At 38.7% G+C, this 914,539-nt stretch overlaps 7 protein-coding genes and 3 long non-coding RNA genes across 48 annotated transcripts; 4 read left to right on the top strand and 6 right to left on the bottom strand.

The window, feature by feature from the left end:
* The first annotated feature begins 16,430 nt into the window (after window positions 1–16,430).
* On the top strand, window positions 16,431–18,145 carry POU4F2 (POU class 4 homeobox 2). Its single transcript, XM_031588910.1, has 2 exons — window positions 16,431–16,736; window positions 17,119–18,145. The coding sequence occupies exons 1-2, from the start codon at window positions 16,431–16,433 to the stop codon at window positions 18,064–18,066; spliced, it is 1,254 nt and encodes a 417-aa protein (XP_031444770.1). The 3' UTR covers window positions 18,067–18,145.
* Window positions 18,146–27,972: 9,827 nt separating this feature from the next.
* TTC29 (tetratricopeptide repeat domain 29) lies at window positions 27,973–394,015 on the bottom strand. Of its 16 annotated transcripts, none has more exons than XM_090138569.1 (16): window positions 393,698–394,015; window positions 343,584–343,654; window positions 303,482–303,524; window positions 215,176–215,431; window positions 185,322–185,428; window positions 146,428–146,524; window positions 142,147–142,230; window positions 127,719–127,942; window positions 117,541–117,726; window positions 100,209–100,421; window positions 98,842–98,927; window positions 82,228–82,319; window positions 76,806–76,929; window positions 73,699–73,930; window positions 28,611–28,701; window positions 27,973–28,216 (listed from the first exon to the last, which is right to left on the bottom strand). In XM_090138569.1, coding segments are annotated over exons 6-16 (1,425 nt in total). In that variant the 5' UTR covers window positions 146,520–146,524; window positions 185,322–185,428; window positions 215,176–215,431; window positions 303,482–303,524; window positions 343,584–343,654; window positions 393,698–394,015; the 3' UTR covers window positions 27,973–28,215. The 16 variants fall into 16 exon arrangements, 15 of the variants coding, with proteins under 15 accessions (XP_089994695.1, XP_089994692.1, XP_089994690.1 ...); XM_090138566.1 differs by lacking the exon at window positions 185,322–185,428 and adding an exon at window positions 166,952–167,129 and having other exon boundaries at window positions 393,698–394,014; XM_090138564.1 differs by lacking the exon at window positions 185,322–185,428 and having other exon boundaries at window positions 393,698–394,014.
* On the top strand, window positions 342,208–371,354 carry EDNRA (endothelin receptor type A). The gene is made up of 8 exons (XM_031588880.2): window positions 342,208–342,551; window positions 344,948–345,418; window positions 355,080–355,207; window positions 361,879–362,077; window positions 365,789–365,941; window positions 368,006–368,139; window positions 368,507–368,615; window positions 370,310–371,354. The coding sequence occupies exons 2-8, from the start codon at window positions 345,017–345,019 to the stop codon at window positions 370,448–370,450; spliced, it is 1,266 nt and encodes a 421-aa protein (XP_031444740.2). The 5' UTR covers window positions 342,208–342,551; window positions 344,948–345,016; the 3' UTR covers window positions 370,451–371,354.
* Window positions 393,942–404,457, top strand: TMEM184C (transmembrane protein 184C). The gene is made up of 10 exons (XM_031588879.2): window positions 393,942–394,402; window positions 394,854–394,984; window positions 395,082–395,118; window positions 397,405–397,610; window positions 398,408–398,482; window positions 399,389–399,482; window positions 400,619–400,731; window positions 401,531–401,630; window positions 402,046–402,217; window positions 402,677–404,457. Exons 1-10 carry the CDS (start codon window positions 394,286–394,288, stop codon window positions 402,967–402,969), a joined length of 1,338 nt encoding a protein of 445 aa, XP_031444739.1. The 5' UTR covers window positions 393,942–394,285; the 3' UTR covers window positions 402,970–404,457.
* Window positions 404,458–405,365: 908 nt separating this feature from the next.
* Window positions 405,366–425,020, bottom strand: PRMT9 (protein arginine methyltransferase 9). 7 transcript variants are annotated; one of them, XM_031588870.2, is made up of 15 exons: window positions 424,931–425,020; window positions 423,430–423,523; window positions 420,850–420,901; window positions 420,125–420,333; window positions 419,483–419,631; window positions 417,961–418,197; window positions 417,131–417,298; window positions 415,459–415,561; window positions 414,905–415,011; window positions 412,424–412,616; window positions 409,773–409,956; window positions 407,809–408,520; window positions 406,935–407,088; window positions 406,355–406,477; window positions 405,366–406,179 (listed from the first exon to the last, which is right to left on the bottom strand). In XM_031588870.2, exons 4-15 carry the CDS (start codon window positions 420,305–420,307, stop codon window positions 405,964–405,966), a joined length of 2,529 nt encoding a protein of 842 aa, XP_031444730.2. In that variant the 5' UTR covers window positions 420,308–420,333; window positions 420,850–420,901; window positions 423,430–423,523; window positions 424,931–425,020; the 3' UTR covers window positions 405,366–405,963. The 7 variants fall into 7 exon arrangements, with proteins under 7 accessions (XP_031444730.2, XP_031444732.2, XP_089994683.1 ...); XM_031588872.2 differs by lacking the exons at window positions 423,430–423,523; window positions 424,931–425,020 and adding an exon at window positions 421,291–421,363; XM_090138557.1 differs by lacking the exons at window positions 423,430–423,523; window positions 424,931–425,020 and adding an exon at window positions 421,247–421,338 and having other exon boundaries at window positions 420,835–420,901.
* A 40-nt stretch (window positions 425,021–425,060) lies between these two features.
* Window positions 425,061–560,840, top strand: ARHGAP10 (Rho GTPase activating protein 10). Of its 3 annotated transcripts, XM_031588874.2 has the most exons (23): window positions 425,061–425,342; window positions 462,911–463,006; window positions 463,105–463,166; window positions 475,253–475,324; window positions 479,404–479,505; window positions 482,016–482,126; window positions 483,611–483,715; window positions 486,727–486,856; window positions 487,268–487,374; window positions 488,669–488,763; window positions 491,807–491,888; window positions 492,979–493,021; window positions 494,265–494,330; window positions 499,734–499,808; window positions 507,005–507,092; window positions 508,470–508,528; window positions 510,626–510,731; window positions 511,357–511,516; window positions 524,927–525,077; window positions 540,297–540,459; window positions 550,512–550,643; window positions 551,392–551,483; window positions 560,060–560,840. In XM_031588874.2, the coding sequence occupies exons 1-23, from the start codon at window positions 425,189–425,191 to the stop codon at window positions 560,146–560,148; spliced, it is 2,340 nt and encodes a 779-aa protein (XP_031444734.1). In that variant the 5' UTR covers window positions 425,061–425,188; the 3' UTR covers window positions 560,149–560,840. The 3 variants fall into 3 exon arrangements, with proteins under 3 accessions (XP_031444734.1, XP_089994686.1, XP_089994687.1); XM_090138560.1 differs by lacking the exon at window positions 475,253–475,324; XM_090138561.1 differs by lacking the exon at window positions 499,734–499,808.
* LOC149918036 (uncharacterized) lies at window positions 471,135–477,483 on the bottom strand. Its single transcript, XR_016465779.1, has 3 exons — window positions 476,748–477,483; window positions 473,203–473,307; window positions 471,135–471,458 (listed from the first exon to the last, which is right to left on the bottom strand). It is a non-coding gene; the product is annotated as an uncharacterized LOC149918036 (long non-coding RNA).
* Window positions 560,841–568,128: 7,288 nt separating the features above from the next.
* On the bottom strand, window positions 568,129–766,262 carry NR3C2 (nuclear receptor subfamily 3 group C member 2). Of its 7 annotated transcripts, none has more exons than XM_031588882.2 (9): window positions 765,759–766,262; window positions 760,958–762,719; window positions 653,985–654,124; window positions 621,246–621,362; window positions 597,959–598,297; window positions 597,410–597,554; window positions 581,509–581,639; window positions 577,508–577,665; window positions 568,129–568,809 (listed from the first exon to the last, which is right to left on the bottom strand). In XM_031588882.2, the coding sequence occupies exons 2-9, from the start codon at window positions 762,715–762,717 to the stop codon at window positions 568,654–568,656; spliced, it is 2,946 nt and encodes a 981-aa protein (XP_031444742.2). In that variant the 5' UTR covers window positions 762,718–762,719; window positions 765,759–766,262; the 3' UTR covers window positions 568,129–568,653. The 7 variants fall into 7 exon arrangements, with proteins under 7 accessions (XP_031444742.2, XP_089994677.1, XP_089994678.1 ...); XM_090138551.1 differs by lacking the exon at window positions 765,759–766,262 and adding an exon at window positions 765,609–765,722; XM_090138552.1 differs by lacking the exon at window positions 765,759–766,262 and adding an exon at window positions 764,723–764,829.
* Window positions 766,263–786,551: 20,289 nt separating this feature from the next.
* Window positions 786,552–795,462, bottom strand: LOC116226135 (uncharacterized). 2 transcript variants are annotated; one of them, XR_016466308.1, is made up of 5 exons: window positions 795,428–795,462; window positions 794,897–795,040; window positions 791,778–792,082; window positions 788,547–788,689; window positions 786,552–786,840 (listed from the first exon to the last, which is right to left on the bottom strand). It is a non-coding gene; the product is annotated as an uncharacterized LOC116226135 (long non-coding RNA). The 2 variants fall into 2 exon arrangements; XR_004166244.2 differs by lacking the exons at window positions 786,552–786,840; window positions 788,547–788,689 and having other exon boundaries at window positions 789,167–792,082.
* A 95,723-nt stretch (window positions 795,463–891,185) lies between these two features.
* On the bottom strand, window positions 891,186–914,071 carry LOC116226136 (uncharacterized). Of its 9 annotated transcripts, none has more exons than XR_016465774.1 (11): window positions 913,876–914,071; window positions 909,927–909,979; window positions 909,205–909,372; window positions 902,995–903,146; window positions 901,644–901,799; window positions 899,865–899,974; window positions 899,056–899,151; window positions 898,852–898,980; window positions 895,130–895,397; window positions 891,679–891,911; window positions 891,186–891,552 (listed from the first exon to the last, which is right to left on the bottom strand). It is a non-coding gene; the product is annotated as an uncharacterized LOC116226136 (long non-coding RNA). The 9 variants fall into 9 exon arrangements; XR_016465772.1 differs by lacking the exons at window positions 891,186–891,552; window positions 891,679–891,911 and adding exons at window positions 893,047–894,343; window positions 897,626–897,674 and having other exon boundaries at window positions 913,876–914,068; XR_016465773.1 differs by lacking the exons at window positions 891,186–891,552; window positions 891,679–891,911 and adding exons at window positions 893,047–894,343; window positions 897,626–897,674 and having other exon boundaries at window positions 895,130–895,392; window positions 913,876–914,067.
* Between the last annotated feature and the right edge of the window lie 468 nt (window positions 914,072–914,539).

Genomic DNA, 914,539 nt, shown 5'->3' with positions numbered 1-914,539 from the left:
CCCCGAGAGATGTCAAGGAATCTCCTTAGTTTTTCCCAGATCTTCCAATCTGACTTCAGACTATGGTACCTGTTGCTTCATGTTTCTTTGTTCATGATTTGTGATGTCACTGCCGTGTCCTGTCCAACCGTCCACTGGCCCAGATAAGAGCCAAGTGCAGGTCTGTGCTGAGCTCTGATCGCAGCCAGTTTTGATATTCGGGAAAATAAAGCCTCAAGACCAATGTGATGTACAATAGAAAGATACAGGTATAGACATATCCTTTATCCTTGCAAATTCACTTTTGTTGACCTACTTTGAACATCAAACCACATTCATAAATTACAGCTTGACCATTCACTCCTTGCCAGCCACCGTGAATTTCCCTCTGCAGGATGGGAACCAAGAAGTTTGTTATAGATTTTAAGGTATAGATTTACAAAAGCATGTTTTGCCTGCCCTCCTCTTAATAAACCAAGCCATCCCAAGTGCCAGGAAGTACAGGAGCTTGTGGTAATCTAGCCTGATGGTGCAGCTATTTCCCTACATCAAAGTAAATTCGACAAGGAATGTGGAAAAAAAAAAAAAAAAAGACTGAGAAGCATCCCGACAGGAAGATCTGTGCATGTGCTGAGTCAGTCCTGGGAGCCTTTGTTCCCTGTGGCACCACACTTCTCTGCGGTGCTGCAGCTGGGAAACTCCTTGCTTTTTTCCTAAACTTTTGTCTATACCAAGGTGGAGAATTTGGACTGCAAGGCTTTTTCACACCATCAGATGTGCAAGCATAAATCCAAACGTGCTTGCACTGCAAACAAGCAACTGCAGTACATGTGCAAAGAACGGGCCTCGCTTTAGTAGAGCGCTGATTCATACAGCTGAAAATTCAGACTTCAGTACACATGAGGACCACCAGGCCAAAGCTGCCAGGTGTTTGCCCCTTGGCAGCACACCAAATCGAATCGAAATCCAAACTCCTCTGCGGCTTCCAGCAGACATCATCAACAGCCCTGTCCTAGAGACACACGAGAGACCGCCTGGATATACCAGGCCCCATCTACTGGGGAGATCGGGTCCACTCCTGCATCTCCCCTCAAAAGTTTCAGAGCTAAGTGGAAAACTTATCTCAAATATGAAAGCAAGTTAAAAAAAAAAAAAAAGTAACAAGTGGAATCAGGCAGGGAGATTAATACGCTAATTAATGAGGAAAAAATATAAACAGAAAGGAGGAGATTCTTTAAAAACTATTTAATAACAAACCAGCTTCTGTACAGATATTCTATCTGTCAATACAAAAAAAAAAAAATCACAGTGCTGACAACCCTTCATCCCACAATCTGCGGCATTAATAAATGATGAAGCGTTAAAAAACTGGGACACTTTGTGCCTATAACAATATCACATGAGGACAAGGGAATAAAGCTGAAACAAAACAAAGGACACGATGGCGTGTTGCTGGCAAATAATTATATAAGTGAAAAACAAAACCTCAGAAGCAAATACAGTATGCCCCCCCAGTCATCAAACAGAAGAAAAACATGACTGCCTCTTTTTCTTCTGATCGGTAATCAGATCCAGATTTGAAAGTCAGCACCTCGAATCACTCAGTGTGATTAAAGTTTTGGATGCAGTCATTATTCCAGCAGCATCCAGCCCAAGCTGCTAAGTTAAACAAAGACAGAGGGGAGATGGGATGGAAGCGAACATTTAAAGTGAAGTTGAGGTAGAGTTTTGGGGTACACCAAAGACACAACTTAAAGGGAAAGCCCTTTAAATCTCTAATTCCTACAGTGTTTCAACAGCACGAATCAGATTTCACCAAAGGTTTCCAAGCAGCATCCCTGCTGCTGGCCATCTCTGAAGCTTGTGCCACACAAGTCATCCAAGGGGAATTTCAAGTCGCTCTTTCAACGCCTCTCATCCAAGCTCCCCGGTTTTGCTTCACGCAAGCAGCTTACATGCCAAAGCCTCGTGCTGTAGCAAGCATGGGAAGGGACTCTTCTTTGTAAGTGCAAGCAAGTCATAAAACACAGACAAGAAATTAGAAACAAGAACAGCAGATGAATGCAAGGAGGGATCGTCTTGTTATGTAGGCTGGGCTGAAAAATTGAAGCCTGAGGAGGCTGTATTAGGTAGGGCCCTCCGTTTCCTTTATAGAACATGCATTAAGAAGAGTTCTGCCTTGATCCCTTCAGGAAGCGGGAGAGTTACAACGGTGCCTTTTCCCTGGGAGCGTTTCTAAGCTTTCCTCACAGGAAGCTTTCCTTGTGGTGAATTCTCAAGTAGATCAAATGTAAAGGCAAATCCCAATTCAGAATTAATTGGCACATGTTTTTTCTTTTTTTTTTTTTTTCCAGGAGATGGAGGGATATCAAATTCCTTCTGTGTAGACGAACTCACAGCATTCCTGCAATCTCAGATTTGAGGGACCTGTATCTGACTTTGTAAGAACGTGTAAGACTGCAAGCACTAAGCCTGCAGGAAAATATATCTTCCTGGTTTTGCCGCTCCACTCTGCTGTTCAGATGCTTCCCAGTCTGTTGTCCACAACCCCATTTACTCCAGAATTTTCCAGAAGCGGCCTCAGTTTCCCTCAGTTTTGTTGTAGTTACGGGTGTGGTGTCACAGAGCAAGCTGTGCCTGGCACTAAGCAGCCCCAACACCCCTGTATGCTCAGAGCCAGATGATCAACGCTGTTAGGAACCTCCCTGTTCTAGGAGTCAAGAGTAATACCTCACTCGGTAGCACATTTAGACCCAAGTTCATAAACACCACATCCTTATCTTCTATCACTTTATGACAAAAAGTGAAGGTGTTCCTACGATGGTGGACCACCATCCCCTCAAGCCACGATTCTGCTCTGACAAAGGACTTATTTTAAGAATGGGGGGGGGAGGGGATGCGAAGCATTGCAGCACATGCACTGCATAAGTACCACCACTTACTTACCCAGACAGGTATTCACTTTTCATCTGCCATCCAGCAGCTATCTGTGCATATAGCAAGCTTCATCTGAGTCACACAGTAATAATCACTGCTTATATACAAGATCCCTTGTGTACTGTATATTAATGTCTGGCTGGTAATTTAATGGCACCTCTAGGCATAAACAAAAGTTTATTAAAACAGTAAGTAAAATGTTCCTGAAGACTGGCCTGCACTTCTAATTTTCTACTCCGTATTCCAAAATACAGAGCAGCCTTTTTATGCAAAAAGAAGGCTACGGAGTTAACACCAAGTAGCAGCGTTTTGCGCAAGTTAGACACAGCATGGCCCAGAGCAATAGGATACTTCATTTATATTAACAACCCTTTCTTTTCTTATCATCTCAAACAACCGCCACCAAACAAAACCTTGGATTACTAGAAAACATGCGCAACGCAAGAAAGGAGCAGCATGTCGATTACAGCACAGAACCCAGGCACTTGGCAGTCCTTGGCCAGGCAGCTGAGGCCTGGAGTCCCTGCCAGCAGCTGGCAGTGCCCTCTGTAGTTAAGAGCAGGCTGTGCTGAGCCTTCCCCATGCACACATCCTCCTTCGCACAAGATGCACGCGCCACAAATTTCGGTGTTTCAAAGACAAAAAAGTTTTGCGCTTTATTAATGATAAAAGCTTGAGCTTAATAAAAGGCACATATCATGCACTTCAGCTTTACTGCACATTTACATGCTAAGCAGAAACAGCCTGTTCTAAGGACTACAGCACTTCCAGCTCCCAGATGGTGACACGCCCCATTCCCACACCAAAACACCACCCGCTGGTGCTCCATCTCCCTGAACACTTTTGTTTCTACGGCAAGGAATCTCAAACACTCAGGCAACACAGAAGGCAGCCAGATATGCTCCCGTGCCATCCACCTGCACGACCAGAGCACATACAGATGTTGCCAAGTCATTGCTTAGAACCCTGAAGCATCTGTCATAACCTAGAGCACTTGCCCGCTTGTCAAACCAAGTCACACACAGGCATCTGAGAAGTCTCTTGCAAACAGCACCAAAGGAAGAGAACGACTGCAGGTGCTGCAGAGGAAAATCTCCTAGAAAAATAAGTCATTTAACGCCTGTGTAGTATAGAAATCTGCTTTTTTGTTGGTGGTGGTGCACTCCTCGGTGTTGAACGCAAACCAGCTTTTTATCTTCAGAGCACGGTTTCCTCATTCTCGACAGATCATAATGAAAACAGATTTGCTACCGCCCTACTAGCTATAACCTGCAGAGCTTGGCGCCTCAGTTTATTTATAATGCTTTAACCCGTAACAAATAGACTCTCCCACCTTTCACCATCTTCTTGAAGATTAGATGTCGAAGCACACAACACCACGTGTAGGAACAGAAGCCTCACACACGTACCTGGTTTCTTCCGTTCGTCAGAAATTGCTGGCACCGATCGTGCAAAAGGAGGCAGAAGGCTCGGTGCCAGGGGTCATTATAGCCCTGGTGCCTGCTTTGTGGTATTTCACAGCTACCATTAAAGACCGGGCAATATATTAGTCTTTGATAAAACGGCTGGCTGATATCGACGCAAGATAAAACAATGCCACAAAATATTCAGGCACAATGGAATACTCATACGAATAGGAGGTCGCAGGATCTAGCCCAGAAAATAAAATTAGGCAAACTCACGCTGCTGTTAGTGGCTTGCCATGGCAGCACGTCCCCCAAATCCTCGAAGAGATCGAGCAGTCTTCTGTGCAGGAGCAGAATTTGCATTCAAACCATTCCTTCACGAAGGATATTCGTTATAAAGCTCTACTTTCCAGGTCTCATATCTCCAACAGAGGAGGATGGCTGCATAGGACCCTCACCCTTCAAGGGGACTATTCCTCACCGTTTTCATCTCCATATTGTGATTTAATGCCACAGTTCCACGCTACGCTTGGACAAACTTTTAAGGTGATGCGGCTTACCCTTAGTTAGAAGACCTATGACCTTAAATCATATGCGACAGCCTCATTTAATAGCAGATATATAATCCGTGCCACGACAGCAACCCACTGACTACTTCTTTCCTGTTCCTGAAGTGAAGAATGATGTTGGTCAGAGTCTGGAAGCTTTGCATATTCATACTTACCACAGTTGTTAAATGTTTGAAAATTCAGGTAATGAGCAGGCTGCCTTTGTACTGCTTGGGGGTTTGCTATTCTCGTAATATCTCTACAGAAACCATTCTATCGAGTCAGGGTTTTTTTCCCCTCAAATTGAATTAACACTTGTACATTGAAGTTTTCAACATCACCCATAAGATTTTTCTGCTTGTCAAAAGAATCTGCACGGTCTCTAACCATGAATAAAAATGATTTTGGATATCATCTTTATTTCAAGTTTTATTTCTTGGGATTAATTTAATTGATTGTGCTGGTGGCTTGTTAAGCAGCTGCTGAAATAAACAGACCATTTGTCTTTCTGTGTAAACATATGGGTACCTGGTTTAATTATAGTTCGTGCTAGTGCTGGGAGGGGGAAAAAAAAAAAACAAACACAAAAACAGAAAAGAACACCCCCTGTTTTCCAGAGTGATATCGTACATCGGTAGTTGGAGGGATTTTCTCGTAAGAACAAATTTGTCTCCTTTTCCTCTAGCTGATTTTAGTAATTCTTTTATCCTATCCATGATTTTCTTCTATGTGTCTAATGAACTTATTTTCTGCGTGCATCCACAAGAAAAAGACATTCCTGTTTTATCCTTTCCTGATATAACTCTGAGTAGCCACATAAATCTCTCCTTCAATACAATTTTCATTTTACGCTTTGCAGACCTAATCTTGATTTGTGTCTATTAAAACCACATTAACCTTGTTTTATGGCTGTATAACAGATCAGTCTAACCTGAGAACTTCACATAAAATCAAAGGAGGTGTATTCCACTGGATTTTAAACACATTTTTCCTTTTCCCAGATGATTCTAATGAAGAAGATTGCCAACATAAATAATATTAATTAAAAAACCAACAAACCAATGGTTGCAAATAATTCTTTCTTGACACTTTTTTTCTTGCAAGGGTTATTTAGTTTCTTTAAAATCTTTAGACACCAAGATTTTCTTGGTGATACACATTATGCAAGCAATAACTCACGGACTTAAGTGAGAGATAAGACAAGGAGAAGTAACTGGAGACTGCAGCGCTGAAGCTAAAGCAGGCAAGAGAAAGTCATTGCTGTAATAAGACACAGGAAACTCAGAGACCCAAAAAATCAGTTATCAATAACCTTTTAATGCTCAGGTAAGCACCACCCGTAGCAATAAACATTCGCGATGCAAATGAAGTAGTAATAAACAGCGCGTAGCTTTGCCTGAACAGTGGGACTCTACATAAACAAGACCTACCTTACCCACGGCCTCGGCTCTTTCCTCTCCGCTTTCCCTCTCCAACCAGACCATGTCGCCAGATTTCTGTCGCAAGCCATAAAAGTACCAACAGGAGGGGGGGACAGCATTGGTCAAGGTAAACGCTTCTGGACCGGCTCATTTGGAGGCCAGCAGAAGACCTTGGAAAGAGAAGAATACGCTTTATTTCACAGGAAACGCTTGGCCACGAGCTTGAACCTAACCAATACTCCCTTTCTCCCACGTCTCCTGATGCTACATTGCTTCTAAAAACCAAGCCGTGCCGTAGCAGGCATACAGCTGCATACCTGCCTATGTGGGCGACCAGACTTCAACGCTCAGAAGTGAGCTCGGGCTCTGGTCCTCAGAAGGGCTGCAGGGCAGGATGGCCACACATTCTACTTCTCTGCTGCCCGGTGACACGCCAGGCTTGGAAGGCAAACCGAAGGTCTGCTTTTAAATGATATATGGATGAAAACCCTACTTTGAGTAAATAGAATTTGACATGAGTTAATTTGTCACTAAACTGCTAAAAATTCAGATAAACAACTAAGATGAGACAGTAACCCCACCATTGGCGCAGCTTGCTGAAGGCAGCTATTCGTCTAATAACACACAAACTGTTCTGATTTTCTCGTATCGGTTTATAATTTGGGGGCTATCTTGGGATATCCTATTTTTACTCTTAACGAAGGAACATACGAATTCTAATCAGTTTGGAAATCTCTAGAGTCCAAAGGGAATTTGCATTTCTGCATAAAGAAGGGCTGGATACAGAGGAATAAGATGGGGATGATTAGGATTATACAGAATCAGGTAGGATGCTGCCACGGTCAGTTGCGCCCCAGGATTTAGCACAGTTACCTTTTCTCCCTCTTCTGGAACAAGGCCAGCGGTAATTAGACGTTATAATGAGCAGGTGAGCAAGATGTTGGAATTCAGAGCAGAGCAGTGAACTTGTTTTTCCTCACCTTCAGTGGCGTATTTCTGCCCTCCTTCTTCATCTTTTCGCTGTTTTGTAGTTTGTGTCAAACAAGCCTCGTTCTCCTCATTACAGACAAAAATCTTTGCTTGTCAAAGTGCTGAGAGAGCTAATTCTCATGGTTCTCACTTGTTACAGAGGCCTCCTGCCAAAGAAGCCATTTGGCTTAAAACACAGCAAACAGCCTCTCCTCCTCTCTCCCACAGCTCACTTCAAGAAGCCTGTTTTCATAAACACCGCATCTTGTCGGCACTGAACAGCGCAACTTGAAGTTGCCATATCAAATACACTTACGGAAGGCAGCAACAAAGAAATACCTCGACAGACTAATGATGACCTCCCACAAGCAAGGCGCTTAGGAGGCTCACTCGTTTCCCTGCTTTGCATCTTAAAAAGTAACAGCTGAGCGGTGCGATTGCCAGGCGTACCTGTCCTTTTTGTCATGGAAATAAAAAAAATCAGACACCATCGGCAGTAGAAGTGGAGATGTCGTTGTCGAGCTGCGAACCAGGCAGCTTGGGGACAAATACAACTTAAAGCCAGCTAAGTAATAGCCTCTTACACAGTCCGTGTGAGCAAGGGAGCTATTCAGAAATAACTAATGCCTATTTTGTAGGTCCGTACAATTCTTAGTGCAAGCGGAGGGGGCGGAAAACGCCTCGTGGCAGTAACTTAGAAGTTCACAGGCGCGTGGTCTTACAGTGAGGTCGTCAAGATCATCATTGCTCGGCCCAAACACTGTAGGCAAAGTGAAGATCCCTCATTGAGTTTGATCTGTTCTTACAAGCCCCACATCTGAGCAGAAAGCCCCAGTAGGAAAAGTGAGGAGCGAAGTGTTGGCTCTGTTCAAGTTAATAGGTGAAAAAAAGTCACAAAGTCCTGACCTTGAGGAAATTCCATTAACGTTGCTGGAAGTAGCAGAGCCCTACACATCTCTGCAGAAGAACCTCTGTGTTTGAATGACTGAATGTCCCACGGTTACACACCCCCACCAAACGAACAGCTGACGATTCCTTCTGTCAAGGAAGAAATGCATTGTTGGACAAAACTGACGCTGACACCCCTTGGGCTCCTCCGCACCAAGGGAATGAGCAAAGACGCTCAAAACAGATGCAAATCAGACTTTTGCTCAGAGATCAGGACTCACCCTTAAAAAAGGAAGATGGTAAGGATCGTCCTAAGCAGCAAACAGCTATCCTGCATTAACAGGGAACAAAACAACTAAAATGATGCTGAACCAAGCGATGATTTAAACAGTTCCATTCTCAGCACCCAAGGCATTTTTAATAACAAAAAGTATGTCTGGAAACAAAAGTTAGGAAGATTTTTGTAGGTGTCTGTTAACGTGACCAAACTCCAACACTTTCTTTGGAGCCGATGACAGGGATATGCCCTTGAAGCTTCTCATTGGAGTCTTCCAAAATTCCTAGCTTTGTTTTTATTTTATTTTTTTAATTTTCCCTGCCTAGATCTCCCTCTATCTTACAAAGCTGCACAGACCGCTACTTACTCATCGCTGTGCTTGATTAACATGCAGTTCATGTTTTCACCTGTGTTGTATGTTTTGCAACCATGAAATATGGATCTAAGATCCAAAAGATATGAGAGCGTAAGGAACCTTTCAGATGCACATGCTTGTGGAGAAAAACACACCAGGCATGAGAGCACTGCTGCACTGTTGTCTGTGACCTACAATAGCTTCTCATATAACAAATTGTTTCAGGTGATATGTTAGAATGAGTAGAGAGCTCTTTCAGCATTTTCATCGCGTTCTGCTAAAATCCCAGGTCTGACAGTGTATCTTGACAAGCGAGTCCACATGAAATATGTTGCTAATTATTTATACACCTCTTCAAAGGCTCGGCACTTCTACTTGCACTTCTTGCTACTCCTACCTACCCAGGCCCTACAGCTGTTTTTCAATCACTGAACTGAAACCCTTAGAGTAACAAGTTTATAATAGAGGTTCATAAACTCGGCGGTGATTAACAGCATGGGTTAATCAAATGAGTGTAGAACAGGCTTTCCCCCCTTTTCTTTAAAGAGAACTGGCCCCAAGTGTTTTTTCCCTTATTACTACGCAGAAATAATTTTGCAATTAACTTTTACTTACTGGTGTCACAGCAGGCTCTGCGGAGCCCCAGCAGAAGCAAGTATCACTGTGCTTCGCAGCCCCTGGCCACGCTGGAGCCATCTCCCTGCAGAGGCGACACTACAGCACAGCCGTGGGAGTTCAGTGATGCCCAGGCATCCCTTGGCATTACTTGGTTCCTTATGAGAACCAGCTGTGCCAGGCCTGCCCACAGCCAAACCTGCTATGGCAAACCTCCAGCGAGCTCTGCTCAGGAGCTGTTGCCGAATTCAGCTACTCGTGACTAAAATCTCACAGGTCACCAGGCAACAGCAGAAGAGGTGCCCCGCTATCACTATGGCAGCACCCCAAACTCTCAAAAGCTTGGAGCCAGGAAGATGTTGCAGCCATAAAACTGTCTTTTAATGGCTCCTCTCTAAACCCTGAGTATACCTTGCTTGTCTGCCTCTAACCACGGCATTTCTGTCCAGAGTTTTCTGGAGTGGGATTTTGAAACAAATCAGGCTGAAATTGCAATGCAATTCAGTTCTGATGCAGAAAAAAAGAAAACTCCTAGAATGAGTTAGTTAAGAACAGGGATAAAAAAAAAAAACACAAAAAACTTCTGAGCCAGAACTGAAACGTTTACCATTTGTTTTGTCTCATCCTGTCAGTACTATTTTCTTGCAATACTTGCTTCTGGAAATAACTATCAGCTGTCAATCAATTCAGTAGGTTTTGCTTCCTGCTATCCTAATCACTGCACACACGTTGTTTTTTTTGCTGTCATTTAGCCAAATCTACAGGTTCTCCTCAGAAGCACATACTTTCTGCTAGCATCCTGCAATGTGATGCCACCATCCTTCACCTGATACTGTTCTTCACAGATGATGACAAAGTAGGGGCAGGAAAACAAACTCATTTGCACATAAACTGTAAGTAGGCTTCAAGCACATTCCAAACAGCTCAGTTTTGGCACTCTGAAGTAGACATAGATAATTCAGGCCAAAAATTCTTCTCTTTCAGAGAATATTTATGCTTGGACACATTTCAGAAACACAGTGTAAAAACAAATAAGTGAGAGAAGACAGACTGAATTTCTCATTTTTATCCTCTCCAGAACTGTGGGGGTATTTTACTCAGACAGTGACGCTTCCCCTTCTCTGCTTGCACTTGCATGACACACGCACCAAGCAAGGTGCAAGCAAAATTCCTACTTTCACACCAGAAAAAGAAACCACCCAGTTTATCACAGAACCTTGATATAACACAAGACATCACACCATACAACACCGGGAACACAGAACAACACAAAAAGAGCCACAAAGATACAGAATAAAACTGAAACCAGGTATCACCAAGCATACACCTCTGTGAAGGAGCAGCTCCTGCCTGCCTCTAAACCCTCACCTCATCGGGCACAGCAGCATTCTCCCTAGGCCCCACAAAACGGTAGATAGAGGCAGCTCAGGGGCAGCAAGCTGCCAGCATGCATAGCTTCTACAGGGCAGGCAGCAGTGCCTCACTGGGCCCTAATTAAGCCATCACACAGCTGTGGGCACTCACAGCAGATGAGGTTTAATGCTTGTGAAAAAAAAAAAATAATAATATAAACATTATAATTAAAGTGACAGATACTCATAAAAACAAAACAAAATAATAGAATAAAAATAATAAAAACATTTTGTCTTCTTTAAGACTGGACTGTATGGGCCCAGTGAGCACGTTTGCAGAAGCAGGCAAGCACCCTGGCAGCTCGAGTCATTGTGCCAAAAGTGCTGGCATATTTTGGAGAGCATTGCTAATGATGTGCAGTAACAAATATGCACAGTTCTGGAAAATGTGCTGGACTGCATCAGAAAAACAGACATTTTGTTCGGGCAAGTGCTGTTGAGATTAGCAATCTGTAATTCCATGCTGCATTTGCTATTTACATATTTATAAACGTGCACAGACGTGCACAGGTGAATGATGTAATCTTAAAAACTACACAGTCTTTGTGCTGTTTCTGGTCAAAACAGGAAGCGAAGCAGTTCAGCGCTAGTTTAGTTTTTCCCACTTCAGTGAAACGTTTGAAGGTGTATGTGCATATAGGGACTTTTCTGGGCAAGTGCCTCCACGTATATTTACATGGAACAATTTCATTGTGCCTGGTGTTAGAGGTAAAGCTCCCACGGGGCTGCCTGGTTGCTCTCAGCAAGAGCCTGGGTGCTGGAATCACGGCGCTGTCTCAGCGCTGTGGGAGAGGCGTAGTAATGTCCTACCTGGTGATTCCAATGGGAGGCGTTGGTGAGAACTACGGTGGTGTTACACGGAACATCTCAGCCACAGAAAAGGGCTAGGGGAACAAGCATAGCCAAGCAAGATTTGAGAGAACAAGTTTCACCCCCCAAAAAAAACAACAACAAAAAATCACGGTAGAAAACCCAAACCAAAACAACAACTGCTACCAAAATGAACCAGGGAAGTCTGAGCAGCTGAGCCAACGCCCAGCACAGTGGAAAGGAGAGAAGAGGAATTCAAACTTACTTTGAAAACAGGGCTGAGGAAGATGGAGGACATTTAACAACTGGAAGAGATGACCCTGTCAGCTGAGGACTCGTCAATGTTTAATGGCCACCCAGGAAAAAAAAAAAAAAAGAAAAAGACAGGAAGGTTTTTTTTGAACTATTACAAGTCCTGATGGACAGCTGCAGTGCAAGAAGCATCTCTGGCTGCATCAGGTGTGCTCTGAGCACTCCCTTTTACTTTGCTCCACTGACACTGCACACGCAGAGACAGGAAGGAACTTTGTGCCTCTCTAAATGGATGTGTTTGGAATATGAGTTGTGATAACTCATCTACATCAAGTGAAAATAATGAAAATAATTAACAATGGGTATTCTAACGTACCATGGTTTTGTGTAGATCTGCAAGAATAGAGTCCTGACATCTATCTGCCTTGAATTATGGAATTTCTTTTTAATGATCTGTGAGATTTTAATGTTTTCAATACAAGGAGCGACTTGGGAGGAGGCTGAAATGGCTATCTGTGGGGTAAGTAGGTTCCCTGAGAGATCTGAATTTGAGTTTCTTATCTGTTTTCATAGCCTAATGCTTTCTTTCCCTCTGGAAGCTACTTTATGTCTGCGGATTCTCTTCTCTATGGTTTTGCCTTTGTCCAAAAGGAGAAGGAGATGAGTTTGCCCCAGGTTTGGTGGCTCGGATTTCACAGAGCGCTTGGTAAGCCGGTGTGTCTCAAAAACCTCAAACTGAAAGGCAGATGAAGTGATGGCCTTGCAGCATGCCGGGGACCTCGAGCTACGAAGCATGCAGCGGAAGGCTGAATCAGAGTGGATGTGTAGGCAGGACTTTTGTGCAGCAATGCAGGAAGCCAAACAGTGATGGGTGACGCTGGCACCGGCTGCCACCGAACAGCATGGGGTGGCCGGGGCGGGAGAGCAGCAGTGCTGCCGGGTTGGGTCAGGAGTGGAAAAGGCCTCGAAGGTGCCCTCCAGGAGTGTTGGAAGAGCCCGGGGGCCGGGAGGGCATTCCTGCTTTCCTGCTGGGCAATCTCGGCCGGGCTCTGCTCAGCAGTCTGCTCACATCCCGCTCACGCGGAGAATACCCAGCTTCCTTTGTCTAAAGTGTTGAGTGGTTATGAATAGTAAGGATAGACTATCTGTAATTATTTTTAAATAATTAATGGTTTTGTTAGATCCCTTCACTTTTACATTAGGTTTCTGTTAATGTAAGTTAAATCAAAATGTACTTCAGTTTCCAGGCAGCTCCCAAATGTATTTTTCATTCTTTCATAACATTACTTCAAGCACTCGATGAGGTGTCTGTGACCAAGTCGACTCCCGAGCCGGCAGCCTCCTGTCCTCAGCACCTCGGAGAGAGCCCCGTCGGGCGGCCGTTCCTCGGGGGGCGATAAGGCAAAGCGGCGGATTCCCTCGCGGCTGCCGGGTGCCACCCCCTGGGCGTGACAAGGACCTCGGCGGCCCCAGGGCTGCCCCTAAGGGCGAGGGGCGAGCCAACCCGGAGCCCCCCTCCCGTCCCGCCGCCCCCTGCCCGTGCGGAGCTAAACGCGCTCGTTCAACACAAACGCCGCTAAAACTGCCGGGATAAATTATGCAGAGGGATTTCAGGATTTCTTTCAAGTAATTAAGTTTCGATTTCTTGCGTTTATTTCAGTGCCAGGAAGCACGGGGCGCCGCGGATGGCAAAAAGTCTCCATTGATCGTTCCGGGCTGGAAGTTTGATTTCGTGATCGGACCCGGAGAGGGGCGGGGGAGGCTGCGGGGACCCCCGCCGGGTGTGTGGACGGCGGGCCGGGAGGGGCGGCGGCGGGGCCGGGGCTGTCCGCACAGCGCAGCCCCGCGGAGGCGGCCGGGCCGGGCGCTGCCCCGCACCGAGATGGGGTGCGTTGCGAGCGTAGCCCGCATCCGAACGAATGAAAAATTCATGGGGCGCATTAGGTTCGGTAAAATATGAATGCGCGGCTTTAAATTTTAATCGTAAATCAGAACGCGGATACATGAGAGGCGACAGGGATTTCTCCTCAGGTGTCCGCGCGGGTCAGGCTGGGGGCGTGAGCTGGGGGAGATCTCCCTTCCTTTAGGGCCCGCGGCTCCGGGGGCTGCCGGCCGGCTCCTGCCCCCGCCCCCTGGCTCCGTCCCGCCGCGGGGCGGGGGGCAGCGGGCACCGCTGTGCGTCTCTCTCTGAAAGAAAAAATAAGAGAAAAATCACAATTGAAAGCCACAAAACCAATCGTTCCAAAAATGCGACCGCGGTGCCGCGGGCAAAGAGAGACCCGCGCTGAGCGGCGGGCGGAGACCGCGCGCTGTGACCGGGACGGGGGGCGGGGGGGGGGGGGAGGGAGCGGGGCGGTGTCCCCACGGGGGCCGTGCGGGCTCTCCGCGCTGCGGTGCCGCCGCAGGCGGGGGGGGGCAGGGGGGATGCGGAGAGAGCCGCTCCGTGCGCCCCGAGCCCGTCCGGCTCCGTCCCGACCGCGTGGGGCGGCGGCGGTGCGCGGCGGTTTGCGGAGAGCTGTCAGGTGCGATTACGATCCAGATTAATTCATATTAACGATATGCATCCTCCGCGCTCCCATGTGACGGCATACATTAGAACAACTATTGCAAGTAATTAAACTCAATGCGGGAGGGGTTAAAGATACGTCGTGGGGAGATTTTATTGCGATGGAACTCCTCGTCAATGTTGAGCCGGAGCGCGAGGCGCGCAGAGCCCTTTCCTCGAGGCCGCCTTCCCCCGGACCGCCCGGCGGAGCGAGGTACTTCTGCCCCTTTCTTTGCTTCTTCCCGGAAAGCGGGGGGTCTCGCCGCAGGGCTCTGGGCACGGCGAGGGCCGAGCTGCGGCCGGGGCTCCTGCGCGGCTCTGCGCGGCTCTGCGCGGGCCGTGGGTGGCAGCGCCCGGAGCCCCGCGGAGCCCGAGCGGTTCTCGGTGGAGTTTTGTCGGGCGTCGGAACGGCTCGGCGGTTTGGGCTGATGAGCCGAGCAGAAAGGCTTCTGAAGATTAAGCAAATTGGACAACCCTCGTTAATTAGAACATAATTTAAAGTTTGAAATGATATCACTCACGAAGTCGCCTAATTAGCATGGCGGCGTGTTAATGGCCTGCTGAGACGCGGGGCTGCGGCGTGAGCTCCTCGAAGGCTCCCAAGAAAATCCTCTTTCCTGTGTTGTCATTAATAAAAGATTTCTATAGACTTCAGCCTTTCAACGGTGACACACAATTTATAGTACACACAATGCATTAGCCCATAGTGCCGCTCGATTTTTTTACTATTATGAAAACTAATAAATTCGTCAAGCTGAATTAAGCATACAAATCAGATGAGGCATAACAGATTACATATTGAAGCGCGGTGTCTCCCGAGCCTAAATGAAATTTCAATCTAATAATTCCTTCCTGGCCCGGCCGTAATTTGTTTAGAGATGTTGTTCTACTTCTTTCCAAGCGCTATTCGCACCATAATTAAATGATACTCAAGCTTTTAACTTTGATTTATTTCATTTCTCCGAGCCGGCGACAGTGAGAGCTGATACAATGCAATTTTTTTCTATTTCCCTTAAAATTACCAACTCTGCTGTTTAGGTGAGAAATTAAACACCTAAGCACTTATGTTAACCTTCCTTCGGCAAAGTAAAATTCCTGGAAGCAGACCCGGCCGCCTCGCGGACCTCCTAGCTCCTTTTCCTCCCCCTTTCCCTTTCCCCTTCGGACGCGGAGCCCTGTGGGACCCCATCCGGCCCCGGGTCAGATCCGGCCGCCGCCCCGCGCCTCCCCCTGAGCCCTCGTGAGAAGAGCCCCGGCGGGCGGCTCTGGGCCCGCGGGCTCGTTTGGAGCCCGGACGGCACTTTTCCTTCCGTTTCCTTTTATTTTTTCCTTTTCCTTTCTTTTTTTTCCTTTATTTATTTATTTATTTATTTTAGGTCTGATTTGGGGCGAGGGGGGAGCGCTTTTCCTTTTTCTTTTTTTCATTTTCTTTTTTTTCGTTTCTCCTTTTTTTCTTTTCCCTCTCCTTTTTCGTTTTTTTTTCCCTCCCTCCCCTCGGAGGGAGGCGGCGGGGCGCGGCGCGGGGGTGGGCGCGGGGGCTGCGGGGGGCGGGCGGGGAGCGGCGGAGGAGGGGGCCGGGGCGAGCGGGCGGGCGCGTAGGGCCCTTGGCGGAGCCGGGCCGTAGTGACAGGCGGGAGGGGAGGGACGGAGGGGAGAGAGTAAAACCCAGCGGCGCGGCGGCGGGGAGGGCACTCGGCGAGCGGCGAGGGCCGGCGCCGGAGAGGAGACGGCGGCGGACGGCGGCGAGCGCGCGGGCGGAGGGCGGGAGGCACCCGCGCAACCCCCGCGCAACCCCGGCGCGACTCCCGCGCGCCGCCGGCTTCCCGGAGCCGCCAATCCCGGCCGCGTGCTGCCCGGCGGGGCTCGGGCGGGAGGCCGGGGGCCGAGCGGGGCTTTTCGCATTTTTCCTTCCGCCGGGGGAGGGGGGGCCGGGAAGGCGGGGGGACTCCCGCGGCTTTTCCGGGGGGTCCGGGCCCCCCGGCCCCGCGCCGCCGCCCTCCTCCCGCGGGCGGCACGATGATGTCCCTGAGCAGCAAGCAGCCCTTCGGCCTCCCCCACGGCGGCGGCGGCGGCGGCGGCGGCGGCAGCGGCGGCGGCGGCGGCCTCCACGAAACCAAGTACTCGGCCCTGCACAGCGCCTCGCCCTGCCCCTCGGCCGCCGCCCCCGCCGCCAGCTCCCCCGGCGGCACCGGCACCGGCGGCACCGCCGGACGCGGCTCCGGCTCCGGCTCCGGCCCCGGCGGCGGAGGCTCGGGCTCGGGCTCCGGCTCCGGCGGCGGCGGCGCGGAGGCGATGCGGCGGGGCTGTCTGCCCGCCCCTCCGGTAGGTGCCCGCCGCCCGCCGCCCGCTTTAAGGGAACCCCCGGCGGCCCCGCGCCCGCTGATGATTTTTTCATGGCCGCGCAGCGAATCGCCCGGCCCGAGCGGTGCGTGCGCGGCTCCCGCCGCCCGTATGAATTTTGATGACCCGGGTGCGGCGTGGCCGGGCGCTGCCGCGCGGCCGTGTGCAAGCTCCTCGCGTTCCTCTCCCCTCTCCCCCCTTTTCTCTTTCCCTCTCTCTCTCTGTCCTTTTTTTTTTTTTTTTTTTTTTTTTTCGCCGGGATTTCTCTCTTAACATGCGGGGAAGGTCGTAGCGGCGCGGCGGAGCGCGCGGGGAGGCGAATTCCCCGCTGAGCGTTATGTGCGCCTTCTATTTGCAATTGCAGAGCAATATATTCGGCGGTCTGGACGAGAGCCTGCTGGCCCGCGCCGAAGCCCTGGCAGCCGTGGACATCGTCTCTCCCGGCAAGAGCCACCACCCGCACCCGCCGCACCACAGCCCCTTCAAGCCGGACGCCACGTACCACACCATGAACGCCATCCCCTGCACGTCGGCCGCCTCCTCCTCGTCGGTGCCCATCTCGCACCCGTCCGCGCTGGCGGGCGCCCACCACCACCACCATCACCACCACCACCACCACCACCCGCAGCCGCACCAGGCGCTGGAGGGGGAACTCTTGGAGCACCTGACGCCGGGGCTGGCGCTGGGCGCGATGGCGGCCCCCGACGGCGCCGTCGTTTCCTCGGCGCCGGGCCACGCTCCGCACATGGCGGGGATGGCCCCCATGCACCCCGCGGCGCTGGGCATGGCCCACGCGCACGGGCTGCCGGCCCACATGGGCTGCGTGAGCGACGTGGACGCCGACCCGCGCGACCTGGAGGCGTTCGCCGAGCGCTTCAAGCAGCGCCGCATCAAGCTGGGGGTGACCCAGGCCGACGTGGGCTCGGCGCTGGCCAACCTGAAGATCCCGGGCGTGGGCTCGCTCAGCCAGAGCACCATCTGCCGCTTCGAGTCGCTGACGCTGTCGCACAACAACATGATCGCCCTCAAGCCCATCCTGCAGGCCTGGCTGGAGGAGGCCGAGAAGTCGCACCGCGAGAAGCTGGCCAAGCCCGAGCTCTTCAGCGGCGCCGAGAAGAAGCGCAAGCGGACCTCCATCGCCGCCCCCGAGAAGCGTTCGCTCGAGGCCTATTTCGCGCTGCAGCCGCGACCCTCCTCCGAGAAGATCGCCGCCATCGCCGAGAAGCTCGACCTCAAGAAGAACGTGGTGCGCGTCTGGTTCTGCAACCAGCGCCAGAAGCAGAAGCGCATGAAGTACTCCGCGGGCATCTGAGCGCGGCCCGGCGCTGCGGCTCCGCGGGACGAGGAGAGGAGGAGAGGGGGAGGCGGCCGCCGGGCCGCAGCCGGAGGTACCGCGGGTTCGCCCCGCCGCGCCCGGGGCCTCGGGACGGGGACTGCCGGCGGGAGCCGCGAGAGACGTCTCTAAAGTATTTTCATTTAGATAAGAATAATAATGATAAAAAGAAAAAAAAAAAAAAAACACAAAGGCAGGCTTTTCTGCATTTACACTGCGAATTATAAATATATATATATATATTTTTACTGTGGTTCCTGCCCCCGCCCGCCCCGAAGTTGTGACGCTGAGGGAAGAGCCGCTCCGCCGCTCCTCGGAGCCGCCGGTAGATTGCCGCCCGACAACCCCTGTAAATTATTGATTTCTCTCGCTGGCAACTTCATTCCGTGTTCATTCCAATTAATTACACCTCCTCCATCTAAGTCTTGAGAACCGTAAAAAAAAAAAAAAAAAAAGAAACAAAAAGAAAGAAAAAAAAAGAAAAAAAATTTGCTTAGTGAGAATCAAACATTTTGTGTTGGTAGCATCGATGAACGTGAGCTTTCCTCCCCCGCCCTTCCCTCTGTAAATTCCCACCCGAGATTCCGCTTTGGTTCTCCGCGGGCGGCCGTCCCCGCAGCGCCGTGCGGGCTCGGTCCCGTCCGGGTACCCGCGGGGCTCCGCTCCGCGCCCCGCATCGCATCGCACCGCGGCGGTGCCCGCCCGGCTCGCTCCCTCCGCTCTCCACCTATCGATTACCCTATTTCTTTGCTCCGCCGGTCGGTTCGGTGTTTATTTATTTATCTATCGCCTTTCATCGCAATGCTTTTACACGGAGGAAAGCCCCCTTTTTTCCGGAGGTCTCTTTGGAGCAAAGCCGCGGTTCCGTCGGCACGGAGGGCAGCGAGCAGCGCCCGCCCGTCCGGCCCCGTCCCCGCACCGCCTGCGGGGAGCGCCCGTGGAACGGGGCCGCTCGGAGCCCCGCGTTGTGTACACTCCCCGCTTTCGTTGGCTGGTTATTTTGATTTATTGATTTATTTATTTATTTTGTTAATAGGAGGTTTATTTATTCTAGTAATGTACCGAGTTATTTTTCAATGGTGTTGGATCGTCTTTCATTAAAAAAAAAACCAAAAAGATGCTCGCGTTTTGTTCCTTGGTGCGACGCGGGCGCTGCTCGGCTTCTGCTCCCTTCACCGTTCGGTCCGGCAGCACCGCGGACAGCTCCGCACCGAGGGGGAGAGCGGGGAGAGGGAGAGCTTTCTGGAGGCTCAAAAAGAGAGAGAGAGAAAAAAAAAAACAAAATACTTTAAAAAAAAAAAAAAGAAAGAAAAAAAAAAATTAGAACGGAAAAGAAAGGGAAAAACAAAAAACAAAAAAAAAATGGAGCGGAAAAGGAATTTGAAAAAAAAAAAAAAAAGAAAGAAAGAAAGAAAAAGAAACAAAGTGGTTTCGCGCCGCGGTGCTCACAAGAGCCGGGAGATCAGGCACAAACCGCCATGAAATATTCATCTCTCCGCTCCCCGCCGGCTCCTGCTGCACGGCCACGGGCACTGCCAGGGGGCCCCGCGCCCCCGCCCCGCCCCGCTCCCCCCAACGCCCGCCCGCCCCGAGGGTTCCCGGGGTCGGGGGGCGGAGGCGGTGGGCCCGGGGCTGCCCCCGCCGGACGACGAGCCCCGGAGGGCCCGGGATGGGGTGACCGGAACCGCGCCGTGGGAGTCGGCAGAAAGCCCTCGGATTGTCTCCAAATTATCCCCAAAATCGTTCGCAAAGCGAGCGCACAGCGCGGAACGCGCAGCCCCCGAACTTCCGCCTCGCCCTCCTAAATGAGCCATTCACTTAAAGGCTATTAGGGGCGAATTAATAAATTACACAGCGAATTATTAAATCCAGATAATTACAAGGAATAAGTAAGTAATCATTAGTTATCTCAGCTAATTACTGTGGGTCAGAGCGAGCGGGAGTGTGAAATCCTCCTCGGGAATTGAAATTAACTCTGCGCAGCGCGTCCCTGCGTGACAGCCCGGCTGCGGGCACAGCTCCCGCAGCTCCTGCTCCCCGACTCGGAGAGAAGGGAAACGCGGCCAGGCGGCGGTGCGCTGGCGGGGAACCGCTCGGAGAGCGGCCGCGGTGGGTTTGGGTTTTACCTTTCGCTGCCCGGGAATGAGCTCTGCGCTCTCCCACGTGAAAACCGGGGCGCGGGGCTCCGTCCCGCGCAGGTTGGGAGGATGTGGGAGGAGGGGAGGCTGAGGGCAGCGGGGCGGAGGGCCGCGGGCGCTTTGTTTTGGGAGACAATGCCCCGACGAGCCCCTGCCCTCCCTCCGGGCTTCCACCAGCTCTCTCCGGGGCCGCCTCCCCCTTCCCCCTCTACCCGCGTTTCCTCCGGGTACAGCTTTGGTGGCGGCTGGGGCTGCCCCCGGCGGGGCCTCTGCGTGCGCAGGGTGGAAGAGATCCGCGCTCCTCCGCCTTTATCCGCCGCGCGGAGGCGGGCAGCCTCCCCGGTCCCCTCGCCCCAGCCCGGGATGGTGATTAAACATTAATGACGCCGGGGAGTAGCGGGGCTCAGACTGGGGACGGCGGCACGGAATATTTTAACTGTACGCTCGCACCGAGTGTCTGCCTTCAAAGACGTGACTGCTTTTAATCTCGAATTAGAAAACCACGGACCCGAAATTAAATAGCGGCCCCCTCCTCCTCCACCCCTCCCCCTCGCTGCCCCGCACCGCTCGCACCCCACGCGCCTCTCGGGGCTCCGGTTACACCGCCGTCAATATCGGATGGCTACGATAGGGTGCGGGACTGCGGGGCTCGGGGATTTTTTCTTTTTCCTTTTTTTTTTTTTTTTTTTTTTTTTAATAGGGTTAATGCAATATTAATTGCTCGGAGCTGCTATAAGAACGCGCCGCGTTTTCCCAGGAACAAATCGATGGAGCGCGGCGCGGCGCGGCGGGAGGAGGCGGAGGCGCGGCCCCGGGGCCGCCCGGGTGAGTACCGGTCCCGTCGGGGCTGAGCGCGGAGCGGGGCGGTGCGGGGGAGGCCGGGGAGCGGGGCTGTGGGACGGGGCTGCGTGTGTGCGCGAAGGTTTTTCTCTCTAAATCCCCGCCCTGGCGGGTGGGGGAGACGGGGTGGAGGCGCGACGCCCCCCCTTTGTTGTCGCTGTTGTTCTGCCAGGTGACCCCCCGCGGTGCTCGCAGCGCAGCGCAAAGCAGGAGGGAGCCGGCCCTATCTCGGCGCGCCCCGCACAGGTAACGCTGCTCGGGAGGCCGGGTCGGGGGGGGGGATCCCCGAGGAACCCCCGCGTGGCTGTGATCGGGCCCTCCTACCGGGAGGATGTGGGCCAGAGTCGGGACCCGCCGTCACTTGTTGCAAAAAAACAAACAAACAAAAGCCCAACAACCCAAATAATGGGAAAAAAAAAAAAAAAAAAAAAAGAAGGATCCCATCCCCAACTCAATCCCAGCTCCGGGAGGAAAGCGGCGCGCTCCGGAAAGGCGCTTCCAGGGCTGCACGGCTCCATCCCGCAGCTCCTGCCCTGAGCGTATCCTGGCTCGCAGCTGTGCCCGGCCCGGCTGCTGCTTCCCTCCTCCTCCTCCTCTTCCTCGTCCCGCAGCCCCGCCGGGCACGCTCGGGACGGGAGCGGGCGCGGGGCGCGGGACACGCGCAGTTTGCGCGCTCCGTCCGGCGGCCTCGGCGTTCGGCAGCGCCTCGCCTCCCCGTTTGTGCAGAGCGGGATCATTTACATAAAGTCCTTAAGGCAAATAACTGTTGGGGCTCTAATTTATATCTGATCGAAAATTAGCCGTCATTATGCGCTCCATTAGCAGCGTCTTTAATGTGCTTCTAAGCACCATTTGTCAAGCGGCTTGTTAATATCCTTCAAGTCTTTAAAGTCGAGAGCTCATTAAAGAGTGCGCTCTGTTATTGATGTAATTTAGATGAGTTCGGAGGAGCAGCGCCGCGGACAACCTGGGGGAGCGGCAGCAGCCGGGCCCCTCCACCCCCCGGCGGCTGCGCCCCTCGCGGCGCGGGGCGGAGCGGGGGCTCCCCCGGCCGGGGCGCGGCGACCCCGCTCCGGTACGGGCGGGCACGGCCGCGATCCTCCCCCCCCAGCCCCGCGCCGTCGGCCCCGGGCGGGAGCCGTACAGCGGTAATGAGAGCGCCGGGGGCGGGCGTCATTAACGGGGAGGCGGCGGGGAACCACCCGCGGCCACCGGGTGCCGATCCCAGCGTGCTGCCTTGGGGCGGGGGCACCCGGCTCGGTCCTCTCCTCCCCGCGGTGACCCCGCGCCGCAGGTCACACCGCCGACCCGCGGAGCGGCCCCGGGCGGGCACTGCGGGGACGGGGCGGGCGCCCGCTGCGCTCTCTGGGACGTGGGGATGGGGATTCACCCGGAGGCAGCTGTTCAGGTGTTCTCATGTAATACGCACCTCTGTGTTAGACTCAGTTCGACGGCTGGAGGCTGAGCTGTGCTGGTGGAGGTGTCTCCTTGTTTCAGAGACATTTAGTCTCGAGCGCTTTGATCCAAAGGCTCAACTTGTTGTGGCATATTTATGTGTCTGACATTTTCCTTCGCTCCTTTATTTCTTTATTTATTTTTGCAAAACACAGTCATTACGAGGTTCTGGGAAAGAAAACGTGCCGGCCCCGCTTCTGCCGTGCACTGCAACGGGCCCTCAAGTTGCAGGCTCCAAGAGCAGGGGCAATGCACAGGAAAGGGATGGATTCCTTGGAGCGTGCGTGTGTGTGTGTTTGATACCGTGTGCCAGGGACTCTCAGTGGTACCACAGTGCTGCTTGGTGTGCCCAGAACAGCCGAGAGGCTGGCCCACGCCGCTGGCCACCTTCCAGCAATGAAATTGCTGCCACTGGGGTCGGATGAGGAGCTGAAGCGAAGCAGCTGGAGCAGGGGTCCACTCTGCCACCAGCAGCACCTGCAGAAAGCTGAATTCGTGATGTGCAAAAGGACACGGGCAGTGGGATATGCCCAGCACACACCGCCTCGTCCCAACCCCCCCCAAGGAAGGGCAGTTCTCCCAGCTGTAGCTCAGCCTGCCCCGGTGGCTGCAGCAGGAAGACTGAGCAGCGGTGGGTTCATGGCTTTTAGCTGGGTTCTGTGGTGTCAAATCAGGCACAAAGTCTGACTGATGCTTTTCCCGGGGATGGAGCATTAATAAAACCTCTTGCCTGGGGCAGGTGTGCATGTGATTTTCTGCCTTCTCCCTTGTGTGGGATGCACATGGAGTCTGCCCCTCTGTCAGCTGCCTTGCTGCACACGATCTGTGGGGATGTGCTCCTGTTTAAGCCCTTTCCTGCTCTGCTCCATTAGTTTCATGGAGCCGGGTTTCAAATGCATGCCGGGGAGACACAGAGATGCATGGCCACAGCCCCCAGTGTGACTCCAGGACCCATCTCAAGGCCCCGAGCAGGAAGCACTAACACTGACCGCTCCGTCCTGTCCCCAGCCTCTCTTCTCCCTTCCTCACCTTCCATACAGTCCCCCTTTGTTCTGGGCTCTGCCTTTGCCCACAAGACCTAGCTGCTGGTGTCAGCTGCTGGGCCTCACTGGGAAATGGCCTGACCAGAGGAAAAGGCACTGGCTCTGTGCTTTGTGCTGGACGGTCCTTAAACTGCCGAAGAATCTAAAAAGAATCATCAAGGTTGGAAAGGACCACTAAGATCACCTAGTCCAACCACCAACCTGTCCCCATCATGCCCGCTAAACCATGTCCCTCAGTACCACATCCACACGTTTCTTAACCCTCGCCAGGGACAGTGACTCCACCACCTCCCTGGGCAGCCTGTTCCAATGCTTTACCACTTTTTCTGTGAGTAAATGTTTTCTAACATCCAGCTGGAACTCCCCCCGTGCAGCTTGAAGCCGTTGCCTCTCATCCTATTGCCGTAACCGGGGAGAGGAGGCCGACCCCCACCTCACCACAACCTCCTTTCAGGCAGTTGTAAAGAGTGATAAGGTCTCCCCTGAGCCTCCTTCTCTCCAGACTGAATAATCCCAGCTCCCTCAGTCACTCCTCATAAGGCTTGTGCTTAAGATGCTCCACAGCTTCATTGCCCTCCTCTGGATATGTTCCATGGCCTCAATGTCTTTCTTGTAGCGACCCAGCTTGGGTAGAGAAAGAAGGAAGCCCTTTAGCACATAATGGTACACTGCACTGAAGGAGGAAACCCACCTGCAGGTACAAGAAAAAGGAGCAATACAATGATTTGAGTGGTTTGTTACCAGGTCCAGCTTTCTAGGAAGAAGGTGCTGCTCCGTCTTTCCTCACATCACTCAAAGACCGCATCAGCTGCAATTGCCCATCTAAACTAAATACATGGGATTGTGGCCTTTTCCATATCACATCTGTGTGGCCAGTTTTTCCGTCGTGCATCATTCAGTCATGTTGGGACAATTTGTTCAATAATGTAGAGGCACTTCATCACAAAACAGCATTTGAGGTGATTTATGGTTTGGTCTTTTAGCAGCACACCTGTAAATTGCTATAAATAATGCTAACCCCTATTAAAGAGACATCAGGGTGCCCTCCAGTTAATGGGGAGGCAGTTGTGCATGATGTTGGATGAGAGCATCACCGGTTTATGGCTGATATTCAGCTCTGTGAGTGTGCCCCTTAAGCAGACCTGGAGGTGAAGGTCCTGGTTTCTGAAGGGCAGAACCTGCAGGCATTCAGCTGCACCCTGCTATACAGGGATCGATGGCATCCTGGGCTCCGTGCCTTCATTTTTCCGAGGGCATAATGTAACTTGTACTAATCAGCTGCCTGCAGCAAAGCTTAATTACAAATAGCTCAGCACAGATGATCTTCTCAGCTATACCAAGTCTTCATTCAGCACCATGCAAGATTACAGTGAAGGAAGGCCACAAAGAAATGCAGGTAGACCAAAATCCCACTTAATGCAGAACAAATTCATCCCCAAAGGCTTCCGACTCCTGAAAGCCAGTGGGCAAACCAGCTAGGAAAATCAGCACAGCTACACAGAGCAGGTCCACCTCCCATACGCACGCAACCAGCGAGTTGTGTTCCTTCTCAGCAGTATGGAACAGTTTCACCTTTCCTAGCAACACAACAGCCCAAATGTCATTTTTTAAATGCAGCAATAGCAGATGTGAGTTAAGTGTGAAAAGAGGATCGGCCTCCTGACCAAGGACTCAGCCATGATAAAATGGGAGGATCTCTGTCCAGAAATAGGTGAGTGATCACTATGCAGGGATGCAAAAGAACAGCCAGAGACAGCAGAACCACTTTAAACTACAAAACAAACTTACTTGGCTCACAGAACGCTTACGACTCACACGTCAAAGGTGCTGAAGATAACCGAGAGGTAGAAATTCAGAATCCCTGGTCTGCGACGGGGAGGCTGAATTTGTGAGGGGGAACCAGGGGGTCCAGGCCCCCTCCACCCTGCCATGGATAAATACAGCCATCCCCAGGTTGCTACAGCTGCTCCAGTGCTCCGAGAGACACCTGCTGTATGGCAGAACCCTGAGGGCTGTCACTCGGGGTGTGGAAGCCCACTTCAGTCCTGACAAGCTCATTGCATGCAGCTCAGGAGCCTGCCCTTGGTTTCGCTGCTCTCCCAGCTGATGAAGACGGCGATATATTTCCAGCATCTTTTTCCTCTGAAAAAAAATAGTCAACTCAGCTCCCACTCCCAGTCTTGAAGATATTTCACTCCTGTCTGATATTAAGAAATGTGCAACAGGGACTGCAGAAATGAATCACATCATCTGATGGTGAGATTAAACCCAGCAGCTTTCGGATGAAACGCATCGTCTCACTGATGGAAACACAGTAGCTCCCTACAGCAGGATGGAGGACTTGGGGAGAACACAGGCGGTGACTAAGGAAAGCATGCTTCTTGCAAATATGTTTGTTTAGCTTTTTATTCTTTTATTTCAGATGCGCTCTCAGCTTAGTTTTTATCTCCTTCGGCAGAGGTGGATTTGGAAAGCAATTCTCTAGGCAGGTTCCACAGTCCTGTGATTCTAAACGCAGGAAGAAAGAGGAAAAAAAACCTAGAAACTGAATCAGGTGAGTGGCCACAACCAGCAGCACCTACAGCAGCAGCAGCTGGATGCTGCCTGTTAGTGCTGCATTTCAGAATGACAGGAAGGATTCAAGGTGCCATAAATCCTGGCATCTTTCTGCACAACTGTCCCCATCTCGGGCGGTTGTTCAGCCATTTCTGCCAAATGCACTGCAAAATGCAAATGCTCTGGTGATAGTGCCCTGCCACAACAGAGGCTGGAAATGGGTGATGTAAATGCAAAAGCTCTCATTCATCAAATATTCTAATATCTAATACAAAGCTCCTCTGAGAGCAACACGGCTTGGTGGATATAAAAGCTCTCCGCAGTTCAGAACGCAAAAGTTGAAGGGGCTGCTGTGAAAGAGCAGGAGTCAGAAGTCAGGTGATCCTGAACCTCCCTTATCACAAACACTTTTCATCTGCACTGTGAGCACGGCACCAGCTGACCTGCCCAGAGAGCACACAGTGATGTCGCGTGGAAAGAGAGCAGCTGATTTCCTGATTCAGCCGAGCTGAGGAGCCGGGAGGCAGAGAGCTCTTATGAAAGAGAACGAGAGAAAATAACAGCAGACACTGCTTTGGGGAGAGCTCCTGCAGGATGTTTTTAGAAACGTAGCTAAGTCCAGATTCAAGTAATCCAAATGCCAACAGAGATCCTGTGGCCAGATGGAGCAGTGCGTTCACAAGTCCCTCAAGAAGATGGGGCTGCAATGCTCCGCGACAGAATAGGTCAGTGCTGGGGGTAGCAGCCTTTCAGAGCTACTGTACCTCTTCATATGAGATTGTTCAGTCAGGAAAGCTGGTATTTCAAGAAGCTACCTCCCAGGGACAAGGCCTACCTCTCAGTTCAAAGCTGAGCAGGAGCCAGGAGCTGTTGCTGCTCCCCTCCTAAGTGCGGTAAGTCCCCAGACCAGACTCCTGGGTCTTCCACATGCTGCTGAAGGTCTGGTTTTTGCTGTCTTTCCGTCTCCCCATACTACAGATGGCCCATCTACAGAGCTGACGTGGAGACTGGATAGCTGCTAGAAATTTAGACTTTTTCCCCTCTGTCTGATTACAAAGAATGGAGTGATTCTTCCAGGGCTGCACGCGCACATCATCTCCCAGAGTCTTCAGGTAGGGACTCACTCTGCTTAGGTCTCATCCAGATCAGCCGTGCCTGGAAGCTGCTCTAGTCTCAAGGCTGTCTGACACATCTGTGTCAAAAGAAGACTCAGACATGGAAATATTCATTAACAAGTTTTATTTGTCTTCAAGAAACAGCACATAAATTCTATTCACCTATGGGCATGAGTGTGGAAAATATAGAGGTATTATAGAGATACACTATCAAACAAGACACCATTTTGGAAAAAAAATACTTCAAGATATACCTTATTAATGGTTAGAAAACATGCTTTTCATAATTATCAACACAATCCTTCCTGAGGACAATATTTCCCTCTGCTAGGAATCAGTAGCCAATGCCATCAGATACGTGCACAGTGAAACCTACCAAAATCCAAAAGCAGCTTTCATTTCCAGGTCTCAGATACCACACCTCATTACACAGATTTTAAATGCATCAGCATTACCACTTCAGAACAGTTCAGAGACTGATCTGCTATAATACGTTTGGCAAGTCTTTGTTTTGATACAGTCTGCAAGGAGTAGAATGGCCACATGCTTGGAGTCTATTTTATCTGAATGGGGCGATAATTTGTGAGTAAAAGAAGATATCCAGACATTTAGAAAGTGATCTTCCAGCACACTGAGAACCTTGGGTTCCCATGCACTTCAGCAGGCATATAGGATGCCTGCTATCTCAACACTTTGAAAAACAGTAAGTGACACAAACAACAAGCACGTTGCTCTATGTTACTCTTTCCTTTTGCATTTATTTCAATGACAGTAGCTATTTTTGATATAAATGTGGAGCCACACATATGACATTGGTCATATAAGGACTTAGAGCTAACAGATATTTATACTGCAACAACGTGCTCCTACTTAAACAACAAAACTTCCACCAGCGTTTTCACTTTGTTGCCTGAGTTTCCGGAGATCTTCCTGAACTCACGACGTTCACCTATCAGCTTTGCTGTAAGTAAGCAGGTGTTTTCTATAGTGAAAAATAAGAAATAACAAAGGGAAAGTGTTGTAAGCTTATGCGCACTGCTTGTATGCATACCTACCTATTTTATGTCTGACTTCAGCATCTAGTTAACAGATTTGCTTCTGTCTCAAAGGCTTATTTCTGTAAATTAAAAGCAACTACATGATCAAAAGCAATTGAATTCTAAAACCAGGGAAAACAGTAAAAAAATAAGAAAAAAAAAGTGAAGGAAACGCAAATTTGCTTACTTACGAGCAGGAAAAATATTGTTATTTAGGCACAGGACAACAGTTGATGTGCAGTTGGCTGCCAAAATCTGGTTAAATTTTGGTACCAATGACATTTTGTGAAAAATCACAATGTTGTTAAAAAGAACATGGATTAAGAGCAAATACTGTACCAGGAACGATCTAGAATTGGGGTCTCTGGAAGAGATTCACAGGGGCTCGTTTCTGGAGGAGGCTCACATGGGCTTGTTTCTCTACCGAGCTCTGTTATTAAAAACAAACAAACAAAAACATGTTAGTTTTTCAGGCTCACAATATTCCTATTAACGGTAGTAGCTTAGAAAGTTGATTTCAAAAATATGTAACCAAGTAGAAAGTCACAAGAGAGGGTAAGCCTGGACAACAAGTGAGGTGAGCCACGTAAAATACAGACTCTGAATCACACTACTGATGGGACCTTCTTTTCTTCTGGCACTCCAGAGCATTGGCTCTCAGAGTGGGGCTGGTTTTGTGGGACACGTCCAGGTGGGAACACCTGGAGAGCCAACAACCAAGATGTATCTGGGGGGTGACATCAAAGACAGCACTGAAAGATGGCATGGCAGCCAGAGGACTGTCTAGGACAAAAGTGCAGAAGGCAGAACAGGGTGAGGAATTTGGATAAGAAAGGCTGCCATCTCTGAGCAGTGTACTCCTAATGGGACATAGTCAAAACAGCAGCTGGCTGCAAGGCAATTGCTCGATTCCACCATTACTGCCAGCCAGACGCTTCCCTTGACCCCACGGCCTGTGATCCTCAGCCCTTGCTCCATTCCTGCACCAAACTCCCGCTTCTGGGCTGAGGTTCCTGCCCTGTTCCCAGTGACCCCCAGCAGCACACCTCCCTCTGCTTAGTTACAGCCATGCCATCCCTGGGGGACTGGATCCTGTTTGGGAAACTACTGATGGGTTCACATCCTGAAACAAACAAAGTGCACGTATATCTAGTCCGTTACTGACACGTATTCATCAAATTTGTTCTCAAAGCCTACTGATGAAGGCTCTTTCACAACGTTTTGAATCTCTCTGGTTCAGCGCTTCACAGTGTTATAGCCCAGTTTCTTCCCTACTACCGAGGAGAAATATTTATTGCAAGAAAAGCTGATCTCTTTTCTTGTTCTACTTTTGATAGACGTGAATTAAAAAGAAATGCTGTTCTCTTTCACAACAACTTATTAGTCATTTAAGGACTATTTTCCTTCCTCTAATCATAATAATTATTATTTTTAAAGGATAAGCAAATGCAGTCTCCTGAATATTTCTCTTCTAACCTCTGCATTATTCTTAGCTGGATCCCTTTTATTTGTCTCTATCTTTTTGCAGTGTGATGTCTAAAACTGGACTCTGCCTTACAGGCAGTGGTTCCTACATAGCACCCTAATTTAATGCATTTCCAAAATATTTATACTGTTGCAACGGAGATAGAAAGCAACATTCAATGCAAAGTTTGGAATAGGTGTAAACTATGTCTCAAAACTCAACAAAGTTTATATTTTGTTATATCATGGGCTTTTATTATGCATAATTTTTAACTAGAACTTCACCCATACTCGTATGCAAATAAGAATGGGATAAATACATGTATGATGATTATCTGAGAATTAGCATAAGTTATCAGATGAAATCTCATTTTGTACCAGGGCAATACCTTAGAGGTTCGCTCAGTATTTAGCCACGTAGTTATTCAGGTAACATCTTCTGAAACCACTCCTGAAGTACATCAATGGCAATACTTTTGCCAGCATAATATGTGGGAAAAAAAAAAAAAAAAATCGAACAAAACACCAAAATCCAATCCAATCCATCAACCAACCAACCAACTCTAACTGAATACAAAGATCTCCGTATCTCAACCATGAAAGACTGATGCAAGAGTGGTGTGTAACTCAAACCAAAAATGTGATTACATGCATAAAGGATAGACGTATTCATAATGAAATACACATGAAAGTGTGTCTCTATCAGTGACGTATCTTCCATAAACGGATGCATACAAAGAAACAGCGGAGAGGTGCACGTGATAGATGGGGAATTATAGCAGAAATTGCTATTCTCACGCACCCTTCGGCCTTTTGCCTTTGCACTTGGACACCAAACTGTTACTGCCTGATTAACAGTTCTACCCTCTCAGTAAATACGAAGCATATCAAGGATAACTGATGGAATACTGAGCCATAAATGTTTTCTTGGCAGTTTTCTGCTATTTGGGGACAATAAAAACATCTCATATTCATAATGGTAATACATGTATACCACCACAGCTCACACCATCAAGCATTCTCCTTCTATCTCTTCGTGTTGGGTAAAATGCAGAGATAAACATTAATATGTATTAATAGTACGTAAATATAATTAATCATAATAGGATGTTCTTGACACACTATCAGTGCTGTTGATAAAACATAATTAAAATTGTCTGGTCAAATCTTTAGTGCAACTAGAATTGGCATCTCTGTTGTTTTTGCTGTTTGCGTGTGTCTGTGTAGAGACTGCTATACTTCTAAAAACCTTGTTATTTCATTATGTTCCTAGGAGAACAGCTAAGCAGAACCCTAAGTCCTTCTCAGAATATAATTAGTGAGAAGTCACAGAAAATAATAAAAGCCTCAGCTACAAAGACTTAAGCTACGATGATCAACGACTTAGAGGACAGGACATTATAGGCAACCTAATCTCAAAAGGTTATAAATAAAATGGACAACACCTGCGTTGCTGAGATCGAGGGCTCATGAGATGAGAAAACACTCAGAACCAGAACTCTACTGAAAAGCTCCACAAACTGAGGAAGTGAGCTGAAAATTCTTTGAAAAAAGAGTAAGGCAACATTTTGAGGAGACGACAAGAAAAGCAAGAATGAGAGTAACATGCAGAAGGTGATGCAGAAACCATTTTTCACCATTTCTTCCAATAAAAGAATGAAGTAAGATATAACAAAAGCAGCGGCTGGTGGGCTTGAAGACAGAGTAGAAGTTCTTTGTGCGTGGCTGACACATTGGTGGAACTCCTTGCTGCAGTGTGCAAAGGATTCCTAACGGCTGTGGGCTCAAGTGACATTGCATACAAACAGGAGGAAGTCTATGTCCTCCCCTGCTTATTCCCTGTAGCTCAAGAGGCATAAAATTTTAAAATACAATGCTTCAAAAGTCAGCAATGTGTTTTTTTACATACATATAGGTACGTATGCATGCAACAAAACATTTGCAGATGCTGTTAATGTGAGCGAACTTTTACTATTCTGTATAAGCAAGAGAAGTCATTTAAAGCAATACCGTGTTTTTGTTACATCTCTTTTCCTTTGATGCAATGGATTTCATGTATTCAGGGTTGCTATTACCTAACACTGTATTTTTGTCCCAGAAGGGAGGGAGAGAAAGAAAATTTCACTGTACCCTTTATACCCTCGCTGTGATTTGATGGGTATGGTACATTATCATGCCAGCGTAATGCAAGTGATGAGCAGTGATCCATTATTGTCATTAAAAAATTACTTGCGTTTTTAAAGGTCGTGCAGCTGTTTTCAGTTATATAATCTGTAGTATGATGTAATGAGGTAGGAATAAAACTGCAGGAGCAAATAATAGGACAGCCAACAACATAGGCACGTCCCACCCTTGCAGAAGGTTTTCCTGTTTTTTCTGTCTCAATAAGCTGAGAGTGATGCAACGATTGTTTTAAGAGCTGTCTGGGCCCACATGTTTAGCCACGCATGCTGACTAGGTTCTCTTGAAAGGAAGGCAGTTGTACTCGGAGGTTTTATGAATATAAAGATTAATGAATTTGTACAATTTGGGCATGCAAAGCATATTTATCAGGCGTATTCCATTTAGCATAAGCAGTAAACCATATATAAGGGTTGTGTCAAAGTTTACTGAATAGGGCCCTTGGTAGCTAATGCTACATTTCTCCAACAAATCAAAGGTATTGTTCTATGCTCACATGAATATACAGTGGCCATTACCTTAAATTTAAAACTCACTGTGAGCAGCAAACACACTGTGGGGATATGAAGGCCATATTGTATCAGTGGAGTCTGCAGAGATTTTCTTCATATGGCCTCGCCTGGTTGAAATATATGTTGCAGTTGAAAGCTAAAGGGATTACTTTTGAATAGTCATCACAAAGGTTGATTATATTCGTATATCATTTAGCTGGACCCTGCAGGCTATTATTCCATTAGCTGTGCTGGCCCTGCACTGTCAAAAAGTTGATCATATAATGCAAAAAGGTTACATGCTCTGTTAAGGTATGTGAAGCAACTTGAAATAGTAATCTTTTAAGAGCACTGCAGCTTTGTACTTGAAAGTAGATTGCTTTTAAAATAAAAATGTGCAAAATGGAATACATACAGTAATCCTACCTCTGTTTTCTTTTTTTCCCCTGTTTTGAATAGGCCGTGTGTGATTCGAGTAAGCTAATTGTGCCAAATTAGATGTTGGCTATAAAGTATTTTTCAGCCTCAGACCCAAAGAACATCACCACCATATAGCTGTGTCTTTAAGTGAAACACCTACTGAAATTACCTTTCTGGTGAAAAAGATTTGCTGATGATATTTCCCTTGCACATACAAACACACACACACACACACATTTTCTTTCACTGCTTAATAAAATGAATCTTCAGACAGTTCCATTATGTGGATGCCTTAATATTATTTTATGCTAAAACACGGACAGCACATTAGATTGAAAGCATCTTACTGTTCCACAAGGCAGAGTAATCACGGGCTATCCCTAGACAGTAAATGCTCCCACTGGGGAAACAACGCAAACAGCACAGGCTAATGAATCACAGTCATTACTAATCACAGGCATTCGTAGGAGCCACGTGTAAAAGAGATGAGCTCTCTGGATTAGAAAGGTTAGAAGGTGGGACTGAGAAAAGGACGGATCATCCAATTGCATTTTAGAGTAAGTTTAGGGATGGGCTTTTGCTTCAGTGCAATTGTGCCTGTGCTAGCATCAGTCTTTGCAAGCAGGCAGATGGAGAGAAAAAATTTAGTCAGCTTGGTTCACTTGGCTTTCAGATCCTTGTAGGACAGTTTGGCAAAGATAAATAAAGGCATGCAAACAAGACCCTCAGGGCTCATGGCCCAGCTAGGAATGAAACCGCTTCTTTTATCAGACGAAGTTGTTTAATCGAAATTGTAAAAGCTAGAGTTGGTCCTCTTTTCAGTATATCATGCGCATTTTTTACAGCAACGAATGAATCTTTATGAGTACGAATGAGAGATTTAAATGAACTACAGGAGGCATATTGAACAGGTGGGTTTTTCTGAAAAAAGGGCTTTATAGGCGGGTAGGTTTATGAATGAGAAACGGAATTTATTGTAGGCTATTTTAAAGAGCCTACTTAGACTACGGCAACCTGTGGAAGGGATTTTTATGCTTGGATAAGAAATTTAAGTGGGAATGTGATTTTTTTCCCCTCCTAATAAGTTCTGTCATTTACTTCCTCATATTCAGTCACCCTCAGACAAGTTACTCTTCCTCTTATGTGGCAATACAACATAGCGGCATCTTCTTCACAAACCATTTGTTGAGTATACACTTTAAATAACAACTCTAGCATGTCAGATTTTTTACTTGTAGGCCATCAAAAATGTATTTTCTCAAAGCCAAAATAAGACAGTGTATTTTTCCTATATGGATGTTAGAGTTAAGTCACGAGAATTATACGGAAATTAGGGTGACACAGAAAAATCATCTTTGGAAAACTGCCATCGAGATGGTCATTTCAAATGAAGAACTCTCAGAAAAATAGCTGCCAATCTTTAGTTAGTAGTTTTACCAAATTTTCAAATTTCATATGAAATCCAAACTATGAGTTTAAATTTCAATACAGCATCTCGCCTCTGGCTATATTCCAGACCAAATTTGGGAGAAACTAAGGAAGCTGTTTCAGATTTACAATGTTTAAGCCTTCTCAATCTAAGGCAAAGTTTTCAAAGCAGGCTGAAAGTCTGTCCAGCTGGTTAAACAAAGTTTCCACAGTGCTGAGGAGATTTGCCAGAAGACCAAGAGAAAGACTTCTTTGCTTTCACCCCTCAAGATCACAGCTGGAACCCACTTGTTCCTTCCTAAAGACTGGATAAGCCCTGGGAGAAGTCCCTGGGACAACAAAGCTCTGAGCAAAGTGAAGGCCCTCAGTCTTGTGGCAGATGCCAACTGAGCCCTGCCTGTGCTGAGGAGCTGGCGAGGAAAGAAAATAAAGGCAGCATAAAAACACTGCCACTACTTCTATCTCTGCTGAGAATAGTGAGCCACCACCAAAGTGAGAGTCCAAAAGCTACTCAGAACTCCTTATGAAACTCAATCCTTATCTTGCTCGTAGAAGTGGTATTTCATATTCCTGTAGAATTTCTGCCACCTTTTTTGGAAGATATTTCTTTATACAGAAATGTGCACATCTTAATGATATACACACAGACATTATAATACACATCTTCAGAGTTATGAATTAAATCTAAACTCACTGCAAAAGGCAAAGAAAAGGATAGTGGACTGATGTTTGAGACAATATAATAGTTATAACGAAGGAAGTCTATCTGTGCTCAGTATTTATGCAGAATTACCACTGCTAAGTTCATTTTAAAGAAAAGCAACGTTTAACAGGTACTCCCTAAATGAGTAAAATACAATTCAACATAGATTTCAGACACAGCAACGACTCTAAGGTGAAGTCACCCAAGTCAGTACACTGAGAAATTCTCACTGCCTTCCCCCACATACTTGTTCCAAAGGCCAATTAAAAACTGCAAGACAAGGTAGCAGGACAGTTCATGACTGTCCTTTTTATAAACACCATCTACCCACTGAGCAAAATAGGAGGAGCTCAGTGTGTGATATTTATTTCTGAATATGCAGCCTGACGCATCTTCAAAGGATCTGGCTATTAGAAAGCACCTAGCACCCCTTTCTCTGAAATTCAGGCTCCTCAAAGGTGTCCCAAAGGGAGGCAAAGCTCAGGTTACTTAAACACTTCCACCTGCTTAATTACGTGCCTTTGGCATACTGAAGTTCAAATACAGTTCTGGATGTCTCTGATTAGAGCTATCTATGATTTTAATTCTTTTTCCTCTTACCTCTGTATTTTGACATGAGTGCTGTATGTAATTTTGTTGAGGATCTCCCATTCTGCAGATCTCATTCTCTACATTCTAGTTTGGTGCTGTCTCTGAAGGATTACCTAAATCTTCTACAGCTATATGTAAGAGTACTTTTTAATGGTTGAGACTTTATTTCAGCATCTCCAGTGACTGCTCTGCCTAGTGCCTCACAAACTCTTTACTATTTGAGGCCTCATTAAAGCATGTGGTTTTTTTTTTTTTTTTCCCTTCTCTATCTCCATGAGAAACTGTCCTCCAAGAGCTTAGCCAAAGGTATCTTCTGGGTACAGAAACACCAAGCCAGTGAAGCAGAGAAAATCTCGCAATGCATCTGCTACAGAAAAAGCGAGGATGCCAGGGACACTTTTTTCTCCCTATTTGACTTCAGCTTTACATACACTAACTCATCTTAGGCATGAGCACATCCTCTCAGGCTGAGGAAATGTAGGGGAAGCATCTGGAAGGGTATGTTTTTTAAAAGAAGATACAAATTCCCTCATGGAAGTATCCATTTTCTTGTCACTGGGGCTTTCTGGAGATAAAATCATTCCCTGCAACAGCTAAAGTCCTCCTCTAAGACTGACACAATGTGCTCCTACTTCTCTCTTAAAAAGTGTCTCTCTAACTTCAAGCAGAAACCCATACGTAGGTGAAGGCAATCACTAAGCGCACAACGTTCTTGGAGCAGATCAATGCATACAAGGGTAGAAATAATTGAATTGAATTGCTTTTCCACAAATTCCCCATTATTGTGAAGATGCCCTCAGAAAGGTGGTAGAGCAGCTACTTGTTGTGGAAGCCTTGGCTGCTGCCCAGGCAGAAGTGTGCTGCTAGGAAGCTAGACAGGAGACAAGGCCTCTCTCCCTTCCTTCTAGTCCAGCCCAAAGGCTGCTTTGCCTACTTTCTGAATTTTGTGTGGAGGCATTCTTCAGACTGCCTCCCATGCTGCCCATAAATATCCATCAAACTACCACATTACCCTCATACGCTCTATTGCAAAAGGCTCAAACAACGTATATATATTTTAATATTAATCACACAGCTCTCATCAAGGCAACACCTTTCTCTGCAGCTGAGCATCGTCATAGTTTCATACTGCCCTTTGTTTGTAGCATCACTGCAGAATATCCAACTCAAATGAAGCCCAACTATCATCCAAGTCTACAGTACCACTGTACTACAAATAAGAAATAATGAAGCTGCTGGAAGTTAAGGTCTATATTTATGCAGAGTCCTTGCATTTATATATGGCAACGTGGATATAACATATGTGAGATATCTCTCATGTATGGTTGCACAGTGTCCCGTCAACAAAAAACTTTCCCCATCGGTTTTCTTTGCTGATTTTACCAGCAGAGTGAGATCAGGTCTAATTCTCTTTCCCAGATGTTGGGAACAGCTGGACCAACAAATTGTTGGTCAAAGCAATGTTGAGTGTTCGGTTTCTCTCTCTCAGTTTTTGGATTTATGGCCATGTTCTTTCAGATAGCATGGGACAACTTGAAAGGCTCGTCTTCTTGTCTCCTTACAGACAAGTAGAGATCTTCAGCTTTCAGACCAGTCATCTGGTTCTTTTGATGAGAAATAGATTCACATGAAAAAAAGATTATGCTGAAAAATGGAAATGGATTTTTCTGCTTTATTAGCAGTCAGTCTAAGACTTGTGAGCTACTTTGGAAAGTTATAGAACCAGAGAGATTTTTAAGAATGTGTAAGTAGAAGCCAGAAGTTAAAAATAAATGCTCTGGCTACTCTGGGCCGGATACTAAAGTCAAACAACCCCTGAAGTCAGCATGGTTAGGCCAGCAATGCCAGATTGTTTCAAAACAGATCTTTTTTAAAAAAATATTTTACTTCAGTAGCTTCAAATTCACTCTGAATTATGCCATACTAATCAATGCAGAGCTTAGAAACATCCACCAGACAAACTCAAGCCCTCCTAAAGTAAAAGATATCACCCTGACCCTCCAATCTCCGACTGACGAGTGGTGAGTCCAGGATGAAAAGCACTGAGTGACACTGGCTGCATGGCAGAGACTTAGAGTGCTATAGGGAAAAATGGGTGGAGGGAGAACAGAGACAGACAACCAAATTTCATCCAGACCTTTCCCCCAAAATCACAGTGCAAAGGGAGAAGAGGAATCAGTTCTTTCTCTATTGCTGCCATAGGTCAGATTGTTGAGGGAAAGATTTCATTGACAGCCCAGTCCCTCTCAAAGGGACTGGTGGAAGTAGTGGCAGACACAACTTCATTTGCCATTCCTGCCAGTTTGAAGTGCCTTCCTAGAGGGTGTCATAGAAGTCATACAAAGCTCAGGTTTAAGAAAGGAATTTTTCCCCATGGCACAGATCTGAGATGGACTCTCACAGACTTTTTCCTCATTTATTTATTTATTTATTCCTCCTGGTACCTATTCTCATAATGAGATGTGTTTTGTAACTGACCATTTCTGCAACACTAAATAAAGTGAACGTGGTACTTGAGATGATACCAACCTACTACCGTCCTGGGAACCCTCTCTCTGCCTGTGCCATCGTACCTTTTCTGGGGCAGAGTGAGGCACCTCCAGAGATCGCCACTTCAGCACGCACAGAGGAGCGAGGAGGTCACAACAAAGCTGCTAAGCAGGCGACAGTGGGTTGGCAGCATTGGAGAAGTTTCCTTGCCTGACCGCAAAGCTCTCCGGCAAACTGCTTGCCGTGGCTCTATTTAATTCTTAATCTTTGCTTCTCTGTTTAATTCCTAGCTGCTTGGAAGGCTTGTTGTAACAAAGCAGTTAAAAAAAAACATCTGTATGTACTGTCAGGCCTCCCCAAAGAGCACTAACTTGACACGTGGGCCATGACAGCTGGGCTTGGACTACTAAGAAACCTAATCCAGGGTTTCCATCATCTCAGTTGTTGCCTTTCTTTCATTAGTGTTTGACTCAGCCCCTAATGGATTCAGCTTTATAAGATCAGAAAAGAGGAAAGAAAGCAATTTATTCATGTTTCACTGGAGCTCACAAAAGACATGAAATTTCTCTAAAAATGCAAATTATTTTGTGCCACACAAGTGAGATTGGGCAGCTAAAGCTCTTAGAGGAAGGCTCTTTCCCAGGGCTAATGTATTTATACCCTGTGATTGAACAAATCAATTTCTTTATTATCACGTCTCTTTCTTTTTTTTTTCCTTCACAAGAATGTAAGGAAAGGTATACGAGCATCCTTTTTAATTCTAAGAAAATTGATTATGCGTGTTAATTTTGTTTTCAATCCCAGACATACCAAAAAACCACTATAAACATATGTAGCAGAAATCAATCTCTCTTAAGCATCAAGATGCTAAAAACAAGGATTTAGTAAGAATCCAAGATGTAAAAGACTAATGTACAAACTAAGCCCTTATTTATGTAATGTGCCTTTATACAAGCTCGATATAAACCTGAAAGAAACTATTTCACGAGAGCAGAAATGGTTTACTTGCACTGCATCAAAAATGACCCCATAAGACCTCCTTTACTGAGATAGCCCAGATATTTAATGTGAACATATGTTTTTAAAGGATTTCCTGTCTTATGTCCAGTCATTCTTGTTAATTCATGGGACAGCATACTGCAGATGTGCTCTTTTTTTATGTTACATAAAGCAAAAATTACATTTAACAAGTGTAAGGTTGGTCATAAAAAATAAATAAAAATATACTCTTAAAAGCTGGGAAATCAAAAAGTGAGGCTATCAGTCATTATTATTGAGAAGGGCGAGGACAATGTGAAATAAAACTTGCACATCTATGAACAGACCTTCCTAAAATGACAGCACTTGGCTGTTATTTCACATTCTCTATAGGTTGCTTTCATCAGCCCAATATTTCTTTCTTTAGGGGAAGCTGCAGTACACTTTTACACAAGGTGTCCTTTTTGGTCACTGACCTAAATTTCAATAGTAATTAAATTAAACATTTTTGAACTACTCACAGGTTTGTGTAATTGAAAAAACTGAAAACAAAGTCAATATTGTTTTTTGAGTGTTGTAGTTCCAGTTAAGACCTCTAACTACGTATTTGTTTTAACAGGAGTATTCTTCATTAATAAGTGTTTAAAACACAAATAATATATTTTACAATAATTAGTTTCCTAATAATAATCCAAATCTGCATATATATCTGTGCATCTTAGTGGTACGTATGCCAATTTTACCATTATTAGTGGTATTTATTCTGCATGGCATTCGTCCCTCCAGAGGGCAAAGGAAATAAGCAATATTCTTAAAAAAAAAAAAAAAAAAAAGAATGCTCTCTTCCATTTTTTGATTGATACAAAAGATGCCCATCATATATATATATATATATAAAAGTTTTTATATAAGTTTTATATATTTATATGTATACTTTTCAATCCAACCTCTAATCCCCACCAAGCATCTTCTCAAATTTGCATAAGATGGCATAGTCAAATATTTCCTGGAAGAGGTTTCTAGTTAGAGCTACTCTTAGAAAAGTAGAACAGTTTAAATGCAAGGCATGGAATCAGAATGGCTTTTGAGGCAGCAAGGTTCGATTTCCTTTTACCGGTGCACAGAAGACAGATAGAAAAGTTGCTCCTTCAGACTACTCATCACCATTTGACACCGTCCAACTGTACAGCCTCACCTCAACAAGATGGATGAAGTTCACAGTAACGCATAAACCAAGAATAAAACTTGAACAATCTGAATCTTTCCCAAAAGCACAATCCCAGCAACAGCCCTGTTATTTGCAATGTTCCACCGGGATTAATTCTGCTTTTACTCTTCCGTAACATCAGGGTGCGGCCACAAAGAAGGGTCAGATTAGATAGTATCAAATACCAGCAATGTGTGAGTGACTCACACAGACCAAGAGACTCTGAGGCATTCTGAAGGCCTTGTTTTGATGCATTATTTATAACGTTATTGCTAATGTTACCTGATTCAGGCCAGAACAACTACACCCATTGAGACACATCTTCACATCAGCTACAACACTTCTAAATTTTGGGCAGTCTTTCTTACTATTCATTATTCTAGATACCTATGGGGAATTCAGAAAGGAGAAGATTTCCGCTTTCTTCCAGGACACTGTCAGCTAGAAGAACACTAACTAAATTCAGCTTTTAAATAAGGATAGACTTCTCATGCACATCTTTTTATATATATTTACATTCACATTACTGTTAGCAATGGCAAAAAAAAAAAAAAACAAAAAAAACCAATGAACAACAGCTTCGCTATTAGTTATTATGTGGAACGGTTTTGTATGAAATTGATTTTCCTGTCTCATAGGGAAAACATGTTACAGAGAACAATATTTAAAGCTCAGTTCCCTGGGAGTTTTTAAGTAATGCTGTAACAAAACAGAGTATTTTATTATAACTTCCTCTGAAGTTTAATTCCAAAAACAAAGAAAAGATTTACAGACACGGACTACCGGCACTGGCATTTCAAAAATAACTTCAGTAGAGAAGCTTGAATTATGAGATATGGGAGATTTACACTAATCAATCAGAATCTGTTTATGGTCAATCACACGACTAAGACGATGCTAATTAATTATTTTAAAATTAATATGTTTTCTAAGGAAATATCTATCCAACCAAATCAAAGACACATGCAAATTAGCGTGTGCTGCATCACTGCCAAACAGTCATTGAGATGTGGGCTCAATCTGGACTGCAGAACTTTGCAAGTCTCTTCATTAATCACTGGGTGGCCTATTAATGGTATCTGAAACACAGTGAACTCAACACAATGTTGTCTCTACATCTGGATATTCTCTATGAAAATTTGGGTCAAGATTTTTACATTGCACTCACCACTAAGGGTTCCATCTCTCCCCAGCTATACTAAGATTACAGTTGAACTTCACTCCTAAAGATGTTATTTAAAAAACAAACTAACAAACTAACAACAACAACAACAACAAAAACTAACAAGAACCTCTGCTGTCTTAAAACAGACTTTAGAGAGAAAAGATGATAGAACTTCCATTGCAATTTCTTCAAAGATGAAGTGTCATGCTATTTTACAGTGAGAATAATGTGAGAAATCTTTTGAAAAAACACAACTACTATTTACTGTCTATATGGTTTGGGGATGTTTGAAGCAAGAATTTTGTCCAGTGTGAAAAGACCTTACCCCAGAAGGTTAACGAGGACAATGCTGTTAAGACAGAAGAAGTCAGTATCTTGAATAAAAGGGAGTGATGAAGGGAATAATAAGCTTATCTCCCAAAACTGAATGAGGCATCAAGAAATGCTTGAGATATTGAGATATTATTTTAAAGTTTGTGAACTTAAATTTGTGTCCAAGTATTAAGTCCTACCTTAGCAAAAGTTTATTTAATGCTTTATTTCAAAAGATTCTTCAACTTGTCACTATCTTTAATTCCTGGCCTACATCTACCAGTGAGCAGCTCACAAACATCTATTCACGTCATCATAATCCTTTAATTTGAAAAGGTCTTCTAACTTGGTCTTTATTCATTAGTATGTCCACAGGTGCTCACAATCACATGTGTATACAACCATTTCTGCTAATCATGGTGTGACTTGGAAGGGACACTATATTTCTTCGCATGCAGAACTTACAACAGCAAGCTTAAAGGGATGTCTCTCTGGTTGGTTTACTTCTTTATTTTTATTCTTTAATTATTAAGTTACAGTGCTACTTAACTAACTTGAGAGCAAAGACACCTTATAGCTTCAGACCCAGCCTTAACCAACACAAAAGGTTATGGAATATCAATCTAAGGTTACGTCTCAACATGCCGCAGAGGACGTGCCACATCTTCTGAAGTTTTCAAAACACGCCAAGGGTATTCTGGGATTCCTTTACAAATAGCAGATCACACAACCAACCAAAAAAAGTGACTGAAGGATCACAAACTGAATTTATAATTTCTTTCAAAGTCTTCCTTGCCTCTTTTTGGGTGACAAGGACAACATTCAGAAGATACAAATCTTTCCTTCTTTGATCACTGATGGTTTTCTACGGTTTCACTACACTCAAGCACTCCAAACTCCTCTTCTAGGATAGCTTCTCTGAACAATTTCCTCTATTTGTTTTCTCAAAGAGGTTCAAATTTTTCCTCCACTGGCTAATCAATAACTAATGCAATAGTACTTGCCTAAGTTGGCAGACAACATAAAGCAACGTTTCTTGAAGAGCAAGCCGCTTCTTCCTATCCTAATTTGATTAGGACGTTATCTCTGTACCAAAGAACAACATTTTGTTATCAGGACTAACTTTGCTTCTGATTATTTAGCTGCAGCTGTGAGAAAAGGACTGAGGGTAAAGACTCAAGTCCCTCTGAGGAAAGAAATGCAGAAAAAAGATGGAAGAAAACCCCGAAGACAGCAAAAACGTGAACAGAAGAGCAAAGGAAGGAAGTGTGGAAATGGTAATGAAGAACAGAGCAATTTTTTTTTCTTCCAAACAAGAAATGAATAAGGCTATATATTGAAGAAACAATAAGTCACAATGTATTTAGTTACCACGTAAGGATGTACTCCACCACTTATTACTGTGAAGACTTCCCCTGGACTTCCAACATGTAAGAAGCCACAGAAGTCTCCAAAATATAGCTCTTAATTGAAAGCAAAAATGGAGCCTCCGTATTCTCACTTGCTTGTCAGAAATCCCCTTGGATAGCACAGACAAACACAGCTGTTGAGCAATTGCTCTCTATCCTCATTTGCCACTGATACAGAAGCCTGCTCCCTGTTACAATCTAAGAACACTATCACTGTGCCTACAATACCCAATGACTACCCTGTTCTAACCTTAATGTTAACTTTCACATTACCAAGATACTGGAGACAATTTGCTAAAATATAAGAGCTGAACGATATCAGGATGTTGGCATGATGACTTGATCCATTGCCTCATTTTATGAAGACAAAAATGAGCAGATTTCAGGATCCACATCTCCACAGACTGCACTTATTCCCATTTCTATCTGTGTTCTTACAATGCAATAGGTAGAATAAGTATATCTGCATGCTTCTTCTAAATATTTTTTCTGTTAAAAAAAAAAAAAAAAAGAAGACAGAAGGAATACTAAAGTAATGAAAGATAACAGCAGAAAGGCTAAATGCATTCCTAGAATTGTATTTATTAAGGAAGACCTCCAGCAGAGATCTCTATCAGCATCTCTGCTTCCTAGATAAGCACGAGAGAAACAGTTTCAGACTGAGATCCCAGTGGAAGCGTGTGAGAGCAAACTGAGAAAAGAATCTGGAAATAAAATGGTATTTGCTTAAAAGGTTTAAAGGACACAAACATAGGTATTACTTAAATTAGCCTCTATACCAACATAATACAACGTACTGAACTAGATGTCAATGAAAAACAAGAATATTCTGTGGGAGGAGGGACCAGTAAAAATCAAAATCCCACACGAGACATATTAGCTTCAACTATAGTAATGGATTTAAGGATAGATAGGTGATTTAAAATGTTATAAGATATCAAGATAAGGTTTGTAGAGGTCTCACGAGGTTATTTTTCTTTTGAGGAATGAATGATGATCTGGCTGAATATTATCTGGCCAATTAGATTCCCAAAATGCATCAGATATTTTCTCTGGGTTAATAACTGCTTAAAAGTAGTAAATAAAGATAAGAATATATGGACTGATATTTCACTCTGAAGACAAATCAGTAGCAAATTCTAGAGTGATCTATAGCAAACAGCCAAGTGACAGAATCTGCAGCTGATAAATGATAACACAGGGAAATAAAAATCACAAAGAACTGCAAAAAGATTTCGTAACTGGGCAGTAGTGTACCACATAAAATTTGGTGTTGATAAATTTTAAATTAATGCACATGTGGAAAACAGTCTTTTATGCACAGGGAGATTGCAAGCATTAGCTTGACAGAAAGATGACTGACAGGATATAAAGAGATGCACATGCTCTCCTATGTTTTCACACGAAGATAGGGGAAATTGTGACTTGCTGTTTCTCATGGAACAAAAATTGAGTAGCAAGAACTGAAACTTCATAACAATGGGCTTAGAAGAGACTCAAGAAAGCTTTTTTTTCCTTCCATTTGATTCTAACATCAAATGATAGAATTGGGCCTTGAAATTCACTGCATCGAGATGCCTTAGCTGCCAAAGTTACGCAATAGTTCAAAATACACAGGAGAAATTCATGGACGATACAAAAAACCTATTAAACAGTGGTATCTACATTCAAGCTCTGTGTCAGGAAGTCCCTAACTTGCGGGTTGTCAAAAATGTGGAGATGTTACCAGACAGAAGTATTACTATCATCTTTTCCTCCCTTTTCCTCATCTGTTAGCCACCATTAGACAGATACCAAACTAGATGGAGCTTTGATTTAGCTTACTACTGTATTTTTTCTTCCAGTATGCTACTACTAGTAAAGCAGGATCATTCCTGGAGACTAGAGAAGGGTTAAGATACAAAAATCTAAATAGAAATGCTTCCAATTGTTCACCGTTTGAAGCCAGACTTAATTTACCCCTGCTGTACACGATGCCAGGTTTTCCTTACTCTCTAAACATGGTATTTTTAGCCATTAAAACTCATTATATTAATATTTACGTTTTCTGAGCATTAACGTCTCTTTGGCTTTCATTTAAAAGCTAATAACAAACGATGGCACACAAGTGCTGATCTTTCCAAGATATCAATGGCTCTTTTAACTTGCAAAAAAACCACTAATTCTATCTGCTATGCTAATGTAAAGAGACAGAGAAGATTTTCTTTCAGAGAAGATCCCTTGCTACATACACTGAAATTGGGAACTCAGTACTTTGTTACCAAAAGTCCCAACCCAAGCACCGATGTTCAAAGCCAGGAGTACCATTTCTTACAGCAAGTGAAGTTTACCGGCTAGTCTTCAGCTTGCAGATCATCTGCAGCAGCCCTGTGGGAGGATAGCTTTTATAAATAAAATATTTGTGAACAGCGGTAGACACAGTACTATTACCAAGTCCAAAAAAAGATATCAAAGGGCACTGTTGCATGTGTTGAGCAACAAGCCTGTGTTCCTACCTGCCTCCCTCCGAAATGTTGTATACTTCTGCAGTATGCCCAGAAAGAAAGAATTTTTAAGGTAGTTTAGAATACAGTGCAGGACACATTTTTTAAAGCTGGTGATATTATTTTGTGCATACGTGAAATAAATATTGTCCACCAAATTAACTATAATTGTTCCTGTTTTTACATATTTTTTGACTGGAGATGCATTCTGAAGTCATTGCTTAGGCTCTAACTCACTTTCCCTTTGGGACAATGAAAGGCTAGGAGAAAGGCTGACAAATCCTTTTAAAAATGAGGATAAATGGCTCAAATTTGGCAAACTCCTGTGTGCAAGACTCAACGCACACAAAGGATCTAGCTCAAGCTCCTGGCAGGGACCTGAAGCAACTGTGGAAGGACCACAGAGAATAGCAGTAGGAAGAAAGAAGTCCACAGGAAAACAAATTAAGCTCTAGACTGGCTGGAAAGTTGGTGATGTACATCTTTGTGCTTTCAAGCTATGTATATCTATCCATAGTCCTATTTTATGAGGGAGTTGGATCCATTAAGGAAGCACTGGTCGACGAGGCCATGAGAAATGGTGCACAGGAAAGATTTTTAATTAAAATATACTGAAGATTGTGCAGTAGTTTGCTATGCATTTTGAGGCTAAGCAATGCTAGAACTGTCTAAATGACTTGGGAATCCCCATGCAATTTCCCATTTTTGTGGTTTAAGCCTGATCCCTAAGCATTCACTGCAGAAGTGGGGAAGAATTAGGTAGGTATAGCTTTCATGTTTTCTCTCATCATGCAAAATGCTAAAGACTTCAGGATTCGTGTTATAATAAGGCATTGAGAAGTCTTATTTCTGTGGTATTCTCTCTAGTACCAAACAATGTATTGAAATTGGTGTTTGAATGAAGTATCTCTTGGGTTGGAAAAAAAATAATGATACACTAGAAATCTGTAGAAATGCATAAAAGCAAGCTTGTCAAAATACATCATCCAGTGTAAGGACATGCCAGCAATGAGTCCAAAAAACAAGCAGTAAAACAATTTGATATACAATTTTAGTTCAAAATTGCACATCAAAATTGCAAAACAAAAAGACAATTACACTGAGTTGATTCATGTGAAAAGCACGGATGATCCAAGAGCATGCTTTGAGATTAAATGTTACTAGCAGATCCACACATTTTTTTTTTTTAATCTGACAGGATTTTTAGTCTTTTAAAGTACTGTTACTGCATCACAGCCCAAACCTTCAGAGATGCTATCCTGGTGATAAATACATACACCTTCACTGATCTTGTTTCCTTCCATTTAATTACATTAGCTTAAAGAAAATACAATGAAATATAATTGGGCCTCGATTTTGCACAATCATTAAACATAAGTCTTATGAGAAGCAGTAATTTACAACAAAATTTTATGGCAATCTCTTCAATTTGTGTAATCCTCCATGTAAATAGAGATCGTTGATAACCAATACATTTGCATGCAGACCTGGGCCAGAGTTCTCAAAGAATCTCCAGATCTCATGAAGTTATCAAGGTCAGTATTTTAAAAAAAATTCTGGAAAGTTTTTCTTGCTGGACTAAAGGGACAGGTGCTCAAATTCCTTCCCAACACTTATTGTCCACAACTGAGCATGACAGAATTGTGTGAGAAGGACTGGACACGAGCGTCCCATAAGGATGTGATTTTTAAATTACTTATTTGAGGAAAGTGCCTACCTTAAGCTCCCCGGAAAAGAGTTCCCACCTATTTCTGAGCATAAAATGTATGCTGACAAGGCTATCTCTATTCTTTGTGGCTTCAATGGATACATTTCTCTCGAACAGGCTCTGCCCATTCTCTAGTAATGAACATTTTTAGAACAAATCTATTTCAGCAAGCTTCCAATGCTGATTTTATTCCCCGCTTATTATTCACTGTTGAAATGGTAGCTACACAGAATATTCCTGGATTACATTATTCAAGCTGGGGGTCGAAGCCGCCTTGTATTCCTTTGGGTAGGTTATGGGATTTGGAGAAGACTTAAGCTGAGCATCAACCCTAAACATTTTTTTTTTTTTTTAATAAACAGATTTGTGTCTGTTGTTCCCCTTTCACTTACTCTATCTATGGTGTAGTGTAGTATACATAATTTAAATAACCAGGGAATCTCTCTGGGCTCAAAACCACCTGCTGGCTTATATTAGCTAATTAATGGTGATTTATCCAAGTTACTAATTCAAGTGGAGCTGATTGCCTTCAGGAATTTTGTGAACGTTGTAAGAATTCTGATTATAATTATGCTTATTTGATGGGCAGTCTACTTAAAATACTTTAACTGATTTTTAACTATGCCAAATAAATGTTTTGGTGCCGTTTCTTACTTGAGAGCACGTATTTAGGTAGTTTGTTAACTTTGCTATTCAATTTTATCTATGTCTTCCTCCTTGTCATATTCCCTTTTATATTAAGGTTTATTTGCCTAGCTTTGAAACAATGACTGTTTGAAAAATAGTACTGATCTTGAACCTGCAGAACTTAATCATTTTCACAAAAACTAATATAGCAGATTCATTTTAGCCAAACTTCTCTGTTATGTTGGCCCGATTCCCAGGGCCTTAAAGTGTGAATTTAATGGTGGAATGATGTCTGAAGTAAGAATATAATAGAAACCTCTCAGCAGTACATCTATTGGATCAGTGCAATTTCTTTCTCTCTACTGGTCTCAATGTCTCTTACGGCAATCTACTCTGCAGACAGTAAAGGAGGCTACTTTTCTCTTTTACTGTGATCCCAGTGCTACTTATACTAAACAAAGAATCAACTCCCTCGATAAGGTATACAGTAGACATTTGTTAAACACATAATCCTAGAGGAAAGTTATTAACAAATTTATTCTTTAGCTATGAATTTAATAGGATAATACTACAAGGCCTATTCTGAAGACCGGAAAATAAAGTTATTACATCCTGTCCATATGATTATTGTTTTATAATATTTGGGGCGAAGGTGGTTTTTTCCTCAACCACTGTCAGCTGCTAAAAATGAGAATGAATGTTCTAAATTTTCTAGGAAGTAAGGAAAGCCTGGTGACAGACATGTCAGCTTCCAGCACGCATTTGTAGGTGAAAATTTAACAGAATAAAATAATTCACCAAACTGAAGCAGTTGTTTCCAAAGCAACTCATGGATGAGAAGTTCTATCAGTTTTCTATCAATGTGACTCTGCGTGACCCAATGTAAACGTGCTCTTACGGTTTCTTCTTTACACAAACCCTTCTGACAAAGCCTTACAACTTATGATGATATGAAAGAAACTGTAAATAAGCCTCATGGAATAAAGCCACAGTTAACTTCCTTTGAAAAAAAAAGTATTTAAGAGTTATAATTTATAGTACCTGTAGAAATGGAGTACTACATTTGGGCATTTAGTGCCACACCTTTGATCAAAAACCAGGAAGCATAAGATAATAAAGATAAAAAAACCAAAAAACAACAGTCTTGGAACTTTTGATTAGAATTGCCCGTACAAGTATCATTTTTGACAGATAATTTTCTTATATACCCTTTCAAAACCTTCAAGAATACACAGATATCATTCTCTCCCTAGGCTTCATAAAAATAAAGCGTGTTTCCTTTGAGTAAAGGGTAACTGTCTCAAATTGCTTTAAATATTTAGGTATTACATCATTGCCTACATATAAATAGTCAATATTAAAGAGAACTGACCTTAGATTTCAATAAGCTCTTTTCTCTTCTTGAATAATGACACATTAAGACATGAATTAGTGAATAACTGTTCTTTTCAGTGATTATTTAAGAAACAAGAAAAAAATATATATCAGAAATAACATAGAATCATAGAATCAACAAGGTTGGAGAGTTTCCAAAATTTTGAAAACAAATCAGTGGCTAGGAGGGAAATAAACTCCTGCCTCACATTGCACAAATCTCAGTGCCTTGGCATCCCCAGTTAATTGCTTTATTTTTTTCTGATAGTCTGAATTCTTGCTGTATTGCCAAGTGTTGTTTGGTGTGAAAATCAAACTCCACCATTTTTATCCAAGTTAAGCTGCCCTTTACTGTTAGGTTTTTAATCTTTGAATGGTGCTAAATGAAATGAAACAGGAAATTTCAAAGTAATTTTCCTTACCGCTCATTCATTACAATGATCTTACTGTTCTGCAAAAAGGGAAACGGTGGGCAGAGCTGTTACCATTCACTTCTGCAGTTGAACTACTTCATCCACATCAGAGTACAAGCTACTGAGCTTTATTTATCTTCTACTGGACAACAACTAATTCTACTGCTAGTTTTTGTTTTACTATAAATACACACCTTTTTTGGCAGAAAAGACAAAGCCATCTCTCCCTACACTTTCTCCACAATTTTTTATCTCTTAATTCTCCTTTCTCCCTTGATGTTCTGGTCTCTCTGATCTCTGTTCATCGCTCTCATATACAACTGTATAACCTCACACTCACAAAAGCTTTAGGACAAACCAGGCCTCATTCTTCATTTCCAGAAGGCTTGCATTCCTTTGAAAATCAAAAGCTAAGCAATTCCGTGGTCTTCTTTTAGACCCGTTTATCAATGATGTTCTGCAGGACTTGCATTATGACTATACAAATTCAACGACAACATCAGTGAATCAAGCCTGTAAACACTTCATCTACAAGATTTTGTAACCATGAAGCACACGTAAAATACATGGGCTGCTCCAAAAATAATGCCTCCTACTTTATTATGTTGGCCCACGGCGTCTGCTGCCATGGTGGTATGGCAGTAGAGGCTGAACCTTTCCACCAATATCCCATTCCATGCTGTTGCTGTGTAGCAGGTGGCAGCAGAGGGGCAGTCTGGCAAAATGCCGTCTGTCACGCAAGTGGGTATGAAGCAAAGGAGTAGAATTGTATTCCTCCACGTGGAGAAAATGGTACCTATTGACATTCCCGGAAGCTTACTGAATGTTTATGGAGATCGAATAGTGGATGTAAAAACAGAGAGGCATTGGGTGGTGCATTTCAGCAGTGGTGACAGCAGTGTGAAAGACAAACCACGTTTCAGACAGCCGTGCTGATTTTGTTGAGAGCAGTGTGCAGGCTCTTGTTCATCACTGGTGAAAATGCACAGTTAGTGGTGGTTACTACGTTAAAAACAGTACTTTGTAGCTGAGAATTTGCTTTTTTGCATAGTGTTATTGTGCTGTTTGTATACACCATAGTTTCCATTTAAATAAATAGGTTATTTCTGGAGTGACCTACATAAAAAACAAGGTATTCTTTGTCACATTATGTCACATATAAAGCACCGCATCAATTGTTCCACTCAATTGCTAGCAGTGGACATCTGAATTTTGCTTAATATGATAACATCATGCTCAGTTTTACTGTCTGATAAAAAGGTCTTACTTTTCAGCAGCTAATTGACAAAAGCGTAAGCAGCTAAACTTTGGAAAACACAAGATAGATGATGTACCTGTATTTTGATCGCCACCACTAAGAACGAAAGCAAGAAATGAAGTACAAGTTGCACACAATAACCTCAAAGTTTGCAGCCTTCCACGTTCTGAGCATGTTACTGCAACACGTATGGCATTGTGGCATATAGAAAATTCTTATTGATAGCCCCTATCATTTTATCCTTCTCTCAGATTCTACCCCACAAAAATGAATATTTTGATTTATTAGGTTAAATATTTTGCTGAAAATCCACTGTAGAATGGGATGAAATTATCCCCATATCTCTAACTCCACTGCAACCACTAAAACTAAATAGAGCTGGAATTAAAATCCCTGAGTATGGGATGAACCAAACTGATCTGCTGTAGGATATGTTTTATTTAGGCTTTATTCACATTTAAAACATCTATAACAGTTTGGTATTTTGAACACAGACTATACTTCAGAAATTAACTACACAGCTTTGGACATATTAATTATTACTATTTTTTGAAGACTTTCTTGAGAGAAAGCACACGAACTCATAGCTACCGTCTCGTGCAGCGTACTTATTAAAAAGAGCACATTCCTGTAGCCCAGAGGGCTGACAGCTTCCTCCAAAGTCATACTGCTGCTCCAAGCTAACCTCCAGGGGCTACTCGAGAGCAATGCAATCTTCATCCTCTCCCACTGAGTCTGAACATATCACATCCACTACAGCCTCAACCTCAGCTATCCTGAGAAGTGTTATTCCTAAGGTGGCTGCTGAACTCCACTTCTGATGAAGAGGCACTCCGACTAAGCAATGAAGTAAAAACTATTACTCTCAAAACATTTTGAACAGTGTAAAGATAAATAAGAACATGGATTCAGTACGGCTGAGGGCTTTTTTTCTTCCTGTTCAGACACAGGTAACATTTGTTCCCATTACATTCGTGACTTTTTAATCTCACATGATGAAAATATAACAAAGAAACAGAACTGCCAAACTCTGAGCCTCACGACACGGAATGCTTGCAGGCGGCACTGAAGAACAAAAATGCACTGAACAAATTCAGTTCAAAAGGACCTATCATGTCCTGAGGTACAGCTAGCTTGTTGTTGTCTGTTAAAAGTGGCATAAAAATCTTTGGGGAATTTTTCCTCCAAAGATAGTATTTCTCTAGTTTGCTAGATACACTGTTTTACTGCGCAGGAACACCTTCTTTGACTTTAAGTTCAGCCTTGGGCTGGTGTCACTTATCTTTGTTTGCAAAAAGCCTTCATATTTGATTGATGCATTTATTAAGTCAAACTCTGAACCAACTTCCATCTTTCTATAGCCCTTTTCCTCTCCTCTTCTTCCCCCAGAATGTAAGTGTGCACACAGTTACAATGCTTGTAGGAAACCGGTAAAAACTACAAACACTATAATCATAAAGGAGTGATCTCTCAATGCACTTTTCAAATACTGCTCTGAATTTCAAATCTACAGAAATTTCTTCAGACCAAAAGATGCTTAAGATTTTTAAAATAATATTTTGAAACATAAATTACATGTTATACTTGCTTACTTGACCTTCAAGTTTACGTAAGTTTATTTGGTTATAGACTACTGGTTATAGCCAGCAGAGGGAGAAAAGATAGAATCATAGAATCATAGAATCGCTCAGGTTGGAAAAGACCTTAAAGCTCATCAAGTCCAACCACAACCTAACCATACTACCCTAACTCTAACAACCCTCTGCTAAATCATGTCTCTGAGAAAAGAGATTGCAGACCAAAAGAATTTCTATTAAATTCATCATAAGTTGTTACCCACAACTGAAGATCAAAAATGGGTTATAGTAAAACAGAAACATTTTTAATGAGAATAATATTATATCAAAAGTCATAAGGACATTTTCTTGCATAGAAAACATTTAACAAGAAAATACATTGCTTGGTTTGTATCAACCAATTGACACAAGCATTTCAATCACGGCATGTGCTCATCTTTGGTTGCCAATTACCAGTGGCTCTAGGACTCAAAAAAAGGATATTTCACTTTGGAGTAATATTAAAACCATAATCATACAGCACATTATTTAGAAAACATAGCAAGCTGAGATCGATTTTTCTGAAATATACCAACAAGAAGAAAGTGGGAAATAACATCCTGCCCAAATTCTTACTTCTAAGCTATTCATGATACTCACACCGCTACTGAAGTCCATTTAGACACATTTTAAAAGGATTTGTGATAAATGGGGGATGCCGCATTCAGATTTTCTGAAATAACTTCTACAAAAGAGTTAGCAGTTTCAGTGCCCCTCACAACACCAGGACAGGGCATAAAGATGTTGTAGAAAGCATTCAGTAGTTGCACCTTTCTCATAGGGTTTTTTTTCCTACCATTTGCAGAAAAAAACCAAACGCATTCACCAGTGCATGCACACATACATACAACTATCTATCGCTCAAATTTTGCTTGTAACGAAACCTCTCATGAAAAACCCTGAAGAATATACCGATTCACTACTAGACACCCTACCTCCCACACTTTCTGGCCAAAACTGTCCATATTATCCTTTAGATTCTATGCAAAGATGATGTTGAAGACACTGTGTTCTGCCGATCCCTTAAGACAGGCTTTTCACTTTTTATACGTGTGTCCCAGGGAACAGCAAAAAGGGAAGTTGCCTATTTAGAATACATAAGTTCGCTTGAGGATTTGCATTGGAAAATGTACCCGAGGGTAAAAAAGAAGAAAAGCAAAACAAGAAGTCAAACCTCCAAAACCTGCCTAGTCAGTATGTTCACGAAAGTGCCATTAATAGCAAGAGAACATGAGGTCATGTATATGGCTTAAGCCCCAAGGAGCTGCTGCTCTGGAAGAAGACACAGATAGAAGCTCAAAATGACTGCATTTACTCCCTGTAGTCCCAGCAACCCAGAGCCTGACACAGCAAAAAGAAAAAAACAAACGAGTTGGGCAGGAAAGTGAGCAAAGGATGTACGGCAGTTAAAGCAGGCTGACAAGGTGGGTTTGCTGCTCTAGCCAGAGAGAAGGCATGGGCAGTGGGAGGAGGAAAGAGCATAAACTGCAGCTCTGAACTGTAATCCCTGAAGGTGAAAGCGGATTTCACTCTTCAGGTCTTTGTAGCCTTCTTTCACATTAAACCTGAATGTGAAATTGAATCCAGGCTCTTCAGCAAAAAGGCCAAACTGAATATTTCTGCTGTAAGAATCTGCAGGATGACAAAATTCAGTTCTTTGGTAGCTTCAGAATGGTTTCTGCAGTGGACAAGAAGAGGGATGAGAAGAAAGAACTGGAGAGTCTCCAAGGTGGAAAGGATGAGGAAATGAAAGGAGGTGGGAGAGCAGTATCCATCCCTTAGTAATACTCATTCTCCTTAAGTTAAGGCATGAATGAATAAAAATTAGAAAGAATAAAACAATCACACATCATCTTAATGGCAACTCATAAGAAACTGAAATGTGACTTCGGCAGACATCACACAGTCAATTCCTTAAACGATTACAAACTGTTTCCCTGTGGTTGATCAGAATCATCCTTCTAGTTAACTGCACTTTTTTTCTGGCCCACTAATTTTACTTGAACCTACCATGGAAAAAGAGTAAGGATGATGATTTAATTTCTCCCGTTCTTCCAATTCTACTTTTTGGGTCTTCCCTTGGTCTCTTCTGTGGATACAGAAGCCAAAAATCTACCATTTATCTTTCAGTCATTCATAACTTTTAGTTTTTGTTCAATCTTACTGAATTCTTTATACAGCTTGTCTGCATACTTCATAGAGCACAATAACCAGAAACGCTGCAATAATAAGTCGAGACCTTTCATACCCTCGTAAGAGGTTTGCAGTTGTTAAAACAAACTGACATTTGGTTCTGGTTCAGTTTGGGATTTAGTGCAAGACTATTTCTGTTGTTTGTTTCTTTCCTCCACATCAAAATTGGCACTCACTCCCTTTTTATAACTATGCACTAGATTATTCTTGTTTATATACAGACACACACGTTAAGAACATTACAGCACGTCTCCCAATTTGTCAAGATCCTTTTGAACTGCAATCCATGAACGTGAATGCTTATGTTCCCTCCCTGATTTGTGTGATCTGCAAAGGTAATAAGCATACTCTCTATTCTGGCCTCCAGATAAGGAATGAAAATTCTGTATAGCACAGACTTGGATCCCTGTAAAAGCACATGCTAAACAGACTTATATTTTAACACCAATTACAAAGAGATTTTTATAGTCTGTTTGCTTGTGAAAAAAAAAATATATATATTATTCACCCACATGATAGTATTCATGTAGGCTGCGCTTTCTTATTTATTCATGAGCATGGCTTATTTTAGGTGAAAAATTTCAGACAGGCTGTGGCTTTTATATATACTTTTGCTTTTTAATTTCTTTGCCCAGAAGCCTCATTGATTGTTTTGGTTTGACAAAACTTGTTTCTGAGAAATCCATTTCGGTTGCCACAAGTTTCCTTGTATTCTCTTAGCTATCTATAAAACGCTGGATTGTATGCTCCAGTATTTTTCCAAGGCAGGACTTAAAGTTGACCTGCCTAAAATACCTCTGCTCCTCCTCTTTCCCTTTCGGAAAACACACTTCACTTTGGTCTTTTTCCAATTACTCTGGAACCTGACATAACCTCCATGAGTTTTCAAAAACAGCAAAATGGCCTTAAGAATGTTCCTGCCAGCTATTTAAGTGTAGGACGAAGCTTCTCAGGGCCATCTGATTTGAAGATTCAGCTCCTCCAGGTACTCCCCAGCCTACTTTCTCCTGATCTAGCCCCAGATCTCACTCTTTTGTGGCTGAGAAAAACTCTGGTTGCGACATGATCCCAGCTGACCCTTTCAGTGAAGATTAAAGCAAAAAAAAAAAAAAAAAAAAAAAAAAGCATTAAAGCACGCTGACCTCCTCTAGGTCACCTATTAAGAGTTTCTCCCCTCTGTTGTAAAGCAAACTAATACTCTTCCCGATCTTCCTCTGGCTAATAATGCTCTAACAGTTTGTTATCCTTGATGTCCCTTGCTAACTGCATCTCAGAACACAAGTCTTTTATTCTCTGCTACATGTTTTACTTTCTCCATCACGCTGCAGTCCATGTGATTTTAAAGAAAGCCCAACACGGGTATTCTGGCACATGAAAGGAGATTTTCTTCTTAGCTGCAATAACATATGCACTTCTGCATGAAAAATGTCATACTGTTATCAATTTTTCAGTATTAGCAGAAACAGAGGTATCATATAAACAATGCTTTAATCATTTATTGATCGGTGCTTTAACATTATCTGACTCTGCAAAAATCACAACTAGATGACTAGAACGTCTCCTGAACATCACTGTTTTATTTATATTAGACGTTGCAACGCTGCTGATTTTGTAGACTTCAGTTTAGGGATGAAAATAGGTGATAAGAAGCAAATCAACTGGAAAGAAAACATTATCAAAATTAAATATGTCAGCACTGGGCTTTTGGTGTGTTTCTTAGTGGAGCTATTGAGAGGTGGGTGTAACTGAAACAATTCCCCCAGGGCCTGGCAACAGCAAGGGCACTGGCTGGGCTCTGCGGTTTCAGAAAGCACGAGGGAGAAAGGGGAGGGAAGACTCTGGAAGGGGGATAAGAGGGAAATGTTATGAAGGGAGATGACTGCCATGGCAAGTGAGAATAAGAGAGAGGGAGAGGATGACAAATATTTTGCTACCTCCAGGGCCTGAAAGAGCTCCTGGTACCTCCGTCCTCCCAATGTGAAATTTATTACTTAAGTCCCAGAAATTATTTTTTCTCTTCTCCAAAATATGTGTGAAAAAAGTCAATAAGCACAAACGAAGCAGAAAAAGAAAAAAAAAAAAAACCCCACAGAAAACCCCACCACAACCCAGCAACAACAAAACAATAGGCTGTAGCCCTTTAAAGCTTATTTAAATCTTTCAGCTGAACTGCTTCTGGTATTGGAGTCTACTACTGATCCTTACCACAGCGAAACTATTCCTATGGTCGGGGGCAAAAATTGCAAATGTGTTTCCTATTTATGCCTGTATCAAAATAAACTGGATCAATTTTTCTGCACTTTTCACGGATGTAATATGAAATGATGAAGAAAAGGTTCCAAAAGAGATTATTTCTGTTTATCTCAAGTTGGAAAGAAAACAAATTAATAATTTGCAAACCAGCCAGAAAGCAACCTTGAAATGCCTCTGGTCATCAATTGTCGTAAGAAAGGAAAAAGAAAATGCAAAGAGAAAACCAGGGGTTACATTTTACAATCAAGAAAAGAACAGCTTCTGCATAGGAGAAATGTTTGTTTTATACTCTGCGTAGATGCTGTTCAAGCAAAATTCTCAGTATATTAATATAAACTGTCTGAAAATATTCAACATGATTTTATAAGCCCAGCAAAAACAAAACAAAGGGAAGCGTGACGTTTGTGGGCTTTTTCCTCCAGCACAGCCATGCAAGCTGAGCTGGGAAACCGTGATGGAAATATTAGAGCTGTTGTGCCTGAAAAAACGCAGTGATCATTTCATTCTTTCTGTCTTTTAATGCTCCAGGGTTTTGGAGACGAATAGGAGCAATAAGTTCACTTTGCAGAATTAATGCTGTAATTCTTTATCATAAGAGCAGAGCATTACCTCAATCTGATTTTTCTACAAAATGGTTCAAAGTCTATTTTTAATGATGGCCCTAATTTGTTAACACCTTTTAAATTATTAATCCCCTTTATATTCAAGTAGTTATTGCATGTCATAACAATGTATCTATGCAGGGAAATTTAATAGTATTTTCTGCATGTCAAGAAAAGGCTTGTTCTGCAAAATGCTATTAAAACTGATAATGAGCTAAATATTTGCCATAGCAAACAGTGAAATTACTATATCAATCAACTTTGGGTTCTCTTATTCAATAAACAAAATTTAACCTATTAACTTTGCCTAATTTTAGGCAGCAAAATGCTTGTTTTCAGGCATATCTTGCCTTTGACTTCATATCTTTATCATCTGATAACTACATTTTCCTGGCCAATTAAGCCATTGCTCTGAATCAGATGTAGTAATATAAACATTCTATTCTGTCTTGAATGCAACCGTATTACTAAACCTGAATGCGATTTTCACTGAGCAATCTTGGACCAGATTTTAAGGCACACATACATATATCACAGTGAAATGATAAACTGTGTTCCCAAAGACTCCTTTCACAACACAGAAAAAGAAAAATAAAATAAAATTCAGGGGATTTTTAAGAAAGTCAAAGAGTAAAATAAAACCTTATGTTACACATCTCCAGCTCTTCAGTCTGTGTGGCAGGATGTTTGTGTTAATATTTTAAGAAAATAACTTCAAAACTATAAAAACTACATGCTAACATCACGACTGGCAGGCACAGGGGGAAAAACATCCTCTCTCACGAGCATCCAAGAGATGCATCTGCATGCCGAGTGAATGCCTAACATCCGATTCAGAGAGAAAAGAGGCTGCGTCTCTGCAGAGAACACGAGCTGAACCGGTTTAGGGCGTAAAAGGAGCCTTGCCTCAGCAGTCTGCTGTTGTGCGATGCTCCTGCTCACGCCTAAGTAGCTGTATGCTCCCCTGCTTTTGTCAGTGCAAATTGCTGTGCGATCAAGAGGGAGCAAAGCGCACCCTCTAGAGGCTGAAGGAGACCCCGGGCACGGCTGCAAGTCACCAGCACCTCGGCCTCCCCATCCCGGCTGTATGCGGCCCCGGACCGCCTCTAGCAAACAGAACGTCGAGCGACAGTCACGAGACACGTGTTAAAAACACCAGTTTTGCACTGGGGTCTCGATGGTAGAACACCAGCAAGGAATGCTCCCTTCTTATATTTTATGTCCTGCCGCACCTTGTTGCTGCTAAAACACGCGAGAAAGAATCCTCATTTAATTTGAGGGCAAGAATACTAAGAGGCTATTTTTTGTCTGCATAAATTGCACGAAGAGTTGACTTACAAGTACCAAAATTACTCACAGAACAATACTGTCACGAGTTAATTCTCTTACACTTGGCTCTCCGATAAAGTACTCTGTTAATTAAGAAATATTTCTCTATTAAAGATCTTATTATTCCTGGTGATTAATAAAACTGGTGCTTTCTAAAAGGGTACTAAGGAGTGGTCACAACTGTATGTAACATCCTAAGCTCCTTCATGAGTTTCTCTGGTTTTCAAGGCAGACCTCATTTTCATGCACAAGTATGCAATTGCTATTCACATAAAAAACTGCACTTGGTGTAACCAAGGCTGAGTACACAGCAGGATTTTGTGTGTAAAAACAATTAAATGATAGCAGCAATTACTCCACCAGGGAACATAGCAAAACTGGGAAATTCTGAATTACCTTAAGGTTAAGTGAAAAAGAATCTCATTTACAGGAGGATCGCTGTTGAAAGTTCAGAAACAGTCCCACTGACATGCAACGTGTAAAAAACTACCATTAGAGCCAACCCAACCCTCTGAGGCAGCTGTAATGAACGAGCCAGTGGCAACCACTGTGGACAGTTCTTTGGGCCAACATTCTATGTGATTTTTATTGGCTAACACTGATTTGATAACCACACTTTCAGCATATAAAAGGCTAATTTCTCTAGTCTGAGATCTTAACAATATGGTATATAGCAAAGCAAACACGAAAGAACCTGATGGGTCTCAAGTACATATGAGAACTGGGCAATTGCCATATATGTGGTTTTTTGTTTTTTGTTTTTTTTTTTGTGTGTGTGTGTATGCAGCCTGAATAACTGCACTGAAATCAGTCAATAAAGACAGCCCTGGAATAAGGAAAGAACTGTGAAGAGCCAGAAAGAATCCAGAGAGTGAACTTAGTGGAAAAGAAAATAAAAATATTAAAAAAAAGCCAACCATCCAAGATCCCAATTACCATAAACCATCAGTTATCCATTCTGACAGAAGGACCTGTAATTCAGTAGATGGAATTAAAACCTAAGTTTCACCTAATTCTTGCAGCGAATGTTTCAGCTCCTCAATGTGGTAGAATCGCAATTAAAACATCACTGCTGGAAGGAAGGAAACTATTTTTATTTATTTATTTTAAACCACAAAACTGTAGAGCACAGTCCTTCAGTCTGCTAAATAACAATCACTTCAGAAACTCCTAAACTCTCATCTTATTCAGAGACTGATTCTCAGGTGTATAGGAAATCTCTGCCTAGTTTAAATAAAACGTAACACTCTTCTTGATCAGACCATGAAGTTTTGAGTACACTGTAGTTACAAGATCAGAAAAGAAAAAATTCCCCTTATCTAAATGCAAGTGTTTATGTCTGATATTAGCAGGTCCCATACGTTTATCCTTGGATACAATCATCTGAAAATGCGTGAGTATTCAGTGCCTCTCTAGTCATGATGATTATGAGAACTTAACCACAAAGGTCAGGTTTTCAGAAATCAGAATAGACACATTGTCCATTATTGAGTGACAATAGACAAAGTTTATAGACAATTTCCTTTTTGTCAGGAACAACCCTCTCCAAACACACATGGTAGCATCTCACAGTAAAAATAAACAGCACAACAGTGTGCATCTCTGCAGTTCTTGGTGTACATATAAAGGAGGGGGAAAAAAAAAACCATCATTTTCTCAAAAGAGAGACCATCCATCAGTCTGGAGCAGAGTGAGGTGACTGAGATTGGCTGAAGAAAATCAAGCAGACATTTATCTCACGTGGAGTGAAAGAACATGTTAAAGATCAACTAACTGCCTGGCTGCAGTTACTTCCACAGACTACTCCTTCTGCTCAACTATGACGAAGCCATTTTCCTAAAGTAGTGTCTCCTCGAGAGGAATGCTTGCTGGATGAAGTTTGAGTGGGTTTTATTGACGATTTGATCTATCTGAAGCTTGATGCTTTTTATACTGGAATGTCATCCCTTAGTTATAACTTCTTCAGAGGACACAAGTATAGATAACCTGAGACATTATTCACAAAAGCATTTTATGCAAACAGTAGCCTTGCCAGCTCCTAGAAGCTTCTCTGTAGGATGCAGTAGTTTACTAAGGGAGGCATTCATAGTTAAATCTTGGCATAGGAAATGGAAGTGACTTTTAGAAAAGAATTTGACTTGAGAACCTGGACTAGGGAACTGTTGTAGAAGAGACTACTAGAAGGGCTCCAAGGCCAGAAAAAAAGTAAAAAAACTCTAAGTTGCCATAAGAAGAAAAAAAACCCCACTGATTGATGAGAAGGAAGTAAAAGCATGTGATAAGAGCTCAAAAGACAATTCATTTGGCTTGCAAATATGTTTTGTTTTCTCTTTACAGAAGAGGCAAAATGGGACACAGTACAGTCTGAAGAGAATCAAGAGCTGTGAAGGCACACTGCAGTACTGTAATTTTATTTAATTAAGGATATGGATTTAATTACTGAACTCTGAACCTGGACAAAATCAGTATATTGTTTCTGAGGTATGTAAACACAGGCTAGGATAAATAAAAGACTGTTCAGATTTCATATCCGGGGCTTTAGAAGAAACATCTTCAATCATAAGAAAGTATCTACAGCACTTCTTTTTAGTTCAGTTTCATCTCTGCCAAGACATGAAATATGAGTGGATTAACTCAACAAGATGAATTCAGAAATTTGGCCGCTTTTCTGCTTTAGGAACTTCTTTAAAAGGGAGAGTCCTGAATTATGTAAGAGACATTGAATAACAAAGTTTCCCGGCACTTAGTGAGACCATTTGAGAATAAGCAGGATCCATTCCCTCTGCATCCGTTTATTTCTTGCTGGTGAAACCCCTCTTCTTCCCATTCTTTTATGGAATGGACAGCTGTCTACTGATTACTGTGCTCAGATGACTGATATGGACTAGTCCTATTGGGTAATATAACTGGAAAATACATAAAAAGAAAACAGGATCCTTGCATCTGCCTTCCCCCAAAAGGCACGCTTGTAAAAAGGAACTACATTCTTTCATATCTAATCAAATATCCTGAGTATGTAACCCTAATAGACTTTCCAGAAATCACCACATTATTTTTCTAATCCCCAGCACATCAGAAAATTCCTTTTTTCAAGGTAACTGCAAAGCTAGAGAGAATAAATTTAATGTTCTTACTGGATAGAACAGATACTGAGTTTGAAACACAGAAAAAAAAATATATTTGTGCAGAATATATATATTTTTTCCTGTATCATTTTACCCTTTATAACTGACTGCTCGTGAATGCTTTGGAAAGTTCATCACCAGATATTTTCTAAGGCAAGACAAACTTCTCTTGGATATGAAAAATACTCCTGCCTTGGGGCTGGAGTAGATGACTGCTTAACATCCCTTCCATTACTGTTTTCTATGATCCTGTGTTTATTGTTCTGGCTCATTAAATTCCAGTTCTGGAAGTGACTAGAAGTGATACTGCCAAGGTGATTTGGGTATCCTCAAATTAACCCCACAGGCTTTGGCACTGAGAAATGGAAAGACAGCCAACTGCTCTTTCCATTTTCCCTAGTCTGCCTCTTGATCCTACCAATTGGCATCCTGTCAAAGTAAGACTGAACTTGTAAATCTCTGTGTTTAAATGAATCAAAGTCCCATCATTATGTTAGAACCAGATAATTTAATGAAGATTATATCTATGTAGAAACTGAGTGCAGCTTTGATTGTCCTATCCAAATACGTCTAGAGTAACCAAAACCATTGTCCTGTCACTTCATCATATTCAACCCTTACATTCTGGGCATTTGCATCTTCACAAGAGGTTTAGATAACAGCTTTCTCCATGAGAAGATTATTTTTTCCACTTGATGGATCCAACTGAGGACAAATGTTTTGCTAAAATTGTTGTTAATATGCACTAAAACAAAGCTAGAGAGCACACACACAGAGGTAGTTGGAAGGTGTTTTATAATATATGATAACAAATAAATTGAGTGAAAATGAATGGTAATTATATTAATAAGCGTAAATGAAAATATAATACAGCTGGAATCAGACAACGAAGTAGCAGACTCCTTACTTGGCTTACAGTTCCAAAGGAAGCAACACATTTGCTTCTGTATCAGCCTTACCACCTGAACTCGGCTTCAGCTGTCCCTGCTCAGGTACAGATAAACTGTTAGAGGGTAAGAGCTCCAAATAGAAAGCTAAGGCCACACTGTGTGCTACCATGGACCTACTGAGTCAGTGCAAACTGTGTGTTTTAAAATAAAATCATTAAAAGAAAATTTAAAAATATATATACATATAGCCTTAGGACATGGAGCCTACAAAACAAAAATAATAATAATAATAAAAAAATCCCATTCACTAGTAAAAAAACGCAACAACAACAACAACCAAAAACATCACACAAAACAAACCAACCGATCAGACAACAACAACAAAAAACCTTTTAAACACTGATCAAAGCTTAGGGCTGCCTCAGAACCTCCCAGAAAACAGAACCTGGTGAGAGGAATTGATGCCGGCACATTTTGTTGCAGTCCACAACAATGTACACCTATCTATCTACATCTACAGAATATATACATACATACACACATGTGCATGTATACACACACCAGATTTCTTACTTAAACGGGGGGAAATAATCTGAGATTATCACTTATTCTCTCTTCAATCAAAGGCTAAAAGGCATTCATCGCTGACTTCGTCCACTTGCCAATTGTTGACAGCTGTCAATACAGGGATTTGATTTCTTTATCCAAGCATCACAAACACTACATTAGGATCTTCAGAGAGAGATCGTGACTGTGAGAGCTGCAGTTTCACTGCCCCAACTCAATTACTGCATTCTTGAACTGCAATGTATTCATTTGCGGGCACTGGGGCAGCCAGTGGGAGGGTATTGATTGGAGTATAATGTCATGTGTAGCAGGGAGAGTAAGATGAAAAGTGTTTTCTGCTTAATGGCTGGTATTAAGTAGGTGGGAACGGCTTCTAATTAGCCAACAATTGCCGCGTTTCCCAGTTTCCCTCCTTTCCCTCCTCCTGTCGGTCACCAGCTGCCAATCTCCCTCTCCTTTTCCCTTTTTGTGTGGAGTTCATTGCACACTGCAGTGAAAGCCTTTGTTTAAAAAAGAGGGCTCCCAGGGTCTCATCTGCCAGGGTACAGCTTGCTGCCTGCGATGAGTAGCAACTGTCAGTTTATTTTATCTCAACCTTTTCATCATTCTGCTGAAACTGGTCGAGTGAAACCACCTGAGAGACCTGAGGATTCAGTACCTACAAGTCATTAGCCAGGACTGCTCAGTCTCTCCCCACACAGCAAGTCAACTGAACACTGCTTAAAATGTAGTCCACTTTAACCCCGTATTTTCCTACTCTGTGCAGCTTCCTGATTTTGAAGTCCAAGATCGTTCCTTAAATGTGATACAAGCATAACCAGCAAGTAATTTAATTTTCTGTGCTTCGCAACAAAAATACTCAAGGATCACTCTTCAGAAATACAAAATGTAATGTGCTAAATTCCATTTATTAGAATACCCTTAATCTGAACCTCCTTCTTACCCAAACCAAGTTAATCCCCCAGCATGAATGTCATACCCAGCAACTCTCCTGATTATTTGAACCCCTGCTTACTTAAAAAGTGTTGATAATGCATCAGATGAAAGGGACAGATTCCTCTCTCAGTTACATCTCATAGTTATATTGTGTAAATCCCAAAAAATCAACAAGATTTTTTGGATGTAATAAGTTTTACTATATTGATAGCATTTCCTTCTCTTTGCCATCTAGATTCTCTCTCTTCATGGACATACATATACACACATACTCAGCCACCTTCCAAAGACATAATGGAATTGCAACATAATCATTAAAAGCAAAGTACACAACAGAATTATTTTGTTTTGGATCAAAACCAAATAAAATTTACATAAACGAATTTCCAAAGTTATCAGCCTGAACAATCTTTCTCTGTGATCATGGCTAACTTGTTGCAGTCATTACTACCAGTTTTAATATAGCAGCCAAAACATTGCTTTTCCCCATGTAAACAATGAGCTCGTTCAAAGCACGCAAGAGATTATAAGAACATAGAATTTATTATTTTCTAATATTTCAGTTGATTTCCTGATGCTCAAAATAATCAATGTTTAATCTGAATTCTTTTCTGGCTTCAGCATAATCATACGTACTCGAATGAATAGCAACAAAATAAAAAATGATTGTCTTTGTTCTTACTCTCAGAACTAAGACTACCAGCGAGGGTAAGGTCACTTCTGGGGAATGACGCATCTGAAGACTGAAACATTCTGGAGTCAAAGAATGAGGCTCCACATGACCCTAAAGTGATATTTTCCAAAGATACAAGGAAAAGAGAAGGTTGCAAGAGTTGCACTCAGGATAAGAAATAAAGGGATAGCCTAGAACTACCAACACTGTGCAGTAGATATTCCACTTCCCACCTGGTTTTGATCAACTAAAACATGGATTTTCATTGGCAGTAACTACTGGGGAGCTTCTACACCTCAGACTCCTTGGGTATACAAAAGAATCACAGGAAGGCTACTATACAAAATATTACCCCTACATTTTTCAGGTTCCATTTTATATCAGCAATGGGTTGAATGCACAGTACTGTTACTTAGAAGCTCCAGTGAGATGTGTAGACATAGACAGCTAGATGTCTATGCAGTGTTGATAGGATTTGTAAATAGCAGGCAGTATGAAATGCACCTTCAAAAAAAAAAAAAAAAAAAAAAAGAAGAGATGGTTGGAGTATCTCCTTTCATAGATATTAAATTCAGCATATAAATAAGCACAAGGTTTAGATAAAGCAGGTGCTGGTCACTAACTGTTCCCATTTCAAAACCTACTGCAGAAGATTAATTTCCCATATGAGGTGATACTGCTTACACTATGTTGGACTAACATCCATAGCAACTACACTTCTAAATTATGCCAGAATTTTTAGGAAAAATGAATTGTATTAAAACATTGTAGCAACCATGCAAAAATATGAAAAAAAATGTTGATTCAAAACAATTTTGCATTGGACTACCCTAATCTATTACTCCCACGTTTAGCAATATCAGCATTATAAAGTAGTAGCAACTATTGTGTCCAAAGTGATGTACTTCAATGACATACTACAGAAAACACGGTACATTTACTTTACTCTGTTGCAAGACTTATATGAACCCTTAAATGGGAAGGGTTCTGTATCACAGATAATATTGAATGCTTAACTGAGTGAAGAGAAACAGGTGGATGAGCCAGGGGGAATGGTCATCTACGTTAGTATTTATTTGGATCTTTAAGCTAATTAATCACTTAGTTGTACACTTAAATGTAGCCAATCCATTTGCACAGGAGGTTAAGATCTCTTTATGGGATATTTTGATACTTCACCATTTTCTATTAACCAACTTACCAAGATGCTCAATATGAAGTGTGATTCTTTCCAAAGAATTCTCAGATCATAAAGTAATAAAAATGCAAAGCATGAAGAACAGTGCCAAAACAGTAAGTATGGGAAAACTGACACACCACTCTTAAACAAATCTATTGATTCTGCAGGAAGCTCAAGAGAGATACCTTATAAGGTACAGATTGAGATGCTGCCTACTGAGTATAGAGCTAACTTACTCATGTTCCTTAAACACTGACTGCAAACACAAACAAAATTGGGGTTCAGAATGAAGGTGAGGAGCCAAAAAGGGAGAAAGATTTACAATACAGAAGTAAAGAATAGGAGAGAAAACAAAGGAGAAATAGGGCACAGAACTGGCAGGGAAGGAGTAAAGATAAAAGGAAAAGAACTGCTTCAGAAACTATTCACAAAAAAAAATAAATAAATAAATCACAAAACACAGATTACAGAAAAGAAAAAGTAGAGGTGGATTTATAGGCAAAAGATGTACAGTTTTGCAAATCCACCAATTGTGGAAGTACAGTGTTTTGCTTTATTGAATAGATTGGCTTATTCTAAAGGTAAATAATTTTCAATCCTATCTTCAGATCACAGTCTGACTGAATAAAGCAGTTTGTTACTTAAATATATGATGAACATGAAAGGATACGCCTAAGCAGGGACAGCCATCTTAGAGGAAAACAAACAAACAAACAAAAAAACAGCCACCAAAACAAAACATAAATAAATAGATGCAGAAAAGAAAAGAAAGCTGTCTTTGGAGACCAAGGAGAAAGGAGGTGTTTGATACACTAACTGTGACACCTGACATGACCTAAGGTTTCTGTTGCAGAAAATATGCACTGAGCAGTTTCTTTGTCTTGGCTTTGATTCTGTGTCCAGAGATTGTTGGCAGTTTTTGGTAAGAATGGGTTTGCAGCAGAGAACCCCTCTCATTTTGGCCTGAGGTCAGTTTCTCTCAGCTGGCATGTTTGCAGATAGCAGCAATAAAAGGTTCTTAATGAAGTCTAAATGACAACAATCTTCTCAGTATTAAACAGAAAATGTGAAAAGTCTGCTCTTTGGTCCTTTCTGAGGATCAATTTTCCCTTCTGAGAACAAGAACATGAAGTCAGAAGAGACATCTCTGTTCACACTTACTGTAAAGGACTGGGGCCAGTGATGGCACACGTGGAGAAGCAGAAGCCCCAGGGCCACATCAAAGTATGCCAATCAGCTATTCCTTCTTGGTCCTGCAACTAGCTGGGGACTGCCAGAGCACTGCAGCTGCCATCAATTTCACTTCAAGATTCTTCTCTTTGTAGGTACCTTTCTTACTTTCTGGACTGCGAGCAAATCTAAAAGTTCTAGGTATATCAAAAACAAGGGTATCTCCAGAAGTGATTTAATGCGGCTGGGCAAGAGCTGCACTTCTTTTGTACCACTGAAGCGTTCTGCAGGATCAAAACAGAACTGAGCTCCTGCCTTGAGGATTTTCACTTTTTAAATTGGTAAGGAATTAAATTTTTGATAGCAGTACTGTGAAGCTACACTAGTTCAGTGCATAAATCTACACTAAAGGGTCTGACAATATACAGTAGTTTCAACACCACTTTCAGTGTTTGTTTTCCATAGGAAATAACTATCCACCTTATTTAGAGAACCATTTTCTGCTGATCTAGAAAGCTTGCCTTAGAAAACACAGCTGGATGCCAAAAACATTTAACACAAGGATGCCTCTAACCTAAATGCATGGTGAGATTTAGATGCTTCCATAGAAAGTATCAGATGGCAGAAAAATTCAGAAGAGACATCCAAATTCTGCTCTGGTTGAGATGCTCTTATGTAAGTGCAGGTGACAAGGACACGCACAGTCACATCAGACAGAATGATAGTGAATTTTTTAAGTTATAACACCACTCAGATGTGCAAGAACTGCCAACTCCTCAGCAAAGACCATGAAGACATTTCTCCTAACATATTCTGCAAACCCTCTTCTGAAATCTGGTACTGCTCATCCACAGACCTGGCCTAGGGCCAATCCTCTGTGGAAATTACCAGTTATTGTTTATAAAGAAGTCACAGGACAAAAACCACACAGCGCCTAAGTACGAAACACAATAATAGTGACTTGCAGTGTTACCCTGCATTTCTAACTGCTGTATTTTTCCAGAAGTGAGTAAATTATTTTATTTGATAACTTGCACAAAAGCATGCAGAAGGAATCCTCTGAATTCCTGTAGGGAACACTAATGTGTTTGAGCCACTTCTGAAGCACACTTACTAAGATCTGAGCCTTTGTGTCTCTTGCACAAAGACAGGTTTGGAGCCTGTACTTGGTCACACACTCCCATTCCATTATTTAAAAATCACAGTTCTTATTTAAAAATGTGAACAATTCATGTTCAGAAGTAGTTTCTGAGAAAACATCAAAACCTGTCCCTAAAATCCTCTTTTTCTTTATTTTTGGTCATGCTAACAATATGTGCTGAACAACCAAATAAACTCTATTCCTGCAACTCTGTACTGACATAAATCATAAGCACATGGGCCACGAAGCAGAGCCCACTAGGGATTCTAGTTCCAGGGTCTTGCACATCAAGCGCATGACTGAGAGGACAGAGGGACCCAGAAATTCATCAGAAGGCACAGGCATCTTCACCATGTTCAAAATGAGGATCTGAATCAATTCTGCCTTATGGCAGTGAATAAGAAGAAAACTGATCTACCCAAAAGTTAGTCCAGCTTCTTCACTGACAGCATGTATATTTAATTACCTTTAGTCAACAATTAGTTACAAAACTCACTAACATACTACTAAGTGGAAGCACTGTATGAGAACTCATTAAACGTGCAGGTTAATTCAGTCACCACACAAGCTTATATATCTGTCTTCTGTAAATGCAAACTACAGAACTGCACATATAAGTACTTATATAGTATGCAATAAGTCAGCCAAGCAACAAAAAAACACAAGAAGAGTGACTCTGAGGGAGTGCAGGCACGTGCACAATTCTGGGAGTCCCACAGCAGTACCAGGATATACCAGAGTTCATGACAGAGCTTCAGATTTGGAATACGCAGTGAAAGGAATCTCCTAGCACAAGCCTCTACCTTTTCATTGACATCATATAAGAACAGTTCACAGGATGCCTATCTGCGTTAAGGTATGAAGACGTGTTGTTTTTGTAGGTTAGAAAAGATATGGTGCAATTCCCTTTCTCTTAAGTGTTCTCACATCAACAAACCTGCTACCACTGATGAACATGCACTAGATAGAAAAAGTACAATTTATTATGCAAGGTACTTTAGGAAATCAAAACCATTTTTCATTAGGAAATACAAGTATTAAGTAACATCATTTACTGATGGAGGGAAGCCAGGATTTGAAATGTTAGAGGTATTCCTGGAATTAGTGTACTCTAGAAAGAAGAGACAGTAAAAAAAAAAAGCAGTTCTTTACATTATGTAGCAGACTGCTCTACTGCTGGACAGTATTATCACAATGGCCCATAAATTACATAGCCGCGGTATAAGTTACAATAGAGAAATTTTAACAGAATTTGTTTAGTGCAATCTTTCACCTTACATCTCACTTCTGATTTTACGACCCTTTAGGGATAATCCTTTATTAATGACGATCGAAGTCACAGATAAGCGCAATCTAAAATTAATCTGGCAAGGTCTCCATTCTTCACCACGTTAATTTTATTTCAGCCACATCTTTTAAGAATGTGAAAAGATAGGATGACAACTCGACTTCTTACATGACAAAAAGGACCCGTGCGTATTATAGAATGCACTATTTCTTACATCTGTGAGAGCGGGAGAAAGAATATTAAGGGAGTACGTATTTGGGAGTATGGCAGAAAGCTCATTTCACTGCATTTTCTAAGCTAGTTTTAGCTGTGCATACATTTTGGATCACACTGAAGGCTGCTCAGATATAGAATGCTAGAAATAGTTCAGATCATGTTGAAAAATGGAAGCGTTAATGGGACAAGATATTTCTATTGATCACAAGACTTCACAATTGATGGTGGTAGTGAGACAATGATTTGTGCTGTGAACGTGCTATTATAAAACAAACAAAAACGTACTAACAAAAAACCACACAGAAAATCCTATACTAAAACATGTTAATTTTGTGAAGTTGCATTTTCTAAAATTCAATACATGTAAATACAAATTTTGGTTGAAAGCACATAACATTTCTCAAGAAAACAACAGAAGAATTTTTAGTATGAGGAAAATAAAATATGTGACCTTCAATCCTACTCCTAAAAATGCCTACATGATTTTGGGCTTCCAAGGTCTCTTGCTGAAGCATAGCCCTGCCAGATGCAATGACCTGGATCAGGTGTTGCCACACTCACAGAAAACACAATTCCTGAGCAGCATTACATGTAATCAATATCCAAAATTTGATGGAAAATTTTCCTGCCTTCAAATTCTTTGTGTGTTGCACTCCCTTTCTGAAGGCAACAAGTCAGGAGATTAGTTATCAAGAGGCCTGAGGAACACTTTCTCTTCAGACAATAAAGTGGTTTCCTTTTTTGGGCTTTAACATGGAGTCACAAGAATTTTTACCTCCCAATTTTGCTGATAGTTATTTTGCATACTTTTGACAAAACAAAGACTAAAAAAACCCCCACATTTGTTCTTGCAGTGGCATCCCACAATGGCATAAACTCTTACAAGTGAAGTCAGCTGTCTGAATCAAATACAGGAGATAGAAACACATTCACCTTTGCATTTATGAACATGCTTTTTTGACAATCACATCCCTTTTTTCCGCAGCAACTTTGGTCAAAACATCTATTTTATTAATTACTCAATTTACCTCAACCTTGGTTACAGTTTTCATGCTTCGTTACTGGAATGATTGATTCAGAAAATATGTCTTTGCTGGAAGATGTGAGGTGTCTGACAGTACTTGGATTTAAATGTTATCGTTCTTCCGCCAGCCTAATTATTTCTTTTGCTAAGAAACTACAGAAACTACTTTTATTTTTTCTTTTTTTTTTGGTCCATAGAAAAATATATCCACTCAGATCAGTTAGAAATGAAAACTTATTACCTTCCTTCTTCCTTTCATTAAATTCCCCTGCGGATTAAGAACTAGTACTGTATCTTGTCTTGAGAGTTTTATCCTCAAAAAGACTGAGAAAAATCTAGCAGATTATCAATGCTGAGCTGTTTGAAAGAGCAAGAAATACTGTTCTATTATCGCAGCAGGAATTTCCAAAGCGGTAAGTTCATCATAGGATGCACAGACATTCTGCTGGATGATAGAATAAAGGCTGTACCTGGAACTCAAAGCTGGTGAATCCTAATGCTGAAAAGGTGCCAGCTCGTGTTTTGCCAGAGAAAAATATTAACAACGTAATGCCAGCTCTAACTAGAGATTTGGCACACAAAACATGAAGAGTGTTACAGACGGTGCTGACAGTGTGACACTATGTTTTTCTGGATGTAATCTGGGTATCTTGAGAGTAAGCTTGGAGCACTAATGAGAAAAATGATATTGAACTGGAAGAGCTGTTAAATATGCAGTAGCCACAGGGTTCCTAGAGTTTACTGGAACTAAAATGAAAATTGTAATGCCATCAATAACACTGTAAACTAGGTAGAAATGCTGAAGGTAAAGAATCTCAGCAGGCAAAGCTTGTTTCTGCTACCATGCTTGCCAGGACATAAAGAGCTTCTCTAATAACTCTCTTTTTATCCCTGAAGTCTTGTTAAAGAGAAGCAAGAAACTTGAGCTTAAAGGAACACACACATTTCAGGATATAAATGAACATCACAACTGGCTAGAGAAAACTGTGTAAAAACTGAATGGAAAACCACGTAGGTGCAAGAAGTAAAGCACATACTGAAGATACAAAGATTGTTCTATTTCTTCCTGCCCCCATGTTTTATTTTTTGCTGTTGACACTGCTGACTTTTGTTGGCAGTGTATCTCTTTACTGCAGATACAGCTAATGATTCTCATATGAAACACATGCTAAGTTGCTTGACATCGAGTTCTTTTACCATCTCTGCTGACATTCCTGTCATCTTCGCTACATTCTGCACTGAAGGTCTAAAAATTCACCTCTTTGCAGAAGACATGAACAAGCTGACTCTGCCAGCTAAAATTTGTTTCTGATTACGATGCTGGGTATTCACTTATCAAAGAAAGAAAACCATAAATATACATAAAAGGACATTGAAAAAGAAATGCACTGTCATTAAGGAGGAACTGTCCTATTAGCATCACTAGAAAACTAAACAGTTCTTAACTCTTCTGCATGTCAGTGAATGTCCTTGTCTCACAGCTCTCTTTTATTTCCAGCATCTGATGTCCTGACACCTATGAAACCACGAATTACCAGGCTACTGACTATTTTTTCTCTATATGCAATTAATTACCAAAGCTATTCTTAACTTTTCCTATTCTATGAAAGAAAAAATTACAGAAGAAAGACAATGAAGAAAGACAGAGAAGCAGTTGTTTGCTTTTGAGAATATGAGAATAAGGGGAATTCTGGACACAGTATTTATGAACAGTAACTCTGGAACTCCAAACTTCCATTGCGAATTTGCCCTGGCAGATCTCTCTTTCCACTTCACTCAAGATTCACAAGTATACAGAGAAGAAAATTTCAAACAAGTAGATTTCTCTCTTTCTTCCTCAATGCAATACAGTTTACTTGTAAACTGATAATGGATAATTCAGTTTGTCTTGTATTTATATATACTACAGGGGGAAAAAAAAGACAATGAAAATTTTGCCAGTGAAGAAAGAAGCCTACTCCACACAAAGTTCTTCCCTCTTCTGTATCTGAGACAATGAAACGTGGAAGACAAATCACAGAGTTTTTCCTCCTCTCCACAATGTTGCTTACATACTAGGATAACAAAAATAAAACAGAAAGCTCTTCTGAATTCATTACGATGTGAACGATGCTAAGCAGAACATACTCCTTACTTTGGATAGCAGGAAATTTATTTTTGGATGTACCTAAAGAATTGACTGCAAATTAAGACTTTTTTCTTCTTAAGTATAAAACCATGGCATTTGACTAGACTTAGAGACCAGCTTACCCAGAACTGTGATGCTTTGGAAAAAACAGCACAGAAAAAGTTATCTTCCATAGCAACTACCGCTATCTGTTTCTCTCTGCTATACTGTCTTTAAACCTATTTAATTCTGTCTTTAAAATAAGCACACAAAGGAGAAAATCTAACCTTCATTCAACACAAGGGTAATCCAATAGGGTTAAACATAAGAAATAATTTAATAAAACTCTACAAGAAAAATGACTTAACCACTGAGGACAATACAGCACTAATGTGCTTCATAACCAATGTCTTACCGACTGTGAGAGGGTCAGCGCACATGTCGCTTCTGTTCTCCTTCCATGCCAGCAAGTACTTGAGGCTGATGGGATCTTCTGCTTCTATATGGCTGTTAAATGCCACCATCAGTTTATGAGCCTTTGCAATGCCACAATAAGTCCTTGTTTCATTAACTAAGGACAAATTATTTAAAGTGTTTGCTGCCTCAAAAGCCTGAGTGAAATATTCAAGAGCTTTGTCATAATTCCCCTAGCAAAGGAGAAAAAAAAAAAGAATAAAAACAATTGTAAAAAACCACTTGCAGTCACCTGTATATTACCTTGTTATTAGAACCTGCTCCCCTTGCACCTGCGAGATTTTGCAGCTGAGAGGCCAACTCATAGAATGATTCATGGCACAGTATTAAGAAAATCACTCTCCCTTGCAGTTTTATTTTTAAAATACAGAAAAGAATGCTCATTTCTTTATCAGGACCTGGATCATTTTTAGTTGCCTGGATATTATTTTGAACATGCAAATCATTGTTCCAGTGTGAAGTATTAATACCAATTTCAGCCAGGCCAATTAGGAATTATCACCATTGTTTCATTTCACTGTCATACCTGCAGGAGGAAAAGTCCTAATTTACAACTGGGATAATAAATTTTAGAAAAGAAATATTTAAAAGGAAAAAAAAACAACAACAAACGAGGCTAATGAAGCAGTGAACACAAAGCAACAGAAAGAACAGAAATGAAAGCCTACAGATTTATGGGAGGAAAAGTTTGTATGCTCAAAGACATTTATTCCTAATTAAACAAAAAGAGAAATAGTAGGAAGGAAAAATGTGTCAGCCATTCCTAAATAGAGAAAATCCAAAGATTTTATCTGTTTATCTGAACCGTGCAGAAACCCAAAATGCATTAATCCAGTAAAAAGGAGCTGGTCTGCATTTCTGGTCTAGCATTAGGTGGAATGGTTGGTGGCCCTGCGTGTGGCAGGGGGGTTGGAGATTCATGATCCTTGAGGTCCCTTCCAACCCTGGCAATTCTGTGATTCTGTGATAAACTACAGCAGATAACACAAAGGCTGCTCCAAAAATAATGCCTCCTATTTTATTATGTTGGCTCACAACATCAGAGGCAGCTGCTGGTGGGATGGTAGTAGAGGCTGAACCTTCCTACCAGTATTTGACTACATGTTGTTGCTGTGTGATAGAAGGCAGCAGAGGGGCAGTCTGACAACGTGGCATCTGACGTGGAAATGCTTATGAAGCAAAAGTGTGACACTGAATTCCTCTATGTGGAAGTAAATGGCACCTACTAACATTCATCTACATTTGCTCAACATTGTTAGAGACCAAACAGCAGATGTGTGCACAGTGAAGTGGTGGGTGATGCATTTCAACAGAGGGACAGAGATTTGGAAGATGCCCATACTTATTTTGGTGAGAGTGAGACGCAGGCTCCTCGTTCACTGGTAAAAACACATAGCTAATGGCAGTGACTATTTTGAAAAATAGTGTTTTGTAGCTGAGAATTTGCTCTATCCAATAGTGTTATTTTGCTCTTTATATCTGTTGCCTGGAAATAAACAGGAGGCATTACTTTCAGAGTGACCTACGTACCTTGAGAAGAGTTAGAAAAGTATAAAAGCTTTTTTTTTTTTTTTTAAATGTAAAGTTTAGAAAGAAAACTGAACTTCCTGACCAAGCAGGAATGAAGAAAATAGTAAATGAATGTAATTATATAGAAAAAGATAAGTTATTTGTACTGATAGCTCTCTCCCCTCAGTGGATCACTTGTGATGGAAATCCTGACCTCAGGCCTACAAAGAAGAAATTATGATATTTTTCTGAGCAAAATAAACCAAAAAAGAAGTCAAGAAACAAGTTAAAGGAAAAAAAAAATCTTGGGAGCAAGTCATTATGTTCATCTCTTACCTGATATTGAAAGAACTAGTTCTGGCTATTGCCAGAGCTAGACAAATTCTGTCCATTATTCAAATTAGCTATAGCTGGCCTGCTCCATGGAAGGTGCCTTCCAGCTCTCCAGTTTGTGAAGAATTCTGCTGCCCTGATGCTACAAACTGACCTGACTGAAACTATGATCAGAGATGTCTTATCCTGTCACTCTCTACTTGTTATAGTAAGATTGGAATTCCTTTCTGCATTGTAGAGACCAGAAGTACAGCCTACTTTCATACTTGTTGATCTTGATCCTGCTTTTGCGGATCAAGATTTATGTGACTGCTAAAGGCTGTCTGAAATGTTAAAAAAAGAAGAAAGGAAAGAAGGAAGATAAATTCCTGCTTAAATACAACAGGACAGCAAAATTAGGCATATCAGCACTCAGTAATGAATAAAGAATAATCAACCTGTTTAAAGAATTTCTGCCAAAGTTTGGCAACAGAAACACTTAAGAGCTAGAAAGCATGAGGTTTACAGCATATGCCTGTGTACCTACATATATACAAGCTGAAAACTTCAGTATTTTACTAGTAACATGTAAGGTGCTGTTCAGAAATATCCAGCATGATTTAGAAGGGGTATTCCTGTGTTTAGTAAAAGTGTTTCCTAATTTCTGCACTGTCCAGCCTGCTGAGCAAATTCATAGACTGGCACGTGGCTCAGAAATAAGGCACCTCAGAAGACCTTAGGGACCCCAGTAAAGGGAATTCTTTGTTGCACTTAGCTTAGCACTGTCTCTCACTGCCCATCCTCTGATTTAAACGGGCCAAATTGGAGCCATCGGTTGGATGGAACGTATAGAATTGAAAGCCCTTGTATTATCGATACTAACCTTTGGCAAAATATTTCACCCATTTCATAAATTTGGTTGAGAGAATGTAAAGAAGAAGTCAAGCTCAGATTAAAAACTGCACGTTAATAAGCAATGTAATATATATTCATATTTTAAAAGCACAACATTTAATGTATAATAAAATTTCAGTTGTGTTAACTGATGGCTCTTTAAGAACATGTATGGCCCCAGCTGTGATTTGGATCTGTAATTCTCACAACACTGAAAGGTTTTTCTGATCTGAATTTGGACTTTCCATTTACCTACTGTAGAACAATACCCCATGTATTAAATATGGTGTGAAACATTCACCTTACCCAAAACTTAAGGCATATTTTACTTACTCTTTCATTGTAAATGTTGCCGATCAACACACATGCATCCACCACACTTTGGCTTAGATGAGCATTCTCAGCATCCTTCTTAAACTCTTCCAAACGCGTAAGACTTTCAGCCGCTTTTCCCTGACTGAAGCAAAGGACAAGGGACAGAATTAAATATTCATCCAGATGGTGCCTCCAAATGCTGAGGATCTATGCCCCTGTTCCTCTTTATGTTATGATGATTCATCTGCTTTGTGGTAAAACTTAGACTGTAGATGGTTGCTTTGAAACTTCCTGTACCGAGACCAGTCCACGCAGAACATCTGAAGGCAGAATCAGACCTTTTTGAGTGAAAAAAAAACAACAACCAAACTTCTTCAGAAAACTGTGCCCTATTTTAAGGACAGTAGTTAAAATGCTGTTGATAATTTTGCAGGGTTTTTAGAATTTCCATTTATTAAATCTCTATTTATTTTTTTTTCCATCTGAGCAGCTGATAATATTTTCAAAACAATTGGAGCTCACATTCTGACAAGGGGAGAAAGCAGGAATGCTAGCTTGCCTAGCTTGGCTTTTCCTTACCACTTCTTGCTACACAACCCTGGCAATACAGCAGCAGCTCTATAATGGTGCTGTCTCTTAATGCTGGGGATGACTTTTCGTGATCACAACACTGCACTTTGGCTGGGTGGATCAAAGGTTGCTGGAGACACACAGGCAAACCTATAAACTGTGAATTGCAGGTGTCACCTCCAAATCCCAGTGAGATCAGAGAAACCTGAGGTCACAGCTGAATCTAAGTTGAAAATTGGCTAATGTAGATTGGCAATAACACTTGCAGATTCCCATGTTATTATTATTATTTTTTTTTTAATAAAGCCGGTCTTATTAACAACATCAGATCTCTACCATATGGTTACAAGGTATAATAGACATCTAGGTTTTCTTGTGAGTAAGGTATTATGCTCTTTTTCCCTTTAAGGCTGAAGTGTTACTGCAGCTGACCTCAGTCTGAGCCATGAACTTGAGCCACTAATGTAGGAGTACAGCATGTTAAATGTCAAGCTACCAAGCAAGACAGAAAATGCCGTCCCTTAATTAAGAAACCCACAGAAACAGAAATTTCTGTACGTGATAAAGAACTATGATTTATTTTCTATTTTAAAACACCTTCAAGTGATATTCCTGCCGTAAGTGACTGACGAGGTTTCATCTATGTTTTGGCTTTTACTGCAAACCACATTAGTGATCTGTGCTTTCAAATTCCAGCACGAGTCTGCAATTCTCTGCCTTATAAAATGAAGTAATTATAATAGGGTAGAGTCTTCCACTGGAGAGGGAACGTAGTAAAGCATCACAGCAAATTTACAATTTTTCAGTGATCTCTATGTCACTGAAAAGGGCCAGACTCCTACAAAAGGATGCTAAAACAATGGAAACTAGCATATTTGAAATGTTCATGTACATACTTTAAAGTAAAGCTTAGTAGTCAGTCAGCAGAGCTGAATTTAATACCATTTCCTAATCTGAGTATTTTAATGAGAATATTAAACGTACTAAAAACATATGCCAAATGTCAAAACATTACTAAATTTTAGACTTAGAAACCTCTTTTTTAACCTATGTTTTTTCCAAGGAAGAGAAAATTGAGTGTATCCCAACAGAAATCCAGCATATGATTTATATAAGTTAAAGGACAAGGTTAAAGTGTTAGACAAATATTAATTCCAGTTTTTCTAGTTTTCTATATGCAGTGCACAGGTGCAACTTGAAGAGCATATTATATGATACAATCATTAAATCCATTCAACCAGACCTTTGAGAGTTAAAAACATATATTCTGAGGAAAAGGACTCCTCGGTCCAAGGAATGAGAATGAAACAGTGCAGAATATTTGTGTATCAAGGTGATTCCAGTTTCCAATTGGGAAAACAGGACTGTTAACACCCACATCCCCTGACAACTGTCCAATTATGTATATCACACTTGGCCTACTGTTTGCAGTAGAAGTAATCAATAAAGGATGTGGTTGAGTGAACATAGATTTTGGTTGAACCAATGCATGAAAACTTAATCATTTACTCAGAGTGGAGAAATCAAATAGAGCAGGGATGAAACAGCCACTGAGGGGTTTGTTGATTGTGCCACCAAGTTTGTGGGCTAGAGGCTGAAAGTAATAAAGCAAATGGAATCAGTGACAGGAGAAAATGTAAAAAGGGTTTCTTAATTTCATGAATTGATAGAAATGTTTTGATGTATTTTTGGTCATTTTTTTGTATTTCACATAAAAATCTATGTTCCGTGTATAGAAAATATAAAAATTGTTAGGGCATATAATATCTTGCAAGCAAGCAGAAATCAATTTGACACATACTAGAAAGAAAGATGGTTCTCAGTGTTAGGACTTCACATATGCCAACTAGCAGCCAGTCGGTACAGTCAACAATTTTTTCAAGGAAGTACTTTTAAAAGCACTACAGCTTGAGGTATGTAAAGTATGGTAGAAGGATTACTGAAGCACTTCATCCTGCACATGACCTGATAACATGATAAACAGTCTTTCTTGCTCAAAGTTCTAATATTTCATAGTTCCTTCAAAAATCGACATGTTATTTTTTACAGCCATATACTTTCTCTCTCCTTAGACATCACCTTCCTAAATGCATAAAATGCAATTTCCTAAAGATATAGTCATTCATGATCCCACAGAACAGTTATGATGACTTCAGCAGAAGAGATTACACATCTACAGCAACTCATTTTCCAGTTTCATGCTAAAATGCCCTATGAGATTTTTACTCCTATTAGACTTTTATGAAAATATGCACCTTTTATAGGATTGCTCATGTGATTGAATTGGATGTATAAATCATGCGTCCACAAGAAGTCATTACCATGGTGGACACTGGCAGAATAAGTCAAGAACATGATGCTATTATGTCAGATATTTCCCTGGAAAATGACATGCCTAAATGCAGATGATAAAGATTTTCTGTTTCCTATGGTCTGTGGAAACATCTGTAGCAAAGATTTCAAAAAAATTTCGAAAGCTATAGACAATTTCTGAGCCATAAGGGAGGGCTCTGCCTCTTTCTCCAATATGTCACAAGGCTTTCAGTACAGACTCTCACAGACATTAAGATTATAATGCACTGTTTCAGAAGCTAGAGAAATACAGTCATTTCTTTTTTTTTTCAAAGGCATTATCCATCAAGTTTAAAATGACTTGCACTAGTCTGGGTAAGGCTAAAAAAACCCCACAAAACAGATAGTGATCAAGTTGAGTCTCGAGACTGCTACCAAAAGTAATTATTTGTGCATTCATCCAATATTTTCTGAATTTACCAGACATAGACTTCTTTGTTATATCAAGCAAATATCCAAAAGTTCAGTATGAAAGTAAACAAAACTTGTATTTTTTCTAAATTAACAATTTAATAGCCTCTCTTTACATTAGCTTTTTCTACATAACATTGCACTGTTATTTCATGCCTTCTCCTCCAAGTCAAGTACCAAGGAAGAACGTGCAGAACTGGACCAGCCCAAACTTTTTTATGAAAAGTACTGCTGCTGAGTTTTGAAAAGTAAGCTTGCCTGAAATATCATTTGTCATCCTGGTTTACAGAAATTTTTCTATTAGGGAGCAACACATAGCAAAAATGCATTTAAACAGAAGGACTTGCTTAAGACAAAGATCACAGAGCCACAGAATAGTTAAGGTTGGAAGAGATGGATATCAAGTCCATCTGCCAGGCTCAGAACAGGGTCAAATAGAAGAAGATTGTGTCCTGGGGGTTTTGAATAATTTTTGAAGGTTGTTTTGATCCAACAACCTTTCTAGACTACCTGTTTCAGCATTCATCCTCACAATAATTTTTTTTTGTGCGTTTAAGTGGACTCTCATGTATTTCAATTTGTGATCATTGCCTTCTGTCCTGTCAGCAAGTACCACTGAGAAGAGCCTGGCTCTGTCTTCTTTACTGCTGTTTGAGAGATATTGATTAGATCCCCTTTGAGCCTTCTCTTCCACGGCTGAAGCATCCCAGCTCTCTCAGCCTCTCCTCCCAGCACAGATGCTCCAATCTATCATCTTTACAGCTCTTTTCTGGTCTTGGTCCACTGTGCTCAAGTCTCTCTTGCACTGAGAGATGGAGCATATACGGTGCTCCTGAGGCAACCTCACCAGTGCTGAGTAGAGGTGCAGGATCACATCCCTTGACCTACTGGCAATGCTCTCTGTAATGCAGGTTGTTTTTGCCATGACTCGACATTGCTGGCTTCTTGGGCTACTTGGCTCAGGATCTCTTGTTCACTAGAAAACCCAGGCTCTTCTCTGCCAAGCTGCTTTCCCTCCAGTCAGTCCACAGCCTATACTGGTGCCTGGGGATATTCCTTCCAGGGTACAGGACTTTGCTTTTCCCTCTCCTGAACTTCACAAGACTCCCATTAGTCCTTTTCTGCAGAGAGGCTAGATCTGTTTGAATGGTAACACGACCATGTGGTATATCATCTACCTCTCCTCAGTTCTATATTAACCACAAACATGCTGATGGTGCACTTGGTCACATCATCCAGGTTGTTAACAAAGGTACTAATCAGTATTGGTGCTAATATCAACCTCTGGTGTCCTAGGTCTACTGCTTGTGACTGGCCTCCCACTGGGCTTCACACTAAATACATGTAGGTGCTTTTGTTCCAGAGTATCTAAAACAGAAAAAGGAAATCAATATGCATTTTCTAGGTATGCCCTCTTGGCTGTCATAGGCCACTTTTTACCCAGACTACTGCTTTTTGTAAATTCAAGGAAGTCATGAATGCTCTTGAGAGCTCAGACACCTCACTTCTACTGTCTCACTGTATCACGGTAGCCAATTATGTAAAATTCAGTCATAGCAATAGCTGGCGTACAAGCAACAACATCTTTTGCAGTTAAGCTTACACAGGTTTTGAAGATGGGACCTGATCTTTTAAGTCTGTTTCATGGCTTTTTGAATGTCTTATCCTGTGTGCTTTTTTAGAATGTTCAGAATATGAACAACAAACTGTATCAGAGTGATGAAGCATACTATATTCTTAGAGTTTTTCTATCTTTTTTAGCCTGAAAAATATGCCTGGATTCCAGTTCTTCAGCAAGACCTTTCCCAATTTTGTGGGAAAAAAAAGAAAGAAAACAAAAAAAAAGATGAAAAAAAGCCCTCAAATTATGGGGGTCGGAGGGGGAAGCATAAATCTGTTTATAGGTACAGAAAAGCTTTGGATCATACCTTAAAAAAAAATTGTAAGAGTCTAAAATAACTTTCAATGAAAGGGTCACTTACTGCAAGAAGGGCGCCGCTTAAAATTTAAGCAGTCAGTAATGGGAAGCGACAGACCTCTAACAATTTAAGTCTTTCACAGTTGAATGAATCTGCACTGACAGCCAGACAAGGATGTGCTAACCTACCTTACCAGGATCTTGTCTATAGCTTCATATGCTCTTCTTAGGCCTGCAGAATCACACAGTGCTGTGAAGATTTTTATAGAGGTGTTCAAAATCTGTGAAACAGAAAAATAAAATCCAATAAATACAATGCTATGGATTTCTTTCTTTCTTTCTTTCTTTCTTTCTTTCTTTCTTTCTTTCTTTTTTTTGGGGGGGAAGGCAGGATGTGTGTGCGTGCGTGCAATCCTTGTGCTCATATAAAATGCAAAATTAAAGTTTTCCCATATTTGCATTTCTTTTTTAATTAGTTGCAATAGAAACAAGTTTTTGATCATCACTCACAGTTGTTTGAAATTACATAATAACTACAAACTGAAAAGATCAAACTTGTATTTAAATATCCCCGTTTTGGAGCTTTGCAAAAAACAAAGAGATGTTACCAGATTCACAATTTAAATTTCCTTACTCACAATTTAAAATATTTCAAAAATATGTGCTTTCATGAATTTCTATGAATCAATACATTAAGACGATGCCCTTCGTATTCACAGAGTTTTAGAAAATACATTCAAATACAATTTATTTATTTTTCTTTCTTTAAAGTATCACTATGAGAACTTTTTTAGTACAATTCAAGTGCATAAGAATTGAATAAATTACAGCTTACATGTTTAAGCAAGGATTGACTTAAAATACTGTAGAAAATTTTGTTATACTTATGACTAATTATTCATGCACACAGCAACCTGTTAATATTGGGATATGCTCTTTCATCGTGACCTCTCTCATAACTGAGGGCTTACAGCAACTGCACAAAAACATATGATCTTAATTTAATTTAACACTGACATCACCTGTATTGCATAATTTCTCTTTTCAACCTTTTTTTTTTTTCCAATGGTGGCGAAGGGAGAATGCATATGAAATTAAATCCTGTTCTTTCCTTCTTCTCTCTTTGTTGCTTGACCCAACCTATTACACACATGAGAACACAGGAAATCTCCGAAGACTATCTATGGAAATCCTTTTTGCACATTTCCAAGAAAGGAGTAGTGAATGTCATTTACCAGCTTCGAAGGGGGATGGGAGATGCACAGGGACATGTGACAGTAGCCTGCGTGCCCCAAGATGCCTATTTATGGTAAAGTAAAAGATAGGGCACTTCCTATAAAGACTGCGTCCCCTGTCACTGGCAAAGTGCGTGGTTCAAAAGAATACAGCTTGTGTGTGCTAACCCTATGTTGTTTCTACTGCACAACTTTCCTAGCTCTTGAAGGAGCTTTAATACACATAGATGTATTGCTAGACAAGGCTCTTATTTTCCAGTTACGGACGCTCTGTGCACCAAATGTGCAGCTTACTAATGTACAACATGCTCCTTATCTTTCCTCACGTACTTATCAAAGTTGTGTTCTGATGTTGTACATCAGCACTGCATCCTATACTTGAAGGTCATTCTCAATTGAGTTATTGATGCATATGATATGACAAAAAAAGTGAAGGCACTACTGTTATGAACTTGTCACATCAGTTCAGAACTCACCCTAAACTGGATGCATAAGCATAGCTGTGAAAGCCTGCAGTCTGTCCTCCAGATAATCCAGGCTGGGAACCAAGAAAGAATTCTTGGTGCTGCATTTTTAGCTCAGGGGATCTGCAACATTTGTTGAAGTAACAGTGCCCATGTCAATAAGCCTGCCATGATAGCATCAGGTTTCTAAAATTTTATGTACTGGACTGAAAATCACCACCACTTCAAACTAACCTCTGTGTTATTAAACTAGGCCACAGGGCCTCCAGTGGTTCCTATCTAGCACTGAAAGGTTACTTACGTGCCCAAGGCTTAGGCTGCTATGCTGTTTTTTCTGTCAAAGATATCACAAAACCTAAAAAGTACAGATGAAAGCCAAGAAAAAGCCATAGCCAGAGCAGATCAAATAAAAGGTCAGCTCATTACATCTCTGCAAAAAGAGCATCTGCTAAAAAGAAACATTACATCTGCTAAAAAGAAGCAAGTAAGTAAATAAATGAAGTCTTTTTTCTTTTTTTAATTAGGAACATTAATTTTAAATCCAAGATCTTCAAAAATCGTACGTTTCATTCTAAACAGAGATGAAATAAAAATAATTAAATCATCTTGGGGAAAGAAATATTGACAGATTTCGATAGAAAATATATTAAAAAATATTCTACGTCTGCATTTCAAATAACTCCTCCAGCTTCAGGTACTTGGTGGGGACACAGAAAGGGACACTTTTGTGACGGTAAGAAACTATTCCCCTCTATGCTACAGTTGCCCAGGATCCACTTATGTGGGTTATGTAAAAAAAAGGACCTCCTCACCTATGGTTAGTGCTTCTTTTTCAACATTCAAGATAGGAAAAGAAGGGGAGGTAGAGCGGAATAAAACACTGAATTAATATGTTAACATTAGAGACTCCTGTAATTATAGTACAATTTTAATTATCATTTAAAATGAAGAAAATTACAGATCTTTCATGATGATGAATCAAATGGAATTGACACGGTGATTGCTGCCGGAATTTGTAAACAGCCTGAAAACACGAAATGGACAGTACAATGTCCTGGTTTATTTTCAAGGCATATTAACAACCAGTTAATCCATTTGTATTCCTATGAATACCATATAAAAAAAGACATGCTTGTGGTAAGACTTCAGTCAGAGTGGGCATGGCTGGGTCATTCACCTGCTAGTACTCTGATAAGAGGATAAATATTGGGAAGAATGACCATCCAGACTGCATGGAATTTACATGTGGAAACAGGTCTTTCATTTTAGCCAATCTGTGCAGAAGACAGCATCATTCAAGGAAGAGATGGAAGATGTCAATAACTAGTGCTGGACACATAAATCTGCAGTTTTGTTGTGTTTGTGATCTTATGGAATACAACTACCATTACACAAAGGATGGAAAAATTGATTTAGACTGCAGAACAAAAATCTGCTTGTTAAGGGAACACACTTCTGCTCCAGTATTTAATGGTAAATATTGTACATTAAAATTTCATCTTGGTAATTTTTCTCCTGGTAAGGAAATGCAAATAAAAATTGTGTAAAGAAATACTGAATGGGACTATATAAGAATCTGTATTATTAATATACATTTAAAATAGTGGGCTTGGGCATTATACAAATCTAGCTGATTTGCCTTTTCAAAAAGTCAGAGTTTGCAGAGATTTAGAGTTACTGAAGGAGCAATACATATTTATTTATTTACTTATTTTCTATGTACCAAGAGTTTTGAGAAAAGATGCTCTTGCAACAATTTTATCCTGATGATGCTAGGTTCAAGCATCGTTGTAAAATTTCTGTACTGTTTCAAAGAGTACTTCATATTCCAACCAATGTGTGGGAAAATTTCACGGTATATGAACTTGAACAAATAAAAATAATGTATGGTTTGACTTAGAAAAAGTAAGGTAAGACTAACAAAATAAAGACTATTAAAGCTGCAATGATTACGTTCACAAATTAGGTTTTTGGCCCTCTGTGAGCATGCAGAAGGACTGTCTCAAAAAATAAAAACTGTCTCTTAAAAAATGAAGTGAAAATCAAAATCCAATACAGAAATGAAGACTGAGTTTCAGTAACTTGTCCTCCTGGGTTCGGAGAAGTGGTAGATTGAAGACTTCAACAGATCACTGTTCAAAGCACCATCCACTATTATCTCGTTGTATATTGGGAAAAAAAAAGGGGTGAAAAATTATTTTTTATCACTCCAAAATGGAAATTAAAATATCTGAAGTAGCATTGTATGATTGTTTTGTTTTCTTTTTTCATAGCAGCTGCATTTGGGTGCATCTGGAAGGAGGATAGCTACTATGGAAGCAGCAGTTTGATTACAGAATCAGCAACTCCTGTTTCTTTTCAACTTTACCATGGCTACAATTTGTCACAGCACAGAAATAAAGCAAAATAACAAGGGTAAATTCCCAAAGTAGGTCCTGTTTGTGGCATAGCTCTCACACTAATTCTGTACATAGTGATGAATTACACGTTTGCCTCCTTAGCTAAGAAAAACACCAGTCAGATCTCACACCTAGATTTGCTTTTCCGTTATTTCAGCATTCTGCCATGCGACCCTCCTGGGGTTATGCCATTAACACCATCCACTCTCCCAGATCTGCCTGTTTCCAAAATCTCATCTTTTAAAATTTTGTTGTTGCTGTTGTCACACCTGCATTCCTTTTGTATATACAGAGACACATTACACATCTCATTGCTACACACTGTAGATTAACAAAATAGGACATAGGCTTCGCTAAACCTCAATGTGTACATCTGGGGATAATGGATGAAAGAGTAAAAATTGAAGGTATGAATTTATGTTGAATAAAGAATGCCTATCCAAGTCAACATAAGATTAATGTTACTGGCAGTACTTTATCATTTGACTAAAAAACATTACTCTGACAAAAACATGATGGGATAATATTGATTTATAATACTGTAACTTTAAAAAACACAAAACCACAGTTCAGCTCTCAGCTTTGGCACTTGATATTATTGTCAAACTTTATTGGAAAGACATTTATTTTGATTTCTGAAAATCTAACAGTGTTTAGCCATTTCACAGCTGGTGAACAGTAAAGATGCTTCTGCCTCATTTACAGATCTTGAACATGAATCAGACAATCAACCGCAACATTAGTCAAAGAGAACACTAGCTAATGATTTCTGACAGGCACTGCAGTAGCAGGCCAGGGCCCAGCCTGGGTAGCAGCATCTGACAATATTTTTTTCTAGAGCCAACAATAGATGTTGGAAGATAGAAAATGCAATCAAGTAATGCCGGCCTTGTACCACTTAGTACCCCATATATTTTCAGAAAGAAAACACACTACGCTAACAGTCACCAAATAATCTTTTCCATACCATTCAGTGGAAATAAAAAAACAATACTGTCATATGCATAGGCATTTTCCAGTTCAGTGAACTCCGTCCCACAGCTCCCCAATAAATGCATATTTAAAAATAAAATGGATACTTTTTAGTAGCTCATGCTGCAACTCTGATAATTCATTTGCTGTAGATCATGAGAAAAATCAATCAGAGTCACAGAGTTACCTTTCCCATCTTCTGTTATGCTGAATTCACCACAGGGGCTAAACTGCAAAGCTTTTGGAGCTTGAAGTGCTCGTAACAGAAAAGACCTATGCATCCATTCCACTAACCTCACTTTCACTAACCTCAATTACAAGGAGAATCCATAGACATACAGGTATTCTACAGGATTACTTTCTTCATGTTTTTGAGCTTGAGAATGCAAATTTCCTCTTGAAACTGCCATTTTTCCTATAAAAGTGACATCTACTGTACAAGAGGTAGACAACATTTTAATAAAAGAATAACAGTCTAATTTAAAAGAATTGTTCTCCCTAATTTTTTTTTTCTGTTCTTTTTTTTTTTTTTTTTTTTGGGATCAATGTTTACCCCTTAACCAGTAATATACTGAATTAGATTACATTTTGATAACATTTCAATACCAGTGCAGCCCTTATTACCATAATTCAAGTGGGTACATGCCTGTGGCAATTCTGAGTAAGAACAAAGAAGATTTTCACAATGCAAATTTGGATGTATTCTTAGTTTGGACAAAACACTGCTGTGCAAGAGGTTGAACAGCAGTAAGAAAATTGTATTGCTCGTTTAATATATTGATCATAGCAGAGCTTATTGATCCCAGGAAAACAATACACAAACATCAACCGAATGGCAGACCTTGCCTTGTTAAATGCTAACTGTACTTGGGCATAATGAGCATCTAGAAGTAGTATGATATTCAGGTTGTATGCTCACAGTTAAGACATACTAATACTGGATGCCATGCTGAAGAATGAGGGAGTAGTCCCTGAATTGCTGGAATTGCTCTCGCTAGAGCACAGGCTTTTGGTAAGAGGTGGCTATTATTAAGGTGCTGTGTGGATAACACTGCTGGAGAAGTAGTTGCCCCTTCCACTCCTCTCCTGTTATACTTGGCAAGCAAGTGCAATATTTACCTTCATGCTCTATGAACTTGCACGGCAATGCTAGCTTCAAGTTATTCCTGTCTATATTTGCTTGGAGCATTAACGCCCTGGGGAGATAGATTAATGTTTCACTTATTTCTTAACAGTCTATCAGGACAGAATCTAGATTCTTTTCTGGTCTAAAGCGTTTCTCGTATACTTTACGTAACGTTCAGAATATAGGTGTTTTGCTTCAATTCTGAATGGAAGATATGTAAATAAAAACAACCCATTAAAAAACTTCATTTCCACAGAACCATTTCTACTTTCTATTGGATTTCATGAGGTCAGGAGTTCACTCTCAGTGCTTGGTTTTTCTGCATAGCAAGCTTCAAAACCAGGAAATGTACAGATGATTGAATAAATGCTAACTTCTGTCCTTATTCTTATTTCTTTGCTATTAGCTTCTGTATTACTGTTGTTAATTCTGGCCTTCTGCACCACTAACAGTGAAATTCTCATTCTCTGTAACTACAACTTTTGTAGAAATGCAGTCATCATTCTGTTATTTAGCACACCTCAAAAGGATTTTATTAAAATTAAAATAATAATTTAAAAAAATAAGCCAGTTCAGAGCAAAAACCTATGCAAATGTCAAAGCCAGGTATTTAAATTTCTAATTATTGTACAATTCAAAATCTTTACTGCAAAAGACATTACCCTAGTAAAGGTTGTCGTAGCCTTCATTTGTAATGTTTTTCCAAACCAGCCACTGTTGGCATATTTTTTCAAAATAAAGCGTGGCTTAACAGTCTGGAGTGAAGAAGCTTCATCTGTTACCCTTTAACAGCAATATAAGAGGAAAATACAGTTTATGTATCCTTTCCATCCTGACAGATGTGACAATAGCTGGAAACACTACGCCTGCCAAGAGCTTTTATCAAGTATGTTATAACAACTAGTAATAAGTGTAAATAATAAATGGCCACGATCTTATGGGAAACGGTGGCAATACTAAACAATTTTTGGTGCTTGCTGATGGGAGTCTGCTAGTCTTGGAATTCCCTGGCTTCCCAGTAGAGTTTTGGCTTGACAATAAACAACAGTTTAATACTTGATCTAATCCCAGCCAGGAGGTAAGTTCAACAGCAAGCTTTTGCAGATGTTCACATCCAATAATCTATCCATAATTGATGAAACAGGGAGGTCAGATGTAATGGTTGCTACTATTCCAGCAACAAATAAATGGTTATTGACAAAACAAGCCAGTGTGGCGCTGAGTGCCGAGCAGTGACAAGCATGAAACAGTGCTGAGACAGAAGTAGCGATGTGAATACAGCCCTTCATCTTGAGAATTCCTCAATATGATGTGTGGCATGAGGGCCACTCTGACACATAAGCAGATGGAGTTGACTCATAAAGGAAAAATGAGATTCTGCAACAACATAAAAGACAAAGGCGGAGGCAGAGAAAGAATCAAGGAGAAAGGGTTGGACAAGATTGGAAATTTGGGTAAGTGCAACTATGTGAATTGTTCAGAAATGTTTTTGTATAGTATCACTGGGATCCAGATGTCTGGATTGCTTTTATCACACTGTCGTGTCTACATGAATGTACCACGCTGTCAGATTGCTGTAGCCTCCTAAGACCTCACTAACCATACTGTATGCATGTGCATGCTTCGATGCTCATTACTTTTTAGACAGAGGATCTATAAATGTTCTCCTTCATGCTCAATAATATATATTTAGTCTACTCATTAAAGGATATTTTTAACTACGAAAGTTCTCCTAGCCAAAAGCAAACATACAAATCCTTAGATTTGCATAACACAGTGGAAAAAATTGCAGAGATAAACAAGAAGGTATTAAAAAATGTCTGTCAGTTAAAAACTTATTTTTCTGTATAAATACGTGGAAGTAAGGGAAAAGTTCTCAATCAGATGAAAACCTGATTTTTTTTTTGAATTTTAACCCATGTGAGAAATGTAGTAAAAGAATTAATGGACTGTTTTTATTGACTGAATAAAATTTGAATCATTTACATGCAGACATTCACTTGAAATCTTTTGCATCCATTTCAGTGCTAAAAGATAGTATTTTTACAATTTTTACTATGCAATATTCTAATATGAAAAACGGCAGAATGAAATGGTGGCCATTATTGCTACATGTAGTCATAAAAAGATTTCAGGCAGAAATATTTTAAATATTAATATTACTAAAATCACTTAAAGCACAAAGGAATGTTAAATCGATTTATTTAGAAGTACAATTTATTTCACACTTTGCTACCAATTCTTTTGATCAGTTCTGCAATAATACATAAGCTGAAAGAAAAACAGCAAACAAATTGCTTCTAATAATGAAGCAGCAAGCTCTAGGTTTCACACAGGGAAATTTCAGGGTTTTAACTTCTTGGGTTATTTATCTATCAAAGGGTAAGTTTTAATTTCTGTAAGGTGAATGAATCAAGACCTCGATTTGATGGTTCTGATCATGCAAAGTTGTTAATCATTTGCTACATCTGATTATTTGAGTCTGAAGTCAACGGGAAAAATCACATTGAAATTTAAACATGTATTTATTAAGTAAATTGCCGTAACTTGAACTATACCAACATGAGAAACCAATTTAATTTTAAAAGCCTTACTTTATAGAATTTTTTAAAAGCCTGTTCATTTCAGCTAAACCATATGAAGGAAAACAAAGCCTTGTACATTATGAATATATTTGCATTTAAGAATTGAAATTCCCAAGTTTGTACAACATGGGTACAAGTGCTCCATTTCTCAAAACATATAAGCAGCCTGACTTCTGTAAGTTTATTATCTAATAGAATTAAAAATTTCTTTTAGATTTTTTCACCCATTTGCTGCAGCCCTGGCTGTAAATATATGTAAATACACTAATAGACACACTACTGAAAAGTTCTTGTTTCTCAGACATTATAGACTACAAATTTAGATGTGATGCAATTTTCCCTTGATTATAACAGTCGTCAGGTTCCTAAGTTTAGCACACCTAAGCTAGAAATTCCATAAAGTCTAAAGTAGATGAAGTAAACAACCTCTATAACATCTTTCTAACATACAATTTTAGTGCTTTGTCTTCTTTGTTCCTATTCTTTGGGAATAAAACAGATGAAAATGTGTATATCAACAGTTATATATTAAAAAAAAAAAAAAGCTAACCTAGAAAAAAGTTTCAACATAGTGAGTAGAAAATGCTTGCATAAATCCCATCTTTTAAGTTACAGTAGACAGCAGTTAGAGTTTTAGAAAAACCTCAGCAGGACAAATGGACTAGTTTTTAATGGTTCTATGTCCACGTGGAGGCCAGTCACAAGAGGTGCTCCCCAGGGTTCCACTGGCCCTCTCCAACATTTTTATCAGAGGAATTGAGTGCACCCTCAGCAAGTCTGCTGATGACATCAAGCCGAGTTGTGCAGTTCACACAACAGGAAGGGGGGAAGCAATCCAGAGGGACCTGGACAGGCTCGAAAAGTGGGCCCATGTGAACCCCATGAGGTTCGTCAAGGTGTTGCCCTTGGGTCAATGCAATCCTAGATAAGAATACAGTCTGGGAGAAGAACTTATTGAGAGCAGCCCTGTAGAGAAGGACTTGAGAGTCCTGACGGATGTAAAGCTTGACCTGAGCCAGCAGTACGCTCTTGCAGCCCAGAAGGCCAACTAGGAAGAAATTTTTTACTTAGGGGATGGTGAGGTGCTGGAACAGGTTGCCCAGAGAGGTTGTGGATGCCCCATCTCTGGAGGTGTTCAAGGCCAGGTAGGATGGGTTCAGCCTGATCTGGTCGGTGGCAGCCCTGCCCATGGCACATAGGTTGGAACTGGATGATCTCTGAGATCCCCTCCAACCTAAGCCATTCTATGATTCTGTGATCTGTAGCCTCATATCTCATATCTGGCTTGTACCTTGCCTGGGAAATCAAAAGGATAAGCCATCTCCACAGGAGATATCCAGCCAGCTATCCCAAAATAGTATAGTCAAAGCAAAGGCTCCACTTGTTCCCCATAACTACCAACTGCTCTGCTCTCAATGTCTTGGTTAAAAATGGATGCAAAAACATTCATTTGCAGAGAAATTTGAGGAGTTTTTATAGTTTTGTCCTCAACATTTGAACGTGCTCACTATGTCAGATCCCAGTGAACCCCCAGTAAGTGAATTTTGCTACTTTTGAGTCCAGACATAGTAACTAGCTATAAGTTTTTGAAGACATTTGGAGTCTTATGAATACTTCTCTTGATATTATGGCAATACCTATTATTATTATTTACATGCTTCAGCATGTCAATTCTTACTGATGTTGCACTCTAGCCCCTTCCAGTCCTTCTGCAAACTCACGTGGTGTTTGTGTGTGCATGCATGTACACAGGTGCATGTGTGTATAATGTAGTAATAAAATTTGCCATTTCATAATGGATATCCTGTTGCAAAATCTTACAAAAAACAGAGTTGTAAGATTGCTAAATGCTATGATTTCTAAATTCAGGACTTTTAATATGTGTATTTTGAATAAGGCTACATAAACCTTATAAATATACATAAATCTAGCAATTTTCATACCATTTTGGAATTGAAAACAAACACAAAAATTCATGTCCTCCACATATAGCTCCCCAAATTGGGGTTTTAAATTCATATTCACATTCCTGAGAGCAGCGGTGGAAACACGGTCTTAAAATTTGGAAAAGGTCTTACAGATTTATTTAATGGAATGTGCAGTCAAATCTTCAGCTCAATGTCTTCTTGCTCTTTTGGGGTGTACGCATGATTACATTTGAAATCATAGCAGCTGACATAAAAATCCACACATTTATGGCATTTTGGTAGTCAGTCCTAGAGAATGTGAGACTCTTGAAGAATAAGGTTAACATCAATAACTCATTATTGCATTCATTGTTGCTATGGCAAAACATGGAAAACATGGAAATAATCTGAAAATCGTCTGATTGGCTTGTAATGCATGAAGTAACAGATTTTTTTGTTTGTTTTTTCTTTTTCTTGTTCCTTATGCTCTATGATTGCTGTGTAACTCAGCTGTTGTAATTCTGCAGCAGCACTGCATTTAAGAGTGTTTTCTCACAAAGTGTATTCTTACTGCACATCTATCTTGACAGAAATCCAGTTTACTGAGGGGAGCTATTCTGATGCCATTAACCAAGCAAAATGTAATTTGAAGAACAGGCTCAGAAGGAAAATAATACCATGTTCCAAGGCAATTATGGTGGACATCATATAACCAAGGTGCCAATTTGTGTGGTATACAGAAAGGTACTGAAGGAAAACAATGTCATTACATCTCAGAACTACTGGGTATATTTTTTATTCAAGTTTTCAAGAAACTGGCTCAAATAGGAAAATGATTATCTAGAATATACCAATGGAAGAAATCCTTCCTTGACTAAGAGACTGACTTTCATATCCAAAATAAGGTTAGGTCTTTCTTCCTCTTTAAAAATTAAGTGCGAAATGAACAGCAAAGAATTAATTGAACGATCTGACATTCACTTTCTCTCTGAATTTTCACATCTTATTTAGTATTCTCAGCTCAGACTGTTATTTCACAGAATCATAGAATCACAGAATTGTAGGGGTTGGAAGGGACCTCCAGAGATCATCAAGTCCAACCCCCCTGCCAAAGCAGGTTCCCTACACCAGGTCGCACAAGTAGGCATCCAGGCGGGTCTTGAATATCTCCAGAGAAGGAGACTCCACAACCTCCCTGGGCAGCCTGTTCCAGTGATATTATCCAGTTATTTCTTACTTCTATAAGCATTTGAGGCAAAGTATTTTGTCAGGGTAACTTTTAGTACCAGTACTAATTGTTCCCATAGAATTGTGTTTGTCAGAGAATCACAGAAAATCACATAATTGCAGGGGTTGGAAGGGACCTCAAGAGATCAGGCTAAAGCAGGCTCCCAGCAATAGGTTGCACAGGTAGGCATCCAGACAGGTCTTGAATATCTCCATAGAAGGAGACTCTGTAGCCTGACTCTGGGCGGCCTGATCCAGTGCTCCATCACCCTTACCATAAAGAAGTTCTTCCTTATGTTAGTATAGAGCTTCCTATGTTCAAGTTTTAGCCCATTGCTCCTTGTCCTATTGCTACACACCACTGAAAAGTGCATGGCCTCATTCATTTGCCTTCCACCTCCCTTAGATATTTATAAACGTTGATCAGATTCCCTCTCAGTCTTTTTCCCAGGCTGAACAGAGTTATTCAGCCCTTTATCATCTTAGTTGTCTCCTTCTAGGAGATCCCTGTCTTTTTTGAACCAGGGAGCCCAGAACTGGACACAGTATTCTAAATGTGGCCTCACGAGGGCAGGGATGTTCATCCCATCAATGTGTGGCAGCAGTGGGACCTCCCAGAAAAAATAAATTAAATTAGTTGCAAAATTGGCTCACTAGCCCCAGACCTTCAATAAGAAAACCTTTCTCAGTATATAATCCGTTGTCAGAGTCAAGATCAGTCAGAAGTGCTTACAGTAAAGATTGACTCAGGTTTTTGTCTGATCTTCTATTCCTTAGCTAAGAAAAATACAGATTTTCTATTCAAGCACAGTTTTAATAAAAATTTTAAACCTGCTCCAATAAAAGTGAAGCCTCTAGGAATTTTGAGGTTCTTATTCTAGCATTTCTTAAACTTGTACATGACCCCATTTTCTATGCTGAGAAAGTTATGCCCCATCAGAATGGCTAAATATCAATTACAAATGAATAAGGCTTGATGAAAAAAAAAGGAAGTTTGAAATCATTTCAATTCAATACTATCTTTTGATGTGTTTTGTGAGCCCCCACATAAGTGTTTCTGCAGTGAAAACAGTGAAAGCTTAAATAGCAACTTGGATTTCTATCCAGACACTGCTTGCAGAAGTGTGCCTTGAAGTTCAGTCTCCTACTAATGCAATAGGGTAGTAAGCAAACCTCAGAGAAATTATGCTCACTCTTTTAAATCATCTTCTACAACACATGGGAAAAAAAGAGTATAATGTAGTCTACTTTTTTGAACTCTCTTACTAGTTAGGACCCTCCTTGAGTTGTAAACTCATATAGAAATATGGCTATTATTTATATAATTAAGAATAATAGATACAATCAGATAAAATTTACTGTGTATACTAACTTTAGCATATCTGCCTTCCAAGTACATTTACTTACATTTTCTCTACTTGCATGAGTTAAAATTTTCAGGTTTTTTAGATACAGATTTTTTCAGAAATTAACATTATGGTCATAAATCACCTCTGATTACTTTAATAGGGTCATTTTGAATGTGAAGATGCCTTTATAAGTTCATAAATTTTCTTGATAATTTTATGCCTGTGGCTTGTATACCATAATTCTGACAATTGATGCACATGGCATTATGTCATAAATTACCACATTTATTTTGGCATGAGTTGCAGCTCAAGAACACTGCTCCTATTATTTAAATATGTAACATAACTGAGGTGCAGATATCCAAAATAAAGGAACATTTGAAAGAAACAAACGCTCAGAAAGGTGTAGGAGCTGGAATTTTCCTGATAATCTGAGATGCAATTAATTGAAAGACCCCCTGATGTCCAAGATTTGAAGTATTCTTAAAAGCCCAGTATATTAAAAAATCCCACGTTGAGAATTAGATTACAATGCCTTATGTAAGATTTTGAATGACATACAATTGTGTCAGTTAATATTTCGCTTGTAATGTACGTCTTAAGAAAAAACAAGCAGCAACTTTCACTTCAAAATTAGTCTAGATGGAGAAATTTCACTGAAAAAAAAAATCTATAATGCTTGAGATAAAATGTGTGTATTAGGAACTATTAATATTTCGTGTCATATTTGGGGGAAATCTAATAATCTTTGTTATAATCTGGATGATAATGAAAAATATTATGAACCTACTATGCTGACGTTTAACATAATTAGTTCTCAGGCTTTTAAACTTGCACATCTTTATGTTTTTACACCTAAGTAGGTCCACTGAAATCCATCAAAGGTATCAAATAAAATTAAATCAATTTATACAGATTATGCGCCAGATGAAATTATGTTAGATTATTCACCAAGTGCCTAGCAAACAAAAAATCCTTCTCCAACAAATACAGTCCATTCAATACAAAGTGACTGCACAGTTTTGATATAATAGGCTGCGGCTCAATCATTTCAACCTTTAATTACTGCATCAGATAATGAATATTTTGAACATATGCTTCTCCACTCTAGAAGATGTGAATGAAAGAGAAACAAGTTTATATGCATGCTACTGTGTGTGTGCTGGGGGAGGGAGTAGCACGCTCAGCAGCAAAAGGAACCAAGTGGCAACAATTGGAGGAAATGGTATCTGTAACAGCTGCTCCTTTCAGATTCCCCTAGAAGGAGACTGCCTGAGGTGAACCAGAGCACAAAAGGATAAAGAAGATGAAAACTGATGCAAAGCAGGAAAATAACTGCTGAGACCCCTGAGTCTACACCCGAGTAGTCCCAAGCTGTGTGGCAAGACCTCTTTAGCATGCTACAGAAGCTGGTGATGAACTACATATTACCATGAGGCAAACTGGCTCCTAGCAGTATTGTCTGCATGTTATGTGTAATGATAACCAGTGGTCCTCTGGGAATGGGATGCAATGATTTCATCTCTGTAAGCATCTGAGCTCCCCTTGGATACAGAGACCATTAAACTGAGAACAGAAGGGTAAATTTTAGGCAATGATTTCTAATTGGAGAGTGGAGACAACTTGCGTTCAACAGCACTGACAACCACTGATATTTTACTGCTCTCTGTACTGACGATTACTAAGGACAAAAGGAACTAAAATGTTACCACTTTTTCTCAGTCCCATAATGCACAATACATTTTCTGAATGAAAGTTCTTCATAGGTTTGTTATGCAATCTCATTGGAGATGTCAATATTTTAGGAATCTTTACTTATTCTGTAAAGTATTAATATTTTCATTAAAGATAAAATACCATCTCATGCTCTAAAAGAATTTATCCATTTATGTTTTGTATTACGGATAATTTATTTCCCCTTTAATTAAAACATATACTGCTTTCCATACCTGTCAGGTGTTTTTGTAAGATTAAAGGTACAACTCTTTATGTTAAATTTTAATTAATTTTTAAATTAATAGGAGTACATTACAAAATTGAAGGTACCAGAACCTTCCTCAAAAAAAAAAAAACAAAAACCAAAAAACCCCAAAAAACAAACCCCAAAACCCAAAACAAACAACAACAACAACAAAACCAATACTGCATGTAACAAAAAGAAATGAAACTTCCAAATGATTTTTGTAACTTTTTGGCAGAAGACATGGGGGAGCAATACAGGGAAAGAAGTAACTATAAAATTTAAGCAAAATGGACCCTGAGGAAACAATGCCAGAATATCTAATATTTTTGATGTTTTCAAGGGTAGTTTGATCCTTTTTATAATACAGAGACTATATAGTCTTGTTCATTAATAAGTTTTTACTGTGATGGAGAGATCAAAGGCACATGTGGGCTTTGTTTAGCTGATTTATTTGTCTTGCTGCTCGACATCATCCACACAACTTATTCTGACTCTCAGAAACTTAACAACAAAAAATGTTCAGGTAAAAATGTCTTTATGCTTGTTAGTCAAAAACCAATGCAGATGAAACTTCAGCACAAAACAACTCTAGCCTAATCTGTTATACTGAACATTATCATGTTCAGCAGCAGACTACAGCTGAGTAAGAGCAGACTTTTTGGCTTCTGACTAGAAATTCACTGTCTACAACATAAACATCCTACTTTCCAGAAAGAGTTTGATTTAGACAGAAGAAAAGCCAATCAGCATTGAAGAATTACATATAGATGGTCCAAACCTTTTGGAAAAATCGTATCATGAATCACTGAAAACACATAAAAGTGTATTTCAAAAAAAAACCTAGAACACACCCTACACCACAGGAGCAAAGCAAGCTACGGGGAAATTCATAATCAGTTCACTCCACGACCTCTATTGGCCTCTCTGAGAAAGATGAACTACCACAACCAAAACCACAAGGAATGCTTTCTATACAATTTACTCATTAATGAAATCCTGAGTAATTCCACAGATAAAGGAAGAAACTAAAATAGAAACAGTAATTTTCCAAATGAGTAACAGCAATAATCATAGACAAAACAAATATGTTTTCCCCACATTTTTAGAGGGTCACTGAAGACTGTGACCCCTCTGATGACAGACAAATCAAGCTGTTGCTTATCTTTCTTTTCCTGCTGACCTATGAAGAAGTGGAGAAACACTCCTTACCCACTTGTCACATGTAGAATTTGCACTGTCTCTGAATGATTACATATGGGAGGCTCAAGGGAAAAATGAAAAGTGGAGCCTGAACTCATGCATCATCAGAAGAGATTATACCAGCACTATAGCTTTTCACATCAAAAGCAATTCATATTTCTTCCACATATTCTGAAAAACTTAACAGTTGGACTGACAGTTTAATTGTTGCTCACAAATACACTGTATCAAACAAATTTCAAAAATAGCTTGCTTTTTTAAAAAAGGAAAAAAATCATAACCAAATAAAACCTAAATAAAACTAGGCAAAATTGCTTTATATGCACATAAAGAGAAAGCCTCTGAGAAAGCTAAAGCAATGTTAAAATAAACTTACTGATAATGCTGTCTTCTCTTCTCCAGCAAAATGATACACTAAACTTAAGCAATATGCAGCTTCTCCTTCCATCTTCTTATCACCTCCTACAGAAAGGATTACAGCTACAGTTACCAGTATAGTCTTAACAAAATGACATAAGCAGGGACAAACCTTGCAGGTTATTAAACAACATGTAGATGCTTATATACTGCTGTAAGTTTTTCCTTTCCCTTACCTTTGTCATTTATCTTTTTTTCCAAAAAGGATCTGCTTCTATTTAAACAGAAGCAGATTAAAATTAGAGGGTAGGGGTTTAAACAAAGTTCAACAAGACTGCTCAACATAGTCAGAGAAAATGTCTTAAAGTAAGTAATGCAGAACAATCAGCTTAATGTTCTGAAATGTTCTCCGTCATGAATTGTTTAATAGAACTCTGTTCTCACATTAGAACATACAAGGACCCTTTCTTTGTCTCTAGAAAATAAAATATATAATGCATCCTAAAATACAAACAAACTATATTGACCTGCATACTTGGACATCAAGAGAGAACTGTCAGTGGGCCAGGCTGAGAGATCTGGGACATTTCAGCTGATGGAAGAGAGAGCTCAGGCAAAGGATCTCATTAATGTGTTCAGAAGTCTGATGGAAGTGTACAAAGAAGGCTCTTCTAAGTGGTTGTCAGTGACAGGACAAGGGGCAGTTGGCACAGATTGTAATTCCATCTGAACGCAACAATACTTTCCTACTGTGAGGGAGGTCAAACAATGGAAAACTCGGGGTTTTTATGGTGTTTCCACCTGCAGAGTTGGTCAAAACTTGACTGGATGCTGTCCTAGGCAACCTGCTCTAGCTGACTGTGAAAGGGATGGGACTTGATCTCCCTAGGTCTCTACCTCAGCTGTTCTGCAATTCTGTAATTTTCTTCCTTCGGGTTTCAAAGTATTTATACATAGTAAGACATAAAGATGAAATCTTACTTACTTACGATAGAAAACTGCTCTTTGCAATTGTTAAGTATGTAAAACGTAAAACAGTCATCCAGCAGACAATATCATTCAAAAATTGCAAAATCAACAATGACTTGCTAACCAAAATCTCACTTGCTGGTTATGGGTTTCCTGTTTTATACCATTACTTTCACTAGAGTGTTTTTTTTTGTTTTTTTTTTGGAGATGAAGCTTTCAGAAATCTCAAAGATTCTTTGTTGTCAGCAAGAAGGCCTTCCTGTTTTAGTGAGACCTGGAAGTACGAATAGCAATTTTCTTTGACTTCCATAGGAAATAATCACTCAGTTTAACTCTTCACAATTTCCACTTTACTCTTCAGAAAATCATAGCATGCCCATCAAATAAAAGTACATGAAAATGTTATTTTATACGTACCATTTTTTGCCATTCTGATAGCTTTTATTAATGTTTTGATGGCCTGCTGTCGTTCTTTGTTTTCTAGCATCTTGTCTGCTTGTAATATATAAATTCTCCATAGGTGCTCACATGCCAGTGAATTGTAAGTGTGGCCTGTCTCATCCTTCCACGTTGAACCTTCTGTTAGCTGGTAAAATGCTTCATAATGCTCAGCAGCCTTCATGATGTGACCTGAAACATTTCATTCATAACTGCAACCAGTGTAATCAACAACATTTTGATAAGTTATTAGTGTGTCATTTTCTTACTAGAAAGCCAATTGTGTCTCAATCCATTCACAGATTTTTAAACAATTTTCAGTATCTAACTTAGAAATCATCGGAAAAATTAACATAAATATTGTATTTTTAACTTTTCGCATTCTAAATTAGCTTTCTTTGTGGATTCACAGTGTTGGGGGCATATGATCTAAAAGATGCTACGTTAAAATTTTCTAGAAAATGATCTGTTGAAGGTTCATTAAAATTACCTGTATGGATCTTATATTAAAAAAAAAAAACAACCAACCAACCAACCAACCAAACTGGCATGCATGGATAAACAATCACAGTTTAAAATGTTCATCTAATTTTTTTTTCCTTAATGAAAATGCCAAAATATTTGGAGAGTAGAATGGAGAATAAATGTATCAAAACTACAAAACAACGTATTTCTCAAATAAAAGAATTGATGAAAATAATTATTATGGAAAGAAAGAATTCAAGAATTCTTACTAGGTCAGCTCTGGAGAGTAGATGTGGTGAGATTAGTGAAAGAGCAAGAACCACTAATACACTGAGTATTGAGCCTGATCTTCAAACCTAAGTGACTCAAAAATCTTTCAGGGAAAAGTTCACTTGAAGACGCAAGTAGTTCCTCCTTCAACCCCTAGCTTCAGCTAGCTTTTTATATGTAGTACATCTAGGCTTTCTGGACAACAGAAATTCAAAGCCCCATGCAAGAACTGAAAAATTTTCTGTTTACATAATATGTTACGGAAAAACTACTAGGAAGCAGATAAGCTAAGACTCAATATATGAAACATATCCTGTACACAGTACATTGTTTTTGCAAAGAATATTCTACAGTAGAAACGCAAAGGTGACATTTATTTAACCAGTTTGTTTGTTTGTGATAGAGGAGCTCTGTCCTATAGATCATTAACACATCAATTATTATTTGTATTAAAAGCTGTAACAAATGATGAAGTTATATGTGTTTGCACTTTACATCTCTTCTGGAATGTGATCTCTAAGAAATGATTACAGTTTTACAGACTTTTTAAAGTGTTGCATTCAGATTACTAAAAGAACTAGGAAGAATTAAGAAAGAAGGAAGGAAGGAGAGAGTTATTTTCTATTGGAAAGGAAGGAAGAGAGAGAAGGTTAGAGAATGGCCTGCTTTAAGCACTGTAAGGCAAAACAGAAGCTAACTTCCTGGACCCACAGCCAACCAAAGGCAGTAGAACAGTTATGATAGATTTCTCTTATTAAGCTTAATTTAGGTTTGTCTTTGCATATGTTACCCTTTTATAACCATGCTTTCGACTCTGTAATATAAAACGTAACCTTTAGCTTTAATAAAATTAAACTTATTTTCATATTAAGCTTTTCTGTTGATTGAAATGAACTCAACTAAGATTGACAAGCACAAGAAAGTTGACGTTCAAAAAAGCAATTTTAATTCAACTTACATAACTGTCACAGAAAAATCATTTTAAGACTGCAACCTGCAACCATGTAAGAGTCCCAGAGGACACAAGAAAAACACTAAAGACTGAAATGCAGATGGAAAGGAGGACATCCTACAGCAGGCATTATTTGATTCCACCATTGCTGAGGACAGGTATTGGAGAGATGGCCCAAAACGTGGTTAAGAGTCTTTTATTGCCACAGTAGCTAGAAGACCTCCTAAGCAGACAGGAAAACACGTACACATTCTTAACAAAATAACACATGCTTGACATAAGACTGTAAAAACAGAAATGCAAAGTGAAATTATCATCATCAAAAACTTAAAGGATTCAACGATAGTAAATGTAGCAGGAAATAGACATGTAGACTTACTAAACCCAAATCAAAACCTTCATTGTAAAGAGATTTCCAAATTTTGTTTGGGTTTCTGTCTATCCAGCTAACTTCTTAAGGCAAATAAAACTCAGAAATCAATAGAATTGGAATTATCCAAGTTGCTAAACACAGATTTTAGATACTAATCGTAAAAGTTAGTGTTGTTTTAACAAAGAATGGAAAGATGGACTTAGGTTTAATTTTAATAGCTAGATCTGGCATTTTATCCACTTGGATACTCACAAAACAGAGTCCTCACTGGAACTCTTCCAAGTCTACATACAAATGGATTGTCCTTTTTAAAGGATATTGCCATACATTTGTGCTCCAGTTTCACTACATGTGTAATGGATTCTCTAGAATAAAAGAGTTTGATTCACTTATAACACAAAAACTTCTAATAGGAATGGGAAGCAGAAAACTCATGGTGAAGAGAAAACACCTCGGCCTGTAATCTGAAACTGAACACAGTAACTTCCTTGTAAGACTCTTAAATATAATCTCTTGGAGGGATGCAACATTCTTGTTAACTACACTCACATTCCTTGGGCATCCCTCAGAACTATTGTTTAGATTATGAGAACTATCAGATACGTTAATTTCTGCCCATGCTCCCCCACTTGCAGCATCCCCTTGAGAAAGTTTCTGTCAGACTGGAAATTGGACTCATATATTCCATATATCCCACAGTTCTTAAGAGTTGACCTAACCACAAGAGCTTTGACCTGGCATTCTTTTTGCCAGATCTCAGCGAAACCTCTTTAGAGAACAATCCATCTACGTCAAGCTTCAAAAAAGCGGTATTTTCTTTCATGGTAGTATGCAAATGGAACAATAGTAAAACACATTTGGTTTCATTGAACTAACCAGAAAGCCTGTAAAGGAAAAAGATAACTCAATTTGGTTACAGAAACACCAAAAAGAAGATGCCGAGGGAAAAACAAAACAAAACAAAACCACAACACAAATAATTTTAAAAATAGCTGCCAAAACTCCCTAAGCAAGAGAGAGAAGGAGCCTGAAAGTCCTTACATGGCTGGAAAATTCCTAACTGAAGACTTTTTCAAGCAGTACACAGTACACAGATTTCTCAGATTTATGGAAGGTAAAACATTTTAGATTTTGAAATGCATTCCTCCATCAGAATTACCTGAAATCCCTCCTACTTAATGGAAAATGACATATCAGACTATTTCTTTAATCCATAATGTTTATGTGAACTTCAAAGGCTTGTGGGAAAATACTGTCTTCAGGAGGATAGTGGGTTTATTCACTCTGATGAGTTGGTTCACTTGGAATTGCTTTCAACAGTGAATTCTGATTTTTAAACACATAATTACTGTAATTTTTAGAAACATGAAGAAGTAGATGCTATTTAAAAATCTTGAAAAGAACTGGCGGAGTAAGACAATTATAGAACATTGCTGACTATTGCTGACTATTTAAGAATATTTTAGTGGAAAGGCAGAGTTTTAAATGGCTTTTGTTGCTAAATGAAAAAAAAGAGCAAAATTAGAATAAAAGGAGTAGGAAAATAATCTCAAATAGTTTGTAGAGGTATATAATTTATATCTCTAAGACTTCAAAGAGAACATCTAGAAGGTGTTTCTAATATGATCATAGTTGAAAAATCTACTCACCAAATGTTACACAAAAGAAGCATGCCTATTTTCAGTTAACAACATTAACAGCAATTACATATTTCTTCTTCCCAGTGCCATACACTATAGACTAAATGGATATAAAAAAATCTTTGATAACTTTTCCTCTTTTGTAAAAGGAATCAAAAATCAGAGACGAAATTCCTACAACATATCTACTATTGCTGCTAAAGTGTTACAGTTCAGTGGAACTTAGGGCGTAACAAAAAGTAACTATCAGCAATAGTCTAATCATTTTATTTTGCCACATTATAATATGGCTAGTAAAGAATCAGTTTTAAACAATTATATGAGTAAAAAAGACATTACTCCGCCACTATCAAATTTTGGAAATAATGCAACAACTATTGGTGTATGAACAAAGATTTGTGCTACAGTTTTGACTGAGCTGAGTTACTTAGAAGTAATAAAAAAATAGATCTCTTCATTCAAGCAAAAGAACTCGATGTAATTTTGTAAATTCTGAAGGGAAATGTTTTCATGTTATCTAAAATTTCCTCTACAATTCCCTTTTCTAATACCCACTCAAGAAGCATATATTTGTTATGTCAAAATAGATATTTTGGACAAATTTCAGCCAAAAGGTTGACTACTACTTTGCATGTTGGGATTTTTTTTTTTTTTTTTTTTTTTTTTTTTTGAGTAGAAAGATTGACTAGATATTAACACAAATGGGTTTAAATGTGAAGCTGCCATAAAAGCAGGCACATAAATGTAATTCTCCCAGCCGCTATTTTGATGCACATTTTTGATTCCATGAATATTTTATGAAATGGCCCAAACTAAAGCCATATAACATTCCTGCATTACTGATGCTTGCGCCCGTAAGCTACAAACATTAGAGGCATGATTGAGTGCATTAAAATGAACTCATTCAGCAGTGCATTGATTACTTGAGAGAGAAAGGAAAAAAAGAGAAGTTACTCTCACTTAAGAAAACAGCACACCAACATGAAGTTTTCAACACAGAAATTAAAGGTAGCAGATTTGAATAATATTGCATTTAATAAATGAATGCACTGCAAAACCGTCTGGAATTCCTTACATACAATGCTGACATTAATTAGGTGAGATGTTAATTAGGTCCACAGATTGCTTCCAGTAGCGTACAGGTAATTTAAAATGCCACAATCTGCTAAATGCACTGACTGACCTGTTCTAGTGCCATGTCTCAGCAGCGCTCAGAGAGCACCTAATGATTTCTTTTTCTACCAGCTTGTACATTTACCGATGAAAATCATGCCATGGAAACTGTTGCCAAAGAAGTCACTGGGCTGTTAGCTGCACTAGTATGCCTTCAGAAAGCACATTGATCCTAAATTGTAAACATTTGTTGAGGACTCTAGAAAATAGTCCACTTTAGCTTTAAACAAGAAAGGAAAGGAACAATCAAGTTCACAATAAAATTCTGGCATGCTTTAGTCTAAAATTAGGACATCTTTCACCATATCATGTGGACTTACAATCTACTACCAGTAATAGCTAATGATAGCAAAAAGGAAAAAAAGTCATTACCATTTTAAAGATACAGGTCTACATTTCAGTTTAACTGCTTGAACTATTTGTATTATTTTTATTACCTACATTCAGTTACGATAATTACGCACTATTCAGGCTGAAGTAGTTAAAAATCTTGCATTGTGGCCTTCCAGGACTTGAAGGGAGTGTATAAACAGGAGAGGGAAACAACTGTTTACATGAGTGGATAGTGATAGGACAAGGGAGAACGGTTTTAAACTGAGACAGGGGAGGTTTAGGTTAGATATTAGGAGGAAGTTTTTCACACAGGGGGTGGTGACGCACTGGAACAGGTTGCCCAAGGAGGCTGTGGATGCCCCATCCCTGGAGGCATTCAAGGCCAGGCTGGATGTGGCTCTGGGCAGCCTGGTCTGGTGGTTGGCAACCCTGCATGAAACTACATGATCATTGTCCTTTTCAACCCATTCTATGTTTCTATGATATGATATGATCCCAAATTGAGCCACAGTGTACAGAGCTTAGAAGCCTTCAACAGGGGCAGACCGGGAGGTGGAAGAGAAAGCTCACATGAATTATTAGAAAAAGCACTTATTCAGTAAATAGTTGAATCACCGTGTACTTCTGAGGTAAAATAAGTTGTACAGAAGTCACTGAGAACCCAAGCTTATGGAGAAGTCTGCAAAAGCGAGACAAAAATATAAGAAGAAGATTTAAGATAATTTTGCTCTTCTATACTTGTACAAGGTCTCTCTAAAACACATCTGATCATCAGATACAAACCAGGGCAAGCACTTTGAAGGTAAAGTTATTTGCATCTACAGGTATTTACATCAACAGAAGCTTTATAACATTTGCTGGAAAGAAGGCACAGGAAATTTGAGCCAAACAAGGTGGGCAATTCAAAAGAATACTGTAATGGACATGTTGGCTCATCATGGTGTGTTCTGACCACTTTTCCAGTTTGAAAATACACTGGAAGATCTCTCCCAAGAGTATAAGAAGCTCAAGATAACTGAAAGGCTGCCAGAGCCATACTACCATTGAGGCTTGGAAGTAAGGAGATGCAAGGAAAGTTGAGCATCACATAGCCTCAATACAGCCTTGGTGTACTGCAATGCAAAAACACAGTATTTTATGCTTCCTTGCCTGCACTAAAAACTACAGGGCATTGGTATTGCAGTTGAAAGAATGATATATTGCTTCTGCCAATATTAGTTAAGCGAGTATCTGTTGTCTAAAAAGAAAAATAAAATCACAGAAATTCAATGAGATCTAGATCTAAACCTAGATCTAGCTCTAAATCTACTTGCCTTTGAAGGTCACATACCTATACCTATACAAAGCAGTGGGCAGTGCACATTATGATATTTTCACACTTGGGCTGGCCACAATATCATAAAATTGAAGAATGGTTTGATTTGAAAGGAACCTTTTTAAAGACCAGTGAGTTCTAGCCCTCCAGCCATGAGGAAGGGATATGCTCCAATAGACCAAGATGCCCAGCCCCATATTATCTGGCCTTGAACACTTACAGGGATGGGGCATTTACAGCTCCTCTGGACAGCATGTTCTAGTGCCTCACCACCCTCACAGTAAAAAAATTCTTTCTAATATATTACCTAAATCTACCCTATCTCAGATTAAGACTGTTATCCCTTGTCCTATCCCTACATTCCCTGATAAAGAGAACCTCCCCAGCTTTCCTGGAGGCCCCCTTTAGGTGATGGATGGCCACAGTAACATCTCTCACAAGCCTTCTCTTCTTCACACTGATCAACCACAACTCTCAGTCTGTCTTCAAAGGAGAGGTGCTCCAGCCCCCTGACCATCCTTATGGCCCTTCTCTGGAACACCTCTAAGAATTCCTTGTCTTTCTTATGCTGGGAATCCCAGAGCTGAATTCAGTACTGCTGACAGGGTCTTACAGTAGTGGAACAGAGGTGGAAAGTCACCTTCCTAGAGATGCTAGCTATACTTTTGTTGTATAATATTATAGCACATTATCACATTACGATATAAAAAATGCTTTAAAAACTTGTTGCTTAAAGAGCTGAAACATCTCACAAGCTAGGGACAACACTAGTATCCGTGATTGCTTGAACGTTTGCCCCCTAATCCTTTTTCCCCTGCTGCTGCTATGAAAGCTGCTAAGAAGAAAGGGTCTCCCCCAGGCAGCTGAAATGACAGCTGCTTTGGGGATAGTTTACTGTGGACCAGCAAGAGAAAAGCCTGGAATTAACTGAAGGGTACATTACCAGAAGGAGAGCTGTTCTGAAAAAACTTCTTGTTCTCAAAAGAAAGCATAAGAAGTACAAGAGGAACAGGTACTGTTGTAGAGGTGCCAGGAACAAGTGTCTTCTAGACTTTCTTCCAATTAGTACATCAGCCACTGTACCCTCAAAATTCTCAGTTGGCTACAGGCCTTCTTAAGTTCCCTCTGGCTCTACATAAAACCTCTCTCAGATTTTCTATGAGACACATGGCTTCTCTCTGGATCTATTGCCACAGCTCACAGTAACTCTACAAAGAAAATCTAGTGTCAATCATATGATTTCTCCCATGCACTCAAATGCTTTCCTCAGTTTAAATAATTTTTTTAGTGATTAGATTTTGTTCAGATTCTACCTTCCGACTTTCCACAGCTTCCAATAATAATATCAGGTGCAATGTTCAGTGCTCTATCATGGAGATAGAGTTGGTTGGACTAATGACCTCCTACAGACTCTTCAAACTTGAAGTATATCATGCTCTGGAGTACAAGGTATGTTTTTATTAATAGTTTTGAGTGTTTGTTTTACACATGAATTCTACATATTGCTGTAATGGCTGTGGAAATGCAGTCCCACTGACAACAGCATTACTGTCAGAAGCTCTTTGTCCCAGAGAAGGGACATTTCCTCTAACGATTATTAAAAGGTAACACTGCCTCCAGGAAAGTTTATCTAATATGATGGCAATTGCTGGTTCAGCTGCAGTAATCCAAGACCTTGCAAAGCTTTAAAGTAAAAAAATTCTGTTAGCGAGTGGGCAGCTTGGAATGAACCTTCATCTCAGTACTACTCATTAAGCAGTAAATAATTAAAATACTCTGGAAAAGACAGGTAAAATACAAGCAGCAATGTCAGTAATAGACATGAAAGGGAAGAGAGGGAAAAAGAATTTAAAAAAGCAAAGAAATAATTCATTTGAAGTTTTAATAAAGTTTCATTTGCAGTCTTGTTTAAAGATATATCAGACTTTAGGGAAGTAACCTAATTACATTTTTATTCTAAGTTCTATTCAAAGACCCTAGACTTTGAATCTTTAACACAGATCAAACATAGTATAATTTACTCATGGCTATCAATACTTTAAAATGATCTCTTCATTAAAGGCCATAATCATCTGGGCATGCACATAAAGCAACATTCGATACAAAAAAACATAAATAAAGAGCTTGATTCTTATAGATGTGTATATACACACAGAACATGAGTTACACATTATATTCAAGTGCACTTAAAATGTTTTTTCAAAACTATTTCTCACAGTGTTCAAGATAAACAACAGCAACACTTGAGTAATTTTAAGAATTACATGAAATTGAACTTTACAATCACCAAATACCTACAAACAGAAACTAACATTTTTTATTTATTTTTTGCTGTACGTCAGAAAACTTCTATGGTAAGCAGAAATTACAGAGATTGGAATTAGCAGTATAGCAGTGCAGTGAGTATTTTGAAAAGCTTCTCATTACAAGGAAAGAATACAGATTTGTCCTTAGGTGTTATATGAAATGAAATTCCCCACTCAAAGAATTTGCAGGGGGAAGTTGTAGTGCTGGTGAAAGAGTTAAGGAGGTTTTTAACAAATGAACTCATTTTTTTCCTAATGTAAATAATATTACTTCTTCCTGGAGTTTAATAATAAGCCTCAATTTAAATCAACTGAAGGAGAAGGATGAAGAAATTTTCACAGTAGGTTTTTTTTCTGAAGCGAAAATAAGAACCCTACAGAACTTACCCAGAGTTTTCTTATTCAAAACATCTTCATTGCCTGCCAACACTTCTTTAAAAACAGAAAAAAATTAAGTATACAAGGAATATTTTTTTAAATCAATTCAACAGGTCTCTTTTTTGCTTTCCAGTTAAATCTTCAGAAGCTTCTCTCAGACTTTAATAGTATACTAATTTGAACTGAAAACATATGTAATTTCCATAACAGTCATACAATACAGTACATGCCAGTTAAATACTAGCAATGATCCCATAATAAAATATTATTTATATGGGAACTCCATCTGCACTTGCATGCGTATGAGCTCTATTATTTAATAAAGCTTTTAAATCTGCCCTTCCCAGGAATCTATCTGGATTTATGGCTGCTTCTCTCTGCCACTGAGTGACAGAGAAAAGCGTCATATCTGAAGGCTTTATCTCCTAGCAATTTGCTACTTCAACCTTTTAAATTATGCTCTACAATCAACCTTTTCCTGGCTAACTCATGTGTTCAATTCTTAAACAATCACACAATAAAATAACTTTGTGAAATACTGTAAATGCAGAATAACAAAAGTTTTGTTCAGTTCATATGATGAAAAATATATGATGGAAATTATTAAAATGGATATGATTAAAGTCAATCAAATTTGATCATTTAATCAAATGATTACAGTCAAATTGGACATGCAGAATTATATTTCCATTAAGGAAACATTTCTTTCTGTCTCTCATTTTCCCTGATATAGATATTCTTTTAAAGTGTATGTTTCTACATGAACTTCAATATATACAAAGACAAAGGAACAGGATTTGGAGACGTGTGTAAGTTTTCAGAACTGAACTAATTCTAAATTCCTTTTTGTGAAAGAGTTGTTGGGAATAAACAATCACAACTAGGAATAAACCATGTGAGTTAGCAGTTTGGGAAGTGCAAACAGAGTGGGGGTATCACGACAGATCAATGGTATTCGATTACTATTTGATATGGTTTCTTACATAAAGAGAAATTAAAATAATCAGTTGAAACATCCTACGTGATTTCTATGAACAATGAACACTCCAAAAGTCATTTTTGGTTAGTCTACAAATGCGCCTATGTGATCTTTTAGTTCACCCTAGATCTGGGGTGAACCTTAATTTGGTAAAAAATTGCACACTAAATTCTTTCCAGATTTTGGAAAATGATTAGTTTGAGAACAGAGATAGATCCAAACTAAGCTGACAAAAGGACAGGCAGGAATCTGCTGTATATGTTCCAGAGGGCAGCCAACTTTTTGGCCAGTTGGCAGCCAAGCACTGGCCAGTCAACAGTATGGTGACATATACCTTTCAATTTTATCACAGTGCACAGTGAATTTTACCAAGGGCAGGTGTTATAGAAGCAAAAAACAAGTCTAGAGTAGACCACCCTGTATAAACATAGATAAAGTGGTGATTTCTAACTCAAAGTTATATTATAGTCTAAATTTCTAGACCTGCCATTATTTTGTCCATTGTCCTTTTTTGACTGATGCTCAGGGTTCCTATTTAAAAAAAATAAAAATTACGTTGGTTTTCAGTGTACATTATTAGAAATCTTTCTATAAAAATAAAAAAATGGAGAAAGAAGATTCTGAGAATGATCTTTTTCTCAAAAATCACAAACTTACCTGGCTATCATTTTAAAATAAAAAAGTTGCTTATGAAAAGAGAACTCTAACACAGATGCCTGAAAGGATGAAACCAAAAAGCCCTTTTTTAGATGAGTGGCTGTTTTGGCTTTTATATCTGAAAAGAGAAATGGGATCAATTTTAGATTTCTCTCCTCCAGTGTCAGACCTGAACCTGTGAACACGCCAGTATGGACTTCCAGATACTGGCTATGCACGTGATAGTGGAAGCATAACATTAAATAGGTAGGCTGGACAGTTTATCAGATGCAGTGGTAGCAAAAGTTTTGCATTCCATGTATCCCTACATAAGAAACTTATCACTTCACTAACACTGCCCCACTGGTTTATTTTATTTACCAGCTGTTTCTAATTTTGCAATCAGATTATAAACATGCACTCTTCATTTCTGTTATACAATACAATGAGAATTCGTTGTTCAAGTGCATTTGGCAGACTTCAACACAGATAAAGGTATGCAGTTTTATTAATGTAAAAGGTGAATGTAGACCACCCATCCCATAGTTGAATTTTATTCTGGATATTCTTAGCAGTGTACTAGCCAGAGACACTACATCATGATATAATTAATGTCACAAAATGGACTCAAAAAAAGGATAAGAAATTTCATGAGATTTTTTCTTAGTTTTGCCTCTAGTAAGCTTTTTTAGTGCCTCACTTAGCAATATTAATATTCTTTTTATATATTTTTAAATCTGAATATAAATCATTTCTGCCTAAGGACAAACCAATTGAGGAAATTTCGCTTAAACTTGTATATTTCCTCTGAGTAGATACTCATGAATGTATGCTGAATTTCTATCAATTATTTACACGTTATGTTTTTTAATTGAAAAACATTTGCCATAAACAATTCAAAATACAAAATAAACAGTTACTTAGCAATGGATTACGTATGACCTACTATGAACAAGAAAACAATCCGTTTAGACATCCTGTGTTCCAAAGAAAAAGATGCTAGGAATTCAAGACATTGTCACCCAAATACACCCAGTAATTAATGCTTAAACTTCAGAAATTTGACTCAAATGTCATTTAAGCTCAACAGAAGTTTCCCCGCAGCTTTTACAATGCCTTGATTAAAACTTTTATTTTCAATAGTATGGTGAAATAATAGGAAGAATCTTACTCCTTGGTCTTCATCTAGATTGTGATAGTCTGCAAGAATCTCATTTTTTCCCCTTACAACAAATTAATTACATTTCTTTATCAATTCTCCTGTGTTTAGTAGGCCTTTCAATCAAAAAAGTCTATGTTAAGTTCTAATATTCAAAACAGGCTGCATTTTATCCTTGATTACATATAGAAAAATTATACCTGTCTCATGAATTAGATACAATTTATTATTTTATGGGGAGGTGGGTGTAGCAGGAGATGAGAAGTATTCAACTCCAGCAAAACATTGCCCTGACTGGAAAGCAGCAGGAGCTTAGCACAGTTGATAATCAAGGTAGAATTAGATCTAGACAGAACACTTAAAAAAGCCCCTCCATTAATTTGTAGAATATGGTAGATATTTTAAATGTCTAAACTTATTTTAGAGAGGACTAAGGAGACCTTGATCAGGAATTCTTTAAGATTTGCAATCTAAAACATATAAAGAAAGACAAAGTAACGTTTATGGATTAGCTGAATTCTATAGGAATCAGCACTGAGATATCATCTAACAGCTTTGCATGCTGTGCCTTTCTTTTAGTAGTTCTGTCTGTCTTTAGTCTTCCTGATCTTTCAGCATTTCAGAAGTATTACCTCCACTTTTGTTGATCCTTATGTGGTAGCAGAACATAAATCTGATGACTAATTCAATCACCACTACACAAAGAGATTAGCAGCATAATTTTCACACATCTCACAGTTCTTGTACCAGAGGATAGGCTGTTTCTGGCATGGCACTGATTTACATTTGGAATTTGTTGGGGCAGTTTTATTCATTGGACTGCGCTGTGAAACTTACCACGCTCCCTTAAAACTAGTTATTCAAATGTATTCAGAAATATCTCCTTGTACTTCAAAGAACGGGTATGGGAAGGTCAGTCTATTCTAGTAAATGGTCTTATTCTTGAAATAAGCATGGCTGAGTGAAAGCTGCCTGTTAGGAAACCTTGCAACACTCCTAACTGTCCAGCTGTGCCTATGAATAATTGCAAATGGCATGAGCTAAAAGCATGTGCAGGACTATAAGCACCATTTTGGCACTATCCTGTGCTCCTGTGCCCACAGACACCTCTGGACATTGTTTGATTTGCTAATACAGGAAATGACCCGTGACCTCTGAGTGTCTACTTTCACTGGTAAAGTCTGAAGAGCAAGTGTTGATACCCTTGCACCATTTGAGGGTGGGAGGATAGATATTTATACTAAGGATATAGAAGTAATTTTTCTTCGTTTCCTCCAGAATTCTGGATTCTTCTTGCCCTGCTTTCTCACAGAGTATATACCCCTAATTAACCTCTTTGCAAAGGTGTGCCTTGAAGAAAGAGCACTTATGCATCAGTATTAGAAAAAAGCCATCAGATATGCTCATTAGTTATCTTCAAGCTTGTCTCACAAAGGCAGAATTGCTTGACACAGAGATTAGTATCTGTACTACTGGCTTTAAAGAACAGGCTATGTACATCCATATATACACATTGCTATACATCTATGTACACTAAAATACACAAACACTTGCAGCGGCCTTGATGGCTGCTTTTAAAACAAGCACTTGTTCAGAAGTCTGTTTTCATTACGTTTTTAAATATAAACACATTCCAATTTTGTTATAAACTATTTGAATAACTCCTACAAGTACAAATACCTTGTTTCCTTTGAGTTGCATTTGTTACTCATGATAATTACCTGAAACTTATAAAGCACGTATTGAAGTTCTGCATCATATCATACATGATAAGCATTTAATACAAAACAGAAAATACTCAAATATTGTAATGATGAGCACTGGTAATGTAAAAATGCATGTGAATTAGCCATGATGTTTATCAATACACTCACTCTGTTTCTTCTGTAAGACACAATAGTGAAAAACTGTAGTAAACGCAGTTTGTAATTAACTTAGCAGAATTTACACTAATATGGCAGAACTATCACAGTTGGGTCCTCAGACTATAATAATCTCTGATATGTGGGAAAAAAGAAACAGTTATAATGATGATTCTGCTTATTACTTCTAAAAACACATTCAAAACAGAGGAATATATATATCTATACAAAATTTATTTTGTTTAACTGAGATTCTGCTACAATGCCTATCTGGATGACAAATAATGCTGGATTTAATGAGACAAAACATACGAATATGAATTGCCTCTTCAGTGTGTATGAAGTGACATCATGGTGTTTAATTGCTATGTGAGAAAATGACTAGTAACCAAAGTAATAAAACAATGAAATATCAGCTCCCTGAGGAAAGACAAACTGCGGGGTGAGTACAGCTGATTGAAAAGTATCATAATGTGAATTCTTCTACAACAGTCTCTCATTCTGGTAGCTCATAAACAGAGAGAACTTACTCTACAAATGCAGTTTTTTAAAGAACTAAAAATCTCATTCTGCAAAGAACAGCCACTGAAATCAAATGTGCTCCAAAGACAGTCTTCCATTTGTATCTGTAGCAGATTGCTCAGGTGTTACTGTTTTTATACTTTTAAGCATATATGCATAGCTTCCTTTCACAAGTAACAAAAGCAGACATTCATGTGTTCGTGCTTTTAGATATAAATATCCTGTACCAGTTCCCTCACCCAACCCTGTCAGACTAACACCTCATTCTGTTAAAATTTTCCTATTTTCAACAACTGCACTATTAATAAATAGAGTTAATATAGATATGAAGAATTAAATCAGTTGAAAATATCATGCAAAAATTAGGCATCATTCACACACATATACACACAAACAAGCATTCTCATAGACTTTCAATACTTACAAATATTTGCCACATTTATATATGTACACATAGACATTCCTGTATACATATATTCATGTACACATACACCTACACATATGTATCTGTTCTTGTATATATCCCCACAGATAGCAGGCATGTGACTCATTCAGTTCACAGTCAAATCAGATTACACCACTATAAATAACTGAAGAAAAAAAAACAGATAATTTACAAGCAATATCTATTCGTTTTAATATAAAAAGCAACGTGTTCAGAATTTTACTTCTAACACCATTAATACTCATGTAATTTTATTCAATCCTGTACAAACCCCAACTCAGCATCTGCTCTTACACTTTTTCAGCAGTCCAGACTTAAGATTTAATTTTTCGCTCTTCAAAAATATGAAGTGCAAGGAAAACATCTGCTGTCTTTTTCTCTGTGATTCCTCAAAGCAAATTCTATGCCTACTCCATGCTTCTTCATTTTTTTTTCACCTGTCTCTGTGGAAATAAAATATTTGCAAAAGACAGACCCTACAGATTCACTGGAGCTTTACCCCATCCAGTGAAGAATGCAACTCGTTTTCTTCCTCCTTACCACTGTTAATAAGAAGCCTCTCTTCTGGAAGTTTCTAATATTTTACAGCAGGAAAATGAAATTTCTCCTCCACTGAACATCTCAAAGCGTGTTGCATAACTTTACTTATTATGCTTTTGCAATGGAACCAAAGGCTTAAAGATTTTTAAGTATTCAACAACTTTTGCTTAACACATCATAAAAGGAGGAAATATTGAAAAAAAATGTTGGCAGTGTGTGCCAGTCACAATCAGTATGATTCTTTGAAGATAGATAGGAATGTTTGCTTTTATGTTTCTTCTTAAAATTTTATTTTTCAGTAACTGAAGGACGGGATGAAAAGGTTACCAATAAATCCAGCAACTTCAATCGTTTTATTCTATTGAGGATCAGATAACCTAATTAAGCATTTTTCACTCAAAATGAAAATGACTTGGTCATGACTGGCTGGGTTTTAAGCAAGTGTTATCTGCTGGGACGCCAGATTCCTGCAATAAAGCTGGAATAATCAAACAGAGTATTTCCAAAATTTTAGGGAAAAAAAACCCACACCCCATGAGAATGTACAATAACCAAAACCAATACATGAAGAGTGAATGTCAACAGAGCAAACTTCTATTTAAGCTAGTGAAGTTTTTCTCATTGTCATAACTTGCTTGTAAAGCATTAAGGAAGCACAGTTCACCTGTAATTACTGTCAGGTGAGGAATTGTTTGGGAAAGCCCTACGGTTGGGAAGTCCTATGCAAACATTAGTTATCACAAGTTCAGTGTCAGAATAAAACATCATACTCAAAAATGCAAATATTTACACAATAGTAATATTTGTAAGAAAAGAAATCATATTTTACCTGTTACTGGAGCATGAATTCAAATTTTAAAGCTTAGTTGAGCTCTGGTTGTGGCAGGCAAAAAAAAAATATTACAGGTTCAGAAGAAAAGAATGCGAATGACACAAGGAAATACTGAGTGAGGTGGGATTTTTTAGCTTTATGGGGAAATGGGGGAAAAAAATCATGACAAAGGCTTTCCAACAACAGCAAAAAGGTTGGAGAGTTCATGTTGCATGTCCAGGCTTTTGCTGGAAAATGAGGCCATTGTTCAAAATGTAACCATTTTGTCAGGTTCTATTTTTATTTTTCTATGAAGTTACTAGAATTGCCTTATTTTCACACAACATTTCAGTTTCTGTTAATCTAAAAAAAGCCACTCTAGCTGAGAAGTCAACCACAAGATTTTCTCAGAGTTGGAATATTTTCAACCCACAAGGTAAAATTTATAAACAAGAACATAATGGCCATGTAAGTCACATATTTGAATGAGTGGTTAGCAGTTCAGTACACTCAGGAACTAGAACTGAAAGAATTTATTCAGTTACTTGGGGCTCACTCACTGATTTTCTTCCCACAGAATGAGAAGATTTGATAGAAATGTAGGAATTTTTTTCTCATGTATATCCTGCTGTACACAATGAAAGCTGTCTGCCACGAAAGGTAATGTGTTTTTAAAAAAGCATGTAAAAGAAGTTACATCAATTAGTATCTAATATTATATATGCACACTATATATAGGACAGAGACACATGGGGAAATGGAGTTTAAGCGGAAGCAAACAACCCTATGGCAGTGATTTGTGGTCTGAAGCAGTATTATCAGTTTCCTGACAAAAACAAGCAAAAAGATGCAAGGTTGAACAAAAAGAACCTTTGTGGAAAAAGAATGCTTCCTTTAAAGTTACATTTTGCTTTTCAACTGGCTGTAGATGGAAAGAAAGCAAAGGAAACAAGTCTATGAATAATTATAGACTTTATTGTCTTTGTATTTGCTGCTCCAGAAACTACAATTGCAGCAGCTTTGAAACTTCTTATAAATTACAGTTGCAAACTAATTTACAATGAGATTATGTGCCCTGTAACAAAATATAAATGACAAAACATGATTGTCTCAATGCTGATACAATGTAGCATTATGATCACAGTGACTCACCTTGTTCCTCATTGATAAGGCCCATATACGCGTGTGCTTGCGCTTGCCTTTTCCCACCATCAGTTTTTATTAGTTGAGCAGTGTTAAAGCATTGTTCGTAAAAGTAATTCCTTAACTGTTTCTCCTCAGAGTCATCGAAGCAGCAGGCCATGTTAAGTTGGTTATCATAAACTTCTTCAGAGTGTCCTTTAAAAACAAATAATAGTGAAAATGCTAATTTTCATCGGCTTTCACGAATCTCACAGCAATAGCCGTATAATGAAAATGAAGGGCTATTAATTCACCCAGAATTCAAACACTATCAAGTTCTCCTACATATTCAGTCAAGGAAATGTAAGGAGAAAATGATAACCTACAAAATTAGGCATAAATGAAAACTTGATCTATATAAACTACAACAGTTTGCTATTGTTTTTGTATACAAAACCAAAAATTCAATCAATAAAACACAAAGAACCTCTATAAGACATTGACAAGTTGAAAGAAAGAAGCCAGAGTGAGCAAAAAACCTCACACATTCAGTCTCTACTGGGGAGGTATTTGAACTGGTGAGACCTCAAAGATACCGGGAGCTTTCAAAACAGATCTAACGTAGCAACTTATGATGGAGACAAAGAACCAAAAAGAACACCCTGCAAGCACTACCCTTTAATTTTATACCATTTAAAACATTTAAAGTAATGCTAACAAGAAATGCTTTCAGTTTTCTATCTACATTATCGTTTTTTAAAACCTTAACACTCTTACATATCAACTGAAATTTTAACTTTTGGCATGAAGAAATCCACCAAGGTATTGAGCTCAGAACAAACCTGGGAAGCAGGGGAGCTTAAAGTCCTAGATCTCCTTTAGGTCTAAAGAAAAAACATATTCAGTTGGCATTCTGTATGTCTCATCACCTAGCTAAATGAATACACACTATCCCTAACATTTATAAATACACTGCAAATCCCAATTCTAAATAGCATTACGGAATGATCAACAAATGCATTATTCACAATTCAAAATTACAAAATGAGATTATCTATGTAAATTACCTCTGTCACAAGAGCACATTAAAAAAAGAACATGCACAAAAACACAGGAGGTTATTCAAAAACCCTATTAATTTGGATTACAGATCTAAAACTCACCTAACAACTTGTCATATTGATTCTCCCTAGGGTTGTTTGAAAAATATATTCCCTACACGATGACAAAGAATCTATGAGATAACAAAGTGTTATAACAAAGAGATAACCAAGAATCTATAGATTTCATAACTAAATTTACTACTGGCAAAACTAAACTAATTTTATTTCCAAACTCTGCTTATGTTAGTTGAGAATACAAATAATTATGATTTCCTACTGTGTTTGTGGCCCTGAACTGAGAATAAGCCAAATAGTATGCTCTTAAAAGAATTTTCATGTAGTTGGGTAAAGAAGGAGTTAAGGACTGAAGTGCTGCAGCAGGTAAAAGAATGTTTGGATAGGCTAGATGTGTGAACAGAGCTGCTCTGCTTTCAGGAGTTCTGCAATTTCTAAGCTTTGCTCAACAATAGAGAAAAAAGAGAAAAGAAAAAGCTCTCTTACACATGATACAGAACAACACAGAAATCAACACAGAAAAAAGCATGTAATTTCAACACAGCTCTCACTCAAAGCTCAGATCTTTTCTAAGTATTTTAGAACAGGGATGCTGTATCAAAACACTTTGATTAAAGGATGCCATTAAATTTCTTTCCTTTCTTACTTTCTTCCCTTCTTCCCTTCTTTCTTTCTTTCTTTTTTAATCTATGAGAAAGCTTGGGGAAAATCCAACTTCCAAAAGGGACTAATTTCTGACTGTAAATTCTGGCATTTATAAGTCACTAGCATTGTTTAGAACAAAGAGCAGTAATTACTCAAAAAAGTACTTTGCTTGCATCTCTAAACTGCACACATCTCCACTCCAGTATGTTCTGTCTCAAAATTTTGAATGATACAGATACTGCTTGGCTATGATTTATTTCAGCCCAACTTAAACATCTGTTGTGGCATAAGAGAACACTTGAAGATTATCTCAAATGTAGAAAGCAGAGGTTCCCACCACGATTACAAGCAATGAATCAAATAACGACTTAGAAATATGAAAACTAAATTTGATCACTAACTGAATCTATGGAAATAATATACATTAGGTGTTGTTTACAGTTGAATGAACATAACTTAGAAGTTCGAAGATATATGCAAATAGTTACAATAGGACAGTAAGAAGAAAGAGAATGGGACTGTCATTGGGGAAGAATGCTAAACACTGATTTGTTGCCTTCGAAACATTTGCTACAAAGTATCAAGGCACTAATGCTACATAAAATTATGCAGATAACTTCAGGTAGTGCCCTACAAATCTCAAGAGATGGTACCGACCTGAGGCGGGCTATTGCCACTGCCACAGCTTTGATTGAATGAACTTTAATGTGACCCTCTGATGACTATCCTGCTGGTGAATAACAATGAGAAGTGCACAAAGACAACCATTTCTCTGTAATAGTCTTGGACAGTGGCTGACCAGGTATGCTGGTGTCACAATAAAATAAACCCCAAAGATAGATGTTTAAAAGCCATATTCTCTTTGGGATTCAAAGTCTCTCTGATTTACAAATCAAGAAATTCATTGATATTGTTCTGACAGAGGTATAGCCAGCATGTCAGACTTAGTCAAAGTGAACTTTCATCTCCTCAGGAGAAGAAAAATATTAGAATAGATAAACACAGTCTTCTATAAAGTCTCCCATAGGTACTTCAGTCATTAAAGTTTTGACCTCTCTGACTTCGTACAGTAAATTCTCTACATCTGTTAATAGAATACACGTGGAGAAATCTTTATATATCCATTGATATATTAAAAAATTATATATACATATATATATAAAATACCACCTATCACAGAGAGAATGACACAACTGAAATATGATACCAAATGAATAGAAAGAAAAGTCTGAGACACACACAATTGTGAAGCAGCTCCTGCAAGACAAATTCTTGTTTTAAAATGAGAAAAATAGAAGAAAGCATAGAGATAAAAGTTCAAATGCTGATTCTAGTAATATTTCAAAAATTACTTTTACTCCAAAACCAATGGAAGCTGAATTCAGATTTCCCAGAGTATTTAGGATACAGGATTGAAATAATGCTGCAAAGATGAGCAGAATGGTTACCCAAAATGGCAGCTAAGCAGAACAAACAGAACTCCGTGGAGCAGATGATACTGAAGCTTGATACTCTGTGGTTGAAATGGGACTGGGAACACATCTTATGTACAATTATCCAATGTAACGTTTTTTGTTTTTTTTTTTTTTCCATTTCAAATTACCAAATTTAAGGCAGTAATATTTCATATGAATTCTGTTCACTTGAGCATTTGTTTGTAGTTTTTTTTTTTCCTTAATTTTATCAAACAAGTATTGTTATGTTATATTATAGAATTTATTTTGCACTTTCAAAAATGTTTTTACAACAAAATATAAAATACAGAAAATTGGCTTATTTTATTTTATTTGATTTGGACTTTTCAAAATATTTTACTTTCATCATCGTTTACAATTGAAAATTAGGTATGTACTTAAGGAAAGTATTTCTATCAAATTTTACTGAGGTCTTTTTGTTAAACAGATTTTAAAAAATCCCTTCCACTTGAGTTTAAACATAAAACCCTACATGTTACGCACGTATAGGGTTTCCTGCTCTGCATCAGAATCTCTTCACATACTCTCTCTCCCTGTGACGCTAAAGCCACAGTCCTTGGATAAGTCCACTGCGTAAAACGTCGGTTTGTACATGGACTGTCATCAGGAACCTTTGGCAAGCAAAGGTATGCATGGAGCAGAGGGTAATTCAGGTGCATGGCCTGCACACTGGTGTTCGGCTATTCATCAACTGAACAGTGCCATGCTCAGAGACAGAAAGGCGGAGGCTGGGTATGCCAATCCCAACAGACTCAGACTGAGGAGTTAAGTACTACTGCTGCCACGGCTGTATCATCTGCTTTTTGACAGAATGCAGTAAAAGAAAGGAAAAGAAGTACTACAGTGACTTTTAGAGAGGAGATGAAAACAACATCCTGAGGAGATCCTGGCTTGGTATTTTCCCTGAAGAAGAAAAAACACTCTTCTTGCTAACAGAAAACAAAACTTGCACTTCAGAAACTCACCTTTAAAATATAGGTATCAGAAGGAATTTTTTAACATCTATCTCTGTCCAAATATTTTCTACTGAAGGAACTACCAGTCAGTCCTTTGTTCCTGCCAGGCAAAGGTCATGTGGAAACTATTCAACAGCTGGTAACACTCATCTTCCAGTTCAGTTACTTGTTTTTAGCGAGTATGGCTGAATTATAGCTGACCACTCATCCTTGAAGACATATCAAGGAGTGCCTTAAGATCACTGGAGTCACAAGGAGTCATTTTTTATGTCAGAATGAGACACCATTAGTACTGGAAGTTTCATTTTTCTCTTGCCTGAGAGATCAATACCGGGGACTCAGTAGCAAGAAGACAGCTGATGTCATGAAGAGTTCACATTCAGAAACATCCAGGATGAAGGCTGTTGAGCCAATAAGGAGTATCAACAGCAAAAGAATGATGCTACAGTCAGTTTATTTCTACCTCAATTCATACACAGCAAAGAATCAGTCCCATTTGCTTGCTCGGGACAACCATGCCTTTACACTTGCAGCTAGGAACATTTTTCCAAAAAGCTTAGCCGTAAGCTGCACTCACTGAACTAATATACACAAATGCAAATGAAGAAAGGGCACTATGGGGTAACACAGACACCAGCAAATTGCACGCATAGCTTCCATTTCATAGATATTAGGTAGCAGGACAAACAGGGTTAACACCTTCCCTCCACCACTAAGTACATGAACAGAATATATTCAGAGTACAATCTGTGCAAAGGTGCTAAGAAATAATCTGGATACGCATTTGCCATATATGGATAAAGTTCTCTAGTAATAGTAACATGAGGCAATTCAACTGGTCATTTGTGACACCAATGGGGGACTCCAAGCCAACAAAATAAAAACATACTACTTCAATTAGAGGCACTGAGGCACAATTTAAAACACAGAAATGCAACTTCTGCTGAAGTCAGCTGGCAACATTTTGAGAAGTCTTGGCATCATTCCAGGGAAGGATCCTTTCACTTTTAAAAGTTAGTAATAATAAGTTATAGCTAGTCACTCCATTGTTCTCTAGCAACTACTACATTTTTTTTCCTGTGAACAGTATGAAGTAGAGAAGGACAAACCTGCGTCAGAAAACAAAAAGCATTCCTTTGCCCGTTCCCTCAAAACCAAACAAAAATTATCTCCTCCTTGAAAATATTAAAGGAACTTTTCCTTCTTTCTTTTTTCTTCCCCCCCCCCCCAACACAACATGGGTAATAAGGTTATCACATTTTTTTTCTAGACTAGCCTAAGGCATACGTGAAATCTTATAGAAAAATTTTTCCTTGTAAAATGCTAAATTCTGTTTTTGACCTTCAGTTCCTCAAACATAGAAAGGATTTCTAGTGTTAACACACCAAATGTTCTCATCAAATGTGATTCATACTTCTTCATGTAGTTTATGAAGCACCTTTTGCAGTGAGAACAAACACTAATTCACATTGACAAAAGTTTGCTCTGTACTGAAGTGAGGAAAAAGAGCTAAGCTAGCACTTCCTTCTAATTCTTTGTCTTTGATATTCTCTAGAACAAGGGTCAGCAGCCTGTAGCACATGCACAGATTTAACATTTGGCATATCACAAAGGTTGCACGGGGTCTAAGAAAAGCAACAGCTTCTGGGTCATAATGCTGACTCTCCAGGAGCTGCCCCAGTGATCAGCTAACAAGCTGTGTCTCGCCCCTTGGAAAGCATATTCACACTGAATGTTAGCTCAATGCACTGGCTCTGTCACAGGGAACAGAGTCACCTGCTACTACAGTGCCTGCTGCTGACTGATACGTTGCAGCCACTGAACAGTGGGACTTCCCTTGGTTTTGCTCCCCTGCTCCAGCAAAGTAAAGTCAATGTCTGAGAGGTATCTTCCTTTAAGAATTCTTGAGTTGTACCTTGACTTGCTTTGTCTGGAAGGAGAATGCAACACAGGTAACCAACCACGCTAGCAAGCACTGATCATAGGCTCTTTGTGGTTTACATTACATTACAGCACAGGTAAGGATTCAGTTTGGGTTCAAACCTCCATTCAATAAGCAATTCAGATGTAATCCAAGGAGCTGACCTCCCTCTGAAATACCAGATTGATGCTTTATGGTACAATCCGTGTACTGCCATTCTTCTCGTAGGCTCAGTGCTAACCAACTTACAAAACTGGAGCTATACAATAGTTAGAGGAGATGACTAAAAGAAGTGGCTTCGCCCAATGAGCCCAATAGATCCAAAAACCAAATTTGCAATGCATTTTAAAACAATAAGAGACTGTAGCAGCCAGGTAACGATTTAAAGAATCACTTACATTCTTCAGGTAAAATGCATGCAAAGAGCACATTAAAGCTATTGTAAGTATTTTTGTCTGAGGAACACCAACATCCATCATTATAATAAGCTGTTCTCCCAGGCATACATTAATCTGGGTGTTAAAAAATTCCAAAAGGTAAGCAAAGGACTTGGGTGTTTTTCCTTTGTTACTATTTTTCCTTATGACCCACCCAAACACACACAGATAAATTTTATCTGGGGTCTTAGATAGACGAAACGGACAAAATTAACACTATTTAGCTGTGCCTATGTAGGATATGGACATCATTTGTTCTAAGGATGCCAGCAGCCAAAGGTTTTCAGTTGGCAGTCCTCACTGTCAGTCTGGAATGGGACTATGGTTTCCAAAACTTCCTCTTGCTAACACACAGAACAGAACTGAGTGGGTGCTAGGGAGCTACGTCTCTTCAAAGGGATTGCAACATCAACCCCAGGGACAATTATACCTTCCCATGAAATTAGTCTGGCAACAGGGCATTCAATTCAACAGCCTCGAGATATATATTTTTCTTACTGACAAAAACAACATTTATCAGGGTATGCAACATTATCATGTTATACAACAGATGCTAAGCTATGTAGATTACTTTGGCATATATCCTATGTTCTTCTTTAAAACACCCTAAAAGTATATTATTCATACTTACTTAAATAGGTAAATCATGTTTTTATTTTTAAACTACTGATATCAAAACTAGTAGAAAGAAAGACTGGTGCTTGATAATGAAGGAATTTCAAAGAATAATTGGAAACAACTGTATTCTGAAAACATTTACATTGCTTGCATCAAGGAAGACCAAAGAGGAATGCAGTATCACCAATATTTCTGCCAGATATTTTCCTTTTTTATTGTTATTTATTTATTTATTTATTTATTTTTAATAATGCTGTACTTAAGGCAGAATAACCAGCTTTTCTTTTCTTTTCTTTTCTTTTCTTTTTTTTTTTTTTTGAGAAGATGCAAGGATTCATGTTTTTTATTTTTAAATACTTGGAAAGTATTCAAATGCAATGGCAATGAGATAAAGTTAGAAAAACAGCTTTTGCAAGCAGTATAATACCAGTTTAAAAGAAAGACTACTGTATGATTTGCTGTTCCATTGAAATGCAGTTCCACTAGAAATGAGAACTGAGAGAATGCTCACTGGTGTATCTGAAGGTAAATGGTTTGTATAACACAACACTGGTAAATAAACAATCATGATTTTCAAATGCAGAAGTAACGAAATTAATTGCTCTTTGAGATTAGCCTCCACATCATAATGGACTGCTTTGATTAATTCTGCCCAAGCAAACAATTTAATTGCAACATCGTAGCATCAGTAATTACAATCAATCAGGAAAAGAAAACATCAACATATTCCACCAATAAGTATGGGAAGTGGATGAACGAATGCCTAACTTTTGCTCTGCACTGTGCTAACAGCTCTAAAATGCTGAACTTAGGAGCAGCAGATCTAATTGAAATTCACACTGAGACAGCTACACTCTGTGGCACAAAAATATCAGGTGAAAAAACTAAAGAAAAAATGGGAAAACTTTTTACTAAGATAAGCTATGTTTCATTTTTGTCTTGCCACTTCCAGTTCAAAAACAATCCTCTTGTGAAGTTAAAATTAATAAAAAGATTACAAGTCAAAGTTGTTTGTCATACTTACTAACTCAGCACAAGTGGAGCTCGGGATGCTGTATCTGAGACAGGTAAATTTTCAGCTAGTATAATGTTAGTGACATCAGCTACACTGCGTTAGTCCCACACCTCACTGCCACAAATATCACTTCAAGCATTTTAAGCTTGAATTGTGGTGGCTGAGGAGCAAACAGCAGGTCAGCTGCTGTTCCAACTGCTACACTGCAGTAAATTCCAGCTAAAGGATGAACTGAACCGTGGTACAGTTTTTAAATGTTTTCAACTGAAGTTGTCATAAGATCATAAGCCAGAGCTCCGAGCAATTTGATTAGAATCAGAGAGAAACTGGATTAGTGGAACTCCTGAATTAGTATTTGATGAGCTGTGTAATTCATACGTTACATTCACAGCACTACTAGCTGTAACATGTATGAGTCAACATCCATCCCCTCATGTGCCATAGCTCTGGCCTCACATGAAATGCAGATTTGTGTCAAGGTTTATACTGAAACTAGTGAAAAATCAGATCTCTCACCATTCCACAATCACAGAATTCATTAATGATTTGCTGCTGAAACATTTGTCAGCTCCGTTGATAGGTTCTCATTACTTAGCTTTCATTTTAACCAACTTCAACAGGTAACATTTGGAGATACTCCCTTCCAGAGGCAAGACTCCATCAGTCAGTCAGTTGGCAGCATCCTGTCTCTCGTGGAACCCAGCACACAACGAATGCCAAGTTCAGTGAGAGAAAGGCCTCTGCCTTTCACTGGGCAGAGCCTGAATTTACTTCTCTGGGAGGATACTTGCCAACTCTTTTGGCACGTACCAGTTAGTAACACTAGAGAAAATCTTGCACAGAAGGAAAGCAAAGTACTCTCCCCTCAAGCAGCTTCAGGAAGCACACTCATCCAGATATTCCAAATCCACTACTTTTGAACACCAGCATAAAGGCAGAATGCTTATGTATGTCAGGCTAGTCTCAGTGTAAAATTTCTCTTTCATACTCCTGCAAACTACAGAGGTGCCTGTTCAGGTTTTAGTCATACTCAGAAAAACCTGAAGATACCTTTCTATCATGTACTGGTTAGACTTCCTGTCTAGGATTACAGTCAATTAAATAAACACATATTTTGCCTTTAAAGTCAGCATAAACATTTTAAATTAACTTTTTTTTTTTTTTTTTTTTTTTTTAGTGCTGAAAGCTTTTGTTATTGCTGTTTTTCCTTTTAAAATGAAGTGTTCTAAGTTTCAGTAAGAAAGCTTGGGTCTCAAACTCTCAAGCTTTATTTTACATTTTTCTCTTTGTAATGATGAAAATACAACTTGAAACAAGCCAGATATAATGAAATCAGCTCTGCTGTGAGACAGGATTGTAGTTTTACCTGCTTCCTTCCCTACAATTATTCCAAAGGAAAAAGACAAAGTAAGTTATATCACCATTTCTAGCAAAACAAAATGATGAAGAAGAGTGCTTAGTAAACAGTAGGCAATAGAGAAAATACAGTAATCTGGAGTTACATCTTCACTAATATCTAGTAATTCACAGGTGACATATTACAGCTACGTGATGTATTTTATTTGACACGTTCACAGTCTTTTTAAGGTCAGTCACAAATCCAAACAGTTAGCAGACAGAGTATTTAATAAAATCAAATTTATACAACTATTACCGTGAGAAGCAGCGTTTCACCTATTAATTTTTTTTCTAATACAAAACCAGCTAGTCAAATCAATACAGGAAGAAAAGCAATAAATAATGAAGTTACGAGAAAATGTTTGAGATGTTATCAAAGCTATAAATATACAAAACATTTCTGATGATGTTATAACGCACTCCACACGTTTTTACCTTCCCCCCCACTCCTGATATCTGCAGCTCCTAATCATTTATTCTATAAATACGGCTTAGTTGACTAAGGCTGAAATGTGCTAAGATGCAGTAACGTTTCAAATTCATACATGAAACAATTTGGAAGCTTCCCCCAGGCATTCGCGGCTGCGGCTCCCGCTGCTCTGCTACCCACAATCCCCCCATTTACCTGCTCGCTGGGCTGCCTCAGCCCTGGTCAGGAAGTGGTAAAGCTGATCCAGCTTTTCAGGCTGCTCCTCCAGGGACTGCCGCTGCCATATGGCTGACCCAGGCCCTGCAGCCTCCCTCAAGGCATTCCACTTCTGTATCAGAGTGAAGAGCTCGGAGAAGGACTTGTGATAACCCTGTCGCAGCATGTCTATGCAGATGTTCTCCTTGTATGAATTCCTGTTACTGGGAATAAGACAGACAGATTTTAAGCCTTTAAACCCATATTCTCTTCTCCACCTTACCAAATAAGTACGGATATTAAAACAGCTTTCAAGACCAGACCTCTGCAGATCACCAGCAGGGAACGTTTTTTTCTTTCCTCCTCTCAAAAAGCATTCTGCCAAAACACAATTACAAATATCCCCCCCTAGGGAAGTGAACGTGGCAGTATTAAATAAATACCCAAATATATTTTGCAAACATGCTCAAAATGTACTGGTTTCCTTTAGCTGGTACTGGTAAAAAAATAAAAAAATAAAAAAAATTAATAGGCTGACTGATGGGAAAAATACATGTTTACATTAGTTTATGAAAACACAATAAACTCTTAGTTTGCTTTAAAACAGTGCACAGGGAAAAATGAAGCACATTCCACATGTCAAAAAAAAAAAAAAGTGTATGTTAAATAGTTTTGCTGCAGGATATAATGCCTTGGTTTAAAATGTCGAACAAATGCTATGCCAGAAACACAATCATTAGATATTATTTTGCTTCTCTTTAGCATAGAATTTCGGCTGGGACTGGTTTACTCCCTAATTTTAGAATCAAAGGATGCAATGATGAATTTATATCCAAGTTATCCCATTCATAAATTCTGATAAAATATACATATCAAAAAATTGCATAATGAAATAGTCTCAAGAGGTAACACGTCTTTTTAGGTATTATTTATGGAAATAATCCAAACATTTCTTTTATGTGGCATGAAACAATTATTGTGTCCCATCCTGGAGAAAGCTATGAGTCCAATGGGACCACCTGCATCACTGAAGTACAGATCTAAATGTCTGCAGAAGTAGGTCTCCAGTTTGAGAAAACAAATCCCTGTCCCAGCGAAATGACAGGGGCCTAGATATGGTAATTTTATTTTGCAGATTCCATTCAAGTTTTCAATATGTTTTTAAAATTGTCTTTTCAGATGAGATTCTATTTAAGCACAAATTCTCAGAGGCTATAAAATAAATATGGAATTTTGAAAACCAAGATTTACAGAGTATGCGAGAAATTCAGATGATCTCCCACTGAACAATAGCCCAATGAGACCAATTGTCCTAGCCTACAAAGAGCTACTGTAGCATTTTTTAATGGAATTTATATAAAAATATCTTAACTAGATGTCAATAAAGTAAATGGAAACGTAAGGCATGATAAGTAAACAATCTGCATTATTTCATGTTCAGTACCATTAAAATAAATCTATTAATTACTATGTAGAGTCACATTAATCCTGCATACGTATTTACACTTGTGTAGCAGAACTTAAAACAAAAACATTACACAACTCTAAAAGATACGTGAGGACTTAAACTACAGTTCTAAATTTATTTGTGTTTATGTTTTGTTAAGATTGAAAACACATACTATCCACAAATATAAAAGAAAACACATAACTCTTCCTTACCAGAAAACATTCGCAACATTTATCTTCAAAAACTGAAAAGAGAAATATCTTTAAACATTTATACTTCTGTGTGCCAAAACATTTCTGGTACATCCCATGTTCACAGTATGCAGCCTCAGAATATGGCATAGTTGTTATATTCATATGGCGCAATTTATTTTTTACATTGTATACATAAGATTTATTCTTTTTAAATTTCTATCTAAGCATCTAAAAAAATGAAGAAGATCTCTAAGTAAAAAATTTCCACCACCGTTCAAAGGATGAGAACTGTATCTTCTAGTAATAGGATTCCACAACAATGGAATAAAGTCTGTATAGCAGACATACATCTGCACATCTGTATTTATCTACATTCTGTGGTCTGTATATTATATCTGCATGCATGTCTTAGATGATTGTACGTAGAAGAAGAAATTAGCTGCTGAAACATATTAATAGTAACTAAATAAAATATTGGTCCGCTCATTTTTAGCACTTACTCCCCAGTACCAATATTTGAATCAACAGAAAAACTGTGCATTTTACCTGATATCAAAGCACATTTTCTGCAAAAGACAGTGTTATTAACAAGTGAACAGGGGAAAACAAACAAACAAAAATGCTGGAAAACAGGTCTGTCCTAAAAAATTAGTTTTACTATTCTTTTAATGCAAACCCATGCCAATTAATTAAGAGATTCAGATAGTGGTTAAGATGCCAAATTTATGGAATGCATAAAGAGGACTGCACTGGCAACATACAAGCAATGAGACTACCTACTACTGTACAGCCATTCAGATTTTAGAGGCACGAGGATGTAAGTTGTCTCCCAAAGTTATAAAATCATGGAATCGCTCAGGTTGGAAAAGACCTTAAAGCTCATCGAGTCCAACCACAACCTAACCATACTACCCGAACTCTAACAACCCTCTGCTAAATCATGTCCCTGAGAGCCACATCCAAATGGTTTTTAAACACATCCAGGGATGGTGACTCAACCACTTCCCTTTGGAGCCTATTCCAGTGCTTAACAGCCCTTTGTCTACAGAAGTTTTGCCTGATATCCAAAAAGCAAAATACTATATTTGTTTCCTTTAAAAAATTTAGTACATAAGATGTGTGACTGATAATACACAAAGTATGGATAAAGGGCAGAAATGAATGATATGGGGATGAACGTTATGGGTGAAACCTCCTGAATCAGAGCTTGGCACAGTAACAAATTCTGAAGTTGTTTCAGTTCTTTTAGTGGTTCCAGACAAAAATCCTCTCCAGAAAGCAGTGCTTTTAGCCAGAATGGTGCAGGTGACAGAAGTGAAGGTGAACTTTTCATGGTACCTTGAAATAAACCATACACTGTCAATAATCAACGTGCTCTTCCTACTGTTTCCTCTAATATCACACAGCGTGTAAAGTGAGATACATTGCTGCAGATAACTTTGTTCTTAGCATCAATATCAAAAACTGATACCTAATTAGATGTCCACGATTTATTTTCTAAAATCCAGCTGTTAACTTTATGTTTCCTTGCATCAATAAGCCAGCTTATGCTAAGCCTTTTGGTTTTCTATTTGATACATTAATTACGATACCTGAAGAAATAGAGAAGTTTACTTTACTTTATCGCACCCACCCGATTTTAGGCTTCTTTCGAACAATTATGTTACTCGGAGAAGGAAAATGAAAGGAGACTGCCCTTTTATTTGGTTGAAGCGGAGACGTTCAGGAGGTTTAATGGTCTCTGGGGGCATCTACTGGAAATGTGGAAAACTGCAGTCACGACGCGTTAATCACGCCGCTGTCAGAGCGACGAGGCACGGCCGCAGAACAAAGGGAAGAGCCGCCCCGCGAGCAGCCAGAGCAGCGACTTTACGTTTAAAGCAGAGAACAGTGATTCTGTTTCTAATCTAAATCGGATTTTTTTTTTTTTTTTTCCTGAATCCATTTCGATCGACAGATGATACTTAACACACAGACGACGCTGGGAACCCACTGCTCACCTGCCCATACGCTGGTCTCCGTCGATGTCATCAGATGTTTATTTATGCAGGTCGGGTCACACAGTGACGTGAGGTCCACTTAGCGATCTGGTTGGGTACTATACACTTGGCATACGTGCTGTTACTGCGATGCAGTATTTTATAGCTACTTAGATAATTTTCTTTTACGGACTTCTTTTATTATTGTCGTTGCTATTCTAAAACTATCCGGAGTAGCCCTGAGGAAACTGATTTGAGCACAGAAGCCTGATTCTAATTTGTATTTGCTAGTGCAAAAATCAGAAATGCCCATCTTTAGCGGAGCTGATGAAACAACACTGCTGCTGCAATCTCAGGCATCTGCTGGTACCGTACTGTTACAGGATTCTTAAGTAATGCTTGGAGATTGGGAGTGCCATCCTTTAACTGCTAGTCCTGTGGCACTCTGCCCTTCACAGAGAGAAAAGGAGACAGAAATTAAGAGGCCAAGAGACAGGAGTTGGTAATAATCAGAACAGTCAACATGTCAGAGCAGAATTTGGTACCGTGAGCTTACATCTCCAGGCCTCCTGCCTAGAGTGGTCAGTGGCAAACATGCAAAATAGATACAGAAGGCTACAGTTAAGTCACCATCCCTGGATGTGTTTATAAACTGTTTGTATGTAGTGCTCAGGGACATGATTTAGCGGAGAGTTGTTAGAGTTAAGGTAGTATGGTCAGGTTGGGGTTGGACTTGATGAGCTTTAAAGTCTTTTCTAACCTGAGCAATTCTATGATTCTAGTTTTTTTTTTTTTTTTTTTTTTTTTTTAACAAGGTTTGTATCTTTAAGTTTGTGAGGATTGAATTAGTAGTGCAGGTTCGTGGCAGCTGCTGAGTACAATACAAGCATATGTAACAATCTCATTTTCTAAAGCAGAAAATGGGATGGATTAAACAATGAGAGTATTTAAAATTGAAATGCATTAACAGTTTCAAATAATTATTACACCAATAATTGTAATGTTTATAATTGTATTTCATTCTTTTTTTTTTTGCCTTCTGGATCTGGAAAGTCAATGATGGATAAAAATGTCTTAGAATTGGATCACAAAATTAACAAAAAATAACCTAGAAATATTTTCTTAAATGTATTTAAACAGATACCAGTATTTATTTTTCTCATTTCTAATTGTACAAGAAAAACAAAATCACATGAGTATATGAATACTTAGTTACTTTGTGTTCAACCTATATGCAAACACACAGAGTAAACAAGGGCATATCAGTTCCCACAGTGAAATCTGGAAAATATGTACATTAAGTAAAACCAATTGTATTACACAAAACACAAAAGACAAGCATGCTCAAAGAGTCTCTACTGTCAGGCTGCTCTGCCTAGGAATCAAAAGAGCAATTACTATTTAATTAAAGTTGGACCAAAAAATGTAATGCTTTTGTAACTCTGGCAGTGACCCACCTGTGAAGCAGTTAACACTTTTGCAGGGCATTGCTGAAGATGAAAAGCACTTATTCAGATATATAGTAAATAGGGATGCTGAAAGATTTCAGTGGTTCAGCTTCAGTGATGATCAGGGCTACAGTGTTACAAAGCCATGTACTTACACTGTTGAAATTTACATTGCCATGTGCTTAGGGTGCAATCCACCAAAGTTATGTACACATCTAATTTGAAAAATACACCCAGGTGGACTGAGCATCTGAGTTTAGTGGGAAAAATTAAATATGCTAAGTGCTTTGGTGAGCCAAGCCCTCAGTGCTCAACAAACTTTCCTTACATGCTGCTAACGATACAGAGCTATTTAACTGAAACTGGGCACAACCCTCTTTAATCCTAGCTTAAGGACTGTCTGCTTAAATACTTCTAATGAAATATGGTAATCTCATTTAAGAAAAATATGAAAGTACGATAAATGCTATTAAGTAGTAATAGACAGTAGCATGAGCATTTTTGATTACTAAATTGGAGAAATACATGATATTGGGGCTGGGTGCACATTTTTAAATCCCAAATTATGAAGACGAAATAGCTGATGTCCTACAATTAAAAGCAACAAATTAAGCATTATAAGAAGAGCTCCCTACTCTGAAGAGTAAATAAAAAACATTCCATGACAAATTATGCATACCAGGAGAGAGGAACATTTCCTTGGAACTGACTTATGCAAAAATTCCAGTATATATATATATATATATTTTAATAGGAAAAGGTTTATGGAGGTATGCATTCAGAACTGTTAATGTAAAGAAGAAAATAAAGTGTATCAAAAAATAAAGTACATAGCTACTCCGTACCGTATATACATATAGGCATAATAACTTTCAGCATATGTAGTTCAGTATTTTTCATCTGTTGGCTCACAGTCTGACTGCTGTCAAGCTACACTTTAAACTAAGTCATGCAATCAAAAGTGGATGCATAACCTGTCAGTAAGAGCCCGCAAAGAACACAGATTGGACTCACTTCCTTTTGTTCAAAGCCACGCTGCCACTTTAATACTACATAAAATGAAAAATTAATCAATTATAAACATCAAAGGATGACACAGAAGAAGTATTTTAAAATGAATGTAAGTACTGTAATAATTAAGAATTCTAATTAGCACAGAAAATGGAAATACAAATTTAGCCCTGAAATTCTGGGACATTGTTTTCCTAAACATAAATGCAATGAAAGCAACTAAAAGAAAAAAAGCATCACCCTCGTCAAAACATTTTTCATACAACAGCATACACACCTGCAACCATTAGCTTTCATTTAAAACGTAATTAAAAAAAAGCACATTACACTCATTAATCTCTCTGCTTATCTTTCTAAATTAATTATGTTCGTTAACAAGAAGTAATTCCAACCATATCTTATGGACTGTTATTTATCAAAGTGAAGTATTTCTTAACTTTCCCCTTTTATTCCAGAGCTGATTTAAGGGACAGAAAGCCAGGAACTTCTGCAGATTTCTTCTGTAGTGTGTAAAATTACCTTAGAAAGAGATAATGATAACTATTTTCTTGCTAGAGCCGATGCATTGAATTATCATGAAGCAGTATACAAGGCTATTCATTTATTATCATACTACTGCTATCAACAATTCCCAGAGCATTTTTGCATTTGCTTATGATAACCCACTCAAGCATCCATCAGAACTTACCTGGTAGTCTAAAGACAAATAAATAAAGATGAAGAAAGAGGGAAAGAAAATCAAGGATTTCAGAAATTCAGAATGATTCACTGAGAGAATTATTAGGAAGTCATGATTGCACCAAGGCAAATGAGACTGACTTTCGTTATTTCAAATTCTTTGTATGTTAGAGATGCCTTTCCATCTTTGTGGAACGCTTTAAAAATAGACATCAGTTGTGTATAGCTTGTACATTATCTTCAGTACTAAATATTGTTGAACTATGGAGAAATGAAAGCACCAGAAAACCGTAAGACCAAACTTAGTAAAAACAACAAGTTACATAAAAAAGAAATACTTCAGCTCACTGTGTTCTTCTTTATTAAAGTATGTCATGTATTTTATCTTTGCAAGAGTTTGATGAGTTTTTGCAAGTAAAATTCTGTTTCCTCTATACTTGCTAATAGTCATGAGAATCTGTAGTTTGCACCTTCCCATTAAAAATGTATTGTATTTTTTGAAATTATTCACCCCGCCTTTTATCCAGATCATGTCTTTGAAAGGAGGAAGTAGATAATAAATGGAATAATTCATGATTTCCCATTAAATATGAAACTTTCTTTTGCAGAGTTTAGAAAATGAAGTTCTACATAATGTACAGAAGTTGATTAGAACTTTTTTTTTAACCTTTTCAAGAAAAACCTTTCACATTACACAAATGTACAAAGAAGTTTCTTTACGAAAGGCAAACCATTCACTTCCCGCACTGTTCTGTAGATCGGTACCTAATTACACTAAATCATATGTTTATCAGGCCTGAAATTCAGAGAGATCGTTCATCTGACCAAAAGAATGTGTCTCTAAGTACTAAAATCTCTTTTTGAAAGTTGTTCAATAAACATTGAATCCTGGTCACGACAAGTAAGATTCTTAGAAATTATTCAGATAGAAAAAAAAAATACATATTTAAATAATATTGTGAAAGCAATGGCAAAGAACTTTAAAATTTATCATCTAGCTCAATAAGTAACTTGTGCCATCTCCCTTTCCACAAGCAACATTTCAGCAGGGAGTTTGGGGGAGAGAGCCTTAATTTAAAATTTCTTTTACTATGAAAAGCTACGTTTGTGGTTTTGAATTATATTTTCCCATAGTTTTTAGTGTTTAAAAATGAAGAATAACTCTTGTAAAATGTAAATGGGTTGACACAACATTTGACTAGTTCTCATCCTGTCTAATGTGACCAAAGAAGTTCAAAACGTGGGGTCACATCCAAAGATTGATATCAGCAAGAACAGTAAAAACTTCCTAGGTTCTGAATATGAAAGGCAAAGAATTTTTGCTGCTTTCTTTTGCTGCTTGGAGCTCTCGCTCCATATTCATAGCATTGTACACAGAAAGAATCCAATGTGTGCATCACTATAGCCAAATATTGTACAACTAAGGACTGAAACACAAGGAGAAAGAAGAATCTGAGGCTGTGTTAGCTGATCTGTGTATAAAGTCTCCCTTTGCAAGTTTTTTAGTAATAAAATGTGCCCCCCCTCCCTCCTTGGCTTAGCCTTCCACTAACAAAATATTTTCACTTGCCCTTGTTCTTAGAATTGTCCCTATCCACTGAGATCTTTACCCCTCATAGTGTTTTTCAGGGGGATCCGTAACAAAATTGCCGAATCTAAATTGTGTGTGCCCATGTTTGGAAGCCCCTGTAAAGATCTCAGTTGTTTTTTTTTTTTTTTTTAAAAAAAAAAGAACTTGACAATACAACAAAATGAAAAAGAGCCCCAAATCCATTTGTTTAGGAGAAGATAAAATGGGTGAACTACGATGACTTTCAAAGTGATAGCAACTAAAAAAATTCGGATTAAGTGAAGACCCAATCAGTTATTCGTATTAACTTTCCTTAAAGAACTGGTTCATTAACACGCACACAAAATAGAATAAAGACAAATGCAGATGCAAAGCTAAAATTCAATCCAGTGGTCAAGATCAGAACAAGCCCAGTCTGACAGAAGAGCTGAGGAGGTTATGATGAAAATAAAAAAATAATCTTCAAACTAGAAGGGCTCCTCTCCAACAGCCTGCAAATCCCATTCTCCTCTCTTAGCAGACTCTCTGAATCATACTGGCCTCTATTCAGGTGATAAAGTTCCTTCCTCTTTAGTCTTGAGGACAGACAGGGTTAAATATCCAGAGACCAACTGGGAAAGACATAGGAAAAAAATCTTTTATTTCTTCAAATTTACCTTGAACACTTGAAAATAATCACATCTTTCTTCACTCAGCCTAGCTGAGACTGATATTGAAAATAGCAGGAACTTGGGAAAGGGAAAGGATAGTTAATATTTTTTCCCTTCTAATTCCCTCAATGAAAAATAGAATAATATTACATTATGTGGCACTAATCTACGTTTTAAGATGGATGCCAGGTCATTTTTGTTTAGAACTTGTCAACTTCTTGTCAGATCGCTGCCTCAGAAATTAATGAATGCACATTCCCTAGTCTTCTTCTATCTGATCTATTTTACAGTTTTCAAAATGCAATCATTCTTCAGTGTGGGGTTCAGTTGACAAAGTCTATGTATCTGCAACTGAGCTGGTCAGCCAGAGCTCACTATACAGGCAGTGGAGAGAAACAGCTACTTCAAAAGTACAGTTCACTTTATTCTAGAGCAGTTGTCTGAAGACTCAAAGAGGGGGTTCACCTAAGTAAATGATTTATTCTTACTTATTTCCATTGATTATATGGGGTGATTAACCTAGTCAGTTGAATTAAATTTATGTGAAATCCCCTTTGCACTTCTTTGCAGAGCAGGACAAAGGTTTGTAGAAGAAAAGAGTTACCATATTCACTATTCATCATTCCTACAGAAAAAAAAAAAAAAAAGTATATATATATATTTCAGGTTTCTTATACTGAGAAGCTGTCTTCCTCAGGAAACACCACTTTTCGATAGTGGCTGGAAGAAGAAAAAAAAAAAAAAGGTGTAAGTCTGACTAACACTACCTCACTCCTCGTAGCTCAGTGCAGGAGATGGAAATCATTTGACTGGAAAAATCACAAATCCTGTAATTTAAGAGGAATGTTTACTACTCTCCTGCCTTTGAAATTATCACAGATCTTTCTGATAAAATATGAAATCGCAGAGGAATAATTTCAAAGTTTTAAGGACCCACACAGTCTAGTGGAAAATTCCAGTGTCACATCTCATTAGAAAAAGAGAAGCAAAATACTGTCTTTTACTTCTAACACTGTGAATCTCTGCTTCATAGGAAGAAATCCAAGAACTTGGAGGATACCGAGGGTCCTGCTCTTAATACAAAAGCTGCCGAATATGAAAATGCTCTCACTTTCATAGGGAAAACCTTGCAGAAATCTATGAGGAATGAGACATTCACCTGTATACAATCTGCAGTGCTCTTCCCAACTACTGAATTGGCTGGCTCGCAATTGTGCTGGCAACATCTTATCAGAGAATGAATGCCTTTTCCTTTTGTTGATCCAATTAATCTTTAAATGGACCAGTCTTTGGTGAATTCCTAGCTTAACAATTCGCTATATCTCAAAAACATCTGACCCAATGTATACATGATAATCCTGTCTCCTCTCTGAAAAAGTCATCAGAGCACATCTTCACTGAGGTAGATTTATCAAGGTAAGCTCAACCACTCACGAGACAGAAAACAAATACTACAGTTTTTGCTCAAGTAGGTTAGCCAGTACCTTCTCTGTATAATTTAGCTGTCTTCTGACTACCAATGAGTCTCAAGTGAGGACACGACAAGTCTAATCCCATCAGCTGATTCACAGAAATACACCTAGTGAAATCAGTAATGCGACATTTTTTGTTACTACTAAGCAAAGCTATTTCTCTCATCAGAAAGATTTAAGAGTATCTCTTTCTAGTCTTTAAATTTTCTTTTTTTTTTTTTTTGGTTAAAATGGTTTTCTCCAGATGGTTTCATTTGTATGAAAAGGAGAGAGCTGTTACTTGATCTTTCTGGCCCTGACAAAAAAGATTAGGAGACAGCAATGACGTTATCAAATTCTGGACCATTCTAGGCTCCAATTTCATTTGAACATTCAGTCCTGGAATCAATCCTTTGATGGAAAATGGCTTACTTCATAGTTCGTTATGAACTTTACAGTCATAAGGACAAATTTTAATTTTTACTGCAAACTAATTTTGAGCCATTAATGATTTGGTGAGTCGAGACAAAGAACAGTATCAGGGGAAGCACCATAAAGGCCAGTGGTCAGCCAACCTCGTAAGCTCACAAAATCCTGTGGCATGAAACCAGTCACATTCTGCATTAATGGGAATCTTCCTTCTCTCAACCCCTGCTCCCTCCCTTCTATTTCCAGCTTCTCACACAACACTACTTCTGATTTCAGGTTACTGTCTTAGGGAAGAAAACAAAACAAAATTAAGGAAAAAAAAAAAATCAATATATTGTTTTGATATAATTAAAGGACTGCTTTCCTTTAGCACTGTCTATCACATCACTGGGGGACAAAAAATTACTTATGAAAATCTCTGCATTTTTCCACACACACACACACACAAAAAGAAGTAAGTTATAACAATAGCAGATTTCAGGAATTTTTCTTAGTTGCTAACTTTGGAACAGAGTATACAGAAAAATGTATAACAGAAAAATGACTGCAACCTTTTTTTTTCTCTTCAACTACAAAGAAAGCAGGTTGTCTTATTTTAAAAGGATAATGTGTAGGATACAATTTTAGGAAATAATTTTGAAGAATATTGCTCTCATAAATGTGACACTACCCTTAAACTCGTGTATTTAAGAGGTGATAAAATTGTCATCTAATAGTCAGTGGAAAAAAAAATAAAAGGATGTTTAACATTAAGCAGGATAGTCACTGAAATGGTGTTTTGTCAAATAATAACTAGCAATACAGAGGCTAATTTAATAACCCATTAGTAAACAATAATTATTAAATTACATAGGAACAACAGTTTACCTGTAAATATCATCCACTGAAAAATTACAGTAAGGAAAGTAATCTTGGTTGCAGTGTTATTAGTAGTACACTGGCTGATTGTTTTCACCTACAAATTGCAAAGATGATTCCCATCCTTGTACCCTAGTAATTGTCAGTAGAGTGAATGCCAGACTCACAACTTGTGATTTGAGAATCCATTGATCAGCACATCTTGCCACTAATGAATACATATTTAAACATACAGTACTGGTATGTGCATAACTGCTGCCAGCACAGCTGCAAATCTCTGTAGAAGTATTTGTTTTAGTTAAAAAAAAGTAAATTTCTTTTTAAAATCTTGGTATTTTGTCGATCCAATTACATGACACCATTGCACTGGCTAAAACTGGGGGCTTTCTGCTCTGATTTTGAAACACTTTCAGTGTTAAATCTTCTGGAGAAAACAAACCAAGCCAAACAGAAATAAGAAAACAATCTTTGTTATATGCTATTCAAAATTTAAACAAGATTTATTTAGGGAATAGATTTTCAGTATCTCAACAAATGCATGGGTATTCAGCCAGTAAGAGAAAGCTATCCTGTCCTTACAGAAGTGGTGCTTTACTTTTGGAATGAAAGAAATATTTTGATATTACGCAACATATTATAAGCCATTTCTCACACTTTTAAAATAAAAAATATTTTGTCTGCTGAGGCACACAAAGCATAACACTGATTTCAGTAATATCACTATAGCATTGCTTTTCTTTCAAATTTGCTTAAAATTAAGTTTGATGCACTTGCTGCTCTTACAATTACATTATCCCAGTAGTAATGTAACTGTGTAGCTGCTAGGTCGTTAACTTAAGTGATTGTATACATTTATGGACATTACTCAAGAATTATACATCACAGAAATTTTGTAACTACGGTTAAAAAACCTGAAATTCTCAGAGTAGCTAAAAATATAGGGTATGAATATATATATTTTCAGAAAGGTACCAAATCTGCCTACAAATAAAGCAGAAAATATATGATATTTCAGCTTTAATCTTTGAGATTTTCTAACTTTGCAAAACAGCACATTACAAAATACTGAGGAAACCATTATAAAGGCTTTTGCCTAGGCAATGCAGAACAGATGTTAAAATTCTCATTTAATTGTAGGTTTCCTTGCTGGTTTTCTTTTCTACAAACTCCTTCAGAGTTTGTGTGTGAAAAGAGAAATATCATAGGATTTTTTTAAAGTTACATTTATTTGTAATTTTAGCACCAGTAAAAGGCTGATGTGATCAAATCAGAGCTGTAACATGCGCTTTGAAGCCCAAAGGTCTTCCTTCCTGAAGCATCAGTAACTGTTCCACATCAGCCACAAGTACTCAGAGCATTAACATGGTCCTTCTCTCCACTGCTTCTAAATAATTTTCCTGTCACTGCCACACTGCTGGATCCCACAGACTGCAACAGCATCTCTTTAATAGAAAGGAAGGAAAAGTCTGAACTTTGCAGTCTTTCAGATGATGATCTGATATTAAGGTCCTGCACAGTCCCATCACTGAACCAACTTCTTGTTTATCATCTTTCAACCTGATCCTAATGCAAATCAAAGAAATGAGGGTTGAGTTTGCTTTAAAAAGATTGTTCTCCTACATCACCTGACCAGATAAATGGCATTTTTTATACCGTCAGTCAGAATGCTTATTAGCCAGATTATGTTATCATAAAAAATGAAGGTGACTCAGGGGTATTGTAGAAAAAGAAAGCAAGTCCACTGGCTGAGTATTACATGGTAGGGCTTTAGGACGCCGCTAAAGTTATTGCCCCTAAATTTAAACCTTGTAATTTTCTAGATTTTCATTTGAAAGTGTCTTACAGAAGTTTTGCATGTACATTCTTAGGTTAGAAAGAAGAGAAGCATTTTGCCTGTTTGGTCAAATTCCAATCTGGTTAATAGAATTTTTTTTTTTTTTTTTTTTTTTTCCCATGCTGCTAGCGTGATCTTGCAATATTAATTGTTAAGGTGCCTAGAGTCCTTATATATGCATCTTTTTATTATTTAAATATTGAAATAAATAAATCATCTCACTTAAGCAACCAGCAATTCAGATTTGTAAGAATTCTTTCATTAATTTTGATGGTGCTGAACCCTAGATCTGTTCTAAGTCTCCAGAAAAATAATTCAGTCAGTAGACTCTCGTAATGTCTAAGTATAAATACCTCAGCTGTAAGAACTCAAAAGTTATCTAGATATTTCTCATTCACTGGGTTTTTAAATATCTAATGATGTTTCAAATGCTACACCGTAGAAGTCAGCAGTTGAGCGTGGCTAAATAATAATTCAAAATTACAAGAACGTATACGTATATATACTAAGCTTGCACCCCAGAGGAAATATTTCACAGAGGTTCAGGGAAAAAAAAAAAAAGGAGGGAAGGAGGAGGGGAAAGAGCAAAATTTCAAATATAATTACTGACACAATCTTAACTATAGTGTTGCAAACATGATGTAATACCTTGGTAAATACACAAATTAATAAAGCCAAGGAGTTAAATGCTTTGATACGTTTAAGATCAGGAGAAATGATCCATCATTATTTAATATCAGCTTCAATTTTTAAATGCCAAGTTCCACTAAAAAGGGTAGGGCCTAGGGAACTTGAAATTTAAATGATTATGACGACTAGAAACAAAGGAAACAATAAACTTATGGATGTTAAAATGCCTTGAAAAAGCCAACTTACGCCGCAGCTTCTTGTTTTGACAACCCTTTGATATTCTTCGCCAAATAATCATCTATGCCATCTTTGTCTTTGATCAAATGAATCCTAAATTTAAATGAAAAAAATTAAAAGAAACACTGTGAGCTGCTAACACAGACTTCCACGGCATGTATAATATATTAGCATTGCCAAGTAGAGCTAAATACTGAAATATTGACAAAGTAATGTTTTCTGTAAACACATACAAATATCTTTTTAATTTTTTGGTCTTCAGCCATTTCAAATCCTTATTTCTGCAAGAAATTAGAATTGGTTTGGCTTTCAAGGACTGAGTTACATGATATTTCTGTCTAAATCAGAAGTTGTATATTAGCTGAATAACTGATAAAGCCATCAATATCTGAACTGCTTTCTGAACCAGAATCATTTCGTTTTTTGCATTATCAGTATGGACCAACGTGGTCTAAGCTATTGTGCATTTAAAATTAAAAAAAAAAAAAAGTCCTAAACCCAACTCAAACATATACACTTTCCTTAGTGCAATGTATACTTTTAAGTCTGTTCTCTGCTGCCCACAATTTGAGCAGCACGTTACAAAAAGAGGTCCAACAAAGAGGTAATACACAAGGCACTGAAAGAAATGGGAATATTCCTATACATTTATTAGTGCAAAAATTTGATTTCGAATTTGAACCATACTTCATTTCACATTTCATTTAAGCCAGCATTGCTACTCTGAGACAGAGGAGATGCCTTGAATTTTAAAGGATGATATGCACTTGCTGACCATAAAGCCTATTCAAACAGATTCTTATAACCCAGCTACAGACGACATTATCTTCATAAAAGTAATGTGATTTTTTTTTTTTTTCCCTTTAAAAAACGACAAAGATTGTCTGGTTATCATTCAAAGATAAAAGAAATTCAACATCAGTGTTCCACATAAATCTGTAACTTTCTCTTTCTCTGCCTGTATGATAGTGCTGACTTTTGTTACAGGTATGAGAGTCAGTTCTTTTCATAATGTTAGCTAATATAAGCATCGTACTCTTCACTGCTCTGAGAATACCAGACACTTTCTGAAATTCATTTAAATGAAAACAAAATAGCTAAGCAACCTAGAGATATTTTGACGTGTCTGAATTTCAAACAATATAATAGTGAAAACCTGTGGCACAAACAGAGCATTGAAATTTGTTCCCAAGTTTACTGTTACTGATATACACCAACAGAAGCTTGTGCTTTCCCACAGCACGTAACAGAATTGCTGCTGACCACCGAAAATACACACTTTATGGATATTACCATAAAAATTCAGTGAAAATCAATGCCAATGTTTCATCAGTATCAAAATTTTCATAGAAAAACAGTCACAATTTAGGAAGACGAGCAGTGTCATTAGGAAAAAGAAGATAAGGCAGTTATTATAGATTTTAAACTGATGTAAACTGTATTTTGAGACACAATAGGTTTATATCACTTAACAAAATATATTTAAAAAGCAGTATCTTTGGATCATTAAATGTGAGCGATTCAGAAAACACACCCACACGTAAGGCAGATCTTTGTACCTTAAGGCTGCAAAAATGAGCCTTCTTTACCTCATAAGCACAGAAAGAAAACAGCAGATATAGATGGGAAAAAAAATAAAAGGTCCAGACCCCCAGAGCAAAACGTTCATCTACAAGATACAAATTTCTAGGCATCACTGTCACCTCTCTGCAATATAATCTACACTGCAGTTAAAAACAAGCTCAAATTGGAATAAAGGAAAGCCTGATGCCTTCTTACTGTCTTCTCAAAGATATTTAAATACTGAAAAATCGGGAAAAAAAGCCCCACAAAATCATATACAATCTAAACTATCATCTGCCATGCAGTCAGTATATAAAGTTCTGAATTCTAACAGGGAATAACTTTCACACTTACAAAACAAACAAAAAGATGAACAGGAGAAAACAAACACCTGCAGCCAAGGGGAAAAAAAGAACAGAAGCAACAACTTGCAAACCAATTAGTTTACAGAAGCCCTGCAGTATCCTGAGTATTGAACTGATGGAATTACACTGGAAGAAATGTAAGTTACTGAAAATAACAAATAATTAGCTCATTCTGGCTGCTATTGTCAATGATATTAATACAGGAACAACACAGACAAGACAAGCAGATGATACATAGAAACAAAAAATAGCAGAAATTTCCATTACCTCAAACAATCATTACTTAAAATGTTGTTCTATGTGTTACATGCAATGAAGATTAAAAAGAAATATAATTGATAACAACTGACACTATGACTTAGAATGGATGTTATTTCTAACAGAGAAGTAAGCTAAGGATGGTACTGGCTAAGAAGCATCATTTTTATTCTTCCAGAAGTTGTCACTTGCTTTTTCCAAACAGTTGTAGCCTTATTTCTCCAGCGTTTCAATGATGACTCGTGATATTTCATAAATAGTTTATATGAGGTGTTCTTCACCTATAAATTGAATCCTATTTAATTTTAAAGCACTCCCTTATTAAAAACAAATATATTTTAATCCGATCGGCAGTTACCCACAGTTAGCTTTTGACACCATTTATTTCTAATAACTATTTCTGTTACCAGTTTACACAGCAAAATAGCTACAGATTTTGATCAGAAACAGACTTCAAGATAAATACAACTGGCTTTTTAATCAAAGAACAGTACAAAGTCGCATAAAGCATGAAGGACCAAACAGATTCTCACATAACTCTCTATCCTCACTGCATATTCTGTTCAGTTTTTTCAGCATTTTCTATCAAAGAAAATGGCAGAGCTTGTCTTGCTTTAATCACGAGGCACCTGCAGCATCATCCACACCATTACAGAATCACACGTTTCTTCTTTGCAGACAGACACAACATCATACAGGAGTGAAGGAGAATGATCTTTTAGAACGTGACACTCCCCAAATAAAGGAGAGAAGCAATCCTATCTTGGGTAAGTTCTCCCACAGTGGACCAAAGGTTGCTCCAAAAGTAATGCCTCCTATTCATTTCCATGGAAACACTACCCGATGGACCAACTTCTCAGCCACAAGCCACTATTTTTCAACACTGTCACCACCATTAGTTATGTATTTTTGCCAGTGATGAACAAGAGCCTGCATGCTGTGCTCATACAAATCTGTACCTGCAGAGGTGACCCACTGCTGCTGTCACCACTGCTGAAGCGCACCACCCAACATTTTTTGGTCTCCATAAACATTCAGCAAGCATCAATAAATGTCAGTGGTTTGTCTCAGAGAGGAATTCAGTGACACACCTTTGCTTCACACACACTTCCATGTCAGATGCCATTATGTCAGACTGCCCCTCTGCTGCCATCTGTCACATGGCAACAACACAGATTGGGAGATTGGTGGGAAGGTTCACCCCCTACCAACATCTGCCTCTGACATCATGGGCCAACACAAGAAAACTGAAGGCATTACTTTCAGAGCAGCCCTCATAATTAATGGAAAAATTGGTGGCTGCAGAACATTGCTCCAGCCATACCAATTTAATTTGTATTTTAAAAAATGTTTTAAGGCACACATCATTGCATTCTATCAATCTGCTGGTATGGGCCCCCCTCAGAAAGCCTGATTAAAGTAGTCAAAATTCTATCTGAAATAAATGGAATTGAGGAAAAATAACATAAGTTTCCAGGACTACAATTAGTAATGAGAGACTATTAAACAGACTTGTTCTATAAAGTTATGGGGCTGGAGAGCAACTAGGAGTATTCACTGAAGGAGACAGAAAAGTATAGATAACTAATAATAGGAAGAGAAATGGAAACTGACTGGAAATTCATGAAGGCACACATAGGAATATAGCTTGAAAGGATTATGGCACTGTATTTTATACTCCAGGTACTAACTACAAGATAATATTGTTGTTTTCAGGCAGTTTTATTCATTGTATTTTGAGAGATGCCAGACTATTTTTTGTTGGAATGAAAAAAAGACCATTTTAAAAAATCCAAATAGGTACATTTTCATTAACTTCCATTTTATCAATGCAAGACAATACCTACTAATCAGAAATAATTTCCTACAGCTTCTGAAGGTGCTTTGAAAAAATAGGATGAAACATCTACCTTAAACAGAATGCATTTCCTCTTTTTTTTTTCCTCTTAACAACAAAACTTTCCTAGGATAAAATTTTCTACTTTCTTATTTTTGCATTTTGAAATGCTGCAACAAATTGAAAATAATTCATCAAATTGTCACATAAGATTGAAGCTATTCACAGTAAAAATAATCATATTTTGAAAGAAAAAAAGGCACATACCTGGCAAAACCTAATGGTGGGCAAATCGTCGGCTCTTCAAACCTGGGATGCCATGGTGGGCTTTGAATGATTTCTTGAGGCAACACTTTCATTTCAACTAAAACAAGCAAACAAAACCCCAATTATTTGAAATAATGTTTTCACAATGATCTTGTTTCCTTTTTGCCACTTCCCAGTTAAATCTTTTATTTTCCATGCATCACATATAATACTGCCCTCCAGTTCCACACAAATCTGTTTGGGCCTCAGCATGGCTTCATGAGGACGCAATGCGTAGGAATGGATACGACCTTAAGGTCAGTAGTTTTCTTTCTTTCATTGGAGTGCTTTTAATCTACATAGAAACAACAGTGCAGGCATCTTACTTGCACGTAATTCCCCATGCTTCCTCAAGCTAGGTATGTCCAAATGTTAATAATCTATGCAGGTACATAAGGTGAAGAAATGATTGAACGTACAATGTGCAATACTACAAAAGGCAGTGAATTAATGTTCAAAATAATACATAATTGTCCCAGTAACAAGCATGTGAGTAGAAAAATCCAAGTAATTTTATACACGCAACATAGGATTTTACTTAAAACAAAAGCAGAAAGCCCCACAGTTATGTAGAATTGTCTAGCTTGTCATTTTGAAGTACATAAATGCTAATAGGACTTCTTTGTCATAGAGAGCTACTGTGTTTTTTCCCCAAGTATTCAGCCTGCACTTCCTACCATTAAAGTTTCAGCTGCCAGTTCCTTCATTTTGCATGTCTGTGATCTGAGGACGTTAGCAGCAGGAGCACCCTCACTTTTAAATTTGGTTTAATGTAGGTATTGCATGCCCTGCTGGTAGGCCTCAAGGCAGAAACTTTTAATAGGGACAGGAAAATAGAATATAAGGGGGGGGAGGAGAAGAGGAAAGGAGAGTAAGAAGTTAACTATTTGCTGCATTTAGTGGAAGAAAATTCTTTTTGTGGGAACGGAGTGATAGATACAAATCAATTTGATGATTGGTATCAGAAGAATATTTTATTTAAAAGCCTTTCTGTGAATGAAAGCCATTTCACTGATGAAGTATTTTGTTACATTTATTATGAAGCTTTTTTCTTTTAATTTTTTAAAATTGTTACTTAGAATGGAATAGCAATAAACTATGGATTGAAAGGATGTCAGAATATGGTTAGTTCCTCTGAGTCACTCTTTTAGCGCTTGTAGTACTAAATTTGTTACAAAGAAAAAGAAAACATTAAAGTAAACCAACTTACAATTGGAGGCAGCACCATTTTACACAGGTGTATCATTGGGGAAAAAAAAAAAACATTACAAAACTAAAAGCAAAGTCTACAACAAGCACTGGTATCTCATCAGTGTAGAAAACCACACTTGTTACAGAAAGTGCAGATTTGCATCCAGAAGCAACACAGAAAGGGAGATCTCTGCTGAGGAAGATGCTATTCAGTGAGGAACGGTAAATAAACTTCATACCAACATCGGAGCCCAGAGAAGAGGCAAAGCTCGCTGCAAGCCCCTTACTTTTGGAGCACGTGTCACTACAGCCTCTCAGTCTGGCAAGCAGGAGGGCTGACTGCGGGCAGCGGTGGGACAGGGCAGGCAGGGGGCTCAGAAGCACCGAGCCAGGAGCGGCTGCACCACCACAAGCTCCGGCTGGCTTAACTGGCTACGAGACCGGTGCGTTCATTTTTCCCCCTAGCTCATTAACCACCTGCGTACCCGAAGCCTTTTCCTATAACGCTGCTTCAGCCCCCCCGAAAAAAAGCGCCGGAACTCGCCTAACGCACGAACGTCCACCGCAGCACGGCGGATAGCGGCCGTTTGGCCGCGGCCCCCCCCGGCGAAATGGCGGACCCGCCCCGCAAGGACGGCGAGGGAGGAGAAGGGGTCGAAGGGGTCGCGGACGGCGCGTCCCCTCGCGTCGCACCTGAAAAGCAGCGGCGCGGAGCCCCCATCCCGAGCACGGCGCGGCGGCCCTGCAGCCTTTTGGTGCCGACGCTCCCGGCCCAGCCATGGCAACGGGGGCGGGCGGTGCCGAAGGTGGTAGCGAGCGGTGAGAGGCTGCCCAGAGAGCGACTAAGCCTGAGTTTAGACCTTATAAGCTCCGGAAGATGCGCGAACCCAGCGCAGCTGAAGGTTTTTAACGTTAACTCGTCTCGAACTAAAGGGTCACAGCTGTGAACAAGTTTTATTTTCTTTCAGGACCTTTTCAGACGGTCCTTCAGGTCTATCGAGTAATAAAAACCAGAAAGCATATAAGCCCAGATTTAATCTAAGTGAGTGGCGCAGAGATTTTAGGATTGTGGAAAACTCTATCACTGTCTATGGTGCAAGCCTGATGTCTGTAACAAAAGAGCTCTTATACTGATCAGCTAGAGAGTCCAACAGCTTACAGGAAACAGAACTAGTGAGAAGGAACCAACAAAGGTTTTTTTTAATATGAAAAAGATATCCATAATCAGGATATCAAAGAATACAAAGAGCACCGGTTTTACAGAAGCTTCCATTCCACTGCTGGAAACTTGTCACCAGTGGAAGAGGTCATTTTGTAGCACTGATTTGACCCAGTTTTTATTGCTAAAACTGTTTGGAAAACTGGCACGTCAAAATCAATTGTTATAATCTATTTTGGAAGGATCAAGTGGACAGAAAGCACTTCAAAGATGGCATTACCTGTTTCTGAGTTGATGGCAATCGGAAGCACACGATCTTGAATGTTTATGGGTCAGTGTTCTAACAGATAAGCCAGAAATTGACAGGGTACTTAGCTATCAAATCACACTAGAGAACAGCATGACCCATACCTTAACTGTCTACAACATATAGGGAAAACACTCCTTTACCATGATGAATTTCACATGCTGGAGATCTCATACTGCTGGTGTTAAAAAGTACGAGGAATTTCAAAACACTTTAAGTGTCAGTTTCCTAACTTAAGAAATGTTGCACCCAATGGAAGGAAATTCTATATTAGACCTCATCTAGACAAATAAAAAGGAATTGAGCACAGAACTTAAACTAGTCATAGCTTAGATATAACTGATAATTATTTGATCACATTTGTTACTTGCAAACAGAACTAAATCCAAACCAATAATATATATGCTTCATGTGTTGGAAGGCATAATTATATAAAGGCGAAGGCCACTGTAAGATGTCTGCTGGGAGAATATTAATTGGAAACTGTGTAAGGATGTTAGCCAAGATACTCCTAAAGGCATCATCCTGTGACGAAGGAATACATTTGCCAAACAGACAGGGATAGATTACAAAGAAAACATCTACAAAACAGAAGATATCTGGTATAATAGATGTGCATTGTAAGTTAGAAATTGTAGAAAGTGACTGTGGGTTGCAAGAGGCTTAAAGGGAATAAATAAATAATATACAACAGTTAAACTGAAGAAAATCTAAGTTGCTTTTTTCTTTTTTTTTTTTTTTCTTCTCAAGTGTAGAAAATGAGAAATGGTCTAAATGATGAAACGTCCCTATTAAGTGATGAAGATGTCAACTTTAACCATGACAAACTTGGGAAGTTAAAACACAGAAATGAGGAATGTGAGGGTGGCAGCCCTGAGCATGCTACCAGGCACCAATCAGTGTACAAAGATGTACAGAGTACACAAAAAGTACAAAACACAGTGCAGGCTGCTGTGGGCTGCAGGTGGAGATCTGACAGGATGATGGAACAGGATAATCTCTAAAATACCCAGGTTTTCTTCAATCAATATTCTTCCTGCTCCCAGTCCAGGACAAGGGATAAAAAGAGGTCAACAGGGAGATTCTTCAACTCTGTGAGACCTTGCATGGCATAGTGAGCTAGGTACTGATTTGAATGATCTTTAACCAAAAGTTTGCTGTGGGACTAGTGTTATTTTTCATACCAAATAAAATACACAAAATCTTCAAAAAAGCAGAAAATTTCTGCAGACAAATCCTGTAAGGTTTTACAATCAATATTTCTAAACAAAGTTTTATTTTTTGTGTGTGTGAACTCTTTTTAAATCAAATAACCAGAAACCTGCTGCCTCTCAAAACAGATAATCTTTCCAAAAATAAATTAATACTTCCTATGCACCTTTTCCTTACACGTGAGATGTAAACTGCATTTCTACCTTCCTGATAATCACATGCAAGAGAAATATGTAGGTAGTACTACTTACAGGTAGTAATCATAGGCCAAAACCAGAAATGGTTTTCTCTTGCATACAAAAGGAGCCATTTCCTGAGGTACATTATAAGGCTTTTCTTTCATAGTAGATTCTTCAAGACTGCTTATACGTTTTACTCCATCTGTAAGTGATACTCTTCTTGTTTCTTTAGAGATGAGCATGAGGGATTTTTGGACCAAATCGCTAGCATGGAGCCCAGTTCTGCCATGTGTTGATCAGCTTCTTTGTCAGCAGGCAATGGTGCTGCCACAACACTTGTTAGTCAGATGCTAGCACAGAGCTAGCACCTGAATACACAAGCAGGGTAACCACATCATAAATAGGGCCCTAATAAGATTCTTTTACACAAGTCTTGCCTTTCATTGCAAGGAAGGCTGTTCCAGGCAAGACCTAGTACTGCTTTCTCAACGAATGACTTTCGAATATAAAAGTTACGTTTCCCATAAGAGCCATCACTTTTAATTTTGGAGTTGTACTGTGTGGCTAGTCTGGATGATCTGCCTCTGATTTTTCTCTTCATGGCAAATATACATTTACATCTGGATAAGTAGAATCACATTGGCTAGAGATTTCCAGTGTTCTTCTAACGTAGCGCTTACATACTGTTTAAGCAGCCTCAGTATTGTCTCTACATCACGTATTTTTTTCCCAGCTTTTGGTTTGAGTGATGAGATGGAGACAGCAGTGCCGACAAAGATCAAACAAACTTATAGTGTAAAAGTTACTGTAAGGATCACTAGTCTTGCTATTCATTATATACACATTATGCATCAATATACTAGATCACTGCCAAGTTCTGCTGCTGGTACAATAGGCTTAGGAAAGATTCAAATATTTGAAAGAGAATGTAAGTCTCCAAAATCTTTGTTTCACATTCCTTGTCATGTTTCATCTTACTGTAGCTTGTTAGCTGGTCCTTCAATCGAAGTCTTCTGAAGTAATATTAGAGCTAAAGGATTAAATATTATAAGCCATTTCTTTATCAGGCTTTCAATTTCTCTCTGTTTAGAGAATTTAAATAGTATAGTGGAAAACTAAACAAAAATAAGACTGTGTTAACACTGCTCTAACACATTGGTGAGCATTTATTTATATATGTGGTTTTATTCACTTCAAAGAAAAGCATTCATATTGCTAACAACTTGCTAACATAAGTAGCAACCCTCCAAAGGTTAGCTCTAAAGAAACAGGTCTAAGGGCTGATACAGTTAAGAGGAAGATAAATAAAAATATAATTATGTTTTGCCAACAAGCAATGGTTATTTCAGGAACAATCCTGTGTAAATGCTTATGAATGTATGGAACGTATCTGGGTAGGAATTAGGTATTAGGAGTACAGATGCACATCAAAAACTGAGCAGATATATACACACTTTATATATATAAAGTAGCATTTCCTCAACCTTGAAGTAAAGTCTGGAAGGGGCAGAAGTTTCTCTTCATAAAGTGTTACTGTTCTGCATGCCTAGAAATTTGAGTTTTCCGTGATTCAAAAGTGTGATTATTTGTATTCCTGGAAGTACCAGAGATACCGCCCTTCAATTTTATGACTGTTGGAAATGAGAATAGAATTCACAGCAGCCTAAAAAATCTCTGTAGTATCTAAACCAGTATTTCCTTAACCTGAGACATTTGTAGGAAAAAATCAGAGTTGGCACTACACAAAGATTTTATTGGCATTTGTTTGAGATCATCCTATATACTTATTCACAAATGACAGAGCAGTGATGCAAGCATCACTGTTTTCTAAAATTCATGCTGTTAAGTCTTCCATGCCATGCCATTGTTGGTCCTATATTCTACATGCGATACAGTGAAAACTGCCCCAGCATGCTGTTTTGTTCTCTCTTCTCACCCCCATCCAGCCCCCCAACACTTTGTGTACCTGAAAGATATCCCTTAACATCTGATCCTGGTTCTGTAGTTACGTTTACCTATTTCAGATACTCTTATTTATACTCTTTCAGGTATACCTCGGATGGACTTTCAACTACTGAAACATTTGTAGCATTACCAATTGAATTTACTTCATCTATCTAGAAATATCTGTGTGAGAAGTTGATCAAACTACATCACCAACTTGGCTCATAACTTTTTTCATCAGCATAACAGTATCTATGTGACATGCAGCTTATCATCATGAATTATGGGGGAAAGGATAAACAACCCATTAAGAAATTAAAGGCCCACAAAGGTGCAGTTTGATAAAGGATAAAAAAACCCCACAGGGTACATATAATAAGATCTCTCCCCTGAAGAGTGATTGTTATCTTTCTTTCATGAACGTCAAAGACCTGGAGCTTCTCAGTGCCTCAGGCAAGCGAGTTTGAAGGTCTCCTTCATGACTGAATAGAAAATAGTAATCAGAATTTACTTCAAGACTATTTATTCTGTAGAGCATTTAAAAAAATACTTCATGTGTAGAACTGATATTAATAACTGATAGAAACAGCCACCTTATTATGAAACTCTACTGCATTTATTGCATTCAGTGTGTCATTATCTATTTAATCTAGATTATGTTGCTTTTTTTTTTTTTTTCCATGGAACAGTGGGCTAAATAGCTCTGCTTGATACTGTTATTCCCATTTAATTTGTGCAGTCTTCAGTCAGTAATAAATGAAAGCCTCCGTAAAAGAAGAGTGACTTACAGATAAAGATATCCGTGCAACCCCAGGAGAAATAAGTTATTATTAAATGTTTTCATTCCCTAAGACAAAATATACAGACAATATCCTTAATGTATTGTAGCTAATAAATTATGCCCTCTTTATACTAATAAAAGGGAGTAGTATTTACAGTCTTTCAGCGTCCTCTGAGTGAATTTCTTGATTGTATGCATGGTATGACTAGTCATTGAGCCAGGGCCTAACCAAATCAAAGGAGAAGCAGTCAAAAAGAATGACTTAAGTGATGGCAATAGAAACATCTTGCACAGTTATCTCCCTTTTCTGATCGATCACACTAAAATTGGTGGAAAAAATCATTTGACATTGCCTTCATTGTGCTGAAGAATATATACACATATGTTCCCCAGTAAGTTGCATCTCTGAAGTTTTGCATTTATTTGTATTGTTATTGAGCTCCTTCCATTAATGTTTTCCAGTTCTGGTCACATCCATTGATCATCTCTCATCTTAAACTAGGTTGTAAGCAGTGACACAGACAAGTAATAGCATATTATTTATAGATAACATTTCATAATGCAGCTCAGCCCAGTGGGCACTACAGTAGTGGAAATGATAAATAACAATATGTTAGCTGCATAGAACAAACGTCTTTGGAGATGTGAAATTTTCTTTCTAGCTGACTTCAGGAATGCTGTCAGTGACAGCCAGCATTGCCTTTGGCCTCCTCCCTCTCAGCCTGTGATTTATGTGAGGCGTTCAGGTGGGAAAGCACCCAGGAGTCTTACCTACATTTTAAATGCTTACCAACCGAGATTCATAACATTAAAGTAGCTGAAGTGAAAAAGACATGTGAAGTTAGCATCTAGGATAAAAATCTGGTGGTGTTGTTACAGTCCTAAGAGTTTAAGTGTATCATGCTAGAGATAGTTGAAATCCTTGGGGGCAGGAGGTCTGTGGATTAATGGATGTTTTTCTCCTCTGTAAATTCCTTTGTGTCTGTAAGGCTAAGAGGTGCTGCTCCGTAGGCAAAGCAGAACTTTAAGCTGAACTTTGGAAACTGCTTTGGAGATGAAAAGCGCTATGGAAACATATACTTCCACTCCAGGTACTTACGAGTACTTAACCTTCAAATGGAAATTAAAGTCATACAGTGTGAAAAAAGCATTGCATGATATAAATGTAATTTCATATTAGTATCTGTACCAAATTTGTCTGTGTAAGTTTCTCATGTACTGGGTTGTTGTTATCAACCAGCCACAAAAGTGATACTGAAATTCTAATGGAATTTTAACATCTCCTCTAAGTGACATGAATATAGGCTTCATTTATTAATTGTAGCTGATTAGCCACAAGGCAAACATTTAATTAAACCTTGGGAGACAATAACATTGCACATAAATTATCTATTTAAGAGCACATAGGTCTTTATATTTCATTAAAAATTGTTTAACCAATATCTACACATCTTAAGCTCAATCTGTGTTTGTGCAGATTTAAAACCAGGAAATCCCCCAGTGCATTGCTGTTTTTTTTTCCAGACATTTATTTCTTGATGCTTTCTGATTTGTATTTACTTACCACTTGTTCATGCTGCTTTCCCGATTAGCGAGACTGTCACTCAAGTTGTGGATTAACTATTAATTAAAGAAGTCCAACCAAATTATTTACTTTCTAAGTAACTTCAGAACACTCTAAAAAGTACAAATAGGTGTTCATAGGACTGTTAAAAGTTAAAAAAAAAAAAAAAAAAAAAAAAATCAAAAGAAATACAATGCAGCTATAATTCAAAGCAGAATTCTTCGATATATTTTTGTTCCTATGCAGCTGTTTTCTATTCTGAAATGAAAATGGCATTTCTGAAAATCAGATGGTGTGCTGCCATAAGAATTTGAATTATTTAATAAATTAGTACTATTAGGCATTAAAATAAAATACTGATTCTTGTAACAGATGTCCTTGAAAGAAATTGCCCAGCTTAAGATAATGAAGTCCACCAAGGAAGCCAATATGAGGCCCTCCACTATCCCAAGCCAGCCTCCTAGACTTCAGGTGTTCTGTTTTTGGAAAAGTGTTTCATTTCAGGTTCAGAAAGCAAAGGAAACACCAGCTAGAATCAATTATCAAATAAAAGTAGGCAGACAAAAAAAATCTGAAATAGAGTAGATTTGCAAACTGTCTGTATGTCTGTGAAGTTAAATGTAGGTTACTCCATTCATGTACAAAGATATTTAGATGGCAAATGGAAACTAGCTGCTGTGAAGCATACCACATTCATATATAATTAAAGCACCCAAGAGTAAAATAGTGATGCACAATAGGTGACAACTGATAAAAACAAGGAAAGAAGTAAAAAACAGGATAGAAAACCCTGGGGATTATAGAGAATATCTAATACTGGCTGAAGATCCTACAACAACTGTGTCCAAATTAACAGATACATAAAAATATTAACAGAACTGCCAGAGCCTGCAAATGCAGTGAGAGAGATCTTGCCAACATACAGAGCTTCTCAGGCAAATCAGGTTGCAGCATTTCTTGGAAGAATTATTTCACTCATTTGCTATGGATCTGCCCCCAAAAAACCCATTCAGATTGTCCAAACCCTGCCTTTTTTTCTGAGAGCTTATCTACTCAAATAACACCTTTTGGAAAGTGAAATTGACGACATTGGCTGGCAGTGACAGTTTAGGAGTATAAATCCTAGAAAAGATATATTGCTGTGTAAACAGATGAACTTGGATTTGTGTGTAGTTGCAGCAGGCTTTAACGCAAGTGCCTTTGTTCTGTAGTGGTCTTGTGGCCAAAACCATTAAGTTCTTTTCTAAATGCAAAACAGGAGTTTGTATGAGAAAATTAATTATGATTTAGGCTCTGGGAAAGCACATTTATTGAGAAGAAGTTTTCTTGGCATGGATTCTTCTTACACACATACAGGATTTTCACACCAGAATTTCCTTGCTATATCTAGACAATCAATTGCCCTCAAATATATAGACTTTCTGAATTCTAAGTGCCTCAGCCCCAGAAAGACGACAGGATAAAGCTAATAGCTCCTCTCTTGGGCAATCCTAATCTTTGCTACAGTTATGTCATAACATTGTTACTCTGTAGCTCCATCCTAGATGTTGCTAGATACACACAATTAATGACTCTTTGTTTGAACAATGTTATTTAAACAGTTTCATCTAAATACATTGCATCTCTGTCTAATAACAAGGTAAACTGAAATTCCAGTTCAGTAATATCTCTCAGCTGGGAGGTGGGTTGAGGCAGTTTCCAAGATAATTTGAGCTTACTACAAGAAAGATTAGGTCTGTAATAAAATTCAACATTGTCTCCTGCTGGATGATGTGCTGTGATGTCAGCATCCACGTGGCTTTGATTTTGGAGTTAAGAGGCACTTCTGGTCTCCACAACCCAGCACTCAGCCGGAATGTACCTGTGCCTCTGCTTGTTGAAGGAGCTGGGAAAGCCAACAACATCCCAAAATAAGGAAAGTCTCACAGCCAGAGGTACTCAGTCTCATGAGGGAAAGGGTTTGGGTGCTTGTTTGAGCTTACAGGGTTTAGTACATCTTTTCTCAATTTTCTGCAAATTAATTGGCATAGGTTCATAAAGTATGGCAGTGGAGAAACTCGATGACTGAAGAGTGTGAAAGACATCGCACAGATCCTAAAACTGATAATCCCTGATTTTAACACCATGAAGAGCCAAACAAAAAAAGTGACGCTCATAACTGGATTGTTTTCAAGCAGATATTACTAAATATCAGTGATTCTCCTTCCTCCCTTGTGCTTAGGGTTTTCTTTCAAGTACTGGTGTTCCTCTCTCCCATTTACAGCTAACTTGTTGTTATTCAGACTCACAACTAAGTGAGTCTTTTTCCTACAGGAACAGGTCTCCCTCCCTCACCCCCCTCTTTCTTTTCCCCACCTCCTTTTCCACTCCTTCCTAGTGGACTTCACTCAGTAAGTTTACATCACCTTTTGAACAGGGACAAAATTCAATATCCACATCCACAGGAAGCCAGCAGAACTGGAGGGACACAGAGACTTTGGAAATTTTGTACGCAGCACATTTTACTGCTTTATGGCACAGCCATGCCCATAGGGAAGTGCGAGATCAACACTTCTGTGGTGCTGCTATGAACACCTGACTTTTGTTTTGGTTTCAGAAGTAACAATCACTAAAGTAATCAACTAGGAATTACTTTTTTCCATCCTGGAAAAGATGTACTCAAGGTCCATCCATCTCTAATAACTTTTTTTTTAGTGCACATCACCTGCTTTTCCACTTAAGTTTTGTACCTTAAATCATTTCGCATCTTTCCTGCACACATATCCACAGTGTTTGGTCAGTATTTTCTTTCAGGTATCTTAAGAGGTACAAAGAGCTGATATCAGGTGTCAGTTTGCATATCCTTTTTTGATTTCAGCCTTGTGCTCTGATTCAGGCATTCCCACTGCTTATTCCAGTTACACCTTTTGAACTTCCTGTTGCTGTATAAATAATTGGATACCTTGCTCCATCTTTTTCTACATGGAGTAAATGTGCTGCTCCTGGCTTGTAAGTACAGTCTACAGTCAGACCTTATGCAGTATTTATGCATGTCTTTCCAGAAAGATTATTTTGATGTTAATTTAGGCCACTTAAGAGCAGTCAGCCATCACTAGTAAATTAAAACCTGTAAACGTATCAGATCTATTATGGCATATTTTTCAAAATGGTGACAACTAACAACTAAATGATGTGTGACTAACACATCAGCCCCCACCCTGCCCATCACAAACACTTCTCAAATCCTGTCAGTGACATTCAAGTTTGCAATTTTTATGGTTTCATTTCTGTGAACTTTCCCAGGGTTCTACTATTTATGAAGTGGAAAATACCTCAGGAAGGTTGGGGTTGATGTAAAATGTAACAGTAAGAGAAAAGATCGTTAGACACACAACTTTCTCTACTTTGTTTGCCAGAAATTTGCAGGCACAACTAGTAGATAATTTGAAATTTGATTCAATATATTATTTGGTAAAGACCACCGAGTATAACATTTCAAAACAGTTTCAGCATTATGGATCGAAATACCATTTTTAATTGCCCCAGTGGAATAATCAGAAGTTGTACATTATCCTGTTACCGCAGCATTAGTAAAAGGAAGCAAATAGTGGCCATGGAATAAAGTGTTAAAGTTCTGTGTTTATTTTCAAGTGACATCATTGATACAGCAAAGCAAATAACTCTAGTAATGTGGACATGCAAACCTCTCAGTTTGTTTTACTTTTTTCACAATTATGTATTATTCATGTTGTATTAGTACACGCACTGTTTATTTCCCTAATTGTAACAAGCACTTAATTAATTACACTATAACCTCTTAAATCTACAGGCCAACTGTTGCGTCTTCAGTTAATATTTTAAAGTCTCATCTTTTTCCATTTTTCCTCGTGTCTTTGATGTTTTGTTTCTTACCCTTCTTGTTTGGGTTCTCTGTGGAATAGTCTCAGAATAATCCTGCAGTTCTCTTTTATGACTGAAACTTTGCATTTTAACAGTTATCTGGAGATACTTTTTTCCTTGTGAAATATCAGTTTTAATAACAAGAAAAGAAAAATGCCATAAATCTGCACTAACCACATAAAGCTGAAGTCTCTGAGAGACTGATTAACATTGAGACTCTACACAGGTTTTTCAATAATTAGAGGATGTGCTTGCATGGAGCCATGACTGCGCTGGCCTTGATGCCATTTCCCAGGGCAGACAGCAATTATTACAGCCCACAGTAAATTTCCTACATTCTCTGCCTCCAGCCACTGAAGATCTTTTTGGAGTAAAGGTCTCTTAATTTTCCACACTCTTGTCATCAGCTTAGATTAGTAATGCGTTCTGCTTATTTTCATCAGCTGGTTTAGAAATAACTGACAACTGCTTTTCTGCTGCAGTATTTTCTCTACGCTGGAAGTGATCAGGATCATAGCTTTAATTATACGAACGTGCCAGATAACAGTCGTAGCATTTTCAGCAGGGCATCTAGAACCAAACTGTTTCCACTACATTTGGGCTCGAGTGAGTAGCCCCCACTCAGCACTGACTGCCTTTCTGGTGCAGATTATATTTATTTATTGTTCTCAGATTTTACCACTTCCATGTTTCACAGATGAATTATTAATTGCGGTGGAGATCTCCTTCTTCAACCCTGAATTTTACTGTGATAAAACAACACAAAAAACCTCATCTAACGTAACATTAATTACCATAATATATAATTAGGGCAAGCCTAAAAAACAACAGCTCGTTAAAATTAAGCGCTTCTATTACTCTTTCATTATACAAGTGTACAATCAATAGGAGTACAAAGGTTAAGCTTAGTAAAACTATCACGATGAAAAGATAATCAAAATAAATGGGAATGCCCACCAGTGTTGCAGGCTCATAGCAAACTCCACAAAGAGCAATCTCCAGAAAGAGAACCTTCCTCTATCGTAGTCAGCACTTAAATGGGGTCTAGGAGAGGGGGAGCTCCACCCCTTCTGATAGCACAGGTGAATTGCCTTCACCTGTGCTACTGCGGTTGACTCATTGCTTGCCTCAGGTGGTCAATCAGTGGTTCAGGCCATGATCAACAGTTCCCATACAGCAAGCGAGAATGTGCCAGAGTTGTTAGTAGAGAGAAGATGTCTGTACGGCTTTTTGTAAAAAAAACCATTGGGCTGAGCTGTGTAAATTATAAGAGATATTGCTATTTCCTGAAGAGCTCAAATCCCTCTTGAAGAACTGTTAGATTTACAGCGTGCTTTTACACTGTTTGGACAGTTGGTTTCTCTCCTTGTCACCTGGCATACTTTATAATTTGCCTTTACATATGATGTTATCAGTTCACACTAAGATTCTCCATGATGTCTTATCTAGATGTACTAAAGAAATTTTTAAACAAGAGATTTCAAACACTCACAGGCTCTGTTGTAATAGACTGTGGGCACTTTCAGTACAGTACTCTAGCTCTGCCTGAGCCCACTCTCGCAACCACAGAATTTGAACCCTGGCTTATGTCAGTTAGACTTCAGCTTTAGAAAATCTTAAAGTGTCTATGAGTGAATGTGGTGTGTCTGCACTACTGTGGCTTGGATATCCTATCAACACATATGCATAAGTTTGCCCGAAGCAACTAACCACCACCACCAAGATACCTTACTAGGGAGTCATGCAGGCTGGGCGCAATGGAGGCAGACAGTAAGAGCTGAACAACTAAAAGTGATCTCCAGATATCACTAAGATTGAAAAAGACCTCTGAGATCTAGTCCAACCTTCAGCCCATTGCCACCATGCCCAATAAATTAGTACCAAGAGAGGGATGATCATCTTCCTAGTCCTGCCTGTTACACTATTTCTAATACTAGCCAGGATGCCATTGGCCTTCTTGGTCCCCATGATCAGCTGGCTCTTAACTAACACCCTCAGATCCTTTTCCTTTATGCAGCTTTCCAGCCACTATGTGCCATCCCTTAGCGATTTATGAAGTTGTTGTAACTAAAGTGCAGGATTGGCATCCTCAGAAGAGTGGAATATACCATTATTGATTAGAAAAATGATTATAAAATCTTTAGAAGAAGAAGTGTGTGGAAGCTGAGGAAAACTTTTCAGGAAAAAAAAGGAGAGGGAGAGAAAGATTGAAATGGGAGATATGAAACAGGTAACTCAGAGAAATAAAAAAAAAAAAGAAAGAAAGAAAAAAAGAAGAGATTGGGAATCAGGAAATGAGAAAAGTAAAAAAAAATGAAGATAATATAATGTGAAGAAAAGAAGGCATAACCAACAACAGTGGAAGAAAGTAATTAAAAACCATTGAGTAAACTTCTGGAGAGAATACAGATCAAAAACATTGCCAGGTCAGGTATTGGCTGAGAAAAAAAAAAGAAAAAGAAAAAGAAAAAGAATGAAAATGCAAGTACAACTGAATAGCTGGTGGACTGATACCAGTGTTAACAAGTATAGCATCTGGCAGTTTTGAAGAAATGGTGAGATGTCTAGGACAAAGCTGACATGTAAACAGACTTTTCAGTCTCAGCTAGTTTCAGTAGGATAAGTTTGAGTTACGAGGTGGGAATACCCTGATGATGGGAATGTCTTCTTACTGCTATATCTATTCCACATGTTGAAGAGATTCTCAGTCACACAACATTTAGAAAGAGTAACAATTTATTCTGACATTTCTCTTATGAGAACCTAAAGTATCCTATTACTATATCTTCTCAGCTGCAAAATGCATTAATAGCAATGGCTGTGGTTTCTGAATTTGGTACTGGAGAAATTGTGCCCTATTAGAAAAACCCACTGATGTTTCTTTTTCATCCTTTTCTAGATTAAACTTGAGGAAGGGGAAGCAGACTGAAATGGAGAAGAGAGCTCTTCCCAAGCAGCCTCAGAATGAGAAACTTAAAATACTGCATCCAGCAGAGGTGAGAAGAAAGATACAATACTAGATGAAGAGGAGGCTCCAGAGTTGTATGGCTTGGAGCTGATGTTTCCCATACTGTATTGTGAGAGCTTAGATGAAGGAGTGGCAGATGCTGGTAGAAGAAATTCCAGTGGAGAAGGAAATCTGAGCAGGCAGATAGACCTAGAGATGAAGAGAGGATTTCTGTTTAAGAGTCCTTATGTGAAATACTGGTGTGATAAATATTTTTGTAAGAAAACTCATTACACTGTATGTTTCTTGAAGGTCACTTGCTGTAGAATACTATCAATTATGCCTATTTAGCATAGTATTAAGCAGAAAAAAATAAATGTGATGTTGATAATGAATTCCAGCAAGTACTCAAACCTAGTAGCCAGATCTGTAGCTTCTAAGCAGTGGCTGCTTAGGCCAGGTCTTCAAACCTGTTTCGACAGGGATAAAGAGAATTCAAAAGAGGCCCTATAAATCTCATGTCTTAGCATGATGTTAGCATCAGTGGAAATCCAGCAAATGCAGATGTAGTCTATTTGTTCCTGCAAGAGATGGGATAGGCTGAGCTGCAGGTGACTGGGTAAGGTGGCACAGATAGATCCCACTTTGCCCAGGGTCTCAAATGATATTCCACCCTTTGTTGCAGGTGGAAGGAACTTGTTCTGTGGTACCACATTGCCCCAGACTTTATGCCTCCAAGCTGTCACTGAAAGTTTCTGTACTGCAAGTTCTTCCCCTAGGTTTAAAATGTTTACATAACTATATTTTCAAAAATTGAGCCCACACAGGAATTTAAGTCCACATTGCATAAACATTCTCCTCATTTAGTCCATAACAGTGTTAGTTGGTATTCTGTACTTTTAAATTTCGTGCCACTGAAATCAGTCCAGCCTTCATCTTCTCCTTTAGGACATTGAGATCCTTCTCTGTACTTAAAACTTCATCTTTACTTTGAATCATTTATTCCTAATTGAAAAGACCATTTCTGAGAATCTTAAATATTGTTTCTTCTCTCATCATTATATTACGAACATTACATACAGCCTCTTTGTAGCTTAGCTATTTCTCCTTCAATACAGTATATCACCATCATTCACTTTCAGCGAATTCCCTCCGCACTTTCTTTGTAATAAGCTACACCATGTAGCACTACATTAGGCTGGGTTCCAAAGTGCAGAGAGGAAATCATTAGCATTTCATTTGTCTAGAAAGAACATTGGTCATCTTACCAAAGACAAATATTAGACATTAACCTGACACGCATTTCTGTAATTACAGGCAGTATGCTTCACAGCTTTGTGTATATATATTCCAAATTCCAGTGGCTCATAACTTTTAAATTAAAAATACTTTTAAAAATAGCAAATTAGTAATGTTCAGAAATGGGGGCTAGATTCTCAGCTAACACACAACATTTCTTCGCCATTTTTTTTTGCCAGATGAAAACATGGCCTATGACCTCCTTTCATTTATTTCATGGTTTGGTAGAAAAATAAACATTTTGAGTTAATGAGGTTTTTAGATTTAATCGCTAAATAAATTAGATGAGGAAAAGAAATGTTTCTGAGTTTAGAGTATTAGAAAATGATTTTAGAAAATACAACATTTTAATTTCAGAACAGTTCATAGTTCATTGCTTTGTAATTCAATTTTGTAATTGTTGAGATCATAATTAATAATACAATACTTAAGAAAGAGGTGTTCTAAACAGATCAGCACATATATGTGCATGCTTTACATATACATAATAAGTCTAGCAGGTTATCACCATACTGCATTGTAGATTTTAATAGAATTTTTTAAAGGAATAAACATTTTTATTTGGGAAAAACAATAGAAAAAACCACAAATGGCTTAATATTCAATCATAGATGTGTATTCTGCTTTGGACAGGGGTGAGACTTCACATAAGTGCTTTGGTGCATGAGCTCACAGTAACTTGAAGTGTGTGAAAGAAATCTCCAATGAGTGAGACTCATAATTCTGCACTATGAGATGTCATCTGCTCTTTTAGAGGTCAGAGACAAGCTACCACAGAGACAAGATAGCAGTTTCTGCCCGATTTGGCAGTGGTTGTGATACTTTTATGAGGATAAATAAGTGATATTACACAAATAGTGCAGAAAATGTTTTAGTCAAGAATTATGATATTACAATTTGGTATTTTGGGGTAAAAATAATTATGAAGAAATTATTCGACCATACTTAGAACTCCTTCAGAATACTGAATGAGACTGTCGCAAAAGAGTTCCTCTCTTGTATGTGGTAAGATAAAGAAATATACTCATTGAAGACAACGAAAATACAATTGCTCCAAAGATCCCAGGAGAAGGAACGTGTGGATTCCTGCCTTGTGAAGCTTGTGCTGCACCCTCCCTTCTGAGCTGTTCCCACTGCTAGCTGGGTTTAGCTAACCAGGGATGCTGGCACGTAGTAATGAAGTTATGTCTTTATTATACTGCATAGACAGCTGCTCTGAAGTTAGCATGATATGGGATTCCAAGAAGTTTATTTATTTTAAAGCAAAACAGATAATGATAGAGTTTGATGTTAGAACTGATAAAACAGACTATCTAAATAGGCTCTTTCAAAAATATGGGCAGGAAAGAAAACAATACACCAGGGTAAAGCAGCACTCAAGACAGATTGATCAGAAGGAGCAGAGAAAGATATAGTTAGAGCTGAGGAATGAATAAATTCTCAATCTGTTTAGTATTATTCATATTGGAAAAGTATGGCTGTCAGTAACAAGATTGCTCTGAACACTTGTAGAAAATAAGGTGATCAAGGTCATATTTGAGACACTAGAGAAGCATCCAGATGAAAGTAGCTGAGTATTTGTCAACAGGAGAAACAGACAAAATGCCAAAAAGATAGAGGTGGGGAGGAGATATCCTATCACATATTTGGGCTGGTTATATTTTTCAAATTAGACATGAATTTTAAGTTCACCCCCAAAAATACACGCAGAAGACTTAAAAACTGCAAATAAAACTTGATGGAAAAGCATGTTACATTTCTTGTGTTATAAGATGTACTCCTTCAAAGATTTCCTATCTAAAACATACTGTCTATGGATGTTCTCAGTATAACTTCCACACTTTGTTTTCCTCAGTTTACCAGCCACAATCATTTCAACGCTGTAGGTACTGTCTAATGGAAACAATTATATTCTTTTTGTTTCAGACATCATTTCAACAACAGGAAGCAAAATTCAGATCCAAGAATGCTTTTTTGTTAGTGATGTTGCCAAAAGCACAAAGAATGCTGTCAGCCTCTCCCAGGGCACTGCAAGTCAACACTTTATAGCATTCTCTTCTGTGCAATGTCAGACGCTGGGACTGGCTACCTGCTACCCACTGACACTGTGCTGGAGCAAAGGAGCTACAGTGAGTGTGCACCACAAGCACTTGGACTTTGGATAAATACATGCAAGCAGCTTGTGGTGTCTTGTGCTTTACTTGTTTTTATGAGTAAAGTCCCCCCCCCCACAATTACAACAAAGCACTTGTGTTGCTGTTTTCACCAGAGATAACTCTTTATGTCAGACTGACATAATCTCTGTAGAACATAGACGTTTGGAGTGCTTTTATGAGCTGTCTAAAAAGATCCGGGCATTTTGCCCACGGTTTTGTTCATGAGAAGTTTTCGTTCCAATTCGTACTTTTTTTAAAACAAAAGTGATTAATTTTATAAATACCCGTAAGTCATTACCAAAATACTTCCAGCACACCAACAAACTAAATTAAAAATGAGTAACAATTTAATAGTACTTATACAATGAGCTCTCTAAAGTCCTTAGTGATGAGCTAGAATAAAAGCGCCCTTAAGATGCTCAAGAAAGATGTTGAGAAGTGACTAGAAAGTATAAACCCACTTCAAAATAAATAGGTCCTCACAATGCTACAGTCAAATCTGACAAACGCAGAAGAAACACAGATGAAGAAGGGACCTTTCGGAAGGTGGATCAAAAAGTCTAGTTATCTGACTCTTCCCAACCACAGCATTTAAAATCCTTCAAATTTTTAAAAGTAAGACTATAGTTCATTATTTGTAGCATGTTAGAGAGCTTGCTTTTTATTCCTTACAGATGCTTTAGGGTGCTAAATTTGTTACTACCTCCTGTAATTGTATTGAGAGCCTTATTTATGTCTATTTTTCTAAGGTACTAAGGATTAAATGCAGGATGATCTGTAGTTCATATATTTTATTAATTTAATCAACTTCAGCAATTTAATTTAAAATTCTGGGTTACATTAAACTTTTTTTTTTTTTTTTTTTTTTTTCCCAGGCTTCTTTCTTAGCATTTTATTAACTCTGTGAATTTAGGAACAACTTTAATTAAGAAAGTTTAATTAAGAAAGCCTCCATGTTTAAGAAAAGAAATAAATCACCTCACTCTTGAAAATTTTATTGACAACTTGCTAAAGAAACAAAAACAAATAGCAAGAGGCCGTAAATTGTGTGCATATTAATATTTTTGCATACATCATAATAATATTTTAACTAAGTGAGTTCCTTACTGCTTGGATTTGTGTTATTGTGTTTTTAACAGAAAGGGACTTCTAAAGGGTAGATCAGACAGACAGAAAAGACAACAATATTACGGGATCCAATGAGGTTCATTTTTAGTGTTGCTTGTACACATTAATTTTATAACCTGTGTGTATCTGTGGGTCTTCAATTCTTTTTTCTTTTTCTTTTCTTTTTTTTTTTTTTAATTGAGTCCCATACTTTTAAGGGTAACAGTTATTGATGAGATTATTAAGACATTTTCCTTAGCAGCTGCTGCCATTCACACGAAGCTCAGTTCTGCTTCAGGATATGGCAGCCTCCAATGTTTAGTTAAATGCCTCTTGGCCACACAAGGGCATGGTCTAATTCATATTAAGTGACTTACAACAAACCTCTTTGTAACGTTTTGTCAACAGCCGCATTTATTTTTTTTTTCTAGTTTTAAAACTGTAACAACTCTTACCTCTAAGTGACTGTTCAGGTCATACATCTTTTTGTTGCCTGAGTGAAGGAGCATAATCTTTGAACTGTTTCTTTGTGTCTGTTCTCTGCTCTCAGCTTAAATGAGATTATGTTTAAGACAGTTATAAAATGCTGCTTCTTTCCTTTTTTTTTAAAAAAAAATTTGATAGCAGGAACATTCTGAATCTTTCTTATTAAAATAATATCTGAAAAAAAAATCTGTTTAATATATTACAGCAATCTGTCTTGCTGATGAAAATCACTCAAAGACTCCATAATGTGTCACACTATGTTTTAATTTCATACCTCATGGTTTTATATGACTGAGAGCATGGTGGACTGGACATACATACAGGGCATTCAGGATTTGCCAGGGTACTAGTACTGTGTACGTAGTCCTCCTGTTCTCTCTGGCATTCCCCCCACAAATCTATCCTTGGATCTGTGCATAATCATCTAGTTGTCCAAGGGCAGGGAACAGCTTCTGGAATAGAAAGGGTTAATAAGCTCGGAAGAGTGGACTAAAAGAAGAAAAGTTAGAGGCCACTGTGACCATTGCTAGCATAAAAAAAATGTCCAAGTAAGGATTGCTCACTTTCTTTTTAAGGCAAAAATGGGAAAGAAGAATTTCTTACAAGCATTAATGTAATCCTCTTTGTGTTTCATAGCCTTTGGGCCCAAACAAACAAATTGCATTTGTGATATTTTTCACAATGCACACCTTACAATAAGGTTTCCTTAATGCATTAGCTCGTGTATTCAAGTCTCAGCGTTCTTTATGAAAGATGTGAATACTAAAAAAAACCAACAAATTCCTAAAAAACTGACTGAGGCTAGTTTAGTGTACAAAGTTTATCATTGTTTAAAAAGATTAAGAAATAAACCTCATTCTTTTAAAAATCTCATAAATTGGAGGATATTTTTTGCAACATTCACTTTTGACCCTACTGCAGTTTCCAGACAGAAATTTATTTTGAAAGGATTAATAAAGATGACCTCTGGCATATTCTATTATTGTCATCACTGTATGCTGTTACATAGCACAGTACCACCTTAATTTATTTATTTCTATGTTGTTTTTTTTTTTACTGATAAGAATGTAGAGTGTGCATAAGATCAGTACCCCAGCTTTCTTAAGGAAAACATATATATATGAAGTAGTGTATGCAGTTTATCTCTGCTATTTCTGGACTGGCCCAACTTTATACAAGCTTAATTGCATTATTTTATTATTTGCATTCTATTTTGTTATTTAGTAAGCTCCTAGTTGGCATGAGAAATAATGAGAAGGCTTTCAGTATGCACATTAATGCAGGATTTTTTTTGCTGGCTGACATTTCCCATAGACCCACTGTACAAGTGTCATCTAGGAAAATAATATTTGTCACATATGTATTAGCAGGAGGAGTGAAGTAAAAAAAAATTAAACAAACCCAAGTCATTGTGCATTTTTTCTGTTTTCTTTTTTAAATGGAGAAGCTACATTTCTTACACTATTGCTAATATTGCACAAGTGACAGTAGAAACCACTTCATTACTGACCACTTTGGCAGTAGGTGGTCAGAGCTTTGACAGAACAATCAGTGCAAGTGGTCATCTCATAGTAAGCAATTCCGTTTGAGCCTGGAGATTTGAAAGGAGGATCAGATATGAAATATTAGGCCTTTTCCAGTGCTCCATCATCTCACTGAGATTTAAATAAAAATCTGGGAAGTGAAACAAGTTGAGAGTTCTTTGGATTATTTGAGTAACAAACCAAGTAAGCAAAGAATTACTGCTTTGGGCCCAGCAGGGCACTTGCCTGCCAGTCTTCCTGTGCACAGCAAAACAACTGGTAGATGGTAAAATCATCCTTACAGCAAAATGTTCTTATAAGTGATTTTTAAAAAAATATTTTATATCTGCCAGTTTATGTATCTCAGTGTGTTGCCACAAGTCTCTTAAACACAAAATCCACCAACTGCAATCTCTTCAAATCCTCTCCTCAGTCATCAGCTGCAGTGGAAGAAAACTGCCTAGGGATTAAGTCGATATCACCCATCTATCTTTTCCGATGGAAACTATCAGGGATAAGAAGTATCCCTAAATCTGATTCATTTTGTGGTGAATTTGAGAGAATTTTTCAGCCTGGCATGAAATACGAACATTCCTGCATTATAGCAGAATTAAGATTTTACAGCGATTAAGATTTCTACAACCAGAAGAAAAATACCACAACTTCTGAGCATCTTCCTAGTGTAAATGACTGATATTCAAAGTGAATGTGAATTATTTTACTCTGAACAGAGATGATCCAAATTGTGTACAAGCAACTCTACTTTCAAAACATCCAAATAAGACATGATTGAGTCAGCTTTGTTGCCAGGAAGATACCTTTCTTCTCTCTTTTCCACATCTCTTGCTTCCCAGGCTGTGCTTTTAATCTGACAAGTCTCTCATCTCAAAGGAACTAGCCTTCAGTTTGATGCTTCAAAACCTTCCCAGGCCTCATCCAAACAGATCCAACAGCTTGGACAACACTGAGGGTTAGAGATGAAACACTGTCCAGTGGAGACCATGTTTCCACCTGTCCTTCTCTATCCAGACAGAGTGCTTAACCTATATAGTCACCTGGATGATGAGGCCCTTTATGCTTAGCACTGTCTCTGGATAGTTTACTACACAGTAATTCTATTAAAGTTTCATCCTTTTGTTTCAGTAATTTTTTCAAAGAATAATTCATTATTAAATAATCAGTCCCTTCTCTCTATAATCAATTCAATTAAGGTACAGGAGGTATATTCATAAAGATATCCTCCAACAAAACCAGAAATAACATCTAATATTTGAAAGATTAGGCCAGCTAGCAAAACCATAAATACGAAAGGTTTTCAAACTTCTCATATATACTACACACCAAAGGCAAAGAAATGCAAGTGCTATTCCACTTACTAAAGAAAATTGTTTCATCTTGTTGCAACTATATATTGCAAATAGAACATATACTCCTCTGTTTAAAACAGCCCTTTTGACTAGCAGAAAAGCCCACATCAGATCAGTGTGACAGGTCTTTTCTCAAGGACCTTTCGGCCATTGCCTCCCACATAAAACTATGGCTCTAATCTTCAAACACCAGCCCTTCTCTCTCTCCTTCTTGTCAGTTTTCTTTGTTCCCTTCACATTTCCATCTAATAACATCACAGTTCCCATACTGCTACCTGATTGTTCCACTTCAGTCATTTTTAATGCTGCTTATTACCACTATTTATTTACTGAAGACTTCTTGTGACTAATTCGTTTGCATAACTCCGTGTTTCAAAGTAACACTATTTCTATTTCTATTTCTATTTCTATTTATTTTTAGGCTTTTTTGTGTTATACAGTCCGCTGTACTCACTGTAACTTTGTAGTCACATGATGAATGAACAGGCCATTTCAACAAAACAATGCACTTCTCCGTATTTCTATAAAATAAGACTACTGTATATGGAAGCTGTGATAGATCCAGATTTGCCAAGATCCCTATGTTGGGTTGCAGAGAGACTTAAACTGGGATGTAACGGCAAATAGAAGCTTTCCTCCAGCAGTTTAATAGAACCAAGGTTCATGCAAAAGCCAGTTTCACTAAGTCTTACTACATATAATGCAGCTGGGCAGTGGCACCAACTGCCTGGCAGTCTCCCAGAGGCCATGCGTGGACTGAATAATTCCGTCCCAACAAACCCTCACATCAGCCTTCTGTGCAGATAACTTGGGACTGTGCCATCTACGACCTTTCAGCACAGCATTAAAGCACGTTGTCAGAGTTCCCCGGAACGATTCCTTCTGTTCGTGCAGGGACTCCAGAAACCTCAAATCCTTTTCAGTTTCCCCCACTTCCCTGCACATTATGCATGGTTCTTTTCTTCCTCATTTCTTAATCCTATATAGTGCAAGCAAAGATGTAGAGTATTTGGTGGTTGTATTTTTTTAATATGCTGTGCCTAATGAGAACATAAATTCCTGTGTGTATGTTACAGAGTGTTTTGTGTAATGCCAATCATTCCTTTGACTTTACTGCCATACTTGGGGGAAAAAAGTTTCTGATTAATGAGACTTTTCACCCATGTGAGCAAAAACTGAAGAGATGGCATTTAAACCCAGTGTGTTGCAGAGGCAGGCAGAAGAAAGAATATAGCATTAATGTGTTAGATGTATAGCTTATCACGTAAGTGAAACAGTGCAGGAATATTCTTGCTTTACTCCTTAGTTTTTGTACAGTATTTGCATTTACTGAAAATAATTTTAGAAGTATGGATAAAGCAGGTATATTTAAAATAAAAAAACTAATCCATGTGCATAAGCATGTGCGTCAATGACACAAGGAGAAGCACTTTATGAAACCATATTTTAACTTCGTAAAATACAAATGAAAACTGTATATTAATTCTCTATGCTCTCCTGTACTCATGTTTTATTAACTTTTTAATATTACTGTGTATCATGCTAGCATGTAATACTCTTCCAAATAAGGTACTGTTTTTAGTTAGTTTATGAAAATAAATGAGCATTGCAGATTGGCAGTTTGTTTTTTAATGGAAGCACATAACGTTTTTTTCTGTTACTCCCCCATTGTTTCAAGGGTATTGTATTGCACCATGAAGATTCTTTCAGCTTTCTTCTGATGAAGTTGTGGATTACTTTTAATTTAACTTGATATCTAAAGAGTTTTAAATTCATTTTTACACTCGCTCCCAAATTCTAACCTCATTTGGAGTAATAAGATTCTCAGTAATTTTTCTGAATGCTTCTGTTACAAAGTACAGGGATGACATACCCCTCCTCCGCCTCATTCCCTTCCTGACTAGAATTTTATCAGAGTACAAATGTTAGGAAACTCAATGAAAATACAGTTTAATGCAGCCAGTTAAATTGCCTGGGAGGAAACAGTGAATACAGCTTTCTTAAAGCCTTTCCCCTCAGGCCATTAACTAAGAAACTGGTCAGTAACTGCTGGTAACAAACCATTTTGGAGGGATTATTGCTATTACCAGTATTCAGTGGTTTATGGCTACATTTTGTTAAAGACATTAGGAACTGTTACACGGATGGGCCCACAGTATTGGAAAAATGATTCTTTTCCCTTGTGATTAACAACAGTTTTTTTTCCCAGTCAAGAAAGATGTCTTGAGTGTGCACAGTGGATTCATTACTTGTCATATCTCTCTATGCTGTAAAATAGGCTTTTCATTACGGTCAGGATTCAAATGAAAAGACTGAAAATATAACACTGATTTCTGGGAAAGCGTGATTAATGTAGAAACTAGATTTTAACTGTTTCAAAGAGTTTTAGCTGTCATTGAGGACTGGCTGGTGGAGAAATACACATTCTGTTCCTATGAATAACCGTTTCTTGGTGAAGGAATCAGTGCTACTGCAACAATAAACAAGGGGACAGATTTCATTTTATATAACGATGCATTGCAAATTTAGGTGCAAGAAAGCAGTTTTGATCAGTACGTTTCCAGCACTCCACAGTTAGCTTGGTATCCTAATTATTACAATTTGCATAATCCAAAGTATTTGCAAGGATGGGTCAGGTCAGCCTTATCATAATGGAAAGCGCAGAATCGTAGGAAGTTCAGCCTGGTAATTAGGAAAAGTTCTGTGGAGCTCCAAAAATCTTTCTTTTGTTCTTTTTTTTTAAGGAACTCCATCTAAGAAGATATTTTGACAGCTTAGTTGTATAAATGATACTGTTGAGTTAGAATACAGATTGCAAACGTGTTATTTGCATGAAAAATGTGTTTTTCACTCTACCCTATCCCCATATCTTTTAATTTTTTTAAAAAAACATAGATCAGAACATATCATTAGCTATGCTTCTTACTGAACCTGACTTTTCTCAAGAAATTTACATCTTTCTCTCATTTTCTGTTAAGGTTTCTTACCCTGTTTTCTCACCTAAAGAATTATAATGAGGTAGAGTGAATGAGATCTATGGGGAAAGCAGTGGACCTAGAGACTAAAGGTAAAAGGATGATTGATGGTATGAAATTACCATAAAAGTACAATCAGGATCAGATTTTAAAATGAATTTTTAAGCAGCCTAAGAGATACTCTTTGATTTGTAGTCTGGTGGAATGGATAATGTCTCATTCAGTGGATAAAGTTTCTCACTGTGTGACTTGAGCTTTTTCTGATCTTTCTGACTGGGAGTAAAATGGAACCAAAGCCTAAAGTGGTTTTTAATGCTGAAAATATCAAACACAATATTCTTAATGTCAAAACCTAGGCATAGCAGGTGAAAAAAGAAAAATAAATATAAGAAAATTATAGAGTCGGTATTATTGTGTTAGATAAAGAAGCTATCTTCCTAAGTACCCTCTTGATCTATAAAGCATTTTAAGTGCAAGAAGGAAAGGGTCAGATCTTTATGTTGATCTCTATGTTGATTTTTAAACAGCTTAATATTATTTAAAAAAAATTTAAAGGCAGTAAATCCTATCAAATATTAAAATATGAGACAAACACTATAAGTTATGCCTATTTGAGCACCACAAAAGTCTTGTGAGCCTTCTATAACAAACAATTTACATTGCTTTTGCTCTCAGTGGGTCAGTTAAAACTTTTCCTATGTAACTGCAAGTATTAGAATAAATTTAGAAAAGTTTTAAATTGAAATTAAGACATTTATTTTTCTAATTTAATATGTTCCCATGAAGCAACTCATTGGCTCTGAAGGACTCATGTTAGAAAGAAATATGCTGTCAACATTCTTCTTTAAACAAAATTTTTGCAACTGTGAATTCTTGTGGTTTTTTTCTCCCATTAGTCTCCGATTTTATTTATTCAGAGTTGAGAGGGTTTAAATATGATGTTAACATTTTAAAATTGGATTTTTTTTTGGTATGCTAATTCACTCTTCTTTGAAGTAAGAAAATATATATATATATATATATATATATATATATATATATATATATATATATAATTTACTTTCTACTATATACTTAATAAAGAAGGATGTATATACCACTTATCATACAACCTGAAAGGTTTCCATTTATTACATGCATACGTTATTTTATGGCTATGTATCATGATATTAAAATTAGAGACAATATTTTTAAATAGTTTAGCATTATAAAATAACCTAAGATTTCCAACAGTTGCTTTTTATGACAGTTTCCATTTTTTTCCCTCCTACTGACAGTTCCCATAATGACTTTAATCATATAGTCTGGAAATGGAGCAGGTTACTGAACAGCAACAAACTCACTGGTCAATGTCGGTGTCACTTTTCTGGGAGCAGGACTTTTTGAGCATCAAGGAACTAATTTTAACAGCCTGCTGGAAAAGTGTTAAGTGCATTAACTCCCTGTCAATCACATTTTTAGCATGCTGGCCAAATTATTATTATTTGGCTCGAGACATTCTATTGAAACTTATTTGTATGGTATTCTTATCTGTGTACCTTATGTGACTAATGATGATTGTTTATGGAGAGCTGCCTGTCCAATTATTTTTGAAGGAACACAAGAATGCAGAATGACTGGAAGCATCAGGTTTTTGCCAGAGAATGCCTCAGGTAAGAGGAGAATGGCTAGAGGCTATAAGGAATCACAAGAGACAAGTCAGAGTCGTAAATTGGGAAACTGACATATCTCATCTAATATACTTGCTAACTAGGCCTTTAAAAACCTTGACATTTAACTAAGTTTGTGGAAAAGTTATAGATTTTGTCCTTTTCTATTGGCTATAACTCATTAGTACGATGAACGGAGGTGTTTATAATCATTACCAGCATTAGCAGACTAGTGTACAGGATCATTTAGAGATCTAGTTAAGCACCTAACAACTGTTCAGTTGTTTATGTAGGTTGTACCTTTTTCAAAGCCAAGTCAGTCAAAAATGATATTGCAAGTTATTTACCCTTTTGGTACTTCAGTGTATGAAATGGGATGAAAGACTGCTGGTATTCAGCTGAGGCATTTAAATAATGCTTTGGAAGTCCTGGCCTGCTTAGAACAGATTGCAATCTTTACTGTAAAACAGAAATTTCTGATGGTTTTGAGAGAAAAGGTACCATAAAACCAAACTTTGCACAGAATGGTGCCTATTAACTGAAATTGATTTAAAGACATTAGGAAATAAACAGCAAAGTAAACTTAGTCGTTACCCAGTAACGTTTCAAGAATTTTTTTTTTGTAATTAGATACATACTCTGCCTTGAGTCTGATACTCAATTTTAATTTCTACAGACCCTCATCTAGGTGAAAATATCTGATTTTTGTGTAAAAAAAATAAAATGAAAATCAAGCCACAGCATTCTATGAAGTGAACAACAAAAGCAACTCATTGCAGTAGGAAAAGTGATCACAAAGAGGCAGGAGGAGGCACTGTAGCACAATGTCTATCACATGGCAAACGCTATTTTTTTCCTATTTTGCTTAGCTAAAGAACTAATTTAAAAGCTATATACTTAGCAAGTAAGCATTTCTATGCTTAGAAATTGTTATAATTATTCAAAAAACAGGGAACATGTGGAGGGAGTCAATGAGGGTGGGGGAGAGCTGGCAGGAGCTGTTAGGGATTGTTTTCCCAGGGCAGGAAACTGAAATTCAGTAGGAAATGGCATTTTGACAAGCACTTTGTATTTCCACCCCAAATGGAATCTTGCTCATTTAGTGGAACTGGAAATCAGTTATTTGAGACAAAAGGCCCATCTTAATCTTACATGTGAGCAAATGTATTGACTATTACAGGATTCGAGTTAACTCCTCCTGCACTAAAAAATCATTACTTTTACCTAATGTTCTTTGGAACATGAATAAATTATACTGTAACATATTACAGTAGGAGAGAAAATGACTACTGCTGTTGAGGTTGTGTGACGTTTTCCATGCTACCCCCAGTTTCAACAGCTCTCAACTTTCTGAGAACTTCTGGCTGCCAGGTAAAATTTTCTTAGTTTATGCTTCTGCTGGATGAAAATTTGGTTTTGAAAGTTTGAGGGACTGCTTCCATTATTTCTGAATATGCATGAATAAAAACACATAGCCCATTATGCAAGCGTTCTTTGTTCCCTCTGCAGTGTTCTGTTGTAAAAAGGAAGGGCAAAAGAGGTATCATTTTACATGAACTTGCAGACAGCAAATAAATAATTGCACTTCTATATTTGAATAGCTTAGTTATTTTTGAAAATAGTGAAAATCTTAGAGAAATTTCCATTTTTGTTCAGTGTGCTGCCGTGTTCCTTTAGCTCTTCGTCCTCAGGAAAGTTTCTTTAGTACACCTCTAGCCTGTTTTTTATGTGATAATCACATGAAAACATATTAATATAATGTTTTTAAATGGTGGTTCATGATCTACAGTTACTTGGTAATATTTTCACTGATCTGACCTTGCTCAGGACTGTAGGCTGGGTTGTACACACGTAAGAGTTTGGATGTAGTGGAATGAAATCACATACATAGTTTCGGCTCCATTAAAGATGCACCAAGTAATCCCATCACGAATCTAATCTCTAGAGGAAAACGTTCAGATGGCATGTTTGTTTTCTCCCGGTTCGTAGAATGCAGTATCAAATTAATTAAAGAAATAACCATGTTGAACCTTGAGAATACATCAATCCTTGGGAAGAAATAAAAAGAAAACCTGACTTTTAAAATGGTGGTCCCACCATCTTCAGTTTCACAATTGTGGCAGGCATGTTCACAGAGGTAGCAGACTCCTAAATGTTAGGATTTACACTAGAAATGTGACTTCAAATTATTCCCAGCCAGTGTGGAAATTGCAAGCATATAATAGCACTCATTTTCTACTGAAAAACAATAAAATATTTTAACAAACTGCCTGTGCAGGACTAGAATGACCGTAGAAGTTATTTGGCATATAAATGTTTAGGTAAGAAAGATAATAATTCCTGTCTCAAGATACTGCAAATTAGCCCAAAACCAGGCAGAATAGGCTTGAATGTATGTAGAAGTGTCTGAGTGTGCTACTGGTCCCTCTAAAATTCCCTTACTTTTTTTGTGAACAGAGCACAAGAGTTAAGTGAACACAACTGTGAAACTTTCAGGCACTGTGTTCCCTAGTCTACAGATAGACCGTAAACCGTATCATAACTTTACTATGAAAAGAAATGTACAGCAGTAAATACGCAATAGATGAGTCTGTTGTTTCTGCCATAGTGGTTTCTGTCAGTAGTACTCTAAAAAGATTTTAGCAGATTTTGCAACTTGCTCTCAATTCCTTCTGTTAGAGAATAATACTTCTCCTATCACTGGAGCCTCGACACGAAGAACCTTTAGTTCTTGGTCAGTGTAATTTCTCTATCTTCTCCTAGATAGTGGGCAGAAGAATAAAGGAAATGATATCCCAAACATACCTGACTTCCCTGCTTTTTTCATTATAGTAACATCTCATAGAATCAAAGAATCCTTAGAGTTGGATGGGACCTCACAAGACCATCTAGTCCAATTTCCCTGCAATGAACAGGGTCACCTGCAGCTAGATCATGTTGCCCAAAGCCTGATCCATCCTGGCCTTAAAAGTCTCCAGGGACAAGGCATCAATCACGTCACTGGACAACCTCTCTCGGTGCCTCACCACCCTCACTGTAAAAGACCTTTTCCTTACATCTAACCTAAATCTACCCTCTTTGAACTTAAAACCATTTCCCCTTGTTCTGTCATCACAGACACTGCTCAAGAGTCTGTGCGTTTCTTGCCTGTAGCTCTCCTTTTGATACTAAAAGGCCACTATCAGGTCACCTCGGAGCCTTTTCTTTTCAAGGCAGAAAAGCCCCAGCTCTTCATCATCATGCTTCCTAGGTATACCATAAGTTGTGGTTAGACCTTCTCCACACATCATTGTCTTTCACTAGCCTGAAATGAATGTTATTATTTTATTTTGGTGTCATTCAGTTGGTGTTTTATCTCTGTTTCCTCATAGCTTCTGGTATCATTATAGACCAGCATGTATTAAGAGGTGTTTTTTGGTAGACATTCAGTCTAAAATTACATGGAAACAAAAGGCTTGGGCATGATTTCTACTTGTTACGATTCTTCTTTTCTCACTGGTAAAATTGTTTTACTGGAGTGGAGGCACAGCTGTCTTAATTAGCCACTACCTGAGGATCTACCTAATATATCTTGTTCCAGAATTATTTTGTAGCACTTGTACCCTGCTTTCTATTGTTTAATTGATAGGCAAAAGTGAGTAGAAGTTAACTATATGCTGTAATAGCAGCAGTAAGTTGAAAATGAGATATGAAATATTTTTGCTTCACTATGAGGTATGGTATGTTATTGAGAAATCTGCAAAGAAAGTTACTATGAGATACATACAGCATGAGAGCTAAATTTTAAAAGAGCTTTTTCTGGAGTGGTGTTCGTACAAATCCTCCAGTAGAAAGCACAGTTAATAGAACAACAGCTCAGTACATTCAAATACTATGTGTGTCTAAGTCCACTAAATGCACAGGGCTGCCCATATTGTTCTCAGATTGGTGGTTCTGTCCAGCACGCAGGCTTAGCACCATGCACGTAACAGCTGCTGAGTTCAGGGGAGCCCCTACACATAAGTACACCTCTTTTGGCTTTAAAATTTCTTTCTTTTTTTTTTTTTTTTTCATCAGATCTGAGGCATGCATGACCGGACATGAACACAATAGTTATAGAGAAGAAACTGGAAAAGTTCGTATATTTGTTGAATTTTTACCAAAACAACACTTGTGGACACACTTCCATTTCCATTTTCCTGTCTTAATAGAATCTGTAAGAAGGCAATAATGAGGTGTGGCCTGGTCTGTGTAGGTTTTCACTGATCTGTTAAATATGAACACTTAAGAGATCCAGCAGCCAGCAGCTGCCTGTGTCTCCAACATCCACACACACAGAAGCAGACCTGATGGGTTGATGTGGAATGGGTAAATGGAAAGAAAGTGCTGGAAGCTGGATTGGACTCTGTGCCACCCATTTTCTTCCCCAGCAGTGCCACTCTGCTATTTTTAATTATTTTGGGCAAGGAGATTCATGGAGCAAAATCATTTTTCCTTTTGTCTTGTGGAGGTCTGAACTGTGAATCTGGTGCAAGGAGAAATATATGAGCGGATAGACAGAAGGTTCAAGACTGGAATTACAGCTGAAATGGAAAATAAGAAAGGAAGTCATCTAAGGAATTGAAGACAAAGCCTTTGGACACGCCAGCAACAACAAAGGATTCTCCCTTATAGTAAAGGATCATGACTAGGCAGGAGGCAATAGATAACCTACCAAATCTATCCCCATAGCAATTTCTGTTATTTAATGTTATGGATAGTTTGCTTCAATGCATGACACACATGATATTTGTTATTATATGTCTTGGTCTTGATCCACTTGAGACAGGGAACAATTTTGCTGAAGTCAAACAACGTATTTTAAATTATATATGTATTATTATTAAGAGGTTGGACCAGATGATCTTGAATATACCTTCCAACACAAATCATTCTGTGACTGTCTACTGAGTTACCTTTAATTAGTTCTTTATGTTCCCTTGCAGTTTCAGGGCCATTTCAGTCTGTATTGGTATAACATATTAAGCTGATCAATGAAAAAGTTGAAGTTGTACTGACAAATTCCTTCTAAACATATGTCTTCTGTTCTGCATTTAGGTGTAGCATATAAGGTCTTTGACCTTATGTCTTTTACAGCATTTTTTTATTTTCTGCATATCCAGAACATAAATCAGTATTTCTGATATGCAGCTAATACCATATGTTAAAAAAAAAACAACCTGCATTTGATTTATCTTACAAGTGCAGTCCTTACCTAGAGAATCTTCAGGGATAGCAATGTCAAGCTGGTTCTATTTTCCTGACTCTGTCACCAGCTTGCAGGATAATTCTAGTTACATAATACTTGGTGTCTTAGTTTACTTATCTGTTGGTCTTGGATAATATCTTTCAATTTATTTGTAAATAAATAAGAATATCTACAGAAATAGATATAATTTCTGATGGAATGAATTATGCTTGAAACCCAAAGTATTTAAGTATGGGCAACATCCTTTACTGTATGAACGAGGTCATCAGGCTAAATACAATACATAAGCCCACTATGTAGATGAAAGCATTAATTTGGGTTGATAAATCTAGGCTTGATCATCTAAAGTAACAATGTTGAACATAATACTTTTTGAATAACACACAAATACTATCGTAATGCTGAAGATAAGAAACATTCAATTCTCCTCACTGTGTTTGACCTATCTCACTGTACCCTTGGTACATGTGCAAATAATCTGTCAGGTTTACAAAAGGGTATATTCCTAATTTTACTGGTGAAAAAAAAGTTTTAATAGCATTTCTTTTTGAAAATAATACTTTCATTTCTGACATTTCTGTTAGATTCACGTCCATTTTACTGAACTGATGTTCTTCCAACAGCCTGTTATTTTCTCTTTCCCATTTATTGCTAAATGTATTCCCATTAATTGCTAACGTAGCCCCAAGATCCACTGTAACTGTGTCTCAAATTATCCTTAGCTGCATTATTTAGATTAGAATAGCACTTAGTAATTTGTGCAATTTTATTTCTAGCAACACTTCTTTGATTCTTAAAAAAACAGTTATGTCTTTAAAACTCTCCTTCACACAGTTTTCCTTCACACAGTTATATTTACCATTCACTTTTTCAAAATTAGTATTTTCCTAAATCTTGTCTGGAGCTTCCTGTCAACCCTCAATTTACATTTTTCTAAAGCTCCTCCCTCAAAAACAACAACAAAAATATTACTACGCCCATACTATCAAGAAACCAGGTGTTACCTGTTCCTCAGGATGATCTACACTAGCAAACAATGGAAACTACTTTAAAACACGTTTGAGCCTGTGAATATCAGGCTCAAAAGAAACTTCCCACCAACATCCGTCTTTTTTAAGCAAGAATGCCCCATTTATCCACATTTATCAACAGGAACTGAAGAACAATAAAATTATTTACTCTGACTCCTACAGACAGGTTATGATAGAACCAAGACAGAGCCTGAATTCCCTGGTCTTGCTAGAAAGCTTTAACCACATGTCAGACAGAATTGCTAACTGAAGGTATATAAAATCAGTAATGCCTCTTTTCTTTCATTACTTGATATGGAAAAGAACAGTTTGTCTTACTTTTACGTTCTACTTCTTATTTTCAATGTCTATAAAAGTCTCTCTTAAATAGTATAGTTTTTGGGGTGTCTGTTCATATTCAGGTTGACTTTTTGGAGGACAGGCAATTTTTTGAATGGAAAGATGCCACTCAGTTTTAGCAGTGGCAGGTGTCAGTGCATCTCTGCTTTGCACAGTTTGCTTGCAACTCTCACTAAGGTTGTGTAGATCTATCAGAAGAACAGAGCTGGAGAGGTAGTGTTGACAGTTGCAAAGCTCCTTCTGTTTCATTATTTGTGAGTAGAAAATGTTTTCTCCTGCCTAGTATTGCTAGTGCCCTTCATTGGATTCTGGACTAATTAAAATAAGAAAATTGTTTTTCAAAACAATTGGTGAGTCTATAAATAAAACATAACCTAACTGCAAAGTTATTACAGTAGGGAATTACCACACTGCCATATTCATTACAGTACACAAAAAGATCCACGTTTGTAAATTTATTTTACTAGTTCATTGGTTTGGTTGCTCTCTCATGCAACTCTTCAGACTCTAAAAGTATCGTGTTTGGGTCCTAAATCTTCAAGTTATAATCCAGGTTTTAATACTGACTATAAAACTTCTGATGATATACATTGTCTCTGCTAAATACAAATTCACTTACTAGAAAATTCTTCAATTTCAAATATTGGAAGACTTCAATTGTCTGAGCAGAAAGAAGTAAATAAAAGTGAAAGCTAAAGAAGGGAGGAAAGCTGAAAGAGCTTTTAAGCTCTCTAACTAAGGGGGCTGGAACTGCATGATTTTTAAGGTCCCTTTCAACCCAATTACATGATTCTGTAATTAAGCAAAGCTGATAGGTTTGTTGGGGCTAGATGTTATCTTAAACGTCCTTGGGAGTTCTGATATGGTCAGCACTGGTGAGTATATATAGCAATTGTGTATGCACATGATGTCCTGCAGAAACAGAGAGGAGCTTGTAGCTCACCAGTACATTTATTTAAGGCACTAGCAGATTAATGGAATATCACTATAATTATCTACATGGAGGACAGGACACAACTCAATATTTTGTGAAGCCTCTTATGCTAAATTCTCTTGTGTCACTACCGACAAGCAGATGAGCACTGTAACACACCCTTGGTCAAGGCCAACCCATCATCTTTTGGTGGAATAGATTTTATGCTGTGCTATCATGAGATGCTGTGATTGTTATCCAGGGTCACTTGAGACAGATCTTCTGTGTGATTCTTAGAAATATGCAAATAGTTGTCTCACCAAAAGTATTTTTGGTATCTGAGTTCTGCTCTTTTGTGTCTTTCTGACTGCTGTTCTTATCATGAGTAGAGTTCATGAGAGTAGATGAGAAAAGTCACTGACAACAACAGATTCTTTAATGATGTTGGTCTTGCTATCCTCTATCGGGTTGGTAATTAGCAACTGAATCTACAATTGCCATATTGCCATAGCTCCTATGAAATGATGAGCTGATGGGTAGCTGAAGAGTATCATCATTCATAATCTCCTAAAGATTGAGAAATGGTCTGCTTAGCTGGGGTGTTGTTACAGATTTTATTCTTGAGTTGGCCCAACTGAAATAGGAGACTTTGCAAATGTGCAGAGAGCAACCTGGTACCTGTGTCATTCTACACATTTGTAGGCCTGTACCTACTGAAAGCATAACTGAAGAACACGAAAGGACAGAAAATATAAATATCACCTTTATAACAAATGCTAATTAAAAATAGAGAAAAATGTAAACTGCATCTCTTCTCTGTTGCTTTCTTCCCAATATAAATGCTTTTTTTTTCTTCTTCTTTTTTTTTTTTTTCTGGTCTTTGTAATGTCAGATTATTAAAAAGCTGCAGCAAGTTTTTATTTCTTTCTCACTGAAATGGAGCAGTTATATTTAGCATTAGGTAACTACAGTGAAAATATACATTATCCTTAACATACACTTTACAGTTAGAAGGAGGAAGTAACTGCTAAAAGCTGCATGCAATACCAGACAACTGTGGTGCTTTAACTGTTTCCCTTTTCTATATCTCTTCTGAAGTATTTAAAAGATTTCACTGGTCCTTGTTGCCATGAGACTAAGCATGCTGAAAATTTTCTATGCATAATCAGTATTTAATGTTTTACTGTTAAACAGCAACAGTCAAATCAGCCCTTCTGGCTTCTGTATGTGAAAACCATAATAACAAACAACTTTAGAATTAGACCCTTCAGAATAGATTTTTGTCACTGTAACAATCACTTGAATTATTGTCTGAGAATTCTTCCTTTTCTTGGTAGAATTTTAGTAAAGCAGAAGGCAACAACTGGAACTTCATTTGAGCCAATCTGCAGCTATACTAGTGTTCAATTATGTTAGTAACCAATGTATTGACTAAAACTCTAGAAAACACCTTTGTGACGACCCGCTGGAGTGAAGAGGTTCTCACACAAAATATGATAACTATTAAATATATTATAAGAATTTGTGCTGGATTTGTATTTAACAACTTGACTGGAACTTTTTAATGAAAACACACCAAATGGATTTAAAATAAGTGATTTGAAATCCAGGGAGGTTGTGGATGCCCCATCCCTGGAGGCATTCAAGCCAGGCTGGATGCAGCTCTGGGCAGCCTGGTCTAGTGGTTGGCAACGTTGCCCATAGCATGGGGTTGAAACTAGATGATCATTATTGTCCTTTTCAACCTAGCCATTCTATGATTAATTCTATGATTCTATATTATTTTTTCTGGGCTGCTTGTCACCCTCATGTCAATCCAATCTGATGAACCCCCAAGGAAAGCAAAGGTAAATTGTATAAAGAGATGGTGTAAAGAGCCTAACACAGTGAGATCTCTGACAGCCCTATGATTATTGAGCTCACTGTCCCGTGGGGCTGCTGGGACCTGGGATTGCATGTGCCATTTAAAATCACCAGGCACAGGTATGTGGGTTCCACTAGGCCAGATTCATTCAAGGAATCACTTTCCCACAGGCAGTGAATAGATACGGGTGAATGTTGATAATTAACTGTAGTTCACACCTCAACGCAATTAACACTTTTTCATTTGAATGAGCAACATTTTTAATGTGAAGAGGTTACTGTGCGATCACATTTTTATTTCATACTTATTGCCATATGCTCTATGTTTTGTTCTTTTAAATACTGTTAATATTCTCTTTGACTATATCATATACAATAGCACATCTGCCTTTTGATTTATAAAATATGCTTATGAGACCAAAAACATGTATGGTATTAAAATACATTAGACAAACTGAGCCAATGTCAATTATAAGAATTCTCAAAAAATTCCATTTATGGGCTCAACAAAGTCTCTTCAAAAAGATCAACCCTGAAGCTTCTTGGGGAACAATCTGGGGCTGTTTTGGTCAGCGGGGAGCTGAACTCTGAGCTCCCACTGCTCACTGCAATTCATAGCTGCCTAAATAGCTTTATAATTCAAGAATTTCATCTCATCTGAAGCGTCAAAGTAGAATACAAATAGAGAAGTGACCTATAATCAGTAACTCAAGCCATGAAACTCATGTATTTGGAAACAATCTGGGAATCATTGCAAGCTTTCTAGTGAACAAGCAAGCAACTACATTCTGGATTACTTGAAGAGACACCAAATTTAGCTTGGCTTGAGTGCATTACAGGGCGGAGATAAATCTCCAAAAGGAAAACATATACCTTTCTTTCCCAAGTACATGTCTGAGAAAAACACCAGTGGATCCTCATATTACTGTCTGTCCACTAAAAACACTAAAAATTATAGTTTTCACACATTTCCAGGAAAAAAAAAAAAAAAAGAAAAAGTATTTTTCATCATGTATATTTTACCAGGAATCCTTTTCCCTATAGTTAGGGGAAAAACTCCAGCAAACATCAGAATGTTTGTTGGCTCTCTAAACTGCAATTCATAGTTTCAACACAGTATTTAATGACTTAATGACTTAAATGTCACTTAAATAAAAGTTTCAGTTAGTTTTCAATGAAGATTTTTATGAAGAAGAAAGCAATTTCTGCTAATTAGAAGTTTGAAAAAGATACCATTCAACTAAGGCAACACAAGATACTTCATAATTACAATAATGAGAATTACTCATTTCTATTCAAATCTATTCAATTCCAGGCACATTTCTTATAGAACTGATATATAGACAACAACCCTTTGTTGCTGTCATTTGATGATATCTCTAGCTCCAAGGATTCTCTGCATACGCTGTACAATAGCTTTACTTTACTGAAAAGGAAGGAAAGCTACAGAAAGATATGCAGTACACTATGAATAGGAGAAAAGAGATTTTTAGATTTTTCTGCATTTTCTTTGTGAGTCTGCACTGGTAGTGTTCACGTTAACTTAATTTTGTGATTCTGCTTCTTTAGTAAATATTCAGTCCTGCTACAAAAGATGATTAGCGGCTGTGTTGGCAGAAAAAGCTTCAGCATTCTTTTTTTATATTTACATTCTGCTGTTAGACATTTCAGATAGCATTCAAGGAATGTGCACTTTAAAAGAAATGCACTTCAAGCACAGAGATTCTTACTGCTGTAGGAGCAGTGCCTTCACTTACATCACTGGAATGTACAACTAGTTTCTGATGATGAAGATGAGAATCATGAGGCCTGGTTCCTTGCAGGCTCACAGCCACATTCACTTATTCATCAGCAATAAAAGGTCCTGCATACAAAGATAGGATATGCTTCCATCATACTCTATCTTTTACCCACGTAAAAGACAGCTAAACAAGAAGACCTATATAGGATCAGCCAATGGTACAATAAAAAGAGCCAACTTATAACATAAATCTCCATTCAAATATTTCTAAATGGGTACCTATGCTCATCCAGCATCTTTTATGAATACGTGTGTTTCAAGAAAGACACCATGAAAGCAATTGCTGATTGCCGTATTGCTACAGATAAACTCATCCTGCCTCCTGTCTGCAACTATCAGAAATGTTTACCAAACATGGGCACTGTCCACAAGATCCAGAGCCACAGAAATGTACTTGAGAAGAATATATAACCTGAGCATTGGTTAATCTAAACATTTGGATGAATTAGAAGATAGAATATTTGCCCAAAAGAAAATTTTGACATATGAGAATTTGTGCCTTAAACCAGAATAAGAAGATACCATTTCAGTTCTACTACTAAATTCTCCCAAGCCTAGGGGAGAAAAGATTTTGAACAATTAAACATAATATAACAAAACAATATAAGAACAGTCTTCAAAAATAAAGTATTGAAGTTTTAAATGAAACATGATACTTAACGTTACTAAAATTTCTAAGTATACGCTGAAAGAATAACTTGGTTTAATTTGTTTTCATTGGAAAAAATAAATAAGGCATTCCTACAAAATACATCATATGTCTTTCGTTATCTTTTCCAACAGAAGTTTGTTGAAGTTTTCTGTCACTGTATGCTGGCCTTTGTAGTGTTCAGCAAACCTGAAACATTCAGAATCAGAAACCTTCTCTTTGTTCCTGTAATCTGTTATCCTAGGAGCTCTTTGTGCACTGGCTAGCATGAAGTGATCTTGGCCTACAGCTACTGCACAGCATAACAATGCAAGTAACAAATTTAAGAGATTTTTATTTTTAAGTATCAATAATTTGAAGATGGAAAAGTAAAGCAGGAATAGATCAGACTAATATTCAAAATGACACCTTGTTACTCACAGCTGTTCTCACAGAATCTTATAATTGTTTTGAACTGGAAAGGATCTTTAACGTCCAGGTGGCCCAACCCCCCTGCAATGAACAGGGACATCTACAGCCAAATCAGGTTGCTCAGAACCCTATCCAGCCTGACCTTGAATGTCTCCAGGAAAGGGGCATACACCATCTCTCTGGGCAATCTGCTCCAGTACTTTGCTACCCTGGAAATGGTAACAAAGCAGAACTGATCTTTTCCCTTGTCATTTAAGGAGGCTTCAAAGTTTCTCACTGGAGTTTCTTCTGCCAACATACACATGCATACACAATATCTAAATTAAAAACCAAAAAATTAAACAGTGAAGAATTGATCAGAAAGACCTTTACAGAAAGCATAGATGTTCCCCAGTTCTTTGCTTGGTAAACTGCTTCTAGAGTTCCTGAGGAAGAATCATCAATATAACCCCAAGAGACCAAATGACACCTTAGTGACTGGCTATTTATCACACTTTTGTCAGGAAAATTTGTACTCAAAGCATAACAAATGGTTCTTGAATTTGTAATATCTAATTCATGTGGTATAACTAACTGCTCAGTGATATATTAATGTCAATCTCAGTTAAACTGGTCTAATTTTGTTCCAGTTGCTACCAGAAATGAATGTTACCCATACAAACTCTACTCATTTTGAATGCATTGAATATAATGCAGTTACCTTCCAAAACCAATTTAAGATGGTTTTAATATACATAAATGTTACTGTTTTAACTTCCACCAGCCCTTTAGCTAGCGAGGAATTATACCATTAAGATTAACAAAAGCACATTTTAAAGCTTTTCTCTTCAGATCTATCAGTGTAAGAACATAGCATAAAGGTGTGAATCTTTAAGTGAGGGCAGCTTCTAATACAATGCAGTAAAGTAGAGAAGAATGCTGCAGTTTGAGAGAAGGAGAGAGAAAATGGTCGAAGCAAATTTTATTGAAAAATAAGCAAAAAATGGCCTGAAATGGTAGTATGCTTGCTGACTTTTCTAAGACATTCTGGTTCATATCTGTTTACAGACTTGTGTCATAAACTGAATAAAGAACATATATTTGGGAAAGTAAACTTTCTGAAGGAAAGGACCAGGAAATATATCCCATGCAGGGGAAATTGATATAGGCAAGGAATGAGGAACACCTGCAGAGAAGAAAGTGGGAGTCATGAAGAAGAACTCAAAGGCTTAAAAAGAGACAGTAAGATACGTAGCATGAAAGGGAAAAGAGAACTCTTAGGGGACAGGACAGACCAAGGACTCAGAATGAAGGACATGATTGAGAAGAAGGAGACAAGAAGCATAGCCAAAGGTTGTTTCAGTTGAATGTAAAAAGGAGGCAAATCTCAAAAAAATATGAACATTCAAAGGTTCCCATGATTGTTTTTTAATCAAGATTCTTAGGTAGAACATGGTTCTGAAAGCAAGTGTGAACTATGGGCTGCCTGCAGGATGCCAAGTTAGATGTAATTGCCCTATCACACAGAGGCTCCCTTAAGAAGATTCTGTGTGATCTGGTGTAGACATGAAATTTCTACCTAAAAGAATTTCCCAGTCTTGAAGTTGCTAAGTCAAATTAGAGATATAAATGAAGCAAAAGGTTCTCTTTTTTGTAAGATTTAAAAGTGGCAGGACAATTTCTTTCAGTGCTGTTGGCATTTAGATAAGCTCAAATCACGTTCACAGTCATTGAGATCTTGGGTTTTTTCTGGCTTGCAGATAGATGGAAACTGTTGAAGAGAAGTCTTAATTTTGAAAAATGGGACTTGTATATATATATATGTTTTAAGTAACTTGAAATAATAGTACTGAGATACCTGAATTTTTCTGCCTTGGGCAAATATTACTTCTGAGCCTTCTGTAATGCTTTAAATACATGCACAATGTTTCAGAACTGACCTTTTAGCTTAAAGATCAGGTTAATACACATATCCACAACCGTGCAGCCTCCTGACAAGTTTAGGACTACTAAATGTCATTATGATTTTCTAAAGATTATGAAGAAAATTTAATCTCTTCTTTAACCTTAAAATCATCCCTTCCACAAAACAAAAGATTTCCCAAGGAATTATGTTACAACTTCCTATGACTCATGCCCTAATTCATGGGGTCTCCTATTATATAGTGAGCTCACTATGGTTTGTAGGATATGAGAAACTGCCCCCCGAAGAAAAGGTCAGGCCCTGTTTCACTATATGAAAGAAAATAAATTGACTGCAGCTAGAACACTGAGATGTGAAAGTAAATTCTTAGAATCTTTGTTTTAACATGAAGAAACTCAACAGCGACACCCAAACTCCTGTCAGTGTGATTTCAGGAATTATGATACCACTTCAGAAATGTTCTATGCAGCCTTCATTTCCCTGCAATTACCATCCCTACTGTTTCAGAAACAATCTCCAAGGCTTTTCTGCATAACTCATTTGCATGCTTGCTGGCCTAATATGTTACCTGTTATGGATGCATATTCCCTCAATATCTCAGTTTGTGAATGATTACTCACTGAAAGAGGTTTCACAGATTGTTGATCACAGTTTGCAAATGCTGTTTACAATCAGTGAGGGCATAGAGATTACAGGAATTGCCACCATGTATTAAGTGAAACACAGAAACGCATTACGCTCATTCTACTACGAACACGATGCAGCACTAAGCAGCTTCCCTGCCCCACCTCCTGAAGACAAGTTAATTTTGTTTTCATTTTATATTACGTTTCAGGGAACACATAATGTCTTTCACAGCACATAATATGTTTATCTCACAAAGATTTACAGAGTAAGAGCCAAGCAGTGATGTGGCTGCTCCTGTAAATGTGCCAGAGTAGGTAAAGAAAATTTACATTGTCTCTCTAAACAAATTTGGATTTTTGCAGGCATGTGAACAGGTCCCAGTGGATCACACATTTGCCACTAAACTTTACATGCCAGCCTTACATGTTTCCATTCTGGGTTCATGTCCACACAGAAGAATCATTTAAACTAGCTGAGTTTTTCCCAGTTTGGAATGGGAGGGAATTGTGCATGGTGCTGCCAGGCAGAAGATTATATCTTCTTTTTGGTGGAGATTTCAGGCTCTTCAGAGAGCCTGTGGTTGTGGCTGTCACTCTCTGCCACACTCAGAGGCTTTTTTTATTGTCCCTGTCAGTTAGCAGCCCAAGGTTACTGCCAGCTCTCTGTCAGTGCTTTGATTTTTGTCAGCTATGGCCAGGTCCTTTTAGTTATCTGCTATCTTTTCAGCTTTGTTCAGCCTGAGCTCTACTTGTCTACTAATTAGCTCTTTGGAGATTTCCCTTTTAAAACTCACTATCACAGAGGACAGGAACCGTTCAAAAGTTTTGTGCTTCATAGAAATTCCATATTCATCCACATCCCATACAGCCATCTTTTTAAAATTAAAAGTGGCAGGTCAGGCCAATTTAAGGTATATAAGCAGCACAGCCTGTAAAAAGATACCTTTAGGTTCTTGATCAGGTATGTAGATGAATGACAGAAAAAGAAAAAAGGTTTCCACTGAAAGGACCAAGGTGTACAAATAAAAAAGAAACTATCATTCTGTGTAACATATTCTCATTTTCTTTAGCTTCTGGTGTGCAAATATTGTGCTAGCTGAATATAAAAGTAGCACAACTTTAGGGTACAAAAAAAAAACCACACTGTAACAACATCAAGAGTGGTCTTACATCAAGGAGGGCCCTGAGGATGTCTTTGTTGTCAACTTCAGAAGAAAAGAGAGGAACAGAAGAGGAAACTGGCAGAAGGAATAGATGCCAAAGAGAACTCAAAGGATTAGGTCCGGGTGAGGTGATCGGTATTCGAAAACAGTCTGCCTTCTGGCTCTGATCTAAGGGAATAGGCTGGCAGCAAAGCCAGAGGGCATAACAGCACAAACACACCTTCAGCACACTGCTGGAGGCTTGCCTCAGTGCCTTAAAAATTGTGGTAGCAATTAGAAATAAAGGTATATAGGAGCAATAGGCGAAAGTGTTCTATTTATGAATAAAAGTCCTCTTTTTACATAATACTCGGTCTACTCATATCTTTTTTTTTTTTTTTTTTTACTTCTTTTTTTTGCCACTTAGTACGTTTTTCTTGTGGTATCTCATCGATGCTGTAAGTTGCGCCTACATTGCACTTACACAGTGTTAATGCCTGGAAGATGAAAGTAAAAACCTTTGAATATATTAATGTTATAACACAGATGTCTTACTTTTTATACTCTTTTTTTAGAAATATGGTGTGGTTAATAATGATGCAGATTGTGCTGGATGGATGAGCAGATGAAACAGGGGAATACAGATTAAATAAAAATTTCTTCAAAGCTTACGTTTGCTTCATAATTTAACTTCTGTACTTGTCATGATAGCAGTAGTGAGGTGCAACCATGCATAATCACATTGTTCTAAAATATCCTGGTGAAACAGAACAAACCTAATCTAAACAGCACTGCCACACTTGTTCAGCTAACTGGAAAAAGAGTAATTAGGAATTGTCAGCTCAGTTCCATGGTTGATGATAATCAGAAATCTAAGGTTTCAATAAAAAGTATACAAAACAGCACTGCAGTTGAGAATCAAACATTTCCTACTGAAGGCAAGGCTGCAGAGATGCCATTGACTAACACATCCAGACCTCCTTTTCTGACCTACCACCTCATGCAATTTTCTCCTGAGCTCATATTTTTTCTTTTGCTCCAAATACTATAAAGAAATGTAGAATTGACAACTTCAGTTTTAATGGGGAAAGCTCCCTTATTCTCAGACAACTGCTGCTAGCTTGAGTGATGTTTGGCCACTGTGTGCTAACCAAGCAACCAGGCTTGCAGCTGGGAGCTGCTCTTGCTCTTCAGAGCTCAGTTTTTCAGTGAACCAGGCATTCCAACAACAAATGGCTAGAGGTCCTTGTTCCACAAACTTATTACACGGGGTCCTTCTCTCCCAGACTGACAAAATAACAAATATTCAATTGTTACTTGTGGTTTATATCTTTAGACTTTTTGGTTTCTCTTAAAACCGTATCAGAATTTTTCTGCTAAACTGATTCTGAGAACTTTATGCATTTTTCTATTCTTTGCAGGCTGAAAAGTTCACACATCCTACTACAATGCTGTAATTCTACAGCTCTCAATGTTGGATATATACTGTAATCCTTCTGCTGTTGGATTAACCCAAATTAGGGCATATTAGTGGCATAAATATAACAGTCATTTTAGTTGCATGCATTGAAAGCATTTTGAAGCCATTTCTATTAGCTTTAAGAAGTTCTGGCTTTTCTTAAAAATATCATTCTCGTTCAGGTTGGATATTTGGAAAAAATTTGTATCTTACAGAATGGTCATGTGTTGGAATGGGCTGTCAAGGAAGATGGTTGAGTCACCATCCCTGGAGGTGTTCAAGAAAAGTGTAGACAGGGTTTAGTGGCATTATATTCATGGTAGGTGGACAGTTGGAATGAATGATCTTGGAAGTCTTTTCCAACCTTGGTGACTCTATGGTTCTTTGGTTTTTAAATTGATTCTCAATCTTAGAATTGTAATATTTAATTGGTTGAATTTTGGTTTACAAAAGCCAATACGTGATTTCCTTAATTCAATTCCAGCAGGTTTGGTATAAAATATCTGGTGTACTTTCTGTAAAAGCTAGAGCCTAGACACTTTATCAGTGATACTGAATTATTTGTTCATGCCTACTTTCAGAATCCAGCACATTTAACACAAGAGCTGGTCACTTGCTCCAAGATTTACGTACTGTCACATTAAGTTGAAGCACTCATATCTGCATTGCACCTCTGTTCAACTGACACCTTGAATGTTTTGAAATAATTTGATTCAGATAATCTACAGATATTTGTAATTTCTTCGTCTCTCCTTTCTTGGTAAGAAGATGACATGCTTTGGGTTTGGACAGCTGCTGCATTGCCTATGTTTTCCAGGCAAAGCCTATATTCACAAAGGACAGCAAGTGACCACCATATTTCAAGGTTGCCAATCCTTACTCCTTTTGTTCTTCCCTTTATTTACACTTCTGCTTTCTCCCTGAAGTAGGAGAATTTTGTAGACACAACGTTCCTCAATTTTCTGCTAACCGCAAATTAACACACCTGTACATGCTGATCACTCAGGTGTTTATCCCACGGAGTCCCCTTAGCATATTTGGCTGATAGCATTAATATTCTTTTCCAGTAAATTTAATCCAAATTGTCTGCCTCACCCACCCATTTCTACTCTTTGCTGTGCAGAGTAGGGTAATTGCTTGCTTAATACAAACTGCACAGTTGTGAGACAACCTGTACTTTTGCCAACTTGAATATTATTTCCTCAATTGCAGGAATATATTACTGAGCTCATTTCAGTACCATCTTGTATAAATGAATTGCTCTATGCAAATGCACTTAGTCACTTTATCACCAGCTATCATGTTGCTTATCCAGCTGAAGAGCTGTCTCTTAACAATCTTCTCTCACTTGCTTATACTAGAGGCATTTTATGCATCTGTTGAGTCATTTTATCTAGTTTCAGTACTGACAGACACTACAGTTCTTAAATCTCTCGAATCTCTTAATAGCTTTGTTCTAAGATGCATATTTTGCACTTTGATTTTATTTCTTCTGTTTACTTCACAGATAGTTTGTCCTATTACAATAAATGAGTAGAGCAGTATTTTAGCTGGTCAAAAATTGGGTGAGGATTCACACAATAGGATGATTACCAGTGCATTTGTAGTATGCTTGGGAATTTCCTGAGAAATGCTTCTTTAGTTTGGCACCTGCAGATTGGCTGTACTGGACAGTTATGGAAAGAAGAGATTCTCTCTATTTTTTTCCCCAAGAACGTACACTAGAAGCACACTATCGTAGCCATCAAAGCAATCATTTCATCCTGAAACTGCTTCTGGGCTTCTAGGAAAGGAGGCTGCTAATGGAGAGTTCTGGAGAATCCTATACATCATCTCTGGCCTTAGTGAATTTAAAAAGTACCCCTCTCTCCTCAAAAAAAAAAAAAAAAAGAAAAAAGAAAAAAAGAAAAAAAAGTCTGAGACAGTCCAAGCACAAAGTTCTCTTTCTGCTATCTTGAGACTGCTTAATATCAAGACTAGAAAGGATATGATAGAAATGCTACTGAAACATGGCAGAAATTAGATTTAGCTAACAGCAAAAAACAATGATGGGTGCATTATCACCCTTTTTTTTCCTCATATCCATCATACCCTCCATGAGCAGGCATGTATTTCTGCACAGAGGTATACCGTGTTTCATGTCTGTGTATGAAATAATAGGCCTGAATACGCCACTCAAGGTTCCTGAAGCCTATGACTTCAGCACAATCACCGCTTTTGTTGAAATAAATTTCTAATATTTTTGGCCATCAAGAAAATTTTCAGCATATGATCTAAAATCACTGATGCCTTCCTGAGTTTGCAGAGAACCATGTTAACACTTGTTTGAGAGAAAAGCAGGCTAATTCATCTATTGTTTCAAGCAGCAGGCAAATCCCATCCGAGCGGGAGAACAGAACTGCCCCTCAGAAGGAGAGAGGACCCAGATTATTGTTCTCCTAGAAACAATGCTGCTCTTTGGGAAATGGAAATTGAAGGCAACTGCTCCAGAAGCTGTGGTCATCTTTACCCCGAGCATGTACAAACATGGAACTACGTGGCCAGGGCCTGCTTCCCAAGAACTGCATTAAGTAGAAGCGAGAGTATTTCTCAGGGCTTCAAAAATACTGAAATCTCCCAAATCCATTTTTTTGAGGGATGTAAGTATTAACATCCTTAACTTTACAGAGAGGCAAAGTCAAGACAGAAGTTTTGACTAAACATTTGCATGTGGTCCCCAGTGTGGGTCCTTTGCATTCTGGATGCCCAGGTTTCTATTTCATCCTACTGTGCTTCATCCAAAAGTTGCTACAGCTATGGCTCAGATTGAGCTGTGACAATATTCAGTGTCACAGAAAATTGAATTCAAATTATTTCAGGTAAAAGTCCAAGTGTTAAAGGTTTTAGTACAAGAAACTGGACTCTAAGCACCTGAACCAGGTCACTGAGTTTTGATTTCCTCTAGCTCAGCACTCCTGCACCAGGAATTCACAGCACTGCCACAGTGCATCCATGTGAGTGCAAAAAATCTACAGGAAAGGCCAAAGGGCAAACAGCCACTGCATAAATGCTTTGAAAGCCAGTCTCTGAAGTGATAAATGGCTATGGGGACATCTACAGTCTTTCAGACAGATAAGAGTTTGCTTTGCTCATTCTCTGAGCTGATCAGGCATGGATTACTGCATGTTGAAATCCTGCAGCAAAGGCTGGTGCTGCGATGAACCTAGAGGCAGCAAGCCTTGCAGTGTGAATGACCATTACAGTAATGCTTTTATTTGGCTTCAGCTGCTCCAGTCTGCAGGCAGACCCCCTTCTCATCCTGTTGCAAAGGCTTTACAGACATATCCTAAATAGCAGCTGTTGCACTGTTCCCTCAGAAACTCAGAAATATAATGCTACAGAAGCCTATCTTCCTCCTCTCATTGTGAGTTTCGCACATTTTTGTCTGCACTGAATCATTTTTATGTTCTGTTCATCTTTTAAAAAATGAATATTTTATTTTATTTTTTGAAGAATGAAGCCGCTCTGCAAGGTGAAGAAGGCGCAGCAGGAGTTTAGGAAGCCTGGGACTCTTTCACGTCACCATTTTTTCCCAGCTGTGAGTGCAGCAAAATAATTGAGATTCTTGTAATTAATAAAATATGAAATCTGTGCAACTTCTTACTTGGTGTACACAATGATGGATTAAAAATGGTGCTTTGCCTGGTTTGTACTACAAAAAAAGAATGGCATATTTTCCTTTTTTAAAGCAGTTAAAAAGAGTCCCTCAGTAAATACAGTATGTTCAATTAACAGGTTTTATCTCCTAAGTCAGTCAGACAGATGCTATTCACTGGCACTGTGCAGCACACAATGCTTTCAAAGTTTTGTCTTGGCTGATTTGCTAAGGAAGGGAGGGAGTCTTTCCACATTTTTGAAATGGCAGCAAGAATTGAAAAGCTCAACAGTGGCATTAGGAAGCCCCTACACCAGACCAAAGGATGCAATGTAACTTGAAATGGAGGCCTCTACACCTGCTTCATTTTGGACTTGCTTTAGAAGTCAGTTGTGCTCTAACGTTTACAGAAAGCTTACAGAGATGGCTGTGAGGTTAGTAGAGAGTTGCAGCTCCATTTAGCAGTTGTCTACGTATGCTCAAGGGTGATCCTTGTGTTCTTTTTTCCTGCCCTTGCCATCTAGGTCTTTCCTCCCTTCTGTTTTATTTCTTATCTCACCCAGTGAAGCTGGGCAGATGCCCAACTGTTCTAGCAGGGCCCAGTGACTTCATAAGTTTTTCTCTAGAGCATAGAAGTCGTCCTCTGGGAAAGAATAAGACATCAGTTAAACCCCCTGTCTGCTGCTGCTCTCTCACTTCACCAATGGAGACGCTATTAAGATAAACACAACTGTTTGTAATGAAGCTCCTGTGGCTGTGCTAGTTGTAATGGAATTGAGTTTATAACTCCAGATGTAGTTTTCTGTTTATATCTTTTAGCAGCGCTTGTGACTAGTGGGAGGACTAGCAGATCCCTAATCAATAGTACTATTTTATAACAACTAAAGCACGATTACTGTCCTGGTGATATCTAGCAGTCAGGGATGAAAACAAAGATGATCAGAGATGGTTATACAGAAGATATTGAATTTCGGTCGAAATGAGGGAAGAAGAAAGGAATACAAGCAAATAGAAGATAATCCCAAGCTAGTTGCAAATAACTCACAGAAGATACACAGATGGAAAAGTAAAAAAACAGACAAGTGAAACATAAGAAAATCAACGTGATTTATGCATATTATACCTGGGTTATACTCTTGTCCTAAAAAGGCACAAGCTGGTTTCATGTCCCAAGGGACTGATGTATTTGTCTGACAGCTGGCAGAAGGTAGCAGAGGGGCCATGGGGAACAGGGTTGTTGGCATGACAGCGTCCCACGAGCAAGCTGTGCACTGCAATGAAACTGGCCCTGGTCTGGCCTCTAGCTCTTGGGTGTTGTTTTACACCCTGAGAACAGCAGTGGTCAGAACAAACTTGCACACGAGCCTGGAAGTGAACCTTACTTCAGGAACGAATAACGAATTGTCAGAAGTACTCCATGTGTACTCTCCAGTGGAGAGCAGAGAATAATGCCTTATTTTACTATTTCTCAGCAAAACTGCCAAGACCTCATGATCCAGAGCACATCAAGGCATCATGACAATCTGCAGATCTGAGCAGAGGTGGAAGGGATCTCCAAAAGTACAGGAATTAAAAGCATTGTTTGACAACTAGTCATTCGAAATGAACAAAATGAAATGCCAACTATTAACTCTCTGCAGCTCTCATTTGGGCAGGCAGACTGGCGGTTGTTTACATTCTGGCAATTGCTAAATTTTGTAAAGCTAGTTAGACTTGTGGTCACCATAATTCTTATGAAGTTAAATATTGCCTAGAACTCATTTGCAGAAAGCAACCAACTTGTTTTTATTAGAAATACCATGACCACCCCTAGAACAGCCTCACAGCAAGCTGTGGTTTCAGAGAGGAAGGGCTGCCACACATTTTCCCTCTTGCCTCATCACTGAACCCATCACTGCAGCCTTCTGCCAGCACAGGTGTGTCAGGGAGAACGTGGTGACCGCAAGCTTTGATTACAGCAAACAATGAGTTGGCAGCACAAGCCATTTGTGTAGCCAAAATCTCTTCTAACTCTGCTCCTATCAGCCAGGAATACAGTGTTAAAACTAAGAGGGGGTGTATTTTGATTGCTTTTATGGTTTTGGTTTTTCCACAGACAAAGCATCCTCACTTAGAACACTTTCAATATAGGCTTAATTTTTTCTTAGCTTAGAAGTAACCTGGAAGAATGTATGTGGAAGCCTACTTTATTTGTTGTGCATTCCTTCTGTGGGAAGCATTGTTTGCACGGTTGTGAACTGCCTGACCTTAATCACCGAGGTGAGGTGCTTTCAGCTTGGAAAATTTGTAAGCAGTGGAGTTAGGCACCTCTCTGATGAATTGAATGTTCTATCCATCATCGTTTAAATCAATTCTGTTTTCATAGTTTGTTTCACAGGTCTATATTAGTCCCCTAGTTCTCCAGCTGCTCTCACATTCTAGAAAGCATTTTACATGCACCAGTGCAAACTCAGGGAAGGAACGCATCTACATTGACAAATACTATATAACACAGTCCAACACCATGCGATTGTTCCCTTTCCAAATCCCAGAATACATACACAGTTGCCATGTCCAAAGTCACCTTTTTAGAATTTCATTGCAATTCATTCCTATCTTCTCAAATGACTTCAGTTTTGTTTTGTTTTTATTTTTATTTTTTAATGGCACTAGAAATATTTCATTACCTACTTTGTGATTTAACCTGCTTCTAGATCAACAGATAAATGGAATATAGAACACTCAGCCTAACATTAATTCCGAATTAAACACAGTCCATCCTATGGCTCAAACAGAGAACTTGTGCGTTTGATAAGAGGACTGACCTTTTCTGTCAAGCAGAAAAGCATGGAGGGATTTACATGTGTATGTATGTTATGTTGCCTGAGACAATTAACTCATGAAGAGGAAAAAAAAAAAAAAAGCATAATCAAAGCACACAGTTTTTTCATTATTCGGTACAAAATTACAGTCAACATGACTTGTGATTGCACTTTTGCCCCTTCTCAATGGTTTCCTAATCATCACTAACTCAGGAAGAAAGGGATTTCTGAGAGAGGAAAGGATCGAATCACTTTCAAACTAGAAAAACAAACAAACACAAAAGAACTCAACACTCTTCAATTAATGTAGAAAATGGAAAAAGACCTTGCTGTCTTCCATCTGCATATCTTCCTGATGACAATGGTATATTTTCCTGGACATCATAGCAACGTGCTAAGGATGGCAATAGAGTTCTCTGCTTAAACATACAGATATCAAGGTTTTACTATCTTCCATGTTCATTTTTGGTAGATTTCTACTATAAAAAACATTTTTGTCTCGCAAACAATGGAATGAAATATGAGAAGGGTGAAAAGTATAATTAATACCAAGTAGGATGTGAAAAAACGCAACTTCCCCGTGCCAGAGAAGTGATGAGTTCCTACCTGGTCCCTTTTGGGCTAAGCTGTTTGATCAGCTTCCCTCAGTCTCTGTGGATGTCCTTATACCAGTCTAATTGAAGGACCCCTGTTCTCTTTTTATTTTTGCTCTATGAAAAATGCATTGGAGATGTCTTATAATGAACTTTGATATGGTGAAATGATAATAATGTCCTAATTATATATAAAAATGTAATTACACTTGCTACTATTATAGAAAAACTCCCTTTATAATGAAGTGTTATGTTAGAAAAAAAGATTTCATTATAGGCAGATTCCCTTACTTGTTAATTTGGCCTGTGATTCATCGCTTTAATATTAAAAAAAAATTCTCTCTAAGTTACTTTTGATGTTTCTCATTTATGGTTCATTTCTCTGCTCTGGCACCTTAAGATGCCAAAATTACAAACTTATTTAAGATATACTTTAAAATGTACTAGTTTTTAAAAATGAAGGTGGGAAAAGAAAGGCTAAGAGCCTTTTTTCTGGTAAAAAATACTTGGTAATAGAACAGAGCCAGGTTAAATAGGCATGGCTGTGTTCTTGCTGACCAATCACATTTACTGTTAAAACCCTTTTTCTCAATACATCATTAAAGAAAGGCAGTATCAAATACTTAAAATTGCTAGTGAAAGTAAGTAAGATACTGAAATAGCCCGTTTGCAATGGACAGTTTGATGAGAGAAGCATCCAGCCACTGGGGAAATTTGCAACAAAGTGATTGGTCCCAAACAAAAGCTGAGCAAAAAAGAAATTTTTGTAATGGGAAACAGCATTTCCCAATCCCAAATATTACATGTCTGTAAGATGACAGAATGCTCTACTAAACTCTACTAAACTACATTGTCACTGCAAAGAAACATAGAAACATTTCCTATGATTTTTTTTCCCACTGAAAAAAAAACAACAAATGTTTAATAAAGCAAACAATGCAGCTTATATCATCTTTCCAAGTACAGAGCTTCATTTTTCTATTTTTACAGAAGTCCCTGCCCCTGTACATTCTCACTTTCCTCCTCTTCAATATATGCAAGGTGGCAACACTAAAGAGAACCTTTCCCACTAACCAGCAGCTTGCAGGGTTCCAGCCTTTGCTGGATTGGAAAATAGATCTGCTCTTGCTCCCTTCACATACACATGTGGAGAACTAGCTTGTAGCTCTCTTCATGGTTCACATCCACATCTGCCTTTTCTAGTCTTATATATATATATATATGTTCTGAAGATCCATCTTTTTGTGGGCTTGGTTGTGCCTTGCAATCTAGTTTTATCTGTGTTAATCACAAATTCTGGATGATATTTTCCTGGCCCATGATAATTAGATAGATTGGATGGTTCAAATAATTGGAACAAAATTTAAATCTCTAATGTTAAGAAAAAAAAAACTAACAAAGGACACATGGAACAAAAATCAGGGCATTATAATTAAAAAAAAAATTTTCATCTGTTTTATCCTGCTAATATGATAAGCTGTATTAAAAAAAAAAAAAAAAAAAAAAAGTATACTAGCAAAACCTGCAACAAAAAGACACCCTCTTGCCCTAAGAGAAGTTAGTGTGGGACAGAAATGGGCAGTTGTTAAAACAGTGTCCCTGGAGATGGGATGACTCTTCTGTGCTGAATGACATCACTGACTGTTACTCCAAAGGAGGCTGTACCCTACCATTAGAGGACTACAGTGCTAATCAAGATTGTTTCCTCTGTGGTTAGAAAATTCACATTTTACAAATTATTCCTACATGCAAAATGGAAAATATATTTAATAGAAAAAAGAAAAACATGTTTAAAACTGGCTTTGACTGGTTGGTGTAGATGTATGCTAATGCATTTTTGTCTATAATGTATTAAAAAGTCCTGACCAAAACATTTGGCACCTCTAGCGCCAAATTCTATATTCAGAATTCTATATTCAGAAATTCAGATTCAAATTCTATATTCAAAACAATGCTCCTAATGAGTTCTTACAGCAGCCTTTTGTAATACAACTTACTGAATAGCTGCTTTGCAGTCAGTGAGATTCTTAACTTAGTGTGAATTTAAGCTAATGTAACTGATTTCATGAAATAACTTAAAGGACTCTCTGGAAATCTGAGAAAGGAATATGTCCATTGTCATAGAACAAGTCACCAGGAGACACTAGAAAGAGACAACAACAGGGTGGCTGCAATTCCAGGTGTCCCAAAAGAATAGCAGGCTCTTCTTCCATTCAGAAAAACAAATAAATGTGAGTAACCTACTTTCAAAATCAGCACAAGCATTTGCATGTCTGATGGCCTAAGTTTTGAGGATATTTTTGTTTTTGCAGTAAGAAGGTCGGGATATATATAATTAAAGAAAATGGGGATCAGCTTGAGAGATGGTACTGAATGTAAGCATTCCTAATCTGTTGTGTTGTATAGCACTATTCTCCCTTCAGAAGAAAAAAACAAACAAGTGAGACATAAGGAGGGACAAAAAAATAGAGCAACAGATGCAGTCTGCAGTAGAGCAGCAAGTGTGGTTGCAGGAGATGCAATCCAGTGCACTACCAGAGTGCAGAAATCCCCTACTTTTCTTCTCCTTTGTCAGAGGAGCACTCGTGAATAACTGCAAGTGAAGCACAAAGTGGCATCGAAACTGATTTTACATCGGAAAACTACTTACATATTTAATTACAAAAAAAAAAAAATAATAATATGAAGACATACTTTATTCCGTCCCCTTTCAGCATTGGAAAGAATATATTTGGGTTCCTCTGATGTTTTGATGGAGAGGACATTTCTGGAGTGTTATTTCTGATCACATTAAAGTTATTCGCAGATGAGTGCTGCGTTTTCTGCTTGGTTAAAACCACAGTGAAGCACTTTGTTAAACTTGATTGTGTCCCACTTCTGGTGGTGCAATTTCTGACCCTGAGCAGATATCCAGAGGTGGGGAAGTCCTCACTGACAGTCACATTACTCAGACCCTTGCAGGGATCATCCCACCTCAACACACCCACCTGGTAGCTGAGCTGTTGGGGCTGTAGCAGTTCTACTGGGCTAGTGGCTACAGGCATCAATGAGCTTTAAAAACTAATTTACTGACGCTACTTCTGGCCGTCTAAGGTGCTGATGTCGACACACTAGGCATGTGTTCTTTCTGTTAGCAAAGCTTCCCTCACACAGCAGAGTAACCACTGTGATTTCTGACAGAAGGCACACCTTTGAAGGCTTTAAGATCCTTGCAGCCTTTAAAAATTTCATTCTAAGCTAGCCAGTTGCAAGATATTTCAAAAGCTTAAGCTTCCCATGATCAAAGGCACTCCTGAATAACACTATTATGTTCTCCTCCTCAAATCCTGTCTACTTGGAAATGTTGGTGAGGAATTCAGCAATTTCTTACTTCCTCTAGTGAAGCATATTGAAACATGCAAACTGCATGCATTTAACTCCTCAACAGTGTCATGTTCTGTTGACGTACATCTAAAGATCTGACAATGCACAGCAATATTTTTAGAAAAAACCGACTGCTGTTTATTCCATCATCTAACTTAGCAGAAAATTATCAGTGTTTAGTAATACCTCCGTATGGTAGAAAAACACATTGTTGCCACTGTGTCTTCACACACCTTGAAAGGAGTACCTCTCTGAAAATAAATCTGGGGACAATACTTTCAGCCTTTGACAACATTTGCTAATTCAGTTTTGCTTGCTGTCTTATCTGTTAAGATAGGCTGTACTCAGACAGCTATTTGTAGGTGCCAGTTGATTCACATTATACATTATAGAAACCAGTTGTCCATTCACATTGCTCACATCCTAAGTTTTGTCAAAAATTAATGCTATTAGTGATGAGTCTGTGGTAAGCCACATAGCTTCCCACCGATGCTTTATCCATACGGTGTTCTAACTAATTTATTTTTTAATTTTTATTATTTTATTTGGGGAGGCTTAAATAAATTAGCAAAGACTTAGAAACAAAAGAATCATGAGCAAGCTTCTCTGCATCCCCATGTCCTTCATATCATAGGCACAAGCAAATGCAGAAATACAGCAAAAGCAGAAATGTTTCAAAAAAATCTTATCAGCAAAACTCAATTCTGTTCCACAGCTTGTTTTCAACAAGACCGCTCCTTTGAACATTGGTGAGAAGCTTGCTATTTGCAATAAAGATGTTTATGTATTAACAGGAAAGCCAAGTATATACATACAGTTTCTATCATTCAAAAGCTTTTCAGTCTGTCTGCACTGGATCAGACCTGCGTTCTATAAAGTTCAGTTTTCAAAAATGTACTCCAAAATATTTAGCCAGTTGATTTATCACACTTCAAAGCATACACTCGCTGTAACATTCTTAAAATACTCTCGACTAAATACCCTTTTCTACTTACTATGTACTACAGGCTAAACACATTTGTCCTGAAATTTAGTTTTGCTGAGATCAATGGGATTTCTGCCAGAGATGCCAGTGGATCTTAACTTACATTTTATATTTATGCAACAGTTTGGATTTGCACCAATTTATTACTGCATCTAATAACAGGATCAAAATAAACAGGGGAGTTTTTAACATTCTGAAACAAGCTGAAATTATTGAAGTACATTCTCTGTACTACCAATAGAGACCATATTTTTAATAAAATGAAAGCGAGAAACAACGTATCCTTCCTAACCAAACCATGGAAGAGTCATGAGAAGAAGTCCTAAGGACTACAGGATTGTTCTGTTACCCAGCTGCAATTCTTGGAAAAGTTGATCAGGAATAAATGCAGGGTAGAACTAGACATTTGGCATCCTAAAGAAAAACTTTTATTTCAGGTGTAGAATGAAGTAAAAAATTAGTTAAAAGAAATAAATCAGTGGCATAACTTATCCAATATGCTATTCCTTACTGCAACAAAGCTGGCCCAAAGACATAACGATTGGCTGTTTTCTGTGTCAGTGTCCTTCGTGGGGCCTTTTCTGTCACTATCAGACTATCTCAGGCAGACAATCTTTGTCTCACTGTTCCCCTTTTTATTTAACATAATTTATGTCATATAAACTATTTTCTCCCTCTTTTTTACACGAAACGTTACTGAACATGATTAATGATGTAATTTGTCTGCAAAATCTACATGATTACATAATCCTTGTTGTAAGAGAAATACAAATTCTCCTCTTGCATGAAAAAGAGAAAAGGAATGGGAGAAAAAACAGTATACTATATCCTACTGTTTTGCTGTAATTCCTACCTGTTGGCTCGAGTTGGAAGAACAGCAAGCACATGAAAGCAGGAGCTGTTCCCTCCAAGGAAACGAGATACCAGGAAAGCAACCAGCCAGACCCAGCTTGCTTTCTTACACTGGTCTGTGACCTACCGCTACCTATTTACATTTTGCTGTAGTCTAAGCCTTGATCCTGGCTTTTAACTCCTTTGTTTCCCCAAGAATAATAATTTTAATATTACCAAGTATAAGCAACTGTGGCCACCTCTGAAGTCAAACTTGAAAAAACACACCTTCTTTTGAAAGGATGAGGAAGTCAAAAGTGTAATATTTGCCTGAGTGCCAGAGCTATTTTCTTAACTTTAATTCCACTTCAAATAAATCCCACATCCTCCATTCTTAAGAAAAATTAGAAGAAAATTCCTATCCTATTGGCCTCCTCAAGAAATAATACACAACACCTGGCAAAAGACAGTTTGCAGCTTAAATTTCCTGGATTCTCTTTCCAGAGAATCATGGAATCATTTCATACAGATCACTTCCAGCCCTCACCAACCACCATGGACTGAACAGTATACATTGCTAAGCTCTAACAACACAAACAGAAAAAAGCATGCAGTTTCTTGGGAAGTGGGGGCAACTTCAATAAGCTCTGTGAGACAGCTCAGTTCATTTTTTAAGTCCTTACAAGTCTAAACACTGCCAATGAATAGAAATGACCTAGCTGTGGCAGATCTAAGTCAGCTTTTACTTTCACGGTGTGTCAAAACTTGCAAGAAATATGTCAGACCATGTCTGCCAGGGGATGCAGAAGATGTCTCGTGAACCGCATGCTTGAGGTTGTTAAAGTGAAAAAAAAAAAACTTGGGAGGTCATAAGCAGAAGCAACAGTGCAGCAGGCAGTCACACACACAGCTCCAAAAATAAAGTGTGGTGGTCAGTACTGGCAAGTCAGAGATGCTTTCACACACTGTGGCTCTGAAGTAGCACCCTCTTCATAGCAGCACTAATGAACTCCCCCTCTCTCATTGACTTTAATGTCACATCCAAAAGAGTCACCTGGCCTGTGGGTGTATAATGATTGTGATACTCACTTCAGAGAATCACTTGTTTTACAAGAAGTCTATTAAGCTACGCTTGGAGTTATTAAAACTGCTCACAAAGTGATGTCCTCTTCAGCTTGATTAGGGGCAGTTTGCAAATAATTCAGGTGTGATTTATATCTCAACAGACAGCTGGGAAAATCATGCAGAAAAAAACAACCCAACCATAAAAAGCACCTAAATAGAACATTATTTAACCATAGCAAAACAAATGAGAAATTACGTGGTCAAGGAAGAAAAATAAAGAAAAAAAAAAATTGGGAATGAGTGGGAAAGTTGCCGTACAGTCACATCTTGAAAGAGAAGAAACAGCAAGAATCACTATGATAGACACTGCTAATACAGCAGCTCCTGCATTTAATCATAAATCTGCAGTGTCCAAGCAAGGCAAACTGCTTCTGCTGGCAGTAAATCAAGAAGTCAGTCAGGTCTGCATAGTTCTGCTGACTTCTGAATGGCTTTGCATTGGTTATTCAATTTTAATTGCTTCAGTGGAAGAGAATTCTTTCTGAAATGCTGACTTCATGATGAAGGTGGAGACTGGGGAGGAGGAGATGTCCCAGGTACACACTATTCCCCAAACTAAGATTTTTATTAGTGAGGTAATCTCTTGCAGACTTTCACAGAACTCTTTTTGTAAAAAAAAAAAAAAAAAAAAGAAAGAAAAAAAAAAAGAAAAAGCTATCAACATGTCTGCAATAGATTGGAATGTCAACTACTTTTAGCAAGAGAAATGTTATAAAAGACATGCATTCCACCCAGTAACCGTACAGACCACAGAGTCACTCCACAGCAATGTGTCACAAACAGCAATATTCAGCTAATTCACTGATCCTGGCTTTTAAAATTTTCTTAATTTTGTGTACTACTTATTAAAATTACAGCAGCTTGAGTCCTAGTCTTTGGGGAATGTCTGCAAGACATTTTAGTGTCTGATTCTTCAAGTACCTCATTAGGATGATGAAAAGCCCCATGATGAAGGGACAGTGCCATGCTTGAAGAACTAGGGGTTCCTGCTGTCTTGAATAATTAACAAGTCAATATTTAGTGGACTGTTCCTGCCTGCCTACAGCAGGTGGTACCCCACTGCCTTTCACTTGGAAAACATCTGCTTGCTCTGAGCCTCCCCAGAGCTTGCTACAGTCATTTGTTCGATTTAAGACAGACACTGTCATTATTCCATGCAGCACTTCACAGAAATATTTCCTACTAAATGCTTGAACCATCTGAGCTGCACTAGGCAGGCTGCAGGCCTCATTAATAATGCATCCATGCTTATCAATAGATTTAGACAACTGGTATTTAGAAGCTTCTTCAGAAGGAGTGGTTTCTTTTCACACCAGTTAGCTTCATTCTGCCAGCTCCTTGATGTAGATATTACATCCAACTGAGTTCTGAAAGGCTGAGGTGCTAAAATCGTATTTGAGCTGCTCCTTTGCTTTGGAGCATCACTTGACTGATGAAACTCTTAAGATCAACACTTGTGTTGCATTAGTTCCTGTTGATTTCTGAATTTTAGAGGAGGCAAGATTACATTTCTACAAAAACTGCTTTAAATTTGTGGAAGTTCTGGGTTTACATTCTCAACAAATCCAGTTCCTAGAAGCACTTATCTGGACTTGGCTTACATACGAGAGTAGGTTCAGCATGAGTTACCTTAAAATTTGTTGGGGAGTGGTAACCACTTTTATCAAAGCACTCATGATACCAAGAACAGAATGAAAGATATCAAGCTCTGATCAAACGGTAGCATGGACAAAGTAGCTATTTGTCAATTTAATGCATAGACAAGGAAAACAAAGGTAAGATCCCCCTGGTGCGTGGGTGGGTTGAGCACACTTAAATACCTGTGCTATGATTATAATAAAAGAGATGCTTAAATCCCTTCTGGTTCTTCCTTCCTTTAAATCAGGGTTGCCCTGCATCATCTCAGAAATGAGTCCCACAAACTTCACATGGGTTTATGGAGGACAGTTTTCTTGTTTGATGGGCCAATTTTATTTGCTAGCCATAAACAATTTTTTCCTTTCCTTTCCTTTCCTTTTTTTTTTTTTTTTTTTTTTTAAATGAAGTAGCCAAGTGTTAGAAAAGCTTATAATATTCAGATTTCATCTACACTGTCACCCTTCTTAAAAGTTTACTGAAGTTGCTTTCAGCTTTGTTGCTTCTTAACAACAACTCCTCGTTGGCACGAGGAGAAGGGAATGTTACTGCAATTTCTGCATATTCCTTTTGAGATACTCATCTCTACCTGCTATGAGCAATGCACTCAGCAGTGTTCTTTTAAAGACCTGGAATCCTTCCTGGTTTCAGACCTCCAGTCTTCAGCCAGAACAGGGAAGTGAATCTACATAATTTTCTTAGAGTTGGGCATTTGCTAATTAATGGCTCTGAGATTAGGAAGATAAGGAGCCTTGTCACTGACTTTCTCTTGCTTGTCCTAATTGCTTTGTTCTTCATGATAGGAAGTTTTAAAATTTATTTTCCCCCTCCCAACTACAGTAATGAAATAAATCAGAATTTAGCAGAAAGCATGGAGATATTAATATACAAAAGCAATGGACAAAGTTTGTTGTCAGGTTAATTGCAGACTGTTTACACTACAGGTTGGTTTCAGTGTAGAATTGCTGGTTGCTAATAAAATAATCACAAATCACTTTGTGTTTCTTTGGATCAGGAAGATTCACTGTGCATGCAGAGATGAATCTCACACACACAGATTAGACTGAATATTCCTAACAGAGTTACTGTGCACACAGAGAAGAATTGAGTGTGAACAGCTCTCAGTTGCCCCTGATACAGTTTCTTTAATTGTCTGGGATGCTGAAAATTTAGGACCAAGTCCTACACGTAGCAATGTGAGAAATGCCCAACTGGCACCAGAATTGGATGTTATTTGAACACTGTACTGTGTGTCCAAACAATCACTTACTGAAGTGTTGACACTGGCTCTCAACTGAAGGCTGCTACAGTCAGGCTCGGCATTAGATCAAATTTGTGGGAAACTAGTGTTTGTCCAAAGAAGGCAGAAATAGGCTTTAATGATTAGGATGACTTTCACACTACGAACAGGGGAAGCCAAGCTGCAGCTGTACTTACAAAAGAGGTTCCCCTCTCAATTATCTGTCAAAAACTGAACATGAAAAACAGTTCAGCGATGCTCCATGGACAAAAGTGTGATATGGGAAATAACGTAACAGTTTTTACAAACCATATTTTCTTCAATAGATTTATGAAAAAAAAAAAAATCCATGAGAAATGAAATTATTTCATTTAAAACCCTTCTAACTCATTTGAATTCCACAACGGATACTTTTCATAGTAACACAAACTAGAGGAAATGGATTGGACACTCATGACAAAGAAAGTAGAAGCTAAGAAGAGGCAAAAAGCAAGAAATCATGTATGGGCCTCTATTTTCACAAAATCAGTGCCTCTAAACTGTCAGGAGAAAAGGACAACTGTGCTGCAGCAGCACATGGGAATAGCGCCAATCTTCATACTTGAGCCTGAAGATGGAGAACATTTTCAAAATGAGCCTGGTTTTCATCAGGACAGTACAATTACTGCCCAACCACATGAAATTATTTCACCCTCAGGTGATTACTTTGATTTTTCTGTCTACCACCAAATCAGAATCGAAACACTAATCTTTCACAGTTTCTTACTTTCTTGTTTCATGCACAGTTTATATATATATATATATGAAGAAAACGAAAGAAAAGAAACCAATAAAATAAAGATGGTTTAATAATTTTTAAGGAGATTTTAAATGATACTCACTTTATCAAGGCTGATGAAAATGACAGTAGTGTCAGAGGGTAACAGGTTGCTAATAAATACAATAGTTTAGCAAAGTGCTATGCTTGTCATGGAAAAATATATTTTGAGAAAAATAATAGTACTGTAATTCATTTCTGAAAGCTACAGAGACTTCTCAGATGAGGAATGCAGTTATTAAAGGCAAAGGCACACAATATGTTGTAATGAAATGGTTGTACTACACACTTCATTAAACCCTTTGTGAGCCATCTGGGAAATTCCAGCTCTCTCCTCTCAGAAAGAAGGTTTTACACGCTTGGATCGCTAGAGGGAGCACACGGAGCAATAGTGGCACACAGCACCACACCGCTCCGGTGGCTCCAGCCTGCAAAGTTGAGCATGGCAAAAATTGACCAGGGGAACACTGGAACGTGTGCTTATTCTTCTTTTGCAAGAAGCGTGCGTAAAGGATTCTTTGAGTAAGACCTGAACGCAGCTATCAAACATCCATTGACACAGCAATGCTCGCGTCCTCTCTGAGCGATGGAGTTGGGAGAAGCTGACAGAGTGTGTTGCATGTGTCCGTTGCGAGAAAAATTGCTGTCATACGTGATGCTGAAAAGCTTAAAAATTCAGAGAGCACAGCAGGGAGTCTTCCAGAAAGATTCAAAGAACTGATATGTTTTGGATGTGTTGACTGTTTGATTCACAGTATTTAAAAGGAAGAAAATTGGATTGTTTCTTTTTTCTGACTGAAGTCAGAAAAATAAAAGGGAAGAAACAGACAAATTTTATATAAACCTTGGAGAAGTGGGAGCTAAGAAAAGGGTGAACTGCAGATGTACTGGAATAACTATATTTGCACGCTTATGTCAAAAGCTCATTATTGGTGTAAAAAAGCTATAGAATAAAACCCTAACTATGTGCTTTAACATTATGAGAAGCACTGTCCAAATAATTGCATTTATAGTGCACATTTTATAGCTTTAGTTCCCTCCAATCCACTATTCCTTCTAGATGAGCCACAGAAGCTATGCTATACTGCAGAGAGAAGAAGCAAAGCAGAAGCTGCCCTCATATCACAGAAGCAAGCCAGTGAACGGCTGAAGAGCCACATCTTCAATAGAATTTAGAGCCATGCAGTCAGCATGAGGTACAGACCCAGCAGTCCGTGAAGCAAACACAAACATATTGTTGTATAAGTTGTAAGAAATAAAGTTTTATATTATTAGTGAAAAAATTCCATGTTCAATCTTTATCAAAGCCTGCAGCTTATTAACTTCAGTGTATTCCCTCAACTAGAATTACAGTATGCTAACTTGAATAACCGTAGCATAAGACACAGACTGAAATTTTAAATGAACGCTTTTACTGGCATTTATAAAGCTGGCTTCTTAGAGTAATTGCAATAGCAGTTACCTCTGGCCACATCCATGGACTCATGCTCAAAAGGCCCCTGTGGGCATCTATAGCACCCAGCAACAGAAGTGCACCATCTGGTACCCCCAGGCATCACTCAAATAATTCTGCATCGAGCCCAGGGAAACTTTGAGCAAAGCCTGACTACAGCTTGAGTGAATCCTACTGTCTGCTTCTTGGTGGGTGCAACAGTGCTGTTGCATGCTGACACTCCACACTGAGCACTACGCATATGCACATAAAACAAAGTATTCAAAATACGTCATAAAAATATGTACACACACACACATATATATAGTAAAACATCCCATCTCTTTCTCTCTGTGTGCATAATTTGTAATTAAATATATATATGCAATACTAATTCTGAAGTACATAAAAATTGATAAACCGTTCAGTCACAAATCCACGGTAAGACAAAGGAAACACAACTCGTAAGGTTGCCTACATAACCTTCATTTTCTCCATGAAATGGCAGTTTGCTACAATCCTAAATGTCGTGATCATCTCTCTTTTCCCTATAAAATCATTGCCTCATTTAGCAAATGTTTACATATTAAATACTATTCACGGAATGGATCATTCCAAACCTTATATTCACATGCTCTACATTCCTGCACTGGGAGGAAAATCACTGATTTTTATGTCTCCAGGTCTCCAGGTTTTACAGTGAGATTGCATGTATTTTCACATACAAAGCCTCCACCAGCTGAAACAACATTATTATTATTCTTCCTTCATAGACAACTAAAAGCTAGATAGATTAAAGTCAAATACCCACTAATTTTCTGAACAACACTGAGACTGAAATAAATCCTGTGGCAGTAAATTCCTTGTGGCAGAGTTAACCTTGGTTAACTCTTGAGACCATTTACTATCTCCTCTATGCTTTTTCTTTTTGTCATTCTGAAACTTTCTCCTGATTTTGTGAAATATCTTCCAAATGAGGCGGTAAGAGAGGTAGAAGTTCTACATACACAAGTCTTGTCTTGCCCCTTTTTCCTGAACACTGTTCTTCTCGGCTGTGGCTGAGAGTCCAGTCCACACAAAATCCAATTTATTCCACATCTGTTGCTAGCAGCCAAACTATTTAGGCTCCTCCCACTTGCAAGTGCAAATATGCATCCTGCTCAAACCAAATTAGCTTAGCTTCAAGCAGGTTATTGTTCTCAGGGATGAGAACAAATGAAAGCCACACTGCAGAGAAATCTCTGAATGGTGAGCCAGAGAGCTTATAGGTCAGCGTTTTCATTGATATTCCACTAGCAAATTAAACAAGCCCCCTCAGGGGTTCATTACTATCCATCGGCTTAGATTTTGGAGTAGGGAGAAAGCACAAGGAAGTAGTGGTATTACAGCACCTCTTGGAGCACTTCTCAGTACTTATGGAGTGGGTTTGCCTGTTCCGCTGGTTTGCAACACCATCACACATCCCTCTGCTTAATGTGTATGCACTCCTCAGAAAAGACTGAGCAGAACTTAGCCGCCCCTGTTCAATTTCTGTTTGTGAAGCTAAAAAACTCTGTATACAAGCAAACGACAAAATCAAGTTTAGCACAGCTTTTGGCCACTCTCTCTTCAGTTCTCTACCTCCATTGCATACTTCTTCCTTCTAACCTATTCCCTATGGACTGCATTCTTTCTTTCAACATACAGTTTATGATGTCTCTCCTTCCTAGGAGATTTGCATTCATACCTACCAGTGTCATGTTACTCGTTGATAAAACTTAGATTCTAAGTTACTACATGCCTCTTCCATTTCAAATTTGTTGGCCTACTAGCACTACGGTGTTGTTGTTGTTTTTATGTCCAGCCCCCTTAGATCTTGCTGCTCAGTGAATCTACACATAAGTCATCTTTTGCTGGTTCACTGTTTTTTGGTTAAAAACACACACATACACACACACATACAGATATATATTAGGAAACCATAAAATCAGAGAAGTGCAAAAGAGAGCAACAGCACCCAGGGAGAACTGATTATTATTCTTCTCAGCCTATTGAAAAATTTTAAGTTTTCTGACAGCAATTAAATGCAGATAATACCAATACTGCCTGATGGCACAATGCATTGAGAAAGACAAATCTCAGTCAACATAGCATCAACCCCTTTTCTCCCACATCCATGCCTAAACTTCTGGTCTTCCCAGGAATATATTTCAATAAGATAAGAAAATAATATTAATTGATGTAAAGCTTAAAGTCTTGAGCATATAAACCAAGTGTACAAGGGAAGAACTTTTTCTTCAATCTAAGGAACACTAATGCATTTTTTTTAAGCATTAGAAGAAAAGATTCTTTTAATGTGTGAAATCCACATTTCAGGCTTCTGAAATCAGAAAATGCCTGCAGTTTTGCAAAGCCTGGAAGCTCTTTGTGGTATTTTCCATCCTTGTTCCACTTGTCCTAAAAGCACTTGCTTTGACATCCCCTACTGCAGGTGCCACCACACACACTCACAGGCAAGAGGGCACAGCCTGGGCCTTCTTATGCTGAGATGTGAAAAATCAATTGAATCCCAGCAGATGGAATCACTGGTGCAGAAAGTGACTAAACACCAACAGTTATTCTGTAATACCAAAGCTTTGTTAGAGGAAACTGCAAATATACGCTATGATTAAAAAAATAAAAGAAAGGAAAAAGAAAAAAAAAGGTGATTATGTTCAGAATAACTCTCTGCATGGTATTTTTTTTTCTGGATCTCTGTCCTTCTACAGAAATGCTAGTCACTGGTAAATTAAGAGTTTCTCTCCAAATATTTTTCTATTCACCAATAACACGCAGATACAGGATTTGATGTGATTTGATAAGCACCAATACATGGCACTATCATATTGCAACAGTGGAACATTCAGAATATTTCCATTCCCTTACCATTATTTATGATTTTAAAATAGGCAGAAGTGAGAGCAGAGTCCATGCATACTGTGACAGGAAACACGTTTTGTATTTTTACTCCAAACTTTTGTGATTCTACATACTATACATTTATTTTACTAAATATTGTCTAATTATTACATTGTGCACAGTACCTATGCACAGCTTAAACCTGGATTTGCATAAATTCAGTGTCTCCTCTTTCTTTCTATTTTTTCCTATCATTCTTTGTATTTTATGCTGGTTCTGTCAGCATCTCCTCACCTTTCTCTACCATTCTTTGTTTCTCTCTTTCAGTTCACATATTTCCTTATACATTTGTGCTAACATCCAGCTGAGCTTCAGAGAAGAATTTTTTAGCGTACTCTCTGTTTGTGTCAGTCCTATTATAACGTACTCAAGATGATATATTATACTTGAAAGCTTCTGGTATAGAAATAAAGAAGTCATATTAGCTATTCCCAAAAGAATGTTAATCACAATCCTTCAATCACAATGATAATCATATTCGTATATGGAAAAAAAAATCTTTCTATGGTTGAGCGTAGGAATAGATGTCAGAAGATACATGTTCTCTTCTTAGCTTTCACACAAACATCTTGTGGTCGTAAGGAAACTGATTTTGTTTTCTAGTTTAACTGTCAAAATACATGAATAATACCGGCCTACTTGATTGGGTGACACTTGATTCAGCTAATGTTTGTAAAGGCTTTCAAAACATCAACTATGCCAGGCTAAAGAGGTACAGAGTATTATTAGCTGTCAATTATGTTTTATAGAAAATGCTGTGGGTGATCATTCATCCTACTAGTAAATTTGTAGAAAGAAGAAAAACAGAAAAATGGAAGAAAGAGGAAGAAAAGCAAACACTGGTTTGAAACAGAATATATTGGAGCCAGTGCACAACTAACTTTTGCATAAAATCCTCTGAGCCTGCACAAACACTACTCACCCAAAGCTCGAAGCCAAAATTTATGTGCACAGACAGACGAGTAAAAATGAAACTTTACGGTTTTAAATTCTCCAGCTCTTTGCGTAAACTCCATGCCTTAAGTATGCTGATGCTAATGGTATGAGGTCAATTAACTTTGATCTACAATGACAAGAGCACAAGCTCCCTAATTTACTGGAAAGAATAAACTTCCAGCAACCCTGAACACTCCCCGTGCTCCACCGTGTGTGCTTCCTACCAGGCTTATAATTGAGCACACTCTAGCGGTCTCTAGCATGCTCAGAAAGCTGTGCATACAAAAGTACAGGCAAACAAGACAAATGAGTTTGTGCATTTAACTCCGTAATGTGACACTGTGGACAGCTCACCTTGGTTTGAGAATTACTGGCCTAAAGACTGATGTCATATGATATTTGCAAATTCTACTACATTCTGTAGCTTGCTTGGCAGTGAGGTTGTATACCGCTCTAGAAATCAGCCATGGTAATTTATGGAGAAAAGTGCATGTCACTTGATTAACCAATTTGAGATCATAATTTCCTTTCTAACGGCCTTTCCTTGGCAACAGGAAAACAAAAGAAAATTAAAGCTGATAAGGCTGTTCTAATAATGTCAGAAGTTGGCATTCTTTATCAGTCTTTAACTTGAAAGCAGCTCTTGTCAGAATACTGATAAAGGCATCATAGGAATATTGCTTTTCATCTGTGTGGCATATAAATCAATGATCGAAAAAAAAAATCATTATATACGTTTGTTTTCTTTTTTTAAAAAACGGATACAAAAGAAGCCATCTTGTGTATGTTTTATATTCATCTCTGACAAAGTTAGTTACACCATTTATCTGAGTGCTCACTCATGGCTGAAACTGCTCTCTCCTACCCGTTATAACACTGACCCCGTTTAGAGGGCACATCACAAACAGATGCACTGAAATCAGTAGCCTTTTCCAGGGTGTGAGCTGACATAATGGGCAGCTTTCCCTTCCCTTGGGAACAACCACTCTCTTTACCTCTAGGACAAATGACCTGTAGGAGAGGCAGCCAGGGCTAGACACTCTATTTCCTTATAAATGCCAGATCAGATCATAACACATTACTGTGATTTACTGCGTTAATGACCACGCGCTTCGATTTGCAGGGAAAGCATGAAAATGTATCAGACTGAAGTCAAGCTCCCTGCATGTCACAGTACACTTTCTAGGCAGGCATGTTACTTTCAAAACTTCACTTTCTCTTAGTAAACAGCTTTGAATTTCACAGTTGTAGACACACTAAGCCACTTACATTATCGATAAACAAGGCTTACCTTGGAGCAATCGGGATCTGTTGAAATGGTGTAAACTACTTTTTTTTTTCTTTCCACATCACGGAAAGTCAGTTTTCAGCTCTCGAGGGGGCTCCAGTGAGATTCTTCATTTTTTTTTCTTTTTTTCTTTTTCCCCTGTGAGCAGGTCCTTGTTGCTTATGGTGGGCAAATGCCAGCAGCTTTATATCCTTTCTCAGAAGTACAAGGCTCCACCTCGCTCCTCCATATTTCTGAGAGTGGAGAAGGATTACTGAGCCTAAGAAGAAAAAAAGAAAAACAAATCTTTTTCAGGCTTCAGTGAATCAGAAAAAGGGAAATAGAACAGAAATACTTCAGAGAAAAAAAAAAAAAAACAACAAAATCATCTGTGGAAACAATTAAAGGGAAATTAAGAAAGACAAAAAGTGAAGAAGGAAAATAAAGATCAAATGATAAAATAGGAGACAGAGAAAAGACAACGGAATCAAAAGAGATTAGAAACAAGAAAAAGAGAATTTTAGTAATAAAAGAGTACTGAAAGTACAAGTATTTTGATGCATTTATTAAGATTACCAGAAGTAGGAGAAAAAAAAAGTTAAATATTCGCTGTAATTAGAAAGCTTCCTGAAGGAGAAAAAAAGGAAAAGAAGAAATATAGAAAATCAGAAAGAGAATACTTGTCGGGGGGGGGGGGGGGGGGGGGGGGGAGCAAATAGAGAGACAAACATTAAATAACATAAAGACATGAACTTTCACACTGGATAGCAATTCAACCACCCAGATCTGAACTGTCAGAACTACCAAATACTCAGTTCACGTCAGGCCATGAAGTACTAAAAGTACACTGAAGTAAGCAAAACATTCCTACCACAAAACAAACTGTTAGGAGTAGAGAGCAAAGTGGAACAGTATATCAGGTCCCCACAAAATAGATTTTCTGAGTTGAAATTCTCAGAAAGTCTATGGAGTTGTATCCTCATGCTACACAGGAAAGTAAGAAAAGTGCTATCACAAGATTATATGTTTTCCCTAGTGCAGCATTTAAACACATTCCTCAATCTAGAAAAACAAGCAACTGCTTTGCTAAATTAGGAGTAAAAGTATAACAGTTCATTTTTGTTAATGGATGTTTATCCACAAGTCTAAGATTTTTCTGATCAGATGCCCTGATTCTTTGAAATCTTAGCCCTCGACTGTTTCCAGTAACTCTGCTCACCTGAAATATTCTAACAAACAGTATCTGAACTCAAGTTACCCATTGCAAAGACCTAGGAGAAGAGCTGCCAGGGCAGCAGACCAGGCTGATCTGCTTCCTGCACCAAGGTTATTAGTGTCCTGTTTACTGTGCTTTTATCTGTGCTTGTCCTCTAAAGTAGATGAATTTAAATCACATTTTTATCTTTTGCTATTTGAAAGTCCTTCAGTTAGTTTCCATCTTAAGAAAACGTTCTAATGAAGTTCATTGTATTTTATATAAAAGTGCTGTAAGTAAGAGCAGATGGAGAAATAGAACAGCTTTGGTAAAGCTAGATATAGTTAGCTCAGTTTAGCTGGCTAAGCCTCCGATTTTCCAGCACAGAAAAAAGGAGTCAAAACAAAACTTTTCCAGATGTTACTTTTTTAATTAGCAAAGCAAACAAAAGTCGATAATGATGTTTTCTCCATGGGCAGTGCATGATATAAACGGCAAAGCAAGAGCAGCTCTGAAAACAAACTCTTATCTGATGTAAGCAGCTTTTTATACAATATCTCACAAGAGCTTTTCAAAACGATGTATGCCATTACCAGATAACAAATTATCAAAGCCTTGTGGTTTTGTTTCATTTTCACCATGAAGAGTTGCACTTACTCCCTCTTCTGCCTATTGTTTTCATGTTTGCATGGAAAATTCCCTTTAATCATATTTATACAGACCAAAAGGTTACCTTCAATTTTTAGGAATTCTACATAAAGTTCCTGATAAACAAACAAAGAAAGAAAAAAGTCACAAATAGGTTTAGAAACATCAAACAAGAGAAGTTTCAATTTACATTAAATTCAAAGTGAATTTAATGTAAAAATTGCAGATGCTTGGAATTATTTTTTCTGCTATGATTACTTTCAAATAAATGTTCCTTTCTTTCCTTTAGAAGTTCTCACTTTTCAAAAAGGAACATCATGTCAGAAATCAGTTCATATATCTCAGGAGAAGGATGCCAAAATGCATATGTCTGTATGTCTATGTCAGAAGAGTTAGAAGCTAGAGTTTTATATAGAGGTATACTCATGTATATACACTTAAGTTTACGAGCATTTGGGTCCTGCAATCAAAATTAGGGTATGGGCACAACCCCTTTCCCCTCTTCCACACAATACCCCGTGTCTGGTTTTGAGTAACACGATTACTCTCCCCTAGAGGCTGCAGGAAAGAGATCCAGGAGCAATGCATGAGGAGGAGTGCAGAATATAGATCAGTCTTTGCTAAGTTTATCTTTGAGTTGAGTGGCATGTTAGACAAACTGCAGAAGTACATATTTTCCAGACAACAGATTGCCATCATCTGCTTCCCAAGCATCTCCACAACAACTGCTTTCAGGCATCTTGATGGATAAGAAATTCCTTTAAACACATTTAAGGGCAAGGCACTGAAGCAGGTAGGTCAGGGGAAGACAAAGATCTACAGGTTGGATATTTCAGCCCTATGTAAAAGAAAGAAAACCTATGCTTAAAGAAAACCTATGCTTACCCACATTCTTGGTAAATTACCAGGTCTCACATTGTTTTGCAAGGTTTGTTCCATTCTAACCATTTGCATCTAATCTAGTGTGCTATCCTTGATACTTCTGATATGAAACTAATTGCCATTTACCATTTTACAGTGAAGTTACATCTGATTGAACACAACTAGTGTTATTTATATTGGTAATAGCTTAGTACTTTGCAAGAGCTTTTCAGCTTGAATTGTTTACTGTTATTTTAAGAAGAACAGATGCAAATGTTTTATTCCAACTTCATGTCGATAGCGTTTAAACAGAAGTATAAAAAAATAGCCAAGTAACAAAAAAGAGTAACTAAAGGGGAATTTTTTTCTAAGCCAAAGATACATCTACTAAGCTTCTTATATGGTATCTTAAACATTCATGCTAATCATGTCAGTCTTATTTATTTTATTTTTTAAAGACTTTGTCTTTTGTTGAAGCAATATTTATGCAGGTAAGCTGTGAAAAATAAGTGCCAGAATGTCTCAAACTATGGATGATTTGCTTATGTAATCTAGTACAAATAGGTTTCAGTTGCATTTTTTCCACTGTTTCTACATTTGGTAGTATGCAAAACTTCATACTAGTGATTTTTCACTTGCAAGCCTGCATATACATAAACACATTGACAAGAATGAGTTATTTCAGAAAATTAGACTTCCAGTGTTTTGTTTTCACAACAGAGGGAGCTCTGAGACACATGGGCTGGAGACCCATTATAAAGAGACAGTTTCTCAACTATTGAACCACATACCTTTTGTTCGCTCTACAACATGATACAAAGGTGATCCTCTAAATTAAACATGTATAAAGCAGCAGTGATAGTAGCTGAGCTGAATTAGGCTAAGTATCCACATGAACCTATGGAAATGCATGTTTCATAGCTGTGGACAAAGATAATGGCATGCAAGGAACTGCTATTGCAGAAAATGATGTAGCCTTTCATCCTTAATAACCAAATAAAAAATGGGAAGTCAGTACTTGGGAGCTACTCTTGCAAGCAGATCCCCAGGAAACAAGGTTCCCTACAGATTTGTCCTTGATCTTAAAGCTTAACGTGAAACATTTATATGCACGTAGAACCTGGCCAGAAGACGTGGGAAGGCACTTTTATCACACTGGCTGTATTTCTTTCTTAAATAATAGATTTCCTCTTCCTCCCACCCCTCTTCTGGAAACGGAATACACGCTCAATAATGTTTCTGTGCCTTTTTATTATTATTATTTTAATAGTTTCAGAACGACCAGGCAGTTTTGAAAGCTGTTAATACCCCCCAAACTGATGCTCAGTTGCACTGCAGTTTTAGAAGGCAAAAATCGGTAGTCAAAGTAAGGTAGATGTTAATTGAACGAGAAATTCAAATGCAAGGTAAAGAAAGAAATAAAGATTACTAATATTAATTGCATTTCTTTGACATACCTTTCTTTGACATACAGGCATGTGGATAAGCGATGCACAGACTAATTTGATTTAGCATAACTACTTAACAGTCAGTTCAACTACACGTAACTACGTGAACTATTGCCAGCTTCACAGTGATCGACTCACCTGGGTAATAGGCAGGAGGAGTTAATGTGTCATACATACAATATGAAGTAAACCTCTGCATACTACATCATTTATATCTTTGTGAGCATACTTCAAACTAGTCTTGGTTTTGTCTAAATCCTCAAGTATCAGTTATATATACAAACTTCCATAACAGCACCAGAAAGCAAACTCTAAGAACCTTTTTCCACTGAAGCCAATGGGAAAACGCACACTGACAAATGACAAACAGCTTAGTGCAATGCTTATTCACCTTTGATATAAATGAAAAACATGAAAGAGGATTTCCACATGGCTTTTAAATTTTTTTCAGTGTTTCTATATATATATTACTAAAAATAAATCCCCAGATATATTCTTCATTAAGACAAACATCTGTTGAATGCATAAGATATGAAAATAAAGCCTTTTTTTTTTAAACGCAAGACAACCCTTTACATCTTTTTTGAAAAGAAAAAAAGCTCTGTTTTTGCCTCAGCTTTGGAAATAAGCCCAGACTTCCACTGAGAGCAAACCAGAAAAAAAAAAAATTCATAGCCAGATAATTTATAACTTAAAACTGTAATTTGAGTTATCAGTTCATTTGAATTCCTGACTGCGGCTCTATTGCTACAGCGGTGCTAAGGTTTTTTTTCTGTAGTTTAAATGTACAAGAACATACATTTAAAGACATACTATGAAAGAGGTTAGGGTCTTGCTATCTGTACCTTAACATTCATCCCTGTTTCAGGATTTCCAGGGATTTAAGAACTTTAAAAGAATCGCAAGAACAGGAGGAAAAACAGCTGGAGAGACTGCAGACTGCATACAAACCAGGCAGTAACAAATGCACTTTGGTCCAAAGGAATCAAATAAGGAAACATTAGAACATTCCACTGTCATTTTCACTTCGTGCTACATCAAAATCTTAGCTGTAAGGTGTAACATTAGGACTTGAAATGAGAAAAAGGAACAGCGCTCTTCCTCTGCAACAGAAATAGAACATGAAATACCTAAAAACATTTGGGGCTACCACAGCTGTTTTAACAGCACGCATATCTCCAGTTGATTTTTCTACATTTGCACATGTGTAGAAGAATAACAAATATTCTTCTTTTTCACCTTCCCCTGTGTGAGGGTGCATTGTTTCCAGTTAACAATTTGGAACCTGAGGCACGGTAAATCTTCTGCACAAGCCAGTGGGAAATCAGCGCTCCCCTTTGTGCTCTCTCTGATGCTTTGAAAGTCTTTAAGAGCTCTTGTCGATTTCTCTTCTCTGCTCAGCAAGAAAATTCAGAAAAAAATCAGCAGAAGTGCAGTCACTTGTTTTGACTTAGACAGCTCTGAGTTCAGGCAGATTAAACCACCGATATGAGCACGGCAACTGTGAGCAAGTCACTGCAACTGTAGGTATTGCTGCACCTGGTCAGCCTGTGCATGCTGCTACGTTCCTTATGGAAGCAAATGAAGAAATGCTTTGGAATGAAATTCAAAAAAGCCCAGCACAATGAGCAGGGAAGCCACCGCATTTTATATCAAATTTTTTGTTTTATATCAAATAAAGGGAAGCAAGCATGGCCCCAGCTCAGAGCACTACAGCTTAGGAACCGGGCACTCTTCTGAGCCGCGGATCTAAATCCATTCAAGCACCCTGGACAAGAACTGTAGTCACCAGATAGCTGAACAGACAGCAGCACTCATTTTCCTCCCTCACCTACTTTGCAGAGCCTAAGGATGGCACAAGAAGGAGCACAGAGCTTGGGACAGGCATGGAAGACTCCAACGTTACGAGTTTTGAGATGCATCTTCCCTTTGATGTCTCACTTAAGGCAGTTCAGATCTTAGTCAGACAACAGAGCTTTAAATGTCCAGGGCACACGCACAGAAACTGGGCAAGTCCAGCACTTTCAGCACAGCAGGATTACTTACTCCAAAGAGCTGAAGAGCAACTGGCAATGGTATTCTGCCTCTGCACCCAGCAGCCTGTTAACCACAAGGGACTACAGAAGATAGACAACTTGTGACCAAATTGTTCATTTGGGGCTCAGCCTAACTCCTGGGCTAACTCAACCTCTTTGTGACCCTGGGCAAGTTGCATATCAGTTTCTCAATCATTCAGCCATAAAGTGGGAATTAAGAGTGCTCCCATGTTTCCTTACCATCTGCCATATCTATTTTCATTGTAAACATTGGGCAGCAGATGTCTACTATTATTCAGAGACCTGGGCCAGACAGGATCAGAACACCTTCTCATATGACCTCCTGCATTCCAGAGGCTATTATGTGCAGCGACAAAACACTGTGGGGACAACTAGGGTTTCCAGGTGCTTTTCCAACAGAAGAGAAATGACAATGTTAACTCATTCAGACACAGTCTACCTTCCTCTACATGCCCAAAACACTGGACCGTTTAGAATTTAAGTAATTCATTCTTACTTTAGTAAAGCTAGCAGACTTCTGTGTTTCTTCCTAATTTTGAAAGTTGATTCATAAAATTGCTTTTTAAAATTGAATAAATTACTGAAAAATCTCAAAATCATTAGGATATTACAAAGACAAGTCAGACTTGGATACCTCAGCTCCTAAACTGCTACTGTTATGTTTTAGTGCACATATTTTTAGTGAAATTATATCTAAATTAAGCACGATACAGCTTTAAGAAAAAACTAATTCAGAAAATCAATTAGACTGTCTGGTCATGAAGCATAAAAACACATAACTCAGGCTTCCTTAGAATAGCCTACCCCACTTATCAATGTCTAAATACTGTAGAACTTATCCAAGCAAAGTACAAATAATTTCATTGTTGTTGTAAGTGAAGAAACAATGAGGAACTCAAGCTTAACCAAATTAGTCCTTGACTTCCATGCACTTTCTCTCCTCAGGGACTATTTCTGCATTCTTTAGGTTTATAATTGCATATTTAAATGGCATTCAATATAAAGAGGAGAGGATAAAATTCAGCTTAATGGGAATTAAGTTTACTCCTAATTTCTGCTGATATGAAAAAGAAAACTGCTCAACCCTAAGTAGTAGCAAAATTTTTACATCTTATGTCTTGGAGTAGAAGAAAATAGCGCAAAAGAAAATAGTGCAGCAAGAAATGCATATAAATACTCTGACATCAGCTCTTTATTCAGTTTGTAATTGCATTACCCATGGTCATCATATCAGCTCTCAGAAAAACACTGTGATATTGAAAAATGCAGTGACTCACATTGTTTCTACCCAAGTGTGTTGTGTGTGCGCGTGCGTGCGTTTCCTCAGGCTTTCCAACCCTTGTTTAGAAGCTATGATCATCTCAGTGTCAAAATTCAATTTATCAAATCCAATATATATGAAGGGAATGAAACATAAGGGCTTGCAGCATGTAAGTGTTCAAACAAGATGATTTGATCATCCCCTCTGGAGTTCAAATCCATGATTCTATTACATCTAGTACTGAGGTGAATGAGCTAGAAGATATGCTGTCCACTTTCTGTCTCATAGTAATTCAGCCAAGCTGATTTGGCCACAAAATTCAACACAGACTTGAACACACTCCTTTCTCATTCAACAGCAATGTATCTTCTCCAAAAACTTTCAGAAACTGAGAACTTCTTTCAAGTGTACTAAAAAAAAAAGCAAGTAAAGATCATCCAATCTGAAGATAAGACCTACCTAATTGAAATACAGACAGGAAAATAACTCTGCCTGGGGGGAGATTACATTCAGGAAAATAACCCACAATTAAAGGCTGCAAGACTAGAAAAGACCCTGTTAACACAGGCTGAGAAGAAGGAAACTGGTACTGTAAGTGGAAGAAATTAAGAGTGGGAGCAGAGGAACAGCATGGCATTACCCAGTCTAAGAGCCTGACATCAGAAATAATCAGGAGGTCAACAGGAAACTTGTAGGTTTTTAATTGATATCAGCTCATGTAAACTCACTCTGGAGAGCACTGGTTTCACAGAACAGCAAATTAAGTAAAATTGAACCAAGAGTGAACTGGGAGATTGGACAGGGAGAAAAGGCAGCTGCAAACAATGAAGGGAGACAAAATGAGAGATTCAGAGAAGAATATTGGATGGGTGGAACAGAGGCAGTAAAGAGGTTGAGACAGAATACTGAAGAAGGGAAATGAGGAGGGAAAAAAAAGGACAGAAAGATTGGGTCTTTGGTGATCTGATCAATCAGCCAAGACTTCTCTCCCTGGGAGCTGGGAAAGTTTCTGTATTTCCAGCAACAAGTTAGGGAATCCAGGGAATTCACATCCCTTCTTCCTTTCTACTGACAATCAGTATAAAAAAAGTAAGTTTGTGCTAGCACTGTCAATTACACAGCTCAAGTAGCAGATGTTGGGTGGTTCCTGAAATTGCTGTCTTGCTGATGACCCCTGTGGGTGTTATGATTCCATAAAACATGTAGTTTTGTGTGTTTTTAGTTTGTTTTTCTAAAAACCTAGGGAATAGCACAAAATATTAAAAAATTAATGTCTTTATTGCAAACATAATCACAATTATAAATGCCTGTATTGTCTTAACGTGCTCTCTGCTGTGCTTAGTCCCTGTGATGTACATTACAGTGATCTCAGCTGTATGGCCAAGATAACTACTGCCCTTATAATCTGTCTCTTTTTTTTTAATAACTCATAAGACAGGTGGCAGATTAATGAGAGCACTGTAGGGAGGAAAAATAGATATTCCTAGGGCCAAGGCAGTTGAATGCTGCCTGAAGAATGAGGTCCTCTGTCTGCTTCTGTGCATAATGCAATGCTGGACTCTGAACAGAAACCTTCACTAATGGGATGATGATCAAATCTCTCACATTTTACACGTCCCATTTGAAATGTCTGGCCAAGTTTACTGAGTGCTCACAGTTGCAGCCAAAGTTCAATGTATTATAACGTTTTTCTGAAAACCTAATATGGTATAAAAATGCTTTGAGATGCATTTTCAAGACATCTCAGTGTGACCACCAAAATTAAGGCCGGCTTTGGGCCTTTGTATTACAACACTTCCTTTGTTACACAGTAACATTTCTTGATTTTTTTATGGGTACTGTAAAGTATTGCAAAAGTGTCCTGAAAGATTACCAACTCAGTCATCATAAGAGAATACAAACAATACAAAGACACAATATCTCTGATTAGTAAAGTAAAGACCACTGCAGCTGAGGATGAAAGCCGTGGTAGAAATAAGTAGCATGTGTTTGAATACATAAATACTATGCTTTTCTATGCCTGTAGAAAGAAAAAAACACAGGATGTACAGATGATGTTAAACATAATGTGTGCTTGACTTTATGGCCTTAATAAAGCTTTGTTAGCCCAGATTTTTGAGCACAAAATGCAGTAGAAAATCTCATATATATAGTTTTCAAGAACGCATAGTGAAGAGCCCAAACCAAAAGACGCTGTGTCACAATTCACTTAACGGTTTGGAAAAAGGTATAACCCGATGTTACTTTACAGCCAGCTGCGACGTGAAGCTCTGCCGAGGATCGGGGCTGGATTCCCGGGCAGGGCTGCACAGAGCAGCGGTGACACGGAGCCGCGGTGCCATCTAGCGGGCGATGGAGCGGAGCGAAACGCTCGTTCCCGCAGGGGAAAGTGGCCGGTTGGCACACTGCTTGCTCTCACACCCCCATCAGATCAAGGTAACGACCGGTTCCGCGTGCTTTAGGGGACGGATACATAGCCGATTTTAAAGCATCCTCAATTTTGGCCGTGGACGCCGATTTAAAGCGGCAAACTAACAGCTCTCCAACCAGCATACCTATGTATACAGTCACAGAATTGCTCAGGTTGGAAAAGATGTTAAAGCTCATCAAGTCCAACCACAGCCTAACCATACTAACTAACTCTAACAACCCTCTGCTAAATCATGTCCCTGAGCACCACATCCAAACGGCATTTAAACACATCCAGGGATGGTGACTCAACCACCTCTCTGGGGAGCCTATTCCAGTGCTTAACAACCCTTTCTGTAAAGAAGTTTTTCCTGATATCCAACCTAAACTTACCCTTAAACACCATTTTCCGTGCCTCTGGGAAGTTTCATTCAGCCAAGGAAACCTGCCACAGAAGTGCCAAGGCCAAACAGTTTGAACCTGGCAAGTATTTATCAGTTGAAAAAAGTGCCTTACAAGTGAGAGTGCTGAGCAAACACACACAGATCATGCTGCCTCTTCTTAGTGTAGCTCTCCAGAACTTACATAGGCTATACAAAGAGATCAAAATCAAAAATGCTCTGCTTTGCAGTCCAAATGTTTTATTATACCCATGCAATCTGAAGTTTCAAGTCAATAAATATTTTCCTAAAGCTAAGTCCTACTTGAAACACCTTTTAAAAAAAGGAAAATGTAAGTGCATGCCAAGAACCTTCTGAGGATTCACTGACCCCATTAGTACCTGAGATCAAGTCCTCAGGAATTACTATATACAAAATTTCTTTAGCTGCAATCGAACTTTTACTTTGTGAGCAAAAGACCCTTATGTTTATTTGACATCCACAAAGCCAGTAAAGCTTCTCTTGCTTTTATTTTCCAGACATTTATGCTGTCACATGAATCAGTAAAAGGCAAATGTGGCTGTGGTGGTTCAAGTCATAACCACACATAGCTACTAGCCCTGCTTTGCATCTTGCCAAACCTATTGTTCCCAAATCTGATTTTTGTGAAGTGGATACACTTTATACCATCAGTGCTTGAAGCTAAAATGCTAGGCTTCAGGCTGCAGCAACTGAGACCCAAGCACTTCCTTCCTGCAGCTTTGCAGGTGGAAACCTCCCACAGAGAAGCAGCACAGATGACTGGAGGCTGAGAACAGGGCCAAGAACCGCATCAGCATTTACTGGGAGTTGCCTCATGTCAGAGAAGTTTAGTGAGATTTTTACACACACCCACATGGCTTGCTCTATTCTAGCAGTTGGCAGAGAGAGAGGAAGGGGTTTAAGAAAATTGCATAATGTGCTTGGAAAACAAACATTGCAAATTCTATTACAAGGCCTCTCTATAAACACCTCAATTTGATCAGGTTTAACATCTACTTTGCAAGTACTATCATTTTCTGACTATACAACTGTTTTTCTTAAAAGCACTCAAGGAGACCCAAGTGTAAGATTTTCAAATATTGCTGAGTTGCTTATATGACACAACTAGCAGATTTCTTAAACACAGATTACAGTGAGCGCTCATACACACAGAGCTGTGCGTATCTGGTGACAGAACTGTGGAAAAAACATAGCAACATGAAAACCAGAGGATACCATAACAGTGAAACTTTTTCTTCTCCTCCTAAAAACTAATAGTAATACTAAAGCACGTGTTGAGTAGCAGCAGTTTGCCCACATGCCAGAGGAAAATCACACAAGCCAAGTCTTCTAAGCGAAGAGAAAAAACAGCCCTTTGGGTAACTGAACACTTTGTCCTGGCATACGCGTTGAGAGTTGTTATTCTTCTCCTCTGTGACTACAGTAATCTTGCATGCCTGCTCACCCTTCTGAGGTCCATGCAAGAATCTATTTTTAATGGTGGGATAACAGTGCTGGTGCATCATGACACATGGCCTCTTACTGGAAACATTCCTTGATTTACTAGCAACAGAATGAGCAGATGACGTATCCTCTGAGAATAAGAAATACATTTCTTAAGAGGAAATAGAAAAAAGAAAAAGTGAAGTCTTTAGATGCCTATAAACGTGCAAAACAACAACAACAACTAAAAAAGGAGTAAGTCTATTTTGAATGTGATTATCCTCAATTACGGAGAAGTATTAGAGTAAAGAGCAAGCTAAAGACCAAAAGTATCTATCAACTCTGTTGCATCAGCTCTTGGATACTCTAATTGAGATAAAAAGGGTAGACTTTTCAAAGTGAAAACTATTTGTAGCTACAAAAATCAAAGCCAAGGCAACAAATATAGTAGGTATCTTACAAAATACAAAAATCTCACTCACAAGATGCCCACCATCACATAGGAAGTTCACAAAACTGCTAGTATAAATTCAGAAAGAAAATTTAACCATAAGTTTGAGCGTTTTCCTCCCTGCAATCCATCAGGAAGATATCTTCACAGAACTAAAATAATAATAATCCTACATAGATATCAGCTGACAGATTTTTGTATCTTCCACAACTTTCTCTTTTCCATTCCCTTGAGTGCTGTATCGGTCAACACATCTCAAAGTCCACACATCCCCTTATCAACTAATGTACATGGCATCCCCTTGCCAGCAGATCATCTACTTTGAAGCATGTATTATTTATTTTGGAAATTTGATAAATTGTGTTTTTTGGCTCTCAGCACTTCTAAGTTTGGGAACAGCTTTATTTACCATGAACTGTGAGTAAAACTTCTATGAAAATGCGTAGAAGGTCTCCTGGAAGAGAGCTGCGCAATGCTGCTAGTGAAATGGTTGTAGACAATTTCTAATAATAAGAACAACTTGAGCTAACAAACTCAAGAGTAAGCTGCACCAGTGCTGATATGACTGGAGTGTTTGTCATGCCCACTGATAACTGAAATCTATTTATACACTTCAATGTAAAGACCATACACTCTGTGCTGAACCTCAGAGAGAGAGAGAATAAATACAAAGCTAAAAGTAGTCTTGTCCTTTTAAAATGTTACTGTCAGGTCACACAATCACTTACAAGGTGCTCTTCCTAGAGTTTAAGCAAGTCAAAGGAGATTCACATCATTCCCATGACAGAGAATGCTTCTGGGCATTCACATCTCACCCAATGGAAAAGTTACAGTAAACTGCAAGGTCAGCAGGAAACTCTTACTGTAGCTTCTTAAGGGCTATGTCACAGCAATTACACAAGTGTAGTTACTCCCGTGTGGTATTCCCTCCTGAAACATCTCAGTATGGGTTATCTACTGCATTTGGAGCTGGCTGTCAGAGGAAACTGCCATTCAAATAGTAGCAATAAATGAATTGCTTTGCAGAGGCCCGTGTCTCATGACAAAGGAGGCTGTTGCTTAGAAAGAGCAGACTATCATTATAGATACCAGGTTCTTATAGTCATTGCTATAAGGTGTGCCAAATTAAAGAACACCCTATATGGTAAATTCCAGAAGTTAACAAGTCTTCCTCAGTCCTTTAGTCTAATGCAAAGTATGTATTTCCTTGTCTTCAGTGGAAAACATTTATCTGGGGAGTTCACATTATAACAGTCACTACGAGTATGGAAAGTATTTTGCCTCAGTTTGAAGATAATATTTTCATCAAAGAACCATTTTTCTAAGGAAAACTAGAAAAGACTTCTGCTTAACTCAGTGTAGGCAGCCCCAAAGACAGTACCAATGGTTTCTGCATGCAAACTATTTAGGCTATATGAGAACACCCGGCAGGACATTAAGATTTTTCAGGCTAAGAACTTGAAGCTCCCAGGGATTTGCTGCAGTTTTTATTTCACCAGTTATTCAGTGCTGTTTGTTTGGGTTCTGCTGTTTTCTTTTCAGCTTGTTGTTCAAAGCTATCAAATATAGATCACTTTAAGGAACCTCTTGCCTGCAACGTTTTTTTCCCCCCAGATGAATTTGATAATCTTTATTTTGGAATAAGGACTGTACCTCTGAAAGGTGGTACATGACCAAAACCATGGAAGGTCTTGACCACACATGGATTTTATCTATTAGGTGCAATCACAGTGAATGCCCATCTGTACAGCTCAAAGTTCAGTCAGAAAACATTCAGCTCTCTACTTCAGCTTTAATTCTGCCCACACCTTCAAAGAACTGTTAGCAAGAAAGTGGAAGAACAAGATTCAAATGAACATGGAAAGACTAAGGGCAGGAAAAGTTTTAGAATGATATAAGCTTTCAGGACACAAGGGTAGGATTCAGGATAGCTGATGCTTTGCAGGAGTATCAGCACTGGACTTATCTGCATGTTAGAGGCTGTTGAACTTCAGGCTTTTCCAAGGAAGACAGGAGAGAAGCCTGGGGGGTGGTTGACTGGGGATTCCCAAGCTAGTCTGTTGGTATCTCTGCATTCCTGACTGGGGGTATATACTATATCCCTAGAATTAAGTTGCTGCTTATCTTTTAACCTATACTTTCTGGTGTTAGCAGTAATTCATTAATGGTTTTTCAGGTATCAAGAGAACACTCTGATTTTCCTTTACCTGGTTTGAAAAGATTTATCTTTCACAGATTTCTTCTTTTTACTTATTTATCAACTTATGATTGCCCCCAGTTAATCATCATGACTGAACAGACATTTTAAATGTCATTGTTACTGTTGATACTTCTCTGTTTATCCAGTTAACAAAACGATAACTGTCAGTGTCACCAGAATTTATAAGTGGGTCACAGCGTCACATTTTTCTCTGAACAGACCCAGAGAACACTCTGGATATCTGTCCTCAACAGTTTTAAACTGTCCTCTGGCATTAGTTTGGCTCTCTCCATGCTTTTTTTTTTTTTTTTTTTAAACTCAGACCAACTTTTTCCAGTCATCCAAAAGAATCTCCAGTAAAAACAGGCAAGTCATGAGTTGATGTTATTTATATTTTGGAGGTTAAACAAGCATTTTTATTTATTACAAATAAAGGGCCAGTTCCACAGCTAGAGTAAATCAGTGTAGTTCCTACGCTGATTGTAATGGAGCTTGGTGATTGAACCTAAACTTTGTCTCACGTGCTTTAAGAGGCTGTGCGTACATCCCGATGAAAAAAAAAGGGCTTAAGACTTATTTATTTTAAATTACAGAAATAACTCACTTTTAGTCAGCTATGTTTTCCTTCTTCCACATCCCAATTTAGGTCAGGATTTTACACCCTTGTTTAAGGAGTCCCCAAATTATTGCAGGTGCACACGAACTTGCAAGTTTTAAAATAGCAGACACTGACAGACTGACAGTGAACATGAGATATTACTACGAAAGGGTAGCATATGAGAAGACAGTGGTTTACAGTAACTTCACAGATTAATATGTGGCCAATTGTAAGGAATCAGGTTCCACTTGGACTCTCTTGCAAGTGAAGTGAAGTGGATTTAATGTTCACTACTGCAAGATTTCTATTAGTTTATTTTTACTTCAGTTTTGTCTAATATTTTGTTATGGAAACAATTCCTTCTACCTGATGTCTGCTCAGAATGAACCCTCATGTAATATATTTTCCAGATCAAATTTTCCATAAACATTAAAATAACTTAATTGGACTGCTACTGCAGAGTTCTGCTGGATAAGATCAGGCAATAATAAAAGAAGGAAGCCTGAATCAAGGATTCCAGGAAATGAAAAGATTAATTTTCCCCATGAGCATGAAAATCTTCGGAGAAAGTAGAAGCATTCTACAGGAAAACATCACTTCTTCCACTATTCCCCTCACATTAGGAGGAAATTCTTAGCAACAGCAGCTGTATACCATTTACTGAAAAATGCCCCTTTCCAAGGCCAGTGGTTTTGTTTGTTTTCAACAAACGCTTAATCCCTTTCCAATAAAGTTTCAGAGAGCATAAATCAAGATAGGTTCATGAAAGCGTTTTGTACAAATTTACGACATTCAAGGATTTTCCCCCTAGCATGAAGTTGTTGGCCAGACTTATTCATTGTTTGCCAATGAGCACTCTGGATATTACTGTATTTGTTTGGTCACTGGCCTAATAATCCTATTTCACCCATACTACCAATGTGAGCACAACAAAAAAGATAAATTTGTTTATCCAGGATAACAGAACACAATTCTAGAAGTTGTAGGAACAGGGAAGAACTGCATGTGCAAAAAGGAAAAGGTGGCACATAAACAAACTATTGAAAGAGAGATATAAAGCTGGAAATTTTAAAAAGTTTCTAACAATTTAAACAATGATGAACTGATACAAAAAGCCCTAGTCGCTTGGGAAGATAATGAAAGGACAAAATCACAATGTATTTTTCACATGAAAAACATTTGCAAGAGAGTAAAAGCTAAGGATTTTCTGTGAGTATTTTTCAATTCCTGAAAAGGACCGTGAAGACAAGACGAAAAAGCAAGATCAAACAACAACATATTTAAAAACATGTCTTTATATGTCAGATCAAATAAAGTCTAGCTATAATGGAAATGACAGAAGGTAGTTCTCACAGCCCAGACTGGCAAGATTTAGGCAAGAGTTAAGTGATTTAGCCTGTATTGTTTTTCCCTGGTGACTGAATGCAAAGCTGGGTTTGGTTACTGCCTGCTTGACAGAGTTGGAAATAGGCAGCAAAAGGAAAGTTCATGAAGAAATTAGAGAATACTGTAATACTGTATCAGTCACACAGTTCGTGAGAGAGGATTAGTTTTGGGGGATGAAGGCTGATTAGAACAAGACTTGAAAGTAAGAGCAGTTTCCTGCAAAATTTATCTTTCCCAATAGAAATTGTAAGTAGTATTAAAGAAGTTACTATACATACATGTATACATACACATGCATACATATACATACATTATGCATGGTCGTGAATGGTGGTGAATGAAGTTAAATCCAGTTGGCAATCACTCATGATTAGTGTTCCTCAGGGGATGGTACTGGGGCCTGTCATATCTTCATTGACAACCTGCATGAAGGCACTGAGTGCACCCTCAGTAAATATGCAGATGACACCAAATTGGAAGGAAGCGTCAACCTGCTTGAAGGTAGAAAGCCCTACAGAAGGAACTGGACAGGCTGGATCACTGGGCTGAGGCCAATGGGATGAAGTTCAACAAGATTCAGTACTCAGTCCTACACTATGCCCACTACAACCCCAGGCAATGTTACAGTTTTAGGGCACGGTGTCTAGAAGACTGTATGGAAGAAATGGACCTGGGTGTGTTGGTCAACATTTGGCTGAACATGAGCTAGAGTGTGTCCAGGTGGCCGAGAAGGCCAAAGGCACCCTGGCTTGTATCAGAAATAGTGTTGCCAGCAGTAGCAAGGAGGTGATCATCCCTTGGTAGTCAGCCCTAGTGAGACTGCACTGTGTTCTGTTTCAGGCCACTCAGTACAAGGAAGACAGAGAAGGGCAACAAAGTTGGTGAGGGTCTGGAGCAGAAGTCTTCCGAGGAGTGGCTGACGGCACTGGGATTGATTAGTCAGGAGAAGAGGAGGTTTGGGGGAGACCTGTCTACAACTCTCTGAAAGGAGGTTACGGAGAGGTGGGGGTTGGCCTCTTCTCCCATGTAATGAGTAATAGGACTAGAGGGAATGGCCTCAAGCTGAGTCAAGAGAGATTCAGGTTGGACATTAGGAATTTTCTTTTTCCCTGAAAGAGTAGTGAGGTGCTAGAATGGGCTGCCCAGGGAGGTGGTGGAGTTACTGTCCCTGGAAGTGTTCAAGAAATGTTTAGATGTTGTGCTGAGAGCTGTGGTTTAGAGGGAAATATTGGTGACAGTAGGATTGGATGATCTTGGAGGTCTTTTCCAACTTTGGTGATTCCATAATTCTATAATTCTAATGAATCTCTAAATTCAGTTAATTTCCAAGTAGACTGAAGTGTCAAGAACCAACATTGTTGACTTGGTCCATATGAATTCTTACGATACAATTCCACAGAAACCAACTACACTTGCAGTGGATTTCTTTAAAGCACACAGCCCATTCCCTGTTCTATTAACTTGGACTGGTCACAAGATTGGAATTAATTGCTTTAGTATCTTGCCAGATAAATAAAGGAAGGCTTACTAGCCCAAAGAACTCAAGTCTAAGAATTCATACAAAGTCAACTGGAATTAGTTGTTTTTGCCACTGCATGTTTACATGCACATTCCTTTAGCTGCTAATAGGGCTTTGTCAGAGATTTCAGGGTGCGTGCTCTATTAGTTTGTACATTTTGAATTCTCTACTGTCCTATTTGACAAGAGAAAGGGGAACCATTTAAAACAAAAAATGGGGTAGGTATAGATTAGAAATAAGGAAGAAATTCTTTCATGATGAGAATAGTGAAACACTAAAATAAGTTACCTAGTGAAGCTGTGGTTGCCCCATCGACGGGATCAGGGACTCCAGGGCCAGGCTGGATGAGGCTTTCAGCAATCTAGTGGGAGGTGTTCCTGCACATGGCTGAGGGGTTGCAACAAATAGTCCTTATGGTCCCTTCCAAATCAAATAATTTTATGACTCTACTACACAGGGAAATAAAACAAAACATAACATACTTTACATATATTACTACTTTTTTTTTTTTTTTTTTAAATAAGCAGCTGCAATTGCTAAATCTTCCATAAGTATAATTCTATTTAACTGACATTGTCTATCTAGATTTTACTTTTGCTCTCATGGGCCTTCTTAATGCTTTTCTAGCAACTAATTCTAGAGTGAGGGCCTGGAATTAAATTCCTGGCATATCTGGCTGCCAGCTGACACACGTAACTTTTTGGATGGCAGGTATCTTTTTAGATTGCTCTACTCTGTTGTTGAAAACTTGTTTTGATCTATTTCCTGCATTTACTTACTTGGAAGAAGGCCATCATCCTTCCTGAAAAAAGAACTAAAGATGGAAGAAGAGCTCCTAAAACCGGAAAATTCTGAAAATAATGCCTGGAAAAATCTTTCAGAATGGAGCACTGGTCTTTGTTTAGAATAAGTGCATTCTGGTTGTTACTTATCTGGCCAGAATTTATGTGTTGAACCTGAAAATGCTATAAAGTCAGAGGAACTATCTGTACCTTATAAGGTAAGAATGATTATACTTTTTTAATGATCATGAGAAATTGGGAAAATGTTTTGTAAGTGGTATGAAATTTATCAGAAATGCCACAGGGACTAAATTAATAGCCACAAAATGTGCTGGATTAGAGCTAACATGACTAAAGGGCACTTTAGTTAAAAGGGTGTTCAGTAAATAATGAACTACAAGAATTTGTACTTCCCATTAGGATATACGAGCAATACAAGTGAAACCTGCAAGACAAAACTATTTCTGCTCTCTCAGCATAGTTGAGGCCTCATTTCTGGGCACGTGTACCAGTTGGTGACATTTCAGATGATAATCACTGATGAAAAAACACAATTTAGGAAACGTAACTCTGGAAAAAAGCATCCTGTAAAACATGGAAAAGAGAACTGAGTAAAGACAAAATAATTTTCCACAATGCAGAAAAGCTGCAGCAAATAAGAAGAGATTAATTTGTTTGCCACTGGCAGAAAGGACAAGAAATAGTAGGCTTCCACTGACATAAAACAGAGTTTCTGACATCAGAATAGACAACAGAAGAGTTGTCAGAAACGATGTAGGCACTGCAGACTGCCTTGACTGTGATTTCACGAGGTCTGCTCCTAAACTGTTTTCAGAAAAATTAAAGGAGTACTTACTATATCTTTAGATGAGTGAAAAGCCCTAAGAAAATAAGATTGGCTGCCTGCCTGACCTAACATACACTGAGCTTTGTATCAAAATTCTTCCAATCTGCAATTCAACAAACTTCACCAAAGTGTTTAAGTGTCTTCTGAGTGTTAGGCACACATTCTTGCACAAGAACTTGACAAGTAAGGAAGGATCAATTTAGGCATGTAATTCCTACAAAGGCAGGATATTTCATAACATATTTCTGAGGGGAAAAAGCCAAACCTGAAACTAACATAAAATCCTAGCAAACAATGGTGTTTTAACTTTCTTTTTTCCCCCTCCTTTTTGCAGTTTCTGCCTCCACATAATGGGAAAGGAAATGAAAACTGTAGCAAATAAAGAAAATCACAGCTCTTTCTTAATTCCTCATACACATACTTAAAAAGAGGGTGTGTGTGGGAGGAACATAAACATGCTAAATCCTTTACATTCCCCTTTGCTCCGTATACTCCATCGAAAAATCAGAGTTCAAATGAAACACGAGAAGCTTTAACACAAATAGAGGAAATCTCAAGAAGTGTCAGAGATTGTTGTGGGAAAGAAGACAGAGCGAGTTTAAAAGGCCTTCCTGTGTGCATCAGCCATGTTAACATCCACAGATTAATTACAGTACCTGCCCTGGACTTTAAGAACATATACGCTAGTAACCCGTACCTGTCTTTTAAATAAATAGGAGTGGTTTTAATCTGTGCCACTTAAAAAAGTCACACAGTTTTATCACTATTTATTTGTGAAGTCAGGACTGAATCGCTCTGTATGAGTTGGCTACCACACCTCAGACAAAAATGAACAATGATCATGCATACTTTGACTACAGAATGCTTCCAGAAATCATCTTGAAGGTCAGTGGAAGATGAAGCAGGTTGTCTGTTACTTCTGTTGGAAAAATGTGTCAGAAAACAGGAGTAAAATGCTGAATTTAACAACTGCATAGTATTGCTCCTTAAAACTCAGTTACATAAAACATTGTGAGAAAACCAAAGCAAACCTCCTCCCTATAGCAAAATTTCTGATTCTAATAACATAGAATACAAGTTCATACCTAACATTATAGAAGAAGTCATGGCTCAAAGAAAAATCCAAATTATTCTCTGGAATCAGAACAGATAGAGAAGTCATCCAGGAAAATAAGTGTGGACTCCAGTCTGTGGTGAAATCAAATTCTAGCAAAGAACTTTGAGGTTGAGTTGACCACCTAAATAGCTTACTGGAAAAACTTTTGTCAAGTTCATCTTCAACTATGTGTTATGAAATTGAGTACTGCAGTATGCTTACCAGGTTGAACAAATCAACTATTTCTTTAATGGAGTTACTTTTAAAAATGTTAAATAAATTACACCTTCCCTTTCACATTAATTTTTCTCAGGTTCTTTTTAAAATAAAATGCTCATGTTGGACTATGACAGCTGGAATAGAAATGTCTCTGACAGAAATTTGGCTTTCTTGCCTGTGGGCAAAATATGAAATTGCTAAATTGAAATGGACCAGAGAATGGATGGTAAAACTCATCTGTGGAACTTTTTCTAATAACAAACATTTGTCCCGTGACACGTATTTTAAGTAACAGTATATGACAAGGTGTTACAGTGCTACTGTGGGGTTCACAAGCATTCTGCTGACTGAGTCTGAAGACCAAATACTTTTGCTACCCAATATCATAGTTCCATATTACATATAAAATCAATATAGTTCCTCTATGATGATTAGAGCTCAGTAGCTTTGTAATCTCTCTTCATTTAATCTTTCTTCTCTATTCATTCAAGTGTACCTGATGGAACAATCCCTTTAACATTCATATTGTTTGTCTCTCAAGTGTATTGACTGTTTGAATCTAAACTGGTCAAATTATTTTTGGAAGTGCATGGCAATATAACAAGATAGCTTACAATGGTGCTGCAGGCGAAAAGTCTGACAATTTTACTCCCAGCTACAGAAAATCTGTCAAGAAATCTAAGCTCACAATAAAATCGAAAAGAAATCAGCACGGTAATGAAAATATTTAAGCAAACTCTTCTATTTCATGTCAGGACACACTCACCCCTTCTCTCGTTTTTCATTTTCATTGCTATTCGCCTCAGTGTTATGACTGTATTCCTTGTATAAGATATAAAGGAATGGGACCATCTTATTCCAGCTCCCTAAAAGACTGGGTTGAATCCAAGTCACATCAAATACTATCCCAAAATATGAACTAAACAGGAACTTGAAATGAGTTCAGATTTTTACTATGACCAAAGATTCCTATAATGTGGAAAATATTGTATATTTCCAGTTAAGCAGAGATTGATACAGATTTCTTGAGCACAGAAGACCTATCCATTTATAAAAAAATCACCTTGGAACTAGAGCTGGGGGAGACATGCTACTAAATATGGGCTAAAATACAGGGCTAGATATTTAAGTATGCTGGATCAATTTCAGATTTCTTTAGAAATAAGAAGTTGCCAACTGTCGTTCTTGTGAGGAGTCAATCTTTTCCTCACTAGGAAAAATAGCAGACAGTTATAAAGCTTGCAGTTACATATGCTACTGCATATGTGATTCTGAGGTGCGTCACTACAGCTCATAAAATCATTTACTATCCATTTCTTGGCATCTTGAAGTACACTATGCAAATTCATTGCACAAATGTCAAAACACTCATCAGGTGATGCAATATTGAATTGTTTTCATTACCCCTGGTTGCTCTCAAACTCCAATTACTGTATGTCTTTACATTTTAATTATTTTTAAATAAAAATGAGTCTGCTAATATACAGTATCATTGCAGCTGTGATGGCTTGAAGATGATTCACAGCAGAGGGAATGATAGCACCTTCAACGTAAGTGCAATCAATACGGTTGGAAAGAAAAGTATGCAAAGTTTTGGGCACTGAAGCCCATTGTCCAATAACAGCTTTTTCTAACAGTAGCAGTTGTTGTAATTAACAATATTTGTACACAAAAGCCTTGCCTCAGCTTTTCTGGAAATTACATTAAGAAGCCATAACCTAGCCACTCGTGGAGAAAGGCTGATAACTGTCTTTGTTACACAGGAAAACAAACAAACAAAAAAACACTAAAAATCACCTCTGATTTGAAGACCACTGATTTTACATGTTTGTGCTAAATTCACTAGCTGTCCCAAATCACTGCACTATTGCTCAGAAGGAAGAATTTTTCTCTGAGTCATGACTTCTTCTATAATATTAAGTCTGAACTTTATGTTATTAGAATCAGAAACTTTATTATAGGGAGAAGGTTTTGCTTTGCTTTTCTCATAGTGTTTTACGTAACTGAGTTTTAATGCAGTTGATAAATTCAGCATTTTACTCCTGTTTTCTGATGCATTTTTCCAACAGAACTAACAGACATGTTTCACCTACTACCAACCTTCACCATGATTCCTGGAAGCATTCTGTAGTCAAAGTATGCATGATCATTGTTCATCTTTGTCTGATATATGGCAGCCAACTCGTACAGAACAATTCAGAGCTCCACAACCAACTGTTGTTTCTGGAACTGTTTACTCAACACAGTTGAAAATTTTCTTCAGCTTTGGCTCGTTCTGCAATTTCTGTCTTGAGCCATAAACACTGTGATCTTTGGGGGCTTACAAAGCAGAAGTAGCCTTAAAAAATCTGGGCAATGTGCCAAAAATTTTTAGCTTTGTTGAACTGTGGCAGAAGGTTAAGCATTTCACACAGTTTTGTTCCTCCCTTCCCCCAGCTTGTCTTGCACTTAAAGGGCTCTGTCAAGAAAAGAAGTAACTTCATAACGGGATGGATGGAAAAATTTCCAGCCATTTCAGTAATGATTTTGCTGGAAATCTGGAACAAATGCTAACTTCAATCTTCCTCTGCTTAAAAGAAATAAGTATATTTAACACACGTTGAAGTGTCTTAATTACATATGGTCAATTTTTATTTTTATTTATTTATTTATTATTTTGGTATGGCCTGCTAGAAGAAGTCTAACGTCAGCTTTATGCCCTCTGAGAATTGAAGAGCAGCAAGTGAGCTGCTCATGCTGAGGGGCAGGAATTGCAGATTTTACTTGTATGAAGGATGAATTGTTTCCAAAAAGTACTAATGCACACATCATATGCTACAAGCACGTTTCCAGATAAGCATTCAAATATGCTCAAATTTACTTGTATTTTTTTTTTTAAAACAAAAAAGCCTTGTGAAAGCAAAAGTCCATCACTTAAGAACCTAGAGAAAGAAAAAAAAAATGCAAACTAATGAAAATTATTGTTTGAAAGCCCTAGGCTGTATTGTCCCATTGATTTTTAAGAAAAAAACCAATAACATCTCCTTTCTGAAGTACTCCAAATGAAATCTTCCTGCAGAGAACCCTCTAGGTGGACATAGTGACTTTGACTTTAAGTCCCATTGCGATTCACAGAAATTTTGCTAATCGGTCCGTAACTGAGCAGACACATTAGGAAAAAAGGCATAGTAGTATATAACAGTGTTGATTTCTTTTGATAAGTGTTACCTTATTTATGATTACACTTTAATATGCTCTCATACATGTGCTCTGGTGTGTTTTGTGGTGGAAAAAAGGCATTTCCACTGAGAGGCCTTTTGCTAGGTCCCTCGGTTAAGGATACTTTATTAAGAGACATGAACAGTTGACTGCATTTTTTCAAGACATAGAATTCCTGAATTAGCCAAATATTAATTCATACGGTCCCTTTAATTTCTAAAAAGTTCAGCTAGCAAATTCCTAGATATTTTTATGTTGCAATTTTGAATGAGAAAATTATGTACTCATCAGTGAAAAAAATCAAATATGCGTGTTCTTGCCTTGAAAACACATGCAGAGAAAGGGAAAATTAGATGTGTTCTGTCAAAGTAAAGAAAGAACCAAAATCTAAGGCCAGGTCCACATTTTTTTTCACCTCTTCACATTTGGAATTTGGATTTTTAATCTTTCAGACTTATCAGTAGCCTGTAGCAGAGCTAGGAACAGTTGCATTAGTAGGAATTCACTTTTTATATATTTTTTAAAGAATAAGAATAAATTGTAGCACCAACATTATGCAGATTATAACATCATCATTTCTAGCATAAGCTAGGATGGATGGGAATGACCTGCTGAGTTCTGCTGCCAGAAAAGCACTATGTGAAAGAACAGAAGCGTGCATTCTTGCCAGGGAGTTAGTGGGACAGAAGTGGATGGTTGGAGGATGCTCATATGCAGAGTAGGGAACCTACTATAGAAGGTGGGTTGGACAAGCTGATCTCCAGAGGTCACTTCTGACCCCTACAATTCTGTGATTCTGCATGCCAGTGAAGCTGCAACTCAATCTGCCTTTAACCAACATGTTTGAATCTGCTGGCCAAGCTTTGTGTACTCCCACTTCCTCAGTCTTACATCTTTTCACTTTCCTCTGCTGGCAGTTCTCAGTAAAATGTAATATGTTCTTTTCTGGGCTGAGAGCCCAGTCAACATATTAATATTTTTACCCCTGTGTGCAGCCCTTCTGAAGTCCCATATGGTATGTTTTTCAAACCAGTGCCAAATTTCAAACCACAGTGCTGAAAATTCCTCCAGAAGTGTTTTTATTTCTTCATTTCTCAATTTCACCTTTCCATAAATATTCAGTAAGCAAGGGCATGCCTTGGTGCTTTGGCTCAAAGGGAATATTTTCATTTATATCAGTAAGAGGACACATGATTGTATGCAGAACATTTACAATGAACTGTTAGCTCTGAGCAGTAGAAGTTAGAGGCAAAAATATTTCTATTAAGTAAGCCATTTAGTGGTGTAACAGCCTCTAGCTTTAATGGAGCTAAGCGATATTCCCTACTTCATGCATCTCCTACAGTATTATTCCTAACACCACATTTCTTTTCATTCACTCACAATTTATCTCTGGCTGCAATGTCTCTGAAAGTGCCAGTCTTTCATTGATCATGTACAGTATAGTGGAGTAACTGTTTTGTGTTCCTGTTTCAACACTAATATTCAATACAAAGGCATGGATCAGCACCAAATCCTCACTGGCAGCCCCTGCAGAGTAGTTTATTCAATTATACGTCACAAAAAATGCTTGTGTCTTCCTCAGGCCAGTTCCTAAAACTCCATGAAACTTACTTAAATACTCTGGAGATGAGCTATTCCTAATAATTTAGGAACTAATTAGAGGTCAGACCCTAAAAACAATTATACAAAATAAATATATTATTTATAGCAACAGAGCCATATAATAGCTATATAAAATACAATATGAAATGAACAATAAAACTGTGCGGTGCTCCCTCACTCCATCCCTTTTATTTTTAATAAGGATTGGCACATTTGATCTTAATATAGCTTTAGACTATATAGAAAATTCTGATATTCCCATTTCCCTGAGGCTCACTTCTTCAGCTTTATCGAAGCATAAATACCTATAATTGTGGCATTTCAAAAATTAAAGCCATTGATGAGGAAATCAGAGCAAACACATTTTAATGCAATTGCTTTAAAAGTATTTTGGAGAGGTGGAAAAAAGGAATGAGTCACTTATGAGAAAGACTGAACTACCATATAAGTTGTCTCAAAGCAGCTGGAGATTCTCTGACGCAAAAAGCTGAGCATTCATGCTAATGAAAACCAGTCATTAGACAGTTACTAGACACTAAAATCTAACTAACTGTGTTATAGCCAGTTAATACCATTGAGTAAGCTAAGAAATTCATAACATACATAAGCAATTAACCTGAATATCATGGTCTTAAGTATATTGAGCAAACGCAACATTTGTACATTCCTGATGCCTCCACTAAAGCAGCAAAACTTACAGTGGCATTAACAAGGAGTACACTGCTTATTTTCACTAGAAAGGTTTGCCATAAGCACATTCTGTTCTGATTTGCATATGTATGGTTCCAGTTATATCCAACAAAAAAAGTTAAGTACACATAACAGACAACAATTAGGTGCAGCAAATAAAGCCTTTCTCAATATCACTGCTAACAGATGAACAGACAGCAAAGGGATGCAGAACTTGGGCAAATGCTAGACAACAAACTGAAGTTTCCTGCTTAGGTCTGTCCTGTGCTTGCTAGGCAGTGTTCTTGCTAACTCAATTGCTCCCGGGGTGCCATGCAGATGCTCTGCACACGTGCTCAGGTGCAGAGATTAGGCAGACTGCTACCTAAACAGGGCCTGTACCATTTCTTATGCAAAAAAAAACCCATCTAAATTATAAATCAGCGTGATCCGGCCCTTCACAATATTAGGGTGATCGCCACATACAGAACAGAATAACAATGAGAAAATTCACTCAAGAAGTTGAAAACGCAGAACCAGTGCTGCCCTTATCTCAGGGGGCACAGATACAGACCTCCTACATCCCAGACATAGAGTTGAAGAGGACTCTCAAAGTATATGAGTCGTGCAGTGCACCTACAGCCTTGTGCTCTTGCTGGCATGGATGTCAGGGAAGCATTACCCCATACTGTGTGTAACCATGACATTAACCTGATGAGCAAAGTTCTATTTTTCCTGTCCATCCTAAATTCAGTCCAGCTTGTTGATTTTACCTCTCACCTTGTCTGCTATCAAAGACTTTTATTTTGACAAGTCATAGACTTTTCTTGAAAAGTCATCACCACACCTTATCTTTTCTGTTGTTGTTGTTATTATTTTAGGGAATGAGCCCAAATAGAATGAAGTCTTTTGACACACAGCTAAATATGCCTTTCATTCAGACTGTGCAGTCACACCAAAGCTATTAGGTCACTTATCTTGACCAGAAAGCCCACAGGGAATGATCACTGTGTTAAATATATAAGGATTCTACTCCTGTAGTTTTCAAGCTCCTATTTTTCTCATGGTGCTATCTATCCTAATTTCAACATAACGGCAGAAGGAAAAGCAGCATCAAGTCTTCTTGGATAGAGAAAGCAACCAAATACCATAATTGTACAGAGATGTTTATCCAATTACTGTTTCAAAGTTAAAAATAAAAAATTAAACCTCATAAAAGGAATAAGCAACACACAACAAACAGATCAAAGCAGGAAATCCCAACCACGTATATTCTGTGTATCATTTTGCAGTGTATCCTGCAGGAAATGCAGCCTGCCTCATCACTTTGGCAGTTCACCGATCTTGGTTCCACTGAAGAGGAAGCTTTGGAGACTAGGATTTTCTTATCTTTTCAGCTTTCTTTTTGTTTAACACTCCCTTTAGTGAGCTAGACATGGAATGTTTACCTTATATTCAATCATTTGAATGGATATATCAGAATGAGAAAAGGTTACTCAAACACTTCTATGTAGATGGAACAAAACTTGAAATTAAATGTAAAGAGTCTTCTTTGGAAGTAACGTTTTTTGATGGCTAGCATAATTTAAGAGGAAAAGGTCTGTTAACTCTAACAAGAAGAACCTCCTCCCACTGTTCTCCACCCGCAGAAGAAAAAAAGAGAAAAAGATCAGACACACACAAAAAAAAACAACAAAAAACCCAAACCACATAAACCAACCAAACAAAACCCACGACCCACAAAGAAAACACACGAAAACTCCATCATTCTTCATTCATCTTGCACCACAGGTAATTCTTAATGCATTTTTGTACTCTTTCACAGAAAGCACAAGAAGAGATTATAACCTTATAGCCTGTTTTCTCCCTATATCTATTTGGAACTAAACTTCGAAGATAATCTGTACACAAGGGACATCTGATGATGATTACAAAAAAATTACTGATAAAACATTTATTTAAAAGGTATTTTGGCTTATTCTATGTGAATATCCATTTCTTCAGGCAGTCTAGACCAATACAAGGCAAACATTCTTCAAGAGCCAGCCAACAAATTGTTTAGTGACACCAGAGGTTCATCACCAGATTGCAACATTCAGTATTCATCCATGAAGCGTGTCTTCTCTCATGGCACTTCCTTCTGGACTCTGCAAAATTGCTGAGTCTTCTCCTTCAAAAGCATTTCACTGTTTCTGTTAAGGGGACAATTAACTGGAACTATTACACAGCAACTGGTGAGCTGAGGTGTTTTGTCCTGACACAATCAGATGCTGTATATCACAGTATTTTTCTTATTTCAATATGACTGTTCTGCATTCTGACACACATATTTTTCTTGGACATCTGCTATGTCTCATTCCTTCCTTATCCTAAGGGCAGGAACATACTTTCATGTGTCTAATATGAATTGTCTCTAGGCCTTATCACAACATAAACAGCCCACGAGGGCAGTGAACACTGCTGAAAGAAGTGTTCCTATAAGTCACAGCTCTCTCAGTGTTAATGTATCATTTCCATCTAATCAGTCCTCTGACAATACTTTTTACTAAGAAAAGGAAATCACTCTATCCAGTGGAGGTCTCAGTGGTCTTTTAATCCTCTGAGATTTACTTCTGAGTTAAATAATCTACTTTTTAAAAAAATTAAAAATGCTAATATTTTCTTGAAAATTATCCTGAATGCTGCAGACTATTAATAATTATAAAGATAATTTTATCTTTAATAAACAATCAACTACATTTTTTCTGAGATTTTGGAATTTTTACCCACTATTATACAAAGGTAACTAGCCCTTTAAAGATGGCTACTAAAAGTCTTCAAACATTCAAAACTTGCACTAAAAATACTAAAACAAGCAATTATTTTGGGGGAGTTTTACTTCGGGTTTTCCAGTTAGATATTTATGTATCCTTCAGTAACATGATATTTCCACACTGTCTACCAGTGCAAACTTGGGATAGCATTGCACACACATTTGTACAACCTTCCAAGGTTGGAAATCTGTCTCTCAACTTGTGCTATTACAGAAAGCAGAATAAAATGATAAAATCGCACTGGTGAAGTAAAGCACTACTAGTTGTCTTCTTCAGATTTTTTAGGACTTCAAGCCATAACCGTACTAGGAATTCTGCCTGGGAAAACTGAAGCTCCAAGTTAGTCACTGCTTTTATTATCTCAGAGCTGAGGAGTGAATCCCATCGGTATTGTTAAGGCTTTAAAAACCGTTTTCTTTGCAAGTAGCTGGCTATAAAATTTGCAGGGAAGTCAATCAACTTTCATAGCCGGCAGTCAAAATTAGTTGAAAGCCAGTGAAAACAAATACTTCAAGGTTTTACTTAGACTAAAGTCAGAACTGCCTAACGTCCTCAAGACACAAGGAAGAACAACCATCATCCCCTCATATCTTGTCTGTTACATGAAGGAAGGCTTTGCTGATCCTTCCTCAGAAGCAGCAGCATTTGGATCTGTGAGTTGCCAACTCATTCAACTATTCTGAGTCACATTTAGAAGAACTGTTAATGCTATAAATATAAGGTACTTACTGAAATCAATTTCCAAGCATGTTTTAGATCTACTTGCACTGCTTAGTGGCTGCACACAGCTTAGTAATCAGTGCAAGACCAGGTAAGCAACTCCACGTATTTATTCTCAGAGCAACGAGCCAAGACCAAACAGCTCTAGTTTTCTTCATACCAGTGAACCACACCGATGCCTATTGCTAATATCAGGCAAAAAGTAGATCCAGGTTTTTCCAGGTATTAGCACATAGATGGAAAGGCAAGAAGAGCTTTCATGTTCCCCAAACACCTAGTTTTGTACAGAAAGCAGCAACACAAGCTGCTTCCTCATGCCCATGAAAAAAAAAATAAAGTAAGTTCCCCTCACCCCTGCAGTATATATGCATGCAACTTCTGGTTTGATGTCAGACTACATCACGTACCTACAAATCAGTCTGTCAGATCAGAAGCTGTCTCTGTAATCTCATACGCACAGTTTCCACTTAAAACAGGTACATTACCCTTAGAGCACTGAGCTACAAGTAAAAAGATTGTTCACGCTCACAGCCTGCACACCAACCATGCAAAAACTTCCTTATCTTTTCAATTTGAGCTGTTTTCCTTCTACTCCTTAATGCCATGACAGAACAGACCAATTTTTAGAGTGATGAAAACAACTTGAAAATTAATCAGTCATGCACAGGACATTCAGTATTTAACTGTATGGTTTTCTTTAGACATGCTTCCCTGCCTCGGCTAACAGGTCAAAGTTATTCAGCTTAGATTAAGACAGAATTTGATGTTACTTTCTGATATAAAACTATAAACCGAGGTGTTCAAACATGGATTTACAACTTCTACGCTACAAATTGTACAGTTACAGGGCAAGATGATAAAGCTTTCTGGAAGAGGAATGGCTACAGGACTTATTTGACAGTAAGGACTGTGATATTCACTACACAGAACAAAAGAAGACTTATGTTACACCATTTCCAGATGTATGACTGGATGATGCAAATGCATGGGATTGCAAAAGGAATTCAAAATAATTTACAGAGAATAACAAGACCAATAATTTCAAATTCTTCTAGTTCATCCTGAGCCCTGAAAATCATGATCCTGCTGTGCAATTCTTTTTGTGGCTAGTGACCTGTAAGACTACTTTGTCTTCAGCAGTGCGCATTTCCTACAACTGCACTGTCCTTGGGTGGCTTCTCTCTGTCATCCACAAAGTTATCAAGGAACTAGTCACTTGTTTTTCAGGCAGAATGAAAGTGATTTAATTTGCATGAGATTCTGAATTCATTTTATGCCATCAGATTAAAAATCCAAACATTCCAGCTATAGAAGAGAGAAGAATTGTGCAATGCCACAAATGCATTCCTTCTGGGAAGGGTTAAGAAGCACAATAAATATAAACTTGGCTATTGGTGTCTTTATCAATCACCTGAAATGATCCAGGCCAAGAGTCAAAACTCCATTACAAACATGTGAGGAAATAGAATCCCAGGATAATTTAGGCTCGGACAGAAATTTAGCAATTGTCTGATAGGCTCCAAGCATCTCAGAGCAGGATCCACTTCAAAGTTAAAATAAGTTGCCAAAAGTTATAATGTGGAAAACTCAGAATACCTCCAAGGATGCAGACTCCATAACCTCTCTGGCAAGCTTTTCAGTATTTGGCCACTTTCTCTGTAAAAGTATTAATTGAGTACTTAATCAGAATTTCTCCTGATGCAACTTATGTTCATTACACTTGGTCTTTCACCGTGATCATCAAGAGCCTTGCTCTGCCTTCTCTATCCTTTCCCATTGGACAGCTGAAGACTGCAGCAAGATCCTCCCTTGTCCCTACATTTTAGAACAAGGTGTTTCTTCTAGAAATATAAAGAATTCATCGTAACATATTCAAAGGAGAAACATCAATACAGAGCTTAAAAATTACAGCTGATACAACTAACTTGGTTTGGGGTGTTTTGTTTTGGTTTTTTTTTTTTTGGTTAATTAAGAAGGATAGAAATTTTGACTGGTTATCATACAACAGTAATAGAAGTATATACCATAGTATATGAGAACCAGTAAGCTGTTATGCAGTGCATTGGGTTTGCTCACAGACATAGATTATATCAATTTGATGAAGCGACTGCACTCATTAACTTAGTTTATCGTAAGCATTCTCTTAGTATTATCTCAGTATTACATTCCTTACCTTGACAGAGCTTTGATGTTCATGTCTAGCCAGGTCAGATAAGAGATGATGCTACCTTATCTGAAAAATCACAGACTACTTTAAAGCCTTCTTTAATAAGTAGGATTTAAAAACAGTTCATTTGGCTCTCATAAGTTTTCTGCTACAGGAAAAAGAATGTTATTGAGTTATACACACCCATAATAAGAGACAACAGCTGGAGTATGTTTTACTAGAGATATAATCCAGCAAGAATACTTAAAGTCCAGTGCTTGACCTAAGTAAGGGAGTGTCCTTGTAAAGGAAAAAGATTTAGCTCAAATGTTTGAGATAGGCAAACATTTCAAGTGTTCCATTAAGACTTCAAGACCTGCACTTCTTTGTCTAAGTTCAAAGTAAACTTCATTGAACTCAAATAACAGTCTTGTTTTTTTTTTTCCTTAATTTTAAGAGAGTCTTCTGTGGAAATGAGACTCAATCAGCATAAAGCAATAGCATATGCAAATGTGTACTTTAATGCATGTAAATATATTCACTGAGACATAAGGAAAAGTTTCGGAATCTTGTTCCCATCCCAGCTATTACTATACACAGTTATTACTATACAAGGTAGCAATAGGAGAGACATACAGGAAGCATCCCCTAATATAAGATGGTATTATCTATGAATTTTGACACCTTTGCCAGAAAATATTTTTAAGGACTACAGAATTTACTCAACCTAAAAATACGTAACACATTAATCCAGAACACTTGCATGTTTCTAAGCAAGCTAAAGTAAGATACAACAATACCATCTATATATATACTCATTGCTTTTCTGATGCAAAAATGCTGGAAGAGTTAAACTTTCCTGAAGATTGAACTTTCCTGACTGGAAGCAGCAATGAAATAGATTTCACAAATCACAAAATTATTGCTTATCTTTGGCCAAACCTTACTATGGATCTACACAGCACAACTCTCCACAACAAAGACCAAATTCTATTTTCAATTCTATGTTTTTTTAATGAACATTAAGTATTTAAAAAATAATAATTAAAAAAAACCTGTAGCCAAAATCAACAATAGAGAACTTCATACTATGTCTATAAATGTTATTACAGTTTCTGACATGAACAAGGCTATCTAAACAGCTTTCCTTCCCTAGCCTTTTTTAGATTTTAAGATTTTATGCTTTCAAAACAGATACTCTTCATTGCTTTAATTTCTAATGATTTTTATAAAATTCAAGAGAGGTAGTGGTAGCATCATTCTTACTATAATACAAGAGAAATCTCAAACTTGTTCATATAAATATTGATCTTGATTACGTGATTTTGTTGAAGTTCTCTCATTTTTATCTAGGTCTCTAGATCAAATTCCACCTTTTCACTTGCACTGCTTTTCAACACTCTTTGATCATTTCGTTCCTTATCTTTATGGTTTTTTTGCAGAGTCGTGGCTGAGACCCAAGAGCTTGATATCCACTGAGCTACTGCTTTCAAGCAATCACTTGTATAAATTGTTGCCAGTATACGTAACCTCCTCGTCCAGCTGAACTCAAGATCAGCTGTCAGCAACCAAATCAACTAAATTCAAGCAGCAAAGACTGGAATTAATGGTTGGAAGATCTAATATTCAGGCTTTTTTTCTTTACACTGTCACTGAATTCAAACCTTATGCCTTAAAAGATCACCTGTAATTTATGACACGACACTCAAATATTTACAGCCTCCCAAGGGTGGGGGGAAACAACAGTATTTGTTTTGCCGTATCTGCATTCAGGTTGAATGCTAACATTTCCAAATCTGAAAGCCATAGAAATGCACAAAACTACATCAAGATGACTTATTACACCTCCTTCACTTCAAAATCTTGCTTTGTCTTCCAGCTAAAATAATTCATGCTCAAACACTGCCTAACTTTAACTCAAGTATGAACTCTCAACGAGGATTTCAAACTCTCCTGCAATAATGAACAGACACATTAAAACAGTCCTTTCATTTGGAAAGATGCCCCTTCCAATTAGTGCTCAGGTCATCTACTGAAGTATTACATCAGAACATGATCTGTTAGAGTACATACGATCTTTCAGTTTCATTTGAGAAATGTGTACTCACACACCTTGTTAACTTGCTGTTTGGAATATTTTAAATACTGAAGCATGCACAACAATTTTAGCATTTATTGTTTAGTCAGGTCTTCTCTAAGACATGCAGGTCATTCTCTTTTCAATTTCTCCCAAAGGAGTGCCTTAGTATGAAAATAAAGTTCTCTTCCAGGAAAAAAACAAGGAGAGGAAAAAAAAAAAATAAATACACACACACACACACACACACACACAACCCCACATTGTTTAAACTACATCATCAAATACATGAGTTTACACATAAATTTAGCAAAACTAAGGCAATTATAGACTAGAAGTAACTACATGAGACTTGAAACATCCAGAAAGCCTTTACAAAACATCCGTACAGCATTTTCTCCACAAAGCGCTACATGTTTTGTCAAGTACCTGTTGACTTATGGTAATACGCAAACAAACACCCCCAAAAAAGAGCAGTGCAGACACTCTAAGGAAATACTGCTGACACCTACACAAAAATTGAATAAAGTAGAAAAGCGGGAAGCAGAACATTCAGTCTTTCCTCGCACTTCTATCAATTTTTAATCTAGGATATGTACAGAAGGGATGATGTATGGTCACAAAAACCAACTTTCCAACCAAACAAATCAACCTTCTCTAATTTATGAAGATGTTAAATGAATGCCAGGGTATGCTCAAAGGAAAGATGATAATAGAGAATCCTCGTTGAGGATTTCTTGTGGACTCTTGAACTCAATTTATAGTTTTGGATATTCAAAGTGTATTTCATGACAGGATTTAATTTGGCATGATTAAACACGTCAGTCAGTCTGAACAGGCAGTAAAATCTAGGTTTAACTGCTAGTGAACAGATATCACTCCAGTCAGGGCAGCTACCTTTAAATAAATAAAAAAAAAACACAATGTTTTACTTCTAAAGTTCACAACCATATTTCAGAAGAAAGACCTTGCGTGCTTTCTTCCAGCTCACATCCCTGGAAACAATCTATTTTCCACACAGACACAAACTTGCTTCCAGCTCAAGTAATTTTACTCCACCCTTGGATTTATTTGTGAGGTCTCAACAACACGCTAACTTTATCCACATCATCTTTGCTTAGCTCAGAAGACAGAGCTTCTTTTCCTCTGCACCAGTGAGCAGTTACGTCCTAGCTCAATATTTGAAGAGTTGGAATTTGGTAGAGGCCTGTTTAAGAAACAGCACCTCAAACTCATGTTTTTTCTTTCTCTTAATTGAAAATACAAAGATCAAGTTCAGTCTGGGCCTATGTAGGTATAGAATATTGGGAATATCCAAGGCAAATAACTCTAATCTGGCTAGCAGACAAAACATGTTTTAAGTTCTGTATTTCAGCTATGTACTCATGAAGAAGGCTCAGAGCTTTCTTATGGTTTGGGGTGCCTCTATAGAAGTATTTACTGTGCTTGCTCATTTTCAGAGTCTTCTATACCTTGACAAATGAAGGGGAAAAACAACAGTTTTGGTATTTACAGTGAACCAATAGATTTCTTCACAAGCCAGAAACAAACTGAGAAAAGACAAAAAGAAATTCTGTTGAATCCTGAGATCAAAGTGAGTCTTAGGGACAAAAAAATGGCAAACAACATTATTTTACAGTGCTTGTTTCCTAGATAGAAAGGGTAACTTCTTTTCCTCCTTCACCATGCAGGAAGAGAGCATCAAGGATTCACTATCACCAAGCAGTTTGTCACAGGAGATGCATTCCCACCATTCACATCAGGGATATTGGTCCATTTGCTGGACTGATACTGGCCTAAGTCCGTATGGAGGTGGTGGGTATCTTTTTTTAATGTGTTTTTCTTTTTCTTTTTTTTTTTTTTTTTTTTTTGGTTTGGTTTGGTTAACAATCAAAAGCGTTAGGTAAACAATACATCGTAGCTGACATTCAGATCAATCAGCAGCCATAGGCTTGGAGAATTGTATAAATTTCAAGCTTCAGAGATTTTTTGCTTTTTCTGTTTTGTCTGGAGGCAGTCCTTTTTTCATAGATTTGATTATATTTCAGATCTTTTATATTCATTAGTATAAACCAGCACACGGGAGCAGAGATGAGAATTATCCCTCATTCTTTTATTTTATTAGTTTAAGCAATATTTAATTTTTGAAGGCACATTCATATACTACTTCAAAACATTGAAGTCAAATCTGCGCGTTAATTTCATGAAGTCTTTTTCCAACATCTGATGCAGTAATAAACTGATACAGAAAACATGTTCTTGAGTCATCCCAGCAGCTGCAGTCCACACTGCCACTGGCTCTCATCTATACCAGAGATTTCACTTCACGCTTCTTCCTCTTCAGGGCTCCCTCTGTGATAACCTTTACGATACTGGCATAACAAGAATTGACTGATCTAACTGGAGAAACTTCAGTGAGATGGCTAACCTCAGTTTATGCTATTTTTTTTTCCTGTAATTCTTTCTCTGTCCCTCTAGGTACATTCATAGTGCACACGTGGCCCTCCTGATTGAGCAAGATATATCAGGTAGAAGTCAGTTTTTAAATGTTAGTTGTCATAAGGGTAGATATATGCGAGCTGTGTCACAGAGATGTTCCTATCTTTTTCCAGCGTGTAGAAATCATTTAATTTTTACTGAATGGTTCTGTTCTTTTTTCAATCAGTTCCATCTATTCAGAGTGTAAAAAACCATCTATTGTTGGTGCAATGACAGGGATGGTCTGGGGGCAGGAATGATATCTGGGACTAGCATGGGCCAAGTGCTTGTTAAGCTACTCTTGTAAGTGAAGAAAAATATTTGAGTTGAGGTTGAGATTTGTGAGATTTTCTTGCCAGCAACATCAGCTAAAGAGGCTCTTTCCCTGTCTATCCCACTTTCTCCTTCTCCTAGTGTTCTCCTCCAAACCACTTATCACCATTACATCGCTATTTGGGAGGCCATTTTATAAACCAGGTTGGAGAGGTGGTCTGGCTTGAAACACCATACATATCATTTCATCCATCCCATTCCCCGTATACATAACTCTAAAACGAGTTCTGTTCCCTGACATTGTTCACACTGCAGCCATAGTACAGAATTTGTGGAATTATTTTCCCACCCACCTCCCCTAGAACTTCCCTTAAATTTCATTATTTCCAGTTCCAAATGGCATATCCAAAAATCCCTCTCTTTTTCCTAGTTGCTCAGTCCTGCCAAATGACAGGAAGCAGAACTATTTACTACCTTTATCTACAAGTCTTTCCTCAATAAGAATAGGAAAAAAAGGCACAATAATAATAATAATAATAATAATAATAATAATAATAAATCAATGCTCACAAGCACACACAAACCCTACAACAAAACAACCACAGAATAAATCCCTCAAAAGAACCCCATCCAAACATAAAGTCTCTCTAGAGCTTTACTTCCAGTGCAAAGTCATCCTCTAAATGCCAACTAGAAGATGTTTACTTTTCAGTTTTATAACATGGGGAGGCACCTTATCAGCTGTCAATAATGGCTGGCTGAAAAGTATGCACATTAATCCCCAAATGTATCCTTTTTTTCTAGCCACAGCAGGTTATATACATATATTCACACTGGGTACCTATGGATATTGCTAACTATATGCGGCGATATGGCTGCAGGCCAGAATGTTAGGTATGCTTTGCATGGGACTTGGGTCATTTGAGCCACTCTAGAGATATCAATGGGCCAATTTCACACTTGAACTAGTCATCTTGATTTCCTTTGGAATGAACTGATGAAACAGGCACAGCTAACATACAGTTCATTTCATCCCACAGGAGATATCCACCCCATACTAATACACTTTGTTCATAGATTTACATTTATAGAATGGGCCCACGTTGATGACTCCGAGGGGTGGACATGGTCAGACAAGAACATGAACCTAGGCTGCTAGCCTCCATATTCAGAGCACAAGCGGCACTGAGCTGATCTTAGATGAGCAAGTACCACTATCAAGATCTCTGGAATCCTACAAGCATACAAATATTTATCTGTCTACCTTGTTGCACTCACCCTCATCTTTCCTTTCTGATTTCTTCTCAATTATTTACTCCCCTAGAACAATCCATTTTTCCTCCAGTCTCAAAACTTGGTACCAGAAGCTATATCAATGGCTTTTTAAGAGCACACGGCATTCCATGATCTTACTCTCTCAACAAAAGCGTATAAAAATTCATGAAATACTAAACATACATTTAGGCTTTTGTTTCTTTCCCTCTCCTATCCTAATAAAAAGTCAACAGTTTCTGCAACTTAGTTTCAGATCAGCATTTTTTGCCTGGTCTAGAACAACATAAGGACTTCATATTCTACTGTGAGATGTAGAAACCGTTTTATTCCTTCTCTTGCAATGGTGATCACAATGCAATTCAACAGATGGATAGTTGTCCTTCTATTGCTTCCCTTTCCCACTCTTTGCCCTTTCTGAACTCCCATTTGAAGATGGCTTGTCAACATCCTGCTTGCCTGGACCATTGATCTTGCCCCAGGATGTGTACTCCATTTCCCCATCTGTCAGATTTCTCAATTTCTAGCCATTTCCTCTCCACTATTCCCATAACAACCCATTTTTGCCTTTGGCCTTACACTGTCTCCTCTCCTTTGAGTACTTCTTTATTTTTCTTCTCTGGCTATGTTTTCTTTTTTCCATTTCAAGCCAGAGGGCAAATGAGCAGTGACCTCTGTAGCTGGCACCAGGACCTCTCCTGTGGCTAGAGAGGAGCCAGCTCCCCGTGCGAGAGGCAGCCAAGTCTCCCTCCCAGGGGAGAATATTCACCTCCCCACCCAGCAGCAGTCCCCTCCACTGAGATGCTGAACCAAGTTAAATTTAGATATTGATTAATCCTCTGTTTTTCCTCTTTTCTTCTGGGGAAACCTATGGCCTTTTTCTGTGAAGTGCCAATTTCTTCAGGAGGACAAAGTGGTTCTTTCTCTACATTTTTATCCCTAAAGTACAAACAATATCTAGAACAATCCCATAAAAAATTCAGTTTCTCAGACTAAATAAATGGAACAATAATGTGAGTTAAAAACTCAAATTTAAGTGTCTAAGTTGCAGCAGAGATGTACCAGAAAAGCCACAACAGGTAAAGCCTATCAATTAATTTTTTGCATATCTTGCAGCAAATACCTGCATTAGTTTCACTAATTATATGTTTGAAAACTTATGTTCCTGCTTCTCAGCTATGCTGCCCTTGTGCTGTTTACAAGCCCAGGAAGCTTAAAGCACCCAAAACAATCAATCACATGGCAAAATTTTCCTTTCTCATGATGATTCAAGATTAAAATTGAAGGTGGTCTGGCCTGACTTGTACAGCTTGTGTTTAAATCCATCTGTGAAATTGCTGTCATAATCCTGCATTTATTCCGCTGCCCTACACCAAGTTGCACAGCATTCTTTATGGCAGTTACTTACATCTGACTCCTTCCTGCTGTGTTGTACTGGCCCTGGCAGGGCCTCAGTACATGTTCCAGGCAACAGTGACCATTACCCCATAAAATGAATTGGAACAAAGATTCAGAAGTTGATTGTGTCCAAAACTGCCAATGCAGGAAAAGCATGCACCAATATTTTAGTTAGGCTTTTTGTTTGACATTCTAAATCCATATCAAGCACAGGAAGATGTTGATTCTGTTGTGGTGGTTGGCTTCAAAGACCTTTTTGATTTAAATAGAAAATTGAGACAACCATATTTCAAGGCCTTTGGCTCTCTCCAGGTTTGCTGTTTTTTTCTAACACGGCAAGATCTTTCATTTCGAGGTTAATTTTGACTTCACCAAGCAAACACGGGTCACAGTGACATGCAGTGTTAGAGGCAGCCAGCTTCACGTGAACAGTTCTATAAATTATCTGCCTTATTCTGTCCCCGATTTGCCTCTTTCTCTGCAGTGTCATAATCTAACTGATTAGGACATGATAAATTCAGCAGCTACCAGGCAAACAATTACAAGGACTTTGCATGGCAGATGATTTTTGAGAATAGATTATATCTGATAAACATAAAAATGTCAGCTCAATCCCTGTAAAAGAGAGTGATGAATGGCATATCTGCAGTGCATGGTGCTGGCTTTCTGTCACAGGAATGTCATACTTCCCTTTGCTGGTATCGTGATAAGCCTGCCTATGTTTAGCAGCTTTTGCCAGCAGGCTGTGAGCAACCAGAGCTGCTATTTGACATATCGAGTGTCCTGTCAGCACAAAATGTGTTTAATTGGCCTTAAATGTACCATTAATGTTAGAGCCACAAGTGAATAGAGGTAATTTCTGGGAAATGGTGTGGTGGGAGGTTAAAGAGAAATAAAATACTGTAAATTAAATGATGAATTGGACTGAAGAAGCTCACACACGGATCTCACTGTAGCACTTTAAAAATGAGAAACAGAGTCCATGCTTTTACTGATGTTGTTAAAGAATCCTGTGGGATTTATAGTTTCCAATTTGTGGAAAATGAAGTTTACCAGAACAGAGAACCTTAGAAACCAAGTTTAAAAGACAAAACAAGACAGACACTAGTTTTCTCTACAGAAAAACTGTCCTAGAAAAAAAAAAAAAACAAAACAGAAAATTCTGCACTGTTAGCCAAAGAATTGCAAAGAAGTGATTTGAAACAAAAGCACCCTGAGATGTTTGATGAAACATTTTCTTTAAAGCTGCTTACTGTAGCTTAAAGACATGGGGGGGTACGATCTGAATATGATCTGAATGTGATTTGCACCCTGAAGAGTTAATTCCTCTGGAATTGTCAGCTATTGACATCTTACTGCCAAGGTCAATACCTCAAAACAAAACAATCTGCCCACACCCTCTGCCCCTAAACCAAGTACAGCAATACGAATGAAGATATAAGATAAAAAAATTTACTGCAGTTCTCCCCCGTTGGTCAGATGTGAAGAGATATCAGAAAATTTTATAAAAGATTAGTAACTCTGCTTAGTAAATCCCGTTTGAATCAAGTAAAGCTTTCCAAAGAAATTAATCAATTCAAATGAAAATCTATTTTTTGATGATCAAGATGGATTTTTACAGTGCCTTATTTTGATATTCACAGAGCATAGGTTTTCCATTTTTGAAACGAACCCTATTTTACGTTTATTAAAATAAAATGTTCTTTGGCAAAAGTTTGAGAGCATCAAGTGACCCAAATCCTTCTTTCTCCAGATTCTGGTTCCAGAATGTTAGAAAACTACCTTCACCACAATTCAGGCATTAAAGCCAATCTGCAAACTGTTGGTTTTTTTTGTTTGGTTGTTTTTTTCTTTTTGTTTAAAAAAAAAAAAGAATTCTTGCCAATTGTAACTTGTGGTCAGTAACTTCTAAGTATGGGGAAATAAGAGAGGGGCCTATAAACTTGAGAATTTCTCCTTAGAGAAATGATAAGGAACAATAATCAGAGGGACAACAAAAATGCACAATGTAATATTCCCTGCTGTGTTTAAAAACAAAGCAACAAGTACAAAACATTAAACATAGTGCCAGATTGTGCCGATTGCTACTTGGATACAAATTCAAAACCTTAGTACTAAAAGTAAAATGCACAATAAATTAAATAGTGCTGTTCACAGCTAAACGAAGTGTTTTAACTGAAGTTATATGTTTGAAACCATTTCCCCTTGTCCTATCACCATAGACTCTGCTAAAAAGTCTGTCCCTTTCTTTCTTATCGTCCTCCTGTAGGTACCAAAAGGCCACTCTCAGGTCTCCCTGGATCCTTCTCTTCTCCAGGCTGAACAGCCCCAGCTCTCAGCCCATCTTTGATGGAGATGGTGTTCCATCCCTTGGATCATTTTTGTGAGCTTCCTCTAGACACGCTCCAACAGGTCCACATCTCTCCTGTACTGCAAACTCAACATCTGGATGCAGTACTCCAGGTGAGGCCTCACCAGTGCAGCGTAGATTGGTACGATCACCTCCCTGAACCTGCTGGCCACACTTCTTTTGATGCAGCCCAGGATATGGCTGATTTTCTGGGCTGCAAGGCCATGATGCTGGCTCACATCCAGCCTGCTAACCACCAGTACCACCAGGTCCTTTTTGGCAGGGCTGTGCTAAATCCTTTCATTCCCCAGCTTGTATTGGTAACAGGGGATGCCTCAACTCAGGTGCAAGACCTTGTACTTGGCTTTGTTCAACTTCATAAGGTTCTCCTCGGCCCACTGCTCAAGCCTGTCTGGATGTCATCCCATTCCTTGGACATCTCAACCACACCCCACAGGTTTGGCTTTCAAGACTCAAAAAATCATCAATTTATGTTTGCAAGACCATTTTCAGTTTATATAAATATATCACTTGCAAATTTCAAAATGGAATGAATAGAGTTGCAATCAGATACTCAACTAAAAAACCTGATCATGTCTCTTTACCAGACTTTCACAGTCTCTGTCTTAGAAGAGGAAAACACGCTTCACTTCACAATCACACCTTATTCATATCATTGCTTTTTAGAAGTACACACATTTTGAACAATTACTGTCAAGGATGAACTACAGGAAGAGTGAAATTTCATCAAAAATCTCTGATGAACATCTTGAGATCTCATTAAGAATTGCAACCACTGACATAGAACCAGACTGGTACTTTAGTTTCACAAAAACAAGGTCAAATAACCCACTGGTTTTATGTTTTTATTCTTCTCTTTCTCTTTAAAAAAAAATGTTTTAAGAAAAATATTTTCAATTAAAATGTTTTGTTACTTATATATTAACTATACTATATTTGCAAGCTATATTTGCAATATATTATATTTTGCAAGCTCAGAAAGTAAAGCCTCCTATTTTTTTAGGTTCCATAAGATCAGAGGTAGATATTGGTGTTATGGCCGTAGAGCTGAACCTTCCCGCCTATATCCCATTCCGTGCTGTTGCTGTGTGACAGATGGCAGCAGAAAGGCAGTCTAACAAAATGGCTTCTGACATGGATGTGCATATGAAGGAAAGGCATATGACAGAAAATAGCACCCATTCACATTCATTGATGCTTACTGAAAGTTTTTGGAGACCAAATAGTGGATGCAAGCACAGTGAAGCAGTGGGTGATTTATTTCAGCAGTGGTGGCACCAGGTAACCTTTGCTAGTGCAGATTGTTATGAGCATAGCACCAATCACTAAGTTGAATAATATTGTTTTATGGCTGAGAATTTGCTCTATCAAGAAGTATTATTGTGTTATTTGTATCTGTTGTTTCCATGAAAATACATAGGAGGCATTACTTTTGGAGCAACCTACGTATATGTGCTCCAAGACAATTTCTTTTCATTAAATGCAACCCAGACAAGCCAAAAGGTTGGATGCCCTTGGGGAACACACTACAGTCAAGTCATGCTCCTTCACTTAGATGGTTTACCTTCTCATTATAAATGTCGGTCCCAGATCTCACAGCCTTTCCTCGTAAGATGAAATGGCCCCTATAGCCATCTTTGTTGCCCTCTACTGGATTCTCTAAAAGTTTCATATCTTTCACGAACTGAGGAGCCCAGAACCAGACACAGTACTCCAGATGTGGCCTCACCAGGGGCAGAGTAGAGCAGGAGCATCACTCCCTCAGCCTGCTGGCTGCACTCCTCTTGACTCAGCCCAGGATACTGTTGATCATCCTGGCCACAAGGATGCAGTGCTGGCTTGTGGCCAATCTATTCTCCACCTGGACACCCAGGTCCTTCTCCACAGATTTCTTTTCCATCAGGGCAGCCCCTAACCTGAAGCAGTTATTCTTTTCCAAGTGCAGGACTCTACACTTACTCTAGTTCAACCTCATAATGTTCCTCTCCACTCAACTCTCCTGCCTGCCCAGGGCAGCACATCCTTTTGATGCATCAGCCACTCCTCCCAGGTTTCCATCATTAGCAAACTTGCTGAAGGTGCACCCTATCCCATCCCATCAAATTTTTGGACCAAAGTTTTTATCACTTTTAGATGCTCTATTGATAGAGAGACATTGAAGAATATGGACACTGTGTCTATAAAATCCACTTTTTACCAACTTTAATGCTATTTGACAACTTCCCTCTTGCTCCAACCAGTGTGTTTTTCTCCACAGATATTTCTGCAAAGGCTTTAAAATAAATCCACAGCTCTGCATTCTGACCCTTTGGAATGTGCTGAGTGCTTTAGCAAAAAAAAAAAAAAAAAAAAAAAGCAACCAAACAAACAAAAAAAACCTGCATGAAACTACACTGAGTGCTGATCTGTTTCTTCTTTAACTGAAGTTTTTTGATTTCTGGCCAATCAAATGGAATAGCACTAATGCTTAGCTGTTTGGCTTCTGAACAGGCTACCATACCAATTGCCATCATCTCCTTAATATCAGTGTAAGTGATAAATCTCTTTCTTTAATCAGCACTGGATATTGCCCTTAAATCAGAAATAAGAGTAAGTTCTTGCAAATACTATGTTCTTCCTCTGAAAACAATAGCTCTAGAGTTTGCATTGTTTCATTTTTTTTCTTTCCTCAATCTGTTTCTTCAATGCCCCCAAACCAACAAGCTGAGTTTTCCCCATGGGCAACTGATGGTTTTAAGTGGACTGTTCAGCAGCTGTGCCCTGCTGACTGCCCTATTGATTGGTTTCTCACATGTCTCTTAATAGGTTTATTGATATTTTGGATTCATTTTGTTCCAATTTTTGTCAATCTCCACATTTTCACAGTCAGGTTCCCTTTTGTTTGAGGAATGGATGCAATTAGTCCAGCTCTTAAAAGTCATGTTGTTGTTTTTTTTTTCCACTAATGGCTTAGTCATCAGCCTTATCTACCCAGGCTCTTTTCTAATTCTTCTGGGTTTTTTTTTTTTGTGTGTTTGTATTTAGAAAAAGAGTTCCAGTCAGGTAGGTTCACCTATTAAAGACAAGATCTGTAAATTATCAAGTAGGTTCTGAATGTAAGTAACTTGGTAGCAACTTCTCTCTAAACTAGTTGTTTAGTTTTTGTTTTTTTTTTCCTGAAGATCTCTTAGCTTGCTAAGGTGATAATGCCATGTCCCACACCAGCCTGGAGAATGCAGAGCACACTGTTGATCTTGGCTGGACTATCCTACTACAACCACTGTATAGTTTGGATTCGACACCTTCTGACTTCCATCTGTTCAGGTCAATTAAAGACTGACTGTGTGGTAGAATTCCTAGCAACCACACCATCATACCAGCTGTGAAACTGTGGGTCACCTCCAATGGTGTGGATTTTTACTAGCACAGCATGCAGGCTCTTGTTCATCACTGACAAAAATCCATAGTTAGTGGTGGTGGCTATGCTGAAAAACAGTATTTTGTAGCTGACAATTTGCTGAATCAACTAGTGTCATAGTGCTCTTTGTTGTAGTTTCCAAGGTAATAAATAGGAGGCAATACTTTTGGAGCAACCTAGATACACATGCCTTTGTGCTCAGTCACTAAGCAGGAAACAATGCAGGGCTGTCTCTTAGAGCAGGCCACAACAAAAGTCAGAAATCTAATAGTAGCAAATCTTTTCCTACGCGATCCCCTTCCCCAAATCTTACAGCTTTTACAATTGCCAATAAATACTCATGATGATAAATATAAATCATATTCCTTATACTAGTATCCCTCATGCTTCTCAGACAACTTTTAATCTGCTTTTAAAGTAAATGTGAAGTAAATTCTTCAGCAGAGGCACTGCTTAACATCTTGCACAATGCAAGCCAAACTCTAAGGCCTTTTGTTTGTAAAGCAAAATTAAAGTATATCTGAAAATAGTATTTCTTCAGGTGTTCCAAAAAGTTGCGGATGCTAATACTTTTCTTTTTTAAAATAAATATCTAGAAAATTGGTCTATTTACATATTAAGATTATACATTAAGATTTTTCAACTTCTGCCTCAGCTGGAATCAAGGTTATGTCTGCCTTTTGTTTACCCAGCAGGAGGATAAATGAAGGGTTCTTGGCTGGCTGAGGATTACAGAAATAACAGAAAGACCTCATAAAAACAGATATCATTCTGTCTCATACTTGTAGCTCTGCAAACCTGAAGTTTGGCAGCACATGTTGTGGTTAAATCTTCCTTATTTGGGAGAAAAAGAAACAATAATATTAAAAAAAAAAAAATTGAGAGAGAAGTAGTGTTCTGTAAAAAGACTTCAGATAAGCTAAATGAGGCATGTATTAACTGGGCAAGAACTAAACTGATGGTTTACTAACTGCTCCTTCCAACAGAAGAGTTTGAACCCTCTGAAATGTATTTAGACATCTAGAGTACCTGAACACAGAGTGCTCAGACTTCCTCCTTCAGATACCCGGAGTGCTAGGTCTGCACAGGCAGGAACTCTCCTGCTCCAGCTCATCTGCAGCTCTTCTCTTGCAAGCCAGGAAGGAGGAAATACCAGTTACCAGTCAGCGTGGAGCTGCATTTTCCTGAAAGACTCAATGTCCCAAAGTGCACCAGAAGTGCAAATAAATAAGACTCAATGTGTTCACAATTTCTGTCATGCTGGAAAAATACCTGTCATTTCATAAAGCCTAGTCCTCAGAAGAATCATGGGATTAAAAAGGGCCTCCAGAAGTCACCTGGGCTGCCTCTATGCTATGAGGTAAAATGGGTTACACCCATGTCATTTCTGGGCAACAACTGCTTTACCTGTTTTCATGACAATCTGCATCTTGGATATTAAAACCCGAACTCGAGTGGAAAGCAGAGATAAAGATACCGATTAAAAAAAAAAAAAAAAAAAAGAACAAAACACCCACAAACCTGCAGCTATCATGAGAAGCACTGAATTGAGGAAGCTCGAAAGAGAAAGCATACAACTGAGTACCTTCTGTTGCAGTGAAAAGGACCCACAATGATGCCAGCACCTTACATTATCAAATACATGGCAAAAATACTGTATTCTTCACAATGTAAGCCTTAACTGTAGATAAGAAGACTTTAGGAAATTGTGATTGAGCAGCTGCACAGACTATACACATACTAAGACAGTAAGAAATTTACTACAGCCCTTCTCCCTGTTTTTTATTCCTATTTTCTCGCCTATGCAGATTGTTTGAGGGCTTAGTTTCAGGATATATGAATGGTATATCGAGTTTGAGGTGCAAGTTTCATATATGAAAGTATATTATCCCAAAACAGTGTAAGTGCAATGGTACTGTGCAACAATTATACAATGTAGATGGGTTTTTTTTGTTGTTGTTCTCATTAAGAGGCAAGAACAGATTCTTTTATTCTGTCCAAGGCTGTTTCAAATCATTTATCTTTGCATAGTACAATTTGACATGAGTCCAAAATAAGCCATAAAAGCTAGCTACAAAAATAATGCAAGAAGAGAAAGTTTCTGCACTCAAAAAGTGGTAAAAGATTTAAACTGATACATTCCTAACTAAAAAATTTCAAGAGTCACAGCGTAAACTTTTCACTTAGCTGGAACAAATAATGAGAAAGGAATCAACTGCAATATCTGCAAGAGATAATTCTACATGAATTCTGTTTTGACTTCTCAGTAAGAAGTTAATTTGCAGTTCTGCAGTCTTTATGAAGTGAAAACTTTTCCTGACAAATTTTCCGAAGTTCTGCTAAAAATTTTTAAAAACCAGACTCAGTCATACAGGATACAAGACATTTGAAAATTGAGAGTGAAACATGAAATAAATGAATTAGGAATAATTTTGTATTCCCACTCGTTCATAGCATAATTTCTGAATTTGAATGATTTCTCACAATTCATGTTTTTTAGTATATTGATGAATTGTTATGTGGAAAATTGCCTTTCTTTAGTGACGTTTGTACTGATATTGAAGTAAGTGTCAAGAAAGTAACCTATCCTATCTCACTCTCCTTTCTCCCTCAACAGACAAACCAAAACAGAAAAAACCACAAAGATAAAATCATAAGACAAGTCTGTGGCTTCAGGTCACACTTGTTAAGCACACGAAATATGTTTTAAATCCATGTCATTAGCATAAGGGCAGCTTGCAGCTGGCAGCCTTGTTGAGTCAAAGACAAAAAAATTTCAGCTGGTACCTGAATCCTAAACTATATTGCTTTGGACGCACATTATCACTATTATCACACAAAGATTGACTGTCTCTAGGAATGGATTTGAGCAACAAAACGATCAGGTTTTTAAATAACTCACCCATAGGAAAAAAAAAACAACAAAAAAACAACAGCAATAGTTTTCAATACTCTTGCAGAATAAGCACTTAGTGTGAAGTTGCCTATACTCCCAAGCACTTTCATTCAGCGCCTTTAGGAAATAATACAGCATGGTACCTTGCTTCAGCAGGTGAGGTTGGGGCATTAGGAAAGATTTTAATCTCTCCACCTGTGCTTGTCCCATTCCCACATGGTGATGTTTTTTTTTTCTTTACGACTCATACTGCCTCAGTATTGCCAGTTGAAGCTCCTCACCAAATTTGGCTTCTTATCTCCACATTTTATTGCTGCTGCCCTGTGATCCTAGTTTGGTGTCTTCAGGAGATACAGGGAGGCTGAAAATAGTTAGCAAAGCTCTGGAAAATCACTGAAGAAGGAGCCTTGGTAAAACAGACACAGGGTTCTTGAAGTGATTTATTTATGCACATTTGCCTGCAGCAATCAGCTTGTACACAAAGAAAGCATGACCAGAAGAGACTTAAGGACTGAATGCTTTTTATATTCACACAGGATAGAATAGAGCTAGAGCATCTACTTTTATTATTATTGTTATTAAGAGCAAAAGATCTTCTGAAAAGGCAACTAACTCATAGTGTGTTCATTTTTGAGTCCACAGTCCTTTTGGTTAAACTGAACACACTGAAATAAGCACCAGTTCAGCCTATCCCCCAATCCCAGTTAGCTAGACTTGTGGTTTTTGTTATGCAAGAATACTAAGTGCTATTGCAGCATCAAAAGAGAAATTTGGAACAGATTTTCTTAAGTGTTTCTAATGCATCTAATGCTTTCTCTGATAAAACAGGAACGGTTATTTCTTAAACACACAGAAGTGAACAGATGCACACAAATGTTTACATGCAACTTGAAGGAGAAAAAAATTACATCATTCCCTAATTGCTTTCAAAACCCACAAATTACCCTAAGTGTCATTGTAAACAGATCTGATTCTGAATGCCTTCATAAGGTCAAAGTTCAGTTGTGTACTCTAGTTAATTCACTGTGTCATAAAACTTGAGATCAAACACTATTTAGAATGATAGAAGCAAGAGCCAAGAAAGAAAACTATGTATTACAACTCTTGATAAAGGATACAGTAATGCATCAAATGGAAGAGTCCACCATATATTTATTTCTGAAGAGCCTGGAAGCAATTATGAAAGCTGAAAAGCTGTGGTTTTAACAAATGGGGGAAATTACTACATACCAAAAATATCCAAATCCATGATTTAAGGATATTAAGTAAACCACACATTTGATTACAATTGCTCTACACAAAAGATTGTCAAGAGTATTTGAGAAAAGCAAATGTAGAAACTAAATAGAAAAAAAGAAGTTGCATGCCTTACTAATAAACAAAAGAAATGGTAGAGGTCTGGAGAGGCTCCTAGCAATGAGTTACATCATTTACTGCAATGTTTGACTAAACTTCAGATGGACCACAGTCCATCTGAGTGCAGAATGTTCTTTTTAAAATATTAGCAAGTCAATAGTGGGCTCCAAATGAAAAGGAAGGGTTCATCATTAGCCATCCCTTCTGTTCCTCTCCTTTCATTACAACAAAAGGCTGTTTCAATTAGAGCCATGCAGAGTCTCTGTACTGAGTTTGGTTCCAAGTCTTTTATACAATGCCAGCATCTCCAGGGATTAGCTTCCCTGCAGGCCAAGGCTCTCCCACTGGTGGGACTGAAGCTAGCTTGGGTCACGCTGTGCTTGCCATTACACCCTTTGGCTCTCTAGTACTGTTCTCAGTGATGAGCCTGATCTGACCTCTTTGCAGTGACTTAGGCTCTGCAGCCTCCATCCCTTTAACACTAGACTGGTTATTGCAATCCAGCAGAAATGCATCCCCTTGGCAGCCCCTTTTCTGACTTCTGAGGGAACTCTGCAATTTGAGCACGTATGTAATATTCCATGGTTAACCTCACCCTTCTGCCTCCCACCTCCTGTCTTTCAGACATTTTAAACACAGAAGATCTAAATGCAATTGTCACCATTCAAGAGCTTAATAAAGAAGCTAAAGGGAAACTAGCTCTTCATTTTTAATAGATACACTGACCTAAAGATATCAAGCCTGTTTAAAGAAGACTATTAATTCACCAAAGCTCTGCGTACTTAGTTATCTTATACAGCACAGACAAATCAGCTAACTCACAGGCATAAAATGGATTGGAAGGGGCATACTGCGTAGAAGCAAAAAATACATGAGATGCAAAATCATGACAGTGCAGCGTTAGCAATCATCTTCATTCTTGGAATTAATTCAGTACACTTCATCTAGGAGCCAAGATATGACACCTAAAATCGACTGCATTTTCTAACAGCCATATATAAAATATTGTCTGTGAATTGATTTAATTCTAGTTTCACCTGCAATTCAGTGCAGTATTCTATACATGGCTGGCAAAAAAATAAGTAGGATCCAAGCTAAATAGCAAATGTCTGTAAACTGCTGGGTGCTTATAGAGCAACAGAAACAGTCATTCCATCCATTGCTAAGTACAATAAATGTGGCTGATGAAAATCCACAAGGCAATAAGCTTTAGTATGTAGACACCAGTATCTCCTGCTCAATGTCGTGATTAATGCACGCACCCTTAGACAATAGTCTCAAAGAATACACTACTTTGACATGAGTATGTTGGTATGTAAATTTTACTGCACTAAATATTATGATGTTTATTAGTATACATCAAGCTCTGACAATTGGATGTATCAGGCTGGAAGAGCTAACATTGTTTGTGTTCTTATATATATATTTTGCTAAAACCAAACCTCTGCTTTCCCTTGTTAGAGTATTTAGCAAAATTTAGACCTAGCATCAAAGCTCAAACCAAAGCATTCAAAACTTGATTTTGTTTTATTGAAACTGTTGAGATGATTTTTTTTTCCCCTCTTACTCTGGAAAATTAGCAAGCCCTAAGTCTTTCAGTCTTAAAAGCTTCCTTTGACCTCTGCCTGAGAAGGTCCAATGTTATTTTCAGTACACACTGGAAATTTTTAGGCACGTCACTCATCTACAAAAATGGTGTCTCCTACTCACCCCTTTTAAGTCTCTTTGCAAACAACAATTTCCCCTGCCACAGCCATTCCACAGAAAGATCCTGGCAGTGTCTCAGATGAAAAAGCTGGATCTAATTAAGGTAAGGAGCTGGACCCACACCATTGGCTGGGACAGCAGCTAAACATGCCATACTTGAGAGCGTGGAGATGTTGGAGCACTGGAATCCACTTCTGACCATATTTGCAGACTCCACCTATGATCTGTAAAGCCTGCTTCCCCCTCAAAAATAAAACTCAGCTAGATACACAGATATTTATCTAGCATAGCTAACACACCTACTTCAGTTCCTACCTAGAGGGCCTTGTTTTTTGCTCTTCAAAAAAACCTAACAGCTTTTCTACCTTCAGACAATTGCTACAATAATTTTTGCTGCTCCAAGTTTAAGCCAAAAGCTAGAAAATAGTATATTTTACAGTTATACAGTAATATCATTTCATTAACATTAGCGCTGTTCAATTGAGGCAGAAAAGTCCATGCTAAAGAAAGCACAACATTATGTACATACACAATATATAACTCTAAGCCTACTGACATGTATTCGGAGACCTCAGTCATAAGATCATATGCCTAGTACCTACTACTATACTTCATCTAGTTTAATATCTTATTCCCATTTGGGAGCTCAGGACTGGAGACAAACTGATTTATCCCAGGCCACACAGGATTACTGTACCAAAGATGCACATAGAACTCAATACTTACAATATCTTATTTTCTATACATCTGTTGTGAACCTAATGAGGTTCAACAAGGCCAAGCACAAGGTGCTGCACTTGGGCTGGGACAATCTCAAGTATTTATAGAGACTGGGGAAAGAACCCCTTCAGAGCAGCCCTGCAGAGAAGGACGTGGTGGTCCCGGTGATGAGAAGCTGGACACGAGTCAGCAGTGTGGGCTTGCAGCCCAGAAGGCCAAGTGTGTTCTGGGCTGCATTGAAAAAGGAGTGACCTGCAGAGAGGGAGGTGACTGTCCCCCTCTACTCGGCTCTTGTGTGGCCCCATGTGGAGTACTGCATCCATGCCTGGGGCCCCCAGGACAAAAAAGATGCAGAGCTCTTGGAATGGATCCGGAGGAAGGCCACTAAGATGATCAGAGGGCTGGAGCACCTCTCTTACAAAGAAAGGTTGAGAGAACTGGGCTCGTTTAGCTTGGAGAAGAGAAGGCTCTTGGTAGACCTCATTGTGGCTTTCCAATACTTGAAGGGGGCATATAAACAGGAGAGGGAATGGCTGTTTATGAGAGTGGATAGTGATAGGACAAGGGGAAACGGTCTCAAAATGAGACAGGGGAGATTTAGGTTAGATGTTAGGAGGAAATTTTTCACTCAGAGCATGGTGACACATTGGAACAGGTTGACCAGAAATGTTGTGGATGCCCCACCCCTGGAGGTACTCAAGGTCAGGCTGGATGTGACTCTGGGCAGCCTGTTCTGGTGGTTGGCAACCCTGCACATAGCAGGGGGTTGAAACTAGATGATTTTTGAGCTCCTTTTCAACCCAGGCCATTCTATAATTCTATGTTATATCTAACACATTGCATGCAGCCTTTTTTCCTAAAACAGAATTCAATAAAAATAATAATAATTCTCAAAGGAACTTCACAAATGCAAAGCTCTTGAAAAAGCTTTCACGTTATTCACAGAATTCTGGATATAGTTGCACTATTTGTCATTGAGGATTAGTACGATCAGCCAAACAAGTAAATATACCATTAGCAGCAGAACTAATAAGCGTCATTTAAAAAATAATAAACCTTGTAACCCAAATTTCTAGTTCTGCAAAATGATACACATCCCCAATTCTAGTTCACTTTGCTCTCCAAGAATCAAATAGTTGTATCAATTCAATTGAATTTGTATTTAGAAGATGTTACGCTAGAACATCTTACTTTCTGTTTTAGTGTGTGCAAGAACAACTATAAATGAGCCCGTGGTTTCTGCAGGAGCAGCCTGGAGATTCATGCAGCATTCCTCTGATTTAGGTGTCATTTTCTCCCCACATCCACAGTACTTACTACTTAAAGAAAGGGATGGTGTTGCTTACAGACTGACAGCAAGGGGTATCTTTGTTAAGAACGCTTGCAAAATTGCATGAGGAGGACTAAGATTTCTACATCTTGTACAAATATGAAAATATGCTAGTTCATTATTCATTTTTGCTTTGTTTGTAGCAGAAATAGGCTATAGGATAGACCTAAGGGTAAACTGTGATGGAGCTGCTGGAGAGGTCCCAGTGACCCTCTTCCTGCTAAAAGCAGCACTCTACTCTATCCGTAGCTAGCTGAGACAAAGGAATACATTGCAGAGCATGTGAGCACACACAGAAGGAAGAAATTATTCCTTTTTTTTTTTTTTTTCCTCTTACAGAAAGTTATTATAATAAGAAAGTAACAGTGTAACTGCAAACCCTAAAAACTAAGCTACAGGCACTTTAAGATACACAACGAAATACATTAATACACAGAAACTTATTCCTATTCCAGCAAAATAATGTAAACAAAACTATGAAATAGATATACTAAAATTTAAAGCAAAGCAGTGATTGAAGCAGGGGGAAAACATGCCACAGTTTTGCAATAGCTATTATATTCTGAAGAAAACAAAGAGAGATGAAATGAAAGAAAAATGAATAATTAAAAAAATGGTTCTTAATTTGCTTCATCCTGACTTTTCTCAATTTTATTCATACTTGAGAGAGGATTACAATTCATACTCCTCCATTCTAAAGACAAATCAAAATATGACACCTCCCCACCTCTGGTAAGTTACCAAAGCTTTTCCTTTAAAGGAGTAAAGATGTTTTTGAAAAAACAGTCTTCCTTACACTAAAGACCTAATTGAAATCATATGGCATGACCTGAGGCAAAATGTTAATTAAAACCACTCTACATTCATTTTCCAAGCAAAGTTCTTTTGTTTGACTTTTATAGATTAATTTGACACACTCTATTGCTTTGCCTGGAAAGTTCTAGGGTTGTTTTTTTTGTTTGTTTGTTTATACTGTACAAAGCATGAAATTATTGTACTTTTTGCTTAGTTCTTTCTAACTGCATGAAATTGAGTAACATTCTGAGACATATTTGTAATATGATAAAGGCCAGAAGTGACATATGAAAAACATGTGGGTATTTCTATTTGCCTGCACAAAAAGAAACATACTGAAGAAACATGCAAACACCATTCCAATAGCTAATTCATATTTTTTTCTCAGTGCCCCTGTACTATTATGCATATAGTATATGCAGTATAGTACAGCACCATTACAGCATATATATAATTATACAGCACATACACATGTTTCTGATGGCAAATCAGACACTAAAGTGCAACTCGTATTAACTCATCAAATCACCACCAACAGAAATGATCCTCTACTTCTAACACACGAGAAAGCAAGCTATACCTTCCAAGGCTTTAGAGAAAATCCACTCCAAATTCAGCACACTAAAACTACTACTCTTAAGCCACACAGCCTTTTTTCTCTCCTTTTTAATAGAAGGATGTAATATCCTAACAGTGAGACCACTGAGAATCAGATCTATTCTTATTACACATTCTTCTGAACTCCTATGCTTAAACAGAATATTACCAACATCAAAAGTACAGAAAATTCTCTCTTCCCTTTTTGACATCCAGAAAGATTTCCTTGTATCTAATTTCAGAAGCACCCAAAAATCAGCAACAAAATTATCCAAAATAGAATAACTCCAAACATTCCTACCCTCTGGAGGGTAATAGATAGTGAAACTTGAACAGACCATTTTTATTTTCAGTAAAACTTTGCTGCTTTCTCTTTCTTAATGCATTGCACACCAAAGGAAACATAATTTGAGAAGACCAAACTAAAGTAGTAAAAGCAACATTGAAAAAATTCAAAAATATTGCAGGGGAATCATCCACACAAAATAACTATTGATACCACACAAACTTACTAAACTATTAAGATATTACTAAGTATACATTACATACCATTGAGAAAAATCTGCTGGCTGTAGAACCCTCACTGTACCAAGCTGCTTCCCTTCCTCTGGAGAAGGAAGAAAGGGCTTCTCCCACACTGCCCTCTGAGCACAGGTGGGAACAATACTCCTCAGATGCAAAGCCATCAGCTGATAGGGGAAGTGTAGGAGGCTATAGGAGAAAAGTGGTTTCTGCTGAAATGTCTTTATAGAGGAAAAGTTGGGTTGGGGAAAGATCATGGGACTGCCTTCAAGGAAAATCTTTGCTTAGAGATTTAGACTTTGGCAAATGGAGTGTCTTTTAAACACCTTTAGTGGTGTATAGACATATGTAAAAAATAAACCAGATTAAAGCTTTTGCTCAGGCTATCCCTTCCTTCAAATTTTGGTTCAGAAAAATGAATGAACATTAATTGAAAATGTCCTTTTTAAGTCCTCCTTCCATATTAATTTCAAATCAAATAGCTCCTCAAAGTGCAGCTATATAATCAAATAATTAAGTTGAAAGTTAAGACTGTAAACATTTTAAATTTTACAAATTATATAAAGGAATTAGTAAGAAGTACAGTTTTTTTCTAGACACTGAACAATTAAAAATTAGGGTGGGTATCATAATTTTGTAATTTGTAATATTTTTTTTCTCTTCAGGTAGACTAATCTCCAAGATCCAAATAAAATTTCTTATATTAGCTTCCACTGCTCCTTTCCTTCTATCTTCTATGAGGGCTGCTCCGAAAGGTATGCTTCCATTTAATTATATTGGTCCTTGATGTCAGAGGTGGGTGTTGGTGCTATGGCAGTAGAGGTTGAATCTTCCCACCAATACCCCATTGCATTTTGTTGCCATGCAAGAAATGGCAGCAGAGGGACAGTCTGACAAAATGGTATTTGACATGGAAGTGCGTATGAAGTAAAGGACTGTCACTGAATTCCTCCATGTGGAAAAAGTGGCATCCATTGACATTCATCAACAATTGCTGAACATTTCTGGAGACCAAACAGAGAATGTCAGCACAGTAAGATGGTAGGTGGTATATTTCAGCAGTGGTGGCTGCAATATAAAAGTTAAGCCATGTTACAGATGGCCACAAACAGCTGTTACACCATGAAATTAAAAGCATCTCCCTCAGCTCATCCATATGTATCAGCAGTTTACAACCAGAGAACTGTGTACTGAGCTGAACATCAGCTTCAGTGCATTGAAAGTATTGGGATATTGCAAACTTGAACCAATAGAAGGCTGAAGGTGACAGTTTCCTGAATCATATGGTTACCAGTGACAAGATGTGATGTTACTACTACAACTCAGAGTCAAAACAGTAGTTCACGGAGTGGTGAACATGAATTCTCCATCAAAGAAAATGTTCAAGACATAGCCCTCAGCAGGCACAATGATGCACACTGTCTTTTATGATAGGAAAGGAATGATCTTTCTGGATTTCCTGAAACCCAGACAAACCATCAACTCAGACTGCTACATTATGACACTAAGATGAAGGCTCAAACTTCCAGAGTCAGGCCAAAGAAGAAGATGCTTCTCATTGTACACAACAATGCCAGACCCCATACCAGTATGAAACAGTGTAGAGCACTGCAAATCTTGGCTGGACTGTCCCACCATAGCCATTGTATAGTCCAGATTAGGCACCTTCTGATTTCCTTTTGCTTAGCCTGAGAAAAGATGAGGTGTGTTCACTTAATTTGTTTTCCTAACAAGGATGCTGCCATAGCAGCCATGAAACAGTGGGCCACCTCCACTGGTGCAGATTTTTACAAGCATGGCATCACTGGCAAAAATTCATAGCTACTGGTAGTGACTGTGTTGAAAAATACAATTTTGTAACTGAGAATTTGCTTTATCAAACATTTTTATTCTGCTCTGTGTATTTGCTGTAGTTTCCATGGAAAAAATACGAGGTATTTACTACTTGCAAGCTCAGTTCTTCGTCAGCCTGCCATATTCCTTAAAAGAATAAAGCAAGCTGGAGACACAATCTTCTACTGTTGTCCTACAGTTGATCTCATTCTGCTACTCCAGGAAGTGAAACATGAGAAAATATGGATTTCCTTTAAAAGTAAGATACTGTATAGAAATGTGTAGTAAATACAAATTATTTCTTAAACTATTCCCGTTTCCATATAACATAAGTTTTCAAATTATGACAGACTCTTCAGAAAACAAATCTGCAAATTGTGAAAGCCTTTCCATCATTATTTGCAACTAATCATTTCTAAATAATATAGAAATTTCCCGTTCTTGGCCTGAAATTTTCATAAAGAAAACCTTACCTTATAAAGTTAAAAAGTTAAAATATCATTTGGAGCATGAACTGAGACAGCACTATGTAAGGAAATATAAATGGAAGAATATCTGCTACTAGAAACAAGTAACCCAACCAGGTGTTCAATAAGGAGAAGACAGACCAAACAGGAAGGTAACATAAGAGTCAGCAAACAACTCCCTGAAAGATCTTTAAATCTCTGTTAACTATCCCAACTGAGCTGTGTGCAGCTCTGGAAACTAAAATGGCTTTCTTCCCTCGTATTAAAACTCCTGAACCTTATCCTGTGCTCTAAAAAAACACCATCCGTGACATCTTAGAATATATGAATGGCCATACTATTTCAGATGAAGAGTATACCTTGCCAAGTATAATCTTGCAGCTTCCAAGCAGAAGGATCTCAGGGCATTTTCCGAGCTTGTTTTGTTCCTTCTTCTTTCCTTTTTATACCAAATCCTATATTCAGAACGTTTCCAGATTCTGATGTTTCCTCCTTCGATATCCACTAGACTTGTTCATAAAGCTTGATGTCCACCATGCTGATTCAGTTTCATTGATACAAAATCCTCTTGCCTCCATTTCTTAACAACAATATTGGTACAGTGCAACTAAAATAGAGCCACAAAGATACTAGGAAGGAGAACAAATTAACAGGAACCACAGGTAGATGTTGAGGTCAAACAGCAGAACTCCTGCTCAGCCCAGACACTCTGGGCTCCAGCGTATGGCTGGCACAGATTGAGCCCTCAGGGACCACTACTGCCAAACTCCCATAGAGACTGTATAATAGGAAATTTTCAGAGGATTGTGATACAGCCAAATTTAAACAGATTTCTGACCCCAGGCTCCCAATCAGATGACTATAAGATTTTTTCCAACCATTGGCTAAACAATATGTTTTGCCTTAACCTTGTTCTTTGAATACTGAAAGCATCCCAAAGTAATCAGCCTAAGGCTGATGCTAGTTATTAAGAATTCAGGTCCAAATTTTGCAGTTTTGCAAGTTGTATTCTACTATGAGAAAGGTCTCCTGAAGGAATGCATTAGGCAGCTTTAATAACAGGCAGCTCTGTCAGCTTCACCCATAACAACTTTTAGCAATAATAAGAATCTTATCTTTTGTTTTCTTAGATAAAGACCATCTTGTTTTGTTTTGTGTTTTGTTATGTGAAATTGCAAATGGTTTATGCAGGCACTTCTAGATTAACTGCAATCCAAGATTTCAATGCAAATCTTTTCTGATCTAAATTAAAATAAAACCACTAGGTTTGTTTTAAGTGCATTTTTAACAGCCTACTTGGTTGCAGCAGTTCCTGAGTGCCCTTAGGATGGTATAGTACAATAGTACTGTTTCTGTCCAATTTCCATAAGGAATTATGAACTCAAGAAATTTTAAGCATTGAGAAAAGTATGGAAGATATTTTGTTTAGGTTTCTCTCTCTTTGTAATAGATTCAAGGAGAGAGAAGCATTTCTCTTGGACACTTAGAATTACAACTACCATTTCCTTCCTTCTCCTTAGAGCAACACACGTTGACTTCTCTTCATTTTAAGGTAGTTGGCTGACACAATTCAAATTTAATTACTCTTTCTGCATGATAAGCTCCAGTCTTGTGAGCAAATATGTCTTGCTTTCAAGGTTGGCTAGACAGCAGCAGAGTAATAAAGACCTTTCAACCCCTGGTGCAGCCTGTAGCTTTTGAATCTTTCTAAATGACAAAAACAGCCTTTTCTATCACAGAACTTTCTCATAACATCATTATTAAATAGACACCTAATCCCTAAAAACCTACAAACCTAATCAACTGGCTGCCAATTATAATGACTTCTGCTGTCAGAATAGCACGATGTGAAACCCAAGCAAGTAAATGGCAGTGTTGATGGCTTTCAAATTAAGATTTACTAGGCAAGGATGTGAATTGTCACAGACATTCTAAATACACTGTAGTTTCTCTCCCACTGAGTAAGATTTTCCTATCTCTGAATGGTTGTAGTAATCTAATTTGTGTAAGTAGTGGATACAAATTCCAGACAGCAAATTCTGACAGGGTAATTTGTGCTATATATATATATGTATATATATATGTATGTATATGTATATATGTAATTTGTGCTGTATATACATATATATATGTACAATGCACTACTTCCCTGCTCAGATTCTAATTAATACAGTAGTATTTAAGAAGATGAGAATTCTTTGAGTTTTTACTTCTCAACAGCACCTAAAAATGTAATTTTCTATACTCTGATTTGTCTTTGGATAACTCTCCACTACTGAGCACAGTACAGAGCTTTGCAGTATGGAGGAGTATCTTTCAGTACTCTTCAAAAATAATCAGACCTTTCCAGAGGAAGGAGACCAAGCAAAGACAAGGGACATCATTAGTCAGTCATATTTTCAAGCTGTTAGGATATGATTAAATTACTCTCATCATAGGCTGCTAAAGCAAAAGCACTAACAGTTGCTTTCTCTTCGGAAAGTACAACAGAAGCAGGAGGTTTCTCAGACAAGTGGCCAAGAGCAGCGTTTGACAGATATGCTCAGTCTGCAAGAGTCAAAGGGAACTATAAAGAAAAGTTTGGACCCTGTGAAACCAATGCCTTAGCCATGCTTCTCCTTCCAGCAGCTTTAATCATTAATTTCAGTAGCTCTTCAGCTCTTTCTTGCTAAATTTAGAGGAGTATCAGGGAGGTAACAGACATGTGCCAGCTGCAGTATCTTTCAATGATGGCTACAACTGATCATCTCATTTGAGTTAAAATACCAAAATAAAAAGGAGATGTGGTGGTAAAAGGGAAAAAAAACACACAACCAAAACCCAAAACCAAACCAAGCCAAACAAACAAACAAACAAACAAAAAACCCAGAACATTTTAATGATAAATAAATTAAGATGTCAATACGTTACAAGTAATAAAACTGGTAAAATATTTTAAATAAAGTTAGCAAGATGAAGCAAATGTTGCATTTTAAATTCATTGTGCAGGAAACTGCCCAGTTTTGAACTGAACCCATTTTATCCATCCTATTTATTTATTAAGCAAGTGAACCTTGCATCCATGCTTCCAGGCAGCAGAGCAATAGGATTTCTCTGCACAGACTGGTAAAAGATCAGTCATGCTCAAGGCCAGTTACATCAGCGAAGGGTATTGCTATTAGCACTCGTTAGTTCAGCTTTCACATACCCTGAACCTTTTGAAAGAATCATATTTAACATGAACAAAACCAAAATGCTTACTGAGACACTGTCAAGGAAAAATTAGACACCAGGGATGCCGCTGTTACAGTGTGCTTACGGAGACAGATAATCCATTGTTATTTAATTATTATGATTTGAATCAAGGCTTACTGTGAGAATATAAGCCGAATCCTAAAACATCACAGAAACAGTTGGCTGACAGCATTCAGGGTTCTTATTTGGTTAGTTACTTTAACTAACCTGAACAACATATCAGAGAATTCTCCAGTTACCCATTTTAACAGGCAAGCCTTCGCTGAATTTGTACAAAAACAAGGAAAAAAACTCTCCTTCATTGATTATTTAAACTGGGCACTAATAAGAAACTGCACATTGATTTTTATCAGTGAAGATGCAGTTCTGAGAGAGCACCACAGAAAAAGGCAAAATAGAGCATATTTGCATACAGCACATGAAATTAGGTCCACACTTTACACGTCAGCTGAGTTACATTCTCAGGGTAGCATAAGTGCTTGTCTTACCAAATCTGATACAACTGACAAGTGTTATCACCTAAGGGGGATACCCCATCACTTTGTCAAGCTGAGTGAAGGCAAACTCCAGTGTATTCCTTCCTCCAGTGACAAAGTGGTTTTGAGTCATTAGAAGTTGTACAGACACAGAAGCAATGCACCATGCATGCCAGATGAACTTAGCCAAAGCTCAGCTGAGTGAAGGCCCCAGCTCCCAGCCCTCGAAGGTCCCAGTCTGACCCAGTCTCAGAGCACAGTTACACTCTGGACTTGTTTGTTTTTAAATATATCTCCAACATTTTCATGACAGCTGTAAATATCGCTTTGGCCAGTGTCACTGCTTCCTTTCTCATTAGAAAAACATCTAACAGCTCCTTTTACACAGAGTATTCCCAAACACATGACAGTGATCAATGTCTTCTTGGTGTCAGCTTTCCCTGCAGCTCTTTTCATAATGACATTGTCTTTCCTCGTGACGGTGGTAAACAACTTAAAAGGAAAAACAAACTTCTTATAGAACACCTTATCTATCTTAGGTTTTAATCTTTCACAGCAGAAGACTGACAGTTTCATGGGTATGACTACAGAGTTCCACCATAGATATGAAAGCAAAATGACTGTAAAACAATTTTATAGGAGAAAAACAATCCAAAAATGAAATCCACTTTAGAAGAGGTCTACAGAGCCACTATTAGTGATGTTTGCTTCAATTATATAATTTTATTGGGCTGAAGCTTTTGGCTAAGTTAAGTTAATGTTACATGCTGATGGTAAACATCTTTGAGAATTCCAGCTAGATAGTATCATGCTGTGTGCTGTTCCCAGTGGGGTTACCTAATTGGATTATGCTGGACAGAGCAGATTCTAAAATAAAGAAGCAAATTTATTTCCCTTAGTACTTGATTTGTCTTTAAATAGCTATTTGATTAACAACTTTGTTTGATTTTAGGTTAAGTTTAGCAGCGTAAGTCTACACAACAATAACATTTAATGAGGGACTTTTAAGAGAAGAACTGTTTTCTGTAAAGCATTAAATTGAAATTTAGTTAATCTTCCTCCCTTTCACAATGTCAAGAGATATGAGGGGAGATACAGGACATCATCCTTCTGTGACATTTCCCATTCACAAACTGAAGATTACAGTATATGGCACAATATATAAACTCTTCTTCCTTTTGTCTGTGTTAATTGTACTAGATTACTGAGGCTGTTAGACTGGATTGCATTTTACTGTGATCTCTGATGGAACAAATTAAAATACTGATCATCAACAGAACCTGTTATAATAATAAATGCTATATTTTAAATGTACCCATAGCAAAACATTAAAGCCAAGCAAAGTATCAAACTGTGGACTCAAGAGGGATACTGAATGCTGCACTTTCTGTATTTCATGGAAGAGAGGAAAAGAGACATTACCACATCGCATATTCTATTTTTATTTTTCCATATTTATTTATATATATATATCTATATATATCTATATATATATTCTATATATATTTCTATATACTTTTTAAATACTATATTTTTACTATTAATGATCTAAAATCGCTAAGGCTCAGATTGTTTTAGATTTCAGAGTTTTTATCTGTTGGTTCTATCTTGGAAAATCCGTAGTTCTAAAAATGATATTCTCTAGACTTTAGAAAGAAAAAACGCACAAAATGTCCTGGTCTTGCTAAACTGAGCAATAAAACCTAAACACACATGAGCAACGTGAATCCTACCTGTAATAAAATATAAGGCACTTTTTCTTTTTTTTTGTATAGTATGTACTTGGGTTCCTTTCTCCTTTTTGTAATTTTAGGAACATTCTCCTCTGCTGATGAGGGGATGATCTGCACTGCCAAGAAAAACCAAAGTGCTACGCTCAAGAGCAGAGATATCAATTAAATTTCACTTGTTATCACATAGGCACAACAAAGCAAGTGCAAGAAAGCTTAATTGCTCTATGTGGTTATCTAATTTCTTTCAAATGAAGGTATTTTTGAATATATGTGTCCTGGAAAATAATCTCAATAAACTTCTCAAATGAATTTGTAGTATCACATTAAACTTCTCTGCAAATACAGGCTGATCTCAATTAATTGTCCTAATAAATTACCATAAACTGAGTGAAGCTATTTTAATTCTAAATTAAAATGTGTACACTGTAGTTTAACATCATTTCATTAATTCTCTTTAACTCAGCTCATTTTCTTGAGCTTTCATTTATGAGAGACATTTTATTAAAAACTTTGTAAAAAATAAAGCAATTGATTTTTTAAATGAACTGACCTCTGAATAAGATATTTTCAAGTAATGTACCCTAAACCAAAGCACACTTAAAGCTGTACTTGAATTTTCCTGTATACCTCAGGTGGTTTTAGTTAATATGCTATTTGTTGATGTATGAAACGTTAAATTGTTCTGTTAACCAGAAAAAAACAAAAAAAGACATTCTATTGTGTATTTGCAAATGTCAACTTTCAAAATCATGGGCACACATTTCTGAAGTTCAGCTTGTTTTCATTCCCATCTGAGGACAATGAAACAATCCTAGTTCAAGATTTGTAACATCATCTGTGCGTATTACGAAAGCACAGAAATGTCATTTGAACTACACAAAGATAATAGCTTTGCCTCACTCTAGCTTCAGAACAGATGAGCATATTTTGCTTAAATTTTCTGAAAGTTAGACATTGTAGGTGAGAGTCAGGCAAAAACTTATTTCAGAAACTTTAGAGTAAATATATCACTTGGAATGACCAAGTTAGAAAGACTTCACTGTTCATGACAAGCTGATAATGCAGCTAGATTTTAATGGAAATTTCAAAGGCAAAAACCACATAATATTATCTGAAAATACAATTTCTTACACCACGACTCCATCATCTGGAAGTATTTATGTTACACCAGCTTCTCCTGTCTCTTCTTTTTTCATCAGAGCAATAGCAAATCATTTTGGCATGTATAAAATCTTAACAAAAGGTGAGTGCCATGATCAAGGACCAATATAAACGGGCAATTCCTTATACATCATTTAAATTCTCTGGACCATTAACAATGTTGAAATGAATTGGGCTAAAACATATTCGGACACTGAAATCCTTGCAGACTGATTATACTGGAACTTACACATTTTTTTCTGGAAAAGGCAACAAACTCTCCAAGGAACAGGGCAAGGATACAGATGGCACAATATATACACTCTCACTGAACACAGGATCTTCACAATCTTGACAATACATAGCATTATTAAACCTCTGATCCTTTGATACAGTTTGCTAATGTGGACTAACGCTGACTTCTGCAACTACATGCAGGTCCACTGGAGTCATCAAACTCTCTAGTTCTGTTTTAGAGGACTCTATATCACACGATGAGATCGTGCTGTGAAAACAGATGGCATATCTGGCCTTCACTAACTCAGTCTTGAAATATTTGGAAAAACTGATTGTTCTGTACTGTAGAGTACACACAGTGCAAAATCTGTATGTATGTTGCAAAAGACCAGCAGCTGTGTGTCTGCTTTCTCCAACAGGCAGCAGGTGAAGCTGTTCTATTTAACAGAGATACCCAGTCCCACACTCTGTTGGTAAGACATCCAAATGCTTACATAAAGCTAGATGGAAGATGGAAGAGTGACTTAATCACTCAGCAAACTCTACTGGAATTTTTTTACATTTACAGCATTACAGGATTGTGATAAAATCTCTTATAATTTTATAAATACTTCAGTACAGGCCACAAGAATAAAATGATGAAAATGTCATTGGAATATGGAAGTCTTTAGAGAACATCTGCAAGATCCATTATCTTATGGAAGAATAGATGCTTGTTCTAATAAGAGTTTACTGCATTCTCTCATTCGACAATGAGTAGTTTCACAAAGTATAGTTTACTGTATTTGATTAGATTGGATATTCATGAAGATCCTTAACCTTCAGCATTTATGCCTAATCCTTTCTGAACTGTTCCATAGAACACCTTTGTTCCTGCACTGAATTCTACTTTCTCCCACATCAAGGTACTATGTTTTAAGAGCAAGATTATTTGATACCAGTTAAGAATCAATTTCCAGCCAGTACCTAAAAGCATACGACTAAAGAAAGAACCACCATAGCCAAAGAACAGTGTGAAAGAGTGACAGAAAAGGAGTCACAAAGGTTAGTGCTGGGGTATGGACCAAGAGGTAGGATGAAAACAAAAAGTACAGAGTGTCCAAGGTTCACGTGAATCAAAACAGGTCTAAAATGAATCAAAGATAAAAAATAGTCATCCATCATAAAAATGGACACTTTTCTGCATTCTGTTATTCAGTTAATACTGCGAAGTGCAAAATCCCTGACGAATACACAAGCAAGTTCTGGCTCTGCATCTTTCTAGCTTTGTTAATGGTAACAAAGTAAACTTGGCAATTGAACATAGATGTTTTTGTTGTATAAAACATCTGTTTTTTGAAATACTTTAATACAACAGAATAGCAAATGTCATACAGTAAAGTCATTCATTCATGCAGGTTTTTGTCCCATCAGTAGCTTAAACCATTATGAATTTTCTGCATTCTATAGCAATTATTCACATAATGACGTCCAGCAAGTCTTGATTTATTAATTATCAACAGCTAAATAAGTGGCATTTAAACCTGCATTGTATTGCTTAGATTAGATGCAAACCACACAGTAGAGTTATTATTTACTTATTAAACGGTTCTTAGAGTCAGGTTTCTTACATAAATACTTGTTACTAATGAATTCCAAATTCATTTTCCACAATAATTCACTGAACTTAATTTTTATTTGTTCCATGAGTGTCCCTGCCAGTAAGTATCTAGGCAATTTTGGAAAAGCAAATGAAAAGGGAGTGCAGACACAGCTAACCAACCGATCTTGGTTCTTCAGAGAGATTTTCAGATACACTTTTTTCCTGTAAGTAGAGCCACCAACTCTCATGTTTCTATCAAGATTTAAAAAATTTCTCCAACACCACAGCTCCTGAAGAGAAAGGTATACCTGGGAATATCCACTTTCGTTCACAATGAAAGTTTGTAATTAATTTCAGCAAGCTGAAGCTCAAAACTAGAAGTTAAACAACAATAAAACAAATACCTTCTGACGTTAAGCCAAACTGATTTGACTGAGGAGGGATAAAGATATTATCCTTCTGCAAGATCATGGTGACAACTGTGATTCAGCTAGTCATACATAAATACTTGGGTAAGCCAAAAGTATATAGGCACAGCTTAAAATCAACTGCAGCTGCAGCACAGGATAAAATTGTTGAATTTCAAAGGTCAGGAGTGGCAAATTGGAAAGACACAAGATAAAGAAAAATAAAGGAATAAGATGTATGAAATCAATGAACTGCATGGATTTATGAGAACAAAGATACTGTTTACCAAAACTTAGATGTTCAGTTTAGAGCAGATCACAATTATCTTCAGTAGCTGGCACATGTAGCAAAAAATATCCAAATCTTCTGTCTTAGCTATAAGACACTCTTTACCTAAGAAATAATTAACTAAATATAGGAAACACAGCTGTATTTTTCCTCTGCATAAGCCAGAGGAAAAATATTATTGTTTGGAACTATTTTCTCTTCCATTTCCTGGGTTCTGAAGTTCATATTTGCCTTTGACTTGTTCTAGTTCTACTTTCATTTAATAGAAGATTAGTTAACATCAGGATCAGAATTTGCTATGTATCCGGATTGAGTTCCTATCTTAGAAAGCAAATTCAAAATTGTGCAAAATGTGTAAAGATTTTGCACTATGTTTTCTTTTTTTTTCCTGTAATTAAAATATTTCCATTCTTGCCAAGTAAGACTCAAGTTTGCTACATGGCTGAACCCCTGTGAGTCCACATCAGTGTGCTTGCTTGCAGGACATGAATGAACGTTACCTACTGAATGTAAAAATCTGAAGACCTTCAAAGTATCAAACTGCTTTATGAACACTGTGATACTTTGGTCCAGACTCCAGCCCTCAGCCAGAAAGGTGCAGCTTGCCTCATGGGTTTTAAATTCTTCTGTGGAAAAAAGTTGCCATTCCAAGTGGAAGAAGTCCCTGCCAATTTCAGTTTAGCTGTGGTCTGTAGGCAGAACACTATTCTAGAATGAAGATTTCAGAAGGGAAGTGAACCCATTAGCTAAGAAAGATGGGGTTGTGGTGTTTTATTTGCATTATGTATAAGTACTACATGTGTAAGCAAATTTAGACTTCTGGACTGCCCTAAAAGAGGCAAAAATACTAATCTAAACTCAGTGGGGATGCTTCTCAGTATTTCCACAAATAAACGCTGTTTTTAATGGTACCAAACTACGAAAAGAATAGGACAATAATTATAGGATAGAAAACCATACTGTGACTTCAGGCTTTGAAGCAGTATTAATCTCCACCAACTGTTTGTTTGCTCCTCAAAATCAGGAGAAACATCAAACTGTGTATTTAAATATGACACTTCAAGCAAATAAAAAGAAAAAAGAGAGAGAGAGTAACAAGGTCATTATCTGAGTCTTATATTAAGTTAAAAAATGAAATATATCTCATGAGGTATCCAAAATGAGATCAAGGGTAAGGTTGGAATCAAGTTAATCTATCAGCTGTGAATCTAAATAAAAAGCTAGGTACTTAAATAAATTCTAAAGGAAGAACAGAGTTGCTTTGCACATGCTGTTATATCATTCCACTGTTGGAAAAAAAGTCTTAAACAAAAAGAAACAGCCTTAATGTAAGCATCCATATATTTATTGAGTAGATAACTATCACTGTAAATAGAGCTGAATGTCATCTCAGGCAAATAGAATAACTCAAGGCTTGTTTCACGAAACTGTGTTTTTCTTTCCTAATTACAGATTCTTATTCCTCAGAAACACATGGGCTTACATCAGAGCACATTCAGGCCAGAGTGATATTCCCAATTGTGTCTGCTGGAAACTCAACAAATTGCTTTCCACATTACGACTTTTTTTTTTTCATTATCTTATTCCACCTTAAACTGCCAACTTATTCCAACTTGCCTAAGCTTACTTATATGCAGTGACTCCAACTGCTCCAGGTTTGTAGAGCAGCAGCACAATAAGGCCTAAACCCCGTGTGAGAACTTTAACAAGCTAAATATGTTTTAAAAGCACTTGAAATAACCCATTTTAGAGAAGTCCAAAATTCAGAAAAGATAAATTTTTATAATAAATACAGAAAACTTGTTCATTTCAAAGGGCCCAGAGAAAGCTGATCTGATTCACAGTTTCAATTGTTAGCTCGTGCGGCTACTCATTAGTCTAGCTTTGTACTGGAAAGTCAGAACTCTTCTGGTAGAAATATGTGCATGAGCCCAGAAGAAAAACACTGGACCATTTTAGGAAACTGGATGAGAATTTCTGAAGTACAAAAAGCCTTCTGGAAACAAAACAAAATCTTAGAACTTCACCACAATGAAGAGATCATAGCAGTTTTGTAAATGATACTTTAGAACTTGATATAAAATATACTTGTTTTTTTAAAACATTTCAGGCACTGTAAAAATGCATACCCTATATTTTGCTGCTATGACCTTCTCAGCTATCCATCAATACATGTATCCTCACAAAGACTGAAAATGACACACTGAAGAGTACTTTTATACTTCCCAGCTTTCAGCCAAAGGTTAAAATCCTTACGCCTCTATTGTTTGCATGGACCTAAATAGCATGAAATCATATCCTACGAGAAATTATTACAAGTATATGTTATACATCAGCTGCTAGCATGACTAATTTAGTTATTGGACTACTTAGTAGCACTGGATGAAGCTGTTTACAGGTGCTTTAAGATCAGCAACTAAGATGTAATGTTTTTTCTGTTTAGTATCTGAAATGGAAAAGGCATGAATTGATGAAACGACTGGTGAATTAGTGGACATGAAAAATACTTACAAAGAGCCTCAAATAGTTGTAAAGCTATTTTTTAAGTTTTATAGTAAATTTCTAATCACAATACCTATTAGTAGGAATTACTAAAAAAGTGTTTTACAAGAAATTCTAAGAAATTATGACTGTTCTGTTGTCTTCTGCAGTATCACCAGCAAGAATAAGAAATTATCAGTTCATATTTATTACAGTATGGATTTTTCAAAACATATTTCTAAACTCACTATTTTTGTCTTCTATTGCACTGTTATGATCTCAAAAATATTCAAAGAAAGATTCAGACATAATGGATATAATTTTTTGTACTCTTTAAACATCATTTTCAAAAATGATCTTGGCCCACATTGTTAGAAGAATTAATGGAAAATACCTTTAATGGAAAATATCTTTACAGATCTGGCCTTTAATTCTTTCAGAATCTCAGTCTCATTGCTAGTCCTTAAGACTTTAAGGTACTTCTTTCTAAAATTTGCCCCTAGAAAAATCTAAGTATGTTTGGATGAGATCCTCAGAAATATACTAGTAAAGAAATGCTGATTTTAAAGCATGAGATCCAAACCACTTTGGTCATCAAAACTGTTCTGTGTATATTAGCAATCTTTTAATATTCATTTTAGCTATATCTTAGAATAGTTAAAAAAAAAAAAAAGGTGAAAACTCTTACGAATGCATATAGGCATGAAGACATGTACCAGGAGAAGCTTATACTTATTAATAATCAGTAGTAAAATATGAGGGATTAAAGTCTTTCCTCATTCCTTCTCTTGGTAAATCTTCACCAGTAAAACGGTTCAACATTTCAGATACAAGTTCTTCATCCTAACATTTTGACAAGATTACTTGAACTAGGACATTACTTGCAGGCTATGAACAAACACAGTTTTGTAATATACAGAGTTACAACAAATCTAATCTAATTTCCATCATTCTGAGGTTTTTGTTTTGTTTTGTTTTCCCATATTCTTGTGTACTGAGGAGGAGCTGAAAGCTAGGAAAAGAAATTCCCAGATAGAGAAATAGTAACAAAATTCAGTTTTGTCAACAGTGCACTAGTCATTTGAATGGAGAGACAAAGAGCTTGAAAAGAGTAAGAAATTGACCTTCTTACATGATAAAAAGGTGGCCATGTTCCGGAAGTAGGGCACACTGCTCTGCACAGCAAGATGGTACTTTTTCTTCCCTCACAGCTATCCAATCACAAGCCTCTTTAGGCCTGCAGCAAAATGCTTCTTGTAGTCTGTTTCTTGCTAAACTAGATGCAAGTTAATAAGTTCATAAGTTAAATTTGCTTTGTTCTCTGTGTAGTTATAAAGTTGCTGGTCTTACTGTCAATAAAACAAAATGTAATGAAGGCTCTCTGGAAGCTTTGGAAAGCTAGAGGCACAAGAGAGAGAAGTAGGAACCATGGTTGCTCTTTTAGAGAAAGAGCATAGAGAATGAAGCGACTTCTCAAAGAACACTTTGCAGTAACACCAGAAAAGGAATCAAGTAAATACCCAAGTAGATCAAATGCAGAACAAAAAGAGTAAAATAGAGACAAGAATAATCTGTCTTCGGCTCAATCATTTAAGAAAATCTTTACTCGTATGGTAATGCTGTCAGTTTAGCTCTCTCCTAACTTAATACATTCCTACCATGATGCTGAACTGGCTGTTGTAGTAGTCTAAACAAAACATTCCTCCAGTCGCCTTGCTTGGCTTACAGCCCTGCCATTTATTATGCTATAGCTAGCAGTATTTATTAGGAAGGCAAACAGATCAACTTAGTTCTGTCATGTTTAAATTGGCCCTTGAAATGGGCAAAACTAAAATATTTAGCACTTAGTACTTTATGAAATATTTTATTCTGTGCTCTTACCTCTAAAAATTCTCAATTTTTAGAGAAAGCTACAAACTTATAGGTGAGAACATGTTTTCTAAGAGCTAATACAATTCTTGCTGAATGACAGCATTAAGTTCAGCTAACAAATCGGTGACCGGTAGGTCTGAAACATTGGACAGAATTCCTGAACGTGGCCACAAAATTACCTGTTAGCTGACTCCCAGAGGCCTTCTCAAGAAGAGGTGGCTCAGCCATTCAGCATATTGCATTCCCAGTTCCCAGGCACTCTGTCCCAGGTGTTTAGAATCAATAGCTCAATTTTTGGTACAGTAAAGACTCATCATACATCTGTTTGCAAGCTGGAGCTGGAAGTACTGTTTTGTCTTCTCCATGCCCAAAGGGGTTAGTTAGTTCACCACAGCAAAGGCTCGTCTAGCCTGGAGATGTCTGGGACAAGAAGGAAACTCAGAAAACAAGGCGGGGGGAATGTTGAGGCAGAAAAGAGTGGGAGGACTGGTTTGTGAATGTCAGCTTCTTGCAGGGCTTATGGTTGCACTTGGCTGACTTCAGCTCTCAAGAGAAGAGGGTCTGGTGACACTAGCGGTGAAGGCTGTATTCCAGGAAGAGGAATATAATTTACCTCCCATCTAGACTGGATAGTAGCCAATGCAGTGCTGCATCAGTCTTTCATGTTGAGAAGATCATGGGAAAATAATCCTGAACTTTGTTTTTTAAACTTGAACTGAAGCCAGAGAGATTTTCTGCGTTTCCTTTCACACTTTTCCCAGAGTCAATACATTATCATAGAATAACATAGGTTGGAACGGAACACTAGATTTTGAATGGTAAAACTCACGTGAAGTCCCGTATGTAGTTCTTGCAAGAGAATTTTTTTTTCCAGTTTGCTCCTTCCTTTGACAGCCCCCATGCAGCCTTGATCCAACCACAGCTCTAGGTTCTGTCTTTATACCAACCTCCATCCAAACTGAACTCTACTTATAGACTTCTGGTTTCCTTGGCAGCCCCTTTACATCCTCACTTAATCTATAGTTCTACATTCAGTCTCTCAACCAACCCTAACTCCATCCAAAAAAGCCCTTGTGAATCAGTTTTTTTTTGGCAGCATCACTCTTCCTCAGGCCTATAAATCTCAGAGCACAACCATATATATATACTTTCCACATGCACACAGATTGCTTGAAATTTGCTACAGCCACTATGTGAACTGACCTTCATGTGATGTTTTAGGAAATTCCAACAAATTCTATATAACCATTCCTAATATATCAGGATATTATTCAGTATTTGCTCATTAGATTTATATTCAAAGCTCTGAAGAGGTTGCTATACCGTTATTAGTCCCCTAATTACCAGCTCTTTCTTAAGCTTAAATAATTACAAAATACAATAGATAGATGCTATTTTGTAAGAACAGCTCAGCTCAATTGAAATCAGTGAAATTATTAACATATGCCAGCTAAGAAACCAGCATATTGTCAAAATTTTGTGGAGCATTTGATGAAACGTAGGTAAAAATCTGATATGAAAGTGCTTTGAAATTCATTTAATTAAACTAATTGCTCTAAAGTCTGTATTTGATAGTAATCTATAAGAATTGCAATAAGGACGAACTACAGACCTGTCAGCCTGACCTCAATGCCAGGAAAGCTATGGAGCAGATTGTTTTGAGTGAGATCACACAGCATGCACGGCACAGCTGGGGGATCAGGTCCAGCCAGCGTGGGTTCATGAAAGGCAGGTCCTGCTTGACAAACCCGATCTCTTTCTGTGACTGAGTGACCCGCCTGGTGGATAAAGGAAAGACTGCTGACATAGTCTACTTAGACTTCAGCAAAGCCTTTGACACTTTTCACTTTTGCTCAGTGACTCTGTCATTCAGAAACTTAGCCTTAACAGGTTAAATGCTGACTATGTAAATGGTTTGGGAAATCACACTAAGTAGTTACCTGGACTAAATACATTACTAGTATGAAACTGTAGGCTCTGCAGCAGGACTATGTCACACCATACAACCTTACATCCTTTCCCAGAGCAGGTTACTGACCTATGTACAATGGTTTGTATGTCTGCTTTCCATCCAGGCATACTGGCATACACCTCATAAAACCAGGCCTGGTACTGCATCTAACACATATGTTCCCATGGAAGGATAAAGGCATAATCTTATGATGGGAATGAGGGATTTGTTTATCTCTATTGCCAGTAAGATGAGGAGCTAAAATCCAAACAGTCTTACTCTTGCTTTGATTGCATTGTTTGATTCCATTTTTCCTTCTTTTCACGTTTCAGATTTTCCCTAAATGATTGCTTTTATGCTGCTCTGATACTAAGGTAGCTCCAAGACAACAGGTTTCGGAATCACAAGTTACATTTTTTACCGTCAAGCTGTCAAGAGTGAGCAGAGAGAAACATCAATTAAAAAAAAAAAAAAAAAAAAAAAAGCTGGGGTCAGATCACTGAATGCTATGTGAAGTGAGCAGTCTCTCTTTATACTTTGTTCATCAAGACAGCATGAAAAGCCAGTTCAGGGAACAAAGAAGAACTAGATGTGCCTATGCAGACGCAGTAGCCTATGCTGATGGGCTACAGGACCCTGTAGAGAGAGTCCTCTAAGTTTATTATCAGGGTTTATTAACTCACATTAAAGATTCCATGCCCAGATACAAATTGCTGTTATGTTGTTCATTACTTGTAATGAATACACATAAAATTGATTCTAGGCCAAGACCAACTACAGTGGGAAGCATAACTCAAAACAGCTGGAGAGATTAAAAACTGTTAGCCATGGATACTGCTCCGTGAGAGTTCAAATTGAGGTCTCAATCAGTCTTAATCTACTACATTCTGTATAAACCATCTGCAAGAGAAGCTCTAAGGGCTTTGTGAGCTAAATGAAAGAGAAATGGAAAGAAATTTTGGGCCAGAAAGAAGACAGTGACAGATTCTGGAATGGAAGCAAGTTTTTCTCTCTCCTACCTTAAAGCTTTTCAATGGACATATCTGGCTGTGGACACAACAGCTCTCTATGTAATTAGGACATCACTGCACTGAGGGGACAACGTTGTATCACAGAATATGACTATCTGCAACATCTGCATAAGATAGTAGCCACTCTGCGAACATTTTCTTAAGGGTTACAAAAACTTTGTGGAGGCAGAAGGCATTGAAACGTTGCTCACTTTTTTTCAATAATTTTACAAATACATAAAATACTTTCCGAATGGAAAAGCATCCCTTTACTTAGTAGATGAAGAAGTGATGCTTTGAGGCCTAGATTTTTCAGCATTTTTTTTGTAAACAGCTTTACAGTCTTTGGATAAAAGAAACTTTCTACATGCCAAGTATTTTGTTTACTTCTGCATTGCTTGGTTGTATAATTTTTAAGTAAATGTTATTAGGTCACAGGTGGCAGGCGATAGAAATTAGATAGATGCTCTGCATGTTAGCACAGATGTCATATTTTAGGCTTTTATTCTTAAAAAGATATCCCCTCAAAATGCTTGCATCCATTTAAAAATGCATATGGTTACTGACTATATCTTTAAAAGTCGTGCCACCTCAAGATTACCAAGTAGCAAACAAACATTCTTTATCACAGGAGTATGGATAAATGTCACATCAATAACATATATGCATAGAAAAATATTTGACTTGTTTTTAGAGTTCAGTCTAAACTGAAAATTTGCAGTGTACAATAAAGATAATCCAACACAATGTAACCGTATATACTAACTGTCAAAACAGACCCTCTCTAATTTTAAACAAACAAACAAACAAAAATAATAATCAAGCTCTTTAATTTAAACATCTTTCTCAATGTACTGCAATTAAAACATTGTTTTAGATCCCATAGTTTCAACATTTATGATGTGACAAAGTCAAAGCATTTGAGTACATCATAGTTTTCTAAACTTAAACTGGAAAGCTAACAGCTGGGCTTTGAGGAATTCTGCTGTTTCCTAGACAAAGACCCATTAAACATTAGATAAACAACACCTCATTCTGTTGCCCAAAAGAATATATATGACTACTCCTAAATACAGTCACCGTGCCTTATTTTGGTTTACAATTCAAAAAATTAGTGTGAAATTTGGCTGAAACCATTCACCATTATGTGCCATCACAGAAGATTCAAGACTTACAAAAAAATCACAGAATCACAGAATTGTAGGGTTTGGAAGGGACCTCAAAAGATCATTGAGTCCAACCAATAGAAATATAATAATAATAATAATGATAATAATAATAAATCCTGTTGCTTTATTTTGCCAAGAACTATCACCTAAACTCAGCATTGCCCCTTGAAGAATCAAACTTTCCAAGCATTTCTCAGGAAGAAGTTAAAAGTTGAATTTTTTCTTAGATGTAACAGGAGTTTAATTAATTACTTACACAGAATTAATATGTTGAAAAACTCATTGCAACACATTCCATTTTGGACAAACTTTTAGTCAAGTAACTCTCTTTCTCAAGGGAATATCACATTGAAATGACATGTGATACTAATGTAAGTGTAAAAGAAATAACGAAAAGGACATTTGACATTTAGAAATTTTTCAAAACAATCAGTAAATCCATTTGGGAAAAGCAGCTGATGATGACAGCTTCATAAGATGTTTTAGTTGATTTTATTAATTCCACTGAAATAAAAGCAAAAGGAAGTAAATCTAAGAACTGGCTATTCATGAATGACCCATGTGCCGAAATCTAGTCCAAAATATTTGTCCAAAACTTTTTATAATGAATACATTTAAAAAATTAATGGTCCACTCCAAAACATGTTCCACCTAGAAAAACAGCCAAATTCAGGGAAATAGTTACTGTAATTAAATTGACTAATTCTATTAAAGAGTAATGTCTCTCTGATGGAAAAAAAAAAAAACAAAAACCAACAAAAACATAACGAACGTCCAGAGCCTTTAATTTCTACAGCAAATTATACTTAATACTACGTTTATCTCTTCCAATCAAAACTGGTCTTCTAGTCACTGAAACCTCGCAGCGAGCATCAAATTCACTGCTATGACACACGGGTTTTCATATTGCTGAGTTCAAAAACTCATCCAGTTCTCGATCGCACTGCTTACAATTTTTTAGCAATATTTTGCTAATTACTTTCAGGCTAATTAATACTGTGGATTGGCCTCTCTCTGTGTGCCCTGAAGCCATTTGTTATGATATGTTAGTACAGAGAGTGTTTTGCTACACATTTGGCTCCCCACCTGGCACCACGATGGATGCTGGGAGAAAATCTTAAGCCTCTGGTGTTTCCCTGCAGGGTTTGAGTCCCTACAGCAAACTTTAGTCTGCAACCCAGTTTGAATTTAGAAAAACATGCTGAATCATTGGCAGGTTAGGTGCAGCTTGCTTCTGTCACACAGTAAGGGACTGTTTTTGTTGAATCTTAAAAGAAAAACTTTTCTGTTCCCAGTAGCTTGCTACAGAATACTGGGAGCTCATGTCAGGACAGTCATTTTTCAACATTTTAAAACTGTAAATTACATCTGAAAACGCAGAACGCAATTAAGTGAATATTGCAGAGTCCCTCGCTGCTGCTAGTCACTGTTTCTGGAAATTGTCATCATTTGTGACATAAGAAACAGCATGGGAGCCCAGAGTCAGAGGTTGCATATCAGCTTCTATGCTGTCAGAAGAAATTTATTATTTAAACACGTAGTCAGAATACTGATATTAGTGCAGTGCAATGAAGGATCTGGCCCTTAATATTTAATCTAGTATTCCACATAAGCCTCTTCTTTTTACAAGATCAGAACAAGTAATCTCTAGGTGTGGAATCTTAGCTGGAATTTCAGATGTCACTCAGATATCACTTTTTTCTTCTTTGTTAATCTGAGTAGCAGACTCAGCAGACATCAACAATCACCTCAGACTAGGTTCTTGGGCAAGATACCAGCAATGACAAAGCAATGTAATCCTCCCGGCACCCTCATCAAAGCAGGGACACAGATGTCTGGTATCACACACCACACTTACAAGGACAGACTTCACTAAGGAAGGCACAGAACTAGCAGCAGGTGGACAACATTTAATGGACACCTCTGGGAGTCACTTGTGGGCTGCCCACATGGAATTCTTTGGGTCAAGCTGGCACTGACAGAGTTGTCTACGTGCTCAAATTCAGTTCCGCATACACTCATAGTGCTTCTCCTACTAATTAGCAATTAACAATTAAAAAGGCCCTTTAGCTAGAAGAAAAGATTGTTAAGTGGTGCAGATGAGTTCTGGTGCATGCTAATGACAAGAGGGATTGTGCAAATTCGGACATAACCTCAGATCCTAGTCAAGATTTTCCATTTAATGGCTCCAGGAGCAAGTATAAAATGGAGATGATACATTCTCCCTCTCTCTTCTCTTGTCACAACCTTTTAAATGACATGAGGAGCTGTCTTATTTAGAATGGCCACTCCCCTGGTGTACATTCCTTTCATCGGTGCACAGGAGCTGGGATTTGGCAGCCAGCAGGGCAAAGGCCACTCCTCCTCTGCTTTCACTCTTGTCTAGTATTTTGTGTGTTGTTTGAAATTATTTCTCTGTTGTTATGTATCTGGGCATGGCAATGCAACCTGCTCTCACTCAATGATAACAGCTTCTGAAACTTCCAGTCTCTGCCTATTTAACCTTTCTTAGTTACCAGTTATGGAAAACGACAAAAACCTTCAGAAAAGCAAATAATATATTTTATATTCACTACTGCCTATTTTCTCTGAATTTTAGAAAACCTTATTCTATTGTGTGAAAAATTTATAGAAAAAAACAAAAAAAAATCAAATTGCAATCTACATACATATAGATGTATATTTGTTATGATATGTTAGTACAGAGAGTGTTTTGCTACACATTTGGCTCCCCACCTGGCACCACGATGGATGCTGGGAGAAAATCTTAAGCCTCTGGTGTTTCCCTGCAGGGTTTGAGTCCCTACAGCAAAATTTAGTCTGCAACCCAGAGATACCATGTATGTTGAGATACCACAACACTAAGTTCTGTAGTGTCTGCTACTGTTTTAAATGGTACACATCAATAGGTGTAGATCTCATTGCTAGCAGACAGTAGAACTAGTTTAAGTCTACCAAATAATTTTAATTTTACCAAAAACCAGTTGGATAACATGACTTCATGTTATATTTCACAAATAAATGACTAAATAAATAAATAAATAGGAGATGAAGAGGAGAAGGGGAAGTGGCAACAAAATTTAAGAAAAGAATCTTCTGAAATTAGGAATCGAGAAAAGATGACCAAATACACTTTTAAAGCATTGTTACCTCTGACATTGATGGATCTATTACTACTTTCCATCCCACAATCTGCAGATAGTAGAATAACAGGAGACACAAATCCTTGTACGGCACTGCAGGTACTAAAACAGTGAGCCTTAAGTCTTTGGAAAGTGTATGGCTTGAGCAGGGAAGAAAAAAATATATATATACTTTGATACTGAGGAAGGATGTTTAATTTTCATCTCATAGAGATGGATCTCTCATGCAGCAGAGAAGAAGGGAAAATTTATTGTCATTTCACATAGACTTGAAGGGTAAAAGCAAAGCAAACAAGAAGAGGGTTTGTATTATAAAAGTAGAGGAATAGAAGTGAGAAAATAAGGAAAGGGCAGAACTATTCAAATCATTTTGAACATGGAGTTCAGCCTGGAAACACAAATTAACTTCTCTCAAACTGAAGCCATTCTTCAACAATAGGAAAGCAGCAATTTGTTTGGCAATCTACTGTGAGCAAGATAGTTACCGTAACAGTGAATTGACTTTCCTATTGATAAGGCAGTTCTTAGCACTTTCCTGTATGTGTAAAAAAATAAGATATACTTTCTGAGTTTTCTCTAGATAAGCATTTAGAATCACAGAAATAGTCTTTTAGTGGATATATTTTGCAAGATTTGCTGCATCATTCCATTCTAACTTTTTTTGAACAACTGCAGACTTGTAACTTCATTTATTACACCTGGGAATTTCCTGCTCAGTCTATAGTTAATACTACAAATGGGATTATTTTTTTCTCCTAATGACATAGTCTGAAGCTTTATTTTCCTTTGGGTCATATATTTGTTTCTTATCTGAAATGAATTATAATTAATCACAGCTACTGGCATTTCTGTTCAGCATTTGGCTCGGGATTTCTTTTTTTTCTTCTGGACAGGCTGCAGGAACAGTTGTATTTGGATCAAATTTATTAAAATTGTATGATGGAAGTAATTTGTGTTCCTGTGATATCTACCATTGGTCTGAGACAGAAATGAACCCTCTAGGAATGGGTGAATTCTTCAAATGTTCCCTAAGGTAAAGTGGATTTGCAGAAACCCTGTACCTCACAGAAAAGAAAAGCCAGTTTGTTTCTGAGTGTCTTCTCACCTCAAAAAAATAATGAAAACATAATTCTGTAACCTGCTTGATGAATTCATATTAGTGCAAGGGGGAATGCTGTAGACATTTATAATTTAGTTTCTTTTCAGAAATATACAAAACCATCAGCCAAACAGAAATAGATGTGCCACAGAGATGTAGCCAGTATTTGCTGTTTACCATGGTGTAGGTCAGCAGAACTAAAAATACCCAACAATAATAATTATTAAAAAAGTCGACTGCCACATTTCTAGCATGATAATCCTATTAAGATTTCTAACCCTACTAAGGATAGTCTCCAAAAAGTTTAAATGGAAGACAAGTTTCAAAAAATACTTGTACTCTGTTTCAGGTTGTGTGCCTTGTTTAAGACAAAATATACTTTCGCTGCTTCCTTACCAACTATATTTTATTGCTGTACCTAAAGCAGTGTTGGCCTGAAGCGGTTGCTCTCCTCACAGCTCTATAATATTTAGAGGAGAGAGTTGGTGTTAATTAAATTTAAACACTCGGGTCAAGTACTAATGCTAATTGAGTTTTAAATCATGAGATTAGGCACAGTAAGATGGTTGAAAGTTTCAGACATGCTGTATGTTCTGCCTGAGCCATTCCAACAGAGGTACTGTGTGTAAAAACCAATTAAGAAGCCAATCTCACCAGCAGTCTCACCTCAAAGAGCTGGGAGTGAGCAGAACTGTGAACAAAATGTAGGTGTCCCTTTTCTGTCCAGTAACTTCTAACTACAATCTCAGTGCCTGCAACAGTGCCAATATGCCTTACATAGTCTTGTGATTAAACTCTCTTCATTTTTCCTTCATTTTTATGTCACCTACTCATCTCTTTCCTAAACCCACAATTTTTCCCCACTGATCTTCCAACTTTATGCTTTCTAGTATATTTTAGCAATGTAGCAGTCGTCCTGGACAATGAACAAAAAATGAATAAAAAGGAGGAATTGATTTGGCCAAGGTGCAAGAGAACTTTAAAAAGAACTAGAAAATAGATGAAACAATCAGTGTGTCCCTCTTTGAAATCTAAAAATGGAATTTGGTGAAGGCCAAATTTTCCATAAAGATTTTTTGTAAAGGACAGTTAAATAGGATCTCTTCAAATCTCTCAATGATCTGCCTTTGGAACACTGAGCTCAAAACAAACCCTGCTCCTTAGTAAATGTGCAAAAGCAAAAGATAACTGAAAAGAAAAAAGAAGTATTTCATAGCTCAGTGTCCTTTCCCAAGAAATATTTATGCAGAGCAAACCCTTATGGGGTAAACCTTTCTTATAACTACAACACTCATTCCTGTTTCAGAGGAAAGGAAATATTGCAGTGTTTATGTGAGTGAGAGCAAAATTGCTGAAACGGTACTTGAAAACAGCTTTGTTATGAATAAGCAATAAAAATCCCCAGGTGGGGCAAAACATCGTTATGGAAGGAAACACTGGATCTGTTACTGATGACGTGCAGTGTATTAAAAAGTGTGCAGTGAAAATGCACAGCAGTTGCTGGAAATTCATAGTATGAATTAGAAAACTAATGATCAAGAGCCGATGAATTTTATTAATAAGGAAAATTGATATTAATTGATTATTATCTAACTGAAATATATAAATTATAGATAATAGTTTAAATTAAATAATTGAATAGTAAAAGAATACGTAATAGGTTAATTATAAATTAATGAATTCATTCAGAAGTGTTTTAAAACAAGGAACAAAAATAAATAAAAATCAATATGTATTGAATTTAACAAACATTAAGTACTTCACTTGTCTTTCCCACTTATTTAGAGATACAGTTAAATTTCAGGTGTAATGGATGGATTTTTAAGTCTTTTTAATGCAAATATACTCTCTAAAGCAAGCTGCAGTGTGATGCTAAGATTAATTTTGTGGGAGACACTAAGCTAACAACATCAAAATTATGAAGATTAATGCAGGCATTTAACAGCTATTTGTCCAAAGCCTTTTGTGACATCTAAAACAATTTATAAAATGGATTTTTAAGAAGAAAATGGGAGTTGTTGCAACAGAGAAAAATAATCTAGCAGCATGTTGGTTTAATTTCTGCCATAGATTTCACATTTAATTGCCTGTTAACTCCAAATGGAAATGTTAATTCTAAAGAATAAGATGCATTACATCATTCATATTCACACGTTTTCATGGTGAACTATTTATTTTTTCTGTCTGCTTTTCAGAGATTAATTCAAACAACATTGAATATACCTATTGATGTAAAACTGGCAGCAGCGTCTTACAAAGTCGTTATTGATGCCTTTTTATCCCCAAAAGACAAAAAGGAGGCAAGTTGCATCACATTCGCAACAGAGTGCAAGTGCACAGGGCAGAAAATTTGATAAGCTACCACAGTTTCCCTGCTCTATGATAACTACCTGTATGTATGTTTTCTCTGTTGAACATCAGATCATTTGCGTTTGCTTACCTGGAACCGATTACATATCTTATTACTATTTGAAAAGATCCTTCATTGCTCATAGTACCATTTCTCTTCTTCTCAAAAGAGAGGACAAAACGCCATTAAAATAAGTTATCTGTTGTGGTTATAGTACAGCACATGCAAGTAACTGTTTTGATTTATTTTAGTTATGTTGCTGGGGACAGAACTCTTTAACAATTATAAAAAACCAAACAGAACATGTTTGTCTAATTTAAAGAGAAAAATATTGAAGCAGTACTCTCAAATGAAATCACTATGCCTAAGCTTTCATCCTGTCCTTTATCTGATTAGTGTTTTAAAATATGCACTTTAGGTTTATCTCAAGAATTAAAGGAAATACTGTCAATACATCAGACAAGAAGTACTTCAGAAAAAAACATTCCTGCACCCTAATACTTCAATCTAATACAACATGGTGTACTGAATTCTCTCACTGAAGTAAATGGAATACATATACATCATTCAGGTCTCTCAGAACTCGAAGTTCTTTGCTATGCCATGTAGTTAGTTTTATCCTCTACTGGTGCTACAATGTTGAATTATCTCACTAAGACAAATCAGCAGATTTTAGCACCGAAAGTCTTGTTAATCAAATGAATGGTCTTCAATAAGCAGCTTTTGCTAACGAAATGGAGATTTTGATGTTTAGACTGCTAACCGTTAAAAGGAAGCCTGCCCACTTCAGCAAGAAGTGTAATGACACAAAGCACTAGGGCTGAACCAGGGAGGGCAGATATATTACAGTAATTTTCTCACTACCTAGTGCTAAGCTAAAAAGGTCTGTTCCATGAAAAACAGCAAGACCCAGAAGAAAAGCCTTGGGATGCAAAATAAAAATGATGGAAGAGGATTCTTTCTTTATTTGTGTAGGAAAGGGATAGTTTGAGATTTAAACTACATTGTAGAAGTCTCATTTCTCTCTCTCCAGCATAGAAAAGGTATAACAACTAAATAAGCTATAACACATTCAGAAAAACAAATAGAAAAGCAGAAGTTTGTTAAAATACTAAACTACTACAAAATAAAACAAGGTTTGTTTTTTTAAAAAAAACAATCAAGGGGATACCATGTAAGCAAGTTCTTTAGCTTCAAAGCTCATACTTTCAATTATGCCTACAATTTAGAAAAATAATCCTTCGTAATTAAACTGTAGATACTACTTAAAGAAATAGGAGTGTTCATTGCAAGAGCCTCTTTTTTATTACTTTGCAGCTCTCCTGCAGCTCTCTTTGACAGCTTTGTTTTATTTTGCTCTTCACTATTGCTCAACTGCAGAAAATAGTCACTGCCTGCTGAATTCACAGGATATTGACTCATCATGAATATCTTCATGAATATCTACAGCTAATCACATCAATATGTCAAGAAGATGTTTAAATCAAGACAGCAAATAAGTCTAGTCGATCTAAGCTGTGAGAAAAATTGTTTTAAAATAGTTGATTATCTGAAAATAAGCTTTTTGCAATCTTTTTTTTTTTTTTTTTTTTTAGAAATTAGAGGTAATTTGTTCCCGTTAAGTTATAGGGATCTTCATGCTAGTAGCCAAAACTAGCAACTACTTAATTAAAATATAACAGGCAGATGGATCTAACTGAAGTGGCAGAGATGAGCCTAATTCTAGCTCTATTTCTTAATTCATGACTGGTTAGAAAGCAAAGAATTTGAAAATTGTCTTTTACTGTACTGTTTGTATGTTTGAATTTTGCATGTATATATAATAGTGCTAAAGCCTTCTGCATTGCCAAAAGATAGTTTTTCCCTAGTAACAGTGTCAATATAGCCTAAGCTTGTAAACACTGCAAAAAACAAGCTGAGGGGAATGCAGACAGATTTCCCATTGCAGACCACAAGAGTCCCAAAATATTTCAAAAAGCCAAAGTAAATAAATGGATCCAATGGGGAGGAAAAAAAAAAAAGTAACTCTAGTTACTTGTTTCTAGATCTTAGCTTAATAAATACTGAGGATGTTTGCTGAAGGATACAGAAAGGTAGTACTGTCCTACTGTCAGACACAACAGAACAAGGAAAGTCTTCAGTAGAGTTTAGTATGTCCTATCTGGCATCACGTTGCTTTTGCACATTATCCTGCCAGTTCAATGCATATAACAAAAGAATTCAAACTCTCTACAAAGAAAGTAATCTGGTTTTGTATTAAATTAAATTACAGCACTTATTTTGAGTCTGGGCTAAATTAGGAGTACATGTCATTAATGCTCATAAAAGCCTTCCTATTCCTTTTGGAACTCCTGTTATTTTGCATGATAGTCATGATTGTACAACTTTGTTCTCCTCCAAGTTACATGGTACTGTGATAAAACCAATTCTGTGTTGTCTCTGTGAAGAAGATAGATCATGACGTGTCATCTGTGGATGACAAACCCCCTCAGCAGACAGGCCTGCCTCCATCTGCTTGGAATTAAAGAGCAGTCTATGCCTGCTCCTGTATGTTCTAAATTGTTTGCTTCCTCCTTAATGTCTAACAGTCATGTCAAAATTAGTAGGCCAAAATATTTGGTTTTCAGTTACCTTCAGAGACATTTCCCCCATTTGGAAGACAGGACACATGCAAATTCTGTTTGTGTATGTGTGCAAACAAATATTAGCACTTACACATACATACTTAGCACAGAGTCGTGCTGTTCCGCAGCCAAAAACTGCTCTATATTTTCCTATCAACATTTATGCTCAAGAACTCTTAAGAAAGTTTATTATACAAAAGATCCATAAAATTGCATTTGACATCTGAATTGAGGGAGGGATTTCCAGTGAGTAGTGAATCCAGAACACTTATAACTCTTCTGCCAGTTATATACAGTCACTCCCAAATATTCCACAAACATTACTTTCTAAACAAAAAATCATACAGTTTCAAACCATGCCATTATATAGAAGTCATATTGTCCTGAAAGAGAACTAGTAAATCATCTTTTTCACACCTTTCCCCAGCAGTTTGTGATAATAAAATATGAGTGATTCAAACCCTAACACTTACAGGCACCAACAGCTTAATTATTTAACAGTTCTTGGACTGCTGATATTTCCAGCCTGTGGAACCAGCACAGACCTAGGGAGTTCTGTTACAGAAAACAGATTATTAAATAATGAAATACAGCCTTTCAAAAGCCTCTGAGATGTTTACCTTTAGGAATAAGACCAGCATTAAGAGATTTCTAATAAAATATTGAATGAATTAAGGGACTTCTTTTCTCTGTATGCAGAGGTTACATTTAAATCCCTTCGCTATGTAGCAGCCTTAGGCAACACAACCTGACTTCATGTCCCGTTGCCTTGAAAAACATGAAGAAGTCAGGTTTTTCCACATGAAAGGCAGGCAGGACTCTTCCTTCTACTCTATTCTTGTTCTATAGGCTCCCTAAGTGACTAGGGCTGTAGTGATTGAACTGAAAACCCCAGAAAGACTTTGCTTGACTTTCAGTGGATTTTAAGCATATCTGAGTTTATTTTCTGACACTGAAGCTATAGCAAAGCCTACTTTTGTTTGTGAAGCTCATAACAGAGGCAGTTTTATGCCATGTCAAGCTGGACAAAAGCAAAAAGCCCTGGCCACCAGTGAGCACAAAAAAGATTAAAGACCTGGGGACTCTTTTTTTTTTTTTTTTTTTTTTTAAAGTCAGTCAGCATTGATTGCTCCTCTGAGTCTCTAAAAGCTCTCTTTGAGAACTGAAGAGAAAAATAACAGAAATTTTGCAGGTATGCTCCTATAATATTCCCTCTTCAAATGATACTTTCCAGAAATCCTTCTAATGGTAAGAAACTGAGCTTTATAGAAATTAGGCTTTATAAAACAGCAGCATCACAAAGTGCAATAATTTCTTCGTCACAGCCATTGTAAATATCAGACTCTAGGGTATGCATCTTCTATTATCACAGCTTCAACCAAATACGTGATTCTCTCCCTGACCCACTCTCACCAAATACTGGCAGCCAGCTCCTGTCACTGCACCTTTTCCCAACACACAAGAAAGCATTTGGCTGGTATAGCTGTGTGATAAGGCCTTAAAGAGTATATGTACACTTTCAGGTGCAGGCTGTCAAACACCAGCTCTGCTCTCCCTGCCTCCTCCCCAGCTCCTGAAAAGCAAGCTAAGTTTGGCTGGGAAGCTGGTAAGTGCCTGAGTGATAATGATTGTGATAGCAATGGGTGACACTACTGGAATCTTCTGTGATGATGACGCAGAATAATATGCCTCACCATAATGCAAGTATTGCAGTATTTAAAAGAAAATATTAAGTGCAAAAGGATTTTGGTATCTGCAGCTTTTCCTTCTCTTCACAAGTCTCCCGTTAGAGAGAATTTCAGCTCACCGGGAAGGGTTAGAAAGTGATTTGTGTTCTCTCCAGAAGGACTCTGCTGCAGAGATTACACGAAATGTCACTGGGACACCGAGTCCCACTCCATTTCATCTTCTCCCATTGTGTCAGATCCTACACCTCAGCAAAACATACAGACTTCAGGAGGAGAAAGCAGTTCTCCTGAGAACTCAGTGTAGTGTATAAACTGCTCACAATAATTTTCTCTTCTCTTAAATTACTCAGAGAGCAGAAAATATAGCAAAAGGATGACTGACAATCAAAGGCAAAATAGGCTGCTTAGCGTGACAACTTGAACAGTTTCACATCAGGCAACTTGTAAAGAAAAACTCCATGCTCTCAAGCCTGACAGTTACGTACTACTCTGAGGATGTAGAGAGATTTCATTCCTAGATATTTTATTTGGCTAGCAAAGACATTCTGCAGCACTGGTTGTTCTTATTCAAGGGCGTAGATCGGCCTGACCCACATAGTTTTGTTATAAGGCCTGATAGAACAGATTCCATAGTTAAGGATTCAGGTATGGGATTTTGATCTGGTCCTACTCCTTCTGTAGAGTCAAAAATATAAGAGTTTTTAATTATTTCTGGCATGGATCATGAAATGCTTAAACACAGCTTAAAACAGTTTTACACAACAAAACAGGGTTTAATACCTCTCCCTGGTGGTGATTCCATCTACCATTGTTCAGACAGTCTTAGAGTCTGTCTGCATGCTGCAACTGGCTGCAACTCCCATCGTTCCTAACAAGGCTGAATTGAATTTGACACTGACTGAATATTAACTTAAGATGGCTTCCCCAAGAGACAGTGTTATTTTCCTTAAAGGTCCATAGCACATACAAAAAAAGTTAAGACAAAGAACTCAATACATCCTTTTAAGGGAACCTCAGTCTTGGCTAGCATCTAGAGGATAATTCCACTCATCCTAGCTAATCCTTATCTGTGATAGGGGATCATATCAAAAGGACTGAATGCTTCACTGTGATTAAAAGACAGATAACTAGGAAAATGTCAAGGGAATTTTGTGATGGTATCTTTGTTTCCATCTGAACAAAGGAAAACCAAGAAGACCGTAAGAAAAAAAATTCAGTACCACTAGAGTCTAGATATACATAAGACAAAACTTTAAAATCCATGACTTGTCAGACCAGTCAGCTTTCATTTCTGCGGACATTTTGGTCACTGGTCTTTTTCTGAATCTCTAGTCTCTTGTTTTCCCTGTAAGAAGTCATTCCCAATACTTGTTCCTGGTGTCAGAACACAGTTGGTATTCCCACGACACGCTCACTCTCAGAGTTTGTCTCCATACTCATCACCTCAGCTGGGAAGCAGATTGTTTGGCATGGGATGTGCTACTTACACCAGGGTCATTAATTCTTAATGTCTGCAGAGCTCTTGATCTTAGTCTTTTAAACAAACTTTTTTTTTTTTTTCCAAAAAAGGAAAGGGAAAAGTGGGTTGCAACATCAATTTCCTTTTTTGATGGCCAACAACAAAGGAACTAACAGGCAACACTCAGTCCTACCCCTACAAATGAAGCAGAGATTACTGAAACACTCCCCGATTCTGTTGCCAAGAGCTGCAAAAATTGCAGTCATCATGTCTGGAGAGTGCAAAGGCTATTTCACGTTCAGTGTAATTTCTTATTCAACTGTTTTTGAAGAAGACATTGTCTTTTTTGAATCTTAGGTAATGGTAGGATACCTAAATACATTTATCTGGGAAAAGTGACATGATACGGATAACTCCTTGGGACTATGTATGCTATTAGTTTTTTAGATACATTCTTTGATGCACTGTACAGAATTAAGCCAGTCTCAAAAGAAGAGGAGACAGAAAAAAAAATAGGCTGAATTTTTCTTGCAGCTTACTACAGACAGGCCTTGAAGTAAAGTTTTACTGGAAGGTCTGTTTAAACTAAATAAACTAAATTGAAACTGTTAACTCTCCATGGTTATAAACACAAGTAAAAGAGTACTCTCATAGACCAAATTGAATATAACCGTAATCATTTGTGTTTTCTGAGGATTCAGTCCAATCATTTCCAGAAGGTCACAGGATACGTCTCGGTATAAACATAGCATTCGCTGTCATCAGATCAACAAACTTTCATCTAACACTGGAGGGTGCAGAATGTAGTGGGCCACCAAGGAACATCAAAACATTACTTTCTTTCTCCCAGCATATCAGCATACTAGGTCCATATTGTAATTATCAGAGATAAATCCACAAAGATAAAGCATAACAGAAAACTTACCTAATTATGTAGAAAACACGATTTGTCCATTCATTTGCTGCACCTAGAAAAAAAAGTTTTGGTTTAGAAAATAGTAAGTGATTTTCCAAAAACCTAGATCACTATTAATATTTTTTGCCATTATTATTTATAGCCATTTCAGTTGCTCATGCACAACATTTTAGTTGGTCAGCTTTTCTGATCTAAAGGCATGATTTCCCTCTTTTCTTTTCTATGCAACTCTGATGTCATAAATACCAGTAAGTCTTCTGCAATTAATTTAAAATGCAAGAGGCACTAAGCTGTAATTCACAGCATTTATCTCCAAGAACTGCATAAGCAAATAAAATAAATATATAACTTTATTCTCTTCAATAATCTAGGCAGATATTTTTCATATGTCAGAATCACAGTTATGTGCAGTGAACCTTTGAACAAGGTTCAGTGGATCCAGATACGTCTGATAGCTGGCTAAGTCTAGTCCTTTTCAGTATTTATTTCAGACTATAACTGATCAGTTGAATGAGGTTTTTGTTAAATATTTTCAGAGCTCAGTCTTTATCAATACGGTTTAAATTTGTTTAGTTCATACAAGTGGTAACATGACAGATTTTCATGACTTTGTCCAGGCAGTTTTTGAATATCTCCAAGGATGGAGTTCCCACAACCTCCTTCCCAGAGGGGCAACTTCTGCCAGTGCTCAAACAAACTCACAGGAAAAAGTTTCCTGATGTTTAGAGGGAACCTCTTCTGTTCCAGTTTGTGTGCATTGCTTCTTGTTCTGTCACTGGGCCAAAAAGAGCCTGGATCTGTTTTTGTCAGCCTTTCAGTATTTATAGACACTGATGAGAGACCTCCTGAGCCTCCTCTTCTCCAGGCTGAACAGTCCCAACTCTCTCAAGCTCTACCCTAAGATGTAGATATAAGAGATATGATAGGTGTGCCAGCCTCTTTGCCATCTTGGCCCTATTTTGGACTGTCTCTAGGAATGTCCACATCTTTTGTACTAGGGAGCTCAGAACTGAACAAAGGTGGATCCACACCAGTGCTCAGTTGAGGGAAAGCATCATCTCCCTTCACCAGCTACCAACATACATTCTAATGTAGAATCATAGAATCATTTGAGTTGGAAGTGACCTTTAAATGTGATCTAGTCCAATCCCCCTGAATGAACCACAGCATTTACAGCAAGATAAGGTTGCTCAGAGCCCCATCCAGCCTGACCTTGAGTGTCTCCAGGGACTGGGCATCCATCATCTCTGAGCAATCTGCTCCAATGCTTCCCTACCCTTACTGTAAAAAACTTTTCCCTAACACCCAGTCTAAATCTCCCCTTGTCTACGACAATAGACCCCGCAAAAGAGTCCACACCCTTCTTTCTTTCTTACAGTCTGTTTAGATACAGAAAGGCAGCTCTCAGGTATCCCCAGAATCTTCTCTTCTCCAGGCTGAACAGCCCCAGCTCCCTCAACCTGTCCTTGCAGGGAAGGTGTTCCATCCCTTGGATCATTTTTTTTTGGCCCTCATTTGGACCCACTCTAATAGATCTATGCCTTTCCATCAAATCAATAAATACTATGCACCAAATAAATCAGGCAGAAAAATACAGAAAAAAACAACTTCATTGGCAAAATGTGCATTGTTTTCCTCCTTGTAATACAAGCTTGGGCTTCAGGTTTTTTTGCTGACAACTTACACAGCCTACTTTGATTACAACTGATACCAGATGTAGAGCCAGAGTGCAACACCAACAACAATCCACATAAAATCTACTCAGGGACCAAGCAGTTGTACAAATGGTTAATACTCTATATCCCCTTAAGTGGGATAGCTTTGGACAGCTACTATGCAGAGTTCTTTTGTACTTAAGATAAATTTCCTTGAACTACCCAGGGGCTGAGATTGCACTGCTCTAGCCTGAATCCAGGCTCTAAATAATATGCCTTAGACTACACATTAAAACTTCATTGAAGTTTAATTTATTTTCAAAAGTTAATACCTTGAAACATCTCTTTTCCATCTTCATAATACTTTTAATAACGGTCACCTTTAACATACTACCTTTCCAACTTTTTATGCTTAAAAAGCTGGTACAAAGTAGTCAGCTTACTTCTATTAAATAAATGAGTTTTCCTCCCTTCTAACTGATTTTTAAGCGGTTCTTATTTTTAAATAGCACAGGGCTTTTAGTTCACTCATTTTCTATTCAAATTTTTAGCAGTATTAGGTAAAATAACTGTAGATTTCTTAGTAGACATTTGTTCCATAAATAAGCCTTGTTCCCTGCTGTTCACTGTGTTTTATTAGCAAGAAATAATTGCTCTCAGACTTTTATGGGTCATTACATTTATATGCTCTTAAGACCTCCCCTTGGCCTGACTTACAAAGAGCAAGAAATTAGCCCCACACAGGCTGACATGTGGCTGGTCAAATCTATAGAGAAGTCATGTAGTGATGAAGAGCACACTAATCAAAGATGATAGCAAAATTCAACTGTCCTATATTATAAGGACAACTGATCAATTCATGCTGAATTTCAGGCAGAGTGGGTTCTCCTGCTTTTATCACAGAAAATAAGCAGACTTCATTATAAATAAATGCAAATGTTCAGGGGCTGCTTTCAAAAAAGTTTAAATCAGGTGAGATTTTGTTAAGTCAAAGCTGGCAACCAGGTATATTGGCAGGAAAACGCACTAGGAAATTATCTGCAGGCAATGAACAAGACAATCAACTCTTACTCCTGTTTCCTGCAAGCATGAAGAAATTTTCATTTTCCTAGCCTTTCAGAAATTAGTTGTTAACATGCTAAAACACTAAAAAGCTAGTAAAAGCTACAAAGAAGTTTCTGTGGCGTACTTGAGACTAATCTATAGCACTCAGACCTCTGTATTTCTGTTTCCCTTTGGTCCAAATATCCTGATTTCTTCTGTCGCTCCAGTTAAACTATTTAGAATTGAACAAAGTCCAAACAAAGGCAAAGGCAAAATACCACAGGACATTAATTACCAGAGAATAAAACATAAAATGATTCCGTGAACTCACTGAAGCGCTCCTACAACAGAATAAACCTTTCCAACTGCTGTTTGAGTTGCCCAGCTGTCCCAGTTTTATTTATTTTTACTTCTGCATAACTTGAGTCCGGGAAGGAAAGACGACGGGAAGAGGAGAAAGTGGTAACTTGTCGTTCACTTGCTGTAGCCAGACTATCAAACATCTCACAGTCTTTATTCCCTTATTTTCCTCCCCAGAAGGAAAACGGACATTTGTTCCCACAGAAATCAAGCTCTGTCCGCATAACCATCTTACCCTGAAGATACCCTCAGAAGCAGTTTGGGATCAGCTGGAAGCTATCACAAAAACTCACCAAACCAGATCAGCCCTGCTTTTGTTACCTTTCTTAGCAGATTTTGCACCTTTAGGGGTTCTCTATCACCAGGGATATGCAGAACTTCATTTGTGTGAGAACTGGCAGTGTTTAACTATCTTGCTTTTTTTTTTTTTTAACCTCCATTCTTTTCATGACAGAAAATACAGGTTTTTAGAGATTTATCTAAAATTTTTGATGATTTAGATGATCATCAGTGTAGAGAGAGACACGTGATGTATATATAATGTTCAGATACTAGTAAAAACCAATATAAGTATTGAAAATGTCTCAAAAATGATAAGAGAACAAAACTTATTTCTGACCATTTAATATTATTTGATTTCCTATTGTATATGGGTTCTAAATGCAACCACACATGTAGTTTTTTTACTATGCATTATATTATAAATCTGTATGAATCTTTTTCCCAGACTGATGGACTTAAAACCAGTAATGCTGCCAAGAAAAACATTTCACATCCACTTCAGTAAACAAGAGCTTGACAAATGTAGAACTAAGTCATTTACCAGATGTTACTATTTGTCTTAAAAATCTGTCTTTGACTTTTTCTTATTTTCTCTTGACCTTGTAGGCTTCTCCCATACACACTTGATGCAAAAAAACAAATGCAAAACCTTTGAGAGCCAGTTGTTATCCAGCTAAAAAGTTTCTTGAGACCTAATACTTACACCTTCTTAGTGTGTCAACAAAACTGCTCATAGTTGAAACACCATGAACAAATTGCTGTATCACGTTTCTGCCTTTTCTTAAGCCACATAGTTTCATACTGGAAGCTTTTGCAAGATGCTTCCAGGTACTGAACAAATAAACCAAACAAAACCTCAAATAAGAAATGCAGCTAAATTACCTCATTCACAGTCACAGAAAAGGAAGATTAGATGATCCGTGTTTACACAACAATAATACACTCTTGCTATCATTAGTGAAAGAGTCTGGAACAACACATTTAAATGAATGTAGGCATTTCCATTCCAGACTTTTAAAACCACATTCTCCTTTCTCCTTCTAAACAAACAGGACACTGCTGGTGGTCATAAAGCTACACAGCATTCAGAAATTGTTCCTTCTTGGCTTCCTATTTGTTCACTTGTGTATAAACATTCAGCACAAATTCCTATTGCATCAGCTAAACTTGAGGGTCACATGTAGATCACAGTTTCTCAAATTGTTTCATTGAATTAAGATGTCTTATCCATATCATCAGAGATGGAACTAACACATACTCCCACTGAAAATATTTAGCCTCCAGAAATTTCTAGAAGATTTAAAGTTACAGTTCAGACATCAGATGTATTTTCTTCTCCTGTTTATTCCATGCTAAGCAAGTCATAATAAGCACTTTTTTTTTTTTTCAGCATTACTTCAAGTTCACCTGGGCTCTGCTTTTGCCAGTTGTGCTTTAGCAGCTTCATGAAAAACATGGGATTTAGCCGAGTACAGCTAGCACTTTTTCCATTATTACACCACTTTATTTCTCCCAAACATCTACGGTAAATGTTTTACAACACAGGAGAACTGAAACAGAAGCAGGAAGCACCTGGAGCTCCAGCTATATATATTTGCAACATTACTAAAAGAACTACCTTTCCTTCCATGGCAAGTGATCCAAAGTTGTGTTTGTGAGGTGGATAGGAGGAAATCTAGCTGAAGACTTTTGCTACTGGTTGAGTGGAAAGCAATCCCTCTCAGGAGAAACTCTACCATGCCAGATTCAGTGGAGGGATAGTCTCAGTCCCTCAATTTCACGCAATCTTAACAGAAAGGTGGAAATGAAAATAAAGCAAAAAAAAAAAAAAAAAAAAAATCTGAGCCAGAGATTGAAATGGACTTGGGCAACAAACAGGATGCAGCTGTACAGAAGGAATAGCCTAAATCAGCAAAAATGCTTTGACCAGGACTGCAACCATGGAATCATTCATGGAACAAAGCAGAGATTCACACATATTTCATCCAAGAATGACAGGCTATGATCAGAAATGAAAACATCCTAGCCGAGACTAATAAAGCAAATCTGCTGGGGCTAGTAATCTATTGGGGAAATTAAATCTGTAGGTATTTGAGGCTCAGTATAACCAGAGTAAATATGTTTTATTTATAGCAGAGAATTCAGAATGGTCCTGTTAGTCAAGCTAGTTGGGGTTTTGTTTTTGCTCAAAAAAATTGTACCCCTTTTTTCTTTTTTTTAATCTCAGTGGAATCTGTGATGCTACCTTTCTTCAGAAGTTATGGAAAAGATCCAAGGCATCTAAATGTAGAGTGGCATGGCATAAAGTGTAAAATGCAATATTCCTTAGGGCATTGAAAATGAGATTAATAGTACTAATTCAGGTAAGTCAAAGAACAAACAAGTGGCTGTAGCAAGGATAAATAGTTTGACTTCGATTGAACTGGTTATGTGATTCAGTGACACCTTCGGTCTGATTGTGTTTCACTGAAGCTCTTAAGCCACTCGTACTGCACTTAGGAAACATTCTGTTAAGGCAAACAAGTATTTTTACATATTGTAACATTTAAATCATATCAGTACTGCTCAGTTTGCCTGACAACCTGAATAGTTATTTTAACTTAAATAAAATTTTAAACACTTAAAAGGAAGACGGTAAAGTGTATCACAGAATCAAATAACAGAGTTTGTATTTTAAAAATATGAAATAATGCACTCTTCCTTAGTAGATAAATTTCTCAGGTTGATATAAATATTGATATATTGCTGTTTTCAAAATGATATATTACAAACCAAAGAAAAATAGCCATGAAGCCATATGGAAAGGATCATCATAACTGAATTGGTCTCAGATATAGTTAAGAAAAAAAAATCAATCCATTTTACACATGCCCATGCATAGTTTTGTTCACCTTCAGGTTTTCAAAAGTCTGTTTGAAATTTATCTTACTATTCCGAAACAGATAATGCAAGTACATTTTGCAAAACGTAGAGTTGTAAGTAGATGAGAGACATAAATACTATGGAAAAAAAAAAAAAAGAATAGTTACTATATGACTACCAGAAACCACAAACAAACAAAAGCAAAACAAACTCACTGATAAAACAGAACTGAGCTGAGTACTTTTCCCTGCCATATCCTGGGAACAGATTTTAGAAGCATGCACACAAGCAACTTGAATGCATACGCTACATGGATGTTTAACAAAATCATCTTTCATTGCTTTTCCTGCTGAACTTTCTCTTAGTTTGAGCTTCCACAGCATTGTTTACAGCAAGCTTGAAATTAATGCTTGTTAGGGCAAAAAAGGCAAGATACCCTTATGTCAGCAAAATAGGAAAGTCACATATAGAGTAGCTGACAAATAAAGGTTTTATTCTGCTTCTTGGAAAGTACAGAAAATGGAATGCTCAAGAATGGTTTTGTATTAAGTCTTAGTTTGTTTTTGAAGTATTTTGGTAGATGTGGATTCTGAAATGGGTATAGTTGAGACGGAAATTCAAAAAGCAATTAAAAGCAAAACTTCTGTAATGGTGAACCTATGTTGGAGCAATAGTTTGCTTTTTCTGCACTCCTTCTAAAGACATCAGAAATATAAAATCTGCTTTTCCAATCATATCTTCCCATACGGTAGACCAGTTAAGTATATTCTGCTTTGGCTGCCATTTAAAAGCTCCAACTCCAATGACTCAAAATACTTGATATCACTTTCATGATAAAACTAAATCCTGACTGAACAGGAACATTTCCAGGGCTCTCCTACACTGTCCATAACCATGTGGCCAGTGTGCTTCAGGTCCTTTTCTTGCACTACAGTAGGAAGTGGCCCTGATCGCACCACAGAGTCCTCAGCATCCACACCACTTTTATACAAACTGTGGGCAGAAAGATATGGTGCATGCTGTGAGGTAAAGATGTACCTGCAGCTTGCACACTGTCAATGGTTTATGGACTGATTTGGCCTGGTTCCATGACTAGCGGGGCAGAGGGACCCACGGATCCGTGCCTCAGAAAGGGATAAGGGAAAAAAGGTAGAGAGATAGGCCACAAAACAAAACAGCAGCAAGCAATCTGACGAGAAACTAACTAATTTACTAAATAAGATATCAGAATGCAAGATAACACACTATAATGCAGTATAATTAGAATTTGAGCTAACAGGTCAAATGAGTGCCCAAAAAAACTGAAGGCCTTAGACTAATGCTGAGGTCAGGCAGGGAAAAGAGCCTGATAATGAGCAGCAGGGAGAAGAGCCTGACAATCAAAAAGGGACAAAAAAGGGACATCAGGTGACCTTGCATGGGGTTCTACCTCCTCTCTGAATGCAAAGTCCTCTGGGGGATGTAGTTCCTCTCTTCTGGGACAGATACTGGAGCATTAACTCTTTAACTCCCAGTGCTCTATGTGATGTTATGATGTGGAATACCAATAACCCAAAATCATAAAACAATGACACATATACACCTATTTTTCCAGAGCATGCATAGAATTCTGAAGCCATTACTTGATGCTGTGCAATTAATCTATCAATCCTATTGCTAATTAGGATGAATACATAAAATCTTTAAGTATTTTTGTATATAGGAGGATTGGTACAGAGAATTCTGCTGACTGAGTCCTCAGGACCACCTGCTATTCTTTTTTTAAATTCCTAGGTTAAATCATAAATGTAAGAAAAAATTAAGCAGAAATACAGAAAACAAAATGCTGTCTTGGAAAAAAAAATGATCCACTGATTAGGATCAGAAAGTTCTAGTGGATAATGTGTTAGCCAGAAAGTGCCCGGAAGTGTAATGGCAGGACAAAAAGGCAAAAGCAATCAGCAGTACCCAAGCAAATCTGGAGCATCAACAGGCAACTCGTAGCCTGGTATTTGTTAGAGGAGTCATGTCAACTGAGTAGTATGTCTAGTTCTGACATTCAGACTATAGCTATGGTCCTAACAACATGAAAACAGTTTTGAGAAGGGGAAAGGGAACTAATGACAATTATAATGGTGGACAACAATGTTAAAGCCTAAGAATGCCTAACTGAAACCAGTTAAAAGGATAACTCAGTCCATCCTATGAATTTGGCCAGAAAACAGAAACATGATAGAAAATACTGCAAACTTATAAAGTTACAAGGCTATGACTATGACTCAAAACCAGTTTCAAACCAGAAATAAATCATCCATTGTTTGATCAGTTGTGCCTTAAATGCTGGAGATAGAAATCTGTTGAAACTGTTTTTTTTTGTTGTTGTTTTTTATTTTTTAATCAGACACAGATGGTTTTCTAAGAGACATTCTCTTTTTCAGCATATAATTAGTTTCTATTAATCTGAAACACCTGGAAATGTGAAATGCACCAGAAGAAAACAAACTCCTTAAAAGCAGCAGACAGCAACGAGGAGTCTTAACTTACTGGATAACGGGGAAATTTTCCCTTCTGAAAAAATGATTGCTATCATTTCACAGATGTGCCCAGGCCTCAGTGTTGGCAGCCAGACTCCATTTCTGTACCAGAGAAGCAAAACAGTAAACAACAAATTTGTTTCCCACTGATCTCAGAAGCTTGTCAAGGAATGGCATCACTGAGTATTTTCATAAATTACAACTATAAGAACAAGTATTTATTTTCACTGGCCGCCATCTAAATAAATGAATAACGGAAAAAATAATTTTAAGGGGGTGCCTCTAAAAGTTGTCAGAGCAGGTGATTGTGCCTTTCTGCATAGAGCAGCAGGTACAAAATGGAGTGCGTGGTACTGCTACTGCTGTTGTGGAATTGTTAACAGTGGTTCCCATCAAAAATTCATCATTATTTCAAAAATTAAGGGAGTTCAGAGGGCAGGACTAAATTTAAATTCCGATGACAATCCAAAATGAGTTGGGAACAATGTGGAACCAAAAAAAACGTGACTTGGGTTTAGGGGAAGTGTGTTAAAGGGAAGTCTGTTTCACCTCCCAGGGCATTTTTGGCCAACAAAATATTTTTCTACCATTTCATCCTTCTTTTCCAAAGATAAACTGCTCATTGTTTTAAAATTAATTGCTTCAGTGACAAGTATCAAAGTTTACGTCAATAAATTCATTCCTTATGTAGTTTCAGAGAGGGACATACTTAAATTCAGCCATGAGACTGAGTCTTCCGGTATCCTGAATGATGACATAGCATCAATTCATGCCAGGGTTTTTACCCACCCTGCTTTGCATTATACTGTAAGAAAATATTACAGATCGAGAGGGGAGGAAAAAACCTTAGTTCTATCAAAACATGCTGGTAAATTGGAGGCGTAGACAGCCTTAGTAATAAAAAAAAAGAAAAGCCATCAAAAATTAAGCAAGTGATAACCTACTGAGCACAACATTTCCATACTTGCTACAGTGTTGCTTCAGAAAATTATCTTCTCCAGGCTTAACTACAAACATACGCATAGAAAAGGATAACAGGATTGATCTTAACTGCTCTTTTGCAATCATAAAGCTAGAGTTAGTTAAAGGAACATTAATGGAAGAGTTGAAAGAAAAAAAAGAGAAAGGAAAGAGAGAACATGAGCAGAAAAGGATCTAGAGGGATGGCTAGCAGGTAGATGGCACGCTCTAGACAGCTGCTGTTGTGAAAGCTAGCCAAGCAGGGAGCTGGAGAGTGGCCAGAGCAACATGCTGCCAGAACATCAAGGAACAGGGACTCTAAAGTGGTAGACCTGAGGCTAAAGAAGCCAGATGAGCTTGCTGAAAGGTGCATGGAGAACTGCCTCTGAATGAGCAAAGGTTTTTCAGTCTTCTGGAAGCAATAAAGCTTTTTGATCTGAAACCAAATCAGATCAGATTACTGAAGGGTCACTGAAGCAAACCATTAGAGGTGTAGGTGTTATCTTGGGCACCAATTAAAACTAAAACTCATGGCTTTCAAGCGGAATGGACCACTTAAAAGGAAGCACTTGAGAAAGATGGACAGTATCTTTCTATAGCTGTTTTAACGAAGTATTTGGTTTTCCTGTCTAATTTTTTTTTCAGGAATTTCCAGGGTTTATCTGGACTGACAACTGTATTTCCCCGCAAAACTCTCCCCTGCAATTTTTATTTTCAAGGCAGCTCTAATTACAGCACTCAGGAAAAAGAATAGTTGAACGTGATTTTTCCTAGAGTTTTATAAGATAAAAATATGAAGATTTCACCTGCAGGTCTACTTGCTGCAGATTTTCTCTTAGAGTAAATTTAAAACTAAGTATTTTGATTGCTTGCAAATGAATACAGCATATAGTAATTACAAAGCTGGTTTTCCTACTGGGCGCTTGGCCAACCCTTAAACAAGCTGTCATGGGTTCCCAGTGAAGCTCAGAGCTTCTCCTGAGAATAGAGGTCTGTCCTTCATGAACTCATATGAATTTTATGTTCCAGTTCTCAGAAAAGCATTTTGCTTTCCCTGCACATTGCCAATGTATTTACAACAGCAGAGAAAAATGTCATTGTTTTATACACTATCCAGCCTCGGATTTAAGAGAAACATTTTGTTTCAACTAAAGTTTGCATTAAATACATTTCTGAAGTAGACGGAGTAACAAGGAGAAAAACAAAGAAACAAAATATCACATACTCATATCTATATAGTAAATAAAAGCCATTGCTTCCTTACTATTTGCATCTGTTTTTCAGATACAACAACCACACTATACTTGCTATTCATAATTCTCTGTGATCTAAAAACAAGTCTAAATGAATGGCTCTAAACACACAAGACTGATGAAGCTTAGCATTTAATCGTTTTCAAAGAAACAAAATCATTTGAACTACATCATATTGCTTCCTGAGTGGGACAAACTTGGGAAGTGATTCTCTTCTGCAGGTCACTGGGGAAAGTGTTGCTTAAGTGCTAATTGTTTCCTGGAATGTTTGGTCTGATAAAAAACTTCAGTGTGTTTGAACCAATTTCCTATGCTAAATGATACAGTAGTCTCCAGAAACAATGTTTTCTGAAAAGACTTGCACTAACCATGCTGAAAGAAATACGATTTTTCTTGTTACAATTTAGTAGTATTATATATGCAAGAAGTAGTTTCAGTATCACATATACACCTTGCACAGTTTTTGACCAGATTCTTCACCTCTAAAGTCCCACCTGTTCTCACACAAAGTGGAGTTATTGTCCTTATAATTATCTGTCCACGTATTTGTCTTACTATACTATACTATTTTTAAAAACACTAATGAACCTTTAAAAAAATAATTACTGTTTTCACTGACAAGATGAAGTAAAAAATGGTTAACTGACAGATTCAAAGAGAAGATGGCTAAAACTGCTCTTCAGAGACTGCCAAATTTAGATCAACCTTAAATTAGGTGTCTACAGAAAGCGTGTCTTATCATTTAAAGATTTAAGCATTGTTAAACACCTGTGCTTTGCTGATAATCTTCTTAGGTACATATTAATAGCCACTAGTATCTTGAACAGCTTTTATATTTGAGTTGCCCTGCCAGACATCAAGATATTGAAGTCTGCAGTCTTCACAACCATAGAATTGTTTTGGTTTGAAGGGACATTCAAGATCACCTAGTTCCAACTGCCTGCAATAAGCAGGAATACCTCCCACTATACCATTTTGCTCACAGCCCCATCCAGCCTGGCCTTTTGAATGTTCCCAAGGACAGGGCATTCACAGCCTCTCTGGGCAACCTGTTCCAGTGTCTTACCAGCCTCACAGTAAAGAATTTCTTCCTAATATCTAGTCTAAATCTACCCTCTTCCAGTTTAAAGCCATTTCCCTGTGTCCTGTCACTATCTGCCCTTATAAAGAGTCTCAGCAGTCCTGGAGGCCTCCTTCAAGTACTGGAAGGCCACTATAAGGTCCTCTCAGAGCCTTCCCTTCACTAACTTCAGCCTCAGCTCTCTCAGCATGTCCCTGTAGGGGAGGTACTCCAGCCCTCTGATCATTTCTGTAGTCCTCCTCTGGGACCATTCCAACAGGTCTCCTTGCATTGGGGGTGCCAGAACTGAACACAGTACTCCAGTAGGGTCTCACAAGAACAGAGCAGAGGGCAGAATCACCTCCCCCAATCTACTGGTCACACTTCTCTTGATGTATCCTAGGATACAGTTGGCCTTCTGGGCTGCAAGTACACACTGCTGGCTCACATTGACTACAGCAATAACACTGATTTAAAAGAAATTCAGAAGTGACAATTTACCTTTTGAATCTGCAGTTCATTCATTACACCTAATCAATCATCAATCTGTAAAGTGGAGATAAGTCAGAATCAAACTATGGGCTAAATGCAAAGAAATTAGAAAATAATTAAGTCATAAAAGCTTGTGTCTATCAGATGCAAAGTCTGGAATAGTATTCATGAGGCAATCAATGTTTGCCCATATACAACTATAATGCGATGGAAAGTCCTGCAATAACAGCAGAGTGGGACAATCCTAGGCTGCACCTAATGAGAACAAGCCCAAATGCAGCAGCCAAGGACACAAAAACAAAGGAAGAAAAACTGCTTATCTTCGGAAGGCCTCAGGTAGGCAGGGACGTCGAGAAAGAAATACTCACCTCCACTGCCAACACTTAAATGAGATCTGGGAAGGGCTGAATCCTGCCCTCCACCCCTTCCAATCACTTAGGTGCATTGCATGCACCTGAGCTCCCTTGGTACGGGTTGGCCTTACCTTCCCACCAGATGCTCAATCACTGCTTCATGCTGTGACTTAACATTTCCACTATAGCCCATTACAAGGTAAGGCAGTGATAACCTATGCAGAATGTGGAAGTATCACACAGTGTTCTTTAAAAAAACCCCTCAGATATCATTAATGAATGACAATCTTTCGTAAGGAAATTTGTCTCATCTAAGAGTAGACAGATGTAAGTGGGAAGAGATCTGTGTGATACATTTCTGGGTATTTTGTCACATGTTCTAGACTTCTGTGATAAGTAACAGCTCCTTTCCTACTACTTGACAAATTGCATCTGCTAAATATAGAGTTAGACAAAAGGATGATCCATCAGAGAGAAATGATAAGATGGTAAAGCTATAACTGCTCTCTGTCAAAACCCATGTTCAGAAATGTACTTTCTAACTGCACACTATATCTCTCTTTTCCTTTCAGAAAATTAAATACATGTAGAAATTAATTTTTGTATTCAAATTCTTCATTCCTTCTTCCATCCTTTTTTTTTTTGTGATATACTTTCTGAAGTTCCCTTTTTCCACCCAGGCTGATCCCCTTTCCTCCTCCGCTGTAAAAGAGGTAGATTTCAGCTTGCTGCTGAGCCACAGAGGAGAAAGGGGCAAGGGAGTGAAGATGATGTAAGAATAATCTCAAATTTCAATGATTTCTATTCATGGAAAACAGGGGAGAATATAGAAGTTGTGATTGTATGTAAGAGAGGCTGTTTGCACAGCCACAACTCATCCATTCAACATCTCCATCAGCAGCAATAGCAAGGACAAGAGGCCTAGATTAGATTCAGTATGGAAATTTTGTTTCTTCACTCATAGGTAAACTGGATTGTTTTCTAGTCCCTATAAACTGCCACCTGTTACTATGTCTGTTTTGTCGTCCCTATAAAACTGCCACCTATTACTATGTCTGTCCTTTAGGACAGTTCTATGACTGACCTGCAACTATATTACTTTCTTAAATAGCCATAAATCAAGCTTTTCCCATCAGTTGACACTTCAAGGCCTTAGCCAAAAGCTTTCTCATCTGATCCACTGTGAGATAAGCCATTTACTTGGACTGCTACCCATTTTTATTATCCAAATACTACTTTATTCTCTTGAGCCAATGCACCAAAAAGCCCAGTTAAGTTCCCCAAGCCAAACAGCCCAGAGAAGCTCCCAGAATGAGAAAACAGAGCTGAAATATAGGGCTGAAATGCAGGGCTGAATATTAGTTTGGACTTAGACTGAGTACTGATGTCAGATAATTAGGAAAGGGTAGTAAAATCAAAAAGATAGGGTAGGACCTCCACAGGTTCTGCATCCATTTCTCTGGTATTTCTCTGCAAGGGACTGGAAGAATGCTCCATTTACAGTTATGGTTCTCTTAAGTTGCCAGGAACATCAACTCTGGTATTGAGATCAATCCAGGAGACAAGGTCTTGTCTACCATCCCTACTTCTGCATAGACAGGCATATTTTGTTTGCAGCAGGTGATATCCAAACAAAGTAGTTAGCATATGTTATCAGCTGCTAGGTACCTAAACACAGCTTTTACTTCACTCCAAACTGTAGTGTCGTGAGTATTTCTGTCTCTAAAACTAAGGTTTTTAAGATTAAGACCTCTGTTCTACAGAGAAAAGAGATATTCCTGGCTTGAAAAGCAAAAAGAAAGTATATAGAAAAAAAAAAGAAAGAAAGAAGAAAAGCCAGAGGGGACAATTCTTTTAGGCTTTTATTCCCAACACTTAAAACATGTTTTTCTGGACTTCTTATTATGTTTTAGGTTAAAAAGAGGTGTCAGGAGAGGAGTGATAATTAAAAAGAATGGTCACAAGCAAGAAGCTATAAAAACAGATTTTTTTTCAACTCAGTGGCATGAACTGATCAAAGGATAAGATCAAATGGGTTCAATCAATGACATGGTATCACTACACTCAAGCTTTGATCCAGTAGACCAAGAAAAAGAGTGACAAATTGGGAATACTTTCTTGCCGTCTATGTATACAATGATGCAACCTTAATAATCAGATAATAAAAGAAATGCTATGCTCTAAGGAGCTGTTCCTTCAGCTTATGTTTGATCTGAGGTTTCTCAGTTGTGGGTGCAAGATATTCCTGCCCCTTGCAACATAATAAGTTAGAGCAAAATTTATATTTAAAACACTGTGTGCCATTTCTTAATGCTAGAAAAGTTCATAAAAATTTCAGTGTTAAACATCTGGGGGGCAAGGGGAGAGCATTGAAAATCATCCTAAAAATAATACTGCATGAAAGTGAAACATACTTATCTGACATTTTTCCCTAATCAGTACTTCCAACCAACTATTAAAAATGATACCTCTTGAGTACTTTGTTTACCTGGATATGGCTCTTTGAACTTGTTTCTTAGATTATGTCTGCCAGTCACAGAAAGTATTCCATGCCATAGATAGACCTATAATTAGCTCCGTGTCCTTCAGATCCTCAATTTGAGAGTATAGTCCTCAGATAATTCATTTTAGAAATAGACTGTGAAGTGAGGAGCAAAATTTTCAGAAGAGTGTAGCTGCAATGTTAGTCTTGCTCCATGCGTAAATTAAATCTCATCATACCCAAATGACAGTAGTAAAGAAGAAATCTTATGATCAGTTTTGAAAGTAGCTATTGAGTTTTAACTCACATTAAGCCATATTATCTGATTTTCATATGAGATACATGTATGCTGCAGCAGACACCCAGTCAGCCAGACACAATCCTCAAGATTCGTCTCTTGGGAAACAATATTCTTATTTAAGAATGATTATTAATGGTCTACTCCTTTGTGACACAGCAAGTCACAGTAAAAACCATTCCTGCAGCAGCATTAACTAGCACTTTCTCCCTGCAATTTCATTTTATGTTACCTATATATAGGAAGATCATAATGAAGAACATGAAAAGCAGGGGGGTTGGAACTTGATCCTTGAGGTCCCTTCCAACCCAAACCGTTCTATGATTCTATGAATTTACAAAATGCAAGAAGAGGTTATTTTGGGGGGTGAGGGTGAAGAATTCCTTCACACAAACATGATTATCATAAAACCCTGCTTTAAATTTTCACATGAGAGTTAACCTGAATTATCTCTGCTGATCTTCTTCCCAGAATTTGTATGTAAAAAATAAAAGAAACCTCATTAGTATTTACTCCCATAAAAGCAGGCTCAGCAATAACATTCCAGCTAGTTAGGCAGCCAAAATCTCACTGCAGTGAGAAGAGATGATCACACACACATTCAAGGACAAATCTCATGAAACTCATGTTTGACAGGAAATTGTACAGGAAGCTAATTCAGAGAGATCAAAATAAGGGTGGTATGTTCCCAGGACCCAGGGCAAGTCAGAAATCTTACAGCTGAATTTTGTACATATGGTAATTTGATCAGAGTGGATGTAACAGAGAAGGGAAGAACCAGTTGATTGAAAATGCAGTTCTAACTTAAAAAGAAAGAAAGAAAGGAAAAAAAAAATAAAAACAACATGGGAGCTTGAATTTTCGTATGTCTTAAATAAACCAAATCACAAAACTCCCTAGCTGAAACACAAGTTGCTTTATTGTAGTAGAATCTAAATTACCAGGATTTTGGATGCATGCATTAAATGCTGGGCACTTAAACTGTAGGACTTGAAATTGCTACGCACGTTTTCATTTATTTTCTAGATAATGTACTAAATTTGTTCCTACCATAAGTTTGCAAAATTTAGAAAAAAAAAGAGGGGAACATTAGAATGAAATAAAAGGATAAAACAATAGATTTGAAAGTTATTGCGCACTTCAAAGCCTACTTCATTTTTCTGTATTCAGCATTAAATGATTACAAAACGCTTGTATCCCTGATGTATGTATTAGAAACAGGGAATGCGATTCTCTTTGGAACCTCCTCTGCATTTCGAGAACATGATCGAGAGGAATTTCAAAAGTCAGTAGGAAACGTATGTGGGCTGCAGCCTGCAAATCCCACAACCACTGTACACATCCTTTCAGCCAGTCATCTGGTGATTTGTGGTAGCATGAACTTCGATTGTAAGTGGAAACTGTTTAATAACATCAAGTACAGCAGTGCCAAGTAATTCAAGTAAAAACAGAGAGCAAAGCATTAATATCAGCCATAATACTGACTTTCTCTGGGAAAATTCACAACTTGTACTGCCCCTCCATATGACTATTGGAATAAAACCTAGTATTAAAAAATTTAGTTTTTTGGTTTATATTAAAAAAATCCATCAACTTATTTTTTTAACTTTTAACATACTGAAAATTGTAGTAGCTACATCACAATCCATTTGAACTACTTTATTAAACTTAAGCATAGGGAACTCAGATAGCACCAATAAGTAAACTGGAAGTAGTTTGAACCCATTCATTCTTTTAAGTGGCTCAAAATCCAACATTGTGTCTATACTTCTGTATACTTGTAAGTGATGTAACGTGGATTTCTATGGGGAGAAGTTGTGGCTTCACCCCATAAAGACCAGACAGGAAAGAGAAAGATCAATCAATGGGAAAACACTAGAGAAGTCGGAAAAAAAACTATACAATTTCCCTGAGGTATTCCATAATTGAGGCCAAATTCTAGACTCAGTTGCACTTGTAAAACCTGACTGATTTTCTGGAAGAGTGAAATTTGCCCCCTTGTAAAGGTAATTCTAAAAAACAATTTAAAAGACAGATTCCTCTAAAAGTGCCCATGATGTACAAAGATGAACTATAACTTACATAAGTCTTCTAAGACATTTGAAAAACTTCCTGATACAAAACCATGAGGAATCTATTCAAAATCCTATTGGAATCTGAATTAAAAGAGAAGTAAATGAAGAGAGAAATCTGAAGGATAAAAACAGAACTTGGACAGGATAGCTTAAAAAAATTAATCAGGTCATGAACCAGTGAAGAATAAGACATACCATTGTGTATTTCCAAGCTCACACACACAGCATGAAAGTCTACCAAGCACTGAGCACACAAGACAGTACCACCACTAGGAGGGACTGGTGAGAGGTGTGAAGGTCAGGAGCTGTCTTGGGCACAACGACCACAAAATGGTGGGAGTTCTATATTCTTGAAGTCAGGAGGGGAGTCGGCAAAACTGCTAAGTTGGACTTCTGGAAGACAGACTTTGAAATAGACTGGACACTGATAAGGTTCCTTGGGAGTCAGTTGTGAAGGGTAAAAAGGTCCAGGAATGCTGGATACTCCTGAAGAAGGAAGTCTTAGAAGCGCAAGAGAAGGCAGTTCCCCTGCGCCATAAGATGAGCAGATCTGCATGGATGAACAGGGAACATTTTCTGAGACTCCAGGAGAAAAAGGGAGTCTTCCTCCTGTGGAAGAAGGGACTGCCAATTCTAAGAGAGTAGAAAGTTGTTAGGATATGCAGGGAGAAAATTAGAAAGGCAAAAGCCCAGCTTGAAATCAACATGGACATTGTAGTAAAGGAGAACAAAAAACTTTTTTACGAATATATTAACAGTAAGAGGAAGACTAAGGAGAATCTCTGTCCTTTTCTGGGTACAGCAGGGAACGTGACACTGAAGATAAGGAAAAGATTGAGGTTCTCAATGTCTTCTTTACATCTGCATTTAAAACTGTCATTATTTAGTCTGGAGAAGAAGAGGCTCGGGGGGAAACCATATAGCTCTCTTCTACCTGAAAGGAGGTCGTGGTGAGGTGGCGATCAGCCTCTTCTTGCAAGCAGCTAGTGATATGACTATATCACTACTATCCAACTTGAAGGAATGGCCTCAAGTTCTGCCTGTTGAGGTTTAGGTTGGATATTAGGAAGAATTTATTCTCTGAATGAGTGGTCAGTGCTGGAATGGGCTGCCCAAGGAGGTGCTTGAGCCCAGAGGTGTTCAAGAAATGTTTAGATGTTGTACAAAAGGACATGGCTTAGTGGGGAAATATTGGTAGTAGATGAATGGTTGGACTAGATGATTTAGGTCTTTTCCAACCTTGGAGAATCTATTATTATATGATTCACTGAGACTGAAGGGTATTCGATTTCATTGAGATGTACAAATGGGAAGACTCAGATGACAAGACAAAAATATGAGAAGAGGCAGGTTGGAGTCGCTTCCTTCTACTCTCCTGGTCGATTTTCTCATTAATGCATTCCAGTAAAGTGTACGAAATAAATATTTCCCACAAAAGAGCTGATTTCAGAAAGAAATTTTTTTTTCATAAAAAAAAAAGAACTTTAAACATTCTTTTAGCTTCACTTTTTTCAAGTTCATAGTTCTAGGGAAATGATTCCTCTTTAATTTCTCCACTGTTCTGTAGCTCCATCTTTCACAATACAAACGTTCATTATACCTAAATATTTCAAAAGCAAATTTACAAGACCACATCCTCACTTCCCTTCCAACAATGTGTGTATGTCCCTTCTCTAGGGATATACGCTACTGCCCCTAGTTCACCACCAAATCCGTAGTCATTAAAACTCTTGGACTCTTTCTGTCCAAATCTTGGAAAATCTTAAGGGTGATACAGTCCTTAATGTTCACTAACCTACAGATTGCTCATTTTTCTGTGGCTTTACTTTCTGTGACCTCTTACACATTAAACATTTTTCAAATGTCAGCTTCCACTTTCAATCAGCCATGTATATATTCTGATAACTAACTCTTCCATTTTAAAACACCATCATTCTTCTCAAATTGCCCCATCACAAATGGATAGAGCTCTCCATAAACAGAAAGATTTTTCCAAAAAGATATTTCACAAACATTTCCAAAGATCTCTTTTGCTATATTATCCATACAAAACCTGCAGATTATTAAGCTCTTCTGCCTTCCTTTTACTCTCAGTAGTAAATACAGTTTAATAAGTTTCTTTGGCTCCTTATTGACTGTATTTCCTCTTACATGTACTGATATTACAAACTTAAAATTAACTTTTCTTATTCTGTATACCACCTAGCACAAGTTGACCATAGTTTCTGACTATAGTTCATAATAATACAGTACTGTGCAGTTAAGACTGATTAAAAAAAAAAAAAGGAGCTGCAGCAAGGAAACACTGAGTTCAGTTTTCAGAAAGAAAAAACAGGAGAGATGCCTACAATCTACTGGAATTCAGACACCTACATGTTTCCATAAATGACAACAGGAATCTGTCATCATCTTTAATGGACCAAAGAACCTTCTGCAACAATAAGTTTCTCAAGATATCACTTCTCAAGGATGACACAAAAGATCAGTTACCCAATTTTGGCTCAAGCCTACCTTGGAACAGCAGAAAAAAATATTTTATAAACAGGAAAATTACTGTTTACAAGCTCTCTCATGAGAATGAAAACCAAATGTATACATTATACACATTTTTACATAATATATTGTTCTAAGTCTTTCCCTTTAAGGAATATGCAAAAGATGAAGTGAAAGAAACATGAGAAGAAAAGAATGAGAGTGAGACAGAGAGATCGTGAGAGAGGTTACTCTCATAGTACTTTTGATCTGGCTGACACAGAGAGGTAATAAAAATTCATAAGAAGTCTGTTCTTGCTCAATTTCCAGGACAAAGACATCTGGATATCTATCCAAGGCTGATTCAACATTGACATCTTTTGATCCCAAGTGCCCTATTTCTTGTAACTGAAGGTACTGTGAAGCAGTCACAGAAATGCACGTATTTCTCAGTGAGTTTTGGTGTAGGCTAATCAGGGTAGGATGGGATTAAAAACAAAAATTAGAACAATCCTAGACACAAAACCAAAACCTATACAGGATAAGATGAACAGTTGCCATTTGTAATAAGATTGTATTTTATTATTTATGGAGCTCTGCATGCACAATGCAGACAGCGTTTGTCTTTGCAGTCTCAATATTAGAACTTTCAGATAATGCTATCGATACACATAAGTAATTTAAGAAATTGGATTTTTGCTGTACAAATGAAAATGAGAAATGCTGTATGCCTAACAAACCAAGGAAAGCTACAAGGCAAAATAATGAATATTGTAGAAGAGAAAGAAGGAGGTAAGGGTTTAAGAAGTACCTAGGCAAAGCAAAGCTGACCAATTATATGTTACACATTCCAAGCCTCTTTAGATTATATAATGAAGTAGTGAAGATAAATACATTTTCCACATACACATTTTTAAAGTCCAGAAGATTGGGGGCTAAGCAATGTCTTAACAGCAGCTGATGTATACAATTGCATTACTGTAAAACCTAACAGCTTTTTTCCACTGCTTTAAGTGAGGTAATAAACAGTAGGAAGACTAAATTTTACATGGTCTGACAGTGACAAGATGAAGGGGAATGGTCTTAAATTAAAAGAGGGGAAATTTAGATAAGACATTTGGAAGATTTATTTATTTATTTATTTAACTCAGAAGGCGGTGAGACATAGGGACAAGTTACCCAGAAAAGCTGTGGATTCCCCATCCCTAAAGGTGTTCAGGGTCAGGTTGGATGGGACCCTGGGTAACCTGATCTAGTGGGTGGCAACCCTCCTCATGGCAAGGAGGGTGGAACTGGATGATCTTTAACTCCCTTTCCAACCCAAGCAATTCTTTGATTCTGTACTGATTCTACTACAGAAAAAAAAAGAGGCAACATTCTGCTACCTGCTGCATCAGTACAAAATAAAAAGAGATGAGCTAAAGAAAACATAACATAGATAGAACTGCCACAGAAACCTTATTCATTTGAAGTTAATAAACAAAGAGGTATTTACTTATCTTGATCTCATGCTACTGGAATGCTGTTCATTTTTTTGTGCAGATGCTTAAATTGATGAAGCTAAGAATTTCACAGTTATTTTACCTCATGTCACATTCCCCAAGCTGGTGTAAGAATAGGTGTACAATCAATAGGTATACAGAAGCTAGGCTTAATAAGATTATCACAGTGGTGGAAAGGTAATCAAAATAAATGAAAATGCTCACCGGTATCATAGACTCACAATAAAAACTCCACAAGGAGCAATCTCCAAAAAGAGAACCTTCCTCAGTGGTAGTCAGCACTTAAATGGGATCTAGGAGAAGTGGAGCCACTAGGCTCCACCCCTTCTGGTCACACAGGTAAATTGCCTTCACCTGTGCTCCTGCAGCTGACTCATTTCTTGCCTCAGGTGGTCAATCAGAGGTACAGGTCGTGATCAACAGTTCCCATACAATTTATGTTGCCACAAAACTTTTCGGACTAGCAGACACGGGGTTTCCCTCTGGCTTACACATAAGCACAGTTGTTAACTACATTTAGGTTGCCAAATTTAAAATTGATGAAATCAGAAAGAACTTTGGGAACAGATGCCCATTTGAGTTCACAAAGCATTCTTCCTTTTTTCTTGTGTGCATGTTTTACTCATATATTTCTCTAGAAAGAGAAGTCACAGAGGGAACCCATACAAAAGTTCACAGTGTCCCTTTCTAATTTATTTTTCCTGTCATGCAAGTGTAGTTACACTCTAATGCAATCCTTTTTCAGAGAATACGTGAAATGTTTGTTAATAGGGCTGTGGCCTCAAAAGGATGTCCTGGATCTGGAATATTTCCACAGGATAGCTTCCAGCTGACAGTGGTCTGATTTCTGAAGGAAGTGGTAAAGTCTAAGTCATAGCAGTTGTTTAAACTTGCACTGGCAGCATCTTACAGAAATGATTACTAATGCTGGTAGAAAGATGGAATTGATTATTTAATAAGTATATCCAGCTGTTTTTTCAGCTAATATGTTTGAAAATGGAATACTACAAAAAGATTTGCTCTAGATCCTATAAATCAAAATCCAGGAACTAAGTAAAAATAAGAGATCGTGAATATTCCCAAGTATGGTTATGTGCTTCAGTCACAGACACAGATTCAGAATAGAAAGCTTTCACAATGATAAATTACTGTTTAAAGTTCCAAGCAACAAATATACTTTCAAATATAAATGCAACTAGCTGTGAGGAAATGCACCTCATAAACAGTTTATGTCCATCTGGACACGGGTCTGGACACCCTGCTTTAGGTGGTCCTGCTGGGGTAGGGTGTTAGACTGGATGACTACCATGAAACCCTGCCAAGCTCAGCCATTCTGTGAATCTATGTGCACAGAAGTGGACTTCCACCTACCTATTGTATCTGGTAACGTAACTCTTGTCAACAAGTTCCTCTTTGATGGTCCAAATACTAAAGAAATACATACATACATTAAGATGATAAACAGAACTTGAAAATCATGTGTCATTTAAACAGTACACGAGGAAAGGTGAAGTGAAAATTACAGCTTTTGTGCAAAGCGATGAAAATTATTGCTAATAAAACTTTTCTTACATATATAAATAGAGACGTGCTTCTCCAAGAAACCGTGGCAAAATAAGTTAGTTCTACCACACTATTCATTTTTTCTATACTGAGTCTTCTCCCTCTTTAGAACTATCATTCTCACATCAGGATGCAGTTGTAACATGGTATGTATGCAGCAATTATTCTCATAAGCTAAGGCCTGGCAAACGTTTATCTATGCACATTACTTTGCTAATAGCTGCATGTATTTAATTTCATCTACCCAACCATAAGAACTTTAAAGGCCAGATCCCAACCATAGCAATACTGAGACAGATTTAAAACTGACAGTGCCTATATGTAGACAATATCATGCATTCATCATTTTGCATCCCTCTTACCCAGTCCTTGAAGGTTGTAAGTTATGGAGCTAGAATCAGGACTTTTTATGAGTTAGTAGACACGCCTAGCGAAATGTTTTTTCACACCAAGTTGGACACTGAACAAATACATTCCTATACAAAGTAGGAACATGTTAATAAAGATGGCTGAAGGCAGAGAGGAGGGTATTCAAATCATCACCTCTTGGTGCTTATGTTAGGAAGCTGGTTTTCCTTTACTGTAGATGATAAGATCTCTTACCAGGGTCTGGTTAAGATTCTAGATGGATGGCCCTTCCAGCTCAGATGCATCAAGTAGATTAAATGAATACTGATATCTCTATTCACTCATTGTCTACAATGCTGTGAAAATGCCTTCCCCAGTCACACAAATGAGGATGTTACGTATGCCACCATGGAGAAGAGAATATCTCATGAAGAGAATAGATAATCTTTAAATACTGATTGAAATAACAGCAAGGACATACATTTTGAAATCAAGCACAGAAACTCACTAGTGCTTTGTGCAATGATATTAGAACTTCCCTGTATCCTTTGGGTATACTCCTATCTACTGCTGCATCTCAACACTGTATTTGTCTCATTTATCTCATACTGGTGGCTTAGTCTGATGTTCACTAATTACTGCTTGCTTTTTTCCTCCTTTTCTTTCTTCTTTCCTTATTTTTTTTTTTTTTGTCATTTATGACTGTCTTGGTTTTCAACAGAAACTCCTTTGCAGTTTCCATTACTCACAGTCAAGAAAGAAAGAATCAATTTGGCAGAAACAGGTGAAGTAGATAGTTGGTTCCAATTTAAGCTCTTGTATTTACTAGCCTGGCAAAATAAAATCCTCAAGATAAATTGTTCTTTCCTTTCTAAACAACAGTGAGGAAGAAAAATGACCTAAATTAAATAAAATGTTGGCACAAGAGTAATTTTGTTCAATGAAACCCTAAATAAATTTAGGCCAAAAATTGTAAGAATTTGTTTTGGAATACTTTTTCATTAGGAAGTATGAGGAGCAAGAAACCTAACTGTTTTCAAGGAGTACCACTGATAAATACTTGTAACACACCAAAAAATAGGTTTGTTTTTTTTTTTTTTGTGACAGCAAAGCCTGATTGCAGTCATGTAGAGATTCTGGATTCTCTCCTAAGATAAATAAAAGCTATGTAAATGAGAAAAAAGTATATCACTCACATTAAAAAGAACAACAAATTCACAACAAATCTTATAAGGAGCAGAAATCAATTTCTCCTGGCAACTGGAACTACAGGAATTGAAGTGAAAGCCCAAGTAATCCATCACAAGCTATGATATTACTCATTCAAGAAGCACAGAATAAAGATTTATTTTATTTTAATTATTTTTAGGCAATAAAGAAACAGGCAAGGATTGTAACAAACCATTGTTTTAATAAGAAGACCTAAAGGACAAGAAGAAAAAGATGTGTTAAGTTCCACATATCCAAGGCGAATAAGCAGTATTCTTCAGAGAAAAGCATGAGTATTGAGCTTTATGAGTGGATTTGGCATTTTCTAAAACAAACAAAAAAAGAAACACAAAAACTGGACATGTAGAAAGACAAATTACACACAGCAGCTAAATCAGGGATTTACTAAAATCTATTAATTTACAGGCACAACAAAGTCTATGCTCTGGATTCATTGGTGCTGTGCTCTGGAAAATGTATTTAAATAGTATTACTAGGAATAGAAAGCAACTCCATATAAATTAAGCCAGTTTCACTGGCTGTCAACATTGGCTGATTCCTAAAACTTGATAATCCACACATTTTTTAATCCAAGAGGCTGCTTTAGACACAGCTAAGCCTGGTAATGCCAGAATGCTGTAGGAATAGCCATCCCTGTGGCACTTCCATCAAAGACAGAACATACAAGTGCCAGAAAACTCTTAAGACTGACCTGAGGCTTGCAGACCCAAGACTGGCCCCAAGACTGTCTGCTCTCAAGTGCAGACTTGGGTAGTCTTTCTTTAGAAAATTTGCAATGAGACTAATGAACTCTACAATTTAGAAATAAATCTGAATGACAATATGCGCACATGTACACAGGTTTATCAAACTGTGTGTGTGAACTATGCTTAGTAAACATGCTCTCAATACAAGATAGGAGCTAGAAACAGTAAAGCACACCAACTGAAAGAGCAAATAGGCAAACATGCAAACTGATGCTTTTAAAGGATGCAATGCTTACATTTTCTTTGTAAATTTGTTCGCATGTTGAAAGATTTTTCACTTGGCTGCATATAACATTATCTTTATAATTTTGAAGCAGAAAGGAATTAAGATTTTCAATTAACATCAGTTCTTTATAGATTTTCATTAGGATGACTTTACATTTTGTTTTTTGTAATTTCAGATATTTAATTTACTGATTGCACAAATAACTCATAATTCACATTAATGCATATACTGATACACTGATGAGATTCTGGCTTTTGTATGAAGCTTCCAAGTTCTGGAGAACAGTCTGAACAAGAATATCTGCAAGCTTCATTCAGTGAGAGCAAATTATATTCAGCCACCCCTTTTCCCTCATTCCTAATCAACTCTGATGCAGTCTCAGATAAAAAATGGTGACAGCTAAAAAGAAAATAAAATATTGAAATGGAGATATTCATATTCCTTTGTAATTACCTTTGTGGATCTCCCTCAGACTCACTGCAGATGATTTAGGTATCCTTATGGCACCATGCACAACTATTTCTATATCCAAGTAAGCATCACTGAAAAAAAATCCTTCGAATATTGTCACTCAATTTGCATTCCACGTGTCATAATTACTCTTTTATTTTTTAATAAGTCTCACAATATCATCTTTTCTCTCATCTAGGGCAATGCCATCACAAGATGGACTAACCTGAAATATGAATCTAGGTATGGAAACTGCACACATGGGATATGTGTAGTGTTACAGTCATTATACATGTTATCAATAACACAGTAAGGTAGTATTTCAAAACACAGTGGAGATGTGAGACACTATCTGTTAGGAGGGCATGGAGAAGTTAGACCAAATCCTTTCGTGCTGGTCTCATAAGTAGCAACAACAAAAAAAAGGGAATATTCACCCAAAATGTACGGTGTACATAACATTTCCATTAAAATAAATAAACAAACAAACAAATAAATAAATAACTACAATTTAAAATAACAATAATTGAATAAAAACTCAAAAGTGAAATAAAAACAAATTCCTACAGTTCAGATTATTTTTGAGACAGCAGGTATCTGTAATCATAACTTTGATAGTCCTTTCAAAATGGTGCTCATTATGCCTATAGAGCTGGTGTCAGCTTCCACTTATCTTAAATGCTGTGCATGGTCATCACCAGAAAACAAGCACATTTCTTTAATTAAAACTGAATTAATAGCAAATAAATGGAGGCAATCTAATCAGCACTGGAAGTGTGCAAAGAAATGCTCTCAGTGTGCCCCATCCCCACTCAGCAATAGGGCTGCAACCAGTAAAGAGAAAGCTACCTGGTTCTGATTTAATGTCAGAAAAATAGGCACTATGACTGTAGAAGTTACGACTTGCTGTTGGACTTGCTGTTTCTTTGTTAATGCAGCCAGCAACTTCAGTATCTCTTCACAGGACAACTCCTTCTATATACAGCATTCTGGTACAGTCGCAGGATCACAGACTCTTACATGGCTGTTTTTGACTGAAAATTTTGAAACTTCATATTGGCTTTCAAGCCCCTTGTGACCAGGTAAAGAAGCTAGAAAGAATAATTCGTCTTCAGCGGGTTCAATCAAAATGCTGGTTTGAATTTAAACTTAAGTCTAAATTAGGATAACAATGTAACATACCAGTCTGACTTCCTCTAAAAAGCAATTTTGGAATAGTGTGAGGTTTAAATCACTCTAGGTGAAATCCTAGGTTCACTGAAAGACAATTTTCCAAAACACTTCAAAGCAGGCAGTTAGGTTTTCGTTCCCTATATGCTTCAGGTATTTTATTCAGAGGAGGAATATGCCCTTAAAGTTTTAAAAAAATGCTTCCTTTACTTAAATTTAAAGCAAAAAAATGCTAAAAGTATACCAACTCTTCACTCATAAATAGGGAAGAAAACATTTGGAATGTCACTTTAAGGAGAATAAACAGACTTCATATTAATGGGTCATATTTGGCAACAACAAATTGCAGCATGCCTTCCCATTCCTCTTTCTTCTTTTATAACTATTATTTATTGCCATTACTGGGATGTGTTCTATAATTGGATTCTGGCACAGATCAATGGAAAGAGAAAAATCTTTCCAATCTGATTCAAAATAGGATATACTTTGTAAAATACACATGTAAAGAGTAGAAGATTACCTCCTTGCTCCCCAGTATTTATTCAAAACATTGAGACATTTCATTCCAGACTGATTTGAAGCCTGCAGTTTCTGAGGTTGTTTTTATGAACTGTGTGATTTGGGGTTGGGGTAATTTATTTCGTTTGTTGACTTGTTCTAATTGATTTTGGTCTAGAAAGTGGAAGGTTCCTTTCAAGAAACACTTTGAACCAAACTTTCTTCTAATCAAAGAGTCAGACGTAAAATGAATGTGCTGTTCTACAGCCAGAGTTAACAGATGAAAATCAGTTGAGGGCTAATTAGGCATGAAACAGGGATTCTGCTTCAGTGTCTGTTCAGAAAGTATACTGAAACAATTATGAGAAAAATGAGAAAAGCATAATACCATAAAATAATAACAAACAAAAATAAATGAAAAAATAGCATAAAGAAAGGCTAAAGCTTCACCTTCTGTTTTGAATACGGTCTTTCAGAGTTGAAGGACTTTTCAACCAACTGATTCCAACGTCACTAGTGAAGCTGAGAAATACCAGCACATTCAGATACTCTTTATCAAAGTAGTTGCTGTTTGGACCTAAGGCTAACTAGAACATCAGATAACTTCATGGCAGGGAAGTTGGAATTAGATGATCTTTAAGGTCCCTTCCAACCTAAGCCATTCTATGATTCTGTGATAATGGAATAAGGAAGAAAAGTATGAGGAAAAGTCAAACTGTTCAGAACAGAAAAATGGAAATGTTTATTTAAAGCATCAAATGGTTTCAGTGTTTTTCACTTCATATACAGCTTAAGTTATAGCAACTGCCAGCACAGGTTCACCAGTATTATCAGTCACTTAATGAATCAGAAGCACAAATCTGTAGTTTTGATGTAAAGATCATTCATAAATTCTCCGAGGGTTGTAGCACTCTTATAGCAACAAACTGGTGCCTACTTTGGAAGAAACTCTGCCTCTGAAGACTACTCCACCCCTCAGCTGTTTGTCACTACCAACTTGTCTCTTCAAAAGACGCCTACCCAAGCATCTCTTTATTTGCTTCAGGCCAACCCAGCTGTCCTAGTTTAATATGCAGGCTCCTAACAGAGCTTTGAGGAGGTGACATGTTCTACTTCTGATTGTGGACGAGCAATGGATGGGCAGCGGCATCTTAAATATGAACAACTAAATTCAGAAGATCTGTTTAGCACCTATTTGAAGTAAGAGAGAAGTGCCATTTTACTTCAAAGTAATCAAAAAGCAGATTCTGTATTCCAGTCCCTCCTAATGAGCGCCCAAAAGAATACCACAAAATTCAAAAAATGTTCCAGTTTCTGTGCATGGATTTTTTTTTCTAGTGCCAGACATTTTTAGTCTTATTTTAAAAGCTTAGTACCAGATTGTTTTCATTAAGTGGTTGCAAACATTTGTCAACCATTTTAGTAAAAAAAATCTAAGATCTTTATTGAAAAAAGCCACAGCACTGCCACTGAGAATTTCATATGCCTCTACAGTGATGTTACATACAAAAGAGTATATTTTTAAAAAATATTGATAGTTTAAACTTCTTTGCGTGTTTGTAATTGTGTTTGTTCCAGGCCTGCTTCTCATTAAGGAATGTTGTGATTTCTGTAAGAAATATAAGTCTCCCACTAGGTCTATGGGTTTTCATTTAAATGATTTGACAGTAGTTAAATCAGAGAGCAAAAAGTAGTGTGCTCTACCAGAAGTCAAAAACTTCATAGTTAATATCACTTCGTATGCAGTGTCCTAAATGTAAACTGTCGTCTCTGAAAGTATTACTCATGCACCTTCCTGACCACCTTCCTGGCCACTTGAGATGATTCATCAAGTACTGTGGCATCTGACAGAACCACAAGGTGACAACTGAGGGTAAGATGTACAATCTTATACAAGAAACTAGTCTGAATCTGAGTCTCAACACTTTGATATAAGTTGCCAAACATATCTGTTCAAACTAGCATTTCTTAATATACCAAGTCATACCAACCCTTCAAGGCAAAAGGAATTAAAATATCAGCTCCTATTCACCTTTAAAAGAACCCTAAAACTTTTCTTCATGTTAAGACACCTCATTAAGGGTGGGTGCTTATATCTACAGACAGTATTATAATGAGAGTAATAATTAATTAAAATTTTTAAAAAACACAACAATTGAAAATTTGAACTCTCTAGAAAATTGCAGAGACTAGGTTTTGTGACTATCTGGAGGCAACAATTATTGTTACTATCTCTAGAGAGTACTCGGCCCAGACACGTCTATTAATACCAGACTTATTAGGTCTTGACAGTTTATAGGACATCTGTTTTTTCATTTCCCTTTAGTCTCGCCAAATGCTAGCAGCTAAAATCATAAAGACTTTTTTCCTACTTTTGCATAACTTGAAAGACTTTTTAGCATATATGAATTTTGACAACAAACAAAATCTTTTAGCGTTCTGTATCTGATATATGTGTACAGGCATGTGTATTCAAAGAACTGCAAAGGTGAGTAAATTTATTTAATCTGAAGGTGCAGCTAGAAGAGCTAATAAACACTCGATAACTTGAACTAAAAAAGGTTGCAAACACCAAAATATCTCAGTAGCAGCTCATCTAAACTAACCCTCCACCTCAGTTCAATATACTGCAAAATTAGAGAGGAAAAAAAAAAAAAGCATTATTAAATTTCAGGAAAAAATTGCTTTTGGTATGGCCTTCCCAATTTTTTCACTTACTAACATTAATTGAAGAGAGAAAGCCAAAACACAGATCCTGATCCAAATAAAGATCAGCCAATGGTATAAAGTACAGGTTCCAAGTTAAACTGGAAGCAGTCTTTTAGTCCATCTTGTGTTTTGCCAGACCACTACAGTATTGTAAATCTAAACTTTTTAAAAAATAATGCATTTAATGCATTTTTTTCCCATACTGTTACTGTTCTTCTAAAGCTTTTATTGTTCTTGGCCATTATTTCAAAAGTAATAGTGCAGATGAGATTTGAATTGCACCAACTGAAAAAACAGGAGATAGCTACTTGGATCTTATAAATCAATTATGGGCACTTGCTGATGCTTTCATTCAGATATTTTTCTGTGAATACTTGTCAAATACCTAAACTATTTAACTGACAAGAATTCAGCCTTATCCATTTGTTTGATCTTCATACAACTGTATAATTGTTCAGATGTTTCAAACAACCTTATCTTTGATTATAAATTGCACATGAACAATATAATTTTGTACAAATGTTCGCATTACTTGCAATTATTAAACAGAAAGAAAATGAAATGTACTTGAAGTGATGCTCACTCACAAACTCAAGACTTAAGAGTATTATTACAGTTTAAGGCCTGTTTGGAAACGGATTTCTTCAAATATTTTCATTCCCTGGGAACTCATTTTCAAAAACATATTTCAGAATACAGATTATTTCAAAATCTAAATTTGATTTTCAACTAACTTCCAAAAGTTTTTGAAAATGTACTGTCAAAATTATTATAGCCACTAGTTAAATAATATCTATAAATAATCAGGACATATTAGAAAATGTGAAAATGGCAGAATTAAAATTCTGAGGAAGTCTGAACAGTTTTGTAGAAAATTGCAGCAATTGTCCAGTTTTAGATATATTTTGAGATATATGTACATAATAGCATGGTTCCCTACAAAGTATGAGTCTGAAATAAGTACATCATTTATGATCATTCTCTGATGATACAAATAGTTGTATTTCCAGTTCCATCAAGAAATTTACACTCGTTTATGCCAGCTGAAAATCAGGTTCAACAGTATTATAATAGAGTCCCACAAAGTATCTTTGATTTCAGTGGTTCATAGAATCACAGAACGGCCTGGGTTGGAACAGACCTCAAGGATCATCAAGCCCCAGCCCCCCTGCCTCAGGCAGGGTCACCAACCTCCATATCCAACACTAGACCAGACTGCCCAGGGCCCCATCCAACCTGGCCCTGAACACCTCCAGGGATGGACGGGGCATCCACAGCCTCTCTGGGCAGCTGTTCCAGCACCTCACTACTCCCATAGAGAAGAACTTCCCCCTGACATCCAACCTAAATCTTCCCTCCTTCAACTTAGAAGCATTTCTCCTTATCTGCCATTACCTACCCTTGAAAAGAGCTGGCTCCCCTCCTGTTTGTAGGCTCCCTTTCGGTACTGAAAGGCTGCACTGAGGTCACCCTGCAGCCTTCTTTTCTCCAGATTGAACAAGCCCAGCTCTCTCAGTTTGTCTTTGTAGAAGAGGTGCTCCAGCTCTCTGATCATCTGTGTGGCACTCCTCTGGACACTCTCCAAAAGATCCCTGTCTTTCTTGTACTGGGGGCCCTAGACCTGGATGCAGTACTCCAGATGGGTCTGAAGTAAATATGTAATGTTTGATCACAGTAGTGAAAACATTTCAATCTATGTTTCATGAGAATTTGCTTGTTTTTTTCAGTATATTCATAATATTCTATTCTAAATAACTACAAAACTTCCTTCTGATGAAAGAGAACCTCACATTTCCACTGTCTTAGATCTGAGGTAGTTAAGATTTAGCATTATATTTGCTTATGGATTAGAACATACGAGTTTGATGTTTTTAAAGCACTGAAAAGTGACTTTTCCAGATATTCTTCCTTAAGAAAGCATGATGCAAATTATAAACTCACTGGTTCCAGGAATACATAAGAATATATTTGCATATATTTATTGTTGGTATTTTTTAACTTACTTCCTGAATATTTAAATTGAATAGCATATTAAATTAACAAGAGTTGATGAAAGTTTGTGACAAGGAGAAGTAGAAGTTGAACACTTAAAAAATATATTAATTCCTGTTACCCACAATACATTATTTTATTTATTAGCAATAGTAATAGTATTTTTGCTATAGTCATAAGATTTATCAGATAAAGTTATTGGTTACATTACGGTGCCCAGAAATAGCATAGCCTTGAACTTTTATATTTTTCAATCTATATAGATGGAATAGTTTTGTGTTACAGCTTGATACAAATACCTTGCTATAGGAGTTTTTCTGTTCATAACTTATCTCTTATTACACTGGGTAGTACCACAACAGTGGCTTGATACACAGAGAGCAGCTCAGTTACATATTACGAGAGCTGCTCTGAACATAACGCCTCCTATTATATTATACTGGCCTTCAACACCATAGGCAGATGTTAGTGGTAGAAGTTGAACTTTCCCACCAATATTCCATAATGTTTTGTTGCTGTGCAACAGATGGCTGCAGAGGGGCTGTCTGATAAAAAGGCATCTGAAAGAAGCGCATATGAAACAAAGATTTTGCTGAATTCCTCCATGCTGAAAGAATTGCACCCACTGACGTTTACCACTACTTGCTGAACATTTATGAAGACCAAAAAGTGCACGTTAGCACTGTGAAGTGGTGGTGGCTGGTGCATTAGAGCAGTGGTGACAGCAACAGTAGGTCAATTCTGCTGGTGCAGATTTTTACGAGCATGGCATGCAAGCTCTTGTTCATCTCTGCTGGAAATGCATAGCTAACGGGGGTAACTATGTTGAAAAATAGTGTTTTGTAGCTGAGAATTTACTCTTTTAGAAAGTGCTATTGTTTTCTTTGTATCTGTTGTAGGTTCCATAGAAATAAGTATGAGACATTACTTTCATAGTGAGATATTTGATTAGAAAATACATGGTTGCAGTTACCAGTGGGAAAAAATAAAAGGTGTATGTTCAAAGACATTGTAACTGAGTTAGATCTTTTGTCTAGGATAATTGGACTGAGACACTGGAGTTCACTCCTTTGTTTTTCATTCCAGCATGCCTTCTTTCTGGGAGCAGCAAAGACCAGCCATTCCTACAGGGCTGGGGAGTCAGCACCCAAGGGGGATATTACAGGGGGGGCCTTGCCATCCAGAGGCATGACATTTTCTCAATTTGCTTGTCCTTCTTTCCTTATCACACCAAACCACAGCACTGTAAGATTTAGGGTAAACTAGGAAATGTTTAGTGTATGAACAAATAACACACACTACCAACTGCGTGAGAAACTACAGTTGATCATCAACTTTGGGTAGGAGAAGAATCGGTAGAAAAAAGAGCAGATGAGTGCTGTTGTTAAGGTTTAATGTCTAAAATATATATATATATATATATTATATACTTGGAATATAAGTTCTTAGAACATAGCAAAAGAGGTCAGATAAGGCTCTCTACAAGCTCAGATGGAAGAGAAATGAAATGAGCCAAAGTTAGTTTTCTCCCAACCTTTCAGTGGAGGGCCACAAAGATGATAGAGGACCTGGAGCACCTCTCGCATGAGAGTAACCTTGGTCTGTTCAGGCTGGGGAAAAGAAGACAAAGGAGTGATCTGATCAATGTTTATAAATATCTAGAGGAAAGGGAAGGCAAATGAATGAGGCCAGGTTCTTCTTGGTGGTGTGTAGCAATAGAACAAGAAGTAATGGCTTAAAACTTGAACTTACAAAGTTTCACACAAACAGAACTTATTTACAGTAAAGATGATGGAGCAATGGAACAGGTTGCCCAGAGAGGTTGTGGAGTCTCCTTCTACTGAGATATTTGAGACCCATCTGGATGCCTACCTGTGCAACCTTTTGCAGGGAGCCTACTTTAGAAGCAGGTTTGGACTCAATGATCTCTTGAGGTCCCTTTCAGCCCCTGCAATTATGTAATTCTCTAATTCTACATTAAGGTAACCACTGCACACTGAATAATACAAGATTAACTTGCTGTATCAAAATAAATGAACACGTTGCTTATTTTAATCAAGATTTAGTTAGGCTAATAAAAAAAATAGATAACTTGGAAACATTAGAAATAAGCGAAATGAGTCAGGGTTTTCCACGAAAAACATCTTCACTGCAGAGTTGTCAATAGAAATAGCTCTAATCTTATTTAGATAAAGATAAAATGGCATTCTAATATCTCACTATCTTCTCTAGATAATTTTACAAGTGATTAATATAATAACAGAAGGATCTGGCAGTAGAATAGCATTCCTCTATCACAGAAAGTGTGTTCTGCACAGGCTCCCATCTGCTAACGTGGTTTGGAGCTTGCTTATGTGAAGTAAAGATTAAAAACAAACAAACAAACAAAAAAAAAACACCAAATGAACTACCAAAAAAACCCCAATAATCTGACCTACTCTCTAAATCTTAGTGTTCTTTAAAACAAACAAACTTTGCTTTGTCTTTGTATCTACTCCTAATTTTTCTTTTTTAGTAGTGACACAGTCACTCATTGTACGGTTTCACTCATTACAAAACTATAGAACAGGCATCCTACATGATTTTGTATTTCACAGTTCTTTATTTATTTATTTATTTATTACTTCATATTTAGGATGTCATGTAAAATTCTCTTATCTATTATCATTGAAGTCTAGTCTTTTTGAGCAGGTTCCTTGAATCCCTGAGCTTGTAGCTAATTTCAGGGTCTTAGCACATTAACATTCCTCTCACTTTTTATATGTTCTATTCATAGACCTTCCACTTCAGGATATATTTCAAAACATGAATAAAATCATCTTTAGTCATTAGTGTAAGGTAAAGGTGGAATTACTTTAATCAGTGGTCTTAAGGCAATTTCTTTCAACTACTAATAAGGAGAAATGGATCTCATGTATCAATGGATTGGATTTGAGTCTAAATAGCACAGGATCTATTAAGGTGTCAACGTTTCTAAACACAGGGACACCTTTGGCCATGGATCTTTCACTAGTGACCAAGAGAGTAGTTTGGTAAAATTTTGCTATTCTGCTATTCTGATACTTTATTAGTTACTGGTCAAAATAGACAGCAAGGCTGGGAGGCAAATGCTGCCCCACTACAGGTGGATCATGAAAAAGCTCTTTCAATAAAGCAAGAAATGATATTAATTTCAAAAATTATTTTTCATATTGAATAATTTTAGTTTTCCACATCTGCTTGAAATTTAAACAGATATAAATTATGGCTAACGAGAACAAGATGGAGGACTTAGATTTAAGAAGCACTAGCATGATTTTTTTTTTCCTTTCAATTTTCCACAGCTTTCCAAATGCAGAAACATTTAAGTGGTTCTCATACATATAACTTTTCCAACATTATAGTAAACTAGTATTAAAGGAACACTCACTATAATTCACTTCGTGTTATGAATTCATATCAAGTAGAAGAAAGAAAACAACTAGATATTTACATACTTTGCCATAAATAACTCTTCTGACTTTCTGGAAATGCTACAAATTAAAGACATGGCAAACTGAAATGTTATGAAACGCCAATGGTAGACCAATATCTATTTTCGCCTTTTGAATCTTGTGAATGGGATTTTAGACTTTGTGAACTCATGAACATATGTTTCTACTTCATTCTAATTCAGAGGAGATGCACTTCAGTCCAAACTAGCTCATCCAAATGTAGCTAAAGATCATCTTGTATTTTCTCTTGTATACACCTATATAAAAGTCACCGCAGGTACATTTGTCTAATAACCTTGTAACAAAGCATACTTTTCTAACTCCTGAATTCTTCAGGAAAACCAACAGCTTTCAAAAATGTTGAGTCTTTTTGAAGAATGACTCTAGCTGCAAAATTCAGATATCCTTAAAATTAAATAAAATGAGATTCTGTGTCATAAGATGAGTAAGTTACCCTTACTCTGAATCTTTGCAGTTATGCAAGTCAAGCCAAGTAGCTTGTTGAAGACAGAAAGCTGAGGTCAAACGAAACACTTCATTACAATGATTCTGAAATACTGAGATCTTAGTCAAGAGCTCTTCCATAAAAAAAAACGCATGTACGAAGCAGTCCTGTAACAGCAGTGAAAGCTTTTGTTGTACTTAAAAATATACTGGTGTGAAGAACTGTATACAGTCACTTTTCTTAGTAGCAGAGGTTGACTGCATTTGAAAAATCAATTTAAGAATAGTTCATACATGATCCATTACTTTTCCAAAATAATTCCTGAAAAAGAAAAAAAGAAAAAGAAAAAGAAAACCACAACCAACAACAAAAACTATCAGGAATGATTAATTACAACTTCTGAGTTTAAGAATTCAATCCAGTTTTAGACACCTGTCAAAATTAAAGACAGAAAAAAGGCCCAATTAATTAATAGTAAAAAAAAAAAAAATCCAAACAAACAAACAAACAAAAACAAAAACAAAGAACACAGAATTGCTATGAGCAATTCAGTAATTTCTAGTAATAAATACTACTTATGTGGGTTGGCAATAACAGAAGAAAGCAAAATGGTTATAAACAAAATGCTAATAAATATTTCTTTCTTTTGTATTTTAAAATTTAATTGCAATAGCAGATCTGTTTATTCCATTTAATAAAAAATATAGTTAAACACATCAGTGTATGAACATATGATACAAACCCTCCAAATTAATGGAATTATTAATTGAAAGGAAAACGTGTTTTGGAATGAGAGCACATATCGAAATTTCATAGTGTTCATCACACAATTCTACTTTTTTTGGACAATAGGACTCAAATGACTGTAGCAAAGGATCAGGGTGTTAAGAATGTCTAGAGAACATACAAAAGATTCAATAATTGCATTAGAGAAAGCACTCCATAATGTGTGCGTGAACTTGAAGTACAGACTTTCTAGCACTTCAAGAGGTTTTCCAGCACGTTATCATACAGATGATTCTTGATAAAGCACATCATTAATACTAAGCATCTCACCAAACTGTGAAGAATTTTAAAATAACTTTTACTAATGTCAGATGGACAATTTAGTCAGCATTTTTTCAGCTCAAAGTAACACAAGATTTTGAATTAAACGTTCATATCTGATTTGCAAGCAGTAGGCTTCTTGTGGTTCTCATCCTGAACACTTAGGTTCCTTGAACGATCTTGCACTTTGACACATTTAATACAGATGGCTTTCTAGAAGAAATGAAGCATTGCTGTTCTAGTTGATCCAGATACCCAGATTTTGTGGGATTTTTTGTTCAAGCTTTATCAGGTGACTTAAGAGAATGTCTACAGAAACATTCTTTTAACTGTGCAGTACTCATAAAGTTATAAACAACTTCTTAAATGATTTACTACCAGGTATCTTAACTCTGCAGGCTACTGGGCATTGCATTTTTCTGTTGTTCTTTTTAGGTTGTTCTGAGTTCTTTAGGACCACGCATTTTTATATTATATTTAGGAAGACTGCCTCAAAAGAAGAAAATTATTTCTCTGCTAAAGCCAGATGGAAACTTGCCATGAAATTAGGACCTTGGAATGATTCAACAAGGGATTCAACGTTTCTTAAACTTGTTAGAGTGAAAGGAACTTGAAACTGTTTCAATTTCAAGCTGCACTCTTTCTTTGTTTCTTCATACTGAGAGAAGATTGTTAACTATAAGAGAACTTCCCAACTTGCTGCTTAAGTTTTTTTGTTCCACTACCTAGTCTGAAGAGCAGCATTATGAGATGCATGGATGCCAGAAAATCCTACAATTTTATCACCTTTGTAGATTTGGTTTTGGTCTTGAAAAATAAAAGGTATTAACAAGATATGTCCTGGATGGACCACAGAAAAATTCACCCAAGAACACATTACAGATCCTGAGTTTTTGAAACTTCTGTGCGTCCAGTTTTACCAATTGCCTCACAAACATAATCCTGACCAAGTCAGGGGAAAATGCAAACAAAAGTTGTGCATTTAATCATATTTTCTTTTTCCTAGTCTGGTTGCGGCTCGTAAGTCGTCTGATTGAATCAGACATACAACCTTTGCGTGAACCCAATGCGCTATTAAGAGGCAGCTACAGGAATGGCTGGATTCCCAAAAGCTGTTGCTTAAATGAGCCCAGTCAAGTAGTTCACCTCCATTTCAGAGACGAAACAGTTAAAGAGCTCTCAGTGTTCCCCCGTGCCCGGGAGGCAGCCTTTGTGTTTAACGTTGGCAGGGGCTCGGTTCGGGCTGCAGGCTTGTTTTAATTGGGGGAGGGGGCAGAACGGAGAGGACGCTCAGCCTTCTGCTTCAGTCTGTCTTTCCGTTACTGATTCAGCGGAGGTGGAGATTGTCTATCCCACCCAGTCAGCGGCAGGCGGGAGGATCTGCCGAGACTATCCCAGGAAAAGCTCTCGGAGGAAATCGCGGCAGCGGGGGCAGCAGCCGCAGCATGAGCGCGGAGCCGGGGCCGGCCGGACGGCTGGGCTGAGTGCGCGGAGCCGGCCGCGGGGCAGCAGCCCGCAGGTAATGGCGAGGAACGGCATGACCGGAGGATGGGGCCGAGGGTGGATCCCCGGTAGCGGTGCGGGTGGAGGGAGAGCCTTTTGTGTTAGCGGGAGAACTGCGAGGAAGTCATCCCGGCAGCGAGGAGCGCTGGCTGTGCCGCGGTGGGAGACAGCTCCGAGAAACTCACTTTGTCGGCGCTGCTTCTTTCACGGCTTTCGTGCCCTGGTTTATTAGATCTTGTTCCCACCTCAGCCGCCTTTGGGGCATATAAAGCGTTGTTCACGTTTTAGCTCTTCTTTAATACTGGGAACGCTTTCACTCCCAACGATATGCTCTCCTTGCGACTCGGGGCGCGGTGAGCTTCGGGCTTGCTACCCCAGCACGGGATGTCCCCGAGCCCGGACTTTGTAACCGAGCACAGAGACAGCACATGCACGTGGCCTGCAGGTCTGCCCCACCACCTCATACCGTGCGGAAGAAGAAAAATAGACTACATTACTGCAGAAAGTTAGTAAGGGTACCGACGTGTTACCTACATGAGGCAGGTCGCGGGTTGTTATCATACGCTGTAATAATATAGACACCGTGGATTTGTCAGGAATCCACAGATCGTTAAAAATTATTCTATAAAAACACAATTTAATTTTGCTTCTTATGGGAAAGTTCTGCTGAGAGAGGGAAGAGATGGCAACTGGCAGTTTTGTTCCCAGCTTTGCGTGCTGCCTGTGTGATTACCGCGCCATATAGCACGTGCATATTAAGTTGTCACAGGAAAGAGTCATTAAATAAGGAGTGTACTATATTGTGACTAAAAGAGTCTATGGGAGCTGTAGTCACTGTAAATGATATAAGTATAAATATTTGCCTGAAAAGAGTTGTGGTAAAAAAAAGTTGCCTGCTATTTCTGATATGGTTTAGAATCCTAAAGCAAAAGCACTTCCATTCTTCCAACCCAGCTGACTGTTGCTGACCATACCATTGCAGCAGGCATTTCACAAAGAAGGATTTGCTGTTCAGCATATAAAACTTTAAAAGCGCACAGGTACTCACAGTTGGTCAGCTGGCCATCTCAGATGCACCAAGGCAGAAGACTCAGCTTGGATCATTGGTCTGCATACGCTCTGCATACCAGACAAATATCCATTAGCATTGCAGAAGCTGTATACAGCTACACACACACACTTTCACAGATAACAATAAATATTTATAGTGTGGCTGCACTCAGAGCTCCTATCAGTAAGTTGTCTGCCACATTTTTTCTGTTGTAAATTGTTTTCTTGTTATAAACTGAATTAATAGCTCTGTAGGGAATTAAATAAGGATTAATTTAAAGGATCCTCCCAAATCCTTCATGCGAGTCTCCAGAAATCAGAAAGTTATAAATACTTGACTTTCTACTCTTCTTTTGGCAACACTGACACAAGCCACCTAAAGAAACTTCATCCTAAATTAGACCGAGATTTGAAGGAAATGGAGGGAGGTTTCACAGAAGGTGCTATCTGCCCCCTGCAGCAGGAGCCAACAACTCTGGAGATACAAACAGGCAGTTATACCAGGACAGAATGCTATGATGCTTCCTTTCCTATCTGGAAATGTCATGAGTTATCACTTAGAATACTAAACCAAGGTGTTTTTTTTTGTTGTTTTTTTTTTTTGGTTTTTTTTTGTCTTTGGAAGAGCTTAATTTTTTTTATAATTAACTTAACCCTGGATAAGGACTGCAACATGAGCTACAATTACATTATTCAAGAACCAAAGACTTTATCTCAGTAAATTGACACAAGAAGTTTTAAGGGCTCTTCCTGGTCAAATGTCCTGAGATTATGAAAGTCTTCCTCCTATTATCTTTGGACTTTGGATCCAGTCCAAATTTTGATTTGAAATACGTGTATTTTCACAGTTCTGAAATCTGGGTAATTATAAAGTCAGAAAAAAAAAATAACATAAAGCCTAATTATTGCAAAATATATTAAAAAAACTAAAAAAATTAACAAACATAGTGCCTATAATTATTAATGCAGAATTGGTACCTTGCCTTTTAATAGCCAAAATAATAACCTTTCATTTTGTTTAAAATACCATAGAACAGTCTCCAAGGACTCCCTTTAATGGTATACTTTTCTTGCGAGACTGCATTTTAAAACAAAGCTTCACCCATCATATTTTCATATACAAATTCTGTCTCCAACTAAGAGGATTCTGCAGGATCTCATTTGTCTTTGTGTTTTGTTAGAGAATTCATAAACGGGGGCAATCTACATTTCAGAGTAACACGATGATGATGAACAAGTGTTTACATACATGCACTATAGAAAGTGCACAAATACCCTTCTTTCTATATGAGAAATAGATTGTGTTACCTTCCTTGGTGTATTGATGTTGTGTTGTTTTTTTTTAATTGTTTTTCTCTGCAGGTGCAAAAGTATTTCACTGAGATACTGAAAAAACCTGTCTCGCTGACTTTGCCCATTTGGGACTTAGTGATGGAAGCCTTGTATTTACGAGTTTCTTTGCTGCTGCTGCTTTTGGGATTTGTCCTCTGTGACAGCTCTGACAGATACGCTACTAATCGGAGTGATGTGGGAATCCACCTTTCCACTTCCTCAGGGATTGAATCCAGCTTACTCCCCGCCACTAGACGGCCCCTGGTATCCAACCAAACTGTCAAATGCTCCCAGCAGACTAAGATTGCTGAAACTTTTAAATACATTAACACAGTGGTATCTTGTGCTATTTTCATCGTTGGAATGGTTGGGAATGCAACTCTGCTGAGGATCATTTACCAGAACAAGTGTATGAGGAATGGCCCGAATGCACTGATAGCCAGTCTGGCACTAGGAGACCTTATCTATATTGTCATTGATATTCCTATCAATGTGTACAAGGTAGGATGCAACACCACCACCTTTTAACTGCAGTTTCCTTACAAGTACACTAGTTCTCTTTGGTTACTTCTCTAAGTAGTAATCCTTTGTCAATGAATAGTTCACTCAAGAAAAAAACACAACTCACTTTCATTCTACAACAACCTTCTTGCTCTCAGGTCTAACCTCTTCATTTCAAAATGCAGCTCTGAGCTACATTTGTGCTATATCAAGCAGCTTTTCATTTATTCTAACTGCTATAGCTAACAAAAATTGTGAGAGTAGAGTTTATAAACTGTTCTCCTACTTTATGGACAGTATATATTTAGCATAAGGCTAGATGCTATTTTTGGAATATTTTATCCTTACTTTATGTTTTTACAGAAAATACTCTGTGATCAGCAAGATTCATGTTATGACTGCGGAGAGACATTATGTCAGTTACACTGCGAATTAAGGTTTTAATTCAACACCCATAAAAAACAGACTTCCGAAGTTATTTCAGGGCTAATAAGGTTCACTATATCACAGAACATTTTTGATGAATCAAATTTCATCTGTTTTTTTTTCAAAGTATAAAACAGGTCTTCAGCAACTCTGTCCCACTTCTTCTATCTCTTCTTAAATTTTATTTTTCATTTTAATGAAACAAAGCCATAAGATATGCTTTTTTTCTAATCTATGTTTACTAACGTAACAACCATAAGAGCGGTCAGGCACTGGAACAGCATCCCCAGGGAGGTGGTGGAGTCACTGTCCCTTGGAAGTATTCAAGAAACATGTGTATGTGGTACTAAGGAATATGGGTTTAGTGGGTGATATTGGTGGCAGATGGACAGTTGAACTAGATGATCTTAGAGGTCTTTCTATGATTCCAGGACAGGCTTGAAGGAATGTTATGAAGTCCTTTTTGAACACATCTATCTCAGTGATATTAACTTGTTTTAGAAAGTTTTCAAATAATTTTGCAAACTTTCATCTGTATCCTTGTGGATTATACAAATCCATAGCTGATGGGATATCAGTAAAAACTTAAGGCATTTCTGACAGTAAACGTAACATTAAGTAGCATAATGAAAAAAACCATTCCTCACAATTTGGCCTTTGAAGATTATAGGAACTCAACTTTTAGGTACATAAATTTTAAACAAAGGAAATTAATGCATAAATTTAGATTAAGTAGTGTTCCATGGTTTCAAATTGGATTTTTAAAGTAAAAAAAACCACCAGTGAACTGAATAAAGTATATTATATCTACTGACATAGTAACTGGACCTGCATTATAATACAAGCGTTGATACAGCAAGATCATAACAGCTTGAAATCATTAATGAATTAAAAATGTGTATGTGCATACATTTAATTTCTATAGAGGCATATAACCTACAGTAACATGCACTACCTGATTCTGATCTTACGGTAGTATAAATTACAGATAAGTCTTTAAACTTGGCTTTAACATAGTATGAATTTGAAAACAGGAAAAAGACTGTTAATCATAATGAACATGATTTAATGGAAATGTTCCTTTCCACTTTCCTGTATCCCATCTGGAAAATACAATGTTCAATTTAATGATAAGATAGCAGAAGAAAATATTTTATATTCTCAAGGTAATGCATATGATTAGCCTCTGCCTGATTTGAAATTACCCTTTGTCTTCCATAGCTATGGGATACTTAACGAGACATGAGATTGGGGTTTTGCATATTTTCATTCTCATTACTAAATTGGATTTATAGCCTGGACTACATCTCCCATAATGCATTGCTGTCTTTATAGGTATTTGCTAGGGTACTGTTCTTGTTTCTTTGGAATGTTTGATAAGAAAATTCAAGGAAAATATGGCATGTGTTTTTTCCAAGCTAAGTTTGGGAAAGAATAGGTATTCTTACTACAAAATCTTTTCTAACCTTTCAAGAGCTCTGCTGTACCTTCACATTGAAAGAGAACAGGAAATACGAAATTAATTTTGCCTTTCAGAATTGCCTTTTGATAGCCTTCTGAAAATTCTTAAGGAGTTTAGTTAAAAGCAACAAGCTACATTTTTTTAAACTCCTTTTATTATTTTGAAACACATTTTTACAGTTAATCTTCTGATACTCTACGTGTTCTGAAAGTTCACTAGCCTCACTATAACTTGTGCGATAAACTGTGCTAGTGAACGTGACCATAGACTATATCACCATTCTTTCTGCACTGCAGAGAAGTATGTGATAATTAAAGGCTGCAAATGAAACTGCAGACCCCTGACATCAATGTATGTCAACTCTGATATGCTACAACTCAGAATTAAAATCATGATGACAAGCATAAAACTAGATTTTAGTAGTTTTCTGAGTGCTTGAACCTCCAAAATTATTTACTTAAAAATTCTCATATGCAACCACCTTGTTGCATAAGGTTAGCTGCACATGTTCTGAAACATGGATGTGTTTGTAGCATTTATAGTGAGTGCTATTGCTTTTGCTAGGAAATTATTATTTACAGGATAATTTTCAAATTACCCGTTCAGTAATAAGTCTATTTACACTTAATTTTAAATCCTATTTGTATCTATTTGTATCTCAAGAGATCCTCAAATCTGTGGCACCATTTAGTTCCCCTTGTTGAGTGACAACATAAAGGATGGCTACTGGAAGTATAGCCATCTGAAGACAGCAGTGACAGACAGTGAAGGAAAAAAAGTACTTTTCTTGTTTTAAAGCTTAGATGTTAAAAGTATTTTATATAATTAGTTCCAAACTTTATTTTGAACAACCTTTTAGCTGCCTCTATGCTGAATCATAAATTTATATCCTATACAAATATCCTATATAAATAAATGGTGTCATACACTTAAAACCTTACAAGTCTGATCTTCCTTCTGAGGAGGACAAAACAGCTTTAAAATCAGAATCAGAGTAAAGCAAGCATTCATCTGCATGTTAAAATAAACCAGTCATACAGTATTAAGATGGCCAGATTCTACAGTGCCAAAGCTTCTAAGACAGTGTAATTACAATGTAAAAATGAGAAATAAGTATAATTACTTTCCTGAATCATAAGGTAGTTTAATTATTCTGAAAAAACTTCCAGAAGAGAAGCTGTTAATTTTACTGATATTCAGATTTTACAGATTCAGATTTCAGTATTTTACTGATCTTTAGAAAGAAGCAGTTAACAAATTACAGTAATTGGAAAATATAAGGTCCCAGGAGGAATGAGCCCATGATTCTATTATGCAATTAACAATGATGTGACATTAAAAAAAAAGGAAAAAAGAAAAAACAAAGAAATTACATAATTGATGTCAGATACAGATATGGTCACAGATTTTTGACATTTTTATCCACTCTTTACTGTTGAGTAGACTCAAGAATTCCCACTTACTTTCTCCAATTACTGTAATTATATGGTGGATTCCCCTTAGCAATTTGTTAAATGGATTGAGATGTTAGTAATATTCACTAGCCTCCTTTGAAGATATCCTGAATATATTAAAGTCCCATCAGGCTTAATTACCTCTAGTATATTCACTTACAGGATCAAATCAATATTAAAATTTGTAACAAAAAAGCTTTACTAGAAGGATGCCAATTATAAATCCACCCTAATGGACTGAACCAGTCATTCTAACACAATTTCATTTTCAGCCACACTTACCGAATCTGGACCCAAATAGTTTTCTCTTAATGCAAAACATACAAATCTCAGATATTCACGATGTCAAACCATGAAGCCTCCAAATCAGTGAGATTTACTTATTTTCAGTGAAAAGGAGACTGGGAACTATAGTGCTTTGTGGTGCTGTAGAGGTAAGGTTAAGGCACTGAAGAAGAGAGAGTTTCATACCTACTTTTCTAGAATCAGGTGACACAGCACATCCCTGAAAGCTGCTGCGTCACCCACATTACCCATCACTGCCACACACACACTTGCAGAAGTAAGTTAAGTTTGGACTTTATGTATGATGGTTTATTTAGGGGACTACTTTCTATGAAGAAACTAGCCAGTTTACTAAGGCAGGAAGAGCAGAACATGTCATCTTGGTTGTATCAGACCTTTGGAAAGCCCTTACAGCTTCTGCTGCTATCACTGGCTAGTTTAGCAGGAGCAGCAGCAAGAACAGCAGCTTCTCTCCATAGAAAAAGCTCTCTTGCTTCTGAAACAGAAAGTTTCCTGAGCTCATGAAGCTAGTAACATTCTAGGTCCAGGTTCTCATCTTCAGAATGTCAAAGTTCAGCATTAAAGATGTTACTGAGAAGCTTTGAGCAGTCTCCACTTCCATTTTTATGCAAAAACAAACAAACAACAACAACTCTTTAAATGAATTCTACTTATTGAAAAAGAAACTATATCAGGTTTATGTTAACTTTATCATCTTAAATCTTAATATTCTTAACTCCTTAAGTCATCATATTATAGATGCCAGTTTTTAACCTGTTTCATTTTTACATACTTTTCCTTAATTATTTTACCAGTATAACGTAAAACACATTTACCCAGAAAAAAAGCTTGAGTGTCCACTTTTCAAACAGCTCATCACAGTATTGCTTTCTTTACCAAACTACATTTTCTTATTCATGTTTATGTTTATGCTTTAGTGTCGATGGTTTCTAGATCTGAGTGGTTCACCTAGAACATTATAAAGTTAAATGTAAAAGTTAGCTGTCAGTAAGCAGATATTTTCAGCTGTAAAGGAAAACTTAGCTCAGGCATTTTTAGTCATGAACACTTTTCACATCATAGCAAATGCTGAAGTGTTAGAATCATCTCTTCTAGATCACAAGTTTTTTGGCTTATCTGGTTGCTTTCACTGACAGAATATTATACACAAACAATGCTGATAACCAAGTGTTATGGTTTTATGATTTTTTCTTACTGGTATTCCACATTATAAACCATTCCAGCCCATAAACCACTGACACCAAACATAGCAGGAGGGATTCTGTATACTAACTGAGCAAGTGACATCCATAGTAGTTATAATTTTGTGCTGAAGTAGTGTAAGGACAAGCCCATAGCAAATTACTACGCACATAAGCACATCTTGCAAAACATTTTTCTGAAGAAGAAGAGCACAGCTTGAGAAACAGTCTTAATTAAAAAGATGGGAAGTTAGCCATCAGCACTAAACAACCAGAAAAAAATAATTAACTCTACTCCATAAGCAGTGCAACATCACGGGGAAGATGTCTAGAGTTTTCTGGAATGCTTTGCTGCTAAGTAGATTCTTGTAATAAATATAAAAAACTTAAAGAGAATGCAAAAACTAGGATTTATGGTTTTCACCTGTTACGTGAGATAGAAAACTCTTCTTCAAAATCAAGGCTTTTTTTCCAGGCCTTCTCAAGCATAATTTATTTTCCCTTGTTGTAAAAACTATACATTCCTTTCCCCAGATGCCTAAGTAAGAGAAAATGACTGCTCATTTTCACTCAGCTGAGTAAAGTGGCAGAATAAGCTATAATAAGACAATAGAGGAAAAAAATGTCTTTGAAGCTACTCCTGCATCCCCACAAAACCTTTTTTCCTTCCAGAAGAAACAGTCCACCTTGAAACCCCCTGGAAATTGGAAAGAAGACAGCTATCGGCTGTACCAAAATTAAGAATATTTCCTGCAAAGAACAGCAGAAGAGATACAGTTTTCATGATTTTAGGTGTAAGCAAAATACTAATTGATACCAAAGTCAGTAGAAGCCTGAACTGTTGAGTCACCTTGATATTCTCAATGTTAGTCTTGTGTCCTGCACTACCAAGGTTTGTCCTGTTTTCCTCTAATTTTCCCATACTCAATACCCTTCCAAAGTTGAGGACTTTCACCCCAGCAGTGGGAAGAGTGAATAGTAGGAACACTTAGAGGCAGGCAGTATCCTCTCTCCTTCACTATTACAGCTCTCCTCACATGCAAAGTGGTAGAACAGAGCTGAGGCATATATCTGGAGTGTGCAACGTTTTGTGGGTCCTAAGGTAGAAATGGATGAGTGTCGTCCTGCAGTGCAATTCTCTTCAGGGTACAGGGTTTGTAGGAAGAAGAGAAAGACCTGAAAGGATGAATTTCTGTGCTGTGAAGTTTCATAGGGACATGAAGGGTCCTGGCAAAGTCACTAAATCAAAATATTGCAACCAAAATACTACAAGCAGAACACTTCTTTCTAGTCAATGAGTCTTACACATTGGAGACTGGAACACTTCGGTCAGAATTAACGTATTTTGTCACTTAATGTTGTTAAGTCAGTATCCTCTTGGATGCTTCTGTGTACAGTCAGATTCCACCTGAATTCCAGCTGAAACAGCAGATATAATATTTGACCCATGCCTTGAAACAGACCTAAGTGTAGATGACAATTTAAGACAGAGCTGCACTTGCACAGCTCAACATTTCCTACAGGAAACATGACAAAATCCCATGTGATATGACTCATATTTCATTCTGTGCTATGTTGCAAGGAAAGGACATCACCCAGGAGTACACTGATTTTATAACTCCTACAGCACAGTTAGAAGATGATGGTAGCTTATACAACTAGAAGTTAAGTAAACAGCCAGAAATCTGCTGTTCTGGACCCTGTATCTATCACTGCACAAGTTGAACAGAAGTCAGGAAATAAAAAAGAATATTTCAATTTGTCCTGCTGAAGACAGACTGAAACTTGACTGCTATAGTTGTGCCATCAGAATCACCAAGCACCTACACTTCATGAAACTCAAGAGAATATCCACCACGGGGGTCAAGAAGTTTCTGGGAAACAGAACTTGTCTATCTGCACAGCAATGATGCCAAGCAGATACGGGAAGAAAAGGAAGATTCTAGAGCACTAGGATGTAATTAGAGCAGAAAGAGGCAGATATACTAAAACCTTTGCTTTCAACCTCAGTGCCATGATGCAGAAAGAGAGGACACCTTAAAACACAGTTGTTGAACCAAAGCAGGTTTTTAGAGAGTTATTTCACAGCCAGCATCCAACCCAGTTCATCTATTTTGGGCTGAGTTTCAGGGTCATCAACCGCCTTTAAACACACAGTATCAGCCTAGAATTAGATAAACACTGGATGCATATGAGCATGTACTGATAAATGCTCATGTGGTTAGATTATAACATTCTCTCTTTTAGACTATAAGTAAGTTGCTAGAGATGCACAGTGGGACTTTATCTGTGTTTTGTACATCATCTAGCATGCTAATGGGGGTTAGAAAATAGCAACAACAGTAGAATAAAATCAGCTGAGTGACATTTAAAAATCACTGCAAAGGAATGTTCTCAGCACTGCTGTCTTGTTTGTTTCGAGCTGCAGGATTGGGGCAGAGAGGCCATATAAAGGAGCAGAAAAAAGGGGAAACTGCAGCTTTCTGGTCACTTTACTGAGGGTTTTTTTTTTTTTTTTTTTTTTAAAAGATTGTAGAACCTTGAAATTTTGGTTCTGATATGTAAAAATATGCTTTGAACTATACTCTCTTCTGGTACAGGAATTGCTCCACAGTTGAACCTTATGAAATATTCTTAGGCTGCAAATACACAAGGGGAAACGTGCACTTCCTTTGCCGCAAGTCTTATTTTGAAAACTCTGAGTTTTTGAGTGGGGTTGCAAAAGCAGAATCCATTTGACCAAGTCATGGGGAACTAGGAAACAAGTTAGGATAATCAGCCTGATTCCTCCCATCCTTATGGCTTGAGAGAAAATGTAATCTGCTAGAATTTCACCTCCATTTTGTTTGGATATTAAAACATGCAAAAGCACTAGAAGAGCAGAGCAAGGTCCCAGTACTGCATCTGAGTAAATCAGAACTGATTCAATTAAATTTCTGCGTCTAAGTTTTTGTTCAAAAGAAATGTGCTACTTCCCTCTGAAGTTTCTACATTCTGCTAGAGTAGAAGAGAGGGCAATGGACTTGTGTTGATGCAAAATTAGAAAACCACTGACTAAAAATATCTACAGAAGAAAAAAGCTGGCACCTGATCCAAAGTGAAGTAATGGATGCACAGCTGATGTGGAATGATAATGCAGGATATGCACGGAAATGATCGCAAAGTTCATCTTCAAAATCAAGCAACTTGCTCCTGATCCTAGTGATTTTGATTAAAATCAACTTGAAAAGAATGTCTAAGGACTTGGTAATGGCAGTACTTCAATTACTGGAAAAGTGTAAGAAACAAAAGGAATAAAATACTTTTCATCTCGAAAAAGGAGAGCTTCCTGGGGTTCAGGGAAGATGTGTACATGCTGAAACTGTCCATAAAGCTTCCCTGTGAGGAGTAATAGCTAAGTGAACCTTTTTCAAGAACAACACTTCTCTTTTTGAAGATAATATTTGCTTTGTAGTACCAGTTTCATGGTCAGTACAAAGTGCTTGTTCATTTCTATTGCTGATGATATGCTACAGACAAAGTGCACACAAATTGGGGGCTGTTTTTCTGTTGCCACTTAGAGTGTGACTGATAACAATAATTCTGTTTTGGGGCTCTATTTAACAACTGATAAAAATCAACAAAGGTCTGCTAGAACCTCTTTTCCTTGGCAGTGCCACTTACTTAGCTTTCATTCAGTGGTTCCTGAAAACTATTCAGATTTTAGCCAAACCCAGATACTAGATGATCACTAACTATTGAGAAAGTGAAGCTGAAATTCCATTTGACTACAACTGGTTGGAGATCCACTTCAGGTTCAGACAAAGTCTTTCCTTCTCTAACAGCTTTTCTGCAGCCCCTCACATAAACTGTAGACTCATGCAAGATTTTCTGGCAAAAAGCAAAAACATGCCTTGAAAACATTTGTTCTATTGTTGCCAGTCCATCCAGAAGATAATTCTACCGGAGCTTTCAATGTGTTTCACTCAGTCTGTACAGATAAAACCAAAAGAACAGTTCAACAGCTTGCAGACAATCTCATTGCATTCATTATGGAAGGTACTGACAATAGCAAAATCTTCAATTCTACTGATCCATTAACTATCCTCTGGTACAAGGGGATTTGTTTTTGTTAAATACTATTGGCCTAAACTGGAATACCATTGCAAAGATGGTCCCATTCTGTCTGCAGTGGTACTGATGTCAAATAAGATTCTCAGCTCTCCTTGAAAAAGGAGTGTTTTCAGTATGGTATGCAAGAAAAAAATAATACTGATCTAAACTCCAGTCACCCATTCACATCCTTCCAAATAGATGCCTTTCTGTTACCACATGTTCCTTTAGAACATAATATGGAACTAATTGTGTATGTACACTATTTCCTCCACACGCAGTTAAGAAACTGGCAGTGAATACTGACATGACTTACGCAGAAGTACATTTACAATGACAAGAATCTACTTGCATGCAAGCATGGGAATTTAGCTCTGAGGTATTTTATTATGAACTATGAATTACGCTTTGAATGCTTCGTTCTGGGACGTGCTAACTGCAACCACTTCTGATGGGGTTGAGCTAGGTTTTCACTATTAAATACTAGTGGATGAAGCACATGAACAAAAGATCTTTCAACAATACAAGTGTAGAAGGTCAACACTTAAGCTTAAATTTTCACCCTTCATGCTCCTACAGCAGCAGTTACTTCCCAGGCCCACTCAGTACTAAAGATATCTTTGATGTGTGAAAAACTGAAGATAACAATGATTGTGTTTAAGACAAGAAAGAATTATACTTGTTACATACTTGCTAAACTATTGTTCAAATATTCTGATTATTTTTTATCTTTCCTTTAGCTCCTGGCTCAGAAGTGGCCTTTTGGAGATTCTGAATTTGGGCAGTTTCTTTGCAAATTCCTTCCCTTTATACAGAAGGCATCAGTGGGAATCACAGTCCTTAATCTCTGTGCACTTAGCGTGGACAGGTATGGTATATTTCACACTTTAGACAGACAACATTCTTCCCCTTGCAGTTTTCCTGTAAAAAGGAGCACTCTGTACATTTTCAGTGGTAATACTATAGTCTTCATACTGCTTTTTGGTATCCTGGCTATAACCAGTCACACCACACCTGTAGTTCAAATTATAATTATAATTGGGATTTCAGTCAGTATTCAGTCTGTTTTGCTTTCACATGACACACTGTTTCATATTTGAACAGGATCATAAGCTTTAGTCTTAAAAATAGTTTTTCAACTCATTAGCTATGTACTACAATCACAATGTTTATTTTTATAGCTCATAAAGCCAATTGAATTTATTGAAAAATATATCAGAAATCTGCTCTGATATATTGATGTTGGTAGTTTGAAAATTAATGTTTCATTTAAAAGGGTCTAAGAAGGTACGTAAATATTACGGGAGGAAAACAGCTAATTATTACTTTATGCTTTTTTTTATGTACACATGTTAAGCAGTAGTAGAATGAAAATTCACTTCTCTCAAATCTCTTTATTTTTCTTGATCTTGAGTTAACTTGATCAAGTTCTAGTCTACAGCAATTCTGAAACACTGATGAATCAAATCCCCTCTGTGCAATAACATAGTGATGCAAAGATAAATGAAAATTGAAAAATATTTGATTGTATATGAAAATTTGATATACAAGGTTTTGCAGTGAACGAGAACTTAGTATCTATACCCAAAATACAGTTCCTTATTACATTAGTAACTCATTAAATGAACTCATTAGCTCAGAAGAAACAAACTCCTCAAGTAAGCGCTCTGTTTCTTTAGTAAGTCTGAAAATAGTAAAAAAAATTCTACTTCTCAAACAACGTCTGCTCAGTGTAAAATACAATGCCAAAGTCTACTCTAGATCAAGCGCATATGAAAACTCAGTTTGTTCACAGAATTCTCACCAATACAGCTCACCAATGTTTCGTTAGCTATAGTCCTACTACTACACACATTTTTAATAACTGGAACTCAGCTGAAGCTATCTTTTTACATATGAATGTATTTTTATAAGCAATCTTTTGCTAATCCTTACAAGAACAAATACTATTTCTATTCGTGTATAAAATCTTGTGCGTGATCAGACTCGGACTGCTTTATTTCCTCTAAATTACATGCTTCACCAAGGACATATTCTTTACCAGCTGGTACTACTGTAATACATGCCCACAGAGAATGTGTGTTAGAAAACAGGTATGTATAGCCAGTGTCTTGTCCTGGCTAACACAAAGTAAATCTGGGTTAAACTGACATTAAAGTAGAATCTGAAAGCACCTTAAGCAAATTATGTCAGGCACTGGAACATCAGGTATAGTCACAACAAAATTCTACATCAGCTATTGCATACCTTTTAATAAAGAAAATGAGTAAATATGGACTTCTGAGCTGTTGCAGCAGGACTATTCCTGGTTTATGAGCTAGTTCTTTTACATTTTGTTTTTATTTTTTTCCCATAGAAAAGCTCCTGAAAATGACATCATTTACAGCTACTTTGAGTGCTTATATACGGGATTGAATTCCGCAGTATGGAAATAGATGGAATCAGTTGCTACGACGAATTCAGAGCTTTATAGCTTTGATAATTGTTGACTCCCTAACTCTTATTTGTAGACCACAGTCTTGATCTAGAACAAGATGTTTGCTCTTTCCTAAAGGGACTGGTCCCCTTGTTAACTGCATGTTACTGTGAAACTCTACTCATTATTAGTTCCCCCTTACACAGAACAGCTTGCTCTGACAGTGTTAAAATTTAACTGTGCATTCCCAAGGGAAACAATGTCCACTTACACATCATCTCAAGAGGCTGACAGAAAACACCAAAAGAGTCATCATCCTTCAGAGGAAGTTCACATTTATTTCAGATGCCTCTCAGGCATTTTTAAGCTCTGGGTCATGAGGATGATGATAGCTTGACTTTATTTCTAAACAGTCCCTGATGCGATGAGGAGAAAGGATGTTCTCCTTCCTGAACTTTTACTTTTACTTATATCTTAGACATAACAATTTTGATGAGAAGATGGTTTTAAGAAAAGTGAAGACAAGGATATCATGTCATAAACAGACACTCTTGCTTCTTCTGCATAGAAAATTCATAGGACACACAGCTTAGTTGCTTTCATCTGGACCAACTTCCAGTGAGAATAGTAGATAGTCAAGACTGCAATACCAAAGCAAAGCAGCATAAGCCTTACTATATTAAGAGATATTAGATTAATATCAATATATTAATGACTCCTAATTTTAATTTATTAACTTATATTGCAGTCAACACACAGTGAGCTATCTTCAGAATGAGGAACTGCTGTAATCTCTCGCAGCAAAGAGAAATAGATAGGTATCAGCAGAGGCATAAAATGCTAACTTTGAGAGTAACCATTTCTCATGTACTTGATCAAGTACTGAATGACTTCTCTATTGCTTTTCTTGTTTTATAAAGGCCTGGTACTACTCACAGAACTGAAATATGTTGTACTAGTGGGTCATTAGAACACCTAATTTTAATGCAGTCAAAAGAAATAGGGAAACAAAGTCACTTCCTCCAAAAGATAAGAAGCTTGAGTAGTGACTGGCTACAGAAAAGTTACAGGCCATGATTTAATTTCCATATGCTCCTCGATTTCATTTCACAAGGCCCACAGCACGTTTTTTTTTTCAATTATGATTAGATACCACTATGGTAAAAAACTTCCAAAATATTCCAGAAACAAATCTAAGTCACAGCTGAAAACATAAGCTTACAGCGTTAACGAGGCTTACACTGAAAGGCTAATTAGAGTTCAGAAACTGTTTTTTTTTTTTTAATCAAACAATGGTGAAATCATGGAGAGGGTGTAAAAAAACAAAAAAGCACCAGAAATTATTCAGCGGCCTTACAGATCTCAGAAATGACACAGAAGAAGCCACTTCAATATTACGTCCAAGTTCTGAAATACAGATGATGTATCAGTTATTCATGAGCTCTTTAGCTTTGCAAAAAAAGATGTAATGTAAACTTATTAATCAAAGTTTCAGCCAGACATACCAAATGAAAACAAATTACACGTGAGAGAATTGACTATAAGAAATCACAAAGGAAAGGTGAAGGTGTGTTGCTTTTAATTTTCTCAGGTCAAGACAAGATGCCCTCTGTAAGACATGCTTTAAACAAGTTATAGCTAGGTAGAAGTGCAAAGTATTTAGTTTTATGTACAGATACTTCATGATGCAATAATCCCTTGTCCTTAAGTACTGTGCATCTTTGAATACAAGTAGCAGAATAGCCTGCAGGAACCATAACAAGCAAGCTGCAATAAATAGATAAGAATAGGAGAAAAGAAAAGAGAGGAAACAGAGAGGAGAAAGCAATTGAAGGGCACAATATACTGAAGTTGACAGCATATGCGTGAGCAGTAGAACACAAAACAAAAAAAAGAAGCCACAGCACTAAACATGGAAAAGGAAATGACCTGGAAAAGAGCTGAACACTTTAGACAAGGTTGGAAAGAAAAAGGAAACAAACAGAAAAGATAAAATATGAACATAGATTTTAGATTGAAGAATTCAATTTATTTCAGTTCCCTGGCAGACATCCTATGTTATTTTCTTTTAAATGTGAGGGAAATAAACCCTGCAGTATTTTCCCATTCCTAATTAAGGGATCTTTGTGCCTAGACAAAGATTATGCAAATAATAAAACCTACAGAACACCCACTTGAAACATTTTACTACCACAGTTTTTCAATTCACTCTTACAGCAATGAGCAGAGACCAAGTAATTGCAGGCTAATACATATTCAGGAAATTCTGATCTAATTAGTAAGCTTCCCATCCTTTAGCTGAAACCACTCATAATATTTTTCAGTCAGCAGTTCCTCATCTGATGGTTATTTGAAATGTGAACTGAAAAAAAACACCAAAATGTATGATCCAAACCCTTACTGCTGTGCAGACTGATCTTCTCCTGTTCAGAGCAGACATAACTTGAAGAGAACAGGTATTAAAAAAAATGCAAGACAGAGTTAGATTCATTATTTACAACTTCTTTGTATTGATTTACATAGTTGCAGAAGGAACACAGCACAAAAATTTATTTCTTATTTGGAAAAAAAAAATGTATTCCACAGTCTTGTATTTAAGAATATCATTCAAGGATGATGGGAAAGTCCCATGCTCTGTAGCTGAATGAACTGATTGCAAGGTTGCCAGTTAGCAAAGAATAAACTGCAAATTTGCTGCTATATTGCCAGAGTTTGCTTAGTACAAATACTGCGTATTTTTGTGCATACTCCAAAGAATATTCCACTTAGTAATAAAAGTTAAAATTTGATACTTGATAAAGTGAAATATAAAAAGATCACTAAATACTCCAAATTTGATTTGTATTTTAATATAAATATGTGAGAAAAGCTGATGATGAGAATTATTTTCTCAATTATTCCAGCATAGTTTGTTTCAATACTCCCGGAATACCACTCTCATAGGCTTCTTCTATGTAAGTAAAATACTGTCTCCCTTCTGAGATTTTTAAGAGATCAAAATGAAAACCTCCAGATGTATTCTTTATTTGCAAATCCACAATACGTTGGTTTGCTTTAGTATGTTCAAAATCTTTATAAATACCCTTCAATTAAAATGTCTCACTAAGAACCTATTTCTAATGCACCTGTGACTGCACTGTGTATGATCTTACTATAACTATCAAAGACAAGGATTCAAATCTGTTTACTGCAACCATTTTAACATTTACTTTCCAGTGATGTTCTGTAATAATGCCTTCTGAAGATTTTACGAGGGCCTGATCTTGCATTTCTGCATCTTTTTTTTCTAACGTAAAGGATACATGGGATTTAATTCATGTGTTTTATCCTGATAATGAGTACAATTCCAGAAAAAAAAAAAAAAAAAAAAGGAAGGGGGGTGGGGTGGTGAAACAGGAAATCAGAAGAAATGCTGTATATGTGAGTCTACAATTGTAATCTAGTATTTTGGTTAGAGGAGAGGTGTGGTTGCCATTAATAACAATTTTTCTTACTGACATCAGAAGCCTACGTTCTACACCCTTCACCAGTTTCATCCCATCAGAAAGTCTTCTCTATTTCCATTTCAGAAACTCAAACTCCAGCCATTCTCAGTACAAAGCATCTTAATCCAAAGTTTTCAGCTACTCTTTTCCTTAAACCCCTGCCATCCTTGAGCCCATATCAACACTCTGACTTCCTGCGATCATAATTTTCTCTCCTCAGCTAAAGACTAGTTCTACTAGAAGCCCACGTAGCGTTGTAATTCAAAATGAGAAAGTGCTATGACTTCGTGAAAATAAAACACAGTTTAGAAATTGTGACATTGCCAATGACAGAAGGCTCTCCAAAATGCTTTTCAGATTATTACAAAAACAAAACTGATGTTTGTTCTTTCCACAACTTTTAGATAGTTATCTTTGCTAAATTTCTGGAAATCCTAAGTAACTCGTTTGTTGCAGTATGGGTAGATAACAATCAAATCCGCTACTGAAAATTTAATTTATGGACTGGTATGTACTCTGTATTACATTCCTATCAGTCTTCTCTCTCAATAATTTTTGAACCTTTTGATCAAAGTTGACAGAGAGGTTGAGGTTTCAAAGCTAATAAATTCCTACAAGAGCCTTGAAATCTGGCAGAGAAGTAGAAGAGAAAGGCCTGCTATGTTCCCTGAATGGGAGGAAAGCTGCAGCCTGTAACAAGAATCCATCACGTGAGGGACAGGAAAGGTAAAAAGGGGAAGATGAAAAGGGAGAAATGCTGTAAGTGCACTTGCTATATTTGAAACTTTTTAGAGTTCTTACTTTTTATCTGTGTTTCAAACTATGAGTCGCATTCATACAGCAAAGCAGCTTTCAGTAAAAAGACATTTTTTTTTTGCTTTGTTGTGTTTTGCTTTTCTTTTCTTTTTTTTTTTTTTTTTAAAGCAGAAGCTTAATATCTAGGGAATAAAGTTGTGGAGAAAATTGCTACTTTTGGCATGGGCACCCTTCTTAGCCACGCTCTTCATTTTCTCATAAGAAAGGTAATGCAGGGGCTGAGATTACTGACAGAAGGATCCAACACTGTTGTAGCCTAAGGCCAATATAGAATGTGCCTCATAAAAACAGTATTTTTAGCACTAAAAAGTGTAAATAAATATATTTTCACATGATGAAGAATATTTTCACAATATTTCACTGTATGTCAAGCTGACCACTTCAGACAGCACTGCTGTTAAAGTTGAGGTAGCGGAAGGTTATAGTTGCCTCATTTTTTATTTTTTAATAACAGCTACTGCATTAGAAAGAAATTGTTTTCTGCTGTTACATCACTTGAGCTAGTAAAAAATACAGTCTGCCCTCACAGACCTTACCTACTTTAATTAGTAACCATAAGAACATCCATATAGCAGAATGCCATACAATCACGTGTCTTAGCCTAAAAATTACATCCAACTTTCTACTACCCACCTCCTGATGTGCTCTACTGGGTGCCCTGGGTGGCTTGACAGCTGGCAGAGTCCTTGGAGCAAGCAAGAAGAACAAGCAGTGCAAAGCTAAGATGCCAGCTTTAGGATTTTACTTCATATATCAAACTGAAGCAAAATGCTTGAATTTGAGGAAGAACAAAGATTGGAAATTAATGCTTGTCTCTTGCAGGTATAGAGCAGTTGCCTCCTGGAGCCGCGTTCAGGGAATTGGAATCCCTATGATCACTGCTATTGAAATTTTCTCCATTTGGCTTCTGTCTTTTATACTGGCTATTCCAGAAGCCATTAGTTTTGCTGTGGTACCTTTCAAATACAAGGATGAAAGTTACGTTACCTGCATGCTCAACCCTACAAATAAATTCATGTTCGTAAGTAACATCCTTTCCCCTCTTTTGAATCCACTGTATATAAATTAGACTTTGCACTTTGTTAATCTATTAAGGTGCAAAATGTATTCTAATATGTATTGGTGCAAAGAAGGACTTCAGTGTACAGGTATCAGATTCTACTTTGATTCAGAAAGTACCAAATGTGACTTTACAACATCATTCACTGCTAAGGATTCTTAATAAGGTAATCTGCAATTTGGGCCTGATTATAGAACAATGAAGAGTGTAGTCACAGCCCTAGGAGGCACTGTGTTTCCAGGTATAACATTTTGAAGCTCTAACTTAATTTTTCCTATTTGAAACACTCGTCCAAAAATCAGAGAACAATCCCTTCATTTGTCAGAAATTACAGTTATGAAATTGACAGATTCGTATGTCCAACCTAGGTAGCTGTGGCACTGTCAGCTGTCACCTAAGCACTGCAACTCAAGAGCAAGAGAAATGCCTGAGCACACACCAGGATTCTTAGGAAAATTTCATAACCCTCAGCCTCTGCACTACTGCACTTTTCCAGTTGCAAATATCCATGTTAGCTTGTTCAAAGCAAGTCAGGTGAGCAGTCAGTACAGAGTTAACCTATCTTTACTGCACAGAGGGATAGTGATTTTCTGCTTGGTCTTACCCTCATAAAAAGGAAAAGAAATATCTTTTTCCCTGTGAACCCAAGGAAGGGCCATCCTTCACTCACAAATTAATTAAAAAAAAAAATAGAAAAAAAGGATTTGTTCCGTTTAGTTGCAGATAACGCAAGACCTTGAAGGAAACTCTGCAGTTTTTCTGACCCAGAATTTTTAATGACAGAAAACCATTTTCAAATGCCTGATACATCTACTTTTACTGGATCTTGGGCTAGATCCAATGTAATCTCACATGGCTTAGGTTAGAATTCAGAAGGGTGAGGCAAATGAAGCGAGGAATGTAGAAAATAAAAAGGGTGCAGGAATTGTGTTTGTCAGTAGAATATCATCAACTTTGGCAGGGTTACACAAGCTACAGGGATGGCAGTCAGAAACAAGAGCAAGAGAAAACACAAGCAAATCCTTAGTGGAAGTAACACAGGTGAAGAGGAAGTGGAACTGTTCAGAACTTCTAGTATATTTCTCAAACGCACAGACAATGTGGCTTGCAGATAGTTAAAAGTATGCTTTATGAAATGCATACTGCACTAAGTGTAAGTCTGTCCATTTTTAATAGCAACTTCTCTCCATAATTGTGGTTGGACAGTCTGTACTTCCTCTCTCCCTGAGAAAAATGTTTTACGTTTTTCTCATCCTGTTTCTCCAAAGCACACTATTTCAGGTCCCACATAGGCACAGTAATGATTATTTTTCTGTTCTTAATGTAGTTAGTAGAAGGGCTTGGTTTGTTTTGCATATTGGCAGGAATTAGTATCTTATTTGCTTAGAATAGTATCTAAATCACTCCATGCCAATTTGATTTTTAAGGATATAAATCAACATTTAGGTACAAGCCGAGAATAAATGTTGGATGCATCAGTCAAAAAGAGCGTTGTGTTTCAATGTATCACAAGCAAGTACAAACAAGAGATTAAAATGGAAATATTTTAATCTTAAATATATTCACTAACACAAACATCAAATAAGCAATTACTGAGCTTAGGGAAGGGTTTATGATTAACTTTTATTTTTAATAGGGTAATTTATTCAATTGTAAAACTATTCTTGAAGGACTAGAAAAGGTTCATGCTAGACCATGATTCCCTAGAGACTGAGTGCACTAGGAAACTTGTTTAAAATGCACATTTCCTGTAGAAAACTAGTTCCATGTGGGCTTTCAAGACAAACAAAAGAATGTCTAGTTCTCTTAAATCAACCCAGTTTTGTGCTTTGATGTGAGCTTTGAGAAAGTCAGATTCCATAATTAACCATTTGCAGATCTTTTTGTGCAGGATCTGTTACTTCATAGTCAGGTTTTCGTACAGAATTTGTGTATTGGTCAGAGTTGTGAAATAGGACTGTGAATGCATTGACTGACATGCAGTACTCATGAAAGCTGGTTAACAAATGACAAAACTTTTTCCTTTTAAACATAGTGTGGATTAACACAGTATGCATTTTACTGTACTGCCCAACCAATATGCTTCTAGTCTAACCCGTAGGAATTTTCCACAGAACAGGCAATTGCTCCATGTATTTGTAATCCTTTTCTCTGCAGGAGGAGCGGTAATTAGATTTCTCCTCAGTACAAACTCTTAAAATGTGAGGCATTTTGCTTTCTGCTTTTCTGCTGGCAGAAGCTCAGGTCCCAGCTGGGAAAATACAGCCCTAGAGGAGTGTGTAACCATGTATCCGACTGCAGCCCCTCCTCGTGCAGGGATGAGGTTACAATAAGGAGGAGGAAACAAGCTAATGAGCACAGTTCAAGATGCCTCCAGAGCGGGGCTGTGGCCTAGATACCATAGCATACTCTAAACTAGCAAGCAGCTAACTGTTGGGTTTAGATGGAGACAAAAAAAAAAGCCATTTCCTTTTTTCTCAGTAATTCAACTCTCTGATGTAACTAAAGCAGATTAAGAAATGAACACTATTAGATACTAGATTATTGCATTGCATTTGTTTCCTTCATCTTTCAAAGTTTAGTGCCTTTCAATTTTAAATGTAAACAAGATGTCAAAGTTTGACTTCTTCAAACAGGATCTGTATAATCCTCAGTTATTAGCATTTTGACATTTGGTGTGGGAACCATGATGTTACAAGAGCACATCCGCTAGGAATAAACAAGCTTGAGGAAAGATTAAGAGAAAGAAGGTTCCCTTTTACACATATCCATCTCAGTGACTAATAATGTAGAGACAGGAAGTCCTTAAAGAGTCATATTTCAGTGCACAATTTTGGCTGTGCATGAAGTTTAAGAATTAAGATACAATATTGTTTTTAGCCTGAAAATATCACTGCCTACAGAAAACAATAATTTTAAATACATTTTCAAATATGGTATTTCCCATAATGCATAAATGTGTTAACTTAAAACACAACTAGCATTTAAATTACACAGGCAAGTACGGATACTCTATCAGTTCCTTTCCTTCAGGGTCCTATCACAAAAGTCAAATGGTATGAAAGACACACAAAGGGTTAAAAGTAACTGTACCAATAGAAGACACCAGTCCTAAGCTTTGTATATATCAGACAAACACCTACAAAGAGGCTTCTATCAGCTGTACGTTTAAACAAACCAACTACAGTGCTTTCACTGATAAGTAAAGGTGGCTAAAGTTACAAGGCATTTTGAATTTCCCTTTTTTGGAATAAGAGCAGAAGCTGCAGAGGTAAATGGCATTTCCTGAGACAGGCATTTAGAGATATTTGTTATCTCAGACTGAGCATCTACATTTTAGCTTGTACATCATACTGAAGTTGGAGCTGAACTCCCTTTTCTTGAATAAGCCTAAAGCTTCAGAAAAAACAATCAAAATTATTTTCTTCCCGTACAAAACAGATTGCAACAAGAGTAGAGGCAGATTGTCACTGAGGTAAAATGTTTACAATGCTACAATTCACATACTGATGTTGGCCCGAAGTATATCCAACTGATAAGAAAGTTTACGTAATTTAGGGTCATTTACAAGTAGACACATGCAAGCATACTTACTTTCCATTCCCATATCTTTGTGGTACTTTCGATTGAATCATATAAAAATACTCTCTCTTCTCTTTACCTTATCCACAGTTTTACAAAGATGCAAAGGATTGGTGGCTGTTTGGTTTCTATTTCTGCATGCCACTGGCATGTACTGCCATCTTCTATACGCTAATGACTTGTGAAATGTTAAACAGAAGGAACAGCAACTTGAGAATTGCTCTCAGTGAACACCTTAAGCAGGTAAATATTAGGACCACCAGTGCTTGAAAATACTATTCTTCTGTCTTTGGGTTAATTTAGAAATGTTTGTGTGTTTGAATACACTAAATTACAGAAATAAGAAGTGAGGATGTAGGCTACTTCTGATGTTAAGGTATTCAGTCCATCCTGGAACACGTGACTAAATCATAACATAAGGAGATACTAAAGGCAGCTCAAGAAAGTAACTGGTGTATTTCTTTTCTTAAGCAAGTGTGATGGTTTTGTTCTCCCATTCTTTAATTTTAAATTACTACTGGCTAAATGCTTTGAAATGTAACTACAAAGATTTGAAAATAAATTTCTTGCCTCTTTATTACATGAGCCCTCCCTACCTCAGTGCGCTTTGATATGCAATTTTAGGTTCATATGAAAAGCCACTCTAGAATAACTTGGTTTAGAATAGAGATTTTTTTCAGTCTTGCCGTGCTGTTGCAGTTACTATCGCTGTAGCTTCACTGCTTTGAAAAGTGCAGTAAGACTAGTATAAACACACGATCACAAAGTCACTCACAGAACCATCAGTTCTCACTATGATGTTTTTGCAGGAATGAAACATCAGACAGTGCTAACTGAAATTTAAATAACAACCTGTAGCTTTTTCTCTGCAGTTAGTCAGACAACAGGGTACAACATTAATTTCAGCCCTTCAAATTCCACTTCCTTCCAAACTCCACATTTACAAATGTGAATCCCTAGAGCAGTTCTCTCTAGCTGAGCGAGCTCTCTCAGAGATTTCTTCTCTGCTGTCACATTTCAGATAAGGGCAGACCAGAAGGATCTTTTCCTTTCTCAGATTTTGCACCTTCTCCCCGTCATCAGACCCTAAGTCTTGCAATTCAGACCGTCATAGGGCCACACAAGACTACTCTACCCATTAGAAGCACAATGGTACGTTCAGGGGAATCCTCCCCTCAGCTTTCACAGCTTGATAAGCAGTGCCAGCATATACCTGGACTGGATCCTGCCTCAGTTTACCAGTACTCATCCCTTTGTCACTTTTTGTCCTTCTTCCTTTTTTCAGTCTTGTCCACATTATTTTCCAGTTACGTTCCTTCTATTTTGATAACAACTGCTTTATAAGAAAGAAGAAACATGATAGTGCCTAACGAAACTTGCTCATACATCTAAGTTCTTTTTTAATAACAACCTTGAAATGCTTACTCCTGTCACATTACAAAGGCAGTTCTAGAAGTGGTGTTCTTATCCCTACTTAATTCTCTTTATCAAATCTACACCTACCAAAGAATACTGGTACACATCACCCAAAATTCACTAATACATCAGTAAATCTTGAAAGTTGTGTAGAATACACATTAAATATAATTTTTTTCCTAAGTATTGAGATTAAGCTGTAATATAGACATATCCATAATTTTACTTGTAGAAAGACTCCATAACATCAAGATCATGTTGCAAGGATAACAATAAAATTATAATACTCCGCAGAACCCTTCTACGCAACAGGATGTATACCAAATATAATTTATCATGGAGAATGACATCCTGACTAGATACATTGTACAATAGAACTGTTATTGCCAATTGATTTGGGTGCCTTGAGTTTACAAATTACATCACATCACATTGACATTACGTTACCTGAAAGTGTTTTATCAAATAGGAGTGATTTCAGTTTCCTTCATACATGAAAAAAATTTCCTAGAGAGTACGTATGTTTTTAAAGAAAGAGGTTTATCTGATAAATTGCCAGAGAAGTAGCCCAATGAAGAGGAATAAGAAAGACAGGGAAAGCTGTCAGGTTTTGGACTGCTCAGCGGTATCGTTAGGCTAACAACTAAGTCCTGACAGTGCCCCGTGTGCCCCAACTGTGCCAGTTTCAGTGAGGAGCAAGTTCTATAGAGAACTGACAGAGTTAAGAACACAGCAAGCCCAATTAAAAAAAAAGATCAGGGACTTCAGGTGGTCTGGAAGCTGCACTTTCCTTGCACATTTGTCTAAGCAATTTAATTTCACTGGTAACATCACTACAATCTCTTACCAGTATGAACTAGGCACTAAATCATTGTTATCTTATTTTTCTAGCGTCGAGAAGTTGCAAAGACAGTTTTCTGTTTGGTAGTGATATTTGCTCTTTGCTGGTTCCCCCTTCATTTGAGCCGAATTTTGAAGAAAATGGTATACAATGAAAGAGATCCCGGCAGATGTGAACTGCTCAGGTACTTCATTTTCCATATCAATAAGTTATTTGCACTCAAACAATACATAATGCCATGCATCTGAAGATTATGTGAGAAATGTCACTGTGTATGCAACTTCATTTTATGATTCTTCAACTACATCCATTTTCAGGTGGATGTTCTAACAGCGTAGCATAATTACAATAAATACTGTATATATTTGCTATTGCAATCTCCTTCCTGTGACTCTTTTGAACTGTGAGACTGCTCATTATAGGTATCTCATGGAAAAAGATAAGAGAGGTGAGAAAGAATTTGTTTCTGTGACAGAAGAAATTGTAAACAAAAACATGTATGCTTCTACAGCATATGAAGAATGAGTTTTGCTTTCTTTTTTGTCATCTAGTTTCTTGCTGCCATTGGATTATATCAGCATCAACCTGGCAACTATGAACTCTTGTATAAACCCAATAGCACTCTATTTTGTGAGCAAGAAGTTTAAAAACTGTTTTCAGGTAAGATCTTTTTGATACTATGTCCAGTTGCTAAACAGTATTCAATCACTCAGCTGTTATGTTTTTTTTTCCTCAGCTAATAGGAGAGGCATGCAAATGAATGAATAAGTTGACACCAGCTAGCAGGTCATATAGCAGACATGTAAAACTGAAAGACAAAACTGTTCACTTCATCTGAAGTGCTAGATCAGTAAATAAGTCTGACACAGTCTTCACATGTAAACAATCAGCAAGATAGACATGCTCTTCTAAGTACTGCTTATATGCATGTAACGTATATTAAATAGAATTCAGTTGATAACCTATTCACTGCTCCAGACGAGCAAAAAAAGACATTTATGTAGGGCACTAAATCTGACAGCAGTTAAACAATCCTAACTAAAGTTTTCAGACTTTTATATCAAAGCAGGCACTTCAGTTGACCTTGGTAAGTAAACAAACATTATGGCTTCTGCCTGCATTCTTCCAGTTCCTACACTAAAATAACTGTGACACCATGCCTCCGCAAGGCCATAATGACAGAAAGAAAATGAGAGCAAATAGTGTTATAGAGTGGTGAGAGGGAAAAGGAAGACATGGTTAATCTGGAAAGAAAAACAAAGATAGAGCTGTGCTACAAAACTTCAAGAATTCAAAAAGGCAACACAAAATACTGAAAATAATGTAATAAGTGATCAAAGTAGGGAATACCTATTTGTCAGGGGAGTATTTCCACATGGGTAATATGAAATCAGCTTTGGTTTTGATGGTGCCCTACTTCATTTGGGAATAGTGGAGAAGATAGCATGCATCGACCTGACATTAAGTAAGAGTAACACAGACATTCTTCGTATCATTACTACATTTTTTCCCTTTACTCTCCAAAGGAAAATACCATCCAACAATTCTGAGTAATTTTCAGATACGATTTGATCCTTTCCAGCTTCACATTATAGCTTCCCTTTTCTTTTTCTAGTACAGGATGATCATTTCAGCCAATCTCTCAATTTCATAATTGAGCTTAACATTTAGCCACCCACACATAGATAGTACATGTATCGTAAGTCTGGCCACATCCTTCTCCAACACTTCCTTCTCATTTTGTTCAGAAAAGTCATGAATTTACTGTTATTACTGCCACTGCTCCTCTGAGGAGATAACTCTTCTTCCCCTGAAGCAAAGTTTCCATCTGCATAGAGTTAAGCATTAGTTTCTGCAAAAGGACAGGAGAAAAGCTGAAGAGTAATTCCTCACCCTTTCAGGTGAGAAAAAGGAACATATCAGCCAGCGATTACCTTCTGCTTACTTTCTGTTTTTAAAGGTGAAAAATGATACGTGATACAAAGCTCAACATACTCACCACCCCTTTTCCTAAAAAATTTTACCTTCTTCTAAAATGTGAGAAGAGACTTAAGTCCTTTTTTCTCTCTTACATTTTGTTTGAAGTGCAGTGAGCAGGAGGGAAAAACAACCACCCAACTTTTACAATGTTTCCTGTGAAAGCTGTTTTTAAATCAGAGGCAAAGGCCAGGCCTACGTGTAACTTTGTGCCTATAAACTATTTGCAGTCGTAGGGTAAAAATTTTGCTCACACATGCCTATCGCTCATGTCATTGAGAATCCTCTGTTCATTTCAAAACGAAAAATATTGTTGGCAGTGTTCACAGAGCTGACAGATTTCTTTTTTTTTTTTTTTTTTTTTTTCAAATTTTCAGTCGTGTCTTTGTTGTTGCTGCTCCCAATCAAAAAGTTTAGCGACTTCAGTGCCCATGAATGGAACAAGCATCCAGTGGAAAAACCAAGAATTAAACAATCACAACACAGATCGAAGCAGCCATAAAGACAGCATAAACTGAATACTAAGGACTCTGACACCACTTCAGAATCAATCAGGAAAATAAATATCACAACAAAGCTGTTTCTACAAGAAACCTAATGAGTGTTCTATCATCAATTCAGAAGTATACATCCTTGTAGCTATCTCTAGAGTTGACAGACTATAGCTGTGATGCTTTGTGAGCTGAGATCTACTGGACGGTAATTCTGCCTCTGAGAGTTATGACGAGTATAAAACCTAAAAAAATGACATGACCCACACAGGTGGTTTGCTCTTCTGAAACAAGCAGAAACTATTCAGCGTCTAACTGGTACATCACAGTCTTCTTACCTGATTGTCACTAAGAATTATCACTACGGAATTCTTCTGAAAATATTTAAGTGGAATCTGTGTATATTTTCTCTCTGCCCATTTGTCTTTCAAATTCTGTTTTTGTGGTGAACATATTCCATGCACCACTACATTTTTCATGTTGTCATTGGTATTTTTATTCAGGTTTATTTTGGAAAATGCTTTGTTCCACATCAGTATGTTATTTACTTATTGTAACATAAGTCATGATATCAGCTGGGCAGCTCACATTTATAGCACTTGAGTACCCAAAAATACGAAGAAACCATACAAAAGAGCAACAACATTTGGCACTTAAGCACAGATTAATACCAAAAAAGAGGTACTAATAATGCAGTACTGTGCTGTGTTATTTATTTTAAAGCTTTGTATAAAATAAACAATCTATATCAGCAAAATGAATAAAAGATGTCCTCGGACAGGCATCTTACAATGTGTTTTCAATTAACCTGTCATGTTAATTCTTAGACTATATTAACCTATTAATTTACTTAGACTATAGCTGCTTAAATCTGTGTCAAAATGAGAGTCACTGGAACACAGTGAAATATTAATAAACCTGTTCAAAGAGTTCTGAGAATATGATTACTTCCATAGCAACTACGCATAACACTATTTACGCACTGTGAACAAGAAGCTACTACAGTCATAGCAAACGCAGAACTGTGGAAGTCCATAAGAGCTGGATATGCACACAGGTATTTTGTGCCTTTTGCTTACAGAGTTTCTTTGCCTTACTCTCACCACATTCAAAGATTTTAATGGGGTTTGTTAGAATTGTTAATCATAAAAATGCTGTTAATAGTATATAGAAAGTTTTGCTTGCATACACATAAGCCAGTATTTTACTTATTTCCACCTATTGAGGTTACATGGCAAGAGATCCATTCTTTGGCTATAAAAAAATTAATGGTAGATTTATTCCATAGTGGAATTACATAGAACAGTGTCAGAAATGTGCACAAACCTGCCTGGAAATCTATAACTTTTTTGTGCCAGGTTAAGAAACAGCAACAGAATTTCCACAATTTTTTGTGTTACATTTCAAGTGAAAAATATGCAGGCTTATATCATTATTTACAAGGTCAAAATACTAATGCCTACAGTGAAGTCTGCTGCACAAATTTTCCAAACGTTTACATTCACACAGATCTTCTTAAGTATATTTAAAAAAAGTTTTTAACTTATTCGTTTGCTTTGGTCTCCATGCTCTGTGTGTTTATAAATACCCATAAAATTATGGTCATGTTATTAGCATAAACACAGCCTGCTGACATTGCTCTGTAACAATGCTATTGAATGTGACTCGGCTGAATGTTACTGTTCATCTTCAAACCGTAGGAAAAATCATAGCAAACGAGTAACAATGCTTTCAATATGGAAGGCCTAATTACACTGAGTCTTTAATATCCTCACACACTCACTGCTGTGTTTTGAGCAGATAATAAATGTAAGAGGAAAACAGACATGGGGTGTGACCTTAAATAAATTGGCACTTTATTTTCTCTAAAAGAGCCAGAAAAACTCTAGCACAAATTAGAAATCCAACTGCATTTAGTAATAAGTTTTTTTGTTGTTGTTGTTTTGTTTTTGTTTTTGTTTTTTTTTTTTTGCCAAGTCCATAGAATGGACTGTGTTGGAAGGGATCTCAAGGATCGTGAATCTCCAACCCCCCTGCCACAGGCAGGGCCGCCAAACTCCACACTTAATACCAGACCAGGCTGCCCAGGGCCCCATCCCACCTGGCCTTGAACACCTCCAGGAATAGGACATCCACAACCTCTCAGGGCAGCCTGTTCCAGCACCTCACCACACTCATAGAGAAGAACTTCCCCCTGACACCCAACCTAAATCTTCCCTCCTTCAACTTAAAACCATTTCCCCTTGTTCAGCAAAAAAGCGCTCTGACATTTCTCCACATGCACCAAAACTAGTGTAGATTTAGTTTTGCTCTGCTGTTGCACAGAAGCTGTTTTAATCTTTGCATCATAATAACCTTTCACAAGAAGTATCCTTCCCTACTCATCTGATTTTACGGATGTGTTTACATCCCCAGTTTGCAGTTCTTGCTCAACCAAGCCCAGCTTCTTCTATACAGAAATCTCTATTCCACAATTTTATTTTCTGGAATCTTACAGGATTCATCTCTCAGCTCATCTTTAACTGTTATCTATACTTCATGCAGTGTTTACATTTGATACCTCCTTCATATTCATACTTTTTCTCCCCCTACTCCTGCTGTCTCCTTCCTATTTAAAGTCTCAGAAGTGTTTTCTGTTGGACAACAGAAGTTATTACCATGTTTTCAGTACAATTCTTGAAATTAATATTTTTACATCTTGTTCTCCACATGTCCAGATTGATTTCTTTCACTTTTTGTAGTATCTGTACATCATAATTAAAATCCATTTAACTACCATGATCATCTTTTTTTGTGGACTTCAAAATTGCCAATTCTTCTCAGTGTAAAATTTCACTGTTTTCTCCTATGTACAATCTCACCTCTTAAAAAATCAGGCACTTCCCAGACATTTCTTTAATTTTAGAATCCAATTATTCTTGTTTTCAACATGCTTTATTTGAAACTACCTCACTAAACATTTCCTCTTTGGTGTACCTTACCCTTACTTCACAGATATAGCATACATAGGTGTTTAGTTACATTTAAGTTTGCATGCGTTCATTTACATATGAAACTGTGCTTTAGACCTGACCTACGATAGCTCTTGTGCTTCGGAAAAAAGTTGCTTATGTAAGAGTTTGTCCCAAATTTTACCCGATAAAAGCATTACTTCGGTTTCCTGAAATCAGGTTTATGCAACCATCATGTTTGAATACATTTATTTTGCTTTTAATGCAGTCAGTTTTAGGTTTTTACCTGTCTATACCTACATCTATCAAGAACAATTATGACTCCCTGGTTTAAAAGACAATTTAAAACAAATCTGATAGAGTTTCAAAGTTACAGCAAATTTTGTGGAAATGGATGGAAGAACACTAGTCTGCTTTACAGAAAAGATTGTTGAAATTGAGTATGTATTCAACGAGTTCACATAATACAGTAGTGCTGAGAACATTACAGCTGAAAACTAACTTCGATTAGAGGTTACAGCTTGTAAGGCATTTGAGAATAAAACCAAACATTCTTGGAAACCAGTATTCATAAGTTCCAGTGCTTGTGGAATTACTGATTTTGCTCCCCCTCTCATCATTTGCATATTTATCACAACCTTATTACTATATTATATGATTTGTGAAGCATTGTGAGTTTCAGTTTGTGAGAAGGATGGTACAAATTCCATGCATTTCTACAAACAGATTGCTGTCAAATTTCCCCGAGTCAAAGCATGCATTTTTGTTAGAAGAAACATGGCAACACCACCCTGCGAAATTTCTTTCAGACCATCAGTTGTGGAAAGCTTGGCTTAGTAATGGATGCACATGAGCTCCCCGAGTTGTACTGTTTCCCACCAAGTGTTCAATCACTGGTTCAAGCCATGACTTCGCATTTCCACTACACAAGGGAAGATAATTACATAGTTACAGAACAGAAGCAATCACCAAGTTGCATAGGGGAAAAAAGAAAAAGAACAAAAATAACAACAAAACAAATGAATAAAAAACAGGTTTGTCTTAACTAAGAAACACACACATACTTCAAATGTGGGGAAAGAAGATGATCAAAAATTGGAGGTCATGTTCACTTTCTCTAAAGGAAAAAGAAATGAAAAGACCTCCAGTATTCCACCTAGAATCAACTTTTTGTCCTGTACATATACATATACACACCTGCTTCTGAAATTGATTGTGGCTAGAGTCAAAGCTTTGTACTATCATTGCTTACCATTGCTTTTGTTACTCTTCATCTTTTTAAAAATTATGCTAAATTCTTAATTCTTTTGGAACCTTAAGAATACAGGACTGTGGCTCTTTTCTGCCAACCATTCACTTGCAAGCACTAAAGCAAGGTGGGAGTCACAGTAGAATGCAGGAGTTTGGAAGGAAATTTTGGTTTCAGGCTTTCTCATGAAAGACCATCAATCCCCACCAGTGCCAACTTGACACAGCCAAATTCACTGTCTACAGAACAGTTTCTTTGTAACTAATCAAAAAGCCCTGCACTTTTTCAGATAAGGACTACCCTCACCTTTCCTATCTTTGTTCTGGTAAATTAACATATAATTAAATACTTCCGCCAACAGAAGAACTACCTAAGCCTGGACTGATGTAAGCTAGAAAGTGCTGAAACACAGAACAGTGCCAAATCCATAACTGAAATATTACTAGAGGTAGCTGCAAATAAACATTATCGAACTGAAGTCAGTGTGTGCACTACAGGTTCCAAGCACATCTGGGAGTGTCCGTAAAACAAAAGCTCACTTACAAACAACTCTAAGATATCAGAAAGCAAAAGACATCTCAGTAATAAACATATTTTCTTTCGCCTTTATCATCTCACACATGAAATATTGTCTTTCCAACCACATGTTATTGGAGAAATTAATTACGGATATTTTAAAGTACTATTCATTGCCTCATTTCATTAAAGCTCCATGTAAGTGTTACAATTTGATAAGGAAAAGATTACACCATTCTTCAGCAGCACTCTGCACACACTTCAGAGAACTTACCTACAAAGCATTCTGAGATAAATTATTTAGAAATAGATAGTTTGGAAATATTTGGTGCATCTCAGAATAAGACCTTTATGTTAGTCTTATGTTAGTTCAGTCTTTGGGAGTAAAAAAAAGAAAAACTTAGCCTACAAGTTACTGAAGTAAACATTCAAAACGATTCAAGAGTAGTCCATCTAATCCATGAGAACATGGATTCTGCTATGCGTTTTAAATGTAAAAGATTCAAAATCCATCATTACCAGATATCAACTTGCCACCTTGTAACCACATTTGATATTTATTGAAATAAATATATGTATAGCTTGTGTCTTTTGCTTTCCAAGAAGGAGGTTCAGAGATCTTAGTATTACTTCTGAATGAATATAATTTTGATTAGCTTTCTTTCACATATCAACAGAGTATTATAAGGCATCCATCTCCAGACATGTAGCATATTTCAACACAAAAGCACTGTTAAATCACACTACCAGAAAGGTCACAATTTTAGGGGACAGAGAATCAACATAGTACTCTTAGGACAAATGAATACTACCCAGTTCACTACCACTAGGGGAAAACATACTGACTTTTTAAAATTAAAAATATAAACTACATCAATTTTGCTAATTTATTAAAATAATAAAAGATGTTCACACAAATAAAGAGAATGTACACAATTGCATGAGCTGGAATAAAATACTACGAGGCATAAATCTTTATGCTCAATTATATAAAACAGTTCTCAATTCTGTGTATTAAGACAACAACTGTGAAGTGCAAGACTATTTCACTTCACTTTACTGGTAGTATTAGCTGCAGGAGACATTTCAGTCTCAAAGATAATTGTAAAGAAAGGAGGGAGCCTTCCTGAGAGCTAACTAACATTGTCGTCTTTTACTGCAACAGTCTCTAGCTAATATTTTCTGTTATATCCAGCATCTGGGTTTCCTGTACCCTACACAAATTCCAGTAATTCCAATGCCAAGGGCTTCTTCACAATCAAAGAAAGAAAATCTTCACAGTCAAAGAAAGAAAATCATTGAATTATTTCATTTTTATGATCATTTGTATACATGAGAATTTGCTTGCACAGTTTAAACACTGGTTTTTCTTCCATGTAAAATTACTGCATTTACATACATCAAAAAAATCTGAACTTCTATTTACTTTAGAAGTGTCAATCATTAAGGGAGAGCAGAAATAAATATGTAATTTGACTGAGCATGCTACATATGACTATGATAACCAACAATGTTAACCAATGTATTACAACCTAATGCTTTAATATAAGTGCTAAGTAAGTAATACAAAGATGATTGTATATATCAAAGATTGTTTTAATTCTCCAGCTAAAGATGTCACTTTAACCAAAGTTAAAACCAGACACTGAAGTAATTTCAAGTTCCAGTTAGTAACTTGGGATAAAATGTAGGAACCTACTGAAGTAGGTGACAAAGTTGATACTGAGCTCAGGTCAGTACATAATGAAGCCCTATCAGCATGGCAACTATGGCAATGTGACTAAGCCCGTGACACCTGAGGAGGACAGAGAAAGTAAAGGATTTTTTATGGCTTGCATGAGTAATTTCAGTAAGAATGAGTTGTCAGTGCACTTAACTGTCTTCTTAGATGTATCCTTTTTACTGTGCAGGCAGATATTGCAACGTACAGTTGGCTGGAATATCTTAACTCTACATGTCCTTGACACGCCTACTGCAATTACACAGATCAGTTTTACTAAAACAACTCTACTCTACACTGAAATCAATGTGGACATAGTATATGATGGATACATACCTCAGAAATACAGAAGTGTTATATCAGAGGAATCAAAGGATCAATATTTACCACTGCAGATATATAGTGTACTATACTTCTGGAGCATTTGACATATACAAGAGCAAAGCATCTCTTTGGGGGTGTGCCCTGCTGACTCGAAGTGAAAACACTTGTTATTCTCCTGCTACACAGACCTCTGGAATAAGCCTTTCAGAAGAATTTTATCTTCTGTAGCTGATTTCACACTTAGCTATCTTAAGCGTGTATTTTGCAGCTTTGGGAAAACAGTTTACACTAACAAAATGCTGCATGAAGACCTCACGTACTTCCATTCCCACTCAGAAGTTTCTGTCACAAGTATAAGCATTCTTAAACCTTGTTTTGTATGCAAACAAAATTAATAAGTGAAATCGTATGGAGAGCTTATAACACACATACAAAGGAGTTAAATGTCACAAGAAAAGGAACTTCTATAGCTAAACCAAGATGAAAATACTTGTTACTAAACAGCTTGATAACAGCACATTACTGTTTTAGTTACTCTGCAGGTAAATTATAATACTCTCTCCCTTGAACAGAAGATAAGAATACCAAGATATGCTTAATTTATAGGATAACCTGCTAACTTTTTCACCATTGAGTTTCTAGGTTAATACAGATAATTAACTTAATGAACACTTCATGGCACTACTTTGTACCCCAAACTACCACTTTTTAATGTATAACAGTGGAAAACAGTGACAGCACCTTCTACTAGGACATAAGTGCTATGAAGTAATAGAAAGTAACAAAGAAGAAAAAACATTTGCCCACCCTTCCAACAAAAAGTGACAACTCAAAAGAAATGCAGTCTATCTAGAGAGATACTGCTACCTTGGCTGCTAATCTTACATGGGGGTGAGGAGGAGTGGATCCAGCCCCCACACTTTCTGGTCACTCAGGTGCACAGATTGCACATGAGCTCCCTGGGTTAGCCCCACTTTCTCAGCCATTGGTTTCAGTTATGACCTGGCAATTCCAGAGGTATGAGCAAAAATTCATTACAGTGGGTGCCAGGACAGAAAATGGAAAGGATTAACTACCCCAAATAAACAAACAGTGCAACTCGGGAACAATTCCAATCTCATCAGGGAGCTGAAAATCTATTTCAAATACACGTTGTATGAATACCCCCAAAATTTTTCCAAGAGTCTACTTCACAATCCATGGCAATGTAGCCTGCACAGCTATCATAAAAAGCATTAAAAATGAAAGCTGATAATATTTAATGCTAATATTTTATGATGACTAAGTGATCTACAAGAAATTCTGAGCATTAACTGCTTTAATTATCCAAACTCTGCAGTATCCTTAGAACTCTGCAGATTCAAAAGACAGAAACTTTCTCTCAGTAGTCTGTAGACCGGTTAGAGAAATTAGAAGCTATGTATTGAATTCTAATTTCCAAGTCCCCCCTACTCAGTGCTTAGAGTTTGCCCTTGATATCTTTGCTGTTACCTTGTCCTTTTCTCTGAGATCTCATTCTTGACATATCACTGCCAAGAAGTAGGACGAATTAACTCATCCTCAACTCTTTACTATATCCAGTACTCCAAAAGTTTACACTACCCAGGCCTAAAGCTGGCCTATCCTGTTCCAAAAATTCTAGTGTGAACATATATTGCTAGGGTAGTTCCTGAAGATAAAGCTAAATAAAATGCAACAGTTGTAGGGCAGGTGAACATAGGAAACAGAGTAAAATTAAAGGCAAAAAGAGCAATTAAATATTGGTATTGAAATAAGCTTTTATCTCTAGGAAAGGCTTCCTATCTATTTTCTTCTCAAAGCCACTTCAGAATTACAGCAAATAAAATGATGAATGTGTCTGCCTCACATCATGAAAGTAAAGGATTTACACAATCCTTACGCTAAGCTAAGTGTCATAAAATTGTTAATGCTTATAAAAACCAAGACAACTCTCAATTTTAATTGCAATGTAAATGTTAATCCACTGCAAAACAGATCCAGAGCTTATGAACTACAGATAAAAACGGATAAATTATTTTTAATCTAGATTTGTTGTTTGTACTCTCAGTACAGAGGCAAAAAGCTCAGATTAGACAGACCAAACACCTCAGCAGCACAGCAAATACAATATAACATTTTACTGTAATTAATGGTTACTGTTATCCAAATGAATTCATTTAGAACTAGGTCAAATACACTTGTGGAAGACATGATTTTTATTAAAAATCTCTGCAAACAAACAAAGGCCCGGAACAGCAAATCTCTTCAAAACTCTGATTAAAGTACTTATCTTTAAAAAGAAACTAACATAAACTAGCATCTTGCCCCAAAAATATTTTTTTCCAAAAAAAAAAAAAAAGGAAAAAAATTGCTTTTATTTGTGGAGGTGTAGGAGTGCTGCATTAGAAATTTCATCAATGTAAACAATGACTAAAAAAAGCCCTTCAAATCAAACTTAAAGTTGATTAACACAGCAATGTGTGCAACTTGACAGTGTGGGAGATATAGCTTTTGCTATATTGCTCATGATCTCAGAATAGCTAGAGAATTTACATTTTAAGATGAACTGCCTGACATCATTCACAAGTATTACTCTAAAAAGAAAAAGAATTTAGAAGGTTTTACTATAAGCAAGGATATAAATCAATTTAATTTTATAATAATATCATAGTATAGATGGCATCCTAAAAGGAGAAAAACATGGGCAGAAGATAAATTGTATCAATTGGCAGAAAAGGAAAGGAATGCACCTGAAGATGATCAAAAGATACTACCTACTGGGAAGATAGAACTGTGGAAACAGACCTCCAGGTGACAGCGATAACCAAGTAAGTGATGTGTTTGCAATTGGAATATAGCAGGGAAAAAAAAGAAATGCAGTCTGGGGCAAACACAAAGATATTAAGTGTCACAGGACAGGGATTTAATATGTAACCGTAGAGTGATTTCATGTGAAATTATTGCATTCAGAATATACAATCATTATTTATAACATTTTTTAGAGAGTGAATAAACAAATTTCTTGAGATGTCCTTCCAAAATAAAACTAGCAAAATAAGTTAGTCCTATACAAATAGTTTAGAACTCTCTATGTGAAATGAACACATTCCTGACCAGCATAAGAGTCAGTTTTATTTTTTATTTGCATAAGAGTACTAATAAAGATTGTAAGAATCTAAAAAGCTAAAAGCAATTATACTGAGTCAGACCTTCGTACAACCTGTTATGATGAAAGGCAGATACCGAGGGAAGAGTAAAATGGCATTATAAGCATAGAGAAACACTTCCCTTATAGATCACTTAAAGCTTTCACCAATTTGAGGGGAAAATCAGTGTATTTGGGATAAATTAGATGTATTTTTCTGAATTTCTTTCTGATTGTGTTCAATCCTTTGATATTCACAGCATCTCGAGGCAATCAATCAGTGATTTAACTGACATTTTTGTGAGACTATGCTATGAACTTTCCATTCGATAATTTCATTCAGTATCCCATCGCACTTGTACTAAGAAACAGTAAAAAATTATTTACCTTGCTGCTCATGAGTTTACATGCTGCCTAGTCTGTTTTCTCATATGTTGTGTGAAAACTGTTCAAACCTTTGATGGTCTTTTTGCCCTTTTCTCTATTCTTTGGAGCTCTGCTAAATTATTTTCAAGATGGAAGGAATAAAGGAGAGACCAACATGACCCAGACACATCAGCAAAATATTAAAATATTTTCTTTTTTTTAATCTCTGTAGTAATCTAACACTGTTTTAGTTAAGTTTTGATGGTACGAATGTGTTTTCAGAAGTATTTGGTAGACAGTAGAACAAAATTACAATAAATTAGAAAAATGAAATCGTCTTGAAAAATCCTAAGAGCAATTACTGCTAGAATTCCTGAGCAAACAGTTGCTGAATTAGCTTCTTCTTTTAATGAGAATCTGCTGTCTCCTCTGATGAAATACATCTCTGCAGGATAATACAGTGTTTTTTGATTACTATTTGATAAACTTCTTGATGGGAATAGTGGGCTCACTAACCAGTTTATCAGCACATTCACAGGTACATAAAACAGATTAAAGTGACCCTGGCCAGTTTCCGCCACTAGGCTTATACAGATTCTCTTGGCTCTAGCGAAGTGTTCCTCTTCGACACTAGGGAACATATTTAGACAAACATTCTGCTGCATAGTTTAAGAGATACAGAATTAAGGTGGTAGAAAGGCTGAAGGATCATAATACTGAACTTACATGTCAGTGTTAACAAGTGTATCTTAGTGAGACGATCTGAACATGATTTAAGAGACTTTCTTCCTTAATTCCGGCATGTGGAGTAATTCTGTTTTAACATCATACTAGATGATCCTCCCAACATCACTTAAATGGGGCTTGATTGTTAAGTTTGTCTAAGTCACAAATTAATATCTGTGTCTCAGAGCATCAGTAAAATGACAATAAAGTAACAGAGGATAGGTGCTCACTTGAAATCCTGTTAAGATAGAACTTCACATTCCAGTATGTAAACAGTAACAAACTCAAGAGGAGGGAGAAAAGTAAGAGTAAGGGCTGTATGACTTGTCTATTTCAACATCAATGCATTTATACAGTCTTGTTCTACTGGAAATGCTTCAGGGTATCATGGCTGAGCATGGAACATAGTGACTATCCTTCCATAACAGTGCCCCCCACTAATAATTATCTACCCACACCAGCCAAGGCCACATCAATATAGAGAAGCACGTCTCTTGAAACAAGTAGCTCAGAAATAGTTAACAGTACCATTGGTAGCATTGCTCTTCCTGTTTTTGCTGTCCACTACATTACAGAATCACAGTATGGTTGAAAATGGATGAGAACAAATGGAGAGACTCTCATCCAACCTATTGCTGAAGAGGGGCTACATAAACCAGATGGCTTGTGAACATCTCCATCCTGCTCAGATGGCTTGTGACCATCTCTCTCCAAGGGAGACTCCACAACCTCTCTGGACAACCTGTTCCAATACTATCACCCCATAGTAAAATAATTTGCATCTTCCTCCAAAATGACAAATATACTCCTCCTTGATGAAGTGTTCTTACATGCATTAAGGGAGTCTGTTTTTGAATACACTTATGGCAAAATCATAAGTGTATAGTTTTAAAGTAGAATATATATATATTTTTTTTTCCCTGTAATGGTATCTGTAAAATTAGCTGAACAAAAGTTGCAAAAGGAATCAGCTTGTTATTGGTGTTTTAGAGAATCATACAAGTAAATGAAAATAGGACAAGGAACGTTTGTAACTGAAGAAAATTATATACTCTGTATTCTAGCAAAACTCACACAGAAATAAACTTCCCTGGTGTTTTACATACTAAATAGGCTTCCTGGAAAATCGGTGGAAACTTTGCCTTAAGAAGCAGGGTAGGACTAGTTACTTAGGAGGTGAGTCGAGTTCTCTTTTCAGGTACTTCAAGAGCACTGCTCAGAACTAAAAGAACAATTTGATTCAAAATTCTGTTCTGAGTTACGTGAATACAACTCTCAGTCAGAACTATTGGACAGCATTACATGCAGCTGAGAGTGCTGGCTCAGAGAAGAGGACTCAGACTGTTCTGACAGTGATCCCTGCACCATTGATCAATTAGTGCTCCAGAAACTAAAACCAAGTTCACTACTCCTGCTCCATGACTGTTGCAATAATAGCTGTATCACACTGACTAGGAGTCCGGAATGACTAATACAGAACTTTATGCTACAATGCTCACTTCACCACCTTCTGTGGACTTCAAAATACATCAGAAGAATTATTTTAGCGTTCAACTAGATCAAGCACACAAAGAACAAGCAGTATTACTATCAGGAACACGAAATGAGATTATGCCAAACTCAAGGAAGCACAGGATGTAAGGCAAGGGATGGAAAACAAAAACAATTATTTACAAAAGCACCATTTTCAATGGCATTTGATACTTCTTGTTTCTAAGTGAAGTTGGGGAATGCTAAAACGTGGTAAGGGCTGGCAATGAATAAGAATCCTCCTTCCCCCCTCCAAAAACAAAACAAACAAACAAAAAAAACCTCTTGTGACTTGCTTGGATTTGCTTCTTCCACCCGTGGTAACTAAGAACTGAATTTAGCCCATGCATGGCTCCTTCAGTATATTTCTTCTGCATAATCTGAGCTGAAATACTTTGTAGCTCTAAGATATTTTGATGTGGTTGTAATTAAATGCAAGTATGATATAACATCTGGCAAAATCAAAGCATCCTTACATTAGGAAAAGCACAAATAATTTACAAAGCAATACTAGGAATCATACTGCTGGTAATACAAAACTATTTCTTAAATAAGAAAAAAAATCAAAGTGCTAAACCAATTTAAGACATAGAAACGAACTTACTATATTTGTAACAAAACAGAAGAAAAATATTGCAGATTTGATTCAGAAAATAATTTCTATACTGTATTTTCAAATTCTGTACTGCTCTTCCATCCAGCACTCAAAGATTACTAAAGTTTTGTGGGAAAAGAGCTGTTTGGCAGCATCCCAGTCCATAAGGGTCTGAGAATGATGTGTCAGAAACACTCAGGAGGCCTGAAAAGCTACTTTAAAATATGGAAGAGCTTTTTTTTTTGTTGAGGCCCAGTTAAGGGGTTTCAATCTGCTCCAGCTTAGCTCCAGTAGAAGAGTAAGCAATTCATTACAGGCACCCATAAAGCCTCTAATATTACTATACTTAAACTCCACCATTGCTTTTGAAACATACGTTTTGGTTTTATGCATTTCTACAGCTATTAACAAACATTTTTGCTCTCCATTAACAACTAGTAGCTATCTATTTGAAACGTTTTTAGTGCGAAGTTTAATCTCCGGCCACGTTTGTATGTTGGCAAGAATCAGAATCTATTTTTATCTTCAAAGTTCTACCCAAATCTCTGTACCAACATTCTTCAAGAACAGAAGACTTAATCTTTATGATTTTATTTTGTAATACTGATTATCCATACGCACAAGCTGTTACAAACACATACATGCCAAGATAAAAGCAAAATCAGACATACACAGAAAGGGAGAAATAAAGCCTATTTTTCTTACCCTCATTTTAACAGTACTTTTAGCCACTTAACAGCTCACACCTCAAAATATTCAAACTTAAATCTCTATAAAGCTCATTTTAGTTTTTTAAAGTACTGGAAAGGCAGTAAGACCAACCTCAGATATGCACAATCAGAAGGTGGTACAAAAAAGGATGTTCACTCATGCCCAAAGATCTAGACTTGCAGGAAGACCCCACCAAGGAGCAATCTCCAGCAAGAGATTCTTCCTCAGTGGCAGTCAGCCCTTAAAATGAGGTCTAAAAGGGGTGCAGCCAGCCTCCACCCTTTTTAGTTGCAGGTGAATTGCCTTCACCTGTGGTTCCAGGGCTATTCAGATCTTGTCTCCAGGTGCTCAATCAGTAGTTCTGGCTGTGACTCAGCAGTTCCGGTACAAGTGCTTAGAAAGGCATCAGCAGAAACAGTTTTAACAAATCCCAGTAGAAATGCACAAGTACTAGGTATAATTGATACTATATACAGGAAGCTTCTTAAAAAGTCTCTTCTTCTATTAATACTCAAAACCCAATTCTGATTTCATTGCCATCATAAGAATTTTCACCTTTGACTTATGGTAAAAAAAGATCAGGCATAGGCATGGAGAGAAAGAAATAAAGAGAGAAGAAAAGAGATGGTGTTTATTCTATCCTATCTTACAGATCCCTCTTACCGAATCTAGGACAGATCTAGAAAGAGACAAAGCACTGCACTTCTAAGTATCACAGTATCTGATTTTCATCTTCCTGGCCTGCACACCTGAACCCAGAATCCTCTAGTGAGAATCTTTTTACAGTGGGTGCAGGAAAGTGTGTTCACAAAAATCATATTCTGTGGGGAGCCAACTAATGTAAGCAGGCAGTAATTGAAGAGAACACTATTTTGGATTCTAGTCCCAACACTTACAGTTACTTTCTACTTATTCAGGAACAATTATTTTTCTAGTTTCTGTAAAACAAAACAAAAAAAAGACAAACTACTCTTTCTCACCAATGTGTCATAACTGCAAGACTTAAATTCCTGAACAGGGAATATTACTTCGGAAAGGGAAATGAAGATTGGAGACTCTTTTCTACATTCTGAAGAGTCTGCTGCCCATTAGCTTACTTCAAAGAAAGGGCTGAGACCTCTCAGACAGTAAAAGGGATTGAACCTGGATCCCATCCACATTTCTGTCAGTTCGAAACACTTCCAGTCTGAAAGGAAACAGATCTTTCCACTATGGGGCCAGCTGTTGCTGCAGGGTCCTGGCCTACTAGGCGTATTCAGAGCTCACCTACTGAACAGACCTCTCCAGGGGGACTTACAGAGGAATACTTCATTTCTGGACACCTATTGCACATTAGCTTGAGTTAATTACTAGGCTGCTCAGTCTTATAAGGGCTTAAATACCTTAGAGAGTGTGAAATAGCACTGCTGGAGTGCTCTTTTTATTACGCATCTCATAATAAAAGCTGCTTAAGCCTCCAATCAAGTGTACCACAAGTGTTACATAGCAGATGTGTAAATACTTAGAGGAGTCTCAATTCCACCTGACCTAAACATTAAGCATTTATGTCTTTTTGTGTGTCTCATCCTAGGTCAGAATCAACTGCTCAGAAATAATTATGGTATCTGCATAACACTGTATTTCAGAATGATTTATAATTATTAGGTAGTTAATAATTAAGTATCTCTGACTCCCAGATTAGAAACTAGCTCATGCCTCTCAAAAGTTAAGAGAGAAAACACACTCTTCAGAAGAAATAGTTGTTATGCTGACATGTTTTAATTTGATTGAGATTTTTTCATTTAAAATACTTTATCTCATGGATTTTTTGCTGTTGTCTGTTTTCCAAGGAATATCCAACATTTGCTGTGTTGTCTTCCACTTCTGGCAAACCATTAGCAAAATCAATAGGTTAATAACTGAGAAAGCATGACCCAAACATATCTTTTGTAAACTTCATTTTTTGAGTGGACGTAGAAGAAGTGATTGGAAATACTACATTTAATATTATGCAAGCATGATGTAGAAAACCACAGAAATTAAAAATAGGCTTACTAGATCAGTTTATTCACAACTAGTAATGAAAAGTGCTGCCTTTACCACATGAATATAAAAGTATTTCAGAAATCTGTAATATTTTGTACTCCAGCTTTACTTTTAAGATGGAAAATCCAGAAGAAAAAACATGAATAGAATTTTTTCTCCCTTCATTGCTGTAGGACTTTGTAATTCTGGATGTTTGTAAGAACAATTACTAATTTGAAAGGATTGCCAACTACCAGCCCCTTCAGAACATATTTTTGGCTTTTACTGCTATAACACTTAGTTGCTCTGAAAGTAATGCCTCCTATTTATGTCCGTGGAAATGGCAACATACAAAGACCACAGTAACACCATTTGATAGAGCAAATTCTCATCTAGGAAATGCTATTTTTCAACACTGTTACCACCATTATCCAATCTGTGCACCACTTCACAGTGTAACACCTCTGCATGGCCATCTGGAAAGAGGCTTCTCTTTCACACTGCAGTCACCACTGCTGAAATGTACTACTACGCACCACCTCGCTGTGCTCACATTTGATCTCTAAAAACGTTCAGCAAGCATCAATGGGTGCAGTCAGTTCTGCACAGAAGAGTTCAATGACAGTTTTGCTTTATAGGCACATCCATGTCAGACACCATTTTGTCAGACTGCCCCACTGCTGCCATCTGTTGCACAGGGAACACTGGCAGGAAAGCTAAATCTCTACTGCCATACTACCAGCATCTGCTTCTGACTTCGTGAGTAAATTCTAGAAAATATTACTTTCAGAACATTATTTTCAGAGCAGCCCTCATAGAATTTCCTGTAAGTTCTCTTGCATGGCTTACCAGTTTGCTTTCTAAACAAACAACCAATATGTTAGCTACAAAGTAACAAATGCTGAAAAATCCTGGCAAATGAAATAATTTCCAGGTTTAAGTGTCAAAAAGCACGACTACAGAGGACGATAGGAAAAAAACACTATCATTCAAACTCAGCATTCCTCCTCTTACAAAATGACGTATTTTGTACTTCTATTCTGAGAACTCCAAATGAGAATACTGGGGCTTAATGCTTACATCACAGCTGATAGTTTTGAAATTCAGTTTGTAAAATACAGGCGCCTCAATATTAGACCAACAGCACAACCTAGTGGTAATTCATTCTATCCTATGATACTCAGTTTACCTCACTAGTATCTGCACAAATAATCATCAGGGATCCTTCAGCGCACGCACTTCTTGCTTTATGGAACAACAAAGAATGAAGTTGGGATTTTAGAAGAAAATGACACTTAAAGCTGAGATAATCCAGGAAAATAGAAGACTTTAATATTGCTTCTATATATCTTTAAAGCAAGGACATATTTCTCAATATGTATAATTTTAGCTATACTTAGAACATACAATTAAGAGTAGTGTAGTTTGTCCTTTTATTTTCATTTCAAATAGAAGATAACCATCTGTATTCACCTTCATCTGAGAAACTTTACCTGGGTAATATGACAAAAGGGCTATACAAACTACTTGGTACTTAGTCAAAAAAGCTAAAAATGTAGGCAACAAAAACAAACCTATAACAGTGCTTTGAAGTTGTTTTTTTGCCAGTCGAGTATATAGTACAAACAAGAGACAGCTGTCTCTTGAAGGAGCAGGCAATCAAAATAAAAGAAATACAAGATAAACAAAATATCATTTGTGTTAAAATAGCATTCTATAAAAACCCTATTTAGAGAGTTTCAAGTGACTTCTTACCATGATGTCTGTGAACAATTATTATTTTCATATGGGACATGCATGGAGAAAATCTTGAAGATACTCCTCCCTGGGTAAATTCAGTTTCGTACTGCTGCAAAGTTGTTCAGCATATTTCTCACTCTCTGATCACTGAGATATCATCATATTTATCATGTCTGTCTTCTCAGTAGGAAATACCAGATCACGTTTGTCCCTTAAAGGAACAGAACTGTAAATGCAGTACTATATCCCTGAACAGCTGAATTACCATTTGTCTGCTGAGCACTTGCATCCTGCTGTAGCAGTTCTCCCTCAGGCCAATATGAGTCAGATAAAGGCAGAGTTGCACAGCAGATGATGATACTGTGAAGGACAGATCTAGGTGATGTTGGAGATGACCTTTCCATTTTACTCTTTCCTCATATTTAAGTTCACATTATTCTTTCCTCTTCCTGAATTGCTCTCAGTTGGTGTAGAATAATTTTATTGCAGATATATTTTTGGTATTTTGCTCATGGTCAAAGTGTTTAAAACCATATTAGTACGGAATAAATATTTTCTACTACTACTACTCATGGATTTCAGAGAATATGTTTGTCAAACAAGATGTCTGGTCAGACAATACCTATTCCAAAGATTCAAAAATCAGAACTTTCTTAAGAGGATCACTAGTTTTCATTTCAGCTTCGTGGACTTCTGCTGCTTGACTCATGCTCAAGGTATATACCTGGCAATGCTAATGTCTCAGTCTGGTTAAGATAAAGACTAGATGGAAAGGGAAGTCCCCTCCTCTCTCTACTGCTGAGGAACATATGCAGCTCCCACATACTTTCTCATGTGAAGAGCAATGAACGAAGAGAGACGTACAAGAAATAGGAACTGTTCTCAATCGCAGATGGGTATGTATACTGTGTTTTAATGCTGTAACAACAAGGTAAGAGATAATAGTCATCTTCTGATCACAGGTCACAAACTTATTTTCTGAATTGGTATTATGTGGCTATAAGGGCAGGTACTACCCGAGCTACGCTGGAGACTGCCTCTCTACTAATCTACTGGATTTGTTTAATTCTGAATGTAATATATTTATATGGTAATACGTAACCATACCTGGTAACAGTTTTAAAAGTTTTTTTTGTTACTGAATTTGACAGGGCTGGAAGGTTATTCTTTTGAGAAACAAAAGGCAAGATGACTTGGTAATCATCTTGCCGAATTTCCAAACACTTGGTATGCGTTCCTTCTATATTTTAGCAAAACACACGAATGATAGATGTGTCCTTCTGAGGATTTGTTTATGACAGTTGTTTATACTTGATTATTTCATGTTCATCGCTTCCTTTTACAAAGCCCCTGCTGGTTACATTGCTTAGTATATTTTGAGACATCGTACACAAATGAATAAAACTCTGGCAGAACTTGGCTAAGCAAATACACTTCCGCTCACTGAAACAGAAGCTCGTGCTTTAAAATGCCAAACAGCTCAGCAACAATAAGTGGCTAACAAGTCCCCAGGTAGCTAATATTAAAAAAATAAAAATCTATGTCATCTCGAAAACAAAGAAGCCACATCGTAAATCATCACCCAAACTGATGGTTACAAATGCTTCTGGAGCTGAACAACAGCTTCAATGATCATCCACAAAAGAGTTAAGGAAGTAATCAGAATGCGATGGCAGCATTTCCACAAGGAATATCAATTTCATACAACTGATGGCAGCTCTGTGATAGAAATGTGACAGACATTTGATTACAAAAAGAAAAAAGCCTAGTACTGGTAACGCTAAAGAAACAACAATGAGTTTTTAACTCTCATTAAGTTTTAATAAAATGAAATAAAAATGCATTAGTAATGATGCTGGTGTGATTGGAAGTTGAACTAATCAGCAGTGCTCTAATGGATACACACCTTTCTAAAGGCTGGCAGTAATGCTACTATGTGAGTATTTGAATTTCATCCTGGCTGCCCAACACTGAAATCCTGAGTACCCAAGACAGACAGTCTAATTCTCACTGAGACTATACACTTGTATAAAACAAAATAAAGAAAAATGAGGAAACCTAGGAAATTAATGGCATATAAATAAAAATGTAATTCATGAATAAAACATGCCACAAAATTTTCCAACTCTAATTATAAAAGTCTATTTTCTGTTTTATTTTAACTTAACAAATTATTTATAGGTTTCCATATACTAAAGAATAATCCTCGTTTATTATGTTCCAGCATAACTCTCTTTTAAATAAATTTGAAATTCATGAGAGCAGAATGTACATATGATTGACATCAACAGTAATACACCTCAGTCTCTCCAATAGCGGAGAATGGTACTAATATAGCTGTTAACTTCAAGCTCTGAAGTGTAGCTTTGTTGCTCATTTCTCTAGTGCTAGAAGTCTTAATAGTTAGTGAAGATGAATTCTGTCAGTTTGATTCTTTGAGAAGTATTTCACATGTATCTCCTCGCTGAAGACAAGGGGCTCTGTGCGTACTCTGGAAATGGCAATACTCCCAAACAAGGGTGCTAAATCACTGTAAACCTACCCAACACTTGGGAAAGGAACCTCTTACGCATCAGCTAAGATTTTTTTCAACACAGAGTGCTTAAAAAATATATGTATAAATTCATTTGCAATGATATGAATTCAAACAGCATGTATTTCCTGCATTGCTGAAACAGAACCAATAGACAACTATCACTTCACCTTAAAACTACATGTTCAGAGCTGTAACACAATGGAAAGCACAACAATGATAGCAGAGCAGCAAAATCCAAGGCTGCAGCAAGCGAGGACTTGTTCAACTGCAGCAGCCATGGATACAGAAACAACACAAAATCTGCTTACCTTCAGAAGACCTTGAATACACACAGGGATCCCCAGCAAAATACCCTTGCCTCTATATTGCCAGACCTTAAATGAGTTCTGGGAAGGGGTGCATCCTGGCTCCACCCCTTCAGGTCACTCAGGTACACTGCACACACCTGAGCTCCCCTGGGTTGGCCATTGCCTTCCCACCAGGTGTTCCATCACTTGTTGAAGATGTGACTTGGCATTTATGCTATAGTGGACCATATTAATTCATGTTCACTTGTGTTTCAAAGTCATTTTGGTCTATGAAGTTATTTCAGAGCAGAATTGGTTCTTAACAATGGAAGCTTGGTACAACAAAGACAGAACATCCTCAGTTCTATTAAGAGACAGTAGTGAAAAAAGTATTGCCTAAAATCACAACAGAAGAAAAGAACCTCATAGATTGGAGAAGTTCCTATTTTTGATCAAAACACAGAATCATTTCTGAAACATGAAGTTAAAGGAGATTTTCAGTAAAAACCATCGAGAGTGGAAATCACAGTAATTAACCTGGTCCAGTGCTTAAATATCCTAATTTCCTTTGCCGCAGTTTCGACACGCTTGTGTCATCTCCATCAAAAATAATGGAATTTTTTTTTCTTGATGGCAAATGTTTTCTCATTTACTAAACACAAGTATTTTAAACACAAATAATTCAGCCTTTCCTGATAGAGCTTGTATGTTCATATTTTTAACCTATGATCATCCTAGTTGCTTCTCAGTACATATATTTTTTCCTTTTATTGGTCTTGCACAATATTCCAGTTAAGCAGGACAGAATGATTGTCTGACCTCTCATTTCTATTTACGTGCCCTAGTAAAGTGCTGGCAGTTCTTAAAGTTGTTTAAGCACTTGAGCACTGCTCACTCATTTATTTTGTCCTGAATTGGTAGAAAAAACATTTTTCCTATAGAGTGTTAAAATACCATAAGCCTCACATTTATGGTTAAAAAAAAAGGTATCTACTTGTGATTCACTTCTTACAATAGCTTTCTAAAAGTGTGCAAGACAATGTATTTCTTAGACATTTTCCTGGGAATTATATTTACTTACATATATACAGCATGGCTTTGTGTAAAAGCTATCACCAGAGAAGGCTATCCAAGTTCATAACCTTTTTACATTTCTTGCATAGGTTCAGACTAGTATACCAGTTCCCTGGGATATCACGAGAAATCAAAGACAGCAAGGTTGAAAATATTTATTAGGTTTTCTAGTCTAATGTTTGATGCTCTTCTAATGTAAGATTAATTGGAACTAGCCTACAGTGACTGATGTGTGAGTATGCTCGTGATAAGAAAGGTAACTACAGCAAGGCTTGAGTCCTGAATAAAGGTAACCATAAAAATATACAATGGCTTGGAAGGGACCTTAAAGCCCATCCAGCTCCACCCCCAGCTCAGGCTGCCCAGAACCCCATCCAACCTGGCTTTGAGTGCCTCCAGGCATGGGGCACCCACAGCCTCTCTGGGCAGCTGTGCCACTGCCTCGTCACCCTCTGAGTAAAAAATTTCTGCCTAATGTCTGACCTAAATTGCTTGTACATAATATTAGAATTACAGAATGGCCTAGGTTCAAAAGGACCACAATGATCATCGAGTTTCAACCCCCCTGCTATGTGCAGGGTTGCCAACCAGGCTGCCCAGAGCCGCATCCAGCCTGGCCTTGAATGCCTCCAGGGATGGAGCATCCACAACCTCCTTGGGCAATCTGTTCCAGTGCGTCACCACCCTCTGTGTGAAAAACTTCCTCCTAAAATACTAATGCTGAAGAAACACTGAGCGCTACAAATGATATGAAAACTTGTCAGGAAGAGGCCAGGTCTCAGCCTCATATTCTTAGGGAATCTAAAAACAAAAGAAAGCAACATAACAACAACACTGAAAATAACAACAGCAACAACCCAAAGTCCTTAGCCTTCGAAGAACCAAGTTACTGGGGAAATTATAAAAAAATCTAAGTTCTTTGTAAACAATGTGTATATTCATTAATAATGTAAATTGTTTTTTGCCATTTTGAATATATTAATTATAGATAAGTAATCATATTTATTTCTAGTACTTCAGTAGTTGCATTGTCTGCTTTTCTGAAAACGTTAGAAATGTTTGGTTTTATATTTGCAACGTGTTTAAGAAAAACGTTTCTATTTAGACACTTATTCTGTTTGACTTGTGGGAATACAAGAAAAACTGTTCAGAGCAGCAGCTGAGGAGCAAGATAAACAGCATGAGAACCAACGACACCTCTAGAAGAAGAACAAACATCTCACAGCTCTGACTGGGTAAGTGCCTGCACAAACGGTTGAAGAGAATGCTCTGTTGACACGTGAAGGTGGATGGGAAAGTTGCAGGGGTAGATGGGAAGGCTAGAAAAAGAAAACTTGCGAAGGTATATAAGTGATGTGAGAACTTGTAATAAACATTTTGGATCGTTCACATCTGAGCCTGTGCATCAGGCGCTGCATGACCGAACAGGTTAGCTTCTCATTGACATCTCGTACCATCCTGCCGAGTTTGTGAGGCACCAAAGGTGAGCAGAACAGGCACCTTAACACCCATGTGGCAATACAACACAGAAATGTAGTAGTATTTCACCTCAAAGCAGTATGGGAAGTACTGTTAGCATCACTACCAGTGAACAAGCTTCCGTTCACGAGTCTGCCATAACCTCAAGCAAATTCCACTGAATTTTTATTTTGTCTGTAACACACGGATGACCTTTCAGTTCCCCTGCCACGTTTTTTATCCTTAAACATGACATTTGTAGCTAATTCACTGACAAGTAGAAAAACTTATCAGTGGCAGTTGCAGCACACGCTTCTCAAACAAACACAAACGTGTCGGTACCTCCAACCGTGCCAACACAGCCCGACGCCTCAGCTCCCGAGCTTCACCACGCACAGCCTCGGAGCCGCATCTCAGCGCTTTCACTCAGGCTGAAACACGCGTTCCACCGACTGTCGAAACGTAATACAGATTTTGCATTATCCTAGACATCTTCGAAGAGAAAAACAAAAAAACAACAACGGAGCATCCCGCCCCTCAGGCACCAGCAGCAGCGACCCGCCCGCGCCGCGGGCACGCGCGCAGTCGTCACCGCGTTGGAGTAACGGTCGCCGCGCGCGCCGCTTCTCGAGGAGAAGAGCCGGCAGTCGGCCCACGTGCGGTGGGGGCGCGACGGGCAGAGCGAGCAGCCAATCGGCGGAAGCGAGGGAGCCGGAAGCGACGCGAGACGGAAGTGCCGCGGGGGCGGGGTGGCGGTGAGCCGGGTCCGTACCGCGTCGCTTTGCGGGGGCGGCGCGGAGTCGCCTGCCGCGGGGCGGGGCGGCGGGTGAGGCCTGGCAGGCTGCGCGGGTGATGCGCGCCCCGCGGGGGCTGCCGGGCCCGGCGCCGAGCCGCTGAGGCGCCGCGGGGCCCGAGCGGAGCGAAGCGACCATGCCGTGCACCTGCGGCAATTGGAGGCGGTGGATCCGGCCGCTGGTGGTGCTGCTGTACATCGTGGGGCTGCTGGTGGTCGTGCCTCTCTGCGTGTGGGAGCTGCAGAAGCTGGAGGTGAGAGGCTCGGGGGGGAGGTGAAGCGGCCTCCGCGGCAGAACCAAGGCACTGCGGCCTCACAGCGACACGGGGGTTCGGCTGTGCCCCGGGCCGGCCCGTGTGTATGTGTGCATTGCCCGCCAGAGCGGGAGCGGGGCGGAACGGGACAGCGGGCGGCGTTCCCTCCTTCCCCTTCTTTCAGTAGCTACAGAGTGGATGCCGAGCCGGTGGAACGAGCACGGGATGCGCTGCGAGCCGGATCCACAGATAGCGTGGGAGAGTTGGTGGTTCCATGCATTTCAAAAGCAGAAAACTCAACTCAGTGTTAGAATACACGCGGAACATCCTTCTTAGAACTTCATTCACAGGCAAAAAAAAAAACAAAAACCAAACACTCTTGTTCTACCTGTCTTATTTTAAAAGATTAATACCAGAATGTTGATCTTGCACTCTTCTTTCTTTTTGCCAGGTTGGAATCCATACCAAGGCATGGTTTATTGCAGGGATATTTCTACTGATGACCATACCCATCTCCCTCTGGGGAATACTACAACACTTAGTCCATTATACTCAACCTGAATTGCAGAAACCAATAATAAGGTAACATCTCACCTTTTACCTCTGCTGCAAATATTGAATTTAATTCAGATGAAAGATATCTCTAGTAACATTAAGTGTTCTTTTGTTATTGTAACAGGATTCTGTGGATGGTGCCGATTTACAGTTTAGACAGTGTAAGTGTTCTCTTACTGTTAACAGCTCAATAAAACTGTTTGCTAGGGGAGCGAGAGAAAATGGTGTCACAGCAGAAACAGTGCTGCACACAAAGTTGTAGTCCTAGAAGCTTCTGTTTATCTGTTTTCATGGAGTACATCAGAAGTGTAGTTCTAACAGTATTACACGCTAGTTGGGAATCCTGTAAGATCACTTTTGCAACCTCTTCCTAACTCTCTCAGACCTTGAACATTTTTTCACTGCTTTGGAAATGGGGTTATGTGCTTACTTCTGGTTCTTCCATCTTCAGTAACAGCTGAAATGGAAACCTGTTGACCAGCCTGATACAAACGCAGTCTCAAAATTCAGAGCCTTACCTTTCTTTCCTGCATTAGGCTTAGCACTAAAATTCTTTACCAAGAAATGTTTAGTGCTAATCTTCCCTCTGGGGACAAAGAAGGCAGCTTCACAACAAACCACTTCTGAATATTTTTTCTATGACTGGTACTATTGGCCTTGCCAGTTGTTGTTTATGTGTCATCTGTTGCTGATTGCATAGATGATTTGAGATAGAGCTAAGCAGCATAGTAATTCCATGGATTGTATGTACAGGGCGTGTGTTTGCATATTATTGTCTCCTCTTGACATTGCTGCTACTTAAAAGTTGATCCCCTAGAAGACAGGTTTCCAGGAACCTTTCCTCTGAGTATTTTCCCCCCCTCTCATGTCTTCAGATTTCATAAAGTGTCACCTTCATGTACTGTTTTTTTTAAAAGGAAGCAGCATTATCTGTTTCCTGTGGGGGATATCAACTACCTTAGATTGATATTTCAGTTATTTTCATTTGGAAGAAAAATGCATGCTAATTAGATGAGCTCTATCCAGTCATTCAAGAGTGCTTCTGACAGGTATTAAAATCTTTCCCCAAGCTCTTGGATCTTACAGCCTTTGCTGCATGTATGATGTTCTAGATCTGAACATGAAGCTCAGTTACCAAATTCAACTAGGTGCATATTGTCCACAGGATGTAGCAGGAGCTGTTATTTCTAGTAGTTCATAATGAGGATGTTAAACATCTTCTTAAGTTCTAATAAGAAGATCTGTAAAGGCACAATATTCACTCTGCTGCGCTTCTGGAAGCATAGTAAACTCAAAATACTTGCTTCTGTTTGGGAAGCGAAACGTCAACAAAAAAGGAACCAAAAGAAAAGCAACTAGCACACAAGATGCACTGAATAGTGCAACAGTGATGCTCCAAAAAAACCCACAAAAAACCTCAAAGCTCTAACAGCTCATCTATAGTCACAGTCTTGCAAAAAAAAAAAAAAAAAAAAAAAACAAACAAAAAACCCCAAAACTCAACAGTTTTCTGTTAAAAATGCTAGCTTGGAGTGATGACCAGCTACCACTTGAAGGCTAATCAGCTGCTATTATGTATTCTGCTGTAATGCAATGGGAACTACAGCAACGACAGCAGAGCAGCAAGGTTCTAGGTTGCAGAGAGTAAGAGTTTGCTCAAATGCCATAGGCAAGCAAATAAAGGAAAGAAGCTGCTTACCTTCAGAAGGCCTCAGGTGCACAGGGATGAGCAGCAAAAAATGCCCTTGCCTCCCCTGCCAGCCCTTAAATGAATTCTGGGAAGGGGTGGATCCTGGTTCCACCCCTTCTGCTCACTCAGGAACATTACATGCACCTGAGCTCCGCTGGGTTGGCCCTGCCTTCCCACCAGGTGCTCAATCACTGCTTCATACCATGGCTAAGCATTTCTGCTACAGCTACAAACACACTAGAATATTATGCATTAGATATGAAATGAACTTTATACCAAAGGACTAAAAAGTTAGTTTTGAAATCCATATCCATAGAATGGCTTGGGTTGCAAGGGACCTTTATGATATCTAGTTCCAACCCCACAAACGTTGACTGTGAACATGTGAATTTGAGGAAGCTGTTCTATCTCGTCTCTTTTTAATAGGAGCAGGTCAGTTATAGGGAACCATCTCCATAGTTACCTTTAATTTAAAAGATTGAATTGTGTTGAGAGATGCAGAGCTTCCCTTGCGCAGTGCTATAAGCTTGCTTTCATTTGAAGAAGCAGAGATGCCATCTAAAGTTCCACTTGTATTTTTAGAAAATGCCATTTTCTGTCAGCAGTATCACACTCTTACCAGACAAATTACAAGTTCTGTTTAATTAGTGTTTCCTGTCTAATATAGTATTGCTTATTGAACTAGCCTGCCAGCGTTGTCATTGGAATCACTTCTGCCTTTCTAGTGTGTAACTTCTGTGTACCTCTCTTCTTGCAGTGGATAGCTTTGAAATACCCCAACATTGCAATATATGTGGATACATGTCGAGAATGCTATGAAGCTTATGTCATCTATAATTTTATGGTTTTTCTTTCAAATTACCTAACCAACCGATATCCAAACCTCGTATTAATAATAGAAGCGAAAGATCAGCAGAGACACCTGCCTCCCCTGTGCTGTTGTCCATCTTGGGCTATGGGAGAGTGAGTATTTGATGACATACTAGATTTTAAACTGTATAGTCAGATACAGATCTTTTTGCATTTAGTAGTATACTGTTGTTGCTTGGCAATGGTCTGTTTATGGTTTGCACACCTTGTTCATCTGTGATGAACTCTGACTGAAAACAACTGGGATGATCATGTTTCCATCTAGCAGTAAAACATGCTAGAAATCGCACTTACTTAGTAATGTGTTGACTCCAGTGCTGCTGTGGAACACTTACTTATTTTTGAAAAATGTTGAAAAAAAGTCTCTCTGAATTTCCTTCCTTTGCTATCATAGACTGTTTGCCAAAAACCTCATTTTGATTCAGTGACACCACATAGCATATTGTTTGTGTTTCCGTAGCTGAGAAAAGAAAGGCCATATGCCCACGAGCTGCTCATTTCTGTATACTTACTCAGATGAGCAGAGTCAATTTTCCTCCTCTCAAGAGATTTCAATAAAGCTGTTTAAAATGTTAACACAAACTATGAATGCAACTCTTAAACATACTCAAATGCAGGGACAATTTCATTCTCTTTGTTTAGCCCAGCCAGAATCTTTTTGTGGCTGGAAGTGAATTACCAGGTATTTAATATTATGCATCTGTAAAGTCTAGGTCTATTTGATTGCACATATGCACAAAATACTTTTACATTTGAAGTTCTGGAAATAAGCTAAGTTGAAGTCACCATGAAATAAAAATGCAGTTTAGTGAAGCAACTGAGAAAAGGAATTTTCCATGAGTAAAGTGTCTTTAAATTCTTGTACAATTAATTTTGTGTTTGTTTTGCAGAGTTCTGTTATTTAGGTGTAAACTGGGTGTTTTGCAGTACACTGTTGTCAGACCGTTTACTACTATTATTGCTTTGTAAGTACACTCATAAATAATGTATATTGGTATTCGGGACATAATTTTGAGTTACACTGGAAATGATTTTCATGCCCTTTGTATTGAATCAATGCAGTTTGAAAGCAAAGTAGCTGTATTACGTTCTAAATGGGTCCTTGCAATTTGCATCAGCCTCTGATTTCTTTATGGCTTCGCTACAGCAAATGCCTTTTTGCAGAATTGAAATAATAAATACTTAATGCCTACAGCTGAAAGAAGTGGAAAAGGATGTAAAATACTGTTTATGTGGGAAGGACATTTTAGAGTATAATTCTCTCAATTTTAGAGTTCTCTTCTCCTCCTCCTTCCTTCCTGGTTTTAACAACCATGTATTTTTAATGTCAGGTTTCATGTAATTTTGTAGGTTGTATTAAACTTTACATGTGATAAGCCTGACTGTCTGCCCTTATATCATAGAACTGTTGTTGTCAAGGAGTAGCAGGCAGTTAAGCCAACTGACGTTGAAAGCTTAAATTCATAAACTTGGTATTGTTGATCAGTGCAATTAATTCTGCTGCTATTCACAAAGAATATCCAGTAAATATTTGCATTAATGATGTGTTCTAATAGTTAAAAGCAAACCAGCAAAAAAAAATGTGAGGTTTAATTTTTTAATCTCTTCAGCAATCGGATATGTTAACTTTGCATTTTCCATTCTTATGTTCTGTGCCAGAAAGCAAAAAAAAACCTATATATGTTATGATATGCAAACACAATTTCTTGTGGATAATACAGTATCAACATAGTGTTGAAAAACTGTGCAGACCTTCACTGTCTGCGTTTGATAACAAAAACAGTTCAAACAGTTGATTAATTAGAGGCTTAACAGTTCAAGAAACTGTTAATCATGTACTCCTTTGTCACTCATTCTAAAAACTCTTTCAGAATCTGTGAACTAGTAGGCGTGTACGATGAAGGAAACTTCAGCTTTGACAATGCTTGGACTTACTTGGTTATACTTAACAACATGTCACAGCTAGTGAGTATCAAGAGTGCTTCTTTCTACTCTTTTAAGTCATCATGTTAATAATATGCGATTCTTCTTATGTGAGCTATTGAGAGTAATTGCATGAATGTCTAGTCATTCTTATAGGTAGAATGTATCACTGTAATTCTGTTCTTATTATCTTCTCAATGCTGTTTGTGCAGAATGTTTTAACTCCTAAACTCCACAAAGCAGTAAGGTGTCCCACCTCTCTACCCCAAACTATTTGATGAACTGGTCTGACCCAGGCGTGCTAGCTTCCTCCCAGCACCCATACAAAGATTCTGCAGTGATTTTGTTAAAAATACTGTTAAAAAGGTGGTGGGAACAACCTTGAGAATTGGAAACAATGCACGCATCCTTTAAAGAAAAAAAAGACAGCAAAATTACAAGGTTTTCTTGAGTCTTTCTAGGCAAATATTAGCCTTTCAAGGGAAAACGATACTCACTTCTGCAGCAGGTTTAAGAAAAGCACGACATTCCACCTGAAAAGGGCGTCATCCTGGTGCTTTGGCTGTGAGTGTAGGGTGACTGTTAGTTAACTCATGAGCTGCAGCTGCTTTCTGCTGCAGCAACAGTCCCAGCAGCTGCACTGACTTCTACAAGCTTAGGTTGACATGATGGCTTAAAGAAACTTAGCAGTAATAGGCTGGGAGAATTATTAATGAAAAGAGGAGATCAATTTAGTTTGGCTATATGTTAGCTTGGTTGCTTGCAGTCTAGATTGTTAGATCTGCAGTGAAGATTGTAGCCATTTACTCTCTTCTTATAAAGAGACAACCTTTCAGACGTTCTTAACAGAAGCCTGAAAGAACACCTGCTTTTTATGGCATTTGTTGTAGAGCTGCACTTGGTTTTGGAAAGATGTTATGGCAGCTTCTTATGCTTTCTTTTAGCTTTGTAGGTAGATGATCTCAGTCTTCGTCTGACAATATAATTCTAAAACAAAATTTCAGAAAGGAAAAATCAAGCCTGCTTTAATGCAGTAAGGACATATTCCCTAAATACAGACATTCTTTTCAAAAATAGACAAATTTTGTTTCATAGTGTGATGTGTTTTATTACTGAAGAATGGTAAACAAACTAAATAAATATTTAAAAGCTTTTTTTTTTTTATATTTCCTTGTTAGTTTGCTATGTATTGTTTAGTGCTTTTTTATAAAGTACTACGTGAAGAACTGAACCCTATCCAACCTGTTGGAAAGTTCCTTTGCGTGAAGATGGTAGTTTTTGTTTCTTTCTGGTAAGTTGATTACTTAATAGTTATTTCTTGCTCTCAGAGTGGTGCAGTAACACGCTGGTAGAGAAGCAGGTTGTTCTAATAATGAACTGGAAAAAACAAACGCTTCTTAGGTTGTCTTCTCTTTTGGTCTTTAGGGCCATGAGTAAATATTGTACTGCATTCAATTTTGAGCACCTCACTAGAACAAAGACATTGAAAAAGGCAATAAAACTGGTGAGAGATGCAGAGCATAGGCCTTATGAGGAGTGGCTGAGGGAGCTGAGATTGTTTAGACTGGAGGAGGCTCAGGGGAGGAGACGTTATCACTCTCTAGAGCTTCCTGAAAGGAGGCTGTGCTTACGTGGGGGTTGGCCTCTTCTCCCACATAAGCAGCAATAGCACTAGAGGGAATGGCTTCAGGTTGTGCCAGGGAAGATTCAGGTTGGACATTAGGAAAAACTTCCTCTCTAAAGGAGTAGTCAGGTACTAGAATGGGCTGCCCAGGGAGGTGGTAGAGTCACTGACCTAGAGATGTGTTTAGATGTTGCAATGACAGATGTGGTTTAGTGGGAAATATTGGTGGTAGGTGGACGGTTGGACTGGATGATTTTGGAGGTCTTTTCCCCATCTTGGTAATTCTGTTATTTTCACATTAGCCTGTTCCGTTTTCCTTCATTTAAAATCTAAAAAGCAGCAAGGTTTTTTTTTTAAAAGATTCTTACTATCTACATACACAAGTATACTTAAAAGTAGGCCTTGCTTACCAGATTTGGAGATTTGCAGACAACACTATTATAACAATAATTAATAACTTTTATAGGCAAGCTGTGCTTATTGCATTGCTGGTGAAAGTTGGTGTTATTTCTGAGAAACACACCTGGGAATGGCAGAGCGTGGAAGCTGTGGCTACAGGCCTACAGGTAGGAGCAGAGACAATTACTTTATAGGAGAAATCACTCTATGTAAGATGACCTATGATTTCAAGCAAATATTATCGTATCTTACCTAGCACAGGCTCAATTACTACTGAATTTATAGTACGTTGGACTAAGTCTCAGCCAGTCTCCCCAAGTGAGTTTTATGCTCAACACTTCCCTGTCTACTTCCCTGTTGGAAGGAACAACTTCAACCAAGACAAGCTGTTCAGCAAGGACTGTTTCCTGCATCTAAATCGAATGGATTTCACTCTGATGTTTGCCAAGAATGTCCTATCTCTGGCTTAAGAGTAGCTGATACCAACATCCCAGTGCAATTACTGTCAGTCATTCGATGAAGAACTCTTTTCTCCAGTTATGAGTGATTAAGTTTTAGTTAATACCTCTTTCCTTGTTGCAGGATTTCATCATTTGTGTTGAAATGTTTTTAGCTGCTATTGCACATCACTACAGTTTTTCCTATAAACCTTACGTTCAAGAAGCTGAAGAAGGGTCATGCTTCGATTCCTTTCTTGCAATGTGGGATATTTCTGATATAAGGGCAGATATATCAGAACAAGTTCGAAATGTTGGTAAGTAACAGACATATCTGCATTATCTGTAAAACAGCCTTGTATTTCCAGCTTCATTTTGTACTGTTAGCCATCTCTACAGTTCCTTGAGAACATCCCATACCAAATTAGGGGCAGCTGTATCCTTAGAGCATTTCATTGGGTATCTTGCACTACAATGTCCCAGTAATCCTGTGAGTTAACAGTCTAGTTCTGAATTTTTCTTTCAGATAGATCTGAGGGGAAATTTCAGGTGTTTAGCTAGAATAGAGAGGAATGTCTTTTACTTCTGCCCCCTTCTTTCCCTTACTGGAAAGGGATCCTTTCATTAACTGAAGATAACAATACCCACATAGAACTGTTCTAAATTGAAGACTAGACTTCTAATTCTAACTTGCCTAGGCTAGTGTCTGTTCGTTTGAAGACCTAGATGTATTGCTTTAAGCATTAAAGTGTTATTTTTGTTTGACATAACTCTAGGAAGGACAGTTCTGGGCCAGCCAAGAAAAATGTTTTTTGCTGAGGATCATGAGCAAAACGAGCATACAAGTTTACTATCCTCCTCTACTCAAGACCCAATTTCTGATGCTTCTTCAATGCCATCATCACCTATGGGTCATTACCAGGGGTTTGGACACACTGTGACACCTCTCACAACACCAACAACAGTCCCTGCAGTTGATGGTATTTATAACACTTCTGCTACCCGAGACACTGCAGAATCGCCTGAACTAATGCACAATTCATCAGAGAAAGCTTTGGATAGAAGTTAGACTCACCTTTTTTTGAACGGGTCAAGGAGCCTGTTAAATTCTTGCCACATACGTTCGGTTAGCATATACTGTTTGCCCTGGAAGTTGAATAGCATGGAGTAGCTACTGTACAGGCAGGAAGAGGATATGGCTGTAACTGACATCTTAATGTTCTGAGTATGTAACGGTTATGAGTACCTGAGTACCCTATGAATATAAAACGCACACTGTAAAAGTTTCTGCAGAAATTCAAGAATCACATCCTTGAACTACTAAACATTTATACATCTGTCATACAAAAGTATGGTAAAACTATTCTTCTTTCTATTAATACAAAAGAAACGCTTGAAAAAACGCTGTGCTCTTGAAAACATGAAATGTAAGTACTACTAGCAGTGGGAAGTATTAATTTTGAGAATGTAATTTAAGGAGGGCAGTGAAAAAAAACCTCTTTATGTTGGTTTTGGTTTCCTTATTGATGATATTAACTACATACCCCAAGGATTGAATGGTGTGTGGATGAAATGTAACTTCTGTGCACATGCCATCTTCCTCCTTTGCCAGCATAGTTAAGTCAAATCCCTTCAGTGCAAAGCATCAGTTAAAAAAAAAAAAAAGTCTAGTTAAAAAAAGAAAAAGCATTCCCTATTGGAATTTTATGGTGAGATGAGGCACAGACCATACAGTTGGCATAACTGTTGTTCTTGTACCTCTTAATTTATTAGTCTTTTGCATTCAGAGTATACAGCCAGGAAGGTAAGCTTTGGATTAATACCTTCACATGTGATGGTTTTTTTTTCCTATCCTTCTAGAATAATAGTAAGGAGAGGGGAATAAAGGATGTCAAAATTCACACGGAAAACAAAACTGACTCCTTTGGTTTTGACTGCAATAAATTCTTTAACACCTAAATTTTTAAGCTGTTAACATATCCTGCTTTAACAAGGTGTCTGTGGTAGTTTGTATTTATAAATTTGTATCTGTGATTATTGTATTATGCTTCTAGTATAGTCTGTTCAAATGTAATTATTCGTTTGTGTGTGTGTCCCAGAGAAGAGACCTTTGCTAAGGTAAAATTAAGTAGCTAGTCTAATACTGGAGTTACTCAAGCATTATATTTTAGACCAAGAAAGAGTAAATTTGTATCAAAACAGTTTGCAAAACTGACAAAAGCAGCTGCTTTTTTAAAAATCCCATTTCTGGGTTTTTATTACTATTGCATGTTTGCAATCTGACAAATTGAGAACACTAAGTGACACATGATTTTATTTTTTTTTCAGCATTTACTGGATAAATGTTTAACTTCTGTCTGTCACAGTGGGACTCATCTTAAGTGCTTATTTTGCAGTACTAGTGTGATGTAAATACTGCGCCTTACTCACTAGGCTGCGTATTTTATAGCTGACTGTATTTGCTCTATCTGAAGGTAGGGGGAAGTGCAAATCGTACTTTCCACTTTGCCAAATCATTGCCTTTGTTGTAAATAAGCAATTAAATATTTTATTTGAACTGTTTGGCTTTTTTCCCATGTGATATATTGCTACTGTCATTATATGTAAATGACAGATGATGGCAACTATTCTCTTTGTGAAGGAAGAGATCTTGTGCATAACAGTAGAAGTGCTTGTAATTTTTTCCAGTGTTTTGAGTATAATCAAAGAATTCTTTCAGGAGCTTATCAGGCATCAGACTTATTTATGCTTGACTCAATCTTTTTTTTTTTGTTAACAGCCACGTTTTAAGAAGAGTAAATAACTTGTAAAAGCTTGCATTGGGTAGGGACTTCCTGATTGCTCTAGCATGTGCACAGGTTGAAATGGGGGAAAAAACAACTCTGAAGAGCCTCTGTCCTACTCTTAGATTTTCTTATGCATTGTAACCTTTGGATATAAGATGGTATCTGGTTAATTTTAAGAGAACTTAATCACCGCTTATGTTTTCAAAATAAACTGGAGACCTGTCCTCCCCTGTTCTAGAAGGAGCTTTATTACAGCAATCCAAGAGCTGCAGGCTGAGACACCTGTGGCTCCACCAGAACTACTCAGTCCTTCAAGTTGATCACAGATAGTCTGCCTAAAACATTCACTTAATGGAGAGCGCACACTGATTTTGCATACGAGACTAGAAAAATTGTTTGTGAGTGCCTCTTCTACAGGCTTTTGTTAAGGATGCACTGCAGAAGTGGACAGCAACAATATTAAAAAGAAGCTTAGTGCTTAGCTACAGAAATACCTTGTCCCTCTCTTCCCTGTGTAGCTACAGGGATAGAATCAGTGCTGAGAAAATGCTTGTTAGTCTTTCATCTGAACAGAAGATTAAGAAATGCTGTTGAAGCTGCAATGTAACACTACAAATGCTTGTAGTGGCTGCTGTAATAACTTGTATCAGCTTTCTTAAGAGGGAAAAAGTTTATATTACCAGAAATACGACTCTCTAAGAAACTCTAAAGGGCTTACTGGCTTTACTTTGTACTACATAGCTTGACTTAGTTTACAACACTCATTTATGACCTTTTATAATTACATGCAACATTACCACGTGATGCTACAGCTGGAATGCTATTACAGTCCTTTTTGCAAGGATAACATCTCCATGTACTTACGTAGGATGCTTTGACTACCACGAAGCAGAACCAAAGTTTGTGAAACAAGGACTACACAGTCACAGCTGTTTGCTTCTGACATAAAGCATCTAAAATGCCTTTCTTTCACTACAGATGATGGGGCACCGATAGAAATCTGTCCCACTTCTACTGTTGCTGCAGTAGCTAGCCCTCAGATTTTTAGATGCAGCCCCAGCAATACCTCCCAAAACCGCATGGTAAGATACCCTTGCAGTGCCCATTTTAGTCTGTCCATTGAACGGACAGGTCTACCAACTCTTAAAACACTAAAATAGCCTTTTTGATCATAAAAATTATGAACCTTTTTGAACATAAAAATTAGACTTTAATATAAATTAGTATCAGTGATGTTACGAACAGTTGGTGCATGTATAGTTTACACTGGATGTTCTTCACTGTTTAACTGTAATGCTAATATTGCTTTTATGGTGCTGAACATCAAGCACAAGTTCATCTCCAACCTGAACCTGGAGTGGCTCATCAAGAACAACTGCAGCTTGTTTCCAGTGCGAGAACTCATCAGATGTATTCAAACTATGCTCTTCATCTAGATGTATGTGATACCAGAAGGGAATTGCAGTGACTTGGCCAGACTTAGAAATCTGTACCTAGAAAATATTTAAAATATTAGTTTGACCATTTCAATCAGAGACATTTGCAGAGAAGTAAATTCTGCATTGAAATTTTCAGCCCAGGTGAACAGTAAGTGTTATTCTCTAGAACTGTCCAATTAAGTGCACTTAAAATTGTATGTAATTATATACACACGTACACACAACTCACCTTCACCTCTCTGCTTGCACTGTTTAACAGAGGATTCATGAGGTCTAGCCTTAATAGTTCTGCTGGCTTACTCAAAGGTACACATGGTAATGTAGAGAGATCCAAATAAACACGAACAGGTACCTACGAGTACAGACCATAACTTCAGACATCAAATTATGCAAAAGTGATAAGTTTATGATAATTCTAATGCAAACATTTCTAAGAATTATGGTAACGTCTGTAAGAAACAGCCAAAATCCTAAATGCACCATTTTAACCCTTTCTGAAATGTCATTGTTAAGATACAAGGTGATGACAGAGATGGAACTCCTAGGAGCACAGTCATTCTTCTGTACATTCCCATTACATCTCTCATAACTCAGACAAATTCTCACTCACTCTAGTTCCAGGAAAAAGAAAAAAAGCTTTTTGTTTAGCTTCATCTCAAAGCTCCTTCCTGATCACATAAGTCTCTCACGATATCAAAACATTATGAAGTTTCAGCTTTTTAGTTTTCTACCATTTTATACTGAAGCTAAACAATTAAACAGCTGCATGCTTTGGAACTGTACTTGGAAGACATCCAACAACTGCATACCTTGAACTGGTTGATAAAAGGAGCTATATTAAACCCAAGAGTTGGTTCTGTTCCTTGAACAGCACTCTCCAGTAACAAAGACTGTGATTCTACAAGCATCCCATATACCAACACATACTGTGGAAATATCTTTCCTCCACTCTGAAGTAAACATCTGTAAAATGAAAGAGATTTCACCTCTAAAGCTTATCATTCAACAGTAAGGAAAAAACACCTACATTTAATACATAAATAAATGCACACTTGTTCCTCCTCTGAAGTCAAGTGCTCAAAAGCATTCGAGTTTGATCCATCTGACCAGACAGCTGTATTATACAGAAAACAGAATTTCTCCAGTAACACTGTACTAAGCAATATTTTCTCAGTGTCAGTATTGGAAACAATGATATTTCAAAATGAAGGTAGCAGGACTTACTTAAAGCACCAATATCTAATAGCTCTTTTGGTGCTTCTCTGGCTGTTCTAATCCTATGTATCTGTATCTTAGCAATACCACTTTATGCCAACAATAGCTCGATGTACACTTGATGGAGCTTTTTTTTTCAAAAAAAAAAAACAACTTTGCTACCTCAGTTATTAGCAAGATAGTGGCTATTCTAGGACTTCCCAGCAAACCAAAAAGCAAGATCTTCCATTTGTATTATTGCATGCAAAAAATAAAGCAGCCTATGAAAATGAGATCTTGACGCTTCATGTCAGACATTCCAGACGCTCTGAGAAATTTACTCCTGAAGTGCAAGTTCAACCTGTTCAGAAAACCACCTTTTCCACACTCTATGAAAGCAACATCAGTTCTGTCACTAGAAAGAATGCTTTTAAAAATTTTCAGTTAATTATGGATTCCCCAAATTCCTTTTGTCCATTTGTACTGTACCTGGATATTGCAGCCTTTTCCATCACCTCCTGCTGGATTAAACCAGATGTCTCTATAACATCCAAAATAATAATACTCCATAATTTATCGGATTTGGGTCTCTGTAGCACCACATTTTCATCTTCTAAATGGCTGAGCCAAAATTCTACAGTTTCCTTAGGGAAATTATTAGCTTCTGAAATTACATTAAGGACTGCCTGATGCTGTTCTTTCTCAATAGAGCTGTAGGCTTTAACTGGCCCAAGTTTGCCAGCTATAATTGGTAGGATGGAGAAGCCTTCAGATACATCTAGTACGTACAAAGGATCAGGAACCACATCTAAAGAGCTCTTGTTCTGGCTTTCTTGGAGGTTCACCCCACTGCCACATCTGTCAATATCCATGGACTCCAAGTCCTTACTTGGATTTAATGATGACAGAACCTTGCCCATGGCAGCTCTGAAGCATTCGTGGTACGGTACATTGTTCAGCAGGGCTATTTCTGTGGATTCCAACACACATACTTGACCTTTGCCATCCTGTTTGCTAGCTGTCTGAAGACTAGCCAGAGCATTACATAATTCAGCCTCATTGCCCAAACTCAGTGTGTCGTCTCTGTCACTGCAGTCCATCCCACACTCTGAAGTTAAAAAAGAAATCTTCTGTATCTTGAGGTAGCAGTCATGGCAGCAAACTTCCATCATCACAGTATCTCCAGCCTTCACAGAATAATCTTGGAATAAACAGCACAAAATCATGTCAATTACAGCAAATACTATCACTGCAGCTCTACAAGAACAAAAAAAGCAAATATTATCTCACTGCTTCATTAGTTTGGTTTTTTTTTCACTGCGTATGAAAGATTCGTTCTAGTCATGTTTCTTAATCCACAGGAGAGAACAAGACAGAACAGAACAGGCCTGGGTACACAACACATTATAGGCTGGAACCAAAACAGCCCCTTCAAGAGGAGGCTCCTCCAATTTTCAGTACTAAGCTCTGTAGCCCACTACTGAAATCTGCTACCATGCTCAAATATGCCTTAATCTGTCCTACACTAGGCAAATCCTTTTAATCTCAAAACAAGCTTAAAATAAATACATACTTCTCTAAGTGTCCTGTTAACAGCAGAGCTGAACAAAAATGTACAAAGAAATTGCTTTGAAGTTAAAATGTTACATATTTAATATTTACATTTTAATACTTCCTGTCAACAAAGCTGAAACTGTATTTATATGGAAAACAATAGCTACAGTTTAGAAAAGGTCAGAGTTTTATCTAAAACAAACACACTTGAAGTTGGCCTGCATCTACCAATAGAGACCAAAAATTCTAAACAAGATGGCTATAGTTTGACAAACACTTCTTTCAATGGCAGTGTATGCTAAGTGTCTCCCCTCTGCCCTATGCTTTAAATTAAACTGGTCTATGGCACAGCTGCCCCTACTGTCTATCTAAACAGGTGAGTGAATAGGAAATAGGTGAACAGAGTAGAGGCTGCTGCAAATGACACTGGCACTGAGGAACAGCTGTGGTCAATGAAGTTGTAATCCAAAAGGGATGCAAGGGGGTAGGTGAGAACTTTTAGTTTTGTTCCTATGGCAGCAACAGTTAGCAACTACTACTTCACCTCCCTTTCAAATGTCACATCCTGATTACATAGCACCAGTGGCCTCACCTTTTGGAAGTACTCCAAAAAGTATTTGATTCAGTATAGAAAAAAAACTGTTTTCAAAATATTTGTTCTCCCAGACCTTAAGGAGGTTTCTTATCTGTCTCACAGCAGAGTACAACAAACAAGACTTGCTGCACCAACTTCCAATACAGTCCATAAACTTGATCAGGAGCCACTTCACAGCTACACGTCATTGGACTTCTCCTAATCCAATTACTGCCATTTCTTAGTCTCTGAGATTAACTTGGTTTCATTTTGTTCTTGAGCTAGTCAGTTTATGTAGTGCACCAAGAAAATCTACAGTACTCACCAGAGAGGCCTTGCACAGGATAGACTGCCTGCTCCCAGCAAGTTTCTTCACTGGGACTTGTTGATAGAGTGTGCTCATCATCAAGCTGCAGTACAAACCATACCACAATAGCATCTAGCATTCCTCCTTCAGTGACTGGCTGGCTAAGCTTCCAGGACTTTCTGTGTGCAAGGCTCTTCAGCTCCTGAGCAGTGTGGAAAGAGAAAAAAGTGTGAGAAAGCTCGTTTCCATACATAAAAAATGGTTTCACAGTAGTCACTATCAAGTCACTCACACTGCTGTACCAATCCATGAGGGCACCTGACAGAAACCAGGAGTTAGCAAACTGCTACAGTGCCAACTATCAGCAGTAGCACTCATCAGCATAGGGCTCTCCTTCCTCATTAAAGAACAATTACGCACACAACCACCTCTCAAAGTAGGTATTTAAAAACTAGAAACTGCAACAAAGTAGTTCAACTGGCAAAGCATGCCTTATGAAAAGTTAGTCTTTTGTATCAAACTCAAGCCAACACTCAGACACACGCTTGTTAAAACCTGTGTTCAAATTTAATCAGCTCTAGAAATACTGCATGCAAGCACTGAGTTCACTACAGCCAAAGTTCAGCACAATCATTACAAAAAAACCTCAAAGGTGTTTGATTTGGTGATGTTCTCTGCAACCTACACTATGGACTTTGTGTAAAATTTTACTACCAAGTATTTGCTAAATTGTCTTCAATAGGTAATAGGAATGGAGTCATCTTTCACATACACTTCCCCCAGTAATTACCTTCTGCAGTAACATTCATAAACACAAAACGCACAGCTCTAATGTCTTTATACAGCTCTGGCATAAGCCAGTAAGAGGATATCAATCACAAGGGACCAAGGTTATCTTAGATACAATCATCGTATTAGTAACAGCCTTGCCTAAAAATTCAGTGGTTTACAGAAGAGCTCACGTCAGCAATTGTTCCCTCTAAATTTCAATCTTAACAAAATGCAGAAGGCAAAAGAAAGCTCCATGCCAGGAACATAACTAGCTCTCTCAAGCTGCATTTTTTCTTCTCCTGTTTTATTCTTGCCCTGTGTTCTCCAGAAGCTGATCTACCTCTGAGCTGAACAATGCATGTGTCAAAATTCCAGGATGTTAATAAAGTTCATAATGAAAAAAAAAGCTTTGTAGGCAATAGCTCAGTTCCTTCAGGGCCTGAAAGGAGTAATCAGCTGTAATTACCAGTTGTGAAGGTAAACAGTTACTTCCACTTCCAGTGACACCAATGTGCTGCCAGCAAACATGCACACAGGTAGTTATCTGGGTAGGTACAAGTGTCTACAGCCTGCAATTACAGCCACATCCCATTCCCCTGCTGGGGAGGAACTGCACTGCTGCTGCTAATAACAGCAGTAAAAGTAATCAGCAGAAGTCAGAGGCCTTTTTTTATTATTATTATTTTGACTGGCTATAATTACTTTTCTGATCTTTACTTTGAAAAGGGCATGCTAGCCCTATAATACAAGTAACGGTAAATTGCAACTAACTATTTCAAATTAGCTAACTGTGTTTCTTCCCTCCAATTCTACTCACCATATCGCCACCTTTCATGACCGGAGTACTTAACACAAAGCTTCAAAAGGAAGAGATCTTCACTCTTAAGATAATCTTTACATGTCTGTCAGTGTCAGACACTCAGGAGCAGACATCTTTCAGTTGTAGCAGTTCCTTACTTATGCTAGCAGGAGAAGCAACATCAGGCCACAGAAATCGCTCCCAGCAATGTTCCAAAGAACCTTGTCTTTTTTCATTTTTAACCTCAGGATGTCAGACAAGCCAACTAGAAAAAGCTATTGATTCAGAACACTGCAATTCCTGGCCAAGCAGTAGCCAAGAATAATTTCATTTACATAACAGAATCTATTTTAAGCTCTGACTCACCACTTTAATGTTAACTCCTCACCACGGGTCAATGAACAAGAAACAACTCACCAGAGATCAGATGCAGAATCTTTTTAGCATGCTCAGCTGTGAGCAGTGATGCTCTTGCCTTACAGCTCAGGCCTATTTGATATATGCATACAAATACATTCTGTGCAAAATGCACAAAATAATCCCAAACCGTATTTTAGAATGCTGAACAACAGATATCATAGGAGCTGAAGGGTGGAATCAAAATGGTTGAATAGGATACGGTATTTTAACTCTCTTCTCTTTTACACAACCCCGAACACTTACATATCCTTTATGCCAATTGTAAAACACACCCTCACTCTTATCTCCACAACTTCTCTGAAGACTCCCTGTAACTTCAGAGGAAATAACTTAGCTCCTTGATGCATAACCAATTGAAGATGGGTCTACCGCATTCTTCCTCCATTTCCTATACTGATGCTAGCAGTTGTTTGGTCCTATGGTGAGCGAGTTTGGGGAACTAAACAACACGAAACAAATAAAAACTTTTACCTTCAAAAACCCAAGGACTGTCATCTGATGAATCAGATGACTACATAATCAGATAAGTATGAAAACCAGTACAGGATTAAAGGCAGCACTGCCAACCTTGCACGCACAAACTATTGCGCAATTGAACGTGGCAAACAAGATGTGGGCCTCGTTTATATACAAATTAGTTCTAAAGGACGTAAAGAAAAAAAAGAGTACGTATATTTACCTGCAGATTGTTGAAATCCACTGTCATTATTTGAAAGGGTTCTGTCAAAGGTACATAACCTCCAGGAATTCGACTGAGCTTTTCAGTGGTGTAAGGTTCAACAGTTTCCTCTGAACCAGCAAAAGCATACGTTGGACTAAAGAACTTCACAGAATGTGACAAGTGTACACCAGCAACTTCTTGTGCTCCCACTCTGGAGGGAGAGGAAGAGGAAGAAAAATGAAACTTCATAATCCTTCCAAGACTAGCTAAGCGTTTCAAATGCAAAGCAAAAGAATTACAAGTCCCTATGTTCTCCTAGAATACTGCTTCTCTGTCATGTGATATGACCCTTTAAAGTTATCTAGCTCAAACTGAGAAACAGTATGTAGTAAACTCTTAAAGGTTTTATGGCAAACAAAATATATCTTTAACAGAATGTCAGTCTTCTCACAAATTTGTCAGTTCATCTGTTCTTCTGAAGTAAGTGTATTTCACATAGATTTGAAATAACTGCTTTAAAGAAAGAGAAACAATTTCAAGAGAAAATGAAAGCTTATTGGAAAAAAATAAGCAAAACCATTGTTAGGCCCTAGAGTGATTCTGGGAAATAAGCAATGGATATAGACATACACTTAGATGTATTAAGTACATCTGCTACACTTAATATCGAAATTACCATTAGAACATTAAGTAATAAAGCTACAGAGAGAGGTAAACCAGTGGGAAACTTTTTGTTAGTTTGACTTAAAGGCACCAGAAATAGAATTACAAGAAAATGGGTACTGTTTATCCAGCATTTCAGTACATCCTAGGAGAAATTGCAAAAAAACCAAAAAACTCCCTTCTTCCCCCCCCCCGCCCCCAAAAAAATATCAGAGCACAAGAAATACAGCCTAACTTAAATAAAAGAAAAAAAAAAATAATCACTGAATGATAGAATTGCTGATCAATGGAATACAAAGCAAGCAATCAGCATCAGACACAGATGCAAGACTATAAACACTTAAGAATGAAAGCTGATTCCCTACCAGATAAAGGCCAGTGTCTGCTGCTAGATGAAATACACTCTTAAGTGTACTTCAGGAGAAAAAAAAAAGAAAAACCTCAAGTATTTACAGACTTCTGGGCCATTCATCTACTTAAAACCATTTGGGCAAAGAAGTGAGGAAAAGCTGAAAAGCTGTATGAATTGTACATCAAGAAAACAAAAAACCCGGCACTAAATAATATAAAAAGCATGAGGAAAAAGATATTTTCACACTGCTATTCCAAGCATCTTCAAGCATGTTTCTCAAAAAGAACATTTAAAAAACTGTTTTGATGTAGGTCATGAAAACACCCAGGGAAACACAGAGATGTATGTCACAAGAATCCCAAGAGACGTGGACAACTCAAACTTGAGAACAGACAAAGCTTTACAAAAAGCTATAGCCCTTGTTAGGAGTATTAACTTCCAACAACTATGCCCATTAGAGGAAAAAAAAAGATCTCAAGGTAGAAAACAGAAAACTTACAAGTGACTTTTTTCTTAGCGTATGATTAACTGGTGGAAACTCTTTCAACCCTGCTAATTACTTGACCTTAAACTATATTATTAGAATGGACTGTTAATTAGACAATCTGAGTTTCATCCTGTTTAAAATTTTTAAGAAATATTCATTGCCACCTTTCAAGACAATGATTACTCCTCCTAAAGAGTTATTCCTAAGGGAAAGTTCTTCTGTGACCAATTACTATGAGAACTTCTGTCTCTTTCTGACTACTCTTCAGGGCTTACACATTAGAGAAGTCAATCTCTATATGGCACAGGTATTTTTCTGTTCCAGTATGTGGAAGTATCTGTATAAATCAGTGTTTTCTTTAATCTGCAACAAGATTAATACTAAACAAATTAAGATTAAACCTCTTAGAGGGACAGTCTCCATACAGTGATATTGTTTTAGAAGATGAAAATGAAAGCGACTATGAAAATAACTGATACAGTCACAACTGGTATCAACAAAGGAACCTGAGAGTCTGTTAGCTCAAAATTAGGTAAGGCACATATTGAGAAGGATAATGCAAAGTGGGATTATTTACATTTAGGCTTTACAAAATCCTGTCCACATCTGAAAGGGGTAGGATCTAGCAGTGAGGTATGAAGCAGATTATAAAGAAGGTAAAATGAGGATAAAGGGCAACTGTTAATCCAAGAATCTCCAATACAGAAATTGGGAAGTAATTTTACTATTAAGGAACCGCACATCTTTAATATGCACTAATAGTATTTTTTTCAACATTACTGAAAATCCAGATTTCCTAATGAAATGCTTTAGAAGAAGGAAAAAGAAAAAAAGCATCTTGAGAAAGGGGTGGAAAGGGTTGGAGCAGTAATCTGCTTAGTGAGACAGTCATTTAAAAAAGTAAAGAGAACAATAAATGAAAACTTTTAATTAATAAGTCAAAGTCTTCTCCCAAGTAACAAATGTGTGTCCAAACCATGCTAGAGTTTAAACACACCTGTGATGTCTACGTATCTCTTTGCATTCCACTGCCATTCCAAATACTGTTGCTCTTGCAGGAATAACTTGCCCGTAGTCTTTAGCATTGACATCTTGATTTTTTGGCTGTAACATTAATAGGAACGTTCACTTAGACCTACTCCTATAATTACTTCAAAGCCTACTTTAAGCCAGGATTACAAAGTTCACAGTAACTAGGAGAAACCTCCAAGTCATTGTCTTTCCTGCAGATCAAACTTTTTCCTGACAGCATATTTCAATATAGCTGCACATCAGTTTTACTTTTTCAGTTTACTACTTCCGTAATTCTAAGTCTATGCTTTAAATTGTATCCCACTATGTTTCATGAAACATCTGAGGACCTCTTCCATAGGCATAATTCCTGTACTTAACACCAGAGGTCATCAGTTCCAGTTAGACAAAATATATTTTCTGCCAGTTAAGACTTGTTTTTAATCTTTATTATTTGGAATCAAGGCAGAACACAGAAAATGTACTTGTATAAAAATAACACAAACAGAAATCACATTTACACTTACCTACATCACTTACCTTTGGCTGTAAAAGTAGATGTTCCCAAGCATGTATCAAGCTCTCCACAATCCCTTCACCAAATAAACCAGCATCAACGGTTTCTGTGACAACTAAGGAAACTCTACATAATGGAAAAAAAAGACAGCATGAAATCTAATTCATATCAGGCATATCTGTTAAGTTATTCTTTTAAAGAAAAATACTAACTAAAGCCTGTTCCAACATGAGATCAGAGCACAACTTCTACCAATGTTCTAAAGTTTCAATACTGATAGGCAACTAAATTCTTCTAACAAATTATTATATAAAGAGAAAATGCAACACTGAGCAAGAATTTACCATAAATTTTATTGGTCAGTATCCAAAGATACATTGTGGGGAAAGAATCTAACCCAAATAGGAAGTTATTTTAGCCTGAGACACAGCTGACAATACTGCATGTATTTTGTCTGTATCTCATGCAAGTGTCCACGCGTTAGTTTTTTTCAATATTCCTTTTTAACCAAAGCACAATAAAATTACTAAGTAGACAAATGGATCCTGAAATCCTAAATCCTTTTAACTTCTTAAACTAAGAAGTATACGGCAGAAGACTAGAGTCTCCAGAACAGTAACAATTTATTCCTGACAAGTGAAACCCATTAACTCAGCACAGACACTGAGAGAATGCACATGGTCAGTTAGTACAGCTCAAACAAACTACCATCCCCTTAGATCTATTCCTGCTAAAAATATTCCTGAAAAGCCCCTTTTGAAAAGGATACAGAGCAAAAAAGACTAAGGTAGCCTAAAAAGTTTGAATTGCACATAGTGAAAGCTATAATAATGGATCCAATTTTTATTTGCTAGAAGGAATTCCCAGTTGCTGACTTGCCTCAGTGGCTCTTATTTTGCTTTAAAAGCCATTACTTAATACTAAAAATATAAGCTACTTACTTTTCCAAAACACATGCATCTCTGCTACAGAGGGCAAATACATATAGGTATATATGAGTACATCAAAAGTAATGCTCAACACCAAAATCTATTCTCGCAAGAAAAGTTACAACACTCTTCCACTGAATTCTATTCCAGCATTTATCGCTACTCTCATTGCCCTTTGGATCCACGGCAGAAAGAAAATGGGAGGGACCTGCACACAGCATGTGGCACTTCCCTCTCCAGTCCGAAAACAGTATCAAGTTCTGATGTGACAAGAGGGAAGAGGAAGCTTCTAGTCTCTTCTTGGTAAGAGGTGGACAAACCACATTTCTAATCTCTCTGGCCAAACACAAAACATCACATGGAGTCACAGGGGTGTTATATATCCCAGATCCAGTCTTCTTTTGGAGGTCCTTTTACGTGCCTCCATCCTATTCACCAGCTGCAGAAATGAGCCCCAAGTTGTTACATATGCACATTCACAGTGTAGCAACCTTAGTACTTCTTTCCTGTTGATGCAACATAATTGCACATGTCTCTAAGATACCACCCAAGAACTACAACACTTCATTTGTAACATCACTGAGTTACCATAGAACTTAACATAACCTCAAAAACAATTTCTGCATTGCTCCATAATAACTTAAAACCTTCTCAACTTTCCCTGTGGTAATTAACCACACTTACTGTATTTTCTGCTTAGGTCACAGCACATTTTAAAATTAGAAGAAAAATTAAAGTGTTATGACAATAGAATACAACAACTCACCTTTCCGGTATGTGCTTTGGAATTTCTATATCAAGTGACTTCAAATGTAGAAGCTTGATTTCTCTGTCCATGTTATTTGCTGCCACCACATCACAGGCAAGTTCATACATGGTTTTTGACAATTCACAGGCAAAGACAGAAGATGCTCCTGCCTTCTTTGCAAACATACTGAAATACAAGAATCAGAGCTTTCTCCCTCCTATTTATACAATTTTAGGTAACGTATGTGTCATAGTTCCATGATTTTTTGGTTATTGGTATTCCACATCATAACACTATACTGAGTCTTTTGAAGTTCTGTTTATGCATCTGCTTTTTATTTCTAAGAAACTGCCTAAAATTTGCCATTGAATAAAATAATTTTCATTAACTTCCTTGCATGAATACTAATGCCACACAAACTGACATCCCGCTGACATGCTATGACCAACATGGATAGCAGGAGATTCCCCAGCTATACTAAATCCATTCTTTACAGCATTTTCATTCACTAACTTTTTCACATAAATGAAGTGATTATTAAATACTATACAATAGTTTAGGACAGAATATTTGACATTACGACTCCAAAACCAATATGAATTCTCCTATCTATACAGTAGTTCTTAGCACAAAAGAAAACCTGCAATACAAAGAAAATTGCTCCCACTAACACAACTGGAATTGGGCACTAACCTCAGGACTCATCAACTGCAGAAAACTTAGTTTCCTTTCTTATGTTTTGCCTCAACAAGGCACAAATATAAAATAATTTTTTAAGTAGTACTAACATTTTGTTAGACAACAAATGCTTCTAATAATTAAATGTTAAACATATGCTTACGACACACCTTAGTATTCCTGTTCCTGTTCCAATATCAAGGACAGACTTGCACCCTGAGCAGACAGCATTCTCTATTGCTTTTAGATAAGTAAGATTCCTCTTGGCATCATTAAGCATGATGAAGTGCCAACGTTCCACAAGCCAGTTTGCAACACGGTAGAAATTCTCCTTTGCATCAGCAAAATCTGGGTTAAGCTTCACTGCTTTGTGAAAATATCCAGCTGCTTCATCTCTAAAGCCCATTCTAATGGTAAAAACAACAAAGAAATAGAAAACATACATTCAGATGCCAATTAGCAGTAAATATCTGTAAATCCCTAGTCACATCAGACAAAAGTTAACAAATATTTTACGTTAGAAAGATTCTCTATAAAAATATTGACACTAGCTTATAAAAAAAATATATACTTTACTTAGAACTCTACATCAAATCACTTAAAAATGCAAAGGCAGTAAAATGCCACCGTGTGTGTACAGCCTTCATTTGCTATGGCACCCTTTTATAAACTAGAATAGGTTTTACAAGAACTTGCTGTAATTGCATGATGGTAACAAACCTGCAGTCTCACAGATTTTTCAAGCTGCAAGGGAGTGCTACAAAATCTAAGTTTATCTCACTATATTTAAGTTGAATATACTACAGAACAACCAAAATTTGAGTTGCCAGTGCTTCCATTAAGAGCCAATTTTGAAACCAAACTGAGAAGCAAACTTCTATGCTATACCAGATGGTCAAAGCAGACTGCACTGAAAAATAAAAGCTATGGAATAGATTGCAGGGTACAACTTCCTTGCAAGATGGGTGTTCCTTAAAGCAAGCACATCAAACAGACAGAAGGCACTCCTAACCAAAACTGCTCAGATCCGTGACTGATGTTTTAAAGTCCAGTCTTGGAAGACTTTAAAATTCAGAGGAATTGCAAGCACCACATGTTGCAAGTTTTGGGGAAAATGATGAAATATTGATTTTTTGGTATTAAATAATTGCAGAAGCTTGAACTGTTTAAAAAAAAAAATCAGTCCTATGGAGCACATGACTAGCTTCCTCATTTGAAAGGTCTGTCCTACATAATGTCAAGAAGGCCAGAATTTAAAGACAGTATGCAAAAGCAATAGTGTTCAGAGATCTCAGAAGGGAAAAAAAAACAAAGATGAACTTCAGAAATCCTACATTAATGACAACCACACTTAACACGATGAATTTGAACAGTTACAGTCTTGTTTTTGTTTAGTAATTATTTAATAAATGGGTTTAAAAATACTTAAATGCAGTGTTTTTACTTTAAGCTTTTACTTCAGCAGCAGTGCTCTTTTAAACACAATTTAATTTTTGCTGTATCAACACATTTTAGCACTGACTAATCAGCTTTTTAAGCTGATAAGCACACAGCATTCAACTGCCCGCATTATAAACTATGCTTAAAAGAAATAAATGCAATCTTACGTACTATGTTCAACTGACTATTCTTTCTTAACATACAATACTAAAAAACAAACCTCATAAAAACTGAGTATAGACTACTACAAACCTGAAAAGATGTTCTCCCATACTGTTACATATCACTTCATCATTTGGATACAGCTCAAGTGCCTGTTCATAACAGTTAAATAGATCTTGAATTCGTGCTAGAGAATCCAGCTCTTCTGCCCATTTAAAGAGAGTAAATTGGAACGTTTCCTAGAAAACAAAACGTACAGCGCTGAGTTTAAAATAGTTACCAGAAGTGGGGAACTGAGACTTGAAAACATCAGAGTTGGCCAGACGCACCTAAACACACAAATTTCCCTTCAGCAGCAGCAGCACTCATTATAGTCCCAAATCAGTCAGCTCACTTGAAGTAACAGAAGTAAACTCTCAAATATCCACATAAAGTATCATCACCCAGCAATGGATGCTTAAAGGCCTATGCACATACTACTGTACGTTATTCTACAGAACAAATGAATATTAACACAGCCCATTTTTATTAAACTTAGTAGACACATATATCACTAAAAGAATATCAATTTCCTTCCATAGACACACGCAATTCATTAAACAGGTTGCTATCTCAATTACTACTGTATTCTTCTTTTATTTTCAAGACCAAATAGGATGATCAGCTACAGACAAAGAACCAAAGGCACACACAATGTCACATAGACTGAAGAAGAAATCAAAGAGCACTTACTTTCACACTGGTTTTCAGCTCGGGAGCTAGATTTAGTACCAGGAGATAGTGAGCATATGCAGTTCCATAATCCTGGTCCTCCAAGCAATGCTGAGCACTCTGCAAAGATCTAGAAATGAGCTCCCGCCTGCCAGCTTCCTGAGCACCTCGGCGATGACGGAACTTTGCGTTTGAGTTGGACATTCTGAAGGCTGGAAGCAGTGCTCTTCCTAAAACAAACAAGTGACACATGCTATAGGACAAGGTTACACAGAGCACAGACTAAGCAACATAGAAGTTTTCATATGCATTAAAGACCCTCCTCCCAAATCCTAAGCATTCAAAAACATTCCTATCTTTATACCACTGATAACTCCATCAACTTTAAAATGAACATTCACTATCCAGAAGTTAAGCATGCATTACTTTCGTGTCACGTGAGGTCCCGTAAACAGCTTAGGTTTCTTAGCTTTTAAAAATAATTTTGGCATTGCATATTTTAGCATGTCTTTAGCCAAGTAGTTCTGCACGCCAAAAGCTCACGCACTGAGCTTTCAGTCAGCCAAAAAATTTGAGGCTAACCCTTTTCCACTTCAACAACAGGAACCCCATAAAGCCATGTCTCCTGCACAGACAGCAAGCTCAAAACAACACGATTATCTCTCCTCAAGAAAACGTTTGCTATCAGAAGCAGCATGCACATTTTTGTAACAGTGTCAGTTACCACTTACATTTTTAAGGCTTACCTACACACAAGGGCCTAGCAGTGCTGCCGGGATTTTCAGGTATATCCTAAAGCTGAAGAGAGCAAACATGACATAAAAAGTGACTGCCAGGAACACAAAATCACACCAACAGCTTGTCTATTTGCTTAAGAAAGCAGCAGCTAACTATGAAGCAGACACCGATAAGTTGCACAGGAACACGCAAGAGCACCCAGGCGCCTGAAGAACCGGTGCGAGGACCCGGGCCAGCGACACCAAGCAGGCCTGCGGGAAGTCCCACACAGCCCCATAGGCCGCAACACCGCCCAGCAAGGAAGAGAGGGCAGAATGAGGCTCAGGACCGCCGCGAGCACAAAGGGCGGAGATAAACCTGGGAGCCCGTTCTCCGCGGGCTGTGCGGGAGCTCGCAAATCATCACCTGCACCGCGCGAGCCGGATCTCCCGAACTCCCACCTCACGCACCACAGGCCGCCGCCATCTTAGGGCGCAGAGCGAGTCTGCGGCGCATGCGCGGAGCGACGGGCGCGGAGCGTGGACCGGCGCGCGCCGTTGCGTAGCAACGGGCGCCCCGAGAGCGGTGCCGCCTCCTGAGATGGCGGCGGGAAGGGTCCGCCAGGGGCTGCAGCTCCTTCTCCCGCCTCGGGTTGAGATGAAACGTGCTGGCTCGGTTAAAAACCGTTGTTAAAATTTTATTCTTTCTCCCGTACTGCTCGTCCCACTCCCTCTGCCATATATATATATACACGTAGTACACATGCACTCATATATGTGCAGTATTAAGGTGCTTGTAATTGCTCAAGTTACTTTGCCACCCACATCCAACGTTTAAAACTGGTAATTAGGGATAAGAACGCAGAGCTTGCTAAAAGTGGCCTAAATCCACTGCCAATCTAGTCCCCAGCTGCTCAGTGCTGCTCAGACCCGCTCTACGTGTAAGAACTCCCATCACCTTAAATGATACAGGATGTAACATATGAACACCACGTTGCGCAGGCACTGCCTATAACTGGACTGTAGTTGTGGTGTTCGTAATATTTAATTTGAATTACATTGCTGATAAGCCTGGATAATGACATATGAGGAGGAAATTCATACCACTTTGTCTTAAGACACAAACAAACCTGAGTTGCCTCAGCCTTTGACTCTGCTCCGTATCAACAGAGATCACGAGGAGCAAAATCCAGACCTTTGTTCCCACTTCTCAGTGCCTCACCTTGCCTCCTCCCAGGCCTATGACACCACTTATCTTCTTCCACCACGGAAAATGGCAGGCTGCCTCCTCTTGGGATTAACCCTGGAGTGCAGCTCTCTTCCAAAAAAAGGCAGAGTTCATTCAGTCTTGTCCTACTTTTGAGAGAAGAACAGGCTATGACATTGTTCAGTAATTACAAAGCGTTTGGAAGCTGTTCATTATTGCTTTCCTTCTCAAGAGCACGAATGCAGCTCACCCAGGGTTTTACAGTTGTGGCTGCTGCAGACGCATTCATTTTGGAGAAAAAAAATAATCACCATACAAAAATGCCAAGTCAGCATTTTGAACAAGGTGAAAAATAGTACAAAGGGAGAAAAAAGTTACTCTAAAAGAAACACAGAGACAGTTAAAACCATAATCTATAGTAAACATAACTACTGCTCTGCAATATCACAGGGGAGGAATAGGGGAGTCAACAAACTTTCAGAGTGAAGGGACCCAAAGGAAAGCACAGAGAACAGGTAACCTGAATGACACCGCCACCAGCTTCCCACAGAGAACAAACATGCCAGAAAACCCAAAACAAGAACTGATAAAATGCTTAGGGTGAATGAATTCCAAGAGGATGTGCAAATATTAGCGTCAGAGGATAATAAAATATATCTAAGCTGAGCTGTAAAGCAGGATGTAATATCTAAGTCAACTGGTATAAACAGGCACTCAGCCCTTCCTTCCATTTTGAACGGAGAAGAAAAAAAAAAAAACCAACAAAACTATGAACTTTAAATGGATTGCAGATGGAGAACAAGCTTCTCTGAATTTAACTTAATTATGCTTCCCAGTTGTAAGATGACCTTACTGGGAGAGGGAAATCATTAATACCTGCAGAACATGGCAGGAAAGAGAAAACAGGAAGCACTGTTGATTATCACCCATGGACAATGAAGTGTAACAGTGGGACTCTCCCAAATGCTGTAATGGGCCAGTATCTCAGCAGCTCCATAATCCTCTAAAACCATATTTTTAGATCAGAGAAAGTGCCAGATGGATAGTATATTTTACAGCACTTATTTCTAAGCATAAATTAAGTACTGCTGTGTGCTAATTTGACCTGATATAAATTGATATTTCATGCAGTTACATTATGGGTGAAGATTGCCAAAAACTGGCAGTGTAAAATCTTTGCGATAGGAAAAAGTCAGTTCAGTTCAAAGGTTTTGCTAAGTTCATACCCATATTGTACTTTTTTAAGGGAACGCTTGAGGAGAAAAAAATGGCCACAGAATATGTTTCATAAAGCTAAGATAATCGAAAATAAGGCAGGAGCTGAAATGAAACTAAATTCTAACCCACGTAAGGATTTTTCTCCTGAGGTAAAAGCATGTAGGCAGGAGACAAAACTACAATACCTTGGAAGGATGTTGCTGCTAATGATGTTTTCTTCAGTGTTTTCAACAACTAAGCGCAGCTGCATGTTGCAAGTAATGTAGTGATGGCAACAGTCTGTAATAAAATGCCAGTAAGACTGAGTTAAGCTTACTAACCCGTAATCCATCTTGCCACTGCAGATTAGAAGCATGGCTAGCAGGAGGAAAACACATCAGAACACTGACTTACATGAAAGTCAAGATATCTAAGAACAAGAGGTATCTATATGCAAGAACATAAGGTGAAGTGAAACCAGACAACTTGCTAGCATAAGCCTGTTGTATAAACAAACTTGAAGTATCAAACCATGCTTGCAATGGTCATCAACAGAAAATAACCAAGCAAAGATTGTATGGTATACAGACAGGATGTTGCTAAAGCTTCACATATCCAAGCTACACTAGCCTTTTAAATGAGCCCACAGCAAAGCTGCAAAAGTTGATGACATGGAGTAGAGAATGGCAGACAAGAGGAGAATTTCCTAAAATACTGATATAAAAAATTACAGGATTAATTAGCGAAGAAGGCGTAGCTACTTTTCTTGCTCAAACATGTCATTTTTGTCTCTTTAATTTAATAAGTTATTATTTCTACCCCCACAATTTGGTCATTTCAGGGTCAGATTGCATTTGAACCGGTAGGTTAGGTTTTGCAAAATACAATCTCTTTCAGTAGTCGCTGAGAACACAGTGTGTTGTCAGGATAACAATGCTGGGTGAACAGTGTAGAATACTGATGTAACAGTGAATTGGCTTTATGTAAACATACAGATTATTCTTTTGTCTTTTTTTTGGTTGAATCTGAATTCAACCAACTCCATAATTGCTTTACAGCACTACAGTGGAACGATAACAGGAAAAGTGCAGTAACTATAAACAAGCATGAAAAACATTATTCTAATTTTCTTCCTGAAGATGAGTACAGGGCAAAGTAAACAATCTGTTCATAGAAATATTTGCTCTTCAAACACTGCTCCAATAATTCAAACAGAGATAAGGACTGTTTGTTATTTAAGGTTGGTTTTTAATGTCCATTTTAGCCCACTTTTTAGTAGCATAGTGACTTATCAGGTAAATGATTTTAGAAAGCAGTCAGAGCACACGCTGTAGCGTAGCAGCTGGAACGCTTGGCTGAAGGGGCTGAGCGTACTCTGCCTTCAGCTCAGCACCGGTACATAGAACAGCCTTCTCAAAGGTCTTGCTCTTTCTACAGGCTTTGTATTTATTAAAAGAAGACATTAGGGTGAGGCTTTAGCTGCCTCCCTCAACTAATTTCACACTCAGGTACGTGAGCAGGATAGGGTCAGACCCTACAGGTGAGGGGCACTAGCTGGCTCTAACAGCAGACCAGCACGTAGCCGGCATTTACTGAAACCGCAGCTGGTTTCTGCTAAGAGCCCGTGTCCCGCTTCGTGCCTCCTTGCCCTAAGAGTCGATGTGCTCCCTCCTAAAACCCGAAAAAGTGCACTGCGTGCTCAGTCACCTGCAGCCGACAGCCTCCGTTGTGAATCGAGACCCGGGAGCGCTGCCGCGAGGAGCTCACGCCTCGCTCCACCCCACCCGGCTCCTGGCGCGGCGCTGAGAGGCGGGCCGCCAGTTCGGCCGGGCGGGGCCCGGCGGCGGGGCTGCCGGGAGCGGGCCGCCTCCCCTGCTCCCTTTGTGGCCGCCGTGCAGCCGGGCGCGGGGTGCGCGCTGATCGCTGCGGAGATCGCTGCGAGGAGGAGCGAGTTGGAGCGCAGCCATGGGGCTGCAGCCTCTGGAGTTCAGCGACTGCTACCTGGATAGCCCCTGGTTCAGGGAGCGGGTGCGAGCCCACGAGGCCGAGCTGGAGAAGACCAATAAGTTTATCAAGGATTTGCTCAAGGATGGGAAAAACCTGATCGCCGCCACCAAAAGTGAGTGAGGAGGGCGGGGGAACGCCGGCGCCGAGCTGTCTTGGCCGGGCCCTGGTTTTTGTCTTTGTCGGAGCGGGGGCCGGAGTGAGCTAAGGTGTTAATCTACCGGGAGCATTGCCTTGGCGTTGTACCGGTGCGTTGCCAAGCCGAGCGGCTTGAGAATTGCCTCTGAAAATAAAGAAAGGTGTCACGTGTGCGTCTGGTGTCGGTGGGGAAGCTGCTGAAACGACGCTTTAGTTACAGTTTTCAGTTTGCTCTGGAATCGCAAGGCTTACGGTTCCGTGGGGACAGCGCTGCTACCAGCTCTGTGCTTGGCCTCTGGAAACGTGACGATTTTTTTTCATTTTGTCCTTCTCGAATGTATTTATATATTTGTATATACTATGTATAAATAGTAGCTGTGCTGTGGTTTGGTGCCCTCATTAATGCATGTTCTTACTGTAGTCCAGTGGTAATGTAATTTCCTCCATTTAACTTCAGATATAGCGAGGTAGTTTCCTTTTAAATATCCACTAGGATGACTGACTATAGCCATTATTCAAATGAACAACTAACAGAGTAGTGTGACACTGTGTTCTCAAATGTATTCTGCATCTCTGATGTCATGGAAAACATCTGAAAGCAGAGAACCACGACTTCCAAGATATTTCCTTAAAGTAAGCTGTGAAGGATTAGGCCAGTGGTGGGGGCAGAACAGCTGTCTGGATATAATGGGGGTCCTAAAAACTGAGGTAACCTGTCAGATGCAAATAAAGGAATTTCCTTCTCTGTCTTTCTCTGTTTGATGTGCTCGGTCAAAAAGAAAAGGTAGAAAATGCTTTATCATGTTTCACTTCTTTGTAACTCCTGATTGCTGTCCAGTTAATGTTCAGTTCTTGCAGATCAGGTGTTCCTTAAGGATGGTTTTTAACCTGCCATTTGAACATGATTCAAATGTGTAAGAATCCATGTTTCTTAACATGCAGTACAAAGTTAAAAAAAAAAGTATGTCTAAATTTGACCAAAAAAGGTAGGGGGGAATCAATCTCCTTTGCTTATACTCCTCAGATAGTCTAGGAAGTGTTCCACACCCTCAGTTTCACACATATACAAGGGAAAGCTCTAACTTCTGAGTCCCCTGACTCCTGCACCGTTCTGTACTGATAACAGCAATGCAGTGCCCTGTGCAGGGGGGGAACTTAGCTTTGTATGCTGAGCTTTCTTATGCATTTCAGTAGGTCTCCCCTCTTAGAAAGCCTTGTTTGACAGGTTTGAAACTGGGTCATATTCCTCTCCTGCTGGTAATGCTGTCTCACGTGTTCAGTGGATACTGAACTGAAGACAAACTGAACCAGTTAAAATGCTGGTGGTTTGCGTGTTGGTTCTCCTCGTGCTTTCAGAAGAAGGCATCGGCATCTAGCTATACTGAGGAGCCTGGTTCTTTCATTATCAGGAAACCCAATGAGATCAATATTTGCTCTGAAAAAGGGGCTCAAGAAGTGGTCTGGATACACCCATTGTATATTAACTATGTTTTCTAAACAAAGTCTGGCTTGCTACGATCTAGAGAATCTGAAAATAAAGACTGTATCTTATGATTTATTTTGGGAAGCTTAGTCTTCTGAAGCATATTAATTACCAGAAGTGAACATAATAAACTTTTCTGATTGGGCTGTAACATACAGAATGTATTAGCCCAGTGTTCTTAAGTTTGTGTGAAATGAAATGACTGCATAGAGAGCACCTGCACTTCCTTCTCTTAGTTTTATTCAGAACCATGCTTTCCCTATTTCACTTGCAAAGCAGCAGCTTACCAGAAACGTTGTGAGGATTCTTTAGGTGTGAGTAACTTCAGTGACTGAGTACATCACACTTCCTGTCTGACAGTCAGCACTGCCAATGGCTTTGATGCTGCTCACTCTGGGTTACATCTTGCAAGATAAGCAGATACTGCCACCACTCCCTGTGACCATAGACATTGTTGGTACCTCCTGGCACAACAATAACAGCACTGCACATCCCCTCTTTGTGACCTTCCTGTTTGTCTCCATGATTGTAAGGAAGCGTGTATTCCACATAAACTTATAAGAACTGATTTCATCAGTACAGGACTACTGTAGAAGTAGAAAAATAAAAGTTTGTATCTTCCGTGTTCATTATTTGGTGAGCTTCCAGTCTTCAGTATGAGGCACATATCAAGTGTATCTTTGCAGCATTAAGTCTTTCAAGAATCCGATAGAAAGATAAACAAGACAGGCTCATAGCTGTCGTTTCCTGTATCATGGTTTGAATTGCCAAGTTCAAACTAAATACTGGAAGAATGAGTAAACAATAGATGCCTCTTTGATTTCTTATGACAGTTAAATATCATTTAAAGGGAGCACAGGAAAACTGCTTTTCCAGTGATCAGTAAGCACAAGCAATATACGTACAAGCCTTTCAGAATAAAAATGTAATATCTCAGGGGATTCCAGGTCAGTCAAACAAGCGAGGATCAAAATAATTTAAAAACAAATTCTGGATAGAATTACTAATTCTTCTGTTGAAAGAAACTGTATTGAAAGGTGCCTGATCAGAGAACACTTATACTGAAATAAAATAAGAAGTTGAGAAGATTGGTTCTGAGTTCTTAAAATCTGTGATGCAAATTACTGGAAGCTGCAGAATGTGCTGGATAAATACTACATGCTTACTTTCTAATTCTTGGCTTGTCTAACTCTTAACACAAGCATGAGATTTGAAGATTTTTCTGAAGCTGTCTCTTTTCTGTAAGTGTACATCAGAAGCTGCCTCTGTATATGATGGAATTCCCCTCTTAGGTTGGAGTAGAAAGAGTCATAGGAAGGCTTTGGGAAAGATGCCTATGTGTGCCCACAGTCATTTCCCATGCCTGCAAGCCTGGCCTCGCTCTTCCTGAATGTAAGCTCAAATCAGAGGAGAACTCAGCATGGCAAATAAGTGGAAAGAGAGAAGCTGGGAAAATAGAGACATGTTCCCAGGAGCCTTTCAAATCATGGTCCTTAGGCAATGCACACTCAGAGGAAGCCCAGGCAAAATTGGGTAGGGATGAGGCCACTCGTGAGCTCTCACTCTCACCTGAAATGTCTCATAAAGCCTTTTATAAAGTCAGGACCATCTAGAGCTGCTACCACAAGAGCAGCTTGTGATACACAGGATTCAAGTACTCCAATCACTTGCACTAGAATCCAGAGCAGCCCAGGAAACTTGCCTGACTGCCCAGTTTTCATTCATCTCTCATTTGTGTTGCTGTGTATCTATTTTGACAGAGAGCAGGATGGATCCTACTGTACCTTGAGATTTAGTTTTTTTCTGACTTGTTGGCTGTTCTTGCTCTGTCGCACCAAATAGAAAGCAGTCATCCTCACTAGTTTAGTGCTAGTCTCTGCAGGCAGCTGAACATATTCAATTCTAGTGACTGTTTCTTATTGCTATTTTTTTTTCCCATGTTTTTTAAAGAAAAGTTATTCCTTGTACTCTTGACAGAATGCTAAACAATAAACAACTTCCTTTTATCTGTAGAGTTTTTGGAATACAAAGAGTTACTAGCAGCTGTTACTGAAGAATGTTGGCTTGCTCTAGGGAATATTTCATAAGAAAAAAAAAAACAGGGGATTCTCTTTCCACTGAGATATTCTCAGTTATTATTATTATTATTTTTATTTTTTTTTTTTTACAAGCTTGCTGTACAAAAGATAAGCAGAGCAGAAATGTTGTTGGCAGTGGGAATAAAGCCATTCCCAATCCCATCCTTGGTCTACTGAAATTGGCTAAGTCTTTTGACAAAGTCAACTGGAGAAAAATTTCCAATCCAAACCCTGGACCCCATTTGATGTCTGTGTTCACCAAACATCGTTTTCTTTTTGCACGTTCTCTTAGTACATAGCTTTGGTTGAACTTTCAGATGCTGGTCTCAGAGAGATTTTTGGTCTGACTGAAGATGGACATCATTTACATTACAGGAGAGGCTGTTGTAATCTGCATCATAACACAGCATGACAGCTACTCAGATCACTTAAAACACTTCTTTTTTCCCCTAAGCAATAAATAAATATATTAAAGCTTTCCAAAGTATAATCTGCATTTATGAAACCACTTAGCTGAGTGCATTATGAACACCAGGTCTCGAAATCTTAGGAATTTTCTGCAACAGTAACATTGCTCTTTCGGCACTCCAGTGTGCTTCAAAAAAGTAAGGTAAAAACCATTAATATAAAGCTCATTAATAGCTTCTTTTAAAGAAATGGACATTTAGTAGAGATCCGTAAGATTGTGTAAAACCTGAAGTCATTTATCAAGGGCGAAGAGTGGGGAGTACTGCAAAAGGGTCTTAGTAGAACTTGTGTGATCCTCAGTGATGAGCTGTGTCTGTCTTTGCATCCTCTGCCTTGAATTCAGTGGGTAGTATGAATTAAATTTCCATGCCTTGTCTTTTAGAGACCACGTTAGTTTTCTATTTGTACCTCAGAAATGACATTTATTTCTGTTACAAGGCATGCTTTACCTGCGATAACAGTGAGCAAGTAAGTGCTCTTAAACTAACATGAAATAAATTTGAAAGATACTCCATTAGGGCAGAGTTAAATGAAAATCATGGCTGAGGTAGTGCTACAGCATTAGGGCCTGAGCAACTAACATAGTACCCGATTTCTTTTTTTTCTGCTTTGAAAATTGGTTTTGTATGAAGGATAAGGGAAAGGCTTTCTTAAAAAAGGAAAAAAGAAGAACCCCCCCCCCCAACAAAACACTAAGTAGAACATAGCATTTAGCTCCACCCAAAGTAAATCATTCATTACTGTGTCAGTAACTATAAAAAGCGTCAAGCTCATTCTGTGGAGGATGCCAGTTTGTCATCTTGAATCATCTTTTCAGCTTGCATTACTAACTCCTTTGTCTCACACATGTTCCATACTATTCAAAGTACAGCACTGTGCTTGTGAACTTGGACATATTTCATGAAATACAAGAATTTTATCAATGATAAGAGATGCAACAGGCTGTTCTTGACTGAAGTGATTCTGTCTTGTGAAAATCTTGTGGAAATGTCAGTTTTTAGCTTTAGATAAACTCTGGGTGGTCATTGGAGAATACTGGCGTCTACTGTAATTTTTAGTCTTTAGGAAACAAAGAAGGAAGTGGAGCAGTTTAGAATTCTTAGAAAAGCTGTCTGGTAGATCACACTCAAGTTCATTTCCTGAATTTAATGATAAGCCTTTTGAAAAATGAATATATTGAATTTTAGGGAATTTTTTTTCATTTTAAGGAGACTTTACTGTTCTACAGTTTGCAAAGTCAAAACACTGCTTGCAATTAAATAGTGAAAAAAACAGATTCACAGCAAAGGCTGCACACCTGCTAAGACTGTCAGTAGCATCCATTCCTGAAATGTTATTGTACTTGTTAGCTCCATAATGCAAATAAACTGTACATTTTGATAAGCAAAAATCATGACACTCAACTCAGTCTAAAATGAACCTCATAGCTTCCAGTGAGGCTTTTTGTGATGTGTGCTGATGTTTGATACATAGGCAGGGAGAGGAGATAGCCTGCTTCGTAGTGCTCTTTCTTTGGGACTTGCAGCAGCAGCAGCATGCTGCACCCTCACTCTCATGAGCAGCTTTTGAAACCTATTTTGCAGTGTCATAGAAGAACTGCATCTCAGTGCTTCCCTTTTCCTCTTCTTCCTGGCTGGTTTTTGACACTGCATTAATTACATACACTGTTCACTTGGACTTGTGTTCTGTTCTATATTCAGGGGGATTTTTATGACTTTTGGATGTTTGATGGAGTTCCCCTTTGCATCTGAGGTTTAGAGAGTCTCTAATGCTACTTCTGACTTTCCAGGTCAGACATGCTATTTTTCTTATGACAGCTGGACATGGACATGCTATCACACATTGTGTTGATCATTCTTGTGAACTTTTTATGAGGCAAGGAATTGAGATATTTTGAGCAATTGAATGCTTTCCTGAAATCTTGAATGAACATAAAATATTCAATCAGATTGGCATGGGCACATTATGAACAGAATAGTTAAAGAAACTACTGTTTAGAGACACTTAACATAGGTCAGCTTTGATTGGCACCCAAAAATCTACCCTGTTGCTAAGCCAAACCCATCTTTTCTGACAGCGTAAAACAAAACCATGATATTCTGCAGTGTGAGAACAGAGGTTGGCATGGACTCTCTATCCCAGCAGCTCCATGAAGATTGTGCTATGTGTGACTATGCTGGATGAGAAAACAGCTGCAGGTGCTGCAAATAAGACATCCTATGCTACATGCTAGGGACAGCCAAAGTGCCTGGAAAAGCATCCCTCCAACAGAGAGGATATTGGAACTGAATTGAAAGTGTGGTTGGGTTTATGCCATTGTCAAATTATTTTTCTAGACAGATGTTTTCCATAATTTCTGGCAGACAAAAATGAATGCTACATATTTTATCTTCCCCCATAGCTACTTGCAGCTATGGACTGAGTCCCCTATTGCTGTCCTGTTCTTGTGTGAATGCCTTCTACTCTGTTTTTTGTTTCCTCCTGAGTCATCTTTTGCCTCCTGCGTATTTGCTCACCTTTCAAGAACAAAAATTGAGAGAAAATAGCCAGACACTCAAAAGCAATGTGACCATAACAAGCCAAGACTAGATACAAAGTTACTGATCCTCAGGCTGTCATCTATGGGACAGAAGCAGAGGCAGGGAAGAACAGCATTGCAGAGATGGAAAATCATAGTCTTGTTAAACTGATGCAGTTTTACTACTGCCTGCATCTTTGATTGAATTTACTGCTGTTCCTTGCAGCTGACTCTCTAGCTTATAGGATTGGGCAGGTAGAGGTTATCAGGTTATTAGGTAGGTCAAGGGGTTTTGACTCTACTCTCCCAGCTGATCTGATTCTTACAGTATCCCTTAATTCTCTTTAGCTTTTGTATGTTCACCTGTTGCTTGGGACTCTGTGTCCTTGAAGAGTACAAAAAATGTTCTGTTGAATTTGGCAAGAAGGCTTAAGTAACCAGGACAAAACTGAGCAGAGCTGCGTATCAGAACTTGGCCTTGGAGGAGACCGTAGAGCTTGTGGTGCTCTCAGTCAGTCTGTTGCTAGTAAGAGCTTTTTAACAGTGAAATTGCTCCCTTTCCCCATTAGGCTAAATTAGGGCTCAGAAGTGGCAAATAAACACACGGAGTGATTGAAGCCTGTAGCATTTCAGCCTTAAAAAAAAAAAAAAAAGCTGTAATTTATCAAGTCTCAAAGTAGAGAAAGATTACCTTATTGTTGTTTGTCATAACCAGCTGGCAAAGCCACAGGTATAAAAACTTGCATGCTTTAAAAACATTAAAAATAATGGAATACTGGTACATACAACGGAACAAAAAATATATTTTTAAAAGTCAATAAAGAAAAAGCATCAGCTTGCAAACAGGAGAAGCTAGCAGCTTGCCAGGTCACCAGGGACTAGAGAAAAACTTTCTGAAAAACAAGTTTGGAACACAAGAGTGCTTTGAGAACAAGGCAGTATAGTTTGTGTTGTCAGTGTTGCTTTCCTGTTAAAATATCAGGTTGGATGCTCTCTGTAGAAGAGACCTGTTCTAATTAACAAGCTCAGTTACAAACTGAATAACTTTTCCTAAAGCTTTGTCAGTTCAAATGCTTGGTTGTCTTTTTTCTGTACGGAAGCTTTTCCGTAACCAAAAAAACCCCACTTCTCTTCAGCCTGCTCTTTAAAAGTTTTTGCTGTATGGTGTAACTCTGTAACGTGATGAAAAGTCCCATGATAGTAGCAGGATGGCAAAATCTTTGGCTACAGCAAATGAGGACAAGCCCAAACACAACAGCTAGGGATACAGAAATGAAGGAAACCAGCTGCTTACCTTCAGAAGCCTACAGAAAGGTAGAGAACTTCCACAAGCCATGCTTGCCCCCACTGCCAACCCTTAAATGAGGTCTGGGAAGGGGTGGATCCTGGCTCCACTGCTTCTGCTCACTCAGGAACATTGCATGCACCTGAGCTCCCCTGGATTGGCCCTGCCTTCCCACCAGGTGCTCAATCACTGGTTCAAGCCGTGACTTGGCATTCCTGCTAGATATGATGATATCACTGTTCTTTTGTTATGCCTTATTTTTTTTTTTTTAATCTCTATACTTAGAGTAGTTTTAAATTTCTGTGTCATCTCTTGACTAGGTATTACAGCGTTATAACACATTCAGCACTTTCGACAAAAGACATTAAACAACCTGGCTCTTTCATAGCTTCTTTTACTACTAATAATGGAAGTAGAAGAATGTAATGCTAAAAAGAATCTGCAAGCACTCCTCTGTACCTTGGCCAAAGTTCGTTACAAAACATGTCTGTGTCAACCAACACCATTTGTGCTCTTCCCATGAAGTACTGTAGGGGTTGTACCTGAGAGGGAAGGCAGTCTTCTTGGGGAGCAGTGAACTAGCCAGTCGAGCATGAAAATTTCTTTTTTTACTGTTTTTGTACAATCGTAGAATCACCAAAGTAGGAAAGGACCTACAAGATCATCCATTCCAACCATCCCCTGTCACCAGTAGTTCTTACTAAACCATGTCCCTCAACACAATGTCTAAACATTTGGTGAACATCTCCAGAATCGGTGACTGCATCACCTCCCTGGGCAGGCCATTCCAACACCTGACCACTCTTTTGGAAAAGTAGTATTTCCTAACGTCCAGTGTGAATCTCTCCTGGTGCAACTTGAGGCCATTACCTCTAGTCCTATCACTAGTTACATGAGAGAAGAGGCCGACCCCCAGCTCACTAGAAGCAACTTCATGGAGCTATAGAGAGCAATAACGTCATTCCTGAACCTTCCCTTCTCCAGACTGAACAATCCCAGCTCCCTCAGCTGCTTCTCATAAGGCCTGTGCATCAGACCCCTCACAAGCTTTGTTGCCCTTCTCTGGACGTGCACCAGGGCCTCGATGTATGTCTTGCAGTGAGGGGCCCAAAATTGAACACAGTACCTGAGCTGTGGCCTCAACAATGCTGAGTTCCTTGCTTCTGCTAGCAACACTATTTCTGATACAAGCCAGGATGCCATCGACCTTCTTGGCCACCTGGGCACACTGCTGGCTCACATTCAGCGAAGCATTGACTAATATCCCCGGGTCTGTTTCCTCTGCACAGTCTTCCAGCCACTCTGCCCCAAGCCTGTAACATTGCCTGGGATTTCTGTGGCCAAAGTGCAGGACCCGGCACTTGGTCTTGTTGAACCTCATCCCCTTGGCTTCAGCCCAGTGATGCAGCCTGTCCAGATCCCTTGGTTGGGCCTTACTATCCCCAGGAAGATTGACACTTCCAGCCAGCTTGGTGTCATCTGCAAACTTACTGAGGGGGCACTCAATGCCCTCATGCAGGTCATCAATAAAGATATTGAAGAGGACAGGCTCCAGTTCCAGCCTCTGGATAACACCTCTTGTGACTGGTCATCAGCTGGATTTAGCTCCATTTACCACCACTCCAGCCAGTTCTTTACCCAGAAAGAAGTGTTCCTGTCTGAGACATGGGCTGCCAGCTTCTGCAGGAGAATACTGTAGGAAACAGTGTCGAAGGCTTTGCTGAAGTCTAGGCAGACTACATCAACAGCCTGTCCCTCATCCACCAGGCAGGTCACTAGATCATAGAAGGAGATCAGGTTGGTCATGCAGGACCAGCCCTTCGCAAACCCATGCTGGCTAGACCTGATCCCCTGCTTGTCCCACGCGTGCTGTGTGATCTCTCTCAAGACAATCTGCTCCATAACCTTCCCTGGCACTGAGGTCAGGCTGTAGTACCCCAGATCCTCTTTATGACCCTTCTTGTAGATGGGAGTCCCATTGGCAAGTCTCCAGTCTTCTGGGACCTCTCCCATTGACCAGGAATGCTGATAGATGATGGAAAGCAGCTTGGCTATCACCTCCACCAGTTCCCTCAGCACTCTTGGATAATTCTCATCTGTTACCATGGACGTTTTATAGAATGTTACCACGTTGATGTGATAGTTCTCATTTAGTGAGTGCTACTGGGTGAATTTCAACGTTGTTTTGTTTCCCTCACACATTCTTTGCTTAAATCTGTTGGTCTTGTTTTCTGTCAGTCACTTCACAAATTTTGATAACTTCTGGACTATTGCTCCTCTTTGGATTAAGGCATACAGGAACACTCTTGTTGTACTTTATGGTATAAGGAGTTGAAAACTTGGTGGTGTCAGCAAATGTTCTTACATAGGATACCCACAAAAATAAAATGAAAAAACAACACAAAACAAAACAGTAGAAGGAGCTGTGTGTAGGAAATGCCATTGGGAAAATTATTGTTTGCTTAGGATCAGCCTAATCACAACCTGTTTGACATTCTTGCTACCATTTTCCTGTGTTTATTTGTAACGTTGTTTCTTTTGTCATGTAAAATATGTACAATTTAAAATGAGCAAGTATGAAATTAATCTTAAATAAACAAACAAATCTCTTAGCCTACAAAGCATTTCGAAAAAGTCTGAAGTGTGTACAGCATTCTAGATGCTACTATTTCAACATCCTGCAAAGTATGTTGGGCTGGAAGTTCTGTTTACAGATGAGTGAGATGAGAGACCAAGTTGTTAGATAAGACTTCACATCAAGTCTTTATTGGAGTTGGAGTTAGTAATTAGGAGGCCCAGGCATTTAACCTTCTAAGCAGGGCATTTAAATAAAAATTCTGGTTACTAAAACAGATTGTCATTCCATGCACAATACAGTCACCGTGTCTGCAATTTCAGGCTACCAATTCAGTTCCCACATGATGATCAGAAATGTTTTGGTATAGGCACTCACAGATTAGCAGAAGATGTGCCGAACTGTAACTGCTTGGTTTTAGCACGCAGTCACATTAAATGTTCAGGCAAGGTGGTGATCACCTCTGCTTGATTCTTTGTGCTTTCTGGAATAGCAAGCAAAAACTCGAGATTGTGTTTAGCTTGGTGACTGTCAGAATCAGCAGCGTTTGCATTTGTTCTGGTTTGAGATCTATCCCAAATCTACTGCTCTGTTCCAGAACTAACTCTAAACTGGCATTAATTTTCAGATGCTGGTTGAGTCTCAGCAGCTTAAATTTGACTTATCCAAACCTGGTCTTGTGCCTTATGGTCCTTTCTGTCCCAGGTCGCTTCTCTCTCCTGCACACATGTTGATACTGGCTGCAGTCCCCTGGGGTGGGCCTGCCCCACTGCTGCACCGTGCTTGTATCTGTGATGGCAGCAGAGGTAGCCAGCTACATGCTTTCATGTTCAGTGCCAGTTTGGGCTCACTTTCCTCTTTTTTCCTATCTTGGTAACCGTACCAACTCAGCCTCTGTCCTAGCAGATAGTTGCTGCTAAGAGGAGTCCTAAATTTAGCTCCCGATTGGTCTTTCTGCATCCATCCTTAATCCCAATTTGGTGACTGCAACCTTCAGCAGATAGAAGCCAAGAAAGGCAGTTTTCCCTGCCCATGCTAACATCATTTGGCAAACCTCTGCTGAACCCAGCAACAACTATTCCTGCTGGCTGCTACTCAGCCCTAGAAGTAATTGGCTGAACTTTTGGATTCTTCTCTTTTTGTGTCTTGACAGTGGTAACTAATAACAAAAACCATCTGAAAATCCTGCAAGTGAATCCTGATCTGTCTTGCTTTAACGTGAAATAAGCGGCTCCCACTGAACTGAAATCTAAGTCTTGGTCTGTGTTGGTTTATACTGAGTAATTATGGACAAGTGTCTTAAATTAAAGTAGCCTGAAACTTAGTTTACTAAGAGTGAAGGTTATAAATCGTGTGTAAAACCCTTGTGGCTTCTGTTTATGCCACTGGGAAAGAAGATGAAAATCAGAAATGTGTTGGGGTTTTCGTGGACAACAGTCAGCCATCAGCTGCATTGTGAGCTACCAATAGACACATTGCTTTGTATTTTTAAGTAATTCGGTATTAGTAATATCAGTTGCCTTATTTTTTTTCTAATACAGAGAAGATAATTATGCTCTAAGCTGGCTTCAGACCAAGAACTGTTTAAGCAGTGATTATTTTTTGTTGATGCCTGCTTTGTAATTTGGTTTCCGAACTGAGCTTGATAGGGGATGTGTTTTTTCAGGTAGTAGGTTTCATGCAACCTGATCTGAGAAAAAAAAAATGCTTTTCCTTTCCATAGCCAATGGTATGTAAGTAGTTTGTCTTACTCTGTCTAGATTGCACTTTGTTTAAAGTTTTATATAAAGGAATAAACTAGAACTTTCATGCTGCATATGTTTGAATTCTAGTATTTCCATGCTACTGGTACATCAGCTGTCCCAAATTGTCGTGCTCTTAAACTTGGGATGCAACACTGTATTTCACTGCCGATTCCGGAGCTGCACTTCTCAATGTTTGTGCTTCTGTGTCCTATGAGAACGTTTGCTTTGCCTGTCTGCTCTGCATCTTCCAGGATATGTAGCTGTCATTTCTATTCAAACAACTGTTTGTATAATCTCTACTTTCTGCTCACTGAAGTGAGAAAAAAAATGGAGTATAAATTATAGCAGACCTTTTATTTAAAGATCTCTGGGAAAAATATGCTGTGCTTTTCTGTCTTGCACGTATGAGGCTACATCGTATATTCACTGTGTAGGATGCCTGCTTAGTCAGACATGCTAATATGCTTCCCTTGGAATCACTTTTCCTGCACTCTTAAGTTAGATACTAATGCTCGAAACATTGCCTAAAGGCTTAAGCATTTTGGATGGATGTTTGTAAACACTTTGAATGGGTGTTTGAAAAGCAGGGCAGTATGACTAATGTTGATGTTGTGATTCTATGGTCTCCCAGTGGTATTTGTGTATGCGCTTATATATTGTATAGTCATGTCTGTGTACTGCTCATCTGTGATGAGGAATGAAGGGAACTAAAGTTTACTAATCAGAAAAACTTTTTTGGTACGGCATCCTTTCCTAAGCAGGGTTATTAATTGAGTTACAGGATTTTAAGTTGATGACAGGATAGCCTGAAACACACTTTCTGAAACTAACAAGGGCCTTCATGATTGGTACAAGTGGATTGGTACAAGTATCATTTTTGTAGCTATTGCCAGTTAAGAAGAGAATATCATCTATTTGACTGTAAACACCATAAGCAGTATTTATTGCACCTCGTGGTGCAGTGGTTTCCTGATGGTTCTCTGAGCAGCTTATCAGGCACAGATTATGCAGACTAATTTATGGAGGAAAAACTGTCAGCAAAACCACAATGAGTTGGGTGAGATTTGTTATTCAGTGTGTGCTCTGTGTGTTTTGGATAACGTGAAAGACTGCATCAAGTGGTCTTTGCTAATTAGTTCTGACATTGCTAATACCTGAAATACGGGCAGGGTGGTCATGTGGCCAACTCATGGATTGTCAGCAGTGAATGTGTTTGTGTTGGGTCGACTGGGTTGTTTTAGGGAAAGGGGTATTGCATAACAAACGTGTTAAAATATTTTATACATACTTGGATTTTTCTATGCTGAAGTAAAAGATTATGGTGGTTCTGTTCCAAATGGTTATTTATACATTCACCTGTAGTGTGTGTTCCCCATCTGAAAATGAGAGAGAACTATAATTTGACTGTCTGCCCGTCTACCAAACAGGCTGATGTTGAGAATCTAAGAATCACAGGAGGCGTCTATACTGTCAATCATCATCAGGCACAGCATGACCAAACTGTGTATCTCCGTTTCACCAGTGGCCTTCGGTGTTTCCCCCACCACTTCTTCTTAATGGATATAGTGGTGGAAGGGACACTTAGATGCAGTATAGTAGGTGCTGCTTTTGCTTTATGCAGTGGCAAGGGAAGCAATTTATTTGGGAGGAGGAAGCAACTATAGCATATGTGTGCAGAAATATTCATGTGCTCGATAGGTGAAACTGCAGACATTGTGACCAAAATAATTTCCTGTTGCAGTAGAAAACAATTCCTCTGTCTACCTGAGATTTTCACTGGTGTCATTTCTGCAGAAGGAATACAGAATGTGTAAGTGTTGGCTTTTAAGTTTAAGAAAAAATGGAAGGGATGTTTTCTGTTCCCTCATTGCCTTCCTGTGTCACTGTATATCAAAGTTTTCGTACTGATAGTAAGAAAGAACAGTACACTCAGCTTGTTAATAAATGAAAGAGAACTGCTTTAAGGAAATTCAAATGGTCATTGTTCATATTATAAACAAATTCCTCAGAGAGATGTTGGGAAGTATGTGACGCAGTCTGGAGAAAATGGTCTTTCTCCTTTCCTTTAAAAGATCTTAGTATGGGTATGTTTCTTGCTTTCTAGCTGTAAAACTTCAATTGTTTTAATTACTCACTAAAAGAGGAAAACTCTTTGTGCATTATTGCAAAAAAGTATAAATGGATACAGTCAGAAACAGCTGTGCTTGCTCGCAGGCTGAGCCATTTGCTCAGTTGTCTGTATGACTCCTCACTTCTTAATTTGTGTGGCCGTGGATTCTTTTTGCTTTTAATTCAAAACAAGAAGTTTACGATTCAAAGGAACAGGGGAAAGGGACCCTCTTTGGCATTTTTCTGAATTACCCATTCCTGTGGCTAGCAGGAATCACACAAGTTGAGAAAACAATTCTGCTTGCAAGAGTTTTGCTTGGAGTTAGGGAATGGATTATGAAAATACTGAACTCAAATAAAACCTCAGAAAGAGAAAACGCAAATTAGAAAAAGATGTGGTGAGCTTGTGACTTGTGTTACGTGCAGCTTCCTTCTTCTCTTTTGCATTTCCGATTTTCTTAAACTCTTTCGTGCCTTGGACATAAGAAGAACCCAAATGTTTGCGACTGAAACCTCTTTGAAAGCACAAAGAATGCCAAAATGAAAGCGTGGTTTTCAGCTCCCTAAAGCAGCTTTTAACAGTTAACCTGGATCTCACATACCTGAATCTTTGTTATACAAATCTACTGCCAGACTGCTTTGGTGCAGGGCTGTGCTGTGAGCAGTCAGAGGTTCCTCTGGTCCAGCCTATAGCAGGTTTGTTGAGTGGGTGAGTTGATAAAGTGTTAATTCCGGTTTACTGAGTCATCACACCCATTGCTGTTTTGAAATAAATAGAAGATAAACTGGAACTAATGTTTGCTTCTTATTCCATTTGGTCTGTTTGGCTGCATCACGGCATTGTATTTAGCAGTAATGGGAACTGTGATTTTTTAAATTTTTTCTCTTGTGCACTGCTAATTCTTCTGTTTTCACCTTTTATCTTTTTTGTTTGTTTTTCCCTGATTTTTGTGGTAGTTTGCCTTTCTTTTTCCTCCTTTCCCCCCAAGTCTAAATCTGATTTCTTAGGGAAAGGCAGTTTCTCATTAGTGCATAAATGCTAGGTGCAAATTTGAAGAAATGATTCTTGAGAGACCGTTATATAAAAAGTCAGAATATTATTTTTAGAAGCATCACGTGCCTATTTTCCCCAAGGTTGCTTCCTAGATATCCTGGAGAGTGTTATAATGCCATCTGCTTTTGCCGGTTAATTATGAATCTGTGCGCTATGAGGAGGATGAGCAGAATGGATAGGGAAGCGTGCTGCCTGATGCCTTGTGGCATTTCTCTCCCTCCAGTTAGTTGATTCATACCAATACTGTAAAAGGGAATAACCATCATTTGTACAAGATTCATGTGTGGTCAAAGTGGTTGCAGTGTACCAGCGGCACAGTATTGACTGCAAGAATAGGAACTTTGTCAATAGCTTCTTTTCTACTTAAAGGCTAATACTTAGAAAATGCTAGAGGAAATTTAAGTGCAGTTATGAATAAATTAAGCTATTTCCAGTTTTTCTGAGTCTGACATTACAGAAATTGTTCCCTTCAGTGCTTACTCCTAGAAGTTTGTAATAAATCCTGTCCCACTAATCTCACATACTTGCACAATGTGAATGTTACTTGATGCCTTCACAGCATGACGAAGAATGTGGCAGCTGGAGGACTAAGCATCTGCTTCGTTGCTCGTGATCTAGGTCAGATAAATGTGGTGATCTGGGTAATAAATAATCCCCCAGACTGTTTCCAGTATCATGCGACTTAGTGCATTTGTCTAACACTATGTAGAAGTGATGGTAATTTTATCATTATCCATTTTCCTTCTGTTGCAGTATTGAAAAGAACATTCTAAGACAGATCTGGAAAAATATCGGTGTGGAAGTCAGCCAGGAAAGAAAATGAAATTACACATTAAGACGCTTGCATTAATATGTGGTTATATTATGTTTGGCTCATTTGACATTTAAAATGAGAGAAAAGATGAGTAGTGATGGGGGTACTAATTCTTTTATGTGTAGCTGAAGATGCTGCTTCTTCAAACTTGCTTTTTTGAGTCATCATGGTTAAGATTTATAGTGGCTATCTAATTCTTATAATGGAAGATCTGATTAAGTACTTGCTATGGTTCTGTGTCCACGTTGCTTTTGGGATTATGCCAGTGCCTGTAGACTGATTGCCTGAAAAGATAGATCCCTCAGTCCTGAAAGTTCTGGTTTTTTAATATAGATCATTTTCAAAGATTTAGTTGTGGTTTTGTGTGTCTTTTTTCCCCCTTTTTTAATTTTTATTTTTCTTCTGAAAGATCAGCTGTTACCCTATGTAAAATATAAGCATTGGAAGTTCTACCCATTGTTTCAAGAACTGGGTGTTTAAGATGATGGGTATCTACCTGTAACAAATGTGTTGGGAGTGAGACTTAGGTGAACAGCTGAGCCCGTTGTCCAGTGATACCTTTACTACTGCTGACCCTCTCAAAGTGGAGGTGCCTGCCCTTGTATTAATGACTGGGGCCTGAAGCACAGGGTGAGCAGCTTGTCCAAGTCTGTGCCTGGGCTGAAATGTAAAGAAATCTCAAGTCTTGTACTTTCATTATGTGTACGTCAGCTTTCCTAATTGAATGTATTTATTTCTACTTTTAAATATATGCCACAATACTTGAGTACTGGTAGAAATACAGTTGCTGTCTGTGTTTTTTTCTCAGACCCTTACCCTAGCACAAAATTACTGCTCCCTGCTTCTTCCAAGCTCATGCATAGCCGCAGCTGTCTTAAGCACTTGATGCTCACAGTGACAGGCAGATGGAAGCTGGAGAGCTAGCTTGCATCTAGGTATATGCTGAGACCCTTGTCATGTGTAAGGTTTGAATGCCAGTTAGATGTGGGGATTATATGTAGCCCAAGGCTGTGATGAGACTATGTCCAAGCAGGAGGCTCAGCCCTGCTATGCGCATGCAGGACACCGGCATGCCTGGCTTTTGCCAACTTCTGAGCCTCTATGAATTATGATATTGGCATACTCCTTTGTGTGTTTCTCACAGTGGGTGAGAAATGTCCTGAACAGCTGGTTAGACATGCTTCATATTTGAATCCTGTTTTTCTTGCAATACCGCTGCATTGTTTTGCTTTCATGACTTTTAAAAGAATGTACACGATGAGTTGCTTCCTCTTTGGGTGCTGGGTTTCCTGAACAATATTCTCCCATGGTTGCAGAATTCACACAAGCCCTGAAGTGACTGTTCACATCTTGGTCCTGTGTTTAACTGTGAATTGCATTTGGACATGGGGGAAGTAGCAGAAAAAGAGGTAGAAACAGAAACTGCATGTTGATCAGTCACTTCTGGTATTTTGGTTGAATGTGCTATTATGCTCAAATTACCAGCTCGCTCTTTCTAATAAGCAGGCTTTCTTGAAAAATAAATGCTGTTGGTGTCATACACCAATATGCTTTATGTCATACACAAAATAGTGTTTCAGTTCAGTCAATGGTGTCTTTTTCTTTCTTTTTCTGAAAAATGTGTTTTTTAATAATCTGTTTGCATTCATAGAATCATAGAATCATAAAATGGCTTAGATTAGAGGGTACCTTGAAGATCATCTTGTTCCAACCCCTTGCCATAAACTGGGTTGCCAACCAATGCTAGATCAAGCTGCTCAGGATCCCATCCAACCGGCCTTGAACACCTTCAGAGTTGGGGTTTACACACCCTCTCTGGACAGCCTATTCCAGTGCCTCACTACTCTCTGAGTAAAAAATTTCTTCCTAACATCTAACCTAAATCTTTCCTCTTTTAGTTTAAAGCCATCTCTCCTTGTCTTACCACTATCAGATCATGCCAAAAGTCAGTCTCCCTCCTGTTTGTAAGCTGCTTTCATGTAGAGGAAGGCCACAATGAGGTTTTCCCAGAGCCTTCTCTTCTCCAAGGTAAACATAACCAACTTCCTTAACCTGTTTTTATGGAAGAGATCCTCCCGTCCTCTGACCGTCTTCATGGCCCTCCTCTGGACCTGCTCCAACAGCTCCACATCCCTCCTCTACTGGGGGCTCCAGGCTTGGATGCAGTATTCCAGATGGGGCCTCACAAGGGCAGAGTAGAGGGGGACAATCACCTCCCTCTCTCTGCTGGCCACCCCTCTTTTAGTGCAGCCCAGGATATAGTTGGCCTTCCAGGCTGCAAGAGAACACTGCTGGCACATGTCCGGCTTTTCATCCAGCAGGACCTCCAGGTCCTCCTCCACGGGGCTGCTCTCAAGGAGTTCTTCCAGTCTGTTCAAGTGTTTGGGATTGCCTCGACCCAAGTGCAGCACCTTGTACTTGGCCTTGTTGAATCTCATTAGATTCTTCCCATTGTAGAAGGGCACCAGATTGGTCAGGTGTAATCTGCCCTTGATGAAGCCATGCTGGCTGTCTCGGGTCACCTCTGCGTCTTATATGTGCCTTAACATCTCTTCCTGGAGGATCTGCTCCATGTTCTTCCCAGGCACAGACATGGGGCTTAGTGGCCAGCAGTTCCCTGGCTTCTCTTCTCCTGTTCTTGAATACAGGAGTGATGTTTCCCTTTTTCCAGTTACCAGGGACTTTGCCTGACAACCATGATGGTTTTTTTTTTTTTCAAGTATGATGGAGAGTGGCTTGGCAGTAACTTAATGTTACTGGGTAGGATTATTGGATAAATAGACTTTAGAGTTGCTCTGTTTAGGCACTACCCAAATACCAGCTTTTCTGCATTTACTTGATGTAGCTATATGTCCTTTAAGATATGAATTCTATGTTTAAAACTTTTTTTCATTATTGCACTATCTTCTAATTTATTTTTGATCTGCCTTTGGAGACATTTGGTAAACTTGAACAGTGAGGCTTTCCTCCTGTGTGCATGTGGGCCTTTCCAGGTCTTGGATACTCTACAGTATTTATGTCTGCAGGGGTTATCATCTTGAGTGTGTATGTGTTAAGTGCTCTGGGAAGAAGAAGATAGCAGTTAATGAAAGCATGAATTGCCTGTGTTTCCCTTTTGAAGTGGAAACTAGCTGTGCTGCAGAGGCAACATTTGCATTACTTCATAATATGGTAGCAAAGAATGAACGAATTGATGAGGGAATTGTTTGGGGGAGAGCCACTGGGACTTGTCACTGCAGTAAGAGCACTTGTATTGCATAAGACAACTGACATCCTGTTCAGCAAGGCACAGTGTGCCATTCCCTTCAAAACGCCATATGCCAGTAATTCTTATCTTTGAATAATCATGAATATAAAATGTAAAAAAGGAAAAATAAAAAGTTTCAGTCTTGTTTGGACCACATGTTTGTGACTAAAATATCACGGTGTGATGTTAACATAAATTGTAACTCATGCTGCTGCTTCAGAGTACGTAATGAAGCAGAAGTGTTTGAACTATCCCTCTGACTATTTGTAGTATGTAACTGAGGTATTCTGTCTTTAGTGGAATGAATTTGAAGGGGAAAAAAAAAGTAATTATAGTTTTCCCTTGCTTCTGGGGAATTGTAGTGCTTGTTTGGAGAGTTTTATTATCAACCAGAAGAGATCCTTGTTACCCGTTCTCCAGCAGTCATGTGTTGACTGAGAGCAGGATCAGAAAACACACAAGTGAGAGCAAAGGTAAATAAGAGTCAGCAAGTCTCTGTACAACGTGGGTTGTCGTGTTTCTTTTACTTTGCAACCTTGCACTTAAAGTGACATTGCGAAACCCTGGTCACAAGATGAGCTAAGTGGCAGTTACAGGTCTGTGCATACATTTTTTTCCCTATGGACTTTGTACCATAAGCAACCACTCAAAAAAAACCAACAACTCACATTTGTTTTGGCTAGTGTCAGCCCTCAAAGTTTCTCACGGTCTTTGGTCTTTTGGCTTGAAAGGTAGAGATAGTTATGATTTTGTGCAATCTCTAACAGATCTTAGAGGTCTAGTGGACTGCAGTTGGGGAATCACTAGCCTAAGGTTTGTAGAGAGCTCTAAAGCTTTTCTGCAGGGTGAATCCTGACCTAAAGCACCAGTTCAAAAGTAAAGCAGCCCTAGATGCTGAAGCTAATCATCATTAGAGGCTTAATGTTCTTTGTTATGTACCTTCTGACTCTGATCATGCTTGAGATACTCAAGCAAGCATGGCCTTCATCTGTGCAGGACAGTAAGAAACCATACTGCCATGATGTTGCAGTTATATTTTTTAATGCAGATAACCCAAAATTGTCATGATGTTAGTAAAAACTGGAACAAACCTCATGGGCGGCTATAGTGGTAGCCTGTCTTGTGCTGCTGGGCTCCACTGAGCTGCTTCCTCCACGTCTTGCTGCCTTCACCAGTCTTCTCTCCTGTCCAGACAGAGAAGGTTCTCTTTTGCTTGCCCGCAAAACTTCTAAGACAAGCCAAGGTGCTGCTTGTGGAAGCTCTGTGAGGCAGGCAAGGGGCTGTGTTCTGGGAGGCTCTGTCTTTTGCTGGACGTGTTCAGAACAGTGATGGAACTGGTTGGAACAACTTAAACCTGAAAGCAGTGCTTTTCCTTGAGTTGTGTTTGGAGATGTGCGTATGTATGTGTATTGCATCTTACTCTTGTTAGTCATGGATAAATGCCAACTCAAATGGGCCAAGGAGAAAATCTGTGAGTTTGACTGAAGAGTGCCAAAGCCCAGTGCTGATTAAGAATCCTGTTTGTTTTAGGATCTCACAGCTGATATGTTAACATGACATTTCTCCAACTTCAGGAATATTTTTGGTATGTAATCTCATCTCAAGAAACATTAGTAAATGAAGGAAGGAATGGAATGAGAAAATTATTGTAAAAAATATTTTTTATATATATATTTGATCCTCAATTTTCCAGTGCTCACTGGTTCTAGAAAACGACATTGTACAGCAACTGTGGTGTAAGATGCAACGTTCATGAGGATTTTTTGGTTGGGAAGAGCAGAAGGAGAAGCAAAAAGCCATAACTGGCTTGTTGTCTTCAGTTTTTATTTCAGAGCTAGTTCTTGTTCTTTCACAACTTACCCATCTGATGAAAATGACTAGTAAATGGAGTAAAAAATAAATGAAAGATCTTGACTGTCAGCCATCCTTAGCGTTTCCAAACTGCTTGAAAATAAGAAGTGGAAAGTATGGACTGTGCTTAGTGGTGGTGCAGGAGAGCATCCATTTCATGTTTTAGGACTGGTGGTGCAGTTTTCATCCTTAGATGGTCCCACTGAAGTCAGCAGACTAATATAGGTAAATGTTGTGGGATTGTAAAATTGATAATTCCCTTACAATCATTGCTAATAATGGATTGCTCTTCTCTGAAGAATTGCAAGATAGAGTTTCCATGCAACGACTCTTCAATGTTTACCTTATTTTAAGTTTGAAAAAGAATGGCAAGGAAGACCATGAGAAAGACCATGGAAGACCATAAATCCTTGTGAGATTTAATTTGGATATCTGCCGATTACGCTTTTAAGCTCTATTAGCATAAATACTTTCTTCCTAAAATGTAGTATTTCATCATATTCTGAAGAACAGTAGTTACTTGTTATGTAAACATGTAAGTTGCTTGCTGGCAGCATCTTTAATATTGGCATTAAAGGGATGTGTCACGTTTATTTAAGCTGGTTCCTTAAGCTTTATTTCCATAAATGATTATGCTGTCTCTCTGTGCGCCTTGTAACTTCTATACTTGCTGAATTTCCATCGTATCTGATGGGGAGAAGATTCAAATATAGGAGAGTCTTGTGTGTTCCAGGAGCTGCGATATTTGTGAAATGAGAAGGCTTAGGAAGGCAATGGAAGAGATGAATCCAAGCAAAGTTGGATTTGCTGCTGTTCAACAACACTACAATACATGAAAGGAGCATATAAACAGGAAGGGGAATGGCTGTTTACAAGGGTGGATAGTGACAGGACAAGGGGGAATGGTTTTAAACTGAAATAGGGGAGGTTTAGTTAGATATTAGGAGGAAGTTTTTCACACAGAGGGTGGTGACACACTGGAACATGTTCAACTGGGGGTTGAAACTAGCTGTGGTCCTTTTCAACCCAGGCCATTCTGCAATTTAATGATTCTATGATTCTGTGATTCTGTGGTTCTATGATTCTGTGACACAACAAATGGCATGATTTTCTTCAGGGGAGCTAAGCACGTTTGACATTTGCCATCATCTCTCTTTCACTTATGCTAAAGTAACAATGTCACTTGAAATGCTGTGACTGAGCAGGACTGTTGCTTATGCGGTACAGTAGGAAGACCTGTGTGGTTCTGAGGAGTCAATATGGAGGGAGTGTTTTGTGTCCTTGCAGTGTTCCAGGAGCTCACAGAGCAGCTGGTGCCATTTTCTGATGGCAACTCTAGGACTCCTGCTTCCTGCAGAAATAGATACATATCCTTTGCAGCTATCATTACCAAATATATCACTGAAGACTTCGTGTTTTTACTTGTTGTATTGCCATTTTCTATATATGGCAGGTTAAATAAAGCTAGCTCCTTTGTTTTGCAGACTTCTCATCGATTTTTCTGCTTTTAAAGGGCATTTTATAGATTGTTTAGTCCCAGAACTACAGAGCCAACAGCGTAGAAGAAATGAGATACAAAATTGGGATTCCTGATTCCTTTCTTTCAGACCATCTCCTTTTGTGGCAAATAAGCCAGGCATTATCCCAAGTAAAGTTTGATGAAATGAAAGTGTATGTGATTCATCCAGCATCCTTTTCATCAGAAAAGACTGCCAACTTTTCAGAAGCTTGCTGTGGGATAACCACTGTGCAGAACTCTCTTTATTATGGTTGGTTTTGGTTTCAATGTGTGCCTGTGAAGAGCGATGTGCAGAGCTGCTCCCGAGTGCTGTGCTGTTATTGCAGGACTGGTCTTGACAGAGCAACATCCGCCTGCTCTGTCCCAGCCTGTAAGCTGGCTGGGAAAGGTGGGGCTCGAAGCTGAAAAATGCTTTCCAAACACTCTCCACTTAGCTGTCTATGAGAAGTAACAGTAGAATTTCAGGAACACACTTTTCAGTTGAAAAATAAAGGCTGACTGGACTGGCTGGATCAAGGATACTGCATTTTGTCATGGCTATTCTTCAGGGGAAAGAACAGACATTTCAACAATGCTTGAGGATGTTGATCTTTGGTGTGAAACATTTGCAGAATTCGATCTGGTGGATTTAAAAAAAAAAAAGTTTTTTTTTTTTTTTTCAAAGCAAAAAGCATAGCATGATGTCGAGCTAGATTAACTGCACCTCTTGCATACATATATTTAACACTCAGGTGGTCAGACTACAAACACCATAGAGGTGGTTGGAAGGGTGAGTTGGGATTAACCCCTAGATAGCGTTCTGTGTCCCAGAGGGTCACTTTGACAGCTGCTGAGCGACATTGGGTTTGGCTGGTGGTGAGGCAGGAGGCCAAACTGGGAGGGGAATGCTTCTGTGCTGGCATCACAGTTGCTGTTTCTCTCACTGCAGAACTTGAGTTCAAGTGGTTCTAGTAATGCTTTCTGCTGTGTCTTATCTTTCTGACCGAGGAGAGCAGAATACTATTGCTTTATTATGTAGGACAAGAAATGCACTTTCAATCAGAAAAGTAGCTTTTGATATTGCGTCTTTTTTAATCCTGTGTTAATCACTTAATGAAGGGGGCAAAGACTTCTGTACAAGAACTTACGCTGTCTTGTGACTTGAGCCAGTGAGTAATTACTGCATAGCAGTCAATCTTTTGCTCTCTGGCTTTCAGCTTATGACTTTGATTGCATGGAAAGTCTGAAGGAAACGGATCCTTCATGCTGGTTTGAGCTGTGGGTTTCTCTTCTCTTTCTTGAGTGTAGGACAGAACAGGCTACTGGAGGAGGCAGACTGAAAGATCTGAATTAGGAAAACTGGAGTATCTATCTTAAATTGTCCAACAACTCTGTCACTCCCATATCTGTCGAAATGTTGTGGTTAGCTTTATTAACCAGGTTAATTTTAGGCTTTTCTTCCGTGCTGAAATTACTCCTAATTTCTATGTTTTGATAAGGAACTTTGATAAGTATTTGATAATGGTTTTGCTTTTGCAGTTGTATCTACATAACAAAGTCTTTGACAAATTGAGGACTCCTACAAAATTGCTGCTTTGTTTTCATTTAAATAACAAAATTGAAGAAATGGAGAGGACTTCTTATCTTTGTTGTTGGAGTGATTTAAAAAGGGAAAACTGGTTTCTTCTCCTTTCCAGTCTAACTTCTAGTTTATTTTAAATTGTCTTCCCACGTCTCATTTTATACTTCTTAAAAGAAATCAGTAAAAATAGAAGAACAAAATGCATCTCCTTAAAATAGAAAGGCTGTAAACTGTTACAGAAGCATACAGTAATGACTGTTACAGCATGGGTGTTGTCATTCAGCTCACTGAAGTATGTCTTAAAAGTGGCTTTACTGGGTTAGGGTTATCTGTTTCTCTTTTGCGCTCCAGGGTCCTCCTGCTGTTACGTTGTGATTTTGGTATTGTGGGTTGCTTGTATAGTCAGTTTATTCTGCTAAGCCTTTTTCCCCTAGAGATTTCAGATTCAGTGACTTAAAACAAGTTTACTTACAAAAATGAAGTGCTTATTTTTCTTAAGGTCTGTGAAACAGTGGAAAAGAGATTTAGAAAAGAAACCAACAAATGTTGTGTGTGCTTTTTTCCCTTCTGAACTGCCTGTGCAGAAATCAGTAGTTTTCTTCTAGCAGTCTTGGTCACCTGTGTTCTTGTTTCAAGACACTAGCTGGTCTCTTGAGGCTGAAACTCCATGCATTAGCCTCAAGCCATACATTCTGGAGTGTTTAAGCACCACGTTTTTAGTTGAACCTACAGAAAACTAATTGCTTAAATCTTTTTATTATTTTTGTCAGTTCACAAAAGAACTATTTTTACTGAAATATCTACCAAAAATTTTCTTTCCTGTCGCTTTTGCGGTCCAAATGCATAAATTGAGGTAAACCGTGTGCCATTTGGATAAGTTATCTGATTTCATATGATAATAGTTTATAATGTCTTTTTGCAATACAGGAAGAGCAGATGGAAGATGACAACTTAGTCATTTGCATTAGCCTTGCTAAATTCAGACTTAGGCAGTTATAACCTACAGTTTCCATTATGGTTCATGTTTGGTGCTCTTTTTTTTTAGATTGTTCATTCTTCACTTGGTATCAGGTCATGTTAGTTATTCAATTTCCTTTTTCCATCGTCTTGCTTGTTTTACACTTGCCTCTAATACTCTAGCACTCTGCTTGGTGTATGAATAACCTGATTTAAAAGGCAAGCGTATTTCTAGTGCTGTGAGCAGCCAGTACACTTTGTGCCAGTAAGGGCTAAAGCTTGAGCTATAAGGCCAATACAGCTGAAGTGCAGAACGATAGATATGCAGTGTTTATCCTACAGTCTTAAGCTGAATAATTAGTCTGTGATGCTGATGAATTCCAGTGGCTGTCCTGCCACAAACCCTTTCACCTTCCTGAGTGCAGTTGGATAACATTTGCATACATTTTTCTAAGACATAAGAATTGTGAATTCTTCCATTTTTTTTCATGGCTAGACCTCCCAGACTGCTTCTACTCTAAATGTTTTGTTAGATGGTTATTTCACTATTTCCTTGATAGCCAAAATAAATGCTGTATTTGAAGTAGTCTAACATATACTTCTAGCTCTGTCATATGGAGCAACGATTGTCTTTTAAAAGATAATTTCATCAAACAATTGTATGTGTACAAATGCATAGCTGTCTTCCTGTGTTATGTAGATACAGTATATTTATTCACCGGTGAAAGGTGAAGCCTTTATTTGACATTGTTGTTTATTTTCTCACATATAATAGTTTGAGCCAAAATCCTTGAAATCTGGTGTCCTCTGAATTGTGTACATTTAACATACACTGTCACTGTCAAACAGTTCTTTCTTTTAGCTACTGGGCTGGAAGAATGTTGTGTTATTGTGTTTTAGAAGAGAGAATTCATGCATGATTTTTTAAACTTATCATTTGTGAACAGTCATAGGTCAGTTCCCCCCTCCTTTTTTTTTTTTTTTGACCACTTACTTCCTCTGGCATATGTGGTTAAAACTCTTTGAGTACATTGAATATATCCAGGAAGGCAAAGCAAGAGTAAGCTGTGAGTCTGTAGGCTGCTGAGAAGTGTGCTAAGTGGGGATAGTGCTTGAATATGAACTGTTGGTGCTGGGTCCAAAGCAAAAATCAAAAGCTCTCATTTTATAAACCAATTGTCTAGAGCATACACATGCACTTGCCCCAGAAATGCTAATAGAAACGCATCTAAACATTTTATATATTAAAAAAACCAACACCAACAAATCACCTTTTCTTCCCCTTCCAGAAATGCGAGCTTATATTTTTTTTCATGAGTTGCCATCAGCGAAATACAAAGACAACTGAATAACAACAACTGACTTCTGTAGCCCTGTGCATTGCCGTTCACACCATCACTCAGCTGATGAGAGAAACTACATATTTTCTCTGTCTTAGGAATACCTTGTCTCAGAAGAGTGCACAGCAATGCAGCTGAAGCAGCTAGAGAAAAATAAAAAAAGTTACGTCATTTCACTCTTAAATTATACACGCTATGTTCATTTAGGAACAAAAGTAGCATGTGTGATAGTAAACCAACCAATTTTTGTTAAAGTATAATGGGTATAAGAAATCTTAAAAAAGTACCTTACTGCATGATATATTGCAAGTCTTTTTGTTTGGAAACAGAATGAAGAATGAAAGTTGCATTAGAAGACAAACCAAATGGCTCACTTTCTTGCTTATAGCATGTGTTGCTATGGCTATGTAGGATTACAAATTTTTTATACTCTGTGTTTCTCATGGGGATGTGGTTATTGCTATTCTAAATTGCTTTTCTTTTTAGTATTTATTTAGTAATCTTTGATTTGGGAACCAGAAGGCACTGGTGCTGTGATTGGAAACTCATTTTGGAAAAATCCCAAAGCAGTGAGGCTTTCACTTGCTTACGTGCCAATAAATTTAAAGTCAAACGTTTTTCTCCTAGTTGAAGTTGTCTGCAAAATTACATAGTAATACTGTATGACTGGTTCATTGGGTTCATGTGAAGTTTGTAATCCAAAACTGACAGAAGGATTAAGAGGTTTCTGTGCATTTAGAGTTCAAATAGTGTACAGCTATAGACACCAGAGATGAATCATGTTTTTCTTTTGATGTACACCAAAACTTGAATACAATGTAGTTCAATATTTAAATAAATACTTCCTGGCAAGTTAATTACTATACATTCATATAATGAGCAATAACTTTATTCTGCTTTCCAGGCAAATAAACTGGAATAATTAGAGAAACTTCCAGGTGAAATGATGCTGGAACATCAGGATCATCCTCTAGCCGCTATTTAAGTAAGAAGGCCATTAAGAGCACTTCCATATTTCATGTATTTTGGTCCTTTCAGTTGTTGTTACTGCTTTAATGGCATCCTATTCAGTATACAGAAATTGGGATACTCTGTGGTATACGTATATAGCTTTGGCCTGACCTAATTAGAAGCTTCAATTTTGTGGTTCAGCCAGATACAACCGCTATCAGATAACGATTTATCAAATTAAAACAAAATTCTTTTGACACAGAAACGTTAAGATACTTTATGCTTAAAATCTGACAGTTTTGGAAATGAGCTCAGCAAAATCCTTTTTCACTTGGACATCTTGTTTAGCTGTCTGATGCTATGCTTCTTCTGAAAGCTCTATATAACGTAAGTACAGTCTGTCCTCTGCACCACAGTGCTGCCAGCTGTTTCTCTGTCAAAATTTAGGTTCATTTTCCTTGTTTCTAGATACAGAAATTATTTCTGAACTTTTCCCTCTGTGGGAGCCTGCTGAGACCATCTCAACTTCCTTGATGCTGATGGTTCCCCCTGGGGTTTCCCAGGCTGGAAGAAAAATAAAGGAAGCGTGATGCAAATCTTGCCAGAATTCTTAGCCTCTGCCTTTTGAATTTGGGTTTTATGTTTTCAGTGTAGAAATGCACTGAATTGTCAAATATTTTTCCAAAGTGCGTTCTTTCCTCACCTTCTAATAAATAAGTAGCCTGAAGTTTGGGCACTTGGCCACCACTTCTTGAATTATAGATCGTATCTGCCCCTTTGTCTGATTCCTCACTGTGTTTTCCTCCATCTTCATCCACTTAGAGTTTCAATGTACTTGGGAAAATGAAGCCTTCCTCAGCTTACTACAAGAATTCTGTGTTGTTTTCATGGCCAGTTTGAGCAGAGGAACTGATGAAAATGTGACTTTGTCTTTTGAGCCTTCTGCAGTCCTACTAATGACAAAATATTTGGTAGCTGTATTGCATACAGTACTAAGCGTAGGTGTGCAGGTATGCTGTGTTTGGACATGTTTTGGTACAGAGAGATCACAGAATACTGCAAGCCTGATGCTCTTAGGGTTTTTTTGTCTACATATGCAAATATTCAGATGGGCAGTGATGCCATAAAAGTGACAGTAATCTGAAATGTCTGCCATTGTGAAGAGAGAAAGCATGGCGAATGATGCTACTTTCAGCTGAGGTTTTCATGTTTAGTGTTGACATTGCTTCAGACTTGATATAGAGCACCATAAAAGATTTCAAACCCTTGGCAGAAGAGGATGTGCTTTTAAAAATGATAAAAATGCTTGCTCTGTTCATTCATTATGGAGGTAGCTACCAGATCTCCTTGTGTTTTCCCTGCCAAACACTTCCCTTTATGAAGTTTCCTTCTGACTCATCTTTGAAGTGCTAACACTACCATTGTTTGCAGGAGATGGCTGATGAACTGAGCAAGCAGAAAGCAGTCTTCAAGAAGGCCTCTATTGCATGGAATTCTGTTGAGGATTCATTTAGCTGCAAACTAGGGAAAAGGTTTTTTTTTTGTTAGTTGGTTTCTTTTGCTTTTGTTTCTCCCCTGGTTTTCTTCGTTGCTGAGTAGGAAAAGAAGCCCAGTCATGTTGGAGCTCCTTTTTGGATGTGAATGCTCTGAGGTGATGTTTGTAGCAGCAGCCATCGCATGTAAAACACCTAAAAGCTGGCACATGTGCTGTGATGTGATCTTCCCATCTCAGGCTGTGCTATGTTCCCTCCACAACTTCCCCAACTACATCAGGTTTCGGTCTGCTTCTGTGCTTTCTAAGATGAGAATTCTGTCATCAAATAATGAAGTCAGCACTGTTTCTTGGAAGGGAGGGAGGTCTTTGCTCCACTGATGGGTCATGTCCTGCTGCTGTGTTCGTGTAATAACTCAGCTGCCATGAGAGAAGATTGGTGAGCTAAGGAATTAATACCCTGCCAGTTATTAGAATTTTTAAAAGTAAAATGTTCTGAATTCAGAGGGTGTTTCATTTCATATTTGTGAGAGATCCTCTATTCTGTGTGTAGGTTTGATTATGTGAGAATACTCCATGTCAACAAAACTTTTTTAAGTTAGAGTATATAGTGCCAAAATTGAGTGTCCACTTAACATTAAATTATTTCTTTTGTAATCAAAACAATATTTAAACAAAATATATATATATTTTTATGTAAACATTACAGTTACTGTTTGGGAAATAGTTCTGGGAAAGAAAGCTATTCTCCAGGGTCAAAACACTCCTGATGCTGATGTTGGATAAGTATCTGCATAATAAACACATTTTTTCCTTTCACTACGTTATTTCTTTGACAGACTTTTCCAGTTGAGGAATGTGTTCTCAGTTAACTAGCATAGCTCCTCATCATTAAAAGTTTAAATGTGTGATCTCATTTTCTTCTTTCTAAACATCCTTATTTGCAAATTTTCTGTGTAATTGTGACACTTGTAGCTTCAGTGGAACATAAATAGTTTGAGAAACAGGAACACAGCCATCCTACAGAACAAATAAGAGTAAAAGAAACCACGAGTAAATGCAAAAGGACCTTGAAATGTGTGTGTATAATCAATGAAAATTATATAAAGGAATATTATATAATCAAATAATATTAAGATGTTATAATAATGAAATAAGCAAGAGAGTTAGACACAGCAAGACAAAGAGAATAAATAGGATGCTTACCTGTGTCGTGGGCTCGCTCAGGAAACTCCAGTGGAGTGAATCTTCTGAAAAGAAAGAAAGAGAGAGATCCCTCCCCACTGGTAGTCAGCTCTTAAATGGGATCTAGGAGAGGTGGAGCCAGGCTCCACCCCTTCCTGCAGCACAGGTGAATTGCTTTCACCTTTGCTCCCAGGGCTGACTCATTGCTCGCCTCAGGTGATCAATCAGAGGTTCAGGCCATGACTCAGCAGTTCCCATACAGTGTGGTATTAGACAAAAGGTTGAATGGAAGAATACTGCATACTTAAATTCCTGTTCCACATAACAATTGAAGTTGACTTTTAAAAGGCGAAGTCTCTTATCATTTTCTGCTAGAAAATTCGCAAATAGAAATCCAGCCTCACCTCCTGAGTTCATGCATCTCTAAATGAACAATAATAAAATCCCAATCTTTGAAAATAAATGTTTTTTCACATTTTCCAATTCAGTCTTGAAAGACGGTTTGCAGATCTGGACGCTGATGTCCATCTTGCTACTACTTTGTGCACTGTGATGTAGGGGAAGTTGTCCAAAAGTTTCTGAAATGCTGGTGTTTCCCTGAGTACTGTTGAAATTTTGTAGAATAATCTCATAGTTCCCTGCATTGCAAATTAGTTTTTCTTAGTCCTTGGTTTCCAGTTGTTTCTTCTTTTAATCTGTTTTGATGTCAGACAAATGGAGGTTTTGAGGGTGGAGAGGAAGGTGGTGATGATTCCCTTGAAAACGGATTATTGTGGAATAACAAAGATAATTTCCATCATAGTTGAGACTCTTCAGCAGTCTTTTAGGGTGCAGGTTTTACGTCAGGGTGCTGAAGAAGTGGCTTGATGGGCAGGGTTGTAGTGCTAGGGACAGAGCTTATCTTTTTTTTTTTTTTTTCCCCTCCATGAATGGTATTTCAGGCTGTGCTCGTGAAAATCTGAACCAAAAGATCACATCAATGCCTGAGCAGTCACAGGGGTGCACTTTTTTTGTGAGAGCTGGTGTAGATGCTCTGGGAGAACACTTGTCTCCCCTAAGGCCTTGAAGGTGCTCATTTACCAAATGCCCGTGATGCAAAATGGCCTCGGCAGGGTGGAGTAGGGTTGCCTTTCTAATTTCAAAGATCCAGATTAAAAAGGCAAACAACCAGAGCCCAGGAAGGTGTGGTGCAGCTGAGTGACACTAAGATAGGACTTGGCAGCTTCCCTACAGCCACACAAGATGCTACTTTGTGATATTGCACATATGGTAATTAGCAAGTTAATTGGTGGTTCCTTGATGCTGAGGAATGTGAAGTTTATACCCCTGTACTTGCTAGAACAGAAAGAAGAGAAACGAGTTAAATGTTTTCGTGGTTGAACATTGGAGAGTGAAAGAAGGTAGAAAAGATAATGCGTGTTTTATTTTAGTATGCTGTATGCTTTCTTTAGGAGAAAATAATGGATTGAGATTCTGGATTTTTTTTGTATGCATTTTGCATATCTGTGAAAATAGATATCTACTCAAATCTGAAGTCTTTAACTATTCTGTTTTAATTAATGTGAAAAATGGTATTTGTACTATAATATTGGATTATGAGTTTCAAAGAAGGAAAAACTTGAAATAGTAACCTAACAAATTGAGATCTAACAAAGACTCTGTAGTTCTCTCCCTTTAGAAGTGGGAAGGAGATTAGAATGAGTCTGTCACAGTGCTCAGTTGTGGCTTGCTTGGACATGAGAAGTTGTGTTCGGTCAGGGAAGCCATTCACCTTATCAGCCCCTGTTTTTTTGTGGCATATTTAAGCCACAGTTAGTGATCCCAGGACGGACTAAAACGCTCATCAGCAATGACAAGTCCTGTAGAGGATGGAGTGAAGACTAATTGGTTCCTAACAGAGGCAGTGTTCTGATGAATATTAATGTCTCCATTATTCATTTTTCTCTATTTCTCTTATTTAGTAAATAATAAACACTTCGTAACTTTGATATAATTATTTTTTGTATTTTTTGGAGGCCGGTGGGAAAGTATTTGATTTTTGTCCTGAAAACTTGCTGCTCACAATAAACAGGATTGGTTTTTTTAATCATCCATAGCTTTTTTTATGTACTAGGTACTGCTGGTGGAATGAGACGGTGAAGTCAGGGGAGGCTGCAGCAAGGCAGCAGGGGCTGCAATGTGGGGGCATTGGTGTGATCCCAGCAGGAGTGCCGAGGGCTGCTCACTGAAATGGGGAAGATGTCAGTGGAAAAAAACTTTATTGGGTGGTGCTGATGGACTTATCTCTAACCTGAGCATGTAAGCGCAGAGGGTGTGAAGCATCAGCTGCTGAATGCTTGGGGGCTGTGGCTGGAAAAGATGGCTTTGTTGGGCCAATGGCAGAACGCTGTTACTAATTGAATTAGAATGAAACCTGCTTCTGGTTTTTCTCATTTGTTTTAAGGGTGTGGGATGTTCCAAAAAAGCCAATGCTATATTGTGCTGGAAAAAAAAAAAAGCTACTTGCCAAGTCAATGATTAACGACACTACATTTCTAATCCTCACACTTGAATTTGCTAAGCTTTCACAAACCCATAGGTAATGTGACATTGTTAAGCCTAAAATCCAGAAATCTTTTAGTTCTTGGGTTCTGTTCTGTCTTTTGAAGAGAAATGAATAGCTTCGTATTTTGGCATTATTGAATTTTTTTTCTGTTTTGATGATTCTTTCAATATACTTAGCAGATGAAACTTCTTGCTATTCAGTTTAAGTTTCAGGGAGTTGGAATGTGTTACTACTTTTGATCTGCTACACAGCTTGCATCTACTAAGTTGATAAGTAAATCTTGTTTATCCATCTTGCTAAAGTAATAGTTAAAGCCTGTTCACGATCTCAGTGTTATGGATTGTATTAGATTTATTGTTCACCTTACTATAGGGGACACAGAAGAGAAACAAGGTTCCTTTTGTGAAGGTAGTAGCAAAATTTGTGAAGAAGATAGCAGCAGGGTGACTGGTGAGAAGGCTAATGTTGGTGCTTCCTACTGAAGATGAGCTTGGTAGGTGTCTGCTGACCTTTGTTATTGAAGGAGAACAGAGCAATTTGAACCCATGTTAAACAAAGCTGCTGTCAGTCTGGAGGATGTCTGTCAGAATAAAGAAGATTATAGTTAGCGATGAGGAATGGAGAAGTAATGCCAGCTCTTCTTAGATAAGTGTATTGATACTGTAGAAGTGAAGCTCGAGGTAGAAATCTGCATTTTACTTTAGAAAACATTAATAGAAAGGACTGTTGTAAGTAACTAATTCTCCTGTCATGCAAAAGGGATCTAGCATAACCCCTAGTACTGTCTTGCTTTGTGCAAGAATTCTAGGCGAGATGAGTGGCACTGAAGTCACTTTGGACCTCAGAGCAAGCAGAGGACTAATGTTGCAAGAGGGCTGGCCGTGCCTAGCTCCTCATGTCGTCATGGTGGCTTGACTCAGATAAGAAACAAAAATATTTTTCACCAAACCTAAATGGAAAGTATTCATGTGGGGGAACCAGCAGCGCATTTGGTGCAGGATGCTTGGCTGAGCACAGGTGCCTGGTGTGGAAGTGCTCCAAAGGACGGCAAGGGAGAGAGGAGCTTCTTGTTCCTTATCGTGTGTTTTCAAGTAGCTGCATTTAAGCATGAAAAGAAGAGTGCACTGGCTGGGACAGTAACAGAGAGAAAATTAATTCATGTTCTCTTAAGAAGATGAGTCTTTTGAAGTGAATCTGCCTTACAGATTTGCTAGGAGTTACAGTTTACTCAGTGTTTGGTTGATATTTAAACACTGTTTAATCTTGGATGCCCTGTTCCTTTAGACCATCAGCACCAGCTTTCAACGATCGACTTTTACCAGCTCAGTAGCTTTCAGTCTGTGTTACCATGTTGAACGAGGAAACAAAAATGAAGGAAATTGCTTTCTGGCCTCCTAAATTCTCACTGTGCTTTTTTTTCCTTAGTAGACTTGAGTATTATTCTGATAAACACCAGTGACAGTGCTATTCGATAAATATTTTGTACTCACATACTTTGTTGCTCTGTTACATAGCTGGCACCCATATGGTTCTGTTTCTGCTTTATATAACATGCTGCTCTTGCAGCCTCTGCTGCTGGGGATGGGGAAGAATTCCGAGGTGCATCGGTGAGCATCAACTGAGCAGTTTTGCTGCAGTAAAGATCTTCTAACAGAAAGGAAGAGAGCCAGACTATGCCAACAAAACTTCTACAGTAGGCAACAATGCTTAGCATTTAAATCATAAAGCAGTAGTAATGGAGTGTATAGTGACTACAGTGGCATCAACAGGCAGATTTCTGTTTCACCTTTATAAATACTTGTGTGTGTTTATGTATTTATTGTAGACTGTGTGGAATTTATAAGGGCAAAGGCTGTGGAGAAGTTTCTTGCTTTTTGCCCTGTGACTGAAGTTTTGGCTGCAGATGGTGTCAAGCTTCCTACCTCTCTGGCTATGGTTTGTCAAAGGTCAAGAAAATCCAGCACAACACTTTATCATTTTTTGAGTCTAGCTGTCATCCTCCTCTTTCTGTTCTGTAGAAGAGCAAACTCTGTATTCTCATTCTACCTTTTCTCAAAAGTTTTCCTCCATCTCTACTTGATACTCAGCTTTGTTGCTTTTACTTTAACAGGAGGCAGAGTCTTTTCAATTTATGTGAATAGAGAGGCAGCAGTGGTTCTGCCCAGAGTGTTTGCTTTATGTTAGACCAGTGCTATTTTGGCTCAAGGAATGAAAACAGAATGTGAACTTGAAAGTAAGTTTAGACAAAATAAAAAAAAAGATTGATGAATGATATTTTAAACATTGGTGATGAATCTTGCAGTTAACATGTGCAGACTAAGCAGGATTAAATACCTCTTTATTCTGGCAGCAGTTGGGAGTCTGATCATTGCAGCAGTCTGTTGCACCAAATGGCAGAGTTGTCCTTTCCTGGTCAAGAGGTTCATTTCTTTCCAGTCGCATCTCAGAATGTTTGACTGGTTTTTGTTTTTCTCGAATGACTTCTTATGTGTTAAGTTCTTATCCTATTTCAGGGTTTTTTCTTCCTGCTGTTGTTTAGATAAATAAATATCTGTGACTTCTCTGGCCACATGAGATCATTCTTCCACATCCTAAAACTCCCAACCTCTTCCCACCCTCACATACTTATTAAAATTTAGCAGAACAGTTCTTAAACATTTCACAGAGATGTGTGGAAATACATTACAAAACTTTAATGCATTTTCATGACTTCAGTACAGGAACTCTGCAAATCTAACTGTAGAATGTTAAAACGTTACTGCTTCCAAGCCTTGTGTAGGAATTTCCAATCCCTTAACAAATGCGGAAAGAAGTGTGTGAATGTCACTTTCTGAGCCTGTGAGAAACACAAATTGTTGGGTTTCCCACTGAAAGCATTGGAGTGCAGGCACAGATTCTGCCTGCAGTCACTGTCTCCAGAGAGGTGGGATGTAGGGGATGGTCTCACACTGTTCTGGTAGGATTTGGCAGTGGGGAGGGTTTGGGAAGGGGTGTGGGGTTGCTGTGTGCTTGCATGCAGTGCTGTGTGCCACCTTATCCTGCGTGCCGTGGTCAGAGTTATCCAAGTACTTCACCTCTAAAAGTAGGGGATACAGAATAAACAGTTCTTTCCTCCAGTGAGGAGTTAACTCTCATGTGACAGGGCTTTGGCAAGAGATTATCGGATTCAAAAAAATTAAATGGGTTTGGGAGAGTGCGGGTCGATAGGCCCATTCTCCCACAAATAAACTCTTTCCAGCCTCATATTGTGACTTGGCTCACAAACCAGCATAACATTAGATATTTGAGAAACTTGTTTTTTTGAACTTTTAATCCTTTCAGAGCTGGCAGAAGGTTTTTCTTTAGTTGTCTGCTTTAGAAGCCTCTTAAGCCACAAGATGCCCTGCTGCTCATGGGCTGAAGAGTACATGTACAAGCTTCAGAAGCAGCTGCAAAAGGAAGGCAAATACCTGACAGTGTGACATTGATGGGAGTAATGTAAACACTTGTAAACAATAAGTGAGAAAAGATCTTAAGAGAAATTGATGAGAAGTAAGAAATGTGGAATGACAAGATCAGAACGCATTTTTTTGTTGTCTTGCTGTTGGTAGACTATTTGTGACTTAACCTTTGATGTGGTTGAATTGAACTTTCAGTGCAGCTTTGTATGCCAAAATTATACTTGGCTGTAAGAGGCAGTACAACACACAATGTATTGCATGCAGAACCTGACATCTTTTGGTGGTTTTTGTGTTTTTTATTTGTATGTTTTTAAACAATTTTGAGCTTTTAGTTCCTGTTCAATAATAAAAAATGAAACACTTAACCAAACCTAAAGGTTTGTTCTTAGCCCTTTTAGAACTGCACGTGATATGAAAAATATTACAGATTAACTAAACATATCACACTGTCCTTAGCCTCGGCTGCCACCAAAAATCTGAGTAAAACCTCTGCTACCAAGTAAGAGTGTACCAAGATAAACGTCCTTTTTTTTCTTTCCTCCATTGAGCAATTCCTTTCCTCCAGAACTCGTGACATTACCAAGCCTGCACATGTCAGCACAACAGAAAAGTGTGTGTATACTGTGTATTTCTGGTGTTATAAATCCTAGTAAGGGCTTTGCTGCTGAACATAGAATCTAATTACTTCCTGAGTGACATATAGACCTCTCACCCCAAATTGTCAAACACTAATAGATAAAAACTTTCTGAAGAAAAACGGGTAATATTAAAAAAAAAAAAAAGTAATAATATAAAATTAATACTGTGAACTTAGCTTTTAGCCCGGTTTTAAATCCTTAGAATTCCTAGTTCCAGTGCAACAATTCTTTTCAGTTTGGCTTAGGTCTCCTAGACAAATATTTATACATCTCTACAAAACATGTATAGGAAATGCTAAAATGTGTGTTTGCACTAGCAAATACACTAGTGAGTTTAGGTTAGCAGAGAATCCTTTTGCTGCCACAGCTTGTTCAGAGTGTTGTGGCTTAAACTTCTGTAGTTACAAATCTGTTCGTATGGCTTGTGACCATATGGTGAAGTGTAAGAATAGATCTGATACTGTACAGATGATTGCACTTGCTTTGTACTGCATAGCCTCGTATAAAGAAATCTGTGTGACGGATTCCCAGATGAGAGCAGAAGCTGCTTAGACAACATTTGTTATCTTGTAATGTCCTTAGGCAGACCTGTGTTAAGGATTTATTGTAAAAGTTGATCGGGGTAGGAGGATTTTACAGCCTTCTACAATAATTCTCTAACCTTCAATCCTTGCTTTTTTTTCTTTGCAGACCTTTCAGCAGCCCAGAGAAAATTTGCCCATTCTCTGAGAGACTTTAAATTTGAATTCATTGGTGATGCAGAGACAGATGATGAAAGATACATAGGTAGGTAAGAAATGATTATAAATGACTATGTTTTTCGCCGTGCCATCCTGCAACATGGTGAAAATGTTGGTTTTTTTTTTTTTTTCTTTTAATTGTAGATGCTTCTCTTCATGAGTTTTCAAACTTCTTAAAAAATTTGGAAGAGCAAAGAGAAATTTTGGTGAGTTGCAATAAAAATTTTAAAAATCTGTACACATGCCAAAGATAAGATGAAAGTTAAAGTTGCTGGCTGCTTTTTTAATCTCCAGGGTGTTCTTATTGGTTGCTTAACAGTGAAAGCTCTCATTGTGCAGTCTTTGAATCTGGAGTCTAGAGTTAGAGACAACAGCTACTTCTCATTTAAAGAAGAAAGCTATTGTGATAAAGATGGAGAGGTAGAAGGTTGGCTTGGTAGTGTCCCAATAGCTTATGGCTAGAGTGAGGAGTAAAAACCAGCTTAACATTTTTTTGCCTGTTAGGGTGAAAAGCAAGATGATAGACATAATTCTGCAGGACACACGAAGTTGGCCACATTTGGATCCAGATTCTTAAGGGCATCAGCTTTAGGGTTATTTGGGTTTGGGATGCAGTCTGTTGGCTGGATACAGTAACAGACTTACAAATCTTTTCTTTGTGGGTGAGCAATCTGGTGTATGGTTGCATAGGCAAACATTTAGTGAATCAGTTGTATAGATGGGGAGTGTTCTTTGTTCAAATATCTGTGGTTGCTTAAGGTTTTGGTATAATCTGGACCAGGTTGGCTGCTCATGGATCATGAGCTGAGAGCTCTACAATGCACATTTGCAGTCTTGATTTCCTAACGGAAACTTTGCCTTACAGTGTAGGAGTATGTACATAAGCAAGAATAAATGAATAATTTCTACATACTTTTCTTTCTGACAATCTTAAATCCCACAATGGTCGTGATTCCTTGAGTGTGCTGTTACGTCCTGGTACCTTGTTCTGATATGGAGCCATAGTTAGGTTAGATTAAAGCTCTGTGTAGTTCCTTGCAAATTACTGAAGTGTTACTTTGCCAAATTACAGGGTTTGCTCCACTATTTAGTAACACTTCTTTTGTTTGTTTTGTAATTCTGAAGTGGCATTTACTCTGTTTATTCCTGCCAACCATTGCTTTGTTTTATTTTCGAAATGTCGAATACATCTATGTAGTGAAATTCTTTGGTAGATTTTTCACAATGAAAAGTATTTCATAGCCTCTCATTCTGTTTTTCACTCCGTTTGGGAGGGTTTCAGAGTTACATATCATGTTCCATTGACTGTGTCAATAGATGTTCAACAGTGACATATTACTTATGTGGTAGGCTGTGCAGAAACCAATGTTCTGTGCCATACAAAACTTCTGCTTTTCAGACTGAATGCTATAAAACAATGCTGCTTATTTTTTTTGATATGCTGTTCATGATTACACTGATTACCCAAAACTAATTCATGTCAGTTTCTTGATGAGAAAAGTATGAAATGCAGTATCATATTAGAATAGTTACAACTGTGGAGTATACCGTGGGGCAAATATTTGATTCCAGACAGAAAGGATATACTCTCTGAGTTATCAGATGACTATTTCACTGCATCTGTAGTCCTCCAAATGTTATGTATCATCTTTAGGGTGAGCTAATATAGCAGTGGGCATAAATCTCTGAGAAAATAGTTGTGTGGTGCTTGGTAATGATAGTTTTCAGCAGCTGCTGCTCTGACTTCTCAGAGTATGCTTTAACAGTGATATGAGCTGCTGTCCACATTGAGAACGTGGGGTTATCTGCACTCAGATGTTTAGAATCAGGTCAATGTTTCACAGTTTCCATTAAGATATGAATGCTTCAGGAGAATTATTTTCAAGAGCATCTACTCTTCCTCATGTATACAATCAATGAATATACAGATGTTATAATTATGAAATAAACAAGAGAGTTTGGCTAAGCAGGTTGTTATACCAAAAAGAGAATAGATAGAGTACTCACCCTTATCCTAGGTTCACTGTAAAACTCCAAGGAGGGATCTCCAGAAAGAGAGCCATCCCTGCTGGTAGTCAGCTCTTAAATGGGTCCAGGAGAGGTGGAGCCAGGCTCCACCTCTTTCAGCAGCACAGGTGAATTGCCTTCACCTGTGCTCCCGTGGCTGACTCATTGCTCGCCTTGGGTGATCAATCAGAGGTTCCCATAGACTCATGTTAACAACTTATTGAGCGTTTTACCCTTTATCATTTTGAAGGTCAAGATTTGATTGCTCAATTCAATTTCAGTGCTGAATGTTGCACACAAGAAATTTCAGTCATCTAAAATAAGCTTAATGAAATGTATTATTAATTATAGAACTTAAGGCAGTTCATAAATTGCTGTGCAATTAATTTTTGTGCATTTGAGAAGGCTAAATTGTTCTTAACTATACAGTATGTTTAACAAATTCATGCTTAAAATACATTCTGAGCTGTAATGAGATGCTTATCACCTATACTTCTTATGGTTTTTTCTGCAAGAGCATTGTATATGGTGGATCAAGAACGTAATTTTTTCTCTTTTTGTTTACCACAAATTCACTTGTTTGACAATCATTTGGTGAATATTCACATGGTGGATATTTAATAATTTAATTCAGATGTCTAAGTCCTGTGTTTTGTGGTTTTTTTCCTCCACTTTCCCCTTCAAAGACTGCCAAAGCCATATCCCAACTGTCAAAGGATTTGGTGGATGGTGGAAGGGGAAGTCATTGTTAATCCAAATGTTCCACTGAACTATTTTGGAGTGGACAAGATAAAAACAACTTCCACTTTTCCATAGTACTGTAGCTCGGTGACATTCTCCAAGACAGATAAGAAACAGATCATTTTGTCCCAGAGGATGTCCTGGAAGTGCTTGTTATGTGTTAGGAATGAGTCCTTGGACTTACATTCTGTCCTTTTGACAGTACCAAATTGTCATGGAAGTGCAGGGATGGAAGCAAACTTCACAAGGTTATTTGGAAAAGTTGGGGACAAACAGGCACCAGTATGGTGATGCTAAGATGTGCAGTCCCTACAGCCAGTTATTCCTGCTCACCAAGGAGAGCACCAAACCTTCCTCCCACCCCAGTTTTCCCAACTGCAGAATTTGGTTTGATTCTTGTGTTGTGGCAAGAAAACAGGTTTTGTTTGCTGCCCTGATTTAAGCTGATGAGCTGTACAGAGTTGCCTGGTAGGTCCACCACTGACATAATGTATCACATAACTTGCTTGAGATTATTATCCTCTTTCCTTTTTCTTGAGCTCCCTTTTTAACACCTTTATACTTCCCTTTCTCTATCCTGTTCTTCCAAATGAACAACCTGTCCCAACCAGATTTCCATATTGTTTCTAACGTTACTAACTGATGCCTGAGTGCAACACTGCTCTTAACATTCCTTCAGTCATCTCAGCAGTGTGTGGTAGTTCTGGGTTTTCATGTTTCCACTCCCTCAGAAAACTATAGAGCTCCCATAGAATTGCCTCGAGTTCAGCTGTTTCTCCCCTAAGTCCCCTTAACCACACTGATTAAATCCAGCCAGCCCTCAAGGCACGTCTGTAACTTCAGTCAGCTTCTCTCACTGTTATGTGCACTGTCCAGCAATATCTCAGGTCTGTGCAGTAGTTTCTCCTGTCCTGTCTGGTTACCTTACTTCTATGCAAGACCTGAGTTAGTTGGATGAGTTTTGCCTGCAGCCCTACCAGAGGTGTGATTCGTAGCAGGGTCTTGTGTACCTGGACCATCCCTGACAACTGCTTTGCTAACCATTCTTTAGAAAAAAATTCAGGGCCAGGGATCTCTCTAGTTTTACTCCAACATTTAGTTGTTATTCTTTTTTTTTTTTTTTTTTTCTGATATCCATCTAAGTCTCCCTTTACTTCAACCTAACCAGAATTTATTTACTTATTTTACCTTTTCTGCAGTGGTCATGGAGTAAAACTCATCCCTTTTCCATCACAGAAGAATTTTCACTGTTATGCTTTGAAAGGTTAGAGGACTGCTGCCCTTTCAAAGTGGTGTTTTACTTCTGTATTTTTCCTGATTCAGTTTAGTTGCACAGTGTTTAGAACGTCTCTCTTTTACATCAAAATTGTTCTTAATCTCACTCAGTTCTTAATTCAGATAATTTTCTTTTGAAAATTAAAATCTGCAGTTCTCAGAAGCTATTGTTTTGTTTTCCATTTCTTTAAACTTTTTTTTCCAGTTAAATAATGGATAGATAGCTTCTCTGCATTCTGAAGTACCTATTAAAAAGACTCATTTCTGTATATTTTTCTTTGCCCCCTGCCAAATAGAGAATGTTTTTGTCTCAGTCCTTCTAACTGTATCCCAAGTACAGTATTGTATTGAGTATTTCCTTTTTACTTCATCATATTTCATTTTCTGTAAGATTTCTGATGCAGTTAAATTCACCTTGCTATATTTCTTGTCAATTTCTCCACGGCAATATGAACACATTGCTTTATTTAGTTATGGTCTCTTCTATTTCTGCAACAGTTTTAGTACACTTTTAATCCTTTTGATACCTCCATATGAAAGATGGTGAGTTCTAAGCTTTTGAGCACAACATCTTTCTTTTAGTCTGTTGTTCTTATTCCATAGGACTCTTTTATGTTACATAAAACTGCTTGCAGTCCTTCCTCTCAAGAATCATTTTATATTTTTAATGTTTCACCAGTTTGTCAGAATCAAGTTTGGAATTCTTCTCAAATTCATTGTTCTCAGTGTGTGTCAGAAACATGAGAAACTGATTCGGTGTGGAATTTTAAAGAGAATTACAGCGAAGTCTCTTCTGTCTTTTTGTCTTTTTCATCCTTCATTGGCTTAAGAAAAAAAAAAAAAAAGTGGAAGCAGAGGGTTTCCAAGTTAAAAGAAATTCTTAAGGTTCAAACATTTACACTCAGAACGTTAAAGGTAAAATCAAAATAATCTGTGTATACTTACATGCATTTATACCTACCTCTTATGATTGAAGTACTTAAATACATGAGTTTATTTCCCAGGTTAAGTGCTCACTTAACATTTAATGTTCATGGATAGCTTACTATTATTTTTAATGTATAGTTTAATATACTTTAATATAGTTTAAACATATTTAGTTTACACTCTTCCTACTCTGCTGTGAAGGTATTATTTTTTCTGAGCTTTTCCTTGTTCCTCAGTGTGCAGATATTTAAATAAATCTTAACCAATTTTCTCAGCTATCTGAAGAAATCTATATGAAGAAACAGTCATTTTACCTATTGATCTAGGTAAAAATTATCCAGTAGTTTTGGATGGTCCAATGTAAAAGATATCTAAGATCTGTGCAATGAGAGTTGATGGCATTATATATTATTCTGATTTTGTTAGATGCAGTGGCAATACAGACTGCTAAATATAACTGGCAAGACAACAAAAAATACATTTATCAGTGATCACTTCTGAAAAGTTAGGTTGCTGACAGCACACTGAACATCGCAGATACAGAGATAAAAGCCTAGATAAAAGCTTGGATTCTCAGGACCTAAACCCTATTTCTTCACCTTCCTGTGAACTGTTCAATTTGATCAAAATCTATTTCCACTTTTAGGAACGTGCAAAACAATTGCTGCTGTACCTTATTACCCAACCTTCATTTATCCTCTGCATGGCATGAAGCCAGATGGAAATCACAGAGTTATTGGAATAGGCAAACATATGCTGATGAAAACTATTCAGGCAAATCTGTTATGTTTTGGTGATTCCTGACATTGGCTGTTTGAATAATCAGTTTTTGAATGTTAAGCACAATCTTCTGAAGTACTTTCCTGAGCTACGTGTGAACTCATGCACTTCATCTAGAAATCAGTGTTGTTTGTATGAGGGGCTAAAAAAGGGCAAAACCAATTTGGGATGTATTTCCTCAGCCTCTGAGTGAATATGACTGAAAAGCTGCATTATCCCCAGCTTCCTCTTTTAAATAATTGTGGTCTTACATGCATCAACATATAACTCAGCAGAGAATTTTCATTCTGTTATTTCATCAACAGGAAATGTTTGGAATTTGCATTGTAAAACTTCCAACAGTTTGGATTTTGCTGGTTGTTAATAACACCACTGTTTCTTGTGGAGGACTTCCCTCACAATAATTGGGCAGTTCATTCTTGACTAAACACTGATGCTGTTGTTCACTATTAGATTCCTTGCCTTTCAGTGATGTCTTTTTGTTCAATTATGAGCTTAGCCGTGAACACAGCAAATGAGGATTATGCTATTTCCTTTCCAGAGTAGCCATTCTTCTTTGTCTAAGTCTTTATACATCTGAAGTGTGGACTGGGAGTGGTTCTCTGTTCTTATGTGAATGCAGCTCTTGCGTATTCAGTTTAGGAGAAGCTTTTTCTTTGGAAGGGCTATCCATAGCTTGCCTCTGCTTCGGATGGAGAAAAAATGATTTGTTGCTAATGTGAAGCTGTCTGTCTGTTTCTCTTTCTATTTGTTACATTTATTGTTTCATAGTAGATCTCCTAGTGGAATGTACTTAAGAATAAACTTATTCAAAAGTCAGGACCATATAGTGTTAATCTTTTTTCTAAGCAGTTTTTGCTAAAACTCGCTGTCTTAATTTGTTTCTTTTCTTTCTTCCTTTCTTTCTTTCCTTCTCTCTTTTTCTATCCCTCTCCTTTCCTTCCTTCTTTCTTTTTCTTCCCTTCTTTCTTTCCTTCTTTTTCTTTTTCTCTTTCTTTTTTTCTTTCTTTCCTTCTTTCCTTCTCTCTTTGTCTTTCTTTCTTCTTCTTCTTTTGATAAGAGGTTTTTTTTTATTTATTTTGTATTGTCTGTTTATTATACCAATTTAACTTTTCCAGGCCATCTGTCTCATAGGAAGTACATCAGTGCAAACATTCTTTCAGAGTAGAGCACAGCATATAGATAAAAGGAGGCATTTTTAACTGTTCTTCCTTCAGATCATTCATAATCTTCCACCCAATGGAAAATAAGCTTTGACTGCAAGAGAAGACACAGGAGTCCAGCTGCTGCATCATCTGTAAGCCGAGGCTACTGCATTTAAGAAAATCAGAAAGTGCTAAAATCAGGAGTCTGCCTGTACCATGGCCTGTGGGGCAGGGCTTAGCATACGGAATTCTGTGATTTAGAAGGTCATGATCTTAAACCACACAGGCAGTTTTCAAGAACTTTGGGATGTTGGCTGTGTGATTGTCAGTGCTCCATTTAAATACAAAACTAGTGCTGAAGAGTGGGTAGAGAGATGTACTGCTGTATTAGCAGGGCAGTAGAGTTGGCCAATGCAGTTCACTGGGAGCATGCTTTTGTAAGAGAAAATAATATTCCCATGAAGAACGAAAGAGAAGATATTAAACTCTATTGAAAGAAATCAATTGCAAATAACATATGAAATCCTTGACTGTGGAATTGTATCTACAAAGTTACATGATGCTGACTTTGAAGAATAGATCTTAATGTTCGAAGACTACCAAGTTGAGAAATGTAGCAGAAGAGTTTTTTGGAGGAATAGGCTTTTTCATTTTTAATATTCATCCGTACTCCCCAAATATTGGGGTTATCAGAAAATGACCTTTTGTGCTAGGCTGAATGCTTTTGTTCTTTAGGAAAAACAAAAGAGCTATGTTCTCTGTAAGCAGAAGTGAAACTGTAGGTAGTAGATTTCTTTATTAGAAAGTACATTTCTTTATTTAGCAGCAGTGTTATTGAATTTGTTATTGAATCACTGTTAGCTACATCATCCTTTCTGCATTCTGTTAAGCTGAGAAGAGCAGTACTTCCTTCCCGGCTCTTGTTTCATTGACACCTGCTCAGCTTCATGAGCTCTGCCCTGCTGGCTTTTGGCTTCCTTTGCTTTGTCAAGGAGAAAGACAACCCTGCCCCTGTATACAAATAAATCTTCCCAGTCAGTGCACTGGGAAACTTTAAACGACCCTGTCTTGCTGTTTGGCATATGGTCTGCATTCCACTGCCTATGATGAGGATTTGAAACTCAGCACCCTTGTGTTACTGGGCAGTCTGTAGCAAGATATAAATATATGTATGTATGTATTAGAAGGTCATGGGTTTTATATATATATATAATGTTATACATGAATATATATATTCATTTTCAGTAAACCTCTCTTGTATGGGAGAGTGCTTGGATTTGGAATGGAGCAATCAGTGCATGTATTTCTCACCACCAGGATTTATTTACCAGCAATGCGTAATTGCTGTTTCTGTTCCTCCAGTAAAGACTGGAGTCTAAGGATATTTTTAGTATTAATGCTGGGAGCCCACTGTTGCATTTGTCTAATTAGTAAACCAAATTTTGATTAACTTACGCCTACCTTTTGTAGCCACAGAGGCCAGACTGAAGTTCTAGAACAGCTTTTGTGGGTTGATATTTTCTCACAGCCCACACAAATAACTTTCCTCTCCTGCAATACAGCCTTCTTATGCCTGCAGGAACTGATTGGTGCTGCATTTCACAGTCAGAGTGCTCCTGTCTGCTGAAGGAGAACAAGAAAGCATGAGGAGCTTTGAGGGCTGGTGAATGGCACTGTCTGTTAGATTCCAATGCTTGGGAGGAAGTGTTTGGGGAAAGCAGTTTCTCCCTCAACAGCCATTCTCCCACTTCTCTGAGAAGAGGAAAAAAAATAACAGGCTAAATGAAGTTGTCGTGGACTGGCACTGACTGGTAGGTTACCTGTTGGATCTTGTTGACTCAGCTGACTAATAGGCAAGTTGCTGGAAATGTAAATATACTTGCTAATGGATTTAATCTGTGCCTTTGTGGTCTCTTTGTTGAAAATGTTAGCTTGGGCCCCTTAATCTTAAAGCCTGTAATTTATTACTTCTGACATAATGAGAAACTGTGAAAGTCAGAATAATCTCCATTCTGTCTCTGCCTGAGCAGGTGAAGTTTTCTAAGGGCATCTAAAATTAGGAGATACCCAAAGCTTCTTTAAGATACGCTTGAAAATGCTGGATACAGTGAATTCCTTAAGTGATGTTAACAGCGAGGCTTCTTTTTTTTTTTTTCCTGCTGTTCTAAGGGTTATGTTAAAATTAATTCTTCATCGTTTCAGTAGAGGCAGCAAATATAACAGAAATGGCATAAGCAGTTTCAGGTGTACAGACTGAGGCATGCGTGCATATGGCACTAGAATTTTTTCTTTTAAAAAAGCATTCCTGAGATACTGAGATTCAAAAAATAAGCTAAGATATCATTGCATAAGATGTGACCTCTTTATAATGATTCTCTTATGGTTTATGCTTACTGTAGTTGGTTTGCTGGATTTTAAAACTGGGAGTATATAATCCCTTCAAAGGAAGTTTGGATGGCATAGGGATATCAAATGAAGAATTTCCCTGTACCCTTTAAATAGTAGGCATTCCTATCATCATACTCTCAGTATAGCATAAATAATATTTTTGTTCCACTATGAGTACACAATTTTCTGTAGTTTTTTTATGATATAGTATTGGAAAACACTTTGAATTGTAATAATGTGCATATTGTAATTATGAACATTGTTTTCATTTCTGTGAGTCAGAAGAACAGCTCCGTAATTCACTATTAAATTTAGCTGTCATGTCTTCGTTGATGGTTTCTGTACATAAAAACTCCCACACACTTATTTTCAGAAAAGAAGTGTTCGTCCCGTATTTTTATATAAGGCCTTGATTGACCAGGGATCCACAAAATCCCACTTCACCAATACTCAATAGCACTGTTGTTTAATGCATACAGAAAAAGCAAAGAGGGTGACAAATCATAAACACCTGTAAGGCAGGCAGAATTGTTTGGTTTTGGTTACGCAAAATGAGAGTTGTCTCCTTTGGGATGGGAGAAGACTTGTTTTTCTTTAGTGAAAGAATTACTGGCAATTCTGCAATTTTTATTTGTCGGCTGTCTTGGAGGGAACATCCCATTTTGATTTAGTGATTTGTTGTATTTTCTGCTTCTGACAAATACTGTTAGTATTTCCCATGCTTAATGCTACACAACAGCTTAGCAGAGGAATTGATTTGTAGCCAGCCCTCTGGTGTATGAACTACAGCCTTTTCTGTGTTGTTTTTGGTTTTCGTTTTGTTGTGTTTTCCACTGCACCAAATTGCTGTGTTTTTCTTTGGCTTGGACTTCACGTTAGCATATGTTCATTACCTATTGATCTTACATTTCACTTTTTGTTGTGTATAAGTTCAAAAAAGATAAGCAATTTGTAGTTCTGCTCTGTGAGATGCTCTTACCAGTTGGGCTCTGGCCTCTGCTGGCTGTGTCTGTCCTCATCCTCTTGAGCTCTTCTCGGAGGAAGCCTCACAGCTTTCTCCCTCACAATATCAGTATAGAGGAAACTGTCAAAAACAACACAAACCTCTTAACATTTTCCAAAACAGAAGGATTATTCTGTCATTTCTGCAAGCAGTTCTCCACTCAGATTTGGATGAATTCTTTTGTCTAGAAAAGAGATTTCTCAGTCCTCAGGTGCTGCTGCAGTGTCCCAGGAAACTGCTGCTTGGGGTTGATCCTGTTAGAAGTACATGATGCCCTTGCCTTCCAGCCCTAGAATTTCCAGGAAAGTTCAGGGATATTCACAACCTAAAACTGTCCTTGGAGATTCCTGGTGACTGCTAGACTAGTTAGGATATATGTGCCTAGAGTGTCAAATGGGCTAGCTGTCTTTTGACAGGAGCAGAAGCAGCATGGGGAACTGTTATCCATATGTCAGAGCATTCAAAGTATCGGGATAAACGCTCTGTAAATACCTTGGTTGGGTCTGACACATGGCAGGAGTTGCTCTGTTGTCTGCCTCCCTCCCCTTGCCTCTGCACCAAGGCTCTCCTATGTCATGGTTACTCCAGTGCCTCTGCACACTTCTGAAATGCAGACTTATCAGGTTGTCAGTTCTCCTTCCTTCCTCCTCCCTTTGAGAGTGTGCTGAAGCATTTCTGACAAAATTAGGAAGTGAATGTCCAAAGAGTTTGGGCCACAAGATCAAGAGCTCTGAAGTTAGGGAGTATCTGCTCTGAGGATGACTGTACAACATTTGATTTGGCCCAGACTTGCCAGATATTTGGTTTCCAGTGAGATATTTAGATTAGAGTACTGTTGAAAAAATCGGAGTTGCTGTGGTTACCATGAATTGGCAAGGCTGACTCCCGCAGTAAATCCCCTACATGGCCCCAGGGCTGGGTGGGAATAGACAATGCTATTTAGATTCATGTTGTGCCAGATCTCTAATGTATCCCTCATGTTCTATGATAAGAGCTTTTCAGAAGGCCAGGTTAAGCCTGCAGCGTTCCCTCCTCCTCGACTCTTGGCAGCTCAGCCCTGGCCTGTGCTGGCCGCAGTCTTGGAACTGAATTACCCTGTGGTTCTGCTTCAGGACTAAGACTACAAGGAATCTGTCTGCTTTGCCACACTTCCCATCGTGTCACTCTTTCAATGCTGCTGTTGTGTTCCAGAAATTCCAGCTTTGCTGAAATTTCAAATATTCTTAAAATTCTAAATCTTGTTTGCACCAAGACCAATCCCAACACCACTTCATCTCCTGTAAAGCTTCATATGAAATAGAAGCCCTGTTAGCTGGCCAGGTCTAAATAAGCTACTTTTCAGTCTTACAGTTGCTCTTTTTTTTTTTTTTTTTTTTTTTTCCCCTTTTAATGTGGCTGTGAGGCCATTTACCAAGAGTGCACCAATGAATGCTCCAGAAGAGATGGATTAAACTTTTACTCAGTCAACTAACCTTCTCATTTATTACCACTATACCTCTTGATTTTGTTACTTAGGTTAACTTAATGCTTTCTTAATGTAATAACCAAATGTAAATAGTTGAAAATACATATTTCAATGCCTAACCACTTTAACTGCATGTTGAAAGCTTATTATTTACTCTTTAGTTGCCTGTTCTACAGCTGTTTACAGTGTTATGCATTGTTGCAGGAATTTGTGTGCTCCCCAGTGAAAACTGTTACTTATCCTGTGTCACAATTCTGGTGTTTAGTTGTTGAAGCTGTTGACCTGATCAAGTAAAGCAATTGCTGTTTAGGTGCAGCCTCTAGACTTCTGAAGTTTCTGCTTTTGTTCATTTACTTTAGATTAACTTTCCTGAAACTGTGATTAAAAGCAATGACAAATTCCAAGATATTGAAGCAACTCAGAGATTATATATACGTATTTTGAGTTAGAACTCAGTATCCTAGCTTGATTTTTTTGCTTGTTTGTTTATTTGTTTCCTCAAAGGAGCTAAAAGTGACTTGTCTGGCAACAGTAACTTAACCCATGCTCTTTTTTCTTTAGGCACTCAGTGTTACTGAAACTCTGATCAAACCTTTGGAACGATTTAGGAAAGAGCAGCTAGGAGCTGTAAAGGTTTGCCCCTCATTTGCTTTTATGATAAGCTTGTTTAATTTCTTTACTTGGATTGCAGTGTAGTAATGACATGTATTTGGCAGAGAGAAACTGTTGTTTATATTTCATGTATTCACACATTTTCCTACTTGGAGAACTTGCTTCAGAAACCAATGGAAAGTATGCTTCAAGAAGAGAAGAATGTGTCCTTTTGCTTCTTTCTTTCCTCCTCCTACCTTATCTTTTCTGCCTGGAATAGCAGAAATACTGCTTGCAGCCTTTTCTCCTTCCTAATGGGTAACCTTTTTCTGCTTTATGTTTGCAGTTACACAATCAATGGCTGAAACTTATTAACCACCCAAATAGCTTATCCACATGCTTATAATCTTTTTATTCTTTTTCCAGTCTGTAAAGTGAAAATAGTTTTTGTTTTACTTTCAGTTTTAAATAAATCACTAATTGCTCAATATGAGTGGGGAAGAGGTTAAAGACAAGTTTTCATTTAAAGAGATTTGTTTTTGATGGAAATATCTGTAATGTTTTTTAAAGTTTTTTTCCACTATATTGTGTTTATAAAACAAAGAGTAAATTTAATATGTTAAATACAAACTCATTTTTGATAATAAGGAAAATATTTACTCCACTGTACCTGTGGGAAGAGATTTAAATGATTATTTGAGAGAGGGGTTGGGGGGAGGAAGTACAGATATTTAACATTGTTTTCTGTTCTGGAAGTCAACTCATACATTTTTTTTGACCTACAACTCTGCGGATGTTTTGTTTTATAATTTTATGACATCAGCAGCAGTGATATTTAAGAGCTAAGCTGATCTTTTAATTACAGGAGAGCTATACTTTATGTTAGCAGGAATTATTAATATATTCTGAACTCAAGTTCAATGTTCATGCATGGAAAACGCTCTGCCTAAGTCATTGCATTTTAGTAGTGCAATGGCTTCTATAATTTTGTGGTTATTTGAGAAGCGTAACAGAGGCCTGGACCAACAACCAACCCAACAAAAAACACCTGGTTTTTAGTATGGAGAGTCACCAAAAGGAAAATGATTTTTTTTCTGAATGTAACCTATTTTCACAGAAACAGTTGTATTAGCAGATTATTTCAACTGAATTCTTTTTGGGTGAGAGGACGTTGCCTTTTTGGGGGCAATGCTTATTTTTAAGTTACATTATGTTCTTCTCTCATTTCCTAGTCAGAATTCTGTCTTTGATGTTTTTAACATGAGATGTTACATGCTCACAGCCTACACTGCACATTTTGTTTGGATGTATGACTCTTCCCTTAACCTCCTACTGAAAGAACTGTAATCATACAAATGTTGTAAAACACTGTATGATCAACAAGTATACAGAAAAGTTAGGCTAGTAAGGTTATCACATTAGAAAAGATAATCAGACATCAATGAAAACAATGAAAAGTACTCACTAGTGTTGTAGGCTTGCAAGGAACGCCACAAGGAGCAATCACCAGAGAGAGATCCTTCCTCAGTGGCAGTCAGCTCTTAAATTGGGTCTAAGAGAGGCAGCCAGGCTCCACCCCTTCTGATCACACAGCTGAATTGCCTTCACATGTGCTCCTGTGGTTGACTTGGTGCTTGCCTCAGGTGATCAATCCCAGGTTCAAGCCATGATTCAACAGTTCCCATACACCTGCATACTGTTTCTGTGAAGTTGAAGCTCTTAATTGTGATTTAGACATTTTCTGGACAGAGCTCTCAGTTACTTTAAATAGAACAGTCTTGCTTAATTGTAGAACACATAAAGAAAAATTCAATAAAAATATTTAATATTTATTCCAGATTTCTTATATGCTATCACATTATGTCTAATCCCATTAGTCCCATATGCATAGCATATTGTTCCTCGATTGATAATGAATATTGCGGCTGCTTCTTTAAAGAAAGATCTTAAAAACATAATGGAGGAAAATGTCACATTTCTGCTAAAATTTCTTGCTGAGAAGCAGTCTTAAACAGCTTAGATCCTCTTTGTTGGAATGCCATCTTCAGAATTCAGTTCTCCAGAGAACAAAAACTTATATGATGTATTAAAAATTCCTGTACACTTGAGAAGAATATATGAATGTTGTCAGGGCCTGTAAGATGCAGTAAGGAAGGCTAAGGCCCACTTGGAATTTAATCTGGCAAAGGAGATGAATAATAATAAAGTTTATTCTTTTTTAAAATCGGCAGTAAAAGGAATACTAGGGAAACTGAGGGTTCCCCACTAAATGAGATGGGTGCCCTGGATGCTGAGAAGGTGGAGATATTGAACACTTTCTTTGCTTCCGTCATTACTACAAAGATTACCTCTTGGGAATCCCAGACCTGGAGAGAGAGAGTCTGGGCAATGGAAGACTTCCATTTGGTCGATCAGGATATGGTCAGAGACCACCTAGCCAAAATCAGTGTGCAAAAATCCATGAGCCGGTACGGAATGCGTCCACGTGTGCTGAGGGAGTTAGCAGAGGTGATTGCTGAACTGGTCTCATCTTCTCATCATCTTTGAAAGGTTTTGTCAAATGGAAGAGATGCCTGAGTACTGGAGGATAGCCAGCGTCACTCCAGTCTTCAGAAAGGGCAGGGAGGATGGTTCAGGACACTATAGGCTAGTCAGCCTCACACTCATCCCTGGAAAGGTGATGGAACAACTTGTTCTGGATGCCGAGGAATTGGAAGAGAAGGTTATCAGTAGTAGTCAACATGGATTCATCAAGGCAAAATCATACTTCACAAACATGGTAGACTTACTTCTATGTTGTGTAGATGCAGGGAGAGCAGTGAATGTTGACTTCAGCAAGGTGTTCGACACAGTCTCCCATAGCGTCCTTGCAATGAAGCTTACAAAGTATAGGACAGATGAGTGGACAGGGAGGTAGGTTGAGAACTGGCTGACTGGAAAAGCTCAAAGAGTTGTAATTGGTGGCGTAGTGTCTAGTTGGAGACCTGTAACTAGCAGTGTTCTCCAGAGATCGGTACTAGGTCCAGTCTTGTTCAGCATTCTTGTTAATGACCTGGATGATGGGATGGAGTCCACCCTCAGAAAGGTTGCTATGATACAAAGCCGGGAGGAGTGGCTGACACACAGCAGGCTGTACTACCATTCAGTGAGATCTGTACAGACTGGAGAGTTGGATGGGGAAGAACCTGATTCTGTTCAACAAAATCTGAAGAGAGATAACTGCATGCATGAGTACAGGTTAGGAGATGACCTGCTGCAGAGGAGCTCTTCAGTGAAGGACCTAGGGGTCCTGCTGGTTGTCTGCGAGCCAGCAGTGTGCCTTCGTGGCCAAGAAAGACAATGGTGTCCTGGAGTGCATTAAAAAGAGTGTGGCCAGCAGGTCAAGGGAGTTGATCCTCCCCCTCTACTCTGCCCTGATGTGGCCACACTTAGAATTCTGTGCCCAATCCTGGGCTCTCCAGCTCAAAAAAAGACAAGGAACTCCTAGAAAGAGCAAGGGCTTCACTTTTGCAAGCATGATTTTATTTTTCTTGGAGATTTTTGTTTATTTTAATAAGTTTGTTTTTTCATGGGTATAGTAACCCATGAATAGAAGTTGGAATTCAGCACAGAGTTCTTAGGATGCTTTTAAAATCAAGAAATCTTGATGAGTATGGAGCTGAAATCACTTCAGTTTCGGGACTGCAAACCTATTGGAACTTACACAGATTATCTCTTTACTCCTATCAGTTATGGAAAGTTATTTTTTTTACTGAAGCTGATGTTTTGTTTAAGTGCTCTATTCAAAACCAGGAAGATGTAAGTGACTTTATTTTTCCTAATTTTCAGGGATCAATACATAGGTTTTTTTTGTTGTTGGTGGTTTGTTTGTTTGTTTTTAATTAGACACATAAGTATTCATTTGTTTGATAAACTTCACCATAATGAAGTAACGGGATTTTATTTCAAGTTAGACTTCAATTTTTTTTAAAGAATGAATTGGAAATACTTTTCTTTGTTTAATGGAATGGTGACAGATTGTTTTTCTTTGTTTCTGGTTAAGTGCTATTTTAAAAGATAAGGAAGGAGGTTTTACTTAAGTTTTTATTTGCAAATGAATGTTACTTTGTTCCTTTGTCTAGGAGGAAAAGAAGAAGTTTGATAAAGAGACTGAGAAGAACTACAGTTTGCTAGAAAAGCATTTAAATTTATCAGCTAAGAAGAAGGAGGTACAATTACAAGAGGTATTGTTGCTGCTCTTGTTCCTTCAATTTACTGTCTTTTAAATAGGTAAATGGATTTTATACAAATGCAAAAGCAGCATCCATAGAGATAAAATAAAAAATTGTGTCAAACTGAAAGGTTGCTGAGAAAATCGGTATTTGCTCAACTTGATGGTGTAGCCCGACAGTTTTCCAACTGTTTTCTGTTTCGACTGCTTCACCTGAAATATATATGAAACATGGTTAAGAGAATAGCAAAATGCAAGAATATTGTGAAAAACTCCGTGTTTCTTTGATGACTTTACCATATATGTAATTTCCATTACATGTAATGTATTGAATAAGCATTCTGTGTTAATACTTCATGCAGAGTGCGGCAAGACTTATGATTCTGAAAGTAGTGGCTTTGTACTGCTTTTTTTCTTCTCATGCTTTGCAGATCCGTTTTTTCCCCCAAATAATGCTACATTGTAATGCTACATTACATCATTTTTAAACAAAAAATAAATCTGTTTTCCCTGGTATTCCTTCTGTTCCCATCAGTTCATTATCATAATCATCTTTATTTGTAATAGCTTTTATTTTCTTTCTGGAGCAACAGCAAATAGTAAGTGAGAAAAGAGCTGAGAGATCTTCCTCTTCTTCTTGACTTCTTCCCTACATCATTTTATATGTATAAATATAAGATATACACACATATACAGTCTTTCACAAATAAAAAAAGGTTGATGTAACTGATAAATTACCCAGGAACATGAAAGCTCAGATTTCATTTCATTTCAAAACTGCTCAAGTTTCATTAGTAGGCTGTGTCTCCATAATGTACTTGCAGCATCAGCCCTTGTATGGATAAACAAGTTTCTGTTGTGGAGTTGAGTACTCTCTCTGAAGTTCATAGGCATTACTTGTGAGTAAGAGCCTGTAATTTTGCATATAAATTTTCCAAAAATTTGATGGAAATAATATCATAGTGGAGCGTGTCTTTGACTCTCTTAGTAGAGAGATATTCGTGAAATTTCACTGAAGCTTGGTCTTTGTGGTAGTTCTGTGTTTCTTTGGCAGTGTAATAATGAAGTAGCTGTATTCATTATTATGTTCTTGGGGAACTGGGAGGGAGCAGACACTCAAAATAATAATAAAAACAACAAAAGAAATGGGGGAAAAAAACAACAAATAGGCTTTGTAGTGGCTTTGGTTTAGTTAGAGCAGTCTTACCACTGATTAGCCAAGTGCCCTAGTAGACCAGCTGTATAGTCTTTTTCTGTCTATACTTCAGTACATTTGCATATCACTGAAAGCTTTGCAGATAACTCAGAGTACTCATACAATTCCTATGTTACATCATTTACAGGATTTATCAAAATGGCTTTGCTTTTTGAAACATTTTTACTTAATGACGTGCAGATCATTGCTTTCTTTCTTTAATGGCGTTTGCTGTTATGCCTCTTTAGCCACTGACAGATTTCTAGCAGACTAGCAAAGCACATCTTAAGGCAAAACTGTCTCAGCTTATTTGACTTATCCTCTTAAAGAATAGTAGTCAGTGCTTGAAGGATATAGCCTTAGTATTTAAGACAAGTGTACGATGGTAAGTGTGACCTTTTCATCTAGACTTTTCCCTGTTTCCTTCTGTAGTTTAGTGCAGAAGCTTTAATAGACCTTACAATAGTGTTTGCTATTATCGCATATGCAAAGACTAAGTGTTAATCACTCAAAGTATCCTTCTGTCCTTTCTTTAATGTATTTTAATGAAGATCCCCATTAGTCAGTTCTTGAAGTTTCATAGTTGAATGAAGATACTTATAGCGTAAATAATAACGTAAAGAAATAATTTGTATATCCTATGCAGTTAAATATTTATGTAGGAATGAACTGCAGCTGAAATACAGCTGATCAATATGATGTTGGCATTTTACCAGAATGGAGAGAAAAATCAGCTGCAGCGAATAAGGCCGCATTTTTAAATATTTAATGATCTAAATAAAGTTGTGAAACGTGTGCCAATAACTGAATATTATTTTTTTCTTACTTTACTGTCAGTCAGAGTTAGCATGGGTGTGAGGCAGATCTAATAGCATTCTGGCTGTGGACAGCAGTTCTTTGCAGTACTAGCAATGTGTTCTCAGCAATTTTTTCTGGCTTATTCTGACTAGAGATGATCTCCCATGTTTCTGACGGAAGACACTTTCAGCCCTCTCTCTCTGTTCAGGCATGCACCTTTTCAGCATTAGTACGTCAGTGCTCAAGTACTTGTTCTGATTTATTTGGCTAGATTCCATCAAAAAGCAGCTGGAAGAAGTGTTATCAAAACATTTCCAAAAATGTAGCTTCATGAATCAAAGCATGATACGTTATCTAATAAAAGGGAATAGCTGCTTCCCTTTGAAAGTAAATGAATGAGCTTTGTTGTAAATGAGTCCTGGACTGGAACAAATTATCTTGTTGCTTGCAACTTGTATGCTATACACGTGTCGGTTTGAAGCTGTCTGAAAAATATTTTTGAAACTTCATAAGCTATATTTTGTGTTTAGGCGGACAACCAGGTAGAGCAGAATAGAAAACACTTCTATGAGCTCTCCCTCGAATATGTGTGCAAGTTGCAAGAGATTCAGGAGCGGAAGAAATTTGAGTGCGTGGAACCTGTAAGTACCAGTGAATTAACACACTTTAGCCCATCACTCATAAAGGACTGAGAAAGAATGCAATTGGAAAAAAGGCACAGAACTCCGTTTTTTGAGAAGATGCATGCAACTGTGTGACTTAACAGAGTTTAAAGCAGTCTTTCTACATCTGTGTAAGTTCTTAATCCAGACACACTTAGCCAAGCAGCTCAAAGCTTATGTTAATAATTAGAATTAGATCTGCTGATGCTGATTTTCTGAAAATATGTGAAATTTTGTACTGCAAAACAAACAAACAAACAAACAAACCCAAACAGACAAACAAAAAAACAACAACCTTAATCTGTGGTGTGAGTTAGAATAGAGAATTCAAAAGAATGATAAGGTTAGCCTTTTTTACCTTTCAAAAAATATTTTTTAACCAATGAAATGTTATCCTTGACTAATGTAAGGAGTTATTTTTCAATTTGAAGGTGACACTTAGAAGTCTGTTAGTTAACTTGTATCTACACTCATATTCTAAAAGTATGCTTCTACCTGAAAACTAAGTGGAATTGAATCTCTTCAAATCATATTTTCAAAGCATGTCCCTTTCTCTTGTTTTGAACAACCTAAACATTTTTTTGCTTGATTTGTATTTGAAATTTTCACTAGTAAACTGAAGTTATTTACTACCAGATTCTTATCACTGTTTTCCTCTGTTTCTACTGTTTCCAGTGTTCTAAGCATTTAATGCTTAAAAATATGCACAACACAAGTGCATTTTTGAAAACAGTTTATTTGTATGCATCTTAAAACTTCATAAAAATACATTCTTTGATTTTTTCTGTTTAATAAATATAGTTGTTTTTTCCTGTGTCACTTCTTTCCAACCAACTGAGCTAAACAGGAGAGGCAGACACTCCTGCACCCTCACCCAGCTTGCAATGTGATCTAAATCATTCTTTTTTTTGATTCAAAACACTTTTGCAGTCACAAACTGCAAAAAAAAAAGGTAATTTTGTAGTTCTGAGTGAGTGTCAGATCCACATTCAAAAGGCTGTTAAAAATAAAGCTGCTGGAGGGAGAGTGTCTGCTTTCAATCAAACCAGTTAACTCTATGATGAAACATTGTCATTAGAAGGTGGAGAAATGACTAGGGAAATAGTGACTAAAAAAGTTTGTTATATCCTCGTGCCCACATTTATTCCAAACATCACTGGTATCAAAGCAGGCGGTGGAAAACATCATGTAGGGAAGTTTTGGAGATAGGCAATATACATTGTTTATGGTCAAATTTAAAATAGATCTCAGACATGAAATTCCAGGGACAGGACCACCCCAAAACGTTTGTAGCTGAAAATTTGGATGCAAGTAGGTGCTCAGAAATGGTTGGCATTACTAGGAATTTGTTTAAAAAATAATCATTTTGTCATCTTTGATCTGTATGGAAAAGATTACATGCAGCAATCATATTTGGATAAATTAAGTTTCACATTCTGACAAATCTCTTGTTTGCATTTCAGGTGCTATCATTTTTTCAGGGTTTGTTCACTTTCTATCATCAGGGATATGAACTCGCTAAAGACTTCAGTCATTACAAAATGGCCCTGCAGATAAATATACAAAATGTAAGTTGTGATTGATATTTATGCCTCTTAAAATTTTTGACAAAAAGAATTTGTATTGCCAAGGCTTTCCTCATGGTTAGTACAATGCTTCTGAACTCTAGAGTTGTATTGCCACCTTCTGGCTAACCAAGCACATCGCTCAATAAATTATTGCCAACTCCAGTGGATTCTTAATATCCTCTTAAGACAACAACAACAAAAGACAAACAAAAAAGCAGTCCTAATAACCAACTCATCCCTATTGGTTTGCAACCTGAGACTTCCATTAGTTACTGTACCCTCACACCAAACTGTCCAGTATGATCAGCTTGGGTTTGAGAATGTAGCAAGCAAGAACAAAGGTTGAAGCAATGCAATTGGCAGAGCCACTAGTCAGCTGATCTGTTCTCCTTCTTGAAGTATATTAAAAAATAAAACTGATTCAAAATTAACTTAGATGTGCCTCAGGACTTTTGTGAGCAAACAGACCGTTTACCCTCCTGCAAACAATGTATTATAATGCATCTGTTTTGTTAATCTCTGAGGGCACCTGGAATTAACACACACAAACTGCAGGAGGCTGCAGTTTATTTTTAGAAATGACTTAATGAGCATGTAGTAACAGGGAGACAATAAAGCAGAAGAGAAGATTAGGGTTGTTATAATACACAGTGACATCATTTAGTGTCTCAGGATACCTTTCTTTTAACTCTATTTCCATATGCCTAAGTTTTATTCTCTAGAGGTGTTCTGTTTTTGTTTTTAGCTGGGTAGGGGCACTCAATACTAGTACTTTCATAAGCAGAAGTCAGCTGAATTTTTGTGAATAAATAGAACAAACTGGATTTCAAATTGCTGCAGAGAAAAAGGAAACAGGGCTTAACAGAGCTCTTAGCTAAGAGGGGAATAAAAGGATATATCTGAAAAGATCATGAGGATGTGACACATTTTCTGCAGTGTTAAAGGTGAATGAAACATCCCAAAAGAAAAATGAGCTAGGACTTGACTGTAATATAGCTGAGCTGCCAGCAGAAGTCACATGTTAGAAGGGCATGAGATTGAGTACAGAAAGCCTAGCTGTTCATGGAGAACGATTTGAGACTACAACAAAGTTGTAGTAATTCAGGTGTGTGATCACAGATGAAAGAGGAAGAATTTCACTCAAATCTGAGGATGCTGATGCTGATAAGGATACTGATTCTTCATCTGTACTAGAACATTTAACACTGAGATACTGATCTAGCTGCATGTCTCTGCTGATTGCAGGAGGATGAGATTAGATGAACTTAAAGGTCCCTTTTACACTAAAACAATTCTATGCTTCTGACATTCAGTGCTAGTAGGTGCATTCAGAGCACTCTATGTAAAAGTTTTGGGTGGGAGTTAGCTTTGAAAGAGAGAGAGTGAAAAGGAAATAGGAAGAAGGGAAAGGGTAGAGAAGAGCACCGGCTGGGAGTTTTGGTGTTTTTGGTGTGCATGGGTTTTTTTTGTGTGTTTTTTTTAAAGTTTTGAGCACCTGTTACATCCCTTCACACCATTCCTAGGACACATCTTGTGTGCTTGGATTTGTGATCACTGCACAACTCATACAAGAAAGGCCCCTAGCAGAATCATTTAAAACATCTAGGAGCAATCAGCGCTCTGTAAGGATGATGTGCATATGAGACCTTTATCACTATTTCTGTCTTTGCCTTGGATACAGAGTATAGTTTTTAATACAGTTCTTCCAGGTAATTCTGAAAAAGAACTTCGGAAATTGTTTGGAGTCTTGGAAATGAGCTCTTGTGGGTTCTGACTCCTAATTTGTGAGCAGACATTATCTGGGAGTCAGGCGATGGATGTGGGATGGGTTCAGAGCAGTTGCTTTACATGAAGGTAACAAGGCAATTGTTTTTAGTCATCATCTAAAGAGTATTTTTAGCTTTCCTCTCTAAAACACATCGGTATGGGTGGCTGCTCTGACCAGCTTGCATGGATTCTTTTTGTGCCCATGAATAAATTCCTTCTAAGCATAAATCTGAGTATGCATGTACAGATCACCAGTCAGGCACGTAATGTTGGCTGTGTAGGCACAAGAATGGATACTTGTTTATATGTATGAGGCATTTGTTTGTGCATACAACTGCACACTTTTCCTGCAAATCAAAGTAAGGCATCGTGTTCAGAAGCTGATCCATTTTCAGGGAAATAAAGGTACTTTCAAAAAGCAACATGGCATATAAGCTTGCATCTGGAAATACGTTCTCTCCTTAAAATGCGTGCACTAACTGGGCAAAATATCAGCTTGGAATTTGAATATATATTTTCAATTTGTGCAATTTGAGTGAGTGTGTATATGGAGAAAATTAGATATTACCATGTTATTTGTGTATTTCCAACTGTCAATATTTTTCAAATGAAACTGAAGAGTTTCTTGCATCAGGTGTAAGCTTCTCTTTCATTTTGTTTACTATTATTGTATAGTTAATGAGTGCTATGGTTACTTTCTGATTATTTTTACTAATATTCTAATAAATATTTCTTTTGCTACTGCTTGCAAATATTGAAATGGGTGGCACCCAGGAATAATAACAAACTGGACTTTAATTTCTTTTTTATTTCCTTTAAATATATGTGTATTTGATTCAGCTTTCATGTAACCAAAACATTTGGCACGTGAATGGTTTGTCCATGTTTAATTCTTCGTGACCTTCCTGTCATAATTTTTCAATAACCACAGAGAATCCTTTCCTTCCTGATAAAATAGTAAGGATCTCATGTGTAAGCCAACATTGTAGTAGTATTTTTCTTAAGAAACTTAAATTTTCAAATCCACGGTCATTTTAAAATTTAGTATTTCAATTCTCTCTGAACAAATCAGCATATTATTTTGGAGAATGCTTTGATTTTGAATGTCAGAAAACTTGCACTGATAGTCCTAAAATGGTCTTTAATCATCCTTACATTTTATAAATAATTGTTTTAATAACTGCCAGAAAGAGTAAGTCTTTCTTCCACTCCTTTACTGATGTTTTTTAGCTGTCTTGTTTTAGACACGAAATCGTTTTGAAGGAACAAGGTCAGAGGTAGAGGAACTCATGAACAAGATCAGAAGAAATCCTCAGGAACATAAAAGAGCAAATCACAACACAATGGAAGGCTACCTCTATGTACAGGAAAAAAGTAAGATGTATTTTTGTAGTCAAAACTTATTTATACGAGGAGTGTGAAGACGATAAGAATTTACAGCTTATTGAATAGAGTTATCTGAATAAATGTTCAAAGTCAAATTTTCGAGGGATGGATATGTATTTTATGGGGGGAAAATGGCTTTGTCTATAGTAGTGAGATAAATATTGATTAATAATTCTTTCAACTTGTCAGTGAGCATGAAATGAAGCATATGTCATTTAATTTTTTTTTTTTAGACTAGCAAGCATTGTTTAGCGTTTGTTTGACTTTGCAAAACATTTTTTTTCTAAACTACATTCTTAGGAAACGGTTAGGACTTCCAAGTGTCACTTCAGAAAGCAGTAGAAGGAAATACACAAGTTTGAAACAGCACAAACTAGCTAATGCTTCCATTTTATGTAGGGCCTGCTCCTTTTGGTTCCAGTTGGGTGAAACACTATTGCACATATAGGAAAGAGACAAAGAAGTTCACCATGATTCCGTTTGAACACAGATCAGGAGGGAAAGCTGTAAGTATATTCTTGTATTTTACTCTCATTGGTGCCCTTTATGAAGATGCAAGGTTGTGTCAGTTAAGATACTCTGCCCTTTTGCTTTCTTTCTTCATGCAATTCAGTCTACCATTTAAAGAAATTAAGCTAAGGTAATTGAATGAATTAATAAAAAAGCCTTCTGCAGACTTTTCAATTGCATGTTTTTAGGAGTCCAGAGAAGAAGAAACAGTTACTGTGCACTGCTGTGCCATTTAGATATAATCTGGCTTATCCGTGAGGTGTGTGACTTATTGAAGTATAAATTGGGAAAATGTGATAGTTTAAAAAATTTCTCTCTTATGCACTCCAGTTAGATTTTTTTTTCCTTGGATGTAACTACTAAAAGAGTAATTGGAAAAAAGGATATTAGTAGATATACAAATTGTATCGACAAATGAATGTAATTTCAGATGTCTTTGATGGAATCTGAAGTACTCAAGACCCTATTGATCTTTGAATTGCTTTTATTGCTGTTGAAATACTTGGGAGTTGAAGGTGCTCAGCACCTTCAGAGATGAAACAGTAAATCAATATATGAAAAGCATTCTGTTGCAAGGAAAAAAGATATCAGAAGAGGGAAAATAACACTCAAGTCAATCTTCCTGTAAATGCAGCACCCTGCTCTGTCTTCAAATTCGAAATCACATTGGGATTTTTTTCTGAGAATTACGTCCTGTTTGTGGAAGATGACTCTCATAATTAGAGGGCTGTCTATATTTACAAATATGTTGAATTGGGGATTGTATTTCAAAAGCTCCAGAAGTTTGGCTTCCTGAATCATTTTAGTACTGCTGTGATATTTTTTTCTACTCATTTGTTCTAACTGTAATAAGCCATTTTAGTTAATAAAGTATATGCATAAGTATTTGGCATTCTAAAATATTTATGATGCCAGTTTTGCTGCATTAAAAGATCACGTCTCTTGAAACCCTCAGTGCAATTTACTTTCATAAACCTGCCACTGGAGATGTTGAATAAGACAAAAATAATTGAAATGTACAATTAATTCTGATTAAAACTGTTACAAGTCATGTGGCATGCACAGATAAATTTGTGTATTCCTCAATTTTTAAGGGTAAAATATGGTCTAATGTTGGTTGGTCTTGAAGAAAGGACTGGTTCTGTAAGACAAATTCCAGAGAGTAAAGAAAGGTTTGTCTAAGTTAGTTAACAGTAGCCTTTAATATGGACATTGCTGTGTCTGGCATAAAACAGAAGAATGAAGCTTTGAATTACTGGGTCAAACATATAAAAAACTCTCTTTTCACAGGGTGATGGGGAACTCTTCATCCTTACATATTGCACCAAAAGAAATGTAGATACTATCGACAGGCGATTCTGTTTTGACTTAGAATCTTCAGACAGGTAAGCTTACGAAATACTAGAAAGGACTGTTTCTAACCAGTAGTAAATATTGCTGCAGCATCACTGTTCTCCTTTTCTTTCAGTGCTCATTCAAGCTGCCAATGGAAATAGTCATTGGAGCAGCCTGCAAGCACTGTCATAGTTTACTGTATTTTACCTGTTTTGTGTAGCAGAACTGCTGAAAATCTAAATTGAAATCTAGACATTGTTTGAGGTATCACAGAAAAGTGCAGGTGAAAATAAGGAAACTGTTATGAATTGGTGTTATTGTGGGTTAAGTACTGTGGTTTAAATAAAAGTACATATAGCTATCAAGAAAATACTGGATAATTCATACAATCATGGCCATTTTGTATCACAAGCCTGCTTTCCAAAAACATCATGTTGCTATTGGATTATGCTGGATTTTCAGACTGGAAATTATATAATTTGCAATTTTTCTGGCTCACTTCTTCCCTCCTCTTGCTGGTAGGATGTGACAAGTGTAACACAGTAATGTTATACATTTTAAACATTGTTGCTGCTGCCTTTTCAAAATGCTACCATTCTACTGCTTTATTTCAAAAAAGAAGGATTGCTTATTTATATATTTTGCTTAGAGGATTTTCAAATAGAATGAATACTGCTTTTCATCAGCATTTTAGTCTGTCTTTGTTTATGAAGCTGATAGAATCCGACCTAATAGGGTATTGCAGTTGAGTAAGGCTGTGGTAATGCCACATTCTTTTGGTGCATTAAATGCTAAGTAGAAGTTCATGAAATGTTACTGAGTTTTCTCATTCACACCTTTTGAGCTCATTCCTTCTACCAATTAATTGTGTTCTATTCTATGATGTAGTGGGTCTTAAGGTTCGGGAGCTCTGCTAACTTTAAATGTGGTTGTGCTTAATGTTGCTTGTCTCCTTTATCCTACAGCTGCTGTATTCTCTAAATATGTCTGTGATAAGGGTCAGAGGCACTTGTATTGTTATGGATCAGATGCTGTGCTGAGTTGATGTGGCCAGTCAGTCAAGCCTGCCCCAGGCATGTTTTCTTCTGTAGCAAGCACCGACTGGATAAAGGAATGCAAACCTACCACTATATCTGAAAACAGGCAGTCAGCTCATGTGACAGATACTATTTACAGCACAGGTGGCTTTTCTCATAAATCTACAGCAGGGGTCTGAATTTGCATTTTTGATTTGATAGAGATGTGGTATAACTGTTATAACACTGCCCTGATGATGGGAATTACAGTAAACATTTAAGCTCTTGAAAGCAACTCTTCTCAGATCAGGGTATTGATCAGTATGAAAACCAGATTCCCAACTGAAAAAGTACCATGAGAAATGTCAGTTGATCCCCCTTGGTGTGCCTTGAGTTCTGTTTTCTGGAGCTGAACAGAATTGGATGGGCAGCAGTGTTTGCTTGATCCTGCAGAACAACTTTTCATTCTCATAAAAGTGGGAAAAATACAATCTGTCTTTCTGTCTAGGTATAATAGACGCAACTGGTCCAATGTGACCTTGATATCACACATTTTTCTTTTAATAATATATGTGTGTAGTACTGAGATGTTCCCATGGAGATTAGTTCCATGCTGCAGGCCATTAACTCATTTCCTTTGGTATCAGTTCAGGACACACTTATCCTTCAACCTGTCCCAGTTATAAAATAATGAACAAACTGGTGGCTGGCCATGGGATGTTCATTATTCCTGTGCTTTGGAAGGAGAGAAAACCAGAGTATTTTAGGAAGAGCTATTCTGTAGCAGATGTTCAGCCTAAGTGACCTGAGTACAGTTTGTTTCAATCTGCTAGCTGAATGCTTTGTTTCTAAAAGAAAGCCAAAGTTTTGGTTTTTTTTTTCCTCTAAAGAAGCAAATGTAGAAAACTTTGTATCTTATAAAAGAGACATCAGAGGTCTCCTGGTGTAGGAAAAAGCTTTTCTATGGACACAGATCATAATTCTAATACAGGAAAAAAAGAGAGTAGGCTTTGTCTCTTTTGACTTTAGTTTGATTGAGTAATAAATAATTTTCTCTTCAGCATATGCTGATTTTAACTATTGCCTCAAGGTGAAAAAGTTTAGTAGTTTGATTATAGTAATAGTTAAAAATTGGTTGAAAAGTATGCCTTGCACAAATGTAACTTTGGCATCATTTTGATAATTTTTTGTAAGGTAAAATCAAATTAGAAATGTCTCCAGGTGTGCAAATCTAAAACGTGCAAACTGTTACACTTTTGAAGTAAAAGTAGAATTATGTATTTTATCAGAGTTACAGCTGTTAGAAAACATTTTCCCCTGCAGCCATTTTACTACTTGAAAATAGATTAGATATGAAAAACAGAGAGAAAACAGAGAGAATGCTATTAATTATTTATTTCTGTCTGTCTGTCTACCTATAGTGAAAACTGCGTATTTGCCAAAAATAGTGAGAGGTTGAATCAAGGTTTTGGTTTTTTTTTAATTGGCAAAAAAATATTTAACCAAACAATGCTTTGAATTTTCCTTATTTTGTGTGCTATCTTTTTTCCTATTATATGAATACATGGATTTATGTTAATCTCTGATCAGCAAGGCCTTTGTTCTGTGCTTGTTCCAGATGTTATAATAGCAGAGTTCTGTGATGACATGCTGCATTAATGCTTGATTATTTTTATAAAATACTTATGAGATAACTATAGTTGTTTATGTCACTGCTTTAAGGTTGATTTTATTACTTTTTATTCCCTGTATAATAGCACACTAACACAAGATCAAGTCTGCTTAGAATTCAGAAGGCTCGGTAACTCTCAGCAAGAATTGCAATCAATATGATATCAACAATTGACTGTTCTAAATAAATAGTTTGGAGATTACATACACTTTCCTTTTTCCATTCCATGCTCTCTGTTTCCTACTACATACGTAATTTCTATTCCCTTTGTTTCAAAGAGAAGCAGTGTTCAGTAATTTAGCAAAACCCCTTTAAGACAGTGGGCTTTTAACTGTACTTGGAAGTAGAGTTTGACAAGACCGTATTTTAGTTGCTAATGAATTCAGTTACTCTGTGTGGTTGCAGGCCTGGAGCCCCTGTGACCATGCAAGCCTTTTCTGAGGAGGACAGGAAGCTGTGGATGGAAGCCTTGGATGGAAAAGAAGCTGTAAGTGGCATTTTTTTTAAATGTTCATTTGTACTGTAATGGAGAAATCTCTCCTCCCCTTCCGACCACATTCATACTTTAATAAACTGGATTTATGTAGTTTACAAAAGGATAAATTCAGTGAAGAAAGAATAAAAGTGAAATAAAAGGAGAAATGAGTTAAGTTGCTAAAGCTGAGTGTCAATGTACACAAATGCTGATATGAAGTGTATTTTTCTTTGTAACAATGCTATTATTATGAGTGATTTCACATCACAGTAGTGATATTGGTATTGCAGAAAATATCTAATATAAGCATGTTCACTGATGTACTGTATTCTAGTGGCAAGACTTGCAGTAGTTAGTTGTGGTATTTAAAAAAAAAAAAAACTAGATTAAAAAAATGAAGTCTGCATCCTTGAGAATTAGATTGCTCAAATTTGCTTAATATCTTGTTCACACCAAGAGTGTGAGGAGCAGAACTGAAACACAGTAACAGATTTTTCTTACAGTTGTAAATGTTAGATTGATCTTGTAGGGCCAAAAATAATGAAGCTTTCCAGTCAATGATACAGATGTATCTGTGTCACATTAGTTGGCTGCTGGAGATTTTAACAATACATTTTATTGATGTTGTTGGAGAGATCTTTTTTAAGGTATCTACAGAGGTATCTACTGCCATCACATATTGTCTGTAAGCTGTCCAGTAAACAGAACTTCTGGAAATGCTGAAGTGGGATGTAACTCCCAGGAATCAGCAAGTGACTTCATTGATCTGTGAGAAATTAATCTGCAGAGAAACATAGGAGTCTGGAGCACTCAAATCACAACTCATTTTACCAACTACAACTAGACTTGAATCACTAAGGAACTGTGGTCCTTTTCAACCCAGGCCATTCTATGGCTCTATGAGAATTTTTGAAAAACTTAGTTCCTTAAAAACTCCGGGTCTCTAATTTCTGAGGCATTAGGGGGCTTTTGTCCTACAGTTTGGTGATATTTCTTAGCTATAAACAGCTATATCTGTGCCTACTGGGCATTAAGATTGGGATTGTTTTGTTTCTGGTTTAATAAAATTCTCTGATCTGTCTTTCTACTCTTCCTTTGTTAGCTCTTCATCAATTTGAATAAAGCAAATGTAAAACAAGAGGGAAGTAAGTATCTGAATTATTACTTAGTGATTTTTATTATCAACTGGTTACTGAGAAGTGTGTGCAAAGGCAAAATTCATCTGTTGTTCTAACTTAATTAAATACTCTATTTTTAATCTCAAATTCTGAATATTCTTTTTAGATTTTGTAGCTAATAAGCTTTCACAGTAACACAATTTAGTACATATGTAGGAATTGGAGGATTGGACATAAGCAAGACAGTCTGTGCCAATTTAAGTTCACGGTCTGAGTGACTCAAAAATGAGTTAATTTGTGAGTGTATCACATTTTCTTTGTCCGGATTGCATATACACATCTGTTTGAATGCATAAATATGACTTTAAAAAGAATTGGAGCTGAGAATAAAGGTTGGCTTAAAAAGTACCGAATGCACGTATTTAAACTGTAAACCATGTAATATGGAAGTAGAAGAGAGAGCTTTCTTTAATGTTAGCTTTCTTCAGTTAGCAAAGTATATAAGTGAAAACAACTATCCTTCTTGCATTATCAGAGTATTTATGCTTCTGTTTAATTATTATTGTTGGATAAATCTGGGTCCTGGTGTTTATTAATAGAAGTTTTTCCCCAGATTTTTATTACAGCAGTGCAAGACCAGGTCCCCAGAAGCAAGAAGGCCAGATGTTTGCAGGAAGGGCTGTTTTGCAATATAAGCTTTTAAATGAAGTTTTTATGTGAACAAAAAGGGTAAGATAGGAACAACAAAGTAATGCTGGATCTCAGCTGTTCTGTTAATGCAGCTGCTTCTATGTCAGATCCAGAACTGCTGTGAAATGATATACATGTGTCTTGTATCTTTAGTGTGGGAATTCTTTTGGCTTTGGATAGGCCTCAGTAAAAAACGTGCTGTTGATTATGTTTTTCATCCTAAGTGCTTCCTTGTCCCATTTGGTTAACTCTATCAGATGTTGTCAGCATTGCAGTAAGTATTGTTAAATTCCATTTTGCATCTGCCAACAGATGTACCTAATTAGGGATCTCTTTCTTCAAAGGCTGCTATTTGTATAGATTCAGTGTAGCCACTACCACCAGGACATGCTTTAACTTGGGCTAGCTGGGAATGTGAGAGAAAAGGGGTATTTCTCTAGAAAAAGAAATGTTGTATTTCTGTTTGAGAATATTTACAGTTTTGCCTGAGAAGTACTAGTCATTAAGTTCTGTCTTATTTTTCAGCAAAAGACATATTTATAATGGCATTTTAAAACTTTTCAAACTCTTTTTCTTGTAGGTGCACAGTTGGATAAGATAGGGTTCACAGTCATCAAGAAGTGCATCAGTGCTGTTGAAACACGAGGTAATGATAAACCCAACCAATTGTTTCTGTTTATGGAAGTAGCAGAGCAGTTGGTCTGCTTTTAGACTGTGTGATATAGTTTCCTTGCAAATTTCTGTGAAAGACTACATGGTAGAGATTACAGTGACCAGTGCAGGAACTCTCTTCTGTGCAGTTCTAGACTTTTAAGTATGGTTCTCCTTCAAAAAATAAGCTTTCAAGAAGTGGTGTGAAGGGATACTATCAGTAACATTCCATTAACAAAGGAAGCCAATACTGGTGTACAACAACTAAGAAAATACCCTAAATCTTGAAAGGAATTTGTGTACCTTTCCTTCCTTTGTTGCTGGAATAGACAAATTAATTTTTGTATTCTGTTTGTTGACTTCGAATGAAGCTTATCTATTCAAACACTGAAGAAAGAAGGATAAAAGCTAAGGAGGCAAGTGAAGAACAAAAGTATTAAAGTGCTATTCCTGCAGTTAGAATCTTACATCAGAGGCAAGGATGTCGTTAGGCTTACTGTTATGTACACTTCAAAATTGGAGACAAAGAAAAAAGACCCACGTGCAGGCAGTATTCAAGAAGTGTTGTGGAGAATATTTAAGGAAAATGAAGTCAGTATTCAATAAGTATTTCAGTTCCCAGGGTTCCTAGAATGGATTTAACTGAGCTACTGCTATCTTTCAAGGATTCAACAGTCCACATATCTTTGGTTGAATGAGGCTGATTCATCCGTAGAATTTCAAGGAGTATCAAAGATTTTCAGTTTATAGATTCTAAACATAACATCAACTACATTTAAAAGCAAACAAAAAAAACAAAGCTCAGCAAACAAAATATTGACTTCGTATGTAGACTGCTCTGAAAGTAATGCCTCCTATTTATCTCCATGGAAAGTACAACAAATGCAAGAGCATAATAACACTAGTTGATAGAGCAAATTCTCAGATACAAAACACTATTTCTTAACATAGTCACCACCAGTAGCTATGCATTTTTGCCATTGATTAACAGGAGCTTGCATGCCATACTTGTAAAAATCTGCCCCAGTGGAGGTGAGCCATTGTCTCTGTCGCCACGGCTGAACTGCACTACATGCCACCTCACTGTGCTCACATCTGCTGTTTGGTCCCCATGAATATTCAGCAAGAGTCAATGAACGTCAGTGGGTGCCATTTCTTTCCTCATAGAGAAATTCATTTCCACACCTTAGTTTCATACACCCTTCCATGTCAGATGTCATTCTGTCAGACTGCCCTACTGCTGCCACCTGCTGCACGGCAGCAAAATTTAACAATATTGGTGGGAAAGTTCAACCTGTATTGCCACGCCACCAGCTTCTGCTTCTGATGTCGTGGGCCAACATAGTAAAATAGGAAGTATTACTTTCAGAGCAGCCCTTGTATGTGAGACCAACTAAAGCATTCTCAGAGGATCAGTTTATGTTTTCTTCAGGACTTTTTCTGGATATCTGCAGAGCTAAAAGAAGGTCAGGGGAACACTCAGTCATTTACCTCCAAAGAGTTCAACTGAAGAGTGGTACAGTGGTAAAGAAAAACTGTCTTTCAGATCTTGTACCTCTGTTTGTTTTTAAAACAATTTTTACTTGACTATTTTACTTTAATGATAGCATATCAAAGGCAAGTTATGTTCGACAGGAGAAAGCAGGACAGATGCCTTTTCAGAGATTGTACTTGTGTGCCATGTTTTTATCTCTTTTAATCATAATGGGTGTGAGGTTGGTGTGGGTGGAAAGAGAGGACAGTCTAGTGTGGGAGGAAACTGAGAATAGTCTTGTCATGTCATAGCAGAAAGTCTGGTATTCAGAGAGAGAAGAGCATAACAGTGATGTTGAACATAAACTTGTCAATGGCTGGTTAATTTTTCTCAGTTACATTCACTTTTATAAAGCCAAGAACAAAATTATTTCCACTGAATGAAGAGAAAAATCAAAGATAGTGTCTTGATTAAAATATATATTTGCTTTTGACTGAGAGTTCTTTTGCATTGCTGGATAATAACAGTGGCTGTGCTTTACCTAATAGCAGATGCTGAGCTATCAAGGCAATGTTATGCTGAGCTTGTCTGTCACATACGGAGCACAGTTCTGGATGGATGTGACTGCATGTTTTGTGTCTGATTTTGAGATTATGTTTTGATTGTTCCATTTTGTTTAGAACAATGGTACAGCAGTAAAATTTTAAAGAAGCACAGAAGAGCTATTTGCTTCAGTATTAAAGACTGTGCATGTTTTTGTGCACAAGTAGTTGGTTGTGCATTTTGTGAGCATCTGGTAGGTAAGTGTGAGAGTAGTATCTTTTGCCTTGATTTTAGCCTAACAGGAGCTGCCAATCTGAACAGTGGAGACAGATGGCAGCATTGAGCTATCTTTCTTTTCTCTTCATGAGAAAGAAAGAAGGGGGTGAAGAGGAAGTAGAAAGCCTTTTGCAGGTAAATAGAGAAATCTGATATTACCTTGAGTTGAGAGTGTCACTTGTATGACTGTTTCTGCACTGTGGAATCTGATTATAAACAGTTAAATCTGCACCTCTGTTAATAGTCTATGTCAGGCACAAGTAGAATGGCAGCCATCCAGTAAACATGCCTGCAGACATATTTTCCTTAGAACAGTATAAATACTTTTTTACTTAAAATATCTTAATTTTCTTAGCATGTTTCACGAATCATGCACCTAGACTGAATTCTGGTAACACAGAACCAAGCATCTTTATATTGTGTAAATATGAGGAAAACATACTGCAGGGTTTTACTGATCAGAGCTGCTAATAGTGACAAGTTGAGCCAGTGGACAGAGCATCAGCATTTTAGTCAGTGGTAAGCTGTTCCTTGAAATGAATCACCTTGTCAATTGTATTCCGTGAATGCCAAGCATTATCAGTCTTTGGCATGCTGAAAATCTGAAACGTACAGATTAAATTAGAAGTAGTACTGTTTCAATAGTACTTTCTTTTTTGTTAGTATTTTAAATAAGATATCATTTAAGACTATGTTGAAATATTAATTTATCTTTGCACTTATTCATGTCAGTTAGCAATTAGCCGTGCTTTTTCAGGTTGATGAACTTGAAACTGATTGGTTATCTGATAATTATCATCAGTTATCTGATAATTATCACCACAAATTCATGCTTATTGCTGGAGGATTGTCTAAGTTCCAGTGTGTTATAATTTCAGAGACTTATGCATATCATGTCTGTTTTAATATCAAACAGTAGTTTCTGTGGTTTGATCTTAATTATTTTTAAGCCATTAAATGTATATTGTGGATGTTTGTGGTCAGCAGAGTTTGGTTCTTGTGATTTTTCATGTTAGTAACATAGGAAACGATGAAACAACTTCTGAACTAAGTTAAAGCAGAGGCGTATTTGACTATGACAATATTCCAGCTTTTCAATTTCTTGCATATGATGCAAAAGGCTTGTTTCATGGAAAGTAATAGTGGGCATCATTAAAAAAAAAAATGTGAAGCATTTTTTCAAAGAATTAAAAGGCTTACTCTTACTTTTGTACCAGAACTTTCCTGGACATACTTGCTGCTCTCAGAACAGCTACCTAGAGCATCTTTGTTTGAAATGGATCAGTCTGTGTTTATTTTCCCTTTGTGTTGGCAGCCTGCTAAATTTGTATAGCATCCCATCACTGAGTTATTCTGAAGATCGCTGGGAAACTTACTTGTCTGAATTGATAACTTCATATTCTGAGAAGAGTAGTATTATGGCCACAACTGTTTTTTTGTGGTTCTTTTTTGCACACAGTTATACTATGAGCATACTCTAGAGCTATGGTTTTGATAACCACAGATGAAATGCTGAAGATCTGACTTACTGTGTTAATTTGAACCAGCTCTGAGATCTAGCTGAAGGTTCAGCATTATTACAGCAGTGCTGGCATCCAGGAGAAATTAAAAGGCTGATTTGCCCAGGTGGAACAGCCGAGAGAAGTAGCAGCTACTGTCACAGCACATCAGGTTCCCTCTGTCATCTGGGACAGAGATTTGTGCAGTACTAACAGTGAGGAGTCCATCAAGATCACAGAGATCTGACATGGTTGGGGAGGTTGAAGGATGTGCGAGGAAGAGGAGGGAGAGGGAGAAGAGGGAAAAAAATATATCAAGACTAGACAGCAGAAGGACATAGAAAATGTGAACTCCTTGACACCATACTTCTGCTTTGTATTGTAGTTGTGTCTGATAATAGTGATTTTTACTTACTTCATCTAATACTTATTCAGGAAGAAATTTTTTCCTCATATGTCTGGTTTTAAATTTCCCTTTTCTGGGTTGAAGCAGTTTGGTGTTTAAACTGGGAATTCTCTGCAACTCTTCCTTTGTTGAAATATATTTTGAATAAGAATGGCATGTAATCTGTTATTTGAAAAGATTTCTTTGCAGTAGAAGTACAGATATTTTGTGTCATTTCTACTTTTGTAGGCCAATCTGAATATAGAAGTACAGTATGGTGGTAATTGTAGATTGCTGTTATTTGGCCTCATAAACATCTTGTCAGCTTCAGAACAGTTATGTTTTACCTTCCAAAATACGTGCTCTGAAAATATACAACAGATAGGAAGACGTGGTATTGTGCCATTTTCATTCTCTTCCTCTTCTAACCCTCTCATGTGTCTTTAATTTTAATTAAAACTGAGCATGATGAAGAAAAGGAAAAGTAGATGAAGAAATATGATAGAAAAGTGAATGTATTTGAGAGGAAAGAAAAAAATGAAAGGGAGGTGGTCCACTGTTTACATGGAATGATGGCAAGGGACTGAAAACATAGTGCTGTTTATGGCTATTATATTCTTCCCCAGCAAAACCAGACGTACTCATCTCAGCATCCTTAGGTGGTGCTTCTGAACTTGACTCATACTTGAACCCCAGGGGATTGAAATGAGATCTCAAATCTTAAATGAGAAGCTTTTATAAATTTGAAAAGCCTTGGTTTTGGAGACTGGTAATAGGCTCAAGTTTATTTTATCCCAACTTTTTGTCATGCAGGTGTTTCAGGAAAAAAAGCAAAACTATCCTTATTAAAGAAATCTTAATTTATCATTTGTTGGGCTGGTTCTTGCATTATTAGAATGTGGACATTAATGTATCCAAAGTGTCATTTATAAATCTGAAAATAGCCATTGATTTTTCAAGGAAAGATTAGCTCTTGTTTGCTTCTATTCCTGGTATCTGAAGTAGAATCTTATCTAAAAAATAATGCGAGTGCACCTCAAAAACACAGAAGAGTGAAAGGATTCTGGCAATGATTTATAAAGTTTTTCTCACTACTGCATTGATAGTGTGTAGTTTTTCTTACTTTTTAGGATTTGTTACCTGGGAAAAAAAAAAAATGCTAAATTTGACTGTTATTTCTGCTTGATCTGCTGTTTTCTTTTTTTTTTTTTTACATAATAGGTATAAATGACCAAGGATTGTACAGAGTTGTGGGGGTGAGTTCAAAGGTCCAGAGACTTCTGAGTTTGTTGATGGGTATGCCTCTATTTTATGATCATTTATTTAATATTTTTTTTCATATTTGTTTTACGGTCTGTGTTTAAAATTGAAAGCATCTTCCTGTAACTGTTCTTTACACGGGCCAACTCTAGTTTGCTTTACTCCATGAAAATTTTTCTTATAACACCGTCACCCCTGGTTGAGCACAGAAGGCAAGTTTAGTTGGTAGGCAAACACTAAAAGAACTACTAAGGAACATGTAGGAATAAATCATGGGCTTTTTGCAAGGCTAATGCAAGTCAGGATGTGCTTCTTTACTGTGCAGGTGACTGAGCACTGGCACAGGTTTCCCAGAGAGCGTGGAGTCTCCTCCTTGGAGATCTTCAGAAGCCACCTGAATATGGGCCTGGGCAGCCTGCTCCTTTCCAACCCCTCTATTCTATGATTCCATAAAATGGATTCAAGACAGCCTGGGTTTAGTGTTCTGATCAGATAATTCAAAATACCAAGTTTAAGAACATCTGAAGCTTACTACTTCATCGTTCAATGTTTTCAACCCTCTCCCTTGTCTAAGATGTGTGTATGGTTGCTCACGTGTGTCTTTATTTGATCCTCGTGCAAAATAAGGCATTTAGGTTAAGTCCGCTGATGAGAAGCTCTTTGGTTGAAGAGAAGGAATACAGTATATGTATTAATAATAATTATATCTATGCCAAGGTGGAAGGCAGATGGAGAAAAGATTTACTTTAATAAAGTTTAGTAGCATAACTCTTATTTGTGGCTAAAATCGGTATAATCAATGAATATCAAGATGTTATAATTATGAAATAAGCAAGAGAGTTTGACTAAGCAAGTTATTATAACAAAAAGAGAATAAACAGAACACTTACCCACATCCTGGGCTTGCTACAAAACTCCTGAGGAGGAATCTCCAGAAGAGACCCATCCCCACTGGTAGACAGCTCTTAAATGGATCTAGGAGAGGTGCAGCCAGGCTCCACCCCTTCCAACAGCACAGGTGAATTGCCTTCACCTGTGCTCCTGTGGCTGACTCATTGCTCACCTCAGGTGATCAATCAATGGTTCAGGCTGTGATTCAGCAATTCCCATACAACATCTTAGACTGTATTATATCTATCTTGCTATGTTTAGCTTTTAACGTTTTTGATTCATAAAGTTATTCTCAAAACTTTTTTCCTTCTGGAAATTTTGATGCATCGTTAGTCTCAGTGACTGTAGTTCTTTTGCTACTCTGCTATCCCTAAGGGGGGAAAGAAATAGTGTTGGCACCTGCATGAAATCCCTCATCTGCCTGGTATCTCTCACCAGAGTAGTAGCCATGACTGCAAGATGTGCAGTGTTTCCCAATTCCTTGTCCTGAGCACTGACAGAACATGCAGTCAGACAAGACCACTGGGATTAGTTCATTTTTATAGAGCTTCCAAACCTGTCACTTGACAGCAAAGGTCTGATTCTCAGGAATTCATTGGTATGCAAAGAAGCTTGTTTGCAGTTTGCACCAGGCTCTTCTCCAGAACCATGCATGCTCCATCTGTGCTGATAACACAGTGTTCTTTGGCACTGCAAACTGGAGGAAGCCAGAAAGTGAATTCATTTCATTACCCCAGACATTATGTGAATGACAAAGCGCTTTTATATTATATGCTGCTGTCAGTTCAGTGCCACCTGTAAGACTTTTTCTTTTCCTTTTTTTTTTTTTCTCCCTCAAACAGGCTGTCTCTTCAGAAATGATAAGACATCAGGCTTGAGGGCCTGTATATCATATCAATCTGTCATAATGACCTTGCTAAATATTAATTTCTCGCATCTTACTTTAATCAATATTAACAGCACCCAAAAGTTCTTCATTTGTGCACATAAACCTGCCCAAATCTTTAGAGTATTCAGCATAACATTGTTTTACAAAAAATACAAACTGATTAGTAACAATGACTGATATATAACAGATTCTCGTGGTTGTTTATCTGTGTTCGAGTGAAGCTCAATAAACAGTAATCAGTTTTGTCCATTGACCATAGGAAAAAAGACTAGCTGTCATTCAAATATCAATAAGATGCATTTAATATCATGACATGTTTTTCATTTTTGCACTTACTGGCTTTCTTTGGGCGTGCAGGTCTGGCAGACAATTTTTCCTCTCTGCCATTAGTCGTATCCAAATTAAATAGACTTAGGTTGCCAGTGGTTCAGTAGCAGCTGGAAGAGTTTAGTGGGGATTCCAGCATCTGTTTTTAGTTATTTTTTAAATTAGAAACATTTTTTTCTCATTCCCAAGTTTCCTATAGTTATTTGAAGTGGGAAGAATACAACGGTATCGAGACAAGACAAAATACTGAACAGAAAAAAAGTTAGGGTGCAAGCAGGTGCTCTTTTTCTGATGATTTGTTGAAAGCGATCCTATCTGTGCTCTTTATCTGTCTGTCCTCAGAGAAGAATAAAGAGAGTTTCTTTTTGATATACAGTAGTACAGAGAATTTAAAATGAGTGATTAATCTTTAATCCTTTGTCTCCGGGTATACTCTTAGACACCCTTTTATATGAAAGCTCTGTTCAGAATCATAAAAGCCTCATATTAACTTTTTGTATTTTAAAATATTTGATAATATTTCAAAGTATTTTAAGATACCTGTCACTGACCATGAGTTTCACAGTCTGAAAGACCTGAAGTACAAAAAAGTCTTCCTAATGGTAACCAAGGGCATTAATAGCGTGTGGGTTCTGTCTCTTTCTCTAAGTATTTTCTATAAAATTTGGTAAAGTACACTGAAATTCAAGTGAGTATAAAGTCAACCAGCATGTTTAGAGATCTGTTCTTCTAATTCTATGAATACACAGATTTTCGTTTTCAATGTATAATTTAGTGAAACGATGTTCTGTGTAAAATGAGGCTCAGTGAGGTTCAGCAATTAAAAATACAATTCTGCTTTAAAATAACAACAACAAAAAAAAAAAAAAAAAAAAAAGCCCCCACAAAGACTTGATTTTGCAGTTAACTTATCCTTGAAGTTGCATGAATAGCATTGTACTATGTTATTCTACAAAGGTTGCTATAAAAGTAGTGCCTCCTATTTCATTATGTTGATTCACAATATCAGAGGCAGATGTTGGTGATACAGAAGTAAAGGCTGAACCTTCCTGCCAATATTCCATTGCATTTTGTTGCTGTGTGATAGAGGGGCAGAGAGGCAGGCTGACAAAATGATGTCTGACATGGAAGTGTGTGTGAAGCTGTCTTAGTTTCAGCTGAGATGGAATTGTTTTTAGTGTGTCACTGAATTCCTCCATGAAGAAAAAAATATTTCAGCAGTAATGACGCTGGCATGAAAGACAAGCCATGTTCTGGATGGCCATGCACAGCTGTCGCACCGTGAAATGAAGAGCATCTTGATCAGCTGATTAGCAAATTAAGACCATGGAACTGTATACAGAGCTGAATATTGGCTTCAATGCATTGGAAACAATTGTGGAAACGTTGGAATATCGTAAAGTTTGCTCTAGGCGGGTCTCACGAATGCTCACACAAGAACAGAAAGAGCACCACCTGCAAGATTGTCAGGACCTATTGAACCAGTATGAGGCTGAAGATGGCAGTTTCCTGGGTTGTATCATTACCGGTTACAAGACACGGTGTCACTGCTACAGTCCATGAAGTATTAACACATGAATTCCCCATCGAAGAAACAGTTCGCACTGCAGCCCTCAGCAAAGAAAGTGATGTGCACTGACTTTTCGGATAGGAAAGGAGTGATCCTTCTGGCTTTCCTGGAATGCAACTCTGACTGCTACATTGCAATGCTGACTAAACTGAAGGCTCAAACTTCTACACCCTTTAGCAATTTGAAGATTGTGGAGCACATTGCCAACCTTGGCTGGAACTGTCCTACCATATCCATTGTATAGTCCAGATTTGGCACCTTCTGTCTTCCATGCTGATGAAAGGTGGATTGCATGGGCAACAATTTCCTAGCAACACTACCATCGTAACAGCTGTGAAACAGAGGGTCACCTCCACTGGTGAAGATTTTTATAAGCACAACATGCTGGCTTTTGTTCATCGCTGGTGAAAATGCTTAGCTAATGGTGGCGACTATGTTGAAAATCAGTGTTTTGTACTGGAGGATTTGCTTAACTAGTGCTATTGTGCTCTTTGTTTCTGTTATAGTTTCCATGGAAACAAACAGCAGGCATTACTTTCAGAGCATTTCTTGCCACAGTAATCTTGTGTAAATTTGAATGACAAAGACATTTGATAAATAAAGCGCTCAGTACATTTCCAGGTAAAAGATACTATTCTGATGCCTTCTTGGAAACAGGGATACAGAGTAACTACAAAATTACAGAACGATTGAGTAGCTCAGTTTTTGAAAAGCACTGGGGGACATCTGTTTCATCTGTGATCTATGCAATGGATCTGACGATGTTAATTACACACGAAATGTCTACATGTGTTTTGTACAGACTGCTAAGGTAGATCAGTTTTCATACAGACCCTTGCTCATAGTGAAGCGAGTAAGAATTTGAAGTTTCTATTGATAAGTTCAGTTTTGATTTCTGATACTGCCTTGTGTGGAGAATGCTGGACATTGCACTTTGTGGAGGAAAACCTTATAGTTCCTCTGCTCTCTCAAAACAATTACACTGAATTCCTTATTATTTTATGTATGCATATATACCTGCAGCAGGCATACCACAAACAAAGGTAGAGAGTCTACTTCTAACCTTAGTATAGTGAACTGTCATTATAAACTCAAGCTCCCTTACTGTCAGGGAGATGTGCATGAAATTTTGAGTTGGTCTGTCAAAATCAGTTCCAGAAATATGCTTAGTTATTTTTATAGGTGTGCAGTTCCCTTTTAACGCATAGTGGCTGCTATGCAAACAAATAGCATGAAAACCAATGGAATAAGTTTTGAAATCTTGATTGAAGTTCCAGATTGTACAGTGGTCTTGGATGTTTAGGGGGGAAACGGAACAGGAGCAGTCAGATTATATATTGTTGTGTATGTATATATTTACATAGGTATATACATATATGGGATAGTGGGTAGGGAGCTTTGTAGGGCAACTGTCAAACTAAAAGTATCAAAACGAAGTCTTTAATGGGTTCTGACGAGTTTCTGCAGTGAAACTAAGATTTGTTAGGAGTTGGTAGCATAGCCAAATTAGATTTTACTGCCCAAGAGATAACAAAGTATTTCAGCAATACCTTATATTTTTTTAGTAAGCTTGTTTTGGAAGTGAAGCACTTGGTTTTTGGTGTTTTTTTTTTTTCAGCCTCAGTTTCATCATCACCAAGTTTTATGTAATTGAAAATTTCCTTTGACTGGAAAGAAGAGCTGATGATTATGAAACAGTTATTTAAAAGCACTGGATAGGATATTACATAGTGGTTTATTTATAAAATCCCCATAGATTTTTCTAGTTTCTGATGTTATGGCAGTTTTTATTTAAGAAGTTTGGTAGAAAGGTTTTCTTCTCCAAAAGAGAATTAAAAATCAGGAGAAGCTAGCATGTGAAAAAAAAAAAAAATAAATGTTTTCCTAAGACAGTTGTGAGGATTTTAGGTGGTGGCTGGCTGACTAATAACAGTATTGGTTGGAAATGTAATCTGACTTGTATTTTATATGGGATTTAAATAATTGATATAATGAGGGAGAATATTCAGTTACAGAAATAATTGGTTGGCACAGCTTTTAGAATGGAATTATTTAGTCCAGTAAAAGGACTGCCCCTTTAATCAAGACTCCTAATGTGATTTTTTGTTTTTAATGTGTCTGCCATTTGTCTGGCAGGCCAAGTAACAAATGAATTTTGAGTTGTATGAATGGTTCAACATGTAATCTATGTCATTCTTGTTGTAGTTTAGTGTAGCAACTGACAGGAACATGTAATAATAATAATACTTGAGGACTTGAAATTACAAAATATATTGGGCTAATTTGGCTACATACCTGTGGTCTGGACTGTCAAATAACTATTACTTCCTGTTTTGAGGCTTATGTTTTTTGTTGTTTATAATGGCAAAACATTGCAAAACACATAACAATGCCTCAAAAAATCTTCAGCTGATCGATTCCAGTTCTGGACTTCCCAGCAAAAGAAAGACAAGGGAAAGGCCACTTGAGAACCACAGAGGTGATTAGGAGCCCAGAGCATCTCCTGCATGAGGAAAAAGCTTAGAGAACTGGGAATGTTGACCCAAGAGAAGAGAAGACTGAGAGGAGATGATATCAATGCTAATAAATGTCTGAAGGGTGGGAGGGAAGTGAATGGGGTCAGGATCTTTTCAATGGTGACCAGCAGCAGAGCAAGGAGCAATGGGCACAAACTGGAGCTTAGGAAGGTGCATACAAACACGAGGAAAAACTTTACTGTGCAGGTTACAGAGCACTGGAATAGGTTGCCCAGAGAGGTCTGGGAGTTTCCTTCCCAGGAGATGTTCAAAACCCACGTGGAAGCTTTCCTGTGTAACCTGCTCTAGAGGACCTGCTTTATTAGGGGGGTTGTGATAGACAACCTCCAGAGGTCCCTTCCAGCCCCTAAGTTTCTGTGATTCTGTGATTATTCAGACATACGTCAGTTCAGTTTGATCAGTCTTGTTACAAGACTCTACCAACTAGACTTATAAAAGATGGGAGAAATGGACAAATTGACATTGGTTAAGACTGTAAATAAGGCAACATTCAAGCCATCTTGTAGAGGAAACTTACTGCCTTTTACTTAGGAACATCTCTTAAAGATTTTCATGTAGTAAAGACGATCGTATTGCAGTTGGTTGGCTATTCTCATCAGTCCAAAATAACTGTTTCAAATGCTTTACATATTTTTGCTTCTAAGGAATTCTCAATCTATTCGTTTTTTAATTAACGAAAAGATAAATTGTCCTTAGCTTATCTTTTTGTAAACTGCTTATGTACATCTTTGTTTTATTAGATGTGTGAAAATAGCAATTGCTATATAGATCTTTTCACACAAAAAGGATTTTTAATCCTTCATTAAATAACAGAACAGCAGTAAAGTGCTTTTTAAAACAGAATACATAAATAAAATTAGTAAGTAAGTTTGGACATTGTCATGTTGTATTAATTATAGCAAAAAAAAACCCAACAACTACTTGAACAAATACAGAATCGAGTTTAAAGTTCTTTTAGGACATATTGATTCAGCATTACTTTTTTCACATCTTTCTTCAATTTCTAAATATTTTCTAGACGCAAAAACCTGCAATGAAGTTGACCTGGAAAACTCTGTAGACTGGGAAGTGAAGACAATTACTAGTGCTATGAAGCAATATCTGCGGTGAGCCTCTCTCTCATTTGCTTTTTTTCATACCAATTTTTTTTATTTTAATTCTCATATGCTGTGCGTTAAGAAAAGCAAGTAACGTAGCATATGTTCTTTTTTTCTTTAATGAACAGAGGTGCATTTTCTGCAAATACCATGTTCGCTGGTTTTTTTTGGGGTGAGCAGAATAATTAGCAAAACCAATATTTATGTTAATGTGAAATGTTATGTTGGATGGAACTTCAGTGGTGGTTCACAGATCTGAATTGTTAGTAAACTTGCTGAAAGCTGAGATTATTGCAAATGTTTTCTGCCTTTTTGCATTTGAATGTAGTAGAATTAAAAAGGGGAAGGGCTAAGAAATTTTGAGTTTGCCTCTTTTTTTTTTTTCCACCCCAACCTTGCTCCCAGTATTCTAGATGAAATGTTAACAGTGTTCTGAATATTAAAACTAAGAATTTTAGTTGTTCTCTGTTCAAATGGCTTGGCTGACTCTTGATCAAGATACTTTACTATTTTATTTTTTTTTTAAATGTTTTTTGATTTTAATATGGAAACCACTATCAAAGAACGCTGTAGAAATATTATGAAGATAAGGGTTCAGGAAATGTATGAAAGAATCAGAAAAAAGCATGCATTGGATGAAGTATTTCCTGCCTACAGTATTTCCTGCTGGAGCGTTTATTCCAATATTTCATAAGTGCCATTGAAGTGAATTTAATGAATCAAGGTTTTAACTCATGTTTGAACTCTGAATTACATTATTCAATACATTTTACATTGATGACTAAAGTTTTCCATTTTAGTTTTTCCTTTGCAAAAGCTTTAGTATTATTTGTCGTTGGTCAGCAAACTTAACTGTTTTAATTTACTTCAAAGAAAGCAGTAACTTGTGATTCTTTGTATTTTAAAAATCCTAACAAAAATTGAATCGTAGAATCACAAATTCGGGAAGAACAACAAGGTCATGTAGTCCAACCATCATCCCACCACCATTACTACTACTACAAGCTACTAAACCATATCTCATAGCCCCTCATCCAGACACCTCTTGAACACTGCCAGGGATGGCAACTTCTCCACCATATTACCTAATATGTACATCAGTGAAATGGTCTCAATGTTGTACTTAGGAGGTGTGCTTACAATAAATGGGAGGCTTTACTTCAGCTCATGGAATATGAATGCATATATTTAGTCTTATGTTCTTCATCCCTTCCCGATTTTCGTGTTTTCCTTGTGTAGGGAATCGTTGAAAACATGAGCCACCATAACAATGTCTCTTCCAGTGTAATGACTGTACCACTGAATATTTAAAAAGATTTCCTGCTTAGAATAAACACAGGTAGGATAGAATGTAAATACATTTATTATGCTATTCTTGTTTTACAGAAGCCTTCCAGAGCCACTGATGACATATGAGTTGCATGGAGAATTCATCATTCCTGCCAGTAAGTATTAACAGTAGTCCAAATAAAAATCTTTTCTTATTGTACTGTTGTAGCCTTAGGAGCATGTGCAAATGCAGTTTCAGAAATAAATTCCTCAACCTAATAAAAATACGGGAATAAGAAATAACAGAATTTTTAATAAAATAGAAGCTTTAATGTGTGTTGAGATCTACTATGTGTCGCATATGATGCATGTAGTGGAAGACAAATTTCTGACAGACATAGCATGGTGTGTTTTTCACTTTTATTTAAAAATTTTTCAGTTACTATTCTAATTACCTTAATTATATAATGATGAACATCTACTTGGACTGACATTTTTTTCTTCCATTTTATCGTGTCTTTTCTTCAACTAAGCATTAACTCAGGTTCATTTAAATCCTTAATGCACAGCTGCCTGACCCTTGCTTTCAGTGCCTTGTTAGGTCTGTATCCAGGCTGCCTTGAGTGTTCCTCATCTATTAGTGAAAGAAGGAATGAACAGGACATTACACTATCAGCAGTTCAAACACGGTCTTGGAAAAGACAGAGCTGCTCTTGTAATTCGTCTGTGTGATATCTAATATACATGGACTTTTTTGGAAGAGGACTGACAGAAACAGTATAAGATTTTTGGCAAAGTATCAAACATATCAAGATGATTTTCTTTCCAGCCCATAGCACTTCTGGCAAACCATAAAAAGCAAAATTAAGATAAACTTTGAGACAATTGTTTTATCTTCTTCAGTTTGCTTTAATGACTTTTAAAGACTGCAGAATGTGTTTGTTTGTAGTCCTTAATTCATAATGAGAATTAGCCCATGCAGTTAATTGCCAAAACATATCTCAGAAGCCAAGTGCTTAAACAAAATTCAAGATTGTATTACCTAAATGGTAAGTCTGCCCAGTAGGATTGGAAAGGATTAAGTAAGTAATTTCTTGATCTATGAAGTTTTGCCAGCAGTTTCTCACTGTATTTTCCCTTCTCTATTTTGTAGTCACCTTCATTGAAGAAATCATACAAAGTTACGTGTTCTCAACAGTAGAATGTTCTTAAGTACTTAACAGTTTTCTTCAGAGGCTGAGTATATGTAGTGGGGAGGTTAATCTAATCAATATTGCAGATTTGTGTTAAGTGTAGTTAAAAATAGGTATTCGGTGTTGTTTCCTATGTTGGCCATAAAGAAAACAACTGCAAAGAATCAACAGGAATAGAAAGGAATATCCTTTTCTCTGAAACTATTATATATATATTAAAAAAGTCAAAATAAAAAGGTTCTTCCAGTTTTCCTTCCTTTATATACATCACGATAGATTGTAATTATATAAGATTTGACTCTATCTTGTGATTTAGTTGCTTAGCTATCCCTTAATTAGGGCTTCACATGTATATAGAGTATAATTGTTTTAAAGAAGGCTTAAGTTTTTATGGCTGTCTGAACTTTGATTAGGTGACCAAGAACTGAACACTTTGTGTTTTGGTAACCTTTTATCTTGAAATCTATGCAGCAGCGTCCACTGCAAAAGAATACAAAAGCATCCCTAAAATGCATAGCAATGTGCAAAGAATAATGGCAAAAAATCTTCAGCAATATGCATTGAAGAAATATGTTGGCTATTTCGTATAGGTAATACACTTAGCAAGTAACATTGCCTTAGATTAAAATGGGACCTGATGAGCAATCAAAACTTCTTGCATTCTCAATAGGTGCTAAGTTTTTCTTTTTATATATTTTTCACTAAGTATATTGCATGCAAGACAAATACTTCCACCTTCTCACAAGCCACTGTTTAGGTGTAATTTTATGATTTAATACGACCTTGACAAGTGGATATGTGGTTTGTTTCCTCTTGCTACAAACTCTTATTTTCTGCGTACTAGTGAAACCCAGAGAAGCAAAAATAATTTAATTAAACAGAACAAAAACCTGAAAGGCCAACAAAATAGTACCAACAAAATGAATTCTTGTGATGAGGGCAATCAGTTAACAATGCTAAAATGTAAAGTAGAGTGTGTAAGTTCAAACTAAGCATGTGCAGTGTTTTTCTATGCAGGACTGGAAGAAGCTTTGTTTTTCTGTTTGTTTTGAGCTGCTTATTTGTTTCTATGTCCTGTAGAAAGCGGGAGTCCTGAATCTCGAGTTAATGCTGTTCACTTCTTGGTCCATAAACTTCCAGAAAAGAACAAAGAGATGCTGGACATTTTGGTGAAACATTTAGCTAAGTAAGTGTTATGACCTGCTTTCCTGCCTTGTCAGTACCCTTGTCCTTATCTTTCTTTAACTGCAAAGAGCCTAGTTAGTGTGGCTGGAGTTGAACCCCGTCTCAGTGCTGTCGTACACAATACCAAGAACCAAACGTGCAAAAGCAGACAAGACGTTTGACTCACACTATGTATATTTTGGAGGGTAAGGCAGAAATCTAATCCGTTAATGAAGCCATATAAGTATTTACTTTAGCAGTCCTGCCAGCAGTTGAGGGTTTGATTGAAGTGAGAAGGCGAACATTATACTTTCTCTTTGCAAATTCTGGCAAAGGGAATAGTGGAGATCTGTTAGCAAATTTAAGTTGGTTTCACACTTGCCCTGGTCCAAGGCTAAGTGCATTTTATATATTTAGGTTCAGAAAGAGGCTGCTTTTGTTTTTAAATTGCCAGTAGAAGAATGGCTTTTCTGTTTTCCAGTATTCAGTGCGACTTTATTTGAAGAAATTTTGCAGAAAACAAACTTCTAAAAAACGGATTAAGGAAATGTAATGTTTTCATTTGTAAAGTAGACTGCAGTTTCCAACAGTAATGGAAATTTTTCATAATCTATTTCCTGTTTTTTCCTTCAATTCTTTTCTGAAAGTGTTTCAAAGCATGCCAAGAGGAATCTAATGACTGTAGCTAATCTGGGGGTGGTATTTGGACCAACCTTAATGAGGCCTCAGGAAGAAACCGTAGCAGCTATCATGGACCTGAAGTTTCAGAATATTGTCGTTGAAATCCTTATAGAAAACCATGAGAAGGTAAGTTTTGATCCATCTCCGTATTTCTGAACAGTGTTTGAAATGATCTGTTTGGCTTAATGTTTAGCACAGAGTTAAAAATCATGTTACAAATTAACTCTGAAGAATATCCCCTGAATACTGCAAGCTTTTGGTGATTTATACTCAATAAATATTCTGGTTCATAGGTGAACTGACCCTTCTGAAAGTGTATTTCCTGACAGTAGCTGTGCTTCTGTGTGTGTATTATGCAAACTGTTTTTCATTATCATATTTGTGTATGTTTTGTTTGTGTGCAGAAGCGATAGAAGACTGGAAAAGTAAGTAGCTCTTACTTCAAGTACTTTGACCAAGGTTTCACTGAATTAATTGTTCTGTGTCTTAATTTTTCCCCGAGTTCACACACTAAAAGACAACTTTACTGTACTATAAGTTTTTAGAGTAAAGAGTGTTATGAGGGAGCCAGGTATTAATATTTCTTTTATTTTCAGCTGAATGTGTGTCATTTTAAGCCTTTGTGTTTGAGGTAACACTGAAAATAAAAATTGTTGCTGCTGTGGTAGCTGCCAGTTACTAAGATGACTTAACTATATAAGATATGGTCCAGAATATCTGTATGCAATCTCAGCCCTAGAATTTAGAATAAATAAAGAAATCTTTTACTAGTGCCTTCTTGTTTGGGTGATCCTTTAGGAGTCCTTCTATGATTTAACTGATTTCTGGTACTGGATATTTAAAATTCGAGATCCTCTGAGCTGAAGAAAATAAATTAGAATCAAGTGCTACAGAAAAATTCTAGCACCTTCTATTCTTTCTGTCTTAAGCACTCTGAGTAGTGAAATCATTATTTCTTTTAAAGGTTAGTGGTGTTGAAATTGGCTGTCTAAGTCAAGTCTTATCTACTTTAAATAACGCCTGCCATAAGTTTTTCTTACAATACAGTTGTACTGCCTCTCCGCATGGTACAGGCTAGGCAAAACTTCTTTTGGCATAGCTTTATCTACATGGTGTATTTTGTTGGCTTAGTTGCCTTAGGGTGTGATGCTGCCCACGCATACACCTTGAGCAGATACAGTTCTTTTCTACTGGGAAATGATTCAGCAGCAGATGTGGCTTAAGTCCTAAGAGAGAGAAATTCAAAGAGGTGTAAGCCCTTTTTAACCTTATAAATGAAGTTAAGTGATGCAATAAGCTTATGATTTTGTAGTTACTGCAGTGACCACACAAATCAAGAAAAAGTGGAGGGAGACTGAATAGATCAAAGGTGTTCTAATAGCATGTGGAAGCTGGTTTAATTCTACCTATTAAAAATCATTAGATCACCACAGATTAGCACCAGTTTGTTGGTATGCCTACCCAGTCACGTGCCCTTCAGAAACAGAGATCAATTTCTGTATAGTCAATGAATAGAAAGATGCTATAATTATGAAATAAACAAGAGAGTTTGGCAAAGCAGATTATAATAACAAAAAGAGAATAGAAAGCTTACCCATGTCCTGCAAAACACCAGAGGAGGGATCTCCAGAAGAGATCCTTTCCTAGTGGTAGTCAGCTCTTAAATGGGTCTAGGAGATGTGGAGCCAGGCTCCACCCCTTCCAGCAGCTCAGGTGAATTGCCTTCACCTGTGCTCCTGTGGCTGACTCATTGCTCACCTAAGGCGATCAATCAGAGGTTCACGTTGTGATTCAGCAGTTCCCATAGAATTTCACATTTGAAATATTAGTTGTGCTGGCCTTTCTGGCTCTTCTGAAAATGTGGACAAGCAAAGAACTGAGAATACATCAACATGATATTGCATCATATTCCATAACTCATTGTCTTCGTGTCTTCTTTAGAACTGGAAGGCTATAACTTTTTTGAGGAGGTTTCTGTTCACTGTTATTTCTAACAGCGAACTTGCCATCAGTGGTCTACCTACAGCAACTTCTCTCCCACATTAGATCTGCTTCCATGAGGGAAGGAGGCCTATGTGACCTCTGTGTATTTATACTTTGTGTCTTTATACTTTATAGCAAAGGCAGAAGAGTGCTATATTTTAGAACATAATGAGAAATGTATAGTCAAATTGAATAGATTGCCTTTAAAAGTGAATCTTCATCTCTTAGGATGGACCAAGGAAATACTGTTATCAGCAAACAGGCTTTTTGACAATGTTTTTGACAATTTTAACTTAATTTAAAATTCTATGCATTTCAGTCTTTCTAAGCATTTTGCATTATAGTTTTATTTGTTTGGTTTAATATCTCTGGTGAAGTCTGGGGAAAATCACCAGGTGTAATTCAGACACTTTAAAACATTTCATCAGCCTGATGATCACTACTCTGATAATTTTCTCAGAATTGTTTGTGGTGGAAAAGCCCTTTAAAGATAATGTAATCCAGCTCCCCTGCAATGGACGGGGATGCCTACAGCTACATCAGGTTGTTCAGAGCCCCGTCAAGCTCCTGAACTTGACAGTCTCCAGCTATGAGGCAACCACCACATCCCTGGGCAACCTGCTCCAGTGCCCCCCCACCCTCGGTGTGAATACTTTCTTCTTATATCCAATCTAAATCTCCCCTCTTTTATTTTGAAACAATTTCCCCTTGTCCTGTCACACAACAGACCCTGCTAAAGTGCCTGTCCCCTTCTTTCTTATAACCCCTGTTAGAAAGTAAAAGGCAGCTCTCAGGTCTCCCCAGAAACTTCTTTATGCTGAACAGCCCCAGCTCTCTCAGCCTGTCCTTTTAGGAGAGGTGTTCCATCCCTTGGATCATTTTTGTGGCTCTCTTCTGGATGCACTCCAACAGATCCATGTCTCTACTGTGCCAAGGATTCTCCTATACTGAGGACTGTATCATATATATGCAGTATTCCATTCAGGAGAAGTCTTGCCAGTGTAGAATAGATCACCTCCCTCCATATGCTGACCATGCTTCTTTTGATGCAGTCTAAGATTTGGTTGGCTTTCTGGGCTTTGAGGGCATTTTTAGGAGCATCTACTAATATAAGCCAAGTCTAGAACTATAGAAATGTGATGGAGTCAAGATGGAGGCACACCGGCAGAAACTTAAAGCAACACCTCAAGCTTCATGTCTGTGTAATATATGCCTCAGGCAGACTGCAGACAGCATCTCTTTTCCCATGTAGGAAATGAAATGGTTAATAAAATTCCAGAATGTAGAAGCAATAGTCATTGTTATTTACCATTTAAATACAGTAACTTGGTATGCCAAGTGATAAAAATGGTTGTGATTTCTCAAACATTTAGTCAACTCATTTGGTCTTGCTGTGTGTACAGCTTTACTGAAGGAACTCTACAGTTCTTTTCTGGTAGGAGACATGCTATTGGCTTTGAAATCCTGTGCAGTCATTGCACTGTCATCACTCTTTGAGTCCTAATTAGAGAATTTCAATGCAGTTTATATATGGGAACCTGGATATGGAGATTTGCCCTGAGATAAGAATATCTTGCTTAGTGCATAAGCTGTTTTTAGTGTTTTTTTTTTTTTTTTTTTTTTTTTTTTTAAGCTCTTTTCCTGCTAGTTAGAAACCAACAAGTGCAGTTTTCACTCTGTTTAAAGTCTGCATACATACATCCAAACCTTGCCTATGAACCAATTATAGTAGATTGAGGACAGGATGTTTTGCAAAGTCAAAGAGTGCTGAGATTTGAATACTGGACACTAGGTTGTGCAGCAGGTGTATCACTTGAGGGGCACTAGAATTGCACAGTCATTAAGACTACAAGGAGAACAGAATAGAATTATGGAAATAATTGTTTAGGTTTTGTTCTCGTCAGTTGTGGATAAATCTCTTCTTGGCAGAGTATTTCTCAGTCTCCAGGCAGAAGATGAGCTTCAGAAAGACGTTTCTTCTGCGAAAGAAAAAGCAAAATATAGTTCCAAGCTGATATTTTATCCAGGATGCTCAGAATCACTAGTTGTGGAAAAGAGGCTGGTACCGAGGAGAATAAGACTTACAAATTGTCTTGCTTGCATCTGCCATATAGCTCTAGGGGGAGGTCTGCCAGATATGCCAGACAAAATAGAAAGATGTTCAGCTTTGATATTGAATGGACTGTTGTTTTGCTTGGAATTGTGATGTTTTTTGCTGACTGGCTGTACACATTCTTAATTGCCTTTGCTTTGCAGGTATTTAATGATAGTGTAATTTCATATTTGGCTGTCTTGTCCTCTTCTCCTTAGCTATATTTGTCCGGCCTTTTTTGATGTCTGTGACCCATGTCCTTCCCTTAGCTAAAAAAGCTTCAAGAAATTCATGTTTGTGTCTCATCATCATGTTCATTTTACTTTGAAGCTAAACTTTTCCTTGATTTTCACTTTCTGAGTTAATGAACTCAGGCTTACTGCAGCTGTGTTTGTACGGTGCCTGGAACAATCTTTGCTTGGTCTTTAGGTAATCCTGCGATGAATCGTGATAGTCAATTTGAACTGAAACATTTTTTGCCTTCTTTTCCTCTCTTCTCCTAAATTAATTTCATGGATATTAATTAGTTTTTTTCTCTCCATGGGTTTCACAGACTGGAAATCTTGGTCTTCTCAGGTCTTCCAGTCTTGCTTTCTGATTTGCACTGAGGAAGAATAGCAGTACTCTTCACAACTGCCTGAATAGCACGCACGTGTTCTTGCTGTTCATTGTAATATTTTGGGATCTCATTGGAATGAATGCCAGTTAGTATTCAGAGGAGTTAGTTATTTGCCATTGAGAAATGCCTCAGTGGTAATATGAGCCATTTTGGTTTCTCAATTCCCTGAATATTATTTTAAGGGAAAAAAAAGAAAAAGGCTAAGAAATGAAAGAAGATGAGGGAGGAGGTTGAAATAAAAAATCTCAGTGGGACTGGAATATGTAAACCGGTGTATGGGGGAGGAAAGAATAGTGAGTACAAATACCAAGATTGAAAAAACAGATGAAAATTACAGTGAAAGTAAATTAGAAAAAAGAAAAGAGGGGAGCTTGACAGAAGTCTGTTAAGTGAGATTGGAAAACCAGTCTTCTGAAAGGGAATAGGCGCAGCAAAGCATAACGTGCTTTTTTTTATTATTATTATTATTATTTTTTGTTTTTAATTCTAACAACTTACAAGTAAGTTAGCTGAAAGATGTTAGTTTTGAAAAACTCTATACTTCCAGCACAAATACTGTTTACTGTATTCATCTCCATAGAAATGGCAGAAGTTTTACATACGTTGGACAAAATATGTCTTTATTTTAGTGTTGTGTTTTGCTTAAAACAGTTGTATGGAGAAATTCTTTCTATGAAACAAGGTGGGGTTTTTTTTGTTTTTTTTTTTTAGTTTAAGTAAGCCCATTTATAATTTTCTTTTTAAACTAAGTGGAAGAAATGCTACTGAGCTCTTAAGCCAACATCAACTTCATTTAGTAATATTTGGAAAATTTTTAGTTTTAAACACAGTACATAATACTTTCAGTGTTCATCAGGTGGGAGAAATAAAAGCAAGTGAAGTCAGATGTTCATTTGAGAGCAGGAAGCAGCACTCAGTTGTGTCCGTGTATCTCTGCAGTGCAACCATTGCATGTTTAAAGTGGTTCTGCAACAAGTAAATGTTTAAGAGCCTTCAGGCATAATGTGAGATTAAAAAAATGCTTTTTAATAAGAGCAAAGACCAGAAAAAAAACGTACAGTATAGGAAAGATATAAATCCTTATAGTGGCAACAGGTTAATTATCTGACAGATAATGATGGGGTTGGTTGTGGTATGGTTGGAACTGTGTCATTTCTGGATAGCTTGACATTGCAGTGACATTGTAGCAGAGTGTCAAATGCAAGTTTTTATTGTTGATATGTAATCATTAGTATTACCGTGTATAAAATTTGGAGAAAACTAAATTTTACCATAAATGTTTATTTGCATTTGTATTTATTTATTACGAAGAAGAGATCATGTTTTGTGTTTGGCTGTGGTTGTTGCTTTTGCTAACTCTTAACTTAGGTTTCTAAGTGCCACATTTAACTCCTCAAGACATCTCATGCTCTTGCAAGGGCAAATATATGCAAATATTCGCATTTACATTATTTTTCATTTAGTAACTAAGTAAGAGTATGTCATGTTTTAGAAAGCTAGATCACTGGATTGAGTTTTTGTCTTTTCCTTTAGAGGCTTTTGTTTGTTTGCTGATTTGCTTGTTGTTCTTTCTGGTATTCCCTGTAGCTAAATGAGATACACAAAGCTAGTGTGTGTAGCTGTGATAGACAAGGATAACCTTATTTAAAATACTCTCCTTGATGTAAGTAACAGTAGGTGAGTATAGAAGAGCAGGTGCATATGCTGTTTCTGCCATTGCGATGGACAAATGAGTAGGTATATCAAGCTTGGAGTATTGTTAACTCTGTCATTTCCTTCAGTCCTTCAATGAATAAAATAACAGCAGTGAATGGGCTGCTATCAGGAGTATTCTTCTCATGAATTGTTAAAAGGTGGAGAGATGTGATATAGTGGATGCTGCAGTTGTTGTATCAGTAACACTACTTTTAGAAAGGCTGAGTCATCAAATTCATAATTTACAAGCAACCAAAGGACACATGTTTCTAACCTTGGTACGTTTCTTTTCTTTCATCCTTTCACATCTGTCCTTCAGGCTGCAATGTCATGTTTTGTAGGCTATATTTAGTTTCTTCACTAAAGGTCCAACTTGAACTACAGGGTTCAAGGCAGTCAGGCCAAATGAGTGGTTGTTGGAATCTACATGTCTACACATCTGATTTACCCAAAACTTCCATCAGTTCTTCTGTCACTCTAATAGTTTGCAATTTGTCTGGAGCACTAGATCGATTGGATCCTAGTTCCTATCTGCAGACAGCAGATACTCCATTTTTAGTACGAGGTTGAGACTCATGGTGCCCACAGATCCCTAAAATAAGTGTTTCCTCTGGTTATAGGTAACCGAGCTGCTATACAGATTGTCTCAGCAAATATCTTTGCAGTGAAGAAAAATGAGCTTCATTTTATATATACTGAACAATGATTCCATGTAAACATCAATAATTTCTAGTGCATATACTTTCATATTTATTTACTTGTGTTTGAGAACCAGAAGAAACAGATCAAGTTGACTAATACAAAAAACGAAACAGATTGATCTAACACTCTTTATACATTTAAATACAAAAAAGAAACTTTATTTAAACATATATGTATTTCCAATAACGTTTCAATTTAGAAATTTTATTAAACTGCTAGAATTGATGCAATCAGTTTAGATATAATCCTGTGTTTCCAGAAGTCTATTAGGAATAAAATTAATTTCTAGTAGCTCCAATTACCTTCTGTAATCTCTTCAAATTAAAAAAAAAAAAAAAAAAAAAAAAGGAACCTGTAGAACTGTACATTTTACTGAATATGGATTTTACTGTTCAAAATATGAACTTGAATTGGGTTCACACTACACTGAAAAGAAGCTAAGTCTAGAAAAGAGCATGGTGATAATAAGTTTATCTTGCCCTATCCTGTAGCTGCTAATTCATTAAATAGTCAGATCAGCATATATCATGTAGGCAGTTATCATGGAGAAATGTAAGGAGTTCAACAGCCACAATATGTATGGGAGCAGAGCAGTATATGTTGCCGAGGTGGCATCTTTATATTGTTCAGTAAGCATCAGTTAACGTGTCTTTGTCTGTTTCTTTTATTTACCAGTTGCAAATCAAGTGCTGAATGGAAATTACCAGATAAAAACTTGTACTGGTGTTCTTCTTGTCTGGAAAAATACTTTCCTCTAAAAATATGATTGTTGTAGAGGAGCTGAATTGTAGTAGAGGAGCTGAATGTCAAAGTATTCAAAATAGACTTTGCTTTTTCTAGTCTCCTTTTGTATTAGAGCAACTTCTGGAATTCTGATTGTTTCCCATGTATTCAGAGAAAATAGATGCATGTTCTGTATAGCAGGTGTTCTGAGAGTGAACGGGGGATTTGTCTTGCAGGAAAATTATGGCACAACTTTAAGCTGTTAATGATTTTTATAAGTTTACCCTCATTAGCTCTATTACTAAGCTTCCATTTTTTTTTTCTCCCCTCTTTTTCATCTCACTCTGTCTTTGCTGTTTGCCTCCCACTGATTTTTAGAGGAAATTTTAATTACCCCAGCGATACAAAGCAGACAGAGATGACCTGATGTCTGGGTCTTTTCCTAAAGTGATTCCTGGCAAATGTACTGAAATTCATTAATTAGTTCTGCTTGAGACCAGAAAGAACAGATCAGTATTCTCTCATAGCAGCAAAATCTAATCTACATTTCTATGTAAAACTATACACATAGTCAGAAACTTGTGGAATAGGCCTAGTTAGATATTCCTAACCATGGGTTTTTTTGAATTTCTAAAATCAGCTCTAGCAAGAGCTCAGGATCTAGAGGCCAACACTGTTGTTGCAGATTAAGAGGAATCTGGCACAATTCCTTGGGCTGCTGCCACATGGATCTGCTGGTGGAATACAGTGTGATAGTATGTTGAATTTGGCTCATTACTGTCAAGAAATGCTTCCACAGACTTTGTGGGACACAGGTTTAGGAACTGGAATGGTTGTGTGTAGGGATGGTCTTGGGCTCACTGCTGTAGAGAGGGCTGTTATTAGCGGGACATATCCAAGACAGTTTGTGGTTTGTGTAGCCCTGTGAAGTATTCATTTTGTACTATTGCATAGAGCAAAATAGGTCAAACATGCCACTGTTTTAAGTAGCTCAAGAGTCTCTCTCTTTTTTTTTTTTTTTGTAACTTCTACACTGTGGGCTTGAAGACTGATCTACCACTTACCTCAGTGTGCATCTTTAAATTCTGCTTTTCATATAAGATCAAACCTAAACAACCATTTAAAATAATGAGCTAATTAGGATAGGAGTGATTAACAGTCAGATTTGTTGTTGGATAAAATTTTTGTTTTGTTCCTGTGCGCTTTGAATGCTACATGGTGGTGTTCTCCCGTATGTAAATTGTTTTACTTAACTTCCAGGTTTGCACTCAAGTAGTTGAAGAGAAAGATGCTAATGCTTTTAACAACTAAATTGCAGATAAATCATATTCTATAAATCCAGTGCTGTTTGACCCCCGTCACAAAAACTATGTAACACTGTATGTGACTGTAAAGTCCTCAACCTTTGAGTCTGGTTTAGTACATTTTTATTGCTTCTTGAATGAGGTAATGCAAAGACCAGATTTTATTCTTGTCTTTGTGTGAGCTATGGTAACTTCTGCAACCCAAATAACTGATAATGGTAGGTGTCATTTTTTTATTTTTATTTTTTCACTTGGAAGGAGGCTTTATCTGAAGTGGCAAACATATCTTCCATTAAATAATTTGTTCCAGGCCTGTTCCTCCAATGGGAGGAATTCTGCCCTATTGGCTATGTGCAGTTTCCTTACAATGCATCCGATAGCTATGGTTTGCAGTGCAAAAAGGTATTCTGAAACTTAATCAGATGCGTTCACATACTGTTGTGCAAGTGTGCTGAAATGTTAGTAGCATTTTTGGTATATATGTTGATAAAACATTGATTGTATGTGATTTTGAATTTTGTCTTCTGCGCATAGACAGCATTCTTCTAGTAACTATCTCTCACAGTAGGCGTCTTTTATTAGCTGTGAAACATTTATACTGAAATATTATTTAAGAAATTAATAAGACTAGGAGCAAATTAGAATTAAAACAAACAAAACCCTAACTTTTCTCCCCACAACTGAACTAAAGCATGCTTCCATCTCCCTATTATCAGTGAGACATTGCAACGCTTCTTTCTGAACAGTAGAAAATATCCATTAAGGCACTTGTCTATTTAAGTGAATTTAAAGCAAGGAAGAGAAGCTGAATGCTGTATGTGCATATTTTATGGCAAGGTGGACCTTTTACTTTCTTTTCAGATGCTTACCTTTGCAAAACTGTTTTACAGTCTGTAGCTTTGGGTCTGCAGCAGAAAGAAATGTCGGCTGCTGAACATGCAGCTCCAGTTATGGATGAGCTGTATTGGATTTTATTTTCCTACTGAAAAGGCAAATAGGAAATAACAGTAGGTATGAGTTCAAATAATGAGCAACTTGAAAGGGCAATAATGATCCCCAAACTTTAATGCAAAATGTTAGCATATTTCCTATTTCTTTTATATAAAAAAACACACAAGCAAACAGACAATCAAAAAAAACATGCTAATGATCTTTCTAGTGGTGATGGTAGGGGTTTTTGCTTGCTTGTAGAAGAATCCTAAAGGGCAGCTCATGATACTTGGAGATTTCAGTAAGCTTTGCTGGTAGTCAAGAGGCTGCATTACCTATTTTATATCTAAATGCCACTTTCAGGAGCCCCTTTCTTCTCCATGGAGACAGGTAGTGAAGATGAGCAGAAGCAAAGAAGTGCTGGAGCTAACAGCATTGCGTCAGAGGAATGCGTGAGGAAGAGGATGGATGTTTTTTGTGTATGCTTGCCCTGGTCTCACTGAGTGCAAGAGTGCAGGTGGCCTTGTGTTGTCCTGGAGCTCTCTGGAGGTAATCCTTGCTCCCTGGAAAACAGCACCTCACTGAATTTAGCCCCGAGGTGAAACTTTCCTAGCGGTCTTTCATGCCAAGAAGTTGAGAGAGGACTAAGGGCTGATGCCCACTTGGGTGTCTGTATATGGAAGGGAACTCAGCCTGCCCAGTTCTGGATAGTGCTGAGTTACAATGAACATTGCTGCTGGGAGCACTGATGCACAGCTCTGCTGTTGACAAGCCCAAAATATTAATAGTAGAGGTGATATACTGATAGTGCTCTTTCACATCACCCAAGTTTTAGCTATGACCATTTCAGGAAGGATCTGGGAATTGTAAGCCTTTCTCAGAAGAAGAAGAACAGTCTTCTGAGAAGCTCCTGGCAGTAAAGGAGAAGACTCAGTGTCATTAAATTTTATGTTAGTAGAGGAGGGGTAAGTATTCTGAGGAGCTCCTGATACCTGGCACGAGCACTGTTGCCAAGTTAGTAGCTAGCATGTGCCAAATGGCGTACTGCTGTTTGAAATGGGACTTCGCTGCTGGCTTGTTATTTCTCCTGTTTGTTTTGTAAGGCTTTTTTCCCCACAAAACACAGCAAACCGCTAACTATTTTGTCACATCACAGAGCTACTTACTGTTAGGAATCTGCTTGGATTCATTTTCTGCCTCCAACTCAATGCCATATTGCCTTACTCATTAAGTAAGGATCAGCTTTACAGCTGTCTTGATTGTGTTTTGCTTTTTTGACTCTTGCTATTAATTTTATTTGAAGCAAATACTTGTGAGTTGCTTAAGAAATTAACTGCAAACTATGTACATCATCTAAATGCATATAAGAAAGCTCATCTCTTATGAAGCACTCGTAGGGAATGCTTGTTCTTCTCACCATCATTAGTTTCAGTAGAGATATATAGTTAAGGCAGTACAAATAAACACGGCTGGGAAATGTGACATAGTAAACAATGTGCTGCAACCTCTTGGCAGCAGGCTATTTACCAGAGGGTCCGGACTCAACATTTAGTCCATGAAAAAGATGGCATTTAAAGTTTTTGGTGCTTCTGAATTTTTCAGAGGCAAATATTTATTCCTGAAACGGCTCAGATTAGTCTCATGTTTCCACATAAGGGGGCAGTGTGGTACCACTAGCCAAGTGCCATGTAGGTACATGCTAGATTTCATTATTATAAATTGAATCATGGCTTAAAAATGGCTTTAACACTCTAAACGCAATTAGAGCTTCGTCACTGTCTGAGAGCCACGCTGTCTGTGCAGGGGAGAACCAGGTTGGGCTGGTATCCTTTCTTCTTCATAAATATTTTATGGGTTTATAGGTACGTTGTTGTGTTATTTTGGTTCTCTCTCATATTCAGTGTTCATAGGCATGTGAAGAAGTGGGAGCCAGTTTTCTTAGAACTGGTTTGGGGTTCAAATTTTATCATTTTGTCTTCCCCTCCAGAACATTCCCCTGTTGGGAAGAAAGGTAGTATTTCCATGGAGCTTCCTGCTTGCTGCTGCTTAGTTTTGGTGATCTCATCCTTCTTCCACACTTTTCAGAATGGTGTTTCTGATGATTTTGTACATCATCGTTTTGCCAGTGTGCGAGTAATCATTAAGTATTTATAAGGCAGTGTGTATGTGTGTTCCTGGCTCATTTCCTTCCTACACGTGTAATATTTGGAATTAACAAATCTAGCCTATAGAATTTCTTATAATTTTGATATGATGTCTTGACTGCCTTACCACAAGATGATTATGCCATTTTTCTTATGAGTAGAATAGCCTGGCCAGCTTTTAGCTTCATACTGGATCTGAGATGTGCTGTAATAATACAAAAATGTGTTATCTGCCATATCTGTATGGATTTCTGCTTCATAAAAAGCTGTTTCTTTGAAGATTCATTACAAGTCTACTCTTCATAGTATTTCCTGTATGGATACCTGACTTCTTAAAATTGCAGGGTAAAAGAACACCACGTATTGTTATGTTGCATCTTGTTATATATTGTGTTGTGTTGGTGTAAGGTGTCCTACAGACACAGGGTTTTTTTGTTCAGCTGTTTGTGCTTTTCTTTATCAGCTGGTTGCCATTTGATAAAAAAATATTGACCTAATTTTATGAGAATCTGCCACGATCAGTTGTAAAAGGCTGCTGTAATATTGTACATTGACATACTGATAATTTTCTAGAAGTAAATCAACATCATTAGACTGTGCCTTGTACGTGTCAGTTAAAATACTATCAGTTTGAGCAGATTTGTGTTGCTGGTTAACCCAGAGAGAAGTGGCATGGTATTTTCTATGAAGTGGTGACATGCTAACAGTCATGACTCAAAGGACAAAATGGTGATCAGAACTGCAATCCTTTTTGTATGCGTCTTTGTGCCTATCACCATTTAATACAAATGTGACTCAATGTATAATAGTTGACTGAAAAAAATCTCACATGGTATGTTACTATGGTATCTCTCATTAAAAATCCCTCCCCTCAGAATTTTCCCTTTGCTCTCTTCAAGAATATGATATATATTTAATCTGCCAGATAACATAGTGATATCATAAGTTTTGAAAATTAAAATGGGTATTCTGGCAACATTATAGGCCCTAGCTGAAACTTGAAAACTTTTTGGAGGCTGGTTCATCTCCCTCTTTCCCCTTCCCTCCCATCCTAGCTGGCAAGCACATTCACACACATTACCTTTGGATTAATTGGTTTGTAGCTTGGTTAAAGCGTAGGCAGTGCTCTTGCATGTTTCCATTTTATATCTATTTATTTATTTATTTTAAAAATGCTCATTAACGATCCGTGGCATACTCTCAGACTTGATGGAATGGATTTTTTGCTTCTGCCTGTTTTGAATGAAATCCAAAACAAAGGTTGTTTGATAATGGCTTACGATTGCATTAGACAGGTTGCTTTTCATGATAAATAATTAACACCCTTTGTGTTCTTGATTGCAGATTTTCAAAACCCTGCCTGATGTCACTCTTCCTGAGTCAATCTCTATGTCAGTATCTCCTCCAAATGCCCCACCAAGGCAATCCAGAAGACAAGGGCAACGTATTAAGAGGCCTCTGGCTGTGTACAATCTTTGTCTTGAGCTGGATGATGGTAAGATGTTAATAATACTTTCTGTCTTTGCAGCAGATTGATGTTAGCTTGCATTCTGACTTCATTAGATTTTTCATTTCCTGTTTCATTTGTATACTTGCGTGCATGCACATACATGCTTGTTTAATTGCTTTGGAACGTGTAAAGAAGCAAGTAGCGTACAGAAAAAGGAAAGTATAGACAAGTGTCTTGCGACATATGTTTAAAAGTAGGATGAACTGTCTTAAATATACTTTTTGATTCTGAAGAAGAGGCAAGTCCTGTTTCTTTAGGGGAAATCTCTTCGGCCTCTCTACTGAAGATTACACAGCCGTAAGATAAATGGAGAGAGAACTAAAATTAAAGCAAATCTTTTACGAGAACAGCTAATGCACTGTACTGTAAATTCAACTAGATTAAAGTCTCAAGTCACCACTGCACTAGAGAATTCTGCTAGTTCACTTGAATCTGGAATACTGTGGTGTTTCTAGCATTAAATACTCGTAAACTTACCTGACTTTTGAAAAGCCAAGGAAAAAAAACAGTCTTGTTTCTGCATGCAGTTTGTGATAGCAGCATACAGAGAGGTGGAGAGTATACAACTCAATTCTGACTGTTGGCCAGAAAAGTAATCATTTTCCTGAAATTTTATTGCTTGGGGATACGTACAGTACCAAGAAGGCAAGTCAGTACTCATTTTGTGTTACAGATTGTCTCCACCCTATTCCCTTTCCCTCTACTGATGTTGTTAGTCAATTATCTTTTCACACGGAGAATCATGAGATCAGGGCATGAAGGCCATGTCGTACAGTAGTATGAGATTCACCAGTGAACTGTCTTTAAATCAGGGATCAACAGTAATTAATTTGTGAAGGAGCAAGGGCACATACCTACAGCAGCTGTAAATGCAAGTTTTAGAAATAAAGTCAGGACTACTTATAGTCTCAAAACCAGATTTATAAAAAAAATTATTTTTGCAAGAAATTCAGCATGCCTGCCATCAGATTAAATTCACTAGAAATATGTAATTCCTGTGTGTTTCCTTACATCAAATATGAAACTAAATGTATTGACTAAAAAGTATTTAGAGTACATCTGCTGAGAAAGCTTAAGCTGTGTTAGTTTGAGTAGTATGCTACCAAAGCTAAGAAAGCTCTTCAGCTATATCTGCAACAGTGACTTTATTCTTACTGAAAAGAAAGCAAAACAAAACCAAAATTGAATACACTTACAGTTGTTAACATCTAAGTTTGAATGTGAATCACTGAGCATCACAAGAAGTACTACAATGCTTCTCTAATTCAGTACCTCAAAATGTGCACTGAGGACCTGACTTGACCGTCACACGGTAGACAGAAACTATTTGATGGTTTATTTTTATTGTAAGATCCACAAATGCAGTATTACTATTGAAAACTATGTGCTAAGCATTCAGTTTCTCCTAAATACAGTCACTTTTTTTTTTTTTCCTAATTCAGGCATTTGAACAAAGAGAAGAGCTGGGATTTTTAAAAGACTGCAAGTGTTGCAGAGAAATTCGGTGCTAGTCTGGGAACTGTGGTGAACTGCAGAATAATCTAATAAGCCATTACTCATGATAGAACTATGATGAAGGCTGAATTGCTGCAGCTGAAATCACAGTACCAGGACACGCAGCACTGAGTTTCAGGGGGATCTGAAATTTTTTCTGCTTTAGAATTCTAAAAAATATTCTCTGCGATGTCTTCAGCTACTACCAAAGGTAGCAGTGTTGTCAATACGTTGTAGCTAGAAACTGGCTATAGACAGGTCAGACTACCTGCTAATGCAGATGCGTGTACTAACCAGGTAGCCAGGAAGGTAGTTGGAAGTTGGTACTACTTGTATTTGACAGGTATGCAGTACTCATTGCAGTGCAGTACCTTGAGCCCAACTGCATCATTGTGTTACCTGAGAAACTGCCCCAATGGATTGGTTACATGGTATGTAAATCAGCTAGGCTGATTAATATGTTGTTGCTCAGTGCCTCCAAATATGTGTCATGGCCTTCAGTTACTTTGTTCTTAGGATCTTAGGATAGGGGGGAAAGGAATAAAAGTAAGCCTGGGCTTTGTTCCATATTTACCTCGTTTCTTGGCTAACAAATACATGTTTTATAACTGCTCTTTGGAAGATTTTATCCTGTGTGTGTTTTTAACAGGAAATTAAACATTAAACCCCTTCCCTCTTTATTCACAATGGCATGAGTTAAGCACCAGGCATAAGCCACTGTTTTGTATTTCCTGGATATGACAAAATTATCATAATTTTGTTTTAAACCAAATAGCGAATACATATTTGTCTGTAAATGTATTTGTAAAGAAATATACCTCTAAAATTATTGTAATTATATACAAACATTTTCTGTGCCTTGAAACTAGAAGTATGTTAGAGACAAAATCTCTGTGCTGGAAAACTTCTTGAGTGTGTTTCTCTTAGGATTGTTATGCAAACCAGGAAATTGTTAGGAAAGCGGAAACAAGTCTTTAACTATCAGCTGCTCCAGAGAGTTAACAAGCTTCAGAATCCACTGCTTGAATTGGAAATGCAGGGTTCAGGCCAACTTTTCTTTATAAAAGCACATTTTCAGCCAGGAAGCTTCTTGACTGCACGAAAACTGTATGCAGCAACCACCCAGAAAGCACTATAAGTGACATAAACATTGATAGATATATTAGTGGAGGAACACACACTAAGTTTGATAAAAATCATTATTTTGTCTTCTTGTAATTAGCTGTGCTGGCATCTGACAGGCATTGATTTTCCTTGTACTTGGCAATTAGATGCTATATTTGCAAACAATTTGAGTATTTTATACACCACCTTAAGGATCTTCATTTCCGCAGTCAAATTTAATTCAGAGATTGTACTGTCCACTTTTCTTTTGACCTCTGTTCTCAGTGATAAGCCAGTTATTAAATTCTCATTCTGATGTTTTTCAGCATCTTGGTGTCCAAAGTAGAACTGCACTTAACAGGGAACTCTGAGCTACTTTCATACATCACCTACTCCCAGAGTTCTTGTTTCAGCAAAATACAGATTTGTCTGAGATTTACACTGGGATAATTTCCAGAGTTGCTAGCCTTCTAAGATGAAGATGCTTTGGTTTGGGTGTTTTTTCTTTTTTTTTTCCCCCTACTTTTAATATCTGAATGAATTTTAAAGTGAATTAAGTAGCAATGCAGAAACTCCCTTGAGTTACAGTCCCAGCTGTGTACAAGTATGAACAACTTTGCATTCTCTCTTTCTCTCTATGAGGAGAAAGACTGTTAGCTAAAACAGGAAGATGTTTATGCTGTTCTTCTAAAAATGTCATTGGGTCTGTATTTTCCATTTGGACAGTCAGTACTCATCAGAAGAGAGCTCTCTACTTATATTTCTTCTGAAGGGCAATGCAAAGGCACAGTTTTGTCCCCTTGTGGTTTTATTTTGATTTTATATGATTTTATCTTGCAGCATTGTAGTATTAAACTACTTTGCAGGGTTGGACGAGTAATACAGCAAGAGATGTTCTCTGTAAATGAGAAAGTGTAATTCAGTCCATCTAGAAGACCAGACAGTTAGTGTGGGTTGCATAATCCACACTTGCAGTCAAAAAAATTGGTTTTGTGAGGCAATTCATCCAATTACAATCCACCTTGTTTTCCAAACAAAGTATACAAGTCCATCCATACTATACAAGTCTTAAGCCACAGTGCCTACTGATTCCTTATTCTCTTTGCATACTCTATATCAGAATTTGTCATAGGCAGATAGCATGTGTGTGTCATACGGTGGGGCTTGTTTGTTTTGTTTTTAAGGTGTTTGTCTCCCACTCTCCGCTCAGGAACTTGGAGACATATTGTTTGGAATAGCTTTCTGCTGCTGCTGGAAGCTAAAAATTTTATTTATTTTACTTTAGAAAACAGGTTCCCATGTAGAATTCTCAAATAAATAAAAATGAGTGTTGACGTTTAACCCTGTAAAACGTGATGCTAATTAGTATTACTTTCTGAAAGATCTAGAGAAGCTGAAGTATGACTGCTATGTTAAGTGTCAAGCAGGAATACCTCTTCTTGAGGGAACTGGAGTGATATGGTGTCTTAAATTGAGTGATAAATTAGTTTGCATGAAGTACTATGGCATTTTATTGAACTATTTAATTGAAATAAAACATGATGCGTAATTGTTATATAGCTCCCATGCATTATTTTTTCCTCCCTCCTCTTCCATGCCTTCCTGCCCCAAACAAACAAGTAAAAAAATGTAGACTTTATTTGGAATTACTGAGCATAAAACCGGGATGTTAGAGGAAGCCTTGAATTTATAATAATGAGATTGGTCTTCAGGGCTGGAACAGCCCAGAGCTGCAAGGTTGCAGGTGTGAAACCTGGCCTTGAACTCTTTCTATTTCTGAATCTGCTGCTTGGAAGTGTTTCTGTAACCTGGCACATAGTAGGGGAAATGGAAAGAAAAGCAGCTACATAGGCATATAAAAAAGCCGTAAGGGCTTGCAACACTTGCTTACAAAGCTATTGTTAACAGCTGAGCAGAACACACAGTTATGCTGTTCCAAAATAGGTGCACCAATATCAGTTGCAAGGGGAAGATCAGGATGATTGCTGTTTGCCATGTAGAACTTAAGATAGTTCATATTTCACCTTGCTGCAAGAATAGTTTTTGCAATTCAACGGGATCTATCACAGCTTTTCCTACCTGATGGCTCTGAATAGGATGAGAGATGAAAAAGATTTTTACTTTGCATAGCATTTGCCAGTGAAGATGAAGCTTTTTCCTAGCTAATAACAGGTACGTATAGGGTTCCAGTTCCCTATTGGATAACCAGCTTCCTCCCAAGAAGCTTTGGGTCCGTAGAAAGTACCTATTTTCTTGGAAGTACAGAATCATTTTGGCCCATTCTTTTTATATAGGATCAGAAGTGTAGTGAAGGAAAATATAAATAGACTAGAAATAAAAACTGAGCTTAAAGGAAGAGTGGGGAGTTCAGGAGAGAGGCTTGAGACCAGGCATTAATGCAAATATGTCATATCCTGTAATAATCATTTATCTCTTTAATTCTCCAACTTCTGCACAGTCATGCAGGGGTACATAAGAGGGCCAATTTGACATACTAAAAGCCACTGATGCCAGACATGAAAGTCACTGATGTGTCTTTGCTGCAAGCCAGCTGTGCCCTATTCAACCTCTGTTGACTGAAACTAAATACTCTCACTCAGCACATAAGAATGAAGGTAGAATAAAGAATTGATGCTTTTCAGCTCTTCAGTCAGTTTCCTATGAATGAGTGTGCATTTTCTGAACAAGGTGCTCCCTTACATGGTTTTACTCTTGCTTCCCTTCACTGCTGACAAGTATAGGAGAAGATATTAGAGAGGAGAAACTTTTTGAAAGGCTGACATGTGACTTAGAGAATATTCCTCCTCTTTCTAATTTGCTCACAGTCTGTGCCTGTCTTTTCCATTCTGTGAAAAAAAACAACAATTGCATTCTTGTTCTGTTAGCTTTTGGAAGTATTTACCCTATTTTGTCTTCACTTTTCCTTTTCTTTTTTGTTTTCTTCTTTTGCAAGTTGTACTTGATACTTAACAGGGCGTAGTGAATTATGTTGCTGTTACCTCCTGCCTTTCTAACTGTGCTTACAATTTGTTGAACTAACAGGGAGATTGAAGGATTTCTTATGGAGGATATAACGGAAAAGCACTAGTAACAGGGACAGCAAGAATTGCTGTCTCATCTAAGAGACTTGATCGAAACCAAGGAAAACAGTCTCAGAGACCATGGTAGCTGGAATCTACAAGCTTCATGACTGGCAAGTTTGATGATCTCCCAGAACTAGTGTTCTGTAATGGATGAAAATTCACTGATGATGAATATGTTCACTTCAGTCTCAGCTATTACCAGCATTTGGTGTTACCTCTGCACTGCACAGCTTCCTTGGTCCCTCTCCACACTGTCCCTTCTAAAGTGCAGCCTCTCCAAATATACAAAAAATTATTGCATTTCCATTTATCTAATGCTGGAGTGTCAGAGGCGTGAGCAATGGCAGAAGAATCCAGGCATGAAAGAAAAGTTTGATTTTCATCTTTGCTACAATGAAGTAGCAAAGTTTGTCTCCTGTTTTTGAAAACATTGCCTTTTGGTAGCAGATACCTTTATAGTGACATCTTCCAGCTAGTCAGTAGCTGAGCTGCAAAGACATCAGAGAAGAGAAAGAAAAGGAATGATGGAAGAGAATTTTCACGTATTTTCAGAGTATTTAGATCTTGTGATGCCTTTTAAGATGTACTACTGAATGAGAGAACTTTCAGTACTAGTTATGATATTAGACAACCTTTTTTGATCTGCTTTTGTTTCTTCAAAGTTCTCATTGTCACTGGTTAGACTAGAAATGTTCTGTTGATAGGTTTTAACATAGGTCTGGGCCATAGGTGTATGTTACCTGGACTTGAGGAAAGCCAAGACATTTGATGTTACCATGGAACTATGAAAGCTTTAGAATAATCCACTTATCTTATGTTTTATCTGAGTTTCAGGAAGTAGTTGCAGCTCATCACTGTGTTTTACAACCATGAAATTAATGTGTGGCATTTGGCCAGCTTAGTAGGGCTAGAGGTCCTGTGTCGTTTCCTGCCAAGCGAGCTCTGGTAAAAACTGAGTAATCTTTGAGTTTAATATTGCTCTTGTAATCACAATATAACCAAACAAAAGAGGAGCCCCTCTGCATACTTATCTGATTTTTGTTGTTTTGAACTTTAACTATTTAATTCAAATTAGCACTCCTAGCCTTGTATACATGATTCTGTCTTTTGGGAGATGAGCTGAAATGAAATTGATCTTCATTGAAATAATCGCTTGCTATGACAAGTTCAGTGTATGTCTAGAAGTATACTGTTTACAGTTGAACCTTGTATTTAAAAAAAAATAAGACAATATCAGAAAGGAATAGGGCAGGGGAATGGCCCCCAAATTCCCCTGGTCCATAAGAAACTTGAGATGAGTACATTTTTCTCTCTTCCCTAGACCCAACTCAAACACCCACTTTCTGGCTGTAATTCTTGAGTTGCATCAGCCTGTCTGGAGGCAAATTCTGTCTAGTGCAGCTTCCTCCTTTTCCTAACATTTCTGAATCATGAGGGAGTTGGTAAAAACAACCCTTCTGTGGGAAATCCACTTCATACATAAGATGCACATGCTTGTACATGCACACATTTGAAAAAATGTATCAAAGTTGGTCTTTAGGGAAAAAAATATATTCAACTTTAATGATTGTCTTAATTATTTTGTCTGACAGAAAAAAATAGCTGGCATAGAGATCCCATTCTTACTGCATGTGCATTCTTTGAAAGCATGAAACTGCTGGATATGCAAATTGTGTCCTGTTTTCTCAATGAAAGTTATGTCAATTTTAGAATGTATAAGTCTACTGATATCGAAGCTTCTGTAGAGACTCATGACATTTTTCTTACATTGGAATTACATACTGGGGCAGTACTGCAATGTGTATTATCTGCTATACAGTGAGGACAACAAATACTTTTTAGTGGCGAAATATGTCTATTATCCTGAGTGTTTTAAGGAGTCTGACATCCAAAACGCTCATTATTCAGAAACATCTCAGTAATTCTCTTTTTTAGTTTTAGTGTTTGCTTTGATATTTTAACCAAATAATAGGTCATTATTAGCACATTTTTGATTTTAGTTTTTAACATTTAACATTTGTTTAAATATCACAGTTTCTGATGTCTGAATGTGAGTGATAAACAATCCTGTTGATCTGTTTCATTGATACGTTCGGCAAAAATGCACAACTTCTTAGTTTACTCAGACATAGATGACTTAATTAAAAAACGTGAAGTAGTAAAATAATGTCTAAGCTGACCTGATGCTTGGCATGATTAGCACGGAATAATTTGTGTTGAGAGTAGTGAGCAAAGTATTGCAGCTCTGCATCTAGAGAAAGGCTTTTTGCAAATGCAGCTGTTAGTACTTCACAAAGTCCTCTGATCAGTATCACGAAAAGTTTTTTCCACTAGAGTTACTTCTGGCTTTCTAGAGTAAAGATCCTCATGTTAGTGCACAGCAAGGTGCAAATGATTGGTTAGCATGAACCAATGGCACCTTCCGTATGGGTTTTGCTGATTAAGTAGGTTAATTGTATACTTTTAGCTTTAGATGTGCTGCTTCAGAATAAAATCCCTTTGTTAGTGATTCTGATGTGAATGTTCTGGTTCCTAGTACCAAGTAATTTATTTTGACTTCTGTTGATACTGTAACCTAACTGAATTCCTTCTGTCAGTAACATACATACTAAAGGAATTGTCAGAGCACATTCTGAAGACAGCTACTTGTGTCATGATGTAATGCTGATTAGCTGCCTTTGACTTTCTTGGTGTGACTATTATTTTATGCTAGAGAATCACTCTAGGTTTGCACTATTTGTGAGTCAACTAATCTGAATTTCTTCATCTCTCTTTTGCGTTATGTTGAAGCTCTAACACATGGAACAAAATTCTTACTTAACAGGGAGTACTTATGATGCTCATATTTTTTTCTATCCATAATATATGAGATTCCTATTGAATGAAAACAGAATATATAACCTCAAATGAACATAAGAGCAAAGCTACTGCATTATTGTGGAAAGTTAGCCGTTTATGGTAAGCGTCTGTTATCTCTTAGCTGGATGCAGCTGTGATGCTCGTGGGAAGAATGGGTGGCTGCACAGCAATGCAGCTGCTGCTTCCCTGTCTCATGATGCATAAAATATCAGAGCTGAAGGCAGTAATAGGAACTTCGCAGCATCTGTAATTTACTTTTGTCAATTCTTCTCATTTCCTCTTGTCTATGATTAGATCTGTGTGACTTTATCAAAGTAGAATAAGTCATGCCACAATTTCTGCATCTGATAAACATTTACAGCATGCACAGTTCTTAATACTTCTTACTCTCTATGCATCTTAACAGAAACTGTGGTAAATTCCTCTTCTATTTCAGAAACAATTAGTTTCATAAACAGCTTTCTTTCTCTGGCTGCCCTTAAGCTATAGACATCGGTTGTAACATTAATATTAAAGATTAGTCTTTCTTTTAATAATAAAGTACGTAATTCTTCAGTTTACTTTGGCTAAGATAGGAAGAAAACTGTCATTCAAAGAAGTAACTGGTAGTGTTAGGGTGTTTTTTTTTTTTTTTTTTTTTTTAGTTTTTTATTATATGCTTTTTCTTATTTAGAGTTCTTGGAACAAAGTAAGGATCTGATTTTTGACACTGCCAAAGTATTTCAGTTTCCCTTAACTTTAGATGCCAACAAAAAATATATTCTTAGACTAGCCAGATGGAAAAAGTCAAAAGAAGGCAACTAGGAGGTATGTCATATTCAGTTAGGAGGAAGATGAGTTCACATTTTTGATATGGAGGGTCTTAGAGCTTGTATTATCTGAGCCACATACACTCAAAAGGGAAAAGGAATTAACTGTTATGTATCCTTTGGAAAGAAGCTGAATAAGGTCTTAGTCCATATAAGAATTTGCTTATCTGATGCAGATTTCTCATCATGAGAAAGAGTGAAACATTAAGTTAAAAAAGGCTACTTAGGTTAGAAACTCAGTGCTAAGTAATAGCAGTTAAACACAAACAGTAGTGGTAAGGACTAACTATTTTGTTTTCTACATAATACCAGCCTTAATTAAGAGCAGTCATGAGGACAAACCACAGGAATATACTGCAGAGGTGCAGTGAAAGCTCTAAAGTTGGATGAGTTCTGTGATTAGAACAGTAAAACAATAAGATAATTTAGATAACAGTTTAAAAGAATCTGAGCAGTCAAAAGAATTTGCATGGTATACAAAAAGTGATGGGATTGTGTATAATCAATGAATAAACAGATGTTATAATTAAGAAATACACAGGAAAGTTAGGCTAAACAAGTTATTACACCAAAGAAGAATGGTTGAAAAACTTACCCTTGTCCTGGGCTCACTAAGAAGACTCAAAGAGGAGCAGTCTCCAAAAGAGAACCCTCCCTACTGGTAGTCAGATCTTAAATGGGGTCTAGGAGAGGTGCAACCTGGCTCCACCTCTTCCAGTAACACAGGTGAATTACCTTCACCTGTGCTCCCAGGGCTGACTCATTGCTTGCCCTCAGGTGGTCAATCAGAGGTTCAGGTCATGATTCAGCAGTTCCCATACAGGTTGTGAATAACTGTGCTGAGAATACAATTAGTTCCTATACCTATTTGTATAGGATGAGGAGCTTGTCAGTGCAGTTGTGTGGGAACTCTAGGGATGGCCAAGCTCAAGGCTGAAGGAAGTCAGAAGCTTCCCATAAGTGTATGGAATGTGCAAGAGTTGATGTCTGGAGTATCGACAAAAATTTGATCTATCACACAGGCTATTGATTTTACACTGAGAATCCTAATGTCCTTCATCTGGTCTGGCACTCTGGTACCTGAAGATAAAGGTCTGACGGGAGAAAACAGAGAGGGGAATTGACATTTGTAGGGAGAAGAGATGCTAAACACAACAAAATGTATGTTCAAAGAACGATGTAAATAAGCTTTAAAAAGAAATCCTGTCTTCACTGTTTTGTGATGTAAGAACTCAATAGAATTCAAGTGTTAAAAAGGAAAAATGGGAAATTTCAAGTTCTTTTCGAAAGGACCTGTCAGTCTGATGTGGCAGTCAATCTTTTAATAGAAACTGGAAATCTGACAGTGCTGCTCCGTGTAGAACAAAGTTGGAGGTAAAGAAGATTCAGAGGAGAGAAACAGTGAAAAATATTAGACTATCAATATTAGGAAGCCCATGAATTCTGAAGTAAAGTAAAACCATAGACCTGATTCAATTCGAGCAATGTATTTTAACACACTCTAGACAAAAAACAGCTATGGCAAGACTTTAAAGATATTTTTAAATCTCCAGCTAATTAGGATATTTAGCGTCTCCACAGAGCAGCATAAAATGAAAGAGTAGAGAAAAAAGGAAAGAGGAAATACCAATGTACATTATAAGTTTTGAAGAACTGTTAAATAAAACTAAGAAAATCAATATGGAATTTATAATCAGAAGGGTCAAGCAGAAATCTTCATAAATAGGCCTGTTGTAAAGCAAATACTTTGAATACTGCTAAACCATCTAACTTGTCCTAAAAACAAACAAACAAACAAATAAATAAATAAAATGTCTAGTATTTGGGTTGTACGGTTTGGCAACATGAGCTTTTAAAACATGGAATGACTTAGGTTGAAAAAGACCTCAAAGAACATCTGGTTTCAAACATCTTGTAACATGCCGAAGAAGAAGTTCGAAGAAACAGAAAGAATGCTAATTTCCTAGCAGTATTTAGAATGGCAAATACAGATCCTTGATACTACATTTACACGTAATTACAATAATGACAATGGTGGCTACTTTGGAATTGTTGCCATGTGCTATGCTGCCCCTTTTCAGACAAAATAAGGTTGACTGCATCGAAGAAATAAATTTGCAGATCTTAGAAGGAAGATGTAATCCACAGCTGGATTCTGTCCTGAAAAAAAGAGACTCTCCTGAGTCTCTTAGTCGTAATTGGCAATCAACTCATTATAAAATACTAATATAATCCTGTGGCAAAAAAATGCAGACCTCACACGTATGAACAGGAGATGGATAAGTGATGGAATTTAATTTTCATTGTGGCACTTATGGGATGACAAGAAAACATATGGAATTCTGATCTGATGTACAGTCTTCAGAAAGAACTCTGGAGTGTTGGAATAGGTTCATAAAGCAGGTGCTTGATCCTCAAACTGCAAAATCCCATTTAGTAAGAAATTCAGTTAAACTTAAAAAGAAGATTGTTTAAATACCTTCATAAAGAACAAAAGTCCGATGTGAATGAAACTAATAATTGTGTAACATGGGTCATGCCTGGAAATTAAAGCCTAACAAATTGAAAGTACATGCATTAATTGGTGAGTCTGTTCCCTCGGGCCCTGTCGCTGTCACGGAAAGCAGAGCTCAGCGCTGCCACTCTGCTCCCTGTGAGGAGCTGCAGCCGCCATTAGGCCTCAGCCTCTGCTCTGGGCTGAACAAACCAAGGAGCCTCAACTGTTCCTCATACATCTTGCCATCTAAACCCTGCACCATCTTTGTAAACCTCCTCTGGACACTAATAGTTTTATGTCCTCTTTATACTGTGGTGCCCAAAACTGCACACAGTGCTCGAGGTGAAGCAACAGCAGCACAGATCAGAGTGGGACGCTGTGCTTCGTGCCCATCTTTGTACTATTGAAATCAAAGCAGTGATGCTATCAAGACTTAGTGTTTGTGCATATATTGGTTTTAATCATTAAAGTATGCCAGATGATTGGTAGTTTTTGCAGTTATACGAATTAGCTTTTAAATGAATAAAGTTATTGTTTTACTTTCCTGATGTAAAAAGCAGAGTTATCTGTTTTTGTAATTTAAAATGTCATTTAACGTGTTTTTAGAAGTTGTTCCCTTAATCCCACTGAATTTAGAAGGTACTTTTCTGTTTAAGTACCTTTCCTTTTTTTGTTTCTTCAAACTAAGTTCTTACTCTTGAGAATGCAGTGCAGTGTTGACCATGCCAAAATGCTGACTTAGGGAGGAAAGAAAGGAAGAAGTTTGAAAAAAAATGTAACATTTAGTTTTATTTATGGTTAGGTCAAATGCAATTGCTTGCATTTTTCAGTCTTTTAATGTAGAAACTACTGACTGAAGCATGTAGTATTTCTTGCTTTCTCTGTTTGCTCTAAGAAATGATTCAACAGAAAAACCTCCCTTTTCTGTAGGGGATGATGGTTTGGTCATACACTAATGAAGAATAGGGTAGTACTCGTGTTTTAATGAAGTGGATAGTTTATGTAAACATGGCTGTGTAATATGGCGCGTGTACTTTTATAGTCTGACTTGCATTAATACTAATATTTTGAAAATAAATTTTGATCAGGTAAACGGTCTTAGATCTGTTTAGTTCAAAGGAATTTGTTTTCTTAATAAAGTAAAACTGCAGTATTACTGTCTAATCTCTCAACTGTTTATCACTGTGTCACGCACGTCTGCAAATGAGATGCAATTGATTAGTTTTTATCTTTGAGTTCTGCAGCTCTCATGTCACATCATGCTGCACATAGACCTGCTCACAGAGGGATGGGGCAGCAGAGCAGGAGTGACTCATATGCTGAGGTTAACTTCTCCTCCTCATATTGTACTTTGCTGCAGCAGGCTAATTTAGAGCCTTGAATTAGCAGCTACTTTAAGGATAAATTTTAGATAATCACTTTTATCATATGAGTGTTTTTAGTCGCATCTCATTTGACTCTCTAGGGAAGTTGTTCTCAGAGAGAGGGTGCAGATGAGGTGGCTGGGGAAGCAGCTGAGCATTTGCTAGCTTTCTGTGTTTTAGGCAGAAAGGATCAGACTGGTTGAGGCATTAATGAAACTGTGAGGGTGATTTTATCCAGGGAAAGTAGCCCTGCATTGTTCACATTTAATTCTCATTGCCTTTTCTTTAACTTATTAAAGAAAAAAAAAATCACTGCCCCTGGTGAAACAATGTGCCATGGCAGGTGGCAGGCCAGAAGGCAAGAAGAGACAGGGAAGGTGTGCAGCACCCTCCATCTCCTGAAGAGGAACTGAAGGAGTGGACAGAAATGTGAAATGATGGCACCCCAAGGGCTGTGCTCGAGATCACTGCATGCACTGAGGCTTTTGCTTCTCTCCCTGGCCAGGCTGGATCGGGCTTAGAGCAATCTGGTCTAGAGACAGGTGTCCCTGCCTATAGCAGGGGGGTTGGAACTAGATGATCTGAATCGTCCCTTCCAACCCAAACCTTTTTGTGATTCTATGATTCTATGATTCTATGATTGCAATAGTGCTGCTCAACTTGAGGGATTTGAATTGAACTTAGTTGTTCTCTGTGTAGAGAACATTTAGAATTAGAAAATAATATTACATAGAACTAAGTCTTATATAGTGCTGCTTACGTACAGATTTTCAGACTGGTTCAATACTTTAACAGCTTTTGATCCAGTAACTGTAGTGGCATGTTAGGCTTTGGTTGTTCATTTTTTCTCCAATTGTTCTGATCCTGAAGAAGCAGAACTTTTTCCGTGGTTATAAGATCACTAGTATAGAATTAATTCTGAAAGAACATGTGTGATATTATTTATCAGGGCTATGTCACGTGTTTAAGTGGGAGCAGAAAGCAGAGGAGGGAAGGAAAAGATGCAGGGAGTCATGTAATGGTTGGCTGGAAATGACCGTTATTACTGTTAAGTATTAATGTTCTGAAAACAGCTACAGGCCCTGTTTGAGATTATGGGCTCAGCTGTGCTGGACAATGTAATGTTTGCAATTGTCCTAATTTCCTAGGACTCCTCTAGAACTTATAAAATGTTCAACTGATGTTTAAGTAAAAGAGTAAAAAGGAAAGGTTTTGGTGAATGTTAGCTTATCGGTGAAAAGAATGGCTAGATGTATCAGCATGGTCTTCAGTCAGTACTGCAGCTTTTCCTTACCATTTGTGACATAGGAGTGATGTTCTTTTAACTTTTTCCCAAGCAGTCACTTCTGAATGTTGCCTCTTGAGTGATGTTGTAAAAATAACCTATATAAACAAATAGTAGACCAAAATATGAGCTCTTTTAAAAGTGACCCCCCTAAAAAGGAGTAACGAAAGTAACATTCTTAGGTACCACGTGTTAGTTAATGGCCTGCTGTTAGAGATCTGCTTATTCTGTCCTTTCTAAATTTCATTGTTCCATATTTTATAAGGTTGTGCTTGTGGTACTTGAGAACAATCATTTACTCAACTGTGTATTATATTTAGAGACTATGTTTTTAGGGGGATCTACAAATGTGCAGATTGAAAAATAAAATTATTTTATTTGATATGATTCATTTGTCTAAAAAGCAGCCACATCCCTCCTCCCCTCTCCTCTCTCCCCATCATTTCATCCACAGAAAATACGTGTTATAAAGGAGCCTGGGAATACATTGTTTTGAGAAGATAGTGTTGTGATAATGATGGGGGAAACTGCGCTATGGTAACTTGGAGGAGATGCTGGTGAATTGTGTGTCCTCCAAAAAATTCTGTGAAAATAGGATGCTAAGATTTTTCCTTGTATGTATTTCAGGATGCAGTGACCAAAGCAGCTTCTTTGGCTCTTTTTAGTATCATTTTGATTCATGCCATGTTTTTTTTTTTTTTTTTTCTAGCTGACAGTCACAGCTCTCCAAAAGAAGACACTCCAACTGGTAGCATGGATTCTCTTTCTTCCCAGTCTCCTACTCCTGTGTTGTCCAGTAGCCCTCCTGGGCTACTGGATAGAAATCACCTTATTATGGACAGCGGAGATCTTGCGGACTGGACAACAAATCTGTAAGTATACTGAATATTGGATAATAGTTTTCCACTAGCACAATCATGCATAAGAAACACATTTCCCTTCAGCCTGGTAGAAAGTGAATCACTTTTTAAATTGCATATAGTTTTCATTTTCTTCTGTTATAAAACAGTATATGCTTACACACTGTAGTGCAGCTTGAAGGCTGCCTGAATATGGCAGTTTTTTTCATTCTGAAATCTAATGTGTTTCACTATAACCCATTATAAAATTTTAAATGATTTTTATTTAGGCAATAAATATGTAAGCTCTTTTTTATATGATGTATTACCCTGGTTTTACGTCACAACAGTGTTAAGCTACACTGAAATGCAGGGCCGTAAAGGTTTAAGACCAAATTTTGGTTTTGGATAAATGCACTTAAATGCACGTTAATGAGTGTTGTTGTCTATGAATATTATCGTCATTAATCCCATGTTGCTAACGAGTCAACTGCCTGCTTTACAACTAAAGTGCAGTATATCACTTTCAGTGGACTCTGTACATGTTCAGTTTTGAGTATGACTTTGGTTCAGCAAAAAAGGATATTATGGTTTTAGTACTACCCCTGTAATACACGCTTGCATGTGATACAAGAGCTAAATATGCCTTTTTTTAGATTAGAAGTTGAACTTGAATTCTCTTTGGCTATTTATACAAACTTTAACTTATCAATACAGTTTTCTAGCCTTAGTGCTGAGAAGATGGAAGAAGGAAGTCTGGAGAAAAGATTTGTTACAGATATTTTCCATAATGGCATTTTGTGTAGCCTGTTCTGCAGACGAACTAAGAGTGTAAAGTATATGTGTAGGTGTACATAACACATGAGAATATGTGGATAGCCATACATTGGGTTTATATTTCCACATCTAGGAACAAATAATTAACTCCTTATTAGGGTACTTATTAGTTATAACAATCTTTTGTCATCCAAATTGAAAGATCTTCAGATACTTATAGATACTTTGCATATGCATTGCTTGGTACTGAAAGACACTTTTCCTTCTCCTCTTGTGCAGTCCAGTAGTAACATGTAGGATTGACAGGAAGCTGTATGTGATGAAATGAGATGCACATGTGGAAAACGAGTGCTTGGGTGACATATAAGTGGTATGTCTATGAAAGAAGGCATAGCTGAATGGGAACATATGCTTACAAGAGCACTGATAATATCACAGAACAAAAGAAGGAAGCGTTGGTTCAATACAGGGATTCAGGATCTTCAGATGTTGATGAAACAGTATTTTTTGCCCATTTGTTTTCATGGAAAATTATACTGTACTGCTGTTTTGGAAACTTTGTTTCACAGCTTGAGGGTTTTTTGTTTTTTTTTGTTTTTTTTTTTTTTGGAAACAGTTCTGTTTGGAAGGAAAGAAAAGTAACTTGTTACATGCATCTAGATGATTTGTCAAAAAGGGTTTCTTCCACTAACCTGTAAGAGAAATTTGCTTAAAACCTACTTCAGTGACAAGCCTGAACAGTGTCAGAGTAGGCAGTGCACAGTACATTCTTTCATTCTTCTGCTTTCTCACACTGAGTTGGACTTATCTTCCCCTTTTAGTTCTGATGACACAGAGGGCCTTGCTTTAACAACAGAACAAAATAGAACCAAAACAACTCCACTGTATTAATGGCAGAGATAGATGTCAGAATAGCAGATGCACTTTTTGGACTTTGGCAGTCAGTTTGCATTGTGGGGTTCTGTGAACAGGCAAAAGTAGAGGTTGACTTGGCATGGTATAGCTGTGGTACCTCTCCCAAGTCCACAAAAGGAGGCATTCATTGGCTGTTGAATGCTGTGGTTGTACTTAGGTTATTCTCATAAATTGTACTATTCCAGAATTAGGTGGAGAACAGTCCACCTCTTTCTGTTTTAGCAGGATTTCAAAATGTTTAGCATTTTGTGCCAAATTGGAACAAAAGCAATTCTCAAAGTCTTGGTGTCCTCTGTAAAATGGTATTACAGATCTTCACTGAGTTACAGTAAATACCATTACTGAATCTAAGGAAGATGGAAATATAACAGGATCTGTTTTCTGAAGTTTCTAGTGATATTTATAACACATGGGTGTTACTTGTAAGAGATCAGTCACTATGGAGTTATGTAGTCAACAAGGTGGTGGTGACTTCTTAGCAGTAGAAAAGTTGCGTGCTCTGTTTCCTGGGGGAGGGATTGTGGGTCAAGATATGTCAGATATTCAAAGGTTAGTTTATATCAGTAACTTACTCTAAGTAGTAACACATGATTTGTGGTATTTCTTTTCAAGGAAAGAGATTTTTTTCTTCCACGATATGATTTTTTTTTAACGCATGTACTTTTCTTGTCCCATCTTTAAAAATGAAAGCAGCTACAGCTTCTGGCACGGTGAAGCAGCAGCAAATGAAAGTGAATACATCCTCCACCTCCTGGCTTTCTCTAGGAGGGGACCTCATAGCAGGAGTGGTAAAAGAAATGAAGAGAATGAGGGCTCTATCACAGATCTGACGTGTCTCACAAAGCCCTGGTTGCTAGACTGTTATGTCAATGCCACATGTGCTGTATCTGGAAGGTGATGTTTCACATATGTGCCATTTTGAAGCATGTCATAAATATGTATTGTTTGAAAATCTCTTTCATCCAGGCAATGTTTAATGAATCAGCCAAAAAAAAATAGTAGTTATGATAGTGAGTTGGATAGAATATTTGACCCTTGTGATGGTCTCCACTGGTATGGATTTTTTATTTTTTTTTAACTTTAAGGCATAGCAACTAGGACAGTCTCAGTCTGGTGCTAGCCAAAGCAGTTGCATTCCTTCCTTTTTTTCTCTGTTTTTTTTTAAGTGGCCACATACACATTCACTTAAGCTAAAGAATTAATATTGTACAGCTTCTTCAGGTCAATTGCCGGTACCATTGTCAGAGTTCATGTTGCTCTGACAGAACTCAAAATGGTTACTGCTTTTGCAAGCAGAGCATGTTTCAGGCATTTTTTGACAGATAATTTTGAGTCTGGTGTTGGTATAGTTTCACCAGCAGTATATTCTCAAAATGTTCATGTTTTTCCTCCACACCACCAGTTGTCTCTAGGGCAAAACAGCAACAACTGAGTTTCCACGTCAGATGTTCCTTGCACATTCCTTCTGATTCAGATGGCCAGTTTAGGCAGGTGTTCTGAAGGTAAGCAGCATCTTCTAAATGAAATGTGGCTATCCACAGAGGCATTCTTTAATAGCTTTCTTTGATCTGTTCCTTCTGTTATTTTAGACACTGTAAAACAGACAATATTCCCCTCTTCAAGAATGTGCCAATATATTTAAAAGAAAAAGTAAAGTAGAATGTGCAAAGACAGTGATAGGTGCTATGTTGTACCTTAAGTTTAACAAACAAATGATGTATTGTAACCTTTTATTTCCTCAATGCAGAATAGATGCATTTTTTGAGTTATGCATAGTATTGTTCTGACCTGGATATAAACAAAAAAACTCTAACAAAACAAACCACCAAACATCTTTTATCCATAGCCATCAGTTTTCCCCAAATTGTTGTCTACTCTACAAATGCAAATTATCTGGGGAGTTTAGACCTGAAAATCCACCTTTCGCTCCTTCTTTCTGAGTTGCTTCAATTGCTGGCTGATCAGAGGATGAGTTATGGCTCATCTCTCTTGGCAAGTTTGTTTTCTTCCTTTTCCTCCTTTCCTTTCTGTTTTCTTTTTCTGGTGGCTGCTGCAGATTGCCACTCCCTGCAGACTGCTGCAGCAGGCGGTGATCAGGAAGTCAGTTGACAGTGTTGGTAGGGAAAGATATTCATATATAGATGTCACAAGAGGCACCAGAGATCTACTGACAGTAGGTGAGGGGAAGACATAAAATGTTCAGAAGGAGTGCTGAATACAGAAAAACACTGTGATGGAAATCCAGGAAATAAAGTGAGCTAACATGCAGAATTTCTTTTTTGGTCTTCCGAATTTGTGTAAGGCTTGGGCATGCCCCGCTTTCATCTATTCCTTCCACTTTCTGCATCTCTTGTGATTCTTCTGACTCTTCTGACAGTTTGGTCTTGTACAATCTTGTGTGCTCATATCACTACTGATTCATTTTCTGAGGTGCTGCTTTGACACAAGTTTCCTTTCCTACAATAGGAGAGCCTGCATCCTGTAATCCTCGGAGGAAAGCTCATAAAGCAGCTACTTCCTAATAGCTTAGAAGGAAGGAAGATTGTGACTAATACTGGTCTTGAGAATATTGACTTGCTTTAATTCAGAAACCCAGTGTAACTGCAGTAATTCCAGTGGCAGAAGAAGTAATCCAGTCTTTTTATTTATCTGTTTATTGCGTTATAACCCTGACATTATTATTTTGACATTTTAATATTCTGTTACAAAGTCCAGTGGTGTGCTATTGGCATCGTTTATATGTCTTTACTGTCCATGGAGGCTTTCAGAATGGTGATGAGAGCTGTGCTGTGCAGCATCCTCTGTGCTTCCAGGACCTTTGTGACCAAGAAAGAAGCTGATATGTGCATTCCTTGTGAAATCTCAGGCTTGCTTAAATTCCTGGTGAGCAAACCGATGTTGAAATCACAGAATCACAGAATTGCCAGGGTTGGAAGGGACCTCAAGGATCATGAATCTCCAACCCCCCTGCCACACGCAGGGCCACCATTGGATAGCAAGGTGGGGCAGAAAAAGTGGTATTCTGAACGTAACAGGAGTCTTGGAGACAGTTACCCATTTTGTTTCACTGCTCAATGAATTCCCATCAGCCTTGTTATATCTCTACCTGTAGACTGCATGTCTGGTCTCCTTCATATTGAAATAGTTTATTTCTGGCAGTGGTGTACATTTGCAATTTAGATAGATGATGAGTGACTGCAGTTGTGGTGTCCTGAAAACTTTTTGTATCTGATATAATCATCTCTTTTTAGTAAAGGAAGATGCTTACATAGCTGTAGAAGGCCCAATCCAGGTATGCAGCAGTGATTCTCACTCTGTGCTTATTTTGCAGTTTGGTCTTGGTTCAGCTGCCACCTCTTCAGTGACTCAGCATTTTGAGGGCAGATTTAAGTGAAGCAGGCACTTCTTTTTGTATTCCTTTGTTATGCAAGCAGAACAGTAGCCCTCGTTTTGCAGCTCCATTGAAACAGTCAAAATATAACTTCATCATGTGGGACTTTTACAAAATAGGTTTTGCCATCTCCCTGTCTCCCAGTGACAGCTCAGTTGGACAGCAGCACTGCTGGGTGAGTGCCAGGTGAGCAGTACATGTGCTCAGAGCAGGGAGGGACATGGATGCAACCATTATGAGCTAAAGTGTCTTTTGTTTTTCCCCTTTCTCTTTTTCTTTTAATTTCTTTGCATGATTCCAGGAAACACAGCCCCCGCATTTATTTCCTAAAAGGAATAGCAGTCTGCTATAATCGTACATATGTACATACTTAAGTTTTGCTTGATCTGAATTATCATTTAAAAATGCTGCAGCCTAGGGCGGCTGCTATAGAGACATAAACTTCAGATTTACCAGACTGGCGTGAAATACCATTTCACTAATACGTTGGCTGCTTCACTGAGGCTTCACAATCCAACTTTAACAAAGCATCTATTTCAGCGTTGGCTGATGTATATAAATGAGGAATCTGGAATGCTGAGTGCGAATTACATACTTTATATTTGGGGGTGGAGTTTCTTTTCAGTGGACATGGATCAGGAAATTCTGTCCTTTTGTTCTGCCTCCAGCTTTGCTCCCGCTATGACAATTTCTAGAATTTCATCCATATATTTTTCTGCTCCTGGCTCTCACCAAGGCATAGAGTTTTAACATGCAGGAAGATTGTTGTCTGATGATGGAGAGTATTGAATTGCATATTGAATCAGAAACAGCTGATACCTTTTGATATACTGTGTCATCTTATAATGAAACCTTTTAAGAACACTTCCACTGAGTTTATGTCAGCCAGACACTGTGATATCACAGCCGTGGGGCTGCCAAGCCCTTCCATGAAACAACCCCTTTTTTTCTTAAGAGTTGCAGTGCAGATTCTTTTCACAGAGTATCTTCCTCACTCTCAAGATAAGAGGCTGCTCTTTAGCAGTGTTACCTTAGGAACCAGCCAGATAAACATCCAATAAAATCTTGTTTTCAGAGTTTGTTTCTGAATATCAGTGCAACATCTCTAGCTTGTTTTCAGTAAGGCCATTTTCTCTCTCCTTCCTTCTCCCACCTTTTTTTCTCAGAGTGAGATGGTTATGTCAGGTTTTTTTTTCTTTCCCCACAAGACATGAATTGCTTTCATTTTAGCCCTTACAAGAGTGGATTTCTCCAATGTACCTTCTCAGAGTTGAGATGCTGTAAGATAACACAGTACTTTCTAATTTAGCATTATCTTGATAGGTTTGCAAACCTTCATAGCAAAGTAACTTTGCTATCTCAAGTATCTTTTGAAGGAAAAAAGAAGTTATTCTGTGTGTTGCTTGCACATCATAACATTGGAAGAGATTTTTCCTGTTGACCAAAACCTTCTGCTTTAATAATAAAATAAAGTGATTCCTGAGATGGCCAAGTACAGTAAATAAAAAAAAGAGCTGAAATTCAAGAATGTAGAACGTGCTTAATATTTAAAGCCATTAAAGTTTTTTTTTTTTTTACTTCTTTTCTCAACATGGTAAAACTATTGCTGTTGAAAAATGGTTTGTTGTTGTTTTTTTGGGGGTTTTTTTTGGTTTTTTTTTTTTTTTGCATGCTGGATCCTAGACAATGATTTGTTGATCTGTAACCATGAGCTGAAAGTGACAAGCAAATTGAGGAGCTGTACTGCAGCACTTTAGCTACAGCTGAAATGTATTAAGTGAATTCATCAAAAGGGGAGGAGGGACCAGAGCAGGGTTCCACATACTTGCACTTCTGGAGGGTTTTTCCTCTGTTGGAATTGCTCAGAATTTGTAGCAAATCTGTTCACCTTTACATACTTTTATCTAATGCTACCTGATAAAGGACAGTGTAGTCTTACTAGTTGATAGGTTACTGTTCCTGTTGAATCTGCGTTACCTGAGAAATAAATGTGCCGTGAGAGGGACTGAACGCATGACTTCATCCTCTGTTCCATTCTTTGCACACCTACTCTGTTGTTGATGTTGTTGGTTTATTTATTTATTTATTAAATACATTTCCTCTGTCAAGTCTCAAAGAGAAACCAGCTGCAATATTCTGAGTATTCTTATGAATTACTGCTCCTTTCCTGAGTCGGAGGGTTTGTTCTGAGTATCGTTTTGAGACCATTAATCTCTTGTCTTCAACAAAGGGGAGTGTGTGTTGTCCTAGAACTGATTGTGCAAGTTGCACAGATAAATAAGATGCATATTTCAAAGAAATATCTAATGAATGAAAGCTTTTAGCACTCACTTGTTGAGAGGCAAACAATGTCAAATCTTGAGATATGCAGTATAGAAGACTACTTTGTCAAAAAGATATTCTTCACTTGGGATTAGTTTGAACAAGCAACACTTTCATATTCTTCTGGCTGTATACTTGGAATGTTACTTCTCTATTTTCTGTAATTTACAGGCTTAAGAAATGAGCCTTACCTAGTCTTAATTTTGGAGTTGAGGTCAATAATTAAAAGCCAAAGGGAAATGATTTTTTCTTTAAGTACCAGGATTGCTTTAACTCTAGTAGTTCAGTTATTCAAGTATAGTAATTTTTTTCATGTTTTTGAAAATCATTTTTGACATAGGTCCACCTATGCTATTGAGTTAAAATTAATTTTACACATATACCTTGTATGCAGAACAATAGACAGATGGTCTGTGTTCTAGCAAACTTCATAAACTTTGCAGTACTATTAAGCAATTTTCTATCCTCAGTATTTGAAACAAATAATGCAAATGCCAATGTTCACCTTTTGTTTTTTTTTCTTCAAATGGAGTCACAGCCAAAAATTAGGGAAACTTTTAAAACAACACATAAGAATGGTAAGAAAAGAACAAATTCAAGTGGAAGTAAACCACAACATTATTAGGTACTGGTCTTCAAAAGTATCTAATTACAGGAAATGTAAATTACTATGTAGTGGTAGATTCAGAAGTGGCTAAGCAGATTAGATGTGCTATTCCCAGTCAGCCCAGCCAGCTTTTGTTCAGTTTATTACATGCAATTTCTACCTTTATTTGGTAAATCTGATAGTTTTAAAAGCAGAACATGTTTTGATAAACTCTTCTCATTATGATGCCAGCACATTTCAGTTTCATTTTTATTAGTGGAATTAACTACAAAATACTGGTTTTGTACACTTAGAATTCCAGTTTTCATCCAAATGCAGTCTGACAGAGATCCAAATTAAAAATTATTGTCTTATTGAATAAAGAATGGGCCATTAACAGTTTTATAATGCAGTAAATTAAAAAATTAATAGTCAAAATAAATGTTTATATAAGTATGTAATTGCTGGAATGAAAATGCAATGTATTGGCTGGCACAATTAGTCTGTAAAAGTTGTACTTGTTTGTAAGAGTTGTTATACAACGCAACAGAATAGTGATTATTTCTTCTAGAAATTAAATATCCCTTGAACAAGAAGATGGAAATCAACTAAATAAGTTAGGTTTCCTGCATCCTTTTATTCATTTGTAATTAAGTGCGGGGTCTGTGGATTTTGCTATTGGTCAATCCACCTTGCTTAGGTGGAAATTTACACGTCTAAGAATTCTTCTTGACTAGTTTCAGAGATTTTGGTGGTGCTTTGTGGATGTATGATATCTAAAAGGTTAATACCGGAATAAGTCTAATTGATAAATGAGAGCAGGTTGACACTTAAACACCACTTCTTCCAAGCTCAAGATCGGTGCACCCCTAAGAGTAAGAAATCAGGGAAAGGTAGCAGGAGGCCTGTGTGGATGAGCAAGAACTCAGGGATAAACTAAAAGGAAAGATGATGATCCATGAAATGTGGAAAAAGGGCCTGTCCACCTGGGAAGCATATAAGAATGTTGTCAGGGCCGGTAGAGATGAAAGGAGGAAAGCTAAAGCACTCCTGGAATTAAACTTTGCAAAGGATGTAAAGCATAACCAGAAAGGTTTTTTAAGTATGTCAACAGTAAAACGAAGACTAGGGAAACAGTGGGTCCCCTACTAAATGACGTGGGTGCCCTGCTCACAGGGGTTGCTGAGAAGATAGAGATTCTGAATGCCTTCTTTGCTTCAGTCTTCACTGCTAAGACTAGCCCTCAGGAATCCCAGACCCAGCTGCATTACTTCCAAGTAATGTTTCCTGTGTGAAAGATGTGTGTGAACCATTTAAATTCTGTTTCTGCTTGGAAACTGCTCGAAGTTCAGTTCTTTGTTCCAAAGACATGATGACATGAAATGTTTGGATTTTTGGTTGCTCTGCCCCATGAAGAAAACCTTCCAGTGTTGGAACATTTTAGTTCCTCAAACTGTACAGCGAGGAACATCATTTATGTTGGGAATGACTTTGTATATGTTTTTCAGTGATAAATAAGTGTTTTAGCTTCATCTGCTGTTCTTCTCTTGTAGCAACTATGTATTCAGCCATTAATTTAAAACGTATTTGAACAGTGTGCTCATGAGGGCAGCCACTGAAGCAGTATTTGCACAGTTATGCGAAAGAGATCTCAATCCAGAGGCAGCATCGTGATCCAGTGTTGTAATACCTGTAGCCTTTTGAAATCTTCCCGTCATACATCATGCCTTAGTACAGTGCTGAGAAGATTTTTAAATAGATTCGTCAAAACTTGTAAAGGCGAAGTGGCAGCTCAAATAATAACCTGCTATATGCAGTTTCATTGTATCTGTCTTTATTAGATAAGGAATATGGAATTTTTTCTTGTCATTGGCTATGTCATACATCTTAGGTAATATGTCCTGGCTTAGGATGTAGGGCATGTAGGAGAAATGCTTTCAAGGAGGAAATGGCAAAAACAGGTTATCTGGAAAATTAGTTTGACGCTGTTATTGGCTTTCAGTTTTGAGGATCTGACTAGTTAGTCTAGCTTTGAAGATACAAACGTTTTTGGTATTCATCTTGCTAATTCTGCCTTGAAAATATTTCCCTTAGTTCTGGTCAAAGCCGCTCGTCGATGGTTTCGTGGATGAACACCCCGTGCACCAACCCAGTTGCTACCAACACCGTACCATCTGCTTTCTCCTTCCCTAATCCGTCCACTGGAAGTGACAGAGCAGTGGAGAGGTATGATGTACTCTTTGACTTTTGCTGTTTTTTTATTTGCTCCCTTTAGTCTGTATCTTTTTTTAATGACTAATTCATGTCTTCTGCTGTAAATAAGTGGTTATCTCATATCAAGAAATGCAACCTTTGCAGGTTTTACAAAACAAAATATCAAACACTTTGTCTTATTTTTCCTTTAAATAGACACCTGGACTGAGCCAGGATTATTACTGAACATCCTGAGAGCACCTCTAAAAGACTGCTTGAAGTTTTATAGACCTTACTGCATATAGGACAAAATAGCATGTTCATTGGTCTACCAATGTTGTATTGTAAAAAAAAATAAAATGGATTCAGAAAAGCATTCTCTGCAGTGTTAGTGAAAAGCTGTATTGCAAGGTTCATGAGGGAACATTTTGGAAGATATAATGATTAGTCTATAAACAAGATAAGGTACGCTTTGCTTATTACTGATTTTACTGCTGATTAGCACTTGGCAATATTATAGCAGTGGTTGAAAGCTGCATTTAACTGTCGTAGAAATAAGTGTGCACAAAAACAGGAGTATGATATTCAGAAATGCCAACAGTAAGCTGTGAAGCTTCAGCTTTGGCATTTGTGCGTATGAATTAGAAGCCTGTGATGATGCATATGAGACTGCGTTGAAAGTTTTAGCCACCTCCCAATGAGAACGGAGAGAGAATGGTTGAGAAAAGAGTATTTTCTTTAGTAGTCAAAAGTAACTGCATCTCATAATTTCATTTTTCAGCGTTGCCCACCGAAAAGCAAGAGCAGTTTATCCATGCGAAGCAGAACATAGCTCTGAATTATCATTTCAGACAGGAGCAATTTTTGAAGATGGTAAGTACTTATTGAGTGAATGTAAAGCAATGAAAAACAAACTGACAAAACTGTTCAAATGGCTTTGGATAAAAACGCAAGCTTAACTGCTATTCTGTCAACGTTGCTTGTGGCAGTCAGTGACGTAGAAGATTTCTGGTACATAGAAACTGCTTTAACATAAATGAAAGCAATATGAGGTAATGCCTTTGCTTCAGGTGAGCAGATTCTTGTTGGTTTTAACATTTCAGCAGTGTTTAAACATGTGTCACAGTAAAAAAAAAAAAGTTCAGCAATAGAGAAAGGGCCTATGAAACTCTTTTTTCATATGTACTATATTTTTAAAATTTCACAGAGACTTTTATTTAAAGAAAACGAATCCACTTAAGGATTTTCAAGCAGAGTTCTAGGTAAATCAGATTGTCATTGTAGAGAAAAGAGAGTGTTTAGTCTTCTGACCAGGCTTAATGTGTATTTGTACATGTAGAAAGAGACATATTCACAGGATGAAAGCCTATGTTTAAAAATTTCTGTGGATCTAAATGTAATATTGCATATGAACATCCAGAAAGCGATTCTGTGCTCAAGACTGGGCTGAAGCTCCTCAGTATGCTTCTATGGCTCTACTCTTCAGCATCTGTACAGGGGTTTTGAATTGACAAGAATGGCTTTAGTTCTAAAATCTTACGCCAGTAACAATTGTAATACAAATTCTGAAAATACAGAAGATATCAGAGCTCAGTTTTTTTCATACTGTTGCAGAAAGGGATGGTATGCTATGGATCAACAGGGCCTGGACAAATTCAGCAAATCTTGTTACCTAAATGCAATTTAATAACAATTCTTAAGGACAAATTAATTCATAATTCAATACTGTTGTTTGTTACAAGGCCTTGATAAGTTGCATTTGTTCTGAAAAACAAAAGACTTTCAGCCAAATCCTCATCCAAGCTTTGTGCAGATGGAGGGATTCAAAGTGATTTGTGAATTAGGTTCTCAAGATTCTTGGTGAAATTGAGATCAGTACTTTATCCTTTTGGTCTGCATAGAGGCAGGTGAGTAGTAAGGGGCACACTGGCTCCTAAAGAAACTAGAAACTCTGCAGTGATGCCTGTTTTTTCTTATCCATTGCTATCTTGCTACTAGGCCAGAAGACTGATAAGTTTTTTCCAGAGTTAAAGTAGTATTTAATTCTGAATGACTAAATACACTTTGGTTATACACTGCCCAGTCACACAGATGCTACATGTGAGAATCTTTGTTTGAATATCCAATAAAGAAGTATTCAAAATTACCCATTTACGTCCAGCAAGAAGAAAAGTACAGTCTGAAACCACTGGAAAAAAATCAACCTGCAAGTGTGAAAAGGTTCTCCAACTGCACATTGCATTTCCCAAAATGTACCCTGTTAACTCTGTTAGTACTGGATCAAAAGAACACAAAAAGTGGGAAAGTTGTTCACATAAAGCTGAAACAAATGGGGGATCTCAGCAGAATCCTTTTTCTCCTTTCTCCTTTTCTTTTCTCAGCAGTCATAACAACAAAATGGGCTGCACAGACATACACATCTACTTCCCCTTCTTTGTGAAGCCTAATTTAAAGCAGCAGATTGTAAGGAAATTGCTGTACTTTCTCCTCCCAAATTAATAAAGAGTCAGAATTCAGTTATGTTGATTTTTTTGTTGTTGTTGTTTTGGTGTTGGGTTTTTTTTTCAGTGTAAGGTGGTTTGGGGTCCCCACAAGGTTCTTCCCTCCTAGCACCCACTTTACAAAATCATACTTGGTGTTTCCTATTAGATAAGTGCCTTGCAGGCAATTCACGTCTGAATCAAGTTAGATGGGAAATCTCTTAAAGATGGATTAGCTAAATGATTGCTCTTTTTAAAATCTCTTACAGCAGTTATTTTAATTGAGGTTTTTTAAAATATGACTGATAGGGATCTTCCACAGATGTAAAATTTGTGTATGGGAAAAAATCTGGTGCATGGAAGAAAAGATCTGGTGCATAAGAGACAGGCATTTCTAATGCAGAGTACCGCGGCTTGCACACCTGTTGTGCTGCCACTGGGGAAGTCAGCCTTACAAGAATTAGCTTCTTCTGTATAATGTGTTTGTGTGACAGCAGTGTTGAGATTCTTCTCCTTTGTAAAGAGGTCACTAAATGTTATGGCAAAGCTACCATGCTTTTGGTGCATTACAGCCTCGGTAATTTTTCAACTAGAGAGCTGAATCGTCCAAGAACAAATATGAATTTGATTCTTTGGCAGCACATGGAAAGTTGTTTCAACTATAGGAACATTTTGTCCATATCAACCTTTCAAATAAGTTTGGAAGCTTGGAAAAAGTTTTTGAAAATCTCTGCATTTTGAAAACCTAATGGTAGATCTCTGATGGAGAGATGACATTTCCTTAAGTACATTTGTTTTGATTTATTCCACTGTATCTTGCTTATTTGGTAGATGTTGTTCTTCACCTCATAGTACTTTCAGCCTAGGAGAGGTTGTGGACTAGCCCCAGAAAGGAGGAGACCATGCAAGTAATAAGACAGTAACTGGATATATTTAACAACTTAATGGCCATTCCACAACAATTTGTATGCTCTATGAATGTAAAATGCTATTCTCACTCACTGTGCAGACCAGTCCTCATGTTTGAAATCACTGAAATGCCTTCACACAGGCCTTTTCTTTTTGCGTTAGGCACCCTTGTGCCTGTGCTAGAGTCAAATTTCAGTGAATCAATTCAGGTTCTTCAGTTACTCAATTTAAATTCCCATATGCCCTAATAAAGCCCCCAAATGAAGAATTAAAGTAATAATACATCATTTCTGCAGCTCTACCAATAACCTTAACTATCAAAGTGACAACGCATCAATCAAGTTGACATACAGCTAGTATCAACCATTAAAGTAACTGTTAAATTAATGTCTACTAAAAAGTGCTGCTTCCATTAGCGAGGGTTTTATCCGTCTCTCCTTTCTCCACCCTGCCTGTCTCAGTTTCTAATCCTGTCTCACTCATCTCTCACTGTTTGCATGCTGAGTTTTCTCCTTTCTCTTTGGTCTGTTCTTCTGCCTTGTTTCCTTCACTTTTTCACTTCCCTTCCCTTTCCTGTTCTTCTTCTGCTTTGTCTCCCTTGGTCTGTAGATGCTGACTGCAGTAGTTCTCTCTTGTCTGTTATTATCCTGGATGAATCTTTCTGGCTGCTCTACCCTGAGACAGAATAATGGCATTTAGTGAGGTACAGTCTTGCACCTGTCATAGCTGCTAAATGTAATACTGTGCAAGCAGGTAAAAGTTTAACCGTTACTGCTCTCTCCATTTCCTTTATCTAAATGGGGAAAAGGACAGGTTTCTCAGGCAGACCAAGTTAGATTTACTAATATTTTAAATTAAGCTTCACATCACCTGATAAGAATCTGTATAGAATCTGAGCATTTGCATATTCAGGTGTTTTCATTATTGCATGCTCTCCCAAATCCTGGTCTTTTTTATTGAATTGCCACAGAATATAAATGTACCATCTGGTAAGTTAAAAAAGAAAAAGCAAACTTTTCTATTTAATTGAATTGTGTGAGAAAATGAATAATATAATCTGAACAATATTCACTGCTTTTTTTATATATAATTTTTCAATCTTCAATTCAGTTTACCTTAGGCTGTGCCACTGTTTTTATTTCCCAGTTGCTACAGGCTGTATTATTGACAGCACATAACACTATAATTCAGGTGCTTAGAGGCAAAACATGAAGATTTTGCAGCTGGGTAAGGGCACGTATGAGAAGAAGCAGAGTATGACCTTAGATCATGAGAGACATATGCTGGCTCTATATGGGTATTTTTGGTCACAGCAGTTATTCCCAATAATCATGAAAGGAATAATCAGACTGCCTGGCACTGAAATCTTGCCAGCCTTGCAGCCTTGTCTTAAATCTCTGCTCCTTAAAAGAGATGGCTTGGAAGTGAGTAAAGGGGAATTTCACTAGAGAGAAGTATTTGGGTAAGGTAAATGCTATGTACAAAATTCCTTGTCATTATTCCTAGCAGTTCTACAGTGAAGTTTCCCAAAATTTTGTCAAGGTGGCTCTCATCAAAGCTTTTCACAATTTTTAAAATAATGATTCAGGGGAGAACTGAGGAAGTTTTTTATCACAGGAATTTTCCTTAGCGAAAGTGTGGTACTCATTGTCCCTACCAAGCACAGCAGGAACACAAAAAGCCATTCAAACAGCCATGGTCATCCCCCTCTACTTTTCCCAGTGTAACTGAGTGCCTCTCTCAGTTAATCTGCCTTGTTTTGCCTCCAAGGCACTCTCTTCCCTTTCTATTCATGCTGAGGTTTCTGGACTGTCTTTCTTTATGGTATTGACAAATGAAGGATTTACATCAAAGAAAGGCAGTACTTTCAAAATGCTATATCATGTTGAATGTGCAAATAATTATTTTGTTGAGCTAAAAATGAGAATAAAGTGATTTCTTTGTGTTCCTTTCATCCGTGGCTTTCAAAGCATTCATATACATTAACTGTCTCAGTGTTACACCCAGAGAAACTGAGTGTACAGGCAGGGCAGATATTCTTCTCTTCAGATCCCTCCATACCATTAGGGATGAGTTACCTCAAACTGCTGCTGAAAGTTGCAATCACAGCTTCAGCAGTAAAAAGTACCAGATATGCACTTATAATTTCTACCGACTTTGTTAGAAGTCTTAGAAAGCCACAGAAGGTAGCCTGACCTTAACTGGCCTGACTTTGCTGCATAGAGAATAGGGAAGACTCGATCTTGCCAACGGTGTTGTGGAAACAGTAAACACCAAAAAAAAGCATTAATGGGATGCTAAGAAGTGGAAGATGTTTAAATAGATGTGTTTGAACAGATGTATATTACCTCTTGTTTTGTGTGCAGGATTGTCATGGACGCTCAGCTGACAGGTGGGATGGATTCAGCTCAGGATTAAGACTCCAAGTCTCAATATCTGCACATAGACATAGGGCTTGGAAGCACATCTTTGTGCTTTAATATAATTTCCTGATGAAGAATTGGCCATCAGGATTGATTTCTACGGAAGTGTGTTTTGGTGTTGCAGTGAGCTTTCTGTTGCCCACAGAATGTAGCTTTTGGTCCATTACTTTTGCTTGGTAGGAATGTCAGACACATGCATGTCAGATTTCCTCCCAAAACAGCAGGTTTCCACAAGGGTTTTGCCTGATTCAGTCCTGCTCAGCTAGTGGCACCTAGACAGTGAAATAATACCACTGTGGAAATGAATCTTGATCTCATTTGTAGCGCAGACCCCTGAAACTTTTGGTTTGCTGAAAGAAGAATGATGTCTGCTACAGGGGAGTATGTTAGCATTTGGTGTCTCATTGAAGAGATGCTTTCAAATTTTTATGAATTTGCAGTTAGACAGTCATGACATAGGCAATATTAAAGGTATTTCCTATAGAGAACAGAGAAAACTAAGAAAGAATGCTGCAACTACCAAGCTAACCTGACTGTGTTTCTTGATTCAGTGAAATTGGAAAAGCTGTTACTTGGAGATCTCATTACAGATAGCAAATCTGTTGATTTTGTTTGTCCACCTGAGTTTGGGGTAATTGTGTAGCATTCACAGCCATACCAGTGGTCAAAAGTCCTCCCTGTGTACAGTTTGCCTTCACTAGAGTGAGACCACTCAAATGGCCCTGCACGAGGTGTTGAGGAGGCTGCCATCCCCTCTGAGCTCTGAAGATTGCTGCTATTTCCACTGTCCTCAAAGTGGGAGGGCTTTTGATGGCCAGTTTTGATTGCACAGCTGCTATACCCTCATCAAATCTTTCTGTGCCATATGTAATTGTCAGTTCTCTGCTCCCTGTCTTTCACACTACAGGTGTTGTCACTAGCGAGCATAAGACTTAGTCCTAGAGATCCAATAATGAGTTGTAGTTTTATGGCCAAATGTGTAGTTTCTGCAGCATTATTTTTAAATGAGGCAGGCCTGAGAAAGTGCTAAGAATTGTGATGTCTGTTAACTGAGAAGAAATGGCAGAAAGGGGACAATAAAGAGCATCTCTTCAACAGGCAGCTTTTTAAGAAACAGCCTATGGCCTGGGTTTGGGAAGATGTGTGATAGCAGAATGTCTTTTGTGTGGTAAGGATTTTTAAAATGAATGCTATTGTACACCATGCTTTGGAATTGGTTAGCAAAGAAAACAGGGTTATTGGGGTTTCAAACAACTTTACATTTGGACAGCTTTTGGGCATTTACATCATTTGCTCACAGAAGTCACTGATGTATGTGGCTATCTTAATACATGAGGAGATCTGAAAAAGAGCATAATCTTACTCAAGATGACAGTTGCCATCGCTGCTGAATACTAAGAATTCTTGATGTGTTGTTTTTTTTTTTAAAAGGTTTCCCACTAGAAATGGTGAGTTTAAGTGTAGTCTGAGTGGTAAGTCTTTCTTCAGTGCTCACAGAGTCTGTAAGAAAATTGTACCAAGGAAATAGTGAGGTTCTGAGCTGTGTGTAAAGTGCGGTATTCAGTTCCCCAAGTGCAGAGCTCAGCCTTCTAGGTAACAATGGGATAGAATCATATAAGGTCGGAAGGGATCTTAAAGATCGTCTAGTTCCAGCCCTGCTGCTCAGCCTTGTGTGTTGTATCTGAACATTCTGCAGTACTCAGTTCACTATTATATTATCAAACTTGTTTGGAAAACATTTCTTCTGAAATTTGCTGCTGTGTCAAGCCAAGGGATTCCATACAGTTTGACCATTTCCTCCTCTGGGTAAATTTTAGGGCCTGTCCAGTGTGATCACCTCAGACAAGTGCTGCCCTTGTTTTTACAGGCTTTTGGTTTATAGACACTGACATGCCAGTAATCACTGTCTTCTTTGTCACATAAATTGACCCAAACGTATTTTGGGTTGAGCTCCAGAGGACAAGCAAAAATTTCTTACTTGCAGCTCTTCTGGTTGCTTTTCTTTCTTGTCTGCTGTTCTGGGGCAGTTTCCTTCCCATAACGTAGCTGTGCCCCATAGACATGGGTACTTCAGGCAGAGAGTGGGCTGCCCCTAGAGCTGGCACGAGGGCTCACTGGGTGCAATGGCAGCTGTTGCAGCAGAGCTTCTGGAGGTGGGCTTGTGCTGGTTTCAGCATCGCAGTTTTAAATGCATGTATACACTGTAATCATGCTTTAAAAATGACAAAGAAAGAGGAGGGCCTGTTAATTACTAATAGTAATGTAAGTTACTGTGAGTTTCAGTGTGTACAGAGATTCTAAAAGAGAATTTTCTGTGTTTTTTTTTCCCTTTGAAATCTTTCTACTGCACACATTCATTTTAATTATGTGCTCATATTCGTTCTGAATATGGACTATCGGCATCATTTGGAAACAGTCTAGTTTTCTAAATGCTTAAGTCTCTTGGAGAAAAAGAGCTGTTATTTAAGCTATAGTTTCTGAGCACAGCTTCTAGCTATGGTCTGCCAGAGTTATGACACAGAGCAAAAGGTTAGGGGAAATTTTAAGTACTCATTTTGAGAACCTTACAATGCTTTTAAAGTGAGACTTAACTTTTATTTCCTTGATTTCTAGAAAGCTATCAATATCAAATTCCTCAATGTGTTAATGTGTTTTGAATAAAGCATTGTTATGGCCAGCAGCATAATTCAGCATTTGTCTGATGATTTCTTTAAATGTCCATCTTAAAAGCACTAAGGGAATAGTAAGATACTAACATGGTAGAGAACATCAGAGGTCACTAGAAGTTGGGATTTACAATTAAATAGGTAAGTAGATACGTGTCCTGTGTTCTCCTAAGAAATTTGATAGGGGGATTTGAGCATTTTTTACTGTATTCCAAATGAATGAGGCTTATGCTTCTTTTATTAACTTCTGTCAAATGTGGTTAAAAAACACATAGGAAGCCAGAGTTCATTTATTCAGTTGCTCACAGAATTACTTGGGGGCATTTAGAGTGTGAGCAGAACTTTTTCTTATTTTAGATCTACAGATACTTTTGCATTAACTTTAGTACCAGTAATGGCAAATACTTAGGATGGTGATAAGGAACAAGGCTTACCTTCCAGGCTGTTCCTTTGTGTTTTGTGAATAGCATGATGTGTTTGATAATTTAGATATTGTCCATTGGTCACTTGTAGCAGAAGCTCTACTCTGTGAACAGATGGTACCTGGAATGAGATCTGGACTCCTTTCTGTGGCTCTGAGCTTCCAGGTTCATTGCCTCTGCCCAAGACAGGAGTTTGGTTATACTTTGCCCTCAGCTACTGAAATTCCTATTTGACAGGAATTTTGACTTCTCACCAGAAAACCTCTGAATTTTCTGTTTTATGAACCTGTCCTTTCTAAGTCCTTTTAGCTAATTCTTCCCTTCATGCAATCTCCTGAACCCAAAAGCAGAAGATAGTTCAAGCACTTATATTATGCAAGCATTTACTTAACTATCCTTGTCATTTTCCCTAGTGAGATTGTCAAGTCAACTTGGTGTTTGCAAGAGAGTGTGTATTTTCATGGATACTTTGCACGGTGTCACAGAGCTAAATCTAAAAGGACTATTTTGAGCATAAAAAGATGATATATTTTTTCTTTTCTTTTGCAGTGCAATTTTCCAGGGAACCAGGATGGCTAGAAGGCACATTAAATGGCAAGAGAGGACTGATTCCACAAAATTATGTTCAGTTTTTATAGCTTTATGCATTGAACGCCAAGAAGGTGTACATGGTATCCATGGATTTTTGTTATAGTCACTTCTCTTCACTTTCGTGACCATTTTTAATCAACGAAGAACCTGATTGTGGGTTGAAGATCCCAGTATGTTTAAAGACATTAAGTGTTGCCAAATACAAGTTAGAAATGAAAGATTCTTCAAGGTTTGGAATCAATGGGGACAGAATAGTTGGATGGCGAGAAGGTTTAATTTTTTAATAGTTTTTTCAATTGTAACAATCTGGTTGTTTGCACGGTAACTAGCATTTGAAGTCAAATCTTTGGTTTATCTGTGGCTCAGCTCTCAGTTGAAGGTGATTTTTAAAAATTAGTGTCCAGAAGATTACGTATCCATATCAGCCATTTTTAACAGACTGTTATTTGAGTGTGGAAAGTATTGTTGGATAAAAAAAAACTATCATGCTGACACCTAAATTATATTTCAAAAAGTGGAAATAGATGATGTGGAACTGATATATTGGTAAGTAAAATTATAGGTATCAAGACATGACATTTTTCAAATGTCTTCAAAGAATACACTCATGTATGTTGTGTGTGTGACTTCATTTATTTTATTAAGGTAAGACACTTGAGCTTTTATTATAGGCTCCTATCTGCTGTGGTTCCTTTGTTACTCAAAAATATCACTGTAAATGAAATAAAATGATGTTTGGTATTTGACCTTAGTCATTCTTTAGCTGGAGAATATTTTGTCTGGTTGTGTAAGTTACAACATTAAATAATTATTGGCAGCTTTATTAAGTCGGTCACAAAGAGGCTCTTAAATGGATGGGGAACTCAAAAGGCAACTTGGCAAGCCCAAGCCAAAGGAAAAGAGAATCTCTGTGATTCCTGTATATCCTGGAAAAATCTTTCATTTTATCTGCTGGCTTGTTCTCGAGCTTCCCTTTCTTCCTCTCCCATAATTGTACATTGTAAGGTCTTAACGATACTTCATAGTATCACAGTCCTCAAGTAGCTGCCTCAGAATTTGTACAACTATTTGTGTAGAAAGCGAGTTATCTGTGATCACACAAAAAGCTTCTAGAAACCCTGTGGTGTATAAATCTGTGCCTTGTGATAAAAATGTGATATGCAGTCTATCGTTAATCTTTGTATTTCTTCTCTCCTTCAAGAAAGACCCTTTGGGAGGCAGTGGAGAGGATGCAGGAAAATCTGACAGGATGGCATGTTAGTACAGGCTCATTTATTTGTTAAATTGGACTCTATGGATTTAGAGTAATTTACTACAGATATACTTTGCTTGCAGGTTTTTCTAACCAATGTGATTAGTAAACCAGTTAATGGTTAACACTGCCTTAAGGTTGAGGTGTTTCTTATCCCCTTAAGATTTAACTCCATACTGCCTTTTTGTTCCTTTGCCTAGACTGTGGAGACTCCACTGGAGTATGCCCAAATCATTTCCAGATGGAGCAGTGGTGGGCCAAGTCAGTACGGCTCTCCAGCACTAAACCTCACAGCTTAGAGGAGTTTCATTTGATGAATTCTCCCCAAATGCAAGCAGTGACTCTGCCATAAGCAGTCCTTATCTTGGCACAGTGGCTGAGTGACCCAAGCACAGAAAATGACTTCTGGACTTCTGTAAAGAAAATCCAGTTCTCAGATTTACTCCTTGATACGCTTGTAAGGAAACAGTCACACCAATAAATACAGTAAGAGATGGCAGGTTTCCTTGCTCAGATCTGTTCACGTGGCAAAGTGCTGTTCTGGCTGGATGTTGTGTCACCTGGGACCATAGCCGTAGGAATTCGTTTGTGACCTTCAAGAGTCATTCTGAATGCAAGATGTTGTCTTTGTGGCCACGTTCAGATTCCATTGCTACTAGCTGAGAATGTTGGACAGAACCGCTAGAATGTAAATCTCTGTTATTCACCTAGGAGGTGTGGCTGCAAGACATGCTTTCTCCTCAGTTAGCCAAGCTGCGATAACTTGAAGCTTACAAGCTTTCTTAGTCACTTCCAGTTGTTTTGTTGCTGTTTTAAATGTGCAGTGCATGTTAGATCTTGTTCTGGTTGCTTTCTTACAAAATTCTCAGCTCTAGCTCTGCTCTTTCTGCATTTCTTGTTTCTTTTGACTGAGAGGGTTAAAAAAGGTGGATGCATAGAGTAGAAGTAAAAGGCAGTATGGTGTCCCTTCAGCCCAGTCCTGTGACTGTATTTGCCTTTAGGTGAGGTGCTCTGAGATTCCTATTACTGCTAGAGCCATGCAGAACCCAAAGATGAAAATTTTGCCACTGGGCAGTAGTGCAATGAGCAGAAGTAATGCTAATTCAAACTTTCTCAAATCCCGGACCTTGTCCAAAAGCAGTGGTGTGAGTAGAGCCAGATCTGATCTGGCTTTCAGGTTAACCACGCTGTCTCTTAGGAATTTAGCAGTGGTAGCTGCCCCCCAGCATATGGTTTTCCACATCAGTCTGGTCATACCAATGTTGACTATGGTCAACATTGCAGCTGAGTAGCTGTGGCACCTCTCATGCTTCACTCTCATTGTTGAATAGCTCTGTAAGTGATGCCCTCACACTGACTGTCTGAAAGTAGAGATTAAAGGATGCTACAGAATAAAAATGTTACCAAGAAAGTCAGGCTTCTTTCCAGCCTTTGAGATTCTAGTTTTCTTTCACAGAATCACAGAATTGCCAGGGTTGGAAGGGATCATGAATCTCCAACCCCCCTGCCACATGCAGGGCCACCAACCTTCCCACCTAATGCTAGACCAGGCTGCCCCAACTAATCTGGCCTTGAACGCCTCCAGGGACAGGGCATCCACAACCTCTCTGGGCATCTTTCCTAAAGATACCTCTCATACTATGTCTCCCATCTTTCTTTTCCACAGTCTGGGAAGCGTAGCGTTAACCTGAAGCAAGACGGGAGGCAGGAAATCAGCTATGAGGAAAGCCAGATGAAGGGCTGGCTGGCTCTAGCCTGGCAGCAGCAGCGCTGCTCAGCACTTCTGGGCTCAGTCCTCTCCCAGGGAGCTGTTCTCACATCCCAGCTGTGGGTACGGTTTGAGCTTAATCCGCAGGCAGGGTTTCCCCGCCCTTGCAATGTGCTGTGCACAGTGGCATGTATGACTCTGTTTTCAAAATCTGAGATTCCCTGAAGCAAACGCCTGACGCAGGCTGCAAATGGGGGAGGGCGATTTAGGAATCAGCTGTTCTGTGCTTTTTATGCAGAGTGACGTTTTCTTTGCCCTCTCTTTGGGAACAGAGATTGAAACCCTCCACGGGGGACTGAAGTCTAACATGTGCTTGCGGAATAATTGATGGAAAAGCTGAGCCTCCAGCCCACTTGGGCTAAGTAGGAATGTGCAATATGTATTACTCACTGGCCGGCATTCGGCTCTCCTCCTTTGCTGGGCGGCACTTTCACTTTGCTGTTCTCTCTGGGGCTTTCAGGCTGCTGAGTGTTGTTAACCATTGTCCTCCCTGATGGTCGTGGCAGGTTTCCTGCTGGTGCCCAGTCCTTCACTGCGTTGAGAGAAAAATTTTATGACTGCTGTATCTGCCCTGTAATGAAAACAAGCAGTTCTGCTACATTGCTTACAATTTTTGCTAGCTGAGCCTTTGTAATTAATTGCATCATAGAAAAATCTCAGGGAGAAATTTGCAATTTCATTGTTCTGTTCCTTCATTTCTTTCCTTTAACCATTTCGCAATTCTTACCTGGTTTTGAATTTAATGAGCAAATTCCATCCACTGCTGACAGAAGGTTTGTGCAGCCTGTAAACGCACCAGAGCCATACACAGGGTAATTGGGAAGCCTTCCTTGGAGTCGCACCTTGTTGGTTCAATATGCCTCAGACAAAGTTCTCACCAGCAGAATTCATCCACGTGCCTTCATCTGCACTTGCAGTAACCTCAGGTAAGCACCAAAAAAATAATCTAATTCTACTGATATCTGTAGTTAACATGTTTTAACACTCTGCCGGATGGCATGTTTTAACTATCAAACATCTTTGAAATGAAAGGGTATTTTTCACTACTTTCTATCTTAGCAATACCATTGTACTTAACATGAAGTCCTGTTCCCTGCAGATACCTGAGAGAAAGCAGTGTCCCAGCTTGAGGTCAGAGAAAAAGTTTTGTTTTGTTTTTAAGTAGCGATAGCATTTTCTTATTTCTAGAACAGCATATGACAGATACATCTGCTTCCAAGCAGATGGGCAATTTTTCTGACAATTCAGCAAACAGAAGGCAGGTGCAAGGATTTTTGGCAATAGAAAGTTTGCACGGCTTGTTACTATTAAAAGAAACAAAAAGCAAAGTGCAGTTAAATGGTGATCCTGCATTGCAGCCCGAGCTTCATGCTGAACTCTGTGATAAATATGTAGGGGAGCACAGAACAAACCAGCATAGCAAGAGCTGTGTTTCCCCTTCTGAATTTCTTAGCATAATTGGAAGAGGCTCAACTCTTGAGAAGGCTGTTTATTAACTTGAGAAAGCCTGTGTATGTAGAACAGTGACTCCCTATTTCCACAAAGGAAAAAAACAACTGGTCAGTGGGGACAGCAGCCCTAGGATAGCTCAAGCTGGACGCCAGGCTTGCCCAGCTATTGAAGGTTGCAGGGTTTGCTTTGTTGAGTAGAATGTGTCAGTGTCACCACTTATTCCTCGGGAAACACAAAGACCCCAATTAATTAAGGGAACAAAACTCCTCAAAGTTGAACATTTCTTATTATACCCTGAACACAGCCACTGTCTGGCTGAAATAGACAGAGCTGGATAAATGCAAATGGCTAGGTGGATGAAGACAGATGTTAGATTGCAATGTTAGTTACTGTGTTGTTTGATATTGTTTCCAAATGCGCAGAAGCTTCTTTCTAAGGTTATCACTGCACCAGCAGCTATCTGAGATTAAAATGCAAGAAGTACTTGCAATCAAACCAGTTTAATTCATGTACATTTGTACAATTTGTATAAAAAAAAAAAAAAAGAAAAATAGGTACTTGCAGACATTAACATAAAGACCAAACAATATTTTCTATTTATTTAAAAAGCTTTAAACATACAGAAGCAAACCCCTAATTATAAATGCATCATTATGCATAGATGTTACTGTTTACACCATACTGCTGGCTGCTTGTATTTTTCCATCCAGGAATCTAGTTAAACTCCAAGAGTGCTTAAACATTCCTCTGAGCTTCCTGGCCTCAGAATTGCTTGCTGTCTATCTTATCAAGTCATTGACCTCCAGCTGAAAACATTGCTCTAAAAAAAGAAAGTCAAATCTTTAATAAACAATTAAAAGTGCATTAACTGTAGAATTGTTTAATTTCATAAATGCTTAAACAAGTCAGTGAAAAACACCACCCTGTGAATTAGCTTTTTGCATTATTGATTGTAAAGTATCGTTTTAATAAGATTTTGCTACTGCAAACTTTAGTCTATTTTACTTTGTGCAACCTCTCGGTTGCACGGTGTGTAGTATTCCTGAAATACCCACTGCAGTACATTGACACTATTTTACATTTTTAACTGCGTATACAATGCTCTTGCTGTATATCCCCGTCCTTTCTTACAACAAAATAATTTAGCTCAGTGAACAGAAGCCCACTCTTAAAGGATGTTTTCGTTTGTCTTGTATTTTGCAGGAGACAAATGCCTATTTCATTCTAAACAAATTCAAAATAACATAACTTTGTGGTAGCTGAAAACCAAAGGTTTTGTTTCCTGCTGTACGCAGGTTTAGATAACAAAAAAAAAGGGATGGCTATTCTGCTTGTGTCCTTGATAAGAGAATACTGCCTCTTACAACATCTATATCCAATTGTATCTATTACTTCAATGAGCTCTAGCAAAAAATAATAATCAATGAATGGTTTCATAAACAACAGGTGATTAAAGTAAAGGATTTATTATAATCTGCTTACAGTTGTTTGCAAAGACAGACATACGTTTTTGCATAAAGATATAAATTGCTTTTTAAAACTAATTTAGTGTGTTTAATTATATGAAGTTTCTGTGAATTATGAATTGTACCAAACCAAGATTAAAAGTAATAAGGTACAAAAATAGGAGCAAACAGACAACAATTTGGACTGGGACAGGCATTTAACAGTGAAGTGTAGAATATGGCTTTGCTATTTTAATCAAGCAAAGTTACTCTGAGACAGAAAAGGAGGCAGTAACTTTGTTAATATAAAAAGCTGCTGCAGACTGTATTCACCCAGAACCTGGCTTTGAAATTTTCTATTTTAGACTCAAAAAATTAATTAAAAAAAAAAAAAGGTGAAAAGATGAATGTATGACTGTTTCTTTACTGTAAACAACCAGTCTGCATGCTGTGTATCTCACGCTGGAAGTTTGGCTTTCATATTGCTGTGCAGGTCAGTATTTAAAGATCTGCCTATGAATTAGACTTCCAAAATGCAAATAATATATGTATGTATATATTTATATATAAAAAACCTCTCTGAATACAGTCTTTACAGTTTACCCATTGCATAAGGCAGGTGTCATTTAAAAAGACAAGTAGCACTGACTGTCTTCAGTGCACCAAAGCACACCTCAAAATTTGGAATCAGAAAGGGTACGTAACTCCTATTGGACCACTGTTTCAAAGAAATGCTACATTCTGACTGGTCAAGGGACAAATCATAGCTCAAAAACATCAGTGTCACCCAGAGAGAACACTACAGATTAGGACTCAGAAAAAACTATTCTATTTAAATTAGCATATGGTAGCAACAGTTGAGCCTCAGAAAAGTTCATCTGTCCTCTATTCTACACCAAAATTTTGTATTCGTTTATAAATTGTGAAATATAGTGTAAATCACCTCAAAAAGGTTTTGTTCACAGTCTCGTTCTAGAGAAAACATTTTGAGACAAAATCAGACTGAGCTGAACTTGTAGCGTCAACAGTTTTCCGTGTGTTCTGATTATTACAAAAATTCATACAAAATTAAACGCGCTCTGAGTTTACCACTAAAAATTCTACTCTGCTAATCTGCCCATCTCGGTACCTTGCCATCCCTCTTGCTGGTACTTACTGTCATGATCTGCATGTTCCCTTCCTCATAATCAGAAACCGTTCTCCTCAATCTGAAATAATAATCTGACCTTCAAAGATGTTTCATGTATCCAGTATTCGAAGGAAAAAAAAACAAAAACAACACAATTTGGGAAACATTAATTAAAAATAGCAAATCATTCAATGGCTTATCTGCCTCTCCTCCCCTGGGAGACAAAGGGAGTAGAGGGCAGGAACTCACGCTATCATTACGCTGGCAAAAGCTTTGGAGAGACTGTAATTTGTCTTGTTAAATGAAACCTTCGTAAGTGGCAAACACAAAAAAGTGTCGTTTCCTACAGAAACATGAAGCAGGATTTCCAAGATGTGCTCATCACGTACACTTGCAAGCGAGACAAAAGAGAGAAAAATATGGAGGAAAATAGAAAGGCTTAAATACAACTGAAAAGGTTAAGTGTGGTTATTTACAACAGATACTATAGGATGGTAAATTAGATATGATGCTAAAAAAGGCACAGCTTTCCCTTTCTTAAATACACTGTAAACGGTTCATTATGCATGCAGAACATTTCACTTTACAAAAAAATTACCTTGTTTGTTTAGACAAAGATAGTACTTAAATAGTCTCCAGCAAAATAGAGTTCTTTCAAAAATACTTTCCCATTCATCCTATTAACCATTAAAGATTTGTTTGTCTCATTTACAAAAGTTCCTTACACCTTATTTCAGGTCCTTCACAATTTATACATACAGCAATGTACAGTACAGCAAAAGACTGCAAAAAATTATTTGTAAAGCCAGCACAATAGATACTATAAATTGATACCAGGGCATTTGTTTTCACATCTTATCCTTCTTAATTAAATAGTAAATGGACACTTAACACAGTGTATATCATCTAGGGTGGGATAACATGGGATAACAAATGCCACAGGTGGGGATAACAGAGTATTCCACACCAAATGTTCTGTTATTACTTTACACAGTAGGGTTTTTTTTTTGTGTGTGTATATATGTGTATATATAGAGTTTTTGTTTTTTGTTTTTTGTTTTTTTTACAAGAAAAGAATATTAATGCCCCATATTGACTTTACGTTTTATGTGCAAACCAAGGGTAAGCTTTAAAAAGTTCTCATTAGTTCTTGAACCCTTTTAAAACAAGCAAACGATACCAGAAACTACATGGCATATTTAAAACTCCATCTGTTAAAATATCAAAATCAAAGAGTTATTGACTAGATATGGCTTTTCATCCAGAGGAACAGGAACATTTTCTAAGTGTTTTAGGGTTATGGGGTAATTTCCAAACATCTAGGTCTTGCCAAATCCAAGTCAACTGTTTTCCATTCCCCAAACCCTTCATATGATTTTAAACTATTCAGAGACTGCAGAACAAGTGTAAATAGCATGTTTAAAATATGGTTTCTTGGGTCCTTCATGGGTGTGGAATAACACAGGGAAACTTAAGGCAAAGTTCTTCCATTTAAGACATTTTCTATCACTTCCTGTGAAAGTACAGGGGCTTGGCATTCCCAGATTCCACCTTTGGTAGCTGGTCACTGATGATTTCCACCAGCATGGCTGGAAACTCTACTTTCAGTGCCTGAGACTCTCGGAAGGTGTAGAAACAGAATTCCAATAAGTCACTAACAAGCTGAAATACAGAAAGAAACAATTTTTAGGAAAAGTGCAGAGAATTTTGTATCCAAACAAGAGCTTGTTGACAATGAAAGATTATTACTAAGGAAATGGTATCTTATTCTGACTTGGATAGTCCATTTGCAAGCAACGAAGTGACAGGCAAACAAAAGTTCTCAAGTCTGAAAGTGCTGCTTCACCGTTCAAAAATCAGCTAATGAAGGGAAACTGCATTACCACCGCTGAGCTCATTTTTCAACACTATTACACTTTTCATTTCACTAAGAGGTAACTGGCCACTGTGAAAACTGTTGGTGCTCCACATGTGTATGAAAGTAAAGGCTTCTGCCCCAAGGGAAAAGATCAGCCATAACCTACAGTATCTTTACATCCCAGCTGAACGTGGAGGTGTTGAGCTGATAAAACATTTGTATTCATGTGTCCATACCTTTGTGATACACGCACACACCAGCCACTCTTACTGTTTTCTTCTCATTAAGCTTCCAGAGGCACTATTTAGGGAAGTATTAGTTCTTTTCAAAAATAAAGTTCTCTATTTTTGGTAACAGCCCACTAACTAAGCACAATGTGTAGAACTTGAAAGATGAGATAAAAATTTCTAAGGAGTCCCTGAATGACAGAAAAGGAAACTTGTATGATACTTCAACTACTGAGTTGCTCAATACAGGGCCACCATAGATCCCATGTGCACCTTACGCTCAGCAGCAGCAATCCTTTAGCTGGCATAAGTTTTCATCGATGAAATCCTACCACAGTTCTCCCATCTGGGAAAGGGCTGCAAGTTAAAATCCTAAATGGCATACAGATACCATCAGCTTTCTGATTTGTGGAGAAAAAAATAGAGCATTTCTTAAAAGCACCAATAAATTTAGTCTGGATTCTATCTTGCCTCAAGTTTTGTTCTTCTCATTTGTCAGCCTTAGAGCTTCATTTTGCTATATACCTTATAGGAAATGGACCACACTACATGAATTACAGCTTTTTTATCTGTCACCACACAAAATTGCAGACTGTTTAAAAAGTCAAATATTACACACACTCAACTTTGGTGCCTTCTGTCGTTACAAAAGATTTACACATTTCTCCTCCTGTCGTTATCAAATACAAGTTTGTTGTTTCAGTTCTCAACACAGAGAGTTGCACTCTGCAGTAGGGGCTCAGTCAAAGAGGCAGGAAATAAAAGTGTACTCCAGCAAGACTGAAAAATAAACTCATACAGGCAATGTTGGACAGCCCTCCTGCAGCACTATACCAGACATTTTCAGGACTTTCACAGCTGTTCTTGTAAACATATAAGCAATTTGTGAGCACTGAGAAAATGCTGGGATCACCGAGATGCGTAACTTGCTGCTGTTGAGCACTACGAGAGTCTGTTTGCCATTGCTTAGTTCATTCCTGATCATTTGGCATGTCATGAGGTAATGCTAATTAATAAAAACAGATGCACGCTAAAGAAGTAGTGCAGATAGAATCTGGTTTTCAAGGAAAAAATGCTGATGTTCAAAAGTTTAACTTTGGTCATTAGGAGGAGACTGTTCCTACCTACACCATGCGCAGAAAATATATTATTATGCTGGCTCCTGGCACACAGCCACCATCCTATTGCCCCTGTCATCAAGCAGCAGCACCTCAGCAAACCAACTCTTACAAAACAAGCCTTGCCTGGACACCGAACTCAAGTACTCACACATTGCTGAATGGAAGAGGGGCATCAGGTTGGGGCATCTCTGCCAGCCCTTGCCACCCAACCAACCATGTCATACTAGTGGCTCACCTGCTGCAAAATTTAAGCTAATTCCTGCCTTATTATGCCAATCTTACAGTTCTATTGTTTTACTATTATTATTATTATTATTATTTTTAAGTAATAACTTCAAATGCAGTGAGCTATATATCACAGAAAAACATACTCAAACTATTAATTCTGCCTTCATAGCTAGCTTTTAGTGAGACTAAGTATACATGAGAATGTGGACATGTAGAATAAAGGGGAACTGAAAAATATCAGCATTCATGAAGAGAGCGTAATCTGTTCTATACAATAAATGAGGTAACAGTCCAGTAGGGAAAACAGGAGGTGATTGCGGCTGCTGTTGTAACACAGCACATCATGAGTGCCACCACTCATGCCAAAGGAGAAGAAAAGTTAAATTTACCGAGCAAGTAAAAAAATATCATCCAGAACTCTAAAACTACCTGGTTTTATTAAGTGGTTACCGACCACTTAATATGTTCTATACCAAGTAAGTCCTCCCAAATGTTTGGCCCTCTTATTCCTTTCTTAGGAAAGCCAAATTACCAACTTCAACATATCCAACAACAACCAGTCACTGTAATATAGCAACAGCATTCAGAGCTTAGAGTTGAAGCGCACATACCACGTGTGTAACAAGGACCACTGCACTGTCATTAAATAACTAGCTTTAAAAGCTCATTGTTTGGGGACCTAGTACTAGTATTTTATATAATATATATATATATTTTAACAAAAGAATCGACATAGGAAAATCAGAAGCACCAAAGTGTGAACAATATGGTAAGGTCAGCTAGCAAAGGCTGCAGAAATAACTGATGGGAGGGAGAAGGAAGGCTGAGCACTAAGCAGCGAGCAGTGCTCTTCTCTGCACATGGTTCACATGTGCTCAGATGCTGCCCAGCAGCTTTGGCACAAAGGAATGAGAAATCCAGGTTCCATAGGCACTGTTAGTTTTGAAATCTGAGTCCTGTTTCTGCAACCCAAGCAGCATTCATCTGATATTACAGCACACCAATTCACTTGATTTTTAAGTGGTAAGTAATTTAGCTAGACCTTTGCATTAGAAGAGAAGCTCCCTCTCCAGTAAGGAAATTAAAAGCTTGCTTTCTTTTCGAAGATACAAGCTCTGTCCTTGTGGTGACAGTGACTGATACACCGCAGGCTACAAGTAATCTCTAAATGAGAAAGATAACACACCTCCATGTTTGCCTCATGATTTTTCTCCACCAAACAGACTGCTGGATAGAATTCTGCAGGCAGGGATGACCTGTGGTCTGGAACCCTTTACCACATCAGTCTATAACTGCTCCTTCTTCTCTCATCACTGGCAGCAGAACTGCATTTAAACATTCTCAAGGCTACAGCCCTCCTGGTAGCCCTCAGATTTTGTCTTAATCAATCTTTACATCTGTATGCTGTATTAAGCGCCTCTGGGAAAGAGGACGAATAATCAAACTTCATTTTCTGTTATTAGGGTGGGTTTTTTCATTAAATGGACTTTTTCCACCCATTCTGCTCTTCATAATTAGAAAAATGAATCTCTTAATGAAGTCTCTGAAGTTAATACAGTTACCATGACCTCTGAGCACTGATAATTTTTTTGACAGCAAAAAGCATCGCTTTCAGTTTGGCACTCACAGCACGCCTGGTGCTGCCAGAAGTGCCTGGAGCGGTCTCTCTCGTGCAGGGCTGCATGCTCCTGTGCTAAGCTGGTTATCTCACGTGGGAATCTCCATGATCTGTGTGCGTGGTGTGGAAGTCCACGGGCACTGCTCTGTCAGAAGCACATCTGTAACAAAGCCTCCTGATCGGCAATTAAGGCAGCAGAAGGGTAACAATGCAACACCAAGTAACATTTTGCTACTGTTAGCTGCAGCTATCACAGACAAAACCTCAGCATACTCACACCACAATGACAGTCGGAAAACTTTCTTTTTTAACTTAAAGTTAAAAAAGTCTGTGCCTGTTTCTCATGGAGCTGGATTGGTGTGTGTTGGCAGGAGGCAGCTCCCTTACATGCAGTGCATACTCTGCCTCAGAACCACCAAGAAAAACAGTCGCCAACCAAGTCTCAGCTATTCCATTACAACCACAGCCCCTTTTGCTTCCAGTCCTGTGAAATTCCCAGGATGCAACTCAATGATTCCTCTGAGGGCTTCAGCAAGCTGAACACAGCACTCCAGGATGGCTTAGAGGTACACATGACCTCAGTGGCTATCTCCTGGATGCTCTGTTCCTTCACTATGAAATCTGGGACTGTAAATGCGAAGACTAAAGTTTCCCACAGAACACAGGGGAAAAGAGGCAGGTCCAAGGAAAGAAGCTTCTGAATCCAGCCATGCTGTGTATTTACCGCCTGGCAGCATGGAGTGAAAGACAGATAAGAAACATATGGATTAGGCACAAAAAGTATCTAACCAGAGCAAACAGGGAACCCAGTTCTGCCTGGACAGGTGCATTTATCTCACTTAAGAACTGTACTCATTCCACCCCTCCTTCCATAAACATATGCACACAGAAACCACAGCACTGCAGGTAGCCTAGTTCTTGACAGCTGGACATGCCACGGAGGAACCTGAGCTGAACTCTGTTTGCGTACTCAGAGGATGGATGCAAACTCAGAGGCACACACCAATGAAGTATCTTTAGCCCTTGGCCAGGGTAAGCATTGGGCCAGGCCTGTCTTGTTCTGTTGGGAATGGGGAGCTCTGCTGTCCTCCAACAAACACCTTGCACCGTAACAGAGGATACCCAACCACAGCAAAGGGAGCAAGATGAGCTTTAAAGCAGCCCACTGTCTGCATCAGGGAGCTGGGATGATTTCTCACTTCACAGACACGTATTAACTACTACAACATGCTCATGGCTGTAGTTTCTGCAGTGGCTGCAGAGGGATGAGGGGTTAATATTGCCTCTCTGTGCACACAGAAACACCTCCCCACAGAATTCAGGTGCTGGGACTACACAGCTCATCAGCCTTGGCGCATCAAGAGCAGCAGTGAGTGCACCCAGAGGTGCTGGCAACAGCTGAGGGGCCCATCTGCTGCTCTGCATTTGCAGGATGGAGCGCAGAAGAACATTTGCATCCACTGCAGTGTGCCTTGCAGATCTGCCCCTGGAGGAGTTGTGCCTTCTTCCCACTGTCAGCTTTTTCAGCGAGTGTAATCCTGGCTCTCTCAGCCTACGGAAAGATCCACCTCAGCTATAAAGTATTCCCTTCAGGAACCATAAAAAATTAATTATTCAGCAGCATGAGCCTTAAAGAATTTATTTTTGTTTGGCAGAAAATATCAACAAGCAAATGACAGAGCAGCGCACTGCCTTGCCAAGACAAGGGGAAGGTTCACATTAGGGTTTAATGTCATGGCATCGAAACAAAAGCCCTCTTAACTCATGGTCTGTTTAGTATCAGCCAGATTGAAACCAAACTCAGCTTTTGTTGTGCAAAGCGCCTAGCCATACCCTAAGCTCTGTATATGAAATGAGGCTTGCCGTAAGAGATACAACGCTTCCTGCCAAAGCCAACAGGAGATGCTGAGGAGGCTCCAAATGAAGTTTTTGATACCATGTGCAGTACATCTGTTTCTAATGTTCCTGCGTGCCGTTTGCCCGATCGCACAGTGCTGTTCACCTATGAGCAGGCACCACATGTACCTGTCACTGACATGCCCAGGCCCATCTCTGGGTACGAGGCTGAACCATTGCCCTCCTGGGCACACGTGGGCTGTCTCTGCGACATGGTGGCTCTCAGCATGTAATGCTGTTGTGAGACGAGGAAAGCAGGCTAGACTTGAGAGAAAAAATAGAGCCCCTACACCAAGGAAATCTGTGGATCGTATTGCTTCCCACAATGCTCCTAGAAGCCATCCATGCTGCCATGCAAAGACATGGCAACCAGCTCACCTCCACTGTGTCACCGAGGCAGAGGAGGGGCACACCACGTGACTGTGCTGACAGTCTCCAAGCACCTGCTGCTGCTGCTGCTGCAGCCACCACTTCCACGCAGCACCACGCAGACACAGAGCGCTGCTGCAGCACACGGTGACGCACGGGCACGGACCCGCGTTTGTCTTGTCTGCTAGGGATGGATTTCCATCTCTTAGCTTTCTCGGTTTTGCTTTGGTGCTCAGAGGCTTTATGGATTGTTAAGTAAAGCTGCTGATTTTTCCGAATACTTCAAGTGCCTACCTGGCCTTCTTGAAAATTCTCCTTTTTCCCCAACTCGGCACTTTCTTACCTGCACATATGTTCTTCACTCTGTGGCTGAGTGATTTAGAACACAGAACAATGTAAAGCCATATTGTTTTTTGTTTGTTTGTTTCTTTCTTTCTTTCCTAACGTTATATAAGCCAAGCAGCCTGTAACCTGATATTCCCACATGGTTTATTTCACGTAGCCCTCAGAAAGCCTATTTAAAAATCAGGTCGATAAAAGGAAGCATGAAGGTGCAAAGCAGCAGTATTCCTTTATTCCTGGCTGCCATGCTCAGGTAAAGTGAACTTCACAATGGCGAGAAGCTGCTCTGCTCTGATGCAAAAGCTGGAGGCAGCACAGGGACTGAATAAGCATCAGCTGTACACAAATCCCTTTGGGCTTGTGCTGTAAATACCACTGCTGTAGCTACGGCAGCATACAAACAGGGGACTTCAGCTCCAGTTAGACTGCTCAGCACCAAATATATTCTGATCCTCTAAAATTATAATGGAGTAAGTTAAAAATATACAGGTGGCAGCTGAAAAAGTGTTCCTCACACAAGGAAAGAACTGAGCAGAAAATCTGCATTTCCATGGATGGAGCGGAGAAATCCTGCACTACCTGAGAGCGGGGGTAGAGGAGCAGCTCTCATGTCTCATTAGTATTATCACCGTTCTGCCTTTGTTCCGATGGGTTTCAAAAAGTGAAAACTGAAAAAAATCCATTTTAAAGCAGAAAAAATAAGTAAGTGTCTTTGCCGAGCATCTCAGATAACACCTCTGAAAGGAAGTGCTGTACAAGTGGTCTTTGTGGAGGGGAATGCCAGCAATACAACTTTCTTTATGAAGTCCTTTCATAATAAATGGCTCTATTAAATGGAAAGTGACATAAAAATAGCTTAATTAAAAATGAAATAAAACATAAGAGCAGTTCTGAGGGAGCTCCTCCTCTGGTTAGCTCAGCTTCCCGTGGTTAGTGCTGTGTTTTGGAAAATGTTTGTAGGATACTGTGGCATTCCCAGCAAGTGTGATCCTGCCACCCGGCCACTTGAACCATGCAAACACATCCACTTAAAAAACAAACCTGAGATAGTGTCGGTTCTCCAAAGGGTCAGAAAACCACCTAAACACAGGGGTTTGCGAGCTGCCCAGAGGTTCAGAAGTGAACATCTTGCAAATGATTTTATCGCCCACCTCCTTTTTTTCCACTAAAACACTACAACTTCTTTTGCTGGCACAGAGCGAGTGAAACCTGATCTCCAAAGAATGAGCTGTTACTGCAGTACTAATAATACTCTCCCTGCCTCCCACTAAGATTTTCAATGTTTTAATGAACAACAGAACAATATTTGAAAAATAATTCCATATGTACATTCTGTAAACAGACCTCAGGCTCTTATACAGATTTGACCTGAAGTGCACTGTACTGTACTGTCTCTACAAAACTGAAATTTAAGTCAAGTACAAAGAAGTACATTTAAATTCAGGCTCTGAAAGCAAGAGTTACAGTTTCTTTGTGCAGCACGTTTACCTTCCTGCCCGCCTAGGGTGAAATAGGACAGTTTTTATCTTTGCTGCAGTTTATCAGTTGTTACTGGGAGGTCATCCCTGAGTGCTACTGGGTCCCAGCCCTGCCTGTGGGATGACACCTCCACAGCACCCAAACCTGGCTAAACTCGCTCTTTGATCTCAGGAGCCTTCAGTCATTTGCTGACCATGACAGCTTCAGAGAGAAGGGGTGCCAGCCCAGCAAGACCCAGTGCCCTGAGCGACTGTGGGGCACTGGAAACCCCCAGGCTGGGGAGAGCATCATAGCTGGTCCACCTGCATCCTCACAGGGGGTCCACCTGAGATGGATGGGATGTGAGAGCTGCTATCAGCAGTGAGGGGTATGAGTGTGCCCATGGAGCTGTATCCCTGCCTTGGGATTCTGCTATGGAGAATGTACAGGTACAGCCCTGCTGCTGCTCAGAGGGCCAAAACTGCTGCGCTTACCACTCCATCAGCCAGAACCAGCTTATTTATTCCCAGCCCAATGTTACAGACACCTGCTCTGAAATCATGAGCTGCTCCTGTGCACCAGGCACTCACCACAACCCTTCTGAGTTGTTCGGAGTTGAGGCACCCACAGCCTGGGCGTTTTAGGACTAAACTTTTATTTTCCTACTGTCATCCATGACATCTCGCCCCTGATGCATGCAAAACAAACACCTAGCACTGAAATGAAACAGGACAGAAAGAACAACCTAACAACACAGCAAATTTTATGCTTGAGAAAAACCCAGTTAAAGCTTCAAGTAACCAAAATGGTTCCAAAGTCTTTAAAAGTCAACAATATAAAAAAAAAAAAACACCTGTAAAAGATCAGCAAATCAATTCATCATTTATCAGCAGATGCCCTGCGTGGTGTATGTGCACTACCGCTGAGGACCACAGCTAACATCATTTTTGCAGTTGAAGAGCCTCTGATCTTAAAGGAATCACTGGAGAACACACTACCATTTAAAAGAGGAGAAGGCAGCAGAACCCAGCCCTTAATGACTTGTGTTCTCACATTTTACTTGGCAATTGACCTTGAATTTGTCTGTTAACAACTTTTCCCAGACATTTCTTTAAAAAAGTGCTGTGATTTCTTTTCAATTTTTTTTTCTTCCTATGAATTAGCACAATTAAAAACTACAAGTTTACCTTAACGGAGAGAATTTTACTCAACTTGTCTGCACCACTTGAGGAGTTGTACTTACATCATGCATGGAGTCAAGAAGTTTAGTCAGTTGGTAGAATCTCTGCCAGCTTTGCCCAGAGTTACTTGGACATTTAGTTACCATCTTCTTTAGTTCTTTAATGTAATTTGCCCTCATTTCTTCAAATGCAGCTTGGCTTTTGAGACCATCCTTGGGAACTGTCATTAAAAAGACAGTCTTACATTAATATTAACTGCATTGCTTAATTCTTCTGCTGTGCATACTCAAAAGTTACACTAGTCAATGGATGAAAGAATTAAAACTTTCAAGTAACATCCACAATTTTACAGACACTGCTATAGAATCAATCAGCACACAGATCTTCAAGTGATTCAAGCGGCCTCTCTTCCTCTCCAGATCCATGAGTGCAGACCATATGGCTGAGGCAGAGGACAAAATAACATCTCACAAATACGACACATACTACCCTCGTGCTGAAACTGTTTTTAATACAAACCCAACCACACACACACACACACCGAGAAAGGCAGATGTATCATGAATACTTCTTTAGAATCTGAAGATGTGATTTATCATTCTTGAATGATTTCCCACACTTCAGAGAGGAGGGGAAGAAATACAGAATTACAGCTGTGATGTGCAGAAATGCTCAAAAGTGGCATCAAGTAACATCTAACATTTCTTTGAACGATAGTGAGCATCTGCTTAACACCTAGAACAGAGGGTCTTTATTCCATGTGTAACAAGACTCTTTCCCAAATAGGCATCCAGACCCAGGGTTTGACCAAAGCACAGTTGCAGCCTTTAATGAAAGCGTTTCTACCATCCTATCAAAGTTGTCATCTGCCAAAGGAATCGTTTCACAAATGGGCTAAAAGTGGAGTTTTGACACTTTCTACCGCAGATGACTTCAGCAACGCTAATTACAAAAGCAAATACAAAGTTTCTTTACAGGCTGTAAGTACTTCTGCACTCCAGTGGGCTCTGCAAAGAAACAGGAATTACTTATTGATCAGGTCTCTGGGAAACTCCTGAAGAGGTTATTAAAAACACATAAAATGTTTTCATGTTTTTATACCTGGATTGATTGATTATCGCTTAACCGTCAGATATTTCTATACTCTAAATGTTGGTCTACAGAAGAAAAACAAAATACTACACTGTACAGGATTGAGCTTATTTTCTAAGCAAGTTGGAAAGCTATGTCAGAGTAAGCTGAATGTGAAGTTACTTATTAAAAAAGAAAAAGGGGTGATCTTCCAATTTAGCTTACTCTGATTTAACATCTTGACAGAAATTGTCTTGTTCATCCATCCCCTTCTCTTTGAAATCCTGTAAACTGCCTTCTATCTCACTGTAATCACATAATAAGCACATAACAACCACCCAAAGTGCTCAAGCAGAGGCCTTAAGAAAAAGCACTTGTTATCTTCCATCACCAGTATCAACCAGAGCAATTTAGTAATGGAAAACAAGGAGGAGTTCTGCCACCATGTGAGCAGCAAGAACTTGGGACCACCAAGTGCTCCAAGGGGGCACGAGGAGGAATCTTTGGAAGCAGCCTAGGAGGTAATAGCTCCAACCTGCCTACCACTTGGTAAATAATGCTCTTTTCCATTTAAATTTTAAATTGTAGATGCCAGATATTTCCATCACTCAGCTGACAGAAAAAATAAACTGTCTGAAACAGATGTGCCAATTCAGTTAAAGCCAAACGAATATAGAGACATCAGTCAAGATGAGTAAAGCCATTAGAGCATACTGTGGCCCCTGCGTAAAATGCACAAGCTTTATAGTTCCTTTAACAGTTCTGTAGTTCTGTCTTCCTAATCTCTGCTCAAGCCACTCTTACTTGGTCTATGTATCTTAGTGATCTGTCTGAAAATTATTATACCGTCACCCCAGCCAGATTATTAAGACAGAAAGAGAGACCACAAATAAAGAGAACTGAAGCAAAACATGAAATTCTGGATGTTTGCCCAGTGTTTCTGATTCTACTTATTACATGCAGCAATGCTTTTGGCAAGTTCCCAAAATCTATGGTCTGTGGAAAGCAAAAAAACAATTGAGTTGTAATGTGTGGTTTCTTCCACATGTAAATGGAGTGAAACTTCCTTGATGTGGTCATCACGAAAGTTTCAAAATAACTTGCACTCCGTTCATTACAGGGTTCAATAAAGAACTTAAATGAAAATGAACCTGGTGTTTTCTGTCATAATGTTGTATCAAGGTGCAATCATTGGAAACTAGTTCTTCCAATGACACTTTCTGGATTTTATCACTATCTTCATTTCCTTTTTCTTCTCCTCTCTTTCCCTCAACATAAGTATCTTGATTCTCCCAAAACACATTATTTTTAGTAGATGTTGTAGTGACCATGGTGTGCATTTCAAAGGGACCCAGCTAGCTGGAATTAACTGGTGAGGCTGATCTCATCTAGCAGAGATATAATACCCACATAATATTAAAAATACCTATCTTAAGGAAAGGATGCTACATTTTTAGAATGTCTTTAGGCTCTTTTTCTAAATATTCTCCATTTCTAGGGCTGGTTAAAATGTAGGAGGACCACCTTGCCAATCTAGACATGCTCTCAAGAACAGTCTGAGAGCTAAATCTCCCAGGCGCATAAATGCTGCTAGCTGCTTCCTGAAAGACTGTCAGGTCCTCACGGTCCCACCTTCCCCAGCAGAGCATCCCCTCAACTCCTCAGGGGAGCTGGAGGTCAGACCCTGTTTCCCTCCTGTAGGCATTGCCCCACTCCTGGGAGAGCTGGATGGCTTCAGCAGGAGGGAAGGAGGAAGCGAGACAGCCAAGCCCAAAAACTTACAGCCCTTGGGAAGTTTCTGTTAGCAGATCCAAATCCCTTCCAGCAAGGATGAGAACTGCAGATTCATGTCCTCTTTCATAGGCAAGCACTCTAATGTGCTACCGGCTGGGCGGGGTGGGTGAGGTCAGAAGGAAAGGCACCGCAGACAGGGTGAAAGTGTCTGTCCCACCACCGCACCTGGAAGGGCTGCCAATGGCCTTGACTGGATGCTGCAAATCCCTTTGTAGGCACCTTACTTTGCCTGCAGCAACTGTGCCTGTGCCACTGCTGGGGACTCAGCAAACTCCTGGGTGTCCTAACCAGCTGCTGACAGCGCTCCCTGGGGCCGGCCTCCTGCTGCTTACAATTGAAAGCAAGGAGCAGCCCCTTAGATCTCCTGCTCCTTCTCTCCCCAGACAGGGCCACATCCAACCCCTTTCCTGCCAGGGGAATTCTTGCTTGGTGAGTTCACTGAAGTGACATCACGAGTGCTCATTAATCAGACTGATTCATTATCTCATTGAGAGGTCACTGAGTGAATCTCACAAAAAAGAGCATGAACATATACAGAAAAGTTTGTTTACAGGTATTCGGCTTTTTCCTCAAGACTGATGGGAAAGTACAAGCTGCCTCTGTATTTATACAATTGTACTGGGACTGGAAAATTTTCAGAAGTTTTAGCAGAAGAATATCAACTGATCTGCTAATTAGTACATAGTGCTATAATGAACACCGAGGTTTCCTATCTTAAAAGAACTACAAAGCATGACAAAAGAGAAAAATAAAGCTTGCACTGTCAATTATTAAACTTTCAGAGTACTGCAAAAGGGCTTATCATGCTCAGTTCAGCACATCTTTTGATCTCGGAGGTGCTGGTAAGTCACCCAAACCAGTGGCTTTGAGCATCGAGTCAGGGTTTATCCCAAATCCCCAGAGTGCAAGACAATGCAGTAGTTGCATCTTCTTGGCATGCCTGACTGACTCCAGCCGTTACTAAACTGAGAGAGGGACCAAAGCCCCTTGCCCTACCACTTAATCTGAAGTATCAAGACAACTCCCATGGTAATGGAAAGCAAGACCGACTGATAAATCCTATAACATATAAACAGGCTTTTCTTGCAGGTCCACTGGAAATAGTTGGGCTCTTTTGTTTTACCAGTTCAAATCACTGCACCTCTTTGCAATTTGGAATATTTTCAGGTATTTTCACGTACCCATGAATTTAACTTACCTGTACTCAGCAGCAGCAAAACTTTCATGATGGTGTACTCCTCAAAGCTGAGCTGCAAGCGAACAAACTGCAGACTGATCTGATGCATCCCCTGGCACAGTTCAAACATTGCAGACTGGCGCATCCGTTCCCTGGAGTGAGAAAAAAAAAATCCAGAAGATAAACACATGAGGACAAAGGATACAAGGCAATCTGAACAGTAGGAAAGTGAGACACAACCTGGAAATCAAACACGGAGGTCAGTGAGACAAACTGCAGCTGCCAAGCTCAGGTCAGGTGAGGGAGCTAGGGATGTGGCCAGGATCCTACCAGCCCCAGGGAGATGCCTTGTCTCCCTGCTCTCCACTGGCAGAAAAGCTACCACGTATGGCTAAAAGGTGTCTGAATCATCTGTGTTTATTCAGCTCCACCATGGCAGCTAACATCGTGGCTCTCATCATCCCAAATAATGAAGCCCTGCAAAGACACAGCTGGCAGGTCTGGAGAGTGAGAAAGTGCTTTAACAAAAAGCACAGCACAATGTTTGACTTCGTGTTTCTGCCTTCACGTGCACTGAGGAGTTTGAAGTCAAAAATCAATGGGGACAGCCAGGGCATCAGGCAGCAGCACTCACACAATCTTTCCCAAGTAATCTCCATTTCCAAATCTCCAAATCTTTCCCTAAAAATACACAAGGTCTATCTTTAAGGACATGTAGGAAGAACAAGGGAAAATGATTTTCCAGCCACTGAAGATCTTGTTAATGTGCAACACTGGACCTCCTAGTGGGAACTATTAGACAAAATTATTGCTGTGGTTTCATGTTCAATCTCTACAGAGTATTAAAAATTGTGCATGATTTTTCCAAAATAATCATCTGAGATAGCCCAAAGTGAAGGAGTGCATAATAAGATTATTCGTTAATACAGATTTTTGAATGTCACTTGTAAAATACTAAAAATACATGAGTTGTTCTCAGTTTACTTTTCTTCCTTCCCGTACGCTTTAATACATTGAGCTTCAGATTCTAACTCTGTTCTCAAAGGCAGCTCCAGGCTAACCTATCCAGAACAAGTTGCAGGCAGAATTTGTGGGTTCTTTTTTTGCTGCTCTTTTAAACGTGCTATCCCAAACCACAGAAGTTAAAGCAGAGTCACTGAGGATTGCCTGTCTCATTCTGAAAGTAAGATATATATGTGGGTATTTAGATGAGGTGCTATAATTGCTCAGAGACCACTACGTTTTTTTTTTTATTATTTTAAATGCTCAACAACAATTGTCTGTATTTCTTCAAACACTTTTTCACATAATTGAGGAACTGGATGAAGTTCAGCTAATTATTTTAACCAAGCAACAGGTTTTTCAAATATACAAATTGGCTGGTGAATGAGAAGAATCATACTGTGTGCAAACAAAGACTTACGTAATCTTCCTGGTGTTCTATTTCACCACTGCCAGAGCAGATTTTATTTTCCTCCTCCATACCAATAAAACGGACTCCCCATTGTTATATGGGCTCTACACTTTTCCCCTGCTCCACCCTTGTCTTGGGACTAAGAACTTCCAGATTTTTTTTTTTTTCTTCAATAGTAGTAGTAAATGCCTTGTTTATTTATTTTTATTATCCATCACGGACTGCAGGGAAGTAAACAAATAGAAGAAAATAACCTTTGAATGTTGACTAAAATACCACTTCGTCAGGCCTTTCAGCAGAGCAGTGACTGCTGCTGCTTCCACAGAGCACTGGAGGCACAAGGGGTTTGCCTGTTCCACAGGCAACATTTGCACTCTTAACACCACTGCTTGCTCTGAAAACAGGTGAGACTCCGAGAGACCCCAGAGGACAATTTCTCTCCTCCTGCTCCCCTCACTCAGCTCGAAATAACCAAATCCTGCTCTAGGATGGAGATGCTGTGCCTCCTGACTGACGCTGAAGTTGAAAGGCAAAAGCTAGAGGGACTGTATTTTATAAATATATAAAAATTTACACCTCAGAAGTCTATCAAATAGCAGGACTCAAAGCAAGACCAGTGCAATATGCTCGTTATTACCTCCCTGGGGCACAGAAGACAGTCTCCTCAGGCTGAGAACATCATGCAGTTTTCAGCACCGCTGCCTGCGTTTGACCTCCACAGACACAGGAAGTGCCAGAGCTTTCATCTGATACCACAAGCCACATAGCAAATAAAATGAAACATTTTGAGGTTTTGTCTCAGGTTTCGTATGCTTTCACTAAACAGTGTGGCAAAACACTCTCTGTGGCAGCTAACCTAGAAGTCTCCTGACTCAAGACCTTCTTTTCTCCTGCTCTGTAGATTTCGTGACATTTTACATTTGATCACTGAAGTTTTTCTGTGTGATCGTTTTGCTTTCGTGGATTATGACGGCCTAAATAGAAGAATTTTAGTATAAGTCAGTTTTTTGTTCGTCTTTTAACTATTTATTCCTTTATCTACTTGAAATACCTGATGATATTTTATCAGATAGGTAAAATGATATATAGCACTAGTTACAAAGCAGGTTGATTTAGTGTACACCAAAGCAGTAATTTTAAATTAGTTTCCTTCCTGAAAATAAGTTGATTTATTATTTATTTAGAAGTTACTGCTAACTACAAATTACGCCAGTTTATGACTGCTTAATATAAAATAAGCACTTTGTGGGAGTTTACAGTATTCATCTCTGCACTAGATTTTAATCCACACAGTGTAAAATAAGAGAGCGCAGAGCTGTTGGAAAATTCAGATGCTAACATCAAGTGTCCTAATGCACTGAGAATAACAACAAAAGCCATATACAGCTCATTTATTGAGATCGGTAGGTAACACTCAATTTGGGGCTTGATGATATAACACAAGTCAAGCTATTTCTTCCTTACTGAATGCCTTATCTAAGAATAAAGACCACCACGTCATCACAAATGCCATTATAGCCATGGGGAGAAAGCGAGGTAGAGTTCCATGCTGCCCAATTTTAATATATACATATATATATACATATATACACACACATATATATATACACACATTTACTTATTTAAGAAAAAAAGCCCCAGATCTATGTCTTACACAGAATATTCACTCCTTGACATAGAAAACAAAGACTGTGAAGATCCGGAATATAAGAGCATGTATCTTTATGGGCATATTTAAGAAGGTAAGTACATTTAAGTAATAAAAGGCATGGAACCAAAGCTCTGAACCTGCTGTGTGGCTACTCATTCAAAAGTGGTGTCATTAGCTCAGTTTAGCTTAATCCTCCTTCATAATAATATGATTTAAACTTTACACCTTAAGTTAATCCATCTTAAGTTCCCTGAGTGTCTCCTTACAGGCTTAATGTAATGCTGGGATCACATCCTGCCTGACCCCTCCTGAGACCTCAGCAGTTGGGGCAGCGAGAGTGGCCAAGCACAACCACAGCAATTCCCCTCATGTACTACAATTTCAATCTGCCTGTGTAGAGCTTCTTTCACCACCAATCTCCTTCACTAACTGGTCACTAAATAACTTACCATGTCCCTGCTGGAACCAGAGGGCAGCATCCTTCCCTTCCTTTCCACTGGAGGAAGACAGGGCAGGTGCCCTGACTGCTGAAATCCCAACAGCATGGCAAGTGCCTTGGCAGAAGAGCAGGGTGCTGCTGTTGTTGGGTTTCTCTCAGTGAACCACAGCAAATATATTTGTACTTAATCAAGAAAGTCCCAGGTACTTGCCTCACTATCTTTCCACTCTATCCTGTCCTAAGCTCAGGCCATCACAGTACCAGCTCAACACAGAAGCCTGTTTCATCCTCAGCATCTACTCAGAGAGAGTTGAACACGTGAAGGAGAACACTGCAAACCAACCCAGCGCTCCTTCTGTTCCCCTATTCCATGCAAGCAGCTCCACTTTTGCATAGAGGTAAATGACTCGAGCAGCTGGCACACAAACTGGACAGGTGCCCCAAATCACCACAGGATGAGCCACTCAGCTTCAGCAAAGACATAGACTTTGAGGAGTCACACTGGAGGAACTCAAAGGTTTACTCAAGGCATCCTAAATACCAAACTAGTCACATCTCATAAATATCTTCATGTGATCTTCGCAGATGCCCAACAGCAACAGCAAGACTTGTGCAACTACTGGCATGCTGTACAGACACAACTTGTCATGAATAAATACATTTTAATTTATGAAATCATAAAGTTGAGTACTGTAAAGCTCATTAGGTACTGAGACTGCAACTCTGTAACCAAACAGAGAAACCCACGCATCAAAAAATATTCACTCAAAGGCAAAACACAGCCACAAACCAAACCATGTCTTATAGACTTTCTCACCAATACTATTCAAAGCCACTGCACGTCTTCCCAGTCAGGGAAAGAACAAAGGGGAACCTGTGGTGCGTTTTGAAGATTCATCAGTACTCAAGCAGCATGCTGATAAAGCTGAGAAAAACTGGGCAAAGACAACCTCTTCCACAGCACCTCAAAGAACACACAGGCGGCTGAGCTGGTCCCTTGGCCTTTGCAGCTCTGAAAAGACTTAGGAAAAGACCTAGTAATGCTTGTAGCAAAGAAACACTTTTGTGTCAAAGACACAGTTTGCACTTCCTGATCTTACTTTTATTCCCTGTAACAACTGTTTCCAATTTTTATAATCAACAGCCTTTTCTTGCTAGCCTAAAATCTACTCATTTCAAAGTCGTACATCACCCAAAATGGATTCACATTGTAACAAAAACAAGCAAACAAACAAACAAAAGAAATGCAAGAAGAAAACCTGCCAAAAGCTTAGAAGTCGAAACAAGTTTGGAAACATCAGAAAGGAAGGTATGCTTTCCACTATGCCAGGAGGTTTGGCAAAGAGGAGCGAAACATCATCAGACACCCTTCTGGCAAGGCAGCCAAACTGCAGATAAGAGAAAAAAAGACCAGGGATATGATATCACAGTCACTCATTCAGCTGCTCAAAATATCTGATTAGAAATGCCTGTGGCCTGAATCATCTTACCTGCTCTAGAAGGGGTTCACTTTTCTTAAAAAAGTTTTGAGATTCTTGGGTTAAGATGAAAAGAAGCTTATTATTATAACAGCAACTTACTCTTTCTTGATGGACAATTTTACTTCATCATGAGATAGAGTGGAAAAACATGACATTACATAGCAAAAACTGAACCTATACTTCAATGTAAAGGGGATATCACTGCCCTGCTCTGTGTGTGGTAATGCTGAGAAAAAAAAAAACACAACTGTGCATCATTGTGCTCGATGGACTGTGCCCAGACACCTGTTTCCCATCTTGAGGCCATTATGAATGCAACCAAAGTCAGCAGTGCTGGAACAGCATCATTAAGTTATTGCACTGATCAAAATCCAAGACAAAACACATGCAGAATTCAGACAAAATTCAATCATGAATTTTCATTCGGAACTTATTCAGCATTTTCCAGCCTCTGCTCATTCTGCAAGCCCCAGCAGGAAGAGAGGAAAACACACTTCCTTCAACACACAGCCTTCAACCCTTAAAGCTTTAGAGCCTTCCTTTCAGGAAGGAAAAAGTATGTTACCTTGCATCAATGGCAAATGCAGGCACCCAACCCTCTCAAAATTAATGCTATTTCTGTCATCGGTTGTAACTACAGAGAAATTTGGGATATGCCCATTTTCCCTTTAACTTTGGCAGTTAACCAAAAAAAAAAAAACAACCAAAAAACCCACAAATACCAAGCACCCCATCTTTGGCACCACCATGAGAAAGTCACTCTCACCTAAAGAGTAAGGGGTGGGAAATTCAACTATTCCCCTGCAGGTGGCTAAACTGGCCATGGAGAAATGCAGGCTAGGAGTTGGGTGGTTCAACCAGGGAAGCACTAGCCTACAGGCAGCATAAAGGTGACTTAGTCAGCCAACCGTCCTTCCTACTGCCTTACACAAGCTGAGGTGAATCCTGGCCAGGTTACAACATCACAGCCCCTGGCTGATGGCTCTGTTTTGCTGCTGGAAACCACTATCTACTGCCAGGTCCGTGGGAAAAAATGGAAAACAGAAAGTGCCATTACCTCAGCCCCTAGTGACAACAGCCTGTGTTTTCAGCATGCTCCTCTACCTTACCAGCTACTTTGACAGATATCATGGAAGTGCCTTGTGCAGCTTTTGCCCATGTACACATTTCTTCACATAGAGGTAGGCAGATGCCCCCTCATCTCTCCTGCCACACGCATCTGAGGAGAACCATTATGCTGAACGCTGGTGGACAAGGCAGCTAACCTTAAGTTAAAAACAGCTCTAAAGACATGGCTAGCCAGGCACATTAACTTGCCATTTTTTAAATTGAACTTAAAAGAGCTAGTTCTGAAAAGTTAAGTTTTCTGCCAAGAATGCCCTCCTGATGTTCCTGAAAAATGACACCCCATGTAACTGACACTAAGAAGTTTACAGATGCTTTGAAGTTTCCAGTTAAGCCTTCCTCTGCTCTATGCCTAACTTGCAAAGGAACTGACAACAGCTTCATTTGCAATGATTACTGCAAAGAAAGAGCTTCAACCCCCAGACAGTAACAGAAAACTCATGTTAAAATCTAACCTAATAATCACCGTACAATTCCAAGCACATCAATAGCAAAAGAAGCCCCCAGTATCTGCTGCAATTAACAGTTAATTATGTAGTTAATAGAATGCTGATACCAAATACTTTCTTTTGGTTTGCATCTGCATTCTGAAAGATGCAAATCACAATTTAAATGAGCAAATACATAATTACGCCTTTACCAAAATTCTTTTTAAATACTTCATTCAATAATGAACGATGATAATGTACACGACAATAAATATTCTTTTAAAGTTCATGAGAGAAAGTTATCGTTAGGCAGAAATGGTACTAATTGGGTATCATTTTATACACATTATGTAAGGGATCGTTGTCACTTGCAGTGGTTCATCAGCAAAATTGCTACTATACTCCACATGCTGCAGCAGTTCTCCTCTTGTACCAAAAATGCCTCAGAAATCAAGACTTTGCTCAAGCTGTCATGCAAAGCCTAGCACTCAGAACAAGTCAGCCAAGACATGTCTTCCTCTCATACCAGTTTATACAATCTATTTCCGAAGTTTCCCTTTCATCTGGAAGATAAATATTTAACTCTACTGGGAAAGTGATGAAGGGAAGTACTATGAATGTGAAAGGCATTTAGAGATACCACAGAACAACTCACCAACTCACAGAAAGATTAAAGCAGCATCACGTTCAAACATAAATTTGAAAGGGACAACCCTCCTCTGTATCCTAACCCTTCGTGCCAAGGACCTCGAGGGAAGTGGAAAGAGACATCCTCCCAAAAGCCCTCTGGATGTCCTGGAGTCATGCAGAGACAAGACTGAGAGAGAACATAATTACGCCAAGTTAAATGTAAAATCATTGGGCAAATCTTTGTGCTAAAGTCATAAAAACTAATAATCAAACCCTTTCAAATGCATCACAAGCTGGAAACCTGCCAGAACATCCACTGGGCCATGAGATGATCAGATGAAAATGAAGTATTTGAGAAAGATCAGGCCATAGCAGAAAAGTTAAATAAAACCTTTGCATCAGTGCTCTCCATAAAGGAGTCTAGGGAGGCTCTGCACTTGCCTCCTTTTTCAGCAAGTGAGAGAATTAGTTTCAGACTGAAGCGTGCATAGAACAAAGGTTAGGAAAAAAATACAGTAAAATGAACAGTAATAAATCATCAAGACCAGATGGCATCCATCCACAAGTTGTAAAGTAACTTTAATAGAGAACCGCTGTACTATTAACCGTGATGCACAGCTTATTGCTTAAATTGCCCTTATAAAAAGCGTGCAAGGTGACAAATGTCACTGATTTCTTAAAATGGGCCTCAGAGTAGGGAGAGAGCACTCAAGAGAGCAGAGGCTAGAATCACAGAATCAGAATCACAGAATGGCTTGGGTTGTAAGGGACCTCAAGGAACATCAAGCTACAAACTCCCTGCCACAGGCAGGGCTGCCAACCTGCATATCTAATATGAGACCAAGCTGCCCAGGGCCCCATCCAGCCTGACTATGAACACGTCCAGGGATGGGGCATCCACAACCTCTCTGGGCAGCTTGTTCCAGCATCTCACCATTCTCTCTGTGAAGAACTTCCCCAGTATCTAACCTAAATCTTCCCTCCTTCAACTTAAAGTCATTTCCTCTCATCCTGCCATTATCTACCCTTATGAAGAGTTGACTCCCCTCCTGTTTGTAGGCTCCCTTTAAGTACTGGAAGGCTGCAACGAGGTCACCCCACTGCCTTCTTTTCTCCAGGCTGAACAAGCCCAGCTCCCTCAGCATGTCTTCATAGGGGGGGCTCTCCAGCCCTCTGATAATCTCTGTGCTCCTCCTCTGGACCCTCTCCAACAGTTCCCTGTCTTTCTTGTATTGAAAGCCCCAGACCTGGATGCAGTACTCCAGATGGGGGTTCAGGAAGGCAGAGTAGAGAGGGATAATCACCTCTCTTGTCCCTGCTGGAAATGGGAAGGCTGAGAACTATTATTCCTGTATCTAGCAAAATGACCGAAGGAGGAACATTAGCAAGTAAATAAATATGCTGTAATGGAAGCAAATCAGTGCAGCTTTGATAAAGTGAGGTCATGTCTTACTCATCTGCATGAACTCTGACAACAGCACAAGGGTGCCCTGCTTGGAGCAGGCAACGCTTGCTTGATGGGAATGCTTTGCACACGCCAGGTCTAGCTGCATCCCACGTCCATATGGGGTAAGAACAAAGCATGAACCAGCCCTCTCCTCCCTTCTCTCCTTTGCCCTGGTTTCCACAGAAAGGAAACTGGGGCATGCAGCTTGGGCACAAGCTGCAGTACCTACTGTCTGCCAGTGTGCTGGCACAAGGAATGACCGGTCTAGGACCTCCTGCACACTGTGCTCTGCAGCAGGAGGTAACTGGGATGCAGACAGGGCAGAGCTGGATTTTAAAGCTATTAAAGAGATCTCCTGAAAGCTCTTAAAGAGGGCTTAGGGGTAAGGAGGACGGCTCTTCATGGATTATTGGCAGCTTAAAAATAGAAGTCAGAGGATAATAACAAATGGATGTTTCTCAAAAGTACTGGAGGCTACCAGGCAAGTATTGCAGAGCTCTGCACTGAACCTTGTGCTGTGAACTGCACTCATACATCATCTGCAAAAAAAATCAGACCTGTGCAAGTGACAGAGTTTGCTGATGACTCCAGACAATGAAATCAGGAACTGCCCGTGAAAGACTGCAGAAAAATCTTGAAAACTGTGAGGCTGGCTGACAAAATTGAAGGTGAAAATCATTAATTGCAAGACAATGCAGACAGTATAATCATCTCTCACTATACATTTAATAATTGGCTCTAATTAACAAGCATCACAAAATAAAGAGACCTAGGTGTAATTTGGAGCAGGTTTTTTCAGTTGCTTGGTGCTTATTAGCGGTCAAAACGAAAGCAGTGGGTGAGAGAAGAAGAACTGAAAGCAAGACAGAAATCATAATTTTGCCACCCCATAAATCCAATGCATTCTGAATACGGTGTGTCATTCTGGTCTGTTCCCAAAATTAACACAGGGGCTAAGCAAAAGCACTGCAGGGGAAGATGAGCATGGCCAGGACTAGCAAGCAGCTGATACACAAAGGGAGATTAAACTGACTAGCTGATTCTTCTACTTGTAAAATAACCAACAGGACCCGACAGAGATCTATAAATGATAAATGGCACACGCGGGATGAAAGGGAATATATCCATATTTCCACAAACACAAGAATGAAGTGGTACTCCATTAAATTATCAAGTATCTGCTTTAAAAACATCTCTAACAAATAAATATACTAAAGTAAATTGCAGAAGTGATTGTCACAAAACACTTCATGTGCTGGAGTTATAAATGTATTCAGAAAGGTATTAGGGAAATTCACAGGAGATACAGAAGGCTTGTGAAGCACAACTGAATGCAGTCTCTCATTCGGAAAGTACCTAAGCCACTAACTGCTGGAATGGGCAAATGAAAAAATATTTTATCCCTGTCCTGATCCCACACCTTCTTTGCAACTGGCCTGTTAAGAAACATAAGAAATTGTGCTGGAAGGACCTTCCTTCTGACTGTTTTTCATTCCCATGGATCTCCTTAAAATCACCTGACAGATTAGATTGTGTGAGTGAAGTATTTTTGTTCTAAATAATATACGTAAGCAAAAACATACACTGAGTAATATCATGGATTGCTTGCTGACCTTTTAACAAGACCTGCAACCACACACATACTTTACCAGCAAAGAACAAACACGGACAACTCATACCAACAATCTCTGCAGCAATACTAATTAAAAATGAGGGATTTGGAGACTGCTAGATCAAAAAGATTACAAAAATCGACCTAAATTTAGACAGGATTAACAAGAGTGCAAAAAAGACCAAAATCAGTACCATTAGAGTTAACAGCCATCATCCTGCAAAACGGGAAAACGTATCTTTTACATAATAACAAAAGTTATTGGCTCTCTCACCATACACAGATGACCTGAAGAATCATCCCCCTGGAGGTACGTAGGGTTAAAAACCTTTGTAGCTCTTAGACATTCAGCTTATTTTATTAGATTTCTCTTCCTGGTGTGACTACAGAAATCGGAACACCTGAAAGATTTGAGGGCTTTGGCACTGAAAGGTCACAGAGAGACAGCTGTATCCTTGCTCTGTGTTACGCAACACCAAATCCCAGCGGTCAGCTTCCACAAGTATATTATGAGAGGAATCTAATGAGAAGACAATGAACATGCTATTTACTAATGAAATAGCTATTCAGCCAAGCTACGTCTGCATTTCCAACTTAAGTCTATGACTTCCCTAAACCTTACAAAGTCCTGTGTCTCTCCACATCCCAAGCCAACAGCAGTGTCAGATCTTCACAGAATCCCCACATCCTAAAGCTGTTTTTCTCTGCCCCTCTCTCCCTCATTTGCTATACATCAATGCTCTCATTTGAAATACATATTCTCTATTTTTTCCTCTGCTGCTAGCATCAGCCTCTCTCTGCTTTTAAATTTTTAAACTTCACAGCTGGGAGAATTACCAAAGGCATGACATGAAAGATCCCTCCAATATCACAGTTTTATTTTATTGAAAATTACATTTCCTGCTTTAAAAGAAGGATTTATATTGTTTTGTAATAGGCTTTGTTAGTTTGTTTAAGTGCATTACATACACAGTTCTGTTACATAAATTGGGTTATTTAAAATATCTGGAGTTGATGTTTCAATTTTACAATTAAAGTAGCCATTAGTAACACAATTGCCCCAAATGGCAATAATAAAAGAAATAACAGTCATTTATCAGCTCAAAATCCATAACATGAAATTTTTCCTTATTTACAAGCACCAGCCAATATATCAACCAGTGTACTTTGCTCTTAATATTTTTAATTATTATTCAATAGGCTGCTGACTCTACTAATTTTTTTTTTTATTGTAAAGGATTGAGACATGTCTCAATGACATATCATTTCAGAGAGGAACTGAGGGGAAAGACAGAGCTGATCTAAATGCTCATAAAAACTGCCTTCAATTTTTAGATTTGATTTTTTCAAGTTCACTTTAATAATTTTGGGTACTTCATGCAGTGCCTGGCACTATTTTTAATTAGGCAAGGATTAAAGTCCTTGAGAAATGTAAAAATTTCTGTAAAAATCTTATGATGGTTACAACAAAGTAAAATGGCTAGGAAATTCAGAACCTGCACACTTATGCACTTGTGAGTTATTCCTGGGCTGCAAATGACAAACCAAGAAAAATCAAAGGAGGAAGAAAACACACAACATTACTCATTCAGTGCATTTGCAAAATACTGTAGAAATATTGATGCTGCACTTCAATGTACTAAAATGTTTCCTCATGGTGTTTCAGTGTTACTGTACTCTTTTGAATCAAAATCACAGAATTGCAGGGGTTGGAAGGGACCTCAAGAGGTCATTGAGTCCAATTCCCCCTGCGGGTACCCTACAATAGGTCGCACAGGTAGGTGTCCAGACAGGTCTTGAATATTTCCCCAGGAGACTCCACAAACTTTTTGAGCAATCTGCTCCAGTGCTCCATCACCCTTATCATAAAGAAGTTCTTTCACATGTTTGCATGGATCATCCTATGTTCCGGTTTTAGGCCACTGTCCATTCTTCTATTCCTACATACCACTGAGAAGAACCTGGCCTCATCCATTTGCCTCCCACCTCCCTTTAGATAATTATAAACATTGGTCAGATCCCTCCTCAGGCTTCTTTTCCCCAAGCTGAAAAGACTCAGGTCACACAGCCTTTCCTCATACGGGAAATACTCCTGGCCCTTCATCATCTTTCTGGCCCTCCACTGGACTCCTCCTAGGAGATCCCTGCACTGGGGAGCCTAGAACTGGACACAGTATTTTAAACGTGGCCTCACCAAGGAAGAGTAGAGGTGGAAGATCACCTCCCTCAACCTGCTGGCCCTGCTCCTTTTAATTCACCCCACGATACACTAGCTTTCTTGGCCACAAAGGCACACTGTTGGCTCATGGCCACCCTGTTGTCCACAAGAACAGCCAGGTCCTTCCCCGCACACACAACATACACATACTTTGTCATTTCTGCAACATGCAGAGTGACTGAGTGGTTGTCTGGCCATTTTCTTATCCTCAGTTCACATCTTTTCATTTACTTAAGCTCAGTGAAAGCAATGGAACACACGCTTGATCCATGAAGACCAACAGTACACTTAATTAAGACATATAACTAAATGTGGGTGGCCAAGCATTCCCAGCCGTGCATACTTCTAGCAGAAAATCAAACTTTGTATTTACTAGGGGGCATTTTTGCTCCATATTTACACAATCAGAGGTGCTTTAATGCCTACGAGCAGCATAGGTTTTCATTTATTATTCGTCTTGTTTACAGGTCTTTGGAATAAGAAATAAAACAATATCATATATCATGGCCTTCCAGAAACATTACGACTTCCTCTTATTCACAGTAGTTGAGAGCAAACGGAAAATTCATCTAATGCAAAACAAAGCAACATAATTCTGCTAATGCCAACCTCTACTTTCACTCTTTCTTAACTGTTCATTGAAGAAAAATGTTGAACCCTCTGGGCAGCATACTGGCAAGGGCCCCTACTAATTACTTCTTGCCCAAGGACAGGAAACGACCTCTCCAGACAAAATACGAAGAAATATCAAGAAAATCTTGGCCTGGTGTTAATAGAACATGACTTTCTCAAGCCAGAAAAAGGAAAACTCATTTTCAAGCATCTCCTTTTCATTCTATATGGAATGATCTCTCTCTTAATCTATCAATCTATATGGACTAATCGATCTCTATAGGCCTCTAGTCCTATATGGACTAATCTACCTCCCAAAGGGAACAAAATATTTTAAAAAGTTACATCGAATGAAACTTTGTGAAGTTTGATAAACCTCATGCCACAGAAATGAAAGCCTGTGTTTTTAAGTACATACAACATTTCCAAGTTCGCAGTACTCAAAAAATAAAGGCAGAATCAGGATCAGGATTCAGCGATTCTGGAGCAAAGTTTCAAACCAGTACAGTTTCATAAACAGGAATAGATGTAAAATGAAGCATTAAGGTTAAACTCTACTACAGACAGACAAACAAGGCAAATGGTATGAGAAAAATGAGGCAATCTGCTTTCTGATGTAGTGATACTGAAGATGCAACAAAACTAATGAAGCAAGGGCACTGAAAAATCTATTGTACTAGAACTGTACTGGAATTACACCATTAACTGCTTATTCTTGTGGTCCTGTTTGTTTGAGTAACAGTTCTTAGATTTGATCGTTCTTTTAGATTTACAGTTTGCTTGATTCAATCTCAATTTTTTTCACTTGAGATATTAAACAGACAAAATGACCTTGATTTCCATACGCAAACATACATATGTATATATAGTTTAATACTACATCAGACTTTTGTTCTGAATCTTCAGTCTTGCAGAACTGTTTATTACGTTTTGTTCTTACCCAAATGTCTTTTATACTGTATTGTATTGGTTGACTTGTGCAATTCCAGTAATTCACCTCTGAGATCTTATGTCAAAATTGGGAAAGAGTTGCTTTTATTAAACCAAGAATCACAAAGTAATTTATGTTGAGACCTTTGGAGGTCTCCACGAAAGGTCACAGCAGGGCTAACACCAAAGCTAGAGCTTGCTGCTCAGGGGCCAGTCAAGGTTTATACATCTCCAAAACTGGAGATTCCAGAGTCTGTGAGCACCTGCTCTGCTATTTCAACATTCCATTATGCAATTTCTTTCTTTCTGTCCTTTTCCCAACTAGATCCTCATCTTAGCCTCAGAATAACTTCTGCATGCGCTGGCTTCAAGACTTGCAGCACAAAAGGGAATGGTTTCAAGCTGCGCCAGGGAAGGTTCAGGCTGGACGTTAGGAAAAACTACTTCTCTGAAAGGGTGGTCGGGCGCTGGAATGGGCGACGACCCCGGAGGAGTTCAAGGAATGTTTGGATGTTGTGTTGAGGGACATGGTTTAGCGAGAACCATTGGTGATGGGTGAATGGTTGGACTGGATGATCCTGTGGGTCTTTTCCAACCTTAGTGATTCTATGATTCTATGAATTCTGGAAGCTACTTCTAACTGCAATATCAAGACTGCTAGCAATTCATGTATACTTACATTAGCCAGTAAGACAGATTGCCCCGTCCAATAAATTTTGACCCCCTTGACAGACTTACTTCAGATGAGAGAAAGTTACTTCTGTGTTCAAACTTATAGGTCTGCATTTTCTGCAGAAGAATTATATTCATTTAAGTTCACATTTTCAGTTAGCTTTAGCAACAGATGCTTTTTTGGTGATAACTCTTTAATGTCCCGAGTCATAGTGGAGGTACTTTCAACAAGGAAAATGGCCAACAGTTCACTTTCAATCACATGCAGTGAATCACCAGATTCTTCTCTCAGGGGGAAGAAAAAAACAGCCCACAAACGATCCTCCTTTGATACTGCTCACTGCTTTGGGACCAGATCTCATATGCATTATTTAGGAATCCTTAAACCAAATTAAAAATACTAAGATGACAGTGACAAAGCATCTTTTCCAAGAAAAAAAAGCTTTTAAGCATTTCAGGAGACTGGGTGCTAAGTTACTTTTTGTTAATTCTTCTCCCATTTTTTTTTTTCCTGTTTTTATTCCACCTTCAGAAGCATCCATATCCTATTGATTACCTCTCATTTTTACCTCCAGAAAAAAATACTTTCTGAGATAAGTACATGACATGACCACAGTTTGCTTGTGTATTCAAATTTTGACTGTACTGGCTTAGAATAAACACCAGGCAAATGGAACAGAAATCAAATTATACTCCTCAAAGGCAAAGCACTAAAATACAAATTTAAAACACGAAGGAATATACATATGCAGAAGGAATGGTTCCTTGGTTTATCCTTCTTCTTCTCTAAACGCATCATAAAAAAAGTTATGTTTCATTACTGAAAAAAACATTTTTGCTTCTTTCATGATTGCAAAGAAGGGTAATTAAAGACTGTCAAGAAAACTCATTGAGCAGCTGTATATTCTTAACAAAAGCACTATTATATGACTGCTCTGAAGTAAAAAAAAAAACAACCTGGCAACTTAAATGTTCTCATTTCCTAGAAGTCATATACTTCTCCAAGCTCCAGTAGATACCAAAAAATGTTTCCTTATAAATCTCAGTTGTGTATCAGCAGCTGGTTCCCGGTTTGTGAACACATACACAAAGAGAAATGAATGGCAGTAGCAGAGCTTCACTAGTTGAAAACTGAGGCACAGAAAAATGTTTCTAGCTACTTCTCAAACTGGGATTAGCTGAAATTTTCTTAGACTGAAAACCAAATAAAGACAGAGTAATCCTTCCAGCTTGAACTGAAAAGGACCATTAAGGAATACTTACTCATCAAAAATCAAGTCTGGAGCAAAGTAGAGGAACTGGCTGTTTGTATGTTTGTATGATCTCCAACTCAAGGCAAACGATGACAGACACATCCACGAATACTGAATTAAAGTAATTTGGTCCTCGAGAGGCAAGTTTCTAAATCCTAGAGAACAAAACAGAAAATGCACATGAACTATGTTGTGCCCTTCAAGGGTTGGCAAATACATCACTCATTATTTTTCTAGAATTATAGTCAAGAACAAGAGCAACACACCCACAAAGTACATTTCTGAAGAAGCAAAACCATAATTTTTCATCTAGTGACAAAACATGTTTTCTTCTACAGAGACTATTATTCAAAATGAAAGACTTTAAATATCTATCACAAGCACATGAAACAAACATGAACAAATTAAAAAAACAAGAATCTTCTCTCAGGCATTCATCCTGTTCCCCTTGTTAGGATTTTCAACCCAGCCCATAGTCGAAAGATGCAATTAATCAGGCAAATAGTTGATAAATCTAGAAGGCTGACCAGAAATTTCACCAAATGCCTCATGATCCTACCTGGAAGTATCTTTGCCCACTTTACCACCTGAATCATCTGCTTGCCGGCCAGGCGGTTTAAGGTGGAAAGCAGGTACTCGGCTGTGTCTGGTTTTGAGCTGTCGTATCCTGCGTACACGATCTCTGGTTCAATGCTTTCAAGGATCTTAACAGGAGAGGGAGTAAGTGCTGGTGAGATGGCAGACATGTGGGGGACAAGTGCTGTGTTTACAGGGGGCTCAGTTACTGGAGCGATGTACGTCGTCCCTTCCTCAGGGCTTTGGGGTGGCGGCTGCTGCCGCTGCTGTGGCTGTTCCTCGTGCATCCCTTTCAATTTGCCCAATTTTTTGGACTTACGGGCTGTGAAGACAAAAAGCACAAAAACCAAGTCAGTAGAGAAAAGTGTGAAAAGCTGGCATAAGCCTGGCTTTATAGAAAATCAAAGCAGAAGTAGCACTGCAAAACTTTGCAAGTGAAACAAACACCGAAATCACCAGGACCCTAAGAAATACTTTGCAGCACTGTTAGAATGGGAAAAGGAACAAAAGAAACATTTAAAGTTCAAATTTCGCTGCTTTAGTGTGCATCTACAAGCATCAGTGTCCAGTGATTTGCGTTTCTATGTCTCTATACAGACCTGCATAAAACATCCAAGTTACAGCAGCAGGTGCCGTAAGCATTTCAGTTTATTTGTACTGTAGTTTAGATGGATCACTTATCACCTACACGTTTGTAATTCATGTTCTGCACTGCATTTTGTAATCAAAAGAGGCCTCCCTGGCAATGCCTAAAATTAGCAGACCTGAAGCCCTCCTAAGCTTGTGAGCCCTTGTACACACCCTAGCTGTGCCTCGACTCGAAAGGCAATCAATCCACTCTGAACAGCCTAATCTAGTCAAATCCCCTTGGGTTTGCTGCTTTGATCCTTCCTTAAGAGCCTCCTCCTCTCTCAGTGAGTTCTGAAAAAATACTATGAATAGGTACCCAGTTAGGCAAAAAACACTAAGCCTCACATAACACTTCTCCCTCACGTCTATCAGCTCTTGGTGATCAGCTTTCCTCTATCTATTTATTTTTTGCTTTAATGCTAACCTCCTTACTTTCTTTTACTAAATGTTCTTGGAAGACAAGAACACTAGAGCGCTTTCACTCCTCGCAGAGAAGCCAGCCGTACTCTGTGGGATTCATTCCCAACATTGCCATGTGAAGGATGGATATTTAAGTAGGTAGTAAGCCCTGCTCACACACCAGCAAAATTAGCCTACAGTGTGCTGAAAGAACGGGAAACAGAAAGCAAGATTAAGTAAACAAACACACAAAACACCAAGGAACATAAAAAAAGCCCATCCCTCCCTTCTTCCAGTAGCTCATTACTGTTCTCAATTTTTGAGCTCTAAGCAGTGTTTTCCACTGATACCTGAACATGGAGAAATAAACTATTTATTCATTTTCTATTCCAAACTCAATTTTTAAGGTTAAACATCTAAGTAAAGGTTGTATTTCAACACAATGTTCCTCTCCTGTTCAGTGTGCAATATATCCAGAGGAGGCAGTGCAGGCTTGTTTCCTGTCATCTACCCTGTTTCAGTTACTCCTTCTATCTGCAATTGATGTCAATTGCAGGGCTAAGCTCACCTCAGTGGCATTACATTACACTGGAACAAAGTCCCTTTTTGACTTAGGCTAGTTTTGCATGCCCGGACTTCACCTGTGGAGAAACTAAAGCTGGTAGTGGAGTTACATATTGAGGAACAGGAGTCTGTTATCTCTGTTTCCATGTCAACTGGGAGAAAACAGAGATGGTGCCCAGTGTGGCAGCACAGCCCAGGGTCCTGTGATTGTGTGATATGCCTTAAAATCAGCATGGGTCAGATACATCATTTCCACGCTAAACACAATGCAAAGCAAAGGCAAAATAGCAGTTCCAAATTTAAAACCCTACGTAAAGCATCAGTTAGCTGAAAGTTTCCCCTATACTCTGTTATACATACAGATGGACTGAATGTGAGGCAATGACTGGAAAAAGTAAAATAATCTTTAGAAACAATAAACTAAATGTAAATATTCACAGCTCTTTCAGAGCAGCTTCTCTCAGATCTGTTCTTTTCTGATATGTCTGTACACATCTAAAACTCTTGTCTTGACTCGCATCTCCTCCCAGTTATAACACCCCTTTTTCTGCATCAGTAAGTTCATCTGTAAGTGTACAAGAGATCCACAGAACTGCCTCACTACTCTTTTAAAAACTCTTAAAATTCTAGAACTTCAGAAAAATCTTCTGAACAGATGTGCTGCCTTTGTCCTGAGAATACTGCTGGCGATGGGGCCAAGTAGTGCTTGCCTGTTTCCTTGAAACTGGGGCTGCATGCCCAGACCCACGGGCTGCGGACACACTGCAAGGCAGGATACAGCTGCCAGCACTCAGAACAACATGCGTCCCAATGCAACAACAGCCTGCTGCTGCCAGCACTTCCTTACAGCGCAGTACCTTGACCCCTAAGGATCCTGGGATAAGCTAGCTCCAGGAGCAAACTTGTTTGTTAGGGAAATCCCAGGAGATTGTGACATAAAATAGCAGTGGTACCACTCACATGCAAGATCTCAAAGGTCAAATAGGCACTCTTGGACTATCGTCTTAAAAACTCGTAATTCATTGCTATCACAGTACATATTGAACCTCGCAGGAAGGGCAAAAAAATCTGAGCATCAGATTGGTGCCATTTCCATCAGCCACAAAATAAAGCTTCTCCTGACTGACTGCTGCATCAACATTGCCAGGAGATCTGCAGAGAACGTCAGAGATCTTTGTTCAACATTTGTAACTTCCTCTTTGGAGAGTCAAACACCATTTCATTAACTCATTTGCAGCACAAATTTCTGTTTTCAATCATCTCCTCATTTCTGTGTGCCTGCAAATATCCAGACCAACTGATGCAGGTTGAATTTTTTTAATAAAAGGATGAGAGAGGCAAATAAAAAATGTGCTGGCACTAATAAAATAAAATTTAAAATTATGTTGTTCAACTATCCACAGATACTGTTCAAAAACTTCCTAATTACCTGAAGTATTAGCATGGATTACATAGAGAAACACTGGAGTTGCCATGGTTGGAGGTAATACGGAAGATGTGAGACAAATATTAGTCAGGAGAGGTTTCACTGCAATGGGTTCTGTTTCAAGAGACAGACAAATAAGCTGACCCTTCAACCTCCCTTCCAATTCTATTTCTTACTTTTCTATTACTAAGCAAAAATGCTCATTCAGACAACGAAGCACAACTGAAGGATTTTTCATCCTCTGGTGCCCCAAGTTTCATGGATGCTGGCACCCATTCTTCAAGATGCAATTTCTGTTCTTAGTATCCAAAAAGCCATTTTACAAAATGCAGCTGATCAGACATTTTGTTAAAAAAGCTTTTTCCTTACTCTGCAAAATAAAGTGGAGGGCGTTACGGAAAGGCAGCGCAGACAACTGTTAAATTTAATTCTGAAAAGTAAGTGAAAATGCTGTTTTTCCCCATTTGGAGCAGTTGCACCTACAGGATGACGTACTGGTGAGATCACTGCGAGCATTAAATATAGTTCACATTTATCTTAGAAAGGCAAAGCTGAACTTCCGCATTTTTCAAAAAAAAAAAAAAATTAAAAGAAAAAAGAAAAAAGATCCCCAAAGCAAAGCAAGAACGGCCAAGTTCAGCAGAACACTGGATGATGAGTTGCCAGAGCTATCAGTCACTGAAAAGAGAGTTTGAAAATACGCCTGGAGGAATAGATAGAGATTAATGCTTGCTGCTGTTATTCATTAAATTTTATCAGGCATTGGTTTTTTTTCTGTTATCAAAGTAGAACTAAAAATAAAGAACTTTACATATCTTTCATGTTTGCAGAGACCAAAAATGCATTCTTACCATAACACTACCAGAATAAGAAATCTATTGGTTTAACAACTCTATCAGGTACCTAGCGATAGGGATACCTGATTACATATTTTTTATAACATAATTCTGCATGTTCTATCCACTGAAATCTTCATTAAGAGAACAGAGAAATAGCATTCGTCCATGTATAATACTGGCATAAAAATGTGTTTTAGTTTCATTTTGTTCCGTTATAATGCCTTTAAAATGAAGCTGAGAAAAACATTACTGCTTGACAGTCATGTTTACAGTGAAGAAAACTGTATTTTTCATTTGGTCTCGTGCCAGAGCTCTAGCTCAACTGGTTTGGTAACTCCCACAGAAACCAACAACTAACGATTAAACACAAGCGCAGAGAAGTACATACTTCGAGCCTGTCTTTTAAAAGTGTTTTGCACGTTTGCTCTCTAATTGGAATACCAACTACAAAACCACCTCCGAATCTGTGAGAACAAGCCAAGCTTATCAGGATACCCATGTGGAAATGTTGGAAAAGCCACACGGTCACCATGCAGACCAGGGGGCAGGGCACGTATGAGGCTTTCAGGCCTCAGATGAAGCCTAACAAGTACTAAGGATTAGGATAGGACCATCACCAAGATGGCAGCACCGTCACGAGTTTCTTGCCCCTCCTGCTCTGTGCTATTGCAGCCAAGATACCATATTATAATCCCTGTATTTTTAAATAACTGAAGATGGAGTAAGAGCTGAAGAAAAACAAATAGTGAAAGATGCACTGCAGGTATACTTGAAGTTAACACATAAGACATCTAACATGACTTTTGTTAAGTATTTTAGGAGGTCTTGCACACTGCAGTAAAAACAAATATTGAAATAAGGTGAAGTAGCTGAAAAGTTGTAAAGTTGCACTTTGAACAGGCATGCCCAACAGATCTCCCCCATAACTCCAGCAATAAATCAGACAACAGAGAAATAAACAAACACCACATCTGACTAAATATAGCAGTCTATTTCTCTGGAAGAGACAGACAAAAGTTGGGCAGACCTTTGCCCAACAGGTTCAAAGGACAGCCTTCCAATTCTAGGAAACTACATATTGTTCCACGTGCTTGAAGATCTCAGCAAGAGCAACCTTCACAAACAAGCACAGTTGCTCATAGCCCTCAGCAAAAAGACTGGGCTTAATCGTTTGAGAGCTACTGACTGGAGAACAGGGTGGACTCACATTTGGACAACGGGCTCCTTAGAACTGGTGCTTCATCTGTTAGACTGCTGTCAGAAAGTCACAACTGGGAGCCCTCTGGTTTTATGACTGCAAGTTTTCACGTGATCAGCTACACAAGCTGGATCCAGAGGGGACTAATCTATATTCCACCCATTCCCAAGGAGTAAACATGAAGTAAACACAGCCTCAAAACTGGGTACTATTTTTCACAGGCTCAAAATCAGTAACTTTCATCAGCATTATTGTTGAAGAAATGCGGTCCAAAATACCAAAGAATAAAATGCTATCAATAGTAGACAAAAGAGCACATAAATATTATGATTCAGTTCAGCAATTTTGTAACACAGTAGTATCTAATTTGCAGAATTGTATTTATGTTTAACTTCAGTATACAAACAATCTAAAATGATCCTGCAGTTAATTCAAACTGGCGTTCAGTACTCTAAAGAAAATCAGAAGTTCATAAAATTATCTAAACTTTTGTGTAGATATATGTGAATTGCAATGCTTGCAATCGATCATCTCCAGAAATAAGAATTTTTCTCTAAAATATGAGGTTCACAGCTTGCCTGTTGCCTATCAAAATCAACCATTTATAGTCGAATAGGTCTTTCAGAGCCAGGACCAAACCGATCCTGATTCAACAGATCTTAATTTCTTCCATGCCACAGAATATATTTGAGTAAGTGATATCAAGTGCACATTATACAAACATACGCTACCTCCGGTAGAAAGCAGAGAACACTAGCAAAAGAAAATGAGAAACCAAATGGACATGAAAGGACATAGCAAAGGAAACGATAATGGTTTAAAAAAAAAAGAAAAGGCAGTAGATAAAGGAGAAGAAGAAAAAAGAGCCATTTCAGTAAATAGATTCAAAAGACAATTAGAAAAAAAAAAAAATGTCACATGCACTTCAAACAATGTAAGAGACGCTGCAATAGAAACACACTTTGAATATCATTGAAAACCTCCTCCCCACTCAAGCTCATCTGTGACTGCCTTTGAGCCTACACTGCGTGCCTTGCCAGCAGTACCTGCATTTCAAACACCTGAGTTCCGCCAGCCTGGTCCCATCTTCACTTGCTAAAGCTCTGCACCTGAGCTACAACCACCATCTCCTTCCTAGCCTCAAAAGTTGTCAGCTTTGCCCCTTTGATCCTCCACAAAGAGCCTCAGAGTTTTCCTGCACATCCCTCCCCTCATGCCTGCAGATGTGACCTGGGACACCTTGCTGTACCAGCCACTGAAGGACTGAGCTGCCAAGTCACCCCTTGATGCAACAACAGTCTTTAGGTAGACCTTCCTAAGCCCTCAGCAATCAGATATGTTTTCTCACTTGCTTCCAATTTTGCACAGATAAATGCTCCATCATAATGCCACTTTTTTCTCCTTCGAATCTGTCCATCATGTTTGCCTGGTGTCTCCGTCTCACTTGCTTCAGTGAGCTGACATCTGTTCTCATTAGCTATTTTACTGCTACCACAAACAGTGCATTCCTTCCCCCAGCCTGTTCTTGACATACACGAAAATTTTGAGCTATCTTGGTACAGACACTTCTTTCACTTAAGTGTCTAGCACAATGGGTATAAGATTTTGCTGAGAAATTTCTAGATAATAATATAGACATTTTACATATATATACACACACACAATAAAGTGAAAAGCAATAAAGCAAGTGAGGTCTTACAGCATTAGTCCTACAAAGTGCATTCAGGCATGCACATTTTACTCTTCAGGAAATGCAGAAGGAGACAGGAAAGACAGGATCTAAATACTCCCTTAAACTCATTATTGACTTTGGGAAGTGTACTGCAACTATCCAATTAGACCTGTGGTAGATGAAGAACCTCCAAACATGAAGCTGGGTGTTGTCCTAAACATAAGCAGAAGGCCTGGGTACACATCTTTGAGATGCGTATGCCCGAGCAACTCGCCAGTTCAACTGGACAGATCAAGAAGAGAAAGTAAATGGAAAACAACAACATTGGCAAGGGACAAGTTTTACAGGGACTTAAAAGAACACAAAATTACTTAAATTTATCATGTGTGACAGTGCCACAAGGACATTACACTTGCAAAGCAGTGGCCCTCCAAGAGCGGTTTCTGCAATGGCATTTGGGATGCACTGACCATGCAGTTCATCTAAATACACAAAGACAGACCACAGTTGGAGAGAAAGAAAATAACTGTCCCACCTTTTACCTTTTAAAAACTATTACTGTCAGCTCTGTCCCCAAGGAGACAGAAAATGATAGAAAACTTTACCACTTGATGCTAGCCTGAGGTATCAGTATACAGGCAGAAATTTTAATTTAATTTAAAAAGCAATGACAATTTCCTTTTTAAATTATTTTATTATTATTATTATTATTATTTTTTTTTTTTTACTTTCTATCAGTAAAGCAAACTTTTAGCAGAGAATAAGATCACAGCCGATGATTCATTCAGCAGAATGAAGTGGTAAGCATAATGGAAATAATGACATAGTTTGGCACTGCCAACATCATTAGCAACTGCTTACTAATTAATAAGTAACACTTTAATCTGTCAGGATTGGACAGCTTAAAGACAAGGAATAAACACGCATGAAGTCTGATCTATGGACATGTCACGTTTTCTTTTCTTTTGGCCAGACCCTGCAAACATCCAAGCACATCCACAAATGCCAGTCTTGCTCTCATACACTCAAAGGAATGCATAGTACAGGACAAAGAAGTTCCTGAAGTATGTTTTAATCTACATAATTGCACACTTCTATAATTGTGTTCATTTAAACATATTCTGAGTGTTTATTCTAGTTTGATCTAAGCTACAAATCAAACTGATTGTAGCTTAATGAAAATGTATGCCGCTCCAAAAGTAATGCTTCCTATTTATTGCCACAGAAACTACAAAAGAGCACAATGACACTAACTGCTAGAGCAAATTCTCAGCTACAAAATACTATTTTTCAATCACCAGCATTAGCTAGTCGTTTTTGCCAGTGATGAACAAGAGCCTGCATGCTGTGTTTGTAAAAATCTGCACCAGCAGAGGTGACCCACTGTTTCACAGCTGCTATGATGGTATCATTGTTAGTAAAACATTGTCCATGCAGCTCATTTTTCATTGGCCTGAACAGATGGAAATCAGACAGTGCCAAATCTGGACTATACACTGGGTGTGGCAGCTCAGCCAAGACTGGCAAAATGCTTGTCCTTCGAACTGGTATGGAGTTTGGTGTAGTCCTGTCTCTAGAGAAAGGTTGTCTTGTTCGATCTGACTCTGAAAGTTTCAGCCTTCAGTTTAGTCCGTGTTGCAATGTGGCAGTCAGAGTTGAGGTTTGTCTGGGTTCCAGGAAATCTAGAAGGATCACTCCTTTCCTATCCCAGATGACAATGCACATCACTTTACTCACTGAGGGCTGTATCTTGAACTTTTTATTTGACGGGAAATTTACGTGTTGCCACTCCAGGGACTGCCCTTTCAACTTCAGCTCATACTGGTGACACCATGTCTTGTTACTGATAACAATGTAATCCAGGAAACTGTCACCTTCCGCCTCATATTCAATCTGACTTGACAAACTTGCATGCAATACTCTCTCTGTTCCTATGTGAGCATTTGTTGGACCAGGCGCAAACTCTGTGATATTCCAGTGCTGCCACCATAGTTTACAATGCATTAAATTCGATATTCAGCTCCTTGCAGAGTTCTCTGGTCATAATCTGCTGATGAGTCAAACAAGGCACTCTTCATGTTGCAGCTGTGCACGGCCATCCAGAACGTGGCTTGTCTTTCACATTGTTCTTGCCACTGCTGAAATGCACCACTCACCACCTCACTGTGCTCATACCCACTGTGTCATCTCCATAAACGATCAGCAAGCGTTTACAACTGTCAACGAGTGCAATTTCTTTCTACATGAAGGAATGCGCTGACGCACCTTTGACAAAATGGTATCTGAAGAGCATCTGAAGCAGACTGCCCCACTGCTGACATCTGCCATCGCAATAAAATGTAATGGAATACTGCCTGGAAGATTCAACTTCTACTGCCATGCCACCACCACCATCCACTCTTGTTGCTGTGGGCCCATATAATAAAAAAGGAGTCATTGCTTTTGGACAAGCTCTTGTGTTTACTGCTTTTTACCTTGCTCTCTTATAAGGCAATTTCAGAAATGTTTGCATTTTGCTTTGTATGGGACAGATTCCAATATACAGTGCAGTGCAATGCTGCTCCAATACAGCACTGCAGAGCACAGAGACAAAGTATGTGAAGCAGTTTATCCACTTGCTATTTGCTTTGAGCAGCATCAACTATGCTTTGCTGATGCACTGTGCTATCAATCTCCAACAGTGGGAATTCCACAGTATCCTCCATCTTTCTCCAATATTTAATTACTCAGTTTTTCCCCAAAAACTCTTGGATCATTCTTTTTCTGTAGCGAAGTTGATTTCTCTTCATCGTTCCCACAGTGGCCATAAAGAGCAACTTATCTTTCCTGTCTCTCCTTTTATACCATTTTTTTGAACTGCAAAACCGGTATCACATCTTTTCTAAAATGTTTCTGTCTTCTACACTAAAAAAAATGAAGGTTTTTCAACTCTTCCTTACAGATCCACATAAGCTTCTTATTATCCTTGTTCTTCCTTGGCTTAGGAGAAGCAGTTCACTTCCTTGAGAATGCAGAAGCCCTGTGGAAATATCTTGACAGACAAGACAGTTGGGCAATCACCAAGCATAAGAAATTTAGCAAGTGTTGCCTGCTGCATTTGGGATGGGGCAACAATGGATATACGTACAGACTGAGGAACAAGAGCCTGGAGAGCAGACACATGGAAAGGTACCTGGAAGATCTGGTTGGCAGCAAGTTGAACATGAGTCAACAGTGTGACATGGCAGCCAGAAAAGCCAACCCCACACCCTGGGGTGCACCAGGCCAGGCATTCTGCTCTGGGCAGCCTCACCTTTTGCACTGTGCAGTTCTGGGCACCACAAAAGATGTTAGAGAATATCCAAAGGAAGACTGTGAGTAAGGTAAAGGGTCTAAAGAGCACACTGTATGAGGAACAGTTGAGGTCCCCTGTTGAGCCCTAAGTAGAGGCTGAGGGGAGGCCTGATGGCAGCCTAAAGCTCCTCAGAGGGCGCGGAGAGCCAGTGCTGGGCTCTGTTCTGGTGACAGTGATGCAGCTGGAGGGAACAGCATGGAGCTGTGTCAGGGGAGGGTCTGCTTAAGGTTAGGAGAAGGTTCTTCAACAGAGGGTGGTGGGCATGGAATGGGCTCCTCAGCCCCAAGCTGTCCAAGTTCAAGAAACATTTGCACAATACTCTTAGAGACACAGGTTTGAATACTGAGTGGCCCTACGTGGAGCCAGGAGTTGGACTCGATGATACTCGTTATGTGATCGTATGATTCTAAATTTCAAGAAACAGGATTCAGTTTTGATGGAAGTGAAACCTTTTAAATATGAAGCTCCGTAAAAAACTCAAGCAGATTATTAATGGGAATAGAAGAGACTCCCAAACTGGAAATCTTAAAAAGACACGAGATGTCCACTGGGAAGAACACAAGTGCCGCTTATCCCATCAAATGGAACAGGAACAAAGGTGATTCATGAAGCTGTCCCAGTCACGCCACCTTGACCAGCAGTACTGAAAGTTATCAAGCCCACACTTGCCAGGTTTGATGCAAATGGAGTAATACCTTCGTATCAAATTAGATTTGCCTACTTCTGCAATAATTTAACTTTATTGGCTCATATTTAATGTTACGCAACCACAGCTCTTTCTTTTCAGCAGTTCCCAAAACAGCTGCTTTGAGGTATTTCATAACTACACACCTGAGATTTCCATTCTCAGTGTAACCCTCTGCAGTTTACTGACATCATGTTGATTTCAGTGGAACAGAAAATACTTCCAAATCTGACTCTGTTTACGGAGGAGAAACTCCAAATCTGTGTTTCATGTTTACTTCGTATTTTGTTATCCAAGTAATTAGGGAAACAGTAGACCCAGAATTGACCCTCAATAAGACCTTACTTTAGATGCACTTCCAGCATGACAGTAAACCATTCACAGTTGCTCCCAGAGAACACTATTTCAAATAATTATGCGCCTACAAATGAGAATTCTTCTCAAATTTTAAAGAGAATTCTGCATTTCCTCTAGAAATGCAGACAAAATGAAAAGAAATGCAGGCTAAAGAAACTGAGCAGTGAAATACAAATATCTACAAGGAGGTGGCACTTTGCTACAGCGTTTGCATGCATCTGTGGAAGAGACACACATTCCTCTGTGGCTCAATGGTTTTCGCATGCTGGATTCAGGACTGCGAATCCACAGCCACAAAGATGTGCTCGGAAGGATGGCCTTCGGAGCACAGATGAAAGAAGCAGCTTTGCAAAGGCAGAACAGAAGTTATCTCAGGTTCCTCTTAGAAAAAAATAAAGTGAAAGCCCAGATCAAATCTTGCAAGTTTCAAGGTTTGACTTAATGATGAAGCTCAGGTTATGTACTTGTCTGATGAGCAGGACACTGATGTTGCTCCCAGCCATCAAGAACGGAAAGCACAAGGGAAGCTTTAGGAAGAGACAGAAGGAATTAATCCCTTCTTAAGACATGCTGAGCTACAGGGTATGCGTTCATGAAGAGATAATGGAGGAAAGTGACAAAAGAAAGCTGAGTTCCAAAGTGCATGTTACAGGAATATTTAGGTTGTCAGGGAAAATGTCTAACACATTTGCTTGTTTCGCAGCAATCCTCAAAGTGATAATTAATTGAAAAATAACAGTTTCATGGGGGTACTCCTCCCCGTGTGGGAGCAATTTTTACCAAATGCCAATTAGTGGTTTCCTGTTAAAATCAAATCAAGCTGGTTTTGATAAAGCTTTTTAATGAGAAATGGCTGAAGTACGAAAATTTCCTCCACGTACATTTCAGATAAAATCCCAAACTGACATAATACAGTCACACAGCTAATGCTTTGGTATATTAAACTCCTTCTTGTGCTTCTTCATTAATTTCAAAAGAAATGTATACACTAAATATTTAAATCAATCAATAAACAAAACCTTAAAAAAAGCTTACAAAAGAAAACTATAATTTTGATTAGAGCCAGTCTTAATCAGTCCTTTTCAAATGCTCCAATAACTCATATTTTATTATTATTCACTCTCAAATGGATGGTAAATTCAATGATTTTTTCAGCTAAGCAGTGTCTACTAAATGCATCACTAGTTTTGACTACTCATCAAATGTATTTACAGACTAGCAGCAGAATGCCAACAAGGAATGCAAAGAGCAGTCACCTACAATTCCAGCACTTGACATCTCCAACTCTAAAAACACCTGCAGCAACAATACAGTAGCAGCTTGTGCTGCTAGCATTCCTAATAATTTGGTTAAAAACTAAGTTAGAGAAACTTTGAAGAACAGATTTTGAAACCTTCCACTGTACCAGACTGAATGCTCTTGGCTATGAACGCTGGTTTCTGCCTTGTGCCAAGTGACAACCCCTCTCCCAAGACACCCATTCTCATCCAACCTTCTGCAAGCATTACTTGTCTAAGTCTTCTCTCCTGCTTTATACTTGGGTTGATATACAGTGCTAAGCCTGTTCTGTGATTTATGTGCTCTTCATTCTGATTATAACACTAAGCCATTGTGATTGCCTCTAACAATCATAAAAACATTTACTGTGTGTCAAATACCCTCTTTGCATCTACACCGGAGACACGACCAGTCAACATCTTCACTTTTGCAAAATCATCAATAAGTAAACACTTCCACAGTACCTCTTCATCCTGTATTTGAGTTCTCATGCTTCCACTTCTTGCTAAAGAGCAAGTCATATCTTGAATTCTTCATTTTAGTTCTTACACTATTATTACTGGAACCCAATTTGGTAAGTGCCACACTTCCATCTGCGCTCACTACTTTGCTACAACCACACCACCACTAGTATTTTTCCCAAGTAACAAAACTTTTGAGAAGCATCTCCTCATCTGCATAATTTCTGTATCCTTTGTTTTCATCAACTCCAGTTTCTCTCAAATGACTTTATTTCTAATACATTCTACTGCAGCTGGTCTGCCCTTCATCCTCTAGAAATCATTTGCCCTGCTTACCAGAATAGCAATACTATCTGTGAAATATAAGCTGGCTGTGTATCTTCTGCAGTTTTTCATCATCCAGTTCATGATTAGTCATTAAAAAAATAGTAATAATAACCATGCTAATCTCCTGCTTTGATAAATCACCCTAAACATTAGTAAAATATCCCATATGTACTACTTTGTGATATAAACCACCTGTCAGGGAAAATGCAACTCTGTAATATTAACCATATATATGATCTGGATCACAAGACCTGAATATCACTTCAGCACTGACAGTGTTTCTAAATTCCCCCGAAGCGGAAGTAGTCATGTATGAAATGTCAATAATAACTAAAACTGATACATATATCTCTGAGGAGATATGTAAATGGCCTCCCTAAACTAGGTGCCTGGTCCACCTGCAGACCCAGAAATCAAATAGAATTTTCCTGAGATTGCTCTCTTTCCATTATGACAAAGGCATGGCTTTGAAGGCACAAGAATCACCCCACATTAGCATCTCCTTGTTTGCACTGATAAATCCCCTAACCAAGGATGGACTGTTCTCCTGAACTTGTGTCCCAGAATGTCTTCCTTGTCTTGCACTCTTGCTGGGATGTTATTCAGGGAAGCTTTCTATTACTAAAACATTACTGCATTAGAAGAAGGTGGAGAACTGATAGCAAAGAGCTGTTAAAGCTTACACCATGAGCACACGAATCACCCACATCAGTTTGCAGGAAGCTGGGTGGTATTAGATGGTTCACAAACACACTGGCTGATGCTGTTACTTGGCTTTCCTTTCTTAAACTCCACCTTCTTGCCACTTGTGTACTGCTAAGTCTTAAATTTGCTCAATTGTTCCTTCAAAACCTGCTGTGCATTGTTCTTTCTATTAATACTAACTCCAAAGTCCTCTTTTTGAGGCAGGTAGCCATGCCACTTCTCACACTTACTTTAGCAAAACACAAACACTAAAAATTGAAAGACACGTGCTTGGGAAAAAAAGAAGGCAACATGATTCAAAGCAAAATACAGGCCACTAAGGTAGTTCTGAAGCAAAGTACATACGTGAGAACAAGGAGAAAGAACAACAAGTTCACGTGCTAAGGTACAATCTGCAACTGAATAAATTTTCCTTGTGACATTACCGGAGTAAACACAGCTCTAGAGTCAAGTTAAAACCTGTGAAGTGCCGAAGTAGCAGACAAGCAAAAAAACCCAACACAACATCAGAAGAAAAGAGCACGTGATATGCAGAGTTGCATCACTGCTTCTTCAAAATGTACTGCCACACAGAAGACAGAGATACAGAATTGCTCATTCAGTTAAGATCACTGATGTCAAAATCCTAAATGTCTTTTTGTCACGTGGAAGTAACACTTTCATATTTCTTTGATTTGCAGACAAATTAGCTAACAAATAATATCCCTTTATCTAGTATTAAACCTAGTGTGGAAGAAAACAGACTAGGGGATGTATAGTATATCCATTTTCTTGCTCAGACCAGAACCAACTGCAGCTACATTGCTTCTGACAAATGCTAACCTTAACTAATCTCTAAGATGCCCAGTGACAGACCTCACATCTTCCCCAGATCAACTATTCTACATCTCCATTTCCTCACTTCAATCTTTCTTGCTGCTTACCACTTCTTGCTCTGCCATTCACAGACACAGAAAGCAAATCACCACCTCCTCTTCTTCAGAAATGCATCACATTTTTGAAGACACCTCTATCCTCCAGAATTCTCTTCAGCTCTTCCTCCAGTCTTTCTTTGAACTAAACATTACCAAGCAACATTCAACCTGTCTCCTCCAGTCAGGTTTTTACGACTGCTAATCATTCTCACTGCTTTACTCTAGGCTCTTCCAAACCAGCCCACAACATTCCTGCAGGCAACTAGCGAGGGTTTTAACAAAAACTGCTGATCAGCACAGGAAGCCTACTATAATTTGTCCAAAGTTGTGTCAGAAATGGCAAGTCAAACCTTCGTATCTTCTTACTCAGGTGGAAACTCTCTGAAGCAATAGCTAAGTCAAAGCTAAAAGGACAAGTTCCTCTTGCTTCTACAGCTTTCTGCACTGAAGGGGAAGTGAGTAACGGAAACACAACACCACAGACCGCAGAGAGAGGTTTCAGAAGGGCTCTGGTGATAACCAGCAGCTCTGGAAAGAGGAAGGGGAGACATGGACATACTTCATAGCCTGGACTACTGTTTCACTGTGGGGAACAGTGAAAAGGAAATGGACTCAGAACACTGTGGAAGGAAACACAGCAATTTGGTGTTTCAGGAAAAAACAAAACGTCAAAAGCTGTGCGTAAAGAATTTTGGAAACGCCAAGTGATTCTGGTCTGCTATGGCATGATGAGACAAAGCAGTGAAGAAAGGTGTAGTGGACCTGCTTGTTTTTAGACATCTTTATGAGAAAAAAGCCACCAACAATCCAGCAACTCACTTCAGGACCCTTGGGAGAACTGCTTGTTAAATTTACATGCCCCACAAGGCAGAGAAATGCTGCACAGACATAAAAAGGGAGGTAAACTTCACTCCTGGGGAATTGGGAGGCCACATATATCGTCTACCCTGGGATTGTCCCAGAGGTGAACCATGGAACCTGAACAACAGAAAAGATTAAGAGCTCAAGGGCACTACACATAGGATCCACAGAAAAGAGTCAGCCATTGCCTAGCAGAAGTTTTCTGTTTACAACAAAATCCAAAGCATACAGTATGGTCAGCAAGGGACAGAGCACCCTCTGAGACCAGACAGCAAGAGCTGCATGCTACTGAAACCATACAAAACATTGGAGAGCCTGCATGCACAGTGTCGCCACATGATGCCGGGCAGGCTGGGGCACGTAATCCCAGCAGGAGACTTGAAAAGTTGCAACTCCTTTGCAAAGCTGGCAACCCAAGCTGTTGCGCCATGAATGGCAGGATGGAACATCCAGCAGATGAAACAGGGAAGTCTGGAGTTCAGCTGGTCCTTGCCAAAAGCCTGAAAGGCTGTTCCTGGAGAAAAGACAAACGAAGCTGGCAGCTGGACGCGAGTCAGAAGGCAGAGCTGAAACTAGTGAAACTTGAAAAAACAAAGAACCTGAATTATGAATCTGATTAAGGATCACTGCGTATGAGTGGTGGTTTTTTTGGACTGCTGCAGTGCGCCTTCTTGAGCTGACGTCATGTTTGAAATAAAATTGTCAGCAAAACGTGAAGTACAAGGACAGAATTTCAATACCAGTTTTTAATCAATACCCGGGAGATTACTAGCCCTCTTCAAAATTCTGCACTTTCTTCATCATTCCCAAATAGTTTCTTAATAGCTTTTTCAAGTGACTGTTCAGATAGTTATCTAAACTACTCTTGTGGATGGCTCAGATGAAACGTTAGTGTGTCACAGCAGGAGCACAGCAAGAGCACTGTTTTGTACCATGGATGAGAACAGACACAGAAATAAGAAAAGTTAATTCCCAAACAAATTAGTTCCTAGAGAAACCCGAAGAAGACAACCGAATTTATTTTGTTCTTATTTTTGTTTAGTAACTTCACCAAGTGCAGAGTGGAGAGGTGATGCAGCAATGGCACTGCCTTAAGCAGAACTGGCACTTGGTCAAAATGAAGGATTCCTCTTCTGAGGAGACTCTAACATGGACTCCCTGCAGCAACTTGGGTTTCCCTATTGATCCATCTCAAAAGTACAGCAAAAATTTACAAAACCTAGCAAAATTACAGCACAAGGCAGCATGGTTCCTCCCATGTTCTGTTACTGACTTGGTCTCAATACACTGTACACTGCAAATAAAATTAGGCATAAATGGCCCATCAAAACTCGATGGATTTGTATCCAAACACAAATGCTTCCTTAAATTCTAACACCTAAAAAAAAGGAATGTTTTCTGAAACAACACTAATGATATCTGAAACAATAGTAGGTTCCACAACTAGGCTGTCTAGCTACAATCAAAGCAAAACTGACAGGAGGTTTTGCTTTACAAAAACCACAGACAACTTTATTAAACTGCTGTATATGGTATAGTAGTGAAACTCTCAAAGAAGAACTGACACAAACCCAGCTAAAAAAAAAAAAAAACTGCCATGTTTCTCTAAAAAGAAAATGCTACATAATAAACACAAATAAAAATGTAGTTGAAGTTAACTGGCATTTAAAAATGGTTAAAATGAAATATAAAAGTAAACCATATATGTACCCAAAATTGCTTTGTAGTTTCTTATGCACATTATGTTTTCCTTTCAAATTTATGAAATGTTAGCAGTAAATTGCTAGACATTTTTAAAGAAAACCACTGTTTTCTACATCACCAAGAGGTGCTGTATTTAAGAGTTCCTTAGTTTCCAGGGTTGTTTTTTTTTAATACTTCTGTTCTTTTCCATTTTTTTTTTTTATTCCTTTCTTTTTCTTGAAAAGATATAAAACATTACAATATGTACACATAAGCTAAAGTAACCAAAAATAGCACCACAATTTTAAATCATTACTAGTATGAGTTACTAAACAGGAAATGGAAAACTGGGCAAAAAGGTGAAGTGCTGTCTCTTAGCACCAATTCATTTAATCTATTTTTCAGGTTACTGAAATACTTTAATGCATAAAAAAGAAGATGTGCAAGCACACACAACATCTTGTATGCGAAGTGTCTTACATATGTAAATGTATGCAAAACCAAGACTCACATTTCACAAGCAGTTTCTGCAGACTGAGTGATGAACTACGCAATTTGCAAGGTGAAATCTATTTTATTTCCCTACAATATCTGAAGGGTGCTTCAGCAAGCTGCTGCTTACTATTGTGGGAAAGAACAGCTGATAAGTCTCAGAACTGCTCTACACAGTAGCTGAAGCAGGAAAGGATCACAACCCTATACCCCGCAGCCCTCTAAAGACCTTTTTTTTTTTGCCCTCTAAGCATATAGACACATCATACAGCATAAGAGGGACCCCTCAGTACTCACACAGCAGCAGGGCAGATGCTTGGTCACTGAGTCGCGCCACAGGGGCAAGGACTAACCTGCCAGTGAGATGTCATGGTGGCACAAGTCCCCTCAAGCCACCCTAAACCAAACACGACCCTTCTCTAGGATTCAGCACAGAGCACGGCATGCAGCAAGAGTGAGACCTGGAGGGTCTGAGCCACCCTGGCTGAAATGCAGCACGCCAGGCCCTGCTGCAAGCCTCTAGCTGCCTAGCTGGGTGCAGCTGATGGTGTATAGGGAGCCACACTGAGCACCTGCGTGTGGTTAAGGGTACTGAGTGTGACCCCCCTGCTGCTGCCATGCAATGGGTATAACAAAAGAACAGCAGCATGAGGTGGGAGGAGAATGAAAATGTTTCGTGCGGAAGTGAGAGACTCGACAAATCTGATCGCAGCGTATGCTGGAAGAAACTTCACAACTCATGAAGTCATTCTGGTCCATAATTAACTGAAAATTAATTAAGAATCTTCAAAAGAGCATAAACCAAAAATGGGCCAGCATACCTTCATAGTGCAGTTGCTCACTCTGAATCTCTTCCAATAATTAAGTCTAGCATATGGTACCGGAGGTTTTTTGTTCTTTTTTTTTTTTTTTCTTTTAAACACAACAAACAAACTGTGATTCCCAAAAAAGTTGTAGAGTCCTGCTTGCTGAAGGGCTATGTCTGTCTGCAGTGCACAGGCACACTTTCTAGAAACAAGGAGGATGACTTAATTTGATATTTGGCAACTTCAGCTTTGCAGAAATTACAGGTTGCAGATGCTTCTTGTAAAATCAAAATAAAAATGGAGAAAAGAACATAATTAGGTAAATTAGTTACTGGCTTGATGAATAATTCTCTGAAGTCTATTAGAGGATGAGAGCAATGAGAACTCTACAATTTTTTAACAAACAAAAGGAGAAGGTAAACAATAAAACTGCAACATTAATTTTGTTGAGCATTCATGAACAAGTGTAGATGTATTTCTGAATTACAAGCATTTTTGTAAAAGGTGCTTAAAGCATGGCATGCTGCCACACATCAAAATATTTTTTTTTTCCCCAAGAAAAAATTGTCAGTATGCTGGGAAGTCAAAGATAACTGATCAAAACAAATGAGTACTTTGACACAGCCAATGGAAGAAAGAGCATTTTAAAAAATGTATGAAAAAGAATATAATAAAAAGAAAACACAAAACACAAAGAACAATAGATTAATCATGGACTAAGCAAAAATGTGTTGCAGGAAGCATGGAAAAACCCTTCTTATCTCACATTTCCACTACAGAAATCAGTATCTTCACAGTAACAGTACAAAGACAATTAGAAATTTTCACGTTACAAATGCGAGGTCCAGAGATGCAGCGTCATCATAGAAAGGGAGGGATGCAAAAAAAAGTCAACTTCTTTTCCAGCCCCATGGGAGACAGAATCTTGTTATCTACAGCAACATTTCTTCCACATCGACTGTTGTGCCTTCTTTCTTGTTCTTTTCAAGTGAGTGAATAAGTTGTTATAATTAAGTAGAAAAGAAACATCCATACCTCCAGCAACTTGCCCAGTCTTCAGCCCTGAGCCCTTCTGCATAACTTGCTATCTTTCCCATGAACTAAAGACATAAGCATCTTCAATGCAATTTGTTTTTTTTGTGTTCACCTTTGCTTCCATTTGGAGGGTGAGAGCTTAAATTACATCTACAGCACGAAGAGCATAGAACCGTGCAGTGTGACTCAGCTATAGAGAGTACTATGCTGCAAGTGGGATTTAAACTAAACTGCATTTATAAATTCATTTTCCTCCAGCTCTTTACTGCTCACAATGCCTACCAAAATACTTGAGCATTTTGCTTCTAAGTCCAAGCTAGAAAAAGGTAGAAGTCGAAAAGTATATTCCTGGCAAAACTAGGTTAACTCTATGTGAAACTCCAAGCTATGATGTATCTTCATAATAATATGACCATACTCTTTACATTCATGTTAACTATGAAAAATTGTTGCTTAGTATCAAACCTTGGAAATGTCTATGAAAACAAAATTACTGTTTGCAAACATGGATTAATATCTCTTCTTGCCATTTTCACTTCCCTTTTTCATGATGAACTCCATCATCTCAGAAATCCCTGCAACAGGACACAGAAGTTCCCAAAATTAAGTTTGAAATTCTACGTTGCTCTTCTGAAGATGCCCAATGCAATGTTTGCTACTGGGAAAGCTTAAAGCCATTAGCTGCTGAGGCTGCTATGATTTCCTGCAAGACTTGGGACATCTCAGAAACTGAAAGCTCTTAGTATAGTTTGGCAGCCACTGGGATTTTCTGAATGGTAAATACAGTCTCCAGGCTCAAGGCACCTTAATTCTCTCTCGCAGTCTTCCCCACTATCTCCAAATTGGCCTTTCTCTACTGGACCATGCACAAGGCACTATACTGCATCTACATGCACAGCTGTTTCTGTACTATCTACTGCAGTGATGGAAAGACTGTTCTATATCTTTTAGTTTCTTTGCATGGCATAAAGGAATTGAATCATGAACAAGACTTTCATCAAGAAGGACTTAGGGGTCCCGATGAACAAAAAACTGGACATGAGCCAGCACTGTGGTCATGCAGCCTGAAATGCTAGTGTTATCTTGGGCTGCATCAAAAAAAGGCTGGGTAGCAGGGAGAAGCAGGTGATTGCTCCCCTCTTCTCTGCCCTTGTGAGGCGCCATCTGGAGTGTTGCATCCAGGCCTGGGCCCCAGTGCAAGAAGGACATGGAGCTGTTGGAACAGGTTTAGAGAAGAGACACAGAGATGATCAAAGGGCAGGAGCACCTCTCCTATTGATGAAAGGTTGAGGGAGTTGGGACTGTTTAGCTTGGATAAGTGAAGCCTCCAGGAAGACCACACTGCGATATTCCCATTCTTGAAAGGAGCTTACAAGCAGGAGGGGGGCTGACTTCTTACAAAGGTAGACAATGATAGGACAAAGGCAAATGGATATAACCAGAAAGAAGGCAGGCTTAGGTTAGATTCAGGAATGAATTCTTCACTCAGAGGGTGGTGAAGCACTGGAACAGGCTGCCTGGAGAAGCTGTCTATCCCCCCATCCCTGTAGATGTTTCAGGCCAGGCTTGAGAGGTCCCTGGTCAGCCTGATCTAGTGGTTGGCAAGCCTGCTCACAGCAGGGGGGTTGGAACTAGATCATCTTCCAACACAAGCCATTCTGTGATCTTACTTTTTCTAAGAGAAGAAAATCACCAGAACAGCTCAACTGCTTGCCTCTACAATTGTATTGTAGATATAGGCTCTGCCTTCTAGGTCATTAAACAAAGATCACTATTTGCAAGCAAATTCCAGTAGATTACCAAAATCTAACACAAAGGAAGACTTTATAGTGCATTCCTTAAGTACAGCACTCTGGTGAGAAGTTCTGCACTGTGGAGCAGAAGGGCAAAAGCTCACTTGATCTTGATTTTCAGTACGAATACAGACTGTGAAAGCGGGGCATCACGATCCTTCTGACTTTTTGGAAATAGGAATCCTAGCTAAGCTTACCCCCCGTCCTGCTGGGTTTTTTTTTTGTAGATGACTTTGTGTGAACACAGTTTGAAGCACATCAGGAAAAGTCAGAGATGAACTCACAACACTAGAGACAAATCACAAGTTCTTACAGAAGATTATCAAGCAGGATGGTAGCCCTATACTTTGCTAGAATACGACGCACATATGCTTGTCAAAGAAGGCATGCTTGCAGAAGCTCTGTTTGCACAGTGCAGGATGAAGCAGTAGAAAAGCTCATGAACTGCATGCGCACTGCAGCAAAATCTTTAGCAATCCAGAAATCTGGGCTTCCTGCTCCACACACATTTTCAGATTAGGAGCTCCTTTCTTGGAAGAAAAGAAGAAGCTGCTACCAGTGAGCCCCTGATTCATCAAACAAAGCTAATGGCCTGCTTCCCTTGCTAGATTCAACTGAGTAGACCAAAATCAGGGGAGATGTCAGCTCACAGTATACCATGATTTTTTCCTGTTTTCTTCAGGGAAAGAGAAACAAGGAGTGTAGGAGTTAATGCAGCCTGTCAAAATTGCAAGAAGATGTGAAGAAGGTCCTAATGGGGAAAAAAAGTGAGGTCACTCTCCCAGAAAAGTGAGGAATGTTTTCCTTGAGCATTCTGCCAGGCGGTAGGGCAGAAAAGGATGGGGAGATAGAAAACGTACCAGGCAGCAGACAGGAGCCTGGAGTTTGCACAGATCCTATTAAAGACAAGCAGCTAAATGTGTCTATAGAACTAAACTACCAGGAGAAGGAGTCCAGGTAGATAAAAAAAAACAAATTGAGATAGAGAAAATAATTTGCAGGAAATATGTGACCATGTTACGATTTTCTGGAACAGTGAAAACATTCTAAGGAGAGAGTCACTCCCTGCATCAGGGAAAGGACCTGTAGCAGTACCAAGAGCCCCAGTCGTAGACACTATGATAAACCTGAGAGCTGGGGGGAAGAAGTGATTTATAATACAATTTGCTCAGGGAGATGACTCGTAACATGATACTTACTGAAGCACAGCCAGAATTATGTAGATGTTGTAATTGAAGAATTAAAACAACAAAAAAGCTATTATAAGTTGTGTTAAAACACAGTTTTTAAAATACTTTTGATAATTATTAAGAAAAGTTTTTGTCTTTTTGTTATGAGTATATATAAATAACAGAGTAACATCATCAAAATAATTGCAAATACATACAATTGCAGAAATAAATCAATATAAATGTTAAATAAGCAACAACAAAAAAGCTAAGAGATTTCACTGTGTGTACATTTGCTTTTCATGATGGCATAGAAACATTTTTCAGTAGTCTACAGAATGCTTATCACAAAAAAAAATTATGCAAGCTTTGAAGCCTTAACACTTTTACCTATATGAGATTCCAGGAAAATTACTGTCATCATAAAACACCCACTTTTCTTTTTTCTGAGCCATAAAATACATATCTCCAAAAGCTGATTTAGAATGACAATAGAGTTTATTAGCTATTAAGCACTTCTTCAGGATAATTCCACCTTAAACTTTTGAGATTGTGCAGCTGCCAGAACTATAAAAAGGCTGCACATTTCCAATATTTTTGCCTAATCAAATTAAGAGACCAAACTATTAATATTCTACTTACCTCCTAGATTCATTCCAGCTTGCAGACATTTCTGTAATCGACAGGCTGGGCAGTTCTTCCTCCGAATCTTATCAATTATGCAGTCATTCCTTCCCGCACACAGATAATTATGCTGTCCTGAATGAACCAAAACCAAAATGCATTATTAGACTATGTATTTAAATAATTCCAATTTCTTTTCCTCTCATTTTGCAGTCATTTTGGGTTTTTATTAATGCAAAAATTCCCAATCCCATTCTTCAACCTTCCCAATAACCTTGGTAATTTGCCACAGGCCTTACTAGGAGCTTTTCTTCTTTTTAATTTAGGAAAGCAGGACTTCACTTGTTTTTTCCTTCTTTTTATCCAGGCCACAAATGATTGATATGAGATTTTTTCCAAATATCCTTACATACACAGGTATGATAAAGCAGCCAAACAACTCTTTGTTTTTGTACAAAACCACTGGCTAGTCTCAATGCTAAAGAAATTCATAACCTAAAGCAGGAATGAAAAGTAGAGGTGAAGTTTCCAAACATATTCCATTTTCTTTAAACAGCTCAATGAGTAGTTGATTTCTGATTTAATACCTTTTATACTGCAGAATTCTGAAGGTTTATCAAAGCAAGCTTAAATCATAACAGGTTACTTCAGTTCCATAAAGCCCACAGAAGCACTCATAAAGAGACAGCAGGTATACAACACACAACATTTAGAAGAAAGGAAACACATGGGCAAGAAGAAAAAATTGAAGATTCAAGTTTCGCTTTGTGGGACAAATGTAGGTAGAGCCATTGGATGCGGTTTGTCAGACAAGGGCACTGCCATGTGGACTTCTCAAATAAGGTGCTTGAACTGGGTGTGGGAGAAAGGAAGCCTCAAGGGGTTAGTTCAGCATGACAGAGAACGGAAAAGATTTGTTGAGCTGCCTGAATCCAGGGGTGGCTGCCAGGACTTAGGGAGGCCACAGTCAGTCTGTAGGAGATAGGGCAAAAAGCCATACAAAGGGTTTCCAAAGGAAGGACAAAAAGAAAGGACACAGCTCACAGAACTACAATGCTGCAGGGTTTGCCAGCATCCAAAATTTGAGAAAATAGTGCAGTATAAAATACAACATTGTGCTGCAGCTTTACATAGATGGCACTGTAAGAACTACCAAGCCTCAGGGAGAGGCATTTAAGAAAAAAGCAAGAAACTCATTACTCTGTAAACTAAATGCAAGTTGGTAACAATGATGTCTGAAGCAAAAGAGAAAGGGGAAAAAAAAATAGGACTGCAACTGCAGTAACACCAGCTGACAGCTAAGCAGAGAGACTCCTGAGCTGATTGCCAATGAAGAAGATGAGACATAAAGAAAACCAATAACTGGACAACCAATATTAGCGTTGATACCAAAAGCTGGTGCAAACGATGGAGGCTGGGAAGGAAAGAAACACCTGGCAAGGCCCAAAAGCAGAGCTATGATTTGATGCTTAGGCAGCTGGAGAGTGCAGTGGGAGCAAAGGTACAGGCTCAAGAAGGGGACAGAGCTGCAGCAGAACAAGAGGTCTAAGATATTCTGCCAAGATGTTTTTCACAGTGCACAAATGCTTCCTCAAGAAAAGTCAAAGAGAATATTCATGAGACACAGGAGACCTGGCTTCTATTTTGAGTTCTTCCAGAAGTTTGCCTTAAACCTTCAGATAAGCCATTTGTTTTATCTCCATATCTGACTTTCTTTCACCTTCACCAACGTTATCTATTCAGACATAGAACTGAAGTTTGGGCTGTTTCTTGCATCTCTCCACTGAGCATGTCACACGATTGCTTCGACCCTATTTGAGTAAGCAGCGTGTTACTGCTACACCACAAAGATACTGTCATCTAGTTTAATGCTGTGGAGGTCTAACCACTAAGCAAAGTGGCAAATGACAGTTTTTATTGAGGGATTTTACATACCACCGTGACCCTGCAGAATAAGAACAGAAGCCGAGCAAGAGAATTTGTGAAGTTCATAAAGTTATGCCAGACAAGTTCAAGATGAACAGTATCATTGCGACAGCATCAATGTGCACGAGCTGATCTTTAATAAGGCCTTCTAAAAACAATAAAAAGATTAAATTCTCAGCTAATTACAGAATGGAAACCCGTTTATCACATAATGTTAATTGTATGGAGTGATCTGTACAAAAACCAGATTCATCTCTTGTGTACGCAGTTAATTCCTATTTGGATTTTTGCTCAATACTGAACACATCTAAAGAAGTGGCAGCATGAAAGTAAAACTGAAGTGGTAAACAGCAGTGTTCAAAATAATGACGTACTGATTGGAGATGGTTTAAACGCCTTTACAAACATTGGTATCCAGACTTCTACGCTATTTTTTGTTGAGGGGAGGGAGGAATTGGTATTTTCTGCAGTGAATCCAAGTTCGATTGTTCAGTGCTCATACAATGTCCTTTGTACATCACAGTACTGCAATACCATTTTTAGTCTTTCACAGGCGGGTGCAGGCTATTAATAAAAGTCAGCTTTAATGCTGTGAAATGAACCCCACTGCAGAATATCCCTGAAGGCAGTTTGTTCTATGAAACTGTACACCTGTTAAGTCAATATTTTTCAGTACCACTTTCAGAAGCTAATGACTTTAATAGAAAGAGGTTAACATTTATGTACTCCAGGATAATCACTTGGGCCACATTTGTAAATATTGTAGGAACTTTTTTTTTTTATTCAATCACTGTCAAACAGTGACTCCATAAGAAATTCTCATACTGCAGCAAAGTACTTCCATGTCACCCCTCAAATGGTTTAGGTAGCTTGAAATTATTACTTTATAGCCTATCACAGAATCATAGAATTGCTCAGGTTGGAAAAGACCTTAAAGATCATTGAGTCCAAACGCAACCTAATCATACTACTCTAACAACTCTTCACTAGATCATGTCCCTGAGCACCAGATCCAAACACATTTTTAAACACATCCAGGGATGGTGACTCAACCACCTCCCTGGGGAGCCTATTCCAGTGCTTAACAACCCTTTCTGTAAAGAAGTAGAGAACTATCAAATAGTTTCAGACAGCATAACTTAGTAAAGGTTCATCATTTTTTCAATCGTGCATCTCCGAATACTAACATATGGTACAAAATCTGTAAGTAGTTCCAGTAAGCAAGGGAGAAGTTTTCTATTTAGCAAATGTCTTCTGTAAATCAAGGAGATTGTCAAGTTTTTCTTTCTTAAAAAAAAAATAAAAAATAAAAAAAATCAAATAACCATGGCCATCTTACAACTTAAATTAATTAAAATAACTTGAAAACTTAAACAACAGAAGAAATCAGCATTTGGGTAGATTTGCTATATATAGTGTAGCTATCAAAGAAGAAATGTTCAGTTGCAAATCTGCTGTATCATCTATTAAGAGACAAATGACACATCTGAAATAAAATTGATTTTGTAAAATAAGTTAGTAATGCAAAGACTCTTACAATGAATCAGACTCTTCCATTAGTTTAGCATGATCCTCACTCACATCCCTGAACTTCAAAATCAACCCAAAAACCTATACATCTGAGACTGACGTGACTCTCTCAGCACCTCTGGAGCTCCTTAGATCTCAATTTGGTGATGGAGATCATCCTGCAAGGAGGCTTGCAGTGGCTAAACCTCTAACATTTTCAACAAGCATATCTGTGCTTAGCTTAACCCAGTTATTCTTTTTATCCAGTTTAATCACCTGCAAGTGGGCAGGAAAGTGACAGAGTGGATATCAGATACTCTTCTCGTATGTACTAATGCATTAAGATGAAAGTAATTTTTACATATGCCCTTATTAAGTGCATTTATACAAGGTAATTCCTATTCCATCTATAATACAGAATAACAAAGGATGCCAGGAAAGTTTTCTGCTCAAAATAAATAATTAATACATACTACAATGCTACATACTAAGAGGCTATAAAACTCTGTCATAGCTACGGCTGAGCTAAAAGAATATTTGAGTTTGCACTTTTCATGCATCACAGAATGACACATACTGAAGTATGCACAAAAATACTTAATAAGGGAGAGAACTGAAAAGCAGTTAAAAACTCTTTAATTCTCTAACTTTATAAAATTATGAAATAAAACAAAATGGATGCACTCATAAAATCTTTCTTCTTATTTTCTTGAACAAGCAAAGTTCAGCAGGAAAAGCGGGAAAGAAAAAAAGCATTTCTTATCTGGCCAATGAATTACTGCCCAAATAAGGTTGCAGCAGAAATCTGCAGCATCAGTCGTGCCATTCCCCATTCCAAAACTCCAGCACAACGACTGCCTGACCAGCCCCAGAGCCTGACGTGCTCAGCCGTGCTCGTGTCCACGGGCTGAGCTCTTCGTGATACTTCAAGGCACTCAAGTCTGCAGTAGGAAGGAGTCTAGATATTTCTTGCCAGTAATATTTCTGTTACCGCCTAAGGCAAAAGTAGAAAATTACAGAACTCTGTGAAATATTCCACATTCTCTCTCCATTTTATTTTATTTTTAAAACTTTTCTGTAAAGTCTAAGTCAGGAGCTCGCTTGTTGAAGAAGCAGCTACTATGATCAAGTGTCAAACATTGTAAAAAAAAAAAAAAAAAAAAAAAAGAAAGAGAGAAAGAAAAGAAAAGGAAAGAAAGATGAAAGAAAACAGTGCTGGAAGAGGATCCAAAGCCTGTTTAATTCAAGGCCATTCATGGAAGCAAGATAAGGCTAGCTTCATAGTTCAGGCAGATTTTTTTTTCCACCCATCTAAATTTGCCAACAAACCTTCCGAGGAAAGGTTTCCTTCAGCTTCCCTACACAGCACTTGATCAGGCCAGTACCTGGCTAGCCTGTAGGATGTAATTTTTTTCCCTTCACATTTTACACGATGAGGAATATTTTGCAACAGAAAGAGATTTTAGCACTCCCCACAAGATACACGGCGTAATAGTCTGCCACCTTCCTTACAACAATCTCATGCTTATCGAAAAATGCATGTTCCACATCTCTTTGCTAGACTAAACAAATTCAGTTCTCTCAATCTTCCCTCACAGGTCATGTTTCCTAAATCTGTCACCATTTCTCTTATTCTTCCCTGCCTTTTCTTTCGTACATGCAGCACCCAAAACCGGACACATTTTTCTTGCTGAGTTCCACCGCTGCTAAGCACAATGAAATGGTTACTTCCCGCACCTTGCACACAGCACTCTGCTAACACAATCCTGCACGCGATCCGTCTTCTGGCAACCGCCTGGCGTTGTTGACTCATGCTTGCGGTGCTCTGCTCTGACACCCAGTGCTTTCCTGCAGCCCCACTGCGTGCTTCTACACGTGGAGCCGGCGCTCCCCATCCCGGATGGGGTCACTCAGCTATGCAGCATCCCCTTGGGCAAGGTGAGGGAAAAGTCCGCAAGTCTCACTGGCACAGCCTCTGAGACAGCAGTGAGCTCTGGGGTCCAAAACAAAGACATGATTGAGAAAGCCTCGCAAAAGGAGAGGAAAGTGAGAAAACAAGAGCTGCAGCTAAGGAGCAAATAAAGCAGAACAAGCTTTAAAAAAACCCTCAACTTTTAAAATAGCATCTCACTGGAGCATATCAAAATGCATGTGAAATTCACAAACTTCTCTCTGCAAAAAGAGAATTAATACGTTAACTCATCAAACTGTGGGTGGAGCTGCCTGTTCCTACAGACAATAGCCCAGCCGAGCCTCCCTGGATGCTGGAGGGGCCAACATTCACCTGCAGCCTCACTGGCTGGAGCTGCACGCCAGTGCTCTGACCCCTTCAGAGTCCCCGGGCGAGCAGCAGGGCCTGCTTCTCCCCACATTCCCCACGTGGGAAGTGCATCACCACGACAACAGTGATGCATATCAAAGTCCCATGGCTGAGAGTTCTGACCAGCACCTGCTGAGTAGGCGCAGGGATATTGTTACCTGTCCTCCTTAGCACAAGGGAGGGGAGTAGGAAAAAAAAAATCTGGGTTTTATGGCTCTACGCCACAACTTTTATAGAATCAGGGGACCTATTTCTTGTTCAGTTCTGCCCCTTCTCTCCGGCCACCAGCTCAACGATGGCACAAGCATGGCCACTGCAGCCACTGCCAGGGGCTGCAGTTTTCCCCTAATGCAGGAAACACAGGTAAAACCTGCTGCAGAAGATCAGCAGGAGGAAGAAATGCCTCTCACCTCAGCCAGAATTGTCCACAGTACACAGAACTCTGGGCCAGGATTTCTTGTCTTGCTGCTGTAGCCCTAATGAAGGGGGCTGCCTCTCACAACACATTCTGCTCACCCCAGCCACTCCTCTGTGCTTTCTGAGGTACATGACAGACTCCGTCCACCCAGCTCTGAGACCCTCACATATCTGATGAAACTGATGTTACCACCATAAGCCTCATTCGCTCTTCTAATTAATACAAATAAACATTTTCTATCTTTTTATAGACCAGAACATAAATAGAACTGCTGCTAAAACAATCGTTTCCCACATGCAGAAAAAGGATTTTCTATTTCACAGGAGTTATGTTGCACCTTCAGGAAACAAACTGCATGTAATATCTAAGGATTTTATTTCACAATCTGACATACAAACTCTCAAATCAGCATGTTCAGTAAGATAAGATGAATCTCTTTCAAAATCTGAGTTTTCACAGAGCCTCTATTCCTTGCAATTAAAAAAAAAAAAAAAAGCCAAACACTTGCTAGTCAACAGAAATCAGAACTGCATTCTCATTTAAAAGGTCCATTTGTTACACAGTTGAGGGGTTGGGTTTTTTTTCTTTTTTTTTCTCTTTTTTTTTTTTTTTTTTTAGCAGTTGACAACTGCCCAGCAACAGCAGCCTATGTTTGCAGTCACTATTTTAGGCTGCATCACATGTCAATTACATAACCTTGTTTTACTGCTCTTGAACTGGTTCGAACAACCTGGGAAGCAGATCAGGGCCGTCTCTCCTGAACTGCAGGCCTGGAGCAAATGCAGCCCCCTCCCCACTGCAGCCACGGCACCGCCCCAGTGCCAGCCAGTCTGCAGTGCAGGGACACACTGCCCATTAACCAGCCCACCCCAACCATCATAAACTAACAAGGCTGGGTCATCATGCTTTATGAGAAACGTGGAATCAGCTTAACAAACGCCACAAATGAGGTGCAGAACTGAGATATAAATATTGCCTCTTCGTTTTATACAGCAATCACTCAGTTTGTATTTTAGGGTTTGAAAAATGCGGTCCCACTTTCACATCATCTCCTCTGCCACTCCACAGCCCTGCTCACCTGGCCCCACCAATCCCAGACCACGGGATTTCCAGCTGCAAGTAAAGGTTCTATCTGCCAAGCACTCAAGACAATATTCATCTAGTATTATAATTATTACAGAGAGCGCCTAATGCGCCTAATGCATAGGTATAGTCTAAATCTTTCTCTGAAGCAAGAATTTCTAGACTTCCTTCCATTAAAGACTTAATTTGTTCTGATGTTTGGAAAAATATTCCCCACATTTAGGGTATTTCTGGCTTGCTTCTCATCCTTGATCACCTCCAGCTAGTTCCAGATCCCAAGGCATCTTTTGATTTCTTTAGTCTTTTACATTACTGGATCAACTCATTTAAGATTGTTATGCTTTTCTAATTCTCCTTTCTTTCTACTTCATCTTACCGCTTTTTTTCTTTCCTTCAGTAAAATTTATTTTTTTAACCTGGACTTCTTCCTTTTACTTCCATCTACAGGGCTCTACCCCTCTCGTTCTACATCTTTTTTGTTTGTTTGTTTTTCATTTTCTTGCAAATGCATCACTTCCTCCATTTAGCCAGTAACTACATCTCATCAGGCACTTTTACACCTCTTTCCAAGGTTGAAACTCATTTGGTACACCCAAACAAAGCACTATAACACCAGCTGGGATGTGGATAAAAGCACAGTCTCAACAGCATTGTTCTCTGTAGGGTCTACAGAGCCCAGCTAGGGTTCTTAACAACACAGGCACACCACTTGTGTGATGCTCTAATAGTGAGGACAGCCTATGAACTTCAACAACACAGTATTTTTCCAAAGTTACCACAAGCTTTAGACTTTGTGCTTAACTGTTATTTGTCATTAACACCATATGTGCTACCAATGGAAATACATGCCAGTAGTTCTTCCCAGATATCCCAGAGAAAGAACTACAGGTTGTTCTTAGACGGGGACTGCATTATGGTCAAACACTCCGTCCATGAACTACCACGTTTCCTCCCAAAAACTGAAGTTTGAAGGCAGAGATGAAGCACCAGTGCCTTCCCCATCGGTGATTGTGCATTTAAAGCCAATTCCCTTTCTTTCTGGAAGCAGAGCAGGGAGTGCTACGTCCCCTCTAGCTCTTTTACAGCATCACAGTTGCCTACCATTAATAACTACATACAAATGCCTACTTTAAATCTCTTTGCTCAGGATTAGCCATCAGTGAATAGCTAATACAGCAGCTCAGGAAATACAATACGTGAAAGTTTTCATGTTGCCATATGACTGCTCTCACCGTACACATCTCAGAGCGCAGATCGCAGTGATCTACCCACTTCAGTATAGCCACAGCCTGCTGCTGGAAACCTGCTTTCACCATGGGCTGAGACCAGGTTAACAAAAACAATTGGTACAGTCTGGTGATCCTGGCAAAGGATATGAGAAGATATAAAAAATTGTTCTCACTCACTATTTTAAGCAGAGCGAAAGGGCACCGATGAGAGGGATCAAGGAGAGAGGAAATTTGGCAAGGGAGCATGGGATGTAGCCTAAAAGAGGCCACTGTGCTCTGCAATAGAAACCATCCAGAAACCAGTGAGACAAGAGAGCAGACAAATATACATAAATATCTAATATTTGAGGCACGGGCCTTTTCTTCCACCATGCTTAAAACACGCTGCACAATTCTGAAAAGCTTCTCAAAGACTGTGCCTGGGGGATCCAGCTGTCCAATTACCCAGGGCACTGAACCACCAGTACAAGATACACCCTAAACTGGAACCTGGAGAAAACCTGAGCTGAAACCATCTCTGGGGCTCCAGCTGCAACGTCCCACTTTGATCTCCACAACAGAGGTAGAATTTGCACCAAGCAAACAGTTGGTCAAGGAGGGCAGCTGGAGCCTCCTGAAGCTAGGAGCAGCTAACAAAGCTCTTGGTTCAGTGTGCTGGAAGTTTAAATCTAGCCTTGATTTAAACTGGTAATTCTCATGTAGTTAAAGAAATGTTGAATCATACTAAACTGCACAGAAAAGGAAGAGGAGAAAATACATTTCAGGGGACAAGGATCTGATTTTTGCAGAGCATTTCAGATTCAGTGAAATCACACTGAATTGGAAATACGGCTAGGATGAAAACCAAAGAAAAACATCTACAAACACCTAAATAATCTGTTAGAGAGCTAAACGATTTTTTTCTGTTTTGAAGTCAGTTTTCTGTTCAATTGTTTATGATTTTAGCTTTCACTGAACACAGTAAGACAAAGAGTCAGAATTAGAGCTCTGAATGATATTGTTTTGACAAACTCAGATATCTAATGTTTTACAGTATTTTCTTCTACAGCAACTTCCAAATTTTTCCTTTTGGTTTAAATTTTAAATACAGACCAATTTTGAAGTCTATGAATTCTGTTATCTATAGAGCAGTATGCATGATATATTTACAAGAGATCATGTTGCATGCATGATGCTTACTTCTGCTTTCCCATGCTAAAAATCTGATAAGGCATTCTTGACATAGTACAGAATGTAAAACACTTTACTGGAAAATTTCAGTATACAAGACATGTTCCAAAAGGACTGCAAATACTTCTTGCATTGTGTTTATTTGAAAATATTTGTGATATAAGCATATACATGGCAGAAGCTTGTTAGACAAATGGAGAGAGTCTACTTCAGACTACTTAGCCTGCCCTGCCATCCAGCTCATATACTCAGGCACGTGTCCAATCACGGTCACAGTTATCATTTGAAACAGGCAAACTAAGAAAGAAATTGTATTCTTGCAGGACAGAAGGGGAAATCAAGGTACACAGTGTTAATACTGGGCTTGTCAATTCCATTTTGTAATTTGCCATGCTAGGCAGACACACTCAGTGAGATTTATGGTATTTTTATAAGGTACAGAAAAACAGGTATCTTGTTTTGCACGGTAAAAATTTTGTCCAACTCTATGTCAATGAAAATACTGTTCACTTTTCATTTATTTCATTAGTAACCTCTTTGTTTGTCATTTTTTCCAAATAATTTGAACTTCAAGCCTGTATGTTCTTGCACGTTCAGCAGATTATAAATTTTATTCTGTGTGAATGACACATTATCTTCAAAGCATATTTTTCTCTTCCCTTTTTCATTTCTCTCTTACAGTTTACTACAGCTCAGATTGAAAATATGCTAAACCCATAAAACTGAATATTATTAGGAATAATAGCATCAATTTAAAAATATGGTCTACACATATGTTGATGTATTTTCCTCTGGAATTCTGGTCACAAGTAAGCTTTTTTTTTTTTTCAAGGATGCAAAAAATACAATCACAACAGAAGCTTTTAGCAGAATCTCCTGCTGAAGTGAACTTAGCCCATTTTTCACTTCCGAAATATGTAAATGTGTATCTGGTTAGGTTCTTCATTTATCTATGCATGTATTTACTACAACCAGCAACCTCAGCTCAGTGCTCTTCCAGGTAAATCTGAAGAAACAATAGGAAGGAAGAAGATGAGGGAATATCAGAAGATCTCTAGATTTTAATGAGATTCCCAAACACATTACAGTATTTTAACAGCCAATAACTTAAAATAAGTTAAAGTAGGTTAAAAGGATATTACACTGATCACAATATCTGTTTTAATCTTAACAGACATGACTAGGTCTCTGCAAGCCCCTCCTGAAAACACTGCAGGATTTCCATGCTGCTGTACTGGACAGCCATGAGTCCAAGGCCTCCTTCCCCTGAATTTAGGTCAAGCTTGCCGGGCAGCCTTGTCTACAGTCATCATTCACAACTCCTGAAAAGCAGCTTCTGAATGGAGCATGGCAATCCTCCCATGCCCCTGGAAACTGCTGCTTCACCCTCTGCTTATTCATCCCAATGCAAGAGGCTGAGCAAGAATAATTCATCAGCAAACACACAGACAAAGCTTTGCTTTGCAGTTATCCCAAACTTTAGCACAGCTGCCTTCATCTCGCTGGTGATGTTCTCAGTCTCATTCAGCCAGGCATGCTGGATTTGAGCCCCTCAGCCAGGGCAACCAGAGACATTTCACTCAGGAATCATCCCAGGACTTAAACAGCTAACACCACAGATAGCTCAATTCTCATGCTGTATCGTTTTCAATGCCTATAGAGTCATCACTGGGTGTTAATGAAAAAAGTCATCTATTAAAGCATACCAAATTTTTCAGACAAATTGCATACCTTCTAGCATAGGACTTAAAAGGGATCATGCCTTTCCTGCACTATAAGAAAATGGATATTTAGCTAAAGACAAGTACAGCATTTCAACCTGAAAGACAGTGCCCACTGAAAACAAAACTGACAAGAGAGGCCTAGAACAACCAGAAAAAAAGTCATCCCAGGGCATAATCACAGCATCACCAAGGCATAAACTGAATTATTTCATTCTACTTTCAAAGATCATTCTGCCTAATTGACATAATTACTGTTGCGAAATGTTTTGCTTAGTAAAAACTGAAGACCAATTATGATTTAATTTATATCCAAGAATTCACCCCTGAATTAGGGTAGCTGCTCCTTCATGGTGTAAATTCTCATTCCTTGCATTCATATTTAAGAAAAATAAAATAAAATAACTCCTCAGTATATTCACATTTAACCTCACACAGAACATGTCTAAACGCAGACTTCTTCAGTCCTAATTCAATTTCCATAATTAAAATTCTGGGAGTACTAAGCAGATTCAATTAATTTTAGTTTCTTGCAAGCAGCTATTTAATACAAACTCACGTGAACCAAAATGACATCGCTTACAAGAAGAGTATGAATGGCATGAGCATCCTCTGGGTTAACCTTAATGAAATACAGCAGTTTTCTTATTACGATGAGATAAAGGTTCGATTTTGCCAAAATCAAATCTCTTTTCAGCAGTAACCATATTATCAAGCCCCTAAGTGAGGTCAACAGAGCAAATGGATAATTTAGGGTGGTGGTCACTTAGTACAAAGCCTTTGTGCAGGCTTATCTCAGTTTCACTTGTCTGACAATGGATTTTTATATGTGCTAAGTGGTAGGTTTCACTACTGGCATCAAAAGCAGTTGCTGAATCTTTGAAGAATGATAATAACTGAAGGCAAAACTCCACTTGTCTAGAGCATGCATTAGAAGTAAAGGTGATAAAGTTTAAATTTAAAACAAAATTGGAAGTTATGAAAAGGTCACTATCATCAAAAAATCTGATCTACTTTCTACTCATGTGAAATTTCAGTGTAATACAGTCCACCCCAATTTGTAGTTTCAAGAGCACAGTCCAGTCCTCTACTTTTTCTAACACATCTTGAGTTCCCTAGCTCCATTCTGCCATCTTTGGAAGTAACTTTGAAATTGACAAGAAGCAGTGCAGGCAGTCTTCCTGAGACGATATGCTTGCGTCTGAAAACACACAAAGATGAAAATGAAAATTAAAAGCAGATGCACTTTATACACTGAAAGATTTTTCCACTTTGATAAGTGGATAATAATGAAGTGTGGCACCATGTTTCATACAATGTATTTATCCAGTCCTGTTTATTTTCACTCAAAAGCAGCACAATGATTTCAAATTTGGAGCACAGCCAAAAGTCACAGGCAGCAATAATTAAGAAATTACGTTGAGAGATTGGTCATTGTCAGGGTTAGGGGTTTTCCAAGAGGAAAACTGACTTTTGGCTACCAGAAGACCTGAGTTAAAGCAGTTCTAATAAAAGATCAAGCACAGAACTGGTTTTTGAAACAGAATAGATGCTAAAAAAGGATAACTTGAGGATGACTTAATCCTGCCATGATGATCCTACCCTTCTATGTCTGGAGAAGTTGGTAGAGAAAACTTCTCTTCACCAAATGTCACCAGGGAACACTCGTTTTTCCAGACAGCATCTATGCATTGGTCTTGATTTTACCTCACAAGGTACACAGCCCAACAAACATGGTAAGAGAATAAAACTGGTCATGTCTTAGAAGCATGGGAAGCATGAGTTCAAGGAAGACACAGGAAAGTATATACTCCTGTAAAGTGGAGCATGTTGGCGATGTTTAGGAGAGCACGTAACTAGCTGATGCCTCCACTGCGGCTCTCCAGCCACTGAAAGAGGAGCACCACAGCACATATACAAAATCATTTGTAAATGTACAGTACAAGCTTAAGGCTCTGAAGGATAAGAATGACAGCGCTTAATCTCTAATCTGCCCAAGTGTAATTGCCTGCACAAAGAAAAAGGGGAGACAGGGCCACAAGTGCAAAAAAAATCTGCTATTTTTCTGCAGAAAAAAATAGTTCTGGTTGGCAGTTCCCTCTGGGCACAGCATCTTCTTTCTGCTCCTAGGAGCACTGGCACCCCTGTTCCTTCCAAGGTAATAGTCCCTGAAGATGTTGAGCCAGCCTGCAAATCGGGAATGCATACTTTAGAGGGTGATATACACAGATATGGAAATACAGTTGGCGATGCAGTCATGCAAAAAATGTTTTTTATTTATTCGCCAATGAACAATGCCCTGTTTATTTTATCCCCTACATTTCTCATCCACCAAACTCTAATTCCTACCTGAAAAAAAAATATTTATATATTAAGCAAGAAATTGAAAATCCAGTTAATTGTTATTACTTGGCAAGATTTACTTGATGAGAAGACTCTATATCAGCTCTGCCATTAAAAATTTCTACAGCCAGATCCTCCTGAGGATAAGACGCCGCCAAATGCTAATAGTTTATCACGCTGAGAAGATATTCTGTGGAGTATCAGAGGGACTAGTGCTTATTTTGATCTCTTCACTGAAGTAGGTTGAAAGAAGGAGGAATTATCAATGTAAGCGTGGATAGAGAAATAATACAAAAGGATATAGAGAAATTAGAAGCAAAGACAGGAAGTAAGTAATAAAATTGCAGTTAGAGAAATGTTACTGCATGTACCCAGGGAATAATTTAAAATAAACAGTAAACAATAAAGCAAAATTTGGAAAGCAGTAATGTCAAGAGACATCTTGATAACAGGACAATTGAGATGTAAGAAATAATGTAGCAGAGGAGGATCTAAACACCAGAAACATCTCTGGTTCCTTCTGTAGGAGCATTACACAACAGGGTAGGCTGGCACAGCAGAGCTGCCTTTATGTATTTCTTCAGCAGCCACACCTGGAATATTGTATGCAGTTCAGGCACTTCATTACTGGAAGATATAAACAAACTGGAGGAAGTCCAGAGAAGTGGAACGGAAATGATTAGAAGCTGGAGGGAGTGATTTACCAAGAAAATTTAAAGTAGTCCTTTACCCATCTGTAACTTTTCTGATAATTAAAGACGGGAAACGATAACAGCCTAGTTCAAGTCTTCAGTCACATGCCTTAAACACTATGTCTTGGGCACTTAAGCACGTGCCTAGTTTTAATTATGAAGGGCACTTGAAGATTTTGACCTGACGTAGTGAATAAGATTAAGCACAGGAAAAGAAAAAAAGAAGAAAAAAAAATGACGTTACATCCTCCCAAGAATGAATTATGCCTGGCAACTACCATAAAAGAAGGAGGTTGTATTACTTGTGATTTTATGTTTTATTGCTAATAATGGAAAGACTTATTCACATGTACAAAGTTTATTTTTCTGTGAGACAACAGGATTTTGCAAAATGAACAGAGTTATTCACATATGTCTCAGCAGCCTTTGTCCCCAATGTGTAGGTAGCATCAAGTCATCCTGTCAAGGATCAAGGTAAAGGACATAAGAAGTAAGCAAATCCTTTTTCCCCACACCATGTAAACGACTTGGAACGGTTCCGGAAAATGAAGAACGATATCTCAGCAGGAAAGAAACTGGATTCTCCTAGCTCTTCACACACTGACATTGCTGGGAAGTGATTTTTAGAAAGGCAACATTTTATATAACTGTAGAGCTGTCAGCAGGGCTCTACTAAAAGACACTTTAAAAGTCATGTAGACACTGTCAGAGGCTGATCGAGGGAACGGGTGATTACCATCCACACAGGTTCTGCATGCAATCTCAACAAAAAAACCCCAAGCCCCAGCTGCAGGAAGCCTGAAAACAACCTCTAGTAGATACAGCTTGCTATCTAATCCTCAGACAACACTCTAGGTCAACAGGAATGCCTGGGCACATAGGATTCCCCAGCCCCTGGATTTACAGTCTCTGCCTCCCACAAGTGGGATCTCAAGAGTAACCATGTGCTGTCCCAAACCCAGTCCTCTTCACCCTGATTGTGCTTAACATCATTTCTTGTTGGTGCTTCAAGTAATCAAATATTAGGGTTCCAGTCCGGATAAATACTCCTGACAGATTTTACCTCATAGCTGGGAGAAAAACAGTCGAAGAGGGAGAGCTGGAACAAGACAGGAGTCTATACCGTTTACTGGGAAGTCTACATTTATTACTAAAATTATTAGATATGCAAATCCAAATGGAATGCGGTCCGAGGCTTTTGTTGACGCAAGCTTTGTTACAATTTCTGCATTATTTTTGTAATTCAACATTTACCTGGAACCTACATTTAGATTTATGAGAATGAGATAAGAACTGGCACAAAGTCAACGGCTCTCAGGCTCAGTGCCTTGATTTTATATTACTATTTTTATGGACTTTCTGCAGTACAGTTTTAAAGGTTTGGCAGAAGGTACAATGACTGCATGGTTGAACACTGCTTTCACTACTTGTAAGGTGGTATCTATGAGCCTGAGAGCCCTACTCCAGGGACTTTATTTTTTTTTCCTTTTCTTTGTATAGTATATGTCAGAATGAATCTGCAAATTGGATGAAATCTGCCAAAAAACAGATTATCATCAGTGGGTCTTGTAGGACTACATATAGTTAAGATAGCCTGACACTTCTCATTTTAAGACCTCATTTTCTGTTGCTCATAACTTTACCACACAGTAACAGTTAGGGCTGAGATTTTCAATGTTGGATGTCTGCCTCGGGCTGAATTTTATTTTGTGAGTGTAAGAAAGTATCAGCTAGAAGTACCAAGCTTAGTGCAAACTAAGTTCGTGAATAAGGGTAGAGAGAAACATGTTGGTTTTTCCCCAGTGTTACATTTGTCAAAGACATATTTAAGAAGCTCAAGAGCCTTCACACTTTGAGACAGGCCCTTTGAAGCATCACTGCTCTGATACCACAGATGTGCCTTTTGCCATCTCATACATTATCACTTAAAATTAAAACGGATCACAGTATAAAGCACTGAAAAGTTGCAGTTTGTACGTGATATGATTCTCAAAGGTTCTGGCGAAGACAGTCTGCCAACCTCCAAAGTTTCCTTCTGCAAAGAGCACCATCAGGGCAGAAGGTCTGAGCAGAGCTCGTGCTCCAGCTCTCTCTACTAGGCAATGCCTTGGCACGGGGACTCTGCTCAGAAAACCTCCATCATGCTCCCAGATACATGGCAAAGAAAGCTCAGAGGGAAGGGTAACAAGGCACAGGTTGGAAAAGCAAAGAGAGTCACCAGGAGCTCGAAGAGTAATGAGGACAAGAGTTCAGGGAGTTGGTAGACTTAGGAGGAGAGAGGGTCCTCAAAAATTGTGGCCAGCAGAGGGATGAAAGGAGGCATAGGCAGTGGGACAGCGGAGAATGGCCAGGAGTGCCTGACAGCGCAGAAGCTGATGACTAAAAGACAAGTTTAAAGGGAGGGGAGAAAAAGGTACAGAGGCATGTGCTGGCCAGAAACCAAAGGGGCAGGGAACACAAATGACTGGTAACCAGACAAGGAGAAGCAGGGGAGAAGAAAATTACTTGGGGGCAGAAAGTCAAGCGTATCTCTCCCTCTGCGCTGTTAAAAAGAAACCAGAAATGTCTGGCTTGCTTGTGCAAGGGGCAGCTTCTGCCTACCTTGGCGTGGGTGCCCAGTGGCCAGCCAGGCCACCATGTTGGCTGCTAGCATGATTTCCTCGTGTGGAGCTCACAATTCTCAGAAAGGACAAGGACTCCTGAATCATTACAGAAATGTTTTGTCTGGGGTGCTCCAGTAAGGCAGCCATACATCACAGCTCCCTTATGTCTGTAACTACATGCTCCTAAAACAGACTGTGCTAAACCCAACAATGCCCTCCCACACATACAATTAGATTGACTTAATTAGCTAACTGGCTCAGTGGTTTTGGCTGTTTCGGCTGGGTACACCTGTGACACAGACTGATCTACGCAGATGAATGCTAAGATAAGCATTTATGCTCTGTAGTAGAAAGGACATATGTTGCTGCCCAAGAACTGGGGGCAGACAGACACGTCTCTGAACCAGTGGTGGGTTTCAGACAAGCTGCAAGAGAGGTTCTCACTGCTTGACCTGGAATTGCTGACCTCTGCCTCTCCTTGTTAGTAGGAAGTGGTCAGTTCACCCTATAATTGAGCCATAAAGCATGACAGAGAGCTGGGTTTAATGCACTGCTCACAAATACAGTCAGGCACGAGGAGAAAAGCACAGCAGCAGGCTTCTGGCACTTGTAAATGGCCATTAGTTTTAGTTGTGCAAAATGAAATTTACCCAGCTAATCAAGCGCTGAGAAACCATAGTTCTGCTGAGGGTGAAGGGTTCCCAGCAAACAGAAGGTACAATGTTGCTTACATGCCATTAAAAAAAAGGGAAAGGAAAAAAAAAATAAATAAATCTGACCAAACAGTGAATAAACACAGTATCTGCAGTGCATATATTAAGAGAGAAAAAGTTCATATCTTAAAGAAAGAAAGGGAAGCAACAGATTGACTTCAGTCATCACCAAGTTTATGAGCAGTCTACTAAAACATGCCACAAAATAGCTGTTGCGCTGCTGCAGATGACACTATCCCCCAAATTCTTTTTGACTGCCCTCTTTTGGAGACAGGTTTGCTATTTTTACCCCTTTGCAGATCCAGCCACATGGCTCCCTATGTCCCTCAGACTGAATTTTGGCAGTGGCTGGCTTATCACACATATTCCTCACATTCTCAGATGGGTTTGCTATTTGTAAACCTTTCTCCTACTAGACCCTTCAAGCCAGAAAGCTGAGGAAACGTGCAGAGAAAATGGTAAAAAGCATAAGAGAAAAACTCAAGCAAAACACACAATGCCAGCACCTTCTGTGATGGGTTCAAACACAGGGAGCTTTTCTGAACAAGAATTCTCCACTTACTTTAAACCTTATCTTCCTTTATTGGCCTCATCAAGTCTCACTTTAAGAAGTCACCTCCATCTCCAGGAGAAACGTGGGAGATTGGAAAGACATTTTCCTGAAGCCTTTTTGTGCCCTCTTTCTGGATTACAGGAGGCCAGTCTCCTTTCTCTGCCTTTAGTTGACATCTTAATTTGTCCCACGTCTGGGTGGAAATAGTTCAATATTAAGTATATCCCTCACTTATTCAATTGAGGAACAATCTTCATTTTAAGTGATGCCTCCCTGGAATTCACATATGTACCGATTTTAGATTACGGATTTAAGATCTCTACTGCACTGTAAAGCAATACTTCAGCTCTGTCTTTATCTGCTGAATCTAAGCAGGCACTTTGCTTTGTAAAAACACATAGCATTTTCTTTCTTGGTGGCTTACTGTTCTTGCATGATGAATATTTTACCAAAAACTTAAAGTATGGAAAGAATGGTGACAGTAACAAATATTACCATCAATTCTTAGTAGAAGGGCAATTAAAAACATAAGTGAGAGAACAGCAATAGCAAGAGCTGAAATGAAAGTCAAACCATAACCATGATGTTATCCTTTGGTTTTCTATTTCTACAACATTTTCTAATTCCATGAAAAAGAGGATGTTGAAGTAAGCATCTCCAAAAATTGTTCAAAACCCCTATTCTATCTTATCACAAAACTACTCGAGCATACTATTACATACGTTTTGCTTGTGTTTTATGTTCTTCACTTTTTCTTACCCTTTCCATGAATGATATTTTATTATTACACAGTCAGAGATCTCCTTTCTGTATTTCCTCTTTTCCTCTTCTGGCTGTGAATGAATTATTAACATGGAATAATCGGTGAGCATTCTTTCTAGACTTCTTCCATGGGAGTGGATCTTTTTTTTTTTTTTTTTTTTTTTTTTTTTTTAGTGCAAAATAGAAGTGCAAGAAGGAGAGATGCAGCTGCATGAAAATATTCTCAGAATTGTATGTGCCACACATATCTACCATATTTGACAGATTGCCTGCTGCCCTACATTCAGCACAGAGTACCTGCATGATGACACTGCAGAAGTATGAGAATATTAAATATCACTTCTAGTTCCTAAGGCTCTATAAAACACTTGAATATCTGGAATTCAGCTACCTGACAGCATGTACCTTGTATACAGACAAATCAATCTGCAGTGTTGGATAGTTTCATTCAGGAATATGATGCCATTGTGGCAGGGATAATGCCTTACTGTTACTTGAAAAACTGTAATTAAAAAAAATGTATCTTTAAATAGGGTAGTATCTTTTTAAAATTTTATAAATAGTTTAGCATGCTAATGCACACAACATAAGGAGCACTTATTCATATCATTATCATTCTGTTGTATCAGAGAAAATTAGTACCTATCACATAATTTCAATCAGTATTGTTAAGGATGAATTTGCATGCATGATATGGTGTATAGGCTAACATAAGTCCATTTCCTAAGTCTATGTGGTAAAATGGATGAATAAATAATTGAATGCTTAGCACCAAATATATAATTACTTGTAGGAAAAAAAAAATTGAGCACAAGTCTGTGAAAATGCATATAATAACACTCATCTACAGCTAAACACTGTAGACAAAAAATCCCCTTTTGGAAATGGAATAATGTAGTTAGGTTTCTAAAATGTTTATAGAAAACTTGCATAAAAGCCTGAGTTTTGAAAGGACAGGACCATTGCAATTCTTCCTGATAGTCATCAGCTTTAAATTACAACGGTTGTCCCAGCTCAATGAAGAAAAAGCTTAGCTGAGCACTTAGCAGAGCATACAAAAGGTCTGTAAACCTTCAAACTGCTGTTTAAATTGTTCCTGTTAGAAGAAGTTACAGCTCTGTTCCTCTGGTCTGTTCCCCCACACCATATCATACAGCAACATTATCGTTTTTAATATCATCCATCACCCTGCTCTGTAATAAGCAGTGCTGTTCTGACGTTGCAAGAGCTGTTTGCCATATGTCTACTTCTAGCACAGCTTTCCATCCCAATATACGAGTTGCATTATTTATTTGTTACATGTAAAGAAATAAGGGAGTGGGTTTTGCAACACTTAAATACAAAACATCAAGTCCAGTTCTTTTCTGTACTAAAAATGCAACATAAATCAATTTTGAGATGAAGTAAAATGAATAGCTAGATACAAATGAGAAAACTACACTCTTGTTCTTGTGCCTGGTAAGAGACTGACTGGAAATGATTGGAAATGAGTGGATATGGATTTCAGGAAGAATCAGAAAGAACTGCGGGCAAATGAAAATTCAGAAATCTGATTCAAGTGCATTAATGCTGATAATACATATATATATTTTTTACATTATAAGAATCCACAATATTCTGTTTCTAAAAACAGTCATAAATTCACAAACAACTACTCCTGTTGCAAGAACAGTACCAAATGTTTCAAAGGATCCTAATTTTTCCTCTAATCCAATCTTATACTCTTTTTCTGCTTTGTGGACATGGGGCTATATTTTAAACCAATGCATCTGCCTTCATATTGCAGAAGTTATTTCCATTTTGGTGTTTTTTCTCCCCCTGTGACTTTAAAATCAGCCTACATTCTACTTGTAAAATAAATTTCCAGACTATAACCTTCCCACGTTTATTTTCTAAGGCATTTATTTAGTACTCAATTACTTTAGATACTCTTCTGCAGGCAAGAGTTATTGAACAGCTTCAATAAACATAAAAACCTACTGCCTAAATCAGTAATTTCATTATACTTTTCTGCTCTTATTACTCAACATCTGGTACACCATTGAAGAAAATCTGTATATGGATTTATTTTTATTTTTATTTTTTAAATCAGAAAAAGATAATCTGTTAGGAGACACGAGTTTCTCTTGAGACTCAGAATATCACTCAAACTTGATAAAGCCATTGGTTATTTTCTCCCTTTTGCATGCGCTTAATAACCAGCAGCACAAACCAGTTCATCCAGTCCATCCAGAAGTCTGAGATCCTATTACAGTTATCCAGGGTAACACTGCTCTCTTGCACTCTTTCCTTCTGGGTTGAGATTACTTATTTTTCCACTACTAGTCTGTAATGCCCATGAACAAAAAGCAAAACAATTTGGCACAGCAAAAAACCTTCAGAGTCAGGGACATTTTCTAGATGAGAATCAACCAATTCCAAAGCAGATTCTTTCATTTTGAAAAGCAACAGTGGAGGGAAAGTTTGGAACAAGGCAGACTTAGTATGCATAGACTATGATCATCCTAAGGAACATTTTAACAATTGGGACATCACAGGCTGCATACAAAGGTGTCAAGAGAATTTGCTGATATCATTAAGAGGTGATTTTTGATTAAATTTTACTGATGATGGCAATCAAATGATACACCCAAGGAATGGAAGGGTGCAAATATCATTTCTGTCTTCTACAGCTCTTTTTTTATGGTGAGGATGACCAAGTAGTATACAGATTGTCCAGAAGGATTACAGAGTCTTAATCCTGAGAGACACACAAGACCCAACCAGACACAAAGCAGAGCAACCTGCCCTAAGCAGCAGATTTGGACCAAAGAGTCACCAGTGGTACTGTCCAAACTTAGCGATTCTGTGATTATTTAACAACGCTCTCTGATCTGTAAAATGTTAATCCACACAAAATGCTGCTCACTTCATAAACTTCAACACAGACTGTGATAGTCCCAACAGCATGAAGCGATCGAGGACGATACCCAGCATTTAAGGATAACTTACACCAGAAAAAGAGGGTACCCAGTACAGCTTCTAAAAAGAAAAACGATACTGTGAAGCATCTGCAACGCATTCAGAAAAGATCATACACTGACCACACCATACTACCATGTTTCAGTCATCTGTGCAAGCAACTTATACAGTGTCAAGGTTTGAACTGAAATACTAAGCATGTTAGGATATACTGTATGAATAAAGAAGATAAGGATTAATCTTGAGGAACCCTAACAAACTCCCTCTAATGAAAGTTTCAGTATGTACTAGAGAACCTGGATTATATCTTCCCAAAATCACTTCCTTCAAGCAGTTTTGCACAATTCCTAAAAGCCTGAGGCAACTTGCCACTATTAAGCTGCACACAGCTTTCCCCAGAAAGAACCACCATCACTGACCCTTCTTGCACAAGGCTGCCATATAAGAACCTCACTCAAGCCATGGTGCTAAAAGGGCAAGAAATTTCAGACTTCTGAACTCTGCAAAACATGAATTTCAATCACCAGAATAAATTAATAGAAGATTCTAAGTATATTATACCTTATGTTAACATCATTAAGTCCCCCTCCCTCATGATGATTTAGGATGACTATGAACCACTAAGTTAAAAGGCCCGCTGTGCTTAGAATACATGTTCATTTGCTACCAAAAGGAAAATAAAGTACATAAAGGATTACAAGAGAGAGATGAGAGAAAGTCGATATTTCAGGCAGTTGAATGGTGCCCTGGAGAACTGGATTGCATCTCCTTCTTTGCCATAGATTTTATAATAATAAGCAAGAAAACCATTAATTATATCATCCTTGTTTCCTGAATATCCAACTTGAGTTCCAGAGTCTGATTTGCAATAGTTTAAGCAATCATAGCTGCAAGTAAAATCAATGGGAATTGCACTTTGGACATATTAAGTGCTATAAAATGCCAAGTACCTCTGCCCCCTGTGGTCCTAGATATCATAAATCAGGAACGCCACATCAGTGGTTACGTATGGGCTTCATCTATATCTCAACTTCTTGACTGTAAAACGGGAGTAATAACCACACATCTTATCTGGCATTGCAAGGACAAATTAAACAATGTTTGTGAAGCACCTGGATATGGAAGCACTTTCTATGGTGATGAGCACCGGAGAAAAGCTCTGTAAGGAATGAGTAATTAAGTCTTCTCAGCAAGGGTTGAATACCAATCAGCAGTGAAGGCACAAGACTATACATTGAGCAATGAGAAGAATACAAAATATTGAAAAGCTGCTCATTAATTGAATGCTATCCAATCTGTTCAATAAGCAAGGCACAAGTCTCGTTGAAAACGTTGTATGTGATCATGTCATTAAGGCTGACTTAGAAAGCATTACATATGGTGCAGATGAACAAAGATGAACAAAGACCAAGCATGCTACCAGTATTCATTATTCTCACATTTAGTTGCAATTTTGTAACCTTGGTTATTGCTTTTTTTTTTTTTTTTCTCCCAACACATTTTTTAAAAGACTATTAAAAAAATTAAGTAGCTCAAAATGCAGAAACCCACCATTAGACCTCAAATAAAAACCCACACAGAGCAGAAGGAAGGGGTGGTAGAGGACAGAGCAACCTCCTGGAACTCTGCATGCCTAAACCTGACACAGGAGGAGAAAGGGTCTGCCCTTAGCTCCCAGCCTCATTCAATCAGCAACTGAAGAACAGCAAAGACAGGGGAACTCCTACCAAATCCTGTGTGTACAAAACACCTGCAATAACCCAGCTCGTGCACCATGTTTATTAACACACACGTCACAACTGAAAGAGAATACACAGGAATTACTCATCCAGAATTTCAAAGTTCTACTTATTTTCCTTCTTTGTAACATGGACTTTAGGCTTTAACTACACTACTCTGCAGACACAAGCATAATTGCAGGTGATGCACACACTAGGTCACACACCAGCCACTTCAAAGGTTGCGCAAAGCTCTGCAACTCTGCAGCAAGTTCAGAGCTTCCTATTCAGAGCAGACAGCTCTTGGCATTCCTTCTCAAGAAGATGGAATGCAAGCCTGCTCATTTATGCCTGCTCTTCTAGCAGAGACAAGGTGCAAGCAAAAGCCTCACATCACGATCCTCCCCCCTTAGATGCCACCTTTCCTAGGTGGAAGCGACTCATCTGCCCCACATTCTCTTTCTAGAGTGCTGGTTTAGCAACTCAGTCATGCAAGACAGGACCAAACAATTGCATAGGTTAAAGCCAGCTAATAACTCCGTGTTACCAAATTTTGTCTCAAACAATAAACAGCTATGGACTTCAAAGCTGATCACTAGCCATTATAGTTCCTAAAAATCTGACAAAACTGCCTCAGACTAAGTCCACACTTCAAACTCAGGAGAGGCACTCCTGATCTTCAACAGACTAAAACTGTGCTGTAAAAAAAAAAAAAAAAAAAAAAAAAAAAAAAAAAAAAAAAAAGGCTGAAATGCTGGCTTCTTTTAAGGCAGTGGGAGACTTGCCATTACCTTTTCCCACTCTATTTATATCCAAGATGCTAGCAGATGCCTTGTTCCCTCTGTCTATATCAGACAGATCTGTACGTACATTTTATTTCATTTTTTGTCTGGAAATTGTTTCCTCACCTTCTTACTTAGAATGGGATCAGGAGATACAAAGAGAGATTTTCTCTCACTATATGCATTTATATATCTATTTTGTGGTTTTGTTTGTTTAGAATTCCTTTTAGCCACAACACTGCCAAATTTCTTATTTCTAAGATTGTTTTGCTGAAGATACACCTTGCAGAATTATCCCTCCTTTTGAGTCTTATCTACTAAACATGATCCTGGTAGACTTTCTTCAGGCTCTAAAAAATTTCTGAACCTCGAGGGTTGCAGAAGAAAAGTACTACTTGCTACTGAAAGTGCAAATTGTAACATTGCTTCAGTGGCCTGACAGGGCAGATAGATAACAGCATTTGATAAAGGGGTATCCCTTAAGAAGCACTACTGTTGCTGTAAGGAGCTAACGCATCTGATTTATGATATTTTATATGCTTTATGGCGTTTGACACAGAGAATCCTATATGCTTATTTACATTTCATTGCAAATTCCAATTTGACCAGTTTGTTATCCATTCATAATTGTATTGTACTTGGGGTTGCAAGAATCAGCAGTACAATATCGAAGTCAGACCAATCATAGTTCAATGACAGATTTCCCAAGAGTCAGACTCTCACAGGAGGGAATTATGAGCAAATATCACCCAGCATGAGGGCACTTGATGAGGTCCACAGGTACCTGCAGTAGCCAATCTGGATAGCGCAGCTATTTCACAAGGACTTGTGAGCTTGTTTGTAAACCAAAAATGAGAAATGTCATCTCAGGAGACAGATGTTCATCTGCAGCAACAACTAGAAACCAACTGTCTCATGCAGGATCTGAGCATCTCATGCTAGTTCTGGAGGACTGGAGTCCTGCATCCCAGCTAGAATGTGGGTATCCATTATCATTGCAAGTAGAATATCCCAAAACATATTAATTGGTTCATCCTTTCCTTTACTATTCTCATTTCTTTAATTTCTGTAGTTGGATCAACTCTAGCCTTGTCAGGACACAAAAGAAACTAGAAGAGGCTTGTTGGTCTTTGGCTTATCCAGACTACCAAAGATCATATTATACTATCAGAGTTACTTCTCTTACACACTGTTTCAAAGCAGGTACTACAATCCCACCATCTCCACTCAGGAGACTGTCCCTAAATGTCCCTCCCTTTTGATGCTTTGCAGCCTTCTCAAAATACCAAACCAGACAATGTCAATTTTACCCATTTGCTGTTTTTTCAGTAGAGATCTTAGTTCAAAATAAATTCTTCTCCCTCTGAGTTGTCTATTCCTCCACTGTGAAATATTTATAGACAGCAATCATGTCCCAGCTCAGACTCTTTTTGGGTAAGCTAAAATAAGCTAGAAGCATTTAGTCACCTGACATAAGATAAATTTTTATTCCCCAGATCATTTCAGAAGCTCTCCTGATGTGTTTTTATCTGACTCCGAAGCAAATTGTTTAATGTGCTGCAGACCAGAAGAATACACAGTGCTCCATCATTCATACCATGATGATGTGAATACTACAAAATACAAATTTTGAACAAATGTGCTACAGAAATGGCTCAGCCATCTTGAGACTATTACCTGAGTGACTACATCCAAGCAGAACCCTGTCTACCTTCCATATATGATACACAGTAGAAATCAATTTTTTTCTTTTTTCTTTTTCTTTTTTTTTTTTTTAAGAAAAGGAAGCTGAAGTATTCAAGAAGGTAAGGAATGTATTGAAGTATTCAGGCTAGTGGCTATGACATTTGATTTTTTGTTAGTTAAAATATTTCTGGTTATCTTAAGTCAGCATGCCTTCACAGCTCTGTCCCACCTCACTCTTAGGAAGACTCGGATCTGTGAGAATGTTACCTTCTGATATGTTAAAATAAACAATAAATAATTAATACCGTAACTCAGTTCCTTATTACACGATAAGAATGCAAAAATCCCCTCTCCCCTACGAAAATACAGAAATTAAGTGTTTGAAAGACTTCCTGATGTTTGGATTTGTGACAGAAGGCCATTACCTAAGATAAATCAGTCTTGCCATGGCAAATGTTTTCTGTTTACGGAAGATTCTGCCCGTGGAGGCTTGTCATAACCTCCTGAATGTTATCTTATGGATTAAACAGTCTAGAGATCAGTATTCATAAAACAAAGAATACGAGAAAAATAAAATAGTGGAGGGGTAGAAAAGTTGCAAGCAGATTTCCTTGCAAGCATTTTTCAATGCTAGACAGCAGCTGATATTTAAAATTTTCATCCTTCTCCTTGTTTCTCCTTCTCTACAGCAAAAAAGAATTTTTGGAAAAGAGTTCCGTGCAGATTTTTTAGCATTCCTTGTTGTAAAATATTTTTTCAAAACATTCAAGAAGCCATTAACCATCTTGCAGTTCTTTGTGGCACTACACCTGTCAACCTCATTGTTTTAAAACCAGGACGCTGTATCACCTAGATGGTTCCCAAACCTCTCTTTCCGTAATGCTACTGGAATATGCTTGCTCTCTTGGCATAATGCTCCCCATTCAACATATCTCCAGCACTTATTTTTTAGCTCCAATCAGTCTGTCACACAGCCTGCAAATTCTGAGAACCAAAAGGAAAGCGTTTCTTCCCATTCTGCCTCTTCCTGATTTTCAAATATTTCATTATTACATGTGCTCCATCCTTAACTAATCTTTCCCATTTTTTATTTTTTTTCTGGTCACACTTCCTGCTGCTTGCTTTTTGCTACTTTCTGGGGTCCCAATGCAAAAATTTCTTGTTCTTTCCTTCTACCAACATTCTTAACTCTGAGCTCTTAGTTACTAAAGCCAACCAAAGGAGCAGAAAATCAGATTCCACTTCACTGAGCAATACTGCTTGCCAGAGTGAAAAACAGTAAGAGTCCTTCTGATATCTACGAAAGGATGGAAGGCTAGTGGCAGCTTCAAACCTATGACAATTATTTAAATTTGTTTTACACCTATTAAGCATAGTATATCAAGTAGAGAAGTAGCTGCTACATGAATTTGACCAGCTCGCTTGCCCTCAGCAGATCACCCATCTGCTTGCTCTTCACCTAATAGTTCCGTTTGATAGGTTGTAAAACAGATTCTTGCAACAGGTCAGGAACAGAGTCAACTTCAAATCCCACTTAGAAATTACTATGAAAACATATGGACATCTATACTGAGTGATGTTGAATTTAGAGAGGTCACTGACCTTATGAAAGTGGATAAAAAGGAAAATTGCAGACTGTGATGGAAAAACACTGACTTCATTACAGTGAATGAACAGAAGAGCAGAGAGTGAAGAACTGTATGTATAATTAATTCTAGTGACACAAACCTACAAAATTCATGAGAGCACTGTAAAATAGTGGGGAAAATATCTTTTTACAATGTATCAAATTCAGCTTCTACAGCATAAAAATATTCTTCTTCATATGATCAATAAGAAAGCCTTTCCTATTCACCAGAAATATTTTATAAATCTTTAAGTTCTGCTAATTAAGCAAATTATTGAAGAGCTATGCATTCTCATAGCTTGACATTTTTTCCACCTTGATTCAAATCAGAAATTTTAGGAGATGCACAGAGTGTGTTCAGGGTCTTCTACTGGGAAACATAGAGCTCTGGGAAGTTCTTTCATGCAGAGTGAATGGAAGAACCAAAGAAAGACTACCTGTTCTTGTAAAAAACACATTAAACATATTAAGCATAACCTATCACTTTCTTTCTTGTGTGGCCCTCCCCAAACAAACAAAATACATACATACATACATATATATATATATATATATATATATATATATATGTATGTATGTATGTATGTATGTATTTTATACATACATATATATATATATTTTGTATATGTATTTTATACATACATATATATATATATATAAATCCTTGGGATATTACACATCTGGCCCACTGCTAAATGGCTGCACAGTACCTTCACTTGCCAAAGAACCAACATAATCTACCACTGAATTTTTAGGCTGGTAACATTTTTAGCTGATTCTGTATAAGCTGCTGGATCACTGTGGTTGTGGCAGAAAAGACAAGACTCAGTGAATGGTACAGCACTAAGAGCTACCCCAGGGGACCACTGGGCTGCACCTTGGATCCTGCGGCCCCCATCATTTTGTTCTTGGATTTTCAAAGCAGCTTGGCAGAACGGGAGATGAATGCCACTTCTTTTCTGTAATTCTAGCTTTGAGGCGATCTCAGTTTCCACAGCTGTGCAGAGTCTTTACAGATTGCTGTATACAAAATTTCATCCCTCCCCCTGTGGAAGCAAAGTCTTGCCTAACCTGCTGTTCAAACAGGGTGAAGGGAGGGTTTCCAAATTGCTATACTGCTCGCTGCACAGTGCTCACTGTAGTCAACTGGCATTCAAATAAGATAGCATCAGATTAGACTTGAAAAGAATTCCTTCAGCCAATTTTCTCCTACCTTTAAATAGACAAATGATAAGTGATCAAGTGAAAAAGAAATGGAATCCTAGAAAATTCTGTTGCCGTGATTACGTTTCTCCCACAGAGGTGGGAAGAGATCTACTCTTCCGACCTAGAATAGCAGAACTAGCTCTCAGGCAAACCTGCTGGACAAGAAAATCTGAAAATGACTGAGGATCATATCACTGTATTTAAAAAAAAGACAAACTTCCCTATAACTAATAAGATATAATTTGTTAATTTTTCCACTTTATTTTAAATAGCCAAAAGTCTCATAGCAAATATGCAAAGTAACCGGAAGAGAGCAGTCCTTCTTTGCTCTAGCCTTCACCACTATTAGGAGGTGAAAAATGCCTTCCTTTTTTCTTATATCCAAGCCAAAAGAAGAATGAAAGATTAACCTTAGCAACTTAAGAAGCAATATAATTTTGATTTAGGACAGATTACCTCATACTTGTCTGGAACTTGAACAAATGAAGACTGAAAATCGCGTGAGCAGCTGTGATTTCTGACATCAAGCCTTTTACCCTCCTTAGAGAAAGCTGGTTCAGTGGAAAATTAGAAGAGAAGACCAGCCAGGTGCTTTAGGCTCCCTCACAGTAGAGTATATATTCAGCAAATAATTCCAATAATGATAAATTCAAGCTTAAATAACTATGCTAGCCCATATCTTTAATGTAGAAAATCATACAATATAGTTGCACCATACATAAAAATATATAGTAAGTACATATGTCTCAACTTTCACAGCAACACAATTTATCAGTATTTTTATTATAATTAAGGGGTTTTACTACTTGTAAAGCAGATCAAATTTATGTTAATGACACAGTCACATTTCATCATTACCAGGCTCCTGTTCATCAAGTCAGTCAGCAAAAAAATTCATGCCTAAGTGATACCAAAAGTTTGTTCTTCCCTAATTTATGTCCCCCTAATGAATTCCATCTGAAATTTGGAATCTTAACCAACAATCCTATTTTTTTTTTTTGTCTACAGATTTTCTTCTCTTACATCCATTGAACATTTTCTCCACATCTTCCCAAATAAGATCCACTGGGAATATGGCTACCAGACCTACAACTGGAAATGTGAGCTCTAGTCTATTTGTTGCTGTGGACTTCCTTGTTTTATATTTCAAGGCAGTTGTTTTTGTTTTGTTTTTCCTTCTTTTCTGTCACAACCCCTCTCTTTCACAATATTTCCACAGAGCACAAAGCAATAGGTACTCAAAAGCTGTTCAAGGCAAGCTTAAAACACTCTAGCAATTCCAGCTGAGACCAGAAGAACTGGATGGTTTTCCACAACCACTTTCTCCAAAGCTTCATTCTCTCCGTTTGCATACTTTTTTTTTTTTTTTTTTGACACTTTTTGTCTCCTAACTTGTTCTTCCACTTGAACGCCAGTTGGTCACCACCATTATTCTCACAAACATCTGATACAACACAGGAATTATCATAAATGCTTCCATTATAATAAGAACCCTCAAGATGAGTGATTTCATCGGTTGTGCACTCAACCAAAGAATTTAGGATGACTACCAACCATTTGCTTTGCTACAAACCTACCCACACAGATTTGTATTTACACTGATAGTTTCAGGATGTTTACAGCCAAAATACATACTGTGATTTTTGCTATGACCTACTCTGGCTACTACTGTACTATGTACTTTTATATAAACAAATAAAGTACAAGCCAAACTTTCACTGTTTGCATAACATTACTTTTAGCATCAAGAGCTCACAATCATGTGCATACCAAGCAGGAGTCTAGACAATGTTCTGACACCACATGTAGGAACCCGTATGTTAATGTAATCACTTTAAAAATAGATCTTATGCTAATTCAAAAACCACCATCTTTACTGTTCAGAACAACCCTGTTGTCTTTTGTTTTTAAGCTCTTTTTGCTTAATTGGCAAACTTTCAGTTATTACTAGTAACAACATTTTTAAAATATGTTTTATGCCTGTTTCCAGATCAATTATTTCCTAATAATCTTGGCTTTTTCGTCTTGGAGATGAAAGCTTGCAGCTTTGTTGACTCCTAAAGGAAATCCTCCATAATTTTTCATACATTTCTGTGAAACAGGATCTAATTATGACAGAAAAAACATCAAAAGTGAAGGTATGGTAAATGCAGATACACAGTACCTATAAATTACAATGACTTAAGACTGTGAAAGAAGTTTCCAGGTGGGGAAGGAGAAGGAAGATAATAAGAGGTGCTACCAGTTCACACAGTAGATCTGTGCACATGCTAAAAAAAGCCACCACCTCAACAATAACAACAAAAAGCCCTCACGGTTCAGATTTCACCAACAGGGCCAGCTCAGAAATGGATGGACAAATGTCTATGCGTGTTGTCATGTGGAAGTACATGGGGGGTGTACTTAAGTGCTACATAAAGGAACTGAAAAACTCAAAGTCAGGGAATGAAGGTATCAAGGTCAACTACTGTACAACAATAAGAGAAAATTTTTGCAGAAGTGAGGCAATCTTTTCCAGGTTGTTACAGCTTTGGAAAGCTTAATTCAATTAAATTGACAGTTTTTGATGATAGATAAATAGATTGATAGAGAGGTATTACATGAGGTATTGACTTCAATGACGCACAAGCTCTCAAGGTCAACTTGAGAGAGCTGTATCTTTATAGCCACCAATAGCAGACTGAGTGGCCACAGGAGATATTAATCACATAACACAATGCCTCACTCTTCTCAGGGAACAAACTGGACACCCAATTAAAGGATTACTTTCTTCCAAGTTTTTCTTTACCAAAATAAATCAGTAAGTAAATGCAGCTTGTTTCATCAGTGGTTACAAGAACACCTCATTGGTAATGATTTCTTTTGCATACCATGAATCAGGTACTAAAAACTTAATTCATATCGCTTGGGGCAGTTGCTTACTAAGTCTTTAAAGATCAAACATATCCTAACAACCCAAGCCACCGAGACGCAGCAATTTGAATGATACTAACTTCTTTCTAACAAGATATACAGGAAAGATGAGCTATACCATAAACAGTATAAAATAAGGAAATGTCAGCTAAGCACTCCTATGATGGCATAGCTATCAAAACACAGATAGCATGAAAATCCTAGCCCTTAATGAAGAAAAAAAGCATTGCAATACCAAAGAAATGCAGAGTGATCAATTTATGCACCCTCATCAATCTTTCACAGTACTGTAAAGCTACTTTTCTTTTCCTAAAACACAGATGACGCGCTGCTGTGCCCAAAGACCTGAAGGTAGCCGCAAGCAGACAACTGACCTAAGTGAGTTGTACTGTCATATAAGATGTCAAAATGATGAGACAACCTTAATCAACCTCTAGTACAGGAGAAGCAGCACTATGCTTACACCAACTGTATTCACATCCAATTGAAATTACTAACAGCATCTTGGAGAGTTGGAGGAGCTGGAGCCTAATTCAGTAGTAGCATAAGGTACAGCAATGCATTCTTAAAAAAAAAAAGTTTCAAAAAAGAGTAACAACTAGGCATATTCTACTTAAAATTTTATAATGCGTAATTGGAAGCCATTCAACAAAGGTGTTTTTACATTTTTTTTTCCAGATTAATACAGAACTTTACCAACAGAAGAAAACAGATGAAAAACATGTGTGCATATACCTATTATTGCATTTTAAAAAAATGCACAAATTCCACCTTGTCTTTTTTGCTGATGTTTTTTTTGTTGTTGTTGTTTTGTATTCTTACCTTCTACTGCTCTCTTGAAGAAAACTTTACAGCTGCCACATGTAACTACACCGTAATGACATCCAGATGCCTCATCTCCACATACCAAACACACTTTGGAAGGCCTCGAAGAACCAGATGATACACTTCTCAATGAAGAGCTAGAGAAGAACAAAGCAAAACAAAAGTTATGAATATTTCAAATCACACTGGCCACAATGCAAAGTTCAATTAAGAATTTATAACAGGTACATTGCTCAAGGCACCTAACAATTAGGAAACCACAACTCTTTCTGGCAGTGCCTCGTTCAACACATGCGTTGCTTTAATTAGTAGAAGAAATATTTTATTGTCTTCTTTAAAACACTCATAATATATCAATGTTAATGCATGAAATTACCACAAGGGCAGCAGAATTTATTGGTAGCAGATGACTAAAACTGAAAATAAACAAACAAATCACTCTGGCAGTGCCCAGAAAACTATATCCTGGGTTTTTCTGATTTTTTTTTTTATCTTTTTTTATGTTTTGTCTCAAGCCCTTACAGGCAAAGTACACCTGTAATAAAGCTGCTGAAACCATTTCAAGAAACCGTACAGCACAGTGGTAACTTCTCTTCCCTTATTCATGGGCCTGCCTATCACTACAGTGGCCCTTGAGTTTTTAACTTATATTTCTGTAATTGAACAGCTTGCTTCCAAGAATAGTGACTTTGAAGCCTTTTTGCATTCAGCAAGTGTAGAATATTCTTCTTTATTACAGTAAGTGCCAGGAGAGTAGCCCTAATATTTTAGAAAACATTCTGAAGTTTTGCAAACTGATGCATCTTGCAAGCTCAACCTCAACTTAAAACATGGGGTATTTTATGTTGCTGGCTTTTTGTTGTTGTTTGTGTTTTGTTTTTTTTTTTAACTATGACTTTCAGAAGATCTCTTTAATTAGTATTTTCTATTGACAGCTCTAAAAGACAGTGCTCTTCAAAAACCAACCCTCATTTCATAGTACAGCGATTCTCCTCCTTCCCTTCTTCCCTGGAGAACTGGAAATGCCACCCTGATGTATAATTGGCATGTTCAGTAAAACACGTCAGATACCAAAGGAGGAGAGAGCTTTGGATCCCACCCACACCTGCAAAGGACTGGGGAGAATCTTCCCCTTGATACTGCGTCTCCCTTCTCCAGGTAAACATGACCTCTTGCATGTCTTCACACCTTATCTCTCTGAATCCTGTCAAGCAACTACAAAAACAACCCTGGAAAATTTTATACCGGTGGTGAAACAATCTGATAGTTCAAACTATAAATCAGAAGCCATTTGTCAGTCAGGTATTGGGCAACAAAGTTCACCGGTCGGCTTAATTCAAATGTAAGATAAGCAGTTGATTAAGAAATTCCAGGGATGCACTCTTTGCCTTTTGCATTCTGTACCTTCCTTTAAAGAGGTACACAGAGGCCAAATGATTTATCCAGGGGCACAGCAGGAATGTCACTCCAGATCAAGGACCACGAGTCCCCTTGCCTGCAGCTTCGCTGCAACATTCAGATGTTAACCAAAAATGTACCCGATAATATTCCTGTTCTTGTCTACTCACTAGTCTGTTAGATTTAATAGTTTTATTCCCTGTGCTATTTATACTTTCATTACATAACATAACACCACTTGATAATTGCTGGGTGATGGCATTAGCTCATCTGCCAGTGAGACAAAGGAAAGCCTCCCTAGACCTACAGTAAGAAAGTTTGATTTGCTCAAGTCACAGGCACGGTTATGCACATTGGGTGAGCAGAGCTGTAAGGCAGCTACTTTGGGATTTACCAAGACTATGCTGCTATTCAGTGCTGCATTTCAGCTCTGCATTTTGATTTGTTCAGGAAATGAATGCGACGAGGGTAAAAAACTCTTTTTCCCTGCAGCACATTGCATATTGTGTGAAAAAAAAAATAATAAAAAAATTAAAAATCAAGCTTCTCATTAAAGAAATTTCTTCAGAAGGTGTCTGCTTCCTAGAGAAAATGTCAGCAACCTGAAAATCTACCGAGTTGAAAATACATGTTTTGCTTTCTCACTGCAAACTGCAGTATTTTGTCTGAAAAAGGAAACATTTCAGTTCTGACACACCACCAAAAATGTCTCAGGGCATTTGCAATTTCGGTGCTGCATGTCCCCATTTCTTCGTAAGACACAGAAATTCTCCTACTGTACGACTACTGTAGTGCATAGTCTTTCTACCCTGAAAAAGGTCACTGTACTTTTTTATTATCTAAAAAGGTAATTCTGGTAGAGAACTCTCACTGTGCTGAAATGGAGGATCTCACAGCAGTGTGTACATACAGACATGGCTGTGTATATACACAGAGAAATGCTCTTTTTAGTTGAAAATAAATTGTCATGTAGCATTTGCAGAAGGTGGGAGAGCTTTTTTAGATATTAACTACCCCTTAAAATTCCACTTACATGAATTAGTGGGTTAAAAAAAAAGCCAGTAATGACACACTGAGACACTGTTTGATCCGTAACTATTATTAAATGCCCACCTAAACCGTTATCTTTAGCATATTTTATACAGTGCTTATCGAGATAAAGGGCTTGAACAGAGTTGAATGGCAAAAGTAGAGCTTGAATGCCAAGCATATATTCAGCTATTCAGCCACAGCAGCACAGGTGGAAGCGTAACATTCTGGAATAAAATTTAATTAATTCCCATACATCCTTTTAATCAGATTAAAAGTGGAACAGGTTAAAACACAAATGAGATATTTTCATTTTTAATAGCAGTATCCAACATGGAGCAATTCTCAAATACTCTGTTCCAAAGAAACGCTGATATTAGCTGTTGGTACTTAAATCTCCTCCAATTTGTGTCAGTTTAAGCTGTGATTGCCTTTTAATGTTTTGCTTATTTTGTTTTAAGATGACCTATGTTCTCTTTCATCTACGCTACACTAAAGTACTTTCTAATTTAAAATGCTGTTATGTTACTTCATACAGGAGTTACAGTGGTGCTCGTCCACACCTGCAAATAATAAAATGCCAAGTTCCAAAAACATGCTCAAATCATATTGCTAAGCTTCAAATTAAGCCGTTTCCTCCACTGAAGCTATTCTGCTCTCAACAAGGGATGCATGGATGGTTACGTCTTCTCTTCATAAATCTTTTTTACATTGACACCATCATTCCTTTCTTAGAAACTTGACCGTGCTGAATAAGATTTGTATCAAGGCCAGTCTGGTGAACAAACTTCTTCTCTGTCCTCAATTCGAGGCCAGATATCCAGCTTGTATGACACAAACACACTTGATCTATTCATTACTTGCAGTAAACCAACTACTTAATTCATCAGTATAATTACATAACCTATACATATAGGCAGAAACACTACAGTAAAATACCCCCTCTCTTTGAAAATACTTCTGTCATGCGTGTTGTTCTCAGTTAAACATTTCCCTTTTCATTATTTTTGCCACTGAAACATCCCATACATTTTTATTAAATAATACTAACCTAGATTGGTATTTGGGAAAAATACTGTTACTGGGAACAACAATAAGATATAACAAATATACAAATTAATTCAGTTCTAATTTTTTTTAGCGTGCTCAGTCTGATTCATAGTACCATATGAAAAGCTTAGTTACAACAATCAGATCACCCTGGTAGTATATTATTCTCTTGTTTAAAACATTGCAACAGTTGGTCCCAAAAAGATGCTAAAAATTCAGTGGATACCTCATAAAACCTGACTCCCTGGACAGCAATTCGCCAAACATCTATTTCAAAGACACCCTAAATCTAACAATATCCATAGGTCACAGCAGCAGGATCGAGTCTTATAATGCTTAGCACAAGTGAAAACACTGCTTTTACACATTTGCACAAGTCCAAACTAGAGCAACAAGTATTGCTTTGTTATTCACAGGTTTTTGTTTGTTTGTTTTGTTTTGGTTTTTTAAAGTTTTGGACAGTGGGTTACTGCTGACCTGGATTTTTTTTTTTTTTTTTGTGGACAGCAATCTACTTTTAATACAACCTTCTAACTGAAAGTACAAGAAAGACACGATGAGATGCCACAGAGATTGGCTACTCATCGTTGCTTTTGTAAGTCAGTGGTTTCCAGTCTTACTAAAGGTTATCATTTTCATGCCTCTGTCACATTTCCAATGTAAAGAAAAATAAACAAACAAGAAAACATCCTATAACATACTATAGGATGCAAAGAGAAATGATCTAACACAGCATACATAATTTATCACAGCAACATTACAGCCAGGGGCAGCATGGAGCAGTTTAACAATGTCAAATGTATCTTCTAAATGATTTGTAAAATGGTCACTTAGATGGCTCCACTCCCATTTGTCACGTTGTAGGGTGTGTGACGAGGAATAAGCCTGATTTATTAACCTCAACAGTGCAAATGTTGGCAGTTTAATACTGACCTTGACCAGCCGTTGCCATCAAATTCATTTGTGTTTCCACAAGTTGGTTTTAGTAATAGTTATATGGAGAATTAATTAGAAATAACAGATTTTGTAAAGAAGAGTCAATAAACCCACAGATAATCCAGCATTTTAAAAGCCGATTACATAGGTTATTATGCTTCTCAAACCAGATGTCATACAGGAGCACCTTTCTGATGATAAAATAACACACTTCAAAGAAGCACAAGGCACAGTATGAATCCTGAAGTCGTTCGTCCTAAATACTTTCATTAATATGAGAGCTGGATGAATCCTCTTTAAATTCCACATAATTGACTTTTTCATGCAGAAGTTTCCCCACAGTAAAATAGTCAGAAGGAACCTGGTTTGCTCAATAAATACGTTATAAAAAAATAAAGGTAAAAAGTTGAGATTGGCAACAGGGTTTATTTGGTTTGCTGAAAACGTGGGAGGAAGAACAACCAGGAGCTGCCACAAGATGCACAGACTGTCATGACCTCCAGCAGTGGCACGTACCATTTCCCTGATCTCGCTCCACTCCGCTAGCTTTATTGTCAACGCTGAGGTCTTGCTCATGTAAGTTCTGCCTCGTGCAGCCTGACTTTCTTAAAAAGTTCCACTGCAGGAATGTACTCTGGTTCTCTGCTCTAACTACACGCATAAAGCAGATTAGCAGACTGGAAAATGGTATTTCTTAAATGTCAGACTACATAAACCAATCTTCTTGTCAGCAGACCAAGAAGGCATAGAGATGTGAAAAGGTAGAGAGATGAAGTGATTGGATTTTAGGAGGGGAAGGCAGTCACATGAGACTCCTGAATGCAGAGTTAAAGAAGCAGTGCTGAAACGATACCAAAAAAAGCCTCAGAAACAAAACTCAGAGCAACATCTACCCTCTAACGCTTGGCACAGGGGCACACGAATTGCCAAAAAGCCTAGCAGCACATTTTGTTGACCGAGTTGCCTGGAGCTTTATCCCACTCTTACAAAGTGGAAGACGGACATCGCAGAAGCAGTTACGTTTCCTTGACTAAAACAATCGGACCTCAACTATGACCTCTACCAACCCCAACAGGCTTAAAATAAAGCTTAAAGCCTTAGCCTTTAAAAACAAAAACAAATATCCTTTAAGAATCAGAGATCTAGATATTTTAGGAAATATAACTGTATTTTAGTGTATGTTAGGGATGACACAGGCACCAAGTTAGTATCTGAGCCAGTGTATGCTTATTCTACCATGTGGAGTACTCTATCAGTCCATAAGTAATGTGAGCAGCTAGGGAAAGACTTTTCTTTAAATGTTTTCTCTTCACTAGAATAACAGAACATAACAGAAATATTTCTCCACTCCAGCGAAGTATTCAGGAAATGCAATTAAGGACAAGAACCAACAGAAAACAACCTGTAATCTAGTACCTTCTTGTCCCATAAATCTGTTACTGCTGAAACATCCCAGAATTCAGAATCTTGAGCTCTTGTATGGATTACATTTATTCACATTTGTTTTGGTTTAATTAATGATGCAGAACTCATCCTATCCTTTGCTGTTTGCTATAAATAAAAAAAAAAGTAATCAGTATCTTACCAAAATAAATGCATTTTGTTACTTATGGACCGGAAGATGTCTTTTTAAGAAACATTTTTAAAAATACCTTCAGCAGATAAACGCAGTAGCTGTTATGCTACATTTAATTTAATAGTTAGTTTCAATCTCCTTTCTCTCCACAATTTCAATTTTCAACTGCTTGAAATTCAAATACTGCAGCACTAATACCAAAGCATAGATTTTTTAAAAAATTAAGCCAGTATTTATACTTTTTATTCCCCACTCTTAAACACTTACTATGATGAAACACGCGGAAGAAAACAAAGAGGAAAGCACATACTGTTAAGAAAGATGTATGATCATATGGTTTCTTTCCTCAGCAGCTCCAGCTTTCACATCAAGTTACTTTACTTAGCAATGCTTACGGGTCATATACAGCTACTTTCATACCTGGATATTAATTACACTAAGAAGTGAGCAGTGATGTACAGTGATCGAAGAAAAGGCTCCACCCTCAAGCTCCCCAAGTTTAAGAAAAGTTACTTATTATTTAAAAAGAGACATTTAAATTGCAGTATTTATTCTGAAGATAGAAGCTGATGGGCTCTCTTTGCTGTAGCCACCAGTGAATAGGTTCCTGTATTTATTTTAACCTTAAGGCACGCGTTGATTTTACAGAACGTACGCAAGTGTACTAAGCTCCTTCAACTTCCATTTCCCTTAGTGGAAGTTGATAGCAGAACCCAGCACGTTCCTGAATCCAGCTGTAAGCCTTGACTTTTCCTTGACCTTCTCCACCAGAATCTTTTGGTAGTGGCTACAGTCTGCTATCACATTTTTACCTTAAAGTTATCCATCGTCTACAGAAAAATAAAAACTTAAGCATAAATAAAGGTGTGTTATGATGGCCTGAAACTGGTAGCACTTATCTCCTAGGGGAATAAATGGGCTTCTAGCCCACTGACCCAGAGAAGCATAACATCCTGCATACAGTCTTCTGAAAGGCACTTCTCCACTACTACTGCCGCAACGTAACAAAATCTTATGTCCCAAAGAGAAATAAGATTCACTAGTTCTGCAGTTTTTTTTAGTATATAAATATAGTTATCAGTTGAAAATGAATGGTTGATGTATGTAGGAAGTTTACTACTAGAAGCTTTGGAACTCGCAGAGCAACAGTAAGCTTAGCAACACATTTGCTCTAACTTATCATATTAGACCCACTTATAGAATTAGTGCAGTTTAAATGCATACAATGTTGGTTATTTTTCTGTTGATAATAAATTGCAATGTGCTGTATGGAAAGATAAGGCAGAAATACTTTATCTGGAACATAATCTAGTTAATTATTGCAAATCTAGGGGGAGAAGGGTGGAGGAATGAGCAAGTAGGGGATATTTAACTCTCTCTTTTCCTCCACCAGCTCACCTGTGAGCTTCAGTAAAGAGTAAAGGGCAGCTTTGAAAAGGCCATTCTTCCGAGCACCACTGAAAAAATATTTCAGCTCATTATGCATCCTGATCACTCCTGTAGGAGAGCACAGTAGTGTTTACTTGGTGAGGCTCTGCTGCCTTCTTGGTTCAACAGTTTGTGAACTGCACAAAATAAAAAGATTTGAGAGAGTTCCTCCTGCTCTTCCTTACAGCAGTGTTCTTCCACACTGGTGGAAGAACACTGCTGTAAGGCATTACAGGTAAGACATGACAGTTATGCTCTGCTGCTGAGGACTATTGAGACAATGAAAAACTGAACAAAAAAGAATGGAGAGTACTCTTACAAGCCAAATGCAGGGAGATGCTACCAGTGACAAGAACATCTCCCTCTTCATGAAGTCTGCCATTTACAAAATGAAGTTCACTTCTTTTTTTTTGCACATTCTTCCTTCAGAGTCTAACCAAGCAATTCCCACAAACGCTTTCTTTGGCCTGGAAAGCTTATTAAATGAAACCTTTATTAAAGCAATCTCAAATGGCATTAAAGAGCAGAGTACTGACCATTTTCAACCTAAAGAAATGTCATTCTGTCGCCAAGCCAGAAATCTGACTGATGTGCCTGCCAAGGGCTTGGCACCGTAAGTCCTAAAAGAACACAAGTCCTAAAAAATTTTATCAGAAAAATTAGTCTAAAACAAAAACAGCTTGGTCCAATCAGACCAACTTTCCTATTAGAAACTATGTGCTTTACCTTCTAAGTGCACGCTACATTTACTGAGAGCGCCACCACAGCATTAATGCCCTAGCCAGATAATAAAAATATAGTTTATAAGAGTTCCATATTGAAATAAAAGAGAAAAATTAAAATACTTCAGAATAGCAAAAAGTAAACTGAACTGCCATCCCAGACTAATGGGGATTAAAATACCACAAGAGAAAAACCTCCAGAGCAACCATGAAGCCATAGGGAAAAAATGCACCAAAGCACAAAAAGGGTTACCATGGGAACAAAGGCTATTTTCCAACTTGTCAAATAAAAGCCCCAGTATGGCAGACCTTTACTCATAAGAGCAATTCCGCAGGCTTCTAAAGGCAACATGTATAATTATTACACGAGCTGAAAGACATTAATGGGGGGTGGGAGGATTTTGCCCTTTCAACTCCCTTTTGCCCCCACATCCAGCAAGACAAAATTAGTACGTATGTCAAAAGCATATTGGCATTCAGTGCCTGTGTGTGTTATAGTGTAATTCCACACAGGAACAGAAAACAAAGGTAAGAAATCCTGCGTGGTAATCTAAATTTTATAACACGACCTAGGGGAAATGAAAGGCACCAGACAGCTCACAGCACTGTTTAGTATGAATTAACACACAGAACCAAGTAAAAAGACTGAAGCCCAAAAGGAGTTCCTGAGACGACCGGCCTTCACGTGCCCTATGTGGATTTGCCAAAGGAAGGCTGGGAAAAGATAAAGCCCTCTGAAGACGATCTTACTAATTGAAAGGTAATAATCCTCAATAAGGTTCGGCTCGATGCTTTATGTTTTACTGGAAGCAGCCAGCGTGGCACCTGCTTCAGGCACTACAGTAAAAGCAGAACTCCAACTTTACCACCGTCTCTGACTAACAGGTGCTTTAAGTCATATTATTTTGAAATAGATTCTGCCATATCTAAAAACACTGTTTGAAATAATGAAGGCTTCATTTTATCAAATTATTTTTCTATTTTAAGAAATTCAAGCTGTTCAACGCTTGAATGCATATAATTCTTATTTGATAAAAGAAATACAATGGCTTGCAGTTAGGAAACGACACAGCTGTAGGGGTAGTTTCTACCTTCCTAGTCTCATAACTCCAGTAAAGCATCTTCTCTTGCTCTGTAAAGGTGGAAAAGCCAAGGTGACTTCATCTTCAGCCTCCTTTACTATTCCCCCCTTGACACTTCTGCAGGCTTTTGCTACCTTTTGACAGTGCAAGGAATTTGGAGGAAAGTACAAGCATTATGGGGAGAAGAACGTGCCTGCATCGTAGGCAGTACAAGGCAGGCATGTAGGGGACTCACACCTGTCAGCTTCTTTCCTTTCTTCTTCCCAACTCCAAAAGGTAAGTTGAACAACTTCAAGAGAAAGAGAAGCTGTGAGCCACTCATCTTTCTAGGACCATCCACTCTTCACTGTGCTCACTTGCAGAAGAGCTTGTTTTGAAATGGATGTACAGAAAAAGATGCTTTAAACTTATCACCATCACCAGTTGGAAAAGCATCCAGGAGAACAGTATTGCTAAAGCACCTGACATCATATTCCAGCATGCATCTGCCTGTAAATGCACAAACTATGCTCATGCTGTACACCCTTACAGTGATTCAGTTTTTAACTTCACATACCTTGGATTCACATGGACTTGTACTTTTTTTAGACGCAGGAATGGCTCAGGTCAAGAAACAACATCAGAGCTCAGACTTTTGAGCAGAAGTACTACTCAATATTGGAAGATACAGGTTATAGTTACTAAGTACACAGCTAACTTTCAAGAATCCTTTTAAAATCCTCAATAATTACACAACAGGAAATCTCTGCTCCCATTAAACTGAGTAAGAATTCTATTGATAGTACAGGCAGCAGAAAAAAAAATAATCAATTCCAAGCGTAGTTTTAAAATATTCCCCAGTAGAAGTGCTTTTAATTCCCCATTTTCACAGCAAGTGTAACTGCTGACATGTAATACAGTTACACTGTATTAAATAACTGTAGTTTTTACTTTTAAATCAATTAAAATATCCCTCCATTATATGTCAAAGTGACAAGTAATAGCCTGCTGAGTGCCATGGAAAATTTTGGTCAAATAGCAGATGAGGGTTGCAATCACTGACTGATACCTAAAGCAAAGACTTTTGGTAATTCTCCCACAAGCAATCGCAAATGCTGACAAAGTTCAAATTTGTCTTGACAGGATTGTCAAGGCAAACTAGAAATGTTCCCAATTGCAAGTCAAAGAATTCATTTTTATTCAACTGAAATTCATTCTACTGCTCCCATACTAATGATACGCAACACTGTACCTACCTATCTCTCTGGCTGAAAAGATGAAACTCATACAGCAAAGATTAAAAGAAAATGGGAGTGTTAAACAAAACAGAGACCAAGGAAGTTATGCTCTGCAACAAACACAACCACAGTTTTTTTCTTAAATCCTCTGCTGTATATTGCCAAAGCTCTCTACCAGTACATAGTAGGTCTTGATTTTAGTAGGCAGCTTACATTTAACTTCATTGAGAATTATAGCTTGTACAATAACTAAAAATGCCACCATTCCTCCCTTTTCAAGAAAACTATGTTTAACTGTTTATGTACAGAAGCACATTACTGTAGAGGTAAACTGACAGCTGAGTGCATGTAATCATGTGTTTATGCATGAATTTACAGAATTTACATAGTAATCAAGGTGTATAGCAGATGGAGCAGTGTTACTCGCTAAGCCATCACCCCTCAGATCCTACTCACAGAACCTACCTGTGACACAGGCTTTCCATTCTCTGTAGCAAGGACTGCAGTATTAAATTTACTGTTAAACTACAGCATCACACACTGACACAACAGGTTCCACACAGAGCAATTAAAACCAAACAGAAAGAACCTGACGACACACATTCTTTGCTTCATTAAGCATTTTCTGCCTGTTCTCAAACAATCTTTTTTTTTTTTTTTTTTTTTTTTTTTTACTCCTTCCCCTGCAGTCACTGAAATAATTTCTGCTATGAACAGGTGTACAACGTGCAGAATAAGCACATAGGAAAGAAAGAAGACGACTCAACAAAGAGCTTCACAGTTTCAAACACTGCAGCAATTGCAATACAGGAGAACTTTATAACATTGCTAAAGGAGCCCAGATCCCCCTACGGCCACCCCTCTGCACCCCCTTACCATCCACGCAGTTCCTGGTGCAAGAGCCCACAGCTCTGCACTGCTTGCAAAGTGTTACAAGACTTAAAATGCTTCCTTGCTTACATATCTGTTTTCCATATTCCCAATTAACATACACAAACAACAGCCAGCGCTAAGCTCCAAAGTGTACAAAAATGGTTATACTATGGTTTTCCAACAAAAGATTAACTGTTATTTGTGAAATCAGTGAGTAGCAGGATTCACAGAACAGTTTCCTAAAACTCCCTCCTTCATGCATAGTATCTACAATGCTTAGTAGGAGAAAAATGCACACACCACTTTTTTCTTATTTTTTATAGGAAGGACTCTAACTAGACACTTACTGCAATGGAAGGTATAAAAGGTAACCACCCAAACTGGAACAGGTAGTAGCTATCCACTGTCAAGTTTAGATTAACTTGGATGGCAATCAAAGCTTTTTAGGTGGGGAAGGTGTAGTCAAGCCCAGTTACATAAAACTGGATTTCCTTAGGAAGCTAACCTCTGCCTCAGGTTCTGCTGGACCCACTACTGTGAACAACTTGCAAGAAAGAAGTGCCAAAAAACCTATAATCCCTTTTAAGCTTTGGTCCCTCACACACAGTTCCTTATTCAAAAAGCATTATCTCTGCCATTAAAGTACACAGCCCCACAGCATCTGCCCTCCAAACGTCCACGCAGGCAGAGACCCAAAACCTGAAGTCTCTCAAGCCTCACATCCGCTAGAGCTGCCATGCAGGCACTGGTGCTCCTCTCTTCAAAGCCAGCAGAAGACTGCGGTCCAAATGGATCAGGTACAAAGCCAAACGTTGCTTTGTTTCAAATACGTATTTCAAATTAAAATAGCTGAAGCTAATTAGCTATTTCCTCTAAAATGGGTGTACACAAGACAGCAGGCCAGTCACGTTGTACATTAGAAGTGGCACAATCAATTACTTCTACACGTCTTAGAAAGTCTTTTGCATACCTCTGGCAAGAGGAGTTCCCATTTCAATGACAAATTAAGTCATATTATTCAGTGTAGGAAGAGTTAGCATTTTATGACTTCAGTTGGCAAGATGTTAATCCCATTTTTGCAGCACATTAACAGTTACAGATAGCCCATCTGATTTCACTTATTTTTTATTTGGTTGTTTTCCCTGGGTAATTCATTTTGGTTTTGCATATACCTATAGAAGTCTGACTATCGAATCTGCGAAACTTCACCACAGTAGACAGCATATCCTCCTACAGCTGTCTTCTTTCCTGTGGTTTTAGAATCCATATGTGGATGTCGACTGGAGACACATTTGCAACATTTCCTGAGCTTGCATCAGGAAATGAGTGCATGCAAAGTGGCTTTATGCATCACATTGTCCACCCTGTGAAAATCTGCATCAGTGCTTTTGTACCTACAGAAATTACATTTCTAACCTGAGTATTTTTTTCACATGTAATAATGCCATACCTAAAACCTTTTCCGGGCCTTTTATACTAGCAAGAGAACACTCTAAGGTTGCCCAAGAGGAACTGAGTAATGTTTGGAAGAAACAAGGCTGTTACCCAAATTTCGTAGTCACACAGAAGAATGTTAACAAAAGTAAATGCACACCAAGCATTTGTTTGAAGTTCAGCTTTTTTTTTTTTTTCATTCCAGAAACTGCTTTAATCTCAGAAATGCTGCTCTGACTTTTGTTATCCCCTTTCACGACTGAGTCGTCAACCACAGCATTCAGACAACTTCATGCAGAAGTAGCAGAAATCATCTACAAACAGCAAGCTCGTGCTGCTCACATTCATGTTTTCCTCAAAGAGGCTGAAGCAGAGCCTCAGTTTTCCTTACAGAAGTGCTCAGGTCAAGCTGTTCAGCGGAACGATAAGGGGAGCGGATCCCCTCTTGGCTCTCAGACAATGGGGAATCAACATGCGGGCCCTGGGAGAAAGAGCAAGTTGCAAGTTATCAGACCTTGGATTTGATGCAAAAACTGCTGAAAGATAAAAGTTTCACCGATCTCATATCACAGGGAGTTTCCCCTGTCACAGACTCTAGACATGTCATGAAGCAACTCTGGCTACGTGATACCAAGGCTGATCAGGGTGGAGATGAAGTCCTGCTCCGCGGCCTTCTGACCATCAAAAGCTCTTATGCTCTCCCTCAATTGAAAACACCTGTCAGAGCTGCCAATTCATGAGTCTACCCAAACAACTCTTTTTTTTTAAGCTTAAAGAAACCCTTAATATTATGGTATTACAGGCTTTAGTTTACTTAACAAAAATTATACGCAGGCCTTTATTCAGATTTCCTTGGCCATAAGATTGCATTAACTCTTCCTCAAACAAAACAAACCATTGGGTCTTCTGGCCCTGTGTCCAAAGGTAGAAGTTCCTTTTTCCCTGCAAAAAGCAACAGATGACTTCCAAAGAGTGAGCTGTAACCTTCTTGTAGAGTTTAAAGTGTGAAACCTTGAATTTCTTGGTGTCCATAAGAAGCTGTGCCTTTGTGACGCCAGGTAGTGTTCTCTTCCCAAACATTCCAGCAGAAGCATCACAAGTGCCTACTGCCCTTCTCTGTGGTAGTTACAGCACAGACACAAGTTTTCATGCCAGATGCTCTTGGGTAGGCAGCTGGAGAACTTCATTTAATGCTTGGGCAGAGATGCCAGATGGGCATTTTAATAAACTGGAGAGATGTGCAAGCTAATGATTTAGGATTTCCATGTGGTTGGCTCTCAATGTTTCACCATCTTGATCGTGGACCTCTGCAATACCACCACAGAATTTAAAATGACAGACTTGTTCTAAGCTGTCATAGAAGCCTGAGTAAGTTATCGTGCCTTTTCTGCCATCAGTGACAGTTGAAACCGATGGAGCATTCCTCACATTTCTGCATGAACTGGTCTTGCAGTCACAGCACACTCATTGTGGCCACAGCCAAAGCACAATTGACGAGCTCCTACCACGCAGCCACAAACATCAACCCCAAGGGCTGCCTATAGCCACTAGGACAACTCCCAGAACCACAGGTCCCAAGTGGCAGCAGGGGGTGTAACAACTAAATAAAAATGCAGGAAAAATACGGAATAAAAAGAGCCATCACAAATACTGTAGATACTAGTTAGTATCCCCCCAAATAAATAATGCCACTGGCTGAGGCTCAGCTTCTCAAAGAATCACAAAATGGCCCAGGTTGGAAGGGACCTCAAGGATCATCAATCTCCAACCCCCCTGCCACATGTAGGGCCACCAACTTCCACATTTAATACTAAACCAGGCCGCCCAGGACCCCATCCAATCTTGAACACCTCCAGGGACAGGACATCCACAACCGCTCTCGGCAGTCTGTTCCTTCTTAAGGCATTCACTAGCTACCTTTAAGTTACTATGATTGCATGAAAAAAATAAACCAAAAAAACATGATATGAAAAGAGTCTAAGAAGTTTCTGAATGAATATTGATAAACTGCTGATGGTAATGTGCCATACTTATTCCTAGAGCATGAGGTCACAATTCAAAATTATGAAATTGCTGAAATAATATTTTTAGAGTTTCATCTTTCCCTTATGCATAAAAATCTCTGCAAAGCCTGCAAAATATTAACCTCAAATGTAAGGACATTACGCTACTTTAATAAATTACATAGAAGACTTGACTTGTGATCAAGAAGATATTAAGGATCAGGCTATTGTGCTTCACATTATTTCTTTACTAAACCTGAAGAGTCTTAATTAAAAACAGAGTAATTCAATTCACTACCACATAATTGACAGAACACAATAAATGTATTTAGGTTCCAATGCTGCAGAAGAGACGACCGGGATAAACTATAAACTGAACAGCTGAAATACAAACAAGGCAAAAGAAACATACAAATCAAAGGCTTTAACACAGTAACTTAAAACCAAATTTATTTTAATCGCTATCATCTCCTACAGAAATCTGGATTACTTTGGATACTTCTGGTTTAAGCAAATAAGCCTTAGATTTGTACTCAATCACAGTAAGATTGGAAAACCTGTAGGTAACTTCCATCTCTCTTCAAAATCTGACATGTTGCTCCTGATAAAGCTGCCATGCACCTGTGGGCACGATAGAGAAGCTCTCCATGAAGACTGTTACTCAAGTGCACAAGTATGGTTATCCTTCTCGTTAACTATTTACGAATTGTTCCACTGCTACGGAAAAAGTACACTGCTATCAGAAAAGAAAAGAACTGCTCATTAAAAACCAGCCCGTTAAGGTATTTTTAAATATAACAGTGCAATTTCAGTAGACAGACATTATTTTTTAAGCAGAAAATGAACAGAAGCGTTTCACTCCGGAGTTGAGCATTCTAAAATTTTAATGAAGAAAGTATTTAAGACTGTATTACAGGAAACAATGCCTTACTGACACAAATGAAGCTAGAATAAGTCCTGTATATCTTTTCAATCTCTTATTACTGTGATTATGCACCCAATACATGCATATCCTTTCCACTTGATTTTCCTACAGTAACAGGGTGCAATCTGAAGGCTGGGAGAGAAACACGACTGGATACTGCACATCAAGGGGCCAGACTGCCTGTCAAAACTCTCCTTTAAATCCAGAATACTGTGGGGAACAACTTGGTACTTCAAATTTGAATTCCATGTCCCCTCTTCCTTTTTTCCCCCTCTTCCCAAATGAAGGAAAAATCACATTATTTAACACAAAATGATTTTCCACTGATTGAAGACAAATGATTTCCAATGATTTTACACTAAGCAGATTGCTAAATAATGGGAGGGAGGGGGGTGAGGGGTGCGACGAGGGCAGATTGCAGACCTATTCTAAACCTTTACTAGCGAGTCAGTGCTCTGATGTTCTTGGCTATTTAATGACGGTATAAGAATTACAGAAACTAATTTTCTATAACTGTAGCCCTCAAGTATTGCAAGAAATTTCCATCTGTGAGTAAAACAATCACTTTTCCTTGAAGCAGTTTTGCACAAGTTCTTTATGAGAAGCACCTGAGAAACCATCTTATCTGATGCTGTAGTCAGTGACATTTTGGACAACGCGTAAAAACATTTCACAACAAAATTATCAGATGAGCGACAACAAAGCACTACCTGTCAAATGGTTACCTCACCTTTTAAATTCTTGTTTCAGATGCATACAGTTCTGTTAGTCCAAATGAGCCTGTTGCTTAAAATACTACTGCATCCCACACACTTGTTCCTGGAAGATAGCACAACGGAGCCCATCTGAAACACCGTCTGGCATGCTTACCTGTCTCAAGCCCTCACTTCACTCTGCAGCGTTCTCCCCTGCTGGGTGTTCATCAGAACATTTCCTTACAATAGAGCACGTGATTAATTATGATCTACACGACGATAGATTACCCAAGAACCTTGTAAGCACAAAACCTTATTATAAAATCACTAATAGTCAGATATTCGTGTCTATCAGTCACACTTGATCTTTACATTTCCCCACTCACATGTCCACCTCTTTGAGAATGACACTAGAAATCCAATTCTCCTCCAGTCTTCCATGTATTCGTGCAATTAGTCCAGCAGTCCTTCTTTCCCTCTTTACCTGCCTCCTTTTCTCGTTGCCCTCACATAGAATGCCACCTAAAACTGAATCACTATGCAAGAATAGCAAAGATTCAGCCCAGTATAAGAACCAACGTATAATGTTTGTAGCTGATGCCTGTTACTCATTCCTACTCTGTTGGGGCCAATGTGACCTGCTTCAAACCTATCTCTGACTAGATGCAAAAACAGAGCTCTGAGCAACTCTGGGGTTTTGTGGAAGGCTGCTGCCGGCCTGCGATGCGAAGGTAACTGATGAGAGGACAGCTGAGCTGTGTAAAAGAAGAAAAAGCCTCCTCCACCTCCCATCACAAACCACGCTAATTTAGGAGGAGAGTCTACGAAATACAGGAACAATGAAACAGAGAATAGGTAATAGAGACTTCTACAAAAAGAAAATTCACTCTTTTATGGTTTTCTCAGTACAACAAAACTAGTGCTAAAATGTGCCATAAACTCCTTAACATGTTACCAGATGGTTTATTTATATAGTTATTCGCTCTCTGTATTTTCCGATAACTTCTCCCCTTCTAACTTTCTGCCTTTCAGATGAAGGCAATTGCTTCACATTTTATGCACCACAAAGGCAGAATGAGTATCACTGTTTAACAATGACTCCCTCCAAACTCTTGAGAAAGGGGAACAGTAAAATGGAGAAGACAGGAACTGAGGAGCATATTTACTCCCAGCTTGCCACTTCACAAAAAACAAAGGGGGACAGGGAAAAAAGAGAAAGTCTAATTTAGTGGTCTGAATGCTATACTGGAAGCTCTACATGCTTCCAAGACAACTTCTAATGAAAGTTTTGTGCATATGCAAGTCTGTTCATGGAAAGGTAACATATGCTTATACTCATTTATCCTTTATACAATGAGTACTTCACAAAATTTGTATGGTCTCTCTTTTTCTTTTTTTTTCCCCCCTTAACAGTGAGATTCACAGATCCGCAAGGATGATAAATACTAAATCTGTAAAAGTTCATGACAGTTTATGGCAAAACTCCTATTGAGTTTGGACTAAATTTATTTGGTGCAATTCCAAACGCATGTTGGAAGTGCACAGATGGGGCTGTTGGCTTCATAGTCTACAGGAAGTGGGAGAGACCACTGGTGCCCTACTGAGACCCCTGTGCACAGATCAGCAATGGTGCTACCCTGACACACAGTGCTTCTGCAAGTGCTAAAACCTGAATGTCTCTGCTCAGCTGAGAAAGGGACCAAATGTCCCACACAAAAGTTGAAAAGCAGTTCAATTACTGCTTGCAAATTTTATTGTAAATCTGTGTATGAATTGGAAGACATAAAAAAGCCATTCTCTTTACTGGAGTTTTACTAGTTTTGTAACTAATTTTTAGACTATTTGAGCAGAATTCACAGATTGCTTATTATCTTTTGCTCTCTTTCCTTCTCCCTGTCTTTGTGGCTAAGAATGAATACACCAAGTTTTCTAAGCATCTTCTCTCTATACCCTCCAGTCAACATTCATTAATTACTTTATATTGAGCCGTCCCTTCTGCAGTGTTATACCACAATGCAAGTTCTATACTTCATTATGTTAAAGAGAGCAGAAGAATTGCACACAGTTTTTACTTCTAAGCTTTTACTTCAAGAGGTTTTCCCTTGTGACTGCCTTAGTTTGTATTCCCTTCCTTATTTCCTCAAGCTTTTATCTTAAGATTCAGAGGTTTTTCTCCCACTTTTCTGCATGCTAAACACATCTTTAGGATTCAAAGGGCTCAGATGTCAGGTATGCAAACTATTTTTCCTTTAAAACCAGAATTGGCACATTAGTCTATTCCAAAGATAAATGTATTTGTAGTGGAGACTCACCTTCAAGTTTTGTTCCCCTCCATTAGCAATGGCAATGTGATGATGTCAGATATGGTGAAATTAAAACTACTGCATTCAGTGGATTAAAAAAATGCTTTGCTATAGTGTGTCATTCTGAAGTCTGAATATGCTACATTCTCATACATTTTTTTCTGAAGAATTCCACAGATTTAATCTAGAATTCTTCACGGTGTAATATGCACAACAGGTAACCTGGCACCAATTCTTCCCATCAGTCAGAAATCATACACACAATGCTTGCACCAAAGTGGGAAAAAAAACCTAAAACGACTTGGGATTTTGTGGTACCTGAAAAATAACATGAAGCATTTTATCCTGGACCTTTATTCAAACTAAAGTGACTGTGTAATCAACCATAATTCAGAAGTAGCACCTGTTGAGCTTGTGTTAATAACTTGATACTTAAGTAAAGAAAACTCTTCACAGCTAGAGCTGGCAAAAGTGTCCTGTACTTACAAAATGCTACACTGATCGAACTCAAACAGGTTTCAGTCAATTATGCCAATACTTTTGTTTTCAATTAAAAAAAAAAAAAAAATTCTCAAGGCAGACTAACCAGAACTTAAAGATAAAAAATATCCACAAAAAAAGTTAGAAGTTAGGACACCAGTTTTCTGAAAAGTGAGAATGAACTCCTGCCCTCTATTATTTTTTCCTTTTTCTAAATACATATATTTTTAAATTCCCAACAGAATACCCCAAAAACTCACGTGCTCACCATAGTGGCCACTGTTTATCATACTATCAGGCAGCAGTATTTTTATGGATGCACAATATTCAACACAGAGTCAGTTTTTCTCCATTCACATCTTTAAGTGTTAAAAGCAAATGTGCTGACGTATGCACACCTCAAAAGAACAGCTTGGATAGTCAGCCATTGTTTTATTTGGGAATGAAGGATGAACTGACAGCTCAGTTTTTTTATACAAATCAAGGTCAGAATTTTGCACACTCATATACCAAAAAACTCAGATTCAGAAAACTAAATAAGTGAGTTCTGATGTCACCACAACAATCTTGTTTTCATCACACAAAAATACAGCTTATTGGCTACAGAGCACTTAGATTAATTACCAAACACTGCAGCGAAGACTGAACATTCTGAAGAATTGTTAGACAGATTTTCCAAGTGCCTTTCATATGCAATAAGGAAGGCAAGGTAAGTTTTAATGTAATCTCTAATCACAAATTGAAGTAATCTCAAGCCTGCTGTGAATTGCAGCAATTTATAACACTGTCCCAGAAGTACGGGAGCCCAGGCTGGAAGAAAGCACCAGGATGGCTTTATATTATCAGCCACAGGGGTGGTGAAATGGACTGGGCTATCCTGGGTACTCTGGTAAAAAGCTCAAGAATCATGCTCAGACTTAAAAATGCAGGATTGAAATAAATACCATTATGATTATTAACACAATAAATAAGTATGTATAGAAAAGGTACGTAACTGTACAGTACTGTTTTATTGCTAGGTATCAACTGAGTTTGAAAAATATATATAAAAAAAAGGACTTATGGAGACAGTTGGGACACAGCAATATTTCCTTTCTAGTATTCATTTCCTTGGAGACAGATAGCGGACGCAATCAACTAGAACATAATTCTACTCTATTTATAAATTTAATTATTCTCTTTCAGAATAATATAAAAAAAATCATCGCGTTAATTAGCTATAAAATATACGTCTGTTTCCTTCCTCTATTTCTTAAGCCTCCATCTCGAAGTAGAATGCCATGACATCAAACACAGAGATAGCACCAAAATGTTACTTCAGGATAGGAGACATTTATTTGCATGGAATCAACTATGCCCAGAAGAATTAATGTTCCCAAGACGCATGACAGGGAGGTGGAGTACCTCACCAGATATTAAAACAAAAAGAATTTAAAAATAGTATTTTGTAAAAAAAATCAATAGGGTCTCACATTGGCTGTTTCAAAGATGATAGCATTAAGAGAAGAATCAACAAGGAAGAATGTTGCAGGAGTCAAAGAAGATTTCCTATTCAAGAGGAGATACCACAGGGTCAGCCCTCAATTCTCAGGACCAATTCATTCATAAAAAAAAAAAATAGAAAAAAAGACTGAAAGCATACATTTATTCTCCATATTTTTCTGCCCCAGTCAATGTATTTCTTGCACAACCTGAAACAAAGACCACATTCAGTGGTAAACACAGCCCAGATGCTGTAAGAAAGCCACCTCACTTGGGCCCTCCCTGACAAGTTCCTGGACAGACAGAAAGTAAAACCAGAAAGCCAAACCAACTGCAGGTTGGGGAATGGTTCTGCCTCATGAAGCACTTGTGAATTCTCACGGTAGAATGCTCTTCTGTGTCTAAACAGGTATCATTCTTGCCTTTGAGACGTGAGAAGTCATTGGTTTAGTTAAGAAGAGAAACAGTCCCAAGTCATTTATTCTACAACCGTACTAGAAATTATTTACAAGGATTCTTTTTTCTAATCAGAAGCTTGGGGGGGGTTGACAGATAGGGCAATCTCATGTGCATCCACTAACATCTGCAACTTGTAATAATTCATAAAAGATAATTCAATAAAAGTTTGGTTACAACTAAGCTAAATATTTCATACACTGAAGATTTCACATTTATGGGACCATTAGCACAAGCAAGCCCAAACCCTGATTATTAGAAGAGGAAAGCCTTTTCAGTAGAGCTCATGATGAAAAGCTAAAAAATTATACAAAAACTTTTGATACAAGAAGAAAAAGCACAACAGGAATATGAAAAATCAGTTTCATTGAATTCAGCAAGCTGTGAGCATTAAGATCTTGCTCTGATAGTCTTAAATAAGATCTGAGTCTCGTTGAGATCAATTATAAAGTTTCTACTGATTTTAACATGGGCTGGAAATTCGCTTCAAATTCCTATAGTAAGCCAGACCAGCTACTGACCTGAGTTACAAAGAATCCTATAATATAAGGCAATTCACAGAACATTTAGCTGCAAAACCAGAGAATGAGCCTCAGCAGCATTCAGTCAAGCAGCTAGGAGGTACGTGAGCTGCTGATAGAAGTTTTCTGTGTGATCCAAGCACGGAGCTTCCCCTACACCTTCTGGCTATCTAGGAAAGCCATCTCCACCAAATACAGGGCTGCTTCCTCACCCCTTTGCACTATCTCAACTGGAGGGCGTCCACACAAAACGACGTTTTTGCAATAAAAAAGAACCCAACAAATTAAGCTTCAAAGCATTATATGTTAGTGAACTACGCAAAGCTGTCAAGATAAAGGGAAGACAAGAAGAGATTAATATGATGTGGTTAGGGTTTTTTCTTGCTTTGTTTTGTTGTAGTTGAAATTTCAGTCACATTCCCTCTTCCATACGATCTTTTTTTTCTGTTCTAGACTTGCAGAATGAAAATGAAAATAAAACCAAAACCAAATCAAGCCTGAATCAGCTTCAGGATACAGGTTTCTCCAAAACACAAAATTCAATGCAACTTGAAGCTAGAGAATAGTTAAGCTGTGATAAAAACTTACAGTATAAAGAGTGGTAATAACTGTACATCTAAGCAGTGAATGAATAAAGGCTAGAGGATATTTTGTGCTATCTATTCCACATCCGACAATGGCATGGCAGCTTGCATTAGAGGACAGTGGCAAAGCAAGCAATTACAGCATGACAAAGTTTGGACACAGACTGCATGTAAACACTTGTATGTTTGTATATATATATATGTATGTATCCACACAGAGATGCATCACCAAATAAACAGTCATTGAACATACAGGCTGTCATCATTAGAAGGTAAAGGCAACTGGTGCTCAGATGCCACCAACAACTCACCAAGGCGGCCCTACTGCCTGAGAATTAGGTAATGCTATTATGGAACAACACAGATTGCATTACAGTCACCCCTGCTGAGTAAGCAGTCCCTGCAGGTGCCCTGTGCAGCTGACTGCCCTCCAGCGGCCAGTGTACGATACACAAGGGTCAGCTGAAAAGGTTGCAAAGGGAAAGAAACAACCTCTAGGAAAACTAACATCTGGTACATGTTCAAGATGGATATTGCTACAACTGCAGAATATCACTGGCCTGAAAGCCAAAAGGTGGTGCTTCTACAACCTGAGGAAAATCCATCTAACCAACTCCCTAACAGTAATGTTTGCACGCACTCGCTAGAGGTCTGTGGTATTCACAACAGCATTCTTCTTCACATTTTATCTACACTGTTCAAACTGTAGATGGGAGTTGAACAAAGTTCATATTTCTCCCTTCCTCCCTCTGTACAGTTGCTCATTCTTCTGTTGTGAACTTTTGCACCTGATTATAGACTGAGAACATGTGTCGCTGCTATAAGCAATGGAAAGGAAGGGCAGGTCCCAACCCAAACACAAAGGGATCAGGATGCAAGTAGTGCTCCAAGGACAAGGAGAGAACATGCCAGCTGAGGCAAAGACCAGCGACAGGAGAAAGATGGGCAACTGGGAAGAGTAACAAAAGGGCTGCAGCAATGTGGGAGAAAATACAGGGTTACCTAGACCCGAGTATCAAATTAGACACAGAGATGAAGACCCCAGGACAGCGTGCATGTCTTCTTGTGCTTTATTACTTCAAACTTCTTTCTACAGTCATTTAAAAATAGACCTTGCTCTTTTTGCTAAGGTTCAACAAGCTACATGCATGTCAACACTGCTCTGTGAAATGGAATTCATTTCTATCACCCTTTTAAGAGATACCAGAAGCATTTGTGACTGCATATTTTTGTAATTGTGCGCATCTTTCTTTACTACAACTCTGCCTCCTGAGCAGGAGGAGCAAAATATTGGAATAGAACCATTTCAGTTGGAGGGGACTTAAAAGATCATCGAGTCCAACTGTAGCAGCAACGGAGGAACAGCAAATTCAAGTCTATTTTACTGAGACATTTGTAATTATGGAGGAGACCATGCCTTCCTCACTTCAGGAACCTGAACAGAGCCACTTCATTTAGACAGAAAAATACTGATTTGAGTTGAAAAAGTAGCGTCAGTATGTAGAACTGAATTTAACCTATTGCATGCTACATATCAGACTTCTTTTTTCGTAAAAGCACACACTTTTGCCAAAGCTTTCTCAAACTATGTGGAGTTTAAAAGGATTTACAGCTTGCTCGCAATACCCCACGCTGTTGAAATTATTCTGGACTGCAGTTTCTTTAGTTCTTACTCATGTGTTAAAGGAGAGGCAAGAACAGAGCAGGCCAAAATAAATATGCCGTCTACCATGGAGGCAGGGCTACGGCCCTGAACATCAGAGCGCGCAAACTCCGTGCATCCCTACGATCTGCCCTCAAACAGGCACGCTTACAAGGTGGTTGTTCATTTCCACAGATGTGGCAACATTCGCTACAAAGAAATACAGAAGGGCGATGGAAGTGGGAGGAGAAAGACTGCTACTGCCTTCCAAAGAAAATTCAGCTTGTTCATTTCCCCTATCCTCTTGAAAGTTCAAAAGCACACTTAGTGCTTTGTAAGGACAAGGCGGCCTCTTCTATCTGTTAAATCCATCAATACAGATCTTGTAAAAAAAAAAAAAAAGACTCTAATGCGTTAATGCCAAGACTTTATACATATAGAATTTTAAAAATCTTTTAAATACTTGTAAGATTCTCCACTGGACCTCTGGGTCTGTACCCTAAGTACTATGAAATATAAAATTAAGTTCACAAACTAGTATTTTTGTCATGGGAATGATTCTCAAGTTCCTAGGCTTAGCAGATGGTCGATAACAGATTTCACTATTTCCTGTTTTTCCCCCATTTTCTTGGATTTCAGCAACAGAATAGATCTTTTCCTGAGCAATCTGTTCAGTTTGATTGCGTGCCTTTTCTGAATCATATCCAGTACTTATTTGTCTTTTGTAGTCTCCCCCCCATCACGTCCCTTATCTGAACACTGAAAGTTTTCTCTTTGGTTTGTAGTTGCTGGACAAAAATAAAAGCAAATCTCAGATGATGTGAGCAAAATGCATGTTAGCTGCTCTACTGCTTTTCTCAAGTTATTTTTATTACGTAAATAATTCCCAACAAATCACAAACACACACTCTTTAACCTGTAATTTTGTTTTTGCATTATCATAATTCAATTCTCTTGGTCTCGGCTCCACCACATTTTCCAGCTTTAGGATTCCTCTCCAGAGTCACTACTAATTATCTCCATACACACACGTGCACTGCAGACAAGTGCCCTGTTCCTATGTAACTAATTTCAAAAGTCTTTAATTCAGAACAAACCTACCCACTTGTCTTGAAACCACCTCCACCCCCTAGACAGAGGACTGACATGTTTTTCCCCATCTTTCACGATTCTCACTTAACGTCAAGTATGTCTCCACTCCATGGTTCACTTCTGCTGTCTACACAATCTAAACGTGGTAGAGCAAAATACATTCAGCAGATTTATAAAAGGTTTGAATTGCTCTCAAGAACAGAGTCATATGCTGGCCTCCCTGCTGCCATAAAGGGAAATGCTTAAAGCGAAGCTACAGGAGAGGAAAATCCCAGGTTTGCTAGCTCTTTAAGCCAGTGCCATAAATCAAGAGTTACATAAGTTTTTTTCCTCCTAAAAATACATCCTTAGCTTGAAATATAATTATTAAGACTGAAAAATTGAAGTGATGTTTCCATGGCTCTACCAGCTCTCAGGATGAAACATGGAGGCTCTCACAAGAAAGCTGCTCTGGGGAAGCAGGAAGGGAACACAAGCAGCAGTGTACCACCATGAAGAGCCAACCACCATACAAACCAGCGGCCTGGCCTCTACATGAAATCCTGCTAGGATAGAAGTTACGCCGTGGGAGGTTTTAGCCTCCCTGGGTTGGCGTGAGCAGTGCACACAGCTCCAGATAAAGTGCAAGAAGGTGACAATGCCAATCCTGCAGTCAGCTTTCTTCCAGTTGCCCTCCAAGGAAGGCATCATCTCCCTAACTGCCAGTGGCTGACGACAGCTGGTGGCAGCCCACATGCAGAGGGCACTTTGTGGCTAGTTCAGGCTGCTGGCGGACCACCTGAGGAGGAGTGCAGCTCCAAACAACAGGGGAGACCATGCTGTTTCATGGCCAACCCAGCCACCGTAAGACTCAGCTCTGCCAGGTCACTCTAGAGCCTGAACACTGCCTAGAACTGGCAAGGCCAGCCTCCAGCAGCACAAAGCTGGACCTCCTTCATCTACGGCACGGCAGAAATCTTGAGGGTCTGTTTCTTGGATCAGAAGAGCTGTAATCTTTTTATAACTAGTTAAATGATGTCATACGCTCATTAGCTTTCCAGACTCTATTTGGAAGGTAATTTTTTTTTCTTCTCTTGATTTTTTTTTTCTCCTTGACTGCTTAGTTTTTATTCAGCACGAGTGCTCTGCTCTGAAAATTCTGCCAAAGGTTTTCTACATTCTCTCTCTGCACAGCCCTTCAACTGCACTGCAGAAAAATAGGACTCATATACACACATTCAACTTACCCCTCAAAAATCTTTAGAAGTTTCCTCTTTATAATTCAAGTTGCTACTGGAAAAAATAAGTTGATAATCTACCCAGAAATACAATTCTGCATGTTCCCGCACTCAGCCAAAACCACAGAATTTACTGCTACAGCAAATAGAAGTAAAATGTATGAAAAGAATCCATCATTTTTTCCTCCATCTATGCTAGGTCATCGCAGTAATCCAGGAAAAGAAATCTTCTGAAATCACAACTTAAGCACTGGATCCAGCTATGTTGCTTCAATACATACGTAGTTTCTACTCACACACAGCGATAATTAGAAGCAATTAAGATAGAACCTACCTTATTCAGTCTGGGATTAAAAGTATTAATCTTAAGTAGGAAGCATAGAAAGAAAATAAGAACAACCACTGGTCCACTTGAAAATTCTATTCAACCTTTTTTTGGGATGGCTGTAAGGCTGTCCAGTATGGCCATTTGAAATGCTTTATTCTATAGTTTCCAAGTTGCATTTAGACATAATAGGACACAACCAAACTCTAATGGTTTTTTTACAATTAACAGAATTGTCCAAACAGAGTTAAAATAGGTCTCCCTGAAGCTTTATTTTTATTTTTTTTTATTTTTTTATTTAAATAAACAAAGCAGCTATATCTATCACTGAGAAGTAAGAGATTCACTGAGAAGTTGAGCTTCATCTTTTCCCTTTTTTGTACCAGAACTAAAGGAAACAGTGACAGCTTTTTTAGTACAGCACTGAAGTTCTTTCATATTCAGCAGGCCTGGCTGTAAGACTGGATAAGACTCCATGGTTTGATTGGTCCTCCAGTTTATATGGTAACCCCCTGCCTACACTGAGGAACCCTGCTTTCACAATGGTGTTTTTGTATCGTCTAACAGCACCCCAAGTCTTTGTTTTCCACATCTTCATTAAGGTATTAATATCCCACTAAAACATGCTCCTTTAGTACAGCATAGAGGATTATCCTCTCCACACAAAAGGATCAGAATCATGCGTAGGCACTATATAACTAATTACAGAAGTGGGATGATGTGCTGTCAGAAACATAAGATCATGCATTTAGATGTTCTTGACTTTTAGCTGTTGTCCTAAGCTTGGGCAGTTAACTGCTAACAAGCATCCTCTAGCACAACTGCTTTGTGTCCCCCTTGAGACAGCATTAATTCAACACATTCACTTATTTTTTCCTCTCTACTTCAGCGTCATATTTTCTGCTTGCCATTCTACCAATGGCTTCACTGAAATTTAACCTTAGTCTGGTAGAGTTTACAGGCAAACATTTTATTTTAGTTGCTTCGCATTTACTTTCATTTCTGACAAACATTATTCTCAAAATATACTGTTTCTCAGGTTTTAATATTTCCCAGTAAAGGTTACCTATATTTGTAAATGAAATAAGCCTCCAAAGAAACATGAAGCCTCTGTCCTCAATCTGGGACTGAATCAAAGAACCACATCTACAGATTTTGGCACATCACAAAGGCCAGCCACAACTCCTAAAGCATTGTCAGTACCAATGAAAGAACAGTCCTAGGAATTACCACAGTTAATATTTTGTTACTTCTTCAAATTAAAGTTTCATCCCCTGGAACTTCTGCTTCCAAAGAAGCTTAGCAATAAAGACTTTTTTTTGGAGATTATCTAAAAGCATACATTTGCAACTGTTTCACTCTTAACTGTTACTGACCCAAGCAAGGATTTTTTTGATTTTGTTCTCCACTGAATAAAAAAAAACATATCTGTGAATCACACAGGAATTACTTCCACAGCTAGATGCATTTTTTTCCTCCCGTCTCCCCCCGCCAGATGCAAATATATAACGTACCAGGGTTTGAAATCAGAATGAAAAACCATTGCAGGAAACAAGTTTTCAGACAGTGAATTCTGAACAGATGGTTTTCTAGTTCATACAAATAACTGTGCTCATATGTCTTAAGAGATATGCAGCAATATACATTATGCTCAGGAAAAGATGCAGTAAAAGATTCTATCACTTGACTGACTAAATTAACTCTTGTCTGAGATTTGTTTACAAGCACTCAAACATTATTAACAATTGAAAATTAACAATGCCAGTATATGAGCAGCACTATCTGAATTTTTAGTTTTCCACACAGGATGGAACTCTCAGCAGCAGAAACACCTCTTTGCTTCAAACATAAGTACTCTCACTTCCTATTTGGCACAGACTTTTATTCTTCATGTTATGTTTATGTTAAAAATATACTTGAAATTGGATAAAACAATTGTAAGAAATGAACAGGAACACAAGATACGAAGAAGAAAAATGTGGAAGCAGTAATGTACTGCAAAAGCCTCGCCAAAATAATTCAATTCCCTATCAAAACTAAGAAAGCCCATAGATCTGGTGTGTATAAAAAGCTGCATTACCTCATTCAGAAGCAATGAAAGCAAGAATAAATTTGAGAGAAAGCAACTCTCCTTGCTTAGCAAACTTAATGAACTTCCACCAAAGACATCCATCACTCGCTGCATGGACGTGAAGAGGCCAGGTCTGCCTGGGCAATGAGCAGTCCAAACAGCATGGGATACACGCTGCTTCATCTTTGCAGTAGGTTTTAAATGAAGGGCAGCAAGAAAGTTCCTTTCTGAACAAGGGAAAAGACCATGGCCAATAACACGTTTCAAGGCAAACAGCTCATACAGCAGACTAATTATATACATGTGACCTCTGTATCTTGGAAGTATCATGATTTCTGTTAGATTCAGACAAGCAATATTACACCCTGCTTTGTAGAAGTCAGAAGCTATTTCCTGAACTATTAAAAGGAAATATTTATGCTTCTTTGGGAAAGTCTCTGCAATAATCTGGGAAAAAAAAAATAATAATAATCAAAACTGAATTCATGAATAAAGTACAGTTCCTGAAGAGGCTCATTCCTCCTCCCTTCTTCAACTAGTTTTTATGACCAGATTTGTAACAGGACGATTTGGCATTTTTTAATATAAAATACTATAATCATCTCCTTCTTTTTATCATCCACCACTATCAACTTGATAGCGATGAGAGACCATCACTTTGGGGACTACTCTATCATAAGAGCCACAACATTACCATTTGAAAATCTGTACCAGATAAAATGAAGGTCATCCAAACAGGGACAATGTCATTTAGTCTTCTGAATCTTTACAGAGAGCACATAAATTGTGTCTTAAGTGTAAGAAAAATGTATTGAAAACCAAGATTGCATGAGAAGTGCTTTAAGTCGGTGTGATTTGGGTTAAAATTAGTAAGAATAGTATCTCTGCCAACTGCTATAAAATGATGATGCAATAATTTTACCCTTTCAAGTTTGCACACGCATGGAAGTGATTAAAATGTTTCGTTTTTAAAAATTAAAAATGAAAACCGCAACAGAGGATATTAAATAACTTTAAGGATAGGCATGGAAAAAAGCAATACAAATGCAATCACTTATAGCTCATAAATTAAGAGAAGGAGTGAGGTCTACTGCTTTTCTTTACTGAAATCCATAGTCAAATACTTCACGTCGAAGTACAACATGCATTTTCTGCATGCATCGCCGGTATCACAAAGTCCCTCAAGTAGAAAGTAAGTTGCCTAGCCAGAAGGACATCCTGAAGACAACAACTGTGGTACCACCAATGTGTGTGACACACAAAACAGTACTCCAGGAAATGTCAGAACTCTCCCCTTCCCATACCTCCCCCAGTCATTTACACACCAGAGACAAGAATGTGGCTAAAAGAGAAAACCAAATGAAAATCCTTGCCTTAGAAAAGTTCTGATACAAACAACATTACTGACACGCAGTGGGACAACTCACATGCTCAAAGAACTTCTGAAGATACTGCTTCTATCCTTCCTGAACAGATTATGAGGTACGTGCAATATTTTATGTGAAACTCAAATTTCTGTTTAACAGATGTGAATGAGTCAATTGCTTGATTTCGCACTTACACAGATCAGCCTGCTAACTAACTTCATGTAGCAAAGAGGGGGTACTGAGAGTGAAATTACACTCATCCGACTGACAACTTCATAGCCTCCCAAATAAAGATACTACAGAGAGAGGTAAGTCAGGGAGAGGCTGCCAATAAGCTCACTGGTGATAACATCCCTTCAGTACTTGTAGTTCTGCAGCTAAACGTGCCCAGACAATGTGAAACCACTCAATCTTCTCCTAATAACACATTTCCCCCTTTAATGCAGCTGTAATGCTCAGCCTAGGAAATCCCTCCAGAACTTGTGATGCTTGCTCCAGCAAGCACCGTGCCCACGGCAGCAGTGCCAGGGATCAAGCGAGAAATGAAGAACCAGCTTGAGATTAGCTACACAGGGGCACCAACCCACCTCTCTGCTATGCAAAATAAAGCTGCTGAATTTTGAGTAAAAGCCCATTATCATCTGGAAACAAATGACAGGCTGTGCAGAAAACTGAAGGATATCCAGGATAATGAATTGGAAATTCATTAGGAAAAATGAAGACACTGGCCAATTCTCCCACGTGATATGGTTTATGACCAATACAGGCAATAAAATTAAGCCCAAGAAAATCTTAAAAGCAGGGAACCCAAGTTATCTGCTCGATAACTTTATTAACAACCTCACACAGAAGAAATGCTCAACAAAAAGCAGCAGATTACTTAGATTCAGAATGAGAGGCTTGCTTCATGGGAGGGTGATTAATAATTTCCAGCCCATTGGTTGTTTAAACATCCTTCTAATTTACATCTATTAGGGATATGCATATTTAGATTAGCAAGTCTGAGTAGGCTGTAACAAGCTCATTTTCAGGAATTTGATTGAATGAGAGATCTTTAAAAACCATGTTCTTCAGGCCAGAAGTTCTGAAAAAGCCATTAAAAACAAAGAAATGTAATGAAATCCTTTCAGACTGTTGGGAAGACAAGCCTCAAAATACATACGCTCCATTACCAACAGAAGCTGAGCTGTACTGACAAAAGGTCACATGCAACATGGAGGTGAAATTTCTGCTCATTTTTTTCTCTTATTCTTGAAGATATTAAGTTAGACTACATGTATATAAACCACTAGAAAACAGACTGCAAAGAGGCTGCCATCTCAGCGAGAGGCTGCAGGTGAGGAGGTGGTGTTGCAACTGGCTCTGCACCAGTCAGCTCCATGCCTGATATACTGTACTTACTTTCAAATCACTAATACTCTTCTGAAGACTTCGTTAGCAATGAATTTCAAGACTGGCAAAGGGTTGAGCAGTAGTATGGCAGTGTTTTGGACTGGTAAGCCCATTCAACAAACACCTTTTAAAAAAATTTGCCTTTTGAAGCCTATCTGGAAAAGATTTCAAGCCCATGGGACAATCTCTCCTGTAGTGCTATTACTGCTTTTTCTAGAGTGGCTACGTTGGGATGGAGCACATGTGCAGATTAATGAGAGAGTACCACAAACTGCAGGAGTAACATATACCAAGATGACCCTAAATGAATTCATTTTCAGTACTCTGTTATGAAGTGACTGAAAGCAAACTAACCTTCACTACACACATGGAAGATACCTTAGATAAAGAAGTTATGTTTCACACAAACATGCAGCATTGAGTTCAGTTAAGACCTACTGTCCTGCTTCCAAACGCCTGCTGCTGGCAACTTGAAGTTCACCATCTTGCTTCAGAAAGCTGAATGGGCTTATTACACTGTTTAATACTACTGAGGCAATAGAAATCTTTAAAAGTTCACACTGTACTACTGTCTCCTCATGATTTTTTCCCGATTCCCCAGATTGTCACAACAATGCTTTACAGCAACTGCTGAGGCAGTTGTTTCATTGAAAAATGTTTGGTGTATGTGCAACAGTTCTTGCTGAACAAGAGGCATTTCATGCAGTTGTGCTCAGAACAGTCACCAGTTTGCAACCATGCCTGTCAGCACTCATATCCATATGCAAATCCCCACTTAGTAAGCATCTCACAGAAAATGGATAGAAAATCAATAGACAAATATTATCCCATTAGGGATAGATAGTTAAGCAGGAGTCCCCAAGCTTTTCACAACAGCTTTTCCTTTCCTCCATAGCATGTCAAAAGCTGCTGCAAACTGCAGTAGGTTAGTATCCTTCACTGCCTGGTGTTCCTTCATCTGCTGGTGTTAGCGAATCAGGAAGGTACTTGCAGCCAGTGTACAGTCGTTGCTGTAGAAGGAATATTCAACTGTTAACCTTCAATTTAAAACTAACACTTTCTCAAAATAAAGCACATTCATATGTATTCAAATGTAATACAGTCTCAAAAGTTTCACTTGAGGAAAAAAATACTTTGAACTCAGTTTCCTGAGTGCAGCACAAATGACATCACTGAACCCTACATGGGTGTTCAACCTTTTGGCTTGACTCAGCTGCAAGGAGTAAAGAGGAATTGCCTTGGGCTGCATATACGTAGGTTGCTCCAAAAGAAATGCCTCCTGCTATTTCCATGAAAACTACAGCCAATACAAAGAGCACAAAAACAATGTATGATCTAGCAATTTCTCAGCTACAAAACAATATTTTTGAACATAGTCACCACCATTAGCTATGCATTTTTACTACTGATGAACAAGAGCCTGCATGCTCTGCTTGTAAAAATGTGCACCAGTGGAGGTAACCACTGTCACCACTACTGAAATGCACCACCCACCACCTCACTATGCACACATTCTGTTTGGTCTCCATAAACATCCTGAAAGCCCCAGTGAATGTCAATGGGTGCTTTTTTCCCCCCGCATGAAGGAATTCAGTGACACTACTGAGATATCTGACTTCGTTTTTGTGAAACCAATGCATCAGTCTGGTTTGATGGCAAGTTGCAATTCTTAGTGATTTCTCAAGGTGATCATCAGAGATTTTTCATGAAGCTTTACTATTCCTGTACTTCACCCTTGAAAACGCTTGTTCACAAACGTATGTACTGCCAAAAAGTGAAGACATATCTTTCTCAGGTAAGAAAGATTTTATAGAAGTCTCATTAAGAGACACAAACAAATTCTGAGTTGAATATCTGCTTGATACACGTTCCATTCAAAAATTCACAGCTTTTTTTTTTTTTTGACTGAAAATGGAGTAGCAAATACACACAAAAAAATTGATGATTTTATTTGCAATTTTGAAAACTATTCTCAACTTCCCTTATCAAAACAGAAAGCATGGCTGCTTATTTTTCACTCTTCATGACTGCATTAAGCCAGCGTATCAAAATGCATACAATTATTTGTCACCACTTCTTTTGGCATTGCACTGCACTTTCCCCATGCCCCACAGACAGCATTAGTAGCACACTGACATTTGGTTGTTGCTGAGTGATGGGTGTGCACCCAGAGCTGGGCCAGCCTGATTGGCAGGGCTGAGCTGCCACCATGATGGTGTGGGGCCACACTGTGAGCTGTGCTGGGCCACGCACAGCCCGCAAGTTAGACATGCCTGCACAACTAGATTGAGAAAAATAACACCCCCAGATACACCTTATCTTGTCTCCTGGTTGGCCAATGCTGCTCCAAGACACTGAAAGACTTTGACATAAAGAAATTTGTTCATCTTGTCCCAGGTACTGGTGAAATGTAAAGAAATCAAGCAGCAGGGAAGCACACCTGGGCTTGATCAGTATGCCAAAAGAGCAGAGGGCTGCACAGATGTGGTTCAGGACAAGGCTCGTCTCCAGAACCTGCATTTCTAATGAAACAGCACAAATTGCAGGAAGGAAACCTGACTTTCTGACCTCCAAATCAGATCACAGCAAATGAAAACATGCAATAGGGAAAAAAAAAATTAAAAAAACCAAAAACTCCCAACTAGCTCAAACTAGTGGAAGCAAAATGAAAGTAACAACAAACACTGCGTAGTTTTTCTGGTCATTTCAGAAGACAGATTACACTGGATTTTCACAGTGTTTCCATCCTTTTCCAAAGTATGACTTAAAAAAAACCCTTAAGTGTTAAAGGTAGCCTAAGACATAACAACAAAGCTCTTGGAGCACACAAAGCATGATCTACAGTTGGCACTGCACCAAAAGGGACATAGAGTGGGAGGCACAGGCCAGGAGCAAGCAGCCAGCCATGCCACTGAGGGCTGAGCAGGGCAGTGGTCTCTGCTTTGGTCTTGTGCAGTGCAGAGGGCAATGTCTCTCTGAGTTTAAAAGGCAAAAATTCTGGTTTGAAACAGCGAGAATCCCTGGTCTTCACCTTAAATTACATCTTTGCTCAATAATCTGCAAGTTACATCACCACTGAGCTCCGAGTCATGATGCTGACAGGTCATCTCAGGTAACAGCAGCAAGAGAAAAAGAAGATAGGCCTGTTTCTTTTTCTGTGTGTGAGTCTTCGTTTGTTTTTTTGTTGTTGTTTTTTTGTTTGTTTGTTTGTTTTAGAGGAAAATGCATAAACCTTCACAAAAAGTTTTCAGTTTGGACACGTTATTTGAAGGTGGTCTTCTATAAAGCAAGCATTCCCATTGTTTAAAATTAAAAAAGTTATTTGAAAAGTTACTAGTTGTACCTTTTCATTTGTCATTTTCAGCCATTGAGTCTGGGAATGAAGAAATACAGGTCACTTAGGATGTCTCAATGGCTTAAGGAGAACTTACTGTAGGAAAGATCGGAACGATGAAAATGTCTCTCAAAAGTACAGAAGCATTTAAGGAGATCAATCATTAAATGAGAGCATTTTGAAATATACTATAAATAATTTACATTCAAATCCTCCTGTTGAGATCTGGTCTAAACTTTATACTGTTTCAAGCATAAGTTATTCCTTACTGCACAATATGAGCAGTCTTGAACATTTGCTGTAGGTATACGTTTTGTTATTTATGAGAAATGCAATTGATTGGTATTCTGCCTAACCACTGTACACATGAGATATATTGACACAGCACCTTGGGAAGCTGAGAAAGCTCAGGACAGCAGTGATGCTCTCCTCAGAGCCATAAAAATCTTTTAAGTAAAACAAGCCTACGTTTTGGCTGTGCCAGCAAATCTGCTCCAGAGATGCATGGTTAGCAGAAGCAGACATGTCCCAAAGCACCACCCTAAAACTTCAGAGGTTACAGCTGCCCACCTACTTGCAGAAATGGCCTGCTTAGCAGGGTGGTTACACAGCTCCTATACCAGCCAGATATGGGAAACAAATCCTCACCATTAACTAAGATAATTAATCTATTATCTACTCCTTTAATATACTTAACATTAGCATTAACCAAGATTGCAAAAGACACTTCCCCAGTCTTACAGCATTTCTCAATCAGCTTTCACCAGCACTTCAACCTCACCCCAAAGCACCTACTCCTTGCACAGCCATTCAACTCCAATTGTAGGGGTACCACTGCCGCCTCTCACCTGAAACAGGTAGTTTATATGGAAAATCTTGCTCAGATTTCAGAACAGAGACCTTGCAAACGATGGATGATGAAACAAGACATTGCACAATTCAGCCTTTGCTTTGTGGCACCCTCTTGGAATTTTGCTGTAGTTTTAGCGGCAGAATTGCAGCAGCTTACAAGGGTTTGTCACAACCTGGATTGCAAGTGACTGCACCACTATGAATGGCACCCAACAGACACACAACAGCTATGTCTGCAACTCAGTGGAATTCTCCATTGGGTTCTCCATTTGGAATTAGGAATTCTCCATTTTTAAACCTAATTAAAAAGCATCAAATGAGGGAGTCAATCAATTTCTAGCCTTCTTCAAAGTTTTGTTTTTAGTAGTATAAAAATTCAAAAGTTTGAGAGCTGTTAAGAATCATTTAAAACATCTATTTCCACATACAGATAGACAACAATATCTGTAAAAAAATATTATCCAGGGATTTGCTCCTTTCTACACTTACAGAAAATGACCTACGAACCCATGAAAAAGATAAAAGCACCAGAATATATACACACACACAAACACACAACACACAATCAAAATTCTTTACTAACCAGGTTGTCAAGTCACTCCCATCATCCTGAGTCTTAATTCTTAGGTATTCTAAAGAAGTGCACAATTATACTCTGTCAGATCCAGTTCTGTAAATCTTAGAATCCTTCTGAGACAAACCAATTGAAAAAATAAATGAAGATGCAGATGATAACTTGGGAAAAAAAATATTTACTCAGCATAGCAGGAAAAGCAGCTCCAAACTACATGCCTCAAGCCCATCTGCCCTGGTAAATCTATGGGAAAAATTGAAGGAAACAAAGTTTGATTAATTAGAAGTGTTAAAAGATAAGAAAGGCAAAGTACTAATCATCATTGCTATAAACAAAGTAACAAAAAGGCATGTTAAATTGTATTGGAACAAGAAAAAAAATGTATCAATTATCATTAAAATAGTGAAATTGCTGCTAATAATGGAAAAAAAAAGAAACAGATATACTGCAGAAATTTATGTTCTGTATATGAAAAGTCAGATAACACTTACTAACATTTCACTACTTAGGATTGCTAGGTCCAAATCACTTCCACTAAAAGTAACAAAAAAGCACTGAAGAGCTTTAATTAAGTTAATAACACTCCTTTTCCCTAAGTCCTTAACACTCACGAAGCTCCAAAATCCTGGAAGTAGAACTGGGATGTGGCAATACATAAAATGAGTAATTGGGGAGATTAACTTTATGATAGCCTGTCACCTAGGTATTGAGCCCATACAACTAATGAGAAGTAGGTTTTAGGATTTTATTAATAAAGACTTTAATTAATAAGCATCAAGTAATTTAAAGCAATTAATATCAAACAAGCTTCATGGAAAGGAAGTCTGTCAAACTAATTAGTTTTTTTGACATAGCTTTGGTTTTTGATTTGTTTTTAGCTGCTAAGACAAGCATTGATGAGATCTGCTACTTCTGTACAGAATTTGACTCAGTTCTGCACAGTATCTCGATTAAGAAACTAGAAAGAAACATTAGCAAACAGAGCAGGGTGAGAAGCAGACTGGAAGATGATGGGTGAGCCTGAGCACTGCAGAAGAGGCCAGCTTTGAGTGGGTCTATTTCTAGAGGTCCCTATAGAACTGGTCATTGGCCTAATCTTAATGCAAGAAATCAAAAGTGGAAAAAAAACCCAATTAATTCCTAAGCTAATAGGCAAGGAAATGGGAAGCATTACCTGGTAAGAGACAGAATCAGTACAAGTAACCTGAAACATTTATTCAGACAGATCCAGGCATCTCTTGGACCATTCCATTTGGATTTAATGAAATGTACAACTTTAGGCATAGAAAAAAAGAGAAACTAAAAGACCAGGACAAAGGAAACAACAGCGTGAGACAGCAGGGAACTCTCACTTGTCCTGAGAACTAGAACAACTGGAATCACAGCCAAAATACCTAGTCTTGGTATGGCATCTACAGTTGAAACAGACATTACCAAGGAAAGAACTGTAATTTGGAAGGAGGCCAGAACCATAATGAAGCACAGGGATGAGACTCTCCACCCAATGCTCAGTCTATCTCAGTGCCAGAGTACCTTTGTCTTTCCCCAGGTTCCCATGAGAGGAGGCAAACTTTGATTACATAGTTTTTTTTCTTTTACACGTGTAGCAAAAATCAGTGTCTTGAAAGTGAGAAATAAAGCGGAGTAAAATTAAACCCATTCTTGCTTTCTTTGGAAATGCTTGTGAAAAGATGCCTCTTGTAAGCTCATATAATCATAACCAAGTAGAGCACAGCTACCACAGCCTTTTTTCTGCAGGTTTTTTGTTGTTGTTCTTCATATTCTTGACTGCAGTGCTCCAGTTTTGCCTAAAAAACTCAATTTACAAAAAAAAAAAAAAAAAAAACTGAATATAAAAGCAAAGACAAAAACAACTGCTATTCTCATTTTCATAATATCCTCCCAGCATACCTCAAAAGAAAACACTGCCTGAATTTAATATTAAATACTCAACTGGATCATCAGAAAATCAGAAAAATACCTTAAAATTCTTCTTCCTTTCTTCATTTTGTCTTGCATCTTGACTTTCACATCTCCCCAACTGAGAAGTAATTTTCCTGATGGATAAAGGTTGCTTACAGTTTAGTGTCCAGTATGGCAAAAAGTACCATCCTACAATCTTGCTCTTCCAATGATTTCAAGGCCTCTCTCCCTCAGCAAGCATTTGGAAATACAAATACAATTTCTTCAGTAGTAAACCTTCCATCTCTTCTCTGCCCTCTTCCTCAGTAAGTAAAATCCAAGCCCAAATATAACAACTTGGAGGATGGGGGAGCTGGACATAAAAACAAAGCCAAAAATGGACTTTCACAGTCTACCTAACTTGTGATTTTCAAGCAGCAAGATGGTGACGTTCAACTAAGAAGATTAAACACTGAAGCAAAACTAACAGAAACTGAAAAGAAGAAGTGGTCAGAACTAAGGCAGAAATTATACGGCGAAGATTCAAAAGAAGCTCAAGGAATCTGTATATAAAATTGCTGAATGGAGGTTAAAACAAAGCAAATGAGACCCTCTGGTTTTGTAACTCTATGCTCACCACCTTGTACATAAGTGTACGTCTGTCTTTCTGCATTTTTTTGAGTGCCAAAAGCGTAACTAAATACCAACACAAATAGTAGCAAGTTATACACTGTCAGGGTGTCTAAGCAGTATAATGGAGCCCCCGCTAACACACAACCTCCTCAGACTCTTGCTTTATTCTCTTCCTCATTATGCATCTTTTTGAAGTTAAAAATCTCAAGTAATAACAGAATTGGTTTTAATGCATTAAAAAAAACCATGCATCATAGGTATGCTCATGACACTTAAAGCAATCCCATGTATAACACTTTTCCAACATGAAACGATACCTTGGAAAAGGAGGTCTAAGTACTCTTAAGTCATCTTGAGAACTACTGCAGGAAGTAGAAATATCAAAGATTTCTTTCTTTCCTGCACAGTGAATAGTACACAGTAAAGCCCACTCAACCTTTTCACACTTTTATTTCAAGGCGGAAGTGAAAGTAAATCATAATGCCAAAAATAATTATAACTTCACATCCTTTGGCTAAACCTACAGGTGCTATAGAAACATATTGACATTACCGTTTCAACAAGCACTTGCATTGTGCATAGGCAATTATTTTTGAAGGAGAGCAAGTCAAAAAGTTAAATGAGAGGAATAAATCACCAATGGCTACCCCAAGTTACTGCCTTTTTCAAGATCTCAAAAGCTCTGTTCTTCCAGATGTTACTAAGCCTTTTAAGATCCCCTTATTTATACCTTCCATTAATTTGCAAAGGAGCTAAATGGAGTTGGACATACAAAGGTCAGTCCTTGGAAACAGAATCTAACTTGTAGAAAGTAGAATTCTGGCATTGGTAATTATAAGAGAATAAACACAGGGGTAACAAGCACAGAAAGCAGAAACTTTCTGAAGATACAAAAACTGACAGTAATTAGTAATTATTTAAATTAATAATAAAAGGCCAAGCACAAACTGGAGATAAACAGTGGAATAATTATTTATTATTTGCGAAGGCAACCTTCCCCCCCCCCCCCTTTTTTTTTTTTTGTATCAATAAGGCACTGGGGGAGATTCAGGCTGGCTGTTAGGAATCCAAAAGAGTGGTCAGGTGCTGGAACAGGCTGCTTAGGGAGGTGGTGCAGTCACCCACCCTGGAGGTGTTCAAGGAACCTTTAGATGCTGTGTTGAGAGACACGGTTTAGTGATAACTACTGCTGATAGGACTGGATGATCTCGTAGGTCTTTTCCAACCTTGGTGATTCTATGATGCCAAGGAACACAGGCTTTCCATCAAATGAAACAAAAGCTTGAATAAAATACCTGTGCCTTCAGAGATGTCACAACAAAATAAATTTCAACATGGAAATAAAAGCAATTACACGTTTAGTTTTCATTTTTAACCCTCCTCTTTGTTTCGGCTTTGATGAAGAATGCTGCACTGCTGCTGGCCTATTAAGTAAATAAAAAAAGTCAATCCTGAATTCATTACTCAATAATTCATGCTTTTTTTTCTTCAAAACTTCCTTTGCAACATGGAACAAATGCAGAAGCTCTCCAACTTCAGCCAGTATTAAGTGATAAGCCTTATTAGTACTGAATTACTATTTCAGTTATCCTACAACTATTCTCATGGTCAGAAAGCCAAGGAGATACATTATCTGCAGGGGCAAAAGTATCACTTCTAATTGCTATCCACTTGGCCTCCTAACTTTGGCAGTACAAAGCACAAAGAGCCATAGGTGGAAACATGAGTTGGACCTGGCCAGGTCCCACCTGTGGTTCCACTGAGCCCACGCAGCACCAGGGATGAAGCAGGAGGTCCCGAGGGGACTGAAACACTGCAAGGAACTGCAGGAGCACGGGGACGTAGAGGCACCATGCTCTGATTCATCATCTTTAGAGATGACTTTCCTGCAATACCCAAAAGCTTAATGCCTGGCTCTTGTCCTCAGACTGTATAAACATCCCTATGCAACATGTTTCTACACCCTGCATGCATAATAATGCACTCCTATTACACAATTGTAATAACAAAATTTCACCCCTCATTCCAAGCTGTTGTTTGTGGGGTTTTTTTTGCTGATACTGCTACTAGAATCCCCTAAGGATGGTAAAAAGACAGACAAAGACTTAATGTGTTACTCCAGCTTTCACTTAACCTTTTTGAATTCAATGACTCAGCAGCAGGATTAACTTCCCTCAGCAGAAAGGCAGGGTCCTTGAGAAATTTCAGCCACCCCACACCAAGGGAGTTGTGGTGCTAGTAAGCCAGAGAAAGAAGCAAAAAATTAATGCTGCTTGTTGACAAACCCTGCCAAGGTCATCCTCTGGGAAGCAGAACAGCAAAGCAGTGTGGGCTCACAGAATCCTGAGGGCTCTCAAGAGCAGGACAGTCCCCACAGCATAGTCAAGATATGGGAAACAGGAGGCTCAGTGCCTCCAGATGCAGGCATATCTGCCTGGCTTTGCACACTGGTAGCAGCACCAGTCAAGTCTGGCCAGGAGGCAGCACCACGGCATCCCAGCACTGCTCCTCCCTTGCACCCACACTGAATCCATGCCAGCGCCGTATCCCACAACAGGAGTGCACCAGTGCCATTCTGGCAGCCTTCAACCCCCATGCTGACACAGCAGACCCAGCTTGTTCAGAGCTCCACTGCTCCCACTGAGCAGCAGCAGCAAAACCCTTAGGCCCCGGCTTTGGCACTATAACATTCACTTAAAGCAATGACCCAAATCTAAATTTTTAAAAAGCCTTAGCGCTCCAAATAAAAGTTTAACTTACTTTCACCTGTAGTTTTTCCTATTGGATTTGAAGTTGTTTTTAAAATGTCAGGTATAAAACAAAAAGTAACCAAGAAGCCCGGGAGCTCTGCACCAGACATCTCAAACCATTGAGACACAGTTCATCAGACACGAACAGGAAAGACGTTTTTCCAAACTTCGAGCAGAAACATGATAAAATGTGGTTGTAATCCAGAAACACATTCAAGAATGCTGGTTTCATCCTGGATGCTCTCCCACACCTCCAGCAGATAGAGACCCACTCCTGCAGGTTAGCATAAGGAGCAGGCAATATCTGATCAGTTTCCAATAGCCCAAAAATAGATGTAGTAATCAGATCTTTTTTAGCCACGCTCCTTCTGCAGCACTATGGACTTTTCTGCTCAAAATCATTTTGCAGGATGTAGGCAGCAGATGAGACTACAACTCCTTGCCCAAACCCCAGTTCAGCACCCACGTAGGGACAGGTTTCCTAAGGATTACAACTGTTCAAAGACACCAAGCTCATAATTTTGACATACCACTGCCTCTGCTGAAAGTCAAGAAAGAAAAGTTAAAAGAAAAAAAAAAAAAAGAAAAAAAATGGAAGAAAAAAAGGAAAATTACTTAAGATACTGTGAGTCAACTGACAAACATGGTAATTGTACATGCACACTCTTTAACTTAAGTGACCCTGCTTTTGCCAGGGGCTAATAACGCACATACAATTACCACAAATAGCTGATGAACTGTAACGTGTTTGTGCATCTGAAACAGTGGGTGTTTCTGGAAATCCTATCATATGTGGAATTACATGCTCAGGCACTTTAATTACTTTTTCAACCCTAGTAATACTCGCCTGTTTTCCCCCACTCTTGGACAGCAGTGATAAGGTCCTGTGACCTATATTACTTCCACGTGCTCCATCACCCAGAGAAGTCCACAAGCACTACCATGAAGCGGCAGCAGCTGCAGCTGAATCTCATCAGCCAAGCAGCCCCCAAATGCCCTCATCATAGTTGATTTGGCAGAATGAGGAGCATGCTTCTGAAAAGCACACTGTATCCTCATGGTACAGGCTCCTGCAGACCCTTCAAAGAAATACGTTTGTTTCTCTCGGTCAGGCTACGAGACGAAAAGCTCCTGGAAGTCCCATGCTCTTGTATTAGCTACCAGGCTTTCTCATCTAATTACACTTATGAACATTCCTCCCTCTGCTTTCATACCAGTTTCTGGCTGGCTGGCTGCTTTCCAGAGCGCACCAAGTTTTGTTTCAGCAAAGTCAAGACAGGATTCCCATTGTCAGGTTAGACACTTACCCTTTAGTTCTACGCCACTATGAGAAGCAAGGCTGGGACCACAAATGCAGGAAGAACAGATTAGAGATGGAAGATACTACACATTATATATGCTAACAGTCCCCAAAGTGTTCCTGTACATTTGCACATGATTTTTTCCACTATTAAATCTAAAAATACTGCAATGAGAAAAAAATCTTTTGCCATTTTAAGAACTGACCTCTAGCCGGAGGACAGGACTAAACACTCACCCAGACGTAAGACATATCACATGCAACACCATCAGCTCTAGCCAAGTTGCCTTTGGAAGTTTTCACAGTGATTTAAAGCCCTGAATAGGTGTCACGCACTTTTTAAGCCCTTTATTATAAACTGTGTCAAGAAGCAAATGTTACTTCATGACTCCAGTTCTATCTAGACTGTCTACTGAGATGCTCTGCAATAGCTGCACCGACACGTCAGATGTCACAGGATGGACTCACAGAGAACAACTGGATGGGCTGACTCACAACCCTGACACGATTTACTGGATTGATCCCAGGTTGTAGAGAAACAAACAGTTATCAATTTAAACCCATGAGAAGCAGCACCATCCTTCACACAACAAAGAAAAGCAACTATCAACTAAATTCCTGGTGTAAAAATCTTTTAAACTAGCGTGCCGCTTTCAATTTAATATTCCAAGTGATGAAGATTATTAACTGCTTTGATGAGTCAAAAACCTGCAGATGCCAACGGGTTCCTTGTTTTTGGCTTAGAGAGAACTTTTTGGATCTCTTGCAACATAATATAAATCATATTTACAAACTGAAAGATGGGAGTAGTCTCATATGTCACACCGTAATGATTTACAGATACTTAACATATTTGTGCTTTTTAAAGTATGTCATTAAGTGTCTCAGCTCTGAGTAAGAAGTACAAAGAGACACATAACATTCCAAAGAGCATATTTCTCTTTATTTCCATTTTAAGTGCTGGACATACAGAATAGATATTTTCATTCATCTCCACATTAGCAGCTTTTCCTGGGTTTTCAATCTCCCTTTTTTCAACATGCCAGGATATAATTAAAAAAAACCAAACAAATACTAAATTTACAGCTGCCTCAACCACTGAAGTAGTGGTACTGAAGGAGGGATGCTACACAAAGACGTGAGCAGCCTGAACAGTGTGAGATTCATTTCCTTGCATAAAGGTCATGCTTTTCGATTCACACATTCTTTGCATAAGAATGCATGCAAGGAACACGTGAATCAAAAAAAAAAAAAAAACAAGATATCAAATGGTACCTCCAAACTGTCATCACCAATGGAAAGAGGAAAGAAGATTCAAGGTTACTCTGTGCAGATCACAAAGCAATAGTAGTTTCAATGAAAATTCTGACTTGAAAAAGAATTTGAACTCTCTGCAGGTACTGCCCTGAGGCTGCATGCGCTCCCCAGGCAGCTCAGCTTGCAGTGACCTGCTCTAAGCCAAGCCAGACTCGCATTTCTTGCCTAGTATCAGCTCATTGCAGTAGATCCTGCTATGGAACAGCTCTTGCCAGCAAGGCATGTATGATATCTGAACTGCTCCCCACCAGCATGCAAAACAGGTAAAGGGAAGAAATTCAGAAGGAAAATGTAAGACGCAATTGATGAGCAGTGTTTAACATTTTGGCACTGGGGATGTAACAAATCAAAATTCACCAAGCTGAGTGGCGCAGCTGACACACTAGAGAGAAGGGATGCCATCCAGAGGGACCTGGACAGGCTTGAGAGGTGGGCCCACGCCACCCTCGTGAAGTTCAACAAGGCCACGTGCAAAGTACTGCACCTGGGTCAGGGCAACCCCAAGAACAAATACAGGCTAGGAGGATAATGGCTTGATCGCAGCCATGAGGAGAAGGATATGGGGATACTGATCAGTGAAAGACTCAACGTGAGCCAGCAATATGCACTTGCAGCCCAGAAGACCAACCGTATCCTGGATTTCAACAAGAGAAGTGTGGCCAGCAGCCTGACAGAGGTGCTTCTGCCCCTCTACTTTGCCCTCGTGAGACCCCACCTGGAGTACTGTGTCCAGTTCTGGGGCCCTCAATACAAGAAGGACATGGAGCTGTTGGAGCCAGTCCAGACAAGGGCCACAAAAATGATCAGAAGGCTGGAGCACCTCCCCTATAAAGACAGGCTGAAAAGTCAAAGCTCCTCAGCCTGGAGCAAAGAAGGCTCTGGGAGGACCTCATAGTAGCTTTCCAGTTCCTGAAGGGAAGCCTACAGGAAAGCTGGGGAGGGACTTTTTTTTTTTTTTTTTATAAGAGCACATAGTGAGAGGACAAACGAAAATGGCTTTAAACTGGAAGAAGATAGATTTACACTAGATGCTAGGAAGAAATTCTTTACCTTGAGGGTGGTGAGACACCGGAACAAGTTGCAGATGCCCCCTCCCTGGAAGCATTCAAGGACAGACTTTGAACAACCTGGTCCAGTGGGAGATGTCTCTGCCTATAGTAGTGGGGCTGGAACAAGATAATCTTAAAGGTGTCTTCTATCACAAACCATTCTATGAAATACAAAGACTAACAGGTGTGGGGAGTGGCGGATGCATCTTATTAGCGGTCATACACAGCTGCAGAGGATTGAAAATTAAAGGGAGGCAGAAGCACACACATGGTGTGAAAGGCGGGAACAAGACACACCATCACAGACATGCCACAGAGGCCCCAACATCACAATTCAAGCATCTCTTCTTCTGAAACATCAGTAACCAAGAACTGCTATACCTGTGAGAGAACCAGGAGGACCAGGAATGTTCTCAGCCCAAACCCACTGCCCTGAGGCAGCCTGATGCAGTGGCAGGAACAACACAAAATGGAGGAAAGAGCACAGCAGCAGCACAGACAGAACGCAATAGCTGCAGCTGTTTCCATTATTTAATCACAGCTAGAAAAACCTGAAGTGATTTGGAAAAGTTTTACACAGATAGATGAAAGTCTTTTTGCTACATGAGGTGCCCATGCCAACAATTAAACATGCTTATGTCTCATCAGTTAAAACTTACAACAGATTTTAACAGAAAATCATAAGGTATCTCTAATTCAAAAAATACAAGTTAAAAATTTTGTTATTGAAAAAACTGGTAGAGAATAATAAACATTTTTTTTTTCTGTCAAGTTACCAGAATACACTGACTTTCAAGTGCTATTTGTAATACAGTACAGCCTGAGGCCCCCAAGTGAACTCAGTGCTATATTATGCCACATTTGATTTTGATTTTCTATCTAAGAGCTTATTTATAAAAAAAAAATTCTCTTACCATTCTGTATCTTGAACTCCCAACCAAAATAAAATGCTAGCATAAAAGAAAGTACAGAAGTACAAAGCAGTTCAGCAGGCAGGGAGCAAGCCTCACACTACCATTCAGCAACTGCAGACCCAGGGGCAATTTCTTCCACCTTTTGCTTAGCTTCCCCATAGCATTCACTGGGCTGATCAATGCATGAACGTACTCATTTCTTAAACTGCTAAAAAAAAAAAAAGGCAATGTAATGGTGGAAGTTCCCTTCTGAAAGGAGACCACACTATCTGCCACCTCAGGGGAACCGCAGCCACCTCAGCGAGGGTGGGCTTGCTGTTACTCTCCACACAGACCAGGTGCTTCAACAGCTGTGCTCAGCATGCCAAACTCTGACTAAAAATCCCAAATCATCTCAATGTTTTCTTTCAGAAACCAAGCCACTAACCTGATTCCCAGCTCTCCATCACTCAGCAAGACCACAGGTACCTGTGGTGGGGCCCTGGGAACACTGCTCCTTCCTCAGGAGCTGAAGTAACCGACCTCACAGCCACCCTCCTCCCAGCTGCAGTGGGCAATCAGGCAGGGTTGGCTCACCCCTCCCAGGGCACACAGGCACTGCAGGCACGTCCTCAATGCAGTCCTGCAGTGCCTTCAGGTTGAAGGAAAAGCCCACTGTGGGAAGCAAAGGATACCCATGAACATGGTCAAGGAAAAAGTTATCTGATGGAGAATGTAGGCTAAAATCACAAAATATTACAATTAAGTGGTTTTCATTAGTTGTGCAATGTTGCATATAGATGGAAAAAGACAGTAATTAAGAGCCTAAATTAGGCTTAATTTCTAATTATGAGTATGTATTTACCACCTGATCATTAGACATTAAGTTTTTCAACCAGCAGTAATCTGTTATTTTGAGACTTTTCTTTTTCCTTCTCCAGTTAATAAATACAAAGACTGAAACACATTAACCCTGAAGTTGTCCAACCACTGAAATACATTTTCTCATAATAAAGGTTATCTGGGGATGTAAAATACATTCACATCAGAGAATCTGAATGACAGCTTTTGAAAATGAATTAATGAACTTTGAGATAACCCAGTTAAGTTAGCAGATAGGTTGAAAATGAGTTATTGAGTATGATGATCTTAAAAAAAAAAAAAAAAAAAACCAAAAAAAAGACAATGTCTTCAGCTCTATTTACAACTAAAAATAGAAAGGTGAAAATTTATTTTGGAATGTTTCCAAGTTATTCTAAATTTAAAACTAAATCGGTACAGCTGAATTTACTTAATTACTTTCTCTGCCTACATCACCATTGAGGTTTTTTATCATTTCCTGCCTCCATTCATACAATTTATTTCTTTCAGTTTGTCCCTCAGCCCCAGTGACTTAAAACCTTAAGGACTGAGCTTTCATCCTTCCAGAAAATAATACAATGTAACTGCCATAATTATGTCACTTTGACACAGTAAATGTCTGAATCCCATTTATATTTAGCATCCTGTTTTTTCAAAAACTCCTCTTGGCCCCACTCCACCCTGACTCTAATCTCGTGTCCATCATCCAATTACTGCCCACTCATGCATTCCTCACCATCCCATCCTCATGATCACGCAGCTGGGGTTGCCCTTCAGCCTGTGCTGCCTCATCTGTCTGGAATTCCCTTTCTCCAGCCTGCTTCTCTTTTCAATTCTTACTTTAATGTGTGAGTTTACAGTTACCCCTAAATTCCACGAACCTTTTCTTTTTCCATTATCTACTGGGTTTATTATCTATTGGTTTCTATCCTACTCTTAATGACCACAATAAACTTTTCCACTTTTGCTTTTCATTTCTATTTTCCTTTATCCCATAGCTGATTTTTTTTTTTTTTTTCCCCTCCAAGGTAGTTTCTGCACATCTCTTTATATTACACTTACATTAACCTGATGTCCACATTTTGCAAGACTGAATACCATATCAAATTCAGTAATTTCAAACATATTTCCCTAACACTGAATCAGACACTCTGATATCATACAACAATAGTAGGACAACAATGCTCTTTAACCATACCGCTGTATTGCTCCATTCTCACTCCAATTCTTCTGCTGCTGAGCCCAAATGAGAAGAGTACTGAATGCTGCCAAGTTGTCCTTGCTACTTAGCTCCCTACTTTTACAGGAAAAAAAAAAAATCTTAAGGATTTGCAGTAACCACCTTCACACTTTTTTTTTTCCCCCCAAGAACTACTACTTTCTGTAAAGAGATCCCATAGTAAGCAGACAAGAGCAGCTAGATACAAAGCAGAACAAAGAAAAGCTTGCAGTCAGTCTGAGAGGCATACAAGGTGACTGGAAGAGAAAGGAAGATGTTCTTTGCTTAAATTTTCTTCACTACACTACTTATTTAGAATGTAATGTTTACAGTTTTCTACAGAGTGCTTGGGATAGGAGATGAACCTTCCCTGGCTTCTTATATGCTTATTATGAATTCTTTTTTACATATAGCTTGTTGAACTCTACACTCAAAAGAAAGAACCACTCCTTTAGCTGTTACCCCTTCTGTTTCATAAAACCAAGATTGAAGCAACTAAGTGTCCACTCTTTAGTATTGTTAGAATATAATCCATTTTGGTATTTGTCTTTAGATACCCTTTCAAAAATCAAGCAGCTTTTCATTAGTGCATATTGAATAGGCACATTAGTGAGTAAAATGAAAAATGTTGAATTCATTTCTTCTATACCTCCTAAACCTTCAGCACACTCTGTGCTTTTTCAGTCATTTTCCTCTCTTTTTATTTGAAGTGACTCCTGTAGCTGTGAGCTTAATTGGCATCACTTAAAGTAGTCGGGAAATTTCATACAGCTGAAGTGAACATGTTACTACTGTATCTGATTGAGATCTAAATAAATTCCACATTCAGCCCAATGAAGTAAGGGAGGCAAGATTTGAACGTGTACTAAGAGAGGAAGGAAATCAGTATTCTACATACTATTAAAGTAATAGATAAAAACAGATTCCCTTCCCTGTGACCCCTTGCTATATTTCACACAACAGTAATTTTCTGGCTAATTTTCCTTAGGCAAATTAAGCCTTAGATAGCTACCAAATAAATAAAATTTAATTCTCCATGGAATATTATCTTAATTTATAAGATGTGTAAGAGAAACAGAGTTACATGATATGCAAATACTGAAGTCAAAGAGCGTGGCTATGTAATAAAATCAGCAATATTTCTTCATACTTGCTCATTAGTGTTTTGTTCTGTTCATTTTAATCAAGACACCATTTGCCTTCTGTAGGTTCTCACAATATAAAGAAAACAAAAATATTTATTAAGGGTCTTCCACAAATTAAACATTACTATAGGGATATATGAAAAGTATCATTATGGTTTTGCTGCCAGAATTCTTCGAAATGCCCACTTAGAATCTGGGACACCCTCTCAGGGTCTATCAAATCTTGTATGATTTCCTGTGCACTGCTTTGTCTGCACTAAAATCACAGTAAGTGAAGGCATTTGTGTCCAGCAAAAGGCCCCTGCTGTAACTTGGGACAAATGTACAAACACACCAGCTTGTAAGGCACATTGAGCCTAGAAGGATGGGGATGATCAGGTACCGATGACATTTCCCAAGCATCTCCTTATCTGAAGCATAGTAACTTGACAAAAAGGCAGAGAAAATGCATAGCTGCATCTGTCCCACGGGTGTAATTGCTGTATTTTAATCAAACCAGGAACTTCAGTCTTTCAAACACTACGTATCTTTTTCATTACTGCATTATTATCAAAGTTAAGGAAGCCACAAAACTACAGAAAGAGTACAATGAATTTGAAACCCTAAATAACTGCACTGTTTGCTAAGTCCTAAAATCACTGCATGCTTTAAGTGTAAACATACTGCTTCCAGCTACACATATATCTTCATACTAAAAATCAAAATGTTTCATCTATCTTAAATATCCTTAAGTTTGTATTTGCTCTTTGTATTACAAGAAACAGGAGTTGCATACAGAAAATTCATCACTGCCTATTTATCAGAGTTCCCTAAGGAGTTCAAGCTACCGTCCATTTGTCCCCTTGATTTCTAACTTACAACATACAAGGAAATGAGAACTCACCTAGGAATAACCTATCTATTCAATTTGCACAGACACTCTCTTTTTTTCCCATGGAAGACTGTAGGAAAGCTTTCTTCACCCTAATTTCAATTCAAGTAACTGGTCAAGCTTTGAAAACACGTTTCTATATATTCCAGGTCCTTGAACAGACAAAGAAACTGCTGCAAGAAGAATATAAACTGTAATGGGTAAGAGAAAAAAAAAAAAACCACGACCTAACACCTTGCAATACAGTTTACATGGCTTGAATTCCTCTATTGTGTAACAGCTAAATGAGTTAGCAGGAATGTTATTCTACATTACACTGTACTACTTACTGTGCTCTTTCTCCCTGTCTGAGCCACACTTTCAAAATTACATTGAACACAGTGCCTCCAGGACTGTCAAATAGTGGGGAAGGATGGCACAGCCCGGAGGGATCTAGAGGAGCAGGAAAGAACTGGGAGCACAACTCAATCTCCTGACCCGACTTCCTTGGAACTTTTATTACCTCACTTTCTCTCTTCACACTGCCTCACTTTCTCCAATGACAGCATTCTTTTATTGTACACTGTAAAATATTCTGATGATAATTATTATATTGCTAGACTTCTTACATCATCATTCCTTTTACTAACTTACCTCATTTTCAGATACATTAAAGTGGACTGGAAGAATTTGCTTTGTGCTTGCATCCCTAACAGCAGTTTACAGGAGCTGAAGAGGCTGCAAGAGTACATACAAGGACAGAATTGGTCCAAAATGTTTAAACTGGCTCCTATGAGATATTATTAATATTACTATTTGCATTTTTTCCTGATATGGAGCTTAACCTGAGCTGAAAAGTTGCACAAGCTTGATTAATCTATTAACCTAGCCAGTCCTCCTTAAATTGCTTCTTCAATTCATCTGATGTTAGCAGTTTTTTTTTTTTTTTTTAAACATGTACCTAATCCCCAGCAATTAGATAAGGAATGTTAGATTAGGGACACTATGAAGTAAAAGCCATTAAAAAGGTCTTTGTTTTCAGACAGAGAAGGTAAAAGCATTCCTTCATGCAATAAAAAGTGAGTATTTACATACTATACCCTAATTAAGATTTTTTTTCTTTATTTCTATTGGCTGCCCTAGAAGAGCCATAAACATTTAGTAAAATAATCTCAATTTATACTGCTTTGTTCTATGCCTTCAAGTACTGTACATGGCTGTACTCCAGATCAAGTAGTTGTCCTCAAATGACTTCCAATGAGTCCTGCCAGATTCTGTGGTACAGAAGTAATTTAAAGGCAGAAAGCTGTAGCAAATGAGACCTAATGGAAAACAGAGAATGCTTTAGTTCATCTTAACTGTTTGCAGAAGAGAAATGGAAAACCACAAAGAAAGAAAGGAAAAAGACAAGGAAGTGCCAAAATGTTGTATTTTTCTCTACCAATGAAGCTAATGAATCACCAACATCATTATATGGCATGTACTTGCATTTTATTAGTTTGAGAAATTTACAATAAAAACTTGAAATAGAAAAATACTGCCATTGTGGAACCATAACTTCATTTTTTAAACAGTTTTTTTCCCACTTTTCTTTTTCCTCTTCATTTAAAATAGTGTGGGTTTTGTTTTTTTTTTTTTTCCTCCACTTTCAATCACCTGCATTGAATAAACTGATTCATCTTATTGGAGCAGAAACCATCAACCACTGGTTGCTAAATGCAGCCAATTGTTTGCAGCTCCAGCAGATGGTTCTCCTCTGTTGGCCAACAGAAACTTCATGGTCCTTTTCTTAATTTTTCTCAAGAGATACAGAAATGCTTTATTTAGAAAGCAATCACTCCTGCAATACAGTGCCTCCCCTGTGCGGTCTATTTTCAGTTAGCCACGCTTTTTTTCCCTCTCCTTTTCTAAGTACACTGACAGCATCAAATAAAAATAGCCTGACATCAGACCTGATCTAAAGCCATCAGATGTAACAACAAGTCCTTTCATCACTGCGAGTATCCTGAGCTTCCCTTCCTTTAGCCTAATTAACCCCAAAACATGCTCTCCCAGCTGTCTGGGGAAAGGGTGGAGTCACTGTCCCCACAGGTGTTTCTGAGATGTGTGGATGTAAGTGACATGGCTTAGTGAAGGGACTTAATAGGTCAGGCTGATGGTTGCACCGATGACCTTGAAAGACTTTTCCAGCCTATACGGTTCCGTGATTCTATTCGTATTCTGTCCATTACTCGGGGCACTGATGTGGTGTGGCTAGGCCTGGGGGAACTATCAAAAACATCTGTTTTCACAAGAGCCTAAGAAATTAACAGCACTCTTCTTGACCACAGAGGGTCTTAAAACCAAGCCCTAAAACCAAAAGCTGGTTCACACAAACTAAGTAACAAACAAACAGCAAAACACAAAAAGCAAAACAACAAAATATATGTATTCACAACTTGATTTCCCTTAGGTTCCTGTAAGTTTTCCTGCATTCTCTCATGGCAGCACACAAAACAAGAAATACTCATGGTGAATGGTCCTCCCTCACTACGCTCAGGCCAAACAAGGTGGGATAAGTTCATTTTAAATCCACACTAGGCAAAATGCTACACCCAATCCTGGCCTGTTCTAAAGGCTGGAAATGGGATGGGATGATGGTCTTTCCTAAAACAGCCTCCAGAGAGCCTCCATAGTGTATAACGAAGCACCGCCCTCCATCCCAGCTTTTCCCTTGAAGTTTTCATAACACTGTTAGAAAATGAAATCGATTACTTATTTACAGAATGCTTAACACATTTTTTTTCAACCTTCCCCAAATAATTATTTCTTGGGATAAATGCAAGCATAACAGTTTTCAAACTGAAAAGAATTCATCTGGCAAAGTATGAAGAAAAACAGTTACACAGCTATTAAAAACACAGTTCAACTACAGCATATGCCTCAAACACACAGGAATACACATGCATTTTAATAACAACTTAAAAGCAAAACATCATCTAGCTGAGCTACTTCTGCTTGCCAAATGAAACTTTTGTAGGATACCTTTTATGACTTCTTGTGACGCAGTTTTTAAGGATAACTGTGAATTATGACTTATTCAAGGCTCTGGTTTAGCACGCACAATTTGGAAGAATGTACTCCTTTAACAGAAGACCATTTTATATATTGCATTTAAGTTACTCGTGCACTCTTCAAAACAGTAGATTCATGCTCAGCTAAAGCAGATGAGCATAAGTGTAATGTTTCCAGTTATCTTCCTTGCTGTTTAATTTTTAGTAGTTTATTGAACCCTCTCTCAGATTTTAGGCAGCTAAGTATCCCTTATGTTATTTGTGTTTGATCAACCATGGAAAACTTATGCAATCTCTGTGGACAAAGAAAGGAACCAAATGATGACAGAATAATTTTCTGCAATATGATCAAGATCTTAGGGCTAATGATTTAAAGGCTACTAGTAGCCAAAAACAGTAGCCTGATGAAGTCCTGCAGCTCAAAGAGACAAAATAACTCAGAGTCAGTACTGGCTGTTCCAGTAATTCTCAGTACTAAGCCTAGAGCATGATTCAGTTACACTGATCCTTAACAAACAGGAACGGTTCTGTTCAGAAGACAGTAAGTCCTACCTTCAAGAGGCTCAGTCTTTAAGAAGATAACTACAATAGCTATAATTTGGTTAACTGAACTAAAAGAAGTAGAAAGGAAAATTATGTATTTTCAAGGAAGCAAGCTACATAGCTCCTCTCCTCAAGCTTAATGAGAAAGCAGTTCTCAAATCTTCTGGGGAAAGGGAAAAAAGCTATGCTACCTTGTATTCCCCTAGAAACTGGGGCTCCTCTTCTGTCCCAGCTTCTGCTTTTAAGTGGATGGACACGTATGCTCTAAGCTTCTGAGAAAAAAGGTTCCAAATTCCAAATACTCTTCGGTAATGTTTTCATCTGAATGTCCTTGTTAATGCTTTCAAGGCTCTTTGTTGATAACTGCTCTGTGGGTTCCTACTGTTAGGATGCTCTTCAGAGAGTGGGAAGCACAACTGCACGTGGAACAAGGAAAGATCCTCAGCACTATGAAAAGGAAAGCGTGCAAGCAGGAAGTTACTGAGGAATTCGATGGGGCAGAAAAGGAGGAAAACACCTAGGAACACACCTCAAACTTCTTTAGGAACTGCAGAATCATGTCTTTCCAAAAGCAAGTAACAAAGAAGCATTTTATTTAAATACAACTTTTTTCCATATTACTATATGAAAGCAATTGGTAATTCCAAACAATGTGACGGAGATCAAAACAACAGACAACAGGAAATACGTTGTAGGCAGCAAAACTGAGTCTCCCTGCTGACACTGAGACCAAAAATCAACTGTTATAATGTATTTCTGTATAATAGCATGATGCAGACAGTCCTCTCACACTGTCACAACAAAGACTTCTGCAAAATGGCATGGGTAGGTGCTCATCTTTACGTAGATATACGCACAAATACAGTAATTTCTGTATAAAACAAACATGAAGAAAAAGCAAAACAACAGTCATACTGCAAAACCGACAACAATTCTCAGCTGGACGGCTGTTGTTGGAACACACCTGTCAAAGAGAGAAGTCATAAAATCAGAAGGCTGAGCTTCTCTCAATGTGCAAGCCTAGTGGTTTATCGTGCCAAGGTCACTTTCTCTTAATAGAGCTCATTTTTTTTTTAAGTATGCCTCAATTGCTCCATAAATAGACTTCTAGTAATAGATAAAAACACAGAAACACCACTGTAAGCGTTAGAGCTGCTAATCAAATCCATTCAGGTTCTGTGGTGTTACAGGTGCTTACTGCAGTTCAGGCTCTGATTTGCTGGCATGGGACTGATGGGTGCACAGGTCCCTCCCTGCAGAAGTGTGATCCCAGCCCTGAAGCTGGTCACACACATTTACCATCCCTCTGCCCTGCTACAGGACACAAACATCACAGTCTGGAGACATTTGGTAAAAGGTAACCTTCTGAAGAATAGATGCACTCTTTTATACAAAGCAAACGAAGCATAAATTTCCACTTTTCCACCAGCTGGATACTTCTAGTTGGATACTTCTGCTTTATTTTAAAAATTTTGGTAAAAATACAGTAGCTCTGAGTCAAAAGTAGTGGGCAAAGACATTAAGGTATGTGGCCTCAGTGGAAAGAGCAGTTTTTACAGCTTTTAAAATGAATTTAATTCAGTTAAGCCCTTTAAATATATATCTCTGCAAATATTGTCAACTCAGTGACCTATCCGCAAAACAGTAAAGCTGAAGTTCTGAATTCCACCAGATGTGTGTTTGTCATTACTATGCAATTGCTATAGAGTCTCGAAGATTTTATATAGTTGTCACAAAAAAGAAAACAAGATAGAAAAAAAAAAAAAACCAACACAGCACACACTTGAAATATTTACCAAACTGATCACCTTAACTCTAACATATTTGGTCAGACAACACCACTAACACAACAACAAAATCAATTCCTATTGACTATGACCAAAGAGTTATATTTGGATGCTGCAAATATACTACCAATAACAGCCACCTTACTGTTGCTTCTTCCTACTGTGACATATCAAACAAAGAGAAAATATAGAAAGTATTGGTTCTGTTTGATGTAATCTTGCACGCTACCATAATATGTAGGGAAATTCCATTAAATTAGTTTGCCATAAACTCCTTGACACTCAAGCGAGATTTTATCAGCAGTGAAAGCAGTGTTTATAGATGTCAATCTCAAATTTATGCAGCTGGTTGAAATGGAGGAAAGATGAAGGTCATAATCAGCTAATTCACTTATCATGAACTCTTACTTTCTCTTTACAGACATGATTATCATTCAATAAATGGAGAAGCTCTAAGTAACATGGTATTTATCTGAAATATTGTCATAATAATAATGAACACTAATATCTCACATTTAAAGTTATTTTACTTTTATCAATAGCTTAATTGCCTAATTCTCTACATTCTAACATGTATTTATCAAATTTATTTACACAAATGCAAATATTATTTGTCTCAAGGGCTCCTAATGTAATCAGCCTTCCAATCACTCAGTACAGATGTTAACAATAAAATTTGAATGGATTAGCACATCAGCATAAAAACCTACGAGGCTTTTAGCAAACACAGTTTCTACTTTTATTTTCATTGTGTGATTGATAAAACACTGCTATCTGTACAGTAGATCTACTTTGAAATCCAACAAAAATAACTCCACAGTTTTTTTTAAGCAACTTCTGAAGTTCACTAAGATTAATAATAGTTGAAGGTAACACTGCATGTTTATTTATATTTCTATGCTGCCAGAGAAATGCATTTAAATATTGCCTCAGAAAAGGTTTACAGCATTCAGCATCTACTGCAAACCAAATTCACTTGGAAACACTGACGTGGCAGACTTGAAACCACAAAAATACACGCATTATGACTCATCAGGGCTGTTTTCCTAAATGTTTGTGAAAACAAATAGGTAAAAGTCCTCCAAAACTAAAACAAGCTGGTATTTATCTGTTTCTAAAACATCAATATTAACTAATTCTAAAATGTTATCTGTGGCTAACGCTTCCAGTAAGGACACAGATGAAGCTCGGCACTCTGTGACGCATAATCTTTACATTAAGGTCCTAATCCTAAAGTTCATTTCAGACAGGCAACTGCACTTACACCCCATTAATTGAATAAGAATTATTCACGTGCTTAAAGTTACAAATGTGTTTAATTACATATCAAATTAAGCTCAGACTGGGGTAAACTATGCCTCAAATCCAATAGCAACTCATGCTTTTCCCAACTAAATTAATGTTAATATTAAAACACCCATTTCATACAGGGATTAATCTAGCCATCCTCCTAAAACGAAACCAGATAGGTTGGGAGGCACAAAGACTGATGCAGCTCCTCATGGGAAATGAACAATCAAATACACAGTGGTAAGACAGTTTAACGTGGTCCTACAATGCAAGGCCTCTTAGGCTGTATTTTCAGGTTTTGTTACATATAGCATTAGCTAGATTAATAAGAACATTTAAAAGCAGATCAGATGCCCACTTATTAATAAGCCCATCTACTCTGCATATGTACTTATAAAAAGTTTGACCAGGAGATTACTGTCATCTGCAGGTACTGACCTTGAAAATCTAGATGCTGTGGTTTCATCCTGAATACAGTGGTGATGAAGATGGCAGCAGAAGCAACATGGAATGGCAAAGTGAAGAAGTTCAGCTGCCTGAACTGGGCGCATACTGAGCAACAGACTCCAGAAAAAAATAATTATTGTCTTGTTATTGTCTTAAGTTCCTCCTTCTCACATGAAAAAAAATGCATTTAATCCTGTTAACAAAAAATGCTTAGCATTCCCACATTAAAACATATTTCACAGCTAGTGCTTAAAAAGTTCTTAATTGACACTTTCTAATCCCTGGTGCAGCAGAGGGAACTGTCCTACCTGTGGTTAACTCATCAGACACTCCCAGGACAGTCTGCGAATGTGACTCATCTTCTGCTCTTTCTATGACACTTGGCTCACACTGAAACTTGCACTATGCCTTCCTGGCCCAAGAACATACCAGGACAAAGCCACTCTACTTGTCTGTAAATAGCTTCTCTCTGGTTTGGGTATATACAACTAGGAATGGATCATTTTTTCTGGCCCCAGAAAAAGCAAGGGAAGAATTATGACTAATGTGAGGCAGATCACAACGTTTTGGGTACAGCACCTTCCTGAAGGCTGCCATCAGCCCAAAGCTGCAGTCCTTAATTTCAAAGTTAAGAAGCTCCTACTAAATGCATTATGGCAGTGGCGTCCTTTAAATGAAGGAAAACACCTTTTCATGGTGACTTGCCATTTTATGTTCCCTATATCTGCTGTGCTAGAGGCTTGTAATGGAATACAGCTTCAAGATACTAAAGAGAAAAGAATCCTTGTTTGAATATAAAATATTAGTATTGGAGTTTCAGGAATACTGCTATGAAAATGCATGTTCTGTTACTCCTATAAATGCAAATTTTTGTCTAAATATAAAAGAACTAATCTGAAAGTCAACAACTTGACCTACTATAACAAGTCCTCTTTCTCATTATTATTAATAGATTGCTTTGTAATTCCGATTTATGGTATTAAAAAAAAAATCTTTCATACAATTCATTTATTAGTCAACAATTTGTTCTATTATCTCCTTAAGCTATGAAAATAAATTTAGCAATGTGATCTTCATATTCAAACACAAGTCTTTATTGGTGAGGTATGTGCTTTACAAATAGATTTACTATAATTTTTGGTGTGTGCATTCTCACATACTCGCTGTTGAAGGCAGTGGTCTTATATTCTGCCACTAAACGTTGGAATTTCTTGGCACATTTTGAATATCTAAACACATGGTTAACAATGTCTAAGAAAACGCGGATGCCCCCACCTGCCTCCCATCAAGCCTTGAAAAACAAACAAACTTTACTAGCAGTTCTACGTCACATCTCAAGGGATTAGGCAAAGGAAACAGCATGAAAAAATGAAAACACTTCACGAGTATTTGAATCACATTTTAAACAACAAATTAGCAATACTAACCAGAGTAGAACTACCTGAATGCCTATGAAATGTCATACTACTCTGTATTTTATCTCCAGGATCTTATTTTTGAATTAAGTATTTAAGAAAAGCATAAACCAAAACACATTAAAGTGTCCTCCTTTCTACACATTTCTATTGATAAATACACACGAAGAGCATATCTTAAGCTCGCCCTTCCAAAACGTGTGCATCCTCTGGAAGATTAAAATAAAACAACTAAAAACTAAGCTAACACATGTTGGTTTTGTTTTTTGGGTTTTGTTTTTTGTTTTTGTTTTCAGATTTTGAAGACTGCCCTCAAATTTCTTCCTACTATGAGTTTGCATAGAACTTAACAGCTGGGACTCAGATTTAGCCAAAGAGCATTATTATTTTGCCAGCACCTTCTCCTATGAAGGTATATTGGACTTTTATGGCTTTCATCACAGCTACTAACTAACATTGAACATGATTTAGAAGAGGTGAAGACTCAACTATAGCAAAACCTGAACTACGAATAAATGGATGTACACTGAAATAACACATACGAAACCTAAAAATGGTGGTTGGTCCTTTATTTGTCAAAACATTTTTTCAACTTTAGCTTCTGCCATGAAAAGATCAGTCTCCAAGTATATCTTATATACCCTCTCCTATATGGAGAAGAAAAAAAAAAGGTCAGATTCTATTAAAAAGGCTTCTACTGAAGTCAGAAAAAGTAAAGCTCTATTTTTCTTCATATTAAGTTCAAGATTGGCTCTTTTCATTATTTTTTTCCTCACTGTCAAAGGATATCTGAGATCATATAATGATATAATGTAAAAATAACCCATGAATCAACATGTTATATCTTCAAGCACAAAAAAATTAGTGACTGAATTCATTAGCTTCACTAATCATTATGTGCTGTTCTTTTTCTCAATAAAAACTTTAACAGTTCTTACCTTCACAATACTTATTGTTATTTTAGTTGAAAATTTGTTAAATTGGCAACTAAAATACAACAGCTGAAATAATAGTTTTTCATATTGTTGTAAAAAGGTGATGGTTCGCAACTGAAGAACACAAATAGTTTCTTATGTTACTCAAAACAGCAGTATTTCTGATAATTTCGACTGTGCACCATTCTTACGCATTTTAATTTTGTAATTTAAATGTTTAATAGGATAAAGAACGAATATGATAAACACAAAATGAATTCATTATTAAGATCAACGTTTTTGTCAATATTATGGACTTTTAAAACTTAATTCTGATTCCACTGAAGGAAAAACTGTGCAAATGTTGCTTAAAAGTTTTAAGATAGCTATTTTATGTGCATGGCAGTATTACATAATATATTTCTCCGTTTATTTGATGAACCTAGATTGTTTATTCTTTACTGTGAAATGCATTACTGTCCAGACATGCAGAGATGGGATTAGGAAAGCCAAGGCACAGATGAGACTGAACTCTGCAAGGGATGTCAAAAGCAAGAAGGAATTCTATAGGGACATGAGTTGGAAGAGACAGGCCAAAGAGAGTGCACCTCCTCTGCCAAAGGAAAAAGGAGAACTGGCTACAACGGTTATAGAGAAGGCTGAAGTACTAAATGAGTTCAGTTCAGTACTTTGCTTCTTTGCTTTAGTCTTCACTGGCAGCCAGGATTGTCCTATTTCTCACATCCTTGCACCTCCTCCTCATTCTATGTGCACAGCAAGTTTGAGACTGCCTCATGAGTCTGAATGTATACAAGGGCATGGGGCCAAACAACATACAACCCAGGGTCCCTACGGAGATGGCTAACGTGATTGTTGAGCTGCTCTCCATCATATTTGGAAAGTCATGGCTGTCAGACAAAGTCCCTGGGGACTGGAAAAGGGAAACATCACTCTCATTCAAAAGAAAAGGAGGGGAGAGGGCCCAGGGACAGTGAGCCTTACCTCTGCACATGGGAAGAGCACAGAACAGATCTTCTTGAAAGACATGAAGGATGAGCAGGTGATCCAAGACAGACAGCAAGATCACCAAGGGTCAGGCCTGACCAATCTGGTGGCCTTCTATGATGGAGCGATAGCATCAGTGACAAAAAGAAGGCAAATGATGTCATCTACCTGGATTTCTGCAAGGCCTCTGATATGATCCCCCATCACATCCTTATCTCTAAATTGGAGAAAGATGGATTTGAAGGATAGACTATTCAGTGGATAAGGAATTGCTTGAAAAGGTTCACACTCATAGCCACTGCAGTCAATGGCTCTATGTCCAGGTGGAGGCTGGTGATGAGTGGTGTCCCACAAGGGTCTGTCTTGGGACTGGAACTCTTTAACATCCTAATCAATGACACAGATGACGAGATTGAGTACACTCTCAGCAAGTTTGCTGATAACACCAAGTTGAGTGGTGCAGTTGATGCAGCAGAAAGAAGGGATGACATCCAGTGGGACTTGATAAACTCAAAAGATGAGCCCCTGTGAACCTAATGAGGTTCAACAAAGCAAAGCACAAGATTCCGTACTTGAATCAGGGTAATCCCAAGTATGTACACAAACTGGGAGAACTCCTTGAGAGTAGCCTTGTTGAGAAGGATTTAGGGCTCCTGGTAGATGAAAAACTTAACACAAGCCAGCAGTGTGCTTTCGCAGCCTGGAAGGCTAACAGTATCCTGACTGCATTAGAAGAGAGGTGGCCAGAAGGGCAAAGGAGGTGATCATCCCTCTCTACTCTCCCCTTGTGAGGTCCCACCTGGAATACTGTGTCCAGATCTGGAGCCTCCCAATACAGGAAAGATATTGAACTTTTGGATAGGGTCCAGAGAAGGGCCACAAAGATGCTCAGAGGGCTGGAGCACCGCTCCTATGAAAACAGGAAGAACTGTTCTTGTTCAATCTGGTGAAAAGGCTAAGGGAAGACCTCATCACTGCATTAAAGTATTTAAAGTGAGATTATAAACAGGAGGAAAAACAACTTTTTACGTGGGTAGATAACGACAGGACAAGGGGGAGTTGTTTTAAACTAAGAAAAGGAAAATTTAGATTAGATGACAAAAAAAGTTTCTTACTCAGAGAGCGGTGAAGTGTTGGAACAGACTGCTCAGAAAGACTGTGGATGCTCTGCCCCTGGAGGTGTTCGAGGTTGCATGAGCCCCTGGGCAACTCAGTCTAGTACATGACTTAGTGGTTGGCAACTCTGTCTGCAGCAGGGGGGCTGGAACTTGATGATCCTTAAGGTCCCTTCCAACTCAAGCCACTCTACGATTCCTTGTTTACATCATTTAAAATGTGCATTATATCTTATTGCAGAAATTATCAAAATTACAACAAAAATATGTCTGAATATATTAAGAATATGAATCACACTAAAAAAAAGTTTAAAACAGCACAAAAAACATCCCACCTATAGCATTCAAAAAAAATATTTTTTTTTAAACTTCAAGGCAAAACACAGCTCCTAACTGCTCTCCACAAATGAAATGAAAAATGAACACGTGAAGATAAAATCAAAGACCCTAAGGTAAAAAATAAAACTTGTATTTGCGGGAAGTATCACTTTTATAGCAGAAGGTTCATTTTTCTCTTTGAAATTTACATCTTCAAGTACAGCATGCGTAACAGAAACATATACAACAAACTTTCAGAGTTCTGTGCATCTTGTCTTTCATTGACCAGTCAAAGAATAAAATCTAGGAGCAAATACACATTCCTGGAAAACGAGTAAAATAGAAAACCATATTTTAAAAGTTTCAAACCTTTTACTATGTAATGTAGGGCGCAATTAAGCTTTATTTCTACTGTCTGTTATCTAATTTAGATTTCTAATTTTAATCTTCTAAGTCACCCTCCTCTCACCGGCAAGTCTTTATTGGATATTTACTGTGACAGTGAGTTTCACTAACATGGGCAGAATATCTGGACAAACAGATGGAAAATGGCCTTCTTACATATTTGAAAATATCATTTTTCCAAGTAAAGTCATGAAAATTCTTTCACTAATGACAAGTATACACCAATATGGTAGCAGACAGGTAGTAGTCAAAACTCTGCTATTTTCCTTTCCAAATCAAAACCCTTCTGATGTCCTTTCTCCATTTATATCACTTGCCAGTGACAATACAAACATGCTTCACTAAGGTGGGCCACCTTTCTCCCCTAGCTAGGAACAATAAGACCAGATGGGACCTTTCAGGTAATCAACCCTGGCCTTTCCATAAAACCAGATAAATTGCTACCTTCAAAAACGAAGTCTTCTGCCTCCCTGCCTACCAAGAGGCTACGTTAAAGCCTCAGTAGTTACAAGACAACTGACAAACTTTTGCTCTTCCATTATGCAACAGCCCTTTCCACCCTTAGCATGATCTTAAGAAGTCATATGAGACTACAGACTTCTGCCCAACAGTTTTGTAATATATCATATGACAGGCTCCTCTGTTCATTTGTCAAACTGCATCACCTGAGAACAGCCCCCTCTTGCTGCTTCCTTTGATAAAACTGTAGGTAATTACAGAAATGTAGTCAGATAGAAACCTGGGTATTGTAGTCAGATAGAAACCTGGGTATTGTAGTCAGATAGAAACCTGGGTATTGAGACTGCTATACTAAATAACAGGCAGCATAAGAAGAGCATTTCTTACACCTGCATTTCTTGGGTATTTCAGGGTAGCAGATGATGACAAAAGGTAGGCTTCATTAACCTGCTCATTTAGTTACATAATAAGTGTATGTGTAAGGAGAGAAGAAAGGACAATCCACTAAATCCATAAAGACAACTTTAGGTTTCAACCAAGGTGCTGAAGCAACATTGTTTATGTAGCCTGTGAAATGGCTGTTCACCTGCTCAACACTCAAGAATCCATCTGTGCTTTGTAGCCTGACTCTACTAACACATCCATCCATAACGACTACCTTAAACGACGGTGTCCCCTCCAATGGGGAGCTACTTCTAAAAGCATCGTGTAAGGCTTGTAGTTAGCATACGCTGCCATTGGACTTACCACTTGATAAAAGCAATGCCATTTACAGACTCTCGTAATGTAAAACACAATACAAAAAAAAAAAAACACTGAAAACCAGTATTCATTTTCAGAAAGAGCAGCAGAATTGCAGTAGTCATATCACCAATTTCATACGGTCAGGTTAGTAGAGTACAGTGCCAACAAAGCAATCGGGAAAGACATTGTTCCTAAAAGCCACTATTTCTAAACTAACACTAAACTATTTGGAAGCTAATTTCTCTCCTTACATTGGCATCTGCCTGAAGTTTCTATTCTATTCATACTTAAGTTTCCAAGAACTATATGGCCATATGCTACTGAAAGTACCTGCTAGCAATAAAGAGAAACCCTACCAGTCTTATAAACTGTGTGGAGAAAGACTGGACAGTAAGAAAATGGATCACAATCAAATCTTTCCATCAGTTGCCAGAGAGCAGCAAAATACAGACTTTACAAACTGTATACTAGCACATCTGAATCTACTTCATATCTTGAGTGAAGAAGCTCTGCGTGGAAACAAATTTGGCACTTAGTTTTCAAGGAGCAGCAGCAGCATTCCAGACTCAGTTCATTAGTACATGACAAGGATGCAAGAGTGAAGCTGTGCTGGTTGTAGATACAAAACAGAGCAAGATGCCAACCCGACAGTCACACCATCAAAGCTCTAAGGAAAAACAACAGGATGAGAACCGCATCCTACACAGACGAGGCTGTGACTGAGCAAACCTCTCTGGAGGTAGAATGCCAAGCCCCGCTGCTGAAAAGATTACATACTTAGAAACTAAAAAGGAAAAAAAGGGATTTCCTCTTGATAATGCCTGCACTGAAAAGAGAAATAGAGGCACCAGCAAAGTACCCTCTGGCAGCACCTCTCTGCTTCTGTGGGTTATAGATAGAGTCAACAACAGCTGCACTGCTAACTTGCAGGCCTTCAGTTCAAAACTCCATCAGTGCAACAAACACTAACCTTTAACATATCAACATAAACATGTATGTGTTATATGCAGGGTTAAATCAATCTCAGTCCATTCTGGTATGGGGATGGGGACAAGACCAAGCAAATCCCTCCTGCCCCAAACAAAAAGCTCATGGATACCTGAAAATTCCTCTGAGTCTATCAACATTCAATCCACAAATCTGTACGTTGTGACTCACTTTCTGCTAAGCTCAGACTCAAACAAGTATGACTGTTTCTTAGCAGTGATGAAAAACAGTGCCATGCAAGATCCTCTTTTACTAGAATGCTACTTTTATGAAACATACGACAGTTTTAGTGCACCATTAGGTGTTCTGCATAATCTGATACAAACACCACTCACATCAACTTTTTTTCCCCCTTTGGTCAAATGCTGTGCCTGAGCTTCACTGCTCAGAAAATGTCTGAAGTTAGGAAATTAACAATGAATGTATAATTACAGTGAAATTAAAAAATTCAATTCCCTTAAAAAGATAAAAGCAAATTCTTTCAAGTAAACGAAGATCTCATTTGGTTAATTATCAAATTCCCTCTGTGTTTGATACTAAAAATTTTGCTGTACCAAGAAACATGCTAGGTGAGTATTCATGTGTGAGCAGCGATTAGCTAAGAGTTTCAGACAGGCTGGTGGGCTGAAAGATGAGATCATCAACTTGAGTTCCTCAGCTCATTACCTTTGCCACTATCCAAACCATTAAGTCACAACTGGAAATATATACCATTCGTAATATAAAGGAGTTGCACTTGAGATTACTTGAAAAATGACAGAAGACAGAAAAAGAATGGATCTACGGACCATTTGCTCACTGCTGAGTTATGAATATGAGACATTTTTAAAAAAAACAGTAATAATCCCATCACAATTCAAGTATCCCAGCCACAAAAAAAAAAAAATCACATACAGAATTAACAAAATATTAAGGCTGAAGTTATCATGGAGCTGTTTAGAATCATTCAAAGTCCTGCAGTCTCGCACGCTTCGGCTTCATTTCATGTCTGACTTTTTTCCATGACTAATAGTAAATTCTACACAGCACGATAGCCAGCACCAAACAGATCACACCATGGCCACAGTCTCATTTTGCCTTTCTAATGAAACATACAAGTAATTAACCATTAACACTGATACAGTGCAGAAATTACAAGTACCTATTAACTAAACAAAATAGAAAACATTCAATTAGTCTCTGAAACTTCAAATAGCTGTGCAGATCTGCAAGCATCTCCTGAAAGACCAGCACTACTCCTGTGAAGGCTGGTAAATATATTCATTCGTGTGCAGTGCACAAATACCCTCCCCTTAGATCCACTGATGAGAAGTGTGCTGTCCTGTGCCAAATGACCCCAGTAGTGCAACAGGTAACTTGAGTTTCTGAAACAGCTGTATCTTGACTCCAGTCCTCATCCTTTCCCGGGTGACTAGGTTGGGTACCTACTGTTCCCCCAACTGCCCTTCATGCTAAAGAACTCCTCCACTGCTCCTTTATTCATCAGGGAGAACATACCAGGAACAGCGTCAACCCTCTTTCCCTATTCCAATGAATAATTTTATAGATAATGATGCACTTACCATCCTCTTCCACTTAGCGTGCTTGAAAACTCTAAAACCTTAACAGCTCTTGACTTTCATTTTAAGTGCCACATTAATGGAGTTTGTTAGAGCCAATGGAGAACCACGTACTGTTTCTGTATGCTCTTTTACTGAGATGTTAACTCCCTATGACTCATGGCAGCTCCACACAGCGCCTGTCTCTATGCACACTGGTTGGGAACAGGTTGCACTGCCTGACAAATTCTAGTGGCTTTGCTGAAGTTCACTCTATGTCTTGTCCAGTCCATTCACTGAGATTCCAATTTAGAAGACTATCTTCTGCTACATTCTTCTGATCTAGGTTGGTCACAACCTCCCTCTTTTTCAGCTCACAGTTTCCTCAGCAGCCTCCTTTACCTGAACTAATAAGCGCTTCAAAGTCATTTATTTTCCCTCCCTTTCTGTTCACATCCATTGCTTTAACATACAAGACATACTAGGACTGCAGTTCTGCAAGGGCTTGCCCCAGGCTCCCATGAGACATTCCCCCTTGCCTTTCTGCTGGTACCTGCTATTTGCAGATGACTCAGAGCCAAGGACTTTGACTGCATCCTGCTTTCCTGCAGTTTATGGTCACTAACTTACCAGCATAGTGTCAAATTATGGTACATAACATGGCAACTCATTTGACCTCTTCCCTTTGAGAAACAAAGCTTGCAGGTATCTATAAATCAGCTGCTGTCTCCTTACAGACACCACAACCTCAGCCTTCATATATCCCAATTCACCCTCAGACAGGGGAGTTCACAATATCCCCCTCTTCCTGCAACTTCTAGGACTCTTCCTTGGATAATCGTTCACAATCCAAATACCCTTATTCTCCTCTTACCTCACCACTGCTTATAGGGAGGTCTCTTACTAAGTCTCTCAGCAAAGGGCACGTTACCAATATTATAGAAAATAAGAGACATGTTAACACTGGAACAGGACTAAGACAGCCTGAGTTCATTTCCAAACTCAGTAAACTTCATACATACAGTGTAACAAATCACTGCAACTTCTTGCACCACAATTCTTAGTTTACAAAATCTACTTTTTTTCTCCACTTCCAAGGAACATACAATAATTAAAAAAAAAATCACTTTTTTGGCCAGGTCACTCATATTAATGTAGGTCACAAAATACGTAAATAAGAATTGATTATGAAAAGCAGGAAGTGAAAACAGTCCATATGTAGCTAATATTGCTACTGAAGCCTATACTTCTGCACTTCCTGCCATTGTGACTATAATTATGAAATGCTAATGTTACAGTAAGATAACTGCCATGTTTAGTTTCCTAGTTGTCTCTAAAGGAAATATTAAGGAGACTACAAAACAACACACACACACAAAATAGTTACAGCAATAAAAATAATAATGATCAGAACACGCAATTCAGGTTTTGCATGTTCCTTCAACTCATCAGTGACTTCTGGAAGGAGGTTCACTTGCAGACTTCCCTGAGGTCAGCTCTGGATCCTTCTTGCTACCTGGGGCTCAACAGCACAGAAAGTTGATCAAATGCCTCAAAGCAGCCAAGTCTATCTGGTCTTTCCTGGAATAAACCAATCTATTCTGTTTGCAAAGAAAATATGGCAGAGATCTGGCCCAGAATTTGTACAGAGCAGAAAAGTTGTTGCAGGGAAGTAGTAGTAAAGGAAAAAAAAAAAAAAGAAAACAAAAGAAAACAAAAAGCAAACACCCCTCCCCCCCCCAAAAAAAAACCACCACAAACAAAACAAAAAACTGTATCAATAAAAACGATAAATAAATCAATCCCCACCTACATGTATGTTTTTGCTTATGTGCTTGCCATGGAAAAGGTTAGGTAGGTGATCCTCTGGCTAAAAACATCAGTGACAGAGGTCACAGGAGATAAACAGACAGAATGAAAGGTAATTGCAAGTGTGAGATGGGGTTCCCTCAAGCTCTGCAGGAACTCACGTACGCATAGATGAGCTATTACAGTTCATGTTAATCCTATTTAAACCGATCTCTGTAGCAGGAAAAATGAGAGATAGCAAACAATATCCATTTCTTAATAAGTCTCCCAGGGGGATCCAGAAAACTACACAACAATTAATTTGGTGTACATGTTGAGCAAATTGATAAGAACTGCTAGGAAGAGCTGAATTCTTTAAACAATGAGCAAGATGCAACATGAGCCAGAGTCAGAGCAGCATTTGTAGAATTGCCTCATAAATCTATCAGCATGGCTGGCTAATCAATGTATGTGAGGACAAGCATGATCAATAAACAAGTCTGATCACCAAACAAGCAAATAACAGAGCGGAAATAAAAGACAGTATCATGCATTCAAGTTTCTTAATGAAAGTTGGTCAACATTGGTGTTCTGCAGGAGTTTTGATGGTATACAATTGAATAAATGGATTGGAAAAGATGGAAGAATGCTGGATAGAACAAGTCTGCTGCCGATACTAAAGTTACTCACAGTAATACAAACAAAAGCTGATGGAGATAACTGTGAACAATCTTAGATAAGAAGGGATTAGATAGTAAAAGCAGAAGACAAATCAGTGTTGACAGGTAACAGTACTGCAGGGAGCGGTGGTCAGGATGGGTGGGAAGGAAAACAACCCTAATGCTATGTTTACAATACAGGCTGTGGATGAGCTTTCACCACTAGAGAACTGTATGCACTTTAAAGGGCCATCTTTGTGAAAACATCACTGTTTCAACAGCAGTCAAAATATCAAAAACTGTTTAAAATCATCAGGACCACAGAACAACACAAAACACAGTGCAGTGATAGCACGTAACCAACAAACACTACATTATTTATTTTGCACGCAGTACTCCAGACTCAAACTAAGATATTACAGAACTAGGAATGGCAGAGAGGAGCAAGGATGATCAAAGGCATGAAATGGTTCCTGTACAAGGAACTAAATAGACATGGATATTTCCAACCTGGAAGACAAGTGATCAAGGTGGTATCAAAGCAATTTGTGATAAACAGAACAGTGTAACAGCAGTGAATAAGGAATCATTTGTCTCATACGAGAACAAAGAAGTATCAAATGAAATTATCAGGTAGCAAGTTCAAAACAAAAGCAAGCACTTCTAACACATACATTGTTCTGCTGCAGAACTTGCTGCACAGGATATAGTGAATGATAAAAGCACATATGGATTTTAAAGCAATCAGACAAACTAATGGAAGAAAAAAATCTATCAAGAGCTATAAAACCCAAGATACCATCTCTGTTTCAGGAAGTTTGTGAAATGCAGATTGCTGAAACCTGGGAAAATATACTGGGCAAGCACTACCACATTCATACCTTTTACAGACTTCCCTAGGCATATGCTGCTGGTCACTGGCAGAGATTGGATGGGCTGGGACAACAGCAGCACGGTGCTCTAGGAGTCAATGCCAAGGGCAAAACACAAGGGGCCCAGCGTCCACATTTCACTGAGATATTTTCACCTTCTGTTCAAGCCACTATGGGCATTACCAAATAAAAACATCTTTTCTTGTAACATCACCCCAAAAGCAGCCTGTTTCTGCACTGGGAGTTTGCTGTGCAAGGCATGCACATAAGCAGAAAGCTGTGGCAATGAGCATATTATTAGTAGTATAGAGTATATTAGAGTATATTATAGAGTATATTATATATATATTATATATAGAATATATTAGTAGTATAGAGTATATTAGAAACTTCACTGAAATTCTCCCATCACAACAGCATGATCCTTACAGTGTACTTGAACAGTATTATAGTTAAATAGTAGTACTAACATTGCATATTTTCTTCATGGCAAATGCTACTTCTGTGACAGTATACTCTCTTTAATATAAAGGCACCTTATAAATAAGATGACAAGCTGATTTTGCAGGCTTGATATCTGCTCAAAGCATGCTCTCCTGGAATGAACAACACACTAAGCAAACAAACAAGTAAAAAAAATCCACCAAGAGAAGCCTCAAAATGATCCTGACTTTTGTTATTTAATTTTCCACATCAAATTATGTAACATGGAAAACCTTAACCGAGCATTGAATGAGATGTCTTTGCACGTATGAAAAGCCTTTTGATTTACCTTGAACTCTTAATTCTACCATCTTTCATAGAAGTCTTTCCCAAAGTAGACCACTACTTCCTTAAACAAAAGGTTATGAGTTTGTTTTTACAGTTCAGTGACACTTTTGACCTCGACAGAGAATTGAAAGCAAAATTGAAAGCAAAAGTCACTACAGAAACTTCCAAAGGATTAACATGAAAGAGCTGAATTCTTGAGTTACCTGCAACCTAATTCAAAAGAGGGAGTTTCATCCTAAAAGGCTTTGTGCAGGGTGCTTATTACAATGTATTAAGTAAAGTTCTGCATAACAGGATCCAACGGCAGGAGAACTGTTTTTTTTGTTTGTTTGTTGGTTTTTTTCTTCTGCATCAGAAACTAACAATACAGGACCAGAATTTTCCCTTCAGAAAACCAAATAACTGTTAAGGTACTTTAAAAAAGAGGTGTAAATACATATCAGTCTTGCTTCATTTAAACCAGATCTGGGAAAGAAATAAAATTTTTCCTCATCTTGTCTGTCTTGTACAGACTAAAATAAAATCAACTGCCCCATGAAAAGGCCTTGTAAAGAACACACACAGATCCTATTTATTCATCCATTTTTCATCATGCTAGAGAAAGAAAAGAACAGGTAATTTCGTCAGTGTCAGAAGGTAAAAGAAATGTAACAATCACCATTCTTCAACCTTGTTGACAATATTTACTGTACTGAAGATGAAACAATATCTACCAATTCACAAAATTAGTTGACTTTTTGATTACTGTAATTAAAAAGCATTACATTCCATCAACCATCATCCATAGTGTGAAGCCATGGGTGTAGTCTTCCAAAACAATGTAGAAGGAGAATGAAAACTTCACCGTAAGATCCTCCCCAAGTTTACTAAGCTAAGTGGAAAGAGTTTTATGTTTGCCAATAGAAAAATGCTGAGAATGGATCTTGTCTTTCCTGTATCTGGCAATAAAGCTCATCTTGACAGTACATTCTTCCACTTAGAGTCCACATTTTATCCAACAGCTAATGCCTGTCAAATATATGAATGGTCTTTAGAACAGGAACAGGAATGCATGAGTCACCTTCTTCATAGCATGGATGGAGTGAGCCTCCGTCTCTGCCTGAGATAAACTAAGGTTGACCAGGTCCAAAAGGATTTCCATAAAGTGTACTGAGTGTGCACTTGCTTTAGTATTGACTCTAGCCCCTGGACACTCACCCATGAAAAGATGTTTGAATACTGTAAAGAGAAAGCTTGACTGTAAAACTGGACCTTGAGTCCCAATTACTCTGCAACAGTTCCTACTGTAGTGCAGACAAGTAACATATTGACATCCAACCACTCCTGCATGTTTGTGTGGAATCCAATCCAATGGACACAATAACTGGACACGAGCAATTCTCAGAAAAACAAAAACAAAAAACCCTCAGCAGACAGAAGGAACAGGGATTTACACAATGACAACAAAAACCAGACAACAGAACTACCTCTATGTATTGTGTAATCTAGAATCTGGCAGGAAACTAACCCATCATTTTAGATCTCATTTTTATCCTTCTGCCCTCAAGTCCTACCTGTATTCCACATAAAACTCTTATTCTGTCTACATGTTTTCCACCTAAACTTGCAGTCTTTGCTCTTTTTCCATAACATTTCTACACATCTTCAGAGCTAGGACATGAAGGACAACAGACACTCCCTGACATTTATTATGAGCTCACCTGCTCTGAAGGCAGCTCATGCACAACCAGTACTACAAAAAAGAGGGTTTTACACATACTTAAACATAGTCACACCTGTAATAAACATAATAATTAACGAATATCTTTGCCACTTAAGTGTCAGAAAGTGAACATCACATTGAAGAAAAGAGCTCCTAAATTACTTAAAGATTTCAAGCTATTGCAATCATACATGCTGCTCCTTTTTGCAGGGAAAAGAATTGTTATGTTGTTTGCACCACAAGCAAACATCACTGAGCTTCGATAGATTTCTCTAGCCAATGTATCTGACACCATTTTATTAAATGTATTTTGTGATTATCTTCCAAAAGTAGTAACGCTACTTTCCACTAAGAACATTGAAGCATCTTTTATGAACGACATTACCAGCAACAACACATTTTTGTTTCTGTACAGAAGTCAGAAAAATGTTCACCCCTATATGATTTGAAGAAACTTAATTAACAGTATTTGATATCAATTGTCAGATGGGATGTTACCCAATCCTGGCAAAACGATGCAGATACTAGCAGGTTTCCCCACCCAGAATTAAGCACAGAATAGCACTTTGGGTACAGAAGAGTCTCCCCGGAATGGCTCTAATAATTCAAGATGACTTCACTCAACCCAAACTAAATTCTTCATAGCCAGGGAAGGATTTGTTAACACACTGGGTCAAGAGAGGCTAACAGCATTGCAGCACACCTACTAAACCTTAATGCAATAAAGAAAATCCCTTGACCACCGTCATGCCACAGGTGTGGTAGCAGGGCCAAGGAAGAGAGGGAAATGAGGGAGCTGAAGAGGGCCTGAGTTCATCTCTGCCCAAGGCAGAGACCAGCTCAGGAAAGAGAAGAAGGAGCCAGCTAGGACTGCGGTTGGTCTGAATCCTGTTACAGACGAGAAAAGGGGATGTGACCTGGCAAAAGAAGCAAAAGAGTGAATGCAATGCTACGCGGCCTTGCCAGGGGGATAAAACAGGCAGCAGCTTATGCTGTGACCTGTGGGGAGAAAGAAGGGGAGAGACACTCCTTGTCAGGCCAAAGAGCTGGGGAACAAAGGTGGAAGACCTGCTGGGAAGGACAAATGCATTCATACTGAAGGGAAGAGGAAGAAGGTTTTTTCTCCACTCTTCCTCCAACATACTTGGTTTTATAAATCAGAAATAATCCTTGTTACGATGAGAAAAAGAGCAAGATGCCAGCAGTACTTTTTCTTTTCAGGAGGGGCAGACACTTAAATGGTCAGTCTCGCTACCAATCTGGACACGAGCCATCGCTGGGGATTTTACTAGTAATTCTCACTGACATTAATTCACAGACTGGCTCCCTGATCAGAAAAGGCCCTGCTCTGGCCTGACCCATAACAAGGATCCTCGGGTGGAGGGTTCATCTGACTCATGATAATTGCCTTACTGGCATATCGGATAAAGGGCAGCCTCTGAGGCACCGGGGCTGCAGTCAGGCACAGAACCTGCAAGCTCCTGGCACACACTGCAAGAGCAAAGGAAAATTGTTACTGTAAGGACTGAGAATGTTGGTAAGAAGCAAGTGATAAAGCCGTCTTCTGCTTCTTCCAAATATATATTTAAAGCAACTAAGAAGTCTAGCTTTTCAGATCCACGTGAGAAATACCTGCATGTGCTAAGAGTGCAATACACTGTTCTTTGTTAAGCAAGTCACTGTAATATTTATAAGCACTTATTCCCGTGTTTAAAAATGCATACTGAAATTTGCTAACTATTCAAGATAATCTGCTCAAAGTATCAAAGAAGAAAAAGTTCTTCGGTGACACAGCCACACTGTAAAGAAATCTCTCTACAGAGTTTGAGTTATTTTCTCCCAAAAAAGAACGAAATTACTGTCACTTCCACTTAAAATAAACAATCACATTTACCAAAGCCAAGATCAGTTTGTAAAACATGAATGAAAATAAGATCATCAGCTAGTTGTTCTCCTTCTAATGTCAGAGATGCTTAAAGAATAATTCTAGTTTTCCGTGCAGGACGCTCCACTGAAAGGGCAGCAAATCCAAAACGGTACTCTGGATAATCGTGTGTCTCATCCAGCAATCTTATAATGGCAGTTATACAGTTCCAGGATAAAATAAAAAGTCAGAATGAGGGGAAGATCTCTGAGATAGGGGGCTACTTTCCGACCCATGCTTTTGCAAAGGAGCCTTTTACATTATTGTACATATAAGTAATACTCAATTGCTGAGAAAAAAAAATGCTTCTACTATTTGGATCATCTCTCAAATTTAGTAATCTTAAAACAGTTCAATTATTCATTATTTTTTATTTACAAATATCTATAAAAATGTGTCACTGCTTTCATATTTGTAAAGAACTTACTTCAGGAATCAAGACTTGTCCCACAGAGTCTGAAAAAAACAATCATAACTAAAGAAAGGAAGGAACTAAAGGAAGGAAACTTGTAAACTACTAAATTTCCTGCATAAATACTTTCTGTATCCCTCATCTGAGCATTGCAAACTGGGAATTAAGCTTCAGATGTGTTCTGCTTCTACAAGAACATATTCCAAACATTCAAGTTAATGCAGTTTTTCAATCTTTCTTTCACATGAATCGTTAATGTGAATACTTATACAAAAACCACTAAGTATCACTGCACTGTCTCTCAAACATTCACAAATTTATCTTTACCAAGCTGCCATCTTTTAAGGGAACAAGATTGTCTCCATTTTATGGATGAGGAACTCAGGAAAATAAAAATAATGACATAACCAAATTATTTCAAGAAACCTGGCAGATCTCGAAACCAAATCTGGATTTTTCCAGTCACAATCCATCACTTCAGAAACAAAAATATTCCTTTTAATTTTCCAGAAGCCTTAACTTCCAATTAGCCATAAACTACAGAAGGTAAAAAATATGAATCCATGTTTTCTTTCAAAAAATGCTTGGAGTAGAGCTGTGCATACATGACCTAGACATTATGCTCCAGACTTCATCAAGTCAGAAACAGATAGATGTTGGTATTGCCAAATGTTTGATAGATTTTAAGGAAGATAGACTTTTCAATGAACCACTGTACCTTTGGGGTTTCAAAACAATCTATGGCGGGATGCATTTTAACATTTAATCTGTATTTAACAACAGCAGTAATTTATAAGTTTCATTTGAGCTGTGTATCGTTAACGCAGAAAAGTATTTTTCTCCATGTAAGTCATTAAAATGTGCACAATCTATATATCTCCATAATTACTTATCTTAAGCAAGGATAACTTTGCCAATAATTTAGCAACGCAATTGTCAGAAAAGCAATAACGTTAATTCTCTTTCCAACATGAAAGCAGAGCAGCTTTAAAGTCACGTCTTGCGTTTGAAAAGCAGCAGAAGGAACTCCACACTCCTCTACCACTTTTACACACAAGAGCAAAACAAAAAACTCAGTAGCTACTTCAAGAAGCTTAGTTATATGAATAAGAAAATACTTACAAGCAGAGGCTGGGGTACACTTTACAAAAAAGTATTTTCTAGAGACAAAGTACTCATTATTAACAGGAGTTTGGAAGAAATGGGGAGGAAGTACATCTAAGGATCAAATCAGCAGCAGCCCTGTGGATTATTTTAAACTGCGCATGATGGATGCATTCTGCTCTGTCCTCATTTCAAACTCTGCACAGACTTTTCACTGCTATAATCTGTTCCAGATGAAGCAACTAATATTTCTAGTTCCACCAAAAAGAAATGGGAAAAGGAGGCAAAAGAAAAACAAGCTGATAACTCTTTGTTATTCAACGATTAATCAATATGAAACCTTCACTCAACGTTTAACTTTCTCTTATTTACTGAACTCTTTAATACAGAAGGGAAAGTAAATAAAGGGAAGAACGGCAATTCTTGATTTCTTGCCAGTTTACAGTATTAAAAAAAGAATCTGCGCCGCGGCTTGGCAGCCGGCCATATTTACAGTAAGCTATCTACTGTTTCACCCGGCAGGAAGGACAAAGGATTCAGTGTGGGGCTGCTGCTTTTCTCTGTGTCAAGCGTACCCTTCAAAACAGAGCAAAGGAATATTAAACTGCGTGCAATTAAGACTGTATTTCTCATGGTTTCTTTCGGTGGATGTTTCTAAAAGCCCTTGAGCGTGTTCAGAAAGAAAGCACAGAGAGGAAATGGACGTGTTAGAGTCACAGCGTTAACATTTTAACTTATTAAATCAAGTTGCTCCAGCAGAAATATAAGGTATTAGGTTAAGTACTTCAGTTCATATTTCTATTTGCTCATGACACAACTGCGCACACCCTGTTTCTCACTGGTTAGAGCTGTAGGGAAGCCAGCACCCACTTATACAGGAAGGTTTCAACAAGACTGTGGGGATTTGTAGCCCTCCCTCCCCCCCTCACTCCCCTTGCCCCATCTCTACTGCAGGCTCATTTCTAAGGCTTAGTACTATATGGAGGCAGTGGTTGCAATGAGAAAATCTGAAATCTATATTGACTAAGGCTATGTTTCATCATGCATTTCTGTACTGCACACCACAGATGGGTGCTGTGCAAAATTCCCACACCTTCATCGCTCGAAACCATCTGACCCAGCGGTAGGAGGCAGGAAGGAAGGAGGAGCAGGAGGAGGGGGGAATTAAGCACTAGGGAGAAAAGGAAGGACAGAGTAAAAGAAAGCAACAAGAGAAAAACAGAATAGGCTGGAGTTAACATAGAGCCAAAAGGAAGTGAAAGAAAGCATGAATGCAGAGGAAACAAGTTGTTAAAGGACAAAGAAAATAGCACGCATATTTAAATAGAGAGAATATGGAGGAGAGTCAGGGATCAGCAACTAAGTTCAGCCTGAGTGATCCTTCCATAATTGAAAGAAAACAAAACAAATAAAAACAACAATAAAATGAAAACAAAAATAAAAGGAATGCCAACATACCAATATAAAGTGAATGTCCAGATAATGTGCTTTCATTTTATTATTATGTGGTCATGCAACCTACTGTGGACTTTTGACTGTTTCTACCCTGCCTAGGTTATGTTGCAAGCAAGCTATTAACTACAAAGGCTTCAGAACGTCTTCTCAAATAATTATTCTTTCAGAAAAGGCTTCTCTCTCTTTTTTTTTTTTTTCCAAACTACTGTGTTCTTTGACTTTTTATACTTTACATCCAATTTTCAGAAGTTCAACACTTTCAGTTTTATATTTGACAGTATTCAAGCAGTTAAACTTTGATACACTGCAACCACTCGAGACTAAAACTGCATTTTCAACGTACACAGAAGAGAACGGTGGGATTTGTACCTTCCCACTGAACAGGCAGCTTTTGTTTCCAGTCCTGGATGTTCTTGAAACATCAATTTTCCCTCCCTTAAGTAAGTAAAGTTGTAAAATAGTCCAGAGTAACTACCACAAGTCAGTAACAGCCATGTTTAAATGACCTTCGCATCTGTCTGAACTTTCCATGCTGGATCTCAGTTTTGAGTGAAACCAGTGAAGGCTGTGCTTATACATGCAGCTTACCTAGACTCAACAAGATCCTAAGATCACTGACATGCATCTTGCTTTACAAAGTACTTTACTTTGGCAAATCTAGCACACTTCCTTTTCACACACACAAAAAATTAGGAAACTAACAGGAAAACTGCTTTAACACGGAGCATATCATATGCCCAATTCCCTCCCAGACCGCACAGGCAGACAATAATTCAGAAATATTCCAGAACAAACAATCCCTGGCAAGGGTAAAGTCCAAGCACCACTTTCCCCAAAAGGATTTCTGAGCAGAGAACCAGACCCGCCTGGCTCTGCATTGTCCTGGGGCAGATGCAGTGAGATCAGACATGGGTGCGCAGGGGCCGCGGGTTCGTTTCTGTTTCTAGTCAGCAGTTCAGCCCAGCAAAACCATTCCTGTCTCCATGGCTGTGTTCACAAAAACGGGAAAAAACAAGATCACTTCCTTCCTGGAAGTATCATGTAAACAAAATATCTGAGGTACATTCTTCGGATGTCCCACACCAAATTACAAGCACAACTTTCAGAGGAGGTCAGTTATCACCTTTCTGATCGTTATCTATTTCATAGCTTACAGCACAAATTTGGGCTTGTTTACACACTCTTGGGAGAATTTTTCCCCAAAACGAAGTTATCGACATCATAATAATAACTTTATTGAAAATAAAAATCAAGAGGTAGTAATTGCTTCAAAAAGCATTATTCCCTAAATCTGTCTCATGTTTTCGTAAGGTCCCACAAACATTTTAACTTCAGGTACAAAATGCAGCAAGCCGAGGTTGCTTTCACAAGATACGAGGGGAAAAAAAAAGTCAACCTATGAAGAGAATTAAAGCATTAATAAATTGTTAAGCTCAGCGGAAGCACTCCTGTATTTATTTTTTAAATGAGATAATGGAGCGTAGGAGAGAAAGAAAAATCCAGAGTAAAAAAAGTTACACTTCCTACTTAAATTCTAAACATAATGGAAGCTCTGATTAGAAGTTCTGATTATTCCTAAAAAAAGTAAAAATATCAAAAATAAAATGCACACGCATTAAGAGTTTGCAACAACTAGCTCCAACTGCAAAACTCTCAAGCACCCACCAGCTTGAAGGAATGCAGATACATGGCTACCATTTGCAAAAGAAGTATTAACTTCAGCATTGGAAATATTTATCTTTCCTAATCTGATTCTCCTCCCTAACAATTATAAAGCAATTACAGGAGATTGGAACATATTTCTAGGCAGAATTTTTACATATTTTGATTATCGTATCCAATTACAAATTTCCTTCACTACTGAAATGAAAAATAAAATAAATCTTGCAAAGACTTCTTTTTAAAAATTAATTATTCTCACACAGCACTTTAGCATCTTCAACAAAGAAAGGAATTCACTGGAGCTCCGATCCAAAACATAGCAGAAGTTAACAGCCTACTTCCAGTTAACTTCAGCGCACTTCTGACCAGGCTGTCAGAAAGCTGCCCTGTGTAGCCTTGAGAACTGTGCACTAATTCATGGAAACACAAGGAACCAGAGATTTTTTTTAGTTTTTATTTTTTACTCTTGCTAGTCTTTTCAAGGTCAAGATTCTTTAAAATGCCACCAGCTGGAGTAACACATTATTGTTTAAACCAACAAATGACCTACAAAACGCACGCCTAATCTTGAAAGCCTGCAATTTTCATTAACCTGCAACAGGTTAAGCACCTCTCTTTTTGCCAGAGCCTTTTGCCAATTAAATGAAAGTGAAACATTATTTTAACAGACAAAACACCTGAAGATTTTTGTTCTATCAAAATTTCAAGCACTTTGTATTCTCTATGAAAGCAGACTTCAACTTCTTAAGCTTTCCATCTATACTTTGAAATATAAAAAAAACCTGTGTTAGCAAGAGTTGGCTTTAAAAAAAGTTCCTCTAACCTGATAATCTTTGTTCACAGTATTCCAAAAAGAAACGTTTGAATTCATTTTAAAAATAGGATCTGGAAAACCGACAGAATTTGCACACCATCACAAAACCGCTATTCCACAGCACAGTTGCTACCACAGAACAGCTGAATTATACTACAGACAACTATTAAACAACAAAAATACATTTCTTAAAACATTGCATCTTTTATTACATCACCAAATATTTCCAGTCATTAAGCAATTTTTGAAATGCCACTGATTTCACTTTAGGTAATGGATTACTTCCAGTAGAATTTTCTACGTTTTTAGTTAAACATATTCACCAGGTTCTCAATCTAATTTAAGTCCGTGAATATGTTGCACAGTACCTGCAGCAACTACTTGAAGCATTTCTGTTATTTAAAAACTCCTAAAAAAAAATAAATAAATCAGTGAATTATCAACATTTTAATGCAATAGCTGCCACATATTCTTGTCATTGAAACCACCATTGAAGCCTCCATTTGGCCCTTCCCTTGCTAAATGGAGGTCAAGCTCCAGCCATGTCTGTGGAGGAAGAGCAGGCCTGCCCAAAGCCACCCCCATCCATCTCCCTGTGGGGAAGGAGAGAGCTCCTGCTCTCACCTGGACCTTGCTCCCTGCCAGTATCCAGGGCAGTGCTAGAAAATGGGGAAAAAAAAAAAAAAAAAAAAAAAGAAATAAAGCAGCAGTGGGAGCATCACCATCCAGCACAATTTCCACAGCTTGGAGAGGAAGGATGTCAAGCGCGCAAGACAGACGCTCAGCTCTACTGCCATAAAAAAAATAATTCAAAGATTTCTTGCAGCCATTTATTCTCAGAGATCCTTGCTTCTCGTCTCCTCCTCACTATCCCCTTTCCAAGGAGTATCCTCCTGGACCTGACACTGCTCCCCACAGCTGCACAGCTCACACAGACTGCACAGCTCTTCTGGGCCAGCAGCCATGCGCTGCATTTCTCTGTCTGGAAAGGCCCCTAAGAAAATACTGACCCCAACCATATTCCTCACTGATTGCCTCTGGCACGGAAAGCAAAACATGTTGGAAACGCGTTGCCAATCGAGCGGAGCGTACTTCCATCCTGAGGAGAGGTCGAGGCGCTGACACCAGGACACCCAGCTGGCTGGGCACAGGGCTCAGCAGTGTGGGAGACTGGGGGACCCCACAAGATGCCGACCAGAGCCGGCATCTCAAAGCTAGCGGGCGCCATTTCCAGCGGGAGCAACTTCTGACAACAGGAGGTTTTGTGTGGTCTCCTCGCCAGGCTGGCTCCTCCTGGAGCGTGTGGGCATTATGCCAGCTACAAGAGGCAAATGGCCCCGAAGGCAGGGACAGTGTCATTCCCCTGCACTTCTCTTCTCCTGCTATGGTGGTGAAGATGCGCGGGGACCTGTGGTCAAAGCACGGGATGCAGGCCTGACCACTGCCCAGCTAAAGGAGGTCGGTCGAGGTAGGAATGAGCCCAACTGATTAAAAAAAATAAGCTATCCGATATCACAGGGCTCTCTCAAGCACCCCTGCTGCCAAGAGAGATGTATTTCATCTTGGCATCGAGCCAGCCTTCAGACATCCCATTTTAATTCCTGATACTTAGGGCATTTGCTCTACCCTACAACCATTTCACCACTACAAGCAAGACAGGGAAAAAAAAAGACATTGACTCATTCACCTTGTGCAAACACCCTAGGTTCAAAAAAAAAAAAAAAAAAGGGAATGCAAGGAATGGGGAATCGGCAATTTTGTGAAGAATTTGCTGTGCAGGCTACTTGCACACTGGAGAAATTCAAGTACGTGCTCTGCGCTCCAGAGAGGCAGTGGTTCCTTCCCTTGTCATGCTGCATTTTGTCTTTGATTTATTAGAAGAAAGCACTATTGGATTACACAAACAAGGAACAAATACATACTGAAAAAAAAATTTAAAATGCTACAGTTTATAGATACACACAGACACTGGATATATATATGTATACACATGCCTGCACGTATGTATGTAAGTAAACACTAAGATAGTTGATTTCACTTTACAAGCATGAGCTATAAACTGTTTGCAAAAACCAGTAAAAGGGGATTATGGTTACACCCTCTCTAACAAATTTCTATTCCCTTGTTAGACTGCAGCCACAAATTAAGCTAATTCCTCATTAAGAGAACGTGGGGACAGAGCTCCAAGGGTGGGTGGTAAGGAAGCACAAAGCTTGCAAGACAAATGTAAGGGATAACTGTCCTACAATGCCACAGGCAGAGAACATTTTCTAAATTACATTTAGTAAACCAGATAGTGTGTAACAGGCCCAACTGACAAATTTCTTCCCTTTATATGAATACTTTAATGCAAATTAATTGTACTGTGCTAAATCACAGTTCTAATTTAGCAATATTTTTTGCAGCGTTTGAGAAATAAATGCAAAACAGAAGAGAATGTCAATGCAGTAACTGTGAACAATTTCACATGTAAGGGCTTATTGTACATGTCAATAGGACATATTTGCAATTGGTGACTACTTTCTGAAGTTGTCTCAGATCTCATTTATCGTATTTTGGGTTTAACTTTTTAAGTTTTTTTTTTTAAGAAAAATTTTACTTTTGCCTCTCAATAAATTCAGCAACATGGAATTTCATAGCTATAAAGTGTGCTTGAAGTTAAGCAACAATTAGAGCCATCCAAGTTCTCTACTACATAAGAACTCATAATGAATTATTATCTTTATGCTTCTGGATTGTTTCAGTAATATATTTCCTGCAAGTAATAAAGTATCTGGCAGTATATTCAAATTCCCTGTTCTAGTACAACTTGATTAACAGCGCTTCCTCTTAAGGAGTTAATACTATTTTTAATCCAACGATAGCTTTGATAATTATTATCATTAGTTCTAATCTACTGTTTTGCAGGTTATATAACATGGTAAGACAATGCCTAATTTTCCCCAAGCTCTGAAACCACATTCCTGATGATTCCTTCAGTTCATCATCGTTACGGATGCTGTGCGATGCAGTATCTTTCTCACTTGATTTGAGAAAGTACGTTTCCAGAATATGTTATTCAAACACTTGATTAATTTGTGTTCAAAGTCACAAGTTTCTTCGAAGTCAGCATTTGGCTTCTTTTAAGGTAAATGTTCTCAAAAGCACATTTTTTTTTTGATGCACTCAGACATCCTCGTTTGAGCATAACAACAAATAATAGATAGAGCATATTGATATTGTTGCCAGTGTTAATCTCTCCTTTGTCAAAGACCCCTGTAATTAACTGTGCTCACTTTGATAAGCATTATTTCCTCTTCAAATCCTGTCAATAATTTTGATTGTCCAAACAACTCTAGTTTTCCTTCTGGACATAAAGAAGTTCAAAATGTCTATTTAACCTTTCTGACATACACGTAAGTGAGAAATAACTAAACAAAAGGCAGCTTAATAAAACATACATGTTCAGACCAATTTCTTTTACAGCTACATTGGAAAACTCCAGTTCTGCTTCTCACCTGTGCCCCATACACTCATTCAAGCACTGTTTGCTCCAAGAAGATTTAAAAAGGGGCAGGACAGGAGTAGCTACTCCAACTTTGGGCAAGCAGAGAGGCCCACCACTGCCAAGGGAATCAATGGCTAGTTTAAGTGTTTATTTTCTCCATGTTCATGCTGCTGAATACACATCTGTGGTGCAAGAGCCACACTGACAGACCACTCTAGGTCCCCCCCAAGAACACCACGCTACCAGGCTGCATTGACCCCTAAGTCACCTCAGAGGTTTTCATTATTATTCCAAAGCTAACGAGCTAATGTTAAAACATATGTGATGGGTACCATCACAAGGCTTCTGGAATGGTCTGAAGTACTATTTGAAGGAAAATGTTATAACTTTTCTTTCTCTCAGACCAGGGCAAGCTGGAGAGCTGGGCAGAAAGGAACATTATGAGGTTAATGGAGTGCAAGCGCAATCTTACACTAGGGAGGAATAACCGCATACATCAGTATAGGTTAGGGATGACCTGCCGGAAAGGAACTCTGTTACAGGTTGAGTCAGCAGTGTGCTCTCGTGGCAAACAAGGCCAATTGTATCCTGGGATGCATTAAAAAGAGTGTAGCCGTAACGTAGAGGGAGGATCCTCCACCTCTACTGTGCCCTGGGGAGGCCACATTTAGATTACCATGTCCAGTTCTGGGCTCCTCAGTCAAAAAAAAGGCAGGGAAGATTACTATAAGGAATCCAGCAGAGGGTGACAAAGATGATTAGGGGCCTGGAGCATTCCCTTGTGAGGAAAGGGAGAGACCTGCAATTGCTCAGCCTGGAGAAAAGATGGCTGAAAAGGGATCTTTTATCAACTTAGAAATATCTAAAGGACAGGAGTCAAGTGAATGTTGCCAGGCACTTTTCAACAATGTTCAGTGACAGAACAAAGGGCAGTGGGAACAAGCTAGAACACAGAAAGTGACATATGGACAAAAGAAAAAAGTTCTTTACTGTGAGAGTTACACCACACTGGAACAAGCTGCCCAGAGAGGCTGTGGAATTTCTTTGTCTGGAGATACTAAAAACCCACCTGGACGCTTTCCTGTATCATCGACTGTTCTGTCATTTATTGATTTGGGAACAGGGAGCTCCCTGCAGAATGCAGCACTCACTCACAAGCGTGAGTGACAGATTTGATGCTGGTATCTCTTTGCAAGGAAGCAGAAAATGACAGGCTGATTTTCAATCATAGAAAAATAAAGGAAAAATATTTTTTAGTCAAAATTATTGGATATACAGATTAATCAAGGACAAATGAATGTAATTCACAGAAATGACTTTTTTTTTTTTTTATATTAGTTCCACAAACTAGAGCTACCCATGCAGCTCAATAAGAGGACACACCAGACCCAGAGAAATTGGGACAGCTGGGCCAGCGCACTCTGCTCCCTACCAGGGCTCTTCCCTGAGGTGCAGTAGCCCAAACACAAGCACGTGCCTGGTGAAGGCCCACCAAGGGAAACCTTGCCTGGAGGCAATGATGCATCTTCTGCAGCTGACTCCCCATCCTGCAGCACTCTCTTTCCCCTGCTAGCTGCTGGCTCTCATCCCTCTTATCTGTCCATCAGAGTACATGCTCTGCTCATGGCCCTTCCTCATCTCCTTCCACCCTTTCCTTAGGAACTTGCTGGCCAGATCCGGGAGTCACTTTGCAGACTGCTAGCAGAGAGGTGAGCTGCATCCCAGAGCCTCTACTCTGCATCCACGCATCTGCAGGCTTTTCTCTTTGGACTGTAAGCAGTGCAAGGTAGAATTTACCCTAAGAATTATTTATAGACTTCCTGTGAGTGACTGCCTATAGCACAGATTAGCACAAGACAATAGCTTTGCTCATCTCTCGTCAGCAACAATATGAGCAATAAACATTTCTATCAGCAATTTGTACAAACAACCGATCACATGCATCTTAAACCAGACAAATAACAATGGCAAGTAAGCTTAAGGGAAAGAAGCAATACTCTGGCTTGCACCTCTGCACCACCGTTCAAATCTGAGCAGGCATATCTACTCTCTGACAAAAAAGCTGAATAATAATACATCCACCTGGAGAAAATTTCAACTAAGATTTTCCAACTTGAATCCTAACAGTATTTGCTATTTGCCCAATACATATTTTTAGTGCCTACCTATGCAAACACTAAAATAGTAAAACGGAGTTACAGTATAAAACCAGCAAAATTTAGTAACACTTAATGCCTTGAATAGAGGTCCCAGAGCCTCAGACACCACAGAGGTTCCCTTCAGCAGGGGGGAAGCCTACAGGCTCCTATGTAGATGCTTTCATGAACCAAGCAAACGAGAAAAGCCGTTGTTTGTTCTTGGTATATACAAATATTGCCATGAGCCAAAAAATCATACCAAGACTTTACAGTAATACCCTTTTTTTAATTACAAATTAAAACCTGCCACAAACATCTCACAGAAAAAACTGCTGACATTTGCTACTGTTCTACCTATGGTACTGTCTGCAAGATTACAGCAGAATTGCTCTTTTAAGATACGATCTAAAAGTAATAATAATCACTAAATACGGAGAACAAATTTCTAAGAAAACAAACTCTTACTACATCAGCATTCTATAATATTAGGAAACTATTTGCATCATGCGGCTTGTGCTAAAATGCTTAATGATCTCATCCTTACCATAACAAATTATCTGCCAGAAAAAGACCTTGAAGGTCAACACTGGCAACAATTAAAAAGTAATGAAAAACATTCATCCCTTAGGCAGAGTTACAATTTCTAAGTTTGAAGCAATGTGCTGTATATTTTATTAGACATCACTTGTTAAATTATTCATTGGAGCTCCTCTTATTCTCCATACAGCCAACTCACATTGTTAGGATTTCCATTTGAATGCTATTATCAACTCAAGGACAAATCTCGTCTAAACTTTGACTTTTGTTTGTGTTTTCCACAACATAAATTACGTTCAAAAACTAATGGCTCTGTCATACGTATTATTTTCAATTCTGTTCATGCTATCTTCATCGTGTGACCCCACCCACCATCTCTCTACATTCATCTGCTCCAGCATACAAGATTTAGACCAACTGCATCCCTTTCTCAGCCACCCAGAGTAATTTTTATTCCCACCTCATTTGCAGTAACGACTCACTGTAGCAGAGTATTTCCTTAAATAAACTCACAAAGTTCAATTAAGGAGATAGCACCATGAAATAACTTTTATGCTGTAACTGGCATTTAATTACGCTTCCTGAATCCCTAACAAGTAAATAAAATCATTCCTGAGGTTTAATGGAGAAGCATGGAGTCATACGGACAAGCTTAGATTGGTATTATCTACAGTTCTTAATTTATCCTTCTATGGGATCATATACATTTACGTCCTGCTGCGTACTTGCAGCAAACACAAGAGAAGTTACCCAGCATAATTCATTGAGGCTCTTTTACTATCTTCGGTCAACAACTTGAGACAGATTCCAGATTTAAATTTTCCTTAGTGGAAGTACGTATGTGAACTGCACTGAAATAGTGGAGAAGAACAGGAATAACACAGAACAACAGATCTAAAAAGATCTGATTTTTGCTCTACATAAAGCCAATTTGGAAGAGTAAAAAATGGAAAATGTCATGACAACTGAAGTTAACTATCTTTCACCCTTCTCCTCCACCTTTCAAAAACACACACTGGTTATCAAGGAAAGCGTGTTACCTACAATGCACAAACTTAGACAAGTTAAAAAATGGAAGACTTTATGGCAGCAATGAGACAAGGAAGAAAAGACTATATATTGAAAATGCATGTTAATTTTCATGTAATTTGAGTTTATAAAACACAGTAACTTAGAAAAAATGTAATCAAAACGAGTATGCATTTTCATAGTCAAACTCTATCCTTTACTTTCAGTAGTTAAGATTTGGCTAAATCAAATCTAGCAAATCCTAAAAGAAAAAGACAACATTGCTCTCTAATAGACCTTGATAGAAGCAAAAACACAGTTTGACCACCAAGGAAAAGATCAAAAATTATCATGCAAAAAGCTCTCTACTACCACTTTAGCTTCATTTTGTGACACTTTCACTATCGCCAGGAAAGGGCCAAAACTAGGGAAAAATTATTTGCGAATATTACTAGATTAACTTCATATAAATAAAGCTGGAGGTAAAAACAAACTTATCCAATTCTAACTTACAACTAAGTCTTAGGATTAAACAAATTTTGGTTTTCTGATCTCAGTCTCCTTTTGGACACTGGGGTTGTCACCACCTTAAAATTTCCATTTGCCACGTCTGGGAGAACGCCAGGCTGACAGGGACAGAAATGGAGTGCTAACCCTGGAGCTCTTCTGCAGAAAGGGATATTGAGGGGATGAACTCCCAGACCAACCCTGCCAACAAGATAGATAGCAACGTCTCACAAACACATACACACATTTCAGAGTGGAACCTCTTGTTAAATAATCACATTTTTGTGCACAGAACTTATTGTTGACTGTAAAGACTTGGAGAAACTTCAGATTTAAGGTTGGTGGGAGATTTTTGTACACTTAGTTAGATTTATAGTAGAGAACATTCTAGGTCTGAAACACGCTGCAGAAGCGTGTGGAAATTAGCTGTAGTTAGATCATGCCAAAACTATTTAACTGCATCTCATCCTCCTTTCTAGAGGGTGATGGTAGATGGGACACACTGAGAACACCGAGGACACAAAATCCAGCAAATGCCCCAAGGAGATCACATTAGTGTGAAATAGTGTGCTCTGCCCATGCTGCTGCTAAAACAATTAAATGTACAGAAGCTTTGCTGCAGAGAAAGTATTTCAAAGCCTTCCTGATGAGACCAGAAAATCTGGATTGACCTGTTCTTTGTTGGTTTTATTAAAAGGCCATCAGGATGTTAATCCAACAGTGAAACTTGAAGAAACACATGCAGGAACACATACAATCTTAACTGGAGATGACAACACAGGGACAGCATTCACAAAGGTTGTAATTGGCCAAGAGTCAGTTTGCATTCCTCCTTCACACGGTAGAAGACATAGGCTCCTCCTGAGAGCAATTCTCATCACAATTAAAACTCTGCTCCAAACAGCCCTCTTCTCCTCCTTCCCTCTACTGTTCTGAAAGAGACCAGCTTCCCTATATTAAAAATATTTTTTAAAATAGTTCCTTTTGGCTCCCTTCACATGCATTTCTCATTCAGGATGCCAGACAGAGCCCACATTGAGCCTCTCCAGCAAGTGCTCTTCCTTCAAATACGAACGGCTCCTTGGCCAAACAGCACCTATGGCAGCAGAGTTGGCATTCAAGGGCTTCTGCCCAATTTCTGAAATTCTGATCCCCCCTGGGTTGAAGAATGCAAGAATACCTGGGCAAAGGAACTATACACCAGTGTCAAAAATCAAATGGCAAAAATCACACAAACCGCTCATAATAGAGGGGAGGAAGAGTGAAATCCACACAAAGAGACAGGGATGAAAAGTAGATTTCCAGGGTATAGATTATGAACTTGCTAGTGAGAATGCATCATCTACTTCTAAATGTCCTGCAGAACTGCTAAGTGGTAGGCATTTGAAAATGGAACCAGAAAGCAGCGATCCATCACAGTGCAATTTTAATACCTCTTCCTCATTTCCCCAAATGGAAGATTTTGACTTCTTTGAAGCAAACTTCAATCATTTGCACCTTGTCTTTTAACTTCCTCTCTGCAATTGACTTTGTTGCAAACCTCACGTAACTGCTAAGCTGGATCTTCAGGACTCATACAGGCAGTGATGCTCTCCAAGCTCCCGAGATAAACTGACAACTGACAGCCACACACAACTTGCTTTTTTTGCAGTCTATCAAACTCTGCATACATGTACGTTGGTGTTTAAAGCCATCTAACACTCCAGAGTAGGTCACTGAAAGCAGAAAAATATTTACTGAATTAGGTAGAAGGGAACACCAATGCTAGAAATACCACTACAGTACACTTATTTTTGTTGTTAATCACTAACCACCAGGCTTTTTAATTTCTTGTCAGGCTTAGCTGCTGAAGAGGTAGATACGTGAGACCAGTTCCTTTAGTATTTGCATTACATGAGGCAGAACTTTGTGAGAAATGAAACTTTTCTGCATACCTAACTAAAGCAACAGTTTTAAATGAACAAATGCTGAAAAACAACAAACAAGCTATATAAGCTACTGCATCTTAAAACTGCTTTAAAACTTTCTGTTAACATTCACAAAATCGTATAAATACGGACAAAAATACTGTTACCCACAGAAGCCTGTAGTAGGAGTTTTTCATAATGTAGCTTTCACAAATGAAGTGAAGAGCTGATTTGATCTGGTACACCACAGTAATTTGCTACGCAGCTTCAGGAAACTGCTACAAATAGCATTACAGCCAAAACTCAATTGTTGCTGAAACGCATTCAGTAAAATGGAAAATATAGAGACATAAAATACAGTAATTGTCTCTCAACCTACATTATATATTATGTTTCCAAATTATATAGTATTATATTTTCTAGTTTTTAATATAGTCTCCCATTGAGGAATTGACAACACAGGAGACTTCTCTGACCTTTTTTTCTCTGGATATCTAAATAATATACCACACAGGCTTATTTGGTTCATAAGTCACTAGCCTTTTATTACATCCCAAGGGACAAAATCTGTTTTAAAAAAACACTGCATGTAGCTATGCATAAAACAGCTAATGCAAAGTGCTTTCCTTGCTACGCTATTTCTCCCCTGAATCACAATTTTCTCCTATATAGCAACACTTGTAGTTTATGAATTTACATGCATCTGAAAGACAAAAATTGGACTTCCAGCAATAGAAAACCCGTATGGAACACCCTCATATAATAACAGACAATACAAGCTATGATCCTGCACACCCACTGATTTGTACTTAATGGATTCAACACTCAGTGCTGCTGTCTCTTGAAAGGTTTGACCCGAGCAACGGACAAAATAACTTATCAAGCTTTCTATTCCCCAGACATTGCAGAAAGTATTTCATGGATTTGTTCCAAATTTAGGAGGATGTTAAAAACCACACAGCCACCAGATAAGTAATTTGTGGGGCAGCTAAATCAAAAGCTAGGCAGATCCTTTAAAAGAGGCCTTTCAGGGATTTTGATTTGATAATGTTTGTATCTCTACAATTAATCACATAATAATGAAGGATTCAAGCCATCACAGTCAGCATTTGGAAGTGTGAAAAGATGCATGCTCTGCATGACACGAATCAAAGTGTCAGAACAAGACAGGAAAGAGAGCGTAATATAAAACAGCTGATGTTGATGTACGTTAGAAAAACCAAAAACTTCCAACCTGCAGAGGCTTAAGCAAAGCATTTCTATATGGTCAGTCCCACTGATTCTAACAGGACCACTATCAAAAAGCCATCAGGGCTCCGACTGATAGAAGATCAAATCCTCAGTCTAAAGCTACAGTTCTGAGACTTAGAGCAGATGCTACTTCAGAAATATGGATTATAAAGCACTGTTCAATTCAGAACCATTGCTTTTGGGAAGGCTAGGGCAGGTAGTGGTGTATGACATACTTTGAATGTACCACTTTGAAAAGAAGAAAAACATCCATTGCCATGGAGCTTATTTACAATCATCATTTTAGAACTACTTTAGAACTCTGTTCTGAACACACTCAAAATCCAATTAACAAATGGGTTTGCATAACCTAAATCATAAAGTGGCACAGTGAACATTTAACATGAATTTTGAGCTGCTTCCTCAAACAAAACCAATATTTCAGTAATGATCTGAAATGTAAAATGAACTGAAAAAGAAATAAAATATTAATAAGTTGCTTACTTTTCCTTTCCAATACTTTGTATTTTGACAAACGGATTTGTTGAAATATTCCTGAAGCCTAAGTGACACACATAGTTGATACTGTTTTGAAAGCTTTTTTCATGTTTTTGGTTTTTTCTCCCCCAAACTTGGTGCATTATTCCAAGTTAAATCTACCTTGGCTGTAGATAAGTTTGTTTTCCCCTCTTCCTGCTACAGATGAGCTGTTCCTTAACATTTCTCCAAGGCAACACACACAGCCAGAATGAATTAGAGTTTTAGTTCTCACAGCCATCCTCTGGTGAAATGCCTAGTGAAATGCTGGCCCAAAGGAAAGCAAGTGGAGAATGGTCATCAATTCTAACAGAGGTTAATTTCAACCCTACAACAGATTTTTCTCCCTTTTAATTCAAATGGTTCTTTTTTGTTTTGTTGGTGGTGGTTTGTTTTGGGGGGGGGGGGGGGAATGTTTTCCCACATGTTAATGAGATAAAATAGGTGTTTTTTTTTTTCCACAGAAAGATGGTGATAGGACAAAGGGAAATGGTTCTAAACTAAAGGAGGTGATATTAAAATTAGACATCAGGAAAGAATTCTTTACACAGAGGGTGGTGAGATGATGGAACAGACTGCCAGGTTGTGGATTCCCCATCCCTAGAGGAGCTCAAGGCCAGGTTGGATGGGGTTCTGGGCAGCCTGATCTGGTGAGGTGCAACCCTGCCCACAGCAGGAGGTTGGAACTGGGTGATCTTAAAGGTGCTTTCCAACCCAAACCATACTATGAGCCCATGATTATCCAACATTTCACCCAGTTGTCTTCAAGAACTGTCAATAACGAGATATTTTTAGTATTTGCTTAAAAACAAAATGCTTCTTTTGTCGTGTCTGAAGAAAGTTCTACCTATTGCTTGCCCATTCAACTTGCTCATGAATGTCTGAAATTATTCTACTGTTATTAAGATTTAATCAATAAAAAAATTGGACATCAGCTGAGGACATCAGTTACTGCAAGATCCTACTCCTAAAAAAAAAAACAAACAACAAAATGTTAATACTAGTTTGACTTTTTTTTATCTAATATTTATGGAAATCTTATAGAAGCAATAAAGCAACTCTCTGGTATGCCATGTCTACAGACAGCGGGAAAGCCTAAGAAGCGCTGACTGTGCTCTATCCCGTCTTCACCTGACATCAACATTCAATAGAACCACTTTTTACAGTATCTGAAAAACGATAAACTAAAACTGAGTTGCCAGCAAAGCCTAAAAGCTGTCATAAATGCATTTATTTTCAAGTTATTTTCTTCTAGGTTAGGTCAGTACTGAAAACGCTCACTTAACATAATTTCAGCTCCTGTGAACTCTAACATGAATAGATGCTCACCTGAGTACTCTGGTTCAATTCACATGCATAAAGCCATTCATTTGACTACTTACAGTATGAAGAATCATCCTTCTGTAGTTATTGGGTGGGGAAAGAAAAAAAAGTTTTGCTGAAAAGAATTTTATTTTTTTTCCTGTAAAAGCAAGATCTTTCTAAAATACAATACTTTCTAGTTATTTATTCTATAGTCATACAGTTTAACCTCAATTCAGAGTATTTTTCAAGTATATAATTTATGTTTCCTAGAAAACACCTTAAGTGTTTGAAAAGCTCATCATGACTCCTTTAAACGCTTATTTCTGGTATCATAATGCATTTAATTAGTTTGTGCATAAAATTATCAGCAAGACATTTCTCTTTTATTACTTAAAAAAAAAGTCACAACTGACGCGATAATCTTATTAACTTAAAACTCAACTTTTGCTTGCATTTCACTGTTTCCCTTGACACAACACTGGACTTTAACTGGGCTTGTTGAGCTTGGAGAAGAGAAAGCTCTGGGGAGACCTTATTATGGCTTTCCAGTAGCTGAAGGGAGCGTATAAACAGGAGGTGGAATGGCTGTTTACAAGGGTGGATAGCGATAGGACAAGGGGGAATGGTCTTAAACTGAGAAAGGGGAAATTTAGGTTACATATTAAGAGGAAGTTTTTCCACACAGAATACGGTGACACACTGGAAGAGGAGGCTGTAGATGCCCCATCCCTGGAGGCATTGAAGGTCGGGCTGGATGTGGCTCTGGGCAGCCTGGTCTGGTGGCTGGAGACCCTACAAATAGCAGGAAGTAGAAACTACATGATCATTGTGGTCCTTTTCAAGCCAGGCCATTCAATGATTCTGTGAACACACCTAACCCAGATTGAAGACTGCCCAAGTTAACCAGCACAGCACAAGGGTCAAGTCTAACACACCACCTACTACTGAGATCCCAGCTCCTGCACCCCAGACCCCATTTGGCTGCACGTGGTGCAGACCCTCTGCATTCCCCTGGCCATTGGCTATGGGCAAGGAGGTGGGCTGGTTACAAACAGGCTGACCCTGGCCAAAAAAAAAAAAAAAAAAAGAAAAAAAAACCTGAAGCCTAAACGTGGGAGTCTTCCAATTTCTTGATTTCACTGGTGTCAGTTGGTAGATTTTCAATAGGCCTCCTATCATACTTTTTTTTTCCCCTCCTTATTCTGGGAGCACAGCCAATCCCCAGCACAGCAGCTGACTTTCCCCAGAACTAACTAGAAATATTCTGATAGACTCTATTTATAGACTCAAAAACTTAGGACTGGAAGCAGCCAACCAAATTTTTCCATTCCTTGCTCCCCTCTGCTATCTATCTATCTGTCCTGGGCTAACCTAAATTCCAGGCCTGCATGCATCTCCAGGGGAAATTATTCTATCCAGAATAGGTCTACCTTAGGCGGGTACACATCTTAAAAACTCAGAGCACCTCTAGAGATCCTTGCATGCAATTTACTGAACAGGCTGAAAGAATATGAATCCTCTACTTCCACGTCACATGAGGAAGCATTCATGCTGACCTTCTCTCCTGTCATTTTAACTCCAGTTTGGACCTGTACCTCACGTGTTTGTTTACTTTGACAAAGCCCACGATAAATAACTTTTTTTCAGCAGACTAGAGCAGTGCAATATATATAGTGGCATTTATTTATACTAATTTATATTATACACAGATATGTATAGCTAATACTTGCAGAACTCATGTAAGTTTAATCCCTATTAGTTTGGGAACAGCACAAATAGACAGCAAAGGAAAGTCTATGTTTCAAATTAATAACAATACTTCTAATGACTTAAGTCTCTGTGAAATTCTTCACAATATTTTCAGATTTTGTCGAGCACTTCATATTGCAGGTAAGATATTAAAAGTATAAATTTCGAAACAAAATTCAGAAGAGTGCTCTGCAAGCAGTACCTGGCAAATTTGATTTTTACTTAACCTTACAATTGTTGCTAGGAAACTCTACTCAATATTTACCTCAATTCATAGTGCTACTGGTGGAAGCACTGAGGACTTGGCGGAGAATTCCCAACCTAAATTTACTCTTGCCATCTCACTTACCTAATCCACAGCCCTAACATAATATAGTACATAATTAAGATGAGGATACGTAGTTACCTTGCATTTGCAGAACCTGCATTTTGAATATTCCATGCAGCACAGACAAGGAATCAGAGAAAAACAAAAAGTTCTGCTCTGCTGTTCATTGTTGTGCATACTTAAAGAAAAAAAACCTCAAACATTAATATGAGGTTTTCTACTAATTGCAGACGACTGCTACATTTCTGTCCTTTGAACACTGGGTATTTTAATGTATTCCATCAACAACTCTCATATCTAGTGCAGGGGCACATAACCAGTCCACGTGAAATGTCAGGCAAAGGCTAGATGGTTCTGTATGTGCAATATTTCTGTATTTACTGCTGTTCTTCAACTTGATTACATGAAATACATCTGTAAAACTGATCAAGTTATTTCATTTAGGCTTAAGCAGTGAGATGTTGAATACTGTCCATTTTTAGTGCTGGTGGACAAAACCACAACCTTCACCAGGATCTGGTGCACTGCATTAAGCTTATATCATCCAGTACCAATGCCTGCTCTTTTCCTAGCTGCTATAATCTCACTCTTTCATTAAATTGTATTTCTTACAATTTCGCATTCCTGATCTCAAGTTCATTCCTGTTCTGTCCCAAATACCTTCTGCTCAGCATGAAAACTGCATTCATTTCTACTGACTTACTGATTTAAGCCACGCTAAACCCATTGTCACCTCAGAGCCCGGGGTACTCCGTGTGATGTAAAAAAGCTAATACCTATCTCAGTCAGCAGGAAGCCTGACAGGGGACAGAGACTGAGAGGGCTGGTGTGGAGAAGTCTCCAGGAACACCCACCAACTCCATCTCACCACCTTAGTGGCCTTATTAGGAGTTTCTTATAATAAGCATAACAGCAGGTGTATGTACTGAAGCAATTAGAACCTGAAATATCTTTAGATCATGGAAAGGACTAAGACCAGAGGATGGAAGACAGGGATCAGCACTGAAGGACATGAAGGAATTGGTCACAGTAAAAAGTATGAACATAAGAAAAGAAAAAAAAAACAGAGAAGGAAGATCCACTTAGTAGTCAGTGAATTAGCTCAGAACTCATCTAGGCCCTGGAGTTATGGTACTGGGTCACTGAAAAACAGTGAGAGAGATTAAGGCTTAAAACACTTTTTTTCTAATGTCTGTCTTCTTAAATAGAGTTAATGGCTGTAGGTCATTTACAAGCCATTAATATATCACCTATCTGACTCGGTTAGCATCATATTAAAAATCAATGCATGAGGTATCTGCAACACATAATTAGCTGTAAAGCAACAGATTTGCTTTACAAAAATGTATTTCTCCTGACACCATAATTCTAAGTCATTAAATTAGTTCGCAAAAGTTACAGCTTTGGAAATATTTCTTTAAGCTGCCTGCAATACAAAACAATCCCATTTTTCTTCACAGATTAGTATTACTATAAATGAGAATATCTGCAAACCTTATCTAGATTTTCCAACTAGTTCAAAAGAAGTGAAGTTCATTAACAAAAAAAAAAAAAACAGGATACAGCCTATTTGTCACTTCAGTCTCATTTCCTGCTTTCAGGGTTTCATTCGTTCGTTTTCAAGAATTCAGGAGTGCTGTGAAGGAAGAGTAAGTATGTACTCTGGTAATTCTAGATATAGCTTATAAACACGAATACGTGTGCACAAAGTCATGCCTCCAGTTATTCTCAGGAATCATTTCTTCTGCCTGTAATTCTCTCTTCTTTTTTTTTTTTTTTTTTTTTTTCCTTTTTCCTTTTTTCAATTACAAATGCTTGAGCTAACAGCTGAAAACCACAATAAACACACTGCCAGCACTGGCATAGCAGGCAGTACAGTGCAATGCAGAGATGTAGAGAGAGGGATGGCTGGGGCTGGAGACCCTCCACCCACACTACTTGTGTTCCAGGGGCTGGGCCTCAGGGCAGCTCCAAAGAGGTCCCATGGACCAAAGCCATTAGAGGCTGGAGTACTGTAGGAACAGTAGGTACTCCTAAAGCACTTCTGTCATGCGCTGCTTTCTAAGAAGCATCTCCTTTTTCACTCCACAGCCACCCCACAGTACACAGAGGCAGCGGGAAGACTCACTCCAAAAGCACAGTACTGATGCAAGTAGAAATGCTAACACAAACTTAGCAAAGAAGTTAGCAGCCTCCAAGGCACAATTAACTCTTCTTTACATTAGGAAGGGAGCACAGAACTATTTGCAGACCTACAATGGCTGCAGTTTTGGTCCCAGAAAGCAAGACAAAAAACACAATAAATCAGCAACTCAGCCTTTTCACTTCATATTTATGTATAATTCAGCCCCTTTAATTTTTTTTCCCTTTTTAGAATTAAACATCCATCCAAAACACTCGTCCTTCTTGCTTCTTCCCCCAAATGGGTTTAATATGAAATGAGTAACAGTCTTTTATCTTATTATCTGCTTGTGCAGTTTGAAGTTGTCATTACCACAGAATAGTCAAAAATTTCAATGCCGTATCTACTTCTTACTGTAAAATCTTGAAAGACCTAAATTCCAAAGTCTCCAGAAACATAAAGGTTAGTTGGGAAACAAGTGCAAATCAAGTACATTGTTTCATTGCAACATTATCTTATGTCATTAGTTGGCAGCAGCCATAAAGTTCTGGATCGTTTCCAATATTTACTTCCATACACTGAGTAGAAGCTGACACATCTAACCTCTACTTTGTTCATCTTCCAGTAGTTTACACGAATTCAGATTAAAATAAGAATTTGAAAATTCTAATTGAGTCCACTTAGATGATTCAATTTCCCTACTGTGAATCAGAAGTAAGAGTATGGTAACTTCCTATAGGGCTTGCAGAGCTCATCCTGCAGAAACGCTGCTCTACTCGGTGAGTTTTACAACAGGATGGACTATTACAAAGGTTTGGTGCTGAATTTTGACAATCTAGTAACTTTTAGTAACTTCATATAACCCTTAAGGAACACTTATTGGCCAATATTTGCTTTTAATTATTAACTTAAGAAAGGCTTAGTGCCTAGAGATAAACAAAGCAAAAGCAGAAAAGCAAAACACGCCATAAAGCTTCCTCAACCCTAAAGCCAAGCAGACAGGCAAGCAACAAAGAAGCAGTCCTCAACAACCAAAGGATGATCCTCATAGCACCAGGGGCACCCTCCATGTGCTCTGGTACCCTTGCATCCATACGGGCAGCTTCAGAGGGCAGATGTGCTGCCAGAACTTTCTCACACGTAACATAGGGCCATGCCAAGCTCTAGGACACTGTCTTCTGCCAGCTACAGAAAGAGACACCTGTACTGACCCAGAAGCACACATTCCCAGCCCAATGGGCCAGGACTGGTGACGTGTGTTTATTTTCTATTCAGAATTAAAAAAAAAAAAAAAAAAAAAAAAAAAAAAAAGACCTTGATCTTTAAGCACGGCAAACATAAGGTTATATTTGTTGTCTTCAAATGGGACTTTTTTTCTGAAAGTTTTCACACATCCTAGGATGAACAGCTATGTAAGTCTTGGTACTTTAGGATTATTATTATTATTTTAAATTTCTCCAAATAACTTTGGAAAGTAACAAAGTCAGAGCCAGTGAAGAGGATCTGAACATAGCACTGGACAAACAGCTCACTGACCGATCTCATCTACTGTACACAAATTTCATTTACTTCAATATACTGTTCCGAAGCAGACAAGTCAAACAGCCTTACTGGAAGCATTCCAAGTTTCCCCCCAGCCTTCGTATGCAAAGTCCTTGGAACTACAGGCTTCAGAACTCCTGAAGTGCACGACAGTTTCCTGGAGACCAGCCCTCTGCGGCGCTCAATGTGGCACCTTTGGTCTTCTGGAGCAAACGCCTGAACTCACACCCCTCATCCCAATGGACCACCCCCAAAACAACGCTTCCAGAAGCAACACTCAAGTTGAGGGCAGTAGTTTGAGGACCTCCTTGAGGCCGTCCTTTCTCTGGACAAGAGTCCACGCTGACAGAGGGAGCGTAGCTAAGCCAAGAGCCCCTTCCCCACTCCTTGACCCGCAGCCATACCAGCAGAGAGCCACGTACACAAACAATCGATTTCCCTCAACCAGACGCTGCCAGAGTAAACCGGGACACAGGGGTTGTGAAACCTGAGCTTCCCAAGGGCTCTGGGAGCACAGGTCTGGGTGAGGACAAGCAGCGGGGTGACGCAGTCATGCAGGTACACGGACACGGCCAAATTGCGTAAGCTTTAGGGGATGCACCGGAGTACGCAGCCGCCTGCTGAGGCAGGGCAGCGCTTAACCTGCCACCAGGGAGCAAGGCACGGCCTAAGGGTTATCAGCAGGGCAATGCTCTGCCTGCTCACACTGATCAGGGGACTGCGGCTTCAACTTGAGCGGCGCACGCAGTTCTGAGCGCCACAAAGCAACACGGACATACAGCTGTAAGAGAGCATCCAAAGGAGGGCTACGAAGATGGTGAAGGGTCTGGAGGGTAAGCTGTATGAAGAACAGCTGAGGTCCGTCGGTTTGCTCAGCCCAGAGAGGAGGCTGAGGGGGAGCCTCATGGCAGCCATACAGCTCCACGCAGCTGGTGGGGAAGTGCTTTATAAAGCCATCACTTTTTCAAACTCAGGATAGCAGCAAAAAAGCAGAGAGAAAGAAAAACAGAGTAAAAGAGATTGATTTCAGTCTGAAAGTCCATTGAAAAAACTCATCACACCTCCAGATGCAAATAAAAAGCATTGTTTAGAAGGGAGAATGTAATTGAGTGAAATGATACAAAAAATCATCAGAAACATTCAGCAATTAGTATGAAATTTACTTTTGAACCTCAGGGCTAAAAATCTTTGATCTATTATTAATTATCACTAACCACAATCAGTAGGGTTCCCATGCATCCTCAGAGAGCATACAAAGTCCTATAAGCCATTTTACAGACAATGGATTCAGCTTCTGCTCAGATGTTCCAACTGAGTATACTTTTTTTTTTTTTTTTTTTTTAGGAAGCATCTTTCCATACTGGAGTTACCCCACTTCCAAATATAAACTTCAATCTACTTTTTTTTTTTTTTCCCCTGAAATAATTCACAGCACTGCTGCTTACAAACAGCAGATTTATAGAGATTTAATTTAGCAAGCAGCTAACAACACATTCTAATGTAATTGCAGAAGCTTAATTCACAGTTTAAGACCAAGAAATAAAATTCAAGTCATTCTCTTGTGACCTAACTACAGTTTGGGAACTTCTGTCACAGCACAACTCAGTGAAGAAACACGCCTGCAAAATGTTTGTTCATGTATTGAGGAGATAGGACCAATGTTAGACATCCTTTTAAGAATCCAGAATCATTTATCTTATTTGACATCCTGCAGCAACCATTTCAGTAAAGCCAGAGGGAGAATACCAAGATCATATCCTTTCAGAAAACATGTTAATTTCATTAATATACGTCAGCTACAAAAATAAATGAACAAGTAAAAACAAAGAAAGTAGAAGCTTCTTTAATTTAATAAGACAAGCTATTCAAAAACCTCATCCAGAAAGTAAATTAACTTTTAAAATTCTCTAAAAACTCAGGGGTTCCTGAACAGAAGCATACATATTATTACTGGTGTGCACACACGCTGCTTCAAAGCATTACAGGAAGCCCTCAAACAACTCCTAAGCACGTGCAGAGCCCAACACAAAGACAGGAGCTGCTGCTGTTGCTTGTGACAGTAGTAGTACTGGAGCAGACCATGCTGGGATCTGCTAGCACGGATAAGCAGGGACTTCCTGTCCTACAAGTCATCTCCCTGTGGTGTAAATTAAATAACAACAAAAAAATACACCTTCCACCAAGGTCAGCGTGTCTCCTCCAGCAGCAAAAGCGAGGCATCTCCAGCAGGAAAAGGAAGAAGGAAACTGCAATGCAGCTCCAGTGAGCAGTGACCTCAAGCACCATGCACTACCAGGGCAGCACAGTAATTAAAGGGGGTGAGGAGGAGGGGGAGGAGGGGGAGGAGGATGACATGTTTACGCATTCAAACATGCCCAGCAACTGCTGCAGCCACTTGGGCAGCTGCATGCAATTGAAGTAGTTCTCATTTTTTCTCCACTGATCTCTTTCACCTGGAAGAGACTGCAGCTCAGCTGAAGTAAGGTAATTCACATGCTGAGCACCAAGCACTGAGTAGCAACCGGCTGCATGCGAGTGCAGGGATAAAATTACTAAACTCAGACGTACTTAATACTTGCTTTTCACACACCTTTTTATCACTCTTGTACAGACCACATTGTCAAATGTATTTGCCGGAGAACAAGTCAAGGTCTTATGTTCATCGTAAACCACAGTATTTTCTGACCTCTCAGAGCTTAAATCTGAAATCACAGCACTCCACTGTTCCCTGAGGGATTTTGATTGAAATCAGTCCGTTATTAACTCCAGCTTCCACAACTATGTTCAAACATGTTAATACATACAGACACCTACAGTTAGAAAATAGAAGCTGTCTTTGAAAAGTATACCCTGAAAATACAGCTGCTTAGACTACAGCTTGATGATACATTGAGCAGCAACACACACCTGTGATATTTCAGAGGCACTTTTACCTCTCCATCCCTTCAGTTTGCTCTCGTGCCCACACTGCTCACAGAGCAGCACTAGTGGCCAGTTAAAAACTAAGTAGACCTTCAGAGTGAAGTGGATCAGGAAGCCGATCTGGCTCTCACACGTAACACCTACAACACACCCAAACCAATGGCAGAAACAGTGTCAAACCAGACTCCAGGGCATTGCCCAACAGCACGTTTCATCACTGAAAACAATATATTGGTCAACTGCAGACAGCATCCAACAGCAATCTCTACGCAAGCTGCAGTTCAATAAAGCACCAATACAATCTGAGTCAACCGGGCAGAGCACTTGAGAGCACGTTTAGGTTCCATTAATGCTAAGTGCTTGTTGAATAAGGACAAGTTATCAAATCAAAACTTAACAATTTACTCCCTGTGCAGATAACAGGAGTACTGCATGATTACTGATATCCCTGCAACAATCCATATGGACTCTCACTTGCATAACTGACACGCACATCCCATAAAATAGAATGGGAACATTTCTGCACGGTACATATTTCAGACATCAGTGTCTTCCTGTCCTCATTAAGGGGAATGAATCCATACTGTCAAAATATGGATAATCAAAATTTCTTCTGCTTATTTTAAAATCCTTGCACTAAGATGAGCCTGACTTCCCTATTCCAGAGAACAGTCAGACAAAGGTATCACAGTGAGATTCTGTATCACCACATGATATAAAAGCTAGGAAACAGTTACTGGCTATTATCAAAATAAACTATGGCAAGCCAATTTGTAACAGCCAAGTTTCATACAGTTTAACAATATCAACTGGCCGCATAAATGCTTCAGTGCCACACAATATGACTTACGCTTCCACACAAAGAAAAAAAACAATCCCCAGATACAGGTACAGGGATTGAGAAAGGAGCTCTTATTTCCACAGATTTCAAAGCTCCACTTGTTCATGGAATGCGTTTTCCAGCAAGGAGGACCTCTGTCTCATAGGAGTCAATTTTCACGTGTAATTTAAAGGAAAAAAAATTAAGCATCAGTAGGAACCTTTTTGTTTATAGAGATTTTCAATACCCCAATCAAATTAGCAGAACAAAACAGAGCACCCTCAACAAAACAACATTAAGCAAAACTAGGAAGTACAAGGCTGTGAAATGCATGCTGGTATGCCAAGGAAAACCTTTGGACCTTCTAGCTCCATGCATTAATGCAGGCTGATAATCTTTAAAGTGAGAAATAAAAACACACCTTGAGGTTCCTGTTACAGATCAAGATGATATCCAGAAACATTAAAAAGTACACTTGTTTTTTGTAGTTTCACATGTAATTTCACATATTAATTTCCAAATTGAGAAAAAAAAAGTACAAATTTAAGGCTATAGTGTACAACATAAGAATTGCTGTCCAACCTTTTCAACAGTGAACTTATGGGAAACTAATGGGGAAAACAATCCCACCAAAGCACAGAGAATATTTTAAACGACTTGGCCTTCTTCATATGAAGTCCATAAAAAAACAAACAGAGGTGAAGGTCAATCATAAATTCTAAAAATAATATTTACCAGACCTTTATCTCCCTGGCAGGTATCATTCAGATAAGCAACGATTCTAGATAATTTTTAACACAACGTTATTGACAGAAAATAATTGCAATAGCCTGAAATCATATTTTAAACCAGATCACCCATTCACTTCAGGGAGGGTTACCCATAAATGAAGCCCATGTTGTTGTTGTTATCAGCATTTTTTGGAGAGGGGGGACTGCTATGAGCAGGGTCAGAAGGATGGACAGGGACAACCTTCATGCACCCGGTGCTTCGGGAAGCTGGGATCTACCACCCAGTTCAGCCTGCAGGTTCTGGGCTGCACATCAAAGCAATGTCCTGATTTATGCAAATTGCTCGGGAACAGACAGGTATCAGAAGTCCCTGAACACTGTCGACTAGACCATAAAACCTAAGAAGTGAATGAGCGCCTTTCAAGCAATTTTAGCATACCTACATTAGACTCTAAAACATGATGATGAAATGTTTTGGAATTTCCTCAGCCGGTAAACAATTAAAACGTAATTACCAGTAGGTAGAAATAACTTTCATTGAAATAGTAAACTTATTTAATGATAGCAACATGTTGTAACTTTGTGAATTCATCCCACACAGCCAGGGAAACTTTGCTGAAATGATACCGCTTCACAACTCACCACCATACACTAGCAAACAGAAAGAACTATTTAGGAACCTTTTGTACCTTAAATTCCTTTAAGGCTACCCACTCTCCAAAAGAACAGATATTCACATGCTTAAATTTGTACATTCAATCCAACTCTTTGATGTGTTTACAATCTAAGACATGCAGTTACGCATCGTCATCATAGAAAAACAGGTTTGAGGGTATTGTTTAGTTTCTAAATCAAAATCAAGGGGGAAAAGGAGATTTTTTTAACATTAAAAATAATAGATGCACAAGCAAACCACACACCAGCTCAGCAGTTGATACAACACTCTTTACAGTCACTGGGGAAAGAAAAAAAAAAAATACAATCTGAAAGTTTGGAAAAGTTTTGAGCAAAACTGCTGCCGAATCATGGGAAACTAGAACTGCCTCTGAGTCCTTTTTTTCTGTCACCTGTCACAGCAAGCAACACCTGCATCTATTCATCATCATCCACACAGGGAAAAAGTCTGCACATGGATCTTTACCCCAGACCTCTATGGCACAGAGATGTGCCATCCCCAGGGGTCTTCTCTCCCTTTGGGAGCAACTTTGCACCTGTTCCCAGCCTGGGAAGAAAGCAGCTTTGGGGGAAACACTTGGCAAGGCAACGCAAGGAAGTGCTACCGGGTAATGGAACCAAATAGTCTGACTTTTAGCCAAATTTGAAAACTATCCAATTGCAACTGTTTGGAAGAATGCACAGTAGGCACATCAGCCCTTTGTTTCCACCACAACTGCTGAGAACAGCGAGTATGCACATGTACGTACAAGAGTTAACATGGAAATTAGAGGGAAAAGGCGCATTTGCAGAAAAAGCTTTAGGTAAGAGCTAACGCAGCAGAAAGGTCATCCTCCTCAATTTTTACTGTTGTTTCAAGCAACCCTGACATTTTCCTAGGCCATTTTGAAAATTACATAATTGGCACGATCATGAGTCTTAGGCTCATACCCCGATTCAGATGAGCAATCACCTTAAAGCAGATTTCCGTCGATGACATCACTCCACCTCACATACCTTATTTTCCAAGCCCACTTTGCTATTATTTGTTTAAAATCTGCTATTTCTTAGCAATGTCATTCATTGAAGGGGGGGGAGGTCTACACACAGACACACACGCATGATTCACCCTCTATTAAAAATAATGCATGCTCAATCTTTCAAAGGTATGTTCTGCATGCATATTAACAGAAACAGCATTTCAAAGGAAATAGGCAAACATGTTTTTTCACTTAAGAAGCTCTCCTTCCTCAAATCCTGCAGATTGTAATCTTGGAAACAAAGTTCCCACCATCCACCTTAAAGATAACCGTAACTGCCCATTATCAAATAAAAATAACTAAAAAAGAGAATGTTGCAGTTGACAGTGGGCACTTGGTCAATAAGACAGCAAAGTATTTCACATGCCTAACCTATGCTTATTTGATACTGCCAGCAATTGTAACTGACTCAAGAAAGCACCAATTTAATAAAAGGTGGTATTTTAATAGGAAAAGAAAATCACTTCTAAGAACATTCTAAACATTCTCAATGTGAAAAGCCGCCTTCGCTACTGGTCACCCAGTCCTTTCCACAATGTAAGCAGCATATCAAAGAGGGTACAGTATTGAAGTTCAGATCATAATGCTGTCAAAACAAGATCCACTCAATGCAGATTATCTACCAACTTCAAAGAATCATGTAGCCTCTTTCTTACCTTCATTTTAGTCTTTTCTTATGGCAGCTTATAATGCAAAATAAATATACTTCAGGAAAAATAAAGACAAAATGGAAGACTTAAAACACCAGGAACTTTGTACCGCAAGCTATGAAGGGTTAATCACGTTTTAACAACATGAAGGAGGAGAGATTTTGTCATTCCAACACCCTCTTGACATAGGAAAAATGGAATACCCTTTGGGACATGGCTTTAAACTATGTTTTATTACAGTGCTTTGGAAGATGAACAAATATAATCATTATTTTCTCTGCTTTAGCTGGAACGTGGCACAGGAATCGAGGATAAAGGTGAAGATGGATTTGAGGCTCATTAGGAAGAGTGAGCTTTTACAAGTCTTTGATTTGTCTCATCAATAGACAAATATCTGTATGGGCATCTATGCATTCAAATCTGTACTGCTAAGATGACCTCTACATTAATTTATTTTGAAACTTGAAAGGCCTTCGCACAGGTCCCCTGCTGCATCTGTTAGCACAAAGTCATTGCCAGACAGATTAACAGTAACATTTAGTTAAATAATGAGGCTGAGATAGAGATTTGAAATGATGACATGTGTCCTAATCTGAAACACAGATCAGGATGTCTGAAGTGTTGCAACCTTGCAGATCTCTACCACCTAAACAGAATTTCGCACGTGCATAATTGCTCTGAGAGGTAAAAGCGTCAGAATTTCAATCATGCAAAGCAACAGCTACACTCAGATACATACCTTACTAAGATATCAGCTTAGAAAACAAAGGAAAGCACAGTCACATCACCCCTGATGACAGATGATTCATTTATGGGTCTAGAGGCACAGGTAAGAAGAGCTACCACGGAATAACGTCAGATCAGAAGATACTCCCTCAAAAGCCTTAAGCAAAACTGTCCTAAAAACGTAACTATGGATGACCACGCTCCTGAACAGCATTTCCCTGTTTACTGCTCAGCGGATCACATCCTGCAGCAAATGACAGCCTTGACTCAATGTGAGCAGCACTTACTCTCACAAGAGCTCTTACAGGCCGCAGGAGCCGGCTCCCAAGTAACAGTGCTCAAACACAAAGGAAAGTAAGTATTGGGTCTTTGTTTGCAGACAGCCTATCACTCTTCTGGTGAACTTTTCCCGATGTGTAAACAATGCATTTTATGAACATTCATCTGGCAAAATAACTAGGAGACAGTAACTTCATCTCCTTTGATCCAGGAAGTACATTTGATCCAAGCACAGATGATGACAAACATACAGCTATGTGCAAAGTTCAGCAAGAAGGTGGGGTACAGACTTTTCAATATGAGCAAGATGTATTAAAAAAAAAAAAAAAAAAAAAAAAAAAAGAAGTGCGCTCTCTACAAACAATATTTGAAATAGACAAAGAAAAAGTCAAGTACGGAGTTCCAACTATTCAAATAGACTGCAGAGGTACTGGACGGGTCTGAGAATAAAATGCAAGTATTTAGTGTTTCCTCCCTCCCCCCCCCCCAAACTCTAGGTCCACAGATTGTCTTCCTTTCTCAAAAGCACAGTTAGTTTAGCCATTATGTCTTTCATTGGAAGACCACTGTTTTCCAGAAATATTTTGAGTCATACAAGCATTGAGAAAAGTACACATTTTCTTCACTCCAATCCAAGGATACGGTAGAAGCTGTGCATCTTTTGATGAGGAAAAGAGCAGCTTTAGACAGGTAAATGCAAATTCTGTTATCAGCTATTTTGCTGATAGCATAAACCTGGGGTCAGCCAGTTTGACAGATGAGGAGGCTTTGTAGCTACTCTAACTCAGTCACATTGCCAGATGCATTTAATAATTTTTAAAACTGACTATGCAACTGGACAGCTTATGTAAGTAAGCGTCCTTCATAAAACACACGAACACCTGTTTGTGGAAGAAGCATGCACTTCCACGGATTGGCCAATACAAACGCTTAGGACACTTGCATATTTCTCTCACCAAAAGTTAGGAGATCAGTTCATCCATTTTTCCCTTTCAAATGCGTCAAGTTTTAACAGCCCTCCTCCTTCTGGAGGCATTTTTCTATATATACAAACCAAATGTTCCTACAGTTACAATACAGAAATAATATGTTGCCACAGGCTTGTAAGGTTTAGTTTTCAAATTTAACCAGTTGTAGCCCAGTGCAAAATTAGAGCCACGCATCTCTACAGAAATGGATTCCTGACATTACCGCCTTATCCTCACCTCAACATTTCACCTGAGTTACAACACATTTGAGCACCAGCTAAGGAAGAATACCCTTTATCGGACACACAAGAGCAATTTTACTAACCTTTCATTAAGGGAAAGACAACGTTTGTAGTAGTAAGAGCTCACGAACATAATAAAGCGACACTTTCAAATCTAATACCAATAGAATATAATATGCTCTTTTTAAATATTAAAGCAAGCACTTGGTTTTATTAAATCCATAGCAAACTACAGCAAACAACCAGCAAATCTAACAGCAAAAACTGAAATGCAAGCACAGAATTACACATCAACTTGAGAAATACCACCCCAGACCTCATTTTAACCCACATCTCGTGGAAAAGGGAGGGGAAAAAAAGTAGCAGTTTGCTCACTTACCTGGACACGTTTTCTGGAATGTACTCTAGAACTGGATACCCATCACTTCTTCTGGACGCCAGCTCTGAATGCGATTTCCAGGTCTCCACTAGCGTGCTGACGGGAGGGAAGGAGCTCAAGTGCTGAAATGCTTGCTCTCTAGCAACGGGCCGTGACAGAGATATCGTGCCCTGGGCACCGATCCTGTAGTGAAATGACTGTCCACCTGAATTTACACCAACAATGGCAGAGGATGGTATGCTACTGTCTTGGTAATAGCTGCCATCGTCAGGCTCCTGCTTAATCCCCACAGGGAGGCCTGGATTTGGAAAACCGCTACCTTCACAACTGCTATCAAAGGAAGAAACAGGTGGTCCTAAAATCCCAGAAAGAGAGTAGTAGTCTTTGTCATCCATGAAAGAAAAATATGAGCCATCTGTAAATGGAAAAGGATTTACTGTTTGATTCCCTTTAAAAGAGGCACCGGAACAAGGATGTTTAGCTGACTCTTGCTTCACCGGTACCGAAAAGGGGCAATCAGAACTTATTTTACTGTTTTCACCAATGCACGCGCTACCGAATGAACCGTCTGGTTCGGGCTTGATGAACTGAACGAGGTTCATCTGGCTGTTGTTTGAGATGGCATTCTCCATTTCCTCCATTTTGGGAAACGGGATTTCTTGAGCACCCTTGTCTTTTGTTTCTGGACTGGGAACAGTATCTTGGCTTCTGCTAGGTCCAGCCGGCGTGCTGGAAGCAGGGAATCCTAGAGAACTGTTGACAGGGCTACAGATCGAAGATCCCCCCACAGTGCTAACCGCTGGGCTGGAGCGAGTGGACCTGTTGTTGGCATTGGAAGGGCTGGCAATAGAGCTTCTCGAGTTCAGGTTTGCAGGGCTGGACACAGAAGACCGCATAGTGATATTGTTAGGACTGGAGACGGGAGATTTCACGCTGCAGTGACTGGGAGGGCTAGAAATTGGTGATTTCATGCTACTTATAGGGCTAGAAAGTGGAGACCCTACGTTGCTAACGTGAGCGGGGCTGTGCAACATGGACCCCCGGCTCTCAACGTTGGGTGACCGTGACAAGGGAGTTCCCTGCCCGATGGGGCTGTGCATAGCAAAGTTCCCAAAGTTAGCAGTAGTTGAGGACACTGAGTTAACACCAGCAGGACTACACACTGAGGAAGCCATGTTCTGAGGACTGCAGCCTGAGGGACTTTTCTCTTGACACACGATGGGGCTTTTGACAACAGCATGCATGGCACCGCCATTCATGGCGCTTCCCGAGTCCGCCATCAGGGACCGCAGGGGCCTGCTGGGGCTGTGCAGGGGAGAGGAACAGTGGCCGTTCTCCTTGTAGAGCTTCACCAGCTGCTCCACGTTCTGGTAGATCTTACCCGGGCTCCCCTGGTTCTGCTGGTCATATGGGTAGTCGGCGTCTCGGATCGAATCCATATACAAACCCATGGATTCGGCCACCGTCGCTGACAGTTCCTTGGACTCTGTTTCAGTTTTGATGTCAGAGGGCAGAACAGTGGGATGGCTGCTGTCCTGCTGCAGGCAGGGGAGAAGTTCAGGTTTTTCCTTGTTTCCTGGAGCGCTGCTGTTTGCAAAGGTGCCAGCAGCACAGCTCACGTTCACAATCTCCATATAGTTACTGGCATCAGCCTGCTCTCCAGGACCTAGGGAAGAATACTCCACAGACTGAGGAACTTGACCCCACCGTCTCTCCATATCTATGCCTTCAGGGTAGCTGTGGTATCCTTTTGTCTCCATAACTAGTAAAGACATAGACACACACAGAAAAAGTGAAATCAATAAATGGCAGGACAGTGCAATTTTCTAAGGAAATTTCCTAATTTCCTAAGGAAACAAGGCATATCCGCTCACTCTGTCTATCCCTGTCTGTCCGCTTGCCAGCCCTGCTTCCCACCCCATCAATCTCTTCTCAACCATGCCATGGGAAAAGGTCTCACAGATAAGACAGTCCAACAGGCTCTGACAGAGATGACCAGCCATCAAAAAAGACCCAAATTCTTGCCTGAATGCTTATGCTGGACAGTGCCAGCCCAACCCTGCAGCACCACCAAAGACCTCATGCTGCCGTGCTACAGGAACAGCAAAGCAGCAGGGGCTGGTGCTCTGCAAAGGTTTCTCTTGATTTTCCAGTGCTGTAAGGGATGCTTTAAAGGAAAGCTGCAGTTCTATGGGGCTGGGAGCCAAGCTTTCAAAGCCCCACTGCGGGATATGGAAGGACAAGCTGGATGAGGAGAGAAGCCCCACAGAAGTTACTGCACAGAAGGAGGGGATGATAAAGGGCTGTAGGGTCTGCAATGCCACCAACCTCCACGGTAAGCAGCAAAAGGAATGAATAAAGGAAAGTGAACCTCCTTCTAAGAAGCAGCCCCACAAAGCCTCCCACCCAGCGTGGCACCCTCCCTAAGCATGGCTGCTTTCTGAGTGGTCACACACGCATTATTCTGGAAGAATTCTGTTATTCTGAAAATCACGTATAGGTAGCAGCAACATTTTGAAGAACAGGCTCATCATCTTGTCAGAACTGTAAAAAGTCGAGTGCCAATACTTATAATATCAGTATTACATAAAAATCTTTTTCCCCCTTTCAAAATGCACTAGTTTTGCAGTGTTTAACACCGTGCTTAACCGCCTCATTTAGCACTGCTTAAGAACTATTATTTTTTAAGCAACGCTGTAAAAACAAGAATAAAACAAACAAACAAAAAAACCTTCAAGGAAAAGGCTCGAATACTACTTTGCCCTTCCTTAAGGCTACGGCCCTACGCCTGCATTCCTGTCGGGCACAAACGCTGTGAGAACATCATCCTGTGGACCCAATCCCATTCCTATAGTCGAAAATCTCCAGCCAGAAGTGCTCGCTTTCACACAAAGTCACTTCTAGATCATCACTTACCCCTCACGGTAAGTGCTGAGCAAGCCTAATTCCTACAGAAATCAATGGCGGCCGCCAGTGACCGCCACTTCGGAACCCCGGGGGCTCAGGGAGGGCCAGCACCGGGATGGCAGAGTCCCGCAGCCCCCGCTGGCAGCGGCACGGTGCGGGGCCGCTACGACACAGGCCCGGAGCTGCGGGAGCGCTGTGGCGCTGGCTCAAGCGACCCTTCGCAGCAGCAAACCTCAAAACTTCCTACAGAATCAATAGGCGAGGGTGTTTCAGAACTTTAACGGATAGAAATCTGGGTCACTCCACGGGGGAAAAAATAAATAAATAAATAAATAAAATAAATTTTTTTTTAAAATTCCCCCCCCCGCGGTCGTGCGCTACCGGAGGGAGAGGAGAGATCCTGCGCGGCTCGGGGAGCAGCAGAGCGCCGGGCTCCAAGCAGCACGGCGGATCGCGGCGGGGGAGGCGGCAGGCGGCGCGGTGCAGGCGGCGGGACCACCTCGCGACGCGGCCCCCCTCCCTCAACGCCGGCCTCTCCTCGCCGCCCCGTGCGCGGCCATTTGCGATCCCCCCCCCCCCCCGCGCACCAGCCGGCGTGAAACGGGGCTCGCAGCGACTGCGAAATAGAAGCACCTTCTCACCAATCAAAGAACCGAGAGCCGCCGCATGGAGGTCCCGCTCCCCTCGAGGGTCACCCAGCCCCGAGCGGGACCCGCACTAAGTTTCGCACCCGGCCCCCCGCAGCCGTCGCCTTTCGCGGCGCTCGTTTCGCCGCCGCCCGCCCGGCGGAGCATCCCCGCGTCCCCCCCACGCCCGCTCCTCCCGGGGGCCCCGGGGCCGCGCCCCCGCCCGCGGTACCTGTTGCCGCCGAGGGAGGGAAAGGGAGGAGGAGGAGGAGGAGGAAAGAGGAGGGAGGGAGGGAGGGCGGGCGGAGCGGCGCGGGGCGGCCCCCCGGCCCCTGCCCGCCCGCCCGAGGCGCGCCGCGCCGCCCGGTGTCACGGCGCGGCACCCGGGAGGGGACGGGAAAAGGTGCCAAGTCCTTTAAAAACATGTCACATGCCCGCAAGTTCAAGTTTACGTCCCGGCGCCGCGCGCTCCCATTGGCCAAGCGGCGCGCGGCGGGGGCCAGGCCGGCGCCCCATTGGCCGAGCGGCGCCGTCACTCAGCCGCCGGGCGACATGACTGATACAAAGTTGCTGCGACACAGGCGGCAGCCGCAGCTCCTTAAAGCCGCAGGGCGCCGCGCCCCGGGACGGCGCGGGGCCGGGCCGGGCCGCGGGGGGCGGCGTGGGGTAGCGGGGGGGAGGCGGGACGTGCGTTCGCCCGGGGTTCGGGGACCATGGCGGGGCGGAGGAGCCGAGCGTCATCCCCGCGCCGGCCCTGGTTTTCCGCGTTTCGGCGGCGTGTGGATCCGAGCGCCGCCGGTGCAAGGATGGGTTAAAAAAAAAATAAAATAAAATGATAAAGAAATAAATAAAAAACGGGGAAGAGGGGAAAAAAATAATTAAAAAAAAGCGGCGGTGGCGGCAGAGCGCGCCGAGCCTCAAGGACTCGTCCTCTGCTCGCCGCTGCCGCGCGCATCCCGCCCGGCGCTGCTTTTTCCCAGGGAGACGCGAGGAGAGCAAAGTTTGAGCCCCGCGCTGCCCCCCGCCCCGCGTCCGACGTCCCCCACCCGTCCTTCCCCAGCTCCCGCCGCCCCCCGCCCCGCGTCCCGCCCGGGAGAGGCCGTCGGGGCGCCGCGCACCTCCCGTCCGCAGCCGCGTCCTCCGCGCTGCGCCCATCCGCGCGCGCTGCCCCGAGCCGCCGCCGTCGCACGGCCGCGTCCCTCCTCGCCGCGAAGTTTTCGGGCTGCGGCCGTGACCTGGATACCGCGCGGGGTCCGCGCTGCACTCACCTCTCTACGACATGGTGGTGGTGGTGGCGGCGGCGGCGGCAGGAGGAGGCGCGGCCCCCGGCTGCTGCCAGCGAACCATCCGACAGCGAGCGCGCACCGGCTCCGGGAGGGGAGAAAAAAAAAATAGAGGGGATTTGGGGGTGCGCGGCGGAGCGGGCGCGGAGGGGCTGCGGCGCGGCGGGCGGACAGCTCCCACCATGGACGCCTGAGGTGGGTGGGTGTTCCCGCGGGTCACACCCTCGCCCGGCGGCGGAGGGGAGCGGGGGGTGGATCCAGGAGCGGGGAGGGGGTGAAGAGGGAGAAAGCGGAGGGGAGGGGGGGAGAAAGGGAGACACCCTCAAAAAAATAAAAGAAAAGCCACGGGAATAATAATAATTATTATAATTTAAAAAAATAAAAGCAACAAACTTATGTCATTCCAGGTAAAACTCCCATCTGCGCCACCAAGGAGCGAGAGGGAGGGGAGCGCTGAGGGTGTAAACTTTTTCCTCCCCCCGGTGCCGCCCGGCCCCTCGCAGCGCCCCGCGGCCGCGCCGCCCCCTCCCGCGCCGCCCCGGCGCTCCCGGCGGCACCCGGCGGCGCGGCGCCGCGGGGTTCCTCACGCACGGAGCCGCCGCCGCCGCGGTTCCTGGTTCGCGGAGCCGCCGGAGGAAGGGAAGGAGGGCGGGAGGCAGGGCGGGCGGCACCGGGGGAGGAGTGTCTCCGCGCCCTTCCCCCGGCGGAGCGGCTCTCCCGGCCCTGGCGGCGGCACGGAGCCCCCCGGCGGGCTGCGGGTTACGGGCGCGGCGCTCCGCGGGGCCGGGAAGTGCGGGAGACGGCACCGCACGGCACCGCACCGCACCACGGAGTCGAGCGGGAGCGGGGCTCAGCGCTCACATCGCTGCGGGGCTTTGCATTCATATTCCCGTCGTGGCTGAGATGTTTCCACGCGGATTATTGGGAAGTTCGGGGCGTTGCACGTTTCTTCCTTTAAACATCCTAAAAAAAATAAAAGGAAGCGGCGGAGGGAGGGAGGGAGGCGGCCGCGCTGTGCTCCCGGGCGGAGGGCTGCCCGCCCCTACCTGCGGCGCAGGGCCTGGGCCGGCGGCGCTCCATCCGCTGCCGTCCTCAGCCGTCAAACTTTGCGGGAACTTGATCGATGCGGAACGGGGCGGCACGCGGTGCTGCCGGGGCTGGGCTGCGAGATATCAGCGCGCTCGGGAGCTTAATTTCACAATTAGTTTGCCGTATTATTGGAAGCAAATCATATTTCACTGTGCCTACACCAGCGCGCTATTTTTAGCCAGAATGTCGCTAAAAAGGAGGAACCTAGCGAGATGTATTATCGCGCAGAACGCGAACAATTCCCTCTCCCTTCCCTCGCTCCGTGCCACGCTGCTGCTACGGAGTTCGGATCGCTCCCAACCCGTCGCCGATGCTCTCCGGGGCAGAGGGCATCGCCCGCCCGTAGGGACCCCCGGCAGCGCCGGGCCGCTCCGTGCCGCGCACAGCAGCGGAGCGCTGGGCCGAGGGTCGCGCTGCTTTGTCTCACTCTTCCTGCCATTCTTGTGGGGTTTATTTTTATTTTGCAGGGCAAAGGTGTAAATACAAACAGCAGCTGGAATGCTTGGAGGTAGTCTCAACCTTCGTGGTGCATAACTATGATTATTTCTGTTGAGCAAATAGAGTTGAGGTAACGGTTCTAATGTCTTGGTGCTGAATGGTAGCTTTTTTTTTTTCCCCATTTTTCCCCATCCCAGCAGCGAGATGGCAGCTGGGGGGGGGCAGAGTGCCTGCCTGGCACGCGCAGGATGCTTGCAGACTTTGTGCAGATTCAGTGCAAACCTCATTTGTTTTCTGCCCGCAGTTCGCAGGAGCACTCCGCTTTTTAGTGGTTGACACTGCAGCTATTTTTAGTGGCATTTTAACAGCTGTCACTAACAACCAAGATCTCATCTTGAGTGAGGAAGGGAGATTATCTGTTTTATTAAAAAAAAAAAAAAATCAAACGACATAATTGCCAGATTATAAAATGAAATTTAGATCTTTATCTGTCAAGAGAAAAGGCTATCTGTTCCCATTATGCCAATCCCATAAAAAAAGTTCCTACGGTGGGCTTGATAAAATAATGACTAGAGTCTATCAGAACGGAAAATACTGCTGTTCTGTAGATACACATACAAACATACAAATGTATAAACAGAGCTTGCAAATTCTGCATGGAGTGGCCCTGTGGCCGCTCCTGCTGCTGTGTCACAGCTTGGGGATGGGCAGTGTTCTCCAAGTGGTCTGGGGCGCAGCGAACTCTTGCAGCAGAGCTCCTTACCCTGGCTCTGGATGGAGGTCAGCCTATGTCAGCCACATAGCAGGGTGCGGCGGACATAGTGGGGTAAGCAACACTGTGGCAGATGTCATCCCTGCTCCAAAGCTAGTGGCAAATTTGCCCTGGATAATGCAATGCTGAACAAGATAACTCGGCGAGCGCCAAGCATTACCTCCTCCCCTGCTCGCAAAGCCAGCGACTTTGCACTGTGAAAGCAGCCTACTGTACTGCCTTGCTTAGAGGTCATGTGCCCTATTTTGAGAACTGAACCAAAGCGGATGAAGTTTTGAGCCGCGTCCAAGTGAGGCAGCTGGGCATTTCCCACTGCTCCCAGCCCCAGCGAGGCAGGCAGTCACATGCTGTGATGGACAAGTCCTTCAGCTCAGAGTTAACTTTGATGCTGCTCACCTCACCGGTGACTGCAGGAGATGCGTAGCAGGCTGGAGATCGTTTTTCAGAAGGACTGCAGCCAACTTTGAGTGGATGCGGTAGAGGGGAGGTTGCTTTCCCAATACCAGTGGTGCCGGTGTCCCGAGAGCACCCTGCAGCCTACTGGCTCCACAGCTCACTGCACTGAACACCTGGCTTCCCAGGCACACTGAAAGCCTTACAAACCTGACACAAACCCTGAAAAATTGTAGGTAAACATGTTTCTGTATGGCGCGCTCTTGTGCTCCTAGATATCAATATTTTATCTGTTTAGTCCAGTTTTGAGCTATTTTATTTTCTAATTATGGCTAAGTCTTTTAGCTGAGCAACAGAACATGTTCCCTTTTAACCTGCTTATTTCTTTCCTTTTTTTTTCTTTTTCTTTTTTTTTTAAATGCTTCTTAATGGCCCATGTTATAACTGTGGTTGAACCACATCTAAGTATAGTACAATTGCATTTCTAATGCATATTGGCATTAGAGACTACTTGCTTGTGTGAAGGGCCAAGACGTGCATTTAAAAGCACGAGCTTCCAATATGTTTTAAATCACGTTTTTTATTGATGATCAGTGCTGATAGTTTCATCTGGTTCAAAATGAAAATGTCTCACAAGGAATTGCATGTTTTGAATTACAGGCCTTGTTGACAAGGGTAGGGTAAATGAAGCACAAGTAATAACACACAGGCGGTACTTTGTATATTTTGTAGCTTTAATATTGCTGTATCTATCTGCGTTGTTTATATTCATCCTCCAGCTTGTTTATTACTTGCGCTATTACTTGTGAGAAAATGTAACCTGATAAAAGCACCACGCTAAAAAAATTGTCACTACTGTAGAACTCAGACTTATCTCAATATTAATGAATTCCCAGCAATAAAAGGCAGTGGCGGCTAATTGTATCTTAATATTTATCTACTTCCTACTGGCATTTTTACAATATCAAATGGTAACTCATACCGTAATCTGATTAAAATTTTGAAGTAACCATAATAGCACTGTACCTATGCCAAAGATCCAGACATAGTCTTTAACAGCGGTAAAAATAAGAGAGCGAAGAACACCCTCCAGCACTTAATAAACATATCAAATGCAAATTGAAGGAAATTATTTAATCACTCTATAGGCTAGTTAATTTTGATGATTATTCATGGTTCTAGTAGAAATACGTACGAAGAACAAGTTACTACCAAAACTGTCATGGCACCAAGGCCATAAGTAGAATTTGAAGCTTGCTGCGCTGAGGAAATTACATTTCTGATTAAATGAAGGCACAGATTTAAATCTCCAACAGCAAAAGGAGAATTCTTCTGCAGTTTTCCCAATTCTTCCATAATCCTGAAATTTTCTGCTCTTCTCATGCAGGCTGTGGTCCAGCTAGTGGATCTCATTCAGTGTGCCACCAAATATCCCTGGGCCCAAGCTGGGCTGCTGATCTCATATGGCAGGGAGGATTGTTCTGTGTCGGATACATGTTGACGTATACAGATTTGACTGAAAACAAATACATTTTTCCCAAGGATCTGTAATTTGATGTTCTAAGAAAGTACTGCATCTTTGAAGATGAAGGTCCTGCCAGGATTCCTGGCTTGTATCAGGAATGGTGTGGTGAGCAGGACTAAGGAAGTAATCCTGCCCCTCTACTTAGCACTGGTGAGGTCCCACCTCAAGTACTGTGTTCAGCTTGGGGCACCTCAGTACAGAAAGGACATGGAGGTGCTGGAGCAGGTCCAAAGAGAGGCAGCAAGGCTTGTGAAGGGCTTGGAGAACATGCCCTGAAGGAACTGGGGATGTTTAGTGTGGGAAAGAGTAGGCTGAGGGGAGACATTATTGCTCTCTTCAAATACCTGAAAGGTGCTTACAGCGAGAGCAGGGTTGGTCTCTTCTTACTGGTGACAGGACGAGGCCTCAAGTTATGCCAGGGGAAGTTTAGGTTGGATATCAGGAAACACTTATTTACAGAAAGGATGGCTAAGAACTGGAATAAGCTCCCCAGGGAGGTGGTTAAATCACCATCCCTGGATGTGTTTAAAAGCTGTTCAGATGTGGTGCTCAGGGACATGATTTAGTGAAAGGTTGTTGGGGTAGCATGGTTAGGTTGTGGTTGGACTCTATGATCTTTAATGTCTTTTCCAAACTTAACAATTCTATGATTCTATGATTCGTTGGGCCTAGACTAGTGTTCTGGTAATCCAGGGTGATGCACTGCAGAGTTTTCCCACTGTCCTCTCTGATACTTGACCCACAAGCCAGAGAGGGTTCCAGCATGGCACAAATTTTGACATGTTCGACAGGTTAGTCTCTACCAGTCCCTAGCATTAGCAAAAAAACTAAGTGACTCTCCTGTGAGAAGAAGCATCCTTACCAACACAGCTGCATGGCTATGGCTTATTCTCTTTTGTGAGCCTGACAGTTGCCCAGGTTGGTTTCAAGAAGCCATTGCATCTGTGCTTATACAATGCTGGCTTCTGCAGCAGCCGTGCAGATATATTCTGAGCTCAGGAGAGCCCATTTTATAGGCAGGAGTGGAGTAATGAAGGATCTGTCTGAGATCACCTCAGGAGGCTATGGCAAAGCCTGGTACTTCCCAAATCCCAGCCCACTGCCTTTTGTCACAGGAACAGGTTTCCTCTTCAGCCGTTGCCTTCCCAAGCTTGCTACATGAGTGCAAATGACATATGGCTAAAAACACATTTGATTGTTGTCTGGGGAAAGGAAACGCACCGGGATCTGTTTGAATGCATTCCGTATTGAAATGAATATAGAAAACTCACGCTGTCAGGGCTTTTTGCCTTACAGGTTAGCAGCAGTCACCGAAAGCTGACATTACCTTGCCTGCTCAAGCCTGGTCAGAAGAAGCGCATTCCACGAATGTGCAAGAATTTCTGGCATGAATTCTTGTACATGCACATTTACATTTTGGCTTCTGCGCATGCTGTTCTTGAGATTGCCACTTTGAACTCTGCTTTTTGTGAGTAATTCCAACAACAAAATTCAGGCTCTCATATACACACGAAAAGCAAGTACAGAAGAGGCAGGAACAGAGCCAAATGAAAGTAGTTTTAAATGTTTTTCTTTATTTTGCATCGCACTCATAGCTCTGGCTAGACTGTGATAGAGTAAAAATTATGCACCCCACTTAAGACTTCTAAAGGAAGATCAGCCAAGACTCAGAGGAAATCTTGTTTATTTAAGAATCAAAGTTGGTCCAGGGCAGGAATGACAAAGAGTTTAGCCAACCAGCATGTTTCAGTTTTGTCTTCTATGCATGACTTAAAATTGAAAAATAAAGCCTATCTGAATTTTTATGTGTGTGTGTAGTGAAGACATCACTACTTTGTAATGTAAGATGAGGTACTGATTTTTTTTCGTGAAGTTTCTTTAGTTCTCTTCTAGGCAAAGGACAGCTGCTATTGTGATGTGAGTCTTGCAGATGAGCTTTGCTTTTCAAGGCCTGAGCATTGCTCTTTCCAGTGAGAAGAATGTATAGAAATAATGAAAAGAAACATGTAAAAATATAGTCACATGTTTAGTGATACTGAGCAGCATTTGTAGCGTTTATACTACTTCAATATAATTGCAGCAGTGGTGATTGTAATATGGTTTACACTGTTAGGACAGAAGGGAATAGACCTTCTTTGCTGAGAGTCACAGAAAGTGAATAAATAAAGCAAACATTTTTACTGCAGAGCCTCTGCTGAAGGGTGTCTAGTTCTAAGCTTCCTTGTAAACCCAGTGTGGAGAGTAAATGAGTCCTAGGGATTGTCACTCCTTGTTGATCATCAGTGGGCGTAGATGCAGTCGATGTAAAGGTCTATGACTCACTGCGCTTGCCGAGGTGAAACCAGAAAGGAGTAGATAATTGCACCATTGTGAAAAAGATTATCACAGTTTGATTACAGAAAAAAACCCTGTAATGGTGCCATGACTCTTGGGAAGTTGAATAAGTAATGGGACCAAAAGTGAGGAGTTTATGTCATGGAATGGCAAAGTGTCCTCTTTAATTGATCGATTTTAATCAAATGTGCCAGAAAGATTTGCAGAACTGAAGATGTAATAGGTCAAAACATGCTAAGGTACTTCCCCATGCCAGTTCTGATTAAAATAAAGAAGAAGACAGATCCAAGAGATAAAGTGAGATAGGCAAGACATTTCTGAATCCATAAATCACTGGAATATTTCATCAAAGAGGTGATGTGATTTCCTGTTGTATATACAAAAAAGATACTGAGTACAAGTTTACCCAGTCTGGTTTCATACTCTGTAAAATGAAAATGAAGAAGAAGGGATCACAGGTAATTCAAATTGATATGAGCACAGCAGTAGGAAGAGGACATCTATGTTAGAGGGTTAATGAAAATTAATTTGCTGCTACATAATCCAGAAAATGTGTATACAAAATACAGAAAATATATAAGCAATTGAGAGTTGAAGTAGCAATGGTATAAAACAATATGCACTTTTAGAGTGCATGAAACTTGGTGGGATGGTTTTCGTACTGGCAAAGACATTATAAGGAGGCCCCAGACCCTCCAGGGATGAGGCATCCACAGCTTCTCTGGGCAACCTGTGCTAGTGCCTCACCCCTCTACATTGATGCGAGAAGACTCAGCATCCTGGCCAAGAGGGCAGGAATATATTTGGTTTCCAGCTTGCCCCTCTCCCTGTGAGGCCTCCTCACATACAGCACCTAGAGAATCAGCTGTGAGACAAAGCTTTGCATCTGGGGTGGGTTTTTATGGGGTGTGAGCTGGGATCAAACCTCCAGGGAGACAAGAGGGTTGAGAACAGCAGTAGTCAAAATAGGATAGAAGATTTGAAGCTCTTCCAAACCGTGTCCTGGTGACTTCGCTAAGGAATAAGACAAGACACTCTTGTTGTAGATCAGTCCAAAGAGCTGTGCAAAGAAACCTTAGTTTGAGGTGACATATAGAACAGTCAGTCAAAACCAGAGCAATGCATCTCCTCCATCCTCCTTTGCCTCTCTTTCTCCAGCTCTTTGCACTTCTGTAAAACTGAAAAGGAAGAGGAAGACTGCAGATGCACATCACAGATCTTTGCCAAAGATCATCTGTAAATGACAGTGTATGCCTTCAAGTGTGTTCAGTGGTTATTCCTTGTTTGATGCAGCAGTGGCCACATAATTATGTTGCTTCAGGGCTTGCTAGAACATAATATTAAATCTGATTCCACTTATTGCTGTGCATCCCTGCTATTTTTACTTGTTGGATTTAAAGTTAATAATATTTTGACATTATCTCTGGTTCAGGTGAATGAATATCTTCTTTTCAGAGACAGTGGGTTTTCCATGAGAAAAAATTAAGAGATTTGTCCTATAGTTTGAAATGGGTACCTTACAAAGCATTGCACATCACAAGAAAAGCTTAATACCAAAAAGGCTTTGATAAAAGCAATGGAACACATAGAGGAATTTACTGTAAGGCAACAGCACAGAGTCACAGAGCACCTAAGTTTGCATGGATCCCATTAGGGTGCCTTGTGCCATCAGGGCTGCAGACACATCTGGAGACAAGAAGCTTCACTTCATTAGGATGGAAAAAAAAAAAAAAAAAAAAAGAAACATTTTAGGAGCATGAAACTGAGCAGGCTGAAAATCTTCCAGTTAGGCTTGAAAGTTTATCAAAGTGTTGGATAAATCCTACAGATCTGGTGGATTAGATTTTGCGGTGTGTTGGACAGTGACCAGAAAAATGAGTGATCCAGAGAACTGGCAGATATCACTTCTCTGAATTTTCCCCTTAGTATTAGCCTAAGTCAGCTGGCACTGTCACGTGTGAGCATCCATTTCTGTGAGTGACAGTGCTGGTACAGATGGCTGTATCACTGGTATTTGACTGTGATTTGGGCTTGATGTACCTCAAGGTCTCTCACTGTTTACCTGCAGAGGCTGACAAGTGATTCAGTGACCAGCATCGTGTCTGCTGAGCTTGGCCATCCTGAGGGAAGCAGCCAAAAGCCCCAGGAAGAAGAAGGCAGTGTGCCTTGCCTCTCACAGGTGGTAGGACAGCATCTCTGACACATGGCTCACCCTACAGGTTGCCAGCATGTCTGGGCTCTTTGCAGCCTGGTGCAGGAGATTTCTGCTGAGGAAATCTCAAGCTGACAATGTACACGCATCTTCTATGGGAATGTCCCCTGAAGTGAGCTTCTCAAGCCTGTGTGGCCACAAAGCTTACTCCGTCCCAGAGCCTGGCAGGCTTTCCTTGTGGCTTTCTGTGTTATCTTTAACAATACGGTTGACTGATGCTGCACAGCCCTTGGGAGCCATGTGCAAATACAAATTCTTTGTGCGCAACTGGACTATAGCCACTATAAAAGCAAGTAAAACAAGTTGGAGTACCTACATCCCAGATATGCCCATTAATTTAATTTACATGATACGTTAACTCAAGAGGTACCATACTTTTGGTCCCTTGCCTGGTTTCTGGAGATAGATCAGCTGCCTCTGCACTTCTTGCAAACTTTGTTATCTTTCTTGTAAAGATATTCTTTTATGAGCAAGAAGAGAAGAAAATTGAGTTCAACTTCTGTCAATTGCATTCTAAAATCAAGCTCAAAATGTTCCTCAGAAGAAGACAAACAAATGATTTGGACTTTCCCACAACTTTAAGACTTGAGGCTGAAATAAGTGAATAAAGGAAATAAGTTGGCTGAGGAGATAAATAATGACTTGCTGAAAGCTTCAGATTGCAAGAAAGAAGAATCTCACAAAATTCAAAACCCAAGATCCTGGAGATATATATTGACTGATAGACCCCCATTTTTCTATCAGATATGTAGTTGATCAGCAAGCACACAACCACATATTCATAACCAAGCAGAAAATAAACATCCAAACATGGCTAGGTGTTTACTGTACATATGTACAAATTCTATATATTTTTATATAATACAATGCACAGATTAAGATAAAAGATCAGACAAGAGATAAAGAAAACATTTTATTTTGTGTCCAACAGGACACCAATTGTGGTAGTGCTTTGGCACACCATAGGATAGATTAACAATAGAAAGAAAAAAATTAATTGCATTGTAGTCTTCTGCTACTAACTTCAGCTTTTATTTTGTTGCCCATCATTCCATGACTGATAAAAGCTTAGTAAATCTGCACGTACAAAACTCTAGCTGCTTTGCTGTTATAATAATTTGAGCAGTATGTTTACTCAGTGAATCCTCTTTAAAACGTGTTTCTTTGAGAGATGGTTTCAGAAGCATGTGACAGATTATTTTAATAAGGTAAAGTGAGGTAGATGTAATGAGAGCAAGATTAAATACCTTTAAGATGGTGCTTGTATCCTAACCCTTTGTGTGATTTTAAATTCTGAAGTCGCAAAATCAGATAATGAGAGTCAAAGAATATGATTCCCAGATTCACTTGTGTTTGGGAAGGGAAAGATTTCTTGAAATATGTATGATGGAGCTGGCTTCCTCACGAGATGTGGCGGAAGAAATTGTTCCTTGAGCCCAAGGAAACAATCTTTATGAAAGAGACAACCAAGAGGTTGCAGGTGACGTAAACAGATTATATTTCTTAGAGATTAAAGTGAGCTTTTTGACATTTGAGAGACCCTAATAAAAACTAGATCGTGCTTACCGTCATCTGTGGACAATGTTGGTTACTGATCTGTTTACTGGTAAAAGGAATTCTTACTGGTCAAATGAGGTGGTTTTAGGAAAGGGAATGACCCCTGCAGGAGGGGGGGGCGAGTACTGTCATAAATCATACCAAATGTGATTGAGACTCTCCCATAGGCAACACAGAAAATCAAATTAAAGTGAATATTGTATTAAAGGAGTTTCAGTGGATGCCTTGGAGAGCTCTGATTTTCATGTAAATGCTCATTTAGACTGAGGTTTACTGCTTCCACAGAATAATGGAAAAGAAAAGAAAAGCATATTTAATTGAAAAGGGAGGGAATGCCAAGGAAATAGATGAATTGCATTTCACTTTCTGATTTTGTTTCCAGATCTTGGGACTACAGTAGCTCACCGTCTTAAATTGTACAGAGGAAAACAGTAATTGAACTTCGAACCACATAATTTGGGAAATCTTGCTTTTTTTCCTTTATCAAGCCTTCTAGATTATTGCAGCTTCAGATAATTTCCCAGCCAGGTCCTTTAGCATGTCCTTGTGGGAATTGCCTAGTGATTGACAGCTTTGATCTGGAAATTTTTGCAGCTAAACTGCTACAATTCATATGGAGAGAGCTGCCAAATAATTTGACAGATATATGCCAAGAAGTGACGTATCCGAATCTGCGAGCTGTCAGGCAAACTTTTTAGAGGAACTGACATTGGAGTTTTGCTCTGTGGGTAGTGAGCACTGGGGACAGCTCTGGGTGGGCTGCAAGGGGCAGACCTTACCGGCAATGGACAGTGGCTGCTGACTCTTGATCCCAGCAAAACGTTTGTCAAAAATGAAGGATTTTGTGGTCTTGGCACCATCGCTCAGGCAAATAGTTTTGTGCCTGAAAGAGTGTGAAATTGACGTAAAATGTTTCCTGAAACCAAATTCCTAATAAGAAGCCCAAGAATAAATAAAATCATTTTAACTAAGCTCAAAATGAACGTAAGAGAATAGAAAGAAATACTGCTTTTGCATCTGTTTTCTCCACCTTCCCCCTCTGCATTCGCACACATTTGCTCCACCAGAAAGGGAGGATATTAAGATTTATCTTGGCAGTAAGAATCAACAAAATTATAAATGTCATGGTATCATGCAGGCTATCAGGCGACTGATGCTGGACAAGTTCAAACCGAACTGAGCAAACACATTTTGTTTGCATTCAAGCTAATGCCTGAACACTGGAGTTAACCTACACATAGGGCAGGTGCAAGGTAGTTTCCCCTCACATAACAAACCAAGATGCTGACTGTGTAGTCTGAACTATTTCATTCTAAACCCTCGTGTTGCATTTGTCTACAGAAACTTCACACAGTGGAGTACAAAAAAATCTCATCAAGCTTAACAAAATAAACCTTAAAAAGAGCTTTCACCATTAAATGCTTTTATACTCTACACTGTGCAAAGTTGCATAACTGTGTTTTAAGGAGGGTTTAAGCTGGAGAAAGTGAGCTGAAGCCCAAAGCTGGCAATGTGCTCATTAGTTTACACAGGGGAAATGTTAAGGCAGTAACTGTAAAGAGGGAGGGAAGGAGGGGTGCCATCCCAAGCAGCAATACGTGACACTTCAGCCAGTGAGCCCATTCGCAGGGAGGAGGAATGCATAAACAGGAAGAAATGGCAAAGAAGAAGTCATTTAATTGTGGGCTAGAGAAGAAAACATCTCTTGGGAGATTTATTCTGGACAGCTCAGTGTCTGTGCTGGTGGGAGCAGAGCAGATGCAGCTAAGAGCTCTTGGGGCCCGCCTGTCCTGGAGGAAGTTAGAAAAGCCAATGAGATGAAATGGTGAGATGCCATAGCAGTGGGGGAAGCTGAGGACACTCAGCAACATACTAACAGTATTTCCTGCTCTCTCATCCTTCTCACACCTTTCTAAATTACTCTTCTTTCTTGAAAAATTTCTTTTAAACCACCTCCTGAGAGATTTTTCTAGGATATCCAACTGGAAGCGAATGTGTAGTAAGAAGTTTTGGGTGCTGAGAGCCTGAGCTATGTGAGCTCTGATAGGACACCGGGTGGTTGATTAAACCACTTTTATCACACATTCTTTGTAATTTGGTGTTCCTCGTTTTAAAGATACTTGACCATGGTCTGCAGACATACAAGCAGACACATCCCTGATGAACTCTGAATGCATGAAGTGATATGCAGTTGTTAATGCTCTAAGCAAATCAAACACATGACTCAGACAGATGCCAAGAGTAGTAGAAACTCTGGACCTATGTTTCTCTTGTATTTATACTGCCATGTTAAAGTGTTGTTAGCATCAACACAGAGGGTCATGTAAATGAAGTCACTAATGACTTTACAGTCACTCAGAAATGGTGATGATGAGCACTGTAGAGAAGCTTATGAGCAGATTACTCTGTCTTCTTTATCTTTTCCTAGTTTGTTTCTCTTTTTGTGCTTGCTCTCCTCACGATCTTCCCACTTGGCCAGGCCACAACTCCTCACTCATTTCATCCTTTCCACCTCCTCCAGCTTCCCAATGTGTGGTTGTATAACCAATGAAAATTATATAAAGGAATATTATATAATTTAATAATATTAAGATGTTATAATAATGAAATAAGCAAGAGAGTTAGGCACAGCGAGACAAAAGAGAATAAATAGGAGGCTTACCCATGTTATGGGCTCACTCAGGAAACTACAGTGGAGTGGATCTTCCAAAGAGAAAGAAAAAGATCCTTCCCCACTGGTAGTCAGCTCTTAAATAGGTCTAGGAGAGGTGGAGCCAGGCTCCACCCCTTCCTGCAATACAGGTGAATTGCTTTCACCTGTGCTTCCAGGGCTGACTGGTTGCTCGCCTCAGGTGATCAATCAGAGGTTCAGGCCGTGACTCAGCAGTTCCCAAACACTGGTTTACTCATTTCTGATCCCTACAGCAGCAGTCCCTGGACTCCTGCCCCAGACTCCATCCTTTCTTGCCACAGCCACATGCTAATCCCCAGCTCATGGCATTGTCTTCCATTCTGTGTCCAAGACCTGCCATCTGACAGCATCTTCCCAGTTGTTCCCTGCACCTAGTCCTCCTTCCACTTGTTACTCAGGCTAGGCATCCAGACTCACGTCCTGGCCTAGCAGTCTCAGATCCTGGAGCCTGTTCTCACTGGAGACCCTGATGGAGTATGCATAGTAGTTAGCAGCTCCAGATCCTTGTGAGGGCAGCTTATTTTCATCAAAAGGTTCATTTCTGTTGGGCTGGTATACTTATAGATGGGATCTGTTAAAGGATAGCAAGTCTATGCTGAGCAATAACAATTCAATAACAGTTTTTATAAAGCTCACCTTCTAATAAAACATTAGTGGTCCTGCACAGAAACTGGACAGGGTTCTCTGGCATAGCTTCTTGTCCTCGCAGCAAAGTTATGGGAGGATGCTAGGATTTTCACCAGAAAGACTGTTCCTGTGTTTGCTTTTTAGAAATACCTCAGCTAATTCAGCTGAAGTTTAGTATTTTAAAACAAAAGTGAAGAAACCACTTGCTGTGGAAATATTTTATAGTTCCTCTACATGTTATGAGCAATTGGAATTAGGATCTGCAAAGTGGTTGGCAATAAATAAAAACTACTGCTTGTGCTGATGCTAACAGCGTGGGTAGGAATTATAAATCTAAATGCATCCATATTGAGGGGGTGTTGTAGATGCAAGCTGTATTTTATCATTTGAAGCTTTGGAAAGTTTAGGGAGTAAGCTCAGTTTGCTCATAGAGGTCCTGAGATGCCTCGTCCAGCTTTAAAGTTGATTCTGCTTTGAGAAGGATGTTGGACAAGATCAGCTCCAAAGAGTCCTTCCAACCCATTTTTTTCCACAGTTCATTTTTATCATATGAACTTCCGAGTGTTTTATACTCTAGTTTTCAGTACGGTCATATTTTCAAATAATGAACCATTACTGCCTATTCAAAATACTGCTTTTGAAGACTAAATATGACACAAATTTTTAATCTGTTGACTTTAGCATAGAGGGTAGAGAAACTGAAGTAAAGAAATACATCTGTAAAGCTTAAGTGCAAGTAAGTTATGCTTATTTGTGGGCTGTGTTTGCTACCAAGTTGTTTAACTGTATTGTGAATTCTTTCTGTGATTTAAACTGCTCAGTATGATGAGCAAATGCCATCATGATTCTAGTGAGAAGAGCAATCACAATAGCAACATTGTGCTGTTTCTAAGAACTACAGAGTGAACCCTAATAAATAACAAGCTTAGTCTCAGAGCAATACGTGTCAGGATATGAAAATCATCTTTTTCATAGAAATGAATGTGAAGTTTGATTTACTGTTTCATATCTTAGGTGTATCAGTAACACCCTACCAGCAATCATCAGCAGTAAACCATTACTTTATTTCAAACTGCATATAATATTTAGAGCTGAGGGAGCAATGCATTTGAGAATGGTAAGACTGAAAATCTGTTTACAGCAGAGATTTTTCAAATATCCCCATTCTTCATACATGCATATTGATTTTTGTTTCATGTTTAAAATCACTTAGCTGGAGAAGTCAAGTGCTAACATGTCCCAGCTCTGCCTGCAAAATAGGAGTAAAATGGAGGCTGTAGGTATGTTGTGACTCCCACTGGAGGAGTATGTGGTAAAAGTAAGAGAATGCAGACTGCAACTGTCTCCTGCAAATCTCTGAATACACCCTGAGAAACTAAAGCACGCAAGAAATGTCTGGTTGCCAGTATAACTGGTTGCACAACACTGACTCCCCTTTGGTCTAGCAGATCTCAGATCTGTTGACCTGGACAATCTCTCTTAGTCAAAGTGGAGAAGTTACGAAAACGCACCTCCCATTAACCCCGAGCATAAGGAGAGATTCACTTAAGCGTGATTCTCTATGCTTTTATAAACTCATATTGGGAGATCCTGCACTAGGTAGTCTCTCGGGAGCGCATGACGGCCTGAGCAAAGTATCATGTGCACAGCATTCGGAGCTGATCACAAGAGCCCAAACCTGAGCCAGCCAGGTGTTACAAGCTTTCCTGATTAGCCCAGTGACAAGAATACTCCTTTCCTTTCCCACTGCTTCTGTGTGCTTCGAGCGGGGGGTTAAGGTGCAGTAGACTTTGCACCATAGAGTTAGCACTTGCAGAGCAGAATCAGTGGCAGCAAAACATACATGGTATTTCTTAACTACCTTCCCAGTTAAGCAGTAATGAGGCTTCTCAGTGTGCGGCAATTAGGCCTGATTTTGTTGGGAATCAGAGCAGATAAGTTATTAGCAAAACAGTCAAATTAGGAGAGTCAAATGATCTTTCTTTAATCACAATACTCTGTTTTCCAGAGCAGCATCTTTCATTCTCTTTATAGGCAGTGGATAAAGAAGCAACATGGTTTCCTGTGTGCTCATAAAGATATACTATAGGGTAATAAACCTGAATAATATTCATTTCCATTTGTTATAATGATTGTAATAAATCTACAAGGCATAGATGAAAGCAGTTGTACTAGCCTTACATCTCACAGAAGATAAAAAAGCTTCTAAAAAGGACAGAATGGAGTGTTTATTATGCCTTCTTAACTTTAAGTACATTTAAAAGAATTGCCGTTTCCTTCTGTTGCCGCATTTACAAGCACCAAGATAGGTGGTAATTATAAGATAATTCAGTAACACTCTAAAATAATGATTCAACTAATTAATGCTGAATTACAGAGGCAGTCCTACACAGATACTTATAACACCCCCATTAACACTGACAGAGTTCATGATTATTCCAGCAAGCACTGAAAGAACTGAATGTGATTAAACCATTTCTTGAAAATGTTTGCTGGGTTATTATTATTATTATTATTATTAAATTAAATGGTGGTCTTTGATGAAGTTCTCTGTAGTGCAGGTGTCTTAGTGAGGAAATGGGCCATAGGAACCCTCCTCCCGCATGCAACATCTGTGCTTGATTTTCACAAGAGCCTAAATTGAGATATCATGTTGCCCAGTGAAATCATGACCACAAAAGGGTGTAGTCTTTGGGTTATGAGCTGTGGCCAGGGGGTATGTTGCCATCTGTGGTATTGTTGGCTGGGGCTGATGGTGATGTAGGGCAGGGGAAGGGAAAGGCTTCTCACTCGTGGCCAGCAGAGAGGTTTTGTTGCCTCAGCATGCCAGGATCCAAGCACTCCTATTTGTATTTCTCCCATTTGTTTTGGAAAGACAAAGTATACTTCTGTATTTGATGGAGTTCAGAGTTTTGGAAGGGCTATAGTATTTGTATGTGTTGTATTTAGGCCTCACTGTGCAAAGGGGCAATATGAAATTTCTTTCAGCTACTTTTTTATTAATAATTTTTAAATGGGCGAAAAGATTAGTAAAAATAAGTAGATTTTGTGATTTTATTTACATGGAGAGGAACACAGCTCAAAGTAATACATTATCTCTGATGGATTTAAACACAGCTTAATCAGAAGTCTCAAGTGAACTTTGTTGCCCTCCCTTCCTGCAAGTTGATGTCACAATTCTGCATGAAGCATTGCTCATTGCTGGCAGTGATGGCATTGACAATGGCATTGACCTGTCCAGTAACAGCAGCTGCCCGGACATCACTACCCCATGTTCTGTCTGACACTGGCACTACTTACAAGATTTTTATAAAGTCATAGTCCTTTTCTTCCATAAAGATCTACACAACCAAATGTCTGAGAGGAGAAAAGTTAGAAACTGTATATAGAAGTGCAGCCACTGGGAAACAAAACACAAAGCCATCCAATTAAGATGTGTTGGTGAATACTTTTTTTTTTTTGCCCCAATCTTAAGATTTTAATTTGTATGTGGGAGTTGTGCAGAGGCTAACGTGTGAAAACCCCCATCGAGAAGCAGGCAGGGCCCTGTGCATCACTGCTGAGCTCAGCCCCAGTTTCCGCTCCTGGAGCTGGAGAGCAGGCTCTTAACGGAGGCAAGCAGAAGCAGCACAGCATGAGATGGCAGCAGAGCTGCCTCAGCCCCACAGTTCTGGCTGCAAGATGGGAATAGTCTGGCGATGGTCCTTGTGTCCCTGCAGGGGGCAGTGGGTGTTGGATCTGCATGCTGGCACCATGTCCACAGCCCAACTATCTCCAGCTGTCAGAGATGACATCCGGCTGCGCTACAGCCAGTTTGGAACTGGGCTTTATGGTTTCTTTGGGTTACCAAAGCTCCCTTCATTCTGCCCAGAAGAACTCCAAAAATGCGATGCTATGGATACACAGGCAATTTCAGACTTGGCAAAACAGAGTTGCTTTCACTTATGTAAGGCTGAAGCTGCCTTTCAGTGCTTAACAGGCCGATGACTTTCTCACTCTTCATTGTGAAAGCACTGCTGATGCTGTCCTGGTCAGCTAGAGGTACTGCTGAAGTGTGTCCATCCAGCCCTTCACAATCAGTAAGAGCTTTAAGACCTTCAGATATAGAACTGGAGGATTCCAATGGTGGTACTGAACTTGTGCCTCAGCTCTGCTTCCAACTGTGCTATAGACTTTGGGGGAATAACCCAATTTTTCCACTCTCTCTCTTGCCTATTTGTAAAAAGGGATGATAATCTCTTTTCTTTCATCTATCTTACCTATTCATAGTATTTCAGTATTCTGAAATGTAAGTAGTGATAACAGAACATTAAGCAAATGGGCCTGGGATTATAGAAGCTACAGAGGTGGTTAGATGGAATCAAAACAAATATAATGAGAAAGAGCAGAAATCACAACCACTGCTGGCTCAGTGAAAATCCCTACTTAGAAACATGGCTGAAGAAACATGGCTGAGAGCAGGATTTGGGTGCTTCTTCTTTTTCTTTTCTTTCTTTTTTTTTTTCTTCCCTCCTAAAATGGAGGTAGGGGGGTGGAGTTCACTCTGTTTCAAGAGCCACAGGTGTAGCAATTCCATGGGCTGTGGGGGGGATCTCTTTGCTAAAGGAGGAAAGTGTGAGTGCACGTCAGGTGATGCTCATCTGACTTTAGGACATCCAAGGTGGCTGAGGCCTTAGAAAAGCCTCTGGAAATTCACTGAGTGCTTACTGCGTGCCCAAGAAAGGATAAATTTATTCTCTGATGAATGAATTGTGGTCAGCCAAGCAAGAATTTCAGAGATCATATATCTGTTGTAGAGACTAGTGAAAGAGAGGAAGAAATGGGCCAATCTGGCCCGTGTAAAGATAAACAGTGATTAGAGAAAGGAAACAATCCAAGGAACAAGCTGGATTTGGCAAGAATACATCAACACTGTGTTTTCCAACCCTGCAAGTGTACAGCCCCTAGGCAAGACCAACAACTCCAGTGGAACACTTCAGCCAGCAAACTGCAAACACTTTAAAAAACTGATGATAGGCTCTTTGGGAGCCTCTCTGGGAGGAGGATTCTTGTCTGGCAAAGTGACTTGCATACTTCTGGCACTAAATAAACCATGTCTAACTATGGTGCTTCTGTGGTCATCCATCGCCACACTATTTTTGTGCCTCACTGCATTAACCCACTCCATGCGTACAGTCCCTGTGGCAGGGAAGGCAGCTCTCTCCAGCTTGCCGACAGATGGCAGAGGCTTAATTTTGGACTTGAGGATGGACTTTTGATGAAATCCAGAATCATAAACCATTCTCTGGCATTAATCATACAAGTCAGGACCGCCCGTCATCACTACAGCTGCGAGGGCTGGGCATGCTTTCGGGACTCTGGCAGCAGCTCACACCACAGGAGCAGCACCCCTTCTCTCCCTCTTTGGGTGGCCCTTCAGTGGTCAGAACATTTGTTGAGGAAGGCTTGGGCTCAGAGCATCCCATGTTCTGTGGGGACTAGGGTCCCCAGTGTTGCCTGGCCGGCAGGATCCAGTGGGGGCTGCATTTCCATGGCATTTGCCAAAGCAAGGTTGTGTAGAAATAAAGATTTCCAACATCTGTGAGGTCGATTCTGAAGGCTTGTGTTTGTTGGCATATTTAAGTGGGAAGCAAATACTCATTCTCTCTCTGCAGAGAACTTTTATATTGTGAAATGTATGTAACTGGGTTGCCAGAGCGGCCTGAGGCAGGGTGGCATGTATCATGACTGCTGTGAAACAAGACCCCTCTCCTTCCAGCAGCTTCTTATCTTTCCATTGTGGAGTAAGGTTTTTCTCCATCTTTGCTGTATCTCCTCTGTAGAATAGCTTCTTTGAAGAACAAGTCACTGACGTTGAGCCAAGGCTGGGTCTTGGCTGGGGTCACACTGAGTGTGTTTGAAAATTATTAAATGTGTGACAATCTTATCAAAATGACCCTTGCATGGGTTCTCCTTAGAACAACATGCGTGCCCAATGGGCGCTGCCTGCTTTTGTCCTGTTTCAAGACTTTGTGCTGTAATGCTATTACATACTTTGCTATGTGGGCTAAAAACTCTAAAGTGGTGACTCCTAGCTCAGTGTGATTTACCCTGTTGTTTTCTGCTGTGCAAAGCTTTTTCAGTGGAGCTGCGATTTCAGGAGGATGTTTGCACAGAAACATAATGAGCCTTGGCTGGTCCTCAGGAGCAGGAGCTAGGCTGAATGGCTGATGACCTCACAGAGAATCTGGGCTATGCTCAGGCAGAAACCACTGAGCCAGAAACAAAAACCTGGAGGAGCTAAAGCAGGCTCTCCATCTCTACTCCATGCTAGTAAAGAGGCCTTGTCCAGAAGTCCGTGGCAAATGCTAGAAGATTCATTTATACTTTTTCTTTTTTAATTTTAAAAAGTAATTTTTTTTTTTTTAATGGATCTGTGCTTTTCAATGTGTTTGTATAAACTACTCACTTGCAAATGAGTTGCCCTTCTTGCTTGCTCTGTTCTTATGAGTAGCTTTGAGCTTGCTCTTCTTTATGGGCATGGGACCAGCCAGCTGGGTCCCTACATAGGCTCTGTGATAACAGGGGTTTCTTTTACACTCTTGAAACCACACAGAGCAAGATTGGTTTGCTTTGTTGTCAGGTTTATCTGTTCCCATTTTGTAAACAACTGTATAGCAATATCTTTCTGATTTTCACTGTCATACAATACACAGCATTGGAGGAAAAAGGAGTTGTTTGAATAAGGAGCAAGACAAAGCCAGAATTTTTGTCCAATAGCACTTTTCTGGCCTTTTTTAGCAATTAATTATCTTACAGCAATAAATCACATTTTGCACTACAGGGATGTAAAGCCTTGAACAGTAAGGCTGCGGGTTATAGAATTGCTCCTCACAATGCTGCTCTGACCTCTTTCCAAAATCTGTTCTGCTTTCAAAAATTGAGAGCTTACTTATACTTAAAAGAGAAGAAAAAAAAGGAAAAAAGAAGAGTTGCCTTTGGCCAGAGATCAATCATGGAAAATTTCAGCCTCATCAGAGGATGTTTTGGAAACATATGAGGCCGTAAGCAGATGATCTGATCCTGATCCCACTTAGCTCACAGCTGTTTTACTCCTGCAGTAATGCCAGTGTCTGTAGTGGTTTTACCCATGATGTGCCACTGTAAGCTGAGATCAGTTTTGGGCTGCGGGTTACAATGACATCTGCTCCACAGCCCCTGCAAGAGCAGTTGCTGATGGGAGATAAAGATGTCTGTAGTGGGACTATTCATCTGATTAAGGGCTACAAGAACATGTCCCATGGAGCTATACATGTTGAGATAGAAACCTCAGGATATACAGACCTTTAATTGACATGGAAATCCTGACTTTCAGGTGTTTATCTTGACCAAGTGCCTCTGGCCTGCAACACGCATTTTGTTTTGGTACTTCAACCTTCAGGTGCTGGGCTGGATCCCCATGAAGTGAAAATATCAGTTACAATTACATGAAGCTGATTGGACTAAATCATCTGTCCCTTACAAGGAGAAGGTATTTATAACCATTCAAGGTTCATGCAGGAGGTGGTATTTGGGCAGCACAAAGTACACGTGACCAGTAGGACAACAGTGTTGAATGTGCAAGCACCTCTGAGTCTGTTTTTGTTTTTGAATGCCTTGTGTCATTGTATCCATCACTACCACTGCAGGTAACAACACCAGTTTTCTCTCATTTTTCAAAGAGACTGGTGGAGAGAACTGCAGTTGCCTGTCTGCCTGTTGCAGTTTTCAAACAAAAAGAAAGGAGATTTAGATTGAACATAAGGAAGAATTTTTACAGTGTGGGTGGTGAGGCATCGGCACAGGTTGCCCAGAGAGGTGGTGGAAGCCCTGTTCTTCAAGACACTCAAGATCAGGCTGCACAGAGCTCTGAGCAGCCTAATCTAGCTGTAGGTGTCCCTGTTCATTGCAGGGGAGTTGAACTAGCTGACCTTTAAGGATCTCTTTCAACTCAAGTGATTCTATGATTATATGCTCTCATGATCTTATCCTCTGGAAGTGAAGAAAATAAGAGAAATGGTATAGCAAAGCTGATTTTTTTTAATAATCATGTGTCCTCTTCAACCACTGATACAGCTGTACTCATTTTAAATTATGTGGATTACAGCATTGAAAATGGCATTTCTGCCTGTATATCTACTTCTCATGAATATTTCTGAGGGAAGAAGTGTCCTCAAACGTGCTGCTCCAATACTTTGAAGTACAGAAATTTAGCAGCTGGTTGTGTAAAATAAAGTAGCTCATCTATACACTTGAGCTGCTGCTTATCTTGTTCTTCCCTGGGTTTTTCCAAGAGCAGCAGTCAGAGGCAGGATGTTGGGTGAGGTGAACCTTTGGTCTCACCTGCAAGAACTCCTATAAGGCCCACATTTTTATAAATACAATACCTGATTCAGGTATGCAACATAATCTTTTCTTCTTCCTCAGGCTGCATTGTACAGTTTGAACCACAAAATTATGTTCTAGTATTTCGTATACTCTACTCTGAAGAGAACTCCCCGGCAGCAACTCTGGTGCTGCAATTGCAGATACTGACTACACCTGTTGATGCACCTCCCCCGCTGCTTATCTAAATGCAAGCAGACTTTGAGGTAGCTCCTTCTGTTATAAATAAAACTTGAAATGAAAGATAGTTGCGTAACTGTAAATCACACTCAATTTTTATCATTCCAGGTCTTGGAGAGGTGAATTGGACAAATTTGTAAGTGATCTCCAACTTACTTCTATAATCATAGAATCATAGAGTGGTCTGGGTTGGAAGGGACCTTCAAGATCATCTAGTTCCATCCTTCTGCTGCTATAGGCAGGGACACCTCCCACTAGAACAGGTTTTTCAAAGCTCATCCAGCCTGGCCTGGAATGCCTCCAGAGAGGAGACATCCACAACCTCTCTGGGAAACCTGCTCCAGTGTCTCACCACCTTCACAGTAAATAATTTCTTCCTAGCATGTAGTGTAAATCTACCCTCTTCCAGTTTGAAGCCATTTCCCCTAGTCCTGTTGCTACACGCCCTTATAAAAAGTCCCTCTCCAAATGATGCAATTACACATGGCTGAATGCATCTATAAAAAAGCAGGCAAAACATTGCAAGTAACAAATGAATCTGGACTACTTACCTAAGTTATATTCAGTATTTCTTTGAAAAACGTTGAGCTGACAGGAGATCTTTGTTTGTTTCATTGTGAATTTTGCCAAGGAGCCTCTCAAAGTGGCTATTAGTCTGATTTGGTTAATACCAAAGTCAATGGAAAAATGCAGGCTGTAATGGAAATGAAAACACAGAACTTCTTATGATTTTATAGCTAATGAATGTCTAAAATTATTAATCTCCTTAAATAATTCTTAAATTCTTAATTCTTAAGTGCAGGGAAAGGCCATATTTACCAGAAGTTGAGCTAGAGGTATAAATTTGTAAATTTTTAATCTACTTTCTTTTGGCAGATGGAAAAACTGAAGCAGAATAGTTGCAACTGGTATGCCCACAGTTGAAGGATGGAGCCCCACGTGTAAGGAGGTGCAGCGACCTTTCTGGGGGCTGGCTGCTGGTGATTATTGAACAACCTCTCTCTTGTTCTGCATCATCTTAAATTTTTTTTCCTCTTTTGGTCAGAGTTAGCCAGACAGATCAGTGGATCAGAACCATCCTTGTAAATAATACGCAGTGTACGGCTTTTCTAATGGGAGGATTCAAAAAGACCATTATAGAAATAAGAAAACAAAGACTGAGAAATGACTCTTGTTGTACAATGTTTGAAGAATTTTTTTTTTTCCCCTAAAAATGAATGAAAATAGATATTAGGGTATACACAAAATAAGCTTACATCTTAAAATAAACATATGCTGCTTTAGGCCACTTATGTAAAGCTGAATCTGACAGTTTCAATTCAAGTAAATATTGATAAGCATTCAGAAAAATCCCTTCTTTCAAAGTTTGGGCACTGAATCTGGGTGTCGCCATTTTGATGATAGTGGGCTGATATCTCAGCATACTCTCATAGATAAGTTTGACATACAAATAGGATGAGTAAAAGTGATAGGATCTGGCCCATGATCAAAATGCTTTATGATTTCTACTTTTTTGTTTTCAGAATAACTCTGTCTTACAAGATGATGACATGACAGTCACACAGGAAAAAAAAAAAATCAGACAGACACTTCTTTTCTGGATAGATTAAACTCTCTAGAGGCTGGTAAAAATGAAGCAAATCAAGTACATTATCTTTCATATTCACATCAACCCATCTATTGTTGAAAACATCAGAAGTCAGCGTGTTCTCATTCAGCTGAAATATTATTTCTGTGCTATTTCTAGAGCAAAGAGACAAGTATCTGAGAAGTGAACACATTTAATAATCAGCAATGGGAAAAAGAAAAACACTGAAAAAGCCAAAGCACGAAGTCCTTCTCTGTCAACAAATCCTGCCATGTTCATAGAAAGCCACTTGAAAAAGTAAACACCAGTTCCCATGAGTAAAAGAGCTTTGGTATTTCACCAGGAGTGGTTTTTTATCTGTTTTTCTCATTTTTTTCCCTTTCTTTGTTTGGAAGAGGTTGATACCTGCTTCTTTTATGATAACCCAGGAGTAGGGAAGGACTAGACAGCTGACTGGAAGAATTGGGTGCCAGGAGATCAACACCTGTCACTTTCATGTCATTTAACAAGAAGCAGACTGATCACCACATAAACACAAGTGACAGAGAGACTGTCTCATAACTAGGTGAGATGTTGCCTATCCTGACAGGTAGATCATTACCAATGTATGATCTTGAGGCCTAAAGGCTCTCCACAATTGTCTTTCCTTCAGTGGGCTACAAGCTATTTAGTGCAGCTGGGCATTAGCAGTCTAGAGCACGTTCAGCGATGCACTTGTGCAAAGCAGTATGTAAAGATAGAAGGTGCAAAATACTTTTACTTAGTCATTATATCTTTAGCCATACTCAGTGATGATCTAGCAGTTCCTGAGTAAACACCAGCACTTCAAAGAATGTGTGTGTTAATTTGGTTTTTGAAGTGAGAAGACAAGTAGGTGGAACGCATGACCTCTAATAAAGAGTCTTTTGATGTTACACATTATTACTAGTTTTGATGGCTGCTCATTTTAATTTCTCAAAGGGTATCATCTGTAACATCTTATTCTGCCCACCTGCAGGCTCTGTTTCTCACTTGGACTGGTGACTGTCAAACAGTACACATTAGGGAGTGAAGCTCAGCCACTTTAGTAACTTGAATGGAACAGGTTAAGAAGTTCAAGATGTGCAGGATAAAAATAAATCCATTGTGTGTTTACAGGTATCATATGTGCTGGAAATACATGAGCATGTCTTACTGAGAAGTCTAGGTTAACTTAGCTAAGATGACCCATCTACATTTCTCCTCTGCACATCTGGATTTATCAGTGGTATACTGGTGTGTGTGTGTCTATAGTAGAAAGCATCAGTACATAACAAATCTCAGACTTGTGGGTCATTCATAGCCAGCAATGGTGGTATTTCATCAGCTTTCTAGTATATATTAATAGTATACAGTGAAATACCATTTGGATAGCATGCATTGATTTTTCTGTGGCATGATATCTAATTATGAGACAGCACTCCAACAAGAATGCCTGTATCCTGTTCATATATGGTGAATCATTCTCTATTTTTCCTGTTAATGACTCAGCAACTCACAAACTGGGAGTGACCATCTATTGTCTTTTTGATCTGCTAAATGGCATCTGGCAAAGCCATTGTTGTGTAACATAATTGGTCAGAGTGGGCTTACTGATGACAGGAAGTCAAGGATGTATCTGGATGGTCACAGAGTCATGCCTCATTAGTGTGACCACATATGAAGTGCTACTATTTGCATACTGATGGAAGCATGACTGTCCCACAACAGAGGGGACTGCCACTCTGATGATTATATCATGTTGCAAGAACTTGTGCAGATGTCTGACCATGGCTGCTGTACTCACGTGACACCTTTTTGTGGCCATTTTCCTGTACAAAACAAAGAATCAAACAGTTGTCCTGTTTGGTGTAACTTCTTGTAGACTATCCTGAGGTACCACAGGTAACTGGGATGCATTTTGCTCATCTAAACAGTTCATCCTTCAGCTTTTCAGCTTTTGTGACTGCCTGATTGACTAAGTGGCTCTTCTTCCCATGCAAGGTCTGTCCTTTTTTCTACTGAAGGTAAATGGCTGTGTGGGTGAGCTGTTGATTGATCGTTTAATGCTCTCTCAGACAGAATTAAGTGGGCAGATCTTTGTGCAGCACTGTGCAGTGAGAGCTGCATTTCCAAGAACACCTCAACTTTTCATCTATTCATGCTCATGCACTTGCTTAATCACGCTTACCCTTACCCTGAGTTGTCAGAAGTTGATGAAGAATTTGACTTTTCCCATATACTTTTGTGCTGGATCTTGGTCTCCGCTGCAAATCAAACAGCTTGAGTCAATCACAACACCATCATAGAATGCATGATGTGAGATACTGTCCATGTTTGGGGAAAACTGTGTCCTGGTTCTTGAGCAGAGGGTTCTTGTACCCAGCAGACAATCCTTTCTGCGTTAGCTAGCATGTGTAGAACCAACTGTATGACCGGAGAGCAGCTGTATCCTTCTTGTTTCTTCACCCTGACATTCTGCATCATAGTTGATGGGGAAGGCTGGAAATTGAACAGGTGCAAAAAGTTATTGAATGTGTTAGAGTCTCAGTCTTCTGTAGTGTACCTTTGATTGGGCACAGTGTTATGCATACAGAGATGAGATATGCTGAATGAATATACCTTTTAGAGTTTCAAATTTAGTTTAACTAAGTTAACTTCTACCCATCGAAAGATTTCTAAAGAAAGGAATAGCTACCTAACTACTTACCTACTATCTCTTCATAAGATGTTTTCTGAGGCTGCACGTCTGAACAGAAAAGGGATTTTAGAAATGGAAAATATTACATTAGATCCATTATTAATAAGATTCCCACAGGTTTTGCATTGCAAAGATTAAAGGTGTAACTCCAGAAATTGAAACCAAGGGAAGCTCTCTGTAAACATAGCAGATATACGGAGTACTTTGGGCTCTGACAAGAAGATGCCTGATCTTATTTTTTATCCAGTAAAGGTCATAGTGTACATCTCAGCACTCCTGTGCTGGAAGATCCACCACAGGACTCCAGTGATCTTCCTGCTATGAAACAATTTCATTCTTTGCATTGCTTGAGACATCCTGTATGGCCTCAGGGAAGTCATTTAGCTTCTCTGTACCTCAGTTCTTCTTCTGTAAAATGGAGATAAGATTTCCACCCTTCATTATGGCATTATAAAGAAGAAGGCAGCAGAGATATTCAGGCAGTACAGTTGTAAGATTGCAGATAAAATTTATTGTTCACTCAAATCTAATTCTGCATTAAAAAAGTCTGCATAAAACTTGCAAGATGTAGATATGTATGCTGACAAAAACAAAAATAATCTGTTTCAGAGCGTTATCCTGACACCAACGCTGCCTAGTCAGAAGACCCTGGACTCTCTGAAAGGAGCTTGCAGAGTAAGAAATCAAGAGACAGATATGCCATAGCAGAGTAAGACTATTGCAGCCAAATATGAGGGTTCTGTCACATTTCTTTGGCAGTTTTTCCCTCTCCCCCCTTCTCCACTGTGCCTTGCTATGTTTCCCACCTCCCCGTCCTTCCTGACCTGCATGTTCCCCTCTGCTGCCTGACCCAGTGCTCTCGCGGGCCCATGTCTGGTGCCTGCCTGCAATCCTGCTGCTCCTCAGCAAAGAACCTGCACTGCAGGTTTCAGCTCAAAACAAACATTCATGGCTGAGTTATGAACCCCCAGAGGGATAAATACTAAAGTGGATTAAAGAACTGACTCTTTGCCTTTGGCTCCAAGCCATGCTAGGACAAAAGTTAGGGCAAGTTTCAGAGTTAACTTCTTTTTGTCCATGCAGCTTGGGTCTGGACATGGTGAAAAAAGGCCAGGGATGGAGCACTGCTGGTTAAGACGCATTGGCAAGGCTTTGGAAGGAGCCTACACAGTGTTCCAGCCAGTCTGACATATTTAGCCATGACAAGTTTTGACAGCATTTCAGGAAATGTTTCAGCTTCCAATGCAAAACCCAATAACTATGGACAGCCATCTTCCCACCTATGGGAGGAGGAGGCACCCAGCACAGCTGTGCAGGTGGAAAAGAGCCTGTCTAAGAAACACTTAGGGTCCTCTTACACAACATCATCTGTGACAGTGGCACAGGAACATTAGGTCAGGCCCTGTGCCTTCTCATGGCTAGGCTGTGTCCTTCATGAGTGACTGCTTGCAGTCCTGTGCCTTCAGGATGGTGTTCCCTCAGGGTTCTTGGTGCCTCTGTGATTCACAGTGTCCTCTGCTGAAGAGCTAGTTCTCTCACACCTCACAGATTCTAGAATAGTGACTAGAAAAGTCTCCCATAGTAGTTTTCAGGCTTTTTCCCTGTATGTTTGAGTTAGAGAAGTTCCCAGGCTGTCTGGAAGGCTTTCTGCCCTCCCCACATCCCTAGTAGAGAAGGAGGAGCAGTGCACTGCTCGGAGACTTTTGTTCAAATTGTCAACTTATGAAAGCTGAATAACAGAAGATTGCTTTTATAAACTAAAAGACAGGTCCTTATGAAGTATGTATGTACGTACAAGTCAGTGTTTGCTCTTCCTGTCTCCTACTGACAGCCATCTTGAGGGTTTAATTCAGTTTGCTGTTTGTAAAGTGGCAAACAGAAGAACAACATCATTAAGGAAGTCTTACCTGAATAATAATAATAAATATTTTCCTTAGGATAAACAAAACTTTTCAGTATACTAGATTGCCTAAGAATATTTTGCAGCCATTCACTCATGCATGACATCCAGGACATGGGACAGGGAGGGTGAGCAGCTGGGAAAGGGATAAGATAGAAAACTGGAGTAAATGAGCAAACTCTGTAAATAAGAGCATATCTAGGAAGATATTATTCTAATATCATAAACTGAAGGGCAGGATGCTGGATAGGAGGGGTGTTGTAGCTGTCCTGCACTGAACTGGCTTTCCCTGGACTTCCTCAGTCCTCTCCAGGCACCCCAGGTCCTGCAGGCTCAGTGGTGGCAGGGGATCTGAAATGGCCCCAGCTTCAGAACTTCTGCTCAGGAAGCACTATGGCATGTGTGTTACTGCTTTCCAGAGCCAAATAAGTTTATTCTAAATGAAAAAAATACTTACAAAGACTTTTCCTTTCTGATCAGTAAAGGTCTTAAGTAGGGGCTTTGAAGGAAACAGGAGTACTGTGGCTGCTTTTCACTTATCTCCTCTGTCAGAGCATTGAGGATCCTAATGGTTAAACAGCCAGTCAATGACTCGAAGGGCTTTGAATAAAGCACCGTGACCTCTCTCTTGATTCTTCAACTAAAAAGAAAGCCAGTGGGGAAGAAAACAACCTGAGACTGAGACCATATTCCAGCCATTGCCTTCCTTCCATACCTGCACAGATTGCACTGGTTGGGATGGTGCTCAGCGGTCTTCTGCACCCTCCAGATTTCCTCAGGCACTTCTTCCAATCTCTTCCTTCACTCATTTACATTAGTGTCATGGGCTCTGTTTCTTGTTGATGGCATATTATAACATCTACAAGAGGGAACAAAACAGAAATGAAAGGACAAGAAAGGTCAATACCTTTTTGTTTTTATTAAATGTGCAAGTTTTCAACTTGTTCCGACTTCAGTTAGGCTTCTGGAAACATCCAGCAGATGCTGAGTTAGAAACTAGCAAAAACCTTATATTTACAAACTGGCTCTTGTAATGGGCAAACAAGTCTTGCAGATATATTTGGAATAATTAATAATAAGCTGTTGCTATCTTCCTCAGAATTGGTTAAAAGAAAGTTACTGAGCTGTGTCACATGTATAATCAATGAACACATAGATGTTATAACTAAGAAATATACAAGAGAATTTGGCTAAGAAGGTTATTATACAAAAAAGGATAGAGAACTTATCCTTGTCCTGGGCTTACCAGAAAACTCCAAAGGAAGGATCTCCAGAAAGAAATCCTTCCCTACTGCTAGTCAGCTCTTAAATGGTCTAGAAGAGGTGGAGCCAAGCTCCACCCCTTCCGGCAGCACAGGTGAATTGCCTTCACCTGTGATCCCAGGGGTGACTCATTGCTCGCCTCAGGTGATCAATCAGAGGTTCAGGCCGTGATTCAGGAGTTCCCTACAGTCACACTTGAGCTTTGAGCTCTTAAAACACATCATGAATAAATTTGTCTACAGGTATATCTAGATTTATATCACTGTTTTCATTTGGTATCCTCTACAGCAAAGTCAGTCTATAGAAAAGAGGAAAAAAATTACATTTATTTTTAACAGTTTATAAATTCCATGAAATTGTTACCTAATGAGAAATAACATGAAAATCTGTGGATTTACACCAGAAACTAGTTTGGCTTCACTGATGAGCAAAACCTAACAGTGATAGAATACACCATGTGAGAGGTAGCAACACATTTTTATTGTTACTTCATTATTTTTTTGGCAGGGTTGTGTTTTACAGTAATAGCTTACCAGTTTGCTTTTACAGCATGGCATAAGGAGAATGAACAACCGGATCCTGCCTGGCCAGGCAGGCAGGGATGGGAAGCAGTTGCCTGACGTTCTCTGCTTTAAAGACGTCCTTGTCACAGCACTGCAACCTGTGCTGCTTTGTTGTAGAAAACAACCTCTGGAAGGAAATAGGCGTAGCTCCTGATTACAGCCGGTTGGGAATTTTACAAGAAAACATCTTTCCACCGGAAAGAATGCGTGTTTCTCAAAACAGAGATGTTTGGGGAAGCTGAGAGGCTCTGCACTTGCTGGGCTCCGGGCTGAGATTCAGCGGGTGGATGCCACCACTGAGGGGTGGCAGGTGCTGTCTGCCCTGGGGGCAGAGCTGGTGGCTGCTCCCCTCACTTCCAAAATAACCCCACATTCCCAGAGTTTTTTTTTCAGATTATATTATGCTATTTTTTTAAGAAGTATGGTCTTCAAAATATGCGATTCTCTGTGGCAGTTTTTTTCACCAAATAACCCCAAATTTCTCAGAGTACTTATTCTGTGTACCTAAAACAATTGTTGTTGTAAAAACTTTCTCAAGTAGCAAATGAAATTACTTTACAGACAGAGGGAACATACATACTTTCATTTAATTAAATAACTCGGAATATGATTTATTTCCTGAAATTGGAAGTGCTGTGCATTCTGAGTTCATTATTTACACACACGTTCACAGCTCAGTGATCATTCTATTACCAGTGAGTTTCTAATAAAATACAACTGTTTTTAGTAGCAGAACACTGACCCTGTTTCAGTGGCACAAATATTCCAGTTATTTTACGTGCCCCAGCCACAAATGATTCTTTCAGCATTAAATAGTGCAGTAAAAGCTGTGTCTGTTTCAACATTTTTGGAAAGCTTCAATGAAGTAGCTGCTATCTTGCAGAGAAATGCAGCATGGAGTACATTGTTCAGAACTCTTTTTTTTGCACTATGTATCAAAAACCCATTTTTCTCCTTATATATTTTGGGCATATGCTAAACTCAAAATGTCTAACTTCTTTTTCTGATACCATGGCATTGTATTGGTTACCCTGTAGAATATTGTGTTTTAAGTGTCTGTAGGTCTCTGTCTTTTGAGTTTGCAATCATGTTTTAGAGTTTAAATGCTTTTTTCCCTCATAAAATTGCTCAATTCTTTTGTAAACTTTCTCACTCCATATATGTATATTGAAATGTGGGCTACACAGTGATACTTTCTTAATTCTGCAGACTGCTGGGTGTAATAGAAAGAGCTATTCACACCCATCATTGTTTATTGTAGGTGTTTCTAGGGAATCACTTAGTTTGTAATCCAGCAGAGATTTCATTGTGCTGTACAAACACGTTTCTCACAACTTTATTATCCTTGGCTCTTTGCACTCAGCATTATTTCTTTCTGAAGTCGCTTAAAAGGTGCTGTTATTAGGAGGATATTTAGAGGAAAATAAAACATTGGCTAAATCTGCCCAGTGAGCATCCTCTTATTTGTGATGCATAGTCAGACTGAAAGGACTTTCCCTGTGCCAGACCAGGCACTGTTTTTTCTGCGGCTATCAATGTTTACACATCAATAGAGAAGTCTTGTGCAACACAGCTCTTCTCTATTGCTAAATAAACAACAACAGAAAGCCATGTGGAACACTCAGGTTGCGTTGAGAAATTCCTTCAGGATACAGTCAGAAAGGTTGGTGGCAGCCGATGCGGTGAGGGAAATTAGAAGAACAAGAGGCCTTGCATGAGCACACAAAAGAGTGCAGGTCCATGCGCAACTCAAATTATACCTAGAAAGGCACAGTCATGAAGGTTAAAATTCTGATGCCACTGAAATAATTCCCATTTATGTGCTGCTTGTTGACAAGAGCTGCTGACTTCTTTTCTGCAGTATATTCCGGGATTTTAGAATTTGCCTGTGTCAAAACTTTGAGATGAAGTCTTCTGAAGACATTTAATGTTGATCTTTTCAAAAGCAGCTTGCTTTGAATTGATTGTTTTGACTTGTTCTCTCTTCTCTTTTCACTTTCTATTTTCTCATCTGTGGAGTTCAACCATTATAACTTTTGAAGCTGTCTGAAAGCTCAAATAATCCAGATATGGGTAGCTTATGCCTCAGATGTGAGAAAGCCCATTACTGCTGAGGGACACAAAGCAGGGATTTTAATTAAAACTACAAGGAGGTCTTTATAGAACCATTGCTTTACTATTTAATAATTTCCTACTCTAGAATTTTTTCCCAACATTTTCTCTTCAGGTATTTTAGGTTTCTAGATGCTGACTTTAGATTTTCTCATTTGATCTCTGATCTAGAGCTGATATGAACAGAATAAGATCTACTTATGGGCAGGAAAAGAAGGCATAACCTTTCAATTTTTTTTTTTTTCTTTTACCGAAACAGCATTTCTTGAGACAATTGTGAAAAAAATGCTTCCATTTCCATTTCCAGTTCCAATTCCAGTTCTGGTTCCATTTCCATTTCCATTATTTCCTTTTCCATTTCCATTTCCCTTCACTGCGTTACATAGCTAATTACTGTCACAACAGCATCAGACTGAAAACAGCACCGAGCCTCCTTTATTTTTGTAGCATTTATCTTCCTACCTCCAGTGCAGGATAGTGCCTGGCAATATTAATAGCCTTTTGCTTCACTAGTTCTTTTATATAGGGACATTAAAATTGATTTTCTGCATCTTGGCATATGAGGATTCAAAAGTGTGTTACATGCCCTATTGCCCAAAAATGTGCAGTCAGAGAGCAAAGGTTCTGGTGACAGACACTTTTATGGTATCAGGAGACCTGAGCTACTGAACTGGAGGAGCAGAGCATGACAGGTGTATTTATAGTGCTGCTGAGGAATTAGCCTACATTTGAACTGGCTGCCCAGATACTCTGATTTAAAAATCTTCCTTCCTGACATGAGGGGAGCAAGGCTGAAAAGGAGAGTCAAACTTTGCAAGGAACACTTTGTCATAAAGTAAGAAGGACATCATTCCTTACAGCAGCAACTGGCCATGGGAACTACTGGAAATGTATTTACAGTTTTGAAGCAATAAAGGTACAAATTAATGTTGGAGATAGAATTCTCAAACGAGAGAATACATGGGGAAATTAAAAAATAACGTGCCACTAGAAAGTGAAAGAATTCTGAGCATGAAACAACCAAGCTACTGCCAAAGTTTTCCAGTCTTAATTAAAACCAGTTTCCTTTTTTAACAGAGATTGTGGAGATCATCTGCAGACACGCAGGCCGGTAAGCATGAGTTTGGGAAAAAGACAGCTGGACGGAGCAAAGATGTAAGATAATATTTTGAAAGCCCAAGAGGAAGATTATGTGCTAGGAACAATCTGTTGAGATCACTTCAAAGGAAAATAACCTCTCTTCTTACCTAACAGAATTCTTCAAGTTTAGCCACAAAATGACCAGCCTGGTTGAGGCATTCTACCAAGGTCATATTATGTATGTGCCCATTGCTCCTTGTTCTGCCACTGGGCACCAGTGAAAAGAGCCTGGCCCCACCCACTGACTTCCACCCTTTAGATATGTATAAACATTGATAAGATCCCTTCTCAGTTTCCTCTTCTCCAGGCTCAACAGTCCCAGGTCTCTCAGCCTTGAAGAATGAAGATCTACAGTGTTCCTATCCCTACTGAACAGTCCTTTTTTAACATATGGAAACCAGGTTTTGGGGCTTGCTGTATTTATGGATTGATTTTTATATGGTGTTAATAGTGATCTTTAAACAGAAAAACAGTGAGTGTGGTATCACTTAAGACCAAGTAGATCACTGCAAGAAAGTCCTTCGTTTCTCCTCTTGTCCAGTTTTCAGACAGTGGGAAAGACAGCGCCTGTTTCAACCCAAAGTCAAGGGGAGTCTTTTTATTGACCACAGCGTGCTTTGGGTAAGGTCTTTAATGATCATGGTTATCCTGAAGTTATTAGAAAGAAAGCAAAGAAGAGAAGAAAAACATTTTTCTGTCACTAAATTCATGATCTTATAATTGTGTATAGCTCTCATCTTTCTCTCAGAAAGGATAAAGCAGAACTAGAAAAGAAACAGAGAAGGATAATAACAATGATCAAAAGAACACATGGGATACGCTCTGTAAGAAATATTTCATTGGGCAAAGATCTGGAGAAAAATATGGTAGAGATCTGTGTAATTATGCATGGCAGTGGAGAAAGTGAATTGGGAACAACTGGTCATTGTTCTGCATTTGATAAGAATTAGAGTAGGCCAGATAGGATTATTATCCAGCAAGTTCAAAAGAAACAAAAGGAAGTACTTTGTCATGTAAAATGTAGCTGAAATATGCTTGTCATAGGATGCTGCTGATGCTAAATGTTTCAGTGTGCTCAAGAAATGATCTGATAAATTCATGAAGGAAAAGACCTATCATGTACAGGAATATTATATTTGGCTCAGGATGGGCAGAAATCTCAGAAACAGAGGAGATTTCATGGGAAAAAAAACACTGTGGTCTCACTCTGCTCTTATCTGTTTTCCAGGCAATCTTTGTCAGCTACTATTGGAGACAAGAGACCTTTGGACCAGCACAGCCAAAGTGTTATGGTGTTAAAACAACATTAATTTTCTCACTCAGCCTCACTCAATCCAGACAATTTTCCTTGGAGACAATCAGGACATAATCAAGAGCAGTCAGGCTCCTGGGTAGGAGGAGGTGGTGATAGGAATGGCTATTACAAATCAATTTGCAGAAGATCTGTTTCTAACATATGTGACAAAGCACACAGATTTGGAGGTCTAGTTTAGATTTTTTCAGTTAAATAGTTATAGTACCAAATATATTTATTTCTGCCCTCGCCTATAGCTAGAGAAACAACATTTTACACAGATTCAGCTTAACCATTCCATGGTTGCACCATCTGAGCAACAGACCTGGCTAAACACAGAAACGACAGAAGGATTTTTTCTTATAAGTGGGGAGGCTTAATGCAGATGAAGTGGCCATATGGAGTGAAAAACATAACCATTAAGAAGATGGAAAGATACTATTAGCACAAGGATTCCCAAAGTTTGTTTATGGAAAGCTGGCACAAAAGCAGGGCATCAAGCCACAGGACCTAAAATAATAAACCTGTAATTCACAGATCGTCTCCGTTCTCAGCACCCTAAATCTTTCAGTGGCCTCTTTCTCACTGCTCTCCAAAGCAGAAGGGTAAGCTACAGGTTCTTGCTGCTTTCAGAGAAATGGGAGCAGCTGGGGGGTGCAATTTGTTGATATTATGACACATTCAGCTCTCTGGATTCTCTGGGTTCCAGGAGTCTCAGCAAACACTTTGCATGTACGTAGAAGACTTTATAGCTGCAATAGCTCGAGACATCACCTGAATTTATCCAGGATGGCTGCAGCTATTGTCAGCTTGTGGGTCTTACCCAACGGTGTCCCAGTTTGCCCTCTGGGGACTTTGCACCAGAAGAGGCAAACGAGAAGTCCTGGTGAGGAAATGATGTCCAGAAGTGAAAAACTGGATGGAACTCTGGCTAGATAAGGAGGAGCTGGGTAAAATAATGAAGGTGTTGTCAAAAAACCAGTATAACAAACAAAGAAACAAAACCAAATGACTTAGGATTTGAAAGAGCTTACAAGTTAGGATTTCATTCGGAGTGTAAGGAAGTGACCAGTAATACTCCTCCACTGATTACAAGTGGTGTTGCATAACACTCCTACAGCAGGTACGCTCTCATGCAAAAGATACTCCCAGTCTGATAAGAGACAGTTTTTCATTAATTTCAGTAATAATCACAGCAGATACAGAACTGTAGGCAGCTAAAATGGACTGATCAGTAGCTGTCAAAAGCATTTTTTGTGACCAAAAAAAAAAAAAGAAGCTTGAATGGCACCTGCAAACTGTTCAAAGGCACGTCAGTAACTGTGTGGACAAACAGAGTTGTGCATTCACAGCATGGATAACAGACCACAGAGCCAGAAACTCAGAAACAAATAAACCTTTTGGCATGAGTTTGCAATATGAAATCACTTTAAAAAGAACACAAAAAACATTAAGCCTTCTGGTCATTTATTTTGCAGTATGCAGTGGTACTGTGTCTGCAAGGTGATTAATGCAGAATACCCGCTAAATCTCTACCTGTTACAGAGAAAACCCTTAAAATTCCTCTTAATTATCTTCCCGTGCCAGAAGAGTCAGACCTTTCTGCATTTTTAATCAGTGTTACTGTTAAGAATTCTCATGTTTATTTTTCGCAATTTAAATATAAAGATTTTGTTGAAATAGTGCTCTTTGATACAAATAATTTAGAGTAAAGAATGTGTGCCAGCAAAGCAAAGTTAATTATTTTGTCTGAATGCTTGGCAGATGAAAATTATGATAGACCTGGGACATGTCTACACTGGGAATGAAGGCGTGGTGCAGAAATCCCCAGAGAAGGAGTGAATGAGCTAGCTCCAAACCTTGAGCTGGAACAACTATGTTTGCATGGAGTTACTGACAGACAGCTTCAGTAAGCCTCTGTCCAACTGTGGGTAAATGTTGATGGACCATTAGTTTTCCAGCTGGCTGCAATGTGATGCTGTGCTGTTTGGGTGATATCTGAACCCATGTCTAACTTGAAGCGCAGCTCAGATGAGAGTGATGAAGTATCTAGTAGTAGCTGACACTGACTGGACATCAAAGTTTGGATGACTGTTTTGTTGCCTCGTTTTTTTTCTTTCCACTCTGATTTTTCATAGTTTCAGTCTTTATGAGGAAGATGATCAAAGCTAGTCCAAGTCAATTTAATGACCACTACACGTCCTTGCTATTCCACAGGAGAAGGCATGGTAAAGCTGGTTGAACTTCATTCCTTGCATCAAATGTCAGAAATGTTGTTAAATGGAAGGTTAGTTAATCATTTCAGATTCCATTTATCTTATCACATGCATTTACATAAAGGTAATTATTTATATGGTACACTAATTTGTTTGTATTCCCTATGGAAAAAATTCTAGTTTAATAGAATGAAAACAGCGGTCACCCAGAAGGTGAATTAATGCTCCAGTGCCACCTTGTGCTACAGTTTCTACCGGGATGGGGAGATGCCCTCCGACCTGTCCTTGCTTGCAAGTAGGAATCAAAATGATGGGGAATTCAGGGAAAAAAAAAGAGAGAGCAGGAAGAAAGAATGCACTCACAAACATCCTCAATATAGGCTTGTAACCTAAAAGCAGAGTTCAATCTCTTTGTAAATCCTTTGCTATGGAAACCACAATTGAGCTGCTTTCTGTATTTCCCATTCTTGATGGAAGGCCTAATTCTTGTAAGTTACTTTACAAACTGACCAGTCCCCTTGAAGCAGAACCAATGAAGGTTTATCTAAGACTGTTGCACAGGGTAAGCAAAAAAAAAAGAATTTGATTGATCAAGGACTTCTTTAAATCCATGATGCAGAGATAGAATGGTCTTCATTGTGCAGGCAGGTAAGGTGAACAGGTACCCTGGCAGAGCAAGCCTGCTGGGGCTGTGATTGTTGAGAAGCCAGGTCTCACTCCAGCAGAATCAGACCATGCTCTCAGGGGTGTGGTGATGAGTCTTTAACAGCTTGATAAATATTTGAACTATCATTATTAGTAGTTATTTATATAGCAATATAGTCTGCAAGCAACCACCGATGATTTGGTAACTGATGTTTCAGGTAGCATGTAAAATTAAAAGAGTGCCACTGCCCACATTTCTGAAGGGCATTACCTGCTGCATCTGTGATCAGGTGCCACAGGCAGATGCAACCAGTATCTCTAGGAAGCACCAAGGATATGATTAACCTTATCAAAATTAGTCATCAGGGCTGCTTAATCATACATGTATTTGGCAGGAATCTTCATGGCTTTTCTCACTTCCGCACTCCCCACGTGCCCTAGGCCAGATGTCTAGAGAGACACTGAGCTTACATCTGCAGGAGAGCAGCACCCCGGTGTTCAAACACACAGAGAGCCTAGCTGCCTCTCTTACGTGTGTGCCAAACAGCTATGGCTGCTTCATCATCTACACAGCAGCCAGGTCCTAAGGCAATCCATCTCCTGTTTCACGGCCTTTATTCCTTGGTCGTAATCCACTCGTACTTACACGTGTGAGGTCTGGGACAAATCCAGCTGCACACCTCTGGGATGAGGCTCCCCGGGTGTCCCTGTGGAATGTGGCAGGAGCAGTGGGAAGCTGCAGTGGGGTACAGTTGCCTTTCTTTTTCTTGCTGGCATGATCACGTGTGTTTTGTGTTGCCTCAGGGAGAATGAGGCACGTTCAGGCCTACTGGCTGTATGGGAAGCAACAAACCAGACCCATGAGCCAGCAGGCAGCCAGAGCTATAGCTGCATGAGCCGATGCTCATGTGCTGTGAGAACAAATGCTGCCACAGGCTGCCTGCCTGACCTCTGGGATAGATCAGTAAGCACATTTCCCTAGAGATATGACAGGAACAGATAAGGTCCTAAAGAACTACCTCTACTGCAAGGCGCTTAGTGTGTTCTAGACCTGGAACTGTTTGGCAGGATTGCCCTGTTTTTTTCCCAAGACGTTTCTTTATGAGATTTCCATGACTTCTTTGTCCTTGGATTATTCTTGGTCAAGAGCTGGACAGATCTGCCCTCCTGAGGTGGATGGGCTAAGGAGAGGTAGGGACAGGCAGATATTGCATATCGGCTAGAACAGGATAAGCTGCTGGCAGGTAACCTGTAAGCTGCTGGAAGGTCCCAGCTGTTCTTCCTTCCAGCTTTACCCTTTTCTTTTCCCTCTCTGCACTGTGTTGGAGGGATGCTCCCTGGATCAGGCTGTTGGTGTGTGCCTGTGGTGAAAGCCTGCAACGTCTGTGAAGAGTGATGGTGAAATGGGGATCCGGTGCTGGCCAAGTAGCATGTCCTGGATGAAGACTTTCTGTTAGGATGAGAGTGCACAAGTACACTCACTCTCTAGGTAAGCAGAAGAAGGGGATTAATATGCTTGTGCATTCCCTTTGAGCTCAGGATGGTGCCCTCTTTTCTGCAAGCAGGGGAGTTTGCAACCAGACTGAAAATGGTTGAAATGCAACCAGTGCCTTGATACCTCGTTTGGGAAGAACAATGTCTGGCTGGACTTCAGTGCTTCAGATGAGATGAATTATGTCCAAGGTGACAGTGAGAAGACAAGAGATTAACAAATCTCATGGTAATGGTAACTGCCAATAACATCAAGCTACAGCGTGTCATTTGTCATTAAAAACACTTTGCAGGCTGTAAGGAGTGTTTCCACTCAGGCAGTACCGTGTGATCCAAAGCAGAAGCCAAAGTGTCCTGAGGTACCTCGGAGCATCACATAGTGCCCACTGAAAGCAGGTCAAGGTGAGGGCTGTTTGCTGTTGGACTTTCCATTAAGCAACTGGTGTGCCTTCTAGCCAGGCAGCACAACAGCCACTGTCCTGGCAGGAGGCAGGAGAGAAACTGGCTCACACAACTAAATGGGAAACTTACCGTGCTCACTCCTGCTTTTCAATGGAGGGGCAAATCACAACTTGCCTCTGCCACCTGCAACTCCTTAGACTAGTCCTGGCACACTGCTGGAAATTCAGTCTGAATTTCTTCCTAAGGGCTCCACCTGGCACGTGACAGCTTGTGGGAGCACAAGCAGAATTGATGTGAAAGTGACCCTGGAGTAGCTGTCAGCGCAGAAAATCTCATAGTTCCTGTTCAGAGCTGAAAAACAGTTGTCAGATGGGAAGGATGGGTGCAAAGTCCTTCTGGGTTCAGCTAGGTGAAGAGGCAGAAGCAGGCTATGCCTTCCTAGCCGGGTGAGGCGGTCATCATCACAGACTGTTTGCAGTGTGACTACAATCTCTGCTGGGAGACAGACTGGCTAGCAAGAGGTAGACCAATGGTAGGACAGAGGAAGAACTCAGGCACCCTTGCACAGTCACAGAATTGGGTGGATAATGGCATAGATACAAAAGCCCCTCCTCCAAGGTCTTTTCTTGATGTGCAGTTATCAGTAGAGGTGTGAGAAGGTGCTCCTTTGCGGCCAAATACAATTACAATAAATACAAAATATTGCTGTATGTTTGTTTCTAGGAGCACTCAAGTGAAAGCACAGCTCAACCACTAGCGAATTTAACTGAAACACTATGAATTTCCCTAAAACTTCCTCAAAAACCAAATGAACCACCATGAGAACAGCTCAGACTGCAGCTCACGTGGGGAAGCCCAGGTAATTCCAGTGCCGGTGTCCCTGCCACCCTCAGCTTCCCCTCCTCTCACCCCACCCTGCAGGAATGAGCGATCAGCTAACTGGAAGCAGACACTTATACAATCTCTGCAGCAGAGGTTGGACGAGGCTGTAACGTACTACTCTTAATGAGGTACTTTGATCTTGCCTCTCCCTCTTTTATTTGTTTTACAGTCCTTTGCCTCACTTTCATCCTTTAGCAGACAGCCATCGTGGCCCAGAGATCCTCCTTTCGCAAATAAGTTTACAAGGAAGGAACCTGTGAAACCAAGTTACATTTCAGGAAACTCAAACTCATGTAAGAAAATACATGTGAAACATCTATAAACTGATAATTCATAGGATTCACAAGAAGCCATTCAGACGTGAAAGTCCTAAACAACGCAACTAATTAAAGAAAAAAGTGGTTTTGACCTGATTTTTCAGAGTAACTGAAGTATATAATCATAGCTTTGTGTAGCCCAAAGATTCCAATTTGAGTGATAATTCTACCGTGCAATAAGGACTGAATATAGCCCATTACCTTCTCCATGTGTGATTGAAGATATTGATGTTCAATACTAATAACATTAAAAGCTTGACTGTCCTTTAGCAATTTGTGTTAAATTAAATGTCTCTCGTGGGAGCTATAGACAAATCTGAGGTACTAGAAATTTAATCTGTCTTAACATCCCTTCCCTACACACATTTATTTACACCTTTATGCTCAAAAGATAATTTTAAGAGAAGGACTAAGACATCTTCTTGGATATCAGCAGGTCTCCAATAGGAGCATTTGCACTCACCATATTGCTGGAACAGATTCTATATCTTCAGAAATTGTTAAAAAAAAAAGGAAAAAAAAAAAAAAAAGCCAGATCTTGTGAAAAAGACCTCATCAACTACTTAACAGCTCTAGCAGATGCAAAGGCATTGGGCAGTTGCCTATAGCAATTTCATACACATAGAAGTTTGGGAAAATTAAAATGAGACTGAAATGCTAAGTTATCAACTTACTAGGAGGGGGGACGACAAAGCATCACTTCTCTTTCCAGACATCTCAAAATCACAGTTTTATAAAGATGTAACGCTGTGTCCATGTGCTTTCCCTGATTGGTGATGCACACAGGTGTCTGCCACCAGCACCAATAAACACCCACTCCTTTGTCAGCATTGGGACACACGTGCGTGCCATCTCAGTGATCCTGGGTTTGTCTTTCAGTCATACCTAACTGAGCAGCCACATGAGATCTGCGGCCCGTGAGTCACTGTCAGACATCAGATATCACATGTGGGAGAATGGCAAAGTATGACAGATACTGTTACCATTATGTAAACTTCCTGTCATAATCGTTCTTCGATGTTCATATTAATCAGTTACCTTCTGTATGCTCAGACATGGAGGTTTGCTTTCTGTGGAGGCACAGGCGAACACAGTTATTCCTGGTTAGGAGCTAACAGCTGTCTTTTCCTATCGTTTGGAGTCCCAGCTTTACTTTTACCAAACAAGCAATGCTCTATACGCTTAATTGTTGTATGTTATGTTTCTAACGCTAGGATTGTCAAAAGGCTCAATTATTAATTTGCACCTGCTAGTATGGAGACTACATGTGCAGACTGGATATTCAGACTTGAAATCTGCTTGACGTGCAAGTGGTTGAGGGGAGTTGTCCTTCATTTTGTGGTATTTGTCTGACTTCATCATATTGTGCAAGTTTTTTTCCCCTGCTGAATGAAAAGATCTGTAATGCCCCTTGGCACTATTATTTTCTCACATTAATAAGGAGAGCATCTGTGTGTCTCAGTTCGGAAGATAATCTATACACATTCAGCCTGGTAAACAGAAAAGGAAATTGAGAAACCTGTGTTTATCTGAAAGGCTGTGTTGTGTAAGCAACACACGCTCTGAGGCTGAAATGATGTTTTGGGGCAGTCACATGTACTGAATGGGGCCAGAATGAGAAATTCTGGATGGCCTTCCACCCTTCAAAGTGTGTACCTATTTGGTCATGCACTGCCAGGGACAACCACACATTGTTCCTGGACCTCAGCAGGCAGACCAGGGAACATGGAGTGAGTTTTGCAAGCTGGCAGCTCACGGTTGTGGAGTCTGTCAAAAGCTTTTGCTCTTAAAAGTAAAGGAAAAGTGTTATCCAATGCCACAAAATGGCGTGGAGAAAGGCAAAAAACAGCTTTGTTCCTGCAGACTGTCTGAACATCATGTTAATCCTTACCTTTGAGAGTTCACCTCTAGAAAAACAGAGGAGGCTTCCAATCTCTCTGTCGATGTGAGCCAGTTTTTCTACTATTGGAGCCAAAAAAGGTGCCAAATGACGACAAAATAGGTGTAGTTTTGTGATGAATAGGCTTAGGCAAACCTTGGCTTTGTGCATCTCAACAAAATCAGGGAGGTGGAAGCAAAACATTGTTTCTCAAGTGAAGGTGGAAGAAAAATATGTATGGAAAAAAGTGTGGTCATTGTTATTATTGGTTGTCTGCTAATGGATGGTGCTCCAGTGCAGCTATAACAGAACTAATGATGCAAAAGAGGATGCTGCAGCCCTGACTTTGTAGTGGCACCCATTTTGGTGCAGGCAGACAAAAGCTGCCTTGGAAAGCCCACCAGAGGCAGGGAGCTGTTCACCAAGGGCCTGCAAAGTCAGAGAAGGCCCCAGAGGAATGGGAAAGTGTTAGGTATCACCTAATGTTTTTGATATGGAGGCACTCAACACCCTGCCCACGTTCCTCTCAGGATATGTGGAAACCTGCACTGCTGGAGTGTTCACTCATTTTTATTCCAAAGTTCTTTTCCCTAAGGAAGGTACTAGAGGAGAATAGTTTTTCATTTATTTATCTATCTATTTATTTATTTATTTAAAACATATAAATGTTTTGAAACAAAGAGAAAAAATCTTTTCGAAATGTTTCTGTCCCATTTAAATATAAGTGTTAAAGAATCTGCTGTTAATTATCCATCCAAGATGATGGCATCTGTTATTTCTTTTTAAATGCTCCATATACTCTAACTCTATAATGAAGTGCAGTAAGTATATTTGCAGTGGTTGTTAACTCTTTGAATTATTGTTGCAAATATTTTGTTGGGTGCAATATTTTTTTTTATATACTTTTGCCTCATATTGACCTGTTGACAGATTGCCAAAATGGTAATCTATAACATTTCACGGAGGTTTAATTCTGACCTGTTATGAAATTTCTCCTGATGCTTCCTAGCAAAAGAAGAACTTCAGAAGTTTTGAAGGAAACAAACTATGTCATTCCTCTCAACGGTTTATTTTTTGAATTGCCAACATTTCATATAAATTCGCAGTCCAAAATCTTTCTCTTGGAAGCTATTCACATCAGAAAGAAAGAATGGTGACGCTGGGGGCAGAAAAACAGAACTTACACTTTTTTTTCCCTAGCATTTCACACGTATTTAGTGTTTCTTTTTCTTTTTTTTCCAGGTCTTTGTAACACTCTGTGTTTCAGATCTCAAGCTGGATAGATCAGTGGCATGCCCTCTATTTGACATGTCAAATTTCTGTTACTGCTGCCTGCAATACATGGGAGCAAATGGCACTAGTATTTCCTGAACATATGCAACAAATTTCAACCTAGAAGTCAGCTCATGGGTGTCTGCTTTTTTTTTTTTTTCCCCTTTCTTTTTCCAATCTAGCAATGCCAAAAGGCCTTAGAGCCAATCTAAATGTAGCTGACATCGGGTCTGTAGTTCCTTATCCAGAGCATTTGCAAGGGAACTTCAATAAGAAAGAGAATCTTTCACTATGGTGTGATTCTCTTAGCATATGCAGCCCAAGAGAGCTCAAAAGCTGGGAGAGCTTTGCATGTCTGCTTGAAGCAGGCTGACAAAAATCAAAAATCTTACCCTTTGTGCTAAGAATGTATATTAGGTCCCAGCACTGCAAGCTGGGTAACCTGGTCAAATTCAGCAAAGCTGCTGTAAGAAGCAGGGCTGCTTCTCCCCCCTTGATGCCCCTTACTTAACATACCTCTCCTCTGCCCACTGACATGCAGGATCATGCAATGGGAGATGGGTTCTGAGGGGTTAATCTGAAATGAACACCTGCCTGGAGCAGAGCCTGGGGAGCAAGAGCTGGAACATGGACAGGAGCACTGGTTTGAAGTGTTCACAGCCCCCTCTCTAATAGTTAATGATGAATGACCCCTGAGAATGTATACACTTTGGTTACTTCTCTTGATCTAATGTTTTGTTCTCTTCTTGCAATAGCTTGTGTTTTATTTTAACTTCACAGGGTTATTCTAAAAAATATCTCAAAGATATGAATGCTATTGCAAAATCTTGCCATCTTTTTAAATTGGTACCATAAGTTATTTCCTTCTTAAAGCCTGTTGTTATATGTAGGCTGCAATTAATCAAGGAAATAGGTTATCCTTTCTAATGCCAAACCAGTTTAAAAATCCTTCTCATGAGTTTAAAAAAGGATATCACAAAAAATATCAGTATGGTCTAAGAGGCAACAATTGTGCAGCAATTGTTTTACTTTCTGACCACTGTGGACTGATAACATTGTCATGGTGTTTTGCAGAAGTTCAAAATATACAGGAGGAAAAAGTTAGTCTATATGGGAAGAAAAAAAAAGATCAATTTTTAAGTTAACTTTTCATAAAAATATTTAACTTGACAATAAATAATTTGTTGAAGTGCAAAAATTGGCTGACATTCACTATGTACTGTTGCATTTTTGCAGTACTGTGTAAATTTGAAGGAGAAATTAAGCCTAGCAAAGAGGGTTTTTTCTTTCTAAGTAGGTATAAACAATAATTGTATACCATTTCATAGATAATTTGGAGATTCTCTCTTCACTATGAATGAGTGTTTTGTCTGGAAAGACATAGTAGACTGGAGATACTTATGAATGCCTTATCTCCTGCAGGAACAAACCGAACCTGTATTTATGATAACTGGGTGACCAGTTCCTTTGAAATTTTCTCTAGGGCTATGGAAGAACTTTCAGATGTTCTCCCAGTTTTGCCGCTTAGCTTCCAGATCAGGTGGAGGATGGAGGCTTCCTTTTTCCCCAGTACTTTCAATTTTCTCCTCCATAGATTCCTGTCGCACAAAAACTGCAAAGCCAGGGAGATTATTTATTTAAATATGAAAGCTAATCCTACTCAAAGTGGAATTAACTGCTGTGAAAGCCTCTGATTAGCAGCCTGGTGTCTGTGCAAAGATAGAAAAATCTCTGATAATTAAAAAAAACTTTATCTCTCTTAGCTTAAAGCAATAGAATTTCTTCTCTCCTAGCACGTTCAGCTGTCCTTTAAGGCTTTCCCTTTTTAATTCTCGCTCACTCTCCCACCACTCCCCTGGCAGAAGAAAAAAAATTGTTTTAGCAGACATAAACATGGCATTTCATACACTGTGAACCACGGTATTCAATGGAGGAACTTATTTCCTCAGCCCTGTCTGTGCTCTGGTTGCCCTTGGTTTTCTGCTCAGAGTTTAAGTACACATTTAGTATCTTTTTAATATTTCACGTGTCTCCCATCTGGTGGGCTATGTTCTACTGTTGCAGGAAATGGGCTTAATGATCTGAAGTTAGGTGGCCATTTTTCACAACATTTTGGACATTATAACCTGGTCTATTAACATACTGAACGATTATTTGTTAATAACTACCTGGCTTTTTTCTTTCTCAGGGTACTGTATGATCGCTCAAGTGATGCTACAACCCACGTTTGGATTATTTTTCTTACAGTAATTATTCTATATTTATCTGCACTTAAGTGTATTTTTAGCCCATATCTTTCATCAGTTAGAGGATCCATGTCCCTTTAGACCTATTACACTCTTCCCCACCATTCGCCATATTTAGATAACTGGCAACTCCGTGCTACGACTTTTTATTTCAGGGATTGTTACGCTAGCGCTCATGTTTTGCTGATGAACTATGGCATAAATTCCCTTGCTCATTAATTAATATCAAGAATTATATTCTACATCCAGTTCAGGATGAAAAAGGATTTCCCCTTCCTACAAGATACGTCAAGAATATATGGATTTTAGAAATTACAGACAGGCATGCATGCACTCCGCATAAAAAATGTATTCCCAGGAACCAATTTCCTGGTGGCAAATTATTGGCTGAATATATCAGTACAGATGGCTGTCTAAAATGCAATAATGCTAGGCATGTGTCACCATGATGTGGGAACTCATTCAGAAATGGAATGCTGCGGCATTGGAATAAATAGATATGTAGCTGAAATTACAGATTGTGGAATACAGCATGGGCACAGGCTGCTGCTGCTGCTTGGTACTGAAGCTGTGAGTTTGTTTCCCAAGAAGTGTAGTTCTCTGTCATAGGCATTTTAGCATACTTTTGCTGCAATACCTATAAATTACCTATTATAAAGAGGAAGAAAATAAAAAGTCAAATAAAACAACTTTATAGTTTGGGATATACAGAAGCTAATGCTCGAGAACAGTCTTTGCCATTATCAAATGAAATATTTACACAGGTAGATATTGATAGAACAATGAGGAACGATTTTAAACTAAAAGAGAGGAGATTTAGATTAGATGTCAGGGAGTTTTTTTTACTAGGAGGGTGATGAGGAAAAGGAAGAGGTTGCCCAGAGAGGCTGTGGGTGTCTCATCCCTAGAGGTGCTTAAGGCCAGGTTGGACAAGGTTCTGGTCAGCCTAATCTGGTGGGTTGCAGCCCTGCCCACGGCACATAGGCTGGAACTAGATGATCTTTGATGTTTCTTCCAATTCCATGATTCTATTAGCTTAGTATGAGCAATACAGAACCAAGCCATGTGGTCTGTGGTAAGAAGCCAGTGTATGGCAATGCCTTGTGATTGGAAAGAGATGGTCTGCTCTCCTGTGGACGCATGACACCCACTGTGGTGTAGGGCAAGTTTCTGTTGGTAATGTTTTCTATTGTGAAACTGTCTTGAGACAGAAGATTCAAACATCCTAAATGCTGATGTAAATGGGGATGGAGTGGTAAATAGACATACAATGTCAAACAATTGCAAAAGAGTCCTTAAAAAGAGTCCTTAAAAACTATTGAAAGAGGGCATACACAATAAAAAGCAAAAGAACTGTCAGGTGTTGAGAAGGTATTCTGAGATGCCTATGTTCATGTGTTACCTCAGTATGAACCTAGAAAAGCATTATGTAGTCATAAGTCAAAGTGTGAACTACATTCCTGTCTGGAGAGCAGTTAGAACTTTAAGACAAAAACAAGTATGTGTGCATGTGCAACCATAGCACAGTGGGGGCATAAGTTTTTGCAGAGCAGATTTTTTTTCTACGCACATAACATGGGAGAAGGAAAAAACCTGCATCTCATATAGCTGAAAGAATGCAAAAATCCCATCGTTATTCCTGGCCCCAGTACTCAGCTGGGACCCTTTTATAAAAACATTTGTAACCATGTGCAAACAGATAAGAGTCAGATATTCTGCACAATGCAACATTTTATAACCTCTAAAAACATGTATGCATGCAACCCTGGTTTTATTTTGAAAGAAAATTAGCTGGTGTTTCTAGCAGCTTAAGCTACCTATGCAAATATTTCCATACATCCCTACCACAGGAGTGAGAGTGAAGGTGGATGAGGGCTAGTTTGATGAGTGCTGTTCCAAATAGGACTTAGTTGAGGAAAAGGTTCTTGGGACAGGAACTTCTATAAACCACTGCAATATGGCCTCCAAAGGTTTCAGATGATCAGATAGGTTCAGCAGTCAGGGATGACATATTTTATATGCTTCTTGCATGAGCAGGATGCTACTGGCAGCCTCCACATTAAGAATTGGAGATTGTGGGAAGTGTTAATGCCTGCCAATGTCTTCCCAAGCACTGACCAGTCAGCAGCCACAAAGGCTAGTTTGGTAACTGTTTCCTTTGTCATTTCATTTTAGAGAACAACGAGCATGAAAGTATTGTGGATGTCCTGCATTTTGAAGAAACTCTTTTCAATTAGGCTGAGAGTTTTTGGCTTAGAAGTATAATCCTTTCAAAGGCAAATACACTAAATCCTTTAAATGGCAGTGCTTTAAATGGAAGGGGAAAACAATTATTTTCTCAATCTCCGTGTGTTTATACTTTGAACACTAGTTTTAATTTTATGCTAGTAGCCAAAGAGATCAAGTCCTCACATTGTATTTCTGCTCCTTAACACAGCACTGTAGGCATCTATAAATGCTGTGAACCCTATAAACACAGAAATAACTCCTTGTTCTGAAGGTCAGTAACGAAGCAACTGTTTGAAATCTTGAAAGGCCTGCTTTAACAGCTGCATGACAAATTTTGAGTTTACAAGAAACCCTCTTAGAGTTTCAGTAAGAATGATTAATGGGGCTCTTACAGCTTTTAGACTTTACTGCACTTCGTGCTCCTCAATGACACCACACAATTGGTCATCATCTGCTGTATGAAATGTAATGATTTTAATTCTTTTCTATTGAATTTTTGTACTCATTCTGTGCTACAATAGAATTAAAAAAAGAGAAGACAGATCAGACCTTGACAGCTGTGCCACGTTCGTACATGCATAAAATCTCTTTCTTGCTTTATCAAGATGTGTAACAGTTAATTTATGAAAAGAGGGAAGCATTTCTGATTAACAGTAACTTTTTTTCTAACTACCTTTGCCATATCCAAAAACAATGGGCAAAACAAGAAAGGGAGGCACAAAGCATGCACAATGTCCTCATCAGGAGTAAATTGGTGATAATAACTTTGTTTGTATATGTACATGGTAAAGGATCTAGTTTGTTATGAAGTAGAAGTTAAATCTAAAACACCTAAAGGCTGGATTTGCTTCAACAAGTTTTGAAATAGTGATCAGAGGAAATTAGTGGTGTCTCCTTAGTATGTGTAGCTCACTCTAATATCCTTCTATGAAGCTATCTTTCTTAATACTGTTCAAATACAAAAGCTCCCTAATGTTCAAAGATCAGACCATTCACTAAATAGTCTGATACTATTGTATCAGACTATTTAGATATGTTACTTGTAGATCTGTCAATGAAAGATGAAAATACAAATATTTGTCATCAAATTCAACTTCCATTGACAGATTTGTGCTATACATGGGCATCCAGAGTGTTCCATCAAGAGCAGAATTTTGCGCTATCCAACTTTGCTTAGAATAAAATTTGCTTTTTTGGATTAATATGCATTTTGGAAAGATCACAAGCTAACTGCAATTCAATAAAGAAGTTCTCTAAAGTATTTTAACATTTAAACAAGCAAAGTGTTCTGTTGGAAGCAAAAACTTTTCCTTTTTTTTTCCTCTCTCTATGTCCTGTGAAGGTTTGTTCTTGGAATGTAGAAGTATAATATGAAAATCTGAGAATTCATGATATATTTGGGGAACAGCAATTATAATCGCTTTTCTCACTCACTCTTCTTGTATGGGCATACTCATACATGCCTCTGCTAAATATGGTACATATATTTCACTCAGATTAGAAACAAGCTTGACCTTCATAATCATGTATACTGCCTAAGGATAAATACATTTTCCTTGAGAACTCTCGGAAGAGACTTCTAGTTAGTTAGGTAAAGACAATTCACACTGTAAGAAATGTGCAATTTTATACTCATGTGGAACTCTTTCCACGTGAAATGGAAAGAGATTAATCAATTCAGAAACTCTACAGTTTATTTTCTGTCTTAAATATAAGAATTAATTTGTTCTACTGATTTTTTTCTCCATTTTGCAAGTTAAAAGTACTTCTAAGTATTAAACATTCAGAGATGAAATATCACTTTAATTTACTACATCATCAAAAAGGTGTTTCATTAGACCTTTACTTTGTAAGCTGAAAGCTAACTCAGTTTTTAAGTCTAAGGGCGGGATTTGTGGGATATGAGACAGCTTGGACTGAGTGAAAGCAACCTTAGTAATAAAGACTAAATAATATTAAGGCTTTAATATATCTAGAATGGGTCAAAAGACATTCACTACTATTATGAAACTGCTACTCTTCCTCACCCTGGAATGTTCCTGATTTTCAAGAGCTGCCTCTAGAACAATTTTTGAGTTGGTCTCCAAGTTGGTTTATGTTTTATTAGCTGACTGACTATGGGTTACTTTGGAATTAGTCAAATCTCTGTTACGGGGCATAGACATTTTAAAGGTTATTTGCAAGCTTTCAAGTGTCTCTCCAAAAGGTTTAAACTTTTAAAGAGAGCTTTGAAAGAGTTTTCACCTCAAATGGGCTGGAACAAGAAATTTCTAAAAATAAGCAAGTGGAGAAAACCAGAGATCTGTGCTTGCACATGCACTGTCCTCCTCACATCCCCACACGGGAGCACACACTGCAGGATGCATCTTCACCTGCTATGAACTTACAATGTTTTGAATGTCTCTGGTGCTGTGTTGCTACATCTACGATGATTGCTTGGAAAAGCTTCATATTACCCTTTCTATATCACAGTATACAGCACATTGAAGAAAGAGAAAAAGGAATTTAAGGTTGCTGCATCCAGTCCAAAGCAAAGTTCCTCCCCTTTCTTCATTGCAGAATGAAAAGGTTATCACTCCGGTATAGCTCCATATTTCTGGGAGCAGTGGCTACTTTGAAGTAGGAAGTGTATAACTCAACTAAAAGATGAATCTGTAAGAAGAAGGGAATAACCTCCTCTGCATTTTTTTCCAAGCTTGGCAGAGGCATTTGTGGGCTTATTAAAAAAAAAACAAATTGCATTTGCCGCCTTCCACTAAAGAGCTTGATGTTTTCCTCTTAGCTTTTGTAGGCATTTTGCCCAACTACAGAGCTCTGAGGTACTTACTCGTGAATGAAATCTAATTAAATTGTTGCATGTTGACATACCAGAGACTCTAGTTCCAAACTATCCTCTAATGTTTATTATATTATTGATTTCCTTGTGGGCTCAACTCTTACTGCTTTGGAAGCCATTGGTGCATGAGGTGACTGGTGACCATTTTGATAGAGCTAATGGAGTATTCTGCTATATCCTATCCCTCTGCTGGAGCAACTTACTGCATGTCAGGATCTGTTACATCAATTCTTATTTTTGTCAAATTATCACAGTTACTCAGGTTGGTGGACTCGCCGAAAATTTTTTGCATGGCATATTTCTGGATGAAAACATCCTTAGTTTGTACATAAGAGACTGCAGAGCTCTTCCCAGGTACAAAAACACAAGCAAGCAATAATGAGACGAAGTACCTTGTCCTCAAATGTTATCTAAAAGTTGTAATAACCATCGAATATGAAAATTCTTGTGCTCGTGTGACAGCAATTACATATTGCATATTATAACCTACCCACAACATCTTCTCATTCTCCTTGGTGCGCACCCATCATTTCTCAGTAATTCTGCAGTCATTATTTCTGCAGAAATCTTTATCCAACACAACAGTGATTGGTCAAATCTCTTACCTTGACATTGCAGGTATTTCAGCAGAAGGCAAAATTACTCTTTGGTGCCTTTTCAAATCTTCCATCCTCAGGGAATTTTTTTTTTCTGACTTCATTTTTTGCCCTAAAGTGCAAGGATTGACAGTCATTGTCATTTCAAAGTAACAGGTATAAGTGAAAAAAACCTGTTTTAATTCACACCACAGTGCAGCTGTTCCCTGAAAATGTAAATTATGTCAGTAGTATGCTGAAGCAGTGAAGATTTTTTCTGGTTATCCAGTGCAGTAGGAAAGTTGTCCTTGGATGTAATCTTTGCCTTTAATCCTTACATTTTCAGAAGCTGTGGGTGCAGTCCAGGCAGCTGGGTCAGATCAGAATGGCCTCACCTAGCCTTGGCTCCCATTTGACCAACTGACCTCAGTGCTCATTGGAGCATGTTGTAGACGACTGCTGCCTGCAGAACGTCATTTCATGCAGAGGTGTTAGCAGGTGGCTTTTAGTTAGCTCAAACATAGTTTAATCTGTTTTCAGTCCCTGGGCATTCAAAGGTAAGCCTCCCATCTCTAAACAGATGCCCCAAGCAGTGAGCAATAAACATTTGAAATGAAGAGGTACCACGCTCTCTACATCATTTCTTGAAATCCTTCAGTGGTGGTAAAGGGTTCAACATCCATTGATCTTCATTGATCCTGACTATAGGTCCCCAGATACACTTAATTTGTGTTCGATTTGTAGATGTCATTGAGGCCCAGTATGTGTGCTATATTTACAAACAGATCATTGGTATAGCTTTGGAGTAGACAGGCTGCCTGTGAGGTCAGGCACCTGGGATGTGCTCAGGGTCAACCTCCTGCTTCTCTGCCAGCCCTACACAATGCAGAACATGGCCCTAACTCACCATTTCCTCTTTTTCCCAAGCAAACAGGAGCCAGGGAACTACAAAGCGGGTGATGTGACTCCAGACTTAAATAAACTGAGCTGAAAATTTGGACAAATCTCTATAAAAGAAGGAACGAGGAAAAGGATTTTTGATTTTGAATGCCAAAGGTGTTTTTGGGGGGAAGCTTGGGCTAAAGCAATTTAAGATCTCTGCTGTGACAGAACAACAAGATTGCTGACAAAAGTTGTGCATGTGAAATTCCATTTCCAGGCTTTGCAGAGCATTTTAGTCACTGGATGGTACACAGAGACAAGGCATTTGTTTTTAGACAGCTTCTTTGGAAAGAAGAGGAAAACTGCATGCAGGGAAATTTTACTCTGGAAGTGCAACATAATAATTTCCTTTTGGTATGCAAACAAATTTTAAACCCTATTTTTCTGTATTAAAAACAATGTAAAATGAACAGTTAGCAGAAACAAGTAGCCTTATTGGTCCATGGGACTCTCAGTTACATCTGATAAAGAGTGTAGATGCCCATATGTTTAGATGCTGCAAAGTGAGTATTCAGCCAACTGGTCCCCAAAATAGAAGCAAAAATCTAAACTTAAGTGCTTGGCCCATTCAGGCAGCACATAGGCACATCAAAAGAGCTTGAAAAAAAAAAAAACAAAAAACCCAAACCACCTCACATCTAGCTGAGCAGAGAGATATGTCTAAAGATAGCAAGCTAGAACACTAAACATAGGGCTTGGCTGTAAAATTAGTGTTCTGTATTTCACACATGTGGGTGCTGGGTGTGATGCTGTGGTGCTTTGCTGTGATCACGGAAGCACGTGGCTGTAGCAGCAATTTCTAAATTTCCATTCTCCTGTGGTCAGAGCTTGCTAAAACATTCCCCCAGCTTATGGTAGTAGTAGTAGGCAGGCTTGGAAAGGAAGCCTGTGTGGTTTCACAGGATCTTAAAGCTAATAAAATGATAATAAGGAAATCAAGAGAGAAAGATGACTACAGATCTGACTGTTTGATGACTAATCTGATCACTGTGGGAAGACGAGCATGATTTGTGGTTTAAGGTCAGAGATAATCTTTGTTTATTATAACTGAAAACAAAACTAAACTGACCATATTTTTTCAGAATGAGAAAGAGGGTACTTTGATGGCGGCATTCAAGGAATCACAAAATATTCTGGTACAGCACAGAAATGTATTAATAATGTCCTGGCCATGCTGTAATCAAAGAAGGAAGTATCTGAGTCTCACATCTTAGCACAACTGCCATGAATGATGGAAAACATATTTAGTATGCACAAAACAACAGCAGCATCCACAGCTACTCAACATTTTCTTGAGTCCAAAAATTGTTCTCAGCAGTGATAACTGAATTACCTGTTTCTGGTAAATATGAAACACGTTCTGTTTGGAATTAAAGAGTCAGTTCTCTGTGTTAGAAAAATAAGTATTTCTGGTGAAGAATTGGAATATTTCATGTTTCCTGAAAGTAGACCTTGAAACATCTATGAAAAATCAAGATGGCTTGAAGAAATCCCCAAGCAATAATCAATTTACACTGATCTGGCAAGCTATATCTGGTATTACACTGCTTGCTTCAAACAAAAGGATTTTCTAGAGAGCTTAGAGGCTAGATTTTTCAAGTTTTTTCAGATGTGTACTTCCCACTGATTTCATAAGAAACATCTGAAAGTCTTGATTTCAAAGGGAGATCAACACCTTCCTGCTTTAACCAGTATGGCTCTAAGTTTCCTGCACATGAAAGCTTTGGCAGAGTTGGGAAACAAAGCAAAACTTCAACCTTCCTGAAAAATCCTTTTGAAACATTCATTTTTGGTCTTTTAATAAATAATTACAGAGAAGTAGCATGCCAGAACCCAATAACCTGCAGACGTGATGGTATCAGAAGTATCCTGCTGAATCTCCAGGCATTTGCCACATATTTGAACAGCCTAGAAACAACCACAATGTGCTACTTTTTTTCCATAGAATTCATGTCACATTTTTCTCAGATTGAGGAGGTTTCTTAACACAAAGATTTACTACTATTGTAAACATATTAATGGCATTCTTTCTTATGAAGAAGCTATGTATCTTTTTGTAACCCATCTATTAGTGGCACTGGGTTACACATTAACCAAAAAATATTTAAAGGGCAGATTTTTGGGGATGAATTTGAAGTATAGAAACATTTAATCATCCTTAAATACTTGTGCTTTCAATGAGGCAAATGCTGCTTCAGTAAAACCAGTTTTTAATTCAGAGAAGTTAACTGTTTTCAATCAAATATATCTATAAGCAATTTGCATCTCACACGTCCATGCACTGGGAAGAAAATCCCTAGCTACTACTTATTCAAGACTTAGTAAGCTGAGATCATTTAGGGCAAGAAGGAAATATACAGGACTTACACAAATAGTCCAGGCACGTGGTAATTAGATTTATACTCTCAGACATGGGGAGAACGATAAGCTGTAGGCATTTTGAAGTCAATCTGTAGGGGTCAACATCCTACTACTTAGATGCACATGCATGCATGAAACAGACAAGCAATGCAGTGACACACCAAAGAACAACATTATGCTAGATCTTTTTTTTAATTACATACTGAAAAATAGTTACGTGAGCCTCTGCAGGGATTTTTTTTTCCCCTCATAAATTATTGAGAAATCAGTTTGTTTAAATGTTAAGCTGTTCATGGGAAAGTAAGACCCTGGAGGTTAGAGAAAGTGTTGTCACTCAAATCTGTTCTCCCAAAGAGCAATTACTGTCGTCATTAATGTGCCTTGCTCCAAAATCTAGTTTGACACTAAATACTGTTTGAAATGTTCGACAGGCAGTTAAAAGGTGGGGATGGATCCTTTTCTCATGTAATATGCTGAAAAGCTTCCCTGTGCATTCGGTAATCTGGCTCCACAAATCCTACTGGTACTCTTATGAAACTGTTGTGGAACATATTGGTTGCATATTTCACTTGTTTCTGGCAAGAATAATTAGATGAATGTTTAATTAGCCGTGATTTTCTTTCATGAATCGCAGCCAGCTGACTGAAGGGCTGATGACAGACTGTAATAACCAATAGTGTGAGTATCAGAATAACTCTAACTTGCTAGTGTAACAAAAATATAGGCACTTTAGAAACACCTCCAGCAACAGCATAAATCCCTAGGCGGCACAAATCAAAGATTCACTGAAGTTGACAGGACTATTGTACTAGAAATGTCTCAAGAATCCAGGCAAAGTTAATGAAATGAACTTCTAAAATCTTTCTGCCTCACTGCACTTCCCAGTATGGATTAAAACCCACGCAAGTCACCAGGCATCTTCCCCCCTCATGCCACCAGCCTCTCCCTGTACACAGTTGACTTTGACCAGCTGTGCCTGCTCCATTAGTCCTGCTCACCTTTCCCACACTGGAATGTGTTCCCTTCATCCACTGGGATGAAGCACATCAAGTCATCACACATCAAAGAGCAGATACCTTCTCCTTTCTCTATACCTACATATGCCTCTAGAGCAGCATGGCCTGACCAAACTCTCCCTCTAAACACCTTCTGCCCACTTGCTGTCACTGCTAGCAATTGTGCCTGAAGAAGAGCCAAGAAGCTGCCTATTGCAAGGGTATGCAGGATCTGCAGGCAGCTAAACCCCTCCTGCATCCCCATGCAGATGTACTCATACCTTTTTTAATACATTACACGTGGAAGATGGCCAATTTGTCAAAACTGGTTTTGTCTTACTTCGATGCATTTATTCATTGATTCAGATGGTATGTCTATCTCTTAGAGGTCTTCTGTAACCTGTTACTTTTTATTTCTACATTAGCACTATGTAGAACATGTATCTGTGTTCTCGTAAGCTGATAAATTCATATTCTTTCACCAGGAAACAGGAAATTTTACACCACACTTTTTCTAGTTTTTCCTATTAACCTTATTAGTTGGTAACACCGATATCTACAGGCTTGTATCCAGCCATTACCAATTATTTTGGACCATGGAAAACGCTTGTTCTGAGGTACCAGCAAGGAAACAGTAATTACTGAGATTGTTGCTACTTCCCCTTGAAAGCTAAAGAATAGGATTACGCTCTTTTGATAAACTAATAAGCCTGAATCAATTTAGTATATTTAATAGGAACCCTTGATAACAGGAAGACACCTCAAAGCTTTTGCTGTGAACTTTTCCCATTACTTCAAAACTGCAGACAACGAAGATAAATTAAATTGCACTTCATCAGTTTTATATATGTAGAAAGGGTAGAGGATGAAATCTGCCTAGAATCAAAGCATAAGCTGAATTATGATTTTCTAATTAATGATCATTATAATTCTTCTGACATCTGCAAAATGCTTTGCAAACTTCAGCTCTCCCATGAGTTAGGAGGTGGCATTATCCCAATTTCACATGTTAAGTGCAAGCCATGTTAGTCTTTAACCTGCTCTTTTCCTCATTTTTTTTTCTTTTATCTGAAACATTTAATTCCAGATCCAGTGAAAGCAATAGGGGTGGCAAATGTGAGGTATTGGTCCTTTTTGCAGAATTTGGTACAGAAGTAGAGTCAGTTTCTGATGTAGCTTGACTGATTTTTGCAGGCATAAGGCAGTGGCACATTTGGCTCAATAAGATCAGTTGTGAAAGCTATATCTTGACCAAGACCTTGGTGTTCGCAGCAGGATTAATTTTAACTGTGAACATTTCTATACAAAAAAGTCTTTTTTTTTTTTCCAGTGTTCACCTGAAAGTGGAACCAGCTTAAGGCTTTACGTACACTTGTTTTTGTGAAGACTGCCAAAATACCTGCATTTACTCCTCCACACAAACCCAGAGCAGCCTTGGTCTGGGCAGCTTCTGCCTATGTCGTGTCCAAGAGCAGTCAGTATCAGGGAGTGGCATTTATCTGACATTTTCTAAGGGTGTGCCTCAAACACTGAAGCAACGGGCACCTCACAAATAAAAACCAAAACAAAAGAGTCAAACCAACATAATACAACCAAAAATCCCATAAGGCAAAACAAAAACCAACCCCAAAGAAGCAGCTGCTAGTGCTCTCTCTAGCCTCTTAAAGTAGAGAATCAGCTATAAAGAGCAATGGATTTAGTGCCCTTCAGTGGGAATCCCTCAGTCTGCCTCCAGCAGAACATGGGAGATTCTGGATGACTCACTGGCAAGTCTCCTCTTGTGATGACCGAGACCGTAGGAATGAGTGGTCCTCCTCTGGTAGCTCAGGTTCTTTATGGCTGGGCTCTCCCCAAGACTTTGAATCCTGCTCAGAGCATATCAAAAGTCCAGTCAATTAATGTGGGGCTACATTGCACATGGACCCTCCTTTTAGTATGTACTTATTAACTGCGGACTTAAATCTTCAGATTTCTGTACGAGCCTGAAGTGGAACTCATACCTCTAATATCCTGAATAAGTTGTCTGATATTCAGAAATACTGGGTATTAATTTCACTCAGTAGTTCTCTGTATTATCTCTTGTTCAGTTGCATGTCTTTGTTTCTTGTTATATCTACCTTTATGGAAAGAGCTTCCCTCTCATTCCTTTTATTTGCCTACTGACTGCCTGTATTTCAGTCTTGCTAATAGTTGGCCAAATCCCATCTGACCATACGAAGTCATTTTAATCAGTGTGCAATACTGGCAGAATCTGGAAATTCACTCAATTCTCCATAACACTCTAATAAAGTAGTGCCTTGTTTCTCACATGTTAAACAGGAGTAGGAACAGTTTGTTACTTTAGAGAAATTTTGTGAAGGTCAATTAGTAAGCGGTCTGAGAATCTACAAGTTAGTGGGACAACACTGATGAGACTGAAAGAACTAAAAACCTAGTACACTAGTCTGAATGCTGGGACAAAGCCAGGGAGAGGAGCTATGTGACCCTGTGATCAGGGAGAAATAAAGAACAGTATTTAAACATTTTTGGAAGGATATCTTATCCCTCATGAATGAACAACAGTGCTGCCATGTAAATATGGGTGGAAAATGCATTTACTAGGTTTTGCACTTTGTCATCTGCAGAAGGGATGGGTTAGATAAGCTCCACACAGTGAATTATAGCTTCTGCTTAATTTTGCTGTTCATGAATGGGATAGGAAGGGAAATAATCTAAAACACAAACAACCAGAACAATTACATAGCTTTATAAAGTTAAGCTAGATGCCTTCAGACGGGAGGCAGAAAAAAAAGAACTTATTTATTGCCTTGGATTGCTTCTGTCTACAAATCTCAAGCACAGTTAACTCCACCTTGTCTTCTGGGCAAAAAGTAACTGGCATTAGGTACATAAATTTAAAGCTTACGTAATTCTTATCTCCAGGTAAACCCAGAAATAACCCACTGGTGGGGGTTTATTTCTACTGCGCATTACTAGGAAGAGGACTTTCTCCTTTAAGAAGTGTAAAGGTCTTTCTTTTTTCAGTTTGTGTTTACTTGTTTTTATTTTATTTTTTTTACTTTTACTAATAAGTAGTATTTCTTGCACACTATAGCCTGGGAAAAAGCAGTTCTACATGGTGAGCTTAAATCTGCCATGACACATGACCGCATCGCTGGTGTTTCTTTAGTCTGCTAATGAAATATTGTTAAAAATTCTCCAAAAGAAGATGCTTTAGCTTATAGTGTCCAAGTGAATTAATATTGTTATTGCCTCCTTTTCCCCACACTATCAGAAACACAAATATCTATAAGTGAAGTTGGCTTGAGTGGAAAGGAATGGTTGCTAGGTAGCCACTGTCATGATAGTGAAGGTACCAGTAACTCACAGAGAGATGAGTCCCTCATAATTGCAAATAGCCATTTTTCACACTCCTTGAAAATGAGCCTTTTTTCTACATTGATGACAAGATCACCAGCTCAGCGGGAGGAAGTCCACAGAAAAACAAGGCTTTATTGCATCTCCTCACAGAGACATAAAGGTTTTCAGATGCTTCCTCGATATGGGTGGGGAAGTGTGGGAAGGAGCTCCTGCATTTCAATGATGATAAGATATAATAACAGTGAGTGACAAACAAGAGCTGCATCTAACTGTCACTGATGCATGATTATCAGTATTAACTGCTAGACCATGGAAAAAAAAAATCTCTAGGAACTGATTGCTCTTGCTTCAAGAGCAATGAAAGCAGCTTCAGTCAGTGGCCCTCAAGCAAATCTCAGCTTTGAGGTTCTCATTTGGCCATTTCGAAGGTGATGGTTTTAAAGGACAGTGAGTTATCTGACTAGGAAAGATGAGAGGAAATGGCCTTAAGTCATGCCAGGGGAGGTTCAGTTTGGATATTAGGAAAAATTTGTTCTCTAAAAGAGCAGTGTGGCATTGGAACGGGCTGCCCAGGAAGCTGGTGTCACTGTCTCTGGAAATATTCAAGAAACATGTAGATGTGGCATCAAGGAAAATGAGTTAGTGTTATTGGTCATAGGTGGACAGTTGGACTAGGTGAACTTAGAGGTCTTTTCCAACCTTAATGATTCTGTGAAATGAAATTCTGCTAACCAAGGCATGCCGCGACTTGAGCCTCTGGGCTCTTTGGTGTAAATGGGTAACAGTTCAATCACAGGTTGGCTGGAAATCCTCTCTCTCTTTAAAGATTGCATTAGTCACACTAGGCTGGCAACCTGTGAAATCACTGCTGCCTATTTACTTTGGTCCTGCTCAAGTCCTCCTTGGAGCAGGGGTTAGTATCCCAGGGATCTCAGAGCTACTCAGCTCATACTCTGAAAAAGGGGTTTGGTTCTGCTGACTGTTCTTAAAGAGAAATGAGCTACAGAGAAGATTAATTCATTTGCTCATACGTGGACAGAAAGTCTGCAACTAAACAAGGAACTGATACCTACTCAGGACTGGATCTACTAGTAAAAGCTATTATTTCTATCTATTTACAGTTTATGTGCACATGTCACATTTTATATATGTTTTTAAGAGACAGCTGCTTTTTTAAACATTTACTAACTGAAACAATAAACCATAATTGCACTGTCAGGGAACTCCTTACTTTGAAATTTGCTATTACACTTGGAGTATGAAAGATTCAGTCAGATTTCAGCCTTGGAGAAGATAAAAGCCATATATTGATAGCAAATGCAAGGACTCAGGATTCCCTGTGCAGTGTGCATTTTGTAAAGGTATATACTGTGTAGTCCAAGGGCAAGATGTTGATTACTCAACAAGACGAATCTATCAAATATCTTCGCTTTGCAGTGAATGTCTTAGGGTTGTGGGGCTTACTGCAGATCCAAGACTACGCTATATTAGGTGCTTTCTCAGGCCCCTAGGTCTGGTGGGTAAAAAAGGCTATATTTCAAGCAGAAGCAGTTTTACACCACAGATTTGGGCTCTGCATGTATCTCTGGATGTCTCAGAAACTGAAACTTGCCGTTTATTCTTCAAACTTTAGCAGATTATGCAGTAAAATCTGAAGGTTTTATGGGAAGGAAAAAAGGATATCGGAATTCAGTTGGGCCTTCAAAGTTTTATTCTAAAGCACATTTGATTTTCTTCCTTTCTTTCAATATTATGCTGGCAACATACCTTGGTCCTGACCAGAAAAAAAGCAGTTATGCTCACTCAGCCTATGGATTCTTAGAAGGCAGCAAACAATCCTGACAGTTACTTCTGAGACAGCTCTAACAACAAAAATGTCTAAACCACTCTGTCCTGAATGCCTAATTGACCTGAAGTTAAGGAGCTGCTGTGGTAGTGGGTGACGAAAGACATGGATGGACTGACTGGGAACCCAGCACTGCTGGTAACAAAACCACCTCCATGAAGGAAAAACAGGTTCCAGAGTGGAACAGGGGAACAGAGGTAGCCTGAAAATCAACTCTGGGATACCCTGAGGCAGATACGGGGTGGAGCCTTGAATTCTTAGGAGTTTTAAAAGGGTTCTCATAGACTCATTAGGAGGTTGGTTCACCCTCATCAGTGGGATATAAAGGAATGGTGGATGCTCCAGAAGGGATAGGTTGCTGCCAGACAGGCCATGGGTCAGGGGCACCCGTTCAGTGCAGCCAATGCCTGTAGTCTTGTTGCATATTCCAATTATCAGAATGCTCAAGAAAGGTCTCAGGCATCAGTATATACATCTCCCTGTGTCACAGCAAGTAGATTTCTGGATGGCACATGTGGATGAAAAGAAAGCGAAAGCCCTGCATTTTCCTTTTTGTGCACAGAAAGAGAAATCTTACGGACTTGCAGGACTCAGTTGGGCAGGGATATCCATGTCTTTCCTGCCTCAGCACTCAGTTCATATCATGACTGATATTTGTTTTTCTTACTTGAAAGAAGGGAAAACAAGAAGCACAATACAACAATACATTCTCACAAAGCAGACTGTAGAGCTTCTTCAAAAGGCCAGGCACCAACAGTGCCTGAAATGACAGTTATGGGGAGGATTAGATTGCATATGCTTGCACAGCTAGCAGGGATAGGCAAACGTAGGGCTTTAAGGTTGATGCAGCGTGCCTCATGCTAGCAAGAATTTTACTCAATAACCATTCAGAAACAGCTGGAAAAGTGTGTATTTGAGGTGGGCATAGGTCATTGCTCGCTTACAAATATTCCAGGTTGATTGGCACATAAAGAGTTAATAAAGTTATCATTCAGTTAGCCTAGTGGCTTTATCAGCTTTATACCGAACTTTAGTTAAGACAATGGTTAACCACTTATCTCACTACAAAGTGTGAGGTGTGGCCTCATGAGCAGTTATTTTCACTGGAAATAGTATCTAGAGCAAATACATTGATTGCACATCTCTAGCAGACGATTCAACAAACAGGGTTAGGACTCTCGCTCTAGCCATATCACAAAAAAAGAGGGGAACTTAAAGTTCCCCAAGTGGCGTGCTAAGCCACGTGCCAGTCCAACATATGACTTAATGACAAGGTAACCTGGTTTATCAATGTCAATGATCTCTAGCACAGCATTAGAACAGTAATTCAAAGAATATAGTTTTCAAGACACTGTAACACTCTCATAAACAGTGCTCACAACATGACTAAGAAGAGCTAAATAAGCACTATCTGTGTTTTATGGCAGGTGAACATAAATAGGAGCTGAAGGGAGATATGCAGCACAACACTTCAGGGTCAGAGCTGGGACTGAAGATGAGAAGAAATTGGTTCCCAGCTTGCCGCTTGCCACTTGTAGTGCTATAACATGATAGAAAGTACAGCAATAATAGTAGGTTGGCAAAGTCTTTAGCTATGGCAAATGAGGACAAGTACAAATGCAACAGCTCTGGAAAAAAAAAAAAAAAAAGCTGCTTACCTTTGGTAGGCCTCAGTTAGACAGGGATCTCCAGCAAAAGAGCTTTGCCTCCACTACCAACCCTTAAATGAGGTCTGGGAAGGGGTGGATCCTGTCCCTATCTCTTCTGGCCTCAGGTACATTGCATGCACCTGAGCTCTCCTGGGTTGGCCCTGCCTTCCCACCAGGTGCTCAATCACTGCTTCAGGCCATGACTTAGCACTTCTGCTACACCATTCTTATCTGCACAGGACTACCCTCTGCTCTCTGTCTTTTGTATCAGGCTTCAGATAAAGGAGATTAGAGACAAATGGGAATAGAGGAAGGGACCCATTGGTGTGACTCCCACTGTCACCACCATCAGCAGTAATGGTAGATGGGCCATCTACCGTTCCCTGCCTGCTGAGGCTGTGTGTTTCAGCCCACATGGTAGGGAGAAGCTGGGGACCTGAGGGACACTTACACCACTGGGCATGCTATGCATGTTCTGCTGTCCTGGTGTCTTTATGTGATACATGGGAAAATTCACACTTCTGATATTGCAAAAACTGACTGAAACATCTTGCAGGGGGACACCAGCCTTTTCCCCCTTGTTCTCACATTCTCAGTAGATGAGTCTCATTTCCAGAGCTCTGTGAAGTACGATATGAGTGTCTGAGGAAAGCGCAAGCAGATGCTGATAGGCGAGGATCCCACATGTAGCAACTTCATGGTTTTCTCATGGGTAAAAGAAGGCACGATTTCCGGTGAGATCAGCTCTTGCGCATTTGTGCTGAGCGCCTGCAAGCAGCAATGGCCCAGCTGCTGAGGCACAGCCCCCCTTTTATGTCATGTACCCCTCAGTGTGAAGCAACGGGTCACATCATGACATCTGTCCAACTCTCTCCACCTAACCACATATTTTGAAGAAGGCATCCTTTTGATCAAACAGAGCCTCCTTGGATTACTGTTGATCCATGTGTGTTTCATCTGAATGAGACTGATGCTGTCTGACACAGAGAGATCAAACTTCTCTCAGGGTTGGACAAAGCAAAAAGCATTGTACAATTTGGCGGCAGCCTCAGTGTCAAACGGCATATTTTATAGTGACTTGTTAGCCATGCTGAGCCCTTGCTGAATGGAATAATACATGATTGATTCTAGCCACACTCCCAGCAGTCACTGTAGCTGAGGTATGGAGATTTCTGCTTAAGAAACAGCATACATTATGGATATTTGACTGTTTAATCTTCAGAAACAATTATAAAATGTAACAGCAACATTTGTCTGTGCTTACTAATGGATGACTAAATAAAGCTGAATAACTTCTGTGAGTCTGTGCAGGAAGAACCATAGAAAAATAATGCTGTTAGTTAGGACAAAAAAATTAGTCTGCAGTCATCACAACATCAATGATTCCTAAAGCTAAAATCTGAAGCTGCTGAAATCAATGCACACTCTTTTTTTAGGAGAGTATGTAACTGAAACATTTGTTTTTTTTTTTCCCCTGCTTCCGTCAGAACACTGGGAAATGCACTAAGGCAGTGAAACTTTCAATCAAAATAGAATGTCTGTGAACATCACAGACATGTTCCTCAGCAGCTGGACTCAGAGCAAGAAACTCATTTCTCAAGAGAGAAGAGTGATTATCAGAGAATAATAAAGGGTTATAAGTACAGATTTTCGAGATGAAATCCCTCCAACATGAAACTTCGTGATAGACAATCTTGGGCACTAGAAATTCGTGGAATTTGAGATTAACAAACCTTCCACAAATGTTGAGCAAGGAAGGTCGTGATCCTGCAGTTGTAAAATTTGTTGATTTTCTTGCTGAAAACATACATACCTCATTTTAAAATTGAGGCAGCCAGTAGTGACTGGTGGTGACAAAACATGGAGAGCTCTGAGGGAGTGCCTGCCAAATACATTTTTTCCCATTGATGTTATCACTTTGAAATAAATGATAGTTAAAAAAAAAAAAAAAAAATCACAGGTTTTAAAGAACCGAGTTGCTGGGAGATGCTTAAATTACAAATTGAAAAAAAAAAAAAAAGCCTTAGCAGCTGAAGGATAGAGGAGTTCCCTGCCCCCGGAATACTAATTTAACATTATTATGTGTGAAGTGTGAAGGTCACCAGCTTAAGAGAAGTCAATGAGCAAGTGGAGCAGGCAAGTTTTGCCTTCCAACAATAGGGAAACTCTAAACAGGCAGTAAGTGATTATGAAAGTGTTTCATGCACTCCAAAATCTGAACATGTAATAAACCAAATGCATGAAAACGGCTTCTGTACTTTCAATATTAGTGCTATACTCTTAGATATGAATGTGGAAATGAGTCATCATACTTGAGCATGTTTCTCCCTCTTAAAGCAATTTACATACATTGATAAAAGAAGCCTATTTTTATTAGCAGAAAGGCGTGTAAGTTCTTTTTAACATAGCTGGCACTTCCAGGCTGCAGGTGGCCGTGCCCAGTGGCCTCACAGGGGATGCAGCCACTGGCAACTTTGCCTTGGCTTCCCTGTGCCCTTCCCTGTGACATCTCTCTGATGCAACAGTGTTTAAGCTGTCAGACCTTCAAGCAGTGCAGTTTGGTGGTACAGCCTTCTTTATAAAGGTACACAGCAGCAGCATGGCTAAGGAATGCCATTTGCCCTCTTTTCTACAGTAGCAACTTCAGCAGAATACAGTGCCTTGAGAATAAGTGCTGCACAGTGTGTAAGTGGGACAGTCATGCTCCTCCTGAAGTTAGCTGTCATTACGAGTTCCTTCTTTGTCTTGAAACTTTGTAAAGAGGCAGGTGGAGATTGTCTAGGATGTTCTGTCACATTTTGGACAGTATGTATATGCATATAGGTTTCCCCATGACTTCGGTAGCAATTCCAGCACTGAATTGCTGTGACTAAGTTCAGACCCTGGCACCTAACATCTACTGTGCTAACGTTTGGAAATCTGCCCCTGGTTACAGTGTGGCTTTTACTGTTTTATCTTTTTCTTTGACATTCCTTAGAGAGAATTATATCCTAGGGAGACTACTGCATAGCATGGAGTACAATAGGCTGAATGCAATCCTTTCATAGGACAAGGGAGTCCACTCTGCTGTCCCTGGCAAACCTCTCAGGAAACAGTACTTAGATGCACACAAGGAAGTGGATTTCCAGAACTGTTCAGCATCAGCAAGGTCAGTTTTTCAAACAAGTTCATCCACTTGCATTTCTTTTGAAAAATGAGAACCTAACAAAAATCATAACTGGAACTACATGTTGAGGGCTTTGCAGAGAATTGCCCGCAGAGTATTGAAACAAGAGGTGAGCTCATCTGAAAGCTCAACTCCAGATGTGGGGCTGAATGCTTGAAAATTTAACCCGGATTTCCTTTGAAAATCTGGTTCTGTGTTGGAACATCTGTCACTGAAATGGTAATCAGACTATTATTTATGTACAATTTTACCACTTACATATTCTAATTAGCCTTGACTCTTTCAAGCAACTTTGAGAGTATATTTTCTTCAGGCGCAATGGATGCATTTCCAAAGGCAAACCCAGATCAGACGTTCAGGCTTCCATCTTTCCCATGGACTTCTGCAATCCAACAAGGGGATATTGCTGGGCACCCTCTGGTTTGCTGATAAGACGTGGAGGCGAGAAGGCCATGTGGGATGTCTTGGTGTGTTCCCTACTCTCTCCATGCCAAATCCCCACCCCATGGGGATCAGTGGCAGAGCTGTGCCAAAGCCCACCAGGGACATTCCCAGCTTCCTCAGGCTTTCTCATGGAAAGAGATTGATTCTTGCTTGGTGCTGAGGAGAGATTGCAGAAGGAGTAGGAGAGATTAGCCTAATTTACTCCTCCCTGATGAGTTTTTGTGGATCTCTCCCATCCCCACATGTGTCAGCAAGCAGAATATCAGGCAGCAAAGAGAATAAACTAATTCCTGGAAACTCCTCCCTGTGCATTTCTCTGTATGGGCTTTATATCCTAGAGGCAATCTGGGCCCTGTGTTGGCAACAAATGAGAAAAGTCATCACATCACCTTCCTGAGATATCTGATAGAAACCACAGGCAGGGCTGCCTTTTTTGGAATGGTCTATAAACCACTGACAAACCCGAATGCTTTCGGCTGTGTGAAGAAGATTTGCAAACAACGTGTTTGTTTGTATAGTTGATGATCTCCTTTGTTTGCAAAAAAACCAAAATTTGCATAAACGATTCACATGTTAAATGCACAACTTTATCCAAAAATGGTGTGCAAATTCCATCACAGCAGGGGATAGGGACATATGGCACAGCTTCCATTACTGGCCAGGTCGGACATGGAGACGTCCAATTCTCAGAGGCCAGCTGGTGGGTTCTGAGCTGACGGTTCATAAATAGAGGCTTTTTATTTATAAATTGAAAAGAATATTATATCTGGAAGTCACTGAAATATAAACATTAGCCACACTAATGCCATTTTTACAATCACTTTTAACCACACTTCAGAACAAATGATGGATGACTTGCTTCTGCCTAGCTATAAAACAAAAACAAAATGTGAACATATGCCAGTTCTATATGCTTCTTATTGCCCTACTCAGTCAGTGCATTAACTTCTTCAAATGTGCAATTTCATTTATTTTAATGCTTCTTTCATAGTTTGTGTTCAAACCAACAGCAAAATTCCTATCAGTATAAATTTGCTTCTTGTGATCACATGTATTTACCGACACCTGATAACCAGCCAGGTGCCCAAATCTTTCCCTCAGCACCAGTGTGAAGCCCCATTGCCTTCAGTAGGGCACTGTGCCACGGCATCAACATCTCCTGCAAATGGGTGTCCAGAGAGCATTTGTGAGAGATGATAACCCAGATTGTTGCCAGCTCCATTATTGATGGCTATTGCCCTGACGTAGGCATGGCGCCAGCCCTTGCTCCATAAGCTGTTTCCCTGTTTTAAACAAAGTCTTCACCATATCTCCTCCCTGACTTGAGCCTGAAATCCTAGCTTACTTTTGTGCACCTCTGAATATTTACAGCTGAGTTGTGAATGGGCTAGAACTTCTTAGAAACAGGTTTTTCTGTGTGTTTCTTCAGCTTTCAATGGAAGAAAAAAAGTTAAAATAACAATATACTTCTGTAGTACAGCAGAAGACAATGGAAGACAATAATGAAACGAAGCTCTGCATGAGGGAGTACAAAAGAAAAAGGAATTTGTAGACAGTCTTCAAAATGTGTTAACAGCGAAGAGCTCATTAATTTCAAGTTATCACAAGTCCAAATAGCTGAAAGCTAATATTCATATTTGTACTGCTTTCTCTGAAGTGGTAATATTATTCCTTGATGGCTATTGTTAATAAACAAACAAAACCTGGTATTAGTTACGCAATCAGCGTGCAGCTGCTTCGGAAACCAAAGCCTCCCAAGTACATTACATGCAGTAAAAAGGACCTAGAGCATTTTTCTTTTGTGGAAGGAAACCCTAACATCCCTGTTTTGGTTTTGTCATACATGACCTGCCACTTGCCTGACATTTCTACTTGAGCAGCATTTACTGCGTACTCAGAATAACGTGACTGGGTCAGCTAAGCTGACAGGCTGTCAGAAAATACTGGAAAACCAATGCCATTTGATAGGGTTTTATGGAGAGACCTGACCAACATAGGTGCAGAGGCTGAAGAAATATTTTGAAGTTAATGAGACAGTATAAGATAAAAGAGTTACAGTTCAATTGCACAGGAGGAAACACAAAGGTTGCTGGATGCTTAGAGGGTTTCCCTAACACAAGCAAATCTTGTGCTAACACAAGTTTTTCACGAATTGTAACATTTCTATAAATGTCAGCCTCTTGTTATTGATGAGCAATTCAGAGAACAAATTGGCATGAAGCTGAAGCCATGAAGAAAGCCATCAGTACAAAGTACAGCGCAAATCAGCACAGAGAAGCCAGGCTGAAAATCTGGTGCTGGTAAACATGTGAGGCAGGTCTCCCATCTCAGCAAAACCTTGGAAATTCAATGCAGTAGGAAAAGATGCAGTAGACTGAGAGTGTAGCGATAGAATGATGAAGCACAAAAATGATGCAACCAGCAAAGAGTTGGAGGCAAGACTCCATGCGGGCAGACACATATTGATCACAAAAAAAATATCTGTGCTTGCTCTGAATGCAGACTTGGAGACAATTAAAATAGAACAAGAGCTCAGGCACTACTTTCTTTGAGGAAAAGAAAGAGCCAAAAAAGGAGTATACCCGAGAGGAAAATGAGAACAAAAAGAGAACACTTGCAAGGAAAGATACAGATGATACTGGAGTTGGCCGACAACTTTTCAGTCAAACATTTTTTTAAAAAATGTATTTTTCTAATTATGTTATATATTACCCTGTGCACATTTTCCTAGAAAAGTTTATTTTAAAAGCACTTCCTTAATTAAAAACATGCTCTGTCTTCTCCCAGCCAAAGTGAAACACATTTTTTAGCTACTAATTATTCCTTTGAGGTTGAGTGAGTAGGAATAGGGAAAGTCCGTGAGGAGCATGGCATGAGAGAAAATACCTTTGCTGAAATTTTTCCTGCATTGTTGATTCTCCGTGGTCAAACATAATCGAAAGTTAAGAGAAATCTTTTCCTCACTGAAGAAAGCAAAAGCTATTTATAAATTTCAAGCTCTTTTAGTATTTAAGAAATGTTTTTAAGCCGAAAAAAAAGTGACTGAAGCTTCTCAAAGGCAGCATTTGTTTTGTGTCAATCACACAGGTGAAGACAGACACACTTCCATACATTTTCCCTGCTACACACACACCATCGTGTATCTTTTGTGAGGTGGGCACGAACAATTTTATATCCATTTTTCTTAAGTCTAAGTGCACAGACTAGAGGATAAGCAGAGGAGAGAGAATCAGACTCATAGTATTTCACATTCATCCTTCTCATTTGTGTTAGTAAACCAGTAATGGTGCCTATGTGCTATTGCTAAAACTGTGTAATGGCAGAATAATTTCTGTTTGACTGGTGATGGAGAACACCGCAATAACTTATTTATCTGCTCTGTGCACAAGTGAGAAGCAAAGCATAGCTATCTGAAGCCGTAAATGGTTCTCAGACTTCAGCAAATTTGACACTCTGTTAAGGTGCTTCAGTACCTCTTGCTGCTCAACAGCTACACAAATAGCCTAAATGCAAACATGTTACATAATCAGGTATCTGTGTACTCAGAGATATCAGAGCCTACAAATATATGCTTTGATAAAGGAGGGTTCATGGTCCAGATATTCATTCTTATAGAAGTGCATTAAATGCAGTTGGAAATGAAGAAATAAGCATGTGACCATGGCAGCAAATCGACACAAACAAACGTGGCCTTGAATATACAAAGATGTGTGGACGTGCATGTCTTCCAAAACAGGTCTCTGCTTGTGCTTCAAAAAGGGAACAGCCCCCAGAGGGCAAGGAAGAGATATCCAAAGACTCACAAACAGCTTTTAACACTGGTAAAATCTTCTGGCTGATGGAGAAGCACAGCAGAAATGACGAGGCCACACATATGGTAGAGGAAAACAAAAATGATTCCTTAGGAACGGATGGAAATTTCAGCAGGAGACTGGTACTGAGAGCCACAGAGCAACTTCTGCTGTGTTTCAAAGCTCTCCTTATGACACTATCTGATCAATTAGGGGCAAGACAGTCTTTATTAATCATTTTCTATCTTCAGCTGATACTTAAACAGAAATGGAGGCCTACAGTGCATTGCTCTTCAAACAAATAAATGTTCATACCAGCAGAAATGCACATGAATTTCCGCGCATCCTTAGATATTAATATTATTCACATTAGATTATTAAAGCGTCTCCTACAGATAAGCAGACAGAATATTAAAAGACTGCAAGCTAAATACAAATATAAATGAAGACGGTAACTGCATACAAGGTGAATCTTTTTAGAAGTGCTGTGGATCAAGGGCATTCTATTGATGTTTAAGAAGCACAGAGATTGTAAGAGAAACAGAAGAGCTATTCATGTTGTATCCGCTCGCACACACAACATTGCAGCCATCATCAGGATGTAGGAAGTTCTGTCATTCCTGAATAACATGGCTGCAGTTCAGGCAGCCTCTACCGAAATGCAGCATGTCAGAAAATGGCCACTAACAATGTAATCTGAAATAACTATTCCTCTAGCCCCAACTAGCATGTGACTGCTAGCTTAAGCAGTTTCCGTTTTCCAGCTCCTCATATAGAAATCTATTGACCATCCCTTTCCCAGGCTGGTTTATTGAACAACGTAAAATAAGCACAAATATCTTTTTTTCCTTCCACACACACAGATGAGAAACCTTTCTCAGTTCATTGTAACTCATATTTCTTCTCCCTTAAACAGCATGAGCTGAAGAGAACAAGAAAGTGTGTTTTTTCCTTGTTTCTGCTTGGCTTTTCTCTGGACCCAGTAAATCCATTTAATCCTTTTCTGGGCTCAAAGGCTTCTTTGGCTTTTTTATCCAGGCTTCTGGCTCCAAGACATTTAGCCTCAGGGCCCTGGCTGAGGGTTTTCCACGTTATATGACCCTTGGCTTCCTGTTCTTTGCAGCAAAAGGCATCCCAGTTCCAGGGGAGTGCTGCCAGCTTGCTCAGTGAGCCCAGCAGGAGCTGCGCTGAGGAAAGGGCTGGGTCAGCACCTCCAGTCTGCTGCCCCTGGGACTGCCCACGTGGTATTCATGGGTCAGGGGGATCTGGCAAGGCCTTGAGCATCCATGGCTCCCAGATGACAAGGTAATGAGCATGCATAGGTGGATAAAAGGCACTGCTGTTTCTCTGCCTGTTCAGGCTACTTCTACTGTCCATAGCACAAGTGAGGAACATGTTCTCAGATCATACTGCTAGAGCTCTTCTAATATTTTTATTATTAATACTACTTTTATTTTTGTGATTCAAGCTAATTTTATCTTTTGAAATGGAAGTTTGAATGATGGAGAATAGAAAGCATTTTATTTAAATATAATAATTCCCAAAAGTTAGTTTTAGAAGTTAGTAGCCTAAGGATAAATATGACGGCTGCAAGCCTTGCTGATGTGTATACAAGTTGATCTAATCAGCCTGTGGCATTAGATGAGTTGTAATGGAAAAAAAGAATCAATGTTAAATAGATTCTACATTAATATACATTATCTTGTCTAAATATTTATTTTTCATAAAGTATTTGTGATACTATTGGGAAAATTTTAGTTACAGAAGATTAAATATGCTGGAGTCTGAAGTACTCTGTTAATGTACAAATTGAGGGCTTGATCCTGGAGGACTGAATCTTGCTAGCTTCACTGGGGATAATTCCTGTGCATGTGAAATGTGTGAGAAAGTACGGAGTTTAAATACGCCATGGTGAGATACAGACATCTTTTATTTCCTGATCAGTTCCTGCAAAATTATAGGACCACATGTGTACGGAGCAGCTATTTCAATGTAAATAATTTTTACATTCATCTGTTTTATTTTCTGAAGTACATATGTGTTTTGGATTTGCCCAGTGACTGCATATCCATACAAATGCATAATAAACAGCCAACTGTCCATTCTATTTACATTTTTGATACTGTGCAAAACGCCTTTCAGCTGGCTGAATTTTACTAGACAGCATTATTTTGAAAGCGCTTTGTTGGATTCTGGCGTGGCACATGGAAATATTCCTGGTACAAATAATCTCTTCAGTGAACTCCACTGCTGTCAGGCTGGCAGGTGGAGGGTAAGCCAAACTGCAGCACTAGGTATGAAGGAGATACAGAGAAAACAAGGCCACAGCATGCTCGTGTCACCTGGCATGGGGACATTTGTGGCCACAGCTCTCCCTGCCTAAGCCAAGCAGACCCCGAGTACAGGTCAGGGATGGTCTGTGCAGAGGAGCAGAGATGTGGAGCTATGAGACCTCTGGTTATGTGCCCCTGGAAAGGATGCTCTTTGTTACCTTGCCTTGCTGCTTTCCTTCCCTGTCTTCAGGGGATTTGTGCCAAGAACTTCTACAGAGCAGAGACAAGAACTGTCCTCAGAAGGGATGCAAGTCTGCAAAAGCAAATAGGGCAATGTTTCGTATTTGCAGTATTTCAAGGTACCTAGGTTAAGGTGCCTAAAAATGTTGAATCAGTGTTTTTACAACATAACTGTGGTTATCTGTCCCCATTTGGATTAAAACTAACTTTTAGATAAAGAACTATATCTGACAGCTTGGTTCTACTCCAACTGCAACAGTGTCCAAGTGGAACTGCCATCACAACAATTTTCTGGTAAGCAGAATGTGTGTTTGTAAGTAGCTCCCTGACAAAGTGATATCCTATACCACAGGTCACAGAAGCTGCTCATATCTCTGAATACACAGGATGATGGTGCCCCCTTGTCCAGGCTCTGTACCCCAAAATATCCATTTATACTGTTGGTAGATGATGGCAGTTCAGTGCAGCTTTGATGCAGCAAGGTCTAGTTGTGAAACAAAGGAGCTGAGAGCAGCCAGTCAAGTAGACGGGCATGCCTGAAGTAAGGAAGAAGAGAGATGCATTATGTGGTCTTGTTTAGTGAGCCTAACTCAGACATGGTGTTTACAATGACTGTTTCTCATAAGGCAGCTATTTTCACTGCTATTCTTATTACAAGTTGACAAGAACTTCATTATTAGCTTCCCTAAGAGGATCTAGCTTTACGTAACATTTAGCTTCCTCTCAAATCAGTCTGTGTCCTTTCAGATGAAAAAAACATAACTTTTTTAGCCAAATTCTTGACTTACAACTAGTTGGAATATTTCTGAAAAATAGAAGAAAAATGTAATGTTTGTTCACACAGCAGTAGCCTCTGGGTCTATATGAAATAAATTTCATTAGGAATTCATTAGAACAGAAATTCTATAATTAAGACAATGTTTAAAGCCTATCTGACCTCAAATTCAGCTTTATATGACTGTCTGTTGGAGGATGGAGTTTCAAGACTCTGGGCGAGTGAGCAGTCCTGGCTGAATACGCTTTGCTAACTATGCAGCAGCAGGAAGAGGGCAGCATCCTTTGGTATTTTCATTGATGAAGGTGTTGCCTACAGTCAAGTGACATTTTACATGTCTTTAAACTTGCTGATAATTCTCTGATTAGCATTAGACCTGTAAGAACTAATTGGATTGGATAACAATAACATTTTTTTTTTGTAATTAAGATTTTAGAAGTCTCTGTGATTTTTTAAAAGTCCTTATATATGTTTTACTAATTTACCACTGTCAGCAATTAGGGTCATATGCAAAGATATGATGTAAATAATTAATCATAAGATTCTATTAATCTATTATTCATTCACTTAAGTGAAGCTTTAGTGTAACAACTTCTTTTGTTATGTTTATGGGAGGGGACCTCTCTTAGGTCCTATTGAAAACAGTGCAAAATATTTGAAGGACTCCCTATACAAAAATTTCAGACATGCCACACTACCTCTTGGTTCTGCTACTGGGGAAAGGGAGTGCGTGCAATAGCCAAAGTAAGCAATTCATTTCATATCCTCTTCTACAAGGAGTAAGATCGTGTCAGCCCTTTTTGAGAAGCCCTTTTGAAATCCTTCACAATATTACACAGATGTTGTTTCCGTACTTAATTCCTGTAAGCAGCAGGGAACTTAAAGAATTAAGAAAAAGGTCTTAATATATTTTCCAAATTCTATACTAATTCCTTTTTGTCTAAAGCCCTACTCAGAAAAAAATTCTTTGGTAGATATTTGAATATGCAAATCAGATGTTAATCTTAAATAAATTGCATAAATATACTTTCACTCAACTTAAATACAGTACCTGCAGAAAGGACAAATCAGTATGACAACAAAAGGAGAACAGATACGGCTTAATATGGTTGCATACCATTACCTGTAACTTGGGTGCTAGTCATCATGTTTTCTCTGAATGTGAGACAAGTGCATGGCGAGTCCATCTATCTGAAGGTGAGCAGTAGCTCAGCTCTGTATCTGCCTGGAAAATCCCTTTGCTCTTCTCAAAACAAAGGCAAAGTGACCTTTATTAATGGCCACTGTATTTCCTAAGCAGCAAGTGATCTGTTAGCTCTCTCAGCTGTCTGACACGTGCATGAATGAGCTGACACATCTGTTGGATGAAATCTTCACATACAAATGTCTATTCATGTCATTTGTATGTGAAGAACCAGGCAGCATGTTACCTGCAAGCCTGCAGGTCTGCTCTGGGCTTCCTACATGGAGCTGTGATTGAGGGAAACCAGTGCAACTGCCTCTGCAGACTGAGCTGAGCCCCAGTTCAAGTCCAAGTCCCACCTCACCAAGGCTGAATTTGCAGCAGAGTTGCAGGAAAGAAAGAAAGAAAAAAGAAACAATCAATCATATTTTCAGCATGAATGTTACTTGCCTGCTTCTGGCTATTCTCTCCTGCTAACACAGCCTTGCTGGCAACTGCTGAGTTACTCTTTGTAGTTTCACCCCCATAAAAATGTTATCAAGATGGAGTTTTGGCTGCAGTCTCTCACAATACCTCCTTCAGCTCCTGGGATGTGGAAGAAAAAAAACACCCAAGCAAACATTAGAAAACCAGGAAGCGCTCAGTTAAGATCTCCCCACAAAACCACAGGGTAACTGAGAGCGGCTTGGTGCTGCTCAGGTTGGTTTCCCCTCCTAGCTGCAGACATGTTCTGATATACGCTCAGTGAGCAGTAGGATCCTTGGGGAGAGCTGGCATGGGCAGTGATCTTCTGGCAGTGAGGCTAAAAGCTGGTGTAGGCCATGCACTGACTGCAACCAGCAGTGAGTGGGGCAGGAATGGGGCACAGCCTAACCCAGAAGTTAATGCATTGCTTTTTATGGGGATAGCACAAAGGGAAATGACCTGAACAACCTGGTTGGCGGTGGTTTTGCATCCAGCAATTTTTAGCTCTATTCTAGCAGGTGAAAGCCTGAGGGTGTTTGGGTGGAAAAAGCCCCATTCCTGAGGTCTTGCTCTGTTTGTCCTTGTTTCAAGCTTGTGTGAAGTTCATAGGAGAAACTGTCTTAATATTTCCTTTCCTTCTGCAGCCTGATTAGGGATAGGGTAATAAGCACCAAATGGGGAAGTATATATCAAATGCCATCAGGAGATGGCCTGGAAGTATCTTTAAAAGGACGTTCAGTTACTTGCCTGCTTTTTTCTTGACATAAGGCAAAGGTAGAACCATGGCAATCCAAGAACATTATGAACAGCTTTGGGCACACCTGTGCTGTCCCACAGAGCCCAGCTCGAGATAGAGGGGGAAGCAGGGGCCTTTGCCAGGTCTCCAGGTAGGTCAGCAGTGAGGACCAAGGGAGAATGAGCTCTGTCTCCTGGTGAGTCGCTGCTGTTGGAGTGATTTCAGACGCTGTCTACAAAAGCCAGTCCTATGGCTGGTTCAGGACCCAAGGTAGTTATAGAATCATTAAGGCTGGAAAGACCTATAAGATCACCTATCCCAATCATCTCACTCATGCCTATGAACACTCCAGACCACGTCACTCAGTGCCACATCTACATGGTTATGAAACACCTCCAGGAACAGTGATTCCACCAGCTCCCTGGGCAGCCTGTTCCAGTGCCTCATCACTTTTCTGAGAAGAAATTTTTTCTAATATCCAACCTGAACCTCTCCTGGTGCAAGTCGAGGCCATTACCTCTCATCCTATCACTTTTACCTGAGAGATGAGGCTGATTCCCACCACAGCCTCCCTTCAGGTAGTTGCAGAGAGCAATAATGGCTCCCCTGAGCTTCCCCTACTCCAAAGGGAGCAAACCCTCTTCAGTTAGCCACTCCCCATAAGGTGTGCACTCCAGATCCCTCACATATTCATTGCTATTCTCCAAACACACTCCAGTACGTCAGTGTCTTTCTTGTAGCGAGTGCTCCAAAATTGAGCGCAGTCACATCATGGTACTGAAGGCTAGGCAAATAGAGGGAAAGATAAACTTTCCATCCTATGCCTGCTGCAGAGGGGTGACAGTGAAGCAGTATGAATGTGGAAATGTCTGAGTCCAACGCCAGTAATGCTGGAAAGGTTCAGACAAGCCATTCCTCAAGTGAAGGCAAAAGAACGTGCAGATTAGCAACTGGAAGAAGAGCAAGTGAAAAACGTTCTTCCTGGCAGGCACAACTGTAGTATAAACACTGACCTCCCACAGGAAGAAAAAAAAGAATGTGGTATGTTCTACTATCTGAAAAAGCATGTATTCTGGTCCTCAGCAATGGTTACATCATTCAGTACTTCACGTATTTCTGCTGTTTTGCAGTCTCTCATACCCAGATCTCTACTGATTACTTTCCCTGGGGCATGAACTTGCTTCTCAAAGGTGCTTTGCCATGGACTGTAGGAGGAACAGGAGTTGCCCTTTTGGTTTATCTTCATCCATTTTAAAATGAAAACCATTGTGGCTTTTTGCACTTTGTGAATGAAAAAACCTAATCTTTTCTTTTTCCAAAATTATGGAAGAAAACTTATTCTGCATTTAAGACATTGAAAAGTAAATCTCTACCCTAAGATATTGATTTCTATTGTAATAGTGTGAACAACAGTGAAAAGGCATGTAAATCTATATTTGAATTCCCCTATCAATTGCCATATAAATAGAAAAACTTCAGAGAAGTCCAGCTGTGTTATTTTGGAGAAAAACTGCAGTAAGTAATAAGAAAATCAAGTCTGATGGAGTCTGTTTACCATCTTTGTTTACTCCAGTAGCAACACGAGTCATATTCATACTGATTATTACACTTCTTGCATTGATCAGTCCTTCTGACTTAAAAATTTATTGGAAAATGTACTAAAAGCGTAGATTTAGTTCCAATACTGTGATATAAGAACAGCTTAAAATTTTAAGCTGTGCTCGTTGTCACAGATATTTGTATCTCAGGCTGAAAAGCTAACGCTAATTTATTCTTTTTCACAGAAAGAACTCCACGACCTCAAATTATTTTTCTTTGTAGCTCCTCTTCCTTTAAAAATGCATTTCAAAACCAAGAAATGTCACACTCCCACATGTTTCAGGTCTGCTCCCTGTCTCAGCCAAGTAGCTTATACTGTGATGGCAGTACAGAATGGAGAGTGCTCAGGAACCAGGAGCTGTTACAACACTGTGAGAGAGGACCATCACCATGGAAGCTCACTACTCTTACTGACTTAAATGGGGCCGGGGTGTGAATGAGAAGCCCTGGAACTTGGGTCACAGGGCACCCTGAGTTCAGAAGTTCTTCAGGGGTTGCTGTTCCAGAACTGAGTAGCGTGCCACTGGAAGTTAATGCTTTGGAATGTGGTAATGCTTGGGAATCATGGGTTCAAGAATGATTTTCTGTGTGTGAATACAAATACCTACTGATTTACAACACTGTTCGCTGTGTTCATTCAAAGTGAATGAAAAAGAGACACGATATTTTGCACTGAAAACATCCTACTCATACACAAAAATGTAGGTTAGGTCTTCATACTAATTACAAATAACAGGGTGAAAAATAAAGAAAAGGGTCATGTTATTTTTTATGGCAAGATTTAAAAAAAAGTTATTATTTGTAGATCCACAGAAATTTGTATTGATATTTGTTTCTGAAGAGACAACAGCTTTTGTACAAATTACAACGCAGTTAGCATAATGACCTCTACTTCAGAAACCTCAACGGCTGTGGATCAGACTCTCTCACCAGGGAAGATGGATTCTCATCGTAACAGACCATGTGGTCTCTTCAGAGTGGCAAAAAATTATCGATACAGAGTATGGGATATAACCTCATTGTAGCCGGATTTTACTGCAGTTGAAAAAGTCTGTGTAGGTCACTAAGAAACAGGCAATCCAATTTATACAGCTTATTAGTTTATAACTAGAGTCTAATGTATATAAAGCCAGGTTTTCATATGAGTTAGGCTTTTTCTTTCATGTGATTACATTCATGAAAATATTTAGTCTGAAATATATATATAGGGATATCTAATATTTTAGGAATCTTTTGGATCATCTCACATGATCTTGGCTGTTTGCAGCTGAGCTGAAATTGCCAGAAAACTGTCTGAGCTTGATGTGGCTTGGAAAGAAACTGACCCATTACTAAAGTCAGCAATCCAGAGACAGATAAATTTTTTTCTCTGTTCTATGATTTTCCTTCGACAAAATAGGAATTGGGAAGCCAGCAAAAGTTAAAGCTGAAGAAAAAAATAAAAGCGAAGAAATAGGCATTGAACGCCCATCCTTCAAATCCCGCTCACTATCAGAAGAATAAAACATTCTATAGAGTACTATGCTTAAGATATGCATACATAAAGTTGTGCAGTGACTGTATAAAAAAGAAAAACTTGCATAAAAAATTATATTTTTCTTAAAGTTTACAACAATTTTCTGTGAGGACATGCATTTCTGCCTGCTCTCTGTTCTATTCTTTTTTCCCCAGTAAATACATTTATGAGTTATAAAACTATTAGTCTATACAGGCAGAGAATCTCGTCTGTTTCTGGTAGAACTGCCACATGGATTGTATGTTTCAGTTCCACAGTAAATCCACTTGATGGAACAGTAATTGCTTACACAATTTAGGAACTCGGATTTATGTATTTTATGGTGTATTAAGATGGTGAATGCAGCTGTGCAACTCTTCCACTTAAAGTGAAATCTTCCATCATATGAAATCTGCCTGCTCTTTTCTGTGCTTGCTGTTATCCAAACCTAAACTGTCATTACCAAGGATTTTATGTCATTCAGGTCCCACATGAGCAAGTCTTGACCCAAATTGTTTTTGTATTTCATATATTTCATATGTATTTATTTTATATTTATGGTTTTACTTTGGAAGCCAGGAGAACCTGGAACTACATGGTTTCAAGGGGCTAGCTTGTCAGGCAAAGAAAACTGATGCTAGAGATTGCTTCAGCTACATGGAACTGGGAAACTTGATGCTTATCTCAGGATTTTCCAGTCAACTGCAGAAAAGGAGGAGCAGATCCTTTGCACTGCAATCAGTGGATACCTTCTCTCAACAGTGAGAATGGGGCTTCCTTTCTGCTGTGTCCAGAGACTGTTCTCCAGAGCAAAGGGACAGATGCTCAGTGCAGCTCTTGTTGCTGAAAAATTTTGCTTGTAGCCTACAGAGCCTGGCTGGGAGACTGCCCTTTACCCAAGGCAGCCTTTCTCTGTATCAGCCTGACCATCATCTCAAGAAAAACCAGGATGCAGCTCAGACAATAACCTATACATTCCTATTTCCTGGCTGATTTCCCTCTGCTGCGTGCAAGTTACTTAGCAGGAGAAAGCACTACTTTCTCATTTTGTCTGATCTGACCAAAATTTAAAATGATGCGCTGCTAGTACATGTGCTTTTAGGCATTCAGCAACAAAAATTCAATCTAAGCTAGTTTTGATGTTGCAGATCACATTCGTTCCTCTCTTGAATGGATGAGGATACCTGCTTGGAATAAATTTCTGGAGCCAGCACCCATATTTCCAAATTAAAAATTCATTTCCCACATACATTCTCTAATACTTGCTTAAAATTTGCTGTTTCTACAAACATTCTTGCCAGAAAATGCAAAAGCTAGAACATGCACAGTAAGCAAACACAAAGAGGGCATTGAAACAGTTGAAGAGAATATGTTTATAAACTGAAATGAATATTCATTGGAAACTTTTTTAACAGTGCTCACCAGTTCTATATTGGAATACTGTGTAAAGTTTACACTCCATATAAAGAGTTGCACTGTTCCCTTGTGAAATCCATCTTCTCTACTACCTCCATATTGGATATTTGCATTTTTAGAAATACCATCTGCCAAACCCCACACAGACTGCAAGTGATTTCCTGGTTATATATTTTGGATATTCTGTGGTTAGAAAACTATGGAGCCATATTACATGTCCTATCCTCCAGAACATCTGTGAGACTAAAACCACATGAATGTAAGCAAGTCAGCATGATAAAAATGATGAAGAATTTCAATTACTTTGCATAGGAATACTTGATTTATTTTTTTTTTAAATTTATCTATGTGTTGCTTTTTTCTTGTGTGTACAAATAGCTTCTGCATGTTATTTTCTAGTATTGCACCAAAACAGCTTCAAAACTTTTCTCCCCCGATTCTTCCGCACCCCGTGCCTTCCTGGCAGCATCAGCTAAGCAGAGTACCGTTAACGTAGGAGCTGGGCTTTTCATTGCACCATAATTGATTTGACTTTCAATTTTTCTATGTTTTCTTTTCTACAGATGCAAATAAGAAGTAGAAGGCTTACAGGTGTTTGAAACTGAGCTTCTAGTAGGCCTGTTTTACTATGGAAAGCGATCTGACATGGCGTTTCAACACATTCTTTAACTGGAACATTTACTTTTGCATGAACTGTGTGAGCAGCTGAATGGTGTATATGGGCAGCTAATGGAATAACTATGATGCTTCAGATTCAGTAAAACCAGAGACAGACTTGTATGCTATGCCATTTCCTCCTTGAAAGATTGAGAAGTTAGATCTAGTTTCAGTTCTTTCATGACATCAGTGGGTATTCTTGTAAAGTATTTCATTTGCCAAACATTTTTTTTGCTTCAGCTTCCTCATTTATGGGACTTAGATAATATCTACCCTTTTCACAAAATTGCTCAGCTCAGTCATCTAATATCTCTCAGCCACTTCTGTGGAAAGAGTTGCTATGTTTCTTTGTCAGTTGAACACATTATTCAGTATCTTGAAGGTGGCAGATCGCTAAGGCATAAATAAAACAATAACTGCAAGAGACCCCATCCTGATGCAAAAATCCCTATTGAAATCAAGTGGATATATGCCTGCTTCAAGATTGAAGGAATAATACAGGGAAAGGAGCAAAACAGCTAAAAACGAGAGCTGCTCTGAAAGTAATGCCTCCTTTTTATTATTTTGGCCCACAGCATCAAAGGTGGATGTTAGTGGTATGGCATTAGAGATTGAACCTTCCTGCCCATATTCAATTATGTTGTTGCTACATAACAGATGGCAGCAGAGGGGCATTCTGACAAAATTGTGCCTGATGTGGACATGAAGTAAAGGTGGGTCACTGAATTCCTCCATCAAGAATAAGTGGCACCCACTGACATTCATCCATGTTTGCTGAATATTTACAGAGACCAGTGGGTGTAAGCACAGTGAAGCAACAAGTGGTGCATTTCAGCACCGGTGACAGCAGCAGTGGAACACCACTGCTGACACAGATTTTACATGCACAGCATGAGGCTCTTGTGCACTGCTGGTGAAAATGCGTAGCTAATGGTGGTGACTATGTGGAAAAATAGGGTTTCATAGTGGAAAAAGAGCTCTACCAAATAGTGTCATTGTGCTCTTCATGTCTGTGTAACTTCCACAGAAACAAATAGGAGACATCAATTCTGGAGCAGCCTACAGATTAAATAAAGGGTTGATTCTCCCATTTGCTTCTGGGAACATGGTAGAAAAATACCATTGAAAGGTAGGTCACGAAGGCTTTGCAGAAGGCTATGGTAATTCATTATAGCAAAAGATCACCTACAAACATGAATATTACTCATTTCACTAATGTGATGAGTCGCTCTGGAATTTATGGTGCTTTTACCAGGGCCTTAAGCAATAATTTTTGTCATGACTGGTTTGTATGATTGAGCCTCTGACCACAGAATAGTTCACAAAGCTATTGATTGCCATTGTGGTCTCTCCTTGCTTCATTAGAACTTCTCCAAAGTAGTTGTGGTATTCAGTGATTTTTTTTTTTTGTATTTTATCTTACATATACTAATGTTTATAAGTATGTAAGAGAAAAATCAAAGACATAAGGAATTTCCACTTAAATTTATGTATAAACATTGTAAAAAAACGTGTCCTCACTTTTTAACTACTTGATCCTTAACTGCTGTGGGAAAAAATCCCTTTAATTAAAAAAAAATAGTTCAACCATAAATGGAAAGGCTATGCCCACAATCTATGCCTAGATTTCTATTAAATGTAGTTAAGATGCGAAATGTATTTAGTACACACATTATTCTTTCATATTTATATTTACATGTCTGTTTATACATACACTGAAATAATAGAAAATTAGTTGCCTGCAATAGAAGTGAAATAGCTAAGAAAGTCAAGCCTAGCTCTAGTTAAGAAAGAAAATACCTTCATTTTGACAGAGACTTTAAAAAACAGTTATTGTTAATAATTTGCTACCCTTATCAAATGGAAGTGCATAAAATACTGCCCTACTGAAGGCCATGGCAAGGCTCCCACTGTCTTCAAAGGGATCTGGATATCACCCGGTGTATTTTCTCAAAGAGAGCTGCCAGTAACATCTGCCAGCTGGAGATCCAGTTAGATGTGGGTTAAGACAAAAGAAATGCATGTCAGCATTTCATTTTATGACAAAAGATAGAGGCTTTGAAAGTCTGCTGTGGTAGACTGTCACAGAAAAAGTACTTTTCCCTTCAAATGGGAAGCATTGGATTGATCTTCCTGGTTTTGTGCATCTTTGTAAGTGTATTCACAGAAGGCACAACTGTGAATTGACTGTACCTCATCAGAGCTACCACATTTCAGACTATGCAGTCTTGTTTCAAACACAGTCTCCATCTGCCAACAATCTTCCCTTTGTTGTGCTCTTTGCTTTTCTAGGGCAGCGTCCTGTACCCTGCCTCTTACTATCTAGATTCTCAGTGAGTAAGGGTGCTTGTTCTCCCTCACTTGCCCAAGACCACCGAGTGTCCTTAAAGATCACGCTCATTTTCTTCTCCTGGCTGCATTATACCTACTATTTCGCCCATCTCCATTGCTGTTCATTAAGTAAGCAACACATAAATTCCAGCTGGATAGTGCTGGAACTGCAACAGATGTGCTTTTGAAAGGGCAATCAGCAGTACCCATGTTGGGGATTCAGATTTTTCAAGATCGTTCCCGTGTGCTCATGGACAATGCTGATGATGGCTGTTTATTCTTTTTTAAATTCTACACATGGGTAGGAATAGCTTTAAAATATTATTTTTCTGATTAAGAGGCTGCATATGGGTAGGAAAAATTGGAAAGTGTAAAGTCTCTATTCCTATGGGCCATGAATTAAAAATGAAAACCACAGGTGGTTTGGGTTTTCTCCTTCTAAATCAAAACATGATGATTGAGGCTTAGCCAAAACCAAAATATGGCTGCCCATAGCCATTTTTCAATAAAAGTCTCCCAGATTTGTTATATATTCCACTGAAAATTCTGTATTGTTAGTGTGCTAGTGTTTTGCCCATAAAGGAGTTCCTCATTTAAATGTTTGTATACTTTTTTCCTGCATAGCATTACTAGCATTTTGCAAGTACAGTACTTTTTATTTAAATAGGGTGCATCTATCAGATTGCTCTCTGTATTACATTCTGATATTTCTTTAAGAAAGAGGTCCTTGTTTTGGCTTCTAATATGCGTTATATTATGATAGCCTAAGAACCCTGAAGTCATGCAGCTAAAGCATTACAAAGATAAGAATTCATTCTTTTATCTTCTCTTTGTAATATCAAAAGATGTTTTGCTTAGTTTATTGTGTCAAACATTTAATAAGATTAATCATTTTCTGACCTTGGAAATTCAAACACTTCAGTACATTGGAAAAATGAACAGGCTTATAAATGGAAAAGATTTACATTGTTTGTGGTGTCCAAGAAGATATAGATCTGTGCAGCAACGAATACCCAAGCTATTTCTCATCATTATGAATAGTAAACTGTAGGCTTTAGAGGGTCAGAAAAAGGTGATTGTTGACTTATTAAATCCTGTTCCACTGTAAAAAAAAGTAATCAAGAATTAACTAAGTAATAATCCTGCCTAAGCTAGTAAAAAGAAAAAAAGAAAAAACATTACAGACATTGGAACAAAGGCATTGTATATATTCCCCTTCCCTTTTTTTTTTTTTTTTAAACTTATTTTAATAACCCTGAAGGTTGGTTTATTTCAGAAGGCCTAGAAGCAGAATTACAGATTTCTGAAGTTACTCTGTGAAGACATTAGAAAAATCTGACAAGTATCTAAAAACTATCTAAGAACGTCAGTGGCAACAAAATAATAAATGAATGAAGAGCCTGAAAGATGGAACTGGCAGTATTTACAAGCTGACTGCCTCATTTGGGTTTCTGCAGTAATATTTGGACACAAAAATAGAAGTGTCCTATTTCAGAGAAGTGCCAAACATTGCTCAGTGCAACGGAGACGAGATGTGTGAGTGCTCAGACTACTTATCCATAAACCATGAATTTGGGTCTTTAATCTTAGATGCATGGACATGGTGGGGTTTTTGTTTATTTATTTATTTTTACTATCAAATTACTCAGGTAAAGAAAGCAGGTATTAAATGCAAATTTCATCTGGAAAAGTAAAAATTTTTTTTGAGTCTTTGAATCCTTTTGAAAGTCAGAGGCTCTCCTGAAACTTGAATTACTGATTTTGTGATCTTGTGTGATCACACTATGTCTTTTTTTTAAGGAATTATAATCAGTGTTACACTTTGATACTGATTAAGTAACCAGCCTGTCTGCAAAATCGCAGATAAATCACCAAAAATACAAAAGAACCTGTGCATGCCCCTTTTTAAAAGGTTTCAGCCACAGTCTGTATCCCTTAGGATCAGAGTCTGAGCTACTTTGCAATCAGCTGCCAAGAACTATTCACACAACTTTGTCTGAAATTAATTTCTTGGTACAGGGTCAGCTCGAAAACATGCACAGAGTATTGGTTTTGTTCCACTGCCTGACAGCAAATCTAACTTTTTACAGACTTTTAAAACCTTTTTGAAAATTTATCTCTCTCATTTTCCTATAGAGTTTAAGAGCTGAGTTTTGCACGCAGGCACTCTTCTTGAGCATACTTCTTACAAGGAGAATCTTCACTGCGCATATAGCATGATGGAAAGTTTCTAGGTGGTGAAATGGGAGAAAATATTTCGACAAAGCACAACAGAAAAAAAAATCTGTTGCTGTGTCAGTGTCACGTGACTCACTGTTTGAGACACTTTGATTGCAAGTGACCGCAATACACTGTGTCCGTATTCTGAATAAATGAAAGTAATTAAAGCCCACAGTTAGCAGAGGGATAAGGAATATCAAAGGGCTTTCAAGAAACCATTTTTAGGTTGGATACTGCTAAGATTTGAGGGGCATGAGCCTCCATCATTGTTAATTGTTTTATCTTCTTAACACAGTGCATAAAAGATGGTAGTCTATTGCAAACACTTTGCTTGCACTGTGATCTCTGACCTCAGCTGTCAGTGAAGGTGGTACATGATTTGCAGATACAAAGAAAATATTCCACCTGTGGTTGGAGAAACAACAAAACACTTTCTTTTTACCCATTTTATTTTCAGGGTTAAAAAAAAAAAAAAAAATCAATAAATATACCAAGCTTGAGCCTTCAAGACTCCTCTGCTTTTTAAAAATTAAAGGAACTTTCACTAGGAAAAGGTAGGTTTAGAAAACTGATTTTCTTTTCTAATAAATAATTGAAAATAAGCCAACATACCCTGATGTTTTTCAGATTTTATTTCAAAATGCAGTAATTTGGAAGACAACATGCCTAAAAATGTATTAGCAGATTTAGATGGATTAACGATAACCTCTCTTGATAGAGCAATAAATAATATTTTCTAAATACTGAGTGAAGTTCTTTTTATTTGTCTCTGGTAACTGAATTTTTAGGTATTAATACTCATACCAGCTCTTCCTCTGTAATATGAGGACAAACTCCCCCTATTTTTAAAAATCTGAAGTTGGAGTTTCAGGAGTAGAAACTTTTGAAAACAGCAAATTGAGAGACCTCAATGAAATCCTGGGAATTGGCAACACCATAGACTTTGATTTAAAAGAGCCTTCTATTTATGAATGTAATGAAATTTTCAAGAAGGATGTAGCTGAAAGTTCTGTATCTTTTTGTCTAGTGTCTGGTAAAAAATAAGAAAATATTTTTATATATAGGATTTGATTGGGTGTGTTGATAGATTATGTTGTTGCAGGTTTATACAAGTATATGTAGATTGTATAATTTTGTGTTTTAACTATACTGTATATCTACTAACATATGTATTTTTATGTAGTGAGTAATACTGCAGCATATGTTCATGTTTTAATACTTTGGAGACAGTTCAACTGAAAAGGAAATGGGATTTTATATCTCCTGGTTGTTTATTTTGACCTTTACATGTACTTCTGCAAATCTGGGGGGATAAAATTAAAGTTAGATGGGCAGTAGCAGTTGTCTGAGTCATGAGCATTGCCTGAGAGTTAAGAGCAGCCAGTGTCTTGTTTCCATATCTTAGAGTGATTAGGTTTTAGTTTCTTGCATAATATTTTTAAAGCCAATTATCATTTGCAGAATGTTTTAAGATTGGCTGGACATGGTTAACCTGGCGTGCATGCATCCCCGCGTTCTCCTTGGCTGCAGAGCAGGCTGCTGGAGCTGCTCCTGGGGCAGGACCCCACACAGCCTACAAGCATCGCCTCCACAGAGCCATAAGGACTACATACAATATCCCACTGCTACTGAAGTCAGCCACATCCTTATGAAATAGGCCTCATATTTGATGTATTCTTCACCTGGAAATGCTGACCAGGAAGACTACATTTTTATTAGTCACTCCAGTAATTTACACTTAGTTGCCTGACATAAGGCCCAATAAGAGAAAACTTTGCAGTGTTTAGCTACCTGCTGGATTAAACCACAACAATATTCTGAGTGTAACACCTATCTATACTTTGATGTAATGCTATAACATGAAGGAAAGCACAGCGATAGTAGTGGGGTAGCACAATCCCAGGCTGCAGCAAGTGAAAACAAACCCAAATGTAGCACCAAAAAAAAAAAGGAAAAAAATCTGCTTACCTTTGGAAGACCTCCAGTAAGAAAGTAGGGATCTCCAAAAAGAAATGCTTACTGCTACTGCTAACCCTTAAATGAGGTCTGGGAAGGGGTGGATCCTGGCTTCACCCCTTCCTGTCACTCAGGTACATTGCATGCACCTGAATACCCCTGGGGTGGCCCTGCCTTCCCACCAGGTGCTCAATCACTGTTTCAGTTCAGGCTGTGACTTGGCATTTCCACTACGAACACATACATGAAACTCATGTAGAAATAGTATCCTGGTTATGTAGTGAAGGCCTAGAACTTTTTCCAGTTCAACTGTTATGAGTAGGGGCCAATACATTTTAAATTTTTTCAGCAATCCCAAACACATCAAATTATAGATCAAACCTTTTACACCTATTTCTGATCTAAACTCATATCTTCACAGCTGAAGAAGTTTGCCATCCCTGGTTTATCAAGAGAACCAACATCACAAGTCAAATATGGTATGACATTGGTTAGCCTCTTTTCCTGGGAATTCTTACAGAAGTGATTTAAAGAGTTTCCTTGAGAATGAAAAAAGTTGGTTACTAAAAGACAAAGTAAGGGCTTTGGTTAAAACCAAGGCAACCTATATCCCTTTTAAGAACAGCTAAATCTTGCATTTCCATCAGTGGTGAGTTTCTCTATCAGGATGTCTTTGTTTTATGATAGAGAAAGAAGATGCTTTCTATGATCAATCTTGCTACCATCAGCAACATCCATATTCTTTTCTACAACACCTTAAATCTTGTATTTGGAAAAGTAAACGTTTCCAAGATGCTTGGGGCCAGACAGGGGAGTCTACTAGCAATATTATTCTTCCTTTCTGTTTTTCTAGCAACCCATAATATCCCCCATCGTGCTCCCTTAACTTCATCCTAATTTTCTTCTCTTTTAGTAATTTACATGTGCACATACTCATAATGATACAATGCAGAATGGTCATAGTTAAAATGAGATAAATTGAGGTGTATAATACTGATCAAAATACAGATATTCCTTTAACATACTCCAGTATTCAGTATGTGAGTTGATTGGCATTCAGTGTTACAGTCAGTCAGGCTGTACTGGTTTCCATTGGCAGAGCAAACATCTGCTATTGTTATCTAATTCAGACTTTGGACAATTGTTCTAGCACATAAATCATTTTTGATTAATTTTTTACTTTAGCTTTCATTTTTAATTAATGTCACCACATATTTTACAAGAAAGACAATGGCCTTCAGGAAAAGTCGAAACCCAGTGAAAAACTTAGTTATTGATCTTGTTAAACAAATTTATATAAATGTTCAAATCTAATCAGGGCGACTTTTATATTTCCTGTTCTGATCATTAATGACATTGCTAATACTCTCCAGACAGCAGAAGCAATAATTAAAATCACTTTCTTGATTTGATAGTATGAAGGGGATGTAGTGGAAAATGTCTGAGATAGCAAAATGGAAAATGCATTAATCACAAGAAAACAGAATTCTTACTGTTCCCTCACGGTGCAGATCAAACTATTTAATCTTTAGCTACATGTTGGAAGGGAAGGGGGAGCTGCAATAGAGATTAATCAATTAATTGCTGCCCATGTTCCTATCTGACATGAGTACTGCTATCTGATTTGGATTTATACAGCTGAGTCCCCTTGTATAATTAAGACTGACAGTACTTGGGCGGGGCTGCTCTCTGTCTGTGGAAATCCTTTTTTGACACGCATTTGGAGCTACGGTTTAACATGTGCATCAACATTCTTGCTTTTGGCCAGTAATATTCTATATTGCTATCGCCTCATGGTAGGACTGAGTCTTCCTTAAGTTAGTGTGCCTCTCTGGCTGCTTTTCACTCAGTTTTGTAAGACCCTACCACAACTGCATTTGTCAAAGAGAATGTGCATTTCAGCTGCAAGTGATTACGTTGTTCAGGGTGGGCAGGAAGATACTGTCTCTGCAACAACAGTTTTGCTACTACAAGAAATGTTGATCTTGTATCATATGGTCATAAGCACCTAGACCTGGCTTTGGGGAAGAAGAGAAACCAGATGAGAAGTTAACAAGTAGTTATTGTGACAGACTGGAAAAAAAAAAAATAATGAAGTGAATAGCTAATTGAACTAATCCTTATGTCAGTTTTTTTTTTTTTTCCAAATATCATCTATGACTTAAAACTGCTCAATGCTATTAGCATCATTTTTTTTCTTTTGTTGAAAGAAACTGCTTTATGATCTGAAAACTGTACAGTTTGTTCATTGCCAAAATATAGAAAACAACAAACTGAGATTAAAAAAGGCCAAAGCAGACTGATTTTCTTTTGATGTTATGCTCAAAATGGTGCTGCACGATGGGATGCTAGCCCTGAAAACAAATCCACTATTCAGAGAAATCAACAGGACTTTCAATGTTGGTTAATTCTTTCCTTCTTTGAAGTAAAGGGGATTCCATTTATACATTTTAGTACTGAATACCATGAAAGAATGGAATTGTGTTTACTCCCTGTGCTACTGTGGGAACTACAATTTAAGTAGTATAAGGCAAGAGAAGGCTCACTTGAGTAGAGAACACCTGTAAGAATCATATAGTCATTTTGGTTGGAAGAGACCCTAAGATCACCTGATCTAACCGACAGCCTGTCTCCACCCTGCCCAATAACGCATGTCCCTCAGTGCCACATCTGCACATTTCTGGAGTATCTCCAGGGACAACGACTTCACCACCTTCCTGGGCAGCCCACTCCAGCACCTCACCAAAAGGGGTACCAAAAGAGAACTTCCTAAATATACGACCTTTTGAAGAGGTTTGTCTCTGCAGGATTCTGGTGCTCAGGAGCTCTCTCTGCAGGCCAGGCCCCTTGAACTGTGCCCTGCACCAAGGTGGGACGTCTTCTCACAGCCACTGATGGGCTGTCCAGAACTGCTCTTTGAGAGCGCAGCCATCCTCTTCTCACCTTTGTTGTTGTCAAGTGAAAAGCTTCACAAGCTGCTTTAAGCAGAAATATTGACATATTACAGTAATCATTATTTTGTTATTCGTACATCTGTTGTTTTATCTGCTCTAGGTTGCATGAAGTCAATACCTGGCTCACGACAGATTTTGAGTCTTCACCTCTCCACATCCAGCCCATTTCCTAGTGCAGTCTGGACTGGTTTCAGTTTCCAGGGCAACCTCAAATACCTTTGTCATTCCTTCATCTTTGTCATCTAGGTGCACACTTCTTTAAGGATCTGCGCAGGGAATGACTTGAGACCCAGTAAGACTCCAGACAGCAGCAATGAGACGGAGTATCTCACTCCAAGGTTAAGAGGAGGCCCAGGAGTGGCAGAATGACTACATAAAGCTCTCAGGCTTCAGTGGCTCTCAGCTGAGCAGTAATGGGGTCACTGCATAGCTATGGTCAGGAGTTGTTATGTGTGCCTGCATGGTGACTGGGATAACAAAACAACAACAAAAAACAAAGAAAAAACAAAACCAACATAGAATCATAGATTTGTTTGAGTTGGAACGGACTCTTAAAGGGTCACTTAGTCCAACTGCCCTGCAATGAAAACCTACTCAAAGCTGTAACCCATCACTGAGTGCTTTAGGACTACCAGAGAAAGGAGGGATAAAGCTTTCCTATGGCAGCATCCACTAACAGGCAATGAAAAAGTACCTTGAGTTTGTCAGCACACTTGAGCACCAATTCACTGTGATACTTAATGCTAAGAAAGCAGCATCAGCAATGGGGTAAGCACAGGGTGGAGATGACCCCCGTGATATCTCTGCAGTGTCAGTATTTACTTAAATGCTGTTCTAACACTATCCTCAGTGAAGGACAAGCAAAGACAGATAGCACTAAACTAACAATATTAAACACGGTATTTTGAGACGTCAAATGCATCACTAAAGCTTTCAGATGTATGCAGCATTTCAGACCTGTCTTTAACTCCTTGTCTGCCCTCTCACATGTGGTTGATTCTTACTGATCTGGCCTGAAATATATCACATAGTTGTCCTCAGAGCTGAATTGACAGTAATAGAGAAACAAACAGTTTCTCTCCTTTCAGTATTTTCTCATGCTTGAATGTACAACAGATACTACCATAAGTAGTTGGGATAACAATCAGACAAATCTGGGAAAGTAATTCTGTACTGTGGAGGTACATGAAGTCTTTCACAAAGGAAGAACAGGGAAAGAGAAGAGGGGAAAAAAAAAAAAAAAGGTTCCTAAATTTTAGCATTAGTGGTGTGCAGCCCAGTCCTGCGCTGAGATACAGCTTCCATACATGAGCTCCCCACATGTTCCCTCCATAGAAGTAAGCTTTAGCAGATGCGTAACTAAGAAACAAGATCAACATCATTCATCGCTAATACCAAAGCTCATAATAAATTGCTTTGGAACTGAAGTAATCTGGAACACTATTAGAAAACAGGCAAGGTTTGCTTGCCTCTGCAGGACGTGGCAAAAACAGCAGAGCCGTGTGTGTGAGCTCCCAGCAGACTGACTGTGACAATGGCTGCAATTAGCGGGCAGGGCGCTGCAGGTGACACTGCATTGTAATGCTGTGTGGGAGGATGCTCCCACCGCTCTAACAGTCGCCTGCAGAAATTGAAAGCAACGCTGAGGAAAGCTAAATAACAAGGTCAAAGATCACTATAGCACTCGGGGTTTGGTTTTTATTTATTTATTTATTTATTTATTTATAATTTTTTGTAAAGAAAAAGGTCTTTTTCTAACTGATCACCCAGCTCTGGGACTTTGAACTGTTTGCTTCCGTGGTTAGCTGCCTTTCTAAGGAGATCTTCTGTTAGGAGGAATAAGTGGTGGACGGGCAGGAGAAGCACTGGGGGCTGGCAGAGCAGCTCAGGAGGCTGTGGTATTTGGGGCTGGTGGGGTAAGTGCTGCTTCCTGTACTGGGAGCCTCCTTTGGAAGCACTCACGGTGCTTGAAGCACTGCTTTGGGTGATCTCAGGCAACTTCAGAGGCGAATTTGCTTTAAAAGGATTAAGGATGTTAACTAATGGAATTATCCCTTTTCACATTGGCGATCTTGGATCCAAACTCTTCACAACCAAAAGTGTCACTGTGTGAGCAGTCGTCTTACTCAGTGGTGGATTTTGGTGTGACATTCACTTTCCCAGCAACCTCATTCTTAGTGCAGTGGCTGTGCTCCTCAGGCTATGAGGGTCAGTGGTGCAAAGGGAGCAGGAATCTGCAAGACTGTTTTATCGTTTTATTGTCACCAAGAACTTTGCTTCTCACAGATCTGGGATTCACCCCTCTGACTTTCTGACAGGCTTCCAACTCCTGAAACATTTGAGAAAGGTTTTATTATTAACTTTTATTCCTTTAATGAGTTCCTTTAATAAGTTGCTCCTCAATAAATTGGCATGTCTTCCTGAGGTTTAACATTTAACTTGTCAGAATTTATGTGCCTCTCCTTTTTTGGACATGATTTGTCGCTTCTGAAATCATTTTCCCTATGTCTGCCTTTCCTCTGCCTCCTGAGCTCTCTTCAAGCCTTCATGCAGGCGGTCACGTTGACAGCAGACACAGATTCTGTGCTGTCGTTAAGCACATCTCCTGATTGCAGGCATCTCACTCTTTTTTTACTGCTCCTTTCACTTTCTACCTGCCTTCACCATTGTATGTAATTCCGAGGTATTGGATTAGGGAGTGTTTCTCACTTCCTGTGACAATGCTGAATTTGAACACAGTGTGGTCATTGCAGATACTGGAGTGTATCTTGGCAGTGGTTACACCTTCAGCATGGCTCTGTGCACTGCTCAAGGCCTAAATGAGGAGTGGCTGCTCCTGCCATAGGAGATCAGACAAACATCTCCAAACAGCAGACACACAGGTTGTGTCTGAGAGCTGTGTGGACACTGGGGATCTTCACTTAGCTCGATACAAAATGGTGCCCATACTTTGGCTGCAGCCTGGGATGGCCAGCCCTACTGTCAGATGGGTGGCTTCTGTGAAGGTGGATTCTCCTCAGCCTCCTGTCCCAGTGTGCAGCTTTGGTTCTGGAGAAACAGAGTTCATCTCACTGCTTTGAGCAGGTTAAACACCCAGAGAACACTGCCAACCTGGTGTGGTGGCACATAAGGCTAATCCCTGTGTGATGTGAGCATCCCTAAATGACAAGGCCCCGCTGCTTGTGCTGAGGTTCTGCCATTCTCCATCCCTCTAGTGCCAACAAGCAGCATCTTCATGAGACAGCTTCTCCTCCTCACCCCAACTGAAAATTGTTCCCATTTTATATGTCATTCAGAAAATTGAAAAACAGCCAAACTTTTTTTTTTTTTAACTGTTGGTGATAAAAATCTGTTCCAGGTTGGGATTTCATGTGCCAAGTTTCAGCATAGAGTGAGCTTTTATGGTTGAGTTATAAACCCCCTAAAATATGGTTTTATAATGGAAATGCTGACACAACCTTTATACACACCCGGCCATAATTTTAAATGATGTAAAATACCTTATATAGAAAGCCAAGATAAGTGAATTTTTGCTATAAAGAGCAACTAGGAGATGAAAAGTATACCTTTTAGCTAAGTATTTTCATTCTTTGTTTTAATTTTGACAAGAGAACAAACCATACATATAGAAGAGTATTTTTTTTAAAGTCATACTTTATGTTTGTGGAAGACTAAATTATGTTTTTAATCTTTCTAGCAACCTAAAGTAATTCTTCCAGGAAGTTTGCTATTTCCCAAGGCAAAAGCAGGTTCATGTCTGCTCATGATAAATAGGCATTTTCAAAGGAATTTTATTAAAAATCAGGAGGATATCATGGCAAACGTAAAGTAACATTTTCAAATACTAGATACAGCGCTCAGAGGAAAGTGTGTTAGAAGTAACAGACTGGATATAATTGAAACTGACCTCATAAAATCTACAATATATTTTTGTGATGCCGCTTTTCCAGGTCACTTCAGGATAAGCGAGTGCCTGGGAAGTAACAGTACCCAACACAGATCAACACTCAGATTAACTCAGCCATAGCATCCAAAACTTGGAGTTTTTATTTAATGGCTATGTGCATTACCAAAGTTCCTTCAGTTGGAAAATCAACCTGGTAAAGAAATAATAAATCAGAAAAGGATACTCCTGCAATATTCTGTTCTATGTTTTTGAAATCAAATTTTCTCAGTACTGTATTTTATTTTAATATTTAGGTCTGCACATTTTTTTTTCTTTAAATTCAGAAGGTAGGAAAGGAAAATGGGTGTTTTCTCAGTTTTCAGCAACTTGTGATGCACAGGGTAGAATTTCACATCATGAGTTCCCTTGTACTGCATGCAACATCTCTGTTTTGGGGCTGTTCGAGTTCATACTGAGAAAATATTTATTTTCACTTAAAAATGATGCATTTATACTTATGTAAATATGTTTTAATAGCAAGTTATAAATTGATTTAGTTCATCACATTTGGACATCAGTAATGTTTTCAAGGCTTCACATTTTCATCTTTGAGAGAAGACTCAGTTGTGAAAAACTGATTGTTCTCAGCTTTCTGACATGGAAGTTTCTGCCATCAGCTTGGGGGAATTACATATCCTCTGCACAGCAGGCAAAGAGGTTGAGTTGCTGATCAAGCTACCAGTTTTCTGTTTGACAGGAGGTGAACAGAGCAGTTTACGCTATGACTCCCCAAGTGTCTCTGCCAAAATTAAAAGGGAATTTTGAACTCAAAGCAGCTGAACATTTGGTTGCTTGGTGCCTCAAGCAGGTTGTCCCCAGCTGTAATGATTTAGACTACTGTACAAACCTGGAACAACCTTTACAGAGGAGGAAATGGGGGCACAGAGAGGTGATATCACTTGCCTCAGACTGCACAGGAAGTCTGCAGTGGGGCCAATAATAGGTCTGAGGTACTTGACTTCTGTGCCTAGTCTTCTGTGTCTCGACCACAACGCCTGTTTTTATTTCCTCTCAATTCATGCAATGAGCAATGTGAATGCTGTAAGAGCTAACAGAGAAAGTGCTGCGCTATGCTAAGCAGCTACTTGATCTCTGGATCTTGCAGTCTGTAGATCAAATATCTCCGCAAATGTTCAGCAAATCTTCATAAAGTGAATTGAAGGCTGAAAATGTTGACTACAGCCATGATTTTTTTTATGTTTAAAGAAGAAGATACTTCGAAGAAAATATTTATTTAAATTAAAACAAAATATTTTCTTCTTTACATGAAGTTCCATTTCTTTGTTTTTGAAAAAAACAGATGCTAATACTGAAAGAAGTGTCTTTTTTTTCTGGTTTCAGTAAACATTCCTAAATGCTAGTTTATTGTCTCTTTTATTTTGAGTTAGTCATTATTCAGAACAAACAAGGGCTCCTATCTAACTGAATGATACAGGTAGAGCCATGGTTGGAGTTTGGGGATGCAACTGCAAGGGGCACCGGTGGAGAAATAACTTTGAAGCAGTAAAAGTTGGGGTGAAATCCAAAGGCTGTTGGATCTACTTTTGGGCAATTCTATGTGAGGCAGGAAAGCCAACTATAACTTTTTATTCCACTGAAGAAGAAGAGAGCTGGCAGGTTGCTGCTCATGAAATGTCTGGGTGTGAACTGAGATTTACTGTCAAAGTGTTTATGAAGAACCCCAAGATAATGAGCTACTGTGAAGGATTAGGAGAAACTACTTTGTAAATTGCACCCCTTAGAAATAATCCAGGTTCATAAGCAAACCAAAGTGTTTGCTTATACTTTGAGATTCTAAAAAAAACGTGCAGTTGGATGACAGTATGTATGCAGGGAAGTCGTATCCAAAAAAGTTATAGAAAATGATGAATCTATTAAATTAGAAAAACTCTGAGCTGTGTGATAACGGTGCAGATTTTACAGAAGGCAGACTATAGATATTTCTGACAAATCTAGATTATTTTTCTACCGATGAACATGCCTTCATTTGTTGAAGCAGTGGACCAGAGAATTATAGCTACCTGTTAAACACAGTCCCACGCTTTGCTCTGCTGAGGCTGTGTGCTCCACTGAAGCCAGCAGTGATGAACATGCTGTTGCATTGGCAAGATACTAAAACTGCGTAATTCTTCAGTTTACAAGAGAAATTTGTCTTTATCTATCATTCACAGAAGCTAAGGAGAAAGAGTTTAACTGAAACCATTACCTTCTGTTCTAACTCATATGCAATAATTCAGTTTATTCTGGGGTCGGTACAGACCCCATCTCAATGAAGTAGCAGGAGTGTATGTCAGAGTGAGCAATAGTGAAAAGAGGAAGAAAAAGCCTTCCTCTTGCATTTCTGTATTTCCTCACTTTTCATGGCACAACATGATGACTCGTACTGCAGGTGACAGAATCAACCTCAGAAGGACTGAGATTTGTTGCCATCTACCCTGGAAATGAAAGAAGATGAAAGCTCTAAATAGAATAATAATGCTTGTTTATTTTATTTTATTTTATTTTATTTTATTTTATTTTATTTTATTTTATTTTATTTTATTTTTAATTGAGGCTTTTCTCAGTCCTGAAGACTTCAATTCTGAACTAAATGTGGTGAGAGTAGTCAGGGATGAAAACCTGTAGAGCTTCATCCTCTATTGTTCACTCCATTTGTCAGTCAGAAGAGAAGCAGATTTAGGGATATTAAAGGTTTACATGCAGTGCAATCAATCTCTTGGCAACAGTATTTCAGCCTCTTGGTGACCAGAAAAATGGCATATTTTCTTTCTGGGCTATAGAAAACCACAAGGGATTTGTATCTGTTTTCTTCTATTGGCTAAATTACCCTTAAAACCAATAAAAAATATAAATATATTTTATAGAATAATGAAACAAAGATATTGGGATAAAATAAATGTTTTGCAGTCTTTGGTGCTGTTCAGAAGACAGCTAAGATTTGGGCAGATTCTTGGATGCTGCCGATTTCGTTCCAGGACTGCTAGAAATGAAGAGTGTTCAGCACCTCCTGGGAACAGACTTGATCCTGAAGTCACTATTTATGCAACACTCCTATTCCAATCTGTGGGAGTTTTGCATGAGTTAAGTGTCAGTCACTTTGACATTTAGCCCAGCTGGTAGAATGATATACCACGAGTATCTGGTGCATTTTCATCTGAATTTCCTTTTCCACACAGTATTCTCTCTCTTGCTTTCTACCCATCCTCTAGATATTCTGTGAATGCTAAAGGCACCATGTGGATGCTAACGGTACCAAGTAATGTTTCTGGTTTAGAAAGCAGCCTTACAGGGAGCTTTCCTGCAATAATGGAAAGATAGGTAATGTCAGGGATGGAGAGTAAATGAGCTCAAAGAGGAGCCAGGAATTTCTGAATATACCTTTACCACTAAAGCTCATGTGAGTACATCCCACCATAGCATGATGTAGGGATTGGGACAGCAATGTTTGCTGTTGCATCTGACTCAGAGGAGCATACAGAATTTACTGCAATACCCATGAGAAACTGTGTCAGTAGCAATAGCTATAAGCTGAAGAAAGTATTTGTTGGTAAATGTTGTTTAATAAATCCAATTTCTATAGTAAAGCAATCATTTAGCTAGTTTGAAATATCTTGGGTTTTTTTGGACTCCACAGATCCCATGGTATTGCATCATACTGGTGGAAGTACATACAACAAAATACCCCATAGAAAACTTGACAATATTTAAAGCAAAATTAGTGTTCAGCAAATGCTGTCTTCAAATTTTCTTAAAACTATCTTCACTGGAAAATTCACACAGAACAGTAAACACTGACAAATAACGAAAAAGACTTCAATTTTTCTTTCCCAGCAAATATTTCCAGGTTCTTTCCCTTGCCACAATCTCACTGGCTGGCCCAATTTCCTTACTTTTACCTTTTTGCACCGGTTTCCCCTCTGAATCTTAATGTTTTTTGTCTTCTTTGTCTCTGTTCTATATGTATTTTCTTTGGCTTCAGCTTAACGTAGCACTCAAGAATATGCTTGTCTTGGAACACATAAGCATGGTGGGATTGCTTATACACCCAAGTACTTTGTTTAGCCAGATTTTTGTTTCCACAAAACTATTTCATTTAGTAATTTATCTGTGTGAAAAGGTGTGGTAATTTTCATCCAAATTACATTACCATCATATTTCCTGTATTGAAGAGGGAGGATTACCATGGGAGAAGCTTACCATGCACTAAATTTTTTAGTGCCCATGCCTTTCAATTATTGCTTAATTCTAGACCATTCATTAGTTCTGCCACATTTCTTACAGGGAAATTCATGTATAGGCACTTTAGAAAAAAGAGAAAAAGAGGAAATGAGCTTTCAGGTGACCTGGAGAATTGTTCAGGAGCCTAGCAATGTCACTTTTGTCAGTTCCAACACATTCTGTCTTTGAGGTATCTATTAAAAGCTGGCAGACATCATAAAAGACCCGAGGGTGGCTCATTCCATAAATTACGTTGCTGGACATTTCAAATAGCTCTAAACAGATGTGCTTGGGCATTTACTTTCCACCCCAGGTCCATGTTTTAGCTCTCTGAGATCATTTTTTGTAAAAGAGATAACGCTCAGTTGGAGAAAGTAGTTAGCATCCTTAATCATTAGGATCACAGAATGTGAGCAACCTCTGACAAAAGCATAACAATGGTCACAAAACTAAAGGCACATAAGTATAACAGTAATAAGCATCCCTTTGTTGTAGATTTGCCTGAACATTTTTTTGGCACAGCTTCACAATGTTTTACCCCAAATCACTGAGTGAACATTTTAAATTTCTGAGTCACATCTTGACTACCAGCTTTTATTGAAGGTGCTGAAACACCCTGCTCAAGAGTATCAAAACGTGAGGTTTCAACCCCCCTAAAGTGTTTTCATTGTCTTGTATTTGTGGATGATTCAGTACGGGCTTTAAAGTCCTACAGTCTTCTTCGTTTGCAGGAGTTATGCATCATATGAAGGCTACTTTGGGACTCAGTCTGTTCATCAGCAGTCTCCAGTGCATTTTAGTGCTCAAGCTGAATATGTATCTTGCACAGCAGGGCTACAAGATACATGAATTTATACTCTAGGATCAGATGTCATGGCAAAAATGTTGATGTGAAAACCCTGGTAGTCAGCATGGTAAACCTGAAAAAATCTTTCCTCCCTAAAATAAAAACGATACATCTGATTCAGCCGACTTAACTTTGTTGCTACAGTAAAATATCCCATGACTAAAAGTAAAAAAGAAACATAATGCACCCTTCCATCCATTAAGCAATTTATTAGTAAAATTAGATACTTTAAACAGACTTATGTTAAAAGATGAATGCTTATTAAATAGAAGGTTATCTGAAGCACTGTACTAGAACTGATAGTTGCATGGAGCCCAACAGAAAAAATTAATGTACGGGAATTCAGAAGATAAATGAGAAAAATGTGCCATTTAAAAACTTCTTCCTTCTCAGGCACTTTCAGGAGCACTATCTATTAGTATTCCACTATTAAAAAGGATGAAATATAGTGATCAGATTGCATAATCTTATTGGTTAAGCAAGTCTTCAAATACTACAAGAAGTGAGAAAATACAAGCAACTGCTGCAGTATGTCACCTGTATCAAACCTCCTTTTTTCATCTTTCCTTTCTGTGTCTTTTCTCATCAGTCTTATAAAACTGTACAACTGCACCCTTACATAAAGCTCACTTTACATATATCGCAGAATCATAGTATCGTTTGAGTTGGAAGGGTCCCTTAAAGGCCATCTAGTCCATCTTCTCTGCAATGAACAGGGACGCCTACAGGTAGATCAGGTTGCTCAGAGCCCTGTCCAGGCTGACCTTGGATGTCTCCAAGGGTGGGGCATCCACCACCTCTTGGGGCAACCTGTTCCAGTGCCTCAACACCTTTATTGTAAAAAACCCCTTCCTTATATCCAATCTAAATCTCCCTCTTTTAGTTTGAAACCATTTCTCCTTGTCTCCTTGTCACCAAAAAGATAAATCACAAAAGAATTAACACTTGTGTTTTAAAATAACTATATGGTAGAGAACTAAACTGGGTAGCCAATTTCTGCTGCCTCACAAAAATCTCACTGGCTGCCCTGCTCTGTCCTGCTTCATGCACCCAAGCAGGATGATAATCTGCCAGGTGGAAAAGAGAGTGCCATCCAGAATATGTATCTGTACCGTCTGTTCAGGCCTCTTCAGAAGAGAACTCCTGCTGATACACAGCAATTATATTTTAAACAAAGATATTCTGCAGACCACAAATTCCTGTAAATCTCCATTATAATTCACACAAACAAAATAGAGATGGAGGGTTATACAGATGGCTAGGTACTGCAACGACTTTCTTCAGCATATAAATATTCTCGTACTGTTTGAGAAGACCAATTAGGAGCTGAAATCTCGTTTTAAGATACAGTTTTTCTCTCCTACCACTTAAACTCTATTAAATATAAATACTTTATTCTCATTAGTGGCTGAAGAAAGGCTTTATTTTCCAATAAAACGACTCAGAAGTCATGAAATCTCAAAATTATGTCGTGTTCTTATCTCTAGTAGATATTGCCTTTTTTTTTTAACTTTTCCAGAAATCTATCCTTGAAAGAACTCTGAGCCATAAGTGGAGGAATGCATTTAACTCTGATACTCATCACTCACGTGGTTCTCCATTCTTGTTTACAGGATAATAACCAGTGATCCACCATGCAGCATGGAATTTCTACTGTGAGTCAGTTTCCCCAAGTCAAAGCTATTGGATGACTGATGCCCTGACTAATTAAACAACTAGCCAAGGTTTATAATTCTTGGACAAAACCTGTCCCACCCAGAAGGCTACTCTGCCTCACCCATTGTGAGCAAGGTGAGTAGATAGGATCAGCAAAATATGCTTCTCTGGATGATAGGAGTATCTTTGGCTCAAACTGAAACTAATTCAAGAGATCTGCACATCATGGCACCCCATTTGCCCCCAAAAATAGAAGCTAATGTGAAATATGAATTTCACTTAAAGACCTATGGAAAGCTTCCTTCCCTTCCTCAGATGAGGACTTTAACACATGTATCATGTATGCATTTGTCTTTATTCTTTCTCTTCTCTTCCACATCTTCAGGCACAGCGAATGTAAGGTTTACATCTCAGTCCCCATAACTTGTCATGGTTATGGAGAGCCACTCAGCTGCAGGAAAGAGTCCACAGAACTGAACACTTGACCACAGTAGGTTTAAACAATTCCTACCAAAAAGTGAGCTTCAAACTTAATACAAAAATGTGCCAGAAAGTACAATTTACATCCTGAGGGGAAGAAAGAGTTGAAATGAAACCAATTTAGATTATTTAGGGATTTATTCTGACCTCTATTGACTTAATTTATAAGGTTTCTGCCTTTTTGCTTTCGTAACTACTGCGGAGTTCCTCCAAAGTATATTCAAGCTATCCAGAATTCTGTCCTTCACTAAGTATTTACATTCATAATCGACATGATGAAACATAAATTTGTTTAAAGTGCCACCATAACTCAGGCACTACAGTTTAAAACATTAAAATACCACATTGAAGATTTTTAAGCCTAAATTTGGATTTTAAACATCTCAGGCTCAGAGTTCCCACTTAGACACATGAGGAAGGAGCCCAGTTTTCAGTTATTGGAAATGCTAATTTTTTTGTGAGTTTCAGAAAAGGACCACAAAAGATTATTAGCTGGATAAGAAAGAACAGGGAGGACACTGCAGGCATGTGTATTCCATTAAATGAAGAATGGAGGACAGCTCAACATTTAATGGGTAAAGTGGTAAGAATACTTTTAGGAAAGAAATTTTCCATCACCTGGAACTAGAAGAGAAAACCTGTTCAAATCATGGAACATAATCTCCTAGCTGCATTCAGTTTTAACATGGATGACCTGGGAATCCATCTGACATGACCAATACAGGATAGGGAAATATTTTTCTGCTCAAATTTTCTTTCTTGCCAACTGAACAACTGAATGATGCTCCCCTGGAAATCAAACAAAACCAAAAGAAAACAAAAACCCGTGAGCAGTCCTTATGAGCATTTTCCTGTATTTTAAAAACTTTGCAAAAACTTTCTCACTGAAATAATCTGAGAAAATGTGTAAAACATAATAGAAGAAAATGGAGAAAATGCTTTTGGTTTCTCATGATGTAACAGATTCCTTATGTGCTTGTCATTGCTCCTATTGTCAGCTATGCATGGCCACTCCTCTCTTTCTTTTAGTCATATATGTGTCAGCTCCAGATGACAGCATTCCAGCCTCAATGGTAAATCATAAATAGCATTTCATTCTTGCAAAAATGTAATCATTATTAACTACACCGGCATTCGCTTGAATGTAATAAGCATTTTTTTGTAAGAATCTTATGATAATTCTATATTGTATGAATTTCACTTGGTATAGAACTATGGTGACAGCTTTGAGAGAATAGATATTAAAGGTTACTTCTATTGTCTTAGATAATGTTCTGAGCCTTAATTGAGGACTTAATCCTACACAAGCAGAATTTGTGTCAAAATAACTGGATCTCCCTTCAATTGTAAGTGGAATGAAGTTCTTCGCTATAATTAATCAAAAAGTTTTCTTAGTGAAAGTTAAGTTTGCTTCAAGAAATCCTTGACAGGAAGTTAGAATCATCAAAAGTTCATTGACTACCTCAGAAGAGTGCACAACTAATTACATAATGAGAGCTCACCTCATTTTACCATGCGTAATAGTGTAGTGACTAGGCCCATTCATTTTCATGAAATTAAAGTCATGAACAGCTCTGGAAACAATGAAAAGTGGCTTTGTTGCTACCACCCCTAAAATGGGGGTGTCCTGGGTAATCTTTGTTGTATGTAAGTAAAATTATGTCCGCATTCACTTCCTTTTTTTCTTTCTTTTAAGAAAACTCCTTGATGTGAGGAAATGGAGAGAATGAAACAGCATTTGTTTGAAAAAGTGAAGGCGAATGGCAATATCAGGATGATGCCTACCCACTTTGACTCTTCTGAAGGATGGAGGGATGAAGAATTTCAGGGCTACTGAAGGGTTGTTCAACAGGCTCTAACAAGAAAACAAGTGCCAGTAACAATAACGACCTGGTGGAGATTTCATGAGGAACTCTGCTTTACGGAGTCTTGAGATAACAGAGACATGCCACCTGCACGTACTACCTCCTTGCATTCTGCCACCATGTCACCAATCTGTGACAATATCATTAGCTTTCTCTGACTTCAGATTTATTTCTTTGTGATATCAACATCCAAATTGCTTGAGAAATATCTGAGAGTCTTCTGTGGCTGAACATAGTACCAAGATTTGTTTAAGTGCTAATGAACATGGATGTAAACACATTCTAAGAGTCTCTTCCAGCACACTTTCTGTGCACTGGTGAAACTTCCCACCACCTCTGGTGGAAGCTTGCCTATCTCTTAGAGATAACTGTGAGCAGGGGGAAGGTGCCATACTGAGGATGTACAGGGCAGTGAACTGATGGAAGCCCACAGCCAGTATTGGGCTGCCTGCTGTAAGCCATCAGAGGTGACATTCACTCTATAAGAAAAAAAATTATTAATGCTGACTAACACCATCCTGACCTTTCTTCAGGATCTCATGGACAGAAATTTAGAGGTTTATTTCAAACATTCAGCTTGAGTAATTGCAAATCTTACTTTTTAATTCCAGAGGTCTTGGGAGCAGTGCCAGAGCTGAGCTAAAGGGGATATCATTCATTACCAGTAGTCTAATCTGTGCTGAGACAGAGAGTCCTCCAGCACCAGCATGTCCAAATTTCAGAGGATGGTGTGGCACTTTCAGCTATTCCATAAGTCAAGCAGTATGAGTTTGCTTCGTGAAAAAATAAAGCACAATCTGTGGTGTTATATGAACAAAAACTTTAAATTGTGGTGCTTTCGCCATCCATGTTTGAGTGTTGAGTTGCTGTCAGATGGTGCTTCTGCCAGCCATCAATACAAAGAAATCACCAATATTTATCATCAATTTTTATGCTATATTTTATGATGTCATTGCTATCATTACCTGGATCTGTGATGTATCCAAATCTCATTTGGGGAAAAAAAAAAAAAGAAAAAAAAAGAAAAAAAAAGCCAGTAGATCAGTCTTAGGCATTCCAATACTTTGTTCTTTAAGGATATATGTGTAGTCAGTGAATAGATCCAACTGCCATGAGCAAAGAATAGATGTATGCCCTGCCCTGGCCCATTACCCTCTTATTCATTTCAATACACTGCTTGATTTGTAACTATTACTCCTTGCTCAGCTATTTATTTTATGGTAGCTCATTGCAATTCCTGTCATTGCTTCCTCCTTTTTTTTCCATTTTACCTGATGCAGCTTGGCATGTTTGATAAGAGTAAGTGGGCCCAACTCTGTCTAGGCATCTGCAAGCACAATGCAACTGACATCAGTCAGAGCCACTAATAACAGGATGGACTTGGCACCACGGATGCACTGCAGGTATCAGTGCAAACCGATGACTTCATTACTGCCTTTATCAGTTTCATCTACCATCATGGCCTCAAAGCCCAAATGTAAAAGTCTGCTTAGTTTCAAGAAACATGAGAATTTTCTGCAGTGTTTTCTACCAGGCTCCACTGCCACTCTAGCTAAAGATTTCCATTTCTCTTGGTGTTTTCTGCTCTCATCATGGGACTGGATTTGTTCCCATTCTCTATGGTCTCAGCATCAGGACTCGAGAAGATGAGGCAGTTTGAGCTGTGCTGTATTACTTATCTCACCTACTTTCCCTTCAGCAAGAAATGACTCTGAACTCTTCCTTCTTCCATTCTCCCCCGAATTTCTTCTCTTCTCTCCTCAATATTATGAGTCAGCAGAAGTAGAAATCCTAGGTATTCAAGAGGTGGCAGAGGTATTTTTTTTGTTGTTGTTTTAATTTTGCATTACATATGTACGTCTATCTCTGGTAAAAGTAAGTTGTTTTTCTAACTGAAAATATGCCCAATGTGTTTATCTGTTAATTTTGTATTCACAAAAAGAATGAAACAAAATGCTGCAACTGTTGCCATCATCTACAAGGAATCAAAATTTCAGACTCTGGTCCCAACTTTATGCATTTGAAATGCATAAAGTGTATGAAATGCAGAGTACTTCAGTGCTAGCTGGTTTATAGGAAATTCATATGTAATGCTTCTTGAAAGTAGTGAGGTACATCTATTTGCTTAATCTCAGAAGAGGGGAAAAATAATTGTAACACTTATGTTTTCAGAGTAGTGGATACATCTCGCTTTATTTTAAGAATCTTTAAATATTGGATTAATCAGGGTCATTACATAAAAAGTGCGAGATTGCCAGGTGTGATCTCTTCTCTACAATCTACTCTGCAGCATCCAGAAGAATAAGTTATGTGAAATAATTAAATTGCAGCAATAAATGTTAGGCATCTAACATTGCTTTATGAAATTAAAGTATAAAAGCAGGCATAGAAAGGGTAGAAAACATAGAGAAAAATCTGCAGATTTTACAAGAGGTGTGGACAGAGAAGGGAGAACAAGGAAATTGTACAGACTTTTATCACAATTACTTACGACTTTTTCTGGGGGTTGTATTTCTTTGTAGTCTTCCTCTACCCTTCTTGACTCTCCCTATAAAGCATTTTATGAGACATGTTAAGTATTTTATGTAAAAAATAAGTTGTATCACATTGCACTGTAGGTCAAGGCAGGAAGGACACATTGCCTGAATAGCTAGTTAATCTCTTTCATCTTTCTCATGCTGTCATTAATGCTTATCTGTTCCCATAGCTATTGCAAAGTCATCTGTTTTCTCCAGTGGCATAGTGCAATAATAAAATCTTTTGATTTGACATACTAGTTGTTTGTAATGCTAGTTTTATTCCTGTTCATTTTGAGATCAGATTTGTGCTTTCTTGGTTTTATCATGTTCTCTTGATTCTACTGTCCGGGAACTCAGGAGTTTACCTTCACTTTTCTGTCATCTTGTGTGAGAGTGGTTTGATGTTGATGCGTATGTCGTAAGAGGACTTGTTTTCGATCTTACTGATAAGGATCCTATGAATTAGTTGGCTGTGTTTCTTTGTGAGTTTTTTTACCCCAGTGATTATCTAATAGTCTATCTCTTGCGTGTGAAATCTGTTTTGGGTTTCCCTGCTTGTTTTATGCTGAAAGAAGAATGCATCATGAGCTTCCATGTCCTGCTCTGATGGCAGAAGAGACCTTACCTAATTCAGAGTCTTTGACCACCTCTGTCAGCCTCTGCCAGCTTTCTGAGCCTGCACAGAGAATGTATTTTGTCTGTGATGGTAAAAGGTTTATCCAAACATGATTTAAGGCAAACAAAATGGCTAAAGTTATTAGCAGCTGCTCTTTGTTTACACAACTCTCAAATCTTTCTCATTTCAGGATGTCTAAAATCCCTGTTTCAGGAAAAACCATGTATTTTATTGCTTTTGAAAAATGTTTCTAATATTGTTTGTTATGTATAAATGAGAAGCAGAACATATATAAGTGAATTGCCTTAAGGGAAAGAATACTACAGCTCTCTATGTATTCTTGGGACTTTTTTTCATTTCTTCTGAGCCCTTGTGAGACGTTACATTTTGTGTTGGGGCATCAGCAAATCAAGAAACACGACCTGCACCTCGTCTATTACTGCTCAGTTATTTCTCAGCAGTTATTTCTCAACCGCTCAGGACTGTGTGTGGTGCATGTGTATGTTTATCAATGCACATGTAACTGGAGAAATCCAAAAGAACTGGAGAGTGAGGAGATAAATGCCAAGCACACCTCTGCTGAAGGACCTGGAAATGGCCACTAAAAACTCTTCTTCCAATGTCTGTCACTGCCAAGGAGTTCAAAGAGAAAAATATCCTCTTTAGAGTATGAATTTAAAAAAAAAAATACATAGAAATAATTTATTTCCTATTCAAAGTTGACTCCAAGTCTTGGAGTGGACCAGCCACCAGCAAGGTTATATGAACTGTGTTACAGAGAAATAACATCTGTTTACAGAGAATACATACGGTTTGCCACTTCAGGAGTTAGAGACATTGCTACAGGGAGCAGCTTCGTGTATGTGAGATTCTGATAAATTCATGTGAAAGTAATTTGATCCTAAAATTCAAGTCTGAGCTTTAATAGATCCAGCCATTCTGAGCAAACAGAACAAATTAAGGTAAATGAAAATTAATTTTGTATTAGAGGACAAATGTCTGTGAGAGGGAGCTACTGCCACTGTCTTGTTTGTTGACTTGAAAAAGGACTGAAGTTGAATATTTTAACATGATTTAGTAAAATTCATAAATTTAAAGCACAAGAGAACTTATTTTTACTTCCTCGGGACTTCGATACTTTTGTTCTTCGTGACAAACTTAACATGATGTCTATACGGAATTCACTGCAAGCATCAAGTGAATATTTTTCCAGTCTGTGCAGTGGCACTTACCTGTCTTATTTTTTAGAATATTATAGAAGATCATTCTATCTGAATGACGAAGAAGAACATTTCTGTACTTTTTTTTTCACCTTTCTAGATGTATCTAGATGTAGCCTCTCCTATCAGCATCAGAAAAGCACAGTAGAATCAATAATTCTCCTGTTTCTGATTATGTTTTTGGTTGCTGAATTCTAGTATGCAGCAAAACAGTAGATGTGGGACTGATTTTTTCTTTAAGAGAGAATGACTGTGAGAACTTAAGTCAGAGCCCACAGCACATCAAGAGCATCAAAATGAGTTTTACTGCTTTCATTAGGCTTTTACACAGTAGTTTTCTTTAAAGTGACTTAGTGCATAAATGGAGGAGACACTACCTGGGGTGCTGGGAACTTATGGCATAACAACACACAAGTATGTAATAAGCAAGTCTACCAGAACAGTACTGGATTTGTTTAATACACTATATAATTGCCCATTTGTTCTGTATAGGCCAATATTTTCAGTCTGTCATATGAAGAGAGGGAGACAACAGCCCCTCCAAAAGTCAGTATGTACATCTGAGAATAATTTCATGCCCATGCTGTTTCTGAAAGCTGAGCCCATGGTTGTGGTAGATGGTGGCAGAGAGCTGCAAAGCAAAAGACTCTAGCTTGTTTGCCTTCTCTCTTACCCATAACATTTTTTTTGCCAATGACTTAGATGCATCTTTGCTCAGTCTTTGTTGCCCCAAGCATAGGAGCTGATAGACTGAGTGGCACTTAAAACACGCATGGGTCATCATCTCTTTGATTTGGAAAAAGAGAAGGAAATGGGCCTCAGCTACATCATATTGTTTGTGGTAGTTATCCTAAATTTCATGCTCTTATCGCTGTTTAAAGAGACTAATAAAAGTGTCTTGTTCCACTGCAACATAGCAGTAACCCTATAGGCTTGAGAGTTTGTTTTTTTTTTTAAACGATCGTTTTTCATGCAAGTAACATATATTTAACAACGGATAAGATGAAACTAAAAATTAGTGAACTTAGTCTAAAGATTGTAGTAATATTTTTGTATCTTCAACACTGTTTGGGTGTTTCAATTCTCGTGCCAGTACAACTTACTGCAGCATATCTTCTGTTTAATCCTTTTCTACAGATTTTAATGATGTCAGCCGAACAGCACTAGGTTGGATTTCCTTTGTGATAATGAAAATGACTTGCTAATATGCAATATATAATATTCTTTGTGTAAACTCTGCTAGGTTTTACATTTGATATTTTCTAGATGAAGTTTAAATCTGATTTCTTTTTTGACTCCAGTGTAATTTCTCTTTCTGTTCTTAAGTATCTTGCCATTTTAAGAGAAGTTCTGTATTTGCAACATGCTCTAAGAATTAGCTGGCTTTGAAAATGCCTCATGCTGATTTGCCATAAACAAGTTACAAGAAGTAGTAGCATAGCTAGTCATGGCTACATTTTAGGAAGCAACAAGCAGTTTTGCAATCAAGCAACTGTAGTATTGCTTTCAGGAGCCAGTGACCTCAAGGAATCATTTATTTCTCCAAAGAATAAATGGATTTGAGCCTGATGTTTACATCAATAATGATTTTGATTTTCTATGAAAGCCTAATAGTCAAATAAAAAGTAATACACTGTCCTATTTATGTAGACTGTTATTATCATAAAGTGAAAACCCTGCATATTTAAACCTGCTTTCTTCATGCAGCTATGTCAACTCTGGATGCAAAATTAATTCGTGCAGTTGTTCATTAGTTTCTATGTAGTTTAATACTTAAGAACTGTGTTCCAAAATGGAGAAGAGAAAAGGCATCGAGCCCCAGAAGCTGGAAGAATAATTGCAAAAGACTGATAATTGACCCTTATGGAACAATGAGTAGATACTCATATAGATGATCTATACTTAAAGAAAAAGACTTTTAAAATAACTAGAAATCCACAGAGTTATCACACATTATGAATTCTCTCCTTGGCTAAAAACTCCTTGGCTGTTATTACAGCAGCAGGTTCATAACAATGAATCATTGTTGGCAAAGGCTATTTAATCTTTGACTTCAGGACTGTGTTCAACCTTGAACACTTCCATGGCTGTCAGTTATATTTATAATTTGCTTTCTTAAATACTGATATATTTGATGCAATTAGGCAACAACAAGTGCTTCCCATTAACTACTTAATCCTGTTCCTATTCTTGCTCATGGCCATTTGAAGTGACTGCCTGGTACCAAACAGCCTGAAATTGAACAAAAAGGCCCGAAATACATAAGACAGAACAACACTCAGGAATTATGCTCAAAGTCTTAGGTACCTTTTGGGCTGTGACTGAAACAGGGTCTCCAAGGAAAATCTCTTTGCATCACAAAAGCATCTTGTGGTTTTACTTCCTTCTACTTGACTTACAGTTTCAACCTCATAAACTCAGCAGGAGCTTTATTATTGGTAAGGCAGAGGTGTTGTAGGAGAGCTGTGTACTTAAAAACTTGCACAGGCCTACCCACAACTACTCCTTGGTCCCTGTTAACGCTGTTAACCTCTTCCTTTCTAAAGCAACAAGATAAGAGAAGTTGGAAGCATTCGTGATGCATGAAGAACCTTGTTGAAGGTGAGGGAAAAGGGCAATCTAATGGGTGGGGATGAAATGTGGGGAGAGCACTTAAATGAGTTTTTTAAGTCAACTCTTATGTCAATGTTTTCTGTATGTTCTATACAGTTCCTCTTACTGCTTTACCACTTCCTCCGTGTATTTGCAACTTTTATGATCAAATTCAGGACCTTTTCTCCCTGACATCCTTTCATTTTTCATTTCAAATCTTGCCTTTCATACTGAGGCTTCCTGAGGGCAGAAATGCATATAACTGTGCACATATGTAAATCCAACCAGGATTAGATACTTAGCATTTTGGATGGAAAATGTACAGCAGGACTTAGTGCACTATGCAAATTCAGCTATGGACACCTAAGATGAGAATATGTTTCTAGCCTTTTTTTTTTTTTTTAATATTCAGTCATTAGAGTGAACTATTGTACTGTAAATAAGGCTGTTACAGTAGTGTAAACAGAGCAGTAAAAGTGCACCACTTGATGAGTCAGTTTGTTTCAAGCAACAGACCAACCACAAAGTTGCAGAGCACGTTGCAAAATTACAGCAGGTCAGGAAAAAAACTGCAGAGTAAGAAAATTAAATCAGAGAGTGATATTTGCTATTTGTTTGATAGAAACTTTTTTTGTAAGGGGTGACACCTGTCCCTCTTGCAAATGCTTGGATGGAGTCTTTTCCTCCAGCACACAGAAAACACCTTGGATACACTGTGGTCTTTGCGGTCCATTTGATTCACTCCTGATTTGAATTGAGATTTTCATGCTTTAATACTTTGCTCCAGTTCTTCCCTATATGCAGCATGTGGCCATTGTTGTTCCCACCCCCACTCCCATTTCTCTTGTTATATATCTGTTTCATTTTTTTAGTTAGGTTGAATGTGAATCTGGGGTCAAGAACAGACAAGTCAGGTGATGGGACTGAGGTATAACTGCCTTTTCCAGTTTTTGTCCACCACATTGTCTGGGGGGTTTGGGAGCACAGACTCACACACTGTGCAAAAAACAAAGTTCACAGTTCAGCTGTCAGCTGTGAAGTAGGCTCACGAATTCCTTACAGAAGCCTGGACTTAAAAGCTTCCTGATGTGATCTCTCTTTAAGGTGCTCTTTTCAAGGTATGAAGTCTGCTTTTGGAAAGTGTGTTGATTATTACCCCTCCATAAAATCTATCTTTTCGAGGTCTTTTAGAATCCTGTTGTGAGTCCATCTTGCATGTTCATGTTCATTTTTTTGTCAGTTCTCCACATTCTTTAGAAATATGTTCGGTATGTATGAAGTAAGGCTGAACTTCATACTTCTTCAAAGGTGTGGCAGGCATAGAAAAATGAACCAAACACCAGACCTGATCAGTTAATGAAGTATTGTGCACTGTGGTCCGAGCTATCTACATGAACTTGCCTCAGTACAAATGCCTCCATAAGTAAGATTTTTTTTCTTGGGCTAGCATGCTGTTGTGCTGCCACTGTGCCCTTCATAAATAGTGGGTCACTTTACCGTTCAGCTTCAGGGAACAAAATATATTTTGAATGCAAGAGCAGTTATTAAAGGCTAGTAAGTATGTAACGGAGCATTTACCTAAATGACAGAATTACGGCTGACAACCTGAATGGCAATGACATTTAAGTTTTCCTGAGACATTTCTCATTCAAATTATGTCACTAGTTCTGAGGATCTTTTTTATTAGTCTTGCTGGCATGTACCTCTATAGTGATGATTCCTTGCTGTCAATATAGCCAGTCATTTCTTCTCCATATCGGTTTTGATTGAGTTTTCAGTTTTCCCACACACCTTGTGTATATAAACCTGTGTGAATGATTGATATGGATTCATACTTCTATTCTGAATTATCTTCTTTCTTTTTTTTCCTGAAGCAACTACCAAAGTTCTGTCTGTATAGCATGCAAACCCAGCCAAACCTGGAATAAAAAAACTGTAAGCTGAATATGGTTTTAGTACACTGTTGTCATGTATTCTGAAAGGCAATGCACTTCTGAGGCACGTTGCAGGAGACTGTCAGTCAGGTATCCTCACTGCTGAAATTCACATGACCTTGGCCAGAGTAAATTCTTTGCTAAAGTAGAAATGGGAGGAGCAGCCTTCCAAAACAAAATATTGTACCATAAATCTCCCTGAGGACGTTGCACAATTTAGCAAGGCTTCACGGTGGCTCTCCAGCATGGAGGGCATTGCTGAAGAACAAGTGATACAAGCCATACAAGTAGGCAAAAGATCTTGAGGACAGAAATAAGTCTTTGTTCAGGCAGTTTACCCAGGGGGGGAAATACAGTACATGATGTACCACATGATAAATCCATCATACAATGGAAGGTTTTATTTACTGAAGAGCCGTCTCCATTTTGAGAGGAATTCCTGCCTAGGCAGAGTGCTTGGAAAAGGCCAGCGTACCTCATAGTCTCACTGAAACCGCATTTTGGCATGTAAGGCACAGCCTTGTGCAATCCTCTTGCATGAGGGTGAGTTTCACCTTTGCTGAACTACCAGCTTAACACTCATCAGGTCTAAAAAAGGGCAGGAGATTTATAAAGACACTGAGCTCTGTTTGGGTTTTTGGAAAGCAAATCAGCAAATCAGTCAGGCCGTCAACCCAAACTCCACTTGTGCTGAAAATAAGTGATGTTGTCTTATTAGACAGTTCTACAGAACTGACATTTCTCCTCCCACACTGGACACTGCACATCTAGCTGAAGATGTCTCTATTCATTGCACGATGACCTGTAAGGGTTTCTTCCAACTCAAATGATTCTGTGAATCTATGATCATCCTGTGGGCTGCTCCCCAGCTGGTTGGTCCCACCACACATGGCCGTGGAGCTCAGAGAAGTCATGCACAGCTAACAGATGTTGAAAAATATCTGTGATGTGTTGTCAGCCATGGAATAAGATGTAGCAGCACACCAAGCTGTAAGACTGAAGGAGAAGTATGCCTGTGTGCTCTAGCATGCTTTACACAGAGTGGCTGGTAACCAGCTGAGTGGATGGCCACAGCAGCGCAGGTGGGGTACTGTGTCTCGCAGGAAGCCCATTATGTCCATTTGAGGCTGCACTGAAGATCTGTTTTTCTGCATCTGGGTTAAAAATCACAGATCTTTTCTGGCCTCCTCTGCAAATAAGCCTTTGGTTCCTCTGCAGATATGCAAAGTGTTAAATCCATCCTGACAGGGAGGAAGCACCTTCTACATATGAGTGATTTCCACTGCACAGCTTAAATGACAGACAGACTTGGCCCACAAATACATTCACATAGTAGCCATTGCAATTAGTCTTATTGTTGTTTGGTTTTCAAGCCACAGGTCAGACATACTGCTTGACTTGGCTTGGCAAAGTTGTCTATGGCTGGTATAATTATTCAGATATTAGCCATGACTATTCCAGATGAATATTATTAATGCTTTACCAGTCTCAGCCTACACAACTGGCTTGCACCATCCCTTTAGAGGTACTTATTTTCCTATGTAACTATATCTGCTAGCTTTTGTTCCCAATTATATTTGCTGCTTAGACAGCTCAGAAGTATTGACGCTAGGGCTGAGGCAGCATCATACAAACTATTACAGGGACATACCTACTTGCAGCATCTCTTGAAAGCTGAAGAAATTAAAGTATTAATATATAAAAACCTACCTTCTCACCTCAGTTCAAAGAGTATCTAAGAAAACAGAAGTGCTGCTCTGCAGCCAGAGCCCCTCTTTCCTCTCTTCTTCTGATGTGAGGAGAGGATGACAGTGTCTCATTGTTTGGAGGATGAAACCTAATGCTGGGTGTGGCTCTCTGCCCAGGATTTTTAAAGCTGCCTTTGTTTTAGCATGTTCCAATGAGGCTATGACCACTTTCATGGCAGATCTAGATCGTCTGCCATAACCCCATTTTCTCTGTGGAGACAATTCATACTCTGTTCTTCTACATACACTTTAAATGATCCATAACATATAAATGTAACTTAAAAGTAACTTATTGAGCTGAATGCCTGATGCACTGATTGAAATACACACAAATGGATTACCAAATTAATATGCTAGTGTACCTAGTTGCCTTAGTTACTAACTCTTTAATTCATCATGCAGTTCACTGGACCCACTGCTTTAACAATGGCTTCAGACGAACTAAGGTAAGATGTGAAAAGTTAGAATGTATTAGTTGGGAGATGCATCTGGAAGAGGAAGGAGAGACTTTAGACTGTGCAAAGATGCACACTTCTACCTGGAGCTCTGTAGTGCAGCTCCCATACAATGGCTGATATGTACACTCCACAGACTCATGTGTTGGGGTATTAAGAGTATGAGCTGAGTGGCATCCTGTTCAGGTCTTAGATCCCAATTTCGAGGATATTAAGTGCATTTTCAGCCTCCTTGCTGGGAGAAGACAAGAGGCAGAAAATTTCAGATTTATGCAATAACTCAGTTCTCAGTGAGCAGATGGGGCTGTCCCACACACTGATCAGCAGGAACAAGGAGAGCAGCCACCATGACACAAGGACAGCAAACACAGCAAGCCGTCTGAGACATGGCCCGGGACATGTCAAAAGATCTTTAGTTGGGCTGAGAAACATGAGCTCCCCCAAGCTCACTGAATAAAGAAGCTTTTGTTGATTACTATGAAATGTCAATGCAGCCTTACCTTCAGCATGTATTTGGGCCAAATGCTGCTGGAGTAATCATGCCAGGGTGATCTTCTGATCCACTCAGAAAGTTAAAAGGCTGGCATTTATAAATGACAGATCAAGCCCAGTGGATTGTCCATGGATTCTCCCTTGCAAGCGGATATAGCCAAGGATGAGTACAAGGCAGCACCAGAACAGATTTCAGCTCAGGCACTTGGGTCTGCTTCACACTGTGCATGGTACAAGCAAAAGACTTGCTGCCTTTTCATTTCTGAATGGCCCATCTCAAATTTTCTATTTCAAAGGGAAAGAGTATTTTTCAAGCTCTCTAGCCACTTTTTCAGTCTTTTTCTATAGCTTGTCATCATTACTTTTTATTTGGACAGAAAATTTGCTCTATTATTGGAGGTTTAGGTCTTTTTTTTTTTTTTTTTTTTTTAACAAGAAAAGGTTTGTCCACATGAGTGGATAGAAGCTGACCTGTTTATTGACTTTCATTTTATTGTCTACTGGTTGTTCCCAATTAAAAAAAAAGAAAGAGAGCAAAGATCAATTGTAGAAACAGACTGTTGTCTAGGAAGAACTTCTTTCTTTCACCTTTGAGAGTTTGTGACAATCAGGAAAAGCAAATTAAACAGTGAAAATATTGAGAGAGAGGTCATCTTTTTGTATCTGTGAATCAGTATTGGCAATAACTTGATTTTGTTTTGAAATTCATCTATCTTCATGTTACTTCCTACCTGTTTGCTGTTTTGTTTATTAGTAGTAGTAGTAGTAGCATACATTTCTTCTTAGAACTCAATAAGAAATAAACAAAGGAAGCCCCGAGAGCACTTGTGTCTCCCAGGGTATGTAACAATTTCAATTATAGCTGGGATCATTTTCCATAAGGTTAATGCACAATTTCTGTAAGCGAGGTCAATAGGTAAGCATTTTTGTACACGCACATCATCCAGGTCATCAACAGAATTCAGGTTTCTCAGTGTCCCCTTTGACTCATGCCTCTTGTCTTTCAAACATGTTCACATTTTTTCCTGTCTGTACATGTGTATTGCATTCTCACTTTTATGCATTTTTATTGAACTAGGACTTTATTTCAATGTTTCTTTATCATTTTAATTACAAGCAAACATCTTGCCTGACTCGTTTCTGTGACATATGTAAATGGTTCACAGGATCTGGTAATTAATAAAAAAGAATATATTTTTAAGAATATATTTTTTTAAATCATGTTTAGAATTTGATCATACTCTGTTTGCTTTTTCTTTTCTGTTCCTGTGGGTGAAAAATGACTTAAAGTCCCTCTCCTTCACCATCACCTGCAGTATGAATTGATATGTGACTTTCAGTATTTTCATCATTCTGCCTTTTGTAGGAGAGGAAGAAATCCACAACAGCCTTTATTAAACTGCAAGTCAAACCTTGTTATCTAGATTACTTGTGCTGTATACATGTGTCTAGTTAAAAAGGAAAAAAAGACCAAATAAACAATTCAGTTTTGTGGCAAGAAGCCTGGATCCTGTGGGGTTTGCTCGTGTAAGTCCTGTCATTTTTTTTTTCACGGGGACTAGTTTATGCTTAACAACTTGACCTCTGTGACTTTTAAAACATAAACTCATTTTTGAGGTTTAATGATTAATCATATGATTAAGAAAGACACTATAATTTGGAAAATGGTAGTGCTTACTGTAAAAAAAAAGTCTGAAGTGGATATGTACAGTGCTGGAAATTACTGCAGCTTGTACAACTCTGTGAGAAGGTTTTTTGGAAGTCATCTTCTAGCACGTCCTCTTTGTAAGTATCTGGAAAAACTGAGCTTCCTTAATGTTCCTGGATTGATGGGACCAGCTACAAGGTCTGCTGAAATGGATTACAACAATCATCATAAGTTGGCCCCTTAATTTTTCCTGTCTAAAAAAAAAAAAAAAAGATCTTATAATCAAAAAATTGAAACTTAAAAACCAAAATCTACTGTTATGTTGTTTGCAAACTTTCTAAATTAAAACCGAAATAATGAAAAAACAAAACCAACCAAAGAAAACCACTAAACACACCACTAAACAAAGCAAAGCCATTGTCATTTTTTTTTTAAAAGATCAGGTACACTGTGTTGTTTTAATTCCAAACTCAGACAGCTGCAGACTTACCTAAAGAACATTTTTTTTTTAGGAGTGTAAGTCAAGTCCTTAATGCTAATGTAGGAAGGTTTTTGTTTTTTTTTTTTTGCATTTAATTTAACATACATTTTGTTATCGCTTGGCTCAGTGCCTCAGGAGTCTGAGCCAAAGCTGTTACACTGTAATATCCATGAGGTTCAGTTTTCTCTTTCACCTGCAATACTGTACTCTTCAGTGTGATGCTAATGTGACTCCTGCAGTATAACAAAGAGCCCATAATGACAGCAGCAGAGGGGTCTGAATGTCATTTACACCTATTTGCTATATTCAAGGTCAGCAAGAATGCACCTGCAAAACACACGCACTGCACCCAGACTGGCTACAGGAAAAAGATTATTTTGAATAACAGACTTTTATATATTTTTTTCTCTTAAAATCTTGAAGGTCTTTGTATGAAAGGTCATAATAAGATGTTCAAGACAAGCACATGCATTTCCGTGGAAACAGTGAAGGAGACACCTTTTGGGACAACATTAAAGAGTAGGAAAAAAAGAAACGTTAAAAAAAAGTGTGTAGTATATTTATAAATGCAGAGGCAGAAACCTTGTTTCCTGATAGCACATTTCTTGGACTCTGTTTGGTAAAGGAACAAATTGTTGACTGAATAATAAAAACATCACAGAGTTACGCCGCAGCAGAAGTAGAAAGACTAATCACTGCCTTTGTCGCAAAGAGCGCAGAAGATTCTGTGCCTTATAAAAGGAATGAAAAGCAAACGGTGGTGTTCTGATGTGATATTTGTTGTTAAAGTATATTGAAATCAACACCCTAAACACATTTTTATAAAAAATTGATACGTTGCATTCCCCAGTTTCCATTCTCCATAGCAGTTCAGAAGGACAGTCCGTCTGACTAGCAGAAGCAAGGAAGGAGCAGCACACCTCTGAAAGGAAAAGTCCCACAGCAGGGAGCCATTTCTCAGCTCACATTCAACTAAGCACAACTGACAGAGCTACATTGGTGCCAGTCACAACATTGGTAGCGATTTCACTGCACCTTCCCCCTGCCTGTGACCTCCCTTCTCCCCACTTCCAACAGAGGTCCAAATTATCACAGCTTCAGGAGCTCAGGGCTGGCTTCAGAGAGCTGATCCTCTTGAATTTACAGGTAAGAGAGGTTTTAGACAGTACTCTGTTAATATGTCACCGTACGACACTTTACCTTTCAACAGAAACATCTAATGTCAATTTCAGAGCAAATATTCATATATTCAAGCCTTCAGGTGGTTTTAAAAGTACAAGCAACACAAAATGATAACAGAGCTTTCCTCTGCTTTTTCATTTCTCTGTGGATTGAAAAAGAAAAATTTTGAATGAGGCAAATCTTTTCTAATCTGAAGACAAAGATTCATGAAAGATAACCTGAAGCACGTGGATTCAAATAAACTTGTAATTTAAATCTGAAATGGACTCATCCATGATCCTTAAGTGAACATACAACCAACTAATTCTTCATCCGTGCAGATCAATTTGTTATCCATCCCTGCTCTGTTTGGAACCAGCACAGATTTGAGACAACAGTCCCATGTGAAACTGCAATGTACACAAACATTTTTAAAATTCATACCTGAAGAAAATATCTAGAAAGTCACAACTCACGATCTGGTTTAGATTAAACCATTAGTTATATTACGTAATATAACTTTTTGTTATACTAAATTCAGTGCCTACCTCAAGTGCCTTTTCTGTATTATTATGCTCTGCCACAGTTTGTTTCAGGTGCCAGCAGCTGGCATATCTGTCCCTGAATCTGTGATTCTCTCCATTGCTGTTATCTCCATTGCACTATTTCCATAAACATATCATCATTCTCAGGAGACCGGACATTGCTCTGCCAAATTTAATGAAATTTTATTTAAAATCCAGGCATAATTTACTGATGAAAGGACAGCAGAAATATCCTGGCATACTTCTATCGTACAGCATGCTTTCATGAGAATTAGAGATCTGTTTGTATCAATTGCTGACTGCCCTCTTGGACCCATTTTGTAGAATCATAGAATCATTTGAGTTGGAAGGGACCCTTAAAGGTCACCTAGTCCAACTCTCCTGCAATGAACAGGGACACCTACAGCTAGATCAGATTGCTTAGAGTCCAGTTCATTCCCCTTATGTAAATGAATTTTCCATTTATCTGTATTTTTATGAGCATGTACTTTTGGTCTGGGATTTCGCTTACTTACAGGCATGATCCTTCTGCAGGAGCTTCACAGAGGTGATGGTGACTAGTACTGGTATGGTAGGGCTCAGCTTGGCCTTGTAAATAATATGATGGATCTAAAAGCTCAGTCTGATTAAAATATCATCAAGGAAAACAGTGAATGTGTACAAGTATAGATTTGTGGAAAAATAGGAGTACTGAATGGTGCTATCACCTGATGAAGGAATGTGAGCTAGCTAGAGCCATGGCGCTGTGGTCCAGCATAAGTGGCAGCATTGCCATGAATGTCTCTAAGACATGGTGTCCTTGGGAAAGTGAAGTTCAGGCAAAGAAAAAATAAAAGCTCGATGTAGACCAACAATAAGATTTAAGAATTTAATACACTGAGCATCAAACTAGAGATATACTTAGATGCTTCAACTTCAGTATTTAGTAGAACTTACACTGCATATATGAATGTATATACAATCTGATATAGTCATATAATAATATTTTTGCTCAAGGACCATTTTCAAATATCATGGACTTACATGTAGCTATAGCTCTCCTGTGCATTCCTTCTTCTATATTTAGCACCGAGCTTTTGTCTGTTTTTTAGTCTCAAGGAGTATTGCTAGTCAATCTGTCTTAGAGCAAGAGGAGTATTTCATGGTGATCATAGTGGAGGATTCACTTTAATCTTGTATTCCCCAGGAAACTGCTTGGCTTTATGAAATGAATCTGTATACTTCCATTACATCCTCTGGCTTAATGCATGCTGGTAGCTCTGGAAGTCAGATGGTTCCCAGTCTTAATATCTACACGATCAATTTAAGATTCAGGCATGGTTTGAAAGCAAGCTGCAGTGGAACACTGTATCTGCAATTTAGAATTGTAAATATTTCATCTTCTTTAATGCACATGCACATCTTGCACATTCATGACTAAGCTGCAAAAGGAGGCCAGCTTTCAGACAATGACTGTGATAAGCTTGAATATCTTCACCTGTTCAAATATCTTTATGGATATTAAAATAATATGTGCACTAAATATCAACTAATATTTATCCTAGTGTCATTTCTCCCTGCTGGTAACCTTTGTAAACACAGTGTGCATTGTAGCTGAACCTAACATTATTTCTATTCATGCAGCATCGTACATCCACTGCATCATTCCTTCTGTACTGTGACCCTGAGTCCATCATGTTGACTCTCTGAGATCTGCAGATTTACATCTTCTCAGACTTTTTAGGCATTCATCTGTGTTTTGTCATTTCACATACTTTCTAGTGCTTCTTCCTTTTGCTCCCAGCTTCATTGTCTGCTAGCTCTTGGCATTAGGATTTTTTTTTTTTTGTAATCTACATGAAGACTCAGTGAAGTGTTTTCTTCTGTTTAGACATATATTTGGAGTGGAGTTGTGTGCCATTCTGTGTGTTTTAACTGGTTTATTTAAATCTATTTCATTTGAACCTTGATTTAATTCAAATGGAATTTTTACATGACTGACTCATAAACTTTCATGGAATGTGTCCCCCATGCCCAGCATTTCACGTGTATCAGTAAAAGTACAAAGCTCACCTAGTAACATCAGTTCTTTTCCAAAGCATTGTGTAAGTACATTCAGATGTTACACTCTTGAAGACTGGTTTGCTTTTGAAAACTAACATTACCTTTGGGATGACAAGAATAGTAGGTCTATTAATAATAATACCAGAATGAAACAACCTATTAATAATCTGTAATCAGCTATTTTGTCTCTTCAACTAATGTATGCATCCAAATATCCTCCTATACTTCACCGAAGATCAGACAGTACTATTTCCCTTTTTACCCTTGATTCCATTCACTCTACAAGTGAAAGACACAAATCCTTCACTTGTAGAGCCATCCCTTCCATGTAGGGCAGTACCCTGCATGCTGCCAGGTGATTGTACAGCTGTGCTCACTGCTAGGTTTTGCTTTGTTTGCACAGGTACCTGTAAGGATCAGTTAACCCTAAGCAGCCATACTGCGCAATCGAGGAAGAGGCACAGAACTGCTTAGAACCAGAGTTTTCTGATCATATCTTGTTAAGCTTCCTGGTTGGTGTAAGTAGCTCATGTCACCTAAAAGAAATGCACATGACTAAGAGAAAGAATGTTGTAATAAAAATCTTGATGGGCAGGAAAAAGGGAGTGGAACAAGACAGATGAGAAAGCATGTCATGAAATCACTGCAGAGGCCCAGACAACCACAAGCACCCAAATACAGTACATTTTTCCTAAAAAACCAAACCAAACCAAAACAAAAAAGTGAATGTGAGCACAGCAATTTGGGGGCTATGTCGGCAACAGCATATCATTGCAGTCAAAATGCAAAATCTTTTGGTTCAATTAAACAATCAGTTAAGTCTATACGAGCAGCATATATTTACATAAATTATTAGAGAATGTTCATATTCAAAGAAGAATGACAAAACATCACGATGTCCACACCCCTGCCCCAGAGGAATCAAGTTGTGACTCAAAACTGAGGTGAGAGGACCTTCGAGCATGTTAGATTTGTCAGCCTACAAAGGCAGGCAGCTGCTTATTGTTATTCTTTGCACCTTCTTGGAAGAAATAAAATGCAGACTGGAAGTTCAGCACAGTGCTGCATCTCCTAAAATCCACAAGGAGAAGAAACCTCTGAAAGTTTCATTACAATTTTTATTTTATATTTTATAAGATGCTGCAAGGTATGGAAAAAAATCACAAATAAAGGTTAAAAATGGAAGAGGAACACAGATCATATCTGAAATTGAAAAATAAGTATAGTGATGTGCATTACTGTACATCACTATAAGGATAAAAAATTGAAAATCCATTTAAATGATTAGTTGGGAAGAACATTGTTTGCCTATAAAGCGTAATTATATTGGATATTTAAGGAATAAAGATAACAGTGGGGTTTACTATATAGGAAACTGAAGGAAAGACCTGATAGCTGAACAGAGCAGAAAGCTGGCCTTCCTGCTGAAGGACAGCTTTGAGGTATGAGAGAATGATGGAGTTGTTATTGCTGGAGGTGTTCAAGTAAAGGGAAGATGTGGCACTGGGGACATACTTTGTCTAGAATGGTCACATGCATGGGCTGATGGAACAAAAAAAACATTATCATAAAACAAAAAAGATCACCTGTGTGCTGATTCTTTGACTTTTTCTCTATTTCCTTACTTTTCACATGTGTTTACTTCTCAAGCCCCCACTCCGCTATGAAACAAGTGCTCCATCACCTGAAGGAATGATCCCCTGGAAGGAGCACAGAGGAACCAGCAACACTGTCCTGTGGGGCTGAGGCCTGGGTTTGGCCCCATATTTCTTTGGCAACAGGGGAGGAAGCAGGTCCTCCATCTGCATCAGCCCCATACCAGTCTCCTCAGGAACAGGGCCCCGTGTGCTGTTCCTGTCACTAGAAACAAGGAGAATGAGATGTTGCATACTGTTGGCATAGTAATGCCTCTGTCAGCAAAAGCTACATCCCACTGTCCTTCTCTAACCTTTATAATCCGAACTATTTCTCCACACCAAGGCACAGATCCTTCTGCATGCAGAGGGCTGCCCTGTGCAGCCATACAATACCCTGAGCAGCCTCTTCGCTCAGCCTGTTTTGCTCATTTCAGTACAGCTGTCTCCAGTCCAGCAGAAACTGTATTAAAAGCAGCTTTTCATAGTAGGAACATTTCACATCTAACTGTCTTTAATATAAATCTTTTTTTTTTTTTTTTTTTTTTTTTTGCACGCATTTTCATAATGCTGGCAGACATGGAAGTCTCCAGCAGAATGTCTGTTCCACGGGGCTCTCCCACCTCGCACCCCATCAGCTGGCACAAACGTGGGACTGCTCCTCCAATGTGCCTGAGGGGATGGAGTGCCGCCAGGAATAAAGGAGCAGGAGCATGGACGTGACCACGGACATGCCAGGACCCTGAGCAGAAGGAACATTTCAGTAGGTACTGCTAGGTACCCAAAGCACCAACATGCTACAAAGCCTAACCCCAACTTATTCTTGGAGCTCATGGTTCTTAGGACATCACAAGCAAAAAGTAAAAACTTGATTTTCCTGTTAGGAAATACTTACACCTTGTTAGCGATGGGGTGTTTGCATTCTTTTAAGTCTAAGTGTCTTGGGCTGAGTGAATGGAGCACAGCTTGGGATGGGAGCAGTACTGAAGAGAAAGGGAGGGGACTGCATCTTCCTCTACCATTCAGTAAACCCATCTTTATGCTAAAATGAATATCATGATTAATAATAATAGCAGTTTTTGACTGTTTTGAAAAATCACAATGCTAGAAAATGAATGTTTCCAAGATTCTCAGAAGAAGGAAGATTTAAGGGAAAAATAATATACTCAGAACTGAATTTGAAACTATGTATTTACAACTATCAATGCTGACTGTAATCAGGAATATTCAAACAATTTTGTACACTGACCTTGTAGTCACAGAAACACAGAATCATAGAATGATTTGGGTTGGAAGGGACTTTTAAGATCATCTAGTTCCAACTCCTCTGCTATATGTAAGGACACCCTCCTCTAGAACAGGTTGCTCACAGCCCCATCCATCCTGGCCTTGAATGCTCCCAGGGAGGGGGAATCCACAACCTTACTGAGCAACCTGTTCTAGTGTCTCACTACCCTCACTAGAAAGAATTTCTTCCTAATACCTCGTATAAATCTACCCTCCTCCAGTCCCAGAACTCACAAGAGCAGGGTAGAGGGGCAGAACCACCTCTCTTGACCTGCTGGTCACGCTTCTCTTGATTCAACCCAGGATATAGTTGGCCTTCTGGGCTGCAAGAGCACATTGCTGGCACATGTTGAATCTTAGAGTAGTACTTTCCCCTGGCTCCTACTCTGCTAGGTAGAGTATGTTTTCTGTCTTAGAATCACAGAATCACAGAATCCTTAGAGTAGGGAGAGACCTCCGAAGGCTGTCTAGTCCAACTCCCCTGCAATGAACAGGGACACCACAGCTAGATCAGGTTGCCCAAGGCCTTGTCCAGCCTTGCCTTGAAAGTTTCCAGGGAAAGGGCATCGACCACAACACAACATATCTTGGTCTATGAAAATTTAGAAATTTATATATGGTGACTATTATATGCACAACTAAAGGGGACCAACTAAGAAATTCTGTTGTGCTTATCAATATTCTCACACTATTCCTCTCACAGATACTGGTATGGTGAAGAACTCTTCACAGATGTTTTCTTTAACCTATTTTATCTAATTTGAGAATTACAGACCTATAAGATGTCATGTTGCTTTTGCAAAATCAACTTTCATAGGGAAAATCTCTTCTCTTTTTCTTTTACAGGGAAAATCTCTTCTCTTTTTCACACAGTAACTCTGAACAGAGGAACCATCGAAATTCCAGAGAAAAGAGAATCTGCCTGACAAATGATGCCTTAATGTTTGACCAAATTCAAGGCATTAATGGCATCATGCAGCATAATTTCTGCTTTCTTGAAAAACATTGCAGTTCATTTAGAAATTGGAATTCCCTGCAGATTGCCAGGGGTGTGCAGATTATTAATTACAGTGTTCTCTCATTATCTCTCGTTCAGAACAATAGTGCTCCGGAGGTCCTGTGGAATCCTTCTCCTCTACAAGGTGTCGAGTTTTGATTAAGCATCATTTCATACAGTTCATTAACAATGTATCTTAAAATGAGCTTTTGATTGAACATTTTTATTGGGCATTTAATATAATTTATGGTTTCTGTTGAAATTTTACATACAACATTTGCCAAGTTAGTTATTATATATTTTTCATTAAACAATGGCATTTTAAGTTTTCTGAAAGGTTCTATTTTTTAAGAAGAGAAACAGATTATATAAAAATTGATTATGAATGCAGTATATCATGAAAATAGCCCTCCTGGCTATATTTTATTCCAGTGGAGCTACAGTACATAGGTGTATGAGCAGGTCCATTTGCAAGCACCTTCATTACGCACTGCCAATCTGAAAGCCAACCTTTAAGCTTAGTTTTCCAATTTAAAGTGGAATTTATTCATTGGGGCAGTTTTGAAAGTACGGTCTTCTATTTCATTATGTTGGTCCACAATGTCAGAGGTAGACGTTAGTGGTACGGCAGTAGGGGTTGAACCTTCCCACCAATATTCCATTACAAGTTGTTGCCATGTGATGGATGGCAGCAGAGGGGCATTCTGACAAAATGGCTTCTGACATGGAAGTGCGCATGAAGCGAAGGTGTGTCAGTGAATTCTTCAGCACCTGGAGGGGATTTTTTGCCACAGATTAGTTTTGTAAAGTTTGTAAATATTCTTGGGAGTATTGGCCTCCAGCCCAGCTGAACCCTTTGATGCAAACACAGGGGAAAAGATCTTTCAGCAGACTTACCGGAAAGTTCAGGTTTTGGTCTCAAGTACTCTGGGGGAAATTGAGATCTGGGGACTAAGAGTGGTAAGGTAGAATTACTCTGCATCTTGCACAACTGCCACATTAGGAGCAAATCATACATTGAATGCTGAGTGGGGTTTCAGATCAGCCAGGTAGAGAGATGTATTTATATCCTGTAGGTAGAGAGCATAGTTCCAGATGGGAACTCTGATTGAAATGTCTTCTTATACTGCCTGCAAAAAGATTAAAAAATATACGTATTTTATATGCTGAAATAGCATGTATAGGATGTTCAGAGAGAGAGAGATACATTATAGTTAGAAACAAACTATTAGTTGGAATTTGTGTCCAGGGAAATTATTGGAATTATTTACATACACATGCAAATATGCAGGGAAGCAATCCAACACTGACTAACTGCTACAAATCTGCTGGGATGAAGCAAGAAGTCAAGTTTTCACTCAAAATGCTCAAAGCAAAACATGCAAAACTCATCAGAACCTTTTGCTGAGTCTCGAGACAGTTTAGGGAAAATCTTTCATAATTTTTGTCTTTTACTTGGACCCTGGACTATGTGGTTGCTTGTTGGATGGGAATATTAAAATATTCAGCACACATTTTCCTTGACCCATAAAGTATTAGAAAGCACCAGGAAATATTGCTATAAATATTTCCCATTTAATTGTGTGTTTCCAGAGGTTGAGATCTTTCAGGATCTGGATGCTGCCTGTCCAAGCCAAACCAGAAATCTTTTTAAGAGATATGGGGCCCAATCACATCATGCGGGTTCAGTTTAATGCTCCTGCCATAACTGAGGGGGAAAATGAAGCCAAAACATCCTGCTGTGCTTGTCTCAGAGCTGGATCCCTGCTTTATTTTCAGTGGACTCCACATTTCCTATGCTGAGCTGTAGGATAGGAGTCCATCTCTACTGCTGTGAATGGCTCCATCAGAGACAACCCCAACTAAGGACTTGTGCTTTATTGGACAGCTACAGTTTTCTTTTGTGCCCACGGCTGCAGCGATAGTTACCACTCTGGGGACACCCATGTAGTCTTGCTCTTGAACCTGGCAACCCACAGCGTGCTTATTCAATCAACCTGGCAACATTTCAGAGAGTTCTTCAGAAAAACGACCTTTCTCGCATTGTCTGGTTGCATCATGCCACTTTTGAGTCAACTCCCTTTCCCAGGGTCACTGTGATACTGAAAATGTTTTTTTCTGATTTTTTTTAGCTACTGGTAATGCTGTTAATACTGCTGTAATTGACAGAGATGTGGAAATATGTATACTTACTCTAGAGTTCAGTGCTGTATACTGGATAGCACTTTATAATTCAATTTCTTTCTAATTAATAGTGCAGTCAGCTTTGTCTGCTCTTTTCAGATGATTCATTGCATAAAAGAAAAAGAGATGAAATCACTTAAAAATAGGAAAACATAACTCCACAAAATGGATTATATTTCAAGCTGACAGTGCTCTTTTTCCTTCCTCGGTCTTCCATTAATAGATGCAATAGATACATATATTCTGTATTATTCTTCTCTGCCGGCTTTTCTGTCTCTTTTCTCTATCATAAATTTCCCCATGTTTCTCACTCCATTCACAGTTTTGGGTGCAGCAGCCTATTTCTCATTTTTTACATAAATTTCCAGTTTCTTGCTTCCCAGGGCTGGGAATCACTTCCTTCTTGAACACCTTTTCCTTGAGTGGTTCTATGAGTCAACCATTGCACTAATCCCATTAAAACAAGGTTACTTTGTTTTTAATTGAGATGCTAAGATAAGGACATTCCATAGCTGATCAGTGGCATCATCTTACTTGGTAACCTTTGCCTCTCCTCACCCTGCCTGCTCCCAGCAATACTCCTTCATGTCAGTTCAGGCTTTAAGTTTAAATTTCAGACAGTTCATGACAGGGACAATATCTTCATGTGTGCTCCACAAAGAGACTGGCATGCTGAAGACTATAAATAGTTGTTAAGCAGCTCCTACATTCATGTTACTTACTATGTCAGCAAGTTTCTGTTTAAAAAACGGCTGTCTTACACAGAAACAAATTAAACTGGCAGGTTCCCCTGACTAGAAAGCTCATTACTGACCAACACCCTCCTATGTCATGTGGGTGTGCCTGTGTGTTTGTGAAGCCCTGAAAAATCCAAGGCAAGGTAAAGCAAAACAGTTCAAGGAAACACTTCAGTCTCAAATGGAAGGTCTTGATGGGTGCAAGGCTAAAAGCAAGCTGGGACTGAGGATTTTGTTCTTTAAAGCAAGCAGTGCAAACAAACCATGAAAAAACGTGGTATTTGAAAAAGTGGAAAAACAGTATTCCTTATTTTGGATGGGAAAAACTGAGGCACATAATTGAGAATCTGCTCCATATGCCCTTGGCTGGCTGAGGGAGTATCTCTCCTGTGCACATTCCTGCTCTCCCATCCCATTTCCAGCTGGGGAAGGGACAAGCCTTTGTAATTTCCCACGTGCCTGCCCAGTAGAGGTGTTTTTTCCTGTGGACACAGAGTACCTGGGGAAGGGGCACACCTGGGCATCAGCATCGCCTGCGGCTGAGCAGGCTGTGGAGCAGCAGCTCAGATGGCTCCTTCTTGCACAGCCATGTCACTCTTGTTCCCCCAAAGGTAAGTGTAGCATGAGTTTTTGGCAAGTCCCTAAGGCAAGGAACAGACAGAAAGGTCAGAAAGGAGTTTTCTGCTTCCATCCCAGAATAAAGTTTGTTTTTCCTGGTTTGACCTTCAACTCCCAGAAGACCTGAGTTTAAGTGCTTTGATTTACTTCCATAATAAAGTGATCGATTAATGTTAAAGGCAGGCTTTATGAGGCCTGTCCTCAGACAGTCTCGGAGCCTGCCACAGCAAGGATGTTATATTGCCATGATCCACAAAAGGTCACACGGAGGGAATCAAAGACAAGATAAGTGATGGTTTACATATCAGAAAAGCTGTCTGTAGTACAGGCAGGCAGCGTGGAACATGATGTCTCCCAGGGCTCTGTGCAGATGGTATGTAGTAAATATAGCCTGAGCTGCCTCCCCAGGACCTAGCAGTGCTGCTGCTGTGGTTGTTCAGGGTTTTACTTTTGAACAAATCTGTGCCCTGGAAGCGTAAGGTACATGGATAGCCCTGTTTAAATTTAGCAAATGATAAGGTCTGATAAAGCAATCCCAACAGGTTGATGTTTAGGATCCTGCACTCAGGAGCTAAGATTTAAATTTCTCAAGGTGTTGTGTCCTCAGTTAAAAATCTTAGTTCACTTTTGCTTTCTAGCTAGGTTTCACAGCAGGCATTTCTTGTCTTAAAACAGACAAGAAAACTGAGTAAGCAAAACAAGAATCAATACAAAACTTCTGTGTCAGTCTGTATCTGTATGTCCTAAAGGGAAAGTTGCATGATATTAAATGGAAAAGCAAATATTTCTGAGTTTCCCACCATACTTACATGAGAAATTGTTTAATCTTGCTCCATTTTGGTATTTTGGCTTCCCTGGGTGTGCAGAAATTGGGTGGTTATGCTGGGAAATCCCCCAGAGCCAGCTGCTCCCTTATCCTCAGGAGAAGGAGATGACAGGGGACATGGGTGATGATGTACCGCTGAAATCAACTTGCACAGCCTCACCAGCACCAGCCTGGCTTTCTCTCTTGACTTGAGCCAAACAGGTAGGAGAGCTTCTTGTCTCCTGCAGGATGGTTGTCCCAGATCGGCTGCTCTAGGTTATAATAGTGAAAGAGTATATAAATGGAAGGTTTTGTTTTCATTACAATCAATGATAATGATAAAAATCCCACAGCATTTTACTGGCTTTCAAGCCCCTGTGCAACATCAGCCATTAAATCTGAACATGAATAGCTGGTGCTGTTTACTCAGGAGCAAGTGGTAATATTAAAATTATTTCAAGAATGCACTGACTGTTGCTGGTGTCCAGTGATGGGAAACTGAGGTCCTGACATGCTGGGGGGTGACCTGCTGCCAGAGCCCTCTTTCTTAGAGGCACTTAAGACTGAGGCAGGTAGCACTGCCACCTATGAAAATAAATTTCCCAAAGATCCACTTAAGGCACTTGGCTGTTGTGATCATTTAAGCCTGAAATAAAACTTGCCATGGTAGAAGGAAACCAGCTGAGTAAGAAGCTTGTTATTAAAGGCTTATCACTAATAGGACTTTTCACATGGCAGTAAAGTGGTAAAACTGAATATGGCAAAAGCGTCTGTATTTCTAGTTGGGTGGTATCCTTAGGAGAGGAGAAGGGAAAAAAGGAGAGAGATCTAGGAGGAAAGATTAACCTCAAAACACATAGAATAAAGCAGTCTATAGCAAAGCACTGACTGATGCAGTCTGCTCAAAAAAAAATATTTGGCAAAGTATATATAATGAGTTCTTCACGCTCCTAACATTTCCTTTTTATTATTTAGAGAACAAGTAGAATTTAAAGGAAAAAAAAATCTGCCTTTACAACATTCTAATCATTTATAAGAGGCAAATTACAATTAAAACCAGCTCATAAAATTGCAGGAAGAACTGATGAAAAAACTCACATCAATCACTAAACCCAACCCTTGCCAGTACAGAGCTGCAGCATGTATTATACTAGCATTTCCATTCAGTCAAGTTTTAGAGCCGACTTGATATATTCTCTTTACATCTGGGGTTTTCTTCTATTGCCATTCCAGTTCTTTGGAGTCGCAACCTGTTAATATTCTACTTGTTCCATGGGAAACGATATGCATATTAAGGATCCAAATACAAAGCACATTTCTCTCTGCGTTCAGTGTAACCTGGCTAGACAGTACAGTTGGCAGACACCAGATGGTTGATTGGAGTCTCTAGCCAATCTCTGCAATTGCCGAAGCCTTAAGGACAAAACAACACCAGGGAGATGGATTTGATATGATCATGAATCACTTCTGGGACCACAGCAGATAAGTTAAGATAGGAGTCATGCGGGTCACCTTCTCGAAGCTCCTTCTGGTACCAAGTGCAAACAGAGACAAGAGAAGATTTATATCAGAGGGAAAACGATGATGGATGTTGTTAGCGGAGTTGTAAGGCGTATTTGGGATTTACTGAACATCTTCACACAACGCTTTGAAAAGATCGACTAGCAGAAGCGTATGAGCTTTTCAGAATCAAAATAGGCAAATCTTGAGGTGGAAATAAGGAAAATGAATGGTTCTGCTTCATTTAAATGATATAGCAAGTACTTCTAACAGAGTATCAGATGGATGTTCAGAAATACAGAATGAGGGATGAGAATGATGAAAATGTCCCCATGAAAACTAGGTGGTTATTATTAAAAAATCTCCTTGAGCAGCCATTCAAATTATAAAATGAATTTCCTGCAGCTGTACTTGCATCACTTCTTCCACTTTTCATAAATTCTTGAGCAACTGATTTTTTTATATACAAGATTTCATGGATAGGAGCAAGCATTAAGTCTGCACGCTCTAGAGCCTTATGAGTTTCCACTATAAAGCATACTATTTGTGCAAGAAACAGTTTGTACAAACAGAAGAACCTTGGTTAGCAATCAGAGCAGATTTCAGTGGGTATTTTACGACCCGAAGAAGACTCTGTATCTACAGGTATTCTTGTACACAATCATTTTTTGTCATTAGGATAAAAGGAAAATCAAATTTATATGACAGATTTTGCCAAGAAATTTATAGTAACATTTTTTGTATGTTTGATGCCTTGGACCAGATTTTTAAAGCTCAGAGAATGTTTTCTTTCTTCCTTTCTTTTTTTTAAGTATCTATTTGCTAGGCACAAAAGTGCTCCTGTCCTCATTACAGAATATGTACTTCAAATTAAAATTACAGCTAATATTCTGGGGTTTGCTTTACTGAAAGAATACACAGTTCAAGTACAGGCTATCTGATAGAATGCTTAATGTCAGACAACAGAGTAGAGCTTTATTTACAAAGTAAAAAGACTGACCTTGACTGAAGAGCAAGTGATTTGTTCTGCATTGCTGGATAAATGAACTCTGAAATTAAGGAGATCATAAAATGATCACTACACAGAAACAAATGTCAAAAGAAAAGTAGATGCTGGATGCTCCTACATTTTCTTTTGCTCTAATTTTGGTACTTCCTCTGTGTGACAGCTTGAAGGGGTTTGCTACAGAGGGCTGAGTGAATTGCTGTGGGCACAGCTGTTTTGTGCTTATTGTACTGTATCTGGAATTTCCTCCTTCACTGCTTCCTATTGTGTACATGCTCAGGAAAAAATGCACCTTTTACTTTCAGAACACTACATTTTTTCCACTTTATTCCTTACTGAATCACCAGAGATAGAGTATACCAGTCTTCCTTGAAGTTAGCATGGTCTTTACTCACACTACACCCTGTGCTTTAAGTATAAGCTGGGAAGAACATATGGAATAGCAGGCTGGCTATTTACAGCAATCTTTAGGGCTTTCATCTTGTTCAGAGATGTCCCAGGACAGAAATCACATTCAGTGAAGCCACTGAGTCACTGAAATACGACAGATGGAGACAAACTTAAGGCTGTGTGGACTGTTGCTACTCTAACACAGCTTTCTGATGTTAGCCAGGAATCACGTTCTATAAGAATGAGCATCTCTCCCAAATTCTAGCCAGTGGATAATACCTGCTCTTGTACATTCCTAGAAGAGAACAAATGGACAAACGTATCCAAAAGCAGCAGGAAGCAGGCTGTACTGAGAGAAGATTGGCATCCCTAAAGCATGACCTTATTGTAAATAAAAGGATACACAATCTTGTCTTTGCTACTCTTGACTATAAATATTTTTAAAGTATAATTGCTCTTTATGAAAGAGCTGCACCATAAAGGCAGAGAAGATATATCAGAAAATCTCTGCCTTCACAGTTGCTGCCTACCATGCTGGCTTTCCAAATGCTGCAAAACTGTGCCCGGTCCCTACAGACTTGAAGGTGTCCTAGCAATAGACTACCTGAACGAACAACTACCTTCTCCATACCAGCACCCAAAAATAATGATCCTCAAGCCAAGTTGGTTGCAAGTCAGGCACAAACAGTTCTACCTTAGGATGTCGCAAGCCTTGTATTTTTATCTGAGATGGGTGTTAAAAAGGGCTCTTGAAAAAAGAGAGGGGTAATGATCTGTGGAACAACATCATCACTTCCTGGCACTGAAATACTAACCATAGTACTTCTTACCTGCAGTTCATGGTATTTTGATTGATTCGGACTGAAAGATGATACATGCCCAGCTCCTCTCAAACCCTCCGATCATTGCAATTCTTTAGTGGTCCTACTGAAGGGGTGCCACAAGTAAAGGGGAATTTCCTGACAATGAGAAAAGCTTCCTTAGACCATGTGCAATTTATTGGTCTAGTCGAGTCAATTACAGCCATGACTCACCTTCCAAAATATGCAACTTGGCTTTCATTATTTGCACTCGCACAGAGCCAAGCGGTTGGACCCATCCTTAAGTTTCAGTCATCTCCTTGTGCTGTTCTTGAGCAAGTGATAGTTCAGTGATTGCAGAATGGAAAGGAGGAAGATTTCTTTAATTACTTTTCTGTACCTCAGTGTCTTGGATTCTGTGTTGAGTTGAAAACGTTTCCCATAAACTGTGCAAATATGTGTCTTTTTGCAGCTACTCTTTGACATTTGCAAAGATAGTTCATTTCTCCCATCTCTAACTTGACAGTCAATCAAGAGCAAAGTAACAAGGGAGAACAAGATAGAGGATGCAGACAGAAAAGGAATCCAGGAAAAGAAAGAAAGAAAGAAAACAAAGGGAAGGATGGAACGTAAATACCCTTGGAAAAAGAAGATAAAATATTGTTCACAAAGAAAGAGAAGGAAGAGAAGAAGGGAAAGGAAGAGAGGGAAGGAAGGGAAAAAGAAGGAAAGGAGGAGAAGAAAAGAAGAGCTGTTTTCTATCAACTTTTCCCCACCCTCCCCCATCATGGTCTATCTCCATCTTTGCTATGCCTCCCTGACTTGCAGATGATTAGCTTCCTGACCCACAGGCTTCAGCTCCCCCTTTCTATTGAACAAAAGTTTGTAAAAGGAGTTCAAGACATACATGTGCACGCTCACTGTGCAAAGCACGGTTAGAACAAGTGCAGTGTGACAGTTCACATGAAGCACAGGAGACCTGCAGGAAATGTCTGCTGATCTCTCCTGCAGCTCCCCGTGGAGATTTTGCCATGGTTACTTACTGCTTGCAGGTGTCAGCAGGCTCCCTTGCTCTGCACTCTCACTGAAGTCAAGGAGATCTGAATCCAAGAGCAGAAGTTGGCCTTTAAGATTCACTTCCATGTAGCATATGCTGCAACATTGTACACCAAGAAATGTAACCAAGAAGAACCTTGGTATTTACAGTATGCTAAAATTTAACTGTTGCTGTGGCCTTCAGAAGCCTATGGGACACATCCAAAAGACAGCCCATGTTTTACTTCATCTGACACAAGGTAGAACTCTTGTTGCTGAAGAATGAATGGCGCAGTATGAATTAGGATTCAGGTTCTGGTCCTGTGCCCATTTTCAAGCTGAGATGGCCAATGTTGACTAATTTCCTTAATGAGCAGGGCAGAAGAGGTAAAAAATCGAGTGGAGTGAGGGATAGCGATCTGTTTTTTAACTTCTTATTATTGGTAGCAATTTCAGAGAATAGGCTGTTATTTTAAGAGACATTTAGCAATTAGCAATGAGTTTTCCTTCAGACATCCAGAGGGATGAAGTTGAAGGTGATGCAGCGAATACAGGAGCTTGCTACAAAAATACGTGGGTCTGTCACACCTTTAAAAAGATTCTGCCTGTAAAATTACTTATGCAGCAAACAACTTAGAGCACATCTGATGAATTTTAAATGACAGCAATATACTGTCAGGTATGTCCATTGTTTCTCTGGCTGAGAATTCCTTCTTTTAGGAGGCTGACGCTCCCAAAACAGTGAGGTAATCTTCATCACAGAGAGGAGGTGTGAGAGTCTGCTCAAATCTGGATGTGTGTCAGTCTCCGCATTTCCAGGTGAGTGATATTACCCACATGCCTGTGTCCATACATTTCCCTGCCTGTAATGCAATTTTGCAGTAGCAGGATTAGAACAGATTGCTGGCATTATGGCAGCAAAGATATTGTTGGGAGTAGCTTGGCAACACTTGTAGGTGTTGTGACGCTGGCTCCTTGCTCAAGGGCAAGGACAGGGAGGGGGCGCTGGATGCAGAACAGTAAGAAAAATGATGTCAGAAAAGTTCAGAAGATGAAAGTAGTGACAGTAAATAAGTCTGAAATTATTTTAGGTTTACATACTTTAAGTCCTCTGTGACTGAAAACACAGCCAAGAATTGCTTCAGCAATATTCCTTCATAAATCTGCATAATAATCTCTCAGAGGGGCTTTGGTGAAATTACAAGTATTCATTTACTAAATTGGGTTCAGTGTCTGTATCATACGCTGTATGAATATTCAGTGCCATGAATTCACTCAAACTACACTGAAGTTAGCACAGTCCGCAAACTATCTCAGACGATAGCCCAAGTAGAAAAGTCTTTCTTTAAATATATATATATATCCACTAGAATTTGATAAAAAGAACTTTTAGCAACTAAGAATGATGGCAATAAAATCACAGGTTTTTGTTTTTTTGGTGGAGTTTCTCATCTTGTATCTCTGAATTCAACAACGGCATGTTCTTGCTAGAAAGGGACCAAATATAATGATAACTGCCATTCAGATACAAGAAAAGTCTGTTATTGGCAGACTAATAATAGAAATATTGGATATATGGTACTGTGACCTTCATATAGAAAACTGTGTCTACTCTTACAGTGCTGATAAAACTTTACAGAGAGTCAGAGTCAAATTTAGTGCGTGCTGTGAGCTGAGACAAACTGTAATCTTGTACAACTCTCCTGTGCTTCATATGCTCAAATATATGAAAAAAATGCATAAAGTAAATCCTGGATAGCAAACATCTGCAGGGTAAAAACTCTCACCATAGTGTGAAACAGGTTGAACATAGATCACCTGTGTTGTCATTGAGCCTTCTCAACCCATTCTATTTACTCTTGGTCCGGTCTTGTCTGGGTAACCCAAGCTGTCCATCCCTTCCCACCAAGGTAGTTGCTTGAACATAAGACACTGTAGCAATTCTAAAAAAAAAAAAAAAAAAAAAAAAAAAAAAAAAAAGGAAAAAAGTAGTAGTAATTCACATCTTGGATATTTCTGAAGCTGTCTGTAGCAAATAAAGACAGAACCAAAAAGTCACTCATGACACATTGAAGCTGGAGCACTTCAAAGGCAAATGTTCAGTGGGAGGTGTCTGTGGGCCAAAAGGCACAAAACTGAAATGCAGTGCAGAAAGGTAATTATGACAAACCTCTCCAGTTCATAGTTTTTTCGTTTATGTCAAATAGGAGTTCAAGCCTATTTCCTTTGAAGGTGTAACTATCCAATGCAGTATTTTTGTCCACAGCTATTGCAGACAGAACAGTAGATTTCCTAATTTTCTTCGTTGTCTTTTTTCCACTTGGCTGCTTTCCAGGTTTCGTTTACTTCCCCATCTCACATGACACTGTGTTACTCATATTCCCAATTCACCTAGAGTTTAAAGGGAGGTGAATTCAATGTTCAGTTCACAAATCTGCACTACTTCTAGGGATTGTGCTTGCATCCTTTCCAAAATAAATTCTGATTTATACTGAAATTGTGCCTCTCTCCCTTGATATTTCTGCTGGTTATTCTTCACCTTCATTCATTTCATGGCTTGCATTTTCACCAAAGATCCAATTTTTGAGATCACATGGAAGGATGTTTCAAAGGAGTATACACTTCATTATTATAGGATATTTAATCTTTGTATCACTTTCTCCATGAGGGGATTCTGATGCTATGACTGCCATTCTTTCCAACTTTTCTAGCAATAAATTCATTTCTATGAAGTCAAGGTGTATCTGTAGTACACTGACATGTACATATTCGCTCAATGCATTCTGCTAGCAGAATGAACAAACACCACAAAAAGGGGTGCAAAAGTCACACTGATGAAGTATGAGGAAGTTGCTCCAAACTAAAAAGAAAAGTGTCTGATGGCATCAAAGTCCTGTATTGGTCTTAAAGTATTTTGTGAATCACGCAAGCAAGTGAACTTCCAGCTCTTTATAGTTCACCTGGAACGAGCATCAGGAGGAGGTGGAGAGCAGGATCAGCTCAGAGCTGTGATTTGGAGCACAGAACTATTCTGAAGACTAAGTTTGTTCTTCCACTGAGCAAGGCTGAAATGGCAGAAGTTGGGCTCCAAGTCTACTACAGAGGAGGAATTAAGTTAAAAAAAATGGAGTTTATTACCTGGAAGTTTTCTTAAACTGTTGCCAGCCACACACACAAAGAACAAAATCATGGAGTCAGGAAGGCAGCTAGTATGGCCGATTTCTTCTGTTACTGAAGAACAATCACAATCACTGCTTGCTGGGAGAATTAAGTTGAGCCAGCGACCAAACCTTTAGAGAAAAGCAGTCACATGGGGGAAAATGTTAATTAGTAAAAAAAAAAGCACACACTGATGACTTAGATTTTGAATAATCAGTTTTTATCACTGAGTGTCATCCCCAGAATTGCTCATCTATTGTTGCACAATGTCAGGAGAATCCCTTAAATTCATGTTGTTTGTAAAGCTGCTGAACAGTTAATGGAGATTTCAGCATCCAGAAGCTGTTTCAGAGAAAGACAGAGTCTAACATTTCCTTGCAGGATACTGATCACCAAATCACTTTGTGCACCTTCTACTTCCTCCTTCTCTCTCTTTTCTCTTTCTCCTTGTTTTGTTTTTCTTTGTAAAGATATACAGGGACTTTAAATGGGATAAATGAAGTTGGTCATCCCACTATTTCGTTAAACAATTCTGGGACTTTGTTACAATTTAAGACGACATCAAGCTTTCAGGTTCTTTCCTCTGAATGTCTCTACCTGAGTCACTTTCTCAGTGTCTTTACTTGTGAAGTAAGTATTAAAAAACCTTGAGGAACAGATACTTCGCAATGGCTGCTCTTCATTCATAGATAAATCCACGATCTTTTATCAAAGTGATGCCATATCATCATAGGGTATAAAACACATTCTTGTACTCAAGAAGCAGAAACTGTAAGAATCATTTAGATTATGCATCGTGATACTACGCTGTTGCTTAGCAAGGGCATTGATTATGCTCAAGAGAAGTTTGAGGAACAGCTTTCTTTAGTCTCAAATTTGCGACAGTTCCCCTTTGAGTTGGCAGTACATTAATGGAAATGGAAACTTGCCTCATTCTAAATGTCAGAATAATAGAGCACCAAAAACAATTCAGTCATGTCTTTCAAACCACGCACATATGGTTCAGCACCAAATGTCACTATTCTTCCTCACTTCCTTTCCATTTGTCACCATCTCTGCTGATTATCATTGTTTGGGTTAAAACTTTGATGAAAGCTCAGTGGGAAGCTCACCTTGACAGCAATTAGGAAGCTTTTATCGGATATTTTACTGCTTGATGCATGCCTAATACAGTATTTTCAGATGCAATAGATTTTAAATACTTACATACTCCAGAAAAGTTTGATCAGTTTCTTCCCTTTGAGAGTTTCTTTCTGCCACCATGCCTACTCCTGTAGAAGTTACACCAGCAAAACCCAGTGAAGTGGAAAGAACTTTTTTTTCTGCATTTTCTCTTGCCAAATACAGAAAATCTGCATAATAGCTAGCAATTATTCAGCTGTAAGATCAGCTTCTTGAAATCATAGAACTGCTCAGGTCAGAAACAACCTTGAAGAACATCAACTCCAATCACAACTTGCCATTCTCTAACAACCCACACCAAAATCATGTCCCTGAGCACACATCCAAGCAGCTTTTAAAATATATCCAAGGAGAAATGTTTTGCACCCTTATAAATGCTGAGATGTTTAACACCAAAACAGTTTTCCTTAAGAACGTACATTCTTATATCTCCTGTCTCTTTAAGCAGTGACCTTTTGTGACTTAAAATGTTAACTCAGGTTATTGTTATTACAACAGTTATTGTAATGTCAAATGCTAGTTGCTTTCTGTACATATAAGATAGTTTTCCATACCCTAAGAGCTTTCAGTCTTGAGCTAGATGTAAAGCAACAGCTAAGACAGACAAAAGGTAGGGGAAATAAAGAAGATGCACAAGCCAGAGTTACAAATACAGCATGTAAAAACTATGTTAAGAGACTGATAATTCCTGACAAAAAAGTCAAGTATTCTAGAACTGCAAAACACCCCAAATATGCAGCATCTGACCACATGATTACACGTTGCTTTTTGTTTTTCCTTTTTCTTCCCAAAGGATTTGGTCCTCATTCAATCAGCAGGATGCATCAATTTGATTATTTTTTTCTGTGGCAAAGTGCTGGAACGCATAAAAGTAATTGTCTCAGTACTCAATGATTTTTTTTTTTTTTAATATGGGGTAAAGGAGATTCTTTTTCTTCTGTCTTCTTCCTGATAAACAAATACATAGAATAAATTCAACTAGAAACATATCTACCTTTATAGGTTTCTAAATGATTGAAGCTTCACCCATAGGTAAGGGAGAGAAAACAGTTGTATGATAGTGAATATCATTCTTGCCTCTGAACACTAACTATTCTCCTCTTCCCCCAGTGTTTAGAGCAGAATGAAGGATATCACTAGAGATTATTTTACTAATCCTTGCTTTTTCTTAGCTGCTTCTACCAGTGTGTTGCTGTAAGATTCAGAAAAGACAACTGATTTAAACAGGATTGAGCAAGTGCAGCAAACCTGCTTAGTATGAGCTGCAGCTCTAAGCTCAAAATTGGTCTTTTCTGGATATCATACGCTTTGCTTTAAACTTCTATTAGGAGAGTTCATTTTCATTTTCCCTTTCATTTAGCTGTTCCCTTCTTTATCTGAGTCATGGCCTGAAAAAAACTGCACTGAAGAGCATACCAACGACTGTAGAAAAAACCTCTTGAATTCTTTCCTTTTCCACTCTTACTGATATATGTAAGGATCAGAGAACTTTACGCACGTCCATACCATGCACAAAACCTTTCAGTGGATGAGGAAAATGATAAAGCATTGCCTGCTGTTGTCCCAATGATGAAATGACATGATGGATGGAGTATGATGACAGTGAAAGTGTCATTCTTTATGTAGGGAGTAAGTGTATGAGAATGGGTAGGATGGGTGAGGGTAGGTAGGACTGGGTCAGCCAGCTGCCATGCTGCAATGTGATGTGCATACATTGAGGTGGCCAGGAAATTCCCTTCTGTGGAGGAAAGGCAGAGGAAGCAGTTATGATTAATATTTGCACAGACATTTTCTGAAGACAACCAACCAATATAAGGTCAATTGAGTGAGATAATTTATAATTAAGTAACGTACAGCCTCACTGCATTTCCATCCTTCAGTATGAAGAATTTAGAGTAGCTGAGAAGTCCAGCCATTGTTCTCAAAACAAAAAGCAGCACTGTAGAAATATTCTTATCATATATTTCTGTTAATGTGGCCAATTGAACAGAGATTGTGTGTGATCTAATTATGTTAATCCATTATTAAAAACAGCAATTTGTTCCATTTAAAAAAAAAATGTGTGAAGAATTGGTTCCCAACAACCATTTTTAATGACTACTCCCTTTCGTAAGCTAAAGTATGTTAATTTGTTTCTTTGTTTCAAATATTAGAAGAATTATAAATACAATAAAAAACACAGTATTCCTCTTAGAATTCAGTAGATAAGCACTCCTTCCTAGCCTAAGACTCCCTTTATACAGAGAGGTAGGTCTTTTACATAATTTGAACCTACGTATTCCTTTAGCAATACAAGAGTCTCTGTTAGAAATAAAAATAAAGCTGAAATAGTATGTAATAAGTTGCTTAAAATTCAGTGAGAGGTCTATTACATTCTGCTGAGAAGGACTGTCAGAAGCTACAGCACATGCATCACAAAGCTTTTAAACAAAACATCTTTCACTTCTCCAGGAAACAAATATCAGCTGTACTTGGAAAATTATTTAACAAAGCTGTTTCGTGGCCACTGCATATAAGCACTTATTGCTGTGTAAATTAAAATAGCTAATCAATTAATACAGAAGTAATTTTATTACTAAATGGATAGAGGAGGTACAAAAAGCCCTAATTAAAAGCATTGTCTGCTCTGCTTCACACTAATGATTCTCTAAGAACCAATGTTATTTTTGAATTAGCTTAATCACAAAGGAATTAAAGAGAACAAAATTATTTGTATGAAAATAATGCTCTAAATGCACAGAGGCGAGACAGACAAAGAATCCAGAATCATTTCTATCTCTGATCAACTGGCTTGTCTAATCCATTTTACTGTGGATAGTTGGCCTGACATGACTTCAGATTAGTTTAATAGGGATTAAAGTGGCATGAAGTGTATATAAACCTATGAATTTGCAACTACAAACATGTTTAGGAATTCATTTATCTTTAAGGGCAGGAGGAAGGAATAAAGTTCAAAGTAAAATCTGGGTACATTTGTAAACACAGATAATTCTGTGGGAAACTTGGAAAACAACTGAAAACCATGCAATTTCAACAGTGAATCCTGATGACTTTAGTCAGTTTCTTTGCACAAAAAAAACAATTACTAAAGTCAAACAAGAAAGACCCCAAGATGCGATACGTGGAGAATTGATGTAGAAGTCCTTAGGTAAACCTACAAGTCCTGTTGATTACTGCCCAAATAAAGCAGACCTCTGGCATTCAGTTTCCTGAGCTGGCATGTCAAGCGCATAATGTCTATAGAGCTAGAGCTGCCAAGAGAAAGGGACCAGAGACAGCCAAATTATGATATCACACCAATAAAACCTCATCGTAGTGACATACATAAAACACTCTGTAAATTGCTTTTTGTAACTTCTAATTTATTAAGAGCTTCTGAACTATGTTTTGATTCTGTGACATGTTTTCATTTACCTCTCATATCCTTCATTAATTTGTTTCCTGTTTGAGAAATAATACCACATTTTTGGCAGTTCGAGACTGCTGAAAAAATATATCATACCCTACATGAGGTAGCTTGCCAGAGAATCAGGAGCGTGTGATATTTTAAATGGCTAGGCTGAATTACAGTGAATTATTTGACTATTCGGTTTGCCTATTATCAAGGTTGAGTCATGAGTGCTGTCTGTCATGCTGCTGTTTGCTTATCCCTACACACATTCAAAACATCTTCTGCAGCTGAAACACGGGGCCTTGAAAAGTTTAGAAGTTCTGAATTTATGTTCTGGATGGCGGTGGATGCACCTACTTGCTGGGTGTTTGGCAGTGCTAAATAAAAGAGATCAGACACTGTTTTCTCCAGCACTTCTGGGAATGGTGAGGATGTACTTTATGCAGACATTATTGTCCTGCTCCCTTCCCAGTCACTGTGTTTCTTTGCCTTAAGTTTATAAAGGTGACTCAGTCATTCTGGGAATGGGACCAAAGGCATAAATGGACAGAGTAAAGCATTAAAATGACTACAATATAGCATCATATAGCACTGACCCCTAAGGTAACCATCCATAAGTCAATTTCAGAAGCATTTATGCTTCTTTAACAGCCTGCTTGGCACACTTCTCCAGTATGCCTGCACAAATTTTGGTTAAGCCACAAGCTGCAAAGTTCCTCAAGTAAGCCTGAACTCCCTCCCCAACACCCACCTTTACTCTCATCCCTCAAAACTTCCTTTGCATATTCTGCGACTGACTTTATGATCCACAAACTAAAAGGCAGTCCTGTATCAAAGCAGCAGGTCTGTAACTTTGAAGAGTAAAGCAGTGAAATCTTATTACAGGTGGAGTATGCAACTATTGAAAATATATAGCACATATGGAACCCTACAGTTATTGTACCCTTCCACACCTTTGCTAATACAATGTCTTAGTATTATCTGTGACCTAAGTCATAAAGTTTCTTTGAATATCTTCAAGAAATTGAAACGATAAAGAAATGCTTTTAAAAGTAAGGAAATCAGGTACAAAGCCGTCTGCAGTTTCATTTTCTTTCCATTCTGCCAACGCATAGAGCAATGGTCAAGAAGAGTGTTACTACACTTTTGAAGATGACCTTTCAAGGCCAGGCGATTCAGGTGATATTAATATTTCTGAGCTAAAACCCACAGGAGCAGAAGGGAGTGTTTGAATTGAGGGACACTGAGCCTAAAGCAATTTTTGGAACGGATTGATGGGAAGGGCTTAAATGCGCTTGGGAAATATTTCCCACAGTTCGTGTGGCAGACAGGGAGGAAAGATCTTACAAAAGAAACAGGGGCCAAAGGTTTTGTGATGAAAACTGGGGCAGAGAAGAAAAGGCTTATTTTTGTTTCCTTCTGAGATATGGCTCGATTTTGACATGAAAAAATATCTGTTTCCTGCTGCGTAGGAAGTTCATACCATAAGATCAAAGAATACTGCATGTGTAACCACTGTTTCATATAGATTTTAAATACAGGCATCTGGAATCAAGAAAGTCAGACCTTTGTGCAATCAAGAAATGAACAAATGCTCAATGCTAAGCAATACTTACCAACAGGAAGAGCTGAAGCCTGGGTTCCACGTGTTCAAGAGTAACCCTAGGGAATCCTGAGGGCTGTGCTTCCACTGTGGTGGAATCTATCCTGGGATGCACCACACTTCTGCTGAAATTCAGTGATGACAGTGTCACTACAATTCCGTGGTTTTGTGCTTCTGTTTACTAGAGGGTACAGTAAAACACATTTTAGTCAATCCTTTTCATCTTTCTCGTGCACGGGTGATGTTCACTTTTATACTAAAAGTAAAGATCATCTTCTAATTTCTTTTTTGGGATAAGCTGATGTATACTGAAAGAATTTTATTATTAAGTCCACCTCCAACAATCTACCAGAAAAAGGCAGTGCTCGCATGCTGTTCACTGGAGGACCAAAGCAGTCACTGGAAATGAAACCAAAAGAGAATTTGTGATCTCTCAAACACTAGTTTCATCTCTAAATACAAACCAGCTTGCTGCAGACTGAGAACTACTCCCCTAAAGCATAATGAATTTCATGCATATTAATTGTGCTGTGCAGGTACAGAGAGGTTATGATCTAAGGGATATATCTATTAGATATGCATTCAAGAATCAAACCCTCTGGGGACCCAGTCAATTTCCTAGCAAATACATGCACCTTTCTGTGCACTGTTGTCCCGGGATTTGGAGCAGTTATTTTCCACATTGCTGTGTGACACCACTGAGAGTTGAGGCTGAAATTCGTGTGGATTTCTCACCTTCTGGTCCAGCTGCCTTCTCATCTGAGTCCCTATGGGCATTGCCAGGTGTTCTGGGAAAGGGTGTGAAAAAAAAAAGGTAACTCACTCCCCCTCTTTCCTCTTATTTTAGACTTCCAGTAATAAGGAGATTTACACACACCTCCTGAGAGACTTTTATTGCTAGTGGTTAGGTGTACTGCATGAATATATTTTCTTTTCTGAGTGCCTTCCATATATCAACAGATCTCTATGCATACTATGTGTATTTTACCTCCTTCAAATCTGCATTTTGTTAATTCTTTTCTGCTGTCAGAATAAATAACAAAATGTAGTTATGTTGCTGTCTAGGAGGTTTTTCTCTTTCAGATATGGATATGAATTCTTGTTTGTGATTATTAACTCCACCAAGATCATTTGAACTTTTTTCCAATTGAGCTGACAGCATTTAGTGACAGGTGCTCCATACATGATTCTTCAAGGCTGAATCTGGGTCTCTCTCACTTTCTCTTTTCACATTTTCTCCTGACATTTGAACTCACGTAGATACTCATTCCATATCTTAGTGTTAGAAACTTTTTTTTTTTTTTTTTTTTGGTGCTAGAGTTATTCTCTATGAATATAGTTACTTTTTACCAAGAAGTCAATGAGCACTTGCTGACCATGTTATGATTGTTTTGATTATTATTTGTTGTGTGAATGATCGCCGAAGTCATGTGATTCTTTAAACTTGATGGTACAATTGAAATAGCTATGTAAGCAATCACATTTATGATTTTTTATTATTTACCTACATTTGTGCTGTGGTACTTTGTGGCAAATGAAACTTTTTATTTCCAAAACAGTCAAGTATTTCAAAGTATTCCCAAATAGTCTATCACATCTCTCATATGCATGGATAGCCACAGGATTGAATTTTGAACTAGCCTCAATAGGGATGACTTCTGATCACAGAGATAGCAGTTACTGTTTTACTTCAACCACTTGAAAATGTCATTGCATTTACCTCACTGAAATGTAAAGTAAGCAGCATTAATTATGGTAACAAAGTATTATAAGCACAAGAACTAGGGAAAGAAAAATGATGCATAGCATGCTAGATTTTGAAAGTAAGTTTTCAGAATACTTCCTAGAAATGCTGCCCATTTTCTAAACTTTTCTCATCACTCTTGTCTCTGTTGAAGCTGCCATTTTACTTACAATCCACAGTAGGAAGTCTGGATTTATTATGCAGAACAGGACAGGGAGAAGGCAGAAACCTATTCACATTCATAGGAAACAATAGACTTCGAAAGGCTAAGCTCTGCTTTGAAAAGTTGCAATGTAAAGTGACACTTTGTTCCCAGTTTTTCTTCCTTATCTGCATTCAAAGTTACATCTGCTGCCATTGGTGCCAAAAATAAATTTTATTGACCTTTAAACTTACTAACCCTGAAGAGCAACACAGACCAAGAGGCTGAGCTGCATCTTACTCCTCCCAGTTCACTATTATGAGGATAACTCCCTACACATACCACTCAAAAGGACAGCTGACCACATCTGTGGATACCAACCAATGGCAACTGGAATGTTCAGAGTTCGCTGAGGGTGTACTCTGAAGAAAACAGCTGCTCAAAAACAACTGAAAAAATAATCTAACACAGTAGCTCCTTGGTAAAGGTGATAATGGGCAGGAAGGAATGAGGTGCTGTATGACTTCAGTTTTAACTGTAGCTTGTCAAGTCCAGAATTGAAAACAAAGGTGTTTCCTCTTTTCCTTTTCTTCCCCCCCCTGCAAATTGAGCAGATTTATTATGAAAGTTCCTCAAATTATTCTTCTATATACATACTACATAGGTTGCTCTAAAAGTAATGCCTCCTATTTATTTCCACGGAAACAACACTGCTCACTTCTGCTGTTTGGTCTCCATCAGTGTAGAGCAAGCACCAATGAATGTGAATGGGTGCAATTTCTTTTTTGCAGGGAGGAATTCAGTGATGCACCTTTGTTCTATATATGCTTCTCTGTCAGATGTCATTTTGTCAAGCTGCCCCACTGCTGCCAACTGTTGCACAGTAACAACACATAATGAAATATTAGTAGGAAGGTTCAGCCACTATCATACCAACACCATCAGCTCCCTGACACTGTGGGCCAACTTAACAACATAGAAGGCATTATTTCCATAGTAGCCCTGCCATATAGCCTCCTCTCCTGTCCCCAGCATAACTCTCTTTTACTTTCCAATATTTAAGTTACAAAGGTTTGCTGTGCTCCAGGGTAAGGGTAGACACTGAGAAGCGTCATGGATGAGTCAACGCTTTGGGCAGAACAGAGCTTTCAGATAAGACCTTCAGAAAAACAGAAAGAAAAGAATCACCCTTATTTTCTCTCTTTTCAATTGTAACTGTACTAGAAAAAGCCATGAAAACTAGTTATCATGCAAGGACAAAGATATTTTACGACAGAAAATATTTTCCATACTGTTTATCTACATTTGGCGATATGTACACAATAACAGAACAGTAAGTTAAGCCCAGCTAATCATCTCCATATGGGGATTTTGTAAGTTTCCTTGTTCTAAGCTGTTACAACTCCCCACACTTCCAGTATAGAGAGCATGATTAACTTATTGCAACTTCATATGCCTTCTTGATGTAACTGAAGACAGCTGGTGGTTGCCCTAAATTGTATCATAGAAAAGCTCCGTGCTTTGCTGTGAGAGCCTCTACCACTGTCAAAGCACCGTCATCCTGACTCATGAGTCATTCTTTCTTCCATCCTCCTGGGGAGGAGAGGTCTCACTGTGTGAGTATTTGCCCTAGAACTCAAAGGCTGAACAAAAAAATCAATATATCTTCAGAACTGGGTGAGATTTGAAACTGAGATGCTTTGCTGCCCTTTTCCCTCAGATGAGGGGGTGGGTTTGTACTTGCAACCATCTTGCCAAGCCTCAGGCTCCCAGATGGCTAATACTGCTGCTTGTTGTGGCACTGACTACAACCTTGCTCAAACAGGCTTCATTGACTCGTCAGCAACTGAATTGTCATGGAGCATTGGCTTTCTCTTGGCTGTGGCTTTTTTTTTTTTTTTTTGGTTTGCTTAGGGATTTTGTTGCTGTTCCCTGCTCAATTTTCACTCTCCTGTTATGCTTTCTGCACTTTGATCATTGTGAGTGGAGTTCTCCATAATAACATAACATGATGAAGTAGTAGCCCAATATACGTATTGTATGTATGTATCTTCTATACCTGGCAAATATATGCAATTTTTATTTTTCTGTTTGTTATAACACTCTAGAACAAAGTTACAAAGATCAAAAAGAATGTGAAAGAAGCTGTGGTACACCATGTACAGAGCTCCTAAGCAGACAGGGATACTTTATCTTCTTAGTGCACATTATTTCTTAAAAATTAACTGTAAAAAATAAGAAATTCCTTCAGTGATCCTTAGAAGTCTTGTTTTCTACACATCATCACCATAAAAGAAACCCATCTGATTCACGTTCAGCTCTGGCTGAACATGACTACTGTATTGGTTATGTAGAAGAATAGAAGATACAGACCAGGAGTTTAATTATAAGCATAGTACATTAAAGATGCATCTGTGACTATTATGAGCAAATTGACCATGTATGTCTTCAGAAGACAAGCCACAAGGAAGCATGACTAATTTGTATGTCAGCTTTTTCATCATGACTCTTTAAGTAGGTTTTAGTAGGTTTTTTTTTAAAAAAAACAAATAAAAGATTTCTTGTAGAAGTGAACACATAAGATATTTGAATGGCACAAAACACAATAATTAAGACAACATAATTTGAAAGGATATAAGGACAACCAGTTTTAACTATCATATTGTTGTATAATGCTGTAATGTAATAGGAAGTACAGCAATAATAGCAGGGCAGTAAAGTCCTAAGCTACAGCAAATAAGGATAAACACAAAAATAGCAACCCTAGACACAGAAACAAAGGAAGAAAATTTGCTTACCTTTGGCAGATCTCAAGTAGGGAAGGATCTCCAGCAAAACATCCCTACGTTCATTGCCAAACTTAAATGAGATCTGGAATTATGGATCCTGGCTCCACCCCTTTTGTTCACTCAGGTACATTGCGTGCACCTGAGCTTCCCTAGGTTGGCCCTGCCTTCCCACCAGGTGCTCCATCACTGTTTCAAACTGTGACTTAGCATTTACCCTATATGCTGTCTTATAGATTGCCTTTTACAGACAGTTAAAATAGTTGGTGTTATCAGCATTTCAGTCTGAAGAGATTAGGGCTATCATTTGTAACGTGAACCAAAAACCTTGTGGAATTAAATAAATAGGTTTTCTTTTCTAGAAACTAGTGATCATAGTAAGAATAGCAAATATTCAGTCCATTTGTGGAAAACTAGAGAAGGATATTGCTTATAGATACTAAAGCGTCCTACTGTACATTGGAAAATTCCTTTTCCTCTCTTATTCCTTCTTCAAACTTTGAAACCATTGCTTTCATTGCTGGATATAATTGAACTGAATATAAGTGATACAGTGATGTTATTGAAGGTAGTTCAGCCCAGTCAAGTTTGGTTATCTAAATTCTCCTTTGGTTAAAGCAGATAGAGTAAACTGTCTTTGCAGCCAACAGGGAGAAGATGGTGTTTTTTTGGTTAC

This window comes from Phasianus colchicus, chromosome 4, assembly GCF_987193195.1.
Source record: "Phasianus colchicus chromosome 4, bPhaCol1.hap1.1, whole genome shotgun sequence".
NCBI classification, from domain to species: domain Eukaryota; kingdom Metazoa; phylum Chordata; class Aves; order Galliformes; family Phasianidae; genus Phasianus; species Phasianus colchicus.
Note: the sequence above shows the minus strand (reverse complement) of the source record. Positions and strands in the feature narration are given on the sequence as shown.

Bases quoted from the DNA above. Each gene is read 5' to 3' on its own strand.
- POU4F2 (XM_031588910.1), top strand. From the start codon at position 16,431: ATGATGTCCCTGAGCAGCAAGCAGCCCTTCGGCCTCCCCCACGGCGGC. The intron at 16,737-17,118 runs GTAGGTGCCCGC...TTGCAATTGCAG, and splicing joins GCTGTCTGCCCGCCCCTCCG to AGCAATATATTCGGCGGTCT.
- TTC29 (XM_031588875.2), bottom strand. From the start codon at position 148,378: ATGGGGGCTCCGCGCCGCTGCTTTTCAG. The intron at 142,231-146,427 runs GTATGTGCCTTT...ATTTAAATTTAG, and splicing joins CCACCATTAGGTTTTGCCAG to GATTCATTTGATCAAAGACA. The intron at 100,422-117,540 runs GTGAGTCACTGT...GAAATGTTTCAG, and splicing joins CCTTATCAATGAGGAACAAG to GTCACATCATGAAGGCTGCT.
- EDNRA (XM_031588880.2), top strand. From the start codon at position 345,017: ATGGAAGCCTTGTATTTACGAGTTTCTTTGCTGCTGCTGCTTTTGGGA. The intron at 368,140-368,506 runs GTACTTCATTTT...TTTGTCATCTAG, and splicing joins GGCAGATGTGAACTGCTCAG to TTTCTTGCTGCCATTGGATT. The intron at 368,616-370,309 runs GTAAGATCTTTT...TCAAATTTTCAG, and splicing joins AGTTTAAAAACTGTTTTCAG to TCGTGTCTTTGTTGTTGCTG.
- TMEM184C (XM_031588879.2), top strand. From the start codon at position 394,286: ATGCCGTGCACCTGCGGCAATTGGAGGCGGTGGATCCGGCCGCTGGTG. The intron at 395,119-397,404 runs GTAAGTGTTCTC...CTCTTCTTGCAG, and splicing joins CGATTTACAGTTTAGACAGT to TGGATAGCTTTGAAATACCC. The intron at 402,218-402,676 runs GTAAGTAACAGA...ACATAACTCTAG, and splicing joins AGAACAAGTTCGAAATGTTG to GAAGGACAGTTCTGGGCCAG.
- PRMT9 (XM_031588870.2), bottom strand. From the start codon at position 420,307: ATGTCCAACTCAAACGCAAAGTTCCGTCATCGCCGAGGTGCTCAGGAA. The intron at 417,299-417,960 runs GTGTGTCGTAAG...CTTGTATTTCAG, and splicing joins ACAGGAACAGGAATACTAAG to TATGTTTGCAAAGAAGGCAG. The intron at 409,957-412,423 runs GTAAATATACGT...CACACTGCTCAG, and splicing joins TGGATTTCAACAATCTGCAG to GAGCTGAAGAGCCTTGCACA.
- ARHGAP10 (XM_031588874.2), top strand. From the start codon at position 425,189: ATGGGGCTGCAGCCTCTGGAGTTCAGCGACTGCTACCTGGATAGCCCC. The intron at 488,764-491,806 runs GTAAGCTTACGA...GTGTGGTTGCAG, and splicing joins GACTTAGAATCTTCAGACAG to GCCTGGAGCCCCTGTGACCA. The intron at 540,460-550,511 runs GTAAGTATACTG...TATTTCCCTTAG, and splicing joins GCGGACTGGACAACAAATCT to TTCTGGTCAAAGCCGCTCGT.
- NR3C2 (XM_090138551.1), bottom strand. From the start codon at position 765,645: ATGGGCGCAGCGCGGAGGACGCGGCTGCGGACGGGAG. The intron at 762,720-765,608 runs GTGCGCGGCGCC...TGTCTTTACTAG, and splicing joins GACGCGGCTGCGGACGGGAG to TTATGGAGACAAAAGGATAC. The intron at 598,298-621,245 runs GTAAGTAGAATA...TTGTCTTCACAG, and splicing joins AGCTGGAATGAATCTAGGAG to CCCGTAAGTCCAAAAAATTG.